The 959,487-nt window shown below is 44.2% G+C and overlaps 6 protein-coding genes, 2 long non-coding RNA genes and 1 other non-coding gene across 21 annotated transcripts in view; 5 read left to right on the top strand and 4 right to left on the bottom strand.

Annotated features, from left to right (window-relative positions):
• The first annotated feature begins 10,547 nt into the window (after positions 1-10,547).
• Positions 10,548-37,988, top strand: KIAA1614 (KIAA1614 ortholog). The gene is given in 10 exon segments (XM_037506347.2): positions 10,548-10,614; positions 12,242-13,188; positions 13,923-13,986; positions 22,157-22,300; positions 29,054-30,567; positions 30,671-30,827; positions 33,121-33,376; positions 35,964-35,992; positions 35,994-36,089; positions 37,133-37,988. Coding segments are annotated over 10 exon segments (3,543 nt in total). The 5' UTR covers positions 10,548-10,567; the 3' UTR covers positions 37,422-37,988.
• Positions 37,989-53,927: 15,939 nt separating this feature from the next.
• On the bottom strand, positions 53,928-99,496 carry STX6 (syntaxin 6). Its single transcript, XM_037506345.2, has 8 exons — positions 99,251-99,496; positions 76,425-76,594; positions 74,326-74,420; positions 66,986-67,048; positions 63,797-63,922; positions 62,547-62,653; positions 58,728-58,822; positions 53,928-54,898 (listed from the first exon to the last, which is right to left on the bottom strand). The coding sequence occupies exons 1-8, from the start codon at positions 99,283-99,285 to the stop codon at positions 54,822-54,824; spliced, it is 768 nt and encodes a 255-aa protein (XP_037362242.1). The 5' UTR covers positions 99,286-99,496; the 3' UTR covers positions 53,928-54,821.
• LOC119242447 (small nucleolar RNA SNORA22) lies at positions 70,524-70,657 on the bottom strand. Its single transcript, XR_005124458.1, has one exon. It is a non-coding gene; the product is annotated as a small nucleolar RNA SNORA22 (small nucleolar RNA).
• Positions 98,764-127,710, top strand: LOC119241213 (major histocompatibility complex class I-related gene protein). 6 transcript variants are annotated; one of them, XR_008551136.1, is made up of 6 exons: positions 109,818-109,968; positions 119,209-119,469; positions 120,150-120,425; positions 122,986-123,258; positions 124,406-124,667; positions 124,892-124,925. XR_008551136.1 is itself a non-coding variant. In XM_037506342.2 (6 exons), exons 1-6 carry the CDS (start codon positions 109,920-109,922, stop codon positions 124,930-124,932), a joined length of 1,005 nt encoding a protein of 334 aa, XP_037362239.1. In that variant the 5' UTR covers positions 109,818-109,919; the 3' UTR covers positions 124,933-127,710. The 6 variants fall into 6 exon arrangements, 5 of the variants coding, with proteins under 5 accessions (XP_037362240.1, XP_054549406.1, XP_037362239.1 ...); XM_037506342.2 differs by having other exon boundaries at positions 124,406-124,510; positions 124,892-127,710; XM_037506343.2 differs by lacking the exons at positions 109,818-109,968; positions 124,892-124,925 and adding an exon at positions 98,764-98,996 and having other exon boundaries at positions 124,406-124,885.
• A 19,342-nt stretch (positions 127,711-147,052) lies between these two features.
• Positions 147,053-148,292, top strand: IER5 (immediate early response 5). The gene is given in 3 exon segments (XM_037504424.1): positions 147,053-147,502; positions 147,505-147,822; positions 147,825-148,292. Coding segments are annotated over 3 exon segments (981 nt in total). The 5' UTR covers positions 147,053-147,252; the 3' UTR covers positions 148,238-148,292.
• A 177,639-nt stretch (positions 148,293-325,931) lies between these two features.
• CACNA1E (calcium voltage-gated channel subunit alpha1 E) lies at positions 325,932-790,757 on the top strand. 6 transcript variants are annotated; one of them, XM_054693430.1, is made up of 48 exons: positions 428,781-428,987; positions 489,314-489,580; positions 519,048-519,153; positions 519,963-520,102; positions 585,178-585,281; positions 586,291-586,443; positions 587,567-587,748; positions 650,258-650,361; positions 705,948-706,063; positions 711,245-711,298; positions 711,874-711,963; positions 712,859-713,068; positions 714,057-714,169; positions 715,777-715,889; positions 716,216-716,347; positions 716,802-716,874; positions 717,738-717,855; positions 719,865-719,932; positions 721,313-721,410; positions 725,282-725,338; positions 726,435-727,085; positions 727,430-727,743; positions 729,943-730,102; positions 731,295-731,424; positions 732,013-732,072; positions 732,741-732,847; positions 742,923-743,019; positions 746,131-746,291; positions 747,303-747,440; positions 748,289-748,490; positions 749,266-749,430; positions 750,040-750,150; positions 753,335-753,418; positions 754,108-754,233; positions 757,256-757,321; positions 761,408-761,499; positions 762,040-762,205; positions 766,518-766,645; positions 771,493-771,589; positions 773,743-773,848; positions 774,650-774,757; positions 775,325-775,425; positions 775,723-775,823; positions 778,621-778,732; positions 781,424-781,552; positions 782,448-782,628; positions 783,497-783,687; positions 785,310-790,757. In XM_054693430.1, exons 1-48 carry the CDS (start codon positions 428,884-428,886, stop codon positions 785,850-785,852), a joined length of 7,029 nt encoding a protein of 2,342 aa, XP_054549405.1. In that variant the 5' UTR covers positions 428,781-428,883; the 3' UTR covers positions 785,853-790,757. The 6 variants fall into 6 exon arrangements, with proteins under 6 accessions (XP_054549402.1, XP_054549405.1, XP_054549401.1 ...); XM_054693427.1 differs by lacking the exons at positions 428,781-428,987; positions 725,282-725,338 and adding an exon at positions 325,932-326,309; XM_054693426.1 differs by lacking the exon at positions 725,282-725,338.
• On the bottom strand, positions 776,020-838,438 carry LOC119241210 (uncharacterized). Its single transcript, XR_005124266.2, has 12 exons — positions 838,386-838,438; positions 835,434-835,593; positions 792,787-792,975; positions 791,081-791,186; positions 789,393-789,485; positions 785,663-785,819; positions 784,621-784,698; positions 783,324-783,715; positions 782,418-782,674; positions 779,379-779,451; positions 778,596-778,729; positions 776,020-776,158 (listed from the first exon to the last, which is right to left on the bottom strand). It is a non-coding gene; the product is annotated as an uncharacterized LOC119241210 (long non-coding RNA).
• A 111,435-nt stretch (positions 838,439-949,873) lies between these two features.
• LOC129145498 (uncharacterized) lies at positions 949,874-954,117 on the top strand. Of its 3 annotated transcripts, XR_008551134.1 has the most exons (4): positions 950,578-950,732; positions 951,774-951,962; positions 952,558-952,769; positions 953,878-954,117. It is a non-coding gene; the product is annotated as an uncharacterized LOC129145498 (long non-coding RNA). The 3 variants fall into 3 exon arrangements; XR_008551135.1 differs by lacking the exons at positions 950,578-950,732; positions 953,878-954,117 and adding an exon at positions 949,874-949,960 and having other exon boundaries at positions 952,558-952,797; XR_008551133.1 differs by lacking the exon at positions 953,878-954,117 and having other exon boundaries at positions 952,558-952,797.
• A 2,954-nt stretch (positions 954,118-957,071) lies between these two features.
• ZNF648 (zinc finger protein 648) overlaps positions 957,072-959,487 on the bottom strand; it is a 5,539-nt gene continuing 3,123 nt past the window's right edge. Inside the window, exon 2 of the mRNA XM_037504422.2 lies at positions 957,072-959,487. This exon is cut by the window's right edge and continues 38 nt beyond it. Within this exon, the coding sequence (XP_037360319.1) occupies positions 957,740-959,452 (1,713 nt within the window). The 5' untranslated portion in view covers positions 959,453-959,487 and the 3' untranslated portion in view covers positions 957,072-957,739.

The following is a 959,487-nucleotide window of genomic DNA, read 5'->3' as shown; positions in this document are numbered from 1 at the left end:
CTCTTCACTTTGATTCTTGAGTGAAGTCAGCTGGTGTGCAAACTTGATTCTGGTGCTCCCTTGCCAATAATTAACATAGGTTTTATTCTGTGAACTTTCCATTCTCTCCCACATACAACAGACGGCTCCCTCAATGGCAGAGCAGTCACCACTGACCCCCGTTCCACCACAGGCAAGCCGCACCTCACATGAGAGCCGCCATGCCGTGTTAGCACTACTGATGGCAGAGAGAAGCCACGTGTTAGTTACTGGCCCTGGACACTGCAGTCATTACTGACCCTGGGCTTAGCTCTAACTGGCTCCGTAGCCCACATTCCTGTCCCCTTAAAAAAAAGAAAGAGAAAAATATTTCTACTTGGCAGTCAAAACGAGGAAGTAATTGTGAATTACTGCTTCTTTCAAGAGCTATGCCTGGTCAGATGAGATTATAACCGTTTCAAAGAAAATCACTCATTTCTCCTATGAAACACACACATGACACACACAGCAAGCTGGATTCCACTGATTGCTGCTTCCTGGGAATTTGTCCTCTGCCCCTCCACAGAGGTCAGGTCTTAGAAAAAAATTTAAAACAAATATTAACGAAACAGCTTCCTAGGTGACTGCTTTTCACACAAAGGTGTCCTCTCCTTTGAGCAAGCTACTCTGCCTCCCTTGCTTCCTTTCAGTTGTTAGAAAGTTTCATCAGCGGTGAATTGCATGGTGAACTGGTGGAAGGCAAGAACTTGCATTAGACAGTTGAGCTATAGGGAGCCATAGTAGCTGTAGTCCAGTTAAGAGTGGATGACAGCTGCAAAGTGTCACTGATGCCCTCAGAGGATAATGAAGCTGACCACGCAACTGAAAGCAGATTTTGACCAAAGACCTCTGGCAGCATACAGAGAAACTCATCTCCTCTGCAGGAGGGAAGGGAAAAGGAAGACCACTCCCAGCCTTAATGGATGGACTAACAGAACTTCAAAGACAGTTAAACACCCAGCTGAGGCCAGTTGGTGTCTGTTATGCAAGGTCAGAGCCCTGATTAGGAAAATCTGACACATCAGGTGCAACATCTGGTTGGATCCCCCACAAAGATTTTGATTCCCCTAGCCCCTAGGAATTGTCTGAGCCTATAGGCATGCCGCCCCATAATCTTCACCCCCAGCATGATGGGAGAGATTAAAAAGGCCTCTCACCATGGTTCAACTTCTCCCTCAACCACATTCTGCTTCTCTTCTTTAATTTCACATATATAGATTTCTACTAAACACCATGCACCCAAAACTCCCTCTAGAAACCCTGTGACACTAGCCCCCTTGCTACTAATCCATCTTCCTCCTGCAATAAAAACTTTTTCTTTTAAACACCATCTGTCTCATCCTATCAGCAACTCGAAATCATCAGTGACGTCTCACACCGGGGTATTTACTCCCCTTGGTATGCCAGGAGATGAGAAGCCAAAACTAATTTTATTAAATTTATTAATTTGATTCTATAATTTTTGAGCCTCCCTGGTGGCCTGGGTGTTAAGTCTCAGTGCTATCACCACTAAGGCCTGAGTTCAATCCCTGATCAGGGAGGTGACCAATAGGTGCAGCAGACCTCTCCTGTCTTACCCACTGCTCCCCTCAGCAGTGTATTTTAGTAGTCACCTGTTCTGTTCCCCAATCTGTCTCTGATGAATCCTCTCAACCCCTGTCTCTCTGGCCTACACCCCAGCTCTTCTATGCATAGATAAAATCTTTTTAAAAAATTGATTCTATAATTTTCAACTATCTGGAATCTGTCTTACATAATGTAGGACACAAGTCTCCAGAATCTGACCTGTCCACTAGTCCACCCTCACCTCTATCCATCCTCACAATGAATAAAAAACGGGAATGGGGGTACAGTACTTGGCACAGCACCTGGATATCAGAAGGGCTGGAAAGTGGCAATGGCATTCTCTATCCCTGCCTCTGCATGAGGCTGATTCCCCAGGGAATTCTCCCTTTCTGCCCTCCACCTGCCCAGCCAGTGCCCACAAGAATGCCTTCTCCACTCACTCCTTCAAGAAGGCTAATAAGCCCACCATTCATATAGTCCACCAGTCCTCCCAGTAGAGCACTCCTTATCTTTATGATGTCTGGTCACTTATCAGTCTCCACCCATGAACCCAAGTCCCCTCCCTTTTCCTAGGATTTCATCAGGGGCAAAGATACTATCTATTTTTCTCTCCTCAGTGTCCAACCATGATGCCTGATTTGTACTAAGAGGAGCTGCATAAATTTATAATTTTTATATAGGAATATTAATAAACATCATTAGTTATAACTGTCAAAGACTTGAAGCAACCAGTTACATGGCTAGATTGTGGACTCCACTCACAACATGGCAGGATCAAGAGTATGTGATAAATCTTTCCCCCAAGTACAACTAGGAAAAACTAAATATTGCTCACAGGAAATTTCACCAGTTCATCGCTACTGATAGGGGACTAACCCACAGATATTTTACTTGAAGTTGGTGGCTTGTTGTGGTAATGGAATACACACACACACACACACACACACACCCCAAAATACTTTATTCTCAACATCTAGAAAAAAATCGTTTTTAGGATTAGCCAGTAAGCTAAAGCTAGCAGCCTGGTTTATGTTCAATATTAACAAGAGAAAGATTTCTGGTCTTAGATGCTCCATACTGAAGAATTAGAAAAAACTACCTACCACTGTGAGGCATGCAGGGACCTACCTACCACCTGCAATTTTCACTACTCTGCTAGCGGCAGAGACAGGTACCCTGGGTGCAGCTCCCAACCCTGCTGCTGAAATGGAGCCAGGCATTGTGGCCAAGAGGCCCTGAGGGAGAGAGGGGAGCAGCAGGCCAGAGTAGCCATTCTGGCTAAACAGCATGGTAAAAAAAAAAAAAAAAAAAAAAAAAAAACATGACCCATATATAGTATCTTGAGAAGGAATTGCTTATGAAATGGGGTGAAATGGGACTGGACTTCACACATGTAAAGTCAGAGCTTTCAAGGGCTTAAAAACCCTCAGATATCAGCACTCCCAGAAAGCTTTCTAAGCAGTTACATGGAAACTCCTTTGGCCTAAGTCCTGAGCCACTGGGCTTCTGGGCACCAGAGGCCTCTGCTCTCTGTTCAGTAAAGGTGGCAGTTCACACTGTCACCCCAAAAACCTTCCCCAGTGCACCCTGCATGCTGCAGCTGCATCACACATTAAACATGTGTTTCTGTACAACCCCTCAGGTATCCCTCCAGGACTCCCTGGGAGCACCCCAACCATCTGCAGGACCCATCTCTCTTCAACCTCCACCTTGGGGCTTTTAAACTGGTTTTGGACCCAACCTCTTGAATCAATAATTTCATGTCTTTTCAGTACCCATTGATCCCTTTCTTTTTTTTTAAGATTTTATTTATTTTTGCATAGAAGAGCTGAGGTGCATGCCAGAAGTGCAGGGGGGCAGGGTGAGAGGATTCAGCAGAGACAGAGTGGGGAGCAGAAGAGGTGGGTCCACTGAAAGACACTGCTGAGGGCAGCAGCCAGCGGGACAGAAGAGGTCTGCTGTGCCATGTGGGTTAGCTCCCTGGCCAGGGATTCAACTCAGGCCTTAGGGGTGATGGCAGTGAGACTTAACCCCTAGGCCACCAGAGAGGCCTGATCCCTTTCTTAATGTCGATTACATTTGTCAGAGAGAATTTTTTTTTTTTTTTTTTGTGGGACCCTTGCTGGTGAACGCGCGCTGCAGAGGATGCGGGCAGCCCCACAGCCCAGCGCTCAACCACTGCGCCACCAGGGGAGGCCCCTGTCAGAGAGAATTTTTTATAAGGAAGTTAATTAACAGCTTTATTTATAATTGGTCCATGTACCCAAAGTCTGTAAAGATTTTGCCCAACAAACCATAGTGATTGCAGAATAATCCTTGTCCCAAGACAACTGATGTGGTCATGAGTTGCTACGATGCCAGTCAAAAGCAGACTTTTTTAAACAAATGTATGATTTCCGTTAGACTTATTTAAATATTGGGAAGAGCTACGTTGCCAGCCCATGAGGGATCTGGGAACTCCAGGTTGCAAACTTCTAAAATTTAGTAAAATGATGATTTTTTTTATTAAACTATTGATATGAGAGTTATGCTAATACATATTTTTTGAAATCTTATATGTGTCTCAAGTGAATCATTAATATAAGACTAAGCACTTTCTCTCACAAACATGACTGCGGGGCCTCGTCATTCTCCTACAGCTTCCTTCTTGAATCTGTCTCATTGCACAAATGAGAAAAACTGACTTGGCCGTGACAGTGATGATGGACAGACAGGTTGAAGTCAGGAATCCACTCCTCAAATTGAGGCTGGCTTCCCACAGAGCAGGCGTGGGAGGGAGGGGCAGAGGATTCAAGAGTTTTCCTATTTCCTGTGCTTAGGATTATGAAAGGTTTGGACTTGGTGACTATGTGCAGAGTGGGCATCAGAGACCTTGAGGTCTGAAGTCCACATCTCCAGAGAAGGCCTCTGTCCCATCCCAGCGGCAAACTGCCTGCCAGCGGGGTGGGGGGGGATCAGTGCAGGCTGAGCCTGACCAGGTAAGAACCTCATTTATTTTCTCCTTGGGTCTCAGGTGATTCAGGCAGCTGTGGCGGGGAGAACCCAGCGTAAATGTGTTCACATGTGTGTGAGGGTAGGTGTGGGCAGAAAGACAAGAAAATGGGGTGGTACTCTCTGGGGGTGCCGTGTGGTCTTGCTGCCTGTGAGCACCTCAGGTGCCCTCTCCCAGACTGTTTTTCTTGCTTTTGTCTCACTATCTTCTCCAAGACCCTCCCCTACTCTTTTCTTCTCCTAAGTCTTTTTTTTTTAATTTTTTTTAAACAGCTGGGTTTCTTTTTTTTAAGATTTATTTATTTATGCATATAAGAGCTGGGGTACAGGCCAGAGATGCGGGGCAGTGGGGGGTGAGAGGATTTACCAGAGACAGAGTGGGGAGCAGAACAGGCAGACTGACTGAAATACACTGCTGAGGGGAGCAGTGGGCGAGTCAGGAGAGGTCTGCTGCGCCTTGTGGATTGCTTCCTGACCAGCTGGGGATCAAACTCGTGCTGCAGAGGCTGCGGATTGCTTCACAGTGCGGTGCTTAACCCCTTGAGCCACCAAGTTTCCCGGCTCACTCTGAGTGGAAGTGTACACCGCTGTCTGTGGTCATTCTGGGCAGAGAGGAGGTATAAGTGGGACTCAGTAAGAAAGCCCTGCCAGTGACCAAGCCCTGGCCAACCAAATCCTTTGAAATGATCTTCATCCTTGCTTAGCAAGCTGTGGCTCTGAGCCATCCTTACCTGACAGGGATTTTCTCCTTTCGTTTAACCATCTGACATTTAACTAGTACCTTCATGTGACAGACACCTGTTAGGGGCTAGGGACACAGGTACAGGTTGGGAATCTCTGTGAAGTGTCAGATGTTGAAATCTCAGTGTGATAAGTGCCCTGGCAGAAGGGAGGAGGGAGTGCACTCTCACCCAGGTTAGGAGGAAGGTGGAAGGTGTTGGGAATAGTTTCCCTAAGGAGGCAACTTTTGAGCTGCATGGAGCAGGTCAAGTAGGAGTTGCTAATTTGGGGTGGGCATGTGTATGTGTGTGGAGTGAAGTAGGGTGTTTCAGGTTGAAGGAAAGTCTGGGCAGAGTCAAGGAGTCAGAAGCAGTAGCCAATTGAGGGAACTAGAAGCAATTCCACATGGCAGACATGCAGGATGGGCTAACAAAAGCTGAGGCTGGAGGACCCCTGTATCTAGCAAAGGAGTTAAGAATTTTAAGCACCAGGACTGGTACTTCTCAAACTGCCTGAGTCTCAAAATCACCAGGGAAACTTATTGGGAAACAGATTCCTGGACCTTACTTCAACCTAGGGAATCAGAGTCTCCATGGATGAGACTCAGAATCAGCTTTCCCACTGGCCTCCAGAAGAGCCTACAGAGGTACTGGTCAAACCAGCCCTCAGGAAGTCCTGGATGAGAGGCCTGGTCTGACATTCTCTTGGGCCTCTACTGGGAAGAAATGAGGAGGGCTCAAGTATAGGTCTTGGTGCCTTGAAGAGCACCTTCAGACATTGCTGCTGGAATCAGCTCTTTCCATGTGCTCCTCAGACCATGTGCCCTGTGACCAAGACAGACAGGCGTGGCCAAGAAATTGGGGTTTCTGGTTAGACAAGCTCCTTCAGGGAAGCAGGATGGCGAGGCGTCCCTTCCACCCCATTCCCGCCCCACCTGGCTCTCACAGCATCATCTCAAAGGATCATCTCTCTTCCCTTTTTCATCATCCACATCCCATAAAGCTCCTTATTCAGGCTGAGTGCTCAGAGCATATTGGGGGGAAGGTGGGAAGGAGGGATGAGCTTGTGGTTTCATTTAGGCTGAGTAAAGGAGTCTTCTTGGGACACTGGATTTCCCTAAGTTTTCAAATGGAGGAAAGGGGCTGGGTGATTGCTACTCAGCAGGTATTATGTTCCTCCTTATGTCCTTATGTATCAGACTGTGGTAATGAAACAGTCTGAAACATGAGGACATAGGTGGTTCCCAGGGCCCAGAAATGTGTTGTGTTCAAAGGCTAAGTGGGGTGTAGACCATCTTCTAGGGTATCCCACTTGACAACATGGAGTCCAAGCTCCTCACCCAGACCCCAGAGACCCCATCAGATCACCCCGGCCCTCCTCTGAAGCCTCAATCCTCCCCTGGCCTTTCCCAGTTTCAATTTCACACTTAGTAACACTGAACGAGGGCAGGTTCGCATGTAGATGCCTATGTTTATGCTAATCTCTGCCTGAAATGCCTTCCCCAGAGCCTCCATCTGGCTAACTCCTGCTCAGTCTCCAAGATTCAATTTCCGTAATACCCCTCTCACCCAGCCAACACACAACTCAATCCTGGTGTCCTCCTGAGCCACCTCCACTCCACCCTAAGCTAACTTTATTTTTTTTTAATATTTTATTCTATATAATTCTTACATCATTTTTCATCTTTGCACAATGCATACATTTTCATTTTGGTTATATTCATTTCATTTTGGTTATATTCCCCATACAATTGCATCTCCCCCCTTATTTTGACTCTCGTTCTTCCTCTCCTCGCCCCTCCCTAATCCACCCCCCCAAGTGTGTCTTTGGTTTATAGTTGCCTAAGCTAACTTTACGCAGAACATTTTTGTGCTCGCCCCTCCCCCACACCCACTTGAGCAAAAATTCCTCAAGGGCAGGGCCTATGGTATTACCTTTTGTCTCCCTAGTGCTGGGCACACAGTAGGAGCTCAACAAATATTTGCTGTACCAAACAGAGTGCAGGTGAAAAAGTGCTCTTGGACAGAAGCCATCTAAATTTAACATTCGGAGTATTTGCTTGTTTTTATGACAGGTGCCTTGTGAAGCCTCCATCCCCCTACATCAAGTGCAAAATAACAAATTTAATAAGTAAACTAGAAGTGATCATTTGCATCCCAAAAGGTTGGGAAGCAGTTTTGCTTTAAACAGTAAGCCTTTGCTGGTACTTTCAGAAACTTGCTTTACAGATCATTAACTTCTGGGGGAGGGTCTGGAACAGGAGTCATGGTTTGTTAACTCTCAGAGTCTAGCTTCTGGGGCTGAAAGGAGGAAGCAAGGCAAAAGGTCTCTGCACCAGACAGGAATGGGTTCAGATTCTGGCTATCCTAGCTGTGTGGCTTCTAACATGTAACCTCTCGATACCCTAATTCTTTTATACCTAAAGTGGAGAGACACTGTACCCACTTTGCAGGTTTGTTGAAAAGATCCTATGTGGAGTGTCGGAGTTCATAGGAGGTTCCTAATGTCCCGCTACTGTTATTTGGTTCAACATTGCACATGGAGAAAAGAGTCTTGTGTCTTGGGCCCTAGAAGACTTGCCATTTACTCGCTCTGTGACTTTGGGCAGATCACCTAACTCCACTCCTGGCCTGTAGAAAAGAGACAATCAACAGAACCCAACTCTTAAGGTTGCAATATGAAATAAGGATTGTCAAGTGCAAATCCTAATGCCTGATCACAAATGGTACCAGTTGCTGACTACAAAGTGATGGGGACTGTTACAGGGCAGAAAGAGGACCCCCAAACCTGCCTGCTCTAAATGGGTTCTGCTACATGCTACATAAAAACAAAACATACTCTAGTGCATAATATCTTCAATAAAAAAAACTTTAATACAAGTAGTATGCGATAGAGAGAAGAGAAAGAGAAAGAGAAAGAATATAGTTTCCAAGTCAAGCATCTGAAGCACTCATCCCCTGGTGGATAAATGCCCAGCCAAACAGGGTTGGCTCAAAAGCTTGCCACACATTTAAGGCATGTTCTGGTGGGGAACATGCCTGGTAGAAGGGGCCAGGCAAGTCTGGAAGAAAAAGAGAAAAATCAGAATCAAGAGAAAGACTGCAATTGTTAACCTCCTCATAGGTCTCTTTCAAGTGTCTCCTTTCATGTCCCCCAAGTCCCTGGTCCAAGTCCAACGCCAAGAAGCAACCACAGCTGCTTCTCCACGTGTCTCTGCTCCATGTACCTCCTCCAAGTCCTCTTCTCATATTCGTAGGCACGTGGGATCGCTGGCTCGGAGGCGGGGTAGAGTTCTCTCAGGGCATTCTGTTCCCTCAACAGGACTAATAAGCAGAGAGTGGGTAGTGCCCTGTGGGAGGAGCTGCGTGCTCTGGGAATATGGACTGGGGATGGGATGGTCCCAAGAATATAGCCCCACTTAGAGATTAAGTCACCGGAGCTGTGGGACCCAGGGCCAGCCCTGTAACACAGAGCATTATCCCTGGACACTCAGGTTCCCAAGTTACCCCAACGTTAAAATCTTATGTGTAGATACACAAAGCTCCCCAAACAGCTGCTCTCAGGCCTGGGTGTTCTTGTCCTGCCCAGATATTCCTTTTCCCCCACCTTCTGTGGGGTACTGCAGCTCTCTCCAGAGACAGGCCTTCCCAAACAGCCTTTCCCTCTCCCCCCTGCAGGTACTCAGCACACTGCCTGGCTCTTTATGCTGCTGTGCCTGTCATCTATGGTGACTGAATTGCACAAGTACAGTAAGCAGAGAAGCCCCGCTTGAGAGTGACACTCGGTAACTGAAGCAAACACCACCGGGTACTTTCCCTTTGTAGAAATTTCTGGAATCTCTTGGGTGCTCTTATGGTTTCCTGCCTTTTGTGGGGAAAAAACCCACTTTGGAGGGGAGTCCCTGGTGGCGCAAGGAGTTAAGCACCGCACTATGATGCAATCCGCAGCCAGTGTAGCACAAGTTCGATCCCTGGCCAGGGAGCAAGTCACATGGCGAGCAGACCTCTCCTGTCTCGCCTGCTGCTCCCCTCAGCAGTGTATTTCAGTCAGGCTGCCTGTTCTGTCCCCACTCTGTCTCTGGTGAATCCTCTCACCCCTCCTCATCTTGTATGCATACATAAATAAATGTTAAAAAAAAAAAAAAAAAACTTTGGAAATAGGCAAGCCTTCCACAAGGAGAAAGGTCGGATGGGTGGTTTGGGGCAGTTGCGTGTAAAAGCCCTCGCTGCTGTGTCCTCCCAGATCTGAAAAAGTGCCAGGGTCTCTCCAGGAGTCCCCAGAACCCTGAGGACTGGTCCCTACGCAAGGTGACTGCCAGCAGCTCACCGGAGGAGAGAATGGGGGACCCACAACCACCCCGGGTTATCCTCGTGCCTCCAGAAAGCGCAAACAGCCTCGACCACCGAGGAAACCGGTCCTAGGCCTATGGGTGGGAGGGAGCGCGAGCGCCGACGCCTCTGGAAACTAGCAGAGGGCCTTCCTCAGCCTCCTCCCGGGGCCGGGCCTCCTCTCCCAGCCTTGGGGGTGTAGCATTACAAGCATTTCCGCGAAACTGGGGGAAAACGTGGTGTTTTCTTGGTTTTTGCTCGCGTTGCACCCCGGCCGGGCCCGCACGCACCTCCCCGGGCGCCCGCAGCGCGCGTCTCGGCTCCACAGCCCCGGTTCGCGCCCCAGGGGTGGGCGCCCGCGCCCGGAGACCTCGCGCCGGGCCGTGGTCCCCAAACTCCAGCCCCGCTCCTCGCCTGTCCTCCCGCCGCCCTGACGTCTGGGGGCCACGGCTCCCTCGCCGCCGCGCCGGGGAAGCGGCTCCGCGGCGCTCGGGCGTCCGGAGACCCGGGGCGGCAGCCGGCGCGCGGGGCCGCGGGGCGGAGGGGGCAGGTCCCGGCTTCTCCAGCCCCTTCCGCTCCCCCCCTCCACAGCCCGCGCTCGCCCGCTCCTTCTCCTCCCTTCCCGGCCCAGCAGGCGCCACACTGGGCCTCTCCCTCAACGGCGAAGGCGTGAGCTAGCAGCCGCGGCCACTGCCCTCCCCGCCCGCGCCCGGCCCGGCCCGGCGTCCCCTCCCCGCGGGGCGGCTGCGCGGACGGGACCCCTCCCGGAGCTGAGCCCGGCGGGCGCCCTTCTTCGGACCCCGACAGCGCGTGCCCGAGGGGCGAGGCCTGAGGGACGCCTCCCTGGAGTGACCCCCCACTCCCCCCCCCCCCCCCCCCGCCTCAGGCTGGAAGCTGGCCTGGCGGGGCCGGGGCGCCGGAGGAGGGCCGCGCCCCTCCGAGGGATGGAGAGGACGGAGGCCGCGGGCGAACCTGCCAGCGGCTGCCCTCAGTGAGTATGGGGGGGCGAGGCGCCCTGCAGGTCCGGCGGGGGTGGCGGGAGCGCACAGTGGGGAGTCCCGGCCGGTTCCCCCAGCCGGAAGGGTCGTGGGGAGGCTGCCCTTCACGTCCATCTTTATTTCAGCGTTCCCGGCTTGGGCTGCAGAAGCTCCAAGCCGAACCCCTCTGGGGAGATGGGTTAGCCTTGGGGCGCCGTTCCAGAGTTGACGCGTCAACAAATTCCCTTCATTTAACTGAAATCGCCCCTGTTGTACCCTAACTCCCTGCTTCCTGGGTTCAACCTTAAAAGAGCGGGGTCGTGACCGGGTGGCAAGAGAGAGCTGGTCAGTTGTAGGCTAAGGGGGGAAGTGAATGACAGCCTCCTGAAGATGGTCTTTGAAGTTTCATTGACTTAAAACTGACGTGACATTTTAGCGAGAATGTGTATTTTGCTTTATGTGCATCCCCGAATCTCGCCTCGGGTGAATTGTAACAATTATATTTATAACAAACATAAACTCTTCGCTTGTCATTTGAGAGAATTCTATGGTGAATTTTTATAAATATATGAAGTGAATAATTTATTCCTAATTCCTAATTTATGTAAATAGGGATTTTTCTACATGCAGTTTTACTTCGAATGGAAAGAAACATCTAGGTGTATGTTGTAAGCAGCTTTTTCTCAGAGAGCAGAATAGATACCAACCCACAGTGACATGTGCATGTGTGCACAGAACCACTTGGTGAATAAAGTCCTGTGGTCACATTCATGCCCCGTGAAGACCCTGTGACATCAGCCCTTCCACTGGGGAGTTGTGTAATTCTGGCACTTTGCTTAACCTTCTAGACCGGATATTCTCATCCACAGAATGAGGCAAGCGGGCTAAGTGATCACTGGGTTTTTTGGAAGAGCCTGGGCCTCAGAAGGAGGAGGCTGCCTTCCAAAGGGGGGGCTCACCTTAACACCTGTATGACATAATCTCGCTGCGCCTCAGCTTCTCTGTAAAAGTGAGGATGATAATCCTCGTCTGGCAGAGCTGTGTGAAGACTGAGAGTGTGTTAAAAAGCACTTCTTGCAGGCCTGCCTGGCACAGGGCAAGATGCTGCTTGGAGTTAGTGGCACTATGGCCACCCTTTGAGCCCAGTCCCAGATATGGTTGGTCCTGTGATTTGTGCACAGGGGGTACCCTCTCTGGGAGGGTCCTATCCTGCGTGGTACCCCCCCAGCAGTCAGTCATCTGCGTTGGCTCCCTTGGGAAATGAAGAGCTTGCTGGCTCATGTTGACATATTCCACGGAGACCCCCTTGTTAGCAGAGCCATAGGCCAGGGATTGGAAAATCCCACTCCCACTTTCATTTTGTTGCACATTTGTTTTCAAAGTATTGTGTCCCATCTATTAAATGGGGATAGAAAAACTAGTATACAACATTCAGACTAGAAAGAAAACAAAAACACCTCATTTGTATTATCCAGTCTCTTGCACTTTTCAGTGTGCCCTTACATTAGCTAAAGGACATCCCCTGCCCTGTTCCCAAGTTAATCTCGGCTGGACAGGGCTTAATACCAAGGCACCTTGGGGATCCGGGAGTTGTTGGAGTGAGCCAGGTGCTGGGTAAGAGCTGTCTCTTTTCTCTTCCAGGGGATTCAAAGCAGGGAGCAGAGCTGCTGGCTCCATGGAAGTGATCTCAACCATGGAGACCAGTGACCCTGAGCCACAGCCCAATAATGGACACCTCCCAAAATCCAGGCCCTGCTCTCAGGAAGACAGAATACCCAATCTGATGGCCCCTCGGCCTCCCGGGGCATGGAGGATACAGCTCCATGGTCCCTCTGTGCTGGAGTGCAAGGTGAGGGCCTTGAAGGAGAAGATGACAGCAGACAGGCAGGGGACCAGCCCCTGCCTTGCCTCCCACGATTGGCTCTCCCCCAAGAAACCCAAATGCAGAGGAGTCAAGGTGGGTGGAGCTGGGACTCCATCAGAGGGGTCTTCCTCGCCTGATGCTGTGATGGTCCTCCCTGCTCAGAACCTTACCACTGGGAAGCTGGACAGCAGTGTTAATGAGGAGGAACCCATCAGGAATGGGAGCTCTAGACCTCCCAGGCCACCTGCCTCTGGGCTTGAGTGCTGGAACGGGAGGAACCCGTGGCCTCTGGAAGCTGTATGGACACTGCCTGACCATGGAAGGGGTCTGCTGCCAGAGCCCAGCTATTTGCAAGAGAACCCCATCCACAGAGCCACTCCCTACCGGCCCGGGGACCCTGGGCCTTGTAACGAAACCACCTACATGCCCACCCTGAAAAAAGGAAGGTCAGACCCCCCTCGGGATGGTCTGGTCACAGGGGGAGACCTGGACAGCGTGTCTCTGACCTCCGAGGAGGTCTTTGTCCCTAAGACAGCCCTGCCGGGGGGACTCTGGAGAACTGGAGACCTGGGTGCTCTAGGCACTAGGGGCAGTGCCTTGTCTCTGTCTGATCGGGTGGAGAGGAACCGCCTTCTGCTGCAGGAGATGCTAAATGTTGGGGGACAGGGCCCTACCAAGTTGGGAATCCCAGCCTGGACTCCATCCTGGGACAACGCTGTACCAGGTGAGGCTCACTCTGTAGGTCTGGGTGGTAGGCACACAGGAGAGAGTTCAGGAGGAGACAGGGGATGGAGGTACCCACAGAGGGGGTGGGCAGGAAAGGAGGGAGACTGTAGCAGCCTGTACCAAAATCATCAGAGCTGTTATTCTTACTTTGACATAGATTCTTTACAACCTCACAGCCAGCGCATCTGCTGAAAACCCTTTGCCCCTTGGCCCCTCAGACCAATGTGAAGCTCCACTCTGTGCTTGAGGTGGGGGCCACCGTGACTTATTTCCTGTGACTTGAAGCCCTCTCCAGAGTGACATTTTTGCATGTCCCTGGTATAGGTCCCCTTACCCCTCAGTGGACCTCATTGCCCTCTTGGTGGGGCACGCAGCAAGACCCCTCCCCACAAAGGCCTAGCATCCTGTCAGGTGGCTGAGCTGGGGAGGTAGCACCAGAGGGAGGTGCCAGTGTTCATACCAGAGGGACAGCCTTCTTGCCCGTTCCCGCTCCCCGTTACAAAAGCTCGTTTCTCACCCTGAGAGGACCCAAGCATTCTCCTCAGTCATGGCGCTGCCCACCAGCAGGCCACCATGCCAGGCTGTGTCTCCACCTCTCAAGCTGAGGGTTAGCTTTACCTGGGGAGGAAATAGCTTCTGGAGAGATCCTTCTCTTCAATAAGCATTATGTGGCAGCTGACAGAGCCTGGCTTTTGGCTCTGCCCTGATCTCTGATCCTGTTTTGGGTTCCAGGGCGACCAGCGGGGGACATGAGCTGGGACTCAGGCATCTGCCTGCAGGACTCTGGCCAGGACAGGTAAGAGCTCAGAGCTGTGTGTTCCTCATTCCTCACCTGGCCTGGCTGTGGGCTTGAGTTAGTTGAAGTGGATGGCCTTTGATCTAGATCCTTGGTATTGGTAAGTCTGACATTTACATACAAAAAGGAAACATCTACTCTGGGAGCTTACACTCAGAGGAGGGACTTTCCTGTGTCCTGAGGAGATGATATTTGTATAGAATCTTCAGGATGGGAATTTGGCCAATTGCAATGTTTCAGAGTTCAGTTAGATTGTGTGAGTACACATGAGGATATGTAAGTGTGTGCTTATATGTGTATTTATTCACTGTGTATGTATGTAATGGGGTGTGTGTGTGTGTGTGTGTGTGTGTGTGTATAGAGAGAGAGAGAGAAAAAGAGAGAGAAAGCAGATGCCCAGAGAGCCTTAGGATTCTTTTTTCTTTTTTTCTAATGATTTATTTATTTATATTTGCATAGAATAACGGGTGTAGGCCAGAGTTGCAGGGAGTGAGAGGATTTACCAGAGACAGAGTGGGGAGCAAACCAGCAGATCTACTGAAATACACTGCTGAGGGGAGCAGCGGGTGAGACAGGAGAGGTCTGCCATGCCGTGTAGGTCATCTCCCTGGCCAGGGATCAAACTCAGGCTCAGTGGCTGCTGATAGCTTCATAGTGCTGAGACTTAACCCCTGCACTACCAGGGAGGCCCAGATTTTTTTTTGAAGATTTATTTATTCATGCATACAAGAACCAGGGTACAGGCCAGATGTGCGGGAGGGTGAGAGGATTCACCAGAGACAAAGTGGGGAACAGAGCAGGCAGACTGACTGAAATACACTGCTGAGGGGATCAGCGGGTGAGACAAGAGGTCTGCCATGCCATGTGGGTATCTCCGTGGCAGACCAGGATCGAACCTGCCCTGCAGAGGCTGCGGACAGCTTGACAGCACTGTGCTCAACTGCCTGTGCCACCAGGGAGGCCCTGTTTTTTTTTAACTGTATTATTTTTTATTGAGGTAACATTGGTACAATACTGTATATGATTTAGAGGTATAGGTTACACCTTTTCAGATATGTATGTTGCCATCCCACACCCACCACCAAAGTACCTATAGTCCTCCACCATAGTCTATTGGGCCTGCTTCAGGCTTTGCTTGCCTCCTCTTCTCCCAAATAGCCTCAGTTCTGCAGTCAGATTTCTAGGATTTGTTTAGTTTAGTATATTTCTTCCTTTTGTTTCTTTATATTCCACATATGATGATATTGCCCAATATGTATGTCTGTCTTCTTCTGACTTATTTTGGTTATCACAATCCCTTCTAGTTCCAAGCATGTTGTCACAAATGGCAAGAGTTAACCTTTTTATAGCTGCATAGTATTCCACTATGTCTATACACCACATCTTAATCCACTCATCTGTTGGGCACTTAGGTTGTTTCCAGAATTTGGCTGTTGTAAATAGTGCTATAATGAACATAGGAGTGCACATATCTCTTCAAATTGGTGTTTTTGCATTCTTCAGAATAAGAGGCCTCTCTGGGGAGACATCAGTTGATTTAGCCTGGTCACACAGTTATTAAGTGTTGGAGCAAGAGCTGCACTCAGAGTTGCTGGACTCTTAGGTCTGTGTTCTAACCCTTACTGCTATAACCTGTAGCCAAACTACCTCACTTTGTCCTCAGGGATCCCACAGGCCACTCCTGAAGTTAGGGATCTGTGGGTCTTCTGCTTCCCCAGCGTGGTGTTCTCATGTATAGGCAGAGAAGGCTCCATGGGATGAGCTTGTTGAGATGAATCAGGAAGAGGGTTTTGATTTGGAAAACAGGAGGAGGCGAGAAGTAAGCCTTTCTGGGAGGTAGACAGCCAGCACTGTCAGCCCCCTTGTTCATGGGCTGCATCTGCACTGACTCATTAGAAATGGGAGAGGAGTACTGAAGAGGGTACCAGGCCTGGGCTGGCTCTTCTTCATCTGCTCTTAGCGGCCATAGTTGTTCCACCCCTTCTTCCTCTCTCACTGTAAAATGGCCCAGACTCGGCAGCCTCGTCCCTGTATGAGGCTCTGAAAAAGCATTTTGGGATTACACATTGCTTTCAGATCCTGAATTAACCCAGCTTTTGCAAAAGGCATGTATCACCAGGGGCGCTACGGCCCCTGAGGCCCCAGGACCTGCTAAGAAGTCTCATTGGAGAGGCAGTGCTGTGTGACCTGGGTCACCGGTTCAAATCAGGACTTTGTGTGTGTGTGTGTGTGTGTGTGTGTGTGTGTGTGTGTGAGAGAGAGATCTTGGGGACACTGCATCCTGAGTGTGTCTGTGGGGGCTTTTGTGATTGGTCTGCTGTGGGGAAATGGGATGGGGGGCATCTGGGATTGTTTCATTTGCGCTAAATGTGATTTCTGAGGCTGTTGATATCTCCTGGCCCTGTAGAGAAATCATGCCCATTTTCTAGATGCAGAAATTGAGGCCTAGAGGGCAGCCAGTCTCTGGCTTACATGCTTCTTCATGAGGAGCTGGAGCAGGGTGCAGCCTTTCTCACTTTGGTGGGTTCCAATTTTCAGGCCATTGTGAGGATTGCTAAGGGATTCAAGCTTCCTGCCCCTAAGCAATTTGTAGACTCTAATTTAAATGCAGGTGGGGAAGGGGAGGGAGGAGGACAAAAGTGGGTAAGCCAGGCAGGGAGCCCTCAAAAATTTTAAAGTCCTGGCCTGTCACTTAAGTGGTCACGCCCACTGTCATGAGAAAATCTCTGGTTTTTAAAATTTAGTGCGGTTTTTTTGCTTTTTTTTTTGTTGTTTGTTTTTTGCTTTTGCGGGGGGCATCCCTGGGTGGGCTTGAAAGAATTTAGTGTATTAACTAGAGTATTGGGAGACTTGCTGGTGAACCAACCTCTGTGTGTGAGTGCAGATGGAATTCCCATTTTCGATCTCACTGTCATTCTGCCTGCACCAACTTTGGCCACAGCTGAACTTCTGGGGCTCCTTCAAGGCAAGAACTGTGCTTTCCTGACTCTGGGAACCGGTGCCCGCCATCTAGTATTGTGGGTGTGAGGTCTCACCAAGGCCTGGGGCCTTGTATGCACTCTGTTTGCAAACAGGAGAGAATGTTCCAGATGGTTAAGACCTGCAGACATGTTTGGGAGAGGTCCCAGGAGGAATGTGGAAGTGTGATCAGGATATAAGGTGGGAAGGTAGCTGAGGTCATTTATGGAATTTAGATTTTTGAATAAAGCAGGAGGAGATGGAGAGACGTGAGCCATCTTCTCCTGCCCACCCACTCCCTCCATGTTGCATGGCCTTAGATCCAGGCAGTGCTGGTGAAAGGGTTGGCAGATCATCTGGCTCACTGCTCAGGTTTTGGAGTTTCTGGGACCCTAGCATCAGGGGTCATTGTGAGTCCTGGGGGTGAGCATGGGAGAAGAGACTTTCTTACACCACTGAGAATTTTCAGGGCTGGAGGGCCCTGAGGACACCCAAGACAAGGGCGTAACCAAGAGTGGCTGAGCCCCTGCCTGTCCTGTGTGTATCAGGCCAGCCCTTAACCTGCCCACAGACTCAGAAATACAGACACCAAGGAAAACTGGAGGAAACCCTCTTCCCACTTTCAACCCACCAAGACTAAACCAAAAAAAAAAAAAAGGAAAGAAAGAACTAAACCGTTCAGCAGTGTTTTCAAATACTTCCATGCTCTCAAAGTATCTAAATCCTAGGTAGGGAAGGGAGGATACTAACACATGAAGTCCTTTCTCAAAGCAAAGCCGTCTGGAACTCTCTTGCCCTGTCCTTGTCACACCTACATACACCCCACACATAAAAATCTCAATATGGTCCCAATTTGCATGAATAAGGAGGCTCCAGAAAAGTTCGTTTGCCCAAGACCACTCATATGAGGAGAGACAGGTTGGAATTCTTGTACAGAAAGACTTCCTCTTTGGCCCCCGGGGTAAGCAGGCCACTCTTCCTGCTCTGGGGTATCTTGGACACTGGTCTCCACACCCTGAGGCCTGGCAGTGCTAAACAGGGAACAGCCTTGGTTTCCTTCTGGGAATTAACAAGGAATTAATAGGTTTCTTCAGGAGGGCCAGGACAGAGCCGCACTGTTTGCTGATCAGAAGCCAAGGTCTTAGGGAAGCTCTGTGCACCTCTACCCAGATCCTTCTGCAGGTATGCAGTGCGCCCTAGCCTCTGGCAGCCATTCTTAAAAATGCCTGCTCTTCTTTGTTGAGAGAAGTACCTGCTTATTGTCTGGGCAGCAGCTCTGCTCCCAAGTGGCCTACTCATTCTCCTCATTCTGCAGAAATTGCCTTTCTGTGCAGCTCTGTCAAAGACTTTTGAAAATCTAGAGCAAAACCACCAAACCCTCTGTAGTTTCATGATGGTTTGTCACTTCCTACCATGCCTCCCCTTGAAGCAAATGACAAGGTAACCTGTTGGGCAGGTGATTTCAGTTCATAGCCAGAGATGCTGTCCCCTGCTCTGTAAGGGCGTGAGAGTGGCTACATGAAATAATGATGGTGATGATGATGATGATAATGATAATGATGATAATAATAACAGATACTGATATATACATTGACTCTTCCCAGGTGCACAACTCTGTGCCAGGAATCAGTTTCCTTTATTTTAACAACTGAGCTCTCACCTAGCAGATGGGGAAACTGAGTTATAACCCCTAAATCACCTACCAGTGACACAGCAACAAATTTTTCCAAGACCAGACCCCCCAGAGCAGGCTGCCCTTGAACCACACTTTAACAACAACTCTCTGCTCTGTCCCCAGTCCTGCAGTCTCTGGAAGAAGGTGCCTGTGATTGAGAGACCAAGATCAGGTCCCTGCCCACATGCGGCACGTGGGAGCCAGAATCAACTCCAGGCCTTCCTTTTCCTCCTGCCTCACTTACACGCAGTATGACCACAGGAGATCTCTGTCCTTGGTCACCGGAGAGCTTTACAGTATGCAAAAATGGAACAAATACTAGGCAATAGGGTTTAAATATGGTCAGCATGCTATTTATTTCCCTACTACCTGCTGCATCCTAGAATCTGGGAAATAACAGATCTCTTTCCATTCCCAATTATTTCCCTTTGTCACGTTCCTGAGATGAAGGAGTTAAATCCAGACTTGTTGGAGCTTATTGTTTTAATCCAGATTATGATGACTACAGAAAGAGGCCACTCTGTCTCCTTGACCTCCTGGCTAAGGAGAGAAATGGTGGTTGTCCTTACTTGAGGTCTGGACCTACCTGGAATTGAGGGAGTAGAAGTTGAAGTTAAGACTGTCCCTCCCCCTGGACACTGACTTAGATGGATAGACTGGGTGGGGTGGGGAATATATTACCCTTCGTCCTTGTGAAGGAGTTTAGGACATTGGTGGACTAGGGCCTAAGGGAAGGGCTGGACTATTCACATGGAACTTCAATTGTTTCCAGTAGTTAATTCTTTGTAGGCACTGCTGCTTCTTAAAAGCCAAACATCTATGGTGTCAACCACAAGGGAGAGGTCCTTAATTCTCCCCCCCACCCACTCCCCATGTTACACCAGAACATGACCGAAGATATATCCTCACAGGGTGGCAGTGTGAGCTAGCCAGCTCCCACTGTTTACAGATGGGGAAACTGAGTCAGAGAGGAAAGGCACCAGTCACTTTATCCTTGCCCCCTACCTGCTGAGCAGATAAGCCCCACATGTGCAAGCTTTCAAGAGAACATCTATTCCTAGGTGAAATTACTTTGCTTAGATATGCATGGACTACCCCCATCCTTCCAGAAAACTTCCAGAAATTTTGTGGGACCTGGATTGTGGGTTATAGTTCTATGATGGGAAGGGCTTGGCTCCAGGGCTGTGTGCCCTTGCATAGACCTGGGTCCAATTGGACTGCAAGGCTTCCCTCAGTTGAAAGAGTGGGATCCCATCTGCTTGGTAGGTGAGCCAGAATGATGCAGTGATGGGAGGTGGGTGGACTCAGTGCCTCTCAGCCCCACATCTGCTTGCCCCTGCCTCTTGGGAGAAAGACCATCTCCTCTGCATGGGGCTGGTCAGGGTGTGCCCTCCCCAGGGGGTGCCATGGCTGAAATAGCAGACCCTGCTGACCTTGGCTGCCATCTGTGAAGGTGACTGCCACGCTCCTCCCCGCTCAATCTGTTCCTGCATGGATGCCTCCAGGCACCTAAAAAGCCCTGTTTTTCTAATCAGCAGAGAAACCAGCTTTGTCTGCCAGAAACCAAAGTGGGATAGCTGATGATGAAAAAAAAAAAAAAATTTAACAGCTCCAAGTAGAGGGAGCAGAAAGAAAACAGACAGGCTGGAAAATGGAGCAAGTCCGATCTTGGCAGCATCTGGCCAGCTGCCTGGGGGCCCTCCTGCCTGCCCACCAGGTCTTGTGACAAATGCCCTCCGACAGCCGGGGAACCACAGCTGTCACCGGAAGGCTCCAAGGGTGCGGGCTGGCAGCCAGAGGCCCGCGGCTGCAGGGGCGTCTCTGGGCTGGTAACCTCATTATCTGTGCTGTCGGAGCAGGAGCCCTGGGGAGCACAGCTGCTCTCAGTGGCTCTTTGATTGGAGGAGCGGCCTGCCCACTCGGGAAGCTGTGCGAAGGGAGCCTCTCCTGCCAAAGGAGGCTTCGCGGGGCAGCTGGCCTGGAGCTGCATTTCCACATCACTCCAGTAAAGCCCTCCTGGTTCCAGGACTTGCCTGGGCCCTGCCAGGGTTCATAGGCACAGATGGTGCTATTATTCTAGCAGTTTTTTTTTTTTTTCCCTTCAAGCCCCAAAGCAGGGTAAGGTACAAATAACAAGAAAAAATATATAATTAATAATAATAATAGAAATTATAGTCTCTCAGAGCTTGTCCAATGGTGTCCCAAGAAGACCACAGAGCTCTGCCAATTTCCACTCATATCTCTGTTGTCTGGGGAAATACTCAGTACATTCTCCTGTGAGGACAAGGCCCTTTTCTGCCTATGACACATGGGGGAGGGTAAGATGAGGTTGGGTGACCACAGTCTGAGGTCTAGACCCTGCAGAGCCTTCACCTGCCTTAGTTCTCATTCTGTGGACCCCCCCGGTGAGGACGGCCCCACTGTCTATAACAGTGAGGACAGGGGGCAGCCACAGTGGATGCTGAAGCTTCGTAGAGTGTGTGTCTGACTCCAGCCGCCATGTCCTTGGCCTACCCGGGGACCCAGGATGTGGGCCGATGCTGGAGGCCTTGGGCTGTCATCCTCAGCTCTGCTCTGTTCTGCATTCACATTCGACCTTGAGCAATGTGCCAAATGTTCCTCTCTGCTCCGAACACCCTCATCTGTCAAGCGGAGCGAACACCTGTCCTCGCAGTCTGGCTGGGAAAGTGAGCTCCGTGGAGAGAAGCTGGGTCTGTGGGAGGTTGCGGGGCTGCCGTTCCTGCTGTAGCGCTGCGCTGGCTATATGTCACTGTCTGCAAGGCAGCTTTGAAAAAGGGCTGCTGTCATTTTCTGTGGATCTGCACTGGCCGGAGATAGGGGTGGGGACAGCACATCTGGTAGGTGGTGAGGGTAAACGATCCTTATGATGATGAAAGTTGAGTTATGCGGGGACTTGGTGTGGGTCCAGCTTAATGGCTCTTAACTCCAAGCCAGACCTGACACTGAGGCAAAAAGAAACCAGAACTTGTGCAAATGTCTCCCCCCAAAAGAGCTGAGCTCTGATGGGCAGTGCCCTGCTCCCGTGTCTATGGCGGGAGCTCAGGGTGGCGCCGTGTGCGCCTGAGCGGGTTTGTGTGGGCGCAGAGAGAAACAGAAGGAGAGAGGGAGGTGAGGCATGTAAAGACCATCTGGCCAGGCACAGGCCCAGCCTGACAACCCTGGCCCTTTTCTCCCTCTCCTCTCAGAGAACACTCACGTATGTCCAGGGAAGGGACAGTAAAATAATCTGGAGACTCCCTACCCTTTTTCTAGATCCTTCTGGGGTCTCTGCCTCCAGTCCCTAAGTGGATATCTAAGGTGGGCCAGCTCCTGGGCCCCAACCTGAGTCACTTAGGGCCATTTCCCAGGCCAGTGGCCCCAGACTGGCTGCCCTCGGGTAGTTGCTGGACAAGGGAACCTGCACATGCCTGGCTTTCCCTGACATAGCTATAGTTGACATTGTTAAAGCCCTCCTAATCTGGGATATTTTCTTCTAATCCCTCCTCCGCCCTCTTTGGCTTGGTTGCCTCCCCAAAGAACTGTTGGTCCAAAGCCGGAACCCTTGCTGAACCCCAGGCATGAGGAGGCCAAGCATCTGCTGCAATGTGCCCGCGTGAAGGCCAGGATCCAGCCCCTCCGCGCCAACCATGACATTGTGCCCACCATCGCCCAGGGCAGCCGGTGAGTGGGGCCAGCAAGGGAAGGGATATTGCTCACAGCTCCCTTCATCTGTGTGTGTGTTTCCTGGGTCAGGCACTTGCTTATTTCATTTAGTCAGCCAGTCCACCTCGTTGAGGGCCTAAGTGGCATGCATTGAGGATTTGAAAATGAATGAGACATGTTCCCAGCTCCCTGGTTGGATAGAGGTCACAACCTCCAGGGAGAAAGACAGGCAGATGAATCAATACAGTGCTGTGGACTGTGGTACTGTAGAGGGAAAATGTGGGTGCAGAGCAAGAAACCTATAATTCTGTGAGGAAAGGAAAGGGGAGGCCCCAGCAGAGGTAGCGTCAAGGTTGGGGCTTACAGGAGATGTAGCTGTTCACTGGGCAGATGACAGAGGCAGGGATGAGCCTCCCAGGATAGTACCCTGAGTACAAACACCGTGCTGAGGGGTAGACCAGGCTGGAGCATGTGGGCATGCCAGGGCGTGTGGCACTAAGGCTAGACAGCTCGGTGGAGGCCAATTATAGAGGCCCCCTGCCCGCTGAACAATTTGGACGTGTCCTGAAGCAGCTCAAAGCCACTGAAGGATTGTGCAGGATTGTGAAGGATTGTGCAGCACAATCACATTTGCAGCTCAATGAAGCCTCAGATTGTAGGGATGTGTTGGATCTGAGAAACTGGGGGCCAGGAGAACGCTGCATCAGGGTTCTGGTAAGAGGTCTAGGGAGGAGGATGTAGAGAAAGAGATGCCCAAGAGCCAGAAGCAAGCAGGTTTAATGAGGCAGGAAAGAAGTTGTTAAGACCTTGGCACCAGACCACTGGGTTTCATTTCCGGCCCTGCCACTTCCTAGCTGTGTGCCTTTAGGGAAATCTCTGTGCCTCTGTTTCCTTATCTGCAAAATGGGAACTACAATAATGCCCTCTTCCAGGGTTGTTTGAAGGCATATAAATTAATATGAAGTGTTTAGAAGGACTCCTAGCAGGTAATGTTAGCTCTTACTATTGTTTAATTGATGTGAGAAGAAGAAGGGGAGGCACCCAGAAGCTCAGGGCTCTGACTTGGTTCTGGAGATTTGGGAGGGGGCAGGGGGGATTCTTAACCAAGGAGTAAAGCCTAGGTGCAGGGTCAGGCTTTGGAGGAAGCTGTCCATGGAGCATCCCCAGAGATGCTCATCAGGCAGTTGGATACAAGATCTGCAGAGGAGGAGAGAGAGGGCAGACAGCAGGTTTGGGCAGTACCCTGCTTTTGTGATGTTGGAGCTATGGGTAAGCAGAACTCATCAAGGATAAAAGGACAGGAAAAGAACAAGTTCAAGGATATTCAGACCAAGTTTCATGACCTTGAGGCACGCACTCCATATACATGTCGCTCCAAGTGACATCCATCCTCCTCTTTGTGCCTATTCTGTCTCATTTACACCCCAAGGAACCACCACCCTCACCAGGTGCACCTGGGCCCAGATGAGGCTGCCAACCCAGGCCAAATTGCTCCAGGCCAGAGGAGGATCATCTGTGCAGCTGATCCAGCCTGTGGCTTTGGAGCACAGTGGGCTGCCAATTTCCATCACATATGGCACCAGAGGGAGTGAGGATTCTTAGTGCACTGGACCACATGCTCTTTGATGGGGCTGCTGAGCCCACTCATTCATGGCTGAGGACCTTCATGGCACCATTGGAACTGTGCCAACATGAGCACTGCAGTCTGCCTCTGCATGCAGGGTCATTATGGCCCTTAGGTGAGGGGCCCAGGAGAACCTAAATCCTGGGAAGAGGTGCCAGACAGGGTGTCCTTTGGTTTCCACATCTGTACCTTCCACTTCTGGCTGGAAGGTAGTAGTTAGGAATGAGCATGTCTTCTTTGAGGCCTACTCACCATTACCCACATGCATATAGGCCCAGAAAACCTTGCCATGCCACTTTCCACAGATCCTTAGGCTGGATTGCATAACCTTAAAATAGATAAGTCCATTAGCAAAACAGACTTGATTGTGTAAATATACTCTTGGACTTGTCTTCGTCCCCAAATCACATCAGCAGTGCAAAACAACCCCAATCACTAACCTTCAAGTAGATTCCCTTCCTCCAGGCTGTCCCTTAGCCATAGAAATGCTATAGAAATGCAAGGTGACCTACTTTAGCAGCTGCTGTGTCCAGAAAAGAATTACTTTGACTTGGCAGCACTGGTGAAACCTCGGAGGGTATCGCTGAAAAATCAACACCAGATGGCTTGCTGCAGATGCTTAGAAAGGTTACGCTTGTCAGATCACCCTGGAGGGACATGCTGAGTTAACATGGAGATGCCACACAGGCGCCGGGCCCAGTTAGAGGCAGCCCGTCACCCCACCCGCCAATCCAGAGGCATTGCTCCTTCCAAAGAGCAGCCTGGTGAAAGATGACGGAAGAGTGGAGACAGGCAGAGAAGTCTCCAGAAGGCCTTTCTCCTAGGTCTGGCTGGAGAAAGCGCAGGCAAGCCTGAACAGTTGAAGAGGTAGCCAAAGCTGCATTTTCAGGAAGCAAACTGATGTTGAAATCAAGCAGCGCCTGGAAAGACATGTTCTTGCCATTTGGGGGATAAACACGCCGAGGTTGGCATTCCTAATTCTGGGAGGACAGAACACATCAGCAAGATGCAGGGCCTGGAGGCTGACACGTTAAATATTATTGTGTAAGATGGAGGCTATTTTCAGGCTGTAGCCCTTGTGTGGGTCACAGCAATTGTGTGGTTAGAGAGGGGGGGCTCCTTATAAGGCCGTATAACCCAGGTTCAGAGCCAGACCAGAATTCCCTCTGAGGGGATAGCGACTGGGCCTCCTCTTGAGAAGCCTGGCAGGAGTGAGGTTTGTTGACTGCTGAAGTGCTTACTCTCTCTGTGCTTGTCTTCAAAATCTTCACCCCCTGTAGTTACTGTTCCCTCACTGCTGGTGAAGTCCCCTGGGTGTGCATCATTGAGTGATTAGGCTCTCCTTCATTTCTCCTCTTAGAGCAGAAATGTCATTTCTGCTTTGGGGTGAACTCCAGGATGGTTCAATTCACCATCATGCATGTAAAAGTTAAGTCACTAATGGGCTCTGGATTCCTTTATTAGATTAGGAATGTACTGCTTTAAAAGTGGGCCTTTTTCACCCTCCTTAGAATAGAACAGCCCATGTCTGGTTCACAGAGCAAGGCAATGCTGCTGGGGGCTGAGAAGGATTGCTGTGTACCAGTGTGCCACTCTCGCAGTGGGCCTTCCTGTGTTGGATAGGCCTGGAAGGCCAGGGCATCCTGCCTGTGTGGGGGAGGTAGAGAAAAGTGGGGGTCCTCTGGCTTCTGGGGGGTGGGTTTATACTGTTCTGGACTGTTGGAGAGGCAAGAATGCCCTGAAGAGGTCCCCATGTAGTCATGACCCCTGCAGAGTGAATGGCCCATGACCTCTTCCTTAGATCTGGCAAGGCCAAAGAGATGTGAGTGTAGGTGGGGTCCCAGAGCAGAGGGTCGGTGCTCCAGAAACTCCCATTCACCAACAGAGGATTTTCACTAGCACAGGGGCCCGAGAACCTGCACCTTCTTCAACAGGACCTGATCCTGGAAATTTAGATCTCAGCCAGGAGCCCAATCCTGCACATGTGGGCCCCTTTGTCCATAAAAACAAGGTAAAAGTCAAGTTCATGACCATGCTGGTGTAAAGGTGAATATGTTAATATTATATATGTGAAAGCTTTCTGTGACTTTAAAAGAAATGGAAACCTTTCCATGGGCCTCTGGAAGCCATGTGGGCCTCTGGTACCAGGCTGCTGCTCCTAAGTTGACCTTGTTGGAATGTAGTTCCAGAAACCAGGCTGACCCATAACTTTTCAGTATTCCTGAGCAGCCCTTTAAAGCATGGGATCTGCTCAAATGATGCCTACAAAATGGGCAGATCTGGCTTAGCAGTTCTCTTTTTTAAAAAAATTCCTGCTGGAACAGTGCTTGTGAGGGGAAACACTGAAGTCAGGAGCTGTGGCAGGTGTGCAGGCACCCACTGGGTAGTGTTCCACCCAGGTCAGTGTAGATGGCAAGGGACACCTGGCATCACACTCCAGGGAGATCCCAGCATTTGCATTTTTAAACTACATGATTGAGAAAGCACCCACTCCTCCATGTGAATCAGGGGCTAGGATGTGAAGCAGTTTCCCACAGCAGGATCTTGGCTCAAGCCCTATTCTACCAGCTCAGCATTCATGGTTGGGCAAGCTCAGCCGCTCCCTTGGTGTGGTCAGAAGCCTGGAGTCCGGTACTTGAGGCACAGGTGAGTGAGTGCCTGAGGTGCTCAGCTGCAGCTGGTTCCCATGGAACTATGCAGGGAATCAGTCCTAGACAATTTAACTCTTACCTTTCAGTCTACCCCCGAACCCAAAGAGTGGCCTATGATATCATATCCATGCCATCAGCAATCCAGGCCATGTTAACGCAATGTGAGTCTACTCTTTGGCCTCCATGTGAAGGCACAGAGTGAGGGGATGGTTAGGAATAGTCAGTGACACCCCCGGGGTGCAGGCCATATCCCCCTGAGCTAGATAGGCAAGGCTGTTTCTCTATCAGGACATACCTTAAGGGCCAGTAAATGCCACATATGGTTCTAGAAGTCACCAGTTCAGTGACTATTCTCCCCTCTGGTTGTCATGTTTTAACAGTAATTGTCAAGCATGGTGCTTTCTTCCTGCTGTTATCTGAACAGCATGCCATGTTTGTCCTTCTGGGTAGAAGTAAATTTGGGGAGGAAGGAGCTGACGGTAAAACAGCCTCCAGAGCACTGGCATCCCACTTTCCAAATCACCGGAGCATCCAGTAGAGAGAGGATTAGTAAGTCCACAAATCACATGTATTTTGTTGTAATAATTTGGAGTGTGCAGGCAAGCTTAAGCAAGTTGTGATCTGTACAGAATGCCGTTGGGGCAGAGTTTAATTCTCTGGGGAGATGGAAGGCGGGGGTGAGGAGAAGGCTATAGTTAGTTAGGGAAGGCTTTGTAGGTGTTTCAACGACTGAAAAGTCCCACAGCTTGTCTTTCCCAGCTTCTCAGGTGCTGGTCAGCACCTGTTTGTGTGTGGCCTGTTCTTTGTAGAAATGAGGAGGGGCCACCTGGTCCCTTCCAGCCTAACAACTTCTGCATCTGTGGTGATAGATGAACAGAACAGGTGTTCAGAGGAGGAAGACATTATCATGGTGTATTAGTCAGGGTTCTCCAGAGAAGCAGAACCAGCTCTGTGTGTGTGTGTGTGTGTGTGTGTGAGAGAGAGAGAGAGAGAGAGAGAGAGAGAGAGAGAGAGAGAGAGAGAGAGAGAGATTGATTTGCTTTCAGGAGCTTTCAGGAATTGGCTCATGTGATTGTGGAAGCTTGATAAGTGCAAAATCTGCAGGGCAGGCTGGCAGGCTGGCAGGCTTGAGACCCAGGGAGGAATTGCTCCTCAAATCCACACTCTGCTGGTAGAATTCCTTCTTACTCTGGGAAGGTCAGTCTTTGTGCTAGTAGGCCTTCAACTAATTAGACAAGGCCCACCACATTATGAAGGGCAATCATTTATTTGAAGACTGTCAATTCACATGCTGATTTTATCTGAGAAAATTCTTTATGAAAACATCCAGAATAATATTGGACCAAATACCAGGCACCGTGGCCTATCCAAGTTGACACATAAAATTAAGCATCACACCTGGAAATACACAAGCCTTAATGAATAGGATCCAGATGTCAGCAGTCTACTGGTCCAGGAAACCAAGGCAGGAGGGCTGCATGAGGTAGATAGGGTGGGAACCTGCAGGCTCTGTAAAGATGCTAAGGGATGGAGCTAGAGAGGAAAGCAGGCAGGAATATGGAGGACCTGTATTTACACCCCAAACTATGAACTTGATCCTGTGCCCCTTGAGGTATGGTGTGATGGAAGCTGTGTTCCAGGAGGCCCAACAGACTGGAGGCAAGGAGGCTGGATGGGAGGCCACTGCAGAGGTGCAGTGTGAACGATAGGGCAGCGATAAATGAGAGACACCATGTGAATCCTAACACTTAGGGAGAGCAAGGGTCCCTACTTAGGTAGTCTGTGAGCCCAGCCTTACATTACCTGGTTCTGGGGGACACTGGTATGAGATTTGTGGGGTTTCTCTGGCAGAGCAGGACCGGACCAGTAGCCAGTGTTTTCCAGAGAAAAGGTTACGACAGAATTCAGGTTCTTCCCAGCACAGTAATTTTCACCCCTGCTTTCTAGAGTGAGGGAGCGACTAGGGAGCGCAGGTACAGGAGGGGTATCAGGACAGACAGCATGGAGAGTCCAAGGAGATCCATCAGTGTCACACTGTCCAAATGCCATCTAAGCAAACACAGAACACCAAGGCCACACTTTTCAAGGCCATAGATGTTTAGAAACCCTGTCTGCCTCCATAGAGACTTACAATTCGCTTTTCCCATTAGACCTTTACAGCAAACACAGTATCGCAGATTGATGCCCGCCGTGGCCAGGCTCCTTGCTGTCATCCTTGTGCGCAGGCCTGAGTTCAGTGACATTTCATTTTTACCCAGGCTGAGCCAGGGAACGGAACCTTAGCCCAGAGTGAGGAAGTGGCGCTGATTTTGTTCAGTGCTGTCTGAGGGTAGGGATGGGTTTGGAAGCTACTCCATGTTGCCGCCTGCCTCCTCAGAACTTGCTCTGGGGCAACTTGGGGGCTGTGGTTCCCCAAGGGCGCTGTGGCAGACTGGGCCGCAGGGGACCTTCCTCCCCATCCTTCTGCCTGCAACCTCTCTCCTGTCTCTCCATCAGAGATAGCCGGAGGAGCCCAGCCACGTGCCGGAAGTTGCCGGTTACCTGCAGAGACAGCCTCCAGAATGGCAGTGCGTGTGACTCCTCCAGTGGGGAATCTGGCAGCGGGCAGTGGCTGAGGCAGGGCACCATGCCTTCCCATGTCCGCTTTGAGGATGAGTCGGCCCTTGAGGCCGAGTCCCGCTACTTGGAACGGCTGCAACAGCGCCAGCGCCAAGGACAGGGCCAGGGGCCCCTGCGCTCCAAACCTGACCTCTCTGACTACATCCATGGGGGCTTCCAGCGCAGGAACACTCCCCAACAGGCACTGTCCAGGCTTGTGGGCCACCTGGACCGCTGGGTCCTGCCTACCAGAGGTGGTGAGAGGAAGTGTCGAGCCTGTGGTCATTGCCTCGAGGACCAATGGCCCATCCCTGGGAAGGCACCCCCAGACCCAAGCGTACCCCGGGATGGTGAGTCTTCTGAAAGGATGGAGGGGGTGCTGTTAGAGCCCCTTAACTCCCAGGCGCTGAGCTTCCCCCTCATGCTCCTCCCATCCAAGCAAGGGCTCCATATGGAATGGTTCCGGGAAACACACACTGGGGACACATCAGTGTGCCCCGAGGAGGTGGGTCCTGCCCTGGACAGCATGGACATCTCTGACACCTGCAGGACAAACAACGAGGAGGCTGGAACTGCTCAGCCCAGCAGGGCCTGTGACCCAACCAGAGGAAGCAGCCCCCATCCTCAGGCCTCCAGGCCTCAAGCGGGACCCAGGTGGTTCTGGAAGGCTGACAAGGAGCCCCCCAAGAGCCCTCAAGACCCATGCTGCCCGCCAGGGGTTGATCTGGCAGAAGTTGCCAAAGAGGTGAAAGATGGCAGAGGATGTCCTCCTGTGTGTCCCACAGATGTCCTCTCTAAGTCTCCTGTCCTGGAAGCAAAGAGGGTTTCCTTGGGGTCCCAGTGGCAGCCTGGCTTAAGGCTGGGAAACTGCTGGGCTCATTCTATAGATACCAAGACCCCGGGCTGGGCAGCCTCAGCCATGGCCTCTGCCATGAAACTGGAGTCCTCGGGGCCAGACCAACAAACCCATGTGGTAGAAAGTGACATGTCTCTGGAAACTGTCTCCCTACCACAGAGCCTCCTGGAGCCCCCTGCTCCTCACCAGGTCCAGCAGCCAAGCCCTTCCCCTGAAGTCTGGGTGCCAACCCCTCCCTCTTCAAGGAAAACCACCTCTCCTGCATCTCGCAAAAAAGCATCCCTGGCTGCACCCCGCAGGCACCCTCACCAGGGAGAGCCGGTGAATTCCCCGCTGCCTCCTTCAGGAAGTATCGTTCCCAGGGCCTGGGAGCCTGCCCTCCTACAGAACCAGCCCTGCAGCCCCCAAGTCAGGCACCCACTGTCTACCAATAGCTGCAACAAAAGCATGCCCCGGGGGCTGTGGGAACCCCGGGGTATAGCTATCCACAAGGGCAAGGTGGAGAAGGAGCCCCAAAGTCAGGAGCCGGAGCCACCCCAGGAGAACTGCAGAGAAGGTAAGGGATGGCCCTGCCCAGACAGTCCCAGAGCAGAGACCTTCCGCAGGGCTGTGGCCCCCAGGCCCTCAGTGACTGGAAAGGGATGCTGTGGTTGTTACAGGAGGTCCCCAAGGCTTTCTAGGCTCAGCAGCTGCTGGTGCCATCGGCTTCATGGGGCCCATCCTTTCTGTAGCCTCGGAGGAGTCAAAGTCCATCCAGGAACCAGAGGGAGGCCTGCCGGAGACAGAGTTGAGTTCCAGAGGGCCTGTGACATCTCGGTGAGTGACAGGAGCAAGACAAGGTGGGGACTAGGGTGCAGGTGGGTAAAAAGATGCCCCAAGCGAGGTAGCACGCCTTAGCTCACTCCCTACTTCCTAATCCCTACAGGGTTCCTAGAGTTACTTCCAAGCCTGGCACCCCTAATGCCCCTTTCACACTGTTTTTAGTCTCGTGCACTTGATTATTCCTTCACTGAGTATTCACTGACTGGCCTCAAGGTCCAGGTGCCATGCTGGGGTGTGAGGAGCTGAGCAGCTAGTCCAAGTCCTCAGGGGGCTCCCGGGTGGGGCTATCTGTCATATCTCAGCTCTCAGTTACTAACTCCTGACTATGGACTTGATGGACTTGGAAATAGCTGGAAATAGCCCACCAGCCACCTTTTCATTCTCTGCTTCAGCGCTGAGGGTCTACATTTCTGGCCCTGGGCCTCAAAGCTATGGTGAGCCAGTCCCCTAGCTTGGGCTCCTCACTCCTCACCATTCCTGTGATAAGCATGAGGCTTTCCGTGCCACCCAGAACCAAATCTCTATCTCTCGCCCTGTGTGCTTCTAGAACTCCAGACCCCTGCATCTCCTTTACCCTGACATCTCCATCAGGCACCTCAAACCCAACACTGCCGAACTAAACTTTCAATTATTGCCCCCCAAGCCTTCTTCCCCTAGTCTTCATCCCAGAAAACACACTACATACTGCTCTCGCTCTGAATATGGGCATCATCTGCCCCTTCTTCCTTCTCTCCCGCTTTAACCCACCAGCCAGGCCTCTCCAGCTCCTACATCCATAATCACTCACCAGCACTCCCGTCTCTCTGGCCCCAGCTGCCTTAGTTCTTTCTGTCTGACTCTGAGCATCCCCACCTGCTCTTCACCTTCACTTTTGTCCCCGCAGCTCCTTCTCCACACAGCCATCAAGGGGATTATCTTAAAACCTGAATTAAATGATGTCCTTTGCCCTGTTTAAGTCCCCCAAGGGGGCTCTTCTCAGACCCTGGCCTTGGCTTACAGCTCAGGGTAACCCAACCTCACCCACCTGCCTGACCTCGCCAGATACCTCTTGTCTCACCCAAGTCCTGTGGGCCATCCTGTTATGTTCCTGAGCTCACCCACCTCTCCCTGTTTTTCCTCTCCCAGGCATCCCCTCCACCCAGAACTCTCCTTGAACACTCTCCTCGGGCCTTGACAGGACTGCCTCCTTCTTGCCATTTGACTCTCAGAGGCCTTCGTTGGTTTCCCTATGAAATATCTGGTTCGTCTCTGCTTCCTCCTACTCACAGCCGCTCACCTTTGTCTACTTCTCTGCTGTCTATAAGCTCCCAGGAGTGAGAATCTTGTCTGTCTTGTTTTCCACAAACCCAGTTGTCCCCACACACCTCAGAAACTACTGGAGGTGGAGAAGAGGTCCTGCAGATGGATGGAATAAATGAATGAAAGAGTGAATGAACAGGGCCTCCCCGGTGGCGCAGCGGTTGAGCGCTGGGTTGCGAAGCTGCCCGCAGCCTCCGCGGCGCCGGTTCGATCCCCGGCTGCTCCCCGGCCACCGGAGGAGGGTCCCACATGGCGCGCAGACCTCTCCTGCTGCCCGCTGCTCCCCTCAGCAGTGTACTTCGGTCCTTCTGCCTGCTCTGCTCCCCGCTCTGGCTCTGGTGATTGCTCTCACCCTCCCGCGCTTCTGACTGTACCCAGTGCATGTATAAACAAAACAAACAAACAAATAAATAAATAAATAAACATGCCTCTATTTAAAAAAAAAAAAAAAAAGAGTGAATGAACAGCTCAGACAAGACCCTTTGTGTCACTAAACTCTGTCTTGTCCTAGTTGTTTTCCTTAAAGGTCTCCCAGGTAGTTTACAGAAGTCCACTCACCCTTTCTTTCTTTCTTTTTTTTTTTTAAAGCTTTCTTTTTTTTTAGCTGCTGCTTTTTTTTTTTTTTTTTTAAGATTTTTTTATTTATTTATACAAGCACTGGGTACAGTCAGAAGCGCGGGAGGGTGAGAGAATTCACCAGAGCCAGAATGGGAAACAGAACAGGCAGACTGACGATACACTGCTGAGGGGAGCAGCGGGCAGCAGGAGAGGTCTGCGCACCATGTGGGACCCTCACCGGTGGCCGGGGATCGAACCGGCGCTGCAGAGGCTGCGGGCAGCTTCACAACCCAGCGCTCAACCACTGCGCCACCGGGGAGGCCCCCACTCTCCCTTTCTGTCTGCAGCCTGGCTCTCACCTCCTCCATGAGTTGTTGGTGCCAGTGCCCTGCCCTCTCCCACCCACCTCATGTCCACCTTTGAATTGCAGAGCATCACTGGACGTCTGTGCAGCACCCGGCCTGCCCTCAGTGGCCCCTTCTGGCAGGAACAAAAAAAGCAAAGGCAGCCTCACCACCCTGGGGCTGAAGAAATTCTTCTCGACCCTGAGCCAGGGCACCCGGTCCAGGTTGGCCAAGTGCCGCAGCTACAGCGTGGAGCAGCTGCAGCGCCCCACGCCTGGTCTGGCTTCACACACCAGCACCTCCAAAGTGAAGAAATCCCCGTCGTTACAATCCCTGCATCTGGTGAGTCCAAGGCCCCCACAAAAGGGAGTATGAGGCTAATGATGGTGTAGCCACCACTGGGGTAAAAGATGACAGGAAGCCTGAATGCTGAGGAGGCTGCCCCAGGAGCCCAAGGTACAGAAAGGAGAGCTGCTGGCATTGCCCAGGGAGTCCAGGAGGTTCTCCTGGGCACAGAGGGTAGGCAGCATTTCACCCTTCTGTTCTACCACCCAGCCACCCCCATCTAGGCTCACCCTACACTCTCTCCTGCCCTCTTCTCTCAGCTCTGCCACCTTCTAGATTCTGGTCATTCTGGAACTTTCTTCATTGTCACAGTGACTCTAGACAAATCACTTCACAACTGGACTACCTCACCTCAACAGCCCCCTGGTGACTGCCCTGCTATCTTTTTCTACATGGCCTTTGGAGTGGCCCTTCTGAGTGCAGATTTTGCCATGCCACCATGCTGAGCATCTATCGTGGGCCCCTCATCAACCGTCGGATAAAGTTCAGAACACTTGATATTGCCAGAGGGTCTGTGATCTGGCTGCTTTCATCTCTCAACAGTCTCCTAACACTTGACCCCAGTTCTTGACTTCCTTGAAATTCTGTCTGTAATCCAAGGATTTGAACCTTCACCTGAAATGTTTCTCCTGCCTTCTCTACCTCTAAATGTCTGTTCATCTATCTATGAACACTTTGGGCATTGCCTCCTCCACCACTGCCAGCCCTTCCCTGGACTGAGCTGGGGGCCTCAACTCTGCCGTCCCGTCTCACCCTGTGTGTCCCTGCTCCATGGACATCTATGGAATTTTAATTGATTTTTGTCTGTCTCCCCTCACTGGAGCAAGACTTCTTTGATGGAACACTCCTTAATCTCTGCATTTCCAGCCCTTAACATAGTGGCTAATATAGTGTTTCTACTTGAAACAAAGCCAATGAATGAGGGGTGAATTTAGACCTGCCAGCTTAAGTTCTCCATCCCCATGAGTAAGAAGATAAGCAACTAGTACCGCACTCTCAAACAGGTCTCTGAAAACCTGATTTGGTTCCAGGCATTTCTAGGTATAATGTTCTAGCTCCTGCTCCTCTCCTGGGCAGGACGAAGCAGGTGGTTGTGGCTTGGGGTATTAGAGCCTTTCATTTTCCAGGCTGAAGTAGGGAAGAGAATGCAAGACAATGGAAATTGCACTGGCTGTCTTGCACCAGGAACAGTACCTGGGACATGGCCAGTGATCCGTGAATATTTGCTGCGGAGATGAATGGAAAGCAGAGAACCAGAGGCTGTGTGCTCAGAAGCTGGAGTGACATTGTGTCCTGGGATTCACTTTCCTCACAAAATTAGAAGGGTGTGTCTGAGCTGGGGTGCTGGGATGTATTGTCAGCAGAGCTCCCGTCTCTGTAAATGTCCAGGGAAATGACAGTGCAGGTAGCCATTTGCGTCAGGGAGGGGTAATTTTAGGCTGAGAAAAGACAGCCAGGAAAGCAGGGAGGATTGAGATTGGAGAGAACTAAAAAAAAAAAAAAAAATTTCAAGAAAAGGGGAAAAAATGACACAATAATCTATTGCACCTAGAAATATTCACAGCTTATCTCAGGATGAACTTCCTGTGAGCTGGTTGTGCTACAAGGGGACGGAGCATGTGGCACTGCTTGGATATTATTTTTCCCTCCTGAGTGGACAGAGGCTCTGTGCTCACACCTCAGCCCACAGGCTGCTCCCATGTCCTCTAACTGCTGTAATAAACCAGCCTCTAGAAGGCTCTCTTCCCCTCTCTCTCCTTTCCCCTGGGAACTCCTGCTTGTCCTTCAGGTCTGAGTAAAACATAACTTCTCCTAGGAAGGTTTCTTGAACTCTAATACACAATCAGCCCCCACCCCCAGAAGTCTTCCTAATACACCTGACTTCTATTCTTAGCCTTATAACTAACGCTTACAACACGCATTTAGGGTTTTTAACTCATCTGTGAACAAACAGTTGAGGGAGATTTGTCTTGCCCAATATTTTAGGCACCATGCTGTTTCACATTCTCTCTCTCTCCCCGCCGCCCTCCACCAAACCACCTGTGCCCATACCCCATCTGTCTCCCTTACTGAACCCCTCCACCCTTTCACCTATTCCCTCCGGTAACTGTTATCTTTTTTTTTTATCAAGTTCAAATTTTTATTTCTTCTAAGGCATGATGTTTTTTAAAGGTGCATACTTAGATAATTTTTTTTCAATGTAAGCCACCGTAAATGGGATACTAAAGAATCACAAAATAATATTGATGATTTTAACTCTAAAGTTAATTTGCTTTCACTTTTTCTTAATCCATGAGACAATTAGTTTTTTTTTTTAAATTAGGTTTTCTTCATCAATGAGATAGCTAATTAGTATCAGAGTGCTAATTGTTATTTTACCCAAAATGTTTAAAAAATAAGCTTCAGGTCACCTTTGTAGGCCCATCTCCTTGAGTAAGGTAATGGTGGTTCCTGTTGAGCACTTGAAGTACAGACAGAAGCCTCCACCATAACTTTCCAGGAGTGATTTCAGCTTTCTGATTGGGGGCAGGTCTTCCTCACCAGGTAGCTTTTCTCACCTGCAATATTGGATCCTGCCCACCAGGTGTCACCCTCTCACCAACATCGGAAAACTTTCTTTTCAGAACCTCCAGTCTCTGCTGGGTGGCAAGATGGACCGTTCTAGCCTCTACCTGGTAGGGGAGCCAGAGGATGACAGTGCAGCTAGCAGGTAAGAATGGGCAAATAGTTTGGGGGTAAACTCAGAGATTGGCCAGTGAAACTCTAAGTGTAACTCCTTTCTGCCTCAGCAGCATGGCCCAGAGTATGGGCCCTATAAGAGAATTTGAGGTTGCTATCTGTGCCTTGGGTGCTACCTTAGGACCTTTGCCCTGTGTGATTAGGCTCTGAGGTGTGGGATTGCTGGAAGAGATAGAGGTGGGAGATTAGATTCCTCAGTTCCTTGTCTGTCTAATATCTTGACATGAGAGCTTCTCTAAATCAGCTAAAAAGTCTATCAAAGACTCAGAGACAAGGATATCACCCCCTCCCCCAATGAGGCCCATGACCTGTCATCCTGCATAGATAAATTGCTTAGCTTAGAGGGTCTTTGATGAGACCCTCTAGCTAGCTTCTTTATTCAGAGCTCCACGGTGGGGCCTCAGCAGGTCTTTTAACCCCTGGAAATTTTATATAAAATTACAGCTTTCATCAGCTTCTCAGAGAGGTCTTTCTACCTAAAAGATTAAAAAGCACTGCTCTTGCAGGGGAATGGTCCTTTAATTCAAGGGAATGGAAAGCTGTCCTTTAGTTCTACAAAGGACAGCTGCGGAGCCCCCAACGCTCAGCCCTTGAAGACTCATTACTGGTTGAGGTGTTTGGCACCCCAGTCTCCAGTCTCAGGAGGCCTTAAATATCTTTTTTTTTTAAGATTTATTTATGTATGCATACAAGAACTGGGGTACAGGCCAGAGGTGTGGGGGGGGGCAGTGAGAGGATTCACCAGAGATAGAGCGGGGAACAGAACAGGCAGACTGAAGAAATACACTGCTGAGGGGAGCAGCAGGTGAGTCAGGAAAGGTCTGCTGTGCCATGTGGGTAGTTCCCTGGCTGGGGTTCGAACTCGTGCTGCAGTGGCTGCGGACAGCTTCATAGATTTTGTCTTAACTCCTTGCGCCACCAGGGAGGCCCGGCCTTAAATATCTTTAAGCCAGGATGGGACAGGCCCCGTTGTTGGTCTTCTTTGCCCTTTCTCTGTCTCTGGTTCCCTCGCAGGCCAGCCAAGGCCCGGCTCCAAAGTGCCCTCAGTGTGGAAGACGTAGGTGCCCCCAGCCTGGCTCGCACGGTGGGCCGTGTGGTGGAGGTGTTCCCAGACGGCACAAGCCAGCTGCAGCTACAGTGCTCCCCAGAGGGTACTTTCGGCTTCTGTGTGGCCTCCGGGAATGGGCGCCGGGACTCAGGTATGCCCCCTTCCCTTTCTGGGTTCCACAGCCCTGGGGTCACAGCAAACCACAGAGAAGACTTTTGGGTGTGGTTCCAAGGCTTTATTCTGATCTTTGGCTGAGAGGTGGAGCGCTGAATTCAGCAAGCCTCTCTGTAAAATGACTGGAATTCTCCCCCCTCAGGGGCTCTTTCTGAAGAGTCCAGGTGGGAGGCTGTGGAGGGGTAGAACTGGCAGGCTTCACGCCCCGTCCTGCTACCGTCTGCTGACATCTAGAAATCAGAGTCTTAAAGGCCATTTTTTCACTGGTGAGCCAGAGGGAGGCTGTTTGTGCTTGCCGGGCTTGGGATCCCTTTGATGTGGCTGCTGTGTTTAAACGGTTCCCTCCTCCAGCTGCCGAGTGTTTGGGCATGTGGCGTGTGCCTGCATGTCTGTGGCCCAGGTCCCTCCTGAGGGTTATGTCACATGGTTCCTGGCTCCAGGCCCCTGGCTGGGCTGCCCACTGGTCTTCATCCCACACAGGCTGGGTCAGGTTGGGGCTCTGGACGGCTCTGCACTGGGCCTGTTCTCAGCCCTGCGTTGTGAGCCCTTCAGGGCAAAATGACTTGCCCAGACCTTTGCCAAGGTCTGTGGTCCAGAATCCCATTCAGGGCATGAGGTCCTGAAAAGTATTTCCTTGAGTAAGGAAGAAGGCAGTATGCTGGGGTGGGGGAGGGGGGAGGAAGAAAGGAGAGGGGGGAGGAAAAAAGGAGGGACATGTGCAGACCCCATCTCAGACCCTGCCTTGGCTGGGCTCTGCAGAGGAAATGTTTAAGCCTGTGCTTTATCTCCTGGGTCAAAGTTATTTTTTTTAAAGATTTATTTTTAATTTATACAATAGCTGGGGTACAGGCCAGAGGAGCAGGAGGGTGAGAGGATTCACCAGAGACAGAGCGGGGAGCAGTACAGGCAGACGGACAGAAAACACTGCTGAGGGGAGCAGCGGACGAGATAGGAGAGGTCTGACGCGCCATGTGGGTATCTCCCTCGCTGGCCGGGAATCAAACCTGCACTGCAGAGGCTGCGGACAGATTCACAGTGCTGCGCTTAACCCACTGCGCCACTGGGGATGCCTGGGTCAAAGTTATTTAACCTGGAAAAAAACACCTGCCTGCTGGTGCTTTTGCTGATGTCATGTCTGCTCCATCATTGGTTGTTTCGCCAGCTGCATACAGCACACCTACTGGGTGTCCTCGATGCTGGGGTCACGGCTGTAAATGACCAGACACAATTCCCATCCAAAGAGCCCACCTTCCAGGAGGCAGACAGCCTGCACCTACCTAAAATGTACATTTTATTTTATGTGTTATATATGTCAAGTGAAATCACTAAGACAGACAGATATAGATAAAGCAGGGGAAGGACTTGAGAGTGGCTAGTCGGGGTGCTGTTCGAGTCCCTACAGCGGACACGTGGAATGAGGGCCATCCCAGGCAGCACAGCTGCAAGTACAGAAGCCTGAGGGGTGGAGAGGGGTGCAGCCTTGGGAGAAACTGCTGGGAGGTCAGGCAGGCGGGCAGAGCGGCCATGGCAGGGACAGAGGGGTGAGCTGGCTTTCACCTCAGTGGGGTAGAGAGCCACCCAGGCCAGGGCAGCTGGGTGACACGCTGATTTCCCTGTCAACCGTGCCACTAGCTGCTGCGTTGAGAATAGACCCTAGTGGGATGAAGTTGGAAGCAAGGAGACCAGCTGTTGAGACCATCCAGATGAGCAGTGATGGTGGTGACAGGCGTGGGATGGTTATGGAGATGGTGAGAAAGTGGTTGCATTGGCGTTGACCTGAAGGTAGTTTTAATTTTATTTTGTTGATGGATTTGACGTGAGTGTGAGAGGAATAGGGGCCAGAGTTCTCGGGGCCTCGGGAGGGGATGATGTCTGCCCTCACAGGGAGGTGGCACTTGGGAACATTCATGTCAGCTGACAGTCATCAGAGCTCTGCAGGCTGTAGGCCATGGCCCCTCTCCTATGGCTTTCCCTCTCTCTTTGGGACAAGGGACACAGGCCTCCCAGAAAGCAGGGTGGGGTACTTAGGCCACATGCCCCTGCTGGCTGTGTGATCTTGAGCAGGATAATTGCCCCCTTTGGGCCTCAAGTCCTTAATCTGTCAAATGAAGATAAGAAAATCTATCTGAAAAACTCAGAAAGGAAGTGCCTAGCACTTTCTTCCTGTCCTTCAGAAAGAGAATGTGTATTGGGGGAGCAGAACCCAGGTGGGCTGTTGGCGCTCCCCATTCATCTGTCAGTATGAGCCCACGTGTCACGGAGCACTGTGCTGGGGTCTTGCGGAGGTGGTGGGGGCACTGCCATGGAGTTCAGTCTGTAATGACTCTCGGTCCACCCCACCCTGCTCCACAGGGCACTGGTCACCTGGAATGTCACCTGTTCTCCTGTCCTGTGGTAGCACCCAATGTGGTTGGCCTGGTGCCTTCTTGTTACAGACCATATATAGCCAGGGTCACCTCTCCCCAGCCTCAGAGCTGGGACTGGTGTGTGCCCCCTGCTAAAATGTCACCACCCTGGTGTTAACTTGCTGGCTGTCACATCGAGTCTCTCCAAGCATGTGAGCATAGCTGCCTTGGCTTTCAGCTTCCATTGGATACAGCCTAGAGAGCATACATCTGTACTAAAGGCCATTCCCTGCCAATAATAGCAGACACTCCCAGTTTTGTCCTGACTGAGCTGCAGAGACTCCCCAGAGTCTTCCCCAGTGGCAGACATGACATCAGGGCCTGTCGCACTCTGGCAGCAATTTTGGGTTTTTTTCATCACTCTCACCTGTGTGGCCTGCAGTACAGCACCTGTTTCTTGGGCTCCTCCCTCCCTTCCTTACCTGACCTCTCCCTCCCTACCCAGGGCAGGACACCCAGATGGAAGGAAGTAAAAGTGTAAAGCTGAGAGAAAAGCCGAAGGCAGGCCAGACACCCCTTGTCTCGAGGGAGGCAGCCTTGCAGGAGAGGCTCAGCATGGCCAAGCAGCAGGAAGGCAGTTCCCCAACTTGGCCCAGAAGAGGGAATGTGGCAAAAGATTGTTTGCTAAGCCCGGAGTTGCAAGCTTTCAAGTGCCTTGAAGGCAACATCTATGCACTTTTAAAACCACATATTAGAGGGTGGCCTTTGAAAAACTTGACTTCTGTTGGGGTCTTGGAGATGACCTCCCACTAGTCCAAGATGCGTGAAATGGTTTCCAGCTGGAGATTGAGGCACCAGACCGGATGTCATATCGGGTACTGTGTTAGAAAGCAGATTCCAGGAAGAGAGAGTGGGGAGTAACGTGTGGGCAGCTGCTTAATGTTGAACTAGGAGCCAGGGGAGGCCAAACAGGAAAGGGCAGAATGCTCCAGACAGCACCAAGCTACCCCAGGGCATTCAGCTGGGCTTGTCAGCTGCACCATGCCCACACCCTGCAGTCTCCAACAAAGTGGCTTGTGCTCTCAGACACCAGGGTTCCCTCCGCAAGGTGTGGGGGAGGTAGGAGGGTCCAGTTTTCCCTGGAAGAGCCTGCACCTCCTTTAAATGCAGTAGGGCATATTAAAGGAAGAGACAGAGAAATTAAATTATACTGTGGAGGCAGGCACGCTCTATGTGTGAAGCCAGTCGTGGTTGTGAGACAGAACAATGAGTGAGAGAGAGAGAGAGAGAGAGAGAGAGAGAGAGAGAAAACATAGAGTGCCTGGAGGAGCCCTTCACTCCCTGCCCCAAACAGCACCACGTCCTCAGCATTCCTCCAAACGCATGTCTCTGATTAGGACTTCACTTACTAAACTGCTGTTTTCCTTTGCAGGGTTCTACGTGCAGGAGATGGCTGATGGGAACACAGCCAAGCTGTACTCGGGGCTGCTGGGAGTGGGGGATGAGATCCTGGAGGTGAATGGGGCCAAGGTGGCAGGACTGGGCTTGGCCCACATTAAGGAGCTCCTGGCCCATGCAAAGAGCTTGTCGCTCCGAGTGCTGAGGCAGAGGCCTGTCCCACGGTGACCCAGAGCTTTGGCTGTCACTGTAAAGCTCTCAGAAGCCCTGAACCGGCCGGTGGGGGTGGCTGGGAATGTACTAGACAAAGCTGCTTTGTCAACTGAAAAGGAAGATTGCAGTGGCATGTAACCCCTTGGATTTGGCAGTGCATCTGTGACTGGCACTCTAGGGAGAGGGAGGGAGCCTGTTGTTTCTTTTGTTTAAGGCTGTTAATTTATGCAGAACTGGGGAAAGAAAATACAGAGTTCCTCTAGGTCCAAGGTGTCTTCCTGCACCTTGTGGGCAGGCAGTGGGTCCTTCGATTGGTCCTAAGAGTCGCCTGGCCCCAGGTCCCAATCTCACCTTGTCAAGGGCTCCTCCAGGCTCGCACATTCCAGAACCAAAGAAAGCGCTGGGCCGTCTTGGCCTTGAGCTGCCTTTTCCAGTCTTGTTTCTCCAGCTCCCATCCGTCACCTTTGCTGTTTACCCAGAAATGAACAAGATGGCCTGGAGGAGCAGCTTTACCACACTTGACCTTGGAGTCCAAATCTGAAACTGGGGCATGTGCCCTGATGAAAAAGCTTTCTGCCCTTCTGGATGTGACAGCATCTGGAAATGTGATCTGTTGGCCAGAATATTAGGAATTTGTGATATATAAAGTTGAGAAAAGATAAACCAAGACCAATTGCAGGGACGCTATTGCAGCCACGATCAGGCCAGTGGGATGTGGGGACAGGCCAGGCCAGCCCCCGCCCCCACCTCTGCCTCTGCCCAGAGTGGCTGCTGCAGCCTGGCAGGGGGCCTCTGTCTTTTCTACTGTTGAGTTTGGACACAGGGCGGCAGCTGGTGCCAGGCTGTCCACGGGCACTGCTCTCTGCCCAGACTCCCCTGTGGCAACTATGGGTGGGCCCGCGGGCAGGAGCATGGGTGGTCCTGCCTGGCACTTCCTGCTGTAGCCTGAACACTGCCCACAGGATCAAGACTTTCTGGAACGGCCATGTGTTACTCTTAAATTATTAAAAAGGCAAGCTGAAGCTTCTCCCACTCTGAGTTGCTAAATTCTGGGCTGCACACTTACTTGACCTTCACTGCCTGAGGTTGGGGAGGGGAAGGAAAATTGTTTGGGCCTGGTCGAGGGGAGCTCTGGAGAGACCCTGGGTTGAAGCCACAGCCAGGGTAGGTGCAGAAGCCTGCAGAGGCAGCCCTAGGACTGGAAGATGACCCTGGGCAAGATACAATTATGAGTAGGAGACAGAATGGAGCTAAGGGTAGGAGGGTAGGTAGAGTGGGCAGCTCAGGGTTGTCCTAGAACTTGATCCGGTGCAGGACGAAACTCATCCTTACTGACCTGGAGGCGGGGAGCTCCTAGAACTACCATCCACCCCTTGCACAACAGGATGAAAGGGCTGGGGTCACCTGGGGTGGAAGATAGAAGAGGAACGGGGAGGCTCTATCTGGTGGGCAGAAGGGCCAGTGAAACAAGTGCTTGGGCTGCAGGGAGTGAACATGGTATCCCCAGGGCCCCCAAAACATAGGAATGGCCCCATAGCAGGAAATGGTGGTGGCTCCTGTACCCCACTTCCTAACCTTTAGGTCAGGAAACTGGAGAAACTTCATGTTGAAAAGAGCTTCTATTTGTAGAAGCCTCCCTCCCTTCTCCCCCAACCCCTGCCACATACATTTTGTCTGTTGGTGAGGGCAGCCTGCCTTTTCCTCCCTTACTGGGATGAAGGACAGTGGGAATACTTGGCTGGGACAGGCCAAGGAAAGGTCTCTAAGGAGTTGAGCATTTGTGTCTGCCACCCAGGTAACACATCCTTACTCTTTAAACAGTCCTGCACGTATGTCCTAGTTAATGTCCTTTACATAGATGATGGGAACCCAGTTGAGCGTATCAGGGCGTACAGACCTGGGGCCTGCTGCAGCCGCTGCCCCCATGGAAGGAGGTTGCTGGGAGATGCTGTGTGAAGCAGACTAGCCTTGCTTTCTTTCCAAGGCCCCACAAGGTGCCCCTTCGCAGAACACAGTGATGGTGGAGCCCTGGCTTCTATGGTTGGGAAGGGATTTAGGATCCTCCAGTCTCCTGTCTGCTCTTCCTAACTACTCCCTCCAGGGAGCTGCTGACTGGGGAGCCAGGTCTAGCCCTGCTACATCCAAACCCTCTAGTTATGAGCCGGAGTCAGGCCATGTGCCAGGTGGGAGCTCAGAGATGTAGAAAGGACAACTCCATCTTGGGCAGAGTCTAGGGGAGACACTGACATCAGCCGTCTAGTCTGAGCCAGTCTGTGCAGCAGAGAAGTGGGTACCTACAATGTGTAGGGAGCAGAGAGTGACCAGTGCTGAGTTGAGGGGGTCTTACAGCTGTAGGAAGGGCAGGAGGGAGCCTGTTCAGGCACAGAAAATCCACAGCACACAGGGAGGCATAACTTTCTCTGTATCAAACCCTAAGTGTACCTTCCCGGGCAGGTGCGTGAGCGTCCCTGCGTCCAGATCCCGCCTCACAGAAGGGCCTGGCACTGGGGCTACACGGACAGGAAAATGACACCAACTGTGGCCACGGAGAACTCAACGCCTGAGGGTGACCGGCGGGGTGGGGTGGGGCATGGTCGGGACAGCAGCAAAAGCCGCGGGCGGGCGCTCGCCCAGGGTCTGCGGGGCGCGGCTGTGCGCACGCTCGGGGGCCCGCGAGGCCGCCTCCCGCCGAGCCAGGGTTGCTTCCTTTCCTTCCTGGCGGCGTCGAGGTCAGGGGAGGCGAGAGCGGGTCGGGTCGCCGGGGAGGAGGGACCTGATCCGTCCGGGCTCAGCCCCCGGGGCGGCGGCCCGCGCCCACCCCGCCCTGGCTCCGGCCGCGAGCCCTGCGCGGAGGCGGGTTTGCTCCGACGCGGTGTCGCTGCACGTCGCGCCCGGGCGGGGCGCCCTGCGGGTCTGGACAGGCGGCGGGCGGCGCCGTCCCCGGAGGTGTCAGCCGCCCTGGCAGGTGCGGGGACCCGGGGTGAGTTCTCCTTCCAGCCCTGGTCGGCGCCGCCCCTTCCCGCCCCCGCGGGCAGCAGCTGGGGACCGGCGCGCGGGGCCGCAGACCTCAAAGCCCAGGAACTATTTTTGAGGTGCAGGCACAACCCGCTCATGGGGCACAAAATCTATGTTGTGGGTCGAGAGCAGCATTTAAAAAATACCAAATATCAGTGCCTCGCGCAAGGCAAAGGTAGGTTGTGTGTGGGAAACTTTTCTTGGGGGTGGGGGGCGGTGGTGTGGGATTGGGCAGCGTTTAGCTTCCAGCGTTAGAAAGGAGGGACGAGGAGCTCCGCGCCAAGGGCTCAAGGCCAGGAGGCTCCGCTTTCCATTCCCCCGGGGCTTCTCGCCTATCTTCATTACCCCCTGTCCCGCCTCCACCTGGCCTGGGCTTAGAAGCTGCTGAAATCCTCCCGCTCCTGGTGGCTGGAAGTGTGCCTGGCCCCTGGGAGGAGGAGCTGTTGCTAAGATGTTGCTTGGGCCCCAAGACATGACTGGAGGTCCACGTTTTGCAAATTGGCCTCCCTGGGGGCAGTGGGACTTCCTAATGGGTATTAATTGGTAGGACCTTCCCTGTTGGTGCCTGTAGTGCCAGCAAGGCACAGAGCAGGTTTTCTGTGATCTGGGCAGACAGGTAAAGGAGTCCTGGAGCCCTCAGTGGCTTTTTCAGGTTTTTAATGATCTTTCTACACCATTTGTAGTGAGACAACCAAGGGCAGGCCAGGCAGGAGGCCTGGGGCTCCCAGACCCCGGGGAATCTTCAACACTTTCCGAGCTCTCTGGTGTTCGTGTTCTCTCCTGGTCCCTCCCCTGGTCTCTACTGCAATCCACCTCTCAGGCCTCTGCTGCCCTTATATGCTCAGTCTCTGGCTCAGGTGTGTCCACTTACACACACACACACACCATGCTCCAGATGCTGCCATCAGGCACGTGTGTAAGACCACAAGTCAATTACTGATGCTAATGGCGGGAGGGTGGAAAAAACCTGGTATCTCTTCCATTTACCCTACAGTGCCCTGATAGGACCTCCCCTCAACACAGCACATTCACGCACCCACCTATTTGTTTAGTTGGTTTGTGAGTGTCTTTGGGGAATGCTCCTCTCCTTGTCTACCTACAGAGCACCTGGCAGCCTTCAAAAGTATCAGAGGGGCCTGCTCTGGGAAGCATTCCATGTCACCTGCATGCTCACCTTGGCCTCTTCCCCTGAACCAAGGGCTCTTTGTTGTGGCTCTTTTCACACAGAACTGCTGATTTATCCAATATACTGGCAACAACTGGACTTCCCTAGTCCATCTGCCCAAGCTATTTTACACCCCCAATCCCCATGCTGGTTCTGGAAAGATTCAAAAGGTCCTGCTGTCACTCCATCTCCTCCCCTCCCTCCCTCCTTCCTTGCCATCCTCTGTAAAGTTTCCCTCTTTCTTACAGAGCCAGCGCACCTGCTTAGAAATGGCAATAGCCTTCCTTGGCAGGAGGGTCTGCCCAGCTCTCTCAGGCTGTGAATTTGGCCAGGGTGGAGTGCTGGGCCCCGAGCAAGGGGCTGCTGGGATTAGCCCATGGAGCCAGGCCTTCACAGCTGCCCTGCCAGGCCGGAGTGTATCTGGGCTCCCCTGTGGACTTGGAACTGCCTGCTGAGTCTGCCTTTGTCTTGTCCTTCTGAAATCTGGGCTCAGACCCCGACTCAGTGTGGAGTGGCACATAGGGGTCTGGCCAGGTGCCGGCACTGGGGAGTGGCCTGCCCTGCCTTAAGATACCCTTATCCCCAGGGTGGAGACAGTTACAGCTGTGAAAGAAAAGACAACCCAGTGTGCCAAGGGCTACAATGGAAGCCCCAGGCGGGAGGCCACTTGTGAGCAGAAAGGCCTCCCTGTAGAGCCAGAAACGGGCTCACCAGCCTCCATCCTGCTCTGTGTAAACCCAGCAACAGGAACGTGGGCAGGCCCAGGAGCTCACTGCTCTGCCCAGATGCCACAATGCTGCTTCTCATGCTGGGCTCAAGATCAAGTCTTGAGGCTATTCTGGGTTTGACTCTGCACATTTGGAGTCAAATAAACAAAAACTTCAAATATTTTACCAGCGAGGCTGGCCTAGGGTCCTTGGTCAGTAGATTTCTTGAACTCTCAGAACTCACATAGGGCTGGGTACATGGTCAAGGCCAAGGCAGCGGTTGCCCAGGCTTTCTCTATCTTTGGCACACAGTTCAGTGCTTCAACCCACTGCTAACTTGTGCCAAGGCTCTTTGACTTCTCTTCTCCCCAGCTTTCCCCTGCCATTTCTGTTAAACAGACTGCGGACGGCGTCTTTTTCAAGGAAGGCTGCACAATGGTCCAGTCGGACCTCGGTTCTAATCCTGCCTCTATCACTTACTAATCGTAGCCTTGGGCTGACCTCTTACCTGCTCCATGCCTGTTTTCAGGTATAAAATTGTGCAAAAATGAAAAATGATGTAAAAAATATATAAAATAAAAAGAACCAAAAAAAAAAAAAGGGTCTCCACGGTATTTCCTTCATGGAGTGGTGAGAAATAAATAAAAGGAATGTTTTTTGCCCTCCATCATGACCCCAATGACTTAGTTAAAAGACCTGCCCTCCACATCAGATGCTCATCAAATGTTGGCCAGAAATGTAGCTACTAATTAAGAGTCAAAATTTGAGAAAGTTGCTCCTGGAAGAGGTGATGAGCCTTTTCCAAAGGTTATTGTTTTGCAACATCCCAGGCTGAGTAGATTCATCTTCATTCAGTTCTCCAAGAAGAAAAGATCATCTTCAGCGAAGAGCTTTCAGTGGATTTGTACAGGCCTTTAATGCTGAGTCAGGGCACAGACCAGCTTTCGCTCTCAGTATTTCTCTGGCTCTCCCTGTTTAGCCATCATACTGCCTCAGAGAGACGCCACCCTTACCTCCCCTTGCCCCTCGGCCCAGGTGTCCCTGTTTACATATGCGCATGCCCTGTGCTCTCTGGACCGAGGTGTCCATAATTACAGGTGTGCGTGCAAGACTCCAGGTGCTGGACATAGATGCTAATGGCAGGAGGACATAAAAAGCCCTATAACTTCATTTACCCTACAGTCAGCCAATCTTAACAAGAACACTTGTGAACAGAGACAGAAGGTGCCTGATGTGTGCTTAAGGGAGGGAGGAAACACCACGGCAGAGTCAGAGAGGTTGGATATGGGGGTCCAGGTTCAAGTCCAAGTAGCTTCTGGAGCCCATCACCCCCTGATAGAGGGGTATTAGTTGGGGATGTCTGTGCTAAACTGCCTGCACCTGTATCAAACAAGAGCCTCCACTAACATTCGGAGTCAGCACCCTGGTAGGAGGATCCCTGTTCCCCAATCACGGCCACCCCGGAGGGGCCAAGATCAAGGTTTACTGATTTGAGTGTATCTCGGATGATGGCAACGTGGAAGAGACTTCCCTTGCTGAGTCTCATTTTAGTGTAAGATCTGCAGTCAGTGGGGACCTTTAGAATGACAGCAAGTTGCTTTTGCTGCAGAGCAGAGCCCCAAGTGGAGTTAAGGTGCTGGTAGAGGCTCAGCATGTACCCTGAGTTCTTACCTAGTCCCACTATCCACATTCCCCCAGGGGTGCCAGATCGGGGGACATAGAACCATTTCCTCCTAATCTCTTCATCCTCAAACATTACACATAGCTCTCAAAAGAGGCACAGCTCCTCCAGTGAGGCTGGATGGCACGCCTACTTGCCTTTACCCCTTCTCAAGGACTCAAAACACTGATGTGCCACCTTCTGGGCTAGCCACTGGGGGCATGTTAAGTGGCTCTGCCTCTCGCTAGTCGTTTGACCTTGAGAGGTTACTTCTGCAGATTTAAAGGTATTACATGAGTGTAAGGTGAATGGAAGTTACAGGGTTTTTTCTGCCCTCCTGCTATCAGCATCAATAATCAACACCATGGTCTTACACGTGCACCTGCAGCATGGCATGGACGTGCGTGAGAGGGCACACCTGAGCCGGGAGGCTGAGCATGTGAGGGCGGCAGCAGAGGCTGGGAAGTGGCTGAGGACTGAGCAGTGGAGTGTGGTAGAGACCAGCAAAAAGACCAGGAAAGAGTCTGGAGAGCTCAGAGAGCATAAAGATTTGCTATGGGCTAGAAGGTTTGCCAGCCTCCCAGCCCCCAGGCCTCCCTGCCTGGCCTGCCCCTGGTCGCCGCACTACAAATGGTGTAGAAATATCATTAAAAGCCTGAAAAAGCCACTGAGGGCTCCAGGACTCTCCTTTACCCATCTGCCTGGACCCACAGAAAACCTGCTCTGTGCCTTCCTGGCACTACAATGGGGAAACATCACATTTCATGCAGCCATTGTAGTATATGATTTAATAAGTATTTGAACAGTGCCCAGAACACAGAAGTTGCTCAGTTAATATTGGAGATGATAATGTAGGCAAATGAATGATGAAGATCCTTGCCCTCCAGGAGCTTCTGTGGTCCCTCCACCTTACCCACAGCTTTGAAAGCCCCCAGTCTTTCAACTACAGATCTGATTCAATGTTTGCCAACACTTTCTGGAGGGAAGATGGGTAAGGACTCAACTCCTTCTGTGTTCCAGTCTCTGCTCCCCCAGATTCCTTGTCCCAGCATAAACTCTGTGCTGTAAAATATTCTGAGTACATGTTATTTGGGGCTTAAGAATTCATATGCCTTGCAGTCAGGGAAAGCACAATTTAGAATTGGGATCTTCCAGCAGTCGCAGAGTTTTGCTACCTAGGCACATGCATGTTGTTTATTAGTGGGGGTGGAAGCAGGGGAGGGAGCCAAACAAAACAACCAAACAAAAACAAAACAACTCAGGACAAAGTTCATGGTCTCTCCATTTCTCTTTAATACTGAACAGTATTCTTTATACAGCTGTAACATGATTTCAAGAGCAGAAGTAAGAAACATTATTACTGATAGACTTCAGGGTGTAAAAATATCACTTTTAAGGGTGGCGAGTTTTTTTTTTTTTTTTTACACAGGTATTTTTAAAAAGTTTTCAAGTGTATAGTGTCATCAAAGTTTGTTTAATGTCAAGATTACAGTCATAGCTAGGGAAGGTTTGAATGCACAGGGATGGTTTACTGTGGTCTAAACTTTGTGATGCTGTAGCAATGGTTCTCAAACTGCAGTGGGCATCAGAATCCCCTGGGAGTGTGGTAAACAGGCTCTGGCCTCACTTTCAGGGACTGTTTCAGCTGAAGGGGAGGCTGGACGATCTGCATTTCTACAAAGTTCCCAGGAGAAGCTGCTGCTGCAGGTCCCACACACCTGGAGACCCAGCCAGTGGAGGAAGCAAGAGTCTAACTATTTATTACCTGTGCGGAGGCTGTAAACTTCTGGCACCAGGTGCTGGTGCGCTTCTCATTATGAGGGGGCAAGAGGTGGGGGGGGGAGGGAGCACCATCAGGAAAGCATTCAGGCGTCTGATTCTAACCCTCCACTTCACTTTAGTTTGTACCTTCTAGTTATTTAAAGATAAAACACTGGAAGGTCATTTATCATTGGGAGAAAAATGCAATGGCCTAGTCCTGCTGAGTTCTGCCACAATACAGTCTCTTCATGACGCTCATTTCTGATTACCAATCGCCAGGGGAAGCCTATTTCCACTCATAGGGAATCCCTATGATTTACAGCTGCTTTCTTTGGTCCTTCCCGGAGTGGTTTCCAGGCCTGGGTCAGTGAGGATGCAATCACAAGGTGCTTACAAGCAGTTCCAGCTTCTTAGGGGACCCCTGGCTGGCCTCTCCTTACTTTGCACAGACATGACATGGATACTCTAATTTCCCGAGGATTAGGTCATCCGCTTGTCTCAAACAGACCTTAACTGTAGGCTCACAATCCTCACTCCTTTAAAACCTACTTTCTGCGGTGCAGGAAAGAACAATGCTAAACTTGGTCCCGCCCCAGGGCTGAGAGCTTGGAGTGGAGTGCTGGGTGCCTCCAGGGCCAGGAGCCAGGGCCTGAGCGCTCCGGTCAGCAAACAGCAAAGCTAGGTGATCGTATTTCTAGCACCTTCCTGGATAACCAAGTAGTTTCTGAGTTCTCATAACCTTAAAAAATGAAAGAAGACACTTTTTCCCAAGGTTCTGGCTGCAGCTGGCAAAGTGAGTTCATGAGATGTCCACATGAAACCTAAGCACTCGGACAGGTAAATGGGAGACGCGCTGTCTCAGCAGCTTCCACCTGCACAGCCATGGGCCACATCAGAAGGCTGACAGCACACCATGTTAGCCGATGCCAGAGGGAAAACAACTTTTTCTGTCTTTCTCTCCCCTCCAAGTTATGTTTTTAAAGAGACTAAATATAATAAAGAACCCCAAAATATGTAGATCACAGTAACAGGACCAAGGCACCACTAACTGTAGTTTCTGTGTTTGCCCAAAACCACACTCATCAAATGGCTGAGGTGGGGGACAAGCAGGACAAGTTCCCATCAGCCTACCTTAAGCCATGTCACCGAGCCAGCTTTAAATGCTGTAAGCTCGTCCCACGGACTATGTGGATTCCAAGGGCCTGTCCAGAATGCAAAGCGCTAAATGATCCCTATTGTTTCAACTCCGAAACAAGATGTGATCCCAAGTCCTACTGAGTTGACTTAGGGGGGTGCTACCCCAGAAGTACACACTAGTTTGGAGGTGTGGCCCCACCTGGGAGACCAGACTTCATGCTTTAGTCTAGGAGGACCCCAGTAGGGCTGTTCTGTCCTACTCAGAAGTCTCCGGGTGTACAGGACTCGACACCAGACAGCAGATTTGCAGTGGGCACTATCAAGTAAACACGGTGAGAATGGTATCCACGTAGGTACAACAGACCGAAGCAGGCATTGCAAAAACACCGCCTTATTTTAAGCATAAGCATATTTTGAGGAGGCTGGGAGCTGGGGGAAGGCAGGCAGACATGCCAGTCAGGTGACTAAACTGCCCTCACCCAACAGCAGAGGCCCCGGGGGAGCAAGCGCTGACAGCCTTCCATTGGGGCCCCAGCTTTGCCAGCTGACTGGTCAGAGGAGGTGCAGCAGGGCTGCGGGGCTTTAAGTGTATGGACCTTTTGGTTTCACCTTCTCTCTGCTCTTGATGAACAAAGAACATTATCTTTAAAAGAAAAAAAAAAGTATTCCTAAAATACCTGGGAGACAAAAGAAATGCCAGTGAGGAAGACAAAAGGAAGAACTGGAGGTGGGGGATTCTGTGCTCTAGAACTTTCGCTTTCCAGACATCCCCAATTTTGTTTACAAATTCATCCATACAAGGCAAAACCCACTACTCCAAAGTCCAGAGAGTTAAAAGGCAACTCCTATTTATCATCAGTTTTCAGATCTTCAAATGCTAGGAATTCTCTAGAAAGGTAGCAGGGAATAGTTGTCCCCCTGGTCTGACTGTATAGCCAGGGAAATTACCAGAAGAAAAATCTTGGCTCTGCCACCTTCACTTACAGAAGGTAAAACACTTAACAGAGACAGATTTCTGTTGGAGTTAGACTAGATTTCTCTTCACAGCCCTTAATCTCACGAGGTGAGAAGGCGTGGAAGTTGCCAAGTTGTTGGCTACCAGACCCATCAGTCTGTTTAACTCTGGCTAAAAGCTGAGAATAATGGGCAAGTTCCCAAGCTTCTCCCCCTGCGGCTCTGGCGTGAAGATCCTCGCGTCACACGCATGCTGTGGCTTCCCACCGCCCTGTACCCTGTGTCGGGCCACGGGGCGCACTGTGATCTTCAGTCCACTCAAAGACGAGATCAAAAAGCAGGACTGAAAACTAATGGGATTTTGGTTTTCCACTTGGATTCATCCTCTGGCAAACTCCCTCAATGGTTCATACCCTTGATTGCTCCCCAAGTCAGTTGACTTAGTAAAATGTTCTTCCTATAAACATTAATTGCACCGTTATCCATCACTTTCTGCCAGTTCCTTAGAAATGATTAAGATGGGATGAGGCACAGAAGCTGAAGGAAGAAAGAGCCCAACAGCTACAGCATGTGCTTGGAAGCAGCATGGAGGCTTCACTGCTGCCGCTTCCTGCCCCTCATCCTCCCACACAGGGCCAAGGACCCCCAGATGCCCTCTGGAGCCTAGTGACACAGGATCACACATGAGGGAATATCTGTCCTTTAACTTACAACACTGGCTTGTTCTCTATGCACCCATTTGGTGTCTGAGTGGAAAGCCTTCAAAGGAATACTCATCTTTAAGGACTGCCCAGCTGGGACAAAAGGGCCAGACCTGGGATGAAGCTGGGCTGGGTCTACGCAGGGCAGATGAGGCAGGCTGTCAAAGAACCACTCCTGTGAGGTGAGGCAAGTGCAGAGATCAGAGGGGAAGAATATCACACAGAGCTTGTATTTTGAGTCAATGTCTCCCTAAACATTTCCCTACTCAACTCCATCCTGAGTCTGGGTTCCCAGAGCCACTGTTCAGCAAACACCTTAAACCAGGGAGGTCAAATGCTATATGCAAATAGTTGGTAATTAAGCCTAGGGGCACAAAACTCCTGAAGTGAAGGGAGTATCTCATTCATTCATGACCAGGCATGTTCCCAACAGGCCCCACTGACTGACACAGGCCGGTTTTGTGGTGTGCAGTAAATACGTAACAGTAGGACACAGCATGCTTTTTACCGGGGGCAATCATGCAGGTCCTTAAGATGCCAGCTGCTTCTTGTGATGTTGAGAGTGTGGCTTACAGTTCAGTGACAAGGGCCACATGTAACAAGGCAGATATTTTAATGCAAGTCTAAAGACCATCCCTGTTCTAAGCTTAGAAAAGACTATTTGATCAAGTCTTAAAGCTTTGTAAAGCAAATAATCTAGTACCCTAAATCTGAAGCCCTTTGTAATCACTTTCCCCCCTAATTTGAAAAGAAATAACTTATCTAGTATATCTCAAATAGAGCTGAATGTAAACATGGATGTCAACCACCCTTTTAGTTTTATAAATCTGCTTTTCACTTTCATTGACAGGCAGATTGCATTCTCTACCATGATCCTAAACATGAGAAAAATACCCTTCTTTAAAAAATTGTTACAAATATTTATTAAAAAGTGCAATTCAAAAGTTAGCTGGGCCAGTATATCATTGCAAATGACAAAAAAAAAAAAGGTGGGGGGGAGTCCAGAGCAAAACAAATAAAAGCAAACCAAGAAAAGGGCGGGGGAAGAAGGTTAGTGTGCTGAGGAACGGATCCCAAAAGATGAAGTGAAAGCTAGAACTCGATCCAGATGTTGCTGTTCTTCCCAAGTGCAAAAGGGAGTTGGAGCGGAGAGACTGGCAGCTCCCGCAGCCAATCGCAGGCTCTGGCTTCAACCACTACTTAATATTAGGTGATTCATCAGGGAAGTTATAAAAATATCCTATGTACATATGCACACTAGAGGCATTGAAAGTCACCAGAAATTTGAAGTTTAGTGTCTCAGCATTTTCAAGCTACTAAAACTCAATTTAAAGCATCTGTCGTTTCAATTTGGATTGGCTCAGTTATTTGAATAGATGATAAAATCGAGTTGTCTTGTGGGGGGGAACCTCACTCACCTTCCCTTCCGTGCCAATACTCACAGGGTGAGAAAAGTTTGGGTAGGAACCAGCCTTTGTTGCCATTACAGTTTCCAGAGTAAATGTAATTAACGCCCCCAACCGCACCCCCTCCCCCACACCCCACCATGCCACAGGAATAAATGAACTGTCTGGGCTAGCCTGCGATTCGAATCCATTCAAGTGCCTTGGAGCAGCAGCCCTTCAAGGGTCATCCTCAGAGTCCAAGTGGCACCTCCTGGAAGGTGGCACGGAACAAGCATGGGTTTGGCCAGACTTGGGCTCTGCCCTCTGGCCATCCTGCCACCCCATCTCTTAGCTGTGATTACTCAGCACCCCTCAGCCCTTTCTTTCCTCCCCACTTCCATTCAAGCCAGGAACGGTTAGCCACCCCCAAGCCCCGTGCTTTTCATTATTTCCCATGAATTATTCCAAGCATTAAAAAAGTATCTGGAAAAGCAATTTTACCCCAGTGCTTATCCCTGAAAAATAATCACTGCATTTTCTGTCACAAACTGCTTTGGGCCTCTGTCCCCACGAATAACCAACTCGACGGCCGAGGAAAGCCACGGTGAAGCATGAATGGGCCCCGCGTCCGCATCCCCACTAGCTTCTTTCCACGGAGCGGCGGTGCCAGCTGAGCAGGGGAAGGGTCTGAGCAGGAGGAAAGAGCTGCTGAAGATGGATGGGCTGAGCAACAGCAAACACGAGCCGAGTCTGAGTTTCTCTGGACTCCTCGGTGGCCATCCACGGGGCCAGGCCCGCGGGCAAAGCAGTGACGAGCTGTCTGCAGGGCAGGCATCGAGCCAGGAGTGTGCAGTCGGTGACTTCCTCTTCCCACTCGCCGATCCGACTTTGGGACAGAGGCGCCATCTCACTTGTGGGTCACAGAGAGAAAAGTCAGTGCAGGCTGTGTTTCCAGGAGAGGGAGGCAAGGAGCGGGCGCCATTGCACATGCCACTTCTCCTCCCTGGGTTCGCGTGCAGGAGGCACCAGAGTGGCCGGCGTCACAGCACTAAAAAGAGGATTAGCACGACCAGCAGGACCGCAAAGAGGATGGCGATGGCACACCACTGGCGCCGATCTGGAAGGCACGGCAGAGGTTAGGCTCTTAGCAACGTGACAGCCCCCGGGATACATGTACATGAAATTGAAGGCAACACCTTGAAGCCAAAATGGGACAGGACATGCAGATGATGGTGGCAGAGGATCTTGAGCCTGCCCGGGTGCCTAGTAGCCCTAATGCTGCTCTGGCCTGCAGTACGCTGCACCCCACCAGTCCCCCAAAAGTGTGCCTTGTAATAAGTATGTGCTTTGTGCCTCACATCTTTAATTAAAATCAGCGGCTTAGCTTTCTGCTGGCGGTTAACGTATCTCTGGAAAAGGTGTGGGCACTGTTTTCACAGATCAAAGCCCGACTGCTTTAATCTCCCACCAAAGTCAAATTGTTTAGTTCAACAATAATTCAATAAGAGTCATGTGATTTCCTCAATGAGCACTGTGGGAGGATAGAAAAGAGATGAAAACTACTGCAGGTCACTTCAGGAAAGAAATGCAGAGCTGAACAAACAGGCTCTCGTGAGCATGTGCATCGCTAATTTTATACCACACCCAGTCAGGTAAGACTGCTTAATCAGTAACTGTGATAAATCACTAATGCAGCTTATCTGCAAGCGAAAGTGGAATGTCTCTTCTGAAACTTGCTGTCCTACCAACAATTTCCAACAGGTACAGAGGGTAAAGTGGTTCAAGTGCATCTAAACAGCTGCGAGCAAAGAGTCTTGGAGGGGTAGGAGGGGGACCCACAGGTTCCAGCCCCCAGTCCTGACTACAGTTCCCTAACTCTACAACAGCTGCCTCACAGGGCTGTCCTGAGAACCCAGCAACACGAATATCCCCCCTAAATTTCAGGGCTTTGCGATGCTTGGGGACAGGACAGCCATCACAGGGATGGTTCTTTAACTTGGGTCCATGGAGGAAGAACATGCATGCTTTCTATAGATGAGCCCTGCCTTTCCACAAAGGGTCAGGCTGACATGAATTTTGCTAGCCTATGAAACTATAAATCAATGGCTAGAAGAGTTTATTTCAAATAGAAATACGAAAGCATACTGATGTTATTTGAAAGTTTATTTGAAAAGTTTATTTGAAAGTCTGCAGATTTTACACCATAGCTACTGAGAAGTCACACTGAAAAATGATCTGAAAATCAGAAAATAGATTGCAAAACTTTCCACAAAGCAATGCACTTCAATTATTTAAGTATCATGAATAGCACGGTCTTAGAATTTGCTGAGAGAATGGCACCAAATGATGGCAGGTAAAGGGAGCACTTCCTTGGTGGTGATGGCCTTGCTCTACTCAGATATACCAGAAACTCACTGAGCAAGTGTGACTATGGAGGAGACCCCAAGTTGATCCACTTCCGAACCAGGACTATTCCAAAGGCCTGGAGAGCAGATGTGGCCCACCCCCTACCACATTTTTAATGTTTTACTATCACTTCGATGGTCAAACATTGCCATCTATTTAAAATGTTTATCATCATTTAAACTACTCTCATTAAAATGATTAGCTGATACTCTTCCAGAGGAAAGCGATCATGGAACTGCTTCCTAACCTCCCCCAGCCCCAACTCACACATAATTCCTGCTGCCACTCTCAACCTCAGGTTTCCAGGACTGAACCAGCTTTCTATCTCAATCCCCTGCCCTCCTCCCATTACTTTCTCTTCTGCAACAGCATTAAATAGGAGTTTTCATCAAGGGAGAATATCCATCACGAGCTAGCACATCCCAGGAACGCTCTTTTAAAGCCATTTTCCTTTGAAGTGGTAAGCTGCTTCTGTGAAGCATGAACTAGGTAACCCCAGGGAGCTGTTACCCCAGCAGACTTCTCTCCAGAAGGGGCGGGTACCAACCACAAGGGCTTTTGTGACCTCAAGTGAAAAGCCATAAACAGCTTTGCAAGCTCAAGAGCTGCCTCAAAGTCAGAGGGAACAAAGGGAACTCCAATGAGGGTTCCCTCTCCCCAGCCCCATGTGTTTTCCTCCCCTAAAGAGAAAAGATGAACAGCATTTTGGAAAGTGAGAGGAAGAAAATCTTGGTCTTTACTCAATGGAATAATCTCTCTGGTTAGGACAACAAGATTAGTTTCTCTCTGGGTCACTCAGGAAAGTAAGTGTATCCTGGCTGATTTCCGCTCATGGAGCAGCTGGCCATGCAGGGCCGAAGCTGTTGCACTAACTGTGTGTTTGCTTCTCACCCGATCAAACTGCTCTGTGTGTGACCCTTTCTTCATGTACAGGTTTGATTAAAATGCAGTCAACTTTCCCCAAAGACATGGAGAAGAACAGAGACAAATCCAAATTGCTTTGTTGTCAAACTGAAGCAGACACCACCAAGCCAGAGGCACTTAGCGATTTTTCTTTAGGGAACGAGCAAAGATTAAAATGAAAACCACAGGCAAACTGTCCAAACTGAAGGGCCTTTCAAGCTAAATGCTGTGTCCCGGCTCTCTTTCTTAGACAAATAAAGCTAAAGTTCTTACTTTGCTCCCCAAACTTTTCTTTTGGGAGAAAGTAGAATAAAGCATCAGCAAGCCTCCGAGCTATTTATACACACTGAATCGCTTATCACAATGCAAGTGCTTACTAAATTATTCATACCCGGAATGCTGGGAAACAAAGACACAGTGCATCTTTGTTCAACTACTCTTCCCCAAACAAAACTGCTGCTGAAGTAGCTACTTGACTTCTGGACTAATACATACACTAGTGAGAGCCTCAGTGTTTAAACTGGTTATATAATACTTCATTAAAACATTTTTTTTTTTTCCTCCGCAGAGTGGGAGGGAAAAAAAGGAAAGACAGTAGGGTATCAGAAAGAAGACTGAGCAACCCTCTCTCTAAGTATATCAGTGATGAACTGAGCTGGGGCCTGCTCCAGGCAATGAAGAACATGCTAGAAGCATAACAATATTTGCCCCTGGTGAAAAAAGGAAATAAGCCTGGCTATGAGCTTCTTTTTGTTTGGCATCTAACAGGTTCTTTGCTCCTTAAGGTCATCTTCTGCCTGACTAACTACTACTTTTTTTTTTTTTTTAAAGCAAACATTTACAAAGTATTCACACACAGGAGACACTGTTAAACATCTGTATTAATTATTTCATTTAATCCTCACAATGACCCTAAGAGTCTCCCCCACCTAGTTTGTTTATAGACAGGACTGAGCCCCAGAGAACTGCTAGGCGACTTGATGATGAAAAGCAAATATACATATATGTTTAAAGCTTGCCTCAAAAGGCTGAATGAATTATCAGGTCCTCTACTATATACATGAGAGGAGGAAACCAAGAGAAGAGTAAGGTGGCAAGGAACACGGGGAGTTCCAATGGGGAAGGGGTGTTCTTGGTCAGGAATGCTAAAATTACTGCAAGGAGCACCAGGTCCCCCCTTCAACAAGTCACCCCCACCAAATAAAGAAAAAAATAGCGATACTAAATCTTCTTTGGTTTAAAATTCCTCGTGGAATAAGGGAGGTGATTTGTAGTAAACATGAAACGGTCACTAGGACACATCTTTCTACAGTGTAACTGACGTGAAAATTGTCACTTCTTCATCCCCATCCTGGTGCAAATTTGCTGGAATTTTTTCACTATGGAAGTAACTTAGAACTATTTAAATTAGATTTGCCAAGACATCGTATTTGGAGGTGATGAAATCAGTCCAGGAGAAACAGTAACTGGCTTCTAAATGGTTTAAAATAAGTTCCCTAGTCTTCCTTCTCTGACCCTAAAGCATCAATGACATTGTACCACAGCAAGGGTCTGAATGGACACACCTGGCAGAGAACCCCCACAGGCTGTTTTCTAGAACAAAGCAAGAATCCTTAAGCTTCAAACACCATACATACCACTGGTCATGTGAGATACTTTTGCAAGTTTCTTCATCACATTGTCCAATCGAGACTGGGTGTTCTCCAACTCATGAGAGAAATCATCCAACATGCTAGAAAGAGAAGCAGACACAGAAGTTGCAGGTCAGCGCAAAGACTCGGCACAGAACTGGTCATGGGGTTAAGTCAGGATGGAGGCCTCAGTTTCAGCAAACTCAAAATGGCAATGTTGGGATTTAAGTCCCCAATCTATCATCCCACATCCTTGGAACAAAATATGTGTTTGATTTCAGGATTTAGGAATTTTTTTTTTTTAAAGTAGTAAGCTATATAGGCTGTATATCAGTCAACATACCAACAGGGTCTGAAGCTGTCCTTCCTGTCCCCACCCCAATTAAACATTCTTATTTCTGCAGAGAAAACAATGAGGAATCACAGTCAGCTGCAGTCAGTATAGGTTTTTCTGTGATATGAGCTTGCTGTAAATTTAAAAAAAAAATTTTTTAATGTTTCAGAGCTTTCCACATTTCAGAATTACAGACAAGGTAGTGTGGATTTCATAGAGTGATACAAACTTAGTGGCAGCACAATGCAGGAGAAAGAAAGCTCTGTGGAATCGGCCAGCCAGTCCTTGCCACCTGCTTACCTCTCGGCCTGACACAAGGCACCTGACAACTGTTCGTGTTGTTTCCTCATCTGTAAAATGAGTCAGCTCTATCAGCCAGCTTCCCGGTCAGGGTCTTGTGAGCCCCACGGTATGTACAGGGCACTTTAGAGCAATATGAATTAAGAAATGACTTTCATCACACAATAATCTCTTTCAAAGCACTCTGCTTCATCATCAAGCTGGAAGTCCTTAGGACTGGCTGACAATCCCAACAGTGCTTGCTTCACCTCATTTGCACCCACAGAGAAGCTGGGCCTCCCTCCCTCTGGGAGGCTGATACTATTTGCCTCCAAGGTGCAGCTGGGGAAAAAAAAAACACAAAAATACTCATATTCCATCAGTTAACTTTGTATTAAACCTTCCAGGCTTTTTAATTTGATTAACACATGTTGGTGAATATGATGACCCTGAGGATAGAAGGTAATGTACCAATTAGTACCAGAGGTTTTATTAAAAAGCTTTATTACTCTGACAGCACTGATAGCGGCTTGAAATGACAGTCTTGATCTGTGCCCATGTGGGGCACCTGACAGCCTTGCAAGATCCAGGGCAACCGACTCCTCATTAATGATTAAATAAACCCCATACTGACAGCTCCATTAACAAGTCTTTGTCCCTTTCCTCAATTTTCAAATGAAAACATTTTTAGTTCATCTTAGATCCTGGAAGCATCTTGGCCCTGCAGCTGGGAGACCTACCCAGTGAGTGCCAAAGGCTGAAAAACAAGAGCTCCCTCTGTGTCTGGATATGACTTTTCTTACCGAGGACAAAAAGGGTAAGTCACCCACTCTCCAGCCAAGGACAACCACTAACCAAGCTCTAGCCGGGAGCTAGCGAACACAGCACTGTCCAGAGAAATAATGTGAGTCCCATGTGCCATTTTATATTTTCCACGAGCCATGTGAAAGAAAGTAAAAAGAAATAGGTGAAATTAATTGTAATAATCTGTTTTGTTTAGCCCAAGACAGCTAAAGTACTTTCACTTCAAGATGTAATTAATATAAAAAAATCACTAATAAATTATTCTGTCTTTTTTACACTAAGTCTTCAAAATCTGGGATTGTCCTTACACACAGGGCACGTCCCAGTGCAGACTGGCTGCCGCACACGTACTCAAAGGCCACACAGGGCTTGAGCTTCTGTACTGGACAGCACAGGCCTAAGTCCAAGAATCTATTTTTAGTCAAAGTCATACACACACACAGTGTAACGAGTCCTAAGAAGGCTTTTAGTAAAACGCGGATGTTTCCTGTTCCCTGGGGCACCTGCTTGGCCCTGCCCTATTCTCCCTGGGCCTTCTCTGCTTTCGGAAGGAACCTCAGGGTCTTGCTCTCTCAGTCTTTACGGGCTGAGTCACAGCTACAAGAGGCTGGGTTGCAGCCCTTGCATCCTTCCTACCCCTCCTCCCCTTTCCTGGGTCACAATCTGATGTGATCACATCCAGGGGGGAGACATTGTCCAGAATGCATGCTCCTCCCAGCGGGGGATTTGGGGTGTGGATCCACCACTCTGACTTTTCCTCTGCTGGCTGAGGATTTAGCCTCCTTGGTCTCTTCAGTCAGTAAAACCCTTCATCTTCCTACTTTCCAGATCTAAAATGTTACAGTTGTTGCTTCTTATTCCAATAAGAATGATTGGAATAAGAATTATTCCAATAAGAATCACTGCTTCTTATTCCAATAAGAATTATTCCCACATAAATTTCATGTCCTTAAAAAAATCCCTTTGCTGTTGTTCTAGTAAACTCTAGGGAGGGAGCAGACACAAAAGGGTGTACTCCATTCACCACCTCTAGCTAGAAGTCTCTTGGGGTCTCTCCATCCTAGTCAGGCGGCCTCACTAATGGAGCAGCTCGGACTTTCCCATACCCCAAACTGGAGTTTTAGGTTAAGAATCCATATTAGATAGAAATTAAGCAAGAACACCTACATTCCTGCTATTCCAGCTTCCAGATTTGGACCACCACGGTTCACTATATGAATTACAGACAGATGGGCCTTCCACAAACATAAGCCTGACCCACGTGATCACTGCTAACACAACCCTCACGGGTTCCCAAGGACCCTCCAAATAATAAGTTCCTACTCCTTAACATGATGTCTCGGGCCTCCCTGATCCATCCTCTATGTCTCTGTCTTATCTGCTGCAACTGTCCTCTCAATCCCCGCACTCTGACCCTTCACAGCTGCCCTTTATTTCTCCTCCCATCCCCTGGCTGCTACTACTCATCTTCACCTTCTTATCCTCTGGCTTCAACTTCCATGAAGTTGGGTTTCTCACAGTACCACACACCCGTCTGTCACCACCGAGCAGCTAGCATTCATTTACCTAATGTGCCCTCTACCTAGTCAAGGGTCAACTCTGACGGCAGAGACACTGTCCACTCCTCCCTGGGTTACAACTGACAGCCAGCCCCCCCACCCCCGCCCCAGAACACACACCCAGTATGGATGAACATGTAACCCGTGAATGTAACACTGAATACGAGATCAAGATAGGAGAGTGTCTGCAATCTCCTAGTGGATGATCTTATTCTTTTTCTCCAGATAAAATGTGTAAAGTGGTAAAGGTATTATATGGTAGTGTAACTTAGGGGTTCTGGTTTTGGTGTCAAACATCAGAGGGCAAGAAGAGATTATTCTCTAGGAGAAACTGATCAATCCAGTTTTCTCGTGTGCCTTGTTTACTTGTGTGAAGGGATTTTTTTATTATTATTATTATTAACTGGAGTTAAATTTGTAAATTTTTTCATAAAGGTAAAAAATAAGATACAGAATAAAAAACTTTGCTCGCTGCAGTGGGAGAGTCACAAGATGATGAAGTTAAGTTAGGTCACGTCCGGTCCTCTTCAGTATATAAACCTCCAGAGGTTACACAGCCACATCTGTTTCACATTCCCATTCATGACACTTCAAACGTCTACTCAAGGGGATGTGTACCTGTCTAAAAGCAGTAATAAAAACACTTTTGCCTAAACCCTGTTGAAAATTTTATCTATAGATTTGGTTCAGGTCAGTCTGTAAAACAGAATAAAGCAACAGCTATAAATAAAAAAGCTTTTGGCTTTAGTAGCCATCTAACTGTCAGGCTTTCTAAGGGTCTCACAGGATGATTTTCCGTGCCCAGCCCCCCCAGCTTCCCCGAACATGAGAAGGGTGTCTCTAACTCACACTGCCTGCTCCTCCAGCTCCCCTCCGATGCGCTGGGACATGTTCTTCAGCACCCCGATGCTGCCAGAGACCAGCTCCAACTGCTCATCCTGCTGTTCCACGATCAGCTGGTGCCAGAGAAATGGGAAATAAGCAATTAAAATCCATCTTACCTGGTTCTGAGCCCAGCTCTCTAGCAGCTGCTAGCTTCCTTGCCAACTTGGGACAATTCGCATTCAGAAGCAAAGCCCAGAAATCAAAGGACCAGAACGTTGCCTCTGAGAACACGCTGCTCAAAAGGCTGGTTTGTCAAGCTCCTGCTATTTCCTGCTAATCCAACTTCTGAGCAGTCAGCAGGGCTTGAAACCACTTAGAGAGATTTACTCCAGTTGGGTGAAGTCTAACATAGGGATGCAGTGGCTGAATGTGCATGGGCAGTGGCCACTGAGACAGGACGCTCGGGAAGAGGAAGCCCACGCCAGGGCCAAGGTCTCCCTCCACAACAGACAGCCACAGCTTACACAAAGACAGCAGAGGGCAAAGCTCTGCCTGTGGGAAAATCACACACACAGTCCTTTCCTCCCTCCTCAAGGACAAACCAGAGGCCTGTGGCAGTAAGTGACTCAAGGACAACTACTGAATGATATTTACTTTTAATTGTATAAGGCTCCTCACTTTTTATCAAAAAAAAAAAAAATCATGCTTAGTTAATAGCAATTTAAGTAGACAACTGGTTAAATTGATGTGCTAAAGGAAAAAGAACACATAACTTACATGTATATTTTCATTGGATAGAAAATCCCTGAATCCCTACATATATTATTATTAGTTTCCTTTTATTAACACAACTACACGTCAGAAGAGCACCTTTCCTTCTACTCCTAAACCTGTATCAAAGGAATCATTTTTATGTATACTAGAACTATTTTCAATGAACAAACAAAAAGTGCTTTTTGTTGAACAGAAATTTGAGTATACAAGAGGCTGGGGAAGGAGTAGTGGTCTTTTTAAAAGTCCATGGCCGTCATCAGTTTTAGATGTTCCACCTGTTTTTCCCAGGAGACCTAACCGAGCTTGGTTCTTCTGACACAGCCATGCTCCTTAGGCTCCTTAGCCCTTCCTTCGTGTGCTCGGGCCCAGGCAGGCACAGGTGCCACAGGGTCAGCTGTGGTCCAGCTGCCTCGTTAGCAGGAAAGCACCCTGGCTGGCAGAGGATGGAACGGCGGGGCCCTGCCTCCAGCACCCCGTCCTCAGCCATCATCTTCAGGTACCTGTTGTTGTGCCTGCTGCTCCTCGATGAAATGGGAATTGGCTAGCTGGAGCTCGCGGTCCAGGCGGCTGTATTTATCAGTGGTTCTGGAGTTCCAGTTCTGCCCACCACTGTCTCCCAGCAGGGCCTGTGGGTGTGGGGGTAGGGCAGAGGGTTGGAAGAGACAGTTACCATCGCTGACCAAGTGCTCCCCTACAGTGATATTAAGAGTTCCCATATTACTCATCATCCATCCCTCAGACCTCCACCCCCGCCAGTTCTGAGGCAGTGGTGCAGGCTGGTGTCTGCGTGGTACCATTTAAGGACTGCCAGGAAGGGCCCTCTCCTCTCTAGCTCTCCCAAACGGGCTTTGCCACATTAAAATACAAATATCAATTTTAAACCAACAAATGTCCATCTGCACAGTACATTATTATCTAACACTCCGTCTCTTAAAGGCCAGCTCTTCCTAGCACCCTTGAAAGTCTCAGAGACTCAGTTTCTAGTCAAACTAACTCCACAGACTTAGAGTCCTTTTTATGTAAGCATTACACAGGGAAGTTTTTGGTTTCTTGAGGGAAGATGGTTGGAGCTCCCTAGAATGACAAAAAATTAAGTCACAGCTCCTCACACACAGAATTTAGTTTATGGATAAATCCCAATGTCCTTGAGTTGAACTAAAAGGCTATAGGCTTTCAGCTGGGAACTAGGAACGGCCACTATGGGTGCTGGACTCGCATAATCAGGTCCCACAAAGCAGGATAGGTTTTCCCAGTATGTATCTGAGGAAGTCTATAGTCAGGAAAGGGTAAGCCAGGAATGTCTTCCTCACATGAAGACCCAGGTGGGGATGTGAAAGCCTGTTTCCAGCAGCTCTGACTGCACTCCACAAGGCTTTCTGACTAGCAACAGTACAAAGAAACAGAACATGCTGGCAACTGTGACTCTGTCCTTGTAGAGTTGCCCAGTTTTCTCACCAGGTGCTTTTGATCTCTGTATCTGTTAGAAGTCTGATTTCTTGGTTCTCAGAAAGCCTTGAAAAGCCCTCCATACCAACAATGACCTCCTGTCTGACTTTCAGAGGTGAATCCAATCACAGAGTCAGACTTCAGGGGCTCATGATGCAGAGCACAGGCTCTGAGGTGGTTTTAAGTGGACCGGGACTTCGGAGAGCTTCAGAGCCCAGGGCCTCAGTCCAGTCAAGGGGCCGGAGGGTGACTGTCTCTTCTGTACACTAAAGATTTTGTGGGTGACTCTGTCCCAACCTGGTTTAGAGATTTCAGAGATCTGCTCATGCAGATCCATACTCCCAAAAGCTTTATGGAGGTAGTGACAGCTGGGGCCAAGTGGCAAGACTTTCAGGGTCAGAAACAGGCTACAATGCATCCTTAGGCTCTGAACCGAGAACTGGGCTTCACCAGGGCCTCTGGGCTCATGGGGCCTCCAGGCTGATTTGTTTTGGCTTATACCATGGCCTATACTTAGCTGGCAGTAAGTTAAACTCTTGGGTCACCTAAGCTTTATTGTAAAGTTACTTAGAATTCATCAGTCTGACCTCCTGGGAGACTGGTTTTTGTTTGTTTGTTTCTTTGCTTATTTTTAAAGTTTTTAAAAAATGTATTTATTTTTCACATAGAATAACTGGGGTGCAGGCCAGAAATGTGTATTTGTGTGTGTGTGTGTGTGTGTGTATGAGACACAGAGAGAGAGAGAGAGAGAGAGAGAGAGAAAATTCCCAGAGAGAGTGGGGAGCAGAACAGGCAGATCTACTAAATACACTGCTGAGTGGAGCAGTGGGAGAGACAGGAGGTCTGCTGCCCCATGTGTGGATTGGTTCCCCGGCTGGGGATCGAACTCGGGCCTTTGCAGTGGTTATGCTGAGACCTAACCCCTAGGCCACCAGGGAGCTCCTGGGAAACTGTTTTAACTGGAAAGAGGATAAAGCGGGGCACTGGGAGCAGCCTGACCACTACAGTGCATGAAATACTTGCTCTTTACTGCTTGTGATTTCTTGTGCTTTACCAGAGTCCTGCTGTCAGGAATACTAATGGGACCACAGAGCTCACATCCTGTCCATTGGGCTGCACGACTTTGTACTATGTAGATGCAGTTATCAATATTGTTGGGTAAGTTCAAAAAGATACATGAGATGATCAGCTGCTATAGCTACTGAAGTTTCAAGGACTAGTCTCATACAGCTTTTATTTTTGATGGGTCAACATCTGCTTTGGTATCTGAGATTAGGGTTCATCATTTGTTTATAATAAATAATAAGAACTGGGCCTCCACTCAAAAGAGGATGAAAGATTTAACCAACATTAAGGTAATTTAAACACAGTGAAGGCTCTCAAAATTTATGTGTGTGTGTGTGTGTGTATCTCAAACAAACAGGTTATTTATTTATTTTTAGATTTATTTTTATTTATTTATGCATACAAGAAGTGGGGTATAGGCTGGAGGTGTGGAGGGTGAGAGGATTCACCAGAGACAGAGTGGGGAGCAGAACAGTCAGATCCACTGAAATACACTGCTGAGGGGAGCAGCAGTCGAGACAGGAGAGGTCTGCTGTACCATGTGGGTCAGCCCCCTGGCCAGGGACTGAACTCAGGCCACAGTGGCTGGCAATAGCTTGATAGTGCTGAGACTTTAACCCTTGCGCCACCAGGGAAGCCCAGGCAGGTTTATTTTAAAAAGGGAAGGGACATAAAGGACACTTGCACAGACATAGGTAGGAAGAAAGAGCTGCCCCTGAAAGGGATAGGATTATTAAAATAGAGGCCTGCATAGTCACAGGCGGGCAGGAGAGCTGCTGCCCAAATTTAAATATTTCAATCATTAAATGGCTAATGAATTCTATGGGTAGGCAATATAAGAGCAACTAGAGATTAAAAAGAAAAAAAAAAAGACCCCCAACAGTCTTCTTTCCTCATTCTCAGGAAGCATGGGGTCTGGTAGAGAAAAGGACAACTAAGTAATTATAGCCCCAAACAGAGAGCCTGCTCACAGGATGGGCTCACCAGGAATAAAGTGGATGGCTGTGTGGTGAGGGCGTCTGAGCATGAACCCAGATGGGCCAGTGTCATTTCAGGCTCCTTCAGCCCAAGTAGGTCTTCTGCTAGAATGCATGATCCACAGAAGGCAGCATCTTTTAATTGAAATATCTAATCATGTATTTCTTTGACTTATACTGTCAATTCTCATGCATACTCACCTGTCTATTTTTCCTTTCAGCTAAGGCCTGCACAGATGAAGTGGACATCTGATCCTTCATATCCTATCGAGGCAAGCAGAGACCAGAAAACAAATGAAAAACATCCTTGAAAAACATCAGGGTTCACGTTTACACACTAGCAACACACACACAATTTATTATTCATTACGAAAAGTAGTATTCTTTGGCTTTTATTTGCAGACTTAACGGTAAAGGGGAAAAAAATAAAGAGAGCGCTGTCCTTTTAAAAAGAGATAACTTGGATAATCAATCTAAAATAGGAGGGAAAAAGAAAGGAAACTAGGATTCCTGGGTACCTACCAGTGACCAGAAACACTATGAGACTCAAACTCACATTATCACTGAATTTTCACAACGATCCTGTGAAGCTAGTACTGACCGTGGGAGTCTCTCTCTCTCTCTTTTTTAAGATTTATTTATTTATTTATACAAGCACTGGGTACAGTCAGAAGCACAGGAGGGTGAGAGAATTCACCAGAGCCAGAGCGGGGAACAGAACAGGCAGACTGACGAAATACACTGCTGAGAAGAGCAGCGGGCATGGCAGGAGAGGTCTGCGTGCCATGTGGGACCCTGGGGCTGTGGGCAGCTTCACAACCCAGCGCTCAACCGCTGCGCCACCGGGGAGGCCCAGGAGTCTCATTTTTTGCTTGAGAAGGAGCCCTAGAAAGGCTAAGTCACCTACTCAAGGTCACAAGCCAGTAAATGACCAAATGGGATACAGGCACAGACATCTATATGCTAGGGCGAGCATCTGTTTGTATAATACATGTAAAAACTATGCACATCAGGATAAAGTATAGTTATCACTAAATATCAGAGAATACTTTGGTGCTGGGAAAGCTCTAGAATGCTTCTGGGTGCTGCTGACACGAATATGAGCAGTTAATATATTCATTAGACTGTATCCTTAGAATACATGCACTTTTCTGTACTGATGTACTTTAAAAATATTTTTTAAAAAATAGAACACCTGTACCCCTATGTTTACAGCAGCACTATTTACAATAGGTAAAACCTGGAAACAACCCAAATGCCCAAAAATAGATGACTGGATCAAGAAGATGTGGTATATATACACAATGGAATATTATTCAGCAATCAAAAAAGATAAACTCATGCCATTCGCAGCAACATGAATGGAGCTAGTAGGAATTATGCTCAGTGAAATAAGCCAGAAGGAAAAAAAAAATATCACCTGGTCTCACTTATAGCAGGAATATAGGGGAACAAAATAAGACATCATTAAAAAAATATTAAAACAATATTTAAAAAATATATTAAAAATATATTAAAATATATTTAAAAAATAATAACAGTACAAAGCAAAACACAACAAAGCAAAAACAGACAATTATAAATCAGAGACATACTGCAGGGGAGGAGGAGGGAGAGGGTTCAGAGGGAGGGAGGGAGGAGCACAGGGGACTGAGGTGATGGTGCACGGGTGCACTGGTGATGGAAACTCTGTGGGGACTACACCTGAGGGGGTGGGGGAAGCAAATATTGTTTAAAAATAAACAATGATGTAAAATATTTTAAAAAAATAATTAAAAAAAACAGTTTAATTAAAAAAAAAATACTACAGTTCCCAAACAATGAATGGAAGGCAAAGTGGACTAACCCTTTGGAAATAAATTTGGTGCTTTGTATCAAGAGCCTCAATATATTCACTGTCTTAACCCAGTAAATCCACTAAGAGAAATTTATTTTGCGGAAGTAATATAAAATATATGCCCCAACAGATAAGCAAGGATGCACACAGCAGTGCTATGTAAAGAAAAGAAAGATAAGCAGCAGGCCCAAACACGAGAATAGAAACTGACAATAAACCCACACCATGTAGTGTTACGCACTAGACATTGTGTTTAGGCAACGTGTTCATCCAAGAAACAATTCACAGAAAAACACAAATGATCAAACACGAAAAGATACACTGACCCACATTAATCAAACAAGTACAAGCTAAGAGAGATTTTCCCCAATGAGATTGAGAAAAATGAAAAAGACTGGTAACACTTAGTGCTGGTTAGACGGAACCATGAAATACAGAATCCAATACTGTGATTAGAAGTATAATTGATAAGGACTTTTGGTAGGTGACTTTGAAAATATTAACCAATATTTAAAGTGTGTATTTTTAGTGGATTCTTCACTACTTAAGCAAATTATCTAGATTATGCTTACAAGATGGTCACTGAAGTAAGGTTGGCAATCATCAAAATTTAATGACCACCTAATTATCTGTAAGCAGGGTTAATGATTAAACAAATCCTAACAGAGTCAGATTAAGAACATGGTCTTTCATGTCAAAGACCTGGGATCAAGACATGGCTATGTTTAATGACTGGGCAAATTTAGGCATATTACTGAAATCACTCCAAGAGGGGCCTATCTTTTCTGCATAGATAATACAAAGAGTGAATAACAGTTGTCAACAACAAAGTAAACAGTCAGAATCAAACTATTATCATCATATAAATGCATTAACCATCAAAAAAGGATGACTTAAATCTGCCCTGTCCAACATAGTAGCTACCAGCCAACCAACTCCTCCAGAAATGGAGTCAGGACAACCCAGCAAGTAAACATTTTACTTGACTTAATTTTAATTGAGATTTAAAGTCAGTTATTCCAAGACTTTTAAGTATGTCTGGAAAATATTGGGACTGCAAATCTACTTTTCTGACTCTACGTTTTATAAACTTTAAACACTGATCAAATATCTCCATGAAAATTTCACATCTGAGTTGAGATATGCTTAAGCATAAGACACATCAGATTTAGTACAGAAAAGTTAAGAATTTCTAAAATCTCATTAATATTTTTATATTGATTACACGTTTAATTTACCTTCTTACTTTTTTATTACTACAAAGTAAAAATAATTACATTTCTATGGACAGTGCTGTTTTCGATGTGTTAGAATTGATATCAGCCTATAATCATGATATATTTTTCATAGAAAAAAATTACAGAATAACATTATGCCATTTCTTTCAAGAGTACATTTCAATGTCCATAAAATGGCTAGAAAAAAATAACTGTTGACAGTGGTAATTTCCAGTGAGTGGAATAATGGGCATGTTATTTTTCTTATACATTGAAATTATTTATGTTTTAAAAATAGCAAGTATGTATTGCTTTTAATTTTAAAAAATAAAATAAACACTCATGAGTACATAGTAATAGTATGATGACAATGTGAAAAGACAATGGTTACACATGGGGAAAAAAACATGACAAAGCTTTGGGTCAGTGTATCATTCCTATTTTTCCTCTTGTAAAATTTTTCTTTCTTTAATGAACAGGCATTTCTTTAATGAGCAGGCATTACTTTAACGAAATATAAATTTTAAAATTCTAAATTTTTCTTTTTATAACTCACACATAAGAGAGCTACAAAACCACTATTAATACTGAAGTTCTTCAATTAGATGCAACTACAGTTCATGATAAAGAGTTCCTGATGGTACGTTCTGGATCATGCATACCTTTTAATCCAATTAAATTAATGTGATGTGCTGACTTTCTGAATACATTTAAAAGGATAAATAGTCCTTTCAATGCAGAGGTAAAGAACAGACATTGCTCTAGCACAGAGTCAAAGCCAAGTGAACTACAAAGCACACTTGGGTGTTCACTGTGCAATAAAAGTTCCAAATTTTAAAGTTTTATGTGTAATAGAAAACAGGTGGGGTGAGTGTGCACCTGACAGTCGGGGGATTTTTCAACAGCTGTGTGGTGCACCTCCCGTATGTGATCATGCCATGGGAAGGGGCTGTGGCTTTTGCTTTTCAGATGGCATTTTTTTCGCTACAGGTTTAAAGTCTCTAGGTCCCATATAACAAATCACTTTTCATATTAGGATCTGAATTTTAAACTATGTCACTAGACAGTTTGAAGCATTTTCTAACATCTTGTCACGTCAAAAACATAATTACGCATCTTTGTGCTAACATGTGCAATTTAAAAGCAGCAGTCAAGAAGCAGTACCAATAAAATATGGTTTATCTGACAAAAGAACAAATATCCTTGTTGTTTAGGGTCCCTTCTCATTTCTCAGTCTTCCAAGCTGAATGAATGGGACCCTGTGAATCCCATAGGGTGTCCATTCAGAGGTCTCATAAATTATGACCTGCATCCACACTGGACACCTGCCCCTTTTTAACTGAAGTCATTTCTGTCGACTTATATAACTGACTATAAATAATTCTTGGGTTGGAGGGCCTTCCTGGTGGCGCTGCGGTTGAGCGCTGGGTTGCGAAGCTGCCCGCAGGCTCTGCAGCGCCGGTTCGTTCCCCGGCTGCTCCCCGGCCACCGGAGGTGGGTCCCACATGGCGCGCAGACCTCTCCTGCCGCCCGCTGCTCCCTCAGCAGTGTATTTCGGTCCTTCTGCCTGCTCTGCTCCCCGCTCTGGCTCTGGTGAATTCTCTCACCCTCCCTCGCTTCTGACTGTACCCAGTGCTTGTATAAACAAATAAATAAATAAATCTTTAAAAAATAATAATTCTTGGGTTGGAACAGGTTGGAATTTGGAGGGAAGGAACCTCTAGTATTGATAGCCTTTGAAAGTTAGTCATTTAATTCATCAAAAAAAATTGAAGTCCAGAGAGGCTACATGATGTGTCACAACAAAAATTTATTAAGCTCACAACTGAGCCTAGAACTAAGGCCTCGTCTTCCTTTCTTCATTGTTGTTCTTACTGCAAGACCTTTCATTGTTTAAGTAAACCAAAGTCACTTCTGGAATACATCACCCTAACACAAACATTTCACACGCAGCATCTCTGATGTATAGGTGACTATAAATATAAAAATGATTACCTCAAAAATATCAAAACTATTTATACAACATGAACATGTTGTTTTCTTTGGTAGAAACTGTCAGCAAAATTTAGTAAGAGTTACACAAACTTATTAAAAAGTGCTTGGAAAAGTATATACAACAAGGCTCTTTAAATAAGGGAGGCTCACTAAATGTAAAATCAGTGGGTATCAATAAATACACAGGAGATTTCTTTCTTCAGTTAGACCAAAAACAGGAAAGAAAAACAAAAGTATGATATATGGTATATCACTTACTCCCTGAGTAAGAAGAAAGCACATTAGCATAGAGTTGTAGATCAAAATGTATTCTTTTTGGAGCAACATTACTTGAATACCTACTGATGTCACATAAACTTGTGATATATAAATTCCTACTCTGAGTTTAATCTCATTTCCCAAATCTGCTCTCTTCCTGATTCCTCTCTTCAGTTTCCCTTACCTAGAACCCAGAGGTATCTGTATATAAATACTGTCTGGCTGAATGAAATAATATTGAACTAACACAGGTACTTTTGTTTTAAATTAAAATTATCATTATTACTTCCTTCTCTTTTATAGAATTGCCATTAGCATTTACTGAAATCAGGCACTGCCAGCAGACCACTAGAAAGTAAAAACAGGTCTTCTTTTTCTTTTTTTTTTAAATGACCTTTTTTATTTTTATTTTTTTAAGATTTATTTATTTATTTATACAAGCACTGGGTACAGTCAGAAGCACGGGAGGGTGAGAGAATTCACCAGAGCCAGAGGGGAGAGCAGAGCAGGCAGAAGGACCGAAGTACACTGCTGAGGGGAGCAGCGGGTGGCAGGAGAGGTCTGCGCGCCATGTGGGACCCTCCTCAGGTAGCCGGGGAGCAGCCGCGGATCGAACTGGCACTGCAGAGGCTGCGGGCAGCTTCGCAACCCAGCGCTCAACCACTGCACCACCGGGGAGGCCCAAGAACAGGTTTTCAAAAGAGGGTGATAAACAATGAATAAAAAAATCCTAAAATAATCAGTTGAATCATATAACTGAATATGGTTTACCTCTCAACTCTAGAAGGACTACAACATTTTAAAGGATGGACTTGATTTAAAATACTTCTTTCAAAGAATGTACTTTACAAAGCTTTTCAGATATTAGAAAATTAACTTTTTGGATTCTATTTCCAATTAGACCAACTAACAGTTTTCAATACATTACTGTGTGTAATTTATAAGCATTACCTTGCAAAAATAGTAAGTATAATGTTTAAGATCAAGAATATATGTTTTATTACAAGGCACCATTCTTCAGAAAAGGAGTGTTCTTCAGGAAAGGATCCTTTGAAAAAGAATCAATTACAAAAACAACAACAACAACAACAAAAAACCCTACAAATTACTTAGAAGATACATAATTGAGGAATTATTAACCTTACCAAAAATGTGTCACCTAGCAATATCAGAGCAGTATTATGAACTGGCTAGAAATTAAGAGTGTCCAATCCAAATGCTCATGCTATAGATGGGCTCCTGGGGTCCAAAAAGGTTACTGCCCATTAAAATGTGCATTTATTTATAAACAATTCCGATTTATGTATATGGAAAGGCAACCAGCAAATAAAACAAGGAACAAGGAATATTTAAATTTCTGCGATAATCTATCATTTGAAATAATTTCAAAAGGAAATCACACGATACAAAGTCTTTGGCAAACACACACTAAGGTTCCTGCCTAAGATGACTCTTAAAAAGCCATATGTTAGCACTGGTATGATCCCAAGTCTTTTTATTCAAGGAAGCTGCTTTCTAGTACATATGTTAGAGACAGCTGGTTCTCTTACATCTAGTTATGCTAATCAAATGGCTTAGCTATATAGTTTCAAAACACAAAATATATACTAATGATAAAGGTTTTACTTAGATACTTTCACTTAGGTTTTTTCGAAACAGGTATTACCTATGCAATTTAAGAATAAAGATCTGTTCACTTGGATTGGTTTTTTTACACTCTGGTAGATGGTTGCTAGCTCTGCATACTCCCGAAAGGCTGTCAAGCAGTTGTATATGGAAATGTCAGTAACATGGGTTGCAAGAGTTCCAGAAGCAATTCAGATGGTGGAAGAGGCCGCCATCCAAACCTAGCAAGTCACTCTTCAACAATGCAAATTGATTACCGATCAATCAGGAAACCAAACGGTTTCTGTAACAGTTAAGTTTCCCTTTTGTCCAGAAACACAGTGTACAAAGAAATAAGGGAGAAAAAAGGCAACTGGTTTGAAGGAAAAAGTAGTATGGATAAATAGGACAATATCATTAAAGTAACTGCCCAAAGTTCATAGTCTCATATTTGCTTTAACAATACTAAAAACAGATTTCTATTTTTTTAATCAGAGAAATTATATATGGCATTTAATTCATACTAAAAAGTGACCTGAGAGTTGACATATTAGTTTACAATGAAGCAAAGAATTCTAAGAAACTTGGCTATTTTTACGAAATAACACAATAAAAATCATGTTCCTTACCCTGACAACTTGCCGAGTACTGGTGATGAAGGCTTTTCTTATACCGAGCTCGGTTGCATCAAGGTTGAATTTTCTAGGATTTGCTTCAACTATGCGTGGGTCAAAAAGTCAAGGTAAAGTAACCACATCATTACCAGCCTATCATCACCAGCCTAACAACCAACATTGTGCTAAACCAGTCTGGTAGGCAACCAAGAAAATGTTGCCCAAGCTTTCCGAAAACACGGTCAACTTGACAATTAATGATTCTCGAACTTTCTCTGCTGCAGTTACATGAGGATCCTTATGACCCAAAGAGGAGACCTGCCAGGTTACATTACGAACAGCTCTATCTGGCTATCAGACAGCTACTGAACTATGGCCAAGGCTGTGTGGGGCTGTTGCACATGCCTGTTGGCACTTTAGTATCTCTTCCTTTTCGTCTCTAGGTCACTGTCCCCAAGACTTTTTCTTTTTCTTTTTTTTAAAGATTTATTTATTTTTATACAAGAACTGGGGGACAGGCCAGAGGCACAGGAGGGTGAGAAGATTCACCAGAGACAGAGGTGGCAGCAGAACAGGCAGACGGACAGAAATACACTGCTGAGAGGAGCAGCGGGAGAGACAGGAGAGGTCTGCTGCCCCATGTTGGTATCTCCCTGGCCAGCTGGGAATCGAACCCGCATTGCAGAGGCTGCGGACAGGTTCACAGCGCTGTGCTTAACCTGCTGTGCCACAGGGGAGGCCCCTCCACCAAGCCTTTTTCATTTGCCACAACAAACCACTTCCACTGATGCCACAAAGCTAACTCTGCTTCTTAAGAAATGAAGGCTTCTGCAGGGAAGCTTCCCTGATGACCCCATCCTGGTCCTGTCACCAGACACAAGGTTCTCTGTACTTTTATCTCTTAGTCCGTAAGCACGTATTTGTGTTATTATTTGATTAATGTCTGTCTCCCTCCCCGTTTCCCTCTATTACTCCCCACCTCTGCCATAAATTCCATCAGGGTTGGTACCCTGTTTTGCTTATCAATCTACTCTCAGTAATTAATAAAATGTCCACTACATAGCACTCAATAAATATTTGCTGAATGAATGAAGAAAATCCATTAACAATTCTTGTCCTCTTTATCTTACAATTTCTCTCCATTCTCTCCTCTCTTATCTCAAGAGAAAAAGTAGCTTCCTGTAAGTATGCTTTTGACCCCACCCCTCACATATTTTGTCCCACTAACTAACTTTAGAAAACATACTTGACTTTTAATTATTTAAAAGGTCACCAGGACATTATGATTAGTAGAAATTATCCACACATCAACTGCTTGAGAACCTATGCTGACTAAGGAGTGTGCCTGACAAAAGCTGGTTTCCTTGATGTTTTATCATATTTAGAACAAAAAAACAGAACTCGGAACCTGGAACTGGCCTATCTTCCATCTAGTTTTGGTTAAATGGGATTTCCAGTTCACAAAAGGCCATATAATTCAGCTCTTACAGTTCTCTGGTTCATCGGTCGAATCAGTGGGTTGGCAAATAGCAAGACTTAGCATAAAGATCTGGAGTTGCAGGATACAAGCTGCTTTTCAATGCACATTGGCATTGTAACATTACTTCAGAAAAAAACAGCCTATTATTGGATCTTCTTTTGATCGCTAATGAATAGTGTATAACACTGGCCTATCTATACCTCTTATGCAATAATATCTGTGGCACTTCTACAAAAGCTTACTATGTCTTAGGCACTATTTTAAATTGTTTACCTGTTTAACTTCCCATAATCCTACTAAGTAGGTAGTGCTGTTATCCTAAATTCCAAGTAGGGAGAAAACTGAAGCAGAGTCATGTGCCCAAAGTCACAGTCTCTAGGACAGCCAAGACTTGAACCCTGGCAGTCCAACTCAGAGCCTGAGTTCATAACCACTGTGCTACATGGCTGGATCTGTCAGGCACCACAGAAGAGTTTGGTTACTTTAGCTTGCTGGGAATTATTTTAAATGTGTCATGGTACAAAGAAGAACAGTATCAATCAATTATTGTTTGATGTAGCTGTGTCACCTGGATAAAAACTTGTCTGTCTGTCTGTGTACCCCCAAGTAGTACAAACACCACAGAAAAGGATATTGATGGTTTCGTCAAGGTCCTCAAGATCCCACTCTATGCTTCGGAGGTTGTTTCTCAGCTCGTTGGTGGTCCAGTCGATTTCTTCCCTTGTTGCTGTGGAAGGATCCTGGAGGAGCTCTGTCCATCTCTGGAACAGTCCCTGGGCAGTGTTGACTGCTTTCTGTACCTCTCTGAAGTCAAGGGGAAGAGGAGAAATCAGACATCATATTCCGTGAACAAGTTACTGCAGGACCTAGAAGTCAACATTCACCATCACACCATTCTCAGCGATTACCACTCCCAAAAGTACTTTTAAGTTTTTATAGAAGGCTCTACAAGGACAAATGTCAAAGTCCAAAACTTCAAAAAGTCTGAGCATTATGTTCTCATTGATGTTCAGGAAAAATCTGCCGTTATTTAAGCAGTTATAAAATCAAGTTTGTTTGAAAAGGGCAAAATTTAATTTTTCTCCATATAGCCTATATATGAAAGTAGTGTAAGCAGCAATCCTACCGATTAACCAAAGGGCCATTTACATCTCCATATGCTTCTATTTGGTGCAACAGTAATTTATACCAAGATGGAAAAGTACTAAAGCTGCTTCTCTTTTCTTGGGCTGGAGTACAAAAAATGGGGAGGAAGAGTTACTTATACATAGCTAGTCTTTTTTATTAAGATTTATTTATTTATGCATACAAGAACTGGAGTGTAAGCCAGAGGTGGGGGGGGGGGTGAGAGGATTCACCAGACAGAGTGGGGAACAGAACAGTCAGATCTACTGAAATACACTGCTGAAGGGAGCAGCAGGTGAGACAGGAGAGGTCTGCTGCGCCATGTGTGTAGCTCCCTGGCTGGGGAATCAAACTCATGCTGCAATGGCTGGTGATAGCTTGATAGCTCTGCCTTTAACTGCTGCGCCACCAGGGAGATCGTCCTACATAGCTAGTCTTTTAAAGGTTAAGTATTTTAATCTGAGACATTAAAAAAAAAACCTCATTTGATTTCCAAATATTATTAGCTTTAATTGTATCTACTTTCCTGGATTTAAGCAATGCTATATATAAGATTAGTGTGTTCTTGTTTAGAGAGTAAGGCCAGGCCATTGAGTGCTTTGATTTAGGTTTTAAAAACCCCCTCTCGATAGGGGGCGGAGCAACATGGCGGCGAGGAGACACTGCGAGTAAGATCTCCCATTAAAAAAAGTGAATAGGGAGGAAAAGCGGCAGGTCCCAGTGAGAACTGGGACACGGAAGATAAACGGGTGACGCCAGCGAACTGCCCGAAGAAGAAACTGGCCATAAAAGAGGACGAGAAGGGAGGGAAGCGCAGAACCCTGCTCCCCTCCCCCGCCCACAGAGGCGGCACTCTCCGACCAGCAGAGAGGAGGAAACAACAAACCAAAACGGCCCACAAGAACAAACGACGCAGCAAGCGGGACTGTGCGTGGAAAGGAACTATTGCAGCCACCACACCCCGTGAACGGGAGCTGAGGCGAACCCTGCAGGATCCGCCGCGGCGGTGAGCGAACGGCTCCGGGCGCCATTAGAGAAGAACAAAGACCCCGGGAGACGCGCACACAGCCCGGGCTGCCGGTAAGCCTGCGCGGGAAAGCGGCGCATTCGGCATGCACTTGAAAAGTAAGTGCACACCTGGATCGCAGCTGCCCAGGTCCCCGCGCCTGCGACCTAGGCTTGCGGGGAGACGACCTAGGCTTGCGGGGAGACGCACGGAGGTCCTCACTGAGGTGAAGGTCCCTCCCTGAGTGAGCAGGAACCAGGCGCCCAGGCACGGGAGCTGTGCAAAAGGCGCCATTCCCGCGCCACTGAACTGGGCTACAGCCCGCGTCCTGGAACTGAGGGCTTTGAACTGAGACCCGAGGCACGAAAATTCGGGGCGTGGTTTCTCCACGACGGTGGGGCACAAGGCAGACACAGCACCCCAAAGCTGTTGAGGTGTACCCTACCATTCCCGCTCTGTTCGCTGTCCCACGGGTGGGGGGAGGCGAAAAACAGCCCCCAAGGACAATAGGAGAGATCTCTGGCGCCACCTAGCGACCAGGAAAAAAAAAGTCACTAACACCCTATAAAACAGGACATTTCTTAAGACTGCTTGAAAAGGGCAGAAGGTTTCTGGAGGACCCAGTGGCCAGCCGGGAAGTTATTCCACGCCAGGCCCCTTCCGACCAGCAGTCTGAGCCCACAGAGGGAGCAGGCACCCACGTCCGGGGCAGACCGGGTGCGCAGAAGAGTGTGCCTGAAACCGGAGGCGCAGGGACTGCATCCCGCTTCGCCATTTGAGAACAGGGACATTTCTTCAGTAAAAACTGCCTAAAACCAGCAGAAAGCTCCCCCAGAAGACAGACATGGCTCCTGGAAGAGCCAGAGGGGAGCGGAGAAGTTCACCCAAGATGTCAGTCAGTCCGAGCAACACAGTGTCCCAACGCATACGACAAATTAGAAAACAGACAGTAGGGAGTAGAAGAACCACACGCAACCTAAAAACTCCTCAGGAAAGAAGCACACCACAAAAAGAAAACCACTCCCCAGATTGCAACGACAGCAACTTGGAAGAACTTCTGAGCCTTCCAGAAAGAGAATTTAAAATTGCCATGATTAAAAAAGTGATAGATCAGAAGAAGGAAATTGAGTCCCTAAAGAGGGAAGTAAGAGAAATGCAGGAGATCAAAGAATTAATGGAGGAACTAAAGAACTCTGGGAAAAGCAATGAAAGCAGAATAGATGAAATGGAAGAACGAATAAGTAATCTTGAAGACACAGAAATAAAAAGAACCAAAACAGAAAAGGAAAGAGAAGTACGAAGGAAAAAGAATGAAGAAAGACTTCGGGAACTATCTGACTCCATGAGGAAAGGAAATATAAGAGTTATAGGAATACCAGAAGGAGAAGAGAGAGAAGTAGGAACAGAGAAAATATTCATGGATATAATTGAAGAGAACTTCCCAAATGAGAAGAAGGAGCTGAAAATTGATATACAAGAAGCAAGAAGAACACCAAACTTCCACGACGAAAGGAAAAACACAGCAAGACACATAATAGTAAAGCTCCCAAGAATCCAGGACAAGGAAAAAATAATGAAGCTGACAAGAGGGAAGAAACAGATAACATTCAAAGGAAAGCCAATCAGGCTGACATCAGACTTCTCTGAAGAAACACTACGGGCAAGGAGAGAGTGGAGGGACATAGTCAACAGACTCCAAGAAAACAGATGCCAACCAAGAATACTCTATCCCGCAAAGCTCTCTTTCTTCCATGAAGAAAGAATATGGACCTTCCCAGACAAAGAGAAACTCCGGAATTTCATTGCGACTAAACCCCCACTCCAAAAAATACTACAAGGAATCCTAAAGCCAGAACCTCAGAGGGACGAATAACAACGAAAGAAGAAAAAAAAAAAAGTTATCAAAAGAATAAATAAATAAAATCAAAGGAAAGACAAACATAATGGCAAATACAGATGCTAACATATCAATATTAACTCTAAATGTAAATGGACTAAACTCTTCAATAAAAAGACACAGAGTTGCAGCCTGGATTAAGAAACAAAACCCAACCTTTTGCTGTCTCCAGGAAACACATTTAGCTACAAAAGATAAAAATAGGCTCAAAGTCAAAGGATGGAAAACAATCCTACAAGCAAATGGGCCAAAAAAGAAAGCAGGAACAGCTATACTTATATCAGATAAAACAGACTTCAAACTCAAAAAAATAAAAAGAGACCCCAATGGTCACTACATTATGATTAAGGGGACAATACTTCAAGAAGAAATAACACTCATTAACATATACTCACCAAACGAAAGAGCACCAAAATATATCAGACAACTGTTGTCCTCTCTGAAAACAGACATCAGAGAAAACACATATGTAGTGGGAGACTTCAACACACCACTATCAACAATGGATAGATCAACAAGACAAAAAATAAGTAAAGAAACTAAAGCTCTAAATAAGGACCTAGAGCATTTGGCTTAACAGACATCTATAGAACACTAAACCCAAAAAAAACGGAGTACACATTTTTTTCAAGCGCACACGGATCATTCTCCAGATCGATCACATACTGGGGCACAAGACAAACATCAACAGATACACCAAGATTGAAATCATACCAACCATCTTTTCTGACCACGAAGGCATCAAACTAGAAATAAATCATAAAAAGAAGGCAAGGAACTATCCTACCTCATGGAGATTAAAAGCCACACTACTGGAAGACCACTGGACTAACGAGGAGATCAAAGAAGAAATTAAAAAAATTCTTTGAATTGAATGACAAGGAGGACACCAATATCCTAAATGTATGGGATGCAGCAAAAGCAGTAATAAGAGGAAAATATATAGCAATAGAAGCTCACATCAAAAAACAAGAAAGAACTCAAAGAAACAACCTAATCTCGAAGCTCAAAGATCTAGAAAAAGAACAACAAAAAAACCCCAGAACCAGTAGAAGAAAAGAAATAATAAAAACCAAAGCAGAAATAAATGAAATTGAAACTAAAAAAACAATCCAAAAGATCAATGAAACCAAGAGCTGGTTCTTTGAAAAAATAAATAAAATAGACAAACCCCTAGCCAGGCTCACAAAGGAAAAAAGGGAGAAAGCACAAATACACAGAATCATAAATGAAAGAGGAGAAATCACAACGGACACAGCAGAAATCAAAAGAATAATCAGTAACTACTATGAACAGTTATATGGAAACAAGTTCAACAATCTAGAGGAGATGGACAAATTCCTACAACTCTACAATCACCCAAAGCTAGATAAAGAAGAAATAGAACACCTAAAACAGACCAATTACAAGCAGCGAAATTGAAATGGTAATTAAAAACCTCCCCAAAAACAAAAGCCCAGGACCTGATGGATTTACAAATGAATTCTACCAAACATTCAGAGACGAATTAGTGCCTATCCTTCACAAACTCTTCCAAAAAATTGAGAAGGAAGGGACAATACCAAACACGTTCTATGAAGCCAACATTACACTAATACCAAAACCGAATAAGGACAACACAAAAAAGGAAAACTATAGGCCAATCTCCCTAATGAACACTGATGCAAAAATCCTCAATAAAATTTTAGCTATCAGAATCCAACAATGTATCCATAAGATAATTCACCACGACCAAGTTGGATTCATTCCAGGGGCACAAGGATGGTTTAACATCCGAAAATCAATCAACGTTATCCAACACATCAACAAAAAAGAAATAAAAAAATAATGATAATATCAATAGATGCTGAGAAAGCTTTCGACAAAGTGCAACACCCATTCATGATAAAAGCCCTTGAAATTCTTGGGATACAAGGAACATACCTCAACATCATAAAGGCCATGTATGACAAGCCAACAGCCAGTATCATTCTCAATGGTGAAAAGCTGAAAGCAATTCCATTAAGATCTGGAACAAGACAAGGATGTCCACTCTCACCACTGCTTTTCAATATAATACTGGAAGTCCTAGCCAGAGCAATAAGACAAGAGAAAGACATCCAAGGAATCCAAATAGGAAAAGAAGAAGTCAAACTATCACTATTTGCAGATGATATGATAATATACATAGAGAACCCCAAATCTCCACAGAAAAACTAATTCAACTCATCAATCAATTCAGTAAAGTGGCAGGATACAAAATCAACACGCAAAAGTCAGTAGCCTTCCTATACACAAACAATAAATCTGAAGAAGAAGAAATCAAAAAAACCACCCCTTTTATTATCGAAACAAAAAAAATCAAATATTTGGGAATAAATCTAACAAAAGAGGTAAAGGACCTTTACAAAGAAAACTATAAAACACTGTTAAAAGAAATAGAAGAAGACACAAAGAAATGGAAAGACATCCCCTGCTCATGGATTGGAAGAATAAACATATTAAAAATGGCCATCCTACCAAAAGCAATATACAGATTCAATGCTATTCCAATCAAAATCTCAATGGCATTCTTCAAAGAAATAGAACAATTATTGATGAAATTCATATGGAATCACCAAAAACCCCGAATAGCCAAAGCTCTACTGAAAAAAAAAGAAGGAAATGGAGGCATCACACTCCCAGACTTCAAACTATACTACAAAGCCATAATCATCAAAACTGCATGGTATTGGAACAAGAACAGACATACAGACCAATGGAATCGAATAGAAAATCCAGAAATAAACCCACAGATTTATGGTCAACTAATCTTTGACAAAGGAGCAAAGAATATGCATTGGAGCAAAGAAAGTTTGTTCAATAAATGGTGCTGGGAAAACTGGGTCGCTACATGCAAAAGAATGAAGCTTGACCACTACCTCACACCATACACAAAAATCAACTCAAAATGGATTAAAGAACTAGACATAAGACCTGAAACCATAAAATACATAGAAGGAAATATAGGCGAAACACTACGGGATTTGCACATCAAAGACATCTTTACAGACACATCACCCAAAGCAGTGATAGTGAAGAGAAAGATAAACAGCTGGGACTACATCAAATTAAAGAGCTTCTGCACAGCAAAAGAGACAATAACAAAAACAAAGAGAAACCCCACCAACTGGGAGAACATTTTTGCACCCAACACTAATGATAAAGGACTGATCACAAAAATCTGCAAAGAGCTGATGAGACTCAGCAACAACAAAGAAAATAACCCATCAAAAAATGGGCAGAAGAGCTAAAAAGAAACTTCTCTGAAGAGGAAATGCAAATGGCCAACAGACATATGAAAAAATGTTCAACATCACTTGTAATCAGGGAAATGCAAATCAAAACTACCATGAGATACCATCTCACACCAGTGAGAATGGCACATATTAAAAAAACTAGCAACAACAAATGTTGGCGAGGATGTGGAGAAAAAGGAACTCTTGTGCACTGTTGGTGGGAGTGCAAACTGGTCCAACCACTATGGAGAGCTGTGTGGAGATTTCTGGACCTACTAAACATAGAGCTTCCATATGATCCAGCAATTCCACTCCTAGGTATTTACCCAAAGGACACAGAAACATCAATTCCAAAGAGCACCTGCACTCCTATGTTTATAGCAGCACTGTTTACAATAGCTAAGCTTTGGAAACAACCCAAATGCCCAAAAATAGATGACTGGATCAAGAAGATGTGGTACATATATACCATGGAATATTACTCAGCATTCAAAAAAGATAAACACATGCAATTTGCAGCAACATGGATGGCACTGGAAGGGATCATGCTCAGCGAAATAAGCCAAAAAGAAAAAGAAAAATACCGGATGGTCTCACTCATAGCAGGAATCTAGAAAACTTAAATAAGGGACCAGGAAAATGAATATAAGAAAGTGAAAATCAAAATCAACAAAAAACTATGAACCAGAGACACTTTTTGGGGGTGGGGGGCGGGAGGGGAAGGATTGGGGTCAGAATGGGGCGTTTGCAATTGTATGGGGGAATATAAAAATAAAATTTAATATTTAAAAAAAAAAAAATCCACTTAGTATTTTTATTGTTATAATCATGTGGTAATATAAAATGGTAATTTTGAAGGTCTCCTATGTCTCTACTGGGATGAGCCAAGTATATATGTTAATTTTATTTGAAAAAAAATAAGGAAAAGATAAAAGAGATACAAAAATAAAGTCAATAAGAAAATTTTACAATACTAAATTTTTACAATAGCTGTATTGATATATAATTCAAAAAAATAAAATTAACCTTTTTAAAGTGAAAAAAAAAAAAAAAACAACCCCCTCTCTCCACCTCCACTATGCCAATATACACAATTTAAGTGTTATAATCTAACACCATTACAAATAAAGATCAAAAAAGAAATCATTTTATAATCATATGGAATCTTATTTACAACCAATATAAACTTTATGCTCCTAATCTAAGAGATCTGTTTTGAACCTTCCATGATTACTTATAACCAATTCTTTTGGATGTCTAATCAGGTGATTGTTGTCTGTGGCTTAAAGATATAAATTGCATGCAACCGATTCCCTCTGACACTGCAAGTACCAGAAGAGAAAGCACTAGGAAAATGTAAGAAGGTGACTTATAATATGTCAGCCTAAAAGATTAGTGTTAAATAGAAAACATAGTTATTGGGCCCAGAATGAATAAATCATTAAGCTACATGAAACTACCAGAGTTGCTCATACCCCACTGATGAGTAAGGTAAGTCCTCTCATTGTTCTCCTCCTGTCAGCAGCTAGTCTTTTCAGTGTCAACAAGAAAAACTCTAGTCATGAAAACAAGGGGAATAAGTGAGAGGGTTGTAAATCCACTATCTTTGCTCTTTGGAGATTTCTGGAGGATTTAGCAGTGAAAGAAGTACACTTCTCATAAAACGAGGAACTTGGTCAAATGTCATCTATGATAATAGAAGACAGTTGAAGAGATATCTATAATGATGCCCCATTTTAAGAATATAAAATTGATCAATTATGTACAGTAAATATGAATTCCTTCTTGGGAATTAGAAGTCTCACCTAAGAAGCCTCAGACTAGGGCATGACACTTTCTCCACCACCAGACACAGGTAGGATGTAGGAATAAAATTCTCTGAGGTTACAAACTTTTTTGACCTCAAGCTTTTTTGCACTCTTCAGCATTACAGACACCAAAGGACCTAGACTAAGCGAGCTATATCTATTGCCATTTACCATATTACAAATTCAAACAAACATTTAAAAAATACCTATCCATTAATTTAAAAATTACAATAAACTTACTATGTGTTTGTAAAACAATTTCTAAAATGAAAAAGAATTAATGAAAAGAGACTTAACAGATCTGCAAATCTCTAAGATGTGGGTAAATAGGAAACAGCTCAATTTTATATCTGCCTCTATATCTAGTTTATGGGCATGTTTTGGTTCAAGTATATGATAAAAATCCAATCTCATACTGACAGTTGTAAAAGTCAGTATTTGAACAGTCTTTTCAGATAATTGTGGATATTCTTTTTTGACACTATACTAAAACTGGAAAGTGGCAGCTTGTCAGCTGCAATGTGGAAACCTTTAAACTCTCCTACATTTCAACCTATTGCTCTATTTTGTATTCTGAATGGATCTTTTACCCGCATATCACTTTACAACATCATGTATTGATCATTTAGAAAGTATGAGTTTAATGAGTATCAAAAACTGACTCATTTGACTATACAATAGCCAAAATCACATAGTGATATTAGCAATCTCAGCAAAAAAAAAAAAGTAAGTAAAATGATCGTTGAAAGCTTTCCAAATTTCTGGTTTGAAAAAAGGCTCTCATTTTATCATCTGCAAAGATACTGTCAGCTGTTTCCCATGAAGTGACAGGCTCACCTCACTCATTTTGAAAAAATATCTCAAGTATTTTTTAGATAATTTTGAGATCTGAGAACATATGCAAGTCTCAATAATCAGTCATTCAAGTAAAAATGAAATTTTGTGTAGAGGAAAAAACAAGTTATTTTAGTCTGCAACTCAATCACAGAAGTGCTTGTCTTAGAGACTAACCTTCTTATTTCACAATACAGCATGTGATATTAAAATGTGTAATTAAAAGGCAGTGAGAAAACAGTTCAAACTACATATCATCAATGACCTGTGTGTAAGACAGATAAAAATTAACAAGAAAACAAACCCAATTAAAAGGTGGGCAAAGGACTTGAAGGGTGACTTCACCAAAAAGACATACATACAGGTGACATCTGAGGACTGGAAAAGATACTCAGTATCATCAGCCATTAGGAAAATGCAATTTAAATTCACAGTGAGATACCACTGCATTCTCAGAATGGTTTTAAGAAAAAGAAAAAAAAAAAAAAAACCTGACAATGCAAGCGCTGACCAGATGATGGAGTAACTGGAACTCTTACGCATCCCTGCTTGGAATGCAAAAAGGCATGGAAAACAGTTTGGAAAACAGCTCAGCTGTTTCTTTTTTTTTTTTTTTAAAGATTTATTTTTATTTATTTATGAATACAAGAAGTGGGGTATAGGCCAGAAGTGCAGGGGGTGAGAGGATTCACCAGAAACAGAGTGGGGAGCAGAACAGGCAGACCTACTGAAACACATTGTTGAGGGGAGCAGTGGGAGAGACAGGATAGGTCTGCTGTGCCATGTGGGTTAGCTCCCTGGCTGGGGATCGAACTCATGCTAAAGTGGCTGGCAATAGCTTGATAGTGCTGAGACTTTAACCCCTATGCCACCAGGAAGGCCCGACCACCACCCTTCCACACCACTGGTGAAAAAGCCAGCACACAAAGATATCAAGTAACATCTGAGTATTACTATGAAAAGTATTATAAACTGTGGGACTCATCTGTGAAAGAATGTTGAGAACCCCTTGGGATTCGCTAGTGACACTTTTGGAGCCATAAGTCTTTTTAAGACTTTGATTCCCAAATTTGAGGGAGAATAGGGTACAAAGGTGGATTTGATTCCAGCAGTGTGGACTGAAATGAAGGAATCCTTAAGCCTGCAAGAACTTAAGCATATCCTGAAGGACAAATGAAAGAAATGGCAGGAATTAGAAAAATGCTAACAAAGCAATCCCAGGACAACATTCAGCACCCCACAGGTTCTGGCCCGAGACTTGGCTTGTTCCACTCACAATCTTTTGCTTTTAAGAGGCTTCATCTTTAGTCATTAAGTAGCACATTTAGTCATTTAGAAGACAAAATAGTTATCATTTTACAATTTTTAGGACAAATGTTTCAAAAGACCACAAAGGAGAAAACTGACCACACTTGTTCAGATCTTGAAGGAAAAGTCCAATCTTGCAGTTTATCGAACAATTCTATCTTAGCAGGTAAAGCAGTCCGTCGAAGTTTAAAACCTTGCCAAAGTTTCTCATTCCAATATAATTTCAGCATAGCGTTAATAAGAAAAAGAAGGCATGATTGGAGAGAAAACAATGTGTGTCACAAGTCCTATTTTTAAGGTAACCAGAATTTCCTAAGAATTACCGAATTTTGAATAGTTTCAAGAACCATCAGGACACACCTCTTAATGTGTGCAACAACCCACTCAATTCAGAGCTATTTGTAAAAATCTGGACCTAAATATTTAGAATCACTTGGCATTTCAAGTAAATCAATTCACAGAACAGAGGGGTATATAATTATGTCATCTGGTTGAGATTTGTCAGGGTTTTTAGTATGAGGAAGAGAAAAGCCAATCTAGCTTTCTTCACACTGCTTTCTCAGGGAAGGCAAGGGAGTGGTTTCTGTAGGCACTGACTGGTGAGCGCTGCCCACACACGTGGGCCCTGCAGTGCCTGCAGCCCACTTATCCCAATTGAGGTGCTACCCAAAGGAAGCAGCTGCAGCTGCTGACTCCACAGGCACAGCAAGCCCTAGACCACCACGACTGCCTGGATTTCCAGAAAGATCAAAATCACAAGATGTTGCCTTTTTCCAGTAGAGTCGATTAATCGGAATGATTAAAGTCTGACACCCAGAACTTTCCATGAGGGCTAGGTATTCCTCCTTCCACTTGTGGAGCTCTTCAGTTTAGCAAAGTTCTTGATAAACAACAATCTGCTCACCGTCGGCTTTGGGAACCATACCTGGCACTAGTTCATTGAAAACTTGCTAATTACTTTCCAATGAGTTAGAGCTTTAGCTCCTGATCCAGAGAACCCTTTTCATTCCTTCAAGGAGAGAAATGGAACATATCTCCTCTAGTCGTGCAGATTTCCTATTCCCACATCTGTTGCAAAGTTCATTTTGCCTCACACATTTCATGAGTCACAACACTAGAAATACGAGGATAAGACCTTTCCCCTCACTGTCCACCAAATGGCCCATCAAAATCAAGGGTGCTGTCATCTCCTCATGGACTGAATTCCCAATGAACACCAAACTGAAAGTCCCACCCAGCAACCCACACCAGTGCCCACGGAATTATGTGGAATGCACAGCTGCTTTCCAAGTAAACAACCTTCAAAGATAAAAACACAGTTTACATCTTTGAAGAATGTATCTTTCGGGCAAAATTAGATCACTCAAGCTTTCAAAGTCAGATTCTTCCATTCCCTGTAAAGACTAATGGCATAACTAACTCCATTCCCATCGCAAGGCTAATTTAGTTTGGTTCTAGATTAGTTCTATCTAGTTCTCGTCACTGCTAACTTCTTGTTATTGCTAGTTGAGCTTTTCCCCATATGATTTTCTAGTCTATTCCACCAAGTGCTCACCATCCCAAACGATCTTCAAAGCCACAGGCAAAACATCCACATGCTCATAAAATCATCAAGTTTTCTTATCTCAGTAAAATGGGCAGAAGGACTATCTCAGCTACCGGGAGTTCGTATCTGATATTATCTAGTCACCCCAACAGATCGCAAGATAATTGTAGCTGCAACCTTCATCATCTTTTTTATTACTCCTTTCTTTTTCGACCATGCTGATAGATTCTGAATTGGCATCTGCTTGAGTTACTGTGGTTGTCTAACAGCTCCGAGTGTAAAACAAAGCTTCGAGTGTAAAACAATCATTTCTTATGTTCACAGAGCCTGTGGGTCAGGAATTCATGTTGGCCATGAAAGGATGGCTTGTCCACTGCTCCACAATCTCTGGGACTTCAGAAAAGGTGTCCTTGGGGACACCTCTGCAGGTATCCCATCTCTACAGTCTCTCCATCTGATCCCTCAGCACAGTGGCTTCAGCAGAGCTGAACTTCACAAATAGTAGCTCAGGGCACCCGAGGCTTGTGTCCCCAGAAGGAAAGATGCAGGTGGAAGCTGTACTGGTTCTGTGACATTTGGTTCAGGACCCAAGTGGTGTCATTTTCGCCTCCTTCTGTGGGTCAAGGTGGTTACACAGGTCCGCCCAGGTTCAAGAGAAAGGAACAAGGACTACAGTTTGAGAGAAGGACATCAGTTTCACAATTTCAGATAAGCAAATGTACAGGATACAAAATGGGGCAGTCCTCTTTGGAAAAATACAATCTGCCAAAACAACTGCACCCAGGGCAAGTACCCATTCTGCACGTCTCTTCACTGAGGACACGTTGCATCAATAGCCTCATTGGCCTGTAAAGGCAGACAGTTCCCACTCTCGTGATGAAACGTGAAAAGCCCAGGTTGTGCAAGCCTCTGCAACCACACGCTCGCCGGTCCCCTACTACAGACCCTGTCCCACTACGGCTCCCTGGGGCAAGGCAAGGCAGTTCATTTTACTGCTTGACTTCCACACTCACATCTTTAGTACATAAGGGGAAAAAACACCTCCCACCCTCGTTACTTGACCTTACCAACATTTCTAAATTCAACTTCACAGTGATATCTTTAGCAACTACTCTTATGGAAAAAAGGCATCTTAGTTGTTTCCGATCGTTATGTGCAATGTTTTATCTCGAACTATCACTGTTTCCACAGCTCCCTTGGGCCAGCACCATTGCCAATGATGACACTGTGGGTCAGAGTCACGAGTGATGTGAATGTGTCATTTTTAGTGTACTTGACGTGAGAGCCAATCACTCTATTTTCTTGAAACTCTCACTCCCTTTGCTTTTGGAACTCTGCTTTCTAGTTTTCTACCTATTTCTCTTTCCTCTTCCTCCACTTGGTCCCAATATTTCTTGGCTCTCTTTCTACATCTTTTACCTGCTCATCAACATTCACACTTCAAATCCTAACTACTCACCCAGGATTGATTCCTATGTTCTTATCTGCCACCGGGATCAATCCAGATGTCTAAAACTACATTCAAAACACCCTCCCTCCAGAAAATGCAAGTACAAACAAAAAGGTAAACAAAACAAAATCTACTTCCTTCTGGAACTTCCCCATTGAGTCAACAGTGCCACTATTTTTTAAGATTTGAAACTTGTCTAGACAAGCGTCATCTTGGACTCTTCCTCTTCTCACCTTGCACAACCTCTGCTGAAGCCCAATCACTGGATTTTAGATCTGGAAGGCATTTTCAACATGCCTAATGTGCAATCATTAAATAAAAGAACTGGGGCTCAGATATCTGGGCTGCTTGCTCGAGTTCTTCTGATGCAGAATGTGCTCCTTCCACAACCAAAACCTCTTCAATCTCACCTTTGCTAAACCTTTAGACAAATCTGTTTTCTTTGTGAAATCAGAAGACTTGGTTTGAGTCCCTCAAAGTTGTCTGAACGTAGGCAAGTGAATAGTAACTGTAGTCAAACCTGCCTGGTGATTAGGAATTGACAAAAGGTAAGAGATCAAATTTAAATTCATTAGCTGGGGCCTCCCTGGTGGCACAAAGGGTTAAGACACAGCACTATGAAGCTATCAGCAGCCACTGCAGCTCTAGTTCTATCCCCGGAGGTGACCCACATGGCGCAGCAGACCTCTCCTGTCTTGCCTGCTGCTCCTCTTAGCAGTGTATTTTGGTCAATCTGCTTGTTCTGTTTCCCACTCTATCTCTCACCCCTCACACCTCTGGCCTGTACCCCAGTTCTTGAATGCATAAATTAATCTTTATAAATAAATAAATAAATAAATAAATAAGCTGGGTATTCCACACCTTCCTTGTTTCCCCTCCCCCCAAACTGGTCAAATTCCTTTTTTAAAAGATTTATTTATTTATGCATTCAAGAACTGGGGGACAGGCCAGAGGTGCAGAGGGTAAGAGGATTCACCAGAGACAGAGTGGGGAACAGAACAGGGAGACTGACAGAAATCCACTGCTGAGGGAAGCAGTGGGCAAGACAGGAGAGGTCTGCTAGCCATGTGGGTCACCTCCCAGTGTGGGGATTGAACTAGTGCTGTAGAGGCTGCAGATAGCTTCACAGTGCTATGCTTAACCCCTTGCGCCACCAGGGAGGCCCCAAACTGGTCAACTTTAATATCTAAGCTGATTTCTTAATAAAACAAACTCTGTTTCAGTTGGCAGGTCTTCCCATTCTCCCTTTCCTCATTCCTGGCTCTAGATTTTTGTTTGTTTCTTCCCCAGTCAGGGAAAGTCCCAACACCTTTGTAAATAAATAGCAGACGTTTCCTTTAAGGCCTAGATTGAGAGACTACTTGCTTCACTTGGGTGTCCTTGACCAGCATTCCCACTGTGGGTCTTTCCTTTTTTCAATCTGCAGAACATGCCAATTCTATCACAAAATCTTACACAAAATGCAATGTCTTTCACCTACTCTTACACATATCTGTATGGTATACTCCAAACTAGACCATAATTTCAGAAGCCAGATATTTTCAAGAAATAAAAGCCAGGCATTTTCAAGAAATAAATTCAATAAATTAATAACAAATGTTAACAAAGTTATTTTTACAATGAAACATCTGACACTGATTTTTAAAAAGTAGACAATGAGATTTGACTTACATTCCATTATACTGGGCTAAAATCACTCTGCAAAATAGGATTAATTTTTTTCACACTGACTACACCGATAACGGAATTTTCTGAACATTGTGAACAAAATACATGATGCTTGGGGCCTCCCTGGTGGTGCAAGGGGTTAAGTACAGCACTAGGAAGCTGTCCCGCAGCTACCGCAGCATGAGTTCGTTCCCCGGCCAGGAAGGTGACCCACATGGCGCAGCAGACCTCTCCTGTCTCTCCCACTGCTCCCCTCGGCAGTGTATTTTAGTAGATCTGCCTGTTCTGCTCCCCACTCTGTCTCTGGTGAATCCTCTCACTCCCCCAGCATCGCTGGCCTGTACCCCAGCTCTTGTATGCATAAGTAAATAAATCTTTTAAAAGATGCATGACGCTTGCTTTCAAAGAGCTCATCATCTAGTGTTTAAAAGGCTGGAGATGGTTACAGAAAAATGTCACATAGCAATACCATCTTGCTCATCTGCTTATTTAAGGCATTATTTCAACCCTGATCCTCAGTCAAGAACCTGCATATAATAAAACTATGCTTGCTCAGGCATACAAAGTCCAAACCAGCAAAATATTAAAGAGAGGGAACACTCAGGAGAGTGCTACAGGAGAGGCTCACTTAGTATCAGTATACTCTCATATTCCAACATGCTCAATTTTATGCTTTTCTTGTAGTCTCTTCTACCACAAGTTGCAAATTCTAAAAGCTGGTAACAACAGAAAGAAAAAACTACAGAACAAAAACTCTAAACGGGTTCATGCATCAAAGAAGGATGGCGGAACATATAGATTAAAACACGATTCAAATATGGCACTTTTCATTTAGCAAATTAGTAAAGATGTTTTAAATCAAGAATCTCAGTACTAGCAAGAGATAGAGAGAAACGGACCCCTCAAACACTTGGGGTGGGAGGAAGTAGAGTGGAAAAAGACTTGTTTTCTGGAAGCAAATTGGTAATATCCATCAGTAACTCTGAAAATGTGCATGCCTCTGAATCAGCAATTCTGCTACAGGAATACAGGCCATGGAAGCAGCAGCACAGGCTTGAGACAAGCAGGCTTGTCACAGTATTAATTGCAATAGTGAAAAATTAGGAACATCATAATTGTCATCCCGGGTGATAAGTTATATTACATTTATATGACAGAACAAGATGAAGCTGCTAAAAGCCCTACATAATGAAGACATTTTAAGGATATAAGGAACTATGCTCCCAGTTTCTAAAATGATTATTACTACATATATATGTATTACACAGACACACACATAACCTGGCCTTTCTACTTACAAGCTAATAAACCTGAAGGTTTTTTTTTTTTTTTAACTCTCAAAGTTTTATTTTTCTTATTTATAAAACAAAAATAATGGCAGGGCTTCCCTAGTGGCGTAAGGGGTTAAGTCTCAGCACTATCAAGCTATAGTGCCAGCCACTGCAGCATGAGTTCGATCCCCAGCCAGGGACCACATGGCGCAGCAGACCTCTCCTGTTTTGCCTGCTGTTCCCCTCAGTGGTGTATTTCAGCAGATCTGCCTGTTCTGCTCCCCACTCAGTCTCTGGTGAATCCTCTCATCATTCCCCCCCACCTCTGGCCTACACCCCAGTTCTTGTATATATAAATAAATAAACCTTTAAAGAAATGAAAATGATGGGGCCTCCCCTGGTGGCACAGCGGTTGAGCGCTGGTTGCGAGGCTGCCCACAGCCTCTGCAGCACCAGTTCAATCCCCGGCCACCGGGGAGGGTCCCACAAAAAAAAAAAAAAAAAAAAGGAAAATGATAGACCAATATCTACTGCATAAGGATTTAAAAGAAAAATCCCTGTAGGAGGTTTGCACAGCCCTGATATATGATAACTAACGGACAGTTACACAAAACTTTTAATAGAAACAAGTGTCAAAAGATGTCAAAATTTTAACACGGAGGCATTCAATAAATTTTAATTTTTATATCTTTATTTTCTAAGTGTTTAGTTAGTTTTTGATTAGTTTAACATTACTTTAAATGTTACTCAAAAAACAGTAAGTCTTGGTCTTTTTTCTGTTTGGATGGAGGTATAAACAGACATTTAAACAGCAGTGTTAGTTGAACACTTAACATGTGCCTAAAATTGTGCCAGGTAACATACAAGCACTAACTCATTTAATCCTTGTAACTGAGGAAACAGGCCCTGCTAAAGCAATTTTGTGCATAAAGAAACAAGTTCAGAGAGGAATAATGAAGTTGCCAAAAGTTACATCATATAATTGATAAAGTAAGCTTCCAAACTTGGTTCAGCATGATTATCAAAGCTCAGTTCTTTCCACCAAACCTTGCTGCATCCTAAAGTCACATAAAAGAAAAATTACATTTCCTTTCCCTTTGCCCCTTTTTATTCTTGCCGAACTTATTACCACCTGACATACCACATATTTATTGGTCTGTCATAAGCACATAAGCTCCATCAGAGGGAAGCTGTTTGTTCACTGCTGTAGCCTCAGCTCCAATGCACAGAAAACAGACACCAAATATTTTAGAACGAAGGATTCTAGCAGAGCCATGATCTGCTCCTGTCTCACATCACCTACAGGGATGAGACTGGCAGCCAGCAGGCTTGCTGAAGAAGTTGCTTACAGGAATCCAGGTAGGAAAGAGGACATACACTAGGGTAGAGAAATCAAAACTACAGAGGAAGAAAAAGATTCCAGAGACATCCAAGGGATGGCACTGAATGCTCACAACGCACAAGTAGACATGGGACTGCAGGCGAATGTGGAGACAAGAGGGAAGTAGGCTAAGAGGAGGATGGGTGAGGCATCTGTAGGGACAGGCAAGGATAAGAAAAGAAGGGGAAGACAGCTACCCCAGAGGTGGGGCGTGTGGGCTCATTAATAGAAAGTATGGAGTGACCATGGTGGGGGCTGAGCGCAGATAAACAGGGAGTACCTGACACAATGGGACTAAGCAAGCTACCCAGTGAGAACACACAAGAGGATCCACTGACATGGCTACAGGCAACTTAAGCACGTGTGAAAGGACGGAGGCAGCCCAGCGGTGAAGCAGTAGAGCTTCTGGGACCAAGTTCTGGAGGGTAAACACCACTGCCTGACAAGGTAGGGCCACATCTGCCCTAAGAGCCCAGCTGTGCAGTTGTGATGTCCTGTGCTGAGATTCTGCTCTGATCAAAACACTGACAACATCTGACCTCACAAAATGAGCCTCAAACATTGGTGTCTTTGAGGCACCAATCAGTACAAGTTTAAATTAAAACAGCTTTCTAACTGGTCTCCTCTTCAGTCTTTCTTCACAAGGATGCTGTAGGGTAAATGGTTTTCAGGCTTTTCTGCCCTCCTGCCATTGGGATGGCCCTGCCTGATGGGGCATCTGCATTTTGTTACAATGCTGTAAGTTATGTTGTTTACTTCTGTGGGCCAAGACAAGGAGTATAGAGATATTCGCAGGGAGAAGCAGAGGCAGGAGAGAGAAGTGGAGAAACAATGCCAGAGAAGCCCAGAGTGAAGACTTGCCGGGATCTTGGAGGCCTGCTGGTCTCCTGGCCCCCCAGCACCCCTGCCTGCCGTGTACCTGGTTGCAGCACTACACGTAAAAGCTCAATAAAGTCTGAGAAAGCCACCAAGGACTCCAGGACTCTCTTTTACCCGTCTGCCGGATCATAGAAACCCCGCTCTGGGCCATCCTGGTGCTACAGATGCTTTCAATACTACTACCAAATCAGTATTCCTAAAACCCTAATTTCTTATCATTTACAGGTTTTACATCTCCAAAATCCCAAGATGAGACTCTCCTTGAACCTATTTTGTCTGTACTATATAACGCGCTAACAGTCTGAGTGGAAACAGACTGTTCAAATGTGAAGCTACATACACCTATGTAGCTGTATGAACCTCAACAAGTGACTACCCCTTTGTCCTTCTTCAGTTCCTCCCCAAAACGTGACTGGTACCCACATCATAGAGCAGTTATTATTTTTTTTTAAAGATTCATTTATTTATTTATTTATTTACACAAGAACCAGAGTACAGGCCAGATTCACGGGAGGATGAGAGGATTCATCAGAGACAGAGCAGGAAACAGAACAGGCAGACTGACGAAATACAGTGCTGAGGGGAGTAGCAGACACAACAGGAGAGGTCTGCCATGCTATGTGGGATGCTCACCACTGTCAGGGATCGAACCAGCGCTGCAGAGCTGCGGACAGCTTCACAGCATGGCGCTCAACTGCCTGCACCTCCAGAGGAGGCCCTATAGAGCAGTTCTTATAAAGTGAGTATTTATGTACAGTGCTTACTCAGCACATACTGTCCGGCATAGGACTTGCAGTCTTTCAATGTTAGCTGTCTCTATTATTATTACTTCCCCAAATAAACCTCCTCCACCACATGGGCTACTCTCCTTCATGCTTTCCAAACACACAGTGCCCATCTCAGGGCCTTGGCTGTTGATGTTCCCAGCCACCAAACACCACTCCTTCGCCACTGCCACCACTGAACAGTATTCATTCAACATTTATGCCATGTGTTCAAGGTGCTGGGCTGGAAATACAGGAAAAGCAAACAGTCCCAACCCTCAGAGCTCATAATCTCCTAATGAAAGACAGCAAAGAAGCCAGAGGAAGAGGTGCAATAATGTGTTTCAGGTGCCAAGTGAAGCACTTCCTGGAGACAGTGGAGATGCTTACACAGAACCTTGCAAGCTGTGCAGGGAATCAGGCAGCGTGAACATGTGAAACAAGGGAATCTGGTCCTTCCCTCATCCTAGCATTACCACCTGTGGAGCCAAGGGAGGGCAAAGGCAGCGGAAAGGAGAGGAAGGCTGGATCGTGGAGGTCATGAAGTGTGTGGACTTTATTCTGTAGGCAACAGGCAGCCACTAGATAATAGCCCCTGTTTCGGTTCTAGAAAAGCTCGTCCTATGCTACACATTCTGGAAGCCACAGGTAACTTACTGATTGCTTCAAATAGGGCTAGTGAGACTGGGGAACTAAATGTTTTAATCTAATTTAAATCTAAAAACTGATGTGCAGCTCAGTTACCAGAATTTGTCTGTGTTTGGAGCTATTTTGAGTGTATGGATATACTTTTTCAACTATAATAAATACATATCAAATATTTCAGATGAAAATTTAGTGTTCAAATTGAGATGTGTTGTACAATACACAATAAATTTTGAAGACTTAGTACAAAAAAAGGTAAACTATTTCAATAATCCTTATATTAATCATAATCTGAAATAATATTTTTTCATTTATCAGGTTAAAGGACATTAAAATAGATTTCACCTATTTCTTTTTACTTTTTAATGTGGCTACTGGGAAATATAAAGTGCTATAGATGGCTTACATTCTGCCTTTACTGGATAGCACTAATCCAAGAGAACCAAGGGCAGACAAAAGACTAGAAGCAGGAATACCAAATAAGAAACTCTTTGATAAAACTCCAAATGAGACACAGGCCTGTATTATCTGAATTCTATCTTCTTCAAAACTAATTCAAGATCTATTACTGCCGCCAAGAGCTTTTCCAATCATAACCATCTCACTGCGTTGCTATTCTCTGAACTACTAGGCACTTAATCTTCTATAGCATTCACTGTGACATGTAATCATTTACCACCTGTCATTTATACTTAATTTTGGGATGAGCTGTTTCTCAGATTAGACTATCAGCTTCTAGGCTAAGAGCCACAATTCAGGCGTCTTTAAATTTTTCCACACTGTGTGATGCATCTCCAGTAAGTTTAATAAATGGAGGCACATGCCTCCCCCAAATATGCCATCTTACAGTCTGCAGACACCCGCATGGCTGATTTTACTTTTTCACAGCAGAAGGTATAGATAGTCTCTTTTCCTTCAGACACCTTTGGACATGAGCTAAAATCGTGTAAAAGGTAAAAGTCAACCAAATCTCCAAGGCAATCTTCCCATAAAGTATATCTAATCAGTGAGCAAACACTGAAAGTCTGAGCAGGATACTATCAGGGAAAAAAATGTCAAGATGGCAGAGCAATGTAGGGTGTGCATACATTTCATTAAAAATCAAACACACAAGTCACATCAATAAATAATCTTCATCTAAAAAAACAGTCAAACCATTTCTGATTATCTCTGGTCTCCATGGCTAGAGATAATCTCTGCAGCCTAAGTATTAAGAACTTTTATTTAAAGGGAAAACACACAGTTTTAACATTTACAAAGTAACCCCTAAATCAACCCTTCCAATAAATAACACGTTTTCCAGCTAGAGAGTCACATATTACTAAAAACTTACAACTCAGTATTTTCCTATCTAAATTAAAGATGAAGAAAAGCCACTAGAAAAATGTTAAGTATATAAATGTATTTTACCTTATCATGGATAATAAACTATTTTACTTAAAGTACCATTCAAATTTTCTAAGAACCCTTAAAACAAAACCAACACCCAAGCAAACACTTTCACCACTACAAAAATAAGAAGCTAACAGCAACTAGATGAAAGCAAGTGTTGCACTCACTTTCAATCCTACTCTTCTGGGAACTTTGTTACTGTCGATTTTTTTGTTTGATATTTAAAACATAAAGCCGATACGTTATTAGAAATACGTTTGACATCAAAACCCATCTTTCTTGCACTTGCTTAGCTGATAAATGCAAAGTTGATAAACAAAGTGGAATGAAAGTGTCTATCTCCAAACAATCGAACAAGCAAAGATGGAGTCAGGACAGCTCGCAGGGAAAAATAAATTAAAGCAGTTCTAGTCTGAAAGGCAGAATAAGAAGAAATGGGGGAAATCTGTCAAATAGCCTGGATGAAACCAGAGGTTAAAAGAAAGCACTCACTTCCTTTAGCTCTGTGGGAAAATCGCGGTTGCTAATAGAAAGCTGAGCAAAGTTTAGTTTGGCCGATTTCATTTTGTTTCCCTTCCAACATCATCAACTGGGTAGGACCGACTGCTTTCCTCTTCTCCCACTGCTCATGAACTCCCCCACTGCACTGAGCAGCCTTCCGGAGCCTCGGCTCCCCAGCCTCACCGAGCCACACCGCCCCCGCCTCCCGGCCTCCCGGCCTGCAAACGTGCTCAGACGCCTCTGGACATGTTGTGGTCTCTCCAGTCTGCGGGCTAGCGCTCCCAACTCAATGGACAATGGGAGCGCACCCCCGTCAACGCCGACTACAAAGCTCAGAGGGTCATTTCCCTTTTCCTGCCTAGATGTTGTTTTCCCTACTTGGAAGGGGCCTCGTGCTCCACCACAGCCCCAGGGTGCGCCAGGACACAGGTCGCCCTCACCACCTGCGGAGCCGCTGAGCCCCTCGATCTCCAAGTAAGTTGTACCGCAGCGCCCAGGCCCAGAAGACGGCCTTCTCCTCCCCAGGGGATCGGCTGGAGGCACGCGCTTCCCAGTCCAGGTAGGACGGGGAGGGGATGTCTCGGACGCCAGGTCGTGGACCTCAAGGTGCCCACTCCACTGTCCCCTCCCCAGCCTCCACTGGCCTCCCCTCCTCCTACAGCGAGGGACGGGAGATGGGGCAGGCAGCACACACCTCCTCCTCCAGGGGAACCCTCAGCGACACTCACCCTTTCACCACAAAGAAGGGGTCCTCCATGGACATGGCGTCCCGGCCCCCGGCCGCTTCACCCCTGCTCCGCTCGCAGGGCGCCCGCGCCCTCCCGGCCTTCCTACGCCCACCCCACTGGCCTCCCGCCGCCGCCTCGGCCGGGGTACCCCAGAGCAGCGGCTACGCGCAAGCCGGGGCGCAATGGATCGCGGACGACCCAGCTCTTCGTAGACCCGCAGACCTAGTCCTGACTCCCGCGCCGGCCCCCGCGACGGCCTCCTCCCCCGGCTCCTCCCGGCGCGTCCGGCCGGCCTGACCCCGCCCCCGGGACCCAAGGCTGCTGCCAACCACGATCGCGGCCCGCCGAACCACTTCCGCACCCGAGATCACGTGGCCAGGGTCAGGCTCCGCCTCCTCGTGGGTGGGGCCTCGCGCCGCGTCGCGCGACCCTGGAGGCGGGGCTCAGCGTCGCGGGGGCGGGGCTTCTCCCTCCTCCCTGGGCTTCGAGGGTGGAGCTGCGAGTTGCGTCGCAGCAGGCCTTTGGTTTACAGGATACGCCTTTGCACCTGGTTTGCACAATTCTTTTACCTTTCCTCTACTGTTTTTTTAAGATTTATTTATTTATGCATACAAGAGCTGGGGTACAGGCCAGAGATGCAGGGGGGTGAGAGGATTCACCAGAGACAGATGGGGAGCAGAACAGGCAGATTGACCGAAGTACACTGCTGAGGGGAGTAGCGGGTGAGACAGGAGAGGTCTGCTGCGCCATGTGGGTTGCTTAAAAAAATATATTTATTTATTTATGCATATAAGAACTGGGGTACAGGCCAGAGGTGTGGAGGGGGTGAGAGGATTCACAAGAGCAGAACAGGCAGACTGACTGAAATACACTGCTGAAGGGAGCAGCGGGCGAGACAGGAGAGGTCTGCTGCGCCATGTGGGTAACCCCCTGGCCAGGGATTGAACCCGTGCCGCAGAGGCTAGGGTGAGCTTCATAGGTTGCGTCTTAACCTCTTGGGCCACCAGGGAGGCCCCTCTTTCCTCTACTTTTAATGGTTGATTTCCATATGTGATTTATGACTCCGTCTCGTTCTGGACTTCAAAAAAGTGTGCTGTTATACGTTAATTGACTGTGTTAGTGTTGTGTCTGGCAAGGTGCAAAAGGTTTCATACACATCTGTCAGTATTCTTGGGGGAAAGTAGTAGTATTCCCCATTTAGTAGGTGACGAAAGTTCAGCGGTTTTGTGATTCCCTATCATCATATGGTCTAGAGAGGGCAGAGCCACGGATACCGTGTACTTTCCACCACAATGGCTTGTATTTTCTTTTGCTGTACATTCTGCAAGTGACTATGTGAGGTAAATTTTGCATTCAGCATTTGGAGCTTCGCAGGAAAAACCACCTTTGTGGGGGCAAAGGAGAAGCCACATATGGCAACTTGCTGTCAGCTTTGGTTCAGGAGCACTTCCAGAAGGCGATTTGGTCAGAACAGTTAGCCAGCTCATAGGCTAGAGCTGCTGTGTGGTTTGTGGACTTTAATTGCTGATAATAATTGAGCACTTGCTCTGTGTCCTGTGTGTCAGGCACCACGCTAAATGTTATCTCAGTTGCTCGCATAAGGAAGTAATGACTGCTATTATTCCCATTTTTATAATTCTGAGATTCCTGGAAGTTAAGTGACTTGCCCAGCTCTTTTCTGGAGATGAAAAAGTCCTCAAAGCCAGACAAGCTCTGTTTGAACTTGTTTCTACTACTCATTTCCTCATCTATAAAATGTGAATATTAGCTCATGGGTTCTGGTGAAGGTTAAGTAAAAATGCATTTAAACCCCATGACCTGGGCCTCCCTGGTGGTGCAAAAAGTTAAGCACAGCACTGTGAAGTGATCTGCAGCCTCTGCAGCATAAGTTCAATCCCCAGCCCTGCCGGCCAGGGAGCAACCCATATGGCGCAGCAGACCTTTCTTGACTTACCAGCTGCTCCCCTCAGCAGTGTACTTAGGTCAGTCTGCCTGTTCTGTTCCCCACTGTTGCTGGTAAATCCTCTCACCCTCTGCATCTCTGGCCTGCACCCCAGCTCTTGTATAAAAATAAATAAATCTTTAAAAAAAAGAGAGGACTCACCAGAGACAGAGCGGGGAACAGAACAGGCAGACTGACCGAAGTACACTGCTGAGGGGAGCAGGGGGCAACTCAGGAGAGGTCTGCGGTGCCATGTGGGTCTCTCCCTGGCCAGCCGGGAATCAAACCGGCATTGCAGAGGCTACGGACAGCTTCACAGCGCTGTGCTCAACCCACTGCGCCACCAGGGAGGCCCAATAAATAAATCTTTTTAAAAAAGGAACCAATGACCTGAGTGGAGGAAGAGTGAATGCAGGGAAAGCAGTGAGGAAGCTGCTGTACTCATCTGGCCTGAAGGGATGTGGTCATCTGGCCTGAAAGGACAACAAGTAGAGCTGGGTGACAGCAATTGTGAATGGAGAGGAAGAATGAAATCTGATACATGTTTTCAAGGGAAAAAACAGAAACACCTAGACCTGACCAGAGAGTGACTCAGATTAGGGAGGAGAGAGGTGAAAGTCAGATGCCAGGCTTTCTGAGACCCTGGAGGAGCAAGGGAGGGCAGTTATGGAGAAAGGAAGCTATTGGAAGAAAAATGTTTAATTTGGTTATGAACATACTGAGATGGGAAGTGAAATGGTGTCATCATTCATTCATTCAACAAACACATGGAGATTGAGGGACAGTCTCCATTATTAATCTCTAACTGTCCTCAACTGTGACATGGATGCTCTAATGACATCTTCCTCCCAGAGTGTCATGAAGAGTAGACGACTGGATGTGTGACACAGGCTTGAATGGTGTCTGGCATGAGCTGTGCTCTTACTATTCTAGATACTGAAGACCCAGAGAGGAACATGTATGGTCCTTGCCTTCAAGGAACTCAGACCTGTGGGAGAGACAGTTATCCACAATGAGACAAAGGCATAGGTTGCCATAGAAACACAGACACAAGATTCCAGTTTATTTATATGTGTATGTGTGTTGAGGTGGGAGTGGGAGTTCTAAACAGTGACTAAAGGCAGCCAAGAGACAGCATGGTGGCAGCAGGGGTTAAGACTGGAGTAGGGATCAGATTATTGGGGTCCTTCATTGTGTTGTTACAACTGTGGACATTCCCAGGTAGAACCTGTCAGCTGAGGGAACTGTCACCGTCAGACTGGCCTTTGAGATAGATGCTGCAGTGACTAGCTGGGAGGTCATTGTCCAATAAAGGGATGAGGGTGTCCTGAGCCAGGCTCACAGCAATTAGAGTGAAAAGGAGAAATACTTTTGAGGACAAAACCAGTGGACTTGGTGACTGATGAGTTCAGAAGGTTAGGAAGTTGGTGAGAGCAGTGTTGACTAAAATAACCATTGCTGTGATGAGAAAAGGTTAATAAAGGTGCTTTCTTTTCAGAGTCAAAAGTAAGAAATGGCCCAGGTAGCAGGGCCAGAAAGAGTTCTGGTCAACTGCCTCCACTGGGCTACTGCTTATATACCAGAGTCAAAAGTGGGCTGCTTACAAAAGATCACATTAATTATTCTCTAACAAAAGATTTATTTTAGAAGTAGTTATCTGGTAATTTTCTGACATCCTTAGGTAAAGATAAGAAGTAGGGGGTGAATTGTATGCATTTAGAGGGTTGTTATCTCTGTGGTCAGATGCAATCTGTGAGAAATGCAAGAGCTGGGTCATAAAATCTTTATCTTAAAGAATATCTTTTGTGGGTGTGAGGATCTACACTTGATCTTAGTCAAAGGGCCGAGCAACGGATGTGAAGATCTGTTCAAACATTCCATTGTTGTTAATCCTTCCAGCGGGTAACATAGTGTGGGGGTTTGGAATTAGGGTGTGCGGGGCAGCCTACAGGGCATCTTCACAGCCAAACTGCTCTGTTTTAGCTGACTCTGACCTCTGTAGATTTTTTCTGTGCTCAGGACTGCTGATTTCTGCTTGCAGGGTGCTGGCTTGCAGGATGCTGGAGTTAGAAGTGGATGGTTGTAACTTCCAATCACTGAGGAAAAAGAACACAGGAAGAGGATTAGATTCAGGGTGGTATTTAAGTTAGTGCCTGGCATATTGGTTTTCCCAAACAAACTAAACTCCTGGGGGAAAGGGAGACTAAGTTAATATCTTTATTATCTCAATGCCTAGCATAGCCTCTTATTATCTGTGCCATGAACTTATTAATTAAATCACAAATGAGCAGTCAGAGCTTATAAGCAGAAATATATAGAGGACAGAGGCTTGGGGAATATCTATAATTAGGGCTTTGGGAAAAATACGAATAATGGAGATAGTGGAGAGTTGAGTTATGAAATATGGCGGGGTGGGGGGGATATGGGGGTGTCCTTTAACATGTCACCCTCTTTCACTCTCTCTCAAACCAAACTAGACCTTCACCTTTACTGTCCTAGGGCAAGGGAATGATAGCTAAAATGCAAGAAGAAACAAAGAAAGCGACTTTCTATCTTTTTTATTTTTAGTTTCACAGCCCCAGGTCCTGGATAAGCAATATCTCAGGAAGAATACTCAACAAAATTCCATCTCCTCCCATCCTCCTATCTTCCCTCTCAGAATGAAGAATTAAAAATTCTCATGGAATAAAAAATCAAAACAAAGTTGTCAGGGAGGAGCGTATTGACTGGAAAGGGAAATTTGGGACAGTGGAAATAGAAATGTTCTTTATCGTGATAGGAGTGTGGGTTACACAGGTGTCTGTGTTTGTCAGAATTTATTAAACACAATCCCTAGTTTCTGTTCATGTTGCTGGAGGAAGCTAACATCCAACTCTGAGTTTTCTGTAGAGTTCTGAGAAGGCAGCCAGAAGAACTGCTTGTCCCTAGATGAATCTCCAAAGTTAGCGGGTAAGAGATGGAGGGAGATTGCTGGGATCCCATAAGACATCTTATGCTGAAATAGGAGATGCCAATGCAGAGAATAGGGGAGAAGCTACCAGACCATAGTTCCCCAGAAGGAGGAGAATCAGGATCAGAAAGGTTCAAGTCACATGCTGTCACTAAGGTGGTTGTAAAAATGGAATTGTAACCAGGTAGTCCTCAGGGAAAGGGGAGGTTCCAGGTTCCCTGCCCCACCCAAGGAAGAGTGGATTTGAGCTAGGGTAAGGGGAAGCCAAGCCGACCTGGAGAAGGCACTTGTGGCAGAGAGACATGAAGAAGCTGCGCTTGCTTTTCAGCCTTGGACTTCTACCAGGATTATTTATGATAAAATACACGTAATACATTTACCTTCCTAACCATTTTTTAAGAATAGAATTCATTAGTGTTTAGTATATTCGACGCTATTGCTTAGCCAATCTCTAGAACTCTTTTAATTTGCAAAACTGAAATTATAACCATTAAACTCCATTCTCCCCTTCCCCCAGCTCTTGGCAACCACCATTCTACTTTCTGTCTCTGTGAACTTGACTACTCTAGATAACTCATGTCCATGGAATCAGACAGTGTTTGTCTTTTTGTGGCTGAGATCTTTCACTTAGAAGAATGTTCTCAAAGTTCATTCAGGTTATCGCATGTGTCATCATTTCCCTCATATTAAAGGCTGAATAATATTCCATTGCAAGTATGGACCGCATTTTGTTTTCCGTTCATCCATCAATAGACACTGTTTGCTTCCACCTTTCGGTAATTATGAATGATGCTGCTGTGAACATAGGTGTACAGATAGTTCTTTGAGTTCCTGTTTTTAATTCATCTGGGCATGTCCCCAGAAATGAAATTGTGGGTCATATGTTAATTCTATTATTAGTATTTTGAGGAACTGCCAAACATTCCCATAGAAGCTATGCCTTTTTTACAATGCACAAGGGCTTCAATTTCTCCACATCCTTGCCAACATGTTATTTCTGGTATGTGTGCGTGTGTGTGTATGTGTGTGTGTTTGAATAGCAGTCATCCTATTTAAAAATGGGTGTGAAGTGTATCTCATGGTGGTTTTGATTTGAATTTGCCTAATCAATAGTGATGTTGAACACCTTTTCTTTAGCTAGTTTTGCTCATTTTTTTAAAGATTTATTTTATTTATTTATGTATACAAGAACTGGGGTGTAGGCCAGAGGTACAGGGGTGAAAGGAGCCACCACCAGAGACAGAGTGAGTAGCAGAACAGGCAGATCCACTGAAATACACTGCTGAGGGGAGCAGAAATACAAGAGAGACAGGAGAGGTCTGCTGTGCGGTGTGGGTTAGCTGGGGGGAGACGATGGCTTTGAACTCAGGCAAACTCATGCCACAGAGGCTGGCAGTGATAGCTTGATAGCACTGAGATTTAACCCCTGCGCCACCAGGGAGGCCCTCTTTGCTCATTTTTAAAAGTGGGGTTTTTTTTGTCCTTGTCATTGCTACATTCACCTAAATACTTTTTGAGGCAAGATAATATAATGGAGAAAAGTGTTATTTTGATGCTAGGTATTATACTCTTCATTACTATCCCAATCTTTTAAAACCCTTGTTATGAATGTACCTGATCTGGGACACTCCAGGAAGCATTTGCTCATGTCAACTTCCATTGATTGGGAACTGTTTACATTTCCCAGCCCCAACCCCAGGAAATATCCCCACACATATCCACTGGTATGTTTTCTTTCCTTTCCTTTTTTTTTAAGATTTATTTATTTATGCATACAAGAGCTGGGGTGTAGGCCAGAGGTGCAGGGGTGAAAGGATTCACTAGAGACAGAGTGGGGAGCAGAACAGGCAAATTGACTGAAATACACCGTGAGGGGAGCAGCGGGTGAGACAGGAGAGGTCTGCTGCATCTTGTGGGTCACCTCCCTGGCCAGGGATGGAACTCCTGCTGCAGTTGTGGATTGCTTCATAATGATGATGCTTAACCCCTTGCACCACCAGGGAGGTCCCCTTTTCCTTTTTGTTATCAAAACCTCCAGCCTTATTCTCTACATGCTGGTTTAACATAAGCAAGGCAGAATTCTAGGCAATGTATATGTCCAAATCCTAGGAAGTGATTAAGAATTTATGCAGTGTCCATTTGGTGGTCATGAGAAATATTGCTTAAAAGTATGTAAACACATGAATAGAAAATAGCAAGATATAAGCTCGTATATACATGATGTTAACTCTTCATTTTTTCAAATATAGAAGCTTTTTAATACATAGGAAAAAGGACATTTAAATTTTGGCAGTTTACCACAATTAAATGCTTTCTTGGATAACCACAAATACAAAAAAGAAAAAAATCAAAAAAAGAAGTTAGAAAACCAAGTGACCACATGAAAAAAATACATAAAAAATTAACAGCTTTAAGTCCACTTCAAAATAGGGCAGTTTAAGAATCCATAAATGAATGGATATTTGTATTAACAATTAAAATATACTGCCAGAATTCAGTGAACTTGTTGACAGAAGAGTGATTTTCAACCACTTTAGGAGGGAAGATATGATCCTTACCAGCATCTATGAATTTCTCAGTGGCCAGGGAAAGAAAAACCATAATCTCTTTTTTTTTTAAGATTTATTTATTTACGCATACAAGAGGTGGGGGAAAGGCCAGAGATGCGGGGGCGGGGAGCAAAAGGATCCACCAGAGAGAGAGTGGGAAACAGAACAGGCAGATTAACCAAAGTACTGCTGAGAGGAGCAGCAGGCGAGATAGGAGAGGTCTGCCTGGCCATGTGGGTTTCTCTCTGGCTGGCCAGGGATCAAACTCATGCTGCAGAGGCTGCGGACAGCTTCACATCTTGGCGCTCAACTGCCTGCGCCACCAGGGGAGGCCCATATGCTTAAATATATTTAAAACACAATTTAATCAACAGTCCATTTTGTTAGCTTGATAATTAGCTAGGGCTTATTCTTCTATGGAGAATGCACAGGACATCCCCATCCCAATGCTTCCAGCTTTATGGGACAGTCTTTACTTCTCCCTAAAGATCTTAATCATAATTGAATCTTTTTATTTAAAAGTGCAAGGGGGGCCTCCCCGGTGGCGCAGCGGTTGAGCGCTGGGTTGCGAAGCTGCCCGCGGCCTCAGCGGCGCCGGTTCGATCCCCGGCTGCTCCCTGGCCACTGGAGGAGGGTCCCACATGGCGTGCAGACCTCTCCTGCCGCCCGCTGCTCCCCTCAGCAGTGTACTTCGGTCCTTCTGCCTGCTCTGCTCCCCACTCTGGCTCTGGTGAATTCTCTCACCCTCCCACGCTTCTGACTGTACCCAGTGCATGTATAAACAAAACAAACAAACAAATAAAATAAATAAAACATGCCTCTATAAAAAAAATAAAATAAAAAATAAAAGTTCAGGGGCTAGTGGGCCTCCCTCGTGGCCTAGGGGTTAAAGCACAGCACTTAACACTGATGCAGCCTCGATCCCTGGCCAGGGAGCTAACCCACATATGGCGCAGCAGACCACTCCTGTCTTGCCTGCTGCTCCCCTTAGCAGGGTATTTCAGTAAAAATTGCCCTGCTCTGCTCCCCACTCTGTCTCTGGTAAATCCTCTCACTCCCCACACCTTTGGCCTACACCCAGCTCTTCTACACAATAATAAATAAATAAATCTTTAAAAGATATCCAAGAACTAGTAAAATTATGCTATAAAAATGGATATTGATATTGGGAAATAGCAAAGTGAAAATAATTTACAAAATATTATTGGGACACAAAACTTTTGTCACTAAAATAACCCCCCAAGGTATGTCTGTAGACATACATGGATAGTTATAGCAAAATCACTGAAACTACCTATACTAAAATGTTAATGGTGGCTTTTTCTAAGGGCAATTTTCATCTTGCTGCTCTGTGATTTTCCTATGTATTTTTAAGTCTTTTGGGATTGTATTTGTTAATTGTGATTAGAATAAAAAGAAAGGCATGGTTCTCAATCTTTTAATTATAAGTGCAATAGACTATGGTACAGTATGTATTTCTGGAACAAGATATGAACAGAAAATCAAAGGAACAAGTACACTATTATGGAACTCCAGAACCAGCAAGAGACATCTGGGACTCGAGGTCTACGGGGGTGACACAGGGTTGCCCCACATTTATTAGATGAGGAACAAAGGAATGAGGAAAAAAGAAATACAGAGATCTGAGAAGAAAAGGTGCTAGCAGGTGCTGAGAGGTTACCAAGTTTTAATTTATTTTTTTGCTTTTTTTTCTTTTGGAAAATAAAAGATGTGTAGTCTCCCATTGTGGCAATAACAAATTGCCAGAAATGTAGTGGCCTGAAACAACACAAATGTTTTTCCCTTACAGTTCTAGAGGTCAGAAGCCTGAAAGTGGGTCTCATGAACTACAATCAAAGTATTAGCAGGTTTATATTTATTGTGGAGTCTCCAGGGGAAAATCTGTTCTTTCTTTTTCCAGATCTAGGGGTATCTAGGTTCCTTGACTCGTGTTGACTTCCCAACAGTGGCATCACTTGACTTTGCTTCCATTGTCACATCTTCCCTAATCCTTTTGCCTCCTTCATCAGGACTCTTGTGATTACATTGGGCTCACTGAATAATCCAGGATAATCTCCTCATCTTAAAACTTCTTAACTTAATCACATCCACTAAGGCCGTTTTGCTTTGTAAGGTAACATATGCACAAGTTCTGGACATTACCATGTTGGTATCTTTGTGTTGGGGGAGGGGGTGAGGGAGTGAAGAAAACCAATATGTAAAGTTCTGTTACCTACCAGGTGCAACACAAACAGAACCATATCTAATCCTTCAACAACCTGGGAATTATATGCCAGGATTTGCTTTTAAAAATGAATAATCTCAGCCTCCATACAATTTGGGATTCTGCCCAAGGTCAAGTTGCTGGGATGCCCACCCAGATCCTTGAACCCAAGCTCTAGCTAGCCTACCCCATGATCTTGCCCTTATTCCTCGCTCCCACTGACCTCTACTCCTGCCTTCCAGTCTGGGGGATTTCCCCAGCAACCGCTTCCAGCTGGGAAGTCCCCCAGCGCCTTGAACAGGCAGGCTTAAGCTGCTGCTTCCCAATTTGTCCTGTTCTCTTGATGACAATAGCCATAACCTGATCCTAAGGATCAAACTTAGTGACTGCCTCTCAGTCTTCTTTTAAGTCTTCTTTTTACTTGCCCTCCTTTATTCAAAAAGCACTTCTTTGAGGTTATCGTGCTGGGTGCCAGAGCAGCAGGGAAGATAAACCTAAGCTAAAGCTGTCAGGGCAGTCTAAGTGATACCTGCTGTACCAGACACATGGACTACAGCATTGTAAGAATCCACCACAGAGAGTTCCAAGTCCTGGGAACTTGGTATGCATCTTTGTCATTGACCCTGAAATCAAAACGCAGGGGAAAAGCAAAGACTTCTTTTCTTTTGAGCTCCCCGAGGGACCACATATTAATCTTTGTGTGCTCTATAAATAATTAAAAATTGGAAATATTTAAACCATAGGCACACAGAGAGGAGCAGTGTCTGAGACCCACAAGGGGTTAAAAGCCACACTGAAGGCATCCAAGCTTTCATTTTGTCTCTGTTGTACCTAGCAATTGATGACATAAATATTTCCCTTGTTTTCATTGGAAGAGGATTGCTTAACCCTCAGTTACTTAACTTACCGAGAAGACAGTCGAGCCTCGGTTCCTGAAGAATTAGCAGGGACCTGTCAGTATTTTGGTTAGAAGAATCCGACAGAGAAGGACTTTAGGGTGACTGATGATGCTCTCTCTCATCATTGTATTAATTGTGAAGTACAGCGATGCCCGTGAGTATCCCAGGTTCTCTTTACTCTAAACTCAGAAGCTGAGTGAAGGAAACTGTGGCATAATGAAGAAGTCAGGGGCAGAAAAGTTTATTTATTAAACCCAGGATTTGTGGGAGCAATAGATGGCCTGAAAGTAGTCTGGTTTATGTGTGTAGGATTTTGAAGGCACTCATCTTCTGAGGTGATGGAAGCCCTTCTGTAAAAAATATTTGGGTCACTTTCTCACTTTCCTTCTGAACATTGTTCCCTTTCTTTTCAGCTCATATCCTTTCTTTACTTTTGTTTCTCCTCTTTACCAGCCTACTAAAGGAGAGTGTGTAATCATGGGGATGTGATAGGTATTTCAGGGTTATTGAATAGTAGAACAGATCCATTTTTCAGGTTTATTTCCTGTTACAGAGGACACAAACCCCACCTGTAACAAAAGATCTGAGAAAGATAAAACCGTGGTTCTGGACTTGTTTACCGAGTGTAAGACATAGCAACTGAGTAGAAGGAGGAGTTTTTCATTGTGTAGGGGCCCATGGCACTGGAGAGACAGACATTTTCTGTTGCCCCAAATACATGAGAAAGCCCACAGGCTGGAAGCACCTGGCTTCTTTGGCTTAAGCACCTGCTCTCCCAGCTAGGGGCTGGCACTCCCAGGTAGGATGGCAGGTAGTGACTAGAACTCAGGCTAGGCCACCACCACAGGAAGTTACTCTGGCACATGACAGGAAGAAGCTCTTTCAAATCATCTGTGTATTCCACCAATGATTGTGATGACCTACTGTGTGGTGGGCACTTTTGGGGATATTACAGTCAACAAGACAGGCATAGTTCCTGCTTCTATAGATATTTAATCCAGAAAAGTTCCACCATTCAAGCCAGAAATGGAAAAGATTGGAGGTAGGAAAGAGAAAGATGATGGAAAGAGCAAGGAGGCGGGTGGTAAAGGGTGATATTTCTACAAGTTAAAAGCTTATATATTACCATTATTTGATCCTCAAAGAATTCTTTAACAATATGACCACAATCCTCCAACCATAATCTTTTATAAGGTGGTCTCACTAACCCTTGGGCTAAGAAAATATCCCCATTTCAAGATGAGGAAACCCAGCCTTGAAGATGTTGACTCAGCTCACATGATGAGCTGATTCCAACATAGACACGGGTCTTCCAGCTCAGTCCAGGGCTTCCCCACAATTTCACAAAAACTTTGAATGTAGACACTTAACACTTTGATGACTGGTAGGATCTGATAGAAAATAAGTCAGCTGTGAAATAGAGGAAAGATTCTTTTGTGCTAGTTATTCTCCTTTTGACTCCTAAAATCCCATCTTTCTCTGTCTCATCTTGTGCCTGCTATAGACCCCTCCACCCATTCTCTCTTGCAGACTGTTTTCTGTTTGGGCTCACCTAATGGGAGGTGCTGAAGGCAAAGAAATCAGGGAACAGGAAAGAGAGGTTGGGGTATTTCTTTCTTCCTCCTCCCCCTCTTTCTATAATGTCTCTGGTGGCAGCTGTGTCCTCTGCAATAAAGTTTTCCCTGAATAGCCCCTTCATCATGGTTCTAGTACCATCAGGTCTTGGTAATACTGTTCTACTTTTATCTCTGCAACCCTAGGGGTCATAACAGCTTCCCATGGCTGCTAGCTTCTGGGTGCCTCATCATCCCTCTTATTCCCTTAACCTTGTCCTTACCTCTGCAAGGAGACCCTTCATTAAGGTTTCTTTATGTGACTCATCTAAAGGGAATGCTGTTTCTTGCCAGGATACTGACTTTCTTGAACATGGAGGGATGTTGACAGAAATGGGTTTTGGGAAAAGACTTGGTCTGCTTGATGTTTGTGTCTAATGCCGACCCTAAGTAGGAACTTGTAGACTTGGAAACAGGAAGCAGGAGGAGATACCAGAGTGTTTGGGTTTATAACTCCAGGAAATGTCAAGATAACTCCAGTGTGTTGTTTTCATTGACTCTACAGCCTTTCAGTTGACTGTTCCTTCCTTTGTACTTCCATAGCTCCTGTTCACAGTTCTGTAGTTATCTATTTAGAAATACCTTTCCTTTAAGGATTGCCTCATTTTTCTCTTCTTTATTTTCCCAGCACTACTTAGTAACCAATGGGTACTTAATAAATGCTTTCTGAGGGAAATTATGTTCAGGGATAATGATCCTAAAAAGTTGAAATTATCTAACTGTGAGCCATGGAGAACATGGACAGCTATAACAACTACAAATTCACAACTGTGGTTTCCTGTTATTGCATAATTTGTATGAAAAAAAAAAAAAGGTGCTTCGTATGTTAGAACTCACCCTGTTCTTCACTTCAGCCTGTGTGAAACTGTGATCTGGTGATGTGACCTAGGACAAAGAAATGGTTGGTCTCTCTTGCATAGTCATATGTGGTCTGTGTGTTAAATCTTGAAATAACCAAGATCAACCTCTTGATATTACTCATAATTCCATGGATGTATCATTCTGCTATCTCAGTATGCTTCATGAATAATGGAACCTTTCACAGGCAAAGACTGATGGTGAATAAGTCCTCTAAATTGTCAACCAGGTTTATGTCAAAAGACACACTTGCAGATTATCTTATTAAAAGTGACCTTGAGTTCAAAGTGTTAACATAAGAAAAATATGGGCATTGGTTGTAGACTTTATGAGACTTCAGTCTGTTTCCATGGAGCTGTTGTCAGGTACATGTAGTAGAAATTCCTCAAGACAATGTTTCATTCCCCTAAGGCCCTCTTCTTCTTGGTTGACATTAAATCTATCTAAATCTGAAAAATTAAACTCATTGTGGATTTTCTTCTGATTAGTTGGAATCTTTCTATTTTCACTAAAATGCCTTGACCTCAATCTTTTTACCCTAGAGGATTGCCAGGAAACAGAGGGAGGAAGCCTAGGTTAACAATCAAACACATAACTCTTTAATGCTTGTTTTGTGAAATCCAAATTGAGATAGATGACAGAGGACATTCTTTCTGATGTCCAAATTTATATTTATTATGGAAAACCTTTCAAGAATATACATATCATATCATATTTTGTTATCAATTCAATGAATCATTGAACAAGAATAAAATTCATTAAATTGGAATTCTTCTGGGAAAAATTAGCCATATGGTCATTATTGTGTATAGAGAGTACTGAGAAAACCCCATCCGGGTGCATTTATTCATTACCCAGAGCTCTACATGGTCCTAGTGTGGTCTCCATGCTATTCCTCAAACATATGGAGCATCACACTCTCCTTATGGACTCAGGCATTCCCGTCTTGTTCTTCTACCATGGCTCACTTCCTCCCAGTATGCACGGCTTTTATCAAATGCTGCCAGGCCAGAGAGATCTTTCCTGGACTTTCTATCTAAAAGATCAGCCCTCTTTATACTCCTTTCACTGTTATATTTTTCTTCACAACACTTATCACCACCTGATCTTGAATTACATACTCATCTAGCCAGTCTCCCTTTTAGAAACTAGCATGGAGGGCTCCAACTTTGATGTGCTCCTATCCAATGCTTAGCAGCTAGGACTGGATCTACTGGAAATTCAGAAAAGAATAAAACACACAAACGGAGATGCTGGGAACCTTCCAAAAGATAGCCTTAAAAGAGTAGCTAAAAGGTCAGGCTGTCACTTTCAGCATTTTCAGGCCCCTCAGTAAGTTCCTGGAGTTAGGTGTTAGAATGCAGACTAATGGCTCTTACTTTCTGTAGAACTAGCCACATCACTATATAGTTTGAGAAGTGTCCAGAGATTCTCTTAACTAAAAATGTTACCGTCTACTCATTCCCATAATGCCTAACATTGAAAGCGTAGTTTCCAAGAATCACAATGATTTTGACTGTATTAAGGTATTGCGTTACTTGGGAGGGCCAAGAAGTAATTGGAAACATTGACCTGGTTATCCAATAAGGACCCATGTGACTTGTAGGAAGATCTGGAGCCTGGGCCCCAGGGACTAGGAAATCAGGACAGTGAGTCATCCTGACACAAGAGGGCAGGAGAGAGCAATGGTATCAGGGTGAGGAGCCTGGAAACAGCCAGGGTTGGGGAAGCGCTACACCATTAGTGCTAATTGGGTGGTCTAAAGCAGATGGGCATCCCAAAGAAGAACGCAGAGTATGATTCCTGGCTCCTCCACTTATGGGTTCTAAGGATGATCTTGGGCAATTTTCTTCATCTCTCTACATCTGTCAAAGGGTTACTATGAAGAGTAAGTGAAACTCATGCTTGTTAATGGCTTAGCATGGAACCTAACACATGGTATGTGTTCATGAAAAACTGCCCTTTTTATGGTGATTTAGGTGCTTCACAGGTCATTGAAGGTCCAACTTCATGGAAGGTTTGCCGCCTCCTCCATAGAGCATTTCCAGATCCTTGAATGAGAGCAGGATCTCTCCACTGAGCTGCTGGATTATTCCATTGGCACATCTTTTGTGTATTTACTGCCTGCTGCCATGTGTTATTGCTTTGTGTTTATTTATGCTATGCATGTTGGTTCTCCAATAAGACTAAGTTCCTGGAGGGAGGAGTTCCTGTAAGTTCTGTAAGTTCCTGGAGGAAGGAGATGGTGTCTGATTTGTTTTTCTCTTCCTGACATCTCACAATTCCTTGTATTGATATTTGGTCAATTCTCAATAAATATAAGTTATCTCCATTGATGATTAGTCTTCCGTGATTGGCTACCTGGATGAATACCTGAGGATACTTTATCAAGTGTCTTGTGAGCCAGTGATTGTCACAGGCTTTGGTAAAGATGTCCCAACTAGTTAATCTACAGGTTAAAGGGTACATAGTTTAAGACAATAAAGTGAGCACTGCATCTGGTCTGAGAGCCATTTGGTTGTGTTATTCAGACTTCCCAGCAATGCCCACCTGAGGTTATTGGGACAGGTCAGCAAGATCTTTGAGAAGCAGCTTAACTGTCCTGGTGAGAACACCAAATTCAAATAGTAGATTTCAGCTCTATCAGTGAGTGAAAGGAAACATTATTTTAGCGAGGAGAAAGAATCAGAAGATAAGATAAAATCCTATGAAATAGCCTTTTTGTCTCAAAAATGGTCAAATGTAGATCTTTCAAATGATTCTGCCTTCATTGTTATACCAGAAATCCAGTCATCTGGGCTATATATCCTGCAGGGTATAAATTATCACACGGTCTAATGTTTTATGAGGGTACCATGGCCTTTCCCCTGTCTCTTCTGTTCTGAGTTATTGACTTAACATCTGTCAGGCAACTCCCTGTCACAACTGATGTATTTTGGAAGTCCAACTATGTATGGAGCAAGCATGACTTGTACCTGTGGTTACAAGTTACCAGATGGGTAACCGGGCCGGGAGCAAACAAAGGGGACAGGGCTGTGATATCCTGGAGCAGAGCCACGCCACAGCTGCACACGGACTGGATGGGCACATGACCGGCAGATGGAGACCAGCCTTTAGGGACAGGCCAGCCTTTGAAGTCAGAGCTGGCTGGCGAGAACTCCTATTCCCCAACCGGGTTAGACAGAGATTGAGGTTGCAGAAAAGGACATTCCATTGTACTTGGACAGTATTGTCAACATATCCTATTTCTCTGTCTACTTCCTATAAACTCTGGATAATATTTTTGTGAAGTTTTATCTTTGTAAGAAAGGGAAATTATATGAATTGTAATATTGTGTTGGGAAATAGTGTTAGTGATACTTAGACTAGATCGTACCATTAAACAGTAAGTAATGCCCCAAGTTGTTAGTACATTTTTGTTTTGTTTTTTCTTATTAGCATCTACTAGTAAGGTAACCCCTGAAGTCATATAAGGAACCTCAAATTGCAAGGCACATTCTATACTAATCCAACTTAGTTTAATAACACAGACTCTGCTTAAATTCATTCTTCCTTCTCTCCCAGTCTCTGCCTGGAATTTGATTTCTGTGAGGCTTTTTCATACAAATAACTATCAAAGTAATTCCTACCTATTTCTTTTCCCCGTACTTCCTCAGCTGCAGCCACAGGCCTTCTTGCTGCTCCTGGAATTTACCAAGTATGTCCTTTCTGCAGGGCCTTTGCATAGTCCCCTTCTCTGAATTGCTGTCCCCAGCTTTCTGCCTGACTTCCTCACTCTCTGCAGGACCTTGCTCAGAAGTCACCTTCCCTAATTATTGTTGTTTAAAATATACTACTTAGCCCCCTTTCACCTTGATTTTCCTCCACTTTTCTTTTTAAAAACATGTTCTATATTTTGTGTATAGTGTACTGTCTGTTTTCCTCTCCTCTCTCCATTAGAATATCTGCTCCATAAGAGCTGACATTTTTATCTGTTTAGTTTGCTATGTCCTCAGGTTCTGGAACAATGCCTGGAACAGAGGAGGCGCTTAGTCTGTTGAATACACAGACTAAGAAAATGTGAGAACTAATGTTCCCCATTTGTTCTCCCTTTGCCTCCATCTTTAAATAGTCGCCTATCTGCAGCGTAGCCACAAAACCTTTCCAGATGTAGAGAAACAGAACTGCTTCAAAATCGCTTGCAGACTCAAACCTGTACACCTTTTGCAGACTCCAGACTGGATGTAAATTTTATTTCAGTTCTGTTTCCCATCCACCAACCTTCCCTTTATGGCAAGTATTTTTAAAGTCCAAGTTAAATAGACTTTCAGTCATTTCAGCATATTTCATTATTTCAAAGCAAAGAAGTGTTTTGCCAACAATTTAATTCACCAAATATTTACCAAGCTCTTACCATGTGCTTAATTCCCTATGCTGGATCTCGCAGGAAACAAAGGCAAAAAGCTAAAACTCTGTTCTTAAGTGCCTTAGAATTGAGAAGCCATAGAAGGTAAGTAAAAATAAATAGAACAGAAGGCAGAATGTGGTAACTATTGGCTCTTGTTTTCATAAGAACCCATGCTTTTATGATGAGAGAATCTTAATCCAGCCTCTGAGACTTCTACTGGATTGCCGCCCAACCCAGCCCCCCCCCCTCCATGGGAAGGAAAGGGGGAGGCAAAAAGACAAGCATGCAGAGGGGCCTTGTGCTCTGCTCAGGCCTGGGGGAGCCAGCTCTATCTTGCTCAGCGCTGCAGCAGACATTCAGAATACAGCTTCCAGGCAGGCATTCATGAAGGGGTTGGGGTGGGGGGTCTACTCAGAACCCTGCTCCTCTGAGCAGGGAGAAGGGGGAGAAAAGTTGCACTGGTTAGAGAACTAATGCAATCAGAGGACAGGGGCCCAACCAGCGTGGTTCAGGGAATCCTGTCTCCCTAGTAGTTAAGGTAAGGGAAAGAACCTGACCTTGGGATGGTAAGGGCCTGACCTTGGGATGTTCAGTTCTAAAACTAGATCATCTGTATGTTATGAATTCTTTCAGAAGCAGTTTTAGAGAAAAGAAAAGTAAAATACATTGTGAAAATTAAGGGGGAGGCACGAACATCATTAGATGGGATTCATTGTGAGGAATAGGAACCTGATGCCCATCCAGGGTTCTCTGCAGGTGCAGGGGCCACCTGGGAAGATCCAAGTGTTAGGGGAGGTCAGAAAGGGCACAACAAATTAGGTTGGCAATCTGAAAGGGGGAAGTAATGTCAAGTACAGCCTTTACACACAGGCAAGAGAGGCCCCTGCACGTGGACTTGACCCCACACTTCAGAGAGGCCCTCTCTGATTCTGACCTTTCCAAATCTTCCCCACATCCCAGAATGAGGAGCTCATGAGGCTGCGAGGAGGGCTCAGCCTGTGTCTGTACCACACTCCAGTTATCTAAGACTCTAGAGTTTGCTGCCCTGGTGATTCGGAGCTGCTTTCTTTGGTGCATCCTCCTAACGATGGGCTGTACCGCTGGTGGAGGGCTCTGCCAGACCTGAGAGATGGCCAGGAGCCAGTGTTTATGGGTGGAGCCTGAACCAGAGATCAGGGGTGTCCGAAGGTGAGCACAAGGCTGTTGGCTGGGTTGGATGGAGCAGGATGGGTAGAGAAGGAGGTGGGGCTCGGGCCAGGGGCTGGAGGATGGAAGCCCATTTTCTCTGTTACCTCATTCAGGTTCAGAATTTTATAAACACCAAGACTTGTACATTGGAACTTGGACTGCAGAGTCATATAATGGGATATTTGCCAAGATCAGAGGATAGAACATATTTAATGGTTAGGTACCTTGATTTATTCCTTTCAGATACCTGGCGCTCTGGTATGTGGGTCTCCTCAGTCCTCTTTATGCAGCCATGCAAATGTCAGGGCTGGTCCTGGGAGTATCTTTAGAGATGGTTTTGATGACTGGGAAGGATTTATTTAGGTGAGTTAGGGTGGCGGGAAGTAGTAAGGCAAAGGCATCAGAGAGAGGTATTTCCAGAACACAGAAGGCAGGTACGGGGAGAAAACCATTGTACTACACACCTTCTTTGGCCAGCTCCCTGGCATGCCCTGGGGGGCCTGGACCTTCTCAGCCTGGGCTCTGTTCACCTCTCCAGCATCATCTCTCCCCAAGGCCCACAGCTGCCACTGACCCCACCATGTTACTCTGAAAACACTTTGTCTATCTCAGGCAGACACTGAGCAACTTGGATGAACTGAGGGAAGTTTCAGTGTGAAGTGGCTGAGAGGACCAAAAAGTTTTGCTGTATTTTATCTTATTTTTGACCCTTAGTGATGATCATAGTTCTCATAAGGATATTTGACCAAAAGGAGAAGTAAAGAATGAATAAGAATATGGTTGACAGAGGTGGTTTGGTATAATAGAAAAAAGACTGTGCTTTAAAACTTTTTTCTCAGGAGGCCAGAGTCCTTTTGTAGGTTCTGTCTCTGACTGGCCGTGTGTGTGTGTGTGTGTGTGTGTGTGTGTGTGTGTGTGTGTGTGTGTGCGCGCGCGCACGGGTAGGTGGGGACCCTCATTTGTGCACACAGAGCCAAACAAGAGGTTTGGGCTATCATATCAGGGACAGCCCCCCGGGGGTTCCCAATGAGTGGTTCTGAACCTTTCTCCCTGAAGACCAAAGCAGAACTCTAGTCGCTTACAAGTTTATATTATGTTCAAAATTTCATCCTAAAGTTTCCAAACCTGAGCAAAAGTGGCTAAACTCTTGGGCTGGAGCTCTTAAGTCCTTGCCAGGCCCCAATTCCTGGGGTTCCCTCATTCTGGAAGAGAAAGTAGCAGCTGGGTCCCAGGGAAATGGACACAGCTGGACCTGGAACTGTGATGTGTGGAGTAACCAGACAAGGCCATGGATCTGGATCTGGATCATTTGGGACTCTAATTGTCTTCTCTCTCTACTTCCCTCCAGGCAATCACTCTCTGAGATATTTTCGCCTGGGCATTTCGGATCCTGGCCAAGGGATACCTGAATTTATTTCAGTTGGATATGTGGACCTCCACCCGATCACCACCTATGACAGTGTCTCCCAGAAGAAAGAGCCAATGGCCCCATGGATGGCAGAGAACCTGGCGCCTGATCACTGGGAGCGATACACTCAGCTGCTGCGGGGCTGGCAGCAGGACTTCCTGGTGGAACTGAAGCAACTGCAGAGCCACTACAATCACTCAGGTGACCACTGCTTTCTCTTACCAGCCCCCACCCCAGCAGGCAGCAAGGTCCCCAGAGTGACAATGAATGCAAACAGTTGCTGATTTTCACTCTCTCTGTGGCTTTTGGCAAAGCGTGGGCAGTGTGGTTGACAGGGTTCAGAGCTTGCTATCTGCCCTATGCACCTTCCAAATTGCCCATCTCTCCCCAGGACCCATTTGTCCTCTGCCCCCCACCTCCTTAGTCCATCCCCTTCCAGGCTTCTGACCAGTATTCTACCTTTACCATCTGAATTTGGCCAATCTGTGTCTCATTTCCTGATAGCTATAGAGCTGCGTGCTCATGCATAATAACTATGTGAAGTCTCCCAGCAATGTTTCTTCCTCCTGCATGGTTCTCCCTCCTCCACTGCACTCACAATATCCACAAAGTTGATCAACGAATCATTTCCATTATAGGAATAACTCCTCAAGGCAGGCATTATCATGTTTGCTTGGCATGCAGTTAGTACTCCATAATATCTGTTAGTTGATGGGTTTACATCACTGGAACCACGTGGAGGCTCAGGGATGCTGTGGCAGGCCTGCTGGTGATGTATTTTAGGGGAGAGGATGCTTCTAGCTATGCTCCCAATCACATCGCCTGGGAACCCACTCCCATGTCCCAGTGTAAACACTTCCTGGTCTGCCTGTGTGTTACAGGGATTCACACTTACCAGAGAATGATTGGCTGTGAGCTACTTGAGGATGGAAGCACCAAGGGATTTCTTCAGTATGCCTATGATGGACAGGACTTCATTACCTTCAACAAAGATACCCTCTCCTGGATGGCTTTTAATAACATAGCTCAGATCATTAAGAGAGCATGGGAGGCCAATCGGCATGAGTTACAATATCAAAAGAATTGGTTGGAAAAAGAATGTATTGCCTGGTTAAAGAGATTTCTGGAGTATGGGAAGGAAACCCTACAAAGGACAGGTAAAGAGAAGCAAGACCACCTTGGTCCTGCATCCTCAGAGTGTTGGTTTTATATACAACTGCCTCTAAACTAGGTTATATTCATTCTATTCTAAAATAGATCTTGTTAGTTGGACCATTGTGATCTATAATTCCCCATGAAATATTTCCTCAGTTACTTTTTATTTATCACAAATGGACCAGTCTTAGTTGTCACTGCTGGCATCCCTCTATGATATGAATTTCTGCAGCCCCTTTGAGAGTAAACATGTCATGATCTATTACATATTTTGTTTCTGTTACAGTCACTGTCTTAGTCCATTTCAACAGCTGTGACAAAAATTTCACAGACTGGATAACTCATAAACAAGAGAAGTTTACTCCTCACAGTTCTGGGGCCTGGAAGTCCAGGATCAGGGTACTAGCATGGTTGGATGGGACCCTGTTCTGGGTCACAGACTGCCCACTTCTTGCTGCTTCCTCACATGGCACAGGAATGTAGAGATGTCTCTGAAGCCTCTTTTATAAGCCACTGATTCCATTCATGAGGGTTCTACACTCATGACTTAAGCATCTTCCAAAAGCGCCATTTACTAATAGCATCTCCTTTGGGGGATTGGGATTTCAGTGTATGAATTTGGGTGGTGGAGACACAAATATTCAGACCAATACAATCATCAAAGTGCCAACCCGAATACACAGGCAATTTACACAGCTGAACTGAGATGGTGGCTTTATCAATTTACTCTAGCACAGAATAGAGAAAAAGGAGGTCTGAGTTCTAATCTCTAATCTTTTACTAAATTATCATTTACATATTTTGTAGCTCAGTTTTCTCTTTCTGTGGCTCTTCAGAGTATTTTAAAGTCAACAGTAAGTGACCCTGACATGTTTTTCAAATATACTTGGCCCTTGAACAAGAATTTTAACTGTGTGCATCCAATTATATACAGTTGTTTTCAATACATATTACCAATACATAAGTCATTATACCTGTAATTAATATGAATTTCATTCTCATACTATATTTTATTTTTTTAAAGATTTATTTATTTATTTATTTATACAAGCACTGGGTACAGTCAGGAGCACGGGAGGGTGAGAGAATTCACCAGAGCCAGAGCGGGGAACAGAACAGGCAGACTGATGAAATGCACTGCTGAGGGGAGCAGTGGGCCAGACAGGAGAGGTCTGTCGAGCCATGTGGGACCCTTGCCGGCGGACGGGGATCGAACCGGCACTGCAGAGGCTGCGAGCAGCTTTGCAGCCCAGCGCTCAACCGCTGGGCCACTGGGGAGGCCCTATATTTTCATTTTTGATGTCTAGTGTTGTTAGTAATATGTAGAGCATTGACAGTATTTGGTATCCTATAAGACAATGTTGATGTAGGTAATGCTAGACAATTCATCTTATGAAGAGATGAGGTCAATTCAGGTTATCAATAAATACAGTATTTGTATTACAATACTTGTAAATGTATTTTCCTTCCTTATGCTTTTTTTTAAAAGATATATTTATTTATTTATACAAGAACCGGGGTACAGGCCAGATGCGCGGGAGGGTGAGAGGATCCATCAGAGACAGAGTGGGGAACAGAACAGGCAGACTGACGAAACACACTGCTGAGGGGAGCAGCATGCGTGGCAGGTGAGGTCTGCACGCCATGTAGGACCCTCGCTGGTGGCCGGTGTTCGAACCAGTGCTGCAGAGGCTGTGGGCAGCTTCGCAGCCCAGTGCTCAACCGCTGCACCACCAGGGGAGGCCCCCTTATGATTTTCTTTTTTTTTTTAATTTTTTTTTAAAGATTTATTTATTTATACAAGAACCGGGAGACAGGCCAGATGCGCGGGAGGGTGAGAGGATTCACCAGAGACAGAGTGGGGAACAGAACAGGCAGACTGACGAAACACACTGCTGAGGGGAGCAGTGGGTACGACAGGAGAGGTCTGCTGCGCCATGTGGGACCCTCGCCGGCAGGCGGGGATCCAATCGGCGCTGCAGGCTGCAGACAGCTTCATAGTGTGGCGTTCAACCTTCTGAGCCACCAAGGGAGGGCCCCCTTATGCTTTTCTTAATAACATTTTCTTTTTTTTAGTGTACTTTAGTGTAAGAATACAGTAAATAATACAAATAACAAAATAAGTGTTAATTGACTGATGTTATTGGTAAGGCGTCAGATCAACAGCAGGGTAGTAGTAATTCCGTTTTGGGGTAGACAAAAGTTAAAAGTATAAAGGAGCCCTGAGACCAAGAAAGTGGGAGAACTTGTGATTTTTGGAGTTTTGACCACACAGAGGTAGAATCAGTGCCCCAAACTTTTGAGTTATTCAAAGGTCAACTGTACTCAAAAGTTTTTCTCTTCCTTAGAAAGAGAAATATCTTTTCCCCATTTGTCATTCCCCAGCACATTGTTCTAGTAGGAAGCACACAATATATAAATTTGCTGTTGATGGGGGTTCTGGGCCATTCTTAGTTTTGATATTTCCTGCAGTGAATGAATTAGGAAACATGGTGTCAAGTTCTAATAATATATGCTTGGTAGATAAGCTTTATCTGTTTAACTACGGCTTCTTCTTCCTAGAGTCCCCGCTCGTCAGAATAACTCGCAAAGAAACTTCACTGGGGAATACTACTCTTTTCTGCAGAGCTCATGGCTTTTACCCCCCAGAAATTTCCATGATCTGGATGAAAAATGGGGAAGAAATTGTCCAAGAGGTGGAGTATGGAGATGTTCTTCCCAGCGGGGATGGGACCTATCAGATGTCGATATCAGTTGAGCTGGATCCTCAGAGCGGTCATTATTCCTGCCATGTGGAACACTGCGGCCACCACCTGTTGCTTCAGGCCCACCAGGGTAAGGATGGGGCTTTGTCCACCTGGGGAGTGAAATGAGGAAAGGGGGTGAACAGGAAGCCTGGATCGCTATGTTCTTTAGGAAGAGTCTTTGAAATCAGAAGTTCTGTCACATTTTTGGTCTCAGCACTCCTTTATACTTTTAAAAATTACTGTGAGGCCCCAAAGAGCTTTCATTTCTGTGGGGGTCTGTCTACTGCTTGCTATATTACAAATAAAATTAAAATTTAAAAAAATTTAAAACAAACATATATTGCATTAGACATCAGAGTGATGATGTCATCATGTCATGCAACGTCTAGAAAATTCCACTGTACACACTGTATACTTCACTGAGAAACTGAGATTAAAAAATATAAAAGGGTGGGCCTCCCTAGTGGCACAGGGGTTAAAGACAGTGCTGTCAAGCTATCGCCAGCCACTGCAGCACAAGTTTGATCGCTGGCTGGCTAGGGAGCAACCCACATGGCACAGCAGACCTCTCCTGTCTCACCCGCTGCTCCCCTCAGCAGTGTATTTCAGTAGATCTGCTCCCCATTTCCTCTGGTGAATCCTCTCATTTACCCCACAACTCTGGCCTGTACCCCAGTTCTTGTATGCTTAAATAAATAAATCTTTAAAAAAAATTAAAAAGGGGCCTCTCTGGTGGTCTAGGCCTTAAGTCTCAGCGCTATCACCACTATACCTGAGTTCAATCCCTGGCCACAATGCTATCCCACATGGCACAGCAGACCTGTCATGTCTCACTTTTTGCTTCCCTCAGTAGTGCATTTCAGTATATCCTCTTCTGCTCCCCACTCTGTCTTTGGTGAATCCTCTCATTCCCCCACACCTCTGGCCTACAACTCAATTCTTCTATGCCCCCCCCCAAAAAAAGTCCTTTAAAAAATAAATTAATTAAAAGGGAAATCGTGACTTAGATCTCGGATTCCCTGAAAGGGTGTTGGGGACTCTGGAGCATTCAGCCCATACTTTGGGAACTGCTATTCCTCTGTTTTCAGTTGTTACCTTAAATGGAGCTGTGAACTGAGAGGTGACAGTAGGGAATAGGGTTGGAGTGTCTGATGACCCCAGGGATAAAATCCCCAAAAAGTTAACATGCAAGGAGAGGAGGACTTATGGATTTTTCCTCATTTGCTTGCTCTCAGAATTGGAAACCCTCCCAGTGGTGGTGAAAGCTGTCCTTGGGTTCACTCTTTTGGCCATCATTGCCCTGCTTGGAGTTGGTGTCCTAGTCTGGAGAAGGCAGCGAGGTGAGAGGCATATGGAAGAATCCTGGAGGGCTGCAGACTGTCTCTCCTACAACTCCAGAGACGTTTAGTTTTTGCACCTGCCACTTGAGCTCCATTTAGAAATGTGTTGACCTTCACTTTGGGGTCAGAGAAGGACCTGGAACATCTCTCCCACCATGTAAGCACATGGTTCCCTCAAGAATGATATACTCTGCAAATTTCTGCTTTTTATCTTGTGGAGTTTGTGAATTTGAGTTAAAATTTGTCAAGTGTTAAGAGAAGCTTGACAAAACAGGCTAAAAATGTCAATGCTGGCTTCTTGGATTTTGCTGAATATTGCATAATTTATTTTTGAGTTATGGGGGAAATGCATGTATCTAACTAAAAACTCTTTCCTTTCAGAGAAAAATGGAGTTGTTTACCTTCCTACAACCACGCAATGATTGGAGATAACTCTTTTCCAGTTGTCTTTCCTGTAGGAACGATGGCTTCTTCTATCTTTGTGGACTGAGGTACAGTGATCAGAGCTCTTGACCACATTCGCAACAGACTTGGATATTATAGGATTGAACATTTATGGCAGGAAGACAGGAACCAAGAAATTTTCTCTTGTGGTTTTTTTTTTTTTTTATCTAAAAGGACTGTCAGCTTTCAAGCTCTTTTGATGGACTCCTTTATCACTCTTGGCTCTAAATGTAGCTTGTCTCATGACACAACATTTTCCTATATCTCATTTGTCAACAGTGGTTTATGAGGAGATTGGAGAATCTCAGAACTGGAAGGACTCTTATGATCAGGGCAGGAACTGTCTTCTACAGTGCCTTTGACTTGAGCATCTAGCCTCCAGTTGAACACCACCAGAGAAGGGTTCCTCTCTAAAGCATAGAAACACCTTTCTCATTTATCATTTTTCATGAGAATGTTTATTATACAAGAACTGAGAATATTGTGGGCACCATGACTAAGGCCCTACAGACAGAGTGGAGTTACCCCATGAGAGTAGCCAGCAAGTTTCTACAATGGCCTGATCATTTTCTTAAATTTTTTTGTTTTTTACATCATTGTTCATTTTTAAGCAATATATGCTTCCCCCACCCCCTCAGGTGTAGTCCCCATAGAGTTTCCTTCACCAATGCACCCAGCACCGTCACCTCAGCCCCCTGTGCTCCTCCCTCCCTTCCCTGCAGGATGTCTCTGATTTATAATTGTCTGTTTTTGCTTTGTTGTGTTTTGTATTGTTATTATTTTTTTTTACACTGATGTCTTATTTGACTACCCTATCTTCCTGCTATAAGTGAAACCATCTGATATTTTTCTTTTTCCTTCTGACTTATTTCACTGAACATAATTCCTTCTAGCTCCATCCACATTGCTGCGAATGGCCTGATCATTTTGTACATTTCCTGACCTGAGAGAAAGCAAAAAGGCCCCTGTTCTTATGGAAACTCTAACTGGAAACTTGGAATATTGGAAATATGCCTGGTCAGATCATGGAGGTGGTCTCATTCTTTCTGTCTTTTGTGGGAAAGTAAGCTCAATAATTGTCAGACATCATATCACTTTTAATGAATCTGCAGAGACCTGGAGCCCATAGCAATCTCTAATGTCAAAATGATAGTCGGTTTTTGTCTCAGAAGTGGATTCAAGTCTAATTTCTGTCCTTCTAGAACTGGAAGCCTTGTATAGTACATCCAGTCAGCTAAAATTATCTGAAAGGTTTTGCATAATCCTATCACAGAGTTTATTTATGGCAATCTATTTTTAAAAAATTTATGTCATATTACATAGTCTGTTTTCATGATGCCTTCTATGTAGTAAGAACTCAGTAAATACTTCTTGAATGAACCAGTACAGTATTTTAATTAGCTAGTCCTCATGTACCAGAGCAAAGGAACAGTGTCATCTTACAGTGAAGTCATAGAGGGGAAATAACTCACTCAGGATCGTATGACATTCCAGGGGCCCAGGATGAACATTCCAAGGACTTGTCTGAATTCTTCAAGGGTATCAGCAGCATTAACATTCTTTGTTTAATACTTTGTCATTGCCTTGTCTGTGAGATTAGGGATCATAAACATTCTAACCACACTTGCCCTACCAAAACATTTAACAGGGAAAAGGATAGAATTCAAAGGTTCTTACATGAGGCACCATTTTTGTGAAGGCCGTCTTGGGGACTCAACTATCTGATACCTAACGTATTAATTTTTTATTCATAGAGCCAGTAGAACTGTTATATGGTCTGGATTTTTTTTTTCTATCATCATTTGAGTATTTTGTTAGTGAATGTTCTTAAAATACAAATTCCATCACTTCTTATCCATGACCTTAACCTAGGAAGCATATGAAACCATTTCTTCTAAACGGTTTTACCTCTCCCTCTCCTTTCTTCCTTTCAGTGTTAGCTGAGTCTAGTAGGAAAGCTGGCATTTGCACCTTGGTGGGGGTGGGGTGTGAGAGAATGTTTGGGACCAGAAGGTTCTGAGTCTGTTGGAGCTGGACAGTTGGAGCTGAGCAACTGAGTGGCAGCTGGAGGCCGGGTTGGCCTGGAGCCCTGGCAAGCGGAGCAGGGCTCTGAGGCAAGCACCTTGGCCACAGCAAAACAGGGGCCAGAGGGTGGGAACAACCAAGGAGAAAAACAGCTTCGAGAAAAGAGCTTCTCTTCTGGAACATAAATTCAGGGAACAGGAGGCTACAGGACGAAATGGGAACCCACCAGAATGGAAAAGGAAGTGAAACCAAGGGAAAAATAAGACATTTCAACCCAAGCTAACGCTGTCTCTGCTTTTTTTTTAAATTTCCTTTTGGGGTATCAGTGTGGATATCCCAAGGTGGATGTGTCACCCTAACTGGGTTAAAGCACTATTTTTTTTTTTCTGAGCGACAAGATAGTAGTATAAATAGAGAATTCTGGGAACGCATTGAGGAGACACTATCTCTTAAAGGTGGGTGACAATTCTGGGGAAATTTGAGGAGTGCAGTGATAAAAAGTAAAATATTTGGAGTCCTGTCAACTGCTAAAACACAGCCCCTTGTTATACCTCAGAAGGTCTAGAAGCATGTACTCTGCATGTTATTCACAATACATCTACAAATATATTATCTGTGCATACAACAGGAAGTTGCCAAACCAGATGTAACCCCAAGGCTGAGTACTTGGGCTGGCTTCCATCTTTCCTTTAAAATACTGTATTGGGGCCTCCCCGGTGGCGCAGCGGTTGAGCGCTGGGTTGCGAAGCTGCCCGCGGCCTCTGCGGCGCCGGTTCGATCCCCGGCTGCTCCCCGGCCACCGGAGGAGGGTCCCACATGGCGCGCAGACCTCTCCTGCCGCCCGCTGCTCCCCTCAGCAGTGTACTTCGGTCCTTCTGCCTGCTCTGCTCCCCGCTCTGGCTCTGGTGAGTCCTCTCACCCTCCCGCGCTTCTGACTGTACCCAGTGCATGTATAAACCAAAAACAAACAAATAAATAAATAAATAAAACATGCCTCTATTAAAAAAAAAAAAAAAAAAATAAATAAATAAAATACTGTATTGAGCACTGGGCTGCGGAGCTGCCCACAGCCTCTGCAGCGCCGTCGTTCCCCAGCCGCCGGCGAGGGTCCCACAAAAAAAAATAAAATAAAATACTGTATTTGTCATTGATTCCTGAGGAGCCAGAAGGTTTGAAGAGGAAAAAGGCAAGCTATTTTAATCCAATTTAGACCTTTGCAACTGAAACTGAGATCCAATTTCAAAGATTTGTAAAGACACCCAGCCTCATGGACTTGAAACCAGTCTATAAGGTGATGTGTTTATGGGTCCAACGATGAAATTTGTAAGGCTTGTTTCCTGCCACAAGGAATTAGTGGTTCTTTGTGGCATTGTATACCCTTTTTTAATTAATGCCAGAGTTTATTTACTCCAATTTCTTACTAATAACCTGCCACAGTATATTGATACTCATTGATTCACAGACTGCATACTCCCTGAGACCTGAGAATCCAATGTCTGCCCCATAGTGGGCACTCAATACATCTGCACATTGACTAGACAAATTTCTATAACACCTACTATGAGCCACACTGTATAGTCATTAGAGCCCAGTGACATTTTGAAAACTAACAAATTCAAAAATGGCTCAGACATATGCTTACAAGCAAATCAAGCTTAGATCGCAAAAAAAGTACTTAAGAGATGTTAATCTAGAACATATTTCTACAAAATAGATACTGAGTTTTATAAGAAAAAATATAAATCTGACAGTGGCCTATGTGGTAATGCTATAAAACAGAAATAGATGGATAAAACTACAGTGAGATGGGCGGGCCTACATAAAAACATTCCATTAATGAAAGGAAGACAGAGAGAAGGGAGGGTTGGAAGAGCCAAGCACCTTCTTCTGGCTGCAGCAGCTGGGCTGGGCTACCAGGACCAAGGGCCAGTTGCAATGGTGACATCTAGGAACTCAGATGTCCAGTGAAAGTAAGTTCTAATCCTCTGGTTTCCTTTGCCTTCCCCAACTGGACAACCCTCTCTAATCCCCTCTCAATCAACTCTCTCTAAACCCCTAAGTGCTTTTTGGCTTTGCCATGCAGCTGACACTTTGCTACTCTGTGTTGGCATTTATCTGTTCCTGCACAGCTTATCTCTCCTGCTAGACCATAACCCCTTTAAGGACAGGATTTGAATACCATCAGGGTTACGGTAAGTTATTTGGCTTCTCTGAGCCTCAGTTTTAGAAAAAGGGGGTTATAACTACCTGGTTCCCTGAGCTCATGTGGGAATTATATGAGATGTGTGTGCACAGATGTGTGTGTGAAAGCGCATCACACAGGGGAAGGCACATGCTACATTTCTTCTCCAGATTTTCTCCAGGATGACTCCCTGTGTCCCACATAAACACAGCTACTATTTATTGATGCTCATTGTGAATAGTTCACATGTATTATCTTATACCTCATAACAACTTCAGCAGCAGGTCTTATTATTCCTATTTCACTGAAACCCAGAGACGTTATATATCTTGACAAGGTCACAGTTAATAAGTGGTAGAGGCATAATCCAATTCCAAGTCCCTGTCCACACACAATTTGTGTTTTTTCCAGTACACTCTCCTGTCTGCACACAGTAGGCACATATTTGATGTCTGATGAAAACTGTAAGGTATCAGCTACTCAGAACTATGTTCTATAGAAAACTTTGGGAACAAAAGAATAAATACAAATTTTCAATGAATCAGAAAAGAAAATCCTTTATAAATTTGTGAAAGTCTGAATCTTTTGCTTAGCCTTTGATGATGGGAGTTTAAAATGCTGCATTAAGACCAGTCAGGCCAAATGAAGCACAGAGGGGATTGTCATACATTCACGGAATCATCGTCCATGAAGCCTATGAAAAGATTCATTACTTGTCAGTTCTTGGCAGATGGGAATAGCCAACCAAGATACCCAAAGAGAAATTAAAGGCTCCTCACCTTGCAGAAAACTCCCTAAGTCAGTGGTATACAGGATTTCAGAGCTGGAAGATTGTTTGTGGGTCCTATATCAGCTAAATTCTCTCATTGTACAGATGAGAAAAGTGAAGCATAGATAAAATTATGTGCCAAAGAAATCCTGAAGCCAATTATAGAACTTCGTTTTTACATGCATGTGGACAACATCATTACTCATTAGGAAATGGAAATTAAGGCTGCAATGAGGTATCTCTGTATACCTATAATAGCAGCTAAAATAAAAAGTAGTGACAATACAAAATACAAGGATGTGGAGAAGTTGGATCACTCATTGTTGGTGGGAACGTAAAATGGCATAGGCACTCTGGAAAACAGTTTGGTCGTTGTCTTAAAAATTAAATATATATACTTACATAGCAATTACACTCCTGGGAATCTACCCCAGAGAAATGAAACCTTAGGTCCGCATAAAAATCTGCACACAGTTCATACTAGCTTTATCTGTAATAGTCTGACAGTGGAAACAACGCCACTGTCCCACCATAAATGGTTAAGCAATGGAATATGTAGTCCATGGAGTACTACACAGCAATAAAAACATGCAACAGTTTAGATGACTCTCAAGGGCATTATGCAGAGTGAAAAATCTCAAAAGATCACACACTTAATTCCATTTCTATGACATCTCAAAATGACATACAGCTGGAAAACAGATTAGTGGTTTCTAGGGTTAGGGATGTCTGGAGAATTGCGGGGCAGGAAGTGAGACAAATGTGACAATAAGGGTCAGCATGAGAAGAGAACACTTTATTATGATGGAATAGTCCTGTATATTGATTACATGAATCTATACATGGGATAAAATGACATAGAACCATATATATGTAGTAAAGTAGTATCAGTTTCAATATAGTACCATATTTATATGAGACATATCCCTGGAGGAAACTTGATGAAATGTAAATGGGACATCTCTACTAATTGTGAACTTTTTGTGAATCTCTATTTAAAAATAAGTTGTTTTCCATTGAAGGTCACTATGATACTAGGAATGATCTGCTTAAATATATGCATGAAACTAGTTCCACATAGAGAATGGTGTAAGGGCAGGAATGGACACGGTGCAGGTTTTCTGGTCCAGCAGACCGGGTAAAGGAGGAGTCAGCGTCCTCAGTGGTTTTTTGCAGGTCTTTTATTGGGATTTACCCAGTACACAGCAGGCAGTATCTCTCTCTTTCTCTCTCTCTCTCTCTCTCTCTCTCTCTCTCTCTCTCTCTCTCTCTCTCACTCCTGATACCTTTTACCTACCCTGCAAATGGCCAAATAATAGATTTGTCTTCTTAAAATGACCTTTGCCTATTATTATAGTGTAGTGGCAGGAAGGCCAGACAAGACAGGTAAAGGACAGTCCTGGAGCCCTCTGTGTCTTTCTAAGGCTTTTATTGAGCTTTTACATATACTGCAGCAACCAGGTACATGGAAGGCAGGGGGAGGAGGGAGTGGCCCAGGAGGCCAATAGGCCTCCAAGCCCCCAGCAAGTCTTCACTCTGGCCTTCTCTCTCTCTCTGGCTTTCTTTTTCCCCTTCTCTGTCCTGTTCTTTCTCCTGCCTCTGCTTCTCTTGGCCAGTCTCTCAGTACAGAGCCAGGGCCCACAGAAGTAAACAACAGAGTTTATAACAATGTTTATAACTGCAGGTGCCCCATCATGCAGGGCAATCCTAATGGAGAGAGGGCAGAAAAGCCTGAAAAACATTTACCCTATCTACAGTTACCAAAAAATTCTTTAAAAAAAAAAATTCCTGCTTACATGCAACCAGCAGATTATAAATTAAGATAATCTGGGTGGCCTGTTAATGGAATAATCTGAAGACTGTCCTAATTGGAATTTGGTACTCTCACATTATATATCAAAAGTAATTTGTTTGGGAGTACTGGAGGCATTTCCACTAGTTTCAAATCCCATAGAAGATGAAAGTGCAAAGAATTTGGTGCCTGGGTCTTGCTGCCATCTTTCACAATTTGAAGATGCTCCAACCTTAGGTGAGTATCCTCTGCCTATGTGACTGAAATCTTCCTCACTTATGAGCAGCTCAAGATGATTGGAACTTCAAGTCTCTTTTTGCAGGAGAGTTACCACTTAAGAGTGATCACACTCTGACTATTCTGATTGTTGTGGTCTCAATCTGATTTCCTCCAGCAATTCTTTCCTGGTCATTCACGGCAGCACCTGGATTCTACAGGTAAATGGATCTGTTTGGTGGCTCTTAGTCACCTAAGGAGTGTGACTAATGCTTTCCATTGTGTCTACACTGGTCAATCTAATGAATAAGCTTCTGTTAATGGCATTTTTCCGTGGGGTAGTTCCTTGTAGAATTTATCCACATATTTGGCTAGGTACAATGGCCAAAACCTCCTTGGCGAAATGTAACTCTGGTCAGTTTTGTCCAAAACAGCCACCCATACCCTCTTTACTCCTTCACACTTTCTACCCTTTTTGCCTCCAACTTCACAAAGCAAGTGGAGAAGCGCCAAAGGTCCTTGGCTCTGAAGCCTCAGAGGGTCCTGCTTGCATTCTCCCCTTCCCGTATGGTAGAGGCATTCTACTTTTGTTCTGGACTGCTCCTCCACTTTAGGCTCTAGATCCCATCCTTTACAGACTCCTGCAGGATCTTTCTCTGTCTCTCCCAGTCCTCTTTCCTTGGAGGAAGATGCCTTGCCCATTACCAGATCTCTCTCAACTTTGAAAAACCCTCCCAAGTGCCTGGATTTCTCTCTCAACTTCAGAGCCTTGTGTATATAGAGAAAAGCAGAGCTTTCGGGGGTTTGAATCCCACCTCTTCCGTGTATTAGCTGTGTGATCTCGAGCAAATTCCATTTTTCTTTAATCATGTAAAATACACAAAGCATAAAATTCACCATTTTAGCCATTTTTTCCCCTAAAGATTCATTTATTTATGTATGCAAGAGCTGGGGTACAGGCAAGAGATGCGGGGGGGTGAGAGGACTCACCAGAGACAGAGTGGGGAATAGAACAGGCAGACTGACTGAAATACACTGCTGAGGGGAGCAACAGGCAAGACAGGAGAGGTCTGCTGCGCCATGTGGGTTTCTCCCTGGCCGGCTGGGGATCGAACTCGTGCTGCAGGGGCTGTGGATTGCTTCATAGTGCAGTGCTCAACCACCTGCGCCCCAAGGGCGGCCCCATCATAGCTATTTTTAAGTGTATGGCTCAGTGGTGTAAAGTACACTCATACTGTTGTGCAACCAATCTCCAAAACTCTTTTCATTTTGTAAAACTGAAACTCAATACCCATTTAAGTGGCAAACCCCAGCACCCTCGTTCCCCATTCTGTTTTCTGTCTCTGTGAGTTTGTCTACTTTAGGTACCTCATGTTACTAGAATCATATGGTATTTATCTTTGTGAGTGACATTGATTGAACATAATGTCCTCAAGTTCTATGTTTCAGCATGTCTTAAGCAAGTTTTAAAAACACCAAACCCCAGTGTCCACACTTATAAGCCCCACACCTTCCCAAGAGTGGTTCAGACAATTAATTACAAATGGAAACTCAGCATTGGTTGGTTCCTTTCCCTGGAGGAAGGTTCCTTTCCCTGGAGGAAGGTGCCTTGCTCATTACCAAATCTCTCTCATCTTTGAAAAACCCTCCCAAGTTCCTGGATTTCTCTCTCAAGATCTTTCCTCATCTTTACAATCTCAGTTCTGAAAAGCAAGCTGTCTGCTAACCGAGTCTACTTGGTATTTCCCTGTCACCCTTCGACGCATTGCAGAAGGACTTACATCACCACCACCCCTGTTATTCTGTTGCTGAGAGGTTATCAGGAAACTCCCAGCTGCCCAACTTGCTTCTCAGTCTGGTTTCACTTGTCCTTTATCAACATATCCATAAATTAACATCACTGAATATACTTTCTTTCTTGAGGTCTCCATCCCTAGCTTCTGTGAGGCCACTGTGTCAATGTATAGCATTCTGAACTATTAACAGGTAGTCAGGGCCAGGGAGCAACCTACATGGCGCAGCAGACCTCTCCTGACTCGCTCGCTGCTCCCCTCAACAGTGTATTTCAGTCAGTCCACCTGTTCTGTTCCCCACTCTGTCTCTGGTGAATCTTCTCAGCCCCCGCATCTCTGGCCTGTACCCCAGTTCTGGTATGCATAAATAAGTAAATCTTAAAAAAAAAAAAAAAAGGTAGTCAGTGGGTGAAGTAAACAGAGGGTGTATTTTAATTTTTCAAGATTAAAAAAATTGAAATACAAGAGCTGGGGTGTAGGCCAGGGATGCAGGGGGGTGAGGGAATTCACCAGAGACAGAGTGGGGAGCAGAACAGGCGGACCTACTGAGATACACTGCTGAAGGGAGCAGCAGGAGAGGCAGGAGAGGTCTGCTGCACCATGTGGGTATCTCCCTGGCCAGGGATCAAACTCATGCTGCAGTGGCTGCCAGTGGTGTCATAATATTTTAATATATTCTTTTTATTCTTATATTCAGTGACTATTTTTTGAGAACTACAAGGTGCCCGCCAGTTTCCTGGGTGCAAGAGACACCTCTGTGAAATAGACAAATGTGGTGTGCTAGCAGGATTTGGGGGCAGATGCTACTTCATTAAGGGCTGGATGCCAGCTGGAGCTGTCCTCTGAACTCGCATGTCTCTGTCCATTTTCCTGTTCTGCCACTAGTGGAAGAAAAAGCTCAGTGTCTTTCTCTGAAGCCATGAGCCTTTCTCTCCTCTTAATCCCCTCCCTGCATCACAGAAGAATTACCTTAGCCCTGTGATTCTACCTTTGTCCTTGCACATAGTCTACTGTAGGATTGGTCGGGATGTATTTCTATTATATTCTCACCTGTCAGTCTCCCCTACAAAGAGGAAGATGTATGATGGCTCCCCTGAAGAGTCCATACTCATCTTGGTATTCCCAGAACCCAGTGTGGTGATAGGCACAGAGCAGACAATTATTGAATCTTCCTTAGATGAATGAAGTAAAATAAAAAATTATATTTTTAAAGTTAATTACTAAAACATTTCATTGGCTTTTTTTTTTTTTTGTCCTTTTATATCTTGTTGGTTTAGAACCTCTGGAAACACTTAGGAAACTTCTCAACTCCTTTCAAATATTCCTTCACAGACACTAATTTGGCAAGTAAAGTTAGGCTCCTCAAAGTATTTCTCATTCCTTTTTTCTAGAATGTTGAAACTGGAAAAGACCTTAGATGAACCTCATCATTTCACCGACTAAAATCCTGAGGACTGTGAAGTGGCTCTCACAGTGTCACATGACTGACTAGGGGCAGAACCCTGTGTGAGAATCTGGTTCCTCATGCAGTGTTCTTTCCATGATCCCGTGCTCACTCTCAAAAATTCAAAGCAACAAACATGTATTTGCTCCCTATTAGGTAGAAGACAGTAGGCTGGATTCTAATGGAGAGACAGATGTTGAAAAAGCCCCCATCTTGAACCATTTTATAATCCAGTAGGAAGAAAGACTTGCATGCAGAAAGTTGAGGAAGATGGTACAAAAAATATGGTGCATGAAAGAAAAAATCCATGAAAGAAAAATGAATTCCAACTTGAAGGATTGGCAGAAGACTTTGGAGGAAAGGTGGTATCCTTTTTTTTTTTTAAGATTGATTTATTTATGCATACAAGAGCTGGGGTGCACGCCAGAGATGTGGGGGGTAAGAGGATTCACCAGAGACAGAGTGGGGACCAGAACAGGCAGATTGATTGAAATACACTGCTGAGGGGAGCAGTGGGACGAGTCGGGAGAGGTCTTCTGTACCATGTGGGTCGCTCCCTGGCTGGCCAGGAATCGAACTCATGCTGCAGAGGCTGCAGATTGCTTCATGGTGCAGTGCTTAACCCCTTGCGCCACCAGGGAGGCCCCAAAAGGTGGTATCTTAACTGATGCTCCTTCCCTTCTCCTTTGGAAGAGAGGTGGAGATGGGGCCATGGAATCCTTCACTGATCCCAGATACAGTTTCCAGCACAGTAGGTGGGGTTGGAGCTCTGCTTGTCTCTCACTGTGTGCTTACAGGAGACACGAGCAACCTGATGGTGCCCAGACCAACCACAGGTTTTCTGAGCAGAGAAAAAAAGAACCAGGCTTGGAATCTCAGGCATGTATTTACCACCTTCTCTTTTCTTAACCTAAAATGATCCTGAACAAGGACTTGTGTGCCAAGCGTCTTCATTTGCAATTCCAGTCAATACAACTTGATTTTGTAAAACCACCTCCCGAAATGCCCAGGATATTAAGTGATACAGGACTGCAGAGACTAGTCAATAGAATTAATGTGCTAATGAGGTAGTAACACAGCTTTGCTCAGGATTAACACATTCAGGAGCCAACCAATTAACTGCCCTTTCTAATACCTCCCAGGCATATTTCTGTGTTCAGAATTTGGTAAAGCTCTTGGCCTCTATAAATCTCGGCTCTCCTGTACGGCTTCCTTTTTTTTTTTAACCCTGGACTTGGGCTGTGGGGAAGGAGTTGGATAATGAATTGCTCAAAGGTACCTGAGTGACAGATCCCAGATTGAGCTATCTTGTCATTATACTAAATGTTGGTTTTATACATATATATATATTAAAAAAAAAATCATGTGTTTGCTTAGTCCTCACTCAAGTCCTTCAAGGATTCACACTACCTTTTCTCCACTCCAGTTTGGGTCAGGACAGAAGCCTTGCCCTCCTGGCTGCAAATATTCTATTTGGCCTACTGTTCTGGCGCTGACCTTGCTCCTCAATTAATATCCCTCTATCATGCAGAGTTCTTGCCAAGTGAAAAAAACGTTAAGCATCTCTGGACCTAAATGTCTAGCGTTTGAGTCAGCCACAGATGCCTTTGAAAGAGGGGCTTGGAAATGCCAACCACATAGGTACTCCCATCCTCTCTCTTTGCTTTAAAAGCCTGTCCATAGTCTCCAAACTATCCCTTCTCATGGTGAGGGTTTTTTCTCCTTTACACTGTTTCAGAGTCAAGGTTGTGAAAGACAGTGTCAAAATGCTTTATATTTGTATCACTGTACACCACTCTTCCATTCTCTTTTCTGGAAACCTCTCGGAGGGAAAACAGCTGTTTTTCTCCTCTAAATCATTAATTCAACAAGCATGGGCTGAGCATAACCCTGAGCATGCCATGCAGAGCACTAGGTGGGTGCTGAAGAGGCTATGAAGAGCAAGTCTTGCTGGAACATCAAAGGAAATCACATTGTTTTTCTGTTTTGCCTATCTGCCCTTCTATATTCCCATTTCTAGAATATGGAGAGAAAAAGGGACAATGTCTCATCCTCCCAAATGTCTTCCTCTGCGGTTTATCCGTAGTCTCTCCCTGCGTCCCTCCCTCCCAACCTTTCAAGAGTCCTGCCAACATTTGAGTGCCTCCTTTGGGCCAAGAGCACTACTGAGACTGTACACAGAGTCCCACCCACCACGCTCAGGGAAATCCCAGTCCAGAGGGACGCAGCCATGGATCAGACCATGAGCTGGAATGTCGCTGTTAGCGTGGAGGCCTGTGCATGAGGCAAAGGGCACCAAGCTCACAGTTTCGGCAGTGGTTGATTGTGAGTTAATTCATGGAACAGGTTTCTATTTTTGATAGCCGCTTTAATTCCCGTCGGGTGTATTTTCGAGGAAATTTAAAAACAGCAAAATCTAGAATCTAATTTGATATGTGTAATCTTTTAATCCTTTGGGGGCATATTTGGTCCTTCTGTTTCTCCGCCTTCCACCTTTATTTCCGGCTCCTGACCTTCTCAAAGGAGTGTTGCTGGTCTGTTCCCTTTGTTTAGCGCATCATGTGCTCCCCCTTCCCCTCCACACGGCTGCTCATGACAGGAGACATTTCAGGACCCTAGAGAGCCTGGGCTGGCAGAGTAAATTGACATGTGGGAGCTGAGAGGCAGTCTTTCAGAAAAAAGGAAGAGGTAAAAATGGCAGGCTGAGAGAGCAGAAGAGGGGACAGGGAACAAGAAATCCTAAGGACAAGGCAGGGAATGAAGAAGGAAGAAAGAAGCTTAAAAAAGAAAAAAAAAAATCTCTAGTCCTAATGAGATATCTCAAGACTGGGTGCTGAGCAATGTCTGAAGGGAGCCAGGTTTAGAAAAGGGCCAGCTGCAACCGCCCTTGCAAAGCAGGTCGTGGGGGTGAGGTGGAGCGGAATGTCAGGGATACCAGGAGACCCCACTCATTTGCTGGGCTTAGTCTCAAAGGGCAATGTCGCTTCGAAATTATGAACTGGGGGAAAGAAAACCCTCCCAGCATCCATCATGTGTTGCTTTTGAAAATTATTATTTTGGAGCACAAGCTGTTTCCTGTCTTTAAAGCCTATTATCTATTTCCCTTCCAGGTGGAGCCTGGGCTGCCTGCTAATTTAATCCCCTGGGCTTCCCCCTCTGCCTTCAAGATCTCACAGACAGAGCAGGCTTCGTAAAGAGGGCACCTTTGTGTCTTCCTCCCCTGAAGGCCCCCATCCACCCTGGCAGCAAAGGAGATGCTATTTTGGGAAACAGCAGCTGAGTGGGGAGGATTGTTAATTGTTTGTCAAACCCTTCCAGTCTAGTTAGATCTCAGGGAAGAAAAAAAGAGCAAATCCATCTCCTTTCCTTCATTCTATTTCTCCCCCATCAGTGGAAGGGGAAGGAATGAAGGGCTCTTGTGCCCTCCCACCCCTACCCCCCACCCCCACCCCTGGCACCCGCAGGGCTTGCAAACCATTGTTTTAAAAAATGAATGTAATTTTATCCAATTGGAAGCACAGACACAAACATGATATGGACCCAAGAACCAATCAAAGAACTTTTAAAATGATTTCTAAGCCTTAAAAAAAAAACCCAAAACCCCAAAACAATAACACCCCAAACCCAAACAAAACCCCAAAACAAAACTAAAACCCCCGTCATAACAGAAAAGAGACCTCAGGCTCTGCCATCCATCCGGGCTATAGCATTTATTCAAACCACTGTGGCCAAACTGACTCAGTTGCACAGTCGGCCGCCCCCATCAGCCTCAGCACCCACTGCCACACCCCCCAGGCCACTCATCGGAACCCCCACTGAGGCACACCCACACTCCATCACAGCATGGGCAATTTCAAAATCAAACAGAAAACAGCCAGATTGAAAAATCTCCCTGGACTCTGACCTCTAACGGGACTCCAAAACTAAGTATGACATCAGCCTGCAAAGAAAATGGGGTGTGTGTATGGGGGGAACTATGACTGGGAACTCAAATTTTACACTTCTTAAAGGGCAATGCCACAGAATATTTTATACCTACTTTTTCTTCCTCCTCCAGTTCTCATAGGAAGGATGTATCATCCTACTTGACTTTTAAAAGACACTTTCCCCCACCTCACATTGGTCTTTGATATTTTCAGGGAAGGCCAAAAGGGATGGTCTCTTTTTATGAGAGGAGTTGGACCCAGAAAACTTCGTATGTGCTGATGTAGGGAAGGCTGTGAGAATGCTGCCTACTTTACAGTGATGGTCCCTCCAAAGAGCTCACACTGCTGATGAACATAAATCTGCTAATCCACACTTTACTCCTGTTAGATAGCAGATCTGAAACTGCCTTTTACACGGGAGGATGTGTCTGTATAAATACTTACTCAAAATTTGTTTAGTCAAAATGAGTATGAGATGGCTTGCTGATTTGGGCTCTTGAACAGAATGCGCACTCCTGTTGGAATTTAGATCAGCTGTCTTGATCTGAAAGGGACTTGACTGATGAATTAAAATTTGTTCTACTAGCTATCACAATTAAAATGGGAGTGAGGAGAAAAGAGACAACCTTCCTATTGGTTGGGAGCTATTTGGGTTACCCCTAAATGAGGTGTTGATACCAGTAGGGTTTTTAGCTCCTTATAAATGTTTAAGCAGAACAGAGTAGGCAAGCAATTACTTTCTTAGTAATAAAATCACAAATGTGTAGAGAGCCTGGCAGAAAAAGCAGACCATCAGAAATCAGCTTATTTTATGTGAAAAAAATAGCTTTGGTATGGAAATGGTAGTTTAGGGTCATGAATAATTGTGAGCTAGGGTAAGATAAAATGTATTTGTGGTGACAAATATACTACTAGAATAGTTTATGTTGAGTACTCTTTTTTTTTTTTTTTACCTTCTCGATGGCTGTGTTTATATACGTTAGCCTCAGATTTTGAAACCCATTAATTGGCTTAACAAATAGTTATTGATCCCTTGATAGGCACATAACAATATTCAGGGTTCTAGAGGTGGTAGAATGCAAAAAATATGTAATGTCGCATCTCCCAGCACTTTCTAGTATTATTTGGAAATGGGAAAATATATCCATATTAGAGTGAAATAATAGGTGAGTAAATACAAAGCAGAAGCATAAGGGTTATCACAAGATAACATGTGGTACTGTGGTTTTAACACATAACTGTTAGATTATGAGAGCGTGTTTGTGCCCAAGTGCTTATACTGTGAACACCAGTGGATATGGAAGGCTTCCTGGAGGAAGTGGTGCAGAATTTGGACAGGCGGGGAGAGGGCATTTTGTGGAGGAAGCAGGAGAAGAGAAAATATACATTTGATTATACTTGTCTAACTGGGGAGGAGATTGGGCATTTACTCAGGTTAGTAGAAAAGTTGGAAAGTTAGTAGAAAAGTAGAAAAATTCATAGAATTTTAGGCCTGGAATGATCTTAACTTGACCAGCTACTCCACTGATTCTCAAATATGGTTGCACGTTGTAACTAATTATTGAGCCTTAGAAAATTCTAATACGTGAATCTGTTTCGCCCAGAGATTATGATTCAGGTCATCTGGGATGAGACCTGGGTGTCCGGCTAAAGTCTCCCCAGATGTTCTAATGTGAATCCATAGTTTGAGGGCCACTGATTTAGTCCAAGCCTCAATTTTACAAGCTAAGGACCACCCACAAGTCAGCCCATGAACAGCTGGTGAGAAATCAGACTCTGTTCGACATTCCAGGCTGTTTGTGACCATGTATTGTGTAGTACTCTGGAGACCAAGCCAGAGAGTTGGATTTTTGCCATAAGGTCATGAGGAACTGTTGAAGGTTTCTGTGCAGGAAAATGGCACATTGAAAATACATGGTCCTGCAAGTTGCAGGTGGACATCAGAATTGAAAAGAACGCACCATAACAACCCCCAAGAAATATGCTGAGTGAGTACTCGCTCTGAAATTTTAATTTCCATGTTTGTGTTTAGAATTAAATAGTTCTATGTGGTAATTCCTGCGTCATCATATTTAGATAGTGGAATTGTGCTTCTCCATTTTAATGGCTACTGCTTAGTTCAAGAAAGAACTTTTTACTGCCCAGTTAATTCCAGGCTTGATATTTTTCTTTGATTTTCTCAACTCTACAATGATGGAAATGTTTTGTGTTTCACTTTGTCTTTACTTTATCTTTCCTCTCCTTTTGCTCTTCTCCAAACAAGGACATTTGTTAATTACCCACAATATGCTCATGCATATTTATGTGTCCACACTTCCCGATCTCTTTATCATCCCTAGGGTAGTGTAGTCCAATAGAAATATAATTCAATATAATTCACAAATGTAAAAAGAAAGGTTAAATTAATTTTAATAATATAATTTATTTATCCAAATATGTGCGAAATTTAACATTTCCATGTAACCATTCTCAAAATGAGATGCTTTCTGGTCTCTTTCATATTCAGTCTTTGAAATCTGTGTCTTTTACAGTGACAGCATCAGTTTGGATGCTACATTTTCAAACTTCATACATATGACCCAGTAAGCTTGGGTATAAGGAGAAATATTTTACCCTATTTCTGTTTTGACATTTAAACTAAATAAAATAAAATAATTAGGTCCTCAATTGCATATGCTCATTAGCCACTTGTGGCTGGTGGCTACTATATCGAACAGTGTAGTTCTAAGGTTTCAGATGGTGGTTTCTCATCCTGTGGCATGAGAAGATATCATGCTCTTTTTTTCCCAAAAGGTTTATTTATGCATACAAGAACTGGGGTACAGGCCAGAGGTGCAGGGAGCGAGAGGATTCACCAGAGACAGTGGGGAACAGAACAGGTGGATTGACTGAAATACACTGCTGAGGGGAGCAGCGGGCGCACAGGAGAGGTCTGTTGTGCCATATGTGGGTTCGCTCCCTGGCCTGGGATCTAACTCGTGCTGCAGACAGCTTCATAGTGTTGAGACCTAACCCTTGCGCCACCAGGGAGACCCATGCTCTTTTTAATGAGTTTGATTGCTCTATTTATTGAGGAATTTCTTTTTCTTAGGAGTATTAAAGGAGGTAAGATGATCATTTTAAATATATTTAGTTTTAAATAATATTTAAATTATAGTAATAATATTTAAAAAGGTAAGATATAAAAAATGATCATAAAAAACAACCTAAATTTCTCTCATCCAAAATAAATACTTAGGACAAGAAGGAGGGTAATTATTTAGGAAAGGGGATGGGAAAGAGGAAAAAAGGCAGGCAGGCTTGGGTGCCCACCCTTAGTCAAATGCTTTTGAGGATAAAGAAATTCTACAGTAGTCAAGAAGAGGAGAAAAATGATGTAAAATATAACAGAATAGTGACAGACAGAAGAAGTGAATTAAAAAGTGGATGTGTCTGTTCTCAGAAGATCAAGAGTATTACTGTAGAGGGAGGAATCGGAGTCCTCAGTGGTTTTGCAGGTTTTTTATTGGGGTTTACCAGGCATATGGCAGGCAGGGGTGCTGGGGGGCCGGGAGGCTGGCAGCCCTCCCAGCCCCCAGCAAGTCTTCACTCTATCTGGGCTCTCCGGCCTTCTCTTGGCTTCTCTTCAGCTTCTCTTTCAGCTGCTGCTGCTGGTGTCCCTGTGACGCTGCCCTTAAAAGCCCAGTCTTAGCCCAGGTGTACCCATTTCAGGTGCCCGCCATCAGGCATGCATTCAGGATCACAGGGTTCCCTCATCTATCCTGATGGCGGGAGGGCAGAAAAGCCTGATATTTTTCCTTACCCTACAATTACTTACAGAAAATACTAATGTACTTTTTGAGAGCATTTCCCCTCAAGAGTTCAGAATGCCATACGAATGATCACTCAACTGCATAAGCAACTTTAACCAAAAAAAATTCAAATGTCTTAATATTGAAAAGTAGGCACTGTGCAGACAACTTATTTTTACTCAGGCCTCCCCTTATCACTCTTCCTTACTTTGTGTTCCTGGTCTGTTACCCTTGCCAGGGGTTCAGTGCCTTTCTGTGTTCACCTCACCCTCTGTGCTCTGTCTCTGCAAAACCTATTCTCAGGAGAGATCTGATAAACTCACTCACTCCCAGGCATATGTGACTAATACTTGAAAAGTGAAAAAAAAAAAGTGGGTTACATAGTGGGTTTTGCATTATTCTTCCAGACTAGACTCAATTAAAGACACTATAAACTCTGTAATCATCTGATAATACTACTTCACCTTCAATTAGTTACGCAAACAAGAAATAAAGTCAGACCCTGTGTTGAGAGGCATCCTGATAGTGTCTGAGTGGGAACAGCTGTAGCCAACACTTAGGGTGCTAATCTGTTCATTCCCAGTTGAGGAATGGGGTGGGGGGGCGGGTAGAAAGGGAGGGGTAGAAACACAACCAATGGATGTGTTCCAGCACTTCTTCCACAGCTGGTCACTTCTTCCACAGTGGTTACTTCCTCTGTCCTTCTGATACAATGTTTATCATCACCATGCTATTAGTCTTTTTGTTAACTGAGAAGATAAAGACAACAAATCCTAACTTGGAATTGAGCTAGGTGCTGGTATAAAATAAAAAATAATAAAAAAAAATATAAAATAAAATAAAATAAAAAATAGTAAAAATAATAACTAGACTGTGCAAGTATATGTATCATGGGTGCTAGAGAGTGGACTAAGTAAGCACTTTGGGTATCTTTGCTAGTTACACAGGAGACTGAGTCACAGAAAGATTCATTAATTTTCCCATATTACAATAACTTGCCCATGTTACATTATTTTCCCATTTCACTTAGATGAGAAATAACTTTCCAAAGTTCATACAGTATGTGGGGCAAGGCAACCTAGCTCCAAAGCCTCACGCTGAAGCTTAACTACACATAAGTCCCTTGATTTTGTAGGAAGTGACTGCATTTCATCATTCCTTATTGCTGAATAGTATTCCATTGTGTGGATATGTCAGTTCTTCTTGTGCAGTCATCTGTTGATGGACATTCGGGCTGCTTCCTTTTTCCACTTATTGTAAATAGTGCTATGCACACTCATGCTTTAGAGTGAAATCTGTTCAGAATTGAGTCCCACCCTCTCCACCAGAGTCAGCTCTGTGACTTTGGGGATATTGTTCAACCTCTTAGTTTTAGTTTCCTCCTTTGTAAATGGGGATAACGGTATCTACTTCCAGAACTTTATAAGGATGATAAATAGTGTATGTTAAAGCCACTAGCACAGTGACTGATAATGTTATTAATGACATTAATCCAAGTGCATAATCACTCAGTATGCACTGATGTGGTCACCCCAGTTGTTAAAATACTGAAGTGCTTCCATGCCAGTTGATAGACTGCTCCAGGCCCTTGAGTGTCCCCCTTCCTGGCCATCCAGACCCTCTGGCAGGAACTCCCCCTGTTCTGATGGCTAGTGTCTATGTTGCACAGCATTTTCACTATCTCCTGGCTACAAACATGAGATGCGCTCCTATCTTTGATGTGGGCACATTTGGCACAGGTCCTGGGCACAACAGGAGAAAGTGATGAGGACTATAATGGAGTGTGCTTCATAGGTTAGAGGATGGTGAAATGCCCAACTCAGGTGGGTCAGGATGGTGTTACCAAAGGCTTGCACTGTCAGTGACCTGTTTGGGTGGGTGGGGGCATCCCAGATCATCATGAAAGTTCTTTTGTCTCTGGGTTTATTCACTCTTGCTTCTTCCACCTAGTTCAGGCCTTCGTGACCTTTTGCCTAAACCCCACAAGAGCTTTATAATTAAGTGGTCCTCTTTATAATTAAGTGGTAATTAACTGTACCAACTGTTCTAGAAGCCATTCTGTGGTTCCCTCGCTCAGCCTTTAGTAGCTCCCTGGGGCTCCACCTCCTCATTGAGGGACATAGGCCCCTCTATCATGAAGCCTCAGCCTCTGTTTCCAGCCCTTTCCACTTCCTTTAGGGTGGGGGCCTGGCACACTTCCCAAATGAGACTGTTCCCTACTCCCAACTCTCTCGTTCCTGCTACTTAGAACATGTGGATCCTACCTCAGTATTTTTCAATATCCTCCTGAAATACAGCTTATTTTCCCATCTATGAACCTTTCCTTCCCAGCCTCTTCTCCCACCCCAAGGTCATGGGTGGGGTGATATGTTCTAATAACTAACGCACATTGATAGTTTATTATATGCCATATGCTGTTCTAAGAGCTTTGCATGTATTACCTTGTTTTATCCTCACAAAAACTCTAAGAAGTCAGCACTATTATTATTTCTATTTTAAGATGAAAAGACTGAGACACAGAGAGGTGAAATAACTTTCCAAAGGTTACACACCAAGTGTGGCAGTGTTGCTAGGATTCCAACTCAAGAAGGTCTACTCTGGAGCCCGTGTTCTTAATCAGTGTTCTACGGTGACTGCTAGCTCTCAGAGAAAGAAAATGGAAGCAAAAAATTACTCAAATTACACTGCTTAGTTTTGCAATTATTTGTTATTTATTTCTTTCTTCTAGAGGGGAGGAACTTGATTTCATGGACTGGTATCTCAGTTACCTCAGTATATTCTAGGCATGGCTTATGTCATTGAGCCATCACATCTTCTGGAGGTCTCATTGTGAGTTGTCTATAATCAAATCTACTTTTCATTAGTAGTTCTCCTAACTGGATACACCATTTGGTCATACTTGGGTGTTACCATCAGGCCAACAGTTCCTCATGAATTCTGAGAAAGCTGTGCTTGGTTTTATGGTTCAGTTTGTGGCCGAGAGTTGCCATTTATCTTCTGAATAATAGAGGAGATGTGTATGTGATGTCTCCCTCTTAGAGTAGGAGACACTCGAGCACCAGAGTCTAGTTATCTGGAGTCCTCAGGCAGATCTGTGGTGGAAATTTGGTGGGACTGACTGGAACTGACTTTCCAGGTTTCCAGACCTGGACGACCTTGTGGTGATTCTTCCCTAATGTCATGTACTAAAATGTATCAAGCTGTTGACTGACTAGAAAACTCTGGAACACGCTCCCCCTGTATTTTTACCTTGACACAAAATAAAATTATGACCTCATGATGGGAACACAGGACTTCTCTATTTGTATTTTTAGAACTTGCTAGATTTTTCCAAGGGCAAACTCAGTCTTTATGTTCAAGAAAAAAATCATTGTGGACAACTCTACCACTTTTCATTGTGACCCATGTGAACAAACTGTGTTTGTTCTAGAATCTAGAGAAGACAGTGATACATACCAGCTTTAGGGGAGTACCAATAACGTTGTTCATATGGACACTATCTTGACCAGCAGCCCCAAACTTGGCACTTTTAGAATCCCCTTCTTTTTCCTCGGTGTTAGAATCGACAGGTGCTAACACGGGGTGTAACTTTAGGGGGCAAGGCACTCATTCAAAACTAGTGTCTGCTAAATATTTTGTTGTATTTCTTATCCAGGATATCCTTTTATCATAACGTTTTACTGCCACCTCTATTTCTGCCGGGCTTGGCCCGACCTCTCAGGACTGTGCCGCCTCGAATGTGGCCTCGGTGGGTGTGGGAGTGGCTGATCCAGGGACGACCAGGGCTTTATGGCGGGGCAGAGTCCACCACCCCAGGGGATGAAAGCTCGAATGATTTAGTTCGCTTTGGCTCCAGCAAGCCCGTACTCAAGCCAGAATCTTTAGCACCAAAACCACGGTGGCTACACCTGCTTCCATCACCCGTCCTCAGAGCCCAGGCCACCACCCGCGGGTCCGCAGCCCGACGCCGTCGCCCCCTTTAAGAGCCTGCTCCGCGGGACAAACGTTCGAATAGCCCTGGCGCCCCTCCTCGGCCTCTGATTGGCTGAGCGCGGCGCACGAGGGCGCGCCGGCCCGCCCCAGTACGGTTGGCGGCCCTTCGCGATTGGCGGGCGGGGAACCTATATAAAGCGCGGGGCGGCGCGGCTGCCCTTAGTGAGCGACCGGATCCGAAACTGGGCGTTGCTGTGGTGTGGCGCCGGCGGAGGTCACCGGGGCGCGCGCGTCACGGGAGTCGTTTCTCTTCCGAATCTTCAGCTCTCGAGGGTCCACCCCGGGACGGGCTTTCCGACGCCTCTCTCCCGCTCTCGGCCCTCACGGACTCGCCTCAGCCCCGCGCCCGCCCTGAGAGGGAGGCAGGATGGAGTTCAAGCTGGAGGCTCATCGCATCGTCAGCATCTCCCTGGGCAAGATCTACAACTCGCGGGTCCAGCGTGGCGGCATCAAGCTCCACAAGAACCTGCTGGTGTCCCTGGTGCTGCGCAGCGCCCGCCAGGTCTACCTGAGTGACCCGTGCCCCGGCCTCTACCTGGCGGGTCCCGCCGGGCCTCCGGCCGCGGCGCCGCCGCCACCGCCCGGGGAGCCGGCGGCCGGGCCACCCGCCGGCTGGGGGAGCCGCCCCCGCCGGCCCACCGCGCCGCCTGGCCGGAGCCCGAGCCGCGGCCGGAGCGCCCCGCCGGCCCAGACGCGCCGCGGGCGAGTGACGCGGAGCCCGCGGCCGCGACGACGGGCGCCGGGGACGCTCTCCGCGGCGGAGAGGCGGAGGGGGCGGAAGCCGCCTGGCGCCGCGTGGAGGGAGCGCGCGAGGCGGCGGCCGGAGGAGCGGGGCCCCCGGCCCGGGGCGCGGACGCCCCCCCGGAGGGGCCCGGGACGGCGCGTCGCCGCTGCGGCTGCCCCCCGGGCGCGGAGCACAGGCCCGGGGCACCGAGCGCGGCCCCCGCGTGGACTGCCGCTGCAAGCCGCGGCCCGCCGAGGACGCGCCCTGCGCGCCGCCCGCCGTGTGCCCCAGGAAGCGCGGCGCGGCGGGGGTGGGCGGAGGCCCCGCGGGCTGCCCGGCGCCCGGCGCGACCCCGCTGAAGAAGCCGCGCCGGAACTTGGAGGAGCTGCCGGGCGGGGCGGCGGCGGCGGCGGAGGAGGAGGAGATGGAGACCGGTAACGTGGCCAACCTCATTAGCATCTTCGGTTCCAGCTTCTCCGGACTCTTGCGGAAAAGCCCCGGGGGCGGCCGCGAGGAAGCCGAGGCCGAGGAGAGCGGCCCGGAAGCCGCCGAGCCGGGGCAGATCTGCTGCGATAAGCCGGTGCTGAGAGACATGAACCCGTGGAGCACAGCCATTGTGGCCTTCTGAGCCCCCGCGTGCCCGTGGGAAGGAGGTTGAGCGGCGGGCGTCCCCGACGGGAGGGCCGGGCCTCTCCCGGCCGCGGGGGCGCCCCAGAGACCACTGGCGCGGAGCGCGCGGGTGCCCGGTGCTGCCGGGCCACGGACTGCCCGTGGCCTTCGAGGCCGGGCTGCGCCGTGCTTCTCCGGGCCCCTCCCGAGACGAGGGAAATGGAGGCTTCTCGGAAGAGGACGATCGTTAACTTTTGTGTCTGTGTACGTCTGTGTGTGCGCGTTTGTCTTGTTGATGAGACGGTCTTGTCCTGGAATGCATCACCCCTTCCCCAGGGTTTAGGAGACTGGGGCAGACAGGGGACTTTCCTCCGCAGGCGGCCCCGAGAAGGAAGCGGCCAAAAGGGCTGGGAGTTCCCCACGGCTTCTCGAGGGAGGAAGGGACTTTACACACACACCCTCGCTTGAAAGCTTGCACCGCGCCAGGACCAGGAGTGGCGTTTCCTCACAGGATTTCCTACGACTAGAGGGATTTAGTCTGGAGTAGTAACTTGTATTATTTCTCTCCCTCCCCACCTTGCTCGCTCGCTCAAGAAACGTGTGTACCCTATGATTTCGCTGGGAAAGGGGACTATTCACGGCCCTTCCCCACAGGGAAAAACAAAAAGCTTGATGAACTTCACAGAAGAGTTCAAGCTTGAACCTACGGAGTTTATAGAGAAAAGCTATATTTTTAAAAGCTCTAGATGGGAACTACACAGTGCTTTTAAAAAGTGTTCAATGTAACAGTTTACAGACAGAAGCCCTAAGTGGAAAGACCTTATGGTTTTGTAGATATGGTGACTCCAGTCTTTGTTGTATAAAGGTTGGGGGAACTGGTAAGGTTTTTGTACAGTATTTTCTCCTTCGTTGTGTTGACTTTTGTATAAAAATGTAACTTTACGTGTCTAACACGTATTAAATATTTTGAAGCAACCTCACTGCCTCCTTGTATATAATCAACTGTTCGGGGAGGGAAGGGAGAGGAAGGGAACTATGGGCCTGGCTGAAAGCCTGAAGGTGTGGTTCCTAGTATCAGCTGTGCACAGACAGGGGAACATTGTTTGCCGACTTCTCTAAGTATCGAAGACTTAAAGAATTTTCCTCCAGATCAGAGAATTGCTAATAACTGGTATCAATGACCTGCCAGTTCTTTGAAACTTGCCACTACACCTGCCTTTTTTAAAGTCAGTTTACGCCGATTTGATTTTCTGAAGCCCAATTTAATGATATCTATTTAACGAGTAACTTAAACATCAACTTCCCATCCCCAAAAATATTTTTCACTAAAGCCTTTTTAGGCTGCTGTTTATGTAGCATAGGTCATCTTTCAGCTTTGTTACTGAAAATAAATTGTACAGATAGTAGCTTGCTTTAGCAGCCTGTGAGAACTGTCAAATGAAGAAGCTGAGGAGACACTGGCCCAGCTGGTCAGATCCACCTTTGCACTCCAGTAGATGTCAGGTTGGAATTTTCATTGCTTTTTCTTGTTCTAGCTGTAGAAAGTAAAAGCATCAGTGAAAGGAAATGACTTGTGTCAAACGAGCTAAGAAGAGGCCAAAGAGGGTCAGACAAATACAACACTTAGCCCAACTTCCTTTGTTTTTATGACCCGAATGGGGACATCCCTGGGTCATAGTAAACACTTAGGTACCTTTGGGTCAAGGTTATCCATTAATTTCACTGAAATTACTGTCTTTAAAACTCTGCTTAAGGTAAAATGTTCGGTATTTAGAAGGTATTCAATAATTATTTCAAAAGTAAATCAGAGAATCGTGTCTTGAAATACATGCTTCTTGCACTTTAAAGGATAGTATTGATCTGTAACTTACAGAGTGTTTGAGAGACGGGAGAAACTGAGGGGAGATTAACAAAACTAAAACTATGGACTTTCAGCACAGGAGCATATGAATGGTGCCTTGACCTTCCTAAAGTCATAATTTTAAGAACTGAGTAGGCAATGACTTTGATACTTTTGCAAATCTGTTGGTGATTCCTGAAGTATAAGGATGTTTTGCTTAATGCTCTGTTACCGTAATCATAGAATCAAAGGCCCTCTAATCAGGGTCTTACTTAAATTTGCTTGTTTTTCTTTCAGAGATTAGCTACTTCTGTTACGGCCACACGAGATCCATTGAGTTCTGACTGCTTAAACTGAGGGTGTCCAGGACCTTAATTTTACGAGCATTTCCTGTTGCTAAAAAGTAATTATTATGCTTGAACAGCTATCTCTGCATTTTTATATTTGGAAGGGGGTGACGTATGGTGTGTTCGAGTTGATGAATGAGTGGCTGAGACTCAAGTTCCTGTTGATCCTTGGTTTCACCTGAAGATACACTATGGGACAATGTGCTTAATTTAGAGAAAGTGAATTGATAGAGTTGAGATTCAGGGAGATAAAGCATCCTAGAAAAATCAGAAAAGATCTTTTTTGTTGTTGTTGCAGAAGCAGTATCTTTAATGGTTAGAGCTTGGGCCCCAGAACCAAGGCTGCAGGGGTTTGTATCTTGGCTCTGCCACAGCCGCGGGAGGGATCCTAGACAAATTACTACTTGTGCCTTTTTTTTCCCCAAAGGTAAAATTGAGAATGGTGAAAATCATTGTACCTTATTATTGTCTTAGAAATGTACCTCATATATAGTAAACACTCAGTTAACATAGAAGTGAATTATGTATATAAATCAGATTATGATCAAATATTGTGTACATTTGCAAGAAAGTGGAAAGAGGTGTCTATTTTTAAGTTATCCTATGTGTGAATGCTGGGTTCTTTTATTCTTCTGTTTTGCTTGGACACTTGGCAATCACATAGCTTTGTTCCCTCAGTGTAGTTTTGCTCTTTGGTATGTCTCACACCAACCCTGTGACTTTCCTGATTATATCAAACAACTCTATTTTCAGGGAGGAGTAAGCAGGAGTGAAAACACTCAAGGAGCAAAGATCTTGTTGACATACAAATACTTTCTGTGGATGAGTAAAGGGAAAAAATAGCCCATAGAGTTATTTTTAGCTTAAATTGCTTAGGCATAAAATGTTTCTTAAGCCCTGGTAATTGATAGGTCCTAGAAAAGAGCCTTTCCAGTACCAGGGTGCGGTTATTATACACAACTAAATCAGATTCAGTGTGACTAGAAAGGAAGCACAAGTTTTAGTACCTAACCACTTACTGACCACTCTAGGAAGTCTTGATCAACTTAACCTTAGCTCTGGTCTGGAAAATAAAAATTTTTAACTGCCATATGAAATCCAAATTTTAAAATGCTCTTTGCCAAGTAAGAAGATCACATTAGTAGGGAATAAAGGTGATTCATTTTAGTACAGTGCTTAACCATGTTGCTTGAGACCTGTCTTCCTCTCAGAAACCATTGATTGTACTTTGGGAAAGGAACTATGATAGTAGCTTGAAATGCCCCTCAAAATTGAAATGCCCCTCAAAAGTGATTAGGATTTTCTCTAAAAAATAAAAAAATAAAGCATTTTAAAAAAAGTGATTAGGATTTTCTCTCAGACATCTAATGGAGTAATAATAACCCTTCTATTTCTACCATTCCTTACTGATTGGATTTTGGGATGAGAGAAGTGGAAGGGAATTGGACCATTACCCAAGTTTGGTAGAGTGTCAAAGATGTGGTAAAAAATTAGCACTGAAATCAATGATGGCAGGTGTTTCATTTTATCGTTAGATTACTCTGAGTCTTACTTCAACTTGCTAGGCATGACACCTCAGCTTAGAGCTTGTGAGATGGGGTTGAAGGCCTAATTCCCACTGTGACATGGAGTTTGATGGACATATATTTCCTTATACTTTTTAAAAGTAGAGTTAGTTCAGTTCACTGAATAACCGAAGAACTTCTGATCTCTTGCCCTAAATATTTTATTCTTGTCCTGTTTGTGAATTTTTTATTCTTCTAGTCTTGCTTTCATCCCAGCAGTTGCTGAAAGAAGACGGGAATAAAAAGAAACACTATTCAACCCTCCTGTGACTATGAAAGGAGCCATTACTATTAGGTGCAGAGCTCAGGTAGGGACTGAGCTCTGCTTCCCAGGATTCCTGGCACTCTTTCCAGTAATGAGCAGTTTATATCTCAGCCTTTGAACCATTGTTCAAGTTTAAAAGTCTGCCCAATGGAAAACCCTGAGAGGAAAAATGCAGTAGAAGCAGAATCGATGTTAGGAATCACTGTGATCTTAACTTACGCCCTTGGAGTTTTTCAGTAACAATTCTTGAAGGTATAATAGAGATGAGAATATGTGAAAGCAGAAAGTGTAAAAGGACACACACACCCCTAATCCAAATGGATTGTCCTAATACAAAAGTTTTTCCCAATGCCTGCCACGCCCCCACCCCACCCCCACACCCTTGTAGCAGGAATGAGTTTTAAAAATAAAGCCCTCTAGCAATTACTCTTTCCCAGAGGAATATAGCCCAAAGCATCTTTGCTGGACTATATACTGGGGTTTATCTCAGACCTTTGGAATCTTATAAGCAGGGAAGGAGATGCCTCCAGGGACTGCATTCCTAAAAGGGCTTCTCCCGCTCCCCTTCTTTCCTGACCAGCAGCAGCCTCCGTCACTGGATACTGGATGCTGCCCATTTAATGGCAGGTGGGAAAGTTTGGGCTATCAACTTTTAAAAACTGTCACTGCCACTGAGCATCTTTAGAAAGTGATTTTCCTAGGGGACTGGTATAAAGTTGGCCTGTGATACTTGTTGGTAAATCTACTTACATAATAAACTTTGGGGGCGGTGGGGGGGCGGGGTCTGGTCACAAGAAGCCCTAGCCTGTGATGAGCTACAACCCTGTGGCTCACACCTGCAGGGTGAAGGTGAGACACAGCTTCTCCTCTTCTACCCATTTAGCACCAAGTCAACCCTGGTGCCAGCCCTCTCTTTTCTCCCTAGGAACTCAGTCTTTGCTGGGCTGCCCCAGCCCAGTCATTCCACTAGATGTCAAAGCAAGGCTCATTCAGTTTTTCTAGAACTCAGGGATGTGCCAAAAGTCAGGTGTTGCCACCAGCTTTTGACCTGTTCTACCTCTGAATTCTTAGGGCAATGCAGCTGCTGGAAACTTGCTTTCCATGGGGTAAAAGGAAAACCATTTTATTTCCTCCATGCAAATCTACGTTCCCTCTGCTCAAATCACTGACGTTGTCGCTGGTGTGCAGGCATTCCTTTGGCTGCTTGCTCCCCACATTTGATCCTCCTTCTGAATCCGGGACACCATGCACTGGAGTTTGTTTGACAAGTTCATCCACACCTTGGCTCTTTCCAGCTGGTCACAACATCATCCCGCGCTTGGTGGCATAGATGCTTCTTTCAGTGCCGTAGTTGTTCTGGTTTTCTATTCCGTCTGTCTGGGTCTTCTAAGTCTCCTCAGTACACACACATTCGCTGTTTGCCTGGGAAAGAGTCTGCATGCCCAGGCAAAAGCTGTGATTGGGAAGGTGTCAATCTACTAAGAAGGAACAGGGTTGGATTTCCCGACCTTGGGACTGGCAGAGTCTCCAGAGACTCAATGTCACCATGGCTATGGTAGCAGGTCAGCTTCTCCTGTGCCATCTTGTTGGGGGCAGGGTATGGGAATATCCATCCTAGAAAGAGAAGCAGCAGCTGAAAACCAGCTCGGCTTATGGCGGATGAAGGAAAGAAGAGGCCAAGCCAGGGGAGGCCAAATGCGGGCTACGTAGCATTTCCTCTCATCCTTCCCTTCGCTGGGACTGCATGTGCCGCTTTCTAGAACAGATAATGAATCACAGAGCTGCTCTGATAGAGAAATCCAAAGAACGCCTCTCTGCCCCATCTCCCCACCACCCCACTAGGCTTTGATTAATACTTTTTATAGTGAGTTACCAGAAGTGGATGTGGGAGGGTTGTTACAACCCAGTGAAATCATGCAACAGAGGTGACCAGCAGGAAATGAACTGGAGGGTGAGGAGACACAGGGGGTGAGGGGGGCAGTCGCTGGGAGAAATCACCACTGAGTCAGGTTCTCCTGCTCAAGAAAGTCTGCTGGGCAGAATGAATCAAGGACAGGAGAGCCCGCTCACTTTTTTCTTTGTCTTTTCTCATGCTGCACCTATCACAATCTCCCATTTTCTTCAGATAATTTCCGAGTTTTATTTTTATTTTGAAAAAGGGTGAAAATGCCTTGGCATCTGCATCTATCAGCTCTCTAACTGAGTGACCTACTTAACCTGGAGTGGCTTGTATCTTTATGGCTATGGGAGAAATCCCTGAAAGTTGAACTTGAAGTACACTGGACGCTCTGCTGAAGTTGTTATTGTACTGAGTGCTGTGGTTTTTCCCCCTCACCCCACCCTCTCTTCAAAATGTCTTAAAAGGCGCTCCTAGTCTGCACTGCTGAGAGCAGCTGTAAAGATGCAGTGTGTGGGCGATTCTGGCGTGTGGGCCGGCCCAGCTGTCCGCTTTCCAACCTTTTAGTCACCTCGGCATCAAGCATCTGGCCTCCTAACATGGAGCTTGCAGCTCCTGAAGGCTCCTGAAGCTTCCTGTGAAGTACCAAGGCAGAGAGGGGAAGAGTCTCTGACTGATTAGGCAGGAAATCCTAAAAGAGGTCTGGAGAGCAGTAGGTCATCTGGACTGGGCAAGTGAGAACCCAAGCAAAGGCAGGGGTAAAGTTTCCCCACATTAGTTTCTTGGAACCCCTCTGAGCAAAGGATATGTGGACCAGAATCTGAAAATGTGACTCACTACTTGGAGAGTCATTCATATTTCTTAGTTTTATTTATAGTAAAAAAGAATCCACTTGCCTCACAATTGTGATTGGAAGATAAATTAGTGTTTGTAAAGCAAAGCTAAAAGATATAAACAACTCAGCCCTGGGTCCCATCAATTATGTCTTTTTTTTTTTTTTTTTTTAAATAGAGGCATGTTTATTTATTTATTTGTTTGTTTTGTTTATACATGCACTGGGTACAGTCAGAAGCGCGGGAGGGTGAGAGAATTCACCAGAGCCAGAGCGGGGAGCAGAGCAGGCAGAGGGACCGAGGCACACTGCTGTGGCCGGGGAGCAGCCGGGGATCGAACAGGCGCCACAGAGGCCGCGGGCAGCTTCGCAACCCAGCGCTCAACCGCTGTGCCACCGGGGAGGCCCCAATTATGTCTTTACAGGAACACCCAGAAGGAACTCATCAATGGGGAATACAGAGATGCAAACAACAAAATCCTGGCCCTTAAATCCAATTACATTCCAGATAAGTAAAACAACGCAGAAAACCCTAGGAAATCCGGTCATAGATAAGTGTGGTCTAGTCCCTTGATTCTGAAAGTACAGTCCATGGGTCAGTAGCGTGGGTATCATCTGGGAACATGCCAGAAATGTAGAATCTCAGGCTGCAACTCAGATCAACTAAATCAACGTTTTAACAAGATCCCCAGATGACTTTTATGCACATTAAACTTCAAAAAGCAAGTATTTCCACTGATCTCAGGACCAACGGGGTGAGCCTTTCAGATTGAGTTCACTCAAGACCTTGCTCCGTCTTGCCGTTCTGTCTGTCACATGCAGACTCCACCCTTACGAACTGTCTATCTACAGTTTGGCTAACTTTCCTGCAAGCTTCTGGGCCTTTTCATAGGCTGCACCGCAGAGGGCATGATCCTTAAAACTAAGCAGAAAGAAGGTCTCCAGGCACGAGAGAAGGGCCAAAGCTAAAGACCTAGCAAGGAGAAGCTTCGAGAGAGGGCCTCGAGTAGGAAGAGGGTGCTGTGAAGAGGTGGCAGGAGAGTCAGGCACCTAGGGGGATGGCCAACAGGAGAGACAAGGAGACTGAGAACAAAGAGAATGTCATTGAAATAAAGTTTGTCACTGGTAAATTTTGAGAGAGGTTATGGTAGAAGATGGGAGAGAAAACCAAGTTACGAAAGGAAGCCTGTGGAGATTCTGGCTATAACCCCTTCCCCATGGAATCTGGTATAAAAGTACCCGGATGATAACTAGACCGGGAGAGAGGATATCGGGCCAATTGACAGGGCCTGTGCATGTCCTGCCAGTGTAGACCAAAACCAATGGATGCAGAAAGAGCTTTCCATTCAGGATGCATGGGATTTGAATATATAAACCGCTAAGTTTGGGTCTCTTATCAGGAGGAATAGCACTTTCTTTTCCTTCTCCTGTCAAATAAAAGGAGACTGGAAGCACTAATAAATCACTCCAGGGACCTTGTTAGTATCAGCAGCCTGCATTCTCCTTCTCACTCCCAGCCCACAAAGACCCTTGCAGCTTAAATTCGGCCATACCAGTTGGCAAGGTAACAAATTGCAAGAGGATCCTAGAAGATAAAAGATCACTCCTCAAACTCTAGTGCCACTGCCAGCTGCTAATCTAACAATATAGATTTCTGATGCTTCATCCTCTTCGTACGTTAGGAGTTTAAAAATATCAGAATTATAACCATGTGCTATGAGGAAAGCAGCATTTGGGGGCTTGTCAGCAGAACACACACACACACACACACACACACTCGCCCCTACTCTGTCCTCAAGTGGGAAGCCAGATATGAATGAGTGTGATTTCCTGGGTAAGAAATTCTGTCTTCTTTCCCTCCCAAAGCAAGTCTGACCTCATCTGTCATTTTCAGTGTTATGGAGGATTAGTCTAAGACTGGGAACAGGTTGAGACATGTCCAACAAAGAGGCTCTGGACACTGAGAGGAGAAGGAGGGAAGCCAAGCAGTTTTAGGTCTCTTAAGGCAACTGCTGAGAGGGTGAGGAGCTGTGAGTAGGAGTGGGAGAGGAGAGTGGGGTGGACGGATGGGGAAGGCAAGAGAGACAGATGTCTGTGATGATTTCAAGAGAAACATAAGACTAAAATAAACTCCGAGTCAGAAAACAGGAAGAATGTGAGAAGTAGGAATAGGTAATGGACTGAGAGCTGCAGTGTATTTGATAAAAACATAGCCCGGTCCAGATGGAGAAACAGCATTCTCCCCTAGCAAAGTCCTCTGGAACTTGGGGGAAATGCAAAAGAATTAATAGTCCTACTTGGTAGTAGGATGATTTTGTGCTCAAGCTGCAAGAGATTTACAAAGAGCACCATTTCTGGACCTTCGTCACAATTTTCTGAAGAATAGATGAGGCCTTAACTTGTTAGTCTTTACATGCCTAGACCACCCAGAGACAAAATTCAACCCAGAGCTCAAAATTCCTCCAGTCTGTTTGCTTTCTGTCCTAATTAGCCAAAGCTATTTCTAAAAACAAACAGATCATCTCCTCTCACATATTCCCCCTAGCCCTTTCTCCACTGCTACCTGCATCCAGTGCCTTATCCTGATTTTTATTTAAGGTCCTTCTCAGGCACCAGAGCTGCAGAGCTCAGCATCACCTCAACCCACCCCCATCTTGCCAACACTTCGGATCACTTGCTGAGGCTGATTGCGTTACTGCTACAGTGTGGCTCGTTTCCATCCCTGTTTTGCAGCCCCCACTGTCCGACTCTTCCTTCTCTAATTCAAGTTCTTACTGCTTTGGCGGATTCTTCCCTCTCCTTCAGCCCTCCCTGTCTCCCAGCCCTACCTTCCAACTTATAGATTGCTCGTCTGAAAATATAGTTTTGGAGATGTTATCAGTTTTCTCTGACTCAAAGTCCTCTGATGACTTCCCATGTTTCCCTGAATGCCTTAGCCTGCCTTTTCAGCCTTTCCTTTAACTGTCATTCGTTGCCTACCATGTGTGAGTCCCTGGATACAAGGATGAGTCTAGGAGGGAGGAACCTGAGGTCTAGAGAGAAGAGGGATGGAAAACTTGTCATTACAGTTCAGGCCTAATATTGTGGTGATAAGGAATATTGGTGAGGGGTATTTAGCCCAGAGTGTCAGGAAAGAAAGAGCTCCTGGGGAGTAGAGGTTATTTCTGTACTGAGACTCAAAGACTAATTGGAGTTACCCAAGTAGGGAGTAAAGGGGGAAAGCATTCTAGGTAGATGGAGCTGTCTCTGCAAAGGCCCTGAGGCCTGGGCACTGGTAGTCTCTGGGCACCAAAAATGCTTCATTCTGGTGGGAGCATGGGTGTGCAGTGGGACTGAACTGTGAAGATTAGGAGAGACCAGACTGCAAAAAGCATGCCATGCTAGGGGGCTTTGATTTTATTTTGGAAGATGTGGAGGGGAGCCAAGGAAGGCTTATATGCTGGGGTGGGGCCTGAATGAGTGTGATTTCTTGGGTAAGAAATTCTCTTTGTGTTTAAGCCCATCACTATGTTTAAACCCATCGCTGGGTTTGTGTTTAAACCCCACTGGCTATAGCATGAAGACAGAACTGTGAGTAGAGAAAAGGAAAGAATGGAGGTAGGGGCCAGTTACAGGACTGGTCAGTAATTCTTAGTGAGAGATTACTGGGGCCAATAGCAGCAGTGACACTTCTCTCCAGGCATCTATCATACATTGTCCCGTATTGTTATTTACATACATATTTTTTAATCTCCTGAAATTTTTTTCCTCTCCCTTTCCCATGGAATTGTGAATTCTTTAAAGATAAGCGTTGGACCTTAATATTTTATCTATGTAGAGGCCTTTCTGTGCCAGGCTCTGCATTGGTATCATTTGTCCCAGAGAAAGTGAAAAAAAAATAAAAATAAAACTGCGGATAAGCCTAAAAGCAGTAGGCAGGAGGGAGCTCACAGCCAAAAAGGAGAAAAGAATGTGAGGTTTCTTTTGCTCCGACCCCACACTTCCTGCAGCCCAGCTGGGATTCCACTCCAGTTTCTGAGAAGCAAATTCTGAGTCACTTCTTTCTTTCTAAACCCTCTCCCTCCAAAAGATTTGAAGGCCTTAGGGGTTTTGGAATAGCGGGGGGAGGGGGCATGTAGCGGGCCCTCTCTAATTTTTCCCTTCTCTCAGTAAGCACAAGAAACTGGGGTGTTGACAATGACTCAGCCAAGAATTACCCAGAACAGAGCTGGCCGCCTCTCAGCCCTGGAACCTTGCTTTGGTGGAGGGTGGAACCTCACTTGGAAAGTAGGCAGAAGATGGTGAAATGAGCCCTAAGAGGCTGGGAGGGAGGCGTGAGGGAAGGTAGCCTCCGCTCAGGCAGGCGTACATCAAATCATTGCAGCCACTTCTCTGGTTACCGGCTGTCTTGTAGGTAATTGCTTGTTTACTCACTTCCAGTTCTCAGAGGCTGTTGGACTCCTGCAGCTCTGGGAGTTTGTGGGCTTACAGACACCCGCTCTCCCCCTCACCTTCTTCACTGTATTGAACCCCCTGGGAAGGAACAAAGACCAGAGTTCAAGTTCTAATGAGGTCTCCAGTGACGTAGAAGTGATCATCTTCATTCGGTCCCAGGCAGAGAGAGGTTGAAATCCCAGAACCAGCTCTTAAATTGGCTGTTGGCCTGGTGTTCGGAATGACTGCCCCTGGGAGGTGCCGGGCCTCAGGATCTGGGTTTCTGAGAGAGGGGCTTTAAGTGCAAGTAGCCGGACTGGACTGCTTTCGTCCCCAACCTAGTGTCGCTCTTTCAGGGATGGCATTTGAATGCTGTGATTTAATAAATTCTCAAAACTCAGATTGGATTAAAGATGTGATAAACACAAGTGCACCCATAATGGAAAGAGTGTAAGAGAATCCTCGTGTCTGACTGTCACTGGTCAGAACTTGGATTAATGTTCCCAAAAAAGGAAGAGATAGATGTTAGTCCCCTCATGAACGAATGTCCTTATTTGCATGTCTATTGTAAAGGATGATCTTCCCTAAGGTTATATAAGACTTTGCCTCTGGAGGTCAGGGGTTCTGTGAAAACACTGACTAGGGGTAGGTCCTCTATTGCTATAGGTGTGCAATTCCTTTCCTCTCCTAATTAAAACACATTATTGCTTATTTACAAAGGGCTAGGGCTGTAATAACTAACCCTTAGGAGACTTCAGGTCAAACACACAAACAAAGGTAATTTACTATAGAATGTCAATATGAACATAATTGAAGCGTTTACTGCTGTTTTCCCTTTGGGACATCAGGTCCTTCAGGACTCTTAGCCTTGATCTTTGTTCAAGTTCAGTTCTCCCTTTTGACCAGGGCCCTGGGGAGGCAATCAGAGTCCTTGGGCAGGAAGAAGAAAAGCAGTGTCTCTAATGGCATGTGGGGCATTTCTACCCTTTCTTTCCCTCCGTCATACCCTGCTTTCAGAACTACTTGTGACTCCTCCAAAAGCCATGTTCTCCCAGGATTCCTCTGCATGGATCACCCTCCCCATATACCTGCTAGGCCAGTTAATCCTTACAGACACTTCTCTTTGCTGTAATTATTTGTTCACATGTTTCTTTTCCTGTCCAGACTGTGTCCTCCCCACCTTTGAGTCACATTATTCTTTCTATCCCCATAATCTAGCCTGTGCTAAGTACTTAGCACATGAGATGTTGTCTGGGGAGAAGAGAGTCCTGGTTTGGCCATTCACAATCTGTATGACTTTCAGCAAGTCATTTTAATCTGAGTTTTAGCTTCCTCATTTAAAAATAAATCCTGCTCCACTCATTCCCAACTCACATAGTTACACATTAAAAAGGAGACAACTGTGGAAGTACTGAACAAAACGCCAGGTGGTGGAGGTGGTAGGATGGGCGCTCACCTCCAAGTGAACACAGAGCTGTCTTAGGCTGCTCAGGCTGCCATTACAAAATACCACAGACTGGGTGGCTTAAACACAGAAATTTATTTTCTCACACTTTTGGAGGATTGAAGTTTGAGACCCGGATGCCAGCATGGCTGAATTCTAGTGAGGGCTCACTTCCTGACTTGTAAATGGTGGGTGGTCTTCTCATGGTGTCCTCACTCGCTGATGATAGGGAGATCTATTTTTCCCTCTTCTTGTAAGCCATAATCCTTATGCTCTCATTTTAATTACCTCCCAAAGACCCTATCTCCAGATATAGTCACAATGGAGGCTAGAGCTTCAATATATGAATGGGGGGGGGGTTAATTCAGTCATAGTATTCTTCAAGGAGATTCAATATAATGATATTAAAAGAGTGCATAGAACTCCTCAGTTCTGCCTACATGTGTCCCCCACATTCCCTGACAGGCAGATCAGGCCCCCTGAGTCCAAGGACCCTCTTGTCTTACTTTTTGGGCAACAGCGTGTCTTTCTGGTCCCGAGGCAACATTTATCCTGCTATCTCCCTGTCTCTTATTGGGGTTATTCTTCTGGGCTTGGGTTTTGGTGCTTCTACCTGAGTGTGTAGTAATTGAAGTTGCCTTTTAGGCTAAGAAGTAAAAAGGAAGTCATTTGATATTTTAATTATCATATTTTAATCAGCCAAGGAAATAGGAAGGACCCAGGAAAACATTTGAATTTCTCTCTGACTGAATTTCTTTCCCACTGTAGAGGAGACTGGAAAGGGGTTGTCTTACTAGGAGACCTGGAGAAATAACCAAGTCTTGGAAAAGCATTTACAGCTGCAGTGCATGATTCATGACTTGTATACCAATTTATAGATGTTGCAATAACTAAAACATTTGTATGACATATCCTATGGCTTATGAAGAATATTTCATACATTATCTCATCTTCACCACCATTTCAGCTGAGGAAACTTTAGGCCAGCAAGTCTCATGCGTAGATTCTCTAACTGTAATACCCCCAAACTCTTTCCACCTTAACAAGGTAAATTGACTATACCATTTCAAAGAAAACACAATGCCCTAAGAACTAGCAGGTTCTAGCTTTTTAAGCTCTTCCACTGTGACCACAGCCTCGACTAGTTTTGTTTGCCCCCGTAAGAATTCCTTGTATCATGGTTTGGGATTTTACAGATTTTGAAGCAGAAAACACAAATGGAGTAAGAAGACAGTTTCAGAGAAAAGGACTTTACAAATGCAAGGTATTAAGTTCATGTGCCTTGGGACTTTCTTAGTGATTTCCTTGGGATGCCTGGACCATCATCCTTACTGAGGGCGATACTCTCTGGTTTTAATTGGATCCATTCACTAAACATGAATTTGGAACCTCCTTTGTGAGGAGCTTGGGCCTGCAGGAACTCACATCCCAAATAGGCAGTTGTAGACTGCTGAAAGAGGGACAGTGTAAGTGGAACTCTCTCTAGTCAGCCCTTTCGTCCTACTCCCCTTCCCCACTTGGTCAGAAAGTCTCAGTTCCGACCCAATCACCCTGGAGACTGCAGACGCTTTGGGGAGACCTGCCATGCTCCTGCTCACCACGCCAAGGCCAGGCGCGGTGCAAATCTTCCTCCCCAAAGGGGACCGTAATCCCAGCAGTGCGTTGTGTGTCCCAGGGGGCTCCCTGGAACTCAAGACCTGGCTGCGGAGGGCGAGTCCCCTCCAGCCGTTCCCTTCGGCCAGGTCCCTCCTCCGCCCTCGCTTCCCGTGTTCTCCGGCCCCGGGCCCCACGCCGGCCAGGAGCCCCGGGCCCGGGTCTCCTCCCATTCCAGAGGCAGGGCGGCGGATCGGGGAGGGCTTGGGGGGGCCCGGAGGTCAGGTGGGGCCAGGGAGGACTCGGCGGAGGCAGCGCGACCCCCGCGGGCGCTCCGCAGTCCCCGGCGCCGCCGAGCCCCCCCCAACTCCCGCCTCCTCGGGCGCCGCCGGCCGGGGGAGGGGCGCTTCCTGCGCGGCTCCCGCGGCGCCTGCGGCCGGGCGGCCCGAGAGCTGGCCCGGGCTGGGGCCGGGCGCGCGGCGCCGCGGGCGGGGAAGGCGGGGCGGGGCCCGGCCGCGTTCCGAGTCGCCTCCCGCGCGCCCGGGCCGCGTTGCCAGGGTGACCGGGGGGCGCTCGGGTTGGGGGGAGGCCGCCGCCGCGGGGGCCGGCGGACCCGCGCAGCAGGCGGGGCGGGGCGGGGAGGGCCCGAGGCTGGCGGGGGCGGGAGGCGCTGCGGCGTCGCCATGGGAACGCCGCAGCTATTTCCAACCCCCGGGCCGTGCCAGTGGCACCGTGCCAGGGTGCTAGGGTATTGCAGGACAGCGGCAATCTGCTGCGGCAGGGGACGCAACAATGCCCCCCTTCTGCACCTCGCGGCTCGCGGGCAAAAGGCCGGGCTAATCCGAGGGGCCCGAGTCGGCTCCCCCTGCGCGTCGCGCCTACTTTGGGGCTCCCCCGGTTGCACGTGCTGCCCCCGTTGGCCCTCACCTGTCCTCGCCAGACAAAGCCGGGCCTTTCAGAGCACCCCCCCTCACCCCCCGCTTCCCTTGATGGACCCTTTGATTCCTCCCTGCTCTCGTCTTAGTTTCTCACTTCGTTCCACCCCTCGCTACTGCCTCCCGGGGTGCCTTCCCTTTTGTGCTCGCACCGCAAGTTTGGCCCTCGCTCCAAAGCTTTACCTTACAAAACGACTCCGCTTGCCCTTCCTGCCTCCCCCTGCGCTCTCCTACTTCGGTAGCTTAAATCCATGTGTTTCAAGGGCGAATGCTTCCCGCTCGTATTTTTCAGCTCCACGTTACCATTTTTTATTGTCCTCTCCCCCTCCTATCCGAACCCACTTTCTGTGCTCAGCCCTTTTCAAGACTTCCAGAAACCCCTTTCCACCTTGTTTTCTCTCGGAGGAATGTGGACAGCAGAAGAGAGATTGCAGATGGCTACCTCCATTGAGCCTCCTTAGCATTTCACTGACACCATCCTGAAGTCACATTTTTTGGGTTCTGTGGGTGGGAGTATAGGTAGGAGTATAGGGGTTCCGTGGTTGCTGCCCCTTAGCCATCTCTTCACTTATTATGAGCTTAAGTAAAGGAACCTTTGGCAGCTGGCCAGAGACTCTTGAATGCAACTTGAGGGGTAAACTCTCTCTCACCCATCTCTGCTTGGTCACCCTTTGATTTGGTTCCTTCGCAGTCTATGCCCATCCCTGGAGACTGCCCTGCCCCCCTCAACTTCACATTGTTCATCCCTTTGGCGCTAGCCCTAGAAGAGGAAAGGGCAGGTCCTCCTCCCCAGGAAGGAAGGTGGGGCAGAGTAGCTCCAGCAGGAAGGGAAGGGAAAAGGAGGGAAGGAAGGAAGTGGCCAAGAGAAGAAGGTGGAATCCGGTGGGAGGGTTTTTCATTGTTTTAATTTCTTTCCTTTTTAGCGCTGCAGAGTCAAGGCCAAGGCCATCCCTGAACCAAGGTTCTGCTGCCATCTCCCAAAGCCCCAGCTGGGCCAGCCGGCATGTGCCTGGAGAGACCGTGTGTGCTTTGGTCTAGGTCGACATGTTTTAGTGAGGTGGGGGAGGTTCAATGTATACGGTAGATTTTTTATTTTTAATATACCCATTTTCCTTTTTTTCCCCTATCCAACAAAGCCAGCCTTTATTTTGCTTTTTCCCTCCATGAAAAATCCCAGGGTTGCTAGGTAAGGAAAGTGTACCTAACATTACCTGAGGAACTTCTACCTGTGAATCTGCTCTTATGTACTCTAATACTTCACATTTACATAAGGTTTTATAGTTTTCCAACTATATTATAGTTTATATAATAATATAATAAGCCATTATTATTACTCCTACTTGGTCCCTTTCACCACAAGTTTTAAAACTGAGCCTTTCAGGGAATTCAACATCAGAAGCCCTCTTCAATATTCCCTCCATTCTCTCTGAGCTAGGCCCAGGGCCAACTTGCCGGTCTCAAAAACACAGGAAGAGATGCCCTTGGCCCATGCTGGGCCTGGGGACCAGTACCAAAAGTGCTTAGTTATAGACTAGAAAAATTTTGTCATAGGACGGTATTTTGTATAGTATATCTTTGCATCTCCATTTACTTAATATCCAAAAGCCTAGAAAACTGCCAATCAGGTTTCTGGCTTTACAGAGGTATCTTGTTCTTTGAAAGAAATTGACCTGTGCTCTGTATGAGATTGTCTGAAACCTAGTCCAAAGTTAACTTGCTTTTAGTCCTCACATCTTCTGGAGTAGTTAACAAAGTCCTGAACACTGAACAGAAGGGAGAGAGGGTGGAGCTTTGATTTTCTCCATCTAGGAAATCTCATCCTATTCTCTCTAAGCATGTCCTTGAGGTGGGAAAGTGTTAACAACGTTTCCATTGGCTGGGGTTGGGGGTGAGAGTCAGGATGTGAGCCCAACAATTCCAGGATGGTTGAATTTCTTTTGGTTTTAAGTTGCTGTCTCTGTGGTGGTGGAGGATGGTACGACAGGGTGGAGACCTGGCTGTATAGAGTTGGGACAAGTATGGGCAGAGCCCAGGGCCTTGGCTTCCTCTCCTATGGTCTTAACTTCCCCAGTGAACAATATAGCTCTGGAGGGAATATGCTAGCACTTTTAATTAGTAAGTCAATCTCCATGGCCTTTTGCCTTGGGCACTTACTCTGAGTTAGGCTACCTCAGGGAACTTACTATCACAGAAAACACAAGCCTTATGAATATTTCTGTTGTCATCATGTGGAGGAATGTGTTATGTAGAAGTGGGGGAGGGAGATTTCTGGTAAATAATAGAAAGGGCTTTCTCAACTGAGAGAGAGGCGGAGCTTCCTTAGGCATTCATGGTCATGAGGAGGGTCAAGAGGTCTAGGGCAGATGTCCACCTGTCAGCAATTCTGCAGTGCCTGTTCCTGTGCTGGGTGGAGAGTGACCCAATGACCTCTGTGGTCCCTTCTAGCTCCAAGAGTTTATAACTTTGATATGTCCTAGTAATCCTTGGCAGAATTTGATGAATGCCTTGAGCTTTACAGGGATTCTACTCATCCGTACTTATTGACTGTGTATTTTGCATCACTGCTTTGCTAGGTGCTGTGAGACATTCAGAAGTGGGAATGACAGGGTTCAGGATCTTTGCAGAGACCAGTACCATTCAGAACAAACTGAGGCAGGAAGGGTTCGAGACCAGAGTAAACCCTGTTAACTGTCCCCTGTTACTTCTCAATTAAAGCCCAAAGGTTTCAACATCCGCTTAGGCCAATTCCCTGTGATTTGTTTTTTTTCTTGAGATACTGGATTCAAAGATTTCTGGGGACTGGCTGGCTTTGATGGGCAGGAAAAAGAAATCTCTCATCCAGAGAGAGCTACAGAGGTCTCACCCTGGCAGGGTATGCTGGCTGGGGACAGGAATGAGAAGCAAGGGGAAAATGAGGTGGAAATGAATGGACCTCTGTAGTAGGAGGTAATGAGGTGAATCAGAGAAATCTGTCACAGAGATCTGAGAGGAGAACAGGAGGTTTAATCTCTCTTGGTCTTTTTAAAAGATGAGATGTGTCAGTTAGAGGGTCTGGACTTATGAAGACAGATCTGTTTTGTTGGTTCCTGCCATGAGCCCCGGGGAGGTAGCAGGTGGGGGGCTGGCCATGCTGCTATGAAAGATGATGATGTGCTTGAGCTTGGGCAGCCCAGGGTCAACTCTGGGGGCCCGCCTCTCTTTTTCCATCCTTGGCAAGAGGAGTTCTGCAAGTCCCAAGAACGCATTCCCAGGTTAGTGCTCAGCAGTCCTGTCCCCCCCACTCCCAGCCTCTTTTGGAAGAGCCCTGATATCTGTAGGGATTCGTAGGATCTGTCAACCAGGGAGCGTGTGGGGCAGGGTGGAGATGAACCCTGAAGGATAGCAAATGTATGGAAAAAGCGAGGGTCCTTCGCAAGGCTTCTGATTTGCTTATCTGTACAGGGGAGCAGCCCAGGAGTTAGTTTAGTGAGTTTTGCATCCTTGAGGGTGGGGACCTCTGCTTTATAGTTTTATGTTGTGTGTCCTGGTGCGGCTCCCTCTGCCAAGACCTTCAACTCTGACACTCTCAGAATCTTATGCCCAGAATGTTTTTTAGGGGGTCATGTTTTGTAGCTCTGGGAGGTCCTGGATGTGCTTTGGACGGGCGGGGGGGGGGGGGGGCGGGCACTGCCTGCCTGCAGCTTCTGTGGGGACACTGGTCTAGTTTGAGCACTTATCTTTTTATTTATTTATTTTTTGCATAGAAGAACTGGGGTGTAGGCTAGAGGTGCGGGGGTGGGGGTGGGGGGAGGGGCGGGATTTTAAGATAATTCACCAGAGACAGAGTGGGGAGCAGAACAGGTGGATCTGCTGAAGTACACTGCTGAGGGGAGCAGTCAGCAAGACAGGAGAGGTCTGCTGCGCCATGGGTGGGTTAGCTCCCTGGCTCGGGATCAAACTCAGGCCCTAGAGGTGATGGTGACAGTGCTGAGACTTAACCCCTAGGCCACCAGGGAGGCACTCCTGGCTATTCTTTAGGGCTCACTAATATGCAAATGCTGCCCTGAAGTAGGTGATGCAGCTGTGATCACCATCTGCTGCAAGGAGCAGGCAGAGCACAGAAAAGGGATCCTGAAGGAATAGGCCCAGGACAGGGAATATTGCTGGGGGTAGGGACAACTCCAGGGAGGAAAAAAGTGCAAATACTAGGGCTAAGGGTTAGGAACGGTCTTTGCTGTTTTCATTCAATCCCTGCAGAGTTAAAGGATGCAAACTGATCCCAGGTTTGGCTACAGGCTAAAGGTGCACAGGGAACTCTGTGTGTCATGGGCCCATTATTATGGCCTGCATCATCTCAGAACCTCTCTGGTAGGCGAATGCTGGAACAGGATTTCATTCTACCCTGAATTTGAGACAGGAAGGCTGCTGGGAGTATTGCTCTTGTCTGCATTCGGATCATCACAGGGTTTTTTGCTTTGAAGAATGAACGGAAGCCAGGGGCTCAGTTTGACAAGGGCTCTGCAGGGGAATTGCAGGACGCGGTTGTGGGCTGTAGGAAGCTCTCCTCCTGCCCAAATGATGGATGTGATGGGCCTCTGTGAGGGCTGTAGCCAGATGCCACTTGCTTTTCTAGTTTTAGCTCTTGGTGGTGAGGCTCAGCTGCAAAGTCCTGCAAGCTTTTCATGTAAACTGAAGGAAAGCCTGCGGCACCTCCTGTAACTCAGGATTCCTCAATGTCATAGACTTCTGAGTGGCAGGACTTGGAACTCTGCCTGAGAAGGGTAAGGCTGAGGAGGGGTGGGACTGAGTGGAAGCTGAAAAAGATGGGGTAGGGGATGGACTCTTCAGCCTCAGAGGAACTGATCTTAAGGCTGCTGCACTGGGCAGAATGACCAACAGCGAGCCTGTGCCCACTGAGACTCACCAAGTGTTGAGAACCAGTGTTGACTTGGAATCTAAGAATGGAGACCCAGCCTTTCTGGGAAACTACAAAGCCATTGTGGGGCTGTCTTTGTGAGCCTCCCTGTGCTTCCCATCCCTGTCAGCCAGCCTCTGAGTTGGACTGTTTGGCTTTATCGCCATTCTTGGCTAAGATGTTCAAGAGCTAACTGGGCTTAGAAGTCTAAAAGAGATTGACTTTCACTTTCAGAATTAAATCCAAATGCTCCCATATTAGGTATTCTGCTCAAGTCTTTTGTGGTCTGTTTGCCCACTTACCTTTCCTGCCTCATCTTTTGACATTGTCTTGCATATATAGCACCCTAGAGTCACACTGAATTATTTATAGTTTTCCAGAGGATGGCATACTCTCATCCTGTCTGTCTTAGACCAGGCTGTTCCCTCTCTCTGGAGAACACACTTCCCTTCCCTGACTCTGGAGATGCCTGACTTTTAAGAGAGCTTGCATCTCATCTTTTCCAGAGAGCCTTTCCCGATCACCTTATATTCCCCAATCTGGAGTAAGAGGCCCTTTCTCTGTGTTCTCAGCATAAGTATGCATGCACTGAGCATGGTAGCTACCTTAGTAGATTGTGGCAGTTTGCTCACCTGTCTCAATCACAAGAAAACCAGTTCTTCTGGAGTTGCTCAGGGCATGGCACAATGCCTGATATACAATCACACTTGTTTATTTGTTTAGCTGCTAATTGTCTGTGTTCCTTTTCCCCCTACTAGAGTTTTAGCTCCAGAGAGCATTACTGCTAAACCCCAGGATCTAGCACATAGTGGGCCTACAATAAATATTTATTGACTGAATGAATAGAAGTTGTGGACTATCATTCACATATGGGTTCTTCCTTTGAGTGTCCTAGTGACCTCATATAAGTTGTTTACCATATATAGGATGGTGTGGTGGGAAGCAGTAGGGGGACCTGTGTCCCAGGCACTGCCTTTAGAAATCATTTTAAGATTTTCCTGCCTGGAAATGTATTCCAGTCTCTGCTGCCATGGCCAGTTCTGAGTAGGATTCCATCTTGTGCACATGCAGTTCAGAAATACAGAGGCGTTAGTCCCCTGTGGGCAACTCTTGAACAGTGGGGAACCGGAGCCAATGGATTTCGCCCTTTCCTCCAAGTGAAGGATCCTGAGACATAATTCAGTTTCCTCCAGTGATCCACCCTATGGACAGCTTCACAGTGTTGGCTTTCTCGCTTTCCCTGCGCCCCATTCCCAAATATGTTCCATATACATACTGTCTCAGGCTGTGCTTTGGGGGCAACCCAGATGAAAACAACCCGGCGCTGTTCCTGGTTCTGCTGCTTTACTAGCTCTGTCTTTGGGTAAGACCACTGAACCCTCTGCTTCTGTTGTCTCAGCTGAAAAATGGCATCAGAAGGTTTTATCACATTTGATAGTATAATGTGAGGGTATCTGATTCTGTCCTTGCATATATCAAGCTAAAGTTTTTTCTATTCTTCCAGCCAGTTTTTGTCAAAAGGCAGGTCTAGGAAGGCTGCTTGGCCTTCTGGCTGGTGTGCCTTGTGCAGAAGTGTTATTAAGTGTGGTCTCCACTCTGGTGAGAAGGCTGGACCGAGGAGCAAAGGGTGACTCTCCCGGGTGACTCAGGCATTTGGCAACTGGAACATTCTTCTATGGAGCACTCTGTAAACAATGGTCAATGGAGTCTTGCAACATGCCTGTCAGGTGGGAGGTAAGAAGAGGCGAGGGTGTGGAGGCTGTGCGGGAAGGAGGAGGCCAAATGTGTTGTTCACATGGGCCTGGGTGGCATGTGTGAAATGCTTTTCCGGCACAAGTATGAGGCTGCACGTGTGGGCCTCTTGGGGTTGGGTAGGATCAGGCCTTCGCAGTGTGCCTTCCTCTCCCTACTTGCTTACTTCTCAACCCCACGCCCTTTCCCAGATGGCCTCCTTTTTCCGCAGAGAAAAACCTCAGAGTTCTTCACGCTCTTCTCCACCCCCATGCTTCTCCCAAATAGCTTAAGTCCCAAAGCAGTGCAAACTACGTTCTGGTCCTACCATAGGTAATGGGAGGGATTTTGGAGCAGGAGATCTGCCTGGCTCCCTCTTAAATTATTCACAATCTATCTCCTCAGCTTACAGGTAAGTCAGGTTCTGGGCACCGTGTGCCCACTGGCTATTGGGAAGCTTTTTGGGAAATGACTCAGGTGGGCTGGGTCAGCTTTCCTGGCATTTAGTCATCTCTGAGTTGCAAGGCCTGTGTTTTCCCACCCTCCCTGGCAGTCTCAGCAGCAGCTCTAAGAAGCCATGCTCACTGATTTGTAAAGGGATTGTCTTTCTTACTCTGCCTGGGCCTCCCAACCCCCAGAGGGCAGGGGGAGGGGAGGCTGGGGCCAGGTGAAAGTCTGAACTCCTTGGCTGAGTGGCCTCATTTCCCAGAGTCACCCCCTCCACCTCTGAGACAGTAGATTCCTGCCCTCCCGGAAATCTGGTCCTGGCCAGGTCCTCTGGAGGAACCCGGGGAGAAGGATCGTGGCCAGTGCCAGTAGGGAGGCCTGTGCCACCTCAGCCAGCAATGTGTTGCCCATTTCTGTAGGGGGTCCACACACCTGGCCAGCAGGTCGTGCTCTGAGCTACTGCACCACCCTGAGGCCTCTATGCCTGTGATCAGGCGTGCTTAGAGACCTACTTCTAGTTCACACTGCTACCTCCCTTCACCCCTAAAACTCCCTTCCTCACCCCCTAACCAGAAGCTGCCCATGAGGCAGCAGTAAACCAAAACACATTGAACTTTGTCTGCAGTGAAGGTGTTGAAGATTGGTGGGGGGAGGAGAGTGAGAACTCAGGAGAGAGGTCGTGAGAGAATCTTCACCTCCTCTGCCAGGGCCTTTCCTCTCTAGGCTCCCATTCCTGAATCGCTACACCGTGCAGGGCCCAGCATCTGCACGTCACACCTGCACACACCACGTGCAGAGCTTCAAGGTAGGCGGCTGGTCCTCAGTCACTCTTTCCCACCCCCAGTCCTCCTCCTTTCCTTGCTCTTTGATCCCCTCAGAACTCCAGACCCAGGTAGCTGACCTCAGATGGTCTGAGTGTGTCCTTTGTCACCGATGTGGTTCTTGGGCCAGCAGCCTCAATGTCACCTGGGAACTCAAAATGCAGATTCATAGGCTCACCTCAGACCTACTGAATCCAGAACTCAGCATGAGGCTCAGCAGTCTTTGCTTATCCAGCCCGCCACGTGCTTCTGATGCTCTCTGACTTTGAGGAGCATGGCCTTATCACAAAATCTGGAGGAGTCTGAGCAGAGAAAGCCTCGCTTGCCTGAAGCAGGGAAGCCAAGGTAGGAGCAGAAACTGCTGGAACAAGCCAGGCTTCCTGTTGAACACCCTACAGCCTATTGGCGGCCCCCACTCACAGGCAACCACCCCAGAGGTGGGATGCTGAGCCCACACTTTCCTCGGACATTTCTCCCACTGGGAGTGGAAACCAACAGAGGTGCAAAAGCACTCCTCCCGAGGGCCAGGAGAAACCCCGGAGAGAGGGCCAGGGAACAGAGAAAGAGAAGAAAGGAAAGGGAAAATGACTTCTCCTTACGGAGGAAGTTCAGGGACCAGTGACTTGAATAGGAAACATGTTAGCTCAGAACTGAGTGGCGGGCTGTGTCGGGTGGCCTTCCCTGGAAGGTACCTGTGACAGGATCACTCGGTGAGTTGGGTATTCCTGGGTAACATTTACGGAGTACAATAAAAGGAACGCTGGGTAAATGCTAGACTCTTCTTCCCGCTTTGACACAATCTTTCTTGTGACTTAGGGCAACTCTAACTGGCTTCAGTTTTCCATCCTCTCCGAGAGTAATATTATCAATTGTATTTACCTGAAAACAATGGTTTGAGGATTGGACCTTGTAAAATTTTTTTGGAAAAAGGTTAAAAGTGTTTGGCATCTAACCCTACAATGCTAGATTAAAAAAATCTCGTTTCTGGGCCTCCCTGGTGGCGCAAGGGGTTAAGCAATGCACTATGAAGCAATCCGCAGCCTCTGCAGCATGAGTTCAATCCCCAGCTGGCCAGGGAACAACCCACATGGCATAGCAGACCTCTCCTGACTCGCCCGCTGCTCCCCTCAGCAGTGTATTTCAGTCAGTCTGCCTGTTCTGCTGCCCACTCTCTCTGGTGGATCTTCTCACCCCCCGCATCTCTGGCCTGTACCCCAGCTCTTGTATGCATAAATAAATAAATATTTAAAAAAAAATCTCATTTCTGTGATCTGAATCCCAAAGGCAAGCAGAATCAAGGAACATGTTGGTGTGTTTGTAAAGAACAATTAAGTAGAAGTCAGGAAGTTGAGGCTCTGGATTGAATCTCACCACTAACCAGCAGTGTGACTGTGGGTCAATTACTTTTCCTCTCCGGGTCTGTTTCCTGTCTGGAAAATGGGGATGTTCGAGGATGTCTGATGGCAAACTAAAATGGGCTCATTGTCCTGATTCCCAGGTGGGCTCCATGATGTGCTGGCCTTTGCTGCTTGGTGGGAGGAAAAACCCCAGAAAAGAGGGGGTGCGTAAAGGGAGCGTGTTGCTGGAGCCAGGATACAGGGCCCAGGACAGATGGAAGGCAGAGGTGGAAGGCTCTCTCCCACTCTCAGTGACAATTTGCTGAAAGTCTGGTTGGTTTTTTTCATCCATGCAGCTTAGGCCGGCCGCTCATAAACAAGGGAGTTCCCAGGAGAGGGGAGCAACTGCGCTGGCTTTATAGACTTCTGTTCTCCTTCCTCGTTTGCTCATGGCATAGCATGGAATTCCCTTTTACTCTTCCCCACCACAGTTGACAAAGCTGGGACATAGCGAACAGAAGGGTGACTTCACATTCTCAACCCCGCATCTATTCCTCATCCTCAGCCTGACCTTGGCTAGGCACTCAGGAAGGAGACAGAGACCAGATTATTGGCTTCAGGAAGGAAGAAGAAGCCCCTTAAAAATAACCTGCCCTCCACATGCCAGCCATCACCTCTGGCTCTCTTGGCCCTGGCCTCCTCCTGCCTCTTTCTTGGCCCAGGGTGTGTGTCGTGAACCTCACTCACATTCTTCCTCCTGCCTCTTTGGGGGCCCACACAGCTTTGGGGAGCAGCTTAAGTGGCAGAACCGGTGTCAGAGTGCCCTGGGGCTCTCTGAGGCTGTAGCTTCTACTCCTGGGAACTGCCAGGGGCTATTTCTACTGCCTTAGTCAGCATAGGGCGGGAAGGGTGAGGGCCTGGGAAAGGCCAGTGGTGTGAGCTTCTGTAGCAATTGCTCCTTGGTAAACACAGTAATAGCAGGTCTGGGATGATGGCTGTTACCCTTGATAATTATCAGCTGCAGCACATTCCCCCCTAGTGGGCCACACAGAGCTCACCATTGCTCAGGGGTTGGAGGGGGGGCTGCCAAGTCTGCTCTGATTTCCCAGAGCTCATCTCACAGTTGCTAGGCAACTGGGAGTCTGTGCTGGAAGTGGGGGTGGGGGGTCTCATTTAGGAAAATCTCCCAGGTCTCCCAAATCTCTGAAATCTAAACTGATTATTCTCCAAATGGAGACCTGAGGTGACTGACCACTCAGCTGGGAGGGCCAAGTGCAAAGATGGGCTGCGCTGGTCACTGAATAAGGAAGCGGACGAGGGTGAGCAGTGGCTGGTCTGGGAGCAACCCTCTTGTTGAAATGCCACAACTGCGGTTTAAGGCATGAGGCCGAGTTAGTGCGTGTTAATCTGCTAGCCAGTTTGGGTGAGAAGCAGCCCGGGGAGTCTGCCTTGTAGTGGCTAGAGAGGTCTAAGAAGTGGCCCTCAGAAGAACAGATGCAGAGAGGAGCACAGGAAGTTGGGTGGTGTTAGCTGGATTGTTTTAGTGACAAGTACCCGTGGGTGTGTTAGGGACTTTAGTGTCATTTGCTCCACTCCAGAGCTGCATGGGAGACCATGGGGGAAGTGAAAGCTCTTGGAGATGCCTCAGTATTTTGCTAAAGGTGACACAGTTTGGGGGCTCATGAACTGAACTTTCTCTGTTAAAGGACCTCATGCACTGTCTCAGGCATAACTTGGGAATCTATTTCTGAGACCCCTGGTGTCAGAGGCTGGGGAAGGCGTGGCGTTGGGAAGGAGGAGGAAGCCACAGGACACCTGGCACTGGACCCTCTTAGCCTTGACCCCGCATGAGAGTTGTTGAGCTTTGGGGAGTGCGTCTAACTCTTCTCACCTGGTAGAAGACCTAGGCTTGGAAGCAGAACCAAACAGAGGAATTGCATTTCGACAAACCTTCCTCAACCACGAACTCAGATGGATGGCCATAGCGCTGGGTTCTAGGAAGGAAATATGGGGACCTGGGGTCCAAACCCCAACTTGCTTCAGGCTGGGGAGCTGTCACAGGCACTACTGCAACTAGAGGTCATCTTTCTTCCTGGGAACGAACCTGAGCCTCCGCAGCAGCCAAAGGTGGAGGCTTTGTCCTAAGGTGGAGGTAATAAAAACTTGTTTATCTTTCCATAGCAAGACTTGTCTGAGGGTTCCTGCCAGGAGGAAATAGGGCGCTTGGTTTGCCTGAGTCAGGCTGGGAAGCACCTCCCAGTCTTTGGAATCCCGTTGGGGCAGGGAGGCTGGAGGGCAGTGGGAAGAGGTGAGGCCCGTCCCTGGCGTGGGAGCTGAGGAGGTGGACAGAAGAGCGCCCTTCTCAGCAGCTGGTCTCCCAACAACCTTGACCTCGGCCCTCTCCACCAAGCTAGAACTGCCCTGAGGAGGTGGTGATGCAAGGAAGTTGCTGCCCACACGCTCACGGCCATGGCATTTACACAAATAAACGCCAATGGTCATGATCACCTGCAGGTTCAACAAATATTCACAGAGTTCCCACCATGGGCTGTGGGCTGGTTGCTTTCCCATAGCTATTTTGTTTAGTCTACATTTTCTCATAATATTTGAAGTGGGTATCAGCCCATTTCACAGATGAGAAAACAGAACCTTAGAGGCCTCCAAGTACTCACCAGGCTCGTGAATGCAGGGCTGCTTGCACGTTTGATTGGATATCGCCTGCATGGCCTTCCAGTGTTTCCAACTTATTTTTTGTAAAACCAAGTTCATATTATTGCCTCCTCTTGGGACATGGGTGGACATGGGTCTAGTTGCCTGAAACATGACAGTTATCCATAATATCTACGCCCCCCCTCCCCGTTTTCTTATCCCTACTTTCTATATTGGTTTTTCTTTCCACCCCAGCATCTCTCGAATCCATTTCCCCTTTTCTGTGCCTGGGCTACTGGGCTAATGCAGGCGCTGCTGATGTATCAGCTGGTCATTGCAGTGGCCTCCATTCTGGTCTCTGCCTGCAAGTGTGTCTAGCCTCTCCCATCCAACTTCTGCTGGACAAAGAGTGCCTCTCTGAGACTTTCTGGACAAATGCAAATTCATTACTTCAAATAAAAAGACCCTTTGGGACTGAGCTGTGGTTATTTATAGTGTCACCTTTTCTCCTCACATGCTCCTGTCCCTGCCCCTTGCCATCCACTCCCCCAGATGCATGTTTGACTCAGGCTATTCTTTCTTCCTGGACCACCTTTGTCTCAGCCATCCCCCATTCTCACTGCTGTCTCCCTTCCTTTCTGTTAGCATTTCCAGATGTACTGCTGGATGTTTTTGTCCCTCCCTTGCACTGCCTGTCCCTAGAATGGAGCTTCGGTCTCTGCTGACCGGAGTGGACTAATCTGGTGCTTGACTACTCTAGTGGTTATTTGAAAAATGAACAGTCTTAGAAATTGTATTTTAAAGGCCTCCCTGGTGGCGCAAGGAATTATGCACAGCACTATGAAGCTATCCGCAGCCTCTGCAGCACGAGTTCAATCCCCAGCCAGCCAGGGAGCAACCCACATGGTGCGGCAGACCTCACCTGTGTAGCCCGCTGCTCCCCTCAGCAGTGTATTTCAGTCAGTGTGCCTGTTCTGCTCCCCAATCTGTGTCTGTTGAATCCTCTCGCATTCCGCACCTCTGGCCTGTACCCCAGTTCTTGTATGCATAAATAAATAAATCTTTTTTAAAAAAGAGTGTTTTAAGTGAGAAGACACTGCAACATGCCAATGACAAAGAGATTTTTGTAGGATGGTTATGATACATCTATTGTATAGTTCATTATTCAAAGGAGCAGAGTCAGCGTCTGTTGATGCTTCCTGTGGATAGCCCTGGGCCTCTGAGGGTGTCACCTTATCTGATCAACAATCCTGGGATGGCAGTACAACCATCGTCACCCAGCAGTGGCCTGTCACACCTGCAGTTCAAATACAAGAGATCCCTCTGGTCCTTCTGTCTCTTGTGGCCTCTCCTATTTGGAGTGTGGGGTTTATCTTCGGGTCTTATGAGGGCCTATCAGGATTATTACAGGGAGGGGAAAGGGATAGGGAGCTACGATGAGAGGATCCGTGGTGCTCAGACCCCACCACTTACTCCTGGCCACCTGTGGTCCCCATCACACCTCACAGTGTCTCTGCTTCAGTACAATTCCTACAGCAGGCCTGTCAAAAGGTGGCCTGAAGGCTGAGGCCACTGTGACTCAGTGCCATACCCTGGTGGACTCAGAGCCAGGTCCACAGGCCTCTTGGGAGCCCTGGAGGAGCACCTTCTGTCTTTTTGCTCAGCAGAGTGCCTGGCACGAGCTGGTGCCCAGCAAGGATTGCTGCATGAATGAAAGAGTGAGCCAGTGAGTTCCAGAATACCATCCTTGTCTGGAAGGATGGTATTCACCTCACCTTTTCTAGTCTCACCATGCCCCCGCCCTGCCCCAGAGGATTGGTGTATTGTTTTACTTTTGTCAGATTTCAGGATCTCCTCTAGAATGATTCATGCAATATTTATTCACCAAACATGTCCTGGGTTCCTTTCTCTGTCCTCAGCAAATATGAGGCTCTGCAGGAGAAAAAAAGATGATGAGCTCACACCCAGTGAGGGAACTGGACAGGTCGACAGGCTGTTACAATGGAGCTTGGCGGTTGAGTGCAGCGAGGAACAATCAAGAAGACTTAGATGGATGGAGTTCATGGAGGGCTTCTTGGAGGAGGTGACACCTGAGCTCTGAGTACTTGCATGACCCTGAGAATGAAAGCCTCCTGAAAGTGTGTGCCTTTTGCTTCACGTTAACCCCAGCTCCTCCCTGTGGGTTGGTGGGTGTTGGCAGGAAAGGGGACAATGGTGACAGTGAAGAGCCAGGAAGTGCCTTCTAGGTAAGGGACACCCACAGCAGGGGCAGAGCCCTGAGGCAGGCAACTCACAGAGACTTTACTCCTTCGCTCTCCCCTTTGTGTGGAGGGTGTGCGCTCGTGCGTGTGTGCGTGCGTGCGTGCGTGCGTGCGTGCGTGTGTGTATGTGTAAACTGTTGCCTGCATCTCCTCAGGTCTACCTAGAGCCAGGTCACTGCCTACCTCCAGTGTCACCCATGCTCTTGTTGGGAAGAAAAGGTAGTTCAGGTAGCTTGTCATGGGTATTGCAGTCTCTGATACCAGTCATGGCTCTTCCCACATGGCCAGTGCCAGAGCCAACACTGACCTTGTGCTTATCTTGTGCACTTGCTGACGCCTTCTAGGAGACAGGTGCTATGACTATCAGCCCAGTTTTATAGATGAGGAATCTGTTGAAGTTTATACAGGAGCCTGCATTCGAACTCAGGGAGTGCCAGAGCCCACAAATCTTAACCACATTACCTTCCTCACGATGACTCTGAGTAGCAGGAACGAATTATACCCCCTGAGCTGGCTGTAAAGACTACTGCTGGTGGGACATTTCTGAAGAAATCTCATTTTATCTTAAATATTCACATGCATCTTGGCTATTACAAAATGAATCTATGTGTTTAATCAAAACAATACCTCCCACCAAATAAACAGATAAAATGGGTGTCCGGGAGAGATGCCACGTTTATCCCCAGCCTGAGTGCCCCAGGATGGTGATACTCTCAGGTGGGAGAGGAGTGTCCAGCACAGGTTACAGGGCAGGAACCAGGGGCTAGAGCACCTACCAGGGAGGCATTGCTCGCCACCCGCCACCTTTCACCCTGTGTAAACCGGCGGCTCTCTGAAGTCAGGGTGTGCCTGATGACATCCCCACATGACAGTCACTACAAAGGTCAACTCAGAACTGGCTGCTCCCATTTTGTGGTCACTGTTTCTGTAACCTTGTTTGCAACTGCTCTTCCTCCTCATCCTCCCCATGAACCTGTCCTCCTTGCCCCCTCTCTTCTAGAGGATGCCTCCAGGAGGGTCATGTGGACCCACACATGTGACTTCAAGCTCTGGGGGCCTCTGCCATTTTAGCCCACAATATTTAGTTTCCTCTGGCCTTCCAGTTCCTCTATGTTCTAGAAGTTTTCATTTGCTTAATTGAGTTACTGCAGAAACCCTATTGAGTGGCTTTAAGAAATATCAGCAATCACCACAAACCCAACATTTCTATTCTCTTTTTTTTGTGTGTGTGTGTAGAAGAACTGGGGTGTAGGCCAGAGGTGCAGGGGGTGAAAGGAGTCACCAGAGAGAGTGAGGAGCAGAACAGGCAGATCTACTGAAACACACTACTGAGGGGACAGCAGGTGAGACAGGAGAGATCAGCTGTGCCCTGTGGGTCTCCAGTCTCCTGACTGGAGATCAAGCTCAGGCAGTAGAGGTAATGGTAATAGCACTGAAACGTAACCCCTAAACCACCAGGGAGGTCCCTTCTCCTTTCTTCATCCTCCCAATTTCCAAATAGTTTTGCCTCCTTGGCCAAGTGGCTCGACTGTCTTTATGCTCCAGAGCCAATGAGCTTCCTCTCCTGACTCTGGTACTCAGCAGCAGGGAAATTGGCCCAGTATCTCCTCCGATGGCCTGCCTGCAGTCAGTCTCCTCTGATGTCTTCTTAGCATTTGCTTCATCACCAGCAGATCAGTATTGGGTACTTGCTCTCCTCGGTCACTGCTGCTCCAGGTACGAGGGAGGTAGGGGGAGATGAAAGAAGTTACCATGGGAAGCTTCCATTATGAGGGAGGATTGGGCAATGGAGACAGATAAAACAAGACACCCCTCTCCCCAGAGTAAATAAATAATGCACTTCCTCATAGTTATAAGTGCTATGAAGAACATAAAATAGGATAATGTACAGGGTAAAAAGAGAGAAGCAAAACTTCCAGTGCTGAGACACTAGGCTAAGAAAAAGCTTATGGAGTAGAAAGGAGGCCAGTATGGCCAGAATGTAATTCTGAAGGGAGGGGAGGTGTCAGGGGAGGAGAGGGAAGCAGAGACTAGACCACCTAGGGCCTGATACACCACAGTAAGGGGTTGGCTTGTATTTTGCATGCAGTAGGGGAGTAACATGATCTCTTCTTGAAAAGAGCCATTGTGGCCTTATGGGAAACTCATTTCATGGATCAAATTTGGGAACATAGAGACCAATTGGGAGGTGTTATAGTGAAAGAAGCAGTGCTGGTGGGTTTGGTTGGGAGCAGCAAAGAGAAATAAATAACCTCAAGATAGACCTTGAGCAAGTAACTGACCATGGAGTAGAAAGTGCTCTGATCTGGGACATGGATGTCCGGGAATTGAATTCCAAGTCCGCCACCCACCAGCTTCCGGAGCTTGTATGAATGATCCGTCCACTGTTGTTCATCTCCAAAGGGGGGGATAATGTCACCTGCTCCCAAATCTCAGGCAGGAGGTGGGGGGTTGGGAGGCGGAGAGGTAGATGTGTCCAGCAAGGCTCCCAAGTGCTGGCTCAGTTGCGTCCATGCTGGCTGTTTGGTGAGCGGACTCTAGAGAGGTAGTGTGGGGCTCCAGGGAGTTCCCGGAACCCACATCTGCTCTATTAAAAGGGTGAAAAAGCAAGATTCTCACCCTGGCTTCTACCCTCAGGCAATAGGCCCACCCTTAGGCAAGTCAAAGCTAACTCAGTGTTGACAGTGAAGGGCACTTTGTGCAATCACTGCCTTTCAAAGTAGTTTTTAGCAGGGCTCGGCGACACCCAGGGGAGAGTGGCTGGACAGACAGGAGATCTGGGACCTGGGGTGCGCCTGTCACTGTCCAGAGGGACAGCTGCTAAGGGAGGCTCTGCGTTTTGGTGGAAGAGGGAAGGAAGGTGGGGAACAGTTTGATGGAGAGGTTTCCAGAAACTCTCAGCAAGGCTGGATTTTGACCTTTTGTGGGTGGAGTCATCTATTTTCAGGCTTTTTCCATGGAAGTTCTAAGAGCAGAGGTCCCACCCTTGGAAATCACCTGTCCCGCTCTGGCTCATTGTCAAGCGTGTGCTGTGGCTCTGTGGGAGCCGGCTGACCCTGGCAGGATGATGGACTTTATTCAGGCACAAATCAAAGGTCAGTGTAACGTGGGTGGTGCTCACGGGCTGTGCCCGTTTCGCTTTAGGTCTCTGAAGTCTGCACTTTGGAACCTCAGGTTTCTGAAAGGAAATAAATAAAGGGGGCTGACATACATGAGCACCCATGGTATGCCTGGCACCACGCCAAGGAGTACAACAACACTCCTGACGCTTTGGTGAAGTAAACATCTTTATTTCGGTGGTCTCTATGCTCGGGAATGGAGACTCTGTGAGCTAGAAGTGTCTTTTGCCAAAGTCAGGTGACTGCTAACGGGACCTGTGTCCACCCAGCTAGACAGCCCCGCTCCTCGGAGTCTCCTGGAGAGGCTGCGGGACAGCCCAGCTGCCCCTGGAGGGGTCCTGGGATCTAGAGTTTTAAAAAATCCTTCAGATTCTTGCAAGGGTCAGCTGGGACAGGAGGCTTCCACTCTGCTCCCTGAGGCTCTCCTGAAGGCCTTGGGGTCGGGGGGCATTTGGAACAGAAAGAGAATAGACATCTGCTTTTGGAACATCACGTTAGCAAGACTTACAGAATCTGACCTGGAAAAGAAACATTAATCTGTGTTAATGGGCTTTCTGGCCAGGATGTGTGAGGGGAGCCATTCCTCTGATTGTCAGTCTCCTTGTCAGTAAAATGGGGATCCAGACTCTTACCCTGTGGGATGGTGGAAAGATTAGAGCTATTGTAGTAAATGAATTAGCATAATGCCTGGCTCCACTAACCACTATTAAATGGTAACCGTGAACACACCCGCCACATTGCTAACCCTGTATTGTGAGGAGGGGAGTTGGGGCCCAGTTAGCTGCTCTATAGCCCTTTCCTATTGCTCAGGCCCCACCTTTGGTACCTTCACCCATTGCTGGGGCCCTCTTTGGCACAGCCTGCTAGCGGGCTGGGAGACACTATTATCCTCCCCCTGGGGAAACCTGTATCCCTAGAGGCCTCTGGGTCCTGGTTCCTGAGGCTTTAGGTCTGGACATGTGGTAACACTTTCTGCTTTTCAGCTGGTGAGTGTGCCCCCTGCCTGAACTGGCCCTGGAGGGGAGGGGCTGGCCAGGGGGAGCCCGCCCTGGTGCTGACGAGGCTGGCTCTGTGCCCTGCTCCTCTGCCAGCTGGGCGGCTGAGCGGGGCAGCAGCTTGGCCAAGCTCGAAGGCCCAGCAGGGGCCTCTGTGGGGTGGCAGTCTCCCCGAGCCCCTCTGCTAGTACTGGGCCATCTGGTGCCTCTATCCCCTTTTGTGTGCCTGGAGAGAGTTGGGGGGGGGGTGGCATAAAGGGGGAGGAGAGAGGTTTCTCTAATAAGCTTTCTTCCCAACTGAGAAGGAGGAGCTTGAAAGAGAGAGACATAGGCCGAGGAATGAGGTGGAGGGCTTTGCAGGTTTGGACTCTGGGAAGAAGGGACCGAGGGAGATGGGGAGGGAGATAGAGGTGTGAATGGGGTGGGAGAAAGCCCAGAGGGAGTGGGTGCTCTGGAGACCTTTGTAGATAAGCTGAAAGGGGAGGAGAAAGCCAGAAAGAGAAAGCTTCCTCACCACTTAAGTGTTAAGGAAGGACTAAATGCAGGCAGAAAAGGATGCCGTCCAGCAGTGAGGCAAGACATGAGAAATATCACCATGTCCGATGTGTGAGGTTGTTGCTGATTTTTGTTGTAGGAAAGAGGAAGTGAGCTGGGGGCCCTTCCCTGGTGGGGCTGAAGGTGGAGGGAGAAGGTGATGGAGATAAGCAGGTTGGGTTTCTGGTTAGGGCGGCCTGGGGGCTGGCCAGCCCTCCCCTGTGGCTGTGAAGATTGGGTCCCAGTCAGAACTGCCACCCTCCACACACTTTTGGAAAGGAATTCGAGGTTGGTTTCTAGGGGGCGGGAGAAGGGAGAAGCGTTGTGTTGACAAACATGGCCTTTGATTGGGTCTCTTGGGGAGTAAAAGTGTGCATTCCTTCAGGCCATTAGGGAAGTGACTTTAAAGAATTTCACATTTGGGAATCTACAGTAGTTTGAGGGAGCTGTCCCTCTGCCAGGTGGCAGAGTATCCCTCCTCCTCCAAGCAGACCTCCAGGCAATACCTGGTGAGTAAAACAGACTCAGAAATAACAATGATGAGTGTGCTGCTTTGCATTTCTCTGGTCTTCCTTTGGGCTCATGTTTTATAGTCAGTGAATTAATGACGCACAGAGAGAAAGGCGCATCTGCTACGTTGGGGACAACTTAAATTCGCCTTGGGTTGGAAGCATCCTTGGTCTGGCACTTTTCCCATCAGATTCTGTTCCTGGCGCCCTATCAGAAGGAAGCTTCCCTCCCCTCCTGGGTTTCTTCCAGGTCCCCTCCCAGGACTCTGGCCCTGAAGTGCATTCACCCTTTTCTCTTCTAGAATCTGTTATCTGTGTAAGGCCTTATCAGCATTTGTCTTCTAGTCCCATCTGGAAATCACCATTACCTTGCTTGAAGTGGGAAATTTGCCCTGAACTGTTTTCATGACCGAGGCACTGGGAGGGCACATTGGGTGGCGATAAAGCCTAGTATGATTAATTTAGTGCAAACAGGTCCATTTAGCATCAGCCAGTGTGCAATGTTTTTTTCTCCCCCATTGAAAGTCATTAGAGGATGACAGGTCGGTGGCTCTGGAAGCACTTTGCAGCTCTGGTGGGGGATACCCCAAAGTGAATGTCATGGAGCCAGCCCTGCCGCACTCCCGTGGCCCCAGTGAGGAGTGGTGATGAGCCCAGAGGGTGAATGGAGGAAGTGATCACAGCCAAGAGATCGTGTGCCTAAAGGAAGGTCAGGCTGTAGCTTGGAAACCCACCAGCAAGAAGGTCACAGTATATAGCTGATGGACAGCTGGAAGGAGCAGGTCTCTGTGGGAGATATTGATTCCCAGGTATCTGCAGGCAGGGCCACAACTGTGCCTCCCAAAGAAGGAACAGTCGGCTTAGTCAGGCGATACTTGTGAAGTGCTGGGTCTGGGACTACAGGTGTTGTAGTTTATCCTGGAGGTGAGGAAAAACCATGGCTCAGGGAGGCTACAGGACTCTCTGATCATCACACAGCTAGAAAAGCTGCTGTTTACACAGTGGGCAGGGAAAGACAAAGCACTCCTCAGAGCGCCTCACTGCCCTGAGCCTGCTGAGAATTCATGGAAGAGGGGCCTGGTCTCTGGGGAAGGGTCAGGAAGGACTTTGTGGAGAAGATTTCAGAATGGCCCTGAGTGAGCAGGGTTTTGGCATTTGGAAGGGTGATGGGAAAAGTAGCAGGCGCAGAAGCACAGGGCCCATGTGGGGATCTGGGCTGAGTTCAGAACATGGAGAGCCATTTGGAAGGAAATCTAGCGAGGGGGAGAAGTTGGAGCATTTTTGTGGAGATTTAATACTTCTGTGGCAAGTTGAATTTTCTTCAGTAGGGGGTTGGGGCCTGATGAGAATTTGGGTCAGTGAGGGCAATCTTCATATCAAGGTTGTCCTAGCAGTGGTCTGAGGGGACACATGAAGAGGAAGAGACAGAAGGAGGGGCCAAGGTAGAGAAGGTCATAGCAGTGGTGGGGGAGGGGGAGGCCAGAGATAGAGACGGATGCTCCAGCTAGCCTGAGGAGGCTGTTTCTACACAGACATGGTGGGGGAAGGGGTGAGCTAGCCTCAGAGTTGGGGCCCCTGAAGGAATGAAAAATGATTGACTCGTTGGCTGGGAGGATGGTGGGGTTATTTGTAGAAATGGGGAAGTCACAGAGAAGAGGTGCTTTTGGGTGGGGGGAGGGGACAGGAAGGAGATTTGATTTAGAACATGACGTGGGTCAGTTGTTTGCTGGCCTTCCAGGAGGTCATAGTGAATACAGGGGACTCCCTGATCATCAATCCTAAGAGCATCTTGAACCTTGAGCTTCTTCATCCTTCCCTGAGGCACTGAGCTAATTGACTGGGGTTCTTGGCTTTACAGTTTGTGCCTCCTGGGGGCACCAGAACCTTTGGTAGCCTGGGAGTTGCGGAGCCCAGTCACCAGCTGATCCTGATGGTCAAGGTGACAGTCAGCCACCCCTGCTCAGACATGAGTCCCTCAAACCTTCAGGGATGTTACAGAAGAAGAATTTCCCTGGAGGGGCCTTCCTGCTGCTGAGTCCTTCATGGGCCCCAGTTGGGTCTACTCTGGTTTTCCCCAGGGAACAGTTTGTCCATCCTTCAGCAGTCACAGGCCTTGCTGGAGAGAGAGTCCTTCCTGGATACCAGCAGCAGCAGCAGGGGAACATGGTGGTATGTGTGTGTGTGTGATTATATGTGTTATGCATATGTGTGTGTGGTATGTATATGTATGTGTGTCAGTGTGTATATGGCTATGTGTATGTGTATATGTGCGTGTGGTGTGTGAGTGTGTGTCTGTGTGTGTTTTGTCTCACGAGGCATGGCATTGACCCTGCCTGAAGAGGAGGGAGGAAACAGTATACTTTGCTGGCTTTACCTCTGCACCAGAGGGGCCTGGAGCAGCCATGATGGCTATTCACTGCTGTTCCTCAATTTTACCAACTCTGTTTTCATCTCAAACATTCCACATGTGGGCCTCCCCTGGTGGCGCAGCGGTTGAGAGCTGAGCTGCCAGGCTGCCCGCAGCCTCTGCAGCGCTGATTCGTTCCCTGGCCTCCATCGAGGGTCCCACCAAAAAGAAACCAAAACAAACAAAAAAAATTCCACATGCATTAATAATTGGGTTAACCCCAATCATTAGTGAGAAGGCAGAGCTCTGGAAAAAAGCAAATTGTAATATAAACAAGACCGATTCATTTTTCTCCCCAACCAATAAGCCTGTGTCTAGTGTCAGATGAATGGGGGCTAAACTGAAGTCACCACTCCTCAGGGACTAAGAGTTGGAGGGTACGGAGGCAGGACAGCAATGGTGGCACCCATAACCCAAGTTGGGGGTAATCAGGATGTCCTTGTTGGGGCAGTAGGTTAAGAGACGAGTGGGAACTGTTCTCAGAAATGGAAATCATGATGCCTCACCCCCTTCGCCTGGCAGGATGAGACTTCTGGACCTATGCTGGCCTTGGCTCCTGAAAGGGAGGAACACTGTTCTTTTTCCTCTGCCCACCTTGGGTATTGACTGGGACCCTGTAAATTACACTGACAAAAGACAGTTAACAAGAGAAAAGCAAACAATAAGTTTATTGCACAACATACAAATTCATGGGAGCAAGGAGTAACCCCAAAGGGTGGGGAGAACTTGCATTTACTATCCAGCATTTTAACAAAAGGATAACAAATTTGTAGAAAAGTGACAAGTCAAAGGAAAAGGTTTGGAAGCTTCAAGGGCAGCAAACTGTGGGGAACTGGGGCTCCTTAGTAAGGTTAGGGAAATAGGTTTCTCTGGTGCCTGTTCTGGGCTGCCAAGGCTCTATAACGGTCTCTGGTGATTCACCTCTGATCTTCCTCAGTGTGAAGCAGGGAGATGAGACATTCCCTCCTCTATTTGCAAGTTTATGTTCTGCTTTTAGGCAAAGAGGGAGAGAGGGCAGAGAACTTTTTTTTTTTTTGCATCTGCTTCTCAGTTGCCTTTAGCTCATAATCATCCTGACACCAAACTGGCATATTTTGGGGTGTCATGTTTGACCTCCCATTTCCCAGGTCCAACATCTCCCAGCATATAGCAGATGCTTAGGGGTGACAAGTCTGAGTCCAGTGCATGTAGCTGAGGGGATGGTGATGGCAATGACTCCTCCTCACAGATGGACATGCAATTTGGGCAGCTCTCTTGGTTTTATTTATTTATTTATTTATTTTAAAGGTTTATTTATTTATTTATTTATACAAGCACTGGGTGCAGTCAGAGGCATGGGAGGGTGAGAGAATTCACCAGAGCCAGAGCGGGGAGCAGAACAGGCAGAGTGACGAAGTACACTGCTGAGGGGAGCAGCGGGAGCCAGGGGAGGTCTGCGTGCATGTGGGACCCTCGCCCTGTGGCCGGGGATCGAACTGGCACGTCAGAGGCTGTGGGCAGCTTCACAACCCAGCGCTCAACCACTGCGCCACCAGGGAGGCCCTCTCTTGGTTTTAAATGAGAAAATGGTGGTTCCCCCGGAAGATGAGAGACTTGTCAAAGGTCATTGTATGTGTGACAGAGCTGGCATTTAAGTCTCAGCCTTGGGAATGCTGCCTCAAGTGTTTTCTGGCTATGTATTGACAATGCTGGGCTTTGGTGGGGGAGGAAATGGGAGAAGTTGTATTAGCTTTCATTTTGCTGTCTTCACCCCAAGTGTTCTTGTGCCCCAACTATTTCCTCTCATTTGCCTGATTTTATCGTAGATGGTTTCTATGCTGTCCCATTCACCTCTTTGAAGACCCACTGACAATTTCAGAGACTCATGAAAGCTCAGGCTTGTTTGCCTGCCTTGTCAAGAGCCTGGTTCTTTAGAGCCTTGGTGTCGTGGCCTAGGAGCTGGGGTGTGGGCACTCCTTCGGCAGGGGACTGGGAGCACCAGGATTGCTACTGGGGGACTTCTGCTTGTGTGTCCCTGAGTTCCTGCCTGTGTTTGGCAGCAGCCCCGTGTGAGGCACAGGGTGAGGGAGACGTGCCTGGGCATGTCTGTGGCAGATGCTGGGAGTCCACTCGCATGAAGACTGCATGCAGTCTTAGGAACTGTGGATCTGAGGTGACATGGGAAGCACGCCTCAGTCCGGGGGGAGCAGAGAGTGATTGTGGGGAGCAGGAGTGAGTATTGATGAGAATGCTGTGAGGGCAGTGGGTGTCCTTCCTTGAGCCCTTCCTCAGTGCCAGGTATGAGCTTCAGGCCTTTAGAAGCATTTCATCTTTATATCCTCAGGTCTTACTAGGATTATTAGATCCTTAGAGCAATACCTTGAGGTAAGACTCACGCCCATTTTCTACATTTTGCAGTTTTCAGGTGAGGAAACTGTGGCTTGTGTTTCCAGTTGCTTGTGGAATCCCTGTCTGTCTCAGCTTCTGACCTCTGTCCTCTGGAGACCTTGAGAGGCCCTTGGGGACCTCCAAAAAGACTGGGTGGTGTCGCAGGAGGCTTAAGCAAGCGTGGCTCAGAGCAGCCCAACGTGGGTTCTTGTTCTTCTGTCTCAGGCTGGCAGGGCCTGGGGGATCTTGTGTTACATTTATGGATCTTTAAAAATGGAATTGTTTTCACCCTTGACTTTCAGATACTATACTTTCTTTAGTCTGTGCTCATAAGGAGGTATGACTCTCTATAAAAGGCTCTTTTAAAAATGCTTTTTACTATGGCTCCTCTGGGCTGTTCTACTATGAATTGGCACAAAAACTAACAGCTTAAACCCTTCTGGGCAAAACTACAGAAGGAAATAAATCCTGGAGTGTCATAGTTGGCCACAAGCTGAACATGAGTAAGCAATAGAGACTGATTTGTAAGAAAAAACTGACTTGTAGCAGTGTGATGTGTGAAACGGGAAGCAGCCCTCCACCCTGAGGGCTATAGGGAGTGACTTCCTCGAGAACTGTGCTCTGAGGGCTTAGTTATAGGTCACTTGTTAGAAGCTTGGAAACCTTCCCTTGCGAGTTATTGTCATAAATGGAAGTGAAATTCTGAAGCAAACCTGGAGAAAAGCCCACCTATAGCTCAAAATCTCGTATTTGTGATGAAACAACAAGAGAAAGCAATTTAGCTGTGACGTGCAGTTCATTTTCACCATTCCTTTGTTATGACCAGGGAATGCCCCACTGGGTACTTTATGAGGGGAGAGATGATGTCATGGTCTGAAACACAGCTTCTTTCAATTTTCAGGTTGTTAGGATTTGGTGTGCCTCTGCCTCTTCCTACCCCCACCCCTGCTGGATCTTTCTGGAAGGCTTTCAGCTCTCCCCCAAATCATTTGCATGTGTATGCACTCATGTGCATGTTCTAGAGTATGTACACACACACACACACACACACACACCCCCCAGGATGCCTCTCATAGTCCCCATCCTCTGTCTGACCAAGCCCCCTGCTTCTTACCTCAGTCTGTCTCTCTGACTCCCAGTGTGAGATGCTCCTTTAAGTGCTTTCTTAAAATCAGACTACAGTATGACAAATGTCAATCCTACCTCCCAAATATGCCTTCTTCCAAGTTTTATCTCTATCCTTCCATTGCCTTCCATCTCATTGCCAACACCATAGTCATCACGTCTCATGGAGAGACAGGGTGATTGACTGACTTCATATTTCCCCCACGCCCCACCCCAACCCCAGCTCTAGTCTCACATAATAACCAGAGTGATCTATGGACATTTTCATCAGTTCTGTCATTTTTCAGCACATAGATTAGATCCAGTTCTTCTCTTGACCCACCAGCCCGGTATGGGCTCCTGCCTCTCCCCTCTTTTCTCTTCTCTCAATCCCCACACCTTTGGATGGTTGGCAGACACCGGCTTATCCCTGGCTCTGGCCATGTGCTCTAGCTTTCCCTCAGTCTGGAATGCCTTTCTGCCCCTCTGCCTCTTTCCATCAGACAGATGTCAATTAAAACATTAGCCCCTCCTCAGAGAAGTCACCCTTGGTTACCCTTCCAGAGCAGCCTCCTTCTGTGCTAGCTCACACCATCCTATTTCTTTCCTTCTAAGAACAGCATAATTGTGACAGAGGTGTCCTCTGTATACATGCTCCTTATATATCATGCGTGTTCTCCATCAGAATTTTGAAGGCCTGGCTGCATCCAGATGTTGGTCCCTGCAGTGCCAGCATCCACAACATTGCCTGACAGGGTAGGTGCTCACAAATGTTTGCAGAATGAATGAATGGACTGAAAGTGCATTAGAGAGAGTAAATTACATACTGTGCCCACCACCGGGAAATTTCATGGTAGGAAGGGATTTGGGGCAGTGGATGCTGCATAAACCCTCAGATGCCTGCTGATGTTGGGGCGGGGATGGGGGGGACTGGCTCGAAGTCCAGGCTGAGCTATTGAGGCCTTGATGGATGGAATGCAGGTGACGGGTGGGATGAGGCAAAGGTTGACAAGTACAGAGGGCAGTGGAGCAAGGATGCTTCTAGGAGGGTCACAGGGGAAGGAGAGTCTCTGCTGGGGACCTTGTATCAACGCAAATTGGGTTTTGTGATTTAAACACAAACCACAAGTTCCACTCCCCCATCTATGTTAAAAGAATGAGAGTCATGTGATTGGGGTGACAATAATCCACTTTACTGGTTTTAAATCTGCTGCTGCTTGTGTAGAAAACAGTGATATCAACAGACATGAGCACACTTTTGAGGGTGTGGCCTTTCTGCTGCAGATGGGTGACTGATGAGGGAAGCAGACCCCCAAAAGATAACCAGGAGAAATTGGATTGGTGCTTGAAGGATTTGGTGTTGTGGAGACAAGAATGTATGAGAATGAGAGGCCAGAGAAGTGAATCCTTTCAGATATTTGTCTTGGGTTAGGAGAAAGAAGTGAGATTTTTTTGGATATTAGAACAACAGATTTTTCACTCTCCGCAGTCAAACTGCCCCTGCTCTCTGGGTCAATGGGTCTGGGGCTGCAGGTGAACCCGCATGTTCTAAATGAATAACCAATAATCTTGAGAACCTTGGTGTTGAGAGGGAGAAAGTTTTCTACCTTCCAAGATCTCTTTTCTGTATCTGGAGCAAAGCTTGTGAAGCCGAGCGTCAAGCGATGTGCTAAAGCATCCTGCAGAGAACAGAGTGTTGGACACAAAGGAAGCACCTGCCCTGCAGGAAGGAAGGAAAATCCATCTGGTGTTGGGAGAAGCTTGGAGGAGCCTCAGAAGATGAGGAGGTAGAGAAAGATGCTGCGCACCATGCCCGCCCGCCAGGGAGTGGGGTAGTGACAGGCACGGTGGAAGAAACAGTCGGGTCTGGTAACAGAAGTGGAAAGTTGAGGTGCTTATCTAAGTTCCACTTCACATTTACATGGCTGGGAAGAGAATCCCTTGCAGGTGTCGCTACCGGATAGCAATGGCATGGTAGAAATCCTGGAAGGGAGGATCTGAGGCAGGCCCTTGCTTCTTCCTGGTGCCATGAGGTTGTGTCCAGAACTTCCAGGTAACCCTGCACGTGCACAGGAAACTGGGGATGAAGAGCCAGCGTGCTTGGTGAAGGGTGCCTGGGTCAGGAGCTCCTCTGCAGTGACTCAGCGAGGACCACCAGAACTGGGGCCAGAGAGACTATGGTTAAGCCATAGTGGGTCAGCGGTGCCAGGAGGGATGCCCACGTGGCAGGGGATGGCCACGCTGCCCAGGAGTCTTTGTCATACACTATCTGTGTGGTGTGAACAGGTTATGAACATCTGAGACCAAGATGGACACAGGTCGGGAGCGGGCGTGACAGCCCATGGGAAATGCACTTCAGGGTTTTATTCATGATAAGATCAAAATGAGTCCCCAACATATCAAGTCCCATGAACTAAATGACGGGGTTATAGTCTGACCAGTGTGATCTGGTCCTATCCTTTTCCGGGTCACGTAGCTCACTGTGGAGCACTGTAGTCATGCTGGGGTCTCCCTTTGAGACCAAAAAGACAAACCGACTCTTTCAGAGGAGAGTGGTGAGGAATTGTCATGCAAAGTTGGCTGGGAAGAATTGAGACCCTGTAGAGTCTGAAGAAAACCAATTCTGAGTGATACACTGCTTGGGTTCTATCAGTTTCCAAGTATAGACTCGATGTGTGCATGCTACAAGGAGAGAGATTTCAGCTCTAAGCCCAAAAGAACTGTTTAATAATCCTAAGCTGGCACCAGCTGAACCAGGACATAATGCATTTCCTGGAGGTGGTGTATCCAAGCAGAAGCCAGGGACATTATGCAGGAGATTCACACATCTGCCTGGGTCGTGGGCCTGGACAACCTCCAAAATGTTTTCCAACCTTAAGATTGTGAATTGCTGAATGAAATTCTAATTTTATAATTTCTGACTCAGAGGAGAAGGAGGTTCCTACTTTGAGTCAGAATATGCGAATGGAAAGATCCCAGATCCTCCAAATCAGACCTACCTGGTTTCTGAGACTGGCTCTGTCACACACAAGCTGTGTGACCCTGAAGAATTTCCTTCACCTTTCTGAATTGTCCTTGTTTGTAAAAGGAGATTACTTACCTGGCAAGGTTTTGTTGACTTAAGTGAAACAATGGAACAAAAGATCAAAGCATGGCAGATTGTGTGTGTGCGCGCGCCCGCCTGCATGTGATAGTGGAAGCAGGGTGAGGATAGGACCTTCACAGTGTTATAAAATCACATTACTGCCTATCAGTGATTTTGTTCTTCCCAGGACTGGCTTGCAGAGCATCAGGTAAATGAATAGATGAAAAAGACCCTCATGTGATGTGGTGTGGACAGATTCTATTTTTTGAATCCTCTGAACAAGGAAGAGAAGGGTCTGCCATGGGGAGGAGGGGAGACACCTATTTATTCTGGGCAAAAAACTCATCCTCTTAAGACTACAAGTGGACACCCTGGGGCCCTGTTACTGGGTTTCTGGCCCTGGGAGGAGACTTGCCATGTAAGTGCCCACCTTCATTTGAGAACAGACCTGTTCCCTGCCCCCAGATGATCTGGGTGTGGCACTGTATCTGGAATAACCTTCCTTTGTGAAGTGGATACAGGTCCCCTTTCAATGTTCCTCAGCTCTCTGTACTTACCCCCCAGCATCAACTCCCTCTTACTTAATCCCTTCGTAATTCTGCTGTCACAATTTTTTTCCTTAGAAACCACCCAACTCGTTCACAGGAGGTTTAAATGCCTGACAAAGCTAACCGTGCCATCTCTCCCAAGACACTGTGCTGTAAGTGGATGTGATTCTCCACAGGGGGCCTCTCCTCCCTGCACCAGTGTGTGCTGGGAGCCTGCAGCCTGGTGCCACCGGCTGTGCCTCTCTCTGACCAGCTGACCTGTTCTGGGCCATGTCCTCACAGTCTTGAGCCTTGGCCATGGTGGTTAAAAAAAAACAACAACACAGGTCTAAAGCTTCCGTGGGGGTGGGGGTGGGGGTGGGGGTGGGGAGTGTGCTCTCTCCTCTACCTCTGGCCAGAGGAGGAAGTGAGTGGGTCCAGCCTGGCCCTCGGGCAGCTGAACCTGATTCAGTGATTCCTGGAAGGGAGTGACGTCACTATGACATAGCGGTTTCCCTCCCCAGGCAAAGTCAATACGAGAATGAGTGTTGAGTGTCTCTCTTTGGCACGAAAGCTCTCTTGGAGTGACCAAGCCCCCTGACTCGTGCGGGTCACTCACTTGCACAGACTTGAATAGCTTCCTTCTCCAAATTCCCATAGCTCGGATCATCTGTCCCTGCATGCTGGACTTCCAGGGCAGTCTTGATGATTTTAAACATCTGTCTCTTTGTTTTTCCGTGAAACAAATCCACGAATCAGAGAGAAGCATCACAGGTCTGACCATGTGTCCTAGCGCTTCGGGGACATGGAGCCACTGTGCTTGATCAAAACCCGAGCACGTGATACCGTGTATCCTGTGTCTTTCTGCAATTGGACATCTGCATGTCTTTCAACAATTTAATAGCTCCTATGGGAGCTGTGCCCTGCATTTCTTTTGTCTCTTCCAGCACTTCCCCAACGGGGCTGAGGGTGTGGGAAACTAAAAACACTTGGGAGGGGGTTAGCTCCCCATTTTGCCCTTGTCAGGTGCCCTCCCCCATGATTTCATGTAGGGCACAAGCATCTGCAGCAAGTGCCTGATGATGAGGTAAGGACATGCCCTCTGCTTCTCAAAGTTAGGGGACTATATTGAAAGGTAACCGTAGTTAGTCCTGGTGGGGACTTAAGAATAACCAGGCAGGGGCCGGAAAATCACCCCCTGTTCCCTTGTTCTCTAAAAATCTGACTCCCCTGGGTGGACCCACGTGGAGGAAAAAAGTCCTTTGTCAGCTGGTGTCTGAATTCAAAAGCCTCCTCTGTCTCCTTCCTAGATGGGCTCCAGCCTTATGCTGCCGGATGCTGCCCCCTGCTGGTCATTCAGAGGCATAGCCTTCTTCACTGGGTTTGCAGCTTCTGAGCCTTTGCCACCCAAATGGTGGCTTTTCATCACTTGAAGTTGTCAGAGCAGCTAATAGCCCATGAACAGGGAGAAAATTAGGCTTCTCTCAGTGAATTGGGCGTTGAGAGATGCTGAAATATATGGTGGAGGCAGTGAGAATAACCGATGGAGATTCAAATCTGAAATGAGATGCGGGCCATCTGGGGATGAAGGAGCCAATGTTGACAATGACCATCTCATTTAAACCAAAGCTCATGACCCCGAGAAGCAGGTGTGCCGAGCCCCTGTTAATGAATGATGGAATTGAGTCTTGGAAAGGTTAAATAATGCCCATGCCCAAGATCACACAATGAAAATGATGGAGCCGGAACTTGAACTCAGTGACCCCAGACATCTGGCATCTCACCACCCATGGAACAGAGCAAATCCTGCCCAGAAGGAAGACGTCTTTCTCTACGTGTGAGCTGGGTTCTTTGGCATGAAGGTGAAATTTCAACTGCATGCTCTTCACAAAGAGAGTTTTAGCAGTAGTCTGTCTGATGTGATTTTAGGAAAGATGGAAAGCTCTTCCCTGAAAATGTCTCCCCAACAACATTGCCCAGAATTTCTTTGTAGGACAGTCATCCCTTCGGTTAACAGTAGCTGAATGGTACTCTTTTTTTTTTTTTTAACTAGAAATACAATTCCAAAGGGGAAGTCACATGTGAAATCCTTTCATCTTAATTCTACCTCTGTGGATATTAATTTGTCATGTTGCTTTATCCCTGTGACAGAGAATTATGGGTGTGGGGAAATGGGGGACAGGGATGTCTCTGAATGGAGGTCCCAAAGACTCTTCAAACTGAAAAACTCCCAAACTAAATATTTCATCTTTTCCTTCACCCTGTTCATTTCTTTGGCTTCAAACCAGCTCAGAAGTCTTTGAGTTTTCCTTTATTCCTCCATCCTAATTGGTCATAAGCCCCACCTGGCCTGCCTCTCAAGTGCAGCTTGAATGTTCCCATGTGCACTGTCTGTCTCCGCTTCACTGTGGTGCTCATCAGCTTGTCCCTGGTGACTCTGGGCCTTCACCGTTTTATAAAACTCCGGGGAAGAACTTCTAGAATATAAATTTGATGCTGCTGCATTTCCTCTTGAGATCCTCCTCATTGCTTATTGTAAAGGTAGGAATGGACCAGTGCAGGTTTTCTGATCCCATGCAGACCGGGTAAAGGAGGAGTCAGAGTCCTCAGTGGTTTTTTGCAGGTCTTTTATTGGGGTTCACCAGGCATATGGCAGGCAGGGGTGCTGGGGGGCCAGGAGGCTGGCAGGCCTCCCAGCCCCCAGCAGGTCTTCACTCTGTGGGCTCTCCGGCCTTCTCTCGGCTTCTCCTTTGACTTCTGCTTAGGCTTCTCCTGGCGTCCCCATGACGCCGCCCTTAAAAGCACAGTCTTAGCCCAGGTGTACCCACTCCAGGTGCCTGCCATCAGGCATGCATTCAGGATCACAGTTTCCCTCATCTATCCTGATGGTGGGAGGGCAGAAAAGCCTGATATTTTTCCTTACCCTACAGACCACCCCCTCAGGGTTTTCTGCCATATAGTCTTTATCAGTCTCTATATACAAATCATTAACACATGTCTCTTGGCAATATGAACACTGCAGCCATGGCCCACAAAAGTAAATGAAATACATCACAATATAACAAAATACAATGGAACACAAATAAGTCCAGGCAGGGCCCCAACCTAGTGCAAAAGACAATTATTTGTACCAGCAGATGAGCCACCAAATCTGCTGCCGAAGGCACTGCTCATACGAGGGAGGGGAACCACTCACGGCATCTACTATATCACACCAGGAGCCGTCAGGCTTCCTGGCCTTCTCTGTAGTCTTGGCTACAAGCCACACACAGCAAACACCCCCAGGATGCACTAGCTCTGGGATTGGTGATTCTATTCTGTTGGGGGTAATCGCCAACCCTCAGGATTTCTGTCTGCAGTCGCTCCAACACCCGGCCTTCATAGCCACCAATGCGACTCTCAGACCCCTGCACTCAAGCCAACCCACTGCACAAGCACATGGGTTGGGGATCCAAACTCTACATGAGGCCTCTTTCGGGTCCCCTCTTTGGCTTGGGCTCCACCCCAAGCCACGTTCTCCACCCGTCCCCCAAGGACGGGTTCCTCAGCTCCTCACCCTCACTCGACAACAAGTAGGGTATCACCCACAGGTGATTTTTATGAGACTCATAGGTCTTCAGCATACTCAGGCTGCTTAACAGCCACTCAGGGCTTCTCAACTTAGCATCAGCACCAGCTTTTGCCTTCTCAGTTGGCTTTTCTCCTCTGCCTGGCTGCTGGGCATACACAGGCTGCTTTCGGCCATCAAGGCCCACTGGCCACCCCCAGATTCCCATCTCCTGGGGTTTACAAACAAAACTGTTCCATCCCCAGCGTCCCAAAACGTATCAACCTGCAAGGGCCTCCACCTTCTGGCGGGATTGTCAGTCCAAGTTCATCAGTGTGAGTCCATCAGTCCAAGTCCACCAGTCGAAGTCCATTGGCCTCTCCCTACATCAGCACTGGCGAGCTCTGAATCGTGGCCCTGTCTTCCCGACGATTATTGCTGCCTCAGTGGTCGTTGGCTGGTCATTTCGGGTGTCGTTGTCCGGTTCTTTCGGGTGTCTCCTCCATGCCAGGTCTTGTCCTGTAGCTCATGTACGTTGTCCATCTCCTGTGGTGCCATGACGCCTCCAGCGTCGTCACAGGCAAACACTGTTACTCCTTAGCCCCTCCAGGTCTTCGGAGGGCTCCAATACCCATCTGCATGGATCATCCTGCCAACTACGCCAATTGTAAAGGTAGGAATGGACCAGTGCAGGTTTTCTGATCCCATGCAGATCGGGTAAAGGAGGAGTCAGAGTCCTCAGTGGTTTTTTGCAGGTCTTTTATTGGGGTTCACCAGGCATATGGCAGGCAGGGGTGCTGGGGGGCCGGGAGGCTGGCTGGCCTCCCAGCCCCCAGCAGGTGTTCACTCTGTGGACTCTCCGGCCTTCTCTCGGCTTCTCCTTTGGCTTCTGCTTCGGCTTCTCCTGGCGTCCCCGTGATGCTGCCCTTAAAAGCACAGTCTTAGCCCAGGTGTACCCACTCCAGGTGCCCGCCATCAGGCATGCATTCAGGATCACAGTTTCCCTTATCTATCCTGATGGCGGGAGGGCAGAAAAGCCTGATATTTTTCCTTACCCTACACTTATGGAGGCTACACTCCTTAGTATTTTATGCAAACCCTCTGGGACCTCATTGTGACCTCTTTTCTAGCCCCATCTCCATCTTCCCCCTATATGTCTCCCCATTACCCTCCTCCATCTTGCTTTCAGTCTTATTATCTGACGCATTTACTTTGTTGCCTTGCTTGTTCATTCCCACCACAATGTCTTAGCATTGCCTTTTTGGGGTAGATTAAAAAAATATTTTGTAGGGGCCTCCCTGGTGGCACAGGCAGTTGAGTGCAGTGCTGTGAGGCAGTTCGCAGCCTCTGCAATGCCAGTTTGATCCCCGCCGGCCTCGGAGCAACCCACTTGGTGAGCAGACCTCTTCTGTCTCACCCGCTGCTCCCCTCAGCAGTGTATTTCGTCAGTCTGCCTGTTTTGTTCCCCACTCTGGCTCTGGTGAATCCTCTCACCCTCCTGTGCATCTGGCCTGTACCCCAGATCTTGTATAAATAAAATAAAATCTTTAAAAAAATGTGTAGAAGAACTGGGGTGTAGGCCAGAGGTGCAGGGGGTGAGAGGATTCACCAGAGACAAAGTGGGGAGCAGAACAGGTGGATCTACTGAAATACAGTGGTATGGGGAGCAGCGGGTGACAGGAGAGGGTTTGCTCCCTGATGGGAGATGGAGGCCACAAGGGTGATGGTGCTGAGACTTAATCCCTAGGCTACCAGGGAGGCCCTGCCCTTGCGTGGTTTTGTTGAAAACCCTTACCCCTTCGGTGGTCAGCTCACCACTCCATGGTGAAGCCATCTGTGATTGCCATCCCTGCTCACAAGGAGGAGATATGTTTTTATGTGTGTCCTCCTCATAAAGCCTGGATTTGTGAATGAGCGAATGAGTCAATGAAGTGAGCTGATGACTGGCCCATCCATTTCAAAGAGGAGCTGTTTTGAAATGAGTACACACAAACTGGTTGCATCTGCGGACGTTGATGATATGAGCTGAGTGTGTACTTGTGTGCATTGGTGAGGTGTGCTAGCTCTGTGATGATAAATAATTTGATGGGCCTTGAACTTATTCACACAAGCAGAATAGTTTCAGAACATCGCCATGGAGACGAACGAGGACTCAAGCAGCAGGGTAGCACTTAGGCAGTGACAGATCTTACAGAGAATGGGCTTAGCTACACCTTTCTTGTCAAAAAATCCCTTGCTAATGGGAAGAGTGCTTCAAGGCAGAATAAAACCATGAACCCCTCAATGAACAGAAAGCCCCTGAATTTAGGGAAAAGGAAATAGCAGTTCAGGAAGAAGATAAATTCTGAGAGATAAACTGAAAGGCATAAAGAGAACGAGGATGCTGGGGTCCTGACATGACGTTGGTATTCTAGATATTATCAGGAAATAAACAGAGGAAGAAGATGTTTCAAATATCTAATCACATGAAAGAACAGGAGACAGGAATTCTGTTGTGTGAAGTGAGAGAATATCACAAAGACAGCTCTGAACTGGAGGAAATAGGTCTCTTGTACCTTGGCCAAATGTTAATCATTGATGATATAACCAGAACTAGTCTTCCAGGTCTCCTTAATCTGCAGGGAATGACCTTCTCTGTCTGTTGAAAACCTATTCTATCAAAGGCCGGTTCAAATGGCACCATCCCGTGAATGAAGTTGTTCCCAGCTCATCAGACAGGGTTAATGACTTCCGTGTGGCTCCTTGGAGCTGCGGCTTCCTCTTCTCCCCATCCACCCAGCACGCTTGTTCTCATGTCAGCCTCTGCGAGACTGTGACCACGCGATGACAGTGCCCTTGTCTAGCTGTCTGGGTGTGCTGATACCTGGCACAGAGCCTGCGATGAGCTGACTTGGGAGCCCCTCCAGATTCGTATGTTGAAACCCTAACTCCCAGTGTCTCGGAATGTGGCTGTAGTTAGAGGGAGACAGGGCCTTTAAAGAAGTGATTAAGTTAAAATGTGGCCTGTAGGATGGGCCCTAGTGCTGTCTGACTGGTGTCTTCGTGAGAGGAGGAAACTGGGCATAGGAGGGAAGGCCGAGCAAGGTGCAAGTGAGAAGGTGGGCATTTGGGAGCTGAGGAAGAGGGCCTCAGAGAGACCAACGCTGCCCAAACTTGATATTGGACTTTCAGCCTCCAGAAAATAAATTTCTGTTTTTCAGTCACCTAGCCTGTGATATTTTGTTATGATGGGCCTAGAAAACCAGTACTGCAGCACTTCCTCAAATAAAAGCTTGTCAGGTGAAGCTGGAAACACTGACTGTGGGAAGAGGCAGTGGCAGGTTTTGGTTGAAGACGCTAAGAGTAGAATCTCCAGGAAGCCAGGCTTGCTGCTACAGAAAAAGCTTCCAGTCACACAGCTGTGCCTTTTACATTCACCCCCTGCCCCCACCCTCCAGTGCCCTGTGTCCTGGGGCACCAGCTGGCACACCCTCGATGCCTGTTCACAGCAGTCCTTCTCCCTGCCGGGACCTAGTGGGGTCCTGATACCAACTCTTCCACACCAGGAAGGGGAGGGAAGAAGAATGAAAGAAAGAGGAAGGCTGTGCAGATGGTTTCACTGAGAGCTAAAAGGAAGGGAAAGGAGACGGGCATTTCACCTAACCAGCAAGTCTTCCTCAAGTACTGACGAATAGGACAGTATAGGTAGATGCACACGCATGGATGCATCTGTAATGACAGTATTTTGAGTAGGCTATCCCATTGTTTATGCTTTAAACATAATACATTGTTTGACAGTGTGTTAGGCAGACGTGTGGTATGAGCTTACCTTCCAGTTAATGCAGTGAGTTAGCCAAACTCAAGGTTAAGGACACAGTCACCTCATTTCTGCCCTCATTATAGACACCAGTCGCAGGTTTGGGGTTTCCTATGATCACCTTCTCTTTGAACAACTGGCCACAAGTTCAGGGTTTACAGGAGTACCCTCAAATTTGATAATTTGCTGGAACAACTCACAGAATTCAGGAAAGTACTACACGTGTGATGAGAGTTTTATTATAGCCAAAAGATACACACTGGAGGGCCTCCCCGGTGGCGCAGCAGTTGGGCGCTGGGTTGTGAAGCTGCCCGCAGTCTCGCAGTGCCGGTTCAATCCCCGGCTGCTCCCCCAGCCACCGGAGGAGGGTCCCACATGGCGCGCAGACCTCTCCTGCCGCCCGCTGCTCCCCTCAGCAGTGTACTTCGGTCCTTCTGCCTGCTCTGCTCCCCGCTCTGGCTCTGGTGAATTCTCCCACCCTCCCGCACTTCTGACTGTACCCAGTGCTTGCATAAATAAATAAATAAATAAATAAATATATCGTTTAAAAAAAAAAAGATACACACTGGAATCAGCCAAAGATACAAGTGGAACCAATGACGTGTCTGTATCTTCAGGATGTCTCGTCCTCCAAGCATTGCTTTGGGACCATACAGGAGCGTTGCCAGCCAGGGGAGTTTATCCAAGCCTCAATGTCCAGTTTTCATGGAGGCTTTATTATCTAGGCATGATTGATTGAATAATTACCATAAAGTTGAACTCAATCTCCAGGCTTCCCTCCCTTCCTGCTCGTCAGCCCCCACCCTAACTCATCTCCTGAGCATAAATGAGGAGCCTACCTTGCATAAAATTTCTCCCCTCAGAGGGGCCTCCCCGGTGGTGCGGCGGTTGAGCGCTGGGTTGCGGAGCTGCCCGCGGACTCTGCGGTGCCGGTTCGATCCCCGGCTGCTCCCCGGCCACCGGAGGAGGGTCCCACATGGCGCGCAGACCTCTCCTGCCGCTCGCTGCTCCCCTCAGCAGTGTACTTCGGTCCTTCTGCCTGCTCTGCTCCCCGCTCTGGCTCTGGTGAATTCTCTCGCCCTCCCGCGCTTCTGACTGTACCCAGTGCTTATATAAATAAATAAATAAATCTTAAAAAAAATCTTAGCCATTAAAAAAAAAAAAAAATTAAAAAAAAAAAAATTTCTCCCCTCAGAAATTGCAAGGGTTTAGAGGTTACATCTCAGGAGCCCAGACAAAGTCTAGATCATTTGTTAGGTGAGGCCAGATTTCTTAATACACACGATGGTATGACAATTAAATGGATGAAATCAAGTCAGGAAGCAGGGAAACCCATTTCCTCAGAAATCCCCGGAAGAGACCAAGGCATGACTGAGGGATGGGAAGGAGAGAGACATCAAATGCACATAGTTGACTGTCAAGACTTGGCTGTTGGCTGTATAGGGGGGCAGAGGGGTGGGGAAAGATCAAGGGCCACGGGCAGGTGTCTGGCTGGGGCAAATAGCTGGGTTAGGTCATCTTTACCAACTTCTCTGGCTCCTCGATGCAATGCTTGGAACACAGTGAGCATTTAGCAAATATCTGTTTGGAAGTGGGCCTCCCCGGTGGCGCAGCGGTTGAGCGCTGGGTTGCGAAGCTGCCGGCGACCTCTGCGGCGCCGGTTCGATCCCCGGCTGCTCCCCGGCCACCTGAGGAGGGTCCCACATGGCGCGCAGACCTCTCCTGCCGCCCGCTGCTCCCCTCAGCAGTGTACTTCGGTCCTTCTGCCTGCTCTGCTCCCCGCTCTGGCTCTGGTGAATTCTCTCACCCTCCCGCGCTTCTGACTGTACCCAGTGCTTGTATAAACCAAACAAACAAACAAACAAATAAATAAATAAAACATGCCTCTATAAAAAAAATAATAATAAAGTTTAAAAAAAAAAAAGAACGAAATAACCTTTAAAAAAAAAAAAAAGTGATGGCACAAAAATCCTCCAAGTCCCAGTGACTTAAAGCTGAAGCAGAGGTCACCCCTGGAAGATAATTGCTATTTTGTTGCTGTTTCAAAAGTCCATGCTGTTTCTTATGGGTTGTTGTAGCAATAAATAGGGTGAGTTGCTGAACTAAGGAAAAATACTACAAAGTGGAAGGGGAAGAGCTTGAACATACAAAACTACACAATCTTGTCCAAATCATGATTTTCTAGGCTTTAGAAGTCATTGCAGTTTATTCTGTGATTGTTTATTCTGTGATTCTGTGCAGTTTATTCTGTGATAGAAGTTTGATGCATCTCCAAACAATTTGTCATCCACGCTGGACAATGTTCTCTCTGCTGTGAGACCACAGGAATGAGAACTGAACTACTGGTCACAGCTCAGGTCTGTTCTTGGAACCAGATTTAAGGGAGGGCTCAGTGGTGCAGATAGCAGAAGCCGCAACATGGGCTGTGGAACAGCTGTACTTAGTCTGAATTCTGCCTCTGCTGTGTAGCTTTGTCATATAACCTAACCTCTCAGAGCTTCTCTGGACCACTGTTTTCTTATCTGTAAAATGAGATCAAAGAAGCTGGTGCACTTCCGTGCTCTGCTTTGTTAAATTAACAAGGGAGACCCTTTTATGCAGATGATCCTGATTGCATCAGGACACAATGAGGAGGTCCGATGCCACTTACAGATAACAGTCATTTCCTCCACAAGGCCTGCTCTGACCTCAGAACCCAGTGTAAAAACCTCTTCCCAAGCCCCTCCTTTATCACCTGTGTGGCTCCTATTCTGCTTTGCCAAGCGAGCTTGCTATTTCTGTTTCTGCATTTCACTTCCTCAACTTGACTGTGATCTCCTGCAGCGCAGACACTTTCATCATTTTTTTTTTAATGTTCCATTTTTGAATCGCAGCATAGTGCCTCTCTGCACCTAACACTTGCTCAAAATATAAGGATTGATTGATATTTCACCACTTTTATCTCTGAAAAATGATCCCGGAGTCATGAGCTGACCTCAGCCAACATGAGGTCATTACTGCAAAGTGACAGTGTGTTTATTCATTTATCTGTTTATCTGGCGGCCCAACCATGACTCACACATCCCGATGAGGGCTGCTGCCTTATAAGGAGGCACCTTATTCCAAGAAGCCTGTCACCTCTCAAAGCATTTTTGGAACTTCTGCATTGAATCAGCGCCAGAATCAGGGCGGTGGATCCTAACACTTCCTGGGTGGAGTTATTTTTAGAAACAGTGAAAGTTGCCTTGACCAAATTTGGTAGGTCCGGTCATGGGGGGTGAGTGGGTGCTGGGTGGGTGTGGAGAAGAAGACATGATGGGCTGATGATCAATTAATACTGAATTGGGAATTTCCAATGTGTCAGGCACTGTACACTCACTGTCTTAATTTCATCTTAATATCATCTCTGTGGTGCAGGTCCCCATAGCCTCTTTCATGGATGTGGCGTCTGAGGCAAAAGGAGAATAAAACCAGTCTCTCGTAGGGACCCCGTTGCTTTTCTTCCCACCTATGGGGCCAGGAAATAGGCATGACAACAGAATGGGGATCTTTCTGCCCCCCAGCAGAGATGATGCATGTGGACGCTTTATCTAGAGCCAACAAAGCCAACCACAGTGACACTGGGGCTGGTGAGGGGGTGGTGGGCTGGGGGAATGCAGGAGCCCCGGAGAAGCCAAGAAAACTGAGAAGATCCTGTGGCAAGCGCCTGGAGGGCTCCTTTGGGAGAGACTGGAAAAATGGGGGAGAGGACTGGTTCCTGCTTGGGGACCCAGGAGATGCATGACAATGGTCAGTCTAACATCCAAATGAAGGCATTCCTTCTGTGCCTCTCATTTCTACCTTCTGAGAATTGTATTATGTTTGCTGAGTATAAGAGGACTTCAAGTTCATTGTAGAAAAATTGGAGACTATTTAGAGGAATATAAAGAAAAATGACCTAAAAATGACCCTCCTTCCCTGAGGCCTCAGACCTGGTTAAAACTAGGCTGCTATGCAGATCAGCACACAAAGGGTGCAGCCTACTCAGGCTGCTATATAAAGTCCTGCCCTTCTAGAGCCTGGCGCAGGCAGTTCCTTATCTGTTTGCGTCAGGGTCTGATCCGCTGTCCAGCTGGTAGGTGCTCGGAGGTGTTCCGGTGCTCTCTGACTGTTGCTATCAGGGTGTCCAGTTCCCATGTGTTCGTCTCCTATGGTTCTCACTGAGACTTGGTGGGAGACACAAACTGAAACCTCAATATAGGGAGTCATTTGCTTGTTCGTTAGAGGGCAGTTGCCAGATAGCTGAGATGCCCTTGATGGGCTTGGCACGGGTGACAATGTGTCCAGCCAATGTGTGGGCTCCCTGCTTAATCTCCCTCCTGAAGCTGCTGTGCCTACCACCTACCGCTCAGCCCCGGCTCTGACTCCTCTCTCCTTTCTCGTCATTAGTGCTTGGCTCGGTCTTCTTCGTCTTTATGACTTCTGCAGGCAAAGGCCTGCAACTTGTTGCATCTCGGTTACAGAATTTCAGGCTTGACTTCTCTCTACCTAAGACTGGACTATGATAGATGAACTTTCTCTGCCTTGAAAATAAGTTTTTCCAAGATGGTTTTGCAGCACTATCTTATTTTGCAGCTGGTTTGGACAGAGGAGAAACAAGAGAGGCATCCTGACAAAATATAGAGACTTTAAATCATATATAACGAGTGTGAAATCTTTACTCCTCTACTTAAAAAGAGGTGTGATCTTAAGCAAGTTATGTAACCCCTTAGACACTTAGTTTCTTCATCTTTAAGATATAGAGTCTGATAGCTCTTAGAACTCATGCCCAGATTAAATAGTATGATATATAGATATCTGAATATCTACATCTATGTGCATTGCACTGGAAACATATTAGATGATGTGGTTAGCTATTGTAAAAGTGTTGATAATATCATTATTTATGACCATTTGAATGGGAGAGAGGTAGTGGTTTCTTTTCTCCCTCTTAGATTTGAGATTTCACAGGAGAATTCTTGACCTTGGGTGTTAAGAAACTCCACTAGGCATGGCGATCCACATTCTATTGATATTTAAATGAGTTATTAAAGTTCTAAGAGGATCTATTCAAAGCATCCCTCATGTCTCAGGAGGCACTGGTCCTTTGTTTTGGCCTCATGAGAATCAGATCAACCTTATACAAAAGGGAAAGTTGTACTTCTTCTTGGTCAAAATTTAGTAACAAAGTATTCCTGCTGTAAATCACATGCCACTTCAAGATGGAATGATTATAAAATTATAATAATGAAAATGGTATTTATTAGGATTTAGGGGTAAAATTGAAGCAGTACCCCAAATAAATGCATAGTGTGATTTTATGTGTCAATGGAACTGGGCCACAGGATTGTCATTTGTTTGGTTAAACATTATTCTGGTGTGTCTAGGAAAATGTTTCCAGATGAAATTAATGTTTGAACTGGCAGACTGAGTAAAGCAGATAGCCCTGCCCAGTGTGGGTGGGCCTCATCTAATCTGTTGAAGACCTGAGTAGAGTAAAAGTGGACTAAGAAGGAATTCTTGGGCCTCCCTGGTAGTGCAAGGGGTTAAGACACAACCTATGAAGCTCTCCGCAGCCACAGCAGCACAAGTTCGATTCCCAGCCAGGAAGCTACCCACATGGCGCAGCAGACCTTTCTTGACTCACCGCTGCTTCCCTCAGCAGTGTATTTCAGTCAGTCTGCCTGTTCTGTTTCCCACTCTGTCTCTGGTGAATCCTCTCACCCTCTGCACATCTGGCCTGTACCCCGGTTCTTGTATACATAAATAAATCTTAAAAAAAAAAAAGAACAAATTTTTTCTGACGTCTTTGATCTGGGGCATCTGTCTTCTGCCTTTGGACTTGAATTTGAACTAGAACTTAACCTTGGAATCTCCAGCTTATTGTCTGCAGATCTTAGGCTTTCTCAGCTTCCATAATTCCATGTGCTAATTTCTTATAATAAATCTCTTTATATGTCCTATTGACTCTGCTTGTCTAGAGCACCCTGACTAATACACAAAGTCTTATAACGAATTAATAAAAAATTAAACAGGGATGAAAAAGAGAAATAAGCATCAAACTGAGATAGTCAGACAAAAGGCAATAAATATAAGGAAAGCAGAAGGAAGTAATTTATAAATTAATAAAATAAATTGATTAATTATAAAACAAAGGTTTTATGATTAGTAATTATAACACATAACTAATAAATTGAAAGCTAATTATCTGAAAGGAATTAAGATTTATAAACTGTCATCTGGATTTATCAAAAGAAAAGATGGAGAAAGAACAAAAATTCTCAAGGAAAAATAATGACAGATAGAAGGTATTAAAAGAACCCTGACACAGTGTGTTGCTCTGCTTACGTAAATAAGTTTGAAAACTTGTGTAGTGAAAAATTAACCTTACCCAGAGAGATCTGGCCTTTTCCATTGTTCCTGGGAGGTAAACTTGAGGCCCTTGGAAGATCCTGCCTCAAAAGAATGTCTTTGTTTACCTGGGAGCCTTAAACCGCACCTGACAGTCTAACAACATGATTTATGATGGGGGTTTTGTGTCATAGGGTACAGATGACCATTGAACAACACAGGTTTGAACTACATGAATCTACTTATAAGTGAATTTTTTTCTATCTCTGAGTTTGGATTCACAGATCCATTCAACATGGATGTCGGATACTGGGTGTTGATTGGTTGACTCTATGGGTATGAAACTTGAGGACAGGAAGGACTAACTTCAGGAACTTGAGCATCCTCAAATTTTGGTGCCTATAAAGAGCAAGCATGTCTCTAAAACACTCCCTCAAGGGATAACTGTAGTTAAATTTTAGGAGCGTCAAAAGTTATATATAGATTTTTGACTGCACAGGATCTACTCCTGCATTGTTCAAGGGTCAACTTTTTTTTTTTACAGATCAGCCTTGTAGTTAGTCAGTCATGTCTATGGGATCAAGTCACAATAGAAACTCTGGACATCAAGATTCAGGTGAGCTTTCCTATTTCATAATACAGTCAGAAGTCACTTAATGAGATTTCAGTAAATAATGGACTGTATAGACTGCATAGACAATGCAATATAGGTATACCATATAGCCTAGATATGTAATAGGTTATAGCAGTTATGTTTGTGTCATCATACTCTGTGACATTCACATAATGACAAAATAGACTAGTGATGTATTTCTTAGAACATACCTCTGTCATTTAGCAACATATGAATTTACTCTGTGTGTATGGTTGGTCATATATTGTTGCTGTGGAAAGTAGTACAATCCATGTCTCCACTGGGAGAAGACACCTGAAAACTCTGTGCTTGGAACTTTCCTGGACTCTGCCCCAATTGTCTCTTTCCTTGGCTGGTATTAATCCATATCCTTTCATTGTAATAAATTGTAACCATAAGTACAACCACTGTCAATGGCTTTGTCAGTGCTTTTAGCAAATTATCAAATGAGAGAGTGGTCTTGGAACCCCCCTGTAATCTTATATGTTGGTACTTTTCTGGGAAAATATAATTCACCAAAAATGACTTAATATCATAGTCAACGACATATTCAATGTCAACTTTGTTTTAGTTAAGCAACAAATTCAAAGAAATCCCAACAAAACAATCCATTCTTATGGAAAAAGAAGCAAGAGAAATGACTAGGAAACTGGCCCTATAAGATATAATACATATTATATAACTCCAATAATTAAAACAGTGCAGGACATGTTGCAGTCGGAACAAAATAGGAAGTCCAGAAATAGAGCAAAACTTATTGGGAATTTAGCTTATGATAATGATGGCATTTCAAACCATTGGGGGAAAGGATGAATTATTCAATAAATGGTGTTAAGAAACTGGGTAGCCATCTGGAAAAAAAATAAGCCGGATCCGTAACTTACTTCTTATATCAGGATATATAACAGGAAAAATCAGTGATTTAAATTTTAAAAAATGCTAGAGGAAACATGGGAGACTAAAAAATAACCTAATCTCTATTTCGGAATGGGGAAGAACTTCAAAGGATGACGCAAAATACTGAAGCCATAAAGAATAAATTGCTGTCTTCTATTTCATTACAAATTATGTATGGACCAGCAAAAGCAAATTTGAAAGAATACTATCAAAACAGGAAAAATATGGTAGTATTCCTAATACATAAAGACCTTTTTAGTAAACAGTAAGAAAAACGACTATATGTTAAGAAAATGAGCAAAAGATGTGATCCTAGAGTTCACAGAAAACACCAGTGGTTTATTTTTTTGAATTTTCACTATTTTTATTTTAATTTCTTTTTATTTAAAACATTTTAGGGCTCCCTGGTGGCGCAGGGGTTAAGTCTCAGTACTACCACGCAATCACCGCTGCTGTGGTCTGAGTCCCTGCCAAGGAGATAACCTACCTCATAGCGCATAAGACCTCTCCTGTCTTGCCTGCTGCTCCCCTCAGCAGTGTGTTTTAGTCAGTCTTCCTATTCTGCTCCCCACTCTGTCACTGGTGAATCCTCTCACCCCTGCACCTCTGGCCTACACCCCAGTTCTCCTATACATAAATAAATAAATCTTTAAAAAAATTTTAAAGTAATTTTTAAATTGATATCCATTGGCTTACAATACTATATAAGATTTAGGAGTATAGCTTTATATTGCAATATGGAATGCAAATGATCTATAAATGTGCACATACTCCTAATGAGAAACTACAAAATAAAACTACAGGGAGATAATGTTTACTATTTTTCATTTACCAAATGGACAGGGATTAAAATATTGTACAAGTGAAAGTATGGGGAACAGAAACTCTTACATGTTGCCGATATGACTAAGTGTCTGCACTGCTTCTGGGAACAGCATAAAGGAATAGATACACACACCTGCTAATCAGCATTCTACTTCTAGTGTCTTATCCTCATCCCTTTAGGACAAAATGATGTACCAAGTTAGAATTGCAGCATTTTTGTAAAAGATTAAAAATCACCAAAATATCCATCCAGAAAGACTGCTAAATAGATCAAGGTGCATAGAGGCAACAACCACATAACTGCCCGACTACAGCAAGGACACAATCACGCCATGGCTACAACCACAAGGGCAACAATCACAACACTATGCCTGCAATAGCCACATAACCCACATGCAATAGCCCCACAACAACCATAATGGCAGTAGCTGTGACACCTGGGGCAGCGCACAAGCACAAGCACCTGCACAGCCACAGTCACATCTGCCAGTTACCAGATTCACATTATGTGCTCACTTAAGCCACTGAGGAAGCCCCCCCCCCCCACCACCACCACTGTAGGAATAGTTGAGCAGGAACTTGAGCTTGCATCAGGTGAGTTGGGCTCTTGACATTGCTGCCTCATCTCCAAGGGCCTGGTGCCTGAGCAAGGCCAAGTCAGCTTGACACTAAGCCCTGGAGGAGGGGGAGTTTCTCTTCCCCTTTCTGAGAAGGAAGGGATTTCTTTCTTGCTTTCCTTCCAGTGGCAGCCCTTGGGTGCTCCCCTCTGGTTGAAGGGGAAGGAACCCAGCAGGCAGCCGGCCTCTGAGTAGCTCAACTGCTCTGGTGTGTCAGGGGAGGTGGGGGGAGCAGGCCCCCGGCTCTCTGAAAACACTCCAGAAGGGGGATGGGCACCTAGCTGCTGAGGAGCGCCCTGAGCACTGTGGCACTTCCTGTAGATCATCTGTGCAGCAGGCGTCACATGTGGTCCAGCTCATCGGAAAGCAGGGTTCCAACCTGTGAGGGACTAGGCTGAGGAGAATAACCAGGCACTGGGTGAGGTTGGGGCGGTGGAAGAGCAGAAGGGACCAGGGGTGAGAAAGTGCCAGAGAGAGAAAAGTAGGGTGGCCGGTGGAAGACCCGGACCCAACTGGGGCAAGGAGGGGATGTGAGAGCCAGAGGGAGGGGCTGGGACCCCGGAGGGTCAGGCTGTAGCTTGAGCTCCGCAGAGGTCACTTTCTCCTGGGTGTCTTCCCGCCTGCCCCCTCCTTCGTCTAAGTGGTTAGTTGTTTACTTGCCTGTGCTCCCCAATTCCCTGGGAGCCCCAGAAAGGCTGGCCCTGCTCCCCGGCCTTGTGTCCTAGTGTCCAGCTCAGGACCTGGCATGTAGCAAAGACTGGCTGCAATGAATGGAAGTCCCCTGGCAGCTGGGCAGCCCCGTGGTGTTTGCTCCTGGGAGACAGTGGAGCTGGGCTATTTGGGAAGCAGTGTCTTCCTAGGCAGCCTCTGGGCCCCAGGGGGCAGGCTGTCCCTCTTGGCCTGAAGGCTCTAACTTTTGCTTCTGGGCTGCTGGGCAGCATCTGCAGGGTACTGGGTATGTGGTCGGGGGTGGGGTATAGAGTGCAGACAGAGATCCTGCAGCCTCCTGGAAGTTCTTTCACTTTCTGCTTCCTAGTAGGGGCCCAGGGTGAGATCACAGGGGAGGGAGGAGGCGCACAAGCAGAGTCCCCAGGTCAGGAAAGCCTGGGGACCTGATGGCACCCTCAAGGGTAGGTGGGGGGTGGTGGGGGAGGGCGGGTGTGTGACTGGGGTTTGTGAAGGAGGAGAGGAGGAAGTGGGTTTGGGTTGGAGTTTAAGTTTGAAGCAGGTCAGGGGGAAGTGGGTGGGGGCGGAGAGGCGAGCCCAGGAACCACAGGTGATGGAAAGGGAGGGGTGAAGCAAAATTAGGGGAAATCTTGACGCTTCAGCTGAGGAGGTGGGGTTTCTGTAACCAGCAACAGGAAGATGCTTTCTAGCTTGGTGGTGGTTTGGAAAAACACCTCCGCCTTCTGTGAGAAGGGCAGGTGTCCACGCAGGGGGAGCCTGGGAAGTGGCTCAGGTGAGCAGGACCCCCGCCCTGGTGTGCTGGGCTGGGGGCAGCAAAGTGATGGTGCTGGGGAAGGTATAAGTGAGCTGGGCTGCCAGGATAAGGAACACTGGCGACAGAGAAAGGTGGGGGAGGAGGAGGGACAGGGAGCCAGAGAGTGAGTTCTGGAGCAGAGGATTAAGGTTTAACCCAAGTTAAGTTTTCTGGATCACTTCCATGTGAGGAACTGCACCTTCTCATCTCACTGCCCTTAGTCAAGGCAGCTACCTTCAGTTTTGTCCACATCACAGGGAAGGAAACGTCCCATTCTCTACGGAGAATTTCTAATATTGCTGAGGAGAAAATACTTCCTCTTTTCTGATTGTAGAGAAGAGCCAGGTCGGAGAAGCACCACCCTCTTCCTTCAAAGGAAAAGGGAACCACAGCGGCAGAACAGTGGTCCCTGAGGCTTGCAAAGTGGCTCTTCCTGGCTGTTGAAGGGGCTGACGGCTCCTGTCCCCAGAGTCAGCCTGTTGGGAGCAGCGACAACATGTCCTTCTGTGGCACTCAGTTCTACCTCAGTGTTTCTCAGCTGTGGTTCAACAGTAGTACCCTCCAGGGAGCTCTAAAAAATCCCATTGCCTAGGTGGCAGCAGCCCAGATCAACAGAATATTAGTCTTGGGGGTCGGGGGAGGGCATCCCTATGTTGGAAAGCTCCCGGTGGAGATTCCTGGGTGCAGTCAGACTGGAAACCTCAGTCCAAGATCCTGGGAAAGCCTCTTTATTTATAGCTTCAGCTAAAAGCTGGACAGGTGCTCCTGATATTGCAGAGTTTAAAATGAAGCAAAATCAGCCTGGGTCACAGGGGAAAGGTGAAAGGGCGAAGGTTTACTTTGGAAAGGCTGAGGTTGGAGGGTGTTAAGGCCCAACTTGCTCTGCTTCCTCATTTCATAGAGGAAGAAACCCAGGCCCAGTGATTTGCTTTGGAGCACACATTTGGTCAGTAGCAGAGCCAGGCAGTAAGCCTGACTCTACACAGCGCTTGGCTGCTCACACAGAATGACTGGGGCTTTCTGCTCTCTGAGCTTTACAGTGTAAGGACGAGCTCAGACTCCTCTCAGTCTTCCGTGGTCTCTCCCTCCTCCTGGGGCATAGGGCACCTAAGAGCTAGGGAAGGAGGACCTGCTCCAATAATTATGAGCACTTACCTGGTAAAGCCTTTGCCTGTGGGGTCCTACAGGTTAATGGGGGCTGGAAAACGCACATTTCTATATACACCACTGCCCTCTAGTGGTCACAGTGGACATCAGCGAATAGTCTGGAACAGCGCGTTCCAGTTATTTGGTATTTGAATACCAGATATGTAAGATAACATATGGATATGATTAGAAGCTATAATCTACTCCTCTACCATCTAACAGTCTCCAACTGATGCTGACCATCTGGGCCTCACTGTCCAATAGAAATATAATGTGGGTTATATAGTAATTAAAAATTTTCTAGTAGCCTCATTTAAAAAAGTAAAGAACATATTAGAATGATTTCAATGTTTTTGAAATGTATGTCACTTTAACATGGAATCAATATAAGAACTACTAAGAGATAAATAGTCTTTTCCCATAGTTTTTTTTAATGCTAAGTTTTTAAAATTTGATGTGAATTTTACTCTTCTAGTACATCTTGGTTCAGAGTTTGGTCACACTTGGTTCAGCCACATAGCAAGTGATCAATTGACAGCCACGTGTCCAGTAGCCACTGGGAAGCTAGAGTCTAGGACAGTGGCTTCCAAATTGTCGGTTATTGTGCTGTTTGTAGGCCCACGAGAAACACAATGAGAAAAATGTAAGCCATCTTTTAAATGTGTACAATTGATGTAAGATTTTTTGCTATCTTTTCAAAATTTTCTTAAAAGATTTATTTATTTATACAAGAACTGGGGTACAGCCCAGAGGAATGGTAGGCTATCTTTTTGAGAGGAAGCGTGACGGCTGGCCTTCTGCCTGTTGGTGCAAATTCATTTATTCACCTCTAAAATGATGGTCAGGGGCAATGTCAGTTGATTGATCAAACACTCTTCTTTTACAAATCAAACTTTCGCATCCTCTCCAGCGCCCCATACTTTGTCTGCACGTTTGCTGGTATGCGGTGAGTTAAATCCTGGGAGCCACCAGGCAAGGCAGCATTTCCCCCCTGCTTCAATGGAGTTTGGTCACACTTGTATGTCAAGGTTGGGGTCCATTCTCAGTGTATCAACTCTACACTGTTCTTTCTGCCTCCCAGAAACATCAGGAGCATGGTATAGACTCAGGCACACCTCATTTTAGTGTGTTCCACTTTATTGGTGTTTTGAAGTTACTGCATTTTTTACAAATTGAAGCTTGTTGGCGACCCTGCCTGGAGCCAGTTTCTGTTGCCATTTTTCAGAGATGCTCACGTCCTGTCTGTGTCACATCGAGTTAAGATATGCACATTGCTTTTTAGGCATAATGCTATTGCATACTTGGTAGACGTTAGTGTAGTATAAACCTAACTTTTATATGCACTGGGAAGCCGAAAAATTTGTGCACCTCACTTTATTGTTACAACCATTTATTGCAAACTATCTTTGAGGTGTGCCTGTGGAGATGTGACCATACACTGATTCTAAATAGCAACAACCAGAGCAAATCATTAGCCAAGTCTAGTCCTATGCAATGACTAGCTGTAAATCACTACACAGAAGAAACGGTTGCAATTTCATGCGACTGGATGCAGAGTGGTGGAAACTGATGGAATATTAAAAGAGAAGCCGCTGTCTTACAGGAAAGGTCTGTGCTCCTGGGTTTTATAGCAGGTCGGTATCTAGAGTGGTGCTGGGTAGGTTTGGTTTAACTGCTGTCACTAAGACATGGAGGGGAAAAAGAGAGCCTCCTTTGGGGAAGTCGAGGGCTTTCCTTCTGTGTACACATGAAAGTCTCTACTTGCTGTGGCTCCAGATTGCAGTCTGCTTTTGGGTCCCCTCCTCGCTGATTGATTTTCCCTGTCTGCTCTGTGTGTCCCTCAGCGGGTCACCACCCTCACTCAGACTTTGAGGCTGATCTTCAAGGAGTCCTTAAGATATGCCTTCTGGCCACCCTGTTTATAAATGCAAGCCTTTCGTGTCTCCAAAGTCGCTAGGGTCCTCATTAGCAGTTGTATATCTTTTTCAAATATAACCTTTATGTTCTAGTCATAACATAGGAAAGATGATAGCAAACTGAAAATTTGTAGCTCAAATAATTTTGATGACTCCGGGAGCTATTTAAGAAATCCTATAGCAGCTTCTCTTGTAAATTGAATCGCCAGCCCTCTGTCTTAAAAAATGCAAGTTTTAATATATGACCTTGCCTGAGAGGGATGAGTCTACTCGTATGAAAGGGTTAAATAGAGGCAAAAGAAAAGATCATGTCTTCCGTGCTTCCCTCCATATTTAAATAGTGGTGTGTAATCACAATTATCCCGCCTGCAGGCAATTACACTCAGTATTAATGAAGGGACCCTAAGCCAAAACCATGCCCAAGGGAAGCTTCTGCCTGAAAGTCAAGGTTAATGGCCCAGTCATTGTTTTAATGGATTTTCAATGAGCTGTGAAGATGACAGGCCAACAAGGGTGAAGTTTTATGATGAAGCACAATTAGCGGCTAGCCATTAGTACACTGACCTTGTTTCTGCTTTATTTCTTTACAATCCTGATGAACCGATTCCTTGAATGTTTATTCAGTAATCTGTGTTGAACACAATTCCTAGAGCCTTTCTGAACTTAAAGGTTTTCATCTTGGCTGCTTTTGTGGGAGGGGCATTAGTAAAGCCCCTCCTGAGGATGGTTCAATGCGGAGCCTGAAGTCCATCGACTAAAGACCAGCCATTTCTGTGCCCCACCACATCATTCCGGGCTCTTTGGCCCTCTGGTCCCCCCACTGCAGACTCAGCACCTGGAGAACTTGTCCCTATAGGCCCGGCACTCAAAGTCTTGTCTTTTGGGGTAACCAGACCTCTCTTACCTGCCCTGGGTGGTGTAGCTTGGGGTGCAGCTCAGTCTGGTATCAGACCCCTGGGTTTGTGTCACTGGTTTCTCTGTAAGACTCTCCAGGACACTTTGTCTTCAATTTCAATCCAAGTACCCGAGCCCAGCCCCTCAACTAAACCTGTCTTGAGGCACGCCTCGCATTTTTGGGGACTTGGATTTTGTCCCTGACCTCTAGCTCCCTGCCAGAATCTCCTCTCAAAAAAGGCTGCATGAACTTTTGTTTTGAAGATTTGTCTCCTAGCCTAGGGGTGGGCAAACTAGCCAATACACTGCCTGTTTTTTTTTTTTTTTTTTAATTTGGGAAATGTGTTTTTTTGGTCTTTTTTTTAAAGATTTATTTATTTATTTATACAAGCACTGGGTACAGTCAGAAGCGTAGGAGGGTGAGAGAATTCACCAGAGCCAGAGCGGGGAACAGAACAGGCAGACTGACGAAATACACTGCTGAGGGGAGCAGCGGGCGGCAGGAGAGGTCTGTGTGGCATGTAGGACCCTTGCCCGGCAGCCGGGGATGGAACCGGCACTGCAGAGGCTGCGGGCAGTTTCGCAACCCAGGGATCAACCGCTGCGCCACCGGGGAGGCCCAACACTGCCTGTTTTTGTAAGTAGCAAGTGGTCCAACTCACTCAACTACACATGGTCCGTGGCTGTCTTCTTACTACAAGCTCGGTTGAGTACCTTTGATGGCTTGAATGGTGTCCTCCCAAGGGGTGTGCTGAAGTCCTGGCCCAGGCCCTCAGAAGGCAAGCTTATTCCAGAATAGGATCTTTACAGAGATAATCAAGAGAAAATGAGGCCACTGGGTCAGGCTCTCATGAACATGACTGTGCCCTTGTAAATACGGGAAACCTGGCCAGAGTACCTCAACTGTGTCTTCTTCCCGTCTGTATTCTTGGTGCTCTGGCACCTGGGGCTTTGCTGACTGGGTTAGCCTGCCAGGGTTAGCACCGACAGGAGGTGACTTGCCCAAAAGTGTGCCTTCCCCTGCGCCCTCATATCTCATCAATTATTTACACTTTAGTGAGATCAAGACTATGTCTCCTCCTACCTTCTCTAGAGTTATAAGCTGACTTGCGTGCCCTCCTCCCCACACATGTTGAAGTTCTAATCACTGCCCTGTAGATGTGGCCCTCTTTGGAAACAAGGGGACCGCAGAAGCAATGAGTTAAGGTCATAATGGAGTCAGGAGGGCCCTTAATCCAATGTAGCTGGTGTCCCGAGGAGAGGATGATGGGAAGCTAGGGGGGAAGAAGGACATGTGAGGATGGAGGCGGACATCAGAGGATGTAGCTGTGGATGTCGCTGAAGCTGGGAAGAGGCAGGGAAGGAGTCTCGCCTCGGGCCTTCAGAGGGAGCACGGCCTTGCTGGCACCTTGATTTGTGGTCATAACATCCAGAACTGAAGGATAATAGATCTCTGTTGGTTGGGTTTTTTTTTTTTAAGATTTTATTTATTTATACAAGAGCTGGGGTACAGGCCAGAGGTCCAGGAGGGTGAGAGAATTCACCAGAGACAGAGCAGGGAACAGAACAGGCAGAAGGACCGAAGTACACTGCTGAGGGGAGCAGCGGATGAGACAGGAGAGGTCTGCTGTGCCATGTGGGAATCTCCCTGGCCGGCTGGGAATCGAACCGGTGCTGCAGAGGCTGCGGACAGCTTCACAGCGCTGCGCTCAACCCGCTGCACCACCGGGGAGGCGCAATCTCTGTTGTTTTAGGGCATCCATAAACTGCGTGGCTAGGAAACTAATACCAGGGCTGGTCTTTTTTTTCAGGGCTTATTTCCAATTGTGAAATTTCAGATTTTATCCCATCCAATGAGATCATTTGGCATCTTGCTAGCCTACCTATCAGATTTTCCCTGAAGGTAATGATGCTTTGTTTCTTAGTGGGGGATACATGAGAACTCAGAATGGCCCGTTTCTCTCCACTGCCCAGTGTGCTGCTTACCTTTGGGGGAAGGGGTGACTGGAGCTCCACTGCTGGGTGGAGCTTGGCTTGCGGATAATGAGTGTGGGCTTGGGAAGGGGGCACACATGGGTCTCAGGCCTGGGCCTCAGCAAAGAGGGCAGATAAGTGACGCCTGAGCCTGGGATGCTAAATGTGCAAAACTTGCCTTTTATTTATTTCTCTGAGGCTTGACCTGTCCATGGCTATTAATAATTGCGCTTTTCTGAGGCAGCTTGTTCACAGGCCAGAATATAGAGTCCCCTTCACACACTCACAAATATTCATTGCCACATTATTCGCAGTAACAAAAGGTGCAAACAACCCAAGTGTGCATCGATTAATGAACAGATAAACAAAATGCGGCCTGTCCACAAGTGAATATTATTTAGCTATACGAGAAATGAAATATGAAGTGCTGCTCTTTGCTACAACATGGGTGCACCTCAAAAACATTATGCTAAGTGAAAAAAAAAAGCCAGACACAAAAGGCTGGCTTCATGGGATCACACCGTATGATTCCATTTATGCGAACTTGCAGCACAGGCAAGTCCGTGGAGAAAGGGGTTGCCAGAGGGTGGAAGGGGGAGGATTTTGAAGCAACTGCTTAATGGGTATGGGGTCTCCTTTTGGTGTGATGAGTATGTGCTAGAACTAGATAATTGCAGGTGATGGCTGCACACTATGAATGTACTAAATGCTACTGAGGATACATTTTAAAATGGCAAATCTTTTTTAAAAAATAATTTACTTATTTATATATATTTTACATCATTGTTCATTTTTGTACAATGTTTGCTTTCTTTTCTCAGGTGTAGTCCCCATAGAATTCCCACCACCAATTCACCCATGCACCATCACCATAGTCCCTTGTGCTCTTCCCGCCCACGTTTTGTTGCCTCTCCCTCCCTCTCTCCTGCAGAATGTCCCTGATTTACAGTTGTCTGTTTATTTTTGTTTTGTTTCGTTGTGTTTTTGTTATTTCCCCCACCCCTGCCATCCCTTATTTGGTTCCCCTATATATCTCCTATAAGTGAAACCATCCGATATTTTTCTTTTTCTTTCTGCTTATTTCGCTGAGCATGATCCCTTCCAGGTCCATTCATGTTGCTGCAAATTGCATGTGTTTATCTTTTTTGATTGCTGAGTAATATTCCATTGTGTATATGCACCACATCTTCTTGATCCAGTCATTTGTTTTTGGGCATTTGGATTGTTTCCAGGTTTTTACCTATTATAAACAGTACTGCAATAAACATAGGGGTGCAGGTATCCTTTTGAATTAATGTTTTTGTGTCCCTTGGGTAGATCCCTAGGAGTGGAATTGCTGGGTCATATGGTAGCTCCATAAAAAGGCAAATCTTATGTTAAGATTTTATCTCATTCAAAAATATATTTGGCATCTTGCCTACTAATCAGGCTTTATCTGAAGATGTGCTTTGCTTCTTAGGGGGGGAGGCATGAGAATTCAGGAGGGCCCTTTTCTCTCCATTGCCTGGAGGAGTCATCCCCCGCATTCACGCAAGAGGAGATCATTAACAGTAACATACACATTTACTGTTAGAGCCATGAGGGCAAAGCAAATAGGCTAAGGAGGAAAAGAGTGCTAGGGGGTCCACCTGGCTTTTCTGAGCAGGATGGGATGGAGTGCAGGAATGGTCGAGAGCAGCCCTTTCAGGCAGAGAGACCTGAAACGGCAGAGACCTGAGCAGGAGGCCTGGAATGTGGGAAGCTGGCAGAAGCCAGGGGGAATGGAGCAGTGGGGACAGGGGCAGTGCAGGAGATGAGGTTTGGGAGAAAATGGGAGAGCCCAGTCAGAGAAGGTCTGGGGCCTAGGGGGCCTGGGAACACTGGAGGGTGTGGGTAGAGCAATGAAGAGCAAGCATAGAAGTAGAATGGGGGTCCCCCAGGAGGCGCCCCAGGGATTAGTTGTGCAAGATGAGCCAGAGACTGTAATGGCTCACTCTGGATGTGTCAGGTCATGCCAATGCAGGTTACACCAGGGCCCCTCCTGTCTTGATTGCGACACACAGAGTCAAGGTCATGGTTAAGCAGATGTAGTGCCAGGAAGGCACAAAGCTGGTTCATCTGTGATCCGAGCAGACAGGTAAAGGAGAGTCCTGGACTCCTCAGTGGCTTGCTCAGGGTTTTATTGGGCTTTACATGTAGTGCAGCAACCAGGTACATGGCAGGCAGGGGTGCTGGGGGCCAGGAGGCCAAGAGGCCTCTCAGGCCCTGGTGAATCTTCACTTTTTACAGGGCTCTCTGGCTTTCTCTCTCTTGTTCTCTCCCCTGCCTCTGCTTCTCTTGGCCCATATATGAATACTGGAGCCATGGCCCATAAGAGTAAACAACACAACTTGCAGCAATGTAACAAAATGCAGGTGCCTGCCATCAGACAGGGCAATCCTAATGGCAGAAGAGCAGAGAAGCCTGAAAATCATTTACCCTACAGCAGATCTGTAACTAAGTGAGGATTTCAGTTGGGCTTTCTGAGCCTGGTGCCCCTATGGGTATGGTCATTTATTATGTCATTCAGGCTCATACGAAAGGACAAACTGTATTTCACAGGGTATGTGTGGGGTCTCTTGTTGACCCCCATCCTCTTGCTTTCTCCTCCATTGCTCTCTCTTGTCACTACCCCTCACAGGTGGAAAATTCATGCTGAATTTTCGTGTCAGCTTGGTTAGGTTATTGGATCAGTTATCCAATCAAACACTGACCTAGTGCTACTGTGAAGGCATTTTGTCCAGGGGACAAATATCTACCTAGGCTTATCTGCCATGGCATGGTGGGCCACGTTGAATCAGTTGAAAGTTTTTAGAGCAAAAAATGGAAGCTTCTCTATGCCTTCCTCTAGCCTTGCCTGAGTGCCCAGGCTGCTGCTTGCCTCTCAGCCTTGCTAGCCCCCACAGTCACATGAGCCAATTCCTTGAAAGAAATTCCCATATACATCTACCTCCATATATGCATGTGCAGAGCCATGCATGTGCATGTACACATGCACATCTCTTTTTGATCTGTTTTTTGGGGACCCCTGACGGATACCATGTCTTTATTTGTTTATCATCCCCTTTCTCCAGACACAGGCTCCTGGGGGAGGGTCTTGACTGCTCCCTTCACAGCCGGTGCCCCCGGTGAAGTGCCTGCAGTGGTAGGCACACACCCAGTATTGCCCAATGGATGGTTCTTCATCCTTCTTTGTGTGGTTGTTGACTCAGTTTGAAAATCAAGAGAGAAAGGGAAATAAAGAGGGGGGATTGGGAGAAGGAGGGCAGAACCCGATCACCAGTCTTGTCTGAGCTGGGGAATTCCCTGTGGGGTCAGAGCTATGGGTCCTGCTATTGTGTGTCTGTCTATTTGCAGTTGAGTAAAAGCTATGGCAGGAAAGAAAGGTTGCAAATTTAAACTCAAGTTCAGGTTCTCCTAGCAACATGCACGCCCTGACTGCTGCCTGGTGTAATCCAGCCCCAAATCCATGCAGCTGGGGCATTTCCTGTTGCTAGGAGAACATTGACTTCAGTACCCTCCAGGTGACTGGTGGTATCAACTGGGGTGACAAGGTGGGTGTTGCCTTTTGTTTGCCAGGGAATTATTTTATAGCTAGGTGAGGAGGAGCCAGATGAGGGGGTGGATGAGGGGAAAGGCATCAGCCCTCATTTTTGTGTGTTTGTTTGTTTAGGCACTAGTGGTTAGTGCAAAGCCTCTTGTTTCAGAATACGTCCCAAATGGGTTTGCAATTAGAGTCAGAGTCTGCAGGAGCTTATGAAACAACCGATTCCCCACACTATTTGGCTCTCAGCATTCACAGGCCATCTGGATCAGAGTGTGGTGTGTGGGGGTGGGTGGGGGTGGGGAATGAAAAGAATCAGGCTGGCATTGGTTGGGGAGGAGAGGAATTTGGGTTTCCAGATTTTTCCTTCACTTAATTACATTCACAGGCCATCTGACCTCTACCCTCCTCTCTGGCCAATTGTTACTGCTGAGTTAGCAGGTTGACCCACTGGTAAACAAACCAGAACCCCAGAGGCAGGCAAAAGAGCTATCCCCACTCCTTGGCAGCTCTGATTCTTATTTTATTGGCTTCAAGGGACATTTGCTTGGGGAGGATTGTAGGGTGTGGTGTGGTTGGGGGATGGGAGAACATGAGGAAAAGGACTGAGAAAATCCCACTGGTGGCGGCCCTTTATCTGTATTGTCTCCTTGGTAACCACCCTGCATTACCTCCAATTGGTTCCCATTTCCACTTGGCAAAAGAGGAAGCTGACAGTGAGGGCCTGAGTGGTCTTAGTAAGTGACAAAATTGATTGCTCTGTACAACTCTGTCCCATTTTGAAGACCTTCTCCTTTCTCCAACCTCTGCTGCCCAGGTGAAATGAGACATCAGCTGCTAGAGGATTTGAGGGAAAACACCTGGGACATTGTTTTGGGCCTATTTTCTAGAGACTGCCATGAAGAAAACAAATTCAAATTTCTGCCTTGAGAAGCCTCCGTTTTGGAAGGAGCAGGGAGCAGAAAAAGATCCTACCTGGTCATTGAACTGATTTTATATTCCTCTTCAACACGGGAAAACCATTTCTAAGTTTTCTCTACAGTAAAGTGACATCATAGGACTGAGATCCTGGCCAATGGAAAGTGGTCTAAAGGGACAAATGCCACCGCCTGGTATGGCCTGAAAACCTGCGTGGGACCCTCTCCATTATTTCTTCCTACCTGTAGGATGGAGGTAGAGGACCCAGGGTGTGACTCAAAGTCCTTTATGATGGTGACACCATGAGGAGAGAGCCTGGGTCCTGAGTGACTTTGTGGAGCAGAATATTCCCTACCCGTGACTCTAATGCACTGAGAGTGAAAAGTAAGCCTTTGTTGTGTGGAGCCTTGCGAGCTGTTTGTGAGAGCAGTTTGGCTGTGCTGATAACACAGAGCACACTTGAGGGGATATGATAAGGTCACTTTGGGGAGGGGTGGAGCTGATACCAAATGCCAGCATCTGTTTCTCTCAGCCAATAAAAGGAAACAGAGTTTGAAGAAAAGGAAAATGGCTTAATTTGTGGAGAAACGGGAAGGGCAGCAGACTTATGTCTGAAAGACAACCATCCTGCTCTTTGGCAAAGTGCAGGGGTATTTATACAAAGGAAAAAAAAGGGGGGGAGCTGGGCTAGAGTCTGCAAAGGGGAGGGGAGAGGGGTCGGCAAGGAGATGGTGGGCGCCAGCTTGCTTTTTTCAACAACTGCTGTTTAACTCCCTTTTCCTTGGAATGCAAGCAGGCAACCTGTCAAATAAGGGGGAAATTGCAAGAGATGGGGGACAAACTTATTAATTCTTGTCTGAGAGACCGGTCATTTGTAACTGCATCATAACTTGGGAGAGGTGTTTCATGAGGAGGTGGGGAATAGCCTCCTGGTGACAGAAGAGGTAAGGTTTAATTGGCCACCCTAAACTGAGAAAAGGGAGTGTGTGTGTGTGTGTGTGTGTGTGTGTGTGTGTGTAGTTAGAGTACATGCCCTGTGGTGGGGACTTTCTGAGCTGTAATTAAATAAAAGTTAATTTTTATTGTGTGATCATATCCCTAAGTGCATTCCATGGTTACCTCTCACTGAATCCTCAAAACATCCAATGAGGTAGGAACTATTAATGTCATCCTCATTTTACTGGTGAGGAAATTGAAGCTGACAGAAATAAAAGAATGTTCCCCAACATCACCAGCAAGTAGAGCAAACAAAGCCAGGACTGGAGGTATGCCAGCCGGGAGCCTGCCCCTCACCCACGATGCCTCTCCGTGGGATGTGCGTTGATCCTTTCTAATGAGGAGGAGGGATTCTGCTGTCCTACTTGGTGGTTTGAAATAAAGACAGAAATAATTGGGCATAAGTATCTCAGGTTTCTAAGGAAGCCACACCACTTGTTTTACTCTAAAGTGGAGTCAAATGTTTCTAGAACATCTGAACAGAGAGTAGAGGGTGACAAGGAGGAAGAGAGCTGGGAAGGGGAGAGGCCAGCCTCTCTGCATTGTAGGTTTAAAGAGGGGGTGTTCTTCTGCAGAGAAGCTGTGGCAGGGCCTGACTGACTGTAGGTGGGCTGTGAGCCAGGAGGGTCCAGGGTGGCTGGAGCCCCAGTCACCATCAGCCTGCTCACCATTGTACAGAATGAGCAACATTGTGTTCTCTCTGTGTGTGAGCACCACAAGGGAGGCAGAGAGATTTTCTAGAACCCATTGGTCTTCCCTCCCTAGCCCTAAAGCGATGAGCCCTGGTTGCCCCAGAACCTTTTTGCTTTGTGATCAGTGAGGTACACAGGACACTGGCAATCTATGGCTGAGCACCGAGAGCCAGAGGGCAGACATTTCCATGGTCCTGCTGCAGCTCTGGCTGCCCTGCTGCTATAGTTTGACAAATTGAGACAGGTGCCAGTGCTCCTTGGAGTCTCCTGGCAGAGCCTGCTTTGTGTTGCTCTTTGGGTTTTGACAGTGAGGATCGTAAAGATTGGACGCCGTTTTAAAAGAGGGAAAGAACTTCCTGGTAAGTGGCCTGCAGAATCCCCTGGGCAAAGCCTGGACCAGAGACACAAGGTCCTGAAGCCCTCCTGGTGCCTGGGGGGTGATGTGGGGAAGCCCACTCCCCCCACATTACAAATCTTCAGTCTGGCCACACTGCATGGAAGACAGAGCTTCTCCTGCTCAGCCCACTGTATACTCACTGCAAGATGAGAAGCTTGAGCTTGCCTCCTAGCCGGTCTGAGGATCTGACCTCAGAAGCACTGCAGGATGAGGGAGGAAACCCTGGGAGGGGAGGCCCAGATGGCCCCAGTGGCAGCACAGATATTTAGGCAGGTGAAAAGTGTGGCCCAAGATCTACTGAGATGGAAGCCGATCTTGTAAGACAAGTTTGAGGAGCAAGCAAAGTTGGAGCTTGGGGCCACAGACCTGTAGCTGACAGTGAGAAAGCCAATGTGGGGGTTAAATCTGTGCAATTCCCTGGGAAACCTCATCCCGGCACTCATCTTCCTCCAGGAGCAAGTGGGGGTAGGCAACTTGGAAGAACACAGCGCAGCGCAAGCGAGGCAGGTGATGAAGACTATCCAGTGCCCCATCAGAAGTCCATCCCTGGGGTGCCCTTGAGGAAGAAAACCTCCCTGGGCTCTACGACAGTGCCAACGCGGAGAAGGAAGAAGGAAACAGACAACTGGAGCAAGAGAAGGAAAAGAATGAACAATTTCCACTGGAAATATCCACTCTCCAAACTCAGAGTGCTCACCTGCAGGCTGAAAATTCCCAGCTGGACTGAAGATCTGGGCACTCCAGTTGCAGCTTGGAGATAGGCCTGAATTATGCGAAAAACGAATCCTGGACCTGGGGAGGAAGAGGCAGAGGATGAGGCAGAGTCTGTCCACATGGAGAAGAAACTTCTCAGTACCTGCTGGGGCCTGGACCCCACCCTTCCGGTCCGAGACTTCCACAGGGAGATGGCCAGACCAGGGCAGAGAGCTGCAGAGAGGCACTGCCTCCCAGGTCAAGGAGCTGCGCCTGTGGGAGACGAGGGCCCAGGAGCACCAGGAGGCAATCATTTGCAAGGAGAGGGAGCTGTACAGGAGCTGAAGAGAGGAAATGCACAGCTTGGGCAGGAGTCAGTGAAACTCGAGGCCAAATTCTAGTCTTTCTCCTGGGCCTGGTCTCCTGGGGCTCTCCCCCCAGAGGCCCTGCATTGCCAGGGTCTTTCCTGGGTCCCCAGATCACTTTGCATCCTCCATCCCCTTGATCCTCTCATTTATTTGATGCCACATGCATCTAATTGAAGCCTGACATAAATATTGTTTAATATAAATATTGTTGAATGGAACTGGGCTCAGACAGAAGGAGCCACAGGAGCAGAATATGTGCCCTTTGACCTGGATGTCTCACTGGGGCACCCTGATTAACTGTAGAAGGGGCTATTGGTAGGAAGAGCATGCCCACCCCCGCTTTCGGCACCATGTCCAGAAAAGGAGGCTGGGACTGAAGGTGCAAAGCATAGCCTGGACATTGATCCTATATGGAAGAGGTGATCAAACAGTTTGCTGAATCCATGTAGCAAACACCACACTTACTGAGAGGAAATGGGTGCCAGGCAATGTTTTGATGCAATAATGGGGAAATTGACATGGTCCCTGCCTTCATGGAGCTTTCAGCCTGGGTTTTAGATGACGGATGTTTTGTTGGAGGACAAACCAGAGGTGCCAGAGGGCTGAGATGGAGTGGGAAAAGGGTGTGGAAGGAGGGGTCCAGAAACCTCCAAAGCCAAGTCCTACATACAATCTGGGGTGGACTTGTTTTTATGCAAGTGTTTTCAGACAACCTGCCACTGTTGGTAGCAGTGATCTGTGCACCCAAACTGATAAAGTGCATTTCAGAGGTGCAGGAGGCAGCGAAGGGTCCCCATTGCTATAATTTCTCTAGTGAGCCAGAGGGGAACTCTCGAGTGGAATTTGAATAATTCCTTAATAGGACCAGCGGAAGCTCTGCCCAGAATATGCTCTTTCCATGTTTGATATCACATTTGCTTTTTTCATTGCCATAGGCATTGGGATGGAACTGAGGTCTTGCATCAAATTGGGATAAACATAATCGCTGGTTGGTCTGGAGCCTGGAGATGTGATTTTGCTGTAGGGCATTACACAGAGGGAAGCACCCACCATCTTCCTTTGAAGAAAACATTCCAGAGAGCAAGTTCTCTCTGTGACTGATGTCCAACCTGCCAGGTGCTGAGCCTCTGGTCGGCTTGGCCCCCTCACCTCACTTCCTATGGCAGGCCTTGGGCTCTGCCCAGGGTGCTGAGGGAGTGAATTGATGCTGCTCCATTTTGGGTGGGGTGCGGGAGCCTGGCTGCTGCTTATTTTTTTTCCTTTACTCGGATATCAACTCTCATCCTCTCCAGAGGTTCCATGTTCTGGACTCTGGAGTGGGACAGCATCATCCTCACGACACTGGACAATACTGGTCAGCGGCAAATGGATTTGTTCTTGGACAAAGAATGCACCTCTACGGGTAGACTGGTGGAGGCGTTTGTGTAAATTATGAGCAGATGCTGGCAGTTGCCAGGGGTGTCATAGGCCAGGGAGAGGCCCTGCAATCTTTGATTCTGCCTTTGCAGTGGCTCTGAGTAGGAGCCTAGATAACTCTTGGCTTCTCTTTCATCTGCCTAATGTTTTGGGAAGTTGTAATGCCAATTCCACTGGTTTGTTAGAGTCAGCTGCCATATAAATTCTATATAGTAAAACCCATAAGATGTTCTTGATCATTTAAATTTCCCATATGGAACTTGGTATTTTTGTATCTCAAATCTTGGTTCTTTCCTCTCCAAATGACAATCTTGTTTGAGGAGATTTTAATCATCAGAAATTGGGGGTCTTACTCTTTGAAAGAGTGCGTTTGTATTTGCCTGTCACGTTACAAGGTTATGAAAGTCATTATGGACCAGACACTGAAAAATGATGGCTTTATTCTTCCCAGTGCCTTCCTCAGCACTGTCACCTTTGAATCTCACAACCCATCCGCAAGGGAAGCTGGGTATGTTTCATTTTAGCATCCTCTTCCCCAAGTGGGAGATAGAAGGAGACACAGGCTGACCTAGGGTTAGCACCTGGCATCTCCCTGGGTCCTGGTCCCCAGATACCTTGGACAGGGTGGGAGTGTCGCCTGGTCTGCAGAGGCCTCTATCTTTGTCTCCTCAACAGCTGGACTAACACGCCTGGCTAGGGAGGCCACAGCCTCCAGCCAAATACTCTCTGCTGGGAGGAGCAGTGGATGGGGGGGCGTATGGGTGCAACCAAGAGGAGGAAGGGGCCCTTGCTGGCAGCCCTGCCCAGGGATCACTATTTTCCCTCTGAAGCAGTTACTCCCTGTGACCTGGAGCCTGCCAGTCCCTTTGATGATATCCTCTCCACTCATCAACCTTCCCTCCCTTCTCTGCAGACAGTCCGTAGCCAGGACCTTCGGGCCTCCAAACTCCGCAGACGGCCAAGCCGCTGACTCCTTTGGTCGCCACTGGGTGGCGCAGACGCCCACTGTGTGCGGCCTCGGATCGCGGCTCTCGTTCCAGGCTTCGTGTTCAGCCTCTGCCTTCTCCCAGCCGCGGCGAGGGCTTCTGGAGGGCTGGGGCTTGGAGGCTAAGGGAAAGGGGTGCCTTCTGGGAACCTGGGCTGGAGGGTGGGGCAAGTGAGGTGTGGGAACTGGAGGAGGCTGCTTGAATTGTGATCCTTCTCCTCACTTTCTCCTCCCTGTTCAGTGGCAGTAGAAGGGCTGGGTAATTGCATTTGCAGACCAGAAGAGAAAACGTCTCTGCACACATCTCCACTGGGGGAGGGGTCTTCTTTATCTATTTAGCAACACATCTCTCATCGGTGCCTTCAACAACCACACCACCACACTTTACAGTGGAGTCTGGCTTTGCAGCAGCCTGCCTGGGGCTGGGCGGGGCTGAGGTTCAGCCCCCTCCTTCCTTACTGGGTGGTAGAATGTGCTGGAGAGGGGCGGGATGGAATGCGCTGTGTACAGCTCAGCTTTGCTGCCTTCTGTTTCACTCATTCATCCACTCATTAATTCAACAACTGCTTGCAGGCTGGTGCCTGCCGCCTGGGCTCCAATGGTCAGATAAACCAGCCGGTCTTTGTCCTTAAGGAGTGAGCAGGGGAGGCAGAGATGAATCAGTCACACCGGTGACCTTCACCAAGACTGGTGTTCTGGAGACTCTGGGTGCCTTGGTGATGGGCGTGGGTGGTGACATACATCTGAAGAGGTGTGATCCTATAACTTTGAATCACATACAGTGTCGTAAACCGGTGTTTCTTCAATAATAAAAATATTAAAATAAATAAAAAGGAAGGCCTACATCTTCAGCTCCCTGCTTCCTGCTGGCCCCTCTCCATCCCCGCCCACCCATGACCCTCTGGCATGCCTGAGCCCAGCGTGTCTGTTAGGATGCTGCCTAGAGCTAAGGGGATGGGTGGTGACTTGACTTAGCTGCGTTTCTCTTTGTTGCCTTTGAAGGCCGGTGATAACCGTGCCTCATTTTGCCTTGTCCAGGATGGCTGGGGCACTTCTCCTGGGGAGGAAGGTGCTTTCGATGGGACTGCTTCATTTCAGAAGAGTCTGAGCCAGATTGGAAAAATCTTTGATTGTAGTCTTGGGTTTGGATCCAGGCTGTCACCTGATTTATTGTGTTTGCCGACTTCTCTGGTGCATCTGTTGGTGGACTGCAAGTTCCCCAAGCAATGTCACTGGGTCCCAGCCATGAGAAGCTCCTTCCAGAGGCTTCCTGGCTTCCTTCCCAGCTTGCTCAAAGTTTCTGGAACAGGAGGGAAAGCCAAGGTAATGACGTTGCCACCCAAACCTAAAAATCATGACTATACTTGGGGAAAGAAGCTGTTCTGGCCTTCTCCCTAGGACGCATTGCTTCTATCATCTGTCCCTCCTGCCTGAGCCCGGATGGGCTGGACTAAGAGCTTCTGTTGGTGTGAAGTGGGCCGTTTCCAGAGCTCCGGTGTTCCCTGGCCCCTCACTGTCGCCAGCTTACCCTTATGGCACTGCCCGCTGCTGCCCTGAGGTTGCAGCCCCTCTCGTCTCTTCCTGCCTCATCACTGCTCCTCTGCTCAGCGCGCCATCCCTGAGTCTGGGGCCTGGAGATCCTGGGGAGCAGGGAAAGGGGCACAGGGACATTGTCTGCTCTCTGCAGGAGGCTGCGAGTACATTCTTACTTTGACCACTAGGTACAATTCCTCACCAACTTCCTGGGCCCCACGGCTGCTCTGTGGACTGTGCAAAGGCTCTACCCAGGGGGCGTCGAGTATCTTGCATCTGCAAGTCTGAAAGGTCTCTTTTCCCAAACAGCCCTCTTGGGTGAGCCTTCACCCCCTCTTCTGCCTTCGTCACCAGGACACCTGGCCAGGTATCTCTGCTGGTCATGCCCCTGCAAACACCACATGCCACCAGTCAGCCATCCCGTGGAGCCTGCCTCACTGTGGATTGTTGTGTCTTCTCCTCCCCATGCACATCCCCCTGATTTCCAGTATCTGTGTGTACCTGGACTCTTGCTATGGATTCCTAACAGGGTCTCCTGTCTCCTTCCCCTTCTCTGCATCCCAGTATGTTCTCCAATGCCATCTGCTCACGCATTCAACCTTTCATTCCTTCCTTTCTTCCATAGATGCCCCCTGAGCCCCAGCTATGAGCCAGGTACTGTTCTAGCTTCTGGGGATATGGTTACGAGCAGGACAGGCAAAGTGTTCGTGGGGCACCTGTTGATGGTTTCTGGGACTCTTCAGTTTGTTTTTTTTAAAGATTTATTTATTTATGCATACAAGAACTGAGGTGTAGGCCAGAGGTGTGGGGGTAGGGGTGGGGTGAGAGGATTCACCAGAGAGAGTAGGGAGCAGAACAGGCAGATCTACTGAAATACACTGCTGAGGGGAGCAGCAGGTGAGCCAGGAGAGGTCTGCTGTGCCATGTGGGTAGCTCCTGGGCCAGGGATTGAACTCGTGCTGCAGTGGCTGGCGATAGCTTGATATCACTGACTTTAACCCCGGCACCACCAGGGAGGCCCGCCCTTCAGTTTGACTTTTGGAATCCTTCAGTATCAGCCTCAGACTATTTTTGCAGGTCCTTGATTTCCATCTCCTGCACTGGGTTCAGCTCTGGCCTTGCCAGATCGCTCTGCATTCTCCAAACTCACCCTGCAATTTCTCTGGCCTGGAATGGCTCCAGTGCCTTCTCCATCTCTGTCATGGCCTCCTGGTCCAAAGTACCAGCTCTGGCATCCTGCACGGTGCCTCCCATGTGGGCGATGCTCTCTAAACAAGTGCGGGCCCAGGTGGCATGGATGGATGGGAAAAGCAACCGAGATCTTTATTTGCAAAATTGAGGAGAGAACCCAAATTTAATCTTCTCAAGCCACTTGAAGTTCTGGGAGTGAGCGCTTCCTTTCCTTTGTCCGTACTTCAGCTCAGCAGAATTCTATTTATATGGTGAGCCCTGCATAAGTGTGTGCTGCCGTTAGAGGCTGACTCAGCATCATCCCCAAAACCTCATGAGGGGCTTAAAGTCTGTGTCTCATAAAGTATAGTATGAAGGAGGTCTATAATTAAAAGAAAAATTGGTGCACTTCCTCTCCTTACTAGTTTTAATGAAAAAACATAGAGAAAAAAATGTCAAAAACTACTATTAAAAGACAGGAAACAAAAAATAAAAAGGGAGAAGGAAAGAAATATTGGAAATGCCTTGCTGGCTAGGAACCTTCTTGAACTGGCCGCAGATGCCCAAGGTTAGATTCCAGCTGCGCTGTCACTGCTGCATGACCTTGGTCTGTCATTTACCCAGTATAGTTGTCCCTAAACCAAATGAGGTAATTTGTGTAAACCAGCTTAGAATAGCTCCCATGTGGTTAGTGCCCAGTCGATGTTGGTGAGACACAGAACAAGCTGTTCCGAACAGCCTGGGCGAGGGGGTGAGAGGCTCCTTATATCTACGACAGGTCCAGCCCCTCCCACCATGCTCTTCTCATGTCCAAGAAGCTCTGAAAGCCCAAAGGTTCTCGATTTATTGTCAGGAAACTAATTTGATGACAAAAGCTGACTTGAGCTGATTTCACCTCCTTCTGATCTTTGATTCTTTTTTAAAAAAAGATTTATTTATTTATGCACACAACAACTGGGGTACAGGCCAGAGATGCAGAGGTTGAGCAGATTCACCAGAGACAGAGTGAGGAGCAGAACATGCGGATCTACTGAAGTACGCTGCTGAGGGGAGCAGCGGGAGAGGCAGGAGAGGTCTGCTGCGCCATGTGGGTTGCTCCCTGGCTAGCGGGGATTGAACTCGTGCTGCAGAGGCTGCGAATAGCTTCACAATGCTGTGCTTAACCCCTTGCAACACCAGGAAGGCCCTGATCATTGATTCTTGCCCTCAATGGCAGTATCCAGTCACGTCTACGGTTCTCTGCAGAACTATTCTCATGTTTAATCATGAGACAGTCGTCTGGCCTCCAGGGAATACTCCCTAGTATTAAAAAATCTGTACTTTACATATACACCATGGAATATTACTCAGCATTCAAAAAAGATAAGCACATGCAATTTGAAGCAACATGGATGGCGCTGGAAGGGATCATGCTCAGCGAAATAAGCCAGAAAGAAAAAGAAAAATACCAGATGGTCTCACTCATAGCAGGAATCTAGAAAACTTAAATAAGGGACCAGGAAAAAGAATAACTATAAGAAAGTGAAAATCAAAATCAACAAACAACTATGAACCAGAGACACTCTATGGGGTGTGGGGGGCGGGGAAAGGAGGGATTGGGGTCAAAATAAGGGGGTTGTAATTGTATGGGGAATATAAAAAATAAAATTTAAATAAAATGTGAAAAAATAAAAAAGTAAAATCAAGAATGAGAGAAATGAAAAAAAAAAATCTGTACTTTAGTAACACTCAAAATTCTGAAAATTCTAAATTCTGAAATGTACCTGGCCCTAAGAATTTCTGATATGGGATTTCTGACCTGTTTTAGAAAGTTTTTCGGAAGAAATAAACTCCTTGAGTTTTAAAAAATGGAAACAGCGATAACAATGTTCACTGAGCACTGGCTAGGTGCTAGGGAAAGTTTTAAATGCTTTAAATAATATTTTCTATACTCGTTTAAGTCATATCACCACCTTTTAAGTAATAGAATCCTCATTTCACATATGAGAATATGGAGGCATAGAGAGGTTAAAGGATCAGCCTGATATGATCCAGCTAGGAAATGGCAGATCTGAGAGTAGAACCTGGGAGATCTGGCTCTGTGCCACATATTCTAACAACGGTGGCTCCTCTTCCTCCTGCTCCCCTTGCTTTTGCTTAACTACTGAAGTGCTAATTACCAATCGCTCTAATTCATTGCTTGAAATAGGCCTACTATTGCTTTAGTTAAGCTAACCGGGAGGTAGTGAGGTCTAGATGCCTTTTCTTGTGTTCTTTATCTCCTGTTCATTCATCTACCATGCATGCAAACCTGTGTCCATCCACCCACCTGCCCATCCATTCAACTATCTACCCATCCATCCCTCTAGCCGTGCACCCACGCTCCATGCTTCCATCCAAGATCAGTGCAATGTAAATAGTCACAAGGATTCCACTTCTCAACGACTAGCTTCTAAGCCCCCCGAACATCAGTTCATTTACCAGTGTAACACGGCATCATAATATTTACCTTGTAGACTGCTAGTGACTTTTACATGAGCTGTTTTATGTATAATGTCTGTCCTGAATTTCCTATTACTCTACGTGGTTGGAAGAGACATAATTACATGAAAAAATTCTACAACTTGTAGAACTGAAGATTTCGATAGTGTTCCCACCTTCACATTTATTCTAAATCAGTGATATTTTAGTTTTAAAAAATTGAATCGTGCTGCACCCTGGGAGCAGATAATCCTCCCAATGTTGAATCGACTGTGGAGCCGGTGTCCACCTTGGCTTCTTACCCTTCCTGTGGTGGAGGGAGCCATCTGCCTGTGGGCTGGCAGGGATCTAGGCATGGTGGACTGGCCTAGCCCCCTCTCCTTCCTGAACAAGTATGGGTTGCTTCTCCTTGGGAGAAGAGGGTAGAAGTTTTGGGAGGGGCTTGGTCCTCTCTTCTCTAAGGAGGCAGTGGGGGCGGTGGGGGAGAAACAATCAAGGAGGATGGGTTGGACTAGCCCTGATGGCAATTGAAATATGTGTTAACTTCTAGAGAGTGTTCCAACCGCAGGGCCAAGGACATCATTTGGAAATTTCTAGTCCCCTGTGCTATTGATCCTGGATATGGTGGGGGAGTGAAGGCAGACAGCCTTTTTCCAGAGAGAGCTTGGCAATCAGATTCCTGCCATCTGGGTTGTGAATGCTCTGTGTGTGTGTGTGTGTGTGTGTGTGTAGCCATTGGCAGATTCTCTGGCCAGATGTCAGGTGGTCTCAAAGCAGAGGCTGGGCAAATCCTTATTAACTGTGCTACAACTGCACCCCAATCCTGCTACTTCCTACAAGTTCAGTGTGGAACCTATTATATTTCAAAGGAATTTTCATACATATATTGCCTATCATCTGTAATATTATCCAGGTAACAAGCTTTTAAAACACAGTCCATATGTTTTAAAAGCTTGTTACCTGGATAATATTACAGATGGAAGGCAATATATGTATGAAAATTCCTGCTCTACTCCCTGCTCTGGCTCTGGTGAATTCTCTCACCCTCCTGCGCTTCTGACTGTACCCAGTGCATGTATAAACAAAAACAAACAAATAAATAAATAAATAAAACATGCCTCTATTTAAAAAAAAAATAAAAAATAAAACACAGTCCATATTACAAAATAATTACCAATGGTGAAACAAAGAAACAAAACGAAACAGAAGACAAACCAACCAAAGGCTCAGGCTGTCTGCTGCGATCACCTCCCTCTGCCCTGGGAAGGAGGCTGACTTTTCTGGATCACTCTCCACTGTTGGGGAACGGGAGGGACATGCTGATTGGTCATGAGCCCAGGATGCCCATTATGTGGGACCACCTGCTGGCAGCCCAGACCATGGCTTGGTGGGAAATGGGCTGGCTTTCATAACATTTACCTTATAGACTGCTAGTAAGTTTTCTGGGACAGAAGGTCCCAGAAACCAAATCTGTGGAAGGGCATGGGAGGGAAGGGTTGATGGAGTGCCCCTGCTGTGAAAGCCCCTTTAAACCCTCCCAAGGACTCAGAGACAGGGTTATTCCCAGGTTGGAGGATCTAGACAATTAACTCAGCTGGGGAAGAGGGACCTGTTGCTTCTGAATTCTGTGTTGCAGAGTGTGTACTTCTGGAATAGTTATGTGCCTACTCTGTGAACAGCAAAGCTGGGAAATCATTTGAACATGAACGTGTAGCTGTAAAAGGAACTTGCAATTACCAAACAAGTGCTTGTTGATTATCGAGCCCCTCTGCTTAACCCTGAAGATCGCATGATTCACCCATTCAACAAATATGTACTGAGCAAGTGCCTATGGCAGGCATTGTCTGGGTCTTGGAGTTACACTAATGCACCCAGCAGAATCAGCAACCCAGTCTTCATGGAGCCTACCTCCTGGTAGGGTGATCGTAACTAAATGCAGTATATGGCATATTGTCTGGTGTAGGTGTCTGGAAGAAACTAGACACAGGAAAGAATCCTGGAGAAAGGTGCTACAATTTTAAATGAAATGGCACATTGTCACTGAGAAGGCAGCATTTCAATGAAGAAATGAAGGAGATGAGGGAATAAGCTTTGTAGATTATTGTGAATGTCTAGAGAGAATGAGTTAAGAGGAGGCAATGACAGATGTTAAGGCCCTGTGGTAGGGGTGACCACTAAGGCCAGACAGAGGGTACAGTGAAGACTGGCAGATCTTGCAGGACCTTGTAAGTTACTTCTTGGGCTTTGTTTTTTTATCTTGATAGGAGATGGGAAGCTGTTGGATTGTTTCTAGTTTCCCCAATCCTGTTGTTCTTTGCTGCAGGGACCCACACCTGAGTAGAGTGGTGAGATGAGGCTCCTGCTATCCCAGACTTGTAACCTTGCAACCTGGGCTTCTGCAGGCTGTTGGGGTCTGGGCCTACATGTGACTTGGTCTACACTGTGGCTTGGTCTATCCCTTAAGGCTGTGGGCTCAACATGTCCCTGATTCTGACAACTGGGAATCTCGATGGATAAAGACCTCCCTGGCAGGCCACTAGTGCTGCCTCTCTGCCCTAGGGATGTGGGGTCTGTGGCCCCCACAGACCTCCCTGTAACTGCCTCCAGATTGGCGCTCCCCAAATCTTACATGCCAAAGAATCACCAGGGCACTTGGGAAAAGGCAGGTTTTGGCACAGCAGGTCCGTCTGAGGCCTGAGAATCTGCAGTGCCAACAAGATCCTGGTGGAAGGTTCACAGGTGGTGACACTCAAATAGGGAGCAAGTGAGGATCCCTGGAAGCATTCTAGAACTCTGAATTCCTATGTGTATCTTTAATCTGATCAGAGCCATAGGCCTAGCAGTAAGTCTACAAAGCGCCCTGGTAATCTGCTGCGTGGTTTTGATTTGCCACCTGTGTTCTCGAGCCTTCAGTGGGTGGGTAGACATGGGGAAAAATGCCTCTCCAAACCAGTTTGATCCAAACATTTCTCTATTTTTAGTAAGATTTACTCTTTGCAGACCAGGTCTACCATCATTCATTCTCAACAAATATTTATTAATTCTCCTCTGTGTTTCCATAAGGATCTATTCTTTGTCTTCCAGCCGGACAGACAGATGGCAGATGCCAGCCTCTGCTTCATGCCTCCAAGGTTGCAAAACTGAATTGGAGAAATCTCCTGGGGCAAGGCTCACTAGGATGCTTTCCTTACATGGTTACAGAACTACTAATGTGTTCTTAATGAGCTGCCATTTACTTATGCAAATAGCAGGGCACAGATGCCAGGGGGATTAGGGCTTAGCTGAGAAGCATGCCTCTGCATATCACTCTTGTTTTAACATAAGAGCTGCAGTCCTTCCAGACCTACCCCTGTTTTTTGTCATTAATAGCTGCTGTACAGGCTGCGTGTGTGTGTGTGTGTGTGTGTGTGTGTATTTGCATGTGCGTACGTGCTTGGCGGTCTTACCAGGCCCCTCTGGAGTGAGGACATGTCCACCGGCCAAAGGTCCTGGTGGGAGCTGCAGACACCCCCTGCCCACCTCTGCCTCCTGCCTGACCTGGCAAACTCTGTGAAGCCCAGAGAAGTAGGTGGTCAGGGGTTGTTGAGCTCCAAGGGCTCAGGGGCTTGCTGGATCTAAGTGTGCTGCGATTTCCATATCCAATCCCCATAAGCACGTTTGAATGAAGGTTCTCTGACATCTTGTCAAAGAACAAAAATTGAAAAGCAGTGTCTTCATTTCTTTCGTGATCTCCCAAGAATCTTCCTTAATCAATCGAGAGAAGCCCGTGCTTGGAGTGTGATCCACATATGTGGTGGTGTTGTCTCCTCTGACAACGCAGCACCTCACAGGGGCTGTTGACATTCGCTGCCATCCCAGATGTTGTTCACACAGAACTGAATGGGCCTCTCTCTTCACCTACACAAGCTTTGGGTCATGTACGAATGACCCAAATAATTCAAGAATGAATAATTTGTCCAAACAGACTTGGTGTCTTGGAGAGGGGGATACCATCCTCTGACGTGCTTCTAGGCCTGCCCACCTTAGCGCACCTCCTTCTGTTGCCACTTTCTGCTGCGGACACAGGCAGAGAGCTGCGGGGAGCTGCTGAGGGCAGGCTCCCTGTCTAGCCAGCCTGTGCCATAACCCTGTGGGGTGCTCCGCTTCTGTGAACTTGAATATTCAGATGAGGTCGGGCGGCTAGAAAGCGAGCGCATGCATGCATAAATCAACAGCTGCAGGACCCCACACACAGTCCACGGGAGGTGATGTCTCCCTCTGTGGAATGACGGGAGGCCTCCAGGAGTTGTTAGGGTCTTAATCTTAGCCTCCCTCTCTCTCTCTTGTTTTGTTTCCAAAGAAACCCTGTTTATTGTTGAAATAACTGATAGCTTTGGTTTGACATCATCACTTCCTATAGCTGTGTCACACTGGTAGCCAGTCTTCCTGTCCCCACCTGTCCAGGCCCCAACCCATCCTCTTCTCTCTTGCCATCCCCTTCTCTCTTGGTGGGTGAGGACTCCTCAGCAGTGAGCCAGTGTAGCTTCTTCCTGGGAAGAACCACTGGGTAGGCGAGCAGGAACCACTGGACAAGATGAGTGTGGGCCAGTGAGGGCATTTTTTTTGGTCTGTGTTTATTTCCTCCATCCCAGAAGCTGGTCGTTCCACCGGGGGCTGGGATGGAGGGGTAGGGGATGTTGAGGAAGCCAAGCTGCTTCCTGCTTCTTGCCAGGGAGAAGGCTGTGTGATATGGGGGTGGCAGGTGGCAGATAGTGTGTGTTTCTGTCCTGCTTCTCACTTAAGAGTTGCGAGACATTAATCCTCTGTCTGTGGATCTGTGTCTTCATCTGCAGAAGGAGGAGGTTGGTCTGGCCTTAGTGATCCCATCCAGACTCAAGAAAGCAAAAAATTAAGAATCAGATAAACAAAATAATCCACTTGAGATCACATTGAAAAGTCAGAGATATCTTATGTGTAGTAAAATAAATCAGAAGGACAAAGACAAATATTGGATGTTTACATAGTGCATCATTTACAAAGAGAAATTCATATTAAATTTTTTTTTACTTCATTTTAGGAGGGCATATTGCCCAGATCTATCTCCAGAGATTGGCTTACCTCCTCCTGGAAGGTTTTATCTCCTTTGCAATGTTCTTCATTCATAAAAGACTCAGTTCCCCCATGTGCTGTGCTCATGCTTCATTCATTCATTTTTCCCTCCAACATTTATTGAGCTGTGATCATGTGCCTGGTGACATCCTGTTCTAGGAATGTGAATAAATGAACATGGGCCATTCTCCTGGATTATTATTTGATTTTAACTGTGATAGGTGCTGTAAAACCTAGTACATGGTTCTATGACAATGTCTGTGAGGAGGACTAAGCGATGCTGGCCTCCTTGGAATCTGAATTGTGCTTAAAAGGATGAGTAGGAGTCAAGTTGGTAGAAGTAGGTGGGGACAGAGAATGGCCGGAACTTGGAGACCTTGAGGTGGGAGAGGGTGTAGCATTAGCAGGTAGCAGGGAGAAGGCTTGTTGTGAGTGAAGGGGCGAGGCAGCAATGGAAAGGTCAGAGAGACAGGCCGGGACCGGGTCACCAGGCCTTGTTCATCATGTCAAACATGTGGGGCAATGTGAACTATAGAAGTATTTAAGCAGAGGAGGGGCTTGTTCAAATTTACGTTTTCAAGTGCTTGCTCTGGCTGCAGAGTGGAGGATGGATAGATTAGAGGGAATGAGGGTAAGTGAAGCTAGCAAAAGGAAAATACTGGAATCATTTCAATAAAACTTGATCACTTGGTCTGAGGTGGAGGGATAAGACAGGGCAAAGAAGTGGACAGAGAGAGAATTTAGAAGGTCAGATGGACTTGGCAAAGAATTGGATTTGGGAGGTGAGGTGAGGAATAGAGAGGTGTCAAGGATGCCTTCTGGTTTATAGAGTTGGGTGGTGGTGGACCTCATGCTGAGTGACAATGCTGGGAGCCAGGTTTGGGGGAGAATATCGAGTTCAGTTTGGGATATGGCTGCGCCTATTTCTAGGGATTATGAAAGGAAATTGCTGATGAAAAATCTCAGGCTTTTTAGAGAAGACTCTGTGCTTAGATTGAGAGATGAGCCACTGAATTCTTTCTCCCTCACCTTGTATCCATACTGACCATTATAAGAAACGTCTCCTAGGGGGAACATTGATCCAACACAGCAAGAGTTAGTATCTGAGAACATTACAAAATGTGGTGCCCTTGTGTCCTGAACAGTTAAATGACCTTCCCAGAATGGGACAACCATTCCCTCCAGTCTCATCACAACCCCCAGCAGGCAGGAAACCGAGGACCTCAGTCACGCCCATGTGCTGTGAACTTGGGAGACCAGTTCACCTTTTTGAGCCTCTATTTTGATGGTGTAGGCCAGAGAAAATGATATGGCTGAAAGGGCTTTAGAAAGTAAACCACTCAATAAAAATATACGGTGTTTAATTGTCAGTGTGACTGCGGCTCCCTCCAGGTGTCATCTGCTGCTACTCTGAGACGGAAGGGAGAATAATAAGCTTCAGATCAGTGGCCACGACATCCCCTGGTGGGTTTGACTGTCAGCATTGCCCCTGTCTGGTCCCGCAGCCAGATTTTTTTAATTACACGTGACACTGTTCTTAGTTAGAATTTCGCAAATCCAGTTTATTGAGACATTGTGCCAAATTCTTCAGCAAAATTGAAATCTTCCACATCTGCTTGGTTCCTCTTAGTCACTAATTTTGGTAATTTGATTGCAGAGAAACCCTCTCTGCTGGAATGTTTCTGCTACGACCGAGGAAACTGGTTCTACTTGAGGAGTGTTCTCTCTTCCTGCTGAACAGGCTGTTTTGACTTTGGGTTTTGTTCTGGAGTTTGGGGAATATGGCACTGGCATGAGCTGTCGTGGGCAAATTGCTGCTAGTTCCTGAGCAGGGAGGGAATGAACACTTAAATAGGTTCACAGAGATATGCATACTTTGGGCGGTTGCTTCCACAAAGAATCAATACCTATGTGTATTTTCCTCAAAAAAAAAAAAAAGCCCTCTCACACTCTGAGAGGGCTCTGGCCGAGTGTGACAGGTGACTTCAGTGTTGGCACCCAACCTCGTTGTTTGAACTGCAAAACAGTGGGCGGATCTTTGGTTTCTCTAGGCCTCTGTCTCTTCCCTTGTGAAATGAAGGCACCTAAGTTGTCCTTTCTGACCCAGAAGCTCATTCATTCATTCATTCAACAAATGTCTGTTATAGGTACTGGGTGTGGCCATCAATGAATCAGGCACAAAATTCTGTTTTTTGGGAAACCTAAGTCCTATCTCTGTAGTTCATGGTTTATTCATGCAGGAAATAGTGGTTGAGTCCCTGTTATGCGTCAGGCACTGATTGAGGTTCCAAGGAGACAATGGTGGGCCTCAGATAAGTAGGGGTCCTGCTTTGGGGAACCTGTAGTCTGAGAGGGAAGAAGCGATAACAATAAAGGGTTTTGGGCCTCCCCTGGTGGCGCAGGCGGTTGAGCGCCCCACTGTGAAACTGTCTGCAGCCTCTGCAGCGCCGGTTTGAACCCGGCCGGCCAGTGAGAATCCCACATGGCGCGGCAGACCTCTCCTGTCTCACCTGCTGCTCCCCTCAGCAGTGTATTTCATCAGTCTGCCTGTTCTGTTCCCCACTCTGTCTCTGGTGAATCCTCTCACCCTCCCATGCATCTGGACTGTACCCTGGTTCTTGTATAAATAAATAAATAAATAAATAAATAAATAAATAAATAAATAAATCTTTAAAAAAAAAAATAAAGGGTTCTTACTGTATTATGATGGGGAATGAACTGGATGCTGGCATGCTAGGGGCATCCTGCTCCTGTCTCAGGTTCAGAGAAAATATCCTGGAAAGGTCAAGACTGAACTGAGAGGAAGGAGAAGGAGATGTCCTGGGGCCAGAGAAGAGTCTTTGAGAAACTGCATATCTTCTTTAGAGGCCTGGCTGAGGGTTTGAATTTGGTGAGAAGCCATGTGGGAGCTGGTGATCATGAACATCTAGTGTCAACACCGGTAAGGGCTCCCAACTTTTGAATAAATAGCCAATGCCAAACTCTAACCACTCTGCACTTAAGCAGTTTTGAAAGAAAAATCTCATTTAAACATAAAACACATGATTTTCCCATGAATTGTGTCCCCTGGGTGTGGCCTCCAGGGATACTCTTACCCTCTGAATCAGCCACAAAGCTTCTCAGACACGCTAGTTCTCCCCTTCTCAGGGCCTTTGCACATGCTGTGCCTTCCCCTTGGAGCACTTTTCCCCTCACCTTTTTCCTTTCGTCACTTTTCCCTCACTCATCTTTCTCAGCTCAGCTTACACCTCTGTTCTTCAGAGAAATAGACGGTTCTTGGCCCACTGGGAAAGATGGGTCCTCTTATATTCTGTCATAGCTTCTTATCCTCTTTCTTCATAGCACTCATCTTCATGTGTAGTTGTAAATTTGTGATGTGATTACATGATGCCTGCTGTGCCTGCTGGATTCTCGGCTCTCTGAGGGCAGGAACCATGTCTGGGCCACTAGGTCTTCAGCATGGAGCACACTGCCCGGCATGTGGTGAGTGCCCATAAGCATCTGTTGGATGAACAAATGACCACAAATCACGACTCCCTAGTCTTTGGGGATGCATTTTTTGCAACAAGGACCTCAAATAAGCAGAAGTCATACTCTCCTTTACTAGCTCTTTGGCCAGCGCTTTTGTGAAATGTGGGCTGAGATGGGTCTGTTGGGACATGTGCTTTAGTCCATGTGTGACAACAGGTGTGGTCAAAAGGGAAATGAATGAAATTTTTGGAGGCAGGGAGTTTAACATGCTGGTGGAAAAGGCCAGATATTTAGGTAGAGTGCCTGGAGTTTTCCTCTAAGGCAGCTCAGATAGTGTTCATCAAATATCCATGAGCTGTCTCAGAAAATTAAGAATAGGAATACTATATGACCCAACTATTCCATTTCTGGGTATATATATAAAGAGTCCAAAAACACCAATTTGATGAGATGGATACAATCTCATGTTTATTGCAACATAAGTCATAATAGGCAAGAGTTGAAAACAATCTCAGTACCCATGATCACATGAATGGATGAAGAAAATGGGGGAATATATACAAATGGAATACTACACAACTATATAAAAAAAAACAATGAAATCCAGTCACTTGCAGCAGCATGGATGGACCTAGATGGTGTTATGCTTGGCAAAATTAGAGAAGAAAAATACCACATGATTTCACTCATATGTGGTAGAAAAAGAAAGAAAACAAACAAGCAAGCCAAATCAAAAGCAAATTCTAAGACAATAAGAACAACCTAGTCATTACCAGAAAGGAAGGGGGAAGTATGGTGGGTAGATTGGGTAAAAGGGGCTAATTGTATGATGATGGATGGTGACAAGCATAATGTCGTCTATACCTATCATGTTGCTATACTAATTTGAAAACTACATAATGTTGCAAATCAGTTATACTTCAATAAAAAAGAAATACTGGGCCTTCCTGGTGGCCTAGGGGTTAAGTCTCAGTGCTATCAATGCTACAGCCTGAGTTCAATGCCTGGCTAGGGAGCTAATCCACATATGGTGCAGCAGACCACTCCTGTCTCACCCGCTGCTCCCACCAGCAATGTATTTCAGTAGATCTGCCTGTTCTGCTCCCCACTCTGTCTCTGGTGAATCCTCTTACCCTCCCCCTTGACTCCCGCACCTCTGGCCTATACCCCAGTTCTTCTACACACACACACACACACACACACACACACACACACACAAAGAAATACTGATTATATGTGTATACATACATATATATTTATATATATATTTGTAATAGAGAATATATTCACACACACCCTACATATGTTAGTTTCCCTGGTGACTATACTGGGGCCATGCCCAAGTTTTCTTCCAGTGGCCCCAGAGTAGAAGTGATGGAAACTATTTCCCCCTGAAGGCAGTTAAGATGGATGTGCCTTTTTGTATCTCTCTCTTCCCTTATCTCCAAGGGCATGTGTCTGAAAGAGACAGTTGCAAGATGGAGAAGGGTCTCAGCATGCACCAGACTCTGTGAAGGACAAATCAAGCCTTTGGGATTAAGATGAATCTTAAAGGAGATTTCAGGATTTATTTGTTACTGTGGCACATTGTAGACTGTCCTGGCTAATGCTCTTTCACCATATTAAAGCTTCCTTGGATTCAGTTTTTTCAAAAGCAAGATATTTACTTCCTTTAAAATTCATACCTGTTAAGCAGATGGTTTCAGAGTTCCTGGAATTTGTGTTACGAATTTTAGGCATCCCACCAGTGATTTTTAGACATTGCAACTCCTGCCAACATTTGGTTGTACTGGTCTCTCGACACAGCTCCCTTCCCCTCCTCCAGGAACTGTTTCATAATGAGTAAATGTCTTCCAGGCGCTGGTGGCATTTCTGACAGCTTCCAAAAGAGGGGTTCTACTTGGCAGATTCCTGGAGTATCTTGCATACCCTTCAGTTTGACCTCTCCCAAGTGAGATGTGGCAGAGAGCATGTCCTCCAGTTCCTGGGCACTTCCAATTATTCAGCAGACTCAGGACTGAAAGGCTCAGACAAAAATAAAATAAACTAAAAAAACCTTCTCAAAAATCAGTTACTTATTGGGTAAAGGAGGGCCTTCTCTGGGCTAGCTGCTAAGGAATAGATCTTGAGTCCTGCCACTTCCATGTCTTTGTGCCTTTGGGAGCCCCTCGGGAGTGTAGGAGCCTGCTGGGGAGGAATAGGCTTCTGCTGGGCAAGCGAGTTCATATGTCAGATCTTGTTATTGCTAAAGTTGCCTCTGGCTTGCCTCAGGCTCTAATTTATTAGTCCTTGGGCAAATGACTCCAGTTTCCTCATCTGTCCAATGAAGTGAGTGAGTGAGCATGAGTGCTGGTCACTGAACCCCAGGGACCACAGCGATGGCTAATGGGTGCACAGGATGCTGGTCCCTTTTGCCAGAGCAGCCTGGCTTTTATTTCTTTCATTTGTGTGGTGGGATAATCCATTGATGTATTCATTGATCTGTAATTCATGTTTTGTTCTGGCCTCATCAAAGACTCCAAAGAATGAGGTGAGTTTTTTCCTCCCATCATCTTAAGAAGGTAGTCTGACTTGTCCTTTGGGGTTCTGGTCTCCTTGTCCAGGAGTTTGTTCACAGTGTATAAGTTTCATGAAAAAACAAAAAGGCACTCATGGGGCGCCTTCCCCAACCTAAGTTTTGTTGGAGGATGTCAGTGCTGGAGGGCAGGAGAAAGAGAAAAGAGTCTGGGGTCAGAGTGGTCCTTCCTGGCAGAGGGGGCCATGAGGGCCTATGAGGGGTGGGGTCTGTGTCTTGGCTGCTCGTGGTGGTGGTAGTGGTTGGTGGTTGGCTGCTAAGTGCCTTTGGAGGTCAATTCTATGGTTTTGAGACCAACCATGGGTAGGTCTCTGGGTCAAGTATGTGAGTGAGTAAGTCCCCTAAAGGGGCATTTCAACCTCTTCCTGAGCAGCGGGGTTGGGAGGGAGATGGCAGGACAGCCCTCATGTCTCATCCTTCCTCAGGCTGCCCAGTAGGTCTGAGAAGGCTAGTAGGGAGCTGGTAAGTACCAGGTGCTGCCTGTGTGGCTGCGGGAATGCAGTTTGGGAGACCCCCAACTGACCTTCACAGCCCTATCTTTTCCTGAGGCCACCAAGTGTCAGCGTCACTGTTAAGCAACACCGAGAGACGGGAGCTAGTGGTTTGGCATCTCCAGGGAAGTGGGGTTTATTCAGGGAGATGGGTCCAGGTGAGATTTTAAAAGACGCTATTGTCTGAGGTGACAGGGAACAGCCCATTTTAGGGCTCGGAGTGTCACCTGGTAGTCAAAGGATTAAGGAATGATTTAGTAGCTAGAGAAAGGGAAATAAGCTTCTGAGGCATTTTTCCAGCTGCTCACCCATAATACCAGCCAAGAGCTGACCTTTACTGTGGGCGTGTGAGGCCAACCTGCTGGGACAGACCAGAAGAATCAAGCTAAGCGATACCGATGGCAGAGCTCAGGCAGCTGAGGGTGGAGAGTCAAGGGCACGGTCTTGCAGGGAGGCAGCCAGAATGCCAGGAAGGCAAAATGTCTAAAATGGGAGCAATGAGGGCAGAGTGCTTTTGTGACCACCACACTAGGCCTGGAGCCATAGGGGTAGAAGGCCCAGCAGTGTTTGCAGAGGGGGAGGGAGACTGTTACTTCCACCCTGGGGCAGTGGGCACTAGTCCCTAGAGCTGCAGGGTGATGGATGTCACACAACTTCAAAGGACATTTAGTGGCACTTGGCAAAGCCCTAATTCAAGCCTATGAGGCCCGTATAATCATCTCCATTTCCTCGATGTGGAAACATGCTTTGGAGAGGATGAATGAGTTACTAAACGCCCCTGGCTAGTTAGTGGCAGAACCAGGACAGAAAGTCAGGTTTTCTGATGCTGAGGTCAAGCCCTGGCCCTTTTCTCTGAATCCCAAACATGTTTTGTGAGCCTTGCAGCCTGCCCTCCACCCCAGAGACTATGCCCACCCCTCTTTCCTCTCCTCCTCCCAAATTCCAATTAAATCAGGAAATGAGAGCCTTAGGACCTGCTGTCTTGCTCTTTTGGTCCATGAAGTTGCAGAACACCCGAGGAGCCTTGTCTATCACATATGCCAATGCAAACACAAAGACACTGGTTTTGAGCTGTAAGCAGAAAGGAGTTTATTGTGTTGCAAAAACTGGGAGTGAAGTACTGTTTCTGCTTACCCTCTGGCTCTCTTTGTAGGAGGAATATGCCTGAGTTAACTGGCAGGTTGATGAGAGGGAGATAAGAGATACCTGGAGCAGAGCTGCTCAGCTCAGGTGTGCAGTCAACAACCTAGAGCCGGACCCCAGACCATCTCCTTGTGCCCGAGGTGCCAGCCTCCTAAGCCTCTCCATACAACCTGTGAATTCTGTATGCCACTGGGGTTTTGCAGCTGATAAACAGCCTTCTGCTGGTAGTAGCTAGTGGATACAGAGATACTTTAAAAGTAAAGTATTAGAGGGCCTCCCCTGATGGCACAGAGGTTGAGCGCTGGGCTGCGAGGCTGCCCACAGCCTCTGTAGTGCTGGTTTGATCCCCAGCCGCTGGCAAGGGTCCCACATGGCGCGCAGACCTCTCCTGCCATGCCTGATGCTCCCCTCAGCAGTGTATTTCGTCAGTCTGCCTGTTCTGTTCCCTGCTCTGGCTCTGGTGAATTCTCTCACCCTCCTGCGCTTCTGACTGTACCCAGTGCTTGTATAAACAAACAAACAAACAAATAAATAAATCTTAAAAAAATATTTAAAATTAAAAAAAGTGAAGTATTAAGAGCTCGGAAATAATAACTCTATATGTAATGGAGAACAAGAACAAAGTCAGAATGCTGGTTGACTGCACCTGAACTCAGGAAGGGACTTAGGGATTCCAAGTACCACCCCTTCATCTCCTCGGTGAAAAATCTGAGTCCCAGAAAGTGAAGTGACTTGTCCGAGGTTCCTACGCAGGACTCTTTCATGTCCCTGCCTATTAATCTGCCTATCCCCTTGTATGGGTCACATATGCACACTGGCAGGGGTGGTCTGAGCATGCGGGTGAAGGTCAAAGGTGGGATGTGCTTCACAGCATAAACTTCATACCCTGCTGCCCACTGCCTTTGGTCCCAGGAGCTGAGACCATGTAAACAGCCTTAAAGCAGGAGGTTGATCCCAGAGTGACTACCTTTCGGTGACGGTCTCTTGGCTCCAAATGGCAGCCACCTGCTGCCCTCAGTTGCTAAGTCCCAAATGTCACTTCTAAGCTCTGCAATGCCAGATCTGCCTGTTCCCAGAAAACTATAACAAAGCCTTGAGAAAACCCAGTGTTTGGATTACACTCTAGGCACTAGCATTGCCCCGGGAGGGCAGGAAATGCTCCTATGAGTACCAGGCAAGGTATGGATCAATGGGCTTGGGTCTTCCTATGCTGCCAGGCTCATCTCTTGCACATCTGTTCTGCCAGAGGTACCAACTCGACAGGCAGCTGTGCGTGAGTTTGCATATGCATGGCACGTGTATATGTGTGTGCATGTGTGTTTGCACATGTGCATGCGTGTGTGTGCCCGTGAGAATGTGGGGAAATGGAACATCGGTGGGACAGTTCCTCCAGGATGTGTGTGTGTATATATATGGATATATATCTCTATATATATATCTCAGGGATCTGTGAAGCTTCTTCCTGATAGAACACAAAGGGTTTAATAATCATCATGTTCTTCAGTAATTCTTCTGGTCCAGTGTCTCCCACTTGTTTATTTCCTTTTTAGTCTCTTCTTACTGGAAGTGAATTGAGTAGATATGTGTTGGGAGCATCAAGATTCTAGTCAGTTATGGGGGAGGGACAAATGGGGGGGGGTCCAGGCAGCCATATTAGACAAGAAAATGTTCTATTAAGCTCTTACGCTCAGCCCCCACCTGTCTGCCTAGACTCCATTCAGACCTCAGGAGACCTTTGGAGTTCCTGGTCTGTTGACTCTTTAGGACATATAAGCTTGTCCCGGCTGCTAGAAGTAAATGGAGGGGACATTGGCAAAAGATGCCTCCTGGTGCCATCGTGTGGGCATTCTCCATCTTGCCTGCATGTCAGCGTCCCCTGGGAGTCTTAGGAGACCTGTGCCCAGGCTCCATCTCAGACAACAGGAATGGAATCCTTGGGGGTGATGGCTGTGCATGGCAGTTTTATAAACTTCCCAAGTGATTCTCATACACAGATTTAGAACATCCCTTCCAGAGAAGAATCTGTAAGGGCCATCTGGGAGAACTGCCCAGAAACTGTTAGGAGCCATGGCTGTGAGGCAGTTCCATGGGTTAAGACACTGGCTGAATCATGGCTGAATCATGAAGCCCAAAAGACCAGGTTCTGATCCCTAGAACCTAGAAATATTTGGAAAAAGGGTCCTTGTAGTTGTGATTACATTAAGAATCTTAAAATGTGGAGATTATCCTGGATTATTTGAAAATCCTTAAATGTAGTCACAAATATCCTTAGAAGAGGGAATAGGGGGAGATTAATAGACACAGAGAAGAAGGTGAGGTGAAGATGGAGCAGAGAGACTTGAAGATATAAGCTTCAAAGACTGGAGCAATGCAAACACAAGTCAAGGAGTACTGGCAGCTACCAGAAACCCAGAGGCAAGGATGGAGTCTTTCTAGAGCCTCCAGAGGGAGCACAGCCTAAATAGCCCCTTGACTTTGACCTTGTTAAATTAGTATCTGATTTCTGACCTCCTGAATTGTAAGTGAATAAATGCATTGTTGTTTTAAGCCATATCTCCTTGAACAATTCGGGGCTTGGAGACACTGACACCTCCTCTCACCCTGTAAAGTCTTTTGGGCGACATGATTCAGCCTACTGCAGCCAATGTCTTAACCCATGAGACTGCCTCATGGCCATGGCCCCTAACTGCTTCTGGGTAGTTCTCCCAGATGGCCCTTACAGTCAAAATCCATGTGTAGCTATTGACTCCCCCAAACTTACCTGAATAGCCTGCTGTTGACCAGCAGCCTTACCTAGAACTTAGTTGATATTTTGCACGTTATATGTAGTATATATAGCATTCTTACAGCAAGGTAAGCTAGCGAAAAGAAAATATTATTACAAAAATCATAAGAAAGAGAAAATACATTTACAGTACTGTACTGGATCTATAATACTGTAAGTTTATGCCATCTGTTTACAAGAAAATCCACTTACAAGTGGACCTGTGCACTTCAAACCTGTGTTGTTCAAGAATCAACTGTAGTTTTTTGTAATTTGTTACAGCAGCCACGGGAAACTAACACATTGCCCACAGGGGAGGCCCTTTGAGCTATGTTAATGTTATGCTTTATGGGGGCCTCCCTGGTGGCGCAGGGGGTTGAGCGCAGCGCTGTGGGGCAGTCCGCAGCCTTGGCGGCGCGGGTTCGATCTCCGTCCAGGGAGAGGCCCACATGGCGCAGCAGACCTCTCCTGGCTTGCCTGCTGCTCCCTTCAGCAGTGTGTTTCAGTCGGTCTGCCTGTTCTGTTCCCCACTCTGTCTCTGGTGAATCCTCTCACCCCCCACACCTCTGGCCTGTGTTCCAGCTCTTGTGTGCATAGATAAATAAATCTTAAAAAAAAAAAGTTATGCTTTATGGGTTATGTCTCCTAGCTCAACATGTGACCCACATGAAACCAAGCTATCCACCAGCTAGCCAACTAATGTTAACTAAGGGAATGAGCCCCATGCTGGATACAAAAGCAATTAACAAGTAGGGTGGGTGGTAGCGTGGAAAACTCGGATAGAGTCTGCAGATGGACTTGGCACCCCTGATGGTTTCCTATCTGTTGGCTCCATAATTACGGGGGGAAATTTACATAGACCTGGAAGAGCTTATCTACACAGGGAAAGGGAGCTTGGGAGAGGAAACAGAATCCCTGGAGTGGATAGGGTAGTTCAAATATAAGAGTATATCAAAGATTTTGTGGAAACAAGTGTGAACAAGCTGGGCTGGAACTGAGGCTTGAAGTAGGGAGGTTGTTCTTAAACTTCAGTGTGTGGTCTTACTGAGAGGTCGTGTCAGGAAACTAGATATAATGCAAGCTCCCTGGGTTACCCTCGTTTAGGTAATTCACAGATCACATTTTGAGAAACATTGAATTTGGGGATGATTGAGATTTGCGAAAGTTGACTATAAGACTAATTCACCCTTCAAAACTGGCAAAGTTTAAATACAATTTATTTTACAATTCAGCATTTCTTTTCTATCTATACCATATCTTAAATTCTTATTTCATAAAAGTAGTGTATATACATGAATTTAAAAGTTAAAAAGAAAGTACTATGAGGATTATAATGAAAATCAATTGTCCCCATTCTAACTCTTTCTATCTCAAATTCCCAGAGGCAAATTCTTTTAATTCTTTAGGCTATTTATTCATTTTTTAGCTTTTCTATTTCTAAATGACATGTGTAAACTACTATTACTTGAATTTTAGGATCACCTCCCCGCCTAGGGATGAAACTCGTGTTGCAGAGGCTGCGGATAGCTTCATAGTGCTGTGCTTAACCTCTTGTGCCACCAGGGAGGTCCCCATATGATGTATTTTGATGACATTTTCTTTACTATGTAACTTAGGTGTCTCTTGAAATAATAAACTAGTTTTCTGGGTACTGGTGGCAGAGCTGACTGTGCCCCAATATCTTTTCTCTTCTTGTTCTGCAATAAGAAAATTTTCAGATATACAGTGTATACCCAGCAAAAACTGCAATTTCTAGCCCCCCTTGTGGCCGCATATGGTCACGTGGCTAAGAATGACCAATGAGAGGTGAGCAGATGTGCTGTGGCATCAAGGTAGAAATGTACCTTTCCTTCTCTTTGCCTTATTCCTGCTGCTGAAATGCAGATGTGGTAGAAGAACATCTGTCAAATTAGGTTATAAGGTGGAAGTCATGAATTGAGGTGAAAAGGACAGCATGGCTGAAGATGCCTGTGTCACCATGAGAAAAAATAGGCCGCCAGCCTGAGCTCCTGTATCACTGAGTCTCTTTGGGGTCTAGCCTGTATTAATATCTCCTGTGCTGCCCGGGGACAAATTTTTCCATAAGATGAGTGGAGCTCACTTGCATAGATCTCCTTCAAGACCCTGGGAGGGAACCTATATTTTACTTGGAGTTTTGTATTCTTTATACCAATGAAGGCCCCATTCACACCCCTTACCCACCCCCGCCAAAAGTGAATGTCACCTCTCTCAGCACCTGAGAGTTTTCCTCCAAAATCCCCTCTTCCCTTCTTGGATCTCAGTTAGGCAGTTTCTCAGCCAATCTTCCAGGGGAGCCTGGCCTGTGAATGGCATTGATGGAAGCCACCTCCAGGTCTGGCTTTAAAATCCTCCTCCAGGCTTCCTCACACCCCTTCTCCCCCGATTTTAGCAGATTGATAGAGGGGAAGAGGATGAGAGGGAAAGAGAGGACAGCAGGGTTGGTGAGGGCCAAGATGGAGCTCTGTGTGAAGATGCCTGGCCTGGAGCAGGCCCTCAGTCCACAAATATTTATTGCAGGCTTGATCTGTGGACTGTGACTGACACTTCAAGGAATTCAGTATTGTGGAAGGCGAGTTTTCAGATACCCTGTGTGCAGACACACACACAAGTGTATGTGTGTGCACTCTGGAGTCAAATTGTCTGGGTTGACATCCTGGCTCCATCGCTTAATTGCACAATGTTGTGCAAATTGCTGAACTCTCTGTGTCTCATTTTCCTCTTTATAATGATATAAATGATAGTAATATTAACTGCCTCAGAGAATCAGTATGAGAATTGCAATATTGACATGAATTAACATCTGGAAAATGTTTAGAACACCCTCCTGGAGTACAGGTACATTATACAAGTGCTTGATAGGTGACACATGTGAAGCTTAAAATCTCAAATGATGGTTCCTCCTCTCGTGAAGTTTCTTTGAGATTTTTCAAACCCCCTTGTACTGGACTGATGACTCAGGGTCACGCCTTTTGTGTGACTGAAGGAGGGAGCGTTCCTGGGGGACGTCAGGGGAGAAGTCACCTGAGCTCTGCCTAGAGTCTGTCTGTGGCCTCCAAGCTTCATTCTAATCCATTGAAGCTCAGTTTCTGGGAATGGGAACTGGAATGAGCTTTGACAAGGTCCTTGGGAAATTTTAATTTCCAATGAATGATGGAACTCGAACTCACTGACATTATTCATTTGTCGTTTCTGCCCATGTTTAATTTTTCCTTTTGTCTGTGGAGAGCAAGTGTGTATCTGTGTGAGATAATTCTTGGGTTATGGTAACAGCCATTTTGCATAAGGGCTTTTGTACCAAAGCTCTTTCCATTGTCAGGTTGGTGCATAAAGCTCATTATTTGTTTCTGTGCTACTGTCAAGATGTAGAGAGCTTCTCTCTCTCCCCCCGCCTCAATATGCAGTAAGTACGCAGGAATAAATGCTCTTTCTGACCATTTCCCGCATCTCTGTGAGGCCAGAAGCACTGACAATAACAGTTGCAGGAGGTTGAAGAGGGACAGAGAAAAAAAGGCGTGAGCTTGGTGTGAGGCTAGGAGGAGAACTTCCAAGAAATGGAGAAAATTAAGTCTCAGATCAGTGGCTGAGAGGACAATCAAGTTGAATAAATTAGGATCACTTCCATAGAATAGATAGCTCAGAGGGAAGCTGTCTGTCTTGCTATCACGGCCTGATTGTTTTGTCATGGCTGATTTCGTTACATAACCTCTTCTTCGGAGAGGAAGTCTCTTTATTCCACAGTGAGATGCATGTCAGATCTGTCGTAGTACTTGAGGGAAGCTGGGAATGTGCTGTTTCTTATCATTTCCACCCAGCAAGAGAACTGGGGAGGAAGCTACACCCAAGTTAATTAGGATGGGATCCTTTGGGGTTGTTATATAATATTCCATGTTCAGTGGATGGTGTGACCTCGCCATCCCACGGGTCAGCATGGCACTCCCTCACTCTGCAAGTCTGAAGTTCTCTTTCACACACAGAAGATTTTTAGTTACATTCATATGTATGCATTCACTTAGGGAAATCCCTACTTTTTTTTTTTTAAGTTTTATTTTATTTATACAAGAACCAGGGTACAGGTCAGATGCGTGGGAGAGTGAGAGGACCCACCAGAGACAGAGTGGGGAGCAGAACAGGCAGACCGATGAAATACACTGTTGAGGGGAGCAGTGGGTGAGCCAGGAGAGGTCTGCTTGCCGTGTGGGTTGCTCCGAGGCCGGTGGGGATCGAACCAGCACTGCAGAGGCTGCAGACAGCTTCACAGTGCTGTGCTCAACCACCTGCGCCACCAGGGAGGCCCCCTAAATTTTTTTTAAAGAAGCCCACCAATCAAGGATAAGTTGCTGAGACACAAAGGAATCCTGAATTGACTTGAGATTTCCTTGCACACAAATAAGAAAACAAGCAAAAGCAGAGACCTTCCTTCCAGGCACTGCAAGGGCTGTGTGTTAAATGCTGAGTAGGTTCGGGTGCCAAATCAGGTTACTAGCACTTTATCCTTTGAAGCCAGGTATGAAAACTGACTCCAGTGGGAGTCAGTTTGGAACAGGGCTCCAGTGGGAGGCAGAAGTTTTGGCAAATGCCAAAGCTTGGGGTCCTCCAAGGTTATTAGGGTGGTGGGATGTTATGGTGAGGAGAGTGGGGGCTTTGGGGTCAGCAGAACTGGTTTGATTCTGCCCTGCTGCTTGTCAGTCATGTGAACTTGGAAAAGTCACTATGTATCAGGGTCCAGTGAGATATAAAGAAACCAGTGAGTCTTTCAACAGAGTGTTTATTCCACAGTTAATGGAAGAGATGAGGAGGCAAACTGGGCGGGGAACTTGGGAAGAGACTGCAGGAACCTGCTGCCCCTGGGGTCCAGAGAAGAGGTTGGTCTATCAGAATTCAGAAGGCAGGGCTGCCTGTGGCAGCTGCAACTATGGAGGGAGGGAATGTTGGAGGGAGCTAGAATCATGGGGGAGACATGTCATGGCTGGGAGGTGCCATTTGGAGCAGAGAGAGAGGAGGAGAAATATCTGGGCTTCTCCCTTCCTCTCAACCTCTAGTCTCCCACTAGTGCCCCCAATGGCTGAGACTTCTAGAAAGCAAAGGGCCTGGTAAATGAAACTCTGTGGTACAGAATAGAGCAAATGCTTTGAATAAATGTCATTTAATGTTAACCACTAATACGATCTAATATTAAACACCTAATACTCACCACTGCAACCATCCCGGGGGCCAAGGTGTGGGTGGGCCAGGAGCTGGACAGTGGTGGGGAGGGGAATGTTTGCCCACATGGCTACTCCGTGAGGCTCAGCCCTCTTGATATCCTGGATGGGCACAGCAATTGGGGCCCTAGAGGCTTCCATTTTACTACTTACTTTTCATTATTTCTTTCTTTTTTTTTTTTTATTGAGGTAACATTGGTTTACAACTGTGTATATGATTTAGAGATACAGCATCTTTCTTTTAGAAATCACCCTGCTAAGAATTTCCAGGTAAGACCCAGATGTGCCTGAATGAACTCAGGAAAAGAGCTCTGAGAGGAAGCGGATGATCAAACAATTTGTGGCTGAAAGTGTGTGTCAGGCAAACCTGCTCTCAAGCCTCCTTCTCCCCATTTCTAGCAGTTCTGTTCCTGGATGAGGAAGAGGGCACAGTCAGTCCAGGGTGAATGAATACGCAGGTCATGGTGGGCCTGGTTGTGCTGCAGACTGAGAAGAGGGACACACTGCAGAGCCCTCTGACTGGAGACCGCGAGGCGGGGTTTCACCCCACTTGAGCTGCCTAGGGCTTCTACCTCGAGGGGACTTTTCTTTTCTTTTTAAAGATTTATTTATTTATGCATACAAGAGCTGGGGCACAGGCCAGAGATGCGGGGGGTGGGGGTGAGAGGATCCATCAGAGAAAGAGTGGGGAACAGAACAGGCAGACTGACTGAAATATACTGCTGAGGGGAGCAGTGGGCAAGACAGGAGAGGTCTGCTGCACCATGTGGGTTGCTCCCTGGCTGGCCAGGGATTGAACTTATGCTACAGAGGCTGTGTATTGCTTCATAGTGTGGTGCTTAACCCCTTGTGCCACCAGGGAGGCCCTTGAGGGGACTTTTCCTGGATGTCCAGGTGCAGCTGTGGTGGAGCCAGCTCCCAACAGCTGGAGAAAGCCCCTCCGCAGAGGAACCAAAGCTGCTGGCACTTGAGCTTCCAGCCCGGTGCGGCCTGCCTGCAGCTCAGAACGAGGGGAGCTGGCTCTGGCAGTGTGGGCATGGCCATGGTGCCTGAGAAAGCAAAACTCCCAACCGGTTACTAGGTAGTAAGAAAAGTCATTCTCTTCATTGCCTCTTGGCACCAGGATCTAGGTTATCTGGTCTCAGGGGCCACGTATCTCATCCTGTAGGGTAGCATTCCAACTGCCAGGGGGTGGGCACCCACAGAAGAGGGAATGCCGGGCCTCCCTGGTGGTGCAAGGTGTTAAGATGCAACCTATGAAGCTACCCGCAGCCACCGCAGCACGGGTTCAATCCTGGCTGGTCGGGGAGCTACCCACATGACATGGCAGACCTTTCCTGGCTTGCCCGCTGCTCCCCTCAGCAGTGTATTTCATCAGTCTGCCTGTTCTGTTCCCCGCTCTGTCTCTGGTGAATCCTCTCACCCTCCTGCACATCTGGCCTGTACCCCAGTTCTTGTATGCATGAATAAATAAATCTTAAAAAAATATTTTTCAGGGCCTCCCCGGTGGCGCAGCGGTTGAGCGCTGGGTTGCGAAGCTGCCCGCAGCCTCTGTGGCGCCGGTTCGATCCCCGGCTGCTCCCCGGCCACTGGAGGAGGGTCCCACATGGCGCGCAGACCTCTCCTGCTGCCCGCTGCTCCCCTCAGCAGTGTACTTCGGTCCTTCTGCCTGCTCTGCTCCCCGCTCTGGCTCTGGTGAATTCTCTCACCCTCCCGCGCTTCTGACTGTACCCAGTGCATGTATAAACAAAACAAACAAACAAACAAATAAATAAATAAAAAAGCATGCCTCTATAAAAAAAAAAAAAATATTTTTCAGCCAAACCTTACAAGGTGCCTTTCAAATCAACCAAAAGCAGAAAGCTTGATCATCCTGGGAAGGGTATGCATCATGAGGTATGACTGGAAACACCTGGGGGGCCGAGGACTGATGTATGACAAGGGACACCAAAAGTGTCAGTGGCTTGTTGATAAGATTGGAACCATGGGCGGGGGGCTGGGGTATGGTTTCAATTACAACACTTGGTCATCAAGCAGATAAAAATTATCTGGTCAGCAGACTCATGTCCCCCCAAAGCCCTAGATGACAAAAACACATTCTTTAGCTTCACCCATCTTTTTCTCCTTGTCTTCCTACCCCACCCATCAATAAAAAGGCCAGGATCTTGCTCATTCAGCAGCATGCCTCATTGTGCAGCCTGCTTCATGACTCCTGTTTATCAGTGTGGTGTTGCCAACACAACACAGCCTCAATTTTCTAAAATGCAATGTGCTAAAGATATCACAACATAGGTGCAAAGACCAGGTGAGATCAGGTGTGGACACTGTTCAGTAAGTGGTGCCTGCGCACATGTGAAATAAAGTCATTGGGCAAGAAGCCGGTGTGTGGGAAGGTAGAGCAGGCCTTTGGTGATATGGCAGAAAACTAGGGACCTCAGAGTGGCAAGTCAGAGCAAAGTTACATCCAAGAGCTGGTTAGTCTACCTGGCTTAGCAGATACTCCTCCCATAGAGGGATGTCAGCGGGCACTCTCTGAAAGGCATGAAGTATCCCGGTGGGCTTCCTGGAGGTGGGATCGTGGGGATTGGTGACCCTTTCCCTTGAAAGTTTGACGTCAGCTGTATCTGATCAGACAGGCCTAAGGAACTATGTCCCTGTCCTCCTCCCTATGGCTCATCTCAAATACTGCTACATTTGGCTAGTGCTCCACCCCTTACAAAACATTTCCATTATCTCTCCCCCCTCCCACAGTTATGTCTGCTTTGTTTTATTGAACATCTAGACCAGTGTAGTAAAATATGGGAGGGAAGTCCACAAGGATATGCATCCCAGGAACATGTGGGTCATTGGGGCCCTTCATGAGGCCTGGCTGTTACAGTGCTCCATATCTTTTAATTCGGGGTGTGGCCAGATTTAGCATACTTGTTGATGTCTCCCTTGACTCCCCACTCCTCCTGATTCACGTGGGAAAAGTAATCCAGTCAGTTGTAAAAAAAAACAAACCTTGAATATCTCTGCAGACTGACATTTTGGGTACAAAGTAGAAGGACCGGCGGGCTCAGGAGATGTTTTCAGCTCTCCTTCCTATTGAAAGCTGTGACTTGGGAAGAGAGCAGATGCTGCAAGACCTGGGCAGCTGGCTCTGGAATGGTATTTGAAGTACGGGCTTGTGGCAGGGGCGTACTAGGGCAGGGGCTGTTGGTAGAGGTAGAATAAAGACCCAGGAAATGTGGGGTTTTGTCCTGCCTGCTTGCCAGACCTATCTGGAAGACTTTAAAGGAGAATTTGAGCTAGTGGAGAAAAATCCAGAAAATAAATAGAAAGTGTAATATGATCTTGGAATATAGAGGCACAAAGAAACAGCTGATTGATTTTCAGGTGAAAACAAGAAGGAAGGGGGTGATACATGTTTGGAGACCCCAGACCCAAATGCACAAGGTATTGGTGGCCCCAAACAGTTTGATCTTCAATGTCAACACAGGAAGGTAAGTGTGTGTACACATATATTACCCCCTCTTGTAGGTTTATGTCCAGCCAAGGACTTTCCCTGTGGCTGAGAGGATGCAGCCCAGTGGTAGGGCTTAGGAGGTCAGCCTGGCCTTAGGAGGTCAAATCCTGGCTCTACCCTTATTCTCTAGGTGACCGTGGGTCAATCCTCTAACTTTTCTTAGTTGTAGTTTTCTCATCAGTGAAGCGGGGATGAGGGTCATGCTTATCTTCATTTGGAGAATTCAGTGCAATGATGTAAGCAAACACCATTTGACACAGAGTAAATGATTCCATATTGTCACTGGGGCCTTCCCTATTCCAGCTGCCCTTACAGTGTTCATTCCAGGCCACCTAGCTAGCCTGACCTTGCTTTCCAGAGGCTCAGGGAAGCCCAAAGTTCCCCAAAGCCACATAAAACACCATGGATGGGGAAGTTGCTACACAGGCAGGAGACTGGAGGAGACTGACAGAGAAGAGGAAAACCAAGGCCAAGTGTTGTCTTGAAGCCAAAGGAGGGTAGATTTGATGAGTGGGGAGAGATCCCCAGTGCCCTGGGCTAGGGAAACAGGAGAAGTGCTGTCCAGGGGAGAGCAGAGCGCACTCCTGAGCCTGGGAGGTGTGATAGGATGAGAGGCCCAAGACCTGGAGGCTGGCCCCCGCTGCTGGGGGTGCTTACTTCTCTGGTTTGTTCTTCTCTCCTGTTATAGTGAAGTGATTTGTTCTTTTACATTTCTTTTTTAGCTAAAATGATTCTTATGCTTGAAGAATTGAATTTAAGTTAGAAATTAAGTATCTATTCAACAGTCTCTATGGAACATCCGATTTCTTATGTTCAAGGCACTGTGGGGGACACACCTGCTTTGCAATCCTGGGTTGTCAGCTCATTAGAGTTTGATCCTGGAGGGATGATTCAACTGTCTCGCTCCTCACTTTCCCCGTGTGTTTTGTTTTTCAACACTGACTGTACCAGGTGCTTTCAATGAAATGATCTTTCTGACTGCTTACGACACTCTGAAGAATTTATGGGAAAGAAACAGGACTGGGGGAAGTTGTGTAATTCATTTAAGCTCCCGCGTCTGTGAGCTGCAGAGCTGGGAGGTAAGCAGAGCTCTTCCTTCCCCCTCCCTCCCCTACCACATGCGCTTCTCCGGCCTGCCTGCTGCATTTTCTGTCAGTGGGGGAGGTACTAGTGGGGCGATGTGTCTCCCCATAGAGCAAAATTAGTGAATTTTAGTTAGTTCTTTTTTTCCTGTCTCTCCTGCTGGGTGTAAGCTTCTTAAAATGTGGGGAGTGATTCTGAATACTTTGTCTTCCTAGAGTCTTGCAGAGTATCTGGTACATGACAGAGACTCAGATGTTGAAGTGGGGATTAGTACAGGCACAGGGGATTTAGGGATGGAGAGTCCCTGCCCTCCAGGACTCAAAGTCAATGGCAATCTGGTCACACAACCGTGAGACAATAGTGCAATGAGAAACTTACCTTAATGGGGATATGTATCATGCACATTTTCTTATGATTGGATTTATCTTAGTGAATACATATATTTAATTAAAAAAATCAGGGTTATTTTTATTATGGAATGTTTCAAGCATACTGAGAATTTGATAAACATCTGTGTACCTACCACCGTACCTTATCAAATCTTAACATTTGCCATATTGCTTCAAATGACAGAACATACAGATCAGCTGAAAGAACATGAATATTCCTTTGCCTCTCATTTCCCTGTTAATGTGAATTTGGGTTTATCATATGCATGCATATTCTTACATACCGTTGCTATGTGTATATGTGTCCATAAGCCATAATATTTTTGTTTTCTGAAATTTAATTTTTTTTTTTAGATATTATTGGTGTAGAGGGGGTGGGGTAGGAAATATCACCGTGGGGTACACCTCACAAGGGAAAATGTCCCTGTTAATCTTCCTAGGATACTTTTGACAGCTTTTTCTTGGAGCTGCTGCCCTTGCAGCCAGCAACCTCTTCATGTCCACTACTGAGTTGCTCCTCCTTGGAAGAGCATTTCCTTTTTCTTGGTGACAACCTTGAATATTTTTGTTTTAAAATGTCACAAAATTTTCATAATGTATGTCTTGTTCAGAATGTTGAGATTTATCCATGTTAAGGTACAATCACTTGAGTTCATTCATTTTAAGTGCTATAAAATATTTCATATCACTTTGTGGGTGTTATTAAAAAATGATATTAAAATTTCAGAAATATTGGAAGTAGAGCCAGTGGAGTAGCAATTAGTGAAAAATTATGGACACACCAAAAAGACAGTTTGCAAACTGGGAGTGTTCAAACATTCCCAAACATGGAAAACAACCAAAACATGGAAAGCAGCTCAGGTGTATATTGTTGTAAAGTCACTTTTTCAGTGAGATGGCAGCAACTGTTGATTCCTTGCAATGATTGGCTATACAGCTAGAATTTTCTTAAGTGATAGGGAGCTGATCAGTGGTTCTCTTCTGTTAATCTTGGAAAATAGTTTTTGTTTATGATTTCTAGAGCCATAAATAAGAAATGACCCAGGTTAAGTTAGTCTTGCAAAATAAGCTAAATTAAGCTTTGTTTAGATGACTAACTAGGTTATGTCTGATGAGGCTGGTCTCCATTTGTCTTGATTTTAACAATAACAACAGTAAAAGTAATGCTTACTGCCTTGTTGGATAACACGGATGCATGGAAAGAAAAGTCACCTTCCCCCACCCTGTTCTACTGAGGTAACCCAGGATATTGTTTGGTGGGTGTCTTTCTACTACTTTCTCTTGGCTCAGATAAGCCCACATACTGCATTGTTGGAAAAGTAATGACACGTTTTTGCATAGAAAACAGAAAAACTATGTCATGAATTTTTTGATAACCCAATGTAACATATTCCTTTCTACTCTCCTCCCTTCATCCTTCCTTCCTTTCTCTTAACAATGTAGGATTCTGCTAAGCCCATTACTCTGAGACCTGTTTTTGTTCTACCTAGTCTGTGCAATTTTAAGGGACTTACTTCCCTTTTACCCTGTGTAGGGTAAGGTAGAAAAGTATCAGGCTTTTCTGCCCTCCCACCATCAGGGTAGATGATGGATCCCTGCGGGCCTGAATGCATGCCTGATGGCGGGCACCTGGAGTAGGGTGTGGGCATATGTAGATGGGATTCACCGTGGGTAAGACTGGGCTTATAAGGGCAGTGTCACGGGGACGCCAGCAGAACCCTGAGAGGAGCAGGGAACAAGGCCACGTGTGAAGGCCGGAGAGCCCAGAAAGAGTGAAGACTTGCTGGGGGCTGGGAGGCCTGCCAGCCTTCTGGCCCCCTGGCACCTCTGCCTCCTGTGTACCTGGTAAATCCCAATAAAAGCCTGCAAAAGCCACCGAGGGTTCCAGGACTCTCTCCTCCTTTACCCTGTCTGCTCAGGTTATAGAGAACCTGCACTGTGCCCATTTGTAAGGGCAGGAAGGACACTGAGCAGGTTTTCTGATCCAGCAGACCGGGTAAAGGAAGAGAGAGTGCTGGATCCCTCACTGGCTTTTCAGGCTTTTATTGGGATTTACTAGGTACACAGCAGGCAGGGGTGCAAGTCTTCACTCTGTCTGGGCTCTCTGGAATTCTCTGGTGGCTCTGCTTCTGCTTCTCTCGGTTTCTGCTGGTATCCCCAAGACGCCGCCCTTAAAAGCCCAGTCTTAGCCCAGGTGAATCCCATCTACATATGCTGACACCCTATTCCAGGTGCCCGCCATCAGGCATGCATTCAGGACTGCAGGGTTCTGTCATCTATCCTAACGGCGGGAGGGCAGAAAAGCCTGATACTTTTACCTTACCCTACACCATTACTGCCGCTACACCTGTGTTTTGTAAAAGTGAGAGATTAGGTCAGGAGTTATGACTTCCACCAAAGAGATGTCTGCTCTTAAGCTGGTTGGAAGTCTTCAGAGAGGCAGAGTGGAGAAGAGGTAGAAATCCTCAGCTGGGCTGGGTAGGAGCAAGAAGGGCCTTCACCACCCACCTCAGCAGCTCTCTATAATAGGGGTATGTCCTAGTTGGTGTTAGGCTATCAGAAAATTCTTTTTTTAAAGCAATAAATAGTAGAAACTTTTTTACTTCAAAGTTGTTTGTGGATCAACATCATATTTCAGGAAACACTGGGTCGTCTATGGGCTGAGTTATATCATATACCTGACGACCTGCCGCCCCACCTCCCACGTCCTGCTTCATCTTAGTATTTGATTAGATGCAGGTTTTGCTACTCTGGCAAGCCCAAATCTGGAGTTGTCACAGATTTTCAGAAATCTTATGAGCTGGTTGATAAACATAGCTATCATTAAAAATCAAATTATATAAACTTAGAAGGGTATAAGCTACATTAAAAACAGAGGTGATGAATATGAAAAGCTCACCACTTTTTATTTTTTTTAAATTATTTTTTGTGCTCTTAATGGTGATTTCTGTCTCTTACATGTGCTCAGTGGCAATGCTCTGTGATGGTATGAGACTGCAGCCCCACAGTTCTGCCCACCCAGTTTCCTTTGCTGCTCTGGCTTCTCAATACCTACCCCCATCTCAGGTCCAAGAAGACTTGTCTAAGTTGTTATATTCCCCCAGCCATAGGAAAGAAGTTGAAATTGGAGAGGGAGGCTCAAGTCATCCTTTTTCCCTGCATGGCCTATAATTTGCATATATCACTTCTGCTGACATCCCATTGGCCACAGCTAGCTGCAAAGGAGCCTGGGGTTATGGCCTCCATCTAGGCTTCCATGTGCCCAGCAAAAGCTCTTATTACTCCAGAAAGAGAGAATGTGGCTGGGGCGACAGTTGACGCTATTATAACATTTCAAGGATTCTTTTCAGCTAGGCCACTGTAGGGTAAGGAAAAATGTCAGGCTTTCTGCTCTCCCGCCATCAGGACAGATGATGGATCCTTGCGGTCCTGAATGCATGCCTGATGGCGGACACCTGGAGTAGGGTGTGGGCCTAGGTAGATGGGATTCACCTGGGCTAAAACTAGGCTTTTAAGGGCGGTGTCACAGGGACGCCAGCAGAAGCTGAGAGAAGGCCGGCGATCCCAGAGTGAAGACCTGTTGGGCACTGGGAGGCCTGCCAGCCTCCCGGCCCCCCAGCACCCCTGCCTGCCATGTACCTGGTAATCCCAATAAAAACCTGCAAAACCTCTGAGGACTCTGACTCCTCCTTTACCCGGTCTGCTGGATCATCAGAAAACCTGCACTGTGTCATTCCTGCCACTACAATCGGCGTAAGTCGGCAATGCAGACGGGTATGGAGCCCTCCGAAGACCTGGAGGGACTAAGGAATAACAGACTGTTTGCCTGTGACAATGCTGGAGGCATCATGGCAGCACAGGAGATGGACGAGGTCTGGAAGCTACAAGTCGAGACCTTGCGTGACGGAGACGCCTGAGAGGACCAGCCAATGACCCCCGAGGCAGCAAGTATCATTGGCAAAGAGAAGACCACGATTCGGAGCTCACCAGCGCTAATGCAGGGAGAGGCCAACGGACTTGGACTGACTATCCTGCCAAAAGGCGGAGGACCTTGGCAGATTATGTTTTTTTGAGAATCTGGGGGTGGCCAGTAGGCCTTGATGGCCAAAAGCAGCCTGCGTATGCCCAGCAGCCAGGCAGAGGAGAAAAGCCAAATGAGAAGGCAAAAGCTGGTGCTGATGCTAAGTTGAGAAGCCCTGAGTGGCTGTTAAGCAGCCTGGGTATGCTGAAGACCTGTGAGTCTCGTAAAATCACCTGTGGGTGATGCCCTGCTCGTTGTCGAGTGAGGGTGAGGAGCTGAGGATCCCGCCCTTGGGGGACGGGTGGGGAACATGGCTTGGGGTGGAGCCCAAGCTGAATGTAGAGTTCATAGCCAAGGATCCCCAACCCATGTGCTTGTACAGTGGGTTGGCCTGAGTGCAGGGGTCTGTGAGTGGCATTGGTGACTATGAAAGCCGAGTGTTGGAGCGACTGCAGACAGAAGCCCTGAGGGTTGGCGATTACCCCCAACAGTAAAATAGCGTCGCCAATCCCAGAGTGAGTGCATCCTGGGGGTGGATGCGGTATGTGGCTTGTAGCCAAGACTACAGCCAGAGAAGGCCAGGAAGCCTGACAGCTCCTGGTGTGTGACAGTAGATGCCGTGAGTGGTTCCCCTCCCTCGTATGAGCAGTGCCTTTGACAGCAGATTTGGTGGCTCATCTGCTGGTACCAATAATTGTCTTTTGCACTAGGTTGGGGCCCTGCCTGGACTTATTTGTGTTCTGTTGTATTTTGTTGTTATATTGTGATGTATTTGCTTTTGTGGGCCATGGCTGCATTGTTTATGTTTGCTAAGAAAATTGCTTATATGTAGATTGTATGGCAGAAAACCCTGAAGGGGTGGACTGTAGGGTAAGGAAAAATGTCAGGCTTTTCTGCCCTCCCGCCATGAGGATAGATGATGGATCCTTGCGGTCTTGAATGCATGCCTGATGGCGGGCACCTGGAATAGGGTGTGGGCATATGTGGATGGGATTCACCTGGGCTGAGACTGGGCTTTTAAGGGTGGCGTAACGGGGACGCCAGCAAAAGCCAAGAGAGAAGGCCGGAGAGCCCAGAGTGAAGACCTGCTGGGGGCTGGGAGGCCTGCCAGCCTACCGGGCCCCCAGCACCCTTGCCTGCCATATGCCTGGTAAATCCCAATAAAAGACCTGCAAAAGCCACTGAGGACTCTGACTCCTCCTTTACCCTGTCTGCTGGATCATAGAAAACCTGCTTGGTGTCCTATTCCTGCCCCTACAGCCACCAAGTGCCCTACACTACCTTTACCCTATTCTTCTGAAAGCCTGTCCCAGGGCTCTGGGAAAGTGTCTTTGCACTGTTCACAGCTGGTATAGACATGGAATCTGTCATTCAATCTCATATCCTCATCCTTCACAAAATGAACAGAGACTCAGAAGCACAGAGCCAAGATCTCTCTTCTAGAGAGAGCACAACAGATGAACACTCAGGGCTGATCTGAGTTCCAGACGGGAAGGGGATAATGACATCAGAAAAAATCAGGTAGCACCTGCCTCAAGGAGCTTCTTGTCCAGATGAAACACACCTGGAAGATCATTAATAATACATGAGTAACTGGTAAGCACCAGGTAGCTTCCCTCTAATTTTAAATTCTGGGCAGAGGACCAGTCTCTGTGAGCAACTGGCTCTTTGTTGGACGAAGCTCTTGTCCAAGTTTTTACAGTTATAATCAAATAAAACTTATAACAAAGTTAGGTTGACATTAGTTAAATATCTACATAATTGTTGTGCTGCCTGATAATTAGGCAGAAATGGTAAGCAGTTCTAAATGACTGTAATTAGCATTACTTTTACATAGCCAAACAAAGTTTTTAATTTTCCCCATTACTCCATATAGCTATTGATCGTCACTCTTGGCTCCAGCCATAACTAACACTTGCAGTTTGTTGAATGCTCTGCTCTCTCCAGCCTCTGGTCTGTGCCTGGAATGGACTCTTCTGCATTTTCCCACCAAGCACCCTTTAGACTGGGAAGTAGCATGGCAGGTTGACCAAGCACTTGAGATTTGGAGTCAAAAGACCTTCTGGAGTCAAAGTTATTTCATAACTTAAGCTTGGTTGGTGGCCTTAAGCAAATTGTTTAATCTTCTACTTCCTCAGTTGTGAGAATGTGCTTGGGACATAATGATACATGTCAGTTATTATGAATTCACTTATTCATTCATCTATTCAACAGAGAGTTTTAGCATCTGAAAATCTGAAATTAACCAGGTGCTATTGGGTGCCAAGAACAAGTTATCCTGCCTACTGGTTTACATGTTACAAGAGACAGTTAACAAACCTCACGGTTTATCTAGTATGATAAGTTTTATGAAGCGAACAAGGCATAGTAAAGTATGACAATGAAGGAAGTTACTGTTTGAACAAATAAGGGTTAGAGGTCAGGATAAGCTAGGTGAAGCTGCAGTAACAAATAACCCTCAAGATTCAGAGACATATATTTTGCTCATGCTTTGTATCCATCATGGGATAGCAGGGGGCTCCACTACACATCTTTATCACTCTGGGATCCAGGCTGACTGAGTCTTCATCCTCTGGACTTCCCTGGTCCAGGAAGGGGAACATAATGGCTTATGTCTGTATATGACTTTGACTAACGCAAGTGACATGCTGTGGCCCCACTTTCAAATGTAGAGCTCTACCTGGAAGGAGGGAAATCAGAAATATTGATGTGTTGAATCATGTTCATTTGCCCCTGTCTGTTGTCCGTCTCTTCCCTGCTCTGTGCTCTTGAGCCTGAACCCTGTGGATTATATCACTGGGTTCCCCTGTCCTCTGGCTCCCAGTTGGATTTGGACAAGGGTGCACCAACAGGAGACATGAGGGTGGAAATTTGTTCCTCCTGTTTCCTGCTTGACCACATTTCCACAGTGGCTGCTTCCCACCATGCACTCTAATGGCCATAGCTACAGATCTCAGAGAAGTCCTGGTAATACCATTTCTTCTCCTTGTTCCTTCAGGACTAAAGGGAGTCAGGGATGGTATCCCCCTAGTGTTGCTGGACCTTGGGGGGAGATCTCAAAATAGATTCTTGGTTTCCCCTGTGACTAGTACCTTCATAAAAAGATCTTTAGCTGGATGTTCCATCTTGCCAGGACCCCTTGGTGCAAAAGGTTCCTGTGAGGAGTTGACATTTAAAGTGAGGGAGAAAGTCAAGCAGCTGTGTGGAAAAAGGTGATCCAGCAGACAGGATGTCCAGGGTGGGGGTGGTGAGACTGTGCTCAGCATAGGAATGAGGTTGGTGAGACTAGTGCCTGGGAAATGGATTGGGCCTGGGGATGAGGAGGTAGCTGGTATTGACACCAGAGATGTGGAGGTCTAGATTGCATGAGATTCTTCCAGGTGATGGGAGAATCCTTGGGTTTTATGCTGAACGACAAAGGTAGCCATAAAGAACAGGTGAGTGACTTGATCTGACTTAGAGTTTTAAAGGTTCACTGTGATTTTGGGGGCAAAGCAGAGATGAGAAAATCAGTTAAAAGATGGATATAAGCACCACAGAGGAAGATGTTGTTGCTTGGATCACGGTGAGGACATGGACATGCTAAGAAGTAGGTTATACACTTAATGCAGAGAGAGCTCAGAATTACTGGCCAGTTAGATGTGGGCATGAGAGCAAGAGAGCCTAGGATCTTTCTCTTAGGTTTCATCATGGGTTTCACCATGATATAGAAAGATTGAGGGGCATGCAGTGTTTTTGAAAGTGAGGGTTGAAATTAAGTGTTTGGTTTTGGTCATATTACATTAAAGGTACCTATTAGACTTTGAATGGGGATGTTGCATTAATGCTTAGAAGGGAGAGGTCACAGCTAGAAATAAAAATGTGGCAATTTCTTGTGGCAGTTGGTACTTACAGTGGAGATATGGTTGAGCTCCTTAAGGAATAAGAGTGATAGAGAAGAGAGGTCAGAGTGTCAGGCACTGGCCCATTTAACACAAATATGGAAGGTAAAGAGGCTGCAGCGAAGGAGAATAGAAAGAAGTAGATGATCAGAAGAAATTAAGTGAAGAAAGTATTTCAAGGAGGAAGGAACATCTATCGCTGAAGAGACTGAGTTAGATGAAGACATTATTTCAGGTCTTGGTCTTAGTTGACTGTCTTCCCTCAACCCCAGAAGTCTGTTCTAAACTTTCAGAGTGGAGCCTTCCCATGTGCTCCCATATATACCCACTCATTCTCAGCATTATAATTATTTTTGTTATCTCCACCCCCACCTCCCCACTGTATATCAAATTCCTTGAGGGTAGGGATGGTGTCTTCCTTGTTAATGAAAACAGCTCAGCATGAGGATACTATCAGTTCACAGAATACATGAATGAATCAAGATGCTGTGCAATCTGATTACCCCCATCCACACTCCCCAACATGCAGTCACTGTCCAGGGCTCCAACAGCCCGGCTTTTCTCACCTTGCAGGGACCTGAAGATGTGTGGGAAACTTTCGTGCATTTTCCATTACAGTAGATGATGCTGCCACCAATGTTCCTCCTGAGGGAGATGGGAGGGAGGCCCAGGACTGAGCAGTGGCACGGTAAGGACAAAAGAGGTGGCACTGGGAGTATGCTCTTCTCTGGCATTGCAGAATTTGTTTGGCTTAACCCCTTTGTTTAACAAAAGTGAACCTGAGAAATGAGTGACTTACTCAAGATTTTAGAGTTGTTGGTGTGGCAGAGCCAGCCTAGAAGTTATTTTTTGGTGTCTCTCAGCTCAGAACATTTTCTACAACTGAGGGCAGGGCTTTGGAGATAGGAATCATTGTCTCCTTCCTCAAACACTTATTCAATGATACCTGGACTGCTGTAAAAGACAATCTTTTTGTTTCACAAAGAGAGAAGAAAGGTTAGAATTGTTAATGATGGAGAGAGGAGTGATGGGCAGGCTGCTTTCGCTATGGGGTAAATTATGGCAGTTCCCTATTTTGGTAAATTATAGCAAAGGACTAGGGAAGAGGAGAGAGCTCGGTGTCCACCTGGCAAAAAGAGGTATAGAGAGGAAAATCTAGACACATGGCATTCAGACTGAAATTGGGTGGGTACAAGTAGAAAGAAGTAGATCTAACTCTTCAATTTCTGAGCATGAATGGGGCCATCTCAGGATGGAGCAACTTGGCTCAACACACTGGAGAAAAAAGGAATAGAGGAACAGTTCTCATCTCACTAGTGAGAGAATGAAGTATGAATCCTGATTCTGCTCCTTCTAGGGGTCAAGTAGTCTTCTAAGGAAGGCTCAAGTAGGTGAAGTTCAAGGATGATCAAGTGGGACCTAAGTTGGGATGTTCTTTTGGTGATGTCCGCAGTGTTCTTCCAGAAGCATCCACTATGCCCTCTTGGCCTTGATGTGTGGGGGATCATATTCCAGATCTGTTGAGATTTGCGAAGGTGGTCATCTTGGAATTAGCAGTAGATTTGGTGTTCAGGTGCATGAACTGAGTATTCTTGAATTTGCTTGAGTTTGGGGGCTTTTCCAGACTCTGTCAGCACCTAGTTCTTTCTAACAGTGCTAATTTCTAAACCAAATCCTTTCCACAAAGAACCTGGCAACCTCACCTTTCTTCTCAGTGAAGGTTTAATAGCAGAGTGCTGAAACAAGTCTTGTTGCTAAGCCCTTATTATTTCCACAACATATACTACAGGACTCCTACTAATATACTGTGAAGCATCGTCCTAATTAAAACTAAACGACTCATGTCAAATTAAATGAGCAGAGTACATTGGGTTAGCCAGCGCTCTGGCTTGCAATTGCGTGTTTGTTTACTTGCTAATTGGCCAAGTTCAATATTCTACAGCAGCCTTTTCCTCTCATCAATACAAATTACTGATGCTTCAAACTTGGGCTGCTGGGGAGCCCTGGCCTGGGAGACAGGACACCTGATAATGGGTCCTACTGTGCCATCTTCTAGAGTTGTTGAACCATCCTGTGCTAGGTTCTCCTGGAGCAAAGGGACTGTGATCTTCACCAATCACCCACTTCTTGTAGTTACTGCAAAGCTATTGGAAAATAGGGACATATGAAGAGTGCCTATGTGTGCTTTCTTCTGGAACAGTTTTGGTACAAAGGTAAGGAACTTCTCAGTCCAGGTCCTACAGGGCTCTGAAAATTACTGCATCAGTCAAAGTTCTATCAGAGAAACATAGGAGATTTACATATACATAAATTATCAAAGATATATAATAAATACCTAGTATTATATATAATCTATGTGGGTATGTGATATATCTATATCTAGGGCTCTACATATATCTATTATGTTGATCCTTGAATAATACAACTTTGAACTGTATGGCCCAGTTAGAAGCAGATTTTTTTCTATCTGTGCATTCCACATCATGAATTCAACTGAGCATGAATTTTTTTTTTAAAGATTTATTTATTTTACACAAGAACCAGGGTACAGGCCAGATTCGCGGGAGGCTGAGAGGATTCACCAGAGACAGAGTGGGGAACAGGACAGGCAGACTGACGAAATACGCTGCTGAAGGGAGCAGCAGGTGAGACAGGAGAGGTCTGCCTCGCCATATGGGTTGCTCCGAGGCCAGCGGGGATTGAACTGGCACTGCAGAGGCTGCAGACAGCTTCACAGTGCTGCGCTCAACTGCCTGTGCCACCAGGGGAGGCCCTGCGTATGGATTTTGATTGGTTGAATCCAAGGATGTGGAAGTCCTAGGTATGGAGGACATATGGTAAGTTGTACTGTAAGAGGATCTATGAGCAGGTGGTCCTAAAACCTTGATTATTCAAGGGTCAACACTTTATGTATATCAAGAGATTTAGTGTAAAGAATTCTTACACAATTCTGGGGCCTTGGCTAGGGAAGTCTGAAATCCATAGGACAGGCCATCAGGAAGGGCAGAATGGAAACTCTCAGGAGCCAAAGCTGCAAATCCACAGGCAGAATTTCTTTCTCCTCAAGGAAACCTTTTGGCCATTCAAAAAATTGGAGTGGGCCCACCTAGGTTATTGAGGATCTCCTTTAGAGTCTGCTGGTTGTAAATGTTGACCACATTTACTGCATACCTTCACAGCAATACCTAGGTTAGTGTTTGTTTAGATATCTGGGTACGATAGTCTAGTGAAGTTGGCATGTAAGACTGACCACCACAGTTAGATTCCAGAGGTGGCCATTCAGTTTAGCAATATTGCCTTTGCTTGGCTCAGTTGGATAGAAAAATAATGTTACAAAGTCCATGGGTTCAGTTCAATTTCAAAAGAAAGATTCTCTTCCAACTATTTCATTCATTCAAACTTCTCTCAGCATAATTTGGGGCCCTTGCTAGGGGCCAGGCACTGAGCTAGGAGCTAGAACTCAGAATTTATTGAGTCATAGCTAGTCTGTACCAGAGGGGAGAAGAGTTCTGGTGGGTGAAATGAACACATACATAGAAGACAACATGGTGATGGTGACAGGGAGGTAGCATGAGGAGTTCACCCTAGGGACCAGGGAGGCTTCCAGGAGGAGGTAGGACCTAAATGAGAATAGACCGGGAAAGGAGAGGAAAGAATCTGAAGTAACTGCTTCATTATTGCCTTCCAAAGAACTCTGATTTGGAGATTGGACCAAGATAGTTTTAGAGAAGGCTCCTTGCTTTGCCCCTGGGAAGATAATCTGAAAATTAGGCCAAAGGGCACTAAACTCAGAGGGCCCTGTAATTTGTGTCAAAACTGGAGAACCTCTTGGACACCAGAACCAGCACAGACTGTTCTAGAGGGACACTGAGCAGGCTCATGCTTCAGTAAGCAAGAGGTGGGTGAAGAGAAGTACCTGGAAATTGTGGTCTGGGGTGGAGAGGTGGCCATACAAACTGTGGTGCTGCCAGTGACCATGGGGAGGGGAGAGCTGGGCAGTGTGGAGGCATACACCTTGATTGAGGGGAAACACATGCAGAGAAGCTCCGGTGTTCCCAGTGAGAAGAATAAGGACAGTGTTCTGGGTTGTGTTCCTCCTCTCTCACCTCAGGTACATTAACAGTGTGCAGGCTATGGCCAGGTCTGGCACCCTAGAGAAGAGGGATATCAGTGCCACAACAGAAGCCAGGACCCGCGGCCTTCAGCACATTCCCACCAGTGACTAGACCCCCTTCACACTCCTCCCCCACCCTGACTCAGCAGCTGCAAGATCAGGTCTCCTGACCTACAGAGGCTGGGGGAGGCAAAAAAGAAAAAAAGAAAACAATCTAAAGTCAAATAAAACTACAGCACCACCTGCTGGAAAAGTAGAAGTAGTGCAGCTCTCTAAGTGACTGCTACAGAGACTTAAAAAAACAGGGAAATCTAAAGCAGCAAAGTGGGCTCACAAAAGACACAATACAAGGTGCCTTGAGACATAAAGGGAATATGTCATCACACGGAGAGGGCGACTCTCCAGAATGAAACCACAAAGACAGAAAAGTTTATATACCTATCAGAGAGGGTGCCATGATAAAGTTAAAAGAAGTGGAAGAAAATGCAGAAAAGCATATCAAAGTTATACAACAGAACTCTGGAAAGCTAATCAAAGAAACACAACAAAAATCAGAAGGATGAATGTCATGAAAAATAAGATTAGTGAACATAAGCTTTAAAGAAGAAAACAGAGTTGCAGGTTGTAAAAAGATCAATAGAGGAGATTAAAAAAAAAAAACCTCTCCCCTTTTACTGGGAAGTCCCTCCTCAGGGCATATACCCAACACAGCATGTGTCTATGGCCATTTCTCTGCCTGCTTCCCCTCCAGACTCAGAGCCCATGAGCACCCACTTGCTTTATGGTGTGTGTGTGTGTGGGGGGGTGGGTACAGGCCCCATGTGTAGGTGGTCCTGTGGGGGTCCATTGCTATGATAGAATATCCCTCACCTTATAGCTGATGGCTGAATTTCTACAATTTGGAATTTATTCTTTTGGTTTAAGGCCCCTACTTTGTGAATAAAGGGCAAATTCTGGTAGGAAGTGCATTTGCCATGTTGTTCATTTTACTACTTGTGAGTGAATCCTCCTGGGTTAGCATTTTCTGCAGAGATGCAGGAAAGAGAATTAGGTAGGATTCAGGGAGGTCGTGAAGTTCCTGGGGGCAGACCTTTCCCTCTTTGTGTGATGTATAAGAGGATGGCTGACAGTATAGGTAAGGGAAAGCCCTTGTGTCATGGGCGCCTGGGGCCAGGAGGGGAGGTAGGAACTCCCAGCAAGGAGGGGAGGAGTCCCAGGGAAAGGAGCCTTGGGTGATCACCACTGGACAACACCCAGGGTGTGGTACGGGATTTTATCCATTATACCAAGGTGGGTTATTGTTCAGGTGAATACTCATCCTCCTATACCACTGGTATTCAGAAAGTAATCCAGTCTGTCATTAACACTTAACATGATTTAAAACCAGCATGATAAAGGAGGGGGGGATGTAGGGGGGAGGGTAGGTAAGAAAGGGAATAAGTTCACCCAAGAGGGAGATAGTGCAGCCTCCTAATGGTTCTTGGGCTGACAGCCAGTTTTTTCTGGACCTCACACTGCAGCCAATGTTTTGGCTGCTTAGGAGCGCCACATGTGTAAGCTGACTGTTGACCTGATCACAGTGGTCAGTGTGCCCTGCTCTTCACAGACCATTTGGGGAGATGTTTGCTATGATCCCGTGCACTTTGCACAAAGGCAAGAAGATGTGTATGGGATCCCAGAACGTTAGTTGCTATAGCAACATCTGCTTTTATTATCACCTAAATCCATTCATTGCATAAATATAGTAACTATTTGATGTCCCCACCCCCAGTCTACTTGGTAGGGTTTAAAAAAAATTGTGACAATAAAAAAAAAGGCCAACAAATTACAGTATCATGGGTGTGTGGGTATGTGTAGAGGGAATTTGAGAGGTGGAAGAGCAGGAGGACAGTTGTAGGGGGGTCCATTATCACAGGTTGTAAGTTTGTGGAGATGGCTATTGATTACAATCAGTTTAGGAGGAGGAATTTCTACAAATCATGGGATAAATTTCCACACAGGAAATTGCAAAAAGTGGAATGAAGTACTGTTGTAGAGCAACCCCGATACAAAACGGGGTGCCTGACTGTGGGTCCTCACCCGTGCGCTTAAAAGGACTTATCAATGCTCTACTGCAGGCACACGTGAAAGGTTAATAAAAGGTTTATTTACAAGGGAAGGGGAAATGAGGAAATGTACAGCTCTGGGAGAAAAGTGGGAGACAAAGTTTTAAATGAGTCCTACCCGATCCGCCAATCAGGAATCCCAAAATGGCGCTCTCAGAGTTGGCCGCCAGCCAGGAGCGGTGAAGCCAGGAGGCGAGCGATTGCGAGCCAGCGAGGGAGCCCAAGGCCCACGTGTTTGGTTTTTATATCCAACCTGGCTGCCCAACTCCACCCTCAGGTCCCAGCCACCCTCCCTTTGGTGGTGATGGGATTTGTCTTTCCCAATATCTTGATGGCTTTAGTCTGGAGTGGGGGTGGGATCCACAAAGCCTGTGTGGGATTAACTCAGGACATCATTTCCCCCTAACAGTAGGAGAGGTGCAGAAGAGGACATTATTATAGTGAAAAGATTTCTCACTTGTAATCAAACAGGCCTGGGCTCAATCTTGGCATTCTCTAACATATTAATACCTCTATTATCTTAATATCTTAATATCTCTAACATATTAAGCAACTTAATCTCCTGAGCCTCAATTTCTTCATCTGTAACATGGGAAAATCCTATTCCGTAGCCCAATTCAATAACGTGGTCTCCTTACATGATATCTGAAGACTTTCTAACGTGGGACCAGAACTTGAGCTCTGTGCACAAGAGGAGTTTATTTCCTCTGCACCAGCAAATCCTCTGCAAGGGAAGGTGAAAGAGCAAGGGCACACTGTCTCGGTGTCAGTCTGAACTAGGGTGTTAGGCCTGCCAGAGAGGGCAGGGCAGGGCAAAATGGGGGTGGGAAGGGTGATATTCCTACCATTGGATGTTATATGGGCTCTCTTTCCTTCCAAAGACCCAATTTCCATATGTGAAACTACTAACTAGGACTGGAATTGGAGAAGGAAGCCGTGGACAAAAACCCAGCATCCAATAGCAATTATGGGAGAGCCTGCTGTGAGCCAAGCACGGTGCTTGGAACTGGGGCGTGAGGGTGGATATAGTCCCAGAGGCCAGAGGGACTGCTGCAGTAGAAAGGACAGAAATTCTCCTCTCACACCCACCTCCAGGCCTGGATTTCCTTGCCTCCTGAGAACTGATGGTCTTTTCTTGGAATCTAAATAACAAAAACAAATACTTACATAGTACTTGCTACTTGCCAGACTCCATTAAGTGTTTTACAAATGCTAATTCATTTATTTTTTTCTATATTCTTTAAATTTTTTTTTTAATTTTTACATCATTGTTTAATTTTAAACAATTTTTGCTTCCCCCCCACCCCCTCAGGTGTAGTCCCCATAGAATTTCTTTCACCAATGCACCATAACCTCAGTCCCCTGTGCTCCTCCCACCCTCCCTCTGATCCCTATTCATTTAATCCTCACAATAATTCCATAAGGTAGGAAATAAAATTGTTGTACTTTGCAGATGAGTAAACTGAGGCACAAAGAGTGACCCAGAAGTAGTGTGGTCTAGTAAAATACTGACTCCAAAGGTTAGACCCAATGTGAGAGCTACTTTTCCTATCATTCTCATGAGAGAACACACATAAAGCATTCAGCCCATGCCAGACTACCATAAATCATCAATCAATGCTATTATTACTACCGTGTTCATTGTTCTCTGGCGGAACTAATGTCAAGCTCATGAAATTCAACCTTTAAGAAAGACACTCTAGACTCTAAATTCCAGAACGAGCTTTTTCAGAACAAGTCTTAGAGTATTATTCAATAATGCATTCAATAATTGTAGCTTAATTTCCCTAATTTGATTTGAATATTGCACCACACAAATTAAATCAGAATCTTCGGAGGTGGTACCTAAGCATGGCAATTTTTGAAAAGTACCTTAGGTAATTCTAATGTGCAATTAGGTAGAGAGCCATCGACTTAGACTATTATTTCAGAGAATGTTTATTCTTGAAAGATTGGACTCTTTGTTCAGTAGTAATTTGCTGGAAAATCAGGAGAAAAAAAAAACAAATTTGCAGCTCAACTGAAGGGGTAATCACAAAAGAGATAGACCAGATTGGAATGTCCACACTCACTCTGCTAGCTCCATGCTCCCTTTGCCCAGCTCTTCTAGATTTCGTTGTCAAAGTCTTTATTGACTTTCCTTCTGAAGTCTCTGCTACTCACTCTCAATCCCAAAAATCCTCAGGACTTTATTATAGAAGAGATCAATCAAACTGGAGGACATACATTAATTCAAGGACATTCATGGGGGAAAGCAGGGTGGTGGTGGCGATATATTCCAATATTCTATATTGGAAGATACATTTCCAAAATTTACTGAGGGATTCAAGGCAGCGGTTAAAAAGAAGATAGGCATAGAGATGGGGCTGTAGATTGGAAATATGACGTATTGATGAAAGGAAACTTCTCCTGCCCATGAAGAACTTAAGTTTTAGTGTGTTTATCCCACAAGCTGGACATGATATGTATTTTGCACACCATAGAATTTTAGGATCTCCATTCCTGTATAATTTTTTTTGGCATTAATCCAATGTGTTGGTAAAAATTGCTACACTCAGTAGCATAATGGCATCACATGTGAAGAATAAAGTGAAGAATAAAGTGTCAACTTCAAGTCCAACCTTCATGGCATCCATGGAGGTAGCTGTATCTAGGAGTTTTATATGGAGCTCATCTGCGAAATGAGTGATGTCCATGGTGGAGCTGGAAATGGCAAGACAAACACCTCAAATACACTCAGAATGAAGCTTTGTTCTTCTACTATATAAGAGAAATAGATGACCTTGAAAATAAGGGGGAGAGGAAGGGAGGGCAGGAAGGAGAGTCTGACAACTGAGCTACACATAAATGTACAATTACTTAATTATAGCAAGATGACCAATTCTCCTTTTAGGTATTTGGTTTGCTTGAGGTCTTTCTATTGTATGACAATGCGTGAAGATTATGGCATATAAATCCTAGCCTGCATCTTGGATTATTTTAAGGAAATAAATTCCCAGGATAAAGTCCTGAATAAATTCCTAATAAATTCCTTGGTATTACTGGGTCAAAGGACATAGGTTTTGTTACGGCTTTTGATAGATATAAAATTAACCTCTCTCCTAGAAAATTAGTATTAATTTCTACTCCCTCTTTCAGTATACACAGGTGCTCATTTCCCCACAAGTGTGCCAATACTAGGCATTTTAATTTAAAAAATATTTCTGGTGCTCTTCTTATTTGTTCTTTGAATATACCTTTCTGGCTCATTCTTAGAAAGATTTTTTCCCCCAGTTTATTGAGATATAATTGACATAACATTGTGTAAGTTTAAGGTACACAACATGTTGATTTAATTCACTTAATATGTTGTGAAATGATTACCACAGTAGTGTTAGTTAACACTTCAAACATCTCTTGAAATTACCATTTGTTTTTGTAGTAAGAACCTTTAAGATCTGTTTTAGCAACTCTCAAATACATAATACAGTTTTGTTAATTATGATTATCATGCTATCCCATAGATTCCCAGAATGTATTCATCTTATAACTGGAAGTTCGTACCCTTTGGTCAATATCTCCCCATTTCCCTTGCGCTCCAGTACCTGGCAACCACCATTCTACTCTCTGGTTCTATGAGTTGGGTTCTTTTAGATTTCACATGGAAGGGACATCACACAATATTGTCTTTCTTTGATTTATTTTACTTAGCATAATGCCCTCAAGGTCCATTCACATTCTCAAAAGGCAGGATTTCCATTTTTTGTGGCTGAATAATATTCCATTATATGCGTGTGTGTTTGTGCATATATATATGTATATATATACATGTATATATATGTATATATACACACAATTTATATATATACACGCACAATTTATATATATATATATACACACTCTCACTATATATATATACGCACAAACACACACAAATATACACTGACTCACAGATAGACATATATGTTGTTTCCCTATCTTGGCTATTATGAATACTGCTGCGGTTAACTTAGGAGTGCAGATATCACTTCGAGACTCTAATTTCATTTTCTCTGATTAGATGCCCAGAAATGGGACTACTGGGTTATATAGTTGTTCTGTTATGAATTTTTGGAGGAATCGCCATACTGTTTTCCATAGTGGATGTATCGATATAAGTTCCCAACAACAGTGTTCAAGCATTCCATGTCCTCCACATTGTCACCAGCACTTGTTATATTGTCTTTTTGACGATAATAGCCATTCTGAGAGGTCTGAGGTATATCTCCTTGTGGTTTGGATTTGTATTTCCCTGATGATTAGTGATGTTGAGCATCTTTTTATGTACTTGTTGGCCATTTTTATGTCTTCTTTGGAAAATTGTCTAGTTTCTCTAGTCCATTTTTACAAATTTGATTGTTTCAATATTTTACTTTTGAGTTGCATGAGTTCATTCCTTATGTTGGATATTAGCTCCATATTAGATTCATGACTTGCAAGTGTTCTCTCATTTAAGTTGCCTTTTCATTGTGTTGATCATTTCTTTTTTGGTGCAAAAGCTTTTTAGTTAGAAATAGTCACACTTACTTATTTTGAGTTTTGTTGCTTGCACCGTATATAAAAATTGTCAAGACTGATGTCAGGGCATTTTCCTCCCTGCTTTCTTCTAGAAGTTTTACAGTTCCAGGTCTATATTTAAACTTTTAATCAATTTTTTTCTACATGTGTTAACCCAATTTTCTTAAGACCCTTCCCCATTGAGTAATTTTGGCACCCTTGTCAAATATTAGTTTTGTATATATGAGGGTTAGTTTTTTGGCTCTCAATTCTGTTCCACTGCTCCATGTGTCTATTTTTATATCAATATACTGTTATGATCACTCTAGCTTTTCAGCATAGTTTAAAATCAGGATGTGTGATGCCTCCAGTTTTGTGCATTTTCTGACTTGCCTAGGCTAGTCATTGTCTCTTGTAATCCACAAAGTTTAAGATATTTTTTATTTCTGTGAAAATTGTCACTGAAAATTCAACAGAGATTGAATTGAATCTGGAGATGGTTTTCAATAGTATGGTTATTTTAACAATATTACTGCATCTAATCCATGGATGTGGGATATCTTTCCATTTATTTGTGACTTTAATATATTTCACCTGAGTCTTATAGTTTCCAGTATATTGATCTTTCACCTCCTTGGTTAATAAATTCATTCCCAAAGTAGTTTATTGTTTTTGAAGCTATTGTGAATGGGGTTGATTTCTTTATTTCTTTTCCAGGTATTTTACAGTTAGTGTATGGAAATGCAACTAATCCTTAGAAAGACTTTTATAATTGGGTAAATTAAATCATGTGATTTCTCTCTATAGTCTATTTTCACTTTGAAAAGTAAATGACAAATATCCCCTTACTTTAGAAACATGACAATCATATTTTTTCTATCATCCATTCTTTCCCATCAGAAGTAGATAACTTTTGAGTTGCCAATGTGGGACAAGAAACCCCTTATCCTTAATGTATATTGAAAATAGCAGATGATTACATGAGATTGTCTTCACAGCCTCTCTAGCAATGGCTTCCAATTTGTCTCTGCAATAATCTCAAAATCTTACTTTGAAGAGCTTATCTTCCAGTCTGAACATGGTTCCTATGATGAGTCTTAAGATGGGTTGTTGGTCCTTCCAATTATGTGAATAAAACATTGAATTCCCACTAAGAGATTTGTACTATATGTGACATTAGGAAGTATAGATGATCTTTATTCATGGATTCCACATTAATGACTTTGCTTACTTGTTAAAATTTATTGTAACTCCCAAATCAATACTCAGGTTTCATTCACAGAAATGTGCAGTACAGGGAAAATTGAAGTCACTCAACATGTATGTTCACAAATGAGTTAGAACAAGCATTGCTCTGCCTTCTTATTTTAACTTTTATACTCTTTAAAGGTAGCTTTTGGGGGATATATTTGGTGCTATAAGTTTGCTTTCTTCCTGATGATTTCTCTGCTTAAAGTAACCCCTCAAAGTGGTGCTGATGTGCTCTCTAGTGTTCCCAAGCACAAAAAGATCTGTGATGTGCATTAGGAACAAAATATGTGTTTTTGGTAAAGTTCATTCAGGCAAGAATTATATTGCTATTCACCCTAAGTTCAATGAATCAACACTATGTATTAAATAGGTGTCTTTTTTTAATGTGTATCTTTTTTTTTTTAAAAGATTTGTTTATTTTTATACAAGAACCGGGGTACAGGCCAGATGTGTGGGAGGGTGAGAGGATTCACCAGAGACAGAGTGGGGAACAGAACAGGCAGACTGATGAAATACACTGCTGAGGGGAGCAGCGGGCAAGACAGAAGAGGTCTGCTGTGCTATGTGGGATTCTCGCTGGCTGGCTAGGATTGAACCCGCACTGCAGAGGCTGCGGACAGCTTCACAGTGTGGCGCTCAACCACCTGCACCACCAGGGAGGCCCAGCGTCTTTTTTTTTTTTTTTTTTTTTAAAGATTTACTTATTTATGCATATAAGAGCTGGGGTGTAGGCCAGAGGTACAGGGAAGTGAGAGGATTCACCAGAGACAGAGTAGGGAGCAGAAAAGACACTGCTGAGGGGAGCAGTGGGAGAGACAGGAGAAGTCTGCTGAGCCATATGGGCTAGCTCCCTGCCCAGGAATTGAACTTGTGCTTTAGTGGCTGCCAATAGCTTCAGAGTGCTGAGACTTAACCCTTTGCAACACAAGGGAGGCCCCATAAGGTGTCTTTTAATAGAAACACATGTAAAACAAGGTTATGTATTAGCTAGCTGATAAAAATATTACCAGAGTCTCACAGGAATCTAACTCTGTATTTCCTCTGGGAGCAAAACTTCAGTGTTTGCTAATGCAGTATTTAACTCATCTTGGGAGATGAGAGAAAAATACTTACAAATAATAAACAACTAAAGAGTAAAACTGTTGCAGTTAACACCACTCATAGTAAGTTAGAGGAAAGCTTTGAAAAGGAGTGGTTATGACTGGAATAAAGGGAGTTTATGCAACCCAGGAAAGCTGGAATTAGGAATGATGATAGTTTTGTTTGGGAAGGAGAGAATTTAAGCTAATTTGTTTGAATTTGAAGGTAGTTTTGAATCTGGGGCATACAAGAAATAAGTTTGGGATACAGTGTGGAGAGAGGTTATGAATTAAGTCTGAGAAGATCGCATTTGCTCTATAGACCAATAGTTATTTCTTTGAGCCAACTTTATTCAGGTGTAATTTTCATTAAAAAATGTTCTTATTGTAAGTGTCCAGTTTGATGAACATTGACAAATGTATATACCAAGTAAGTAACACCACATCAAGATATAAAACATTTCTGTGGCACCCAAATGTTTCTTCATATTCCTTTGGACTCAATACCTGTACCACTCATAATACTAGGCAAAAAATTAAGAAAACATAAGATTGCCTCTTATAGAATTTCATTTAAATGAAATCAAATATAAGCACTCTTATGCAATTGACTTCTTTTGCTTAGCATGTTTCTTGACATTTACCCATTTTGCATGTAGTAAATTATTTTTTAAAAATTGGTGAATAAGACTTCATCTCATGGAATACCAAAATTTGTGTAAGCTATTCATCTGTTGTTAGACATTTAGGTTGTGGCCAGTTTTGAGCTATTATCAATAAAATTGCCATGGTTATTTGTGTGCAAATTTCCATATATTTTTGTAGAAATGTGTTCTCTTTTTTTTTTTTGATAAATATTTAGAAGTGTATGGTAGTGTATACTTAACTTTTAAAGAAACTCCCAAAGTATTTTCAAAGTGGTTAATACATTTTATGTAACTCCAGCCTTGTATGAAAATTGTAGTTTATCCCCACATCTAATATGGTCTTTTAAGTTTTTTCCACTCTAGTGGATTTGAGTGGTATCTCATTGTGGTTTTATTTTATTTTTTTTTAATTAATAAATTTTATTTTTATATTCCCCATACAATTGCAATCCCCCCATTCTGACCCCAATCCCTCCCCTCCCGCCCCCCACCCCCCAAAAAGTGTCTCTGGTTCATAGTTTTTGTTGATTTTGATTTTCACTTTCTTATAGTTATTCATTTTCCTGGTCCCTTATTTAAGTTTTCTAGATCCCTGCTATGAGTGAGACCATCCGGTATTTTTCTTTTTCTTTTTGGCTTATTTCACTGAGCATGATCCCTTCCAGCATCATCCATGTTGCTGCAAATTGCATGTGTTTATCTTTTTTGAATGCTGAGTAATATTCCATGGTATATATGTACCACATCTTCTTGATCCAGTCATCTATTTTTGGGCATTTGGGCTGTTTCCAAAGCTTAGCTATTGTAAACAGTGCTGCTATAAACATAGGGGTGCAGGTGTTCTTTGGAATTGATGTTTCTGTGTTCTTTGGGTAAATACCTAGGAGTGGAATTGCTGGATCCTGTAGAAGCTCTATGTTTAGTAGGTCCAGAAATCTCCACACAGCTCTCCATAGTGGTTGGACCAGTTTGCACTCCCACCAACAGTGCAGAAGAGTTCCTTTTTCTCCACAACCTCGCCAACATTTGTTGTTGCTAGTTTTTTTAATATGTGCTATTCTCACTGGTGTAAGATGGTATCTCATGGTAGTTTTGATTTGCATTTCCCTGATTGCAAGTGATGTTGAACATTTTTTCATATGCCTGTTGGCCATTCGCATTTCCTCTTCAGAGAAGTTTCTTTTTAGTTCCTCTGTCCATTTTTTGACTGGATTATTTTCTTTGTTGTTGTTGAGTCTCATCAGCTCTTTGCAGATTTTTGTGATCAGTCCTTTATCATTAGTGTTGGGTGCAAAAATGTTCTCCCAGTTGGTGGGTTTCTCTTTGTTTTTGTTATTGTCTCTTTTGCTGTGCAGAAGCTCTTTAATTTGATGTAGTCCCAGCTGTTGATCTTTGCCTTCACTATCACTGCTTTGGGTGATGTGTCTGTAAAGATGTCTTTGATATGCAAATCACGTAGTGTTTCGCCTATGTTTCCTTCTATGTATTTTATGGTTTCAGGTCTTATGTCTAGTTCTTTAATCCATTTTGAGTTGATTTTTGTATATGGTGTGAGGTAGTGGTCAAGCTTCATTCTTTTGCATGTAGCGACCCAGTTTTCCCAGCACCATTTATTGAACAAACTTTCTTTGCTCCAATGCATAGTCTTTGCTCCTTTGTCAAAGATTAGTTGACCATAAATCTGTGGGTTTATTTCTGGATTTTCTATTCGATTCCATTGGTCTGTATGTCTGTTCTTGTTCCAATACCATGCAGTTTTGATGATTATGGCTTTGTAGTAGAGTTTGAAGTCTGGGAGTGTGATGCCTCCATTCCCTTCTTTTTTTTTCAGGAGAGCTTTGGCTATTCGGGGTTTTTTGTGATTCCATATGAATTTCATCAATAATTGTTCTATTTCTTTGAAGAATGACATTGAAATTTTGATTGGAATAGCATTGAATCTGTATATTGCTTTTGGTAGGATGGCCATTTTAATAATGTTTATTCTCCCAATCCATGAGCAGGGGATGTCTTTCCATTTCTTTGTGTCTTCTTCTATTTCTTTTAACAGTGTTTTATAGTTTTCTTTGTATAGGTCCTTTACCTCTTTTGTTAGATTTATTCCCAAATATTTGATTTTTTTTGTTTCAATAATAAAAGGGATGGTTTTTTTGATTTCTTCTTCTTCAGATTTATTGTTTGTATATAGGAAGGCTACTGACTTTTGCGTGTTGATTTTGTATCCTGCCACTTTACTGAACTGATTGATGAGTTGAATTAGTTTTTCTGTGGCGTTTTGGGGTTCTCTATGTATATTATCATATCATCTGCAAAGAGTGATAGTGTGACTTCTTCTTTTCCTATTTGGATTCCTTGGATGTCTTTCTCTTGTCTTATTGCTCTGGCTAGGACTTCCAGTATTATATTGAAAAGCAGTGGTGAAAGTGGACATCCTTGTCTTGTTCCAGATCTTAATGGAATTGCTTTCAGCTTTTCACCATTGAGAATGATACTGGCTGTTGGCTTTTCATATACGGCCTTTATGATGTTGAGGTACGTTCCTTGTATCCCAAGAATTTCAAGGGCTTTTATCATGAATGGGTGTTGCACTTTGTCGAAAGCTTTCTCAGCATCTATTGATATTATCATATGGTTTTTATATTTCTTTTTGTTGATGTGTTGGATAACGTTGATTGATTTTCGGATGTTAAACCATCCTTGTGTCCCTGGAATGAATCCTACTTGGTCGTGGTGAATTACCTTATGGATACACTGTTGGATTCTGATAGCTAAAATTTTATTGAGGATTTTTGCATCAGTGTTCATTAGGGAGATTGGCCTATAGTTTTCTTTTTTTGTGTTGTCCTTGTTCGGTTTTGGTATTAGTGTAATGTTGGCTTCATAGAACGTGTTAGGTATTATACCTTCCTTCTCAATTTTTTGGAAGAGTTTGTGAAGGATAGGTACCAATTCGTCTCTGAATGTTTGGTAGAATTCATTTGTAAATCCATCAGGTCCTGGGCTTTTGTTTTTGGGGAGGTTTTTGATTACCATTTCAATTTCGCTAATTGTAATTGGTCTGTTTAGGTGTTCTATTTCTTCTTTATCTAGCTTTGGGTGATTGTAGAGTTGTAGGAATTTGTCCATCTCCTCTAGATTGTTAAACTTGTTTCCATATAACTGTTCATAGTAGTTATTAATAATTCTTTTGATTTCTGCTGTGTCCGTTGTGATTTCTCCTCTTTCATTTATTATCCTATTTATTTGTGCTTTCTCCCTTTTTGCCCTTGTGAGCCTGGCAAGGGGTTTATCTATTTTATTTATTTTTTCGAAGAACCAGCTCTTGGTTTCATTGATCTTTTGGATTGTTTTTTTAGTTTCGATTTCATTTATTTCTGCTTTGGTTTTTATTATTTCTTTTCTTCTACTGATTTTGGGGCTTTTTTGTTGTTCTTTTTCTAGATCTTTGAGTTTCGAGATTAGGTTGTTTCTTTGAGTTCTTTCTTGTTTCTTGATGTGAGCATCTATTGCTATATATTTTCCTCTTATTACTGCTTTTGCTGCATCCCATACATTTAGGAAATTGGTGTCCTCCTTGTCATTCAATTCAAAGAATTTTTTAATTTCTTCTTTTATCTCCTCGTTAGTCCAGTGGACTTCCAGTAGTGTGGGTTTCAATCTCCACGAGGTAGGAGAATACCTTGCCTTCTCTTTATGGTTTATTTCTAGTTTGATGCCTTCATGGTCAGAAAAGATGGTTGGTATGATTTCAATCTTGGTGTATCTGTTGATGTTTGTCTTGTGCCCCAGTATATGATCAATCCTAGAGAATGATCCGTGTGCGCTTGAGAAAAATGTAAACTCAGATTTTTTTGGGTTTAGTGTTCTATATATGTCTGTTAAGCCTAAGCACTCTAGATCCTTATTTAGAGCTTTAGTGTCTTTACTTATTTTTTGTCTTGTTGATCTATCCATTGTTGATAGTGGTGTGTTGAAGTCTCCCACTACGTATGTGTTTTCTCTGATGTCTGTTTTCAGAGATGCCAATAGTTGTCTGATATATTTTGGTGCTCCTTCGTTTGGTGAATATATGTTAATGAGTGTTATTTCTTCTTGAAGTATTATCCCCTTGATCATAATGTAATGACCACTGGGGTCTCTTTTTATCTTTTTAAGTTTGAAATCTGTTTTATCTGATGTGAGTATAGCTGTTCCTGCCTTCTTTTTTGGTCCATTTGCTTGTAGAATTGTTTTCCATCCTTTAACTTTGAGTCTATTTTTATCTTTTGCAGCTAAATGTGTTTCCTGGAGACAGCAAAAGGTTGGGTTTTGTTTCTTAATCCAGCCTGCAACTCTGTGTCTTTTTATTGGAGAGTTTAGTCCATTTACATTTAGAGTTAGTATTGATATGTTAGCATCTGTATTTGCCATTGTGTTTGTCTTTCCTTTGATTTTATTTATTTATTCTTTTAATAACTTTCTTTGGCCTTCTTTTGTTGTTATTCGTCCCTCTGAGGTTCTGGCTTTAGGACTCCTTGTAGTATTTTTTTGAGTGGGGGTTTAGTCGCAATGAAATTCCGGAGTTTCTGTTTGTCTGGGAAGGTCCATATTCTTTCTTCAAAGAGGAAGGAGAGCTTTGCGGGATAGAGTATTCTTGGTTGGCATCTGTTTTCTTGGAGTCTGTTGACTATGTCCCTCCACTCTCTCCTTGCCCGTAGTGTTTCTTCAGAGAAGTCTGATGTCAGTCTGATTGGTTTCCCTTTGAATGTTATCTGTTTCTTCCCTCTTGTTAGTTTCATTATTTTTTTTTGTCTTGGATTCTTGGGAGCTTTACTATTATGTGTCTTGCTGTATTTTTCCTTTCGTCATGGAAGTTTGGTGTTCTTCTTGCTTCTTGTATATCAATTTTCAGATCCTTCTTAGCGTTTGGGAAGTTCTCTTCAATTATATCCATGAATATTTTCTCTGTTCCTACATCTCTCTCCTCTCCTTCTGGGATTCCTATAACTCTTATATTTCCTTTCCTCATGGAGTCAGATAGTTCCCGAAGTCTTTCTTTGGTCTTTTTCCTTTGTACTTCTCCTTCCTTTTCTGTTTTAGTTCTTTTTATTTCTGTGTCTTCAAGAGTACTTATTCGTTCTTCCATTTCATCTATTCTGCTTTCACTGCTTTTCCCAGAGTTCTTTAGCGTCTCCATTAATTCTTTGATCTCCTGCATTTCTTTTACTTCCCTCTTTAGGGACTCAATTTCATTCTTCTGGTCATTAATTATTTTCCCCTTATCATTGTTTTCCTTTATGACTTCTGTCAGTTTTTTAATCACAGCAATTTTAAATTCTCTATCTGGAAGGCTCAGAAGTTCTTCCAAGTTACTGTCGTTGCAATCTGGTAGATGGTTTTCTTTTTGTGGTGTGCTATTTTGCTGAGGAGTTGCTGGGTTGCATGTTGTTTTTCTACTCCCTACTGCCTGTTTTCTAATTTGCCGTATTCCTTGTGACACTGTGTTGCTGGTACTGGCCGGCATCTTGGGCGACCTTCCCAGCTCACCACTGGCTCCTCTGGGGAACTTCTGCTGGGTTCACAAGTCTCCAGCAAAGACAGGTCCCTGCTCTGTCTCCTCGGTGAGCCTTCTGCTGGGTTCACACAGTCTCCAGCAAGAAGGGTCCCTGCTGCAAAATGCCAGAGCCAGGGACGCGCTCCCCTGCACGCCCAGTCTGCCCCAGCGGTGGGTGCTGCTCCCCTCTGGGCTGGAACTGCAGGCTAGAAGGTGCCCGGTGTGGGCAAGCCTCCCAGCTTAACCTCTGTCTCCTCGGTGAGCCTTCTGCTGGGTTCACACAGTCTCCAGCAAGAAGGGTCCCTGCTGCAAAATGCCGGTGCTGGCGACGCGCTCCCCTGCACGCCCGGTCTGCCCCAGCGGTGGGTGCTGCTCCCCTCTGGGCTGGAACTGCAGGCTAGAAGGCGCCCAGCATGGGCAAGCCTCCCAGCTTACCTCTGTCTCCTTGGTGAGCCTTCTGCTGGTTCACACAGTCTCCAGCAAGAAAGGTCCCTGCTGCAAAATGGCGATGCGGGAACGAGCTCCCCTGCACGCCCAGTCTGCCCCAGCGGTGGGTGCTGCTCCCCTCTGGGCTGGAACTGCAGGCTAGAAGGCCCCCGGCATGGGCAAGCCTCCCAGCTTACCTCTGTCTCCTTGGTGAGCCTTCTGCTGGGTTCACACAGTCTCCAGCAAGAAAGGTCCCTGCTGCAAAATGGCAATGCGGAAACGAGCTCCCCTGCACGCCCAGTCTGCCCCAGCGGTGGGTGCTGCTCCCCTCTGGGCTGGAACTGCAGGCTAGAAGGTGCCCGGTGTGGGCAAGCCTCCCAGCTTAACCTCTGTCTCCTTGGTGAGCCTTCTGCTGGGTTCACACAGTCTCCAGCAAGAAGGGTCCCTGCTGCAAAATGCCGGTGCCGGCGACGCGCTCCCCTGCACGCCTGGTCTGCCCCAGCGGTGGGTGCTGCTCCCCTCTGGGCTGGAACTGCAGGCTAGAAGGCGCCCAGCATGGGCAAGCCTCCCAGCTTACCTCTGTCTCCTTGGTGAGCCTTCTGCTGGTTCACACAGTCTCCAGCAAGAAAGATCCCTGCTGCAAAATGGCGATGCAGGAACAGCTCCCCTGCACGCCCGGTCTGCCCCAGCGGTGGGTGCTGCTCCCCTCTGGGCTGGAACTGCAGGCTAGAAGGTGCCCGGTGTGGGCAAGCCTCCCAGCTAAACCTCTGTCTCCTTGGTGAGCCTTCTGCTGGGTTCACACAGTCTCCAGCAAGAAGGGTCCCTGCTGCAAAATGCCGGTGCCGGCGACGCGCTCCCCTGCACGCCCGGTCTGCCCCAGCGGTGGGTGCTGCTCCCCTCTGGGCTGGAACTACAGGCTAGAAGGCGCCCAGCATGGGCAAGCCTCCCAGCTTACCTCTGTCTCCTTGGTGAGCCTTCTGCTGGTTCACACAGTCTCCAGCAAGAAAGATCCCTGCTGCAAAATGGCGATGCAGGAACAGCTCCCCTGCACGCCCGGTCTGCCCCAGCGGTGGGTGCTGCTCCCCTTTGGGCTGGAACTGCAGGCTAGAAGGTGCCCGGTGTGGGCAAGCCTCCCAGCTAAACCTCTGTCTCCTTGGTGAGCCTTCTGCTGGGTTCACACAGTTTCCAGCAAGAAGGGTCCCTGCTGCAAAATGCCGGTGCCGGCGACGCGCTCCCCTGCACGCCTGGCCTGCCCCAGCGGTGGGTGCTGCTCCCCTCTGGGCTGGAACTGCAGGCTAGAAGGCGCCCAGCATGGGCAAGCCTCCCAGCTTACCTCTGTCTCCTTGGTGAGCCTTCTGCTGGTTCACACAGTCTCCAGCAAGAAAGATCCCTGCTGCAAAATGGCGATGCAGGAACAGCTCCCCTGCACGCCCGGTCTGCCCCAGCGGTGGGTGCTGCTCCCCTCATTGTGGTTTTAAATTTTCTTTCTGACTAGTGATGTTAAATATATTTTCATGTGTTTCATAGATGGATGTCCTATTTTGTGCAGTGTTTAAATATATCACCATTTTAAAAAGTTTGTTTTCTTATTGGACTAGAGACATTATTTAAATATTCTGGATATTTGCCCTGTTTTATATATATGCATATAAAGAGTGAATATTTTCTTGTGTGTCTTGCTTTTTCATTTGCTGATTTTTTTTAAAAAAAATTATTTATACATGCATACAAGAACTGGGGTATAGGCCAGAGGTGTGTGGGTGGTGAGAGGATTCACCAGGGACATAGTGGGGAGCAGAACAGGCAGATTGACTGAAATACATTGCTGAGGGGAGCAGCAGGCGAGTTAAGAGAGGTTTGCTGCGCCACGTGGGCATCTCCCTGGCTGGGGATCGAACTCCTGCAGCAGTGGCTGCAGATAGCATCATAGGTTGCGTCTTAACCCCTTGTGCCACCAGGGAGGCCCTGATTTTTTTTTTTTTATGACTCAGGGCTTTGGTATCCTGTGTAAGACTTTGCCTAACTAAGGTTCGTAACATTTTTTTTCCTTTGTTTTCTTTTTCTAGTTTCTAGTTTTAGTTTTTACATTTAAGTTTATGTTCTATATCGAGTTAGTTTTTTGTATGGAAAAGTTCAGGTTCATGTTCATTCTTTTCTATATGAATACCCAGCTGTTGCAGCAACACTTGTTGAAACAACTATCTTCCCCCCAGTGGATTCCCTTGACACTTCTGTCAAAAGTGATAATTGACCCATATGTGTGGATCTGTTTCTGAACTCTCAATTCAGTTCCATTGGTTTATTTTTATACTTTATTTATTTATTATAAACATACTTTATTTATTTTTATACTTATACCACATTCTCTAGATTATTGGAGCTTCAGAATCAGTTTTGAAATCAGGTACTGTAAATTTTCTGATTTTATTCTTTTACAAAATTGTTTTGGACAGTTTAAGTTATTTGAACTGCCATATAACATTTTAGAATCAACTGAAGTTCTACAAGAAAGTCAGTTTGGTATTTTTATTTGAATCCCACTCGAAATCTACAGACCGATTTAGGGAGAATTTACATATTAATCAACAAGCATGCTATATGCCTCTCCAATTATTTAGGTCCACTTTATCCAATAATGCTTTGTTTTTTTCAACATATGGATTCTCCATGTATTTTGTTTATAGTCTCCCTATGGGTTTCTTGAGTTTTGATGCTACTAGTAATGATTTTTTTTTTTTTTTTTTTAAATATTAAATTTTATTTTTATATTCCCCCATACAATTGCAAACGCCCCATTCTGACCCCAATCCTTCCCCTCCCGCCCCCCACCCCCCAAAAAGTGTCTCTGGTTCATAGTTTTTTTGTTGATTTTGATTTTCACTTTCTTATATTCATTTTCCTGGTCCCTTATTTAAGTTTTCTAGATTCCTGCTATGAGTGAGACCATCCGGTATTTTTCTTTTTCTTTTTGGCTTATTTCGCTGAGCATGATCCCTTCCAGCGCCATCCATGTTGCTGCAAATTGCATGTGTTTATCTTTTTTGAATGCTGAGTAATATTCCATGGTATATATGTACCACATCTTCTTGATCCAGTCATCTATTTTTGGGCATTTGGGTTGTTTCCAAAGCTTAGCTATTGTAAACAGTGCTGCTATAAACATAGGAGTGCAGGTGCTCTTTGGAATTGATGTTTCTGTGTCCTTTGGGTAAATACCTAGGAGTGGAATTGCTGGATCATATGGAAGCTCTATGTTTAGTAGGTCCAGAAATCTCCACACAGCTCTCCATAGTGGTTGGACCAGTTTGCACTCCCACCAACAGTGCACAAGAGTTCCTTTTTCTCCACATCCTCGCCAACATTTGTTGTTGCTAGTTTTTTTAATATGTGCCATTCTCACTGGTGTGAGATGGTATCTCATGGTAGTTTTGATTTGCATTTCCCTGATTACAAGTGATGTTGAACATTTTTTCATATGTCTGTTGGCCATTTTCATTTCCTCTTCAGAGAAGTTTCTTTTTAGCTCTTCTGCCCATTTTTTGACTGGATTATTTTCTTTGTTGTTGCTGAGTCTCATCAGCTCTTTGCAGATTTTTGTGATCAGTCCTTTATCATTAGTGTTGGGTGCAAAAATGTTCTCCCAGTTGGTGGGGTTTCTCTTTGTTTTTGTTATTGTCTCTTTTGCTGTGCAGAAGCTCTTTAATTTGATGTAGTCCCAGCTGTTTATCTTTCTCTTCACTATCACTGCTTTGGGTGATGTGTCTGTAAAGATGTCTTTGATGTGCAAATCCCGTAGTGTTTCGCCTATATTTCCTTCTATGTATTTTATGGTTTTTTTTTTAAGTGATGAATTTTCATTTTCATTGATTTTTCTGTTTCATCCATTTCCTGTGCCACTGATTTCTGCTATTGTTTTATTTTAGTTTCTTCCTTCCTTTTTTTTTTTTAAAGTATTTTATTTTTATTATTTATTTATTTATTTATTTATTTATTTTTAAGATTTATTTATACAAGCACTGGGAACAGTCAGAAGTGCGGGAGGGTGGAGAGCAGAACAGGCAGAGTGAGGAAGTACACTGCTGAGGGGAGCAGTGGGTGGCAGGAGAGGTCTGCGCGCAATATGGGACCCTCGCCAGCAGCCCGGGATTGAACCGGTGCTGCAGAGGCTGCGGGCAGCTTTGCAACCCAGTGCTCAACTGCTGCACCACCGGGGAGGCCCTAGTTTCTTCCTTCTTAATCTGGATTTAATGTGCTCTTTTTTCTAGCAGTTCTTAAATAGAACCTTCAATAGTTTATTTAAAACCTATCTTCCCCAATGTACGTGTTTAAAGGCACAAATTTGACACTAAATGTTGCTCTAGATGCATGCTACATATATTTTTTTAGTATGTATGTATATAATTTAAATTTTATTTATTTTTCCATTTATTTACATACCCCTCCATATATGCACACTTCACTGACCTTCTACAAGAGCTCCAGTGCCAACGCCCTGTCACCTCTTCCCTAGCCTCTAACCATTATGTTTTTTTTCCCACAAAGAAAAACAATTATTTTTCCAGTGCTTTTCCAGTTTGTTTTCCTTGTTATTTATATTCCACAAATGTCTACAATCATCTGATCATCGTTTTTCACTTTGTAGCTTATTTCACTTAGCGTAATCACCTTTAGACCCACCCATTTTGTCCCAAAGGCTCTATTTCAACTTTTTAAATAGCTGAATAGTATTTCATTGAGTATGTTTTCCAGTTTCTTTTTTTATATTTAATTATATATATATTTACATCATTCTTCCTTTTTGTACAATGCATGCTTTCTCCTCTCAGGTGTAGTCCCTGTAAAATTCCCATCACCAGTTCACCTGTGCACCATCACCACAGTCTCTTGTGTAAGAACATATCCCCTCGGGCCTCCCCTGGTGGCGCAGGGGTTGAGCACTGGGCTGTGAAGCTGCCCGCAGCCTCTGCAATGCCGGTTCGATCCCCCGCTGCCAGCGAGGGTCCCACATGGCGCACAGACCTCTCCTGCTGCGCCCGCTGCTCCCCTCAGCAGTGTACTTCGTCAGTCTGGCTGTTCCGTTCCCCACTCTGGCTCTGGTGAATTCTCTCACCCTCCTGTGCTTCTGACTGTACCCAGTGCTTGTATAAATAAATAAATAAATCTAAAAAAAAATTAAAAAAAACATATTCCCTCCCCTGCTTTGATCCCTCTCCCTCCCCTTCCCTGCAGAGTGTCTCTTATTAATATTTGCCTTTTATTTTTTTTTTAATTTATTATAATTTTTTTCCTGATCCCCTATTTTGTGCCCTTATATTCCTCCTATAAGTAAAACCATCCAATATTTTTCTTTTTCCTACTGGCTTATTTCAGTGAGCATAATCCCTTCCAGCTCATGCCATTCGCAGATGTTGCTGCGAATGGCATGAGCTTGTCTTTTATGTTTGCTGAATAGTATTCCATTGTGTATGTATACCACATCTTCTTGATCCAGTCATCTATTTTTGGGCATTTGAGTTTTTTCCGTATCTTACCTATTGTAAATAGTGCTGCAATAAACATAGGGGTGCATGTATCCTTTAGAGTTAATGTTTTTGTCTTTTGGGTAGATTCTTAGGAGTGAAATTGCTGGGTCTTAAGGAAGCTCCATTTTTAGTAGTTTGAGGAGCCTCCATACAGCTATCCATAGTGATTGGACCAGTTTGCACTCCCACCAGCAGTGTAGGAGAGTTCCTTTATCTCCACATCCTCACCAATATTTGTCTTTTCCTGTTTATTTTGATATGTACCATTCTTGCTGGTGTAAGGTGGTTATCTCATTGTGGTTTTGATTTGCATTTCCTTGATTACAAGTGATGTTGAAGATTTTTTCATATGCCTGTTGGCCATTTGCATTTCCTCTTTGGAGAAGTGCCTTTTTAGCTCTTCTGCCCAATTTTTGACTGGATTGTTTAATTTGTTTTTGTTGATTCTCATCAGCTCTTTGTAGGTTTTTGTGATCAGTCCCCTCATCAGTAGTATAGGGTGCAAAATTTTTTTTCCCAATCAGTAGGGTGTCTCCTTGTTTTGGTAACTGTCTCTTTTGCTGTACAGAAACTTTTTAGATTGATGTGGTCTCAGTTGTAAATCTTTTCCTTCACTTTCTTTACTGTGGGGATGTGTCTTAAAGATGTTACTGAGATGTATGTCATGTAGTGTTTTGCCTATATTTTCTTCTATATATTTTTCATTTTCAAGTCTTTTGTCAAAGTCTTTTATTCATTTTGAGTTGGTTTTTGTGTATGGTGTGAGGTCGTAGTCTAGCTTCATTTTTTTTGCATGTAGCAGTCCAGTTTTCCCTAGCACATTTATTGAACAAACTGTCCTTGTTCCATTGCATGTCCTTTGCACCCTTGTCAAAGATTAGTTGTCCATAAATATGTGGGTTTATTTCTGGGTTATCTATTTGATTACATTGGTCTGTGTGTCTGTTTTTGGTCCAGTACCATACTGTTTTAATTATTATGGCTTTGTAGTATAGTTTGAAGTCTGGGTGTGTGATATCTCCATTCTCCTTTGGTCAGGAGAGCTTTGACTATTTGAGCTTTTTGTGGTTCCATATGAATTTCAGCAATATCTTTTCTATCTGTTTGAAGAATGTCAATGAAATTTTTATTGGAATAGTGTTGAATCTATAAATTGCTTTTGGTAGGATGGCCAGTTTGATACTGTTAAATCTTCCAATCCATGAGCAGGGGATATCTTTCCATTTATTTGGGTCTTCTATTTCTTTTAACAATGTTTTATAATTTTCTTTGTATAGGTCCTTCACTTCTTTTGTTAGGTTTATTGCCAGGTATTTTATTTTTTTGGTTTCAATTATAAAAGTTATAGTTTTCTTGATTTCTTCTTCATATTGATTGTTTATATATAGGATGGCTACTGATTTTTGTGTGTTGATTTTGTATCCTGCTACTTTACTAAACTGGTTGATTATTTTGATTAAGTTTTCTGAGTTTTCCATAGTTACTTTATCCCATTGTATGTCACTGGGTATTGAGGTTGTTTCCATGAATGATACAATACATAGCGGTATTGTATAATACACCTATGAGTATAGCTATGTACAAATAGTTTTCTGTTAGAGTTTTTATATTCTTTGGGTAAATGCCTAGCAGTGGTATTGCTGGATCATATTGTAGTTCCAATTTTTTTTTTTTGAGGACTCTCCATGCTGTTTCTCATAGGAACGGCATCAAATTCCATTCCTACCAACACCTAGCTAACACTTATTCTCCACACCTAGATGACACTTGTTTCCAGTCTTTTTTTTCCCCACAGATTCAACGCAATATCTATCAAAATCCCAATGACATCTTTCAAGGAAATAGAACAATTATAAAATTTGTATGGAACAACAAAAGACCCTGAATAACCAAAGTGATCCCGAGAGAAAAGAAAAATGGTGACGTGTGTGTGTGTGTGTGTGTGTGTGTGTGTTGATATCTAATGTGATTTTGATTTGCATTTCCCTTATAAGTGATGTTGAGCATTTTTTTGATGTGTCTGTAATTCATCAGAACATCTTATTTCAAGAAACATCTATTTATGTCTTTTACCTATTACTTATTTTTGTCATTGAGTTGTATGAATTCTTCATATATTTGGGGGATTAACCTTTTGTTAGATTTGTGATGTGCATATATTTTCTCCTAGACCATAGTTTCCTTTTTTGTTTTTGTAGTGTTTTCTTTTGCAGAACAAAAGCTTTCTAGTTTGATATAATCCTATTGTTTATTTTAGTTTTTGTTCTCCTAGCTATTGGAGTTGTGTCTCCAAATACACCTCTGTGGCTGATAATCAGTCTTTAACCATTTTAAATTCATTTTTGTGTATGTAGGCAAGTAATGATCTATTTTTGTTTTTTTGTCTGTGTCTGTCCAAATTTCCTAACTCTACTTGTTAAACAGGCTTTCCTTTCTCCACTGTATGGTCAGAGCTCCTTTGTCAAAGATGAACTGCCTACATTTGTGTGGGTTTATTTATGGGCTCTCTATTTTATTTCATTGTTCTATTTCTATTTTTGTTTCAATAACATGCTGTTATTTCGATAACATGTTTGATTACTTTTGCTGTGCAGTATAGTTTGAAGTCATAGTGTTTGGTATCTACATTTTTCTTTTCTCTCAGGATCACTTTGGTTATTCAGGGTCTTTTGTTGTTCCATACTAATTTTATAATTGTTCTATTTCCTTGAAGAATGTCATTGGGATTTTGATAGGAATTACATTGAATCTGTAAATTGCCTTCATTAATATATGTCACATATTTTGATATGTGTGTTTTCATTATCACTGTTCAAGGTCTTTTTAATTTTTTCTTATGATTTTTATTTGATTCATGGATTATTTAAAAGCATTAAATTCAACATATTTTGAGATTTACCAGATAATTTTCTGCTCTTGATTTTTAAATTTTGTTGTAGTCAGAGAACAATTTAAATTCACTCAGTATATGCTGCTTAGTGGGACTGAATGTTTAAGTTGGTTCAAATGTTTAAATTGAATATATTTTTATTGACATTTAGTCTCTTATTTTCAATCAATTACTGAGATAGGCATGATGAAATATCCATCTATAATTTTGTATTTTTCTATTTCTCCTTTCAGTTCTGCTTTTTTCTGCTTTTTTTTTCTATTTCTCCTTTTTGCTGCTTCTACTGCAAAACTTTATTATTAGAAACATAACATTTGGGATTATTATGTTTTCTTAAAAGTAACTATTTTATTACTATGAAATGTGCCTCTTTGTCCTTAATGATATTATCTCTTTTTTGAAATTTTATATATTTTTTATATCATTTTTCATTATTGTACAATGTACGCATTTTCATCTTGGTTATAGTCCCCGTAAAATTCCCACCACCCTTGTTTTGATCCTACTCCTTCCTCCACCCCATAATGTGTCTCTGTTTTATAGTTGCCTGTTGATTTTTATTTTTATTTTATCATAATTTGTCTTTTTCCTGATCCCTTATTTGGGTCTTCTAAAGATGTGGTACGTATGCACAATGGAATATTACTCAGCAATCAAAAAGGATAAACTCATGCCATTTGCAGCAACATGGATGGAGCTGAAAAGAATCATGCTCAGTGAAATAAGCCAGAAAGAAAAAGAGAAATACTGAATGGTCTCACTTATAGCAGGGATTTAGAAGACCCAAATAAGGAATGATATTATTTCTTCTGACATAAGTTATCTGGTTTTCTTTTGGCTAGTGTTTGCAACATGTGTCTTTTAAAACATTTTATTATCTTTTACTTTATATTTAATGTTGGTTTCTTTTTAGTATATATACTTCTGTGTTTTGCTTTTTTATTCAGTCTGACAATCTCTACCGCTTAATTGAACTGTTTAGACCATTTTAATTTGATGTAATTATGGAAATAGATGGGTTTAAATCTGCATCTTTCTATTTGTTTTCCCTTTTGACTTGTCTTAATATGTTCTTTGCTTGAATTTCCCCTTTCTCTGCCTTTTTCTTCTTGAATTGAGTCTTTTGTAGTATTTTATTTCCCCTCCAGTATTGGCATACTAGCTATAGTTTGTGTGTGTGTGTGTGTGTGCATGTGTATCAGGGAAGGAATGTTTTCAATATGCATTTAATTTAATGTAATTTACCTTTTAATAATAATTACATGCTTCATGTATAATATATATACATACATGTACACTTCATGTACAATTTTAAAAATTTTACAATAATATACTTTTGTACTTTTGTGTTCCTTCTCCTGTCCTTTGTATTATTGTAGTTAAACATTCTATCTCCACATGTCATAAATTCTACAATACTTGTTACTTTTCAAAAACTAATTGGCTATCTTTTTAGCAGTTAAAATATGAGAAAAAAGATTTTTATATATACCCTCATACTTACTATTTTCAACTTTCTTCATTCCTTTGGGTCGTTCTATGTTTCCATCTGGTATTATTTTTCCTTCTTTCTGAATAACTTTACATTTTTTTGGATTGAAGATCTTTTGGCAACTGATTTTCTCAGGCTATCTGAAAAATAGTTATTCGACTTCATTGTTAGTTTAATTTTGATGTTTTCACTGGATTTAAAATTCTAGGTTGGCAGATCTCTCCCATCCCTACGTTAGCACTCTAAAGATGCCATTCTATTGTCCCCTTACTTTTATTGTTTCTAATAAAAAGTCTGCATGATTCTCACCTTTGTTCCTATGTATAATAGTATGTCTTTTTTTCCCAATGATATTTTCATTATCACTGGTTTTGAGAAAATTGATTATGAGGTGCCCTGGTGAAGTTTTCTGTATATTTTGCCTTCTTAGATTATGTGCTTAGAGTGTCTTTGAGCTGTAAGTATATTTACACTTTTCAATTGTAATTATAAATTGGATTGATATTTTTTATAAAATTTGGGGGGGAAATCAGCCGTATGTCTTCAAATTTGTTTTTGTTTTCTTTCTCCTTTCTGGTTCTCCAATACATGTATGTTATACAATCTGATATCATCCTACTAGCTACTGAAGTGCTGGCATTTGTTTTTTTGTCTTTTTTTCTCATCTGGATTGTTTCTATTATGTTTTCCAGTTTATTGATCTTTTCTCCTGCAGTGTTGAATCTTCTTTTAATCCCATTGAATGAACTTTTAATTCAAATAATGTATTTTAATCTCTAAATGATCTGTATTGGTTTTGTTTATATTTTCCATTCCTTTTCTCATATGTTCATGTTTTCTTTAATGTATTTATTGCACATAGTTGGAACATTTATAATTTTTGTTTTACATTTTTGTCTGAAAAGGCTACATCAAATCTATAATATACAGGTCTGTTTCTATTGTTTGATTTTCCTCATGGGTTTGAATCATAATTTTCTGCCTTCTTGAAAATCTTAAATTTATTTTTATTAGAAAATGAACATTGTGTATTTTCTTGTTGAGTGCTTGATTTTGTTGAATTCTTTTAAATAATGGCTGGTTTTGTTTTGGCAGGTATTTAATTCTTTGAAGATTAGATTGACCCTCACGGTATTTTTTCAAGTTTTTTTTTTAGAGCAGATGTTTGAAATATTCCTTAGTACTCCAAAGTATTCTTTTGGCTTGTTTGCCAAATTATTAAGCTATGATCCTTCTGATGACTTTGATAAATTCTTTGTGAATTCAGTAAGCTCTATCTGCCCTGGATGATGGAACACAAATGATTTTTTAGATTTTTGAACTCTAGGAATTTCATGGCTTCTAGCATTCTGCTAATTGTTCTTTCCCAGTACCATGGAGGTTCACTCTATGTACCTACAGATTAGCATTCAGGCAAAGACTTGAGAGAAACCTTGTGCAGATTTCTCAAGCTTTTTCTCATTTTGCTCCTTATTTTCAGTATTCTACCCTGAAAATTCTAGCTGCATTGGGCTTTTCCAACCTCAGTCTCTGTCTCCCCAATTTGGCAGGACCACAAGGCTTTGTTAGGATTCCTACTCTGTGCTACAGTTTAGAAGCTGCATACAGGCGGACAGTCAGAGTAAACATAGGGCATAGCTTATTTATTTCCCTTTTTTCCATCAATCATATTCCTGTATTGCTTGTAGTCCAATGTCTGAAAATAGTTGCTCAATATATTTGTCTAAGTTTTATTTAAATCAGGAGAGCAATTGCCATAGCAGTTACTTATTTATGGCTCATATACATTGTCTTAGTTGACTTGGACTGTCATAACAAAATACCATAGACTGGGTGCTTAAACAATAGGAATTTATTTCCTCTCATTTTTGGAGGCTGCAAGTCCCATATCAGGGTGCCACTACAGCTTGGTTCTGTTTAGGAGTTTCTTTCTGGGTTGCAGATGGATGCCTTCTCACTGTGTTCTCACATGTAAGAAATGGAGAGAAGAGAGAGCGAGAGTGAAAGATCTGATGTTTCTTCTTATAGGGACAATACTTCCATCACAAGAGCCCTACCCACCCTCATGCTGTCCTCGAACCCTAATGACCAATCATTGCATAGGGGTTAGGGTTTCAACATATGAGTTGGGGGGGGTGGGTTACAATTCAGCCCATAGCATATATTCCCAGATAGTCCTCAGAAATCTCTCATTACATGATGTTTTTCCCCAGAAGTTTTTCTCAGAGTTAGGGTCCGCAGCATTTGTCACTAGTCATTTCTCTATATTATCTTTAATTAATTATTCATTCATCATCTATTTTATGTAACTGTTGATTCTAGCATATTTCAGAATACAAAATAAAGACAATTGCTCTTGTCCTCAAGGGACTTAAGAACCCTTTGTGGGAGGCATGACAAACATTTAAGTTAAAGTAATATAATAATAATGACAGTTATTATTATTCATTATTGTGGTAATATCTTGCTGTCTTTTTTTTTTTTTAAAGATTTATTTAATTATTTATACAAGCACTGGGTACAGTTAGAAGCGTGGGAGGGTGAGAGAATTCACCAGAGCCAGAGCGGGGAGCAGAACAGGCAGACTGATGAAGTACACTGCTGAGGGGAGCAGCGGGCGGGGCAGGAGAGGTCTGTGTGCCATGTGGGACCCTCACTGGTGGCCAGGGATTGAACCGGTGCTGCCGAGGCTGCAGGCAACTTCACAGCCCAGCGCTCAGCTGCTGCGCCACCGGGGAGGCCCATATCTTGCTGTCTTTTAAAAGTAAATTCTCGTACCTTCTTTGGTCAAAAAGATAACCAATATACTGTCTTACAGATTGTCCATATGCTTTGGGAGGGAAAAAAGGATAGTTCGTGTGGAATGGCATTAGCCAGAGAAGACTTTTCAAAGATTTTTTTTTTTTTTGAGTTTTGTTTTTTTGAAAGATATACTGAAGAATAGGTGGAAGATCCTTTGAGCTATTAGAATCTCCTGTCAAATGTCATAGACATTCAAGCTGACCCAATCAGGATAGGATTTAGACTTTGGGAAATATGACTGGCTAAAAGGAGAAACCTTTCAGGCAAGAGGCATGTGGACTTGATGCAACAATGAGAGAAAGAAATAGGGAGGGTGCTTTTGCAGTAAAATGATAGAAGTTTTTGCCGTATGTTTTCTGTCCCATTTTTTTTAAACCACTTTTATGTGAGTTTATTTTTATTTATTTATTTTTGCATTTTAAAAGAACATGCTTATTAGGAAAAGAAGAAAGGAAAAAAGAGGTACCTGTATAGACACAGGTGGGCAGAGAGCTGCTGCTGTGGCTGTTGTTGCTTCTGAAAGAAAAGGTTTGTTAAAAGAGACACCTGCATCCACACAGGCGGACAGTCTTGGGATGAGAGCTGCAGTGAGATTATTTTTAAATGTACGTTTGACACTAATAAGTTTTCAAAATCAGCTTTGTGCTTGTATTTTACTTTAAAAAGCAAGCCTGAAAGTAGATCTTCACCACAAAAACATATAATAAAGTTTTAGGACCAAAACCCCTGAGCTAATGTGTCGAACTGGTAACTGAACATCTTTTCTCTCTCAGTGTCTTCTAGACACTGAGAGAGCATAAATCTTCAGCATTGGTTCATTTACTCATTTGATCGCTTATGATGCTTGATAGTACATAGTCCATATCTCCAGTGTCTGAGAAATCAGGGATCGGAAGCAACTGAAATAAATGGTTGGTCTTGAATGTTGGTCACCTCTCTTCTTCCTCAACTATTGGAGAAGTTAATTTATCCTTCAGAGGGTCTTCCCAGAGCTTTCAGATTTATTTGGGGTCACTCAAAGGGAGAAACTCAAAATAGAATCAGGAATAATGTTGGGAATTGCAGAAGCCTTTATTCTCATATCACACAACTCCTTGTTGACATCTTCCCATGGAACTTTCATGGTCAGGAAAAATGTTTCTTTTTCCAGATTGTTGAGATGGTCATTTGAATCTATAATTGGGGCTCAGGAGAAAGAATGGAGAAAGCAGGGCAGATGCCACTTTCCTACATTTCTCACATTCCTACAGCAAATGTCCCACTGTGAGAGACAAGTATAATGGATGAAAATTGATTATTTCATTAGCAAGTGGAAAGCACTTACAACTAGAGAATTTTTGTTTACAGTAAGCACATGTCATGCAGTGTGGCCAGAATTTAGATTTGAAAATGCCTTGATTATATTCATAAAAGTATGGTACCTAGGTATAAAAATGAAGAGTTTCCATTTTAATTTCCTTTGGCCAGTTCATGTCTAGAGAGTTTTATTCATTTTTAGGAGTCAGGTTTTAAAAGAGATACAAGCAAATCGAGCTCAAAAAACTAAGAAATTTTACGGAAAAATGAAAGGATTTGTAACCGAGTGATATCTGGAATAGTTGACATTTATATATTGTTTTTGCAGAAGAAAGACTATTGTGTGGAACACGAATTAGATTGGATCTGGAAAAGATGGAACTAAGAGCAACTCAAGGATGTATTAAGTAGCTCCAAGAAAGGGAGAATATTTCAACAATCAGAACTATTCTAAGAGAGTCTAGCTTGTCCACTGGGGTAGTAAGCTTCCCATCACCAGGATAGATTTGATGATCTATCATTATCATGGGGGTTCTATAGGTTCTAATATCTCAAAAACGCTGAGATCATTTCATTATTTGATTATGTACTTGATGATGAATTCCTTCATTTTTCGGTGCCCTCTGAGTGTTGAGGTAGATCTCATTGGAATCCAGGGCACCTTGGATGAAAGGATAAAAAGGGGACACTTCCAGAGGTCCCAATTTTAAGTTATAGCTGAGCCACTATTAGAGGCAGGGAGGAGGGAGGAAAAGAAAAAAAAAATCTAGGAGGGAAAACACCTTCTGTTGCTTTTGGCAAACATTTGAAACAACACTCCCAGCCTTATGCAGCCTATGCAGTGGGGAGGATGGCCTCTGGGCATAGGCCCCTCTATCTGCCTGTATTTCCCAAGGCAGAAGGTTGACTTGGACAACACTTGCTGTATCTATGGGGTGTTATTAGACTCTGGGTAGTAAGAAAAGTGAGTGTAGTTCTGCTGTCAGCTATAAGAGACAGCTTATACCTATTCTGAAGCTGTATTTTGATATTTCTTGGCACCACGATAGAATCTCAGTTATTCTTTCTTTGGCTTGTGGGTGTTTGTCTTGGTCTCTGCACTGTAGGCACCTCATTGTCATATATGAGTATGGTAGAGTTTGCCTTCCCTCCCTTGACATCATTGTGTCACTCATTCATGGCCTGATATGGTTCTCTTTTCATGGATGCTTGTCTTATATCACCAAGAAATTATAAACATCTTGAGATGAGGATTGTCTTTTAATTTATGTGTTCCCTGAGGCACATACCCCAGTATTTTCACAAAACAAAGGTACTTATTTAAGTGTCAAGGATAAATATCATTTCATCAAAGTAGATCTTATTGCTTAAAGGAGATGATATTGGCTAGTTTTTTTTTCTAGGAGTGTTGTGGCCTCTTCATTTTGAATATGAATCATTGAACACCAGATCATTTCTTAAAAATCCTTTAAGTGCACTGACTGGCTTATATCATTTGAAAATCTTTACAGTTGTGGTGTTTGACACTTCGAGGTCACTCCTGGTGATATGGGGATCACCTTTGACATCAGTTTGGTTTTGATTGTTACAGTGAGTTTGGGGGGGGTCTATGTGTAGACATAAGTCTATACAAAGGCAATGATACACTACCCTCCCCCCATGATCTGTCACTTCTCCTGGAAGAACAAATGGGAAGTTTTCCAATAAGCAAACATGCCTACTAAGTTACTAAGTGTCCAAAAGGAAGTGGAACATATCATCATGTGCTGGCTTATGTGTGGGTTTCTGTGCAGCCGTGACCTTGCACCTCCATCCCTTTGACAGCAAAGGAGAGCCTTCTCAAGCAAAAGCAAGCCATATCAAAGTTGGGTTGTTTTTACTGCCTGGCTGAGAGTTCATGTGTGGGGAAACCAAGGAAACCACCCTTAAAAGGCTGAGTACATACCAAATAATAGAATCTTAAACCATGTTGTTGTGTTTTAAAAATAACAAAACTTGGCAGGTAATGGGAGCACACCATGATTTAATTGCTTTGGGTATTAATTAAAGAAGATGGAACAGGCTTTCAGAAGGATGCTCATGCTTGTAGGAGTGGTTGAACATTTTGTGTTTGTGTAATGTGTACTCATATATATATATACTGTAAATCATCATAAAAACTGTAGAAGATGAAGAAGAAGCATGTGAAACTCATTTTACTGGACAAAAACTTGTTTGCAATAAAGTGCACTGGGTTCCTAGGGAGTCTGCACTGGGTAACATTCTTACAGTGCTCCGCCTTCATTTTTCCCTTCTTGATTCGGCTTGTTTTCTCTGTTGCCCAATTATCCTCCCTTGTGCCACTCAAATTCACTTTCTCCCTCAATACCTAACAACTGTGAAATACCAAACCATTGCCACATCCCACCCTTTTAAGTCATTTCTGTCACAGCTGGCCTGGCTGACTGCCTGGGCTACTGAGCTTGTCGTCAGTCCGCCCTGGAGTTCCCTAGTCATTATGGTAGCTTTTCTCTGGAAAACACAGGTTTCATGGCAAAGGCTAAGAGAGCTGTGAAGATATGTTCTGTTGTGCCAAGATTTGTCTCTCTTGGAAGAGCTGAGCAGTCTTGCCTAATTTTTCTTGTCTTTTTAGATGAGAGGAAGTTAAAAAAAAGTGTCTATCGGTGTCCGTAAGTAGCCAAGATCTTGAAGATGGCATTTCTCAAAGATCATGATTTCTCATCAAAATGAAGGGATGGTTTGAATTATATGTAACTTTCCTCTGCTCTACCATCTGTGATTCTACTCCAGTTTGGCAGTCTCCACGAAGTGCCATCCCGTAGGGCACCATGAGTATAGAGCAGAGAAGAAACGGGTATATTTCAAGGGAGAGAGAACTGAACCTGATGAGTGAAATATATCTTCAAAGCCTGGAAAAGCCGAACCCTACAGCACTGATGGAATAATATGTTGAATTATTAAACTTGCCCAGTGCAAAGCCTTGAGTATTTTGAAGCAAAGAAGTTATATATATCTAATATAAATAATTCTTCTCATTCTCATAGCATATGTTTTCTATAGTCTACAATGAGACCTCACTGGTGTTCAAGCTTAGGGTGCAGATTTTTCCGCACCTCTTTTTGGGCATGCTGTTCAAAGCCTGTTTTTTTTTTTTTTTAAAGATTTATTTATTTTTATACAAGAACTGGGGTAGAGGCCAGAGGCATGGGAGGGTAAGAGGATTCACCAGAGCCAGAGCGGGGAACAGGGAGCAGAACAGGCAGACCGACCAAAATACACTACTGAGGGGAGCAGTGGGAGAGACAGGAGCAGTCTGCTCCACCATGTGGGAGCCTCGCTGGCTGGCCGGGATGGAACCGGAGCTGCAGAGGCTGCGGACAGCTTCACAGCGCAGTGCTCAACCACCTGCGCCACCAGGGGAGGCCCTCAAAGTCTGCTAATTGAACTGCAACAATAAGGAGCAAGTGAGACCCAAAGCTAGTCTCAGGATGTGGGGTGTGGAGCCTGGCACTGGACATAACTGCAGATAGAACCCCCACTTCTCTCACTGATATTCCAGAATTGGCACCTCGACCTTTGCAATGCAGAGTTGGAAAAGTCAAAGGAAGCCCAGTAAGGTCACTACTGGACACGTGACACCACACGAGAAGTGGTATGTTTTGGGGACACTTCGAACCCTAAGCCCCTTGACATGGAAAGGAGAAGCCCCAGGAACCCCATTGGAACTGTTTTCCAATACCTGAAGGAGTGCCACGTAGAAGAGGAATTAGGCTCATTTTTGTGCTTTCAGTGTACATTCTTGATGAGGCCTAGATTTTGGTTCACTTTCAATGAAAATATTCTAGTAGCATGTCAGAGAATGAAATAATAATATTTTACATTTTATGGTGTTTTATAGTTACAAAGTGCTTTTCCTACCTGATTTAACCACACAGGGAGGTAGGGAGAGTGAATGTTGTTACTATTACCATAATCATCATCATCACCACAAATGCCATTGTTTCAAATTCAATATGGAAACAGAATATACTAAATAATATATTTAAAGTCATAATTCGTAACTTTAAACCTAAGGTTATCATTAAAATTATGCATGTAATTATGCACATACTCTCCAAACAACAAAATATGTGAGGATACAAGGTCCGGGCTGCTAAATCTTTTGTCCTGGAGGGTCTGATCACACCATGCTCCTCTGTGTGCCTGTCCCCAATGCCTCTCGGGCAATATTATCATCTGACAGCTCCTTCCAGGCCCATCCTTGTGGGCCTGGGATGGTCTCTTCCTAAACTTGGCCAAGGTCATCTGGGAAGGATCAGTGGGTGGGACTGGAACCTGGGGCACAATGTGGCCAATTCAGGGTCTAATTTAAGGGACTCAGGGAGCAGCTGAGTACACCCCAAGGTACGTGGCTGGTTTCTCACAGGTTGCTGATATAGCATTATTGGAAACGGCCAGCAGACATCCAACTGTGGGTGTTTTTCTCGGGCTCTTTGGGAAATGCAGAAGGGACAGTCCATGCCCTTGGCAGTCTTTGGTATGAGGAAAGGTGAAATGCGAGGACAGTGGAGGGGCATGACACAACTCATGTTGGTGAGAAGACTTTCCTCCTTTTGAAACATCTCCAAGGAATAATTCCATGTGTTGCTGAAGTAATTCACTTAGCCAAAGCCTAATATCTCTTACTGATATTTACAAGGTGATACCGCTTACTGAGGAGAGTGTATAGGGAGACAGATGGGAAGGAGCAGAGGGACACCCACATGCACCCTGTTTTAAGGTGTGCTCAATTTCAATTTCCCAAAAGCACAAAGAATCATAGTAGTTGGTGTCATGAGACAGGTTTCAAAAGTACATGAAGAGTTATAAAAACTGCCACACAGTACTGGTTCCATTTGCTGTACAGCAATATATTTTTTAAAAACCAATTTTTTAATGTCAAGATGGAAAATAAAAACAAAAATTATGAAGCTGTGAGAAGCCAGACAGAACAAGCTGGGACTGTCTCCCATTTCTTATTTTGTTCTGTTTTTTGTTTTGTTTTGTTTTTTTTCTTTCTACCTTCTTGCACAACTGTAATCTGGAATGGTCCTACTCTTTCCTCTCTAGTTCCTTTGATCTTCTTATCATTCTCATATTCGGAGAGCCTATTGGCCCACAAGACTTCTTTTGTGTTTCTCTAAGCTGGCCTGGGGGACCACAGGCAATCAGGTCACCAACTGTCTGCCCAAACAGTCCAGAGGCCTGACATGGTTTTGGGGAGAAGCCCTGTAAGGACACACAATCCACATGCTAACTGCTGCAGGACATCGCCTGTGGTGACCCGCCTGGGTGACCCAGATGGGTGATAGAGTCAGGAATGGCACCCTGGCCTAAATGTGCTGTCAGCAACATTCTTCAAGTGATGAGTGTGTTGGCTTGGGTGGAGTTGGGGGGCCAGGAAGATAAGAGATAGAACCTCAGGGTGGGGCCAGGGTTGGGTCAGATTTGAATGGAGGGGGGCCATATTTTCTAGTGATGTTTATCATAATTCAGAGACTTAAATCTGAGTCCCTGCTCTCACCCCCACACTTCCTATTTCCTCTATTCCTCCCTCACATTCACAACATGGTAGTGGCTTTTTATTACATTGCTCTTAGGGGACAGTGGCTGGAGTTAGAACAAAGAAGCCCATTGAATTTCTGATAGAACCTTATTGCCTAGCATAAACAACAATCATAAAAGCTAAGGCTTTACTTTTTTTTTTTTTAATTCTGAAAAGCTTGGCTTTAACTATCAAAAGCCAAAGTCTAAAGAACTGAGATTTTAGAAGGCAGGATTTATTTATTTTCACAATTTATTTTCCACTCAAAAGGAGATAAAAATGTGAGCAGTTGCGGGAGGGAGGACCAAAGCAAAGTGAACATTGCTAACACTGGGTGCTGGCACTTAGGAGTTTCTATGAAGAGCCTCTGCCTCTCTGGCCTCCAGGTTGAATTATGGGAAGTGGTTGGATTGGGCAATTGAAACTGTAGATGGATTGAAAGGAACATTAAAAGCAGCAGACTGCTGGGCCTTTCTTTTCCTGGACTGTGGCCCAAAGACCAAGCTGACCTGCCCCCAGCATGTGGCCATGACTGGGGGAGGTCTGGGTGGCAGGTTTGAGGGCAGTCTTATGTGCCCTCCAGGGTGGTAGCAGAGGGCACCCAAAGAGTTTCCATGACACACATGATGACTGTAGAAGTGCCTGGGGACAAGTTACTAAGTTGCAAGACTAGACTTGGCTCTACAAAGAAGGTGGAGAATGCATGCACCTCCTGGTGAGGAACTCTGGGAGGACAGTGAATAGTAAGGACCAGGGAGGATGAGGCCTGCCTCCCTGAAGTCAGCAGCACAGGAGCAGCTGGAAGATCAGACATCTTTCTCCAGAAACCAGGGCAACGCCTGCCCTTCACCAAAATACGAATTTGGAATATACTTAGCAAGAACGGAAGAAGAAAAGGTAGGAAAAGAGTGTACTTTCCAAATGAATGGTATTTAAATCCAAACAAGGCTAAGTACCCTTGAATTGGAAAAATTAAGATTTCTACTGCAAAGAAAACAATGAGGGCTCTTCTGTTATAGACAGTAAAAATATTGAACTTTTTTCATTGTACATTTAACTTGCATATAAATACACAGGTTTACCTAGATGGAATGAAGATACCAAAGGGAAGTGCAGTAGGAGATGAAAGCTGAGATCTCTGATGGGGAAGTTCAAGGTACATGGAAACTAATTACAAGGAGAACTTGACTAGTTTCCCAGAGGAGGCTGGGCAGGGCAGAGAGCATGTTAATGTTGCAGAGAGGTCTGCGGTGCGACCCCAGTCAATTTTAGTTTTCCAATACATTCATCTACTAATGGGTAACTTCAACCATTGTTAGTACTTGGCTAACATTTCCTGCCCTCTCCTCTCCCCATATTGTTCCTCTTCTCTCATTTTTTTTTTTTTTTAAGAAGCCCAGCTGCTGCTGCTTTTTTTTTTTTTCTCTCAAGATTTATCTATTTATGCCTGCAAGAACTGGGGTACAGGCCAGATGTGTGGGGGGTGAGAGAATTCATCAGAGACAGAGTGGGGAGCAGAACAGGCAGATTGACTGAAGTACACTGCTGAGGGGAACAGGGGGCGAGACAGGAGAGGTCTGCTGCACCATGTGGGTTGCTCCCTGCCCAGGGATCAAAATCGAGCTGCAGTGGCTGCAGATAGCTTCATAGGTTGCGTCTTAACCCCTTATGCCACCGGGGAGGCCCTCTTCTCTCATTTTTGAAGGCAACACAAGTCAAATGTTTTAAATTATAAATATTTCAGTATATGTTCCCAAAAGACAAAGATTTCCTTTTTTAAACCTGACCACAATGCCATGTTGGACATAAAATACTAACAATAATCTGTAATATCATCAAATATCATCTAGTCTGTGTCCACATTTTCCTGATTGTAAGTGTTCTTTTCTTTCTTTCAATTTAATTCTGTTTGTACTGTGCTTGAATCAGGATCCAAACAAGATCATTTTATTATATTTCATTTGTTTAATATGTCTTTAAAATTTCCATTTTATTATCCCTTTATTTTTATTGTGGTAACATTGGTTTACCAAACTATCTGATTTAAAGGAATCAGTTCATACCTTCTTCGATGTATGTCACCAGCCCCCTCTTTACCCCACCAAAGCATCCATAATCCTTTAGCCTAGACCATTGGGTCTCCTCCCCTTTTCTCTCTCTCTTTTTTTTGAATAGAATCTTAAGTATTTATTAAAGTTATGACAGGAGTTGTGGTAATACAAAGATGAATATAACATATAGCCTTGTCTGGCTTACAAACTAGTTGTAGACATTTGTAAATTAACAATTGCAGTATAATTGTTTAATTTTTTATTTTAGTTAATTTTAAAAATATTTTTTTACATCATTGCTCATTCTCCTCTCAAGTGTCATTCCTATAAAATTCCCACTCCCAAGACACCCATGAACCATCACCACAGTGTCTTGTGCTCTTCCTTTCCCTGTTTTGATCCCTCTTCCTGCTGAATGTCTCCAATTTATAGTTTGTCCGCTAGTTTTTTTTTTTTAAAGATTTATTTATTTATTTATGCAAGCACTGGGTACAGTCAGAAGCGCGGGAGGGTGAGAGAATTCACCAGAGCCAGAGCAGGGAGCAGAGCAGGCAGAAGGACCGAAGTACACTGCTGAGGGGAGCAGCGGGCGGCAGGAGAGGTCTGCGCGCCATGTGGGACCCTCCTCCGGTGGCCCTGGGAGCAGCCGGGGATCGAACCGGCGCTGCAGAGGCTGCAGGCAGCTTCGCAACCCAGTGCTCAACCACTGAGCCACCGGGGAGGCCCTGTCCGCTAGTTTTGTCTCTTTTTTTTCCGATCCCTTGTATGGTTTCCCAATGTTCCTCTGAGATATTGTCAAATTCTTATCCATAGGCGTTCTTATTTTGCCTTCCACCAACCCTCATCAGAATATGATGTCACACTTTATACATTAGACGTTTCCAATCTGATTGTTGAAAGGAGGTTTCTCAGTGTAGTTTTAGTTTGCGTTTCTCTTATTATGCGTGAGGGTGAGCGTCTTTTCATGGAGTTAGGAATATTCACATTTTCCCCCCATGAACTCTTGGTCTATATCTTTAGTTTTGAAAATTGTTGACCTCTTTTCTAGATAAAGTCTCTCTATATTAAGAATAGTAACCATTAAAGAACAAATTGCAAATATTTTTTCTGCTTTGTCATTTGCCTTTATTCTTTTCTTATGGTAAATTTTTACCACATAAATTTTTTATTTTTTATTAAGAAGAGTTCTTAATATTTTTATTACTTCTGGGTTTTAAATCAGAGCTAGGAAGGTTTTCCCTACTCCAAGATTATAAAAGAATTCACCCACATATTTTTTTGAATACTTGTATTATTTAATTTTTAATTTTAGTCCATTTTGAATTTATTATGGAGCACAGTATGAACAATGGATCTGATCATATTCTTTCCTTTGTGGTTATCTATCATATCACATTTTCTCCACCAACTTGAGTTGCTGTCATATCAACAGATGCAATGTTCATATCTGGGCCATTTCTCTCTCTCAGATTTGATTTTCTGTTCATGGAACAATACCAAGGTATGTTATTATAGAATTGAATTTTGACCAATTTACCCCCATTCTTTTCTTTCCCCCAACCCCCATGTAGCCATTGCTCTTCTTTGTAAGATTTTTCTTGGCGATTCTTGCTTTATAATGAGCTTTAGAATCAACCTGACTAACTCGAGATTAATTATCTCATGATATTTTTATCAAGATTGCATTACTCATAAGAGATCTTATAAAAAACTCATAACCCTGAGTCTTCCTATCTAAAGACATAGTATCTCATTTCATTTCTCCATGTTGGACTTTTGTTTCTCTCTTATTTTATTTTATTATTATTGTGTGTGTGTGTATATATAGAAGAACTGGGGTGTAAGGCTAGAGGTGCAGGGGGATGAAAGGATTCACCAGAGACAGAGTAGGGAACAGAACAGGTGGATCTACTGAAATACACTGCTGAGGGGAGCAGCGCTGGTGAGACAAGAGAGGTCTGCGGTGCCATGTGGGTAGCTTCCTGGCTGGGGATCGAACTCAAGCAGTAGGCATGATAGTGCTGAGACTTAACCCCTAGGCCACCAGGGAGGTCCCTGTTTCTCTCTTACTGCTTTACAGTTTTCTTCATACATATTTTTGGCATTTCTTTTAGGTTTATGCTTAGGTGTTTTATTTTTTTGCTATGGCAAAATGGATTTTTCTCTCCTTTAGACTTGGGTTTCTCTGTATATGATAATTTCAGTACTTTCTACTTTACTAGGTTTTTCTTATTATTTGTAGTAGTTTTCCTATTGATTCCTCTCAATTTTTGGGATTCGAATCATATACAAATAGAATACTTTACCCCTTTCATTTCACTTCTTTTTCCTTTAGATGCTTTCTGCAGTCTAATTGCTTTAGTTTCAAGATGATGTTAAGCAGAAGCAGAGGAACTACTTATTTTGTCTTGTTCCTGAATTTAGCAGGAAAGCCTTTGGTGTTTTCTCATTCATAAGATGCTGGCTTTGGGATATTTGCCTTTTTTGTTTCTTTTACTGTCTATTGGTTCAACACTGAAATTAGCCAGTCTCTGCTTTCCTTCCACCCTTTTCTTCACCGAATCTATCTGAAGTCCTCTTTCATCGACCAATTAATTTCCATATGATGTTGACCCCAGACAAAGAGCAGTCAATTATTTCATCAACAAACTGGGTTTATTCAGAAACAACAATAAAAAGGCAATATGGAAAATGCAATCTGAGGGCAAAACACCTGGGTACTTACCTAGAGCCAAAGACAACACCTTTTTATACAGCCTTTTGAGGGCTCCCTTCTTCCTTCCACTGGGGCAGAGAAACAACATCACTGCCTGTCAGAGATGCAAGACACTTTGGGTCCCAAAGTTTGCTGATGGGACATGCGTGGGAACTGTCGTCTAGCATCCTGACCTCATTTAGATAGGGTTTCTGTATGTGAATTTTCACAAAGACAATCAGTGAGCTTAATTTACTTTTCACACATTCTTTCCAGCCTCCCTCAGTTTTTTTTAAATAATTGTATGCGTGGGAATTGTCAGAACATATAGCACTAACATATTACCTTACATATTCCTACATACTCTCCTTTGAAACTATGTGAGTCTTAGATTTATTAATAAGTATTCATTAAATATTTAAAAATTCATTTTATCAATGTTTACTATTAGTTTATAAAGAAAGAATTTTTTTATATTTACCTGTGTCCTACAACCCTGCTAAAATTAATTTATTTTAGCAGGTGTTTTGTAGGGCTTTCTATATGCACAATTACATGTATTTCTTTGTAGATAATTCCTAGCTTTTCATTAATGGCATGCATATTTTTCTTTACCTCACAAGTGTAGTTTTACCAGTTGTTTTATAGTTCTTGTCCAAGAATTATAACACCTGGGTCATCTCAGGGTTGGCACAGTTGATTACATTTTTCCTTGAGAGTGGCCACATCTTCTTGAGTCATCTTTTATGGAATAATTTGGGATTGTACCCTAGACTTTATGTAAGCTGCATTGTAGGACTCTGCATTCTGTTATATTTCTCTAAGGAGTGTCACTGTTTGGTTTTAACAGGAGAATAACTTGGTTTAGATTCAGATTGCCAACTATCAGGCCTGTATTGGGTGGTGTGTCAGACCTTATTACAGCTCTTAAAGTCATAGCTATAAACTTCCTTTAGTTTGTTCCACACATACTTGTTTCAGGGTTTAGCCAGAGATTTGGGCTGGGTATTTGGGTAGACTTTGAGAGTCCCTTTTTCTTGTGCTCTCCCTTCTGGAGTAGCCCCATTACTTTCTGGCAGCCCTGGTTGTTTTGGCTCCAGGTCAGAAAGATTGGTGGACTTTTTCCAGAATTTAAGCCATCTTACTCCAATGTTGCTGCAACTGTGGTTTCTCTCACAGTTAAGCCACATCACACAAGCAGGGAGCTCATTCCATCCTGGTCTCTTGCTCCATGTTTTACTTGCTTTCAAAATAAGGCTGCCTTTGTCCAATCTTCTGAGTTCCCATTTACTTTTCTGTTATAGCAGTTGTTTGGTTTGGTAAACCTTTACTTCCGTATGAAAGAAGTGGAACTTCCTTTACTATTTCGGAGACTAGGAAGTGTGAAATTCATGGGAAATCCAGCCTCTGGAGCAAGCCTAATGGGGGTTAATTTTTATTATATACTAGTCTTTCAGTAGAGAATTCTCAAATTTACCTGTGGCAAAACCTGTCGTGTTTTGGAGGATTGAGGCTGGGTGTGGGGCTTGCTGTTTAAGAAGTCAGACTCCGAAGGAGTATTTCTTGCTCTTATGTTTGAGCCTCACGTTATTATTAGCCATGGAGCTAGATGGAATCTGAGCTGTGTCACTGTGTCCCACCACCTGCTTCTGAACTTGTAGGCGGTCCCCAGGAAGTGTCCAGATCTGCAGAACAGATGTAGAGGTATGAGCAACTTTTCTAGACCCCCCAGGTATGAGAATGCCCAGTGGTCTCATGGTGAGTAGACCATCTCATCTCATCAGGGGACTATTGCATCTACAAAAGCACAGGTAGAGGGAATCAGGATGAAGCTGCGTTCCTTGAACCCTAAGAAATGCAGTTGCCAGATCCAGCCACTATTTTCTGCCCTTTGTATAACATCCACACTTTGTTGTGGTCTCTTTCAAGCCCCACTTTATTTTTTAAAGTCCTTTCTAATTTTTGCTAATCTCATTCTTTTACAAATCTCTCAAAGAATGGCGTGTCTGTGGACTATATTGTCCCCTGTTGTCTTTTATAATTTCAGATGGACATGTCCTGTCTTTTCTACCAGCTTATAATGATTTTGAGGGCTGGGTTGCATTCCTTAAACAATTTATTTACTTGATAGTGTCTTGCACAGGACACATTGTCAAATAGAGCTGATTTGAACTTCAAACCTGCAACCAATTTTGACAACTCAGAGCTCTGGATTTAGAGCAGAAAATAATACTGTGAAATTCACAGTAAGTGGTCTGAAAGCCATGTTGAGAACACACCAGCAAGACCAGGGCAACTTATTTATTTATTTATTCTTACCACTTCAGGGCTCTGAATATGCAGTGAAGGGAAACAGGAGTGAAGCTTTAAAAGAAATAATACATGATGGACCTATGTTCTGAAGATTCCAATTTAAGTTGAGGGGCTTTAAAACTAAGATGAGAATTACCAAGTGCCTAAGCATTTCAACAGCTTAGGGATTTAACCAAGTGAAATCCTGATCCATGATCCTGACACTTCAATTGAAATTAAAAGTTAACATCAATATAGTAAGGACATGACACTGGATAAGATAGCACTTTATTCTGACCCGGCACATTAAATGCCAACCTGACCTTTTTATCCGAAAGGCTCTGTGAGTCCAAGGAATATTCTGAGCAGCGAGCCCCTGCTATAGTTACAGTATTGTCATTCTGGTCAGAGGTAGTTTTTGGACACTCTGCATCCATCAAATTGTCTTCTGACCCAGTAGGATATACAGCTTCCATTGTTTTGCCACCAGTGTTATTGGCCTTGTGTTAGTCTAGGTTTTTTCGCTCCTGATCTATCTTTCTTTTTCTTTTTTTAAAGATTTATTTATTTCTTATACAAGCACTGGGTATAGTCAGAAGTGTGGGAGGGTGAGAGAATTCACCAGAGCCAGAGCGGGGAGCAGAACAGGCAGACTGACGAAATACACTGATGAGGGGAACAGTGGGTGCAGCAGGAGAGGTCTGCGCGCCATGTGGGACCCCCTCGGGGTGGCCAGGGATCGAACCGGCGCTGCAGAGGCTGCGGACATCTTCTCAACCCAGTGCTCAACCTCTGTGCCACCCGGGAGGCCCCCTCCTCCTGATCCATCATGTGATGAAACCTCACTGATTCCTTTCTTCTCTGAAATCCCAATATTTATCGTCCACGTTGCTTGTTGACTCAAGTATTCATGTCCTGGATGCTCACCTAGTTCCATTCACTTGACACACGAGAAGACCAAGGCCCAGAGCCATGGTCAGTTTCCCAGTGTCACGTAGTCACTCCTCGGGAACACTGAGATGGAGTCTGAGTCTACTGATAGTTCAGGGTGCTTCCACCTCTATGGCCCAGCCCCCACTCATTACTATAAACATAATAACAACAATACTGTGACATGTGTATATAATACTTTGTTTCTTAAAGTTTTTTTCCCACTTTTATTAAGACAATGCTAATTTGGCTAGAGAGTCAGCCCCTAAAACTGGTCTACTATCAGAGTATTTGGTCCCCAGAACTGAGCTCTGTTTTTAGTTGGGAATATTTATTAGGATTTTCCATGGCCTGAATAAAATGTGCCAACACTATTCTCCTTCCTTTGTTATGATTCTGTGCTCACCAAACAACTGATGATGACTAATATGGTCTTGCAGATATGCTGATAGCAAGAGGAGGAATGGTGCTCACTGGATTGGGTATGTTATTCCAAGCCCAGAAAGGACAATCCCCTGTGTAAATTAATAAAGGGGTTTCCAGTTACCGGATCTCTGGAAATTTTGATTTCTGTGACTTTTCCCCTGATGTTTTCCTCCTGAAATTGGCTAATTTTAAGGAAACTAACACAACTGAGTTTCTAGAACTGCCCAGCTGAGTTCAGATCCTAAATGGGGATGACAGCTTGGCCAGAATTGCTCTGTGGGGACACTGGTCCTGGTGGACCTCCCTGAGGCCACTTGGGAAGCTTTCTTGAACTACAATAGCTCCAACTAATAATCACAATCTTCCAAAGAGTTACTTAATTGCTGTTTCCTGTTTGGACACTTTATTTTGTGCTATGCTAAGATTCTTTCTCGGACGGGACTGGCTTCGTACTAACAAGGCCTGATACAAGGTCAGAAAGATAACAGACAGAGAGAATTCCCCAGGTAATTCTAGAGATCTGAGAGACTTGGAGAGGTTGCCTGGCTTGTAATTCAAATTAGGGTAGATTAAAAAAATCCCGGAGCCAAAGATATTCTTATACTATCTACCAATTCTCCAGAAATTTCATTCTCATTAACGTGTACATGCAAAAAGTCATAGAAATGGAAAAAATCAGCATCGAGGGAAATTAAGATCATGGCTGGTGAAGAGTGTGGGTCTTTTCTTACTTTCTGTTAAACGGGTAACACAACAAAGCTGAGTGATACAAGAGAGAAGGTGCTAGACTCCACAAAGTCAGTGAAATGACACTAAAATCCAAACAGAGCTCGTCTAGGAGAGATGCAAAGTAAAGGCTTTATGAAAAGATGCTTAGTCCTTCCTATTATGATGACTGGCTACTGATATTTTTTTCTGGGAAGAAACAGTTAATGGGAGCCTTAGGAACTACCAGTTTCCAGCGGGAAAGTCGCTGGATTCACCTGTCCAAATAATTGTGCTTTCCTTGTTTCTTTTTTTTTTTTTTTAAATAATAAGTTTTATTGTTATATTCCCCATACAATTGCAGCCCCCCCATTCTGACCCCAATCCCTCCCCTCCCGCCCCCGCACCCCTAAAAGTGTCTCTCGTTCATAGTTTTTTGTTGATTTTGATTTTCACTTTCTTATAGTTATTCATTTTCCTGGTCCCTTATTTAAGTTTTCTAGATTCCTGTTATGAGTGAGACCAAACGGTATTTTTCTTTTTCTTTTTGGCTTATTTTGCTGAGCATGATCCCTTCCAGCGCCATCCATGTTGCTGCAAATTGCATGTGTTTATCTTTTTTGAATGCTGAGTAATATTCCATGGTATATATGTACCACATCTTGATCCAGTCATCTATTTTTGGGCATTTGGGTTGTTTCCAAAGCTTAGCTATTGTAAACAGTGCTGCTATAAACATAGGGGTGCAGGTGTTCTTTGGAATTGATGTTTCTGTGTCCTTTGGGTAAAAACCTAGGAGTGGAATTGCTGGATCATATGGAAGCTCTATGTTTAGTAGGTCCAGAAATCTCCACACAGCTTTCCATAGTGGTTGGACCAGTTTGCACTCCCACCAACAGTGCAGAAGAGTTCCTTTTTCTCCACACCCTCGCCAACATTTGTTGTTGCTAGTTTTTTTAATATGTGCCATTCTCACTGGTGTAAGATGGTATCTCATGGTAGTTTTGATTTGCATTTCCCTGATGACAAGTGATGTTGAACATTTTTTCATATGCCTGTTGGCCATTTGCATTTCCTCTTCAGAGAAGTTTCTTTTTAGCTCTTCTGCCCATTTTTTGACTGGATTATTTTCTTTTTTGTTGTTGAGTCTCATCAGCTCTTTGCAGATTTTTGTGATCAGTCCTTTATCATTAGTGTTGGGTGCAAAAATGTTCTCCCAGTTGGTGGGGTTTCTCTTTGTTTTTGTTATTGTCTCTTTTGCTGTGCAGAAGCTCTTTAATTTGATGTAGTCCCAGCTGTTTATCTTTGCCTTCACTATCACTGCTTTGGGTGATGTGTCTGTAAAGATGTCTTTGATGTGCAAATCACGTAGTGTTTCGCCTATATTTCCTTCTAAATATTTTATGGTTTCAGGTCTTATGTCTAGTTCTTTAATCCATTTTGAGTTGATTTTTGTGTATGGTGTGAGGTAGTGGTCAAGCTTCATTCTTTTGCATGTAGCGACCCAGTTTTCCCAGCACCATTTATTGAACAAACTTTCTTTGCTCCAATGCATAGTCTTTGCTCCTTTGTCAAAGATTAGTTGACCATAAATCTGTGGGTTTATTTCTGGATTTTCTATTTGATTCCATTGGTCTGTATGTCTGTTCTTGTTCCAATACCATGCAGTTTTGATGATTATGGCTTTGTAGTAGAGTTTGAAGTCTGGGAGTGTGATGCCTCCATTCCCTTCTTTTTTTTTCAGGAGAGCTTTGGCTATTCGGGGTTTTTTGTGATTCCATATGAATTTCATCAATAATTGTTCTATTTCTTTGAAGAATAACATTGAAATTTTGATTGGAATAGCATTGAATCTGTATATTGCTTTTGGAAGGATGGCCATTTTAATAATGTTTATTCTTCCAATCCATGAGCAGGGGATGTCTTTCCATTTCTTTGTGTCTTCTTCTATTTCTTTTAACAGTGTTTTATAGTTTTCTTTGTATAGGTCCTTTACCTCTTTTGTTAGATTTATTCCCAAATATTTGATTTTTTTTGTTTCAATAACAAAAGGGATGGTTTTTTTGATTTCTTCTTCTTCAGATTTATTGTTTGTGTATAGGAAGGCTACTGACTTTTGCGTGTTGATTTTGTATCCTGCCACTTTACTGAACTGATTGATGAGTTGAATTAGTTTTTCTGTGGAGTTTTTGGGGTTCTCTATGTATAATATCATATCATCTGCAAATAGTGATAGTTTGACTTCTTCTTTTCCTATTTGGATTCCTTGGATGTCTTTCTCTTGTCTTATTGCTCTGGCTAGGACTTCCAGTATTATATTGAAAAGCAGTGGTGAGAGTGGACATCCTTGTCTTGTTCCAGATCTTAATGGAATTGCTTTCAGCTTTTCACCATTGAGAATGATACTGGCTGTTGGCTTGTCATAGATGGCCTTTATGATGTTGAGGTATGTTCCTTGTATCCCAAGAATTTCAAGGGCTTTTATCATGAATGGGTGTTGCACTTGTTTCTTCCCAAAAAAGCTCTTTGAATATGTGCCAGTGCCAGTGATATCCCAGCATGGGGAGAAACAAGGATGTGGGTGTTCTTTCGTAACAAAGGAGGTCTTCCTTTGCAAATGCCTTTATTGTTTTTCCTTCCATTATTTCCCATCCCCCACCTCTGTGAACTTGGAAAACAATAGGTTGTAAATTGTCATCCTTGCATTTAATTTGTTAAAACTGCCTGCTTGGAAGGATAAGGTTGGCACATGCTGGGGAAGCCACCCATCACCTTTCTGGCTACACCTGCTGCCAGACAGTTTCTGGGGACGTGCATACCCTGGGTCTTGGAAGAGAACATCTTTAATTATTTCTCTGATGACTCATTTGCTCTTCGCTCAAGGATCTTAGGCCTTGATGATTTGGTTACTGCTGGATTCTCTGAATGGACACCACAATTTTGGGTGTTCCTTCTCCAAGGAACTCAATGTTGCTTTTTTGACTGTGGACTTTTCCTTAGTAAGTATGGCCCATGGAAGTCTGGATATTACCAGATTCCCAAGAACTGTGGGTCCGGATTTCCTTCCATGGTTTCTGAGGGCAGCAGAGCCAGAAGAAATTGCTGAGCAAAATCTATGGAAACTAAGTCAAAGGTCACAGGGAGGACAACTGACTGGGCAGCCAATAGTCCAGGGGTGAAAGCAAGGACAAGTTTGGTGTGTCACCCTCAGCACAGCCACGAGGCTCTGGCAGAGGCCACTGGAAGCACCGGCTGCTATTTACAAGGCTCTGTAGCCACCTTCTATCCCTAATCCATGGGAAAGAATTCCTGCGGGTTCTATTCCGATGTCATTAAGTTCAATCTCTAGGTTCCCTCTTTTTATTCTGAACATCCCAGGAGGATGGTGGAGAATGGATCAGATCAATTGTCCTTGGGGTGAAGAGACATGGGGCAGGTGGCATCCTTCTAAGATATGTCAGGTGTGATGTGTTCAGAGGGATGGAAAATGAAATCCTGAGAAGTCTCAAGTGGGCTCAGGGGGCATCTGTGGAGAACAGTCACAAATTAAAAAAAAAAAAAATTGCCGTCTGGTCTTTGTAATAATATTTATTAAGTATTTTTATGATGTCCCTTGTGGTGCAAGGGGTTAAGCACTGCACTACGAAGCAGTCCACAGCCTCTGCAGCATGAGTTCAATCCCTGGTTGGCCAGGGAGCAACCCACATGGTGCAGCAGACCTCTCCTGTCTCGCCTGCTGCTCCCCTCAGCAGTGTATTTCAATCTGCCTGTTGTTCTCCCCACTCTGTCTTTGGTAAGTCCTCTCACCCCCCACATCTCTGGCCTGTACCCCAGCTCTTATATGCATAAATAAATAAATCTTTAATTAAAAAAAGTATTTTTATGTTATGGGCACGTTCTAAGTAATGAAGGACTTTATCTCCTTGAGCTCTTACCATTGCCTTATCACAAAAGTATTCTTATTCACATATGAAGAAAGACAGAATTGCAGGTAGGTTCAATGCCTGATTAACTTACACAAGAGAAATTAATTTTCTCTCCGTTCCAGAGGTTAGAACTCTGATATCAAGGTGCTGGCAGGATTGATTTCTTCTAAGGTCTCTGTCCTTGGCTTCTAGAGATCACCTTCTCTCTGTCTTCACTTGATTGTCTCTCTGGACCTGTCTGTGTCCTTGTCTCTTTATATAAGGTTACCAATCACATTAGATTAGGGCCCACCCAATAACCTCACTTAATTTGAATGACCTCTTTATTAAAGACTCTTTCTCCAAATACAGTCCCATTCTGAGCTACTGAGGTTCAGGGTTTCAATATGTGAATTTTTTGGGGGGCACAATTCAACCCAAAACACAAGGGGGTGGGGAAACCCATTGAAACCCCTAAAAGCAAGGAAATATCTTAGGTCTTCTTTCCCAGCTGATGATCTACATTCTTCTTTTTTTTTTTTTTAAAGATTTATTTATTTATTTATACAAGCACAGGTACAGTCAGAAGCGCGGGAGGGTGAGAGAATTTACCAGAGTCAGAGCGGGGAACAGAACAGGCAGACTGATGAAATACACTGCTGAGGGGAGCAGCGGGCGGCAGGAGAGGTCTGTGCGCCATGTGGGACCCTTGCCGGCGGCCGGGGATCAAACTGTTATAGAGCAGCCCCGATATTAAACGGGTTCCTGGCTGTGGGTCCTCACCCACGCGCTTTAAAGGGACTTATGAATACTCTACTACAGACACACACAAAAGGTTAATAAAAGGTTTATTTACAAGAGAAAAGGAAATAAGGAAAATGTACAACTCAGGGAGAAAATAGGGAAATAAAGTCTTTAATGCGTCCTACCCGATCCGACGACCTGGAAACCCAAAGTCACTCTCAGAGCTGGCAAGACTCTGCGAGCTGGCGGAGAGCCAAAAATGGGGGATCCCCAAAGCCCACGTGTCTGCCTTTTATATCCACCTGGCTGCTTAACCCCACCCTCAGGTTCCAGCCACCTTCCCTTTGGTGGTGATGGGATTTGGAGTTCCCAGTGTCTTTGGCTTTGACCTGGGGTGGGGGTGGAGTCCACAAAGCCTATATAGAATTAGCTTTGGGACATCCTTTTCCCCCTAACAAAACCAGTGCAGCAGAGGCTGCGGGCAGCTTCGCAGCCCAGTGCTCAACCTCTGCGCCACCAGCGGAGGCCCTCTACATTATTCTTTTCTCCAATGAGTGCGTCCTTTTTCACATCTTGCTTTTAAGTCATCAAATCCAAGTTGAAAACATACTAAATTCATTTATATCTAATTTCCCTCTTTCCTCCTACTGATTCATACATATGCCAATTCTGGGTTGGAAGAGGAAATTTAGGGTAGAGATGGAGGAGACAAAAAGAATATAGACATTTGGAAAATAAGTCTGAAGTCTATCTTAATTTACCATTAAGCTTTCCTCTTAGCGCTTGAACTGGGTCCTTGCCTTATGCCACATGTGGAATTTCTAAGCAAAAGGTTTTCTCCTATATGTGGAAAGCTGTTTGGCATCTCTAGAAACCAAGAATCCTAGAAACATAAGAGGAAAGTGGAGAGTCTTATTCAGGCCTCCAGGCTGGCCTGTGGTCTAGGCTCCTGTGTATTATCTGAACACAGAGTTTCCCTGTTCTCTGGACCTGAGCCCTCCCACCGGTCTACTACCTAAAAGAAACTCTTTCTCTACTGCTTCCCTCATAAAAGTTTGAAGAAGGGGCTGGTGGTGACTTTCCAAACATTTCTGTTTGTCTTGTTAGACTCATCAAAGGAAATGAGACTTTAGCCTGTGAAACGGGTGGAAGAATTTCATATGATAAGCTAATGTGGGCAGTTTCCCAGTAAATAGGTAGTACCATGCCTGAGGCTAACAACTACCCAAGAAATTACTCCCTTAATGGCTGTAAGAGACCCATTTAGGGAGACCTTCTGCATAGGGCAGTGGAGACCAAAGTAATGCCCACGTTGGAACGTTGTCTCCCCATTCCTGTGCTTTGCATTGGCCTTGGCCCTTCAATTTTGTTCTTCCTGAGCTTTTCATAAATTAGTAAAAGCTGGTTTTCTCTCCAATTCTGCATGGCTGTCTTTCCTATAGAGGGGAGACAGGATGGGACTCTGTGGTTGTGTTAACCTGAGATTCTTCTAGCGTGACGTTTTGCCTAAGTCAAGGTTTTTCTGCACCCTCCTTCCAAAGTCAAGCTCGAATCCCAGGAGGGTCCACTTTATTGCAATATATTTAACTCGAAACTAAACACTGATGGTGATGAAAGGCAGACAGAGCAAGCCAGTCAGCTAGCGAGCAAGCAGGAGTGAACAAGCAAGCCACATCTGCTGAATGGTGAACCCCAAGAGTTCAATTACCCCAGTTCTCTCCACGGAAGGTAACCATGGAAACCTCATAATCCAAGGCATCACCAGTCTCTGAGCAAAATACACACACACACACACACACACATACACGCACACACCCCAAGAGGGCCATGTGTAAGTATATTTGTGCATATGTTCATGTTTCACTTATTGTGTATGTGGGGTGTGTTTGTGTGACACCTCGACAGTTTGTGTGTGTGGACATCAAATGCAGTTAGCATGAGTGCTGGCTGCCACATGCTTCCTGTTTCTACTCTCAGGGGTGGTGGAAGGTGCAGGTTTGCCCTCATGTTTGAGTGCTGCACTTGGAGGTGTTTACAGCATTAGGGAGGGAAACTGACCTGCACTTCCAGTTTACCAAAAGGTGATGCTGTGGCAGGTTTGGGCATAGAGGAGAGGTTTTAACCTTGTTTTCCCTGCATATCAGGTTTCTATTGTCCAAAAGTGTACAGGAGTTGGATTTTTCACCAGCTGAGAGGTATTAACCCCCTGGGGTGGGGAAACTCAGCAGGGATCAGAATTGAGCTTCTCCAGCAATCTAGCATCGATGCAAATTCAGGTTTGGGAGTATCATGTTTTCAAAGTGGGTCTTTTTTTTTTTTTCCAGGAGATGTGGTATGTGCTCATCTTTTCTCTCTTCTAGCACTGGCCTTTCCCTTTGCTGAAGCTTGGGCTAGGCTGTCTCTTGTATGAGGGATATGAGAATGTGGCACTTGGGGAGGAGGTGCTGGGTACATCGCAGGGAAGTCTGCTAATGAAATGTGTCATTCAGTATGTGCATGATATCAAGAAGATTGTGTGTCACTTGGCAGATCTTTGAGGGTAAGGCAGCTCCATCTGGATTAAGGATTATTTGGGGAAAAAGCCACATGAAGGCTGGGGCTTCAGATAGGCATAGCTGGGTGCTTGAGTTAGGAATGGGGGTGCACACTTTGCAGAGCCTGGCCCCTGTGCAGCAGGCTATCTCAACTTAATGGGAGTTTCATGCACACATGTGTGAGGAATGTGTGTGTGTGTGTTTATAGCTCTATGCCTTCCCCTTTATGAAATGTATGAACGAAAGAGAATTCATTAGGGAACACTGGGAAGAAACCCAGGTCTTTTGAGTTCTTGCCTTCCATTCACATGGAAAGGGAAGAGTTATCCAATGAATAGGTCTTGTTTGTCCATCAGAAGATGACTCTCAAAGAAGATTTTCTTTTCTCTTTTAAAGTGGCTGCTTCCTAGATGACAGAAATCCATACTGGCATCTCCCAGCAGGGATTTGAAACATTGTCCACATCCTTCTAGACTTCTCAGCTGAAGGTCCCTGTGCCCATGGCAGTGCCATCCCAGCTGCTGTCTGCTTTCCTCACTTTTAGGTGATTCTGCCATGTGTGATTCAGGCCAGAGTATGTGCATACACACACATACCTGCTCCAGCTCACCATGCTCCTTGGCTGCATGGTAGGGCCTATTGGGACACCTTCAGAGATGAAGCCTGTTATTGACAGAAATGTTATGGGCTGTTGGGGTACAGGAGAGATTTCTCCCACCCCTCTGGGTGCTTGTGAGAATGAATGAACAAATTAGCATCAGACAGATTAGCAGGAGAAAAACACCAAATGCAATAACATAATATAGGAGCATTTACAAGGCTATACGTTCTAAAATAAATGGGGCAAACTGGGTGTTTATCTCTTTTACTAAGGGATTTGGTACATCAAGGAGAGAAGAGAGGTTCCACATGACAAGGAGGGGATGGCTTCATATGACAAAACCTTGCCTCTATATGTTTGCCTTGCCTTTCTCCCCACTGAAAGGTTGTTTCTGGATATGACCCTAGCTCTTGTTAATCTTCATCCTTTAAGAAATGGTAATAGTTTCTCCAAGGTCCAAGAGGACATGTATTGGAAAGGGTCTACTCTGTACATCTTGGAAAAATGTCTACTTGACTCTTTTGGGGAAGACTGATTCTACATGGTGAAAACAGTATTTGGTATCAAGCAGTTGCTTGACACTCTGACAGTTTGGAGGGAACTCCCATTACTACATGAGTAGAATTACCTTTTGAGTGTGACTGAAATGTGCCAGAAAAACCCCAGAGATGGGCTAAGGGAACCATCTACCTGGCAACGTTCAAAGGTCCCATTCTTGCTGGAGCCCTTCCTCAGTTCCTCCTGCAGCTATTTGTCTTCTAAATTGTCCATGTCAAAACGTCTGAGAGCACCTTGTGCTCTTGGCTCATCAAAGCAAAACTTGTCCTTCTCATCCATGGTAGGTAGTAAAGAGGAGGCTGGGACTTGAATGGATTCTTGCTCTGTCTTCTTCACCCTCTGCCCTTCAGGGTATATCTTGAGTCTTTAACAAGCAGTGACTCAGAAAGTCACTATGGTATAAGGTTATTTACCCTTTCATTTAACCCCCCTTAATTGACAGAAATGTTATGGGCTGTTGGGGTGCAGGAGAGAATTCCCCCACCCCTCTGGGCGCTTGTGAGACTGAATGAACAAATTACGAGTGGCATTGCTGAGGATACAGCAAGGAGCCAGGCCTTATTTTTGCTCTTAGGGAGTTCATCCACTAGTGCAAATACCAACAATAACACAGTGAAATAAGGTACAATAGGGGTGAACCCAGGACCCTATAGGAACTGATAAGGGGGCAGGGAGATGGTCTAGAAGAACTGATGTCTTATCTACAACCTAAAGGATGAGAGGGAATTAGCTGGACACTGTTGAACAAAGGGTGATGGAATAGGTATTCGAATATAACTGCTTCATAGATGAGAGTTGATGGCAATGGGGTGCTGCGCACATGCAAGGGATCAATAAATGATAAGTAGATAGATGAGAGAGGGAGAGAGAGAAAAAGAGGAAAAAGCACAAACACAGGAAACATAGAGATAGAGAGATGGAGAGACAAGAGTCAGCTGGCAGAGATAAAAGACTGAAAGGCCAAGAGATGACCACAGAGGACCACAGATTTGTTAGATCCATAATGAACCCCAGAAAACATTCCTAAGCCCCTTGTTATATAGATAAACTGAGATGGATAAAGAGAGGCATTTGCCAAAGTCACAAAGATGTTAGTTGGAATTTTGAGTCAGGATCCTAGATCTCCTGGCTTCTAGTAGGTTTGAGACAAAAGAGATACAAGAGATAGATGGGGGAGAGGAAGTGGAGCCGGCGGGAGGGCTAGGGGAAGGGGGGAAGTGAGATTTGCTGGCTTCACAATGTCAGGATTGCCCAGTGGGATGACAGCAGGAAAGTTTCCGTGAAGCCTGAGCTGGGTTTCTTTCTTTCTTTCCTCTTTATCTTTTCCTCTTCCTCTCCCTCTCTTTTCCCTTCCAACCACATCCTGCCTACAAGAAGATGTCAGGGAACTGGTTGCCATGGCTACTACTGGCATTCAAGCAGGCTGAATTATTAAACCAGGGTCTTTTCTTTGAAGCCAGGGCCCCAGTGCGAAGTGCCCCTTTAGGGGGTGCAGTGTAGGACACAGGTCTGGGCCAGGATGCTTGCTGGCTGGTTTGGCTCAAGAGGGGAGAGTGTGTCTGGAGAATGAAGTCTGTTTCCCTGTTTCGCCAACTGAGTACAGTAGAGGCCAGGGGAGCAGGAGAATCTGCTGGGGCAAAAGTTGGGAGGCAGGGAGGCCCCCTGTGCTGAGCTGACTCCCTGCATTAGAGTCTTCTCCTACCCCTTCTGCCTGGAGCAAAAGGGCTGGGCACCAGCCACAATTTCATTCAAATGGGACAAGAACCAAAACCAATGTTTTTGTTGTGTCTAAAAGGACACCATATTGTTCAAATTAGTTGTAACTTGTAGCCAGAGGCAAGAAATAAGTGGTATTGTACTTGGGTACCACTTTTTGTATAGGTAAGGTGACTCTCCTGGAACCATCCCATCCTGCTGGTGGACATGACCCTCTCCCAGTTGTATGCATGAGGCATCATGAAGAGTCTTGTTTGTGGGCACAATTGTTGTTTGTTTTGATGATGGAGGGGGCTGAGTATGGATGCTCTTCTCTTAAGGAGATTCCAAGCCAGCAAAACCATCAGCCTTCTGGTGTCCTACCTCTTTAAACATTTTCATTAGAAACCCAAACAATGGGGCCTCCCTGGTGGCGCAGCTGTTGAGCGCTGGCTTGTGAGGCTGCCCACAGCCTCTGCAGCGCTGGTTTGATCCCTGGCTGCTCCCCGGCCACCGGAGGAGGGTCCCGCTCAGCAGTGTGTTTCGTCATCTGCCTGTTCTGCTCCCCGCTCTGACTCTGGTGAATTCTCTCACCCTACCACGCTTCTGACTGTACCCAGTGCTTGTATAAATAAATAAATAAATAAATAAATAAATAAATAAATAAATAAATCTTTAAAAAAAACAAAAACAAAAAACCCAAACAATGAATGTAGTGTGAATGCCCCTGTTTATGGGCTCATGGAAGAGCACCTACTAGGTGGCTGGAACCACACTGTGGTTGGTAACTACCCTGAGTCCCACTGTACATACAGTGGGATGGGTTGGGATGGGGGACATGAGGAGTCCAGTTTGGGGTGAATGGAGACATTCTCTTTCCCTTTGTGCTTCAGTAGTTTCTGAGACTAATTTCTTTGGAGAAGGAATCTCTCCCTCTTCCTCCACACCTGGTGTTTCTTCTCCCTGAGAGGAGGGTTACTGATCCCTCATGTTGGGATCTCCCTTTTGCAGTCCCAAGATCCCCTCCACAAGAGAGGCGCCGGCTGCATTCTGACGCTTGCACTGAAAAAAAAAGGAATTCTTAATAAGGGAGAAACCAGATCTACAAGACTGTTTCCAAAAATCTGTCAGCCTGTGAAAAACCGATGGGCAGCCCGGATTTTTTCCCCCTCAAGCCCAGCTGCAGCAGTTTTTAATGTCAGGGCCAAAGGCCTGGCTTTCCAAAAGTCTAAATCATAAAAACCAGACTCACCTCTTTTCAGGGTTGGTGATTAAATTCCTGGGTCCTTATAGAGTGAACCCCATCTAGACCTTTTATGGGTGAAGTAGGGACTAGCCAAGGAGACTTCAGAGTCCTTGGCCTTGACTTCCTTTCCCACCCGGAATTAAGAGTTGTTGACCTCTTGGCTATTTAGTTCCCTCCAATGCATGTTTTCTGGGTGGGTGGAGAGTGCAGGGTGCAAGGTTAACCAAATAGAATCCCTTTCCCATATGGGGAACTCCCCACTAAATAAGAAAAGGTTGCTGGCCCTCATTCAGCTCCGGCAATCCTCGAAGGAAGCTCCAGAACACTTGCCTCATCTGTCAGCAACAGAGAAGTCTCCCATCCCCTCCCTCCTTCCCCTACCTTTTCTTTCTGTATCTCTTTTTGTCCATTTCAATCCTGCTGCCCCCTCCACTCTGTTTCTCTGGGGCCATTCTGTAGTCTGATTCTGAGCTTTTGGTGGGGGCTGGGCAGCAGGTACAGTCACTTGGCAAAGCCCCTTTGGAGACCTACTTGGACAGGAGAGATGGCTGGTGGGACCCAAGCTGGAGGCATTGCTGCTATTCTTGAGGGAAGAATGTGCCATGAGTCAGAGAAATGCAGGGAGAGGGAAACCCCTGAAAGGTTCAGGCCTTCTGGATGCCAGTTAGACTCAGTTTTCAGCGTGGTTTATCTTTTGCACTCTTCAACTGCTCCCTAGGAAACCAGGTCTCCCCTAGAGACCTCAGTTGGCCCCTGGTCACCCCCAGACACCTCTGGGGACCTCTGCTAGGGGCCCCCTGTTCTTGAGAAGTATCTGGTTCAGGCACTGGGCTCCCTGCTTCTCCCTTAACTTGATCCTTAAAGCCCCCAATTCTCCTGGCCCGTTTTTTCTTGACAGGTAATCAGACACTTCCATCTCTGTCCTCCCTGCCCAGGAAGGCAGAAGCTGGCACCAGGAGCTGGGGGTCCAGTCTGTGCCGCCCATAAATGGAGACCCGGGCCCTTGAGAGGAAATCGCCTCTGGAAGTTTGAGGTCACTGAACTTTCCCACGGAAATTCAGAACTAAATTTCTCGCCCGTGGGCTGTTCGCAACAGAGCCTGCGGGCGCAGCACGGTCTACCCTTCCAGCGACTGCCCCCTCCAGTCCTCCAGGCCCCGGGCGCGCGCTCCCGCGAGCGTTCCGCTCCGCACCCTCCCGCCCGCTCCGCGCACCCGAGCTGCCCGTGCCTGGACAGCGATTTCCTCCTTGGTGTAGATGCAGCTGCAGCCTTCCATCTCCTTTGTTATCCCCCAGGCAGGCCCCTCTGGGGGGCATGTGTGCGAGTTCTCTTTCCGATTGTCAGAAATTTCTTTTCCACTGTGTGGGCAAGAGACAGCATATTGAAAAAACTGTCTCCCTTCTCTTTATTTTATTTTCCGTTTCTCTCCCTGCCCTCCTCCTGCCTTCCTACCTACCCCCCTTCTTTCTTTTGATTGCTCCTTCTTCCCCTTCAATTTCACCCTCTCTCCTCCCCAGCCCTCCCTTGTTCCCCTTCCCCCATCCTTTTGCTCTTTTAAAAGAATTCAATGATGTCTCAGGAATACTAGCACACTCTCCTCATTCAGCTGAGCGCGGGACTCTGCGTTAATTCAAGGTAAGCCCCAGGGTCTTGCTGCCACCGAGGAAATGGTTGTCGGCTCCCTGGCGCCGGCTGCTCAGCCCTTCCCGGCGGTGGGTGCCGAGTCCTGGTCCTTAGCGCGGCTACCTGTTGGGGGATGCATGGACAGCGGAGAGCCCTAGTTTGCTCAAACCTCCGAATCTTCTAAGCTAGTTCTTCCTCTCCAGGCGCTGCCCTTCCCTTAGCAACTTCCGTGGCAATTTCCTGGGCGTGGGAAAGCCCCCGAGCCATTTAGCGTTTGGGGTGTGAGTGTTGTGCCCCTGGCCAGGGCTCCGGAGCTGGCATCTCGCTGGTGATTTGCGCGGTGCTCAGCCTGCGGCGAGGGAGGGAGGCTCTCGCGTGCCTTCTGCCCAGGGAGTGCAGCCTGGCTCAGAGCTGGGGCTGCCTGGGGTCCGCAGGAGTCTGGGGTCCCCCTGCTGCCCTTGTATGACTTCAGGCTTGGCCAGTTCTGACCCCCGGGAGTTGTGTGGTGGGAACCATTCAGGGAGGGTTCCCTGAGCAGGGACTGAGCTTCCAGCTAAGTTTCTGTGAATGAAGCTGCCTGACCCTTGGACTTATCCAGGAGAGGAGAGGTGTAGGCTGGATGTCTCTGGAGCGCCGGGTCAGGTCAGGAGGCACAGAGAGTGGACCCTATTCTGGAGGATGACTGGAAATAGAGGTTCAGAGGAGGTCACAGCAGAATCTGGGCTACTTAGAGGGATTTGCCTTTTTATTGAATTTGAGGCTCCCTGCACCAGCGTGGTTGCATGTCCTTTTCTACGAATGAAAAGAGAACCCCTTTTTCTGTGCCTCTGCTTTGTGCCAGTGACCCAGAAAGAATGATGGGAGGTATCATGCCCCTCCACGCTCCTCTGACTTCCGCCTCACTCTGGGGACTAAGGTATCAGTTTAGTGACTCGCCCAAGGAGGGATCCTCCCTCTGGCCAGGCTGTGACTTGGTGCCTGCAGAGCAGGTGGTTCAGGCTGCGTGGGTGGCTAAGTGAGTGACTGAGATCTGGGGGCTTGTAATGATCCACAAGCTCTTGGCTTTGGAAGCTATGGTGTCAGAACAGTGATTCTTACTTACACTTGGGGGTCCAGTACTGAACCTCCTCACAGAGCACGCTCACAGGAAAGGCAGGAGGGGCCTTGACTGTGAAACCTGAACCCAGAGAAATGGTTTCACAAATGGAAAGAATTTTTCTGAGGCTTAAATAAGAGCATGGCGTTGTCCCCACTGATATCGAACTAGGGGGGAACAGGGCTTTCTTTACTGGGGCTGGGAATTTGGGTAGACACCAAGGGAAACTTCTGGTTGACAGTTCCAAAAAGAATTAATAATGAAAAACGTAGACCTTTCTCTCCACTACTGTGTGAGTCTTGTGGATGGTGCAACACCTCTAAAGCCTAGAAGGTGACTCTTTTTATGTGCAGTTCCATGCTACGGCTCTTTCACACACTAAGTCTCTGGAGAGCTAAAATGTTTGTAACATCAGGTATAGTATCCTGTCATTTATTGTCCCCGCAGGGGCACTTGGTAGAAAATTGGTAGGAGTGACACAAGGACAATAGAGTTGTTCCAGATAGATCAGGAGGGATGATTGCCCTCAGAGTGACTGTATTGTCCAAGGGGACAGTGAGACAAGGTAGGATGTGTTCATGTCACTTGAATCTTGCATATATCTTCATGACCTGGTTCTTTCTGACTCATATCACAAATGGACTTTATTTCCATTCCACTCTGAGAATCCAGCTCTGAATGCAGACCCCTTTCCTTGGACCACCTCTTCTTTCCTCAACTCTACCCATCCCTCCAAAAATCCTGTTCCTGGAGTGGAACTTCATGCTTAGACTGCAGGGGTTACAAATACAGGGTGACCTGCATGGAGTGAGTGTTTCTAGCCTTGTCTGCTTTCTTAGGGGACTTCTGAGTCCGGGGCTCCCAGGAAGCTGTCCTTCTGCAGGAATTGTGAATGTTGTGTGACAGCAGCATGGCTTCCAGTGACCGTCACAGTCACAGTGTTGCTCCTATTAGATGGTTGCTCCCCTGAGACTGGGGAGAGTGCATCTGGGTTTTATACTGAGAAACTCATATCCAAGAAGCATCAGATGCAGGGAAATGCCTGCCTGACTTCTTCACATGTGTGGGGGAGTGGTGGGAATTCTTAGGGGATGTGTCAGTCACACCTCCGTCCCCCCTGGGAGCCCATGGGTTTGCCAGACAGCCAAGTCCCTGCTGGGCTTCAAAAAGTTTAGCTATTTTGTAGTGAACACTTATTGTTTACAAACTGTATCATCATGAATCCTTCTCTAACCCTATTAAGTACTATCTTCATTTTATAGGTGAGGAGACTGACGTTCAGAAAAGTAATTTGCTCAAGTCAATGTAGATCATAAGGGACAGCGTTGGCATTCAAACCCAAGGCTGGCACCCCCTCCATGAAATGGTGCTTCTTAGTGCTGAAGTTTAATTGGTCCATGTTTGACTCACTTGTTTAGGGTCTTGGGGGTGACGAGCCATCCCAGGTGGGGTGGACTGGGGTGGACTTGTCCATCCTGCCTGGTTCTTGACCTGTCAGGCTTATCCTGGCTTTGTTCTGTCAGCGTCCTTTCTTTGTGCCCTTGAAGTTTGTGTTCCCCACCTCCTTTCCTGCCACCTGGTCCATCACCAGAGGGATCTCTCTGCTGGACCCCAGTATACTCATGAATGCCCACGGTGGTAGGATTGGCATGAACAGGCAAGGCGTGTGTCACCATCTGGTATTTAGGGGCTGTCTACACCTTAGTTATTGAAACCTGCCTCTCTCAGCATCACAGCTGATTGATTCACACTCTCTCATAGACTGGCCACGGCCTAGACTTGCACAGAGGCTTTCACCCTTTGATTTGCCCAAAATAATTTTATAGGCTAGCAAGGAAACCTGATACACCCAGCCGCTAGTGTCTTGGTTAGGTCCTTCAGATCTTTTCTCCATCATGTAGGCACAAATAGAGGCTTAAGAAGAGAATTGTAGACATTGTTTACACCTATTCATCCTTCCTCTTTACCATGTAGCACCATAGTTAGCCAGACCATGAATAGCCAGACCATGAATAACCCACCATGGGGGTGGGTTAGATCAAATAGCATTGGCTGGGAGACTTGACTTTTAGCCCTGACTCAGTGGGGAGCCTGAGGCTAGGCCATTGGATGCAGGATGTAGCCATGTGACCTTGGGCAAGTCACTGACGACCTTGGGCCTCATTTATCATGCCTGGAAATGACGGTTGGGCAGATGCTTCCCAGGTATGTCCCAGCTCCAGCAGAAGATCCCCCAGTTCATGGTGGCTTTAGACTTTGTGGTCTGCTAATCCCCTGCCTTCTGACCTTTTCTTGGTGGGGAAGATAGACCAGAGTTTGATGGAGGGGTCACAAAAGAGTCATTGGTGGTGCCGAGCAGGGAGCAGCAGTGAATGCCTGTGGTCTCCTGTGGGTGAATCTCAGCCCAGTTTTGGTATGGAAAAGGGGGCTGGTTTACCTGGCCAGGAGAGAGTACCTGACTTGTGTTACCTTCTCTCCTCAATAGGTTATGTTACCTTGCATTCCCAACTAGGAATTGGGGAGAACAGGAAATACAACAGTAGGCTAACAAACATCTGCAGTATGACCTGAATGATGTATAGCAATGGGGGAGAAGGTGGCGGTGGTGGGTAGGATAATGGGAGAAAATGGCGATAAAAAGGACATTTGACATTTGCAATGAGGTGGGGAGCCTGAGTCTCGGCCATTGGATGAAGGATACATGTGACAAATTACAAAGCCATTTGGAATCCCCAAAGCCCATTACAAAACCAGTTGTTCTAGCACAGAGCTGGTTATATACAAATCAGGAATTTTCCTAGCAGAAACAAAGATGTGATTGGTGGCCTTTTAACTGGAAAACTAGTGTTGGGTGTGATTCCCACGTAGGGGATTCAAAAGGATTCTGTTATCTTTTGTGCGTTTGTGGACTTGGGGGAATGCCAATGAATGAGATTCTAGAGCAGAGTTGGGTTTTACCATGGAAGGAACTTCTCATTTATGTTCATGTGGTAGTACTTTGAAAGATTTAGTTTCTGGAATCAAAAGAGTCTATAGTACTACATTGATCATACTTGAAAAACAATTTTTCCACTCCATAAACGCTAGTCTGGGGTGATGAGAGAATGCTCCAGATTTTCAGTGTAGGGTTAGTGGTAGCAGCAGCAGCTGGAAGGGTCCAGAGGTGGGGAACCCAGGAGGAAGGTGTCACGCTATGTGCGTACAGGCAGGCTCTGCAGCCTGTGACAGGGCCATCTATGCATCCTCATAGGAGGGGATTATACAGTTCTAAGCTGGGGACCAAAATCTGGGGCCACACTGATGGATGCATCTTTTAGGGATGCAAATACTGCTGTCTTTCCAAAAATGCAACTTGATGTCAATGTAGCTCTCTGTGTCTTCTGCACTGCAGAGAATAACTGTATTTATGCCACTTTCATTTTTGTTTTGGGGTTCCCCCCTTTCTCATGAACCAAATGTGTTCATGAAATAAAGATGAAATAACAAAGCTGTTACTCCAAATAATTGCTTTCTACCTCTCAGTATAGGATAGTTCTTTTAAAATGATTAATTAATTTATACATACACACATTTATACACACAAAATTATACGTAATCATCATCTGATTATGGTAGAGTGGATCTGATCTTTCTCCAGTCACTACTAACTACAGAGTGTGGGTAAATTATTTCACCCCTGGGCCTTAGCTATGATTTCAACACATAGACCCAATCCTGCATCTTTCAGAGAGGGACTTGGAACCAGAGTTCACTAGAGGCCCCTTCCCGTTCCACAAGCAATGACTGATGTATAGTTTTCACCCCCATTTATTTTCTTCTTTATTTTTTGTCTCTTCCGCTTACCTAGTCATCCAGTAGATTTCCCCCCGCCTTTTTGATTGCTATATTTACTGAACAGGAGTTTTAGTCTTTGTTCTAAATTTTAAAAAGTGGTAAAGAATCTTTGATATTCGTGCCTCTTAAAAGAAAAGTCAATTGACTCTCTCTTGGCTTATTTGGTCCTTGTGTTACATGGCAGGGAGAGGGGCACCCCAGAACCCCCAAACCTGCCTGCTCTATGAAAAGGATGACCCTGTTACACTTGGTTAATGTTTTCTTGAGTATAATGATCCTAAATAAAGAAAAAGTCCTACATTTCCTTTAGGGAAAAGGATGTGTAATGACCCTTTTCTCTTTTAGTGGGATCTGGAACTCTCAGTTAAAGAGCCATTCAGTGCTCAAGTCAGAGTCTCGGGTACATCTGCCTCAGTGTCTGGGCAAGGAAAATAAACCTGCCCAGCTCAGAACCTGGACTCTGACCCAGGGTGGCCCCCCAAGGTGAGTGAAGAGTGAGGAACCTGGCCTGGGGAGAAAATCCCAGGAGTGAGCCTGACTTCTGTCACTCAGCAGAACAATTAAAACACCTCCCTCTTCCCCGGTTCCTTTCTTCCTCCTCTTCCCTCCCCACCCTACCCTTTCTTTTACAAATATATGCTGAGTGTCTGCTACATCCTGGCACTGATTTGGGTACTCGGGATACAATAGTGATCAAGGCAAACCCATTTCCTACTTCTGTGAAATTTATTGCAGGAGAGAGACAATAAATCATTCGTAAAAAAACAAAAACAAATCATCCCTTGATGAATGTCACTCAGAAAATCTTATAGGGTGATTGGTTAGCTCTGTCAACTGACATGTCAAGGAAAGCTTCTGAAGAGGAACTATTTAAGCTAAAGATCAGGTTGGCAAAAAATGAAATAGGCTCCATAGCAGCAATTCTCTATGGCCATTAGGATGAATAATTGCATTTGAAAGTGTTTTGCAGACTATAAAATAAATGCAGTACATTTTATATCTCATTAGGCAAAATTCCTTGAAGGCAAGCATTGTGATTGATTAATATTTGCAATCTCTGTAGCTAGCATGGTATTAAATGTAGGTTGAAAAAAATTATATATATATATATATATATAATTAGGAGTTCAAGGGGGATTCTTAAGAAATGAAATATGAAGATGTCTGTGTCAGACCGTTGTTAAAAGAAGATTATGCTCCTGACAGTCCTCCCATGATAGGGCTTTTCTGGGGATTTCGATACTCAGCACCCTGGGGAGAAGGTGCCCTGGGCATCACCAGTGTGGAGGGAATGAGAAACAGAGGCTATACTGAGGAAAGTGACATCCAGAGGGCATGCTAGGTTGCTTCTCTGCCCTTTAGTTTTGGGTGTCACCCCGATATTACACCACCATACTCAGGGTCTTAAACCAGTGCAGAGGCTAACTTCTAGGAAGAGATACAAGGACTCCCTTTGGCCCCTGGGAGGAAGGCTTCCAGGACCTTTGTTTTCTGCCAGCGCTGCAGTTTATCTCTCTGCTCTGTAGTCCAGAGTCTGGTTCATCAGGTGCCTGAAGCACCACCCCCCCCACACCACCCAGGGTCTATTCTGCTGACTATTGGCTGTGACTCTCCAGACTTGCTGTCTTCCCTCCCTGAGGGTTGAGTCAAAGCAGCCCACCTACTGCATCCAGTGAGTCATGGCTTTTCAAATGCGCAGGTGTGAATCACTCAACTTCTAACCCTTGAGATGTCTTGGGTGACAGCTGAGCCAATGGATGAGGTGCCTTTCCCTGACAGTTCATTGCTTTATCATGCTTCCTGCAGAGAAACTACAACTCCAATCCCACTGCCCTCTAGGACCACAAGGCCAGTTTGAGATGCACAGAATGGGTATTCACTCACCTGGTAGGGATCCTTTCAGAAGAATATCCTGAATCAAAGGTGATTCCTGCACTAGCCACACCTGATCATCCCAGACATCCTCACTCAGAAAGTGACAGGGGGCCAAACCCTCCAAGTGAGCATAATGCACAGGAAAGTTTGCAAATCACTATCAGAGGCTCAGATGAAGGAATGTGCCAGAAACTTGGTATCTCTTCCACCTCTTTTTTTTAAAGATTTATTTATACAAGAACTGGGGTACAGTTCAGAGGTGTGGGAGGGTGAAAGGATTCACCAGAGACAGAGTGGGGAGCAGAACAGGCAGATGGAACGATACACTGCTGAGGGGAGCAGCAGGTGAGACAGGAGAGGTCTGCTGCGCCATGTGGATATCTCCCTGACCAGCCAGGAATTGAACCTGCGCTGCAGAGGCTGCAGACAGCTTCATAGCACTGGGCTCAACCCGCTGCACCACCAGGGAGGCCCTCTTCCACCTCTTTGAGATGCAGATATCCTATTTCATAGCAGCAAAGCAAGACCTCCAGAATCCAAGATCATAGTAGGTGGTGGAGCCCAGAGTTGACTCAAGTCTTGGCTCCAAAGTCAGGATTACTAATGAGATTTCTGGAGACAGCTGGCATAACCATTCACATTTTAGCTTGGGTAGTGCTTTTCCAGCTTGGGTGCTTGCTAATTTCTCCTCCAGTTAGGTGTGTTTGGGTTCCTCTTTCTGTTGGGAACAGAATGACTGATCCTTAAATGTAAGTGCTTCCTGCTTCCAACGTGGACCTTTTTCACTTCTTATGGTGCACATACTCCCAGAGGGATTTCCTCCCCTCCTTTGCTATGTTGATGACTTCCAAATTTGTTTTCCAACTCAGCAGTGTCTTCTGAGTTTCAGAATTCTATCCAATTGATTATGGACATTACTATTTCAACACTTCATAGGTATCTCAATTTTTCCCCAAACTGAACACATCAACATTGGCTAAAATTTGTTCATAGGTGCCATTGACCACTCAGTCGCAACCCCCCAAAAAAAAATCGGAGCATCACCTGTGATGCCCTGTGTCCTCATCTACATCCACTCAGTGAAGATCTTCTGCTGACTGTTCCTCCTTAATGCCACAGGATTCAATTCCTTCTCCCTACTCACATGGCCACTGACCATATCATGTCTCTCTCTCCTGGTCTGCTTGTCTTATATCCTTTATTTTTTTTTTTTTTTTTTTTTTTATAGAGGCATGCTTTATTTATTTGTTTGCTGGTTTGTTTGTTTGTTTTGTTTGTACATGCACTGGGTACAGTCAGAAGCGCGGGAGGGTGAGAGAATTCACTAGAGCCAGAGCAGGGAGCAGAGCAGGCAGAAGGACCGAAGTACACTGCTGAGGGGAGCAGCGGGCGGCAGGAGAGGTCTGCACGCCATGTGGGACCCTCCTCCGGTGGCCGGGGAGCAGCCGGGGATCAAACCGGCGCCGCAGAGGCCGCGTGCAGCTTCGCAACCCAGCGCTCAACCTCTGCGCCACCGGGGAGGCCCTGTCTTATATCCTTTAAATCCACATTCCAGACTGGGCCACAGCCATCTTTCTGAAATGGAGATGTGAGACTGTCATTCTTGACCTTGCTCCATGGTTCCCCCCGACCCCAGAATAAAGTTTGAATGGCAATTTAATGTGTAAAGCCTTTCATGATCAACCCCCTGCCTGGCTCTCCAGTCTTGTTTCTGGACATTTCCACTGGGCATTGTACTCACTAACTGTGACTTTCAGAGTCCCCATCATTTATTGACTTTGAAGGGACAGCAAGGGCTCCTCAACAATCTCCAAAAGTGGTGAGTAGACTGACTATCCCTGTCATCTGTCCCACTGAACTTGAACAGGCACCTAAACACACTCCCCGCCTCCCCCCTCCTTATGACTCTACACCTTCATCATCCTTGCTAGTTAGCTTGGCCTGGCTCACAGTTGATCACGCCAAACTCAGTTATCTCTTCCAGGAAGACGTCTTTGGTTCCCTTCAGGATATACTAGATCTTTATAGATCTTTGATATGAGTCCCTTATTGGTTGTGTGTAGTGCAAATATTTTCTCCCAATCTGTAGGGTGTCTTTATTTTGGTTATTGTCTCTTTTGCTGTATGGAAGCTTTTCCTTGGATGTAATCCCAGCTGTTTATCTTTGCCTTTATTGTCTTTGCTTCTAGGGATGAGTACTCAAAGATGTTTTTGAGATGTATGTCATGGAGTTGTGCCTGTGTTTTCTTCTATGTATTTTATGTTTTCAGGTCTTACATTCAAGCCTTGTCCATTTTGAGTTGGTTTTTGTGCATGGTGTGAGGTAGTAATCTAGTTTCATTCTTTTGCATGTGGCGCAAAAACAGATGAATAGATTAAGAAGAAGTGTGTGGGCCTCCCTGGTGGCGCAAGAGTTTAAGCACCACACTGTGAAGCAGTCCGCAGCCTCTGCAGCACGAGTTCGATCCCCGGCTGGCCAGGGAGCAACCCACATGGTGCAGCAGACCTCTCCTGTCTCGTCTGCTGCTCCCCTCAGCAGTGTATTTCAGTTGGTCTGCCTGTTCTGTTCCCCTCTCCGTCTCTGGTGAATCCTCTTACCCCCTACATCTCTGGCCTGTACCCCAGTTCTTGTATGCATGAATAAATAAATCTTTTTAAAAAAGAAAATGTATACACACACACACACACACGCACACACACAATGGAATACTATTCAACAATTAAAAAAGTAAATTTGTGCCACTCACAGCAAGATGAATGGAGCTAGAAAGGATAATGCTCAGTGAAATAAGTCAGAAGGAAAAAGAAAAGTATCAGATGGTTTCACTTACAGGAGGAATATAAGGAAACTGAATAAACAGTAAAAAAAAAAGAGACAAAACTTGCAGGTATACAGCAGGATAGGGGAGAGAGAGGGCTCAAAATACAGGAGGGAAGAGCACAAGGGTGATGTGGTGGGAGATTTCTGGGGACTACACATGAACAGAGAAATAAAAAAATAACAATATAAGAAGATAAAAAAGTTTAATTAAAAAATAGATAATAAAAGATCAAAGAAACCCCTCATTCCCAAGGGGGGAAAATATACTGGATCCTTCCTTTGTTCTCAGTGTCTTGTGCAGTATTGTCATCGTTTGCCTCCCCCCTAGAGTCTAAAATCTTTGAGTGCAGGAATTCTGTGTTTTAGCTACGTCTCCCCAATGCTTTGTGCTTAACAGGTGACCAATAAGTTTATTGAATATATAAGCAAGTAGAGAAGTCACTCGAACCTGTGGCAAATCCTGACTGTCTTTCCCTTTGTTGTGGTGTCATCTTTGCTGTGATCGGTGCATTATATTCACTAACGGTGGCTTTCAGTGTCCCCATCGTTTATTGACTTTGAAGGGATAGCAAGGGCTCCTCAAAAATCTCTAAAATGGTGAGTAGACTGAGGACTATGATACCAATGTGTGTGCGTGTTTTGTTAGAAGCCTGAAATGGAAGAATTCAGGCAGATGCTATGTTCCTGCCAACTTTTAATCCAACAATTTTTAATTTATAGAAATTTGAAGGTATTTTTTTTTCTCTGAGTGCCCCATTTTTTTTTGTTTGTTTTAGGATAATGAGTGTGTTTCAGTTATGATTGCACACTCCTGGTTCCTCAGTATGTGGTCTGGAACACAGTAAGTGCAAAATAAATTTTCAGAAGGCTCTGGCTCATCAGATAAGAGCCTTAGGAAAGGGTTTGGGATGTAGTGAGGGTGGAACTTGTGAATTCATGACAGGACCAGCTCATTCCATGACTTCAAATACCATCTTCATGTCCAAGCTCTTATGTCAGTTAATTTTTTTTAAGAAAGTACCTACATTAATTTTTTCCATGTAATCAGTTATCCCTCAAATAAGAAGTCTAAACCATAAAATTTAGTATTTTCCATAATTCTTTGGGTTGATTGGGTGATTCTTTTGTTCTGGGTCACCCTGGAATGTCAAAGTTGTTCTCACTGACATGTGTGGATCATCAGCTGAGACAGTGGGACAGCTGATAAGGCGGACTCTCTCGCCCCTTCTTTTCTCATCTGCAGAAATGCTAGCCCAGGCTTACTCACATGGGTGTAGCAGTGTTTCCAGAAGCAAGAGAGAGGGCAAGCTCCAATGGATGGGCCTTCTTCCATACTTTGCTTGTGTTCTATGAGATTCAGTCACTGAGATTCAGTGTGGAAAGGTCTTCTAAGAGGCACATAGTAGGGTCAAATTAAATGTGCAGAGATTTTCTTAGAGGAAACACTCCTGGGGATGGAGTCAGGAAAGACTGGAAGACCTATTAGAACATTATGCTTGTCTGACCCTGAGTTGCAGAGAGAGGGAAGGAGAGTTGGGTGCAAGGGCCCCAGCCTGCCTGGTAAACTAAGGATGCTCAGCAAGGCTGGAAGCAAGACCTAGAGCCACAGTCAGCCTTCAGAGGGGTCCTTGTCTCCCTGGAGTGACCGCTTCAGTGATCCGTCCCTGCTCCCTTTCTTCAAATGCAGGGATGGATTTCAGAGCCCAGTAGGGGGCACTAGGTCAACTAAGTAGTTGTATGTCTGTCAGGCACATTCTTGCAGCCACCACAAGGTCGTTACTCAAACAGTTTATCACAAGTCCCAAGTTTATATTTCCAGTTCAGACCTCTGTTCTCAGCTCTGGCCTTCTGTGTCCAACAAATTTCTTAATGTCTCCACTTGGCTGTCTCAGAGGCGTCTCAGACTTAGTGTCTTCAGACTAAACTCTTGAAGCTGTCGCCTAGTCTGCTTCTCCTGCACCTTTGTTTGGGTGAACACTACCGTCCTCCCTCTACATGCCCTCAAGGTGAGCCAATGTGAAACACTGTCCCCTAACTGTCTGAGTATTTCTTGGCCCAGTACTCTTCTCTGCACCCCCACGGCCTCCACCCAGACCAAGCCTCTACCATCTCTTACCATGATGACAGGTAACCAGAAAAAATAGCCTCCTAACAGATGTCTCCACGTCCTCTCTCCTCCTCATTCTTAGCTCCATGTGCTGAGTGGCAGTTTGTGTGATCTTGAAGCATGAGCATGATATTTCTCAGCTTGAAATCTAAGGTCATGGTCATGGCCTTTTTACCCTGCATGTTCTGGCCCCCTCCTCTCTCCAGTTTCAACTCCTGCATCTCTCTCCTTCACCTTCTACCCTATAAACACACTGGATGCCTTGAGAATGGCCAAACTCTTCCTTACCACAGGGCCTTTGCATGTGCTATTCCCTCTTTCTGTAATTCTTTTATCCTCCACACTCCTCCCCCACCAATTTTCTGGTTAAGGCCTATTCATTGTTCAATTCTCAATTTAAATGTAATTTCTTCAGTGAGATGTTTTCAGACAACCACCTTCTCCCGCAATCCCTCTAAGTTAGGCCCTTCTGTTACATTCTGCTCTAGCACCTTATACTTTTATATATGGTTTGTGTATATATTAATTTAAAATCTGTGTTCTCCAGTTAGAAAGTTCTCTGAGAGTTGCGACCATGTCTCTGTTGTTTACTGCCATATCGTAGAAGTCAGCACAGTCCTGGTACAGAACACTAGTTCAAAAACTGTTAGTTGAATGGAAGTAGCTCTAAGGCAGTGAAGGGACAGGGAGAGTGGATCATGCAGGGATTCTCTCCTCCCAGTTCCTGCATCAGGGTTGAGAAGGCCCTGGAAAGGCCCTGGAAGTATTGAAGCTACTCTGGTTCCTAGAATGTGAGCTCCTTTAAGGGAAAATTGTGTCCACACTCAGCACTGTTCCTCCTGCACATTCCTTGCCTTCCCTCTCCATCCTCCAGGCTGGTGATGACATCCTAAAAGCAGCGCTTCCGAAGGGATCAAGCTGATCAGCAATTCTGGAACAGCCCAGTGAAGTGGGTGTTCCTTCCTCAGCTCACCCCTGACCTGCGAGGTTCTCCTGGTCCAAGTCATGCATCTGCCCCAGCTCTCCTTCCTGGGCTGCTATCTCCCAGCCCTCTCTTCCCTCTCATCCTCTTTTCTCTGCCTCCAGTTCATTATGTCTGAAACCAAAGACTGGTGCACTCACAAATGTCAATAGGCATCATTCACTTGGTAAAATTGGGTCCCCAGGGAGTAAGTGGGGGCAGAGTGCTTGGTCAGGTCACCTCAGGGTAAGGAGTCTGGGGAACTAGGAAAATCCAGCCTGAATGTAATGTGGGGAGGTAGCAGCTCTGTCCCCAACTTCTGTTGTTCTCCTCAGGGTGGGAGGCAAGGCCTGCTGGCATCTTAGAATTGTCAAAACTCTGTTTCTGGAATACAAAGCTGGCCAGGTGCTTGTCACAGGGTTTCCTTCTGGGTGGGTGAGTGGTGTCAGCTGAGCAATCACCAAACAGTTGGGCGTGTAGCTCTGTTCTGGTGGGCTTAGAGCACCAGCGCTGTGGTCAGAGGGCTTTTGAAAGGGTTCTGGCTCCACTGTTCTTTACTAAGGGGCTCTGCCAGGGCACTTACTTTCTCTGAATCTCAGCTTCCTGACACATATGTAGGAATAGTATCTACCTTGCAGTATTTGTGTGAATTTCAATCAGCTTAAACAAGGAACCCATATCAGAACTGGTTTAGGATCAGGGGCTGAGCTCTCAGGGGAGGGATGAGAAGGCAGATGGCAGGAAGATCTATAATGCCCAGGGTTTACCTTCTTAATCTGCAACCCTCCAGTAGGTAATCAGTAAAATCAATGAAAGCTGATGAAATGAGCATATAAAAAATATGTGAGGGAGGCAGGCAGTGTAAATTGTTTTGGGTCCTGCATCTTGCAAAGGCATGGCTCTGGGGAGGGATGTAAAGCTGTAAAAGTTTGGGAGGTGCCAATTTATAGAACTGTCCAAGCCATTAAGACAAACACAAATTAGGGCCTCCCCTGGTGGCACAGCGGTTGAGTGCTGGGCTGCAAAGCTGCCCGCGGTCTCTGCAGTACCGGCACTCGCGAGGGTCCCACATGGTGCGCAGACCTCTCCTGCCGCGCCCGCTGCTCCCCTCAGCAGTGTATTTCGTCAGTTTGCCTGTTCTGTTCCCCGCTCTGGTGAATTCTCTTTCCCTCCCGCGCTTCTGACTGTACCCAGTGCTTGTATAAATAAATAAATAAATAAATCTTAAGATAAAAAGACAAACACAATTACATTTAAAAAAAAAATACAAAATGTGCCCCTTGTGATTGCTTTATTCTGCTTTTTCAAGTTTTCATGGCAAGATCTATATGAAGTTGCAGTGAAATAATTTGCTTTATAAATGGAAGGGCTTCAAATATATACATGATGTCAGTTGTTCTGCGGGAAGTAGGCTTGCGATTTTGTTTGGCCTATAAAGGTAGAGGATGCTTGAGGTTTGCATTGCTATTAGCCTGTCATTGAAGAATTTTAATTCTTGTTTTCATTGATCCAGAAACTATCTTCTATTTTGGGGGGTAGGAGGAGACATTTGATGGAGCCCTAACATTTGATGGAGCCCTAACAGATATAATTATACCTTAGACCTCACCCAAAATTCAGTACATCAAAAAAATTTGAAATCTCTAATACAGTGATTCTGAACCTTTGGAGTCACAGACTCTTTTGAAAATCAGATGAAGATTATGGACTCAACCTGCAAAATGGACACACCAACTATTCATATAATATCCAGGGACCCCAGAACCTTATGAAGTTCACCTATTTGGTGCCTGGGTGAATCATCCCAGATCGAGAAGATTCTCAGCATCATGAGATGACAGGACAGAATTCAGAGGACAGAGATGCCATGTGTAGAGGTAGTCTGGGGGCGTTCCCCTGCTGAAGCGGGGAACCTGGGCCATGGGACTCACACAGATATGCTTCCACCCTTGGCTGCAAACTTGCATTCTCTAAGGCTGACTCCTGTACCTCACAGGGTGGGCTCCTTTCCTCAGCCCAGGTTGACTGTGGATCCTTTCCTGGCTCATGGGAAGTAATTCATAGTTACACAGCAGAGGGTGGGTTTGGAGGGTGGATTACATTATCTACCAGCTCCTTCTGGCATGAATACTATAAAAATCTGTACAAGGGGCTTCCCCTCTGGGTCTCAGCCTTTGTTTAGGCTGTTTCCTTTCATAAAGGGCCCTGCTCTCACCTCTGCCCATCTTCCCGTGCCTTCCCTCCTCCAGGAAGCGTGTGTGCTGGCCTGCTGCTTCCTTGTCTCCTTAACTTTTCAGTTCTAGGACTTGACTGTGCCGTTAGTGCGTAGCTTGTAAAGGACAGGGACCTTCTATCTGGTTACCTGGGGCTCAGAGTGGGAAGTTTAAGAAGAAACTAGCATGCTACTTAGGGAGCAACCAGGAGAGCCATAAAGCTGCACGGACTGTGGACAGAGGCTCTGATGGATTTGCCAAAATTGTTAGTTAAGGCTTCTTCCTTCCACTAGAAAGTGTTTCATTTCTCTACTCCATGCAAAACAATTCCTCCAAAGAGTTGTTTGTATTTATTGGGTCTAAATTCTCTCCCTTTATTTTCTCCTTTTTAAAGTTGAAAATTTCAAACATTTACTAAAGTCGAAATAATAGTACAATGAACCTCCAAGTACCACCACCCCAGTGATCAATTCCCGACTAATTTGTTTGATTTAAATCTCCATGCTCTACCTTCTGACTGGATTATTTTGAAGCTAATCCCAGTGTTCATATAATTCCACCCATAAATACTTAAGTGGCCATCTATAACAGATAGTAGATTAAAAAATTAGCTGTAATAATATTACAAGAGTCCCCTAGTTGATGATAATTTTCTAATAACTTTAGCTATCTGGTTGCTGTTCAGTATTTTTGAAAAATTGTTTTTTTTGATTTGTTCCAATCAAAATCTAAATAAGGCTCACAGATTATATTTGAACAAAAGATTTCTTAATCTGTGGGTTCCTTCCCCTGCTTTGTTTTTTGGCCTTAGAATTTTTTGTTGAAGAAATTTGGTTGTTTTTTTCTATACATCTGCCCACATTCTGGTTTTGTTGGTTCCATCCCCATTGTGTTGTTGAATTTTTTGTTCCCTGTGTTTCTTATAAACTGGTACTTAGTTCCATGTGATTCAGATTTGATTTTTTATTATTTTGCAAGACGACTTCATAGGGGGTGGTATGTACTTCCATCAAAAGCACAAAATGTCTAGTTTCTCTTCTTGTGATATTAGCAACCACTGAAAATCAATGCCTGGAGTTGGCAAACTTTATCTATAAAGGGCCAAGCAATAAATATTTTAATCTGTGGGCCATACGGTGTCTGTTAAAATTAGTCAACATTGCCATTGTGATGTGGAAGCAGTCATACCAATTCATGAATGAATGGGCATGGATGAATTCCAGTATAACTTTACTTAGAAAGACAGCAGGCCAGAGATAGCTCGAGGGTCATAGTTTTCCATCTCTGCCTGGGTTGTTTATTTCACAAGGGGGTTGCAAAATGCTCATATTCTAATGCTGTCATCCCTTCTTCATTTATTAGTTGGAATAACATACAGGGTTTTCCCCCTGTGCTATTTGCTTATCCTCATTCTTTTTGAACCTTCTTTGATGAGGGTCCTCTTTGTCCCAGCATCATTAAAATTGCTCATTCTGAGTTCATGAATGGTTATCAAGGACATCTGGTTGCTAAAGCCCCTGTTCAGTTCTCATCTTAAGTCTCTTGACTTGTCAGCAGCATTTGACACAGCTCATCATTCTCTCTTCTTTGAAATGCTTCACCTGGATTTCAACATACACCACCCCGTCCTGGGGTTCTTTGGAACCATTGCTAGCTCCTTCTCAGTGGCTTTTGTTTATTTTCCTGATCAACCAACATGTGAGTCTTGGATACCCTAGTTTCAGGCTTCAGATTGAGCCTTTATCTAGAATTGCTTATCTAGGGTACTACATGCAGATAAATTCTAAATATAGAAATATGGATATATCTACACATGCATATGAAATACTATATTGAATGTGGTATTGTTAGGGGGAAAGGATGTTCTGAGTTAATCCCATACAGGCTTTGTGGACCCCACCCCCACTCCAGACCAAAGCCATGAAGACATTGGGAAAGACAAATCCTGTCACCACCAAAGGGAAGGTGGCTGGGACCTGAGGGTGGAGTTAAGCAGCCAGGTTGGGTATAAAAAACCAAACACGTGGGCCTTGGGCTCTCTCGCTCTGTCGCTCACCTCCTGGCTTCACGGCTCCTGGCTCTCGGCCAGCTAGCTCTCAGAGCACCATTTGGGATTCCTGATCGGCAGATCGGGTAGGACGCATTTAAAACTTTGTTCTCCCACTTTTCTCCCTGAGTTGTACATTTCCTCATTTCCCCTTCCCTTGTAAATAAACCTTTTATTAACCTTTCGCGTGTGCCTGCAGTAGAGTATTGATAAGTCCTTTTAAGTGCGTGGGTGAGGACCCACAGTCAGGCACCTCGTTTTGTATCAGGGCTGCCCTATAACAGTATGACATATGTAGCTCTAGTCTGATCTTCTCCCTGAACACTACATGTGTCTGTCCAGTTGCCCGGAGATATCTCTGCATGGATCTCTAAGAGGCCTGTCAGAGCTTACCTGTCCAAATACAAATTCTGTATCTTCCCTATAAAATCTCCTTCTTCAGTCTTCCCTCTCTCAGTTAATAACAATGTCGTCCTTCCAGTAGCTTAGGCCAAAAGAGCTAGCCTCATCCTTCACATCTCTTTGTCTTTCACTTCCTACATTCAATCTATCAGAAAATCCCTTGGCTCTATCTTCAAAATATGTCCTCTTTTGCCACCTCTGCTCATATCAACCTGGTTCCAGCTATTGTCACCTCTCTCCAGGATCATTTCAACTGTTACTATGACCTGGAGCATGTGGTCATGCTTCCCTTCTTGGAGAGATTTGCAACCCAGCTGCCCAAGGGACCTTTTGAAAACTAGGTCAGGATTTCTCACTTTTCTGCTCAGATTCCTCCAATGATCTCCCATCTCATTAAGAGTAGAAGTCAGGATCCTTAAGGTGTCTCCAAAGTCCTGTGGGGTCTGATTCCACCCTTACTGCCTTGACCTTATGACCTATGCTCTTGCCATCTCTCCCAGTCCCGGGCCCACAGGCTTCTGGCTTTAATTAACATGCCAGGTATACTCCTTGCCTCTCACTCATTGCATTTGCTCTTCCCATTTGCTCTTGCCTCTGCCTGGTGCACTCTTACACATGACTCTTTACTAACTTGCCCTTCACCACCTGTAGATGTTTGCTCAAATATCATCTTACCAGTGACGCCTTCCCTGACCACATTACTATCCCCTGAAATCCAGGAAAAAATACCTAAAACATTAGAATCCCTAGTACAGAGAGGTCAGGCTGTCTCTCCTCTGAGTCTCCAGCTGACTGCCTGAGATCATTAGGGAACATCTTCTTGCCTTTCCTGGTTCTCAGCCCTGAATCAGTTCTGCAGCTGAAGTTCTAAGACTAAGGGGAATCCTGTCTTTCTTTCCCTCTCCAGGAGGCTCCTTGGGGATTCTGGGCTAGCTGTAATGTGGATCTGAGGGCTTCAGTGTGCTTGTGTGCGAGGGGGCACCCTCTTTGGACACATTCTTGGGGTGTTTTTCTCCAAGTCTTCACTCATAAGTCTTGCTTTATGCTTTATTCCAGGGCCAGGCGTCTAGAGCTTGGGCTGGTCCAGAAAAAGGCAGTAGTGGCTGCCTCGCTGGGCCTTTCTATTTGTCATCCAGGGATGATCGTGTCCTGGTTCCTCTCCATTCATCTATGTGAAAATCGTGCTGTCATTTTGAATTTGAATTCACACCTGACATATGGAGACTCTGTTCCCTGCTGGGGGGAATGTGGATGATGTCATGAAGCAGCAATATCTGTAAGGCTGAAGCCCTGGAGCCCTTCCCCAGTCAAGCTGCTCAGAGTCCACTCCCCAGCCCTCACCTTGTAGCCTCACAGACGCTTGAGCCAGAGGGAGCCCAGTGATCGCTTGGTCCAACCTTCTGACTTGCTTCTGCAACATGTCTGGTAAATTGCTCTCCAGGCCACCTCACTATTTTTCAAGGGGGCCCATTCTATTCTCAGGCTGGTCTAGTCATTACAAAACATATTATACCTTCAATGTTATTGAGTCTTTTGTTTATCTTCTCAAGGGGTAATTCCTTTGTGACTTTTTTCAATACTCACTGCTAACATGAGGCATGAATGATAGAATAAGTTAAGGTCCTTTTTACTAAATGTTGATGGTCTTAAAGGCAGGAAGCCATCACATTCATCTCTGCTTTCCCTGCATTTGGCATAGTGCCTGGATCTAATAGGTGCTCAATAAATACTTGTTAAAAACAATATTAAATGAGGACTTACTACTTATTAACACTTACAATGTGGTAGGCCCTGCCTTAAGCCATTTATGTCTCAGAACAACCCAGTATAGTAGACAGTGCTATTACCATTTTATGGATGACAAAATTGAGGTTTACAAACAGATTTTTTTTTTTGTTGAAGGTGACATAACGAAGAAAGGGAATAGCTAGGATCCTAATCTAGGAGGATTGACTTTAGAATCCATACTCTTCTTTGTGTATTATGTAAAGATCATTCCTTTCTCTTTGTTTTTTGATTGTGCTAAACTATATATAACACAGAATTTTCTATTTAAACATTTAAGTGTACATTATAGTGGCATTAAGAATTCACATTATTGTGCATCTGTAGTCTCCTTCCAACTCTAGATTTTTTTTTTATGTTATAAATTGGAACTCAATACCCATTAAACATTAACTTCCCATCCCTCCTCTTCAACTCCTGGCAAGTGCCAGTCTACTTTCTGTCTGTGTGAAATTGACTACTCAAGATACCTCCTACAGTAAAGTCATACCATATCTGTCTTTCAGAGTTTTTAAGGTTCATCCATCCATGTGGTAGCATTGTCCGAATTTCCTCCTTTTGTGGGTGAATTATTGTAGGCCTACATTTTGTCTACCCATTCATCCACTGATGAACCCTTAGGATGCTCCCACCTTTTGTCTATTGTGAATAACATTGCTACAAACATGAGGGTGCCATTATCTGTTTGAGGTTCTGCTTTCAGTTTTCTTGGGTATATATCCAAAGTAGAATTTTTTTAAAAAAGATTTATTTATTTATTTTTATACAAGAAACGGGGTACAGGCCAGATGGTGGGAGGCTGAGAGGATTCACCAGAGACAGAGCCGGGAACAGAAAAGGCAGACTGATGAAATACACTGCTGAGGGGAGCAGCAGGCAAGACAGGAAAGGTCTGCTTCCCCTTATGGGACCCTCGCCGGCCAGCCGGGATGGATCCGGCACTGCAGAGGCTGCGGACAGCTTCACAGCGCAGTGCTCAACCGTCTGCACCACCAGGGGAGGCCCCAAAGTAGAATTTTGGATCCTATGATTATTCTATGTTTAAGTTTTTGGAGAAACTGCCATATTGTTTTCCACAATGGTTGCACCATTGTACATCCCCATGGATAATGTGCAGGGGTTCCAGTTTCTCCACATCATCACCAACTTCTGTTATTTTCATTTTATTTAAATAGCCATGACCATCGGTATGAGATGCTATCTCACTGTCGTTTGATTTGCACTTCTCAAATATTAGTGACAGTGAGCATCTTTTATGTGCTTATTGGACATTTGTTTATCTTTTTTAAATTAAGATTTATTTATGAGTAGAAGAACACCCCAGTGTAACCCAGAGCTGTGTGTAGGGGGGTGAGACAATTCACCAGAGACAGAGTGGGGAGCAGAACAGGCATGTCCACTGAAATACACTGCTGAGGGGAGCAGTGGGCCTGACTGGAGAGGTCTGCTATGCCTTGTGGATTAGTTCCTTGGCCAGGGATTGAACTCGTGCTGCTGTGGTTGCTGATAGCTTGATAGCTCTGTGTCTTTAACCCCTGCACTACCTGGGAGGCCCCTGGATATTTGTTTATCTTCTTTGAACAAATATTTATTCAAGGATGTTACCCACTTCAAAGTTGGGTTTTTTGTTTATTTATTTATTTAGCTGTTGAGTAGTGAGGAGTTCTTTTAATATTCTGGACATTAATCCCTGATCAGACATGATTTGCAAATATTCTCTCCCATTCAGTAGCTTTTCTTTTCACTCTGTTGATAGTGTCCCTTGATGTATGACAGTTGAAAATTTTGATGAAGTTCAGTTTATCTATTTTTTTCTTTGATTGCCTGTTGCCTGTGCTTTTTATGTCACATCCAAGGAATCACTGTCAAATCCAATGGCATGAGGCTTTTCTCCACATTTTCTTTCAAAAATTTTATAGTTTTAGCCTTTACATTTAGATCTTTACTTAATTTTGAGTTGATTTTTGTCTATGGTTTAAAGATTCATTCTTTTGCTTGTAGTGTTCCAGTTCTTCTAACACCATTTGTTGAAAATTCTCTCCTTTTCCCATTGAGTGATTTTGACATCCTTCTTAAAATCATTTGACCATATATCTGAGAGTCTATTCCCTTGATCTGTATATCTGTTTTTCTGCCAGTACCACATGGCTTTGATTACTGTATCTTTGTAATAAATTTTGAAATTAATAGTATGAGATCTCTAAATTTATTCTTTTTCAAGATTGTTTTGACTATTCCAGATCCCTGAGTTTCCGTATGAATTTTAGATTTGATTTTTCTATTTCTACAAAAACTATTGTTGGGATTTCAATAGGAGTTGCATTCAATCTGTATATCACTTTGGGTAGTGTTGATGTGTTAAGAATATAGTCTTTCAATCTATGAACATAGATGTCTCTCAATTTATTTATACCCTTTTTAAGTTCTTTGAGCAATGTTTTATAGTTTCTAGTGTTTTTATTTATTTTTAAAGATTTTATTTATTTTTGCATAGAACTGGGGTGCAGGCTAGAGGTTCGGGGGGTGAGAGGATTCACCAGAGACAGAGTGGGCGGCAGCACAGGCAGATTTACTGAAATATACTGCTGAGGAGAGCAGTGGGTGAAACAGGAGAGGTCTGCTGCGCCATATGTGGGTTAGCTCCCTGGCCAGGGATTGAACTCAGGGTGTTGAGGTGCTAGCACTGAGACTTAATCCTTAGGTCACCAGGGAGGCCCTGTATCTTTATTTTTTTAATTTCTTTTTATTTTTAAAACATTCTCAGTCACTTAGTTACCCTACTAGATTATAACCACCATTTTCTTGTTTAGCTAGATTTAAATACATTTATAATGTATAGATTTTAAAAATTAAAACGTACAGAAATTACTATGCTGTACCTTGATAACTTGCCAGTTAAGAATTGAGTTTGGCTATCCTTCCAAATCAGGACTCTGAGATTTGCGTCCATCTTTTTTAAGGCTGTATACATTCCATAATTTGTTTAGTTGATTCCCACTTGGTGAACACATTTTTTGCAGTATTTTTTCTATTATGTAATGTTTCAATGAATAAATATTTAAGAGGCCATTTGCACAGATCCAATATATGTGAAGGAAATTTTTCTTGAAATAAAATTGTGGAGCTGAAGGTAAGTTTAAAATTTTGCAGTGTGGTTCCCAAATGACCTTTCATGGAAGTTATACCAATTTATCCATCTGGTAGTATAATGCCTGACAACATAGTATATTATAAAATCTTTTGGCCATTGACTAAGACATAACAGTGGTATCTCCTAGTGTCAGTGTATATTTCCTTTACTGTGAGATTAAACATCTTTTCAGATATTAAGAGCTATCAATATTTCCTTTTCTGGGAGAAAGGAATTGTTCAAATTCTTTTATATTTTCTTATTAATTTTTAGAAGTTTTTTATATTTTAAGAAAATTAGTTCTTTGTCATATGGATACTGAAAATATTTTGGTAATTTGTAGTATGCCTTTTGAAATCGTTCATATTTTTATGACAGTTTTAAAATTTTTATGTAGTTGAATGTATTAGATTTTTTCTTACCTTGTTTTGTTTTATGCTAACTTTCACAACTACAAAAATTACACTTTCTTTTTTCAACTTCTAGCATTTTATCATTTCATTTAGATCTTTGATACCTTTATATTTTATTTTTGCACAAGACTTGAGGAAAGGATCCTGCTTAATTTTCCCCATAAGTCTATTCAGTTGTTGCAATACTACTTACTAAATATTCAACTCTCTCAATGATCTGAAATGCAATTATTTTTTTTAAAAAGATTTATTTTATTTATTTATGCATACAAGAACTGGAGTGTAGGCCAGAGGTGCTGGGAGGAGGGGGGTGAGGGTGAGAGGATTCACCAGGGACAGAGTGGAGAGCAGAACAGGCAGACAGACCAAAATACACTGCTGAAGGGAGCAGCGGGTGAGACAGGAGAGGTCTGCTGCACCATGTGGATTATCTCCCTGGCTGGGATCGAACTCATGCCACAGTGGTTGGCGATAGCTTGATAGCACTGAGACTTTAACCTCTGTGCCACCAAGGAGACCCCTATTTCTGGGTTTTCTGTTCGACTCCATTGGTCTGGGTATCTGTTTTTGTTCCAGTACCATGCTGTTTTAATTATTTTGGCTTTGTAGTATAATTTGAAGTCTGGGTGTGTGATACCTCCATTCTCCTTTTTAGTGAGGACAACTTTGGCTATACAAGGTTTTTTGTGGGTCTATATGAATTTCAGTATTTCATCAATGACATTCTTTGAAATGTCAGATTTTTATCGTGATTGTGTTGAATCTGTAGATTGCTTTCAGTAGGATGGACATTTTGATAATGTTAATTCTTCCAACCCACGAGCAGGGGATATCTTTCCATTTTTTTTTTTGTGTCTTTTTCTTTTAACAGTGTTTTTTTTCTTTTTTTTTTTTTTTTTTTTTTTTTTTTTTTTTTTTTTATATAGAGAGGCATGTTTTCTTTCTTTCTTTCTTTCTTTCTTTGTTTATACATGCACTGGGTACAGTCAGAAGCGCGGGAGGGTGAGAGAATTCACCAGAGCCAGAGCGGGGAGCAGAGCAGGCAGAAGGACCGAAGCACACTGCTGAGGGGAGCAGCGGGCGGCAGGAGAGGTCTGCGCGCCATGTGGGACCTTCCTCCGGTGGCCGGGGAGCAGCCGGGGATCGAACTGGCGCTGCAGAGGCTGCGGGCAGCTTCGCAAACCAGCGCTCAACCGCTGCGCCACCGGGGAGGCCCTAACAGTGTTTTATAATTTTCTTTGTATAGGTCATTCACCTCCTTTGTTAGGTTTATTCCCAGGTATTTGATTTTTTTTTTTTTCAGTTGTAAATGGGATGGTTTTCTTAATTTCTTCTTCAGATTGATTGTATATGGGAAGGCTACTGATTTTTGTGTGTTGGTTTTGTATCCTGCTACTTTACTAAACCAGTTTATTATTTTGATTGGTTTTCCTGTGGAGTTTTTAAGAGTTCTCTATGTATACTATTCTATCATTTGCAAATAGTGATAGTCTTCTTTCTCTGTTTGGATTCCTTGTATGTCTTTCTCTTGTCTTAAGCAAATAAGTAGGCTTATAAATAAGGTGACTTCCTGTAGTAAAAACTGATATGAAGAAACAGGTATATGAAATAGGGTGATTTAGGGAGTCTCTTCTAAATTAGGTAGCTGACGGAAGTTTTCTTTGTAAGGAAGTGATGTCTGACTGAAACATAACTGACAAGAAGAAGCCAATTATGCCAATATCCACATTCTAGGTAGTGGGAAAGCTTGTGTAAAAGCCCTGAGGTAGAAGTGAGAGTGGAATATTCTAGCAACAGAAAGACTTGTGAGCAAGATGGAGGGAGATAGAAGAGGAGATTAGAGACAGAAGCAAGGACTTTATAAGCTATGCTAAGGCATTTGGACTAGCTGACAGGAATCAGCTAGAATAACAGGAAGATTTTGGAGAGGTTTTTTTTTTTTAAAGATTTATTTATTTATTCAAGAACTGTGGTTCAGGCCAGATTTGCAGGAGGGTGAGAGGATTCACCAGAGACAGAGCAGGGAACAAAACAGGCAGACTGACAACATACACCACTGAGGGGAGCAGCGGGCAAGACAGGAGAGGTCTGCTGTGCCATGTGGGACCCTCTCTGGCCAGCCAGGATGGAACCGGCACTGCAGAGGCTGCACTGCTTCACAGTGCGGCGCTCAACTGCCTGCGCCACCAGAGGAGACCCGATTTTGGAGAGTTTTAAGTGGAGGAATGACGTGTCTAATCCATGTTTCAAGACAATTCTGGCACCAACAGATGAATAACCAAACTATTCATGGCCACCTTATCCAAATTAGCCAAAAAAAAACTAGAGGCAACCCCACTGCCCATCAACAGTAGAATGGATGCATAAATGGACTGCCATAGAACAATAAAAATGAGCAAATTAGAGCCACACACATGGATGAATCTCACAAATATAATGTCTAGTGAAAATTAATACCTGCAGTATGATTCCATTTATATATACTTTAAATATCAGCCCAAGTCATGCTTTTTAGGGATTTTAGAGATTCATGCTTAGGTGGCAAGCTGTAAGAAAAGTCAAAGACGTGATTTTAGCTTAAAAGCCAGAAAAGTGACTCTCCTTGGCAAGGGAGGAGAGGTGTGATAAGGAGAGAGCACAAGAAGGCTTTGGAGGTGGAACTGGTAATGTTTTCTTTTTTGATCTCAGGGAGGATCACAGAGCTTTACACTTTGTGGATAAACCCCTGAGTTGTTGATTTTTGGTTTTTGTGCTTTTCTGCATGTGGGTTAGAGTTTGCAATAAAAATGTGAAAATACCTCACTTTGGCTGCTGTGTGAGAAAGTGAAGAGAACCAAGGGTGGATAGCCAGGTGATTGGTAAAGGGACTGACATTGTGGTGGGTTTGGGCAATGAGGTTGGGATGTCTTTTGGAGGTGAAGTCATGGACTAGCCACTAGAGTAGACAAGGTCAGTGGTGGGGGAGGGGGGAATGAACAATCAGGAGGCATCCTGGGCATTTGTTTTAGCATTTGGTGCAGTTTACTGAGAAAGAGAAGACATGGGAAGGGGGCACCCATGGGAAGTGGAAATGAGGAATTCTGCCTGGGTTCTGTCAGATTTGAGTTGCTTATTATGGGTGTAAGTGGAGAAATCAGATAGGCAACAGCTCCCTCACTGACTGGCTGGCTCCAACCTGGTCCCTTTCTTCCTTGGTTTCTTGCTCCCCATGTTTCCAATGATCTATCTAGAGTAAATATGGTAATGCTGCTTCTTTTCTCAAAACCCCCTCCAATGACTGCTGCCCAGTGGGTAGAAGCTAAATTCCTCATTGTGACTCCAAACCACAGTGCCCGTCTATGTCCTGCCTCTCCAGTCTTGTCCCTCCCTTGTGTTCCTCCATCACTCCACCCTGGCCATGTGAAAAATGACTGACCTTTGCTCATGTTTTCCTCTTTATCTCCAACTTCTTCTCTCTCTTCATATTTTATTTGGCCACTTCTGCTCACTCTTCAAGTCTCATCTCGGATACTTATCGTCCCACAACTGGGTGAGGTACCCTCCTGTGTGCTCCCATTTAGCTCTCCTATTAGCAGTCTTCCTACTGCTCTGGGCCCAGCACTGCATTTCCTGTCTTCTCTGTCTGACTGTGAGCTATTTGAAGGCCATGGCGGGGTGCTGTTCACAATTGCATCTCAAGCAGCCATACCACATCTAGCAAGGCAAATGCTCAATAGTTTTTGATTAATTAGTATTTAATGCACACCCTCCCTGCACACATTGCAGGCACTCAATCTTCCTCTTCCACCAGGAGCAGTCCCCTTGCACTCTCTCTCCATCCCAAGGCAGAGTATTGCTTCTTTTTCAGGGATCTTCTTTCAGGCTAGAGAGTTGAGGCTCCCAGGCAGATCTTCAGGAAGGGAGGACTGGGCATTTGGTGCCAGCTACAAGCCTAAGAGTGCAGTGCTATTTCACCTGAGGGTTTGGAATGTCACTAAGGAGAAGGCAAAGAGGTTATCAGAACAGAGGTTATTAAGAATGAGAAGGGAGGGCCTCCCCGGTGGCACAGTGTGTTGAGCGCCACGCTGTGAAACTGTCCGCAGCCTCTGCAACGTGAGTTCCATTCCCGGCTAGCCAGGGAGATTCTCACATGGCACAGCAGACCTCTCCTGTCTCGCCTGCTGCTCCACTTAGAAATGTCTTTGGTCCATCTGCCAGTTCTGCTCCCCACTCTGTCTCCGGTGAATCCTCTCACCCTCCTGCGCCTCTGGCCTGTACCCCAGTTCTTGTATAAATAAATAAATCTTAAAAAAAAAAAAAGAATGAGAAGGGAGAGAACACAGCTTTTCAGGTGGCCTCCAGGAAAAATGACTGCACAATTGCCCTGCGGGGAAAACCTGAGGCTATGTCAACACTGAAAATGCTGCTTGTCAGGGAGACATCTGGCAAAGCCAGTTGAATTACATTAAGTCTGTCTTCCTAACCTAACACCCCCATCTCCCTTTAACATGAATTTCAGGAGTCACTCAGTGGAAAACGCTGCAGAGTGTGCAATATAGGTTGACCTTTTGCTGGGAGGTTTCTGGGCTGGCTCTTTGCTTGAGAACCTTAACTTTTTTAGGGACATGCTGGCAGAATCCCAATTGCATCTGCAGTTTATACTGGCTAGTCAGCTAGGACTCTAGCCAGAGCTAAGATCTCCCCTGCAATTATGCCATTTCCTTCCCCACTGCTACTTGCCATCCAGAGATGGCCAAGATATGATAAACTGAATTTCATCCCCGCAAGAGAATAATGAGCCCATGTAGACCCTGGAGTGAAGTGGGACTGGCAGAACTTTCCAGAGTTTCATCTAGTCTCTATTGTCCACCGCAGCGGAGAGCCCAGAGCAGAGAGCCGCAGCCTTAGCCTCCCTGTGGGTGACTAGACAGAGGTAGACTTGCCCCTTCTCCTTTGGTGAGTGGAGCTGGGAGAAGCTGCCTTGTAGGGTGAATGATCACCTGCCTTGATGATTGACCTCAGATCTGGCTAAAGCCCTAGCTGACTAGCCAGCTTGATGATTGACCATGAATGCCTTGGAGGGCTGGTGGCTTATTTCTTTGGCAAGCCTTTTCGCTAGAGTTTGGCAGATGACGGGGCTGGAGTCTTTCCTGGTCTCTGTCAGCCTCCACAATAGCAAACATTGGCTGGAGAGGGGCTGGCTGTTTGTGGAATCACTTCATTTCTCCTCATTCTTCAGCTGGCCGCATGCTGAGATTCCGGCTCAGGCCTGCACCTGGGGCCTGAGCAGGCCACTGAGGCCGTGGGTCTACCACCATGCCCGGGTCTGCTGGCACAGGGCTGCCCTTGACCATCTGGTTGTGTGGCTTTGGGACCACCATTACATTTCCAGCTCCCAGCCTGAGAAGAGAGACAAATGCACATCCTGGCAAAGGATGGGTCTATTGGCCAAGCGGGGCTTACCAAGGGCTGGAGGAAAAGTTAGGGAGGAGTTATTTATAGATGAACAAACCAAGACCCAGGAAGGTGACTTGCTCTTCTTCCTCCTTCTTGCATGGCAAGACCACACAAGCTCTTTTCCAACCAAGAGCTTGAAATCCTTTTCTGGGTTCTGACAGGTGGAGGAGCGGGCCCCTGGGACCATGGGATACAACTAGAGAAAGGTAGCGGTGGCCAGAGGAGGGGCTGCGGGCTGTGAGGGCAAGTTTCACCTCCTCCACAACTATGTCCATGACTGTCTCATCACGCCGGTCTCTCACGCAGGAACAGAGGTGTCCTAGGGAAAGGCCATTGACAGTTAGATGGGCAATTGGAGATGAAAGCACTAACATGGAGCTTTGCCCGAAGTAGACAAGCTCTGGGAGGGTGTGTAATGGAGACCTCTGCAGAGTGAAGGGGGTGGTGGGTCAACAGAGGGGGCACTGAAGGTCAAGGAAGGCCATGAACAGCACTTCCCTGACCCCACTGTTTAGCTCTCTGTCCTGAATCCCAGCCATCAGCCTCCTCCCACTCCTCTCTCCCAGGCCTGCTCTTTCCTGGGGCACCTGTACCAGCTCTCCCCCTGGTTTCCTCAGATATCTCCTTAGCTGGGTCCTTGGCTCCCTTCAGATCCTTGGTCATCCTTTCTAAAATTTTAGGCCAATTCATCTTGCTCCATTATTTTTCTTCCCTAGCCCTATCACCACCTAAATTGCGATTTGTTGTACTTCTAAAAAATCTTCAGTGTTGACTGATGGGCAGACTCCCGGGGAAGGGAGTCACCAGCACCAACTACAGTAGATGGCTCCTGAGGGCCCCTAGTTTCCCTAATTAACACAGGACACTTTGTGCTTTCCTAAACCCCTCCTTGCCACTCTGGGCAGGACCCTTCTCCACAGGGGCTCGGCCCACCTGAGGTATTATTCATGACTTTACCTTCTATTGACTTTTAACCGAAGGCACTTGGAATTGCATTGCCTTCTTGCAAAGACTAGATCTCTAATGATAGATGTTCCAGGCGCTGTGGTCAAGAACAGGGCCTGCCTCCAGTGGTGGCCTCTCAGATATTGGGAGGGAGTAACTGCTGAGCCCACCTGCCATTGCTTGGCCCTTCTGGAAGTCATTCTGTGGAAGTGAACCGTGGCAGTGTGCTCTGGGTTAGCCTGCTCCAAACTTCATAACAGTGTCCTGGGGTACAGTGAGAACAGAGTCAGATACCCCAGAATTGCCTGCTGACAATGTCTGGGCTAGGAGAACCCCAGCTTTTCATGGGAGCATTCCAGTATTGCCTTATGGTTAGAAACAGGATAATCATCACTCTCCCAAATTCCTTTATCCATATCCCTTCCCTCAGGCTCTTAGTTTGAGGAAGAGCCTCCAACTTCCCTGCACACTCACCAGGGCCACAGAAATGAAGTGTTGACCCATAGGCCTGTGTCACAGGCTTATTCTCTCTGCAGAGAAGTCAGCATGCCTGTCCCAAGCTAAAGAGACACAAAAAAGGAATGAAAGAATAAGGATATATTCCTAATATTCTTCTTTTCCTACCTTTTCTTCTTTCCTCCCACGCCAGACAGCTCTTGGGCAGTTTTACCCATGAATCAATAGGAAGCTTGTTTTTGCATGAAAAGCTTCCTACTTAAGAAGTTTCCCACCCAAAGAGCTTCAGAGCCCTCCCTACAGCCCCAACCAGACCCCACAGGTTCAGGGGTGTTCGCAAGAGGGTCTGTAGCCACCTCTGCACCCCTTCCTTGCATCCATATCTTGATTTCAGGTCTTTGAGCCTCAAGTCTTTATTCACTTTGATAGTTTCAGTTGTCTGTAAGCCTTGTGGCAATGACTGTGGACTCAATGACTGTGTCAGCTCTTCTGGGTGATGGACTTGGTGACAGTGAGAGGCCTCAGCCTGCCTGGTGGGGAGGCTACAAGGGCTTTCCTGAGTACATGCTCTGTGGGGTTTCCAGCAAGAAGTACTCAAGGATGGACAATATTTCCCCCTTTTCTCACTAACAGCAATATTCCAGCTGGAGGCATAGAAGGCACTTTAATTATTGATGCTGCAGAACAGCTCGTCAGGGGCCAGTCCAGAGGGGCTGCTTTCTTTGCAGCCAGGAGCACAGAGGCAGACTTCTGGGGGTGCCAACCAGGGCCTGGCTGGATGGGATAGGGGTCGGACTCTCCTTTCACCAGCTTAAATGGCCAACAGGGGACAATGTTGAGATGGGTCAACTTTTTGCTGAATTCCTTTGGATGCCACCATCTGGCCACTGTGGTTGATGTGGTAGGCATGTGTGCCTCAGTCCTGAGCTAGTCTCTGTGTTTAGAGAGCGTATAGGTGGGCAAGATGGCCTTTCAGTGGAGATGAATCTTGGGTACCAGGGGAAGAGAGGTCACATGGCACTTGGAGCTTCCCAACCTGAACTCTGCCCCGCCAATGTAAAGTTGGGTCTCATCATCCCCTCCCCTCCCCCATGTAGTCCATCCCCCATCCCATGGTTGAAGGGAACACCTGTGATTTGAGGAGCTGACTTTGGGGATCAATGTGGCTTACTTAATGGCAGTGGCATTTGTTATCATCTTAAAAATGAATCTTGATTCATGGTGCTGGCCCCTCAGACTGAATTGGCCACTGCCGTGCTCCTGGGAGGTTGTGCTTGGTGCTTATGTGTAACTATCAGGTGGGTGTATTGTTGCCTCTGCGGTTTGCGTGTCTTCTAGTGTTTACTCTACACTCTTTTCTGGGAGTTTCAAGTCAGATTTCCAGGAAAAGGGATAATTTCCCACCTCCTCTTACAAGCCTCAGTCTTCCAGGCTGCATTCTGTTTTCAGCTGCTCTGCTGTCATTGTGCGTGGAGACATTGATGCCTATTTGAGACTTAAAGTAGGCAGTGAGCCTGCAGGGAGCACCTATGAACTCTAACACCTCGGATAACAGACAGGAGTCCAAAAAGAGGGGACCAGGGTGTGTGGCCTGGGTCCTAGATAAGGATCAGTGTAGGACAGGATCAGAAGCCAGACCCCAGCCCAGGACTCTCTGTCCAGTGCTCTTCCTACCAGCCACAAAGCTCTTCCTCATTTCCAGGGCGAGTCTAGAGAGGGCACTGAGGGGAGCAGGGAGAGCAGAGCAGGTATGGAATATGCTGTCAGAGGGATCCTCAGACAGCAGCATTTTCGGGGGGCCTTTGGGGATGTAATGGGGAGAGCAGGGAAGTGGCCAACCTAGCTGGCTGCTGGTAAGGGGCAGAGAGAAGGTGCAGAGAGTCACATAATGTGGACTCCAGCTGGGGCCTGGTGGAGTTTATGCCCATTGTTGGGCGGGGACAGAGGACTGGTCTGCTGTGGGGCTTGTCCAAGGTCACAGAATCCAGACAGGCCTTGAACTAAGGCCTCAAGGATGGTGGAGCTGGAGACACAGTGAGGCGGTAAAGGCTGCCAGGTAAGGGAGCAACTGAAGCAAGTGCAGTTATTGAGGGACAGTGTGGAGACAGGTCTGTGTAGGAAAATTCATGTGTGTGCCCTCACATGTGTGTTTACGTGTGTGTTTACATGGGCATGTACACGACAGTCTCTTGTGAGTGGGGCACCAAGAATGTGTGATGGGGAACCCAGCTGGGAAGGCGTTCTCTTTATATATGGACACTGGAATTCTAGACTCTGCTCTTACCAATGGGGTGACCTCAAGCAAGTCCCTTTCTTTCTCTGTACTCACTTCCCCGTGTGTAGTCCTCTCTCCATACCTCATCCTGCCCCAACTTGTAAGAGAGACATTTTGAATCAAGATTCCCCACTCTTGCACTTTCCTGCCTCCATCTACTTCCCTGAAATTACCAGGCAGGAGGCCGGGGGAAGGGTCTTTTATGACCCACTCGCTGGCCAGCGGACTGCCGCCAAGCCTCGCATTTACTGGGAGAAATTTCACGGTGTTCTCAGAAGCCCGTTGCTCCCAGGCAAACCAGAGCCTGAATTAATGCTTTAATTATCCAGGCAGCCTTCCCTCAGGCCCTATTCTCCATTTTAATTTTGGAAAACTCATGTATGTGATATTCTTCTCTCTTGATTTGTCATCAGTCAGGCTGCAAACCCTCTCCTGGTGCCCCAGTGGAGGACGTAAGTGATGGCTGCTGCGGGGGTCCTCCATGGTGGCAGTTACTTCCCACGAGCAAGGAGCCCAGTGACAGAAAGGAGAAGGAAGGGAGCCTGCTCCTAGGGTCTTTGAACATCCCTCTCTGTGCTCCTCCTTTTTTCCTGCCTTTTTCCTCTTCCCTCCCTCTGCTTTCAAGGAGGGGCCCTGGTGTGTCTGGGTCCAGGTCTCTGCTCTGACCGCATGGGGACTCACAGGCCTGCTCTGATGTCAGAGTCACTCTAGATTAACCTCCTGCCCCAGGTGTTTCCACCCAGCTGAGGAGGAGGCAAAGGTTATCAAAACACAGTTAACCAGTAAGAAGGCAAAGTTGGACTAAGTGGCCTGGAAAGTATTTGTGCAAAGAGATCACGGTGGGCATCAAAGTAAAGTATTGGGACTCTTTCACGTTAAAGAGACAGAGATTTAACTCAGACCGACTTCAAGTAAAGGCAGATTTTAGTTCATGGAACTGGGTAGGATAGAGGTGGCTCTAGCAGACTGAACTGCATAGCATTCAAACAGTGCCCACCCCATTTTCTCTGGACCACTCGTCCTTACTCATGTTTTCTCTTCTGCTTCCTTTTGTGTGTTGACTTTCATCCCCAGCATTGCAAATGCACTTTGAGTGTTGAGGAGAATGGTAGGTCAGGCCTCTCCTAGCCCTAATGTAGCAGAAGAGAGAGCGTCTCTCTCAATAAAGGTCTTTCTTAGGGCGGGGCCCCACCCACACAATCCAGTTCAGTCTCCCATCTCAAGATCCTTGACTTAATCACATCTGCAGAGTTCTTTTTGCCATATGTCATAGCTTCTAGTGACATTAGAAGGTGGAGCTATTATTCATCCTACTCCAGATGTGACTGTAAGGGAGAAGGGGGAGGTGGAGGGGCTGGCGGGGGGGCACCCAGGCAGCGCTAATGCATCAGTGTCTGGAGTACTCAGTGCCTGGCACTGGGTTGGAGCCCTGGCAAGCGCTGTGACATCACTGGTACAGTGATGGCAGAGAATCCTGCCACCAGCTGGAGGTGACATGCCCACACTTGATTATATCTCCCACTGAGATATTTTAATTTTTCATAACATTTTAATCCTGTCATTCCCTGGAGAGGATTTGACCAGCAGGAAAGAGGGATGAGAAGTTTGGGGTGGCAGCAGCCCTTTCAGTAGCATCAGCTCTTTGTGTTTTTAATAAAAAGCCTCTGACATGGAGTAAAAGGGCACAGAGCAGTGGGAAATGATGGTGTCCAAGCGAGTTGTGGTGAGGAGGGTGGAGGAGGCCAGGGAAGGGTGGGGGTGGGCAGGGGAGAGTGGGTACTTCTGGTGGCATTAATAAGCTCCCTTGTTGATTTCAGTTGTGTTAGTTATTGTTAGATTTTAAGAATTCATGGACTTAAAATAATTACATGTGATGAGATTAAGTAAATAAGAGAAGAATACTGTATTTCCTAGATCTGTCAAAGAAATATTAAGGTTTCCTACCTAGACAATCTTTCCAGAAATATTGAATTTCTTTTCATTATTTCTGAAGTTAAACAAGAATAAATTTGAATAATTAATGCATTGGTCTCTCTCTCTTCACCGCCTCCTCTGCCACTTGTTGGTGTCTATATCATCTTAAGGTGATGAGAGGAAAGAAATAGATCAGAGATGTGGCAGTACAATTTATAGCTATCAGCTAAATTGCTCCCTTGGCTGTGGGTGGTGGTGGCTATGATTGGAGGGTGAGGGGTTCTTGTCTCTAAGCTCCCTGGAACTGTGCCAATGTCTTCCCCCTTTGCAGGACTCAGTTGGTGAGCCCTTTAACTCAAGGCATCTTTTCTGATTGGGATGGGATAGGAATGGGGCTAAGTGTGGGCTGGGGGAGATGAGAAGATGGTTGGCTTCTCAAGGTAGAGCTAGTGATCAGGGACTTGGATTGGACCTTAATGTCCCTTTCAAAGTGGTCTGTCATACTACAGTAGCCTCTGGCTAACATTGTCTGATCTTTTAATACAGATCAATGCCAGCTGCACATATTGGGAATTAATGGAATGGTCAGCTACTTGGCTTCTGATGAATAAGTGGCTTCTTCTAGAAGGTTCATAATCTCTCTGGAGTCCTAGGAGAGGACTTCCTTTATATATCTCATAAGCATTTAATGAGAGTTTACTGTGGATTTCTATGGACCATACTCTGGGGATACCAGAAGGCATGGCAAAGATTTGCCCCCCAAATAGCTTTTGTGCCTGGGAGAATCAGACAAGTAATAAGCAATCATGACAGAATCAGATAAAGGCTACTATAGGCCTAGTAGAGGGTGAGCTGAGAGTATAGACCTAGTCTTGAGAATCAAGTGTATGTCTGAAGGAAGTCATGTCTACTCTGAAGTCTGAAAGATAATTTGGATTAACCTAATAAAAGATGAAAGCAAACATTCCATATAGAGGGAACAACCTATGGATAAATTCTGGAGAGGAAGAGCATGATGTGTTTGGGGAACCACAGTTTGACATGAATGCAAAGTATGTTGAGGGGTGGGAGTGGGAAGAAATGGGTGAACCAAGTACAGACTATTTGGTGGGAGCATTAGGTTCTGAAATGTTAAACATAGAGTGACATGGTGAGATTTGCACTCATTATTTTAGAAAAATAACTGCACGTAGTGTAGGGAATAGTTTTGGGGGAGGTTTAGGATTTTAGTAGGGACATCGGGGGCTGTTTTAGCTATCTGGACAAAAGACACTGGTGAGATAGACTAAGGTCTCAATAGGGAGGAGGGTGGAAAAATATTTTGAAACACTAAGAGCAGAAATGACAAGACTTGGAGATTGTGGAGGGTGAGGGAGGAGCACTGGTGGGTGACACCTAGTCTTCATTGTTGAATTGTCTCATTTTCATGAGCTCAGATAAGAAACATAAAAGGTACAACTGACTTTTTCAGGAAAGACCATGAATTTGACATGCTTGTGGGACTTTCAATGGGAGACAACTCTGGGAAAGCATGAGACAAGGCAGGGAGGGAGATGCAGAACTGGGTCCTTGGCATAGGGAGAGGTGCGCTCTTCCCAGAACACCACTGACCCAGAGATATGAGGTCCATTGTGTCCTGTCTCCTATTACTACTATAACCATGAAAACTTAGTGGCTTAATGCAACTATTATCTTAAATCTCCCTGTTTTATGGGCCAGAAATTTTGGCAAGTTTCAGCTAGTCAGTTCTCCTATTTCATGCGAGGGTAACTCAGGTCTTTGGATGTCTATAGCTGCCACTTGGGCTGGTCTGGAGGTTTCAAGAAGCTTCACTCACACACCTTGGGGGTGATGCTGGAAGACTAGGCTCCAGGGGATTACCCAGCAAGGCAGTCTCAGAGTAGGTGAACTTCCTACATGGATGCTAAGGATTTCCATGACAGAGAAATTAGAAACTGTCAGTTCTAAAGACCTAGGCCCAGAAATTGGCAGTGTTATTTCCTATGCATTCCATTAGTCCAAGCAATCATAGACCACTCACCAAAATTCAAAGGGTAGGGAATAGACTTCTTGGTAGGTGTGTCAAACTTGTCCAATTTGTGGCCACCATACTGTGGAAGAAAGGAGATAGAAGGCAAGGCTACCCTTATTTATGGGGCAGCATTTTAAGAGATTTTCTGACTACTTAACATGATAATTATATTGGTGGGTATCAGTACTGCGATATTGTTATCAAGAATAAAATAGTCCATATGTATTTGATAAAAACCACTTTCCTGGTTTCCTGACTTCTGTCTAAAATTGCCATTGCTGACTTGGTCCCTTCCCTGGAGACGCAAATTGGAATTTGACCTTAATTGTCCATTATCTAAATCTATTATTTATCTCCATATCAGATGAAGTTCAGGGCATTTATTTTCCTAAACCAATGTTTATTGCAATTATGTTTGCATGCATAAATATTTTCTCAATAAGTAAGTGAAGCTAACAAATAATTCTTGAGTAGCCATCATGTGCAAGGCACGTTTTAGGCATAAAGAGAGAAAGGTCATAGATGAAATAAATAGAACCTATAGTATGTTGGGTGCTGATAATTATTATGGAGAAAACCTAGGCAGGGAGTATATAGGGAGTGAAAAGGAGGAGGTGCTACTTAACAAGGCTCTCAATGTAAATTCTTCCAATCCATGAACATGGAAAATCTTTCATTTCTTTGTGTCCCCTGTTTCTTTCCATAATGTCTTCTTATACTCCTCAGTGTGTTGGTCTTTCTCCTCTTTGGCTAAATTTATTCCTAGATATTTTATTTTATTTGGTGCTACTGTAAATGGGATTCTTAATTTCTCTTTTTGATAGTTCATTGTTAGTATTTTGAAATACAACAGATTTTTGTGTACCGATTTTGTACCCTGTAATTTTACTTATTTATTATTTCTAATATTTTTTGGTGGAGTCTCTAAGGCTTTCTGTACATAAAGTGATGTCATCAATAAATAATGACAATTTATTTTTTTCTTTCTGATTTGGGTGACTTTTATTTCTTTTTCTTGCCGAACAGCTCTGGCTAGGATGTCCAATGTTATGTTGAATAAAAGTGTTGCATTCTTGCTTGTACTTGGTCTTAGAGGAAAACTTTTTTTTTCTGTTGAATATGATTAGTGGTGGACTCATCATCTATGGTGTTTATTGTGTTGAGGTTCCTTTTATATCTGACCAAAACCACTAATATTTTTGTGGAATTCATTCTAATGGTATGAGAAATAAAAGCAAAAATAAACAAATGGGACTACATTAAACTAAAAATCTTCTGCACAGTGAAAGAAATCATCATCAAAATGGAAAGGCAGCTTAGTGAGTGGGAATGCTATTTGCAAATAATGTGTCCGATAAGGGGTTAGTGTCCAAAATATATAAAGGACTCATATAACTCAAAAACAAAAAACTAAGCAATCTGACCTAAAAATGGCCAAAACTGAACAGACATGTCTTCAAAAGAAGATTTACAGGTGGTCAATAGGTACATGAAATGATGTTCGACATCACTGATCGAAATGAGAGAAATGCAAATAATAACCATAATGAGAGGATTTCATATCTATTAGAATGATTATTATAAAAAAAGTAACATGTTGGTGAGGATGCTGAGAAAAGACAACCCTCATAAACCACGGGATGTAAATTGGTAGTCACTAGGAGGGTCCTCAAAAAATAAGCCATCGATCTCCCAAATGGTCCAGTTATTCCATTTCTGGGTGTTTCTCTAAAGAATATGCAAACACATATTGAAAATATATATGCACTATATTCATTGCAGTGTTATTTATATGGAGACAACCTCACTGTCCATTGAAAGATGATCAGATAAAAAAGATGTGGCAGGTGCACACACAAAAAATGTGTGTATATATTTCCAAACACTATAGCCATAAAAAGAATGAGCTCTTGCCATTTACAACACTGTAGATGTATGCTATGTGAAATATATTGCATGCTACGTGAAACAAATCAGAGGGATAAAGACAAAGTTACTATGACTTTATTCATATGTGGTTCATATGAAACAAAACACGTAAAACAGTACAAAAACAACTCTAGATACTAAGAACAAATTGGTGGTGATGAGAGGGGGAGGGAGTTTGAGAGTGGGCAAAATGAGAAAAGGAATTCAGCTGTATGGTGGTGGATGGAAACTAGACCTTCGGTGCTAAGAATACTGTAGGGTGTACGGACGTTGAGATATAATGACACCTCTGTAATGTTATAAGCCAATGATACGTCAATAAAGTGAATGAATGAATGAATGAGTGAATAAGTAGACAGATCTCTCAGGGCAGACCTCGTAGGAAAGTTGACCTTTTAAAAATTGCTTTTTCTCGTGTGTTTTTTTTTTTTTTTTTTTTTTTTTTTTAAAGATTTATTTATTTATTTACACAAGCACTGGGTACTGTCAGAAGCGCGGGAGGGTGAGAGAATTCACCAGAGCCAGAGTGGGGACCAGAGAAGCCTGACTGGTGAAATACACTGCTGAGGGGAGCAGCGGGCAGCAGGAGAGGTTTGAGTGCCATGTGGGACCCTTGCCTGGCGGCCGGGGATCAAACTGGTGCTGCAGAGGCTGTGGGCAGCTTCGCAACCCAGTGCTCAACCGCTGAGCCACCGCGGAGGCCCTTTTTCTGGTGTTTTTGAGAAACAATTGACATGTGTCATGGTGTGAACTTAAAGCCTATAGCATGAAGATTCAAATGACGTATGTTGTGAAATGATGACCTCAATAGATCCAGCTCACATCCATCATCTCACATACATACAATAAAAAGAAAAGAGAAAAATTCTCCTGGTGATGAGAATTCCTAGGATTTTCTCTCCTGATAACTTTCCTATATTGCATACAGCAGTGTTAAGAGAAGGTGACTTTTGAGTGAAGTGCTGTAGAAAGGAATGAACAAGCTGATAAGGCTGGTTTGAGGTACTGAGGATATACCTTTTCAGAACTCACATCTTCCCTGCCAACTTCCTGGGGTCAGAAATCAATGCAATTAGAGATTCCTTCCTGCAATTTGGGGGTCTGTTCCTCCCCTGGTTCTTTTAGTGGGACACTAAATTGCAGGGTTGCTAGAGCTCACTGAAGGGGCCTCCACCCAATCCATCCATTGTGTCCCTAGTGGTGGTTGCAGGGGAGAACAGCAAGACTGGGGCTACCTGAGAAGTTTCTGGAAGGGAGAGCACATGTGTGTGGTGTGGGAGAGCAAGAGAATTGAAGTTCCACAGTGGGGAGGGAGTCTGGGAGGATTTTGCCTGTGAGGGACGTTAGAGAAATCAAAACAGCCAACTCCAAACTTAGTGCGTAGCATCAATAACTGAGGTTTGGACTCCTCTATCCTCCTGCATGAGAATTCCAGGAACCCTCACTATGTTCCTAGGAACCCTAACTGGGAAAAGGGACCCAAGGGCCTGAGTCTGTTGGTGTTCTGATTCCTGAGGGGAGCTGAACCCTACTTGAGGAGTACCCCATGGAGGAAGGTGTAAACATTATGAAATAGGACAGCCCCCAGGGAAAAGAGTCCCAGGAGGCCACTGAGGAGGTCCTGAGTTTCCCTCCTGGGTTTGAGTCTTGGCTTTATCATGCACTTGGTGGTAACATGGGGCAAGACCATTACCCCTCCCACAACAGTTTCCTCTTCTGCAAAATGTGGAAAAATAATGGGATTCACAGCGCTATTTACAAAAGCCGAGATATGGAAACAACCCAAATGCCCCAGAACAGATGAGGGACTCAAGAAGATGTGGTATATATACATAATGGAATATTACTCAGCAATCAAAAAGATACTCATGCCATTTGTGGCAACATGGATGGAGCTGGAAGGGATTATTCTAAGTGAAATAAGCCAGAAGGACAAAGATAAACACAAGATGGTTTCACTGATATGTGGAATATAGAGCAATCAAACAAAGGATTAGACAAAGACAATCTTTAAAACGAACCCAAGAAAGCTGACCATAGATTTGAGTCAGCCAAGAGAGGAGGGAGGGGGGAGGGGAGGAAAAAGTTGGATGTAGTACAATGGACTATGGTGGAGGATTATGGGTGCTTTGGTGATGGAAGAATTATGGTGTTTACACTTGAGGGGATAAAGCCTATATTGTGAAAAAATTAACAAGGATATGAAATAATGGTACTTTATTAAAAACAAAACAATATACACACACACACACACACATTAAAATATATATGTATTTAGGGCCTCCCTGGTGGCACTGGGGTTGAAGTCTCAGCGCTATCAAGCTATTGCCAACCACTGCAGCACGAGCTCAATCCCCGGCCAGGGAGCTAGCCTACAACGTGCAGCAGACCTCTCTTTGTCATGCCCGCTGATCCCCTCAGCAGTGTATTTCAGTCAGTCTGCCTGTTCTGCTCCCAACTCTGTCTCTGGTGAATCCTCTCACTCTCCATACCTCTGGCCTACACCTCAGTTCTTTTATTTGTTTTATTTATGCACAAATACATAAATCTTTAAAAAATATGTATGTATTTAAAAATAAAGAAAAGAAAAAGAATGGTATCTGCCTCCCAGAGTGGAGGTGAAAGTTACAGGAAGCACTTAGACCAGTGTATCTTATGGATTAAGTGTTCCTTTCACTACCGATGAAAAATAAAATCTCTAAGGGTCTCCTTAAATAAGGAATGCTCCACCACAATGCTTGTTTCCAGATCAGTACCTGCTTGACAGTTTTGGAGGACAGAGGGTGCTGAAGCTAAATTAACAGAAGGCCTTGCCCAGTGTGGTGGCATCAGAGATAAAGGTGAAGCGTCTGAGACTGTGAGGCAAGCCAGCAGGGCGTGAAGACCCACTTCATAAGACAGCTCATGTGCATACTACTTTGTGACCCAGAATTTCATAGCAGATCCGCTGAGCTGAGTTGCTCGTTTCCGCCTTCCTGTTTTGCAGTACTTCCCGTTTATCTTTCCAGTGGCACTGTCAGGCTTCCCCTCCCCGTGTTCACAGCCTCGCCTGCATCGTGCTGTGCCCTCTCCCTGTCATACTGTCATTTTAAAACAGAGAGACGTAATGGCTGGGAATTATTCTGGTGCTCGTTCTAGAAAAATGGTATCATTGTACATGCACTTCTCTGCATCATGCATTTCTGGCTTGAGAATACCTCCCGCACCCCACTTTTCAGGAATCCATTCATTGATGAACTGAGGCATCTTTGTGGGCAGGAGGTCCTAACCATTCTATAATCCATACAGTGAGCGCTTAACTGTGATTTGGGCCTTTCTCGTGAGAACTTCTGTGTTAACCCTACTCTGCTGAGGTCAAGGACAATACTTTCATGACAACCTACCAACTGATGAGCCCTGCAAAAGCAGATACAAGTAGGTCTTCTCGCCTTTGCATTTCCAGGGCCATCATGGTGCTTGGTGCCCGGTGGTGGTGACATATGAAAATGCCCATTGAGTCTCAGCTCTGTGGTTAACATGTGATCTCCTTGACTTAGGAAGGTGTGCTGCAGACACATTAATTGGGAATGTTCTGGCCGGTTGGGGGTGCTTGCAGCAGAGGTGTTTTTCCTTGAACAATTGCGAAGTGGAGCATGAGGAAACTGGCTGGAGGCTAGTGGGACTCTAATCACCATATTCTCTGGCTGTCGCCTTCTGTACGCACGTGTCCAGGTTGATCGTGACACTATAGAAGGTAGCTTCTGTATCTGCTGTTTGTTCTGTCTCTAACTCAAACCATCTCCCCTTTCCCTACTGTAACATGTAACTCTGCCTAGTGCCTGGGGCACAAAGAGGCCTGATAAACTCTTGCGACAGTCCTTAGCAGCCAGACCCACCCCAGAGTTCTGCTGGTCCCAGCACACATGCGTGCTCGGCTTTTACCCTGCCTGCCCCTGCACCTTACTGAGAGAGCAGATCTGGGCCCTCTGCAGGCTCAGCCTTGTTCACATCCCTCTGCCTCTGGCTCTAGGGCCAGAGCGGCCTGGGAGGCAGTTCTAGCCTCCACGGCTCTGTTCCTGGCAAAGTGGCTTCTTCTGCATCCTAGGGTTCTCCTGGTCCGGGGCTGAAAGTGGGGGAGTGCTAGCTTCTCAGCACCCTTGTACCTTCCTCCGCCTCCCTCCCAACCCCTGGTTGGAGCCCTGAGAGTCTTCAAGGGCTCTAGTGGACAAAATAACTGGTTGTTCAGATCGGTTCTAAATATAACCAGCGCAGCAAAAGGGATGGAGAAGTTGTACTTGGTAAACGACTGTTTATTTCTGATAATTTTACCAGTAAGTGGAGCCGCCTTCTCCAGGCTTCCTCTTTGCTTCCTTTTTAGCAGCAAATGTAATTGTTTCCATTGAAGCTGCTCCCCTCCTCCCTCCACCTGCTGCTTTCTCGCCCACCCACTGTTTGAAAGGAGTCTTGGTCTTATTCTTGTTCCTGGATTAATCCCCATGGCTTGCTGAGTAGAAGGTGGTTTGGGGTACATCTTTGGGAGTGCTGGCTGAGGGAGGTGATGCCTACTTCTCCTCTTCTGGGTTCAGAGCCCCAGGATTGGGCAGGAACTCATATTGACGTGCTCAGAGGTCCCCAGGAGGCACTTTGGGGACTTCATAACATACAAACCACGATTTATTCCCAACTCCATCTGAGAAAACCAAGGTGGGGGTGTGATTCTGACTCTTCTCGGGCCACCTGGTGAGGGGAGCTGGTTCCCTGCCCCGTCCTGAGCTGCTCACCTGTGTGGTAATTCAGACTCCTGTTCACATTCCCCTATTTTTATTTGTTTCTCCTTTTGAAATAAAGGATGCTGTCAGGCGCCCTGCATGAGCTCAGTTATAGTTAGTCAGTGATGATAATTCATAGACAGGATTGCCCACGTGTTACCAACTGACACCTCCCCCTGTGCTGCGGGGAGACTCAGCTCTGCCTAATCTGTCACTGTTAATCTTGAGAAAAATAAAAGTGTTTAGTTTTTCCTGGGTTTCAAGGCTCGTAAATTAACCCCTAAACAGTTGTCATAAAGAAGGAGGGTTGGGCGTCGGTAGAGAGTAAGGGGGGGATAGAGGTAGAGTAAGTGGGTGCGCTCCCCATGCCCTTCAGGAGAACAGGAAGATGCTGGCATCCAAAGAGACCAACTATCCGTCAGTAACCAGCCCTCTCTGTGGAGAGTGCTGTGTCTTCTTCAGTGTCAAGGACCTGGCAGCCTTAGCGCTTTTCAAATGTGGGGTGCCCAGGTGGCAGGACCTTTCTCTTGCTTGTAGTGGGTGAGTTCTACCCACTGCCCCTTCCCCTGGTCTGGGGCCCTTTCTGGAGACGGCCAAGACTTGGAACCTTGGAAAATCATGCTAATGATCACCCTCTTGGTTTTGTTTTGCAGCAAATGCAACAATGGGCTTTGTGATGCTTTTTTATTCCAGTGTACAAAGGGACATATTAAAGAGCATTTGGTGAGATTTTATTCAATGCGTAATTTCATAAGAGTTTAAGAGGTTACGGAAGGGATTTATTTTAGATCTTTGAAAGATTTATGCTTCTTGGGGGCTGGTGATCTAGTGAGTTAAGGAACATTAAGACTTGTCCTTCCACAGAGATTTCTCAGGAAGGTCTAGACAGCTGCTGTTTTGGAATGGGTTGAATATGAATAGTCTGTCTTGCAGGAAGAGTGTTGGTGAGTAGGGAATCTGGTGATGGCAGAGCTGTGTGTTATATCTGATTTATTCACAATGAGCTATCATTTCACATCAATGTAAAGCAGGCTTCTATAAACTGTCCTCCCTCAGAAGTACATCAGCACACTACAGAATGTCCTTGTAGCATTTCCCCCCATATGTCTCTTCCTCAAATGCCAGTCTAATGCATATGCCAGCAATGCTCCCCACTTACAACATTTCCTTTTTTTAAAAATTATTTTATCAGAAACCAGGAAAGCAGTTGTGGGACCAGGAATTATGCATGACACTATCGTATTTATGTAGCTGCAACTTCTGGCTATACTTGGAGAGCACTATGGATGGGCTAGGTTCAGGGACTGGCTCAGCTCCTCATGAAATTCTGGAGTCCCTGATAAGTCTGTTATTCCCTTGGCCTTCCCCCTATTTGTGTAATAATGTCTTGGCCTGATTAATTCCCTCATGTGCTAAGTGCATGGGAGGTTTAACTGTGGAGCTTGGAGGGCCTTTGGACATAAGACAGAGACATATAAATAGGTAAGTACGATGCTAGTGTACACCAAGGCATAGATGAAGGTGGGATGAATTCTGCCTGAGAGGATCAGGAAATGACTTGATGTGGCATTGCGCTTGCCCTTGAAGTAGTATTTTTTTTTAAGATTTATTTATGCATATAAGAACTGGGGTACAGGCCAGAGATGTGGAGGGTGAGTGGATTCACAAGAGACAGAGTGGGGAACAGAACAGGCAGATTAACTGAAATACACTGCTGAGGGGAGCAGTGGGCGAGGCAGTAGAGGTCTGCTGCACCATGTGGGTAGCTCCCTAGCCGGGGATCAAACTCGTGCTGCAGTGGCTGCAAATAGCTTCATAGATTGCATCTTAACCCCTTGCACCACTAGGGAGGCACTTTTTTTTTTTTTGTCTCGTGTACAAGGGAGCAAGGCAGGAAGAACCGTCCATGCTTTTGGAATGGGTACCTGGGAGGCAGGACTTTTCTCTTGCTTGGAATGGGCGAGTTCTACCCACTATCCTTCCCCTGATCTGCGTCCCTTTCTGGAGATGGCCAAGTCTTGGACACTTGGAAAATCATGCTAATGAGCACCATCTTGGTGACAACAAAGAAAGCATGGGCAAAGGCACAGAGGCTTGAACATGCATCATGGATATAGGAAAGAGTGAGTGTCCCAGTGTGGCTGAAGGGGGAGATGATACCAGAAGAGAGGAAACTGGAAACCAGCTAAAATGGGTACCATGGGACACCCAAAGGAATGGCTTCCCATCCCATCAGCACCTTCTAGTTCTGCTACTCTGTGGACCTGTGCTTACTCTTCCATTATGAGTGAATACCCTGAGGCTTGGTAATTGCACCCCTCTAGAGCTTCTGGTCTTTTTTTGATATTCTTCCAAGATGAAGTTGTGTAGTAGGTAGCTAGCTCTATTTATAAATTTAGATGTACAAGAAGCATAACTTTATAATTAAACTTAATTTCTAGAATCAATTTCCATTTTGCTACAGAAGGAAAGCTAATATCACTGAACATGGACCCCTCTCACTATTTAAGATTGTAGCTAAATTTGGCGTGCAAGGGAAAAGCTGGCGCACATATTCACTGGTAGCGACTGAAATGTTGATACTGGTCATGATTTGGCCACGGAGACTCAACAATAGGCCTTTCTAGGTCAGTCTCACTCTCGGCTCACAGGAATCCTAATCGTTTTGCTGCTTCTGTGACACATTTGGTCACGGGTAGCTCCCCCGGCTGTCAAAAAAGCCTCTCTCTGGTGTAGCCTTTTGTAGAAAAGAGTCTTGGCAGTTCCTCAAAAGTTAAGCATAGAGTTACCATATGACTCAGCAATTCCACTCTTAGGTATATAGCTAAGAGAACCGAAAACATATGTCCACAAAAAAACTTGTGCACGAATGTTCATAGCAGCAAGATGCCTAGGAGCCAGAGTGAGAACAACACAGTATGCATCGTCGGCTGATGAATGGATAAACAAATGGTGGCTTATGCATGTAATGGAATGTTATTCAGTCATCTAAAGGGACGGCGTACCAATATGTGCGATACCATAGATATGAACCTTAAAAACATTGTTAAAAAAAAAAAGCCAGACACAAAAGGCCACATGTTGTATGATTCCATTTTTATGAAATGTCCAGAATAGGCAGGTCCATGGAGACAGAGTAAATGATTGGTTGCTAGGGGCCGAGGGTAGGGAGGAATTGGAGAGGGGGAATGGAAAATTTCTGGAGTTAGGTAGTAGTGAGCGAACATTGAGAACACACTGAAAACAATGAATTGTGCATTTTAAAATAGTGACTTTTTTGTGATATGAATTAAAGCTCAATTGGAACAAATAAAACAACAGGAAAACCTTCTGTCTCTCTGGATACCATCCACAGCCCTTCCCCAGAGATCTTGTTGCCTCCCTGGGGCTCTAGATGGGAAAGGACACCCCACATAGATCTGCTCTTCCATGCCCTAAACCCATGTGGAAGATGGTTCTGGTTCTTTTCAGGAGTGGGGGACAGAGCGCAGCATCCCCTTTCTCTGGGTCCCTTCACATTTCTCTGCTCCCTGCTCTCCCTTAGTGAGATGCTCGGAACCCTTCCAGGTGTGGGCCTGTGGTCTGCACACTAACTCCTCTCTCTTCATGATGACTGAACTCTGGAAATTCAAAAACCACAAATCAACTCCTTTTCTTTCCCTGCGATCCATTTTCTGGGCCATGTGAGTCCTTGCACACAGACATCTTAGGGGCCAGTGAGGGAAGGACAAAGGGAAATACAGAGGTGGGTCTGGAACCCTGTTTAACATTTCAGAATGTTATAGAATGTTAAACCACCAAGTTCAGCCTGTTTCCTGGAACAGGAAAGTTCCAGGCCAGGATATTCAGTTGCTAGACTCCCTTTCCCATGCCGCCCTTAACCTCCAACAGTTGAGAATTGTCATTAAAACTGAGGGGCTGACCCTGGAAAAAGGCAGAATGACAAAAGGACCCTTTAATAGCCTTGATTCCACCCCATGGAGACAACTGTTTATTCCCTTTGCCCTTCCCCTGCAGTGGCATCTTCCTCAGCTGCCAGTCCACTTCTGCAGGTGTGTGTCTGGATGGGATGTCATGGGAAGGCAGTGGATTCAAGTTAATCTTGCAGCCTTAGGCTGGCTTTGTGACCCACAAGCTGACTGACTTTGGGCAAATTACTTAGCAAAACTTAGTTTCCATATCTATAAATGACACTATTACTTACCTTATTCAATCCTTTCAGTCTAGAGTTAAGGATTGTTAGAATTATCGTCCGTAGGTGTGATGCAGCACAGTGCCTGACATACAGTGGGAGCTCCACAAATGGCTGATATCCTATCAATTGCTATTAGTGGACGTGTGATCTTGAGCTAGTCATTTACCCTCTCTGCACTTGTTCTCTCATTGTCAAATGGGGTTCCTGTTACCTCCTCTCCAGGGCTATTTTTGAAGACAAGTTGCCTGCCAGCATCTGTGCTTCTGTAGGTGTTAGATAAACCCATGAACCGCCCTTCTCAAGTTTTACCCAGTAGCTTCTGTTCCTTCATCAGAGACCAAGAGGGGTGATGCTTTGCTTCCCTTACGACCTCACAACTCCAGGTCTATTTTATTTGTGACTCTTTTACCCCCAAATCCTATGTGTTTTCCCTGGAGCTGTAGAAACCAAGGCTCAGACTCATCTGTGGTCCTGCTGGCATGGCCCTCCTCATTGTGGGGGGTCTGTGCCAGTTTGCGATTCCTGACACGGATGCATCCTCTCTGGCTGCAACTCTGTCATTTCACAGGTGTGTGGTCTTGGGCAAGGTATGTACCCACTGCAGACTCCAGTTTGCTTGTCTGGAATTGTGATGATGGCGCTGTTTGGCGCTGTTTGCCCGACTCACCTTGCAGGATTCTTACCGGAGCAATGAATGTGAACACACAGAATATTTTGTAAGAAGTTTTGTAGTTGTTCGGGGTTATTGTTCTGGATTCCCTTACTACCTGAAGTTTCAACAACCCTCTTGAAGTGCAAATATCTCCCAGAGGCGCTCATCTGTCTCCTTTTATCAGGAAACATTAGAGCAAAGCATGATGGGAATTAAGATTTAGAAGTGTACACCAAGGAAGGGAAACTGGGGCACTGGGGAGGAATGTGAGAGAGGGGAGGGGAGAAAGCAAAGACAGACTTGAAGCTGTGTCCCAGGCTGACCCCACCCCTTGGCTGTAACCCTCCAGGACCTCATTAATGAGTTCACTGGCAAGGTGGGGGTTGTGTGGACAGAAAGTGTATAAATATCACCCCTGTGTCTGATATCATGTCCCTTGCAGGCCCTCGGGGAGTTTTCCTGGGGAGTATATGACACCTGCTTCTCCAAGGCCAGGTGCTGGAGGCTGGTGGGCCTCTCTGGTGTCTGCCTTTGAAGCCCCTCTCTTTAGGTGGTTGTTCTGTGTTGATTTCATGTTTCATGCACAAGTCTTGAGGGCATATTTTGTGCTGAGTCTGGTGCCAAAGGTTCTAAAGAAATCCCAAATGCCATCCCCATTCTCATGGCACCCACAGTCTTATTGGGAAAATGAGCAAGAGATGAAAATGAATACAAAAACAAAAACACAATGAACGCCTCCATGAATACTTGTCAAAATATGTGCATCTGAGATGATTGTTTTCTAGAATCATTTCGAGAACAGGGGCAGAGCTGGCCAGGATGGCTAAGTGAGCAAGCAGAAAGTCCATGTCTTAGGTTTCTCTGGTGGAGCCAGCCCCAACATAAAGGTTGGAATCACAAGATTTATTAAAGCCCTTACAGGAGAAACCAGGTTCAGGAAGATAAGGCACAAAATGCACTAAGCTAGGATACCCTGCCTGGTGAGTGCCAGGCTCAGCCCAGTCCCTGGGGAGGTCTGGAGTATAAATGACTCAGCTCATCCTCTAGCCAAGGGTCCTGGGCTCTTGCAGTCCCACCTGTTATCTGCTCTTGGCTCTCGATACTGTGTGGGCGTGCGGGGCTTGCAATAAGGTCACAGGCGCCAGCCATTAGAAACCAGACACACAGACATGATGACAGGGGCTGGGCAGAGCACCTACAGCACCCTCTATATCCAAAGCCCACTGTGCCAGAGTTTGGGGTGCCTGTAATACCAGAGTTAGAAGCCCAAACAGGGTCCTCTGTTCAACTGTGAGCCCTTGAAAGTTTCTCAGTAGGTGACTGGCACAAGGAGTAAGATGAACCCAAGAGGGGCACGTAAGGGCATGGAGGTGGCAGAGCCTAGAGGGTGGAGGGCCATGTATGCGCTTCCCTTTAGGGAAGAGTTTGCACTGGCTGCTCCCCAATGCCTGGAATGTTTATCCCCCTTGGATGTGACTGGTGAACTCCCTCAACCTCCTTAGTTTTTTTTTTGTTTAATATTTATTTATTTATACAAGAACCAGGGTACAGGATGCCAGATGTGCAGGAGGGTGAGAGCATTCACCAGAGACAGAGTAGGGAACAGAACAGGCAGACTGACGAAATACACTGCTGAGGGGAGCAGCGGACATGACAGCTGAGGTCTGCCGCGCCGTGTGGGACCCTCGCTGGCCGGCCGGGATCAAACTGGCGCTGCAGAGGCTGTGGACAGCTTCATAGCGCTGCTCTCAACTGCATGCGCCACCAGGGGAGGCCCAACTTCCTTAGGTTTTTGTTCTGATTTCTCCTACGCACTGAGGACTCCTCCCCTGAATCCTGCATGGATATCTTCCTGCATGCCCACACACCTAACCCTCTTATCCTGCTCTGATTTCCCTTTGTCCATAACATTTATCAGCTTCCAACACACCTTGTAACTTACCCATTTATTATTGTTAGTTGTCTCTCCTCCTTAGAATGAGAGCTCTGTGCAGGCAGAATCTCTTGTTTTGCGCACAGATTCATCCTGAGGGGGTAGTTCCTGGCCCCCCTCACGCACTCAGGGAACATTTCCTAGAGTGAATTGCTGCTAACGGGGGTAGAATGGAGGCTGCCAGGAGGAAATTGGGTAGGCAGGCGCAGACCTCAGAGACTCTTTGGGGAAGAAGCCGTGGGGACAGATGGGGCTGGCACAGGGCTGAGAGGAAGGAGGGCACAGAAAGATTATGAAGTTTTGGACAAGGGAAAGTAGAATGAGGCTGTGTCGTTGGTGAGTAGCTCTGGAACCTGGGGAGGGTGCGGTGGCACAGGGCAGGGGTCGTGCTGGAGGAATACACAACCCGGTATGGTTTCAGGAAGCAGATTTTTTCTTGAGGGGGCAGTAGCATGTGGGAGGGGATGTGTCTGTTTTTGGATACACTGGGCCCGAGTCTGATCCCCATGCCAGGGAAGCCAGGTGCCACAGCAGGAGCAAAGGGGAGGCTTTTCCAACTCTCCTGCCTATGGCCTCCTTCCTGCTGACAGGGCTGCTGGGCTAACGAGTGGTTCCTGAGCCTCTCCTCTGCACAGAGCCCTTAGCAAGCATTCATGAGCCAAGCCTCCCCACTGGCTGGGTGGGGCTGGATGGTTTTCATTCACTCCTGCCATGTGGGGTAACAGCAGTTAGCATGTGCTTTGAGGAGGGGTGTGTGTGTGTGTGTGTTTGTGTGTGTAGGAGGGTGCGGACAGCCTGTAGAGCTGTGGATGGGGAACCCAGCCATTAGAGCAACCTGGAGTTCAGAAGCACCCATTAAATATGAGGAGCCCAGAGGGTAGCTACAGCCAATGGACATGATTTGTTGTTGTACTGAAGAATAAGCACAATGGGAGATCTGGGCTGGCGTGATAGTTGAGTGGATGCTTCAGCTGTTGTTCTCCGTTCCTGTCCCAACTCCAAGCTCACATGGAAAGACAGGAGAGGGAGGGGCCCCCTGGTGCAGAAGCTTTTGGGGCTGTATTCACTTTGATGGGCAGGAGAGGGCTTTCTCCCTGTGTTGGCGGGCCACGAGGCTACACCCTGACATTTAGCGGCACCCCAGGCAGTCACCAATATCCTCACTCAAGGAGGTGGATGTGGGGCCAGAGTGGGAGAGGGAGATCAGGGCAGATGCCCCTTGCATACAGGCTGGGGAGCCCAGTGCGGTGGCTCCTGGTGACTTTCTACTGTGATTGGGGAGACCTCACAGGAACCAAAGCCCAATCAGAGCCTGTGAGCTTGGGGGTATTGTTACTTGCTCTATAGCTACAGGCTGGTAAGAGCTAGAGAAAGACTGTCAAATGAAAGTCGGATTGGGGGGCCCCAGGGACAAGGCTCCCCACCCAGGATTTTGGTTATGATGTCACTGTTTTCTCTGGCTGGTTATTACCACCTTATACTTTCTGTTTCACTCTTGGAGGAAAGGACTGGAGCATTTCAGGCTCATTATTTCTCCCCCTTTTCTTACCATAAGGGGCTGGTCCCCATCATCAGACACTGGTTAGAGGATACCTCTAGGGAGGTAATCTACCTATGAGAGGTCAAACTTCCTGAATCTTTTTCAAAAATACAGTGTATGACAAAATAAATGTCCTGGGACAAAGTACAAAGAGAAACCAAAAAACCCGGAGTCCAAGATGGAATAAAAGAAAATATAATGGACAGATGAGACGGTGTCAATTCAAGTTAAAAAAAAAAAAAAAAGGAGCTTCTTAAGAAGCACTTTCCATTAATCACCAAACCCAAGATCTTTGACAAATTCTAAATGTTACTAAGATTCTGCCCTGGTAGTAAATGTTGTGCTGATTAAATCTGTGGATTGTAGGTTGCTTGAGACCTGGTCACCTAAGGTAGGACTCTGGTAGACTATTTTCATGTTGAGGGCTGCCCTTGTAATCTTGTCATTTTCCATTGCTTTCCTCCTATTATCCCTCTTTACTTTTGCCTTTTGAGTGTAAGTCTCCCAGGACAAGTCCAAGCCTGAAGGGGTGGAATTCACAAGAGTGGCTACGGGAGGTGAGGGCATCCTAGACCTGACTGGGCCAAGTGGAAGCCTGGCAGTGCAAGCAGCAGCAGTGTGAACCTGCCATCTATTTGCTGTGTGACCCTAGGCAACTCACTTCTTATCTCTGAACTGGAAACTTCTTGCCCAAAAATAGAAAACATATGTCTTTATGTTAGATAACTGAAAAGATGATAAACTGATGATAATAATAGTCATCCTTACCATCCCTTGAGGCCCATTTTGTGCTAAGAGCTTCCTTGCTTGATCTGATTCCTTACAACAGCTTTGGAGGGACTTTTAGCTCAATTTTATGCGTGAAAGGACATGGCTTGTAGGCTTGCAGCCTGTAGAACTTGCTCCTCTCTCTGTGATCCTGTGTCTGTACAGAAGGAGGTGACTTCCTGCCTAGCATATCCTACCAGCTGCTTTAGGGGTTATCACAGGGTGGACCTGACTAGGTACTGGATAACCCAGCTTCCTGGACAGATCTGCATCTCTTGCCTTCCCTATCCTTGAAGAGTTACATTCAAGAGGACTGTAGTCCCTTTCTGCATTGAGGCCCCTAATGCTCAGGATCAAGGCAGAGTCTTAGTAAAATTTAGAATTTGTCAAAGATCTTGGGTTTGGTGATTAATGGAAAGTGCTGCTTAAGAAACTCCTTTTTTTCTCTTTTCTTTTTAACTTGAATTGACACCATCTCATCTGTCCATTATATTTTCTTTTATTCCATCTTGGACTCTGGGTTTTTTTGTTTCTCTTTGTACTTTGTCCCAGGACATTTATTTTGTCATACACTGTATTTTTGAAAAAGATTCAGGAAGTTTGACCTCTCATAGGGGTATTGAATTTGCAATATAAAAATTAATAAAAAATAAATCAAAGTTTAAAGCTTCCCAGATGAACTTGATTTAAGTTACTAATTATATTTATGCTTTAGTGGGATGTGAAAATAACAGTGAGTAACTAGTTGACTACTTAAAAGGTTGTTTCCAAAGGGGTGGTATGATATGGCAAATTAGCTTTTACATTTTAATTATTTTCAAATGCAATAAATATAATTTTGTCCCAGAACTAGGAGAAGTATGCCAACTTGTTTGTAATTTACTCTGCTTTCCTTGAAAATAATGCTTATTTCTTATATAGCTTTCAGAATAACCTTGCCAAGGCTTTTGATAGATAGCCATGTGAAATGCTTGGCAGAGAGAAGATGCATCACAGATCTACCAGAATAACCGAAAAGGAGATATTTATAACTAGGTGACAAATGAAAACTATTTCCACAGAGAACCTGTGGTACCAATTTTATTGTTGAAAAGATTGCTAAAAAGTTATTAAAGGCATCTGAATTAGAAATAATAAAAGCAGCTGAAAATCAAAATTAGCCTGAAATAGGAATATCAGTTTGAGGCGAGAAAAAGGTTGTTTGGTTGTGTAACAGAAACAATTCAGACATCCTTATGGAGCTTCAGTAAAAGCTGCTTTTCAAAATTTACATCTGACATTTTCCCTCTTCCGTCTTATGAGGACAGAGAAAAGCAGATGGGGGTGGAGGACAGGACCAGTGGGGAGGGAGCAGCGTTTTGCCCACAATCAGAATTAATACAAGTGGCCAGGGGACTGATTTTGAGAAGACATTGTATTGCAGAAAGACAAAAGATTTTTTGTGGGGTGAGTCTCCATTTGCAATGAATTTGTTCCCAACTTTCCAAGAAGTAGAGAAATATCTTGGAGGCAGCCAGTATAAATGGTCATGCGTTCTGGTCTCCAGTGCCTCAGTTCTACATTTGGAGAACAGACCTCATAATCACCTCCCTGTGGGTTCTTAAAAGGACTCAGCACACAGTAGGTTCTTTGTAAATTACTACCCGGATATGATTTATCAAGATGATTCAACACTAAGAAAAGCATAACCTAGAAGGGTTGTAGCAGATGCTGTGGAAGAAAGTGGATTCTTTCGCTTGAGGGACTCCACTGGTTCAGGCTGAGACAGCCCTCACTTAATCACGGAGGCCTGCAAGCACACCAGTGAATAGTTGCATGTCAACATTTCAAAGCTCGTTGGCTCCAAGGTATTTCTAGCTTGGAAATTTCCACTAATTCGAGCCTTGCACAAAATGCAGTGTGGGGGTTGACAACTGGAGAAATTACCTGGCTTGCTACCAAGTCTTTTTAATGTTAGCGTTCTTCGGTTTCTGTTTCCTGGTCTGACTGGGCCACAGGAGAAAATGGAAGCCTGTTGTGTCATAAGTCTTGTTCTAACTATCACTCAAAGTTCCCCCAAGGGAAGGTAATTCTTTACACATTAACTGAGGCATTCTGGGACTTGTGAGGCTCAGAAGGCCCCATCACAGAACTTTTTCTAAGTGAAAGTACAGTTCCAGTATACAGGCCTCAGATGGGACTTCTCAGCTGGAGGTATTTCCTTAGCAGCTGGTGCCTGCATGGAGCATGACACCCCAAAGGGTAGAGAGTCCCAGCCCCCAGGGCTAGGCCAGCCCTGCCCTGGAGACCTGTGAAAAGACCACATGTCTTCTCTAATGCCCTCAAGATGCCTGAGACGTTGTGATAGTCAAACATTTGTTTAGTGAAACGGTAGAAAATCCAACTGGGAATTATTATAGTTCTTGCCTCAAAAAAAAAAAAAACAAAAAAAAAACTGACAAAAACCTAAAGAAAACTGTTAAGTCAGTAAGAATGTAAAATGACTTTAAATAGTAAGTTTAAATCCCCTCCCCCCTTCTGCTCCTCCAAGGGATTGGGACTCAACAATAAAAATAAATTTGACTTTAAAATGAAAAGACCTATTTTTCACACACCTAAGTTGTGTGTAGAATTTTTGCACCTCCATATCTCTCAAGTAATAAAGATGAAACTCGTTAAAGAATGACTTGTGTGAAGGGGAAATAATCCAACATAGTTAACTAAACAAAAAACTGGTACACTAAGTGCTACACTACATCCCAATTATAAAGTGGACCTCAGTTTGGGCTGTGAGCTTCTTGAAGTTGGAATAAAAAGGGAGACACAGTCACAGGTGTCAGATTTTCCTAACACGAAAGAAAAACATTTGACCTGTTTCCAGACAACAAAGAAGGACCGGCCAATATTTCTGATGAATGACAATTTGGAGGGCGTTTGTTAATTGGACAGATACTGACAGAGTGTGCGCAGCGTCATGGCTGACAGAGTGTGCGCAGTCATGCCGTCATGGCTGACAGATACTGACAGAGTGTGCGCAGCGTCATGCCGTCATGGCTGCTGCTGGGAAGACAATGAGTGAGATTCAGGCTCTACCCCCATGGAGCTTACAGTCTAATTGAGTTTTGGTGGTTGTTTCCTACAGGTTTGTCAATGCAGACTAGGGGTATGAAACTTAAAAGCAATTCTGGCTAAAATGTTTTGTTCAGTGTCAAATTCATTCAGGGTAGGTGTGTGACCTTGAATAGTGTAGTATTGTCTACCATTTATATGTTAATAGAAACGTTATAAAATTGCAAAGGAATTCACTCACTAGTTCCTCAAATATTTATTAGTGCTTATTTGTGTCAGTTATGACAGAACATCCTGAGAACACAAACATGAGTATTAGATATAGTGTGGGCTTTCTAGAACCTCACAGGACTGTGAAGATAATATCCATAAGCAAAAATATGGGAGTGGAATATGTGGGAGCTATTTCAGAGGTGTGAACTGGGAGTGCTGGGAATGTGTGACTCGTCCAGTGTGAGTGAAGGAGGGACTGTAACAGGGTGGTCCCCAGGGAATTATTGAGAAGAGAAATTTAGGATGGTTTCCAAAGGATGAGGAAGAATCATGAGAACAAGAGTAAAAACATGTTACTTCACTATGTGCTGAGGAACTATTTTAAATACTCTGTAAATATATAATGTGTCCAATGAACTTGTTTTAGTCCTCACAACAACTCTTCAAGTAGGTACTATTAAGATCCCTATTTTAAAAATGAGGTATAGTGAAGTTAAGCGACATGTTCTAGATCATCACGGGGAAGTGGTGTCAAGCAAGAGGTCCCCCATCCTTCCTATCTCTTCTGGGCAACTTTCTTGAGACCCCTGCAGGTTGGGTTTCCTGGCCACATACTAAAAAGTACTTTTTCTTCCTAGGGCTTACAATGTTGTGCAATTATATGCTTATTTAATGCCTGCTTTCCTTACAGACTTCAGTCTGTTGGGGCAGAAATTGTGTGCATGTTTTCTTACAATTTAATCTCCGGTGCAAGTGTTTGGCACACACAAGGCACTCAGTGAAAGTTCATTGATTGAGTGGACCTAGGAAAGAGCCTGAACTGTATGAAGAACAGATAGTACAAACCCAAGGGGTCAGTGAGGTGGGGGCGGGATTTGGGGACATTTGGGATAAACCTACAAATCAGGCCATCTATGTGCATCCTTCTTTTGTTGTTTTTCACCTTTAGACTTCAACCAGGATTATCTACCCAGGTAGGTAAGCTGTTTGCTTTTAGGGGATAGTGACAAGAAGCAAGGAAGGAGGTTGGACAGGGACAATTGCATTTTGACAGCACTGGCCCACTAGATGTTTCCTGAGCCAGTACAAGTGTGCAGAACCTGCAGGGACAGGTTTTTTTTTTTTTTTTTTTAATCTTCATTCTCTTTCCTCCCCCAGTTTCTAGGAAACAGAGGCTGAGAGGACCCCGTGCTGGGAGGTGGCTTGTGACACCTTTTCCTTTGTTCCTTCCTTTCCCAGCCTTATGGGAAGGTCCCTCTGCACTGGGTAAGAGGGGGTGGGAAGTGGTTCCCTCCCCATCTTCTCTCTTGCTCACTGCAGGGCTGGCAGGAACGGCCCGGTCCCATCCTTTGACATCATGTCACTCTTCCTTTGTGTCCTCAGCTTCTGCTGCCTCCCAGTTTCTATTTCCAGGGGAGGATGGCTGCTGAGTCTATATTTGGTGGGATGTACTGCTTCTCTCTGGCATATTTGACTCAGTGAATCTGTGTTAATTAGGCAAGTTCAAGAGCCTGGAAACTGGTAACTGGAGTTTCATGGCCTTTGCTACTTCTGCCCCTGAGGCTGCCAGGGATAATGTAGCTGTTGTGGGCTCAGTTCTTCCTGCCATTTGCATGATAAGGAACTCAGCTTTTTCCAGGAAGAATTAGCTAAGGAATGAATTTGCTCTATGATTCTTTCCCATGAATGTTCTCATTAGTCCTCTGAGTCAAATTAATGTATTTGTTCATTGAGTAAATGGTTATTGAGTGCTTCTACTTGCACAGTTCTGTGCTAGCAAGTCCTTGAAAAGGAAGTAAATAGGGCCCATGCGAAAATCATAGACAGTTGCCAAGTTTATTGAAAGTATATAGAGATCGAATATTTTGATGGTGATCAAGATAGTCTTTATAAGGTGGTGGGTTTGAGTTGGACTCTTAAGAATGGAGAGGATTTTGATTAGAAGTGGACTGAGGGGTGGGGCTAGAGAATGGAATCCAGGTGGAGATGATTATGGATCAAAGATGAGAAGAAAGATCTATCTGGGGTCTGTCAAATAGAGCGATATTATTGGAGCAATGAATTCAGTGGTGGTAGTGATGATGGGAAGAAAAATTTAGAGGTTAGAGAGTGGTAGTGCTTTGGGGGTTATATAGGGGGAGCCATGGAAGATTTTGCAGCAGGGATGTAATAGGATAAAGTATTTTAGGGAACATTTTCTAAAAGAAATATCTCTTAGAGGATAAGGTAAAAATGAGAAAAATTGAAAGCAAGGAAACTCATTCAATTTGACTCAGTAATACTAGGCATCACTTACACAATGATCATTACATCAGGCATTGTTCTATGCATTTCCCACACATTAAATAACTTAACCTTCACAACCATCCTTTTGGCACTTTTATAAATTCTTTGTTATAGTCAAGAAAATGAATGCATGAGGAGGTTAAGGAACTTGCCCAAGGTCATAAAATCAGTGAATTGTGGAGCTAAGGTTTATATTCAGGCAGTCTGGCTCTAGCTTAACATAGTATTAATATTACTACATATTTTCCCTATATTTATTGAATCCTCCAATGTTCAAGATGCTGCTAGTAACATAAATATAAAAAACTTACACATAACTTGGTCCTCCATCACTTAATTAAAAGGTAATTATTTTTATTTTTATTATTTTTTAAAGATTTATTTATTTATTTATACAAGCACTGGGTATAGTCAGAAGCATGGTGAGAGAATTCACCAGAGCCAGAGCAGGGAACAGAACAGGCAGACTGACAAAATACACTGCTGAGGGGAGCAGCGGGTGTGGCAGGAGAGGTCTGCGCGCAATGTGGGACCCTCGCGGGCAGCTGGGGATTGAACCAGTGCTGCAGAGGCTACAGGCAGCTTCTCAGCCCAGCAATCAACTGCTGTGCCAGCAGGGGAGGCCCAAAAGGTAATTATTTTTAAAGTTCATATGATATTTAAGTTTTGAACTATGGTGGTGGTCATAGTCAAGAGGAATACTTGAGAGAACTTTGTTCTAGATTTGTTTGGGAGTTTGAGAGCACTTACAATTTGAAGTCTTAGGATGATCCTTTCTTTAACATACTAATTTCTTTTTTTTTCTAATTTTTATAGAGGCATATTTATTTATTTATTTAATTGTTTGTTTGTTTTGTTTATACATGCACTGGGTACAGTCAGAAGCGCGGGAGGGTGAGAGAATTCACCAGAGCCAGAGCAGGGAGCAGAGCAGGCAGAAGGACTGAAGTACACTGCTGAGGGGAGCAGCGGGCGGCAGGAGAGGTCTGCACGCCATGTGGGACCCTCCTCCGGTGGCTGGGGAGCAGCCGGGGATTGAACCGGAGCCGCAGAGGCTGCGGGCAGGTTCGCAACCCAGCGCTCAACCGCTGCGCCACCGGGGAGGCCCTAACATACTAATTTCTAATATGGACATAATAATAATGGTTTTCCCTCTAATCTAGGTAGCATAAAAATATGGTATTTAAGTTACTACTTGAAACACTGAAAATCAGACATAACCTGTGAAATAATGAATGGTTTGCAAGACATTGGACATCAGGCATAAAAGGACACTAATTCTTGAGAGGTAGGAAATATATCAGGTGAACTCTATGATTACCCCAGCTTACTGCCTTGAAAGCATTTCCAAATTTACAGAGAAGATAAACATAGGACTGTCTCAGCAGATACCCTGAATTGAGGCAATGAAGGTGAGAATCTAAGGAGAAAGGCAATTAGAGTTCTCGAGACAGTAAGAGAGGGTCACACAGAGAGAGAATGCCAGAGATTTATAGAAGATCTCTTTTGATGATTCAAGTGATGCTTGTGTATGGGGAAGCTACTCAAGGCTGTGGAAATAACCATCTGAAAGGGTGAGAGGTAACAGTGCCCACAGCTTGCACAGGGCCAGAAATAATGCCTGTTCTCAGTGGCTAGACTGAAGGCTTAAGATTCAAGGGCACTGATTGGAGTAAATGGAGGGTCGCCTCTGGTAGTGGGGAATCATGAACTCTAGATGAAACACTGCTCTGTTTCTGCATAACAAAATTAAAAGGCAACACAAAAGGATCCAATTTCTTCCAAGAAACTATATCCCCAAACAAAGCCCACAGATATTTATGGAGAAAAGATTTTCAGCATTCAGTAGGTAAAATTTATGATGTCAGCCATTTAATCAAAACTTACCAGGCATATCCAGGGTCAGGAAAATACAACCCATAATAAGATAAATCAATCAACTGAACAGACCCAGATGTTAGAAAACAAAGACATTAAAAATAGCTATAACTATTTTCTATATGTTTAAAAAGTTAAATAGAGACATGTAAGATAGGAAAAGGCCTAAATACAACTTGTCAAAATGAGGGCTACAATGTGCAAGATGAAAAATATACCAGATGAAACTAATGATAGGTTAGAATTTGCTGAAGGAAAGCTTAGTGAACCTAAAATCATAGCAATAGAAAATATCCAAAGTGAAACATGTAACGAGAGGACTTAAAAAAGAAGGAACATAGCTCTGGTAAATGTAGGTCAATATCAACTAATGAGATATATGTGTAACTGGAGCCCACAAAGGATAAGAGAGAGAGAAGGCGCAGAAAAAATATTTGAAGACATTTGGTGACATTTCCAAATTTGATGAAAACTATAAATTCATAAACCAAAGAAACTCGTAAGCCTCTAGAACAAGAAACCTGAAGAAAACTATACAAGGCACATCATAATCAAATGGCTCAAAATCTCTGATAAAGAAAAAATCTTAAAAGCAATCAGAGGAAAAAGACACATTAGGTACAGAGGAGCAGAGATAAGAACGACAGCAGATTTCTTTGGGAAACAAGGCAGCTGAAAGACAATGGAGCAACATCTTCAAAGTACTGAGGGAAAAACATCCCTGTTAACTTAAAATTTTCTGTTCAGAGAAAGCATCTTTCAAAAATGAAGGAAAGATAAAGAGTTTTTCAGATAAACAAAAGTTGAATCTGAAAGAATTCATCATGTGTGGAAGCACACTGCAAGAAATGGTCAAGGAAGTTCTTCAAGCAGGATTGTGATACCAGATGGAATTCTGGATTTACACAAAGGGATGGAGAATACCAGAAATGGTACCTATGTGGACATAGATATATGATCTTTTCTGATTCTTTAAATCTCTTAAAGGAAAATTCTAAACAACCATTATAACAACATAGTGTGAGGTTTATGCTATATGTGAAAGTCAAAGGTGTGACAACAATTGAACAGAAATTGAGAGGGGAGAAATGGAAATGTCTGATTGTAAGGCCCTTATTCTATATGTGAAGTGATTGCTATCACTTGAAGGTAGATGATCATAAAGTAAATTTGTACGTTATAAATTGTGAAGCAATGACTGAAATAACAAAACAAAGAGTTATAGTATATTGTCAAAATGTTATCAAAGATATAAAACAATATCACTTCATTAATAAAAAAGTAAATTAAAAAATTATAGCAGATGTAAAAAGAAGCATACAAGATCATTAGTCCATTCAACACCTGTACTCCTATGTTTATTGCAGCAGTATTTACTATAGGTAAAACCTGGAAACAACCCAAATGCCCAAAAATAGATGACTGGATCAAGAAGATGTGGTATATATACACAATGGAATATTATTTAGCAATCAAAAAAGATAAACTCATGCCATTTGCAGCAACGTGGATGGAGCTAGAAGGAATTATGCTCAATGAAATAAGCCAGAAGGAAAAAGAAAAATATCAGATGATCTCCCTTATAGCAAGAATATAGGGGAACCAAATAAGACATCAGTGTAAAAAAATAATAGCAGTACAAAACACAACAAAGCAAAATCAGACAATTATAAATCAGCGACATACTGCAGGGGAGGAGGGAGAGAGATCAGGAGGGAGGGAGGAGCACAGGGGACTGTGGTGATGGTGCATGGGTGCATTGGGGAAGGGGACTACACCTGGGGGGTGGGGGAAGCAAATATTGTTTAAAAATGAACAATGATGTAAAAAATTTAAAAAATTAAAAAAAATCATTATTTCATTCAAAAGAATACAGGAAAAAAGGAAAACAGGACAAATAGAAAAATAAAAACATGATAATGGATTTAAATGCAACCATATTAATAAATATCCCAATTAAAAGATGGAGATTGTCACATTGGATGAAAAAACAAGAGCTAACTATACTGCTTATCAGAAATACAGTGAATGTAAAGACATAGATTTCATAGCACTAAAGTATATTGCAAAGATCTCAAGTCAGTGATTCAGCTCCCACCATACCAAAAAAAAAAAAAAAAAGCAGAAGAGTAAAGTAAATCTAAGTAAGTACTAAATAAATAATTAAATAAATACCAGAGCAAAAAATAATTACATATAAAACAAAAAAAGGAGAAAAATTAATAAAATAAAAACCTAGCTTTATGGCAAGGTCAGTAAAATTGATAAACCTCTAGCCAGATAGATCAGGAAAAAACGAGAAAAGACACAAAATTAACAACAGCAGGAATGAAAGAGGTGACATCACTATAAATTCTAAAGATTAATAATGATAACATCATGGACTACTTTATGCCAACCTAGATCAAACTAGCTAATTCCTTAAAGGATACGAACTACCAAAACTAACTTAAAAAGAAATACATGACCTGAATAGCTGCATATGCATTAAAAAATATAATTTTGGTTAAAAACCTCTCTACAAAGACACCTCCAGGCCCAGATAGCTTTACTGGTGAATTCTACCAAATATTTAAATAGGAATTTTACACAAACTTCCAGAAAATTGAAGAGGAAAGAATACAACCCAACTCACTCTGTGATGCCAGCATTATACTGATACTAAAACCAAAGCAATTGCAAGAAAATAGACCAATATTCTTCTTGGAATATAGTAAACATTCTAAACAAAATGCAAACTGAATTCAAACAAGTGGCAAGTAAGGACATGAAAATATGCCCAACATTATCTATCATTAGAGAAATACAGTCAAAACACCAGTGAGGCCACTATATTTCCCTAAGAATGGCTACAAGTGAAAAGACTGATAGTCTGTGGTGACAGTGGAGTGTGGATGCATTGGAGCTCTTAAACGCTGATATTGAGGATAGAAAATGGTACAAACACACTGAACAACAGTTTGACAGTTTTTAAAAATGTAAGCATTTATCTATAATATGATACAATTGTGCCATCATAGTTACTTACCCCAAAGTAATCAAAACATATGTCCATGTAATTAACAACTTGTACACAACGTTCATAGAAACTCTCTTAATAATAGCCCCATATTTTAAAAAAGCCAAATATTCATCAACAGATGACTGGACAATCAAGCTGGTTTATGAACACGATCGAAAATCACTCAGCAATAGAAAGGAATGAACTATATGGCTACAAGCCTCACTATGGGAAGAGTCTCCAAATAATTATGCTGGAAAAAGTCAGACAAAATTATTGTGTCCCTTTTTCTTTCTTAAGCCCTAGAACTCCTACTGCAAACAACACAGGCTAGTGAAGTTTGTTGAATTTTATTAAACATATTCGGGTTCAATATATGCAATGTGTTCTATAGGTGCTGATTTAAGTCTACCAAAAGGTGAGAAGGGTGCTAAGTTTTCCTTAAAGATGGTTTAACACCTTTTTAAATTCAGATATAATTGACATAAAACATTGTATTAGTTTTAGGTGTACAACATAAGGGAAGTGAAATGATTGCCACAGTAAGTTTAGTTAACATCCATCATCTCACAGTTATCTTTTTTTTCTGGTAAAAAAAGCTTTTAGGGTTTACTCTCTTAGTAACTTTCAAAGATACACTGCAGTATTATTAACTAATGCCACCATGTTTTACCATAGACCCCAGGGCTCATTTATCTTATAAATAGAAGTTTGTACTTTTGTACTCTACCCATTTCACTCACCTCCCACCTCCTGCCTCTGGCAACCAACTGTCCTTTGTATCTGTCAATTTGGTTTATTGTTTTTATTTATTAGATTCCACATGTAAGTGAGATCACACAGTATTTGTATGTCTTTATCTGACTTATTTCACTTAGCATAATGTCTTCAGGGCCCATGCCTCTTGTCACAATTGGTGGATTTCCTTTATTTTTTAAAGATTTATTTATTTATTTATACAAGCATTGGGTACAGTCAGAAATGCATGAGGGTGAGAGAATTCACCAGAGCCAGAGTGGGGAACAGAACAGGCAGACTGATGAAATACACTGCTGAGGGGAGCAGCAGGCGTGGCAGGAGAGGTCTGTCGCGCCATGTGGGACCCTCACTGGTGGCCGGGGCTTGAGCTGGTGCTGCGGAGGCTGGGGCCAGCTTCGCAGCCCAGCGCTCAACCGCTGCGCCACCAGGGGAGGCCGATTTCCTTTATTTTAATGACTGAATAATAGTCAAATATATGTATACAAACACACACACACCCCAAAAGAAATGTATTCATTAGCTATAAACAGGTTGTTTCCATGTCTTGGCTGGTGTAGATAATGCTGCAGTGAACATAGGGTGCAGTTATGTTTTCTAAATAGTGACTGGTATGTATTCTAAATAGTGACTTCATTTTCCTTGGGTAGATATTGAGAAGTAGAATTGTTGGATCATATGGTAGTTCTATTTTTAATTTTCTGAGGATAATAGAATATCCTAATAGAAATAATATTCTATTCCATAGCGTCTGCACCAGTCCACATTTCCACCAAAACAGTACAAAGGTTCCCTTCATTCTATAGCCTCTCCAACACCTGTTGTTTCTTGTCCTTTTTATTCTAGCTATTCTAGAAGGGGTGAGTGATATTGTGATTTTGATTTGCACTTCCCTGATTAGTGGTGTGAAGCACGTTTTCAAGTACCTGTTGGCCATCTCTATGTCTTCTTCGGAAAAATGTCTATTCAGATCTCTGTGCATTTTTTTGGTGAGTGTCTTATTGCGTTGTATGAGTTTATATGTATTATTATTGGTTTAACCCCTTACCAGATACATGATTTCCAAATAAAGTCTCCCATTCTTTTGGTTGCTGTTGTCTTTGTTGATAGTTCCCTTTGCTTATAGAAGCTTTTTAGTGGAAATAGTCCTTCTTGTTTATTTTTACTTTGTTGCCTCCCCGCTGAATATTGATTCAAGTGTTTTCACACAGGTATAAATTAAATAATGGAGAAAGAGGGACTGAAAAGAAGTAGAGGAAGTAAATGTGGCCATTGGGACTGCTAAGAATCAGGGATGGGTATGTGTGAGGAAATGCCTTTGCAGAACTGGAGCTCTGAGCATGAGCCTTGAACCACCATCTTAACTCTTACATGTTTAAAATTTAAAACAGTCTATGGGGAGTTATTTCCTTTTAGGATCAACAGTTTGATTTTATTACAGAACTCAGCTGGGAAATTAGTTTTTAATTTTAAGAATTTCCTAGAGTATGTCTGTGGGAGAAACTGGTAAATGCTCACTAAACCCATTACCTCTTTTTCCTGGGCTCATAGCTTGAAGCTATGTGCCTTTTCTTCTGCAGTTAGGGGTCGCCGTGCTACTGAACTTAGTGGATTATGGGCAAAAGTGAGGTACAGTTACCTCCAGACATGGCCCATAGAACCTTGGCATCATCACCCAGGCTTTCTCTCTTCTCTGCCTCATCCCTACCTGCAGAGATCCAGAGGAGAGCAACACTCTTCAGAATGCTCTGTCATAATGAACTGTTCTACGACTCTGCTATCCAATATGGTAGCCACATGCACATGGAGTATTTAAAATATAGCTGGCATGACTAAGGAACTGAATTTTTTATTTTATTTTTCTATTTTCTTTAAATAGTCACTAATGACCAGTGGCTGCCATACTGGATAGCGTAGATTGAGATGGAAGAACTCTGTTTTCTGAGTGATTGGATGGAACAAAGTTCCCCATCTCTGTGTGCTACATGCTGAATTGCATGAGAAGTATTTACTATATTAAGACAGTGAGATACAATATCTGTCCCATAAAATGAGGGGTACCTGCTAATTCCCCTACATTTAAGATTCATGTTAAATCAATCTAGCTGGGCAACATTGTGACTGGACAAATTCAACATCTAATATATCAAATCCATTAGCCAGTGTGATTCTTAAAAGGACAGTCTAATCTGCTCCTCCTTTGAACTCTCAATCTTGCCCCACCTTATTTTATTGGGAAGAAAGAAGTAGAGTCAAGCATTTTCCCTTTTCCCTCACAGGGTAGACTTGGGGTTCTGGTTTCCCCTCCATCCTAGTTTACCAAGTGGACTTGAGAAAGTCACATGGCTTCTTTGATGGACATTATTGGCATCCTCAGTTATGAAATTGTGATTTCTGTGTTTTCTGGTTTTTTTTTCCCGTTCAAGAATTCCTTTCAAATATTCCTCTCAAATATTCCTCTCTTCTTGCATGTTCTGTCTTGGAAGGGGTGATTCTCACTCCCAGGCCTCCCGGTCTAAGCCCTTCCCAGGCCCTGTGATGTTTTAGTCTGTGCCTCTCTCTTCAGTCTTTACAATCTTTCCCAATTCACTGCTTCTTTCCTCCTTACCAATAATTACACTCATCCTTGCTTCCATTACCACCTCATGCCTCACTTACCTTCTGCCTCCCCAACCCAGCTCCTGTCTGACTTCTTTGATGAGATGGCTCTCAGGAATATCACTAAGATGACCCCTTTGTTTGGATTCAAAGGGTAGGCTCTGGGGACTGGATGACTGCCTCCTTGCTGGGCAAAGATAAACACTTAATCCTGTCACAATACTCTTCTCCCTTCATCCATAAATTCTAGACTCTTACTTCCTTCACTCCCAGGGTGTCATGAGAATTAAAAGTTTGTAAATTGCTTTGAGTTCCTTGGGGATAACTAGCAAGTATAAAGAATAAAAATCATTTAGATAGCTCTTGAAAATAGACAGTGAATAGATTCACAGACTTCCCCATTGGGCTATGATTATGAGCTACTCAGATGAAATATCACATTTCAGCAAGACAGGTGATACCTGTGTTAGGCTGCTAATGGTAATAAAATGCTTAATTTGTACTTCCATCAATTTCTCACTCCACTTGGGTTAGGGGTTGGGGGTAGCAAAGATGGGGCTATTTAGGGAGGCTTTATAAGCCTGTCCTGAAGCTGGGGATGGGAAAATGATTGTTCCATCATTGTATAGTCAAAGCTTAACTGCTTGGTGCCATTAACTCCCCAGCTATTCTGTTACTCAAAAACACCATCTTTTGGGCCTCCCCGGTGGCGCAGCGGTTGAACGCTGGGCTGCGAAGCTGCCTGCAGCCTCTGCAGCGCCGGTTCGATCCCCAGCCCCTGGCGAGGGTCCCAAATGGTGCACAGACCTCTCCTGCCGCCCGCTGCTCCCCTCAGCAGTGTACTTCATCACTCTGCCTGTTCTGTTCCTCACTCTGGCTCTGGTGAATTCTCTCACCCTCCCGCGCTTCTGACTGTACCCAGTGCTTGTATAAATAAATAAATTTAAAATTTAAATTTTAAAAAAAAAAAAAACACCATCTTTTCCCCTGTCTCCTAAGGCAGAAACTTTGAAGCCATCATTCACTCACTACTTCTTTCTTTCATTTTTCTTCTTTTTTCCCTCTCTCTCTCCCTCCTCCTCCTTTTCATCTCCAGTACCCCTTCACTTCCCCTTTCATTTATTTTACCATCATATATCAATAATTTTTTTCAAAAGATTTATTCATCGATGCACACAAAAACTGGGGTGCAGGCCAGAGGAGGAGGGCGGTGAGAGGATTCACCAGAGAGAGTGGGGAACAGAACTGAAATACACTGCTGAGGGGAACAGCAGGCGAGACAGAGACAGGGGAGTTCTGCTGCGCCATGTTAGTATCTCCCTGGCCAGGGATCGAACTCGTGCTGCAGTGGCTGCGGATAGCCCATAGGCTGTGTCTTAACCCTCTGTGCCACCAGGGAGGCCCATATGTCAATAATTTTAATCATCTACTATAGTGAATAGATTGAAAGTAAGATGTTAATAAGACCCCAGCCCTCATATAAATGCAAACTATGATAGTTGACAATGATATAGGAATTCGTACAGAGTTATTCATTTGTTCATTCAAAAAATCATTTTGGAGAGCTTATTGTAAGGCAGGCAGTGTTCTAAGCACTTGGGATACATCAATGAACAACTGATAGTGAGATTCTGATTGCAAAGAAGGAGGCCTCGTCCATATAAGGGGTTAGGAGGGTCCCCAGTGGAGAGATGCTTTGATTGAAGCCTGCAGGATACAAAGTAACCAGGTTGGCAAAGGGTCAGGGGAAGTGGTTCAACTGGCTGATAGAGGTATCAGCTTTTGAGAAGGACAGAACGATACCTGCTCATTGCGGCTGGAGCAGGTGGTGTATGTGGTCAGAGTGGCAAAAATGAGTCCTGGGATCCAGGCAGGGGCCCATCTCTAAGGGGCACCTCGGCATTAGTGGTGAATGTGGGGTTCATTCTAGGGCGTTTGAAAGCCATGGACGAGAATAAGGGCAGTTTGGAACAGAGCTGTCCCATAGAACTTTCTGTGATGATACTCTGCCCTGGCCAATATGGTAGTCATGGTAACAAGTGTATATTGAAATGTGACCAGTATGACTGAAAACTGGGCTTTTCAACTTTGTTTCATTTTATTTACATTTAAATGACCACTTTGCCCAGAAGTTCCCATATTTTACGGTGTAAATCTGTATTGTGTGTTCATCATATCCGTGAATATTGCTATCTAGAAATTTCTGCTATAGGCCAGAAATAAATGAAATTGAAACTAAAAAAACAATCCAAAAGATCAATGAAACCAAGAGCTGGTTCTTTGAAAAAATAAATAAAATAGACAAACCCCTAGCCAGGCTCACAAAGGAAAAAAGGGAGAAAGCACAAATACACAGGATCATAAATGAAAGAGGAGAAATCACAACGGACACAGCAGAAATCAAAAGAATAATCAGTAACTACTATGAACAGTTATATGGAAACAAGTTCAACAATCTAGAGGAGATGGACAAATTCCTACAACTCTACAATCACCCAAAGCTAGATAAAGAAGAAATAGAACACCTAAACAGACCAATTACAAGCAGCGAAATTGAAATGGTAATCAAAAACCTCCCCAAAAACAAAAGCCCAGGACCTGATGGATTTACAAATGAATTCTACCAAACATTCAGAGACGAATTAGTGCCTATTCTTCACAAACTCTTCCAAAAAATTGAGAAGGAAGGGACAATACCAAACACGTTCTATGAAGCCAATATTACACTAATACCAAAACCGAATAAGGACAACACAAAAAAGGAAAACTATAGGCCAATCTCCCTAATGAACACTGATGCAAAAATCCTCAATAAAATTTTAGCTATCAGAATCCAACAATGTATCCATAAGATAATTCACCACGACCAAGTTGGATTCATTCCAGGGGCACAAGGATGGTTTAACATCCGAAAATCAATCAATGTTATCCAACACATCAACAAAAAGAAATATAAAAACCATATGATAATATCAATAGATGCTGAGAAAGCTTTCGACAAAGTGCAACACCCATTCATGATAAAAGCCCTTGAAATTCTTGGGATACAAGGAACATACCTCAACATCATAAAGGCCATCTATGAGAAGCCAACAGCCAGTATCATTCTCAATGGTGAAAAGCTGAAAGCAATTCCATTAAGATCTGGAACAAGACAAGGAAGTCCACTCTCACCACTGCTTTTCAATATAATACTGGAAGTCCTAGCCAGAGCAATAAGACAAGAGAAAGACATCCAAGGAATCCAAATAGGAAAAGAAGAAGTCAAACTATCACTATTTGCAGATGATATGATAATATACATAGAGAACCCCAAAATCTCCACAGAAAAACTAATTCAACTCATCAGTCAGTTCAGTAAAGTGGCAGGATACAAAATCAACACGCAAAAGTCAGTAGCCTTCCTATACACAAACAATAAATCTGAAGAAGAAGAAATCAAAAAAACCACCCCTTTTATTATTGAAACAAAAAAAATCAAATATTTGGGAATAAATCTAACAAAAGAGGTAAAGGACCTATACAAAGAAAACTATAAAACACTGTTAAAAGAAATAGAAGAAGACACAAAGAAATGGAAAGACATCCCCTGCTCATGGATTGGAAGAATAAACATTATTAAAATGGCCATCCTACCAAAAGCAATATACAGATTCAATGCTATTCCAATCAAAATCTCAATGGCATTCTTCAAAGAAATAGAACAATTATTGATGAAATTCATATGGAATCACCAAAAACCCCGAATAGCCAAAGCTCTACTGAAAAAAAAAGAAGGAAATGGAGGCATCAAACTCCCAGACTTCAAACTATACTACAAAGCCATAATCATCAAAACTGCATGGTATTGGAACAAGAACAGACATACAGACCAATGGAATCGAATAGAAAATCCAGAAATAAACCCACAGATTTATGGTCAACTAATCTTTGACAAAGGAGCAAAGACTATGCATTGGAGCAAAGAAAGTTTGTTCAATAAATGGTGCTGGGAAAACTGGGTCGCTACATGCAAAAGAATGAAGCTTGACCACTACCTCACACCATACACAAAAATCAACTCAAAATGGATTAAAGAACTAGACATAAGACCTGAAACCATAAAATACATAGAAGGAAATATAGGTGAAACACTACAGGATTTGCACATCAAAGACATCTTTACAGACACATCACCCAAAGCAGTGATAGTGAAGACAAAGATAAACAGCTGGGACTACATCAAATTAAAGAGCTTCTGCACAGCAAAAGAGACAATAACAAAAACAAAGAGAAACCCCACCAACTGGGAGAACATTTTTGCACCCAACACTAATGATAAAGGACTGATCACAAAAATCTGCAAAGAGCTGATGAGACTCAGCAACAACAAAGAAAAGAATCCAGTCAAAAAATGGGCAGAAGAGCTAAAAAGAAACTTCTCTGAAGAGGAAATGCAAATGGCCAACAGACATATGAAAAAATGTTCAACATCACTTGCAATCAGGGAAATGCAAATCAAAACTACCATGAGATACCATCTCACACCAGTGAGAATGGCACATATTAAAAAAACTAGCAACAACAAATGTTGGCGAGGATGTGGAGAAAAAGGAACTCTTCTGCACTGTTGGTGGGAGTGCAAACTGGTCCAACCACTATGGAGAGCTGTGTGGAGATTTCTGGACCTACTAAACATAGAGCTTCCATATGATCCAGCAATTCCACTCCTAGGTATTTACCCAAAGGACACAGAAACATCAATTCCAAAGAGCACCTGCACCCCTATGTTTATAGCAGCACTGTTTACAATAGCTAAGCTTTGGAAACAACCCAAATGCCCAAAAACAGATGACTGGATCAAGAAGATGTGGTACATATATACCATGGAATATTACTCAGCATTCAAAAAAGATAAACACATGCAATTTGCAGCAACATGGATGGCGCTGGAAGGGATCATGCTCAGCGAAATAAGCCAAAAAGAAAAAGAAAAATACCGGATGGTCTCACTCATAGCAGGAATCTAGAAAACTTAAATAAGGGACCAGGAAAATGAATATAAGAAAGTGAAAATCAAAATCAACAAAAAACTATGAACCAGAGACACTTTTTGGGGGGTGGGGGGCGGGAGGGGAAGGATTGGGGTCAGAATGGGGCGTTTGCAATTGTATGGGGGAATATAAAAATAAAATTTAAGATTAAAAAAAAAAAAAAAAAAAAAAATTTCTGCTATAGGCACTCCCACACTGGCCCTTCTGCTTCCCCAACCACTGAGCCTCTTGTGCCAATTGAATCTCCCAGTTAAATGTCAATTGGGTAGACATTTTTTACCTGATGGAGACTGGGGCCTTTATTTTCATCCCTTGGCAGGCCACATGGCCTCTGTTCATTGAAAAACTTTTGTTTCATTGATGAGTGCTTATTTTCCTTTGTGAGTGATGGGTGGAAAGGATATGGCTACCAGTGTGGGTAAGGCAGCCCTATGAGATCTGGTTTCTCAGGCTCCTGGGGGTGCACAAAGGAAATCTCCCTGGAAAAGCTGAACTACATGGCCTCTGAGAGCCCTTGGGGAGTGTCTCACATGGACACTGTTAGTAAGGTAAAGTAGAGGCCATTTTTAGTTTCTCCCCAGGGTGAAGCACCAGAGCTAAAACCTCCTTGTCCACTGGGGACCTCAGCAGGGCATGTAGCACAATGTCATCTGCTCCTTTATTCTAGATGCTTTCCTTCCTTAATGCAGCCTAGGGGAAGCTAGGGAGGTTGTGGAACTGCAAGTGCAATTGGTGCTTGTTATTTGTGTTAGTTATGTTCTATAAAGTGTGTACAATGACTTAGCCAATTTCAGTATTAAGCCACTACTCGTAGGAGAAATACAGGGTTAGGTTCCTATGAATCACTGGCCAGTGATCAGTTTTCATTGATTTATACCTAACCTTGTTTTACATGTGTTTCTGTTTATTTAATATCTGCTGCTAATGCACTAGCATTGAATTCACAGCCAACAGTGCTGTAACTCATGCCTGAATGAAACTTAAATAACATATGCATGTTCTTTGAAAGACACATCACAGCCTTCTTGCACTTGGGAACATCAGACAGCACTTTGGCGCTAGGCTTGGTGGGCATTTTAAGCAGTGATGTCACTGACAGGAAGCACAAAAATGCAAAAGCCATGGCACTGCATGGCACTACACTGATCATGAGGAGGACTCGTGTTTATAGTCAGAGCTGAAAGGAGAAGGCCCTATGGCCCGGAAATGTGGGTTGGGTTACTCAAATTTGTTGCTACTCTGCACATGTTCATGAATGATCGTGAAGGTATTGATTTGGGGGTTACAAAAACATTTCAGTGAATAGGCGATTTCGTGAATATGGAGTCTGGGGATATTGAGGTTTGATTGTATTGGGAGCGTGAGAGGTCAGTTTTATGCAGCGATGCGGAGAGTGCCTGGGGCAGGAATTGTGTGAAACCCCAGGCAACCGTGCATCCCACAGTGGTCCAAGCATACTGCAGGCTGCCTGTAGAGTGAGAGAGGCTTACTTTTTGTCCTGTGTCCTCAGATGGACTCAGCTCTGGGGAGGACATACCTCTCGTTCCCATCTATATCGACACTTCAGTGCAGAGTCTCAGCCAGAGTGGGCAGTTGGTGAATGTTTGCTAAGGGGGCCATGGGGGTGATATCAGTGCTGGTTCAGAACCAAGGGAGGGAATGAAATAAAATGAGGGATGCACAGAGGATCTGAAGAGTAATTAAAATAAGGACACATTGCTTAGGCTTAATTCAAAAAATAAATGAAGAGGCTGCAGAGGGACCTGCAGGAGAATGCAGTGGTGGCAGCCACAAGAAAGATGTTAGGAGAGACAGGCAGGTATTGGGAGGGGACTGGAGAGAAGCAGAGGCTGATTTGCTATTTCCCCAGGACAATCTTCCTCCTGGAGAATATCAGACCCCCCCGCCTCCACTTCAAGGATGGGAGCTCCCCCCGAGATGGAGCAGGGCTGTTAGGTCCACTGTGCAGTTGGGCAAAGGGCTTTGTGAATCTAAGTCACTTTCTCAAGGGACCAGGACTGGGGCTTGACCAGGGCTCCCCACCATCATTAACCTGACCTTGGGAAGTAGCTTCATTTGAATTTAGTGAAGGCCAGAAGTGAGACACCTTTCTCCTCCCTTCCTTTGTTTTTTTTAAATGAGAGTTTAGGGAAGTGGAAGAAGTAGAGAGTTGTAAAAGAAGACACACTGTTCATGCTGTTTGGTGGTGTCAGTTGATGCAGTTTGGTTGAAATTGGTGAAGCCTCTGTGTGTCCTTCCTGCTGGAAAGAATGGCGATGGGTCTGGGCAGAGAAGCTGGGCCTCTAGTTCAGTGACAGCTGCCCAGAGACAGGGGAGTGGGTTTAATCTGTGAGTCAGGAAAGGGCACCAAGGACTATTAGAAAGGTGCAGCATGCTGGCTGAAAGCCATATACTTTTGCACGGTCAGAAACTTGTGGTGCCTACAGGAAACTTTATTCTGTTAGGCTGCCAGCTCGGTGCTTTGCCCTCCACATCTCAGAGCACTACGCACTGGTCAGGTCACAAAACTGAACAAGATATGGTGAGCCTGCAAATTAGTCTAGCAGGGGAGTAAGTTGGATGGACATGAAACTATATACTATATAATTATAATAAATTTGCACTGTCGTGTGATTACAAAGGAAGGAAAAGGTGCTTATTAGAAGATTTGCTGGAGGCTTCAGGAAGGAGGCCCCTGGCCATGCTCTTTGACTTCTAAGCTACCCCTGCTGTGATTCCCATCACATACTTTCCACCCAGTTGCTCCAGCCAAGGATCTAGAGTGGCCATCACTGATTCTTCCCTTTTCTGCATCTCTCACATCCAGCTTTCACAAGAATGTGCATCCCTTAGCTTCTATCTTCAGGATAGAGCTCAATTCGTTCCTATCACTGTTTATTCATCGTCCACTGAGGTCCGCAGCACAGCCACCCGTCATGGGGATTGTTGAAAGAGACTCCCAGCTTGTTCAAAATTCTACTCATCTTCCCCTACTATAGATAGGTTTTGAAGCAGCCATAGTCATCTTTCCAGAAGCTACATGGAGATCCTACTACTCCTCTGTTCAGAAACCTTTGTGGCTTCTGGTATTAGTCAGTAAAACTAATTAAGGTATTGCCAACAAGGATTATTCATACAAGGATGTTGTTCCATAGCTGCAAACAGAGGCTGAAGGCAACCAGAGCAGGAAGTCACTACCACCTCTAGAGGACACCTCTGGAGGACACCAAGCCCAGTGGCTACTCAATCACAGTGGGCCCTGCCCAGTGGGCTCTGGGACCTTGGAAGGGGGCACTGTCTGATGGAAAGCTGTAGTGACAAAAGAGACAGAGATGTTGACATAAAATGCCAGTAAGAACTAAGGGCTTATACCTTCCTCTTAACTCCCAGTCTCCCGCCAGGGCTTCCCGATGTCTGAACATTGTGAGCAGCTGGTTGTCAATGGAGTTTGGAGAATGCTGAAGGGTGGAAACATACAGGCAGTGACTGGTGCACTCTTGTTCTTCTCATGCCTACAGGGCCTCTCATGATCTGTCCGTGGGCACCTGGCCACCTGACCATCCTTGCTTTCTATCAAGCTGCTTTTCCTCCTAGTAGACCCTTTCTAGTTCTGGCCACCAGTCTGTTCCTCCCCCACTCCTTCAAACAGTGGACTCCCTGAATACATATCCCTTGGCCACCCTCATGACTGACTCTTGGTCCACATGGCACCTCTCCAGCGGGCCCTTCCCTAACCACCCGACTTAAAGTAGCTCCCTCACCTTGCTGACAGCTGCTCTGTGATACCAGCCTGACATTTCTTTTTTGGCACTTAGGAAAATTGAAGTTATTTGGTTGATTTCTTTGTGGTTCATTATCTAGCTCCTCTCACTCCAGTAGGGCAGGGATAGGTGTCCCATTCAGCAGAATGAGCTGTTGTGAACAGCCCAGAACTTAGGATGATGCCAGACACAGCACACACTTAGTCACTATTGTGGCATGAATAAATAAATAGCTTTGAAGTTGAGTAGAATCTCAAGAAGAGTGACAAGGGAGAAGAAGAAAAATCCCCAAACAATGGAATAATAACAACTAAAGCAGAGCTATTAGAAAGTGTAAATTTTGGGAAAGATGAGAGTGTAAGACCACAGTGGGTGGGAAGTAGGAGGCAAGTCCAGGGGAAGCAGGTTGAGGCCAGGTGATGGAGGATATTAGGACTATAAAATGAGTTTATTCAATTAAGTAACAGGGAGACCTGGAAACTTTTTGAGCAGCAACGTGACACATGCAGAACTGTACTTCCAAAGATGCATAGGAAGTATCCCAAGATTTGGATCAGTGTTAACCCCAGTGAAAATTTTGTAGCCATTCTAGAGTCATAATGGGTTTAAATAGAGGAATGGCATTAGCAAAGATTGGAAACTTAAAAGGAATTCTCATTTGGTTAATTGATGGAATCATTTATTCATCAACGATTGGAGTGCTTGGTAAGAACCTGGTTCTGCCAGTGTAAGGGGAGAGATTTAAATGTAAAACAGGCTGTTAGTGTGGAAGTAAAAACAGGGTCCCTTCCCTCAGCTCATTGGCGAATAAAAGAGACAAGCCTATAAGCAGATGATTACCATGCGGCGTGCTGCCTGCTAACAGATCGGTGTGCAAGGGGCTGGGGCCAGAGCAGTGGCACAGCCAGCGCTTCCCACGGGCACCCCGGAGGCCAGGCTCGGAAGGTGAGTGGTCTGTGGCAGGTGGATGAAAGGATGAAGGGAAATGAAAGCAGAGGCTTGTGTAAGAGCCAGGGCTGTCAGACCACTCTGTGGGTGGAGTATGCAGGGTTGGGGACCAAGGGCACAGGAAACATGAAGCCAGAGGGTAGGAGGGGCCCATGTCCAAGACCTCTCTACTGCATAGTAAGGAGTTTGAAGGGGAGAACTATTTCCTACCACTCCCTGACTTCTGCTCTTTGTAGAAACGGTCTTTTTATGGTCCTGGAACACCCAGTCAGTATGAATGTGTTAATTTTATACCCCAAAATATTTAGTATGTTTCTATTACATGTCACACACTGTTGCAGGCATTGGTGATAGGGTCATGAGTAAGGTAAACATGCCCTTGTGGAGTTTATAGTCTAGTGGGGGAATACACATGCTTATCTCTTTCCCTGTGTATCCCTATGTCTCTGTCTCTATTTCTGTCTCCATCTCCAGCTCTAACTCTATCTCCAGACTTAGATTCCTCCTAAGTACTGTGTCCTCATATAGAGTGATTTCATATGCATGAAGTCATGTAGACCGCAATTACACAGACCTCGATGGTATAGCTCACCGCACACCTGGGCTGTGTGGTACAGCCTATTGGAACCACTGTTTTAAATGTGATTAATTGTGCCCAAAATGTCACTAAGTCACATATGACACACATATACATATGTACTGTGTGCATTATTTTGGCCAGTTAATGAGCAGTATTATGGGCAAATTTCATGTACACACATTTTTTGCCAAGTTAATGATTATTTCTGTGAAAATAAAACTGAAGGGAATGAAAATCATGAGAGGGGGTGCTAGTGAATTTGGGAGGTCATGGAGAGCCTTTCTTTTCTGTGGAGGTGACATTTGAAAAAAATCTGAAGTGAGAAGAAAACCCTGGGAATATCTTGATAGTGCTTGGCAGGGAGTTTTAGGCAGGAGAACAGCAAATGCAAAGGCCCTGAGGCAGGAGATGGTCAGGAAGGCCATGAAGAGGGAGAGAAATGGAAGAAGTCAGGGCCAGTCAGGGGCGACTTGAGGGCTACAGGCAAGGTTATAGATTTTATTCTAAACATGATGTGAAGTTGTCAGGTGGTTTGAGCTGAGCATGGATGCAATGTGACCCATGTTGTAAAGAATCAGTCTGACTGCTTCTGAGAGATTCACTTGAACAGGGCAGGGCGGATGCATAACGATGAGTTAGGGGGCTGTTGCAGACTGAGGCGAAAGATGGTGGCACCTCGGTGCAGTGTAATAGCAGTGCTGATGTGAGAAAAGGTCAGATGCTAGACATATTTTGCAGGTGCAACAAATACAGTTTGCTGATGGGCTGAATGTGGGGTGATAGGGGAAGGAGATGTCATTGATGATTCCCAGTGTTTTTGACTTGAGCACCTGGGTGGATGGTGGTGCCATTTTCTAAGATGACTGACAAAACATCGTATTTGTAAAGGCACAGTGCGTGGGGAAATCAGGAGTGTTAATTCAGAAAAGTCTATCAGACATGCAGGTGGAGCTGCTAGATGCACATCTGGAGTTCAGGGGTGAGGTCAAAGGTAGCAGTAGACCATTGGCAGTTTCTGTGCACCGATGGCAGCCTAGTGCCTCGTTGTGAGTCCTGACTGTCATTTCCGGACCAGAGTCAAGGCTGCCTCTTCCAAGAAGCCTTCTTCCCCTGTCCCAGACCTTTCTCACACCTCCCTGCCATGTCTTTTAAGCTGAAGCCTTTCACTTGGGGAAATCAGTGCTACTTTGGCTTGGACCTCTCAGGGGCTCACAGGACCTGATTGGGGATTGGACCTGGCACTTCTTGGGTGAAGGGTCCACATTCTCTTTCTAGAGGCAGGTGGGTCATGTCTTCCAAGGCTCTGTGTGGCTGGTGTTTGGGGTCCCTTGGGCAGCACCCTGTTCTCTTTGTGTTTAGAGCTAGACCCTCAGCAGCCTTAGTGTGCCTTAGGATGGATTCAAAACATTATCAGGGAAGCCAAATACAAAAGGACACATATTGTACAATTCTATTTATATGAAAAATTCAGAAGAGGCAAATCCATAGAGACAGAAAGCAAATTAGTGGTTGCCAGGGGCTGAAAGGGAGAATGGTGAGAGACTACTTAATGGGTACAGTTTCATCTGAAGTGATAAAGTTTTAGAACTAGATAGTGGTGATGGTTGCACAACATTGTGGAGATACCTAATGCTATTGAATTGTGTACTTTAACCTGGTAAATTTTAGGTTGTGTTATGTTTTCACCCAATGAAAAAAATATACACACACGCACAAATGTCACCAGGAATTACAGCTTCTACAACTTTCTTATCCTATTCTCTTCTGCAACCACCTTCTTCCATGGGCTCCCTCTGTTTGTGGCAGGCTGGGGGTTAGGCACTGGGCTTGGGTGAGGTGGATGTGTATGGCTGGGGCATAAACCTGCTTCCAAGGGCAGTCTGTCTGTTTTTAGGGAGAAGTGGAGGAAGGCAAGGTTGTGGTAACTGATCAGCAGGGACTTATTCTAACCTTACCTGGAGTCCTGGGTGCAATGCACACGGAGTTAGGACACAGACTGCCTACACTGGGGCTCAGCTAGCTGGGAGCTGTAATGGCAAGTCATTTGTGGCTCTGTTGACATCACATAACTGTGACCTCTTTCTTGCTGACCCCCTGTTGCCACAGGCATCTGGGACTATCTGAGGGATTTCAGTTGCTGATTGCAAACTCCAGTCTTTCTCTTTCTAAGGTGGGGGAAGGACCCCAGGTGGGAAGGGCTCAGAGGCCCCATGGGGGTTGGGAGAAGGTAGAAAAGCAAAGAAGTAGCTGATGATCTGATTGCTTGTGCCTCTGTTGAGATGGTTAACCTGAGATACTCGAAGCCCCAGGTACTGCTGGCTGTGATTTGGAGGTTTCCTAAGGACCCACTAGCTTGTGAAACACCTGAAATTTCTACCAAGACATGTTTCCTTTGGGACAGTGTTGCTTTGGTCAGATTCCTAAGTACACATGTTACTCTGTGTGTGTGTGTGTGTGTGTAGTGGTGGGGGGGTGGTGTCATGCTGTTGCATTAGCATGGATGAGTGCATCAGCCTTGACAGTCACAGGATCACCAGGGCATGGGGTGAGGAGGATGGTTGTATTTCTAGGGCTAGAGATGGGGTCTGGGGCATGGGAACTCCTCTATGAGGGTAGACCGAAGGGAACTTGCTGGTGCTTTGGGGTTGGTGCTTGGCCACTTCTTTCTGACATTACTATATATAACTCAGTATTTACAGCCCAGTTCTGTGCCATTGACTCTGGCAATAGGAGTTGTCTTAGTTGACTTGGGCCGCTGTGAGAAAATACCTTAGAGCGTGTGGCTCTAACAGCAGATGTGTATTTCTCACAGTTCAAGATGCTGGCAGATTTGGTATCTGGTGAGAGCCCTCTTCCCGGCTTGCAGAGGCCAACTTCTTGCTGTGTCACATGTTGGGGGTGGGTGGGGAGAGGGAGGGAGAGAGAAGGAGAGCGGGGTAGGGTGCTCACTAGCTCTCTGGTATCTCTCCTCATGAGGCTGCTAATCTTTTCCAGTCAGGGCTCCACCTTTAAGACCTCACCTAACCTTAATTTCCTCCTCAAAGCCTTGTCTCCACATGCTGTCATATTGGGGGTATAGAGTCAAGTGGGCAAATTCAGCCCATTACATTAGCCATGACAAGAGCCCCAGGAAGCCACTCTGGAGATGGGTGCTGTGAGCCCCAGTAGCCTTGGATCCGATACCCCTCTGTAGACTGGGAGTCCTACCCTGCAGTGGGCTGCAGCCATGGGGACTAGCTATGCTTAGGAACCACTGTGTGGAGTCCTTAGACCTGGAGCCCCTGACTCTGGGGCACTGATTCATAGATGGGCCACCTTTTAGGGGTATTCAGAAACACCCTTCAGTGGCCGGATGTGAACTGAGACTGGGGGCAAAGCAAGTGGATCTGGAGATTAGCTGTATCCTGCAGAGTGGGAGGGGACAGGTAAACTGTGGCTTATGGAATAGCTTCAGGCACGGGCTGACTGAGTTTGACTTCTGGGTAGAGCAGAAAGCTGCTGAATTTGTCTGTTAGAAAGTGCCACAGCTCAGGAATCTGGTCAGCAGTTCCAGTTCTCTGTCTCTTTCTTTCTCTCTGAAAGACCTCTCCAGGGTCAGGGGGTTGAGCAAATGAAGGCCAGCATCTCCCGGGTTTCTTACTGACTGGGGGATAATTAAGACAGCTCACTCTTTGTAAGAGAATTCTATGAAAGATCAGCACAGAGAGTGTGAAATCCGGACAATTTGGTACCCTCAAAATGTAATCTCCATATCTTTTCATTTGACATCACAGTCCATTAGGATTGCCTCTAATGCTATCTCCCATGTTTTTCCAACTGGAATCTTTCACCTGATACTTGACTAAGCCTTACTAACATCAACCTCTTTGCCTTTGTATGGAAGATTCCCTTCTGCCAAATCTTATCCATTCTCTAAGAACAACTCAAACCTCACCTCCTCCATGAAGCCTTCCTAGATTCCTCCAGCCCTCAAGATTTCCAAAAGATTTAAAACTGTTTTCACTATTTGGTTAGAGCAGAGGCTTTCCAAAGAGACAGATTTCAGAGATGCTGCTGCTATGCGCTGGCACACAGTGGATGCCTGACTAACATCTGGCGGGTGGGAATTTATGCAGTCCTAAAGATCAAGCAGTCAGTGTGAAAAAGAGAAGTAAAAGCAGGCAGGTAGAAATGTGTGTGATCAATGATTAATGAGCCCCCAAAGAGAGTGCTTTAGAAATAAGACAGAGCAATGCAATCACTGGAAGCAAATATGAAACGGTGGCTCTTGCAGAGAGGGTGGCTGCCCCTTAATTAATGGTTGGCTGGGGAAAAAAAAAGACAGTGGTGAAAGAGGCTGAATTGGGGAGCAGGCTGAGAAAGCTTAGCAGGGGGGCCTCCTTGGTGGTGCAAGGGGTTGAGGCGCAACCTATGAATCTATCTGCAGCCACTGAAGCACGAGTTCGATCCCCGGCCAGGGAGCAACCCACATGGTGCAGCAGACCTCTCCTGACTTGCCTGCTGCTCCCCTCAGCAGTGTGTTTCTGTCAGTCTGCCTGTTCTATTCCCCACTCTGCCTCTGGTGAATCCTCTCACCCACCCCACACACACCTCTGGCCTGTACCCCAGTTCTTGTATGCATACATAAATAAATCTTTAAAAAAATAGAAAGCTTAGTATGAAGATATTGTGTGAGGTTGGCAATTTTGAAATGTTATGTTTAGCAATGAATGATAGATGACTGATCTGGTGGGAAATGGAGGGCTGCTTCTTTGGGAAAGGAAGAACAGGGTCGGTGAAATGAAAAGGAAGTTGAAGTGGGTCGCTCTATTGGAAGAGAGAATGTCAGTCTGTTTACCCATCTAGATGTTGTCTGTGAGTCTGAACGACTGTGCTCTGTGGAAAGCTGGAGCTTACACAGTTGCAGGTGTTGGTTCAGTGTTCCCAGTGCTTTCTTGTTGAAGTGTGGGGCATCAGTCAAACGCAGGCTGTGTGATGGGCTACCTGGGTTCAAATCCTGATTCTATTACTTACCAGAAATGGTCCCTGGGGAAAGTTATGGAACCTCTCTGTGCTCCAGTCTTGCCATCTGTAAAACGGGGTTTGTAATAGTAGCTTCCTTCTAGTTTTTTTGTAAGAACTAAATGACATGAGTATATATCAAGCATAGGGAGTGTCTGGCACGCCGGAAGAGCTAATACAGGGAGTGCCATGGGTTCTTGGAAATTGTGACTTTAAGTGAAATGACGTGCCAGGGAAGCAGGTCCCTAATTAACATCAGAGATTGTTTATTCTCATCAGTGCTATAAGCACAATGGCCTTATTTGAGGCCCTACTGCTGTGTAATGCTGGTTATTGTCACCATCAGCTGGGCATCAGGGTCATTTATGCTGTCTTCAAGGCTTTTAGGATGGCACTGAAGGAGGGCCAGTGGTCTGTTCTGACAGAGGCAGTGAGGAGTCGTAGGTCACTGTGTGCTCCCCAGCTGCAAAGGCTTTGAAAGTCCAGACATCTCAAATGTTTGTAAAAATGTTTGAAACTTTGAAAAGTGAGTGCCAAAAAGTTCTTCCTAGGTTTGAAGGGTTTGGGCTGTTTGTGTGATTTCAGTCACTGTGTGTCACAGGTGGGACCAGGTGTCTGCCCCTGGGCACAGGAGGAAAGGTGGGGATGGGCTGCTGGGAATCAGATAGGGACACCACAAGGATGCAATATGGGGGGGTTTCTGGGCCAGACACAGGGGATCATTGGACCTTGAGCAGTCCAGGTATGAAGTGGATGTTTGGAGGTGGAATGTGTGGCGGACAGATCCAGGGCACTTTTCATGCCAGCCAGACCTGGATTCCAACACGACTTTGACTCCTCACCATTTATCGGGTGACTCCCCACCATTTACAGGATTCAAGGAGGCAACTTACCTTACCTAAGCCTTGAATGTGAGAGGAATAGAAAACGTGCATACCATGTCTGGCACGTAGTTTAAGAGTGAGAAATGTTAATTCCCTTTTCCTTGGTTTCTTCATCTGTAAAATGTGGGTGATGATAAACATCTTGTGAGACTTTTATAATATAGATACTAATTATTCATTCATCGACTCAAATTTTTTTTTGTGTGTTGACTATATGCCAGACACTGTCTTAAGGACTTAAGTCTTATCAATGAATAAAACAAATATATTTATTCCTTTGTAGTTTACACTTGAGTGAGGGAAGTTGGATAATAAACATAGATGAATAAAATTTCTAGTGTGGTTAAAAAATGTTACATGCTATGAAAATAAGAAGCACAAAGGTAGTCTGGGGAGGCTTAGAGGTGCCAGGGTGGAGTGTGCATGTGGTATTATGAAAGAAGATGGCCTAGACAAACTTCATTGGTGAGGTGGTATTTAAGCAAAGACTCAGAGAAGAGGAGGGACATAGTCAATGGTATTTAGGGGAAGGGCCCTCCATGCAGAATAAATAGCAAGTGCAAATGCTGTGGGTATATGAGTCAGAAGTTTAGAAGAGAGATCTGTGCTCAGATCTCTCATGTGCCTGGCATGTTCTAGGAAGAGCATGGGGTCCATATGGCTGGAACAGAATAAAGGAGAATAGAAGGAGATGAATCCAGGAAGGTAAAAGGGGAGCCAGATGAGGGTAGATCCTTGTTGGCCATTGGGAAGGCTTTGACTTTTATTGTAGGATGTTGAGCAGAAAGGAATTATGGGGACCTCCCCGGTGGCACAGTGGGTTGAGTGCCACACTATGAGGCTGTCTGAAGCCTCTTGCAGCACAGGTTTGATTACCAGCCAGCCAGGGAGAAACCCACATGGAGCGGCAGACCTCTCCTGTCTTGCCCACTGCTCTCCTTAGCAGTGTCTTTGGTCTGTCTGCCTGTTCTGTTCCCTGCTCTGTCTCTGGTGAATTCTCTCACCCTCCCGCGCCTCTGACTGTACCCCAGATCTTGTATAAATAAATAAATCTTTAAAAAAAAAGAAAGGAATTATGGGAGCTGCCCATTTATGAAAATCACACTGTACATTGGCTACTTTGTTCAAAACTGATGTAGACAAGGTGGGAGCAGGGGAACCAGTTAGAAGGTTAGTGCTGTGTGCAGGTGAGTGGTAATGGTGGCTCAATCCAAGATGGTAGTAGGTGGGTGGTAAGGAGTAAGTAAATCTTCATATTTTTCTTGAAGGTAGAGTCAATAGGATTCATTGATGACTGGATATGGGTATCAGAGAAAGATAAGAATGAATAATTGCCTGAGCAGCTAGGATAGAGCTGCCATCCATTTAGAGGGAGAATTTGGAGCAGGCTTGGGAAAATTTGGAGTTCACTTTTGATCTTGTTGAATTTGAGCTGCATATTTATTTAATATCCAAGTGGGGAAGTCATGTAGACAGCAGGTTATATGAGTCAGAAGTTTAGGAGAGAGATCTGGGCTGAGATGCAAATTTGGGAGTTGACAACATGTTCATGGGATTAAAGCCATGGGTATTAAAAGTTTATGGGATTAAAGCCTCATTGGATGAGGTCACCAAGGGAGTGAGTGTAGCTGGAGAAGAAAAGAGCCCCAAGGGCCAAGTCTTGGAGTGTGAAACTTAAAGAAGTTGTGCAGAAGTAGAACCAACAAAAGAAGATGCGAGAAAGTGATCCATGAGATAGAAGAAAAACCAAGAGAGTGTGGTATAATGGCAGGCAGATAAAGTATTTCAAGGAGGAACGACTTACTGGCTATGCCAAATACAGTGACAGGCCAGTGTATTACTTCTTCATGGTGTAACAAGTCAATTCAAAACTTAATGGCTTAAAAAAAAACAAATGTTTATGCTCTTATAGAGTATCTGCGGACCAGGGATGTGAGAATGGCTAAGGAGGGTGGCTCTGACTCAAGGTCTCTTGCAAGGTTGTGGTCAAGCTGTTATTGGAGGCTGCAGTTACCTCAAGGCTCAACTGGGGCTGGAGAATCATACTCCAAACTCATTCTTGCAGTTCCTGGCTGCCCTCTGTTCCTCATTGGCTGACACCTCAGTTCTTCACCACGTGGGCTTTTCTATTTTTTTTTAAGATATATTTATTTATGCATGCAAGAACTGGGGCCATAGGTGTGGGGGATGAGAGGACCCACCAGAGACAGAGTGGGGAACAGAACAGGCAGATCGACTGAAACACACTGCTGAGGGGAGTAGCGGGCGAGTCAGGAGAGGTCTGCTGTGCCATGTGGGTCATGTTGCAGTGGCGCAGATAGCTTCACAGGTTGTGTCCTAACCCCTTGTGCCACCAAAAAAACCCATGTGGGCTTTTCTATTGGCTGAGTGGCCATATGACATGGCAGTAGCTTCTTCCAGAGCAAGCGATCCAACAGAGAGCGTACAAGCGAGCACCCAAGATGGAAGTCACAATCTTTTACAACCAGATTTTGGAAGTGTCCTACCTCTGGATGCTCTTGGTCATATAGACTAACCCTGGTGCTGTGTGGTGGGGACGGCACAGGTTGTGAATACCAGGAGGTCATTTTGGCACTTGGCTCCTACATCAAGTATGACAGGATGGACTGATCATTGGCTCAGGCCTGTGGAGATCATTGGTGACCAAAACAAAAATGTGGGGAGAGAAGTTTGATTAATGTTGGTGCAGGAAGGAATGGGGGGAAGGGGACAGAGATGAGTAGAGACACCTCTTTTAAAGAGTTTGTTGCAGAGGGGAGCAAAGGGAAAAAATTGATGATGTAGAAGATAAAGAAATTTGCTGGAGAATTGTCCTTGAGTTGGAGAAAGGAAAGGCCTCAGCAGGAGGGGCTGACTTTGGGTGGAAGCCTGCTGGTTCATTCCCAGGATTTGGAAAGACAGCTGTGTGGGAGGTGGTCAGGGATGGCTGTGGGGTGTTTGTGAACTTATCTTCTGAAAGCTCCATTTTTTTCAGAAAAGGGGAAAATGAGGTCATCATGTGGCCTCACTAATGGTTTATATTTTGAAAAATCACAGCTTTCATATCTTTAATGATTTCGATGGTGGCGGTGGTGTAACGTGTAGCTGTGACCACAGTTAAGCCACCTTGCCCGTGATTCCTTCTGCTTTTAGTAAGAAGACAAGCTTTTATTCTCATACGTGTCTTGAAGATGAGGCATCTGCAAAGATAGTCTTTGTGGAAAAACATCCAACATAGATTTATTTCACTCAAAAGAATTAGTTTATGCTAAAACAGATAAAAGTCACGTAAAACATTCTTATACAGCTAAGAGGTAACAGATCTCATATCCTCAGGAAAACAATTATATGAGAGAAGTCTTAGTGTTGAGAAAGTTCTTTTCATTAAGTAATTTTCTTATGGGGATTGGGAAAAATGGGAGACTTTTCATTTCAGGAACACAACATGTCTCTTCAGCTCTCACAAGGGGCCTGGCTTGAAAATCTCTGTAGTTAACCTGGCAAATGGAACCGCTGGCACTAACTTGAAAACAGCAGTATCTGTCTTTTAGGGTAGTTCGGGGCCCTAAAGAGAGTCAGATTTTCTGTCTCAGATGAGATTATAGAACTGACCAAACAGTGAAGAACCACAGGGGCCCCTGGGAGCACTCGGAATGTTTCTGGAAGAGTTGGGAACATCATCTCCAGTCAGCTCCATGCAGTGCCTCCAAGATCCCTCCCAAGACATTGTGAAACCCTCTCCTCTAACCAGCTTTTACTGCTTTAAATAAATCTCAGAGAGGACTCTGTCCTGGGTCTCTAAGGAGCCCAGCTTCTTGTCTGGGCTGGAGGACTTTGTTTCCTCATGAGCCCCTAGGAAGACTCCAGAAAGGAGGGGATCAGTGAGAGAAGCTTTCATGTGGGTCACATGTGTGATGCTTAGAATCCAGCTTCAGGATCTGGCGTCCCTCCCTCCACCTTGGTCTTGTCCTCCCCTCTTCACTGACTCTTCACTGCCACAGTGTCTTGGTGTGGGTCAGCCCTGGTCCCCTGTGCTGCAGGTAGCTCCCCATGGCCACGCTCATGGCCACTGCTTTCTACCCACAGACTGGGGCAGAAAGTAAGTTTGGATCCTGAACTCTCTCCTACCAACCACGCCAGGGCTTGTGGCGACCTTGTTTTTGGAGAGGCAGATGAGCATGTAACAAATCACTTAGCCAGCCTGACTGATGCGTATGCACTAAAGTGACCTTATCAAGCTGGTCCCCAGCTCAGGGGAGAGACCATGTCCTCTTGGCCCAGCCCTGGCACTCAATTTTCTATCACTGCTTCAACCTTGTATTTCTGGGGACTCCACAGGCCATGGAATCCTGCAGTAGGCTGACCCTTCACTCCTGTGTACTCTAAGATCAGCTGTAAAATGGAACTGCTGCCATCTCTATACCCAGGAAGGCCATGGGCTCCTTCTGGCAAGTGCTGAGGCTGGGAGGGTAGGGGATTGGGAGCAGCATAATCCCTTTCCTCATGTGAAGTCTCCAGAGTGTGAGGAATGACTATTTTTTCCTACCCCATTTCCTGAAAAATAGTAAAAATGTGATTAGACTTTAAATTAGGTGATGATAATGAGAACACTTTGTCCCATAAGCTTTATAGCTTAGAAAGTGCTTTCTTGCACTTTGTCTTACTTATTCTTCATTATAAATCTTTTAGAGGCAAGAACAGTTGTTTCCACCTTACAGATGAGAGGACTGAGGCCCAGAGTGCCTCCTGACTTGTCTCAGGACATTAAGTGGGGATTGATGAAGCTAGGGATAGAGGAAGGGGCAGAGGGTCCGAGAGGATGATTCCAAGCAAAGGGGGCCCTGGAGGAAAATCCTCCTGAGGTGGGCAGCACTCAGAGTGTTCTCTGGAGACTGGCTTCCTGGGTGGGCCAACACCTACATCCTTTGCCTTCCCTACACCTGCTTGCATCACCTTTGCTGTGGCCAATGCCTCACCTGCCTCCTTTCACTGAACACTGCTGGGTCTCCTCTAATGTTACTTTCTAAGAGTTTTTACTTCTCAGCAAAACCAAGCACTTCTGTGAAATCTGTCACCCCATCCCTAAAAATCAGTCTTTCCACTGGGTCAGGGGCAAAAAGCAATGAAGAGCCTTTCTTCCCCCCACCCCAAGCTATAGAAACACTGTCTATCAGGACGCAAATATAGGGGGAATCTCCTGTACAAATTCTAGGTGAACCTTGATCCTTCAGTGAGTCCCCCAATCCCACCCAACCCTCTTACAGATTTTCCATAGTATTGTGACCTTCCTGCCCTTCCCCTGAAGTTGTGGGAGTTGACTCTTCCAGAAATAACCTGAGTCAAAAAGTAATGGCTTGTGGTACAGTTACAATTAGCTTTTCACCAGGAAGAAAGCTCAAAAAGATGTGATTTTTTTTTTTTAAGGAAAAGAGGGAGAAGAAGAAAAAGAAGCAACTGAAAAACTCATCGTCTCCTGAGTCAATTGGGAAAAAAAACACTGAGTTATTTCAGTGGAGACCTCTTCTGGCAGGAGACACATTGATTTTTGGCTTCTCTTGGTTGTTTTCATTGCTGATTACATTCTCTTTGGTTAGATTGTCACCAGCAGGGGCAGAAGAAAATGAATTACTTTTCCTTACCATCCATTGATTTCTCTGTTGCCACACTTAGATTTCAGCTCAGAGTAAGACAGGGCATCCTAACAGAGTTATCTAAACTTGAAATGGTTGCCTTGGGGGTTGTTAGCTCCCTGTCACTGGAGGGCTTCAAACAGACCCACTGACTGTGCCAGGAATATTTAGGGGTGACTTGAGCAGTGACCGGGAAGACTGCTTAGGTTTCTTTATTGTCCTGCATGTCACGTTCAGCATTAAAGCCCTGGGATGACTTATTCATATTGAGTAGAGTCTGCGTGCCCACCAGGGCAATGCTTCTCATGTGGGGGCTAGATGATTTTCATTGGTGAGGAATTTACTATTCAAAAATAGGAAAAATTTAAAACAATGATGAACTAGTGCTACTGGCTATTAGAATGGTTAAAATCCAGCACCAAATCCAGTAATGATGTGGGCAACAGGAACTCTCATTCATTCTGGTGGAAACGCAATATGACACACCACATTGGAAGGCAGTTTGGCAGTTTCTTATAAAATTAAACATATTATTACCCTATGATCCATCAGTTTCATTCGCTGGTATTTACCCAAGGAGTTGAAAACATATCCTTGAATGCGGAAATTTCTAGCAGCTTGCAAAACTTGAAAGCAAGTGCCTTTCAGTAAGTGAATAGATAAATACATTGTTGGGGCATCCAGACAGTGGAATGTTATTCAGTGCTAAAAAGAAATGAATTATAAAGCCATTTAAAGACATGAGAAACCTTGGGTGCATATTACTAAGTGAAAGAAACCAATTCAAAAAGGCTGTATATTATATGATTCCAACAATATAACATTCTGGTAAAGACAAAATCATAGAGACAGTAAAACATCAATGGTTGTCACTGGTTAGAGAAAGGGATGAATTGGTGGAGACCAAGGATTTTTAGTGCAGTGAAAAATACTCTGGCACTGTGATGGTGGGTACATATCATTAGACATTTGTCCAAACCCATAGAACGCACCTAGAATAAATCCTAATGCAAAGCCTGAACATAGGGTGATAAAGATGTGTCCGTGTAGGTTCATCAGCAGCAACAGGTCTACCACTCTGGTGGGGGGTGTTGAGAATGGGGGAAACTGTGCATGTGTAGGGGTGGGAGGTATATAGGAAATCTTGTGCCTTTCCCTCGATTTTGCTTTGACTCTAAAACTGTTCAAAAAAATAATACAAATATAATTAGCACACCAAATCCACCAAATCATATTTTGTGGCTCTATCACTGCCTAGCATGAAGCAGAAACAATCCCAGCTATGGTAATCCACATTAAGATTCACAAGTTGCAGGTGGGTTCCTAAGACATGACCTCAAATATTTAAAAGCTTTGTTGTTGAATTTCAGCCCCTTCTGTCCCAAAGAATGAATAGCACAGATGATTCTGGTAAATAACATGGAATCTTATCTACCATATTTCTATGCTGTTCTCTCTTCTCTGTGCTCTTTTCAGTATACATTTTGAAACAGACTTGAATTTTCACAACCACAACACTCATCAATAAACACAATGATTAATATTTATGAGGGTTATAAAAATGTACCTTTTGTTATTTCCAGCATCTTGTTTGATGTCTGAGTCCCCAGACACTTTAATGGAGAACAATCTTTGCAAATTCATGTTTTTCCTTGGTTCTAGCCAGGTACTTTCTGGATAACTTGTGATTTATCATTCTTTTGATGAAATATACTGTTAACTATTCTGCCTCCTGCCATACCCCTGGTCTCGTCTCTTTCTCTTGTCCCATATTTGAGGTCCTTCAGGACAGTGTTGAGGCCCTCTCACTCCTCTTTGTGTGTGAAGACAGGAAATCTTTAGAGATTGTCCTGCACTACTCAGGGTATTACAGGAGCTTAGGGGCAGGCTGTGCCTATCTCAGGCTCTCTCCACTTCTACTCAGCTCTGCCCTGCCTCCATCTTTGCTTGTGGCACATTGAGCTCTTAGTGTTTAGGGCACATTGCATGGCTGTCTCTTCCCAGGGTTCCAGAGATGCAGCAGGCATACCTCTCTTATTATTGCTATAATAACTTCTAACTGGTCTCCCAGCTTCTCCCCCAGCATCCCCAACTCCCCACTGTTTATTCTCAATTACAGTCAAATAGGATACTCTGCTCAAAACTCTCCAAGACACTGCATTTCACTCAGAGCCAAAGGCCAAGTCCACCATGATGGACCCTCCACATAGCAGCTCCTACTTGAGCTCCTGCTATTCCTGTTCTAGCCACAGTGGCCCCTTGATTGCTCCTGGAATGTGCCGGACTGCTCTCTCACTAGGACCTGTGCTCCGCCCTTGCTGTCTTCTAGATATCTGAATTGCTCACTCCTTCCCTCCCTTCAATTTTATTCAAATGTCACCTTTTCAGCAAAGACCTACCCTGACCATTGCTTTTTAAATTGCAGCCCACCTCAGCTCCCACCCTGTGCCTGGCTCACTCTTACATAACTACAGTTTTCAGCCTAAATACCCTGTCCCCTGGCAGCCTTCCCAACAACCCAGTGACTTCTAGCAGCCCCAAGCAGCTTACTCTATTTTTCCTGATTGTGGTGTCATGTCACAATCTGTTTACTGATCTGTTTTGAGCCCTGAGACCTAGCAGAATGCTTGGCATGTAGTAGGTGCTCAGCATAAATGTATCAAATAAATAAATGATTGAATGAATGATGCAGTTCATGCGAAAACATGTAAAAATTGTTGAGAAGATAAGATAGAGGCTTGTAAAGCCTCCCATATGGTGCTTGGCTCAAAGAGACGGTGTTTATATTTATAATTTATATGATGCGGAGGGCTTTTTGCCACAGAGCTCTCCATATTGTTGACAATTCAACCAGTCCCTGTGAAAATGGCTGGTTTTTATATAGGAGACTCAGACTAAATTGCCTGGAAATGTGTGGAGGAAGGAAAAGGCCATCCTGGTCTTTACAGCAGCCAGTCTTTATTATCCATGACTAACAGAGGCCCCTCTCCTGCCCTACCTGCAGATGTGGCTGCCTGGTTGTGAGCCCCAGGCCCTGGAATACTGGCACCTTAGAATGTGCTTGTATATACAGTTGATTTTCATTTCACCTCTAGCTAAGAGCTTGGCGCTATGGGAACTCAGATTTGGGGTGGAAACAGAGGCAGAAGAACAGCAGATGGATTATCTTGGAGCATGTGTGTGATAACTGGGTGGACCAGTCATCTGATGCTTTCTGATGCTCCCCACTTTTGTATAATTATATTTTTTCAAAATTGGTAAATACATGACACCTGCTTATACATAATTTTGCAAATCAGAAACAAATGGTGTCAATTTCTGGGTTGGAAAGTAAGCTTGCCATAATCATGGGTTTTTTATAGAAGGTTGTGGTGAAGATAGTCATGAATTTGGTCACAGTTATCAGGAGGTGTAAGGACCCTGGCAGCTAGAGGTTGGGTGTTGAGGTGGGAAAAGGGCATCCAGGGACCAGAAAAGGAGGTGGGACCAATCCCATGCCTCATTATGTCTACTTTCCCTTGTTTGATGCCAGAGCAGAGTGTTACTCGATTTCTATCAGGTGACGATATGAGTGACAGCACATTTCCCCCTTTTCATTCCTCTGGGAAGTCCCTGTACTTGCTCTCCATCCTGGTGGAGCTTGTAATGGCAGGAAGGGTACAGTGCAGGGTCTCTATGATCCAAGCAAATGTGTGAAGGAGAGTCCTGGAGCCCTCAGTGGCTTTTCAGGCTTTTATTGGGATTTACCAGGTACACAGCAGGCAGGGTTGCTGGGGGCCCGGGAGGCTGGCAGGCCTCCTAGGCCCCCAGCAAGTCTTCACTCTGCCTGGGCTCTCTAGCATTCTCTGGTGGTCTCTGCTGCTCTCGTGGTTCCGCTCTCTCCTGGCGTCTCCATGACGCTGCCCTTGTAAGCCCAGTCTTAGTCCAGGTGAATTCCATCTACATATGCACGCACCCTACTCCAGGTGCCCTCCATCAGGCATGCATTCAGGACCACAGGGTTCCATCATCTATCCTAATGGCGGGAGGGCAGAAAAGCCTGATACTTTTTACCTTACCCTACAGAGTTCTTGCTCCATACCCAGCAAGGCTGTGCTTAGTTAGAAAGGACCCTTGACCACAAAACGTCTCCTCCGCTGACCTGTGTGAAGACGGAGCCAGGCTGGAGGCTGGAGGGGGGTGAAGGTTGAATCTGACACAAGTGTGCATGAGCTCATTCCCCTCCACCCCACATAACTGTATCTACAGTCACCAATTCACCGGTGGGCTTGCACCCAAGGGATAGGACTATGGGAGTCTCCAGCTACCTTCAAAGAGAGACTGGGTGAGGAATTAGATATCAAAGTCCATACAGTGTTTACTAGCTCTGTGACCTGGGCTAAGACTCCATTATTAAATGAGAAAAGTAATGCAATGGATCATTGAGTGATGAGGGGGCGAGGGGACTGATCACAGCCCGCTCCCCCCAGTTGTAAATCCATGCGTTACTTTTGATTTCTTCAAACTTCACTTGTTTTTGGCATCCTCTGTATGCTGGTTTCAGGATCCCCATAGATACTAAAACCAGAGGGTGCTCAGCTTCCTTGTAGTCAGCCCTCTGCGTCTGCTCAGGTTCCACACCTGCTGAGTCAAGTAAGTGTTCAACAAGTGAAAGTTATTATAACCACTATTATTGATATATTATTTCCATTATTACAGCCTTGTGCCATGCAGCAGAGGACAGCGTGGCATTTGGAGTCAGAAAAAACTAGATTAGAGGCTCTACCACTGCATGATTGGGGGGCGGGGGGCTTACTAACACTTTTATGCCTCATTTTCCTCATTTGTAAAACTGAGTTAAAAATACTAATTGCTTCCTAATATTTTTCCAATTATTAAAAGAAACCTTAAAGGATATATGGCATGAAAATCCCTTAAAGCAGTATCTGGCATAAAAAATTCAATAAATACCTTTATATTTAATGATAAGGATAATGATGGTGATGGTGTCTACTTTGACCACTAAATCTTTTTGTACTTAATTGCGACAAATCCTTTTCCATAAAACCCAATTACAGTGTTCACTTCCCCACCCTGAGCTTCCTGCTGTTCAATTGAATTTAACTTTATTCAGTTTGGGTTGAGTCATTTTTCCATTATAACAAGGATTCTTAGAATCTTAGTCTCAAGAATTTTACAGACTGAAATGTATGTATAAAAATTGAACTGCAACCAAGTATATAAATATACATACATATATATATTTTTGATTTGAGGTGTGCAAGGGAAATTTCCTTGTGCTATGCCAAAACAATTCAATGTATTTATAGACTCGTGGAGTAATTAAATCTTATCATTGTGCTGATGAATATGAGAGCGCCTTTGTTTAGCATGCTTTGGGGTAAAAACAATGAAAAATCTAACTCAAATAAGTGAACCTCAGCCATGGGGAGTTAAACTGGCTCCACTGGTGAGTGGTCTAGGGGTGGTGCGTTTCCAGGCTGACCAAGCCTGGTGGCTGCTTCCCCGGGCTGCGATTCTCATGGCCCTGCTGTCCTTCACTGGCACGTGGCAGTGAGGTAATAGCTGTCGTTTCACAGTTCACATATGTGGTATATGTGTATAGGACAGTGTACAGGACAGTGACACAGGCAGAGAGGGGGTAGCGCTCTCTCTGGTCTTCCTCAAAACATGGGAGAATTAAATAAACAAACAAACAAATAAATAAAAAACATGGGAGAATTTTTTTAACAACCCAAAAAACAAAAAAACATGGGAGAATTTTCCTGGAAGTCCCTTTAAGCTTTACCCTCCTACATCATTGGCCTTCCCTGAGTCGTGTGTCCTTTCCTTAAATAATCACTGGCAAATGGGGCTATCTTGTCTGACTTAGTCTAACTAGAAACCCCCTGGAACTGGCGCCATCCCCCAAACTGTATAGATTGTAAACAAGCGCCAGAATGGGAGGATCTCGAAGAAGTAGCTTTAATTTTACTACGAGTTTTCCTGTTGGCTCCTTGGAGGTCTGCAGGCACGTTCAGCTTTGCTGTCTTGGTTGGGCTCATCTGACCAGCACAGCTCCAGCAGTGCTAGTGCTAGTGCGAGTCACACCCCTGGACTTGTCTACATGGTGCAGTGTGTGTATTTGTGGAGCAAAAAAGTCCTTCAGGTCATATTATCCCTGGAAATGCAAATTTTGTTCTCAACAAATTCTCTAGCTTAAAAGACAGGTCAATTATTATATCATTATGAGTCATTATATGATAAAATTATATAACAAATGACCAGGAAGAAAAAGCATAAAAACAGGCAGTTAGAGGGCCTCCTCTGGTGGCGCAGCGGTAGAGCGCTGGGCTGTGAAGCTGCCCGCAGCCTCTGCAGCGCTGGTTCAATCCCTGGCCGCTGGTGAGGATCCCACATGGCGTGCAGACCTCTCCTGCCGCCCGCTGCTCCCCTCAGCAGTGTATTTCGGCCCATCTGCCTGTTCTGCTCCCTGCTCTGGCTCTGGTGAATTCTCTCACCCTCCCGTGCTTCTGACTGTACCCAGTGCTTGTATAAATAAATAAATAAATCTTAAAACAAAACAAAACAAAAAAACAGGCAGTTAGAGAGCACAGAGAGGAAGGCGGTGGGGTGGAGGGAGGAGACAGAACTTTGTGAGATCAGAAAGTGCTTTGGAGGCATCTGTCTGTCCTTTCCATCTGCTTGGAGTATCCAGAGCCTAACCTGTGGCCTTTCTGCCTGCTGGTCGGCTTCTCTGGAACTTTCTGTGTCTTTGATCATGTCTGAGAAGGAGGCTGGGCAAAAGCTGGGATCTGAAACAGGCCTGACAAAGGGACAGGACCACCAGGAACGACAGCACTGGCAGACAGTCAGGGCAGAACTCAGCCTCTGAAAGGGCCGGCCACCCCAACAAGGACTCATGGCTGGCCAAAATGCAAGCCCCATGGGGGCTGTGGGCTTGTCCTTCTTGGAACCACATTGTGGAGCCTTGAAAGCCAGGCTCAGGGCTTTGCGCTCATTTCTCTAGGTGACAGTTCAGACCCGCCCTGCCAGTGCAAACCATGCTCCCCGCTTGGAGCTACAGAGGGAGGGTGGCTCCCAGACTAGTGCTTCAAAAGCCTGCGCTGGTATTAGCAACCTGCTCACAGAGGAGACTCAGTCTGGCTGCACAGACTGTGCCATCTCCCACCTATCACTTCGCTGTAGCAGTAACTTACAGGAATTTGGTTCAAGTCATCTTGGTCTGCGTGGGCAGGAGGGACATTATCAGGCACGAGTTGGAGATGCCCACTGTCTCTTAATTGACATTTGAGAAATGTTTTGATAGAAAGGAGGCTATTGAAGAAGCTTTTGCAGCACTGTGGGCTCTGTTGCTGAGCTTGGTACTGTGGTCAGTGGACAATTACCTTTCAGGGAATGTGGCCCCCTGGACATCAGCCCACAGCTCTTCTCTAGCCCAGGCCTGGCAAATGTGGCACCTCAATTTTGTTTCTGCAAGTTCAAGTGGTTGTGGCATTTTTTTTTTTTTCCTGAACTATAGCATTATCGACTCCTGGTGACTCTCCCTTCCAGAAACAAGCTGAAGAGTACTTGTGCAGTTTTCTAGTCCCTTCAAGTCCTTAGATAAAAGACATGTCCCTTTTTGTCTTTGTCTATGTCTGGGTGCTTTAGAGAGTAGGAGTACTAAAAGTAACAAATCCTGGAAAAGTTACAAATACTCAAGACATCTCCAGGTAGTCCTATAGGAGTGGTTTTTGTCTGTATTAAAAAGTGTGCAGGGCCTCCCCCGTGGCGCAGCGGTTGAGCACTGGGCTGCGAAGCTACCTGTAGCCTCTGCAGCGCCGGTTCAATCCCCGGCCACCGGGTGAGGGTCCCACATGGTGCGCAGACCTCTCCTGCCGCCTGCTGCTCCTCTCAGCAGTGTACTTTGTCCGTCTGCCTGCTCTGCTCTCCGCTCTGACTCTGGTGAATTCTCTCGCCCTCCGGTGCTTCTGACTGTACCCAGTGCTTGTATAAATAAATAAACAAACAAATAAATCTTTAAAAAAAAAGTGTGCAATGTTTTGACTTATGAAGCATGTGTGCTGCGTCTGTGCCCTTGGGTTTCTTTCTGGACTCCTGTGGTACCAGAGACTGTTTTCAGTGCCTGTCTCAGTTCCCAGCACAGAGTAGGTGCTCAACAAATGTTGAATGAATCTGTTGTCCTTTGCTGTGGTGATTCTGCACAGGGGTGTATTAAGGCTCCCCTCCCGTTAAAAAGAGCCTTGCTTCCTGTGGAGGTTCTGAGCAGTATCTTAAACCAACTAGCATAGGTGAATATTTAAGCAAATTGGAACATTGCAAACAAAAGGCTCTCAGTACCACTCCTGCCCACTCAGTGTAGTTGTAAGGATTTCTGCAGAAGCTAGCTCTTAAAGAGGATTAATTTACAACAGCAAAATAATGGCATGGGAAATGGCAGATCATCACCTTTTTCTTTTGCTTTCCACCCCTCCCCTTCTCTCACATTCCTTCCATCTATAAATATTTACAGAGTGCCTATGAGGACCAGGTATGAGGGATATGGTGGTAAATATAACAGATGTATTCTCTGCCTTCATGTAGTTGAAAGACTGGTGTGTGTTAAGGGTCAGTCATTAATCAATGGCCTGTGGAGACAGATCTTTCTACGATGTGAGCCAGCTACATTATTGATTGGGACCCACCAATATTTTATATTTTTGAAGTCTTGTTTTTCAAATTATCAGGATTCTTTGGCAACTTGAGTGTCACATTTGGGATTCCTCCTTTTTCTTTTACATAAAATATATTGGTCTATATACCTCTGTATACATTATGATGTGGCTAATTTTCAGCAATTGATTAATATCCCAGTATTCAGTGTAGTTGACATATTTATGAGAATTTGCATTTGTATTTACTTTTGCACTTAAATCATGCTATAACTGGTAGTAGTGTAATGGAAACTGCTGTGCTTATATTACTGATGTTGATTTTCACTGTTTCTTCCTTGGCATGCAGAGAAATGACATTTCTGCCACGTTGCAATTAAGCAGGCCAGGGGACTGAGTTCCTGTTCATAGGATATAGAAAAATTGATACACAACATTTCTAGGCTGGGTCTCAGTCCTCTTGCAAGATGTTACAAGCACTTTTTCCCTTTATGTCTGGGCTGGAGAAGGAAAGTTTGGAGGAGAACTCGAAGGCCCAACTTAGGTGTTAGCTGCTTGGTTTTATAAATAAAGTTTTATTGCAACACAGCCATATGCATTTGTCTATGTGTTGTTAATGGCTGCTTTCATGCTACAAAGACAGAGTTGAGCAGTTGCAACTGAGACCTCATGGCCTATAAAGCCTTAACTATTTATTACCTGATCTTTTATGAAAAAAAATAATTGTCATTTCTTAGGAGGTGACAGGGACACTGAATATAAGGAACTGAAGTTCCTGAATGGCTGTATGGAGCCGAGCCTCTCTTCCCATCTTCCAGGACAATTTGTCTTCTTAGACTGTGACATGAGAAAAAATAAGCCTTTTCTGTGTTAAGTCACAGAGACCGTGGGGATATTTGCTAGCATTATTTACAGTCATGTGCCACTTAATAATGGGAGTGTGTTCTAAGAAATGTGTCCTTAGGTGATTTCAGTTGTGCAAATGCTATAGAGTATAATTACACAAACCTAGATGATACAGCCTACTGCCACCCCAAGGCTACATGGTACAGCCTCTCAGGACCTCATTATATATGAGGCCCATCATTGACTGAAATGTTGTTAAGCAATGCATAACTGTACTTTTAAAAGAATAAGTCATTTAATGTAATAAAAATGACGGCTAACATTTATTAGGCATTTTTATCAGGTACTATTCTAGGTGCTTCGATATTCCATTCTCACGACAGCATTATGAACTTTATGCTTTTTATGACCATTTCATAGATGTGGGAATGAAAGTCTCATCTACCCAGGGATTTGGTTATGGAGAGGGAAGGGGGATTCTTACCCAGGCATCCTGGCTCCAGCCTGCAAGCTCCTAACCTCCACTCTCTCCTCCATATTTACATCACTTCCAGTCTCTAGGTTCTTTCCAAGGTGCTATCTGAATTAGTTCTCACCACAGACTCCTGTAGGACAGGTGGTAGTACTGACCTCAGTGTTCAGGCTAGGAAGCTGGTCTCGAGGAGGTTACTTGACACAGTAATGCGAGTAGCAAATTACAGAATTCTACCCAAACCCAGAGCTTCTGGCATCAGATCCCTGACTCTTTAGACTCCTCCATGGGGACAGCAGGGGACTTGGTGATGGCTCCATATTTGATGCAGTGTTTTCCTTGGGTCTTGCTTTACATTCAAAATGTACCAGCCTGTCAAATCGCTATTGGACATTAGCCCATCCTTGGTCACCATAACAACATAGACATAAGAAGAGGAATGTGGGATGGGCAAAATCAGTGCCAGTCTTGGGGAGGATAGAATTTTGTAGGGAGTGGGGGTGGACCAAGGAATGCCTCCTGGGTGTGTTTTGGTTAAGTTCATTTCATGATATAGACTGAAAGTGGGGGAGAAAGACACTGTCCCAGGGCCTTTAACATCCTAATTCATCCAGACAACCCCTCTTTCCAACTTAGCACAACTTCTCAGGACCATATGCTGTTTTTAGGACAGTGTTTCTCAAGATATGATTTTGAGGAAGGGTACTGATTAAAATGCAGATTCCTTGGTCCACCCAAGTGCTCTTGCGTGAGAATCTCTGGAGACTAGTCTTGGGAATCTGCATTGTCAAACCAGCAGTGTAGATAATTATGGTATGTACTAGAGCTTGAGAACTGCCATCTTAGAAGTTCACAGCGAATGAAAATAACTTCCAGTTTTTACTTCTTTTGTGGCAAAGTAGCAGGCTGGCTCACTTAAGAAAATCCTTAGCTGAACATTTATTTCTGTGCCAGGAATATATCCTCTCTGATCAGGTGGGTGTGGACAATGAGTAGGGTCGTTTCCTGCCTTCCCTTTTGCTGGGAAGGGAATCCATTAACTCTCAGTTCCTTTCTCTAGAGAATAACTTTTAGAAAGGTACTCAGCATGGGGTCTCTGCTGTGTAATATCACCTCGTTAAAGTGATTTCCTTCTTATAAGTTTTCATTAGTAATCGTTGAGAATTGGAACTCTTCTGCTCTCTTCCTGCCCGGGACAGACAGAGGGAACAGGACCAGGAGAGCTCGGGCCAGCCTGGGGACATTTGTGTGCCCATCAGTCAACTTTTAGTGCTCACTTTGGTCCACCATCTCCCAGTCCAGGCTCCTTCTGGTGTTTGCAGTGGAGACTTCGTCCTCCTTGTCAAACCCAAAGCTTTCAGTGTATGAAGGCAGTACATTCCCAAGAACTTAAGCTCTGTCAACTCCTTGGTACATTCATTTCTCAGGAAGGATCTGGAGGAAGCACATGTTGAGGTGGGATGGGGCATTAACCCCCTGAGAGGAGGGTACGGGTCTCTACATGGCAGACTCATCAGCTGAGTCTGAGCGGAAAACACACTATGGAGATGCAAGGCCATTATTTCTAAGGTAATCAAAAGTAGATGAATAAAAAGGAAAACTCCTAATAGGATACAAAGGGAAAATGGTGCACAGGACATGATATTCCTTAGTGGAGGAAGATCTCTTTGACGTGGACTCTGGGAGTGAATTTAGAGACATTTCAAAGGCAGCAGCAGGAAATTCTTGGCTCAGACATCTTTGGCAATGCAGGGTGCATTCCTTGGGTGTGATGTAGCCACTTATTCTGCCACCCCAAGTGCCCTAACAAGCAAGAGAAGAGTTTTCATGGGGTTTCTGGGTTGCAAATGTGTCCCTAAGCCCTCTTCCTCCTCAGGGACCCCATAATTTAAAACCACACCCCCTGATCATTGACCAAACATAGCAATAAAGAGTAAGGAGAGAGGTGAGAGAAAATAAGGGGTAAAGAAAGGTGTGATGCAGGTGCCCTGGGACTTTCATCAGCTTGTTCTTGGGTCAACAAGGCCTTCCACAAGGGAGTGTGTGTGTGGGGGTGGTTACAGATGGTACTTTGTCCTCAGGGAGTTTCTTATGTGGTATGCTCATCTTTGATTCTATTTTGTAGGCTCCCTCTTTTTGCCTGGTACTGTGGTACCCCTGTGGGCAAAGATTGAGTGACAGTGATGGGGCCCAAGAGACAAAGTTGAAAGGCCAAAGTTTACAAAAGTTTAGAGTTTTGTCAGAACATAGTCATACATTTTCATTTACATATTTTCTGGTTGCTTTCATGCTACAACAGCAGATTTTGAGTAACTGCAACAGAGATAGTGTGGCCTTTAAAGCCTAAAATACTTCCTATCTATCTGGCTATTTTGCCAGCCCCCCTAGATCTAGATCTCTAGAACTCTCACATGGGCATATCAGTGCTTAACCTTGAAGTGACACACTTCACTTGAGAATGTACACTCAACCACTAGGGGCCTAAAAGTGCAACCAGGGAGAGAACCAGAATATTTGGCAATTAGTGCTGTGAATGCAACCACCTATGTTTTGCTCTCAGTGCTAGGTGCTAGATATAAAAAGATAGGACAAAATCTCTGACCTCAAGGAACTCATGGAATGCCAGAATTTGGGGGTTGAGGGCAAGCTAAATATAGAGTAGATTCAAGTGTCCTTCCCTGAAATGTGTAGACTCCATCTCGTCTAAATTATCTGAGATGGAAGCTGTTCCCTCAGCTTGATGGTAGCCAGACCTGGGGACTGGACGGCTTGGCAGGTAGTAGTGGGGGTGACAGATTACCCTGATGAACATTTATATCAATAATAGAAGGGTTGTTTAACAGGAATTCTTAAAGGAAAGATGAGATAATTTCATGTTTTGATATTCATAAAATTGATTCCGTGGAAGCAAAAGCTCTGCAGTGCATATTATTGCTGCTATAATTTTGGCAAAGATGTGATTCAAATTGGCAAAGTGTCTGGGAAGGGGAAATCCATTCAGGAGTGAGAAGGTGGGCTGGCCAGGAAGCAGAGGCCAGGAGCCAGGTTGTGGTGACCCTGAGAGAGGTCGGTGGTGGTCCAGGAGACTGGCCTGTGGCCTGTGGAAGGACAGGAGGGAGAGCGGGCTGCAGGTGCAGAGGCTGGGAGTGCTCGAGTGCCAAAGCTGGGGAGGGGGTGGAAGTGCCTGGGGAGGGGAGCGTGCGTGTGTGTGGGGAGGGAGAGACATTTAAACATCGTAGGAATGAAGGATAAATTTAAAATCCATCAAGCAGAGTTGAGACAGAATGACAACGTGAGGAACATGAATCACTCTTTCTAGGGACCCACCCAACAGTTAGAAATATATTTTTCTCCTTCATTTCTCCTTCCTACCTGGACATCCATCCTGGATCCTCTGCCTTCCCTCTTCCTGCAACCTTGACCCAGCCTTGTGGCTTAATATCTGGTGGTAATCAGTGCATCCTCAACAGCTTCACTCCAGCCTAACTGAGTCTTTGGGGTATGGTGTTGGCAGAGCTGGGAAGACCAGTTTAGATGTTAGAAATGCAAGAGGAGACAAATGAGGCCCATACATTTGGGCCCACTCTCCAAGGAAGTTGGGGTGTATTGAAAGTCACATCAGTGTCATCACATCAACACCAGGATCACCCTAATCTCTTTCTGCTTCCTTAGAGTAGATGTTGGCATCTATGGGTTCAGCTTGGTGTATAGAAGCAGTGTGATCAAGATAGTGGAAAGAACTTTGAGCTGGGATTTGGGAGCAGGGTTCTCTCCCAGCACCGACTTTTATTGGCATTGTGACCCTGGGCATTGTGACCCTAAGATCCCTCACCTATAAAATGTCCATTTTAATACTTTGTTTTTGTGCTTTTCTGTTTGAATAGCAATGCAGGCCAGGGAAGACAGGGCAGGGTCTGGAGGGCAGCGCCCTGGAAGATACCCTCTAGGAGCCCAGCACAGCCCCCACAGCAGTGAGGGCTCACTGAACACTGACTGCCGGAAGTGGACGCCAGGGCTCCTCTGTATATGTACATCACTGGCATTTAGAGCCAAGGCCTCATGCTTGTGTCCCTCGTGCCACCTGGGATGTGGTTTGGAATATGGGTGGGGAAGGGGCTGGGGATTCAGGTGTTGGGCTTTTGACTGAGGGTGAGACAGAGATCTGTGAAAGGTGGTAAGTTCAAGTTCCCTCAAACCAGAATGTTCTCTGTGGACATAGTCTTCTGTGCACCTCTCCTGTTCCCAACCTGCAAGCTCAGTTTAAATACAGCTTAGAGTCATTTCCTCCACAAAGCTCTGTCCAGCACCACCACTAGGGGCAGGTGCCCTTGCTTATGAGCTCAAATAGGGAGCAGGCCCACCTCCATCACCACACATCATATCTGTGGTCAAAACTAGTGTTCTTCCTGTCTCTCCCACAAGGAGGATGCCCAAGTTGGTGCACCCGGTGCCTGGCATATGGTAAACCCTCACTGTTCACTGAAAGAACATGGCTTTCAGAGACAAATTGGGTCATGTTCTCTTTGGCACAGAAAAGAAATAGGAGGCTCAAGGGAGCCAGTAGAGACCCCTGATTCCCAACCTGCCCTGCCCTCCCCATGATGCCTGCGTCAAGTAAGGGGAGAGACCCCAAAGGGGAACCAGCTCTCAAGAATCTCTCTCCTGGGGCTGGGGCTGGGCGTCAGAGTTAGGGTAGCAAATGGGACTTGCATAGAAAATAGAAACCCCCCTCCCCCAGAGGAATTCCTTTAGCACAAGTAGGAGAGAAGAGTTAGCTACATGTCCCAGACAGGACTGGGAAATACAGCCTTTAGCATTCTTCAGTCCTTATCCTGGCACCCTGAGACATTTATAAGGGGTGCATGTTATTTCTTTAACCTTGGTCTTCTGCATTAGACAGTGAAGCCCCAAATGGAGTCTACTCTGGTTACCCCACACTTGGCTCCCAGTCTGTGGTCCACAGTGGAAGCTTCTGAGTTAACTATGATTTATTGAGTTCCTACTGTGTGTGCGTTTCTGGGCTGGGCTTGGAATGTGTAAGCTCGCATCCCAGCCTGCTCTGGAGTCCACATCTGTCATTAACCTCTTTCTCTTTTCTATTTCCCTCATGCCCACCCCTTACCCAACCCCTCCACCCCTTATCTCTCGCCCGCCCCCCTCGCAGAGCAATGTTCTGTGATGGTGCCCGAGATGCGTGGACTGAGTCCCGGCCGCAGGCTGCCCGAGCCAGCCCCCTGCCCGGCCGCGGGGAGCCCTGAGCCCGGGGCCACCGGCTACAGCCGCCGCCACGTGCTGGCGCTGCCTGAGGAGGAGGCATGGCGGCCCCAGCAGTGCGCCCTGCTCGAGGCCGACGCCTCGGAGGAGGTGGGCATGCTGCCGGCCTCCCCGCGCACTGCGGCCTTCGGCTTCGACAACTTCTTCCCGGTGCAGGAGGGCGAGGGCTCTGGCTGGGAGGGCTCCAGCCCCTTTATCCCGGTGAGCCCCGAGGTGATGAAGCGGCGGCGTGGGGGCCTCATCGAACAGCGCGACATCATCAAGGCCCACGAGGCTCACAAGATGCAGAGCACCCCGCAGGCCCGGCGCAAAGAGTGGGAGTGAGTACCGAGGAGGGCGCACTGGGAGCTGGGGCGCAAGGGAACTTGGGTGCGGGGAGCCGGGGTGCATGGGCAGGGAGGGGCAGCAAGCCCTCCCGGGGGTCCTGCAGAAAAGGTTGGGGTCCAGGAGACACAGACATTTGTCACTGCTGCTACTGATGAGGGTTCGGACCCTCTAAGCGCCGTCCCTGCAGCCAATTTCTCATCAGCTGTGCGGAGACTGTACCAAACCTCACTGCCTCTACAGCTGTCAAATAGAGGGTGGATCCAGCTTGCACCCCAAACACACCCAGTTTACTAACAGCCAGTGGAGAAAGAAATGGGGTCTGTCTCACACTCTGACTTCCCCTGAAGAGAGCTCTATGAAAAATGGAGAGGCCGCTAACATGGGAATCATCTATGTCATTCTTTCCCTAATTGTCCCTGCCCCTGCTACCTCTGGGGGCAAGACTTCAGTGGATGAAGGAGTTTTGCCAAGAGTGGTAATCCCCATCCCCACCCCATGACTTTGTCTCTGATCTTTTGTGTAGGGTGAAAGCATTTCTGTTGTCTTCTACCTAATACATATGTGTCGAGACCTTGGGTTTTTATTGCCAGGAGTCAAAAATTTAAAAAAGATAATATTTCATTGAATTCTCAATCATCCACATAAGGATGTTTTTCCCATTGAATGTCAGAGTTTAGTCTGTCTGTTTGCATGGCATGTGGTCTGTTAGTCTTTCTCTCCTTTTGTTTTAGACAAATAGAGACCTGTTGGATGTCATCAAGTTCAAAGAAACTATCAATAGATGTTGATGATGATTGTGGTCATGGATGAATTTATTTACCTGACTGGGTGGATATTCTGGATGGCGCAAATGGGGATGTTTTCCTATAAATGTTAATTTTATTGTTAGTTCATTCTTTGATTCAGCAAGTGTAAGGCTGATTTATGCAGGAGTCCTGTGGTTCAGAAAGGAGTTGGGCTCCCAATACTTAACAAACGTCTCCTGCTACTCATCTCCCTGTGCTAGTCACCTCCAGTAGTTCTAAGTGCCAGCCATATCCTAATGTGTGACTCATGAGAATTCTCACCACCACTATGTAGTTAAGTACAGCTATTTTCCACATTTAATCAGAGAGGCACAGAAAAGTTCAGTGACTTTCTCAAGGTCACCTCAATAATAACTGCATGGTTACTGTGATCTGATACTGATTAGTGATTTGAACGTGTCAGGCTGGTTCTAATCTTTTAACTACATGGAACGATGCCTTCCAATCCAGTTACCACAGTAGTCAACTTTCCTCACTCATTGAGATGCCATGGCAGAAGCACTGGCTTGGGGGGAGGGTTGTTAAAGAACTTGGGTCTCATCCCCAGGGTGAGCTCTCTAGTCGTACAACCTCTAGTAAGTCACCTCATCATGCCTTTGAAAATGAGTAGAAAGGAAGGAGATGGATATTTGAATACAATGCAGCTTTGATAGTTGGTATTTCTTAATGAAAGTGCATATATTTTTGTGTACCTCCATCTTGTCTTCCTAAGAAATCCAGAGCCACTTGAGCACAGAGATTGTCTTGCATATTCTTTATATCACTCAATGCCTGTTTCATGACCTCAAGAATCCCAACCATACTTGCCATAACCAGCAATGTGAAGTGACTCTTAGGTCTTTTTCTCAGTTAACAATTGGAGGATATAAAGAAGTAGTACCAGCCACCTGTTTGGGTGATAGTGGGGCTGGTTGGGGACTGTGCTTTCACCTGGACAGCTCCCTGAGGAGGTGAAACAGGACAGACATACCCATGACCTTGAGACAATGTTGACCTTCTTGAGTGTAGTAGTGGAGGAAAACACAAAAGGAGGAGAGAAAGGGTGACTAAGGAGGTAGAAAGTCAGAGAGCTCAGGGACAAAGAAGCAAAGAGAAGAGTGTGTTTTGACGGAAGGAATAATCATCCATGAGGGGTGTTGCTCAGAGCTCAAGTAAAGTGAAGAAGAAGGACTCTGGTTGTGGCAACATGGGAACCATTTTAATGAGGTGATGGGACCAGGGCGCAGTTGGAATGGGTTGTAGAGAAATGGAAAGTGAGAGAGGTGGTGATGTGGCCTTACCTTCCCTGCTCCCAGCACCCACAGCCTCATTACTGCAGTCCCTTCAGACATCTCCATATTTAGTACCCCTAGTCTTTTATCCTTACCACTCCAAACTCTCTCCCCATAGGGCTCTGTGCATTCCTTAATTGGATCTACTTCCCACTCCTCCCCAACTCCTTGAATCCTGATAGGAAAATGCCTCAAACTCATTTTCTACCAGCAACAAGATCCTCTACCTCCTTCTCCTTTCTCAGGACATTCTTGTCACCTCCGTGTTCTGACTAGAACCCATCTCCATCCCAAGAACACTGCTTGGCCTGCAGGTGCCTTCCCTGGTGACTGCCTTCTCTCCCACATTGCTCCATGCTCTTTGAACCTGCAGATAGGGTAGGTGTCTACTTACTCCTCCTTGTTCCCAGATCATTACTCCTCTGCCTGTCCTAAAATCGCCATCTCTGAGCTCATGTCCTCAGGCAGTGCTGCTGATGCCAGCTGCAGCCACTGCGACTCCTGGGTGCAGTAATTGCCCATCAGTCCAGGAAGACTGAGGCTTACTGCCCCTTGATCTTTTGCTAGTTCTTCTTCCTTTTCCCACTCCCCAAACATTGGCAGCCACAGGGCTAAGTCCTCCACCTGTTTTCTCCTTACCCACACTACTTCCTGTTGATCTCATCCAGTCCCAGGCTGTCAGTTACCACCATAGATGAGTGACTCCCAAATTTGTACCTCCAGCCAAGACCTCTTCCCTGAATTGTGGATGCCACCCACATAATCAGCATCTTCACTTGTGTGTCTATAATCAACTCTAACACATTATATCCAGTAGCAAAATAGCAGTTCTTACCCAAGTCTGTTTGTCCTTCTATAGTCTCCCTTACATGGAGCTTATATTCTTTTGTTGCTTGGAGCAGAAATATTGGATTCACTTTGATTATTTTTCTCCTCTCACACTTGACCCCAGTCTTTCCAATCTGCACTGATTCTTCCTTCAAAATGTATCAGATCACATTTTCCCACTTCTGCCTCTACCTCCCTGGTCCATGCCACTTTGAAAAATAAAATTTTATTCTACAAACACTTATATGGTATTTACCAGGTGCCCAGCACTGTTCTAAATACTTTATTTAATTCATTTAACCCTTGTAACTGTTGAGATTGGTATGATTAACCCTATATTTGCGTGGAGAGTTGGAATAACTTGCTCTGCTCTGTCAAAAGAATCACTGCAACCTCCTCTTGACTAATAGCCTGACTGTTAGAGTCTGTTTTTCCCACTGCTGCTAAGGATCCCATTTTTCCTTTTTTTATGATTTAGAAAGGAGTTAGAAAGACAGTACATAGCGTTTCCATCAGTGTCTTCAGAAGTATATCACATAAGTTTTGTGCTCAGAACCTTCTAGAAGCTTCCTTCCCATCTCACACAGAAAAGGCCAAGTCCTTACCTCACCCTACAAGACCCTGCATGATCTCCCTCCTATATCCCTGAGACCTCCCCTCACCTCTCCAAAGATGCTGAAGCATCCTTCATTTTATTTTATAATCTTTCTCCTACTTATTCGGTTCCAGCCACAGAAGCCCATACCATTTCTTGAATATGTTCAGATCACTTCCTGCCTCAGGGCTATTTCCTTTGCTGTTGCGCTGCAGAAGTGTTCCTTCCCCATAAATCCTCAGGCCCTTCCTTGCCTTCTTTAGGTCTCTGCTTAGAGAAACCATTTCCATCACCCTACACAGAATAATGTTCCCCCACCTTGTCACTCTTTTTATTTTTACTATTATTTCCCCAACACATATACACACACATAAACATACAAATACAAAGACAAAGACATACACATATGTATTGTGTGTGCGTATGTGTGTGTGTCTTCCCACACTGAAGTATAAGCTTTCTATAAGGAACTTTGTCTTATTCCCAAAATATAGACCAATGTCTTGTATATAGTTGGCAAAATAAATATTTGTTGAATAATGATGAAATGCATGCTCTGGGAAAATGATGCCCATTCCAATCAGGTAACTTCTGGGGAAGGAAGCTTCTGAGTTCCCTGGGCCAGCTGTGTGATTGCACAGGCTGCTGACTGCACAAGTCCCTTCCATTGAACAGTCAACAGAGGTAGAGGGGAATCTGTTCTCCCTCCTGCAGGGATATGCTGGACCTTGTCTCTACTGTGCATCTTGGAGATACCAAATCTTATGGCTTCTTGTCTTGCCTTCTGTCTTTTCTAATTTACATTTTTTGGGACGCTATTCTCCTGACACGAGGGCAGGGCAGCCTGTTCTAGTCTCCAGGCATGCATTTGCTAGAGCGGGAAATCAGGAAGAATGCTCTGTCAGCAGCCTTGCAGCTTCATACTCCCCCCTCAACTCTTGTCCCAACGCCCACTCAGCTGACAGCCCAAGGCGCATACGCCAGCTTTACAACTCCTGCCTCCTTGGCACTGACTGAGATCTCTGGTGACACATGAAGAAGACTAGAAACCAGGGGGGTTTCCAGCATCTTGTGCCTTTGGCTGGGTGAGCCTCATGCTGGGAGGGTGAGCAGTGGGGTGTAGGAGGATCTCAAGGAAAGGGGCTTCATTTTCCTGCGGACACACCGTAGGTAAATCAGATAAAGCAGATTTTCAGGTGCAGAATATAATTTCCCAGAGACCTGGGGGGAACACTAAGCAGTCCTTGTGTACCAAGTTTTGTGGCGTTAGTGAGTGGGCTTGAAACCACATTTTACTTACATTTGATATAATTCCTTCCAGCCTACAAATGTTTTCATAGTTACTATCTCGTCTGACCTTCACAATAACCCTATGGACAAGGTAGTATTCCTAATTTACAGAAGAGATAAACCAGCTCAGAAGTTAGAGTTAGTACCCAAGGAAAGCACCGACAGCCACCATTTATTGAGTCTTGTCATTGTGCTTTGTGTTTGGCCTGTATTATTTATTCCAATGGAAATCATAGGTACTATTATAAAGGATAGAAACATTTCATATGGGACTATTATTGCATATGGATTCAGAAGAAAGGAAATTATGTGTAACTTTAAAGTCTGTGTAGGTTGGTACAACTTACTCTATAAAGGGGGACGTGGTATTTCCATAATCATAGTACTTATCACACTGTATTGTAATTGCCTGTTTACATGTCTTGCCCCCACTAGATTGCAAAGCAGAGAAATTGTCTGCTCCCCATTGTGTCTCCATCACTTAGCATAGAGCCTGGCACATACTCAACTCTTAATAGATATTTGCAAAATGAAAAAAAAAAAAAATGACGTGATTTAACACACCAGGAACTAGTCAGGCTTGATCAGGGTATGTCAGGTGCTCAGTATCAGGGAGCCAGCGAGGATTCACCCTGGGATCCCCAATTTCTGTGTCTGTCTCCTTCCACTGAGACATACAGCCCATGTTTTGTCCTCTGCCATGACTACACGGAGCAGGACAGACCTCAGGCACCCAATTCCTACTAGTAGGTGTTGACTCCAAGTGCCAACTATGGGACCTGGGGCAGTTTGTCTCTGGAGCTTTTGAAAAAAATGTAATCTTTTTTATCAAGGTAACTGTTTATAATACTATAATGATTTAGGGGTATGAGTTCACCCCTCTTGAGATGTATGTTACCATACCCTCACCAGAGTACCCATAATACTCTATCATAGTCCTCTGGGCTCCCTCCCTTTTTTGACCTCCCCACTGTGGTAGCTTCAATTCTGCAGTCAGATTTCTAGGGTTTGTTTAGATTGAGTTTTGTCTGTTCCTTTGTTCCTTTATATTCCACATATGAGTGAAATCATCGAGAACTTGTCTTTTTCATTCTGACTTACTTTACTTAGCACAATCCCCTCCATTTCCATCCATGTTGCCGCAAATGGCAGGCATTCATCTTGCTGTGGCTGGATAGTATTCCATCATATATCTATACTGTATCTTCTTAATCCACTCATCTGTCTTTGGTCACTTAGATTATTTCTATGATTTGACGATTGCAAATAGTGCTGCAAGCAGCACAGAAGAGTGTTTATGCCTTTGAATTGGTGTTTTGTGTTTTTTGGTTAAATATCCAGGAGTTTTAGAGTAGCAGTGGGTAATAATCCTTACTTACCTTGTTGGTCTGCTGTAAATTTTGACCACATTTATTAGATCATATCAGTATGTGGTCCTCAAAGTGTTGATGAGCCCAGGGCTATTCTGGGTCTCTCATCTCTCTGCTTAGTCTCCCTGAGGGAACCTCAACCTCGCCCATGTATCTTCAGATGACTCTTAAATGTAGATTTCCTAAAAACCCTTCACTCTTGTAGCCAGATGCTAGCCTGGCATCTCCAGACGGGCCTAACAAGCATCTGAAATGTAACATGATGGGGCCTCCCTGGTGGCTCAGGGGGTTGAGCACAGTGCTGTGAAGTTGCCCCAGCCTCTGCAGAGCAGGTTTGACCCCAGGCCATCCAGAGAGTTACCCACATCGTGCGGCAGACCTCTCCTGTCTTGCCCACTGCTCCCCTCAGCAGTGTTTTTTGTCCTGCCTGTTCTGCTCCCTGCTCTGTCTCTGGTGAATCCTCCCGCACCTCTGGCCTATACCCCAGTTCTTGTATGCATTAAATAAATAAATATTTAAAAAAATGAAATGTGACATGATGACAGCAAAACTTGAGACCCCCTTCTGACCCAACCTGGCCCCTGAGCCTTCCCTACCTCAGGAAGCGGCACATGCCAATATCTCTCTAGTAGCTCAGGCCAGTGGCTTTTGTTAGCTTTCGTTTCACTCTTTCCAGTCAGCAGGCAGCAGATCTGCCAAACATTTCCCAACTTTGAACACTTCTCCATCCCCACCTCTCCAGTCTGTTCTCAGCCACCTCTGGGGGCCATTGCACTGACCTTCAAATGACCCTCCCTCCTTATAGCTTTGTTTCCTTGTAATTAGGAATGTGTATTCCCATAATAGAAACACTTAAAAAGGATGTCAATCAGCTCAGGACTCTGTGACAGACCTCCTCTTTGCACTTGGGGTACACTCTGAGCTCCCTCCCAGGCTGTACCACCTGGTCCTGAGGGACCTCTGACTTCATCCCTACAACTTGCTCCTTGCTCCCCACACTCCTGCCCCCTGGCCTGCTTTGAAAGCCAGGCCTATGCCTGCTGTGTCTCTGCCTCCCCCCTCTGCCTGGAATATTCTTTCTCCAGATCATAACAAGGTTGTCCATTCTTGTCATTTAGACCTTGGCTGAAGTGAGACTTCCTCAGAGTGGTTGCCTTTTGCCACATAGTCAAAAATATTGCCTGGGAACTCTGGGTCTCATCACCCAGTGCAGATGCCCACCTAAACCACAAAATTAGAAGTACCACACTGCCCTGTTCACTCTGTTGTCCACTGCTGAGAGCAAGGCCCAACCCTTTAGTTTTCAGTGAATATTTGTGAATGAATGAATGAATGATTGCATGAAGACTCAGGGAGCTGCTGGGTTGGTTATAATTATGATAAAGAGGCTCACTCAGCCTTGACAGCCCCTGGCATATTACCAGGTCTGGCCTAGGGAGCTGGGGACACTGGGGACTGCAGGTAGAGGTGGGGTCAGAGCTGGATTTGGAGACTCATGGACTGTGAAAACCCTAGTGGGTTAAGTTGCAGGCTGTTTGGACTGCATCCTTCTATGCATCTTTGTTTGCTCACCACTGAACCATGGTTGAGAAAAATATCCAACTTTTCTGTGACTCATTTTACTCCTTTGTTAGGCTGTGTATGAAGATAATGATCTTTTTGAATTGTGAACAGCATGGCCTTAGTACATTGTTTGTGCGCCTTCCCCTACAGCCTGGCTCCTTGAGTTCAGGAGCCCAGCACCTTCCACTGCTTCTAGAGCAGGGTGTCAGAGATTTGTTGAAGCCCCTGGCACAGGGGGGCAGTCAGGGGTGCAATCGGCTGTGCATGTCAGTAAGTGGCAGCAGCTTTTGGGTGACTGAGGAAATGCAGTGCTCAGTACACAGTGATACTCAGTGCATATCAACTGTTGTTTTCATTATTGTTTTTATCATCGTCACCATCTGATCCAGCGACCTCATTTATAGATGCGGAAGCTGGGCCTTGAGCACCAGTGCTTGTGTTCTTCTCTTTGAAAGGTTGGTGGATGATGGAAGTGAAAGGAGGACACAGCCCTGTAAGCACCACCCCTTCATCTCATACCCCAAAGTCGAACTGACCAGAGGATTGTTGGGGGAGGGCTCACCAGATTATGAGAGATGACAACTCAGGCGTCCAACCAGCATCCTCATCAGACTCAGCATCAGCCACAAATCTGTAAGGAAGCAAACGTCTCCCCTTGCAAACATTCCAGTTGGATTTTCAGAACCATCAGGCCAATTTTTTCTGACCTCTTGGAAGGCTAACCCCATGCAGATGGAGTGAGACTGAGTGGGAACGTCTTTCCACATGCTACCTCCTGCTGGCAACATCAGGCATCATTTGGTTTAGTTCCTAGAATACTAGGATCTGTAGAAATGTCACTGGCGGAAGGATGCCTGGGTAGAATTTGTTCAGCTGATTAGAAGTGCTTTGCTGAATGGACTGGTTTTCACACCATTTCATTTTGTATCTTTAAGGAAGGACAACAAGTCTCAAGGTCACCACAGTCCCCACTACTCCATATAGCGGAGAGCTGACTCACTCCTTTAGAAGGTACTGTTGGCTCTGCAGGCACTTGGTTTGCAGCCCTGTGGATCCAACCCCCTTGCAGGCGCTCTGGGCTGTAGTGTAACCACAACACGTGCCAGCAGAACACAGCACTTATGAGGTGTCCACACACTGTGCTCTCACTAGCCCAGGGGTGACATCCAGAGAACTGGGTGTCCCTGGGCACTGCCACAATTCAGGTGACCCCTAGAAATCTGCTTATGATGGGCTCTCTGGGGGAACCTCCTCACCCATCCTTGAATTTTCTGTACCTCTCCCCTGAGGTTTGAAAAAGGGTCTCCTGGCAGGTCTAGCCTGTAGTAGCTTTTCTTTCTCTACATTTTCCCCTCCAGCTCTTCCAGCTGTTCTGTGAGAGCTGCCCCTAGAGACCAGGTTGTGGGGATAGCAGGCGGGGAGTGTGAGCAGTGGGGTTGGTCCTGTATAGGTACAGGACCCTGGCTCCCTGCCTGGCGACTCCTCTCAATGAATGATCACATAACTCCCCTGCTTAGAGGAAGCCGCGTGGGGGTTCTGAGAAAACAGATGTGTTTGCACCTCAGAGCACACAGCCAGGGCTTAGTGGGGCTACAATTTTCTCCTTTGTTCTGGTTCTTCACATCAAGACAAAATCAATCAGGAAGGAGGAGGCAGGGGAGGAAGTTGTCACTCTCAATGCTAATGTGCTTCTGTGCCCAGTATCACGCTCTGCTTCATCTCCAGCACCATCAGAGTCGTCCCTATTTTGAGGGTCAGGCAAGCCAGTCTCTCCTCTCCCACCGCTCTGCTCTGCCAGCATCAGCCATGTCTGGATATCTTCAGGAGACTGTTCGGTCTGCTGAGCTTGTCAAGGTATGAAGAGATTCTGCTCTCTGCTACCTTAAGACAAGGGGAAGGCAGTGCCCTCTAGTGCCAGCTGTACAAGTTGTTACTTTCCCTCTTTTTTCTAGTTATTATTATTTTTTTTTCACTGTTTTATGGTTCCCCCATGTGGTCTTTCCTGTGTACTGCAAACAAAGTCTCGGAAGATTTTCTCAGCGGTGGGGATAGATGGTAGCAACTCAGCGCAAGAGCCTGTCGCAGATAAAGACACTGAAGCCAGAAGGCAGAGAGACTTGTAGGGCAAGTGGAGTGCTGGGGATTCTGGTCTCAATTCAGGGTTTCCCATCTCCTCTGCCCTGTGCTGCGTCTTCACCCTCAGAGAGCTCACCTGCATGTGTAGCTACAGATGAATCAAGGGTGATTCAAAGTGATGCATGAAGACGAGGAAATGCTCAGTGCTGAAGAGCACACGCGCATGCACACATACACACACACACACGCACCCCCCACCCTCTGCAGCTTTCCAGGCATGGGGATAAACAAGACCTTTAAAAACATCATCTTACATAATGCCTTCTTCCATGTTTGGGTGAGAAAGTGGAGGCAGAGAGACAGAGGTGCACTGCCCGGGGCCCCACAGGCCGTGTGCTGTGACCCAGAGACGCTGCTGTTTTCAGTGGCAGCCCAGCCTGTCTGAGGACCGTCGTCTCTGTCTGCTGTGCGCCCCTCTCACCATCTTTCTCACAGGCTCTCCGAAGCCTAGAGAGGAGGAGTTATGAACGAGCACATGTAGGGTTGGGGCTGTTTTTGCCTCTTTTCCTTCCCTCCCCTTCTTACCGGGAGGCTCCGTGGAGGAGGCTGCAGCTCCACCGCTGTCTTCCTGCTCCTGTCAGAGTGCGGCCTCCTGCCCCAGAGCTCAGTGGTGGGACACCCACTTCCTACCCAGTGCTGGCGAGGACAGGAGCAGTGAGGTAAACCCCCTTTCTGTTCTTAGAGGACAGACACACTTGCTTGGGGACAGCTCTCTGGTGTGGCCTGACATACCTGGCGCAGCTGTGCTGGGGCCAGTCCCTCCGCCCCATGTGCCCCCCTCCTCCCGACCCCCCTTTCTTGCAGCTCCCGTCTGCCCTGCTGGCTCCCTTCCTCTTATGTTTCTGCCTGAGTCAGGAAGAACTTGTCCCTCTCTCCTTCCTCTCTCCCTGTCCTGACAGTAGAGCACAGCACACGTAGGGGACTGCATGTTGCTTTTATCCTTTTGCTTTTTAAAAATTAACACTGTTATCCATCCTGGGTATCTTCCTTGGCAGTTTCTAGAAAGATGTCCCTAAAGTCTCTCTCATGCTGCATAGTATTCTGTTTATTTCCACCGCCTTTCTCAACAGGGGTTTCCAGTGGCTTTGCAATTCTGAGCAAGTAGCTAAAGCCACCCTCCAGGTTTATAGGCTTTCATTGTGGGCTAGGACCCAGAGGTGCCCATGGAGGGGCCTTCCCCACACTGAACCCTCGCCCCTGAGGGCCCATGCTGCTCCCCAACACCCCTCCTCTCATCTCAGCCTCAATTGATATGTGAACTTTCGCCGGCTGTGTTTTCCCTCTGGCCACCTTGAAGAGACCCGATGAATTAATAATGAGCCCGCAGGAATCAGAGCGATGGAGCCATTAATTGTCAGTCAGTGTCTCCACCTCTCCTGGGCGCTAATTAGCACGCTGACAGCTTCAGTTTTATCTGGAGCCAGAGCAGGCTTCAGGGACACGGTGGCTCAGCTTGTGGCATCCGGAGCAGAGGGGGGACCCCGGGTGCCTTCCTGGGTGCGGTGGGGGCTGCCTACAGAATTCAGAGTTCCTTCAGGGACCTGTTTGCCTGGAGGAGGGGGAGGGGATAGAGATGGGATGTCTGGGGAAGGCTGACCAGTGTGTGCTGTTCTTGGGCCTAGGTGGCAGGTGTATGTTTCTGGCTCAGCACAGGTGACACTTGCTGGGCTGTGTGGGGCTCTGGGAGGAGGCCTGTCTTCACACCACAGGCTCGCCCAGCGCAAGGCAGGTGACCCAGGAAGATTGCCTTGACATAAACACTGCTTTCTTCACATTATTCTCGTCACAGTGTTACTCCCTAGAGGGGTGGCATAGTGTCACATCCTGCATAGTGGCTCAGGAAATGCTTCTGTAAAAGCGATGGCCACCGAGAAGCTGTGTGACCCTGGCCAAGCCCTGTTGCCAATCTGGGCTCCGTTTGTAATGTGGTTTCCAGCTGGCCATATCCTGATGGCTGAGGCGGCGTGGCCAGATGGCTAAGAGCACAAACTGTTAGGTCAGATTGCCATTTTTGGTTTTGCCTCTAGCACCTGGAAGCTGTGTGACTTTCGGCAAATCATCTCACCTCTTGGTCTCTGCTTCCTCATCACTATACAAGACAAGATTACTTATAGCTAATCCTAGTTTGATATATCAGTGAACTAAAAATGCTTTTCCCCCATGTTCGTAAGCTGTTTCGCATATGCACTCCAGATGAAATCTTTAAATCGACTGGCTGGGACTTGGCCCTCTTCCTCCCCAACACCCTCCCTTAACCCCATCTTCCCAGTGGGCTATGAGCCGCCAGTACCCTAAGAAAGAGCCACATCCTCTGGGCTCAGACGCAGAAGCTTGACTCTGAGAAGCCCACCCACTGTTCTCCCCTTACCAGGACACCCATCCTTTCTCCCACCCTCTCTGGGGCCTCTGCCCCATGCTGCTGCAGGCCAGGGGAGGTGGCTTGTGGTGGGCTTGTTCCAAGATGTGTGCGCTGGGACAGGGGTAGGGGTTCCTGTGCAGGATCTTTATTGGGGTTTAGGAGTGAGATGTCCTGGGATCGACATCTGGGAAAAGGCAAGGAAGCATGACTAGGTAGAGGAGCAGAAACATTCAGATCATTGCATCTTTCTCTGACCTGTTTCCCCCAGGTTTGACAGAGAAGGAGAACAGTCAGGTACACAGCAAGCTACCCAGAGGGTCTGCCTTCTCCATTCCCAGTTTGCTTGAAAAAACACAGGTGTCTAAACTCCAATTCTGAAAGATTCAGATTTAGTTACTCTAAGGTGGAGTTTTAGTGTAGATACACAGGTATGCAGAAACATATGTGGATGGATGATAGGTTGGTGGTTAAATGATAGAAAACAGATAGATAGATAGATAGATAGATAGATAGATAGATAGATAATTTTTATAGTTCCTTAGGTGATTATAAGGTGGAACCAGGATTGAGAGGTATTGATCTCACCCTGTGGCTATAAGATGGGCAGGTACCTGGCCCACCTTTCTTCAGGAGTGAGTTCCTCTCTCATCTTTTGGGGTCACAGTGGATTATCTGAGGCCATTTCCTGACCTCCACATATTCTTTTCAGGAGGTAGGCTGCTCTTTCTGGTCTTTCAGAAGGCAATCAGAACATTTCTGAGAGCTTCTGGATCTCTGCACATGAATGATCATGGAACACAGCTCAGTGACTGAGTCCTACCAAAGGCTTAACTGGATTTGAATCCAGTTTGAGCCCAGTAATTCTTAGTTGTCTGATCTTGGGCAAATTACAGTTTTTCCATGTTGCACTTTTTCTTCATCTTTGGACCATAGGTGCTTTACAATAATAACATTACATTTCTGGAACATTATATAGTTGACAAAGCACATTCACTACCTCATCTAATTTGAACTTGTAATGACCTGATGAGTTGTTATGGATAATGAAAAGTCAGAAGAATTAAATGTCTTACCTAAATCACACAGCTAGAGCATGTACCTCCCTACTAGCCTAAGGTGGACTTTACAATTCTCTATTACTGCAAGTAATTAAGGCCCACAGATGACTCAGGGACTAAGATACTGTTAGAAAGGCATCCAACCACTTACTCTGATCTTTCTGTAGATTCAGCAATTGTTATTCTGGCCATCTTGTGACCTTTTAGGTTATGCTCTCCTCCAAGAATCCCAGGAAGCTATGGAACTCTCTTCACCTCAGGAACACACATACACACTCACACACTGTCTTGAGTAATTCTGTATTTCACACACATGAATTAGAAAAATGTCATTACAAAAACTATACTTCTTGTTCATTTTTTTTTTTTGGTCTGTTGAAATGAATGACCACTTGCTAAAACAAATAATCAGTGCAAATTGTACAAGTAAAAGAAAATGAAAATTAAGCGCTGCTTAAACATAAATTTCAATAGCAGATTATTTTATTCCTTGAATAAGGGACTGAAATCATGGAGTGATCTGGATGTGGCTTCTGTATGTGTCATCTTTGCTCTCTGGATGCTTCTACTTGGTTTTGATGGTGGCAGATTACTGATTCTGAAACTCGGGGGTATGCAACTTCATTATTTTGAAGATATCATGGCTTTTGAACTTTCCAAAAGGGAAACCCAAGATGGAACTCTTTGAAATGCCTTTGGCATATTCCAAACCAATGAAAACCAGGAATTTAAACTGGATGGGTAGACCTGGAGTTCACATAGTTGTAAGTTGAGGAAACATGGTATAGCTGCTAATTTTTTGGTGACTTGCTTCAGGATACTCATAGAAATACTGCAGACCCTACATTCTTGACATCACCTGACAGAGGCGTCTCTTCCATCTCCCTCCTCTGAACCAAGCCACAAAGCAGCTCAATCATTTCCTGGTCACACAGCCTTGGGAAGGTGTCTGCAGTGGCTTTGTTCTCTTTTGCTTGGTAATCTCTAGGATTTTTCAGAACAGGTGTTTGCTCTAGGATACCTGAGATTTGAGAAAATCCCTGCCTTTGAAAACAGTCTTTTTATAGACCCATATCGTACCATATAGTGGACAGATAAAAGATGCATTTGTGGCCTCCTGGTTTAGATATTGTCTTTGACTTTGAGTGCAGTGACCCGAAGAACAAATTGGGGTTTGTTTTTTCTCAGTACAAGATATCTGGAGTGGGTAGCCTGGGACTGGGGAGGCAGTCCCAGGATGGCACTGAGGACTCTTGCTAGCCATCCTTAGTGTGGGCATGTTGCCTCAAGTCCCAAGAGGTATATCTCTGCCCAGCACTGTGGGAAATACAGGCAGAAAAGAAAAGGCAACTCTTCTTCCATGTCCTGTCTTAGCCTGGCCTGGAAGAAACTATTTGCGGCCACCCAATCCTCCTTTATCTGGACTATTTAAGAGAGTCCCAAATTTGCATCCCATTGCCTTTAACATCTACAATCATTTAAAAAAGATAAAGACACATTTTTTTTTCTCATACAAAAGAAATGTATTTTTTTTTAGATTTATTTATACAGGAATGGGGTACAGGTCAGATGTGCGGGAGGGTGAGAAGATTCACCAGAGACAAAGCGGGGAACAGAACAGGTAGACTGAGTAAGTACACTGCTGAGGGGAGCAGCGGGTGAGACAGGAGAGGTCTGCTGCACCATGTGGGATTCTCGCCGGCCAGCCGGGATCGAACCACGCTGCAGAGGCTGCAGACAGCTTCACAGTGCTGTGCTCAACCGCCTGTGCCACCAGGGAGGCCCCCAAAAGAAATGTATTTTGAGAAACAATTAGAAAATATAGAAGCATATAAAGAATAATATCAAAATCACTCATAATCCAATTACAATCTAAATACTGCTAACACTTGTGCCATGTTTCCCCTCTTGGTCTTTTTCTAAGCCCTGCAGGCACATACATATGTTTTTACTTTCTTTTTTCCCTCCAAATTGAGCTCTTGCAGAACATATACTTTTCTATTGTGCTTCTTTCACTTTTCATTGTATTGTGAACATAATAATAATATCATTAGGTGTTTTTTTAAAAAAGATTTATTATGCATACAAGAACTGGGGTACAGGCCAGAGGTGTGAGGGTGAGAGAACTCACCAGAGACAGAATGGGGAGCAGAACAGGCAGACCTACTGAAATACACTGCTGAGGGGAGCAGCGGGCAAGCCAGGAGAGGTCTGCTGCGCCATGTGGGTAGCTCCCTGGGATCAAACTCGTGCTGCAGTGGCTGCGGATAGCTTCATAGGTTACATCTTAACCCCTTGCACCACCAGGGAGGCCCATTAGATATTATTTTGAAAACCTGATTTGTAATGGCTAGTGTTTGAGGTTCAGGGAGAAGTTTTGGTGCTAGGGGCTCAGGTAAATTTAGTTCCTGTCCTGCTGCTTGTTCTTCCTCCATAATGCCAACGAACTCTTGACCAAGGAAACTACAGATATAAAGATCAACAGCCAGCCGGGTGATTGGTGAGCACCAAAACCCAGCACTTCCCATTTCTGTGCTCAGACTGGCCTAAGGGAAGCGTCTTCATCTCTACACTGGAGTTTTAGATGATCTAGATGGGCCTGAGAAACTGATTTGGACTCAACTTACTTGACACTGTGTGACTTTGGTTAAGTTACTTAACCTCTCTGGGTATCTCCTCATCTATTAAATGGGGAACAATAAGAGTGCTCACCTCCTGGTACAGATCAAATGAACTGAACATATAACATGCTTATCTCAGTGCTTGGTAGATAGTTAATGATCCATAAATGTTTGTTTTATCATTTCCTACCACTGGACATTTATGTAGCTTGATTTTTTTTCTTTATAAATTAATCAAATTATTGATGTTTCACTAACTTTGACTAAGTACATAATATGTGTCAAATGTTTTTCTAAATGCTTGGAGCTACAGGGTGACCAGGATTAGACAGGTGTCTGATCTCTTGGAGTTCAAGTTTCAGTGGTGATACATGAGGAATAAGCAAGTTCAGGTGGTGAGAGATCTAGAAATAAACTAAAACATGATGTACCAAACTAACAGGTAGCAGATGTCAGGTAGGGTGGTCAGGGAGGATTTTTTGAATGGGTGACACTGGGGCAGAAACCCTATGACAAGGACACGGTCTGGAGAAGGGCAGATTGAGTCACTGCAGTGGGGGTGAACTTGGGAGTTTAATCAAATACAGTAGCAGCAAATGAGCAAAGAGGGCGCGAGATGGGGAGTCTGCAAAATGGGCAGGGCTACCTCTTCTGGAGAGCTTTGGAGGTGTGGACCTCATTACCAAGTGCAAAGGGTGATTCTGAGGAGTCTGGTGCCTGGAAGTGACCCACATTTGGTGTGTGTTGGACTTGGCTTGGCCTTGTCAGATCAGATTGTGCCCATTTCTTCCTAAGTAATTGTTTAGTGACATCGTGACTGTGATTGGAAATGGCCACCACGAGAATATTTGCACCATGGAAATTTGTAGCAGATGCTTTGGGCTTTTGTTCCTCAGAGAGCCAGTTGTTAAACTGTTCCAGCACAGACTGAATAAGCTGACCTAGGTTTTAAAAACAGTTCTTTAGCTGTCCTGTGGAGACTGAATTACAGCGAAGTGATACTGCAGCGAGCATTCTTGAACACTTTGTTTCGGCTGTGTATTCGGCTGAGTATTTCCTTAGGAGAAATTCTTAGAAGTGAAATATCTCCGTGAAATGATCTTATTGATCCCCACTGAAAATTTTCACTAGTTTACATTCTTTCCATGAGAAAGTATTTTCCTGTCCCCTTCCTTATACTGATCATTAGCATAAAAAAAGGAAAAAGCTAAATTTGTTAGATGAAAAACAGAAGCTTATCTGATTATTGGTGATTTGATGTTTATCAATCATTTGTAAATTTCCTTTGTTATATTATTTATTACTATCCTATACTCTTTTAAATTGGTGCTTGCATTTTTCTTACTGATTTGTTAGAACTCTGTACATTAGAAGTATCAATTCTTTGTCATCTACTTTGCAAATATTTTTCATGGTTTAGTTCTTTACTTTAAAAAAATTTAATATATAGAAATATTGCATTTGTATGGAATAAGATTTATATTGTTTCTTCTAGTGTTTTCATGTTTAAAAGAATTTTTTCTAAGCTGTTCAAAGTGGGAGCCAGAGAACATTCTGGAATAGTTGTGCTAGGTTGCTGCTTAGGTAGAAAAACATTTCTATCCAACTGGCATCCAAGCTAACACTGAGACTAACACAAGCAGGGTATTGAAACAAAAGAAAACAAAAAACTTTTCTCCATCTTGAGCTCAGAGGGATATTCATTTATGTTTTACTGAGGTTTTTAAAAATATGTATATCTTTAATCCATCTGGAATTTATTTTGGTTGAAAAGCTTACATAACAATTTCATTTCATTTTATTTGAAATGGTTAGTCAACTTTCTTAGCACCATTTATCGAATAGCATTTCCCTCTCCTGAATTTTAATGTTATCTGTATCATCATCTACATCTTTATGTGTGGTAGAGTCATTTTTGTCTGTATTTAGTTCCATTGATATATTATTTATTATAATTTATCATTATCATGCTGTTTAATTTTTAGCTTTGTAATATATTAGACTATCTGTTAAGATACACTTGAGACTCATTGTGCAATAGTTCAAAAAAGTTAGGAGTTTATTGGGAATTGCAACAACATTTAACTAGTTTTATTAGAAGGACATTTATAATATTTACTTCTTTCATCTTGGAACATGGTTTTTATTCAAAGTTTCACTTACCTTTTGCAATAAAATATTAGAATTTCCTTCTTTTACACAAATCCTGTTTCTGCATGTCTTCTTAGTAATTTCTCCCCCACAGTTCTTGTCCCAAGACTGTCCACTGTGTCCATGCAGGCATCTTTTTCAACAAACCTGCCCCTTCCAAAAGCAGCTTTGCCCACCTGTATCTATGTAGGTGCCTCTTTCTTTTTTCTTTTTCCTAATCAACATGTCCTTTTAAAATGCAAAAAACCAGAATTAATAAATTTCCCCCCCTAGAAATAGTATTTTACTGTCATTGTGAACAAGATACTTTTTGGACATGTTGATTTTGGCATCCAGGCGAGCTGTCCTTTTTGGCTCATGTATGGTAAGCGTTTATAATGGTGCCCCAATGAAATCTGAATTTTCAGAGTCTGTAAGCTCTGCCTGACCCTGCACCGCCTGCCGTCCAGCTCCTGTGCCTGTATCTTCTCTGTTCTCTCCCCTCTAGACCTGTTGGCTTTCTTGAACTTCTTCCAGTTCCTTAAGTTCTTTGTTTGACCACTTTGCATGGTCTATTTCTTTGATCTGAAACTCACATTCCCTTCTCTATGCAACTGATTCCTGTTTCCTTCAGGTTCCTGGGCTCATATATCTTCTCTTCCTACTTCATTAATCTGTAATTACTTATTTCTCAAGTTATTCCCATGATCTAGAATAATAGCTGTCACCTAGGAGGTTCACAATATATGTTCTTGGAATGAATGACTGCATTGGATTACCTTCGTGAACTCTCAAATTAATTCTAATACTGTTAAGTTCTTTTACTTGGAATGTCCAGCATTGCCTTACTCTAGCTTATATTTCTGGTTTCTCAAGTCCAAAACTATTTTAGTGATTGGTAAAATATTAAGCAAGAAAATGCAACTAAACTTCTCATATTCATTAAGAACTTTTCCCTAGTTGTGTGATTTGCGTGAGATAGGCAGGATCCAGGGTGCTCACCAACACCTGTCTGACAGGTGTTCCAACACCCAGAAACTCCCATCCCACATGCCGTATGTAGCCTCATGGCCACAGGCTTCCCCTCTCACCGCAGGGCTGGTGTCTGTAGTCTAACTTCTCAAAGTTTTTGTTTTCGATTCTCAAATTCCCCACACTGAGCTCATCCCTTTTCCTATGCTCCCGTTTCTCTTGCCACCAGATCATTCCCACCACTGTAAATACATGCTGTAGAAGCCTGCATTAAAAAAGAAAATAACCCTCCTTGATCTCTCACTCCTATTTATTCTCTGTCCTATTTCTCTACTCTTTACAAAAACTTGCAGGAAAAGTTGTCAATACTTGTCTCCACATTCTTATCTCTTGTTCCTTCCTCAACCCATTCTAAGTCTTTAGTTTGCCAAAACTTCTCTTGTAAAGGTCCCTAATGTGTCCCAAGTTGCTTTTCTGCCTTTATTTTACTTAACTCCTCAGAGTATCTGGTACAGTTGACCACTTTCTCCTTCTTGGAACAGAGATTTTGCCTACCTTTTTTGAGAGCATGCTCTCCCGACTCCCTTCCTAGCCCATCTCTGTGGCTGGGTCTTCCTCCACTGCAAGTACCCTCAGCTACACCCCTCCTACCTCCTCTCTCCTGTCCCGTCCTATCCTCTCCTCCAGGGCAGGACTAGGAGTGCATCCATTCTTAAGGGGTTATGTAACCCACAAACAGGTGTCTACCATATTTATAGATCCAGCTTTCATCTTTCCTCTGCGCTCCCGAGGCTTAAATCCAATGGTATCCTTGACGTGTTAACACAGATGTCTAGTGAGCACCTTCAACATAACGTGTCCAAAGCAGGACTTTTTGCTTATCCTTCAATCTGTTCCTTCCCCGTGTCATCCCTGCTCCATCGGTGAATGCGCCATCTGTAGTGTGGCTCCCACCCAGCTTATGCTAAAGAGTTGAAGGAAGGTGATGGCCGGGGTAATAGGTACACTCTCCAAAGGGTTGGTTACGGGGGAGTCCTCTCTCCAGTCTGGCCCTCCTTGTTTTGTAGCAGGTGTCTCAGAACACAGTGTGTGCAAGCCAGTTCTTCCAGCCCACCACTCCCTCTTCCTGCCTCTTCCTCTCAGGAGTTTTGACTTGTAATGGCTGCGGAAGCAGAGGCACTGAAGGCGAGAATGGGCAGCGGTGTCCTGTCTACTCAGAAGCTATACCCTTGAAGGAGCAGTTGGCTTCCTGATTTTCTAGGCAGTTGACCCCTGGGTTTCTTGATGTGAAGCAGGGATTGTGAGTGAGGGATGGTGAATTTTGGAAATTCTTTCAGTCCAGTAGGTTTGTTCTGCTCGAATTCCATTCTTAGCTTTAAAAAAAATCCTATTTATTTTTGTCTTTTTATCATCATGGGTATTTTGGTGGGGAGTGGAAGAATCTAAATCAAAGGCTGTCAATCAGATGGTATTTGATGCTAAAAATCCCCAGAGAAATGCAAATATGAACAATAATGAGAAACATCTTTTTGGCCATTGGAATGACAAAACTCAGAATGGTGGATAATATCTCCGTTGACACTGATGTGGGGAGATGGACACGGATATGGGCTGCTTGCTGGTGGCAGCACACTGGCGTGAGAATTCTGGAAAGTGATTTGGCAGAATCTACTAAAATGAAATGTGGGTTTACCTGTGATTCAGAAGTCTCGCTTGGGTATATATGTCCTGGAGAAGTTCTTTGCATGAGTCTGAAAGGCCGTGTGCAAAGTATCACTTGTCATAGCAGAGAATGAGTGGGGACGTGGATGCCCATCACCCAGGCCTCAATGAGCAAAGTGCAGGGAGGCCGCTGTGAGAGGCAAGAGGCCACACGGGCACATAGCATTGCAGGCAGTTTTAAAGAGTTAGGGAAAAAATTAGAAATGGCATGAAATGTATAATCATGAGGTTCTGAACTCTGGTGAGCTTAAAACATCTCCCAGCATTTCATGTTTACAAAGTTTTGTGAACCTTTAAGGTTCTATGTTAAATGTGCCAGAAGCAAATGGCCATACCAGGGGAACGGGATTTGAAAGTGGCCATTAGGGATGAAGAAGGAAAAGTTCTGTTGTCTCCTGAGTCATTTCAGGGAGAGAGAGGTAAAAAATCAAAGACAAAGAGTTTAGATCTGAAACACTTCTTCCATGAATTTCTGAAAGCTGGATTTGTATTTTCCAAATGTGGTGTCTTTGGGAAGAAGCACCTTTAAATCTCAGACCCATGACTAGTGTTAGTAGGCTACGCCTTGTCCATTGCAGGTGGGACTGGACTTCTCCTTTCTGCCCCCCACCCCGCTCCAGGTTTGGTGTGAAACCACTCCATACCATCAGTCACCCGTTGTCTGGAGAATGACCATTTAGGGATGGGGATAGTAGCAAACTATGCACCTGGATGTCCCCAACACCTCACTCCATGATTGACAGTGAGGGACCTCTTGATATTTGCCCCCCCAGTTGGCAACTTGCCATAGCAGAGAATGAGTGGTGACCTGGATGCCCATCACCCAGGCCTCGAGGAGCAAAGTGCAGGGAGGCCGCTGTGAGAGGCAAGAGGCCACACCACATGGGCACACAGCAATGTGGGAGGTTTTAAAGAGTTAGGGAAAAAATTAGAAATGGCATGAAATGTATAACCATGAGATTCTGAACACTGGTGAGCCTCAAACATCTCCCAGCATTTCATATTAGACTTGTCCTGGCAGGAGGCTCATCAGGTGTTTCCCCCACGCAAAGGGGCAATTTGGTGTGAACTACCAAGAGAATAGTGTGTCACTGGTCACAGGGGAAGAGCACACAGAGGGACTTTCCTGAATGATGGCCTAATCCATTCCCACAAGGTGACCGCATCTCTTTGGAAACACATTTGTGGACTTCTGTTCAAGTGTACTAATCACACAAATAGATGCCAAATGCCTACTCAGTGCTGGGGGGCAGAGGCCACCGGCTCAGTTCCAGCAAGATGACCAGAGCCCACTAGATTTAGTGGTAAAGAGGATGTGGTACATCAAGTACAACCTTTTATACAGTAATAGAAATTATAGGAAATAAAAGAACTTATATTTATAGAATGCTTTATACCGTTCAGAAGTACTTTGGTGTCAATTATCTCAGCATGGTTTGGCGACCACAATCTCAGGCTGTACCTGTGATCAGGTAGATGTTTTCTTTGGAAATGGTCTCCAGCATTGGGCTACCTACTTTTTTGGACTTGCGTGAGTGTGCGGGGGAAAGAAACAATTGTGCATGTCCAGAGAAGGAGGAGAAGGTTCAAGGCTGCAAAGTTTCCCATCCCTGGGAATGAAACCTTACATCAGCGACTCCCAATCCGGCACATTGATTCCCCAGGGTGTCTTGAAATTCTTCAAAGGAAATTAATTGTAATTCACTTCAATTTTTAAAATACACATAGATGCTGGGTAGCACAATGCTTCTGGGCAGGGGTGGACCAGAGGAGGTGGACTGGAAGTTGTATGTCTGTGAAAGAAACTGTCAACCAGCTAAAGAACGATAGGGAGCTTAAACTCCCCCGAATTTGGGGAGTGATTGGTCTGTGTTCACACCTGTAGGGGAGGCAGTGGCAACAGGGGGTGGTGTTGGCTACTGAGAAAGTTGAAATAACTTGTGGGGTGATCGGATGTCTCTGTACTCTCGATAGATGACTTGCTCTTCCCAGGATCTGGAAGAGCAGGCTTCCTGACCCCCAGGGAGTATGTCCCCTCTATTCTACAATGGGTAGTGGGGCATTATTCCATGATTTTTTTTTAAAGGGCTAGGTTACTGATTTGATGCTTTTACCGTGTGTTGGTTGATACCGACCAGCATGCTAGTGGATGGCTGCTCGGTGGTCATGCTTTTCCTTCCCCACCCAACTAGAAATGCCGGGTTTGCTCTTATGTAGCATCTGGTTAATGCAGACACATGGCTCACCCTGTGTTCCGGTGCTCAGAACTCAAAGGCTTTGCATGGGAAGTGGGGAACTCATTGTCGATTGGACCTCCATAGAATTTACTCAGTGCTGTCTGCTCTGCTTCTGTGGGACACCTGTCTGGGCGGATTTGCATGGGAAGTAGGATTTGTGGGCAGTTGCAAGTGTGTTTTGACTAGGGGCAGACTTCTGTATGTTCGCTGCCTGTGTCTACACAGCACAGCAGGAAAGGGGCCCCAGACAGTGATGGGCTGTAGGAGGGCCTCTGTGTTGCAAATGAGAAGCAGCCTGGGAGTGGGTGATGAAGAAAAGAGGGGGGCCGAGAGTTAGAGAAGCCTTAGCTCATTTCATCCGACAGCTCGGAAGTGGAAGCTGCTGTGTCTGCTCTTCTGCTCTGTTGCAGGCTGAGTCACCAAAGTTATCACAGCAGCTAGAGCCTGCGGAGACCTTGAACTCTGGCAGGCGCTGTGATTGGCCTTAGGAAGCTGCAGCCCTGAATCCCATTTCATGGGATGACACGGCAGAGGGGGCTGGGCTTGGCAGTGAAGGGCACAGGGCTTCACCTTTGCTTCCCATTTTGCTCTTGCCAGCAGCCTCCGAAGAGCTGTGCAGTGGCCCACCTCCCCACTGTCTCTGTCGTGAGTGAGCCAGGTGTCTGTCTCCCAGACTGAGACTGTAATATCCCAGACTGAGACTGAGAACATGATCATGTCCTGGTTCTCTCTTTGGATACACTCAATTCTTCCCTCTCTTTTTCCTACCCTCCTCCTGGAAGGTGGTGGATGAGATTGGTGATGGGCTCAACTAGTGATGGTTCACCCCACACGAGAGCATGTGCACACCCAGCTTTCCCACGGTGGGTCTTTTCCTCAGCAAGAGATTTTCTGCAGACCTGCCCCACCCCTGAGTGTCCCCTAGCTCCTCTGGCTCATAGTAACATTTCTCCTTCCCTCAGCACAGAGGGGCAGAGCAGAATGCGCATAAACCAAGGAGAAGTAACACAAACAGGGATGAGCCGGCCAAGTACAAAGAAGCAGCCTAATATCATGTGAGACACATGGCTTGGCACAAAGTTGGGCCCTGGCTTTATGGCCTATGTAGGTTACATGAGTCACTTCACTTTTTTAGACTCAGTTTCCTCCTCTGAAAACACCTCTACTTTCCCTGCCTTACAGAACTAATATCTAAAACTTGCAAAAACTCTTTGCCAAAAGTAAGAACCTGGACAGGACTGTTCGGCCTCCAGGTAGACACCTGGCATTGGTTTCCCACTGCCCCAATCTCAGCCTTGCACTTTATGGTCTGTCTCTTCCCCGTATTGCCCCCATGGACGGGAGATCAGAAAATGTGCTCTTGTCTCTAAGAAGCGGAAGTAACTCTTAAGTGCCCTAAGCATATTTTGAATCCTGGTCCTTTACGACAGTTGCTGAGGAAAAGTGCAAGAGGTATTGCAGGTTTAATAAGGCTTACAGGCAAGAAGAGGGTGTGGGGAGAACTCAATGGACTAGGGTGGAGGTCTATGGGTACTTTGGTGGGGGGGTTGTGTTGCGGCGATGGCATCTGCAGGGGGAGATTCTGTATCTCCAAAATACTAGCAATGGTGGAGTGGCACTTCAATAAAAAATGGTAAGAGTGAAGAGGGGCAGAGAGAGAGAGACAGAGAGAGACAGAGAGAGAGAGAGAGACAGAGTGACAGAGAGAGACAGAGTGACACACACACAGAGTGACAGAGTGTGACACAGAGAGAATGTGTGACAGAAAGAGTGACAGGGGGAGAGAGACAGAGAGAGACAGAGTGACAGAGAGAGACAGTGACAGAGAGAGAGACAAAGTGACAGAGTGACATAGAGAGAGGCAGAGAGAGAGAAAAGAGAGAGAGAGAGAGAGAGAGAGGGAGAGGGGAGAAAGAGGAGAGAAAGGAGGGAAGGCAGGAAGTGAGTCCCAGAGTCCATTGTAGGCAGGACTCCAGTCTCATGGTCCTACTGCCAACTCCTCGGGACAGCTGTTCTGAGAGGGGGTGTCCTCAACAATGGTGTAGGCGGGGATTTCCATCCCTCTTTCACGGAGTAGGAAATGGAGGCTTCGTGAGCAGACTGAGCTCATTCTGATGTAAGGGGCGAGGCCAGGATTTGAGCTCAGGACTGTCAAATTCCAGAATCCATTCTCTTCCTGCTACAGCAGGATGCATTGCATTGTGCATAGGATCTACATCTGGCAGCATTAACCTTTACCCAGCTCTGTGCAGGACTTAGCACTGACGAATCTGCAAAGTAAATTTAGCTTCACAGCACATCAGTAAGAAACCTAGATTTTCTGGGGCCAGATGAGGCAGCCATTCTGCATTGTACAGCATCTCAAAAAACTTTCTGGAGTTTGTTTTTGACATTTCTGTTCTGCTCCCTAATGCTTTCTCTCTCCGTTCCACTTTCAGGATTGACGCATCTGTTTTCATCTTTTCTTTGGTCCCTCGGTACCCCCTCTATGGTCCAGTGTGCAGTTCATCGCCGGTCCTCGCCAGCACACACAGGCAGCCCAGCAAAATCTCTGCAGTGGTTGAGTCGACTCCCTTTGATGGCAATCAAGGGAGCACCTAGGTTATTCTAGCTCGACCCAAGGGGCTTATCCAAACATTCACCCAACAGAGCTGGTGTCCTCCAAGGCACACTATTAAACAAATGAGATTTGTTTCTATACTGTTTCATGTGGGAGAGCATGAGGAAGAGTTAAGAGAGCACTTAGCTGAGGGAATACCGTTGGGGCAGAGAGGAGGGGTTGGCAGGAGACACTGAAAGGCCCAATTACAGTTTGTGGTGATTGTCTGGAGAGATGGGGAAGGAAAGGGAAGGATGCTTCCTAGGTTTTTGGCTACAGCGACAGGAAGAATGAAGTGGAGGATTCTGGGAGAGAAACAGATTTGAGATGGGGTAGGAGGAAGAAGAGTTTAGGGAAGATAAAATTATATTTTCTGAACTTAGGGCTTCATGCCATCTTTTTGCAACACTGTCCTCCCATGTGAGCCTTGCCTGGGTCTTGGGGCATCTGATGGCTCTCAGCACCAGTGTGGGAGGTGGGAGCAGCCACTCAAGAGCTGGAATCCCCAGGTCCTCCCATGGGTCCTTGGACCATCGACATTCTACACCCCTGGATTTTCTTCCTCCTCTTGGGTCTTTCATTTCTTCTGGCATATGATTCCTCCAGTTGCTCTCTGTCAATTTGTGCCTGTTGTCCTTTAGAAATTCTCATACTCTGAGTTCTCTGATAGCATCAGTGCTAGCTATAGATGTTATCTTTTTTTTTTTTTTAAGATTTATTTATTTATGTATACAAGAGCTGGGGTGCAGACCATAGGTGCAGGGGTGAGAGGATTTGCCAGAGACAGAGTGAGGAGCAGAACAGGTGGATCTACTGAAATACACTGCTGAGGGGAGCAGTGGGCAAGTCAGGAGAGGTCTGCTGCGCCATGTGGCTTGAACTCATGCTGCAGTGACTGTGGATTGCTTCACAGTGCTGTGCTTAGCCCCTTGTGCCACCAGGGAGGCCTCTAGATGTTATCTTAACACAAAATGGAGGGAAAGGAATGGAGCCATGTATTTTCTCTCGATGAACTTTCTTATAATTTCTTTCTTGTCTCATTCCCTTTATGACTGAATTCCTTGAGGGCAGGAAAAGTGACATATTCATCCCTTTGTTACTCAGCACTAATCAGTTCTTCTTTTACAATACCAAGGAACTTATTATTTAAAGGGTTGTATGTTTACCTCTTTTGTAAATTTAAGAAAAAAATACAGTACATAACCTTCCAAATCAAAATTTGCTTTTCCTATATTTTAATTTCAAAAGTGCCTCTTACGTGTTTAGCCTAAATTTAATCAAACACGAGGAAAATAGAAACACACCAGAAGCCTAAAGTCTTGGACTTATGTCCCCAGATCTTGACTCTAGATTTCAGGGCTGGGTGGGGATGGAGGACGGGAGGAGAAGATGGGGAGTGGCAGGTGGGAGGGGGGTCTCTGACTGGAGAAAGCTTCCCATGTGGCATCTGAGCAGACCACCCACATGACTCTTCACACGTGCACTGTGCTCGCCATACACCGGGGCTGGGGGTCACATGCGACACTGGGGCCCTGCTGTCAGGGATCTAGAGGGGTAAGCCCAACACACAGCAGCAGCGGGGAACACCCAGCTGTGGGAGTTAAAGGTGGTGGTGTTTGGCAGATCTGTCCCTGCCTCAGCTCACTTGCTAAGCTCGTGGTCCATGCAGCAGAACCATTCATGTTCACAGAGCATCTTTGCATCTTCAGGCTTCTGAATTTCCTTTGGTTCAAGAAGAATCCCAAGAACCCTATTTTGAGGAGACAATTGCTTTCACAGCCCACCACTTGGGCACCCATGTGTTCATTGGGGGGATGAGAGATAGAAGAACACTTGCATGTCCTTCTTTCTGCCAGTGACTGGCACGAGCCATCTTGGAGCCCACCTGGCTGCTTGCCCTCCAGGCTAGACTGCATCCTTTCTTTAGACTGGTTCTTCAGATGCTCATCAAAAAGCAGACCTCGGAGTCTGGACCAGTCTTACTTACCTTGCTAAATTGTGGTGTTCTTTAGGGGGGATTCCAGGATTGGGAGAGAAATGTGGCAGGGGTCACTGGACCCTGGGCCTATGTGGGGTCTCCTGGAATAGGCCATCTGGCCATGCTGCCCAGCTCTGATCTCTCCTCTGTCGGTAGTAGAGGCTGAAGTGAATCTCAGGCAAAGGGCCCGGGTTTGCTTGATGGCAAGTACTGCATTCTGAGCATGTCAGAATACACGGGGCCTAATGGATAAAGCTATTATGGTTGATCTAATTAATAGAGCAGACCGCTGTTTCATTCCAGGGGCTGGGGCTCCCGTCGGCACACACTGCTTGGAATTACTGCCGTCAGCTTCTTCTGGTTCCTGGTGTTCGGTGGCTAATGCATTGTATGAAGATTCAGAGGCATTTAATAAGATGATCAAATGCCATGCTGAATTAATGTTTACAGCTTCTTGGCTTGGGCACTCTAAATCTAGAGCACTTGGGACCGAAGCTGAAAACTTGCCTTGGCCTGCACGCTTTCTGCGCAGCCCCATTCTGCTCCTCAGCACACGCCTTTGCAGGCTCTTGCACTCTGGCACTGGGCTGCAGATTCTAGCAGGTTCTAGTGTGATGGAAGACACCATCCATGTGCCGTATGTATCATTGGAAAGCTCTTCTGGTGACTGGTGGGGCTCAGCCCCAGCTGGATCAAGGTCGTTTCCAGACACTGTGTTAGGTGTAAGTGCTATCTCATTTGTTTCGTCTCTCCAAGTGGCACTAATCTTGAAAGCACTCTTCAGAACTGCGTCTGTTGGAAACTTCCTTAACTCCAGAAGATTTAAGTTTGTGATGTTATCCTGTGTTATAGAGCGATTTGGAAAGGTATTCTCTGGAGGCCCTTCGGTTCTTCCCAACTGCTGTGCCTCATTTTACAAATGGGCACCGTGAGGAACGGGATGGATGGGTGTCTCCTGGTTTACATATGCAGACTATTCAGGGTTCTCTTAGGAGCAGTTAACCAAGTAAAAGAAAACCTGATTGTTATTCCATTTGGGGAGTTTTTCCTATCAAAAAACAGAACTCTATTAGAAAGTGAAATCAAGATAGATCTAATACAGTGCATTGGTTTTTCTATTGATGCTATAACACACCGTCACAAATTCAGCACCTTAAAACCCACAAATGTATTTCCTTTCAGTTTCATGCAGCAGAAGCCTAGTATGGGTCTCACAGAACTAACACCGGGTGAGACCAGAATGTTCCCTTCTGGAGGCCCCAAGGGAGGCTCCGCTTCCTGATCATTCTGGTCATTGGCAGAGTTCTTTCTCTGCTACTGGGGGAATGCGGTCTCCATGCTCTTGCTAGTTGGAGCTGAAGTCCATCGTCTGCTCTAAAGGCTGCTCTGTTCTTTGACTCTTTCTTCCATGCTCAGAGCTAGAGGTGGTGGGTTGAGTCTTTCTCATATCACATTTCTCTGACCCAATCTCCTGTTTTAAAGAGCTCATGTGATTAGGAAAGCACAGGTTGTATTAATCCAGGAGAATCTCTCCATTTTGAAGTCAGCTGATTAGAAACCTTCAACCTCTTATTTTACAGCTTCTGGGGAGTAGGTTGTGAACCTTTTGCTGGGGTGGGGGATGGTTTTCCATGCACATGTAGCCCATGATGCATGTATTTCACAAAGCCCATGATGTGTGTATTTTAATTCTAGAGGTTACAAATGAGGAGGAGAGAAATGAACATTTATTGAGCACCTACCACATGCTTGCTTTGCACATGCATTATGCACATGCAGTATGATCTTTATCTTGCCAATGACTTATCTGAGATTTGGAGAAATTAAGTCACTTGTCTAAGAGTCCAAAGCTAGTAAATGACAGAGCCAAAATTTGAGCCCAAGAGGCTGAGACTTCAAACTTAGACTTTTGATATTTAATTTAAATATAAATGCTTTCTCTGGGCCCACTATAGTCTGCGCGAGGTCTGAACTTGAGGTGAAGTGTAGACTGCCTGTTTCCTCCACTTCTGTCTCTGATAAGCAGCAGGACCAATTTTACCCAATTCAAATCTGGGCAGGAAAGACAATGGAGGAGGGGAAGAAACTCTGTCTCAGCCCCTCTGGCTGGGTGAGCGCTAAGTCACTCAAGAATGGCTTGAAATGGCACCAGGAATCTTGCCCCTTTAATGACCGTCCCTGGATATTGGAGAGCTTGGTTTAGCCCCCTCTATCTCTTCTTCCTGCTGCTGGGGGCTACATCGAAGGCTGGCCTGAGGTGCCTGCTCTTCCAATGAGTGGAGCTCAGGTCTGGTGGCAGCCGCCTGTGGAGGAGCTTTGCAGGGAAAAATCCTTCCAGGAATTTTGGGGACACAGGTGGGGTAGATGGGCATACCAGGTCTGGTGCAGGTGTTGGTAGGGCCACATCTGGAAGCCTCTGGTCCTGCAAACACCCCATTGAGGGGTCACAGACATCCTGCAGAGGCAGTTGGTTTGCGTCTGGTGGACTCAATGCTGCGACTCTGGAAGCTCAGGGTTCCAACCAGAGATACTAGGTTTGTGCCCCAATTAGAAAGCGCCTCAGAGACATGGAGTCCCAGCCCAGAGATGCCACTGCAGTAATAACTCAGGGAGGCTGCTGCTATTTTGGTCCCATTACACACATATGTACACTCACGTACACACTTTAAATAATGTGATCAGCTTATGTCCTGCTTCAGTATTCTTGTATTTTTTTTCTTCCAATTTTGGTGCTGCTCTGACAGGCTGGCAGGGCACCATGATTCTGTCTTTGCAACTTGATTAAAGCGATTCCGACAGATCAGGATTGCAAGTTGCTAACTTGCTTTCGGGCTCTGGCTGCTGAGGAATTCATAATGTCTATCCTAAGTTCACCTCCCTCTTAGCTTCTTGATCAGGAGTCAGGAGTGTGGTAGGAAGTGGTGGCAGCATCTTTCTGTTTGCATTCAGGAGGGTGGGACGCTCCAAGGAGAAGCCTGGGTGACCTTTCTGTAGATGACCAGTTCCTGCCCACAAGCTACCTGTATGTGACGGTGCCAACAGACACCGATTAAACATCTACTGGGGATATTCAGAGACAAAAAATGACAAGCCTCTCCCTAGTTAAAAAAGGCAAATACTATGTAGTGTTATAAATGCTCTTGGAGGCAGAGAAATACAGGGTTTTATAAGGGCTCGTGGGAAGGTGTTCAAACCAGTCTTGGCAATGGGAGGTCGGGAAAGACTTCCTGAAGGAATTGACATCCGAGTTAAACCTCAAAATAGCTTAAAGATCTTTAGGTGAGGTAGATGCGTGAGTGGGTAAGGTTTTCAAGAAATGAGAGTTGTTGGAAGAATAAATGTCGTGGACCAATGCCAGAGGCCAAAGAGAATTTGGCATGGGAGAGAAGCAGAGATTTTCTGGTGGGATTTTGAATTGCAGTGAGTTTATCACTGGGAGGTGGAGAGAGATTAGTGGGAAATAAAAGCTAGGTTATGACATAGAGACCAAGTGATGAAATTTGTGCTTCAGTCTTGGGAAATAGAGAACTACTGAATAATTATAGCATACAATGGATTTAAAGATGATGATTTTTGGCTGTGATGTGGAGATTGGCTGAAGGGGGCAACCCTATTCAGGGAGACTCATTGCAGTGGTTTTAGGTGAAAAAATCTGAGTTAAATTCTGAAAAATCTTGGTCAGTGAATTTGAGGAGTACTGAGGCATTGCAAAGGATAGGACTTGGTAATTGTGTCAATCAGCTGAAGAAGTGTCAGTAAGCATGCCCAGGTTTCTGCCTTAGGTAACCGGATAGATAATAGAGCCATTGAGCTAACAGGACAGAAAAGGTCGAGCAGGTGTGGGAGGCTGGAATGGAAAAAAGGAGCATAGTCTTGACAGATTGACTGTAAGGGAAAGGGAAATAGCTATGATTGAATTTTAGTCAGTATTAACTTCTGTGGCTGGGTGGTTATAAAATTATTGAAATACTTCTCTACGATTGATAAAGAACTACAGCCCTCATTCATGTTCTCCCTCCACTGCCTTGCTTACCTGAATTTACCCAGTCACTAGGACCTTCCCAAAGCTTAGAACTAAAGGGATTGTGTGGATAGTGTGAGACCCAGCAGGAGGCCTTCTATGCTGACTTGTTCATACCAGTTCAATATTTTAAAATGTTTCCCCTTGGAGACAGTGCAGACTGCTGGTGTAAAATGTCAGGAGTTTGGAAGAGAAAGAGGTCATGGTTAGGAATACTCTATTTGAGTTCATCAGCTGAAAAGTTGAAGCCTTAGAGTAAATGAAGGTCTCCAAGAAGAGTGTACAGAATAAGACAGAAGGGCTAGGGTTAAGGAACTTGAACTTGCCTCTAAGGAAACTGAGGAGCCAAGAAAGTATTTTAAGCAGGGGCATGAAGCCACTAGTGGAAACCATGGGACTAAGAAGAGTGCCCAAGAAGTCTGACAAGGTTGCTGTTCTCAAGGAACTTATGATCTAATTGGGGTGGAGAAAATAAATCCTGTCTCTTGGAAAGGAACCGGCTCACCAGAAAGGGTAAGTGGCACTTGAGAAACATTGTGCCACAGTAAGTGGTTCTATCCCAAACAGAGCTGCAAGCCCCACTGGGAAGGATCTTCTTCAATCTGTGGATACAGGTCAGAGGAAGACTTCATTCATCCATCTGTCTTTATTGAAATCCTCAACAGAAAAGAGAGCTCCTTGGCTGAGAAGATGTCTAAATGATTTCTGAGTTTCCTTTCAAAGCCTAAGTTCTTGAAAGCGTAGGTTCTTAATAATGTCAAATATTTTTGTATGGCATTTTGTAGTTTACAAAACAGGTAAATTGGGATATTGCAGAGAGGAGGAACTGAGGCTCAGACCAGTTTGAATCAACTAATAAGCTGGACTCAGACTTCAAGTCTAAGTCATTTATTTTATTTTATTTTTTTTAAAGGTTTTTTTATTTATGCATACAAGAGGTGGGGTACAGGCCAGAGGTGTGAGGGGGTGAGAGGATTCACCAGAGACAGAGTGGGGTGAACAGGTGGATCTACTGAAATACACTGCTGAGGGGAGCAGCAGGCAAGTCAGGAGAGGTCTGCTGTGCCCTGTGGGTTCCCTGGCTGGGGATTGAACTCGTGCTGTAGTGGCTGCGGGCAGCCTCATAGGTTGTGTCTTAACCCCTCGTGCCACCAGGGAGGCGCCCATGTCTAGGTCTTTGCATCCAGGAGTTGGCTTTTCCACTCTGCTCCACTGATTTGTAAATGGTGTCCTTGGAGCCCTGATTCAGGGACTGTGTTGGGAGGCAGGTGATGGGGAGGTGGTGGGAAGCAACCAGGAAGTGGGCTCAGCTCCCAGGCTACCACAGCCCGGGCTGGCAGGCATTAGTCAGTTTTCCATATCAGCCTTTCTTCAAGTTTCCCTCAAAGAAGCATTTCCAAGCTTGGGCAGCCTACACTCTCCTATCTTCTAGACCCTCTCTAGCAACCGTGCCATGAACCATCCTCTAAAGTGGGTGCTGGTGCCTTTGCTTTACCACACACAAAAGTCAGTCGGACCCTTCTTTTTTCTAACCCCCCAGCCCCTCCTGTAGATTCCTGGCACTCCAGACCCAGGAATGTGAATATGAACATTTACCAGCTTGGATTCTTTCCCAGATACACATTGTTTCTGACCTTGGCCATCACTGGAGCAGTTTTAGTATCTATATCCTGATGTACTTGGACTTGGACACTTAGTTTCAGTTTTTCCTGAGGCCGTTGCATCTCAACTTTTCAATCTACCAATTTCTGTGTCCTCAGAAATTGTTCATTTTCTCAAAATCCCTTTTCTCTTAAAATACTTCTTTTTTTTTAAGATTTATTTTTTATTTATTTATACAAGCACTGGGTACAGTCAGAAGTGCAGGAGGGTGAGAGAATTCACCAGAGCCAGAGCGGGGAGCAGAGCAGGCAGAAGGACCGAAGTACACTGCTGAGGGGAGCAGCGGGCGGCAGGAGAGGTCTGCGCGCCATGTGGGACCCTCCTCCTGTGGCCAGGGAGCAGCAGGGGATTGAACCGGCGCTGCAGAGGCTGCGGGCAGCTTCGCAACCCAGCGCTCAACCGCTGCGCCACCAGGGAGGCCCTTAAAATACTTCTTGAAAATCTATTGCCTTGCTGTACCAGTAAGAATGAGCTAGTGGGTAAAGAGAAAGGCCCCAGAGGCTAAATAAATAAATAAATAAATAATCAGTTTACTTCCTAATTATACAGAAAGATTAAGAATTCATATTTCTGTGGTTTCCATTTCTAAGAATTGCCTAGAATGTAGTGGCAACTTCCTGACTCATAATTCATGAGACACAGTCTCAAGCCTCCCTCTTCTCAAATACCTACAGTATAGATGAAAAGCTTAGTTCTTGACTCTGGATACAATGATTTTGAAGCAAGTAGTTTCCGCCTTTGGGGAAGTTTTAGTCCCAGCACAGACTTACATATTACAAGGAGATGGGGGTGGGGGTTGGAGAAAGTGCTGAGGGTGGTCTGAAAATGGAAGTAATTAGTCTATTTCAAGGTTCTAGATGAGAACATTGCTGTTATGACAGGTCACCCTTTATATATTCAATTCCAGAAGTATGGGGTTGGTGGCAGAGTTCCACTAGAAGCAGAAAGTAAGATAATCCCACTAGAGGAGAGATGACACCATTAAATCAACTTCCAACTACTGGTGTGGTTGATGAATTGAGTTATGGACTCAAGTGGAATTCTATGATGGGACAAACTCAAGAGAGTTCACTTTTTTGTGTTTTGAAACCTACTTAGTCACCAATAGCTCTTGGTTTCTTGGCCCCTGACAGAGTGGAGCTGTGGGAGACCATGCTCTGGAATAGTCTGCCCACACACCCACTGCTGGGAGAACACAGACTCTGGAATCAGAGCCCCAGGTTCAAGTCTCTGCTCTTTTATCTCGTGTTGGTTACTTAACTTCTCTTGACTCAGTTTCCTTAGCAGTCAAAGGGGAAACAATACCTACCCTGCTAGATTGTGGAGAGGGTAGGAGACAAGGACAATGTATATAGCAGGTACTCAATAAGTGGTGCCTTGTTACTTTTACTATGAGTTCAAAGGCTTCATAGTGGGATCCAGGCCCACATGTAGTGGGAGGCTAGCACAATGGGCTAGTGGACTCTCATAGGTGATCAGGATAGCCTTATTACAGGGTAGATTGAGAATCTAGGATCAGGCTCCTCCCAGAGCCTCTAAGGGAATTTGGATACGTTTCTTATCTCCTGTTCAGACACTGATGAAAATAGGAGTAAAAAACAATAAACCACAACATTCTGAGCTAGAAGTATACTCCCAATACAATCTAACATATGGGTATTTAGCAGGAGAGACAATTGAGATCTAGAGAGTAAAATGACACCCTGAAGGCAGAGCTGGAAACAGAACCTTGTCCAGACTCTCACTATAATACTCTTCCTCTACACAGTTGCTCCCAAAACTGTTGACAGCTTGGAAGTTTGGGAGGATTCATGAACACATAGATCTGAAGTCCCTTTGGCTGGACCACCCTTGTAATAGACAAATCTGTTTGTCTATTACAGCATCATTCTAAGATTCAGAGCAAAAAGGCAGCAAAATTGGTGGTGGAAATGTGTGTCTTTCCCTCTCTGTTTTTATTGCTTAGTTCCTTCCTTTGCTTTGGTTCCTTTAGTATTTCCTTGTTCTGACATCACATCTACTCACTTGGTATTTATTCTATGTGTACAAGGCTTTGTGTATTGGGAGGGGAGGGATCGAAGACAGAACTTCACTGAAGGATCTTACTATCTGGCACATTGAGAAGATATGCACAGTTGAAAAGTTGGATAAACAGTCGGAAAGAAAACAAAACTAAACAAAAATGCAAGGCACTCTGTGATTAAATGTCAAATGAGAAATCTATATTTATGGTTTCAAATGCTAATTTATGGGTTGGTGCCTGTTGATGACAACATTTTCATCAGTTTGCTGTGAAATGAGAAAAATAGGGCAAGTGGTGATTATTGCATAAGGCTAAATTTATTTGATATATAGAGTTTTCTGAGATTATATTCTTCTAAAATTTTAGTGCTAAAATGCCTTATCTTTAATGAAATGATGGGGTATAAATAGAGGTGGTTGTTTTTGAAAGCTCCTACTTAAAAAAATAAAAGGTGTATTGGTTCCCTTTGAAATTGTTCTCATCCTGAAAATTCAAGAGCGAGGGAACTGCTGGTTCACAAATGTCCAGAGGCAAGTGTGGTATGATTGAGCAGTGTAGTGTCTGGGGTAAGATCCAAGATGATCGCAAACATCCACTAGGATTTTGCATGATGGAAGGTTTTGAGAAAATGGAGAGGTGTGAGGAAACTTCTTCTTGAGGGAATAATGTGAGAAGGGCTTGGGGGAGAAAACTGGAGGGTTTATTTAGACGAGTAAGGATAAAAGTTTAGAAGCCTTGTCTATTTACCTTCTGTGGCCAATCACCCCTCTGCTAGTCCAGTCAAAACAGATCTCTAATTCCCTTGAATTATACAGTTTTCAAACACCTGCCCCCAGTCTCTAAATCAAGGACACAGTCCACATTGTATTCCAGTTCTGGCCTTCCCTCTCACATGCTGGTGTTTGACCTTGCCTTGCCTTTCACGACTGGTGAGCAGTAACTGATTTCCAGCTCTTGTCTCCATCCTTGAATACAATTGGGATTAATTTTGAGGGTAGACTAACCTCGCTCATTCTGGCCTTGCCCTGAGCTATACACCCTACGCCATACCCTTGAAGGCTTCACCCACCCTGAACTAATCCCAGCCCCCAGGAGGCCCAGGTCCTGGTATGCAGGACACCTTATGGGCGACAAAAATAATACTAGAAGGCTCATCAGTGCATGTGACTGTGTGGAGACTGGTGGTCTCAGCTGGGGACCTCAGGCTGGAATGGTCCCCATTGACTAAAATAGTAGAAGAACTTACTTAGAAGAGGAAAAGGATCTGGTTTCAAAGCTGTTGAGCCCAGGTATGGAAGGGAGATAATGGGGCTGGATGAGAAGGACCAAGTCCATGTAGAACCAGCAAGGATACATGGTCAAGAAGTGGAAAGAGACGTCATCGTTGCAGCAAGTTCAAGTGAGCATGAGGGGCAGGGGAAGGAAACCAAAGCGAGCACAGCCTCGCCAAAGGCTGGAAATGAGTGCAGAAGGGACTGGCAGATGAGCAGAGGGTGTGAAGGCCACAGGGGACAAGAGAAGATAAACTATCAAGCTAGAGGTCATACATTTGGGTCTCAGGAAGGACCTGTGCTTTGTGGACCAGCAGTCACGTTTCACCATAGATGAGCAGCTGGAGGGAGGGGGAGAATCTTGTTCTGCCAGTCACTGTGTGATCAGAGGTATTCCCTTGGCACAAACCTCCGCTCCTTTGCCTGGTGTCTGCACCTTTCCCTGCCTCCTCCTCCTCCTCTGGGGGAAGAAGTTCTCGCTCCAGGAACCCAGTGGCTCTAGGGCAGGAAGAGGGTAGGGACCAAGGGGGCATCCCTCTCAGCCTCCCTTGAGGCTGCTAAAAGCAGTGGGTCTGTCTGAGTGTATGCATGTGCTGGAGTTGAGCGCCCATGTTTTGCTTATTCAACCAGCTTCCCACGCTGCCAGGAAGGTGCTAAGAAGCAGAAATGCATATTCACCCTCTCCTCTCTCTCTCACTCACTCTCTCCGGTATTCTTCAACTCCAAGGGGAGCTAATATTTACCTGCAGCATTAGCTGAGGGCCGTGGGATGTGACAACTGGAGGAGGAGAAGACTTTTTTTCTCCCTTCCTCCTCCACCTGTCTTTCCCTTGAGGTTTGAAAAGAGAGAAAAAATTGTAACTGTAACCTTTAAGGCTGCCTAGTGGAGATTTCAGACATTGCCGGGGAGTGTCAGGGGGTCTGTGGTTTTCTAGTAAAAGTAAAAGACGGAAGATGGGTTTGGTGGGAGATGCCCTGGAGGTGGGGCCAACCACTGGGTAGCCTGGGAAGGGGAAGAGCTACCTTCCAAGGGGTCTTCCTTACAGAGGGAGTGACTGAGGGTTGGGGGCTGCTGAGCATGTGTGACACAGTCCCAGGCATTATTGGCTGGTCTCACTTGGTGCTGGTCAGTATGGGCAGAGAAGGCCTTGTAGATCTCAGACTTCTGGCTACATGACTGCTGCTTCCCCCCTGGGGAAGATGCATAAAGAGCAAGTGCCCTCCAAGCCCACTGCCTGGTGCTCTCTCAGCCTGTGTGTTCACCTGCGCACCTATCCTGAGTTGACCAAATGTCTGAGGCTCCAAAAGGAAAAATATCTCAGTTCAACATGATTTATAAATGACAGGAATATGAATAACTGGTTAAAGACCTTGATGCATTTCTGCCACGAGAAAGGTGGTTTCTCAGGGATCCTGGAGGAGGGGACAGGCAGGGTTGGTTGGTGACAGTGAGGAAAGAAACCTCAAGGTTGGGTGTGGATGGGGCTGTCTTTCACCCATGTAGATTCTGCATGGGGTGTAGGTCCATCTGCATCTGTAAGCTGACTCCTCATGGTGGGCCCACATGTCCCCTCTCCACTCAACTGCCAGCCACGTTTTCCTGCCTTTCTAGCCATTTATCAGAAAGTCTGTTTCTGTTCTTCAAACTGCTATTTCTGTTACACTTCCTGGTTTTCATGATTTCAATGCATTTACTTACTCATCCACCTACCCACCCACCCACCTATATATTTATTCATCCACCAATACTTTTATCCATCCATCCATCCATCCATCCATCCATCCATCCATCCATCCATCCATCTATCCATCCTTCCATCCATCCAACAAATGTTCAGGAAATACTACAACATGTACTGTTCCAATTAGGGAGAGCAGTAACCAAGATTGATAGTCTCTGCTCTAAAGCAGTCCCCATTCTTTCTAGACAGATCAACAATACATAAATAAGAAAATACCAAATAGTAAAAAGTGGAAGATTAACATAGTGTGATATATAGAGGATGTCTATGCAAGTGGACCAAAAAGTTTCTTTCTGTGAAGGTAACGTGTGAGCTGAATTCAGAACCCCAAGAAGAAACCATTCATGGGAAGATGAGAGAAGAACATTCTGCCCAGTATAGGAAATACCTAGCTTAGGTGCCCTAAGGTAGAAGCAAGCCTGTGTGTTTGAGAAATTGAAAGCTCAGCGTAATGGAATGAGTGAAAGAGAAGTAGAGAAAATGATCAGATCAGGGGCCCATTGTGTCAGATATCTGGGCAACATCAGAGCCTCTTGACCTTACCTATACTTGGGAACTTTGTCTGCTTCTTTCACAAGTTGTCACTTGGTTTGTGTTCCTTGCTCAGTGCTTAGTACCTCCCACCTCATCCACTGAAGTTTTACCATTGAAGCTGACCCAAGAGATACTCAGGACTCCTGGACAATTGTAAGATAGAGGAGGAAATTAACTCCCACCCCCCTCTCCATCACCCAAAAGTGATAAACTTTTGACCAGTGGGAGATGCAGCAGATGACATTTCTTTCCTCTGACTACCATCCCAAGATGTAGTTATCTGGGCTTTTATGGGACACACCCAGTTTAGTAATGCACCCTTTGGGCTGACTCTCCTTTTCCCCTGCCTTATTTCCCTTGCCTCTCAACCTGGCTTCCATTCCTTAATAAGGGTATCCAAATACTTGCCTCAGGCTCTGCTTTCTGAAGAAGCTGAGTTAAGACAGAGAGGTAGACATTAGCTGATGGAAGACTTTGTAGGACATGGTGAGTTTTCATTCATTCTGAGAATTAGGGAATGCACTTAAAGTATTGAACAGGGGACTGATGCCTCTTTACTTGCTGAACTAAAAAGAATACTGGCTCTTACAGAAACATTTTAAACAGATGACAATGATTGCTGTCTGGCAAATAGACTGAAAGGAGGCTGGATGGGCAATGGAGAGGCTATTACAACAGTTCAGGTGAAAGATGGATAATAACCCAGATAAAAGTGGGAGTCCTGGAAGACATGAGCAGGCTTGTTGTAAGACCAGGGGACATGGAGATGGGGGCTGAGAGGTGGACAAGGTTGCTGTCAGTACTCACCTCGCACAGCAGCCTTTTTGTTTGAATTCAGATATGTGGTTCCCCAAGTTGACAAATTATATCCTTCATTACCTATTGAACATAGAGAGGCTTTCCCCTTGGGGAACACTGTTGGGGAGGAAGGCAAACCTTTACAGCAACCTCAGGATGCATGATTTAAACTGCTCCCTGCTCAGGGAAGGAACTCGGGTTTTTACTCTTAGTTGAATCAGAGTAACCATCTGCCTTCGTCTGTTTAACTCATTTTACAGTAGTATTTCTTTTGCAGAAAGGGGTGCATGGCTAAAATGTAAGGAAATACTGCTTGCAGTAATGAAAAGTAAATTAATTTCGTAAGGTCAGATTGAGTCTTGGATTTTGACTGCCCTGAGTTTTAATTCCGACTTTACCAGTTCCTAGTTATGTGGCCTCTAAGTTACTCACCTACGATTTGGAGATTTATAACACCAGCTGCCCAGAGTTGTCATGGGAATAAACTGATTTAGTGTCTAAAGTGCCTGTTACATGCTCTTTCTATCCTCTTATTGCACCCAGAATAAATAAATCCTGTGGAAGGTGAAGTTCAGTGGGATTGAATTAAACTGGGTTCAGCCTTAACTCCGATCTGGCAAACCTCCTTCCAGGGTTAGCCTGGGGATTCAACAGTTTGTACCATTAAGGGGAGGGGTCATAGATCCTTCCCAAACATCCCTTTGGAGTTATTAGGAGGTTGGAATCGAGCCCTTTTGTTTGAGAGGCTCAAAGTAGCATCTGTCTGTGGATTACCATGATAGCACCTGGGTATGATATAGTTTCAGATAGTGTTGATCAATTCAAGTTACAGATGGATGATTCTAATACTTCAGGCAGCCATGCCTTCCACTTTGCACTCAGAATCTAAGGCTTTTCCCCCTAATGCATCTTTACTTGCCCAACTAAAAAAAATACTGGCTCTTATAGAATAAATCATCAATTGCTAATGGTAACTGACTCATACAAACGTTGAGCCCACCTTAGTCATATTAATGTTCATTATTTTTGAAATTATAAAAGCATCTTATATTATTTTAGAAAATATGGAAAAGTACACAGAAGAAAAGTTTAAGTTATCTACAGCTGCATCATGGTCAAAGAATAACAAACATTGGTGAAATTTTTCCTCTAGGGTCTATTCCCTCCTCCCATATACATATATATACATGTACAGACATATCCCACATACACTAATTGTATAAAATTGGGGTTATTGTGTGCACATATTGCATTTCTAAACTGATTTGCTGATTAGTAATATACTGTAACTTCCTATATCATTAAAATATTTTAGCATTTTACTTTTAATAATTGTAAAATATCCCATTCTATGACTGTATTACATGTTAGCCAGTTCCTTATTTTGTTTATTTGGATTGTAGTTTTTTATGTAATTAACAATACAATGGACAGTTTTGTAAATGCTTATTTGTGTGCAAGTTCAGTGATTTCATGAGGACAAATGCTTAGTATTGGAATTATTGGGGCATAAGCTATGTGTATATTTATGGACTTGTGGGAAGTATTGCCCAAACTCCCTCAGGAGGGTTTGTGCAAATGACATCCATGCTTTAGTGGCTGAGAATGCCTAACTCTATGCCAACTCTGTGCATTTTAATTGTAAGAATATCTCCTGAAATTCTTTTAAACATTTATTTGAATTATATCACAAACATTTAGTATAGAAAATAATTAAAAGACAATCATTAGGATTAAGTAGGTCATCATACTTGCCATTTTTTGCTTCATCTCTCTCCAGATTTAAAGAACTAAAATGTTAAGATATATATGCATCTTCATCCCTCGATCTGGAAGTCACCACTCCTCTGAAATAGATGTTTCATTACCATATGCATATTTGTAATTTTACTACATTAAAATTACATGTATTAATCAAGTATGCATAGGATTTTTTGGTGAGTTTTTTAAAGTTTTATATGTGATATATGGAATGTGTCCTTTGGCAGCAAAGGAAACATTTGTTTTGCAGATTTACCAGTGTTATTACATGCACACTTAGTTCATTATTTCACTTTCTGCATAGAGCTCCATTGTATGAATAAATTGTGGCTTCTTAATTCCCTCCTGAAGGGAACAACGGATCACTCCAATTTCTTTGCTCTTTTAAACCACGTTAAAATGATCATTCTTGTCCATGTACCCTTGAATACATGTGTGCGATTTCTCTAGGGTGTATATGTAAAGTGAACTGGTGAGTTAGGGAATGCACAATTCCAACTGCTTTCTAGAGTAACTCTACCATCCACACTCCCACCATATGTAGAGTTCCCATTTCAATAAATCTTCAGCAATCTGTGAGATGGCCAGAATTATTAAAGTTTGATAATCTGATATGTAACAGATCCCAATTATTAATTTCATTGCATTTCCTCTGATGACTGATACAGTTGTGCATTTAACATATGTTCATTGTTCATTTGGATTTTTATGTGAATTGTAGGTTCTTATCCCTTTTCCATGTTTCTAGCAGATGATTTGTGTTTTGCTTATGATTTATGAGAGTTTTTATATCTATCTAGATATGATTTGTGGTTTGTAAATACCTTACCCCTCACATGACTTGTCTTTTTCTCTTTGTTTATGGTGCTTTTTTGCCATAGAGTTATTAATTTTGATGTGGTAAATTGTATCTGCTTTTTCTTCATGATTTCTGTTCATTTTGTCTTGTTCAAAAGTTCCTTGCATATGCTGAAATAAAAAACAAGTCATTTGTATTGGTTTAAACTTAAATTTATACAGTTTTGTTGATCACATTTGGCTCTTTCAACCCACTGGAATTAAATTTTGTATATTGTGGGAGGTATGCTCTAATTTTATCTTTTATCCCCCTATGATTTGTTCTTTGTCCCAACACCATTTAGTGAGTAGTCAATTCACTTCCACTGTTTGTGGGCAGTGGTCTAATTGAACCTTCCACCCATGTCTCACTGATTTAGTTTTTATAGTTCTACAGTTTTGATATATTATGATAAATTCTCCCCACACCCCTGCCAAGTTATTTTGGATATTGTTCCTTTATTCATACATGACTTTTAGGATAAGCTTGTCACATTTCATTTCAAAAATGAAATTTTGATTTGAACTGAATTTATAGGATTATTTGGATGAGGACTGCAATCTTTAAGCTATTAGTTTTCCCACCTTTGAACATGACATATTTTCTCCTATGCTTACCTTTTCCATAAAACCCCTTATGAGAGCTTAACATTTTCTCTACATCTTTCATTGCACATCTTTGATTAGGTTTAGTTTTGGATGTCTTATCTTTTCCATGCTATTACATAGTATCTTTTAATCATTGTTCTTTTCTGGTTCCTCATTGTAGCTGTATCAGAACTTGTGATTTTGAACACTCATTTCATATCCAGCATCTTTGCAGAACTCTTGCTACTTTGAATGGTATTTTTTGGTAGGCTCTCATATTTTATATGTAGACATCATCAACTATGAATGACAGCTTGTTTTTTCCCTTTATAGCCCATACACCCTTTTTTTCTCTTTCTTATTGTATCGACTAGTGCTTCAAGTACAGTATTGAATAGAAACAGTTTCAGTGGGTGGGTCCAGACACAACCCTCACTTTAAAGATATGACTTGACTTCAAGTTATGTCATCCTTTTGAACACTACCTAGGCTCTCTTGCTTTACGTGGTATTGTTTTCTAGTGATAGCTCTATCAGACGTGTGTGTGTGTGCTCACACAAATTAAATGATACCATCTCTATGGGTGTATTTAACACTTGAAGATATTTCATTATTTTTTGGCCTCTTACTATAGCTGATAATTGTTGTTTCTTTTAGGTAATCTGTCTTTTAGGATATATTTAAGATTTTCATTTCATAATTTCAGATCTTTTGATATTTCACTGGAATATGTATAGACGGATTTATTTTTGTTTCTCTTTCTTAGAACTCATCAAAACTCTTGAGTCAGGATTTATGTCTCTCACTAGTACTGGAAACTTTATCCTGAGGCTCTACAAATACTGTCTCTCTTCAGTTTCTCCATTATCTCTTTCTAGAAATCTCATTAAATGTATTTTGTAACTTTTTAGTCTGTCTTCCGGATCTCTTAATTTCAATCCTCTTTTCCATATCTGTCTCTCTGTGCTGAATAGTGGGGACTTTCCTTCAGTGAGTCTACCTCTTCATTCATACTCCCTTTAATTGTATCTTAATAGTTCACTTATCCACGGGCTTTAATTTCAATGTTGACATTTTTCAATTCAAGAAATTTTGTTTGTCACATAAAATGACATTTTAGATAACCATACATTTTGTTGTAACAGATTTTTATTCTATCCTATTTTTTTCTTTATTTTCAGCTTTAGTTTTTGTTCTTTTAAGCAAAATAAACAAGCTCTCTCGTTTATTGTGCGTATTCTAACTTTCCTTTTGGTGGGCTTTTGTTGTGTGATTAAGAAGTTGACTGCAAGCTCATGTAGTGACGCTTGTTTTTTTCTATGAAAACAGTGTAGCCAAGGTTCTGAGAGAGCCTCACAGAGTGGTTTTGTTCAGTCTTACTTAACTCAGAAATGTTACAAGGACTACATATTTGCTTTACTTGGGTTTTATTTTTTTATTGGCTGCAGGTTTCCTGGACCCCCCTTTTACTTTTCTCACTCAAGGACAATAGCTTCCTCATTTTCTCCTTTTGCTGTAGAGTTGATTTTTGTGCAGTGTATTGTTTAACTGAGGCTATAGGCCCTCAAGTATTCTAGCCTCATGCAGAATCTCAGTTTCAACTTTGGTTCATGTGTGCTCTTAAGACCTAGCTCTACCTTTCAAATGGTGTGAAAACCCACCCGGCAAATCCTCTAGGTTTCCAGGACTAGCCATTGCCCGGGAACAGCACAGTTTCAGTTCTCATGCTCAGTCCTATGATGTTCATTTCATTCTGGAAACCAAAAAACTTTCCTTTTATATTTTGCTAGTTCAGCAATATAGCTTTTAAAATGTTTGAAAATACATTCCTGTACTTTATTTAGTTTTCTAGAAATTTGGAGTAAGCAGGTTTTCTTATTCTGCCCTCTTGCTAGCACTGTATCCTTGAATGACTTTTACAAAGAGATTAAAATAGGAAAGCATAAGATATTTCCAGGGAGATACACAGAGTCTTCCAAGACTTAGTAAGGATGATGCTCTTAGTAGAGAGTTTATTTAGAGTGCCGGACTGAGCATAGAGGAAGACCTGAGGATGGAAGCAGGGGAGAAACAGCAGGGCACCAGTGGGCAATTGCTTTCTGCTCCCTCAGATGGTGTGTGAGTGCTTGGCTAATGACATTTCACTTAGAAAAGCGATCATTGATAAGTCCTTACCAGCAGCTCCTAAAAATATCTTGCCTGAAGTGATTGAGTCTTTCAGCATATGAAAAATGAGAATCTGGAGGCAGGGGGATGGTTTTCAAGTTTTGGTGAAGAATTTAAGAAGCAAGGTGGGGACCACTAAAGGTGTTGGTGAAAGGAAAAACAGAAGGACTCAAGCTCTCGCTTGCTTTGAAAATTACAAGGGGAAGCAAACAGAAGACGACGCGGGGGATGAGGGTGTAAAGGATTGACTTGGAAATATGAGTGTAGGAGTTTTCACTGAAGACAAAGCTGATTTAGGAAAACCTCTTCTCCATAGAGCCTTGTGATCACATTTCTTTGTCTACAAAGACTCAGGAGAAATGCTGCTTCTCTGAGATCCCTGTGTGAAGACTTAAGCAGGTGATGCTGCATTGTGGTCACACTCATGTCCAGCCCTTCAGTCGCTGCTAAGAATCTGCTTCCTTTATGTTGAGGTGTGGAATCTTGTGTCTGGCTCTGAGACTGTTAAAAAGCAGAGGTACAGTTCTGAGTTCCCTCCAGCTTCCAAACACTGACTTGCCACATATAAGAGAGAAAAAGGATAGGTAGTGAGTGCTTGGCATAGCCATGGCATTCCATAGAGAGTTACTGCTTTACTGGCTATTATGTCAACAAGTTGTATTATAGGATCTTGAGTAACTCATTGAGTTATTGCACAATAGGGATCTCAACTGGGCCAGTTTTTGTCCCCGAAGAACACATGGCAATGTCTGTATACATTTTTGATTGTCACGACTGGGGTGCAGCTAACTGTAATGTTAGAGGCTAGGAGTTCTGCAAAACATCCTATAATGTACATGACAGCCACCATGACAATTACCTCACCCAGAAATATCAATAGTGCTGAGGTTGAGATCTCTGCTCTCTCTGTCTTTTTCATCTATAAAATGGGAGGGTTAGAAAAGAAGGTTGATATGTGTGTGGCCAGATTAGGTAAGCATTCAAATTACCTATTTATCTTACATAGACCACTTCTACTCACATCACATTCATAGAAACACAAATCAAATGAAATGAGCTAATCGCTTCCCCCTTTACTATATAAGAACAAAATGTTTTACTGAAAATGTTGTGAGATTTGCAGATTCACAGTGACCATTTTGTTGGCCTCCATACTGGCCATTCATCTTGTCAGGTTCTGCCTGCAAATTACACCTATAGCTGTAAAGGGAAGGTTGTGGATGATCTTCCTTGAGCTGAAGTGATTATCTTCATAACAGCTTTACCATTTAGAGCTTTCTCATAGGTCCTAAGAAGTCCATGTTCTGTCTGTGTCCACTTGACTTCACATATGGTTACCATTCATTCATCTATTCAATAAATGTGTCTTTAGTACCCATAATGCATTAAGTGAAGCACTAGTTGTGGAGAATGCGAGGATGAATAAGTCAAGCTCTTTGCAGTGTGGTTGTGGAGAAGAGACATATATTCCACAACATCAGAGGCAGGGTGACAGAAAGTGCCAGAAGTACTCAAAAGGAGAGATAAAGATGACTTTTGTATAATCACAAAATGCTTCATAGAAGGGTTTCACGTGAACTGGTCTTTTAAGTCTAGCTATTTGACAGGTGGATAGGGAAGAAGCAGGAAGGAAGGGGGAATGAAAGTGAGAAATGGCGCACAGGAAGAATACTTCAAAGTGTGTTTGTGTTTGGGGAATGGTGAGCTGTCAGACAGTGAGTGCTACAGAGAAGTCAGGCACAGTGCTGAGAGCACAGTTGTGGTGGAATTGAGGTGCTTGTTCAGTGCTAGCCCTTAAAATAAGAACTTAGATTGGATGACCTTTTTTTAAAAAGATTTATTTATTTATGCATACAAGAGCTGGGATACAGGCCAGAGGTGTGGGGGGTGAGAGGATTTACCAGAGACAGAGTAGGGAGAAGAACAGGTAGATTGACTGAAAATACACTGCTAAGGGAAGCGGCGGGTGAGACTGGAGAGGTCTGTTGCACCATGTGGGTTGCTCCCTGGCCGGGGATCGAACTTGTGCTGCAGTGGCTGTGGATAGCTTCATAGGTTGCGTCTTAACCCCTTGTGCCACCAGGGAGGCCTTAGATTGGATGACTGTTAAGTTTGTCTTCAACTCTAAGATGATATGATCACATGATTCTATAGTCCTATAGATACTACAACATTCATTTATTCATTTAATAAATAAATTTGTTTAATAACTTCTTTTATAACCAGAAAATTGTGCTAGGCACAGGGGATGCAACATTGAAGAAGGTCTTGAATTTTATTTTTATTTTTTATTTATTTAAAGGTTTATTTATTTATGCATACAAGAACAGGCCAGAGGTGTGGGGGTGGTGAGAGGATTCACCAGAGATAGAGTGGGGAACAGAACAGGCAGACTGACAGAAATACACTGCTGGGAGCAGCGGGTGAGACAGGAGAGGTCTGCTGCACCATGTGGGTAGTTCCCTGGCCAGGGATTGAACTCATGCTGCAGAGGCTGTGGATAGCTTCACAGTACTGTGCTTAACGCCTTGCACCACCAGGGAGGCCCCAGGTCTTGAATTTTATAGCATTGACAGGTGGGGAAGTTGAGTTAGGAAGGGCATTGCATTCTTGTGGGAAATCTGGAAGATGAAGGTTGGTGGTGGTGGGGGGCAGTTGGGGACCCTTCCCAACTTCTAAGAAGGAGGTACAGCATTCTGAACTTGAGGGGTTGAGATACAAATAGAGATGACAAGAAGACTGTGAAAGTGGCATAGAGTCCAAAGGTGACAGGATTTCGGGCATGATTGGTGTCAGGAGTGGGCGGGAGGGAGAATCCAAAGATATATTTAAAGGCTTGTGTCTGAGCTAGGGGGAGGCTGAGATGCCGCAGACAGAATGGGAAGTCGTGGCTTTGGAGTGAAAGATCATGAGTTGTTCTTAAGCCAGCCGAGTCACAGTAGTGTCAGGCCAGCCATGGAGAAGAGCCCGCTTGAGCAATTGTGAATGTGGCACCTGACTTTAAACAGACCACAGCCAGAGAGAAAGATGTGAGAATCCTTCAGATCGTAGCTTCAGTTGAAGCCATCCGGATGAATGAGATCATCAAGGAAGAGTGTACACATGGACAAGAAGGTGGGAAACAGGCTCTGGGAGACATGTACAATTAGGAGGGGGAAGCCGAAAGGGTGGGAGAAGACAAGAAGGGGCAGTAGGAGAGGTGGGAGGACAACAGAAGATTGGACAAGCTCCTGAGGGGGAAGCCTATTCCCAAGGCAGCAGAAGGGGAACACACCCTAATAGCCTCCGGGGAAACAGATTCTGGTTTTAAAATTCCTCCAAATGTATTTAGCTGTGAAAGTGTTGAGGCACCTGATCATTTTATCACGTCTTGGTGCCTCAGTCAGAGGGTGAGGGGAGAGACAGAGAAGGAGGCTCTTAGTGAGTCATCCCTGCTGTGTCTTAGGAGTTTGGTGAAACAGTTTGCTGCGAGAGAAAGCTGCTTGGTTTATTTTGTCATAGCTTTCTGGAACACTGTGGCAACACTAGGACTCTGGGAGCAACAGCCTGAGAGGTATTCCAAAGGGAAGGCTTTGGGGGACCGTCCATGACTGGGTTCATCTGTGCCATCCTGTTCTCCAAAGCCTGCATGGTGGGGTGGCTGTGTGGGGCCTTGTAACTCAGGCAGAGCCTGCTGTCGCCGGTGGAGGAGCTCTTGTAATGGAGGCTCTGTGCCCACTGCTTGATCCTCACTGACTGCAGAGGGACCCAAAGCTCTTTTACTGTGGGTTGGGCCCATTCTCAGCCAGCCTCAGGGTTTAGGCCTCACCTACCCCTTCAGTCTTCAGGCTCTTGTGGTAGGGGTCATGCTAAGGTGCAACTCTTGGCATGGCAGCAGGTGCCAGGCCGAGCTCTGCCACTTCCTAGCTGTGTGATCTTCCCGAGGGCTTTAGTTTCTCTGATCTCGGCTGTCTCTCCTGAATAATGGTAGAAACTAAACATCAGATCTCGTAGATTCTCATGCGGATCAAATGAGGTAACACACACAGCCCTGGTCAGACCTTCCACAAATGGTAGTTTCTGTACAGCTTTGAAACTTTTCTTTCACCCTTCTGCTTCTCTTTTGTTGAATTGTTTTCAGAATTTCTTTCCCTTTGTCCCCAATGTTTTCCACTTTTCAAAAACTAATTAATTTGAAGAAAATTATAACCTAGCACTCCTTAGCTGGCTCTTGTCTGGCTCTCTAGGCCAGTGAAGGGTCTTGAATACTTTCTTTGTTCTGGTGTAATTCCTTTTTGCAAAGAGAGCGCTGTCTTTTGACATCACCTATAATGGCTGATGTCTGTCCCTGCAAATCCAACAAAGATGCCACCCTCAGGGGTGGGACGGGCTAAGGTGACAAAGCATTTTCACACACATCATCTCAACAAGCTCCACATTGTTTTGGGACTGGGTCTTTCACCCTGGGGAGCTGCTTTCGGGCTTCAGTTTCTAGTTGTGTGTGTGCCTGCGTGTGCGTGCGAGTGTACATACACGCGAGTTTGAAGGATTGCTTCTTTTCTTTTAACACAAAAAGCTAAAGTTTCAAAGCAGGTGGGGTGTGGGTTAAACACTGTTCTAAATGGCAGGCCTGCTGTTCGTGGGGAGGGAAAGTGGCCTGAAAGTTTAAAAATAACCTGAACATTATAGACTCCTGTGAATTCTACAGCCCGGAGGACTGTGAGTCTGTGGGTGTCTTACCTGCTGGAGAGTGCAGGCAGAGAAACAGCAAGTTGAGAGGCAGGAGGATTTAAATTTGCCGAATCCTTTAGTGGCATGCGTTGGCAGAAGTATTCATGAAAAAACAATTCAAGTCATACCTAATGATCAAGATCGATATTCCTGAACGGTAGGAATTGCTGCCCTTGTATTGGCTGAACACAGAACCCTGGATAGTTCTGCAAAGCAGTGGACAGACCTTTTCTGCTGCTGAACACCATCTTCTCTCCCTTCCTCCATTCTCTCCAGAATTTGTAGGATGCCTTTTCCAGATAGCTACCTGTGACAGACCCCACCCCCCCACCAACCCCATAGGGAGTTCAGGTGTTGGGGTATTTGGGGGAGTTTGGATCATTCATTGAAAAACAATGAAAAACATTCATTGTAAAATGTCCATCACGAGCTAAGTGCACAGAATAACACATCTTCTAGATGTTGAGATGTCTCAATGAGTTTGAACAGGTTTTGAAGCGGCACTCAGTTCTCTGTCGCGTGTCTCTTGTTGCCAGGGATGTTACAATGCAGAACTACAGCTCAGGTGACTAAGACCAGCAGGTGTTGGAATATGGATGTACTTGAAACTCCATAATTACAGTTGGTCTTATAGTCTCAGAAAGCAGGTGTTTTTGCACAGAGTGTGGGGGTGGGGGGAATATGTGTTGCAGACGCAGCCAGACTGAGGGGCAGGTCCCTGTTAGTCTGTCCCACATTCTAATGGCTTCCCCTATTCTGAGGCCTTTCAGCAATTGCTGAAATACCTGGCATATTCTTGCCTCTCGGAATTGTAGGATCATCATGAAATAAAATGTCTAGTCCAAATCTCTTTTCATGACTTTCAGTAAAAGGTTGCACAATGTGCTGGTGAAGATGGTAAGTCTTGGAGTCTCTAGATAGAGGGTAGACTCTATGCCATGTCATTCATCACCTGTTTGACCTTAAGGGAAAAGATTTAGTCTTTTTCAGGCTTGCTTTTCTGACCTGTAAAATAGAGATTATAACAGTATCTCTACGAGATTAAAATGGAGATTATAATAGTCCTTATGTAAGGCCTATTCTGAGAAATAAGGAAAGCAAGAGGACATAGTACAGTGCCTTGCACATAATATTTAATACCTATTACAATTAATGCTATTGACCCAGTTGCTTACACTTTTCTTGGTAATTATTGTATACTTATTTGCTGCATGTCCAGTTTTCTCTTTGTATAGTGCTGGAATTTGCAACATCAAATTATAGAGATGATCTTAACAAGGACAAGTGACATAATAGGAAGTTTTGAGTTATTATTTTAATATTTGGCCACTTTACATCTGGCTGAATTGTTTTGAAGAATCTGACTCTCGATGGTATGATGATGTGAAAATCAAAACAGATCTTTAGGGAAAGGGCTGTATTGTGAGTGTGAGTGTGTGTGCAGGAGCACACATGAAGGGTTGGCTTCTTAAAGGTGTCAGAAGACGGGTATTTCAAAAATGCTCTCTTTTGCTTGAGATTATACTTCTACCTATCTGAGTTTTAAGTGGTACGTTAAGAATAGTTAGCAACCTTCAAAAGTACTTGCGATTCTTTGCATCTGATTCTTTGCATCTGAATGCATTGTATTAAGCCTGTCTGAATGCTTCCAAAAGCATGGAAGATAACTTGCACGTGTTTGTACACTTGGCAGAACTTGAGATTAGCTCAGAATCTGGTGTGTGTCTTTGCATATAAGCAAAAGTGCTTATGTCTCTTTAACATATAATTCTTCATAAGGGAAGGAAGTCTGATGATGACATTTGCCTTTTTGTAGAGAGAAGAGATAGAATCAATTTCTTTTGAAGCAGAATTTTATTCTTCTGTGCTTCATTTTCTGTAGAAAGGCATATGAAAATACTCTTTATGTGGGGTCTAAATGTCTCTATTTAATAACTGATTCCCCAAATCTTACTTCAACCACATTTTTAAAGAGCAAGTGGTACTCTTCATAAGAGAAAGAACCCTATAATTTAATGATTGATAAAATCAGAGTGAGGCTGTTTCTGTGCTGAGTTGGTTACCTGATCTCTGAAGGTAAGCATCCTTTCTTAATGTAAGAGGGTGGGATGTGTCTGGGTGGGAAGTGGGGCATGAACACAACCCAGACAGGATACATGTACACACTGAGAGCGGAGTGGAGATAGAGTAAGAGCAGAGCTGAGCATATAGGGGAAGGGCAGCCCCTTGGATGGGGTGCAGCTCTCTGGTGGAGCATAAACTCTTTCACCAGTAAGTTTCATTCATTCACTGATAAAGGTCTGCTATGAGGATACCATGATGCCGGCACTTTAGGGAATAAAATGAAGGGAGAGCTAGGTCCTCTGCTCTGGAGAGCTTGCACCATAATTGAGAAAATGAGAAATACGTACTTGAAGCATATAAATAGGAATGCACTGGTGATGTTATATCCATGGCACTACAGGACTGAAACACAAGTTCTGTACGTTTACAGGAGGCAGAGATCACAGAGTAGGAGAGGTTATGGAAGGCTGCATGGAAGCAGCAGAAAGAAATGAATCACATCTTGAAGGAGACGTAGGAGTTAGAGAAGCAGCACAGAGGAAGGGTGTTCTGGGTCAGTCTGAAGCAGGTGCTGTGAGTAAGAGCATCGAGGTAGGGGTGGGCATGACATGTTCAGGACTTTGCTTTGAAGGAATTACAGTGAATTCACCTTCATCACGCAGAGTTTGAGATGATGGGCAGTTTGCATGGAGGTACCCAATACCGAAAGGGCCCTGGAGCTGGGAATGAGGTGAACAGTAAGGGTTGGGGGCTAGAAGAAGAGATATAGTTGATAGACGAGGGATATGAAGAGGGATATGACTGTGGAAGGGGAAGTCAGAGAGAGAAGGCAAAGGCGGGAGGAAGAGCTGTGGGTGATGGGTGATCACTGCCACAATGATGCGAGAGGAAGAAGCGGAATATGGGGAAACGCAAACTGATCTGTGGTGGTTGGGACACTAAGGGGGCGAACCCTGTGAGGGAGGGGAGGTTGGTGGTGCCAAATGCTGCCTAGTGATCATGAGAAATGGGGGGGATACAGAACCACAGGAGGTCAGTGGGGGCAGGGGGTGTTCTGAGATGCAATTTCTGGGGAGTGGGAGGAACGGAGCCAGCGAGTGGCCTCCCAGGTGCACATTTCAAAACTGGCCTTAAGTCCATATCATATGGGAATGCCTTATTCACGCTGATTATTTTATACCAGGTGGGTGGAACCAGCTGCTCAGTGTGGGAGAGAGTGGGAGAGAAAGGGTGTGGTGATGGACAGGTGGTGGCTTCATCTGCTGACGAGTCCAACCCAAAGAGTCCTAGAAGAGGCGAGATTGTGGGTGCGGTGCAGTTGAGTTCCCTCTGGGGTTACTATAGGCTCTGTTTCAGCTGTGAGCTGCTTTTCCTGCTATGGGGCATGTCTTCAAGAGTGAAATGTGGGACGGGAACAAGACCAGAGAGCTCAGGCCTCCTTTGCTAGCTCAGGCCTTTGCTGTAGCGCCTGACACCCTGCCTGACACTGGAAGGCGCTCGTGTTGTGTTTGCTGAATGAATGAATCAGCCAGAGCCCACCCAGGCTGAGCAAGCTTTGCAGTGTGTGGGCTGGATTTTGTTTTCTGAGTCAAGAGGCCAAGGGGGTGGATGGATTGGCGTGCGTCTCCGTCTGTCAGTTGTTCGCTTTTCTCTGATTTTCCTAAGATATACTGGGATCTTGCATATAATAAACATTAATCTTAGGAGGTTAGACATTTTTGACTTTGGTCCAGGCCAAAAAGTGACCTTGTTTGATGGAAAAGAAAGGATTGAAGTAATGAATCTGGCCTTGTGGGGTCTGAAGACCCCGAGGGGCTCTCAGTTCTTGTCTCCTGGAGGAAAGAATTTAGTGTTGAGACAAGAGTTAGGCAGAAAAGGAGATATATTGACAGATAAGCAAGACAGGAAAGGTCTCTGAGCAGAGAGGAGTCCTGAGTGGGTTGCCTCTGAGGGGGCAAGAAGCAGGAGTTTGTATGGGTATAGCAGGCAAGGCCGTTCATTCTTGGTGTTGCGTCTCTTGCTGATTGGTTGAGGCGTGTGGCATCTCCTAGGTTACTGAGACCCACTGCAGGGGTCTCCTTTCCCCAAACAAACTTTGGCTCACTGCTTAGGCATCATGTTATTGTGTGGGTGTCTGATCATTCCATTTTTACTGGGTTGGGGGCTCCCTGACCCCAAACTGATAGTTTCTCATTCAGTTTGATAAATGGCTTGGGGCACCTGGTCTTGGAGTCCCCCCTGATTCTAGCTAACTACCTCTACCCAGTTCCTAATTTCCTCATTCGGTAATACTAGGATTGTGGGATCCTGGATACAATGAAAGAAAACAAAGTTGCTGAGTGGTCCAGTCTCACACATCCTGGGTACCCCCCCAGTCTAGTTGCTCATGTTCCAAGTGGCTTTTCCACACCACCGCAGCAGCTCTCTGAAAGGGCTCTTGCTGATTCTTCACTTCTCCTGGCTCCTCCAGCCCGAGGGAAGTCTTCTATCTCAGCTCCTCAGTGCTCTGCGAAGCACCTGCCTTCTGACTTGTGTGACAGCCTTTGTGGGTACGTGCCTCCTTCCCCTCGCTACAGCTGTCAGCTCTTAGAAGCTGTGACTGTGTCGAATTTATCTTTGGGCCTCAGAATCCCTGAGAACAATGCCTGCCACATTAAAGGGGTTTAATGAACATTCATCAAAAGGGTTTGTGAATTAGTGCTTAAGCAAACAAGCTTTTGGGCTCTTAAGACATGGTCTCTGATATTTTTCTTTCTTTTGTCTTCTGCTCCATTTGTCTCTTCTCACCCAGCCCCAGGTCCTTAGACTTCTATGTTTCTCCATCCACCCCATGCAGAAACACTAAAGTCATGCCTGCTGCACTTCTGGAGGAAGGCTTCAGGAACACAAAGTGGTCAACTGTGCAGTGCTTGCTGTAAGCTGCCACGGCAGAAATGTATTGGACAAACACGTAGTGCCTATTGTGTGCCAACTACTTATCTATGCATTCAACACATATTCAATCTATCTTCATAAGAGCCCCGTGCCACAGCTTCTGTGCATTCTTAGAAATTTAATCATCTGGGTGACCTCTGGTTCAAGGTCAAGGCTTACCTCTTCCGGGTTCAAGATCATGCTGATGACTGGACACTTAAGCAAGGAAACCATGACTTGGCATGCAGTAGGTTAATAGTGGCCGCACAGTATAATGAATCCTGACCTTATATACCAGGGAAGCCTCCTCTGCTATGTCCTAGCTCTGTGCACTGGGACAAGCCCCTGACTCTCTGGGCCTCAGATCATAGAATATGCCTCACAGTCCTAGAGTGATGATCCAGTGAGATATCGAGTTGTCATAAATGAAGGGTTAAAAACACATTTCTTAGCAAAATTTGTAGTCTTCAGTTAGCTGAAAGGGTATTGGAACTGTGGGGTTTCTCAGACACAGGTCTGAGAAATGCTGGTTCTAGTGATGGACATTACGTAAGGGTGTGAAATTACATGTTCACCCATGTAGGGCTGTAAGGTATGGCAATGGTGGAAGCCACCAGACTCCCAAGATGCCTGCGTTACCATAATGCTCCTCTGTTCTGCTATGAATTTGCACATGGTCTCCTGCCAACTTTTGTCTTAAGAACCCCTCCCAAATCCTCTCTTCGTTATGTTCCTTACAGCACTGTTTTGCATAAGAGTCTATTTCTTGGAAAAGCTCAACAGGGGAAAAATAGAACAAAAGGGGCTCTGATAACTGAAGCACAGGCTATCTGAGTGGAACTGGCAGGGTATGGGGAAATGGGGGAGGGAGCAGGGCTTGTGGGAGGGACACATGTCTTTTGGGAGAGGTATAGATTGTAGTGATGGGCTGAAATCTTGTATGAAGATTTCCCAGGGCTAGGTATTTGGGAAGAGTTTTATGAGTGAGGGGCATAGGGGAAGGGCTTCTCCCCTCTTGCCACTCATGTCTATCCATCTTGACACAAATACCCTTCACCTCCCTGGCCTAGGGGAGTGAGGCTACCCTGTTTATTTCCTTTTCTAGAAGTAGCAGGAGAGTTCCCCAACTGGCCACTACCCTTCTGCTTACATTGTAACAGAGGGTGAGAGCTTTGAAATGGACTCTGTATGGGACAAACATTATAGGGAATTTTTCTCCTACTTTATTTCAGATCCCTTTGGACTTCTAGTTTGGGTTTATATGAAGCATTTAGCTGCATTAACATGCGCATGTGTGCGTGCATGCGTGTGTGTGTGTGTGTGTGTGTGTGTGTGTATGTTGTGTGGCACGTGGTGTGCTAACTTTGTCCTCTGCGTGTAGGGCTCTACTTTCCAAATCTCTGAGATGGCTGGTGGCATTGTGGTGAAATTTGGGGTTTCAACAATATCAGTCTTACAAGGGAGTAGAGGGCTAGTGATGAGAGGCCACCTCTGTAGCAGTGTATATGTAGGCACTGAGGTCTGGTTCTGTAACACTGGTGCCAGCTACCTGCGCTCATAGCCACGTGCTCACAAGTGACCAGTAGATGGCGCTCTAACAACAGGAAAATAAAACTTCCTTCTGTGCTGGTAAGAATTTCCCGAAACCTTTTTCTAGAGTTACGATCAACTGCTGATTTTCCACATTTCCATTTGTGGGTCTTTAAGAGCACAGCGGAATTAGGAACACTGGAAGGACAATGCTGACCAATGTTCCCTAAGAAGAGCATACGGCAGTGAGCTGATCTTGTTTTTTTTTTTCTAAGGATCCTCCTGGATCTTGAGGGCAGTGAAATGTCCAGGCTAAGGGCCTTCCCAGAATGGTCCCAGAACATCTGGCCACAGATCAAATTCAGTCTGAGAGTGTCAGCATAGCCTCCCCATAGGCTTAGTGTGATTGTACAGTTTCTTCTGTTGATGAGGAACCATTTAGAATTACACTATTCCTGCCCTGAAGAGATTAGCCTGGATATTAGAAAGATCCTAAAATGAAAATCAGCTCTGCAAGTGGTCCACACTCTACCTTTAATCAAATGTGGACAAACTACTTAACATTTATGAAAACTGCTGCTTTGTCCACCAAATCAGGATCATTGATAATGTGTTACCAGGGAGACTCCAGGGGTTTAGAGTGAGGTTTATGTAACCTGAAAACTACTAAAGCACACATAAGACACTATTCAGCCATTAAAATTGTAGCTCTTTTAGAAACTGGGAGAATGGGGGTACTGGAGAGCAGGGAGGAAATTCTTACATCTTAAAGATCTCAGAGCTGTGTCAGCCAGGCAGGGTGTGGGCCTTTCCCCCCAGGGTTGCTGCCTTGGGCCAAGGCCATCCAGAGCCACTTGGATCATCATGTTGGCCTTGTCCCTTTGGGTGGCACCCTCCAAGAATGCCCAGTTTAACTCCCCTATGGAAGTCCTGTCCTCCAGCATACATCTCCCCAACCCAGGCATCTGTGATTCCCATCTCTTCAGAAGGCAGGAAGGCCAGCCTCCACTCAGTGAGTCCTCACACTTCCACATGCAGTGTCCTGTCTTAGGGATTCTAGGTCTTTAAAGAGGGACAACAGCCACAGAGACTATAGGACCCTGCGGAGAGAGCACAGGGAATTAGGACTAGCTTTCCTGAGAGGTTGAGATTGAAGGCACAAGTCAGAGTTCCTGACCTTCCAAGAACCTTTTCTTGGAAGGTAAAAGGCTGGTGTGCCCTGCTTGTCCTGGGCGTTAACACATCGACTCTACCCTCTAGGCTGCTGAGGTTAGGACACAAGGTGAAGGGGTGAAGTAGCAGTCAGAGAATGTGGACCATTCAACATTCTAGCCAGTAAGGTTATAGAATGTAATTTAATCTAAGAAGGGAGTATCTTATTTTTGTCATCATCTGTTTTGTTTATTATATCCCGAGTGCCTAATACAGTACCTGGTGGACGAATCAGTGATTTGAATGAATTTTGTGCTATGGCTGTGGTCCTAAAAGCAATGACATGGACTCGATTGTTTCAAAAGTTCTTTCTAATCCTCTGTAATTCACAGGGTTCCTGAGATAGCAAGTTGTAACTAGCTCCAAATGCTAACAGGCTAATGGACTTCATGGTTTATAGTACCACCTTTTTATCCACTTCTGACTAGGTATGCAGACAGAAAAGGACCTGCTGATGAAGGCAGGTGAAAGGACAATAAGGTGAAATCAAAATGCGAGTTAGAGCTACTCACCTTGAATAGAATTAGACCTGAACGGGTTCCCCCGAATCAGAAGGTCAACATGCCATCCTCCAGGGCAGCAGAGCCTGCTAGGGGTGGCTAGGCTGACTCTTGGCTTTCCAGTACTCAGAGCACTGATTCCTTCACACATACACATATGCTCACATGCTTTCTCATGCCAGAAAGCCATGTAAGAAAGCATGTGACCTTGACCACTGCTTACCTGCTGCTTAGACATCACCACCTTTCTCACCAGTTAATCTCACATACAGAGACACTGACTTTCAAGCCCCGGAAGCCACACTCAACCATGATTTCCAACACTTGGGCAATCTCTGTTTCCTTTCCTAGTCCCACTCACTACCCATCTCCTCCATTGCTCAGGTGAAGGGATTTAGAAAGGACAGTGTGTTGTGGCCAACACAGGAGAGAGCAGAGGATGGTGTGGACTTGGAAGGGGACAGCGGCACCTGTCCTCAGTTCAAACCTCTGCAAGGGCTTGGTCCCTGAAACCTAGCGGCTCTGGCTTGAAGTCCACCTGCCCCATCTCTGTAGCTCAGGTACTAATTGTTTTTCTTCATTAAGTGGTTGGGTTTGCCTAAGTCAGTGGAGCCGATTTGGGGGTAAAAGAGGTTGGAGGACCCCTCTGTTAGGATTTTGTGAAAGAGTAGTTTAAGCCAGAACTTCATCTAGAGCCCCAGTGTCTAGGACCACCCAGGAGTAGCTCACCCTTCAAAGAGTGGATGTACAGGGGCGTTCTGCTGAAAGCAAACCCAAGAGGCTGCCCAGGTCTCCCCATTTGGATAGGGAGGTAGATGCCTGCCTGGAGCTGGCACCAAAAGCAGAGTATGGAGCCCCCAGAAGTCCTTGGCATCTTCCCTAGGCCTCCTGACTGCTAAGTGGGGAGAAGGTGCTGCTGTCTGCAGGAACCCATGGACAGCATTCATGGAGCCTGGGAGGTGTGGGGGAGTGGCTATCCAGACCTGGTGCGCTGAGCGCCAAGGCCTCTACTTCGTTCCGGGGCGGCGGCGGGCTGGGCAGCGCACCTCGCACCCCGCGGAGCACAGCTCGGGTGGGCGCCCTTCGGCAGGGACGGCAGGCGCGAGTGCGAGCGCGCGCGCCCCCGCCGGGCCCGTCCTCTTGCAGAGACTCCGCGGCGCCACCAGCTGTGGCCACCGCGCGCCTCTCGGCGTGACTAGCGGACCTTTGCAGAGGCGGCCGGTTACCCGCTCCGGTTACAGACCCGGGTCAGCCAGCCTAGCATCGCCTCCCCGCACCTCCAGCCAAGGTTGGCCAGGGTCCTTCCGGCTCCATCCCCGCCCCTCCCGGCCCCGCCGGCCCCGCCCCCGCTTCTCCGGCGCTCCAGTGAGCGCCCGGCTGCGCTGCTGCGCTCCGCTCGCTCTGCCCCTGCTCGCTCCCCGCCTCTCCTTTCCGGCCTCTCCCTGCTCCCTGGAGCCGGGCTGTCGGGTGCGCGAGGAGGACCGAGTCGTTAGTGGGCAAGTTCGGTCTTTGGACAACTCCGGTGCCAGGCCACCGCGAGGCTCCGCTGCAACCTGTTCCTCCCGCGCCCGCGAGCCCGCGGGTCGCCCGCCGGCTCCCGCCCTGTGGCCGGCGCAGCCGCGGATCCCCGTTGCCGGCTGAACCCGGGAGGCGGCGGCGAGCGCTCCGGGAAGATGCTGCCGCGCCGGCTTCGCTGCTCTCTGGATGCTGCTCAACTTCTATCCCAAGCGCTGGCGCTTTGAAGTCATTTGTCCCTCTCCGGTTGGATCGAATTCTTATTTTGAGATTTTGGGCGTTGCGGTTTACGCAGGAACCTCCATACCGCTCCCCCCACCCCCCTTTTGGATGCATCTGTGCTGGCAGGTTTAAAGACTCACATCTTGACGGTGGAATTTCTTAAATGGACTTGCAGGGGCTGGCGTTGTAAAGCATGTCATCGTAACCCTGTCCTTGCGGGTTTTTTTTTTTTTAAGTTCTTTTGTTTTCGTTGCTCCCCTCCCCCCACCAATAAATCACCCAACTGTTACCTAGCGGGCCGGTGCTTGCCTCTCTCCCAGAACTAGGTGGTGCGTCTGCCAGAAGAGGAGCTATGTTTGAGCAGCAGCCTACCCCACCCCTCTTCAGTCCCTGAACGCCACCACACACTGACATTTTGGAAAAAAAAAAAAAAAATTGCCTCCAGAAACTGAGCACCCCCAAGCCCTCCCTCCCTCTCCTCTCTTTCCTCCTTGAGAAATGGAGCTTCGCAGAGGGTGTATGTAGAGTCAACAGTTCAGAGCGGCGGGGCTTGCTGTCGCGTCGGCTCCGAAGAGCTCGCGGGGCTCCCCGAGGCGGTGGTCTTGGGGCCGGTCTGGATGCGCCTCTGAGCCTCCGTGTGTCTTTCTGCTTGTCGCTGTGCGCGGGTGTCCGGCCGCGATCACCTCTGTGTGTCTTCTGTCTGTTTAAACTTCAGGATGGCTCGCTTCGGGGAGGCGGTGGTCGCCAGGCCGGGGTCGGGCGATGGAGACTCAGACCAGAGCCGGAACCGGCAAGGAACTCCGGTGCCGGCCTCAGGGCCCGCGGCCGCCTACAAGCAGTCGAAAGCGCAGAGGGCGCGGACTATGGCTTTGTACAATCCCATTCCTGTCCGGCAGAACTGTTTCACCGTCAACAGATCCCTGTTCATCTTCGGAGAAGATAACATTGTCAGGAAATACGCCAAGAAGCTCATCGATTGGCCATATCCTTTCTTGCCCACCGTAACTCCCTTCTGCCCCTTTGCATTTCTTGGGGGTGAGGGGGGAAACCTAGCATGGAATTTATCACCCATCCCCTTCCTGGTGCCGGTTTGCCCCTTTGCTGAAGTGCACTCTTTACTTTGGTGCATCTAAGGGGCAAGTGTGCTATAGAAACTGGTATGGGCACTAAAGTGTTTTTCAAGGTAAGACATTTGGTTTTTGGTTTTTCCTATGTGGAAATCGCTGGAGTCCCTGGGTGTGTGGTGGTGCAGTGTCTGCCCCTTTCTGGGCGAGGCTTTGTCTGATTTCCAGGCCCCCCAGGCTTTCCACAAGCTGCACTCTACACCGAATGGGTTGCCCCTAACCTCAGGGTTGGCTTTCTTAGCCAATTCTCCCTTTACCTCCCTTTAAGCCATCACCTCCTCCCCCAGCTGGGGGTACACCTGCAATATCTGCCTGTGGGGAAGTTGAAGCTCTAGGAGGGGATGGATCAGCTCAGAACACTCAAGAGCACTGGGCCAAAGCCATGCAGACATAGAGAAATGGATACAGGAAGCAGGCTTTTGCCTGGGCATCCAGCTAACTCCAGGGACTGAGTTTAAGTTTCACTGAAAGTGGAGTGAATGGGCATGTCAGAGGAGACAAAATCTAATGACACGGCCCAAACAGCTCAGAGTTGCAGTTTTCTTTCGGGCCCATGCTTTCCTCAGTCCTGGGTTGGGTCCTCTCCCGTCCCTGACCCAGCTGAGCCCAATGCTCAGGAGCCAGGTGGATCTGCTGGGTATGAATTCATCAGCTGAGAGCCGCATCAGCTGAGCCCAGAGGTGTGCGAGCAGTCTGCCCTGCTCTGAAGGAATGCTCTCTACAAAAAGCTGATGGGGGCGGCTCTGATGGTGCGGTGTCAGGGTGAACGGGCATGGAAGGAGCTTCTTTGCAGGCTTAATCAAGTGCTCCAAATGCAAGCTGCTGATTAGGCATCTCACTGCCTTGTTCTTCACGAAGGATTTGGGTGTCTGGCAAAATCTTTAGGAATTGGAGGTTGCGGGGTGGTGAGGGGGGATTAGTAGGAAGCAAGCCAGCAGGGTGGTGTTAAATTGGGGTCAGGCATGGAGACAGGGGACTCTGATGCTTCTATGGAGAGAGATTTCTTGGGAAGGATGCACCTGCAAAGGAGGCCCCTCTTCTTCCCTGTCTCCCCCTTCCCAAACCCCATCCCCCAGGTGTGCAGCAGCAGGGAGACAGCTGGAGCCACTTTGGGTCTCTAGTATCAGGGAGGTACTTGGCAGCCCTCTTCCTCCAGCTCCTGGGCTTGTCCCTGCTGCCCCCACCCCAGGCTCTGGTCCCCCGCCTTCCTCTCTAGTCCCCTGCCTCAGCAGCCCAGCGATTGGCTGGCCCATGAGCTTCTAGGCAGCACCCATCATTAGAAGCGAAGGAGCATCTCTAAGCAGATATTCTTCCTGCTGCTGCTGGCGGCCGCCCACAGCCACCCTAGGCTGGGTTTGCTCTTTCCTCCCCGTGCTCCCCTCCCACCCCCACGGGGTGATGGGGGCCTTACAGTACCAAGTTAAATGTCTCCTGGGTGGGGTACTGAGGAGGCTGAAGGGTCTGATTCCTGCAGTCCTGCTGCACAAAGCAGAAAGATCTCATTGTGTTGTCTAATGCGGCTGCAAACGCTCTTCTGCCAGGTCCCTCCTGATTTCCCCAGCCCAGCCCAGCCCCTCCCTCACCCACCTTCTACAATTCTCAAAATTGCCCCACCCACCAGGTGCTGCTTCTCAGCACCCCTCTCTTTGGGGCGTGTTTATTCTGACTGGCGCCCTCAGGTTTCTAGGCGGTAGACAAAGCCTCCCCTCCACCCTCTGCGGGTAGCAAAGTGTTCTGGCTGCTATCGCGGGCACCTGGGGCAGTGCCACAAAACTCCCTGAGGCTCGGTTCCCCATCCCCCAGGGTTCTGCACCTCGGGGCACTTCTGGCTGGGCCCAGGCTCCTGGGACTGGGAGATGAAGCACGTTTTCTACACCACGTGGTCGCCTCTGCTCACGTTTTTCTCTTGCGCTGCAAAGACACCGCCTTTCTGCCAGGCAGTGCGAGTGCAAGGTGTGACTAGATTTTACTCCTCCCTTTCCCTGTCTGTGGCCAAAATGGACCAAAGTGCATCAAAGGAATGCCCAGAGAGTTGATTTCAGCCTCATATTCAATGTCTTGGCAGTGAGCCCGATCCCAATGGTCTCTTTGTGACCCTGTCGTTGGAAGTTTTGCAGTGGTTTACGGCATGCAGGCTGTGGTGGCAGTTTTCAGAGAGCATTTGCTAAGGTGTTTAGAGAAACCCGGCTGGAAAATTTAATATACACCATGTTTGATTGCTGGACATATAACTCACTACTTTATATTCTCTCTGGTGGGGGCCATAGGGGAACACTGGCTTCTGTAGGGTCTGAGTTACCTTTCATACCACATTGAAGTTCCTAATCTCACTCCTCTTCCTTTCTAAATATCCAACTTCCTAAAATATTTTGCTTTTTCTTACTGGGGCTCAGTGTAAGTAGTAGGTTCCTGGGCAGCTTGGGAATGATGCCTTCTGCGTTCACATCCTAGTTCCTTCACCAGTTCTGAAATACTGTTTCAGAATTCAATGAAATACTGTTTCATTACTCCACGACTCAGTTTCCTTCTCTGTAAAACAAGGATGATTATAATGAGTTACTGGGAAAGTTAAATGAGTTAACACATGTCAGGTTCCTAGAAGTTTGTCTAATTACCCAGTAAACTCTTAGCTATTGTTGTTCATAGAAATGTCAGCACTCCTCAAGGGAGGAGTCTTAGTTCCAGGCCAGATGAACTTAGTCCTGTAGACTTCTGTCCTTCCAAAAGAGCCAGAAGCAACATCAACATCACCCTGGGAACTTTTTAAAAAATTCAGCATTGTGAACCTCATTTTAAACTAACTGAATCAGAATCAACATTTAAACTAGGTCCTCCAGTGATTAGTATACACATTAAAGTTTAGGGGGTATGTCTCTGCTCTCTGTAAGAGCCAGATTTGGGGGGAAAAAGGAAGATTGTTCAGAAAACAGACGGGACCTGCTTGGAGCTGACACACGCACATTCAATGTCGATTTGCATTATTTGTGCATTATGCTTTTTGAGACTTACACATTTTTTTATCGGCTGCAGAAAGTCACAGTAAGCACTTCTATATACAACGTCACTGGTCTCTGAACACTCACTGCTTCTTATTGGTCTTTAATGAGATGGGCTTGAAAAGATCAGTTAAGTAAAAAGAATGATTTTATTTACATTTGTAGGACCCTCTGACTCAGTGGGGGTGGGATAACCTTATCCAGTTATTAATAGGGTAGATGGAGGTCTTAGGGAAGAAATGCCTTAGATAACCCAGATTCGGTGTAAAAGATGGTGGCGAGTCACCAGCCCACTCTGAATGTGTTTTATTTTTCTTGGAAGCTACATCTGCATAGGGAGATAATTTTATTTTCTTATGGCACTCTCTTCTGCAGTGGATACCATAACCTTTTTTGAAAATGCTAATCTGATTTAAAATGTGATGTTACATTTTATATGATTCTGCCTTTTCCTTCTTGCTGATCTAATAGAGCTAACAAATGGGTTCTCTTCCTCTCAGGGAACTGGCTGCTTGGAGTGTCATCCCCTGTCCACTGTGTCGTATGCTTCCCAGGTCATACCCTCTGTACCAGATCCAGCGGATGTACAGGGTCTTCGCTCATGCTTTTTGAGATGCCCACACTTGTCTGTGTTCACCAAGTCAGCTGATGAAGGGCAGGAATGGTATGTCTGACTTGGAGGTGCTGTGCCATAGAAAGGCAGTGGGAGATCCCCGTACCCCTCCCCCCGCCACCCATTCCATGCCTTACAGGTCTTCTGTGCGGAGGGCCCAGTGGTTCATTTGGAAATAACTTGATTTAAGGTAGGAAGAGCAAATGTGTTTGCAGCCACTAAGATGAATCTCATTATAACAAACCTGTGGCTATTCATTGCAGAGAATTTCACGGTAACCCCCCAGGCACTCTGACTAGGGGTAAGAAGTTGTATGTTCTGCTATGGTGAATTTCCCAGTGGAAATTGTCCATTTGTTTTAGAGAATTTTGGTGAGGATAACTGAAAGCTTTAGTTCCTAAGTCTCCTATTTTGGCTCATATTTTCCTGCTTTGGTTGCCTGTAAAGGTATATATAGCACCTTGCAAGATAGTAGACTGTAATCCTGGTGAGAATTTTAGGTTTGATGTCACTCTAATTGATCATGAGTCAGAGTGCCTTGATTAGGGCAGAGGGTGACAGTTCTCAAAGATGAAGTATGTAATTATATTCTAGGATCAGATACTGCAGAGAGGCTTCCCATCTCCTGTATACCTGGGCACAGGTGCAGATAGTGAGACAGTGGCTGGATCTGGCACTGGGGCTGCAGGGTGAAGGTCTTTGGTTTCTGAGGCCCCCACGATCATCTCCTTATTGCTCTTTGACTTTATCCTTGAAATAAGGGGTGGGTCCTGTTTCATGGGGAAACCAGGCTTGTTGGGGAACCAGTTGTAATTGGGAGGCAGCCTAGAAAGCAGGTTGGAGTGAAGGCGGTTGACCAAACTGAAATGACTTGAGGATAGAGACAAAAATACCTGGGATGTGATAGTTACGGCTATTGGTTTGCATGTTATGGTAGCCCTACTTCCCTCTGCTTCCTTTCTCTGTAATAGGTTCAGTGCACACTGTGAATTAAAGGAGGATCAGGAGGAGGTGCGGAGGAGGAGGGAGAGGTGGAGGAGAAGAGGAAAAAACAGAACAGTCCTTCATGTTTTCTCCTCCTGAAATCTCCAGACTGGAATTATTAGCTCCATCCAAAATTGCTTATCTCTTTTTAGCTGTTGCTGTATAAAATGTAGGTGTGCCCCCCCAAACTCTGCGCTTTTCCCCCTTTTTATAGGAACATCTGGTTTCATTCCATCATCATATTCCTTAGTTAAAATAAAACTGAGTCAAGATTTGCTAAGCTTCCAGAACTCTTGCAGACCCTTGGGCTCCATGTTCCCTCAGCAGATCCCTCTCCTTTTTGCTCAGTGCTGCCAGGAAAGCTGCAGCTCCCGAAGCCCAGCCCTGCAGAGGCCACTCTCCAGCTCTTACTCATCACTGACCACGAAGACTAGAAAGAGGGAACCTAACGTGACTGTAATTAATACCCTTTTATTCCAGGAGAGAGAGACCCGGTCCTTTTCTTCACTTTCTCTTTCTGCCCAGTCCTCCGCCCCTTTTCATCTTTCTATATTTCTCGCTCTCTCATTTTTAGGTTTAGCCTTTGTGAATAATTCATTATCTGTGTGGGTTTTTCCTAGGATTTTTCAGAAAAGGAAGGTTATTTGTCTTCCTCTTGGATATGAGCAAGGTCTCTTGCAGAGGGTAGTTTCACATACTAACTTTTTTTCCCTCTAAGCCTGCTGTTTTCTGCAGTGGTTCTGGAAAATCTCTTGTAATGTGGATTTTCCAGTTTTCACACTGTTTTATGATGCCTGCCTCTTCTCCGGTCCTGTTACATTCAGGGACTCCGATGCAGCTATCTCCCTCCTCTGTTCAGAGAATATGTTTAACCAGAAGGTGCTTATGCCCCTAAGTAGTCCCTCTTGATCCTCTTACCATCCTGGGTCTTCACACTGAGACATGCGGAGTCACTGAATTAAAAAGAGATCAGTGAGTGTTTCTCCAGTGTAGAATTCACATAGGAATTGAGGGGGCTGGGAGATGGCCTCTAAATTAGTACATAACACCTCCCACCCCATCATGACATATGACTTCTAAAGCAATTCTTTCAAAGAGGGATAAACATGTCTGGGACCTATTTCAGTGCTTCTCTCCCCAGTCATCCTAAATCTGCACAAGAGAACTTGTGTGGGTCACCGATCCTGTGTCCAATGTCACTCTAAATTGACGGCAAAATGTATAGCACAAAGGTTTTTAAGCTTCTCTAAGGATGTGGTCTCTCACATGTACATCTATGGTCTCATTTTGCTTACTGAATGTCGCACCTTGGCCAGTATTTGGCTGTAAGCCCTTAACCCTGCCTGTCAGCCTCATGTCCCCATCTCTGGACAGCAAGGACCGCCAGAGGTCTGTTGTTCAGAGGGGAAAAAGGACCAGACTAAGGGGCACAATATAGGATGACTTCAAAGCCTGTCAGTTATCCCAAGCATCCTCTTACCACCCCTGGCAGAGCAGTGGCTGCTTCCTAAGAGTGTATCTGCTAATTGCATTTTGAGTTCCAAGCTTGTAGGATGAAAGGGTTTACTCTTAGCCCACTTGAACAGGAAAAAAAGGCCCATTTTCAGAGCTGCAGTGCATCAGGCAGGGGCAAGGCTTGGGAGCTGGTGCAGGCTGGGCTCTGGTGGTCGGGACACGTGAGGGTCCACAGGGACAGGCCCAGCCTGGCACCCACGCCAAGTGTGGCCTTCATGCCTGTGGGTGGTTGATTTGAATCACGGCTGCAACTCTGCATAATTTTGAGGCTGGATTTGTTGCTGCACCGGTCCTGCTGCATTTGGGCTGCGTCTCTCTCCTCATTTCTGGAGAATCTGAAAAGCCTGTTTCAAATGGAGGCCTTAGCTTTCCAAAGGCTTGTGTCATTAAAGTTGGTGGTGGCGTTGGTGGGGAGGGCGTCTCTATTTCTGTGTTTCCTTCAGGGGAGGGGGTGCAAAGGATGAGAACGTGTGGTGGGGAGCAGGGCAGAGGGAGAAGGAAAGAAATACTCTGGTCATTGCCCAGATCTGAGGCTCGCACTGATCTGACTCCGAAATCTTTTCTGTGGCCGAGTTGCAGGGAGCTTTGAGTGACTTCCTGGACCCAGTGAAGTGGCTTTGAAAACCAGCACCAGGAGGACATGAGATGTCACAATTCCTCCCCGCCTCTAGTGTAGTTGTAGGTTTGAAGTTCTTCAGACTCTATGTGCCTCTTTCCCAATTTCCACACCTTTGTCTCCTGGGTCTGGTTAGAGTGAAAAAGCATGAAATTTGATTTTCCACAGTCCTTCAGAAACGCTATGGTGACTTCCAGCTGTCTGCTGTTGCGACTCTTGCTACTGTTCAGTTAGACCAGGGTTTTTTTTTGGGGGGGGGTGGTGGTTGGAGAGGGGTGATCTTCATCTGCATCAAGGCTCATTTTTCATCCTCTCTGTATTGAAGTCACACATCTTCATGCTGCCTATTTCATCTCTTGTCAAACCCTAGCATGTCTTGGCACCTCCTGAAGGGCTTGTGAATATACAGAGTTTCTGACTCAGTGATCTGAAACAGGGCCTAAGACTTTGCCTTTGTCGCTAGTTCCTAGGAGATGCTGATGCTCCGAGACTTGGAACCTGACTTTGAGAACCACTGCTGGACGTAGTTTTGTTACCCCCTTGGTCGTGCCTTAAAAGGAGGTCAGGCTTACCGATTGCCGAGGAGAGTCCCCATCCAAAATCTCCCTTTCATACACCAGCTTCACATCCTGCTGCTCACAAAAGCTTGTTTATTGGGTGCAGAGAGTGAGGCTTGGAGACATCCCTGTCAAAATGCACGTGATCTTGAGAGCGGGAAGAAGAGCACTCTCATATGCTAGTCCTCTTATTAGCTTGTCTTCCCTTTCTGGGCTTATAACTGAGAGCAGGCTCCCCTGAGAATTGGCACGGGACACGCTCCATTTAATTCCAGTGCCTAACGTCATGCTCGCACACGTGGTGAGCATTCAGTAAGCTTTTGCTGAATGATTTCATTAGTTGGTTACTATTGATTACAACAAACATTAATGCAGTGCCTGTCATGTGCCTGGGGCTGCGCTGATCGTGACCCATAGGACCTCTTGTGTGGAGAGAGGAGGTGGCAAGGGCACTGGATGGCAGGGAGGAGAGGAAAGGGTCGCTACATCGGGATTGGAGGTTGTAAAAGACAAGTTTTATCTACTTCACAGTCTTGCACGGAATGGTACCAGCTTCTGAACCACCCAACACAGGCCGTGAACAAAGCAGAGTAGTTGCTGTTACCTGGCATTTTGTTGTACAGAAAATTGCACTGATTGGCATCCAGAGATCTGCGGAAAAAGGATAGTTGAGATTTGTAACGATGGCCCTTGGGCCTCACAAGATGCAGTGCTTTCCTAATCTCGCTGACAAAGCATTCGTTACATAATGTTCAACACAGTGTGGATGGTGGGTGCACTGTAATGTATTTGAAACTTTTGCAAATTTCCATCGATATTGATTCTATGAAGTAGCTCTTTATCACTTCTCTTTGTTAAAATCACCAAAGTGTTCTTCAGCTAACGGAGAGATTGCTATATTGTTCTGGAAATCAGTCCTTTCAGGTCTAGAACGCTGTAGGACCTGCAGATGAATCCTGGTATGATTGTCATGTGGTCAGAATGTGGTAAGAACAAAGTCATTGTTTTTTAAATAGATTGACAGCTCAGCAGGTTTTGATTTACTGGGTAATTTCTCTAGCTGGGAAGCTGGTATTATATCTAACTGGGTGTGCTTGTTTCTGTAGGTTAACGAAGAAAATCAACCACCAAGATATCTGAGAGAGCTTCCAATAGGTATCTCAGTGAAATGTTTCCTCCAGTTGACTGAGTTGCTCAGTTTTGTGCATTGGATTGTTCTCATGTTCTTTTATACTCCTCGGTCAAGGTCATGATTCACTTGCAGGGTGGTGGTCTTTAGATCTTGAAGGCAGTGGGATTTTAGAGTTGCAATGACCTGAGTGGCCATCTACTTGGTTTATTTATTTATTTATTTATTTATTTATTTATTTATTTATTTATTTATTTTTTGCATGTTGGGACTGCTAGGTCCCTAGTTGGGATCACAAGTTGTATTGAAATTTGATTGAGGTGATGAACCCTTATTTCCTGAAAATTATACCTGCTATTTTTGCATTTAGTTTTAGGGCCCATTTTAAAAACATTGAGTAGTCTTGCAATTGTGTGTGCAGGTGAAGAACTTAGATAGTGACCAGTAAACTATTTGGGCACTGTCCTTGGTCAGTATTTTTTTTAAGATTTATTTATTTATGCATACAAGAACTGGGGTACAGCCAGAGGCGTGGGGCGTGGGTGAGAGGATTCACCAGAGACAGAGCGGGGAACAGAACAGGCAGATCTACAGAAATACACTGCTGAGGGGAGCAGTGAGTGAGTCAGGAGAGGTCTGCTGCGCCATGTGGGTAGCTTCCTGGCCGGAGATCAAACTCATGCTGCAGTGGCTGCGATTGTGTCTTAACCCCTTGTACCACCAGGGAGGCCCCTGTCCCTGGTCAGTTTTAGTGCCCCTTCCTGCCCGGTATCAAAAGCACAAAAGAATGTTTCATGTGAAGTCAAATCTGTGATAAAGGAAGGATGCTGGGAATCTTTGTATAGAGATGTTCAAAAATTCCCACACTCTGGGATGTTGAGATGCTGGGCTGTCAGAAATAGTGGCTCCCAGCACAACCTCGTCCCCTTTAGATACAAGAAGACAGGAGCTCCCTGTGCAGGCAGGCTGCCTTGACACCACACAAGCATACTAGCCAGAGAGCTTTAAGTCAATACTGGGATTCTTTTCTACATCACCCTGATAGGTGGCCATCAAGCTACAGAATGATCTTCCATTGCTAGAAGCCTCAGCTGTAGGGAATTGAGATGTTCTTCACTACAGCTTCCCCTGTTTGCTTCTTTCCTGTTTCTGTTCTGTAAAGCAGTAATCTACTTCTTGCTCACTTACCAGTCTTAGACACTGAATAGTTCTGTTTGGTTAGAACTTTCTGTGATGATGGATTTATTTTTGTTGGTGTTGTCCAATTCAGTAGCCACTAGCTACAAGTGCTGTTGGGCACTTAATGTGTAGCTGTTGTGACCAAGAACTGCAATTTAGATTTTATTTGCATTTTAATTAAGTTTAAATAACCACATGTGCCTAGTGACTATAGTATAGAACAACAGAGATAGAACAGTTAGAAAATGAGGCAGGAAGAACTAAGTTCCTGTCTGATCAGTCATTTGTGAGCTTTATGACTGGGCAAGGTTTCCTTAGCTTGGTGTATTAGAATTCTTGTGATCCATTCTGCACACCACCCCAACCTGCCCTGGGTTTTTCTCTAGCTTTCCAAGGAATCACTCATACCTGCAGGCATCATCCTGTCTAGGCTTCAGTGGCTCCCTCTGCCTGGAATGTCTTCTTTTTTGGACTGTACGCAAAGGTCACTTCCTCTGTGAAGCCTTCCTTGATTTCTCTCAGCTGAGTAAGACCTCTGCCCTCCCCTGGGCTCCCATTCGGCACCCAATTTATTACTTTATTGTAACATTGCGTAGCTTAGTATTGGTTTAAAATACTAGCAAGGAGTTGGCTTTATCAATTAGTTTTTTAATTACCAGAACATAGACCAGTGCTTACTAACATTGATGTTTAACACATTTACTTAAATTAAGATAATTTGGTTTTTGTTTAAATTAAGATAATTTGGTCATAGGTTGTTTGTGTTTTTTGTTTTTTGTTAAAGAAATGGGGTTCTCTTCTGACTTGACTTGAGGTTACAGCCAGTTTAAAGCTGTAACTCACTCTATTCTCATACAATTGAATTTTTGAATCTAAATTCAAGACTCTGTTTATGTCAATTACATAACATCTCCTTGCTTGGGCCTCACCATCTACCCTGTAGAGATCCTTTGCTAGTGGGAACAGAGAATGGACATGTACTGAGTATGTCAGATTCTCTACTTCCAAACCAAAAAGAAATCCATAATTTAAATATAGGGAACTTGAGGCTAAGGAAGATGAAGTCACTTGCCCCAGGTTACCACCAGTGAACTTGAAACCCTGCTGGTCCAACTCCAAAGTTTAAGTGGTCTCCATTATACGTTGTCTCTAGTCTATTTTGTTTAATGAGTGAGTGCCCCTCCTGGGTTCTCTGTCACCTACAGTCTGCATAAGTATGTGCTTTATGCTTTCATTCAAATAATGGTTAAAAATTGGTTAGTATCAAGTAGCTCCCTCTGTTCCTAAGTACATTTGTCCATTCTCATCGACTGTTCAGCTTATCTTAAATTTTCTGAGCTGTGCTTTAACCAGCTGACATTTCTCGATTTTGTCTGTGAGAATATTGTGGGAGGTATCTTTGTCATGTGCCTTACTGAAATCAATGCACACTTCAAAGACTGTTCATGTCTATTTTAGGCCAGGGGGTAGCTACTGGCTTTCTCCAATGTCCACTCTAGGTATCCTTTTCAGAGGTATTACTTCTTTTCTCGGTATCACTCTGAATATTATTGATTATAAGTCAGTATTTTATTTCTCTACTAGATCATCATAGTGGCCAGCCCTGGAATCACAGCAGTTGAAGGGATGTTAGATGTCTGTCGTCCAGTGCCCAGGTGATGAAAGCTGTGCCTTAAAGCACAGGATTCACCACTTCTTGCTTGGAAACTTTAGAGTATTCTGGTTAAAAACAGAGCCTGTGAAGCCTCCCTGGTGGTGCAGGGGTTAAAGTCTATGACGCTATCTTGAGCCACTGCAGCATGAGGCATGATTTCGATCCCCAGGCAGGGAGCTGACCCACATGGTGCAGCAGACCTCTCCTGTCTCACCAGCTGCTCCCCTCAACAGTGTATTTCAATAGATCCACCTGCTCTGCTCCCCATTCTATCTCTGGTGAATCTTCTCACCCCCTCACCTCTGGGCTACATCCTAGTTCTTGTATGCATAAATAAATAAAAAAGTAAGTCTTAAAAATGAACAAAAACAACATAGCCCGTGGATTCAGATCTTAGTTCCATCTCTGGCTCTCCCTGGCTGTGTGCCTTGGTGCCACTGTTTAACCTAGATGTGCCTCAGTTTCCTCAAACAAAATGTGGAAATAGGAATTTTACATATAGTGTGTATCTAAGAGGATTTTGGTGAAGATCAAATGAGCTAATGCATGTCAAATGGACGAACGGTGTCTGGTACATAGTAAGCCATGAATAAGTCTTAGCTGTTAGTATCTGGTTAATTCTGGATGAATCAACTTAAGCTGTTGCAGCTCAGTTTGCTCCTTCTACCAATACCTTCCATTTTCTCTTGACTCTTGCCAAGTGTCTAACCTGCGCTACCCAGATAATATTTATGTGACCTCGCTTTGTTCCTTTGAGCCCCTCTGAGTTTCCACTGGGAGGTGGAGATGACTCCCTGCTTTGCCCACCTTTCCAGACTCCCTAGCTTCTCTAAGGCTCACAGCTAGGGAGTGGCGAGATGGAATTGAGATCCAAATCCACATGTCATGCTTTTAACCAGTCTGCTCTACAGCTTCCTGCCAGAAACAGCTAGTGGGTAAGACCACCCTTTGGAAACATGGTGGATATTAGTATTATGGTAGCGTCCATAAATATCTAATATTTATTGAGCATTTACATACACCAGATTACTGTACAAAGTGTGCCCCATGGATTATTACATTGTTTTCCTCATGGCAATTCTAAGGAGATGGACATTTTTTTTCCCCCTCTTATCTCACCATTATGGAAATGAAAGCCTGGAGAGGTTAGCTCATTTGCCCGAGATCGCACAGTTCACGGGAGCTGGAGCCTGTGTTGTAGCCACAGCACAGCCCCGGGCTTTTCCCCCCTCTTTATTCTCAGCTATTGGGTTTACATTTTTTTAAAAAGATTTATTTATTAATACAAGCACTGGGTACAGTCAGAAGCGCGGGAGGGTGAGAGAATTCACTAGAGCCAGAACGAGGAGCAGAACAGGCAGACTGACGGAGTACACTGCTGAGGGGAGCAGCGGGCGCGGCAGGAGAGGTCTGCTGCACCATATGGGTTCTCCCTGGCCAGCTGGGGATCCAACTCTTGCTGCAGAGGCTGCAGATTGCTTCATAGTGCGGTGCTTAACCCCTTGTGCCACCAGGGAGGCCCACCTTTGGGATTTTCTTTCTTTTTTTTTTTTATTTATACAAGAGCTGGGGTGCAGGCTAGAGTCACGGGAGGGTGAAAGGATTCACCAGAGCCAGAGCGGGGAGCAGAACAGGCAGACTGATGAAGAAGTACACTGCTGAGGGGAGCAGCGGGCGGCGGGAGAGGTCTGTCGCACCATGTGGGACCCTCACCCGTGGCCGGGGATTGAACCGGCACTGCAGAGGCTGTGGGCAGCTTCACAGCCCAGCGTTAAACCGCTGCGCCACCAGGGAGGCCCTGGGTTTACAATTTTTGAAGATAAATTTCTGTCTTTATGTATCTATATTGTCCCTGAGAACATATACGGATTTACAACCTAGAAAAAGATGCCTTGAGGAGAAATAATGATGCTAAGTTTTCCTAGTAACCTTTTGATAAAAGCAGACCAGCCCTTCAGATCCACCAACCTTAAACAAGTTCACTAGATCTTGTTTCTGTTTGTACAGAAATGATAGTCAGCTATTCAATGGCCTGATGGGTGCGTATGGAAATGTCTCTTCTAAAGTTCTCATTTCCGCTCAGGCTAACCTAGAAGACTGATCTTCTAGATCACTGTTCTTGTCTCTTTGGGTTTCTGGCTGTTAAGAGTTTCTATCTTTCCATCTTTGAGAAGGGGGTTAGAGCAGGACTCTGAGTTGTGCAGGAACTCTGAAAAGGTTAGAGGGATGGGCAGGAAGGGGAAACTCCATGGCTTGGGGCCCTGTGATATTTGCCTGATGAGCTCAGTGAAGGTCATCTGACCTGAGTACCTGGGGGTCTTTTCTCTGAGGGAACTGAGTACTGATGTGGGCATGAAGTGCCATTTGGCTCTTGGAAAATTGGTAGAAGACTCAGCAAAAGAAATTAGGGAGTGGGCCTAAAAAATTAAAGGAACTGCCTCTTCTTTCTGCTAACTTTGGATTGTGTTTGCATGGAAATTTGTATTTATGAAATAATTGAGCCATATGGATGTGCAAGGGTGCATGTGTTACCCAGGTCTGTGGATATGAGGAGCAGTTGAAGGGTGTGGGTTTATCTGGAGGTGGGGTGGGTGGGTGGACATGGTAACGTGAGCAGGGGCAGTTCTGGGGAATATGGGCCTATGTAAATTCAGAGAATCTGGGCACTTTGGTGAGATAATGCTCCCTCCTCATACATTGTTCTGTATGCTTGTATTTACGTATTTTTTAGATCACCATCTGCCCCTGCTCCCCCAGTGTTTCATGGATAAGAATGCAATGTCTTCTCTGGGTAATCTCTTTTCCTGATGATGATTACAGAGAAGCAAATGTCCACCCCTAAATGTATAGGCCCAGGAAGCTGGAGCTCATTTCTGTCATTACAATCAATAGGTAGACTCAAAAGATGCAAGCAAAGGGATAGATTCCGGGACGTGAGAAAGAAGTTGTGTTGGAACCACACTGGGCAATCATAAGTGTCATCCCCTCTGTTTCGCTCTTGCTTCATTTATTTTCATCATATAGTTTTGCCAGCATTCTGTAGGGACCACGATCCAGGTCTGGAAGGTCATCTGTTCCTCAGAATGCATGCCTGGAAGTGGACAGAGGAAATTATCCTTTTAATAAATGTCGATTGTGTGACAGACACTCTATGGTGTGCTTTTGACATCTATCATTTAACCGAACCCTGAGTGAAGTGAATATTATTCTCATTTTACAGATGATTAGCCCCGGTTAGAGGGAGGTGTGGCCTGGCTGACTGTCGGCTGCCCCCCGGCCCCCTCCCCATTGTAGTCCTTCTACCTCCTCAGTTCACACAGCAGGCCAGCCACACCTCTCCCCTCTCACAGCATCTTTTTACGATGCTGCTGTATCCTGCCTGCCTGTTCCTGAGCACCTGCTGTATGTGAGGCCACTCCCACATAGGAGCAAAGGATCGACGGAGAGGGAAGAAAAAAGATCTTTTCCCCATCATTATGGTCATCACGAAATGGACCTGAAACCTCTCATCTTCTGTGGTTGGAATGTGCACTTGGGTGAGAATAGAGGCTCGTTGCTACTCTCCCCCAGAAGCTCCACTACCACACTTCATCCCTCTGCAAAGGACCTTTGGTTTAGAAATGCCCGTCCTCCTCCTCCTTTCAGTATTACCATGTAAAGTCCATTTTCTTTTTCTAGCCCTCAAAGAAGTCTGCTTTCAGTGTCTTTTTTCCTGGGACACCCAGAGTGTGAGTTGTAGTGTGGAGGAGGCGACTGTCATAACTTTTTTCTTGAACTTTTCACCTGACCGAGTGCTTCTGCCTTTGCAATGCTAAAGAAATAGGGGTTGGAGGGGGGTTGGGTAACAAGACTGAAGAAAAGACATTTACTATCCCAACAGATTGTAGAAAAGGATTCTGATAACTTTATGGAAAGCAGTCTCTGTTCACCCCCAGGTCACTATTATGAGGATTCTTAGTTTCCATCAGCTGTCTCTTAGGGAGTTTCTGGCCACCTCAGCTTGTCATGGAGCTTTTACTTTGGAAAATTTAGAAATATTTCTGTTGACTTCAGATATGTTCAAAGTATTCCTAGGTGTGATGGGACTTCCAGTTTGAATGCTTTTGGTTGATGTCCTCACTGGTAGCTTCACCAGAAATGGTGTCTGTCAGTTGTGATGATGGATGCCCCTCTCCTCTCTCTGGCTTCCCTTCCCACCATGTTAACCTGTTAGCATTACAGAATGATAGAGGTTAGAGGTGCGGGGACCTAAGAGGAACTCTAGTCAGATCCTTGTTTATCCTTAAGAAAGCTGGGACCTTGAGAGATGAGGTGATTTGCCATTTGGCCATGTTCCCTCTTTCCTTGGTACCCTTTCCTGGCTTATTCATCTTCCTTCTAGCCCCTTCTTCCTCTTCTGGAGATTTCTCCTTCTTTTATTAGCAACTATGTATTTTATTCTTTTGCTAATATTTGTGGGTCTTTAGTGTATCTCTTGGGGTAGGCAGAGAAGTCTGGATATGGAGATCATATCTAGTTAAGAAAGACTTAATGAGGCAAAAAGTAGGAATGGACAAGAGAGGGAGAACTCAAGAGAAGCCAACAGAAGCACAGGTCCAGTGAGCATGGGAACCAGTGATTCATGACGGAGCCCAGAGCTCTCCATTCCCAGAGTGTGGTGGAGGGGATCCCTGCTGAGTTGCAGGAGAGCTCCATGAGCTGAGTGTGACAGCCGGGGGGAGAATGGGTGCTCCTTCCTGGATGCTGCAATCACACTTGTCTTGGAATGTTTTCTGGGCTCTTCCATAGCCCTAGGATAGGTAAGCCAACTAACTTCTATCTTAAGAGAGAGCATCTTGAGAAAAACTGGGGAGCCCTGGGGTGGAAGGAGTAACCTCAAATAAAAAAGATGCTTTTCTGGGCCTCTCCTGGTGGGGCAGCAGTTGAGCACTGGGCTACGAAGCTGCCCGTAGCCTCTGCAGCACCAGTTCGATCCCTGGCTGCCAGCGAGAGTCCCATATGGCACACAGACCTCTCCTGTCATGCCCGCTGCTCCCCTCAGCAGTGTATTTCGTCAGTCTGCCTGTTCTGTTCCCTGCTCTGGCTCTGGTGAATTCTCCCACCCTCCCGCGCTTCTGACTGTACCCAGTGCTTGTATAAATAACTAAATAAATCTTAAAAAGATGCCTTTCTGTAAGAACCCTCAATGCAAGCCAAGAAGCCAGGGAGTTTTGATTGTTCTGATAATAGGTTCCTAAACTTTTCAGGAAGAATCCAGAGAGGTTTCTCTGGAAGTCTCCTTTCTTTGCTGGTCTCAGCATCTACATTTGTGAAATGAAATGGTTTTGTGGGGATAGATGACAGAACTCTATGGTTTTTAGGTTTCTGCCTCTTGCACTCTAGTTTCCTCAGTTTACCTCATCTAGTTGAGGACAGTAGCAGCTTATATGGCATCCAGCATCTAAAGCATTGCTCTTTTCCCTGACTGTACATTAGAATTATCCTAAAAACTTCCAGAAATGCTGATGCCCACACTCAATAGGGAGACAAAATTTCTGGAGATAGGATATCTATGTTCATAATTTTTAGCTTCTTAGGTGAATCTACTTGCAGCCAAGGCTGAGAGCCACTATCTTCTATGAAGGAGAAGTGAGCCTTTTACCTGCTTTGTTTCTGTCTCTTTGGAGTGTGCTATAGTCAAGTGTCTTGCCTGATTTCTCTCAGTTCTCTTGCAGGTCATGGTGTAAGAACAGGAGCCCTGGTGTTATCTTGGAATTCAGCCTGAGAGAATGGAATGATTAATGTTTGTGTCATGACACTGGCAAACCTTTCGCCTGTGACTGTGTTTGGCACACATTTTGGATTCTGTAACCGGGATGCTCTGGTCTTTGTGAATTCAGGTCACTTAAGGCTCTTGGACCCAGTTCCAGTGTGTGCATACTCTGCGTGTGTGTGTGTGTGTGTGTGTGTGTGTGTTTCCATACACTAGCAAGCAATTCTCAGGCACTAGCAGGATATCAGCAAATTCAGTTTGGTTCTGATACTGTTTCCCCTGAGATACTGTCAGATTCCACAGATTAAGTGCTCAGTCTCTGAAGGTCTCTCTTGACTTTAGATTCTAGTCACAAGTCTGTACTTCTGACCCTTTTGTAATAAATCAGAGGTCCCGTTACTCCCCCCCCTCAGGTTTTGTTAGCAGGCAGACAGGGGGTACTCCAGGACCCCCAAACCTGCCTGCTCTAAATGGGGTCTGTCACCTACCTCACAAAGACAAAACATATTCTTAGTGTATAAGACCTTAAATAGAAATGAACTTTAATAGAATTAGTGTGCAATAGAGAGAAGAGAAGATAATAATTTCCAAATAAACACCCAGAGTTACCCATTCCCTTGTGGATAAGTGCCCAGCCACACACTGTTGGCCCAAAGTAGGGCCACGAAGACCTGAAAGCTTGCCACAAGTCTAAGGCGCCTTCTGGTGGGATCCATAGGAAAGGTGTTACAGGGAAGCCCCAATATAAAACGGGTTGCCTGACTGTGGTTCCTCACCTGCATGGTTAAAAGGGACTTATTAATACTCCACTGCAGGCACACACATAAGGTTAATAAAAGGTTTATTTACAAGGAAAGGGGAAATGAGGAAATGTACAACTCAGGGAGAAAAGGGAGATAAAGTCTTAAATGCGTCCTACCGTTCCACCAGCCTGGAAACCCAATGGCACGCTGAGAGCTGGCTGAGAGCCAAAAGCCATGAAGCCCAGAGGTGAGAGAGAGAGAGAGACCCCAAGGCACACGTGTCTGGTTTTTATACCAAACCTGGCTGCTTAGCTCCACCCTCAGGTCCCAGCCACCTTCCTTTTGGTGGTGACAGGATTTGTCTTTCCCAATGTCCTGATGGCTTTGGTCGGGAGTGGGGGTGGGGTCCACAAAGCCTGCATGGAATTAGTTCAGGACATCCTTTCCCCCTAACAAAGGGACAAGGGGTCAGGCAAGTAAGGAAAAGAGCAAAATCAAAATACAAATCAAGATAAAGGCTGCCATTGTCAACCTCCCCACCAGCCTCTCATCCATGTCTGTCTCTTCCAAGTGTCTCCTTCTGTTATAGGACAGGGAGAGGGGCAGCCCAAACCCCATAAACCTGCCTATTCTACATGGGTTCTGCCATCCGCTGCATCAACACAAAACATATGACACTTTAATGGGAAGGAACTTTAATAAAAACTGGGAAACAATACAGGTAAGGCAAAGAGTCTAGTTTCTAAATGAAGCACCCAAAGTTACCCGTCCCCTCGTGGGTAAAACTCCATCCATATGGGATCGGCCCAGAGCAAGGCCCCAAAGCCTGCCACAAGTCTAAAGCATCTTCCAGTGGGGACCCACAGCAAAGGGTCAGAAATAACCAGACAAGCCCGGAAGGAAAAGAGCAAAATCAACATCAAGATAAAAACTGCCATTGTCACCTCCCCATGGGTCTCACCCACGTCTGTGTCACCCAGTCCACAACCCAAAGACAAGCGCAGTTTCTTCACGTGTCTCTAGGCTCCATGCACCTCCTCCAGGTCTCCTGGCTCCATCCTGCTTCCTTCCTTCCTCAGTCTCTTCTTGCAGCTTCTTCTCTTCCTGCTCAGCTCCACCCTCCCTTGGGTGGGGCAGGGAACCTGGAACTTCCCCCTTTCCTGGGGACCACCCTGTTACACTTCCATGTCCCCAAGTCCCTGGTGCACGTCCAAGGCCAAGAACATGCACAGCTTCTTCTTCACATGTCTGCTCCATGTGCCTAGTCCAGGTCTTCCAAGTCTTTTTTCCCCAAGCCCTTTTTAGCTTCCCCTTGCTGCTAAGCTCCACCCTTGCTGGGTGGGGCAGGGAACTTGAAACCTCCATTCTCTATGGGAATTGCACTGTTTGGCTAAGTTGCTAGAGTGCCTCACAGAACTCAGGAAACCCCTTTACTTACTAGATCACAGATACACTACAAAGGATATTATTTAGGAGCAGCCAGTTGGAAGAGAAGTGGGGGGAAAGACATGCCCTCTCTAGGCATGCCATCTCACCAAATCTCTGTATGTTCTTGAATCCAAAAGCTGGTCCAGAAGCTTTCCTTTTATGGAGGCATCACAGCATAGACTTGATAGATGACATCATTGGCTGTTAGCAATTGAACTCAACATCTACCACCTTTCCTGGAGGTCAGGGGTGGGACTGGCAGTTCTAATCCTTTAATCATGTGGTTGTCTGACAACCATCCCCTACCCTTAGGTGCTTCCTCAAAAGCCATTCCATTAACATAAGAGGAGACTCCTTTATAACTCATAACACTTAGGAAATTCCAAGACTTTTAGAGACCAAATATATGTAAGAAATACTATGTAAGAATATGTTTTGATCATTTATTTTGCTTCTAAGTCACAATGTCTCACAGGTCTAACTAAGTGGACAGCTAGAGGCTGGAGGACAGTGGGTCATGCTGACCCAGGAAGACCCGTTGACCTTGCTTGTACTCACTTGTTAATCTCTTGCTCATAGGCGGTTCCTCCAGTTCCACTGTTATCAAATACAGAAATCTCTCCCTGGTCTCCTTGGTGGTCTCCCAGAGATACTGAACTTACCTAAGTGGTGTCTGGAACTGGCTAGCACCTGCTCTTGTGTGTATCTCTTCACTGTGTGTATCTGTGTATGTCTCTTCACAACTTTAGTTTCTTTGATGTCTAGATGGTAGCTTGAATTGGCCATGTTGAGAGTGTTTACACTCCAGAAATTGGCAGAGGCCACACAGCAGGGCTTTTTTCCCTTTGGGAAATCTGGTTGTTGTATTTGTGAATACACCTCTTACATTACTATTTAACCAAATCTTCCACTCACCTCTGGAACATTGGAACCTGTCTCTGCTGCCCCACTTCTGCCTGTGAGTGGGCTTTTCACTCTGGTCCAATTCGTACCCTCTGGAATAACTTAGAAAACATCTAAGCCCCTGATTACAAGTTAACCCTTCAGATATTTGAAAACAGTTCTGATGTCATGCTCAAGTGTCTCCTTTCCAAGTTGATTATTCTTAGTGCTTTCAATATTTTCTCATGTGATGGGAGGCTCTGTAGGTGTCTTTGAACACAGGGGAACTCTTGCAGGGCTTTCAAAGGGAAACGAAAATTCTCCTAGAGATGATCTGTGGACTCTTTCACAAAAAGCTTTTCATTTTCTCTCTGTGTTCTGAGTCCTGTCTGATGCCCTGTGAAGGGAGTGTTGACACAAGGTGGGGGTTCAGTCTTGGGTGCGGTTGCTGATTGCCGCCCTCAAGTTCTTCTTTCTCTAAAATGCATGTTGCTGCCAGAACTCTTGATGGGCTTCAATTCATCAGAGTGTCATCAAAACACAGATTCTGGTTTCTGAAACAGGTAATTTTCCCACTGCTGTTTTGTTTTCTTTTAGAGGTTTTTAATATTCCCCTTTTCTTTCTTCTCTTTTCTCTAGTGTTCAATCATTTGTCGCCTGATCACCAAAACGATGTGTCGCTGACAGCGTTTTGAGTCCAGGATTCAGTGAGACACATAAGAAGTGAATTTGTTAAGACTTATCCAGCTGATTGTAACTGGAAGGGGCTCAAGCAGCAAAAGAGGGGTGAAGGCAGCCCTGTGTTAATTTCTCGGAACCATCGCCCCTCATCCTTTTGGATTCAATGTGTGGTTGAGTCTGGACCTGATCTCAGTACGGATTAGCTAGAGTAGCGATCATAGGCTCTTCCTTCCTGTCATTTTATATGGAGGACAGGGACATGGCAGTCTGAGGGGGGTTCTTTGGTTTAAAGGCAATGAAAGGTTGAATGTGCTTCATCGCCAACATTAAAAGGGTCATGCTAGGGATCTTTTCTTTTGAGTAACTGAGTCCATTGACCTCCTGAAGAGAGGCAGTGGGACTGTACCAGCAAACAGAAAGCCTTTTGGGGACTTGCCTCCTCGCTGTGTTCTCAATATTGCTTTCTTTGTCTTTCATTCATTAGGTTTTCGTCTTTAGGAGTAGGTGTACTGGCATTTCTATCTCCTTGACAGCCAGAGGGAGAGAAAAAGGGAGGGGGAGAGAGAGGGGTGTCTGTATGTGTTCAGGACTGCCTGTCAGATGGTGAATTTGAACAGAGGCAGCTGTTGTCATGGTGATAGCAGGTTGCATCCCACCACCATGGAAACCAAAGTTAAAAAACTGATGTTAAGGCTGGAAGTCACATGATACATTTTGTTTTGTTTTGTTTTAAAAAAAGAAAAGGGGGTTTGGTTTTTTGTTCTGATTCTTTTTTTTTTTTTTTTTTTTAGTGTGAGGTTGGGGGATGAGAGAAAGTGCAAAAAGGAAAGCAAAGGGATGATGGCACCGGACTGCATGAAGTACACAGCGGCTCGGCTTCATTTTTCTGCTGTTGGTGCATTACTCCTGCCATGGGGTTAGGAAAAGAGGGGGGAGTACAGTGTCTATTTCCAGATTTGTTGTCGATACCTGATACCTGTCACACAGAGAAACATGGGGCTTAGCCCTCCTCCCTTTTGATGGTGGTGTCTGGTCTGCCTTGGGTTGATCAGCCCAGTGCAGAGACTGGAAACCTACAATTAAGGCCTGAGAACACAGATGGCCCTGGAGTCACAGAGGCTCGGATTGCCTCAGGGATGAGGGTGGTCCATACCGGGCTAAGTTGAGATGATTATCATTGTTTTTCAGGAAATTGAAAAAGTCATCTGTAGCCCCTTTAAGCCCTAGGGAACACCTTCTTTGTTTATTCCCTGTTCTGGATTAGCCTCCTTGGAGTCCCTGGCCTGCTGGATCGGCCAGAGTGAGTGCAAAGTCGAAAGAAGCTATTCCGGAAGCACCTTGGCATCTGGCAGATGGACCAGCTGCCCCTTGGACCAGCCTTACCTCCTAACCTGCCTCTCATCTGGCTGGTGGGCGGAGAAGGTTTGCAGAGAAACACTAAGGAGCCCTTTTGAATCTCTATCTTTACATCTGGTATTTACTCTCACTTCATGCCACCATCTGCAGAAGAGGTGAAAGTAACATCCTTCTAGGGAAGAGACTGGCCTCAAGCCTGTCCGAACAGGCCTGGTTTTGATTTTCTCTTCACCCTGACTTGTTGAAGAACTGGTGGCTCTTGCAGGCAGGCTGGGAGGCTGGTAGCCCGGGAGAATCTCAGGCCCTAGGGAGGGGAATAAGATCGGGAGTGTGCAGATACCGCTGAAACAAAGGAGGTGGTCCTAGCCATGTTTGGGTTTAAGCTACAAGGTCCTGGCTTTTCAATATTACTGGTCCCTGCAGGACAGATGTATGGTTCTCAGCAGCTCAGGGTGGGGGATATGATGTCACCCACATGTGATCTCACTGAGTTTCCATCAGGAGCTGGAGCCGGACTGCTGTGCGAGTTCAACCCCTCCTGCTCTTAGCTGTGGCCTCGGGTGTGATTAATGTCTCTTCTAATCACTGGGAGCGATTGCATCAGAGCCATCAGCTTCATAAATCCTCCTTGGGGGACTGGTGTTTGGATGTGCTTTCCATATTCCTCAGAGGTTCTGGGCCAAATGTCTTTGCTCTCTTCCCGGAGGCCCATTGCAATAATTTTCTTTCAGATCCTTTATTGTGGTGGGTCTCTTCAGTGTCAGCCCATGGCTGCAGCCAGCCCGTCCATGCCTGGAGCCTGTGACCACAAACAGGCGCTTTCTTGAAACTTTGAGCCACAGCAGATGCTAAAGGATTGAGTTAATATGATGATAAACGTGATTGTGCATTTGTGCGGCAGCTTACTTTTCATGGACTTTCATACCCATGTGTCACTTTGGACTTTGATCCTTTTCTGTGTGTTTGGATCAGTGTGTCTGGGCAGCCATGGTTTTGCCTAACTCTCGAATAACATGTTGGGGCAACTTTGGCAGGGAGATCCCTCGCTCTGGTTTTGCATCACCACGCTACATTTTTCCATGGCATGACAAGTCTGGGGAAAGTCCTGATTCTTCTCATGTTAAAAATGCAGCATGAGAGCTTTGGATCGCTGCATGTCACTATCCTTCCTAGCTAGGATGTCTTTGGCACAGTGCTTGAGCAAATCACAGACTCGGCAAGGCCCCTTCCCTGTGACTGACTTTGAGTCAATACCTCCTTGTTAGAATTACATTTATGTGCAGGTGACAGAGGGCTGATAAAACACCATCCCGATGCCCAAGCTGCCTAGAATTAGACGTGGGGGCTGGGATGGTACAAGGGAATGGAGACAGACTTTATTGTAGGGAGATTGCTCTGGGCCTGGGGGAAAGGCAGAAATGGGTAAAGGAGGCCTCTCTCATTCCTCCCCAGGGACTGTGGGCTGTTCTAGACTCCCTTGGGGGTTTATAGGAAGTGCCTGAGTGGCCACAGACTGCTCCCCGCAAAGGTGCATCATCCATTAGGCCTGGAGTTGGAAAGCCCATCTCCTGTCTGCCGGCTGTCCCTTTTGATCCCCTCTCTCTCCCCTCCCCCGACCCCACACCAAGCATTCAGCCTTCTTAAGTGTTCTGATGTCACAGGCTCTGAGGAAGCCTGTGAGTGCAGAGGGGTCTGTGATCAGCATCCCAGACAAAGACACAACTTGGAAAGGACAAGGGATACCCCAAATTGTCAGGGCCTCCAAGAAGAATGCCCTTTATGACACAGGACAGGGCTCTGTCCAGGGGTCTGCCCAGGAATTCAGAGACTCCATTACATCTGTGCCAGACCCTGACACATTTTGGAGACCAGTACCTCTCCCTGAGGTCCAGACTGTTCGTGGTTTGTTGCTCATGGCCTGTGTTCTCCCAATCCTGTCCTTCCAGATGAATCCCTGAGGGCTGGAGATAGGGATGCCCTCTGGTCTCGGCAGAATTGGGGTTCGCCTCCCTGACCTGGCCTACAGGGCTTTGTTGACAAGTGGAGCCGCACCTCCTCACCCCAGAGGGCAGCCCTCTCCCTCACCCCAGCTCTCTGTGCTTTAACAAGGAAGTGAACAAATGTCAGGTGTGCAGGCCAAAAGTGCTGCTCAAATTAGCTGTGTTGCTAAGGAAACAAGTCAACCATTGGAAGGAAGGAACTTTGGGTAAAGGAGATAAATCAATAAGCGAACCTATTTTTATCATTTCCCTAATGATTGTCTTGAAGCTGCTAGACGGGAAAGGAGAGTTGGAGCGACACAGGTCCTCATTAACGGCCTCAGAGGGACAGAAGAGTGGAGGGATGTTTGGGGAGACTGCCAGGAAAGTTAGTGAAATGAGGCCCCGAGTGCACAGACAGAGTCAGTAAGGGTGGCATCCTGGCAGGTTTCACAGCCCATTCATGGCCGTTTCCTGTCTGGTCCCTTCCCTTTGTTCCCTGCACTTGGTCTTCTCAGACGTCTGGTGCTGGTGTCCATGACCTTCAGTTTCGGTTGGGACTTTGTGTTGGTTCTTTTGCTTTTTCAGAATAAATATAGCTTTAATTGATTTTATAATTTTAAATTAACACATGCTCATTATAACACTCAGACAATACATACAGCAATAAGGAGAAAGTAAAAAATAACCCCACTACCCTGAGAAAGCTCATTATCCTTCCAGCAAGGCAATTTTTTTTCTTTAGCTCCTTTAAATTTTTTTTTATCTTAAAGGGATCTTCTATGCATGCACGTTTCTTTTTTTTCTTTTGTGTACACAATACAGAAATTCCAAATGGGTGTTCAGTGTAGAGAGAGTATGGTACCTTCTGTAGGGGTACATCTGGCTCTGGTTTTCTTATGCTACTCACTTATCCATTGATTAATTAATTAATATTTTTAAAGATTTATTTATTCATGCATACAAGAACTGGGGTACAGGCCAGATGCGCGGGAGGGTGAGAAGATTCACCAGAGTCAGAGTGGGGAACAGAACAGGGAGACTGACGAAATACACTGCTGAGGGGAGCAGCGGGTGAGACAGGAGAGGTCTGCCATGCCATGTGGGATTCTCGCTGGCCAGCTGGGATTGAACCCGCACTGCAGAGGCTGCAGACAGCTTCACAGCACTGTGCTCAACCACCTGCGCCACCAGGGGAGGCCCTCCATTGATTAATTTATTAATTGAAAATCAGTTGTTAGGTGCCCACTTCATGCTGGAAAGGGGTATGGAGGTGAATGAGACAGCAGAGATCCTGACTCAGGCTCATCTGCCTCTGGCTCTGTTAGCTCCATTTCTTCAAGATCTCAAGCCACGAATAGTCTGGACCTCAGGGAGAGGCTTTGTTCTCCAAAATGTGTCAGGGTCTGGTACAGATGTAATGAAGTCTCTGAATTCCTGGGCAGACCCCTGAGCAGATCCCTGAGCAGATCCCTGTCCTGTGTCACGAAGGGCATTGTTGTTGGAGGCCCTGACAATTTGGGGTATCCCTTGTCCTTTCCAGGTTGTGTTTTTGTCTGGCTGTTGTACAGGGCATCATTTTTAGAGATGCCCTTCCCTTTGCTGATGGAGCATGACCACTGCTAGTGGGTTTCAAGTTCTGCTGCGGGAAGAGATAGGGGCAGGCCCTTGAGTCAGCTCCCAAGGGTGGGAGGAGCAGGAGTGAGTGGCTACAGCTCTGTCTGTGACCTGCTCTGTGTGCAAGAGCGGTGTTAAGCACTGTTGGTGGAAAGAAAGACAGAACACCACTCCAGCTTACAAGGTGTAGTTTCTTGGGGGAGGTAATACAAGGAAAAATGCACTGTGCAAAAAGCACTGGGAGAAGCCATCACAGTCGAGGTGATATTTCAGCTTGATCTTGATAAGGAAGAGACTGGCTCTTGCTAGGGGAAGCAAAAGCTCTGAGATGTAAGTGGCTGTTTCTCAAATAGAGAAAAGTAGCCCAGAGGTTAAAGAAACAAGTAGCGGGAGAGTTGCTGGGACTTGGACAGAATTGGATGTCCCTTGTGCTTTCCTTTCCAAAGACTTCCTGTCTCCATCTTCCTATCACCTTTTCCACGGGTACATGGAATTTTCACGTCTCACCTTTTCTTCTCATTGTGATTCTTAGTTGCCTGTGACATAAGTTCATCCAAGGTTGAGATGATCTGTGGGGCCTCAGGGGACATTCCCACTCCAGGATATGTGCATGTGAACAGTTTTCAGAATTTTAAGCCCAATGTTCATTGCTCTGAATGGGTCCTTAGCTATCACACCATTAACAAAGGATTTGGATGGGATGGAGGTAGGAATGGACTCTTCAGAAGTTATAAATTTACAAACTCTCACCTTTAGTTTCTGGCCTTAAGTTACTCCACAAGACCTCATGAATTCTCAGACACCTAGGCAGGCACAGGAAGTCTGGCTCATCAGCACCCAAGGCCTTTCTCTTACCCTGGGGACACTGCAGTGATGACCACACTACCCAAGGGTGGCCCTGCGTTCCCCAACATACCTCAATTAGTTGTCCCTGGACACTTAGGGCCAGAGGAGCTTAGAGCTTCTAGCAGGGAGCTATGTGCTTTGTGTATCTGGCTGGGAAATGCGGGTGGGGAAGTGTTGAAGTGGGGACCCCAGAGCAGCTACGATGGCTCACGTGAGTATTGCTGCATAGAAAGGCCTCATTGGTACACAGCCAGCCAGTCCTTCCTGCAGGTCAGTCCCTAAGGGTTAATTTGCTTTTATGTCTGTAGTTATTACTTTCAGGTTTTCAGGGGATAAAGAGTGAAGCTCTCCCCCCTGCTCCCCCCCCCCCCCGCCAAGCTGGAAAAGAACCCTTGTGATGTCTACAGCTTGGATCTGCCCAGTGACTTTCTGAGCTTGCATGGAACATTTCTAGCTGCAGGGCTGGCCAGCTGAACCCCGCACTTTGTGAGCATTTTTCTTAGCAACAAGGATTGGCAGGGCATGAAGTGGAAGAGACACAAGGTTCACACCACCACCGCCTCCTCTCCCACTTCAGGATATTGGCAGTGGGCTCTGCCCTGTGTTTCAGAGCTCCCCGAGAGTGTTCTTGTGGGCTCCATTCCCAGGATAGGTGCTCTGACCGAAGAGTTATATGGTGGAGCACTTGTGGGCATGCCATGTACTGTTGCATTCCCTTTGGGAAGGTATGTGAACATATTTGGTTGTGAATACTCCAGAGCCTGCATTTTAGGGGCGATGTCCTAAATGTTCTCAATTTCTGCTGTCCTTTGTTAGGGATTTGAGGGATGTTCTCAGGAAAGGGCATGATTTCTGGGCTACCCCTTTGTCACATTCCCATTTTCATTTTACCATTCAGGTCTGGAGAATTCTGGGTCTGGACCAGGCCTGACATGCTAGCCTGTGCAGAGTTTATGGGGTACAGGGTCTAGCTGTGTTCCCTGTCCCTCTACACTTTATTCAGAACTCTGGGCTAGAGCCTGTGATGGGAGGGAGACATCTCCCCTCTGGGTATTGGTGGTCTTGGGTAGAGCATGTGTGGGGAGATGTCCTGAGAAAGTGGGCACAGAGCTAGTTGGGCCTCTGGAGCATGTCTGTGGCACATTCAGCTCTCAGGGGCCTAATTTTGAGGCTAGAAAGATTGGGGAGGGAGGAATGGCTGGGTGAGGCTCCTGTGTGACTAGAGGATTTTTGTGGGCATAGTGGGGTACGGAGACAGGGGACTGGTCCCCTGGGCCCCTCCATCTTTCAGATCCAGTGCCCAAGCTGCATGGCATCAGAGTCCCACATATCACCATCGGGTAGGGGCCTATGTGTGTTGGGAATGTATGGGACGGAAGGGGGGCCAGCTGCTGGGAATGTGACTCAGGGCTGCATGGTGATGAGAAGACATGGCTGAATGTGAGGGGCTGAGTGGAGGGGCCTCCAGCTCAGATGCAGTGCCATTTCACCCCCGCCCCCCTCTATTCTGGTGCCAGGACTGGGGAACTGGGGCCGGGGGATGTCATACTTCTGGCACATGCACCTCTGTGTATGGGAGACATATGCCCTACCTTTCCTTTGAGATGGCCCAGGTGCCCATTCACCATTTATGTCATGGACACAAATATCATGGCAGAAATGGGGAGGCATCTCTACTCCTGGGAGAAGGCTCTTGACCTTACATCCTACACACCCAGCCTGGCTCTGTGGGTACATGGGGAGATCAATCCCTCTCCTCTGCCAGATCTCTCTTCTCTCTTTTCTGGGTTCTAGAATGTGCCAGGGCCTAGGTTGCTTGGCAAGACCAGTGGCAGCAGCTCACGTGTATCATCACAACAACAGCTGCAGTATGAAGTCTGACCTGCAGAATGAGTCCACTCCATTAACTGGGGATCCCCCTCTTGCCACCCTCAGGACTCTATAAACACAGCCTTTCTGCTGGCACTTGAGTGATAGTCCTGCTTTCCAGAAAGGCACAAAGAGCCCCCTCACCTGCAACAAAAACAGCTTGGACTCATTATCCATTGTTCTTGTAGTTTTGTTGCTAAAGGTTCTGGCCTTTGTGTCCTGGATGTGGACACACAATGAATCTGCTTCCTGTAGGTGCAGAAGCTTAAGAGAAAATAAGGTGGCTCAGAGCACGCATCTGCTGACCCTGTGAAATATTTTTCTGAGTTGGATGTTAAAATAAAAGGGAGCTCATGTGGAGAGAATTGTTCCTTTTCCCTGGGCTCTGCTTGTACCTGGTGCAGAGGTTCTAGGGCAGGAACTCCAGATGTGATTCCCAGAGGCACTAGCAGACAACCACAGCTGGCTCCTGGTGAGAGCACTGTCTATAGTCCCGTGGTGTGGGAAGAGCAGGGGGCCCACAGTGGTATCAACTGCAATTCTTTCCCCCTTCATTCGACTTCCATTTTTAGTCCCAGTTAATTTCCTGCTATATTGTGGAATTGAGTACCAACCACGTGTGTCTGTGAAGGAGCATGGCTGGCCCTTAGCAGGTGACACAATAACTGCTTCTGATTGGGCTTGAACACAAAATCATCTCCAGGAAAAGGAAGAATATTATTTATTGGCTACATTCTTCCTTTTGTTGGAGATGATGCTTTGTGCTCAGAACCGAGTCAGAGATGGTTGTAGTTGCACATACTAAGGGCCATCCACTGTCCCGCACAGACATACGTGGGCTGATAAAGTCTGTGTATTTACGTGCATGGCCGTCTTGGAGACTGCGTCCCTCCTGCTTTGGCAAAGCTGTTCCTTAACTCCTTTCCCACGCCTTTTGAGTACATGATCCTGGCTACCATCATTGCCAACTGCATCGTCCTGGCCCTGGAGCAGCACCTTCCTGAGGACGACAAGACCCCAATGTCCCGCAGACTGGTATGTGCCCATTCTCCTCCCTCCCTCCTTACCCTCCCTCAGTTCTCTTTTCCTTAGCTTCAGCATCTTGCCCCCAGCCACCTCCCCACCCTATAGTTCTGTGAGGAGCATGATCTTTGCCAAGGGACAAGTTGGTGACAAACCATATTGGGATTCACAGGGATGAGAGGACTGACCTTTTGAAAAGAAATCCTGCCCCCAGGAAGTTCTGAGAGCAAACACTTGTATACAGTGCCCCACAGCCAGGACCTGCATGGGGTCTGTTTGCTTTACTCCCTTTCTCAAGGGACTTTTGAGGTAAGAGAAAAAGGGAGGACAAAGGAGAGAGGAGGAAGGATGCTCAAAACCTGGGGCATCTCCAGCAATGAGCTTGCAAAGAGTTTTATTCACATTCTCCCTAAGTAATTGCCATACCCAATGTGTTCCTCATGAAGAGAACAGCCCCGCTTGATTCCTGGTGGATGAGAACCTTGAAGCACCCAGTGTGCGTGTAGGCCAGCAAGAACGTCAACTCCTTCACAGCCTGGTCACACCATCAGGGGCTAGCATGGAAGTCCGGTCCTAGGTGAACCCACATCCATCTATTTCTCCAGCTGACTCCTCTGGGGCTTCCCTTGCTCTTGTATACCCTACAAACCCTTTAGCACCCTCACATCTCACCTGCAATAGGGATTGTCCAAGCACAGACATCCGGCATCCTGTATGAGAGGGGAAAGCCCAGAGTGGAGGTGGTGTCCCGAGTGTGCATTGCCTACGTCTCATGAAGCACAATCCACCCCTGATGGGCTCCACTGTTGTTTATCCCACAGGAGAAGACAGAACCATATTTCATTGGGATCTTTTGCTTTGAAGCCGGCATCAAGATTGTGGCCCTGGGCTTTATCTTCCACAAGGGCTCATATCTACGCAATGGCTGGAACGTCATGGATTTCATTGTGGTCCTCAGTGGGTGAGTCTTCCTGGCTCCTTCTTTGTATATATGGCAGTGCCTGTGGTGTCATGAGGTGACTGAGCCTGGGGCAGGTGGGGGGGGGGAAGCAGTCTGTGGAGTAGGGACAGAGGAAAAAATTCAAGGGTAAGATTCTACATGGGGCCTGTGCCCCTCAGGGGATGTAGTGCTCTGAGGAGATGCAAGGGTTCGGCAGGTGCAGGGAGTTCTCATGGAGAGACGCTGTGTCTTCTGGGTTCCCATTCTCAGCTTCGCTAGTGCTGCGTCTTTTCATTGAGCCAAGCAGCTGGTGCTTACCTGAGGGGCGCCCCCAAAAGATGGGTCAAAAGATGCCATGGCTACTCTTTTCCTTCGGAGCTTGGGGAAGACCCTGGCCATATTTTCTAAACTGATAACTAAAAGTCATGTTCTGAAAACAGAATTTCTGTTTTGAAAACAGAACATTCTGCTGATAACTGAGACTCACGTTCTGAATGTTCTGAAAACAGAATTTTGTACAATTTGCAGATGTATTAAAATGGAGGAGGTATGAAATTGAATCACTTTAAGATGTTTGAAAAATCATTCCTTTTGCGGTGAATACAGCAGTACTACAGTGTGGCTGGCCAGGCATCACAGGAAGCATATAGGATGTATTTAAATGGATGATAAATCATTGTTTTGGAAACAGACATAGCGTGCCTGTATTGAGGTTGAACCAGTGCCACCGGCAGCCGATGTGATAGGCCTTGGGCTGCTGCGATGGGCATGCCTCATTGCTCTTTCTGGGCTTCTGGTTGGTCTTTGTCTCAGGTGGGTCCAGGTGTGTGCAGGTGTGGTGTTGGGGGGTGTGGCCTGGGATTTCTCTACTGGCTACCTGTCAACTAGTAGTTCAAACCTGTGATGAGAAGAAGAGTGTGGAAAGGGGAATAGGGAGAATTTGTAGTGTTGTGAGGACTAATCAAAGGGAGAGGGGCTAAGAAAAGACATTTATCCTGGGAATGACCAGAGGTGTGATCAGAGAAAAGTTTGGGAGCATTTGTTTATTCATTGTCTGTGGAATGGCATAGTCCTCTGATTTTTTTTTTTTTTAAAGCTCACTCCAGGCTGTGGAATTTTCTTTTTCTTTAAATTTTTATTTATTTATTTATACAAGCACTGGGTACCGTCAGAAGCGTGGGAGGGTGAGAGAATTCACCAGAACCAGAGCGGGGAACAGAACAGGCAGAATGATGGAGGTACACTGCTGAGGGGAGCAGCGGGAGGCAGAGGAGGGCTGCGTGCCATGTGGGACCCTTGCCCGGCAGCCGGGGATCGAACCGGCGCTGCAGAGGCTGCGGGCAGCTTCGCAGCCCAGTGTGCAACCACTGCACCACCGGGGAGGCCCCCATAGTCCTCTGATATTTAACCTTCACATCAACTGGGATTACGTGAAAGGAAAAGTTGAAGGTGTAATGGTCTGGAGTGTAGGAGTAGAAGCTCCAGCAGCCAACCCCTAGCTCTAGGGAACAGATAAAGAGATAATCATTAATTTTAAAAGTATCTGTTGCTTTACAAAAAGGATTTTCTGAAGATTATTTTTCTATAAAAACATTCTACTGCTGCATTTTAAATATGATTTAGTGTGTAAAACTATAATTAACACAGTGTTTCAGAAGTACTTTGTCATAGAAAATACAGCACACCTGGATGATGCTTTTTATTTCCCCCCACCCCTCCTTTACTGAGCTGTGATCGACATAGGTTGCATCCAGATTTACTGCACTACCTGAAAGTAGAACATTCCTCTTTGATAGGAATTAGTAGATTATTTTGGGTATCTGGGAATGCTAAACATTTTTTCCTTATTAATTAATAGTATGTGTTTCCAGACCCAAAAAATAACAAATCATGCCAAATACGAAAGCTCTACCTACAATATTGGAAAAACCTGTATAGTTAGTGTGTACAATGTGATGGTTTGATATACATTGTGAAATGATTCCCACAATCAAACTAATTAATATATTCATCTCATATCATCATCATTTTTCTTTTTGCATGATAAGAACACTTGAGCTCTGTTAGCAAATTTCAAGTATATAATACGTTATCATTAACTACAGACTGTGAGCTTACAGTCGATCTGCAGAACTTGGGCATCTATAGCTGAAAGTTTGCCTTTTGATTAATAATATCTCCCTTGTTTTCTCCCCCTCCTCCATCCCCCCCAAACTCACTACCATTCTTTTCTCTGTTACTATGAATTTAACCTTCTTTAAAAATAGAGTCCACATATGAGTGAGATCACACAGTGTTTGTCTTTCTGTGTCTTTTTCTCGCTTAGTATAATGTCCTGTATGTTCATTCATGTTGTTGTAATAGCAGGGCTTCCTCCTTTTGAAGGCTGAGTAATATCCTATTGTGTGTATACATATATGCCGTATTTTCTTTATCCATTCATCTGTCTATGGACACTTAGGCTGTTTCTGTGTCTTGATTACTGTGAGTAATGCTGCAGTGAACATGAGGGGCAGATGTCTCTGAGACAGTGATTTTATTTCCTTTGGATAGATACCCAGAAGCAGCATTGTTAGATCATATGGGAGTTCTATTTTTAATTCTTTGAGGAACCTCCATACTGTTTTCCAATTTACATTCCCACCAACAATGTATTAGGGATTCCCATCCCTTCTCCTTGCCAGTGGTTATTTTTTGGCTTTTTGATAATAGCTGGGTGACATTTTAAATGTCCCTGAAATAAATAATATATCCTCTCTTATGAAAAGCCTAAATGAGAATCAGTCATTTAGAAATGTTATGCTCTGTCTAGAAGAACAGTACTATGACATATATGTATTCTATGTTAAGATTGTATGAATCCTTGATCCTGCATCAGAAGTCATTTGAAATGTCTCATTTAGTGCCTTTATTTTTATCTTAAACTTTAAATTTCTATTTAACACTTAGTTATTGAATAATTTAGTTATTAATATTTCATTTTTATTAAAGAACATAAGGAAAATAAAAGTCAATGGAAGAAAAAATAGTTCTCTGATTATTTTGAATTTCCTCATTATTTTGTGATATTTCCTTCCAACCCCTTAATGCTCAGCACACTCTTTGATGCTTATAATGTTGCTGCCTTTTTTAATATTACATGAGCTTATTATATATTACTCCATATTTTGGTAGAAATCTGTAATGAGTGATAGCAGTTTGTTAAATAGATATACACAGCTTATGTCTCTGTTTTTGTAGTTTTTAACACTTGATTGCTCTCTGATTTTGACATTATATGTTATATGTCATTATTAAAGATGTTCCATTGTACCTATTTTTGATGTCACCTTTTAAGAGGCATTTTGACAGGTTGAAGTGTGTGTAAGGGGAATCCGCCATTCTGGTGTGTGTGAGGGAAGGTGGAGGAATTTCCACTGGATGGGGGACAGACAGGAGCTGTAACCACCCTGGGAGAAGGAGCAGGTTGGTAGGGCCTGGCTGGGTCCTGCTGTTAGCCACAGAGGCCCTCTGCATGAGAGTCTGCATGGACAGGGAGCACTTGGGGCAGGGCAGCTGCCCTCTCTGTTCCTTCACCGCCCAGCCCTGGCTTCTCCCATTCTCAGTGGCTCTTCCTACTTTGCTGGCTCTGGCATTGTCTCCGAACCCCCCGCTGTCCATCTGTACCCATAGGATGTTGCTCCTGCTCTTGTCAGCACTTACTCATCTCGCTCTCTCTCTCCTAATACACTTGAAACGTCCAGGGAAAGGGCTGGGCTCTTGAGCTCCCTGTTGAGGACTTTGGTTCTGTCTCACAGAAATGGATAGTCAGATTTAGCCTTACATTCATGGGGTGCTTTTCTCTACCACATTGTGTTGCTTCTTAGGTGCACATTTCTATGGCCTAGCCATCTCTAAAATCAGCCTGTGTCTTCCAGTAATGGCATGGTATAGTTTAATTGACAGCTGTTTTCTTTCTTTGCGGGAGGTAACATCATGGGTCATCTTACAAATGTTGGGGTCTTAAAAGCAGTGAAATAGCATGTAACGCCAATGCAGACGGGCAGGCTTGGGAGAGGAGTCCCTAAATCCTCAGTGAGGTTACAACTCAGCCAGAGAACCCCTCTTCCCAGAGATCCAGGAGTTGGAACAGCCCTCTCTAGGCTTCCTGACACCGCCCCCACAGAGCCCCTGCTGGAGGCTCTAGCTCCTCACCTCATGTCCAGGTGTCACCTCACATTAACCCCTGTGCACAAGAGTGACAGGTGTTGAGCAGTACAGCACCTCAGGCTGCGGCTGCACAACTTCTCAGCTCTGATGTGTGAATGGAGGGAGGAGTGAGGTGGGTGCTGAGGTGTCAGACAGCTGGCTGGGTGAAAGACCTTCTATCACTGACCTTTGCTAAGCAATGGATTTGGGGACCTGTGCCACCCCATTCAGCCTGTACCACTGACCTAATGCTTTGCATTCCTAGGTCTGTAAGTTGACGTAGTTCATGGTTCTGAAAGACAATTTATGTACCTTAGTCATCTAGTCCTCATTGTCCCATAAATGGGATCTTGCTAGCCTCATTTTATAGAAAAAGAAAGTAGTAGCCCCATAGCATTTTGCATGCTGTCAACTCACAACTCATGGCTTCTGTGGTCCCATACCTCTGTGTTTGCGTGTTCCTTTAGTCCCTGAGAAGCCGGGTAGGGTGTACTCTGGGAGGAACATAATCAGGCAAATGTTCCTGACCCGAAGATGAGGCTTCAGGTACAACTTGAAGAGGACTGAGCCCCATGTGTACATCCTGGGACATCTCTCTGCGAACTTGGATAAAAGTCCTGTTCTGTGGTTAAGAAGGCACATTATTTTACTCTCATGTATTATTTTAATACCAAAAAAATCAGAAGTTCCAGTTGATTTCAGTATTAATTGACTAATTCATTCATTGATCCATTTATTCAATTACACTTGTATTGTTGAATACTGATACATGTTAATGTATTTTTATTTCTTCTCAATGGCAATTAGTGGAATTTGCCATTTCTTTAACAAATTTTCACCTCATGTAACCTGAATCTCTCTTGTATTGGTAACAAAGCAGGAGATGCTATTTCTAAACATTTGTCAGACCACCTGGAGAATTCTAAATCATTTGAAGTCATTATTATATATTAGTCTTAATAAGTCATAGTAACTAAAACAGATGGGTAAATGATAGAGGAAGTTGAGAATTCCAAGGCACTCCAAACCATGGGTAAGAATAGGGAAAGAGGGCAGACTGTGTTTTTGAACCCTACTCATCTCGGTAGCCCAGTGCCTGGATTACAGTAGGTACTTAATAAATGCCGTTTGGATTGAATCACTTTTCTTTTTTTTTTTTTTTCTTTTTTTCCTTAAAGATTTATTTATTTATTTATACAAGCACTGGGTACAGTCAGAAGCATGAGAGGGTGAGAGAATTCACCAGAGCCAGAGCAGGGAACAGAACAGGCAGACTGACAAAATACACTGCTGAGGGGAGCAGTGGGTGTGGCAGGAGAGGTCTGTAGCAACATGTGGGACTCTTGCCAGTGGCCAAGGATTGAACCGGTGCTCAGAGGCTGTGGGCAGCTTCACAGCCCAGCGCTCAACCGCTGTGCCACCAGGGGAGACCCTGGATTAAATCACTTTCTATCCCAGATTCTCTTGCCACCCATAGGATATCAAAGAGGGTGCTGGGGCTGGGCGTAGGAAAGGCTGGCCTTAGTTTGACTGAGCCAGCCAACATCCCACTCAAGTAGCTGTGATTTGGCCAGCTTGACCATGTTCTTATCACCCTGTTAGGGACATGAAAAGTAGGAACACAATCTCTAGGCTTAAGATGTATTGAGTGTCCATCCATTTGGGCCTATTTACCAGGTTCTCAGTGTTTCTTCCTCAGGATTGCTATGGGATGATGTGGGTGAGAGAGATTCAAGGACTGAATATTGAAGAGCCTGTCTCCAGCTAGCAATGGGGAGGGGGGGAAGTAAAAGTGTTACATCACTTGGCATTTGTTATATAATGAAAACTGCCATTTATTTATTTATTTTTAAAAGATTTATTTATGCATACAAGAACTGGGATACAGGCCAGAGGTGTGTGTGGGGGTGTGTAAGAGGATTCACCAGAGACAGAGTAGGGAACGGAACAGGTGGATTGACTGAAATACACTGCTGAGGGGAGCAGCGGGCGAGACAGGAGAGGTCTGCTGTGCCATGTGGGTAGCTCCTTGGCCGAGGATCGAACTCTTGCTGCAGTGGCTGAGGATAGCTTCATAGGCTGTGTCTTAACCCCTCGCACCACCAGGGAGGTCCGAAAACTGCCATTTGTTGAGCTGTATGCCAAAGACTTATCTCTTTATCTATCTACCTACCTACCTATCTACTTATCTGTTACCACATATTTATGCAGTTATGTGTGTGTATGTATGTGTTATTGCTATGCTAAAATGGTACTGCATAATAAGAATTGTTAGTCTTGATTATTACTTATACCCATTTTACAGATGAGGAAGCTGAGGCTTCCTCCATTTAAGGAAATTTCCCAAAGTTAAGTGGTTGGCATATTGTAAAACCAGACTCTGAACCTGTAAAACCAGGTGTGTTTGCCTTTGTATCTGGGTGCCTTCCTCAGCCACACTGCTTCTCAGATACAAGATGGTACCAGCTGTACCTGTGTCACTTTAGCAATGTGGTCTTTTCATATTTCCTTTGTATATCATCAGATTCAGGCAGTGGCGAGAAGTGTGCTGCCCTTTTCATCTAGGAAATCTTTCTTTTCAGTTGTGTGTTTAAGCAGTGGTGATATCACTGAGCTACTCTTGAATGCTGGCGATATTATTTATTTTCCTGTCAAAATCCCGAAGCAGCTTTGAAGGTGCTTTGACAGCTTTGCTGTGGGAAATGGCCTGTTGTGACTCTTCCGTTAATCTTGAGTGCCTGAGTGCAAACTCAGGGGTGTGGGCAGGTATATGCAAACCTGGGGCTTTTCCTTCTTCCTCTACCAAGGATATTACCCCAGGGCCCAGGACTAGTCCCCAGCCCATTAACTCTCTCCAGTTCCTTCAAGAAACATTATTGAGCACCCACAATGAGCCAGGCACCTTGCTGGGTGTGGCTAAGTATCCTCCACCAGGGAGCTTAAGACCACGTACCACAAAAAGCGCATCCAGCCTAGCTCTGGAGAGCTGGGGAATAACTTTTATATTGCCCATTTTTATGGGCAGCTAGATAAGGAAGGAGAGAACTTTTATGGGGGAAAGAATGCTATGTACAAAAAAATGAGAGTGTGAAACAGGACACTCCTGGAAACTTGCTGTCTCGAATAGTGGCAGGTGGTCCTGGCAGGGTTGGCAAGGGCCACGCTGAGGAGGCTAGCCAGAGGTAGTGGGGAGCCACCAAAGGCTTTGTGCAGTGGGGGGAAGATGAGGTCTAACCACTCTGCTTGTGTCACGGGTCTTTTGAACCCTGGAACCACCTCTGAGAAGAGGACATGGGACCGAGCACAGGCCTGTTGTAGAATCCTCTTGCAACCTGGAAGGCTATGCGTAGCCCAGCAGAGAGGGAGGGGGAAGGGGAAGGGGAAGGGCACTGGGCAGAGAAAAGTCCAAGGAAATATGCAGGAGGGCTGGGACAGCCACTGCTGCAGCCCCCGCTTCTCCTGGTAGCACACGCAGGGTGTTTTAGCCTGAAGCCTGTCGGGAGGATGCTATCTAGAGCTAAATATACATTGATAGGTATTTTTAGAGGGTTTCTGTAAGGAGGCCTCCCTAATATACGAGTTTCCTGAGCAGCTAAAGATCGAGGAAAGCACAATTTTCCTCTCGAAGCCCTGTCTCTCCAGTGCTGAGAATGTGGGGGAGGTGTTGCAAACGCATTTCTGGGGCCCCCAGCCCAATATAAACCTGTGCTAATAGTATGATAACACTTGGGATTTATATAGCATCTCCATGCCAGTGAGCCTGGTAAGATGTTACAGACCTGTCTTTTACTCATTCTCTTTCTTCTATGTGGGCGAAGCAGGGTGGTGGGGAGCAAGGTGAGGATGGGTAAAGGGGAGGTGTGAGAGCTTGTCATCTGGGAGATGGGGAAACTGAGGCTGAGTGGGACAAGGTGAGGGGCTTAGAGCTACTCAGAGAAGCCATATTAGTATGAAGAGATGAGTGTTCTCGGGCCTTCATACTGGTGTCCAGTGCTGATGAGTCCTCATCAGGCGCCTTGTCAGGTTCTTTATCCAGAAGACTCTGGCTGCTTCCCTGGGGTGCCACCTCCTCGCCAGCTCCTTGTTCATGTCTGGCCCCGCCCTGGAGGCACACAACTGCTATTTGCAGCATTTCTTCTACCAGAATGAGGTTATTTCTCTTATAATTGCATATCCCCCAAGATGGGATGGGAAAGAGAGAGTTAAAATGTGGAGTTTTGATTCAGCAGGAGAGGTAGACAAGAGACAAAAGACAAAATGTGAAGCTTCCAGGTCTCGTTTTAGCTCCGTGCTGATAATAAACCCATTTCCTTCAGGGGCTCCCGCCGAGAGTTCCAGTTAGTAGTTGAAAGCAGTTGAGTTGGGTTACTCCTGGGAGAGTACAGATTTTTTTTCTCATCTATGTGCTTTGTGTTTTCTATCATGGATTCATCATGGATTCACTCAACAGACATTTACTGAGCCCCTCCTGTGTTCCAGGTGTCAGACATTGGTGTTGCGATGGCTTCTCTTTCCTGACAGGCTGCTTTTGCCATCCTTGCTGATGGCAGACACTCTGCCTGGAGACAACAGTGTGGCCTGAACTAGCCTTGGTGCCCACAAGGAGGGAGAGCCAGAGGGAATGGAGGAAGCTTCCAAATCCCAGGGTGCTTTGGTCTGGGACTGTTTTCCTGACTTTCTGTTCATTCAAAATGATATAGGGATAAAAGGATGGCAGGGAGCTTTCTAAACCAGACCTCCATCCTGGGTCTGGAACATTTTAAGGCAGTGAAATACATGCACTCTTGGGCATGTGTGTGTGAGAGAGGGCGGCAGGGAGCAGACTCCCAAGCACATTTGCAAAACAGAGATGGATATAGCATAAGTGTTCATTCTGTAGATTTACACGAGAGACTTGAGGATTTAAGGGAGTGTTTACATTTCCATTCTGTGGATGATATATGTCTCCTCACTTGGGTAGAGATTTGTGCTCTTGTGTCTGCATTATAAATATACTGACAGTTAAGTATGGATGCATCAGTGTGAAATGTGAAATGCAATGGTACTGTTGAATGTATGTCGCACTGGCATCAAGAAATAGCAGATGTGATGGGTGCTGAGAGGTTACCATGGGGAAGGAATGATGTGGAGCAGCGCAGATATTGAAAGGAAAGGGGGTGGTGGTGTGTTGGGCTAAAACAGAACATACAAAGGAAAGTGTTGGGCTAAAAGAGAACATACAAAGGTTTTTCAAACTCAATCATGGAATTTTAGATTTGAGAGAATGATCAATTTGTCTAGCTTTCTCTTTTTTATTTTGAAACATCGTTTCTTTATTTTTCACAGAAAACTGAGGCCCAACTGGCCAAGTAACTTGTCCAGGGTCCTACAGCTGCAGTGTGGTAGGCAGGGGGGGGCATGGACCCTGTAGTTACTTTTAATCCAGGATACAGGATATGGTAGCAGTTATACGCCCCCATCCCTGCCAGTGAGAAGCTGCTGCTTCCTCATTATCTACAGGCCAGTAAGCCGGGGGTGTTAAGAAGTAACTAAAATTTTGTACTAGTTGGCTGGAATACCTACCTATATCCATATGTATATACAATTTATATGAAAACAAAATAATCTAATGGACTTAAAGCTCTGGGGGAGCCTGCGTCCTGGTCCTGTCCCTCTAATACACATTCTCTTTGTAACACTAAATGATATGTTACCATTTCAGCGTCAGTTTCCTTTGTGTGTGAAACCTGATTTATGAAATGAAGGTAGCACCCACAGTAGCTACCTCACCAGGGCTTCAAACAGCAATTAAAATAATGTCGATGCTGATGCTGGTGGCTCCCATTTTTCAGGAGCTTGCATGACTGATCTGAAATGTAGAAGCCTTTACATCCCTCAGCACTGGCATATATTATGTAAAATATAGAAACATAGACAATAGAGAAACAAAAAACCAAGGCAGATGTCATTTCCATTTTACAGATGAGAAAACCCAAACTAACAAGGCAAAGTTGTTGTCTCAACTAAGGGGAGGAGGGATTGGTGTTTTATTTTATTATTTATTTATTTATTTTTAAAGATTTACTTATTTATGCATATAAGAGCTGGGGTGCAGGCCAGAGATGCGGGGGGAGGATTCACCAGAGACAGAGTGGGGTACAGAACGGGCAGACTGACTGAAATATGCTACTGAAGGGAGCAGCGGGTGAGACAGGAGAGGTCTGCTGTGCCATGTAGGTCACCTCCCTGGCTGGGGATCGAACTTGTGCTGCAGTGATTATGGATTGCTTCATAGTGCTGCCTCTTAAACCCTTGTGCCACCAGGGAGGCCCGGCATTGGTATTTTAAATCTGTTAGCAACAGTTCTAAAGTCAGTCAACTGTGGTGGGTGCCGGGGGCCTTGCTGGTGGGTGTGCTGTGGTAACAGGCACCTGAAGAGGTGTGATCCTGTACCTCTGAATCATAGATGGTGTTATAAACCAATGTTACCTCAGTGACAGGTTTTGAAAGACAATGAAGCCAATGGGAAGTCGGTGAGTGGTGATACCTGCCTGGGAATGATGTGGTGATGCCAGGAAGGTAAATGTTAAAATATACATAAAGCACCCTGGGTGCCATCAGAAAACAATGTGTAAAAATGAAAAGTATTCAAGATACTATGGTTCTGTAGACCTCAGTCAGAAAATGTTACAGTTTTTCCATTAAGTTCTCTTTGAGGTTGAAAGCAGAAGTTTCCTATAAATTTCACATAAAATATATCATTTTTTCCTCTTAGAGGTGTAACTAATTTTATCAAAACTAGGATTTTGCCAGGCTGAATCCAATCCTTCTGGACAGTTATTAACAATAAAGAAATTCCAAGAGTAAAAATATTGAAACAAAGTTCTTTATTTTTCACCTTAGCAACAATGAAAATATTCCATTTCCATTTTTTTTTTTCCCTCTTCTGGTCACCCTCCCCATTTCACACAAACGTACACAGGTCTGGGGGCTGCTCCTTTTCTCCTACATCTATATATTACAAAGCAGGCTGAGGAGAATGCTCTTTGTCCTCAGGAGGAATATTCCTGCATGGAACTGAGGAGAGCTGACAGGAAGGCTGAGCTATTGTGTCTTCTTCCTTGTCTTTCACTCCTTCTGTCTCGGTTGCCACTCTTCTGTCAGGAGCCTGGGCCTTGGTGACAGAATGGCCAGGACAGGGGCTCAAGGCCCTGGCCTTTCTCCTTGGCCTCAAACTCTGGGACAGTGACTGGAAGGCAGAGTGACGAGTGTGGCTACTTCGCCTTTCAGATCACATTTATAGTGACGTCCCAACATTCACACCACGGTGAGGTCCCAGCTATCGCACCTCCTCCTTCTCACCTCTGTGGGGCCAGGCTGGTCCTTCATTCCGGACTACATGCCTGGTATGGGGGTGCTGAAACTCCCATAGAGTTGGGTTGGGTTTTATTTTTTGCTGCTGAGTCTTAATCAAAACTCTGGGTAAGGGGGCATAACCAGAATGATGTAGCTCCTGAGGTATCAGGGTTGTGCCTGCCTAACGTCATATCTGGAAGTTTGCATTATGGTTTGGGGAAAGACAGACATGAGGCAGGGCCAGGGAAGATAGGAGGGAAGGAAGGATAGGGACAACCAGTATTAATTAAGCACTGCAGGTGTCCATAGCTGGGAATAGAGCTATGGACAGAGAGAGAATTTCTAGAGTCTGAAAATTTGCTAACAGAGAAGAAAGGTCACCGATTAAATTTAAATTTAATGGTGTACAATGTGCTGCCGAGGAGATCTGTTGGAGGGCTAGAACAATTTTCAATTGGGTCCTCACCCAATATGGAAGGAGAAGGATTAAGAAATCTGTTTTGTGACCTGAGACTGAATAGCATTTGTCTAGAGAAAAGGGAAGGAGACTGGATGAGGAGCATTCAGGCAGAGGGATGGACAGCTATGAAGGCCTGGAGGTGGCAGGCTACAGCAGGTGTAGGAAACAAAGACCACTGGGCCCCAAGGTGACAGTAAGAGGGCAGCTTAGGGAGGGAGGCAGGGGCCGCATCCTTCAGGGCCTCATTGGCATCCCCATGGGTGTTCAGTGGGAGGCCTGTGAGTGGTTTGAAGCAGGGGAGTGAATATATTTGCAGAAAATATTGGGGAGGGGCAATTTTGCTTAGAAGGACCTATGCCACTGCCCTGAATGACTCCAAGTCAGCTCAGAATTAGGTGCATAGAATTAATGTTTTCATAGTGTTCCTCTTCTTTTCTTGCCTCCTTCCAAAACTGGGCCTGAACTATAATTTTGCTTAACTTATTGGAACTGGACCAAACCCATTCTAAGGACATTATAATCCAGCCCATGCTATGCTAACGATCTGTGATCCCCACCCGGAGCAGAGACATGGCCCTGCCTTCTGGGTTCCCCTCTGAGCATCTCCTACTGATTCAAAGAATGGGTAAGAGTTGGGGAGTGTGTGGGTTTTTATTTTTGATGTTCAGCAGAGAAATTATTTAAAAAATGCTTTGCTGAGAACATTGCTATATGATTATTATGATTTTTATTTTTCTGATAGAACAATAGTCAAAAGATCAAGCCAACCCACATGCTTGTTTATGGGATGTTTCTCTTTCTTGCTTGCTAAGCCCATGACACATCATGATGCTGAATCTGGATCCTCATTGAACTCTGGTTAATAACCATCATAAATATAATGCTTTGTGGGGCTCTTCTGGTGGGAACTCCTAGTCCTCTGTGGTTCTTCCTTTCCCTACTCATTTGGAAATAGGAAACGGACATCTCCTTCCCTCTCTGAGTAAGTGTTGTGTTTGTTCTCTGTTGGAGAAGCAGGTCGCCCTGAAGATCCTTCACCTCTGGGCTCTGGCACCAGAGAGAGGGAAGTGTTAGGTGCTTATCCTGTTCTTTCCCTCCAACGCAATTGCACATCCTCTCCAGGTGGGGGTGCCACTCTGCTCCTCAGTATAGCTCCCTCCTCCTGCTCACTCTTGTCCTCTCCCTGTCCTCCCTAACCCTTCTCTCTGTTCATTTTCCACTTTGGTTTAACACAAGACTGGGAGGAGCAGACAGATGCCCTAGAGGACAGTGTGTGAGTGTTGTGTTATGGTGTTTGGTGTGTGAGTGTGGTGGTGTAGTGGTATGTGTTTGGTGTGTGTTTGGTGTGGGAGTACTGTGTGTGGGTGTTGTGATGTGTGAGTGCATGGTATGTGTTTGCTGTGAGTGCTATGTGTGAGTGTTAGTTGTGTGTGTGTGTGGTGGTGCGGTATGTGAGTGTGTGGTATGTGTTTGGTATGTAGTGGTGCAGTGGTGCGTGAGTGTGCAGTATGCTGGTTGTTTGGTTTGTAAGTGCTGTGTGTGGGTGCTGACTTGTGTCGGTGTGGTTGTGTGTTGTGTGGGCTTTTCACGTGTGGGTGTTGCCTTCTGTGGGGGATGTGGTGTGTGAGACAAGTCATGCTAGTTCTGACTGGTTCCTTCCAGGCCCTGTCTGTTGCAGTGACTCTGACATTCAGCCGTGAACCCCAACAACCAAGTCCAGATTTGGAGTGGGTTCGCTCTGTTAGGAATCCGATCCCTCTAATCTTGTAGGATAGTTTTATCTGCTGCTGCTGCAGAACATCCTGGAGGAGGAACTTCCAGGACTTCAGCTCCCTCAGCTGTGACTGATTTGAAACCAAATCGAAGCTCAGTAACAAGTCACCCAGGAATTTAAATTCTAGGAACGCAGAAAGCTAAAATAATCACCTAGCTGTTCTAGTGGTTTCCAGCCTGTGAGCCCTGAGACTCTGGTGACCCCAGAATTATTGCAGTGGGCATGCAGGTCCCTGGTCATCCCTGTACTTGCTGTTCCCTGAGTAATGTTTCCCACAGGTATTTACCACATTATTGCTTTTCTTGTGTGGGTACCGTTGTGATTTATAAGTTATAAACATACCTAAAAGCTTTGTTGAATAAATAGTAGCTTTTTTTTCTTCATTTAGTCAGTACAGCATAGTGGTTGATAATTTGGTCTTTGTAGACAAGCAACCTGAATTCATATTTCTGCTCTGCTGATTAGTTTAATGGTTACAGACAAGGGCCCCAGCATCTGTGCGCCTCAGTGTCCTTTCTCTGTAAATAATGAATGGTGGTGGTAGACAATAACATCCACTTAGCAGAGTTGTTATGGGGTTGTATTTGTGGTTCTGGAGCTTTGGTCCTCAGTAAGGGAGCCATCCATCCATCCAAAGGATAAGAACTGCTCAGTCAACGTGACCATGTTTCAGATGAAGGGCTTGAAGTCCAGGTGAACTTGAGCTCTAGCATCTGCCTGGTACTCTTGTCTCCAGGTGCAAGTTCACTTGCCTGTGGCTAAAGCCTTAATTAAAGGTTTTAATTAATCTTGTGAGTATTTCTGGTATTCAGCCTGGTGGAGGGGTAATGGGAGAAGTGGTTGAAGTTAGACAAGGTGCTTGCAGGCCTGAATGGAACAGTCTGATGTGTGTGTGCACACACGTGCACATGCATGCATGAGTGGTGTGTGAATGTGTGAGATGTGTTTGAGGTGTGTTTGGCGTGGGAGTATCTAGCTCTTATGGACAATACAACCAGCACACAGCCTGACTTCAGCGTGGATGTGGGTGCTTTAGTCTCTGGGGAGTGACGCAAAGGGAAGTATGCCATTTGGGCTGGTGACACCCAGATCTCTGTTTCAGGTTAGGTATGCAGTGGTCTGTCATTGTCTTCTTTATCTTCCATCAGTCATTAGAAATGGCTTCTCATGTGTTTCTTCTCCAGTGGTTGCTTGCCTATCTTTTCTTGACCCTGAAGGTCAGATAGGTGAAGCAAGGTGAAGGAAGACCTTTAAGACTGTCTTAAAGGAAAACCTGTCTTTTTCTTTAACTTTCACAGCTTGAATATAGATCTTGATTTGATTGCTGCTTGAGAGAAGAGATCAATATTAAATCTTTCAATGGTACCTCTATTCCCTGAAATTCACAAATAGAAATTTCCAGATTCATAGCAAAGCTGAGAGACTTTGCAGGGGGAACTGAACAAGACAAAGAGGCATAATAGCATCAATGAAGACTGTCAGTAGCCCTGGTCCTTGTTACAGGAGGCTGTGGGATGGAGACGAGATGGTCTATTACATTTCATCACATTCCTTCTAGTGGCACATCTTTCCCATCTACCCACCCACTACCCACCCATCCATTTATCTATTAATCTACCCATCCATCTAGCAAACCATCATGCATTATTTATTGAGTGCCGGTGGAGTGCCAAAGTCTGTATTGCTAACTCTATCAGTAATATAACTGTTATGGTCCCTGCCCACATGGAGTTTACTATCAATCCAGGCTAAGAAAGCTTAGTCTGATGTTGCCTGGTTTGCATTTGATAGTTTGGGGAAGTAGTGGCTCATCTTGGTAATGTATCCTAGTGGAAACACTAAAGACTTTTTAGTGTCAGGTAGACCTGAACTTGAACTAGCTTTCAGGCTAATATAGAGATGGTTATATGCATACAAGTCCTTTTAATTTGAGCTCAACACCACTTGGTCAGGACTAAGACTGCAAATAAATTTGTTTTGTTCATTTAGTTTTTCTATCTACCCCCATCCATGTTTTATTTAGTGCTAAGCATGTGCAAAGCCTAATTGTGAGTTGTAAGAGGACAGTAGCAGAGCTAAACATGGAGATGGGAGGTCTCAGCAGCTGTTAGATTGTCTTTGCCACTTTGTTTGATCAGACTCTGAAGATGAGAATGAGAAACAATTAGTTTATTTCACTTTATTTCTTCAAGATACTAAAGCCACAAGGAAGGAGTTAACCAGCTGAGGCTATTTGTAACTATATGGGTCTGGTTTTTGCCACTGGTTAATATCTATCAAACTCTATGCTCTGTGACCAGTTGGACTCAGGATCAGGGGCCAATTTTCAGAGGGAAAACCAGCTTTATAGTTGCTTAACGTCTTTCTATCCATGGATTGCACAGAGAAATTTGAGGAGTCAGAAGTTTAGTGGAGAACTATGGATAGCTACAATATAAATTGCAGTCAGTAACAAGTAAGTGGAAATCAGTGGTCTTTGAAGAAGGATTTATTATGGTGATGAGAGTACTGGGAGGGTCCTGAGGGATGGCGGTTCTGTTGCTCCTTGATGCGGCTGATGGCATGCCTTCTATAAGGAGCTCTGTAATTGAACCTTAGACCAATGTTTTTTCTGAGGATAGAGGCCAGACTAGTCACAAGTTCATTGCTCTAAGGAAAGGCATTTCAGAAAGGAGTTGCCCAAGCTGTTTAGCTTCATTGGTAATTTCTATGGTCATCTGAAAAAGGGTTCCTTTATTCAGCAGTCAACTCTTGTCACGGTGACATGAGATCAGGAGTTAGAAAGGGGAGGGCTGGATTGGAAGCTGGAGCTACCTAGTTATTAGGATTTCTGACTTAGTTCATAGCTGATGGCCAGTGCTAGCAGTGCATTAAGCATTTCAAAGAGTTTGCTCCTTTAATTTGCAGAACAATCCTATGGGATAGATACTGTTATTATCACCACTCAATGTGGAACCCAGGGCTTGACTGGTTCAACAATTTTGCCCATGTCACACTGCTAATAGTTGGTAGACCCAGGATTGCGGCTGTCCTGGATTTTTTTATTCCTGATATATCTTAGCTGACAGAGGCGAATTGATATTATCTGTTGGTATGCCAAACTCGTCCCAGGAGAGTAGAAAACTCACTACTTGGTTTTAGTTACTGGGCAAAACATCTTTTATTAAAGAGGATTAAAAGAACACAGGTTATTGAATTTTCTGATCACTTTGATCTTGAAATCATTTTAAACATATTATCCATTCATGCCTTTAAAATAGGTTAGTGTTACAACAAAGGAATGCAGGGCAGGATGGAAAGAATAAAGGCCATGAAATATAGAATTCTGCATTTGAAGTCTGGCTCTGTGACCTTAGGCAAGTTATTTACCCCCTTAGCCTCAGTTCTTCATTGGGAAATTAAGGATTCAGAGTATGTTTTATGAGGATCAAATCATGTGACATATATAAAGCATTTGGCAAGTGCTTTGCACATGGTAGATTTCTCTCTCTTTTTATGGAGGTAACATTAGTTTACAACACTGTAAATGATTCAGAGGTATAGATTCACACCTCTTCAGATGTATGTTACCACACCACGCCCACCACCAAGGCACCACGGTCCTCCACCATTATCCAGTGTGCTCCTTCTTGCTTTCCTCCCACCCTCCCCCTCTCCCTCTGGTATCCTCAATTTTACTGTCAGATTTCTAGGGTTGACTTCTGGTTTGGTTTTGTCTGGTTTTATTTCTCTGTATTCCACATGTGTGACACCATCCACTATTTGTGTGTTTCTTATTTCCCCTTAGCATAATCCCTTCAAGTTCCATCCATGTTGTAGAAAATGGCAGGGATTCATCGTTTCGTTATAGCAAAGTAGTTTCCATCGTATAGATGAAGATTTTCAATAAATATGTAGATATTCAATAAATTAAAGAAGGAATTTATTGTTTAATATTTCAATAAACTATTTCCTAATTTATTGATGAGGAAAGGGAGGCACAAAATAAGCAGAATATTCTTTAAGTAACTTTTAGCTGTGTAGGACTTCTTGATATTGCTAGGATGAAACTGATGTTCCTGGATTTTCAGGCTGCTTGTTACTTGCACTGGACCGTAAAAGCTTCTAGAATATTCTATATTTTGGGTGCTTTTCAGGGTCTCAGAATCAAATGGTATTTGATATACGTTCATAACTCTTAGCTAGATTTCAAGTTATAATTGAATAACTATTTTCACCTAATGATAATAAAACAAGTCTGTACCTAATAAGGCATAATATTGATTGGCAGTGAATAATAACAATGTTCTTTTTCTCTCCTTAACTTTTTTTTTTTAAATTCTGTTTACAATTCTCATTTTAAATTTACCTACTCCAAGAAAACAATCTATTTTGTTTACTCTCTAGTTCCTTAGTCTCCTTTTTTCCTATGTAGGTAATCAAAAATCCATGATATTTCTGTTTTTTTTTTTTTTTTTGTATGTGTGTTCCTTCCTGATGACACATCTGAATCTTCCTTCTTTGTGAGAACACAATACATTAATATTTATTGTAATAAATAATTTGTCTGCTTTCTTTCCTCTTATTTATATAATATGTGTTCTTCATTAGATCTTGTTGTCTTTTCATTTTTCTTTTCCTTATTTTTTGTGTTGATCAGACTCTTTTAAATCACTTTCTTAGAATAATCAAATCATTAAAATCTCCATTTCCTCCTCTGCTCCTTTGCAAGCTTTGTAAGGATGCAGCACATAGAACCTGAAGGTTGATAATGAGTTTAGAGTAAAATTTTAATACTTTTGTGTAAATATGACAGTTTGAAAATTAAACTCAGTTCATTCCAGTGAGAAATTGTGTGTCATAGTGAAAGCCCATCTGGAACCAAAATGGACAAATCCTGGTACTGGTCCTTTTTGATGGCATAACTGTAGGCTAGTTGCTTCATCTTCCTGAGGCTTCAATTTTTGTTCTGCATCTATGAGAGAGCCAGTGTCTGGTCCTTACGCCTGTCTGCCTCCCCCCACCCCCGCCAACCCCGTGCCTTCCATTCATCAGCAGAAGGTGTCACGGAGGCCCCTTATGTCCTTTCTATATTCAGGCTGTGGAGCTTTGGAGAAGGGAGTCCATTAAAATTTGATGGTGTTCCTGGGAACTGTGAGGCTGGAGAGGTGAGGTGGAAGAGAAAGAATAAGAAATGAGAATAAGAAATGTGTCGCTCTTGAAGCAGATGGTCCCAGGCTTATAGTTTATGCTCTCTCCATTTGCATATGTGCCTGCTGATGGCTTGTGTATATTCCCGCCCGAGGTGCATCAAGTACATCTGCTCTTTCATCCATATCCACCTACCACACCTTGTCCTTAGCAGATCTCTTGAATGCCAACTGCATGATGGTTATGTTCCCTTAGCAGCTTTTGTTTATCAGTGATTTCATTAGAAGTACTTAAATGGCTTTTCTTTTGGGGAGACCATAACTTGTTCTTTCCTTTTAATATTTTTTTATTGAAGTAACATTGCATTATAATATATAACTTTCAGGTGTGTATCATTGAAAGGCAGCATCTGTATCTACTTCATTAAGTTTACCATTTAAAGTCCAATTTCAATGAAATGCTGGATTCCCTATTTTTCTGTAAATTGCTCCAAGGGGGTCTTTTTCTTCTTCCCACTTCAGTAGCATCCCCAGCCCTTACCCTCACCAGGTTGGGCTTTCTTTGCCAGGTGAACCCACCCTTGAGCATTGACTGGGGATTAATTTCCCCAGGCCATCAGTTCTGCAGTGCAAATCCCGAAAATGAATTGGCTGAGTCAAGGACAATGACTCAGCCCTTATTGTCTTTATGATTCTGACTTGCTCTTGGAAGGTAGACCCATTTCTCAACAGGACAAACTGAGATTGTTGTCACTGTTTTTATGTTAAGGGAGGGAGGAAGTAAAGCCTTTATGATGATTTTCTGGAAGCTCCTCCCCAAATTTAATTCTATATTTAAAACAAAGGCAAGGACCCCCCCCCATACCCCCAAAGTCAAGGAATTAAAAAAAAAGAATTTTTTTTTTTGAGTAAGCACAAAGAAACTTTCCAGACATGCTCATTTCTAACATTACAATTTTTATTTAATCTTTTTCTATGGCCTTGATTTTTTTCTTTGACTAGGTAATACTTTGACAGCAGTGGTAGTGGTCCCTGTTGTGAGAAAGAAAAGGCTCTGGAGTGTGTCAGGATTGTGAGGATCTGCTCTGGGCACTGCCAGTCCCTTCTTGGGATAATCTATTCATGCACAGCCTGGAAGGCTCAGCTAGATGGGCTTCAGGGAATCTTGAACTGCTCAGAATGGTATTAAAAAATTAGCACATGTGAACATTTCTCCCCAGGGAAAAGGTTCGAAGCTTTTATCAAAGGAACCTGTGACCCACATTGTAGGGCCATTTTATTAAATGCTTTTAAGGAACCTACAAGCTTGAGAATTTATTTGTAATTTATTACCTTGCCTGTCACGTAGACTCTTACATTTGATGTCTTCATCAACCCAAGACCTTCATTTCCTTCCTGCCTGTTTTCCACCATCTTTTCCCTCCTTGGAATTGTGGTGGGTGAATCCACTTTCTGCAGGGGCCTCATCACTGGACCTCCAGCCTCAGGTTTGCCTCACCCCAGGTTGTCATCACACATGCCAGTGAACAGTGCTTCCTCCTCTTTCTGCCAACTAGGACTTTTGATGAATGTTTCTCTTTATTTGATTGGTAAGAGAGGCTCTTTTGTAGGACTCTCCACATTCCATCAGCTGACTCTTCTCTGCTGCCTGAATGTCTCCTTAACATCACTGTCCCCAAGAGCTCCTCCTCTTGCCTCCTCACTGACACGTGGGCTCCTCACTGCATCGGTGGCACCTTTCTCATCTCAAAGCACCTTACTGCCTGTGTTCCTTGTTGTCACTGGCCTTGCTTCTATCCCGCCTGCCTTTCCCCCCATGCCACGATGTTCTGACTGCAGGACCACTGCCCTCTTCCACCCCCGCAGGAAGATCCCCACTTCCTACAGATCCTGAGCACTTACCTGCCTTCTCCATCTGCTGACACTTATGTTTGTCCTTCGTTCTTTGCGTGGCCCTCTTGTTCTTACATTGAGATTGAGTACAGGGTTCTGTTCTTCTTTCTCTATTTTCTGGGGTGACTTGGGTTTTGCTGACCCGTATTAGATGCCCAGCTAACGCAGGATGAGTGAGGGGTGAAAAGCAGGGGCCTGTGGACTGGGGGGACGGAGGCACTCAGCTTAAGCTTTGTTAGCCCTTTTCACCCATGCTCTGCCTGAGTGTGCCCCAGTTCTGAGCCTATGTAGAAGGAATCCAAATACAGGCTGTGACTGAAACTTAGGCACAGTAGTGGCAGGTGTGGGTACCAGTTCCCCATCCGCATGATGATGGTGAGCCTGAAGGTGGAGATGGGGCGAAAGGTGGTGAAGTCTTTGATTAAGGCTCTGGGGAAGGTCATGGTGTTTCTTCTCCCATTTTAGAGGCAGCCAGATGCCATATCAATTACCCAATTAAATTAGAAGAGGCATTTTTTTCCCTCTTTGTGTTTGTTGTTGTTTTCATTTAAAATAAATGAAGTTTTAATAGTGTCCATTGTCAGATTGGCACAGATTCCTTTTCCTTCAATCTATCTCTCTTCCCCTTTATTCCTCTCCCAACCCTCTCCCTCCTTCCCCTGCTACTGCCTTCCTGGACAATTAGCAAAGTGTTTGGTCTTTGGTTTGGATGAATAATTGATTCAGAAGCTTTGTGAATGATTCATGGCCCATATGGTGGGGCCCAGGATGTGTGTGTGTGTGTGTGTGTGTGTGTGTGTCCAGCACTGAGGGACAGAGTGTTTGCACATGGTCTTTCAGTCTGTATTTGATGGAAGGGGAGAGGGTTGGAGCTTCTCCCGGGAAGGCTAGGTTCTCAATGGGTGTAAGCATTTCCATCCTTCCAGCTCACTGGTTCTGTTTTTGGTCCAGTTAACCAGTGGATTGTAGTTTATCCCCTTTAAACGAGGTGTCCACCGTTCTCAAGGTAGATGACTAATTTAATTTTCAAGATCTTCGAGGATTGGAGAAATCTTAACCTGTCTGCTTTTGCATTACGGTAGTTTAAAACTTCCCTGTTAGGGGACAGTTTTTTCTTTACTTACCTGATACTCCCTGCTACTACACTAATTCTGTTTCTTTGTATATCTCCTTCACAGGAGATGGAGAACACCTGGTGGCCATTTATTTTGTAATCTTCGTTGTCCTTGAAAACTGTTTCTTAACACTTAGGTGGCTGGGATGATGAAATTCATGCCTCATTTTTAGACCAGTGACATTCCCTATGTAAAACCTTCCAATTTTGTAAGGGAAAATTGGAGCCCCAGTATATGCCTCAGTCATTCGAAGACAGTTAAGAAAAAGTTAAGTTTGTTATCTGAACACAGTTCAGTGTCTCTTAGGCAGTAGACTCCACATTTTATTGTTGGGAGTTCACACAGAGGCAGAGTATAACACAAGACTGAAGATACAGCTGTATGTTTACTATTTGTTTCGTTCTTTATTTAGGAAGGTCTTAAAGATTTTCCACTAGTACCAATTAAAATTTATGCTTATTGTACTTAAGTCCTTAATCTATCTTGTATTTATTTGTATTATGTGAGCTATGACTTTGGGGTTCTCTGTTCGGTCCTGGCAGCTAGTCGCTGTCTCTCCTTTAAATGACTTTACTTTTGATAATGATTTCTGACAACTGGTAGTGTTATTCACCCCCCTCTCCATTTGTCTTTAAAATTGGGTAATCTTGGGCATTTTGGTTTCATATGAATTTAGAATTGTCAGAATCTTAAGATTTTTTTGGAAATGTATTTGGATTTACTAGCAAATTTGGGGAGATTTAATATTTCAATATTCCATCTTACCAATACCTCTTCATTTATTTGGGATGTACTTTAAGTCCTATAAGAATTTTGCAGATTTATCCATGTAGGACTTGAACATCTTTTATTAGTGTTATTTCTATGTTGGTTGTAATTTTAATGGAATTTAACTGTTTTTAAAGATTTTTTTTAAAAGATTTATTCATTTATTTATACAAGCACTGGGTACAGTCAGAAACACAGGAGGGTGAGAGAATTCACCAGAGCCAGAGCGGGGAGCAGAACAGGCAGACTGATGAAGTACACTGCTGAGGGGAGCAGCGGGCGTGGCAGGAGAGGTTGGCGTGCCATGTGGGACCCTCGCTGGTGGCTGGGGATCGAGCTGGTGCTGCAGAGGCTGCGGGAAGCTTCGCAGCCCAGCGCTGAAACGCTGCGTTACCGGGGAGGCCCTGGAGTTTAACTGTTTTTAATTGACATTATATCCAGCAATCATTGCAACCCTTACATTCAATTTGAATTGTTTCTCCCCATTTCCTTCAAATTTCTCCCTCCTCCTTTTTTAATATTGCTTTCTCTAATCAAGTTAATTGAAGTCATTTATTCATAGATTTTCTTAGATTATCCACGTAGAAAATCATATCAACATTAAATAACCATTAATAGATCTTTCCATTTGTTTATGTATATATGTATTTTTCATACTACAGTAGCTAGAAAATGTAGAAAACTGTTGAATAATGGTAATAGTAGAAGGTTTTCATATATCTTATAATGAAGGCTTTCAGATATGAAAGAGAACGTTTTTAAAGCTTCACCATTAAGGCATATGTTTGTTGTAGTGTTACGGTGGATATACTTTATAAAGCAAAGAGTAATAGTTAAATTAATTAAACCAATAGTTCAATATTTTCATATGCAAAGTTTTGGAAGTTCCATATAGGAGATGAAACATTGAAATTATTGTGAATGCTATTGGAAACTTAATTAAAATGTTTTTACTGAATTAAGAAATCTGTGGAATGGAAATCAATGGATTTATGATGGACATAATTCATATTCACAGTCACTAAGGATTAGTGTTCTACAAGTTGCAATCAAAGCTGTAGAATAGTAGAACCAATAAAACAGTGGGCAGCAAAGAAAGTTCAGAAGGTCCATCAAAGAAAGAAGAGAAAGGAATACTGAGAAAGTAAGGCAAATAGAAAATATAAACATAGAAGTAAGTCCTAACTTAATAGTGCTCAGAGTAACTGTAAGTAGATTAAACTTACTTTTTAAAAGATGGAGTCCCAGTGATTTTATTTAATTTTATAATCCTACGTTTAAAACATTTAGCTAAATAAAGATAATAATGAAGATTAAAACTAAGAAGGCTGATAAAAGATATGTTAGACAAATGAAAAGAAAGTGAAAATAACATTTTTTAAAAGCATTCAAACATTAATAAACATTTTAAAAAAACATTAAGGTGATAAAGGGAACATGATGACTATATCATTCTAATAAAAGATCTTTTCAGAAGATGTAAAAGTGATGAATCTTTATGTATCACCAGAATAAGTATCTGGCAAGTATTCTACTCCATAGAGAGATTTCCAATTGGACTGAACAAAATACAACTAAATCTTTACAAAAAGTTCAGTACCATTACACACACACACACACACACACACACACACACACACACACGCAAACACACATCTTAAAAAATTGAAACCATCCTACATTTTCTTTCATCCTTTGTGAGTGATAATTCCAATATTAACCTGCTTGTGTCTTTTCAGAAAATTAGTATTTTTCCTTAATTTTGGGTTTTCTTAAAATTTCACTGGTGTTTTATATGATGGGCTTTACTTTTTTTTTCTTTTTTCATTCCAGTTTGGGGGATCCTTGCAATCCAAAGATTCATATCTTTACTCCATCTGGAAGTTCTTTTGAATTGTTTGTAATTTTCTTACTTCCCAATTGCTCCCTTCTTTTTAAAAATATTGCACTCGTTCCACTTCATTCTTTATCTCTGGCATTTATTATAGATGATGTTGGGATTTCTCTATATATCCTTTTTGTCTTTTTTCTTTAGACTTTTCATCTTTTTAGCACTTGGTGTTGATTTCTGGAGGCATGGCTCAGTTTCACTTTGCAGGTTTCCAAGCTCTGTTTTGCCATTCACTCTGTTTAGTCATCTTTAAAATTTTCAGTGATTGAAACTTTCATTTGTGCTATCTCCAGTTGATTTTTAAAAAATGCTTGTATTCTCACACTTTAACCTAAGCTAATAATTATATGTATTCATTCTTTTTTGTTTATTTGTTTTACTTTATAAATATTTTTAAATCATTCTTCATTTTTGTACAAAGTATGTTTTCTCCTCTTAAGTGTAGTCCCCATGAAATTCCCACCACCAATTCACCTGTATACCATCACCATAGTCCCTTGTGCTCTTCACTCCCATTTTGATTCTACTTCCTCCTCCTCCCCTGCAGAATGTCTCTGATTTATAGTTGCCTGTTGATTTTGATTTTTAATTTATTATAATTATTTTTTCCTGATCCCTTATTTGGTTCCCCTGTATTCCTCCTGTAAGTGAAAGCATCCAGTATTTTTCTTTCTTTCTGGGTTATTTCACTGAGCATAATCCCTTCCAGCTCCATCCATGTTGTTGCAAATGGCATTTGTTTATCTTTTTGATTGCTGAGTAATATTCCACTGTGTATATATATCACATCTTCTTGATCTAGTCATCTGTTTTTTGGCATTTGGGTTGTTTCCATAGCTTACCTATTGTAAATAGTGCTACAATAAACATAGGGATGCCGGCATCCTTTTGAATTAATGTTTTTGTGTGCTTTGGGTAGTTCCCTGAGAATCATATAGAAGAGCCATTTTTAGTAGTTTGAGGGACCACCACACAGGTTTCCATTGTGGTTGGACCAGTTTGCATTGCCACCAGCAGTGTAGGAGAGTTTTTCTCCACATCCTTGCCAACATTTGTTGTTGATAGTTATTATAAGTTCTTTGATTTGAGTTTGTTTTCATTCTTTGTGGTATTGGATTTTCTCCAGTGTTTGGTGGGTCCTACTTAGAGTATCATCTGTCACCGCTCTTTGTGTGGACTGCTTAAAGGCATGGCAGGCTCCGAGGCTGCAGACTGGTGAGAGTACAAGATGACTAAGACCTGTTGCTGATGTTTTGTTCTGATGGCCAGATCAGTTGCCTGTTGCCCTCAGGCACTGCCCACCTTCTTACCCAGCTTCAATGCCCACTTCCCAGCTAATAGGTAGAAATCCCTTTATTTCTCCCTGTTCCCAAGAGATGAGGAGAGAGGAAAGTGCTTGCTTGGTCTTTCTGCAAACTGTCAACCCCCTTGGGCACCCCTCTATCTCTCCAGCCTGCAGTGTCTGCCATCTGCAGAAAGGAGCACTTGTGGGGCCAGTCCCCATTGATGGCAGTCAGAATTGGGGTTTCCATTGAAAAATCAGATGAAAAATGTAGATACTTTACACCTACATCTTTCCCCTACATTCTGCCCTGAAGTCATTTATCACAATCTCTAGTCTACAATGGTTTGTTTCCCTTCTTGTTTTCCGGGGTGATTGTTATATGTACTAATAAAGTTATTTCTCAAGCTGCCTTTCTGAGAGAGAAATTTGGGTGATTTTTTTGGAAGCTCAGTTTTCTAATTTCAAAACAAGATGATGATGATGGTGTTGCTGGTGATTATGATGGCAGAAGTGATGGCGATGGTAAAGGTGGAGGTGGTTCTGCAGGGGCTGATGGTTCTGGCAGTGGCAGTGTAGTTGGTATTGGTACTGTTGGTGATGGTGATGGTTTTAGTGATATGAGTGATGATGCTTATGGATTTGGTATTTGTAGTGATGGTGTTGGTGATGGTGTTATTGTTGGTAGTGATGATGTTGGTGCTGGTTTTGGTGATGTTGGTGCTGGTGGCCATTGTATTGGTGGTGCTGATAGTTAATATTTGAAAGTATATGTCAGGCACTGTTCTAGACACTTTACATCTATGAACTCATCTAATTCCTCAACAGTCACATGAAATATATATCTTATTATTGCCACTTTATAGATGAAGTCACTGAAGCAGAGAGAAGTTAAGTAATTTACCCGAGTAAGTGAAACTGTACTTCATAAGATTAATGTGAGGATTATGGAATTAATACATTTAAAGCACTTAACAAGGCACTTGAAACACATTAAAACCACAAAAAGGCAGCTGTTATTTTCTCAGAGGAGAAAAAGAGCTGATTGATAACAGGCACTAATAGCTATATGATGAATGAATGAAAAGACTCATAATCGTTCTATTCTAAATGGTTGCAGTAGGTCATATAGAAGTTGTTGGACAAGAAACTTGGGTTTAGTGTTTTCTTATGTAATAAATAAAAAACAGCCATGGGTTTCTAGACATTGGCCATTTGGTTCCTGCCCGACCAGCTCAACATTTTATAATTTTAGATTTTGAGTTCTTTGTGCTGAAACCATGGTGGCTTTTTCTGTTTTATTATGTATATGACCTCAAACAACTTAGTAAGTTTTTTAAAAAATTAGTTCTTTTTAATTTATCATGTTCAGAGTACAGAAAAAGTGAGTTTGGCTTAAGGGAATTCTAATTTCCTTATAAATATACATTGCACACACATCTACATGAACCTGCATGAAGAGAACATCTTTTATTTGGAAGTTCTGTGTTGAAAATTAGCGTCCAGTACCGTGTCTGGTACCAAGCAGGTATTAGGTAAAGTACTATGAAAAAAAGTATGCTGTGTAGTTGATCTTTGAACAACACAAGTGTGAACTGCATGGGTCCACTTACATGTGGATTTTTCTATCCATGGGCTCTGCATTCATGAGGTCAACCAACCATGAACGTTGGTTGTTTGAATCTGTGAAGACAGAGCCTGTGGATACAGAGGGTGAACTATGATTGCCTGGGGCCCATGTCCCTGACCCCTGTGTTGTTCAAGGTCAATCATAGGTGTAAATTAGAATATATGTTTCTACCTTCACAGGACCTATAGTCTAGTGGAAGAGAGACGCTGTTAAGAAGGAATTGGAATGTATCACAGCACTTAATGCTCCATAGATTGTGTTCTGGGAATATGGAGGTAGGAGATGGTGATGATGGGGGAAAAATCACAGGGGAGGTGATATTTATTTAGCTGGGTGTTGAAGATGGGTAAGGAGTTGCCATGGAGAATGTGAGGAAGGACATTCAGTCGGGAAACAGGGAGGTTGTCACTCAATATAAAGCAAATGGAATTGCAAAACCCTGAGACTCTACAAAGTTAAATCTGTTCAATGATATTGTGTCAATCTGAAAACACTTCTGTTGAATTTTGAAAAAAGATCTCATGGAATATGAAAACCATAGTTTACAAAAGGCAACATGATCATGTGGTTCTTTGCTTGGAAGTGCTTCAGTGCTGTGGCAGAGTACAGGAGCGCTTCAAGGACCTTCCAAATCTCTCACTGCAGCCTGCCCTCCAGCTCTCCTGGACTACTTGACGTTCCTTGAGTTTTGGGCATTTCCTGCCTCCTTCCTTGTGAACATGACCTTTTGGCTGCTGTCACAGCATTCTTGTCCTTTGGCTAATATCTGTCCATTTTTTTTTAAAGATTTATTTATTTATACATACAAGAGCTGGAGTGTAGACTAGAGGTACAGGGAGGAGGGGTGAGAGAATTCACTAGAGACAGAATGGGGAGCAGAACAGGCAGATTGACTGAAATACACTGCTGAGGGGCGCAGCAGGCAAGATAGGAGAGATCTGCTGTGCCATGTGAATAGCTCCCTGGCCTGGGATGAAACTCTAGCTGCAGATAGCTTCATAGTCCATTTAAGAGACTGTTCCTTGACTATGCTTCTCAATTCCCTCTACCTTCCCTTCCTTCCTTCCTGACCAGACTCTTGAGTTTTACTATCATGGCTGACATTAGTGTTTTCTCCATTAACTGGGATGCTCATTGAGGGCCTCAAGTGAGGGGTTCTATCTTATTTTCATTTGAACTCCTGTGTGTCTGGCACTTAGTAATTTAGCAAATTATGCTGAAAAACAAATGAATGCCTGAAGAAGTAAATGACTCAATGAGTGAGTGAATGGATGGCAGATATGGAAAGGGGAAAAATTGCAGAAGGCAGGCAAAATACATCCTGGATTCTATAAAAAGAAGAAATGATAGGTTGATCCACACTTTGTCCAAGGATTACCTTCATGGAAGGAAAACTGCATGTTCCCAATCTCCTTCTTGTTCCAATTTCCCTAGTGATCTTTTTAGCATCACGATGTTATATATGAGTCTTTTAATCCCCTGCAACCTACAATGTCTGATTCCCACTAAACCCTTCCTTGAGCTGAGTAAAAGCAACCTGAAAAAACTGATAAGCATTTTTTCTTAGTTAATAGAAGGATTTTATTCCTTACAGCAATAACCTCTTAATATTACCTATAAAACCATTACATTACTTAATGGATAAAACCCCTGATCAAATTCACCTTTTCTCTGTAGATGACAGAATGAGAATCTAGATTTTTCTCTCACTAGCTAAATATAAGAAGTGATCTTTTTAGTAGGCTCTTTTCTTTGACCTGAGGTCTTAAGTTTAAATAGGACAGGTGGAATGGGAAACCAAGGGCCCCAAATGCTTCTTGTTTGGTCCCTGTTTTCTCTCTATCCTTAGCATCGACGTCTATAGATACTAAAACACCTACTACTTGGGTCTGATGTCCTGTTGGATGCTGGTGATTCAATACACAGTTGAAGCCAGTTTATGATGAGGGAGATGGAGGATTTTTACAGAATCCACATTCATGTACACATTTCCTACATATTTGTGGTTTTGATTGCAATTATATGCACATAAACAATAAACATCACAGCTCTTTGATTAAGTGTCCCATTAGCAGGGCTTTCCTGTATCTTCCTCTGATTTGTTCCATATTCACTCTCACAGACTCCTTACTTTATGGCAAATGGTGGATTATGTAACTTGGTATATGATAGATTTTATTCCTTGTGTGCCTAGTACTTAGTTATTGCACAATACTTGATGAATATTGAACAAACTAATGAATGAGTGGCAGGCAGGCAGATTTATCAAGACTGTTTCTAAGGTCCTTAGGCTCCTAATATTTAACATGGGTTCAGGCAAAAAAATCTCGCTTCCATTTTTTAATAGTAATATAAATCTGTTTTATTTTTCATAAAGCAATATATCATGAATATCTTTCTGTGTCAATGAATATGCACAGATAATAATTTTATTTATTTTTATTTTTTAATCATTTTTTAAATTTTATATATTTCTTACATCATTTTTCATTTTTGCACAATATATGCATTTTCATCTTGGTTATAGTCCCCATACAGTTCCCACCACCCTTGTTTTGATCCTACTCTCTTCTCTCCCCCCTGTAATGTGTCCCTGGTTTATAGTTGCTTGTTGATTTTGACTTTCACTTTATTGTAATTAGTCTTTTTCCTGGTCCCTTATTTAGGTTTTCTCAATTCCTGCTATGAGTAAGACCATCCGGTATTTTTCTTTTTTATTTCTGGCTTATTTCACTGAGCATAATCCCTTCCAACTCAATCAATGTTGCTGCAAATTGCATGAGTTTATCATTTTTGATTGCTGAGTAATATTCCATAGTGTATATGTACCATATCTTCTTGATCTAGTCATCTGTTTTTGGGCATTTGAGTTGTTTCCATAGCTTACCTATTATAATAGTGCTGCAATAAACATAGGGTGCAGGTGCCCTTTTGAATTAATGTTTCTGTGTCCTTTGGGTAAATACCTAGGAGTGGAATTGCTGGATCATATGGAAGCTCCATCTTTAGCAGATTGAAGAACCTCCACACAGCTCTCCATAGTGGTTGGACCAGTTTGCACTCCAACCAGCAGTGCAGGAGAGTTCCTTTTTCTCCACATCCTTGCCAACATTTGTTGTTCCTAGTTTTTTTAATATGTGCCATTCTCACTGATGTAAGATGGTATCTCATTGTAGTTTTGATTTGCATTTCCCTGAATACAAGTGATGGCCATTTGCATTTGCCTGTTGGCCATTTGCATTTCCTCTTTGGAGAAGTTTCTTTTTAGCTCTTCTGCCCATTTTTTGACTGGATTATTTACTTGGTTTTTGTTGAGTCTTGTCAGCTCTTTGTGGATTTTTGTGATCAGTCCTTTATCATTAGTGTTGTGTGCAAAAATTTTCTCCCTGTCTGTGGGGTATCTCTTAGTTTTGGTTTCTGTCTCTTTTGCTGTACAGAAGCTCTTTATTTTGATGTAGTCCCATCTGTTTATCTTTGCCTTTACTATCACTGCTTTGGGTGATGTGTCTTTAAAGATGTTACTGAGGTGTATGTCATGTAGTGTTTCGCCTATGTTTCCTTCTATATATTTTATGGATTCAGGTCTTATGTCTGTTCTTTAATCCATTTTGAGTTGGTTTTTGTGCATGGTGAGAGGTAGTAGTCAAGCTTCATTCTTTTGCATATAGTGACCCAGTTTTCCCAAACCATTTATTGCACAAACTTTCTTTGCTCCATTGCGTATTCTTTGCTCCTTTGTCAAAAATTAGTTGACCATAAATCTGTGGGTTTATTTCTGGATTTTCTATTCCTTTCCATTGGTCTGTGTATCTGTTCTTGTTCCAGTACCATGCAGTTTTGATTATTATGGCTTTGTAGTATATTTTGAAGTCTGGGGGTGTGATACCTCCATTCTCTTTTTTTTTCAGGAGAGTTTTGGCTATTCAGGGTTTTTGGTGGCTCCATATGAATTTTATCAATATGTATTTTATTTCTTTGAAGAATGTCATTGAAATTTTTATTGGAATAGCATTGAATCTATAGATTGCTTTTGGTAGGATGGCCATTTGGTAATGTTAATTCTTTCAATCCATGAGCAGGGGAGGTCTTTCCATTTCTTTGTGTCTTCTTCTGTTTTTTTTAACAGTGTTTTATAGTTTTCTTTGTATAGGTCCTTTACCACTTTTGTTGGGTTTATTCCCAAGTATTTGTGGTTTTTTTGTTTGTTTGTTTCAGTAATAAAAGGGATAATTTTCTCCATTTCTTCTTCAGATTTATTGTTTTTGTATAGGAAGGCTACTGATATTTGCCTGTTGATTTTGTATCCTGCTACTTTACTAAACTGATTGATTAGTTTAATTAGTTTTTCTGTGGAGTTTTTGGGGTTCTCCATGTATATTATCATATATCATCTGTGAATGGTGATAGTTTGACTTCTTCCTTCCCTGTTTGGACTCATTGTATGTCTTTCTCCTGTCTTATTGCTCTGGCTGGGACTTTCAGTATTATATTGAAAAGCAGTGGTGAGAGTGGACATCCTTGTCTTGTTCCAGATCTTAATGGGAATGCTTTCAACTTTTCACCGTTGAGAATGATATTGGCTATGGGCTTGTCATATATGGCCTTTATGATGTTAAGGTATGTTCCTTGTATCCTGAGAATTTCGAGGGCCTTTAGCATAAATGGATGTTGTACTTTGTTGAAAACAACAACAACAAAAAACACAATACAACAGAACAAAAATAAACACAACTATAAATCAGAGACATTCTGAAGGGGAGGGGGAGGGGGAGGGAAAGGGATCAAAATGAGGGTGGGAAAAGCAACAAGGGACTATGAGGATGGTGCATGGGTGAATTAGTGGTGGAAATTCTTTGGGGACTACACCTGAGAAAAGAAAGCAAACATTGTAAGAAAAAAATAGATTAATTAAAAACAGGTAAAAGTATACCTAAAAAAAGGTGGGAAGAATTTCTAATGAATAAGGTAGTAGTCACAAGGGGTGCTAGGAGTTATGAATTTTCCAATTATAAGATGGACAATGAACAAAGAAAAAGAGAAGGGCATGATTTATAGCTTAGTAGTAGCGAGATTGTTGAGAGCACAAACAGAAGTAAATTGATGCTCATCTCCCAGATTAGTTAAGAACAGCCTAATTAGCTAATGAACAGTTCCAGTCCCATGTTCTGAATAGCTGGGTTTCTGGGCAAGCTGCAATGCTTAGCGGCAGCTGCAACAGCATGTGGACAGCTGCCGCCAAGCAGAGGAATCCACGCTGTGCTCTGACCTGCGAAGGCTGGGCTTTTCGAGTTGCCCATTCTTAAAGGAACCTTAGAGAATGTGTTCAGCAGGAATAACGGAGAGGCAGCACCTGGGCTGTAGAGCCAGACCACCTGGGATCAAGTTGCTGCCTTGTCACCTGCTAGCAGAGTAAGCCATGCATCCTGGTCTTCATGCCCTTGCATGGTCCTCTCTCGAATTGCGTAGCCAAGGGAACAACAGAAGTGAGCAGGTGTCACTTTTGACTTTGCCACTTCTGCCTTGCTATCTTGGAATACTTGCTCTGGGGAAAGCCAGTGTCATGTCAAGAAGAAACTTAGGAAACTTATGGAATGTCATATGGTTAGGAACAGGCACAGCATGTTGGAGAAAGAATAGCCAAGCCGTCAACTGACTGCTTGTCAACCTGACTATAGCATCATGAGAGACCCTAAGCCAGAACCACAGAGCTAAGCCACTCTCAGCTTGCTCACTCACTGTGTGAGACGATCAGGACTGATTGTTTTGAGCCACTGAGCATTGCTCTGCAGCAATAGATAACTGAAGCTTAAGACATGTAAAAACCAGCTTAAAGGACATTGTTAACAACAGATTTGATCTAATGAAGAAAATAATGGCATAGACCCTTTTAGTTTCTTACAGAGAACACTTTTAAAATAATGGTTCCCAATGTAACCTCTAGGGAAAATTAGTCTTGCAACATGCTCCATGTAATAGCGGTCTGATTCTTGTATAAGTTGGGAAAATTCAGAAGACCAGACCTCCTTTTTGGCAATTCGCAATACTTGTAAATGTATTAAAGAATCTGAGAAGTCCCAAGTAAAGGATTTTTTTTTGGTTGTTTGCTTAACCAGTGTTTCATAAAAATACATTACAAAAAAATTTCTTTACCAAATATCATTTGGTAAAATGTTGTGGGGCATTCTATAGGCAACAGACTTCAGTAGCACTGATCCCAGATTTAAGCCTATATGTAAGATGCATTTGGACAGTTTATGAACCTTGAGAACTTGTTTGGAGTCTCTAGATGTTGCAGCTAGATCTCCCTTCCCCCCTACTTGGACAGATTGTTAAAACATAGATTACTGAGCCTCTCCCAGAATTTCTGATTCAGGTAATCTGGGGTAGGGTCTGAGCACCGTATTTCTGATGAGATCTCTGCTCATAAAGATGTTGTTGGGGAGTATGTGGTTGAGGGGACCACACTTTGAGAACTGTTTTTTTTTTTTAAGATTTTTTAAAATTTGTTTTTTTTTAAATTTTTTTTAAAGATTATTTATTTATACAAGCACTGGGTACAGTCAGAAGCGCAGGAGGGTGAGAGAATTCACCAGAGCCAGAAGAGAGAGCAGAACAGGCAGACGGACAAAGTACACTGCTGAGGGGAGCAGTGGGTGGCAGGAGAGGTCTGTGTGCCATGTGAGACCCTTGCCCAGTGACCAGGGATCTAACCGGTGCTGCAGAGGCTGCGGGCAGCTTCACAACCCAGCGCTCAACCACTGCGCCACTGGGGAGGCCCTAAAATTTGTTTTTGCATAGAAGAACTGAGGTATAGGCCAGAGGTGCCGGGGATGAGAGGATTCACCTGAAACAGAGTGGGGAACAGAACAGGTGGATCTATTGAAGTACATTGCTAAGGGGAGCAACAGGTGAGACAGGAGAGGTCTGCTATACCATGTGGGTTAGCTCCCTGCTTTGGGATCAAACTCAGGCCACTTTGCTGGGGAGGGCCATCCAGGTGGTAGTGCTGACACCTAACCCCTAGGCCACCAGGGAGGCCTGAGAACTGTTTTTTAATAGGGCTTCATACTCATTTAAAGAATGAGTATGCAAATGGCCAGTAAGTACAGGAAAAGGGTGTACAACATCATTAGTCATTAAGGAACTGCAAATGAAAAACACAGTGAGATAATTCTTAGCAGCCACTTGGATGGTTATTATAACAAGGACAGACAATAATGAGTATCTGGTAGGAATATGGAGAAATTGGCATCCATTGACATAGCTGATGGGGATGTAAAATGGTGCAGCCGCTTCGTAAAAACAGTTTGTCATTTCCTCAGAATGTTGAACATATTCCACGTATAAGTGAAACCATCTGACATTTATCTTTTTCCTTCTGACTTATTTTGCTAAGCATAATCCCTTCAAGCTCTATGAATGTTGCCACAGATGACATGAATTTATCTTTTTTGATCACTGAGTAGTATTCTATGTGCATATATACCACATCTTGATCCATTCATTTGTTTTGGGATATTTAGATTGTTACCATATCTTGGCTATTGTAAATAGTGCTGCAATAAACAAAGGAGTGCAGGTTTCCATTTGAATAGTGTTTTTGTGTTTACTGGGTTGATTCCTAGGAGTGGAATCATTGGATTATATGGTAAGATCCATTTTTAGTGTTTTGGAACTCTGGTGCTATGGTGGTGGGAGAACCGTGGGGACTAAACCTGAGGGGAGAAATCAAACACTGTCCAAAAATTAACAATAATGTAAGAAAATAAAATAGAAATTTAATTAAAAAGGAAAAAAAAGCATAGAGTTTGACCCAGTAGTTTTATTTTTCAGTATATTCTTAATAGAAATGAAAACATGTACCCATATAAAAACATGTACTTGAATGCCCAAAGCAATGTTATTCATGATAGCCCCAAAATGGTAACCACCAGGGGTCCATCATCCAATGAATGGATAAGCATCTTGTGATTTATTGTATAGTGGAATACTATTTGACAATGTAAAGGAATGGAGTATAGTCATGGTGTCATTTAGCGATGGGATATGTTCTGAGAAATGTGTTGTTAGGTGATACTGTTTTTGTGTGTATGTCATGGAGTGTACTTATATGTAACCTACTCCATACCTAGACCAGATGGTGCAGCCTATGGGGACCACCATCGTATATGTGGTCTGTTGTTGACTGAAATGTCATTAAGTGCATGATGGTACTGATTCATACTACAATATAGATGAACCTTGAAAGCATTCTGCTTAGTGGAAGAAGTCCTTCCAAAAGCCCCCATGTTGTATGATTCCATTTATATGAAATGTTCAGAATACGTAAATCCAAGAAGGAGAAAGAAAAAAGAATGATTCCTAAGATTGGGGGAGAGTGGGTGAAGAGTCACTGATAAGGGTATGGGGTTTCTTTTCAAGGTGATGAAAATGTCCTGGAGTCCGATCATAGTGATGGTTGGACAACTCTGTGAATATACTAAAAAGTGCTTAGTTTTCCACTGGAAAGTGCAGTATTTTGTGATTGTAAACTATAACTCAATAAATATGCTATAAAAAGGAATGAGTATTGCTGCTAAATTAGGATAGCAAGAAAAATACAGACATTTGATTATAGCATACATTGTAGCTCTGTTATAATCTATGCTGTGCCCGAGAAGAATCTACAAAAGTGGCAGTGGTGGGCTAATGCAGACAGCACCTTTAGCTGTGAATCACCCTTAAGCTCTCTTCTCTCCCTCTTTCCCAACTGTATAGATCATAAATGTCTCTTGTGTTGTGGCTCTAAGTGAGCTGTGGAAGTGATGGGGAAGTAGCCAGCAGACCCAGCCAGTTTGGAGAAGGTATGACTCCTGCTTGCCATCTGTCATCACATGGGAGAGCATGTGAAACAATGATGTAAAGGGTGACCTTTCCAGGGTTAATTGGTTGATTTTGGTCATTGTTGCTTGTTTTGCATTTGAAGAAGGTTTGACAGCTTATAGCTTATGGCTTCAAAGCTTTAGTTTACATCAAAATCACCAGGGATTCTTAATAAAGAATTACAGCATTCCCCCTGGGGGTCAGGAATTTGTGTGTTTAGCAAATATCCAGACAATTCTGATGCAGATGGTTCATGGGCCCTGCTGAAAATGTGTGAGCTAGAAAAATACCCCATCCTGTAGGGAAAGTGCTTCACTCTTCATGGGACTGGTGTGACCCACTCCAATATGGTGGAGCCTCTGGGAAGGTGGGGGAGAAAGCAGGCGAGAGGAGAGCCTCACTGTATCTCAAATACGCTTATCTTTTGAAAGGTGATATGAGTCAAAATCAGAAAATGTTAACCCCTCTTAAAATAGATACTGCGTGTGACTGTGTACATTGTGTCTCATTATTTTCTGAATACCTGAAATATTTTATAATAAAGACTACATCAAAGAATTTTATGATCTTTGGCATTTTTCAGTTTTTCCAGTCCTTTCTGGTCTTCCCACACTGGGCTCCATGTTCCCGTAGGTGATGAGTGCTCCTGTCGCCCCCTCCCTGTACCTTCTACAGTGAGGGTCCCTGGAGCTGACTCCTGGTCTCAGGGCAGGACACAGGGGCTCAAGCAACCTTAGAATAGGCTTTCTAATAATAGAACAAGGAAGAGGGAGGAACAAGGGAGCCACAGCGAGCTTCATCCTGGGAGATGGCTGTGCAGGGAGCTTGGAAAGATTCTTTATTTCCATTACAGAAATACAGTAATTGTCATTTACCTTCCTTTTCCCTCAGAGGCTTAAGACCTCTGCTTTCCCTCTCTGTCTCTTGGAGAAAGGAAGTTTTGATTCTTGGTTAAAGACTGCCACTCTCTCTCCGCTGTCTTCTGTTGGTATTCATTCTCCTTGGTTCCGTGCACATGGCCATGCAGGGTTGTGCAGATGAAGTCACTGGATAACACTCCTGGGTGTCACTGCTGTGGGCGGGGTGGGGATGAACTGGAGGCTCTTCAAATCAACATTTTGAGATGCAGGGAGCTAGTTGGGAGCAGCTGCGGGAGAGTTGGCAGTCTCTGTGGAGGGGACACTGGGGATCTGAGTGAGCCTGCAGGTGATGGAGACATGCAGGTGGCCTTCAGCACTTTGGTGTGGTGAACACATCCCACAGACTGAGGCGTGGTTTGAAATGGATGTGTGCCAGGACATCAAGTTTTGAAAGCAGTCTGGGGCCCGTTGGGCAGCTTGTGGTGTGCCATCCCTGAGGAGGCGGGAGCCCTGGCAGCAAGCTCTGACTTGGGCTCTTGCCAGTTTTTCTTTCCCTGAACCCCTGCCCTCTTGTCTGAAAGTAGACAGTGCCCTCTGACTGCCTCACGGACTCAGGAAGATTGCTGATTAAAGCAAAGTCAACACTGCTGGCCTAACAGGGCAGGTAGACTGCTGCTTTGTAATCCTCTAGCTGCTGCCACTGGGTCTATCTCTACCAACTCTCCTCCCCTTGCCCCCCATCTTCCTAGGGCCTGTGGTCTTCCCACATAAGCATCTGCCAGGGCCTCAACTTCCTGTTATCTATCTCAAATAGTTCTATTTTCCCTCCCAGACCTTCCCTCATCCATGTTTGTTCCCATTCAAGGTTTCTCAAGTTAAATGAGGGATTATTTTGGGTTCAGAGTAAAAGGGGGCCTCTTAATTAATAGATTAATCGTCCATCATCCATTCTGTCTAGAGCACTGTGCTGTTATGGGAGATGCAACGGGAATAGACCCTCTCCTTTGAGAATTTCTGTTCTGTGTCTTCATGCAGTTGCCTGTCTCAGTGCCTGAGAGGCCCTGGGCATAGGTGTGGGGCTATTCTGAACTCAGGGCTTTGAGGTAAGGTGTTAGCGTGGGATGGGGGTGCTCAGCTAGGCACTGGGCTTGTCCCTTCTCTTCATTCTTCAGACCCGAATTTCCCAGATCCTGTCTGTCCTTTTAAAATAAGCCATCTTCCTTTCAGTGTCATTTCTTGGCCACCAGCCCACATCCTCATCATCTCAATAACTTAGATGATTTAATGGCCCTTCAGCTGGCTTCTTGTCTTCATTTCCTCCCTGGATTCAGCCTGTTGACTGTCGTGAGAATCTTCCTACAAGCCCTTCCGTGGCCCGACCCTGAACAGGAGCCTGGAATGGCATCCTGTTTCCTGCTACCTCCGGTCTGACCTCTTCCAACAGGCCTTGGAGGCTTCTCAGGTGCGCTGTCCCTACCTGCAGCTGCCCGCACAGCTCTGTTGTCTTCCGCACACCCCCCTCTCTCCTCCGTGCCCCCGCTCACAGCTCCTGATCTGCCCTCATCTGAAATCCCTTCTGTCGTCTCTCCTTAATCATCTGTGCTTCCTTCCAGTGTCTTCTCCTCGCAGAGGCTTCCATGACATCAGCAAGTCCCTTTCATTCAGAAGCACACTTTTTTTTCGAATTGGAAGGGACCTTGGGGACCCATGAATCAGGCTTCTCCCCATAGGCCTGGAGATGGGAGGTGATAACCTGCCTGTGGGTAACATCAGGGGCTCCCCCTCAAGGCTTCTCCTCTCTATCCCACTGCCCCTTGTGCCGTGTGTCCCCTGAGAATGTGAGAAGTGCCTTTGCCCACAGCTGCCTGCAATGTTGTCACTAACAACTGAGATGCAGTGGAAGTAAGTGCCAGTGTTTGTGTAGGATTTTTTATTCATTGCTTTTGCCATGCAATTAGCGCTTTATTATAGCCTGATCTCATTCTTACTGTCACTTCCTCACATTGAGCCCTTTATTATCTCAGAATATAACACTGCTTTGTTCGCTAATGACTTTATGCATGGAAGTCAAAACTGTCTTAAACATCCTCTGTCGCCCATAACATCTTGCACAGTTCCAGGCATGGAGTACAACTCACCACTTATCAACACCCTGAGTTTCAAGGACAGTTTCAGGCAAGGCTCCCTTTGAGCTAGTCCTTGTAATGCAGACCCGCCTACCCCTACCAGTGAGACTGTCTTAATTCTTGATCTGAAGCTTCCTGCAGCCTCCTGATTGAGTAAGATAGACCTTCCTCTCTGTTCTTTATTAGTGCCAGCACCTAGGTTGTTGCTCACCAACTGCATAAGTAGGAGCCGACCCTGCCTCTTCCTGGGTTTTGAGTTTTCAGGCACACTAAAACGTCTTTCTCTGTGCAGCCCACTGGCCACCTCGGCCTCACAATTTCTTGTTTTCCATATGTGATTGTTGAATGTTATGAATAATGACACCAATAGCACATTCTTATCCATACGTGGTCTAGCTACACAGCCCAGGGCCTCCTTACACACTGCGGCCAAACCCCAGGCTGGGATGAAGGCCAGGCTAGGAGGGTTTGGGATGGTTTCCAGCTGGGCACAGGTATTTGTGTGTGTCTAACCACCTCTCCAATTCAAATATACAATAAATTACTTGGTTTTGTCCCTTAAGGTTAGTTGATTTGGCTCTTTTCCCCTCTATCAGTCCAGATAATGAAGGTGGCATTTTTATTGTTTGGTCTGTGACAGAGAATGAAGCAAGTTCCCAGGTAATAGGGCATAGGCAGTATTTTCCAGGGCACCCAAAGCTGGTATGGAGGGTAGGTGTGTCTGGGGGAACAGAAAGGACAAGCCAGTCAGAAGGAGGCACTGATCTTCATTGATTCCAACTCTGTGAACTGGAAGGTCTGATCTCATTTGAAAAGGAAAGAAATGGAGGCCCAAGAAGGAGCACAGCCCCAAGTCACAGGGGTGGCCCAGGTGCTGGATCAGGACTGTCAGGGAGAGCTCAGTGCCCTGGCCTTGCTCTGGGTGTATGTCACAGCTCCATGAAGTCATCAGGAGAAATGACACATACCGGGATTGTCAAGCCATCCTTTGAGGACATTGAGAGCAACAAGTGAACAGTTGAGAATAGTACAGGGAATGGTCACGGAGCTGGAGAGTTGGGGAAGAGGGTCTGGTGACAGTGGGGTGAGTGGCATTGCTTCTGACTCAGGATATTTTTTTATCTGGAAATAGGAATAAATAATAGAACAAGAGAAGATCAAAACCATGCCACAAATCATCAGGAGTGGTTAGGTGTGGATAAAAGAACACTCTAGGCTGCTTCCTGATTCATTTATTTCTTCCCTTGTAATGATATTGCTTGGATTTTAGAATTTTCTGGAAACTTCTGAGGAGTGAATCTGTCCAAAGGGGGAAGAAAGAGGAGGGCAAGTTTCCTGTCATACTTGCTGGAGCAAGCACTGTGGGCAGAGGAGCTGTTGATAAGTGGGCCCCTTGGGGGTGAACATGTCTCTTCTGGTGGGGGAAGGAAGTAGACAATCATGATTAAATTTCCCCAAATCCCCAATTAATAGATTCATAATCCAAAGTAAATAATAAAATGAGTACAGAGCATTGTAAAGTCCTGAATAGGGTTTCATCACCAAGTATCTTAAGAACCAGATCGCAGAGTATGACTTTTCTGGTGTCTTGTAATTTAATAAATGTCATCTTAGTTTGCTTTAGAAGTACCAAGTCCAGAGAAAAGGCAGTGATGGCCTGTGTGTTCTCTTGACTTCATTCCTCATATAAATGATGTGCTAATTTAGGGTCCCATGCTGGATAGGAGATCCTGTCCATCTAGAACTCCCTCAGCACAGTGTGGAGTTCAGAAGACCAAGGCACCTTTTGGACAGGTATTTGGAAATGTGAGTCAATACAAATGCTGTGATGAGTTCAGGGACACAATGACAGAGGACACTAACCCTTCTTGCAGGATTCTCACCATCTTGGAAAATGAGACCTAGAATGCAACCATTACGATAGGGTGATGAGGTTCTAAGAGAAGCAGGTACAGAGTGCTCAGGGAGTGTGAGGGAGGAATCATCTAGATCTGCTTGGAGGAGTCAGGGTAAGAGACTGCACACAGGAGTTGTTGCTTGAGTACAGACTGATTCAGAAGGGACTTGTAGTGAGGCTGAGGTAGGAAGTGAGGGAAAGGGAACATGCTAGAGGCATAGAGGTAAGAGCAAGCACGTGGCATTAAGAGAAATGTTGGTATGGAGTGCGCAGGGCCTGGAGAGTGGGAGCGGGGTTCTAACTGCAGTTGAGCAGGCAGGCAGTAGAATCTTGTTTAGCACAGTAACACTTTTGGATTTTATTACAAAGGCAATAAAGCATCATCAAAGTATTTAAGGTAAGAGAGTGATAGAATCCTTAGTCAGGCAGACCTTCCAAGTCTCCGAGGCTTGGATTCTTGTCATGGTGCATGTGGGCGAGTGATGAATGGAGAGGAAGGGCTAGTTTGGGGGCTCTCCTTTACATATTAACTGTCCGAGGAAAACTGAATGTATGAACCTAGACAGTATCAACGAGACCAGAGAAGGAGGGGGCAGATATAAGAGAATTTAGGGATCTTTCAGTTGTTGGGATTGACCAATGATGCCTCCTATTTTTTGGTGAAAGGCTGGGACTCCTTCCCTGAGAGGACACAGTGGATGAGGAGTGGGCTGGGAGTCAGATGAGGATGAGTCTATCTTCGCTGGGTTGCCTGTATCTTTGGACTGTTGGTTCTAGAGCTCTGATAAGAAGACTAGAACTCAGGACAAGGCAGTTTGTAGAGGCTATGGCTCATCAGTGTTGTTGAAACCATCAGCATGGATCACATGGCCCCAGGACAGAGAAGAGGTTAAACGGTCGCTGCATTTAACAGGTATGGGGAATATGGGCCACCTGGCATGGGGACTGAGAGGCAGCAGGCAGAGAGGGAGAAACCTACCAGTGGAGACCGTTAGAAGGGAAATGAAGGAGAAGTTTCCAGAAGCCAAGAATGGTTATCAGGGTCAAATGTGAAGAAGGCGCTCACTGCTGGCATTTAAGAAACCCTGTTTTTTCCTGCTCCCTTACTAGAATTAAATTTCTTTTCTTTGCAGCAGGCTGTCCCCATGAAATGGGATTGGTCCGTGTGCTAGACTCTGTAAGTTAAGTCCATTCTGTTTCCAGGCTTTAGTCAGAGAGCAGAGGCCAGTCGCTCTGGGGAACAGGGGGTTGGGTGCAAGGGATTCATTCCCTCATTTTAGCAGGATTCTCTGAGCCTTGGAAGGCAGGCTTTATTTCTACACAAATAGAAAGTATTATTATTATTACATCCTCATGCTGTATCAGTGCCAAACACTGGAATCCTCAATACTGTATTTATTTCTCTGGGCTTTTGGAGGGGTGGGGAAGAAACGGGACATTTAGGTTGCTAAGTGATTGTGCTGCTAAAAATAATGAAATTCCCCAGTGTCTCTCCCTCCTGTTTTTTTTTTTTTTTTTTTTGGTTGGAGTAAGGTCAAGTGATGGATGACAGTCTGTGTCTTTGAGGTGGCTCAGGGCAGCCTGTTGGGAAGGACAGGAGAAGCACTTCTCCATCCTCCTACCTGCATCCCCTAAGGCCTCACTACTTTGGGAAATTGCAGGAAAACTGGGCCTTCTCTGTCTGAATTGAAATGCCTGGCGAGGCAGTCAGCTCTACTGTTGCTATGGTGATGGTGGGTGGTGGGAGGGAGGTGGTGATGCAGTGTTTGGCCTGTGTGACTGAGGTCCCCAACACGGGCTGCTGTGTGGTACTCTCTATAGTTCGTTTAGGATTCCAGGGGGTCACTTTCCATCTTCAGACCAGGCCAGCCAGCTCAGCCAGCTGAAACCTTCATTGTTACGTATTCCTCTGATAGGCCAAATTTGGGTTCGTGGAATTAGGAGCTCCTCAGTGACCTTGATGGGAAGTTGTATAGACGGAAAGCTCTGAGCAGAGCAAAGGGGTTGGGATTATACACCTGAGAAGTTCATCAGTCTATTCAACAACATCCGTGACAGCAGATTGCCAAGCCCTAGGCACCCTCCCCATGATGGAGCGTTCACTGCTGGGCAGGGCACACCCTCACGTTGTCGGGTAGCTTCTAGGTTTTCCTTATTTTTTTATTTTAATTTTTGTTTCTCCTTCTTTCCCCTCTCTGCCTCTGCCCCCACCCCGCCATTAGTCTATCTTGGCAAAATCCCATTCCTTCTAATTTGATCCACTGGCTCATCTTAAGCCAATAAAACAGCAATGTGAGTCTTCATCCTAGTGCTAGCCATGTGCTTCCAAGCAAAATATGCATATTTTTCTAAACTACTTCTCACCTGATATCATTTCAAGACATTCCTACTCCTTTGCCTCCTCCATTTCCCAGGTGGCTCAGTATTGATCTTAATATGACACCAGAACTAAATGTAGTACTCTGAATGGTCTGACTCACGTGGAGTTCTCGAGGATGACACCTCACGTCTGTGAACAGTTGAGGCTCATTCTTTTGCTACATATCTATTTAGCTACCTATATATTATCTGTTTGTCATCCATCCATCCATCCATCCATCCACTTGTCTATCTGTGTCTATCAATTATCCATCCATTCATTCAACACTTACTGAAATAGATGCTATTAGTATAATTATATTTCTGATGAGGAGGTGAAGAGGCAGAGAGGATCAGTAAGTTTCCCAAGCTCTCACAGGCTCTAAATTCAGTATTTGAACTCCATCTTTTATTCACTGATATTATAATCGGGGCAAGATTTTTTTAAATGTCAGGAACTCAGTGAGTTTCCACCATTGTGATGGCATGAGAGATTTTGTCAAAGGACTTGCTGAAACACATTGATACTGAATCTATAGCATTTTCCTAATCTATTCATCCAATACAGCCCTATTAAAGACAGAAACAAGCTTAGCCTGGCTCAGTTTGTTTCTAGTCCCTTGCTAGTTGCTGATAGGAGAGGTGATGATCACAGTGACAACACACCCTTACGTTGCCCGAGGCTTCCTCACCTCAGCCAGGCCCTGAGATGAGATTTCTTAGGATTGTCTGATCCTCTTGCTTTTTCATTGCTCACAAACTATTTACCAATGAAGTCTTAAATTGACAATGGGCTGACAGGTTATCATTCTAAAATGTTCGTTTGGAAATCAAGACATTTTCTCATGTTTCTAAGGTCTCAATTTTTATCCCAGTTTCTCACAAACTTCCAGTGTGGATGTTTTCTCAGTGCCAAGCTTAGAGGAGCATTAAACTCAGAAGCTCGACACTGGGTTGAAGTCTAGTTCTACAACAGCTTTATAATCTATGGTACTCACAGTGAATCACTCATCCTTCTTGAGATTTGGTCTTTTGTTATTAAATGGAAGACTTAATCCTACATGGAGTATTTCCAGGGATGCTGAGGTGCTTGTGTGGGAGAATGTTTGTGTCAAAGTGTTTCTCACATTTTTTTTGAGCCATTGTTACATTGAAAATGTATTGTCTCCTCTCTGGTTTTACTTTTAACAGAATTTGCTCTATACTTTTCAAAAGTTACTTATTTATAAGACACTAACGGTATGACTGAGTATTGGTTGCCAGACGCAGATAGAGGTGTCTCAGCCATACTCCTCATTGATTTGTGCTTGAGGTGGGAGAAGTCACATTGCCGACTCAAGGAAGGAGAGGCCATCCTTTCAGAATTCTCTCATTTAGAGTGAACACCTCTAACTGCCTGAATCAGCAGACGCCCTGAGTGGAGCAAGCCACGTTGATCCTGGAAGGAGAGGACCATGTGCATTGATTTTCATTGTCTTTTTCCTTTCCCTTTCCCCTTCCCCTGGTGTGAGTAGGATGACCCAGTGCCCATGAAATTTCCTCTGGTGCTGTGGTGGAAGGAAGAACTGCAGACAGACAGCAACTGACTTTTTACCCTTATGGTGCCAGCAGCCCATTTTCTTGTTGGGAAAACTAAGGCACAAAAGAATGGACAAGGACTTACAGGGTGTCACAGTCCCAGCAGATCAGGAGCTGCCCTGGTCCAGGACTGATTTTACCTCTTGGAAGCTGTGGTCCAGTAGATTGTGATATCTGAGTTAGCAGGACTGGGGCCATCTTGTTTGCTGCTGCAACATAGCTTCTGATACATATGACCTGTAAGCAGATGCACTTGCGGGCATAAAGTAATGAATAAATGAGGGGGCTGCTCTTCACATGGGTGTGGTGGCCTGCCACTGGCGCAGCCCTTCTTAAGTTTTGTGAAGAGGAAGCCCAGAAAGAAGATCATCAGAAAAACTCTACCAAGCTTTGCTCTGTAAACCCTGTCAAAAAGAGCAGAAGTATTCTGGGGTTTCTGGAAACATGTGCCTAGATTAACCAGCGATTTTGGAGTGATGTGGGTGTGCTTGGGTATCTGGCCTCTGTTTCCAGTGAAGGACGCTGCTCTGGTAAGGATCCAAGATGGGTTTTCTGCTGCAAATATGTTCTGCTAGAGTAGCCCAGGGGTCTTCTTACTGGAGGCATCAGCACCTCTATCCTTTTGGGGTACAAGGGGTGCAGTCTACCTTCATGCAGGATTTACACCAAACACTGCTGATCCCAGCACACTGCAAGTTACTTTTGCCTCCTCATGTTCCATAATAGCTACCCCTAAAACTGGAATATAAATTAGAAGCAAAAATTCAGACGTTCTTTAGGATCCCAGCAGATGTTAAATGCTGGAAAATGCAGAAAGGGGGGGGCACATATGGGGGTGGTCTAGGTAGGGGTGAACCATGTCCCCTGGACAGCTCACCCCTGGAGGAGCCCTGTAGGCACTGGTCTTTTGATTGCATTCCTTCCCGTAATACTACCAAGACCTTGTCCCCAAAGAGGGGTCACCCGAATGGCAGATCCATTTCCTACATGCATTTGCTTGGAGAATGTGTGGCCTCAAGCCACATTTAGTACTGGTGGGAAGGAGCCAGTGGAAGAGGGGGGGCACATTGTGGTCATCTTGAGGTAATGCATGCTGAAGCTTCCAGTTCTGGGGGGGTTTGACTTCCTAATAACTAGACTTGAGACCAAAATGTGTGCAGCACCACAGCTGCTGGCGCCACAGAGAGGTGTGAAACTAGTGCAGGGGGAGAAGCAAGATAATTTGCTAGTTCACAGCCTTTCTTGGAGTTCACAGAGAATTTTTATAGCCCCCACCCTCCATTCCTTTTCTTTTAAATATGTCAGAGATGGTGAGCTCAGTGGGCAGGGAGCATCACGCGGGGTGCCAGGGAGTGGCAGCACGCCCCTGCTCAGCTCCCGGGAAGGGACTGGGTGGGGCCAGGGCTTGCATGTCAGCTCGGGGAGCCTGTGCTCGCGTTTCCACAGCTGCCCTCGCCGGCATCCTGGGGCCTGGCTCTTGGGAGTTCCCACCTCCTGGCCTTCAGCGGGACTTTTCTGACAGGGGCACACAGGTCACTGCACCGATGAGTTTGCCTAGAGAGACGCAGAGAGGAGAAAAGAAGAGGTGGGTGGCATCTGGAGGAGGGGCTGCCCACAAGGTCGCTGTGCTCTGCTCAGGAGTCCCTCCTGGCTTTTCTATAGCTCTTTTCCCTGTGGGAAATAGTGATAGCAACTCTAACCTTACCACGGTCACCCTCGGCCACACAATCACTTCTTCAGTCTCTTTGACAGCTTCAGACATTTTAATAGTCCTCTGCTGACAGCATGTGGAACATGCTAGCATTCTGGGAAGATGGAGATAATGAGCTTCCAGCTTTCATCCCGCTAACTGCCTCCAAGTTCAGAACCTCATTACAGAACCTCATTGGCAGCTCCACTATGGCCCAGCCTTCCGTGGTGCCTCAGCCCTGCCTCTCTGCTCTTTCTGCCCACCCTCACAGCCAACCCTGGGTGCCTTCTGGAAGCATGGCTCTGCACTTTGTGGTCTCTGCTGGAGGACCTTCCATGCTTTCCAGTAGTCCAGGAGTCGGGGAGGGAGCTTGCTCGCAGCATTTTGTGGAGAAAGGACTGTGGTATGTTAAGAGGATGAAATAGCTGCTACCCCAGAGTTTAGCACCGCCCCCCCAACCCAAATGGGACCTACATTTCACCTCAATCCTGGTTTTTGAAATGGATAATACCTTTGAAGGGGAGAAAAGGAGTGGTTCCAGATCAAACTGTGCAGAGTAACTAGGGTTTGGTCTAAACCATGATTTATGGGGACATGAAAGAAGAAATAAGGATATAAATCTAGAAAAGAAAATAATAGGATACTTATCTTTGCACACTTGAAGGACAATCTTGCAGCTGTGTTAAGAAGAAGCCACATGAACTCCCATGCCTGCAGAGTTCCAGAGACTGGAATAATCTCTGGGGTTGAAGTTTTCCAAGATCATTTTCAAATTGAAGTTTATCTATTCAACTTTTCCCACTATGTTTTTATTGTGAACTTACTATGTGCTGGCTACCTTGCCATGCACTGAGTATCTGTGTACCTCCTCCCTCCCATATTCACATGTTGAAACCTAACCCCCAAGGTGATGGTATTTGGAGGTTGCCTTTTTGGAGGTGATTAATTCATTGGAATGGTACCCTTCTGAGAGTAGGCTAAAGAGAGCTCCTTCACTCCTTCCTCTCTGTGGATACACAGGAGATACTTGCACCTTGATCTTGGGCCCCCCAGCCTCCCAGTCTGTGGTATTTTATTACAACAGTGCAAATGGACTGAGATGTGCCTTATTCTAACACTGTCCTAGAAACATGGCAAGAGCCTTGCCCTCAGAGAATCCAGTCCTGTAGGGAAGACAGGTAAGGGATGTGAGTTATAAGGTAGAAGTTTGGGGGGAGGGTAACATGGGAAGGCTTCCTGAGGAAGAGCACACTGAGCAGAGTTTTGAGGGGCATGTTTAGGAGCATGTTACACCCAGTTAGGCAAGTGCACTGAGATGCGGTAGCCTGGCAATATAGGCAGCCATAACTAATTGAGGGGACCAGAGGATGGTAGGATAGGGGTAGGGGAGTCATGGTAAGAGGCTGGAAGACTAGATGCAGCCAGGTCAGCTGTATTCTAAAGTGCTTGAGGAGGCACTGGAAGATTTGAAATGGGAGGCTGTGTGTCAGACTTGAATTTTAAAGAAAGCTGGCTCTAGCAATGATCTCGAGATAACATTGCTGGAAAAAGGGGAAGGGAGACAAAGATATATCAATAGCTTATTTAGATTTTCTAAATTCTTGCTATGAGTGAGACCATCCGGTATTTTTCTTTTTCTTTCTGGCTTATTTCGCTGAGCATGATCCCTTCCGGCTCCATCCATGTTGCTGCAAATTGCATGAGTTTATCTTTTTTGATTGCTGAGTAATATTCCACTGTGTTTACGTACTACATCTTCTTCATCCAGTCATCTATTTTTGGGCATTTGGTTGTTTCCATAGCTTAGCTATTGTAAATAGTGCTTCTATAAACAAAGGGGTGCAGGTACCCTTTTAAATTAATGGTACTGTGTCCTTTGGGTAAATACCTAGGAGTGGAATTGCTGGATCATATGGAAGCTCTATCTTTAGTAGGTCAAGAAATCTCCACACACAGCTTTAGGAAAAAGACTAATTGCAATAAAGTAAAAATCAAAATCAACAAACAACTATAGACCAGAGACACACTACAGTGGGGGGCGGTGGGAGAGAAGAGGGATTAGGGTCAGAAAAAGGGGGTGGGAATTGTATGGGGAATATAACCAAAATGAAAATGCATACGTTATGAAAAAATGAAAAATGATGTGAGAATTATATAAAATAAAATAATTCATAAAAAAGAGATATCAATAGCTGTTCATGAGAAAAATGAGGAGGACCTTAGCAGTGGGAATAGAAATAGATGTTAATAGAGACCAGGCTGTAGGAGTTACTGTGAGACAATCTCTCAAGACAGGAGAGGAAACGTTGGAATTGATAGCTGAATGATAAGAAGATAACAGCCACATGAAGATTGAGATGAGGAGCGTTCCAAACTACAGGGCCAATGAAATCCTTGGAACAGAAATGAATGTTGAATGTTCCAGAAGCAGAGAGGAGACTGAGGTGGCTGGGTCACAGGGAATGGTGGAGATGGTGGAAGAAGATGAGGTGAGAGAGGGCTGCATTGTGCAGCTCATGGAATGACTGGCAATGTTGTAAATGAAGAGATGGTCTAGAGCGTGTTAAGCCCGTTGGTCTGATTTGACAAGGAAGTTCCCTCTGCTGCTTGAGGAATGGACAGTAGTGGACACATGCAGGCTGGAAGGAGGCAGCTGGACTGCATCGTGGACATGCCCAGCAGGGCACTGGTGCTGGGAATGCATGTGGACAGAGCTGCCCAGGGATTTGGCTGGGCAGTTGTCTGCATCTGCACTCTAGGTGAGGCCACCTAGGGAGATGTGGCAACTGGACAGAGGTGGAGGGAGGTGTGTGAGCATGAAACCTTAGGAAACATTGCTTTGAAAGGGGAGTAGAGGCAGCTGAGAAGCCTGAGGCAAAAAAGTAACTCAGAAGGTGGGAGGGATTTAAAAGAGAGGGGACTTAATACTGGAGTTATAAAGTACTATAGTAGGAATACTAATTTAGAGTATTTCTTTCACTCAGAAAGTTCCCTCAGACCTCTTTCTGGTGAATCCCTCTCCTTACCAGCCCCTAAAAACTACTGGTCAGTTTTACCCTTATAATTTTGCCTTTTCCAGAAGTTCATATGAATGGAATCAGATGGTATGTAGCTTTGTGGTTTTGGCTTTTTGCATTTAGCATAATGTATTTGAAATTCATCCTTCTTGTTGCATAGAGATAGTTCATTCCTCTTAACTGCTGCCTAGTATTCAGTTGTATGGATGAACCATGGTTTGTTTATTCACCATTTGGTGGACAGTTGGATTGTTTCTAGCTTGGGACAATTATGAATCTAGCTGTGATAAATAAGAACCTGTTGCTGGGTCATATGACAAGTGTTATGTTTAACTCTCTGCAGCTGCCAAATTGTTTTTTGAAATGACTGGACTATTTTGTATTCCCTCAGTGGTATAGAAAAGTTCCAGTTGCTCCATGTTCTTTTTTTTATTTTTTAAAGATTTATTTTATTTATTTATACAAGCACTGGGTACAGTCAGAAGCGCAGGAGGGTGAGAGAATTCACCAGAGCCAGAGCAGGGAGCAGAGCAGGCAGAAGGACCGAAGTACACTGCTGAGGGGAGCAGCGGGCGGCAGGAGAGGTCTGCGCGCCATGTGGGACCCTCCGGTGGCCAGGGAGCAGCCGGGGATCGAACCAGTGCTGCTGAGGCTGCAGGCAGCTTCACAACCCAGTACTCAACCGCTGCGCCACCGGGGTGGCCCTCCATGTTCTTATACTATTTGCTATTATTAGGTTTTTTATCACTGTTTGATTTTTCATTCTGCCTTCTAAAATGTGTAGTAATAACTATTATGGTTTTAATTTTCATTTCCTTCATGAATAATAACATTTGTATGTGCTTATTTACCATCTATATCTCTCTTTGGTGAAGTATCTGTTGACTTATTTTGACCATTTGTAGCTATGTATTTTTTGTCTTATTTAGTGGTGGGTGTTTAATTTCTTGCTGTCATAAAAATGTGTCAGTGAATGACACTGTATGTCAAACTTTGTCCCCATTCTGGAGTTGTGCACCGAATACTTTCCTAAAACTACTGAATCAAAGAAAATGAGCATCTTCAACGTCCTTATATATGATACACATTGTCTGAGAGCTTTTCAAAATGGTTCCATCAATTTTCTGTCTTTCTAGTGGTGGCAATTTAATAAGCAGAACAGGCTCTTGTGTTATTTTCATTTGAATTTCTTTGCATATAATGCTATGAAACTTTTTATAGAATCATATAGAATCATAGACATTTCTTCTTCTGTGAATTGGCTACAGTTACCTTGTTTGATGCTAATTGACATAGAAATTGGCCATGGCTATTTTTACTGTGTCAGTTATAGAGTTTGCGAAGCTCAGTGCCAGGATGGGTGACTTACAGTATTTTCATAAAATATTAACCTGGTCTCAGCCTGGTTTCTTTCATGCTCAGAGGCCATGCGCTCATTTGCATAGCTGGCAAGGTAAAAATAACTTCAGAGCTGGAAAAGAAAGATCATTGCCATCGAGTTAAACTTGGATCTCAGGGACCAGAGCTTCTGCAGAGGGCAGTAGTTCTTTCTCTGGATTCCATTATTAATGAACACATGCCATTGTTCCTTACAGATACAAAAAAGATGCTCTTTTTAAATTCCTTTCTGAGCAAATGACCATGCTACTAAATTCTTCTGGGAGAATAGCTTCTTGATTCTTCCAGCAACTTAGCCTTTTACTTTTTCATAATGATAGTACAATTAAAAGCAATTGCTTTGTTTGCACTGACATGTCTCTATCAAATAAATTTGGGTAACAATAAAAGAGTTCTTGTATATAAGGACAGTTCTTTTTGATTATTAAAATGACTTGTACTCATTGTATTCCAAATGGGTGATATGGGATGTGATAGGATTCAGAAGTACTGGAATGAATTTTGATTTTAATGAGTCTGGAAAGTAAAAAGCATTTTGTTTTCTCTGACAAAAAGCTCTGGTTCATTTGCGGGCTCAATACAGTTGATATTTTATAACAACTTTATGACTGCCTCTTTGTCCTGCATTGTAATTGTAGGTTTGCTTTCTAAGCACATATGGGAAATCATCTGCGTGCTTTCCCCCCTAATCCTTGTCAATCTAAAAGACTGATGTCAAAAACCTGTCATGCAAATCAGTGTGCCAGGCATCATAGACAGAAGTAGGGGGGTAGAACCATGGACAAATGTATATTTTCTGGAGTCAATCGAGCCATGATTTTTCTGAAAGAACCATTGATTTAGAAAGACTGTATAAATTCAAGCAGATTCTTTGCCAGATACTTACAAGCCATCCCCTCAAAAGCCCCTGCTCCATACCCTATGAGAAAATAGCGTTCTATTACTTAGGAGGTTATTTTCCTTCTATTTTGAAGCTCTCTTTGTTCAGTCCTTCATCTAGTGTGAAGGTGTGAACCATCCATGTTTGCTGTCTTGAGAAGTCTCTGGCTCTCTCTCTTCAGCATCATGCATGTGTATAAATTTTCAGTCTTTCCGAAGCAACACAGTATTTTACAATCTTGGTAATTAAGCCACTTGCTAAGGGGACACTAAGAAAAAAGATGTATATTCTCTAATTGGTGTTTCGACTCTAAGCCAGGTACATGGTTTTGAGTTGTCTCTTGTTTTTCATATATCTCATTTAGCTCTTATGGGTCTGTCCATGCCAGTTATATAAACTTTCACTTCGGTATTATCTGGACAGACTAATGAGTGGGTCACTGTAAAAGAGAGATAGTTTGGGCTAACTTAAGTGAGAGAGGTTTTTTAAGGAATGTGTGTCTTCCAGAACTATCAGCTTGCAGGAATATCAGAAGGAAGCAGGCCTCAGGAACTGCAGGATCAAGGGGCTGACTCTAGTGTAATAATTCTCTCATTTCTCTCACCTGTGTAGGGTCAGCTTTGTTGTTTTCTCTCATTGCAGCCAGTTTTGTTCTTTGAGCAAAAACATGGACAATTACAGGTCCAAAACCTTTTATTTTATGGCTTTAACTGCTTCAGAAGTGATCGGCCAAACTCTATTGGTCCAAGGTGCAGAAATCCCCAGGAAGGAAAATTCCTGTTCCTGAACCTGTTGACTATGACGAGTGATGTTACATAAAAACATTGCAGATGGCAGTTCTTGAAAAGAAGTATAGGGATGAAGTAGAGATGTTGGAGGTTCTGGCAGTACAAATAGGTGGCCACACTTGTAAGGGCCAGGTTGGATTATACAGCTGGTCTCTGTGATCTGATACTGGGGTTCACCAGTGCATTCATCTAACAAGGTCAATGTTAGGGGCTTGGCCCCCTCATGGATAATTAGTGCTGTTCTCTAATTGGATTCCATCCCTGGTTAGCCATATTACAAACGCTTATTCCTGGTCCTGATGAGAGACCTGGTGAGAGAAACGTGTGGGTGGTGGATCAACAGAAATCCCTCACCACTGCTAGAAAAACAGCTCAGGGAACATGTATTTATGTTAGCAAGTTCTTACAATGTGGGATTTCCCTCTTCAGCAATTTCCCTTCTTTTGCCAACTCTCTGAAGCGCAGTTTTGGTAACATTCATATGATGTTGCAATCACAGGACACGGTAAGACTCTGTAGAGCGGCAGCTCTGTGGTCGTCCTAGAGAAGCTATCTGTCAAATATATGTGCCTTTGGGATCTATTTCCAGCTATTAGCCATTATCTTTTGTAGCTACTGCAAGCACTCCCTATTTAGAACCTACATTTCTGGTGTTGAGTCCCAGTTTGGCCATTTACTATCTCAGTGACCTTAGGCCAACCAATTTCTGAGCCTTAATTCTCAGACTTAGAAAATGGGGGATATGGGGTCTGGATGGAACAGGGTTACGCAAACTGAAACAACAATGAGGTACTTTTCTTTTGCACATCATCCTCATCGTTACCTGGTCTTAAATGACAATCATAGACTTTCTATCTATTGCTTGGCACTTCTGTTTGCTGTGTCTGAGTCAATAATCAGGAACTTCCTCGTGAAAAAGTCAGAAACCCCAGACCGTTATTAGTAGGACCTTTATTTCCCTTGCAGAGGTTAATAAAATAAAACCTCCCATTGTACTCTGTGTGTTCTTCATCTTGCATCACCTGGGGAAACTCTTCTTTTGGTTGAAGACTTTCTTTGGAGCCACACTGGGGTTAAGGTTTATGTAACCTCGAAGCAGTATTTGAAGATGAAGACAGAGGCCATTGTCATCAACGATGGCATCATTGGGGTGCCTTGATGTTGTGTATGATGTGGTGCCATACCTGACGAGGTAGGATCCTATATTTCTGAATCATGTACAGTTTTGTAAACCAGTTACATTAATTAAAAAAATCATAAAAATAATATGACCTATGTCGGGGCTCATCCTGACAACCTCGTCATTTTTTTTAAAGATTTATTTATTCATACAAGAACTGGGGTATAGGCCAGATGTGTGGGAGGGTGAGAAGATTCACCAGAGACAGAACAGGGAACATAACAGGTAGACTAACTGAAATACACTGCTGAGGGGAGCAGCGGGCTAGACAGGAAAGGTCTGCTGAGCCGTGTGGGTGTCTTCCCAGCCAGCTGGGATCGAACCTGCACTGCAGAGGCTGCAGACAGCTTCACAGCACTGTGCTCAACCACATGCACCACCAGGGAGGCCCCCAACCTCATCATTTTTCCTGAGAGGGGCTGTGCAAATTCTTCCAGTGTGGATAGGGACTGGCGGTGAAACATGGGCAATGCCTTCGCTTGGTCTCTTGCTCGATTTTCTGGAATTGCCATCTGAGAGGTTCTCCCACAGGAGTGGTTCTCCATCAGGGGTATCCCCAGAGGACATTTGACAATGGCTAGGGAAATTTTTAGTTATCATAATTTGGGGAGGAGTGTTGAAGAGGAAGGGTTGCTATTGCCATTGGTGGGTCGAGATCGGAGGTACTGCCAAGCATCCTTTATAACTCACAGGACAGCGTCTGATGAAAAAGAATGGTCTGGTCTCACGTGTCAGTCAACTTCTTTGCCTGGGTGTGACATGTGACAGGTAGTTTGATTGTTAGAGTTTCTTTTGATCAGAACAGAAAGATGATTTTTAGGTCATGATTGTTCTGCTCATCAAAAGAAATATTCTGGGACCACTTCATTTCCACTAAGATTCTTATGAAACTTAGTTAGGAGGCACATTTTCAATTCCAAAAAAGGTTGCCTTTTCTTTGTTAAATACAGAACCTCTTGTTCCCTCCTGGATATGGCCCAGATATTCTCTACTGGAAAGGGGCATCTTGACCCTACTTTCCTTCTCATCCTCCCTAGAAAGATTAAGACTTTTTGGTTATCATTTATTATCTGTGGACTTAGAAGAAAGTCTCTGCTCCAGTTTCACCATAAATTTTTTTTAAAGATTTTATTTATTTATGCATACAAGAACTGGGGTACAGGCCACAGGTGTGGGGTTGAGAGGACTCACCAGAGACAGAGTGGGGAGCAGAACAGGCAATCTACTTAAATATACTGCTGAGGGGAGCAGTGGGTGAGACCCTCAGTTTCACCATAAATTAACTCAGGTCCAAACCAATAGGACAAACAAAATCCAGAACAAAACAAAAAACAAAAAGCCTAACCAGAGGAGATAGCTTCTGCATGGCAGTCTTGAAGCTGGTGGGTGTGTATGTGATCTCTCTTCGAGACTGCCCTTTCTCAAGGACGGCGTGATGCTGTTGCTACTTCAGGAATATAGGGGGGAACAGGATCTCGCCTAGAATGCTATGTCTGCAGTTCTTGGAGAAGTGCAGCAAAACCTTTCAAGGAAAGCAATTTCATCTGGAAAAGAATACCCTAAAGCCACATGGTGCTCTTTAGCCGCAATTCACAGCATCCATCTTGTCTCCTTTGTAACAGTGTCCCTAGAAAGAAAGCATGGGTATCTTGGCGTGTACTGCCCTTGGGATTTCCAAACTGCGGATGAACCCAGATAGAGGTCATGAAATTAATTCAGTTGGTCACGACATATTAAACAAAAGGCAGGAAGAACTGAAGAAAAAATATGAGTGTATCTCACATAGAAAGAATAAGTACTTTTTTTTTTTTTTATTGAGGTAGCATTTATTTACAACACTGGATTGGTTTCAGGTATGGTTTCTCACCTCAGCAACCGATACATCACACCACACACACCCACCACCAAATGTCCAGTCACTGTCCAACACGAACCAATGGGCCTTTTCTAGCCTTTCTCTCCCTCTTTCTCCATTCTGGTAACCACCATTCTATTGTCAGAGTGTAGGGTTTTTATTTTCTTTCTTTCTTTATATTCCACAAATGAATGAAATCATTTGGTATTTGTCTTTCTCTTTCTGATTCTTTCACTTAGCATAATCCTGTCAAGGTCCATCCATGTTGCTGCAGATGGTTAAGATTTCATTTTTTATGGCTGAGTAGTATTCCATAGTGTGTGTGTGTGTGTGTGTGTGTGTGTGTGTGTGTGTGTGTGTACACACATACCATATCTTCTTTATTCTTCCATTGCCAGGCACTATTTTATGGAGCATTGTGTAATTATACTTGTATATACACCTTGGCAAAATAGATTTCTTACTGACCATTTTTTGTGGTTGGTCAAAAAAAGTTTGGAAATCGCTGTTGTATATGCCTATATTTCTGTTCTAAGACTATGGCTCCACTGAAGTCCTGCAGCATGTTTTCCCTTAACCTTAAGGCCCACTTCCATCACCAGCCCAGCCCTCAACCGGTCACTGCTCAGGACAGTGGATGATTTGCTTAGATTAATAGAGTCACCCTCTGGGCCTGGAGAGGGCACCAGAATGTCATGACCATAGAGCATCTGTCTTATCAGAGAAGATGACGGGATGGGAGGCAAGGGGAAGTGGAGTTAATTCAGGTACAGAGATCAAGATTGACACCCAGGACTGGGGTTGGAGAAGAAGAGAGACACCTGATTAAATCAGATGCATTCTTTGTTGCTCAGAACAGCAGTTTGGGGAAGCTGAGGCTCCATTACATAGGTGAGCCTGCAGCTTTTGACCACGACTGGCTTGGTCAAACCTCCAAACCTCCAAAGTGTCCTATAAAGTTGTCTTTATTTGACATTGTCCAGTCTTTCCAAACTCCACTCTCTCCTGGATCACACCAGCCCCTTTTCAGTTTTTCAGGCTTGCTAATAATCTCTGTCTGCCCCTGAGCGGTCAGTGCATGTCTTCGCCGGTATCCTGGATATTTTCCCTTCACTGCTTCCTCTGACCGACTCATACTTCAACTTTCATGTCATGTGCCATTTCCGCAGGGAAGCCTTCCTCCCCTGACCTTCTACTTACTGTAATTGTGATCTATTTAATGTCTTATCCCCTTCATTAAGTTTCATGAGGCCATCTCCGCCTTGTTCTGCATTGTAATGCCATGGCTGCTGCATACATACACTCAGTATGAATGTGGAATGTAGATGGGTTTTGGGCTCGGAGGTGCGAGGGGCTTGAATGGTCAGGATCCAGGGCCCTCAGTATAGCATTGGAGGTAGAGGAGGCAGGGTACAGAAGCTGGGCACTGGGCCCACCCTTACACCCTGTTATACTTTTTCTAGCCTTGTGTCCCTCTTGCAAATATATTTTAGTCACCTTGAACTGTTTCTCTATGAACAAGTTCATACACATAAAATAATGAAGTAAAGTCTTTAAAAATTGATTCTCAAATCAAATTACACTTTTAGTAATTTATTTAAAAGAAATGAAGAGCTAATCATTATGTATAATTCAGTAAATTTTTGATAGATGATCATGATTTGCTTACTTTTCAATTTGGAATTGTCTGTGGACACAGTCACAGCGCTACAGATGATTCCAGCAAATCTGCCCCAAAGGGCATGCATTAACACCCACGCATGCCTGAGTCAAGGAATTTCTTGGGTGCCACTGTTGCATATTGGCATTGCTGTGATCGATGGGAAAGGCAGTGTCTGCCTTCAGGGAACTGGTTTTGAATTGAGTTGTGGTGATCCAACTAATTATCATAAACTGGCAGACTTTTAAGATATAAAACAGCAGGAAATCGGCTGGTAAATGTTGTGCATGTAAGGGGAAGTGGGTGTGAGCTGCAGGATAGAGCCCCGGCTGGCCCTCTTTAGCCCACAGAGCCTTACAGCCAGGAGGTTCCAAGAAGATCCCCTGTCTGACCACCTCATTTTTGTTATATACCCCAAAAGGTCAGGTTAATTATAAAAAGGAAGAAAAGAGTAAAGGACACTTGCAAAGACACAAGCAGGCAGAAAGAGCTGCCCCTGAAAGGAGCCGGTTTGCTAAAAGAGAGGCCTGTGTGGTCACAGGTGGGCAGCTGTTGGGGGAGAGCTACCTCTGTTGCTTTGCAAAGGGAGAAGGTTGGCGAAGAGACACACCTGCATAGGCACAGGTGGGCAGGAGGGCAGCTTTTGTACATCTAGGTTTTAGGAATAGAAGGATATGTTCTTTCCCAACTTCCTCCATCTCACATATTTAAGTACTTTCTAGGACTTGAGTTGTAGTAGCCATTATTATTATTATTATTATTATTATTATTATAATTTTTTGGGGGGGGCTTTTCCCTGCTTAACCTTCCCAGTGGCCTCTGACCTCCCTTTTCTGTGTCCTCTTAGTGGGGCTGTGTCCTCCTTAGAATCAGTAGAGGGCTGTCCCAGGCAGCCAAGTGGGGTGTTGGACGTCATTGGCTTAAACTAGACCACGTGCTCCTCCTAGCCCCCATGACTTTCAATCTTTTGCAGGTGACACTGTACATTAGAGCAGTTGGCAGCTGTATGTCTCACAGTATCCCCAGTGGCTCAAGAGTGTATGAATTTCCTGTTGCTACACTAACAAATTACCACAAATGTAGTGGCTTAAAGCAAATTTATTCCCTAACAGTTCTGAGGTTAGAAATGCAAAAATAGTTTCACTGGCTAAAATCAAAGTACAAGCAGGGCTATGCTCCCACAAGATACTTTAGGAGAAAATTCTTTTCTTTGCCTTTCCCAGCTTCTGGAGCTGCATCCCCTGGGTGCTTTGGCTCCTGGACCCTTCCTCTGTCTCCAGAGTCAACAGCGTAGCGTCACACTTGCATCTTCACACTGCTCCCTTATAGTCAAATCTTCCTGTCTCCTCCTTAGAAGGGCACTTGTAGCATGGAAGGCCCATCTCGGTAATACAGAATAATCTCCCATGTTAAAATCCTTCATCACATCTGCAAAGTCCCCTTTGTCATATCAGGTATGTGTCATATCAGTCACAGATTCCAGCCATTAGAACCTGGATATCTTTTTGCGGGCCATTATTTAACCTAAGAATTTTGCTTTCCTGTTTTTCCAGCTTGGTTTTTGAATAGCCTAGCCACTCTCTGAGCTCCTGGTATCTTCTCAATATACTTTCTTTTCACTTCTGTTTTTGTTTATGAAAGCGAAAACCAGTTTTTATTGCTTATACCCAGGAATCCTGCATGGTGAGTCAGCACCAGGTGAAGAACACGAGTACTGTCTCTTTGAATCTTTACATGAACCCTTTAAGGAAGGCACTGTCCCCACTTTACAAATAGGAGGGCTAGAGCCCAGAGAGGCAATTTTGTGAGTATAGTGATGGAGCTAGGATTGAAACCAGCCCGCACGACTCGAGAGCCTGTGCTTCATCACAGTCTCAGGATCCTAACTCAAATCTCTTTGGATTATAGATATTTTCCAAGGCCCTGGTGTTGGATCCTATTATTTGGGCAGAAGAGAGGAGGCCGGGGAGAGGCATTCTAGGCAGGAGGGAGAGTGGGGAGAAAGATGACTCCAAGAGATGTGTTAAAGGAAGCATGGGACAGAAATTGGAGACTCTTTGGAAGTAAAGTGTCAAGAGATGGAGGAACCAATCCCCTCGGGAATGCTTCTGAGGGGCCACAGGAACGTATGTTGCCCTCCTGTGATATCCGTACTCACCTGTGTTGGTAATCCAACCTAAATTACCTCCCTTCTTTCCTCCTCATGGTGTCCTTATAATATGGGCTGGTGAAATACCTAGTGATAATCAGCCCTTTTGCCTGGATGCTAATAAAGAACTCATCTTTTTAATGCTACTGAGTTCTCTCTCGGGATTTATTTGGGCCTGGGTAGAAGTTATTCCCAGCATTCAGGTGGGCTCCTGTGCCTCATGCTAAGCAGAACCCTGGATTCCATCTCTCAGAAGAGAATTTGCCTTTATTTAGGGCCAAGGCAACAACTGAGGCCTAGCTCTTCACCTGGTCATTTCCTGTTACCATTTGAATAGTCGCTGGATTTAGCAAACAAAAATGGAGGATGCCCAGTTAAGTTGGAATTTCAGATAAGCAACAGAGTGTTTTAGTTAGCATGTCAGGGTATTTTCAGCCCTGGAAGTGTAATATACTTGTGAGAAGAGGTTAGACCTGATTGGCAAAGAACCCCAAGGGGTAAAGGAAACTGGTCTTGGGTGACTGGTTTGGGGAGAGACTATTTGGTTGTAATTGTCCAGGGCATCACTCTTCAGTCCTCTTTCCTTCCTTAGGATCCTGTCGCCCTGCCTCCTCTTCTTACCTGCTGACAACTGCAAGAAAAACCATGAGAGGCAGGGCTGAGCCTTGCTATCAGTCAGAAAATAGTGTTTGAACATCCACAGTGTGCTGAACACTATCTATGCGGGGGTGCTCAGAGATTGGTGCTCACTCTTCGATCATTCTCCACTTTGAGGTAGAATAGTAATTAAGCACCCTCTGTGTTCAGAGCTCCCCACCAGGTGCTGTGCTCTTGGTGGCCAAAGAAATAGAAAACACAATTTCTGCTCCTGACATGCGTGCATGTGCCTTTTGGGATGGTGGAGAGCTTAGACTTTTATTAACTCAGAATTGAAGTTACCCTCAGTGGCCTAACTCTGAATTGTGGTTCATTCTCAGTCAGTCTGTCTCCTCTTTCTCTCTCTCTCTCTCTCTCTCTCTCTCTCTCTCTCTCTCTCTCTCTCTCTCTCTCTCTCTCTCTCTCATTATTCAGTATCCTTATTCCCTGATGGGCTTGGGAGTGGTCACAGGGAGTCTGTGGTTTGTAGCCTTGGAAGGAATGGCATCAAGTTCACTGCCTTGTTTGGGGACTGAGCACTGTGATCTTGGTATTTTTAGCAACGATCTGGATTAAAGAACAGTGGAGTTGAGGCGACATCACAGGGCCCTTTTCAGAGTAGGAAAAGGATTGGCTTTGATACCAGAAGAGAACTGACTGTAATTTCTGGTCTTGCCATTTATTAGCAACTTAATATTTTCTGAGCCTCAGGTTCAACTCGTATGCAATGGAGACAATAGTAATATCAGAATATTTCTGAGGATTTAATGCATTGTTTGGAATATATCTGATCATGCCAGCACATAGTAAGCACTCTGCTTGGTCCCACAGTGTTCCTCACATCCTGCACTTTGTAAACACCTCTGTTTGGACACTCTTCATGGTGGATTATAATTACTACTTCTAATAGGCTGAGAGCCAGGGCCTCTTCCTGCCGTTGCCTTTCCCCTCGCCTGCTGCGTGGGACCTGCCCCATAGGAGGGCCAGAGTTTTGCTGAGCTGTATATACTTCGCTGTTTAGGTTTTGCTGGGAGGCAGGTTTTTAAATTTTGGGTCTTTTCTCCTTTTAAATTTTGAGTCATCCCTCCTCCTTATTCCCCTCTCTCCTCCCACTTTCTCTCTCCCATTGGACGCTGGGCACATCCTGACCTGTGGGATCTGTGAGAGCAAGAGTCTGGAAGCACACCGAAAGACACTCACTAGACTCTGAAATATTTGAGGACAGAGTCCTAGAATGTTTCTCGGTGCTCACATGTGGATTTAGAAGACTTCCAACTGTGCTGCCCTGCCCCTTTTACTGGATGTCTCAGGGTTTCTGTGCTATTTCAATTTGATCTATACCTCAAAATACTTTTTACCTTTACCAGTTCAGTTTGAACCATCAAGCAATTATTGAGGCTCTTTGTTCACACCCTGGGCTAGGTGTGAGGGATGTAGAGATGAGGAAGGTAGAACTCTGAGGTGTTTTCTGATTTTGTGGGAGAGACAGATGTGACAACAGAATTTCTCTAAAAAGTGGTAAGGGCCATCACTCTGGAAAGTGGAGAGTGATGGTGGTGGGCACTGAATTTTGTGGGAACAAAGAGCAGGTCCTTTTCCTCAAATAATTTTCCCCTAAGAGTCCCTTTACCTTGGTATCTAACAGGTAGATAAGGTAGTCAAATTGCAATTCTTGTTCTTAAGGAAGAATTGAACACTGGGCATTAGGAAGGAGGTGACGGCCACTGTGCATCAGCTGAAGGCCTAGTTCACATCAGTCTTGCACAGGATGAAAGAAAAAAGAAATCTGGAGGTCATGGGAAAAGGGGACCACAGTTTGTGTGACTCTGGCTGATGTTTGTGGGAGCTTGGAAGATTAGGGTGCAGATGAGTTCAGCAAATGGCTGTACTTGGTGAGAAGAGTGTAGGTGTATCTCCTGGCTGGCCACACAAGGCCCTGGCAACACATACTATTGTTTTGTTTCTTTCTGTCAGATCAGCTTTGATTTTTGTTGTCTTTCCCATATAAGCATTCTTGATTCTTGGACATTTTCTCTGTCCGCAGCTTCTATTTGCTCTCATTTTTCTTATTGTCTTTATCACCAGTTTTTCTTTCACTACTCACTCCCCTCTCTTTTGCCTAACCAGTTTTCCTTCCTTACACTTGTGCCTTGTTGCCTTTTAAGTTTGACTTTCTGCCTCTTCCTCCTTGTTCTGAAATATGCCTTGTTCAACTCAAGAGTGGAGAGGAAATTTTCATTAAAATGACAGAGTGTAAACTCAACATACATAAATCAGTTGCCTCCCTGTACACAGTGAGATGGAAGGGGGAGAGATTAAGAAAATGATCCCATTTGCAATTACATCCCCCCAAATTTAAATACCTAGAAGTAAACTAACAAAGGAGATAAATGATCAATACAAAGAAAGCCATAAGACATTGTTGAAAGAAATAGAGGAAATAGAGAAATAGAAAAATATTCCTGTTCATAGATTGGATGAATCAATATTGTCAAAGTGGTCATTCTACCCAAAGCAATATACAGATTCAACACAATCTTAGGGAAAATATAAATGCAACAGATGTTTTTATGATAGGAAAGAACATCTCATGTATGTTCAGGAACATCTGGTGTCCTGGTAAGTGTCTGGTGTCCTGGGTAAGAGAAATTTGTTTGCTGAGTGGGGCAGATTCTATCCACTGTGTTTGTAAGACAGAGGGAAAGTAAATCCCCCCTGAGCCCCTCAGAGAACTCAGGGTACAGTGCACCTGCCTCTGTTGGCAGAATCAGCGCAACAGGGGCCCCATCTTCCCGGAGTTCTGGTTCTCTGTCACTCTAACTTTCTTTGAAGTTTCTCTCTTTTCTCTTTCCTTTATTTTCTTTCTGTTTCTATCCTCGTTTCTAGTCCTGTTTTCCATGGTTCTTCTTGCTTTCCTTTTCCTTCATTTCCCCTCCCCCCGCTTGTTAGACATTGTATATATTATTCCCCACCCCAATTTCTCTGTCTTTGGCCTTGGAATAGAGTCAGAGGCAAGGCCACCCTAATTCCCTCCTTGTTAGATGCAGGCTGGAAGTTTGGAGAAGACTGGGGAAACTTGCCTCTCTCCTGAGACTATGATAAATAGTAAAGTTTCTCGCTAGTTCTTATTTTGAGGTTGTATTAACATAGAATTACAGAATCTTAAAGTGGAAAGAAAGCTCTATTGGCCATTTTAGTCACCTTTGACCCAATGTCTGAATCTTTTTGCTCCCTGACTAGATGATTCTGTGACCTGAGCTCCAGTCCTTCCATGTTGGGGAACATACTATGCTCAAGCAGCCCATTTTGTTGTTGGCCAGCACCACTTGTTTTCAAGTTATTGCTCATCATGACAGTGTGCTGGATCTATGTAATTTGAACCTATTCCCTCTGTCTGCTTTCTAGAGTCACACAGCACAAACCTTTCGTACAGTTCACTTTCAAGTAATAAAGACAACTTGAGTATCGTCTTCAGTATTTGAAACATTTCAGAGAAGTTCCACCCAAAATAACTACATAAAAAAAATCATTCTGGCCACCCTTTGACTGTATAGAGAACTCAATTTTCTGAATCACTCATTCCCCAATGGAAATTGTCCTGGAGAGGTTTCAAAGGGAGAAAAGGTACTAGCTATAGTAATAAGACTAAAATAAGACAATGTTGCAAAGCCAGTATTATTAATATTTGTGTTAAATGTTTATATCTTTATAGTTTATAGAACACTCTTAATTTTCAATATGTCATTTTGTTTTTCTAGCTATGCTCTGGTATGTATTTATAGCTGTGCTCTGGTATGTCCCCCATTTTGTAGAGGGGTGTGTTGAGGTTCATTGATGCAATGACTTTCCTCAAGGTCCCCCATTCTTCAGTACATGAATCAGGCCTTAAACCCAGTTCTTTTGACTCTTGGTCTTCAAGCTGTGTCTTTCATAAATACCTAAGCATATTTTTCTCTCCAAAGTACCTACAATGTCATGGAATTACACAAAATGGATTATCTACTCAAGGCAAGGTACTTGGTGTATATAATCTAATAGGATTGGTGTGGATTTGTGTGTGTGTGTGTCTAGAAATGGCTGTGAAAGTGGAAAATGGAAGTAAAGAAACCAAATCCAGATCACACGGTGATGTGGGACAATTAGGAAAATACTGTATGTGAACCCGTGAAGTAATTGCCTAGTAATAAATAACAGATTTATTTTTTCGGTAGAAATCCCAAGTTCCACGATAGAGAAGAATGAATTATTTTTTTACTGCAGTGAATCCAGAGAATTTTCCTGAAGGAGATAGGACTTAGGGGAGTCTAAGAAAATGCTGAAATAAAAAATGTGAGGGCCTTGAGACTGGGTTGGAAAGAGGGAGGGAGGCTGGCAAGGGGTGCAACAGAGAACAGCGAACAAGGCTTGGGGACAAGGATAGGGCAGGTGCCTAGACCTGGTGTTGTGCTCGTGATCTGGAACTAGGGTTCCAATTTGATGACAAGTTTTTCTTCTTTGCAAAGTGAAACCCAGATGTGGCTAAATTTAATTCCCCGGGAACCACTGGTGAGTCACCAACCCAGCTCAGGTGCGCCCACACACAGCTGGCATCAGCTCTGTGTGCTTTCTAGGCTGGTTCTCCTCAAGCCAGCGTCCCCCATGGAACAGGGCAAGAGAGTGGTCTGTGGGAGCCTTGACCTCTGTGTCTCCATTTGCAGCATCCTGGCCACGGCGGGAACCCACTTCAACACACATGTGGACTTGAGGACCCTCCGGGCTGTGCGTGTCCTGAGACCCCTGAAGCTCGTGTCAGGGATACCCAGTGAGCTCCAGCTTTTCTCATTTTCTTCTTTGCTAATAGCTTCACTCCCGTCTTCTCAACTGGACACAGCATTTGAGAAAATATGGGATAAGCCACACCGATTCCTTTGGGAGGAAGTGCTGATAGTAATAAATACTGGGGTGTCGCAAACTGACATAACATTTCATTTTATAGTTTCCCAGCTTTCTTTTTTTGCTTTAGATTTAACAATGAAAGATATTTATAGAAAACTTGAAAAGTAAAGAAAACAACACTTTCTCCTATCACTTAGATATAACTTTTATTTATATTTTAATATCTTTTTTCATTTATTGTTTCTCTGCATTTTAACAATGATGGGGATCATTGTATTGAGTCCTGACATAGCATTTGATTTTCCTAACATTTAAAGTTCTTCAAAAATAGGATTTTAAAATCTGTATTATAGTATGTCTCCTATGTGTCAGGACTTACAAAGCCATTTCTATTTTGCTGGGCATTTAGGTTTTTCCCAGCTAGGGAAAGTGCTATGATAATAAACACCTCTAATTGAAGTCTTATTTAAATCTCGGATTATTTTCATAGACTAGAATTCTGCAAGTACAATTTCTGGGTGACAGGATATGGTATTTTCTGAATGGTAGGTGTACTGGAGGCTGGGTCTGAGATGGAGTGTGAGGAAGACCAACTTGTCCTTGATCTCCAGCTCCTGGAGCTAAGTAGGGATGGGCCTGATTCCCTTTTGGAGAGCAGCACATACTCTATAAGCAGAATCTAGAAGAGGACATGGGGGAACCACATGGGAAGAGCAGTACACCTCTAAATTAGCAGGGAGGAGAGGGGAAATGATCCCTAGGGAAGGCCTATTGGCATCCTTTGGCCTGAATTGTCCTGTAACCCCTTAACAAAATGTCTTTGTTATCTCAGGACCAACAGTTCTTCTGTCCCCAAAGACTTGCCCTTTCCTTCCTAGGAGGTGGGAAATGGAGCCTGATTTATCAGATGGTGCAATCTCTTCCCTTCCTTCTAGGCCTGCAGATTGTGCTGAAGTCCATCATGAAGGCCATGGTGCCTCTCCTGCAGATTGGCCTCCTCCTCTTCTTTGCCATTCTGATGTTTGCTATCATTGGCCTGGAGTTCTACAGTGGGAAGTTGCACCGAGCTTGCTTCATGAACAATTCAGGTATGCGGACTACTCTGTCTTCTGCTTCTTGCCATCCTCTCTCCCCAGGTCATTGGGGTAATTTCAGGGCATTTGGAGACTGGTTGGAAAAGTACATCCTACTCATACCCTAGAATTGGAATCAGAAACTTCCTAATCAGCAACCTTTTTAGGCACAACCAGCCAAGGTGAGATCCCCCCTGGGCACTGATACAGCAAAGCAAATAAGCTCTTAGGTTTGCAGTCAGAGGATTTCAAACAGGTCTGTCTATTGGACATAAGGCTATCAGCTCTCATGTCTGAAGAAATATTTTTATACAGTGGCCTTTTTGACCCACGTGCTGAGACCCTTGATCCAGCGTTGTTGGGAGCCCTGCCAATCTGTGGAGACATGGTCACTCTGCCATATCTCACGACCTCTCTCCTCTTACTGTGACCCAGACATAGGGTGGGAAATCTGAGCAGGGCTTGACAGGGGCTTGGGCGATTAACGGGGTACACAGACCTCCAGCTCTTGTTTCTTTGCATCTTATTTGCTCTTTTCAAGTTGGGTAGCATGCCCTAGGAGGGAAGGAGCTGGGAAGAGGTTGATAAAACCCAGTTAGGTACCATGTTGTTTTGTGAAAATAATTTTCAAAGGGCACCTTTCACCTGGGATTTTTATTTTTGTCTTTTATTCAAGACCAGAAATTTAGGTCAGAGAACAAGGAGTTAGGACCCACTGAAGAGACTATAGTTTATAATTATCCCCAAGAAACCCAAAAGAACTGAGTTTATCCTGGAGTCTAGAGTTAGGAAAATCAGTACAATTATACTTTACCTCATGCCTTTCTCTCTCTAGTCCTGTAAATTCTGTGGTCCTCAGTCTTGAGGTACTCAGGTGAGATGGAATATATATCCTGCAGAAAGTGGGGGGCCATGTGGATGAGAGGCTCCATTTCAGAGAAGATTAGGAAACATTGGGTTGAACATTTGGTATGTGAGCTATGAGGTACAGAAGGGCCAGAGAGAAGAGAAAGGAGGCAGAGACACAGAGAACACACTTTCTGTGGGAAGTAGAACTTTGTGCCTATGGTTACCTGGGTCATCTCCAGCTCATGCTAACCACTGTGTGTTTCTCTTCACCTTCCAAATCTGTCTGCAGGTATTCTGGAAGGATTTGACCCCCCTCACCCATGTGGCGTGCAGGGCTGCCCAGCTGGTTATGAGTGCAGGGACTGGATCGGCCCCAATGACGGGATCACCCAGTTTGATAACATCCTCTTTGCTGTGCTGACCGTCTTCCAGTGCATCACCATGGAAGGGTGGACCACCGTGCTGTACAATGTGAGTGGGGCTGGCAAGGGGCAGGAGCGGGAGGGTGGAAGCCTGGGTCAGGCTTTTGGCAACGTTTGGGCTGATCAGTGTGGTGAAAGGGAGTTCTAGGGGTTGTGGGGCCTCAACCATGGAAAGAAGAGTTCACATCTCTCCAATGTCTGGCCTCTTCCTAAGTGGAAATGCACAGCTCCTAACGTAGAAAATAGAATCCCATATTGACTGGGTAAGCCAAGCTAGTTCAATCAAGTTGGTAGCGACAGAGTGTGTTCTGCTGCAAGTTCGGCATGGTGATGTGGACTATATAAGAGGTATAGGCTTCTTGCCTGCTGCTCCCTTCAAAGAGGTATTACCTAAGCTCGGGGGAGAGCTTACAGTAGTTCTCAGCCCCCGTTGCACACTAGAATCAGCTGGGGTCTTTAAATTTTACACCACCTGAGCTCTACTCCAGAAACATTAAGTAGGAATAGCTGGGGGCAAACTCTGTCATTGATTTTATTTTTTTAGAGCTTCCTAGCTGATTCTGATACGTGGCCACTGTCTGGAACCAGTCGATCAGGGTGAGGGAAGCCCATGGACTTCTGGAAGTGTGAAGATGTTTCCTTAGAGTTATACAGAGATATAAATGATGGGAAGATTAATAAATCTTGAGAGAAAAAAGAACTACCACATGACACACACAGATGATACATGCCGTATTGAAAGACTCACCGGGTGGATTTTTGTTTGAAATTGAGATTCTCCAGCCCTTCTTCCAGAGAGTGTGCTTTTGGATAGCTTTGAGTAGTTGGTGAACTGTGCTTTGCACAAAGGGCTCTGGTGTCTCACACTCTCCGGCTTATGTGGAAGGTTCCTGGTTGGTGCATGAGATGGGGCTGCCTGTCAGGGAGGTTAAGGGGGTCCCTGCATGGAGACAGGGGCTAAACGGTGTTACCACTGAGGTCTTTTCTGCTTCCTGGAGTCTGACTTTAATAAGTTTGGAAAGACATGGTGCTGAGTCCATGCTCTAAATTGAGCGGAGTGGGGAGGGGTAGGCTGGAGCCCAGGGGCGCCTAAATAGGCAGAGCAGCGTGGGTGGGTTACTCCATGGATGGGTATTTACTCAGGTCTATCCATACAAGTCCATCCCGTCACATGCATTCAGTCAGTCCACCCCAAGGCAGATACCTATGGAAAGATCATCCCTCTTACTTGCCTTTACCCTTACTTAATCTCTTTTTCCTTTTAACCTGACTCTACTGTATAAAATGTACTGGGTAGGACACAGGCTGCCTTATACAAAGCTCCCTTTCAAGGGAGCTCTGAATATAATCTACTGGAGGGAAAGGGAATGCTCTGTCTTAGGAGAGACTCAACCAGACCATCACACCCAAGAGCAGGGATTTGTGTAAGTCCTGTCCATGTAGGTATTTGGTAAATGGCCACTAACCTACTTCCACTCCCATTCAGGTTGAACAAGGCAGGACTGAGCTTTGCAGAAAAGGACAGGTGTTCTGCCACAGCTCAAGAACCAGCTTATACCCAGCAAGCCCAGTGAGCGACTGACCTAGAAAAACCTGGAGAACACTCTGGGATTCTCATCAGTTGTGGGGACTAGCAGGGAGGCAGGATGGATGAAGGCAGTGGCTCCTCATTTGAGGTGAGAAGGATATCTCAAGGCCATGTCACTCAGTGTGCCAGACACCTCTGAAAATTACAGCATTGACCCCACCATGGCGGGTGTCATCTGTGGGTCTTGGAAGTGATGCACTTCAATTGTATGTGTAGACTCGCCTAAGTGATGTGATAAATGCATTGAAAGTCTGAAAGGCAAGTGTTGTATTTGAGGATACAGGCGTGATTCGTTGGTCCTCCTAAGTCCAGGCGCATGTGGCACGGGGACAAGCTGGAGCACTGCTGAAGAATCACCCACCACTTGTATTAGCTCCTCTCTCCATTCAATCAACCATTTTTTTGACATATATTAAATGAGCGTGTACTATATGCCAGGCACTATGCTGGGCACTAGGGAAAAGGGGAGAACAGAAGTACCATGATCCCTGCTCTCCTGGTACTGTCTTCAAATCCCCATCTCTCTTTGATTACCTATCAATGTAGGCATGAGGGTTCCACAAAGAACAGTGGTCTCATGCTGCACTCTAGGTTTGCTCCACTGGGGAAGCAGGAGAAAGAGGTCAAGCCGCAGATCCTCTGAGGCCTTTCATGATTTGAGCTTTCAGGGCCACAGACTCACAGTCTCCTGACTCCAGTCCATCTATCCCTAAACTTCAGCAGAAACTGAAGGCTTCCGGCTGTCCCTCTGGTTGGATCCAGGTTCAAGGGAATTAGCTGGGTTGTAGGGTTGGTTTCCCAAAGGTGACAGGCTGCTCATGGGGCAGAATGAACTAAATGTTCACTCTGAAATGACATCCCTTTCCAAGGCATTGCACTTTGGGCATTGGGCATTGGGCATTGGACTGAGCGTGGAGCCAGGAATCTCCAGGCAGAGGTGATGTCAGTGAGGTAGGTTATTACACCTTGATTCAGAAGTAGTTGAATGAAAAAGAAACCCAGGGAACAAGGACAAAGCCTGGCTCCCAGGAAAAGAAAAAGCCAGCAAAATTTGGGCTTGAATTGAGTGGAAACTGGGGTGTGAGGCATGACCCAGGCAGAGCTGTTGTAAGAGCAAACATCCCCCCTGCAAGCTAGTGGTCTGCTGCTGAAGGTGCAAGTTCAGAGCAGTGACCTCTTCATGCTGCTGGGCTTTGGGCTTGTAGTACATGATGCAGTCACTCATATAAGCTTTTCATTCCCCTAATCAGTCATATAGCTGGAAGGCAAGGGGTCAAGGAGATGGATGAAAATAATAATTAAAATAGTATAGTTTGGTTGGCCTCCCATCCCACTCCATGTGCTTATGCCCATTGAAATGAGAGATGTCTGGAAACCTTTTTTTTTCTTAATTTTTATTTATTTTTGTATAGAAGAATTGAGGTATAGGCTAGAGGTGTGGGGGGGTGAGAGGATTCACCAGAAGCAGAGTGGGGAGCAGAACAGGCAGACTGAAATACACTGCTGAGGGGAGCAGCAGGTGAGAGAGGAGAGGTCTCACCATCTGTGGGTTAGCTCCCTGGCAGGGATTGAACTCAGGTTATAGAGGTGATGACACTGAACCTTAACCCCAAGGCCACCAGGAAGGCTCCTGCTGTCTGGAATCTTGACTGAAACATTGTAGATTCCCATATCCCTTGTCAACAATACCTGAGTCATTTTCATTTTTTCTTTTTATTTTAACTCAGGACTTTGTCATGGACAAAATTTTATGCATATATTAGAACTCATTGCACACTATGGAATTAACCATGAACAGCTAGTAAACTTAGTGTTATAAATACATGTGTGCATCTGCGTATTTCTGCATACAGAAAATGACTCACCGTGCCACTGTCACCTAACTACCAGTAAGATGCAAATATGGCGGCCTTGATTTCCCTTCTGCCACTCATTCTGGAAAGGCCCAGTCATTCAGCCGCTACATTTCCTCACACAAAGCATAAGGAAAAGAGTTCTGTTTCCTAGTCCAATGCCTCTTTAATTCATTGGTGGCAACAGATATGTATGATTTTGGGGCATAAGTTACACCCAAACCAGTGGGAGAACCTTGAGGCATGTATAGCACATGGAAACTCTCATGCATGCAAACTCAGTTTAACCATTTAATACACAACTTAACTCTTCCTTGTGTTATTATCCCACCCCTGCTGCACAGACTCTTCCTAAATGCCCCTGAGACAACTTTATTTGCATGTGGTTTTTCTCATGATAGTGAATAATATTGTAAAGTGGGGGGAAGGGGCCCCAAGGTCTGGGTAAGCTCGATTTAGTATCCACCCAAGCCTCAGCTCTGCTCACCAAGCTCCCGCTGGCTCCTGGGTGTCCCTCCCTCTTATGGTAGAATAGAAGCAAAGTCTTGACTGCTGCTTCCTGTTTTGACCGTCTTTCCTAAGATCTCTTCAACTTTCAAGCTTTCCACTGTACCTACTAATTTAATTCATTTTGTTTCTCCTAACCTCCCAGTCCTGCTCCAGTGTACACACCTCTCCTGTGTACACTCTTCACTCTCCAGTGTTGCTTTGATCCTGTGTTAACTCACAGCCTTCCTCACCCAGGCTGGATGTGACTCTGAGAACTGCTTTCTCTTGTATCTGGCTTATTTCTCTTCCATCATTCTGGTTTTATATTAACTGGACTCACATACAGATTGCAGAAGTCCCCAGTTTCTGTCTGCTGGTACTCAACTCTCTGCTCTTAAAGTAGAGTACTTTTCACCTGTATTTCTGTCACTCGAGCTGTTTCTCTCTGCTCTGGGTGTTGTGAACTTATACAAATATGAAAGTTTCCTGTAGGTGTGCTGTTTCTTTTTGCAGGTATGCCTGCTGTGTGTGGTATGGCTGCCCAGGATGCTCTGTGTTACTGTAGTGGGAGAGATTTTTCTGGACTTTACTGGCTTTTGGCAGCAAGAGGCAACTTGTAGTCTGGATGCCTTTTGAGGAAGGGTGGATTGGAAGAGGGTTAGACACAGTGAGTATAGATCATCGTTTTGAGCTGTCTTTGAAAGAGAAACAGAGAAAATGGAGCAGGTGGAAGAAATACCATTCATCTGCCCATGAGAAGTATCCATTTGAGATGAAAACCATGGGGGTCTCCCTGGTGGTGCAAGGGGTTAAGTCTCAGCTCTATGAGGCTGTCACCAGCCATCGCAGCATGAGTTTGATCTCCGGGTAAGGAGGTGACCCACATGGCACAGCAGACCTCTCCTGTCTTGCCCACTGCTCCCCCTCAGCAGTGTCAGTAGATCCACTTGTTCTGCTTCCCACTCATGTCAAGTGAATCCTCTCACCTCTCCACACCTTTGGCCTGTACCCCAGCTCTTGTATGCATAAATAAATAAAATAAACCTTTAAAAAAAAACATGGCTGGGCCTGCCCTGGTGGCGCAGCAGTTGAGAGCTGAGCTGCAAAGTTGCCCACAGCCTCTGCAGTGCCGGTTCGATCCCCGACCTCTGGCAAGGGTACCACATGGTGCAACAGACCTCTCCTGCCATGCCCGCTGCTCCCCTCAGCAGTGTATTTTGTCAGTCTGCCTGTTCTGTTCCCCGCTCTGGCTCTGGTGAATTCTCTCACCCTCCTGCGCTTCTGACTGTACCCAGTGCTTGAATGAATGAATGAATGAATGAATGAATGAATGAATAAATAAATAAATAAATAGAACCATGGCTGATGAAGAAGAGGGAGGACAGTTGGTGGGGTGACTCCCTTGAGCAGGTGAGGAACAGGCCTGAGGAGCACAGTTGGAGGCTTGGCTCTGCACTCCATGGTTCATCCATCGTTTCAAGAGGGAGGCTGAAGAAACTGGCTCGTGGGTAGACATGATGACAGAAGCTTGTAGAAATTCTCTTCTTACTGCTTCTATTTTCTCAATGAAATAGGAAGAAAGGTCATTAGCAGAGAGTGGGAGGAGGAAAATGTTGAAAGTTTGAGCAGAATCGTTGTTAGGCGAATAGTTTATTAATAGAATGAGGGGGTGAGTGGAGTGGGCAGCTTTCAGGATTCACTTGGGGTTAGAGGTGATGAGGTTAAAGTGAGATCGGGGAATGAGGTGTGTTTTCCTCCAGTCACATTCACTGCTGCTGAGGTTCAGGCAGGGTGTAGGTGTAGAGCTGGCTTTTACCAGAACATTATTTTGAGAGAGGGTCAAGACAGTGGAATCTGAAAGGAAGGTGGTGGGGGAGACACTGTGCAAAGGGAGTAGAATAAATGGATTCTAGGCTCTTTTTGAAATGCTACTCTCGAATCTGTGGGACAAATTCAGTCTGTGGACTAAGTGGAGAAACCCATCTCATTGCATACAGGAAGTAGGAAGTTAGTTTTGAAACCAAATGTTCTGATTCTAATTTAGTGCTGACTACCCCAGCAAAGGGAGAATGGATGTGAGTGTGTGTGTCTGAGTTATGGGAATGTGATTGTGTGTGAGTGAATAAAAGTATATGTGTGTGTGAGTGAAAGTGTGTGTGTGTGTGTGTCTGAGTGAGCATTATGAGTATGAATGTGTGTGTGAATGTCTAAGCAGGTGAGTGAAAGTGTATGTATGTGCATGAGTGTGTGTGTGTGAGTGTAAAAGTATGAGTGAATGAGGGAAAGTGTGTGTGTGTCTATGTGTGAATGAGTATGTGTGAGTAAAGTGTGTGTGTGTTTTTGAATATGTGTGAGTACGTGAATGAGTGAATGAGTATGTGAGTGTGAGAGTGTGAGTGAGCAAGGGAAAGTCGGAGTATGTGTGTGTGTGTATGTGTATCTGTGAAGAGTGTGCCCACGTGTGTGGAAGGTGCACACGTCCCCTGGGCCCTTTAAGCCTTCACTGGTGAGCATGTGGCCCGGCCTCAGCCCAATTCAGAACACTGACTTAGTGAACATTTGGGGATTGAAACCCACCAGGGCCGCCCACCTTCCTCACTAGCATTGTACTCTGCAATCTTATTTTCTTCCTTGGAGTGTCTGTCTAACTCTTTTTTTAAACACATTTTCTTTCGCAGCTTCTGCTGCTGCCTTTGGCAGCCTGTTTCCCATGTTAATTACTTGTCCTCTCTCTCAACTCAGCGCCTCCGTGTGCCCTGCCTGCTGGACCCAGGACGCAGGTTCTGCAAGGTCAGCTGCAGCTCCATGTGGGAAGAAACTGTGGCTTCCTTTTTTTTCCCTCCTTACTCTCAGAAATTACCACCCCTTGCTGCTCCACCCTGAAATTATTCCTACTCTTTCATAGCCATCTTGGGTTCTTAATTATTTGTCAAATCAGAGATGCCATCGTGTTTGGGGTTTATTCCAAGTATGCTAAGTTTGCCTCCTGATCAGTGTCTGAATTTAATACCCTGCACCGGAGTCAGTATCTAGATCTTTTGCTGAACAGAGCAATTAGTCTGTCTCTGATTTCCCTTTTTTCTTTAATACACAGTTTAATTTCTGGTCCATGGCCAGAGGCCTCAGGTATCTGCGTGCCACACAACCTTAGACTGTGAGCTCTTTGTTCTGAGGCAACCCCAGGTCTTAGGACTAAGAGACAGAAATTGATGCTTTGGTGACTCAATGGCTCATTCCATGGAGTCACTCTGGAGCCCAAATCCTTCCAGAATATCAGCCAGGCAGAGATCGGCAGTGCCAGTCTCTGGCACACTGGACAAGCCACAAGGCCTTTATTCATTTCCTCCTAATTTATCATTCTCTAGCAAAGATGGATGGAGACTTTCTTTCCGAGAGTAGTTTATCTTGCCATCAGATTTCTGGGCCCCACTCTGATCTAACCACTCAGCCACCCCAAGGGGAGAAGGAAGGAATCTTCATTTCCAGCAAGCTCCCTCTTGATCTAGAGTGTGTGCTGACATTTGAGAAGCTCTGCTCCCCAATACCGTAATTGCTAGGCCTGGAAAGGTGAGGTGTGGCATGGAGTGGGAGAACACTGAAGTAAAAGACACACCCTGCCTTCAGTCTGTCTCCCCCGCCAGATGCCTTTACGTGAAATCGTGCTTTATACCATGTTTGTCTAACAGTGATTGACACAGTGGGCGCTCAAGAACGACTTAACTTATGACGTGAGTCTGGAAGGAACTATTGATTGGTCGTGTGATGGGGCGACATGTGTTCAGCTAACACGAGGCAGACTAAATGGTGGGACATAGCTAAGCAGATCTTTGGCAGGACTGAGCAGCAAGTGGTTTGTTGACAGAGAGCTTCTGGAATGCTTAGACCCTGGGCCCATTTCAATGAGGCGCAGAGAAACCCAATGGGAGTCTGTGATTCCGAATTGCAGCCTATTGGAGGGGCTGGTGGACAGGACGTCAGCGCTACCTACAAGAGATCCATCTTTTGTAAAAGAGGCATCATTTGCCTCCTGGGTGCTTAGGTGCTATTTTTACTTTCTTTCAGGGAATGCTCAGAAATGGACTAAATAGCTCAGGCAGTTGGGGTTGCTGACTTCCCCTTGAGGACCCTCTCCTTGGCCCTTCCCATGTCATGTCTATTAAAAACTATATGCATAGATTTATATAGCAGTGCTGTCCTTAAGTCTTATATTTTGCAGTCTGATCTCAGCTTTTCTCAGTGTTGACATTCCCACTGTTTTTGTTTATTTTTTTGCTGTCAGTGTACACACATGTCCTCAATGACTGCTCAGTGTCCTCCCTTAGGTGGGAAGTGCTGCACAAGAGGCTCCTGAACCGCTACTCTCCGCCTCCTTCCCCCTCCCCCACTGTCTACCCACAGAAGGAAACAAAGGATTTCTCTCCATGGAAAGGCAGGGTAGTGGAGCTGGTCACAAGAAATAGCTTGTATATGACTGGTGAGCTCGTTTTGGGTTTATCATGCATATGAATGCAGCTGATATTCTGGGAAATCACAACACTTAAAATAAAGAAGCCACAGTGAAGAGACCAGCTCAGAGGACCTGAGATGCCTTTTGATTTTTATCCTCACCAACTTCTCCTACTTTCCTCTTCTTGAAAAGCAGTAGCACACCGCTGGGCCCAGTGCCCCAGGGAGCAGGCAGGTCTCTGCAGCCTGTGATGGTGGGGGAGGGTCAAGACCCCATAACCACTGCCTTTCCGTCCTGATAAGATCTGCTAGAAATTTAATAGCATCATTTCAAGGGGGAAAACTATTCCATTCTGCATGCTACATATTTAAATATTCTGACTTCCAAAGCCTTTAACTGTGAAGCAAGGGTATATCTTAGAATCAAAGAAGTAGAAAATTATGGAAGAAAAAGTAATTAAAGAAGTCACACATAATCAGTGTGTTATAGACCAAATTTTCACACTTGGGGATCACCCGTGGTCACACTGGCTGAATTCTTTTCTTTGCAGACCTTGGAATAAAATTCCTGTTCTCTTCTCTGTGTTCATTTGATTTCTGCGTTACGTGTGCTATTGATTAGAAAGCTTATATTTCTGTGTTAGTCTTTTTTAAAAATCTAGGCCTGAGTTTGTTTGCTCACAGACGGTGATATAAGTGAGCGCACAATTACTTTTGTGTATGATTCAGGATTTCCTCCATACTGTGAAATGAAAGCAAAATACAGAAATAAACTGGATGCCAAAGCTGATTCAGGACTGCGACAGTCATCTGTAACCCTGTTTCAGATTCTTACCTTCCTAAAAACAGCCTCATTTGGGGAATGATTCTCTATTCAATAATGCATTTTCTTCTAAATATATTTATGTTAAATAGGTAAAAATTATTTTTACCCAAAGGTGTCCATTTTTTGGTAAGTTTTGGGCATGATGTTCTTGTTTTTTAAATCAGATATTTTTGATTTACCATTTATTTTTAGAACCCTAGTTTCGAAGTCAGCTTCATTCACCACCACTGAGGTCTAGTGCTCTCTCTCCATACGTTGACCCCTCTGCCTTTCTTTTTCCTTTCCCTCTTATAACCACCATCTTTTTCACAGATTCTTTTTTTTTTTTAAAAAAGAAAAAGAGCTGGGGTACACGCCAGAGGTGTGAGGGGTGAGGGGATTCACCAGAGACAGAGCGGGGAACAGAACAGGCAGATTGACTGAAATACACTGCTGAGGGGAGCAGCGGGCGAGTCTGGAGAGTCTGCTGCGTCATGTGGGTTGCTCCCTGGCTGGCCAGGGATTGAACTCGTGGTGCAGAGGCTGTGGACAGCTTCATAGATTGCATCTCAATCCCTTGTGCCACTAGGCAGGCACTTTTTCACAGATTCTAAGAGTTCCCTTTGTTGTGTTTTGTCAGTTATTTTCTTTGGTTACTTACATTCCACAAATGAATGAAACTTTAATGTGATTTTTTTTCACTTTTACTTATTCCACTTAGCATAATCACCTCCAGGTCCATCCATCGTGTCCCCAGAGGCAAGGTTTTGTTTTGTTTTTTCAATAGTTGAGTAGTATTCCTTTGGATTTATATACCACATCTTCATTCAGTTGATATTCTTGTTTGATGAAGATCTTTGTGAGATGAAGATTATGCTTGAACGGATGAGTTCTGAATCATCTAGTTGTATGTCTAGGAAGCTTGGTTCTGCCTTTACTGTCTGTGGGTCATGGGTAACTTAACCTCCATGGCTTAGTTTCCTGGTCTGTAAAGTAAGGAGAATTATGATACTTACCTCCTAGAGTTGTGAGGATTGAGAGAACTTGTATATAGTCTTTGGTACATGCCTGGCACATAGGGTGCTCCCTGGTTATATTGTTATGTAGCTACTGTAGATAAGCAGAGCATCTTCTGCCGCTGCCCACTGTCCAGATCTGTTCAGACTGGCCCCTTCCCTTTCATCTTTGCCTATTTTAATCATATTCTTTGAGTGACATGAACTCCAGTTTTCCTCTAAAACATTGTTGCTAGTTCCCGGGCTTGCTCTGACTCCCGCCTGAGAAATTCAGAGGAGAGATCTTTCTCTGAGCTTTCTCCCCAGACCTAGATATCAGCAGCATAAGGTTCTCCTTTTATCAGTTGACTTTTAGGTGTCTATGTTTCTTCTTTTTTTTTTCCTTTCAGTTGATTATTTTATTTTATTTTATTTTATTTTTAATTTTTTTCACCCACCACACTCCATTAGAACCCCACTCACCCTTCCTCACACTCTCTTCCCCTTCTCCTCTGGTAACTGCAGTTCTGTTGCCATGTCAGTGTTTACCAGTTTACTTTTTTTTTTTTTTAATTTTTTTTTTTTAATATATATAGAGGCATGTTTTATTTATTTATTTATTTTATTTGTTTGTTTTGTTTATACAAGCACTGGGTACAGTCAGAAGCGCGGGAGGGTGAGAGAATTCACCAGAGCCAGAGCGGGGAGCAGAGCAGGCAGAAGGACCGAAGTACACTGCTGAGGGGAGCAGCGGGCGGCAGGAGAGGTCTGCGCGCCATGTGGGACTCTCCTCTGGTGGCCGGGGAGCAGCCGGGGATCGAACCGGCGCCACAGAGGCCGCGGGCAGCTTCGCAACCCAGCGCTCAACCGCTGCGCCACCGGGGAGGCCCTACTTTTATTTTGCTTTGTCTGTTCATTTTTTTTTTTTGATTCTTTGTATTCAACATATAGGTGAAATCATCCAATATTTGTCTTTCTCCTTTTTACTTATCATACATAATTTCCTTGAGTTCCTTCCATTTTGTTGCAAATGGCAAAATTTCATTTTTTATAGCTGAGTAATATTCCATTGTAGATGTATACCACATCTTTATCCAGTCAGCTATCAGTAGATACTTGTTGTTTCTCCATCTTACCATGTCCCTTTTCTCCTTTGGAATGTCATTTTGTCTGCTGGCATCAACCACACTTCCCGAGACATGGCTAGCAGGGAGAAAATACTCAGTGATGAGTTGATTACAGAGTGAGTCTGTGAACCAAAGCCATTTACCAGGCTGTGGGCATGTGCAACGCAGATTCTGTGTTCGAATGAATGAGCAGTGCTGGGAGGGACATGCCAGTGCTGACCGAGGGCCGTCCCCTCCGTCACTGCTATCTCTGCTGTTTCCTTCTCCTGTGACAGGTAGAGGCAAAACCAAAACCAGACTAAACCAAACAGCACTAGTGAAAAGTAAGGGTAATTCATTTGTGTGTTTAAAGAAAGTGTGTGTATAATTAGCAGTTTATTTCAGTGACACAGTTGACATCCCTGACTTGTTACCTGGCTGTGAAAAGCTCTAAGAGAGACCCACACTTAGGCAATCTGTGAGATGGTTAGATTCTTGCAATGAAAGGTAGGAAAAGCACGTCCTGTTTTTTGTGATGAAATGTGACCAAGACGAACTAAACACACACACACCACACACACACACACACACACTCATTTTTGTTTCTTGAACCACATTCTGTTGTTGAATCCACCTTTGATTTGAACCTTTCACAAGTTCCATGTTTTACCTTTGTCAACATCTGCCTGGAACTCGATACTTGAACTGAGGACAGGGGAGCAGCCACTGGATCCTCTTCTGGCCACGAGCCCCACGATTGCAGGCAAACACTTACCTACTTTTTAAGTGTTGAGTCAACGAATAAGTAAATGTGCATTAGTCTTCTCATTAGTAATATGGAGGTAATCCTGCCTGTTGTTCCTACCTCCAGAGAGTCATAGAGCAATTAGATAAGATAAAACATACAAAAGTGCTTTGAAAAATATACTTTTTTTTTTTTTTAATTCAAAGAGAATGTCTGGCTGTTTCAGGGGTATGTAAAGCAAATTCTCCCAAGGTGTTTGCTATTCTTTAGCATCTGTTTTCTGGAAGTCTCTCTTCTTTGTACTAGGTGTTCGCATGTCCTGTGTTTTTGCTTAGAAATGTGATGTTGTTTGTACTATATATATTGAAAGACATTCCCATGATTAGTACAAAAATGGCTTTTGGATACAGTTTGTTTGTACCCATCCTTGAGAACTTGTGTGACCTATTATAAATGGGGAAATGCTGATGTGGCAGCTGTTATTGAATTCTAACATGTGTGCGGATTCTTCCTCTTTGTGAGTGGTAGGGCAATCCTGACATTTCTCCACAGCAGTGATCCTGAATGGACTGGGACCGAGTCCTCAATAAAGGTTTCACCAGTTTGGCATAATGAGAAAACAATGGTGATATAGTTTTGCATGAAAGTAAATTTGTACAACTTGAAATTGCATTTAGATATATAAAATATTGATGGCCTGTCATGGCAAAATGAAAAGTTAATCACTCTCTTGTGAACTGACATTCTTTTGTTTGTGTTTTGTGAAAACTTTATCTGGAAAGTTAAAAAAAAATCTGTGCTAATATAGATATTATCTATATAATAGATTAATCTGTTCACAAAATTATATTGATATAAATAATTTGCTAATGTACTATTGCTATTAGCTGCTTGGTGCTTGAGTTTTTTCTTTTCTACTCTAGTGACAGTGAGCTTTTTACATTAATTTTGAGAGGAATCAGTAGTTGCTTATATGATGTACCACAAAGTTTAGAAAACCAACTAGGCTGGTATAGCAAATACCATAAGGAATCAAGTATTAGGCATTGGATTGTACTTAGAAGACTTGGTATAAGTCCAGGTTTTATATCTACTTCTCTCCTCCCTGCCCCCATCTGTACCCCACGATGAGCTTAGACAAGTCACATGACCTCATGAGACTCATTTCCCTCTTCTGTTCCACTGGAATATTAATTCAGCGCTCAGTTCATATTGTGGTTGTAAGAATTAAATATGAACATATGTGTGAAAGTGCTTTGTGCCCCAAGATATGCTTTATAAATTTAGCGTATTATTAAAATTCTGTAAGGTTATGAGCAGTTATGTTAGGAGGATTTGTATTATTGAGCATTATAATGTAGATTTTTCACAGATCCTCTTTAAATGTGTTTTGACAGGTATGGTCAGTGGGGTCTCTCGGAAGAAAGGGAGACTACATATTCACAGTATTGTTAGGCTCCTTCTCGTTCTTTCATGCACAAAGCGTCATAATACCATAACCCTTTCCAACCGTTTCCTTGGTGTTATAAAACAGCCATCTCTGTTGGAGTAATTTGTATAAAAACAGCAGATTTCTAGATTTCTAGACATTAAAAAAAGGAGGGTGGCAGATTGAGTTTTTTCCCAAGGAACTCCACCTTGATCTGAGTGATGGAGGAGGCGCCCACTTGCTTTGGAGGGTGCTGGTGGTTACAGTTGTCTTGCTGAGTCAGAAACGCTGCCCTTACTGATTTGGAAGGAAAAGCCCTAAGAGCTACGGACACAGCACCCCAGGTGATGACACCTCCCTCCTCACAGTGATGGGCATATTTGAGTTCTTAGCGGCACAGATTCCCCAAATACAGGTGGGGCTGGGCGATGGTGAGAAGACACACCTGTGACAAGCTGCCAGCCCTTCTGGGGTCTCCAGATTAGCCTTGCTCTCTCCCTGCCTCACCTTCCCCATGTCTCCCGCTTTCTGTGACCAGTACTCCCTTGGCAGATTACCTCAGAGTAGTGTAACACAGCCCTTGGGGAGCATGCCACCTGAGGAAGTGGGGAGAAAGTAGCGGAGAGGGGATCATGCTCCCCACACAAGTGGGTGCTCTGGACTCCCATCCTCCTGGACTGCACACTCCATGGCGTCTTGGAGCCAGGGGTCTTGGTCTACCCCGTAGGACCTTAGTCTACCCGGGAACCATGCCTGCCATCCCACGAAACTAGGAACAGCTGCGGTGCCAGCACGCCGTGCCTGGCAAAGGGTACTGTGGAGAGTAATTGCCATGTTTAGTCTGTGCGAGCATGTGTGTGACAGAGCAGGGGGGCACACACCTCTCTTTTGTACCCGAGTTATTTATTGCATTTGGCTTACGATTTCCATTTACAGCTAAATAAACTGCAAAGTAGATTCATTGGGATCTTAGATGTCTTTTGTTAAGTGGGGTTGTGGGCGGTGAGGAGGGAGAAAGATAGGAGAAGGGGCAAAGGAGATTCAGAGGAAGGGGTGAAAGAGACACGAAACGTGGCTTCCCCTCCCTTCAGTACCTGACACATGGTATGCTGCGACTTGTTTAAATGGAGCCCCTTTGCTGGCTGATCTTGAAGAGCTTTCTGTCTCAGACTTCTAGCAAAGCACCTCCTGTGGACACATCTGGATTTACAAGCTGTCAATAAACAAGCAAAGGCCAGGCCTAGCTGCGGAGTGCACCAAATTTGCAATGGCTTCCCGCCTCTGCTTCCTCTTAGGATTACTTTGCTCTCCTGCATGCCCTGGTCTTGTGCAGCTGAGCAGAGGCAGGCACGTAAGGGAGACTGTCCACAGACCATATTACCTCCCTGGCCCAAAGGCAGGTTTCAGGGGGTCTCATCTCCACCAAACAGAGTGTGTTCCTGCCCCGGCTCAGATGTGTCGGGTGCATCTGGGTGCCTCTTCAAGCCCCAACTCCCTGCTAGCCCTGGTAGCTCTTTGTCATTTCAAGAGACTCTTGCTGGATCAGAATTGCTCTGAATTCTCTTTTGTGCAGATTTGATAAAGGGTCCTTCTCGAGTACCAAAAGTACGGTACATAATTCATAACATGAAACAAAATGAAGTAGAAAGAGAGAGAAAAGATAATAACTGGGGAATTAAAAGTTTTAAGCTTTGTTACAAGCTGGGAGAATGAGTCAGCCGCACATATGTCTTGAGGGGGAGCTTTGCTGAGGCTGGTTTTGGGGTAGGGGCCTAGGTGTCCAAAAAAGGAGGAAGAAAGATGCCTGGGAGGAGTCAGAAGTAGGGGTGTAGAGGAGATGGGTGAGGGGCAGGAGGAAAGGGGCAGATTGTGAGTGGGGGTGAATTCTAGCTCTGCCCTGCCTCCTCCCCTCGCCTCAGAGGAAGGAAATATCCTGGGGCTTTAATCATCTCCCATCTCATTTCTTTCTTGGCTTAATTAAATTCTTATTCTCATTTGGAAGAACTTGCATGTCCTTTCCTGCTGTGGTGACCAGACTTTTTTATGGTACCCACCCTGGTACTCAGAGGGACCCTGACCTCTTTGGGAACTTGGATCCTCTGTGCCTACTGCAGGCATCGCCAGGGTCACCTCAGTAGTGAGCAGAGGTGGTTTTGATAGGAGAAAGGGAACATCTCCCTGTTTTCTAAATCCTCTTGTTTCTCCAGCCTCTGGTCTGCTTCCTCGCCTCATAAGACCTAGGGGAAGAGGGAGAAGCCTCTCTTTCCTTGTCCATATTATCTTTATGTCTTTCTCTTTGGGCCACCTGCTCTGTGGGGATCCCTTTGAACATTGCATAATACTGAAAAAAGATGGACAGGAAACATGTGGATGATAATTCCAGCTACTATTTATCTTAAGCCTACTGTGTGTCAGGCACTGTGCTGGGCTCTTGACATGTGTGACCTTTAATTCTTGCAGTAGCCCTGAGGTTGACTCTGATTGTTCCTCATTTTACAAATGAGCAGTCCAAGGACAGAGAAGTTAAGAGGCACAGAGAGGTGAAGTGACAAGTCAAAGGTCACACAGTTACTAAGGTAAAAAGCCTGGATTGGAACCTAGCATTGCCTTGCTAGGAAAGTTCAGGCTCTTTCCATTACACCTGCTGCCATCAGTCAGAGCCGAGTGGGAGAAAAGATGGTAGGTGATTGTGCCATTCAGTTTAACTTAATTTACACAGTAAACTTTAGGGTGCCTGCTAATTGCCAGGCCCCACGCTTAGGAGCTTACTGTCAATCAGCATGTCTCCTATGGGAAACCCTTCAGTGGCTCTCCTTTCTTGCTGATTAAAAGCCAAAGCTTTGGCAAGTGTCTCCAGGACCCCGTACTACATGCTCCCCTCTCCCCACCTCTGCTCATCTCCTACTCTTCCCATCCATTATTTGTTTTGGGCACAGGGATCTTCCAGCTGTGGACTCATCAGTCTGCTCCGGCCTCCGGGCCTTGTGGTTGTGCTCAGTGTTCAGTGTGAGTTTCCTCTTTCCCCTCCTGTCTTTATTCAAGGAGTTTCTTCATGACCACCATGTGTTGTAAATGGAATGTCACTTAACACTTTAATAGGTCCTTACAAACTGGTAACTTCAAGCAAAACAAGGTAGAAGGATACCAGGTCCTCAGATCCCATCATTTCATCAACATTTAGCCAACATTCTGTTTTCTTATCAACATTATAACAAAAGGACTTTGGACAAAAGAACATTATTCCAGGGCCTATTGTACAGGGTCCTTTCTTTCGAGAGAATGTGTCACCATTTGTCACAGTATCAGCCTTATCCAATTATTGTGTCTATAGGCTAACTCATCCCCATAGAGAATAGGCCTCCTGAGGGCAGGAGTTGTGACTCACACATCGCTATGAACAGTTGCTACTCAGATCAATATTTAGCAAAATAAACATGTTTAATAAATATTTGTGAGTGACAGTGTGAATTCGTGGGGGTGTGTGTCAATGTCCTTCATTGTTATAGACACTACACCTTCCAACCCTGGTATCAGGTCCTTTGGTGACTGGAGAGTACATTTGGGAGCTGGTTGGCAGCCATTAGGGATCAGTCTGCTCTGTGCTCTCAGACCAGTATCCCACCTTGAGAAGTCGCTGGCCTCTGCAGGGCTGAACCATTGACCTGGGCATCCTAGTATTATTAGGCAAAGTGACTATCCAGACTTTGGAGTTAAATGAATCCACAAAGTGAGTCTTTGAGGTCGTATTAACAAAAGCAGCAGCTGTGCAGTGGAGGGTCCTCAAAAACCATATTTGTGCATGAGTATAACTATATGTCCTCTGACTGATGGACAAGGAGGTGGTCCCATGGGGGTTGTACTAATGCTTTCATCCAGCCTCAGAGCTGGTACCACAGCAAACGCCAAATACCACTTGGTAAATTTGAATCTGTGACTGATTTGGAGATAAGTGATCTTTAAAATTAGGAAAGAAAACCTATTGACCTTAAGAATTGGGAGACCTCTTATTTATATCCTTGGGGATATTGAGTGTTTCAAAATGGCCAGGGCAAGGACTTACATAGCCCATATTACATGCCACACACTGTTCCAAGTGTTTTAGATGTCGAAACTCAATTTCCCCAGCAGCCCTTTTAGCTGGCACCGTTGTATCCCCATTTTCCAGTTGGGAAGACCAAGGCAGTCTGTCCCTAGAGTCTGTACTCTTGAACAGCATGTTACAACACTCAGAATAAGGGTTGCCCTTTTAGAAGAGAGAAGTTGTTGAATATCTCATATGCTATATTTTGATTTGTGATATTGTAGGGAGTAACTGTGGATAGAAGTTGACTTTTTTATAACACCTGCATGTATGAACACTGATTAATTTATCCAAGAGAGAACAGTTTTGTAGGCCCCCACTGTGCCTAGCTGGAGGCTTTGCTCATAACACTTTATTTTTTGTTTTTCGATGAATGTTTTGGAAGGTTTGGGTGCTTCAAGACCAGTCACATGCTATTAAGTAGTTTTCGCCTTTGATCCACTGTGCTAAGGAATTCTTGATGAGCCAGCAAAGAGTCTATGGTTATTAGTGGAGCCCATTACTTGGCTTCTGCCTACCTGTCTTTCCATCTCTGGTGAGGTGTGGGCTTACCACCAGGTGTCCAGAACAAGGGGGAGTTCAAGTTCAGGTTTGCAGCAACCCACCTGTGGGCCTCTTCAGGCAGGGAGAGGTGCTGGAAGATTTGTAACACTGAGCTGTTGAGGTTGGCAGTGACCTTTGGACCCAGTCCCTGCCACACGTGGCCCTTGGCTATGGGCGACAGAACTGGCTAGCTCCTCGCTTCTGGAAACACTGATTTTATGAGAGGGGCCAGGCTTCTTGTGTGTGAGCCTGCTTTCCTCCTTTGGAAGGAAGGCCCCTGTCGAGGATCATAGCTGCGAGTGAATGCACATGTCCAGTCTTCAAGTCCCATTGTCTTCTGAGACCTGTAGCAAGTGAGTGGCTGTGCCTATGACCTCATCTCAGACTGGGTCTATCCTTCACCAGAGTGTGGGCTTTTGGGGAATCTCCCCTTCTCTGTCAGCCTTTTGGGCGATAATCAGGACCCTCAGACAACAATTCATTCAAATATCTGAGTTCAACACAACAAATGGCACTTCTTCCAGGCAGGCTTGAAGTAAAATGCTTTTCTTGGGGGGCTTTTGGGACTAGAGCCGAGGTTGTCCATGCTTGGGTGAGATTGGGAAGTGAGAAGACGAGGAGTGGGGATGGCCGCTGGAGGCAGTGTTGGCCTCAGGCCCTTGGGTTCTCTTTGCACAGTGCCAGGCCTCACATGCATGTAATTAGACTCCTAAGTGCCACTTTCAGTTGACAAGGATGAGGCTGCTTTCAAGTCACTTGAGATGAAATTGGGTCGCCTGTCATGATTCCTGTGGGACTGAGGTGGAACTATTCTTGCGACACACCTTGCCCTACTTCGGCCTCTGGCCGCCTTTGCTTCAGTAGTGTGGCTGGAGGGAGAAGCGGGACCCGTCAGGACCACTGATGCGGGGGAGGGGGTGTGACCCAGGAATGGCGACCGACCCTGACTTGCATGGAGGGTCAGAGTGAATCTTAGATCCCTTTCTAAGTCCAATTTGTAAACCAAGAGGGGGGCAGTGCCCCTGCAACCCTCCTAATGTGGGAGGGATGACAAAGGCTCCATTTGTCATTCTGAGTGTGGAGGAAGGCCTGGGCAATTACTTGTCTTCTCATAAAGCCACCCTCTCTAGCTGATAGCTCTCCCCTGAGAATGGAAATGAGGCCTGTCCGGAGATTGAGTGAGCCATGAAGTAAAGGGAGGGCAAAGAAAGTCATTTTGAGTGAGTGCATGCATGCCTGTCCATTCGCTTATTTAACTTAGGAAGTGATTGGGGAGGAAACAGAGAGAGAAATTAGAACAAGCAGGGAGCACAAGGGGTGGGGGAGAAGCAGGCATAACATGGATTAAAGGAAGAAGTAAAGATGGCCTGAGGAGGCCGTGGCAGAGCACTTGTTAGGAGGGGAGAGAGAGAAGTGGGGCGAGGAGTGAGAACAGAAGCAGGAAGCAGATGGGGGACCGGAGGGGCGTGTGTGTGGGTGTTTTGATCCCCACTATCCTGTAAGCCCCAGTGATGCCCAGGATGGCCCTGAAACCTGAAGCCAAAACACATGCAAAAAAGAATCCCTTTTATTGTGTTTTCTCTCTGATTTTGAAACAGGAGTCATATCCACCAGAAAAGAATCACAGGGGGAAAATGAGATAGGGCAAAATAATCTGTCATGGGGCTATGAAAATTTAATCAACACCCAGCGTTCTTAGCAGTTCGGGAGCGAGCACAGATCTTATTATCTGTGAGGCTATTTCTGTCACCTCCGGGCGCCCTGGAAGCAGCACCCACTGTTGCCCACAGTCTGGAAGGGTCGTCAGGGACTCCACTGTCCTGAGCTCTGTTGTGAGGGGGCAGTCAGCAGGTGATCTTGGGGCGCTTTCATGTCCAGGGGCTTTAGGCTTTACCTAGTAGATGTTGAGCCAGCTGAGGATTTTAGTGTAGACTGTTAACTGACAGTCTGGATGTAAACCTGAGGTAAAAATTATAATTTTTGAAACTCAGGCATGTTACCTTTGGTTGATGAATATGCATCAGTTTACCCTACTTTCTCTCTCAGTGACCTTCAGCCCTTTCCTTCTCTCTTTCAGAGAGTGACGGCTTCTGTGCTGTCAGTCTGTCCTGTGCCCTTCTGTCTTTCTGGTTGCTTCTCTTTTGGGCCCTCATTTTGTCTCACATATTCTTTCCCCAGGGGCTGCTGTTAAAAGTCCCTTGAGTATACACTGATGACTCAAATTTATATTTCTAGCCCAGAACACTTTTCTGAGCTCCAGGCTTCTATAGTTAATTACCTACTCTTAGCACCCTTCCTAAATACCTCAGATTAACTGAAGTCTTGCTTCTCCCTACTGTCCTCTTTTTCTAGTCTCCCCCATTCCTGTAAAATCTCCCCCACTGCCTGTACTTGCTCAAGCCCAGAGCTGTCATCCTTGTCGCCTCCCTATTTTGCCCTCTGTCTCTCCCTCAAACACCAAGTCTAGTGGATGCTACATTCAAAATATACCCTAGTTTGTCTCCATTATCCATCTCCCCTGCAACCACCCTGACCAGCCACCGTCTGTCTTTCCCAGGTCACAGGCTCCTGGCTGTCTTCTGTCTACCCAGCCTTTGCTCTCGTCCCCTTCAGGCCATTTTCTGCTGTGCAGACAGAATGATCTGTGAATGGTGCACTTCTCCCATTTGAAAACCCAGTGCACTTCACTTTGAAAAACGCTTCACAGATTTCTGTTGCATCTGAAATACAAAGCAACATCCTTAACATCCATACAAGGTATGTGGCCTCTGCCAGGCTTCCTAACTGCACCAACCTTTGTTTTTTCTACCACAACCTTGCTGGCCCTTCAGCTCCAGCACCCTTGGAACCTTTGGACACGTTTATTCTGCAAACATGGAAGTTTCTTTCCTCCTCCTTTTTCTGGCTTAACTCCCGTTTGTCTTAAAATGCCGGTTTAAAGGACCTACCCAAAGGAAAATCTTCCATGACTTTCAAGCCCAGGCAAAGTCAGCTCTCCCCAGAAATCACACTCAAGACTTTTTACTTTTCCTTGGAGCATTTGCCGCCATTCTGCTGGCCCAGTTACCAGCATGCAGTTGTTTGCGATGCCAGTCCTTGTACTTAGCATAAGCTCCAGGGGACCAGGCTGTCACCGTCCTGTTCTGTGGTGTTTCCAGGATATGGCTGGCACCCTGCTGGACTCAATGTAGAGGCTGAACATCTGAATCAGCCTGTCTCGAACACCTCTGTATTGGAGGCTTTGATTCGGGTGCAGGGTGGGCAGGATGTTCAAAAAGGTACAACAGAATTTTTGTCCTTGAGGACATTTTGCACCTGCCTCTGTTCTGTTTTGTGTTATATTTTCAGCTTGTATGCATATGTGCATACACTGAAAAAAGGTCGTGGCGTCACAGTCACTGGGCTTTAATTTCTTAGATTCTGTGTATGCATAGATACCTCCCAGCCCCTGCCCACCCTGCCAGATGTGTCTTCCTCCCCCCTCCCCACTGCCCTGTGTCTGAGGGATCCCAGCTTGTCCTGTGCCCAAACTGCCTGCATTATGACAACCTAATAGCTGTGTGTTCTCGGCCAGAGCTCTTATTCTCTAGAAGCTCTAGCTCTCTGCAAAATGCGAATGAGATTATTAATGGTAATAATACCTTGTCTATCTTTCAGGGTTGTTGTGAGAAAAAGATGAGTTCAATTATGTCAAATACTTTGAAAACCACAAAGCCCCTTATGCGTGCTGGAATTAAGTAAGGGCGTTGGGGAGTGAGGAGAGATGAGCAATCACTCTTGAGATACCGTGAAAAAGAAAGTTTCCCAGGAGGGTGGGATTTGGAATGAGGCTAGGGAAGTGGCATTTCAGCCAGGATCTGGCAGGAAACAGAAAGCACCTTTGCCTGGGGTTCTGAAGAGGATTTGGTGAAGGGAGTGTTTACGTGATGTGGACAAGGCCGGCTAGTGAGCTGTAGTTGTCAGGGGTCAGCTTCAGCCGGATGTCATTTCCACTCCTGGCCTAAAGTTTCAAGGTCAGGAAATGAGGTTATCAGACTCCAGTAAAAGCTGGGAGCAGGGAAGAGGTTTGTGGGGTAAGGGGCCGGTCTGTGGTCTTTGGTTATAGAAGCTTCTATACTGGCAGCATTGCTGCACTGAAGTCTGTCGGGCCTTGGGAAGGACATGCCTCTCACTGTCGCCCACTACTGGTGCCTCCTGCGAGAAACTGAGAAAATGGGTGGCTAGATGGTGCAGTTTGAAGGGGTGACCTCTCAGGACATGGAGAAAGGCAGAAAAGAGATGGGGGAGGGCAGGCAAATGGAGACTAACCAACACAGATAGCGATCATTTGAGAAGAGAGAAGGAGCAAAGAGCAGTGAGGATGTGCAGGTGGGGATGGTGGCAGGAGAAGCAGCCGGAAGGCTGGAAAATATTTAGGGAGCAGGGGGCAAAATCAGTGAGAAATAAAATTTAAGAGAGAGATAATAGCCTCAACCAAACTTAGTCTCTCAAATTCGGTTTTGTCCAGCACACAAAGGGACTTGTAGAAGGGGTTTGTAGGGTAAATAGAAGTGATCAGGTTTTTTCCGCCCTCCCGCCATTGGCTTCTATGATCGACACCTGTGGTCTTACACGTGTGCCTGGTAGACACCGTGAGTGTGGCGTGGGCATGCGTAAGTGGACACACCTGAGCCAGAGACTGAGCCTATTAGGGCGGCAGAGGCCTATGCAGCGGGGTGCAGTGGAGAGGGCAAGGAAAGCACAGATAGGGCTTCATAGGGGGGCCCAAATTGCTGTCTCCCTGCTGGTTGTTTCCCCTCGCCTGTGGGCTGATGCCAAGAGCTCCAAGATTCTCTTTTAAGCTGCCTGAACCGACAGTGAACCTACCTGACTTGGGATGGTTGCAGAACAACATTTCAACAGAGACAAACCAGTATAAAAACTGTGTTTGGAGAAACGTTTGAGGCAGAGAGGTATGTGGGCCGAGGGAAGCAAGGAACCATAGGGAAGTTGTTGTAACGGGGCCTGATGTGGGTGGGGGTGGGGGTGGTGGAGTGAACGGCAGTCATATGAGATTGGGAAACACTGGAGGAGCAGGAGACCCTTGGGGATGGATTAGATTTGCATGTGGAGGTTGTCGGCTACTGCTTCATCCATAAGAGACCTAGGGGTACCGAGAGGCGCCCAGTCCTGGCATTTCCGGGTGATTTCCCTTTGCCTACCTCTCCACCAGCCTCCCCTCTGTCCTAGTCCCATTCAAGTCCCTCTATGACCAGGGCTTTTCTCTCCTTTTGGACATTTCTATTGCAGCCACCTCCTATTTGAGGAGACCTTTTCCACACCCCCAGTTACAGATTGCATCTTCTGTGAGACTCATGAATGAGGACTCCAGGTTTTTGTCCTGGGCGGAGGGGGGGGGGGTGGGGTGGGAGGAGGGAGCAGTGATGTCTCCTGATTTTTTTGACCCTTCTGTTGTTGCCTGGACCAGCCAGGTCACTTTAGACTCAGAAGAGACAGACATACCAGAGGTGGCCCCTAGCATCCCCAAAGGACCTTAAGTTGGGGAGAAATGAAGAGGGAGCATTTTCTTCCTTGACTGTCCCTTCACACTCCCTTCCTGGTGTGGCCACCTCCTGCCCATCTATCCCATGCTATTCTTTATTTTAAAGCCAAGTCTTATTTCACAATCTGCCAAGCACAAAAGGTGCATCAGGCCCTGTGGAAACAAAAGGAAATGCTGGCAGTGCTCTCTGGGCTGAGTCCTGGCGAAGACAAAGAGGACGATACAACACACCCCCAGGAGACGAGGTCCCTGAGAGAGAAAAGCAATGGGGCTGGCTTGCTTGCTGGCTCTCTCGCTCCCTCCTTTTCTTCCTTCCTTTAAAACCTTTTATGAGATGTGGATGTTTTGTTATTCTTTTAAATTTTTTTTGGGGGGGGTCTATAGTAGAGAATGGAGGCAAGATGTTTGGAAAGGATGAATTTCGAATCGAGATGTCAAACAGAAAAGCGGTTTGCCAGGGATATTGGGGAGGGCTAGAAATAATGGTGGCATGGGAGTTGGAAGAGCAGAGCAGAATGGGCACACAGAATCCACCAGGTTCGGTGTGGCCGAAGGAGCTCAGGGCAGGGTGGGAGCTGGTGGGCTTTGTCAGGGTGCAAGTTGTAAAGAAAATTGCTAATGAGCTGATGCAATCATAATCATCTATTCTATCATTAAACACTGTGTTAGGCTTTTTTATGCGTTACCTTGTTGAATTCTCACAACAGTTTTATGAGCTAGAACTACAGTAAGTTTCATTTTAATAGATCACAAAACCAAGGCCAAGGGTGAGCAGTTTGCTGTAGGACCCTGCTGCCATGTGACAAAGGTGGATCTCAGATTCAAGTGGGCAAAACCAGGACTGTGGAGGGATTATTGTATCTGGACATAGCTCCTTGGCAAGGACTGATTGGGTAGAATTAGAGAAGAGTCCTGAGGCCAGCGCCCCTCCCCCACAGCCCACAGGTGCCAACACTGATCACCAGCTGGATGGTCAGGAAGGGCTGGGCAGAGCCCTGTCCGTTTGGTGTGTCAGCATCTTCTGCCCTGGAGCAGGTCCTCTTACTCAAAAAGTCATGCTGGTTTTCTCCCCACATTGTGCAAGAATAGGGGTGTAGGACTGCAAAGGAAGTCATCCTGTGCCCCACTGGGTTCTTCTAGACTGGCAAATAATCATCAGACATACCAATAAGCGGAAAAAAGCCATATAAAAGTTTAATAATAAAATCTTTCCCTCCTGTATACCTAGGAGGGACCAGCATGACTAACTCCCTTATGTTACTTCAGATACCATTTTAAATAGTTTAGTTGGGAGAAAGAAAGGGGGAGTTAGGGTGCTTACAGGGGAAAACAAAGGTCCTCTGCCTCTACAATGGAAAAAAATAAGAGATTTAGGTCTTTCTGGAATAGCTCTTTCAGAGAGAAGTTTAGCTATAAATATCACAAGCTGCCTCTACCCAGCCTTCAGAGCACCTTCCATGAACTCAACCTTTCCCCAAAGACATGTTTTGGGGGTGGCCGATTTTTGCTCCCCTGCAGGTGGCAGACCTTCTACTTCCAGTCCTACCCTCTCACTGTGAAATAGGACAAACCCAGGGGACTAGGCTTCACCCAACTGATGCGTCCTCAGACATGTGCTTATAAGTATAGGACAGGACCCAAAAGCAGACACATGGTGAGAAACAATAATAGGGTTTATTTACACAGAAAGCAGGAAAAGGGAGAGCTGAGGGAATATTTGTAGGCTGCTGGCATGCGGTCAGGTGCTGTGTGTCCTACCCCAGAGAGCATCTGCTCTGCTGAGCAGAGAACAGGGGTTCAAGCTGAAGCCACACGTTGCAGGCTAGCAGCTTCTCCACAGACACCCCTCCTCGCTTGTGATTTAACTGCTCAAGCCACAGCAGCTTACTTGCCCCAACCCCCAACTCCTCCTACTTTCCCCATTAGCACCTACTCAGGATAGAGTCTGGAAAGTTCCACTTTCTTTTTTTTTGTTTTTGTTTTTAAGATTTATTTATTTATGCATACAAGAACTGAGGTACAGGCCAAAGGTGCGGGTGGTGAGAGGATTCACCAGAGACAGAGTGGGAAGCAGAACAGGCAGACCTACTGAAAATACACTGCTGAGGGGAGCAGCAGGTGAGACAGGAGAGGTCTGCTGCGCCCTGTGGGTTGCTCCCTGGCGGGGCCAGGGGATCAAACTCGTGCTGCAGAGGCTGCCGATTGCTTCATAGTGCTGTGCTTAACCCCTTGCACCCACCAGGGAGGCCCAAGCTCCACTTTCTACCATGTGGTTGGCTATAAGCCCCACCCAGTGGCTCAGTATGCTTCTCACTGTTCCTGTTATAACAGCCCTGCACATAAGTACCAACTGGAGAGTTTATCCACCCTTTTCCCCTCATCCCAATACCCAAATCATAGATCAGTAACATAAGCTTATAAGGTTGAAAAGAAATCCTCTTTCAAACATGCCTTTTGGTAATTGGGGGATTGATGAGATGTGTTTGAAGAGTTGTTGGAGATGCCCAAGAGTAGACCTTTTCCACAGCACCTTCTTTCTTACCTGTTTTGTACAAGACAGCCAGCCATGGAGTGCAATGCCTTTGGTTTTAAAATTTGACAGATCAGATAATCATTCTTTGCAATTGAACAAAAAGTTCTGATTTTGTTTCTTGTACTGAAATCACTGAAAAACTTGAAAGTAGATCTTGTGAACTTGATCATCTGAAGTCTAATTTGCAAGTAGCTTATGTCAACGCTGGTATTTTGAAGCTCAGAAAGTTCTGTTCACATCGTAGTGAACTCCCCAGCCCCGGGGGCATTGTTACTCATTCTAGTAAGGCTCTTCATGGCCAGCTCCATGCAGAGCAGTGTGCAACTCTCCTGTGGTAATAATTAAAACAATGGAATCTTCATGAACCTTTAGTATATGCCAGGTTAGGTGACATGTTGAGGACTTTTGTTTTTTCCAACTTTTATAAGAACTACTGTGATATATCATGTTCTCAACCTCTACCCAGTTGTGAAAGACTTGCTTCCTGCTGCATTGAAGTCGCTACAGGGAATAGTTCACCTGCTCATGTTTCCATGAGCGTAAGCATCAGAGCCAGACATTAGCAAAATGGTGAGGTGTATTTTCTAGCTGCCAGCCCTCCTTTCCCTTCCCATAAAAGCCTTTTGTATAATTCCCTAACCCCATGACTACTATCAACACACTTTTCTCTCTCAATGACTCCCCTGTCAAATTCTCTTCCACATTCATTCATTCCTTCAACTGTTACTTACAGCATGTTCACTCTGTGCCAGGCACCATGTGGGCACGGCTTTAAGGGAAGGTGCTAATTTTGGTGGCTTATGCTTTCACTTCATTTTTAAGTCAGTGTTTTCTCTTGGAAAACAATTCATGCTAAGGATTTGCTTCCAATAAGAATAGAAGACCTTGTCAATTACCAGCAGGTGAGGTGTTCTGGGCAGGTGTACCTGTGCTGTGAATTCAACCAGCTACCTTTTCTCTAGAATAAGATCAATTGAGGTAGATGGAGGTGTTCAAACATGATTTGGATCCTCCTGTAGAAGCTCTATCTTTTTTTTGATGATCTGGTGCATTCAACTGGGACCCGCCATGGATTCTGGAAACACAGATCTCATTTGTAACTGCTCTTTTCTGCACACTACAGCAATTACGGTAAGACATCCTCTTTGGGGTTTGAGTATGCACACAGCTATCTAACTGACTGAGTAATCTACCCCAAAGTCATGAAGATATTCTCTTGTCTTACTTTCTAGAAGTTTTATTGGTTTATTTTTCATATTTCATTTATTGGTTTATTTTCATTTATTGGTTTATTCTTCAGTCTACCTGGAATTGATTTTTATCCTTGTTGTGAGGAGGAGTTAAGATCCATTTTTTAATGGATAAAAAATATGGATATCCAATATGGTTTAAAAAATACGCTATCCTAGTACAGTTTATCAAAAAAAATCTCTTCTGTTTTACTCTGTCACTTTATCATAAATCAAGTGGCCATATGTGTGTCAGCCTGTTTCTGGACTCTCTATTCTTTTCCATTGTTTCTCTTTGTCTCTGCACCAAGAATCACATTTTCTTTATATTGTAGCTTGATGATAATTTTGATATGTGATAATATAATTCTTCCAAATGTATTTTCCTTTTTCAAAAAGTTTGTCTTGGCTATTTTTTTTTTCTTAAAATATCCACACACACGAGACAAGTTAATATATGAAAATTGAAAAGTTAATTCATATATACACATGAATTTGTCAGTTTTCACTCAAAAATTCCTGCTGAGGTTTTGACTGGGGCTGCGTGAATCTTTAGATTATTTGGAGAGTTGACATTTTGACAATACTGAGCCATTCTATTAATGAACGTAGTGTAGTCCTCCATTTCTTATATCTACTTTAGTTTTTCTCAGTAATGCTATATAGTATTATGTGTAGTGGTCTGATCCATTTTTTATTAAATAATGTTTTTGATGCTGTTGTAATTGGTATTTAAAGCATGTTTTCTAGTATTTTTGTTGCAAGTATATTAACATGCAAATGGAATTTTGTAGGTTGAACTTGTTTTATCCAGCTGTCATGCTAAATTCACACATTTATTTTTTAGCATATCTGAAGATCTTTTTAGATTTTCTTCACATGTAGTCATGCCATTTGCAACTAATAATAATTCTGTTTTTTCTTTTTCAATCTTTATGCCTTTCTTTCTTGTCTTATTGCACTGACTAGAAGCTCTAGTACAAATGAAATAGAAATATTAAAAGTGGTTGTTCTTTTCATAATCTCAGTGGACAATCTGTCAATGTTTCCTCATTAGATTTTTGATATTTGCTGCAGACTTTTCATATATACCCTTTTGCAGATTAGGAAAGTTGCCTTCTATTTCTAAGTTGCTAGTTTTATGTTTTGTTTTTTAAATCATGAGCTGATACTGTAGTTCATTAAATTCTTTTCCTCTTATTGTGTTGGTTATATGATTTTTCTCCTAAATTCTATTAATAGTGAATTACACTGATTTTCCAATGTTAATCAAATGTTCGACCCTGGGCTAACCAACTTTGTTGTGCAATGGTTTTTGTGTCACTGGGTTTGACTTCCTATATTTAGGTTAGGATTTCATGGTGTATATTCATAGTAGAGATTGACTGTTAATTTCCTTTCTGGAAATGTTCTAATCAGGTTTTGATATGAAAGTTTGGCTTCTCTTATGAAATAAGATATAGTCCTCTTTTTCTAGTCTTTGGGATAATTTGTTAAGATTGAAGAGTTGAAATTATTTCTTTTTACTAGAATTCATCCATGAAGGCATCAAAACCTAGCTTTATTTTGGCTTTATCCAAGTTACAAGTTTGTTTAACAGTAGAAAATCAATGTAATTCACTATAATAAAAGCAAGTAAGGGAAAATTAGTACAAACTTGATCAACATAGAAAAGGATTTAATCAAGTACAAGTTTTGTTTTCTTTGTTGTGTCTTATTTTGTGATTTTTAAATTACAGATTTAATTTCTTTCCTAGACATCAGACTTTTAACCTTTTCTACTACTTTTGTCAATTTTAAGTTGTTTTTTTAAAATAATTTATCCATTGCATCTTAATTTTCAAATGTAGTTGGGTATTTGGTATTCATGGGATCTGTAGTGGTATCCTCTTGTTTCATTCCTAATATTGATAGTCTGTCTTTTCTTCATTTTTATCAGTCTTGCTAGAGGTTTACCAACTTTATTAATAGCCTTCTCAAATAATTAATTTTGGTTTTTACTGATTTTCTGTATTGTAAATTTAATTCCTGTTCTTAATGCCTTCTAGTTCTAATGGGTTCAGTACGCTATTCTGTACCAACCTCTCAGTGCATCTTTAATCTGTGGTATTTAAGCCTTTTTTTTTTTTTTTGGTCTTTTTACTGATATCTTAAGGATCTATTTTGTTATCATGGTAAGTTGTAGCTGGAATAATACAGGTACAGCCTAAGTGTTTTGCCAGAAAATACTGAATGGATGAGGACAAACACCCAGGTCTTTGTCTAGAGCAGAAGATTAGCACTGAGACAGATGGGGATCTGAGTTTGTCCAGTCACAGTGACTTGATGCAGCTCCCTCAAGCACCTGTTCTCTGTTTAGTTGCCTCCAGGATTTAGCTAGCTCACATGCTTCTCTGTTTCATACCCGTCCTCTCATGCAGGACTTCTGCTCCCCTCCCCCCCCCCCACAATTATAGCAGCAGGAGGTGCTGCAGGCTTAAGTATATAGCATATTCTTTGCCAACATTCCCAAAGGCCCCTCCTTTTCAACGTTCTCCAAGGAAAGATTGCCTCCCACACCTCTCTCCATTACAAAAGAACCCAAATGACTTTGGGTATTTTAAGGGGCACAACAGTTGTGACAGTGACAGAGTGATGTGGTATTAGCACAATAGCTCCATTGGAGGTGCCATTAGGGCTTTTCATGTCACCTGGGTGACTGCTGCTTTGTCCACATTTAGCTGGGTGAGCCCCAGAGCTGAGGGAGTTTATTTTCAGTGTGGGAAGAAAAGCTTCTTGAATCTGCATGGCAGCTCACCCCGCTTTTTTTTAAAGACTCCAAACTTGATATGACTTTCCCCCCTGCCTTGCTCCAGAGGCTCCGAGCTGCAGACAATGAGTCTCTGCATGACATTTCATTTGCCTACAGTGGTGTTTTGAATGTTACAGATGAACCAGCTATGAATTGGCTGTGTGTCTGTATTTATGGGGATAATGAGCAAGGGGATTAGATGAACCAGGGAGAACCGTTTCTTGAGAAGAGTAGGAAGATCCCAGGGAAGGATAATGGTGAGCATGGCCGATGAGATTCAGAGTGGCAGAAGGGACATCAGAAATCATCTGGCTGAATTCTCTATCCTTGGGTAGGTGAAGTGTCCTCATTCATATTTTATGGATGACATAATTGATATCCAGAGACATTTTGTAACTTGGTAGAGAAATTAAAATTTGATTCTGCTGGACTATAAATTTCAAAGGTCAAAGTCTATATTTGCCTCAATCACTGTTGTAGCCCCAGGAGCTATTTCAGTGCCTCACACATGGTAACTGTTCAATAAATGTTTGTTGTATGAAACCCAAATACATGCCTGTTGCTAGTAAAAATTCCTTTAGAGATATTCTTCACAATACCTGGTGAACCTGGCTCTAAAATATGTACTTCAAGTCAATAGAAAAAGGTAAAAAAGTTGCTTTCAGTTTATTAAATTAGAGTTCATTTGTAAAAAAAAAAAAAATATTGAGCATCTATTATATACACCAGGCACTGGCCTAGATAATGGGGGTACAGAGGGAAGTAAAGCAATCTAAACCCCTCTCTTCATGGAATTTACATTCTAAACAATGTAAAAAGCAAAATAAATAATATACATAGTGTTAACAGAAAAAGGTACAATTAGAGGGCCTGGGAAGTTTTGGGAGGAGAGCCTGATGGTGTCCTTTCATATAGGATCATTAGGAAAGACCTCAAAGGGAGTTGGCTTTTGAATACAGACTTGATGAAAACTAGGGCCTGGGATATGCAGACATTTAGGGGAACAGGCTTTAAGAAGGAACAGCATGTGTGAAGGTCCTGAAGTGGAAGTAGATCTAGAGAGGTGAAGAAGGTAACGTGGATGGAGCATATCAACAAGAGGCAGCAGGAGGAGGTGAGGTTGCTCATGGGGAACCACATCATGTGGGTCCTGCAGGTCATCATGAGGCTTTGAATTTGCTTTTGATGAGATGGGAAGCCTTCTGAGAGCTCTTGCAGGAGACAATGATGTAATTTGGCTTATGTGATTTGGCTAGCTGCTGTGTTGAGAATGTACTGAAAGAGGTAAAGGTAAAGGCAAAAAAATAAAAAAGGGAACCAAATTAGGAGGCTTCAGTGATGATAAGCCCAGAAAAAATGGTGGTGGCTTCATCCTGAGTGGAAGTAGCATGGTAATGAGAGGAATATGATTTTGAAGGAAAGATCAAGAGATTTATTGATGGACCAGAAACTCGATGTGAGAATTTGAAGAGTTTTGGCCTGAATGACTAGTGGAATAGCATTGTAATTAACTCATATGGGAGGAATTGTGGGAGGAATGGACTTGTGAAGGGCATATAAGGAAGTCTATTTTAGATGTAGGAAGTTTGATATGGCTGTTGGAAATCCATAGAGAATTTTGAATAGGTAACCTGACATAACTCAGAAATTAGAGGCGACATTGCTGGTGAAAATACACATTCCTGGATTTCTATAGCAATAATGGCTTATTATTGGTATTATTTTTTATACTTTGTGATTTTGTTCATTTATATATACTTTATACTTATTTTTTATTATTATCATAGCTTCAAGATGGTTATGAAAATAAGATGGGAACAAAGCTGATGTGTCATGGGTTACATTATATCGCCCAGATAGATTTTTCTGGGCGGGGGCTTTGATTAGCTTCAGGGCTACTCCCCCAAGCTGGCTCTGTAGAGCATTAAGTCTACAGGTGAGCCTGGTGAGGGAAGGGGGATGGATCAGCATCATCTAGCCTCCCTAATGGGGAAGCAGCCTCATGTAGTGAGTCAGCCGTGTCATTATCTTCGCTTGGAAGGGGAACACATCCTGATGCTGTGACAGATATGCAGATACAACTCACTTGGATAATGTCATCTCCCCATGCTGACACCCTCATTCACATGTTGAGACATGGGCTGACATGTGCAGTTAAGTTCACTTCTTGTTTTTCTTAGAGTTCATTCATCCCAAGGTGAGGTTTTGAGACACAGTCGACACATGGGTGGATATGATGCAGATCCAAGCATGCTTGGGACTGGTCAGCACTTGACTGTCTATGAAACTGCCCTTGACAACACAGCTGCTCCAACTTGTCAGAAACGTCCTCCTCCTAGGAGAACCAAAGTGGTTGCACTACAGTCATATAGCAGTATGCTGTCCATTTAAGGGACTTAATAGCTGCTAGACTTACTGGAAAGATCAAACAATAATGAAAGATGGACGGTACTGCAAGACAGGGGAATGGGATAGACCATATGTGTCTTAGAGAATGCAGAGAAGACTTCTGTGTGCCATGGAGTCAGAAAAGACTCACCCAGGAGATGAAGCTTGAGCTGGCTATTGAGGAATGGAGGAACTTAAATAAGTAAAGAAAGAGGAGGAAGGCTCCCCTATGTGGTAAATGGTATATACATAACTCTAAACAGCATCATTAATAGTCTATCCACATGTATAATCAGTGCCCCCAAGATGGAGACACACTCCAGGAGGAGAGAACAGCTTGCACCAAAACAAGGAAGTATTTGGCATGGGGTGGGCATTTGTTTGATGCTAGTCAAACAGTCATCTGCTTACTCAGCAAGTAGCTGTTGTCCAGTATCACTGAGCAGGCCACACTGACCAGGGTGGAAGAGTCATGGAGGAAAGTGGTGACTACCATGTATGATTGGTGCCACATATGAAGGCTTGAATGTCAAGTGAAAGAATATAACTTTACAATCAGTAGCTGACTAGAAGTTTTTGAATAAGAGGTTGAATGACTTTCAATGGTGTTTTGGAAAGATTAAGTGGCAATAGTGTGCAGGCTGGCTTGGTTATGAAATGACTGGTGGTGGTAAAGTGAGGAAGACCATAGGCCAGGAGAAGATTTGGCAGTGTTAAAATAATGCAGTTAGGATTAATGGAGAGGTATGGAACCATTTCAAAGCAAAGAAGCATAGAGTGGATGGCACATTAGCCCAACAGGAGCTTATGAAGTGGTCACTGTGTCCATAGTTCTCTAGTGCATATAAAGGGTAGACAGAAAATAATTAAAATATTGAACACAGGGCCTTCCTGGTGGCGCAAGGGTTAAGGTGCAACCTATGAAGCTATCTGCAGCCACTGCAGCACGAGTTCGATCCCAGGCCAGCCAGGGAACTACCCACATGGTGCAGCAGACCTCTACTGACTCGCCCGCTGCTCCCCTTAGCAGTGTGTTTCAGTCAATCTGACTGTTCTATTCCCCACTCTGTCTCTGGTGAATCTTCTCACCCCCAACACCTCTGGCCTGTACCCCAGTTCTTGTATGCATAAATAGATATTGAACACAAAACTCTCTCCCCTAGTTGTTTAAAATCTTATTGGATATAAAATACATGTCCACATTGCTAGTGAATGTATGATGAGAAAGGACAGAAGTTAAATAAATAGGCGACTTGGTGAGTAAGTTTAATAATTTGCAAGACAACTAGCATTTATGGAGTTCCGTAATGACTTAAAACATGATATGTTATCATACTTGATTTTCACTCAACCCTGTGAGATATATGATTGACATAGGAGATATGACCCTAGGAGGTTGGTATTATTATCTCCATCTTACAATAAAACCAAGAGCCTGAATGATTTATTATGCAACGCAGTCTGGAAGTGGCAAGACATGTCTAAGATCCTTGACCCCTGACCCAGAAATGCTTTCTGTACCCAGTGCTTTCTGTACTCCCATGTTACCTTGTGCTGCATTTTGTGCACCTCCTCTGTCTCAGAGGGAGACCCTGCAGAATGTGTAGGTAAGATTGTATGTGTGTGAGGAGTGGGGGACAATCTCCACTCTTAGCTCAGTTTTTCATGGAGTGGGCCCAGAACCTTGCTCAAGTTCTGGCCTGTGTCCTATTCAGTCTCCTGTTCAGTCTCTCTACAATGCACAGGTAAGGGCACTCACAGAGCCAGATTTGGCAGCTACAGAGTGTGTCATCTCTAGTCCCACCATATGTATATCCCTTCCTCAAAGGGTATAAAAGGTCCTGCTGAGATAAGATATCCAGTATAGACCTCTCTCATTGCCCAGAATTCCCCTGGCCCTAATCACAGTGTTCTTAAGTAGCAGGGTCCTCACTCCCTTCTCCTAGATAAGTTGGATCAACAGTCTCTCCACCAGCTCTCCTTGGCACTTATCCATCAGAGCTGCCTCATGCCAATTTCCATTTTATGCCATGTCCAATTCTATTTCCAGGTTGTGCTTGGCATAGCCTAGGTGAGATCCGCCACTTCCTTCTCTCTGAGTGTCTTTCACAATCACTTGGAACTCTTGGAAAACTAACTCTTGGCTTAGTCAAGGACTGTTCTCTTTCAAGGAGCCAAGGCTCTTTCCCTAGTCAGCCTCTTCAGATTATGAAGATAATGTTAGAGTAGTTGGTGGGTATATAACTTGCTTGGAAAGCCAAACAATACAGCAGATGGGGTGGCTTAAAACACCAGGAATTTCTTTTCTTTTTTTTTAAGATTTATTTATTTATTTATACAAGCACTGGGTACAGTCAGAAGTGCGGGACGGTGAGAGAATTCACCAGAGCGGGGAACAAAACAGGCAGACTGAGGAAGTACACCGCTGACGGGAGCAGCGGATGTGGCAGGAGAGGTCTGCACCCCATGTGGGACCCTTGCCTGCGGTTGGGGATAGAACCGGCACTGCAGAGGCTGCGGGCAGCTTTGCAGCCCAGCGCTCAACTGCTGCGCCACCAGGGAGGCCCAGAAATTTATTTTCTTATAGTTCTGGAGGCTAGAATTCCAAGATTGAGGTGTGTTAGCAGATCTTTTTTTTCTTTTTTTTAAGATTGATTTATTTATGTTTATAAGAGATGGATATAGGCCAGAGGTAGGGCGGTTTGAAAGGATTTACCAGAGACAGAGTGGGTAAACAGAACAGGCGGATTGACTGAAATACACTGCTGAGGGGAGCAGTGGGTGAATCAGGAGAGGTCTGCTGTACCATATGGGTCGCCTCCCTGGCTGGAGATGAAACTTGTGCTGCAGTAGCTGTAGATAGTTTCATAATGCTGACACTTAAACCCTTGTGCCACCAGGGAGGCCCCCAGATCTGGTTTCTCCTGAAGCTTCTTTCCTTGGCTTATGAAGTAGGGGTATTTCTTTAAATTCACAAATTTAGAAATACCTGTTTAATTAAATATTTTATGTAATAGAATATTGTATAGATTTTATAGGTTCTGAATTTGAGAGAAAAATCACACGCCAATAAAATACCTTTCAAATTTGAACCCTGTAGCACTAATCTCATCTTTCTTGGATGTATGACATAAAGCTGAGAATGTTAGATTAAAGTTAGAGAATTCTGCTTCCTCTTCTGCCCTTCATGGGCTTATGGGACTTAGAAAGTGATCTTCTCTCAGGACCTTTCACCATCTTCAAAATGAAGGATCTCACATGACACGCAGGTTTCAGTTTACAACCCTTGAGTGTAATTTTCAGTTGATAGACATGGATTTGAAACCATGTTGAAACCCATCTTAGAAAGTCTTAAATGATGAGTTATATCCAACAAATGCATGGGAGGGAGGGGAGGTAACATAAATGGAGATGTCCCCTGAGGTCACTGCAAGGAATAAAGTTCTATGAATTTATGATTCAGAGAAAGCTCTTCAGAATGTTGCAGGGCTCCATGATCATCACCAAGAACATTTGCTTGCATTGTACTGTTGTTCTGTAGGAGTGCTCATTAGTAGAGCTTTCTGGTCAACCAAATGCTGGGTGAGTACATAGTGTGTGACTTGATCTAAATTCAGGAAAACATGCACAGGGTGTAGGCCTTCCATACGTTAATTTGTTTAATTGCATTGATGTAAAATGTGCAATTAAGAGGGTAATGAGAGTGGTTCTCTCTAGGTGGTGATTGTGGGTGATTTTTATTTTCCTTTTATACTTCTCTGAACTTTTTAAATGTTCGCCTATGGCTTTTATAATTAGAAGAAAAAAGTCTTAAAGAGTAACATCTTAGGATAAATGAACAGTGAAAAATTTCAAGATTCAGTTTAGTTCAACATATATTTATCCATATGATTCACTAAATATTTATTTAGCATTTACAATGTCACAAGTGCTGTGAAGGTGATGTATGACTCAAAATGAAGGGATGTTTGCAGGAAGTCTCACATAAGAGAAAGTTGTTGAACGAGACCTTGTAGGGAGAGTTAGTAATTGATAGAGTGTGAAAGGTGCACATCTCAGAGGAAACAGCCCCTGTACCTGGAAATGTAAGTGCCATCAGTATTTGTGAAAGGGATCGTATATGGAAGGGGTCCACTTATAGGCTCTATCCCATGTAGGAGTAGAGGTAGGTATGATTTAGCAGATGGATCGGGTCCAGGTTGTCCAGTTCATGGCCTCTCATTGGTGAGCAGAGTTCAGCCCCAGCCCCCGCAGAGTTCTAAGGAGAGGAAGATCAAATGCAGCCCTGTGTTGTCAAGACTGACAGTAACTGTAGGGTGGGTTGGAGGGGCACATCAGGTTAGCACAGTACAGTTGACTTTTGAAAAACACAAACTTGGGGGTCTCAACCATTCCTCACCCCCCCCCATATAGTCAAAAATCCATGTATGACTTTGGTTTCCCAAAAACTGAACTAAGAGCCTCCTGTTCACTGGAAACCTTACTGATGACATAGTCAACTAACAAATATTTTTTAGGTCATATGTATTATATAGTATATTCTTACAGTAAAGTAAGCTAGAAAAAATAGTTATGAAGAAATCCTAAAGAGGAAAATATACATTTACAGTATTTTTCAACTGCAGTCTTCAAGTGCCAACTATATATTTATTCAAAAAAATATGTGTATAAGTTGACCTGCACAGCTCAAACTCATGCTGTTCAAGGGTCAACTATAGTTTAGGAATAAGGGTATGTTGTCTAGGTGTTCTGGAATTTTTCTAGAAAAAAAATGTTCTTTTAAGATGGTAGATGCCGGGCCTCCCTGGTGGCACAAGGGGTTCAGCACCACACTATGAAGCAATCTGCAGCCTCTGCAGCACGAGTTCAATCCCCGGCTGGCCAGGGAGCTACCCACATGGCACAGCAGACCTCTCCTGACTCACCTGCTGCTCCCCTCAGCAGTGTATTTCAGTGGATCTGCCTGTTCTATTCCCCACGCTGTCTCTGGTGAATCCTTTCACCCCCACATCTCTGGTCTGTACCCCAGCTCTTGTATGCATAAGTAAATATTTTTAAAAAAAAGATAGTAGATACCTCCTTGAGCACCCGATTTCTCCCTAACGTTCTTAACTAATACACATTAGGAAGAGCAAGGCTTAGATTATGTTATTAACATGCTTATTCAGTGTGTGAAGTTAAAGGTTGCTAAAGTTTTTGGAACATTGATACAATAATTTAATTGTTGTAGTGTCATTGTTGTGCCAACCCACCTCTGCTTTCTCTGTCTAGCCTTCTCCTTCACCATCATTGACATTTAGCTCATATTCCTTTTAGTACTAAAGTGAACTAAATTTTTCCTGTATTATGAAATTCACATTTGAGATTATTAGAAATATTCTGTAATGCTGCAAGCCAGAATCATGGGTCTGATGAAGTCATATGTTTTTTAAAAGGAGAAACATCATTGAAAAGCTAGATGGAGTGATGAGATGTTGAGAGGGGCTGTGTGTCCCTCTGGTTGATGTCAGTAACCTGTGATTCTGTCCTAGATAAAAATTTCAGCTGACATACTGCATATAGGACTAACTCTGATCACTGGGGGTGTCTCAGAAACATTTTGTCTTCTTGAATTCTTCAGCACCCCCTGAGAATGGATACAGTCACTCTTGGGGAATACATGAGGCCAAAGTGGGGGTGCACTTGGGAATTCCTCTTACAGAGTGGAAGCACGGTCTCGATTTCTACACAACTCTGTAGAACCAGATTGTCTTTCTTCTATTAAAAAATTGAAATCCTTGCTCCCAGGAGCTCATTGCCAATGGCCTTCTTTATAATCTTATAGTTATTTCAAAAATATGTCACTTCTGGAACATGTGAGCTTGAAGTGTGAATGCTATCATATGAAGCATTTTTTTTTTTATCATCATGGAAAAGTCTTCTAGGTGGGGCATTGATGTCAAAATTAACTCAGAGGAAATTGACTGAAGTTAGGGCTGAATGGTAGTGATCATTCCAAAACTCATTAAGAGTCTGAAAAATGGATATTTAGTCTTTATCCTTGACCAAAACCCATTTGTCTCAGAGGAAAGCATGGTAACCAGGGAGTGGCAGCACAGCAACCCTGGAATGTAGGTGGGCCTTTCTTTATGAACTAGGCCTGTTCTTAAAATTCTGCATGTCAATCAGCTTTTAGTAAATGGAATCTTTTTTTTTTTTTAATTTTTCATTAACTTACCCTGTAATTTCAGCAGCATTTAACATTCATTCCCGATTGATCTTGAGTTGGCAGCTTGTGAATATTTGGCTTTGGATTTTAGTGCTTCTCTATTTCTTGTTCTTTCTCTTGCTTGCTTTCTTTCAACAACTACACAAGGGGAAAATACTATGTGTCAGGTGCAGTTTTAGGTGTTGGGACTATAAGAATGACAGGTAAATAATTACCAAATGAGATGGTAAGTGTAATACAGATGCGTGTAGGAAATCCATGATGGCAGGGGTCACTTTGTACAGGCAGAAAAGTTGTGGTAGTTATTGCTGTTACTGAGTGTTGAAGGATACAGAGATGTGAGGATGCACTTGCTAAAGTGATGTTCACTCAGAGATGCCCAGGATCCGAGGCATGGTTGGAATCAACTGCTGGTGTTGTGTAATTCCAATGTCAGGACAAGTAGCAGGCCTTTGATTAGCCTTCTATGTGGAGGAGTACTGGTGAAAAGTTGTCTGACTTTTGCTTCCCTAATACTTGGGAGGGCTTATGTTACCATTGTTTTTCACCCAACTTTTCTATCAAATGAATTTGTGGATTTCCTGTAGTATGAATTGTCTTTAATCTGTAAGTTCAGCTTATAAGATTGAAATCTTAATATTCATGAAGCAGGCAACCCCATATAAGACCGAGAGGGAAAAGAACTTGAATATTTTAATTTCCACTGGAGACTCTTAACAATTGACTCAATAACTTTAAGAAATGATTATATAATTACACATTTCTCTATGGTAAAGGATATTGTAAATAATTTCAGAGACAGTTTGATAGACTGAGAAAAATGACAGGTCAAACAAAGTCATAACTGATCCACAAAAAAAGCCTTTGCAAATTCATAAAGAAAAGACAACACATAGAAAAAAGAACAGAGAATGAGTAAGCAATTCAAAGTAAGGGAAATCCAAGTGGCTAATATTCAGAATAAGGTATATTAAAGCAATAAATAGATCCCATATTACCTCAGATCAATATTTAAGGGTCATAACATCCAGTACCTGTTAGGATGTGGGGGAAAAGATGGCCACAAATTTTGATGCATTGCTACAACCTGTGGGGGGACTTCATGCTGAAAATAGATATTTCCTTTGACCCTGTAAACCCATTGTGGAGAAACCTGTTTGGTGTAATAAAAAGACCAGTTGGTATATTTCAGCTCCGTTTTACAACACTCAGAACAAAAGCAAACAAGCTTTATTAGAGAACCAGGGGGTATGTTGTGTACCTATGGCTGGCTGTACATACCTGTGTTTTGGCATCTGTGTGTATTATAATACATTTGATCAAGTGTTTGTCCTGAAGGGACATTGCTAATGTGCTTTTAAAAAAGTGAGTTGCAGGGTCCTCCCTGGTGATGCAAGGGGTTAAGCACCACACTATGCAGCAATCTGCAGCCTCTGCAGCACAAGTTCGATCCCCGGCCAGCCAGGGAGCAACCCACATGGTGCAACAGACCTCTCCTGTCTTGCCCGCTGCTCCCCTCAGCAGTGTATTTCAGTCAGTCTGCCTGTTCTGTTCCCCACTCTGTCTCTGGTGGATCCTCTCACCCCCATATCTCTGGCTTGTACCCCAGCTGTTGTATGCATAAATAAATAAATCTTTAAAAATAAAGCGAGTTGCAGAGTAATGTGTATACTATGATTCGCTAGTCTATAGTATACTCTTCATTAGTATTCACATACTAATGTGTATATGATTTAATAGTTTATTTAAAATAGCAAACTAAACACAGCAGGATGGGAATGGAGGGCAGGTGAGGGGAAACACCACTTTTTCTTTCTATATCTTGTTTTGTTTGAATATTACTTCTTCCTAATACATACTGTTTTTGTAATTTAAAATTTTACAAATCAAACTAAGTGCTTCAAAATTAAGAACTCATTAGGATACTTTTTCTGCTACTGTCTGGCCTTAATGTTCTTCAAACCAGCTGTAAAACAGATATGATGCCTGGTGGGGTGAATTCTAGCACATCGAACAAAGCGGTATAATTTTTTATTAAGATTTATTTATTTATATAAGCACTGTGTACAGTCAGAAGTGTGGGAGGGTGAGAGAATTCAGCAGAGCCAGAGCAAGGAAATAGAACAGGCAGACTGATGAAATACACTGCTGAGGGGAGCAGCGGGCGCGGCAAGAGAGGTCTGCGCACCCTGTGGGACCCTCGCCGGCGGCCGGGGATCGAATTGCTGCAGAGGCTGTGGGCAGCTTCATAGCCCAGTGCTCAACCACTGCGCCACCAGGGGAGGCCCCAAAGTGGTATAATTGATACTGCCCACACAACCTGTCTTAGCCTCCCCACTTGTAGGACCTAACCATTCATTCATCAACTTCCTTAGATATAATTTTAAATATTTTAAAGCTAAATTGATCGCATACCACATGCCAGCCTTTGCATGTGTCCTGGCTTTGCACCTTCTTCCTGCATGTCAGTGTTGTTTTTGCTAATTCTGACCTAATTCCTGACAGTCCAGGAGGACCAACACCTTCTGGAGTTTTCTTTAGATGGCCAGAAGGCCTAATCGCAAGGAACCCGCTTTGTCACCCTCTGCAGTGCTCCATGGAGGCCTGCTCTCCAAGAACAAACAAACCAAACTGGCCTGACACTGCATAATAGGGGACCTTTCATGGGCCCTGTGCCCAGGGAGGCCGAGCTGCCAGCCAGGTGCATGATCCTCAGTTAATTAGAGGATGACATGTGGCCCCACAGCCTCAGGCTGGGTGCTAATGAGCTTGGCCTGTCATTGGAGAACTTTGGCTGAGAATGGACAGCTTCTGAAAGGATCTGTAATACCAGGATGAGTTTTGAGAAAGTCTTGCAGGCCCACTGAAGCCCTGGTCTGATTTTGGGGGGGGGGGGGTGTATCATTGTGCCTTGCTCCCCAGTGGACTCCTAAGCTGCCTGCTGTCAGAGCGTTCCTCTAACACTTTGTTTCCCCAGAACAGTGCTCTCTGGCCTTGGGTGGTGCAGAAAGTACAGAGGAGGCTGGAGTAAGGAGGCTTCCCGGGAGTGCCTGGAGCTGGTCCCTGTCACAGTGGGCTGGCCTGTGGGGATGAACTCCTCATCTGAGGAGTAGCTGAGAAGAGGAGGTGGAGGAGAAGCTGGATCTGGGGCCACACTGAAAGCTTACCTCTTAAAATGCCCATTTTTATTCCCTCTCATTGCAAGCTGAAGGGAGAAATTTGAAGAACTCTGGTTTTGACCTCTTTTCCTGATTGATGGTTGTGCCTGGACCTTGGGTGGTGGGGAAGGGTAGGGAGATACCTGACCCATGACCTTTCCTGAAGCCCTTTGACTGGCTGTACAAGCCCAAGGAAATCAGACGTAGCTCGGGTGTCCAGTGGAGGTAGGAGCACTACTCAGGGATTTTAGGCCCCACTAGAACTCAGAATTTCAAGGGATTTCAGGGTCAGTGCAGGAAGCTCAGCAGACTTGTAAACAGCACTAAGTCTGTCTGGAGTCCTGAGGCACGTGTTCCTCCCAGTTCAGCCTGCAAGGACTTAGGACAGAACCAGACTCACCTTGAATGAGCTAAGGCAATGTTGGCCACAACCTCTCCTCCACAGGAAACATCTATTCTCAACCTCTTCTCCACCCTGTAGCCAACAAGGGGGCATCACTGAGGGTGTGACTGCAGGGCTGAGCTAACCTGTTTCATGGCATGGAAAGAGCAACAGTGGTCCAATTTTCCTTGTATCCCAAGTTCCCACAGGTGTCAGTCAGAGAGGGTATAGTGTAACCCAAGAATACAGGTTTGGGAATAAGGGAACTAGAATCTATTCCAAGTGCCATCACCACCTTTCTGTGTCACCTCCCAAGAAGGTGAGGTAAAGGCCTGCCGGCCCTCATGGAGCCTATGCCTCCCTCCCTGGGATGCTGGAGCAGCAGGTCACAACACCTGTCTTTACAGATGGGAGCTGTGTTTAATATTGAATATTTAATTTTTAAAGAACTAATAACAATAGCCCATCTAACCTACTTCCCTGGTTTGATTTGTGTGGCCCATTTTTATAAAGTTATTCTGTCAGAGGGATTTCACTTAGAAAATTCCTGACTACTGAGCCTGTGCCCCGGTTATGAGCTGTACGTGTTAACATTGTGGAAATGAAATTTGTACCCCCTGGACCTATGCAGGTTCATTCGATTCTGGGATGAATAGAAATACAGCCTATACAAGTTAAATAGGTTTCTGGAGACCCTGCCATCTTCAAGAAACTTGGAGGAAACAAAGACATTCAAGACATAGGCCCGCTCCACAGAGAATGTACGGTCAGGCCAATGATTTTATAAAGTGTCCGAGAGTTGTATATATTTCATTTTTTTTCACTTGGAAGACTTATGGGGCTGCTGTTTTCAGTTTCTATTTATTGAGCACTCTCTAAGATACACTCTTTTAGATTGGGGTCTCTGAAAGTGGACTTTCCACCGAGAACTGCATGCAGTTGTTTTATTGGTGTGTGCTGTCCAGAGACACTCTTAAAGAAGTGGGGAAGCAAAAGGTGGACAGAAGAGAGGCTGATTCACACCACCAGAGCTGTGTGCCTTTTCTGAAGTGCAAAGGCAGGTCCCCCTGAGGGGTAAGACTGTCAGAAGTGGTTATTCCCAGCAGTTGGGGCCACTGGGAGCACCCTTCCTTAATTGGGACAGGTTAGAACAAACAGTACCCCTGTGTCAGATGCTTTCTGTCTGCTGGAGCCAGACCTTGAGCTGAGTTTTATCTTATTTCTAATCTGTACATTTTAGAGATGAGAATTGAGGGGTAGAAAACCTAAGCATTTTATCTAGAATTATACAACTAACACATAGCAGGCTGATGGGAGTGTGTGCGTGTGTGTGTGCACGTGTGTGTAGGACTGAGAGAGACTACTCAAGCTTCGCAGTACTGCTCCATGCGCCATGAGAGGGTTATTATACCCATTTTAATGATTGAGAAACTGAGACCCCAAAAGATTCAGTGATTTACCCCACGTCATAGAACTAATAAGAGGTGAGTTCAGGACTTTCCCTTAGACAATAGTGTCTCATGAGATAGCCTGTCCAGTGAGGGACACCCAGTTCTGCTTGGAACAGGCCTGATAGCTTTGGGTAATTTATTGTGCATGGTACGTCAGCTCACTCCCTTCCCCATCATTGTGGACATTCATTATGGCTAAAAGAGCATGGTCTGTGATGTCAGGTAAATATGAATTTAAGTCCTAGTTCTTTATTTTGCTACTTGCATGCTACTTGACTTCTCTGAACTCAGTTTCCTCCTCCATAAAATGGGGGTAACAAGGATGACTTGATTGGGTCAGTATGAGGATTCAAAGAAATCATATATTTCTCAGCACATTCTCCCCCATTCCTGCCACCCACCAAAAGAGGTGTCAGGACTGCACAAGGATTTTTTTGTGGGCAGCTACTAGAAAGCGAGTCGTGGTACGTGAATTCAGCTTTCTTCTCTCAGAAAGAAAATGAGTTTCTCTCTCAGTCTCCCATGTAGTTTGCTTAGAATTCTAACACTAGGCTGTTAGTCTAATCATAACACAGTTCTTCTTGGAAACAAACATAGCAACAGAAATTATATCTTAACTTTTAATGTCTAATTGGCTGTAAACTTGCTTTTACGAAGTAAAAGTGTATGGAGTATTGTGTGTCTTGCTTTTTTCGCGTCCCTGCAGCCTCCACCTTGCCTCTCTTGAGGAGGCCGTTTCCATGTGGGTTTCCCCTGTGATGCCCTGCAGGCTCCGACCACTCTCTGCAAAGGGCTGTTGACAGTCTTGGGAGCCTACAGCTCTGTTAAGGTTTGGTTCTCCCACCAGAGTCTTGGGTCTTAAATCTTTATGTGAGTTGCTCGTATTTCCCTTCCAAGTATGTCTCCTTCCTCAGCTTCTGGAGGGATCTTGCCCTGGTGCCCTGGGCTGTGAGCCCTGTGGTATTGTGCAGCCTCTGCTTCTCACTCTGCAGCTCCAGGGCTTGTTCCCTTCCCTCTTTTTTTTTTTTTAAAGATTTATTTTTTTATGCATACAAGAACTGGGGTGTAGGCCAAAGGTACAGGGCAGAGGGATTGGGCAGTGAGAGGATTTACCAGAGACAGAGTGGGGAGCAGAACAAATAAGCCTGCCACTCTCACCGTGAGTCCTACCACATCTGTGCCTTCCTGGCCAGGCTGCACCTGGGGCGAGAGGGACAAGCCCAGGTGCTTCTACATTGGCTTTCAGCCAAGCGTGTCTTCACTGCCTATGAGAACTAAATGACTCCCTTTAGCCATTAGGAAGGAGCTGTCTTTCTAGAGACCCCACTGGAGACCAGAGCCCCTGCAGGGAGATTCTCCCTTCAGCTTGCTTCTCATTGTGTTTTCCTAGCTCAGTGAAGCTTAGATCCTTCCACAGGGCGCCGGACTTAGGGTAGGTATAGCTAATGCTTGGTCATCCTGGGGAGGGGGTGGGGGGTGGAGGTGAGCCTGCATCTGTTGCCATGGCAGCACCCAGCTGTGATCATGAACCTGTTTAATTCCCAGGTGAATCAATCTCACCCACTCCCCTCTCCATTTCCCCCCACATTCTTCTGTTATTTTCCTCCTCCCCACTCAACCTCAGGCTTTCTACGTCCTCAATCTCTCTCCTCTCCCCGCCCCCCACCTCCCCGCCTCTCTCTTTCTCTTTCTGATAGATCAGCCTAACAACTAAGGAACCCATGGCTGACTTGTTTTCTCCCCCTCGACCAATGGTTCTCAAACTGTAGCAGGTATCACCTGTTAAACAGACTGCTGAACTGCTTCCCTGGAGTTCTGATCAGGTCTGCCTTGGTGCCCAAGAATGTGCATTTCTAGCAAGGTCCCAAGTAGTACTGTTGCTGCAGATCCCAGGGGCCACCATTTGAGAACCAGTGTTCCAGACTAGATTGCCCAATTTGAACTAGTAAATGACTACTATGCGGTATAATACTATAATAACCTGCAAATAATAAAGGGGTTTAGAAATAGGCACCCGGTCTCCTTGCACAAGGTAAGTAAATGGTTGGGAGTTGAGGCTGTATTGGGGAGAAAAGGATCTCAGAGCAATCCTGAAACCCTGGGGCTACCAGTTAGAGGAAACAGCCCATGCCGGCTGTCAGGGCAGGAGTTCATGCAGATGGGGTATAAGAAGAGCCTAGGAATTGCTGGATCATATGGAAGCTCTATGTTTAGTAGGTCAAGAAATCTCCACACAGCTCTCCATAGTGATACACCATGGAATATTACTCAGCATTCAAAAAAGATAAACACATGCAATTTGCAGCAACATGGATGGCGCTGGAAGGGATCATGCTCAGCGAAATAAGCCAGAAAGAAAAAGAAAAATACCGGATGGTCTCACTCATAACAGGAATCTAGAAAACTTAAATAAGGGACCAGGAAAAAGAATAACTATAAGAAAGTAAAAATCAAAATTAGCAAACAACTATGAACCAGAGACACTCTATGGGGGGTGGGGTGCGGGGAGGGGAGGGATTGGGGTCAAAATAAGGGGGTCACAATTGTATGGGGAATATAAAAATAAAATTTATAATTGAAAAAAAAAGAGCCTAGGAGCATGGTCAGGACAGCTCATTTTTTAATGGAGAAGGTGAATGGAAATTGTCAGGATCGAGGTTCAAAAGCATTCTCACAAAACTTAAGAGGACAGAACCCTCAATCTAGGATCTAAAGAGTTTCAGGTTGAGCCTTACCCAGCCTTGCCATCTGGAGAACCAGCCAGGATCATCCTCCCTGAGAGTTGCCATCTTGCCATCACCTTCACACCCAAATGCCTTGTGGCTGGTGATGTGAACATTAACTGGATATTTCCCAGCAAAGCCCAGTGGGCAGAGAGGCTGTGTTCCCTCCTGCTTCCCCAAAGAAACTGCCTTCTTCCCTCTTAGAGACCCCCAGTCCCCAGAAGATATGGTTTTCTCAACTTATTCTGAGTTCAGAGCATGTTCCTTAATCATTGTCTGGGGCTCTACAGGAACTATAGTCCATATTCACACTAAGTGCTAAGTCTGTCTGTATTTTTTTTTTGCTCCTTCAGACCCAGCTTGTCAGCTGAAGCTAATAGCTGGCTGAGAAGGCAGAGTGGGAAAGTTTTGTTTTAGTCCCTTCCTGAGTTCATCAGTGATGAGTGTGATAGAGGGCTTCTTCTAAAGCGTGAAGTACTTTTTGGCAAAAAAAAAAAAAAAACAACACCTGGGAAGGGCATATTAAGTAATAATCCCTGATAACACCCCCACCACCCCCAATTATCATCACTAATTCTCAGGCAGACAAAACCTCTAGGCATTTAACTCTGATAAATCCTCTTTCTCATCACCTTTCCTTCTTCCTCACCTTAGATTTAATCAGAGCCATACATTTAGCTTATTAACTTGTTTATTAATTTGGTGATGACTTGTTGCACTCCTACTGAGCACTAAGTTGGGTTCTGGAGTGGATGCATAGACAAATAAGAGCTGCTCCTTGTCGTGAGGAATTCGTTGAGCCTTGTAGAGGATGATAGACAAGCCAGCAGTGTGAGTACAGTGAGAGGTAGAGTAGTGTGCTAGACTTAAGGGTACGGAGTAATGGCATGATGTTTCTGAGGTGATTTCTCAGCAGATGCACTATTTAATTGGGTGTACGTTGAGGTTTTCGAAGTGGAAGAGGCAAAGAAGTTGTTCTACGTAGCAGGGACAACAAGAGCAAAAGCAGAGACATTAAAGGACAGGGCACAGGAGGGAACTGCCATGTGACTTGGAATACTGGGAGGCAGGGACTGTGGATGAGCTAGAAAGGTTAGCCTGGAGTTAGTCTTGGCAGACTGGGAAAAGGCAGATACTGGAGGGTTTTTTTTTTTTTTTTTTAAAGATTGATTTATTTATACAAGCACTGGGTATAGACAGAAGCACGGGAGGGTGAGAGAATTCACCAGAGCCAGAGTGGGGAACAGAACAGGTAGACTGACGAAGTACACTGCTGAGGGGAGCAGCGGGCAGCAGGAGAGGTCTGCACGCCATGTGGGACCCCCGCCGGTGGCCAGGGATCCAACTGGCACTGCAGAGGCTGCGCTGCGGGCAGCTTCGCAACCCAGCGCTCAACCCCTGCGCCACAGGGGAGGCCCGACACTGGAGGGTTTTAAGCAGGGAAGAGACTGGGCAAGATACATTGGTTAGAAACGACAATTTGCCTCTGCTCTCAAGGCTGAAGTGAACTATGGCTGGGAATTGCTTGTGGCTGAAAACTGCTTTCCAAGACCTCCCTGTAGAACTGACTGTTGCACTCCCGACCAAGGAAGTTCCTGCATTCTCAGACCTCCAGGGCAGAAAAGGGCTAGAGTTAAGGTACAGACTTCAAAGAGTCAAAACAATTTAACATCGGGGTAGGATTGGTTAAACACTTTCCTCTGATGGCACTGCTGTTGTAAATACCTGCATCCATAGCTCTGTTCTCAAATATGTTCCAGGTTAAAACAGCATTGTTCTATTTTGCCCCTACAGCAGAGGCAACATAATATAGTGTCTTGCAAAGAGGTCAAAGCTGGGTTTAGTTTTATAGTATTCTGGCTGTGGGGCCCCTGGCCTGTCTGAAACTGGTTTTGTTGTTTGATTGTTTATTTGTTGTTTATTTGATTTTAGCATGTCAGTCCTCACCATGCCTCTCTTGTGCATGGTGTGAAGATTAGAGTGAATGCTTATTCCATACCTGGCTCTGTGACCAGCATGGACTCAATTTATACAATGAAATACATGGATCTATTTATGCAGTGAAGCCAGGTGGAAGCCATGGTGGTTTTTCTCTCCTCATATTTATACTGGAGCTTTAGGGTTTAAGTCACAGAAAAAATGTTTGGATAAAGATATTTTAAAGAGGTCTCAGTGTTCCCAGGACAGGTCTTCCTAGGTCCAAGTTGGAGCTACTTATATGCATTCTTATGTTGGTTCTCCATTAGCTTTGATTTTAGTACCCTCATGTTCATTGGGAAGACAACAAATGCTATTATTTTCTTTATTTTTATTTTATTTTTATATTCTCCATTGCAGCCCCCTTATTTTAACCACAATCCCACCTTTCTCCCCCCCCCCATAGTGTGTCTCTGGTTCATAGTTGTTTGTTGATTTTGATTTTTTCTTTCTTATAATTATTCTTTTTCCTGGTCCCTTATTTAGGTTTTCTAAATTCCTGCTATGAGTGAGACCATCCGGTATTTTTCTTTTTCTTTCTGGCTATTTCACTGAGCATGATCCCTTCAGTGCTGCAAATTGCATGAGTTTATCTTTTTTGATTGCTGAGTAATATTCCATTGTGTATATGGACCACATCTTCTTGATCCAGTCATCTATTTTTGGGCATTTGGGTTGTTTCCAAAGCTTAGCTATTGTAAATAGTGCTGCTATAAACATAGGGGTGCAGGTGCTCTTTGGAATTAATGTTTCTGTGTCCTTTGGGTAAATAGCTAGGGGTGGAATTGCTGGATCATATGGAAGCTCCATCTTTAGCAGGTTGAGGAATCTCCACACAGCTCTCCATAGTGGTTGGACCAGTTTGCACTCCCACCAGCAGTGTAGGAGAGTTCATTTTTCTCCACACCCTTGCCAACATTTGTTGTTGCTAGTTTTTTTAATATGTGCCATTCTCACTGGTGTAAGATGGTATCTCATTGTAGTTTTGATTTGCCAAACGCTATTATTTTCTCCATCAACTTTGTCATAACCCACAAACCACTGGGGATCCTCCACTGGAATAAATGACTTAGAGGAAAGAGAAAACCAAGATGAATTTCTAGGAGGGAAATAGCCAAATAAATAGTAGAAATCAAAAGATGAGAGAAGGGCTTGAAAGAAAGGGCTTGGAGGAAATGGTAGAATTGCAACCTGAGAGTTAGTTGCTGAAGAAAGAAGCAAAGGGAGGAATATGGGCCTGAGCGGGAAGGGACCCCACATCTGTTGTCTGATGTAGGCACCTACTCAAGTAATAATTCCCTCCTCTCTGTCTCTGACAGATGGTCTTCTGGCACAGTAATTCCCATTGTTTTTTACACCATGGAGCACACAGAAAATAATATTGAAACAGCCCTGGGGTAAATGGACTAGGCTACTCAAAGTGCTGCTGACCAGCCTGGGGACTCTGGCTGTGCCAGGCTCTGTAGGCAGCCATAAGAGGCAAGTAGAGAGATGTCCTGGGTACACCCGTAGCCCAGTGTGTTGTGGGACTCTCTGATCCAGCAGGAGGGGGGTGGGGCTCATTGTGTACTCTCAGACCCTCAGGTGAGACATTAGGTACTGGGGGACAGTGCATAGTTCAGTATCATCATCATCAAAGCCAATGCACTTTTATCGAACATGTTGTTCAGAGACCTGTCTTGGATTCTGAAGATGCAAAGACTTGGAAGTCATGGTTGCTTGCTTTTAAACCATTCTTATTAAGGAGCAAGAGAGCTTTCTGTGGCCGAGAAAGAAATGAAACTAACTTGCCTGGGGCTTCTTCAGGGAACCAACTGGGCTTACCAGCCTTACATTGTGTTTGACACACAATTATTAATTACAACAGGGATGTTCAATGATAAATTAATTCACCTGCTCAGAAACCATTGCACAGGGAAGAATGAGAGCCAAGAAAAATGATTATCTGAAGCTTTTTTCCTTGAGTGTCTACTCTTATATGCTGTACTGAATATTTGATTTAGCCAAGTGCACTTGCTGTGTGTCAACAGAGATGCCATTTTACAGGTGATCTATTTATTTCTAGAGATGGAAACTCATATAGGCCTTCAAAGAAGAATGCTAGTGGCTTTTTAATCTGTTAGTCAACAACGTTATTGAGAATCTCTTGTTAGTAGAATAATATTCTATACCTTAGTAGAGTGAACAGAAATAAAAGATGCAGTTCCATCTTTGAGAAGGGAGGGAGGACCAATATATGAAAGATACAGCACATATAAATAAGGTCTGCAAATAAGTGCAAATAAAAACCTAAGTGCAGCACTTAATGTTCTGTTTTCTATTATAGGAATTTGTCCTTGTGACTTAGCCTTCTTACGGATTACCAAGGCCCTTGAGGACTGTTTTGCTTTCTTATTCATCTTGTGCAGGGAACACTTTCACAAGTGTTCAATGAATTTGTGTACTACTGTGAGGTGTGTGTAAATGCTAGGGGATTCTAGAGTGATATGCTAAAGGGAAGCCTTAGAGATGCTGAACAGTGTTTTTTGAGCATGAACAAACTCTGCATTTGGTAGAGTAAGAGGATAAAAAAGGGAGGTTAAGGAAAGAAGGGAGGAAGGGCTGACAGGGAATGAGCCAGTCCAAACAATTTAGGCCCCATTCAGGGTTCCCCATGACCTGCTTTTCCTTGTCTTTCTCCCTATTGTCAATACCACCTCTTTGTGGTCTCTGCCTTCCATTTTACTCCCCCTTGGACTCTGCTTCTGTTGATCAAACTTCCTACTTCCAAATCCTCCTCCTATACAAGTGCAGATGAAGGGTCAGCCTTCCTTAGAAAGGCTCCCATGACCTCTCTAGCCTCAATCTTTTCTTCAATGTGAAGAGAGGGGTGGGTGAGAGAATTCACCAGAGCCAGAGCGGGGAGCAGAGCAGGCAGAAGGACCGAAGTACACTGCTGAGGGTAGCAGCGGGCGGCAGGAGAGGTCTGCGCGCCATGTGGGACCCTCCTCCAGTGGCCGGGGAGCAGCCGGGGATCGAACTGGGGCTGCAGAGGCTGCGGGCAGCTTTGCAACCCAGCGCTCAACTGCTGCGCCACCGGGGAGGCCCGCCTCAATCTTTTCTTAATTAAATTGCACAGCATTGCACACAGGTCTGATTCCCATGCTTTCAAGTGAGCAACATCATCATGGTCTTCAACTTCAGGCAGTTTCCAAAAGGGATTATGAAGGACTAATTTTATATAGAATAACTAGAGGGAACAGGGCCATTATGCATACTTGAATACTAAGCTGGGTGGGCTAGAACAGAAGGACTGTGCAGAGTGGTTAGAGTCCGACATTCTGGCTCTACTTACTTTCAGCAGTCATTTAGCTTTTGACCATCAGTTCTTCATCCACACAGTGAAGGGTTTATGTAAAATGCTGTGATTCTTAATAGCTCTTTAATTTGCAAGAAGATGGTTAGAGTATTCACAGTAGGCCTCACATTAGGCCAAATGGAAAACAGTGATTGGTTACCCGGTGAGAGGACAGGAGACCATTGGAAATGCAATAAATAATGATAGAGGGTTTGATCCTTAAAGAGCATGAATCTGTTACCCTGGTATCATCAACCCAGTCTTTCTAGAATGCAATGACTCCTGCACAAAACTCTCACCATATAGAGGGTCTACTATATCTTTTGTACCAAGGTCACAAAGAAAGGGTCTTTGAGACTCATCTCTTATTCTCTGAGCTCTTTCTGGTGCTTGACTTTCTTGAAAGAATACGTCAAGTGCATTGCCAGCATGCTCTTTAATTCCCTCTTTCCTCACTTACTTTGGCCAACCTGATTATGGTGGTGTCAGAGCAACACACTTGCCTTTTTCCAGAGCACAGCAGTGCCCAGCCAGCTCAGTGAAGAGCCAGCTGCCTCTGTTTTGGCCCCAGTTACCCCAGGACTACCTGTCCCCACCAGGATTTTGGCTGAGCTTTGATATTTCCCCCCCAGAGTCTATTTTTTCTTATCATAAAAAAATGAAACTATTTAGTTACTGCAGACTAACTTGCAAAGATATAGAAAAGTATAAAAGGTTTCTTAAAAACATTCATTTCTACCCCCTGCTGTCATCTCAGTTAGCATTTTCCACTGTTTTGACTAAAAAAAGACTTTCTTTAAAATTTACATATGACCCTGATATATTTAATAAAAATAGTCAATTTTATATGGGGAAGATTTTAAATCTTTTATTATAGAAATTTTCAAATATATACAAGGACAGAAAAAATAGAATATTGAATCCCATATCACCCCAATGCTGTTTCAGCAGCTGCAAGAAGACCTCTAAACTCTAAAGCATCTCTTATCCCCATGTTTGGCTTCTGGACCACATCTCAAACAAGCATGTGGTAGGGTAACTATCACATAGAAATGACACTGGGTTATTAAGATTTCACCAGAGAGACTTTAAGCCCAGCAGGGCCCAGAGCCATCTGGATTTTAAGGTGCTGGCTTATGTGGGCAGGGTCATGGCAGACTCCCTGCTCACACGTGCACTGCCCTGGTCAGAGTTTGCTATTCACTGAGGTGTCTCTCCAGGTGTGGGTGTGGATTTGCACAACACATCAACATCTGTCTGCTCAGACAGGTGGTGATCATCACCTGCCCCCGGGACAGGGCAGCGTAGGGGACCCGTGATCCTTGTCTCACTGACCTCACACAGCTGCCTGTGGATGAGGGTAGGGGTGCTGTTTTCTCTGGGACTCTGATTTGCCAAACTGGTTCTGCAGTTTTCCCACTGGTATAAGAAGGAAAATCAAGTATTTATTTCACAAATAAAATGCCAAAGAATATTTAGGAAAAAGAATGTAAAAATAAATGAAGTGGCATAAAACAAAAAAAGAGAAGTTATTCCTGGAGATGTGTTTGCATCTGGACCGAGGTACCATGGCATCCTCAGTGCTCATCACTGACAATCCAGGCAGCTGGAGAAAGCGGCTGCTGGCCCTTAAGTATGGGGCGATTGGATCAATTACAATGACTAGGGAGCCTTGATCACTTATCCTAAGCCACTGGCTAAACCAAATGCTGCTTTTGGGGCTTGTTTGTGTGGGGAACATTTTTTCTAAATATGCTCAGGGATCCGAGACATAATAGAAGACTGTGTGCTGGGTGCTTGAGTACCGCAGGCTCAGCCTCCTTGCCGGGTGCTTGCGGTGGGTGGTTGTATTTTTCTGAGAGCTCCCAGCCTCAATCTCCCCATCTTTCTTTCTTAGCCAGGGGTCTTGGAAGACAGCTCACATTTCTGGCTGTCATGGCCTCATGTTGACTCATCTATTTGTCTTTTATTCTCCCCTCAAAGGTGGTAGTAGTATGGGTGGGATTGCTTTTAGGAGATCTGGGACAGAGCTAGGTGTGGGGAGCTAAAAGTCCTCAAATTGTTGACCAATCATGGTCCTAGATTGTGGCCCCAGGTCTGGCCTGGATCACTTTGCGTGTCTGGGACTCAGTTTCTTCTATCAAATGATGATTGGAGGACATATTCTCATAATCTTCTTTGACTGTGACTATGACTCCTGGTATGTGGGAAACCAGGTAGGATGGAACTTGTGGGCCATTTATTGCCCAGTGGCTTGTGGGATACACTTTTGGTTCCCAGCAAAGGGGTATGGGTGGCTGCCTCCTTAGAAACACCATCTAACTGTCTGGACTCGGGCATGGGGAGATATGATCAGCTTCTCAACATTGGTCAGTACCCTAATGAGAAAGTAATACGATGCCTTAATGTGAGAGTCCCTACAAGCTGACTCTGGAACAGAGATGCTTCTGGCAATGGTTTATTGAGGGGCTGCTCTGTAATGATAGGAAGGAGCAGACTAAGTCAGAGGGAAATCCTCTGATCTCAAAAGATTTAGACTCAGCCTGTTCCCACAGGCAACTCCACACTGTGGATTGCACTGCAGGATGTCCCCTGGAAGCAAGGGCCTATGATATTCCTGCATGAGCTAGTTACTGACTATGGGTCATCCTGCCACCCTCTGCCCCGTGGACAGACTACTAGCTGAGTACAGACTACAGACAAGCAAGAGGGTGGCAGAATGAGCATCCCAAACTCCCCTCCGCCATCTGTAACTAGATTGCAGCAGAACAATGTCAGTAACTCCTGAAAGATGATCACAGACTACAGCATATACCAGGAGCAGTGGTTCAGTGGAAGGGGTAGGAAAACTTAAATCAACTACCAGTTGAGACAAGAATGCTGACTAGGGATGGATGGATTGGCAGTCACCGAGCATAGATGCTGGGATTTGGGGGTTCCTACCAGTAAGGCGGACCTGGTAAAGGCAGCACAGAACCTGCCAGATCCATGAGCTCTGGACTCTGATTTGGGGTGGTGGGATGGGGATGTGGGGACAGAGTTGGGGGATACTTAATATTCTGAGCATAAGTTGTTTTTTTTTTTAAGATTTATTTATTTATTTATACAAGCACTGGGTGCAGTCAGAAGCACAGGAGGGTGAGAGAATTCACCAGAGCCAGAGTGGGGAGCAAAACAGGCAGACTGACGAAGTACACTGCTGAGGGGAGCAGCGGGCATGGCAGGAGAGGTCTGTGCACCATGAGGGACCCTCGCCTGTGGCTGGGGATCGAACCAGCGCTGCAGAGGCTGCAGGCAGCTTCGCAGCCCAGCGCTCAACCACTGTGCCACCAGGGAGGCCCAGCATAAGTTTTTTTTTTAAAGATTTATTTATGCATACAAGAGCTGGGGTGCAGGCCAGAAATGCAGGGGGTGTGAGAGGATTCACCAGAGACAGAGATGGGAGCAGAACAGGCAGACTAACTGAAACACACTGTGAGGGGAGCAGCGGGTGAGATAGGAGAGGTGTGCTGCACCATGTGGGTAGTTCCCTGGCTGGGGATTGAACTTGTGCTGTAGCTGCTGAGGATAGCTTCATTGTGTGGCATATTATCCCATTGGATCACCAGGGAGGCCCCTCTGAGCGTAAGTTTCTTAGCAAATATCCTGAACTGAAAGGGGATGTATGTGGCAGAGGTGAGGTGGGCATATGCAGGGAATGCTCAATGTGATTTCCCAATTAGGCCAACACGACCAATGGTCATAGAAGTCGGGGCAGTGTTACCTTTGGGGAGTGAGATGGTGCCTGGGAAGGGGCAGGATGGAAGCACTAGGTTATCTCGAGTCTGGTTATGCTGGACAAAACATACTGAGCATGATCGAACAGGGCTGCCCTTGGCAATCCACGTACTCGTCAACGTAACATCCACACCGGACCTAGGGGGAGGGCACTGCTATTGCCGAGTGGGAGGGTTCATTCCAAGAGGGCATTTTCCACCCTCCTTTTTCTTGTGAAATGTTCCCCCCACCTCTTGTTGCGTCTTAATCTTTTCCTTGTCTTTCTCTTCATCATAAACCTTTTCTCTGTCTTTCTGGCCTCTGCTGTCTGAGCCCAGGTAATTTCTTAGGAGAAATGTGGTTCTTTGCTCTGAAAGCCTCAGAAGATCCTTCCCTGACCTTCTGGGCCAAATCAGAACTCCTTCCCCCTGCCTCCACCCATCATTGACCTGTGTGGTTCCCGCAGAGCCCACTTCAGTTGAAGTTGTACAATATTTGTATGCTCATGGATTTACTGTGGGTCACCCCATTATGCCTTATATTTCACAAGGCCAAGGCCCGAGATTGTTTTGCTCAACATGTATTCCCTAACACCTGGAAGAGTATCTAGGTAGCCATGTGCTACATAGTCCACACCTTTGAAGAACAAATTATGGCATTTCAGCTCTTCAGATTATAGCATTGCATGCTCTATGAGTTCCTTGAGGTGTACTTGTGGCACTGGCATGAATTGGGGCCCAAAGAGAGTTAAGTTCAGCTGGGTAGTTGGTTAAGTGCCCTGTGCCCTGTACTGCCTTTAGGGACAGTGAGAAGCAGTTGAATCGGCCTTTAGCCTCTGTCCGCACTCTTACCCTCTCTGAATTTCCTCTCCCAAGAGAGGCCTTGGACAGAGGCTTTGACTAAAATGAATGGCCTGGACTTCTTGCCCTTTTGGGTAGTCTCTACATCCAGCCCCTGACCTGTGCTTAGTTAGTAATTCCAAAGCTCCCTCCTTGAGACTGGAGCCCCTAGGCCAGCAGCCCTCAATTTGATGCCCCAGATCATCCAGTGTTCTGGAAACATTTTTGTTTGTCACAACTCGGGGAGTGCTACTGGTATCGGGTGGGTAGAGGACAAGGATGCTGCTGATGGCTGCATCAGACAACTTCCCACAATAAAGAATTATTCAGCTGCTAGTGCGCTGGCTAAGAAACTCTGCTCTGTGCCAGCCCAAGGCTTGCTTGCTGATGCTACCTCCAGCCTGGGAAGCAGATGTGCCCTAGAGATCCTTTTCTCCAAATGAACCCTGGAATCAGTATCCTTCCGTTCTCAAGAGTCCCAACTTGCCCATTTTCCTTGCTTAGTTGTATGCAATTCAGCCTCGTTGGTCAGAGCTGCTCAGTGGAAAGCATTTCTAGACTAGACAGCCTCCAGCATATTTTCCACAGACCCCATGTGTAGGGTAAATGGTTTTCAGGCTTTTCTGCCCTCCTGCCATTAGGATTGCTCTGCATGATGGGGCACCTGCATTTGTTACATTGTTATAGTTGTGTTGTTTATTTCTGTGGGCCATGGCAGCAGTATTGAAATATTCTCCAAGAGAGGCAGGAGGAAGAAGGGGAGAAAGAACAGGAGAGAGGCGGAAGAGAGAGAGAGAGAATCCCAGGGTGAAGACTTGCTCCGGGCTCAGAGGCCTACTGAGCCTTGAAGCTGGTTGCTGCACTACATGTAAAAGCTCAATAAAATCCTGAGAAAGCCACCGAAGGCTCCAGGACTCCTCCTTTACCTTGTCTGCCAGATCAGAAAATCTGCTCTGTCCCTGTCCTGCCACTACACCATAGAACCCTAGTAGAAACCCGTTTCCAAGGGTGAGGGCCGGCCTTGCCTGTGCAACCTCCAGCCAAGAGAATCACAGAGCCCCTCTCCTCGTTCTCTCCATCTCTATCTTCTCTCCAATCCTGCTCTTCCCACTATCTCCCCCATCCCCCGGAGATTAATGTGATAATTGCCATGTGTGCCTGTTTACGCAGGGAGTGGGTGCACTCACCACCCCCAATCAGGCAAGTTCCCAAAGGAACACATTCCCACTATGTCAGGGCTGGTACCCGCTGAGCACTCCCTGTGCAGGCGGGCCGCCACCCCCGACTGCGCTCTGTCTGTCATCACCCCCGTCATGTGCACATGTGCATGTGTGTCACTCAGGGAATCAGCAGGTGAGAAAGACGGAGAGCTGCCAGCCTGAGGGCTTGGCTGGGTCAGGTGGGAGGAGAATCGGCACCCAAAATAAGAGGACATTGCCCCAAAGAAAAGTGCTCCTCTATAATGACTGACACATAGTAGGTGTGCGTGCCCAGTAGAACCAAGAGATGGGCACTCTTGGTGCTGCCGCCTTTGCAGAGAAGCTGTTTGACACTTTGCTGCTCCATCGTGCCGCCGGTCTGTGCAGGGAAGGTCCTCTGGAGACTGTCCTGGGGCCAGAATACAGCGGGATGTGTTTGGAAAGCTGTGGGTTTTCCTCCCCAGGATGGCACTAGGAGTACTTAGCCTGGCTGTCCCCTGTTCTTGCAAGAAAAGTCCCTAAGGACCCTCAAGTTTTATGAGCCTGCATACAAGCAGCTTGAGGGAGAGTCCCAGAAGCTGCGAGTAAGGTAGAGAGAGAAGAAAAGGGAGGAATTCTCCCTCTCACACAGGTACCTCCTGCTGAGAGGCAGCCACGTGCACACTGGAGGAGGACTCAGTCACACAGCCACAACTCAGGCTGAACTGGCAACTTCCCACGTGGGGTTCCTGAACCCCACTGCACGTGCCTCACGGCACTGGCTGCCTTTGGAGTTGTTGATTACTTTCTTCTTTTTTTAATCTCAAGAGACGCTTTAGTAGTTGGCTCTCCTACACTGGACAATTTTAAGGCTTTAATAGTGATGAATCAGAAGGAGATTGAAGCTCTAATTAGCATCAGAAAGAACCTTGCCATTTAGGGGGAGGGGAGCCTAAAGTCCTCTGCTTGCCCACTTTCTGCTGAGGTCTGTCCCCAGGCCTGTCTGGTGGTGCCATAGATCTGTTGACAGATTGGGGAGTTGAAGTGAGGATGGGGCCACCCGGGAGGCAGGATGGGAGGGCAGGTACTGAGACCAGAGGGAGAGGAGACAGGTGGAGCGAGGGTGGGGCAAATCTGTTATAAAAGCCTTGTGAATAATCCCCAGGAGCCATCAGGCTTTCTCCAGAAGAAACTTTTAAGGTGTCAGTCCTCTTTAAGAAGAGCCCCTAGGGCACAGTGCTGGGGTGCTGGTGTCCCCCAGATATTCTTCTCTTTGTCCCATTGTTGTCTGTAATGGTTCACTTTTTTTTTATAAAGCAAATCAGATAGAGCTGCACAGATTGAAAGGGGAATATCGAAATGAATTTTGGGGATATATATTTTTTTTTGTGGGCCCTCGCCAGCAGCTGGGGAACGAACCAGCGCTGCAGAGGCTGCGGGCAGCCTCGCAGCCCAGCGCTCAACCACTGCGCCACCAGGGGAGGCCCTGGGTATATATTTTTAACATGAGACCCATCTTACTCAAACGGTGGTCTTGATTAGTTGAGCATGTAGAAAGAGCTGACTTTGTTAGGTGCTAGGTACAGAAATGAGCAGACAGTTAATTAAGGTTCTTGCCTTTAAGTTTAAAGCAAAACCGAAGCATCCACACAAAGCACCCAATAAAATGAAACTAAGTATCACCGATATGTTCTAGAAGAATTGGAAAACCTATTTCCTAGTCTCAGGACCACTGAAGAGAGTTTTGCATTTCCCAGGTTGTATGTCCTAATAATGTTAATAGATTTTGGGCCTTCCTGGTGGTGCAGGCGGTTGAGTGCCACGCTGTGAAGCTGTCCACAGCCTCTGCAGCATCAGTTCGATCCCACCCGGCCAGCGAGAATCCCACATGGCACAGCAGATCTCTCCTGTCTCGCCCCCTGCTCCCCTCTGCAGTGTATTTCGTCAGTCTGCCTGTTCTGTTCCCCGCTCTGTCTCTGGTGAATCCTCTCACCCTCCTGTGCATCTGGCCTGTACCCCAGCACTTGTATAAATAAATAAATCTTAAAAAAAGAGAAAATTAAAAAAAAAATTAATAGATTTTCTTTTAGAAAGAGGGTTTCATAATCAAGACAGTTTATAAAATGATGAAATAACATTAATAATGTCCCCTTTTTTGATGGGTCTTCTCACAGGCTAATGGAAAGTATAATCTGTGTTTCCCAAGTGTCTTGGGTTAGAGAAGTTCGTTTTCCACATATTAACATTGTACAGATCACCAGCAATAACAACATAATTTGGGGAATGTTCTTCAGTCCCAACCTCTCTGGCAAATAGTTACCCCAATGAGATTGCTCTAATCTCTTTCAAATTGTATCTTAGTCCCTCCTGGGACACATAAAAGTCATAATTTCATTTTCACTATTGCTTATACCAACTGCAGTTCACCTTTAAAGTCGTAATTTCATCATCACTATTGCTGATACCAACTACAGTTGACTGTTGAATAACACGGCTTTGAATTGTGCAGGTTCACTTATATGTGGATTTTCTCAAACCTCCTCGTCCTCCTCTACTCAAAGTGAAGACAATGATGAGGATGAAGACCTTTATGTGGGTGCCCTGATGATCGTCTTAATAACATTTTCTTTCCCTTAACTTACTTTATTATAAAATTATGGTATGTAATACATATAACTTACAAAATATGTGCTTATCAATTGTTTATACTATTGGTAAGACTTTTGGTCCAAAGCAGGCTATTAGTAATTAAGTTTGGTTAGAGTCAAAAGTTGTACTTGCATTTGCAACTGCATGGAAGCTTGGCATCTCTACATCCCTCGTTGTTGGAGAGTCAACTGTAAATGTTTATTGGCAACCAAACAGTGATCTGGGTTCTGGGAGCACACTTACTCCTTGCTGCCAAACAACCTACCAAGGAGGAGTGGGTACTGGTTAGAGAGAATGAGGCTTGTTGATCTGGAGGCCACCACCCACCCACCCCCATCTGAGTCTTTACAGAATATTGTATTTATAATCATGAGAAAAATTATAGCTAGCTATACAAGGGTCATTCAATTTATCCTTCAACTCATAGGAAGACTCCAGCCTCCATAGCTCAGGAAAAAAAAAAAAACAACAACAAAAAAACACCTTCCTCTGTCCGTTTAAAAACTCTAGCAACCCTTGGTTCCTATTTCTACTCTTCCTTCTGATAACCTGGAGGAATTACTTCTGAGATATGACTCACATCTTTGTTTACTGACCAGACCTGTTTATACCAAACAACTAGATCTTACACACTGAAATTAGCAGGTCCTATCTGTGTCCCACTCAATGCAGAAGGTGTGCATTTCATTCTGTTTCATTTGCAACCTTTTCTCTCTGAACAATGTAGGGGCAAGACAAAAGGCCAAGTTTAGTGAAAGAAATTGTCTTAGAAGCTCTTTTTAATGGACAAATTTGTGCAATGATAGCTGCCATCATCAGTGAGAGGCTGTATTCTGTGGACTGATGTATTTGAATGGGAGGCATAAAGAAAACGAGATAATCTGGGAGACAGACAAGACAAAATGCCACAGAAGTCCATGGTGAACCATGAGGACAGTGACTCAAAATATATTTGCAAAATTTAGTAGTGAGAGAAAGGTTAATTTTGGATGAAACCCCTTACTTTAGAAATTCTGAGTTCAGATCTAATGTTTACTAATTTAGCCTGTGAATTTTTGACAATGTAAAATTGTAAATGTTTTGTATTTGACTTTGGCCTTGTTTCTCCAGTGAATTGAGAATAAAATATCTTTCAGAAACAGTGAGTTACAAATGGATATTAAAGTTTGGAGTGAGGGAGGATGGCGTTAGAGTAGGCTCAAAGCCCTGCCTACATAAAATGCAAGGCAAGCAGACCATTTAGAAAGATTTGGGGTTGATCTCATGATTAGGGAGAGTGAAAGTAAACTCAGTTGAGAGTCTTAAGTGTAAAGATGGCTATTCATAATGTTGCAAAACTGTTCCCAGGTCTTAATAAGACATCCTGCCAAGAGTTGCTTCTTTTGGCTAAGTCTGGTGGTATTACTCTCTTTCAAACCTCCACCATCCAAGTGCCTCGACTCGAACTTGTAGTTTTAGAATACAGAATACGGATTTCCATGATTTTTTCAGTTCACTGTGTTAGCATTAGAGCAAGCAAACCTAGATTTATTCCTTGTTTTATCCAGAGCTTTACTGGGGCCACACCTGGGCCAGATATGTGCTTTTGAGCTGTCATAGAAGAAGGAAAACCAGAGCTCAGGTCAAGGGCTGAACAAGATGTGAAAGAAACTCATGTCTCCCAAGGAACCCAGTCAATATCCTTTGAACAGAATGATGGATACAGCCTGCCGCTGTCTTTCTAAGAATTTGTCCCATTTAAAGTGCAAAGGCATAGAACCCATATCACCAAACATAAAACCAGAAATAGTTTGCATGACATTGGAAATGTATTTGGTCTTTTGGGGGTCCAGCTATGTCATAAGTTAAATGAGGCAGATGCATGTACTTCACTGTATGCATGGAATATAATGAATTAACCCACATTAACACCAAATTGTGAATGAATGAGACAACTTTGAATTGTATTGTGTTGTGCTTGTTACATCACCCTACCTGCAAGGCTGTAGGAGCTGCCTCCTCTTAACTGATTTTTAAAAAAGATTTATTATTTATGCATACAAGAACTGGGGTACAGGCCAGAAGTGCAGGGGGATGGCGGGTTGAGAGGATTCACCAGAGACAAGAGTTGGGAGCAGAACAGGCAGATCAACTGAAATACACTGCTGAGGAGAGCAGCAGACGAGACAGGACAGGTCTGCTGTGCTGTGTGGGTAGCTCCCTGTCCGGGAATGAAACTTGTGCTGCAGTGCCTACTGATAGCTACATAGTGCTGAGACTTAACCCCTTGCACCGCCAGGGAGCCCCCAGCTGATGTTTTTGGTGAAGTACTTAAGGAACCATTTTTCTTTCTTTCAGACCAATGATGCCTTAGGAGCCACCTGGAATTGGCTGTACTTCATCCCCCTCATCATCATTGGATCCTTCTTTGTTCTCAACCTAGTCCTAGGAGTGCTTTCCGGGTAAGCCAGATATTCTTCTCTTCTTAATCTTTTCTAACTATAAACTGATGCCCTTGACTTTTGGCAGATTCGTTTATTCAACCTCCATTTAGAAGACATTTGCTGAGCAGTCCCTATGTGCCAAATGCTGTTCTTGATACTGGGAATGCAGTAGTGAACCATTATTCTCATTGTCTTAATTATTCTAAGAATTAAAAAGTCTTTGGATCAGGTACAACATTGAACACAGAATCTAGTGAGAGTCATTAGCCATCCATTCTTTATTTGGTCATGTAATGGTAAAAGGCTATGTAAAATACTGTGCTGGTTGTTAGGGACATAAAGTAGAATAAGATACAGTCTTTATCTTCAAAAGATTCTAATCTATCACACACTGGACATCAAATCCCATCTTTGTGACTCTAATACATACTGGTTGGCAAGTACTCAATGCCTAGTATGTTCATGTGGCATGGATCACATGTTTCCTGCACTTATATTTTGCTGAAAGGACAGCACAAACACTTGAAACAGTTAGGAAATGGGGGTTCTTTACTAATATAAGATTCAGATATTTGGTTTGAGGGAAGGGAGAAAATTATATATATATGCAGTCATCAGGGATGGTTTCATGAAGGACTGGAATTTTGCTTGAATATAAAATGTGTCATAGGATAAAATTGAATATATTGGAGTGGACATTGCAGAAAGGGGAAATCCCCACAACATAATGAAAGATGAAGAAATGAGAGATCCTGGGGTGGAGGGTGGGTAACGAAGAGATTGTTATGCAACCTAACTTAACTAGAATGAAAAGTTCATTTTGGAAAATCTAGCCATATAAAGTGTGGCTACATGGGTAGATCTTAGAGGGTCTGTCACGTTTCTAACCCAAACTGAGCTTGGTTTCTTGTCTGAGTGACTTGAATTCTTCAAATGAAAATTTACAAAGTATTGCTTTTGTTTAAATGTGGTTGATTGAACCAAGTTGATTTTCTCTGGTCACCCCACTAATTCAGGAAATACATTTAGGAAAGGACCTCATGACACCAAAAAAACTGGAGAGGAAGTGACAGACAGTAAGTCTAAGTTATCACCAAAAGTTTTGAAGACAGAGTAAATGGTAACTGAGCTAGTAATGGAAATCTGAGGTTTAATTGCCTATAGTGAGAAATGTCAATTATAGAGCAGAATGATTTCCCTCAGAACCCTAAAGGTTCCTACAAAAACTTAGGAATTAGAGGCACCAGGTATGTCTGAGAGCTGGAGTATGAGTGGACTAAACACAAGAGGCTTGGTGATAAGTTTTTGTCAGGAACTTAGATGTCCTCTCCTAAACAATGCCAACAGGTGTCTGTGCCAGCCAGACCCTAGACCAGCCAAAGTTAGAAGATTTACTCTCATTAGAGGTTGAATTAGAGAAGCTTGACATGGTAAATTCAGGTTCCCCAGAGAGTGAGTTTGGTATGTTGTGGCAGACAAATGAAAGTCCACAAACTGTAGGTCATATTCCCAGCCTCTTATACCGCAGGACTCTCAGAATATAGCGGTCTGACAGAACTTCATCCTCTGTGGGGAAACTATCCATCTTAAGAGAAAAGACCTATGTATACTGATACTTGGGAGTTGCCAGGGAAATGGGTTCCCCCCCTTCACCATCTATGAGATTCACTTAATTATTTTCCTGTGGTTGCTGCAATAAATTATCACAAACTAGTTGGCTTAAACTGTGAGGAAAGTTAATACTGTCACAGTTTTGGAGGCAAGAGTTCCAAAATATGGCAGGGCAATGCTCCCTTGTTGTGCTAAGGGCTCTAAGGGAGAATTTCCTTATTCTCTCAGCATCTGGTGATTCTAGGCATTGCTTGTCTGTGATTTGTCATTCCAGCCTCTGCCACTGTTGGTTACATTGCTTCCTCCTCTTCTGTCTAGAATCCCCTTCTACCTGTCCCTCATAAGGACACTTGCCTCTTGAACTGTTTAATCCAGGATGATCTCTTTATCTCAGGATCTTTTACTTAAATACAACTGTAAAGGCTTTCCAAATGTTCCAGGTATTAGGATGTAGACATATATTCTGGGGAGACACCATTCAGCTCACTACCCTGACACCCTGCACAAGCCCCAACTCTGCACACAGTTTGCAGTAAGTCTTTCGTACCTTGCTTTTTAAATATGAACACAGTTAGGGATCATCACAACTGAAAAAAATGTACAACACAAAAGTCCAAAACCAAAATATTAAGTAGGAAAGGAAAAGAAGTTAGAGGGAATGTGAACATTGAGGGAGCAGAAGATAACTTAAAAACTGTAATTGCTATGAACAGAGATAGAAGAGAAAGATTTCACTCACAGAGCAACAGATTGCTGTTTATATAAACCAATCAGCAGTTTAAAAAGCTCTTGAATGTGAAGGTAAAATACATTAAGGTAAAAATGAGGTTCTAATCATGTAAAAATATTGTGAAACTAAAATAAGATATTAAATAGTTGGAATACATATTTTATTAAACACTTAGAATATAGAACAAAAATAAGAAAATCAGTGCACTGGCCCTACATTCAACTAATTAGAATAAAAAGAACAGAGAAATGGAAAGGAAGAAATTAACAAAAAAATACTAGATGGGTTCCCAAAGCTAAAAAGACTTACATGGACAAATAGGAAGATCTCACATGCAAGGATGTTCTTTCCAGCACTGTTTTATAATGATGGTGATCAGAAGCAGTGCTGGTATCTGCAACTGGGAGAGTAGACAGGTAAACTGTTGGGTACATACTGTGACATATATCCAGCAATTAGGAACAATAAAAACCATGTAACCATGGAAACAAAGTATTTTTGAAGCATAGTTTAGTGAGAACAGTGGTATGATACCATTCACATATACAAAAAATTCATGTACACAGGACAGTACACAGTTTATAAAAATACATTCAAATAAAAAGTACACATTAACTAGATTATAGTGAGATGGGAGGTGAATGTTGTGATCAAAGGGAATGAATGCATTTAATTAATTAAAAATGAAAAGGCCCACTTAGGACTCAGAACTGTACTGAAGAGAGACCATACCAGGACATATCACCATGAAATTTCAGAGCATCTGAATAAAGAGACTATTCCAGAAGCTTCTGGGTGATTTAGAAGGGCATATATTTGATCTACAATGAACCAAGAATTAGAATAACACTGGACATCTCAGTGACAATATTGAAAATTAGAAACCAGTTGAGAAGTTCCTAAAACTTTCCAAAGTTGGGGGTGGGGTAGGGAACAAGATAGAATTCTATACCCAGCCAAAATAACAATTACTTGTCAATGGAAAAGAGTATTTTCAGACACTTTCTGAGAGTGTTACTAGAAGATGCGAGTTATTAACAAAGAAATAAAGAAAGAGAAGAATATGATATTCATGGAAACTAGATCCAATAGAAGAGGCAAAGAGGATTCCCAGCATGATTGGTGAAGGGGAGTCTAGGATGACAGTGATTGAATGCCTAGAAAGCAGCAAATTCAGATTTGAGTATGATTACAAGGGCTCTCAATATACCTTTCAGAAAGAAAAGTGCAACTAATATTTTCCCTGATGTGTATTATTGTATTCAGAAGATTTTAACTGTTTTGTCAAAACTACATACAGTTGACTACTGAACAACGGTGGGTTTGAACCGTGCAGATCCACTTCTACGCAGATTTTTTCAATAATACAGTACAGTACTATAAATGTATTTTCTTTTTGGATAGTCTTAACATTTTCCTTTCTCTAGCTTCTTTTATTTTTAGAATACAGTATATAATACATAATAGCATACAAATTATGTATGTTTATGTTATCAGTAAGTTTTCTGGTCAACAACAGCAGACTAGTAGCAGTAAAGTAATACTTGGTTTTTGACTCCACATGGGTGGCAGGGATGTTATTGTTCCTGACTCCTACTTTGTTCAAAGACCAAGAGTGTGTATGTGTGTGTGTGTGTGTAAATATATTTGTGTGAATATATATGTGTATATATATGTGGATATAAAAATGTTGGTTTCTATTTTCATACACACAAACACACTCTATCTAAACCAGTCTACAAAATATAAAAGTGTTACCACTAAAGAAATATAAGCATAGGGGCCTTCCTGGTGGCACAAGGGGTTAAGCACCACTCTATGAAGCAATCCACAGCCTCTGCAGCTCGAGTTCCATCCCTGGCCAGCCAGGGAGCAACCCACATGGCACAGTAGACCTCGCCTGGCTCACCCGCTGCTCCCCTCAGCAGTGTACTTCAGTCAGTCTGCCTGTTCTGTTCCCCGCTCTGTCTCTGGTGAATCCTCTCAGTCCCCACATCTTTGGCCTATACCCTAGCTCTTGTATGCATAAATAAATAAATCTTAAAAAAAAGAAAGAAATATAAGCATAGTAAGTCCTTTATGCTACTCAGTTGTCAACCAGATTTACACTGTTAAGGCTGGATCTTGAGATAGCCTTTCATGGTGCTATAATTGCCTTGAGAAGTTGGAGGAGGATAAGTATGGGGGGGGGAAAGGGACTATCAAAGAGTAAAATGTTAGGTTCCACAGAAAAGAAGTTGTTAAGCAATATCTAAAATTGAAAGATAAGGAAATAGCTATTGTGTAAATATAATATTTAGAAAATTGAAAATAAATAGCAAAAGAAACAGGTAAAATAGGTAAAAGTTTTGCCTCTGGGGAGTGAGATTCAAGGGTGGGGAGGTATGGCAAAGGACTGCTGTATTTTCGTAACACGTCTTTTAAAAATATTTGACTTTAAAACTCAACTTGCATTGCTTTGAGAAAAATAGCCATTAAATAGTAAAGTAAAAATATTGCACACACAAAATATAGTAAGAAAGGAGTATATAAGACCATTTATCTAGAATTAGTAGGGGAAGGACTGACCTGGGGAAAGACCAGATTCAGTGGGATTAAGGAGGAAACAATCATATCCTCCAACTGTGGGCAGCTAAGAAATAGTGACAATATGTGAAATGGTTATGAAGGAAAATAAGAAGATATGGTGAGGGCATCCTTAATAGTGTGTATGAGTGAAGAGTTATAAGACATAATGGGATTTCTCATATATTTACTTAGTGAGCATTTAGTGACATCCTTTCTGCCCAAGCACTGTTCTAGGTAATCTCTCCACAAGGCCTATTCCTACAAGTCAGATACTCTCTCAAGAGAGCTTGGCTGTAAGTGCCGGACCACACACTTCCTTTTTGTATTTTTACTGGAGGGATAATCTCCTTTGTGTAAGCTTTTCTGATGTTTTTTATTTATTTATTTTTTTGAAAGCATTCCCCCTTTTTTTTTTAAAGATTTATTTATTTATTTATACAAGCACTGAGTAAAGTCAGAAGCGCCGGAGGGTGAGAGAATTCACCAGAGTCAGAGCAGAGAGCAGAACAGGCAGAATGACGAAGGAAGGGAGCACTGCTGAGGGGAGCAGCTGGTGGCAGGAGAGGTCTGCAAGCCATGTGGGACCCTCATCCAGTGGCCGGGGATCGGACTGGCGCTGCAAAGGCTGCAGGCAGCTTCGCAACCCAGCGCTCAACTGCTGTGCCACTGGGGAGGCCTGATGTTTTTTATTCTTACTCCTTATTTTTAAGTGTGTCCATGTTTTAATTTAAAAAATTCAAGTCAGATTCTTACTATTTGAAGAGGGAGAAGAGTGGACGCTATGTTAACAAGTCATTGGTGACTTAGAATCAGCTCTAAGTATGGATTCAAGGTGTGTCTTTTTTTTTTTTTTTTAATCTTAAATTTTATTTTTATATTCCCCCATACAATTGCAAACGCCCCATTCTGACCCCAATCCTTCCCCTCCCGCCCCCCCACCCCCCAAAAAGTGTCTCTGGTTCATAGTTTTTTGTTGATTTTGATTTTCACTTTCTTATATTCATTTTCCTGGTCCCTTATTTAAGTTTTCTAGATTCCTGCTATGAGTGAGACCATCCGGTATTTTTCTTTTTCTTTTTGGCTTATTTCGCTGAGCATGATCCCTTCCAGCGCCATCCATGTTGCTGCAAATTGCATGTGTTTATCTTTTTTGAATGCTGAGTAATATTCCATGGTGCATATGTACCACATCTTCTTGATCCAGTCATCTACTTTTGGGCATTTGGGTTGTTTCCAAAGCTTAGCTATTGTAAACAGTGCTGCTATAAACATAGGGGTGCAGGTGCTTTTTGGAATTGATGTTTCTGTGTCCTTTGGGTAAATACCTAGGAGTGGAATTGCTGGATCATATGGAAGCTCTATGTTTGGTAGGTCCAGAAATCTCCACACAGCTCTCCATAGTGGTTGGACCAGTTTGCACTCCCACCAACAGTGCAGAAGAGTTCCTTTTTCTCCACATCCTCGCCAACATTTGTTGTTGCTAGTTTTTTTAATATGTGCCATTCTCACTGGTGTGAGATGGTATCTCATGGTAGTTTTGATTTGCATTTCCCTGATTGCAAGTGATGTTGAACATTTTTTCATATGTCTGTTGGCCATTTGCATTTCCTCTTCAGAGAAGTTTCTTTTTAGCTCTTCTGCCCATTTTTTGACTGGATTATTTTCTTTGTTGTTGCTGAGTCTCATCAGCTCTTTGCAGATTTTTGTGATCAGTCCTTTATCATTAGTGTTGGGTGCAAAAATGTTCTCCCAGTTGGTGGGGTTTCTCTTTGTTTTTGTTATTGTCTCTTTTGCTGTGCAGAAGCTCTTTAATTTGATGTAGAAGGAAATGGAGGCATCACACTCCCAGACTTCAAACTATACTACAAAGCCATAATCATCAAAACTGCATGGTATTGGAACAAGAACAGACATACAGACCAATGGAATCGAATAGAAAATCCAGAAATAAACCCACAGATTTATGGTCAACTAATCTTTGACAAAGGAGCAAAGACTATGCATTGGAGCAAAGAAAGTTTGTTCAATAAATGGTGCTGGGAAAACTGGGTCGCTACATGCAAAAGAATGAAGCTTGACCACTACCTCACACCATACACAAAAATCAACTCAAAATGGATTAAAGAACTAGACATAAGACCTGAAACCATAAAATACATAGAAGGAAATATAGGCGAAACACTACGGGATTTGCACATCAAAGACATCTTTACAGACACATCACCCAAAGCAGTGATAGTGAAGACAAAGATAAACAGCTGGGACTACATCAAGGTGTGTCTTAACAGACAGAACACTGCCCAATGGGACAGCTCTTTGTGTCTGACCATATCCACTCTGATGGACTATATCCAGTTTGGAATTGCGTCTTGAATTGTCCTCATCCTTCTCTAGATGAGAAAGAATAGTACAACACATCGGGAGAAGGCTGAGTTTTGGCATCTAACAGTACTGGGTGGAAGCCTGATCCTGCCACCTGGTCAGATCACTCCAGGCTGTTTCCTTCTCTGAAATGATAGCAGTATCCCGTGCATATGCCAATGCCTAGCCTTAATGCAGGGTCTGGCTTAGAGTAAGGGTCTGGCTTACACCCTTCATTCATGTTTGAACAACAGTAGGGTTATGTCACTGACCCTACATCATAGAAAAATCCTCACATAACTAGATTTTCCAAAAAACTTAACTACAGTTATCACTTGGTATCCACAGGAAATATGATTCAGGACCCCAGTGGATATCAAAATCTGTGATACTCAAGTTGCTTCTAGTTGGGCCTCCACATTTGCGGGGTCCACATCTGTGAACTCAGTTCAACCAGCATTCACAATTGGTTGAATCCTGAATGTGCAACTTGCAGATCCAGAGCACCAGTTGTATTTATGGGAAAAAATCCCCATAAGTGGACCTGTTCAGTTCCGGTGTGCGTTGTTCAAGGGCCAATGGTAATTCATTTTCTGCACTGTTAGGTCTGGGTGGCTGTCATCTGAGGAGTACCCTGTGAGTTGGCTCACACCAGCTGTGAGGTCATGAGCCCCTATCTGACTGGGGAAGGCCTCCTCAGGGTGGGTGAGGGATGGCATGTGCATCCTTAGCGCTTCTGGAGAAAACTAGGAAGTGATAACAGCAGCTGGGGACAGCTGGTGTGAATACATTTTGACATTTAAAGGAGTGTTAACAATATGGGTCTTACAGGCTAGGGCTGAAGTATTTTTGTCCTGGTTTCTTTTTCAACTTCTGAGGCTCACACACGTGGCAGGAGAGGGTTCCACTGGTGTCACCAAATGTTCAGCAACAGCTAGTTCTGTGTACAGGGAGCCACGAGCCCTTCTGTTTGGTCTGGCTCGCACATGACTCTGAAAGGCAGGGAGGGCTGTGGGGGGTATAGACTTTTGCCCTTAGAGTGTGGGTTTGGTTTCACCCAAAAGCCAGGTAAAAAACTCTTAAGATTTTATCTCCAGTGGACATATTCCCAGTGACCTGCAGGCAGCTTAAATGTTACGCACCAAGGCTTGTCTACAACAGGAAAGAAGGAATGGGAAGAGGAGCCCCATGGGATGAGAAGAGTCCCACCAAGAGGGGCAAGCATCAACACCACTGCTCAGGGCTGTCTGGACACGCGTGGAAATGACAGGCCCCCACGCCAGGGGTTCAGGTGTTGGTGGGAGGATGGCTCTGAGATATGTTTGTCAGCTTTGGTGTATTTAAAGAGGAAGTGTGGCTAGAAGCATCGTAGCATTTTTACTTGTCTCAGAGGAAATGGGATTTGATGAAAACCATTAGCTTAAGCTTGAAGAGAAGCAGAGCTTCCTGTCTCCATGGAAACCAACCAGGGCTGCATAAGCATGGCCTGAAGTGCTGGCAAGGGCTACAGGGCAGAAGTCTCGCACAAACAGAAAATGACCCTGAGCTGTTGCCCTGCTTCTACCCTTTGCTCCCAAGGCTTCTGCAGAGAGGAGAGAGGAGGGGGGCCTGGGGAGTGGTTGTACTCTCTCCAAACCCAGACAGAAACCACCGTGCCAGAGGCCGCTTATATGGGGGAGCGCTATGAATCCTCCTGTATGGAAAGCGTGTCATAATTTTCAGAGTACCTTTGCTGCCATGATCTTACTTGTTCTTCGCAGCAGCTCTGTGTGCTACTTGACACTATTCACAATGGGAAGAGGACAGTTTAGAGGTGCTAGCCTCCAGGTGGTCACTGGCAAAAGCGGGGCCAGAGATTACAATTTCTCATCTTGTGGTTAGTTGCTTCCTTTATTATACCAGGTGGCCTCCATCGGGGGCACTGGCACTAGAGGAAGGCTGCTTAGAATAGCAGCCTAATCATACATATTTGAGTGCAAGTTTTAATCTGTACATGCACTGATGCACACACTAATTCACACATGCTGGTCTGCATGTTAACGCATGACTGATATGCACCTGGTTGGTGAGGCTGTGACCCACTGCCCAGGTCCTCTTGTCCTGAGAACTGATGGGGAGTACTACATTGTCCATGTTATAGAGGATTCTTCTGGTTGCGTCTCTTCAGTGATTGCAGTGGCTCTGCAGCTGTCTGACAACCAATTCAGATGTGGTGTTGGTTTCCAATTCAGCAAACATTTATTGTATATCTGCTATGCACAGGGCACCTTGCTAGACTCTGAGATTACAAAATTGAATAAAATAAGGAGGTTGTTAGATTAATTGAAAACATCATTTCAAATACATATGCTGGAGTATATATTCATCTATATTCAGAATTCTAATCCCATTAAAAACTGTTTTAAGATTCATACATGCAGGTCATATATTGTCAGGCACCCACTATCTTGCAAGGCATTGTTGAAGATACAAAGGTTATAGGATCTAGGTGCTGGCTACAAGGAACATACTTTAATAACTGTACTTTCAGTATTAAACCATGGATCCCCTGAATCACCTTTCACTCTTCCCTTTGGATATTAGGAAGGAGTCACTGAGTGTATCCAGTCCTGACTTGAGCAAGATGACTAATGATCTTAAGAAAGTTGCTCTTCATGTCCAGCTCAGTGGTCTGGATGGGATCTCTGAGGGTTGGTGGGTATTAGTTTTACATGTGTCCAGTGCTGAGAAAAGTGTATGGGTGAACTACATAGCACGTCTCCTGCCGGGATTCTGACACTGGACTCAACCAGTGAAAGTTCAGCCATTCACTCAGGTGACTGTCACTGAGCATTTGTTACCTGCTGCTGGGGGCTGGGGACTCCAGTTCAAACAAGGACAGAGTGTGCCTCTCACAAGGAGAATCTACATATTCCAGGTAGAGAGATAGCAGGGCAGAGGTTTAGATTTGACAAGGAAAGGACCAGGCAAGGTCAACTAAAGAAGATGACATTAATGTGGACTTTTGGAGAATGAGTACTGGCTAGCTGGAAAAAGGAAGAAGGACATTCCGGCAGGTTGGCATGGTAGAGACAACGAATAAGATCACTTGACGTGACTGGGTGAAGTGTGTTGCAGGGAGTAGAGGGAATGAATGAATGTTGAGGCACAGAAGGGCCCTTCAGGAACAGCTCTTCCTTTGACCTAAACTAATGAGTTGAAACCCGATCCCAAAAGCTCTGAGGAGGTTCTCCAGTTTTAAGAAAGGAAGATGACCTGTTTACCTTTAAAAATGAGCACCCTGAAGACACTATAAAGAGAAGCAGAGAGAAATGGCAGCAATTGCAGAGAGGTGAAGTGAAGCCTCCAGGGGCACAGTGGAGAGGTGGGGGAGAGGGTGGGCAGGCTAAGAGGTGCTGGCAGGTAGGGTCTATGTGATGTGACTGTGGATGGACCTGAGCGTGCACTGGGGTGGAAATCAGAGTGTCTCTCAGACTGCTTCTTAATTTCTCCGTTGAGCCACTATTGGGGGAAAACAAAGGATGAAGAGCTTTTGAGGGAAAGAATTTAGGTTTTGGACCTATTGAGTTTTAAAATCTTTTAGCTCATTTACCTGGTGGCAAGTATAGGGTTTTATTTTTTAGTTGTTTTTTGTTTTTTTAACTGTAATTTTACTGAGTCTGTGCTGTGTACCAAGCATTATGCCAATATCATGCCACGCGTGGTTTCATTTAATTCTCACAGTGACCCTATGAAGTATTCCTGTCTTCTTTTATAAATGGGCTAATGGTGACAGGGAGGTTTGGTAATTTGCTCACAAAGCTATTAAGCAGCAGGTTCAGAATATTTACCAAGATCTGCCAAGCCCAAACACCCATGTTCCTAAACACATCCTCCATATAGTTTAAATGCCCTTTCTGGAAGGAAATGATCTGGCACCCAGCAGAGCAGAACTTGATGGAAATGTAGGGTCCCTTGGGGATAGGCAAAGCATATTGAGCTTTCCAGAACTGTAGGCAGAGATTGCAGGTTAGCATGTCACACCCGTACATTAAACACATGTCAGGACCAGAGTAGCTTGTTTATAGTTTCTAGTCTGACACAATTTCTGGATGATCTGTCTGGCCTTAGGGGTCATGTATAAAGCTATGAGAGTTTGTTGAGTTTGCATTTCCTGAAGATACTGTTTTGTCAGTTGTATCCCTAAGTGTGATAAAAATTATCACACTAAAAAGCATGAGATGAGTGACTTGCTTAGGTTACATGCAGCTATTTCATGCAAGATGTTGCCCTGAACCTAGATCCTCCAGCTCCTTGATCCACTATACAGGGTTGTTGGGGAAACTTGATCATCCATGATGACTGTTTTAGTACCTGAGAGAGGGTGAACACAGTTCACAGTTTACCTTTGAATGGTGTGCGGGCTCTGGGTGGCCCCTCACACAGTCAAAAATTTCATGTATAACTTTTTTTTGTTAAAGATTTATTTATTATTTATGCATATAAGAACTGAGGTACAGGCTAGAGGTGTTGGGGGGTGGTGAGAGGATTCACCAGAGACACAGTGGGGAACAGAGCAGGTGGATTGACTGAAATACACTGCTGAGAGGAGCAACGGGCAAGTCAGGAGAGGTCTGCTGTGCCATGTGGGTAGCTCCCTAGCCGGGGATCGAACTCATGCTGCAGTGGCTGCAAATGTCTTAACCCCTTGTGCCACCAGGGAGGCCCCCATGTATCACTTTTGATTCTGCCAATAGTCTTCTTTTGATGTTAACTGCTTTTGACAGGAAGCCTTACATATTTACAATAAAGCAGAAGAAAGGAAATATTATTAAAAGTATGAGAAAATACATTTACTCTAATGTGTTTATTGATATATGCGTAGTCTGTTTACAAGAAAATCTGTGTATAAGTGAGCCTGGGGTTCAAAGCCAAGCTATTCGAGGGTCACTGTTCACTGTTAAGTGGCAGCTTTCTTCTCTCCAGAATTGGGTTTATGCCTCAGTAAGTGGGACTGAGTGGGAGCCATTCTTCCTACCTACCAAATACCCGCATTGAGCTAATTAGCATGAGCTCAGATGTTTTTCATTGTCCAGGTACAGCTGCCCATTCCTGGCATCTTCCAAGGAACTGTGACTGTGGATCATTGCCTCCCTCACATGTGGCCAATACCTGTGGGCAGTCCACCCTGTGCAGGTTCTTGGAAATGCCCTGGCCTTCCTCCCCTCTGCTTTTGTGGCTGGGAGTAAGCGCCCACCCTCCCTGCTTAATTTTCCTTGTTGAATTCCTGTTCATCACTCACAGCCTATTTCAACTTTGACTCTTTCTTGAGATCTTTCCAGATCCACACACACTCTACTCCCATTCTGGAGATAGGATTGAAATCTTTCTCTCCACATGCTAGCAAATTTCTCTGTGCCTGTCCATCATACAGCTTATTAATCATAGTAACTTTATTCACTGTCTCTCGGGTACTAAAACAATTACCATGCATGATCAAGTTTCCCCAACAACCCTGTGTAGAAGTTAATAAGAAAAATGCTAAGACAAGAGGTAACATTTAGTGAAAGTATATCAGCTGGCTGGCATTGTGCCGAATACTTTATATATGCTATTTTGATTTCTTTAATTGCCTCATCAGCCAGGTACTGTTATTAACCCTATTTTATAACCTTAACACCTTAGTGCCTTACCTTGTACTCAAGAAATAATTGCTGAACTGAAGGCAAACACAATACCAGCAGGTGCCTCTTAGGGGATTCCATACCCCCTTGGAGAACAGGACCGTGAGAACTGAGGGAGAGCCCTGTACATTAAATGTCAGGAGCAGAGTCACTGGTATTGGAGAGCCAGGTTAAACCTCAGAAGCTCTTTACTCTGCAGTATGATGGCCTCTGCTTGCAACATATAGGCATTATAGACAAGTAATCATCACATGTTGAATATTTTCTCACAAGACCATTGATTTGTTTTTCTCTAGTTAATTGCCCATATCCTTTGCCCATTTTCCTATGGGCATATTTGCCTTTTTTCATCTGAACTTAAGATCTACTTGTAAAGCAAAGATATTAACCCTTTTATAGCATATGTGGCAAATATTTAGGGAATAGCCATTTATAAAGCATAAAGCTGTCAACCAATTGGGAGTTTTTTTTTTTTTCCTTTAGAAGCCTTTATTTAGAGAAAGAAGCATTTTGCAGATAGTCATTGGTTTGATTCTTACAGAGATCCTAAGAAGTATATTGTTATTTTACAGATAAATTGCAGCTCAGAGTGAACAGGTGTCATGCTAAGTCATCAAACTTAAAGCATGGCATTCTGACTCTGTCTTGTCCTCCTACTTACTCAAAGCACTATTTCCCTTTTATGAAGCTGGTTATTTCTCACTGTGTGTTTGCCGTTTGACTTCTCCCAACGTAGAGGTATGATTGAGATGCATGCTTTAGAACAACAAAAAAGGTGCTCTTTTGAATTTATTCATTTAACAAATATTTACTGAGCACCTACCATGTGCCAAACGCCATTTTTGATGCTGGAATTAACAAATCCATGCCCTCACAGAACATTTAGTTTGGGTTGTGCATATAATCCTTTTTTTTGGTAGAATATTAACTCCCCAATTTAAGATGTACTAATATACTAGAAAGAAATATATCAGTACTAATATTCTGAAATTGCCCTGTGTTGATGATTTTATGGGCCACAATTGTGAATGTGAACTATAACACTGCTTCTTTAAGGGGAAGAGTGGTGGAAAGGCTCTCATTTGCTTTCATGGTTTAAAATTATGTTCCCCTTCAAAAATTAAGCTCTAGTAACATCTTCGATATATGTGGGAAGCAGAGGATGTACTGGGGTAGTGATTCTGGGGGCCTGGACCACAGCAGGAGGGTCACTGTAGAAGGTGTATGATGGGGAAGGACAAGTGGAGGCAGATCCAGTAGAAGGTGACAGTTATTTCTGGAAAAGTGAACTCAGAGGCAGGATCAAAGTGTTAAGGGAAAAGGAATAGAGAAATCAGTGAACAGGTCAATCAAGATAAATAATCAAAACAGGATTCTGTTTTCTAGGGATTCGTCCTTTTTCTGAAGGAATATGCCCAATCAGACTGGGACTTACTTGGGTGTCATTTTGGTGATGAAGATAAAGGCCAAAAATAAAAATGTCTTAATTCTCTAATGAAGGACTTTTCACACATGGGATTTCTGGTTTTCCATGTTGATAGGTAGCTTAAAAAATGCTATTTGCTCCTCCTGTACCTTTGTATAACTTAGGATAGATTTACCCTCTAATATTCTTAAGACTTAAGTGTATTTGCACCTACATATGCACACATATACTCTTCCTTCCATACTTGCACACATTTTTGCACATGGCTGTGATGGTTTTGTATTTGGGCTTGAATTCTGGTGCACGTTCATCCTTTGCTTCAGTGTCTTTCCCTCCAGGAAGCACATAAGGACTCCAGTGGATGACTGTCATTCTCTCAATTTGCCTTGCATGGTGACTGCATTTATATCTATTTCATGAAAATTCCATTTAAAAATTCCTTTAATTTATCCATTTTTCAGAGGAGGGAATAATTTTTATTTGATCGAATAATGTGAAGTCATGTTTAAGGTGACTTTGCTAGTACACAGATCTGAGTTTAAGTTTTCCATGTACTACTAGGTTCAAAAGAGTAAATTTTTGTTTAGCTTTCCCTTAGGTGTCTCAAACTTAGGGTGCTCCAAATGGAATTCATTTTCTCATTCTTCTATTCTACCAACTAAACATACCCATTACTCTTAATGTTCTCTATCTTTAATCACATTTGCTATCCAAGATGGTAACCTTAGTTATCTCAATATTTCCATTATTTTCTGCATCTAATTGCTTATCAAGACCTACTGATTGCACCTTTGAACAGGTCTGTGAGCTCTACCCTTCACTGTTACAATTGCCTCATTAAATCTTTCCCTATTCTGAACCAGCCTGCTCTCCATCATCAAAGCAGTCTTTCTGAAAGAAAGATTTGATTATACAATCTGTGTACTTTATTTATAATGGTTTCCTATTTTCTAAATAATTATTTATGTATTCATTTATTTACTTTTCAACAAAAATGGTATTGAGCTTCTATGTGTTAGGTATTGTTTTAGATGCTGAGAAGATAGCAGACAAATAAAAGTCTTGCCCCCGTGAAGTTTAACTTCCAATATAGAGTGTCCTAAGTGTTGTAAATTCTCAGGTAAATTAAAAGCAAGCAATTCTTGAAAAGGAATGTTTAATATTATAAAGATGTATCCATTACTTTAGTCTTTAATATAATATTCATAAACACAAATGAGATTTTTACTTTTCTAAGTGGAATTTCATCTGAAAAGCTAAGTATCTGAGGATAGCTAGGACATTTCTTAGAACAGTGAGGAACAGGGACTTTTTGTACAAGTAATAAAATATATTCTAAAGGTAGAATAATTGAAACAGTGTGGTATGTTGTAGGAATAGTGAGGCCAAAAGGAGATTCAAATATATTTATGGACATTTACATATATATGTCATTTTAATTACACAAAGGTAGATTATTCTGTGAATAGTGTTGATAACTGGTCACTTGGAAAGAGAAAAAAAGTTGAATACCCATATCACTTATCTTATACCAAAATAAATTACTTATGGAGCAAGTGCATATATTTTTAAAAATTAAACATAAAAGAGTTTAAAGAATTTATGCATAATTTTTAAATCTTCAAGAGGAAAAGCTTTTATAAGCATGATACAAACCAATCCAACCCTCAAGGCCTCCCTGATGACCTAGGGATTAAGTCTCATTGCTATCACGCTATCACCACCAGGGCCTGAGTTCTAACCCTGGCCAGGGAGATACCCACATGGCGCAGCAGACCTCTCCTGTCTCGCCCACTGCTCCCCTTAGCAGTGTATTTCAGTCAGTCTGCCTGTTCTGTTCCCCACTCTGTCTCTGGTGAATCCTCTCACCTCTCACCCCCCACACCTGTGGCTTACACCCTAGTTCTTGTATGCAAAAAAATAAAAAAAAAATAAAAAAAAACCCTCAGAGAAAATAATGATACATTTCAATGTTTAAAAATAAAAATACACTACTGTGCTTTATTAATAACATCAAAAAACAAAACTGGAGTTAGTTTAGAATTTTATTGAATTTTCAAGGATTAGAGGAGGTAGTTAAAACAAAAGAGGTGGTTGATTAAGTTGAATTTGTTTGTTTGTTTGTTTTCAAGAAGCTCTAGCAGATAGACAATGAGAATTTCACTCCCTGATGGCTGAAATGTAAAGGGAAAACAAATGTAGACCTCAGGTGCTAAAATAGTCAAGACATGGTAGAAGATTGACTGGAGAAGAACATCAAGAGTCCATCCCAAGATTCAGTTGTGTATGTCTTAGGGGAACTTAGGCTCCATTTTTGAATAAAAGGAAAAAAAGAAAAAAAAAAATTCTTGTTCTGAAAGGAAGATGCTTTTAATTTCAGACTGAGTTTAAGGTTCAGGAGGACCAAATAAGTAGATAGGATCAGCCAATATTTGTGTTAGAATAACAGAGGAAGAAAAGATGTGCCATGCTATCAAACAATCAAGAAAATAAGACATTGATAATGTTGTCCATGGAGGATATGTTGAGAGGAAAATCGGAGCCAAGGATAGAGATTTTCTAGAAACACTAACCATGACAGTGTTACAACATCAAGATTGGTGAAGAGCATATCCCAAAGCATCACATCATATAGGACAAAGAAGTATAGGGTTTCAAAAAGGAATAAGAAAACCCCAAATGCTGAATGAGTCATAGTGAACTAAGGCAAAGATGACTAAAAAAATAACTATTGAATTAGCAATGTGGAGGACCTGGCTAGCTCTTATAAATTTTTTTTTATTTTTAAATAATTATAGAATCACAGAAAATTGCATGAAAAAATGAAGTGCAGGGAGGTCTTGTGTGCTCTTTATCTGATTTTCCCCCAGTGGTAGCATCCTGCATAACTAGTAAAACAACCCAAACCAGGAAAATTGATATTGGTGCAATCCATAGAACTTAACTTAGGTTTCATTCGTTTTACATGTGCACATGCATGTGTGTGTGTATATATTACTGTGGTTCCATGCAGTTTTTTTTTAATATTTATTTATTTATACAAGTACTGGGTACAGTCAGAAGCTTGGGAGGGTAAGAGAATTCACCAGAGCCACAGCGGGGAGCAGAGCAGGCAGAGGACCGAGGTACACTGCTGAGGGGAGCAGCGGGAGGCAGGAGATGTCTGCGTGCCATGCAGGACCTGTCTCCGGTGGCCGGGGAGCAGCCGGGGATCGAACCGGCACTGCAGAGGCTGCGGGCAGCTTCGCAACCCGGCGCTCAACTGCTGCACCACCGGGGAGGCCCTCCATGCAGTTTTACCAGCTGTCAATTTGTGTAACCACCCTCACAATCATGATACAGAATTGTTCCTTCACCTAAGACTCCCCCCTTTGTAATTGCACCCACTTTCTACCACCCACTCTTTACAGTCCCTGGTGACCACTGATTTGTTCTCCATTTCTTTAAGGTTGTCATTTTAAGAATGTTATATAAATGGAATTATACAGTATGTAACCTTTTGAAATTGGCTGTTTTTTTTTCACTTGTCATAATTTCCTTGGAATCTGTCCAGAGTGTTGCATCTATCCATGGTTGATTTCTTTTTATTTCTGAGTAGTATTCCGTGGCACGGATGTACCAGAGCTTGTTTAACCATGTCCCCCTGGAAGGACATTTGGATGGTTTTCTGCTTTGAGTCATTACAGATAAAGCTGATGTGTACATGTACGTCCAGAATTTTGTGAGACATTTTCCTTTCTCTGGGAGAAATGCCCAAGAATAAGTGTAATTACTGGGTCATGTGATGTGTGTGTATTTAGTTTTATGAGAGATAGCCAGTTGATTTTCCTGAGGGACTGTACTACTTTACCTTCCTACCAGAAGTGTATAAGTTTTGGCCTTTCCACATCTTCACCTCCTAGCTTCAAAAGAAATAACATACAATTAACATTAGTAAGTACCACAAACTTATATTGATATTCTAAAACAGTATAAGTAATGTGAACCAATGATTATCACATAGATCCTATTTTTTAATACTATAGACAGGGAAATTATCAGAAAAAGAGCATAAATACAGCATCAACAAGAAACCCTCAGCATTGTGTGGGTAGAAAAGAAAGATGAATACAGAATTAATAAGTTTTAATTGTAACACAGACTTTAACACAGAATAACCACAAACACTCTAACTCATCATCAGTTTATTCTAGAGTCCAAATTAATGTCCTTGTCTTCTATGATCTCTCAAAGATCAGCCCAACCTACTTTTCCACCTCCGTGGGAAGTTCACTCCCCTTTATCCCTGCCACATACTTGCTGTTCCTGGATTTCCTAGGTATACACGGCTCCATTTCCTCATTCCATTGGCCTAGAAGCAACCAACCCCACAATCACCTCCAACCACCTGCCTTGTTTGATTGGAGAGTTCTGACTTACCTTTCGAGGTCAAATTTCCCTTAAGTTTCCTCATCTGGACTCCCTTTGCATTAAATGTAATCTTCTAGCTGAGCCCTTGTCTCATTTTGTAGTTCTTTGTTGAGATCTCTACTCCTTCTGTAGGATTATGAAGGCAGGCACCATGGTGAGTTCATCTTCCTTTCCCAGCATTAAGCAGCAAGAATAATTAACAGATACACAGTTGGATCTCAGTACATTCCCTGCAATGAGTGAATCCAGGACCATCTTCCTGTTTGTGTGACATCTGTATTCCTCAGAAATTTCCTGAGGGTGTAGACATTGCTTTCAATGGTTATCATTTCCCTGAGGCCCAAGTGTCATATTAGCTGAAGTGCTGAGCAGATTACTGTGGCAGAACTCCATTATTTTGCTGGAGTCAAGGGACAGTGCTAAGATCTATGCTTAGACTTTCTCCATGGCACAGAAAGAGGAGAATTTGTCATTATCACTATCACAGACCAGACCCAATGTAATCAAATCCTTGCTATTTGAGGGACTTTTTTTTTAATGGATAATTTTTTTTTGCTGTCATAATTTATCTGATATAGTTATTTCACTACCCTTTTTTAATGCCAAAATCTTAGACCTTTCAAGATTATGAATATTTTTTTTTGAACCTGTGTCTCTCGAATCTCAGTAATTGATTTCACCATGTGGAAATCCATAATAATGTTAGAGCCTCGCTTCATTCTGAATGTTTAGCCCTTAACCAGGCCCCTACGAGGCATGTTTTCTGTGCACTTGTGCACGGGCACACTGAGGTGGCTGATAACCTCCCCATTCTCACGGTTGATAATCAGTCTTTACAACTGGCTTAGATCCTGGGTGCTCAGCTTTTCTAACTGTTAAGTTCCATTGCTTTTAAGAATTGTCGTCAAATTAAAAGTTCTTTATTTTCCCCTTGATGTCAAGTGCATCACTACATTCTCAACACTTAATTATCATTGCATCCCAAAATATTCCTCATTTAGCAAAAATATTGAAATTACTCTTTACCGTTGAAGAAGCAAACTCTGATAGCAGGAGGAGCACAGAACTGCCATGTTCCACAGCAAACCCAGTAAAGGAGCAGGAATTGAGAGCATTTAGGGGAACAGGAGGGGAACCCCAAAGCCTGTCATAGGGGACACATGACTCTTACGTTAAACTAGACTGTGTTCCATGGTTACAAACCCATAAGCTGAAGTTGATCAGACCAGAGGCGCCCCTCTAGCCCACACTAGAGATGACTGACATGGCAGTAAAATGGGACATGGCCCTTCCCCACTCTTCTTGTGCTCCTGTGTGCTAGACACAGCCCTGCCTCCACATTTTTACTTTATCCTCTTGCTCACCTAAGCATCAGAGCAACTCACCCAGCTCCCCACTGTTGCCCACACAACAAAGTTCTTGTGTGTTTTTCTCTATCGGGCAGTGTCAGTTATTCTGAAAATGTCACTTCTCAACGAACTGGCCTACAAAAATTAGCCAAACGACAGTATCTTGTATGTGTTAATTACCTGGTGTGGGCCACTCCTTGCTCTTTACCTGGTGGTGTTAGAAAGGATGCCTCTGTGTTTAGTGGTGAAAGATGCCCTAGTGGGTTAAGCAACTTCTAATATCCGTTCCAGAGCTAATGAGCTGGAATCAAGGACTACGCTTTTATTGATATCTCCACTCACTACTTCCCTTCTGCTCACACCTATGAATAGAAGAAAAATTCTAAAACGGTCAGAGGGAACCTCAAGGCCAAGTTGTGTCCCAGATTTCCTGCCCTCCAGAGAGGAGGCGTGCTGTTCATTCAGTCACTCATTCCTGGCCCCTTTTCTCAGCACGATCCTCAAAAACAGTAGCAAGCTGTTGTGTCTAGGTTTGGCTGTGCTGGTCATTGCACAGGTAAGTTAAACAGAAATGATCCTTTCTTTCTAGGAATTGCTTATCCTTTTAATCTTTCAACCATGGTCAAGATTGGCTCCTGTCAAGATTTGAAAAGTAGGTGACATTTGGAGTTAAGGTCACACACCTTGGCTCTCCCCCAGCTTAGTGTCATTCCATTCTTGGCCCACCTTTTGGTCAAGGATAAAGATGACTTGATGGACTTACTAGTTCACAGTGTTTTGGTCTGGCTTCCCACACCCTAAGAAATAGTGGACAGAGGAAGTTTATTTGGGAGGCAGGCCCCAGCTGCAAAAGGGAGAGTGGGGAAACTGAGAAAGCAGCGGAAGAAGTCACAGCCCATGTGTTTTCTGAGGACGTTGCCAGTTGAGAGAGTTACCAGCCTGTACTGCAGAGGCTTGAGCCATTGGGAACCTTCTCAGGAACCATTAGCACGTAGTCAGAATTGCATCACTGGGATTGGGATGTATATTTACATATGATCTCACTAGTTCCTGTTTCTTTCTTTTTTTTTTTTTTAAAGATTTATTTATTTATGCACACAAGAGCTGGGGTATAGGCCAGAGATGCAGGGGATGAGAGGATCTACCAGAGACAGAGTGGGGAGCAGAACAGGCAGACTGAGTGAAATACACTGCTGAGGGGAGCAGCAGGCGAGACAGGAGAGGTCTGCTGCGCCATGTGGGTTTCTCCCTGTGGATCTCTTCATGGTGTGGTGCCCAAGCCCTTGCGCCACCAGAGAGGCCCACTAGTTTCTGTTTCACCTTGAGTGATGACGCTTGTTTGTTTTAATGAAGTCCCATTGTTTTACATTGTAATTTTTTGATGGTATTGGACTTCTCCCCTGAGGTGTGGTCCCTGTTATTCTCCCACCACCAAAGCACCCATTAGTCCTCCACAATAGTCTGTTGTGCTATTCCCCCATCCCCCTGTTTTCACCCCTCCCGTAGGGAGGATAGCCCTCCTGGATGCTCAGATCTTTGGTAGCTTTCAAGGGTTGGCTTTAAAGCTTGTCTTGATCTGACCCTTTGTTTGGTTTCTCTGTGTTTTACATATAATGAAAGAGAGTGATGATTACTTTGGGACCACCTAGTTGATGGGCTGGGCAGATCCCTGGGGGATTGAAGGAGTCCCTTGGGCTGAGGAACAAAAGTGTGGGCATTCGAGGTGGGCACTGTCCCACCGACAGAGGGCACAGGATCTGTCCAGGGTAGGTCCGCTGTGGGATCTAGTCAACTTGGATGTGATCTGAGGGGACAGGAGGTGGGGCATGCAGAGGACGCACTGCTTACTGTCTATTCAGTGAGGATTTCATTTGTTCAGCATTTGCTGAACACCTAGTATGTGTCAAGAACAGTTTTTCCAAGGTTAGTGTGTGCATAAGCTAAAAGCAGCATGCAGTGAGACATGGTAGGCTAGGAGAGCTGGTGGTCCACTGTCCAGAATGCAGGCATCCCCCAGTGGCTCAGAGACAATGCTCTGGGGTAGGGAGGCTGTGGCAGAGCCATGGCTGGGCAGGCAGGACACTCCTTTCATGTCCACAAGGCCGACAGATCTGAAAGTGGAGGTCAACTTGAGCACCCCCTCCTATAGCCCACTTCTCCCTCCAACTGTACTCAGCAGTCCATACCCCAGCACCCATTCTAGTCATCACTCATCTCTCTTCTACCATTTCCTCTCCCCAGTGTATCTGCTGCTCCATTTTATCCCCACTGTGCTCTTGTCCTGCTCAGTCTTCCTGCCCTTCACCCTCCTCCTCACCACTAAGTCCAGCATACCATTATCATTGTTTAGTCCCCTTATGAGGGCCATTGTAAGCGATGCTGGAGTCTGGAGCTTCTGTGACTTAAGCAGTTGGGGATCTCCTAAGTTACCCAGGGTGAACAGCATAAGTAAGCAGAGGCTCATTTAAAATACTCATTGATCATCACAGTCTCATCTCAAACTCAGTGGGTTCATACATTAAAAATGTTGGGCCTCTGTAGCCAGACGGTCATTCAATCTTAGAGCCTCTGGTCACTGACCCTAAAATCTGGGTCAGGCCCCAGCTGTGGGTTTCACACCTACTTCAGCTCAGAATTCTTTTCTTCTCTGACCTCTGTTATCTTCTCTGCGCACCCCCACTCCCTCCAGTGGGGAGAGCAGCAGAGACTGGGGGCCGTGGAGGAGGAAGGAAGGACTCTACTGCAGGCTGTGGTGCGTGTGCTTGTTCTGACCATCCCTCTCTGGACCCTTGGACACCAGCTTAGGGAGCTAGAGCAGAGATCCCGGGGGATCAGCTTTGTTAGTAGCGATGTGGACCACACAGCTGTTTTATCGGCAGATGGCCTGCCAGGTACCAGCACCACCTCCTGTGGGTGAAGGAGAGGTGGGAGCTAGCTGTCAGCCTTACTCCTATCACTTGTGTTCATATTCAAGTTCAGGCACTCTCTTTCCTGTTTTAGTGCTCAAAGGCACTAAATGGAGCCCCTTTGGCTCCATTCAGTTTTTGATAGCAAATGTTAATATTCTAATTAAACAATCAACTTAGCAAATTTTCTTCATCTAGGGATTTCCTTTCCTTTTGGCTACTGTAGCTCCTCTCATCTCCAGAGATCATCTGTGAAATACACAAAGGTGTTTTCATTCTCCTTCATCTACAGTCCTTGTTGTTTTAAATGCTGTTTTCAAGGGCTAACATATGATAAATAAGGCACAGCATGTTCATGGTTTATGTAAGCAGGACGGAATTTATCTGCTTCTCTCTGCAGGAAGAGACAAGGAGAGGAGAAAGAAGGAAGCTGTGGCTCTTAACCAAGACCTTGCTCCCCAGCATTGTGGGAATTTGAGTCTAAGAATATTAATTGATATGGGGAGAACAGGAGCCATTTCTAATATCCTTTAGGGACATGCCGTGCTGAAATAGAGAGTATGTGAGAAACATTTACCTGGTGGCAACATTGGTCTTATTTTCTTTCACGTTTCGTTTCTTTTGCAAAAACATATAAATGGCAATAGATGGGAGTAGGGAAAGGGAGTTCATGGAGGGGAGAAGAGGAGGAGAAATAAACTTTGAAAATTCTAGTTGCCATGACAACATAATGAGCTCCAAAAGTGGCATCTCTGAACTAGTTTTGCTTGGGAAGGCAGGGGAGCCCAGAAGGAAAGAATTAAAATGAAAAAAAAAATTAATAAAACAGTGATCACGAAACAAAGGACACATCTGAAGAGACTGTTTGCAGTTCTTATCACTCCCTGGGGTCCTGGACCGTCACAGCAACTTGCTCCTGGCTGACGGTGGCCATGACTGTGGGCATGCCTTTCAGGGGTAGAATGCTTTTTGCAACCTCCTGGGCTCCGGACAATGCACAGTTGAGGAAACTGACAAAAGAAACCGTGCATTATGTGTGAGGCTTATTGTGTGGAAATCCTCTAGAAGCCAGCCTTGCCTGCTCAGCTTCTTCCTCCTCCCTCCTGCCCACCCCCTCAGGTAGCCCAGCTTCACTCCTTTTCAGCAGGTTTCACTGTGACAGTGTGTACTGTCACTAGTAGTTTAGAAACATGGTTCCCATTTCTAGGCCCTTATTGGACCCCGATGGCTTTTCTCCCCAGCCAAGTGCCCCCAAGCTCATGGGCTTTTATGCAAAGGAAGACAACATTTAGAAGCATTAGATGTGAGTCCAAGAAGAATGTGTAGGTAATGTTTTGTTTGTCTACTACACTCAAATTGGAAAGACACCTCAAGCGTCTTGGAATTGTTTACCCTTAAAAGATGGATTTTAATGAAGAAATCCTTCAGTACTCCCTTGCCCTGGTTCAAATATTGTTAGTCGTTTCCTCAATTAGAATAGCTGCAGGCATTGCAATTCATAGCCTTCCCTCACATAATGAGTGCGTAAGAGTGTTGTGAACTAATCTGTGAGTTAACATACTGTTTCTTAGAACTGGGTGAATTTGGGGAGCCTGCTGCCACCTTGTGCTTGCTTGAATTGGTACCCACTAGACTGTGTCTGACTTGCACACTGTGCTATTTACCATCAAGCATGCTGGCTGGCATACAATAATTGCTTAGTATATGTTTGTTGAATGAATGAATGCCCATTAGATTCCAATGGGAAAGTCAGACTCTCCTTAACAGATGAGCTCAGGCTAGAGTCTAACAAATGGCTTTTTGGCAATAATCTACATTAAGCTCAACAGATGACCAATAGTTGACCCAGTATCCTTAAGGAGGGCAGCAGATCGACTGATGTGAGCAAATCGTTGAGTGAGTTCTTTGGGTCAGCAAAGAAAAATCTCACTTTCCAGTCATTATCAGATAGCAAGTTACATTGAATATTTACATAATACTGTCTGTGTTTTAGAACTACTAGTGGGTCTTCTGTTTCCGGCCTTCGTTTTTCCATGTGGAGGAATTTGCCCCAGAAAACACAAGGTGCCTCTCCCCATCTTCATTGGTTTATCCAACTCATAATTGCCAAACTTAGAACTTAAAAGAAGCTCCTCTCATTCCATCCTCTTGTTTAGAACAGGCTTGCCCTCTAGGTGTTGTATCTCCTGCTCCTTTTTGCCCTTAGCTTACAGGAACAATGTCTCAAGGGTTGGGGCCATGAAGAGATGACTCAGTGCGGGGCTGCCATTAGCAAGAGCACTAAGGCCAGGGTTCCCAATGGGCATTATCAGAAACAAAGCTGGTATTTTTGTCTTCATCTTTCTGATGCCTGAAAATTGTGTTTCTGTCGGTTGGTTCCATAATCAGGAGGAGAATAAATATATTGATCCCCATGGTATTGTTAGGCTTGATTAATAGTCAATTTTCCCATTAAATGATACAATATAATATCAGATGTGACTTTTGTTACATCCAAGGAACCTGGAAATTCCAGGGCACAGACCTTGGGTAAATATTTGTGTTAAAGGCCAGTTGAGAACAGAAATTATGTTTATAGCATACTTGACCTTGTGTGACCTTCAGAACACCCAGACCAGGAAAATGCAGAAGTATGAGGACTGTCTCTTTCTCATGGTGGCCTTGTGTTCCTCACAGGGAGCTACAACCTGTCATTCTTCCCTGCTGGCCATCACTGCAGTAGATGTTCCACGTTTGGGGATCCCACTGTGACTTCAACTCTGGGCAGCTTTGGGGGAGGATTTGGGACTTGAACTGGGCTTTGAAGGGTGGCTAGAATTTAGATAAGCCAGGGAAGGAGTACAGGATAAGCCCCAGCTTTGATGCAGACCCTAATTTATTTGTCAGATAGAGAGGACATTGCATTTGACTGATGCCAACAAGGTTGCCTTAGTTGGGTCTGGCCCAATGATGGAGCAATTCACAAAAAGGCTTGATCCTGAGGGCAGGTGAGTGATTGTGGTACTGGAGAGGACAGAGAATGGCTCCACGGGACTTGACATTTAAGGAAGATTAACTTGAAGACCTTTCCTATGGGCAAGGACACCTGCTTATCTTGGTCCCATGCCACCTCCCCAACTCCATCTTCTAAGAGCTCAGTGCTGCCTCTGCACAAGGACCATGGCATTATCCATCTTCAGCCACTCTGAAATGTGGACAGACATGCCTGGCACAGACCTTAGGTTGTATCTGAAAGGACTGAGAAAGTATTTATATCAACCAAACCACTGCTTTGAGATTTCATAATGGCTACCAGGATGTACAATAGTTCAAAACACAGACATTAAAAAAAAAAAAAATGAACAACCAGAAACAGTTTACCTTTCACTTGTGAACAGACCACTCTCTGATAGAGGTAGCAGGGGCTCTACGAAGTAAAGTGATGTCACTAACAGCCAGTCCTCTTTCTTTCTTTTTTTTTCAGATTCATTTATTTATATAAGAACCAGGGTACAGGCCAGATGCACGGGAGGGTGAGAGAATTCACCAGAGACAGAGTAGGGAACAGAACAGACAGACAGACTGACAAAATATACTGCTGAGGGGAGCAGCGGGCGAGACAGGAGAGGTCTGCTGCCCTATGTGGGACCCTTGCCGGCCAGCCAGGATTGAACCGTCACTGCTGAGGCTGTGGACAGCTTCACAGCATGGCAGCACCACTAGGGGAGGCCCTCTTTTTTTTTTTTTAAAGATTTATTTATGCATACAAGAGCTGGGGTGTAGGCCAGAGGTACGCGGGGGTAGGGTGTGTGTGTGTGTGAGAGAGGATTCACCAGAGACAGAGGAGGGAGCAGAACAGGCAGATCTACTGAAATACGCAGCTGAGGGGAAAAGCAGGCAAGACAGGAGAGGTCTGCTGCGGCATATGTGGGTAGCTCCCTGGCCGGGTATTGAACTCTTGCTACAGTGGCTGCGAGTAGCTGCATAGCGCTGAGACATAACCCCCCGTGCCACCAGGGGGGCCCTGCTCCACTTTCTAAAGAGTTTCCATCACAGCAAGGCTTTCCTTACTGTGCTTGCTGTATGTCTAACATGTGCATCTCATAAGGACAAGCATTAGGATTTTTAAGTGTTCAGGGCATATATAGACAAGTAAGGGATAGGAGTTCCCGATTTAGAAGAAAGGAGACAGTCTAGGCAGGGGTTTGTGAGTTCAGAAGGCTCAGACTTAAAATCTATCTTGATTTAATTAGTTTTATGACTGCGGGAAAATTTCTCAATCTCTATCAGCTTTAGTTTTCTAAACTATAAAATGGGATCATAATAATTCAGGGGTTTTTATGATGTTGATTACATGAAATAAGGAATGGGCTTAGCACAGTGCTTGGCATGTAACTGATAATAAGGTACAGCTGTTATTATTAAGGGGTCTCCTTTACTGGCCTCCTGTGAGTAATAGTTTTTCTATTCATTGTATCATTGAGTTGAGGATTTGTAAGAGCTTCTAAGAAACTAAAAATATGACATATGTTGAAAATTACACATTTTCTCCCTTATTCTCCCTTAACACCTTTGTATGATTCATTTATTAGCACCTAGAATGACAGAGCCTCATGAGAGAGGGATTCAGGCAGGACAGAATCATTTCAATAGCTAGGGAGTAGAGTTGTAAAAGATGAAAGAATCTGGGGGAAAAAATAGGAAAATTAATTTATATTGAGTAGTATCTGCCATATAGTAGGACAATTTTATGGATTATCCATACCACTCAGTAAGATAGGTTATGTTCCCCCTCATATTATAGATGGAAAGTAGGGACTATGGAAGATTAAGTAACTTATCCAAGCATTTCCAACTAGTGAGGATTTGAAGCTGGGTTGCTCTTAATCCAAAACCCATGTACTTTGTCATATATTCTGCTGAACCTTGGGAAATACACAGGGCATTGGTGGCTGTTGGAGGCAGGGAAGCTCAAGGCCAAGGGTCCTGGGGAAGCTAAGGTCATAGTGGCAGACATCCCAATGTAAGCATGGAAGAGACATTCCAATCTAAGCATGTAATCATGTTCAACTAGGAAATGGGGAGCAGAGGAAGTGGAGGGAAGGTATACGCTCATATTTTCTACTTCACTGTCCCTTTGGGATAATTTGATTCGGTGGAGACAGAGACTGAACCCCTGCCCATATCCAAAACACATCACCCATCAGAACAGTGCTGTAGGGGATTCATATTCTACAAGGTCTTGTCAATATTCTCTTTCTATTGGTTTCTGTAGGAAGAGCAAGCCTCACCAGGCAGTGGCCTGGGAAGCTTTGGAGAGGCCATAGCAGTGTGCAGGGGTGACAAATCTATGTAGACTGAGGGTAAATGTGCTGCTAAAGCTGGATCCTAGTCTTTGAAGCTAAACAGAGAACATAGGTCAGGATATAGGCTGGAGGAACCAATGGGTAAGAAGGGGACAGGGAGTGAAGAGGATCAACATGGACATCTGGGGGAGAGTCCTGGAGATATCCCCTTGGCGAAATGTTGGCCTTTCATGTGGTTCCTGTGTCTTTTTTAAAAAAGATTTATTATTTATGCACACAAGAACTGGGGTGTAAGACAGAGGTGTGGGGGTTTGAGAGGAATCACCAGAGAGAGTGGGGATAAGAATAGGCAGATCTACTGAAATATACTGCTGACGGGAGCAGTGGGCGAGATAAGAGAGGTCTGCTGCACCATGTGGGTTAGCTCCCTGGCCAGGGATTGCACTCGTGCTGCAGCTGCTGGTGATAGCTTAATAGCGCTGTCTTTAACCCCTGAGCTACAAGGGAGGCCCCTCTGTGTCTTTCTTGTAGAGGTGTGGTGGGCACTTTTTAAGGAGTCAGGTCTGATGGCTCTCTGATGGATATTAACCTCCAGCCATCGGGATAAAATGTTTGACTTGGGCTGAGCGCACAAGCTAAAGAGGTGACAACCAAATAGACTTGAAAAATGGAAACTGCCACAGTAAGAAATGTGTACGCTGCCAACCAAAGGGGCCGGGAGAGTCAAGGAACTGTGTGTTCCACCAGCTCACATTCTCTACTGCACATGCAAACCAGCGCCAGCCCAGCCAACCCAGCGCTCCTGTTCCCTGCCTCCAGAACTGAAGAAACCCTCCTGAGAGCGATTTCTACACTTTCCCACATAAGTCCACTCAACAGCAAACTTTGCCATGTCTCTTTGATCCCTAATGTCTCCATGTGACCAAATTTATCATCTCTTGTCATTGAAGCTGCTTCAGGTCTTTGAAGCCCTTGAAAACATCCACAACTTCATTGGGACCTCCCTTGCCTCTTCCCTTAGGTTTCACTTCCTACACTTCTAACCATTCTCTTTCTGTATGAGTTGGTATGCATTAGCCCATGCTGCCAAAACAAACAGCCCTTCAATCTCAGTAGCTTAATACAAGTTTCTGCTCCAGTTGCAAGGTCAAAGTTGCATGTCATTGAGGCCTTTCAGAGACCAAGCTGACAGTTACATGCTTAGCACAGAAGAGCCACAGGCCAGTTCTGCTCACATTTCATTGGTCAGAACTAGTCACAAAGTCTTGTCTAATGTCCAGGGGGAGAAAAGCAACCTACTGTGTGCCTAGAACTGGAGAAAAGTGTGTGTCATAATGCCTACCCCACTGTCTTTGCCCATTTCTTTTTCTCTGGATCCTGGTGAATCTTTTGTTGCCAAAGGGAGCCATTCTGAGCCAGTTACTTCCCTGCTCTTCCTGGAAGGTCTCATTTCCATAGTTATGGGCTTTGTCATTATGATGCTCAGATGCACATCCCCAACTGTTGCCTTTCTCTCCTGCGCTGTAAAGCTGTATTTTCAACTGTGTGATAGATCTGAATGAATTACTTCAAGCACATCACATTGCGAACCAAATTAATTTCCTGTACCAAAATCCCCACCTCCTCTGCACTAACACGCCCACTTAGCCTTCTTAGGGGCTTTTGAGATTCCTGCCTCTTCTTTGTTATCTGGTCTACAGATTCCTTCCTATACTGTTAAATGTCTGTTGATCTGGCCATTGTCCTTTACACTTTCAACATGTAAAGTACATGTCCGACCCAGGTTTCTGCCATCCTTACCAGAGAGTTAATCCACCCCATGTTAAGTCTTTGGCAAAAACATAGCTATTTTTGGTTTAAAAAAATAGACCGAATCATGTAGCTCCCTTATGTAAAAAACCTTTTTGAATTTCCTGCAGCCTAAAGAATAAAGTAAATCACATCAAATCCTTGGGGTAATGGTCTTGTATTTGAACAGATCCAGACAAAGATTTAAATCTTGGTCCACAGTCCACTAACTGCAAGTAAGTTATTTAATATCTTTGACTCTCTGTTTTCCAATCTTTTAAAACAAAGTGCTGTTACCTGCTCTGCAAAATTGCTTTACTTTTTGCTCAGGTTACATGCCCATCACCCAGTTGTCTGTGGCTCAGTGCCACGTCTTCACTGTTCTCCTCCAGAACCTGTGCTGCTGGGTAGCCATTCTCTGACCTCGGCACCTCCTCCTGTCCCTTGGCCTGTCCACCTCAGCCACACTCTCTTGCACCATCGCAGGGCACTGGAGGTTCCTACCTCACAGTGAGATATTTGTCCTCAAATATATTTGGCAGAATTGGTCATGTGTGCTCAGGGGCTGAGAAGGTGCAGGACTAAGTCAAAAATATAGGAATGGCATTAATAATTACCTCATTACCCCGTGGCATGTACCTCCCGGCCATGTCCTTCAGATTGTCTCCTGGGCTGATGAGCTCTGGCACAGGGATTTTATGTGACCATAACTGCCAAGTTATCAGTTTTTTGTCAAAAGAGAACACACACTACTTTAAAGCCGAGAATAAACCCTCAAAGATGCTCTAACTAAAAGAGGTGCAAACATTTAGTTCTATTCTTCAAGGACAAGGAAACCCAGTGACCCAGAAGAGCAAGGCAGCCCCAGCTGGTGTTTCTGGGCATCTTTGACTCAGCATCCACACCTCACCCCCCCCCAACCCCGTCACATGCACGTGCATTATCCTTCCTTGCAAATCCCACCAGTCAGCCTCTGTTTTTCTCAGTGGCTGGTGTTAGCATTTATTCTCTGCTTAACCTCCAAGCACCATGTCTTCTTCTCTGGAAATATTTCCTGCTGCTTTCCATAGACTTAGAGCTTCTCTCTTCACTCTTTCATCCAGATTCCATTTAAAGTATTTGCCATTTTTTGTTTACTTGTCTGTCTCCTGGAGGTTTAGATGTACTGGCGTACTGGAATGGTATCTTATACTTCTTTATATTTTCTGATATATCATATGGCACTGGATCCATTGGTCCTGTTTTTTTGGGGGGGAGGGGGCAGTTCTCTAGCCACACAAACAGCAGAGTTGGTACCAAAAGCTAGGACTGATTCTTGTTGACAGTCACTTTCTGCTGAATTTTATTCAGCTTGTGATTTTTCAGTTTCTTACAGGATTGTGCTCCATGGTCTTGTGCTTGGGCTTAGGAGACGTATTTCTTACTAGATTTTCTTCCTCTATTCCTTGTTGGTTTTGCTGATTTGCTTTATTTGTTTCTCTTTTGATGATGATACGATATTCCTATTCAGCCCCCCCCCTTAGTGTCATGCCATAGGAATAAACCAGTTAATTAGTTTGCAATTTGATAGCCTTGGAGTTAAGTCTATAAGGCTTTGGAGCTTCATATATGCAAAGTTGGAGTTACTGTTGAGATCTTCTATTTGAAAGTGTTCCACAACCTGCAAAGCTGCTTGCTGTTACAAGTACTATGCTTCACACACACGGTTCTAGTGAATGTGCAGTGCCCTGTCTGATGCAGAATAAATGCCAAATGAGAATTTGATGAACAAATGAAGACTTTCTCCCCCCCCAGGAGTGTGCTCATAAAGAACATGTTTTTGGGGTTTTTTGGCTTGGTTTTTTTAGAGGGGTATTATCTTTTGCCTAGCTGGGTAGCACTTAGCCCACTTTTAACTTCTTAAATTACCTTTGCATCTATTATTTCATGTTGTCCTCACAATAGGCTGCTCTGCAGCCACAGCCCCTCAAGTCTGGCAGGACTGTGTTCTGAGGCTCTGGTGTGTGTCTCGAGGGCAACAGCGCTGACGCTGTGGCAGATAACCTGGTGCAGCCTGTTTTGTACTAACTGCAGGTTCATTGCACCTTCTTTCCTGGAAGACAGTTAAGACCTCTCCACTGACCTGCCCCACTGTTTCTGACTCTCTCAAGGTCAGAAATGGCCATGCTTTGACCAGGTGTTAACATTTGTGAAAATGATATCAACAAACCCCTTTCAGATGTGTTCAGCCCTGGCCTCATTCATTAAATAAATACGTAGTTAGCCCTCCAACAACATGAGTTTGAACTGTGTGCACCCATGAACTTTTCTCTAGCTGCAAGTTCCTGTTTCCAGACTCAACAAACCATGGCTGACTGTTGACTGAACCCCTGGCTATGGAAGCTGCTTATCTGGAGATTTTACACTGTAAGGGGCCAGGTCCCCTTATCATTGCTTTGTTCAGGGGTCAGCTGTAGTTTCTACTCAGAGCTAGGTACTACATTAATTTCTGTGGGAAAAGCACAAAATAGACTTTTAGGAGACCCTCTCACACTTTATCTAAAAGAATTTTTAGAACGTTTCACCTGTATCCTGTAGATTACTCCTGGTTTCTCAAGGCTTACTAATTTTATACCGCAATTGTTTTGCATTTCATCTGACTTGACCTTCTCCTGAATATTCTTCATCCCCTACATGCTAGTTCTCGAAATTTCTCTTCCCCAGGAGCAATTGGATGTTACAACATTGGGCTTCATTTGCATACAGCCATGGAGTGGCTGGCTTGATAGGCCCTGATGGACATTTAATAGTAGAGGGAAAGCCACCTGCCACTCCCATAAATTGCCTTGAGAAAGATCCAGAGTGTTGGGTTGTAATGAGTATTGCTCCTGTAATGAGCTCTGGATTCTGGGGCTCTGTGTTCTGTGGTCTGGAGCTCACTCAGGGTAGGATAAACTGGAAAGTCTGGTGTGCTGTGTACCAACTTAAATGGCTAGAGTTACCCCACCATGCTAACCTCTGGCTTGTGGAGCTTGGTCTTTGAGCATGTGGTTCTGTGCACAGTGGGGTGTGGAGAGGGATGACCTGCCTAGGGTTCTAGCCAAGTGACTACTAGGCAGTGAGGCCTGAGCGCCCTGGAGGCTCACGCATGCACTTGGTTAGGGTTAACAAGATGATTTCCGATGGCTTTTATGTGTTTTTGAAAGAAGGACATTTGGGCAACTGTAAGAGAATGCAGCTGACAGTCACAATTTCTTGAAATGGAATAAAAATAATTTCCTGTTTGTGTCTAAGGTCTTTATATTCATCTATGACAATAGGTGGCTGTAGGGTCAGGAAGGACCACAGTGCAGGTTTTCTGATCCCATGCAGACCGGGTAAAGGAGGAGTCAGAGTCCTCAGTGGTTTTTTGCAGGTCTTTTGTTGGGGTTCACCAGGCATATGGCAGGCAGGGGTGCTGGCTGGGGGGCTGGGAAGCTGGCAGGCCTCCCAGCCCCCAGCAAGTCTTCACTCTATCTGTGCTCTCTGGCATTCGTTCTGCTGCTTCTCGGCTTCTCTTTCGGCTTCTGCTGCTGCTGCTGGCGTCCCCGTGACGCCGCCCTTAAAAAAGCACAGTCTCAGCGCAGGTGTACCCACTTCAGGTGCCCGCCATCAGGCATGCATTCAGGATCACTGGGTTCCCTCATCTATCCTGATGGCGGGAGGGCAGAAAAAGCCTGATTTTTTACCTTACCCTACAGTGGCTTATTGCAGTTTCCAGAATACATGCATATATATATATATATATATATATATATACACACACACTGTCTCTCTCTCTCTCTTTATATTCCTGCCATAACTTCAGAAAAATTATAATCCTCAATTCATAGGAAACTGAGACTAATTGGTGACTTATCTAGAATTATATAGCTAAAGTATCTGTTGGCACCAGAAACTTGCTTTTCTCCTTCCAGTTCAGAATTTTTTTAGTTATTCAAGATAACACCCTCATCACTTATGAGTTTTAATTTGCAGTATTTTATTGCTTACTAATGTGGTAGGACATATTTTCAGATGTTCCTTGGCTGTTTGAATTTCCTTTACTGTAAAATACCTGTTTCCATCTTTTATCTACATTTCTTTGGCTTACTTATCTTTTCCTTACTGATTTCTAGAAGTTCTCCCCATACTTTAGATAAACATTAGTTTTTGTTGTTAGTTTTGTCTTGAAGTAATGCCTCTCAAATTGTACCATGCCATCATTTTGCCCTGTCGTGTTCTATGAACAACAGTTTGTGAAGTTTTAATTGTGTTTATCACATTATTTGTGTTTTGAAAATCTGGTTTAAAATCCTTCTCTACCCCAAGATTCTAAATATATTACATTCACTTCCTAAAATTTTATGGAATTTTCCTTTTTTTACATGTAAGTCACGCCTACTCTGTGTGTGTGTGTGTGTGTATGTGTTGCATGTACTGGGGCAGCAGGGGGCTTGGGATAGGGGCCCATTTTCATTTATTTTCCATAGATTGAGTTGCCCAGCACCATTTCACCATTTATAGGAAAACAGCTTGGCTCTTCTTGGTGCTTTTCTCTTCCATATGAGTTTTAGCATCCTTATCAGGTTTCTACAAAACCTCTGTTAGGATTTTTATTGGAATGCTTTGTATCCTATAATGCAATTTATGAGGACCTGACATTTACAATAGAAAGTCTATCCATTTATAGATGGAAGCATTCACTGTGTGTGTCTTCTTTAATGTCTTTCAGCATAATTTCCTAACTCCAGAAAGACTGGAAATCTTTGTTAGATTTATTCCTATATACCTCATGATTTTTGTTCCTTTGACAAATGGTACCTTTTAAAATTTAAAATATAGATTCTTTGGATTTTTCAATACGAAGTCTTTATGTTGGTAAATTATGGATTTTTGTTCTTTTCCTCCCACTTATCTTCTTTACACCCTTTATCAAATTTGAATTAGCGTTCTATTTCTCTTCTTTTAGTGACTAAATTTATTTTACTTTTTAATTGTATATTTTATTGTGGTAACATTAGCTCACAGCACTGTATATGCCTTACTGATGTAGGGTCCCACCTCTTCAGATGTATGTCAACACCCCCCACCCACCACCAAGGCACCCAGAGTCCTCTACCATGGTTCCTTGGGCACTTCCTCCTTTGCTCTGCACCCTCTCTGACTCTCCCTCTCTTAGCCTAAATTTCTGCAGTGAAATTTCTAGGATTTGTGCTGGTTTAATTTTGCCAATGATTTAATTAAAACTTTCCAGCCATCCTTAAATTAATGAAATTTTTGTTGTCTTAATGCTATTGCTGCACAGTATAAAAATTCAGTGACTCATACTGCCGTTTCTAGCTTATTGGCTACTATTGACCAATTTGCAGTTCTAATTTATATTTTAACCTAATAATCTAAACATAATTTTTCTTTTAAACAAATATTTTGTTAGATTTACCTACATGTTTACACTTTTTTGCTTACCATTCTTCCATGTTGGGAGTTTCATTTTAGTTCGTTTTTTCTTTCTAAAGTACATCCTTCAACGATTCCTTTAGCAAATTCCTTCAGTTTGTATTTATCTGAAAATATCTTTATTTTGACCTCATTCTCAAAAGCTAATTTGCCATGATTCATAATTCAAAGATGACCATTATTTTGTCTGAGCCTTCTAAAGATACAGCCCCTGGCACCTGGCTTCCATCGTTGTCAAGGAGATCGATCATTCCTTAATAAGTGATAACTATTTTTTAAAATCTGTTAGGCTTCTTTAAAGACTTTGGTGTAATGTAGTTTTATTCTGATTGTTCTAATTATGGATGTCATTTTTATTTGTCTTGATTTTATAGTATTATGCTTACTATATTCTATATTTGAGTATTTCATCTCATTTTAAGAAGCTCTGGCTTGATTTATTTAAGACCTCAAGCCTAACATTTCTATTAATATCCTTTTATTAACCTCAATTTCTGCATGTCTTTCTTTCATTGTGCTGCATTAAAAACAATATCACAGTTCATTGACATTTTCTTCAAGACTGCCTGCTCTGTTGTATAACTTACCTTTGAAATTTAAATTTCAAGGAAAGAGTGAAAACACAAGTTATTAGCATCAGGAACAAAAAGAGGATCATTACTACAAATCTAACAGGCCCTAGATAATATGGGTATAGTATGAATAATTTTATGTGTAGGGAGCCATGAGAATTTTGAAAAAGGATATAAGGTTGGTAGGGATTACACTATTTGATTTTAGGATTTTATAATGCTACTGTGATCTAGATGATATAGTCTCGATATAAGGATAGACAGATCAATGAAACAGAATAGAGAGCCCCTCTATATGATTGGTTGACTTTCGACAAGTGTGCAAATGAATATCTTTTTAATAAATCATATTAGATGTATTGGGTATTGGGATCTAGCAAAGTGAATCTAAGTTCCCCATCCCATACAAATTAATTCAGTTAATTCAAGAATATTTTTGCATACTCAGGGTAGGTAAATATTCCTTAGACAACATGCATAAAGTACAAACAATAAACCAAGCAAAAAAATGGATAAATTGGACTCTTTCAAAATAAAAAAAAAAATCTGTTCATCAAAATCACCATTAAGAAAATGAATGTGAAAAAACCACAGACTTGGGATAAAATATTTAACATGTGTCTGGAGGGTTTTGTGTATTTTTGTGGAGATTTCTGTTACTTTCCTATAAACTTACAAATGTCTTCATTAGCATGCTTATTGTGATTTATCAAGAATCTGGACCTTTTGTGTATAAAAGGCATTTCAGAATATTAGTACATTATTCTGCCACATTTAAAAATCAATTCTTTGACTTTGCAGATTCTTGTAAAATGCAAGGATTTTCTCAGCAGGATTAGATGAAAATATGGTTACACCACCACAGTGACTGGTTTATTTTATACCTAAAAAAATTATTAGCCAAATCCTGTCTACTTACCCTTCAGAAGTAAAAACTGCAAAAGAAAAAAAAAAAGTTCAATTTCTGCTGCGGAAAAGCATTGGCATGGTGAGAATTGGACAATATAGGTGGGGTGTGTGTGTGTATGTATGCACGCACGCACTTTTTCATGACTATAAATGTAGCCACATGTATGCTCAGATATTTCAAAGAAGATGTATTTTCAGATTTGAAAGATTTGGAAAGAAGTAATACTTAAAGCAATACTTATTGTAATATTTGAATGCAGAGTATCTACAAATGATCAGCATTTATTAGCAGAGCATGTTTATTTGCAAGAGAATATAGCTATTATCCATGCTATCAAAAATTGGAACTTTTCTCTTAACTGTCATTAATAAAAGGGAAATGTGAATTTCCTATTTCCTGCGCATGATGAAAATGTGAACTGAATGACTCCCTATGACTTCATCCCCTCATTGGTCTGAGTAGACTAGGGCAGAGTGCAGGGGCTGTGTGACCTCAGGTTCAGTCCTTCTGGCTGAGTCTTTTCTCGCAGATGAGAGGCAGGTGGGTGGACAGAAGACCTATGGATGGAAAAGAAAAATAACAATAAAAAGCAGAGGAAGGGGACATGCAGAAAGGAAAAAAGAAAAGATACAGTGAAGAGACATTGTAGGGTGCTGCCAATATGGTAAGGCCATCGGGCACAGGCCCCCTGACTTCAAACTGGCCTCTCTGGACCTATTTGTGGTCATCCACAAATGTTCAGTAACATAGACTTCTCAAAAGATGTCCTTTCCTCCTCTCTGAACTTTACTGTTACTCTTTATGGTCTTGATAGATTTGTTCTTGATGCCCAAAGGTCTGCTTTGAGTTAATATTCTAAGGTGATAAAAATAGCAGAAGTCAGCCAACCACCATGCTTCAAAATTTGAGAGAACCAGCTTCTTTGGGCCTTCAGATTCAAATTCAACTCTTAGATTTCCCATGCTAGGCACTTCCATCCTCTTCACTCTTATGAACCCATTGACAGAACGGTTCACTGAAAATGATTCTTTCATCAAAACCATTTATTAGGAAATTAAGCCTCACAGTGGTTAAATGACTTGCCCATGGCCGATGACTCAGAGCTAGGCCTGCTGAGTTCCAGTACAGTTCTTATTTACTATACTAGAAGTTTAACTTTCGTCACAACTTATTACTTTGTTTTTTTTTAAGATTTATTTATGTATACAAGAACTGGGGTGCAGGCCAGAGGTGTGGGGTGTGAGAGGATTCACCAGAAACAAAGTGGGGAGCAGAACAATCAGACTGTCTGAAATACACTGCTGAGGGGAGCAGCGGGTGAGCCAGGAGAGTTCTGCTGCACCATGTGGGTAGCTCCCTGGCCAGGGATTGAACTGCTGCAGTGGCTATGGATAACTTCATAGGTTGCATCTTAACCCCTTGCGCCACCAGGGAGGCCCACAACTTATTACTTTCATTGTGTATTTATTGTTACAAAGTTCTCAGTGAATAGTACATAGCCTGCAACAATCCTAAGCAGGGATTCCTCCATGTGTGCCCTTCAGAAGGAGTTTGTACATCAGTTATAGCTTAGTCTTTAACAGACATTGTGATTTTCAGTGAGTTTATAATAATGGGATCTTTGGTGGTGAACTTAATGTAGTATGTGTATTAATCTTTAATGATGCTGCCTGAAACTTACATAATGTTACTTATGAAAAATAAGTAATCACATTTTAATAAAGACCTTAAATTAACTGTAGGACAGGTTAAAATAAAAGCCTTGACTTAAGAACAACTTCTAAATAAAAGATAGCCACCAACTTAAGTGAAACTACTGAGGGATGAGGTCTTAATGGCAGCAGAAAATATTGAAGCTGAATATACTAAAGAGCGCCCTGCCCAGATGACACAAGAGCATTGGAGTGGTTTTGAAAGTTCACATTGAAGGTGCATGGCTTGTTTTCAGATTGCTGGGTTGAGAATTAATTCTTGGAGGCAGAGGGGTTGACCATATTATTCATAGATTGGATCTGTGTCAGCCAATACTCATAGAGGTAAAAGTATATAGATCTGAATATCTTGTTATGCATTCATTCAACCAATATTTGTCAAGTATCTTTTAAGCACTAGGTACTTTAAGCACAAAGGCACTGAGGGTATAGTAGTGAACAGGCACAAGAACATAACTTACATTCTGTGTATAAACAAAAAATAATCAAACACTGGGTTGTTGGAAAAGTCATGACACATTTTTGCTTGGAAAACATAGAAAAAATATATCATGACTTTTGTGACAACCCAGTAGTTCAACAAGGTAAACTTTTAAGATCAAATGCTATAAAAAAGAAGACATTTGTAGTAAATTGTGATAGACAGTGGGGTTTTAAGGATTGTCTCTGGGGTCAGTGACAGCCCCCTGAAGTTGGGAGATAGATGAGTTAGATGCATGTAGGGTCTTTTAGACTACAGAGTGATTTACACAGCCAATATAGGGAAATAACTTGTGTCCTAAGACAGATGAGTGGCTTAGGAAGGTGTGGTATAGGTACACAATGGAATACTACTCAGCTATAAAAAAGGATGAACTCATGCCATTTGTGACAACATGGATGGGACTGAAAAGGATTATGCTAGGTGAAATAAGTCAGAAGGATAAAGGCAAATGCCAGATGGTTTTGCTTACATGTGGAATACAGAGAAACCAAAGGGTCAGACAAAACTAAACCAATAACAAATTCTAGAAGTCTGACTGTACAATTGAGGCTACAGAGTGGGGAGGGGAAAGGTACAGAGTAGGGGCAGGGAAGAACACAGGACTATGGTGAACCATGGGTGCCTTGCTGGTGGGTGTGGTGCAATAACAAACATATGAAGTGGTATGATCATCTAGCTCTGAATCATATACAGTGTTGTAAACCAATGTTGCTTCAAAAAAAAAATACTAGAAAACAACAAGTGGGATATTAACAGTGGAATATCAAAGGAGAGTCTTAAGTAGGGAGTAACCCTACTTTGTAAAAATAAAATATTTACAAAATCATTCCCTATTCTCCTTCTCCAAGTGAAGTAAGAGGGTTGGGACAAGACTGGAAATACGAAGTCACTTGGGAAAGTTTTGTCTACTACTGTAGGTAGGAAGCCTCAGACTAGAGACCACAGTGGGTTTGATTTGGGAGAAGGCAGTGGTAGCACTGCCAGGAATTGCTTCTAGATTGCATTGAGGATGCAGTAGGAAAAAGGGAAAAATGGAAAATTATGCCTAGTTTGGGTGGTACTTACGTGGGCTAGACTAGAGGAGGCGCAGTCTGGGAGAGAAATCCAAAATCCTGCTTTGGCGTTGTTAAATTTGAGATTCCTGTTTGACTTGCCAGTGGCTGGTATCAAGTAAGCACTTGCCTGGAGGGAGTTGCAGCTTACTAGTTATTTGGGGCTAGAGATATAACCTTGGCCATCTGTAGCATGAAGATGGTGTTGACTCTATGGTCCCATGTGAGCTCACCTAGGAGGTGGATCCTAAGGAAGAGAACCTGAGCCTGGGACTTGGGGCCCTCCAGTGTTTAGAGGAGAAGCAATAGAAAGGGAGGAGAAGCCTGTCCTGGAAAAAATTAGCTAGAATAAAAACATTTCACATACCCTCCTGCACCTTCTGTTGACCCTGCATTTCCTGGACCCCACATAGTCAGAACTGAGGCACAGAGCAAAAGTTTTCCCCACTGAGCTGGACTTCTTCTGTTCCCTAGCCCTAGAACCCGAAACACCCTTTACTGCTGGTGCCTTTTATGTGGAGACAGTCCATCCACTCTGTAACAGTGGTTGAGCAGCCAAGCTCTGCTGCTGGATGTAACTGAGTAGTCTCCACAGTTCCTGTTATTACAGAGCTGAAAGCATAGTAAGTAGTACCAATGGGTAGGTGGACAGTTCCATGTGGAGTACAACTGCTTCTTGTATGAGCTGATTTGGGAAAGTCTAATAGCTATTCTCAGCCTTGATTTTCTTAAAAAATGGCAGAGTTTGAGGGGCTTTTGATACCCTTGAAGATGTGACTGAATGGAAGTGTGAGTGAAAACACCCATTGTAGCCCATCATTGGGGTGTTCAGAGGACAACCAACCAGCCTTTCTGTCCGGGGTTCAAATTCAGTGCCATTTTCTCCACCACGTTTTCACTTTCTTCCCTTTCCTTTGGGAGTCTCCTCATCAGCTTTTCTTTCGCCTAGCAGATTCTTCTCTCTTGCCTTCAGATTTCTGCTCCTCTCGCCACTGTCCACCATTCTCATTCTGTCAGCATCGGGCCTTCAGTTTGGATCCACTTGCTCATCCCAACTTAGAAGAAAGGGCTAGTGTTCCTAAGGAAGAATCTTTTGAGACTGAACAATGAAGACTTTACCTTCCTGAGAAGAATCTTTCATTTTTCAATTATCTGGGGAGGTCAAACAAAGGATTCTGGAAACTTGAAAGCTTTTTACAAAAAAAAAAAAAAATGCCCACACAGTGTTAAGAACATAATGGCTGCACTTGGTAATAAACCTTGAACACAGCCGCACCCACTCCTTGGTGCCTCCAATCCTTTCCGGGAGGGCACAATTGTGGCAGCTTCTCAGAGGAGTGCAAAAAGTGTCTCTTGCCAGAGAACAGCCGTTTGTTCTGCATCAGGATGCCTCTGTCATACTGTAATTAGTGCTGTGGGGGGTGGAAATGGAGAAAAAGAATGTGAAATGTTCTTCCCTGCAGCTCGTTCTTCCTACACCACGGGCTTTGAACCCATTGCAATATTATGACTGAAACATACACTATTATATGCAGAGCAAGAGAGAAAGCGGCGTGTGTGTCCCGGAGTTCGAGCCTTGATGGTGTCTATGTGCTCAGCGAGCTGGGGAATGAAATGGAGCAGGGAGACCAGAATGCACTCTGTAACTGTGTGTTTCCACAATTCACATTGGCTCTTGGGGGCTATGTTTTTCCGGATCAACACAATAGGGATGCAAGTGTGTCCCCTGTCCTCTTCTTGAAAGGCTGCAAGGACAAGCATTTGAGAACTCAGAACTTTTAACAGTACATACTGTTAACCGTCACCCCTGATGATGGAAATGATGTAGTGGCATGAAATTATACAATGTTATAGAATCTCTGGGAGATTAATTGTGTTTTGCTTTTAATTTTGCTTGCAGCAATAGCAACAATTTCTTGATTGTATCTTGCCACAAAACCAGTTAACATCTTTCTAGAACTTGCTGGCAGGGAGAGGTGGGTAGGATGGTGGAGACATAGACCAGGTGACTCTGTTGCATAAACAACAGGTGATCTTTGAAGCAGCTGGTGCATCTTATGTGGCTCGCAGAGAATTGGTCCTGTTAGAACCTAATGATCTTTAATATAAATGTGTGTCAAGGAACCCAGTGGACAAACACGCACACAAACTCCTAACCATTTCCCCCAAAACTGCTCCTCCCAGTGTCTTTTTCATCTCTGTTAATTTAACTCATTCCTTTTGTATGCTCAAGCTAGAAACCTTTGAGAGTCATCCTTGAGTCCTCTCTTATCCTCAGGGCCTCTCAGCTCTATCTTCACAGACTATCCAGAGCCCTGATATTTCTCAGCATCCCACCCCTACCTTCTGGCTAAGGCTGCAGTGGTCAGGCTATTGCCTGGAAGGTTTCCCTGCTTCTGCCCATAGTCCTTGCCGATCTGTTCTCAAAAGAGTGATAAGAGACCTTTTTTGAAAACTTGAATCTAGTCCTGTGACTCCTGTGTTATGAGCTCACCAGTGGTTTTGTTAGGGGGAAAAGGATGTCCCAAAGCTAATTCCATACAGGTTTTGTGGACTCCACCCCCACCCCAGGCCAAAGCCAAAGGCACTGGGAACTCTAAATCTCATCACCACCAAAGGGAAGGTAGCTGGGACCCGAGGGTGGGGTTAAGCAGCCAGGTGGATATAAAAGGCAGACATGTGGGCTTTGGGGATCCCCCCATTTTGGCTCTCCACCAGCTAGCAGCATCCGGCCAGCTCTGAGAGTGACTTTGGGTTTCCAGGTCGGTGGATCGGGTAGGACGCATTAAAGACTTTATTTTTTTATTTTTTCCCTGAGTTGTACATTTTTTTAATTTTTTTTTCTTGTAAATAAACCTTTTATTAACTTTGTGTGTGTGTCTGTAGTGGAGTATTCATAAGTCCCTTTTAAGCGCGCGGGTGAGGACCCACAGCCAGAAACCCTTTTAATATCGGGGCTGTTCTATAACAGCTTGGCGCCCAACGTGCTTTGCAAGTTTCACCCGTGGTTGACCAGCCCAAAGTAATTTTTCTTGTGTTGGTCACCATAAAGCAAAGCTAATTCCATACAGGCTTTGTGGACTCCACCCCTACCCCAGGCCAAAGCCAAAGGCACTGGGAACTCCAAATCCCATCACCACCAAAGGGAAGGTGGCTGGGACCTGAGGGTGGGGTTAAGCAGCCAGGTGGATATAAAAGGCAGACATGTGGGCTTTGGGGATCCCCCCATTTTGGCTCTCCGCCAGCTCGCAGCGTCCGGCCAGCTCTGAGAGTGACTTTGGGTTTCCAGGTCAGCAGATCGGGTAGGACGCATTAAAGACTTTATTTCCCTATTTTCTCCCTGAGTTGTACATTTTCCTTATTTCCTTTTCCCTTGTAAATAAACCTTTTATTAACCTTTTGCATGTGTCTGTAGTGGAGAATTAATAAGTCCCTTTTAAGCGCGTGGGTGAGGACCCACAGCCAGGCAACCCGTTCAATATCGGGGCTGCTCTATAACAGTTTCCAGATTTCCCAGTGAAGGTCACATCATTGTAATGTTTCATGACCCTCCATGCTCTATTTCCACCTCTGTGGGGCCTGGCACCCACTCTCACCTCATCTCACTCATCTTCTGTTTAATCCATTCACCCTTACCACGCTGGCCCCTTTCCATTTCCTCAGGATGTCCTTTCTATCCTGCAACCTCTGAAATGTTCCTGCTGTCCACAACTTTGCATTGCTGTCACCTCTCTTGGAATGCCATCCCTCATGTGTCTGCCAGTCTTACTCCTCACATGTTCTGTTAATTCTCAAGTCTTTTCAATGAGGTCTTCTTGGCCACTAACCCAAGGTCCTAGCCTCCCTCCCTGTACTTACAGATATTTTCCTGTATTTTATTTTTCCATTAGCATTTTTGTCAGTGTGTAATGTAAGCTCCTTGGGGCACAAAGATTTGCTCTTGCTTTCTGTTGTACCCCATATTCTAAAACAATGCCTACCACATGGTAGGCACTCCATAAATTATATTTTGGAGGCAGAATGAAAATGAGTGATGGATGGATTGATGGACAGACAGACAGACAGATACATAGATCACCTAATATCAGAATATCTGTAAGATGTTATATTCTCAGGAGTGTCAGTTCTAATAGCCACATGGAACATGTATTTGGTGCTAGATACTATGTGCTTGATAAAATACTTGATTGCTTTCACCTATTAATTAATCCTTATGACAATGTGAGACAGGTATGGTATTTGCCTATTTTACAAACGAGGAAACTGAGACTGTGGTTAAGACCTTGAACCAGCTCATACTGGAATGGAGCCAGGATTTAAACCCAGTCTGGGGCCTCCCTGGTAGTGCAAGGGGTTAAGATGCAACCTATGAAGCTGTCCGCAGCCTCTGCAGCATGAGTTTGATCCCCAGCCTGCCAGGGAGGAACCCACATGGTGCAGCAGACCTCTCCTGACTCGACCGCTGCTCCTCTCAGCAGTGTACTTTGGTCAATCTGCCTGTTCTGTTCCCCACTGTGTCTCTAGTGAATCCTCTCACCCCCGCCTTACACCTCTGGCCTGTACCCCAGCTTTTATATGCATAAATAAATAAATCTTTAAAAAAAAAAAAAAACCCAGTCTGGTCCAGTTTCAGAGCTTTTAACCCCTATGCTTTAGTAGTCTGGATAATATATTCAAGGCTAACATATTCGAACAGGAATATGTTCCAACTCCTTTGTTATCCCCTTTATGTGAATTGCCAGGCCTTCCCCTGCATCTACTCAAACAAATAGATGAGATTTCAATGTCAAAAAGAGAGAGAGAAAAAAAAAATAAAAGACACATTCATTCCCCAAGATCCTGAAAGAATCTTCTCCTTGGAGTTGTCATAACTGAGGTGGCAGAAGATATGGAATGACACCGGCTTTGTACTTCGGAGAAAGAGATGCTTCTGGTCGGCCTCCCTCTCTGCAGTTCCCGGCAGGCCAGCAGCCTGACCTCTCTGTGCTTGAGTTTCCCCATGGTGCAATGCCAGACTCGGACAGGTGGCCACTTTGAGGTGCTCACTACCCAGTGCCGTAGGGTGTGAGACCATGACACTCTGGGTAAGACCGTTTATTTGCCTTAGCTTCTTTAGGGAAAGACTTTTGCTCATGGGAGGAGCCCTCCCCAAGCCCTGACCTTTAAAGAGGTCAGGGCTACACAGTACAGTGCGGTGCCATCTATGGCCCCGCTCCCCTCCCGGATGCCCAGCTAGTCTGTTATTACAGTCAACACTGAATGGCATTTAGAGGACTAGGTGCAGTTTTGGCCTTTATTTATTGACAACCTGAGTCTCCTTAAATCCTTTCTGGAACAAGTCAAGGGGTAAGATGTAAATAACTGTAACAAGACTAAACTGTGTGACCTTCAGTAAGTGTTTATCTTCTTTGGGATGTGTTTGCTCCTCTGAAAAATGGGAGAAAAGTTTCCCCAGGTGACCGAGAACACGGAAAAGCTGTTTTCCTGCTCTCCTTCCATCCCCCAGTGCATTTTTCTAAGGCACTTGGAAAATTAAATCACTGCCAATACACATCTGCCTATCTGACTCCCCCGATTTCTCTCAGTTTCAGAACATTGCAGGTCACAGAGGTTTTTCTTGATGACTAACTCAAATTGTTCCTTTCCAAAGCAAATATCTTATAGGGCCCTGGTGAGATTTCTTTGCGGACATTGAAACACTATGGGCTCTGAAGATTAATGGTAATATGATCAGGTGGCCACTTGTGTGCTTGGCAGAGTCTGTCTACATATGCTTCTGTATGCCAGTGTGAGCATGTGTATCCCTGCCAATGTGTGTGTGGTGAAGTGTACAAGTGTGTACAGGAGTGTGGGCAAACAGATCTTTGAGTCACCCAGGGCCAGCCCATCCTGGCAGGCTTTGTCTTCCTTTGGTTGTCATGACAGCGGCAAGGGCCTCCGCATCAGTAAACAAACCTCCCTGTGTGCTGCGGGGAGGGGGCTACAGGCTGAGACAGGAGCGAGACAGTCCCCCAGCAGCATGCTTCTCATCACAGCGAATCTACGAGAACATCTTCCTCACTAGATACATAGAAACAACTGTCCAGGTGCCCTGAGACTCTGAGGTGACATAATGTGGGCAGGAATTTCAGATGACCTCACTTCTAGTCCCCAAAAGCTAGAGCCTCAAGGTAAATTCTAGAACTGTGAATGACCAAAGTCCTTCCCTTCACTCTGTGGACTAAAACTTCAACATACAGATCAGCTACTTTGTGAGTGTTCTGTGGCTATGGATTTGTGTTTCCAGAAGTTCACAGAATATAAATCAATTTCGCTATTAACATAGATATGAGTTGAAAAAGAACTCTATCTTCTCCCCTCTCCCCCTAATCACCCATGTTTTTTTGAGTGTTATACTTCATCTGAGATTATCTACATAATTCTACTTTGTCCAATTGTGAATAATACAGGGTTGACTGTGTGTGAATACTTGGTTTTTACAAATTATACCTCTTGGGTAAACTGCTAGAAACAAAAGCAGTAAAATGCAAATTCACTAGGATGGAAGAAGAAAATTGTACTTAGCCATGCAGTATAAAGATCAGCCTCTTTCTCCTTTCCCATAGCTAAAATTTAGAAACCTAAAACTTCAACATGGTTTCAAACTGTGTGGGCCCACTTACACAGATTTCTTGGATAGAGACAGTGTACACTTATGGTATCAATAAATATAATACAGTACTATAAGTGTGTTTTCTCTTCAAGATTTTCTTCATAACATTTCTTTTTCTTAGCTTACTTTAGTATAAGAATACAGTATATAATGCATATACTGTGCAAAAGATATGTGAATTGGCTGTTTTTGATAACTCTTCTTTCTGTACAATAGAGATTAGTAGTTAAGTTTGGGGGAATCAAAAGTTATCTGTGGATTTATGACTGTGCAGGGAGTTGTCACCCCTAAGTCTGAAGCTGTTTATGGGTCAACTATGTACGTATGAATAACTGGATAGAGGCTCATTCATACTCGTTTCCAACTCACCTTACTCCTGTCTGTGTGAGAGCTGTGTCAGGAAGGCAAATGTGGATTATCCTCCCAGACTAAAAAAAAAAAAAAAGTACCCAGCCAATTTTTTGGTAACAGAACGAGAAGTATCTATAACGAAACATGACTTAGATTTTTTTAAAATATTTTATTTTATATAATTCTTACATCATTTTTCATTTTTGCACAATGTATGCATTTTCATTTTGGTTATATTCCCCATACAATTCGCACCCTCCCTTATTTTGGCCCTAATCCCTCCTCTCCTCCCCCCACCCCGTGCGTCTCATATATGCAATGGAATATTACTCAGCAATCAAAAAAGATAAACTCATGCAATTTGCTGCAACATGGATTAAGCTGGAAGGGATCATGCTCAGCAAAATAAGCCAAAAAGCAAAAGAAAAATACCGGATGGTCTCACTCATAGCAGCAATTTAGAAAACCTAAATAAGGGACCAGGAATAAGACTAATTATAATAAAGAAAAAATCAAAATCAACATGACTTAGATTTTTATCTTTACTCTGCCTCTTACAAGAACCCAGTCAGGAACCTTCCTTACTAAACCGGATTTAGTCCTCTCTCTGGTTATGAGCAGAGTGAGTCCTTTTGAATCCTTTTGTGTCCTTTTGAATCACTCCTGACCAGAGAGGAACCAGAGACAGAGCGACGGAGGTTACCTACCTCTGAGATAATAGTGTTCCTGGTGGTATTTCTGCTACATCATATGGAGTTTATTTTTGTCCCTCTTGCTTGGAATTCTGAAATCTGGATGCAGCCCATCTTGAGTTTGCTTCCTCGGTGGGTGTCGAAACACTGGGTGAAGCAAATGGCAAGGAACTCACTTCCCATCCTCTCATCTTAAGCCACAGGCCAATGCTGAGAGGGTGTGGTGACATAAGTCCTCATTCACTGAGGCCGAATTTTCTCCTTTTAAACGCTGTTACTTGATCCAAGAGAACTAGATAAATTGAGATATTCATCGGGCCGCTCTCTGAGGCACCTTCCAGTGGGAAGCTTGGCAGATGTCGTCTGGATGACTACAGAAAGCATAGTTTGCTTTATCTTTGCAAAAGCATCAACCTCTGAGGGACCCCCAGGGTCTTTAGTAAAGGGGAGATATCAGGGCTAAGGGAAGAGGAGTGGTGGGAGTAGCCTCCTTCCCTTGCCTGGGTCTGGCAAAGCATGTACTCCTATATTCACAAAATAGCAGGACATTTTGAATGTGAGGTTAGGATAGTCACCAGTTTTTGGCAGGTCCTGGTGCTGAATCCCATTTGTCGCTGTTCTCTCTGGAATGTAATATGCATATAATTAAGTGGTGGCTCTGATATGAACATAGTCAAGCAGCATGTCACTAGCTTGTCTATTGCCATGATTTTTATTTTCTAGGTCTTTAATAGCCCAACATAGAGCAATGGACTTTATGTTGCTGTCCAATTAAAAACAGTTCCTTTAGGACCTCCCTGATGGTGCAGGTGGTTGAGCATCTCACTGTGAAGCTGTCCGCAGACTCTGCAGTATGGGTTCAACTCCGGCTGGCCGGGAAGAAACCCATATGGCACGGCAGCCCTCTCCTGTCTCGCCCACTGCTCCCCTCAGCAGTGTATTTCAGTCAGTCTGCATGTTCTGTTCTCCACTCTGTCTCTAGTGAATCCTTTCACCCTCCCACACATCTGGCCTGTACCCCAGTTATATATTTATAAATAAATAAATCTTTAAAAAAATTACAAAAAAAATAAGTTTCTTTAAAGGAAACAAAAAACTATGTTTTTATGTCTTTATTTTCTTCAGCCTTGGGCTGAAATTAAGTCCCTTTTTTAGTTTTGAAATGCTGATTCTAGAGAGCACAGAAGACAGCTGAGACTATGGAAATAGCATTAACCTGGAATTGGAAGACATTAGTTTGAGTTCTGGCTCAGTTTCCTGCTAATTGGGTGATCTTGGGCTAGAACGTTTTTGAATTTCCCAGGGCTTTTGCAAATAAAGCAAAATCATATACTTGAAAGTTATTTCTAAATTGAAAGTTTCCCAAAAGTGCTATAGGACTCTTAGATTTTGATATTTGATTTCCATAATCTATGGAATCTATTATCATGCCAGGTCTTAGACTAAATTTCTCGGGTCCTTGTTGGAATATGATGCAATATAGGTTCTTTTTTTTTTTTAAAGATTTATTTATTTATACAAGCACTGGGGATCGAGCTGGTGCTGCAGAGGCTGCGGGCAGCTTTGCAGCCCAGCGCTCAACCGCTGTGCCTCTGGGGGAGGCCCAATATAGGTTCTGCTTGACCTTATGGAGTCCAATCAGGGAGATAAGCCATGAACACAATTATGACAGACACCAAGGAAGAAGAAGCTAAGATGTGTCGTGAAGAACACTGGTGTCATTCTTTCTGCCCTGAGCTCCCAATGGGGAAGCAAAACAAAACTGAAAAGACTACTTGGTAAGCAACACAGGAGAGCCATCTCCACAGCCCTCCCACTCAGCTTAGTGGCAGGAGCTGCTCAGGGCCTAGCCCCTACTGCATGTAATTGGCTTTACTTCTTTTAGTCAAGAGGGACAGGCCAGATTTGTTGGGCTCAGGGCCTGTGAACCCCAGCAAGGATGCCAGGTGGTGGGGGCTGAAGGGAACGGAACCCACAATGGCAGAGGAGAACAAGGAGGCCAGCTGGTGAGAGTCAGCACCAGGAAACTTCCAAATACATGGAAAAGTTAAACTGTGGCACGATGGCCTGTTTCCTGGGAAATCATGCTATGAGATCATCCTGGGCCCAGTTGGAGTTGACGGTGGTAGGATCCCAGGGGGAGAAATTCCCCCACCTCTCTGGGTTCATCACAGGCTGGTCCAGTGAACAAATTAATATCGAACTTACTAGTAGGAGAAAAAGAGCAAATTTAATTGCATAAATGGAGATTTACATGGCTGTACATTCTGGAATAAATGAGGCAGATTGAGGATTTATCTCTTGAGCTAAGGAATGGGATAAAGGCCTGGGTTGTCAAGGAGAGAAGAGGGGGTCTCACGTGATGTGGAGAGGGTGACACTGTGTTTGCTCACAAATAAAGATGTGTCTCTCAAAGAGATGTTTCTATAGATAATCCTACACCTGGATGATACCCTTGCCCCCATCTTCATTCTTTAAGATACAGGTAAAAGCTGCTTTTAAAGCCCACAGGGCCTTGATTAACCTTTGCTCTGTATGCTAAGATGACAAATATTGGAAAAAGCCTGCTCTGGACATCTTGGGAAAAGCCTATCTGTACATCTTGGGGATGTCCATCCATCACACTACAATCTTCATAGACTCATCCTACAGAGAGTTTAGCAGTGCCGAGCTAAGAAATAATGGCAGTGTGTCTGGGAGTTACTGGAAACTATTACCTTTTGCTCATCCACCGGACCAGCTTGTGGGTCAGCACAGAGATGGAGCGTTCCTTCCTTTAAGTCTTTGGGAACCAGGACAGAGCTACCAGTATGTCAGTATGCTTACCAGTGAGCCTGCTTATTTTAATTTAAAAAAAAAAAAAAACACTAGAGGCCTCCCCTGTTGGCACAGACAGCTCTGAAGCTGTCCGCAGCCTCGGCAGCGTGGGTTCGATCCTGGCCGGCTGGCGAGGGTCCCACATGGCAAGCAGACCTCTCCTGCCTTGCCCTCTGCTCCACTCAGCAGTGTGTTTCGTCAGTCTGCCTGTACTGTTCCCCACTCTGTCTCTGATGGATCCTCTTACCCTCCCACACATCTGGCCTGTACCCCGGTTCTTGTATAAATAAATAAATATTTAAAAAAAACTATAAAAAATAAAATCTGAACATACATACTGTGTGCCAGGCTAGTCCAGTCTGGGGGATACAAAGTCCCCTAAGTCACATGATGTTTTCTCCCAGAAGGGAGAGAGAGTCACACGTACAACTCACCACAGTAACAGTCTGCCTGTGAGGTTTGCTCTAAAGAGATAGAAGGAAGGAAGAAGGGAGGCTAGGAGATTGGGGAGGGAGATGGGAAAGCTAGCCAGAAGGGGTGACCTTTCAACCTGGTCTGGAAGAAAGATTTTGCAGACTCAGGCAGGTAAGAAGCAGGGGACACTGAGCCCTGAAATCCCACATCGCACTTTCCAGAACAGGGAGTTCACTGTGTGTGGAGCGAGACCAGGGGGCAGGGAGTGGAGTGGTAAGAGATGATGGAAAGCAAGGTTTGCGGGAGAAAGGTTAGCATCAGGCTGGGGAAGGCTGAGGAGATGACTTTGTGTTTGCTCTGCAAATAAAGATGCGTTCCTCACATAGAGAAGATATTTCCACAGATTATCCTCGTTGAAGGCTCTCTGAGGTGTTTGTGCCTCATTGAGCAGGGGGTAATGGGGCGGGGAGGGGGCACAGGATAGAAAGTGGATGGAATTTGGAAGATCCAAGAATCCTGGTTCCTCTTAGTGCCTGTGTCCTTGGACACTTGCCCTTTGAGGAACCACTTAGCTCCCTTCTGATTCAGTTTTCTGATCTGGAAAATTGAGGTGGCGATGATGGTGCTCACCCTTGTTGCAAAAGGATTCTTGTGTTCCTCCATTCATAGCCTGTTTGAATGTTACTTTTTCGAGGTCTTACTTGAAATATTACTGCCTGTTAGACTTTTCTGGACCCTTCCAGATCACAGATGAAAAATAGACTCATATGTATGAAAAGCTAAAGGAAGCAGCATATAAATGTGCTGTTGGGCTAAAAGCTATGGGGCCACAAGGAGCTCAAGCTTGGGGGCATATGGGTTTGAGGTACAAACATGCCTGTTTCTTCTCAAAGTTTTAAATTGAGGATGAAAATATCTGTTCTCCCTTCTCAGAATGGCCACAAAGTTTAAATGAACAAAATAAGTGGAGGTGCTTGGAAATCAGAATGTGTTCCACAAATGTAAAATTTGTGAAACATGTAAAATGCATGTTTTAGGAAAAGAGCTCTAATAGCTGTGGGATTGCTGAAATAAGGGAAGAGGGACAGGTGATGGAGAGACCAGGTAGGTGCTATTGCCATGGTCCAGGCAGGAAAGGAGGCGGTCCCAGATCAGGGCAGCAAGGACAAAGAGGGAGGGTAGATCCAAATGCCTTTTGGAGCGAGAACCAACAGATATGCGGTTCTGTTGTATATGAGGGGTGGAAAGATGATATGAGGGGTGGAAAGATGATAAAAAGCCACTGGTAAGATCTTTGGTAGATAATGATGCCACAAACCACGCTGGCCTCTTGTTAATTCCTAATTGCTGAAATCTAGAAAACAATGTTGATTTGAGGAAAGCAGGTACCCTGGGGGTTGGATTCTGTTATCCTGACTTGAACTGACCCTGGTCTCTCTTCATTATCTCGCTCTCCATTTCCCCCCCACTATGATCCTAGAACTGGCTACTCCTGAAGACAAACCCAGGATACTGTCTCTTTCATTGCGTCTCTCTCATTCTCATGCCCTCTTCCTGGCTCTGATCACTGTAAGGTGTCCTGAAAACCCATCTTTGTCTTGGCAGGAGGACCACGCTGGTTTTTGTTTGCATCATGGTAGACTGGCACCTTTCCTTTCTATGTGTGGGGGCTGGAGTGTCTCTTCAGCCCCTGACTCATTCCTGTCTTCTTGGATATGAGGGAGTAGCTGGCAGGACTCCCCCATCTTTTAGCTGCTACCCTTTATTTGCAAAAACCACCTTGAAAAAGTAGGACAGCTTCCAGAGCAGTAGGGGACTATTTTGGAAGGGGAATTCTAGTTGGAAGGGTGCTTGGTGATGCAAAAGGTGTATAGGTGGTTTTCTGGAGGGGCCCATTTGCAAGCAAATCTTTCTTTCTTTTAGTATTTAATTTTTAAAAAATTTTTAATGAAGTACCTCTGGTTTACATCCTTGTTTATGTTTTGATAGTATAGGATTTCTCTCCTCAGGTGTGGTCACTGTAGCTCTCCCACCACCTAAGTACCCATAGTCCTCTGTACATCCTTTGCTGCACCCATTCTCCCCTCTCCCCCCCAAGCCTCAGGTCTATGGTCAGCTTTCAAGGGTTGATTTGATTTGATTTTGATTTTTTTAATTATTATTTTTTAAATTTTATGTATTTTGACATCATTTTTCATTTTTGCACACTGTATGCATTTTCATCTTGGTTATGGTCCCCATACAATTCCCACCCCCCCACCCTTGTTTTGATCCTACTCCCTCCTCGCCCCCACCCCGTAGTGTGTTTCTGGTTTATAATTGCTTGTTGATTTTGATTTTTACTTTATTAAATACCAGATGGTCTCACTCATAGCAGGAATTTAGAAAAAAGTTGGTCTTTGCCCCTTGGTTTAGTTTCTCTCTATTCCAGGTATGTGACACTGCTTGATATTTCTCTCTCTCTCCTTCTGGCTTATTTCGCTTAGCATAATCCCTTGCAGCTCAATCTGTGGTGCCACAAATGGCATGAGTTTTATCTTTTTTTATCACTGATTCATATTCCATTGTGTATATACACCAAAATGATTATTTCTTTTTTTGCTTCCCCACTGAACTTGATCCTCTCCTTCTCTCTCAAGGAGCCCTCATTCCTCTTCTCTCCCTTTTCTTTGGGAGACCTTTAGTCTTTTTATTATCTTGTGCTACTGAGTGGCCTGTCGGTGGACTCTGTCCCCATCTTGAGCCCCTTGACATCCCTACTGTCTGCTACCCTCCTTCCCATCCTTTCTCTCATTGTCTATACATGTGCCTTTCTCATATCCCTTCCTGCATCACCTCTACCTGCCACGTTCAAATAGCATGTCAGTCCTTCAAGGTGTCAGTGTCACTCCCTACGCCAGAGCATGCAGGACACCAGGGGAAGCCAGCACTGTGATTAGAGTTCAGCAAGCTACTTCTGTCTCCTAAGCCTTGGTGTCCCCATCTGTTAAATAGGAATGTTAATAGAACTTATTTTATAGGGTGGTTGTGAGAATTAAGTGAGTTAATGGTTCTGAAAAACGTCATACAGAGCTGGCACATAATACTTGCTCAATATGCATTAATCACTGTTATTAAAAGCCAGAGGGGCGACTGTGCCCCTTAGAGGCATAAGGGCATCCCCTGTGGCTGGGAAATGGAACACAACATTTTGAAACCTACTTTGTCACATGATTAAGAAAGTTCCTTCAAAATTGAGCAGGCAGAGGGTGTTCATACTGACTGGAATAAAACTGCTCAAGAGGGTTTCCTGCCTGGGGCTGCATGAAGCGCACTTCTGTGCAGCCGTTTAAAGAGATCAGTCGCACTGATCACAAAAATCTGCAAAGAGCTGATGAGACTCAACAACAACAAAGAAAATAATCCAGTCAAAAAATGGGCAGAAGAGCTTAAAAGAAACTTCTCTGAAGAGGAAATGCAAATGGCCAACAGGCATATGAAAAAATGTTCAACATCACTTGTCATCAGGGAAATGCAAATCAAAACTACCATGAGATACCATCTTACACCAGTGAGAATGGCACATATTAAAAAAACTAGCAACAACAAATGTTGGCGAGGGTGTGGAGAAAAAGGAACTCTTCTGCACTGTTGGTGGGAGTGCAAACTGGTCCAACCACTGTGGAGAGCTGTGTGGAGATTTCTGGACCTACTAAACATAGAGCTTCCATATGATCCAGCAATTCCACTCCTAGGTATTTACCCAAAGGACACAGAAACATCAATTCCAAAGAACACCTGCACCCCTATGTTTATAGCAGCACTGTTTACAATAGCTAAGCTTTGGAAACAACCCAAATGCCCAAAAATAGATGACTGGATCAAGAAGATGTGGTACATATATACCATGGAATATTACTCAGCATTCAAAAAAGATAAACACATGCAATTTGCAGCAACATGGATGGCGCTGGAAGGGATCATGCTCAGCGAAATAAGCCAAAAAGAAAAAGAAAAATACCGGATGGTCTCACTCATAGCAGGAATCTAGAAAACTTAAATAAGGGACCAGGAAAATGAATAACTATAAGAAAGTGAAAATCAAAATCAACAAAAAACTATGAACCAGAGACACTTTTAGGGGGGCGGGGGTGGGAGGGGAGGGATTGGGGTCAGAATGGGGGGGCTGCAATTGTATGGGGAATATAACAATAAAATTTATTAAAAAAAAAAAAAATAAAGAGATCAGTCGCAGCTTGGGACAAAGGAACAGGGACACAGGGCATCCAGCAGTGCCTGCGAAGCCCTCCGCTTTCGCTTTTACTTGCTTTACCCTCTTTCTCAGCCCTGGCACTACCGAATCTATCCATCATATCCATCCAAACTTAAAAGAATCTTATCCATCTTGTCCACAGGGAATTTGCCAAAGAGAGGGAGAGAGTGGAGAACCGAAGAGCGTTCATGAAACTTCGGCGCCAGCAGCAGATCGAGCGTGAGCTGAATGGCTACCGAGCCTGGATAGACAAAGCAGGTGAACCTGGCAGGGGCAAGGGCAGGGCGGCCACATAGTCCTTCTTATTCCCAATAGTTCTATTCAAAGGGGCAGCTAAAACCAGAGCAGAGAGAAGCTCTGGATGCCTTGGTAGCTTTGGGGTTCCCTGCTGGCTCCTCTTTCTTCCTCTAGGCTTTTACTGAACCTGTCCTTGTACCAAACATCTGTCATGATGCAGGCATTTTTAGAAGGTAGACTGAGTAAAAGGTGAGGTAACCCAGTGCTAGAGCTGAGGTTGGCCTGTGACATGACAGACCACGACAGTGCGACTGTCTATAGGCTTCATAACACCTACATCTGTTACAGGGGAACCCCAATGTGAAATGGGTTGGCCTGAATGTGGGTCCTCACTGGCGCACTTAGAAGGGGCTTATAATGAGACTCAGTTGCAGGCACACACAAATAGGTTAATAAAGGGTTTATTTACAAAAAAGGGGAAATGAAGAAATGAAGAGATGAATAACTCAGGGAGAAAGAGAGAGAGAGAAATTGGTGAATGTGTCTTACCAGTTCTGCCAAGCTGGTACCCCAAAAGCACACTGAAAGCTGGCAAAAAAATCAAGGACCCCCATAGCCCACATGTCTGGTTATATACCAAGCCTGGCTGCTTAACTCCACCTTCAGTTCCCAGCAGTCCTCCCTTCGGTGGTGATGACATTATGGGATTTGTAGTCCTTGGTGTCCTGGATCTCTTTGGTCTAGGGTGGGTGTGGGGTCCATAAATCCTATTTGTGGAATTTGTTCAGGACCTCCTTTCCCCCCAACATCCCCCCTTTCACTTTTTGTCACCATTTCTATGGTGATGAAGGTCAAATGTGTGGATGTTGGGTGCGGCAGGGAACCTGGAACCCCCCCTTTTCCTGGGGACCACTTTACATTCAGTGCACAGATATTTATTAAATGGACTTAATTTGTGTAGGGGCCTGTTTTAGATACTCGGGGATACTGCAGTGAGACAAACAGATCAGTAAGTCACCAAAATTCTCTTAAGAACTCATTGTTACTAGTTGGGGAAGGTAGCAATAAGCCAAGAAGTACAAGAGTGTTGTTGGTATAATGGAAACCATCGAAGTAGGATTATTAAGTACAGGGTAAGTTGCAAATTCGATGGGGAAGTTAGGGTACACTGATGTGGGGGTACCCTCACATCAAAGAGTCAGCCATGGAAAGATCTATGGGAATAATTTTCCAAGGCTAAGAATATTCTAGTGTGAGATTGGGGCAGTAGATAGGGTGGGGGCAGTAGAAGGGATGAGGGCATTCTATGGGGTGACAGGTGGCAGATCCTTCATGACCCTCCCGGCTATCATGAGGGTTGGGGCTGAACTGTGAGGGAGGCAAGATCTAGTGGAGGATTTTGAGCAGAGGAGTGACATGTTCTGATTTAGGGTTTTGAAGGAGTTCTTGGTCGCAACACTGAGAATCAACAGCAGGAAGACCAGGCCAGCATCAGGAGGGCCGGTTGTGAGGCTGTGGCTATAGGCAGGTAGTAGTTGGTGGACAACTGGCTTCCCCTGTCTCTGAGCTGCCCTCATGCCCCCCGCTGTGGCTCAGCATCAGGAATAGTTCTTGCACATCCCTGGGGATAGGTCCAGACCGCTCATGATTTCATTGACCCAGAGCCAGGGAATTCAAGTTTGCCTGCAGCTCAGCTGCGCATGAGCCACATTGATCACCTCATTCCTGTCAGTAAAAAGGATACATTTGCTTTCCTTATTATTTGAAAGCTGGGGTGTTATAGATCTTCATTTTATTCCTGAAGAGAGAGTTATATTTTTTAATAATAATAAAAAAAATACAAGATAGTCAGCATCTTTTCTGTATTTCTGGTAGCATATCTGTGAGGTCTCTCTAGAAAAAGCTGGGAAGTAATTTGATGCTTAGCCACCTGGGCCTTACTCTTCTGTAGGAGCTCTGTAATGAGTCTGTGAGCCTCTTATTTGTACCACTGACACACAAAAACTGTCAGCTCTGGAGTCTACTCTTGATCATCTATAAGGGTGTGGGTGAGCCTGTGACTATGCCATTTCAGAGTCAGATGAAAAACCACTACCAGGCCTCCCTGGTGGTGCAAGGGGTTAAGTGTCAGCGCTATGAAGCTATCTGCAGCCTCTGCAGCATGAGTTTGATCCCCCTTGGCCAGGGAGCTACCCACACAGCGCAGCAGACCTTTCCTTTGTCACCCGCTGCTCCCCTCAGCAGCGTATTTTAGTCAGTTTGCCTGTTCTGTTCCCCACTCTGTCTCTGGTGAATCCTCTCACCCTCCTGCACCTCTGACCTGTGCTCTAGTTCTTGTACACATAAATAAATAAATCTTAAAAAAAAAAAAAGAAAGAAAAACCGCTCCCCCTTTGGGACTGTCTGCATTTCTTTGCCACCCCTAGAGCAAGAGCCAAGTGCTTGTTGGCTGTACTTGTGTTTTGCCCTTTCTCCTCCAAGGCTCTCCTGTGGGAGTCATGTGCATCCCTCTTCCCAGAATGGTAACCCAGCCTTCCTGCCTGCAGGCCAGGCAGGCAGCTTGAAGTTCCAACTGTCCTTGGCTTTCTCGGGGGAGGTGCCATGTCACAGACCCCTGAGTGAGCCTATTAGTAGTAGAACCTGAAAAGAACCCCCTGCCCTCAATATGCCCCCTCCCATGTCTCAGATGCAGCTCTCCTGGCTCTGCTTTTCAAGCAGGATTCCCAGGCGCCTCTTTCTTCCAGTTGGCAAAGCCAGCGCTCTGCTCTCCTTCTAAGAAAAAAGACGCACTGCTACGTCAAATTGTGCTTCCTGGCCCTTTCCTTTACAAATGGAGCATGAGTGAATCAGAGACATATGGGTTACATTTCCCTGGAAAGACACACTCCAGTTCGAAAGCGAATTTGGCATGAGGCATTGGGGGAGGGGGGTTCCTTCCTTGCTTCCAGAGCCCTCCAGCAATTCCCAGAGAGACTCAGCAGTACCACACCCACTCCATCTGCCTTGGGGGGCGGGGTGTGTGTCCTCAGATCTGCCTGTCCTAGACCCCAGGCACTGCAGATCTCAAAAGCAACTCTCTGGCTGAAGAAGTTCATATTGCTAGGAGGTAGTGTCACAAATACCTAAGAGATGCCCTCCGAACAACCTGGGCTATCAAATAACTTTGAAACATTTTATGTCTGCATAAAGGGACATCCTACACACAATCTATTCACTCTTAGTTTCGCCAGAAGCTACACTTAAAAAGGAAAGCTAAACATTTATGATTTGGGATAAGGGCCATTCTGTGTAGTACCTCCTGAGCCTCAGTGTTCCCTCCCTAACAAATACAGGACATACTCTCAGTTTTATATGCAGGTGGAATTATGGTAATGACTTTACCCCTCCTCAAGTTGTCCTTTTATTTGTGACAAGTGCTTAAATGAAACCATTGTCTAATTAGGTCTGCTGCCAGCTTTTCCCCAGCAGCTGGGATTGTAGAGAAAGATTGCTCAGGTCCCCAACTCAATGGCCTGTAGGCAGAGGTGACAGTGAGGGTTAGACTTTGCTCCACATCACTCCCAATGGGGAACTCAGAATCCAGATGAAGCATGCTAGTGAGGCTTATTCTAGTAAGTCTTAGTAGAAAACGATGTTAATAGAGATGGTAACACTTCTGTGGAGCACAGGACGATTCCTGGGGAGACAAAGAGAGGCATCAGAGGGAATATGTGTTTCTTTTCCAAATACTGACAACCAAATATGTCATTCCAACACCAATTGGGTATCCAACAATCTCAATTCAATTCTGACACTAAATACCACCTGAAGTTAGCACAGACCCAAGATGTTGAAGGCTCGAACTACAGGCCTGTCCCTATTTCAGACACCAGCTTCAAGTGGGCCCCCAGATGAGCTGTACTTTTGCTAGACTAACTGCAAATTGAGGGTGGGGGTGGGGTGAAAGGTGGGGTCCAGATTTGATATTTGGCTCAAATGACTTATGGAACTTGGGAGAAATTGTATTTACTAGTACCAATTTATTATAAAGGCTACAACTCAGGAACAGCCAAATGTAAGAGAAATGTAAGCAAGATGTGAATGTGGAAGAAAGGGGCCGCAAGCACAGAGTTTCCATGCCCTCACTCACATGCCACCACCCAACACCGGGCTGTACTTACCAACACACAAGCTCCCTGATCCCTGAAGTTTGGGGGTTTTCATAGAGCTGCCATAAGATGGGATTGATTAAATTATTCCCAGGGGTGCCTGAGCAATTTCTAGTACCTCTCCCTTCCCAGGAGGTGGGAGCAGGGTGAGGCTGGAAGTTAGAACCCTCCAATCCTGTGAACCCCCTTCCTTAAGGTATTGAGATGCTCCCCCCATGAGTCATCCTACTGGCATACAAAATTTCAAGGGTTTTAGGAGCTCTGTGCCAGAAAGGTACACAAAAGCCACATTTTTGTTTTTTGTTTTGTTTTGTTTTGTTTTTTGTGGGACCCTCGCTGGCGGCTGGGCAATGAACCGGTGCTGCAGAGGCTGTGGGCAGCCTTGCAACCCAGCATTCAACCTCTGTGCCACCAGGGGAGGTCCAAAAGCCACATATTTTTTCTTTTATCATGGGAACAAATTCATGATGTCCCAATCCTTTTCAGCTGACGTGCTGCTCAAGCCAGGAGGGTGGAGTGGTAAGGCCTGGAGGAACAAGCTCGCCAGCTGCTGAAGCTCTTTGAGGGCAGTTTGCATTTTCTTCCACCCAGTCCTGTAGATCCCCCAAAGTGTCTTTCCTCCTAAGAGAGGGTTAAGTGTTTTGAGCTGGGGGCTGTAGCTCAGAGAAATTCCATGACTGGAGGAGGTTTAAGGAACCTAGGTAGAAGGAAAACCAGATAAGGAAATTGTTCATTCCTCCCCATTTAGATGATTGTAGTTAAAAAAAAAAAAAATCAGGTTTCCTCCTGCAAAATAGGGTGCATTCAGACACAGAGATGAATTATACCAACCATCCCTTTGGCCCCCTCAATCAACTTCTTCCTTCCTGTTCTGCAGAGCTCTGGAGTGTCCACCCTGACCCCTGGCTGCTTTCTGCTGTTGGTGCCACCACAGGCGGTGAACTCCGTCCTCTCGCTCTGTTGCCCTGGAGCCAGAACTGTCCCTGGGAGGGTTTCATTTTGCAGAATGATTTGCCATTACAGATAGTTTACTAAACCATTTGTTTCCATCTAGAGGAAGTCATGCTCGCTGAAGAAAATAAAAATGCTGGAACATCAGCCTTAGAAGGTAAGCTTCTCCCTCTCCCCCACCCTAATAGGCAGTGGCAACCTCTCTGGATTGAGAGAGGAGACAGAAAGAAAAAAGGGGCACCTTGGGATTTGAAACTTAAGTGTCTCTGTCATAAAATCCCTCATGCTTTAAAATGAAGGGGATGGAGTCACAAATTTAAATGCTTTTAAAGTGATGAAAATGAAATCCTTGGGCTGCTGTATTCCAGGGCAAGTGATTGATATTGTGCATTGGCTGTGATGCAGCCAATGGCATATTAAGGGATCTTCTTTGAATATCCCTTGGGACCACTTCTCTACCAGGAAGTGGCGTTGTTTACGAAGAGCCAGGACAACTACATACAGAGTGCCTGTTTACCTACTGCATTTGGATGAGCTCCAGGATTCAGGAGCCCTTGCATTTCAGCAGGTGCTACTAACCACAGTCATGTTCTGTAGACGCTGGCAATTTCTAGAACCCTGGCTCAGGCACTTACGTAAAGGCAGGGAACTCTTACCCACAGTCATCAATTTTGACCCAAATGACCTGGCTGTTGTTGTCTTCTCTCACTGGCTCTTCCTGCCCCCTTGTAGTGCTTCGCAGGGCCACCATCAAAAGAAGCCGGACAGAGGCCATGACACGTGACTCCAGCGATGAACACTGTGTCGATATCTCCTCTGTGGGTGAGTGGGGCCGAGCTCTTCTCTGAATCTCCCAGAAAAAAAGGCTTTTGAACAGTGCCATAAGAAGAAGAGTCTGAAGAATCTAGAAGTTGGAGATGTAATTAGGGGAAAGTGCACCAATTTAATCCACATGACAATGACCTAGAGTAAAAAATGGGCCAGTAGAAGCTGATTAGAGGAAAGATGGGCCAAAGTCCATCCCAGTGTCTTCAGGTCTGACAAATATACCCATTTGTCTATGCCCTCTGTCTGTCCTGGATGGGATAATGAGAAATTGTTCAAGGGTCCTGAGAACCTATTGCCTCTGGTGATCTCCATGCAAGACCCTCAAGTCATTGGCTTGACTATGGTGGCGCTCACCAACTTCTAGTGTCTGATACTTCAGCTCCTGCTGACATCCCTTTGCCATCACTGGTGCTCAGTCCCAGCTTCTTTTAGAAATTCTGACTGATGGCAGGTTTTTCCTCTCCAGAAAGAGGGACGTTGCTCTTCATCCCTAAAAGCAAGAGACTTATAGAGCCATTGCTGCTTTAGGCTGCCCATGGTGGAATTTATTACAAACGTGGCAGAATGATTCCAGGGTTTAAAGCACATTTGATAGGAAAGCCCAGAGAGGATCCCAATCTGTTACAAACATAAACATGATCTTATTAGGCTTCTCTGCACTGGGTGTCTGCCTGGGAAATTTTTCTATTTCCTCGGACTGAGAGTGCCCAGTGATGAAAAACAGGGACCTATGCTTTGGTATCTACTTAGCCCAGGACATGGGGATCCCTGTGCCTGCATGATGACAGTCACCCAACTCTAGCATTGAAGCTGCCCACCTGGTCTTTTGAATGCCCCCTGGCCATGAAGGGGTATCTATTATTCTTCCTCCTTACTTCTCCCCCCTTAGGCACACCTCTTGCCCGAGCCAGCATCAAAAGTGCAAAGGTGGATGGGGCTTCCTATTTCCGGCACAAGGAAAGGCTTCTGCGCATCTCCATCCGCCACATGGTTAAATCCCAGGTGTTCTACTGGATCGTGCTGAGCCTTGTGGCTCTCAACACCGCCTGTGTTGCCATTGTCCATCACAATCAGCCCCAGTGGCTCACCCACCTCCTCTGTAAGTGAGCGGTGACTGCCAGACCTCATGGGGGCAGCATGATTGGGATGCCAGTGCACGAGAGCAAAACATGACGCTGGGCCTGCCCATAGCTGGGCCAGCCCAGAGCACACCACCTCTGCCCATTGGGAAGGAAGCCAAGGTTGTCCTCAGGGTTTCTGATGATCACATGGCATTACCAATTTTTCAATCATTATTAAATCAGTTGTACAAATTTCTGCTGATGAGTCAAGAAGATAGTAGTACACTTTGTGTCTTAAGACGATTCAGTGGTTGGAGAGTCTGGATCACCAAAGCCCTGGAGAAAGTTCTTAGGGTGATGAACTTGGAGGTCAGCTCTGGGTGAGCTTGCCACTGGGTGTGAGTGAGCCTCCAGGTGCTATGGTTTCCAGGCTTGCTAGGTGTAGGGGAATTCTGAGCTGTCAGCAAGCCATGGGAAAGCCTTTCTTCCTCTCCTGAGAGCTGCCACCTGTTTTAATGGCAGTGACTTGCCACTTGTGTCTTTTTTTTTTTTTAAAGATTTTATTTATTTATACAAGCACTGGGCACAGTCAGAAGCGTGGGAGGGTGAGGGAATTCACCAGAGCTAGAGTGGGGAACAGAACAGGCAGACGATGAAATACACTGCTGAGGGGAGCAGCGGGCGCGGCAGAAGACGTCTGTCATACCATGTGGGACCCTCACCAGCAACCGGGGATCGAACCAGCACTGCAGAGGCTACGGGCAGCTCAGCTTCGCGGCCCAGTGCTCAACCACTGAGCCACGAGGGGAGGCCCTCACCTCTTGTGTCTTGTGACATGGGTCTGGAACTCCTCTGAGTGGAAGCACATTCAGACACGTTAGATTTCGCCTGGTGCTGGCCTAGTGATGGTGCCTATGTGTGGGTGTCCTACTCCAGCGTGAGGGCTCCTCTGCAGATGACATGTTGGGTTGGGGAGTGCAGGAGTCCCCACTGTGTAACAAATGCTTTTGTTTTTACTGCTTTCAGACTATGCAGAATTTTTGTTTCTGGGACTCTTCCTCTTGGAGATGTCCCTGAAGATGTATGGCATGGGGCCTCGCCTTTATTTTCACTCTTCATTCAACTGCTTTGATTTTGGGGTAAGTGCTCAGAGCCTCCTGTCTTTCTGCTCTGTGTTGATATGCCACAGTTTGAGATAAGCAGCTTGCTCCATTGCTGAGCATGCAGCTCTGAAATCAGCACTTATTAACAGAGGATAGATAAGGTTGCCAAAGAGTTCAGGAATGAATCCATACAAGGGTTTTTTTTTTTTTTTCCAAAGCTCCTTTCTTTTAAATCTTTTTGTTGAAGTATGACACATATACCATAGAGTGCATACTTAAGTGTATAACTCAATGAATTTCACAAAACTGTCAGGGCCAGGATTTGAACCACTTACTATCTTGGGGGAAGCCTGGGTGAGAAGGGTAAATAACTCAATTCCAGAGGTTGTTCAATAGAAAGAGAAGCTAATGTATCTTTTTACTGCAGTGAAAAATTAGTTAAAATTGCCTAGCCATATCCTCAAACAAGCACATGTGGACACACACGGACACCAAAGCTTTTATATTAACAAGTTCTGAAATAGAATTTCTCCTCCAGCATCCATGTTCTTCTACGCAATAACAACATGTAAATATATGTACATTGCTAAGATTTCAAGGTGCTGTCACATCCATTTTTGACCTTTGCTGCTGCAAGAGTCATGTCCACTTCATCATATACCAGGGGTTAGCCTCCCACTTATGCAGGAGTAAACAGCATACCACATGCAAGTCACACAGTCTACCAGCAGCAGAACTAGATCGCAAAACTTTGGGTTCCTGAACCACTTCTTTTTTTTGCCAAACCCACCTCATTTTCTGCCAAATTTGCAGTTAGGTGCTAACAGTTTTGAGTACTCGCCAGTCTCCATTTTAACTCGGAACATATGGTTTTGGGTAGAGGCAAATTTCAGGCATAACAGCCAGTGAACCATTTTAACCTTAGTTTCCGCATGGACATATTTTTCATTATTGATGAGAGGATTAATTTTTGTTATTTGTTGTTGTTTTTGTAGAACATGGCCAGCATTCAATAAATATGTCATTGAAACAAAAAATGGATTGTTAATGTGAAATTGCTATTTCCCATTAGAGTCAGAATCCACGCCACCAGGCTGGGATATCATACTGAGGGGTTTGGGGCCCACATGACTGAAAGATATTTAATGTACAGGTGACTGCAGCAGCATCCTTGTTAGCCCTAGATTCTCAGACAATGACAAGTTGCAGACCCCCTGAGAGATTTTTGTGATGGAATACAACTTGTATTCATTCCAGTTACTTCTCTGGCTCTGGGTCTCACTCCTCTGTCTGCTTGCTAGAATGTAAGATGTTCCATGACTAAGTAGAATAAATTCATTTGCTTTTAATTTTTTCACAATGTACAGGATTTTTGTTCCAAATTTGTGCAGACTTGGTGACTGGTTATTAAACTCTTTACCAGCACAAGAGTCAGCAAACCAATCTGCAGGATGTAACGTTAGTGGAAAGAAGTAGGGAGAGAAGTGGTAGAGTCTTACTTTTCTTTGGTAGCCTTCACAAATAGGTAGTCCTGTTAGAGGTGGGCTGGGGTGGGAGAGGAACTTAAAATTGACTGATGAGAGCTATGGCTCCCTGAACACCTTCTTTTCCTCCTCTCACTATGGCCGGATTTGACTCCTTAGGTCACAGTGGGCAGTATCTTTGAAGTCGTCTGGGCAATCTTCAGACCAGGAACATCTTTTGGAATCAGTGTCTTGAGAGCTCTCCGGCTTCTAAGAATATTTAAGATAACCAAGTAAGTGATCAGAATTGGAACTCTTTCCAAGCACCCTGGAGAATGAAAACTTCTTTCCGCTTTATATTTCCTTGTGTCTCCTATTCCCCCTTACCACATTTCCACTTCCCTGCCCCACCCCCAATCCATTCTTCAGTTTCTCCTCCTCCTCCAAAGAGCCAACCAGAAGAATTTTTATGACACCAGATCCCAGGCCACATATTACTGCCATCTCGCCCTCCTACAAGTCTACAAATGCACCTTAGTTCCCAGACCACCATACCACTGTCCAGCTGGAATTGGGGATAACTTGGGATTCAGTGTTTACCACCATCTGGGTTTTGTAGGTATTGGGCATCACTACGGAATTTGGTGGTCTCCTTGATGAGTTCCATGAAGTCTATCATCAGTTTGCTCTTCCTCCTCTTCCTCTTCATCGTTGTGTTTGCTCTCCTAGGAATGCAGCTGTTTGGAGGCAGGTAAGCACCAACAGGCTTTCAGCCAAAGGAAATTTAAAACCCAGTTTTCGCCTGTGAGCACCAGGGTCATTCATTTGATCACCATGTTATCTTTCCGTGGCTTAAATTGGAAGCTAAGTGCCTATGTGGAATAAATACCTTTGCTTTTAATTTTTTCACAATTTACAGGATTTTTGTTCCAGGGACTCCCCCGCCCTCTTTGGAGCAATACTTGAAATTTATAGCATGGAACCTTGTAACTCAGGATTAGTCTAAACCCCGTTTCATTCCCCATACCCTTCAAAATCAATAGCAGTCACTAATATCATCTTTGAAAGTTCCATGGAATGGGAAAATTAGAAAGAGGAGGATGTAGAAAGGGGAAAAGAAGCAATGAAAAATGTATATTCTTAGGGAGGGGAAACTTGGTGTGTGAGGTTTCCATTCCAGTCTTCTCTCCGAATTCCCCTTTCAGGTTTAACTTTAATGATGGTACTCCTTCGGCAAACTTTGACACCTTCCCTGCAGCCATCATGACTGTATTCCAGGTAAGAGGCCAACTGGCAGTTTAAAAATATGTTGGATCCTTTGGACCACACACTGCAAAATAATGATAGTTAGGAGACCCTGCTTCTCCTCTCCAGGCTCCTCCCAGAGAACTGTGCTCTCTTGCTTGTTGAGTAACCACCTCTGCGTCAATTCCTCAGATTTCTGTAGCTCAGATCTTACAATAATAAAAGATCTCCACTTTTATGACCTCACTGCCCTTCTCTGAACTTATGAGTTTCCAAGAGTTGGAAGGCTAAGGCATTTAGTAACAAATTGCCTTCCTGGTTTTCTGAAATTGGGAATGTCTTCTAACCCATTTTTCTACTTAATGCAGTATCTTTTACATTCTTTGCCCCCCAACTTCCCTCCCCCCCAAAATACCACCTTTTTAAATCCTGGGGGAAATTCAAAATCGATAATGTCTTAGAGCTAAACAAAAGTACCATTTAGCCAGAACCTGAGGGTGAACCAGACCTCTGGTTTCATGCATTGGAGCCCCAAGGCTCTTTCCAGTAATCCTTCTGCCTCAGGAACTACATCTTAGCAACTCTGGGGACAGTCATTGAACCATCAGACCACCTGATCTATGTGATTCCAGTAGGCCTGGCAACGCTGGTGGTAAAGAAGGGTAGTTTGAGGAATAGGATCTTTCCTTTTGATAATTTCCTTATGTTTTCAATGCCTAAAATTCTTTTCCATATTAAAAGAAAGTTTAGGATTATTCATGGGGAGTGACTTTTTCCCCCCTCACTGGTGGAATGGCCAAGCAGGGGGCGAATGGAAAAGGCCAGACCCGTTTATATTGGCACTGTCTTCGCAGCCAGCCCCTGTCTCTGACTTGGTTGTTGTATGCTTTGTGTAGATCCTGACAGGTGAGGACTGGAATGAGGTGATGTATAACGGGATCCGTTCCCAGGGCGGGGTCAGCTCAGGCATGTGGTCAGCCATCTATTTCATTGTGCTCACCTTGTTTGGCAACTGTATCCTTTTAAGTGTGTTCTTATTTGTGTTGCCTGCCTGCCTGCCTGGATGAACATTTGAGGAGGCGGTGGTGGTAGTGGTGGGGGGTGCTGGGGAGCAGATGGACACTGCTCAGCAGACTGAGGGAATACAAGGACCCCAATTTTAAGGAACTTGTACACTGGGTAAAGAAGATAAATAAACACCATAACAGTATTATTCAGATAATGGACTATGAATCTGTTATATTGACTAGTTAGAGGTACTACGAACTGGAGAAAATGAGAGGCCAGAAATCACTTGTAGAATGAGATCATGGCCAGATTATCATTATGATGAATTAATTACATGTCAGTACAGAACAGAGTCACCCACTTAGTAAGACTTCAAAAATATTAGTATTATGGTTATTGCTAACACTATGAAGCATAGCTAATTATTGATTGTATTTGTGCTGTACCAGTGGTTTATAGGCTCTATTTCATTTGGCCCTTACCTGGTAAGACATAAGAGAAATAACTTGATCAAAGCCAAACAATTCTACATTGAAAAGGAAGACTGGAGCCCACAGCTGTCTGACAAGACACCCAATGCCTGATCACAGGATCTAGCACAAGAAGATGTAGGTTTTTGCGACAGCAGCTCTGCTTACCAGCTGTGTGGCCTTGGGAAACTCACTTAATCTCTCTAAACTTTTAATTTTCATTTCTGTAAAGGAGGACAGTGATATTCTATCTCCTTTTGTTGCTGTGAATAATAAATGAGGTGATTTGTTTGAATGCACCTTTTAAGCTGCGAACATGGACAAGAAATTAGGGGGAGTATAGTGCCTGCTTGGGTTGGAGCTGGTAGAGTGAAAACAAAGAGCCACCTGAGGTAACCATAGTTTTGCAGTTTTCATCATCCGACAGAGAAGTGATGCTCCTATAAGCTCCTTTCCTGAAACCATCCAGGGCCCTGAGCAGAACTATAAACCAGAAAAGGCCATAGGAGGAAAGCAGTATGGTGAGTCACAGAAGGGGAAGGCTCGTGACAGTGACCCCAGGTCGCCCCTTTGCCCTGAGCAGAGAGTGTCAGAGCTGGGCTGTTGTACTAGAACCAGTTCTCTGTTCCACATGGGAAGGCCTCAAAGACAGTTGGAAAACTGGGAGTTCAGAGGTGAGAGTGTGGAACAGAAAAGATTTCCATAACAGTGGTGTGTGTTCTGTGTCATTTTGTTCAATGAAACGTCGGAGTCTTCCAGGACCAGGAGAATGTGAGAAGCCAGTGAACATTTTTGAGAACTGGCTGGTGACAGGGCTGAGGAATCTCATTTCCTTTTTATCTACAAGGACAGAATAACCTAGTGTGTCTAGGTATACCTCACTTCCAGGCTCCCCAAAAGGAGCAATGGGCTCCTACCTCAAGCCCCCACACATCTTGTTCAGTAATGGCCTTGTTCAATATTGCTTTGAGGAGAGGCTGTAGCTGTCCAAAGGCTTCCTCATATCAGCTGGACCCTCTGGTGGTTTGATTTGTGTATTTATTTGTTCTATGCAAAGAGATGGTATTTGAAAGGAGAGAAAACATACTCTTTCTTTTTTCTTTAAGATTTATTTATTTATACAAGAACCGGGGTACAGGCCAAATGCAAGGGAGGGCAAGAGGATTCACCAGAGACAGAGCGGGGAACAGAACAGGCAGACTGATGAAATACACTGCTGAGGGGAGCAGTGGGCAAGACAAGAGAGGTCTGCTGCACCATGTGGGATTCTCCCCATCCGGCTGGGACAGATCCCACGCTGCAGAGGCTGCGGACAGCTTCACAGTGCGGTGCTCAACCACCTGCACCACCAAGGAGGCCCAAAACATACTCTTTCTAACAGACTCCCACATCGTTTTCGTCCCTCCTCCCATGGCCTCTGTTTAAGTGAATCTTTGGAGTAACTTTTATTCATGATGGTGTCCCAGGCAGGCAAGTCATGACAGTGCCCTCTCAGCCTTGATGATTTACTTTTCTTATTTGTTCACCCTTAACTCATCACCCCAGACACACTGCTGAATGTGTTCTTGGCTATCGCTGTGGACAATCTGGCCAATGCCCAGGAGCTGACCAAGGTAAGCCCTGTTCTCTGAGGACCTGATGGTTCTTTGTGCCTTTGGGGCTTCCTCCGAAATTCTGCATTGTCTAGCTCAGGCCTGCCAGGAAGGCCCCACTGGGAGCTTCTGGACAGTTGGAGAACCACACATCCATGAAGGCAGCCTGGTTACTTTTATTGAGTGGTGAGCTTTCAACCAGCCTGGGTCTCTCATGTGATATAGAAATCACAGCTCAATCACCACAAACCCTCAGAGGTACACTTCGTGGATTTATGACATGGAGGAAAAAGAAAACACTAAAACCCTGGATTTAAGTATTCCTGTGAACTATGGCTGTATGGCCTTGACCATGTAGCTTTACCCCCTGGCTCTGGGTATGAAAGGGGTCCAGTGCATCACAGTTCTGCTGTGGCCTTCCAGTGCCCATGGTCAACTTGGAGAAGTTTCAGTAAAGGCAGAAACTATATTTCTCAAAGAGCTACTTCTTTCCTCTGGTTGATTTTTTCCCTCGCGGCGAAGGCAATACTAATTGCAGTAAGATGGTGTAGAGAGATGAGGGAAGACTTTCCCCCACATAGTGCAAGTTTGGTTGGGAGAGGCTTATGTCCCTGTGATGTTTTTGACCTTCTTCTGTGTGTTCTGTGTTGTTCCTTGCTCTTTCCTAATCCCTGAGGTCTCCTTATCTGCATGGCATGGGGGGGAAAACATTGGTTTATTTTCCTAAAAACTGGACATGAGTCCCACCTCTACCATGACTCAGCTCCTCGGCTTAGGCTAGGTCTCTGATCTCCTTTAGCATCGGTTTCTTCATCTGTAAAGTGGGAATGATGTATCTGCCTTGTGTACTTCCCAGGATTACCGTGCAGATCAATCAAATACAACTTGTGACAGTGAGAGATTGCCAAGGAAATTATTCTTAGTAACTCTGGTTCTTTTACATGAACTGAATTTCCTGGGTGTCTTCACATAATGGAGATACTCAGAAGCAGGGATGTGGGTGACGGTATGGAGGTCCCTGATTGAGCTCTCTGGTGGGGCCACTGGTGCACCCTGGTATACACCATACACCAGAGAGCTCTGCCAAGAAGGACCCTGTCCCCCACTTCCAGACACCGCAGAACATGTGAGAAGTTAGCTCCTACAGCTGACCTCCTCAGCCAAGGCCAGAAGGCCAGCTGTGCTGGGACTGGAGGGTAGGGTAGAATTCCACCACTCTCTCCCAGGGGCCCTCCCTGATTGTCTGAAGTCTCTGAGTCGACCTTACCTCGCATTGCCTTGTCAAACTTCTTCCCTGTTTGCCTCACTGCACCTGGTCTTCCAAGCTCTTTGGGGAGAGCTAAGGGAAGCTCCTCTCCTTGGTGGGGATCACAGGCAAAACCATCTCTGCTTCGTGTCTAGGATGAGCAGGAGGAAGAGGAAGCCTTCAACCAGAAGCATGCACTGCAGAAGGCCAAGGAGGTCAGCCCGATGTCTGCACCCAACTTGCCTTCTTTCGAGTGAGTTGGCTGTTCCCCCTTGACTGCCCCTTGCACTCCTGTGCTAGCAGCCATTTCACCAACTAAAACTGTATCAGCAGAGGATGACTATTGGCCCATGCAAGTACAGGGCTGAGCAAAGCCATCTCTGTTCTCAAGGAGAACATAATTTTATGACAGTGACAACTGTTGCAAAATAATTAAAACATGGCAGTAAGGCAGAGGGGAACAGTGGGGTGAAGTAATTTACGGCAATCCAGGACGGAGTCTCTGGAGAGTGGATATTTAAACAGAGATCTAAATGTGTAGGAGGTGGAGGTGGTCATGTGACTTTAGGAAGGAAAGGCCTTCCTAACAGGACAAGGTCCAGTGAGGTGGGCATGTAGGGAGCAAAGGACTAGGAGGAGGCATGGCCAGGGAGGGAGGCAGGAACTAGCTCAGGGATGTCCTGAAGGCCTGTTTAGCTTTTATATTAATTGCAATCACGGGAGGGTTTGAAGTAGAGGGATTGATATGATATACTTTACCCTTTTAAAAGGTCACTCTGCATTCTGGAGGATGGATTGTAGGTACTAAGCATGGAGGCAGGGAGAAAAAGTTGACTCTTCTTGTAGGGTATGTGAGAGATGAGGCTGGTTTAGAACAGGTGGTGGCTGTAGGGGAAGAAAGTCATCCCTGTCCATTTCTATTTTGTCTGGAGAACCAGTGGGATGAGCTACTGGACTTAATGTAATGGGGTGGGGTTGTAAAATAGAAGAAACAAATGATTCTCCCAGGTTTTAAGGTTTGAGACCAAGCAACTGGGTAAATGGTGCTGTATGCTGAAACTTGGAGGATGATGGAAACCGAAGGTTTGTTTTGGTCACATTGAATCTTGGTACTTATAAGACATCCAGATGAAGATGCTGATAGGCCGTTGGTTACATGGGTCTGGAGCTTAGAGGAAAAGCCGGGCTTAGAAATAAAGCTTTGGGAGGAGCTATTTGCATATGAGTGGTATTTAGGCTGCCCACATGGGTGAGCTGACCCAGGGAGGGTCTGGTGGAGAAAAGCAGGTATTATGGTGTGGCTGAGGACCTGCCAGGGAGCAGCCAGGAGGTGGGAGGAAGAACCAGGAAGTGTGTCATCCTGGAGACCTAGTGGGGAAAACCCTCCAGGTGGAGGGTCAGAGTGGTGCTAGATGCTGCTGAAACATCAGTCAGATGAGGATAGAAATGCACCCATCAGCATTGGCAAAATGAAAGCTCTAGTGATCTTCAGGGAAGTGGTTTCAATGGCCTGGTGGGAAGATCATCCAGTTGGAGTGATTTGGGGAGAAAATGGGGGCAGGTGATAGAGTAGTAAGTAAAGAATCTTCAGGATCCAGCCTGGGTCTGGGGTTGCAGGTAGAACCAGGGCATGAGGGGCTCATCTCTTCATGATATAAAAGAGCATCCCTGAATTCCTGTTGTTGTTTCTGGGCTGCAGAACCAACTGTGTGAGTGACCTGGGGTATCTGTGGGGAGGGTCTCAAGCTCTGGGAGGTGGAACTCTATCCTGGCACTAGACCTTGTCATTAACCAAATAAACCTGGTGAGGGAGGAGTCCTTCTTTTTCCAGAGCTCCCATGTGGGTATCTGGGGTACCATCTGCCTCGCCTTGTAGGGATGTTCTGGAATCACAAAGGCTCTGCACAGCTTTTATCTTGAGCTTTCCTTTCAAAACTAAAGGCCTGGCATCTGGGACCCTGCTCTGTAAGGGAGGAAATCCCATTCCTTAAAGATTGATGGAAAAAGGCAAAACAACTCCTTTTCTAAAATATTCTCTGTGCTTTGAGTAGTTTCTATCCCACCTTTCTAAACTCACAAGTTTGTGTTAAAAATACACACAGGTATCCGAACGTGCCAACGGGGAGGGCTCGCTGCTGCTGGGAGCGAGCGGTTCTGTTACTGAGATGAAGCCTGGGGGAGGAGTGGGTTTGGAGATGTGAGTCTGGTGGATGCTTGGCCCAGAGTAGAACTTGCTATTTGTGGAATGAAAGAATGAATGGAATGTTGTAGGCAGGCATCAGGCTGCAGGATCCTCACAGCATGAGGCTGTGGCTGCGGTGCACATGCTGTAGGCGGGAGCTGTGTCAGGGTACATGCTGCTCAGGGGTGTAGGCCTGACCACTGATTTCAGGACTACAGTGTAACCAAGTGAGAACACAGCTGTCCATGGGAGAACACGGAAACGCCATTGTCCCCAATAGAGAGCCTGATGCTAGTCAGTCTGTCTCATGCTCTATGGCCTTTGCAGAGGACCATGGAGGATTTGGAATCTGTTTCCTAACTTTGAAATGGGAAGAATCCCGACTGCCCTTCCTGCTCCACAAGGTTACTGTGGGTGTGCGTGAGGGCACATGTGCCTGAGTTGGAGATAGGAGGCAGTTAGTTTCTCTGTGATTTAGGTTTGCACATTTGTTTGTTATTCTGATGAGGTTTGAGTTTGGATCTTGGCATGTGTGAGTGAGGTAAAGGAAAGTTTGAGGTGTGTATTTGATTTATGTGAGAATTAAGAGATTGGTTCTCTCATTTGCTGGATGTGTGTGTGTGTGTGTGAGAGAGAGAGAGAGAGAGAGAGAAAGAGAGAGAGAGAGAGAGGGTGTGAGAGAGAGAGAGAGAGAAAGAGAGAAAGAGATTGATTCTTCCATTCACTTAGACTCTTACACACATGCTCCTGGGGGACTTTTTGAATATTTGAGAATTTGCAAATAGATGGTATAAAGTGTTTTTTTCTAGTGGGTGTGCATGCTGTCTGGAATGCATGCTTCTATTTCTCTGTGCTACCCTTGCCTCATGGCACTGCCACCCCGCACATACCACTTGGCATTGTAGCTGCAAACACTGAGAGGTGCATTCAGTTGGGGAGCTCACAGATAACCCCATGATGGTATCTGCATCCATCCCATGGGTGCCAGGTACAGAGCGCCTCTTCCAGACACTGAATGTGACTCAGACCAGCTGCTCTGCTCCCTTGGCTCCACCCTGGTCTCAGGCTCCTTTGTGGATGTAGTTCCAGGCGGTGGTAGAGCAGAGCCTGTCTGCCAGGAGTGTTCTCAGCTGGTGGGTGTCAGGGGAGGAAACAGCATCTGCCACCCTTCCAGGTCCAGGAAGGCCCAAGGGATGAGGCTGTCAGTCTGGTGGAGCAGGCTGACCCTACGCTCACAGCTTCTTTACTCCAGGCATCATGTCCACCCCTGTGAGGAACGCCCACCCCTGCCACTCTGACCTTGCACTGGCTTTTTGTCCAAAATGACACAGCCTGTGTGTGTAGAGAAGAGAATTTTCCCTGGGCAAGACCAAGAAGGTGAATACTGTGTTTTTACCCACCTGAGCCGCCAAACCACCATGGCCTCTAGCCAGGGCTGCTGTGCTCCATAAGCACAGGGTGCCATTCACGTTCTGCAGGATGTGGTGGCCCTGCTTTTGGCCCTGCCACTGTCTTGTGGCCTTGGTGGTATGTATACCAACCACGTGTTCCCTGCCTGACTTGTGAGATCGGAGTCATACACCATTGTGAATATGCTGGAAATACTTGGGGAAATACATCTTCATTCAGGGTTGCAGGGTTTCCACGTAGGCGTCTGACGGGTTTCTAGGTGAAAGTGCGAGAGCATGCAGTGTGAGTGTGTGACTGTGAGAGATGGTCTGTCCTTTGAGTCTCTGCCTGAGACTTGGAAAACTAGACCCCCATGTTTGCACAAATCAAAGAATCAAAATCCACTCCCTTGGAGAATTGAAGGTTAGGAGTCAACAGAAGGCACATGGGCACCTGGGGGGCCCTGTGCCTCTCCCCGAAGTCACAGGTGGCTGTGGGGCTTGCGGTTCAGAAAGGTCAGGATGCACTGAACCTGTTCGTTTTTCTTTCCCAGAAGAGACAGAAGGAGAAGACACCACATGTCGATGTGGGAGCCGCGCAGCAGCCACCTGTATGTGTGCGCGGTCATGTGTGGGTGTGGGGACACAGTGTCTTTGTCCTTGTTGTGGACGGTGTGGCACTAGGCGTGCTGTCAGCATGTGTGGGGCCAGTGCGTGTGTGTGTGTGTTCTGTGCACAAGGTTTGTGGACGTGCCCCTTGTGCCTTTCAGCACGTGCTTCTCTCAGTGTGTGTCTAAGGTCCGTGACCCCGTGTGCCGTCCCTCTGCTGTGTGGCCTGCGAGTGGGCGTCCTTGCCAGCGAGCACGCCTTTTGTGCAGGCAGTAGTGTGCAGCTATGTATGGGCCTCTGTAAGGTTGTGTGCGGGCATGTGAGTATCCCCTGAACAGCTGCAGGTGTGTGCCCGCAGGCACATGTGTGTGAAGGAGCAGGTGACCACCCTTCCCGTGCAAGTCTGCTCTGGGTGTGCTCTTGTGTGTGTCACGTTTGTGTGTTCTGCTGCCACGCGAAGGCTCTTTTTGGCCCCCTAAACAGTTTTGAGCATGAGCTGCTGGTGTGCTCTGCACACACCATCCTGTGGTTATTATTAGCTGTTGTGACAGATACCCAGTACTCATGTTTTGAGGGTGAGGCCAAACCTTTTCATAACATGGTTCGCCATCGTCATCACCCTTCGGTAGTATCCAACCATTGTACTCCCCAGCCCTTGCTATCCTAGGCTGCAGTCTGCAAGGGGAAGGAGAGAGTGCGCAAGGGAAGAAAGTTCTCTGACCTGGATAGGCCACTGCTGGACACAGAGGGTTGAGATAGAGCAGGGGGAGCAAGGATGACAACTGGAAGGTCTTCTACTCTCTGCAGGCCCCAGGGCTGGTCCCTCCCCAGCCCAGCCTTCTGCTGCTGCAGAGCAGGGATGAGCATGAGACCTCATGGACTGGGGGCCCTAGTCCAACCACTCATCCCCACATGCCCACTTGCTCGCCTGCGTCTTCTGTGCTTCCTGTCTGCAGGTCCTGGGCTGGGCTCACCCATTCACTCCCCTTCACATCCTGCCCTTTGCCCATGGCCACGAGGGCTGGCCTGCACTCATGTGGCAGCCCTCCCTGGCCTCCAGACACATAATTTTGACTGTGGCCCTTTCCCCTTCACCAGGAGGGAGCGCAGGCGCCGGCACCACATGTCTGTGTGGGAGCAGCGTACCAGCCAGCTGAGAAGGCATATGCAGATGTCCAGCCAGGAGGCCCTCAACAAGGAGGAGGCCCCACCCATGAACCCCCTCAACCCTCTCAACCCACTGAGCCCCCTCAACCCCCTCAACGCCCACCCCAGCCTTTACCGGAGACCCCGGCCCATTGAAGGCCTCTCCCTGGGCCTGGAGAAGTGTGAGGAAGAACGCGTCAGCCGTGGAGGGTCCCTCAAAGGGGACAGAGGGGACCTGTCCAGTGCCCTGGACAACCAGCGAAGCCCCCTGTCCCTGGGCAAACGGGAGCCTCCATGGCTGGCCAGGCCCTGTCACGGGAACTGTGACCCAGCCCAGCAGGAGGCTGGAGGAGGGGAGACTGTGGTGACCTTTGAGGACAGGGCCAGGCACAGGCAGAGCCAGCGGCGCAGCCGGCACCGCCGTGTTCGCCTGGAAGGCAAGGAGCCTGCCTCGTCCTCCTCCCGGAGCCGGTCAGCCAGCCAAGAGCGGAGTCTGGATGAAGGTGTGTCCACCGAGGGGGAGAAAGAGCTTGAATCCAGGAGCAGCCATGGGAGCAAGGAACCCACAATCCAGGAAGAAGAAAGAACCCAAGACTTAAGAAGGTAAATCACCCTGGAGGCATCTCGCAGGCCTGGTGGTAGGGATCTGGAATATATGCCTTTGCAAGCCTCAGTTGCCACCTTTGTGAGATGGAAGTGACTCTAAATAATATTAACAAGGGGAATTGGCCCCTGAAAACCAAGGTCTGCTTGGGTGTGTCTTCTATTAGGAGCAGACCACGGACAGATGGATGGGAAAAAGGAGTGGACGCTGCCCTAGGACCTTGGCTCCTTTCTACCTGCTTAGGAGAGGGGGGACAGCAGAGCTCCTCAGGCTGCCTTCTCCTTTCCCTCTTACCAGATGCTTCTTAAGATCTAAACACTAGCTGTTTCTTCCCTTTTCACAGGACCAACAGTCTGATGGTGTCCAGAGGCTCCGGGCTGGCCGGAGCCCTTGATGAGGCCGACACACCCTTAGTCCTGCCCCAGCCAGAGCTGGAAGTTGGGAAGGAGGCAGCACTGACGGAGCCAGAGCCAGAGGGCAGCAGTGAGCAAGCCCTGTTGGGAGATGTCCAGCTGGACATGGGCCGAGTCATCAGCCAGAGTGAGCCTGACCTCTCCTGCGTCACAGCCAACACGGACAAGGCCACCACGGAGAGCACCAGTGTCGCTGTTGCCATCCCCGACGTGGGCCCCTTGGTGGATTCTACTGTGGTGCACAGTGAGAACACAATCCCTATTTCCCTCCCCTGAACTTCACAGGCCACCCATGACTGGGGGGAGTCAGGGACTCTGCACCCTTCCCAGTAAAGCTGCAAACCGCCCAGCAGCACAAGCTCATAACACAAGTAAAAGTAGTGGCAGTTTATGCCAGCATGCAGGAAAAATAAGTCAGAATATCACTGTTCTCAATATTAGACTTTGCCCAGAATATTTCCTTATGCTGTCGATCTCTAACTACCCTTAAGTTTTCAACAAGATGACTGTGATTTCGACCCAGTTTGCTGTTCGGCTGTTTGACTTATGACTATGTTTGACATACAACACATGACTATGTTAATGGGCTACTCTGGGACCTCCCAGGTGCTGTGCCACGTCACGAACCCCAGAGGAAGGGGATATCAGGGGACTTGCCAGCTCTGCCTCTGTTCAGTGTGTGCCTCCAAGAACTCTCCTTCTCTGGAGGCCTCAGTGGGTCCTCTGTAACATGAGAGCTTTGAACTGGATGATCTCTGGGTCTTTCCCTGTGCTAACATTTTATGAATCCATTACTCTGTTCTTTTCCTTCTTTGAGCTTTTCATCACACTTTCTCTCATATTTCTCTCAGGCAATGGTGAAAGTCTACCAGACCTTAAAGGAAAACTCAACAAGAAAGCATTTAACCCACCCTGACCCCACACCCATCCCCACTCCACCCCACAACTCATCTTACACTAATCTACCCCACAGGCCCTACTCCAAACCTAAACTGTATACCCCACCCCGTACTAACCCACACCCTACAACCATCACTCCAACCTAAACCCAATCCCTGCCTGACCCCACGCCCCATCCCAGCATTAATCCTGCTGCCCCAAGGCCACTGTATCCTGACCACAGTATCACGCCCTTGCTTTCCCCCTCCTTGACTGTTTTCCATATCTCTCTCTCACCGGGCAATCTTTTCTCCCTGTGTGCCTGTCTACTGCTCCATCTCCTCCCCATCCCATCTCTACATGAAAATGCCAACACTACATTAAACAGTAAAATTTCTCATGTCCAGTGCACTGGTTGTGACTTGGGTATGTCTCGGGATCTCAGGCTCACAAGCTTTATGGGTGGTGTCTGCTTAATTTTATATGCCTATAAGTAAGAAATGTTTTGGATGCTCTTTTATGAAAAGCAATAAGAAAGCTTGGTCCCCCTGTCCTCACTGGGGCTGGTCTATGGCCCTGGTCACAGGTTATCAGAGCAGGTTATCAGAGGGCATTTGGTTACTGACATGACTTACCTTTTGGAAGGATCTGGAATGGGCAGAAACTCAGAGGTCTGCTCACACAGAGTCTAGGGAAGTTGTGTGTTGACAGAGCAGTGGGAAGAGTTGACTGGGCCCCTTACTCCACTCTGCTGGCCTCAGCTTCTTCCACATGCTGACTTGGGTATGGAGACAGAGAATCCCCTCTGAGAGCCCCACTCAGCCTCCGACGCCTTCACCTCCCAGTCCCAGATCTGCATTCCGTGGACCACTGCATACTCATTAATCCTGGCTGGATAAAGCGCAGCTGGAAAGGCAGCCACGAACAGAGTAATGGTTTCTTTACATCTTCTGCTATGTGATTTTATTGAAAGCATTTAGGATCTTGAATTGGGAGCCCATGGTAGCTATGTGACCTTAGGAGGTGTTCCTGTTTCCCCTGAACACCAGTTATATGCAATATAACTTATAACTTACATATATATATATATATTTGTGTATGTATATATATATGTATATATACACACACACACATATATATATATATATAACTTACATGCACACACACACATACACACACACATACACACACAGAATAATGCTGGTCTACCTCTCAGGGTGCGCTGATGTGGAAGTTCAGGAAGTAAAGATATACAAAAAATCCAGATTTTAGATATAAAATCTAAACTTGGTAAACTTTACAACAGGAACAACCATTCTGTTTACCGCTCTGTTACCTGGGGAAACATGGTTACTGTCATTTATATGGTTAAAAAAAAAAGCCCAAAACTATCCCACATAAATTCAAGGTGAGGAGAGCAAGGGCTTAACTCAGTATCATCTAACAAAACTCTGATGTTCTCAGGCCTCTGCAGGCACACTCCCATCACCTGTCCTGTCCCCAGGGGGGGAAGAAGGGCACATGTTGCAAGGTTTGTGATGGTGTCAAAATGTCCCTCTTTCAGTTAGCAACAAGACTGATGGTGAGGCCAGCCCTTTGAAGGAGGCAGACATCAAAGAGGATGAGGAGGAGGTGGAGAAGAAGAAGCAAAAGAAGGAGAAGCGGGAAACAGGCAAAGCCATGGTGCCCCACAGCTCCATGTTCATCTTCAGCACCACCAACCCGTAAGACATCCCCTCCCCCGCCTTTGGTGCTGGGCACACAACCAGGGTCTGAGCACAGGACAGAGTGATGTGAGGGTCTGGTCAGCTTCCTGGTTCTTCTTTGGGTGGGGGAAGGCCAGGCATGTGAAGCACCAGGTGCTAGCAGGTGAGATGGGTCATGAACTTAAAATTCCTTTGACTCCTGTGCCCATGGTCTAGGGAGCCATTCAGCACAGGAAAGCACCAGTACAGGATCTTTCACCTAGTAATGGGTGATATGGGTGACGGTGGCGGGGTGGTCAAGAAAGAAGACCACTTGAGGACATGTCCCCGAATATTCTAGAGGTGGACAGAGTCGAGAGCATGGAACCCAGAATGGGCAGAGCATTCCCTGGAGGTTAAGAGTATTGGTCCCACTGTGCAAGATAATGATGCTGAAATGGGACCCTCGAGCAGAGGTCAGGATATGAGATGGGAGTGGCTGAGAAGTGTCTGGAAGGTTAGATTCAGGAAAGATGATATTTTGAAAGAGAAGCTGCCTCTGCTCTGGAAGTGAGTATGATGCACACGTAGGCCAGCTTCTGAGTCTCCAGAGATGAGCCTTTCCTTAGCTGCATGGCCAGTGTTTGGGCAGAGTCCAGAAAGGAGGCACCTGGGTGAAGGTGTGTCAGGCCACCTGAGGCCAGAATGCTGTCTATGGATATCATCACTTTACTAGATCGCCCAGGGCTCGTGCAAACCTGTTGCTGCTTTCATCAGTGATGTTAGAATCCAGGTCTATTTCTTGGTTCTTATCATTGCTATATCCCAGTTTCCATACAGTGGGGGAGTGGACCTTGAGTACAGCAGTGGGGTGGGATGGGGGAGAGACCAGGGACCAGGTAGCCCCCCTGAGCGTGTGGCCTGGTGCTGACTGCTGCCCCTGGTCTGATGTGCTTGCAGATAATGGATCTTGGCTTACGTACTGCAGCTCTAACCAATCTGATTACCTCCCCCACTGGGGCTTTAAATCAAGGGTTGTGCCTGAGAAATTAAATTGCTCTCCCCAGGCTCCTTCTCGTGAGGGCCTGGCTGTCTGGAGGAGTCTGGTGTACGTGGAGGTGGAGGTGGGGAGGGCAGGAGCAGCCAACTCAGCAGACTCAGCCAGATCAGCAGAACATCTCTTTCTCCCCTGTTCTGTGCACACCCCCGCCCCCCAACCCACCGCCCGCAGGATCCGCAGGGCCTGCCACTACATCGTGAACCTTCGCTACTTTGAGATGTGTATTCTCCTGGTCATCGCGGCCAGCAGCATTGCCCTGGCAGCTGAGGACCCAGTCCTGACCAACTCGGAGCGCAACAAAGTGGGTGTCCATTCCAGCATTAGAGGTGAACCGAGGAAGGTTCTGGGGAATGAGAACGGATAGCGAAGTCACCCATTCTGGCTGTCAGGGTGAAGGGTGAACCTTTTTAAGACTACCCCCTTTGCCCAAACCCTCTCCCTGACACTGCACAGCTTCATGGCTCAGCTGCAGGCCTTATACAGAGTCACCCAGGGCCACAGCTGCCTGAGGGGCCTAACATCAGCTGATGGGTGACATGTATGTCCTTGGAGAATTGAGACACCTGGAGGGCCCGAGGCTGTACACAGACGTAGGAGGGAGGAGGGTAGAAACTGACCAGGATTCCCGGTCCTGAGCCAGAACTGTTCAGGGGGAGAAGTGTGGGGTACAAGGAGAGAAAGGCCAGAAACTGACCACCTGGTCCTTGACTCCAGCAGGACCTAAGGCTACTTTGCATCCTGCGTCCAACCAGCCGTGACAATTCAGCCTGAGGCAGAAATGCATAGGGTTGGGTGTGCCTGCAGCCTGCATGTATTTGTGGCAGGTGGAAGTGTGTGTAGGCTGAGGGACCCCCGTGACCCCTATCCCCCCACTACATGTGTCTTACAGGTCCTGAGGTATTTTGACTATGTCTTCACTGGCGTGTTCACCTTTGAGATGGTTATAAAGGTAAAATCCCCCAGAGAGAACCTGGGCTCCGGTACAGCTGGGTCACCCATTCCTCTCCTGTAGAACCCTTCCCCCATGCTGTCACCAGCCGGCTAATGCCAACCTCAGTGTCCACTTCCTCAGGTCTGGGGATCCTCTGAAATCTCTGAAGAGTGGCATCGGGCTGTGGAGATGGCCCAGGGAGGAGCTGGGCTGGCAAAGAGAGTGCAGTCAGGCTTGGGGGCTTGCCTCCCTCATGTGCCCCCTGGCTTGAGCCCCCTGGTGCATGTCAAGGGTTAGATAGGGATGAGTCTCCCTGGACACCATCTGGTCCCATCTACCCCCCAGTCTGTTCCCCACCACCCTAATTCACTCCCATATGGGGTTTTGCCCTTCTGTGCAACAGAGGTTGTGCCTGGAGCTCTGAGTCACTGCTGAAAGGTGTCAGTGTTCTGTGACCTCCAGGTAACCTAGTTGCACCCCAGTGCTCTGAGAAGAGGCCCCGGGCTCACAGATTTGTGCAGCGAGCCCATGGGACCTGCGTCCTCTTGCACTACACATCCCGGGAAGGGCTGGTTCTGGAGATGACGCTGGCTATGGAGGTGTCACCTTAAGCACCCTGGAGCTCAGGGTGTGCCCTGCCACTACCTCCTGGCTCATCTGTGGCTATTCACATCCCTGTCCCACAGATGATAGACCAGGGCTTGATCCTGCAGGATGGGTCCTACTTCCGAGACCTGTGGAACATCCTGGACTTTGTGGTGGTGGTTGGTGCCTTGGTGGCCTTCGCTTTGGCGTAAGTAACTCTCTCTTTATATTCAATTTTCTTCCCTCCCTACTTCCTGAGATCCTGGCGGATGTGAGGCCTCCTCCAGGGCCAGCCTGAAAAGTAATTCACTCAGAGTCGAACTAAAAATGTTGGCCTGGAAACCTACCCCTAAGAACCTTGCAGCATCAGCTCACATTAGTTCACAGAGGGAAGGAGGAGCAGGGATAGTAGCTAGGGAGAATTCAGAGGCCCTGGAGCTCCTCTCTTGTACATGAGTGCGTGCGGGTAGGTGCTTGCCAGAGTGGGCAGTGCCACCGTGGTCTCCAGGAGGGATCTAGGGGTGTGCGCTTCCATTTCTCAATTCTGTCAAACAGTGATCAGCTTGAAAGGAAGATGGAGAGTTGAGGCTCACAGAATTTGAGCATGGACGTTCTTTGCCCGGGAGCAGGACTCTCCCTCAGTGTGAGTCCTTCCAGGGACATAAGCACGTTACTGATAATGTTTCATTCTAGAAGGAAAGACGTTACCAAACTTCCTGGATAACAGACTTCGAAAAAATAGCCTTCACCTATTCAGGTAACAGTAAACCAGGTTCATTATACTTAGGGGATTTTTTCAAATATTGATCCAGCTGTAGCAGGTTTTCACCCACGTTCTGATTTTCCATACTGAATCCAGCCAAGGAAGGGGCTCTCTTAGTCCTCCGGGGATAGCCAGGAGGCAGGCGTGTCATCAGTCTTTTCCCTAAGCTGGTACTAGGTAGGTGTCAGGGTGCCATCAGGAGGAGGGACATTTTGAGGCAGTCTCTGCGTGCCTGCCTCGTTCCACAAGTCCCACGGTCCCCCTCAGATGTAGAGCAGTGGTGACAGGCTGGAGGGCTGTCATTTGTCTTGTTCTTACTCTGTACCCTATGAAACATGGCAGTGGTGGTTTTGGTGCTGATGGCAGGTGAAGCCTTAGCAGCCACAAAGCTGAAGTCTCTCTGTTGGTCCTCAGATCAGGTATTCTGCGGGGTACCCCAAGAATCCTCTGATTCTGAGGTCCACACTGAGTGTGCATTATAAAGCATTTATAAGAACACTCAGGTCTCCTTAAGCCTAATACCTGTGTAGGGAAGTGGGCAGAGGTTAGGTCTGGCCTTCCCTATTCCTTGTCCTCACCATATAGCCCCTGCTTTTGAGGCTATATGGAGACACCAAGTGTTTGCCAACTATGAATGCCTCAAGCTGTGCCTTTCCCTCTCTGAGGTTTCAAGAAAAAATCTAGTGAGTCACTGGATCTCTGAAATCTTTTAATTATCTTTTCCTTTGTGGAAAAGAGGGATTCTTCTGATAATTATTTCCATGGGAGGACCAGAGCTGCTTTTCCTAATTTCTTCACACTCTGGTACCACTTATTCCTGCTTCCTGGTTTCCTGCACGAAAAAGCAGAGATGGCTTCAACTTTGGCATTCCTGGGTCTCTGCACTCCAAGCATATTCCCTCATTTGTGGGAGCAGGGTATGTGGGGTGGGGGAGACCTGGAGCCAGCTGTCTCATAGGGGAGTCACGTGACTGCCAGTTTATGAGATTCAGCACCTTCTAGAGGATGCTGTATGGTGACTGTGACTCTCAGGATTCACATCTGCATTGTTTAGTGAAGGGATGAAGGTGGCCAGTGGGCAGGGACTGCAGCTCAGGAGGAAATGCATGAGAGGACAGGCGTGAGTGTCTGTGTGCACACACATGCACCCCTGCTCTCCAGGCCCCTCACCTCTGCATTCCTACTGCTCCACATGTAACTGGATGGGCTCAAATCAAGTCACCAGGTGAGCTGTTCTGGGCTGGATTCTAAATAGTAAATTCACCACTTCTAATGGCTTGTCAACACAAACAGTTTTCAAAGAAAAATAATTGGCTCTTCTGTTCTCACCTCCTCCCCCACTGGGGCCTGTGCCTCATCCAGCATTGTGTGAGCTCTCTGCAGCTGATGCTGAAGCTCCCCACGGCTGTCTGCTGTAGTAGCAGGGCATGAGGTAAGGTCAGGACTCCCTGGCACATGGGGGATCTGGATCACAGCCGTGCTTGGCCTTTCAATATTCAGCCCTTAGCCAGAAAGAGAAACATGAGTCAATCTGCCTCTTGATGCCAGAAGGAACCGGAATTCTCACATTAGCTTTTATTACATTCTTTTTATTGAAGCGTGTCACTTTCCTGACACTTGACACTGCCCGTGTCTTGGAGATGGACGCCGTGCTTTGAATGCATCCAGAAACAGACAGCTGCAGGGGTGGAGCTGGTTCGGAATCCATTCAGTGAAATGCATAGGCACAGATGACATTAGATTTAGGCGGGCCCTCAGGAGCCATAGAATGTGGTAGTATGGCTCTGGTTTAGAGCTTGGGGCTTGGATGTGAAGGTATAAGTGTGCACAGGTGAGAACGGAACAACGACTCAGAGCCCCCTGCTAGCACGTGCTCACACTTGCAGAGCCTTGCAATAGCAGAACATACATGTCTCCTTCATTATGGTACTGATGCCTCTCCTGTATATGTACTGCCTGCTGGTATCTGAGGTAGTCCCTTCAAACCTCAAGCTTTGCTTTGAGGCTTCTATTTTGACAGACCCTGTTCTTCTAGAACTGAAAGGGACTCTCCCAAAGCAGACTGACTGCACATTAATCTTATGAGGGGAGAAACAGTGGACAAGGTCATGCCTCACGCAAAGAAGACCCATTTACTGTGAGCTGGACAAGTCATCCTGTTCCACAGCTCTGTGTCAGAGAAAGGAAGATTAAAATTAAATGTAGCCATCAGGTACCCCATTAACTGTGGATTTAGGATGCTGGCTGAACTGGGTTGGAAATTTCCAGCAATGAGCAGATAGAAGGATGTGATTCCTCATGACTCCAGCTTTAAAGTCACCTTGATTCTGTGTCCAGCCAGAGACCCTAAAGATCATTATTGGCCATGGACTCTTGGGGTACCCACTGTAGTACTATCCTCTAACTGCCTTGAAAATGGGGTTTGGGAAGGAAATGGAGGGATAATGTGGGAGCCACATGGAGGGAGTATATGAAAGAGATGTTTCCAGTCTGCCTGCTCTTGGCATTAAGCGCCAGCATCTATGTCTTTCCATGAACACTGGAAAATACATTGCTTTTGGGGAGCCCTTTGTAGAGTGTGCACTTGGTGACCTTAGCCATATGGCACAATGGATGTGAGTCCCCCAGGGTTCTCTTTATCCACAAGTGGCACATTTGGAAGGTGGTCAGATGTGAAAGGGATCTCCACAGAACCAAGCAACATGAAGTGATCCAGTTAGGGAACATGGCTCCATACACATGCCAACCCAAAAGTCTGTTCACCAGGCCCACATGCAAAAATCGCCCGATTTAGGAGAGGAACCTTCACAGCTGCAGGAAGAGCCCAGTTCTGCAGGGTGAGTAGAAAACCCATCACCATGGCCTCCAGATTTAAAAGAAGGTTTTGGAGTCACTCGGGGCAGAAGAGTCCATGATGGGTCTCAGGAAGTATCAGTTTAGATCATGTGATGTGCCTGCCATCTGCTTCATCCACACTCATGGTGGCGGAGCCTGGCATTACAGACTAGTCTCCAGCTGGGGGAGTCTGTTGGCTGGACTTCAGCCGGCACCGAAGCTGTCTTAGAATGTTCCAGCAGATGAGGAGTTTGGGGATATGTGTGCAAGAAGACAACTAAGAAACAAGACAAATCAGGTCACTTGTTCACCAGATTGAGTAACAAAACTGCTTGGAGATGGATCGATGCTTTGCTGTCTCCTGCTTCCCAGTGCCTGGATAAAAATACCTTCATTATGGTGCTATGTGTTGTCAAGGAGAAAATTTGCTAAGGTTATGATGATTGTGTAATGGGAGCTTGTGAAGGTCCATGTGCCTCAAGAAAAGGATTAATTATTTACCACATAGCATCGTGCTAGGGCTATAATTGTTCAGAGCAAAGAAAGGTGGTGGGTCGTAAGTGACCCAAAGAGATGCTGAGGTATGCGTCAGGAAGAAATAGTCCCTGGTGGCAGCAGCTGAGCAGTGCAAAGTCAAAGTGAGGAATTCGGTTCTTCACACAAACAAATGAACTAGCCTTACCAAGTTCCAGAGAATTCTCTCTCTCAAGACAAGCTATACAAATCACCCTTTTCAACGTAAAGGGAAAATTTCCTCCCCTTTTTACATGGGTCTTGAGAATACTGAGAATTTTGAGAATATTAATTTTGCTTTCTTTTATTTCTATTTCATTCATCACACAGTCCTGTTTTGCACTTGAGAAATGGATTGATTGAGGTTTGACTCATTTGACTAGCCAGTCACCAAGTCCACTGTTAAGCAACAGAAATTTTTTTATTTCAAGTTCAGTGCTTTCTTCATTACATTAAGTTGCATTCTACCTACAGTGTTCTACTTAGTTCCATTATTCCCTGTAACTCAAAAGTGGTGGCTTGGTCTAGCTCTCCCCTCAGCCTGCAAAGCCTTCTCTCTCCAACTGGAGGCAGACCAGGCCTATGGAGAGGTGGAAGAGAAGGGCATCCATGACCTTATCAGTCCTGATGCGCCATTTTCTTCCCATGAACCCTCATAGACCCTAGACTGGCTAAGGGCTCTAGGGTAGATAGCTCAGTGTCTGAGTTCAGAAATACTGGATTATTTTGCTGTTTCCTTCTTTGCTTAAAACTTGCCCGTGGTTCCGATCTGAAAAGGTGGAGTCACATCAGAAGTAAGAGCATGGATTTCAGAGTCAGCAAACGCAGGTCTGAATTCCAGCCCTATTGGTCATTAACTCTCTTAACTCACTGGCCCTACACTTGTTCACCTGTAAGTAAAAATTAAAAATAGTTCTATTTTGGTATTGTGGGAATCGAATATGGTAAAATACATTTAGTGTCCAGGATAGTGCCAAATACTTAGTAAGTACAAATTAAATGACAGTTGTTATCGCCTACCAAGTAGTAGTCCAGGCACTTTAGCAAGGGGCATGAGGCGCCTCACAGCATGACCCCTGCCCCCATTACACTGCAACCAGAGTGTCCATCCCCCTAGTGCAAGGGATTTCTGTAGATCTCTGTGCTGTTCCCTCGGGGGCCCATGGGGAGGGCAGAAGGCCTTTCCATTTCAAGGAGGAAGGAGTCTTCAGAACCTGCTGTCCCTGCTCTGTTCCCCATGGAAGGAGGGTCCTTTCCTAGCAGAAATTAATGTGGGAGCATGTCTTGAGAAAAGTGGGACTAGAAAGCTGAAGTGCAAGATTGCAGTGAATGAAACATGAGGAAAAGCTGAAAAGAAGCTTGACAATTGAGCTGGAAAATTCTCATCTTTTACTGATGAGATACAAGAGAAATGAGGCACTTTTTCCTGGAGAGTAGCCAGGAACTTACCAAATAAGTAGGGAATAAATGGGAAAATGGGTGGCCCAATTGATTCCCCATTAAAGTGGGACCAGTGCACCCGAGCTTGTGAAATTTTCCTTAGATTTTAACATTAGAGTCAATTTTTAAACCTGATAAAATTTCAGTAATTAGCTAGGCAGCGTAAAAAAAATCCTGATTATATATTTAGCAGCAAAGACTAGCAAAGTGTTACCAAATTATTATACTTAAATGATTTGTAAAGATTGCATGAATTATTTCTTTAAAAAAAGATTTATTTATGCATACAAGAACTGGGGTATAGACCAGAGGTGCAAGGGGTGAACGGATTCACCAGAGACTGAGTGGGGAACAGAACAGGCAGACTGACTGAAATACACTGCTGAGGGGAGCAATGGGAGAGCCAGGAGAGATCTGCTGTGCCATGTGGGTAGCTCCCTGGTGGGCCGGTGATCCAACTTGTGCTGCAGAGGCTGCAGATAGCTTCATAGTGCTGTGCTTAACCCCTTGCGCCACCAGGGAGGCCCACATGAATTATTTCTAAAGCAAGGTGACTTAATGAGTTTGTTCTCTTGGTCTGATAAAACATCTCTCTTGCTCTTATTGCCTTTGACAATGGCTTAAATAAGACATATGCATGCATTTGAGGAAGGAAGTTTGGCCCAGCCCATGTGTAAGTTATGATACATTTAAATTAGCGGGACTTCTCCTGACTCTCTGGCTTTGCTGTCCAGTATTCCCTTCATTACAAATGGCAGTTCTCAAATTGGTGCTGAACATGTTAAAACAGACTACAAGTGTGCTCTTCTGCAACTGCTCAGCATTGTAGCTTCCAGGGGCTCTCTGCAGTAAGAGACCTGTTTGAAAGATGTGCAGAGCAATGACTAATCTCTATATCACTTTTGGTCTCTGTCTGATTACTATTCCTGGCTCAAATTTGTGAAAGGCAGAACGGGATGGACAGCCTCCCACCCTGTACTTTGGCAGCCTCAGTCAGTTAAGATCAGAGTGTACCATCAAGAAACCCCATTTTCCAAAACAAGGGACAACACACACACAACACACACACACATGTGTGCACACACACAAAGGTCAGAGAACTCCTTTGTTCTGTATACTAGGATTCTGAGACAAAATTAATTGCAAATCCTGCCCTTTATCCAGATATGTGAGGAACAACAAATAGTATACCTTCCTTTAAACAGCAAGGCTTACCCCTTTTACCTTTTGCATAGTGATTTAACTAGAACAATTGAACAGGTGTATGAGATGGGTGTCAATGGGAACCCCTGAGAAACCACTCAAGTGTTACTGGAGGTAAAGGTCTGTGTTAAGGACCTGGGCTGGCAGCACATGGAAGGTGGGAATGTGTGATCCTAGACCTCCTTCTCATGGTGGTAGAGCTTACTCCCTCTTATCTGAGAGATATGCAAGAATGTCCCTTAGCTTTTCTTCTAGGTGAATGCAGCCTCGAAAGTGGAGGGTGATCTGTGTTGTTGTTTTGGTAAAGTTTTCAATCAAATGAATTCTGTTTTTCCTGTGGCACCTAGCATGGCATGCTCCTTTCATTTAGAAGGAACAGATACCTCCTTGTTTGTTTACTTGAGGCCTGTCTTCCTAGTAGACTAGGTAACTCCCGAGAGGCTAGGGACCTCATTTGTTCACAGTGGTGTATTGAGCACCTGGAAGAATACCTGATATCCGTTAAGGACTCCATCAATGCTGTTTAATTGGGATAAAGTTATGTTTGGCTGACCTACCAACTCTCAAGTGTGAAAAGAAGCTGTTAGAATTCAAGGGGAAACATTCTATCTGCTCTCTGAACATTTGGAGATTATCACACAAGGGATTTAAGACTTAAAAGGCTTGGGTTTCATTCTCCACTCATTTAGCCTTTACAGTAGAAATGAATATTATTTTGAGTATGGGATCATTTCCTAAGTAAATTGGTCATTAGAAGTCTTTGCATATAGCATATGGTGGTATAACATAGTGTTTTGGTACATTAATGAAACGTAAGGAATGATAGGGAGAAACAGTAACATTCACAACAACCAACAACTAAGAACAGAAGTCAGATTGTCATTTCCTCAGGGCAGTGGGTTCATCTGCAGTTCATTCATTGACTGATCTTATCCTGGGCACATCTTCCCATGGCCTCAGTTTCCCTTGCAATTAAGTGGACTTTGGAATTCTTTCCTAGCTCTAGAACTGGTGAACTACTTGACAAAGCCTGGAACTAAAACCTGCCAGTGTAGAGGCTCAATAGCCCAACTCAGCACCATGCACACTTGGATTCAAGTTCCAGCTCGCTCTGCTAGCACTGGGTCTTAGCCTTTGTGAATCCCAGCCATGAAATGGGCATGGCAGTACCTGTCTTCTAAAGTTTTCAGAAGGTCTAAAGAAAGAGTTGTACTAAAATGGCTTAGTTTAGCCAAGAATAAACACTCAAAAAGTTAGCTCTTGTTATTTCTGTCTCGAAATATATATGCTCTTGCCCTTTGTTACTGCGGTAAGCCTCACCAGTAGAGCTTCACACTGCAGAGTAAATAGCTAATGGGAAAGTTGATCATTTAACTCATCAAAAGGCATCCTCGTATGGGACATCAGGACCTTAATACACATGTATTCCCCCATGTTTTGAAGTAGTTTTATAAGGCTCCTCTGCCCTTCAGGGAAATGTCAGAACAACTTTTCAAAGTGGTTGCATGTCCCTCTTCAGATGAAATTCTGCACAAGCAGGAAGATGTCCCCATGATGTGAAACACCTTTCCCAAGAGGTCATTTCTGCCCCAGAGTGGCATGAATCCTCTAGTTTCTTATAAATTCACTGGAAACAGAGAGCTTGTCTGAAGACTACCAAGGAAGTAAAAGTAAAAGCCTATATTTAGAAAACTTCAATTGAACAAGGCTTCCAGGAAGAAAGGACAATACCCATATGCCACCTGGCTCGAGGCAGCTTCGCTGGTGCTCACAAAAGGTCTTAGCAGGTTGGAGAGGTGTGTAGAGAGCAAATGGTGCCTCGCCCTCCTGCCCCAGAAGGTGTGGGTCTGTCCGTGCCTCTAAGTAGGGTCCCTTGGGTCTGGGCTTCCCCAGTTTCCTGTCATTACAAGAATATCTTTCCTTCCTGAAGTTTTCTGAGAGCCTCCCTTTTCTCCCCCCATCCACCCTTTTTTTTCCTTTTTACTGCTTTCTGCTGGGATGCTCCATAGGAACGCTTTGGGGTAAATATTTTCTTTGATTTTTCTTTGAAGTAAAATATATTGGGAGTGGTTTGGAAGAAGTGTGATTGAGAGGGAAGGGGAACTGGCCCATTGAGAAAGGGGTTGTGACTTCCTAAGGAAGTTTTCTTGGATGTCCAAGAGATCAAAATCTAATGTAGTAAAAGAATTGATAAAATATAAATTTATAGCAGCCCCTGGTTTTAAAAGACCTTATCGTTGCAATATTTTTTGGTTATCTATATTTAGATCTATTGTTGAATAAAATTAACTTGAAATTCCTGGTCCTATAAGCATGAAGAGGGTCTTAAAATTCATATTCAGGACAAAGTCAACATTCTTTGAACTATACTAAATTTCTTCCCACATGGCCTTTTGTGAAGGGTAGATGGACATCTCTTCCCCTGTCCGGGGAGGTGGGAATGGCAGAAAGGGCTGGAACATGCTGGGGGGAAGCCCTGGGAGTTCCTATCTGATGTCCTGTGTTGCGTATCCTCAGACTGTAAGTGTGATGCTGATCTGGGCCAGTGAGTGAAGAACTAAGCCTGAGCTCACTATTGTGTCTCATTTCCCACCATCTGTTAGTTGTACAAATTGCAATAGTTTGAGCTGAATGCAAAGATCTCAGGGGAGGAGCAGAGTAGAGAGGGAAATGCAGGTTGGTTTATTCATCTCTCTCATAAAAATAAAAAGTGAAATATGTTTTATCTATTAGATGCAAACTTTCGCAAAAGAGTGGATAGGGAGCCATAGCTGTGAAGCAAGGATGAGGGTGGGCAGGGTTGCATTTTGGACCTTCTCCAACTATGTGTATGGGTCTCTGCAGCCTGTGATAAGTACAGCAGCTGAAATGGGGAGGGGCCTTGGGAAGAGTCAGCCACATAGGTAACTGGGGTATGAGCCAAGGTCCCTGCAAGAAGCCTGTCTGGCATGTTTTCCCGGAACAGGCGGCCCAGCAGAGCAATGGGGCTGTGTCCCCACTCCCTTCCAAATGCTGTCCCCCCTGAACATTATAATGAACTCTGCAAAGTTGACAATTCTAGAGGTAAAGGAAGGGCAGGGTCAAGTCCCTGATGGACACACTCTCAACCATGGGTGTCTGGTCAGCTCAGTGAATGTTTTTGAGAGGCTACCACTAAAGAAGCCCTGGCTTAGGCATGGTCTGCATCCAAGGTAGACAGCTGGCCATGCTCCTCCGTCGATCTGTCTTCCATTTTAATTTCACCAGGTGACGCTGAGCCGCCTTACTCAGGCTGTTAGGGACAGGAAGACCCTCAGTTGCGTGTGCATGGGTGCCTGTGCCCTCCTCTGTGAGTGCACAAGGGTATGTGTGTGTTATAGGGATGAGCACACATGAGTGTGTACTCGGGGGAGTGGGGGGGCGTCACTCTGATCCACATTCTGGCTACTTGCCCACCTCTCTGCCCTCTTACTCTCCTGTTAATGCATCCCTGTGAATGTCACTTTTATTTCTCCCCCATCATCTGATCCCTGGGGGCCTTCCCCTGAAGAACCAACAAGGGGCGGGACATCAAGACCATCAAGTCCCTGCGGGTGCTGCGGGTCCTAAGGCCACTGAAGACCATCAAACGTCTGCCCAAGCTCAAGGTAACACTTGTCAGTTTCTTGGCATCGAGCCTCCCTCTCTCACCCTCCTCTTTAGTCACAGTATGTCTCCTTCTGGAGAATTCATCCTAGGAATGGACCTCTTTCTCCCACAGGATTGAGGTTCTTTTCATTTGTCTGAACTAAGAGTCTTAGTTTCAAAGGAAAATAACAACATCCCAAGAAATTTGTCATGGAGCTTTTGCCCCTTGAGACCACCAGATGGAATTTTATACTCCCTGGTCTCGCCTGCCTGCAGGAAAAAACCTGTGTGACTTTGTCCCGGAGGCTTTGTGCCATTAGTTGCCCCTGATGCTCCAGAATGGAAGCTGCCAAAGTCCTGTGTCTTCTGCCTGCACCCTGGGTCAGGGCAAGTTACCTGGGGAATTTTCTTTCCTCAATCATTCAAGAGGAAGAAAGACTTCCCTAGCCCCGACTCTTCGTGTTCTTGAAGCACAGAGTGATTTTGGGCAAGAGTAGAGAATTGGGGGAAGTAGATCTAAGATGAATGAAGTTCTTCCAGTTGCCTGGACCTGCATTTTATTTTTTTTTTGAAGATTTATTTATGCATCCAAGAGCTGGGGTACAGACCAGAGGTGTGGGGAGGGGGGTGAGAGGATTCACCAGAGACAGAGTGGGAAACAGAACAGGAGGATATACTGAAATACACTGCTGAGGGGAGCAGCAGGCAAGTCAGGAGAGGTCTGCTGTGCCATGTGGGTCACCTCCCTGGCCAGGGAGAGAACTCATGCTGCAGTGGCTGCAGATTGCTTCATAATGCTGCATCTTAGCCCCTTAACCCCTTGATATGTTCAGGAAGGCCCCTGGACCTGCATTTTAACAGGTTTATTACCTAGGGTCTCTCCATCCTGGCCAGCACCCTTCCTGTGCAACCCCTTGCTCATCCACCCCTAGGACATTCCCGGAGTCCTCCCGCTGCCAGGGTGAGCATTACCATTTGAATTGTTTGCTGGTGTGTTGGACCCACCTCCCCTATACATACAATGCTATTAATGGAAGCTGAGGCCTCCTGAGAAAAGTTTTTCCTCCCTGAATTCCTGTGAATGAGAGCCAACCACCACCAGGGAGGGGAGTTCCCACTTTGCAGAGACACTTGGACCAGTGCAGTCTTCTAGAGGGTGGGTCACAGCCACCTGTATCAGGACCACTTAGTGCTTCTTCAAATGCAAATTATTGGGTCCAGCCCAGAGCAACAGAGCCCTTGGAATGTGCCTTTAATACCTCTTGCCAGATGCCTGTACTATGGTACAGTTTGAGAATCCCTATTCACATGGTAAAGAAGCCATTTGAGCATCAGACCCAGCTCTGAGAATTGGGGCCTTTGGGGCCTGGAGCTAGTAATTTATTCTTTGACTTTCTTTGAAATGAAACTGGAGATACATTGTAACTCACATATTAGCGATATGGGCAGTGTGAGTAGTCCCCGTCTGAAGACCCAGCAGCCCCTGTAGCATGCTGCCTGCTGCCCCTCCACACACCCTCGCCACACCTTCCCCAATTCCATTTCCCACTGGATTCCAGTCATCTCTGATATTTTCCACCAACCCTCCCCATTCCACCACATTAACTTCAGGATCCTGTTTCCCCATAAGCCCGCTGGCTCTGCAAGGAGGTGACATTAACTAAGTTATTCCAAGACTTGAGACAGAAAGGAACTCACTTCTTAAAGAGCCAAACTGACTGAGACATGGCTTCCTCTCAGAGCCTAGGGCCCAGTCCTTCCCAGTGGATTCCTGAGGAGACACTCAGGCTTCAAAGGAGGTGACCTTGTGCTACTTCCTCCCTCACTGCCCGACCTGCCCTTCTGGAGGGTGGCATTATCCAGTTGTCCTGAAGCCATTCACATTTTGCTCATTACAACCCACCCTTCCACCCAGTAACAGGCCCAGCCCTGCTCCTGTCCCGGGTCAGCCCATAAATGGTCACTCCTTTCTGCCTCAGCTCCTAATAAATATTGGCCAGGAGGCCTGGGACCCTGAGCACTGTTGTCAGTTCTAGGCTTCAGGGGCCCCTCTCTTCTGGGCTGTGTTGGGGTCCCAAAGAGTGCAGTGCAGCCTGATGACATTAGTTAACAGGCTGGAGAAAGCGACCTGCAATCTTGTTTAATTCCATTTAATTAGCAAGGGCTGGCTCCTCTCTCTGCAGCTCCGTAACTTGAGGGAAATGTAGGTGGCTGAGATGATTCCACAAGCCTGCGTGTCACTCACATTCCCCCGCAGTGGTGAACTAATTAAACCAGAATGTTCAGCCCGCTGCGAAGAAGCAACTGCACAAATTCAGCTTCACCATGGGTCTAGACTCTCCAGTGAGCTGAACCTAAAAACCTAGAAAATAACCTAAAAATGGCTTGAAATGTGTCAAGTTTCCATGTAACTCCTGATGGCTTAGGATCTAGAATGTATTTGCCTAGAGGGAGGCCCGTCACCTCTCCCTGGAGTACAAGTCCCTGGTTCTGCCATCTCTCCTGTTTGACAGGAGGGCTGCTCTCACTCCTTCCCACAAAACCTGCTAAGTGTCATCCCTTGGAGAACCAGATTTAAATGGAGTTTGTTGACATGCAGTATTGAACTTAACTGGAGCATGTGTCTGAAATCACTACAAATTTTATTAAAATGAACAAAGGTAATAGGTTCTTATTACCTTCTGATCCATTCAGATCACTGTAATCCACCTAGAAAGGTAACGAGAAAACCAGTATACACACCATGTCGAAGAATGTTGCCAGATCCGTGGGAGACCAGGGACATGGTGTTTGTTGGCTAAAATGGACTAAATGAGCTCGAAGATCCCTTTCTGCAGCCAGTAGTTGTGCTTTCACATTAAGTGCACCTCCCAGGACCCTACAAAGAGCTCCCTTTATGCCTGAGGCCCTCTACTGATTTCAGTCTGCTTTCAGATTCATGGCAAGCAGCTAAGTCCTTGCAGTTACGACCAGTAAGGAAGGCAGCTCTGAATCCTATAACTGTTACTTTTTTAGTGAGGTGGAACCTGCAGGGGGAACTTCTTGATGTTGAAGTGGTCCCGACTCAGCCCTGGGCAAGCACCCAGGCCCTCACGGACAACAGGCTCAGCAGGTCTGTTGTCTCCCCACAGGCTGTCTTCGACTGCGTGGTGACTTCCTTGAAGAATGTCTTCAACATACTCATTGTCTACAAGCTCTTCATGTTCATCTTTGCTGTCATTGCTGTTCAGCTCTTCAAGGGAAAGTTCTTTTATTGCACAGACAGTTCCAAGGACACAGAGAAGGAGTGCATGTAAGTGCACCTACCATTTGATATTCTGCTAAAGTGTGCTCCAAGGAGGCCCACTCATCTTCTGTGGCTAGGTCTGCATCGGAAATTGCTAACCTTTTATGGAGCTCCTTTTTTGTGTGTCAGACTTGGTCTGACACTCAGTCTTTCAGTTTTATTTTTTATTTTTATTTTTTTAAGATTTATTTATGCATACAAGAGCTGGGGTACAGGCCAGAGATGCAGGGTGAGGGGGGCAGTGAGAGGATTCACCAGAGACAAAGCGGGGAGCAGAACAGGCAGACTGACTGAAATACACCGCTGAGGGGAGCAGCGAGTGAGAGAGGAGAGGTCTGCTGCGCCATGTGGGTCACCTCCCTGGCTGGGGATCGATCTCATGCTGCAGAGGCTGCAGATTGCTTCATAGTGTGGTGCTTAATCCCTTGTGCCCAGTATTTCAGTTTTAAATCTTTGTAATGACCTTCATAGATAGGTTTTATCTGCATTTTATAGATGTGGAAACTGAGGCTCAGAAAATTTAAGTCAGCTGCTCAAGGTTAGTTGGCAACTGTGAAAGGATTAGGGCTTAATCTTCCATGTCTATGGGGTAACAAATCCCATTTTTATTCCTCTTCCCTTGTGTTTATACGCCAACCATTTCCACATTACATTATTTTTTTAATGATTTTTTTTAAGATTTATTTATTCATACAAGCACTGGGTACAGTCAGAAGCGCGGGAGGGTGAGAGAATTCACCAGAGTCAGAGTGGGGAACAGAACAGGCAGAAAGAGGAAATACACTGCTAAGGGGAGCAGCAGGCGAGACAGGAGAGGTCTGTTGCACCATGTGGGACCCTCATCAGTGGCTGGGGATCGAACCGGCACTGCAGAGGCTGCGGGCAGCTTCGCAGCCCAGCACTCTGCTGCGCCACCAGGGGAGGCCCACTACGTTACATTATTGAAGCTCACAGGGTCTACTTTTCTCCCAAGAGCTGTAATGAAAAGATGCTCTTTCATTTCTATTCTGGCTTTAGAGGCAACTATGTTGATCATGAGAAAAACAAGATGGAAGTAAAAGGCCGGGAGTGGAAGCGCCATGAGTTCCACTACGACAACATCATCTGGGCCCTGCTGACCCTCTTCACGGTCTCCACAGGAGAAGGGTGGCCGCAGTGAGTGTTGGGATTGGTGGACATGGTTTTCTGTACACTGGGATCTGCTCACGTGTTTGCCTTGAGAAGCTGAGCCAAGTTAAACAAGGCTCACCTCTTGTTATTGTACCAGGGAAAGTAAGTGTCTGTGAGTGGGTGAGACAGGCAGAAGAGAGGGAGAATGAAAATCCTTAAGGCAAAAATCAAGAGGGAGGTAACAAAGTCAGTGAAATATTTGAAACCCTTAATGTTTTAGTCAACTGTTGAGAACTTCAGTGGAGCCATCTGACTCTTCTAGAACACATAAATCTTGAACAACTCTCCACCCTTGAGGAGAGTCCCTAGAGTTGTTTTAGATAGGTTTTCCCTCCAACTTGGCCCTGCACCTGAAGACTGAGGATTAAGAATGAGCTGGCAGAACACAGAGACACTTTCTGTGATCACACCTCTTAGGAGGAAGAGAGCAGAATGCAATTTCTTGTGCTGCCTGTAGCTGAAGTTTGATTTTTCAGACTTGGCAGTTACCAAGGCACCCCTGTCGGGCAACAGCATGCTCTAGTTGGTCATAAAATGCCAGTTGAAATCCCGAGTCTCTTGGTATTAAGTGTGACAACCTGAACTATATAATAATGTCACTCTGATTCTTTGGAGTTGAATGCCTGATGGAACAGGAGCTAGAAGGAGCAGTGCCTTGGTTCACTGCATCTTCACCAACTTGCTTGTGAACTCTCCCTCCCCACATTACTGGAGGATCTGCAGTTAAGGAAGTCAGATCAGAAAATAGACTAGGTGGCAGTCCTCTAATGAAGCCTCAAGTCTGAGCAGCTGCTGACACTGCCTCCACCCTCCGGGGGGCCCCCATCCCACAGAGTTCTGCAGCACTCCGTGGACGTGACAGAGGAAGACCGAGGGCCCAGCCGCAGCAATCGCATGGAGATGTCCATCTTCTACGTGGTCTACTTTGTGGTCTTCCCCTTCTTCTTTGTCAATATCTTTGTGGCTTTGATCATCATCACCTTCCAGGAGCAAGGGGACAAGATGATGGAGGAGTGCAGCCTGGAGAAGAATGAGGTAAAACAAGGGGTCTTGAGCATGGGTTGGTGGGGCCAGCCACCTCCAGTGGTGTTAGGAAGGAAGCCTGAATTTTCTTATTAAAACTAGGAAGAGATGATGGGGAACATTAACTATTCAGTCATTAAATAAACATTTTTTGGGGGCATGATCTGTGCCCCCAGGCAGGAGGCACAGAGAACCAGAAAGTACATCAGGTATTTATGATGCCATCAACTCCGTTGCTCAGTGCAGAGTCTGGAAGTAGGGGTACCGATGCATGAACATTATAATATTAGGATGTCCGCTCACCTGGCTGGGTCCCTCAGCAGTGTGTATTTGCTATGAGGGCAGGGAATATGATTGATTTATTACTATTTTTCTAACCACAAGCATAGTTCTGGCACAATCTGGTGTTCAGTATTTTTGTAATGGAAATGAACTAGAAACTCAGGGATTATAAGAGAAATGCTAAGAGCTATGGGGATGCACAGGGAGACAGATTTGCACTTCTAACTGGAGTCAACAAGTAAGACTTCCTGCCTGTACATCTCAGCCATGTAAAAGGGACACCTTGAGTGACCATGTGATAGAACCCCTCCATTGCTTTGTATTCTGCATTTCTCACACATACTTTTGTCCAAATGATCCCTGTTGTCATTGCTACTTCTGCTTGTCCAGTCCTCCCTTTTTTTCCCTCATGTGCCATTCTCTTTTTCTAACCATCTCATGGAGAGCCCCTAGTGTGCAAGGCTGAGGGACACGAGCGTGAGCTCACAACTGTGACTTTCCACAGAGGGCGTGCATCGACTTCGCCATCAGCGCCAAGCCGCTCACCCGCTACATGCCTCAGAACAGGCACACCTTCCAGTACCGTGTCTGGCACTTCGTGGTGTCCCCGTCCTTCGAGTACACCATCATGGCCATGATCGCCCTGAACACCGTGGTGCTGATGATGAAGGTGAGAAGCCGGTGGCCTGAGGTGCTCAGGCGGCTGGCTCTCGGGGCTGTGCCCTCACACACCATGGCCTGGACGCCTGACACACTGGAAACACTGCTGCCTCCTTACCTGCTTTCCTGTCATGGAATCTCTTTTTGATATTGTCTCATTCAACAGCCCAGTCTCTGGGTCTTTGGGGCAAAATGCAGTGTACCCGTCCAGCAGCTGCCAAGACCACAGTTGGGGGCCGGCAGTCAGAGTCAGTCAAGGGTGGAACAAGTGGGAAGAAAGAGGAGTGTAGGGTTCTAAAGGCGCGTGCCGAGAGCTTTGGTCCTATTAATACTAAATAGTAATTAACTCTAGAAACTGTTCCCGCCCCACCCACCTTCATCTCCAGGAAGACTGGCTGCTTTGCTGATAAGTAGCACAGTCTGTGTTTGCCTCAATGTTGTTTTGCCATATAGAGTACGGAGCTCCCCTCTCCAGGGCTTGACATCCATCTCTCCTCCTACACCCCGTACCAGAGTGTCCCCAAGGGCAGGCGTAAGAGAAGGCTTGCCCTGGTGGCACAGAACGCCCCTCTCACCTGAAGCCTGTGATTCTTTCTCTCCTCTTTTCTCTTTGTGGCAGTACTACTCTGCTCCCTGCACCTATGAGCTAGCCTTGAAGTACCTGAATATCGCCTTCACCATGGTGTTTTCCCTGGAATGTGTCCTAAAGGTCATCGCCTTCGGCTTCTTGGTACGTCACAGAGCCTACGCCAGTGTTAAGCTGTCTTCCCTTCTTTTGGGGTACCTTCCCAGCCTTTGTTGGAAGGGGGGTGCTTATCACTATCCCAGAAATGGTTCACACACCTGCCGTGGAAACAAGATGATGTGTGAGGACCCAGCCCATACCTGTAAGCCATTAGCTCTGGTCCTGTCAGATGCTGCCAGGGTCGAGGGGAGATTGTCAGGGGTTCTTATAAGATCTGCAGTGTCTGTGTCATTAAGGAACAAAATAAGGATTGGGCTCCCAAACCTTGAGTGCTTATTTACTTAAATTCTTATTTATAAGAATTTCACAACTCAAATGGGAAAATACCTTGTCTCTCATAATCTTAAACATAATAATAGATGTTACCTAATTACCCTTTTCCCATTAGCCACATGAAGAATAATTTCTACCCACAGCAAAAAAATATTTATTAAGCTTACAAAGGTTAATGACCTTCAAAGGGTGTGTGCAGGGTAGGGGAGGGGCGGAAGGAAGGGGTAGCATTCTGGTATTGGATTTGGGGAGGTTGGGGTGTATTTTTCTGGTGTGAATCCTCCTTTTACTTCTCAGCTACTAATTATAATTGTTTGGCCAATTCTTGCATCTGCCCTCAAGAGTGTTCAGTAAACCTAGCCCTTTGCTCCAGTGTCCTGTAAACAAAATAGCCCCCCTCTGCCACCAACATTTCTCTGCCCTGCTTACAAGCAAGATCAGTGGGATGCAGATAAATCCACTTGACAGCTGTTTCACACTTATTTAATGTGTGAGTTGCCATTTCAAATTATATGTGTATGTAGCTTTTCCTGCAAAAAGAGAAACTTTGCTTATTATGTGAATAAGGGTTTGTTTGGTAGCAGCTTTAGCAGGGACTCTGGGCTGGGCTTGAGAACTGGGAGCAAGGATTTCAGGCTAGCTTTTGGTCTCTTAATGGTTCTTCGAAAAGTCCTGGATTTGATGGTTTAGGGAGGAGAGTTGAAGGCAAACCATTGCAGATATTGTTTGTTTGACTCCCTTTTGAATGTCTTGAAATGTTGGGAAATTTGAAAAAAAAAAAAAGTTAGAAGAAACTACTACCAGCAAAGATTCTTTATAATAAATGCAGTGTAGCCCTGAGCAGGGGCAGGGAGAAGCTGGTGCCATTACAGGGAAAGATTTTCTATGCTTCTTGATTACTTGCATGTGGTATTGACATTGTCTGTGACTTAACTCCCCAATTATGTGTCTAATTATGGTGAATGCTGACTGTATACTTACAGGCTTAACTAGATGACTCGGCCCCAAGCCTGCCTCCTTCCCACCCTCACCCGCACATTTTCATTCAAGGTTTGGAGGCATTTTCAAGCTATAAAAGGCACTGCTAGTCCTGAATGTCTGAACAGTGACATAGCACTCTAGGTTTTTAGGCTACTCTGATACACTCTGCTTTGTTAAACTCTTTCAGTGACCAAAATAGTCATGGTAGATAAAATCATGATTGTTATTTTAAATGAGGGAGTTGAAAATAAAAAAAAAAAAACATCATTTTACAGATTATATGACAAAAGGCTGTAGAATTAGAAAGTGGAGGGGAATTAAATGGGAGAAGAAAAAGAGAATAGATGTTGTTATCCTTATTAAGTACCAGATGTTTTACGTCTCTATCAGATAGGCATTATTGTTTTCTGTTATGGATGAGCCAGGGCTCAGGGATTACTAGTCTCTGCCCAGGATTATAAAAAGCAGAGCTCTACTCAGATCCTGGTCTATCTGCCTTCGAAGTCCACTCTCTCTCCACTACAATCTACTAGTATGCTCTGTGCTGTGCTATTTTAAACTGTATGTGATTCTAGAGCATCCTCTTGAGACCTATATTTGTGTTCGCAGTACTATGTGGGAACTAACCAAGAATTAGGAACTCTCCCCAGGGAGGGAATAGAAGACCCCCTGAGAATTGAAAAACTCACAGACTCAACTTGGCCCCACTTGTGAAAGAGGAGGCGTTTATCCTTAACAGATGTGAATTTGTGAGACTGTCGGGCTCACTATATGCCCAGCAAATACCCCACTAAGCCTCGCTTTTCTCAATTATAAAATGAGAAGAATGACAGCTACCTTAGATGCTCTGCAGTGTGTAGCCAGGTAGGTAGTGTGCCCAGGCATCCGGGCCATCTTGTTCTGAGTAGATGCTCAGGAAGTTCAGCTTCTCTCCCTACCCCACTTGCTAGCCCTTCCACTCAGTACGCTATGAAGATAGGGTTTGCATCACTACCTAGAGGATCCTTGGAAAGAATCGATGAATTGAAAGAATGCCAGAACCTGGTCCCATGTCTGGCACATGTAGTGAGGATTCACTAAAGCCTGGTGTGCAGAGGGCAGGGGAGCACTTCTTCCTGGCTCTGGGAGTCTTTTGTGGGCGGTGCTCTCCCAAACAAGTGGTAACTATTTGGAGACCCAGTGTCCAGTTTCTTTGAAGGACTGTGATCCAAGGTCTGTGTTCACCTGAGCTCTGGACGTGGGACTATAGCCCACTTTCTATTAAGCCCACTCATTTTATTACTGCTTCCCTGTATTTTATCTAGTGACTCCTCCTCACAAGGTATAACAGCAGAGAAAGAGGAAAGATGATGTCTGCTCAACCTATTGCCAATCAACCATTGTTTTGAAAAGGCTTGATGTACTTCGTTTGAAGGCAGTTCCTCACACAGCCATGATTTCTAGTCACTTGGGATTTCTGTGACTTTTATTATAATTGAAAGTTGGAACTGTGTATTTATAGGGGACATGATATAGATAATGTAACATTTTCATGGCATAAAACCTTAGAGTGATATTGTAAATAATGATATTGTCTTCTGGGTGACTGATGAGCTTTGGTTTTTGGACTTACGTCCCTTGGTCATCAGTGTATTTCTTACATAGGAGCTTTTTAGTGACAACTTCAAAAACAAGGTCTCCAAATAATGATGAACTGCTTCCCAAACAAGAACTTCCTAAATTAGTAAGGAGGAAGAGCTTTTCTAGTTAGAAATAAGAAAATGAAGCCAAAGTTAGAATGAACTTGTACATGAATTGACAAGTTTTAATTCCAAGTGGCAAAGTTATATAATGAAAGATGTCTTTTCTCCATTTTTATTCTTTCTTTTCTCTCCCCCCTTTTTGGGGTGCTCCTGTGTCTGAATTTACTTGGTAGAACTATTTCAGAGACACTTGGAATATATTTGACTTCATCACCGTCATTGGCAGTATCACAGAAATTATTCTGACAGACAGCAAGGTAAGTGGCTCCTAAATCCTTGTCTTTAAGCTTGGCCCTGGAATAGCATTTTAAAAAAATCCTTTATATATTTTTCTAACTCTTCAAACCATGTGTGTAGTCCTCCAAGTGTTGGGCGTTCACTTCCTCACACTAGAGCTTTAGACAGAAAATGCTAATATTAGACACTGGATTTCATGGAAGGTTTTTGTTACATTTGCATGATTCAAATAGCAGGCATATAATGGGGTGCAAGGCATAGAACATTCCAGAAGAGCACCGACTATGTGCCATGTTCTGTGAGATTCTTTGGGAAATAGAATGAGTAGTATCTTTGCTCTCAAATTCATAGACCTGGATAATTTCCCTAAAATTGTTCATCCTCAAGAAGACTTGGAGAGCTTATTGTAACTCTCCTTGAATATTGCAGGGTCATCATGTGCTAGAGGGATTATTAAATTTTGGCCTCCCAGTGCAGAGTGAGGACCCTGTGCAGTAAGTAGGGAGACCAGACTTCCTGACCTTTTACCTGGGAATTGAGGGCAGGCCCGGAAAGGCTTAGAGCTGGACCTCACTGGCCCATTGGCTGGAGCTGGGGTTGAGAATGAAAGACAGAATCCATGTCCATTTTTATTAGCTGAAAAAGCAAAATACTAAAATGCAAAATGGCCATAATGTCACTAATTACATGTTTCCTTTTGGTCCACCAGCTGGTGAATACCAGTGGCTTTAACATGAGCTTTCTGAAGCTATTTCGTGCTGCCCGCCTCATCAAGCTCTTGCGGCAGGGCTACACCATCCGTATTTTGCTCTGGACATTTGTGCAGTCCTTCAAGGTAAGAGCTCTGGCTCCCCAACTGAGGGTTGAGGCTGTCCTATCAAGCAGCACATCAGGTGACAGTGCCATCACATACACAGGAGCCAGTGTCAGAAGTCTCAAAGACAGCTCCCCTTGGTCACACATAACTGGACTGGGCAGTGGTCCGCTTATATCTAATAAGATAAAATCTCATTCTTGAAAAACACTGCAACTTGGCATCTCAGTGATCTTCTGTCTGCTGAGACAGGAGGCTTGTTTTGTGAGGTGATTTCCTCCTAAGGCATCCCAAAGCGTCCTGAGTGAGCCCGCCCCTGTGTCCAGCCAGCCAGCCTCCTGTAGTCACATGTCCTCTGCATACTCAAAGACTTGACAGTCTCTTTATTTTATATAACAGTCTTTGCAAAGGACACCCTAAGCTGTGTTTTATGGCAAGGTGACTCACACTAGCTCCCCTACCCACCCCCATGTTGTCTTCACTGTGTGTTTGCTGAAGCACTGAATATATGGCACCCATGTACTACAAACAAATAGGATTCTGGGCAAGGTAAATACAGTGAGGGCCTCATGGGGCTGAACAGAAGAGAGAGAGAGAGAGAGAGAGAGAGAGAGAGTGTGTGTGTGTGTGTGTGTGTGTGTGTGTGTGTGAGATATATGAGTGAAACATACAAAAAACATCTGAGACCCACTTTCATGGCAGAGACTTCTAGTAAAAGAAGCTTTCCAAACATACTTAAATAATTTCAGACTCCAGCATATATTCATACTCATTTTTCAGAAGGTTTGGAGGGCCTAAGCGCTGTTCACATGCTTACTATTGTTCTTTTAGTAAAAAAAAGTATCAGTGAATGTTTTAAAAATTAATTTTATTCGAAGACAAGAAATTGTGGATACATTGAATTGTCTTTATTTTGATTCCTTACATATATTTAATTACAAATTGAACTAAAGACAACAAGCCAGTGAATTCAGTTTCTCTTTCTGAAAAGGATTCACCCCATGCCATCATTACTGTCATTAACATTTAATAGTTCTCCATCGAGGACCTGGGGGATTGAGATGTGAAACCAGCTATAAGGATTTTCAGACTCCTAAGAGCAACCTCTTGACATCTTTTAATGTATCCTGAGTCATTGTTTGGGATGATAACTCCTAAAGAGGCCTCATCTCATTGTAAACTATTTTTCCACAGCCTAGTGACAGAGGAGAATTCTAAAACCTGAGCGAGAATTTACCATCTGAGTCTCAGATGAATTTGGATTTAAAATTGGAAACACAAAATGCTCTGAAACTCACCTCCCCACATTTTTTTAGAGGCCTGCCCAACAAGTTACAGTTGTGAATCTCTTGAGAATATGTGTCAGCCTGTCATATTATCATCATCACCAATTCTCTGAAAAACTCTCTACTATTGAGGACAAAGAAAAGAATGTCAAAAAATGATGGCCAAATGGTTCACTTATTCCAGACTAGAGAGAGAAAAGTGAAGACAGGTGAACTTGCCTCCAGATGACACTGATGGACAGGCGTATCCTTTTAGCAGCAGACCTGGAACACGATACAGAAGTTGTTTTCTTAAAGATGATTTAACCAAGGCTGCCTCTACAAACATACACCTGAGAGCCCCACAGTGTGAACAGCGTTGTCACTGCCTGATTGTCTCTCACCCAGCCCTGGCACCACCCAGCTCTCCATCACTGCCCCCTACCCAAGCCACTTCTCCCTCTTTTCTCTTGTGTTGTGTTAGAGTTTATATCACGACAAGAAAGAGAGAGGAATGCATCTTTGTTCCCCTCTCCAAAGCTGGGGTAGGAGAGATGGTCCAGAATCAGAAATGCTAGAGAGGAGAAGATAGAATAAGGGCCAAGGTAAATCACAGAAGGTGATAGAGGGAAGCAGCTCCCCAGGGGGCAAGAAACCTGCCTTCTTACTGTCTCCTTTCAGCAGAGGAAGCTTTCACATCAGCCCTTGATGTGCAGCCTTTCCTCAGCATAGACCTTAGAAACCAGCACTTCATTGCAGAGGGGATTCTATCAACTTTTATTTGCATCTTAATTTTATCCATTATTCATGTGGTAAAAGTTTCCCACAGCTCTTCATTTAGTTAGCTCTGTTGATAAACTTTGCCCTGCTTGGGCAGTCTGAAAGCTTGCAGCGGGCTCCTGGGATGCCTGTGGTACACACTCAAGATGGAACAAAGACTCAGTTGCACTGTCTCCCAGGGGGCCCTCTTCCACAGACTTCACAGGAAGTCGATGCAAGACAAACTTCCATGCCAGCACTGGGATCACCCCAGGATTACAGTAACCACCCTGGCCTCAAATCCAAATTGCTCTGTGTCTAATTCACTTGAACCTTCCCCCATAATTGAAATGTTGTCAACCCAATGTGGCAATAAGCGTGCATGGTGTGGAGTTGCAGGCCACCGGCTTCACGGTGGAGTCTTGTGAGGGCTAACACGTAACAGGCTCTTTGGAATGTTGCATATCACTTAATGAAGCATATGGAGGCTTCAACTTTGGGAAAAGGTGTCTCTTCAGAGGATGAGAGCATTCTAGGAACTGAAAAACAACTGAGACCCCAGCTGTTTCACACTGCTGCCAGATTTTGGGCTTCACATTGAGCGAGGGGGAGTGGGAGGGGGTAATGCAAGGATCTGGGAGCCAACCTAGATGCTTGCCATGTCATTTGTATCACAATTGCCCAGGTTATTAATGTTCTGCATGCAAAGTGGGATGGAGCCCTGGCCCTGGAAATTCTCCCAGCTTTTCTTAGAGACTGGGGTCATACTCTGGGTGAATGCCTATTCTTGACAGAAGGTAAATATTACAAACCTCTGAATGGTTGACCAACAGCTTTCACATCTGCTGGAGAATATGAACATCTGCATAAGTATGGCACTCCAAAACAGAAGAGCACCAGGGAATTAAAGAGTACTAGTCCTCTGTGTGAGGCAACTTTCAGACAGCAGTTCCTGGGTGGCCAGATTGATAAGCCCACTGATGTTAGACTTCATGGCCATGTCTCTGCTTTCCTTCCAGGCCCTTCCCTATGTCTGCCTCCTGATTGCCATGCTCTTCTTCATCTATGCCATCATTGGGATGCAGGTGAGCTGGGGCTGGGCCGGGTAGGGCACTCTTGTTCAGCTTGTCCCCGGCTTACCAGCCTGAACATTCATGGTTAAGGGTGCTTTGAGCACACTTCCAAGGTCTTGTTGCACCATGACCGGGGGGTTGCCCAGGTAATCAGAGTGGTCTGCTGCATGGGCTTCATCCTAGGTTTCCATGTGACAGGCCCACTTTCAAGCAGCTGGGCTTCTATGGCACAACAGGGCTAAAGCAAAGATGACACCTTTGTTTCCTCCCCATGAGAATGAGAATGGAGGTGAGGCTCCTGGTGATCCATTTCTCAGTACCTCCCACACTTGGACAGAGCCTAAAAGAAAGTCCTGGATGCAGTGACTCCAAAATGTGTCTGAGTTATGTCTTTAGTAGTTGTGATTTGTATCCTCTGCTGTGAACCACTGAGTTCCTGGCCACTTGCCCATTCTTAGGGAGACCTGTGTTCTAGCTAATTCCTCTCCAGCAGCCTGCCAGCCCATGCTGTTGGATTACCACATCGTTTTTTGGTTTTGAACCGAGAACTGGATCAGGTTCCCACCCTGGACACACATGCAGGTAACCAGAGATCCACTGAGCAGAGAGGCAACTTTCATTTGTGGGGGTGGATTCCTACTTTAAACAGCCAGCTAGGCATCCCTAGAAACTATGTACACAGGTGCCGAGGCGTTCTGCTTGTCTTGGGGAAATTAACTTTCTGACTTGGAGACATTGATACGGAACTTCAGTGCAGATCGTCAGCCAAGTGGCCATCCCCTGCAGTCAGGCAGGCTGACTGTCCTATTGCTGCCGGCTGTCACTCAACAGTGAGGGCCATCTGGACCCCCACACACTGCTCCCAGGCCTGCTGCAGCAGCCACCCTCCCAGAGCCACACTGAAATGTCTCCTGCCTTTGCTCCTCTCCCTTGCCTGCGCTTAACTTTATTCATCTTCTAACCTCACGACTGTTCTCCCAAAATACAATAGAATGTCAAGTGTCAAAAAGTGTGGGTCTAGGTTGAGAAGTAATGAGTTCCCCTTCACTGAGGATATTTCAGTAGAGAGATGATGAGAGGGAAAAAGAGAAAGAAAAAGGGAGGAGGGCAGAAGCATTTAGCACAGACACACTCAGGCCATACAGGATGTGTCATAAGCAGGCTCCCTGCCGAAGTTTAAGATGGGCTTGTTCGCCCCATTCTCCCCATTTCTGCAAAGTCCCTTCTAACTTCCACATATTTGATTATAGAATTAAATGTTTTTGAGTAGCTACATGAAAACCTAATCAACTTAGCTTTTTTATTTTGACTGTGTTTAAAGTAGTTCTCACTCTCTTCTTCAAGCAAAATAAACTAGAATAACACCATCTCCAAAACTAACCTGTTAGTAACACTGTCGATAATGAGGACAATGCTATTTACCATTACTGAAATTCCTGCATGCCTGCCACCACCCTGCTCCCCACTCTGCTCTCTTCTCTCCCCTGCCCCCCTCCTCCCTCCTTGCAAGTGTGCATACACATATACAAAATATACGACTAATGAATTCAGGGGTGATGTGAAAATGTTTATATGTGGGTTCATTGTCTGCACTGATATTTAGCATCATTAAATAGTTTAAATCTGCCCAAAATCTCAGATAGTAAATGGGAGAGCTGAGATTTAAACTCAGCTCTGATGACTCTACAACCCATGTTCTTAATTCTGGCCTGTCATTCCTCACACCAACGAGCAAACACAAGTATTTCTTTGGCCCTCTTTAGTGGGAAGTGGGAGCTGTTCATTTATGAAATTGTGATCTTTCTGATCATCATCATGGTTAACACTGAATTGCCCTTAGAATTCTTTCCAAAAAATAAGTGCACTGCTCCCAATCCAGAGCAACTGAGGTGGCATTCCCTCTGTGATTTGCCCTTAGCTGGCCTCTCTCATCCTGGCTCCTGAGAGGACCCTGCACTGTGCACAAAGCAGACACCTGCGCTTGTTACTACAAAGATAGTGTCTAGTGTGGTGACAACAAAGCAGAGGGATCCATACACTCAGGGAGAGAAAAGGGCAGGAGACCAGCACTGGAAAGATATAAATAGCAACAGACTGTGTCTTTGAGATCAACCACTATTCTCAGCTTTCAGAAGCTCAGAACTTTGTAAAGGAATCTGAAGAAGGAAGGAGTACCGGCTGGGTTTGGGAAAGAAACCTGGGGCTACAGGCTCACAGCAGGTGAGGCCTTCATCCCCAACTCTGCCACTTACCAGCTGTGCAAACTTGATCAGTCACTGAGCCTCTCTGGGCCTTACCACCCTGACCAGGACAAGAAAGCTGGGAAGGTAGCTTCACAGGTGCCTTCCAGTTCTAAATTCTGTGAATTCAACAAGAATTGAGCCTATACTTTTCTGGTGGGTCTTGATATACTTTCTTTCTTTCCCATATCCTTCTGATGGTGGAGATTTGGATTAGTGATAAGGACTATGTGAAAGCTTTTTTTTTAAAAAGTGAAAATCTTTCAAAGATCAATGTCACAATAAATTTAAATTTTGAACTTAAAAATTATCATAAGGTAGATTCAGAATAGCTTTGGTTCCTTTAACTATTACGCAGATACCCCCTGCACCATCATAGCATGCCCTCCCACCAGTGGATAATGGGATGAGTGTTTGAGGAAACCTTAATGAGGACAAGCCATGGTGGCTTCAGGAGTGCCACAGGGAGGATCAACACTGTAGATTGTGTTTATGCAATGAATCAGGGATAAATCATGGACTTTGAACCAAGACAGTGAAAGGAAGAGAAAGCTTTGCCCCTGGAGTGTCTGGATCTAGATTTGCTTTTTTCAGGTGGGATTTTTCTTAGTGCTACTATATGTCTGTTTTGAGGGTCCTCCGCCTTCTTACCTTCCTCTTTCCCTTCTTCCTTCTTCCCTGCTGCCTTGTTTGCCACCTCCATTCTCCCTGAGAGACAAGTAGTATTTGGGTTTTAAAAAACAGCGTTGAGAACAAATTCCCAAAGCAGGTGTCAGTGGGAGTTATTTGAGCAAAATAGCTGGGGGCAGAGATTGTTCCTCAATTGCACATTCTAAAAACTGTTAGAGGGGAAAATGTGTTCCATTTAGCATATATTAGATAAAGTGATGTTAAATATAGACAAACAATTGTCTACAGTGGTTGGAAAGTGACCTGTGAGCTTTCAGTTGTACAAACATTGACTTAAGAAGAGATCCTGGTGTCCCCAGCATGGCTGGGGGAGGAGCGGCATGTGCAAGCACCCCCTTCTCATCTAAGGGCACTGAGGCTGACTGTTGGAGAGGCCATCATTTTTCACCGTTACAGATAAAGATCCTGAATTTTCTCTTTTTTTCATGTGAATTTGCACTGTTACCACATTCTGAGCCCAGTGACTAATAGTAGATAAGTAAACCTCGCTCTATAGCCAGATCTGCCCAAATCTGTCTTCTTCCTTTTCCAAGTATCAGGTTGTCCTGCCTTTCTTCATCCTATTAACCAGAGCCTCCTTTTGTGGCTCCAAATTATAGATGCACTGACATGGTGAGATTTGACTCTTGGGATAAGAACAGCCAAGCAACATAGAGATGCCTCTTTCGGACCTGATTGACTCCCAGGGTCCAGAGCAGCATCTGCCCTAGCTGTCAATCACAGCCACAAATACAGATGTTCCCATCACTACTGCCTGAGATAGAAGAGAAGGGTCAAGGCTTCCCTGCACTCCTATTGTGGGATAATGTCCTTGACAAACTGTTCGAGTACCATGGTGACAGGTACGATGGAAATAAAAAGACCTGATTAGGTGTGGGAGGAAACACATACAAGCAGAATGACTTTAGAAGATCTTGCCTTCTATGGTCCTTGCTCACACCCATCGTTTTTGCAGCTCGGGACCAGGGAATATGCAGTGACTCCTGCCTGGCAGGCCAAGAGCCTGGGGCCACAGCCTTTGAGCCTGAGCTGTTTGCTCCAGGACTGGGCCACCAAGCAGAGCCATGTACCTGGGCTCACCAGCCCTGCCAGCGCTCCTAACATCCCTGTGCAGGACACGTCACACTGCTCAGTGACACTCATGGTTTTCTCTTGCTCTCTCCTTAAGGTGTTTGGAAACATAAAATTAGACGAGGAGAGTCACATCAACCGGCACAACAACTTCCGGAGCTTCTTTGGGTCCCTCATGCTTCTTTTCAGGTACCCGGAGGCCCCACCGTCGTGGCCGGAACTCTCCTACCCGGGGAGACAGAGTTGGTCTGCCTTTTCCTTCCGGTCCCCTGTGTCTCTCATCCTGCTCATTCTGCTCCTGTCAGGGGAGACAGTGGAGGTTGGGTGGAGGGTGATGCCCTGATGCTGTTAAAAAGTTCCTCAGTATCTTAGACTCAGGAGTTAATTTGCAAGTCACAGCTTTAGCTCCTGGTCCAGGGCTGGGGGTGGGGAGGAGGCAAGGGCAGTTCCTCATGAGCAGCTTCTATTTAACGGATGAAACCTTAGTCAGATTTACGTGGGGTTTTAGAGGGGTCCTGCTGCTGTCCACATCTACCAGCAGTGAATCAGCTGAGCTAGCAGACCCCAAGACAGATCTCACTGGTGTCTCCATCCCTGGGTGGAAAGCATGAAGGAGGAGACCTGCCGGGCTGCAGGCACGGCGAGGGATGTGAGAATTGAGAAAACGGGTGATAGACAGGCCAGGCCACGCAGACCCACTGTTGCTAACGATGTGTGTTTTGGGCTCAGGAGCGCCACAGGCGAGGCCTGGCAGGAGATCATGCTGTCGTGCCTCGGAGAGAAGGGCTGCGAGCCGGACACCACGGCGCCGTCTGGGCAGAACGAGAACGAGCGCTGTGGCACCGACCTGGCCTACGTTTACTTTGTCTCTTTCATCTTCTTCTGCTCCTTCCTGGTGAGCTGCGCTGCGTGTTTGGCTCGGGATGTGGCCCAGCCACCCTGAGCCGCGGATAGAGACGAGATGTATCACTCCCTCTGCTTTATCTCCCTTCTCTCTCCTCTCCCCCTCTGCCTTTTTGCTCTTGCTCTCGTTAAAAAAAAAAAAAAAAAAAAAATTGATCCTCCTGGAGCACTCCCGAGGGCCGGCATGCTTGTCCAGAGTGGGTGACTCTTCACAGTGGGCTGAGACCACCTCTGCCGCTTCCCAGGAAGGGTGGTTGTGTGAAGGGATGAATGAATGGAGAAGTCTGTGAACAGAGCACTGAGCTTCCTGTTGGATCTGTTCTGCCCCAGACTGATCCTTTCTTTCCACACCTCATGCATCTTATCTTCAAAGTAGGGCTATCTTCTCTCTTCTGGAGGCCTTTAAACCACTTGGCGGATGGCACCTTGACCACAGAGGCTTGACTAGGAGGGTGGTGCATATGCGATGCAGCGGAGCTGCTCCTTTCTTGACTTGAGATGCTACCATGTTTGATGACAACTGGCCGGCTTGATAGCCATGACGGGATGTGATTGCTTCGGGCATTAGTAAATATTGAGTAATATATGTGGCACACACCCACTTGTAAAATGGTGAGACACCCTAGGTGTCTTCTTCATTCTGTCTTTGGGAGAATCAGCACACACCATCCAGAAATCTGTATCCTGTGCTATCAGACAAGTCGTGAAAAACAATAATGTGCCAGCAGCTTCCAGGTCAGTCAAAGCTCAGTCTGGTCTTTCTGGTGATGCTTCATGGCTAAAGTCACCGACTATATAAAAATGGAATGCTAAAGCAACGCCACCAAAATGTGGCCATTGTCATGGCTGTGCTTCCAGAGGTGAAACAATTGTCTCCATCCTCGCATTTCTGCCTCTTGAAAGTGTTCCCAGGGCACCTGCCACATGTGCAGCTCTCCGGTGCGGGGAGGGGGCCCTCAGTTAGACTGTTAAGTGTCGGGGGCAGGTTAATGTAGCAGGGTGGGGGGTGAACTCATGGAAGACTCGGTAGCCCGCACTGTGGCTTTGGCTTTGTTGCTCTTCTGTCTTGTCTAGAACATTTCCCTTTTGTGGTTTCTGTAAAATGAGAAGAGAAATGACTTGATAATGAGCATCTTTGCACCGTGAGCTGATACGTGTGTTTTCATGTACCTCCATCTCATAGGCCTGAAGTGTTTTTTGTGTTTTTTTTCGGTTAAAAAGAGAATACAGAACAGTATCTTATTTACAAATATAGAAGTATAATGTAGAGTGGAAATAACTGAAAGGAAATCTAAGGTTATATTAACTGGCATTTTAAACTTGTTCAGTTACATACAGTGCATTCTGCACATTTTTAGTGCATTCTGCACATTTTATTCAAAGGCTTATGCCAAGACAGGCCTTGCTATCTAGCTGTCAGCTGGGTACAGCCCCTCTGTCACCTGCAGCGAAGGGGGGAAGGCATATAGGGTATCAGAAAGGCTTACTGATTAGGGTGAAATGAGATGAGCATGGAGACATCTCCATTTTACCCTGCATGGTTTAAGTGTTTAATAATAAATAATTTAAAAGAAACTAAAGATATAACTGGAAAATTAATTAGAGATTCTAAAGGTACTTTCAGAATTTTGAGATGGAAGGTGCTGCATAATTCACATTAATGTTATTTTTAAAGAGGCTATATTCAGTGTGAGATGATCTGCTTTTAAATCTCAGCCCTACATGGGATTGTCTTTGTGACCTTGGGCAAGTCACACAGCTTCTCAACTCAAACCAATGGCTCTAGAAAGATTTACTGAGACACCCCCCGCCCCGTGGTGTGCCAGCCAGCTGGGTGCTTGGAACTATGAATATAGATGCTCATAGGAAGCACTTGTGTCCTTGAAGGGCACATGGTATGGTAATTAAGCCTGCCTCCCAAGGACAGAGGAGCATTAAAAAAAAGAATTGGTGTGAATGTCACACCACACTATGAAATATTATACAGGTGTAAAGCAACAAGAATACTAATAGTGTTTGTTAACACTAATAAGAGATACCATGGAAGGGCTGTAGAAGAAATGTGTGGACACATGAAAAATCCTTTGGAACCCTGGTGGTAATTGAGTAAAATCACTTTGGTGCCAATCTCAGCTGCAGAAAGAAAGGCCCATGTTACAATTAGGTTTATCTGCTGGTGACAGAACTCCCCAAATAACAGTGATTTAACCAAAAAGGATGTTTATTTCCCTCGTGTGTCTGTGACATCTGAAAGCAGGCAGCTCAGGCTTGTAATGGTGGCTCCTCCTGCTCCATCACCTCCAGGGAGATCCCCTCACCATCATGGGAAGAGGATGACTAGACCTTGAAGCTTCTTTCTACTTGCATTCTAGCAGGGAGGAAGGAACCTGGTTATTAGGATGAAGTCAGCAGTTTGTTTCAGGGCGGGCCCCAACCAGCTCCTTCCTGCAGACTTTCTCCGTATCCTCTCTACACCTCTGTCCAGTCAGCCACTTGACCTGGGAATTAGCGACCGAGCTCCTCCTCCCTCATCCCCAGTCAGTCGTCTCTATCAGGCAGAATACCTTCACTTGCAAATGACAGAAAGTCTGCCCTGCTAAATCTTGCCTTAACAAAAAGGTATTTCATAGGCTCATATGAATGAAGAGTCTGGGGCAGGTTAGGCTTAAGCAAAGCTTGTTCTGGTACTCAGATGACAGGACCAGGTCTCTTTCTCTAATTATGGAGCACTTCCGCCATCTTCTTTCCTGTGAGCTCTTTTCCCAAACACCCCCATCCTGTGGCTCCAAGAGAGCTGGGGCAGCATCTCTAGACCTCAGTCCTTACGAGAAGTCTGCTCAAAAATGTCAGGCTCATCAATCACTGTGGCTCAGGGAGAGGGGTTCAGTACCTGGTAAGGCCTGGGTCATAGGTGATACCTCACAGAACACTATTAACTGGGACTAAACATGGGATGGGCCCCCAAAAGTACAACAAATGGGTACTGGGAAGCCAAGAAATAGCAGAATGGTGCTGTTCACTGTGGACACTCAGTTCTGTGGCCATCCTCCTGTCATTCCTTAGCCTTGTCCCCACTGGCCAGTTATTACCTACTCTTAGCCCACAAGCTTGCAGTGGTTTTGACATTCTCAAATGATTACAAAAAAATCAAAAGATGAGTAACACCTCATGACATGAAAATTACATGAAATTCAAATCTCAGTGTCCATAAATAAAGCTTTATTGGAACACAGCCATGCATTCTGATACATATTGTCTGGCTGGTTTCATACTACACCAGTGGAACTGAATAGTTGCAACAGAGATTGTATGACTGGCAAAGTCTACAATATCTGCTCTCTGACCAGTTCACCGACCCAGCTCTAGACTCTCTTATTAGAGTTTCCTACCATCTCCTTGTGGCTGCCTGAGTGTTCCTGGCCCTGCATATCTCTGTGCTCTTCCTGCTGGCTCTTCTCCATAAACCACCATCTTCTGTGCCCAGCTCTGTCTGATAAACAGTTTTTGGTCTGTGAGGATCCACTTCAAAACATCAGTGCTCTTAGACACTTTTACCTTCGGTCAGGAGTAACTGCCTTCATTCTTGCTGTCCCCACTGTAACCTGTATATGCTGCTTTCATGGCTCTTAAAAAAAAAGAAGAAAGAAAGAATGGCATTTGCATGCTTTCCTATAAGTCAATTTCTATTCTATTAAATAAGTCTTTAGGAATATTCAAGAAGCCATATCTGATGGTGGACTGCTGTGCTTTAAGCATTGTGCTAGGGGGATTTGTTTCCGGAAAGAGCTCTTTGTCTCAGCCCCAGTACCTGGAACATGGTGGGTGCATGGAAATGCTGTTGAATAAGCAGGAGGACCATGTTTTGGAAGCCACACAAGAGCCACAGACAGGGTCTGGTTCTCATACTCTGTGTCCCCGCACTCAGATCAAAGACATCTGGCCGGTTTTCTTGCTGGTTTGTTTTGTGAATGAGGATGGGAGAGGGCTGGGAAGGGAGACTTGGTGTCAGGCCTTGATTTTTTTCTGGTCTTCATGAATAATGCCCCTGCTGCGGCACTAACAAATAAATTGAATAGATAATAAGAGCGACTGTGGAGTACTTTGGCATAGAAAAATGAAATCATAATGCCCACAGAATAAAATGGGTGGTACAAATAATGAAAGTGCATCATGTTCAAGTATGATCAACAGTGCCTTAGTTCAGAGCGTCAGCCTTACAGACTTTTGGATTCTTTCTTTGCCTTGAGAAGCCTATTTTTGTGCCTTCAATCTCCCCTAAATCCTTTTCCCCCTTTGTCCTGCAGATGCTCAACCTGTTTGTGGCTGTCATCATGGACAACTTTGAGTACCTGACTCGGGACTCGTCCATCCTGGGGCCTCATCACCTGGATGAGTTCGTCCGTGTCTGGGCAGAATATGACAGAGCTGCGTGGTGTGTAGGCCTCTCTGCCATCCCTCTAGGACCCATATTAAGGGCCCCTGGAGCTCTCAAGGGAGAGGTTGGAATTGTTTGCCTGTCACAGAAGGAGAGGGGATTCCTCATGGTGTGGCTCATGGGTGAAGCCAGGTGCTCAGGTTGGCTCTGGCATCTCTATCTTCCTCTCCTCTCTCCTTCTGTGACAGGCTTTTCCCTTTCTTTGCCAATCTCATCCCACAGTTTTCACTCAGGGTGTCTGGGTTCAATTCCCAGAGTTCCCTCCCATCATCTTTCTTTTCCCTTCAGTGGTTAGTAGACTCTGATTCACCAAGGGGGTTGACGTGGGTCTGTGGGTCAGCTGGCCATCATGGGCAGGGCACTAGTGTTTCATCTCTCTCCTTCCTCTCAAAAGGTACAGTGTGATATTGACTCTAACATTACGTAAAAAAATCAAGCAAGTTGTTCTTCCCACTTGATCCCTTAAACAGCAGTGGGCTTTTCTTACATGGAACTTAGTTAAATGCCAGGGATTTGCAGGGATAACCTGCCCAGGTCTCTCTCTCTCTGTCCACTAGTTCTCCAGTAACGTTGTGCCCTCTGGGCTTGAGAGTAAGAGTTGGCAAACTGTAACCCATGGGTTAAATCTGGCCCACTGCCTAATTTTGCAAAGAGTTTTATTGGAACACAGCCACACTCACTCATTCATGTATTATCTGCAGCTGTTTTCACACTACAAGGCAAAGACAGTAAGTTCCTTAGGTTTGAGCCTTTATAGAAAAAGCTGGTCCCTGCTTTCTAATACAAAGGCAACACTTTGGGCTCTCGTGGTTGAGGATAGGGTGAGAGTTCTGTGCATGTGTATGCCATAGGAACCACCCTGTCCAGGCCATTGTAGCTTTAGGTCTTACCTCACCAACTTCCATTCTTGCCCCCCTCTGAAAATACTACAAGAAATGCCATCCTTCACAGGAATGGACCACGTTGCTTCCACCTGGAAACCCTTCATAATCTGAGACTCTTCCCAAAATCTGTCCCCCTGGGATACTGTTGAACTTGGGTCACAATTTTAGAAGTTGGAAGAGTGAATCTGAATTCCTCTTCCCCTCGGTAGCCATTAATGACTTAGGGCCCAGCATTCTCAAAATCTGTTCCTGTTATAATGACTGAGCCATGGCTTTACTCCCTGGGCTTACCCTCTAGCAGACAGCCTGCCCAGAAAGCAGTGTGTTCCACGCGGCCACTCCAGGCCCGCACCTTCTCAGCTCCATGGCTTTGGCAAGTCGCTTAGCCACTCTAAGCTTTCTCCACCTGCAAAAGAGGGGTTTTATACCCACTCACATTGCAAAGTGATTGTGAGGACTTATTAAATTATATACCCATGTTGTAACTGACAATGACCATATGGGACTGCAACTAGAAGTGTGTAAAATCAGCATCTGTATCAAGGGGTTGGGAGCCTATGGCGGGATCTCTTCAGTCAGCTGAAAGAGGAGAAGCCAACTGCCAACAGATCAGAGCACTGCTCGCCTAGTGTCACACAGGTGTCCTTGGCTCTTGGAAACTCCAGCTTCCTGTGGTTTCACATTATTTGGGGAACCATATGCTATGTGCATTAAACATGTGCCTCCCCACTCCTTCCTGCTGCTGGGAAGAAATGATTTCATGAAGACTAATCATGAGATTCAGACACATGAATTATGAAAGAGTGAAAAGACAAAGGAGAAGCTCCTTGTCTGCACTGAAATCCCTGTAACTCCCTCTGGTTAGTTTCATGGGCCTTCTCTCTGAGAGCAGGAGGGGAAAAACTAACCAAGGCAAAGTAAAGTTTTATCTTCAACAAGATGACTAGTCCAGGTTGCCAAGAACCTGCTATAGAGAGTACCACATCCCAGTCTAAAGAAGAAACAAATTGTTAAGTTAGCCTCCTTCCAAGTCAAGAGGCTTGGAAGTACGGATGACCTGTTATTTGGAAGAAAAGGAGGAACTGACACCAAATCGACATCAAAATCAAAAAAAGGCTATAAAGAGTGAACTGGGACAAAGGAAGCCTATGGCAGCTGAAAAGGACTGGATGCTCAGAAGCAGGTTTATAATTCCCAGTGGAAACTCTGGTCCAGAGATGTGTCCAGACCTTCTGGTCCCTGGCCACTGCTTCTATATTCAAGCCCCTGAAAAATGAATCAGTTATTGATTCTGTTCCCTTTACACAGGTGATCAGAAGTCTAGTGGGTTCATGGGAATGTCACATGGTTCCTGCAGTTCTGACTAGATCCAACCAAGCTGCCTGTGGGCTGAGCAGCAGGAATGCAGCTGGGGTGGGGTGGGATGGGATGGGCTGGGATGGGGGGAGCTCACCTCCATGGCTCCCACCCTGGCTGTATGGGTCCCAGCAGGTACCTGTAAGCAGAGAAGATTTTTGCTCAAGCTAACCTCTAGGAAAAATCTGCCACAAAGAGAAACAAATCTTTTGCTGTGTTCCCTCCTACCAACTGTGCTCCTTGTTCATTAGCCTAATGGGAAATTTGTCTCTTGCAGTCTGCAGAAAGACACTGCCTCCCCACTGCCCTTGACAGCAGGTCTGAGTGTGTGTTCAGTATCTGTGGAAGTGAGCAGCTCTGCTTCCACCTCCCAGCCGCCAACAGAGGCATTTGTGAATTAGCAGGCTTTGTTCCAGGGATCTAACTTGAGCCAGATAGGTATCTTGGGGTGTCCCTGTTCAGTAGGCCGTCCCTTAGGGCACTGGATGGGCTCTGATTTCCTTTGGCAATAAGGGCAGTGTAGTTTGGCAGGGCGATGGTTCTCTGATGCCTACTGTTAGTCTCTCCTGACCTGGCATTGCCAGGCCCAAGGAAGGAAGCTGCTCTTCCTCTTCCACTGTCTCCTTCATCGCTAAGTTGTCATTTCTCTCCCACCCTCCTCTGAGTGTCCTATTAACCCACCTGTGCTTCTTTTACAGCGGCAGGATCCCGTATAAGGATATGTACAAATTAGTGCGGGTGATCTCGCCGCCTCTGGGCCTGGGAGAGAACTGCCCCTACAGGGTGGCTTGCAAGGTTTGCCTCCCAGTCCCCAGCCGCGCCGGCAGTGGGATGCAACTCTGAACCCCTCCTCTCCGCGCCACCACCACTCACCACGCCACATGAGGGGACCTTCATGTTGCTTCCTTTGAGTTTAAAGAGGTCCAGATCCTCCCAGAACCAGCAGCTGTTCCCCAAGGAAGAAGGGCGCGGGAGGGGGTGGGGAAGGCAGAAAATGAGAGTTAAGGACTAAGGACTTAGTAATGAAGGCCAACCCCACCTCTCTATTTTCCTTCACTTGTGTACACACTCTCCCCTCTATTCCATCTTAGAGTCTGTAGATTTAATCAGAGGGAACTTTCCCTCTTCCAGAGAATGCAGACATCCCTTCAATCTAGCAAAGAGTCCTGGTTTCCCTTTGCTGGAGACAGACGCCTTCCTCTGGCAAAATATCCTTCTCATCCCATCTAGACCCTAGCACAATGTGACTCTGGTCCTCCCCATCTCTGCTACCCTCCAGCTCCTGGAGAGTTTGGCCAGAAGTGATGATGTCTAGGACAGACAGGAGGTGAGAAACAATAAAGCTTTGAGGTGAGAGGAGCGAGCAGGTCAGAGGACTGATGTGGTGTCTGGAAGAATTCAATAGCTCAGAGGTCTAGGAAGGCCTCTAGATGTCGGGGACTCCCTAGCAGACTTCTTGCCTGAGGGTCCTACCGTTTATTGCTGAGGGAGCTATGGTAATTTCCAAAGAACTGCTTGTTTGAGAGACCAAGGACCTGGTTCAGGGGCATATAAGACCTCCCTCTCTAAGTCTGCCAGACCTGGGAATTCTAAATCCCAGTGGATCTGCCAAGCCTTATCCCAGGCCTGCTAGATAAGGCCCCTCTCCTGGTGCTGTAGGAGGGAAGCAGGGGCCTCTGGGGCCTGGCACAGGCCAGCAGCTGAAGAAGACTTAGGCCCAGGAAGATGCCAGCCTGGGTCATGGGAAGGAACTGACTTGGGATGGTGACACAGTGACTCTGTACTCGGGAGGCCTAACAGCTGCCTCTGCTCAGACTCTTTAAACTCCACCCGGTGAACCTGCAGCCGCATGTGGGGAGAGCCAGGGAGGGCAGCATGGCATGCAAGAGGCTCTTCCTCCTCCTGGTTTTGTTTCTTCTGTCCCCAGCATGCCAAGATCCTGGGGCATGCCGGGGCATAAAGAGCTCTCTCTCCACAGAGCCAGGTGGAAGCAACGGGCCGACTCACCAGCAGCCACAGCCCCCCACTTTCAGTGCAAGTGAAAGCCTCCTGCTGCACACACACCACAGGGGGATACACGACGCTCCGCCTGTGGGTTCAGCGGACAAAGGCCTGACTTCCAGGCCAGCACCCCTTCTAGCTGGGGCCAGAAGTTTGAACCCATGGCTGAGGCACCGTCTATCCGGTTTATACCGCTCACACACAGCCCTGGGAATTGTAAACAAGCTCCTCGTGTTGTATGGGGGGACCGATGGCGTGAACAGGGAAGCAGGAATGCTAATCCTGGAGGAGGAGAAAACCAGTCCCCCAACACAGTGCAGACAGAGGGAGCCAAGGCTGCCACCGTGTTCCCGGGTCTGTGTGGGGCGTGATATAAATCTGCATCAGGATGGAGTCACGTGTATGATTTGCTTTGATTAACAGGTTTCCTATTCTTTTCCTGTTTGTCCATTTTGTTTTTCTGTATTATTTTGTTTGTTTGTTTTTGGCTTTCTGGGAATGCCTGATCTCCTCCTACCTGTCTGCATCCTTCTCCCAACTGCCCTGCCACCCCCCACCCCGCCGCCCTGCCCCCATCCCAATGTCCCCTCCCTCCATGAGCAGTGGCCGCATCCATTACACTGAGATGTATGAAATGCTGACTCTCATGTCACCACCGCTAGGCCTCGGCAAGAGATGTCCCTCCAAAGTGGCATATAAGGTAGACCACCCCTTCCTTTGTTCCGGGCTACAGACCAACAGGAAACTGGGGTCCAGCTGTGGGGAGGCCAGAACATGGGGAGGAAGCCGGGCTGGGGAGGCGGAGGAGGAGGGAAGCAATGAGAGCTGATGAGACGGAGGCGGCAGGAAGAAGTAAGCCAGGAAATGATACAGGGATGGTTTGCTCTGCTCTTCCATGTGGGTTTTTTCACGTGTTATCCCGTGTTTCTGCAAGTGTTTGGCTTCTCATGAGTGGGTCACTAGCAAGGGAATGTTTAGTGCATTTCCTTTGGAGGAGGGAGAGTGTGGCCTGTGGAATAGTATCTATGGGCAAGAAGGAAGCCTACAGAAAAACAGCTACCAGAACGTGCGTGTATATGTGTGTGTGTATGTATATGTATATATATATATATATATATATATGTGTATGTATATATGTATATATGTGTGTGTGTATACACACACACATATACATACACATACACACACACATACAAACACACATCTATCAATTTTCAACCAGACAAGCAAAAGAGATCATACAGAATTTCCTCTAAACAAAACTCCAGGAGAAATTTTTAGGAGGGAAACTCTTAAAAAATGAGTTTCCTCTATGGTGTAGGACAAGACTACAGCATAGTTCCTTCTGGGTATCGGATAAAAGAGGAACATGACTTCAATGCCATGATGCTGATGAGTGGTGCCGCTTCCTGCCCCATTATCCCAGCATCCTATTTCTCTTGCAGATTCGGGGCAAAGGGTGACAATGGGCGGAAGTTGCAGACAGCACTTGAGTTGTCTTACTGGCATGGCCGGCGTGGCCGAGTTATCAGTGGAGTCCCCATGGCTTGCTCAGAGCAATATTGCCCATTGAGGGTCAGTTACCGTTAGGGTGCTCACAGCTTTGGGGCCTGCATTTGTCTCCACAGATCAGTGCCTCTGCTTAGTGCCCCATTGGTGTTTAGACTTATTGAGAACTTAGGAGCTCTTCATTCACCTAGGAATACAGCACAGCTCAGAGGACTAGGAGAGAGCTGGAACTCAGATACAAACGAGAAACTGACTTTACACTCTAAGATGATCTGGAGATTCACGACAGGCGAGCTCTCCCAGTGGCATATTTGAGACCCTGCCTGGGAAGACACATGTCCCTCCTGGCCAGACCAGTGGTTCTGCCAGAGGACCAACTCCTGCTGCCACCAAGTTGTGTAGCCACAGGGAGCATCTCATTGGAACGGAGCCATCAGGAACCTTGATTCACCCCCGTACACGGCTCATGCACAGCTCAGGGGCTGGCATCCTTTTTGCTCATGATGGCCACATCCAAGAGCCAGGTGGTAGAATGTGGCCCTGAGTTCTTTGAATTTCTAGGAGGAAGCTTGAAGGGGTGTGGGGTAAAGAGGAAAAAGTACATGGATTCCAAAAGCAAGATACTCTCTGGAAAGTGGATTTGGCCATTTCAGTTCGATCCCTTCCTTTGGGTGGGGAAACGGGGCCTGCCCACTCTGCTCCTGCCTTGCTCACCCCTCTCTCTTCTCTGCTGTCCCCAGCCCTCCTCCCCGAGACCCTGTCTGCACTCTCCCCCTTTTCCATCCTGTTCCACCTCATCCTTTTGGATAAGTTGGACTTAATGCATGTTCAGTCACGTGCTGGCAAATTCCATCTTTAAAGACTCAAAAAGGGGGCATCAGGATGCATCTTTAAAGTCAGAAAAGCAGAGAAAAATCTCTGCCCCCACTGTCTTTCCATGTGAGTTGGGGGTGTTTGCGGGACGAGTGCTAATAGCAAGCAGCCTTGAAACAGGGAAGGGGCCACCTCCCAGAGCTGCCTCCTTCCCCGGAGCCGCTGCTTTTAGAAGTCACTTCCCTTTGCTATTACAGACATTCTGAGGACCATGGCGGAGTCCTGCAGAATGATTGCCCCCCCTTCCCTTGCAATTTGGCATCACCCCTTAGGAAAAAACCAAACAGAACCAAACAGCAACAAATGAGCCTTCAGTGAGATGTGGGAAGAGTAGGATTGGGAGAGGGGGGTGGGGAATCCTTGCCCTTCTTTTTTGTCTCTGCATTTGACCTCTGCACTTTTCTTCCCTTCTCACCAAGGTTTCTTTCGATATTTTTTTCTCCCGCTGCTGCTTTTCTCTATTTCACACAGAGGTTGGTCTTGATGAACATGCCTGTAGCTGAGGACATGACTGTCCACTTCACCTCTACGCTGATGGCTCTGATTCGGACAGCCCTGGACATCAAAATTGCCAAAGGTAAGCTTGGGAGGGAAGGGAGATTCTGGAGCAATCCAAACAGGGCGGTGCAGGAGGAGATGGATGAGCTGTGAAGCGTCCAGCAATGCTGTGACCCAGAGATCAAATACTAGGATCCTGCTTTCTTCTTTGAGATTCTACCTGACAAAATGGATGGGTTGACCATCACTAAAGCTCCTTCCACCTTTAAACAGTCAGGACCTGGCACCTAGCAGGCGCTGTGGAAATAATTTGTTTCCTGAACACACGAGTTTTAATTTCATCGTTTTCTTCCTGTGTCATCGTCTTGGGAGGCTTCTGAGGCGAACCCTGGTATGGTAGTATTTTGCTCCTCTTGCTTTCTAAGTCAGTGCTTTAACAGAGAAAAGGTTTACTACTTCTATATGGACCTCCAGCCTTCCTGCTCATGCCTGACCCAAATCCTTTCAAAAATTAGGTCACTCAGACCACGGAGTCAGAGTCTCTAGAAGAACTGATGTTCATACAGTGAGACAGGGAGGCTTGCTGCCCGCTCTCGTTTTCCCCTCTAATATGTTAAGCACCTGCTAGGCTTCGGGAGCTGGTGGGAAAGCTGATGTCAGGTCTCAGGAGGCCTTGGCTGAGTCACCGAAAATGGAGCCAGGTGCATTCTGCTGCTTCAGCAGAAAGGCCTGGCATGGCAAGATCCACCGTCACCAAGTGCCAAGATTTCCTCTGAGAATGAGGTGCCCTGCCGACTCAGCTCCTGCCCCGACCTGCTCCTCAGTGCTTGGTATTTCTACGTCTGTTCTGTGTGTGTATTAAAAACTATTCTTATTTTAGGTGGTGCGGACAGGCAGCAGCTAGACTCAGAGCTCCAAAAGGAGACCCTGGCCATCTGGCCTCACCTGTCCCAGAAGATGCTAGATCTGCTGGTGCCCATGCCCAAAGGTGTGGGGTCTCTTCCTGTGTATCCTTGTCACTGAAGGTCGCATGCCCCAAGGCTGCATCTTTGGGGTGGGGAGGACACAGTGATTAAGGAGATAAGGGGAGATTGTTCTTTTGTCCTCAAGAAACTTAAATCCTTCATTAAGTCCTTTTTGATACTGGTAATGGAAAAACATTTTCTCAAGATCAGTCCTTTTGATACTGGTAATGGAAAGACATTTTCTGAAGATTAGTCACTGTGCTAGCAGGTAAACTTCTTACCTAAGAAGTTTAGCTCTCTTCCTTCCATCTGATACTGCTCAGCAAGCCCTCAGACAGTTAGGAAAAGGGTGCTGTTATGTACAGGTAGAAATCTAGGCCATTGGGAGATGATGCTTACAAGTGTACCACTTTACATTAGCACCAGCACTGGGGGGCAGTGGGAGTAGGAGACCCATTTACTTTGTGCCTGGCACAGAGGGAGCCTTCAGGTGGATGAGTGGCCGAGGGGGGGATCTTGCTTCAGAGAGTGGGAAGGAAGCTGTGAGGCCGCCTCACTCTCTCTCTTCTATGCCACATTTGTGATTTTAGCCTCTGACCTGACTGTGGGCAAAATCTATGCAGCAATGATGATCATGGACTACTACAAGCAGAGTAAGGTGAAGAAGCAGAGGCAGCAGCTGGAGGAACAGGTGAGGGTCGATGACAGCACGGTGGGTGGGCTCTGAGGGCCCCAAAGAGACAGGCCTGTACATCCCAGGTGGATGGTGCCCAGAAGTGTCTGTAGCAGAGCTCAGGTGGGGAAGGGCAGGGTTCAGGAACTTTCCTAGATTGGGGGATTAAAATCTATGGGATGAAAATCCCAGCTTGTCAAAACATTAAACTGATCATACCAGGTATGGATCATGTTCCTTGTACCCCAACAGTAAGCAGTATTTCCCTTTATAATCAGTTGACTTCCTCTTTTCTCCTTCCCACTTTTAACACAGAAAAACGCACCCATGTTCCAGCGCATGGAGCCCTCCTCCCTGCCTCAGGAGATCATCGCTAATGCCAAAGCCCTGCCTTATCTCCAGCAGGACCCAGGCCTGTGAGTATGAGAGTGTCTACAGCCCTCCTGTCCCTCGTGCAGGCCCAGAAACCAGTCACCCTGAGGGGCCCAAGAAATTACAGCTCTGAGCTGAATGAGTCTTTCTCCACGGCTGCATCTAGAGATGGTCATTCGGTGAATAAGGGGAGAAAGCACAGGGAGCAGTGTGAATGGACAAATGACATAGAGTCTGTCAGTATCACCACTTTATGTAGGAGCTGGAGCATGTTAATGGAGGCTTAGGAAGCTGCCCAAGGCCATACGGCTGGCAGGAGGCAGAACTGGAATTCAAGTCTGTTATCTTCTGAGTCTAGAGTCTCGCCATTGCACTGGATCTGTAATGAACAAAAGAAATCTTAGATCAGGAACACACGAAAAAACCTTCGTAGAAAGTAGAAGCAAAAACTTAACTAAGGACCAAATTCTTCTGAATCCCAAACTGGTTGTTAATTATAAATGACCGATCGTAGCACCCGTACCTCCTAGCATTACCTTTCCATCCAGAGAGCTCATGGGGCGAGCCTCAGGGGCCATGGGTCCTCTACCCCGTCAATGTTTTTTTTTTTTTTAATACATTTTTTAAAGATTTATTTATACAAGAACTGGGGTACAGGCCAGATCCACAGGAGGGTTTGAAGATTCACCAGGGCAGGCTATGGCAGTGCGATGTAAAAGCAGCAGCACCCCTGGTTTGCAGAGGGACTCACAGGTAAACTCTCAAGATGGCTGGACCTGTGAGAGCTCAGCCGAGGGGGCAGGTCATGACTTTTGAGAGGCACACAGGTGCCAGAACTTAGGGGTATTACAAGCAGGACACATTTGCTCAGTTTCCTCCAGAGATGTGGGGTTTTATACATCAGACCGACATGACCAAATTGGGGCTTTCCAAGATCATTGAATCCAGTGTGGACTTGGTAGATCAGAAGGGAGCAATTCATGTGACAAGACACTTTTAAGAGGTGATGGCAATTGTGTAAATTATTAATGACTTGGACTCACAGAAGTGGGGAGAGTCAGACGTAGATATTTAATACCTAGAGTGGATGGGATTTGGTGACGGATTTGCTACATGAAGAGGGTCAAAGATCACCCTTGGGTTTCTGGTTTGAGCCTTTAAGTGGCTGTTGCTACATTTTCTGAAATAGGGGCCCAGTGGAACAGCAGGGTTTGTTTCTGGAACCCGTTATTGGAAAGAGGAAACTTGTCATTTTCAATGATCTAATTACAGTTCTGAAAAGTGGTAAGAAGAAAAAAGTGCAGCATGACCTCAGTGCATGTGATGGGGAAAGTGGTGGGGAGATTCCTTAGGAAGTGGCTTTTGTGTCTGAGGCAGAAAGAAGCCTCGCGAACCCAATACATGGGGGTGGCTGGTGAGGCAGGGACCATTCAGAAAGGCCACATTCAGCATCTCGCCTGTTGCCCTTCAAATTTTTTAAAGCAAGAGGTCGCTCTGAGTGCCCGTTATTCAACTCTAGGTGGTTGTTCAGTGAGTCCAAGGAGGTAATTCTGCAGTTACTCATTTTGTATATCACAGTATTCGCCCATTCCCAGTGGTTCTCAGGAGAGGCACACTGAGGTAGATGACTGGGTTTTAAATGACCTGCTTGAAGGTCAATTCCTCTAGAGCAGTTGTGAAAATTCAGCTCACTGGCAGCAACAGCACAGATTCGGGGATTCTCTGTTGTTCATGTCTCTCCCTGTGAACCCACTCCAGGTGCTGCCACTGTACCTGTGGATTATGCTAAGTAACTAGCAATCCTTGCTCAGGCTTTGAGTTTTCCATTAGCACCAGATTCCACAAGGAAATGGCTTTCCCTGGAACAGAAGTCTGACACTGGAGAAAGGGTGTCCTGTCTCTCCCTCCTAACTCTAACACCACCCAGAGGAAGCTGCTGCCCAGCACCGACCACTCACTCTGCACTCCTGAGCAGGTCAAGAGTAACTTATTATCCCAGAAGCAACAGCAAGCAAACTCTCAGTGAAGATTGGCTGGCTCTGCCTTGGACTATGAGTCTGGCAGAGTCAGTGGTTTAACAACAGGCGACACTTTCCATCTCTTTCATTCAGAGGCTTCTAGACACTTATCACCATTTAAGCATCTTCCCACAGAGCCCTCCATCCAGATGTTGCTACCTCCTCGACACCCTTCTGAAACCATCCCTCTGGTGGTCACAAACCAACACACAGTGTCTGGCAGAGACATTAAATGTCCATGATATTAAGTGTTCAGTTTGGCCAGATACAGTGACACTAAAATAAATGCCTGTTCTTACTGAGTGTGGAGGAAATTTGTTGAAAGACCATGCCTACTTAATATTTAAACAAACTGTTCACTGTTTAAACTATGGCATTTTTCTGCCGAATTGGAGAAACTGAGCAGAAACAAGTTTACAATCTAGCATTGGTCTTCCATATGGCTCAGTGTGACAAATGATGTCATTTGTCACAGATATGCTGGTCGCCAGCAGAATGAGTGGTTCCATATGCAGGTTGAAAGCAGTAGTTTCTCTTTTCCAATGCTGTTTTTTGTTTTTCTTTTTTAATTTTCTATTCTAGGACCAGTAACCTAATCTATATCCCAGTAACCAGAAAAATAGTTGCACAGGACCGTAGATTTCCACCCCAACCTGTTAATTCTCCAGAGGAGCACCAGGGTTACAAGCCAGTCAAGGTTGATGGGTGCTGCCCTTGCCGGGAAGGAAGTCTAGTTTGGGGTGGGATTGGCGGTGGCTGCTGCCATGACTATTTCTCTATCTCGTATGTACACATTACCTCTGAGTTTGACCTTGCTTTTCAGGAGTGGCCGTAGTGGATACACGTCGATGAGTCCACTCTCCCCCCAGGAAATATTCCAGTTGGCTTGTATGGACCCAGCTGATGATGGACAGTTCCAGGAACAGCAATCTCTGGTGAATGAATGAGTTACATGACCTCAAAAATACTTAGAGGGTTTCCTGATCCCGCCCCGCTGGCATTTTCAAATTTTATTTCATCACCATGGTCGATCAGGGGCCCTTTTTAATAGTCCAACCAATTACCCTGGGACTTTCCTTCCCTCCCCCTTTCATAACTGAGCTCCCATTAGCTTCTGACAAATGCTCCCTTGTACAACTACTAGAGTCCCAAAGCCCCTGACCTGCTGCAGGGACATATATTGCTTCCAGCCCAGACTTTTTAGTTGCTTCCCTTTAACATGGACTGTTGAAGCAAAAGTCACAAATAAGATCTTGCCTTTGATGTAGGGAGCCTTAGGATCAATCATAGACTAAGTGGCACCAACTGGGCTACTTGTGGGAACACAGGAATGCCCCCAAGCCAGCTCTCCTAGAGACCTCAAGTAGCAGGTGCTTGGGTGCAGGCAAACTGACCCTTTTGGTCACAATTCCGTAAGGTCAAATACATTCTAAGGAGTCCCTAAAGGTGGGCAATAGTGTAACTGGTAAAATTCCTGAACAACAAATTGCACCAATTTGAGCTTGGGGAAAACAGGGCAGATGGAACTTTAGATTTTGCTAACACAAGGATGATGTGATTCTCAGAACAGAAAAACTTTACCATGGTTCTTCATTCAGGAGCCATGAGATCAAATCCCCTCTGAGCATAAAATGAAAGCTGGGTGTACACTGGCCTGGAGAGAAAAAAGACAAAGCCCCACATAAGCAAAAGCCCAATGAGTTCCACGTTGCTTTGATTATATTTCATCTGTGATTTATCTTCCAACCCCTCTCCACTCCTGTGGTATCTCAGGGCCATCCTGAATGGGTGACAGGGGCAGCCAGCTTGTGGCGTGCATGTCTGATGGAGTGGGCACCTTCAGAGGGACAGATTACTTCAGTAATTCAAGCATTAATGGCTGGATCCGTCCCCAGTGATTGCTGACACAGGAAATTGTGCTGTGTTGGGCAGACAGCTAGACCGGACCTCTCCACCATGTAATTGCCCGAGGGTGTTCTCAGTAAGGTGGGCAGACAACCTTGGCGTAATTCTCTGCCTTCTTGCCACTGAGGAACCTTTCACCAAGGCCCAGGGACTAATTGGCACAGGTCATTTGTTTCATAAAAGGGCCTCTCAGCATTTTACAGCTTGTTTGCCTGGTGGGGGAAAAGCTCAATAATGTGTCCTTTCTTTCACAGGAAGCCTTTTTTACTCCATGATCCTTTCTTCGGGTCCCCAGGGCTGAGCCGTAGTGCCAGGACTCTGGATGTGTGTTCATCTCATTGTCAGTACTGGTGTCTGTAATTCAATCCGAGTGTCAGCCTGTGCTACACACTCACCACTGTGTGCTCCTGCCCATCCCTCGGGGCCCCTGCTCCACGTCCTGAGGCGTGGCCATAATGTGTGTGTGTGCATATGGGGTATGTGTTACCACATGTGTTTCAAGTCAGACCTGTGTGCTCTACAAAGCATGTCCTCGCAAAACACTGACTTCCTTCAGTGCACACGTCACATGTCCTGGGAAGGCAGCCCCCCATTTACACCAGCACCATTTAACCAAAAGGTCATGGAGACTAGGGGGGGGCACCTTTTCCTTTGGCAGTGCCCTACTCCTATACCAGTGTTTTTAGGGTATCATTTCCTAAATGTAGAATAGCAGAGAATAGCTTTTCCCTCTTCCCTGCTATAACCTCCAAGATGTTCTTTACTTGGTGGCCCACTTAAATATATTTCTAAGTCAGCTCCACTCTTTATGCAGTGACATTAGCTAGCTCTGTAGAGGATGTGCATTTGCAATTAACATTCTTTAATCAGGAAAACAACAAAATTGGACCGGACCTTAGAGAGTTCTAATCCAATCTTCTAACTCTGTAGAGGGGCATTGGCCAGTTCAATAACAGCCTCCATATAATGTCCCAATTGAGCACTTGAAAAATGGCTCAAAATTTGAGATGAGCTGTCAGTGTAAAATACGAACCAGTGTCAGAGAGCTGGTATTTAAAAAATGCAAAATGGCATTCATTTTTAGGTATTGATTATATGTAGGCACGAGAATATTTGGATATATTGGGTTAAATAAATTTCCTGAGTTTCTTTAAGTTACATAAGTCATTTGCACTATGTTTCTATTAGACTATATAGTTTTCAAGAGATGGCCACCCATCACCATTTTGGGATGGTTTCAACTATAAGAAAACTCTTAGTTAATAAAACCATATCTTAAGGTTTAAGAAGCTATATGACATCTGGAATTGGTGGCTTTGCTTAGACTGCTGATTCCTATTTAGTTGATAAATGGCTTCTTCAGATTAAAATAAACCCAACAATACCAACTCTCCAAAAGTAAACTTCACATATTGGAAAAAGTTTTATGACCAGTAGTGTTTGTTTCACAGAACTATAAAATAGGAAGTATCGTTTGGTGGTGAGATGATACAAGACTAGAAAAGGTGATCTTTACCTCTCAATCCCAGTTTGAGCTTTTGGCTTGGGACATCTCGTGTATCACCAATATGCACACATAGACACAAACATACAACCAATGTGAAAGATGTCTCTCTTCGAAAAGCCATTTTTGGTATGGAGGAGGCAGAATAATCCACTGGAAGTGAGAAGCAATGAGATGGAACCAAGTCCCACAAGCTTGGCTGTGTGTTTATTTCCAGGAGCCAGAGGTTAGTGAATTAAAAAGCGTGCAGCCCTCTAACCATGGCATCTACATTCCTTCGGACACCCAGGAGCATGCGGGATCTGGGAGGGCAGCCTCTATGCCACGTCTGACTATGGATCCCCAGGTAAAAAGCAACCACCACTTACCACTTGCAGTGGCATCCTTAGACTGTATTGAATCGGTGGGTTATAAAATAACATCTGATATTTTCAGGTGAGCCCTTGACTTACTCTCACCCTTTCCCCAAAGAAAGCAAAATCTGGTACATGAAACTCTCTACAGCGCCTCCTCCCTGAGAGCAACATCTTCAAGACTCAACTAGCCATATCAGATCTATTTTCTTAGATTTCCCTGGTCTATTTCCTTCCTTTCCCCTTTTCCTGGCTCTTTCAGCAAATATGTAGTCACCTACTTATGCACCTCTGTGTCAGGACTGTCTGTCCTAACCAGTGCGGGCCACGCCTCATTTCTTTGTCTGTTTTCCTGGCTTCTATTTTCTGTCTGTCTGTCTTACATCCAGTTTTGACAGAGACAAGAACTTTGTGGATCTGTATTAACAGTTGTAGCAAATCAAAATGGGAGACTTAAGGCAGCGCAAGGTGGGACTGATAAGGCAGAGCAATGCATTCTTAGTAGCTGTTAAATTATAGGTTCTCCTGTTTCTCCAGTGATATAGGGTGGGACCTTCTCAATTGCCCTCACATATTTAAGAGAGATTAAAGGGTCACTGCAGGGCCTGGCTGAACCCCCGTTGTACATGGCTCTGTGTGGAGGGGTATCCTCTCCTGAGCACAAAGAGAAGACTGGGTCAGTCCCCAGTAACTATGTTAATATGACATAAAGACATTTTCTAGCACAGCCTCCTCCAGCTACAGTCTGAAAAAGAGGGATTCAAGGGGTGTTACGTTTGTAGGGATTACAGTTTTTATTCTTCAACAACCTCAGCCCCATTTCTTTACTTTTAAATCCTTTCGGTAATTAATCCATACCTGTATTCCACTGGGGGCTCATGTTTCTAGGTGGTGACAGACCCCAGCTCCATGAGACGATCGTTTTCCACTATTCGGGATAAGCGTTCCAATTCTTCATGGCTGGAGGAGTTCTCCATGGAGAGAAGCAGCGAAAACACTTACAAGTCTCGCCGCCGGAGTTACCACTCCTCCCTACGGCTGTCAGCTCATCGCCTGAACTCAGATTCAGGTGAGGCGGCTTCCCTATTTGACCCAACAGCAAGCATTGGAAATCACTGGAACAGAATTCAGATAAAGAGCAAAGGGGATTCCATAGCTGACTCAGGTCCCCAAAGCCCTTGCTATTCATCGTAAAGGCGGCTACGTTTCCCTTCTTCCAGAGTAGGGCTACAGAAATTAGGATTGAGACTTTTCAGAGGCCTTCTGTCAAGCCACTGGAGTTCCCTAGGTATCAGAGATCCCCAGCAGGAGCTGGGATTTAACCACCAGCTCCACTAAAAAACAAAGCTCAGAAACTTGAATTAAAGAAAAAGGGTCATATTGGTCAAGAGCTAGAAAATCATTAGCTGGTTCAACTTCTTTATGTTACTAGATGAGAAAACCAAGATCAAAAGCAGTGATGTGCCCCATATTCTCAGGCCAATAGGTGACAGAATTGGGACTAGAACTGAAGTTCTTTGACTATAACAAATGCCATGGTTCTCATCGCTGACATTATGCCAGCTGTGTCATTATTTTAGTTCTTAGCAACTTCTTAATTCCCTTTTACTGGAATATCTCCCCCCTCCCTCCCACCAAGTGTCACCCATGTTTAGGACATAGAGAATTCTTGGGCAAAGAATCCATCTCAGGCATGCCTTAGCATTAAGAAACAACCACATCCTTTGGCATGTACATCTTTTCCATGGCAGTTTGCATACTCACTTCTTCACAAAAGGGCATTTTCAGCCTTTGTCTCCTGCCACCTTTTCAGACCACCCACTGACATGCCAGAGAAGCCAGGATTCCTTAGGGAGAGGGTTCCAGGCTCTGAGACATCTCTGTCCTCCACAATGGGTGCAGGCTGGGTTGTGATGATTGCTCTTGTCGTCTCACAGGCCACAAGTCTGACACTCACCGCTCAGGGGGCAGAGAACGGGGGCGGTCCAAAGAGCGTAAGCATCTTCTTTCTCCTGATGTCTCCCGCTGCAATTCAGAGGAGCGGGGAACCCAGGCCGACTGGGAGTCCCCAGAGCGCCGCCAGTCAAGGTCTCCCAGCGAGGGCAGGTCACAGACGCCCAACAGACAGGTGAGCGGGGACAGGGAAGTCGAGCCTTCTGCAGAGAGAGGGTGGTCTGTTCAATCCAAAGTGCACACTATGGGTACCCCACAGCAAGATTTGAACCCACACAAACTGTTTCACAGGAAACTGTGCCCATTTTGCATGGAGCTCTATTCCTTAATGCTCTGTACTCAGAAATGATACAAATTCACACAAAAAAAAATCCCCTAAGAAAGATGATGGTGTCTGAGATCATTCCATCTCAGTCCTTAGGCTCCAGAGGCAGAGTCACCACAAGTAAATTCACAAAATGTCTCAGGCAGATTTGGGAGGAAAGAATAGTTCTGGAGCCAGAGAAGTATCTTTAGTCAGTTGCATGGGCCTTAGTATTAGTGGGGCTGCAAAATGAACTCAATCTAAGATCCCTACAATAGAGCAATTCAATCTCATTACCTAGCTTCTGGCCATCCCAAGAAAAAATGGGGTCTGGCCTTTTACTGAAATACTAGAGCTGTATGGAAACATTCTCTGGCCCTGTCTTCCCCTGCACCTCCACCTCTGCTGCTCAGTCCAGAAATGGTGTCCAACAGCAATAGGGGGAGGGGAGGACACAGTGCAGAATCACCTAGGGCTTGTGATAACTACATGTTCTTGGAACTTCAAGAATATTCTACTTCCGTAGTGAGACCCACTTGTAAGCAAAACCAAGATATCTGTATATGGGACATTCTGAGCAGATGATTTATAAGGTCCATTTATCAATACCTGCCTCAGGTTCCCTGGGGAATAGGTGAGCAGGTTAGATAAGACCTGAACCAGCAGGTGAGCATGTGAGGTACAGAAGCTGAGTTAACCTCAGCAAGCCACTGCAGACAGAGGCTGAAGTGAAGGCGAGGGAAGGTATTTACAATTTCCCTCCCCAAGAAAGGTTTCCCAGCAGAGTACCTCCAAAAAACTTACCTTTCAGTGTGCCACTTGTTAGGTAGCTAGAGCTTCTAGAGCTTGCTACTTACAGCTTGCTCCATGGAACAGCAGCACCTGGGAGTATGGTTTCACTTATAGCAGGAATATAGGGGAACCAAATAAGACATCAGTGTAAAATAATAATAACAGTACAAAACACCACAAAGCAAAAACAGACGATTATAAACCAGAGACATACTGTACGGGAGGAGGAGGGAGAGGGAAGGAGGGAGGAGCACAGGGGACTGTGGTGATGGTGCCTGGGTGCCTTGGGGAAGGAGATTCTCTGGGGATCAATCTGAGGGGTGGGGGGAAGCAAATATTGTCTAAAAAATGTAAAAAATGATAAATGTTAAAATAAAAAAAGGAAAAAGGAAAAAAAAGAAATGCAGAATCTTGAGCCTCACTCACATCTCCTTGGCCTGCATCTGCAACTGAACATATCAGCATACTGGCAGTGGCCATGCCCTAGTTTAGATGACGCTGACCGCTCTCCGTCTCTAATCCCCGCACCCCTGAGTAGATGTGTGTTATAGGAGAGGCGTCTCCAGCTCAGACCTCTGTCCCCTAGTGCACTGGGCTTCAAACCAAGAGCTCTCTCGGAGGCATTAGGGGTCTTGATTGGGTCCCAAATAGGGATGATGCCAAACCCAGCTTAAACCGGCTGTGTCTCTCGCACTGCACAGGGCACGGGCTCCTTGAGCGAAAGCTCCATTCCCTCCATCTCGGACACCAGCACCCCAAGGCGAAGTCGTCGGCAGCTCCCACCGGTCCCTCCAAAGCCTCGGCCCCTCCTTTCCTACAGCTCCTTGATGCGACACACAGGGAGCGTCTCTCCCCCCGCTGATGGCAGCGAGGGCGGCTCCCCGCTGGCCTCCCAAGCTCTGGAGAGCAACGAGGCCGGCCTGACCGAGTCTTCCAGCTCCCGGCACGCACAGCAGGGCCAGCATGCCTCCCCACAGCGCTACATCTCCGAGCCCTACCTGGCCCTGCACGAAGACTCCCACACCTCGGACTGTGGTGAGGAGGAGACACTCACCTTCGAAGCAGCGGTGGCCACCAGCCTGGGCCGCTCCAACACAATTGGCTCGGCCCCACCCCTGCGGCACAGCTGGCAGATGCCCAATGGGCACTACCGGCGGCGGAGGCGTGGGGGGCCTGGGCCAGGCATGATGTGCGGCGCTGTCAGCGACCTCCTAAGTGACACGGAAGAAGATGACAAATGCTAGAGGCTGCTCCCCCCTCCGATGCATGCTCTTCTCTCACATGGAGAAAATCAAGACCGAATTGGGAAGCCTGTGAGGCCCGGGGGGGAGGAAGAGGGAGGAGGAAGAAGCAAGGACACCATGTAATGTCAGAGGAGAGAAAGGAAAAGACAAACCAGTCAAACCCACCAAATTGCTTTATTTCCCCTTTGCAAGATAGGCACTGCCATAGTTCTGCCTCTTTGCTGGGGAAAGAAATTCCAAGAACATGGAGGGTTATTCCCACAGGAGAAGGGACACGAGGATGGCTATGCTTCCCCTGGCCTCTTCCCACTTTTCTACAAGCCGTGGCGGGATCGAGCCGGCCTGTGTCTATGCGTACTGCCCCGAGAAGCCTGGAAGACTCTCTGGCTCTACACTGGGGAGCCATGGAGACTGTGGGAGAGCACCCTCCTCCCTCCACCGCACCACTGCCGCCAGGCGCTACAGCAGCATCTCATGCTTCCTCCTGTGACTTGTTGCCCCCAAGAAGCACAGGCTAAGTTCAGGAGCATCGGCTGCCAAGGTGGGGGAAGCCAGGGAGGGAGGACAAGCTGCCATGGAAGGGGTCAGAGTGCTGTGGCAGCAGCAGCAAGGGCTGGTCTGGATGAGCAAAGCCATAGCCCAGCAGCCACGCCATGGAGGAAAGGGTGGTCCTGGGGGGAGCAGGTCTGTTAGTACACAGTAGGTGCTGTGAGCACCAGAAGAGGCTGAGGGTACTTGGGGGCCCTAGAGGCACCTACAACTCTGCTAAGCATCATTTTGGAAAAGCATTAATAGCTCTATAGCCAGGGCACCAGCTGAAGAGAGTGGAGTCCAGCCTTACTGCTGGAGCCCCAGGTCAGGCCTTTGACCCAAAGCTACCGGTCATGGGGGGGACACTGAGGGTGAGCTAAGTGCGGTTGGGGGACTTAGGCAGCGTCCATTTCCAGCCCGTACAGTAGTCATTCTGCTTGTGGACAGTGCGGCAGTTGCCCCAGCACACAATGGCTCAGTGTCAGAGCCCACACTCTGGCCCAGAGAGTGGGCCTCTCCACCGGGCAGCCAGAGGCCCAGCCTTCCCTGCCACTCCCCCAAGAGGGCCACACACATACCCGAGGCAGGTCACACGTCGCCTAGTAGGGACTCCTACAGAAATGGGCAAGGCCGAGAGAGAAACAAGAGAAGCTTCCATGAAAGTCAGTCTGCACTCCCCTAAGACCTCCTGCAAGGAAGGACTGATGGTGGCAGCTTCTGCAGCTGATTTGTGGTTGCGGGTCAGTTTGTCAGGATACTTTTAAGGTTATTAGTAAATATACCTCAGCTTCAGCCTGGACTGCTCCTTCGAGCAAAGCAGGCTCTGATGGGGCCTCATCACGCAATGTGACGTAATGAGGCCCTGGGCCAGCACTGGGTTTTACCCTTCCCCAGAGTAAGAGCTGGACAGACAACAGCCTGAGGCCACTATGTCCTTTCTCACCCCCTAAAAAAACTCAGAAAGTGGGACCTTTCAGCTAATCAGTGTCCTTCAGTCTAGATTATCCACTGGCTCAAACATGGCACTGTCTTTCTCTGATGGAGAGGCACCTTTCCCGAAAGTCCCTCCTCACTCTCCAGAGGTGAGGAAGGGCCACCCTTTCCCAGACAAGGACCAGTGGAACCTGCCTCACAGGACCCTCCCTGGGGAGACTCAGAGGCCCAGGACAAAGATCACAGTGTCTAGGCACCTTTTTTATCCTCCTCCAGCCCAGACAGACCCTGGAGTAGGAGCAGTCGGTGGTTGCTATTTATCTTAGAAGACCTCTTTTTTTCTGAGGAAATTTTGGTTTGTAGTTTTTTTGTTTGGGTTGAAACAGTTACATCAGCCTCCAAAAGCCCAATCCAATCATGTGGCTGTAGCACCATTCATCATGGCCCCACCTTCTAGATAGTGATGGAGCTTCATGACCCACGGTCAGCCCCCAAACCAAAGTCGTCCCATGGCAGGAGACTCACGAGGCAGAGACAATGGCCTCCCACTCTCAAGCCCTCTTCTACTTTCCTCTCCTGCTTAGCACATGTGTGCCGGAGGGCAGCTGGGAATATGAGCACCCCGATCCCAACAGACGTGATAGTTACGTAAGACTCAGATGCTGGGCCCTGTAGTGTTGGAAAGGTTTCCTCTGCTCAGCATCATCTCCTGCCAAAGTGCTGCTATGGGCTGCTCTGTGTGCACAAAATTGCTTTCTTCCACCTTGGAAATACAGCTTTCCCTAGGGAAAGGCCTGCAACAGGAAGGCCATTCTGAGCCAGCGTGTCTATTGCATTGTGTTTTGAGAAAGAGAATTGAAGTGATACCTTATGCCATTTCAATAGTGGGAGAAATTTAGGCTGGCAGAGCAATTACCAGAAGTGGAATTTGCCTGCACACAACATTACGAACAGTAAATTGACTGTGCTAGGAAACCTCCTTAGACGCCCGAACTCCTTAAACTCACAGACACAAGTGTTTGAGTCCTGAATAAAGTGATATAAAGCAACAGACATGGTCCCTGACCGACCACCTGGGTTATGAACTCGTTTCCTTGACCCAAGGGATTGGGTTTCTCACCCCTTAGCCTGCACTTACCCTTCTATGAAGACCAGAAAGTAAAAACGAATTTTCTATTAAGTCAAGGATCTCATACTGTAATGACCTCCTTCCATCTCTGAATAGATATGAATTCCAACCTCCCCTCCAGCAGTGGCTAGGGCAGCCCCTCTAGGTACCAGAAACCACCTTGTCTCATCTCTGGAAAAGAGGTCCCTTTAGATGTCAGAATAACCCTCTTTGGGTTCAAAAATATGACAGCATCTTAAGCCCCTCAAAGCAAAAGAAGCCTTAGATACACAACATAACATTTAGTACAGTAGGTTCTTCAGAGGAATCTTTAGCTTTGTGTCCAGTTGGCTTTGCTAATGTTAATCTTCAGCATCTCTTCTAAACAAGCAATGGAGGGAGGGTGTGGAAAAAGAGGAGGGAAAGAAAACCATCCCAGGCAGGTGTTCAACTGGGTTTGCATTCACCTCTCCCTTCACCTAAGGCCCCAGACTTCTGGTGGGGAATTCCTGCCTGTCCCTCTCTCTGTCACCAAGAGGGCAGAGCACCAGCTGGCCTTCAACAATGGGGGCCAGCACCCTCAACTCTAGGCCAAGGTCAGGAAAGAGTTATCTCTACCAGAAAGAGACAGTGCCCTGAGTATCCCCGAGCCATAAACACAACTGCCCGGTATGGGCCTGTCTGTTCTAGCTGAAGAAACTATTCTCTCATCATCCCCCAGGTGCTGAGATCACACACAACATTTCTCTGGGGCTGAACTTCAGATATTCTAAATTTTGCCCTCCCTTGCTTCTGGCAATGGCAAGAGAAACTCCATGTTCCTCTACGCAGCCAGCCTCCTGTCTTGCCCCCTACACATCCCACATGCTGAACCCTCTGTCCCCACGCCAGCCCTTGTTTTGCTGCATGTACCTCTGACCCAACTCCCAAGATGGTTAAATCCATCAGATCCCAGCTTAGTTGCTCACCTGCCTGCCTCTGCTGTGCTCTCTGCTATTGGGGTACACTTTCTTCTCATGAAAAAAAGTTGGGAATTCATAACGCGATAATCACAAGATGATCTGAAGAAGAATGAAAGGCACAGGACTGAGAGGGGGATTATAGACAAAATGTGCACAGATTGCATAAAAAAATCCTCTGCAGGAGAAAGTTCTCTGCAGGCATAACAGAAAACCAAAATTATGTAAAATTTGGTTCTAAGAAAAAGCTCTCTCTCATTCCACCCTATTTCTAAAGTCTGCTCTGGATATTCATTTTTTGGCCCAAGTATTATGGGGTCAAGCCAGGGACAAATCAGGAGTTTTAATTAAGGATTTGCTCAATGATAAATTTGCCAGGATGTATATAGAGGCACATAGGACAGCGGGAAAGGAACAGATAGTCACCTACCCTGCAGGGATCTTGTGAGACTTGAAGGTTAAGAAAGTTCCACTTATGGTTTTGTTTTTTGTTTTCATCAGTTTCAAGGCTTTACATTTTGAGACCCTCCAAGGTTTGGTGCTGCAAAGAGTTGTGATGGGAGGGGCTTGTCCCTACCTTGTGGTGGACTCTCTCCTTTTCATCTGTCCTATCCCTCTTCCCTCCCTCTGGGGCCCAGGGTGTTGTGCTCTGCCCTGGGGGTTCAGGAGAGGACTTTATGATGCAGAAAACGAGGAAAGCAGCTCCTCATATGTGGCCAGGCAAGGCGTGATGGCTTAACCCCAGCCAAGTGCTCCACAGGAAATTGGTCCCTGTTCCAGTCATTGATCACTTAAACATCACCACTCTGAGACTCTTAACAAAAGCCTAACAAAGGTAACTCAGGAGCCAGGAACTATCCTGTCTGTGAGGTAGATCAGAGATTCCACATGAACAAGAACTGCCTGTGCCCATAGTTGTGTCTTTTAATTTTGTGTTTCACCCCTGTTCTGCCTTGGGCCAGGTCTGCCACAGCAGCGCTACAACTGCTGGCTTCTGGCCACAGGGTCAGGCCAGCTACAGACTCCTGAGGAGACCTTCAGCTGCCATGTGCTGCCACATGCATGTAAAAGACATGTCACCTGTGGGAACCAAAGCTTGGGATCAGAAAGAACTATCTTGGGTTTCTAGGGGCCATCTTTCTCTGCCATTGAACCCTTTCTCTTTGACTGTCAGAGGTGTTTGCGTCCCAGAAATCACTCCACACCAAAGAAACCACATCCATAGATGGTCCCCAACTACTGAAGGGTTGGGAAGCTTCTCTCCAGCCAGCTGGTGGAGAAGTATGGGTGAGGCTCACCTCAGTTTCATGGGGGCTGGTGAGGTGGGGAGGAGCAAACTGCCTTCCACTTTTGTCATCTTGCTTCCATGGTGGGGTGGGGGGGGCTAGTCTCTTGATCTTCTAATTGCAAAAAGATTTTATAATAAGCCATGCTTCTATGTAAATACATTATTGAGGTTTGAATTATTACTTCTGGGGTTATGAAAGAATCGTGTAGGTCACATAAAAAGAGTTAAGAGCATTTATGTTTCTGTTGGCAGTCTTATGTTTGGTGCAGGGTTTTGGGAACAGACTTGCCCTAGAAAAGCAAAGAAAGATCAATCTGTGCTCTGAGGAACTTCTGAATCAGCAATCTTTTGGGAAACAAATTCCATCACATTTAATGATACATTATTTGAGTAAAAAATCTGAGGTTACCTAGTACTGTTTTCTCTCTCTGGTTTCTTTTTTGTCTTCTTTCTTCTTCTAAGTCAGCCTCTGTTTCTTGTTTCTCAGTTCATATCTTGGTGTCTTCTCCTAGGGACTTAAAATATAACCTGGATTAATGAAAAAACTGCCTGGAGACTTCAGTGAAAGTGAAGGAAGTAATAGAATGGATGCAGATTCTTTTCAGAATGTCTTTAACCAATGACTATGAAATGTATGTCTTAATGAGAAACTTTAAGATAGATGAAGATTATTGGAAGTCAAAATTAATCCGTTATATTCCAGCCTCCTGTACTAACTTGTGCCTTCAGAGAGGGTATTCCATTGCTTGCCTTTTTTCCCCTTGTTAGGAAGATGGAAATACTAGCACTTGGCTAGCTGGTGGGTATGTCAGATGTTTGTAAGCAACACATCATTTAAAGTACCTAGTCTTCACAAATTAGTTTAGATAACCTCCACTCCTTTATATCCCACTTAGAATGTATCATATTCTTGGCCTTGCTATAAGCATTTAATTTTTTTGAAGACATTTCAAATTTAATAGAACCTGAATCCGGGATTTACTTGAATTCCAGACTACTTTCCCCAAGTTCTCTTCCTCTCCTTCTTATCTCTTTAATACTTTTTTTAATTCAGGAAGGAAGTTGAGTTTTCATGCTCAGAATTTCTCAGTATCTTTTCCAGGTGGACTCTTAAGCCAATCTGAGACAAAATAACTACAAACACACACTTAGGATCCTCACTTAGACCTCTTCTCCCTCCCAGTATGGAAATTTGAATGAGTCTTTTCTCTTTTTTGTTGTGTCTGCTTGTCAGAGCTAAGAATGGACATATTTCTGTATTCTGGAGCCAAGTTCTAGAATTTGTATAAGGTGGTACCACTTCTTCCACTGTTCACATAGAGAGGGGCCCCCCAAAGAAGAGGAGAGTAAATCAAAGTTGCCAGATCCAAATTTGACCTTATTTGTCACTTAGTTGTCTTTCTAGGACTTTGATTTCTTATAGTGATAGCCTATACTGCAAAAAGCTGGCCTATTAGAAATCTCTAGAAGGGATGAGCAGGAAAAACACTCCAAAATTTTGAAGTGCCATTAATCAATTTTTAAAAATAAAGGTAAAAGGCAATGAGGGCTAACCAATGTACTCTAACTGCCAATCAAAGTATATAGTAGTTCTGGTCTTAGTTACATTTGATACGGAGTTGTATAACATTAAGCAGATCCCAGCAGATTTAGTAAAAACATTCGTATTGAATTTTCATGGCTACCAATGGGGATATATACTTAGCCTGCAAGCCAAACTTCAATCAGTGTTTTTCTATCCTGGTGTTTTGTGAACAAGCCAAAATTTATACAAAGCCACCCTAAGTGCTGCAATTGCAGAGGGGCCTCCCTCTTGGTGACATTAGAGAGCAGTCCAACTTCACTCAAACAGTCCAAAATTTGGAAGGCATCCAGAAAAACAAATTGAGGAGAAAAATCTAATACACCAGTGTGACTGGAATGTCCTAGCAAGGACAGCTGGGGTAAAGGCTGGGAAGAGAAGCTGTGGGACTAAGACAAGGTTGAGGTTGAAGACAACAGCGAGGCCCAAGAAGGGGGGGCTTCAACATGGGTGCCTCACCTGGCATTGACTTTTATACTAGGATCATGTTAGCATGATACTGGATTCCAATGGGTTCTTTCCATGAAACTCACCTAAAATAGTAGAATTGAAGGCCTCAGAGGTTTAACAGGTCCCTGAAAAATGTATCCATATCTGGGAGATGGAGAAAAAGGTGGTTCTTGCTTTAAAGCATCTGGAAGACAATCTTTATGATCTTGACTTTTCAATAGGGTAGTGGCCATTGTGGAGAGATTTCAGGTCTTCCTAGTGGTGTAATCATCCTGGGAGGGAAGAGGGGTAAGTGGGACTAAGGGCGAGCTTTATCAGGAATCGATTTTAAATTTCACAGGGTGCACCGGTACTGGCCCCAAAGGATAACCTCGAGAGGGTATGGACCACAGGGTGTCTAGGTCTGCCCTATGTCCTTTGGGACCTAAGGTCAGGCCATCCGCTCTGTGGTTTACTCCTCAAGGATGAGCCTGTCAGATGGGGTCAAGAGGGATACTGGGCGCTCTGCTTCTGGATGTTAAAACGCTGCCACCTGCATTACAAAACATGATAGTCACGACGCATGGGACACTTCCATATGGGCAGCATCCATGGCGTGAGCCAGCCGGGTGCCCCTTCCAGTAACACTGCTGAATGGCACAGTGCTGGCCCGTCCAGAGTATCGGTGCATCACTCCTAAAGCCAGCGCTCAGCACTGCATGTTGGCCAGGTGGATACCCTGTAATATAAATGCTCGTTTGGATCCAAAAGGAAAACCATTAAAAACAAAAGAAAGAACTATAATGTTTTTGGGGGGGTCAAAGAAAATAAATAAAAACTTGTTGTAAAGAAAGAATCAGCCTGGTTCCCCTCACTCGCGATGTCTCTTTGCTCCTACCAAAAAGGAGAGCCTATGGGTGCGCAGCCTGCGGAGAAGCTGGGGGATGTTGACAGCACTCTTCCTCCATGTGGCTGGTTGGCTGAGGTCTGCTCAGCTCAACTAGTTATGTGCAGTTCCAGAGTTTCTCTGAGGTCTAAGATATCCTGACCCTGGAAAATTTTATTCAAAGCGTCCTTTGTCTTAGAGGAAAAGAGAAAAAAAAAGAGTTGAGTAGATGTTCCAATCAGAAAAGTATCTCCAGGTGAGAAGTTCAAAATAGGCAGAGAATCTCTTTATGGAACACTGGGCTTCATGACTAGAAGTATAATCCGTTTCCTCTCCTAAATAGGTAGGATTATGGGACACCAGATCAGCTTCCAAGTTCAGGAAGGAACAGACTCCCCAGAACTTTCAGGAGACATTGTCCATTCTTTCCTTCTGCCCATGTCACTTGTCCTTCAACCCTTAATAGAAAGAAAGAAGTAGTTGGGGCTTGGGACATGGATTCTCCTGGAAACATTTCTAGTCCTAGTGTTGGTTTCATTATTTTAATCTGAATATTTTTTATGAATTAAATAGAAGCCAGCATTCTAGGATAAGTTCTCCATTTCTGCAATTCAATCAAGATAGCATTACAAACCCTAAGATAGATGATTTTATTATGGAAGAGTTAGCTGATAATTGAAGCCATCCAAAATTGTAGTGGGAGGCCACGTGGTGTAGATCCTTGGAGGCTGACTCAGAAATCTCTAAAATTGCCTCCACCTCTCAGATTGTGTGTAATTTCACAAATTGTAATTTTGCAATGGTTTCCATCACCGCTGGGGCAGGAAGGATGGAATTTGAGCAGCTGTTTCCCTGACTTTGTACTTTTTTTAAAAAGATTTATTTATTTATACAAGAACCGGGGTACAGACCAGATGTGCGGGAGAGTGAGAGGATTCACCAGAGACAGAGTGGGAAGCAGAACAAGCAGACTGACGAAATACACTGCTGAGGGGAGCAGCCAGGGAGACAGGAGAGATCTGCCATACCATGTGGGATTCTTGCCGGCTAGCCAGCCGGCCGGAATCAAACCTGTGTTGCAGAGGCTGTGAACAGCTTCACAGTGCGGTGCTCAACTGCCTGACTTTGTACTTTGATGGTTGGCTTGGGCAAAGGAATTTTCCCGTGGACTGATGAGTTTCTTTTTTAGTTTCCTTCTAATCTAAACCTTAGGTCCCCTTTATTTCCCACTAGGAGATACATACAATGGGAAGTAGACACTAAGCTAACATTCTCTCTGGTGTTTGTATTATGCCTCTGAGCATGTGGTGGTTACCCTGACCATGTGTCACAATCTAAATATCACCTTTAGGATATTACAAACTTGTCTTTACTCATATGTCACATTCCTTTGCTAATAAGCTAGGAAAATTCCTCAAGCAAGGTTGCAACTCCTTCAATAAACACAAAAGTCTTGGGATTAGTCTACAATTCTAGAACACCTTAAACATAAGAGGAAACTGAGAGAAGGAAGAGACTAGAAACCATAAATGCAAGTGCTGGGTCTGACACAATTGAGTTCAGCTCTGTATACCAACAGTGATTTAACAGTGTGCCCTGAGCCGGCCACGTAATCAAAAGCTCATTTTCTATGACTTTACAATGGAAATAGTACCAACTAATTCATAGGGTGGTTGTATGGAGTGAACAAAGTTACTGATATTAAAGGAAACAGTCAGGGCCTATCCTTAAATAGGCAATTGGTGAAAGTAAGTTAGCCCCATCAGTATGGTCACATAAAAATACACCCCCACCCCTACAGCAGAGGAAATGAATCCTTCAGAGACACATTGAGACTGGAAAAGTGTGCTGGGTAGGTGTTCCCCTTCTCTTAGGAAAACACAAAGGACAATCTGATTCTCAAATTTCTAAAGAAAAGGGAATAAATTAGTTTTAAAAAGCAAGCAAATCATTATTATATATCTATTTTTAAATAATGCCTCCATTCTCGTCTAAGAAACAAGCCCTTAATTTGCTTATTCTTTGCTTTTAATTTCCATATTCATTTAATAACAAAATGAGAGGAACATTAGTGGGAGATAATAAAAGTAGCAATAAAGTTAATGGCAACATTAAAAATACTGTATACATATAAACATAGCAATATTCAAGGCAATTTGAAATATCAAGCAACTCACAAATTAATGGCACATGTAACTGAATCGTAAATTCAGCATCAATGGCCTAGTTATTACACTATTAAAGGAGGGAATATCCTTTTAAAAAGGCCATTCCTATGTGGTCATTGGAGAGCTAAGGCATCATCTCTGAATATAAATAAATGGTGTGATGCTTTGCAGGGCAATGTGGGAATTGGGGTGGGGCTCAGGATACCACAATGGCTAAGGACATGAGCCAGGGCCTGAACCTACCCCGGAAGAGGACTCCCTGGCTCAGCACTGCTCTGGACCTCTGGCCTCTCCTGTGTGGAAGACTCCATGTGTGCATAAAAATAATGGTAACCTCCATGTGCTGACAGTTAAATGATTCTGTAACACACAGGAACCACTGGACCCAACATATGAAAGCAAGGGATAAAAATGAGGTGTCCATTTTACCCCACTCAATTTCATATGTGAAGGACTTGAGATTTAGAAAAACTCTTAGCATTTCCAGAAGTCAAGGAGGTCTCCTGTAAATCTGGACGAAGTAGGCTCTTCAGGAGACCCAACAACCCTAGCACAGCCTACCAAAAACAAGAAGAGAGGGAAAAAAATCCAAACATACTGGAGGGGCTTCCCTGGTAGTGCAGGGGTTAAGTCTCTGGCTATCAAGCTATTGCTACCCACTGCAGCACGAGTTTGATCCCTGCCAGAGAGCTGACCCACATGGTGCAGCAGACCTCTCCTGTCTCACCCACTGCTCCCCTCAGCAGTGTATTTCAGTAGATCTGCCTGTTCTGCTCCCCACTCTCTCTCTGGTGAATCCTCTCACCACCTGCGACTCTGGCCTACACCCCAGATCTTGTATGCATAAATAAATAAAGCTTTCAAAAATATTTATTGGCGGTCCTTTTGCTCACTGTGTGGAAGACTCCTTTGAGACCTAATGGAAGCTATGTCCCTTGAAAAAAACACAAACATCCTCTAGCCCCACCCCCAGACACTATACCCTTTGCAACAGTCTCAGGATACAGTAGGGAAAGACCAGGCCCAGCTTTTTGCTCGAAAGGAATTCAAAAGAAGTGCCAGACAGATCAACCTATTCCAGTCGGGAAATAAAGGATAGAATCCAGGCTGAGGTCCAGGAGTATTGGAAGCCCTGCCTCCAGATTGAATGGGCTGACTTGGATGGGAGTACAGCGAGGCTGGCTGGGAAAGCTGAGGAACAGACAGGTTGTCTCATATAAATACAGCTCAGTAACTATGCTGACATACGCTTAGGTAGACTTGGGTCCAAATTCCAGATTTGTGCATGGAATAGTGCCCCCTGTCATGTAGCCCTTATTTTTCTCAACTATAGAGTTAGGATAGCAAGACCAATCTTGCAAAGTTATATACAGGAGTAGAGATTATGCACATTCATACACATGCAGGCAGAGAGAGAGAGAGAGAGAGAGAGAGAATGAATCTAGTATGGTACTGGTCATATAAAAGTCAATCAATAAAATAAGATCATTATCATGAAACTGTGTACTCATTTAGTAAATATATTTATTAATCACTTACTATGGTATCAAACATGCCAGGTGAAATAGTGTCCTTGAGTTGTCACAGTGTAATGAAAGCTACATATAAGAAACCAACCCCTAAGCCAGTGTGATTTTTGTGGGGATGGAGGTGCCTACATGGTACCATGGAAGCCCCTAGAAGTGACCTGGGAGAGTCACAGATGGCTATCTGGGAGAATTGGCATTAGAGCTGAGGCCTAAAGAATGATAGGGGTTTGCTGGGTCACAGAATGGGGAAAAGAGTACTGGGTAGAGGTGTGGGAGAAAGTACTTGCTGTAAGTCAAAGGCAGAACTTTGGGAGGATATCTTAGGGAACAAGGCTGGTGCATCTAGCCTTGGGAGAGCTTATCAGCCATGATTAGAGTTTAGGCTTCATACAATCCCTGTGCTGGCCAATGAAGAGGAAAGTATTAAATCATGAAAAGACTAGACACAGATGTCACAATAGGCAAACCAAACCAGGTTTGTTTACCTGAAGGATAAAATAGAAAGTCAGCATAATCCATTTAGATTGTAGAGTCAGAATACATTCTCCAAGAGAGACAGAAATAGATGCTTCTGGTCACCAAATTCTGTACTTGGGTTACAGAGCTAACAATGATAATGTGAGTGAGCAAGGATCACATGGGATCCTGTGAGGGTCAACTATCTCCTCCAGGTTTCACTCATGATCATGGTGCTGAACTGTATTGGTGCAGGTTGATCAGAAGGACGGGGTAGGTCCCAGCCGGTACATCTGTCTTCAATCTTGAAGTCACACTCGGTGACGGGACTTGTGCAGGGCCCACCCCTCGGGCAGCAGCCACCTCTATCACCCATGGCTCCCTAGCCCAACACCATCCAGTTCAAGTCAATCCTGAGGTTAGTGCAAAGGAACCTGAAGTCCTTTGGCCTGTGATACTCTTTATGGCCCAAACTTTGTCCTGAGGGCACTAAGCAGCCACTGAGGGAGTAGGTTGGATTTGTAAAGACAAGACAAAACATTGAAAGAAGGACAATGAGATCTAAGGGCAGAATCCACTGTAGAAAAGCAGGTGAGAAGGCCCTGGCTAGTGTCGGCAGAGATGAAAAGGGAGCAGTAGACAGAATGGAGATCAGCTTGGGGTGGAATGGGCAGGATTTGTGAATGATTAGTGTGTAGCACTGACATAAGAATTTGTGTTTTAGAAGAAGTAGCTAGTTAGTTGAGATGGCCTATTATTTTCCTTTTTTTTTTTTATTTAAAGCACTTTTTTTTTTAGATTTATTTATTTATTTATATAAGCACTGGGTACAGTCAGATGTGTGGGAGGGTGAGAGAATTCACCAGAGCCAGAGCGGAGAGTAGAACAGGCAGAGTGATGAAGTACACTGCTGAGGGGAGCAGCAGGCAGCAGGAGAGGTCTGTCTCGCCATGAGGGACCCTAGCCCAGGGGCCGGGGATCAAACTGGTGCTGCAGAGGTTGCAGGCAGCTTTCTAACCCATCTCTCAACCACTGTGCCACCGGGGAGGCCCCCTATTTTCCTTTTGCTACTGCATAAAACTATACACTTCATGGCTTAGAACAATGTACACATATTCTCTTATAGTCCGGATGTCAGAAATCCAAAATCAAGTGTCACTGGGCTAAAGTCAAAGTATCAGCTTTTCTAGCTTGTAGAGGTCACCTATATCCCTTGGCTAGTAGCCCCCTCCTTCCAAGTGTATCACTACAACCTCTGCCTCCAGCATTACACTGTATTCTCTGACAAACTCCTCCTTCATTAATCAGGTAAGAAATGTCATGATTACATCAGTTCATGCAGGCAATCCGATATAGACTCTCCATCTCAACATCTCTAAATTACACATCTACAAAGTCTTTTTTCCCATGTAAGGTAACATTTATGTTTTCTGGCTATTAGGAATGGACACTCTGCAGGGGCAATTTTTCAATGAAACATAGAAGGTGTTCTTCATTTCCGAGAGTAACAGGTGCACCACATCTTGGTACCTCCCAGTGGGAGACTGTGAGCTTGACCCTCTGCAGGATGACTTCATGGCACCCGCAGCTCCATCACTTACATGTTCAGCTTCTTTAGAACATTTCTCACAGGGTGAGATAAGAACCCAAAGAAATCAGACCAAGAATCTCATTTTCAGGTAAGAAAATCCAATGTCAGAATGGTGACTAGAGGTCAAATTATGTTATAGAAGTCTGATTGATGTTGTCAAAGCATTCTTTGCATCATTAACTGATCCATAAACTGATCCATAAACTCTGAGGAGCACACCTTAAATATAAAGTGAAATATACCTCAAATGTTTGTTTCAAGAAAAGCAAAGGAATTGCTGAGGTTAACCAATTCTACTAGAAATCCCCACTTGTAATATTTTTTTAAAGATTTATTTATTTATTTATTTATTTATTCATTCATTCATTCATTCATTCATTCATTCATTCATTCAAGCACTGGGTAGTCAGAGGTATGGGAGGGTAAGAGAATTCACCAGAGCCAGAGCAGGGAGCAGAACAAGCAGACAAATGAAATACACTGCTGAGAGGAGCAGCGGGTGCTGCAGGAGAACTCTGGTGGTCGGGGATCAAACCAATGCTGCAGAGGCTACTGGCAGCTTTGCAGCCCAGCGCTCAACCACTGCGCCACCGGGGAGGCCCTCCTACTTGTAATATTGAGACCCTTTGTCAGAGACTCTTTTCCAATCCCTTTTTTTTTTGCTTTGTGACTAGAGGACAGTTAGTAAAGGTGGAGAGAAGGTCTTTATAAATAGATCGTAATTATGAATAGTCTCAGTAAATTTTTAAACATATCCTTACTTTCTAGAATCAATTCAAAATTAGTCGTCTTGCATGGACCTGACTGCTTACTTGGGGGCACTGGGGAGCCTTCCAGGTCAGGTGCTAATGGTGGATGAGCTAACAAGGGGTCCTTGGCACTGGGTGGGCCTCTGGATTGGCTCCCCAGTGAGACAATCCATGCACAGCCTTTGCATCCCAAGAGGGGCTCCAGGGTACAGAAGCAGCTATCAGCAGCCACTCACATTTGAACGTGGAGGGGGTGTTCTGAACCTTGGGCAATAATAACTGGAGTTCCTAGGGCCACAGTTCTGCAAGATGGAGGGACTCAGAGTTTTCAGGAGTCATGATTAGTCACCAGCAGCTTGAGTTTCCTTGGGCCAGGGAGTTAAGCAAGGAGAGGTAGGAGAGGGAGGAAGAGGAGGAAGAGGACAAAAAGTAAGTATTAACACAACTGAAGTGCAAATTGACCATTTCTTAGCATCACAATCTAGTTGGCAAACGTGGAAGAAAGGTTCTTTTGTAATTAGAAAAATCAGCAGGTTTAGTCACACACTTATGGAGACCTATTTTTGCTTGAATTAGGTCAGTCTTCGTTAAATGCCTCTCTAGAAATAGGCGAGGTCGGACTCCCCACGGGTGGTTTGTGCCCTGTGCAGGGATGACTCACAGTGGGTAGCTCATTTTGTGAGATGTGCAGATGGCTGGGAGCGGCGGATCCAGTCTCCCTGCCAACTCCCTAGACACTGAAGGCCCCACCTCTACCATCTTTACTGGGGGCCATGCAAATGGTTCCACAGTGTGGGTACTGGTGATTCTGAGCTGATGCTCATGCCAGAGAGGAGCATGAAGGCTCCCTGGCCCTCTCCTGACTGTGCCAGGAATTCTCTTAATTGTATACTTGTAGCTGGCAAGTCCTGGCATCTCTATAGAATGGGGAGGTCTCCCCAGTAAAATAACAGCTGTAGTTGGATCCCTGGAGCAGGGGACCAACTTGTTTCTGTTGGGAGGAAATGATATCCTGAACAAACTCCACAAATAGGTTTTATGGACTCCACCCCCACTCCAGACCAAAGATATCCAAAACACTAAGAACTATAAATCCCAGAGCCTTCCTGGTGGCACAGGGGTTAAAGACAGAGCTATCAAGCTATTGCCAAACACTGCAGCATGAATTCAATTCCTTGCTGGCCAGGGACCTGACCCGCCTGGTACAGCAGACCTCTCCTGTCTCGCCCCCTGCTCCTCTCAGCAGTGTATTTCAGTAGATCTGCCTGTCTCTGGTGAATCCTCTCACCCCCTGCCGCATACCTCTGTCCTGCACCCTAGCTCTTGTATGCATAATTAAATCTTTAAAAAAAAAAAAAAAAAGAACTACAAATCCCATAATGTCATCATCACCTAAGGGAGGATTGCTAGGACCTGGGGGTGGAGTTAAGCAGCTAGCTTTGGTATAAAACCAAACATGTGGGCTGTAGGGGTCTCTTGGTTTTCCCCCAGCTCTCAGTGCGCTATTAGAAATTCTAGCTCAGGGGAACTGGTAGGATGCTTTCACCAGTTTATCTCCCTCTCTTTCTCTCTGAGTTATTCATTTTGTCATTTCCTCTTCTTTTGTAAATAAACCCTTTATTAACCTTTTTGTGTGTGTCTGTAATTGAGTCTTATTATAAGTCCCTTTGAGATGCATGGGTGAGGCCCCACAGTCAGGCAACCCATTTCATCTAGAGGTTTCCCCATAAGTAACATTGCCTTCTCCCTGGGCTGTCCTGGTTTGCAATATGAAAATCCTGCATCCTGGAAATCCCCTTTGCCTGGGCAAAGTAATCATTACCATTCAAAGCTTCTTCATAAAGGGTAAGCTTCACAAATCTGTATTTAAAAGGCATTCCCCGCTCTCCACAGTGAACATACAGAAAAATTATTGCATGAGAAAATGTTCAAAATGAAAGGGATATTAGTAACTATCATTTTTAGTCATTCTCAAACTTTAACACCACATCAGACTGCCCCCAACCCTGCTATTTACTGAAAATGCAGTTTCTTGGGTTCTGCCTCCAGAAATTTTGATCCAGCAGGTCTTGGAGGGGGATCCATATTTTTCCATTCTATAAGCACTCTGGAGGATTTGACCTTGCAAGTGGTCCAAGAAGTCATGTTTGAGAAACAGGGATTTAATATCAATCCCTCATCTTAGTGATAAGAACCCTGGGCTTCCTGGGGTCACACTATGCCAATGCAACCTCACCTAAAATAAAACCTCAAATATACACTCTCTTCCTGGTCCGAAATTATTTTTACAGTTAATAATACACAGCAATGTATAGAGGGAGAAAATTATTCTCTGAGGTCAAATTGAGGATTAAGCAGGAAAGAAGAGACTGGGTATAAAGAGGTCTCAGGGTAGCTGCTTCTTCAACACCACCACTCCACTCTCCAGGTCGGGCCTGTTTATACAGGGGGTAGAGAGGGCGGGGTTTTCTCAGCAAAGGAGGCTTCATTAAGACAAGCAGAAGGTGGAAACAAAGAACCCATTTTCCTGTACCATTTTGGGGGGTGCATATGGTAATCTTCAGACAGGGCAATATGCATACTTACCTTGTGACCCTGGTGGTTAATTTGTGTGTGTGAAAAATGCAAGAAGTTAGGAGATAAAAGATCTTATCATAAGGAAAATACCTTTTTTGGTCCAAAGACCAGAGTGGGACTTCTGGCTTCAGGAGGGGAATCCCATTATGGCCCAGGGATGAGGACAGACTCTCTGCAGCAGTTCTACATTCCCTGGCTCTGCCTCTGCTTTCTGAATGCCCATGTTTTGTTAATATTTGGTTTCCTTTCACTTACAGCATTTGGAGGCCACAAGGCCCTTTCTTTTTGCAAAAGTCTATTACATTGTCCTTCCAGAAAGTATCATCTGAGAAAAATTTTGACAAAAAATGGAAAACTGAGACTCACTGGATGTAGTCTTATTACAGGGTTTGACTTTTTTTTTTTTTTTTTTTTGAGAGTAGCGTAGGTCAATTTCAAAGAAAAAGAATCCATGAGGTTTTGTTTTTCTTCTTGAGGAAAGTCTTAGAAGCACCAGCAGTTTTGAACCACTTTCCTATATGAATTTCTGAGACCTCACAAGGACTCAGCTGAGATAAGGGATATTAATTACAAAGGCATTTGGGATTAAACACACACACCAGAAAAAAAAAAATTCCCTTAATTCAATCTTCAAATTTGCACTCTATGGCATTGCACCAGGGCATTTCATGTCAGTGTACCTCATCTCTGATTTGCCCACACCAGGTAGAACCAATCCTTAAATATCAAAGGTAAACTTAAGGGAGCAGTTTTTAAAACTGGTTCTGACTAAGACAGTGGCAATTTGGGATGAACCCAATTTCATGATATTTTATTGCCCCTCTGTGTATATTTCATCTCTTGCTCATAGACCTGTATTCCAGAGCTACCTAAGTTAAATTCAACATTTTTGAATTTCTCAAATATTTGAAGAGAGTTATCACAACCGACCCAGATTAAACATCCCTAATTTATTCAGGTGTCCTCTTAGCAAATGCCTCCTCTAGCTGTGATCCAGAATATTATTGTCTTCTTAAAGACTGTCAGGCAAAAATGAACCCTGTTCCTGAGTATTCTCCTGCGGCCTCTCACCAGCATCCATCATTAGAACAGGGTGGGAAAGGTAAAAAGGAGGTGATATATCTCACTTGGAGGTTTGAAGATTTCTAAGACTAAAAAGAGTTTGTGAAAAGGGAACAATCCAGATGATGGAGGGAGAAAACACTTATGCCTTCCTCCTTTGAGGAATAGACTGAGATTGTTTTAATAGAGGGGACAATAAATTCAAGTCACATGAAGATGTAAAGATAATCCACTCTGATCATTGGTATGACCAACTTCCTCCAAGCTGGATTGCACATGATTCAAACACATGCAGACTATTTTTTCAATAACACTATTTATGAACTGAGCTTTCATATTCTTTTTATCTTACAGTTATAGGAAGATAAATTTAACATATCATGTAGTGCATCCACTTACAGTTATGACTCAATGGTTGTAGGATACGCATAGAATTGTGCAATTATCACAATCCATTTAAGAACATCTTCATCAGCCCCAAAACATAATTTTAAACATTATTCCAATCAATTCATTTCCAAATTATTGTCATTTATTCACAAAACATTCATTCTATGTGGTGAGACCCTTGAGGTATTGGGTGTTATAGGAACTCAATATGGAAGAATAAGAAAAAAAACAAAATGGAACAATGAACCTCATAGAGCAAATGCCATTGTTTTAATGATATTCATATGCCACACATTTCAGTGTTGTATATTGTAGCTAAAGACTGCATTGGTTGGGATCAAATCCTGGTTCTTACTGACCTTAGGGGATCTATTCCACCTATAAAATGAGAAAAATAATTGCTCCTGCCTCATATGGATTAACATATAAAGCATTTAGAACAGAGCTTGGTTCCACACCAGTGCCTGTTAATCTTATTATCATTTATGTAATTTATTATTTTACAGAAGACTTCTACCAGGTTCCTTCCACCAGGATAACCCTTCACGATGATATGGAGCATGAGATTTTATATTTGGGCATCAAATCTTCTAGTGGCTCACTAGGTATTGAGTGGCTCACTAGGTATTGAGAGTCATGGTTGTAAATAAAGTCCCCAGGAAATGAGGAATAGTCTTATATAATGAATAGAAAGGGGAAGGGGGGAAAGCCTGGAGAGATAACTTAGTCACCCAAGTTCACATAGCTATGGAATTTGCAGTTCTTGGCTTAAAAATAAGTTCTTGTCCCTCTTATTCCAGTTTTTCAGAGCCCAAAATGCCACCTAGTACACAATAGTTACCTAAAATATATTATAACACTGGAACTATTTTACACTAAAAATGTTTTATGGAAAAAAAAGAATGATTCACTTAGAATGTACCAGAGTGACCAAAGAGAATCATTGACCTTCTTGAGCTTCCCACACTGCAGCATGCCTAAGTCTATAAGCACACTTTTATTTACTTAGAAAATCTTTCCCAACTACGTTTTGTCTACTCCCCTACTTAATCTTCAGGAAGAAAAGCAGCAGGAAATAACCCAATGAGTCGAGTAAGGGTACAGTGCCTTTACCACATATCCCCATAAAACCCTGTCACTTTCCCATTGTCGCCATAGCAGAGAATCACACCAAATTATCATTTGTCCACCCTATGAGAATGTAAGCAGTACAAGGGGCTAAAATGGTGTTCATGGGGCCTTCCTGGTGGTGCAAGGGGTTAAGCACTGAACTATGAAGCAATCCGCAGCCTCTGCAGCACGAGTTCGATCCCTAGCCCACCAGGGAGCAACCCACATGGCACAGCAGAACTTTCCTGACTTGCACGCTGCTCCCCTCAGCAGTATACTTCAGTCAATTTGCCTGTTCTGTTCCCCATTGTCTGTTCGCCTCTGGTGGATCCTCTCACCACCAACCCCCCCCCCCCGCATCTCTGGCCTGTACCCCAGCTCTTGTGTGCATAAATAAATCTTTTAAAAAAAATTGTGCTCATGTTTTAACATAGTTTATACTTAGCACAACCTTGGCCATGCACATAGTAATGTTCAGATGAACATTATAAATTGGGCAGTCATTGATGATCACATCCCAGTATACTTCCCCCACTGCCTTATTCTTTCAAGAACAGTATTCTCCCTACACTAATATTTTTTAAGATGACTACTAGGTCTGAGAAAATATTTCCCAACTGATTGTGCAGCCAGCCGTGGCCAGTGACCAAGTCAATGCAAGCAAAGTGATATGAGATACTGCCATAGACAGAAGTGCTTGCTATCCATCTATTTTCCCTGTTTGGGAGTGTGGGGTGGGTTTGAAGGTACTTGTGTTACTAATAAGACAGACTGAAATATGTGGAAACAGCGAACCACCTTGGTTCAGCACCAAGATAAAAGGGACCTAGTTTTCTGGATGTGGGATAGAACTGTCTGACCTACCTGGACTGGCTACCTGACTTTGGACTGTTAAGAGAGGAATACAACTTGGCTCACTTCCTCTGTTTTGGGGCCTCTTTGTAACCTTTACTTAAGTCATGCCTTAACTAAAATAAAAGACAAAACAAAGCCTGAGGATTCAAACATTTCTGGGGGAGATAACAATTATCAGAACTCCTGAAACTCTTGGCACTAGGACTACCTCAACTCTACTTCTTGCTAGGAAGAGCTATATTTAGTAAAGGGAGTCCTGGTACCAGAGGGAACGTAATAGGACTACATCTGGACCTAAGAATAACAGTGCTCTTGACTACAAATCCAGGTGCCAGCAAATCTGGGAAGAACTTCATGGTACTGCAGAGTCCTGATGCATTGACAGATACACCACTAATACCTGACCACTCAGAACTGGGCCTCCATTCAAGGCAACCCTAGCACACTGCACCATCAGCATGACTGCTTTTCTCTCCCTTGCTGATTCCATCTGGGTCTTTCCACTTCTTTTTCTGCTGAACTCTGACTCTCCTATATCTCTAGTTCTAAGGCTCAAGAAAAAAAAAGTTGTATTAATGCAATTCAATCTGCACTGGATGGGCCACTAGCTTGACTACAGAATGGCTGCTGTTATGTAAGATGTCCTCCATGTACCACCTAGCTGTGGCCAAATTGAGATTAGGCATCTTATGGTACAGCATGTGGCCATGTCAATGTAGGAATCTGCCAGAGATTTTATCCTCAGGAGGAGCATGTTCATTTTCTACTGCTGCTATCACAAACTATGAAAAATGTGGTGCTTTAGACCAACACAAATTTATCTTATACTTCTATAAAACAAACTCAACATGCATCTCACTAGACTGCTGTCAATATGTCAGCATGATGAATTTCTTTCTGGAGGCTATAGAAATGAGGCAATTTCTTGTCTTTTCTAGCTTCTAGAAGTCTCCCACATTCTTTGGCTTATGGCCCCCTTGTCTATCTTCTAAGTCAATATCTGTCTGATTTTCTCATGTGCCTCCTCTTCCACAGTTACGGGTTCTATGATTACAGTGGACCCACCAGGATAATCCAAATCAAAGGTTAGTTGATTAGCAACTAACTTTGCCTAAAATCTGACACATCAACAGCTTCTGAGGATTAGGACATGGGCATCCCTGGAGGGTCATTATTCTGCCTACTATAAAAGGCTGCCTCTCATGGTGATTTTTCTCCTATTTTTTTTGTAGGACAAACTTTTGTATTAATTTTTTTATGGCATTGAGTTCAGAGTCAAAGTTTGTCTTCCCCATACCTATTCGGATTTTTCAGGACCATTAAAAAAGAAAAAAAAAAAAAAGACTACACTCTCTCCTGCAAATTATACTGTATGTCAGCAGGGCAAAGAATAGTTGACCATGTATATGTAGGTCTATTTCTGGAGTCTTTATAATATTCCATTATTCCGTATGTCCATATTTATACTGTCACCATTCTGGGTTTTTTTTGTTATCATTCTGTTTTGAATAAAGTTTTATAATAAACTTTAATGGTAGGTAGTGTGAGATTCCCAACTTTTTCTGTTCAAAATTATTTTGGATATTCTAGGTGCTTTGTATTTCCACATAAATATTAGAATCAGTTTGTCACTTTCCTTATCAATTGTCTATTATGATTTTGATTGCAATAAATCCTTTTATGCACTGCTGGAATGATTTTATAAATTTCAGGGGTTTATTTCAGTTTTCTAATAAAACATGGATTTTTACACTTATGTTCATGAGAAATACTGGTTTATAGGTTTTTTTTTGGTAATATTTTCTAATAAGAGTAATGCCAGCCTTATAAGATGAATGGGAAGTATTCTTACCTCCACTATTTTCTGAAAAGGTTTATAGAGGATTCATATTCTCTCCCTTAAAGTAAAATGAGTATCTTACAAAAAGTACATAGTTGAACCTTACTCTCCTTTTTTCTTTTAAAATTAAATCCGACAATATTTGTGTTTTAGTTAGAATATATAATTATACTCAATGTAATAAATAATCTATTATCTTCCTATTTGTCTCATTGATTCTTTGTCCCTTGTGTCTTATTTTCTGTCTTTTAAAGATTAAGTATATAGATTGTGCTACTCTATTTAATTTCCGGTCTTGCCTTAAAAGCAATATTTTTTTTAAAAAATTAATGGTTGTGCTAATGTTAGCAAAATGCACCTTCAACCTTTCACAATTCATTTTCTAATTACATTGTATTATTTCGTGTATAGCCCTATATGATAGAAGTCTATTTTCGGTCCCATTCTTCTACCATTTTTATAATGTAATTTATTTCTACTTCTGTTACAAATGCCATGAAATAATCTATTTTTAAAGAGTTGACTATTTTTTTGTCAATTATCTTTTAATGAATGTTGAAAATGAGGGGGAAAAGCTAAGTTTACTCATTTAACTCTTGTGGGGTCTTTTTTTCTTTTGTATAAATTTGTATCTACCTTTTATTCTCCTTATTTGTGAAGAATTTCCTACTACTTCCTATCATGCATGCCTGCTGGTGACAAATTCAGCTTAGGTTTATCTGAAAAAAAATTGCATTTCACCTTCATTTTTGAAAGATACAGCCACTAAATATGGAATTATAGATTAACAGTTTTTTTTTTCCTTTCATAACCCTTAAAACAGCTGTTTTTATCTTCTGGGTTGTATAGTTTTCAGTGAGAAGTCTGCAGAAATTCTTTATGTAGAGAGTTTGGGAGAGGCAGTTAAGTAATTTGCAAATCTGTTTGATTCCTTTGAATCCTGAGCTTTTCTAGATCAGATCTAAAATAATCTTCAGTCTACTGCTAAGCCATAGGGTCTCTGCTGAATGCCCTGGAGTGATCACCAATGGCTTTCTCCTAGCTCTTTGGTCATAGATTGAATACCTCCTCCTAGCTTCAATATTCTGATTATAGCTTTCTGGGCATTCTTTTCCTCACTTTGTAGAATTCTCCTCTATGAATGTGTAGCTTGTACTCAGCAACAACTCATGAAGATCTATTCAGTCTTGTACTCAGCAACAACTCATGAAGATCTATTCAGTCTTCTGAAGTTCTTTTTCTGCTCAGATCACATTTTTCTGATATTCTGTACTGCAATGTCCAGCTACCTTAGAAATTAGAAAATTTGAAATTACTATCTCCTGAATTCATTGAGGTCACTAGACTCTCTTTGGGTTGATCTCACATACACTTTCTACTCATGCCACAGTACAGAATTTGCCTCCATGCAGAATCCAAAGTAATTATTTCATTTAGCTTTTACTTATTTCTTTCCACTTTGCTATAGAGATCATACTCTTGTGTTGACTACTGTACAATGTCTGAAGATGGTTGTTTCATATTGCCATAGATAGTCATGCCCCCACCCCCCACAATTCATATGTTGAAATCTGATGCTCAGTGTGAAGGTGACGGTGGGAGGTGATTAGCTGATTAGCTCAGGTGGGTGGAATCCTCAAGAATGGGATTAGCACCCTTATAAAAGAGATCCCACAGAGTTCCCTTGTCCTCTTATCAAATGAGAACACTGCAAAAAGATGGCCATCTGTGAACTTGGAAGTAGACTCCCACCAAACCTGGTGCTACTTAACCTTGGACTTCCCAGCCCCCAGAAATGAATTCCTTTTGTTTAAAATCCACAGGGAGTAGGATCAAAACAAGGGTGGGTGGGTGGGAATTGTATGGGGACTATAACCAAGATGAAAATGCGTACATTGTGCAAAAATAAAAAATGATGTAAAAAATGTATAAAATTTAAATAAAATCCACGGTCTATGCTTATTTATTATAATAACCCAAATGGACTAAGACACATATTTTTTTTGTCTACTTTTCCAGTGGTTTATGAAGGGAGATTTGCTCTAATTTTGTTATTTCATCATCATTTTAAGCAGAAGTCCAGCTAGAACTTTTTATTTAACCCATTGCTATATATTAAAGTTTTCATCTTGACTCATCCATGTATATAGAAAGTTCACATACAATATCAATAAAGAAGAATAGGTAAAGAAAATGAGGTAAAGAGTGAATTTGCAAAATATGAGTTTATGTTCCTCATCCTTTTAACTTAAATGTGGTTTAGCATCTTTAGTATTATTTTGAAAGCATAAAAAGGAAATTTTTACTGTTTGGATTTTAAGAGATTGCCTCTCTTTGGCCTCTAGGTAAATATTGCCATTTCTAAAAATTAGGTTGAACTAGTAAGCAAAAGATACTCTGCCTTGAGGGAAGTTTTGACATGCTCCCACATCTTCACAGATTTAGAATTAGTTATGAGCAATAAACCCATCCGGGTGTTCCCTAAAGTCCTTTCATCCTCAAGACTGATCAGCCTTCCCTGTGAGCCTGAGAGATTAGGACAACAAAGATCCATTGAATCAGCCACAAATGTGTGCAGATGAGTATATAAAGATAAACCACAAGCCAATTCCCAGTCTTGGTAAAATACACAAAATAACTAAATGGATAAGTCAATAGTTCCTAAATAATGCTGAAAATAAACTCTGCCGAAAACTTTCCTTTAAAAGCCCTTATTTATTACCATTTACTCTGAGTCAAAAGCAATGAAACAGCAGGTACTCTTTGTGAATGTCTGGGTTACCCTTGCCATCCGAGCCCAGAGCTAATGTGCATCCACAGGATGGTGTGTCCCCTCTCTACAAATGATTGGCAGCATCATACTCAAACATATTCCTCTAATAAGTATTCATGTTCAAAAAATCTTTTCTTCCTTCTAAAATCAACAGCCATGGTTTTCTGTGGGTGGAGTGGATTCTCCCCTTGAGCAAAATTGTTGGCAGCAACATTTACTGCTGAGAAAGAATGACTTCTAGAAAGAAATATACTGTCTCTTTAAATTGCATTCTGTTTGAAAGCTGCAAGGCAATAAGCAGGGAATGCACAGAGTATCTGTCTCTATATTCAAATACACCAATGCACATTCCTTTAAAATTTCATTCAATACTATTCAGCAATCAAAAAAGATAAATCCATGCCATTCGCGGCAACATGGATAGAGCTAGAAGGGATTATGCTCAATGAAAAAGGAGGAAAAAGAAAAATATCAGATGATTTCACATAAAGAAGGAATATAGGGGAACCAAATAAGGGATCAGGAAAAAATATATAACAATAATAATGAAAAAAAAATTAGTAGGCAACCATATATCAGAGACATTCTGCAAGGGAGGGGGTGGAAGACGGACCAAAACAGGGGAGAGAAGAACACAAGGGACTATGGGTGATGGTTCGTGGGTATTTTGGTGGTGGGAATCTTATGGGGAATACACCTAAAAGGAGAAAACACACAAGCATACATTGTACAAAAATGAACAATGATGTAAATATATATATATATATATATATATAAATTTAAAAAATTTCATTCAAAATGAAAATCATTCATGGATTCCTTTTTTAGATCCTAGAAAAAGTGTCAAGTGTCTTGAGAGATACGTAGATGTCAACTAAGATAAAGACTTTGAAATAAGCTAATAAATCAGGTGAGGTAACTGACATTATATACATAATTCTTTTTTTTTAAAGATTTATTTATTTATTTTACACAAGAACCCAGGTACAGACCAGATGCGTGGGAGGATGAGAGGATTCATCAGAGACAAAGCAGGGAACAGAACAGGCAGACTGACAAAATACACTGCTGAGGGGAGCAGCGGGCGCGACAGGAGAGATCTGGCACACCATGTGGGTCCCTCGCTGGCCGGCCGGGATCGAACCCACGCTACAGAGGCTGTGGACAGCTTCACAGCTCAGCGCTCAACAGCCTGTGCCCCCAGAGGAGGCCCTATATACATAATTCTAAGATATAACAAAGAGTGATAAAATATTAAGTGCATAAGAAAGGCACATGTGTACAACCTAAGATAGTCAAAGTGTCAACTAACCAGCACATAGTAGGTACCCAATAAATTTCAAGTGGATTAATGTATGATAAATAAGTTTCCTTGGTCATACTTTTTAAATACTATGATTCATTGAATAAACTACTGTGTGGAAGGAGAGAGACTGAGGAGTATAAAAACACAATAATATGATCTTTTCATCTATGAGTTAGATCTGTATAGACCAGATTATCAGAAAAACATGTTTCTAAGTGATGTTCCTAAAAATTTTTCTAGAGATTGTTTTATACTGAAATACTGTGTTGGTATATCATCAGCTATCGATATTAGGGTCACTTTTCTCTCTAATTTGCACACCCAGGAAGAATGATTTCCTGAAAACTACAGCTACACAAAGGCAGATGGAGGATCCAGTCTCAACACTAAAGAATGTGCTAGAAAATGACAGATGTGATAAATGTCTAATGCTGAGACTTGCTGGAGGAATGTAAAATCCTTTAGGACAAGTAGTATGACTTCTAGTATTCCATTCCTCTCCCACTACTGTAAAATAATTCTATCAAAATGAGGCTACAGGAATGTCAGTTTCTCCGAGATATAAGAGGAACCATATTTAACCATGTATCCTATTATCTGAAACAATTTTAAAAAAGGGCCAAATATATGAAACAATGGTTTGTAAGATGCTGAATATCAGGCAGTAAAGGAAGGTGATATATGAAACACCATTTTCTCTATAGAGTTGGAACACTGTGATTGCCAACATGTACTGCTTTGAGAAAGTTTCTAGGTCATGGGGCAGGGTGGTGGTAATGGTGGTGGGGGACCCTAACAGCCTAGTGAACTCCTGAGTTGAGAAGAAAGAAATTGTTTGTAGGAAACCAAGTCAGCTCACACTGGTAGAACAGATAACTAGAAAAGGACAGAGCTACACAGAGAGTGATCTCTGAAGATAAGATTTGCCTTTGAGTATTAAACTGAATACTTATCAGCAAATGCACATAAGGTAATAATCCAAGACAGAAGAAAAACCAAAATGCCTGATGACCAGACAGGGCTGTGAATACTGCTTCTTCCCATGAGTCAGACTTAAAAAACAGATTTAGAAGGTCTTGGGTAAGGTATACCAAAGGCTCTTATCTCAGTAACAAAGGATAATTTAGCCATAGAATGATAACTGCCTTATAAATCTTAATATCAAAACCCCAAAAGGGGGGCCTAACTGGTGGTGCAAGGGGTTAAGTGTCAGCACTATGAAGCTATCCACAGAGACTGCAGCACAAGTTTGGTACTCCGCCAGGGAGGTGGCCCACATGGCACAGCAGACCTTTCCTTTTTCACCAGCTGCTCCGCTCAGCAGTGTATTTCAGTGGATCTGCCTGTTCTGCTCCCCCCTCTCTCTGGTGAATTCTCTTCCCCCACCCCACACCCCTGGATTACACCCCAGTTCTTGTATGCATAAATAAATAAATCTTCAAAAAAAAAAAAAAAAACTGGAAGGATCAAACTACTTTCAGGAACTGCATCTCCAATCCAGAACAAAGCTCAAGAGCATTTGTGGTAATGTGTTTGGTTACAAGGCCAGCATACACAAGGGGATTTAAAGTACATAGCATTCAATAAAATACCAGGGTGCAAAGATCCAGTAAAACAAAACCATACAAAACATAAACTAATCAGCTGTGACTCAAAGACACAGATGTTAGAAGTACCTGACAAAGACATTAAAACAATTATTACACTAAAATAAGTTCCATGTATTTAAAATCTCTTTTTTATTTTTTTAATAAATTTTACTTTTATATTCCCCATACAATTGCAACCCCCTTATTTTGATGCCAATCCCTCCCCTCCCCGCCCCCCGCCCCCCCTTAGAGTGTCTCTGGTTCATAGTTGTTTGTTGATTTTGATTTTAACTTTCTTATAGTTATTTTTTTTTCCTGGTCCCTTATACGGACGATGTAAAAATGACCAAAGTTAAGATTCTAGGGATAAAAATTTCAAAGTGTGAAATGAAAAATAAACTGAATTAGATTAATAGATTGCATTTTACAAAAGGAAAAATTAGTAAACTAGAAATCACAGTAAACTAGAGAACATACCCCAAAAAAACAGAGAGAAAGAAGAATTTTTAACAATATAAATAGAGTAATAGTAATCTGTGAGGAAATTTCAAGCAGCCTAATAAAAGTGTAATTGAATCCCTAAAAAGGGGGTTACAGAAAAAAATTGAACATTTTCTAAAATTGATCAAAACTCTATTAATAGACCAAATAACTATTTTATATGAAACATAAATGCAAAAAACAGTAAATATTTTCTTGATTTCTCTTCTGCTAGTTTGTTACTTGGTATAGAAATGAAACAAAATTTTATTAATTTTGTAGCCTAACACTTCACTGTTTTTATTATTTAGAATATATATTTTAGTGGAGTCTTTGGAATTCTAGTTCTATCATGTTGTCTGCAAATAATAATAGGGTATACTTATTCCTTTCTAGTTTAGATACCTTCTACATACTTTTATCTAATTGTTTTTGCTAGAACTTCTAACATGATGCTGAATAGTAGTGGTGAGAATAGATATCCTTTTTTATTCCTGATCTTAGAGGACAAGTATCAGTTTTTCACCACTATGATTTCACTGTGAATTTGTCATATGTGACCTTTACTATGTTGAGGTATGTACCTTCTATACCTATTTTGTTGAGGGCTTTTATCAACAAAGGATGTTAAATCTCATCAAATGCTTTTTCTGTGTCTATTGAGATGACCATACACATTTTGTCCTTCCTTATGTTGATGTAGTACGTCACAACAGGCACAACTGATTTGTGGCTGTTGAACCATCCTTGTATCCTGGACTAATCTCATTTGATCATGTTGGATGATTCTCTTCAATTTGGTTTATTTTGAATTGGGTTTGCTAGTATTCTATTGAGAATTGTTGCATCAAAAATACTAAATAACTTGGAACACTTGGGACAAAGAAGTGAAACACCTGCACACTGAAAATTATAAGACATTGTTAAAAGAAATAGAAGAAAATACAGAGATGGAAAGTTATTACCTGCTCATGGATTATAAGAATTGGCATTGTTAAAGTGGTTGAATTACCTAAAGAAATATAAAGAAATACATCCTTAACAAAACTGCAATGGCATTCTTCACAGACATACACAGATGATCATGAAATTTAATTAGAACTACAAAAGACCCTCAATAACCAAACAACAGTGAGAAAAAGAACATAAATGGAAGGACCATGCACTCTAACTTCAAATTATATCACAGAATGATAGTAATCAAAATACCATGGTATTGGAATAAATACATACCCAGAGCAATAGTATAGAGTTGAGAGCCCCAAGATAAAACCACACATATGTAAGTGATGAATGTACAATAATTCATCAAGAGCATACAATGGAGCAAAGATAGTGTCTTCGTTAAATGGTGTTTCAAAAACTGGAAGGCCACATGCAAATGAATGAAAATAGACTACTAACACCAAACCAAGAGAAATAATTTAAAATCATTTAAAATTTAGATGTAAGACATGAGACCATAAAATACATACAAGAAAATAGGCAATGCACTCCTTGACAAAATAGGCAATGCACTCCTTGGCCTTAGAGATGTGTTTGGGAACTCCACTCTGGCAGCAAAGATAATAAGTGCAAAAACCAAACAAATACAACTATACCAAACTATAAAGCTTCTGCACAGTGAAAGAAACTTTCATCAAAATGAAAAAAATAGGGCCTCCCTGGTGGCACAGCGGTTGAGCGCTGGGCCTCGAAGCTGCCTGCAGCCTCTGCAGCACCGGTTGGATCCCCGGCTACAGGCAAGGTCCCACATGGCATGCAGACCTCTCATGCTGTGCCCACTGCTCCTCTCAGCAGTGTATTTTGTCAGTCTGCCTGTTCTGTTCCCCGCTCTGGCTCTGTTGAAATCTTTCACCTTCCCGTGCTTCTGACTGTACCCAGTGCTTGTATAAATAAATAAATCTTTAAAAAAATGAAAAAAATAAAAACACCCTACAGAATAGGAGAAGACATTTGGACATCATACATCCAACAAGGGGTTTTCGAATATATAAATAACTCATAAAACTTAACAAAATTACAAATAACCTATTTTTAAAATGGGAAGTATTTCTAAACACAATTCTATAAAGAGGGCATGCAGATGACCAACAGGGTCATGAAAAACTGTTTGTCATCTCTTATTATTAGAGATGTGCAAATTAAAACAGTAAGAAATGACCTCATACCTGCACAATGACTATTATCCAAAACACAAATGTTAAAGGGGGAGTTTTCAAGTAGAAGGAAAATGACACCAAATGGAATATGAGTTCATACACATAAAAGCACTGGAAATAACTATATGGAGAAATATAAAATATTTTAATTATGTAATTTTTTACAATGTGTTGGAAAGGATGTGGAGAGAAGGGAAGCCTTGTACGTTGTTGGTTGGAATGCAAATAAGTGCAGCCATTATGGAAGAGGAGTATATCAAGAGGCCTTCAAAAAATTAAAAGTTGAAATTCCATATGATCCAATTATCCCACTTTGGGTTATTTATATTAAAAATACTAAAACACAAATTCAAAGAGATATATGCACCCCATGTTTATTTCAGCACTATTTACAATAGTCAAGGTATGGAAACAACTCAATAACCCCTCAGCAGACAATTAAATAAAGGAGGTGTGATATACACAAACAATGGAATATTACTCAGCTGTATAAAAAAAAGTGGAATCTTGGCCCTTACTACAACATGGTGAACCTAAAGGGTATTATGCTTAGTGAAATAAGTGAGTCGGAGAAAGAAAAACAATGTAATTTCACTTACATGTGGTATAGCAAGAAAACAGGATGAACTAAATAACACGAAAACATACTCTTATACTGAAATTACAAAATAGTGGTTAACAGAAGGAAGGGGAATGAGCAAATCAGGTAAAAGGAGTCAACTTTTACTGGTGATCTTAATGTAAGACACATAGACATTGATTTTTAATGATACACCCCTAAAATTTGTATAATGTTATAATGCAATTTACGTCAATTAAAAAAAAAATTAAGGATAGTTGGTGATGGCACCAATAACCCTCACATCCCTAACTTCCCTGAGACCATTATAATACATAATATATATGAATGGATATAAACAGTGATTTCAGAAAAGTGTATGGCAAGCTTGAGAAAAAAATTTAAAAGATACAATTTTGAGGAGAATTTACATTTACTAAAAAGAAAACATAAGCTTAAAACATTAAAGAAATGGGAATAACACTAAGGACTATCAAAGTAAAATTGTTCAAAAGCAATGCTATAAGGAAATCTTAAAAGCATCCAGAGGAAAAATACATGATACATACAACTTGTGGTGGGCAGAACAACTGGTTCCCCAAAATGTCCATGTCCTAATCCTTAGAATTTGTGAATATGTTAGGTTATATGACAAAAGAGATTAAAGAAGATGTAATAAGCTTTGCTAATCAGGTACCTTCAGATGGAGAACTAATCCTGGATTAACTGAAGGGGTCAAAGATTACAATGGTCCTCAAAAGCGAAAGAAGAAGACAGATCAGGGAAGTGGAGAGATGACAGTGCAGGAAGGACTTAGCCTGATATTGCTGACTTTTAAAGTGGAAGAAGAGCTCACATGACAACAAATTCAAGAGGTTACTAGGAGGTAAAACAAGGCAAGCAAATGCATTCTACAGAAAAAATGCAGCCATGTCAATATTCTGATTTTCATCCAGTGAGAACCATTGCAAATTTCTGACCTCTTAACTGTAAGATTATAATTCTGCTGTTTTAAATTACTATAGCTGTCAAATTTGTTACAGCTGGAAATTTAAAAAAAACAACATACCTCTGAAACAAATACAGTATTGTAAATCAATGTTTCCTAAAAACAAACAAACAAACAAAAAACAAACAAACAAAAAAAACCCCACAGAACAAAGGTAAGAGCAACTGATTTCTTACGAAAAGCAATGTGAGGGAAGACACTTGGCCAATAAAAAAACTAACTTAAAAAAAACCTAGAATTCCTTCTCCAAGAAAAATATCTCTTAAAAAATGAAAGTGAAATAAAGTTTCTTTTAGACTTATAAAGACCGAAGATATCAACAATGGAAAGAAATGTTAAAGGGGGCTTTCAAGTAGAAGGAAAATGACACCAAATGGAATATGAATTCATACACGTAAAAACACTGGAAATAACTATATGGAGAAATATAAAATATTTTAATTATGTAATTTTTTGCAACAGATAAATATTGAAATAAAAGCAATAATATATTTTTTTGGTTTATAGTATCTATGAAAGCAAAATTTATGACAACAATAGCACAAAGGTCAGGAAGAGTGAAATACAAGTATACTATTAAAAATACTTTAGTGTTAAAAAAATAGTGTTTATGAGCAGTGGTATAATATTTGAAAATAGAAAAGTAATAAATTAAGGAATTATACAATAAGTTCTAAGGCAAACTCTAAAATGACAAAAACAATTTGTAAAATGGAATGATTAAAAAAATGTTCAATACATTCAAAAGAAGGCAAAAATTCTCAACAAGAGCTTAGCACACCAAGTCAACAATGCATTAAAAGGATTATACATGTGGCCAAGTGAAACTTATGGGTGGTTCATCATCTAAAAAAAAACCAACTCAATATAATTCACCATATATCACAAAAAGATAATCATATGATCATGTAAACAGATGTTGAGAAAGTATTTGATAAGATTCAACATCCTTTTAAATGAAAACCCTCAAAAAACCTGTGATAGATTGAACATAACTTAACATAATAAAGGTCATATATGACAGATCCACAAGCTAACAACATTCTCAATGGTGAAAAACTGAAAGCTTTTCCAAAAAAATCTGGTACAAGACAAGGATGTCCACTTTCACCACTACTATTTAAAATAGTATTGAAAGTCTTAGCTAGAGCAATTAGGCAGGAGAAGGATGTAAAATGAATCCAATTTAGGAAAGAAGAAGTAAATTTATTATTTGCAGATAACATGGTAATATAAAGAAAGAATCCTAAAAATTCCACTAAAAAACTAATTGAAACAGGGCCTCCCCGGGTGGTGCAGGTGGTTGAGCGCCCCGCTGTGAAGCTGTCTGCAGCTTCTGCAGCGCTGGTTCGATCCTGGCTGGCTGGCTGGCGGGGGTCCCACATGGTGGGGCAGACCTCTTCTGTCTCACCTGCTGCTCCCCTCAGCAGTGTATTTCATCAGTCTGCCTGTTCTGTTCTCTGCTCTGTCTCTGGTGAATCCTCTCACCCTCCCGTGTATCTGGCCTGTACCCCAGTTCTTTTGTAAAATGAATAAACAAATCTTAAAAAAAAAAACAAAAACTAATTGAAACAATAAATCAATTCAGTGAGTGTTAGATCACAAAATCAATATACAAAAATAAGTTACATTCCTATATGCAAATAATGACCTAGAATAGGAGGGAGGAAAATCAAGAAAAACAATTCATTTACAATTATATCAAAAAGAATGAAATACTTAGGAGTAAATTTAACAATGGAGGTAAAGAGCTTACACATATAAAAAACATTGCTAAAAGAAATAGAAGACACAAAAAATGGAAAGATTCCCTCCTCATATTATCAAAATGACCATCTTACCCAAAGCAATAGATAGATTCAATGCAATCCCTATCAAGGTTTCAATGACTTTCTTGAAAAAAATAGACAACCATTACTGAAACTCATATGGAACCACACAAGAGTCCAAATAACCAAAGCAATCCTGCTGAAACAGAGTAAGAATGGTGGAATCACACCCCCAGACTCCCAGATTTAAGCTATATTCCAAAGCCATAATAACAAAACAGTGCAGTACTGGAACAAATATAGACACACAGACCAACGGAACAGAATTGAGAGTCCAGAAATAAACCCACACCTGTATGAACAGTTAAGCTACAACAATAAAAACAAGAGCATATACCAGAGGAAGGACAGCCTCTTCAAAATTGGTATTGGGAAAACCGAAACTAGGCCACTATCATACTATATACTCAAAATCAAACTCAAACTCACATTGATAAAATCAAACTCAAAATGGATAAAAGACTTGTATGTAAGACCTGAAACCTTAAAACACATAGAAAAAAACAGAAGCAAAACACTCCATGATGTAGGCTTCAGAGAGGTCTTTGTGGGATTCATTCCCAACAGCAAGGAAAACAAAAGAATACAAGCAACTGGTACTACATCAAACTAAAAAAACTTCTGTGCAGAGAAAGAAACTGTCACTAAAACAAAAATATAGCCTGCTGAGGGAGAAAGTATTTGCCCACCACACATCCAAGACAGAGCTGATAGTCAAGATGCCTACAAAGAACTCATATAAGTCAACATAAAAAAAAATCAAAAAATGGACAGAAGAGCCAGATAGGCACTTCTCCAAATAAGTTCTAGAGATGGCCAACAGGCACATGAAAAACTGTTCAGCATCACTGTTCTTAAGAAAATGCAAATCAAAACCACAATCGGACACCATAGCATACCTATAAGAATGGCCGCCCATATGAAAAAGACCAGAAACATGTGTTGGTGAGGATATTGACAAAAAAAAATCCTCTTACACTGTTGGTGGTGATGCAGACTGGTCTAGCACTATGAAAGACAGTATGGGCCTTTTTCAAAAAATTAAAACTAGATCTACCATATTACCCAGCAATTCTGCTTTCAGGTATCTACCCAAAGAAATCAAAAACATGCATTCAAAGGGGAACATGTACTCCTATGTTCATTACAGCACTATTGGCAATAATGAAGCTATAGAAACAACCTAAATGCCCAAAACAGATTAGTGGATGAAGATGTGGTATATATACACATAATTTTAAATACTACTCAGATATTAAAAAATGATATACTCTTGCAATTTGCAGTAACCTGAGTGGCAGGAGAAAAATACCTGATGGTATCACTTATATGTAGTATATAAAGAAACCAAATGATGAGTCAGATAAAGACAAACTAATAACAAACCCTGGAAATCTGACTGTAAAAATGGGGCAACCAGAGGGGAGGAAGGAGAACAATGATCATCTGTGCTTTGGTGATGGGAGCAGTAGAGTAGAAACACCTGAAGGCAGGATCCTAGACCATTAAAGCATAAAGCACAAAGTACAAACAGTGCTATAAGCCAATGTTACCTCAAAAAAAAAAAAAAAAAGGATATCCAACCTAATTTTTTTTTTAAACAATGCAATGAAGCTAAGGATGCATGGATCTTGGTTTCACAAGTGGTTTGTCCTATATCATTGGAGGAGTTAAATTAAAGTTTCCTGTCATGGTGTATGGTCTTCCAAAGGTCAGCTGTTAGATTTGGTAATAGTTAACCTGGAGAAGTGAACCCAAAATGGACTGTCCAAGACAGGAGTGCATTAGAGGAAACTTAATTTTAAGTGACAAAGCCAAACAGAGGTTGGATCAATTCTGGAAATGTTAGAATCATACTACATTTTTATATTACCTAAGAAAATCCTTAAAAGCAGACCATAGATCTGAGCTGCTCAGGAGGGGAGAGGAAGGACGAGGGAGAGGGAGAGAAGGAGAGAGAGGGAAAGAGTAGAGAATGCAGGGGAGGGGAATGCAATGGATTGTGCAGGACTGTTGGCATGTTGGTGGTGGGAAGGAAAACTATGGTGACTGCACCTGAGGGGAGGAATCCTCCATTATGAAAAAATAAAGGTACTTAAAAAATAAAACATGACTCTTACTTTTAAAATACTTTGACTGGCACAACAGACCTCTCCCGCCACGCCAGCCGCTCCCCTCAGCAGTGTATTTCATCAGTCTGCCTGTTCTGTTCCCTGCTCTAGCTCTGGTGAATTCTCTCACCCATCCACGCTTCTGACTGTACCCAGTGCTTGTATAAATAAATCAATCTTAAAAAAAAAATACCTTGACTATTCAAAACTTAAAATAATCCTCAAAACTTCCACCAACATGGTAGGCTTTAAAAACTGCATGTTCTCTCCCACCCTCAAGCAGCACTTCTGATGTGCTTAAGAAAAGTAACACACATAGTTGTCTCAGAGAAAACAGGAGCCTCAGACTGATTATCCCCTCAGAAATCTTATTAGCACACTAAAATTGTTTTCTCTGTGAAAGGAGGGTTGATAAATCAAAGGTAGACCTCAGGGCTTGTTGGAACAACTTCAGAACTGATGAACTTTGGGATGGCAGAACAGTACTTTTGGAAATATTGAATATTACCTAAATCATGCCTAGGGCCAATAACTACCTTTTTGGTTGAAAGATTTGCCACTGGAGTTATAAACAGTTCTCCCCATTAATACCTAAGAGTATCAAGTTAACCATAGTATTCTATGAAAATACTCAGAAGAAAATGAAGTGGATTTCTTCCAAAGGAAACCACAAGCCATCATAATTTTTCACCTGAACATGTTATCTTTCCTGATTTTGATTTCTAGAACACTTTCCTGATTTTGATTTCTAGAACACTGGATAACCAGCACTATAACATAAACTGATGATTATGATGAGGTTAAAAGGTCCCTGTTAGCAGAGAGCCACAGAGTATCACAAATACACAGGCATATCGTGGTTTTGAAAATTATGGTTTATGTGATGTTGTAGTCTGTTTAATATGATGACATTGTGTCTAAAAAAACAATGCATATACCTTAATTAAAAATACTTTATTCCGTAAAATGCTAACCATCACCTGAGCTTTCAGCAAGTCACAATCTTTGCTAGCTGAGTTTCTTGTCCTGATGTGGATGGATCGCTGCTGACTTAGCAGGGGGGTGGCATTGACAATTTCTTAAAATTAGACAACAATCAAGTTTGTCATGTCGTTTGATGTTCTTTTCACAAAAGATTTATCTGGAGCATGTGATGTCTGACTGCATTTTAGAACTTCTTTCAGAATTCAGGTGAGTCCTCTTAAACCCTTCCACTGCTTTATCAACTAAGTTTATGGTATATTTTAAATCCTTTGTTGCACATAATTATCTGTGACTGCATCTTCACCAGAAGTAGCTTCAATGTCAAGAAAACACTCTCTTGGCTCATCCATAAGGAGCAATTCTTCATCCATTAAAGTTCTATCAAGAAATCACAGTAATTCAGTCACATCTTCAGGCTCCATTTCTAATACTATTTTTTTTTTTTTTGCTATTTTTACCACCTCTGCAGTTACTTCCTCCACTGAAACCTCAAAGTCACCCAAACTGCTATTAATGTTGACATTTTGACTTCGCCTCATGAATCACAACTATTTTAAAAATTTTATTGATTTTTTTTTCTTACAAAATTGTAGTACCCATCCATCTAGAATTATCCATCCTGTCCATGTTTTCAGTTGATTTTGCCCAGATCCATAAGGGGAATCACTATCTGTGGTGGACATAGCCTTATGAAATGTACTTCTTCAATAATAAAACTTGAACACTAATATCATTTCATCTATACTGAAAATGTTGTCCAGTGTAGCCACATTCATCAATTATGTTAGCTAGATCAACTAGAAAATTTTCTGTAGCTTCTTCAGCACTTATAATTTCACCTTTTATTTTAGTTATGGAGAATAACATCTTTCTTTAAACCTCTGCTAGCTTCAAACATTTCTTCAATAACTTCCTCTTCTCTCAGCCTTCATAGAATTAAGTGAGTTAGAGCTTTGCTCAGGCTTAGGCTTTGGGTTAAGGGAATGTTGTGGTTGGCTTGACTATGCAGACCACTGAAATGCTCTCCAAGTCAGCAAATAAGGAGTGACTATGTCTATGTGCTTTCTGGAGTAGAGCTATTTTTCTTTTTTTCTTTTTTAATTATGTATATTTTTGAAAGGTATTTTCTTACAACTATGTTAATTTTTGAATAGCATTTGATCTTTCCCCTCTGGTGTTCTCCCACAATCATAACAACCTGTGATCCACCACCACAATCGTTTGTGATCTTCCCTGCCCTGTTTTGACCCTTCCTCCCTCCTCACCCTCACCTTGGAGTAGCACTTTTAATATCCTTAGAGACTGCTTCTTTGCATACACAACTTGGCTAATGCTTTGGCATAACAGACTCAGCTTTTGCACTATCTTGGCTTTTTGACCTTTTTTCTCACTACACTTAATCATTTCTAGCTTTTGACTTAAATACTCGAACACCTGGTGGGCATTGTGGGGCTATTAATTAGTCTAATCTTAACATTACTCTGTCTTAGAGAATAGGAGGGCCTGAGGAGAGGGGGAGGGGATGAGGGAATGGCTGTATGAAGAACAACAGCAACACATATCATTTACTAAGTTTGCCATCTTACACATGGGCATGGTTTGTGGTGACAATTTATGTACAAGGGTTAACATCAAACAAAACAAGGTGTGCTTATAGTTGACTGTCATGTGTAAGTAAGTGTCTATACATGTCTAAATGTGAAACCCCCTTCTTTAAAAGATTTTGCCTCTTGTGTATCTCAATCCACACATATTCCCAAACATACCACTATGGCAGCATTTTAAAGAGAGAGAAAATCAGCAGGACTCTAATAATATTTATGTGACCATAGGCCAAGTCTACTGAATTTTTCAGGACCTTGTTTCACTCTATTCTAAAATGCATGCATGAACAAAATGATCTCGAATTCCATTCTTATTAACTTACATTATTTATGACTTCCATATAAAGGAAAACTAAATAGAAAATACATAAAGAAATAGTCTACTTAAAATTTTTTTGTTCAGTTTAATCATTTATTAGTTGTAGGCAAGAATATTTGACATGGGCCTCCCCTGGTGGCGCAGTGGTTGAGCACTGGGCTGCGAGGCTGCCCACAGCCTCTGCAGCGCCGGATCAATCCCCAGCCACCGGCGAGGGTCCCACACGGCATGCAGACCTCTCCTGTCTCACCCGCTGCTCCTCTCAGCAGTGTATTCTGTCAGTCTGCCTGTTCTGTTTCCCGCTCTGGTGAATTCTCTCACCCTCCCACGCTTCTGACTGTACCCAGTGCTTGTATAAATAAATAAATATTTTTAAAAAAGAATATTTGACATTAGTTGTACACAAGACTATTTGACATTACACATGTCCATAAACAAACTAACCTTTGTTCTTTCCCCCCCTAATTATTCTTAAATTTCCTCAAGGATTCCTGAACTCACATGAACTCAAGGCTACACGGGCAAATGATCACACCATTAAATTTAAATGCCAGGCCTGATAGTTGACCTTGCTGACTGGACAATCCAGGACACTCTGATACATTTTTTTTAATCCTATATTCTGGAAAACTGTCTTGCTGACATTGTTATCTAATGTGAAGTCATATCCACCTAACTTTGAGTCACTTTAATCTCTCAAATCTCTTTCTTTCATCAGGTAAACTTTTTAAGTACCACAAGTAACCGTGTGATCCTCAGAGTAAATACTTGAACTCTGTCAATATGCCTGACACCTCCATAGAAAGGGATGTCCAATCAGGACTGCAGTGTGTAAATAGTGTGATACTGGAGCCAGAAAAACTAAATTTGTGTCCTGGTTTCCATTTAACCTAACAAGCATTTTTTTTTAAAGCTTTTTTTTTTAATAGAGGCATGTTTTATTTATTTATTTGTTTGTTTTGTTTATACATGCACTGGGTACAGTCAGAAGCGCGGGAGGGTGAGAGAATTCACCAGAGCCAGAGCGGGAAGCAGAGCAGGCAGAAGGACCGAAGTACACTGCTGAGGGGAGCAGCGGGAGGCAGGAGAGGTCTGCGCGCCATGCGGGACCCTCCTGCGGTGGCCGGGGAGCAGCCGGGGATCGAACCGGTGCCGCAGAGGCCGCGGGCAGCTTCTCAACCCAGCGCTCAACCGCTGCGTCACCAGGGAGGCCCTAACAAGCATTTTTTGAACCACTATGTGCGAAAGTGTTGGGTTAGCATCTAGACAGACAGCAGTGAATAAAATGAAACTATCCTACAAATGCACTGGGGAAGATAAACATTAAATATGGAATTGTGGTTGTGTTGAGCATTCCAAGGGAGATACAAAGGGGACTCTCAGGATATAAAAGAGGAGAGTTTTATTTAGTCTAAGGGATAAGCTAAGATCAGAAAATTAAGTGAGAATTAGCCAGAAAAAGATAAAGGAGAATGAAACAGTGGAGAAAAACAGTGGGGAAGCATGTGCAAGACTCAGAGGCAAAAGAGCATTATCATACATGTGAGTAATGGAAGGATGTTCAGAAAAGTATAGAAATGTGGGCAAATATCAGGAAATGAAGATAGGGTACACAGAAGTCAGTGTGGGAGATGCTGAAATAATGTTAATCAGTAATAAAAATTCTTGGGAAGACTTCTTCACAAATCCTAGTCATCATAGTATGGGAGAGGTTAGAGCAGATGGACTGCAAAGAATCTTAGATGTCAATGACATCTAATTATTACATGTCCCTGAGGTCCATTAACTTGAAATCAAAGGTTGAGAGAAATACAGCTATTTAGAGTAAAACTTAGCCTGATGTCTCAAGCAATTTTTCACAAGTGCATGGATTGTTTGGACCTCTCTATATGCTGCTTTGGAAGAAAAGTATAAGGATTCCAGATTGTCATGCTGTGGGAGTTAGCCACTGAGTGGCAGTTTTGAGTGAGTTCATTGGTCCTGCTTTGGGTCTTCGGATGCCTTGCCTACTTGGGGATGATTGTTTCTCAGACCTTACTCAATCTTTTGAAACTCACAATTTTCCTAGAAGAGTCATGATGACTAAATCATATAAAATATTTCAAGTATCTGGAATGAAAAGTATGGGTATGTAATTGGTTCAGTTTAATCCATAGCCAGATAAGTCACCTGAATTTCAGTGAGATGACATTTATTGACATCTGTATATGATAGGTGAAGTAATTTGACCTGAGACTATGTTATGGTAAATATGTAACATAGCAAGCAACTGTTGCTAAGACTGCATGCCTTGCAAAACCAAGAAATGGTCTTTTCTGCTATATTTAGAATATCTAACAGTATCAGTGGCTTGAATCAATAAATATTTATAGAATATGCAAATTAACCAGCACATCTATTAGTATGGTTCATTTTGACTCCATTTACCTTGATGGGTATGCAGCAAGAACTCAAAAAATCAAGAATACTAACTCACATATTCAGGACTGGTCCATCTAATCTGTTTGGCTCTGTGGCTTAATGTTAAATTTTCTCTAATGCACTCCTGTCTTTGACAATCCATTTTGGGTTCACTTCTCCAGTTTAACTGGTACCAAATCTAATAGCTGACCTTTGGAAGAACACACACCATGACGGGAACCTTTAATTTAACTCCCCCAGTGATACAGGACAAGCCACTTGTGAAACCAAGGTCCATGCATCACTAGGAAGAGTTTTCATTGCATTATAACTAAAGCTGCTGCCTTTAATGTCAACTCTTTTAAACTAATTCTTTCCCAGGAAGAAACAGAGTAGTCTACTCCTTCTTCCAAACAAGAGTGATTTAAATATGTGAAAAATATTGATAATGATCTGCCTTAAGCTCTTCCCTAGAAATGTCTAACCACATTATAAGACATAGTTTTCAAATCACCTATCTTTCTGATAAATTTGAATATATCAAACAGTAATTGCTCAGCAATAGCCATCAGAAACATGAGTTTTCTCGCCCTTCTGCACTTCTGACTGTGCCCAGTGCTTGTATAAATAAATAAATCTTAAAAAAAAAAAAAGCCACCAGAAACAAACAAAATGGAACTGATACACTGGGAGAAAATATTTACAAAATATTAAAGGTATACATACCCCCAATATGTATACTCAGAAAAACTTAGAAAAGAGGTCGAAACACCTGATCAAAAGATAGGCAGGTTATGAATAGACAATTCACGAAAACATTAAAAAAAATGACCCTCACACATGGGAAAAGATGTTCAAACTCACTCAATTAGATTTTATGAAAATTAATGCAAATGAAAATTAAATTACAGAGAGTCCATTTCTTATCCAGCAGTAAGGACGAAAACACATTTTGTTAGTGATACAATGGAGAAAGAATTTACTCTCATATGATGCTGGTACGAATATAAACTAGAGCAACTCTTTTGGAGGAGAATTTGGCATTACATAACTAAAAATATGCATGCTCTCACCTATTGACCTAGGGAAAGGGTCAAAGTAATTGCTAAAGTAGCCTCAGGAATTTACCCTAATACATTCTCAGCAATATAAAAATATACAGACAAGATTTTTCACTGCAAGTTTGTAATTTCACAATACTAGGAACTACTTAAATATTACAAAGTGACTATGATACAGCCTCATAATACAGTACTATGCAACTGCAGAAAAGAATGAGAAAATTAAATTATCCATGAACTAAATATAATTTTAGGGTATAATGTTAGGTGAACAGAAGCAACAAGTACCAACCTGCTGACAGCAAGCTGATTGAGTATAAGAAAGCAAAAATAGAAAAATATATACAATGTGCTCATTTATATTTTTAAAAAAGAATTTGAAAAGATGAGCTAGACTGTAGTAAGACTGGTTACCCAAGACAGAGGACAGACTGGGTGAACACAGGGAATTTGGTAGAAGGGACTGCAGGCAATGTGACACTTCTTGAGTTAAAGATAAAGTTGTGACTTAGAACTCTATTAATATCTCATATAGTCAAACCAGAGATATATAATAAAAATGAATGGTGGGGAAGAAGACCCTAAAGGAAATATAAACAGAAAAAAATGATCTTTTACCAATAATGTAACTACACTGAAGCGGGTAACATCACCCTATTACCAACAACATAACCACTGCAGGGGGTAATGGTAAATAAACTAGACAAAGTAACTTTGGAAAATGGCAGTTTGACCACGTAGTCTGAGAAAAAGAAAATTAAATAATAAACTGTACACAAATATTGTAATTTCACCAGTAGGATTGTTTCTGCCAGGATATTAGTTAGCTATTCTGAAACCAGGTGTATTTTGTGAATCAGCAAACGTACTGTGGATCATGAGAGCTGGGTTACTCTTTGTCAGAGAAAGGAGTTGTGCATAGGGAAAGGAGACCGAATAGGCCTGTGGCACTGTACTGAAATTGGAGGCATCAGTACAAGCTGGAGGGTTTAGAGGTACATAGAAATAGTAAGAAGTGTGTATATATATATTGTATATGTGTGTGTATGTGTTCATACATATATTTCATAGTTCTGCCTCCTGAGAAAACCCAGATACAGTTAAACTCCATATCAATGAACATACCTAGTACTCTTTCTCCAGCAAACAGAACAAATTCAATAAAATGTGATTCTCAATAAAAGGAATCCAGACTCTCTGAAGAAAGAGCACTTCAAGGCTTGGGCAGGGAACATTAAAGCTGGAACATCTTGTGAGATCAAAGATTAGCACATTCTCACAAAAGGACACCTAATCAGTGAGCTCCCAGTGATCAGATGCAGAACTACTTGAGCAGCAAAATAGTAACCGCAGTGTTGGGTTGTAACTCACAGAATCAAATCCAAATCCATACAAATAAGTGAAATTTCTTCCTTGAGACTCCAGCTAATAAATGTATAAGGAATACTGGAAAGGGGAAACCACCCTTTGGCAAATATTAGTGACAGAGATTCAGGCAAGAGTCATCAGTAGGAGCTAAACTGGTTGACAAGTTGGCAAGAAACAAATTACTTACATGGTGTCAACATATCTTCGCATTAGATACTTATGACAAAAAAAACCATGGAGGAGCCCAAAAGATCTCTAACCAAATGACCAATTAGTCAACCATAACATCACCAGTAGTGGAAAAGTCAACATATGTGCATCTGAAAATTATACACAGAGAAGGACTATCATTACTGTGGCTTTCTTAAAAAAAATGTATAACCATAAATCTGACAAAGGAGCAAAGAATATGCACTGAAGCAAAGAAAGTTTGTTCAATAAATGGTGCTGGGAAAACTGGGTCACTACATGCAAAAGAATGAAGCTTGACTACTACCTCACACCATGCACAAAAACCAACTCTAAATGGATTAAAGAACTAGACATAAGACATGAAACCATAAAATACATAGAAGGAAATACAGGCGAAACACTACATGACATGCACCTCAAAGACATCTTTACAGATACATCGCCCAAAGCAGTGATAGTGAAGGCAAAGATAAACAGCTGGGACTATATCAAATTAAAGAGCTTCTGTACAGCAAAAGAGACAGTAACAAAAACAAAGAGAAACCCCACCAACTGGGAGAACACTTTTGCACACAACGCTAATGATAAAGGACTGATCACAAAAATCTACAAAGAGCTGATGAGACTCAACAAAAACAAAATAATCCAGCAAAAAATGGGCAGAAGAGCTAAAAAGAAACTTCTTCAAAGAGGAAATGCAAATGGCCAACAGGCATATGAAAAAATGTTCAACATCACTTGTAATCAGGGAAATGAAAATCAAAACTACTATGAGATACCATCTTACACCAATGAGAATGGCACATATTAAAAAAAAAAAAAACTAGCAACAACAAATGTTGGCGAGGATGTGGAGAAAAAGGAACTCTCCTGCACTGCTGGTGGGGGTGCAAACTGGTCCAACCACTATGGAGAGCTGTGTGATTTCTTGACCTACTAAACATAGAGCTTCCATATGATCCAGCAATTCCACTCCTAGGTATTTACCCAAAGGACACAGAAACATTAATTCCAAAGGGCACCTGTACCCCTATGTTTATAGCAACACTATTTACAATAGCTAAGCTTTGGAAACAACCCAAATGCACAAAAATGGATGACTGGATCAAGAAGATGTGGTACATATACACAATGGAATATTACTTAGCAATCAAAAAGATAAACACATGCAGTTTGCAGCAACATGGATGGAGCTGGAAGAGATCATGCTCAGTGAAATAAGTCAGAAAGAAAAAGAAAAATCCCGGATAGTCTCACTCATAGGAATTTAGAAAACCTAAATAAGGGACCAGGAAAAAGACTAATTAATACAAAGTAAAAATCAAAATCAACAAGCAACTATAAACCAGAGACACACCACGGGGGCGGGGGGGGGAAGGAAGGGGAGAGGAAGGACTAGGGTCAAAATGAGGGGGGGTGTAATTGTATGGGGAATATAACCAAAATGATAATGTATACATTGTGCAAAAATGAAAAATGATGTAAGAATTATATAAAATAAAATATTAATTAAAAAATAAAACATTACTATTTGAATAAGACAGAAAAAAATGCGTAACATAAATATAATCATGGGGACTTACCATCCTAACTGAGGGGCACTGTATAAAATAACTGAACCATACTCTTCAAATTGCCAGGGTTGTGAAAGACAAGAAAAGGCAAGGAACTATTCCAGACTAAAGAAACTAGACAGCCAAAGGCACTGTGTGACTCCTGGACAGACCCTACATCAGGAAAGTAACATACTTCAAAATCTGACAATTGGCATTGTTTGAATAAAGTACATAGAATATGTAACAGACTTGTATCAAAGCTTATTCCCTGATTTGGACAATTGTATCATCCAAGTGTTATGGGTTGACCTGAGTTCCCCCAATATTCACATGTTGATGTTCTCAGCTCCAGGTCCTTATAAAGTGACTATTTGGAAAGAGGGCCTTGGAAGATGTAAGGTAAAATGAAGTTTTATGGGTAGCTGTTGGGGACCCCTAGCTGCTGAGACAGGGAGAATGTCCAGGTCATGACTGGAAGACTAGTCAACACAGGCTGGAAGACTGGCCCATGTCCAGACCACAATGTTCTTTTCTGTGTCGGCAAAGGTAAGTCTGGGAAACAGGCCAGATTATAAAGGGAGTAGAATATACCTGATAACACAGACCCTTGGCAGTGATTGTGTGCCCGGACAAGGCTGAATACTAAGAGAATGATTCATTGTCTAGTAACTAACAAGGAGGGGAGGGGTGTGGTATCAATAAAAATGAATTGCACTGGGCACTTGGGACAGTTGAGCTTGAAAGGAGAAGTCTTGCGTCCCCTGGGTCCTGTTTCTCTTAAAACTATTTTGTATCTCATATCTTTATTCCTCAGTTCTTTCAGATTGCTCTCCTCAACCCTGTTCTCCAGAGCTGATCTCCAGCAAGTAGCCCCAGAGCCATGTGACTCATGTCCTTCAAAGGAGAGATCGGCACACAATGTGGACTGAGGGGGCACACAATGTGGACTGAGGACACACGGAGAATGCAGCCATCAGCAAGCCCAGCAGAGGCCTCAAAGAATTCAAACCTGCTGACACCTTGATCTTGGACTTTTCCAGATCTATGAGAAAATAAATGTCTAGTCTTTGAGCCACTCAGTCTGTTCCATTTTGTAATGGCAACCCTAAAACACAAATACAAATATTACTCAGCATCAAAAAGAAGAAAATACTGACACCTGCTGTCACAGGGTTGGGCCTTGAAGACATGATCCTCAATGATGAGCCCATCACAAAAGATTTTGTAGGATTCCACTCGCCTGAGGTGTCTAAAGTCATCAAATTCATCAAGTCAGAGAGCAAGGAAGCTGCCTTCTCAGGGGAAGCAGATGGAGAGTCAGTATTTAATGGGGGTGGCATATCAGTGATGAAAGACCAAGAGAATTCCAGAAACGGATGTGGTGATAGTTGTGCCAAGGTGAATGTAATTAATGCCCCTGAACTGTGGACTAAAAAATGGTTAAGCTGATAAATTGTATGTGACATATCTTTTACAGAATGAAAAATAAAAATAAAGAGGAGGAAAATTTGGATTTCCTCAGGCAAGAGCTCCAGGTGTTCTTGGAGGCAGAGACTGGAGAGATGCAGCTACAAGCCAAGGAGCTCCTGTCACCAGCAGAGGCCAGGAGGGGGCAGGTGAGGACCCCCCTGGGGCCCTCAGCAGGTATACAGCCCTACTAACATGACTTGATTCCAGACTTCTGGCCTTCATAACTATGAGGAAGAATACATTTTTGTTGTTTTAAGGGAAAAAGGAAAGTAAACAGGGAAAAGAAATTGTAGCCTGAGAGCCAGCTCTGAAGCTTCTGTAATAGGCATCATACATCTAGCCAGCTTGGAATGGGTTCAGGAGGGTGAATGGCCATTATTTTATATGGATTAAGTGCTTGAAATGTGTAGGTCTGAAGTGTCCATAAGTACATCTGCCCAAACTACAGTCAAGAGTCATTCTTTTCCTTTGGGGAATGAAGTTGTCTTTGTAAATTATTGCCTAGGCACAGTACTGCCAGGGAACTGGGGGAACTAAAGTGTCTCTTGTGACCCTAACTGCCAGTGCCCCCATGCTTCCTTTTCGCCAGAGGAGCAAAGGTGATGAAAAATCATAAAGGACTTAGGTGACTGCTTAGCTTTGTGTGATCATTTATTCATTTATTTGTTCATAGTTAATAATCACTGAGTACCTTTGCTGTTCCAAGGGGTAATTCATTTCGTTGACAAATATTTATTGAGCACCTGCTAGGTGTTAGATAGGGGTCTAGGTGTCAGATACGGAAATGTATCAGAAATTCATCACCATATCCCTGCTGGGGCCGTGCTTCCCACAGGCTGCTCCCAGTTAATGTGTGAACATGCAAAGGTACTAAGTTAGGCAGGCCCTGAACGACATAGGGTTCCTCCGATGGGTGATGCTGACTGGCCTTTGTGAAACAATCTTAAGATTATTCTGCAATCTAGATCTTCCTCTGTTCTTCCTATCTTCCTCCTTATCTGTCTCCTTCACAACAATCAGAATTCCACAATGGTCTAATCTTTTTTTCAGCTTTTCCTGGTGTCTTTCCCCTATTCCCTTACTTTGAATACATGATGATAAATGGAAGGGGTTTCTCAAGTAGTGTCTTGCATGTCTAGCTCCATCTTGGTGTCTGCTTCTTGGGAGGCCCCACTGCAGTCCCCAACTCTCTGCAGGAAGGGGTGAAAGGAGCAGTGAAGAGCATGGAGTCAGCTCATCTCGGAGTGCGGCCCTGCTGTCATTTTCTAGCAATTTCATTTTAGACTTTGCCTCAGTTTCATAACCTATAAAATGAAGGTAAAAATAGCAAACCTTATAGGGTTGTTATTAGAATAAAGCATGTTATTACACACAAAATACCTAGACTGGTGCAAGGGCATGTGGCTATATAAATGTTGGTTATTACAGGGCTTGCATTTTTTTTTTAAAGATTTATTTATTTATTTACACAAGCACTGGGTACAGTCAGAAGTGCAGGAGGGTGAGAGAATTCACCAGAGCCAGAGCGGGGAACAGAACAGGCAGACTGATGACAATACACTGCTGAGGGGAGAAGCCGACACAGCAAAGGAGGTCTGCATGCCATGTGGGACCCTTGCCGGCCACTGGGGTTCAAACTTGTGCTGCAGAGCCTGCAGGCAGCTTCGCAGCCCAGCCCTTAAATGCTGCGCCACCAGGGGAGGCCCTATAGGGCTTGCATTTTAATGCAGCAGTAGATAGAAAACAAATACACAAACACCTAGTGGTGATAAAATGAAAGTGAAAATAAGAAGGAGAAAGTGATATGATATCTAATGAACTGTTTTATATTAGGATGTCAGGAAAGGTCAATAAGAAAGAGTATCAATTTGAGATCTGGAGAAGGACTTTTTCAGTCAAAGGAAAAATAAAGACCAAAGAATGAGCAGATCATGCTTCAAAAAGAATAAGAAAATCAGGGTGGCTGAAAGATAGTGTATTCAAGACTAAGAACAAAAGGTGAGAAGACCAGGAGCCCTATAGAGGCCAGATCATGTTAAGGTACTTCATTTCTTTTTTCAGTAATTCATTCAATGTGCATTTGCTGCTACCCAACTAAATACTAAGATCCCTGATCACTGTTATTCATATTTACTAGTGACATGATTAGAAATAACTTGAAGTCATGGTCAGGACTCAGGCAAAAGTCAGAGGAGCGAAAACCATCTTCTAGAGACCATTCTTTCTTTGTGTTTTTGCATAGCATGATCAAATTCTCTGTTCTCAGCACATTCCTTTCTATTTGTAGTCATTTTTTATGATAACCTAAGTTTGATATTTCACTAAATGTGATCTTACAGATACATCACATTTCTTAAATCTAAATATCGCATGGTATAAACAATGTTATAAAAATTCTGGTGGTTTCAAAATGACAGCAACAGCCCAATGCTGTGATTGCAGCTATGCTAAGTATCCTGGAGTTCTGTTTCACGTAACTTGATTGAGCTATAACTGATTTAACCAGCAGAGAGTCCCTTTCATAAGAGGGCAGAGTTTGATAGCTTCTCTGGCAGTTACATGACAGTGCTGAGATGCCCAGGTAGGGTGCTTTGATTTTATCTGTGTTATAGTCTAATGTGAAGCCACAGACAAAAGTTTTGAATCTTCAAGGTCCTAAGCACTCACTTAGTTCTCCTTAATGCAGCACATACCCATGGCCATAAAAATCTTCAGGGTCTCAATTTCCACACTCATAAAATGGGATAATATATCATTTGCACTTACCGTAGGAGCCTGAGTGAGTGATTTATCTAGTGGATTCCGCTAATTCTGGAATTCTGAGGCCATGAGAAGATGTTGAAACCATTTTGGGGTGTCCCTTTTTCCCATAAGTTTAATGAGGGTGAAAAAAAGAGATGTCTTCTAACTGGAATTCCAGTGAGAGCTAAAGTGGAAAGATAGTTAGACAAGAAGACAAGTGTTTTAATCTCAAATTAGAGCCCTGAGGACAATAATAGCATTTGTAGCAGCACTTGTCTGGGAAAAATTACAAGGGACATCAGTCTCCATGTCTCAGGCGGCAGGTTGACAGCACTGGGTACTCCCCTAAGGGTTGCCTTCTTTCTAGTGTTAAAATCTATGGACTCGCAGGGAACCCAAAGATTTCTTGTTGCATTTGCCTCTGATTGGGGTGGAGACCCTCTACCATTCACAGGCCTTTGTGCCTCCACTGTTCAGTCACAAAGTAGAGTAACAAATAACATAATCAATGTAGCTTCCTCACAGGGTGATGGTAGGCTTGACCAGTAACTCTATGTTAGGGAAGGAGAGGGCAATGTAGAGGAAAATAACATAAGATTGATTAGACAAAGGCCATAGTAGTAGGAAGGAAATCACTTCCAATTTTTGATTATGGAAAAAGAAAAACAGGATTTCCATGAACTGCATTGTATATTTGACCATGGAAAGTACAGATATAATTTTCTGCTGGGGTTATTTGTTGGTCTAGAGCAGTTACTCTCAGTCTTGGTTGATTTTCAGCTATGTACTGAGTCTAATCACATACTTATGAAGAGAGACTCTCTGGAACAATCTGGGAAAATAGAGAAACAGGGACCATGTTTAATCTCCCATTGAAAATAGGCCTCCCAAATGGACAAAGCAGTTGGAAAAAATGGTTTGCAAGATACTCAACATAAGGGAGCAAAGGATGGTGGTCTCTGAGCCATGGGATAAATTTTCCATATGTGGAATCCAGAGAACAAGTTCAACTGGGAATCTGGTGGAATTAAGTTGGTAGAATGCTCAGGGGGGAGTACCAAAGAGAAAAAAATCTACAAAGAGAGAGAGAGAGAGCTTTGGATCTCAGCAGAGAGTTCCCCTTGAGTATTTTTCAGAATAATAGCCTATATATATATATATATATATATATATATATATATATATATATACACACACACATATATATGTAAGAAAATTATCTAAGGCTTGAGGAAAGAAAACATCTGAAGAGATTAGCAATAAAAGCATCCAGCACTCACACAGGGCCAAAATAGTGTCTATTCTCAGCACCCAGTATGGAAAATCTCAAGATTCAAAGGGCAATGGGTAGATTAAACAGAAGGTTTTTGCTTCAGTGGTGGGGAATAATTAGTCCTAAACTGATGACTGCTTCAGCTCTCCCGAAGAAATCTTAAAAGCAACCAGGAAGGAATCTAAATGTTTCTAAGTAACTTAACTATGTTCCAGAATCAAGCCCAGGAGTAAGTATAGGAGTACAAAATCATACTGCACTTTACAAGGTAAAATTCATAATGTTTATCATCTAATAAAACAACTGCTGGGCATAAAAATGAAAGAAAAAAGCAGCCCATATGGAGGAGATAAATCAAATAATTGGAAATAACTTAGAACTAACACAGATACTAGAATTAATGGAAAAGGGCACTGAAACATTTATATGCTTTATTTCATATAACTAAAACTCAAAACATGGAAAATATTAAACAAGATGTGAAGCAAACTGAAGGGAGAAAAACTACAAAGTCTGAGACAAAAATTTACTGATTGTGATTAATAGACCAGAGATGTAGCAAAATAAAAAGATTATCAAACAGTGATGATGCAGCAATACAAAGTATTAAAAATGAAACATAAAAAATAATTTTTGAAAATGAATAAATCATCAATAAACTGTGGGTACCTTCAAGCAGCCTAATATATAATTGAAGAACACAATGCATAGGAAGGTGTCAGAATAAATATTTGAAGAATGACTTAAATGTCCTAAAATTTTGATGAACATAATAAAACCATTTCCAAGGATTTTTAAAAATCCTACAGAAGAAATTATATGAAAATTACACAATGTCACACCATAATAAAACTTCAGGACCAGTGATCAGGAGAAAATCAGGAGCAACAATATAAGTGATTTGCAGAGAATAAAGTTAAGGAATAAAACAGATGTCTCCGGAAACAATGCATTGAGAAGACTGTGGAATCATAATTTGAAGAAATAAACATCAATTGAGAACTTTATACCCAAAGAAAATATTTTTCCAAAGTAAAGATGGACTACATTTTCAGATTAAAAAACTAGAAAGACATTTTTACAAGAATATCTGAACTATCAACATCAATTCCAAAGAGCATCTGTACCCCTATGTTTATAGCAGCACTGTTTACAATAGCTAAGCTTTGGAAACAGCCCAAATGCCCAAAAATAGATGACTGGATCAAGAAGATGTGGTACATATACACCATGGAATATTACTCAGCATTCAAAAAAGATAAACACATGCAATTTGCAGCAACATGGGTGGCGCTGGAAGGGATCATGCTCAGCGAAATAAGCCAAAAAGAAAAAGAAAAATACCGGATGGTCTCACTCATAGCAGGAATCTAGAAAACTTAAATAAGGGACCAGGAAAATGAATAACTATAAGAAAGTGAAAATCAAAATCAACAAAAAACTATGAACCAGGGACACTCTATGGGGGGTGGGAAGGGGAGGGATTGGGGTCAAAATAAGGGGGTTGCAATTGTATGGGGAATATCAAAATAAAATTTATTATAAAAAATAAAATAAAATGTAAAGATATGGTAATGCTGTTCATATGGTAATGGGCAGAGGAAGGCAAAAGGTTTCAAGGGAGTTGAATCACTGTCCTGTCCTGATGTCTAAAGAATACACTGTCAGGTGCAAAGGCCAGGTACCCACTGTGAAAATCTCACCTGGCTCTTCAGTCATTAGTGCAGGACTAAGGCTGCTTTCCCATCTGACAGCGATTCCTGCTCAGCCTGCAGAATGGAGCCTGTTCTGACTTTCAGTTCATACAGTTGATTTTGCCTTCTTTTCTGCCAGACCAGGGAGCGATGGGGATCCCAGAATGTTTGGCAGTATGTTCACACCCTTCAGTAACAAGATCCAGCAAAATTTTTTTGATTGTACATAATTTTTCAAAACTGCAATTTTATTTCCCTATTTTCTCCCTGAGTTGTACATTTCCTTAATTCCCTTTCCCTTGTAAATAAACCTTTTATTAACCTTTAAAAAATAGAATATCTGAACTATCATAAATGTTAAAGGAAGTCTCTAAGGCAAAAGGCAAACGATACCAGGGCAAAAGATGGATCTACAAAAAGGTAGGAAGCACAGTGGAAATGATAGCTACAGTTAAACAGCTATGATTTTTCATACTATTTAATTAATTTAAAAAGACAACTGTTTAAATACTAATCACTATTTACTTCATTAGAGTTGTATATATGTAATGATAAAATATTTGACAAAACAGCATAAAGTCCAGAAAATAATATACTATGGTAAATTTCTTCTGGCACACATCAAGTGCTTAAATATCATTTCAAGTTAGTCTTGTTAAGGTACAGGAGCATATTATATACTCTAAAGCAAGCAACAAAATAAAAAAAATACCTTATGGTTAATAAGCTAATAAATGGAATATAAAAACTATTCAAATATTTTCAATAGGCAGAATGAGGAGAGTATAAGGAACAAAAAGAAAAGAAATAAACAATTTGAGTCAACATCATATTAACTATTAATGATCAAAAAGCACAAATAAATAGCAGAGATTATGTGATTGGATAAAAAGCAAAGCTCAGTGGTGGTTGATAAAAAAGCAAGACCCAATTATATGCTGACTGCAAGGAATATCCTATAAGGACATAGACAGCATAAGAATGAAGGGGACAAAACAATACCATGCTCACATCAATGAAAAGATGAAGGGGATATATTAATAGCAAAGAATATATAACTAGCAATAGAATACCCATCCATTCATGATTAATGCTGTCAAAAAAGAACATAAGAAAAAAACCTGTCTTAAAGAAAAAAGATCATACAGGACAAGCCTACAGCTAACACCACAATCAATGGGGGAAAACTGAGAGCCTTCCCCTTTAAGACTGGGTGACAGGCAAGGATGCCCACTTTCACCAATTCTTTTCAACATAATACTAGATAACAGAGCAAGGTTATGTTAAAAAAGAAATAAAAGCATATAAACTGAAAAAAAAAGTACAATTATTTCTACTTGCAGGCGATGAGGTCATATAATACCCAAAAAACTCAACAACAAAAATGTTAGAAATAATCAATGAAATCAGTAAAGGATGCACAATCAACAGACAAGATCAGTCATGACTTTATATAAACTATCTGAGAGGAAAACAACACGAAAATAATAAAAATTTTGGAATAAACAACTAGCCAGGTAGAAGACTTACATACGGAATATTTTAAAACATGAAGAGAATTAAAGAAAACACTAATAAATGGTAAGATAGACTATGTTTCTGGATGCAGGAATTAATATTGAGATGCTCATACTACCCACAGTGATAGATTCAATGCAATCTTTTTAAAATTCCAGTGGCATTCTTCACAGATATAGAAAAAGTATCTTAAAACTCAATGGGAGTCACAAAAGAAATCTTGAGCAAGAACAAAGGAGAACTAGGTTGGAGATAGCACATCACACTCCTGATGCTATATTATAAAACTATAGTAATCAAATCAGTGTGGTATTGTCATAAAAACAGACAAAGACAAATGGAACAGAGAGTCCAGAAAGAAATGCATCCATCAGTAATCTTTAACAAGGGTGTCAAAACCACATAATGGGGAAGGGACTGTCTCTTCAATTATTGGTGTTGGGAAACTGGATAACATATGCAGAATGAAACTGGACCCTCATTTCACCCTGTACATGAAAACTACTCAAAACATTTTATCTCTAAAGTCTCTAAACGGAGATTTGTCATGCTCATAGATAGGAAAACAATTTTACTAGATGCCAATTTTTGCCAAATTTATCTGTGGATTAATTGCCATCCAAGTGAAAATTTCAGCAAGTTTCTTTGTAGATACTGACAAACTTACTTTAAAATTCATAAGGAAATGCAAAGGAATTTAGAACACAAATTTAACTGAAATAAAAGGACAAATTAGAAGACTAAGATTTCAAGATTATAAAACAATAGTCATTGAGACAATATTTTACTGGTATCAATATAGGATAAATTTATCCAACAAAAAGGGTAAATGGATCAATGAATATCAAGTCCAAAAATGGACCTACACCATCTACTACCATCTATCAAAACTGATTGTTTTACAAAGATGCAAAGGCAACTCAGTGGAGAAAGGAAAGTCTTTTATATAAATTATATCAGATCATTTGCAATTAGATACCCATATTCCAAGAAAAAGTGAACTTTAATCCATTTTTACATTGTGTACAAAAATTACATCAAAATGAATTTTACATGTAAATGTAAAACCAATACAACTTCTAGAGTAAAAAGAGAGCAACAATTCTGCATCATTGGAAAGCCTTTTTAGATATACTCCAAAAGTAATATCCATCCAGGAATAAATGGAAAGTTAGACTTCAGCAAAATAAAAGGCTTCTCTTTGAAAGATACTATTAAGAGACTGTAAAGAGGCTACAGACTGTTTCCTCCCCGACTCTCCTCTCTCTCTCTCCCCTCCCCAACTGATTGCTTCAGATCTACGGTCAGATTTTAAGGGTCAGTTTTAAAGTTTGTGATGGTCTTACACTTTGTTTGGTTTCTCTACATTACACATAGAAGTGGAACCATCTGGTATCTTTCTCCTCTTTGGTTTATGTCACTTAGCATAATCCTTTCCAGTTCCATTCATGTTGCTGCAAGTGGCATGAATTTATCTCTTTTGATCACTGAGTAGTATTTGCTGTAAGAGTGGATCAAGCAAACTAATATATTGTAACAAAAATTGTATCAGTGGTTGCCTGAGAGTCCCAGTAGTGTAAGGGCAAAATTACAAAGGGGCAGGAGAAAATTGTTATTTGTAATGAATGTTCATTTTCTTGGTTGGGTGACAGTTTCATGGATGTTTACATGTCAACCCTCACCAAACTGTGCATTTTAAATAGGTTTAAGCTCATTGTATGTCAATTAAATGTCAATCACTCTTATTTGTTGAAATAAGAGAGTCTCTGTGATGGGGGTCCAATTAGATGCATTTTTTAAAAAAAAAAAGTTACATAAACGAGAGGAGAGCACTACCAACTTAAATGGGGACACCTTGGGGAAGGAATGCTGCTGACTCTCCCAGAGAGTTTAGATGAGCTCCCTTTGACAATAACATCACAACAGCAGCCTTGTGGAGTCTTGTCTCCAAGGCAGCTCTAATACCTGCCTCCTTGCCAGGAGACACTGACAATACCACTCGACCTTAAGATTTTTTTTTTAGCATAATGTTTCTGTTTCTTATGATCTCACTTGTCGCTCCTCAATTTTGTGCTGTCACAGAAGAGTTGCCTAGATACAGATCAGGATATCATCTGTCCTCTAAACATACCCACTGCAACAGATGAGGATACATTTAGAATGGTGAAACTGCTGTTTTGGCTTTTGTGCAGAAATAACCTACAATAACCCATAAAATAATTATGTGTTTTCTCCTCTCCTCAATTCCTATTTAGGTGGAAGTAGAGAAGGACGATGATGTGTTTGTTCCTTCATGATCTTAAATTCTTAATTACTACCCCACCCCACATTCTGTGAGTAGCGGAGATCTTGTCTGTTTTGACCATCATGGTATTCTAGTACCAAAAACAGCCAGCGCAAGGCAGATAACCTGTGGACTGAATTACATGGCTGAAATTGAAATGACTGAGAAGTTTCAAACCTAATTCTAATCACTTCATCTAACATGGAGTAGAAAATCATTCATAGATATTGCTACCCCAGGAGATCAGAGAATGCATGAATCATATGGCATTTGGATTTCAACTAGTTATTTGACGAGGTATGCTTTCACAATACAGTTACTATTAGGACATCATCAACACACTGATAATTCCCAAATCTCTACTCAAACTTGGATCCGCCCTACAGAGGGACATTCATGTATTTAGCTGCATTTTGACATCTCCAAACTCATCACATGCAAAACAGAATTTATCACTCATCCTGTGCCTAAGTAAACAAATAAACAATAAGAACAACTAGATTCTCTTTCTCAGTGAATATGCCAGGTGCTTATATCCATATATTCAAAGTCAAAACCCCAGGTTTTATTCTTACCACCACCCTAACTTACACCCTTATGGCTAATCTTCCAACAGGTCCTGTCATTTCTACCTCAAAATATCTCCTGCAACCATCTACTCCTCGATATAACCACTGCTGCTACCCTCGTTGAGACCAGTCATCTCCCATCAGAGTACTGCAACAGCTAATCGGTCTCTCTGCCTTCAACACTGTCTTTCCAGTTCATTCTTCACTCTGTAGCCAGAGTGCTCTTTCTAGAGTGAAGAGTTGATGCTACTCCCCTCTTTATATCACTTAACTCCCAATTTCTTTTAAGTAGAAATTCAAGCTCCTGAATGGCTTACCTCTACTGTCTTGTTCTCTACTGCTGCTTTTTGATCACATACTTGTAATATGATCAATGCCTCAAAATCTCCATGCAGAGTCTGTCTTCTTTGCTCAAATTGTTTTCTCTGGGAGATCACTATTCCTCTCTTGTTGCTTGACCAACACTACTAATTAGGTAATATATAATTTCCTCCACAGAACCTTTTTTGTTTCTCCAAATCTATGTTAGTATCCTGTACTTTCTGTTCAAGAACATTTATCTGACTCAATTGTACCCATTGAACTAATTGTTCTGTTCCTTATTGGACTGAAATATTCATGAGGACAAGTACTGTGTCTACCATATTCATCAAATTATATTTTCAAAAGACTGACGGTAGGATAGGAGGGTTCATAAAAATTGAATGAAAGAACAAGTTAATAAAAGTCCACACTTAAGGACACCCATCGAAGTGCCAGAGTTAGCTCTATGCTCCAAAAAAGCATATGTGAGGATAAAGGAGAAAGAGCTTAGCAAGAGCACATGGACAGACACTTTAGGACTCATGTGACAAGAAGCTGAAGCTGAGTCTATTCCATGAACTACAATCAAGGAACTGATTCAACTTTTGCAGCAATGACGTAAGCTGTGGTATTTGAGAGATGGATTTAGCAGCTTTTCTAGACTCTACGATGATTATATATACCTGAAGCATTGTGTACATTTCTAGACCCTGAGCTTTGACTATAATAAAGACAATTTGGAGACAATTAGAAGAAATGGAATTTAAAACCATTCAGAAGAGATCAGAATATAGAGCCCCAAAATATGCCACTTTGGCATATTGATTATTTTGAGCATAAGCAATTGAGAAACAGGAGATATAGGATGAGCTAGGTTACCTCCCTATTTATAGCTAAATGCAGGTCACACAGTTCTAGTAAGAAAGGTACCTTCCCTGTGCCAGGAAGACAACCAGAGATGTTGGAGGGACAGAATGAACTGAATGAACTGCAACCACATATGTTTTTCACATTCCACTCACCACTGCCTCCTTGCCAAAGAGATCCCGGGCACCAAGGATTACAACTCTCATCACACCACAAATCTGCCACGACTCTTGTCTTCATGAAAGGGGCTGGGGTTGCTTGGAACTAAGGGTGGAGTTTAGCAGCTATGGAGTAGCAAACCAAACACGGGCATTTATGTTCATTGGACTTTTCCTGCTTTGATAGTGCACCCGGGGTCTCAGCTGAGACAGACATATTGACTAATTAATCTCTCTGGCTTTGTCCAAATTTAAACCAGAGGTATCTTGTCTGCAACTTCTGCTTTAAATAAACCTACTATAGGAAAATCGAGATTTATGCAGAAATAAAAATGAGGCATAATTGTTGTTCAAAAAGATTTATCATAGTTTCCTTTAGGGAACAAGTTCTTCTGTGTATTTAAAATATGACTAGGTTCAGGGAAACTTAATTTTAGACTCATTTTGAGTAATACATCAATTATGTAAAATGCCTTATTTGCAGAGACTATCAAATCTTGCTTAGCCCTATCCTAGTTCAATGAATTCAGAACAATTCTACCTAAACTTAACACTTCCCTTACTCAACAGGCATGTATAAGACAGTCATTAGGTGACAAGAAATTTTCATAGTCCTGAGAACTAGGGCAGATGATTTTGGTCCTGGTAGAGCTTGTGTTCACAGGACACAACGTATAAAGGAAAGTATGTGGATGCCTTTGGAATCAACAAATTTTGATTGAATCTCATTGTTATTGGATTTATTCCCTGTTGCTGGATCTGTTATCCTTTCTCAGTTTTAGTTACCTCTAGGTGAAAGCACTAGGCAAATATAGGATTAGAGTAGGTTCTCAGTTGTTAATTAAATTGAACCTACTTCAAAATTCTTCATAATTCATGTTCTGTTTTTATTAAGCAGAGATTTTCATTGCAAGTGACATAAACCCAACTCAAGCTGGTTAGGCAAAAAGGTGAGGGTTGTTTTTTTTTTTTTAAATACACAAATAATTCATGTAAACGAAAGAGTCAATTGAACAAAGCACACAGGGGTCAGGAATGCATCTGCAGGGATTTCTCTCTCCCTCTCTCTCCTCTTTTCTGCAGTTTGGCTTCCTCCACATGACTGCATGTGCTGACAATGCCCAAACCTCATATTTTATAGCTTCTACCTGCAGAGGACCAACTGTTACACCAATGCCAGCTTATGTGGGTCATAACTGGGAAAGACCCTGATAGTCTTGATTGGGGCCAGTACCTCCTTTTAAAGCCACTTCAAATATGACTTTAAAGTGTAAACACCATGGAGGTGACTTATATGAGCACGAGGAAGTTCCCTATTGCCAACTACATGAGCACCTGAATTCCAAGGAAAACGGAGATGCTGGTCTTGTAGGAAGGGAGGAATGTTGGACACACAGTTGGACACTCAGCCCCTTTGGGTTCAAGTGGCAGGCAAATGGGTGCCTCTCCACCAAGAATACCGACCACATGGAGAACTCTCGTGCCCCTTAAGGAAATGTAAATGCTTTCAGGAAGAGGAGCAGCTTCTGAGCAGTCAGAAATGACACACATCTGCCACTTACTTGATCTCAAATGTTAATAAGCTGGGACCTGCGGCAGCTCTCTCTCCACCTGTGTCTACATAGGTGCCTCTTTTTCCCTTTTACTTTTTCCTAATAAACCTTTCCTTTTAAAATGAAAAAAAAAAGTAAAAGTAAAAAAAAGTAAAATAAGTTGGGTCCAGGTTTTCTGTTCTCCACTGGTATAATTCTCAAGCTAAGTGCCTTCTGCAACCCCATTGGTCCCCTATACTCCCCTACTTACCTTGGGAGAGTCTACCTGATAAGCCTGCCAATCTTTAATTACTACAGGCTTCCCCTCTTGCCTCTCCTTGTGTGCATTTAATAATATCTGACATGAGTAGCTATCACACGTTCCTAAAACAATTTGATGCTTAGAACAACTCCACAATGAACAGGATAAGATGGGATAATTACATTTTACGGATGATAAATCTTTTTATAAATGATATAATTCCAAATCAAGTCATGGAGTTGAACTAAGATTGAAATCTACTATATGATCTAATTTTTATATTGAATCATTACATTATACGCTGAGACTGATTTGCTTTTTCCATTACACTTGTAAGTTCCTGTGAGGACTAGAATTGCCTTGACTTTAAAGCATACTTCCATGACCACTAATTCCAGGACTAGATTGGATGCATGAGCTATTGAAAAATAATGTCACAGATAACTCCTTTAGCTCAAACACTGTCCCAACCCCAGACTCAGAATACTCTGGAGCTGTCCCAATGTGATGCTCCATGAGCCTGGTAATTTTTAGCAGTTTCACTGAGGTACAATTCACATAATTTATATAATAAATTAAAATTTTAACATTTTGAACACTCATGAATCCATCACTACAATCAAGATAGTGAACATAAATTTCATTCCCAAAAGTTTCCTCATGCCCCTTTGTCATCTCTCCCCTGCACCCTCCTCCCCATCTTTATTCCAAGAAAGTATGAATCTGCTTCTGTCACTACATAGTCATTGACAAATTGTAGAGTTTTATGCAAATGGATTCACATGGTATATACTATTTTTCCTGGCTTCTATAATTCAACATAATTATTCTGAGATTTATCCCTGTTACCATCTGTATTAATAGCACATTCCTTTTCATTACTGAGTAGTGCTCTGTGGTTTGGATATACCACAATTTGTTTACCCATTCACCTGTGGATGGACATCTGGGTTGTTTCCAGTTTGGGGCTATTGCAAGTTAACTGCATATGATCAATGAAGAAGTCCTATGAAAATATGCTTTTAATTCTGGGGAAAATTTTTAGAAGTAGAATAGTTGAATCAGAGGGTAGGGCTATGTTTAATTGTCTAAGAAACTACTATATTGTTTTCCAAAATGATTCCACCATTTTACATTTCCACCAGCAGTGTGAGTTCTAGTTTCTCCACATCTTTGCTGAGACTTAGCTTGCTCAGTCTTTTTAATTTAGTCATTCTAAAAGGCATGTTGTGGGATCTCATTGATGTTTTAATTTGCATTTCCCTAATGAAATGGTGCAGCACATCTGTTCACATGCTTAAATGCCAACTATATATCTTTCCTGGTGATGGGTCTGTACGAATATTTTGTCCTTTCAAAATATGTTTTTATTAAGTGCTGGTGAGGATGTGGAGAAATAGGGGGCCCTCCTATACTGTTGGTGGGAATACAGACTGGTCCAGTCCTTACGGAAAGCAGGATGGGGGTGTCTGAAAAGATTAAAAATGCATCTGCCATATGATCCAATAATTCCATTCCTCAGAATATACCCCCAAAATTAAAAATACTAATTCTAAAGGAGACTTATATTCTTATGTTCAGTGTAGCACTATTTTCAACAGCCAAATTATGGAAACAACTTAAGTGCCCCAAAACAGATGAGATCAAGAAAATGTGGAATACATACACAACTGGAAAATTACTCAGTGATCCAAAAATGATAAAATTATGCCATTTGCAGCAACATGGATGAAGCTGAAGAGGATAATACTAAGTGAAATAAGTCAGAAGAAGGAAGATAAATACCAAAGGGCATCAATAATATGTTGAATATAGAAAAGTCAAACTAAGGGTCAGAGAAAGACAAGCTTAAAAACTAACCCTTGAAAGCTGACTGTCAACCCTCTGCTTCCAAAGTCGGGGGAGGTAAGGGGAGGAAGTACAAAGGACCACGGTGGTGACTGGGGGATCTGAGGGTGGGGGCACTACAGTGGCGATTTCTCATGAGGGATCCTAATGTTACCTCAATTAAAAATTTAGAAAAAATATTTTATTTTCTTGTTACTGAGTTTGAGAATTCTACAAGTCCTTTATCAGCTATGTGCCTTGCCCATATTTTCCCCAACGTGTAGCTTGTTTACCGCATAAACAGTGTCTCTCCAAGAGCAGTATTTTTGGTGAAGCCCAATTTTTTATTGTTATTTTATGGTAGTGCTTTTGATGCCAGACATTTTTGAACCTTTAGAAATCTCTTTGCAACTTAAAAGCAGGAGACTGGGGACAATGGAGAGAAAGAAGAGCTAAGGGAGGAAAAAGGATTTACTAAAATTAACCAGCGATTTGGCTGTAGCTAGCAAACCTTGTTCTAAAGGGATGATAACAATGTTTTTATTGTGTGGGAGACACAGACACACACACACATACACACGCACACACAGAGCTATTTAAGCACTTTCCAGAAGAGAACCAAATGTTTTCAAACTGTGTTTTCCAGCTATTGTCACAACCAATTGACTTCATCATTTGTTGTTTTATTGGCTCTTCTGTTTTCTTTTTGGCTCAGATATTCAAAAGGTTAGTTTGGATTCAGAACACTTAGGTCCAAAATATGACTCTTTAGGCATTCCTTAAAGCCTCCAATCAACACTGACTTAAATTCTGGGCTGATGACTGTGACAGCCAATCTCAGCAACAGCTGACAGTATTGGGAGCATGATGTGTTGGTTTTGGGGGGTGGCTCTGGGGCTGGGGGTTCCCTTGTAAAATCGATCTGTGAGACGGTGCCAGCACACACGTTACCACACACATGTTAAACTACACAGCAAGGGTGCGGGAGCCCGGTTCTGCACTGTGCCCCGGGATCCTAGGGAGGCGTTTCCGTTTCCATCTCACTCCTGATGACGTGATCACCCAGCAGCAGCCCCCACTGGTGCACGGCAGACGCTGGGGTTGCCTGGCTGTGTTACAATCAATCACTCTGCTCTCCTCTGGAGCCTGGAGGCGAACTCGAAAGCTCTTGCGCACTCAGCGTCTTGCAGCATCTTGCAGCACGTGGCATCTTCCTGTGTGGGTGCGATTGCAAATCAGCAACACCATCTGCAGCCCACTGGGAAGCCTGCAACAAACTGCAGGCAGAGTGCTCTCCAGTGGAGGTCTCCCTGCAGAGCTGCTGAGGCTGGAGATTTCCCGTAAGGCCAGGAGGAGCATGCTATAGACCCCAGCGCAGAATCATCTGCAGTGTACTTGATTGTCCGGAAATACCCAGGGGCACCATTATGGAGATTTTTCCACAGACCGCCATGCCTGATACAAGCCCTGTTTTCCTTCCTGGGTGAACTGATATCTGACTGAGATGCATTCCCCTCAGCAGGAGCTAGGTCACTTGTGTCTTCAGGAATGACAGGTGACCAGGTTGAATAGATCATAAAAAAAATTGGTCTGATTGGAAGAGGGTAGGTGGAGAGGGAGAAAAGAATAAGACCCATGTTTCTGACAGGATAAAATAGCTACAGAGTAGCAGGGTGCTCTCTGGTGGAAGCAAAGGACTTTAACTTATTTTTTCTGTCCTAGAAGTCTTGGAGCCAAAAGGTGTGCCACATGGGGTGATGCTAGAGCTGACAAGTGTCTGCCTAATTTGAGGCATCACCAAAATATTTAATATTGAATTTGAGGTGGGGGAGGGAGGGATTCAGCTTTGGGGAAAAAATAATTTTGCAAGTCCTGAGAAAATCCTCACCAAGGAACCATAAGACATGAAGTGCCAGACAATAATTCTGGGCAACTGTGACTGAGGAGTCTAAGAAAGATGCCTAGGGTGGCAGAAGGAGAGACTTTGCAAAGTGGGAGGACCAATGCAATGATGCATTGCCAGCCGTCAGGTCACTGGGCTACAGACCCCAGAGGGGCCCTGGAAGAGTGAGTGGAGACCTGATGGGGAACCACTGCCACAGGGAATTCTGGGAGAAGGAAGGTTTCCATGTGGCAGACCAAGAACATAGGATGAATCTGAGCTCTGATTATCCTGTACAAATTGCAGGCAGTCTCTCCCTGAATCCAAGCAACAATGCTGTGAAGCTGCGAAGAATACAAACTTTTTCCACTTTGAAACCAATGCAATCTCCTGACTGCATTCATTCACATTTCCTTAGCTTTTATTTTTTTCCAAAACAAACAGTATTTTATAACTCCTATGACTACTAGCACATCTAACACAATCTTCAGTTCCATTTTGTAGTAGGACCATTTGAATTATATCTTTTTATTTTCTTTCATAATTGCTTTTCTTATTCCCATTTTTAAAATTTATACATTTTTTAATTGAGGTAACGTTGGCTTATGACACTATGATTTAGAGACATAGGTTCATACTTCTGCAGACATACATTACCACACCACACCCACCACCAAAGTACCCGTAATCTCCATCACAGTCCACTGGGCCCCTTCCCCCTTTGCTGCTCATCCCTCTAGTAGCCTCAATTCTACAGTTAGATCTCTAGGGTTTGTTTTGGTTTAGTTTTGTGTGATCCTTTGCTTTATTTTCTTTATATTCTGCATGAGAGAAATCATCCCCTAGTTGTCACTCTCCTTCTGATTTATTTCGCTTAGTATATAATCCCCTCCAGTTCCATCCATGTTGTCACAGATGGCAAAAGATTTTCTTTGTTATAGCTGCATAGTATTCCACTGTGTATACATATCACATCTTTCATGTATCAGCACTCTGATCTGATTGTCACTGGGAATAAAAAGATGAAACAGAGTCCCTCACCTTGAGGAGCTCCTGATCAAAGCAACTCAGTGCAAGGGACAGACATGTTAACAGGAGAAACATAACAAGTGACTGTGAAACTCGTTCTGAAGGGCAGAAGTGTTAGTCAGACAAAGGGAGAGAAAGCACTTTTCTAGACAGTCCCACGCTAATTACTATGTCTCAACAGATTTGAGCCTGGCTCTGTATGATTGAGAACCCTATGTCTTTCCAATCCACCAAATATTAGGGTTCCAGGCTTGGAGATTCTGAGCTCTCAGAACCTGGCTCCCTCTGAAAGAGTGGGGAAGCTTCTAGTCAGAGAGGAGACTAAAGCTTCTGGGAGACAAGATAAGTGCTGATGATCCAATTTTAACTCCCTCCTGAACTTCTGAGACATATGGGGCAGGTTCTAAGCATCCCTGAAACTAAGACCAAGAACCTGATCACTTTCATGACAGGGTCAAGAATAGTTAACTTCACAAAATCAAATGAATTACTTATCACCTAACAACTTTCTTAGTGATTAATGAGACCTAACATTGACTGAATGTTTACCAAATACAAAATACTGTTCTTAATCTTTATGTCTGTAAAGCCATTTAATAGGGAGGAGTTAAGTATATTCCCCATTTAATAGATGTGGAGAATGAGGCACAGAAATGTCAACTTGATCCCAGATGTTAATGAGGAGAAACTCTAGAAATCAATATTCAAGGTGGGAAACCTATCATTTGAACACAAAGTTATGCAACAAATTTGAACAAAGATCATCATTTTACAAAGGGTGTGGGCCCCCTACAATCACCATGGGGATAACAAGAATGACCCAGCAAAACTGAATAACTCACCCCTATGGTTTCAGAAGTCATCTTCTATAGCTTAGCTAAGATGGAAGCCACACGGGCCTCCCTTGGTGGCACAGGTGGTTGAGCACTGCACTGTGAAGCTGTCCACAGCCTCTGCAGCACTGGTTCAATCCTGGCCAGCCAGTGAGGGTCCCAAATGGTGGGGCAGACCTCTCTTGTCTCGCCCGCTGCTCCCCTCAGCAGTGTATTTCGTCAGTTTGCTGTTCTGTTCCCTGCTCTGTCTCTGGTGGATCCTCTCACCCTCCCACACATCTGGCCTGTACCCTGGTTCTTATATAAATAAATAAATCTTGAAAGAAAAAAAAAAAAAGATGGATGCCACACTGGGAAGCAGGAGCAGCAGGGAAACATGAGCCAGAGCTTTTATTGTGATCCCCATGGCAGGGCCGGGTGGTATGGGAGGCTAAGCAGGTTTGAGGCATTCTGGCAGCTCTGGGACTAAGGGCTGTCTCTACTAATCTAGTACCTGATCCTGAGCCATTAGGGCAGGGGAATCATGGCCCAGATTAGAGAAACAAAGGAGAGGGCTGGAGATATGGGCTCTGGATTGCTTGATTTGCATAGAAAGTTAGGTTTGTAGGGCAAGTCCCTTCCCATCATTAGGAACTGGCTGATCCTGGGAGGAAGAGTCCCTCTGGGGCCAGCAAGGCCCCAAGATGTCAAAGCATGAAGTACAGAAACTATGAATTATGCTTCTTACAGAGGGAGCTGCTGGATTCTTCCCTGCTGCCTCTCCCAAGTTCCTTCCTTCAGTGCCTTCTACCAGACTGTAGGGCTCTGACTCATCCTGGAACACTCCATTTTCTCTTAGTTGCATCTAAGAATTAAAAATCTAAATTCAGCAGTGGACTTGGAACACACACATCTTTGTATGTGAAGCTGGTTTCTCTGGATCAAACATAACTTCCTCTTTCGAAGAAGGAAGTTTAAGTCTCTGTAAACTACTGCAGATGGGGTTATGGATCATTAGGTCATGTATGAATAACTAATTGAGCCAACCAGTGTGGGTCAGCTGCTGAGAAATCAATCAAACCCAACAGCAGCCAGTCACACCGGTCATCCTAACAGTTACAACAGTGAAGCCAAAGGCATGTGTTCTTCACACAAGTTCTCCACCCAGCTGGAAATCAGAACCATCAGGGGAGCTTTGCAAACACCAATATGTGAGCCCTGCATTAGACCATTAAATCAGAGTCTTGGAGAATGTCGCCTGGGAAGCAATAATTTTAAAAATTCTCTAGGTGATGCTAATGTTCAGCCAGGCTTGAAAATCACTGTTCTACTTCTCACAGAATCATCAAACAACCTGACAGTGGGTCATCAGAATGGCCAGTTAATACCCAGGGGTGATGCAAATTAAGATTTTGTTTTAATTTGCAATGATGCTGATTTTACATCAGTTCTTGCCCTAAAGAAGTTTGGTACAGAGCACTCAGTGTCTGCTACATCCTGCTTCCCAGCTTCTAAGGACCCAAAATTGTCTGTCTTCTTCTGATATGCTGGCTTGATAGATGCATGAGACTGGACTGAAAGAATATCTTATTATTCGCTTCACTCTGAGAAAAAAAAGATTGTTGGAGGCTCTGGTAGATGCATTCCAAGAGGCATGCTGTCACTTCTGATTGACATTCTGGTGGGAAATTAGAGATCTACTGTCCAGCCAGGGCTCAGCTACTAAGAGCCTTTGAGTGCAATGCCAGGAGGAGATGAGGAATCTGACTTTAGGCCATTACACCTGTACTTTGTAGGTGCCCCAGATCGCTGGCCTATCTCTTGGCACTCAGGTTATTGAGATAAGCAACTACAGTGATTCCCAAGTCAGATGAAGCCTGGTGTGTTTCCACAAGTAATAGGAAAGAACCCTCAAAGTGCCCATAAAATGCAGGGTGGAGGGTGGGGTAATGGTCTCTAGGGAATACCACACCCGGATGCTGAAGTGCCTTAGCAGATGTTTCTTTCAGAATCTTCTCTTTCAGAGATTTATTTTGGCAGGACTTTTAAAGACTGATTATGGCTAACCCCTCATTACAACTATAGTTTTCTCTTGCCTTGATTAAGTTTCTGAAATGATCATTGGGGAAACAGACGTATCCAGGCAGGAATTAAATGAGCTTTCTGAAGGTCACTGAGAGGCTATCTTCAGATTCTCTTATACAGGATGTGTTGTGTATCAGTAAGTCATCTCAATTATTGTAGCACCAAAATACATATTTGACAATCCATCAAATAATGGTGGCAGTAGTAATCCCTTAAGCATATTATGATGTAGAAAGCATTTTCTACAGCATTGCTTTTTTGTCCTTCCTTCCTCTTTTTATTTATACACACACACATATATATTACATCATTGTTCAGTTTTAAACAATGTTTGCTTTTTTCCCCCCTCAGGTGTATTTCCCCATAGAATTTCCTCCACCAATTCACCCATGCACCATCACCACAGTCCCCTGAGTTTCTCTTCCCTCCAATCCCTCTCACGTTCCCTCCCCCGTAGGATGTCTCTGGTTTATAATTGTCTGTTTGTTATTGTTTTGTTTGTATTATTTTTTCCTCTGATGTCTTATTTGGTTCCCCTATTTTCTTCCAATAAGTGAAACTATCCGGCATTTTTCTTTTCCCTTCTGACTTATTTCACTGAGCATAATTCCTTCTAGCTCCATTCTTGTTGCTGTGAATGGCACTGTTAACCATATCCCCTCCAGGACTATCAGGCCTTCTGAGGAGGTGTGGCCAGTTTGCATATCAAAGGCATGTCGCTGGGCCTGGCCTGGCTAAGGTTTTTACAGAGGCAGAGCCCTGTACAATGTATGACAACTCAACTGTACAGGCACAGCCCTCACCCCAGTTTCCTATTCTTGGCCCTTGGAGCCTCCTGCAATGTCCTTGCAAGGCCCTCTAGGGAATTAAGACCAGAACTTCTATCCTGGTGGCAGCTCAGGTCCTATTACTGAAAAACATGTCTCAGATGAGGAATCAGGATTCATCAAGGCTGCCCCTACTCACTGGGGTATCTGTCTTGTCTCCTGCTTGCCCGCCCTCTGCTCCAAAAGGAACAGTAACATTTTTGAGAACTTAGTATGTGTTCAGAACCTCTGTTAAGGTCATATTTATAAAATCATTTAGTCTTTGAAAACAACTATATAAATTGGACACTAGCATTATCCTTGTATTAAAATAAGGAAACAGGCTAAGGGAAGTTAAAGAATTTGCCCAGACTCCGGGGACTTATGTGTCTGAGTTGTTGTTCAAACCTTGGTCGATGTCAATGCTAAGACCCAGCCTTTAGGGGCCTCCCTGGTGGCACAAGGGATTAAGATGCAACCTATGAATCTATTCGCAGCCACTCCAGCACGAGTTCGATCCCTGGCCAGGGAGTTACCTGGCGCAGCAGACCTCTCCTGTCTCGCCCGCTACTCCCCTCAGCAGTGTGTTTTAGTCTGTCTGTTCTGTTCCCCACCCTGTTCCTGGTGAATCCTCTCGCCCCCATGCCTCTGGCCTGTACCCCAGTTCTTGTATGCATAAATAAATAAATCTTAAAAAAAAAAAGACACAGTCTTTACATCAATATGTTTCTCAAAGTTAGGCCCTATCCTACATCGAAGTCTCTAAGGGCACTGGAGGACCTTGTAGATGCCCCCCAGTCTGGGGCAGGCTGCACAGTCATCAAGAGTCCAAAGATTTCTTCCACACCTGAAATTGGAGAGACGAGGTTCTCAGCTCTGCTGCTGCTGAGGGAACTGGCACATTTGGGGTAGAGGTGACACAGGAAATCTTTGTCGTGGGCTGTGTCTTCCTTATTCAACTCAAAGTGGACCCAGATACAGACCTGTCATCCTCTTCAGAGGATGAGGAGCCATGCTGGGGGTGGGGGCAGTGCCTGACCTGACTGGGCACCATGGGAGGCAGATGCTTCTCCTCAGTCTGACCCTGAAGGTCAAGCCCAGACTGGCACCAGAATAGGCTTCTGTGGGGTGCAGGGAGGCAGTGTACTAATCGTGCTGATTTATAGAGGACCTGTCTGCTCCCTGAGTCTGGGATGCTATATATAATAACACAAACTCAATCAGTCTGGGGATGGAGGCCGCCAGGTCCCGCGCCATCTCAGGCCAAAGCACACAGAAGGGCACATTTTTTCCTGAGCAGCCAGGAAAAAATTGGTATAAACTGAATAAATTTAACCAAGGCCCAGGAGCCAGAAACTAGCTATATAAGAAAACAACCTGGAAAAGTAAGCAGATAGATTCGGGCCTGCGGACCTCTGTCTTCATGGCATCTGTGGCCAGGGACTCAAGTACCTTCAAAAAGGAGAGTTATTTTTCAGGCAACACCAGGGGCCCAGTGGTCTCTGCAGAGGCAGGGTTACCTAGGCTACAGGATCACCTGGGCTATAGGCTGCCTTCAGATTCGAGGTCTGAGCGGTCCTGTCAGACAAGAGCCGTGTCTGAGTCACACGCCCCTTCCTGTGGTCTAGCACTGTGATAGTCACCAAACACTGAAGGACCTTAGACATGTGCTCATTTGCTTTCAAAACATCAGTGGGCTAGGGAAGGCTGTGCCCTGGATTCCTAGTACTGTCATAACAAATGATCACACCTCAGCAGTGTCTTTAAACAACAGAAATTTCTTTGCTCACAGTGTTGGAGGCTAGAAGTCCAAAGTCAAGGTGTTAGCAGAGGTAGCTCCTTCCACAGACTTGAGGGAGAGCCCGTTCTGTGCCATTATCCTGGCTTCTGGTGGCTGCCGGCAGTCCCCGGGGTGCCTGGGCTTACACACACTGCACTCCCAGGCGTGCCTCTGTCTTCACATGGCTTTTCTCTCTGGATTTCTCCTCTGTGTCTACATCTCCTTTTCTTTGTTTCATAGGACACCCACCATTAGATTTAGGCACCAACTTAATCCAGGGTGACTTTGGCATCCTTTCATCCTTATCTTATCTGCAAAGACTCTAATTCAAATAAAGTCACATCTGAGGTTCCAAACAGACATATATTTTGGGGACCACTTTTCAACTCATCACTATAGCCTGTTAACATTCCTATTACATAGATGAGGAAATTGAGACTCCAGGAGGTAAATTTACTGAAATCACAAAGCCACTGAAAGATGTGCCAGAGCAGAGACAGAGGACAGATTTCAGGGGGATGCTCTGAGGCATGAGGATACCCAACTACTTATTTTAGCTCAAAGTGGGAGTCCAACACAGGTGTGGCCAGTCATTATAGGAAACTGAATTGAAGGAATCGTCTTTGTCTGAAAACTAGGGGAATTTCAAGACCAAGTCACCTTTACATACTTTCAGTTGCAGAGTTGTTTTCAACAGAATTTTCTTCTCAACTTGCACATGGCTTTCTTAAAAGGTACTGTTTGCAGGGCTCCCCTGGTGGCGCAGAGGTTAAAGACAGTGCTACCAAGCTATTGGCAGCTACTGCAGCTATTGTCAGCCACAGTAGCACTAATTTGATGCCTAGCTGGCCAGGTAGCAACTCTCATAGCACAGCAGACCTCTCCTGACTCGCCCACTGCTTCCCTCCCAGTTATTTCAGTAAATCTGCCTGTTCTGATCCCCACTCTCTCAGAATCCTCTCACCCCCATACCTCTGGCCTGTACCCCAGTTCTTGAATGCATAAATGAATACATTTTTAAAGAAAAAAAAAAGGTTCTGTTTGTAAATGCACCTATTTCCAAATATGTACTTTTATTTAAGTGATAAACATTTATCAAGTGCCCATTACAGGCCAGGCACCCTTCTGGGCAGCACAGGTAGGAAGGTGAGTGTGATGTGGTTCCTGCCTGCAGAGTGTTATCTGTCAGGTGATGAATACAGGCATCAAACAGATCATGCAGTCCGAGGCAAAGAGAAGAGATGGGAGAGAAGGCACCAAGTACCAAGACCAAACATGGAGCCAGTAAGTCTGCCTGAGGACCACAGGGTAGGGCCCGGGAGGTGAGCACGTATGGAGTGTGAAAAGAAAAGCAGTATTTCCTCAGGAAGATGTGCAGAAGGTGGTTCTAGAGCAAGAGAGTAACATGTACAAAGGTGAGTACAAGTAAGTTAACAGGGCTTTTTGGAGGGTTGGGGAATGGTGAAGGTAAAGGGGCCATATCAATTACTAGCCTTGTATGCTAGACCTGGAGTTTGGGTTTTAGCCGAAATCACAAGACATTACTGAGGACCTTTAAATAGGGGGGAGAATTTATGCCAATGGATTTGCTTTTAATAGATCTGGCAGCAGAATGGAAACTATATAGGTAGAAGGCCAACTCAGAGACCAGGGGAACACTGAGGCCTTTGCAATTGTTCAGTTAAGCTTACAGAGTTTGATGGGACTTGTGGCACTGGGCGTGCAGTGGATGCCATTTATTGGTGCCTGCCCTGAACCCCACCATGCTGAGCTCTTGTCTTCCTTTGTGCCCCCACAGTACTTTGGACATAAAATTATTCATGCAATACATTAAACCCTAGTTTTGGTTTCTAAGTCTGCTTCCATCATTAATCATGGGTTTCCTGAGACTGTACTGTATTCATCTGTGTTTCCCAGAACCTAACAGAGATGTCTAATAAATATGTATTGATTGATTTTTAATGAGGCAGAACCAACAAGAATTGGTAGTCAATTAGAAGTAGGGGTGAGGAGGTAAAGAGTTTAGAGTCACTCTAAAGGCCTTGCTTGTGTGGCAGGGAAAAGACGGCTCCATTACTAGTACAAGAAAGACCAAGGAGTTTTGACTGGCCCCAGTTTGTTGGTGTTATTGTTAGTTCTTTGAGGAAAGACACCTCACCAGACACAGCTTAATACTGCATATCACAAATACTTCATAAATTTTGTTAGGTTAAGTGCCTACTGGAGGAAAACCTACTGAGTACTGGCTAAACATCACAAGTGATTTGGGAAACACCAGCTCCACCTTGGGCCCTGTTCTGCTGCTCACTAACCCTCTGAGCTCAGAGAAGAGGCCCAGCCTCTATGCTTATGCTTACCAGCCAATGCTTCAAATGCCAACTCCTCCAGGAAGCCTTCCCTAGCCTCCCAATTTGATGCAATCTACTTTATCTCTTATGGTACTTTGATTACCCTCTTCCTTGTGTTATAGTTTAAGGGGTCATGTCCCTGACTCCCTTCATAGATTAAATCACCAAGAGCTGTGGCAGAGTCTGCTACCAAACAGTATGGGACATAATACCATTTCAGTTTTGAATAAACAAATGAATAAATGAATGAAACTCATTAGGAGATGGAGAAAATGCACCTGGTAACCCCCCACATGTTTTTACATTTATTTAACAATCTGGTCTGGGGGAAGGGGAGGTTTGGGGTCTAGGTGGGGAAGAAGGACTCATCCCTTGTTAAAAGCTAGGACATCCTACAAGAAACTGCGGCTACTTTCCTGGTGTGCCCCAGCTTAGATAATAATAAGGTGCAAAGCTGGCTCATTGAGTCTGAGAAAAAAAAATTTAAAAAGACATTCAAGACGGGCAGGTTGCTGATTCCTAAAATTCCCTGAGAATTTCCTTTGGATTTATAGCCTAAACGGGCCTCCAATTTGGCATATTTGCATCAATCAGTGTCCACTATCTGAACAGACCCCGGCAAGGATTCCCTCAGAGAGTTACATCGCCCCTCCCCACACGGACACCCACACCACGCAGAGACCTAAAACCCGCCCGTGAAGTAGCGCCCCCTAATGCCGCTCCTAAGTCAGCGCCTGTGGGGGCGGCTGACAGTGCTGCAGGCTCTTCCTAGCTGTGCGGGTTCCCATTTGTAAGCGACTAAAATACTCTGGGCTGTGGTGACTCATGCCTGCCTGACATTTGCCTAATTAATTCTGGCTCTTAAATTCCCGCTCTCAGTCCGTGAAGGGGCATCTGGGAGCTGCGGGGGAGTGGGACCCGCCAGGCGCTGCTGGTAAAGGTGGCAGAGCCAGCAGGAGGATGGACAGCTCACCCAGAAGGGCTCCTGGGAGAGCAGCAGCAGTGGGAGCCCTCCCAGCTCTCCAGGGAGCAGGTCCCAACATTTCTGCAGGCCTCCTGGGAAGGCCTGGGCAAGGCAGAGCGGGTGGGGGGTCTGGGCGGGAGGATGCCAGAGCTGGGGCTGCCCTCTTGCTATTGCTTTGATATTGGCATGGGAGCTGCCGGAGTTGCTAGGGGAAGTTGAAATTCTGACGTCTGCTTTGCCTAGTGGGCGTGGACATTCCCTCAGTAGCTATCTGGGGGCATTTTAATGGGGCTAGAGACTCAGCTGGGTTTTGTTAAAGGAATTTAGACCTCAGGAAATGTTTAAGCTTTTATACACTCTGGAATCACTTGAGAATCTTGTGAAAACGCAAACCCCTAAGACCGGAGAGGGCAGAGTCACTGCACAGCAAGACTTGGTGGGGATGCTGATGCAAGCTGGTCTCAGAACAGCTCAGACCCTCCTCGAGGGAGAGCAGACCAAAGCTGTCTTCCCATGACAAGCTTTCCTTCCAGAAGCACTAGAATCTCCTTTTACTGCACTGCTAATTTTCTCTCCAAACTCATGGATGGAACCCCAATACTAGATTTATCCAATTTCTTCCTTCTTGGCCCCCCTACTTAGGACCCAAAGTGCCCTCAGACCTCAACTCGCAGACACACAAACCCAGGCACTCGGCTGTAAGTCAAAAGCAGTAGTGCTAACTCAGCTGAACTGCATTCAGCCATCGTGATGTGGCATGCCAATATCCTTACTCCCATGCCAATATCCTTACTAACCAACTTCCAAGTGTTAAGGGGAAGGGATGTCCTGAGCAAACTCCATACAGGTTTTGACAGGTTTTGTGGACTCCACCCCCACTCCAGACCAAAGCCATCAAGACACTGGAAACGACAAATCCCATCATCACCAAAGGGAGGGCTGCTGGAACTTGAGGGTGGGGTTACGCAGCCAGGTTTGGTATAAAACCAGACATGTGGGCCTTGGGTTGCTCTTTTGGCCTCACGACTCTTGGCTCTTCACCAGCTCTCAGTGTGCCATTGGGATTCCAGGTCAGTGGAACAGGTAGGCCGCATTCATGAGTTCATCTCTGTCTTTTTTTTCCCTGAGTTATTCATTTCTTCATTTCCCTTTCTTTTGTAAATAAACCTTTTATTAATCTTTTGTGTGTGCCTGCAGTTGAGTATTAATAAGTTCCTTTTAAGTGCGCGGGTGAGGACCCACAGTCAGGCACCCCTTTTATATCGGGGTTGCTCTGTAACACAAGGACAAGCGTTTCATCCCTTTGCCATGTACCTCTGGACTACATGCCCAGCCAGCTCTTCCCAAGCAGTTTTAACTACCACTTCCTAGCAACAGAAGTCTCCCCAACCTGCGCAGAAGGGTCCCTGCACATGTACTCATCTAGTTGGAGGGGAAGAAATCTAACTCCCTTCTCCTTCTACAGTGTTGTTTGCATAATTCATTCTCAGTCTCTCTGTCTCTCTCTTTTCCTTTAATACGCATAAATGTCCAAGACTCTCCGTCTTAAAACATCTCCCTCAGCTTAGGTCCTCTTTCCCCGCTCCAGGATTTCTCCTCTCACCAGCCTTTTTAATGAGTGGCTTTGCCTCAACTATCTCCACTTTTTGCCTCCAATTTTCTTGCACTACACCCCTCCCCCCAACTATTCTGAAATTGCTCTCGAGATAAAAAGTCAAGGAGCAGACACATGGGAAGAAGCTGCACTTGCTTCTTGGCCTTGGGTTTGCACCAGGGACTCAGGGGACCTTGAAGGAGACACTTGGAAGAGATGTGGGTGAGAGACCCATGGGAATGCTGGCAATGGTGGCCTTTATCTTGACTCATAATTTGATTTTACTCCTTTCCTTCCAGACTTGCCCGGCCCCTCTGCCCCTCACCTATGGGTCCTCACCAGAAGATGCCTTAGACTTGTAGTAAGTTTTGGGCACTCAGTGGCCCTCCTTTGCGCCAATCCTGTGTGACTAGGCATTTACCCATGAGGGGATGGGTATCTTTGGGCTTTCCATTGGGGAATGAATTCCTTTCTCTCTATAGCACACTAATTCCATTTAAGTTCTTTTCCACTGAAGGTCTTAAGTTAAAAAAAAAAAAAAAGTCATTCAATTGTCAAATGCAATGGCAGATTTCTCTCCTATTTCATTTGGCCTCTGGGCAGCCCTTGAGCCAATTTGGACTTCCTTCCTGGAAACTGTTTTCTCCTATCTAAATGTTGCCTTTGGTTTTCCTTCCCTGGATCTTTACTTGTCCAAAAAGACCTTGTTCTGAGTTCCATTCTCATTCCCCACACTCTCATAATGGCAACCAGCACCATCCCCCAAATCTACATGCTGAACCCAGATCTACTCTATAAAGTGACATATTCAGTTTATTGGCTATTTCCACTCAGCTGTCTACAGAGAGCTTTATCTCATGTCCAAAACAGAACTTGCCACCTTCATCCCTGCCATTTTACATTATATTGTTACTTTCCCTCTATTTTTATAACTCAGTATTTCTCTAACTTTTTCACTTATTTTTAAGCCCTACCTAAAATGTTACCATTTCAGAAAGTTCCCCAATTATCTAAAACAGCAATCTGAGCCCCACCTTTTCTCAAATCTCATCCGCTTATCCTGTGTTTCCTTTATTGACTGCATTGCTTCCTGAATGTTATTGTATACATTTAATTTTTTTTTTTTTGATCTTTCCCACTCAAAGGTCTGCAAAGGCAGGGAATTTGTTTCATTCCCTGAAGCATTCCAAGATAAAGGGTGAGGCCTGGCACAATACAGCTATCTGTTGAGGAGGTAAATGAGAGCCAGGTCCAATAGACTCCCCTGCGGTGCTTTCAAAATGCAGTCATGGACCCAGTTCCTCCAAGTTAAGTCAGATTCTCTAGGGAGAGTGTCCAGATATTATATTTAAAAAAGCTCTCCAAGTTAGATATTGGAAGAAGTATTTCCAAACCAGATGAATGTCACTACCAATAATCCCTGCACTTGCTCATCCTCCCTAATTCTCCTTCCTTGCTTTGCAAATCCATCATAATCATGCCTATGTTTTCTTCATCACCTGTCCCAGCTATTATCTATTCTAATATTTTTGACATCACTCTCACATGTATCTTCCTTTGTATCTGCCATTAGCACTGCCTTTATATCATCATCATTTTGTGCCAGCTACCTACGTATGTTTCTAATTGCCGCCTCTATTCCCATCTTGACCTAATGCAATCTATTTTCCGATCCTCAAATTAAACTTTCTAAAATGCAAGTATCACAGTATCTGTTAAAAAACTTTCATACTTGCTGCCTTTGAAATTAATCTAAAATTCATTATCATGTTCTGGCCATGGCAGATCTCCAGCGTCAGCCTTCTTGGGTGAACCTTATTCTCTCTACTCTCATTGAACCAGACAACTTGCAAAACCGCATGTTTGCTGTCTCCCCACATGTCTGCATGTTGCAGCTGCTGCTCCTCTGTCAGACGCCCTTTCCTCTGCTTTTCTTCTCAACCAATCCCAATTAGCCCCATCCTCCCCACCAGGTTTGGGTCTTCTCTTAGAACCAAGTATACACCAGATCATGGCTGAATTCAAGTGGATTCCCCCACTAAACTGTAGGCCTCCATGGTGTCAAAAGCTGTGCCTCGATCTCCATCCTCAGAACTGCAGGAAGGGGTGTACTGAATCTAGCCCGCTTCAGTTTCAGAGAATCCACTGCACACCCCCCTCCCAATTCCACTTTAATGTTAGTGGCCTGTAGGCCAGTGCTGGCAGGAGTGTTTACACCACAGATATTGACAGGTGCTATAAATCAGGACCTTGTCTTCTAGAGAGTTGATCATTACACATTGACCAGCATAGCCCTGCCCATAGGTAATGATGTCTAAAGCCCAGAGGAAACAATTCAATCAATGTTTGCTGGGTGAGAGAATGAACACAGGAGTGAATAAAAGTTTTAGGAGTCAAAATTATCTTCTGGAAATTTCCACCTTCATGCTGTTTCTTATATCTGATCTCTCTTTCATAAAGTAGTCCCTAAACTAACTAAATAAATAGCTGCTATGTTTCCCCCTATTCTTTTATATTTCATACAAAAGTTCCATCTTTCCTTCAGTCATTCCTCAGGATACTCACCACTCATGTCCCCAGAGAGGCTCTGATGTATCAGAGTTCCATCTGAGAACCCCCTGACATGACAGAATCCCCTAGGGATGGTCTGACCATTCTGGCCACAATGGAACCCTAAATTCCAGTAACTGGGGTGTGGCAATTTCAGTAAGGACTAAGATGTGAACTGTGCTCATGCAAACTCATTTATGTGCACACACATACACACCAATCCCTCATACCTTCATGCACTAAGCTGATATGGAAACAAAATGCCAGTTTTCACAGCTATCCTTGTTACATTTTAGCTTACTTTTTTTAGCCTCGGAGCAGTGCCAACCTATTAGATATTATTTAATGTTGATTCTGTCATCTTTCATCTCAATCTTTTTCTCTGCCCTGGTATCTGGGTTCTGAATTATGCATTAGAGCTTCTTGAAGAGGCAACAGAAGAGCAACCACAGGCAGAAAGACACCAGCATTCATCACAGAATGCCTTCTAAGCACAAGGCATTAGGCAAGATATTTCCACACATATGGCTCCTTTAATCCTAGCCACATCTTGCAAGGAAAGTATTGATGGCACCATTTCAACAGGTGAAGACGTCGCAGTACCTCAAGTCCAAAGTGAAGGGAGTTGGAACTGGAACCCATGTCTGCTGTAGCCTTAAGTCTATGTCCTGTTTATGCCAGTGAATTACTTCCCAGAAAATAGAATTAGAATTCACGAAATGCTTTCATAGGTATTTCTTGCTGGGATGCTTAGAACTTTAGGAGGCTGCCCTTGCCCCAACCCCCTTTGGAAGACTTATTTTTTTGGCCAAGTTTAGATCATGTCCTCAGAGTGACCAAGGAATGGTTCCTGCTGCCTGCTCCCAGGTAGAGTGCAAACCAGGTGGCCCATCATCGCCCTGTAGTCATGACGATGGTGATAAAAATAGTGCTTTCTAGAAGGGGGGCTTTGTACACTGTTGGTGGGAGTGCAAAGTGGTACAACCATCATGGAGAACGGTGTGGAGACCCCTCAAAAATTTACAAAGAGAAGCTTCACAGGAGCCTTTGTGGAGGGCACACTATGGTCACACCACATGAAGGGGGGACTCTCTACTTGCCAAGTACAAACAACGAGGTAAACCAACAATTCCTCAATTAAAATCAGTGAAAATAGAAATTTCATACAATTTTGTCATCTGCTTCTGGATATTTACCCAAATAATATAAAAACATTAGTCCAAAGAGATATTGGCACTCCTCTGCTCACTGTAGAGTTACTTACAATAGATAAGAGCTGGAAACAACCAAGCGCCCATCAACAGATGATTGGATAAAATACAACTCAGTTTAAAAGAGATGAAATCCTGCCATCTTCAACAATGTGGATGGATCTAGAGGGAATTCTGCTACGTGAAACAAGTCAACAGAAAAAAGACAAATACAAAGTGATCTCACTTGCATGCAGTATGTAGAGACACAAAATAAATGAATGAACTAAATAAGAGAGAACTAACATTCAGGCTGTAAGACCAAATTAGTGACTCCCACAAGGGAAGTGGCAGGGGGTGGTGGGTAAATCAGCTAAAAGGGGTCAAGTACAAAGTGAAGGATGCTATCTGATGTTGAGAGGTGGACTTATTGCATGTTGATTATAAAGATGTACATCTGAAATTTGTAAATTATTATTATAATGTGATGTTACCTCAAAAAGAAGTTAATATTGGGCCTCCCCGGTGGCGCAGCGGTTGAGCGCTGGGTTGCGAAGCTGCCCGCGGCCTCTGCAGCACCAGTTCGATCCCCGGCTGCTCCCCGGCCACCGGAGGAGGGTCCCACATGGCGCGCAGACCTCTCCTGCCGCCCGCTGCTCCCCTCAGCAGTGTGCTTCGGTCCTTCTGCCTGCTCTGCTCCCCGCTCTGGCTCTGGTGAATTCTCTCACCCTCCCGCGCTTCTGACTGTACCCAGTGCTTGTATAAATAAATAACAAATCTTTAAAAAAAAAAAAAAAGTTAATATCAGCCCTCTGTTTATAAACCCTGTGGGGTCCTTCTGTGCTAGGCTGTGTGAGACCTGTTGGTCACAGGCTTTTGAGCAACACTCATAACCAGCCAATGAGGCAGTCTTACATTTTCCTTATTTTTCTAAGTGTGGGAACAAGAGCCTTGAGAGGCCTGTTCACCTGTCCCAGCTCACAGCTAAGGGGAGGGAGAGCTGGGACTTGAGTCTAGTACGCTTGACGCCTGCACCACGTTCTCATCATGACACTCAAGTGTCTTCTTCACCGAAAGGAGTATAAGGACTCAGATTGTCTCAGAGGCCACTTGGAAAATTTCTGGCCTCATTTGACCTTATCTTTGAGAGTCTCATGGTTTTCTAAGGGTAACTGATGTATTTACCAGATCCATGCCCAAATTTCATTTATTGTTGAAACCCATTCTAAGAAGGAAAATAAGCAAAGGAAGAAGAGACAGGGAGGAGGATTATGCCTGTCCATTTTGGAGCTGCAATTTTTTTTTCCTCCTAATGTGGCTGCTGTGGCCATGGGAACCTACTCCTCCTGGCGTGCGCCTATCTGATGATGTCAATACAGTCAGTCATCAGCCCACAAGGCTGCCCAGATTCCGTGTCAGCATTTCACATCATGTCAGTGACCCAAATAGGCCAACATACTCCTGACAGGTTTATTTCCCCAGACAGATGTTTGATCCCACCCACTCCCTTCACTTGTTCTCTCATTTTCTTCTCCTTCCCTAGAGATGTCCTGCCTCAACACTGTCACCACAATGAGTGGTGAGCTGTCACGGAGTGAAGTGTCAAACCGCAGGGGCCATCAGCTGCTAACAGGAGCTGGGATCTTAAACAGCACTCGTGAAGCCACAGTAGCTAATCAGAGAGAAATACTGCCAACTCTTAGGTGTTGGGTCCAAGCCAACTTTTTTAAACATCATCTCATCCCATCCACATCTCATTTCTCAGATCAGACTCACAAAATTGGCCCCTAGTTGTGATTCTGGTCCTTCTCAGCTTTGATTCTGCCACACAGAATGGCACTGCCTGCTTGAGCTTCCAGATGCACCTCCCTCCATCCCTACCTCACTTTCACTTGCTTCCAAAGTCCTTTTAACTCAGTGGACATCCCAGTGGCCAAGGCTGCTGCCCCAGGTTGACTTGCTACAATGTAGATTCTCCAACTGAAAGATCACATTCCAGCTAATCTGTGTAGCACAACTCACCAGGTTGTGCTTCTCGATTTACTGCCCAGAGGGGGGAAGGAAGAATTATGGACTGAATTATACAATGCGGTGTCCTACACCTTCCTTCACTGTTAGTTGCCTTCCCAGAAGGGAGAGCTGAACCTAAAACCTTAGTTTGTCACTAAAGGTCTTATAAGCTGTTAAGAGGCTTAATCCAGCCCAGTTTTAGTGACTTTGCCTTCTTTAGAATGATCTAGATAAGGGGGTTCTGGAGCCAGGGAACATTCAAGAAAGTCTGAGGCTATAACACTCACTGCTAATCACACCCCATCTGCCCATGAGAGGGTGATCATGAACACCAGTCCTTCCAGAACCAAGATGGTATGCTTATCCTGTCTGACTTGTCAACCAAAACAATCCATTTTGTCCTGACCCAAAATTGCCCTTAGTTCCAAACCTTATCATCCAATTATTTTTTTTAATTTAAATTTTATCTTTATATTCCCCATACAATTACAACCCCCTTTTTTTGACCCCATTTCCTCCTTTCCCCGCCCCCCACCCCCATAGAGTGTCTCTGGTTCATAGTTGTTTGTTGATTTTGATATTTTCTTTCTTATAGTTATTCTTTTTTCTGGTTCCTTATTTAAGTTTTCTAGATTCCTGCTATGAGTGAGACCATCAGGTATTTTTCTTTTTCTTTCTGGCTTATTTCACTGAGCATGATCCCTTCCAGCTCCATCCATGTTGCTGCAAACTGCATGTGCTTATCTTTTTTGAACGCTGAGTAATATTCCATGGTGTATATGTACCACATCCCATTCTTGAGGGAAGTGACAAGCCCTCTGCATGGTCCATTTTTGAAGGCAATTCCTTAAGAGACATTACATTTGCAATTTCGCTACTACTTCTCCCTAAGGGTGATGAAATAAGAGTGAGGAAAAGATGTTTATTTAGGGATTTTCTACTGACAGGACAATTGAACCATTCATCTCTCTGTGACAGGGGCTAGGGAGGAGAGGAAGGGCACCATACCCAGTATAGGAATCTGTACATACACATATAGCACAAATAATTTCAGAACATCAGGGATGGAGAAGACCTTAATGTTCAGTAGGTCACAATCAAAGGATCAAGAACCAAAATGACATGAAATTTGCTTAGGTTTTTTTCTCTGCACTTACCACTAACCCACTGGCAACAGCACAGGAAGCTAGAAAACATGAAACAATGCCTTTAGAGTTCTCAGTAAAAATAACTTCCAATCCAGAATTCTATATGTGGCCAAACTAGCAGCCAAACATAAATGGAAGAAACATATTCTCAGCCATGCATGTCTTAAAAGAATTGACCTCCTCTACATGCTTTCTTCAGAATCTATTTCAGAATACTGTCCAGTGACGGGGAGGAATAATAAAGGCTAGAATATATGGAATCCAGGAAGAAAGGGATGCAGCACAGGAGAAAAATAATTAATTCTAGGATGACAAGGAAAAGAACTCAGGAAGACAGCTGCTCAGTAGACCTCAATTTCAGATGTTCTGAAATTTTACAGCGATGTGCTTGGTGTGAGACCCCCATTGTGTTGGTCCCTGATGTGCCTTTATACACTAGAAGTTCATGTTTTCCAGACCCAAACACTTTTCTTGAATTATTTGATAGTTTCTGTTTCTGTCATTCTTTTTATGGGTAGGGAGTACAGATGGAGGGGAAAATATGTCCAGGAAGATGAACTTGATGGGTTACCTGATGTGTGGGAATATATTGAGAGGAAACTTACACCCATGGCAGAATGTCTAGGTACTAGAATTAGTGGTAGGTGAAGAGAAACCCACACAAATGAAGAAACAAGACAATTACTAACTCCAGGGAAAATTAAAAGTTGTACAAGAAAGGAAATGTAATCATGCTTTCCTACATGGGCATGCTGTGAACATAGTCATAATTATGTAAACACTGAATACTGATTTAACTAAAAATGATGATTTAAGTCTATTGGGAGACCCAGGAAATTGTGGAGGTGGGTTAGGAGGTACTAAAGAGAGCAAAAGCTTCATATTCCCTAGTGAGAATTCAATAGGTAATTCCCAAGACTGAAAAATCATAAAGTTGGTAGTAGAAATACATTTAGCAACATGGATTTAGCAGTAAATCCCCAAAGAACAATTGGCAATGGTTGCTGCTGGAAAGTGGGAATGAAGGAGGGAGTAGGGGAAGTTCAGGGGACAAAATTTTTCATTCTAAGGCTTATAAGTATTTGACTTTATAGGTTACATATACTTTAAATTGGAAAAAGGAATAAGATTTCCCAGATGCAGAGAAGGAAGATATCATCAAGGTAGAAGAAACAGCTTGGAGACACACAGCGTGGGGCATGCTGAAAGTTGCCCTGGGATGCAGAGGAGATTCTGGACAGGTAAGCAGAATCCAGGTGATGAAGGACCCTTGTTTGCCATGAATTCAGGTAGATCAGCTTCCAGGGTGTTGGGAGAAACATGAGATTAGACTGCTGTACCTGGATAATGGAGGAGCAGCTGAGAACCTTAAAAAGGACGAATGTTGATGTAGTTTCCAGAAAGGAAAGAGGTGGTCATGCCATAGAATAAGGGCTTGTTGGTTAAATTCTAGAATGGGCTTTCAAATGGATGGTTTTAGAGAAGAAAAGAATGGTGATTAGAAAATCAACAAATTCATGAAGCTGTCATACCAAAATAATATTTCATCTTTACCCAGCATGGTTATGAGATTGAGAGACCAAGAGAAAGCCATGCACACAGGGGATTTCAATTAAATATATATCTTTCTGCTGTCCTCATGGGCGAAATGTGGATGTGGGACAGCATGAACCCAATGGAGCACCAGCAGTGGTGGTCACTCACGCCTCAGCCCTCAGTGATTTCTGTCCCGAGTCAGTGTGATTCACCATGAACTGGATGGTAGCATTTTTATCAAATCCCTGTGCTTTCCAAACTGAAAAGTTTGATTAATAGTTGGAATGGAAGGAGGGGGAGGGGAGAAAAACAGGTGGGGAGGAAGTCCATGGGATGCCAGAGACTGTGGGTGCTTTGGTGGTGGGAGAGCTATGGTGACCACACTTGGGAGGAGAAATCCTATATTGGGAGAAAAAAACAAAGATGTAAAATGTCACTAATTAAAAAAAATAAAAAATTAAGTATTGCAACCCCCACCCCCAAAATAGTTGGAATGGAGAAGGCAGGTGTCTAAATGGTATGAACAAGTTGGAAAAGTGGACAGACTCTAACAATCTAAGCCTCATTTCTCCACATGGAGCATCCAGCCCATCCTCACCTGCTCATTTGTTATCTGTCCAGCTTTACTTGTGGCCACTATTTCCTTAGATTCTGTGCAAAGGGAACTACTTGCAGTTTTGACACAGATCTCCTGGGTATCTTTGCAGACTGGTCTTATTTCTGTTTGAAAAGTCCTTCTGCTCCCCTGCTCCCAGCCCCACATGATAATTTCAACACAAACTCAGCTGGTCAAGACCCCTACAAACACCTGTTACATTACACCATCTCCCTGGTCCCCTTCCCACTGTAGGAACATTCCCGCCTTCTTCAGGCTCCCATTATACACAGTTGAGGTTTATCACTAGCAATTTGGGGCAATTTCCCGCTTTATTAATGAGGAAGGATGAGGAGGTAAAATTAGACATCGGCTGGACCAAATCAACCGGATTCAAGGGAGCCCTCACTCCATGGAGCTGTTGGCCCCTCAGGAATGTGGTTGCACCTGCTGGCCCTTTCTCAGTGCAGACACACGCAGCCAGTCCAGCTGACTTGGAACTCCTATAAAACTAAATGAGCAGGAGCTAGATCTGGGGATCTTGGTTGAGAACACTCTGGTTTCTCTGTCCCCTTAGTTATATTCTGGGTGAGTTCTGAGGTCCAGGATCGTGTCACCTCCACATTCTGACCCTGGCATATTCCCAATCAAGTCAAGAATTCAGGAGTTCCTCCCAAAACCTCACTGCTGATTCGGCAAGCTAAGAGCCTCCTGCTTGGGGTGAAGTGAAAAATGTCCTTTGTGCTGAGAAGAAATGACTTTATATTGCCATCCGTGGCAACTTTTAATCAATACTTAAGAGGAGAGAGAGAACAGTGTAAACCTCTGGCTTTCCAGGGAATTTGGGCTTTCTCAAACTAGGAAACATTTCCAGATGCCAACATGCATCTACGCGATCTAGAGTGGAACGGCAGTGCCACCCAGTGGTCATCTTGTTAAATGCAGAAGAGCCTCCATATTCCTGTGGCAGTGCAATCCCAACTATCCTGAACTTGAAGTCTCAGAAATCCTGTCATATAGAAGTGTTTTTCCAAAGTCTTTGGATATGCTACCTTATTTGTTTAATATGCTAACCTTTTAAAATTATTTTATATATATTTTACATCATTGTTCATTTTTTTTACAATGTTTGCTTTCTTTTCTCAGGTGTAGTCCCCATAGAATTTCTACAAATTCACCCTTGCACCATCACCATAGTCCCTTGTGCTCTTCCCACCCTATCTTTGATCCCTTTCCCCCCCCCTCTCCCTGTCAGATCCCCTGTCTGATTTATAGTTATCTGTTTATTTTTGTTTTGTTATTTTTTATTATTATTTTCCCCTGATTTCTTAATATGCTAACCTTTTGAATGATAAGTATTCTATGGAACTTCATGAAAAAATTTTCACAAAGTGTGGTCTAGGTACCCATATGGGGGGGGCGGTTCCCAAAAGTCTTTGAGGGGTCTTCAAGGTCAAAGTGATTTTTCTAATATTACGCCATTATTTGCCTTTTTATTCTCCCACTTTCCTGATTGCACACTGGAGTTTTCCAGGGGCTACATCACCCATGACAAAATGGTCAGATATAAGCTGCCTATTGGCAAAAGTCACAAAACAACTCATATTTCATTTTTGTTGTTGTTTTGTAAACTTTTTTTTTGTTATTATCTATATTACCACATCAAGGGTTTATTGTCATTTAATTTTTTTTTAATTTTTGAAAATGTTCAATATTGAGAAATATTGTCTACTGACATGAACAGAGTTCTCTGGGGTCCTCTGTAGTTTCAAGAATGTAAGGGGGCATAGGACTAAAACATGAGTGAACCATCACACTTAACTGAAATGTCACAGTGTCCCTGCCATCACATCTGTCGTGAAGGGCACACAGGGGAGACCACGACCTCTCTGACATAGGACACAAAGGACAGGGGTATATTTTTTCCAAGGAGAAGGCATTTAACTTTATCAAGTTTTCAAACATCTCTGTGACACTGCCTGGCCCACACAGATTAGGAGTCTTTGAATGTGGATATAAGGCTTCTGGGGTCCTCATGCTGGTCTGCCTTTCCTTTAAGAGAAGGAAGAGGTAGTTTTTGTTTTTTTTTTTTTTTTTTAAATCCTTCCAGCATTTCTCTTAATTCAAAGCCCCTTTCAGAACTATGGAGAAATCCAATAAATCTCCATTTTCATTACGTTAAAGTTAAAAAAAGCAATCCTTCATGACCTTTAAAAGTGTGATTTATACCATGTCTTGTCCATAAAAGGACTTACATGAAAAATGTGATCAGCATCCAGAAGTAACCATAGGAGACCAGCCTGGAATTAAAAGTCCCTGCTTCTCCAAATGTTTGTCTATTCTATTGACCTTTCAAACATCAGATTGTGCCAGTTATTTATTAATTCCACTGGTTGTTAGGTCAGTAATTTGTTTTCCTTGTGGTGGACTGGCTTTAAAACTGATTTCTTTTATATCTTGTCAGTTTTTACATGTAATGTTTTAATTTTAGGAGAATTCTAAATCTATGATTGACATTTAATATTTTCTATCAAATTTTGTTTGAGAACATACCTTTTCACTTCTAATTAAAAAAAAACTTCATTATTAATTTCTAGTTCCACTGCATTTTTTTCACTTAGCATAGTCTTCTCAAGGCCTACCTACACTGTAGCATGTACCAGTATTTCATTCCTTTTTATCACTGAACACTAAGCCATTTTATGTATATACCACATTTTCTCTCTAGCTAGCTGATGGATATTTGGGTTGTTTCCACTTTGGGGTTATTATTAGGAATGCTACTACCAACTTTTGTGCACAGATTTTTCCACTGACAGATGTTGTACCCTCTTTGGTATGCACCTCGGAGGATAATTGCTGGGGTGCATGGTTAATTCCAGATTTAACATTTTAAGGAACTGCTGAACATGCTTGAGGAGTGTATTCTACAGCATCTGCATCATTTTACAAAGTCACCAACAATTTCTCTACATTTTTGCCAACATTTTTTTTAAGTCATCTCAGTGGGCGTGAAGAGTATTTCACTATAATTTTGACTAGCATTTTCCTAGTGACTAATGGTGCTGAGTTCATTGCATTTCAATCAGAGAGAGTGGTCTTATTTTAGAATTTACTGTGTTTTATATTGCAGTTTAATATGTAATCAATGAAATAGTTTATCAATTACAGAAGGGAAAAAGCTATGTTTGCTAGTTATGACATAAGACTTAATTTCCTCCGGAGAATACTGAATGATACATAATGTACACATTTTAATATGCATTTTAACTTACAGCCTTGCTTACTAATTACCTATTTCATTGGTTAAAAACTGAAAATAAGTCAAAATCTTTTACTACTATTGTGTTTGTTTCTGCTCATATTGCTAACATCTGTCTTGGGTTTAAGGGCCCCGACCTGAACATCCGGGTTCTTGCCTGAAGCAGATACTGAATGTTAGCCCAAGTTAAGTTTCAAGTTTCCTATTATGACGATTAAACCCTGCCCCCTGCTTGCTCGTTGTGGCTCATTTGTATTGGTGGTCTCTCCCTGTTCGAGATAACGAGAGACCTCCTCTTCTAAACCTATATAACACTGTACACATTCCTGAATAAACGAGACTAGCAATGATCCTGGGTTTGTCTCCACTCCTTGCGTACCCCTGTCCTACCTAGCCCCTGCTTCCTCCCCCGGGTACCATGTTGATCTGCCCGGCTGGCCCCGACACTTGGGGTAGTGTTATTTGGCACTGAAAGCTTTATAATAGTTTCAACTCTACTAAGATTATATTCTTATTAATAAAATGATTCTTTGTACAAAAATGATTGTAAAGAAGAAATTCTGTGTGATATTCACACTGTTCACTATCACTGATGCTGGCATTGGTTTTTAGTTGAATTTGCACAAAATGCTTTTGTCAGGTTTGAAATAAATTTTATTATGACTGCTTTAAATAAGTCTCTGATATATAGCATATAGCCAGGTGTTCAGGGGTTTTTTAATGCAATTTTTTTTTACAGAAGTTTTACTCTTTTAATAGAAGAATTAATTTCCATTTTCTTTAGTTTTTCTTTATAAATTTACATGTTTCTGTAAATTATAAATTTCATCATTTTCTTTTGGGGGGTGTTCTATAATTTTAAAAAAGGTATTTTCTTGTTATTTGTTGTTTCAGCCCTCTGATAAACTATTTTCTCTGCATTTGTGATTTGTAGGTTTGGAGGTATATAAGTAGTTCATAATTATATATATATATATATTGTATAAGCAATTATTGAATGTACTGTTGGTTTCCTAAAGATTTCTAAAGTATTCTGTAACCTATTCCTTAAAATTAGAGTGCTGAATTCAACAATATTTTTGAATCCCCCTCATCTGACATCACTTTTTCCTACTCAAAACCACAGTCATCACCAGCTTCAAGGTCTTTGTAAATAACACTAATTAAAATAATTTATGTCTGCATTGTTATTGTTCTATTATTTTATATTCTTTGTTGTATTTTTACAATTGCTTTACACTTTCATAAAGTTTTATCGTCTGATACAGAGGAAGTGTTTTGACATCCCTGTTTTAACTAGATTAAGCAATCACTACTGTTCCAGTTATGTCATCCTCTCCTAATCTCAACTTTGATTTTGCTCCCTCATTTTGAGCAAATCATTAAGTAGTTAGTAAATGAGGTATACACAAGTAGGAACTTTTCTGAATTCCTAAACATTTAAGAATATCTATGTATTGTTCACATACAAAGAATGAAAGGTTGCCTGTATATAAAAGTCCTTAGGTTATGTAATTTTCCACATTGTGTTTCATTGTTTTATGGAATTTGCAATGAAAGTGGTTATCATTACACAAAATTTAAGTACACAAATATTACCCAACAATAAACATATCTAGTGCTTTGACATTAATAATTTTAGGTTGTCTCACATCTATGATATTGTTTTCCATTTCTAAGATGACATTGATTGCAATTTATGCCATTAATTTAATATGTTTTGTGGGGAGGGCAAAAGAGACACTAAAGGATATAAAAGTTGTTTTTCTGTCTTCATTTTCACTAACAGACACATTTAATTGTTTCTTTTAACATTAAAGCCACATTTGTTTCTTTTAACATTAAAATCAAAGTTTTAATCTAAGATTTAAAGATTGTGATGAAACATTTTCATTAGCTGTCATGCATAAAAGTACAATAATTTTATGCTTTTTTATTTTAATTTTTTTAAGATTTATTTATTTATTTATACAAGCACTGGGTATAGTCAGAAGTGCGGGAGAATTCACCAGAGCCAGAGCAGGGAACAGAATAGGCAGACCGAGGAAGTACACTGCTGAGGGGAGCAGCGGGCGTGGCAGGAGAGGTCTGCGTGCCATGTGGGACCCTTGCCCGTTGGCCGGGGATCGAGTGCTACAGAGAGGCTGCAGGCAGCTTCACAACCCAACACTCAACCGCTGCGCCACTGGGGCGGCCCAATTTTATGCTTTTTTAATTGTATGCTTTTTTACCTATATTTGTAATGTTGATCTATTTAGCACCGGTAGGATTAATAGATAATTTCAAAGCAAATCAAGGAATATCAGGAAATTTGACTATGTTTTCCATTTGGGAATTTTTGTCATTTAAAAATCTTATGATTTGACAGAGCTTGAGTGATAGTAGTTCTTTCAGATACATGAATTAGTCATACGTAACTCTTCTAGGCTTGAAAACTTCACTTAGTACAGGGGAATTTGACAGTACCTGCTGGTATTGCTCAGCCTAGCTATAACATGCAACCTCTTATTGATGAGACAACTTTTTATTTCAATACCGTCATCATGGAAATACTTTTTAGGACATTCTATGCAGATGAAGGGAAGAAAAAAAAATCTTTTTCACCAACCTTTCTAAGTTCTTATTAACAGGAGAAAAGCAAACAGATTTCACGTGATACAGTATCCTCCAAAAGAAATGAAGACCCAGGGCCTCCCTGGTGGCACAGCAGGTTGAGCGCTGCACTGTGAAGCTGTCCGCAGCCATAGCAGCGCAGGTTCAATTCCCAGCTTTCCAGGGAGAGTCCCACATGGCATGGCAGACCTCTCCTGTCTTGCCCACTGCTCCCCTCAGTAGTGTCTTCGGGCCATCGGCCTGTTCTGCTCCCTGCTCTCTGGTGAATTCTCTCATCCTCCCATGCCTCTGACCTGTACTCCCATTCTTGTATAAATAAATAAATCTTTAATAAATAAATAAAACCAATCTTTGTAACCATTAAAAAAAAAAATGAAGACCCAAAGGTGTGGTGAAACCTGGTGTCCTGATGTAAGGTCTGATGAAGAGTAGAAGTCAAGAAGTGGGGGGTGGGGTGGGGTGGGGTGTGTGTGTGTGTGTGTGTGTGTGTGTGTGTGTGTGATGGACTACTACTCAGATAAAAAGAGATAAACTCATGCCATTTGCGGCAACCTGGATGGAGCTGGCATGAATAATGCTGAGTGAAACAAGTCAGAAGGAAAAAGAAAAAACAGGATGGTTTCACTTATCTGTGGAGTATAAGGGAACTGAACAAAGAGTCAGGAAAAAAGACAAAACCTGCATGCAGACCACAGATCTGAGGCACACAGCAAGGAAGGTGAAGGGAGGGGGTCAAAATAGGGGAGGGAAGTGCACAAGGGACTAGGGTGACAGATCACAGGTGCTGTGGTGATGGGAGAACTATGCGGACTACACCTGACACTGTTCAAAATACTGTCCAAGAATTAACACCGATGCAAGAAAATATAAAAAAGTATTTTTTAAAAAAATCATGGGAAAATGTGATAGGACCAAAAAAAGGTGTAAGTTGAAGGTAGGAAACTGGGGAAAACAGCAAGGCCTCCCTGTTTTCAGATTCCTCCCGAGTGTCCCTGTGTCTTGGGAGATAGGGATGCTCCCTGCACAGTGTTTCTCACATGAGGATCTTATGATCCATTTCAGAAAAAGGCCAGAAAAGCCTCCCTGAACTGTCATTTCACAAATTCCTTCATCTTGCAATAGTCAATGTGCCATATTTGGCAATAGCAAGACCTCAATCCTGTCATAATACAAAGGCGTTCTGTGCACGTTAACATACCAGGGATTTGACAGCCTTATCCCAAGGCAACGCTTAGAGTCACACGAAGGTAACTATCTCAAGTGAAATGACACTTGGGTCACAGTTATGGTCTCGAGTCAGAGCCCCACATATGAAAGCAATGACAACTACATCATAACTTACTATGCTACTGAACAATTTAGATTGTCTTCTACTATCAACTGCAGCATGCATTCGGAAAAATAAGACTTAACATTTGAGAAATACATCTGAAATGACAATTGGGCATGGGTGTTGTTCACAATTTTGGCTATTTTTTTAATGTTGCAATTAGAATTTTGAATGTACCTTGTTATATCTGTCTAAATATTTCCTTCAGATACAAACAAACCTTAAAAGATGGTTGCGCAAGGAGATAAAGGAACATTTATAGCTTTCAACACATTGCCAAATTGCCACCTGGAAAATTTGTCTGAATTTGCTGCCCTGACTGTGATGAGAGTACATATTCTCCTACCTCCTTGCCAAAATTGATTTTTTTTAAAGATTTATTTATTTATTCATTTATTCATGTATTTATTTATACAAGCACTGGGTACTGTCAGAAGCGCGGGAGGGTGAGAGAATTCACCAGAGCCAGAGCAGGGAGCAGAGCAGGCAGAAGGACCGAAGTACACTGCTGAGGGGAGCAGCGGGCGGCAGGAGAGGTCTGCGCGCCATGTGGGACCCTACGCCGGTGGCCGGGGAGCAGCCAGGGATCGAACCAGCACTGCAGAGGCTGCGGGCAGCTTGGCAATCCAGCGCTCAACCGCTGCACCACCGGGGAGGCCCCAAAATTGATTTTTTTATACTGAAGACACAATAAATGAACATGAAATCTTACTGTTTTCAATCACATTTTTTTATGTCTAAGTCAAACATTTATTACAAGTTCCCTATTTTCTACTGATTTGGAGTACTACCTGACTCGTGAAGATAATCAGTACTTTTAATCATATGTTAAGAACATTCTCATTTCCCATTTACATTCTCATTTACTCTTGATGTTCTGATCACATAATATTTTTTGGTCTTAATGTAACAAAAATCTATCAACTCTTCGCACTATTCTTTTCCTTTGCTATGATTGATTGAGCCTATTCCCCACCCCTGCCTCCTCCACACACACATTGCTTCCTTTTAAGATGTTCTCTGTATTATCAACTTTGGCCACTTTATTTTGAAGTTATTGGGTGTAATTTTCTCTGTGCTCATCGGGCTTGAAGTTCATTCTATAGTAGGTGTGGCAGAAGGTCTTCAGTTTTAGAAAATTATCAGTCATTATTTCTTCAAATATTGCTTCTGTCCTCATTTCCCCTCTCTCGGCATTAAAATTACAAAGTCAGACCTTTTCATGATAACCTATGTCTTTTCATTTTCATCTGTGATTTTATCACTTTCCCTTTAATTGACTCTTGTTTTCTTCTTACCGATTTACCTTCCATTATCAGCTGTATCTAAACCCATTCATACTTTACAGTTGTGTTTCCCCATTTAGAATATCCACTAGAATGTATTTAATAATTTCTAGTTTTCTGCCATAAATCCCTCCTCTTGTTTAATTTCTTCAATGTAATAATCAAAACTCATTTATAGCTCCTAATAACTTCCTTCCCTTATCTGAATGTCCCATGGATCTCTTTCTATTGCCTGGTTTTATTTTCTTGCTTTTCAGTCGTCTTATGATTTTACATACTGGTTATATTTGTCTGAGTGCTGGACATTGTTAGTAAAACTTGTATGGATGGTTGAGTTTCCAGAAGACAATTTCCTCCTTCAGTTGGCTAGGCTAGCAGTACTATCAATGTCAGATAATTTATTTAATTTTTGTGTAAAAATGCTGGGGGGTCTAGGCCAGAGGTGCAGGGGGCAGGGAGCAGTGAGAGGATTCACCAGAAACACAGTGGGGAGCAGAACAGGCGGATTCACTGAAATATGGTGCTAAGGAAGGCAGGGGTGAGAGAGGTCTGCAGCACCATATATGGGTTAGTTCTCTGGCCAGAGATCAAACTCAGGCCTTAGTAGTGATAGCCCTAGGCCACCAGGGAGGCTCTCCATCCCAGATCATTTATTGCCATCAGGTGTTTAGGTGATTCAGAGCTAGCTTTGTGTCCCTGTGTGAGCAGATCTATCCCTAATTCACAGTAACATGTTCACACCTAACCCTTCAGAGCCCACAGGGGGCTGGGCTCCTGACTCTGATGTTTATCCCCTTAGCCCCATGGGTCTAAATAGAAATCTCAGTTCTATTCTCTCAGCAGCTGATTTTGAACCTGAAAGTTGCCTTGAAAGGGACTTGAAATGCTGGGGTCTTCCCTCTATTTCCTTTCCCTCGTTCCTTGAGGATCTTAGTCTCACAAATTCTCCCTGCTTTAGAATCTCTCCAGTGCTTTCAAATAAATTATGTAGATTTTTTGTTCTTCTTAAGAGAGAAAATAGCCCAGCCTATTATTGCTGAAAATTAACCCCCAGGCCTGAGTTTAAAAAAAAAAAGTCTTTGCCATTACTCTGTTTTCCAATTTATTAGTTTGTTTTTGATACCTTTAGGATTTTTTTTTAATTAAAAAGGTTTTAGTTAGGCTCTACGTAGGTATGGGTTTCCTCTTAAAGTTATTAATTTGCCTAAAGTCCAAATGTAAGCACAGAGTTTTTTTTCCCTGTTTTGGATAATAAAAATTCTTAATTCCTGGCCAGTTGCACTGGTTCCATTTACTCTGGTCCATCATCCAAGAACACCTATTATATGCTAGACTGGGCTTTCCATTCCCTACCACACATATATATCATTTTCTTGGTCAGCATTTTTCTGTTTGTTCCTTTAATCTGAATTCTGAAACTCTTCCCAATTTTTCCCACTAATTCAATTCTCTGTAAATTCAGTTCTACTCTTTATGTCTGGCAAGGTAATTTTACCTTGTATTGCAATCTCTTTGCTAATCTTTTATCTATGTTTAACCTTATTTTACTAGTCTCATCTCAGCTTAGCTCCCTTTTAAGAGTTTCTTGCCTTAATTCATAGAGTTCACATTGCTCAACCTTTTGAGGTTGAGTGGTTTCTTGAGGTCTCTAAATCCTGGAAGAGATTATCCCCAAATATATGTTCACCCTGTGAGCCTCCCAGATGCTATTTGATATCTCCTTTTATAGAGACTCATCATTTACACAACTGTAACTTCCACTTGAGGCAATCATTTTAAAGGTATATATACAGGGAATAAGCACTTAGGGCCACCATAAGAAAATTTAGAGCTAATAAAATAAGAATAAAATTGAGTGATCACACTGCACGCTTGAAGTTTCAATAACTAAATAGACCCAAAAGCTGTATTTTTGTTTAAATATTTACAATACTTGCAACTACCTTAATTGATGGCAGTATATTTTAAGTTCTATCATTTGTTCACCAGATATTTTCTAACTTGCTGCAGTAATAATAGAGAACACAATATGAAAAGACATGTTGCCTAATTTCATATCACATTAGAGTAGAAAATACATTAATGCACAGAAGTATATTAGAGGAGAAAAGTATAATCTATTTGAAAGAGGCTTAAGGAAGGAATTGGGAATTATCTGACCTATTTCATAGGGAGAAACTAATGTTAAGTGCATCAGTTGACTTATTTGAACTTAATCCCATTTGTAAAGACATTAATTGCTTCGGCTCCTAAATTGCTTAAATTTTATGTGAGCAATAATGTGAAGATGTATGAGGAGCATCTTGCATTTGATAGAAGAAAGCCTTTGAATAAATTTAAGGTGGGTTATCAATGCTATTATTTTTACCTTAATTATTATTCTCTTATGTGCTTCTTTAGGTCAATAGTTTATTAACTTCAGAGGGCTGGTGAGAAAAATTCAGAGAGGAATCTATTAAGATTGATCCATCTTCAGAACATAAACTAAATACAAAAAGATACATTTTCCTTATGCTTCTTGGTGTTTTCCTAATTCAAGAAGAAAAAGCCAATGGATATTTCATACTTAAGCTAGAGTTTTCTGGGGAATAATATGTCTAAATCAAAGAGACTTGTTAATCATTTTTACATTTATTGCATTGCAATCTTTTGAAATTTACAAAGTTTTCCCTCTATTCCTTTGATTCTCAGCCCTACCTTTATTTTTAAAAAATATTTATTTATTTATTTACACAAGAACTGGGTACAGGCCAGAGGCACGGGAGGGTGAGAGAATTCACCAGAGACAGAGCAGGGAGCAGAACAGGCAGAAAGACCAAAAACACTGCTGAGGGGAGCAGCGGTCGAGACAGGAGAGGTCTGCTGTGCCATGCGGGTATCTCCCTGGCTGGCCGGAAATTGAACCCACACTGCAAAGGCTGTGGGCAGCTTCACAGTGCTGCGCTCAACTGCTCGTGACACTGGGGAGGCCCCTCAGCTCCACCTTTAGATATTATTTCTATCTTAGCAAGCATTAATGCGTGAGACTGCCAGGAAAAATGAATGAGGGGATTATATCATGTGTTTGTGGTGTTTATGGGTCAAATTTATAGTGAGAAGCTATATGCGTGTGTGGATATATGCACCCTAGCCACCATATTTACTATATACACCATATCCAAAAGCAGTGGAGAAATGAGTTGTTTCCTTAAAACTTGGATGTTTCTCTCCTTTGGTTCTCCACTGTTGGCCCATGGGTAAATGGTAGTGAACTGAACATGACAACTATTATGGATCCTTTCCTTGCTTTGATGGCAAAAATTTTCACAGGCCACTAAAACATCTTATGTCTGAAACTGCACTTTCAGTTCTAAGAGTGATTAGGTAGATATTTCTTTTAAATTTTGAATCCTAACCCTTTAACCCTCTCGAAAAGTCACACAAAGAGTCCTTCCCATGAGTTACTAGCACTGAGTTTTGTTATATTTTTTTCTGAAAGAAACTGTCTTCCATAAGTGTAGGTTTTGGACATTTTAACAGAAAAAAAGTCTTTAGTTTATAAAGACCTGAAATAATTTTCCTCCTGATCTATGACCCAGTGTTGGCTAAATCGCACACCCACTGAGCAAACAGGAATGCCAACACAGAAACAGCATCACAGTGACTCAAAAATACATCAGAGAAGAGGAATCCTCCAAAAGAGACTAATTCCCCAGATCACATTCTTTGCTCTCACTCCCCTCTAAATTCTGGAATAGGCAGTTTAGTTTGTCTTTTGGATTTAAGCTACTGGTATCTAAATTTCTGCTGAGCCATGGTGATCATTGCTTATGGAGGACTTATTTTAAGAAGACATGATTGGTGCTAACAAAATTTACTATTATGACTGGACCATTGTTTCAGCATGTATCTACTGCACAAATTAGGGATCAAACATCATGCCAGTTAGGGAATGAGAAAAACAAAGTACTTACACCAGCAGAGTTTTTCCTCTTCAGGATACCAAACAGAAGATACCCAGAAGTTCTAAGACAAATTAAAGAATACCTAAATAGAATAATATACCATATTCACAGATTGAAATATTCGATATTATTAAGATGTCAATTTGCTTCTAGGTGATCTTTTTTTTTTTAAGATTTATTTATTTATTCACACGAGCACTGGGTACAGTCAAATGCCTGGGAAGGTGAGAGAATTCACCAGAGCCAGAGCAGGCAACAGAACAGGCAGATCAATGAAATACACTGCTGAGGGGAGCAGCGGGCGAGACAGGAGAGGTCTGCTATCACTGCTTCGGGTGATGTGTCTGTAAAGATGTCTTTGAGCTACATGTCATGTAGTGTTTTGCCTATATTTCCTCCTACATATTTTATGGTTTCAAGTCTTATGCCTAGTTCTTTAATCTATTTTGAGTTGGTTTTTGTGCATGGTGTGAAGTAGTAGTCAAGTTTCATTCTTTTGCATGCAGCGACCCAGTTTTCCCAGCACCATTTATTGAACAAATTTTCTTTGCTCCAGTGCATATTCTTTGCTCCTTTGTCAAAGATTAGTTGACCATAAATCTGTGGGTTTATTTCTGGGTTTTCTATTCAGTTCCATTGGTCCATGTGTCTGTTCTTGTTCCAATACCATGCAGTTTTGATTATTATGGCTTTGTAGTATAGTTTGAAATCTGGGAGAGAGATGCCTCCATTCCCTTCTTTTTTTTTTCCAGGAGGGTTTTGGCTATTAGGGGTTTTTGGTGGCTCCATATGAATTTCATCAATATTTGTTCTATTTCTTTGAAGAATGACATTGAAATTTTAATTGGAATAGCAGCAAATCTGTAAATTGCTTTTGGTAGGATGGCCATTTTGATAATATTAATTCTTCCGATCCATGAGCAGGGGATGTCTTTCCATTTCTTTGTGTCTACTTCTATTTCTTTTAACAGTGTTTTATAGTTTTCTTTGTATAGTTCCTTTACTTCTTTTGTTAGGTTTATTCCCAAGTATTTGATTTTTTTGTTTCAATAATAAAAGGAATGGTTTTCTTGATTTCTTCTTCAGATTTATTGTTTGTGTTTTGGAAGGTTACTGATTTTTGTGCATTGATTTTGTATCCTGCCACTTTACTAAACTGATTTATTAATTAGTTTTTCTGTGGAGTTTTTGGGACTCTTTATGTATATTATCATATCGTCCACAAACAGGGATAGTTTGACTTCTTCCTTGCCTATTTGGGTTCCTTGTATGTCTTTCACTGCAAAAGAGACAATAACCAAAACAAAGAGAAACCCCACCGACTGGGAGAACATTTTTGCACACAACACTAATGATAAAGGACTGATCACAAAAATCTACCAAGAGCTGATGAGACTCAACAAAAACAAAGAAAATAATCCAGTCAAAAAATGGGCAGAAGAGCTAAGAAGAAACTTCTCCAAAGAAGAAATACAAATGGCCAACAGGCATATGAAAAAATGTTCAACATCACTTGCAATCAGGGAAATGCAAATCAAAACTACAATGAGATGCCATCTCACACCAGTGAGAATGGCACATATTAAAAAAACTAGCAACAACAAATGTTGGTGAGGATGTGGAGAAAAAGGAACTCTCCTACACTGCTGGTGGGATTGCAAACTGGTCCAACCACTATGGAGAGCTGTGTGGAGATTTCTGGACCTACTAAACATAGAGCTTCCATATGATCCAGCAATTCCACTCCTAGGTTTTTACCCAAAGTACACAGAAACATCAATTCCAAAGAACACCTGCACCCCTATGTTTACAGCAGCACTGTTTACAATAGCTAAGCTTTGGAAACAACCCAAATGCCCAAAAATAGATGACTGGATCAAGATGTGGTAAATATACACCATGGTATATTACTCAGCAATCAAAAAAGATAAACACATGCAATTTGCAGCAACATGGATGGAGCTGGAAGGGATCATGCTCAGTGAAATAAGCCAGAAAGAAAAAGAAAAATACCAGATGGTCTCACTCATAGCAGGAATCTAGAAAACCTAAATAAGGGACCAGGAAAAATAACTATAAGAAAGAAAAAATCAAAATCAACAAACTACTATGAACCAGAGACACACTATGGGGGGGGGGAAGGAGGGATTGGGGTTAAAATAAGGGGGTTGCACTTGTATGGTGAATATAAAAATTTTTAAAAAAGCAAAAAAAAAAAAAAAAGAAAAAAATCAAAATTAACAAACGACTATAAACCAGAGACACACTATGGGGCCCAGGGGACGAGAGGAGGGATTAGGGTCAAAATAAGGGGGGTACAATTGTATGGGGAACATAACCAAAATGAAAATTCATACATTGTGCAAAAATGATGTAAGAATTATATAATAAAATATGTAAAAAATTACTGGCCATACCAAGTGTTAGTGTGGATAAATAGTAACTGGCATTCTCATATGTTGTTGGTAGGAGGGTAAATTGATGTAATCAAATAGGGAAACCACTTGTCAATCTCTACTAAAGATAAATATAAATTCATGACACAGCACCTTCGATATTGGGGACATACCCGAAAGAAAGGAAAACATGTCCCCAAAAAGACTTGCTCAAGAACTTTCATAGAGTCTTTATGCATAATAACAACATCTAGCAATAATCCAAATGTCCATGAACAACAAAAAATTTATTCATATACTGAAAGAGTACCCGGGAGTAAAAACAAATTACTGCTACATAGAATATGAATGAATGTCACAGACATAGCGCTTCATGAAATGAATCAGGAAAAAAGGAATGCATCCCGCAATGAATCCTATGAAGGTCAAGAATAGGTATAATTAATCTATTCTCATGAGGACAAAGAGAACTTGCCTTTGGATGTTATCAGGAGTGTTAACAAATTTCTGTATTTTGATTTGGATAGTGCTTTCACAAGTTATGAACTATATATACAATTATGAACTGTATGGAAAAATCACCGGACTTTACACTTAAGACTTTGTACTTTATTGTATGTGTATGAAGTACAAAAGTTTAAAGTGTAAAGCCCAATGATTTTTAACATAACTGTTATTTTAATTAACCATGTTAACTATGTTAACATAACTTATGTATAAATAGACACACAACTTTTAGCATCATTTGGTATATAGTAAGAACTTAATAAATGTTAACCATTATTAAGACGCAATGGAATACAGGGTGAGTAATGTGATCTTATTTCAGAGATGAACTTGACCATACCTTCAAGCACTCTCTTAATCTTACAGAACCAAGAAGCAGGGGTTTCAGCCACATATCCTGACATGGGTCTAAGGCATGAAAGTCACCTGCTTGTCTCACTGGTGTACTTCAAGCACACTCTGATTTTGGAAGGATGCCTCCCAGCATGTGATGACAACTTGAAAGATAGATTTCCAACAGTGCATTAATTACTCAGAACCATGCATTACTATAACTACAATTACTAACTTGTGATAGTATGGGACAGAATACAAAGATTGAGAAATGATGGGGCTTTGCACAGAATCTTCAAGCAATGCCCCTACCTCCTATAACCTCAGGCCTGCAGTTGACTAGGCCTTAGGCAGAGGACATAAATAAGTAGAGGGGGAAAAGTCACTTTAAGACTGCTTTAGGATTCCATGTATGTGATTCCATTTTCAGTTTCTAAAAGTACAAGTGGGGCTACTGTTATTCACTGTAATCTTTTTTTCTGAATGGACTATTCTAATTAGTAATCAGAGGTGATGCCCAAGTTTGTCTGGGCAGATTTTTTTTTGGCTTGAGGGCAAATGGAACAGTCAGTGCAAAAGCCCTGAGGCAGGAGCATAGCTGCTGTTTTTAAGGAGCCACATGAGGAGCAGTGAGGCAAGTGCAGATAATGGGGGTCAGGGAGACAGGCTCACAGCAGTTGAGATCATGTGAGAACCAGAACATGCACCATACAGTGTATTTAAAAAACTGAAAGGACCTTCTGAGAGTTCTGTTATTATGTGTTTTCAGAACCCTATAATTAAAAGGTGTTGGGCAGAGTTGGATGGATCTGTACCCCTGTGGTGTACCATTATCTAGAAACAAAGCACCATGCTGGGAATGACTTGCTGAGCTCTAAACTAAGGAATATTTTTTTTTTAATTCAGTCCCCCTCCACTCTCTTGCCCAAGTTGCCTGGGCCTCAGAGCACCCTTGTTGGTTGACCAAGTTTCTGTTCTTACTAGTTTCAATCACAATATATTCTGTCTCATATTCTTTCTCTCCTCTCCCCTTTCTCTATCCCTGAATCAGGCAGAGAAGGTACAGAATTTATTTTTGCACTTTTGAGGCAAGTCTGAGTTATTTTTATCTTTATAAATTATTTCCCATTCTTTAAAAAAATATCTCATTTAATGAGATGTATTTCTAAGTGACTGAGGTTATACATATTTCAAGAGGCACCCTTGGAACCATCTGAGAGCCTCGTCTGGCAGGACTGTTTCCAAGTCCTCCTTGTTTCTGCTCTGGGTCAGGACCCATGTGGTAACGTGAATCCCATGAGGGGCCCTTCTAGACTGCCTGTGTCAAATAATAACTGAGAGCAGAGGTCAAAGCCCATGGAGTCTGGGATAGAAGGTAATAAGGTGCCTCTTTAGTCAGTCAACAGTTCATAGATCTTGTGCTGGAAGAAATTACAAAGGACGTCTCAGTGTTCCCAGTCAGAACATTATGGTATCTGTCTTCGTCATAGCTACTTCCAAACATAGGTTGAAAACATTTTAATGTATGAGCACATCTCTGATTTTGTCAAAAGGGCAGCCTTACAGAAGAAGTCTGGGGAAAGCAAGAAATGGCTTTCTGAATATAGGAAAGAGTAAATGAGGAGACTAGGAAATAGGAATGAATACAAAACAAAACAATGACAAGGGCTAAATAAAACAGCTAGCGATTGTTATGTTCTTATATGTTCTAGAAACTGAGCTATAGATCTTACCTACATTATCCTTATTTAATCTGATAATAACTACAGAAACCTATTTTTCAGAAAAGGACAATTTTTAAGTAAAATGTCCACTTTCAGACATCCCAGGCATGCCAGGGGAGGTCTGTCTGTCCCAAGCCTTCAGATAAAAGGGAAGTAGATGGTGAAGAAATGGGAAAGAACCCAGGAGACACAGAGAGAATAAATATCAGAGATAGGAATCCAAGAGGCTATTTCTGTATGGGTGGTAGAAAAATAAAAACATCGTAGCTTATAAAATGAATGACACATTAGGAATCTCAGGGAGGGGTGTTTTTGTACAGAAATGTTCTTTTTAAGCTAGAAGACAGGTGTTATATTTGTCCACAGTTTTGTTATTTTTTTTTTAAAGCAGTAGCAGATGGGTTATAAGATAACAAGAGGTAAAAGCTGTTCTTGGTATGTCAGCCACTCATCCGGTGGGAGGAATTAAATATCTTAGAAAGTCAACTACTACTACCTATCCTTTCAGAGCAGAACTGGATAGCTCCTGAGATCTTGTTAGGCTCACTCAATAATTCATAATTGAGGCTGAGGGTGGGGGCTGGGGTGGGGGAGGTGACTCTCAATGACCTCTATGGTTCCTTTCTTCCCCCAAGATGTCATAGCTCCTTCCTACCCCCTCTTCCTTCTCCCACACCCCCCTCTCTCTCACCCATCTACCTATTCTATCATTTATATTCATCCTTTGCTAGAGATGTTCCCTAAACATAAATCATTGCAACTCAGAATTAGACATATATGAAGCTTTAAAAAGCTAGTAGGGTATAAAAATGCTAATTCCTGACTGTGCACACAAACAAGTTCTTTAACTCTCTTACTTGGTCTGCTTCATCTCAAGTTTGCTAGGAGTCCAAGCAGGCTACAAAGCTGGCAGCTTCAGAAGCTACTTTCCCAGAATTGGTCACAGTTTAGTGACTCTTTCTGGAAACATAGCTGGAGGAGGAGGTGGCCTAAGATATTCTCTCCCAACTTTGCCTTTCTGTCTTTGACTAGGTTTAGTAAGCATAAGTTTTGGAGAGGGGAATACTTTCATTAGCATCTTTTGAAGACATTCTTGATATTCTCACTTGGTTTGAAATTCTTTTTTTTTTTTTTAAAGATTTGTTTTTATACAAGAACCGGGGTACAGGCCAGATGCACGGGAGGGTGAGAGGATTCACCAGAGACAGAGCAGGGAGCAGAACAGGCAGACTGACAAAATACACTGCTGAAGGGGCAGCCGGCAAGGCAGGAGAGGTCTGCTTCACCATGTGGGACCCTCACCGGCCGGCCTGGATCAAACTGATGCTGCAGAGGCTGCAGACAGCTTCACAGTATGGCACTCAACTCTCTGCACCACCAGGGGAGGCCCTAGCTTGAAATTCTTAAGAACCAAACAGCTAAGTCTGAAACCTGTCTATTACTGGAGTAGAGAAATAATCATTTGTATTGGAAGCACTGAACAGGTGTCTATGGATAAACGGCCTTTCTTCCTACCCTTCCTATTCCTCTTTCCACTATTTCTTCATCCTCTTCTATCCACTTTTCCAAGTAGGGATCATAACTCTTAAAAGCAAGAACATGTAACCTATCTTTTTATACAGCAAAGCATCTAGTTTTGTGCCCATAACATGCAGGTGCTCAATAATTGCTGTAGAATGGATGGGTGCACTGAGATTGGACAAAGAGGACACTCAAAATCCTCTAGCACTGCCACCTATTAACTATTTGAGATATGCAATTTATTTAGTATCTTTAAGCTAGAATTCCTTATCTTTCAGAAGTAGAAGTTACACCCACCTTATAATTATGAGGAGTCAATGAGATCTATGAAAAGCACTTAGCATAGAACCTAATGTTATTATTCTGCTCAATAAATGTTACCTAGTTAAAGGAAGAGAAGAATAAATGTTAAGACTGAGAGAAAGTAAAACTCAGGGAGGTCAAGGTAGATGACAAATAAGATACAAGTTCTTCTTTTGAAGCTGAGAATTACAAATTCTCTTTGGGAATTCTACAGGGCCAATAAGATCCTAAAATCTGGTACCTACTGATGTTAAGGTGAGTAATGAGTAAGTTGAGAAGCTGGGATCTTATTATGGGTCAGAAGGTTTGGCAAGAACTTAGTGCTTATCAAAAACAAAACTCCAACATAATCTTAGTTCAAAATCAAGAAATGAAGATCCTTTTCTCATAATACAGCTACAAAGAAATCATATCTTTTGAATAATAATCCTAGTGCTTCCTTCTTTTGTTCTTTTTAGACTTTGACCTAGGAAACATTTGTTGAATATTTGCTATCTCTAGGTACTATGCCATTACAGAGAACTGCCAAGATGAATAAGAAGTCTACAGCTGACCATCTCTAAGCTTCTAAGGAGCTTGGAAGTCATTGCTCCTGTACTCACAGGAAAACAAACAAATTGAAAATTAGCCATTGCTCTTACATTGATCAGAGAATAGAGGTCACAGGGCAAACTGCCTTCTTGAGCACTGGAGAGGCAGGCAAAGACAGAGCCATGGCTTTGACATGGCATGGCAAAGACAGAACTCCTGTCTGAAAACAGGAGTTGCTACCGAAGCCAGCTAGAAACATTTAATAGTGATTGATGATTTGCTGGACACTGAATATGGACTAACTTTAAAGCTAAAAAACTCCTGGGATCTGAGCATTATGAGGAGACCTCAGATTTTCATAAATTTTACCTCTAGGAGCATCACAGGTTTTGGGGGTAAAGATTGAAGGAAAAATCCCCCCTCCTTCTGCCATAAAGAGATAAAATAAGCATCAAAACCAAACTCAGAAACAATAGAGATTTTGGAATTGCCAAACTGATAAGTTAAAACAAGATTCCTTCATAAGAATTCTAATGTAAAAAAGTAGACAACATTTAAGAGCAGGTGGGTAATATAAGAAGAGAGACAAACTCTAAAAAACAGTCAAAAGGAATGCTAGAAATAAATACTATAGTAGAAAAGAAGAATGTATTTGATTGTCTCATCAGTAGACGGAACACAGCTAAAGGAAGAGTCAGTGAACTTGAAGATATGTCAACAGAAACTTCCCAAACTGAAAAGCAAAGAGAAAAAGTGAAAATAAAAGAACATAATTTCTAACAAGTGTGAGAAATTATAAATGGGGCAGCACACAGATAAATGGCATATCAGAAGGAGAGAAAGAAAGCAGAAGAAATATTTGAATAATGACTGAAAATTTTCCAAAATTAAGCATGAACAACAAATCACAGATCCAAGAAGCTCAGAGAACACCATGCAGGATAAACAACAAAGTAATTAAAAAAAAAAAATTATACCGAGGGGGCCTTTCTCACACTTGTTAGAAATTATGTTCTTTTATTTTCACTTTTTCTCTTTGCTTTTCAGTTTGGGAAGTTTCTGTTGACATATCTTCAAGTTCACTGACTCTTCCTTTAGCTGTGTTCAGTCTACTGATGAGACAATCAAATACATTCTTCTTTTCTACTATAGTATTTATTTCTAGCATTTCCTTTTGACTGTTTTTTAGAGTTTGTCTCTCTTCTTGTATTACCCACCTGCTCTTAAATGTTGTCTACTTTTTACATTAGAATTCTTATGAAGGAATCTTGTTTTAACTTTATCGGTTTGGCAATTCCAAAATCTCTATTGCAGGGGTTAAAGTCTCCATGCTATCAGGCTATCACCAGCCACTGCAGCACAAGTTTGATCCCTGACCAGGGAGCTGACCCACATGGCACAGCAGACCTCTCCTGTCTCGCCCGCTGCTCCCCTCAGCAGTGTACTTCAGTAGATCTGCCTGTTCTGCTCCCCACTCTGTCTCTGGTGAATCCTCTCATGTCCCCCATACCTTTTGCCTACACTCCCATTCTTGTATGCATAAATAAATAAATCTTAAAAAAATATACCTAGGGATACATATTCAAACTAAATAAAATCAAACAAAAAGTCTTGAAACAAGCTGGGAGCGGGTGGAGAAAGGAGGCTGTGTGAATTAGACTTCTCTTCAGAAACCATACAAGTAAGAAGAGAGTCAAGTGAAACATTTTTAGTGCTGAAAGCAGTCCAAGCTCTGAAAGGGAGAAGACATGTAAACAAAGAATTGTAGCTTGTGTTAAAAGATAGGATAGAGGAAGAAATGTATAACTGTTAGTTAATGTCAAGCAAATGAGGGGATGAGAAGCATAAGTAGAAGGCACGCCATGCTATCTCTGCACACTTGCCTTTGAGTGCAGTATAGTGATTTCTGACCCTCTGGTACAGTTATCTTCCAGTCTCCATGCTTTATTTACGACATCAGATGTTGCTATTATTCTATCAGAACTTTCTTTTGGACTATGGAAAAGAGGATAAAAAATGATAAATATCCCCACTTCAATAAGCCATTGTAGTGGACTGTCTTGTCCCATAGCTTGAAATATAAATTGACTAGAAGATTCTGAAACTATCAATTGGGCTGGCCATGTAAGAAAGGAACTGGCCACTAAAATGGCAGAGATGAAGGAATTAAGACATGTTGAGTCTGGAAAATTTGCATGGTTGGGAGCAGAGAGCACATTGGTTGATGATAGCTGATCGTTTAGGATGGGGTTTGATGCTTAGGAAATGTAATGAAGGACACACTAATCATGATCACCTAGATTGGTACTGCCCTTCTATTACAGATTGAGGGGTATCATAAGGAAATGTTATGAAGTCTTAAAATAGGACTGAGAGGACCTTTGAGATCTAGTCTAGATATCTCTACCCCATGTATCTGAGCATGCCTCAGCCCTTGAGGAAATCTTGAGGAGCCTCCTTTATTTCCAGGGGTGCTTCACAAATAGGATTTCCTATGTGTTACATGTGGAAAGAGTTGGGAGCGCTAACTGGTCCTAATCATGTTCTATGTGAAACCCTTGGAAGTAAATGAGGTGAAGTAGCTTGGCCAGTTGTTTGGGCCAGTGTCGGAACTTCCCAAATCCACTTTTTTTTTTTTAAAGCTTTATTTATTTATACAAGCACTGGGTACAATCAGAAACATGGGAGGGTGAGAGAATTCACCAGAGCAGGGAACAGAACAGGTAGAGTGACAAAATACACTGCTGAGGGGAGCAGCAGGTGAGACAGGAGAGGTCAGTCGTGCCATGTGGGACCCTCGTCAGCAGCAGGGGATTGGACCGATGCTGCAGAAGCTGCGGGCAGCTTTTTAGCCCAGCGCTCAACTGCTGTGCCACCAGGGGAGGCCCTGAATCCACCTCTTAACTCATCCTTCCTTATTTCTTCCTCATGAAGAAAATTAGAAAATATAGCTGAGAAAGTTCCTCAACTGTAGTAGTTCTCATTATCAATAGATTCTTAGAAACATTATCAATAGATTACATTATCAATAGATTCTTAGAAACTATGACTTTACACGAAACAACAAAGAATGGTAACAGAGCCTCTAACAATATGGTTGGGATTCTTTTTCTTTTCAACATTATGGGGAAACTAGATGGAAGGAAATGACATTATTCAGGGGATCTGAAGTACAGAGTGTTTCCATTAACTTAGAGCCTAGTTTTCCAAGACTTAAACATCTTGGCAATGCCCTTCTGTAAACCAACGGCATCCCATTGCAACTACAGACTTAGCGTTATAGGTTAGGAAGTACGCGTGACTTGCTCCCTCATTTCCTTCCCATCACTATTCCCTCCTTTTTCACTACCACACTGGCCTTCTTCCTGTTCCCATACAAGTTGTTCCCCACTCAGGAACTCTTCCTTTAGCCTGGACATCCTTCCCCAAATCTTGCTCCTTTTCTTTATGCAGGTGAAGATTCAAATTACATTTTCTCAACAAAAACCTGCCCTGCTCACTCCAGCTCAACAAACAACTACCCTGTTAACTGGCTTTATTTTCTTCACAGAACTTTTTACTATCACAAATGTTCTTATTAGTTTGTCTCTCTCACTGGAGTGTAACCAGGAATCTTCCTTGTGTGAACGGACCTCTAGAACAAGGCCTGGCATTTGGGAGGCTCTTCAGTAACTTTGTGAATTAACAAGCTCTCACCTTTTAAAATGGGAAGTATCCTAGGCTTGAAATTTGTGAAGTTATTATCAGTTAGCAATAGGTAGTTGTGAATTTGTTTAGCAGTTTCTTTCCAGAGTAGCAACTAGCAGGGATTCATGACTAGCTCTGGGGGGAAACAAGATGATTAAAAAAGGATGGCAGATGGGTACAGGTTTTGTTATGGGGATGTAGGGGAAAGAGAGAGCCTCATGGGGAAGACATTGCCTGGAAGTGGGTAGAGGCAAGTGAGGTAGCCTGAATGGCTCTGGAGGGGAGCTAGTTGGCCATGATGACCACTTTCACTCTCTGCACTGGTGCACTCAAAGCTGACCCCAAACACAGAATTCCCAGAGGTAGGCAGAGGGGCACCAGAAACACTAGGGTCTTGGCTCCAAATTAAACATGAGCTTTCAATCACATCACCTGTGTGGTATACAGAGCAGTCCTTCCTGACCATCAGGATTCTCATCCCTCCATACTACTTGCCAAGAGGAAATTCACAGGAACCATGTAAGCAAATACTGAATGCAAGCTGGAAGAGGAATCAAAAGACTGCATTCTGGAAAATTCTGGGGTCCTGATGCTTTAGAACCATTCTTGTGGTGTTGCTAAAAGGAAAATGGGAGGGGCAAGTGGCAAGGGTGGGTGACAGAGAGGCTCCTGTGGGGATTTAGTAAGAGTGATGATAAAGACTTTAGAAATGATTAACCACCACAGTGACAGCTGTCTTCAGGAAAGAAATGAATCCATCTGAAACCCATCACATTGAGGTGGGAAGCACTTAATAGATGTCACTTCCCAGAGATGGCACCCTCACCGCTGCCTGGACAGAAAAAGCAAAAGTTTCTGAGTTTCTTATCCTCTCAAGTTCTGTTAGATTTCTCTCAGTGGTTCTTTCAAAATAGGGCTGTGCCCCCCGCCCCCATCAAATTCTTCTGCAGGCCTGTGGCACAGACTTATATAAGACATGTGCAAAGAAATAACAGGATTGCTGGGAAGCAGATCTTAAAGGCTCATTTTTTTTTTTTAAAGACTGCATTGCTAAATTTAGGGAAATGATTCAGAGGACACCCCCACTCCATCACATGCACACCTCTCTGCCTAGTGTTCCCGCACGTTCAGCTGTTCTTGGCATTTTCTTTTTTTCTATCATGTTTCAACTAAGGGCCTTGCATTTGTCTCCAAAAGTCCTTTCTGCAAGGGTCATTTGCCTGGTGTTTTCTTTTTCTTGCTTGTTTGTTTTTTTTAGATTAAGTGTTGGCTTGGACTAACATGAATAAAATATAAGCAGGCCTGATATTCCTTTACACTTATCAGAAATGGGGGAACTGCATGATTCATGAAGGAAATTTGTTACCCCTCTAGGGGTCTAGGAGGTTTGGGGTGATTCTTGATAGTCCAAGGCATTATCTTTGAAATGTTGACTTGAAAACAAGCACTTGGCATCAGATCCTTGTTTCACACCAATTCATTTGTTTCTTCCCTATAACCAGGATGCAGGGGGCTGTGTGGAGATACCGCATAGAAAATGTACAGTAGGAAGCAGTCTAGACTCTAATCCCAGAGGTGCTACTAATAAGTTATGTTTCTGAGCATGTAATTTCCTCTTTCAGCCTCATTTTCCTCAACCATAAAGTGAGAGGGTTGCGCTGACACTGACTCCAGTGGAAATTCACACTCAACACTTCTCTCACTTCTTTTAGTCATTTACCAGGTTCAGAAGTACTTTAAAGACTCAGTATGTTCTAAAATAATAATAAAAGCACTTTTGTTGATCATGTCACTTTCCAAACTCCTTTAGCCATGAAAAAGCCTCTATACCCCCTTCCTAATGTTCAAAGGAACCCACTTTGGAAACCTGTGCTAGATGACCTTGCAGGCTCCTTCCAGCTCCAGACTCAGCTCTGTTCTGCCTGCTTCTTGCCAAACATGTGCCAGGTGAGTGAGAAGAGGCAAGGGCCCACCTGCAAGCTGCTGAAAGTCATGGTCTGTTTTGGTCTGTGTAATAGAAGAGCAAGCTGCCTAATTAGCTGATGTCATACTTGGAAAGGTGAGCAGGTGCCTCAAAAGTCAAATTCATTGCCTGCCAAGGTGCTGGTCCTAAATCCTCTATTGTTACCTTGTGCATTCATTAGAAATGAGGATTTGTGGGAAAATACTGATGTGAAACTGTCACAGTTTTTCCAAAGAATCCTCCATATTCTGGGATGAGAGAGTGTGCTCCCGGTTCAGGGGGAGAACCATGACCAATTATGGGGCGTTATAGGATAAGGCAACGTCGTCAAGAATCATGCTGATAGCATCAGGGGCATCTGTCCATGACTGTCATGTTTGAAATCATTTGAGGGAAATAAAATTGAATGGAGGACAGAAAGACATTTGTTTGATAGTGGAGTGGTTTAAAATCTGTTCCGGTCTATTTTATCAAAACATTTCTACAATTTGGAATTCTCTTTCCTGGATAAGGCAACTGCAAATATGCCTCAGGCTTTACAGCTAATGGTACCACCCACAGGGGCTCCATATGGCCCATGACTAAGGACATTTGTTACAGCTTTAAAGTGGCCCCTAACTGTGCCATCGGCACAACAGTACATGACATCGGGCTATCAGTGACACAACGTGAAGGCAGAAGCTAAAGAGAGAAAAAGCTGGCAGAAAAGTTGCTGCTCTGGGACACGTGGAGGACAGATGGCTCGCCAAGGCAGGTGGAAGAGCTCCGAACCAGAAGCTCACCTTTCATGGAACCCAGAAAGCCTGGCCTGCTCTGCTCTTTTGTGTTAACAGATGACAAAAGATTGGAAGATGGTAAATGAAAATGCAAAAAAGAAAAAGAAAATAGAAACAAAAGAAAAATGAAAGATGTGGGGAGACTATGGGTGGGGAGGAAGATGAGGAAGACACGTATGTGCAACAGGCTCACAAGATGATAACCCAAAGCGCGTGCAGGTTGGAGAGGATCTCAAGAGTAGACCTGAAACTGAAATGGCCACTCCCCCACCCCCGTATGTCTAACAGCAGGCAAAAGAGAACATTGTTCCCTAAAAAGAGTGGGTTGTTAGGGAGGGAAGTGGTGGGGGGAGAAATCGCAGCTATTGAGCCCCATACTTTGTCCTCCACTGGGAGACCCCTGAAGACGCTGAATGCACCTGAAAGGACTCAGGTTCCCTAAAGAGCCTTTCTCATCCCAGATTGCTGCAGTGAGGGGGAGGGGGGAACGGTGTCTTTGTGACTCTTCAGTTTTGGCATTTTGGCAGTGAAACATCTTTCAGGGGCAAAACGGGAGAAGCCAGGAGCCCTGCCCCTCGAATGCCATGCCAGCATGCCGGCCTCCAGGCTGCAAGAGGGGCAGGAGGGTCCTCCAGCTGCTGAGCTGGAACTATAAATCCCCTTTCTGAGCGCTGCCTTCGCTCCCTCTTGCCCTTCCTCAAACCACCCATTTTTCTCTTGTTGAACCTCATTTCTGCCCCTTACCCCCCCAATCCCTTTAGGACCCACTTCCTCACTGGCCCCCACCCCCCAGACCATCCCATCACATTTACACAATGCTGTCTGTGCATCTCTTGCCTCACAAGGTCATCGAGTAATGGCTCTGCAAACATCTAACCCCAAGCAAGTCCAGTTATCTTTCCACTTTTTGTCTGCTTGGATAGCTAGTTGGTTGCTGGAGAAAAATCCAAAGATCTCTCTCCAATTGAAGCTTCTGTAATCCCTGGTAGTCCTGTCCCTGAAGAGGCTACATTTCACCTGCTTTCCCTAGACCTTTCTTATTCCTTCATCCCCTGCCCAGCTCCTCATCTCAGCAGGTAATCTCACTTTTAATTATACACGGCAATATAAAATCAAAACCAGACAGATCTTGTTCCAGTGAAGACTGCTTTTAATTATTGGAGAAGCTCCATGAAGTTGCATTTGCAAAGGAAGGCTTAGGCCAGCCAAGGGAAGAGGGGCTAGGGACAGTTGCTTGGCATACTAGAATGAGGAAATATTAGCACTCCTGAAAACAACACAGGAGAGAGGTAATAAAAAGGAGAGAGAGAAGAAAAGGGAGGAGTTGACAAGTTGATCAAAGTAGCCTGATATGCTTGGGTGATGAAGCCACTGGAAACCCCAGTGGGGAAAACAAAAAGGCTTTTAAGAACAAGAGTGTTTTATGTTCCACTGAAAGCTGTTTGTGTTGCTAGGATAAATACTTCTCCCTCAGTCCCCACAAAAGGCCTCTAAAGTCTACCACAAATACAATGACGTGAAAACGCTGTTTTGTAGAATTTGAGGCATAGACATCAGAGGATACACAGGATGAAAGGAGGTCCTCAACTGAGTCCATTTAGTGAACGCCATAATGGGGACCTAGAGGAGCCCATGAAACTGCCAACCCTTGAGAAGCGATAAAAATCTGGGGAAGCTTTAAGGCTTTCACAAAGTTTAGAATGATATCTCATTTAGAGAGGCAGAAAGGACCCAAAAAATGAATATCTGAATTAAAAAGGAAGAAAATAAACAAATAGGCCTTCAAGTGTAAATTTCAACTTTTCCTCCATCCTAAAAATATAATCTCCTGGTTTACCTATTTTACCTCAATCACATTTATCGCAAAGAGGTAAAGCAGTATTACGCAGAAGAAAGATAAGGAATCTGGGTATAAAACAGACTTGGTTTTTGAGTCTTTTTGTTTTTTTTTATTTTGTGTAGAACAACTGAGGCGTAGGTCAGAGGTGCAGGGGGGTGAGAGGATTCACCAGAGAGAGTGGAGAGAACAGGTGGAGCTGCTGAAATACACTGCTAAGGGGAGTAGTGGGCAAGACAGGAGAGGTCTACTGCACCATGTGGGTTAGCTCCTTGGCTGGGCCTTGAACTCGGGCCATGGTGGTGATAGTACTGAAACTTAACCTCTTGGCCACCAGGGAGGCCCGGGTTTTGAATCTTGACTCATTTGCTGTGTGACTTTGAGAAAGTAACTTAACTTCTCTGAGCCAAGGTTAGCTTTTTCATTTTTAAAATAAGGTATAAATACAATGCTTGTGGAGATGTTAGGTTTAAAATGACATGACACAAATGAAAGTAAAGCCACAGTCCCTGGAAATAAGGCACTCCATAATTATTAGTTCTTCCTACTATCTAACTATCACCTCAATCCTATTCACTTTGCCATTGTTCAATTGATTGTTTTTATATTTTGTATTCTCCTCATTACATAAATAAGTCTAAAACTTGTTCATATAAGATTTGTATTTCCTATTACCCTGTTTCACTTCTCCAAGGTCAAAGTCTTAATACAATCTGAATCACACATACTTCAACACCTAATCAGTTCTCCATCCCCTAGTCATGATCTCTGCTCAGGTCACCAATGACCTTCAAAATGGTCAGATCCAGAGAACTCCATTCAACCTATTTTACTTGATTTTGTAGGTTAGCAGCACCAAAAATGTTCAGATAAGCATTTTCTAAGATGGGTCACCTTGGTATGTGGAAATAGGGTCAACTGAAGCACTATGGCTCTCAAAAGAAAACTGGTACCATTACTTTAAAGAATGAAGATTATCCAGATTTAGGGTCATCTCCAGAAACAACTTTTTATGAACCAAAACTATCTTAAAGCAGGACAAACATCTGAAGGCAAGATTTTGTCATATGAAGTCATCTTCTCAACATGCTCTTTTTCTGAGCCCCCCAGTTCCCTATCCCATTCCTTAGCTCAAGGTATAAATCCTCAGTTTGTCCCACTTTCTCTAAAATTTAGTCATGTAAATTCTTAGTATGTATGTAATTAAATGTGGTTTTCTTCTCCTACTAATTTCTCTGACATTAATTTATTCAGCCAGCCTGAGAAGAATCCAGAGGGATAGGGGAATTTTCCCTTGCACTCACACAACCTTTCAATGATACTTACCACTAAGATGACTCATCTTCTCTTTGAAACATGGACCAGTCCCACCTCCAGTTTCTAGATCATTACTCTGTTCCTTCTCCATCTTTCTTTATGACCTCTAAGGGGTCACCTCTGGGTCACCTCTCCCAGCCAGATTTCCACCTTGCCCTTTAAAAATTCATAATTTATATAATTTTCCTGGGAAAGCTTATTTACTGCCAACCCTTTAGCCACCACCCCTATGCTGAAGACCTTAAGATAATTATTTCTCCCAGACAAAATTCCTCTAGCACTAGGCCCATTTTTCTAACAGTGTGTTTATTCAGATCAGTAAGCATTTATCAGATTAACTTGCTGGGCACCAGGATCTTTAGTAAGAACATAAAGGGGTATGGAAACCATCATCTTGGGAGTCACAAGGGGATCCTGCATGCTTGAATTAAGTCCTAACTTCTCCAACCATTCCTAATTCTATTAACAAGGGTAAGAGGGGAGCCCCAAACTTGCAAATCAGGGTCCTCCCTCTTTAAGGGGGGACAGGCTAAGTTCTGTCCCAGCACTAGGACCCCCGACTTTCTACCTGCCATGACAGGCAGGGGTCAACAGAATCTTCCAGGTATCCATACCCCCCAAATGTTCACAGCCTGATACTCAAAACCTCCCAAATATCTCTCTGGAGGGGCTAATATGCTAATATCCAAAATATTTGAGTTCCATTCCATACAACTGATAGCAAAAAAAAAAAAAAACAAAAAAAACAAATAACCTGATTTTAACAATGGGGAAAGGACCTTAATAGATGCTTCTTAAAAGATGACATACGTGTGTAAGAAGGAGCTGTCACCTTCGTGAGGCCGGGTGGTTTCGGTATTCTTAAAGATGATGTTAACATTTTGAACTGTGTGTCCTTAGGACAACTTTGCTAAGATTTTGGTCACTCCAGTCACCTGCAAAATAGCTATGAATTCCAGAGCCTCCTTTAATCACGTGCATCCCACTGTCTACGGGCATGAGCCCTGAAGGGAGAGGCAGAGCCTACCTTTTAGAAAATCTGCTACCAAAGGTTGTTGGAGTAAACAGGCTGACACTCTGGATTGATGTTAAGCATATAGTTTCAGTTTTTGGTTTTTTTGTTGTTGTTACTTACAAGAGGATACTGAAAATCACTGATAGCAAATTGTAAAAGCCTCTGGGCCTTTTTGCTTAATAAGAAATACAACAAATTAAATAGATAATATTTAAAATGACTTTATCAGTGGTACTATTGCTGAAGTACAGATTTAAATACTTTTTAGCTGATATTGTGAGTTAAGCAAAGTTTCCTGTAACAGGATTGGCTTAGCAAAGAAACGTTGCTCTGTCAACAGCAAACAGGACACTGTTTCCCATTTTCAGTAACCACAGTGGGGCAGCTTCCCTTACATCCAGGCCCCGCCCTCTGGGACTGTAGTGACTCCCACGGGCACCTGTCTGAGGTGGGTGTAGGTAGCAGCCTGCTTCTTCACCAGACCTGTATGTCTCTGGAAGTGCTTCTGCATAGAAAAAAAAACAGGTTTACAAATCTATCAGCTCTGGGTGTAGCTGGCATCTCCTCTTGAGGTACCTTTTTATCTTCCAAGAAATGAACTATACAGTCTTTGTATACTGGATAATTTTTTCCCTAAAAGAATGAGTGTTACTTTACTCAAGAAATCTTTAATCAAGAAATCTTTATGGAGATACTGATGCTGCATTTAAAACCTAAGAGAATTACTTTAGATAAGGATTATTACATCTTTTTTTCTGGAAAAAAAAAAAGATGACATACAAATATACAACAGGCACATGAAAAGGCGCTCAATATCATTAATTATCAGAGAAATGCTAATCAAAACCACAATGTGATACTACCTCATTCCAGTGGGTATATCTATTATTAAAAAACAAAACAAGGATTCCTGTTGGGGAAGACGAGATATAGAGAAAAGGGAACCATATGCTGTTGTTAAGAATGTAACTAGTACAGCCATTATGGATAACAATATGGCATTTTCTCAAAATATTAAAAATAGGACTACCATATGACCCAGGAACCCCACTTCTGGGTTTATAACCAAAGGGAAAAAAGCAGAATCTCAAAGAGCTAAATGAACTCCCATATTCATTTCAGCATTATTCAGATTATTCAGAATAGCCAGATATGGAAACAACCTAAGTGTCTAGTAATGGATGAGTGGGAAAAAATGGCAGAAAATGTGGTCTGTATAAAATGGAATAATATACAGTATTACATAAAAGAAAATCCTGATTTTAGACCAGGTATCTTTGCATCCAGAACCACCTAGACTGAGTGGAACTGGGAAAGGGCTGCCCCCACAGCCAGAAGTGAGCTGCAATCCCCCACAAGCCGGGCCCCATCTGGCTGCCAGCAGGAGCCCAGAGGGGGATCCAGCAATTTTGAGCCCAGTGGGCAATACAGTCACAGCCAAGGCAGTGTGCGGGACCACAAGACCCGCCTCTGGAATTAAACAAACACAGAAGGAAGAGATTTTCTGTGACAGCGACCATTAACATATTCATAGTACCACTTCCCTACTGGACTTCTGGCATAACAGTTTTTGACTCGGTTGGACCACCAGTTTCCTACATCCCAGAAAGAGCACACCAAAAAGATGACAGCCAGTACCAGTGACACAGTGTCCCAATGCATAGGACAAATTAGAAAACAAGCAGCAGGGAGAAGAAAAAATACAAGCAACCAAGAAACTCCTCAAGGAAAAGACACACCACTAAGAAAATCACTCATTCACCAGAAAGCCTTTCCGATAGAGAATTTAAAATCGCCATGATTAAAAAGCTGAAAAGTTGAAAATGATACAGGAAAAATAATCAATGATCAGAAGAATGAAATTGAGTCCCTAAAGAGGGAAATGAAAAAAATGCAGGAGATAAAAGGATTAATTGAGGAGCTAAAGAACTCTGGGAAAAGCAGTGGAAACAGAATAGCTGAAATGGAAGAATAAATAAGCACTCTCGAAGACACAGAAATAAAAAGAACCAAAACAGAAAAGGAAAGAGAAGTATGAAGGAAAAGGAATGAAGAAAGACTTCAGGAACTATCTGACTCCATGAGGAAGGAAATATAAGAGTTACAGGAATTCCAGAAGGAGAAGAGGGAGACATAGGAACAGAGAAAATATTCAAGGAAATAATTAAAGAGAACTTCCCAAACATGAAGAAGGAGCTGAAAATAGACATACAAGAAGCAAGAAGAATACCAAACTTCCATAATGAAAGGAAAAATACAGTAAGACACATACTAGTAAAGCTACCAAGAATCCAAGAGAAGGAAAAAATAATGAAGCTGACAAGAGGGAAGAAACAGATAACATACAAAGGAAAACCAATCAGGCTGAAATCAGACTTCTCTGAAGAAACACTTTGGGCAAGGAGAGAGTGGAGGGACATAGTACTCAACAAACTCCAAGACAACAAATGCCAACCAAGAATACTCTATCCTGTAAGCTTTCCTTCCTCTGTGAATAAAGAAGAAGGACCTTCCCAGACAAACAAACTCCAGAATTTCATTATGACTAAACCCCCACTCCAAAAAATACAAGGAGTCCTAAAGCCAGAACCAAAAGAGGGATGAATAAGAACGAAACAAGACAAAAAAAATTAATTAAAAAAAAATGAAACCAGAGAAAAGACAAACAAAATGGCAAATACAGACACTAACATATCAACATTAACTCTAAATGAAAATAGACTAAACTCTTCAATAAAAAGACACAGAGTCACAGGCTGCATTAAGAAACAAATCCCAACCTTTTGCTGTCTCCAGGAAACACAGTTAACTACAAAAGATAAAAATAGACTGAAAGTAAAAGGATGGAAAACAATCCTACAAGCAAATGGACCAAAAAAGAAGGCAGGAACAGCTATACTTACATCATATAAAACAGATTTCAAACTCAAAAAGGTAAAAGGAGACCCAAACGGTCACTATATCATGATCAAGGGGACAATACTTCAAGAAGACATAACACTCATTAACAAATATACTCACCAAATGAAGGAGAACCAAAATATATCAGACAACTATTATCATCTCTGAAAACAGACATCAGAGAAAACACATATGCAGTAGGAGACTTCAACACACCACTATCAACAATGGATAGCTCAATGAGACAAAAAATAAGTAAGGGCACTAAAGCTCTAAATAAGGATCTAGAGCTCATGGACTTAACAGACATCTATAGAACACTAAACCCCCCCCCAAAAAAATCTGAGTACACATTTTTCTCAAGCGCACATGGATCATTCTCCAGGATCGATCACATACTGGGACACAAGATAAACATCAACAGATACACCGAGATTGAAATCATACCAACCATCTTCCCTGACCATGAAGGCATCAAACTAGAAATATATTATAAAAAGAAGGGAAGGAACCCTCCTACCTCATGTAGATTGAAACCAACACTATTGGAAGACCACTGGACTAATGAGGAGATCAAAGAAGAAATTAAAAAATACTTTGAGTTGAATGACAAGGAGGACACCAATTTCCTAAATGTATGGGATGCAGCAAAAGCAGTAATAAGAAGAAAATATATTATAATACAGGCTCACATCCACAAACAAGAAAGAACTCAAACAAATAACCTAATTACACATCTCAAAGAACTAAAAAAAGAATAACAAAAAAAAAACCCTAAAACCAGTAGAAGAAAGGAAATAATAAAAATCAAAGCAGAAATAAATGAAATAGAAACTAAAAAAAGAATCCAAAAGATGAAACCAAAATTTGGTTCTTTGAAAATATAAATAAAATAGACAACCCTCTAGCCAGACTCACAAAGAAAAAATGGGAGAGAGCACAAATAAATAGGATCACAAATGAAAAAGGAGAAATCACAACAGACACAGCAGAAATCAAAAGAATAATCAGAAACTACTGCAGTTTTTTTTTATAGATTCTTTTTTTAAAAAGATTTGTTTTTATTTATACAAGAACTAGGGTACAGGTCAGAGGTGTGGGAGGGTGAGAGAATTCACCAGAGACAGAGCAGGGAGCAGAACGGGCAGATGGGGACAGCATTGAGGGGACACTGCTGAGGAGAGTAGTGGGCGAGGCAGGAGAGGTCTGCCACGCCATGTGGGTTTTTCCCTGGCCAACTGGGAATCGAACTGGTGCTGCAGAGGCTGCAGACAGCTTCAAAGCACACTGCTCAACCCGCTGTGCCACCAGGGAGGCCCTACTACCAACAGTTATATGCAAACAAACTCAACGATCTAGAAGAGATGGACAAATTCCTACAACTCTACAATCACCCAAAGCTAGATAAAGAAGAAATAGAACACCTAAAAAGACCAATTACGAGCAGTGAAATTGAAATGGTAATTAAAACCCTCCCCAAAAACAAAAGCCCAGGACCAGATGGATTTACAAATGAATTCTATCAAACATTCAGAAATGAATTAGTGCCTATCCTTCATAAACTCTTTCAAAAATTGAGAAGGGATAATACCAACATATGAAGCCAACATTACACTAATATCAAAACCAAACAAGGACAACACAAAAAAAGAAAACTGCAGGCCAATCTCTCTAATGAACACTCATGCAAAATTCCTTAATAAAATTTTAGCTATCAGAATCCAACAATGTATCCATAAGATAATTCACCACAACCAAGCAGGATTTATTCCACAAGGATGGTTTAACATTGGAAAATCAATCATTGTAATCCAACACATCAACAAAAAGAAACATAAAAACCATATGATAATATCAATAGATGCTAAGAAAGCTTTTGACAAAGTACAACACCCATTTATGACAAAGGCCCTTGAAATTCTCGGGATACAAGGAACATACCTCAACATCATGAAGGCCCTATATGACAAGCCCACAGCCAACATTCTCAATGGTGAAAAGCTGCAAGCATTTCCATTAAAATCTGGAACAAGACAAGGATGTCCATTCTCACCACTGCTTTTCAATATAATACTGGAAGTCCTAGTCAGAGCAATAAGACAAGAGAACGACATACAAGGAATCCAAATAGGGAAGGAAGAAGTCAAATTATCACTATTCACATATGATATGATAATATACATAGAGAACCCCAAAAATTCCACAGAGAAAGTAATCAATCAGTTTTGTAAAGTGGCAGGATACAAAATCAACACACAAAAATCAGTAGACTTCCTATACACAAACAATAAATCTGAAGAAGAAGAAATCAAGAAAACTATCCCTTTTATTATTGAAACAAAAAAAAAATCAAATACTTGGGAATAAACCTAACAAAAGAGGTAAAGGACCTATACAAAGAATACTATAAAACACTGTTAAAAGAAACAGAAGAAGACACAAAGAAATGGAAAGACATCCCCTGCTCATGGATTGGAAGAATTAACATTATCAAAATGGCCATCCTACCAAAAGCAATCTATAGATTCAATGCTATTCCAATAAAAATTTCAATGATATTCTTCAAAGAAATAGAACAAATATTGATGAAATTCATATGGAGCTACAAAAAAAAAAAAAAAAACCCAAATAGCCACAGCTCTCCTAAAAAAAAAAAAAAAAAAAGAAGAGAATGGAGGCATCACACTCCAAGATTTCAAACTATACTACAAAGCCATAATAATCAAACCCACATGGTATTGGAACAAGAACAGACACAGACCAAGGGAACTGAATAGAAAATCCAGAAATAAACCCACAGATTTACATCAACTAATCTTTGACAAAGGAGCACAGAATATGCAATGGAGCAAAGAAAGTTTGTTCAATAAATGGTTTGTGAAAACTGGGTTGCTACATGCAAAAGAATGAAGCTTGACTACTACCTCTCACCATGCACAAAAACCAACTTAAAATGGGTTAAAGAACTAGACATAAGACTTGAAACCATAAAATATATAGAAGGAAATATAGGTGAAACACTACATGACATACACCTCAGTAACATCTTTCAAGACTCATCACCCAAAGCAGTGACAGCGAAGGCAAAGATAAACAGCTGGGACTACATCAAATTAAAGAGCTTCTGCACAGCAAAAGAGACAGTAACCAAAACAAAGAGACAGCCCACCAACTGGGAGAAAATTTTTGCACTTAATGATAAAGGACTGATCACAAAAATCTACAAGGAGCTGAAGAGTCTCAACGAAAACAAAATAAATAATCCAGTCAAAAAATGGGCAGAAGAGCTAAAAAGGAACTTCTCCAAAGAGGAAATGCAAATGGCCGAGAGGCATATGAAAAAATGTTCAGCATCACTTATAACCAGGGAAATGCAAATCAAAACTACAATGAGATACCATCTTACACCAGTGAGAATGGCTCATATTAAAAAAAACTAGCAACAGGGCCTCCCTGGTGGCACAAGGGGTTAAGCACCACACTATGAAGCAATCTGAAGCCTCTGCAGCATGATTTCGATCCCTGGCCAGCCAGGGCGCTACCTACATGGTGAAACAGACCTCTCCTGTATGGTCCGCTGCTCCCCTTAGCAGTGTATTTCAGTCAGTCTGCCTGTTCTGCTCTCCACTCTGTCTCTGGTGATCCTCTCACCCCCCACATCTCTGGACTGTGCCCCAGCTCTTGTATGCATAAATAAATAAATCTTTAAAAAACAAACTAAAACAAACAAAAAAAAAAAAACTAGCAACAACAAATGTGGTGAGGATGTGGAGAAAAAGGAACTCTCCTGCACTGCTGGTGGTAGTGCAAACTGGTCCAATCTCTATGGCAAGCTGTGTGGAGATTCCTCAACCTGCTAAATAAAGATGGAGCTTCCATATGATCCAGCAATTCCACTCCTAGGTATTTACCCAAAGGACACAGAATCATTAATTCAAAAGGGCACCTGCACCCCTATGTTTCTAGCAGCACTATTTACAATAGCTAAGCTTTGGAAACAACCCAAATGCCCAAAAATAGATGACTGGATCAAGAAGATGTGGTACATATACGCAATGGAATATTACTCAGCAATCAAAAGAGATAAACTCATGCAATTTGCAGCAACATGGATGGAACTGGAAGGGATCATGCTCAGTGAAATAAGCCAGGAAGAAAAAGAAAAATACTGGATGGTCTCACTCATAGCAGGAATTTAGAAAACTTAAATAAGAGACCAGGAAAAAGACTAATTATAATAAAGTAAAAATCAAAATCAACACGCAACTAGAAACCAGAAATACACTATGGGGAGGGGGAGGAAGGATTAGGGTCAAAATAAGGGTGATGGGAATTGTATGGGGAATATAAGCAAGATGAAAATGCATACATTGTGCAAAAATGAAAAATGATGTAATAAATATATAAAAAAATAAATTGATGAAAAGAATTTGCCCACATGTCATAAATGGAGAAAATGTGCAACTGAATCTAGCCTAAGCCCTTAAAAAAAAAACAAACAAAACTAAATCCTGCCATTTGTGATAACATGAATGAACCTGGGAGATATTGTACTAAATGATATAAAACAGACACAGAAAGACAACTACTTGATTTTTTCACATATATGGAATCTAAAACAGTTGAACTTACAGAAACAGAATAGAATGTTGCTTGCTAGGGGTGCGTGGAGAGTGAAGAAATACTGATCAGAGAGCAGAAAATTTCAGTTAGGCAAAACGAATGATTTATGGAGATCTAAAGCACAGCGTGGTGAGAACAGTTAACAAAACTGTAGTGTGTACTTGACATTTGCTAAGAAGAGAGATCTTTAATCTTCAACATACGCACACACAATGGTAACTAATGGTAGTGGTGTTAGAGAAGTTATTTATCTTATTTTGGGGACCTTTTCATAATGTACATATATATAAATATATATGTATCTATAAATATATATGTGTGTGTAATATATGTGCTATATATGTATATATGTATATATAAATATATACACATAAATATACACACATATAAATATGTATATATAATATAAAGGTATACGTATACATATGTGTATATATGTATATATAAATATAAACATACATGTATAAATAAAATATAAATTTTATATTTTTGTAGTGATATGGTGATACATGGAAGGGGGTTGGAAGATCGGGGAATCCATATATATATATCTCTGTCTATATATAGACAGAGATATATATATGGACAGATATCTATCTATCTATATATATAGATAGACAGATATGTATATATATGGAAACATCAAGGGTAAGGGAAATGGAGAATTGTTGGTCAAACGGTATAAAGTTCCAGTTAGAAAACATACTTCTGGGCATTGAATGTAGGATAGGATGATTTAGTAATACTATGTGTTAATACTATATATACTTTATTATTAATACTACGTATACTACATTGTATACTTTAAATGTCTAAGACAGTAGCTCTTAAATGTGTTCACCACAAAATAAAAAATTGTGGTAATTATATGACACCTTGGATGGAGATGTTAACTGGTGCTACAGTCCCCACAGACTTAGTTATGCTGTGTCACTTTGTTAATTGTATCAACAAGTTGCACATCTTAAACTTACAGCATGTAATATGTCAATTATATCTCAAAGCTGGGGGGCCCATCCAATTGTATGTCTTAAATAAACAATTTTTTATTTTTTTAAAACAAACATTTTTTATAGATATCTCAAAGTTGCTTAAACATCAGCTTAGTAAATAATGAAGCATCTGCCTTGCATCCACCCAAACCAATCTTACTATGGCTTTTACCTCAGTTTGTGTCAGTCACCACAAGGAGCCTCAAAGTCATAGGTTCCTCCTCATTTTTCATTCCCACATGGGTCTCTGCATAACCCCAATTCTATTCCCCTATGTCATCCCTCTCTGGCTCCCCAAACCACCTATGGTGGTGCTCTCTTGACTTCATGGTCCATCATTGGTATAATCCCCTAGGTCCCTGCCCCTTCTCTGAACAGACCTTTCCTTTCTTGCTCTAATGAAAACTGGCTCTTCCCTGAGGACACACCTCTATCCCAGAGGGGCTGCTTCACACCTTCAGACGTTTCTCTGGAAGGCAGGCTGAGGTACTGGTCCTCCTTGCTCCTTATTCAGCTCAATTTCCCTCTCTCTTTCCCAGTGACCCTTGCTCTGAATCAACATCATTGGCCTATGTCACCCACTACCCAAACGGACATTTGGCTCATTGTCATTCCCTCCAGTGTGACTTCTGTCTTAATTTTTGATTTCAGTAGACCAGAAAATGAAGCTTTATCAATTCTTGCCACTAACTTCACTCAATGTCCCACTTTAACCATCCTTTCTGGACCCCCGCTCCCATGGTGAAGCCCTAGATTTTGTCGGAACAAGTTGTTGCAACTATTCCGTCTCACAAATGCCATACCTACTCCCTGACCCCTAGCTCCTAAATTTCCTCTACCTCCCTCTAGAGTTCCAGGTCCAAAAATTCCCTTAACCCCACCTGGATGCACAATCTAGTGATCCTACCATCTTTTCACTGTTCCCACCTACTTTATGTCTCCACTACACCCCTCCGTAGCTGTCTTAGATTTCACAGCCAACTCCTAGTAACCTCTGTGTAGTTCAAGCATTTCCCATATATCTCATTTCATCATATCTGTTGGGCTAAACTCCAAACTTGATTATTTCTAATTCTGCCACACTGGCCTATGAGCTCAGTGAAACTGGAAGTGGTTGGAAACACACAATCATGAGCTCATTTCCTTTAAATTTGTGCCCCAGGTGCAATGGAGCCCATTCCATGAGATGGCTAGCTCGCACCTTCTGTCACCTATACAACATCTCTGCTCCCATGCATGCTCAACAGATGACCTTGTTCTTACTTTCCTGCAAAAGTGGAATAATCACAAGAACACTTCCACAAACTCCCACTTGCTCCCCACCCACCTCCTACCATCTGCACACATGCACACACACCTTTCCTCCTGTTAGGAAAGATGAACTCCAGGCTCCTCTCTAAAACCAGATTCCAGTGCAGGTAACAATTTCTGACTGGGGGAGTGTGTGCGAGTGTGCGTAAGTGTGCGCATGCAGGCATGCTAGGTGAAGAAAAAATGTGTTTCTAAGTTTTTTCTGTTATAAATAAGATTGTTGTGATTATCTTAATGCCTAATGGCTTGTGTTTTGAATTTTTCCTTAGGATGGATGTAGGCAAATTTTATTTTTATTTTTGTGGTGATACAAGCAAGGGGGTTGGAAGATCAGGGAATCAGCAGCTTCTGGCTCACTGTTGAATATGAAGAGAAATAAATTAACCTTATGAAACAAGAACTTGAATAGAACTAAGGTACAATAAAGACATGAATAACACTTAATATGCCTGGGGTTATATGTTACAATACAATACATCCAAATGATAACTTTTATAGCCATTCCTTTTTCCTCCAAAATAGTCAATTTTTCATGTTTACAGTTTTACTTGGAGGAATAACCAAAGAACAAAGCAATAACTAAAATATTAATTTCTACTTGCACCATTTGTACCAATCTGCAGAAAACAACTCTGGAAAAGGGGTTCAATGTGATTTTCTCAATCAATCATTATTTATGAAATCAATTCACCAAACTTAAATATTCCAAGTACCTAGAACCGTATGAGCACCTACATCACTGTGAGAACTTTGTTGATATTGGTGGGAGAAGAATGGAAGGTCAAATAAATCATGTAGGTTGTCTCCTTCTTGCTGTACCTATTCTGTTACACATGGCAGTGTTATTTCTCTATCATTCTTGTTCCAGATTTTTCCATTATAGAGGCAATCTACTGCCAGGTAAACAAGGTGGTTTACCATATACTTTTTTTAAAAAAATATTTATTTATACAAGCATTGGGGTACAGGCCAGAGGAGTGGGAAGGTGAGAGAATTCGCCAGAAACAGAGCAGCGAGTAGAACAGGCAGAAGGACTGAAGTACACTGCTGAGGGGAGCACTGGACTAGGCAGGAGAGGTCTGCTGTGCCATGTAGGAATCTCCCTGGCTGGCCGGGAATTGAACCAGCGCTGCAGAGGCTGCAGAAAGCTTCACAGTGCTGCGCTCAACCTGCTGCGCCACTAGGGGGGCCCTACCATATACTTTTAAAATAAATCTCTCCTGTCCCTAAACACAAAGTCTCAGTGGAGGAATGAAAATATATAAATCCACAAGGAACAAGAGAAAATGGAAGGAAACCATTAAGGTTTGGCAGTATGGGGAGATCTCATTTCAATCAAGTTTAATACCTAACAGAGGCAGCAGCCCATGTGCCTGCCAAGCAAAAGGTCACTTGACCAGTATGTTTCTGAAAAGACTTAGCAATTGCAGACTCAGGTACTACACAGAGATGCAGGAATGGGTGTAAGGAGCTTTGTTGGAAACTAAGGAGCAGTTGGATCCTCCCAGATTCCTTTTCCAAAACTACATACCAAATGACCAACCACTACAAAAGATTAGAAGTTAACTCTCCATTTGAATTGAATAAAAGAATTCCAGGACACCAGGCACTGGTGGGGAATTGAGCGAACATTTACACTTTCAACAATGCGACCCTCAGTTTCCTTTCCCTGCCTTAATCCTAGAATACAGAGCCCAGAATGAGTGCTTTTACCCTTCAGACAAGATACTGGAGGATTCCTCTACTGGGATATCAGAGAACCCTCTAAAAAGCTGGTCACGTACTGATACAAGTGGATTTCCCAATGAAGAGCTAAACCCTGATTGACTATGGGGAAACCCGATAGCCCACAGAAACTATACATGTATATAAAACTTAATACGGAAGTTTTACTACCTTGTTTTAAAACCAAATAGTCAAAAATCATAAGATATTTGTGAGAGTCTATAAAGTGAAGATTAGACAAATGGAAAAAAATGAGTCAGTAAAGAAACAAAGACCAGAGGAACTATTAGAACATCCTAAGAGAAGCGAAATATTACCTTCATGAAACAAGACAGTGCTATGAAAAAGGTGGTGTGTTAGTTAAAATCTAACAGGTTCTGTTGTAGCAACATTCAGTTTTCAATGACTTAGGACAACTAAGGTCTATTTCTCATTGATGCCAAATCCAAAGCAAACAAAAGCTGTTCCTCTTTGTCTTTACTCAGAAATCCATGTTCCCTTTAAGATGCCACCATCTTTGCACATAACTTACCAGGCCACAAACAGCAGGAGGGGAACAGTAGGTTGAGGCAGTGAAGGAAGTAGCTCTTAACTGCCTCTGCTTGCATGGGATATCCTTTTCCACACCTCCACTGAGTCTACTTGTGCCCTTAAATTTGAAGTCTCCTGAGGTCTCTAGGCCATTTTTACCTTATAGCCTATTATCAAATTATACCCACCTTGGCTTTGTTAAATACCCGACACCTGGTCCCTGCTTTGCCAGAATCCTCCATCCCATTGCCTCATGGGAGTTCAATTGTGTGCCCACCTGTGCTAGTCTACAAATGATAGCTACTACTGAGATTCTCAACAATTCTGAAGTCCCAGGCCACATAGCATTCATTTCCTCAGTGCCTGGTGGAATGGAGTGGCCTCTGGGCCCCTGTGCATTTGGTTGGCTAGTGTGTTTTCTGGTCTGTAAAACAGATCCAACCCAATACAGCCACGTCTCTGCACTTTGTCAGTCCTTCCTGCCACATTTGCTACAGCACTCACCTGCTTTTACTTCACTCTGTGCAGGTCATCGATTTTTCCAATCTTTTGAATTATTACAACCATAATTTAGATCCTCTCCTAGATGCCTTCTTGCTTGGGCTGTGGTGGAATGCCTCATAGCCACAACCTTCCCTTTGCTAACTTAATATTCTGTTGCCCTTGGCCAAGTACTCTTAGGCACCCCACATCCATTCCCCCAGCTGCTTCAAATCAATTTCCTGTAGGTCCTGAGGCTCCTTCAACATGTGTCATCCCCCCTTGGTAGGCCTAGTATTTTTCTGATTGAGCAATGTTGAGATATGATGCTAGTTAGGAGGTTGAGCTGCCAGGTGGGAAGTGAGGACATATCCTGAAATGGACCCTGTATTGTTTTATAAAGACTTATAAAGTCGCTTTATAGTCTTCAAGCAAGGTGGTGATAGGCTATAATATTCAACAGTGATAAGCAGGTCACTTTTTTAGGGTTAGAAGTTTTAAGGCAATCAAAGTTCAAAGTGCAAGAGATAAAGCCAGAGATATCTTCAACCCACTTCTCAGGGTCACACACTTCCCCCAACAGACTTTTATATAAGATGCCTGTGTAAGCTGAGAACTCAGCCTTCTCTGAGCTTTGCACTATTGCCATTAGGCTCTGCCTGGCCCTCAGCAATTTCCACCCCATCCTGCCCCAGCTGCAAGAGTTCAGGCCTCCTGATTAAAGCTTCACTTTAATATTTGACCAATAAATCTGCATCTATTGTTCTCTCTCTCAATTACCCAACCAGTTCCAGACACCTTATAGTTACGCCTCTTAGATGCCAAAGACATTGCACCAATGAGCACATCTCCTTGCACCTGACCCACGCCAGCACAGTACATGGAAATCTTAGCATTCACACCTGGGCACCGCAACCAGGAGAACCAATTCTCCACCTACCTTCAGCTGAGGCATCCTCGTAGATGACCAGTCAGCAAGTCAACTCCAGAATCCCATACTCAGGGTCGGCTTCCTAAGACCACTTACGATGCCAGTTGTCTTAAATGCGGTTCACGAGCAACCAGGCCTAGGCTGAAGACTTTTCTAAGTGATGGGGAACATGTTCCCAGCATAAGAGGCATGAAAGAAGTCCACTGAGACAGGAGTAGAAAGTGCATGAGGGACTGTGGTCTGGCTGTCTACTGCTTCAGTGAGAGTCCACAGGAGGCCGGAAGTTGCGCTGCAAGGTTAATGCCTGGGGAGGCCTTTTGTACCACTAAGTCTGTTGCCATTGGCTGAGGTCCACCCTGGGCCTTGGGAGACTTTTTCTCCCAGGCGAGGAGGCTTGTGTTTGGCTGAGGGCTACTTTGTCAAGTGGGGACAGCTGTGGATTGTTATCAGTCTACACAAACAGCCGTATAGAGGATCCAGAGGCGCTAAGAGAATCTGTTCCACTTAGATCTACTAAATAAACACGGTCTGCTAAGCTGTTTCATTGTCTCGTTTAAACTTAAAAACACCCCCAAATAAAAGGTATTAAGATTGTTTTCATAAAAGGAAAATTAATCTTGAGCATTGCAATGACTTTTTCGTGGTTCCGTAAGGAGGGACCACGTTTCCAGGTGTAAGAAGCTCGTACAGGAAAAGGAATACCTCAGCCTAAGTATTTACGCTCCTATCTTTGGAAACCTAAACGTTATGACTCTGGAATTAGTGAATTGGATTCACATCTGGACTTTCAAGTGTTTTGTGAAAATATTGCCTCTTGCATATCAATAATTGTGAATCTTAGTCCCTAAACATTCTTAGTCTCATATGATGTTGTCAGCGTGGATGTGTGAGAACCGCGACGTCCGAGGGTCTTTGATGTCTCTGGAGCCAAGAATATCATAAAGCACCAGAATGAAGCCAGCATCAAAGTCTATTAGAAGCAACAGAACACTAAGACACAGAGTGTGGTCTCAGGAAGCGGGAGAGGTGCACTGATCAGGAAAGCAATAGGATTTTTAAGGTTTTTCCTTACTGGATGGAGAGGGGGCCTCGAATTAGGTATGCATGTCTTGTGCAAGCAGGCACAGAAGAGGTTCACAGTTGATTCCGGAGATGGATAGAGTCCCGGAGCCCTCGATGGTGATAACAGGCTTTAATGCGCTCTCAGGGAACCAGGTATGCAGGCACCGCAGGCAGGGGGCTGGCATGCAAGGCGGCAGGCATGGCGGAGGAAGAAGGGCTGGGAGGGAGGCAGGCAATTACGCCCTGTGAGTCTTGGTGCTTTTTCCCGCTCTTCTCTGGCCTCTCTCTGGCATTCTCAGTGTTGTTTGATCCCAGGTCTCCCCTCAGAGTTGGCCTCCTGCTGCAGTCCTGGCTCAGAGGGACACTGCCTGTTTATCCTTGGCCCCTGGCACAAGTGCCCACACTCACACATGCGCAATGGACCCAGGTGGCCCTAATTGCAGGCATCCGTGCTTAAGCACCCCCCTCTCCATTCTCCCCCTCCCCAGGCATCCATGCCTGCAGCAGGGGGCCGTAAAACAGCCTGTTAACTCCATTTGCCCTACAGCTTGCTTTTCTCCCCATCATTCTTTCCAATTTCCAGACTCATTGGAACTACCTTCCCTCGCTCTTGCCAAGGGATAGGAAACTGTAGGTAAAAGACTCTTCCCAGACCTGGAGACCTGCCTGACCATATTGGGTCCTTGAAACAAAGTGATGGTCCCCATCTCTTGCATATTTCACAAATTAGTCAACTGATGCCTAGAAAGACCAAGTAACTTGTCTGAGGACAACAAAAGTGGCCCTCTGTCCACAGAAACGCTACTGTCCTCCTCACAGGGGGTGTGTGAGACCTTTTCTATCCTTCACATATCAGCTAAGTTATTGGTAATATTAGTTGAGCATGTCATTTCCCAGCTTCTTTGGATAATCAGTGTTAAAAATTAGTACTATTGATTTTTACTGATGCACACCTGAAACTTTTATAATGCAATTCAATGTTACTTCAATTTGTTAAAAAAGGAAAAAAAAATAGTACTAAATACTGCATTATGTAATGGAAAGGCAAGAAAACCAGTCTAGACAAGAGGGTAATCCTAATTTATTTAGCTTTTGGCTATGTGTTAAACACTTTATATTCACTTTCTTCTCATAAAGCAAGTCCTAGCAAAGTATTCCATAAGACAGATAAGAAAATGAAGGTGCTGGGGGGTCGATGAGCTTGCTTCAAATCACAGAAGTAGGAAAGGATGGTCTGAGAATTGAACCCAAACTAGCAACTGACATTAAAGCTACTGCTGGACATTAACAAGAAAGTGTCAGTCACAGATTCACATATATGGAGACTCTTGGTGATGTAAATCTTACTGTGCGGAAAGAAAATTTTCCACTTCAACTCTTTTTCACATAAAGCAAATCTAAATGCTATGAAGGGGATGGAAATTTTCAAAAAACACTCATTTACCCAGAACATCACTGAGCAGGAGAACATTTTTGAGACAAGAAGGAAAAATTATTAATAATGACCTGCTGAAATAAAAAATATTGTTCTAGAGACAGTGCCCTGAGCTGACACAGGGTTGAGTAGCTCTGACTCCACAGCTTGAGTGAAATCATCAAAACTGCCTCTCTGGACTACAAGGGCTGAGCTTCCTAGGCTGGCATCTATTGCCATGGAAACCACTTGCCCTGGAGGGTGGCCTCCTGTGCAGACAGCAGTGAGTTTCCTTAGCTTCCTCTCTCGACTTGCCACCTCTGATCCCAGAGAATAAATCCCTTGCTGAATCCATCAAGGTTCTGTTTCCTGGGGTCACTCAAGCAAGGAAAATTGTCCCCTGTGGACAGAAGGCCCACTTTGTTGTCCTCAGACAAGTTATTTAGTTTTTCTAGGCATCAGTTGACTGATGTGTGAAATAAGAGTAATCCACCCCTTTCAACTTTTGTGGGGATATAATCATTTTATACGTAAGTGTAGTGTGTGTGTGTGTGTGTGTGTGTGTGTGTGTGTGTGAAAGAGAGAAAGTCTAAGACAAAAAAATATTTTTGGATAAATTCAGAAACCCTACCCACCCCTCATCCTATGAAAAGTATACAGAATTGTGAAAGGGAATATTACTTCCTTCTTTTAACTCTTATGAGTGCTCTATAGCCTATGAGATTTAAGAACAAACCCTGCCTACTTTTCCACACCATGACCCCAATCCTCCCTCGGCTCCTTCCCCGGCCTCACTAGTCACTAACATGACCTGAACTTTCTCACATTTATGCTGTTTCTCCTGCTTCTCTCTCTGCTTGGACTGCTGTCTCTGAATTTGGCCAACACCTTCCCTATTCCTGTAGTCTCAGAGAGTGTAGAAAGCCAATCAAATTTTAGGAATAGTTATGGGTAACTGTGAGCATTCCATTCCTTTGACGTATCTTATCATGTGTTATAGATGAAATATCAATTTAAAAATGTTCCTTACCGTGATGGTGCACTGGTGAATTGGTGGTGGAGACTTCATGGGGACTATACTCGAGATGAGAAAGCATACATTGTACAAAAATGAAGAATGATGTAAAAAATGAATAAAATAATAGCAAAAAAATAAAAATGTTCCTTAGTGTAACAAACCATTTATGTTAAGTGTACAACTTATGGCTTTTCACAAAGTGCACGTACCCATGTAAGTACCTCCCAGATCAAGAAATAGAGAGTTATAAATATCCAAGCAGCCTCCTCATGTCCCCTCCTAATCTCTACCTTCTTGTACAGATGAAATTACTATCCTGATATTCTATCTCATAGATTAGTTCTCTCTTTTCTTAAGGTATGTCTTCTTTTTGTATGGTTTCTTTGGATAAATATCCTGTTTGTGCCATTTATTCATATTGTTGCATGTAGCAATAGTCTGTTCTTTTGTCATTTTTTTATAGCATTAAGTCATGAATATACTACTTATTTATTTACTCTAGATGTTGATAGGCATTTGGGGTTGTTTCCAATTGGGGGTTATATTGAACATTATGCTATGAGTATTATTTCTACTAGTATTATTTCTACATCTACATATGTAAACCTCTTATAAGCTGTAAAGAGCAGTGGAGTTGCTGAACTGGACACAGGGCTGCCTATTTTGATTTTAGTGAATACTATTGCATTTCCAAAGTATTTATAGTGTCACCTGCCCAGTAATTCTAAGTTCCTCCCTTCCCTGTTTGTTTATCTTTTTGCATACAAACCCACAGAAAACTAAGTAAGGCCCACTGAGACTGAGACTTTTGTGGGGATATAATCATTTTTGTATTGCTTGTGCATTCTGTGGAGGTAGAGGTACAACAGGGTTAATCCAAGCTCTCATTACCCTGGTAAGCAAACAATAAAAAAACAAAACATATCTACCAGCACCAAGACAGATCTGGTCAACACCAAACTTGGAAGAAAAAAGGGCATAAAATCAGTTCCTAGTACAGCTCACCTATTTCCCTAAATCTTGCTGACTCTGATTCTAGCCTTTTACCCTCTTTTGGACTCTACCATGTAAGTACTTACTTCTCTCCAGTTCAAGGAGAAGGTCTTTAGCATTCTAGCTCCCTTGTCTATTCCTTGACAAATGAATAAAAACTGCTGCTTGAACCGTTGTTTAGAATGTCTTTTTTTGGGCTTGCGTGGGTGTTGGATGGGTAACAGAACTCAACTGGTCAGTAATGATACCTGTTTCCACTCCCACAAGCAGAGTATGAGAATTTCAAGGTTCCATATCCTCACTCTCACTTGCTATTGTATGACTTTTTTCATTGTACTCAATTTAGTAGATGTCTAATGGTATCTCATTTTGGTGTTAAGTTTCATTTTCCGGTGACTAATAATTTTGAACTGTTTTTCATATGTTTATTAGCTTTTTTTTAGTATCCTCTTTTTGTGAAATTTTGTATTGCTTGTACATTCTGTTACTGAGTTAAACCTACATTCCTTATGGTTTCGACCTATTACTCCTGTCTTCTCTCAGTGATTCAAGTCTTACCCTTTAATATATTCTTAATGGTATTAATAATTCTTTAATAGTCTTACCCTTTTACATAAGGTACATGTATATTTACATCACTAATTGTTCCAATAGTCCCTTAGGGAAGACTAGAATTGAGCTTGAACAGAAGGATCTCTGAGTTTTGAAACTGTAAGGGCTCTTTTGACTTTCTGTCTGACTCCAGTTAAGAAAGTTTTCTTTTTTAAAAAAATTATTTATAACGACTATTGGAAATTAAAATTAATGAATCCATGTTCTACTAGGTGGGCAGTTTATTTCACAAACTATTTTTTTTAAAGATTTTCCAGGTCAGTCTTCATATAACCCAAATTTGGCACAAAATTTCCATGCCCTAGATTGTGGTTCACTTATTTCAAGTAAAAGTCCCCATAAAATTCCCAGAACCAAACAAAACAAAAACAAAATACCTTTGGTTAAAATCACTGGGAATTGTTATAAGGGACTTCACAATAAAATACCAAATCACAAATATTTCAGAAAAAGAAAGATGGGCTCACTTTGGATATTTGGATAGTTAAAATTTAGAACACAACAAAATATCAAATCACAAATATTTCAGGAGAAAAAAAGATGTGCTCACTTCGGACATTTGGATAGATCAAATTTAGAAGACAGAACCAGAGATGAAAGGGTAAAACATAATATTTTTCCAGGTTTCTAGCTGGCGGGCACAGTTTTGAGTCAGGACAATGTGTAGCATCAAAGCCAAATGCTCCCCCAAAGGGCAGAGGAGACATGGGATACACTTATTATGGCTCCACTAATTCTTATGAAGATACTTTTATTTTTTCAGGAGAAAATTAAGGACCCAAAGAACTTTGTGGAAGTTCATGTGGTATAGTGGTGAAGGGCAATGTCACAGCTTCAGAAAGACTCTGAGCATGAAATCAGCAGCTCTGTCATGTATGTCTGTGAGGCAAGTCTTCCATTGCCCAGGAAAAAAATAACATTTCCTGAGAAGTGGCTATTTGTTTGACACACCCAGGGAGGGTATATGGCATACTGGGCAAAAATGCATAAGGTTTATAAGCTGTGGTAACACACCTTCATCATTTCTGCTAATTGAGCCAAAGGTATGAGCAACTGTTTCTGGAACACTGTCTATCCATAGCATCACGTTTCTCCTAAACTGAAAATGGATATGCCAATGGGTAAATTAATTTTGTCACAGGAACAGGTAGAGTGCCTCATAACTACAGACATTAGACAAAATGTCCACATTCTCACCCCTGCTCCCAGCTGCCACTACAGTCAACTGAATGGCTGTGGCTAGATTAGATTCCTCAGGACTGAGCCCAGGATGGGCAGTTCCTGGAGGAGGCAAAGGAGGATGCTGGGAACCAAAGAGATGAAATAGAAGAAGCTCAGAAGTCAGGGTAGAACCAAATTATCAGGAAGGTTATATACAGATGAGCGTTCAGAGATAAATTCTAGGTTAAGACCACTAAGCTGGAAATTAGAGGTGAATTAAAGTACCAGAATTCTGGTCAGGAAAACTTTCTACAACTCAACCAATATGTTTAAAAAAACACAAAAATCATTACATTTATTGTCTCTTAGTTCTTTCAATATGCAATAATCCAGCAAGATTCATAAACATGTTCACTTATGTACTGAAATAAATTAGCTGTCTATGACACTTTTCATAGGTTTTTGTTTTTGGAAACTAAGCATAAATATTCTCAACATCTGTCATACGGAGGAACAAAATAACTGTTTTATCTATAGCAATTTTCAAATTTTTGAATAAATTGATCTTTAAAATTGTAAGAAAGATTTTGTACTTTAGGTAAAATAATTACCTTAACAGGATATTTTACTTTTTGTAAAATATGTATTTTATTCTTTCCCTCATAATTTTAAATGAAACTTATATGACATATATTTTACATATGTATTATAGTGAATAGCTTCTTAAACCATGTCTCCTTTAAAAGTGTGTGTGTAGGTTTATGTTTGTATAAGAATCCTTGGCCTTTAGGCCAAATTGCAGGCTCTGAACTAGATTTACTGGGGCATTGCACCAGAGATATGTTTAATCCAGGCTCTCCCACACAAATCCAAGAGAAATTCCTTAGTGGTGGTGGGGAGGGGCTGAGAATTTATTGGCTTATCTAATCAAACTGTGGGCTGGGGAGGAATGTAGCTACCATGTTCTAAGGATGATTAGAACTTGATAAATCTGCTTTTTGGGCTCTTTTTCTTGCCTCTGCTTTCCTCAGCAAGTTCACTTCCTTCCCTCAGACCAGGAATTTCAACAGGCTAGAATCATGGACACCAGCAACTTTCAGCTTCTACGCCAGAGAAAAGAGAAACTTTTTCCTTAACTTCTATTTGAACAAAACTCAAAAGGGTCCCAAGACACCCAATTTAGATAAGTTGCCCATGCTGGCAGAGTTGTAAAGGGAAATAGTTCCCAAAAAGAAGTAGCAGATGCTATAGCAGTAGGGGGAAGGGGGTTTCCCTAAAGAGAAAAAAAAAAAAGACGTCCATTACTGAAAGTAAAAACACTGCTCCAATCTATAATAAGATCTTCCAAATTACTTACCCTCTACCCCAATTAAAACCTTCACTAACTTTACAAGAGCAATGTGACAAAATTGCATCAAGATTTCTGGAAATTCTAGAATCCCTGAAATTAATATCAATATTTCATTCACATTTTTAGCATTGTCAAGAAGTGAATGCCAACTTTAGAATGTGTAGAAAGCTCTAGAATACTAATTGTTACATATGCTTTTTAAAAATATATAAAATAACATACTATGATTATTCAGTTAATAAGGTTCTTCCTGTTATAAATTAAAAGAGAAAAAAATCAACCTGCCTTAAGCAAAAGCAAAATTATGGGCTCATGTAATTTCAAAGACTGTTCACAAGAGATTATGAGCAGCCCAGAGGGTCCAAACAGGCTTCCCAGGATTCAGTCTCCAGTTTTCATCACATATCCATGGTTTCCATTGTACTAGCTTTTTTTGCAAGTAGAGTTCACCGCAGACATACATCCTATCCTCTTAGTCAATCACAGTGGAAAAAGAGCCTGTATCCTTTCCAAAAACACCAATAAAAGTTCTAGTGTTGTCTAATTGCATCTGAGGATCTGGGCTTAGATTATATGTCTGGAAGGGGTGGCATCAACCTCACCAAAACCACAAGAACTTAGAGAAGGAACCAACAATTATCCATAGAGAGTCAGGGCACTTTTACTGGGAAAAGGACAGTGGTCAATGAGAAAACAAAAGTGATAAATCTCTGATATACAGATGATTTGGAATTTAAAAACAATCGCCCTTTATTTCCCATTCAAATATAATTATTATCGGTATTTTGGAAAATTTGCTTCCATTATTTTCCCCATATATTTCTTACATAATTGTAATTATAGTGTACTTAAACATTTTTGCTGCCCTTTCTCTCTTACCATTCAATCATATGCATTTTCAAATGTGTTTCTATAATTTCCCTAACCATAATTGTAATGAGCACATATAAATGAACTATAATTTACTCCTATGGATACCAAGGTTGTTTTCTTTTCTTTAAAAATTATAAATAAGGCTATGATAACCATCATCATCATACAGCTTTTTCCATTGCCTGGGTTATTTCTTTAGAATAGTTGAATTGCCCAAAAGTAGTATCATGGGTTCAAAAGGTATAGATATATACATTTAAACTCATTCTAAAGTTTGTCCATTTTTCAAAAAAGATTGCATTTATTCATAAGATTATCACCAACAAATAAGTAGTGACCATATATAAAATGTTGTAAAGTGAAAGGATACTCCAAAAGATGGTGAAGTTTGCAATTTTTCAAGGGTGATAAAAATGCTTATGAAGAGGATTTTTTTAAAAATAATAAATTTTATTTTTATATTCCCCATACAATTGCAACCCCCCCATTTTGACCCCAATCCCTCACCTCCTGCCACCCACCCCCCAAAAAGTGTCTCTGGTTCATAGTTTTTTGTTGATTTTGATTCTCACTTTCTTATAGTTATTCATTTTCCTGGTCCCTTATTTAAGTTTTCTAGATTCCTGCTATGAGTGAGACCATCCGGTATTTTTCTTTTTCTTTCTGGCTTATTTCGCTGAGCATGATCCCTTCCAGCGCCATCCATGTTGCTGCAAATTTCACGTGTTTATCATTTTTGAATGCTGAGTAATATTCCATGGTGTATATGTACCACATCTTCTTGATCCAGTCATCTATTTTTGGGCATTTGGGTTGTTTCCAAAGCTTAGCTATTGTAAATAGTGCTGCTATAAACATAGGGGTGCAGGTGTTCTTTGGAATTGATGTTTCTGTGTCCTTTGGGTAAATACCTAGGGTGGAATTGCTGGATCATATGGAAGCTCTATTTTAGTAGGTCCAGAAATCTCCACACAGCTCTCCATAGTGGTTGGACCAGTTTGCACTCCCACCAGCAGTGCAGAAGAGTTCCTTTTTCTCCACACTCTCGCCAACATTTGTTGTTGCTAGTTTTTTTAATATGTGCCATTCTCACTGGTGTAAGATGGTATCTCATGGTAGTTTTGATTTGCATTTCCCTGATTACAAGTGATGTTGAACATTTTTTCATATGCCTGTTGGCCAGTTGCATTTCCTTGAAGAGGATTTTTTAACCTTTGATTTGACATCAATTTTGCAGAAACCAGTCAACACTGCCCAATCATACAGGTGTACATGTGTGGTTTTTTGAAAATTATATTAATCATAAGGATGCAGATAAACATTATTTAAAAACTAATATCAATAATATGGAATGGATTGTAGATATCACCAATATCACTAATGTTAGTAGAGAAAAGCTACTTAAGCATTATATGAAAAATGTACCTACAAGAACACCTGTCACATGGTTACTAATAATAGCAACACAATGAACATGTCTCCTGAGTTTTAGATGCTTTTCTCTACCTGTTTCTTAGATATCTAAAACCTGAATGTTTCCAAGTGTCTCAAACTTATGCCCAAAATGTAAATCATTAGAAGTCTAAGCACAGTGTCCAGCATGCAGAAAATGCTCAGTAAATATCTGTATGGTGAATGAGTGAATGATTGTTGACCAATAAGTCTCCTTCAAGCTCTTTAATCCATTGTGCTCAATATTTTTTCCTTTCCCCCATTACCCAAATGAGGAAGCCCATCACCCTAGAGTTTATCTTCTTACATATACTTTTAGTGGATTAATCACCAAATACCCTTGATTCCACTTTAGGAAAGCCAATTATCCCTCCTCCCTGAACCACTTCCATTGTCCTAGCTTATCATATCATTATCTCTTATTTAAATGATAGTGCAGCTTCCTTGGTCTCCTGCCTCCAATCTCATCCTTTCTTTTCTGTCCTAACAGAAAGAATTTTCTAGAATTCAAAGCCAGTCATGGTATTCTGCTCAGAATGCCACAATGGCTCACCATACAGAGGACAACATCTCAAACCATCTGCATGGCACTTCATTTGCCTGTCTGCCTAGCCTCACCTCTCATCCCTCTTTTCCCCCTCAGTTTCACTTCACAACAGCAATACTGAACTGATTACAACCTTCTCAATCTCTCCGGATCTTTCCTCTCTTTTTATTCTGCATATGGTTTTGTAACTGCTCATCTGAAACATGCTCTCTCTCTACAATGTATGATAGCAAATTTCTTTTTCTCCAAAACTCATTTTAAGAAAAAGTAAATTCTTTGAATACATTGAAGAGAAGGTCAGGTGAGGACAAGATCAGTTATATACCTCTGGTGCAAAACTGCATAAAGGTGTTGGTTGAAGCTATCAGAGTGGAAGAATTCTCAGGACAGCACGAAATGAGAGACAACTAGTGAGTCACATTATAAGGCAGAGGGGGAAAAACAAGGGGCATAGACAGATGCGATATTCCAGACACCAAAGGAGGAGCGTTTCAAGCAGAACAGGAAGATGGAAACAACAGCTGAGAGATGGAGCAGGATGATGACCTCATATCATACATTAACTTTGATATATAAGAGGCTTTTATGTAATCTTAGAACAGGATTAGTGGAGGGTAAGGGTAAAATCTGACTGCATTTGGTAGGTTGAAGAAGAAATGGAGCTGACAACTGTAGACTACACTTTTAAGGGCTAGGAAGAAAGAAATAGAAAGAGGGCCATTGGATGGTGTCTTTAAGGGGTAAATGGGGGTAAAGGAAGGGTTTCTTTTTAAAAGGGAATATTAATAAGCTGAGAGGAAGCAGCTGGGGAAGGAGTGATGAAAGATACAGCTCTGAAACAGAAAGACCCCTGGAGATTCTGAAAGGAATGGGATTGAGGCCCTAGGTGGAGGGGTAGTTCTCATAAATGACATAGGACACCTCAGCCTTTAAAATATATAGTAAAAGACCAAAAAATGGGTATGATTGTCAATCTCCAATGTATTACATAAGAGCTTGTTAATGTTTTCCAAATGACCAAAAGATAAAAGAAGCCTAATGGGATTTCTGCATACTTCACAATATGGATTCTGGCCAATTTTGGAAAAAGGAGGCAAGGATTCAGTGATGTATGTGACTATGGAAAATGAGATCTCCAAGATACTCCTTGAGAAGGAAATGAAAAAAGCTATTGTTAATTTGGAAATAGTGCCATGGAGACAAGGGAAGGAGGGGAGATAACATATGGGACTAAGGTAATCTGAGGAAAACATGGCCTTTGAAGACAGATCTGGGAGAAACGTTTTCTCTACTATCTATGAACTTTGACCTTAAGCAGATTTCTTAATCTTCTCTGAATCTAAGTTTCTTTTCTAGGGTTAATAATGTTTGCCTCACAGGCTTGGAATGAGAATTGGAAATAAAATATTTTAAAAGGAGCAATTACTACTTTTTCTCACCTTTCGTCTTTCAATTCCAGGAAATATCACTTAAAATTTTTACTGTCTATATATATTTTTTAAAATATTTATTTATTTATTTATTTATTTATTTATTTATTTATTTATTTATTTATACAAGCACTGGGTACAGTCAGAAACACGGGAGGGTGAGAGAATTCACCAGAGCTAGAGCAGGGAGCAGAACAGGCAGACTGACGAGTGCTGCAGGAGAGGTCTGCGCGCCATGTGGGACCCTTGCTGGTGGCCAGGGATCCAGCCGATGCTGCGGAGGCTGCAGGTAGCTTCACAACCCAGCGCTCAACCACTGTGCCACTGGGGAGGCCCCTTTACTGACTATATTTAAGAGAATTTTATCCAGGTATTTTTTTAAAAGATTTATTTATTCATACAAGAACTGGGGTATATGCCAGATGTGCAGGAGGGTGAGAGGATTCACCAGAGACAGAGTGGGGAACAGAACCGGCAGACTGACTGAAACACACTGCTGAGGGTGTTATAGGACAGGGAGAGGGGCAGCCCAAACCCCACAAACCTGCCTATTCTAAATGGGTTCTGCCATCTGCCTCATCAACACAAAATATATGAGACTTTAATGGGAAGGAGCTTTAATAAAACTAGGAAACAATACAGGAAGGGCAAAGAGTCTAGTTTCTAAATGAAGCACCCAGTTACCCGTCCCCTCATGGGTAAAAGTCCATTCATATGGGAATGGCCCAGAGCAAGGCCCCAAAGCCTGCCCCAAGTCTAAAGCATCTTCCAGTGGGGACCCACAGAAAAGGGTTAGAAACAACCAGACAAGCCCGGAAGGAAAAGAGCAAAATCAACATCAAGATAAAAGCTGCCATTGTCACCTCCCCATGGGTCTCACCCACATCTGTGTCACCCAGTCCACGACCAAAAGACAAGCGCAGTTTCTTCACGTGTCTCTAGGCTCCATGCGCCTCCTCCAGGTCTCCTGGCTCCATCCTGCTTCCTTCCTCAGTCCCTTCTGCCACTTCTCCTCTTCCTGCTCAGTTCCATCCTCCCATGGGTGGGGCAGGGAACCTCCCCCTTTCCTAGAGACCACCCTGTTACAAGGGGAGCAGCGGGCAAATCAGGAGAGGTTTGCCATGTCATGTGGGTAGCTCCCTGGCTGGGGATCAAACTCATGCTGCAGTGGCTGTGGATAGCCTCTTAGGTTGCTTCTTAACATCTTGCACAACCAGCGAGCCCTCATCCAGGTATTTTTTTAAGACAAGTTTTTAAAGAGGAATATGCCAAGTATAGATGGGTCAAGCTGATTTAAGTTAAAAAACATTAAAAAATGAATAGGGTGGGGCAAGAGGAGGGTGAAAAGTACAACTTACAACTTGTGACTATAAAGGACAGTAGTAGAAACATTTATAAAGACAGTATTGGTAGAGATTTCTAAACAAAGAAATATTGTTCATAGGGAATATTGTAGAACAAGAATAGAAGAGAACAAATCATTTTTCTGATATGAATCAGTATTTGATTTCACATCACTTCATCATAGTAAAGTAGAATCAAAGATTGATTCACACAAGTGTAATCTAAAGAGCATCGATTTAGGAGCCAGAGAGCCTTGGGTTTGAATCCTGGCTCTGTCCCAAACTAGCCAGGTGATCAAGGACAAGTGTCAGATTCCTGGAGTCTCAGTATATTTGTTTCCTAAAACCTCTTATAACAACAAAGTACCCCACACTGGGTAACTTAAAACAGTAATAAATAGCAATGCATCGTGTCAACATTCTAGAAGTTAAACATCCCAAATCAAGGTGTCCACAGGGTCACATTCTCAAAGATTCTAAGGGAGGATCTGTTCAAAGCCTTCTATAATTCTTGGTTTCTGTGTATCCTTGACTTGGAGATGCATCGGTGTATCTCTACAATTCTTTGTCTCCACATGGCATTCCCCTTGCGTCTTTGTAGCTGCACATGACTGTCTTCTTATAAGGATACCAGTCATACTGGATTAGGAGTCCACCCTACTTCAGTATAACCTCATCTTGCCTAAAATAATTCTATTAGGTGCAGTGATCCTATTTCCAAATAAAAGATCACATTTGGAGGTACTCAACGTTAAGACTTCAGTATGTCATTTTTGAAGGGGAGGAGGATACAATTCAATACATAACACTCAGTTCCTTCATCTCTTAGGTGAGAATAAAAGTGCATTCTTTGCAAGGTTGTTATGATAACCCTGAGTGAACTTATGAAAAAAATATCTAGTATAATATTTGACACATAGTAAATAAGAAAAATGAAGAAAAATAAAAACCAGTTATTAAAATGATACTTTGGTTGTCACTATCTGACTAGCCGATTTACATACCAAGAACTTTTGGTGAAGAGGTCTTCTCAGGTTCTACCACTCTTTTTTAAAATTTTTTTTTAAAGGTTTATTTATTTATACAAGAACCGGGATACATGCCAGAGGCGTGGGAGGATGAGAGGATTCACCAGAGACAGAGTGGGGAGCAGAACAGGCAGATTGATGGAAAACACTGTTGAGGGGAGCAGCAGGCGAGACAGCAGAGGTCTGCCAGTGCCATGTGGGTTTCTCCCTGGCTGGCTAGAAATTGAACCTGCTCTGCAGTGGACTTCATGGCGCTGCGCTCAACCTGCTGCACCACCAGGGAGGCCCTCTACCACTCTTTTATAGTGCATTCATGGGTGACTTTGATTCCACATTCATTGCATATATGTTTGGCATTATACCAGATGCAAGGGTATTGATGGGAGGAATCCTGAGACCACCACTGTGGTTTTCTGAGGTGGATTGTGCTACAAAATCAAACCTTCTTCCCAATAGACTCAAACCTAGAAATTATGATCCAAAAATGGGTCAGTACTCAAAACAGATATGCAGACCAGTGGAATAGAACTGAGAGTCCAGAAATAACCCACACGCATATGGACAGTTAATCTATGACAAAGGAGTGAAGAGTATACACTGGAACAAGGAAAACCTCTCCAATAAATGTTGCTGAGAAAATTGGACTGTCACATGCAAAAAAAAAAAAAAAAAAAAGAAAATAGATTGCTATCTCACACCATACAGAAAAATCACCTCAAAAATGCATAAAAGACTTGGATCCAAGACCTGAAAACACAACATACAAACAAGAAAACATAGGCAAAATGTCTTTGTGGTTCATCCCCAATAGCAAGGGAAACAAAAAGGGATATAAATAACTGGGACAACATCAAACTAAAAAGCTTCTGTACAGCAAAAGAGATCATAAACTGAAACAAAGAGACATCCTCTGAAATGGGAGAAAATATGTACACACCATACTTCTGATAAGGGACTAATATCCCAGATCTACAAAGAGCTCATACAACTCAGCAAAAGGCAAATGAATAATTCAATCAAAAAAGGACAGATGTGTTCAATAGGCACTTCACCAATGGAGACATACAGATGCTCAACAGGCACAACAGGGAAAAGTATCATCAGGAAAATGCAAATCAGCACCGCCAGGAGAAACCACCTCACACCAGAAAATGGCCCATATCAAAACGATAAGAAATAAGTGCTGGTGAGGATATGGAGAAAACAGAAAATCCTCTTAAACACCGTTGGTGGGAATGCAGACTGGTCTAGCACCAATGGAAAGCAGTGTGGAGATTCCTCAACCTGCTAAAGATGGAGCTTCCATATGAACCAGCAATTCCACTCCTAGGTATCTACCCAAAAAACACAAAAACACTAATTATAAAGGAAACCTGCACTCTCGATGGGCTGAAGTTGTGCTCTTCCCACACTCTGCCCCCATATTCCACCCTCATTCCACACCTAGCCTTTAGCATCAATAGGTGTTCAAAGCATTTCAAGGAATAAGCTGTAGGGTTCCTGCGTCCTCAGCCAAAGCCTGCTGTGGGCGGAGCCTGTCGCAGGGGGTGGGCCTCAATGTGGGTGGGGCCAGGGAGTCGGGGCTAGAGGAGGAGCATTTGAATCTTGGTCGGCTGGGGGTCCCGCGGAGGGACTGGACATCATTCTTTTTCTTCGGGTGGATGGGCGGGGCAGGAATTGCCATTGTTGCCAGGCAGCGATGAGTGGCCCCTGAGCCGCTCTCCAGCCCCAGGCTCTCGGCAGGCTGGCAGTCAGTGGCTGGTGGGTGGAGTATTCGGAGCCAGAGGCACCCCTAGCACAGCGCAGGTAGCACCTCCTCGGGGTAGGTCAGTTGCCTCACCTGTGAGTAGAGCCTGCGGCAACACGCCACTGAAGCTCTGGACTGCTGACCCAGATTTTCAGAGCCAGCACTGTTGCTCCTTGCTGGTCCATGGAGTTTCATCAAGTTCCTTAACAGATCTGGGAAGCCTCCGAGTGGATAGGCTGGCAACTAATAAGTACCAAAGCAGAATTCTGGAGTCAATACGGGAACATGAGGAAAGATAATTCCATCTGAGCAGAGAGAGATTGCGCTGAAGTTTTCTCTTCCCCTCATTCCACAGGGGCTGCAGGCCACATCATCTGTTTCTTGATATATTTCAGGTGATAGAATCCACCTAAACAACTCAGAAGCAGTCCATTGACGCCACGGAGTGTTCAACCACAGCCTGGATGTTAAAGCCACCAGTTAGAAATGTGCAGTAATTTTTAATTTCCTCATTAATACAACTAGAGCCTTCCCCCTTGACATAGGTATGAAATAGGTGCATATAAGGTGATTAAAAGTATGTAGGTGGATAGAAATTCAGCAGCTGTTTTCATAGGATTAGAAACCATAACTGAAGGAAAGAATCTGTTCTTGTCTGTGTCCATCTCTTTGAGTCATCTCTTATTATTCATCTTACATTCCAGCCAGGCCACGGTTTCACCAGATTCACCTTGCTTTCTTATATCTATGCCTTTCTACATATTGTTCCATCTTCACTTTAAGGCCTAGATTTCCTTCACAATTCTGTTAATATCATCTCCCCTAGAAAGTTCCCATCTCTTTTCTCCAGGTATAACCCTTACCTCTGTGCTATCATAGTGCACTGTGATGCTTATCTTTGGTGACATTTTTCATCTTGTGATGTAATTTTCTGTTTGTTTCTGTACTAAATTGTTGTGGTGATGTCTTTGTCTCAGTATTTCTCTGCTTGGCTCAGTGCCAGCGGATACTTTATAGAGGTGAAGATGTTGAATGATGGATAGATGATGGATGGATGTACAGGCGAGTAAGGAGATAACTAAAAGGGTGGACAATATTGGTGGGAGGAGAGGGATGGATGAATGAGTAGATTGAAGTAAAACTTGTTTGGAGAGTGAGTCTTGATGGACACTCTGATGGGGAAACACCAGAATATCTTTTTTTTTTTTTTAGCTAAATCATTTTATTTTTTTTTAATTTTTTTTTTGTATTTAAAAGATTTTTTTTAATTTTTTTAAATTTTATTTTTATATTCCCCATACAATTGCAACCCCCCCATTCTGATCCCAATCCCTCCCCTCCCACTACTCACCCCCCAAAAAGTGTCTCTGGCTCATAGTTTTTTGTTGATTTTGATTTTCACTTTCTTATAGTTATTCATTTTCCTGGTCCCTTATTTAAGTTTTCTAGATTCCTGCTATGAGTGAGACCATCCTGTATTTTTCTTTTTCTTTCTGGCTTATTTCGCTGAGCATGATCCCTTCCAGTGCCATCCATGTTGCTGCAAATTGCATGTGTTTATCTTTTTTGAATGCTGAGTAATATTCCATGGTGTATATGTACCACATCTTCTTGATCCAGTCATCTATTTTTGGGCATTTGGGTTGTTTCCAAAGCTTAGCTATTGTAAATAGTGCTGCTATAAACATAGGGGTGCAGGTTTTCTTTGGAATTGATGTTTCTGTGTCCTTTGGGTAAATACCTAGGAGTGATCTTGATGTGATCTCCAGGAGGTTGATGGGAAGGGATGTGAGACAGTTGAAGATGATTTGGTGAAACCACTATTCCTACTGGAAAATAACTGATAACAACTAATGTTAAGAATTGCCACTTTGTAAGAAGATAATACTAGCTTGATATTCTTAGTGTCTAATGGAATTGCTAACATTTCCATCTCTCTGTCTCCAATACTTTTCTTAATTCCTAGTCCAAATAGTAAAAAGATAATGATTATAATATGCATTATGAAAATTCTCACTAGTATGATTATTTTTGAACATTGTCTAAAGTTTTGTGTTGTTAGTATAGACTAAGCCAGTTGATTTCTGTGTTTCTGGTCCCTGAAAACAGTACTTTTCATAGCAACAAGCTTTGTTATGTAATAATGCCTTACATGTGTTTATAAAACTGGGAAATATTTTGTCTAGACAATTTCATTAGATTGTAATAGTGATTTTTAAGTTTACTTGAAATTCTTCTCATTTTACAGCTAAAGAAGCTAAAACCCAAAGAGCTATTTGGTATTCTCGTAGTAACACAAATCACCACAGTAGATGGAATTATTTTTCCCAGTTCATTATGCCCTTCCTCCAAAATGCTGCAAAGCAACGCTGCAATAGTGTCTAGTAGAATACTTGGAATATTGATTTGTGACCTACTGATACTAGTCTTGGCCAAGTATTTGCTGGCAAATGGATTGTTAGTGGTCATGACATGAACAGAAATCTTAAATCTGATGGATTAGCTTGGCCTCTTGAAATTCTGCAGTTGCCATGAGAAGAATATATCCTGGATCACTAGAATGAATCATGTGGAGTACATCAAACCTAACTCTAACCCTAAATCCAACTCTAATGGAATCTAGTTGAGCCCAGCTTTGCCCAGTTGAATGCATTTAAGATGAGCTAAACTCCAGTCAAGTTGCAACTTTGTGAGCAAGAAAAGTAAATACTTAAAGCCAGACATGGACTAACCATATGATCCAACAATCATGCTCATAGGTATTTACCCACGTGATTGAAAGCTTATGCCTTCATAAATGATGAGAGCAGTTAAATTCATAATTATCAAAACCCAGAATTGACCCAAGTTGTGCTTCACGAGGTGAGTGGGTTAACAAATCCTGACACATCCAGCAATGGAATATTATTCAGTGATAACAAGAAATGAGCCATTGTAGGGCAGGAATGGACACAGTGCAGGCTTTCTAGGATCCAGCAGACCGGGTAAAGGAGGAGTTAGAGTCCTCAGTGGCTTTTTGCAGGTCTTTTATTGGGATTACCAGGTACACAGCAGGCAGGGGTGTTGGGGGGCCGGGAGGCTGGCAGGCCTCCCAGCCCCCATCAAGTCTTCACTCTATCTGGGCTCTCCGGCGTTCTCTGCGTCTCTCTTGGCTTCTGCTGGCGTCCACGTGATGGCGACCTTAAAAGCCCAATCTTGGGCCTTCCCGGTGGCACAGCGGTTGAGCGCTGGGTTGCGAAGCTGCCAGCAGCCTCCGCAGCGCCGGTTCAATTCCCGCTGCTCCCCGGCCACCAGAGGAGGGTCCTACATGGCGTGCAGGCCTCTCCTGCCGCCCGCTGCTCCCCTCAGCAGTGTACTTCGGTCCTTCTGCCTGCTCTGCTCCCCGCTCTGGCTCTGGTGAATTCTCTCGCCCTCCCGCGCTTCTGACTGTACCCAGTGCTTGTATAGATGAATAAAGGTGAATCTTTTAAAAAAAAAAAGCAAAAACAAAAAAACTTTAAAAAAGAAAAAAAAAACCCAGTCTTAGCCCAGGTGAATCCCATCTACCTATGCCCACACCCTATTCCAGGTGCCCGCCATCAGGCGTGCATTCAGGACCACAAGGATCCATCATCTATCCTGATGGCAGGAGCGCAGAAAAGCCTGACATTTTTCCTTACCCTACATCCATCAAGCCTTCAGAAGACATGAAGGAAGCTTAAATGCAGTTTGCTAAGTGGAAGAAGTCAACTTGAAAAGGTTACATACATTCTGTATGATTCCAACTTTTTGACATTCTGGAAAAGGCAAAACTATAGAGTTTGCCAGACACTCAGGCTGTGGGATGAGGGATGAATACATGGAGCATGGTCTTTTCAGGGCAGCTAAATTATTCTGTATGATTTTGTGGTGATGCAACCTAAAACTGTATAATGCGAACTAAAACTGTATAACACAAAGAATGGACCCTCATGCAAATTCTTTTTTTTAAACATTTTAAATATATATTTTACAAGATTTATTTATTTATTTATTTAAACAAGCACTGAGTACAGTCAGAAGCACAGGAGCGTGAGAGAATTCACCAGAGCGGGGAACAGAACAGGCAGACTGGCGAAGTACACTGCTGAGGGGAGCAGAGGGTGGCAGGAGAGGTTTGCACGCCATGTGGGAACCCTCGCCAGCCGGCAGGGATCAAACTAGTGCTGCAGAGGCTGTGGGGCAGCTTCACAGCCCAGCACTCAACCGCTGTGCCACCAGGGGAGGCCCTCATGCAAACTCTTAACTTCTGCTAATAATGTTTCAATATTGGTTCACCACTTACAATAAAGATACCACATCAAAGCAAGATGGTAAGAATAGAGCAAGTACTCCCTCTTGTACTCCTGGAGTCTACTCCAAGCTCTCTTAAACCTGGTGTTTCACTTCTTTACATTTTTTCCTGGATCCTATTGAGTAATTTGTGATTCCTTTAGAAATTTGGAGAGACAATACAGAAACATTCATTCCTCAATGAACATTTGTTAAATACCTATTTCCTTAATTATAGAAGTATGTAGGGTAAGGAAAAATGACAGGCTTTTCTGCCCTCCTGCCATCAGGATAGATGATTGCTGGCCTTGTGGTCCTGAATGCATGCCTGATGGTGGGCACCTGGAATAGGGTGTGGCATAGGTAGATGGGATTCACCTGGGCTGAGACAGTGCTTTTAAGGTCGCCATCACGGGGACGCCAGCAGAAGCCAAAAGAGAAGTTGAGAAAGAATCAGCAGAAGCCGAGAGAGAGAGAAGGCCGGAGAGCCCAGATAGAGTGAAGACTTGCTGGGCGCTGGGAGGCCTGCCAGCCTCCCAAACCCCCAGCACCCTTGCCTGCTGTGTACCGGGTAAACCCCAATAAAAGACCTGCAAAAGCCACTGAGGACTCTGACTCCTCCTTTACCTGGTCTGCATGGGATCAGAAAACCTGCACTGTGTCCAGTCCTGCCTTTACAAAGTACCAGCACATAAATTCAATAAACAAATTTGTGGGATCCCCTGCCCTCCTTGTTCTCAGGGGTATTGTCTTGGTGCACAGAGCTCCTGCTTGTCAGCTAGGTGTAGGGTCAAACGGGGGCCTCTCACCAAGGGCAAAAGTCTTGGTATACGGTGCATACTGGGAAACCAGTAGCTGCTGAAAGAAGCAGGCAGATATTAGAATAGAGACAAAATGTTTAGAATGGCAGGAATAATGGAGGCCCCAGGCAATAGCCCCTGGTCACTCAATAGCTTGCATTCCCAATAATTGTTTCCCCCACCCCTGAATACTTACCTTACCTTTGTACTTGATGCTAATAAATACAAGACTGCCTTTGGATGGGGGCTGCACATTACTTCCTGGTTCTAGCGGGAAGGCACAGAGAAGGTTCTTTATGATCCTATGCAGACAGGTGAAGGAGGAGAATCCTGGAGCCCTCAGTGGCTTTTCAGGCTTTTACTGAGTGTAAGGGCAGGACTGGGCACAGTGCAGGTTTTCTGATCCCATGCAGACCGGGTAAAGGAGGAGTCAGAGTCCTCAGTAGTTTTGCAGGTTTTTTATTTGGGGTTCACCAGGCATATGGCAGGCAGGGGTGCTGGCTGGGGGGCTGGGAGGCTGGCAGGCCTCCCAGCCCCCAGCAAGTCCTCACTCTATCTGGGCTCTCTAGCGTTCGTTCTGCTGCTTCTCGGCTTCTCTTTCGGTTCTGCTGCTGCTGGCTGGGGCTGCTGGCGTCCCCCCGTGACGCCGCCCTTAAAAGCACAGTCTTAGCTCAGCTGAATCCCATCTACCTATGCCCACACCCTACTCCAGGTGCCCGCCATCAGGCATGCATTCAGGACAAGGATCCATCATCTATCCTGATGGCGGAAGGGCAGAAAAGCCTGACATTTTCTTTACCCTACACTGAGCTTACCGGGTACACAGCAGGCAGGGGTGCTGGGTGCCAGCCTCCTGGACCCCAGCAAGTCTTCTCTCTTTCTGGGCTTTCTGGAGTTCTCTCATGGGCTCTGCTTCTCTGCTGGTTCTCTTCCAGTCTCTCACGTGTTCTTCTAGTAGTTCTCTTCTGGTGTTCTGGCCTTATATGCTGTTAGTGCCAGGAAGGCACAGAGCTGGTTCTCTCTGATCTGAGCGGATGGGTAAAGGAGAGTCCTGGAGCCCAGTGGCTTTCTCAGGCTTTTATTGAGCTTTTACATGCAGTGCAGCAACCAGGTACACCGCAGGCAGGGGTGCGGGGTGGGGTTGTGGGGGAGGCTGCCAGGCCTCCCAGGCCCTGGTGAGCCTTCACTCTTTACTGGGCCCTCTGGCATTCTCCCCTTTTCTCCTGTTCTCTCTCTTGCCTCTGCTTCTCTTGGTGAATACATCAATATGGCAACAATGACCCACAGAAGAAAACACTCACTACAACTTATAACAATGTAACAAAATGCAGGTGCCTGCCAGCAGGCATGCAATCCTAATGGCTGAATGGCAGAAAAGCCTGATCATCATTTACCCTACATATGCCCAGTATCTTGGCTCAGGTATGCCCACCAATGCATGCCCACACCTTACTCCAGGTGTCCACCATCAGGCATGCATTTAATCTAATGGTGGGAGAGCAGAAAAGCCTGACAATCATTTACCCTACACTGGTGCAGCCCTTCTAGGCTCCTCATTGCTCCACATGGACGTTGAATAATCTCTCATCTCACGCAGCTCCCAATGCTGCCGCCCCTGGAGGTGACACAAGTTCAATATGTGTCTAATGAAATTTAAAACTTATAACACTTTATAATGATTATATTTTTGCTCATACTGTGCCTATGGGAGCATGATATGTCTCTGCTTGAAGATGGCATGATCATGTGATTTGCTTTGATTGTTGAAACATGACTGGACATTATAGTCCCACTTCTTACCTGGAGCTTAGAGAGCTATTTTGTGGTTATTCCCCACCTACTCTCCTTCCGACATATTGAATGCTTAGTGGTCATGATAAGAACAGAAGTCCTAAATCTTGAAATTCTGCTGTTGCCACTAGAATGAATCATGTAGAGTACATCAAATCTAACCTGCAGCCAATTGAATCTAGTTGAGCTCACTTTAGCCCAGTTGAATACATTAAAGATCAGCTAAACTCCAGTCAAGCTGCATGCTTCTGAACCAATATTGAAAAATTATGTTTTATGGACCTCCCTCATGGCACAAGGGGTTGTCTCAGCACTGTGAAGCTATCATCAGCCACTGCAGCCAAGGAGCTAACCCACATGGTGCAGCAGACCTCTCCTGTCTTGCCGGCTGGCTGCTCCCCTCAGCAGTGTATTTCAGTAGATCCACTTATTTTGCTCCCCATTCTGTCTCTGGTGAATCCTCATCCTTGCACTTCTGGCTACATCCCAGCTCTTGTATGAATAAATAAATAAATCTTAAAAAATGTTTTAGATAGTGACTTCTATCTCATCCCAGGTTCTAGAATAAAGAAAACATGCTGAGTCGAACGTGACCCACATACGTGTGAGAAAGAAAACTGTTGTTGTGAGCTGCTAAGATTTTTGAGCTCATTATTGCCACATCACCCAGACTTATGGAAAAGTCACTAGTTATACTTTCTTCACTTTTCTTAGATCAAATAACATTTAAAAATTATCTTTCTAACTTCACTATACAGATGACAATTTACCACTTAAAGGTAATCAAAGTAAGACCTAGAAATAAATGTCACTTCTGTAATAAACAGTGAAGTCTCCATGTTTCTTGTTGACAAGAGAGCATTGTGCACTTGGTACCTAATAAAACGCCCTGACTTAAGTGTATATGTGCATGTTATGTGTCTTACTATTTTAAAACACTTGCTTTATTCACATACATAACCACCTGGACTTCCAATAATCCATCTTATTTTTTAAAATATTTGAAAGTAAGTTGCCACCATCTATGCACTTCACCCAACACTTCAGCATGCACATTAATTAGAGTTCAATGTTTACTCATGGTTTTTTCAGAGCAAATGAATAAATTTTTCAAAATTATGTTTACTGAAGTAACATTGGTTTACAGCACTGTATATGTCTTAGGGGTACACATTCACAGCTCTAAAATATATGCCATCACGCCAAAGCCCAATAATCCTCCAGCATAGTCCATTGGATCCCTTCTGGAAGCCTCATTTCTGCAGTCATATATCTAGCATATGTTTTGGTTTGGTTTTCTCTATTCCTTTGCTTTGTTTTATATATTCCATATATGAGTAAAATCATCCCATTTTGTCTTTTTCCTTCTGACTTATTTTGCTTAGCACACACACACGCCTATGTGTGTGTATAGATAGATCTGGGGTGTGTGTGTATAAAATATTTAAATCTTAATTGTGTCATTCAATGAGACTTGCTAAACACTTCAGTGGAGCTCTGTTCTCTATCAAGATGGCATATCACCATCACCCCACAAAGTTTTCACTGTTTATTTTCAACCAATGGATCTGTGTGTATCTGTGCTTCTGAATGTCCAGTATATATTTATTACAAACTATATGAGTTTTATATATTTAAAGATATATTCAAATATGTTCCTTGAACTCACTGGTATATGTAGGTATTGTGTATACCTTAGAGATTTGGTTTCTTTAATAGGAGTTTGGTTTTCATATATAAGACTTTTACCATCTGGTAATTGATAGATTTTTTTTTTCTTGGGTCTTTATTTTTCTTTTTCTGCCTTTACTTTTTGAATAATTTTGATTCTGTAATGACCATCAGAAAGAGTGTCTCTATCACATCAAGCAGTATAATTGGTGTTTCTACCTAATTGAGACTTTGGCAATCTCTTTCACAAAAGACATGGCTGCTGTGGGGATGTATTTTTCTCATGCTAATCACAATTATATTGGTTTAGACAGGCTGGGGCAAGGCTGGTTAGTAAGAAGTAGGATAATCACAGGTAGGAGAGGGGAAAAAAGGGTTTGCAGTATGTTTTATGGCTGTGCACATGTGACAGTCTGGAAGCATTAGCAGAAATTGCATCAAGAAGTAAGGTGAGCCAGCATGGAAAAGACCAGGGCAGGTGTAGGAATAAATATGGGCTTATTTTTATGCCACCAGGAATGTGGCCTTAATTTCCTTCTATTGCTTCCTGCTCCCATTCTTTATGTGACTCTTAGAAGCATAAGATAATTTGGTCCTATTTGACAAAAAAAATTAACATTATAGAATAGTAATGTTTTTTTTTTTTTTTTTTTTTTTTTTTTTTTTTTTTTTTTTCTGGGAGTGTGATGCCTCCATTCCCTTCTTTTTTTTCAGTAGAGCTTTGGCTATTCGGGGTTTTTTGTGATTCCATATGAATTTCATCAATAATTGTTCTATTTCTTTAAAGAATGACATTGAAATTTTGATTGGAATAGCATTGAATCTGTATATTGCTTTGGGAAGCATGGCCATTTTAATAATGTTTATTCTTCCAATCCAAGAGCAGGGGATGTCTTTCCATTTCTTTGTGTCTTCTTCTATTTCTTTTAACAGTGTTTTATAGTTTTCTTTGTATAGGTCCTTTACCTCTTTTGTTAGATTTATTCCCAAATATTTGATTTTTTTTGTTTCAATAAAAAAAGGGATGGTTTTTTTGATTTCTTCTTCTTCAGATTTATTGTTTGTGTATAGGAAGGCTACTGACTTTTATTTTTTATTTTTTTTTTTTTAATAAATTTTATTGTTATATTCCCCATACAATTGCAGCCCCCCCATTCTGACCCCAATCCCTCCCCTCCCACCCCCGCCCCCCTAAAAGTGTCTCTGGTTCATAGTTTTTTGTTGATTTTGATTTTCACTTTCTTATAGTTATTCGTTTTCCTGGTCCCTTATTTAAGTTTTCTAGATTCCTGCTATGAGTGAGACCATCCGGTATTTTTCTTTTTCTTTTTGGCTTATTTCGCTGAGCATGATCCCTTCCAGCGCCATCCATGTTGCTGCAAATTGCATGTGTTTATCTTTTTTGAATGCTGAGTAATATTCCATGGTATATATGTACCACATCTTCTTGATCCAGTCATCTATTTTTGGGCATTTGGGTTGTTTCCAAAGCTTAGCTATTGTAAACAGTGCTGCTATAAACATAGGGGTGCAGGTGTTCTTTGGAATTGATGTTTCTGTGTCCTTTGGGTAAATACCTAGGAGTGGAATTGCTGGGTCATATGGAAGCTCTATGTTTAGTAGGTCCAGAAATCTCCACACAGCTTTCCACAGTGGTTGGACCAGTTTGCACTCCCACCAACAGTGCAGAAGAGTTCCTTTTTCTCCACACCCTCGCCAACATTTGTTGTTGCTAGTTTTTTTAATATGTGCCATTCTCACTGGTGTAAGATGGTATCTCATGGTAGTTTTGATTTGCATTTCCCTGATGACAAGTGATGTTGAACATTTTTTCATATGCCTGTTGGCCATTTGCATTTCCTCTTCAGAGAAGTTTCTTTTAAGCTCTTCTGCCCATTTTATGACTGGATTATTTTCTTTGTTGTTGTTGAGTCTCAGCTGGGACTATATCAAATTAAAGAGCTTTTGCACAGCAAAAGAGACAATAACAAAAACAAAGAGAAACCCCACCAACTGGGAGAACATTTTTGCACCCAACACTAATGATAAAGGACTGATCACAAAAATCTGCATAGAATAGTAATGTTTTAATCTTTATTTTGCAATCTGGATATAAAATGTTCATATCGAAACTGAAGATTTGAGGGAATAATTATTATTATGTACATATAAGGAGAGATTGCTATTAATAAAAATTAAAACAATGAAAGATGATTTCTATTTATTAAATTCTTCCCTATGTGCTATTACAGTTCTCTTTCTCAGGACATTTGCCTTTTAGGATTAGCCTCCAAACCTTAAAAGATTGAGATAAGATTTTACAGAAATTAAGAATTAATAGAAACTAGTGTGCACGCTTTCTTTCTTGGAGTTCTTCACTGGAACTAAGTTTGGGAAGAATAGACTTGCAGGACAATGCACAAATCCTGTTTACCACTGAGGGAAGGAACCATGGCTGAATTGAGGCAACATCTCATGTTTTAGTGTTAGTAATGATTTAATAATCATCTTCCTTTGGCCTCCTTGGTGGCGCGGGGGTTAAAATCTCAGCACTATCAAGCTATCGCAGCCACTGGTGTGCTGCTCCCCTCAGCAGTGTATTTCAGTTGATCCGCCTGTTCTGCTCCCCACTGTGTCTCTGGTGAATCCTCTCACCATCCCCGCACCTCTGGCTTAGACCCCAGTTCTTGTATGCATAAATAAAATAACTATTTAAAAAATAATGATCTTCTTTGCCTGTAATTTAAAAGGATATAAATATTAATATTAGGAAAGAGACAACAGACATCATGAAGAAACTATAAAATTGTCTAAGACCTTTCTTTCTGTATGTCCTTTGAAGTTTCCTTTCACTTCCTTCTTTGCAGGTGCCTTCCTGGTTTCCTTCAGGAGATGTCCCTTGGACTCTCTGTATATGAAACTTAGCTCAGACATGAGTTACTAGAGAGATTCTACAAACTTGGAGTCAAGGGTCAAAAATCTCTTTGAAGAAGTTTCTGCAATTAAATCATTTGCCCCAGCCTCTACTTATCTCTAATCCCATCATTGAAAATTATCTGTATCCCAGGTATTTACTGAAATAGAGAAATGTGTTTGTTTTGTAATTAGAAATAGTGGAGACATGGTTACTCTCTTAGAGAAAAGCTGTCATTTCTAAGATGGACTCCTTATATCTTCCTAAGGCAAAGTTAAATGTAGACTTAAATGCAGGCCAATTTGGGGCTTACTCTAGGGAAAATTTTCTAATAACAGGAGAAGTTAGATTGTAGAATGGAATATCTAATGCATATGTGAGCTTTCTAACTTTCAAGTCACTTGAAGTATCTAGGAAGAGGCTAGATGGTCATTTGCATGAGTTTCCTGCATTAAGTTGATGATTGAAGATGATACCCAAGACTTTTTTTCCCCATTTCTAAGAAACTGTGAACTAGAAAAAGAATTAATTGTTCTTTTATCAAAATTTTTACTTGGAGATATTTAAACTGAAGTACTTTAAATCAGACTTTCATTGATCTAGTCAACTCTCTATACATCTGTCATGTCAGATTAGATGTAAGAGTCAAGAATTTGCAACTGATGCGCAAATATGCCACTTGTTCCGGGTCTATGAATCCAATAAAGATGGAAACATATTAAACTGTCTCATCTTATTTATCAGCTGGCATCTGTCAGATGCATATCCAGGAACAGGTCTGAATATATGAGACAAGAGCCTCAAAATGCTCACAATATCCGAGCAGCATACTTCAGGGAATTAGAGAGATCTGCATATTGCTAACAAGTAAAACCTATGTGTGTGTTTACAAAATCCTACAGATAGTCTTAAAGAAGTTCTCTCAGGCTGTATTCATATTCTGAGCTTTATTCAACTTCAATTTTCCCTATGAAGAGTTTGAATAAGGATATTGTTATCCTTGCTGACATTATCTTCAGACAGCTAAGGCTGTATATTTATCACACCCTTCTTTTTCCAATAATAAATGACCTTAAAAATAGCATGACTCAAGATCTGCACTAAGAAAATTAGCTTCTTTAAAATATGACTTTGAGTAAAGTTTAATATATCTACACTATATTTGTAATTCGCACTGATCAGAAGTTGAATTTGTGATGATTCCATTATGTCCATATTAAAATAATTCCCTGGTTGTACTTATTATGCTCATGAGATTTGGTAATTTATTATTAAGGCTATTAGAGTTAATTATGTTTATTGCACCAATTTTCTCTGAAGGAAACTTGGGAATTGCCTTTCTCATCCTTAATTAGGAAATCATGAAAAGTAATTCTGAGGACATGGGAATTGTTTTCTTTTGCTCAATAAGACTGACTTACCAGGTTTATTAAACAAAAGTTTCTCTTGATACCACATAAAAAAATTAAAAATCTCTCTTGATACCAGATAAAATAAAACATTTTAACTTTCCTGTTAAAATATAAAAGCTCATTCTACTAAATAGCGGATTAGCTTTTCTCCTTAACTTCTGGTACTCATTTTACTTTTTTTAAAAAAGATTTATTTATTTATGCATACAAGAGCTGGGGTACAGGCCAGAGATGCAGGGGGTAAGAGGATTCACCAGAAAGAGAGTGGGGAGCAGAACAGACAGATATACTGAAGTACACTGATGAGGGGAGCAGTGGGCGAGTCAGGAGAGGTCTGCTGTGCCATGTGGGTTGCTCCCTGGCCGGCCGGGGATCAAACTAATGCTGCAGAAGCTGTGGACTGCTTCATAGTGCAGTGCTTAACCCCTTGTGCCACCAGGAAGGCCTCGTTTTACATTTTTAAGGGTAGAAAATTTCTTTATTCTCTGCTGAATTCATAATTAAAAAAATAAAATTATCTTATTATAAATTTTCTATTAGTTTTCTAGTGCTACCACAAGAAAATATAAATTGTGCAACTTAAATAGCAGAAATTTATTGTCTCATAATTGTAGAGACTAGAAGTCTGAGATAAGGATGTCTGTAGAGTTGGTTTTTCTGAGAGCTGTGAAGGGAAATCTCTCCATAGCCGGTAGAAGGCTGTATCCTCCCTATGTTTATCTGACTCTTTTATAAGAGGGACTCTCTGTCCTTCTTTTATAAGAACACTAATGATATCAGAGTAGGACTCACCTTAATGATATCACTTTAGTAAATCTGCAAAGACCTTACCTGCAAATAAGATCACCTTCTGAGGTATTAAAGGTAAGGACTCCAACATTATCTCTTTGGGAGGGCATAGCCATAACAAATGTCATTAAATGTTACTGTACATCAAAATGCCCTACAATGTTATTGGCCCAACAATGCTTTGGATTTATTAGAAGGAGCTGGGGTTATCTTTGCAAGCAATTTTCCTTCTCCCTTCCCCTCTACATCTTCAGTGGAAAGGTAGTATGGTCTTAAAATATATAGAGTAAAATTGGTCAAAAATAGAGACAAACAGTCCAGTACAGAATCATTGTGAGAGCTTTTATACACATATTTTTTTTAGTAATTTATAGAGTAAAGAGACAAAATCTTAAAAAGGATATAATACCAGGAATGCATAGTCAAGAAATTTGCCCTAATGGGTAAATATGGAACATTCTACCCAAGCACTTCAGAATATATTTTCTTTCAAGTACACATGAAATGTCTACAGAAACTGACCACAAATTTGACTACACAGCAAGTTGTATTGAAGTTCAAATGATTGAATGCATATCAACTAAATAAAATACATTATGGACTATTGGAGTTAAGTTAGAAGTTAATAATTAAAGATATTAGAAATTCTTATATATTTTGAAATTAGCACATGTTAATAACCTATGGTCAAAAAAGAAAACATAACAGAATTTTAAAGTATTTTGAGCAATATGGAAATATTATATATAAAAATTTGCATAATTTAGCTAAAGAAATTCTTAGAAGAGTTATAGCCTTTGAAGGTATATAATGGAAATGAAGAAAACATTTTTATTTTATTTTATTTTATTTTTTTAAAGATTTATTTATTTATACAAGCACTGGGTACACTCAGAAGCACGGGAGGGTGAGAGAATTCACCAGAGACAGAGCAGGGAACAGAATAGGCAGACTGACAAAATACACTGCTGAGGGGAGCAGCGGGCACGGCAGGAGAGGTCTGTCACACCACATGGGACCCTCGCTGGAGGCTGGGGATGGAACTGGCACTGCAGAGGCTGCGGGCAGCTTCACAGCCTAGCACTCAACCACTGTGCCACCAGGGGAGGCCCAAGACTGAACATTTTTAAATAAGCATTCTATTCATGTACAGAAGTTAAAAATCACTGGAAAGTAGGAGAAATGAAATAGTAAAGATAAGAACAGAAAATAAGTAAAGCCAGAAGAGAAAAAAGAAAAAGAAAAAGAGAAAAAAAATTAAAGGTTATGTTTTGATTGTCAACATTGTACTACTAACTAAGGTGGTGCCTTCATGGAGATTGAATATTGTTTCCGCTGTATTCTGACATTTATGGCAAAGCTTCCCAGAAATCTAAATTCAAGTAAAAATTAGGTAGTCTGTCATTCGGTTAATAGAAGGAAATTTTGTGGAACCTCAGTTGAGCTCCTGAGACACTCCACAAGATTTCTCCCTTTCCTCTTGGGAAAGGCAGTAGATGAATTTATCCTATTTGGCTTACCTAGTAAAGTAAAACTGGAAGGGAAGCATTGTCACTTGGGAAAAGGGTAACACTTTGACATGTACAGAAATGTTCACTTTGATTTTCTAAAACATGTATACAAACTCTCAGTACCTGATATGTATGTAAATTGTCAATGGTGATTGTTGCCTTGAAATATTGTATAGTGTACAGAAAATGTTTCTAGAGAAAATAGGGAGAAAAGGCCTCAACAGATTCGTATTGATGGAACTGTTGAGAGAAAAATTTCCTACAAAGAACTGAATAGACCTGGAAATACATCTGATTTTTACTAAGTTTTCTTTGACATAATACTGGTATTTTTTTTTTTTTTTGCATTTTGTTCTGAATTCATAAAGTTTTCTTGTTTTGAGTGACTAGGATCTGCAGCAATGTTGTATTATTTTTTCCAGCAAAGCTAACTTGTGTTTACTTTTTCTCTCCTCTTGATACCAACACAGCATGAAAATAGTGGTAGTATTTTTTACTACTTATCTCAGAGTCTATTTTTGCATAACTTCCATAGGGATTTTGTCTGCTTAAACTAAAACAATTGGACATGAGTGTCATTGTGTGGCTTTGAATGGAAGCTTCCAGGAAGTTGAAACAGAGCTGAACGAAGAAGAGGAGAACCTGTTGCTTTGTCCGTAGGTTCCAGAGACCTCCAAGGGAGGTGAGGAAGCTGCCTCCATGGGCAGGACAACCTGAAAAAAGAAAAAGCCCTGGTACCCTTGAGAAGAGGAAGCTCAGGTGGGGTCTGATGAGACCAACTTTGTTCTTGAAGCCTACCTGGACCAGATGTCAAGAATTCACTATGGTCCTTTATGGAGTAGTCCAACAAAGCAGCTAAAATTGCTGTTTTAGTTATTCTGCCCTGTGATTTTATGCAAAAATAGGTACTATGGTTTAAAAGTAGATTTGGTTTGCAAACTTTTGCTACGCTGTTGAAACAATTTGGGATCAAAGTTGAGAAAACCTATTTTTGCATAAATTGAAACAATTTTAATATTCTTTCCTGTGATTTGATATCTTTGCTGTTTTGTTTTGGTTAATGCCTCCAGATGTGTGTGTGTGTGTATGATTTTTTGTTTTTTGTTTTGGCTTGATCTGATAAACTATTTCCCAGGAATGGAGGACTTTTGCTTTCCACAATGGACAATACCTGGAGAGACTGGTTTGCTTTCCAATGGGAACCCTGAGAAAAATTTTCATCTGAGACTATACTCCAGCATCCATACATTTGATCTTCAACACCCTGGAAATGGTGGCAAAAAGTGAAAGGGGGGAAGGGAAGGGAAGTTGCGAGGACCTAAGGGTGGAGTTAAGCAGCCATTTTCTCTGTTTGTAAACAAAAACCAGCCATGTTAGTGGGATCTGGCACATTTGGCTTGTGCTCTTGGCCAGGAAGGTTTGGTCACAGTGGGTCATTTGGGATTCCAGGTCAGCAGAACAGGTAGGACACATTTAAGAATTTATCTCCCAGGCCTCCCTGGTGGCACAAGGGGTTAAGCACCACACTATGAAGCAATCTGCAGCCTCTGCAGCCAGAGTTCAGTCCTGGGATGGCCAGGGAGAAACCCACATGGCGAAGCAGACCTCTCCTATCTCACCCGCTGCTCCCCTCAGCAGTGTATTTCACTCAGCCTGCCTGTTCTGTTCCCCCACTCTGTCTCTAGTGAATCCTCTCACCCCCTACATCTCTGTCCTGTACCCCAGCATGTATAAACACATCTTTGAAAAAGAAAAAGAAAAAAAGAATTTCTCTCCCTCTTTTCTCCCTGAGTTGTACATTTCCTCATTCCCCTTCCCTTGTAAATAAACCTTTTGTTAACCTTTAAAAAAAAAAAAAAAGAAAAGAAAATAATGAGATAAAAAACAGATATAGCAGATAATCAACAAACATAAAAAATAGATTTCCAAAAATAAAAAAGGGACTAATAAAATTTGATAAGCCTTTGATGAGACTTTTCAGGGAAAGAAAAAGAAAACCAAATATCTAATGTAAGGATAGAAAAGAGACACTACTATGGATCCTGCACACATTAAAAAAAAATAATGGTAAGAGGAGTGCCTAACAAACTCCTTCAAACAGATATCTTATCTTCCCACTCCCCAGCTTTTCCAGCTCAGCACTTAAAATAATGGACAGGTCTATTGGAAAGAACATGGATTGCCCTTGGAAATTTTTGTCCTACAGATTTTTGGGCAGCAATAATATGGGAAACATCTCCTAAACATTAATGCAAATGAGAGTGAAAGGAAGTTCCTACAGTGAAACATTGGGGGTAATCCTTGAGTCTCCTTTAAATGAATAGTGTCTGTTGTTTTTTAATCACTCAAGCGTAATTCATTCTTCCCCAAAATAGTTAAATAGACCAATATTAAGCTTTACCACTCTTTCTCTGTAATAGAGATAGAATAGGCACAGGTGCAAACGAAAATGCTATGAGGAAGTCAAATATTACACAAATCTAAATTAGTTAGTCCCTGAATACTGACAGTTCTTTCAATATATAGGCATAACTTGAACTATTGAGCCAAGTGAGCCATTAAAAAGACCTTTATAATTTTATATAAAAGTTGTAATGAACTTTAATATATATGACTCAGCAACATACAACTTTGGTGTTATTTTTTAATCTTGGAGAGAATTTCCAGTATCCTGGAAATCCTTGCTTAAATGACCAACAACTTATCATTGCAGAATATCTGGAATATATGGAACCATAAGTGATAATTAGATATTCAGCAGTGATAAGTTTACATTTCTATAAAATTAAGAACACGTATTTTGAAAATAAGACACATGGATTTTCTGTTGATAAGCATTTCTTTTGGAAGCTCTGATTTAAAGTTGCATTTGTGTAGGCATAAGCTGAGACACGTGGCAATTTGTAGGAACACATCTGACTTGTCAGGTGCTTAATGTATAGGAATTGCAAGTTATCAGAGAAAAAAAAAAATCATGTCTGTTTTGCTTCTTGGGAAAAAAGTAACAGAAAATGTCAAAGAATAATAGAGCAAGCACCCAGGTATGTGCCTCACAGAATGCGTACTGTTTAGCAGTGTTTCTTTATTGTACTGCAATTTGCTGTATTCACTCAACATTGTCTAAATCTACCATGTAGATACTTAAAACTCTTTTCATTCCTTTTATGTGCTATTTAATATCCCATCATACTGATAAAACAGTTTATCTTTTCTTTTACTGATGGACATTTAGGATGTTCCAAATTTTTTGCTATTGCAAATCATGTTGTAGTTATATATACATATTTCCTTATGGATGTTTGATTCTCTTTTTTTAAGATTTATTTATTTTATGCATACAAGAGATGGGGTGTAGGCCAGAGGTATGGAGGTGGGGGGTTGAGAGACAGAGTGGAGAGCAGGGAAACCTGCATGTTTGATTTTCTTAAGAGCAGTGGTTTTCTACTTTACTGATTAAGCTGCCCTATCAATACAAAATTTGACTGTCTATTCCCAATATTTCCTTCTTTATTTATAAATATATCAATGTCCCATCATACTACTATTAATATCCATTATAAAATGTGAATATTTTTCTTAGCAGGTGAAATAAATACAAAGTTCTATTATTTTTGCTTCTAATACCATTTGAATATCTGGATTATAGGATATAGACATGTTCATTGTTTATCATATCTTTATTGCTGTTATATTACTTATATTGTTATATTAATATGCAGATACAGTATAATATCACATTAGTATTATTACATTATTATCCAGATAACTATACTACTTTGCTTTCTACCTAGCGGAGTCCAAAACTTTCCACTTGTCTACATCCTTCCTAACTTTTACATGATAATTAGTTTTAACATTTTATGTTGAGAAAAATTTCAAACCAGCAGAAAAGTTACTGGAATGGTACAATGACCTGTAGCATAAGTTTCATTTAGATTCACCAATGAGTAATACTTCACAACATTTGTTTTCCCTCTCTTTCCCTAGTTCTCTTCTTTCTACTTCCTCTCATTCCCTTTATATATATTTATATTTTATTAACATATTTTTCCTGAAACATTTGCAAAACAGGTTGTGGACATTATGACTTGTCTGTCCTAAGAAATCCATACGTAGCTCCCAAGAACAAAGTCATTTTCTTATGCAATACTGGTACAAATTTCAAATTCAGAGAATGTAACATTGACATAGAGCTATAAAATTTCATCACTTTTCCCCAATAAGTTCTTTCTAGCAATTTTTTTTTCTGATCAGGTCAGTGATTGCATTTAGCTGTTGTGTGTATTTTGTTACCTTTTATATGGTAGAGTTGCTTAGATTTTCTTGGACTTCTCACGGATGTTTTCTTTTCTCCTTGGACATTTGCAGTTTGTTTGCTGCAATATACATGATCTCTAAGGTGCACTGTAGCTCCATTAAGTGACAGGAAATATTTCTTTAATGTGACAGGCAAGCCTCCCTGGTGGTGCTAGGGGTTAAGTCTCAGCACTATGAAGCTGTGGGAACCACTGCAGCATGAGTTCGAACCCTGACCAGGGAGCTCACCCAGCTGGCCAGGGAGCTCTCCTATCTTGCCTGCTGCTCCCCTCAGCAGTGTATTTCAGTAGATCTGCCTGTTCTGTTCCCCACTGTCTCTGGTGAACCCTCTCATACACCCCTTGCACCTCTGGCCTGCACCACAGCTCTTACATGCATAAATAAATAAATCTTAAAAAAAAAAGTGACAGGAAAAATTATATTTTTATTGTCCCTTCAGCTACTTGAATGAAAATAAGTGATTATCACTTGATATTCACAGTTGTGAGATGCCGCCTGTTACAATTTGTTGTGTTGTAGTCAGCTGAAAAATAGCCATCTAAAGATACCACATCCTAATCTCTGGAAACTGTAAGTGTTAATCTTCTGGGGAAAAGGGGGCTTTGCAAATGTGACTAGAAATTTTGAGTTGGACGGTTGCTTAATCTTTCTGCTCCTTTGTTTCCTTATATGCAAAATGGGGATAAAATACTCCTTCATAGAGTTATGTTCCAAATTCTAGAACATTTCAGATTTGGGAGAAACCTCACATTGATTCCCTTATCCCATGGGGAAGGAATTGCCATAAAGAAAAAAAAAGAAGAAGAAGAAATTAACAGGATTATCAGTGTATAACAAATGTAGAGAAACTTCCCACAGTTCTTCTTCCCCCCCTTCCCAGAGGGTCCCTCTCCCTGGGCACTAGAGCTAGGATGGTTCACTTGAAAGTGGGGTAGGTGAATAGAAGAGCTGTCTGACAACCGACCTAAATAGCTTTATATTGACCATGCAAGGGGGTGAGAGGGGATATGGAGAGCTGTAGAGATGGAGGTTTGGGGTATGCAGGAGTGAGGAGTGGGAGGATGTAGCAATTGGAAACAGAGATATGCTCCAATTCTCTTTTAATTCCTTAGGGCAGAAATCAGGGCTCACGGTGACATCTAGTGACTGCTCTTCCTCATTAGGAGCAAGCCGCTGTCTGTTATCATAGTTAGCTATTGTTGCATCACAGATTACCAACCCAAACTCAGCAGCTTAAACACATTTATTATTTCAGTTTTCAAGGTTCAGGAATTTGGAAGCAGCTTAGCTGGAAGTTTCTGGCTTCAGGTTTCTCATGAGGTTTCAGTGGAGCAGCAGCCAGGTTTGCAGTCATCTGGAGGGAGGGATCCCTACAAACTCACTGATGGGGCTATTGGCTGATTTCAGCAACTTGCCACAAGGGCCTTTCTATAAGTCTACTCATGATATCCACTCCACCTCTTGATGGGGGGATTGTCAAAAAATTTGTTGGCATATTTTTTATTTCAACAGTTTTTATTAAAAAATTCAGCTTTGTTATGGTATGTTTGAAATGAAATTGTAAGATATTTAAACTGTACATGGTGATGAGGTGATACAAAAACATTGTGAAGGGATTTTCCACCCATCTAGTTATACACCTATCACCTCACATATTCACCTTTTATTTTGATGAAAACATTTAAGTTCCACTTTCTTAGAATACTTTAGTCATTCAATATTGTTTTCAACTATATTTACCATGTTTTACATTAGGTCTTCAGACCTTATTCATCTTATAATAAAAAATTTGTATCCACTGGCCAATGTCTCCCCTTTCGTATCACCATCTCCCCAGTTCCTCCACCCACCCCCAGTTTCGTAACCACCATTCTATTCTGTTTCTATAAGTTTGATTATTTTAGATTCCACTTATAATGACATCTTTCTGGATATTTTTGTGTCCATAAAATCCTTCTATTTTGTGTTAGCTCTTGAAGATGCTACCTGATGCATGAATCATTAAAAAGCTAATTAGACCTCTAAATTTGTGAATTTTGCTATTTTTCAAATAAAATTAATGGTTTAGAGCTGCCAACCGAGGCTCTCCCAGACCCGTTAAGTAATTCACAGGTCTTTCGAGCCATGTCCTGTTTCCCACTATGCTGCATTTCAACCTTTTTATCCTCTTGAAATTATGATCATCGACTCTTAAAAAGCATGTCATCAAGTATTGCAAAGTATTCTACTATATACCGAACAGAGGTGGTTAGCTCAGTAGTAAATAACAGAGTCTCTGAAGGCAGCAAATCTAAATCATTTGTTTGATACTACTGGAGGAAGGAATAAACTGAGCCAGTGAGTGACACCCTGAATGAACTCTACCCCCTGATGTTTTTCACAGATTCCATTACCATCTCCATCTGAAGAGCTCTCAGGTGCCAAAGACTACAATTCCCAGCATGTCGTGACTCTGACTTCCTGAATGGGGGTAGTGCTGCTTGGTTTATACTGAATACATGTAGGCTTGGCCTCTCTTGCTTTTCAGGCTGTCAACTAAAACCCTGGTGTCTCAGCTCAGATGGTGGTACTGGTAGGACATGTTGATCAATTAACCATTCTCTCTCTCTACTCCCTCTTCCCATTCTCCTTGTAAATAAACCTTTTCAAAATTTTTCCCTCTGTGTGTCTGCTTTTGGGTCTTGTCCCGAGTTTTTAAGTGTGTGGATGAAGACTCACAACCAAGTCATGCCATTTCCCCTGGAGATGCCCTGTAACACTACTTTCTAGCTATAACACTCTGAGTACTTTTTTGTTTCTTGATTTCCTCATATTTAAAATGGGGATAATAATCACCATAAGTTTGCTTTAAAAAAATAAAATCAATATATGTAAATCACATAGAACAGTTTCTAACACAATGGGTACTGTTGTATTAAGCAGGAGATAGGGTCTTGTGAGTTTTGGGATCCTCCCTGATACTGGTCATTAACTCAGGCTGAGGCTGATCATGTTATTATAAAATAGAAAGTAGCATTTTCTCCACTGAAAATGCAAGGCAAGATCATCCACCCACACTCTGATAGTGACACTCCCTATCTCTAAGAAGGAAGCTCTCTCCAACACACACTTTAGATGAAATAAAGTTCTCACCACTAACAAACCCTCTTTGCTAACAACATCTTTAGGTTGGAATTCATCAAGACAAAACAAGAGATCCCAGGAACAAGGAAATTAAAAGCTCAAGAGATGGAAGACCTCATGGAAAGAAGAACAAAGAAAGGACCTCAAACCTTTAATTATGCTGAGTTAAAACTACTTAAATAGAGCCTCCACCTCTTTTTCAAGAAGCAGTAATACAGATCCTGTACCCGATGCTGATCCCCTCATGCTGAATTGTGTAAGCTTTTATAAACTCTTGCTTGATAGCTGTGGGACTAAAGTCTCCATTATTTCTATTTCTCAGAGAGCTCCAGCTCCAGAATCCAATAACACTATGTAGTGTGAACTGTTATCATTATTATCTAAATGATGTGGATCCAGATATTTGTAGTCTCTTGTAAATACACCAGGATAATTGTTATTTAGTAGAAACTTAGAAATGAGCATTTTTACTGGGTCTATCTAAGTGAGTTTTGGCAAACTAAACTATGAAAACAGCGTTAGTCCAAGGGGGAATTTTCAATTTTTTATCACAAAGAAGGCCCTATTCTGCTTTCTTTTTTTTTTTTTTAAAGGATTTATTTATTTATGCATACAAGAACTGGGGTACAGGCCAGAGGTGTGAGAGGTGAGAGGACTCACCAGAGACAGAGTGGGAAACATAACAGGCAGACTGACTGAAATACACTGCCGAGGGGAGCAGTGGGCAAGTGAGGAGAGGTCGGTTGCACCATGTGGGTAACTCCCTGGCCAGGGATCGAACTCATGCCGCAGTGGCTACAGATAGCTTCATAGGTTGTTTCTTAGCCCCTTGCGCCACCAGGGAGGCCCCCTATTCTGCTTTCTAATTACATAACAGGGACATAAGATTGTCTGCTGTGATATGCAATGTATTTATAGAAAAGTAGCTCAGTATTATATGGGGTAAAAATATGAGTCAGGATAACCTGTATTCTAGCACTGATTCTATTAGAAAAAGAGAAATCAAGTGTCTCCACTTTGGACAGACAGACTTTTTCAGGTAGAATTTATGCCAAGTTACCTTACAGCTGGCTTTTCTTGCTCAGTACACTTATTGTTGCCATCCACTTGTGCCCCATGCTCTAGTCCAGTGACTTTTGACTACAGCGAGGCGATTGCTTCCCCCTAGTATCTACTCAGCAAGACATTTGCAGAAAAGAGTAAGACAATTTTCCTGAAAGTGTAACTTGATTATGTGATAGGTACTGCAGGATTGATGAGTTTCTCTTCATTATATTATATGTTCAATACATTATATATATTATATAGTCGATGTATTATGTTGTAATGCTTTTTTAAGTTATTTTTTTTTTTTTTTTGGTGAGGGCCTCCCCTGTGGCGCAATGGGTTGAGCGCAGCGCTGTGAAGTTGTCCACATCCTCTGCAACGCGGGTTTGATTCCCAGCGGGCCAAGGAAATACCCACACGGAGCAGACCTCTCCTGTCTCGCCCGCTGCTCCCCTCAACAGTTTACTTCAGTCAGTATGCCTGTTCTGTTCCCTATTCTGTCTCTGGTGAATCCTCTCACCTCCCACACCGCTGGCCTGTACCCCAGTTCTTATATAAATAAATAAACCTTAAAAAAAATATTGGTGGTATAAAATAGTCTGTGCTTATTCGAAAACTCTCAGTTACAATCATTAATATTTAAATATTTTTAAAGAGCAAGGTGATCGTATATTCATTCTTTTTAAAAATCTTTTTTCAATTTTTATTTTAATTTTTGGGGTTACATTTTTGTTCTTCCCTATGTGCACATTTCCATTTACCCACCACAAACCACCATACCAATATCCTATCTACCTCCTTCTCCCACCCCCTTCTTCCTCTCCCCTATTCCTTCTGTTAAGCATTATATTTTTTCACTGAGTTCAAGATTTATTCCTACTGTATTTTGACTGTATAATTTTTTGTTATTTATATTCCACAGGTGAGTGAAACTCACTTTTTGACTTATTTCACCTAACATAATCACTCAAGGCCCATCCATTTTATCTCAAATGCCACTATTTCATCTTTTTTCACAATTGTGTAGTATTTTGTTGAGTATATATTCCAAATCTGTTGAAGGGCACTTAGGTTGATTCCACGACTCGGCAATTATGGACAGTAATGCATTATACATAGGTGAAGATAAATCTTTTTGTATTAGAGTTTACATATTATTTGGATAAATATCTAATAGCAGTATCACTGTTATGTCATAATTACATTCTATTCCTTTACATTCCAGAAATATATTGTACAGTTCTAAATCCAGCACAAAGGTAATCTAGTTTTTCTGCCTACTAACAAGAAGTATTTTCACTCTCTACTCAGTGGGAAACCCACTTGAAATCTATACCTAGAATCTACATTTCATCTGTAGAAATGAGATTATAGGACCTCATCAAGACCTACTTGTTAATTTGAATCCACCATATCCAAGTCAGAAAGTATTCTAGTAGATCTATTGTGGTATCATTCAAATTGTCTGTTTTTCTTACCCTTATATCATCTGTTTACTAATGATAGAATTTAATCATCACCTCTGGTCCCAACCTGGCTGTGCATGAGAGCACACGATAAGCTCTAAAATTAGGTTCCAAGATGCACTGCATACCTGTGTCAATATTCAAGGCTAGAGTTCAGCAAGTGTTAAGGCTAACAGGTCACATAATTTCTATGTCATTCTAAGAACTGTCTCAAAAAAGTTATAGAACCAAACCAAAACCTTAAACTACTAAAAACTGTACTAACAACCATCATTTAAAAAAGAATACAAAGAAAGAGCATAACTCCAGTCTTCAAATATTTCCTTGCTTACCCAGAAAAAAAATATTAGCTTTTACTCTGTTCATAGTCACAAGGTTATGGTTGATTCTTATGACTTCTCTACCAATTTAATGCCTTTGCAATGATCAAATTTCTTCTGCTAGGATGACTCCTTCTATTACCCCATTATTATAATTCTGGTTTTGCCAATGCATAAGCTAAAGCTGAAGCCCAACTTCCTGTCCCTGATAGATGATGGGGATGGACTAAGAACATAGCCACTTCTCTTGTGCCAGACCCAGAACCAGATTGTTACAGATACACCTCAATGAAGGGGAGGTGACATTTTTCCTGGCCCCATTTACATGCAGTCACCTTGGCATGCCATAAATCTGACTTCCTGAATGGAGTGGGGGGGTTGCTAGGACCTAGGGGTGGAGTTAGTGAACACATGTGGGTTGGGACATTGTTTTTCAGCTCTGACTTGTACCCTGATATTTCTGAGGAGGCTAAGAACAGACACATGAAGGAGAGACATTTGGAAGAAATACTTGGAAGAGACATGTGCGTGAGACACACATGGTGGAAGGGCTGCTCCTAGTTCTCGGCAGAGATGATGACAGCGACTGTTCAGACTTCATGATGGATTATTTGGTATATTTTGAATTCTAAATCTCTCCTCAGTCCCCACATTTGGGGACCTGCCTAACTCCTTCCTTATGATGCCCTGTTAAAAGCAACCTTAGACTTGTGTCAAATTTTCCAGCACCAGCAATCCTGCCAACACTGTTTGGGCATTTGCCCATGAGGAAAAGGGTAATTTGGGGGGTTAATAGCCTTTCTTCTCTCCCTGTACACACTCATTCTTTTAAAGATCTTTCACAATAGGAGTCTGCTTCCTTTGCTTTGTGTCGTAGATGGCTGGGCCCCTTTAAATATGCACCCCTTAACAGTTAGGGATCCCTGGGTGCCTCTCAGTCTTGTGACAATAAGTTAACTCATTTGGACATATAGCTGTATTTAAGGGATTTAACATAGAAAACCTCCATTCATGTAGTCAGATCTCTTGCCCTAAGGTTACCTTTACCAAAGAAAGCATGTCAACACATATCACTTCTCTTTGTATCAGATATGTGAATGCTACTTAGTAGTCACGCTGGATTTGAATCAGGTATCATCCAAAAGAAATTTAGATTTGGCACCCTTTGGTGGTAATTTTAGGAATATATTAAAGATATCCTCAATAAAGACTATCATTTCTTCCTCTGAAGTCATGGATTCCTCATAGTTGAGGTGTAAGCGAAGAACCACTGACTTGAAACTGCATAAAATCAATGCATGTATCGATACATATTAAGAATGCTTGTTGGTAAAACAAATTTCCAGTAAGCTCACTAGAGCGTAACTGTGAGTCACATAGATTTTCAACCTGGTTCTAAGGACTTTGAAACACAGCCAAGTAAACAAGCAGTTCAGCAAGGGGTTACTTTGTGTTATTTACTTGAAATCAGAGTTCGTGATCCTGGAAAGTTTAAATGAACTGAAAGTTTTCCTGAACCATATTAAGCCCAAATGGAGAAATTTATACATAAGTGGGATGATTCCTTGGTGAATATTACTTAATATTTACTTAATATTATTACTTAATATTCCTGTCCGGGTGGGGAAAGGAAAAGAGGTGTCCAGAGAGGAGGCACATGTGCATTTGTGGGTGAGAGTCAGGTTAGCTCCAGTTACCAGAGCCGCTGTGAAGAGGAACGGACTTCCTCAGCAGGTGCTCAGGCTGTTCCGGACCTCAGAGTAACTGGCTCCTAAACATGGGTCATAAATCTCTCTTGTCTTTATGTTAAAGGTCTTTACTTCAAAGCCAAAACTTATAAAGACATCCCCCAAGGGTAAAGTCATTTCCGTAGGAAAGGAAAAAAAGATGGGCTAGCTGGCTGAATCTGAGTTATTCTGGGTGGAGCTTTGTAGCTTTGGAAGATAGATATTCTCTATGACAGAGAATGTTCTGTGGTTTTCTTTATGCGTGTAAACACGGCTCTGTGTCTTAAAGCTTGTGACTTTAAGGACAGGACATGACCATTTTTTCCCTTCCTGTGCCCAAGATAGGATCCATCCTATAATTCTATAATTTCCAATTGATTTGAGATCCTGCAAGCAAGGGGGTGGCGTCGAGAGCTGCTCTCCCTACTTTGTCTTATACTTTTCTAATTAAATACGGCCTCTGAGATGCAAAAGAAAGCAAGCCTCCAGTTGTTGTGCACCAGAGAGGTCAAGTAGCAAATCAAAGGCACCACCACATGGTTGGTGACCTCCAAGGAGGAGAGACTAGTTGGCAACATCGTGTAAGCAGCTCATTCACGGAGGAGGGCTCCAGGCACTGAGGTTAAGAGTGTCTTCACCTTCCCTGAGAGTTTTCTGGTGGATCCTTCACTCGTCAGAGCAAACAAGAATGGGCTCCTTCTTGCACCTGTGCTTGGCTTGGTGTCGCTGGAGGTGATTGGACCTGGTGAAGGCCTGGCCGCAGTCTTCACACTGATAGGGTCTCTCGCCGTTGTGCACGCGGATGTGCTGCGCCAGCTCAGAAGCAATGCGAAAGGCCCTGCCGCACTCAGCACAGAGGAAGCCCTTCTCCCCAGAGTGGATCTGTTGGTGCCTCTTCAGGGTGGAGGAGCGGGCAAAGGCCTGGCCACACTGCGCACAGGGAAAGGGCCTCTCGCCAGTGTGGATGCGCTGGTGGCGCACAAGGCGTGAGGGCTGTGCGAAGGCCACCCCGCAATCTGCGCACTTGAAGGGCCGCTGGCCGGTGTGCAGCGTCTGGTGCTCCAGCAGGTTGGAGGATTTGGTGAAGCACTTGCCACAGGTGGGGCAGGGGAAGGGCCGCTCCCCGGAGTGCACGCGCTGGTGCTCCATCATCCGGCTGGCCACTGCGAACTCCCGGTCGCAGGCGGGGCAGCGGAAGGGCTTCTCGCCCAGGTGCGTGCGCTGGTGGCGCAGCAGCGACAGTGGCTTGTTGAAGGTCAGGCCACACTGAGTGCACGGAAAAGGCTTGTCGTTGCTGTGCATGTTGCGCTGGTGTTTGCGCAGATCTGAGGAGCGCACAAAGGCCTTGCCGCAGTCCGGGCACCGGTAGGGTTTCTCGCCGGTGTGGGTGCGGAGGTGCTTGCGGTGATCAGAGGACCACGTGTAGGCCTTGTCGCAGAAGGGGCACCGGTAGGGTCGCTCACCAGTGTGCAGGCGCCGGTGCTGCTGCAGCGTGCCGCGGTGGGAGTAAGCCTTCCCGCACAGCTCGCAAGCGTAAGGCTTGCTGCCCCGAGTTTGGGCTGGGTTCAGCGGCTTGCTGGGCTTTTGCAAGGCCCTCCCGTCCCGCAAGCACTTGTAGGCAATTGCCTCCCCTTGGGCCCCCTGACCTGTGCCTGAGGGGTTCTGATCCTTCCAGCCTCTTGTCTGTGTTTTGGGCATCGCAGCCGCTGCCATGTTGGCAGAGGTGGCCGATCTCTGGGCTGGTGTGTGCGTCTCCAGCGTGGAAAGGTTCCAGCTGCCCCCAGGCTTGGGGAAACACACGGGAGAGGAATTGTCTGGAGATGTGCCTACACCTTTCTGTGCGCAGAAGTACCTTCCGGTACCAGGCAAGCTGGATGGGACGATCGTGGTGGTGTGCGGGTTTGCCCTCAAGTCTTCATCATCACCATCAGTAGCTAACATGACTCTAAGAGGTTGCCTCTGACTTAACTTGTGTGAGAGGCTGCTGGGGAGGGTACCTGGAGCCGCATTTGCCCCTGGCAAGGCCTGGGTCTGGGGGATCTTTGACGCATCTCTTCCCCAGCTGGCCTTCTTCCCAGGCATCGGCATTAGGTTTCCCCCAAAACCCTCAGCACTAACGGAGTCAGAAAATTTCTCTTCCTCCTTGCCAGGTGCGTGCTGCCATGGCAAACTGGGATGGTCATTTGTCACTTGGGAGCTGCCTCTTGGAGGAAGCTGGTGATCAAGGTTACTGCTGCCCCCTCTGTCTCCTGTCTCCCCACCATCCTCATCCTCACTCTCCAAGTTCATGCTCAGCATCTGGGGGGCATGAGCCTCCTCAGTCAAGCTGCAGAGAAGAGACACTGCACCCAACCTGTTCTGGGGATCCACCTGGGCCATGGTTTCAGGCACTTCTGTTCCTGCACCTCCTGGAT

Source organism: Talpa occidentalis, unplaced genomic scaffold (genome assembly GCF_014898055.3).
Source record: "Talpa occidentalis isolate TD23 unplaced genomic scaffold, MPIMG_talOcc4v2.1 talOcc4.12, whole genome shotgun sequence".
NCBI classification, from domain to species: Eukaryota; Metazoa; Chordata; class Mammalia; order Eulipotyphla; family Talpidae; genus Talpa; species Talpa occidentalis.
This window is presented reverse-complemented; position numbering and strand designations above follow the sequence as displayed.

Bases quoted from the DNA above. Each gene is read 5' to 3' on its own strand.
- LOC119241213 (XM_037506341.2), top strand. From the start codon at position 109,920: ATGATGCTCTCTCTCATCATTGTATTAATTGTGAAGTACAGCGATGCC. The intron at 119,470-120,149 runs GTGACCACTGCT...TGTGTGTTACAG, and splicing joins GAGCCACTACAATCACTCAG to GGATTCACACTTACCAGAGA. The intron at 123,259-124,405 runs GTAAGGATGGGG...GCTTGCTCTCAG, and splicing joins GTTGCTTCAGGCCCACCAGG to AATTGGAAACCCTCCCAGTG.
- STX6 (XM_037506345.2), bottom strand. From the start codon at position 99,285: ATGTCCATGGAGGACCCCTTCTTTGTGGTGAAAGG. The intron at 67,049-74,325 runs GTAAGGAACATG...TTGCCTCGATAG, and splicing joins GTACTCGGCAAGTTGTCAGG to GATATGAAGGATCAGATGTC. The intron at 58,823-62,546 runs GTGAGTTAGAGA...TTCTCTTTCTAG, and splicing joins GAGCTGGAGGAGCAGGCAGT to CATGTTGGATGATTTCTCTC.
- CACNA1E (XM_054693430.1), top strand. From the start codon at position 428,884: ATGAAGCGGCGGCGTGGGGGCCTCATCGAACAGCGCGACATCATCAAG. The intron at 732,073-732,740 runs GTAAAATCCCCC...CCTGTCCCACAG, and splicing joins CCTTTGAGATGGTTATAAAG to ATGATAGACCAGGGCTTGAT. The intron at 774,758-775,324 runs GTGTGGGGTCTC...TTGTGATTTTAG, and splicing joins GCTGGTGCCCATGCCCAAAG to CCTCTGACCTGACTGTGGGC.